General features: G+C 44.1%; 12 protein-coding genes, 1 long non-coding RNA gene and 1 pseudogene across 22 annotated transcripts; 8 read left to right on the top strand and 6 right to left on the bottom strand.

Moving 5' to 3' along the window:
* The first annotated feature begins 137,991 nt into the window (after positions 1 to 137,991).
* TAGAP (T cell activation RhoGTPase activating protein) lies at positions 137,992 to 147,807 on the top strand. Its single transcript, XM_090042260.1, has 10 exons — positions 137,992 to 138,081; positions 138,587 to 138,671; positions 138,776 to 138,829; positions 139,489 to 139,555; positions 141,374 to 141,543; positions 142,312 to 142,473; positions 142,670 to 142,779; positions 143,506 to 143,701; positions 144,376 to 144,493; positions 145,430 to 147,807. The coding sequence occupies exons 2-10, from the start codon at positions 138,645 to 138,647 to the stop codon at positions 146,656 to 146,658; spliced, it is 2,133 nt and encodes a 710-aa protein (XP_089898386.1). The 5' UTR covers positions 137,992 to 138,081; positions 138,587 to 138,644; the 3' UTR covers positions 146,659 to 147,807.
* A 34,476-nt stretch (positions 147,808 to 182,283) lies between these two features.
* RSPH3 (radial spoke head 3) lies at positions 182,284 to 212,128 on the top strand. Of its 2 annotated transcripts, XM_090042245.1 has the most exons (9): positions 182,284 to 182,485; positions 182,610 to 182,697; positions 185,092 to 185,233; positions 189,600 to 189,745; positions 190,460 to 190,663; positions 193,383 to 193,545; positions 199,213 to 199,299; positions 201,184 to 201,302; positions 211,575 to 212,128. In XM_090042245.1, the coding sequence occupies exons 1-9, from the start codon at positions 182,394 to 182,396 to the stop codon at positions 211,590 to 211,592; spliced, it is 1,059 nt and encodes a 352-aa protein (XP_089898371.1). In that variant the 5' UTR covers positions 182,284 to 182,393; the 3' UTR covers positions 211,593 to 212,128. The 2 variants fall into 2 exon arrangements, with proteins under 2 accessions (XP_089898371.1, XP_089898364.1); XM_090042238.1 differs by lacking the exon at positions 211,575 to 212,128 and having other exon boundaries at positions 201,184 to 206,211.
* Positions 212,129 to 247,268: 35,140 nt separating this feature from the next.
* Positions 247,269 to 298,794, top strand: EZR (ezrin). Its single transcript, XM_090042224.1, has 13 exons — positions 247,269 to 247,537; positions 272,420 to 272,503; positions 280,025 to 280,120; positions 281,380 to 281,654; positions 283,164 to 283,247; positions 285,265 to 285,411; positions 289,107 to 289,203; positions 291,660 to 291,823; positions 293,490 to 293,620; positions 293,992 to 294,152; positions 294,862 to 294,954; positions 297,068 to 297,319; positions 297,654 to 298,794. The coding sequence occupies exons 1-13, from the start codon at positions 247,526 to 247,528 to the stop codon at positions 297,816 to 297,818; spliced, it is 1,761 nt and encodes a 586-aa protein (XP_089898350.1). The 5' UTR covers positions 247,269 to 247,525; the 3' UTR covers positions 297,819 to 298,794.
* A 474-nt stretch (positions 298,795 to 299,268) lies between these two features.
* On the bottom strand, positions 299,269 to 361,581 carry SYTL3 (synaptotagmin like 3). Its single transcript, XM_090042211.1, has 16 exons — positions 361,261 to 361,581; positions 352,320 to 352,934; positions 350,271 to 350,486; positions 343,826 to 343,890; positions 334,607 to 334,658; positions 328,636 to 328,702; positions 325,755 to 325,827; positions 321,757 to 321,884; positions 316,300 to 316,443; positions 313,503 to 313,681; positions 311,146 to 311,248; positions 306,548 to 306,718; positions 306,170 to 306,275; positions 304,634 to 304,742; positions 302,720 to 302,925; positions 299,269 to 301,434 (listed from the first exon to the last, which is right to left on the bottom strand). Exons 2-16 carry the CDS (start codon positions 352,427 to 352,429, stop codon positions 301,304 to 301,306), a joined length of 1,860 nt encoding a protein of 619 aa, XP_089898337.1. The 5' UTR covers positions 352,430 to 352,934; positions 361,261 to 361,581; the 3' UTR covers positions 299,269 to 301,303.
* A 4,724-nt stretch (positions 361,582 to 366,305) lies between these two features.
* Positions 366,306 to 370,447, top strand: DYNLT1 (dynein light chain Tctex-type 1). 2 transcript variants are annotated; one of them, XM_090042187.1, is made up of 5 exons: positions 366,306 to 366,420; positions 366,810 to 366,851; positions 368,434 to 368,557; positions 369,563 to 369,640; positions 370,016 to 370,447. In XM_090042187.1, exons 1-5 carry the CDS (start codon positions 366,394 to 366,396, stop codon positions 370,084 to 370,086), a joined length of 342 nt encoding a protein of 113 aa, XP_089898313.1. In that variant the 5' UTR covers positions 366,306 to 366,393; the 3' UTR covers positions 370,087 to 370,447. The 2 variants fall into 2 exon arrangements, with proteins under 2 accessions (XP_089898313.1, XP_089898323.1); XM_090042197.1 differs by having other exon boundaries at positions 366,311 to 366,420; positions 366,810 to 366,830.
* Positions 370,448 to 375,569: 5,122 nt separating this feature from the next.
* On the bottom strand, positions 375,570 to 427,783 carry TMEM181 (transmembrane protein 181). Of its 2 annotated transcripts, none has more exons than XM_090042166.1 (17): positions 427,649 to 427,783; positions 413,571 to 413,674; positions 409,376 to 409,428; positions 407,898 to 407,988; positions 407,221 to 407,342; positions 402,992 to 403,111; positions 400,914 to 400,994; positions 399,422 to 399,521; positions 396,647 to 396,777; positions 394,373 to 394,464; positions 391,765 to 391,822; positions 390,810 to 390,912; positions 390,657 to 390,708; positions 390,419 to 390,501; positions 388,524 to 388,613; positions 381,111 to 381,177; positions 375,570 to 380,056 (listed from the first exon to the last, which is right to left on the bottom strand). In XM_090042166.1, exons 1-17 carry the CDS (start codon positions 427,654 to 427,656, stop codon positions 379,978 to 379,980), a joined length of 1,434 nt encoding a protein of 477 aa, XP_089898292.1. In that variant the 5' UTR covers positions 427,657 to 427,783; the 3' UTR covers positions 375,570 to 379,977. The 2 variants fall into 2 exon arrangements, with proteins under 2 accessions (XP_089898292.1, XP_089898300.1); XM_090042174.1 differs by having other exon boundaries at positions 427,482 to 427,766.
* A 40,807-nt stretch (positions 427,784 to 468,590) lies between these two features.
* TULP4 (TUB like protein 4) lies at positions 468,591 to 760,180 on the bottom strand. 2 transcript variants are annotated; one of them, XM_090042154.1, is made up of 16 exons: positions 760,024 to 760,180; positions 716,316 to 716,487; positions 703,701 to 705,998; positions 564,534 to 564,662; positions 563,544 to 563,705; positions 525,873 to 526,053; positions 523,554 to 523,688; positions 515,780 to 515,946; positions 501,089 to 501,313; positions 497,256 to 497,490; positions 495,674 to 495,818; positions 492,240 to 492,384; positions 490,575 to 490,668; positions 487,257 to 487,400; positions 479,472 to 482,077; positions 468,591 to 476,982 (listed from the first exon to the last, which is right to left on the bottom strand). In XM_090042154.1, exons 3-16 carry the CDS (start codon positions 703,950 to 703,952, stop codon positions 476,866 to 476,868), a joined length of 4,737 nt encoding a protein of 1,578 aa, XP_089898280.1. In that variant the 5' UTR covers positions 703,953 to 705,998; positions 716,316 to 716,487; positions 760,024 to 760,180; the 3' UTR covers positions 468,591 to 476,865. The 2 variants fall into 2 exon arrangements, with proteins under 2 accessions (XP_089898280.1, XP_089898270.1); XM_090042144.1 differs by lacking the exon at positions 716,316 to 716,487.
* Positions 760,181 to 783,751: 23,571 nt separating this feature from the next.
* Positions 783,752 to 796,989, top strand: LOC149873286 (uncharacterized; annotated as a pseudogene).
* Positions 796,990 to 797,144: 155 nt separating this feature from the next.
* GTF2H5 (general transcription factor IIH subunit 5) lies at positions 797,145 to 804,723 on the bottom strand. Of its 3 annotated transcripts, none has more exons than XM_090042123.1 (3): positions 804,628 to 804,723; positions 801,753 to 801,870; positions 797,145 to 797,537 (listed from the first exon to the last, which is right to left on the bottom strand). In XM_090042123.1, the coding sequence occupies exons 2-3, from the start codon at positions 801,785 to 801,787 to the stop codon at positions 797,357 to 797,359; spliced, it is 216 nt and encodes a 71-aa protein (XP_089898249.1). In that variant the 5' UTR covers positions 801,788 to 801,870; positions 804,628 to 804,723; the 3' UTR covers positions 797,145 to 797,356. The 3 variants fall into 3 exon arrangements, with proteins under 3 accessions (XP_089898249.1, XP_089898241.1, XP_089898259.1); XM_090042115.1 differs by lacking the exon at positions 804,628 to 804,723 and adding an exon at positions 804,494 to 804,618; XM_090042133.1 differs by lacking the exon at positions 804,628 to 804,723 and adding an exon at positions 802,757 to 802,872.
* SERAC1 (serine active site containing 1) lies at positions 804,606 to 857,754 on the top strand. 3 transcript variants are annotated; one of them, XM_090042072.1, is made up of 18 exons: positions 804,606 to 804,730; positions 812,158 to 812,224; positions 816,073 to 816,164; positions 817,800 to 817,836; positions 820,246 to 820,382; positions 822,679 to 822,768; positions 823,680 to 823,811; positions 829,356 to 829,477; positions 832,298 to 832,426; positions 834,373 to 834,486; positions 836,154 to 836,316; positions 839,462 to 839,612; positions 841,653 to 841,794; positions 845,509 to 845,609; positions 848,518 to 848,615; positions 849,517 to 849,699; positions 852,079 to 852,222; positions 854,863 to 857,754. In XM_090042072.1, the coding sequence occupies exons 3-18, from the start codon at positions 816,074 to 816,076 to the stop codon at positions 854,997 to 854,999; spliced, it is 1,971 nt and encodes a 656-aa protein (XP_089898198.1). In that variant the 5' UTR covers positions 804,606 to 804,730; positions 812,158 to 812,224; position 816,073; the 3' UTR covers positions 855,000 to 857,754. The 3 variants fall into 3 exon arrangements, with proteins under 3 accessions (XP_089898198.1, XP_089898206.1, XP_089898216.1); XM_090042080.1 differs by lacking the exon at positions 804,606 to 804,730 and adding an exon at positions 805,131 to 805,171; XM_090042090.1 differs by lacking the exon at positions 804,606 to 804,730 and adding an exon at positions 805,263 to 805,322.
* Positions 857,755 to 864,824: 7,070 nt separating this feature from the next.
* SYNJ2 (synaptojanin 2) lies at positions 864,825 to 982,250 on the bottom strand. 2 transcript variants are annotated; one of them, XM_090042043.1, is made up of 27 exons: positions 982,042 to 982,250; positions 956,311 to 956,397; positions 931,855 to 932,125; positions 924,990 to 925,215; positions 911,178 to 911,261; positions 909,423 to 909,484; positions 905,956 to 906,052; positions 901,834 to 902,006; positions 900,412 to 900,493; positions 900,033 to 900,182; positions 899,766 to 899,931; positions 898,229 to 898,420; positions 895,417 to 895,501; positions 894,294 to 894,434; positions 891,333 to 891,525; positions 889,768 to 889,926; positions 889,394 to 889,550; positions 885,491 to 885,608; positions 882,461 to 882,679; positions 881,182 to 881,260; positions 880,028 to 880,196; positions 879,475 to 879,639; positions 875,628 to 875,762; positions 874,885 to 874,997; positions 873,973 to 874,081; positions 871,367 to 871,569; positions 864,825 to 868,120 (listed from the first exon to the last, which is right to left on the bottom strand). In XM_090042043.1, exons 1-27 carry the CDS (start codon positions 982,160 to 982,162, stop codon positions 867,329 to 867,331), a joined length of 4,548 nt encoding a protein of 1,515 aa, XP_089898169.1. In that variant the 5' UTR covers positions 982,163 to 982,250; the 3' UTR covers positions 864,825 to 867,328. The 2 variants fall into 2 exon arrangements, with proteins under 2 accessions (XP_089898169.1, XP_089898179.1); XM_090042053.1 differs by lacking the exon at positions 875,628 to 875,762.
* Positions 885,688 to 899,712, top strand: LOC149873283 (uncharacterized). Its single transcript, XR_016441732.1, has 3 exons — positions 885,688 to 886,495; positions 896,579 to 896,730; positions 898,339 to 899,712. It is a non-coding gene; the product is annotated as an uncharacterized LOC149873283 (long non-coding RNA).
* A 27,137-nt stretch (positions 982,251 to 1,009,387) lies between the features above and the next one.
* SNX9 (sorting nexin 9) lies at positions 1,009,388 to 1,107,247 on the bottom strand. The gene is made up of 18 exons (XM_090042018.1): positions 1,107,087 to 1,107,247; positions 1,081,289 to 1,081,375; positions 1,073,454 to 1,073,528; positions 1,072,082 to 1,072,204; positions 1,053,693 to 1,053,876; positions 1,052,825 to 1,052,978; positions 1,048,022 to 1,048,106; positions 1,046,770 to 1,046,895; positions 1,046,385 to 1,046,502; positions 1,043,664 to 1,043,794; positions 1,042,431 to 1,042,534; positions 1,035,424 to 1,035,527; positions 1,032,306 to 1,032,383; positions 1,024,544 to 1,024,620; positions 1,023,352 to 1,023,441; positions 1,022,002 to 1,022,116; positions 1,019,843 to 1,019,934; positions 1,009,388 to 1,011,433 (listed from the first exon to the last, which is right to left on the bottom strand). The coding sequence occupies exons 1-18, from the start codon at positions 1,107,096 to 1,107,098 to the stop codon at positions 1,011,386 to 1,011,388; spliced, it is 1,803 nt and encodes a 600-aa protein (XP_089898144.1). The 5' UTR covers positions 1,107,099 to 1,107,247; the 3' UTR covers positions 1,009,388 to 1,011,385.
* Positions 1,107,248 to 1,107,356: 109 nt separating this feature from the next.
* On the top strand, positions 1,107,357 to 1,133,070 carry LOC149873280 (uncharacterized). The gene is made up of 5 exons (XM_090042030.1): positions 1,107,357 to 1,107,472; positions 1,113,138 to 1,113,211; positions 1,120,882 to 1,121,167; positions 1,121,426 to 1,121,584; positions 1,132,496 to 1,133,070. Exons 2-5 carry the CDS (start codon positions 1,113,209 to 1,113,211, stop codon positions 1,132,519 to 1,132,521), a joined length of 474 nt encoding a protein of 157 aa, XP_089898156.1. The 5' UTR covers positions 1,107,357 to 1,107,472; positions 1,113,138 to 1,113,208; the 3' UTR covers positions 1,132,522 to 1,133,070.
* The last annotated feature ends 20,363 nt before the right edge of the window (positions 1,133,071 to 1,153,433 follow it).

Raw genomic sequence — 1,153,433 nt, 5'->3', positions numbered from 1 at the left:
AGGCTGACATAAATATTAGCTGTCTATGACATACATGCAAATTCCAAGTATCCCAGTTTTAGGATCAACCTATATCACTGCTTCTCAAAGAAACCACCTTCAGTTCTGGAAGATGCCAATGAAATACAATCACCACAACCAAAGCTTGGGCATATGGAATAGCAGGTGGTAGTAAGAAGCTCATATTATCATGTCCTCCATTTCTCACGACACACTAAACGCAGCATACAAACACTGGAAAATACCCCAAGGGGAAGAGACAAAGTTAATCATTCAGGAATTGAATAAGTTTTCTAACAGTGTGGGATCAAACTGTACACTATGTTCCTTGAGGAGAACCAGCTGATACAGGAAATGGGCAATGAAGGGGCCAGCATTTGACCTTTAAGATACTGGTTCCACTTCTTCATTGTGTCTCCAGTCCAACCTTTGTATAAAACAATTAATAAATTATAATGAATAGGAAACTTGAATTAGCTTTTGTAAGATGCCAAATGAAATAAAGTTTAAGGTATTTGAGGTGGTTTATATTGATCCGAGTCAAAACCTGGGACAAAAGAGAAGTGGTACACCCCTTTACACATATAGCTCTTCCAAGCTGTATTGCTGTTCTTCTGTCAGCAGGTATCCAAGAAGAACACACAGCCTGAAAGGCTTGTCCCTAAAATGTCTGTCACTTAACTTCAATGAGCTATGATTAACTTAGAGATAGATGCAGTATTATCTTGGGGACAACATGTTAGCAGATTTTATCCTACATACATAGGTCTAACACACCTACTGCCTAGGAAATGACATGCTCGGCAGCATGGAAGTGGAAAGGGATCTCGGAGTCCTAGTGGGCTCCAAGATGAACATGAGTCATCAGTGTGATGAAGTCATCAGCAAAGCTAACTGCACTTTATCATGCATCAGCAGATGCATGACAAATAGAACCAAGGAGGTGATATTTCCCCTTTATCAGGCACTGGTCAGACCACAGTTGAAATACTGGGTCCAGTTTTGGGTGCCACACTTTAAGAGGGATGTGGGTAACCTGGAGAGGGTCCAGAGAAGGGCCACTCGTATGGTTAAGGGCTTGCAGGCCAAGCCCTACGAGGAGACATTAGGGCACCTGGACCTCTTCAGCCTCCGCAAGAGAAGGCTGAGAGGCGACTTTGTGGCTGCCTACAAATTCATCACGGGGGCGCAGAAGGGAACAGATGAGGCTCTACTCAGCAAGGCATCCCTGGGGTTACAAGAAATAATGGCCATAAGCTAGCAGAGAGCAGATTTAGACTGGACATTAAGAAGAAATTCTTCACAGCTAGAGTGGCCAAAATCTGGAATGAGCTCCCAAGGGAAGTGGTGCCCTCCCCTACCCTGGGGGTCTTCAAGAGGAGGTTAGATAGGCATCTGGCTGGGGTCATCTGAACCCAGCATTCTTTCCTGCCTATGCATAGGGTCAGACTCGATCTATTGAGGTCCTTTCCGACCCTAACATCTACGAATCTGTGAATCTGTATGATCTGCTCCAAATATTCTGCATAGGCCCCTGCTTCTGGTGTTGGTGTTGTCAGATCTTATGCATACATTGTAATGCAACAGGGCATCTCAGGAGATGATCCATGGTTAGCTTCTTCTGACGGACACGTTGGTCAGTTGCATAGAGACCCCATGATTTCATGAGAAAGTTGCATCTGCCGAGACCCACTCAGTCTTTTCAAGCTCCACCAGGTGTGCCATTTGTAGCTGGAGCTGGATGCTAACTCCTCACTGGGGGTAATTCCTTGCCTGCTCCATTCAACAGCTTTGTCATCTAGTTTCTCATGTTCTTTTTGCCAGAGGGTAGTTCTAGCTGATTCCAGTGATGTGGTAAATGGTATGGTAAAAGACAAAAAACTATTTCTCAATGACAGAAGATGCTGGTTGATGTCCATATAGCAGGTGGCAGTCATCTGACTCTTGTACCTTGGATCAATGTCACCTGCTACTTTCCTCCTGATATAAGGGGACATTATGCCAGATCATGCATATAGGCAGGGAACAGAGGTGGGTGTTAGGGAGCCTGTTATAATTCCGCATGTATCATTTAAGGCAGTGTCAATATGTTTACTGATTCTATTAAATTCAAATCCAGTGGCACTGCACCACCCTTGTATCTAACTTACCCAGCCTTGCATAGCACTGCAGAACTTCTGGGCCTCCATCACAAGAAAATCTTGACTTAATTTATAAAGAGTTTCTAGATATGGTACAAAAATGTTCTGTGACTATATACAAAAATATCATCTCTCTTCATTCTTCACTATATTAAATCTTTTCTTTTAGATGAACCATTGCTGGATGGTTTAAAACAGGGTACACTTTTAGGAGTAAATACAAATAGTAAAGGGACAACTCCCATTTTTATTTGTCTCACCATAGCCCCCACCATCCCTAGTCAGAGACCAGGATACCACTGTGTGAAGTGCTGTACAAACCCAGGCATGAAAAGCAGAGCTTGTCCTAAAGAGTTTACAATCTAAGTACAGAATGCATCAGCAGATGGAAAGAAACAGATCTGGGTGGTATACAAGGGAAGAATGAGACAGCAGTGCTCAGTAAGATAGATAATAACCTCAGCACATCAGAAGCCTAATAAATGTTAGTTTTTGGAGTGTTTACAAACCAGAATGAGACTAGAAATTTAAAAAAAAATTTATATTTAAATGGCCACCACTTGAGACCTTCAGTGGTCTGAAGCATCTGCTTCCGTTCTCTCTCAAGTGTTGTGTGGTTTTATGATTTTGTAATCTATCAGAAAATGTTTCTGGCACATCTCTCCACGAATTCTTAGTGATGTGGAAGTGATGGAGCTAACAGCACTTGGAGGGGAAACATATAACTTTGCAGTGTACTTTTACTAAGGTGCAGAATTTTGTTTGATTTTGAAATCTGTGAAACACAAATATATACGATTACAAACAAACCATCATAATGAAGAATAGAAAGTCTTCAGGACCTACATGTTTATATTGTCAAGAAAATGGATTCTCAACATTCCCTGCTCTTATTTAAGTTTGCCAATGTGAGAGATATATCTGGCAAGAATTAAGAGGATATTTGGAAGCAGTAGTACTGAATATTATCCAACTTTTGTTCAATCTGTATCTATATGCATGCCTTATGAATATCTTATCACCATAAATTTTTTGTCCTAACCGTAAAATATTTCCAGGCAGCTATACTGTATCTATCTTTCTACCACTGAAGAAAAAAAAAGTAAAAATTTTAGAAACTTTTAAAGGGCACTTTGGTACAGTATAACTTTATAAATTTGGCATGCTTGGGACTGAGCACCTGCCAGAAATTTGAAAATTCAGGGCTTTTGAAACTGGAGCAGCAGCCAGTCCCAGAGCAGCACCACACGCAGAGCAGCGGCACAGGGTGGTGGGTGGCGGCAGTAGCCGCCGTGTGCAAGCTTCCTTCTTCACTGCTCCTAGACCGGCTGCCGCTACTCCCCAATACACTGTATATTTTTTAAGTGCTGGATTTCCAAGAATTCCAGATTTTTGCTATTTGGATTTATGAGATTATACTGTATTTACTTTTATTTTTTTTCTAATTAAACATGCTCAATATATTTCATATTGCTGTTTTCATTCTGTCTGATTCACAGGGCAACAACAGGATTGATCTACTCTACCCAGTCAGCATTATATAGAAAAGATTGTTGTCTGTGGTACCCCTGCTTCCCATCTTGCAGAAGTTGGGAGCTGTCAAGTGAATAAGGCAGAGCACTGCAGAAAGACAAAGGATGTTTTTGTGGTTAAGGTAGTTCAATGCTATTTTGGAGAACTGGCTTGTACTTTTTGTACTATTTTGGAGAACTGCTTGTAATTTTAGGCATTTGTGGTCATGAATTGAGAATTCCTTGCTTTATGGGTCCCTGAACTGAGCTCTGGCATCTAATTTGAGGAAGCACCAACTCCCCACACTGCAACTGAAGCCAATGGGAGTTGTGCCTTGAACATATAAACTTCCACTTAAAGCAAATGCACTCTGAAAAATACAGGCTCTGGGCCGTGTATTTTTCCTTTTAATCTCATTATGCCTCAGTTCTCCATCTTCAGTGTAGCAATATTAGTACTCCCTAGTCTCACACAGATAAATTAAGGGCTGGAGTACTTCGATACCATAATGCTGACCACTAAAGGAAGATATAAGAAATATATCATTCAGTCTTCAGAGCAGGATTTGAATAATGTGAAGTAAATAAGGCCTCAAACACCAAGAAGAAAATAAAATATTGAAATGCTGCCGATTTAGCGTCCACCATCCATTCTGTATGCTGAATGTGGTATAGGTCCTGTGGGAAAAATAGTGTGGGAATAAAACTCTTGATTTTGCAACTTTAATATTCTTCTAATATTATATGTGAGTGATTTTCTGTAGAGACAGAGGCACATAGTTGTTGCTTTATACATTTTAAATCCTGAAATAAAGAGGAACATTGACAACAGGAAATCTATTTGGAGCTATTGCTCCATTTTTGGCCTGGTTTTAAGTTGTCTACTGATGGCCATGTTAATGCTTATGCTAGCTACAGTGACTGTGTAAAAGAATTCACTTCTGGAAGCTGTCCTGTCTGGTTTTGTGGTTCACATTCATATGCATCACTAAATGGGCATGTCTACACATGCATTTACACCAGCTTAAATGTACTGAGCAGTAAGTGACTGCACAGTAAGCAGCAATAAGCTAACATCTACACCTGCAGGCATTAAAGCACATTAACGTTGTGTTATCAAACTTATCCATGCAGTTATCAAATTTATGCCATGGTTAGTTAGTCCCTAAAGTTAGTCCCAAGTCAATCTACACACCACAGTTTTACTGCACGGCAAGGTGTCTACATGTACATTACTACACAGTAACTAACCAGGCGTAAATTTGATAACTTCATGGATGTCTGTTAGGGCTGTGTGAAACAGCACTGTTCCAATTCGGCTTCAGTTTCGATGATTTGATGGTGTTACGTCCTGAGTAGACACAGTGAGTATGACTCTGCCCCCACGGTTACTCTCCTGCCATGACTTTGCTGATATATAGAAAGGGAGGGGTTCAGTGGTGTTTTTCTTCCCCTTTAGTCACAGAGATGGAGGTATGCCACAATGTTCCATAGGGCTCTGCCTCCCCTACACCCCATCCACTCACCAGCCACTCAGGTATCCTGGTCTTTGTCCTGCTGATGTGTCAACCTCCTTGACTAACTGGGGTGCAGTATAGATTCTAAATATCCGGTCTGGTACCCTGATGAAGATTCTGCCTGGAGCTCTGACCCCTAGCCTAAGGACCCTCCAGGCTGTTTCAGTGTTTTGCCCATAGTTATTATGGGTAAACATAAAGTGCAGTAGGCAGGCAGTTTGGGGGTTCACTGACACCCCCAGGAGGGCTGCAGGGGCTGTGCCAGAGTTTTCTCAGGGGTGTGAGCCCCCGATCTGCCTGCCATATGAGAGAAACCGGGTGCTGCTGCCTGGGACTGGTGCCAGGAAGATCAGTGCTGCCTGCCAGTCCCACGACTGGCAGGCAGATCAGGGGCTCACACCCCTGGGAGAACTATGAAACAGCCCCCACAGCCCACCTGGGGGTTCAGGCAGGCCATCTGACAGGAGATGGGTGCTGCTGCCTGGGGCCAGCAGCATAGGAACGGAGCAGATCAGCTGGTACAGGGACCCAATGCCCTGATCCCAGAGCAGGGGAGTGTCCCCACACTGGCTGATCTGCTTTGGGCCCTGTATACTTCTCCAGCTGGTGCCAGGGACCCAAGCCTGGTGCAGGGGTGCAGAGCACAACCCCAGGGCTGTGCCCCACCCCACATACTGGGCTTCAAGCTGCTGAGACCCCTGACCAGCACTGTGGGGAGTGGATGGGTTTGCAGGTGTGCCGATATGGGGCAGGGGGGGTCCCCACATGAGGTGATCTGCCCCGGCCCAGTACCGGAGCCAGCTGAAGGAGTGTGCAGGCCCAGATCAGATCAGCTGGTGCAGAGACCCTCCCCCACCCCAAAATTGGGGCAGCAGGTCCCCGCACCAGGTGATCTGCCCCGGCCCCGTACCAGAGCCAGCTGAAGGAGGTCCCAGTGGCTTGCAGCCCGGTGCAGGGGGTCGGGCGCAGCCCCAGGGTTGCGCTCTGCCCCCCCACACCAGGCTCAGGTCCCAGCAGCTCACAGTCCCATGGAACTCAGCCCAGTGGTGGGAGGCAGAGTACAGCCCTGGCTCTCTCCTGCCTCCCACCACCTGGCTGCTGCTTCAAAATGTTTGAAACATTTCAACTGGCCTCATTTCATTTTGAGGTTGTTTTGAAGTCCTCTGTTTCATTTGGATTTTGCTTTTTCAAGCTTGAAATGAATCAAAACAGCATCAAAATGAAATAGCCAGCAAAGTTTCGTACAGCCCTAATAGCTGTGCATGATGCAGGTATCAAATTTATGCTCAAGTCGGTATAAGTTGCCATATTTACTGTGCAATATGGATGTGCATGTGTAGACACATCCCTGTACTGTGCACTAATACTGTGGTATGCTAAGCAACACCACAACCACATGGCTCAAAGGAAAAATATAGGGCTAGGAAAGAATGCAATATAGGACACTCCGAGGGAGAAACTTGCCAGTCGAATGGGAGACCATTTTCAGTGGTGCTTTCTATCCTCCACAATGCCAATAACAAGGAGGGTTCAGTCCATGACAAATACAAAACATCCTAGATGAATCCCAGCAGTCTACAACATCAGCCTCTTTCCTTCTGTGTTTCAGGAGAAACAACAGAGGTTTGTTCCAGCTTAAAGCAAACCCAATAGGAATTTTGCCATTTACTTCCCTAATAACAGGATTAGTCCCACCTCTTTAATCAAACACTGCATTAATACAGATGGAATAAATCCATCTCTGATTACAGCCTTGGCAGATGATAAAAGGCAACCACTGAACATGGCTGCAGGACTGACATGAAAAAGTCTCTTTAAAAAATTTCAGAAAATAAAGGAGAAATTATGGATGAACCCAGTATTTATGCAAATTAATGACTGATAGTGCTAACTGGAGAAAAGCAGAATATGGGTGGGCTTGGTGCAAACGGTTTTTGTAGAACTATGCTAACACACTCCAGTTCTTGACTACAGCAGAAGCAATATTTCTGAGCCACGGCAGGAGCACCCTGTGTGGTGAATGGTAAGGTCACTTAGCACTCACTTAACACTCTTGATTTTACAAGCAAAGACAGGGATTCAAAAATGTACAAGTTCTACTAAGACGATTTATTTTAAAAGTAATAGGGAGAATAAGCAACTCATGACAGGCAAACGTGCCATTTCTGGGGAGATGGTCCTGTTGTTTCTTGGCCATCTTCCCCTCCCCATCCACTCAGCATTCTTAGCGAGAGGTAGGTGATGGGAGAACTGTGCAATATAGATGACTCAAGGCGGATGGCTGGCAATACACTGAATCTTGGTAGGTTCTCTTCACACCTAGCCTATCATTTCAATTGGGTGGGAGGGTTATGAACAACTTTTTTTCTTCAGATTTGTCAACAGATAGTCCAGAACAGTGCTGCTGATTAACTTATGCGTGAATGTGCTTATTCCTGAATATAAGTCTTTTATTTTGAGCTGGCTAAATTCACTTCCAAGGGATTTACACTAATTCTGGATTAAGCGCCCTTATTCCTGAACAAAAGCATCCACAGAGGGGGTGGATCAGAAATAGCTGGTCCACGTTACATTCACACCTTCTCTTAACCCAAATTTAACTCCCCTGTTTAGACAAACTGACAATTTGTTTGGTTGTGCCAAGAAAAATCTACTTTTACTTGGTTCATAGTGCCACTTCTCTTTGTTATGTTGTTCATGGAGAACCAGGGACTCTCCACGTTCAGTGAAGAGCTTTAAGTAAGCATCATAACATGTGAGATTAAATATCTTCCTCATAGAATCACTGAACTCAGTATGTCTTTCAAATTTATTTCTCCCCTCACCTCTACACTGCCTGGTAAGCAACAATATCCACAAGAGATAACAATATCCACAAGATGGCACTATGCCCACACGTCATAGGCCCCTGGTTCTAATTCATATAGTCCTATTGGGCTTGCTGCCTTTATGGTGGTGTGTGGGGAAGGACTGACAGCTCCGTACTATGAAGATTTTAGTGTAGCACATCTAGTTGAAGCTTATGTTTCTCCCACATCCCTTCAGTCCTACTCCCAGAACCTCCAATCCTATCAAGGAAACAGCAGCAGCGCCGGGACATGGGCAGCCAGGCCCAGAGCCCAGTTAGGGATTGAGGTTCTCAGATGGGACTGTAGCATCAGAATCAGGGGCACAGAGTCATAGAGTCAAAGCCAGGGTCAGTGCTAGTAAACAGAGTTTAAGAGTAGGCCAGGCCAGGTCAGGAACAAAATGACAACAAATTGCAGAAGCAGAGTCAAAAATCAAAAAGAGCCCTATTGCCTTGACACTTCTGGTTCCAGTCCCAAATGTAGATGGTTGGTCCAATGTTGATGTCCAGCCAGCGAGGTCCCAGGGAGGCGAAAAGCAAGTCCTGAATACTGGCAGCTTAATTTAGGAAATCAAGCAACAAAATACAACATGCAAACACCAATGTTAACGTGCTAACTCAAGAGGCTCTTCTAACAAAAGCTGTGTGGGACGAGGTTCTATCACTGTGCTCTCTGTTATTTCTCTTGTATAAACTTCCTCTAATTGGATTGCAGATTTTTTGGGATAGGGACTGTGACCTTGCATTAGTGTGTTACACATCAAGTATATTATTTGTTCATAGGGTAAGCATAAGAGGAGAGGACTTGTGCTTAGCGTGCTCAGAACTGAAATATTTCAAAAGGAGGACAGTAGTCTGCCATTAACATGCTTTCTTCAGCATGTCATAGCCTGGAATGGGTTATATTTCCTCCCATCTTTATTTATAGATAGAAGTAGGACTTATGCGCTATACATCAGTTTGTATGACCTAATGTTTAATATATGGACATGGTAAAACTTGCTATCTGGATTCACACCCACCATGTGATGGGAAAAGGCATCTGGGACATGGAATCTGCTGTTTCCAAAAAAGTGAATTACTTCCATCCCACAAGCAGGGTTTGAGTTACACTCCCACTCCTGGGGAGGGTCTGCGGCAGTGGTAGCCTGAAGGAGCAGCTGACGCTGCCTGAGCTACTTACAAAGGCGCGGGGAGGGCCAGAGGCCCTCATCTACTGTGGGGGGACCTAAAGGGCCTCTTGTCTCTTATGGGAGGGCTTCCATCTCTTATGGGGGGGGGGGTTCAGCCCCCATAAAAGCTTTTCAGACAGAAAACTGGTGTTTTATGGGGCCGATCCTGACAGATACTGAGCACCCAAGACTCCCTCCTGAAGTTCACAGAAGCTACAGAAACTAGAAGGTTGTACGCACAGCTAGAACTATAGAAAACGAATTTCCAAATCCCCTACATAACTTTGAAAGTCTCTGCTTGCAGGTGCTCAGCACCTCCTCAGGATAAGGGTTTCTTGGTTTTTGTTTTTGTTTTTTTAACATCCCATGCAGTGCTTAAAGTCTTGTGACTTTCCTCCAAGTCAGTCCTTGCTGCTTTATATGAATTGCTTGCTGTGCATATCGGTCATCTGTTTCCTTTAAACTTTAAATCATAAACAATCAGTCAGAATACTGGAAATAAAAATATGACAGAGAGCTTCAAGTGAGCTGCCTGCCAAAGTGCTCACTCCAGCTTTCCAAAGTCATCCCAGGACAGCTGCAGTGCGCTCTGTGGGCCGACAAGCTAAATTGCTAACAGACTTGTCTGCAAATAAGCTGCTTTGAAACCCATTGGTTGGAAGGAAACCATTTTAACTAGTCCTTAATAGAGTCGTGTGTAGATTTAAGCTAAGAGCTCAATTCCCATTTACACTAAAGCCCCTTTAGATCACTGTAGAATTAAAAAAAGAACATTACAATGAGTGCAAATTACATTTATGACCAATTTAACACTGTTACACTCTCAGAACAGCATAAGGAAGCCATGTGCAAATATAAATCATGCCATAAATGTCCAACTGTACCCACTTTCATAGTAATGTAGTGCATAGGATTGTAAGGGACCAAAATAGATCATCAGGTCCGACTCCCTGCCCTGGGCAGGAACAGGTGCCGAGGTCATATCCAATGTTCCCTCTAAGGAGTAGCAGTCCGTGAGAGCGCCGCTTCAGTGCGGCGTGGGACACTTACCGAAGGTAAGCTCCTCACTTAAGGCAGGCAACGGGGACTGGGGGCTAGGGGGCTTTGGGCCTGGTCGCCTGGGGCTCCGCCAGCTCCAGGACACTACTCCGCTCCCCCGCTTTGCCTCAGAGAGGAGGCATGTGGCATCAGGGCTGGGGAGTGGAGCACTTCCTCGGAGCCAGCAAAACCCACAGAGCACTTCCCCAGAGCCGGCGGAGCCTCACACGGGGCAGGCAGCAGCTCCTCCCTGAGGTGAGGCAAGGCAGAGATGGAGGCTGGGGCTGGGGGCTGACACAGGGTCCACCAGCTCTGGGGAACTGCTTCGCAGGCTCCGAGGAAGTGCTCCACTCCCCAGCCCTGACGCCAAGTGCCTCCTTGCTCCCAAAGGTGAAGCAGGGGAACAGAGCATTTCCCTGGCGCTGGCGGAGCCTACACCAGGCTTTTGTCCATGCCTCACCTCGGGGAGGTGCTTGCCTTCTGTAAGTGTCCCACATGGCAGCCCAGCTCCTATCCCAGCCAGTGCACGGCCTAAAAAAAGTTAGTGCACAGCCAGCCTTTTACTTGTGCGTGGCTGCGCACGTGTGCACCTTAGAGGGAACCTTGGTCATATCACCCCAGCCAAATATCTGTCCAGCCTCCTCTTGAAGACCCCCAAGGTAGAAGAGAGCACCACCTCACTTGGAGCCCAGTCCAGAGCCTGGCAGCCCTAACTGTAAAGTAGTGTCTCCTGATGATCAGCCTGAACCTTCTCTCTAACGATTTGTAGCCCTTATTCCTAGTAACCCTGGGTGCTGCCTGGGGGAACAGAGCCTCCCCCAATTCTCACTGGTCCCCCCGGAGAGTTTGTATACGGCCACCAGATCCCCTCTCAGCCTTCTCTTGTGGAATAGGTTCAAGCCCTTTAGCCTCTCTTCATAGTACCTGCCTTGCTGCCCCTTGACCATATGAGTGACTGTCCTCTGGACCCTCTCAATGCTAGCCACATCCCTCTTGAAGTGCGGCACCCAGAACTGGACGCAGTACTCCAGCTGCGGCCTGACCAGTGCTGCATAGAGGGGGAGGATCATCTCCTTGGACCTGCTCAAGATGCATCTGTGGATGCATGACAAGGTGTGGTTGGCCTTCCTGACTGCATCCCCACACTGTTGGCCCATGTTCATCTTGGCATCAGTGATGACTCCAAGATCCTTTTCTGCCTCTGCTCTGACGAGAAGGGAGTTCCCCAGCCTGTAGGTATGGTGCTGATTGTTCCTCCCCAGGTGCAGCACCTTGCACTTGTCAGTGTTGAATCCCATCCTATTCTCATCTGTCCACCCCTGTAACCTGTCTAGATCTGATTGCAGTCTATTCCTCCCTTCTAGCGTGCCCACATCCCCCCACATCTTAGTGTCATCAGCAAATTTGAACAGGATGCTATTTACCCCCTCATCCAAGTCACTGATGAAGATGTTGAACAGTGCGGGCCCGAGGACCGAGCCCTGCGGAGCCCCACTGCCCACATCCCTCCAGGTCGAAAATGAACGTTACCCGGTGCCTTCTTCTAACTTCCTATGTATTTGAAAAAGGACTTTTTATTATCCTTACCTCTGGTCGCTAGCCCTAGCTCCATCTCTGCCTTGGTCTTCCTAACAGCCTCTCTGCAGTCCCGAGCAATGGAGGTTTAATCCTCCTTGGTGATAGCCCCTTTCTTCCACTGTTTGTATGCCTCCCTTTTTGCCCTCAGGCATCCTTGGATGCCTTTCCCAAGCCATGGGGGCTTCTTAGCACTCGTGCTCCCCTTGGTGTGCATTGGGACTGACTCCTTTTGAGCTCAGAGGATCATCTCCTTGAGGAACAACCACCTGTCTTGGACTCCCATTTCGTTGAAGCTCTGAGCCCCTAATGCCTCTCCTACTAACCTTCTTAGCTTACAGAAGTTGGCCCTCCTGAAGTCAAGCACTTTAAAAACATCACACAACAAAAACTTCCTCAGTGGATGAGGGCTTGTTGCTTATACATCTTCTCCTGCAGAGCTTATTTCCCTCTTTTCCTTAGTACGGATCCATTTACAGTCATAGAATCTTAAAAAATGAGGGTTGAAAGGGAAGGTCATCTAGTCCAACCCCCTGTTCAAAGCAGGACCATCCTGCTGATTGAGCAGTTGGGTAGCTCGACCTTACTGTGCACACTGCATCCAGGGACATATTACAAGTATTTTTCCATAGACTTCAAATCCTTTTTCTGCTCAACTGGGTGCTCAATGCTACTGGTAGGAGAGTGTGAGTCTGCAAGAGATCTTAAAACTAATGTGAGACAACAAGTTAGTCACTTGTAGCATTAAAAGCTACAGGACCTCAAAGGCAGACAAATATGAATGAAACGCAGAGAAGCACATAGTTATACCTCATATTGTAAGTACATTAGTGACACACATCTGAACTTTTCTCTTCTGATATGTAACTAATATGTTGACCATTTCTAAAAAGTTTAGTGCTATTTATCATTGATACTGCTGGTAGCCATGCCTTCAGTGAAGGTTGCCTAGCACACACCAAAATAAACCCATTTTCAGTTGCTTACAATTTTGTCAGCTTCCATAATTGACTATTTCCATGCAAAATGTCTGCTAGGAGTTGAATTTCTTTGAAAAGTTCCACCAAAACAATGGTTGAGCCATTTCTGTGAAAGAGATTTGAGGAAAAAAAAGTTTTGCCCAGAGTAAAAAATTCTGACAAGTTTCATACAGAGCCAGGATCACCCCTGAGACAAAGAAGTGCCTTTTGCTGCCTTCCCAACAACTTTCTCCAAGTGACAAAATTACATATCTCAAAAATCACAGCTCTCTATAATTGCGGACTTGCCCTCTCCAGACTCGTCTCTATAGTAGCACCCTACCCTGGGCTTCTCTTCCTGTGTGCCCCCCCTTGGGCCTAACATGAGTCCCTCAGGCTTCTCACTGGTGCTCCTTGCAAGTGGGGCTCAGGTGGCCTTAGCCATGCCTGGCCCCCAAAATCTTCTTTGTCCTCTCTCAGGGCTGGGGTATTGCACTCCAAACTACAGTGCCCTCACCAGCACTGTACACCTTGTCAGGGCTGGGGTAGTACACCCCTACTACGGTGCCCTCGCAGGCATCAGGGTCCCCACCACTGTGGAGCCCCTCTGGGACTCTCCCCAATTGGGGCTCAGGCAGCCCTAGCCTTACCTGGCCCCCTTGACCCCTTTCTCTGGGTCCTGACCCACTAGGGCTTCTACCTATGCCCACGCTGGGCTTCATCTCACTAAACGTGCTCTTCCCGGGCTCCTCAATCTGTTCGCCCCTTCTGGGGCCAGGGTCTAGATGCCCCGCAACATGGCACCCCTCTCTGGTGCTGGGAGCACCCCACCTCCCTGGGGAGCTCCTGATGAGGCCTCCTCCACCCCTACAGCCTCGCCCGGTCCTCTGGTATAACAATAACTAACCAGAACCATAAGCCAATCGGCTGTAACACAGCAATAAGCCTCCTGGCTATAACATAGGATCTAGGCCCACCTGGCTGTCTTGCAAAGGCCTCCCAGTCAGGGTTCTCTCCGCCCTTACCATGATGCAGCCCCTTGGGTGCTCAGGCTGCACTGCACCACTCATCTCTGCTCTGCTTGGCTTTCCTGTAAAGCTCCTGCACCTCCGGCTGCCAGAAGGGAACTGCTGCTAGGCTTTGGCCTGGGCTGTTTATAAAGGCCCAGCCCTGCCCCCTTCTGGTCATGTGACCAACCTGGCTGCTCCAGCAGCCAACACCTGTGCTGTCCCAAGGAGCTTCAGCAGCCCTTATTCCTTCATAGGAACAGGGCACCCAAGTGCTCCTGTGACAGAGGTGAACAGGACTTTCCTAGGGTTGCCAACTCTGACTGAAGCTATTCTGGGAGATTTTTTTCCCCCCCAACATGATGTAATGTCATTAATAGGGGTGTACCCATAGAGATTTTTGGGGCCAATACTGATGGTCGATTTTTAATGAGTCATATCATACTCCTGGCACTCTGGTGTAGTGCCCAAAGACTGGAAGAAGGCCTATGTGGTGCCTGTCTTCAAGAAAGGGAGGAAAGTGGACTTGACTAACTGTAGGCCAATCAGCCTGACTTCTGTTCCGGGGAAGATCTTAGAAAAGTTTATTAAAGAGGCCATCCTTAATGGACTGGCTGACACCAACATCCTGAGGGATAGCCAGCACGGGTTTGTTGTGGGTAGGTCTTGCTTGACCAATCTCATTTCCTTCTATGACCAGGTGACCTATCACCTAGACAAGGGAGAAGAGATTGATGTCATATATCCTAACTTCAAAAAAGCCTTTGATCTGGTATCCCATGATCACCTCTTGGCAAGACTGTCCAATTATGGCCTTGGGTCCACCATGATCCATTGGCTGGGAAATTGGCTCCATGGTCAGACCCAGAGGGTAGTAACTGATGGCAGTCACTCATCATGGTGTCCTGTGACCAGTGGGGTCCCCCAAGGCTCTGTCCTTGGACCCATATTGTTCAACATCTTCATTAATGATGTGGACATTGGAGTCAGGAGCGGACTGGCCAAGTTTGCCAACGACACCAAACTTTGGGGCAAAGCATCCATGCCATCAGACAGGTGGGTGATCCAGGCTGACCTGGACAGGCTCAGCAAGTGGTCGGATGAGAACCTGATGGTGTTTAACACCGAAAAATGCAAGGTTCTCCACCTTGGGAAGAAAACCCTGCAGCATCCTTATAGGCTTGGCAGTGCTATGCTGGCTAGCACTATGGAAGAAAGAGACTTGGGGGTCATCATTAACCACAAAATGAACATGAGCCTGTGTGGCAGGACACGACCTAGGGATGCCATGAACTCCCCTAGTGCCCCCTACCTACCGTGCCAAATCGGGTATAATGCACCCTCGCTATCTCGCCCGCCATGTCTTTGATGTTAATATGTTAAAGGGAGGCTGCCTTTCTACCCTCTTTGGCATGTTGCCTTCATGTATCTTGGCTCTGTCTAGTTGCCCAGTGCACTCCAACCTCTGAGGCTGCACATGAGTCCCACAGTCACCCGTGCCCTCATGGGTCCCCGGACTCGTCCCCGTTGCCCGCCTGTGCCCTCGCGGGCACCTCCTGGCTTCTCCTGTGGCTCTCACCCCCACCAGGGCCTGTCTCCCCACGGGTCTCGTAGCCCGCACTGGGGCCTGGCCTCGCGATTCCCCTCAATCGAGGCTCAGGTGGCTGTAGCTGTGCCTGGCCTCCAGACTCCCTTCTCGGGTCCTGCACCCCACTGGGCTCCTCACAATCGAGGCTCAGGTGGCCGCAGCCGTGCCTGGCCTCCAGACCCCCTTTCCGGGTCTTGCGCCCCACTTGGGCTTCTCACCTGTGCCTACACTGGGCCGATACTGCCCACACTGGGGCTGGGGTCAGGACATCCCAAAACGCAGCACCCTCTCCGGCGCCAGGAACCCCCACACTACTGGGGAGCTCCTATGAGGCCTCCACCACCCCTACAACCTCACCTGGTCCTCCGGTCTTATACAACAACAGAACAGAAAACTCACACTCCTGTGTTCCAACATAAATTCCAAGCCAAACTGGCTAACCTTCCTTCATATCCCTACTAGGGTTTCCTCTACCCAGTATCCTCATGCAGAAACCGCTCAGGCCATCAGGCTTCTCTGCTATGCCTACTCCCAGCAGAGCTCTCTCTTCCTCAGCTGCCAGAGGGGAACTGCCCTGCTTGGCCTCAGCCTGGGCTGTTTATATAGGCCAGACCCTGCCCCCTTCTGGTCAGCTGACCAAACTGGTTGTCTCGGCAACCCACACCTGTACTGCCCTGGTGACTGGCAGCTGAGCCCATCCTACTATTTGTCAGTAGCAGGCACCTTAGTGCCCTGCTACAGCCTGCAATGCGATTCTGCAGCTACTAAAGTGACCAAAACGCTGGCTTGCATCCATAGATGCTTCTCGAGCAAATCCCGGGGCAGCATTCTCCCCTTGTACTCGGCCTTGGTGAGGCCACAGCTGGAGTACTGCGTCCAGTTTTGGGCTCCACAATTCAAAGAGGATATGGAGAAGCTTGAGAGAGTCCAGAGAAGAGCCACGTGCATGATCAGAGGTCAGGAAAACAGACCTTATGACGACAGGCTGAGAGCCATGGGGCTCTTTAGCCTGGAAAAGCGTAGGCTCAGGGGTGATCTGATGGCCACCTGCAAGTTTATCAGGGGTGACTACGAGGATCTGGAGGAACATTTGTTCACCAGAGCGCCCCAAGGGATGACGAGGTCGAACCGTCATAAACTACTGCGAGACCGTTTCAGGCTGGACATAAGGAAGAATTTCTTTACTTTCTGAGCCCCCAAGGTCTGGAACAGCCTGCCATTGGAGGTGGTTCAAGCACCTACATTGAACACCTTCAAGAGCAAATTGGATGCTCTTTTTGCTGGGATCCTATTACCCCAGCTGACTTCCTGCCCTTTGGGCGGGGGGGCTGGACTCAATGATCTTCCGAGGTCCCTTGCGGCCCAAATGTCTATGAAATCTCTGAAATCTATGAAATACCTATTGTCCTCCTTGTTGGATCTCTCAACTGTATCTTAACAAACTACTTCTTGTTCTTGCAGTGGCAGGACATCAACAAAGTGCTGGTCTTGTCTCCCTGCTTTACCTACAAGTCAGTTTTCAAATGTTGTGACTGGTAGTTAGGAAAGGGTTGTTCGTGCAATTTTAAGAATCATTTGGAGTGGAGGCCAACCTTTTGGCATGCCACAAATTAACCCCACACCTCCACCTAGTGTTACTCGGATCCCTTTCCCTTACCCAATCTACTACTCAGCCTTCTGTTCTCTGCCCCATGCTGCTGCTCTGTATTCTACTTCCTGCCCCATGTGTCCTCCCTGGCTGATCTATGCTCTGCTTTCTTCTTCCCACTCTAATTACCACTGCGTTGCCTGCCTGTCCACTCCCTAACCTGCTGTACGTCATATGCACAGGCTGTCCATGGCTCTTGTGATAAGCTGGCCTCCCCAGTTTAAACAAATGTTTGTATAGAATGGTTTAGATAGGGATGATATGCCATAGCATAGATGTTGGACTCAATGGCCTTCTTAGGCCCCTTGCAGCACAAATTTTCTATGATTCTACCACTTAGTCTTGCAAAGAAATGGACATATTTTATGGCTGGGCATTTTTGAGGACCTCATAGTGACTGCTGAACTCTTAAAAATCTGCTCTTGAACTCTTTCAAAAATCTATAGGCATACGCAGAGGGAGAAAATATTATTTGGGGAAGCTGAGCACATGCACACCTGCACACACATGCACATGCACTTTCCCTCCCACCCCAGCAGATAAATCTGTCATGGGGAAGGGTTTGCGGGGAACAGATTGAGGCCCCTTGAGAGAGAGTGGGGCAAAGTGAGAGAGAGTGGGGCAAAGGCAGGGGCAAGGGTGAATGGAGCCCTATAGCTAAGGCAGGTCTTTGGAGCCTCAGTGCCCTGGGGGTTCGTCCAGGGGTGGGGGTCTCCTGCTCCTATGCGTACCCTGGCAGAGGCACAGTGGGCACATGCCCCCTGGATCTGTGCATGGGGTGGAGGCAGGCTGCTGCTGCATGCTGGGCCCTCCGCCCGCCTGCCATGTGCTGACTGCGCTGTCTCCTGCCCACTCAGTGGCAGCAGACACATGGCATCGCACTGCTTCCAGGGCAGCAGCATTGGGGTGCAGAGCCCAACCTGCAGTGGTAGCCTGCCTCTGCCCCACAGACAGATCCAGGGGGCACGTGCCCACTGTGCCTCTGTTGGGGTGCGCACAGTGGCAGGAGCCCTCCTCACAGCCCAGGATGAGCTGCCCAGGCTCCAGCCATCCCACAACCTGCCCCTGCTCCAGGGCCCCATTCACCCCAGCCCCTGCCCCAGTTCCACTCCCTCACCCCAGGGGCCTTGATCTGCTCCCCCACATCTCTTCCCCACAGCAGACTTACCTGCTGTGGTGAGTAGTGCTCTGCACAATGCTGGGCTGCTTCCAGCTCTGGCTACATGTCTGTGCGTGCCCCTCCCCACCTGCTGCAGCCACCCACGGCCAACACCTGAGCTGCTCTATGGACCTACCCGCTGCCCCACATTTGGGGAGACCAAGCCCTGTTATCCCTGGCCTTCCACTGCCTATGTCTATAGGCCTACAAATTTCAGCCAGCATTAGTTCTGCTCTGAAAAGCCCTCCCCTGCATTGCACAAACAAGTAACATAATAATCAATAAAAAATGAATACTGCATAAAATAGGCAATATAAAAAATCAACACACAAAAAGGCGGTGCACAAAAACCTTCAGTAAGTCCTGAAAAATGGGTTAGAGTAAACTCATTATCAGAGCAAACTTAAGGTAGCATTTTGGTTTTGAAGTACATGAAATCCAGGTCTCTACGCAATTGAAATAGGTAGTTGATAATTCAGCCATTACAACATAATAACCTAAAATAACTGTACAGTGCCTCAAGAGTGGAGCTTTGAAGGGAGACCTAAACACTTCTGTTTTATTACCAGAGTTCATGTTTAGTATCTGCATATTTTAAACATTAACATTTTTTCTTCTTTTTTTCCCTAATGGAAACATTTAAGAAATATTCCAAAAGCCCTTTTTTTTTCCATTAAGCCATACTTTATGTTATGTACTTGTTTGAAATCTGTGGTACAGCAACGTTCAGACACAGCAAACATCTGGAAAGTAACTTAGAAGTGAATTGATTAGTCTGTTAACATTTAGCACCCTCTTCAGATTATGCAGTGCAACAGCACTTCACTTTGCAAAGCATCTTAATAATAGATTAACTTCAGTTCCAGTTGCATTCCTCTGGAGACATGCTGTACTGGGTGTTTCTCAGCATTGATTAGCACTGTGTGCTAAGCACTTAAAACCAATGAAGTATTACTATTTTCTGAGCATGTTAGTTTGGTTTTATAAGTCAAATAGACCAGGGGGTCTCAACCCCTGGCCCACAGGCCAGACCTGGCCCCTGGCACCAGGTCGTCCAACCCACAGGGCCCCACCAGGGCTCCAGGTACATAGTGAGCCCCACAAGCCATAGCCCTGTTAGAAATGCACAGGCTGCATTTCTCTCTTGATAGGAAGAAATGCTACTCAAGGTTTCTTACCTCCCCCCAGCTTCTCCCTAGTCTTTCTCATGCTGATTACAGAAGCTGGAATTCAATTATCTGTGTCCTTGAAAGGGGGAGGAATTTGAACTCTTGGCAACCTGTTGTAGTTTCTGGGCATGCTTAATTAGCTGATGCATATTTACCTCTCCGCCCTGCATACTTAAGTAGCTAATTATACTATACATACCAACCTTGTCCCTGCTGGGTCCCAAACCAGCTAATTATACTATACATGCGATGTATGTAGTGATGTAACTTCATGTATGCTTGTATGAAACAGAAGTAGCTGTAAGAGTTCTGGTGTCTGCACAAATGCTCAGGAGAAAGAAGATAAATTCCACTTGCAAATACCAATGCAGGGTCAGAGTAATCTGAGTACCTGACTCTGCTCTGACCTTTGTTTGCAAACAAACACAACCTTTTATGCCGGCGGCTAAGTATGTGTCTGTGATTTTTGCGGGCCTCCAAAGAAACGAACCGCTTTTGTGCAACAATCTGGTGAGCAGCCAGGAGTTCCTCGGATCACCTCGGGACCCAGTGACAAGATCGTTCCTGCCGCCACGGGGAGCGCGCACCAAGCCGCCTTTTTGGGCTCGCCCAGGGGGCTTGAAACGTGAGTCGGGGTACCCGGGAGATTAAAGGCTACCTGTGTAAAATTTTTAGTTTCTGAGGACGCCAGACACACATTCCAGCATTCTGATCGAGATCTCTAGGATACCTGAGTGAGTATACAAATTCCCTTGCCCAATTTGGTTTCTGGATCCGGGGGCAAAAATTTGTTCAATTTGGTTTTGTACCGGGGGATTTTTGGCCTGGTATTTGGTGTGCGTAAGACGTACTTTTGCGAACAGTCTGTGACTAGGATCTTTTAGTATTTGGTGTGCGTTGGGCGCATTTTTGTGGGCATTAATATGGGTGCGGGTCGCTCCCATGTAGAAAACTCAGGTACACCTTTAGGATGTATGTTACGGAACTTTAGTAAATTTGCAAAGCAGGCAGATTATGGGGTGAAGATAAAAAAGGGTGATTTAATTAAGTTTTGTCAACTCGAGTGGCCAATATTCGGGGTCCACTGGACCCCGAAAGGATTCTTTGTAGTAAAAGAAGTGATAGCTATCCATGAAATAGTTATGCAAGATGGACATTGGGATCAATTTCCTTATATAGATTGTTGGTTAGGGGTGATTAAAAATCAGCCACCTTGGATTAAGAAATGTTTAGTAAAGTCTCATGTGACGGTTGTTAAAGGAAAGACTCAAGGAGGACCGCCTGTACTCCCTGAGTCTAATGGGGGGTGGGATTCTGAATTGGCTGAATATCGGACCTGCTCTCCGGTCACCCTGTCAGGTAACGAGGATGAATCAGACACCTCCTCAGGATCCAGTCCCTCTGCACCACCGCTCCCTCCCTCAGGGAAACCACCACCGGCGTACCAAAGCATACCTAATGATTCAGAGCATGTGCCTCAGCCAAGTGCCCCATCTGAATCAGAGAATAAGGGCTATTATTTGCGCAAGACTGTAGAATCACAGCCGGTGCTGAACTGCCCGATGTGAGAGGTTATTGGAGAGGGGGGCAATGCAACTTTTGTCTACACCCCATTTAGTACTACAGATTTATTTAACTGGAAGAATCAGAGCCCCTCTTTTCGTGAAGACCCTGAAAAGATGAGGGACTTGTTTCGATCCATTGGGCAAACCCATCGACCCACTTGGGCTGATGTCCAGATGATGCTCCAAACCCTCCTGACCCTGGAGGAGAGAAGATTAGTGTTAGGGACAGCAGAGCACATTGCAGCAGCCAAGGTAGAAGCGGAGGGAGCTGCTGGTCGTACCTTGCGTGATACCTGCCCTGTTGAGGAACCGAGATGGGATAATCATACCGCAGAAGGAAGAGTGCACGGTATCTGGGGATTATAGTGAAAGCAATGGAGAAAACAGTGCCTCGGGTTACTAATCTGTCTAAATTGTATGAAGTAAGACAGGGAAAAGAAGAGAATCCCTCAGCTTTCCTCAGGAGGCTGTATGAGGCGTTCTGCAGGTTTTCGGACCTAGATCCAGAAGCCCCAGATAATCAACGCATAGTAAATCTTATGTTTATTGGTCAGTCCACTGCTGATATTCATAAGAAGCTACAGAAAACTGAGGGAGGTGCTGGAAAACCGATTTCAGAGCTGGTGAAAATTGCATATAAAGTATATGGAAATCATGAGCAAGTGCAGGAGCGCAAAGAAAATAAAAAGGCTCAGCGACAAATGGCAGCGCTGGCAGCTGCTATAACTGGAGGTAACCCTGGAAAGGCTGAGATACAGAAAAGAAAAGGAGAAAAAGTGGGAGCAGACATTTGTGCTTATTGCAAAGAGAAAGGACACTGGAAGAGGGAATGTCCAAAGTTAAAAGAGAAGAGAGAGGGTGAACCAAGAGGTCACCTCATGCAGGTAGAGGAAAAGGGTGAGGACACAGAATAAAGGGGATGGGGATCTAAGACCACTACCCTTCGGGTTGGAGCCCAAGAAGATCCCATGGTAAACATTAGAGTTAGTGGCAAAAACTTTGAAGCCTTGGTGGATACTGGGGCTACATTTTCAATGATTCCAGAAAACACCCCCTGTGCAGGAGCTAGTGAGCAGCATGTTCTTGTAGAAGGGATTGAGGGAACACAATCCCGACTCCCCGTTTATAAGCCACTCCTCACCAAAGTGGGGGATCATTTGCTTGAGCACTCCTTTGTATATTCTCCAAGTTGCCTGGTTGCACTACTTGAGTGAGACCTACTCACAAAACTGCAAGCTGAGATATTTTTCAGAGACGACCAGATAGTGGTCCAGTTACCTGTCAAGCAGAGCTCAAACTACCAGATGGCTCTCCTGGAGGACCGACGCCCTATAGTAAGTTCTAAAGATCACATGACTAAAATAGACCCTTCAGTATGGGCTGATAAAACCCCTGCAATGAGCTAAGTCGGTCTCCCCGGTAAAGATCATACTCAAAGATGAGGAGGAGCCCGTTCAGATAAAGTAGTATCCACTCAGCCGAGCAGCCGAAGTTGGACTCAAGCCGTTAATAGAGAAATACAAGAAGTACAGATGGCTAGTAGAAAGGTCCTCACCATATAATACCTCCATTCTTGGAGTGCCGAAGGCAGATGGGGTCTCATACAGACTGGTCCACGACCTGCAAACAGTAAATAAAAAAGTCCTTTCAGACCACCCGATAGTCCCGAACCCACACACGATTTTAACACAAGTACCGGGGGAAACTGAAATATTTTCAGTGCTAGATTTGAAAGATGCTTTCTTCTCCATTCCCCTTCACCAAGAGAGTCAAAAATTGTTTGCTTTTGAATGGGAGGACCCAGATACTTTCCATAAAGCCCAGCTCATGTGGACAGTTCTCCCACAAGGATTCATAGCAGCCCCCCATATTTTCGGACTTGCCCTTCAGAAGAACTTAGAGGAGTGGAAGGGATCACACCCCGCAGTGACTCTCCTCCAGTATGTGGATGACCTGCTAGTTGCAAGCCCAAATTTGCAACTCTGCGAGGAAGCCCTCAAGATCACTTAGAAACTACACACACCATGGAGACCACAGAGTTCAAGACAAGTGGAACACATAAATAGGACCTTAAAGAGTCTACTCACCAAGATCTGTATTGAGGCACATCTTAAGTAGCCTCAAGCATTACCGTCAGCTCTTACTTGCATTCAAAACACTCCCCGACGGGGCATTAAATTAACCCCATATGAAATTATGTTTGGCAAGCCTCCTCGAGTCTTACCCCCGGGATGCGAGAAAATGTAACTTTTAAATTAAGTAATAGCGAGCTTCACATGTACGTTATTGCTTTGCAGTCTGTCTTGTCTTCTCTTCACAGATATGCAGCGTCCTTTCAGCATCTGCCTTTAGACATTCCGGTACATGACTTCCGCCCGGAAGACTGGGTCTTGGTGCAGCGGTAGAAAAAAGAAACCTTTGACTGAGAAGTAGAGTGGCCCTTTCCAGGTACTTCTAACAACCCACACTGCTGTAAAGATTGCTGACCATGACCGTTAGATACACCATACCTGTGTGAAACGACATCCATGAGCGTCAGAAGACACCAGCTCCCAGGACGGGCTCACTCCAAAAGCTGAGCCGTCCTCGGAACAAGAAGCCACCAGGTAAAGCTGTGAACCTACTGGTGATCTCCAAGTGCACCTGAGACAGCTTAATCAGAGTCCAGAAAATCAGACAAGGAAATAACAAAGAAAAAGTTTAGGCTGTATTTGATCTCGAGAGAGAGAATATAGTGGGAATCTTAATATGCCTTGTTGTTATCTATGTAGTAAAAAAAGCAAGATTGAATCACCCTAGCCACCACCCTATATCCCCGTTTCCCCAAATTGCTCCCCCAGAAGCAAATTTGTATATTAACATGATAGAAAGAATTGCAAATACCTTCAATCTCACCAACTGCTGGGCCTGTGGGGGACTCCAAGAGGCCGGAGGCCGGTAGCCTTAGAGAGCTTTTCCTTTGGCCCCAAAGTAGCTAGTGAATAGTAAGGCAGATGTTAAGAATACTAGTTAAAAATGGGGAGCAGAAAGCATCTTGAGGGGGGAATATTGTTAGACATGCACAGCCTGCATTTCTCTCTTGATAGGAAGAAATGCTACTCAAGGTTTCTTACCTCCCCCCAGCTTCTCCCTAGTCTTTCTCATGCTGATTACAGAAGCTGGAATTCAATTATCTGTGTCCTTGAAAGGGGGGGGAATTTGAACTCTTGGCAATCTGTTGTAGTTTCTGGGCATGCTTAATTAGCTGATGCATATTTGCCTCTCCGCCCTGCATACTTAAGTAGCTAATTATACTATACATACCAACCTTGTCCCTGCTGGGTCCCCAACCAGCTGGAGTGGGCACCACATCCTAGACTGGCTTCTCCCCTCACAGCACTGTATGTGGTACAATCCCAGACCAGGACATGCACTGGATCCAGCATGCAAGGGTCTGTGGGCTTGATCTAGCCTGTGGGGCTAGCCCCACACCATTCACCCAACCCATAGACTAGTCCCACACCATTCATCCAGCCCATGGACTGGTCCACACCACTCATCCAGTCCATAGGGCCAGATAAATTTGACACCCCTGAACTAGCATATAGACTTTCTCTCCACTTCTAGCCAGGGGTGGCCAGACATTAACAAAAGTGTGCGTGCGTGCGTGTGTGCGTGCATGCGTGTGTGTGTGTGTGTGTGAGTGAGCACAAGTGAGCACACGCGCACGCGTACACGTATGCATGCATGCACAAGTGCATAAAATAAAATCAGTGCTTGGAAACAAAACAAAATAGAATCCTTCGAGATGAACAGGAATAGAAATTCAATCAACTCTGCTTGCATTATACACTGTTTATATTGTACCAAGAATGATGATACTCTCTCTCTGGCACTCAGTGTTCCTTCAGGTACTAGAAAGCATAAGCTGCTGTCCTCCAGTAAATGTTTTACTTAACATAGGTATAGCATACTGTATATACACATTTCATTCTGGGAAAGAAGCCATATATAATCATACCACTAGAAGGGACCTGAGAAGTTACCTAGTCCAACCCCCTGCACGAACGTGGGATGCAGCCTTTCTAACCCATCCCAGACAAGTTCCTATCCAGCCTCTTCTTGAAAGCCTCCAGTGAAAAAGAGTCTATAACTTTCCAAGGTATTTTGTTCCACTGTCCTACAGTTTATGCAGTTAGGAAGCTTTTCCTGATATGTAAGTCTGCTTTGCTGCAGCTGAAACCCATTTCTTCATGCCCTGCCTTTTGCAGAATGGTTTTTCTCATTCTTTTTTATGGCCGCTTTTCAAATATTTGAAAACTGCCATCATCTCCTCCCTTTAATCTCAATTTTTTCTCCAAACTAAACATACCTAGTTCTTTCAATCTCTCCTCATACAGCTTGAATTCCAAACCCTTTATCAACCCCGCTGCTTGTTGCTAGATCCTCTCTGATGCCACTGCATCCTTCTTAAAGTACAGAGCCCAGAACTGCACACAATGCTCCAACTGAGACCTGACCAGCTCTGAGAAGAACGGTATTATTATCCCATATGTCTTACATATAATACCCCTGTGAATGCAGCCCAAAATTGGATTTGCTTTCTTTGTGACTGCATTATATTACTCACTCATGTTTAGTCTGTGATACACCATAACTTCCAGATGCTTCTCAGCAACACTACTGCCAAACCAATTATCTCCCAATTATCTGTATTTGTGCTTTTTTTCCTTCTTCTTCCCTGAGTGCATCACCTTTCATTAACTGAATTTAATTTTGTTTTCTATAGCCCAGTTCTCCAGTGTATCAAGGTTCTTTTGAATTCTGCTTCTACCTCCAGTTTGAAATTCTTCCCAGTTTTGAGTAGCCTGCAAACTTCTTTCATTAATAAAAATGCTGAATGGCCCCAGAACCAGAACAGACCCTTGTGGAATCAGTTTGAAACCTCCTGGCGTTCTGATATTGCTTCATATATAGTTACTCTTTGCTTGCAATTACTCTGCCAATTATGTACCTACCTAACAGAACTTCTGTTTAGCCCACATTTCTCCATTTTACTTGAGAATGTCCTATGAAATTTGAGTCAAAAGCCTTGCTGAAGTCCAGGTATATCACATCCGCTGTATTTTCCATATCCACTAAACCAGTGAAAGATGGCAATCAAGCTGCTTTGGCATGACTGAGTCTTAACAACTCTATGCCAGCTGCTAGTGATCACCCCTTCCTCCTACATAGAACTGCCTACAAATTGATTATTTTAGAATATGCTCCAGTAACATTCTAGGTATCATATTTAAGCCTGGTTGAAGGTAGCAGTATGGTTATAGCATTAGCACTGAGATTCAGAAAATGGCAGTTTAATTTACACCTGCGCTACAAGTGTTCTGCATAGTACTAATGGAGTCCCTTGACTTCTTTATGCCCCAGGTCACTATCTATAAAGTGAGCATCAATTATCACCTCTGTAATTAGACTGTAAAAAATTTGGACAGGGTCTTACCCTGCGTGTTTGGACATTACTTAGCACAATAAAGCTCTCATCTTGGTCAGAGCTTGTATGCACTACATCGCCTAACAAATCACTTTCTGCATATATGGCCACATAGGATGCAGCACTGGAACCAAGAAGGAGACCATTTCATTCTTAAGCTCATAAATAATTACTTGCAATGGAAAAGCCCTTTTACTATTATTCCCATAATTGCTAATGAAATCCTTGTGTCTTTTCTTATGCTAGTGCAATAAATTGTACCGGCTAATAAATCTTAACAATAACAGAGTAAAGCAATTTGCATGAAACTGACCATCAGAGCCCTTGTTTGAAGAACATACTGCACAACAAAATGTTGCTTTTATTCATTCTGGAAGGGATTTCCCTCATCCGCTTGAGCAGACTGCTTATAGTCTACCTGTTTACAATAAGGCACTATACATACCAGGTTAGTTATCAAGCCAGTTCACACAGTGAGACACCAATTAGAGGACAGGAACTAAAAATGGAAGCTTTCCTCAGTGATGTCAAATCAATGTTTTAGGTAGTCTCACTTCAAGGGAAAAAGGTTTATTAGCTGGGGCCCAGGTTTGCAGCTTAATTGGTAGAATTAGTCCAGCTGTATGAAGAGCAATGGAAGTTCCAGGTGAGGTTTGGCACAGAGTTCAAAAAGGACTTGCTGGGACGTGACAGAGCACACATGAAAAACATCTCCTGTGACTATGCATTCTTTGATGCAATAAATCTATATTGATTTGTCCTAAGAAGCAGACTGTGCGAAGAAGGCCATTTGGTCACTGTTTAGGGCTCTAGGACTGCAGACAAAGCACAGGCAAGGAAAAAGGGAAGCCCATTTTGTGACCAACAACATATGCACAGTTCTACTTCAGCAGTCTGATGGCTCTCTTCCCTATGGATTCCCCACAGCTGCAGGGCTTCCGGCCTCTTCAGGCCTCATAGCAATATCCCCTGAGGTGGTACTAAACAAAAATCAATATAGGAAATTTGCAAGTTTGTTTCCATCTCTCCAGCCTTCCCCCACTGAGAAACCTGTAGGAGATGGCCATGTTGTTCTCCACCATTTTATTAGGCACCTTTTTTGTTTATGTACATTATTAAAAGTTCAAGTATGTTATTAAAAGCAAGCAGATCTAGTGAACCCTATACTCTGCCATGAATACTGACAGTCAACAGGCATCTTCATCCTATTTTTCAGTCTGCAGCCTGTACATCCTGACTACATAAAATCTGCTCAGAGAAGTGTTTTGCTATCCATAGAAAAATTGGATATGTTGGGTTTACCGAGAATCATAATGGATAGAAACAGTATCAACATCAAAGTTGTTCAGTAGGTGGAGAGTCCCTACACCCAAACATGAAAAGTCAGAGTCATAGTTTCATGCATTTTTCTGCTTACTCCAAGCACATGTCCACGATTTACTGTAATTCATTATACCATTGTCTGTTACTGTGCCGCTCGGTTTCCAAGTTCCATGAATGCCTGTGGGGCCAGAGAAGCCCAACTACTTAAAGCCTTCAGTAAAGCCAACTATATACTATATATTGCTCAGCAAAACTGCATTTCAGTAGCACTTATTGTGGATTTTCCAAAGCAGAAATGATACACAACTGACCATTACCCATCCAGGAGAGACAGAAAGCAACTCCCACACTCTTTTCCATGGGGAAGACAGTTCTCATCCTTGTGATGAGTTGTTGCAAATTTAGGACTAGCTCAAGACAGAAATACAAGAAAGCTCCTTTCTTATCCAGAGATTATGCAGCCACCACAGCTCAAATCAGGCCATCAGAACCATCTTGTCAAACCCTTTGTACCTTCGTGGTCTGCATTCAGAAGCACTGCCTCTCCTGCTGAAGGTCAATCATAAATACAGATTGGGTGAAGTGGATGACCATTGATTGCATCATGAATTTTATGAGCTTCTTTCCTTGGTCTATAGACAACCCCAGCTCATGTTGCAGACATTTTTCCAGTGAAGCAGGAAATGAGAGCTCAGTGCTCATTTTAGTCTTCTCTTCAGGGGAAGAATTCATAGTGATGGCATCAGGAGTCTTATGGGAGTTTTCTGCAGGAAGTGATGGACATTTAGTATTTTCTGCATTTCCCAAGGGATCCCAGAAGGTTTCAAAATGGCCTTTTGGATTCTCTCAGAAACCACTCCTTCAGTGAAGTACACTAGGGGCTGTGGGGCAGATGCACAGAATCTCTACAGTAAAATATAGCACTTGTGTGGCTGTGAGTTAAAACTGCACAGAAACAAAATTTCTCCTGAGAGAGAGAGTGCTTCCCTGATAATTATAAGATGCATTATCAGGAGTTCAACCTATACAGACTAGACAAGACCTTTACAAGTGCATTTGATGGCCTAAGGCAGGCAAGGTTCTCTGAGTAGATGTGATATCTTTTATTAGACCAACTGAGTAGTTGGAAAAAAGTTCTTAGCAAGTTTTTGGGTGCAGACTTCTTCTGGCATAGGAAGTCGCCCAAAAGTTTGCTAATAACTTTTTCCCAACTACTCAGCTGATCTAATAAAAGATATCACACCTATTCAAAGAACCTTTCCTGCCTATGTCCTTAGACCAACACAGCTGCAACCAAAAACCCAGCTTTGATGGCCTAAGTCATTCCTGTGCACCCTGTAAACATTTTAGCATTCCTGTAACTTCTAATTGCAGTTGTAGAAGTAGAGGCTGAGCCTTGTATTTTACAAACAGAAGAGGATTATAGATAATTATTAAAAATAGCCCCTTTTCTCCAAGAGGTCAAGGTGCTATAATGGGCCTTTCTTTCAAGAATCATTTGAAACAGAGTAAAAGATTAAAGCTTCTTTTTTACATTTTCTTTTTTCTTACTAATTTCCAAGAGACCAGCCATAGCGTGCAGGAATTGAGAGGTATCCCTTAAATAGTTTGAAGTAAGACTTCTAAGGTGATGCAGTATCTTTTAATGGACCAATCTTACAGTTAAGAGTAATGTTAGATAAGCTTCCGGGTACAAGATGCCTTTCTTCAGGCCTTGGAAAGAAGCAGATACAACCTAAGCTAAGCACCATATTAGCAGAGTTGGATCCAGGGCAGGTGTGGTAATGGAGACTCTTTCTGCTGCCCCCAGGGGGCTGCAGCTATGCAGGGTGCCAGACTCAGCAGGGGACACTGGTGACGGTTCCTCATCCCAGCCCACGCCCCCACAGGTGTTCCCCGCTGGCCGGGAGCAGGCACTGAAAGAAAGAACCTCTGTGCTGCTGCCGCTGTCACCAGCTGATGTAGGCATGGGGAAACCCCAATGTTGCGCGCAACGTAGGGAGTGGTTGTGTGGGAAGCCAGGCTCAGCTGGGGACAGGAACAGCAATGCATAGGTTCCTGCTGCCACCGCCTGCTCTTGTCCAGCGGGGAGCACTGAGGAAGGTGAGGAGGCAGGGGGGCAGCATGGAGCTGGAAGGAGGAAACTACTTGCATCCCCTGTCTCTGGATGATCCCAGTTTTTTCCACAGCAGCTCCCCAGGTCATAGCTAGAACAGGGCAGGAGCAGCTCTGGGTCTCCCCCTACCCTTCCAGATCATCTGGGGACAACAACAGGTTTGCTGGTAGATGGTGGGGGACAGGTCCCCCCCTTCACATGCCTGTTCCCTGCCTAGCACTCCCCTGGTGTCCACCACTGCTCCAAGGGCTCCAGCCACACCTCACCCTCAAACCCCAAAGACTGAGGGGCAGTGTATAACATAGGCCTTTAGTTCCCCAGATCTGCCCATGGGTATCAGTTAAAGCAATTCCTTCCAATTAACCCTATTATGACAACAAGAGTTATCGCTCCTGTTCAGCTGAGGCTGTATCTTCTTCTTCCTCAGACCAGAGGAAGGCCATCCTGTGCTTGAGAGCTGGTTTAACATTTCTCTTGATTATAAATTTGGTCCAGAAAAGATACTAATCTTACCTCACACATCAAGCTTCTCTCATGTTCCCTGGACCATCACAGCTGTAATAAAAACAACAACACTACTTTAAATAGCTTGTGAGCCTTCTAGTAGTGGTCCCCATGTTTTATGGTTTAGAAACCACCTAGAATAGTAGCATGTGCTATTCCAATGCCTGCAGTGCTTGCATGCATTAAGCAAACACAGCTGTTTATAACCCCAGTATACCTGTGCGGTTTTTGCAGATGACTTTATAAACAGGAAAGGCACAACACAAACAAAGCTCAAAGTCTTAAGATGAAGCTTATTGAAGCAGCCTTTAATGAATCTTTGAGAACTGTTAGTGCCCTTTTCCTTGGTTTTAATTTCTATGGAACAAGAAGTTAGCGTGAGAATATTTCCCTGAGCACAAAACACACGGCTGATTTGAGACCAGCTGAAAACATGCTTGTTGAAATGAGTTGGAGGGGAAAAATGGATATAAAGAATGTATATATCACGTGTGTGTGTGAGCATACATGCATACCTGGTACCAGAATTGCTATTACCAGGATGCCTTATGCCCAAATTGTTATAGCAGTCAAATATCTTATACCAAGGCTATCCAACTTGAAGGCCACAGGCCATATATGGCTTGCAAGGAATTAACTTGTGGGCCACAGGCTTCTGCTTGCCCATCACTCCCCCATTACTCCTTCTGCTGCTACCAGGTTCTCCAAGGCCCCCTCCCCTCCGCTTCTTCTTCTTTCCCCCACCCCTTGGGTAGGAAATATGGCCTGTGGGGATCTGGGGAGTCTACACAGCTTGTGCATTGTGGGAGCCCATATAGTAGAGGGCCTGAGGAGTCTGTGCAGCCCATGTGGCAAAGGGCTGGCACAGCCTGCAGACTTCTTGGGCATGCAGCCCCTAGACATTTAGAAGTTGCAAAGCCCTGGCTTTTAAGTTACCTCCTCAGCATCATGCCTCAGCATCCCTTTCAATAAGGAAGGCACCTTGTCCTAACTCCCTCTCTGCAACTCATGGCAGAGAGCCCTGTTACACACATTCTGAATTTCCAACTCTTTCCCTTCATGTTAAAATGAATAACTCATCATAAAGCAAGGCAGCTGAGTGGATGTGTTTGGATACCAGTCACACCATTCCTTCTTGGGATTCTTCACAAAAATGTTAAAATACAAGGGACTAATTGGAGTATTGTAGATAAGCAGAAGGACTGAGGGAAACGAAGCAGAAGTAAAAAAGAGGGAATAATGTTGTTCATTTAGTTAAAAACTGATGGGACTAAGGCTTTGTTTCTAGGAGGTAGGACACACTCCTGGCAGAACAGCAGTCACCACCCACACCGGTTCTTGTGACTGCCAGAACGCAGTGCCTAGGAGTTCCAGTAGCAACACTCAGACTAATTCCAGATACTCCCCATATTACTGGAAGCACACCTGATATGAAAGACAGCATGGGGAGCAACGTTTTCCAGCAATATTATTTCAATGTCCACCATTATTTTCTTCCAGCTGAGATTACCTATAACTAATGAAATACGTGCTTAAAGCAAAACCTTGGCAAGTGAATGCACATACTCAAAGGCTTAGTAGCCTTATCCTGTTTTTCTACCATTCTGATTTTGAGTCTCTGTGAAGTCTGTTCATGATTCTGGCACTAAAATTAGAAGCATGCAGTCAGGTTACTGCCCTCTTATGGCATGATCCCGATTAGCGTGGCTGTTCTCCAACTCAAGTAATCACTGCGTGTCATAAATGAAACCAGAAATACAATGTTAATGATCTTACCATTATTAAGATGACTCAAGACTTTCTGTGTGGCTTAAAATCATGAGATTTTTTAACCAGTCAAGGGAGGGGTCCAAGTTGGGGGGCAGGGGAGGAAGACAGAGAACACTGAAACAAATGAAGCATTTCTAAGGCCTCAGATATCTTGCCACACATACAAGTAACTTCATTTGAAAGAAATGCAAGTAACTCATATCCAGCAACACAAGAATCAGGTGCTTAATGTTTCTTATTCTGGAATTTGTTAGTTTGTTGATGAGCATGCAGTCCTGACTGATTCAGGGGTCACACAAACAAACTGTTGGTCCTTAAGCTAAGAGCAACAATTGAACTGTCTTTCCCCCAAACCACATGCTCCCAAATGAAACAGGAACCTCATTTTTGGGAAGGCAGGATGAAGAAAAAAACTATTTTTCAGAGTTGTGGTGGCATAGAGCAGGGACAGAGCCTAATCTTCAACTCACCCTCCCTTTCTTACTTAACCAAAAGCTGAAACCCCAGCTACTGCTGAAGACTGATCTGAATGGGTGCATCTATGATTTGTGGCGGGGGGACAGTCTGAAAGCTGTGAAACAGGAGAAAAGACCAGGAATTGCTAAAAGAGTTAAATTGCCAGAAGAAAGGTAAGCTTGATTAGTGGACCATCAAGACCATTAAAAAAGAAAAATTATTGTCAATACCTGTGGAGTAAAGATCAATCAGCCTCACTTTCGTGAATAGAAATGCCACTATTGCTGTGAGCAGGAATCAAAGCTAGAGCAGGAATAAATGCAAGGTGCTTCTATTCTGGGCAGAAAATCAGCTTCCCGACTCAAGACATGCACCCCAGTTGAGGGTTGGGGGCTGATTTTGAGGAAAGAAATATGTAGTATATGAACAAATATGAGATATCCACCCCTAAGTGAATTCTGGAAAAAATACTCCAATTCAAAAGCAGAAAGTGCTAGAAAAAGAGAAATACTCAATCCGTGCCAAAAATAACCCACACAGATCAAACATTGACAAGATTTTCTGTAGACAGGCATGATGAAATGAACCACTTGTCACTTGGGAGCTGAAGGTAAAGTGTCACTGATTGAGAACAGCAGGAAAGAAATGTTAAAGCTCCCACTCGCATAACTGGTTCTATACAGTGTACACATGCTTCAGGTTTCCTTATGTTTCCCATTATGAGACATTGTTTCTTCTAGCATACAACTTTGCAAAACTTCCAACCTACCATACTAAAATGATTTAGATTTTTTTTTTTCTAGTTTTACCTTTTGATTGTGGGGAAAATGGTCACCTTTCCAGAAAAGTAAAAAGTTGACTAACGTTTCAACTAAGAGATAATACTATTAGGAGATGGACAGTAAAGACTGGAACAAAGCCTCATGAGATTCCACAAAAGAAAGTAACTTCTTGTCTTACTTCCAACAACCCTATCCTTCTGCTTCTCTTCCTTTTTTCCTGGAGCTTCAGCTCTGGGAAGGTAGAAATCACTGTCTCTGTTCATTTCCAGTGCACTCTTTTCGAGGAGAAGCATATTAATCTCTTTCCCAAAGGCAGAATAGGGTGCAGCACAAAAAAAAAACTTTTATAAAAGGGTCCTCTTCCTTTCACACCAGAAATTCCTTTCAAACAGCAACTACATTCCTCCCAACCCTACTGCTGAATAGAAACTGTACCCATCAGAGGTACAACAAGCACGGTCTGCATCCTGGGCACTACTGGTTGCAGAGACTGTGGCACCAGGTAGGCTAGCGGCAGTGGCTGTGGCAGCTCGGCCCAGCCAGCAGCAGCTGCAGCTGTCACATTCTTGCTCCCCCTCTGAGTTGGTGCCTGGGCTGGGCGCCTTAATCACCCACCCCTAGTTATGCTACAGGTGCCCTAGAATTAGTGGCTCAGCTATGGGTGGGTATGCCCAATTCTGATGTTGATTCAAGGGTGCTTGTAGATTTTAATATGCTGTTTCTGACTCCAAGTTGTACATTACATACCTCACTCATCCAGAGATACAAAGAGCCGGGAGGGATAGTACCTCTTTACACCATGTGAATTCAATGCAAGATGTAGCATCCATGCTCACTCTTATTGTGAAATATGCCTAGCAGTGATGCCTACCTTTTGCATAATAGCCTAGTGGTTAGATCCCTCATGCAGGAAGTGGGAAATCTGGATTACAAACCCCAGTCAGCCTAAGGGGCCCACATCTCCCATTTTCTACCTGAATGACCTCCCCCACACCTGCTACTTGAATCACCCCCTTGTAGCAAGCCCTCTCTGAGGCATGGTGAAACCTAAGATGAAAGCACCTAGAAAGCCAGTCTGATCCTGGTCCTTTATTTTTACTGAAATCAAAAGGCATTGGGCACATACCCTGCTTTTAGCAACTTTTGGAAACCTTTCACCTTTCAGCATCTCCAGGGGTGTAAACACCTTTGAAAATTAGCCCTAAGTGACTTTGACTTTGTGCACATATCCCTGGGCATGGCTAAGAAAGTAACTGAGGTGGGTCTGCATTCTAAAGACTGTGCCAAACACACCATGGTGTGAAGCTGTAATTGAATTCCTGCCCTGATGAATACAAAAAAAATGAGCCAAAAAATGCCAGTCAAAGAAAAACCCAGAGTAACACTGCTGACTGTAATGGAATTTCACCCCTTGATTATAAATGTTGCAACCTAGACATTGAGACACTGGTCTTTAACTGGTTAATACGATATCAAAAGTTTTATGGAGGTATCTTGTCCTTTGTTGCACACTATCCAGTGGGAAAAAATATCAAAGTATACAACTTCCTCTGCAGAGTAAATCATTCCAGCCATTCTCCTGCTCCAAAAAGAACTGTCTCCTGGACTAATGTTCAATGGCTTTGTACTGTAAGCAAAGATAAGCAGCTTCAAGACTGAGCTCTGAGCAAGTCATACTAACAAAATCAGGACAAAGTTCATCTAAATAAACAGGTTAATAAAAATCAATGAGGACATAACTGGTAACTTAATACACACTTCAGTAAGTCTCATGGTTTAATACAGGGATATCAAAGATACATCCGACAGATTGGATCCAGCCCAAGCAGCTGTTTCACCTAACCGACAGGGCTCCTGGAGGAACCAAAATTCTGGGGGCAGGGTGAGTAGGGTTGGGGCCTGCCAGCGAATTCCCATGTACAGAGCCCTGCTGGGGACATACATCAGGAGTGGACAGCCAAATGACAGCTGTGTTAATCCTCATACCACCATTAACCACCCCACCTCTGCTACCAGATTGGATCCAGCCAGCAAGGCTCTTTGCAGTCTGGATCCAGCCTTCGAGCAGTGCTGTACCTAGACTCCTAGCAGCCCCAAGTGAACTTTTAGCATTGGCCCCCCTTTGCCAGAGCTATTTTTTTGCTATTGCAAAAGTCTTTATCACATCTGTGGTATCAATGTCTTTAAATAGTTAATTCACAACTGATAATATTGCCAGTCCCGTATAAATGCAATATTAATTTTTTTTTTGCAATTGTAATTGTTTTTTTCATTTTCAGGCCCCCTTTCTGTCCAGGCCCTGAGCAGCCACCCAGTTTGCCCATGCCTGTGTCTGGGTCTGCTTTCAGGGAGCCTTGTGATCCAGATCAGGCCCCAGGACTGGGTCAAGTTTGACATCCCTGGTTTGATACCTTCCATACATGATTGATTGTTAATTGAGGAAAAGACATATGGAGGTTTCTGATTCTCTCACCTCATGTATGGATCAGATCTTCACTTACACCAGAACTCTATCTGGCACACCTAAGGAGGACAGTTAGGGCTGTGTGAGGCTGCTGGGGACTGGTTCCATGTAATTTAGCACAACTTCAGGTTTCCTATAAGCCCCTCCAGACTATAATTGGATCATAGGAAAGCAGGGCAGGAAGGGAGCTCATCATCTAACAGCTGTCTATGGGCAACTATACCCGCTAAGTATGGCCAGAGTGCAGCCACATCCCAGAACCCCTCCCTCACTGTGCCCTTTGCACCAGTCTGGTAAAGGGAGAAGGGGTAAACAGATCTACCACCAGCATACAGCAAGGTCAGCTGTATGCTGGTGACAGATCTGTTCTCAGATATTTAAATTGTCTTTAAGTACCTGAAAAGTGAAACACTGACAGAAGAAGGAATTGCTCCATAGAGAATAAAAGCTAAAAGAAAGGAATGAAATTAAACAAAGAGCAATTTAGGCTGGTTAGCAGGAAAAAAACATAACTGAGAAACATGACTGAGAGAAGTTCTTCATTATTAAATTCTTGTGACTGAGTGCTACTAGTAGAAGTATTTCATGGGAAGTAAAGTTTCACTAGGAAGCCTGACCCATAAAGCAGAACACAGACATGACACGAAGCACCAGAACCACAGTAATCTTTCCTGCCATGGCAGGGGGTCAGACTAGATGATCTACTCGGGTCCCTTCCAACCCTAGAAACTATGAAACTCCCATTAAGTACAGCAGCCGCCCAAGGGAATAAAATTCACGTTGGCTGGACCCAGAAGTGCAGAGTGCAGCTCCAAGGCTGAGTCAGCCATGATGCATAAGACAGTCCTGGTTGGAGCTGTGCTGATTGCATTTGTATTGTCAGCCACCTCTGTGGTGGTGGCTGGTTTTGCTCCCCTCCATCCATAAAGGTGGTGCCTGGGGCTCCTGGCTCAGTCGTGCTCCCTTCAGTTATGCTACTGGCCAGACCCATAATAGAGCATCTCAATTCAGTTCAGTAAACTGAAATGTTTTGCTTTGGGGCAACTCAAAAGAAAATATTTTCTTTCCATTTTCTTATAAAAAAAATTGAAGAAATGCTGGGAAAACCTCAATTTGTAGAAACTGACATTTCTTTTGAAAGAACATTTCAGTGGGAAACTCCTAACCAGCTCCCCTCTAATGCTTTGATATACAAAGACTCTTTTCTCTTTGGTGTTACATGTTTGCCTTGCAAAAAAATTACACATTCAGACACATACATGGGCACACCCCACCCCACCCCCCTGAGAAAATGCAGTCAAGAACAGAAGGTGAGAAAGACATTTTGTAATCCAGATAGAAAAAAAAAATGTTCTTCCAAAACAAATGTGATTATTGATTTTAGTTCTTGAAGCTAATGATCACTGCTTTTGCTATAGCGGACTCCAGAGGCCCCAATCAGAATGGAACCCAGGGCACTGAGAGTAGTATAGATTTTAAGTAAAACATTGTCCAGGCTCCAAATGTCACACAGTCTAAGGATCAGGCTCTCCCAACCTTACACTGAGTTATACCTCATTTGACAAGAAATCTCAGGAACATGATTGGGTAACAGAGTAACTAAGGTTAGCAAAGTCTGGTCCTGAATATGTACAAGCTGTGACAGATGGAGTGCAGAGGAAAAAGGAACAGCAAGCAGCAGGCACTTAGTAATGAAACATCAGGTGGACTAGTAGAGCCATTTCTGATTTTATGGGGCTGTATTCCTTGTTGCCTCTTTTTTTCCTAACGTATCTCTAAATGAAAGCCAGCTAAGCTGTTGGATAAGTGTCTGTTTAACTTCCCAGCCTTGTATGATTTTCAAATAGCAACTTTTTACCAACGTAATTGATGACTGTTTTAATTAGGTATCACAGTTAATCTTATAAAGCTGACATGTCTGAGGTTTTGCACAAAGCAATGGGTTTGTAATCCAGTCATTTTTAAAAAGCACTAATTTTTAAAAAATAAGATGGTTGGAATTTTGATTTCCTTTCTTTTCTTTTCTTTTCTTTTCATAGCCAGTGCTAGTAGTGTTGCATGCTTCTCTGAAATCCCTGAGAACTTTAAAGCACAAACAGATCTTGTCCAGGTTGTTATGGAAGTGGAAAATAAATTTCTTCTCTTTCCTTACCAGTGATCTGTAGAGCATTTCTGACTTAAATACCATAGTTGGAAAACAATCACTTATATCTCATCTTTGAAGATCAGTCTATAAAGATTCTGAAAACTTTCTGAATTAAGTATAATCAGAAGAGAACTGAAAAGCTTTATGTCAAGAAAACATCAGATAATATGGCAGAAGTAATTTAAAGAAGTATTTCTTGATCGTGTTGTCTGGGCACAAACTGCAACTGCTTCAAAAACTGACCTACATTAAAGTCATGAAGGGCTTAATTGAGCCTTCACGATAGCTGCATCAACAATGCCAAAGCTGGCAGAACTCCCCTATTCAGCTTTTTGCTAACTCTTCTAGGGAGTGCCAAGTGGGCTGGATTCAACACCTCTGACATTTTTACTGCTGGCATTTTAATCAAGTTCATAACCAAAGAACCATCCAGGAGCAAAACTCAGAAAAGTCTACATTTCCAAAAATGGGCATCTATAGGTTATACCTGAAAACTAGGTACAAGTAGGTCCACAGAAAAGTTTCCTATGCAATCATACCACCTGGGCGACAGCGATCATCGCCTGCTGGAATTCACCATCCAGTGCAAGGTGGCAAAGGCCTGCAGCAAAGCAGCAGCCCTAGATTTCAGGAGGGCGGACTTCAATGAGCTAAGGAGAATAGTTGGGGGAGCACTGAGGTCCTGGAGGGGAGGGGAGCCAGGTGCCAAGGAAAGTGGTCGTTCCTTAAGGAGACGATCCTCCAAGCCCAAAGTGAGGTAATCCCAACGTGGATCAAAGGGAGCAGGAGGGCGCAAAAGCCCCCATGGCTCACCAAAAGCATCCAGGAGTGTCTCCTAGCTAAAAGGGAGGCACACACTCAATGGAAGGGAGGGGCCATCACCAGGGAGGATTATACTGCAGTTGCTCGAGGATGCAGGGGGTGGTCAGGAAGGCCAAGGCGGAGATGGAACTGGGACTAGCTGCCTGGATCAAGGATAACAAGAAGTCCTTTTTTAAATACATAGGGGGCAAAAAGAAGGTTCTGGGTAATGTGGGGCCCCTGCAGGACAAGCTAGGAAATTTGGTCATCACACCAGATGACAAAGCTAACCTATTTAATGATTTCTTTGCCTCCATTTTCCTGAGCAGGGACCAGAAACCCCCCCCCCCCCCACACCCCGGTACCCCCTCAGGCCCCAGGGGAGGCGCACCTAGGCCAAGGGTTAGTGAGGAACTAGTTAGGAAACTTCTGGAGGGACTGGATGTATTCAAATCAGCTGCTCCGGACGATCTCCACCCCAGAGTGCTGAGGGAATTGGCTGAGGTCGTTGTGGGATCCCTGGCACGGCTTTACGAGCACTCGTGCTCTGGTGTGGTGCCAGAGGACTGGAAGAGGGCCAATGTGGTTCCCATCTTCAAAAAGGGGAAGAAGGAGGACCCGGGAAACTATAAGCCAGTTAGTCTTACCTCAATCCCGGGTAAGCTTTTTGAGAGATTTATTCTGGTGCATGTCCATGAGGGGCCAGCAGGGGAGATTATGCTTACAAGCAACCAACATGGGTTCATTAGAGGCAGGTCCTGTCAAACCAACCTGGTGGCCTTCTACAACCAGGTCACCAAATCCTTAGATGCAGGGGTAGCGGTGGACATAGTCTTCCTGGACTTTCGGAAAGCCTTCAGCACTGTTTCTCACCCTGTGGTGTTGATACCTGCACAGTCAAATGGGTCGCCAACAGGCTGGAGGGCTGCACCCAGAGAGTGGTTGTGGACGGGTCATTTTCACCCTGGAGGGATGTGGCAGCGGGGTACCGCAAGGCTCGGTCCTCAGGCCCGCACTGTTCAACATCTTCATCAGTGACTTGGACGATGGGGTAAAAAGCACCCTGTTCAAATTTGCTGATGACACTAAGATGTGGGGGGATGTGAGCGTGCTAGACAGGAGGAATAGGCTGCAATCAGACCTAGACAGGTTACAGGGGTGGGCGGATGAGAACTGGACAGGATTCAACACTGACAAGTGCAAGGTGCTGCACCTGGGGAGGAACAGTCAGCACCATACCTACAGGCTGGGGAACTCTCTTCTCATCAGTGCAGAGGCAGAAAAGGATCTTGGAGCCATCATTGATGCCAAGATGAACATGGCCCGACAGTGTGGGGATGCAGTCAGGAAGGCCAACCACACCTTGTCATGCATCCACAGATGCATCTCAAGCAGGTCCAAGGAGGTGATCCTCCCCCTCTATGCAGCACTGGTCAGGCCGCAGCTGGAGTATTGCGTCCAGTTCTGGGCGCCGCACTTCAGGAGGGATGTGGCCAACATGGAGAGAGTCCAAAGGAGGGCCACTCGCATGATCAGGGGGCAGCAGGGCAGGCCCCACAAGAAGAGGCTACAGGACCTGAACCTGTTCAGCCTCCACAAGAGAAGGCTGAGGGGGGATCTAGTGGCCTGTTACAAACTAGTCAGAGGGGACCAGCAGGCTTCGGGGGAGTCCCTGTTCCCCTGAGCACTGCCAGGAGTGACTAGAAATAACAGGTACAAGCTGGCAGAGGGTAAATTCAGATTAGACATCAGGAGGCGCTACTTCACTGTCAGGGCAGCTAGGATCTGGAGCCAACTTCCAAGAAAAGTGGTGCTGGCTCCTACCCTGGAGGTCTTTAAGACAAGGCTAGACAATCACCTGCTTGGGTCGTTTGACCCCAGTACTCTTTTCTGCCATGGCAGGGGGTCGGACTCGATGATCTGCTCAGGTGTATATTTGAAAAAGGCCAGGTTTGTTCCAGGCCTTTCCAGAGGATTAAGAGACCTGAAGAGAAGGGTACTGGACTGGGGAAAGACCTGGTACAGAGAACTCCAGGGTGTACTGGGCAGAAATAAGTCCAACAGGGACAGATAACAAGGCTTAAAGAATACTAGGCAGAGAGGCCAAACCCAAGAAGCGATGAACTAAGAGACCCAGCAAAATCCCAGACCAGAAGAGGGCTGTACCCTGTCAGCTAGACTCTCCGTCTTGAGACCTGCCCACTGATAACAGCAAGATGTGGCAAGCGAGTTAAGCAGGAACTTCTACTGGGAACAGAAGACAAGAGCTATACATGAAGCACAAATGACATTGCACCCAGACCTTGGGAAAAGTTATGAGTGGCTACAAAGACAAAGTATTCTGTTGCCTATGAAAGATTGTGCCTTTCTGAACCAGTTAGTGTCTAAGATGCCACCCTGCCCTATCTTTGGCGTGACTTGAAATAAACATGGCTAACCACGTCTGAGAAAATAGTACATATTATTCTGCCAGTTATTCAAATTTGTGGAGAGCAGATAGGAGCACAATTAGGTTATATTAAAACTTTTTTTAATAAAAGACAACATTTGCCAAGAAAGTAAATAGCAAATAATAGTTTGTATACCCGGATCTAAGTCAGAAATCGCCAAGCTCAGTACATCACAGTTGTGGAATACAAGGGGCTGTCATATCTTGAGTAATTGTTAATATGTCAAATCATCTCTTTTACTTTAGCATTTCCCTGTCACTCAACATGTTCAAATGAGAGCAGACCATTACTGAACAATTATTTTTATTGTCATATAAATCATTGTAACTAGGGCTTAGTGCAGACCTTCTCTGAGTAATGACGGTTTCCTCCAGTATGGTTTTCAGAGGATCCTTTCTCACTGGTATTCCCTGAGCATATTTTGGGGCCTGAATCTCCAGTGCCTCATACTTTCCACTCATGTAAAGTGGTTGTAAAACCTAACAGCATTTGTACACACTCTGAACCCATGTTGCATGTGTACAGGTAGTGACACAAGGTACAAAACCAGGGGTGAATCAGGCCCTTTATGCTTTTGTGGGAACTTCAGATCCAAAACTCCTTTTGAAATACATGGACTTCTTTCTTTTGACTTCCACAGGAAATGGGTGGGCTTGTATCACCGTTGTCACACATGCTGGATTGGAAGGTGGGAGTGGTTTAGAAATAAGTTATAAAATCTCTCTGTTCCAGATCACTGAAGGGGGAGCAGTCTGGGTGATGGACATTGGCTGGTCTGTACGATCTCAACATGGTGCCTGCATATACATGACAAGAGCTACGAGTGTAAGCAGGACTGGGCCGCCTCCCTACTAAGAGTCTCAAAGGTGAGACATATCAGTGAGGAACTGTTCTGTGATGCGATAAACTCCAGACCAGTTTGCTACCACATACAGCATCTGCACATGCACCAGCAGCAATATGAGCTGGGGCTGAGCAGGCCCAAGCTGGAAGGGGGCACAGGGGTCAGCCCCAGGCTCTGGGTGGCAGTGGCAGGTGGCAGAGGGGCTGGCTGGGGCATGAGGATGCTGAAGTGGAGAGCTGTGTGGCTAGCTGGCAGGCAGTCCCCACACTTTAGCACCTTTGTGCCCCAGACAGCCCCAGTCACGCCTACATGTGCATTTCAGTGCAGTTACTTATTCCACCATAAGATAGTTCTGTCCCCAATAGTACTATCTTATGACAGTGTTAATTAATTTACTGCACCCTAATACCACGTAGATGGTGACCCTTGACTACAGAACAAATTAGTCTACTCTGCAGTAAAGTACATGTCTAGATACACCCACTTTGGCTTAGTTTGTGTTGCAATTCCAAAAGCAGCCAGAAGCCCGGGGTGGCATGGGGTCAGTGGTGACTTCCTGCTGCCGCCCTGCCAACAGCAGGATTGCATGGCTACAGAGGCAGCTGTTATTCCTCACCACCCCCAGATCAGTACCTGGGGCTGCTGCTCCAGTTGCCCCACCCTAGTTATGCTACTATAACAGATACTTTTTTCAGAACAAATACAAGGGCCTTCACTGCAACTTCCCATTGACAGGCTGTCTCTACATTCAAATGAATAAATAAGCAATGAATTAGTAAGTGTAGAAGACATACCTGTGTATATGAACCTGCTGCAAAAGTAAAACCATGGGGGAAAAAAACATTTTTAACATAAATTGGATTGAGTTTTGGTCCACTTTTATTGCAAATATTTCAAGTATTTCTGACTCTTACACACTTTGCAGTGTAGTGGAGCCTCCTTGATTTTAGACTTCATTTCTCATGAAAAAAAATCATTCAATACACTGGAAAATAAATAAGATACATGAAAAAGGGCCAATCCAGTTGCTATTCAAGTCAATTAGAGTGTTCCCATTTACTTCAATGGGATGAAGATTTTGCCCATAATTATCTTTTACCTTCCATTGCCCTCTTATTCTTACATCTGTCATTGCTTTCTGTGGGAAATCTAATTTGAACTGGAAGTTCTTCAGGAACTTTTCAATTGCATTAATCTGTATATCTCTTGTACTGTATGAATTAAATACAATTACTAAGGAAGCAAATTGAATAGTAAGAATCTGTCCTTTAAATACTTGCCTGTAAATGCACTAATTAAGGATTTCTAATGGACCCTTTGTATGTAACTAGGTAGGTGCCAACCAGCTGATGAGTGCCCCATTTGCCTCCAAACTTAATTCAGAGCATTTTTGCTGATTTTCAGACCCTTGTCTCTCAGGCAGTAGCATGCAGCAGAAAGCTGCTCAAAGAGGCTTCCTGGCAAATTCTTATGAACGTTCAGTATCATTGCAGCCTCAAATGGCTTCAGACTAGCCTAGCTTATCATATGAACATAGCTAGTTTATAATGTTTCTATTATTGCTGTTAGCATCCTTAGCTGGTCACTTGGACTTTGTAACCAGTTGCCAGAGTAGCTCCTCCTACTGTGTTTGTGTGTGCTCACAGCTTGGTACAGTATCTCCTGCTCATTCACACTGAATGGAATGGTTAGTCCAGTGTCCTCTCTCCTATTCCGGCTTTTATACACACTTGTAAACTCAGTTCCTATTATAGTTGGATCAGCAGTACTATGTCTGGGCCACAGTGGCAAAGAGAAGTGCGAAGGGGAAGCTATGATGGCAATACTACTACAAAGAATCCGGTGAGTACTAGAAATTCTGTACTGAAATGCATGCACTATGCATCTTACACAGAAGGATGTCAGATCAAAAGAAAAAAGGGAAAGAAATGTATGTAAAAAGCATATATCTGAGCATGAAAGTGTTGTGCAGGTTTCAAAGCAAATTTAGATACTATATAGCTATCTATAGATACCAATACTTGCTATAGAATAAAAGTTGCTGAGTTACATATGATGTTTCAGATATTATTTTGATTTTTTTCCTTTAATGATAACATGCAGCAACCGAGGTTTTTCTGTAGAAATAAGCTTTGATAATGTTCCTGACTACAATTTTGTACTATTGGGCTCATCATTGTTACATAGATACGACAGTTAGGCTCTGGATACCATGCTACAAAGCCTTCTTTTATTCAGAAGGAAGAAAGCCACAGAGGTCAAGTGTTTAGCATGCTTTGGCCCAACAAATGTATAATCACCCTCTACTTCATAGAAAATAAGAGGCTTTAGTGTATAGAATGTAAAGATTATGTTTGTTAATGCCTTTACAAATATCCGAAATTTACAGGACAAGCAGAAAGACCAGCTTATAGGTTAAGAGATCCATGACAAATAAAAAATAAAAAACCCCTATCCACCCAGACACAGATAATAGTGTAGAACAGAGAGGGGGGAATCAGAATAGAGGAGAAGGTTTAGATCATGTTGGTAGGTGGAATAAAACTCTTGATTATGTTTAACCTTGTGAGGTACCATTAGCACAGCACAGCACAGCACCACTGGGGAGTCTGATCTGAGATCAGGAGCAGACCATGAATAGCCAGCCTCTGTCTCAGCTGCAGCAGAGCAGCACTCAGCAGAGACAAGGAGCCTACAATACAGATCCATAGATTTTAAGGCCAGAAGGGACTATTAGATCATCAAAGTGAGGAGGCAGTTGGGAAAACAAAAAGACAATTGCCAGGGACAGGTCTGTGCACTAAACCATGGCGTTTTATCAGATCTGAGCATCATGTATACAATCCTGGATCAACAGATTTGTCAGCTTTTAAAAATATGCTTATGCTTTTCTCCAGAAAATCCCAAATTCAGGAGTGGCAGTGAGCACAAATAGGGATAAGGACATGAAGACTTGTATATTATAAAAACAAGTATCTGCAGTTCCAGATCTGACAATGAAAACTAGAAAGTAAATTTTACATGTTGTCTGATCAGGCTTCTTGCTGCTGCTGAGACTAGGAGCACCACAGGCAGACATGAAAATACGTTAGAATAATGACTCAAGACACCCCTCAGAAAATGCTAGTTCTTAATTTTCACTCTTTTTTTTTCACTACAGAAAAATAGAGCAATTCTTTCCAAGTTCTTTATAAAAGACCACAACAGGGCAGAAGAGTTTTAACACTATGAAATCGTATTTGAAAACTTTGGTTTTGTACTGTGAATATTTGCCCACCTAACAACATTACTGTTGTTTGACATCCTGCAGTACCCCTGAAAGGATCTCAAGGCACCCCAGGGTGCTCTGGCACCCTGATTTAGATTCACTGCAATAGACAACCCATTTACATTGGTAGAATGAGTTTCTCTGCTGTAAACAAAAAGCTGACAGATGACACAAATGCATGGTTGTAATTGTTGCACTGATTTAACCCTAAAATCCAGGGTAAAATTATCCCAGGAAAGATCTGAAGTAAAAATGCACCAGCTTAGGTGTATCAGTATAGACGTTATCTGTGCAGACAGTGAACAAGCCTATGGTTTCAGTGGTGTTATAGCAGTGTGAAACTAGAAGAACACAGTAGCCAATTAAGCCCTTCATTTTATTTATATTTATTTCTTTCCAGCATTGAGACCTAAAATGACATTAGATCCTCTACAAATGTTCAGGAGAAGATAACAGTCGGTATGATATTACATTTGTAAGAGACAAGTAGAATTTGTTACCATTCCAGTCTTGTTCATTCCTATGAGCAGGAGAGTCCGTTGACTTCACTGGAGCTGGATCAATTTACAGCAAACAAGAATCTGGACCCAAGTGCCCTGCATTCATGGCACTGTGAAAGAGAACAGGAGGAAAGTATGTGGGAATGAGCAATCCCAATACAAGACAAACTCCTGCAGTAATTTATTACTCCTGAGACTTTAAGTCATGTAGAAGGCAGGGCAAATATGCACTTTATAGACTAAATAATAGAGAGAGAGCATAAGCTTTTGTGAACTTGCGTTCACTTCATCAGATGCTGTGAAAGGACAGTACAGAGCAGTGTATAAAGCAGCCTGAGTGACTGGAATACAAAAGATTGTAAGGGAGGAAGGAGAGAAAGGGGGACAGTGTTGGGAGAGACAAACAAATGACAAACCCATAGGAGCAAAGGGGTCACAAAAGCTAACCCAGGTAATGGGATAATAATCCATAGTCCCTGCTTAAACCAGATTTAACACAATCCAGTCTGTGAATTATTTCTTGTTCCACAACTTCCCATTCAAACTGGTTTTTAAAATTTTGCTGCCTGAAAACAGCAATCCTGAGGTCAGCGATGGAACATTCGGGGAGGTCGAAGTGCCCTGCCACAGGCTTTTGTGTCTTTCTGAAGCTGATGTCAGATCAGTGTTCATTCATTCTTGCATGTAAAATTTGTCCTGTCTATCCAATGTAGACAAAAGAGGAGCACTGTAAGCGAGTGATACATTGGCAGAGTTTCAGGTGAACGAACCTTGGATGTTGTACTCCTTGTTATTCAAGCTAGCAGTGATATGGTCTGAAATGATGTGGGGGCACAGAAGGCATCTGGGTCCATTGCAAGGCCTGGTGTTAAGGACCAGAGTGTGGGTGGTCTGGCTTAATAGTTAGGCACCTGAAACATAGGTGCAGTCTAGCTTGATTTCCTAGGAGCTGAGGGTAAAGATGGGTCTGGTGCCAGAACTGGAACCAGGAGCCATGGCTGAAATTAAGACAGACTGAAGTCAAAAGCTGAAGCTAGAGACAGGGTAACCCCAGAGTTAACCAGGATCAGAAACCAAAAGTCATAGATGGATATCTAACCAGATTCAAGAGCAGAAGACCAGAATCAAGGGGTGCCAAGGGTCCTCCCAGAATCAAAACCAGGAATCAAAACCAGAGAAACAGCAAGGAAGTACACAGAAAGTCAGAAGCAAGAGCCCTTGGCCTTGGCCTTGGCCTTTGATACTGCCAACTGGGCCTGGCTGTTAAGGGTTGATGATGGTGGGGCTTGCTACCTGTGGCCTCAGGGGATTGGCTCCCCTGATTACGTCAGCCCAACTGGAACCAGAGAATTGCCCTGGGCTTATTGCACGTGGCGCCTATTCAAGGGATGAATTTCCCCAGTCTTCTGATTGTGACCAGCTAGTTCCAGGGTTCTGTCTGGCCTCATTGCACATGGTTCCTCAGTGAAAATGAGAATTAGGTAGTCTGTTGGTTGAAATACAAACCATCCGCAACCTTGAAAGGTGTAAGCCAGGAGAGGTTTGTCCTCCATGGCTACCTTGAGATGGCCATCCTTTCCCAGGTGGGGTTGGAGGTCATTAAATGATATGTCTAACATATTCAAGCAGAGGGATTCTGTTGTCCTTGTCCCAGGGCTGGTACTGCAGCAGGTGAAAGCAAGGTCCAAATCTGGCTTTGTTGATCTGAATGGCTATGGTCTTAGGATTGCGTTGCAATTGTAGGAATCCCTGTTCCAGATCTGAAAGGTGTTCATCCCAGTCAGTGGAATCAGAGGAAATATGGTTGGAGATATGGTTGTAACCGAGTTGAGGTACACCAGAAGAATGAGAAGGCAAATTCAGAGGGAACTGACTTTAAGGTCTGTCATAAAAATGTTGGCATATTAGTAATTTATACATATTCCTTTCTGTCCTGCAATGCACCGGAGATCCACTGCTTTGGAGCAGATGAATTGAGTCTGCTCCACAAGTGAGCTGATGCGAACTGCACTGTCCATGTGCAGTTGTACAAGTGACGAACTGTGCACCAGCACACAGAAAATGGCAGCAATGTGCTTTTGAACTAAAACACCTCCAATGTGTTTTAGTTCAAAAGTGTGCCACCGCCATTTTCTCAGTGCTGACATACATTTTGGCACTTGTACAACTGCAAGCAACCCAGCAAAGCGCCCAGCGCTGTGGCATTCACATGTGTCAAAATGCCCATTGTGCCCATGGTAGTCCCTTTTGTTTGTGGGTAGAGGGAATACCCAGATCTGAATCAGTTGTATGTGAGGACAGAGTGGGAGAGTAACAGAAACAAAAGCAGTTTTCTCATGAGGGAAAGTGTTCCTTATGGTTTGTAATCTATCCTCATGGGGGCATGTTGGGGTACAGAGACATGACATCCATGGTAAATAATATAAGATTTGCTGGAAGGTGGTCAACAGAGCCCAGTTTCTTTCAGAAATCAGTCAAAGCAGGGACTGTTTCATTGCTAAAGGGATAAAATAGGGCCCAGCCAGGGCCACTCCTTCCTGTAAGCACTTATGAAGGCCACAAAACATGCAGCATGCTGAGGTCATTATGCCATTTCAAAGAGAGGAACCAGCCAGACTCTAGCCAACAAAATCTGCTAAGACATCACTGACCTTGAGTGAATTCTGGACAATTCAGACTGGGCTTTCCCTACCTTGGGCTGAGCGGCTCTTCTTCAATCCCCACTCCCTCAAAGATGCCCTCAACTTCACTCTGCTCCTGCCCCTCTTTACCTAATACTTCCCTATTCTGTTCCCCTCACTCCCCTTCCCTTCTCTTCTTCAACTTAGCTTAAGTTCTCATTAAGTAACCAAAACAAAATGTCACAGAACAACATCTGACCCAGGGCTGGATCTGGGGGGAGTGGGAAAGGGGAAGGCACAGTGGTGCAGTTGTACACCCCTTTGATTCCTGCTCCACCCAAACTTTAAAACTAACTGCCTGGAAGGGGCAGTAGCATTTCTAGTCATTTAGTACCAAGAGTGCCCATTAACTTCTGTTATCTCCCTGCTTCCTGTTAATCTCTCTTCACTCCATCGGTGTTAACAATCCTCTCTCCTTTTTAATGAGTTTAATTTTTTGTTATTCAAACTATCCTTTCTGCAATGTTGCTATCTGTTAGCTCTTCCTGATAATGTCTCTCTTCTATTTCACAGCCCTGCAGACAGTTTTAGCTTTAGCTAAAAGCTTAACTCAGGAGTGGTACATTAACTCAGGTTTATAAATGATTGACAGGAAAGTATTGGAAGCATTGTCAAGACACTCAAGAATGACAGATTTTGTTTGATGAATCTGAATAACTGATGTACCTTTAGCTGTAACAAACTAAAGCACTAATAATACAATATCCTGTGACTTCTTGCCCAGTATGTTGTGCTTTTTTAAACTGTATATATGTACTCATTGGCTAGAGTACATTCCAATAATTATATGTGTTTTTTCTTTTGATTTTAAACTGAATTATATAGTGCTAGCCTCCTGCCATATTAGTAAAACATCTAGTTTGTCTTTAATTGGAGAAAACAAGTGTCGTGTTATATGTGATGATGTGCCATGCCATCTATACCACTCTTCTCAAAATCTTAGATTTGCCCATGATCTGACCTGCTGCTTGATGCTGGCCATAGACTTCAACTGCACTACACTCTGGAGTGAAAATAGGCTGGTTTCTAGTAGAGAAGCCATATCCCGCCCCCCTCCTGCCTCAGCAATGCTCAGTAATGGCCTGAGCACAACTGAAGAGTCAACTGTAAAGGAAACATTTATAGCAGGAACTCTTCATTGAATCTGAACTTAGGAGGCAGCAAGGGCTAACTCTTGACATTTTTTGTTTTGTTTGTATCAGTACAATGCTGTTAATCTTAGCTTACACAGTACAAAAACATTTCAGAGGTTCACATGATCATTAATTTAACCTAGCTGTGCTGCAATTTCCTCAGTGTTTGTACAGCATTAAATACACTGTCAGCCTTTAAATAGCAACAGCATTAGAGTGCTTAATGTTTAACTGCAACAAAACACCAAACCCTGTAGATCTTGTCTACAATAGCAGGGTGCACAGGTGACTAAACCTGACTTTTGACTCTCCACTGCATGGCACTCACTTCAAAAATGGGAGACAATTTTGACAGCTTCAGAGAGAAACATCTCACTGGATTTCATAGTATCACTTTTTGCTTCCCAATAGTTTAAACAGAGGATAAACAACAAGTCTGATATGGGTAGGAGGTACATGCTATTCATAAAAAGAAGACTTCATAAGTGAAAGCTGGAGTTAAACCCTAGTAATCTTCACTTTGTTACCATGTGATGTTTCTGCTTCACCTAATGCATGCAGTTAGATGGCATTTCTTGTGCCATTATTTTCCAGGTATAGTTTCCTTTCCCTCATGCTGCCTTTCCCTCCTTCTTCCCAGCCTTCATCAGCTGCAGTAAAACTAGGCAGGGAAAAGCACAGAAGATCATCCATGCAGTATAAATTGGAAGAAGATTCCAAAAATCTTCAAACAGGTTCTCTTTGTCCTATCCTGCAGTAGAAGGCACAGCTCATTCTGACAATCAGTCATAATCAGTGATAGACCTGGAATCTCTCTCAGAACACCCTTGTTTAAAGAAGAGACACTTCCTCAGCCTGACAACAGGTGTTTGTACCCAAAAGCTCGCAAAGAAGAATTTTTCCAACTATTTTAGTTGGTCTAATAAAAGATACCGGGTTTAGCCAAAGAACACTGTTTGTCTTGTTTAAGAAACAGCATTTAATTGCACCACTGCTGGAGGAGTCCAGCAAGCCAGTGCAACTCAGACAGGCAAAATTCTTTCCCTGTTCATAGATTCATAGATGCTAGGGTCAGAAGGGACCTCAACAGATCATAGTGTCCAACCCCCTGCCTGGGCAGGAAAGAGTGCTGGGGTCAGATGACCCCAGCCAGATGCTTATCCAGCCTTCTCTTGAAGACCCCCAAGGGAGGGGAGCACCCCTACCTCTTGGAAGCCCATTCCAAATTTTGGCCACCCTTGCCATGAGGAAGTTTTTCCTGATATCTAACCTAAATCTGCTCTTTGTCAGTTTGTGACCATTGTTCTTTGTTACCCCAAGAGGTGCCCTGGTGAACAGAGCATCTCCAATCCCTTGCTGTTTCCCCCTAATGAACTTGTAGGTGGCTCCCTACACTATGGGGCGATGGCCTTTTCTGAAGAAGAAATTATTTCCACTGGCCCATCTGGTCTGGATAATTTAATGAGCAGGTAAACTCAAGGCTCAAACAATTTCCCAGCCCCTTTGTGACACTCTTCATCTACCTGCCCATTGCAGGTGCTAGAGTAGCAGTTTCAGAATGGCTGCAGCCCATTGGCAGGCATAGGGCTTCCTCCAGCCCCCCATCATTTTTGACCAGCAATTGGCTAGTACATTATATCTACACCATACCAAGGGACTTAAAACATGAGTGTCCCTGTGTTAAAGCTCATTAACTCATGCTAAGTTCCCTCTGAAAATCTCAAAGTTACCCCACTTCAAGCGAGGATTAACTCTGGACCATGCTACCCAGCTTATATTAAGGTAACTTCAGTCTGTTCCACAGAGATAAAACAAACAATTTGCAGTGCTCCTGCATCCCGGGATACACTGCTCAGTAACTCCTCACACAGATACACACACACCTCTGCTCTGTGGATGAATTTCCACCTTCCTGAACTCTACTGCCCAGAGGATAGTACTGCTTAAGAGACAGTGGGGCCCTGCCAGTGCCAGCAGGGGAATTACTCCATGTTCCCACCACTGCAACCAGCCTACCCAATCCGCTGTCCTCCCAGTACAGGGATAGAGCCCACATGTTGTGGTTCTTGGTCACACCCCTACTCACCAACCCTCTAGTGGCAAGTCAGATCTGTGTAGGCAAGAAATGGTATTAACCCTTAATATGCAGCTGCTCACAGCACATTCTAACTTTAACACAAGTTTCTACAGATTTACTATGGTTTAAGTGTACCGTATAACTTTGCCCTTAAATTCTTCAGTTTGCTTCATTTTTACAATTCCCTGTGTACCACCTCGCCTTTTGGAGTTTTGTTTCCATATAAACTTACTTTGTTGATCATCAAACACAGTTATACAGCTAGCAGTGAAAGGACCTCTCTTTAATGACACGGCTCGGAGCACCCCCAGCCAGGTCATGAGGCGCTACATGGAGTTGGGAGCGGGGCTTAGGGGTCTGGGAGCTCAGGTGGTGTTTTCGTTGATCCTCCCAGTCTCGGGCTATGGGCTGAGGAGGGAGAGGAGGATCCATGCGGTGAACCAAAGACTGCGGCGCTGGTGTTATCGGGAAGGCTTTGGCTTCCATGACCACAGCCCGCTCTTTGGAGAGAGAGGCAGCGAGCTGCTGGGAAGAGATGGCCTCCACCTCTATCCCCTGGGGAGGAGGCTCTTCTCAGCCAGGCTGGCTGACCTGCTCCACCGGGCTTTAAACTAAGCCCACTGGGGGATGGGGGGACTACTGCCCCTGCTGGTCCGCTGAACGGCCCTTGCAAAGCCAGCGGACCAAGGCACTTAAAGGGGCACTTAAGGGAGCCCACCCCTTCCCCAGCCCTGGCACAATCTGTGGGCAAGGCAAGAGCCCCCAAGGGCACACTTGCCTGCCTGTACACTAATGCCAGGAGCCTGGGCAACAAGCAGGATGAGCTCGTCCTCCTGCTCAGTGCAAAGAAATATGATGTCATTGGGATAACGGAGACCTGGTGGGACTCCACCCATGACTGGACCACGGGGATAGAGGGCTATACCCTGTACAGGAGGGATCGTGTTGACAACAGGGGCGGGGGTGTAGCTCTCTATGTGAAGGAAAGCTACATGTCCCTGCAAGCTGATGTTGGCGACCAGCATGGACAGCTAGAGACCCTCTGGGTAAAAATTCGTGGGGAATTCGGCACAGGGGACACAACGGTGGGAGTCTACTACAGACCTCCTACTCAAAGTCCCGAGCTTGACCAGGAGTTCGCCCGGGAACTGACTGAGGCCACTTGCTCCAGGACCTTGGTTGTCATGGGTGACTTCAATTACCCGGACATCTCGTGGGAAGATCACTCAGCTAAATCTGAGCAGGCGCAAAGCTTTCTCTCGTGCGTGGATGACCTCTACCTGACTCAAGAAGTCTATGGGCCAACGAGAGGCAAAGCGCTGCTTGACCTGGTACTGGCTACGGGGGATGACCTAATCAGCGACCTAGTGATTGATGGGAAGTTGGGTGACAGCGACCACGAGCTGATCACCTTCACCATCTGCCATAAAGCTGGCAAGTCAGTCAGCAACATAGAAGTCCTTGACTTCAGAAAAGCTGACTTTGACAAGCTCAAGAGGCTAGTCCGTCAGGCCCTCAGGGACCATGACCCCAGGGAGTTGGGAGTTCAAGAAGAGTGGTTGCTTCTCAAGGAAGCGATCCTCAATGCACAAGCTAAATCTATTCCAACACGGAGGAAAGGCAGCAAGAAGGCACAGCAGCCCCCCTGGCTCTCCAGAGACCTAGCGGACCTACTGTGGCTAAAAAGGAAAGCCTACAAAGGATGGAGGACAGGATTCACCTCCAAGGAGGATTACTCCACGCTGGTCCGGTCCTGCAGGGAGCAAACCAGGAAAGCCAAGGCTGCAACTGAACTCCAACTAGCTTCAGGCATCAAGGACAACAAAAAGTCCTTTTTCAGATATGTGGGGAGCCGGAGGAAAAGCAAGGGCAATGTTGGACCCCTGCTAAACCAGATGGGGCAACTGACAACTGACGCCCAGGAAAAAGCCAACCTATTAAATAGGTACTTTGCGTCAGTCTTTCATCAGTCACACAGGATGCCCATGCCTGCTATGGGACAGGGAAATCTGGGTGATGGGGATCCCCTACCCTCCATCAATGCTGACCTCATGAAGGAACACCTTGAGAAGCTGGATACCTTCAAGTCAGCTGGCCCTGACAACCTGCACCCCAGGGTACTCAAGGAGCTGGCGAGCGTCATAGCCCAGCCCCTGGCACGGATCTTTGAAAACTCCTGGCACTCTGGTGTAGTGCCCGAAGACTGGAAGAAGGCCAATGTGGTGCCGATCTTCAAGAGTAGCCTGACTTCTACCCTGGGGAAGATCTTAGAAAAGTTTATTAAGGAGGCCATCCTTGAGGGACTGGCCCAGGCTAACATTCTAAGGGACAGCCAGCATGGGTTTGTTGCGGGTAGGTCTTGTTTGACCAATCTCATTTCCTTCTATGACCAGGTGACCTATCACCTGGACAAGGGAGAAGAGATTGATGTCATATATCTTGACTTCAAAAAAGCTTTTGATCTGGTATCCCATGATCACCTCTTGGCCAAACTGCCCAGTTGTGGCTTTGGCTCCACCACGATCCGCTGGCTGGGAAATTGGCTTCGTGGTCGGACCCAGAGGGTTGTGATCGATGGCAGTCACTCATCGTGGTGCCCTGTGACCAGTGGGGTCCCTCAAGGCTCTGTCCTGGGACCCATACTGTTCAACATCTTCATTAACGATGTGGACATTGGAGTCAGGAGTGGACTGGCCAAGTTCGCCAATGACACCAAACTTTGGGGCAAAGCATCCACGCCAGAAGATAGGCGGGTGATCCAGGCTGACCTGGACAAGCTCAGCAAATGGGCAGATGAGAACCTCATGGTGTTTAACACCGAAAAATGCAAGGTTCTACACCTTGGGAGGAAATACCTGCAGCACCCTTATAGGCTCGGCAGTGCTACGTTGGTTAGCACTACAGAAGAAAAAGACTTGGGGGTCATCATTGACCACAATATGAACATGAGCCTCCAATGCGATGCTGCGGCTAGTAAAGCGACCAAAATGCTGGCGTGCATCCATAGATGCTTCTCGAGCAAATCCCGGGACGTCATTCTCCCCTTGTACTCGGCCTTGGTGAGGCCGCAGCTGGAGTACTGCATCCAGTTTTGGGCTCCACAATTCAAAAAGGATGTGGAGAAGCTTGAGAGACTCCAGAGGAGAGCCACGCGCATGATCAGAGGTCAGGAAAACAGATCTTACGATGACAGGCTGAGAGCCATGGGACTCTTTAGTCTGGAAAAGCGCAGGCTCAGGGGTGATCTGATGGCCACCTATAAGTTTATCAGGGGTGACCACCAGGATCTGGGGGAACATCTGTTCACCAGAGCGCCCCAAGGGATGACGAGGTCGAACGGTCACAAACTCCTGCAAGACCGTTTCAGGCTGGACATAAGGAAGAATTTCTTTACTGTCCGAGCCCCCAAGGTCTGGAACAGTCTGCCAGCGGAGGTGGTTCAAGCACCTACATTGAACACCTTCAAGAGTAAATTGGATGCTTATCTTGCTGGGATCCTATGACCCCAGCTGACTTCCTGCCCTTTGGGCAGGGGGCTGGACTCGATGATCTCCCGAGGTCCCTTCCAGCCCTAATGTCTATGAAATCTATGAAATTAATGCTGTACTGCAAATTTCTATCTGCCACCTCACCTCAGGTAAATATTTTTGACAGGTTATCTAAAGTATTCATTTTGTTGTGTTTTTGTCACTGTCACTGTCACTGTCACTGTCACTGTCACGCCAGTAGGGAGAACTCCTGTGTTGAGCCTCCCACCTCACTAGGCCCGTCCACCTTCCAGACTCCAGGGGCGCCTAAGCCCTGGCAGACCCGCTTCCGAGCCCCACCACAGAGTCCAGAGGTAACGTGTAATGCCACCATCCCAAGAAGGGACTGTCTAGGTCCTGTGTCCTTGGGGAAACACAGGCCTAATAGTCCTATGGATACTCGACCCAATACAAGAACTTGGGGTCCTCCCCAAGTCGGGGGCCAAAAATAGTCTCCCTTAGTCTGCAGACCCAAGGGGCCTCCTAGGCATAACTAAACCCACCCCTCAATAAGTCTCCTACACCAGTCACAAAGGGGAACTTTATTGCTCCTGACAGGATGAGGTAGAATAGGGTAAGAGGTAGAGCACTATCAAGGGATTACCATTGAGCAAAACAATCTGGCTGATGTAGCTGTTTGATACGCAAATGCATCACTGTGAGCTGACTAGCTCTCTAGAAACACTTACAAGTATCATTCAGAAGATGGTAGAGATCTGGGTCGGAGATTTCCAGAGAGAGAGAGTTTCAGATGGATCAGACTCTCTCCCTGTGTCCTGATGCTTGTGTCATGCTGGAAAAATGGCTTCTCTCCTTCTTGGACCAGGCCTTATGTAGCCTTTCTGACCTCAGAAGCCCAGTCCAATAGAAGCCAGCAGTGTTGGCAACTAGCCAACCAATTTAAAAAGCATCACTGTTTAACTGGGCACATGAGCAGGGGCTTTTCCCTTTTCCCTCTCCCCACTCAGGTGACCAGAGGGACCACACCCTAGGCACCAAGCTTTTGTCAGGTAGGCAGAGAGGAAAATCCCCTCCCCCCCCCTTAGGAATTCAACCCCAGTATCCCAAGCTGACAGGGACAGTTTGCTGAAGAGAGACACAGATGGTGGCATTTGTGCCACAAACATGATACCAAAAGGAATCCTAACAGATTACAGGTCTAGGCTGGTACCTTTTCTGGGCAATTTTGGAAACTGGGGGGAAAAACAGCACACACAAGCCCAACATTTAAAAAAATGTATGGCCAATTTGAAACACCTTAAAGGGGTATGATTTTCAGAAAGTGCTGAGGCACCTACCCTCTGAATATCTGGTCTCTTAAAGTTTCCTCCACGTGAAAGCCTTGCTTAGCCCCTGCACTTCTGGATGATAGCAAGTTTAGCACAGATGGAGTCAAACACTAACAAGTCTCTAACTAGGCACAGAAGAACTGAGATTTTCCACAGGCTTATAATTTTGCTGCAGATTTTTCACAGGAACAGCAAAAAACACGCATCCTTGAAACCCTCCCCATGCTTAATTTGAAGGCCTTGCAGCAGGCCATGGGTACCCTAGAGTTTCATAATAAGTGTATGCAATGTTTTTTTAATCACAGCCAAAATCTCATTTCTTTAATAATATTCTTGGAAGTGGCTGAATCAGTTTTGCTAAAAGTTTCCAGATATAGTCAGCCTTAGGTAGGGACCTTCAGCCTGACAAAAAAATTTCACCTCAAACAGTTAAAGTTTGCCTAAGCTATAAATTACTGAAAGTGGGTCTTATAATGGGAAATGTCAGGCAACCCAACCTGTAGGTGGCAATACTAACTCACTGTATAATACTTGTAAAATGTTTTTATGCTTTTGAAAAATGGCCCCAGCCAGCCAGATAAATTTAAAGTACTATTACGAATATTAATCCCTAAACAGTGTTGAATACTAGCTGAAAAGCAATAAAGTTGGTTGTACATTGTCCGTCTTAAAGGACTAATGCTAAGCTAGATATTTTCTTGACAGACAACTTCAAAACTAGTAACAATAGCAGCTTCTCAGAAGTCCATCAACTACTTAGCCTGTAATCAAGCCAGGGGTGTGGTACTGGTATGACTGCCTGTTTTGCTCCCAGACCTTAGCAGCCACTAACAAGTTAGCTTCCAGTGTGCAGTACGAAGGGACTTTGATGTAAATTACCTACAAGCCGCATTGTTTAAAGGAGAAAGGTGAGATTGCTGCTAAAATATTCAACTTCTGTGCTGTCAGTTTACCTTTGTACATCAATCCTGAGCCATCTCCATGGGTCAAGCCCTACAACACTCCAGGCTTAATTCTGTCCAGAGCCCAATTCTGTAGCTTGAGCACAACCTTAGGGATGAAAAAAATTAATATTTTTTTCATAAAGTTATAACAAAATTACTGTAAGCATTTTACAAGAAATAAAAAGGCAAGATAAGTTGAGGAGTAGAGGGTATCATTGATAAAGCTGATCAGTAAAGGTCCAGCAAGCTGGAAGGTGTTACAGATCTTTCCACTGCTGCGACTGTCTGCCATCTTACTTCCTTTGTACTCAGAAGAACTAGGCCTGAAGAGAAAATTTTCCCCTTAACATATGCTAAATTGGCACATTTGTAAGGTTGGAGGTAAATTTAACACTTTCTCATACACCTCAGGTCTATTGGGGCTTTGCTGACCTGACAGTTTTTCCACCAATTCTTTCTATTGCCAATACCCCTTCAACTGCTTCTGCATTAGCCATATTGAGACTATATGCAGTTTGTTAGACCCAGCAGAAATGAAATCGGTTCTAAACAGTTCAGAGCAAGACTGCTCTACATAATGCTAGGAAGGGCACCAGAGCCCAACAGGACTCCACATGGTCCACATGGCAGCAGTGGGGATTTTTTATAAACTAGTTTCACAAGGTTTTAGTTTAGTGTTTTTTAATGATTTCCACACAGAATAGCTGGTTCCAAACCCTATCTACTTTTATTTGAAATATTTTCCATATATTGGTTTAATTCTCCATCTATCCCAGGACCACACTCTTCCTAAACTTAATCCTCTTTTGCTTAATCATTACATTAGATCCCTGACCTTTTTCATATCGGATTTATTTTCCTCACTAGGAAAAGAGGCCCCAGGCCAAGTAAAGGGGTAAGCAAGACAAATTTATTCTTGTGTCTTGGCCAGCAGTCAGAATGCTCCTTCAGAAGCTGTTAATGAGCACCCAGCTGGGGTAATTAAGAAAAAATCTATACCTCGAGCAAAACAAGAATATTAAGTTCTTTACACTAGACTAGCTCTTTTGTGCTAGTGCGGGAAAGTGAGTACTGTTGTTGTCTCCTATTCCTTTGTGACTAAGTATGTGTCAGGAGTGATGAGCTAACTACATGCCCCACCGGACACAGCAGGAGCCATATTTAACACTTTCCCTGTAAGCAAGGAGTGCTTCCACTGAAGAGAGAATCCACTCCAGTCCTCCTTGAAAGGAGGTCCCTTTGAATAGCATCACATTTCACAATCTCTTTCAGAGCTTCTTAGGGTGCTGGCAGATGTGCAGGCCCCTGCTCTAACCCACAGCACTTTGCATAAAGCACCATGAGTTAGAGCGCCGCTACCCCCCCCTTGCAACCCAGCAGACATTCACATGTTAGGCTGGGGTGGGGGAGGTGGAAATCAAGCCTGCCCATAGAGCCTGCTTACAGCAGAAGAGCTACTCCTCTCCCCCAGCATTGGTGCTGTCTGCAGGAAGGGAGGGGGAAGAAGGATGGGGCCAGAGGCTGTGGGGGCGCTCCAATCCATCCACCTTCTAGCTCAGGCCAGGCAAACCCCCACTTGCAGCTTACTCCCCTTTCCTTACTGCAGACAGCACTGATAGCCCAACAGATTAACTCTAGGGAACAGAAGTTCCCTAAGACACTCCAAAGTGGAGCACCGTCATCTGATGAGGGTTAATTTGTCACACAACTGGCCACTTTAAAAGTGCACTGCAGCTGTACATGTGTCACAGCACAGCTGTGGAGTGTTTTCAGGGGGTAGATCACATGACAAATGTGACTTCTAGCTGTGCCTTTAGTCCGTGACCTCTCTTCTTAGATACAGGTCAAGTAAGGAAGGGAAGAGAACCTTGTTCGGTATTGTACCATGCATCCTCTGCTCCCCGTAAAAGCAGCAAGAGTTGAGGGAAGTCACGCATCACAGCAAGTGCTCTGCATGTCACTGACAGACCCAACGCTGTAAAATCATCCGGGAGCAGCAGGAAGGAATGAAACCAGATCACAAGGATGAAAAGGGGAGAGGAAAGTATCCAGTGTAGAAATGGTGTTGCTCCCTGCATGCAGCTCAGAAAAGGGGCAGGTGACAGCTGTGCTGTCTCACAGGAGGGCAGGGGCCAGACTGTAAGCAGAATTGTGTTCCTTGAGAATGTAAGCAGCATCACTTTTCACTTGGCTTAGCACTCCTCCCACAGCAGACATCTTATTGGCAGGGGAGAGAGGCTGATCCATGGTTCTGCTTCCTCCCTACTTACGCATGCCTGCCTGTGCCCTGCCCACCCATGTGAAAGGAAGAACAGCCTGATGCTGGCTGCTTTTCTCAAATTCTGGTCCCAGGGCTACCCATGGGGTCTGGTGCTGCACGTAGGTCACGTAGGAGTCAGATGGTATTCTTTGTACCCAATTCACTTCCCTGCATGGGCCTGTGACTGAACCAGTAGAGACAGTTCCAAACAGCACAGCTCAGATCCAACCCTGACATTTCCCAGAATGTGCAGGACTTCAGGTCACAGGTTTTGGTGTGATCCCAAGCTATAACTTGGAATATCTGTCTATTAGTCCTTGGCTCTATGTACCTGAAACAAGCCATTCAAGGGGGCTGTGAAACAAGAGGCATTAATAAAGAACAATTAACTTCATTATGGTTCAGGGATGGGAAACAAACCAGTTCTTGGCAGTAGTTTAGAGCTGTTCCTTCTCCAGTGCTTCAGTTAAAGCTGTCAAAGTGCAATTCCAGCCACCTGAACCACAAGAGCTCCCACCAGCTTCTGACACTGTTCATATGAATTATGAGAACCAGAAGCAAATAGCTACCAAGATGAGACCCTGAAAGTTAGGAAGGGGTGCTTGGAGTCCAGCAAAGTGTTGCTCAAGTCCAAAAACATTGAGAACCAATGTATTAGTGTTTTACATCATTAACTTTACACAGCAAAATAATTAGACCTGGTTGAAAGTGCATATTCTGACAACAAAACTTGAATGCAACACTTCTCAACCAGGCTGCCAGGGTACCCTGAGGAGCCACAGGATGTGGGAAGGGATAAGCAGATGTAAGGAGATAAAGCAGTTATGTGCAAGGTCAGGCTCTCCCTGCCTGACCTCTCCCTTGCCCCTACTGCTCAGCCCCCACCTGCAGAGAGCCCAGGCTGGGCTGCTTTAGCTCACTCCCAGACCTCAGCCCCCTGGGTCCCTAACCCTGGGCTAGGCTGCTTTCAATGCACTAACTTGCTGATCTCTGAATCCCTTACCCCAGGCTATGCTTCCTGACAGTGAGTACCCCACCACATTCCCTTCCATGGCCTCCACACCTCCCCCATAGCCACAATCTGGTCCTTCATTTACCTTAATTAGAACATAACCATGAATGCAATGGGTCTACAACAAACATCCTGCTGATGCTGAGCCAGTACTCCCCTGCAAGCTATAAGTCCCCTTCAGCTCTTTCCTTGCAGCTGTTTAGGACAGCTTTGATGCTAGTCAGTCCAGCTCCTACATCCATCACACTCAAAAGCCCCTCTTCCTACAGCTCCCAGGGCCAGACTACCTGCTGTTTCAGGCACTGGCTTTATATACCTCCAAAGCCCCACCCCTTCCTGTCAGGCAGCTTCCTATCAGGTGGCTCACACACAAGCGGGTTTTTGTTTTGGCTCAGTAGCCAGCCTGCTCTTCTTTGCTGCAGCTTAGCCCAGCTGGTTCCAGCTCCTTCTTCTGGACTGCCTAGATGTCTACCCCTCAGCTGCTTACTCATGGGCAGCTAGCTCATGGATATTCACTCCCCAGGGGTAGCTGCTGTCCCTATTGCTTCTGGCCTGCTTACCTTGTAGCAGCTAGCTTTTGCTCAGCTTCTGGCCCCACACAGCAAGCTTGGCCTGCCGCTTTCTCCTTAAAGTAACAGGAGCCCCTGGCTCTCTGTTACAAGTGCCTTGAATCTAAAAAGGTTGAGAACCACTAGTCAAATAAATCATGCATCTTTCAAAGGCTAAGTCATTTGCAGTCTTTCAGAAACATTTTGGCAGGACTAGCACAAATACTTTCAAAACTGGGGAGGTTTTCCCCCTAAGTGTTGGTTCTGGAGCAGGCAAAAGAAAGAAACCTTTTGATTTCCAAATCCCATCAGCGATACCTCCCACTGACTTCCAACTACAAGAAGCAATGCTCATAGGTAGTGTCTATGGGCACTGGAAGGATGCCAGCCTGCTGTTCCTTGTGCTCACTGTATAGCATCCTAGCCTCTGACCAGTTACTCTACCCCCCTGGGCCTTGGGGTTCAGAGCACTACTTAATGTGCTTATGGAAAATTTAAACTGTCTACACAAGTGCACTTGGGGGAGAGGATATCTCTGTGTGTACTTCCCAGCAATCCAGGGCAGAAGCAGACAGTTTGGCTCTCTCTACGTATAGTCAAAGCATTATTTTTCCACCTGCAGTAAACTTTGCTTCCCACAAGTAGCCCCACCCAAAATCAGTACTCTGCAGTGACATCACTTAAAAAGTAAGCAGCACCAAAGCCATAGCGAAGCAAGCACAACCATCCCATATCCTGTCATTTCCCCCCCACCACCCACCTTTCTGTTGACCTTGGCAGGATCTCATTTTGTCGCCTGCTATTCCTATGTTGACATCAAAGACTGTTCACATCAGACATCATCTTCTACCTTTACGAGCCTCATGTCAGCATTTAAGCACCTGCAAGAGCTGCAGAGTGCCTTGTAAAAACCTCTGCCATGTACAACATTCCTTAAATAAAAGTGCTCCATAGCACAAACTAGCATTCAGGTCACACATTCAGTGTGTTTTGTCCCTGACAAACCACAGAAGCCCAGATTTTTAAAGGTACTTAAGCACTGAAGGATGCAGGTAGGTGCCTGCTGGATCTTTCAAGTGTCTACACGGAAAAGTGAGCTCATGAATCTTTACAATATATTGCAGCTGTATCTGTGATATAGTGTGGACATGTCAGTGTCTGGGCTCATAATTCACATTAATCTCTTCTTTGAAAATCTTGCTAGGTGCCTATCTTCATCTTTAGAAGCCTAAATAGGTTAATAAATCTGCCCAAGGCCCTTTGCTGTGGAATACCCTGTAATGCTAGGCATCTACCGCTAAGAGGCTCTCAGTCACTTTTCTTCTGCACTTTCCAGTCTAACAGATTGCTTATGTTGCTGCCAGGCATGTTCTTCAAGTGGGGATGGGCGCGAATACACCTCCTTCTGTGGCTCTTCCACTAATGTTTTTGAGCCATTTCCAGTGCTGGTAGTTAGCTGAATTGCATACATTTACAACAGAGCTGAATTTGACCCTTTTTGAATACTGTGAAGCTGGCACAGCAGAAATCAAAAGAGTGCTTGCTGAATACTTTTGGACTAGGCCTACCAAGCTGTTTTACCTGGCCTGCAAGGCTGATAGAGGGACCAGACGTTTGTGGACAGAGCAAGTAGGGCCCAGCCTGCTACTGAAAGTCAGGGCATGGAATCCCAATGGGCATGTGTGACAGTGGCAGGGGGGTGAGTGACAGCTGTGTTAATCTTTACGCTGCTGCTGCCATTCTTGCCTCACTGCCTGGTCCAGATCCAGCCGGGAGGCTACATACTGTCCAGATCCAGGCAACAAGGCACTCTACGGTCCAGAGACAGCCCAAGGCTTCATGTCAATTTGACAGCCTGGTAAAGTTTCTTGTTTATTTTTAACTAGAGAAAGATCAGTGTTGTTTTATACATAATGATGCACTTCAACATCTGCACTCCCCTTTTCAAAATTCTTGAACCGCCCTGGTAAGAATTATTCCATTTAGAAGATGGCATGACTTTACCCTTCCATGAATGGGCAGATTTGAATATTAAGATTCAGGAACATTTAAGACTTAGGACCATAAGCAGTAATCATTTAATTTTGTCATAATATTTTCTTCCAATGCATGCTGTATGTGAACAGTCAGGTCTCTGTCCTCCATTGTAGGCTTGTGTAACCCGGGTGATACTCCAAGAAGAAACCCCCACTCCAATTGAAGGGATCAAAGCAGGTGCACAAGCACTGTGGGAGGTGTAGGGACTCTTCTCCCCCTATAGAGCAGAGCCAGACCACCAATGGGGACTTAACCATATGCCTTTTAATGAGAAAACAGTACTGGGAACATAATCAGTATAAACCAGGGGGTATAGGGGACACTACAACACCCCAAGGAGGCAGGATTCAACAAAGGTTAGACACAATCATAGACATTCTTCCAGTTGACAAAAGACAGGGTTAACAAAATATAAAACACAAACAGCAGAACAAATAATACTGGTTGGTGAAATATAAAAGGCATAAAATACAAAATGTCAAATAGCAAGGAATATAGGGCCTAGGTACCTGGAAAAACCCAATGACCCCTTTCCACTGCAACAAGGATTTCTCAACTCACCCCAACTGAGACTTAAACTCAGATCTCCCACATGGTAGACAGAAACACTACCACACAGGCATTGTGTCAACTGGCTAGGAATCTTGGCCTTCCAGGACCCCAGCCACATGTCAAGCTGCCTGGCCTCTGACTGGAGGAGCTGGAAGCAGAGCTGGGAACCCCTCAGGTCGCTGCTCAGATCCTTGCTGGAGCTGGGGAGCCTCTCCTGCTGGCTGCAGCCTCTCATAGGGGGTCCTGGAGCCCAGCCGGGAGCCTCTCCTGCCGGCCGCACGCTGTGCTGCTGAGGGTCCCACTGCTGCCTGCAGGTCCCACTCCTTCAGGTGCTTCTGGGGCAACTGCTCCTGCCCCGCTGACCCAGGTCTTGCCAGCTCTTTGAAGCTCCTTCCTTGTGGTCCTCACTAGTCTCCCCTGAGCCAGCTGCACTGCCCCTTTTATCCCCCTCCAGGTGATCCAAGGGCCAATCAGGGGACATGGAGGGTGAGTATCTAGGGCCTGATTGGTGAGGAAAGGAAATCCCAAGTCCTCCAATCATCTTTTACCCTTTCAAAACCCTGGGCTAAATCACTGCCAGCCAGCCCATCACATCTGGTAGATGACAATGTTGTCCAGGGGGAAAATGGATACTAATAAGCAACTTGATCTTATTTTCCACAGTTCAAGCATCTTGCCCATCGTCGAGGCTCAGCCCCTTCGCTTGTATTCAGCAAGGCCTTAAGCAAGCCCAGGTCATCGGCAGTCAGGTACGTGGCTCATTTACAAGATGCATCTGACAGATAAAAAGACCCTAGCAGCAAGGAACCAAGGCAACATAGAGGTCCCTGAATGCAAGCATAAGGGCTTGTGTACACTATGCCAAAACCCAGGTCCACCACTGAAAAACATCCAAGTCATGCCCACTCAGTGAGTGCCACAGGTCACAGAAATGATGCTTTAGATAGGCCCTGAGCCTGTACCCTGAGCTGCTGTCAGGCTCTATGTCTTGGCAGTGGTCTTCGGTGCATGCTCCGGGTTGTTCTAAAGTGATTATACACCCTCACTTCCAGCATTTGATGAACAGAGAGTAGGAGCAAATGGGTGGAGCATGCATCTCAGCAGCAGTCCCAGGTTTGACACTGGGACAGTGCTGGAGACAACCCCTAAATGTCTGAGCACAGGACTAGGACCCATTCATTCCTTATCCAAGGTCTAGCATTGGTTTCCTTATAGCCTCAGCCAATCAGTTCAGCTCTCTGTGCCTAAGCTTCCCAATACATAAAAACAGAAGCACATCCATTCTCTGTCTCAGCGGCAGCCAACCTACAGTACAGATGCCAAAAGTGGCATTTGCAGCTTCTGTGTGCACCACATGGCAGGTCAGGGAGGGAACAGGCAGCATAGCGACAGATAGGATAGGGAGCAGAAGGCAGAGCAGCAGATCCGGCAGGTAACACAGGCAAGGAAGCAGAAAGCAAAGCAGCAGGGGAAGAATATTAGAGTGGCCTTTTGGAAGGGTACAGGAGTAATTTGTGGAATGTCTGCTGAAAAGATTTGTCCCCACTAATCTATCTCCTGGGTTCCTGAAGAGAATTAGCTAGCTAACAATTTCAGATTGCTCTGAAACCCCAAATCACTAACCACTTATATTGTTTCTTTTCTTCCAACTTTTCATTTTTACAAGGAACTGAGCCCTCGTGATTGCTATTTGTGGTTCAGATTACAGCTTGCTCTGCTAGGTGCTTGATTTCCTATCTACTGAAGTCAATGAGAAACTCCTACTGACCTCTCTGAGGAGTGGGTCAGGCTCTTAGTGAAGCCACTTTATTCATTAAAGAAATTTGTGACAACGAGAGGGCCGCTTCCATTTGAATTGGCAGTTAGGACAGTACAGGGCATTGGCTTTTATTCTACTGAATCACATCTCTGTTCACTCTAAACAGGTCAGGCTGCACTGTACGTTGTGCTTATGTATTGCTATTGGTCTTGCTTATGAGCTTTCTTCAGTAGCTATGAAAAGAACTGTCTAAATAAGGCAGGAGGGACTACCACTAGGAACACCTCTTCAGCTACTTCAAGATCCCTCTGCCAGGATCTAGGATCATGTCTACACAGTCAAAGGATTGTGTTAGGGACTGCTGCAATGAGCAAGGCACATGTGCCCTACAAGCGCTACACCTCGAAATAAGCATTATGTTGCTGATTTAGCGCAGTGCTGGACACCCACCAACATATGTGCCTGAGATTGAGAATGAATTGACACACTTCCAACACCCCCCTCAGGCAGCTACATTACACCTGTTTCAGGCTAGAGCACATGAGGAAAAGGCATGCTGTGCTTTGCAGTGATACTCTCTTGCAGTCCTTGTAACAAAGTCACCATGCCCTACATTCATTGTTCCCCATATGCACTTGGAGTTAATTATGCCTTAACTGAACTTCTTCCCAGAACATGACCATCAGAAACTGTCAGATTAGAAGAAGGGCTAATCATAAACCATTCATCTTTCAGAGGGAGCATTCTTAATAAAGCTCTTAATAATTCTTAATAAAGCCTTGTTTTGCACCTCCATGCTATAAGCATAGCACAGGGGTTGGCAACCTATGGCACACGTGCCGAACATGGCACGCGGCATGGTTTTTATTGGCACGTGGGCTGCTTGCTGCCCCAAGGGGCAGGAAGAGGTGTGCCCAGATTGAGCAGCGCATGGCTGCCCGGGAACAGCCTTGTGCTGCTGCTGACCCCTGCGTTAGACTTGGCACCGCTGGACCCCAGCCCCAGAACACCAACCCCAGCTAGGTAAGAGCCCCTGGCCCCAACCCTAGACCGGCCCCGGGCCAGGGGCCGGCCCCACCCCGATGGCCCTGGTCCCAAACCTGCGCTGCTGGCTGGCAGGCCCCAGCCAGTACCACCACTGCTGTGGGCCCTATCCCCAGACCGGGGCATGTGCTGCCAGCAGGCCGGCCCCAGCCGGCACCATTGCTGCTGTGGGCCCCGACCCAGTGCCAGCACCAGGTCAGAGCTGTCAGCAGTGTTGGGATGGGGCCGGGGCTGTGGGTCTGCATGGGCCCTGGCCGCATCCCGGCGCTACAGATGGCCTCGGCCAGCCTGGCCAGCACCACTGCACCCACCGGGCCCACTCAGCCCTCACCGCCAGCCCCGGTCCTGTGCTGCTGCCAGGCCCGGGCCATTTGCAGTGTCAGGATGGGGCCAGGGCCTGTGCAGGCCCTGGTGCTACAGACAGCCCCGGCAGGCAGCTGAGGCTGGGCTGGGCCCAGGCCCCAGCCACGGCAGTGGTGCCAGCTGCCAGCAGGCCTGGCCCCAGCGGTCACCAGCACCACAGGCCCCAGCACAATGTCACTGCCAGGTCGGGGCTGTTGGCAGCATCAGGATGGGGCCTGGACCCACACGGGCCCAGGGCCATGGACCTGTGCGGGACCAAGCCCCATCCCGGTGCTGTTGAAGGCCCTGGCCATGTGTTGCTGGCAAGCCCCGGCCCTGCACGGACCCAGCACCAGCCAGCACCACCACCACCACAGGCTCCAGTCCTGCATGGCTCCAGCCTCAGCCCGGTACTGCTTCTGGCAGCCCCAGCCCTGTGCTGCTGCGGGGCCCAGCCCTGTGCTGCCAGTGGGCCCTGGCCCCAGCTCCAGCTGCAGCCTCATGCTGCACATGGCCAGGCTCCAACCCCAGCCCCATGCTGCTGGGTGGCCCTGGCCCCACAGCCCCATTCCCTTGCTGCTAGTGGGCACTGGCCTCAGCCACACACTGCCCACGGCCTCAGCCCCAACGGGTGCAGTGCCAGCAACTGCTGTCTTCCCAGAGGCCGGGGCCAGGGCGTGGAGACATCCTCCCAACCGCAGATGGCCCAGGTTTGTGGTAGCTGCTAATAGCCATGGAGCCTGTGCTGCTCCCAGCAGCTGGCTGGGAGGATGGAAGCCTTGCTGCAAGCAGCCTGGGCTCCGTGGCTATCAGCAGCTACCCAGAACCTAGGCCGGCTGCAGCTGGGAAGCTACAAACAGCTGCTGCCTCCCACCCCTGGCCCCTGCCCCTGCCCCTGCCCCTGCCCCAGCTGTCTCCCAGCCCCAGATCCAGCCCTGGGCTCTGGAAAGACAGCAGATACCAGCGATGCTCCCCACTGTGCTGCCCTTGCCACCGCCTCTACCAAGCAATGTGTAAAACCTGGTGCAGCAGGGCACAGTGGGGGGTGCAGAAAGCTGCCTGTCGCTCTGAGCTCCCCACTGCCCTGGCCACGCTTAGGTTGCAGGCGGGGGCAGCAGTGAGGTGCTCAACCCTGTGTACTTCCCACGATGCTCCCATGGACACTGGGGAAGTGTGACCTGGGCAGTGCAAAGCTTGCAGCCATACACAGCTTCCCTGTGCAGTCCCTCTATGCGCTGCCATTCTGGGTTGCACACACTGCGCTCAGGAGGGCCCAGGGGAGGGTAGCAGGGCCAGGAGTGCAGTGTGTGTGAGGGCAGCACAGTGGGGAGCATCACCGGTATCTGCTGCCTCCCACCCAGAGCCCAGGGCTGGGGCAGGGAGGCAGCAGCTGTTTGCAGCCTCCCGGCTGAAGCTGGTCCAGGTTCTGGGTAGCTGCTGATAGCCACGGAGCCTGGGCTGGGGGGCAAGGGGCAGCAGGCCTGGGGAGCAGGGGTATGAACAGGGCATCCTGCCATGTACCCCTGCCCTCATTTTGTTTTTCTGGCATGCCGGCACTACGGCACCTTCCAAGGTAGGCATTGTGGGTTTTTCAGCCAAAAAATATTGCCTACCCCTGCCTAGCATTTCATGTGCTGAAAGCCCAGCATTTCGATCAGCTGAAAGTCTTTATATTTCTTAAATTCTGAAGAACTGCCAATGAGTCACCTACCTATTATATTATGTCCATGAGTCATCTGTCTGTTTTATTGTAAGTTTCTGCCTGTTATATTATGCTGGTAACTTACTAACCCTCCAGCTCCTATTTTAACCTTGTATTTGGAAAGTATTGACAAGAATTAAGTTTAACAAGGAAAAAGAACAGACGAACAAAATAAAATAATTGTTGACTCTCAGACTTCAGGTTTCACTAAAATAAAACATCCTGTTCATGAAAAATTATAGCTATTCCAGGGCATCATTTCCCTTCATTCATTTGTAGATGTGCTCTCTCAGTTCAGTGACAAACCTTGTTTATCTTCTCAACAGTGATACTTAATACCCAGTGAGGCACATTGAAATCCATGCCTGTTACTGATGTAACCGCCTGGGGTGACATCCAATTCTTTTTGGTTGTCTAAGTGGATAGTTTACATGTCTCTGGGCCTCTTTATCCAGAGTGTGTCTCTGACTTTGTAGCACAGCACTCAAAGGGTGCTGACAGATGTGCAGGCCCCTGCTTTAACTCATGGCACTTTACATAAAGCACCATGAGTTATAGCGCCCCCCCATTGACTGACCACCCAATCCTAATTGAATGGAACAGACCCAAGATGTGAACATCAAGTCCCAGTCCTGGGCTGAATGATTCTGGGACAGAATTTGTCCTGGATTCCCAATATAGTGCAGGGATCTAGGTTTTCCTTTTGCTGCCGAAAAACATGGGACAAACACGGATGGGTTTCCCCTTGCAGGCTAGCAGAGTTCCAGCCTGGAAGGGGCTGCTTGGAGCTCAGGGGAGCAAGATGTAGGGGGCACCATGTGCATGTGTGCAGGGGGGCAGATTGAGGCCCCCCCACACTGAGGGAAGGAGTGGGGCAGGGACTGGGGTTGATGCCCAGCCAGGGTGGTGCATGGGGCCTGGGGCAGGAATGCACAGCAGTGGGGCCTGGCTGGAGAAGTGGGACAGAGCCACTTGCAGCTTGTTTGGCCATTGGTGGGAGGGCTTGATTTCTGCTGTGGCACACACTCCCAGGGAGGGGGGTATGGAGGGGCATGTGCGTAGGGCAGGGGCAAATGTGGGCTGTCCACTGTGAGCTTGGGGCTCCCCACTCTGCTACCATCCCTCTAAAGTCACTGCAGTGGCAGCACAGAGTTGTGCCCCTCGCTGCTGCTGGGTGGACCAGGGGCACCTCACCATGGTGGAGTGGCTGGTGTGGGGCTCCTTTGAGGGGGGCTACAGAGTGGTGAGACCTGAACCCACAGCAGGCTGCCCACATCCTCCCTCACCCCCACCCTCCTCTCAACTCTGCTCCAGCCATGCTGTAGGGTGGGAAGTGGGGGGTCATGTGTCCTGCTTTTTCATTTTGAAAAGGTGGTCACCCTACCCCCTGACCCAACAGATGTTTGGTGTGTGGGGCAAGGGAATCGAGCTCCACTTTGGAGCCAGTTGAGCCCAAGGAGCCGGCCTGCAGTCTCTCTCCCCTAGCTCTGTCCCCGACCCTACCTCCCAGCTCTGGTGTTCTCTGCAGGAAGGAAGAGGGAAGAAGGGCAGGGGAGTGAGCTGTGAGTTGGGGTTTGCCTGGCCGGAGATGGAGGGGGAGAGGGCTGTGGGTGGGAGGCCATGAGGCAAGGGAACTCCAGTCCATCTGCCCCCCACTCTAGCTCAGGCTGGTCAAACCCCAGCCCACAGCTTGCTACCCTTCCCCTCTCCCTTCCTGCTGACAGCACCAGGGGTGGGGCTAGCCTGCATCAACCCAGCCCTGATCACGCAACAGATTAACCCACAGGAACACAAGTTCTCTAAGTGGAACACCTTCATCTGATTCCTCATTTGAGTTGATGAGGGTTTATTTATTGCATGATTGGTGACTTTTAGAGTGCTCTGCAGCCATGCACGTGTGTCACAGCATGACTGTAGAGCACTTTCATTGGGTTGATTGTGTAACGAATGTAACTTCTGTCTGCGCCCAAACTGTCTTGCCATAGGTCAGCCATTATACGGCTCTTTTTCCATTGCTTCTTTGGAAGCTGGCACTCTGGGCAGCCACATGTGAGAGGTAGAGGGGAGATATGTGGGGCCAGGAGAAAGCAGGAAGGACTGTCATGTGTGGCTCAGTAAGATAACTGCTGACCTGGAAAGGAGGAGGCTCAAGGTCTTCAGTGTGGCAGAAGCTTTCTCCCCACCAGTGCTGCCCCCTTCCCATTTTTTCCAGGGGCTCAGCTTTGAAAGAACAGCAAAAGCATCCTGGGCTATTGAGCAACCTGTGGTATGGTGGCTAAACTACTGTGCTGAGGAGTGAGACACACCCAGGTTCATGACTGTTACTGTGCATGCTCAGTCTTTGTGACTACATAGTTATCCATGCATGCAGAGCTATACATCCAGGAACAAAATTTCTCTGGTTGCTTAAGTGCAAAAAATACCTTCTTGTAAGCCAAAAGTGGCCACATAGACAACCAGGAGGGAGGAGGGAATAGGATGTGTAGATTATACCAGACTATTCCATGGCTGAGTATGTTAGAGAGAAGAGTTGATGGAGAATCTCCCAGTCTCATTGTGTACCCCACACAACTGGGTGAGTAGTGACAGCCCCTGCACCTTCCCAAATTTCATATATTTTAAGGCCAAGTGAGCCTTAGCTTAATCTGACAAGTGGAAAGACTGCTGCTATGCACCATGAAATTTAAACTATCCTGAAGGAGATGGGAAGAGTTGGGTAGACATTTGGTTATGGCCCATCCTGCTTCACTCCAGAGGCATGATTCTTCTCAGAGCTCCCCTATCCCCACAGTCCCCTGCCTTCAAGGTATCTTTTGGGCTTTGTATTGTGATCATAAGGTGTCATTTTTACTGTACAATGAAGTCCACAAAATCACTAAAGAAGAAAAGTATATGTATATTAATCACTAGAACCAGTCAATTTTTTTCATTCAGAGTATTCATGATGAGTAGTCATCAGTCATTCATCTCTTATAAAGCAAAAAATATGTGAAAAAAAGGTTTGGTTCTTTTCAATATTTTCCATGTTTCTTTTGAAGCTAAAGATTTCACTTTTCTCACCATTTTTCTTTTTGTTCTTGACTGTAATAAAATTATTTATGACCATGGTTTCTTATGTAGGATGCTTTTCACGTTAGCTTTTTATTGCCTCCTGTCTACTCTGTAACATCTTAAACCTCCCTCCCTGTGGAAAAGTTACTAAAATGAGATTGTATAACTTTACTGCCTGATGACTTTTGAAAAAGTTTTGAAAAGTAATAGATTTGCAAAGGAAAGGGAGAAAATAAAAGAGAAAACGATACAGTGAGGAAAAACTGAACATAATTAATTTTATTATACTCAAGGGAAGAATGAGATAAAAACAGTGGAAATATACGTTTCAAAATTCAAATATTTGACATTTTAAGCATGCAAGAGATGGTATCCACCTCACAGGCAGAGGGAAGAAGCTCTTCTCTACAAGGAGAGCTTTAAACTACGCATGTCCAAGGGAGTGAGGGTAAATTCCACTTCCGGGCATAAATCTTCTGGCCGAGATGACTCAGTGGAGGGTATGCATGTAGAAGACATCCAAATGAGTACCAACACCCTCCTCCATTTGCTCAGTGACAGAAAACCTGAGATGGCTTGGGGTAAACTCAGGTGTCTTTATGCCAGAAGCACAGGCAATAAACAGGATGAACTATCACTCCTTCTGGCAGACAAGGAATTTGACCTAACTGGGTTGATGGACACCTGGTGGGATGACACATATGACTGGGCAGTGGATATTGAGGGCTATAGGCTCTATAGAAAGGATCAGGTTAGGAAGAAGGGAGGAGGGGGAGCCCTCTATGTGAAAGAGCAGTACCCCTCCCTGAAAGTTATGTTTGATTGCACGGGGAGACCCCTTGAGACCCTCTGGGTCAAGATACAAGGGGCCTCAGGAGACGGGGACCTGATGGAGGGAGTCTACTATACCTCCCCACCAAGAAGAGGAGAGTGACCAGGCATTCTCCAAGGAACTGACTGAGGCAGCCAGCTCTAAAGACTTGATTGTCATGGGTGTCTTCAATTACCCTAACATCTGTTGGGAAGACCATTCAGCCAGTTCCAGCAGGTCAGCCAACTTCTTGGCAGCTATAGATGACCTGTTCTTGACACAAACTGTGGAAGGACCAAATAGGGGTAAAGCCACTATGGACTTGGTGCTGACCAAAGGGGAAGATAGGGTAGATGACCTGTGGATTGGAGGTACTCTGGGCAACAGTGATCACAACCTGATTAGATTTACCATCCACCAAAAGGCTGGGGATTCTGTCATCAGAACAGAAGTCCTAGACTTCAGAAGGGCAGACTTTGGTAAACTCAGAAGTCTAGTTAGAAAGGCCCTTCACAACCAGCAACGGGACAGTTTGGGAGTTCAGGAATGATGATGCTTCCTTAAGGAGGCAATTCTCACTGCTCAAAAAGAAACCATCCCCACATGGTCAAAAAGAGGGAAAGGGGCCAACAGACCCACTTGGCTCAACAGGAACATTAGGAAACTTCTGAAAAAAAAAGAAGTGTACATGTAATGGAGAAACAATTCAGTATCCAGAGAGGAGTGCACTCATATGGCTAGGGTCTGCAGGTATGAAACTAGGAAAGCCAAGGCATTCATGGAAATAAAGCTGGCAACTGAAATAAAAGGCAACAAAAAAGCCTTCTACAGGTACATAGGGAGCAAAAAAAAAACAAGCTCCACTGTGAAAAAGGGGGGAGGGAGCAGCCCACAGTTGATCCCCTTAAAAAGGCAGAGCTGTTAAATACTTATTTCATGTCAGTATTCTTGAAATCAGACAGGAACTCATCACATGTTGAAAGGCCGAGAAAATACAGGGAAGATAACAGTCCATATGAGATCAGTCCTGAACAGGTGAGGGTACTCTTAGAACATCTGGACATTTTCAAGACTGCTGGTCCAAATGACCTGCATACGAGAGTCCTGAAAGAACTGGCTGAGCCCATAGCAGTGCCTCTGGCAAGGTTGTTTGAAGTGGTCCTGAACAACCAGAAGAAGGCTAACATGGTACCTATCTTTAAGAAAGGGAAGAGGGATGATGACCCTGCAAACTATAGGCTAGTCCGTCTGACTTCAGTCCTGGGAACAATCTTTGAATAAAATTGTCAAGGAGGCCATCAACCACAAGCTTGTAATTGGTGGTGTATTAAGAAGGAACCAGCATGGCTTTGTTGAGGGGAGGTCATGCCTAACAAATCTGGTGTCCTTTTATGACCAGGTAACCTACCAGAGGTAGGGACAATCTTGGGGATAGCTCTGTCAGTCCTTCAGTCAGTGCAGATGTAGTTAGGGATCTTCTGGAAGGGCTAGACATTTTTTAAATCTGCAGGTCCAGATGACCTCCACCCAAGAGTATTGAGGAAGCTGGCAGGGATCATCACAGAGCCCTTGGCCCAGCTGTATGAGCATTCATGGTCATCTGGCCAGGTGCCGGGGGATTGGAAATTGGCTAATGTGGTCCCAAATTTCAAGAAAGGGAGGAAGGAGGACCCAAGTAACTATAGGCTTGTAAGCCTCACCTCAGTGTTTGGGAAGATCTTGGAGAGAATCATCAAGGAGCACATCTGTGGGGGGCCTGCAGGAGAGATCATGCTCAGGGGTAATCAGCATGGGTTCATCAAAGGCAGGTCCTGCCTGACCAACCTGATTGCCTTTTATGCTCAAGTAACCAAATCCTTGGATGATGGTGTTGCTGTGGATGTAGTCTTTCTAGACTTTAAGAAGGCCTTTGACACTGTCTTTCACCCCATCCTCATCAATAAATTAAGCAACTGTGGCATTGATGCCTGCACAGTTGGATGGGTAAAAAATTGGCTGATGGGGTGCACCCAGAGAGTAATGGTGGACGGGTTGTACTCAACCTGGCAAAATGTAAGCAGTGGGGTACCCCAGGGCTCAGTCCTCAGGCCCACACTGTTTAACATCTTCATCAGTGACATGGACGAGGGGGTTGAAAGCACGCTGTCTAAGTTTGCTGATGACAGTAAGATGTGGGGTGAGGTAGACACACTTGAAGGGAGAGAGAGGCTGCAAACAGATTTAGACAGACTACAAAAGTGGGCAGATGAAAATAGGATCGGGTTCAACATAGATAAATGCAGGGTGCTGCACCTTGGGAGAAGGAATCCACAGCATACATACAGGCTGGAGAGTTCCTCTCTTGAAAGCACAGAGGCGGAAAGGGATCTTGGAATCATTATTGACTCCAAGATGAACATGAGCTACCAATGCCAGACCACAGCCAGGAAGGCCAGCCATACCTTGTCATGCATCCAAAGGTGCATCTCAAGCCGGTCCAGAGAAGTGATCCTCCCCCTCTATGCGACTTTGGTCAGGCCGCAGTTGTAGTACTGTGTCCAGTACTGCGCACCACACTTCAAGAGGGATGTGGCCAGCCTGGAGAGGGTTCAGAGGAGGGCCACCCACTTGGTGAGAAGGCAGCAGGACAGGCCCTACGAAGAGAGACTGAGGGACCTGAACCTGTTCAGCCTCAGCAAGAGGAGGCTGAGGGGGGACCTGGTGGCTGCCTACAAACTCATCAGGGGAGATCAACAGCAAATAGGTAGAGCCCTTTTCTCCCCAGCACCACCTGGGGTGACAAGGAACAATGGTAATAAGCTGATGGAGAATGGGTTTAGGTTAGAGATCAGAAGGCAATATTTTACAGTTAGGGTGGCCGAAATCTGGAACCAACTTTCCAGGGAAGTGGTCCTTGCCCCTACCTTGGGTAAATTCAAGAGGAGGTTGGATGATCACCTGTCTGGGGTCTTGTGAACCCAGCATTCATTCCTGCCTGTGGCAGGGGGTCAGGTAGATCTGTTCAGGTCCCTCCTGACCCTAGCTACTATGAAACTATGAAACTATGAACTTAGCAGCTGGACTTCAGCAAGGCCTTTAATGCTGTTTCCCATGAGATTAAGTTGGAAGGTACTGGCCTAGATCAGTCTACAGTGAGGTGAGTTGGCAACCAGCTCAGAGACTGATCCCAGAGAGTGGGATCCCTCAATGGGATGGCCTCATCCTGGAGGGCCATCTCCTGTGGTGTTCCCCAGGGCTCAGTGCTTGGGCCTTTCCTCAATAACATTTTTATTAATGACTTGGATGAAGGAGTGGAAAGGGCTGTGGGAAAATGCAGGCACATCCATGGACAGAGTAAGGAACCAGGATGACCTTGAAAGACTAGTCGTATGAGCTAAATGCAATCAGATGAGGGTCAACAGGGACAAGTGCCAGGTCCTTCATCTGGGTAGGAAGAACCCTCACCATAACTATGTGATGGGTGGTGGTCAACTGCCTGACACCACATCTGAAAGGGACCGGGGGGTCACAATCAACCAGCAGATGAATATGAGCCAACAATGCGATCAAGTTGCCAGCAGGTCAAATAGAACCCTGGTGTGCATCACACAATGTGTTGCAAATAGATCCAGAGAGGTGCTCCTTCCCTTCTGTTTGGGATTGGTGAGGCCACAGCTGGAGCACTGTGTCCAGTTTTGGGCACCAGACTTCAAGAAGGATGTGGATAAGCTCAAAAGGGCACAGAGAAGGGCCACCCATATGATTAGGGGCCTGGAGGATAGGCCCTACGAGGAGAGACTCTGGGACCTAGGTTTGTTCAGTCTGAGTAAGAGAAGACTGAGAGGTGATTTCATAGCTACCTACAAGTATGTCATGGGTGAATACCAAGATCTAGCACAGCAACTCTTCAGAAAGGCACCCTTGGGAGGACAAGGACCAATGGGCGCAAGCTAGTTGAGGGAAAATTTAGGCTAGACATAAGGAAAAACTTCTTTTCTGAAAGGGTTCTCTAGAATCTGGAACACATACGCAGCAGAGGTGGTGCAGTCACCATTTCTGGAGGTGTTCAAGAGGAGGCTAGACAACCACCTTGTTGAGCTCATTTGATCCCATTCACCTCCTGCCCATGGCAGAGGACCAGATTTGAAGATCTTACAGGTCCCTTCCAGTCCTTCTACTGTATGATTCTGTGAAATAAAACAAATATTTTGGGAATATTTATTGAAGGAAAAAAGTATTTTATTTTGCAAACTGCAAAATTGGGAGCAGCTTTTATTTTTATTTTTATTTTTTTGAAAAATCCTCATTTTGCAACCACCTCTATTAATAACCTGTTCCTATGATGATCTGTACATTCCCTGGCATGGCATCAGATACCTGTCTCTCTGGGATTTCATGAACTTGATCCAGCACTCTCAGAAGTGCTAGCTACAAACATGGATTTCAGCTATAGACCTATGAAGTGGCATGAGCAGAAAAGTATCAGTATGTTCAGTGGCAGATAATCTTCCCACGAGTAGCTAAAGCACCGCTTCACAAAGGGGATGGAATTGCCTTTTTGGAGCTGGTTTGTTATGGGCAGTGCTTATAGGATGAAATGAAAACACCCTCATCCTTGTCACTTTTATGTAATTTTAGTGTTTATTATAAGTGAAAAACTGAAAGATGCAAACAGCCCCACTTTATCAGCAAAGTACAAAATAGGCAACTGTAAAACATGTTTTCTCATTCCTGTTTGGAGGAACAACTTCTGGGGATGACGAAAGTACTTTAAGTCTCTGCACATATTTAGTTCCTAACCTCTTGGCTCAGCTAAATGATAAATGACACCTGTTGGCCTAATTATAGTGTCAGCCATTTTAATGATGCAGGTACCTATCACCTGGGACCTCAACTGAGCCATCTGGTGGTTTTCAGGAAAACCACTGAAAAGTCATTAGAGAGCATTACAGTAAGTCTCGATGTGGCTGAATTTGGAAGAGAGGAAAGGTTCCAAACCAGTTTCCCTAAAATGCACACTGGTGCACACATATAGGCATACACACCCAAATTGTTTTCCTTGGTCCAGCCATGGAAATTGCCTACAGCAACTAAAGAATATTTTTCTATTGTAAAGGAGGCTTCTTTTCTGCAAATTCAACAAAGTAGAGATGATTTTTCACTGTAGGCGGGTCTCTAGTCACTGGACTGAGGGATCCTTTCACTGAGCAAACCTGCTATACTGTCTGACTTCCCCTGCTGTCTGACAACACGTGTACATCAGTAGTAACTATAGGTAGCACAGATGAGCTACACACCATAACTAAATACACCCCAGGCTGTATCCCAGGTGATTAGCCAAGAAACTATCCATTAAACCACTGGATTCTTTATGATTTAAAACCTACTGAAAGGTTAGAGACAACACTTAAATAAATAGAACAAGTCTTTTGAAAGACTTCTCTGATAAATTGAGACACACAAAATAATGTGTTACATGGAATATAGTGTAAAATAAAACTTTCTGCTAAATGAACAGAGTTGTTCTGTTTCTATATTCAGTTTACAAGTTGCATACCAAGAGGCAACTTTATTATTGAAGACTTATTTTATCACAGTGCCTGCAGACTGTAAACAGGACTATGCCATCTTGTGCTAATAATTATTCAAATGTTTGTATGTAATGTCATTGTCACTTCCTCACATACCTTACAGTACAGGGTTAAACACTGAGCTAAATAGTCAGCTGGTGTAAATTGACAGCATTCCAGTGAAGTCAAGGGGGATATGCTAAATTACACCAGTTGAGGCTCTGGTGCAACAGATTTAACAACATAAGCCTTGCAGGTAAGAAGCATGGTCCAGTGATTATACTGTTGAACTGGGACTCAGATGATGTGGATTCTGTCCCATTCAACTGCAGATTTTTTGTGCAATCTTGAATAAGCCACATATAGCTCTTCCATATGGTGAAAAGCAGCACCATGTAGCTCTGACTGAACAAGGGCTGGAGCCAGAAGCAATATGGCCACATCATGTGATCCTCCCCTGGGGTTAATCTGACTGTGTGCAGCATCATGTTAACACAGCTACCCTGCTTCCATTGCAGGAGCTAGTGTGCACAGAGTCAGCATGGTATCACCTGGACCTATACATGCATACTCTCGATTACCCTCTACCTTGATTCTCACTCTGTAAAATACAGCTGGCACTTCCTTCCATTACTAGGAGCAGTACATAAACCTGGGAGATGCTCAGGTTGTATGTGCTAAGCATGCTTGAATGAGCCTGTGTTTGGTCTTTGAGAACAAGATATGCACTCACCCCACCCCATGCCCGCAACAATTAGTTTAAATCAACACAATGTTGTATTGCTTGAATTTTTATAAAAATTCAATCAATGGCCCTGTTAAGGAAATTGAAGACCTCTTCATTTGTATCCTCATGTAGGTGCTTTAAGCCCAGTTTTTTCTTGGTGTTCCAGATTAGTATTGCTACTCTGAGAAGATGCAGGGGAAATTACTGCATTTGTGCAAAATGAGTGAGTCATTATGACTCTGGGGGAGGGGGTCAGCTGTGGTTGAAGCCCCCCTGATGGAAGGTTGTGGTTACATAAGGTAGGAGGGCTTCATGATGGCAGCGGAGCTGAAGTGGGCAGGCAGAGATGAGTCAATTCTCTGCAAAATAAGATTGCTAAAGGTGCAGTAGGCAAGGTTAGTGGTAATTTCAGACAAAGAAGTTTTATGGGTCAGTGTAAAACTTTATTTTCCTCCCCTCACTGTTCCCGCTACCACATCTACCCTAGGTTCTCCTCTTCCAGGCCAACACTTTCTCTGTTCCTCCATTTCTTGTTCTTTGTGTGGTTAAACTGGTTAGATTTTTTTTTAAACCATCTAATGACTTTGTTGTGATTTCATATGTATTGGCAGGTTTACAAGAAGATAATAGAAAAGTAAATATTAATAATAATAGCAAAGAAGAATGATCCAGGGGTTGGTGTCTAGGACCTGGAGACTTGGGTTGAATTCCTGCTGCTGGCTTCCTGTGTGACCTTGGACTGGTCACTCAGTCTCTTCGAACTTCAGGTTTCCATCCATAAGGTGGAAACCCTAATTCCTCCCTATCTTACAGGGCTTTGGTGGGAGGAAATGCATTAAAAATTGTGAAGTGCTCAGTTACAATGGTGATAGGGGCTACTTAAGGCCCAGAAACAGCAAAAACTTGAAGCAGACACACAGTACAAACCCTTCAGGGTAGGAGCTGTCCCTTCACTATATATTAGCTCACTGGGAAACTGATCCAAAACCAGGCACCAGAGAATCATAGAGAAGTAGGGCTGGGCGGGACCTCTAGAGGATACCTAGTCCAACCCCCTGCCTGAGGCAGGATCATCCCTATCCAGACCATCCCATACAAACCATAATCTAAACTCTGTATAAGACTACCCTTAAGCCTGACACAACATACACCTAACACCCTAACCTGCCATAGGTAAAGCAGGGGAACCACAGCAACCAATGTCCTGCTTCTATAAAATGGATGCCAAGGCCCACATCCCCCCTCCAACGGGGTGGATGAGATGGGCTGGTGGTGTGTCTATGATGGCCTCGGGGACCGTCCCTTCCTAGGGATGGGAATGGGGATCCCTCTCAGGGAGAAGGATGAGGAGGAGAGGCTGGAAAGAACCCTTTGCTACTCCAAAGTCCTTCCCTCGTGATGACTCCTGATCCGTGGCTGTCCCTGGTTGGTCTCTCTGTGTGGTTTTCATATATGTGGTTGTATCTTATCATATGCATACATGCTCATTTGGTCCTTCCTGGGGACAGGGACAGGGGCCCAGACTGATGGAACCAAAACAGTCTCAGTGCCCAGAGCAGGGAAGAGGCAAGGCCAGGGGGCCCAGACAAACAAAGACAGAACAGGCTCATTACCTGGAGCAGGGCAAGGACAGAGCCAGGAGTGTCTGTGAAGAACTGACACAAGGGCCAGCGGGCCCAGGATCCAAGTAAGAGAGACAGGGACTAGAACCCAAAAGTTTGGTCCAGCTAGAGAGCCCAGCAGAAGAAAAGGGGCAGACGTTAAGAAGGTTGAGGCCCTGACAAGGGAGCAATTGCACAGTAACATCTGGGAGGCACAGACATAGTATAAAGGGTGTTTGGATCCATGTAATAGCTCTTAAGGCTACTGGTGCCCTGTAGAGGGCACAGGTGGGCAGGAGGACCCACTTAGGGATAGAACTGAGATCAGTAGGGTCTGGGGGACCTGCTGGCTGCTAGAAGAACTGGGGCTCAGTCTAGGACCCTTGGGCAACCTCCCTTTCAGTCAAGCAAATACAACAGGTTGTGGCAGAGGAGTGAGAAGGGAAGGGGACCCTAGAGCTCAAGCAGGGTGAGGGTTGCATGGTCACCAGTGGGCGTTACTGCTGCCCTGGAACATGAACTTGCTACACTTGGGAAGAAGGTGATAGACGTTCTAACTTGTTGGTAGAGTCCTTGAAACCTCTGTAACAACTACTTTCAGGTCTTTACTTGATAGACTTGATGACCCTCAAGCTTCCTTCCAACCCTGTGGTACTAGGGTAAGTTAAAAGCGGAGGAACAGTGGTCCCCAACCCATGACTTGCCTGCTCCAATGTTGCTCAAAGCTACAAGACATTTAAAAAATGTAAAGCTAAGGTGGGCAGGGAAAACCAAGTACAACTCTACCCACAGCATGTTGCTTGCTCAGTATTGTTGTCTGTGGGCCATTGAAGGTTGAGACCTCCTGCTCCAGAAGCATGATCTCTGTCCTGTGCAACTGTGTTCTTGAAATACGGGTCTCAATTACAGATACGGGGGTGGGGGGGTGGGGTGTGTGTGTGTGTGTGTGTGTGTGTGTGTGTGTGCGTGTGTGTAAAAACAAACCTTACTTGTTACCAACTAATCTATAATCAATTAAACATTTTAATTTGTATTTTAATAAAGTTCCCACAAACAGAATAGAGGTGTCTTATTAGGTTACATGTCAATAGAGAACTATACCTGGACATACTCTTTACCAAAACAAATATATATCAGACCAAATTCATCCCAGCTCTAGCAACAGTTATGGAGTCAACCCAAGGGGAAATTTGGCCTATTTGGTCCAGGTCTGTGCTGTATTCCACTGCTTACACTTTGTAAGACTGTTTTTAGACCATGAGGGTTTTTCATGTTAGAAACAGGAGTGTACGGAGGACCGAAGAGTTTTAAAAGAGGGGCTAGCAGAGCTAGAAGCTTAAATATGAATACCTACTAAAATGAATAGTCTTAGAAGGAACAGCCTCAAATCAAGAGAAACCCGAATCAAAATAAAAAATTAGCAATGCTGCACGTCTTAAAAGAAGGCTCTTTAATACAGTTGTGAGTTCTTACATCCTGTCTGCTATTGGAAAAAAAGGTACAGTAGGCGTGATAAGACTGACCTTCATTACTGGTATTTCCCCTGCACTTCTACCACTGAATATGTAATAACCAAAGGAAACGTGTGTCTGCAAACATACTGCTTACACCTACATGCTGGGGGTGGGAACTTTTGCTATGATAGTGTCAGATAGAATGAAAATATGAAATTGTAAAGGCTCATGGGGAGGAGGCTCTGGACTTTTATGGATGAGTAGGCAGAAGGGAGAGCAATGCTCTTGTGTGTGGGGGGAGCCCAGGTAGTAAGCAATGTTGTTGTGTGGGACTCCTCACCTCTTTGACCCAGATACATAGTTGTCCTCACCATGGTGCCCATGTTAAAGCAGCTGTAATTAAAGAAGCTGTGGCTTAATACGCACTTTTCAAGGACATCCAGGACTAGAGGAACATCCCACACTGCACCTCTGATCTCTTGGCCATATCCCTCTTCTCCCCTACAGTTGCTGCTGCATTGCTTAGTAGTTATTGTTAGGTGAAATTTGCGACAGTACCTAAGTGACTTAGGAACCCAAGGGCCATTTACCCCCTGTGGAATCTGAGCTCCTAAATCACCCAAGCAGTCTTGAAGGCTCCACCCAATATGGTTATCATAACTTACTTATATTAAGAACCAGTTTACATCCACTGTCAGAGACTGCTTTGTGCTTGGTTCACACAGGTATAGAAGCAGGTTGTGAGTACACTATGCTATCGCCAGAGCTCCTTAGTTAAGGTTTTAGACGGGTTTATTCATGCCACCAGAGCAGCACAAACTGATCTTAATGCACTCACAAACCCGGTTCCCTGTGTTTGGCAGTTCTTCCTGCATGTCATGTCTTGGCAAGGATTCTTCCAAGACTTCTTTAGCAAAGGGATCCCATCTTCATTTGGCTTTGTGAAGCACCAGGTACCGTTATACACTTTCATGTCAAACATGTAACAACACCGCACTTCAGTCAAGATGTTGTGTCAGCCCTAAAGTACAACTTTCTCCTTCAGCTAGTTTACATAAATACTTCTCAGGCAAGCCCTACTCACATTATAACACTCAGTGTCAGTGAAGTCAGGTCACACAATAGATGCTGAAGACTTCTAGCGCTCTCATCTTTACAACCCACAGTAGGTCCCCCCTTTAGAGGTGGAAGATTTTTACCACACAGAAAGGTAAGCTTGTTTCCTTTCGTAAGACACATGAGAGCATTGCAAGTTTCCTCTGTGTTCAAAAATAACGCTCTACTTCTTTAGTGACATCCTGCTCTGTGAGTTTTGTAACACACAGCACTGTTTCCTGTACAGTAGAAAATCCCAGCGTAAAGAACCCAAATTGTTTGAAAATATTGATCAGCTGTACCCATTCCAATTATGGCTGGCCCAGTTCTTCTCATGTCCTGTGGAAATACCATTGGTCCGAGCCTTGGAAGAAGAAAGCTCCCAGGAAGCAAATCAATTTGGCAGAATGGGAGAGTGATAGGAGTTTTTCCCACCCACAAACTTACCAGGAGTTTTTGTACAAGGAATTCATACAGATCTCAAGGGATCCAAGAGGCTCGGCCAACCATGAAGACTGCCAATTCTGTCAGGGCTCTAAGCTCCTTTTAATTCAGGCCCTGCAGTTCTTTGCCTTCTCAGAAAAGGATGGCTTTGTGTAATTGTCAGGTGGCTCTCTTCAGCTACCCAAGCCAAGATATGCTTGCTGCTGACCAGATGGGAGGCAAAAACCACAGCATATTTAAAACAGCATTTTTTGCCTCCCAGGCCTCAAAAGCAAGTTGCAGAGCCAACAGGCTCCTCTGCCAATCAGCTGCAGTGGGGGGCATAGGGGAACTCCAATATTAAAGGAGTCACCATGCCACAAACTGGGCTCATGATTTAAACCAGGCCCTACTTGTGAGGCTGATATAATAGGGGGTAGTCAAATGTTCACTTGCAATGATTGCAGATCACTGGAACACTGTGACCTATTAAAGTTAGCTTATACTAAAGTTAGCACATAAAATAAGCCTCACCTGAAAGGGAGCAACTTTGCAACACCATAATGGCATGTAACCCATACTGAACTGCTTGAACATGCACTTGTTCACATTTTAACTGCGCTTAGTAAGTGTTAAGATAAATATGTGATACCCATCTATAGACTGCATGTAATCATCTGATAATCACTGTATGGTCTGTCTGTTTATAGCTATAAGCAAATGTACATTTTAGCTGCTTTAAAGGGAAGGGGAAGCTGCATGATTCTGTAGTGGTACCAGTAAGCTAGTAAAGTACTGGAACAGGCTACCCAAAGAGGAGGTGGAATCTCCATGTTTGGAGGTTTTTAAGACCCAGGTAGACAAAGCATTGGCTGGGATGATCTGGTTGGGGCTGGTCCTGTTTTGAGCAGGGGATTGGACCAGATGACCTCCTAAGGTCCCTTCCAACCCTCATTTTCAATGATTCTAAGCTAAATTGCCCTAATCTTGACCCTGGACAAAGTATGATTAAAGTTGGAGTGGTTTTGCTATGCTTGTATCACTACAGAGTCATGCAGATGTAATAGATGCATTTTAACAGCCAGCATCAGTATCCCTTGCTGTTGGTGCAGTTATATCTGTCTATACCCCGCAGTCTCCATCGTGCTTATCTCCTCTCTAACCTTTCACGCAAACCTGAGCGTGTATTGATTTGCATGTTGAAACTGTCATTCATACCTTCAAACCGTGAGCCATCCTCTGCACTCCAGAGTGATGTAAATCAGAAGTAAAGCAGAGGTCAGTTGAATTACACAGATGTGAAAATAGTGAAAGCAAAAGGAAACTCAAGTCTGCTTACTACAGGAACAGTGAAATTATCTTATGTTTTCCAGTTTCAAGGATCATGAGAGGGTTCAGGACCTGAGTAAATGGTAAAAGTGATTCTACAGTTCCTGTAGGCTCCCACATACTTTTCCCAATCCTGGAACCCAAGAGAGGTCAATTCAGCCCTCACCCCACTTTAAAGGAGACTCCATTTACACAACATGGTAATAAACGCACCAGGGTCATTCTTATATCTGGGAAGCATGAGTGGTTACATGTGCTCAAGGGTAGGGAGGGGCTGTTTTAATTAGAGTGGTTCCCTGGCAGCTACTCTAAGTAAAACAGCTCACCATTATGTGTATTAAGCCCCCCGTGGCCATTTTAAAACACAGGGAGGTTTATTACACATGAGGATATGGCAACTCATTTGTGTTCTAATTAGAACAAGGAGCAGACTTGATTAATTGAGTCTGCTCGTGCATATTCTAACTCAAACACAAACAAGCACATGTATAGGCAGTCCATAAGTCCAATCCAGCACAATCACTACATTAGGCTTGCCCTTCTCCTCACCCCACCCCACCCCGGGTCAGCTTTACACCACCTGTTAACCAGCTACCATGGCTTCATGGGCTACACAGGGCTAGATTTTGTGAAAGGTTTTTTTTAGTATTTCCATTCTTCTGCAAGAATGGGGTCAAAGAAAGTCTTTCCACTCATTTTATTTCTGTGACCTCAACTCTTTGTTTCTACAGCACCATAGATTCCCAAGTGGTCACCTTCCCAAATACTGTCCAAGTCCAAGACTGCATCACTTCTAAAATCAGACAAGAGCAAGAACACTTAGTCTAGGACAGCTAAATGCAATTACAAAAATATGATTTAAAACCTCTTATTGCCTGGCACCTAAGCACCCCCGCCCCTTCATCCACATCACCTCCCACAAGTTAACATTTTGCTTCATTCTAAACCATGTTTGCTCATATGTCAATATCAACAAAAACAGAATAAAAACTTTCCAAAATGAGCTTTCCCCTTTAGAACACAGCTGTTGTTCAGATTGCTGGATAAGTGACTTCTTGGGAGGAAACACTGTAGTATATGTGTAATTGTATATGTCTGCAGTCTCCAAATCGGTAAAGTTATGAATGGCAGGCAATGATTTAAGTTGTGATGTTTTTAACAAAACATACTTGATCAGTGTATGATCCTGGAACTTGGTTGGTAGAGGAAGAGGCATGTAAAAACTGGGGAAACTATAAAAGAGCAATTAGTTGGAAAAAGAAAGTTCCAAAGCTTCACGTCGACAAGCTTCATGTGCACATTGCCAAGTGCATGTACGTGGGTGAAATTTTCAAGCGTGCATTGCATTTGTTCTAACTCTGCTATCATGTCTTCTTATCAAGTCCTTATACCACACCTTGCCACCTTCTTGCACATGATACATCTTGCTCATTATGCCCAGACAGATCATTTGGAGACCACTCACAGACCATTTACATCCCTGAAGTCAGCATCTTAGGAAGTGTTCCCTATCGTGTAGTTTATAGCCACAAACTGAGAAGAGACGTTGGTAAAATTGCCAATGAAAAATCTTCTTCATTGTATCTCTCAATTGGCCAATGCCAAAAGATTATCGTTTGTGACATATCTTCCAAGTCTAATTTGTATCATGTAGCAGATGCTTGGCACACAGATAACAGTCATTTTCCAGTCTTGAATACATCTACTCCTGTATCCAATCAGGTGATGGTGCAAGTTGTTCTAGAGCTGTAAGAAAATGTTGCTATGACTTCACTCAGCTAAATGTGGAAATTTTGCTGTACTGGAAATGTCTTCAGGCTATGTTTTACCCTGCATATTGAACACTACTTGCAACCTCTGCATATATTAGAAGGACCAATACTGGCAAGGAAATAGAAGAGCTATTGGCATTGGTGGGTTTAAGGCTTCCAGTGACTTAGCAGCTAGAGCAGGAGCAGGCAAAATATAGGCTGGATCCGGCCCACCAGTGGACTTGATCCAGCCACTTAGGAAACTGCTCAGCTCCCCCCACTTCCAGTGCCTCCTCCTTCTGTCCCTGCTGCAGTCCACCAGGCAGCGGGAAATGAGAGGAAGCAGTGGCAATCAGGGTGGGAGGGGGAGGGGAGCAGTGAGCCACACCAACACCCCAACCACACACCTCAGCATACCCCCACCACACCCCACCATACCCACAACCTCCCCACACATCCATACACCCCAACTACACACCCCACCATACCCACACCTCCCAATACACACACACCCACCATACACCCCCCCACATACACCCTCCCAACCCCCTCACACAATATACAAGAGTAAGACTTTATTTAGAACTATTATGCAATCACCTTTATATATGCTACTCAATTACACATAAATCATGACAAAAATATTTTTGAAATGAAATTAAAATCTGTTATAGTAGCTGTTTTATTTTTAGTATCCGAGTTGTTTTTAGTATTTGTGAAAGTTTTTGTGTGTGCAGTCCTGGACTAGATTTGTTTGACTCCATTCTTCAGGAGGTTCAATGCCCCTGAAGCCCCCACTGATTGGTTGAGGGTTATGGGGCAGGTTGTTAGAGGGATCACCACCCCTCCATACCTGATGGAGTTCTGCCTGTGTCTGAGGCAGAACTCCTCGGCTTCAGGGGCAGGCCATGCACCATGTGAACAGGCCCCATGGAGGGGTGGTGTTTCCCAGTCAAGGGGTGGACCTTCTGATGTCAAGAAGTATGTGATGGGGGCGAGGGACTCTGGGACTGACATGGCAGTGAGCAGGGCAAAGTTTGGTGTTGGATAGGTGGGTCTCCTTATGTCATGGACCATGTGACAGGGTGGAACTACCATTTCCAAGACTGCACCCCCCCCATCCCAAAAGGAGTACTTCTGGGGCAAGGGGAGGGACATCTGGTGGCAAAGGCCAGGCGTTGGGGAATAAGGGGAAGAGAGATAGACAGACACTTCCAGTCCCAAGATGGTGGCCAGGGGGCAGGGCGCATGTCAAGGAGTGGGGCTTAGCAAGGTGGTGTTCCCTTGCAGCCTTTGACAGCTTGCGAAAACTCATTAAGCAGCCCTCCAGCCAAAATAAGTGCCCACCCCTGAGCTAAAGTATAGTGCTGGGTCCAGCTTCTTTGTAATGGGGATCTTTCCCCAGCTTAGTGAACATACTAACCAGAAAAACAGAAAAACACCCATGTGGTAATCATTATGTGAATGGGTTTGCAACCTACCTTGGCCCAGTCAGCTTGCTCAGGCTGTTGTTAAATTTTGCTTTGGTCATTTAATATGGTTTTGAAAGGAGAAGGTATAATCAAGACCACTAAAGTATATGGGATTCATACAGTGAATCCATGCAGTTTTGTCCCACACTAGTTGAAGCTGAGTTTATACATAGCATTTCAGTTTCTAATATGAAATGTACTCATTTGTGTCTTTTCTGGGGTTGCACATAGATCATTATGTGCAAAAGTACTCAGCACACAGGCAAAGTATTTCTTCAGAGAGTGCCAAGGAGAAACATATGAGGGTTATTCACTGGTGACTTCAGCTGCTACAATAGGGTTGGACTATTGTAGCCATGACAGTTCAGGAAATGTATGAGAGGCAAGGATTTTTTGGGTGATATTTTCAATTGGACTAACAGTAAAGTTAAAAAAGCTAATAGACAAGCTTTCAGGCAAAAAGTACCCTTCCTTGGGTCCTAAACATTTGGTCCAATACAGGGTATCACTCAGTGCAGCTATACAAAGAATAATAAAAATGGCAGCCTGCTGGAGACCTGAGCATATCCCTTGAGCCTTATCCATTACACTAAGCTTCCTCGCTTTAACAGTGGCTCTTGAGAGCAAGGACACAAGCCTGACCTTGCTTGTGTGAGCTCAGGGACCATGCAGAAAAGTTGTGGTTGTTCATAACACCACTCCCCTGGAACAGAAATAACTGTCATGATCATCTCTGGCATATCTTCAAAAGAAGTCAGCTGGTCTGGTCCGACTTAGATTTCACAAAAGGTCTTGGTGTAGCTGTAAGACTACCAGGAACATCAGAAATCCTGGCAGAACTGGATCATCACCAATCTGACCTGATTAATAATATATAAAATCCACAGAGGACTAACGAGCACCACAGCACCTCAGCCAGTCCAATTGCCCACCCACTGTAGCTCAGCAGGAAAAGCACACATGCTGCTCTCAAGTGATCAAAACCTCAGTTAATGCCACAAGAGAATAAATTAATGACAGACTTTCAAGAGAAAAACTGGATGCTGATATTAAAGTCATGAAAGAGGGGAAGAGGCAGGTTTAGATGGCATTTGAATTCGAATCATAGAAAGGGTTGGAAAGATGCTCAGGAGGTCAGCTAGTCCAACCCCCTGCTCAAAGCAGGATCATCCCCAACTAGATCATCCCAGCCAAGGCTTTGTCTAGCCAGGTTTTTAAAACATCCAAGGATGGAGCTTCCACCACCTCTCTAGGTAATCTGTTCCAGTGATTTAATACCCTCCTATAGTGAGAAAATTCTTCCTAATATCTAACCAAAGTTTCCCTTGCTCAAATGTGAGACCTTTGCTCCTCATTCTGTCACCTGCTGCCACTGAGAACAGTCTTCCTCCATCCTCTTTCAAACCTTCATTCAGGTACTGAAGGCTGCTATTACGTCCCCTCAGTCTCCTCTTCTCTAGACTAAATAAACCCAGTTCCCACAGTCTTTCCTCATAAGTAATGTCTCCCAGCCCCCTCACCATTTTTGTTGCCTTCTGCTAGACTCTCTCCAATTTGTCCACATCTTTTCTGTAGTGGGGGGCCCCAAACTGAACACAGTACTCCAGATGTGGCTTCACCAGTGCTGAATAGAGGGGAAAAATCACTTCCCTTGACCTACTGGCAATACACCTACCAATGTAGCCCAGTATGCCATTAGCCTTCTTGGCAACAAGAGCACACTGTTGGCTCATATTCAGCTTATTGTCCACTGTAACTCCCAGGTCTTTTCTGCAGAGCTGCTGCCCAGCCAGTCAGCCCCCAGCCTGTACTGGGACATGGGATTGCTTCTGTCCTAAGTGCAGCGCTTTGCACTTGTCCTTGTTGAACCTCATGAGATTTCTTTTGGTCCAATCCTCCTATTTGTCTAGGTCACTCTGAATACTAGCCCTACTCTCCAGAGTCTCTACTACTGCCCCCAGCTTGGTGTCATCTGCAAACTTGCTGAGGGTGCACTCTATGCCATCTTCCAGGTCACTGATAAAGGCATTGAACAAAACCAGCCCCAAGACTGATCCCTGGGGCACTTCACTTGATACCGGCAGCTAGCTATACATCAAGCCATTGATTACTACTCTCTGAGCCCAATGCTCCAACCAGTTTTCTATCTACCTTATGGTCCTTTCATCCAGCCCATATTTCCTTAGCTTGTCTGCAAGAATGTTGTAAGAGACTGTATCAAAACCCTTGCTAAAATCAAGTTGCACTACATCCACTGCTCTCTGTGCATCCACAAAGCCAGTTATCTCATGATAGAAGGCAATCAGGTTTGTCAGGCATGACTTGCCCCTGGTGAATCTGTGCTGATGGTTCCTAATCACCTTTTTCTCCTCCAAGTGTTTAAAAATGGATTCCTTGAGGATCTGCTCCATGATTTTTTCCAGGGAAATTCTTAAATATAGGAATTATGTTTGCTCTTTTCCAACCATCTGGGAGCTCTCCTGATTGCCATGAGTTTTCAATGATGGCAAAAGACTCTGTAATCATATCAGCCAACTCCTGCAGCACCCATGGGTGCATCCCATCCAGCCCTGGGGACTTCTACATGTCCAACTTTTCTAAATAGCCCCTAACCTGTTCTTTCACCACTGAGGGCTTCCTACCTCCTCCCGAAACTGTGCTGCCTGGTGCTGTAGTCTGGCAGCTGACCTTGCCTGAGAAGACTGAGGCAAGAAAGGCATTGATCACTTCAGCCTTTTCTGCACCCCACAAGGTTGCCTCCCCCATTCAGTAAGGGACCCACACTTTGGCTGATTCTCCTCTTCCTAGCAACCTACTTGTAGAAACCCTTCATTGTTACCTGTCACACACCTAGCTGCAACTCCAATTGAGCTTTGGACTTCCTGACTTCATCCCTGCATGCCCGTGGAACATGATAAATAACTATGACCTGGGAATACTGCAGTGGGTTTCTGACACATTGCTCTGCTGAAACTACCAGTGGTCTGCCAACAGGTAGATGTAATGGCCATTTTGAAATTTGGCCAAGAACTACAAGTTCCAAACACTTCAGACCTATTTTGTTTCTGTGCTGTATATTCAAGTGAGTGGAGTGTTTAGTGCTGAACAGCTTTATATTAGTGAGCAGGAAATGGCTCATCAGTCCTAGACAGAAGTTAGTGCCTGGGGAAGTGTGACAGAAGTACCTCTACTAGAGTCTTTCTATTGGTGACTCCACCCTCCTGTTATGGGCCTGCTTACTCGTCTGCCATGCCTTGATCTTAATTGATTAATTAATAGATGTAATTAGTGGGAGGCTGCCCATTTTATTTGCCCCGGTGCCAGGGGGCGCTATCTGCGGTTCCTTTTCCTCCCCGACACCGCAGCCCAAGCCTCGCAGATGGTACTGATGTGGTTTTGACCTGGACCTTACTGTAGTTTGGCCCTCTTCTTGACTTTCCTGGGCTTCCACTGCCCTGTCTCGTTCCATGCCTTCCTTGCGCTCTGGGGCTTCTTGCTGCCCCCTCGAGCTCTGGAGCTTCTCACCGCCCCCTCGCGCTCTGGGGCTGGGGCCAGTGCACCCCAAAATGCTGCACCCTCTCTGGCACTGGGGTCCCCACGCTACCATGGAGCCCCTATAAGGCCTCCTCCAACCCCTAATAGCCTCACCCAATTCTCCAGTTTTATAAAACTACAAACAGAAAACTCAAGCCCCTGGGCTATAACATAAAATCTAAGCCGTCTGGCTAACGATCATTCAAATCCCTTCCAGGGAATTCTCCACCCCGTATCCACGAACAGAAGCTGCTTGTGCCATCAGGCTTCTCTACTCTGCTTTCTCTGTCAGAGCTCCTTCTCCCTTGGCTGCTAGCGGAGAACTGGCCTTCTGGCCTCACTCCTGGGTTTTATATGTGCCAGGCCCTGCCCCTTCCTGTCAGCTGACTCCCCAGTGGTTGCCCTAGCAACCCATACCTGTGCCTATGCTCTGAGGTGTCCTGCTACAGAGAGCAAGCATAAGCAGTGGGGGGAAATACTATTTAGAGGGGCTGAGCCCCACCTGACCCCCACCCCCCTCCCACAGGGCTGTTGCCAGGCCAGAGCGCGCTGATGCTATATGTAGTAGCAGAGGAGCAGCTGCACACCGAGCAGCACTGGGCGCTGTGGAACAGCAGCGCCATGGTACTGCTGCTGTCACTAGTTGCTGCGAAAAGTTTGGGGGGACTAAGCCCCATTAGGCCTGGCCTTCTGCTGCCTATGGGGACAGGATTGAGATAGCAGAGTACAGACCAGTTTGAAAATTTCACCCATAGTTGCTACCCTTCAAAGAAAACCATGGACAGAAGCAACTTACATACAGCACTGGGTTGGCAGCACTGATTTAATATTTTCTGGGGCAATATTTCAGCTGCAAGCTCCATCTGGTGTGTAGGCTGGCAGTAGACTCAGCTCTGTAGCTGTGACTACTCGGTTTCTACAAGGAAAATGTGTTTCTTGAGGCTGCCTTTCAGAACCAAGGTGTGGATTGTATACCTTGTGCTGTATGTGAGAAAATATGGTAGCTAGTTTAAAGCTGGCTCAGGGGCCTCTACACTGCTCTGCATTGTAGTCATACCTTTAGTGTGTCACAATCTTAAGTTCCAAGATCGTAAAGATATTCTTGTCGTTAAATGTAGACACAAGTTAAGTCAGTTCAGTGTGGTAAAATAGTAAAGATAAGCATTTAGATTTCAGGAAGCGGGAATAGTCTGGCATCTATACTTGCAGGTGTTAAAACACATTAACACTGTGTGTGGACTAACTTGAGACTAAAGTTAGTCCCAGGTCAGTCCACACACAGTATTATTGTGCAGTAAGACATCTACACATGTATTACTGTGGAGTAATTAGTCAGGCGTAAATTTGATAACTGCATGATGCAGGTATCAAATTTATGCTCTAGTTGGTGTAATTCACCATATTTACCGTGCAGTACAGGCATACACATGTAGATGCATGCCTGCACTGTGCAGTAAATGCACATGTGTAGATGCGCTCAGTGAGAAATAAATTCCCACATTGCCCCCTCTAGCCCTGGTGTGTAATCATTACTCTGTGCCCAAACTAGACCTCGATTATTAATCCAGACTATGACCCCACCCTTGTCCAGGTAAGTGAGCAGGGGGACCAATATTCTCACCTGGTCCTATCATATTTAGATAGGAGAAGGTTAATGCTTTATTCCTCTTTGTTTTCCAGGGACAGCCAGGTTTGCGTAGTACCCATCGAGCAATGTCCTTTTGTGCTGGGCCTAACAAGTGACGATTCAGAGCTGATTCTGAATGAGTGTGTACAGCTGACACAAAGCCTGAAGACAACAGAGAAACACCTATTCCTCTTCAGTGATTCACTTATTATTGCCAAGTTCAAGTAAGCATATAAAATCAAATTTCTCTCCCCTCATCTGCAGCACTCACCTGAGATGAAACACCACTGGATAAGTTCTAACATCCTTACTTCAGCTTCTATCAGTCAAGTGCCCACTACGGTCACTGCTACATTTTCCTAAATAGGGAAGGACGGTCTGCTTCTATGTCACTCATACGGACCAGGACATTATTCCAGTGACCTCCCTGGACCTTCTCACAGAGCATAGGACTGATCTATGGGGGTCAGGTTGTGAGAATTAAGCATTGGGAAAGGGCTTCATTATGTAGTCTTGGACCGTACTAGACTAACTGCGGCATAACTCCACTAAATCGCCTCAAAGGTTTTACCAAACTGATACCAGATTAACTTAGAGTAAAGACCAATATAGTGCAGTCCAAAGCAATGCTGCTGGTTTTAAAGACTACAGCAGTTATGATGACACATCTTTCAGATACTTTGTGGAAAGTTAGGATTTTGGGGGCAATCATTTGGAAATAAGAAGAATATAGCATGCCTACACTACATTTATCACCCCTAGGGAGAAAAGCTATTTCAGATGGAGTTAATGTGAGCAAATAAAAAACAGGAGCCTGAAAAACAAAGTCAAATTTCTATAATGCAAAATGAAGCAAAGTTCCCCACAGTTTAGGAGGGGGGAAATTAAGCCAAAGTCACAGCATCTGTTTCTTATTGAGCAATGTAATCCATAAAAATACCATGAAACCTTTTTTGTGCAAAGTCCTAGTGACCAAAAGAAGTCATCCAGAATGAGGCCATGTCCCTGTCCACCCCTGCATATCAAATACACTGGAAGCCACCCTGTTTCTCAGAAATGTTATTTATCCAAATGGTGCTTTATTTCTATGTCCTCCATCTTATACTGCACAGTGTGTGCACACACAGAAGGTAGTAAGGGCTCAGGTGCTTGGATTCACAAAGGAGGCAAGAATTACATGAGTCCACTGCTGCTATGACATCTAGTTTCCTGAGAAGAGACAGGAAAAGGGAAGAGATGAGAGAAAGTGCGTTGGGAATCAGAGCAATGGCAAGTCTCCTCTGATGGTTAGGGCTAGTTTACATATCTACAGGGCAGGAACAAGAACCCCAAGCCAGAAAGCAGAGTCAAGCATAACCCTAAGAGTTAGAAGCAGGGCAGTCAGAGCCAGGAGTTGAGAGCCAGTGACCGAAACCAGGAGCCAGAAGCCAGGGTCAGTAATGAAGAGTTGAAGACTGGGCAGAAACAGGAACCAGGGTGGGAGCAGGGAGAGGAGGCCAAAAGGCAGTCAGAGACCAAGTGCAGCTTGACTTGTGAAGCACTCACTGAACATTTGACATATTTCTTGGATAGAGAAAAGTAGTTAGCCATGTTAGTCTGAAGCTAGGCAGAAGGGAAGGGTATGACACCTTGTAGAACAACTCAATGATTCTCGACCTTTTTAGACCCAGGGCACCCCCCAGTAGACTCCTCAGAAAATGCCAGCTTTTAGTTGTCACTCTTTTTTTACTCCAGAAAAATACTAAAGAAATTCTTCTGTTGCAAAGAACTCAGAAAGCACACAACAGGTCGGAATATTTTCTAACATTATAGATTCCTGTCTGAAAATCTGGGTTTTTCTTGTGAATCATGCTTGCACAACTCACAGTGCTAACATTCAGTGATACCCCCCAAGCACCCCGAAACAATATCAAAGCACCCTGGTTGAAAATCACTGGACCTTGTTCAGAGAAGTATACGCTTTCATAGGCTACTGCCGACTTCATCAGATCTTATACCAAAGTAGGTGGTAGCCTATAAAAGAACATAAGAACTGCCTTTTATTGGGGCAGATTATAAGGTCCATCCTGCAGTGTCCTGTGTCACACATTGGCAGCGAGCAGAAGCTGAAAAGGAGAGTGAACTGGGTTTGACCAGGGTTTTTTCCACTGTTCGTCTTTTACCTGCACCCTCCAGCATTTAAAGTCTAAGCAGTTGTGATTCAGAGGCTGCATCCCTAACTCCCACATTCAATAGCTACTGATGTATCTTTCCTCCACGAATTTGCCCAACCCCTTTTTGAATCTTACTAAACTGTCCACTTCCACAATATCTTGTGGTAACAATTTCCACATTTCAATTTCATGCTGTGTGAAAAAGAACTTCCTTTTGTTAGCATTAAACTTACTACCTTTCATTTTGTGATACCCTAGTTCTTGTATTGTGAGACAGAGTACATAATAAATCTCTATTTACTCATTTTTGACCATATAGTATTTTGTAAACCCTCATTGTTTCTCCCCTCAAGCATCTCTTTTCTAAAGTCTTTCATCTCTCTTCATATGGAAACCCCTCCATACCATTATTCATCCTTGTTGCCCTTCTCTATATCCTTTTTCAGGTGCGGGGAACAGAACTGGACACAGTGTTCAAGGTGCAGATGCATCATAGATTTATAAAGGGGCATAATGATACTTTCCATTTTGTGTACAATTTCATTCTTAATAATCCCTAATATTTTTTGCTTTTCTGATGGCTGCTGAGCAGTAAGCTGATGCTTTTAGTGAACTGCCCACAATGATTCCAAGATGTCTTTCCTGTGTGGTAAAACCTAATGTAGAGCCCATCACAGTATAGGTATAGGTCGGGTTATTTTTGTCCAGGTGCAAGACTTTACACTTACCTACACTGAAGCGAATGCTTCTCTATCAGGTGCCACACTGCCCTGCATACTTCTTACCAGAGTGGCCAAGAGGGCAGTCTCACCACCACAACAGTCAACACTGGGCACATTTACATGTGCATTAATGAGTTTCTCCTAATGTAAAGTACTAAATAAATGTGCATTAGGCTGCCCTAATGTGCAGTATTGAAAGTGCATATTTTTTAAGTGACACTTAATGTGCTGTAGCCTATTTTACTGTGCATTGTGTAATTGCATGTTTACTTACATGACACTTTAACAAACAGTAAAATAGGCTACTGCACATTAAAGCGCATGTGTAGACATGCCCACTGTGTTTGAAATGCTAAGAATGCTGGAAGCCCAGGTCTGAAGTGCAAGGGCCACTCCCCAGATATACTCATGCCCTCATTTCTAAAGCTGATGCACAGAGAGCAGGAGCAGGTAGGTGGGATTTATAGCCTTGGCTTAGCTCTCTGCCACCATGCTGTAGACATGCCCTAAAAGTACTGAAGTTAAAACTTAAAGCTCAGCTGCCTGCAGCCAAGAGTGCAGTCTGGACCCGATCAGGAGTCAGGTAGTTCCAGGTAGGCCGTATGTGCCTACACAAGATGCTACAAGTGCAGTAGACTAATTCTACCACGGATTAGCACAGCAGGCAAAAACTCTGCTAATGCACAGTAGAATCCATCTACTGCACATTAGCACCGCCTAAAACGTGCACTAATGCTACTGTGCAGTAGTGCCATTAACAACACATTAGGTTTAGTACCCGTAGTAACAGGTACTAACTTAATGTGCCATAATGCGTAGATGCATTTGCTGAGGATAAAAAATTGCACCAAAATACTCCCATCACTTCCAGCCAGAAGAGTTGGTCTCAGACAAAGAGATGCAGCTGTCACAGCCTGACAATAATAGGCACTTTGATCACAATTCTTGACTCATTTGGCTAAGTAGAGACACAATGCTTCCTGGAGTTCCTGTGAAGGTATAACCATACCATGAGGTCTGTTCCTGACAAGCACAAAGCTCCCTTTAATTAAACTAAAAAATACTGAATACTAGCCATTGTTGTATTTTAAATGTGTCTATTACCTACTGTCCTGATATAAGGGGCATAGCTAGCCGAAGTGAACACGAGCTCTCAGTGCAATGCTGTGACAAAAAGGACTGGTGTGTTCCCTTCCATAAGTGTAGAAGACAGGAGGTGATTTTACTGGAATACTGTCTTCTGGCACATGCCTGCTAAAAAGCTAAACTAGAGAGAACAGAAAAGAGCCACAAAAAATTATTTAAGGCATGGAAAGTTTCATGACTTGCCACAAGAAATGAAAATAGCTTAATCTGTCTAGTTTATCAAAAGAATATCAAGAATTGACTTGATGATGGCATATGAGTAGGATCTTGGGGAGAAAACACAGGGCACTAAACTGCTCTTTAATCTGGTGGAAACCAATGGCTAAACATTAAAGTGAGGTGAATTCAAACCATAAATAAGACACATTTTCAGAAGTGAGGGTAATTAAGTACTGAAACAAACTGCCACAGAAGATGGTGGATTCTTTGGCTCTTGGTGTCTTCAAACCACATTTGCCTTTCAGAAGGAAAGGTTTTAGCCAGAAAATACAGGATATACAGTAGCCCAGCACAAGTTATTGCGCTCAGTACCAGAATAATTGGATACCGTTCTTTGGCCTGCGTAAGCAAGCCAGACTAGATGATCTAATATTCCCTCACTGACTTTTACATGTGAATGCATGATTCTAAGTTGTTCTACATTTCTCTAAAACAAAATTATAAGGGATACCTGTTTTCTGTTTGGCATCCATGGGTGTTGCAGCCCTGATTCAGACAGACTCCCACTGACTTCACTGCACTGCCACTTGAGTAACTTTTCAGGGCCAGGCCCAAAATTTATACTCTGATGTCACTCTAGCACACAGTCTGCATGCATCAAAAGCAAGATAAAGTAAATAAGTTTCTGAAAGTGATTAAACATATCCAGGGTGTATCTACAAGTGCCATTAAGTCACTGTGATAAACTCCAGGGCAATTTGCACCAGAGTTTATCACGGTGTCTTAATGGCATGTGCAGTTGCTCAAATTGATGCCGTCTTGGGTGCACATGCAAGCACTGCGCCCAGGACTGTAGCAGTTGGAGCCAGGGCAGAGCAGCCCCCAGCTAGCAGAGGACACGGGGGTCCTCTCCAAGCTCCAGGTACTGGTGTCAGGCAGCAGAGGTGCTGTCTGGGGCACAAGGGAGCTAAAGTGCAGGGCTGGGCATCAGGCAACTCCCTCATGTTTGCACCCTCTTGCCCCAGCCAGTCTCAGTCACCATCTACAAATGCACTAAGGAATTGTGCCACAAAATAGTGCTGTCCCCAACAGTACTATCTTAGGGTGCAGTTAATTAATCTAATCAGAGTCATAGGAAGGATCAAATGCTACTCCTTTTCCTCCAAGCACAGAGGAATATTTGACTGCTATGAATTAAACTTTACACCTGAAAACAAAGAAGGTTTAGTCCTGAAAGAACCTGTGCTAAACTCTCCCATAAATCCAATGACAAGTAATCTCCTCTGGGCTGACGGGAATAAACTTAACATAGCAAGAGAAAAAGGTTTATGTTAATTGTGTTCGGTGAATACAGAGTAAAATTAATTTCTTTAGTTCTTATATATTGGTTATTCCAATAATTTTGCTAAAAATAAACTGTAAAAACCCCTACCTTTATTTTTGAAAGAAAACAAGAAACTCCCAGTCAGTTATAAACAAAAAAGGGGGAAATCCTACATTTAACCAATTGTAGTCTTGCTTCCAGCTAGTGTTTGTGGGGATTTCTCAGAGTTCAGTGCAGTGAGTAGAAAGTCAAGCTGAAAGTGAAATTTGTTAAGCTATTTGGAGCCCTTGGTGAATGAACCACAGGTGTGAATGCTAATGCACTGCCTCCTTTTCTGCTGAAACAAATCAGGTGAATCTCACAGCAATACTAGATTAGATTAAATCTGAGGAAAAACTTGTACGATTCTATGCTTTACTGTTACCTACTCAAAGGATACACTTTAAAAAATGCTTAGGGTCCTTGGTAGAGATATTTAAATGTTTTCAACAATATTTTTTTTAATTTTGACAAATTGAGTTTCCAATAAACAGAAATTGTTGTGGACAAAAGTGGTTAGTTAAGGGTGGGGAAAGCAGTTTTCAGTTCCTGAAAATTGAAAACTTTCAATGAAAATGTTTTGCATTCATTTACCTTTTTTGAAACATAAATCTTTTTTTCCCAGAAAGCTTCAGACTGTAGTTTGTTTTGAAAGGTGAATTAAACAGATTTTTTTCCTCAGCATCTTCATACTTTTGATTCTAAGCGGATAAATTTGATGTAATTACCACCGGGCTGCCTCACACTACGTGGAAGCATGACAACATTTTTTTAAATTGAAGAAAGTGCCATAGTCCTGAAAGATGCCCAGTGTTAGGTTATAAAAATATTTCCCCTGGGGAAAGGTAAAAAAAATTGGATTTAACCTAAGCTATTAATACCCTTCCCTCTACTCTGTATTCTTCTTGTCTGTTTACATTGTAATCTCTTTGAGCAAGGACTATTTCTTACCCATAATCTGTACAAGGCCAAAAATAATGGGGCCCTGATTGTGCTTGGTCCTTAGATACACCTATAATAGACATGGTCATGAATACTAATCATGATAACAACATAATTCAGGATAAGTTTTTTTAGATGAAACCTCAGTTGTAAAACTCAGCCTTGCAGTTGACTGAGCATTGACATGGCAATTTTCCAGGTAGGCATAAATAAAGCTGTTCACAGAACACAGGAAATCTTTAATTTGGGGTGCTATTAATTGGATATTTGGATATGAGTCACTGGCTTTCAAATTAGTGATCTGATATGTTTTCGAGTTCCTATACAAAAGACAACTGTTTCACAAGAATGAGTCAAAAAATATGTACAGTCACCTTGAAGAAAAGTAGTTTAAATTCCCATATGAATCAGTCCTTGAATATCAGTGTTCTAATCTCAACCTTTTATCTTCATCCAGATGTCCCGCTGGAAGTCTGCGTTTAAGCCAATACAATGGAGTCTCTAATTACTATACCATTCTCTATCTTAAGCTAGATCCCTTCATGCTGTTATAGAAGCAAATGTGTGAGAAATCTATCAATCCTTCCCTATTTTACATGGGACTTTGAAACTTAATTACTCAAGATGATGCTGATGCAGGTGTCCCGTGGACAGCTCTGGTCTGAAAGAGTCCCTCTACAACCACCCTGAAGGAGTCCTCTATGACCACTATTAAACATGTATTTTATCTGCCTGAGATAAAGTGGTATCAAGAAGGGATTCTCATACGGGTCAGAGTGGTAAGGACAATGGGGCTCCTTTCCTTCATCCATAAAGTGGAGCCTAGTCTGTTTCCCAAATCTTCCGGGCATATTTCACATAAATTCCCTACCATATCCAGGACCCAAAGCAACGATGGTGCCCTCAGCTTCTGTTCTCATTCTGTGGGACACCATCAATTTTCAGACTTTTGTCATTTTGTACTAGAGCCCCTAAACCTTATAAGGTATTGTTCTAGGAGTGCTTTGTGGATGGAAGGGCTACAGTAGATGTTCTTGTGAATCTTAAGGTCTCTTACATGGTTGTCTGTGAGCATAAGAGATTTACTGGATGACCCAGATGGCCATTTCTGGCCATATGTTTGCAATGCTGAGAGCTTCTTTGGAGTCATTGCTCTGCAAATTGCATAGTCTATATTTCCTCCTTCCCCTCACAAAACATTGGAACACTAAAATTAGGCAGAGCTGAGCCCATTCAGGGAAGATGCCTGTAGGGCCTTTTAGGGCATACCATCACACTGGCATTAAGTAAAGTTTTACAGAGCATTTACTGTCCCAGGGATGTTGTCATTCTAAAACAGGTTATTTTTGTAATCTAATCTATAAATAAATTGGGTTATCTAGGGACTTTTAGTAGCATATTTGCCCAACAGAACAAAACAGTTCCTTTATAACGCTAGAAAGAAATGTTACTTTCTGAAGCTTAGCAGGCATTTAGCAGGTGTTCTGAAGTGTGACGTTCCCTGGTTTCCTAAGGGTTTGTGGGGTTTGGATTTGTTTTGGTTTTTTTTTGGTGTGTGAGGATACATTTGATAGAGATCACACATATATTAAGAATTAAATTCAACTCCTCGTAACCAGCCTCAAGGCAAGGAAATTGGACTAGGCACTGGGAATGTACCTCAGGTCCCTAGTGAACCCCGAAGGATGAGAACAGTCCATGGTGACAAGACCTTCTGGCTCTGTGCCCCTGCACCTTACGCTGACATCTAGACATACAAACAGGCAATGACAGCATGCAGGGGATGGCCCTGAATTTGCCTGAAGGAACACTGCATTTCCTGCAGGGCTTCCCCTAATTTCCCACATCCTCTCCTTTCCCTTTCTCAGTCTGCACAGAGGTACTGGTTTAAAGGCCTCCAAAACCACAGAGACAGGGGCAGGATTGGTATAAAACAAGGTAAGCTTGTACCCTATAGACTAATTAAATTAGAGATCAAATCTACCTACCCTGCCTACTGCTTGACTTCAGACTAACAAGACTACCTCTCTCTCTCTGCTCCAGGGCAGAATTCCCAGTGAAATTAATGGCAACCCTCCCATTGACTGCAGTTAGATCAGGATGAAACCTTATGTGTAGGTCCACTTTCCTAAATTTCTGATGTTGAAACCATGGAACACCCCCAGAGTACCACTTCTCTCACTGAACTGACTCATTACCAAGATCTATGTGGACGAGAGCCCACATGAGGTACTTATTAGGCCCGTGCGAAGCTTTGGTCCCTGATTTGATTCAGTGGAGATTCAGCCTGATTCGGTAGCCAAATCTCCAAATCTGAATCGAATCAGAGGACCCTTTAATCTCTCTGAATTGATTTGAACAGATTTGGCAATTTGGACATAGACACAGCTTTAAATGTTTTTTCTACATACCTCTAGATAGCAGGGGCTGTGAATGCTGCAGTGCTTGGACAGATGCAGAGTCCCACAGAAGCACAGGGGGCCCCCCAGCATGCTTGGCAGCAGACCTGAAAGTGGACCAGAAACACTTCCAGTCTGCTTCTGGGTCTGCCAGGGAGCATGCTGCCCCCACCCCCCGCAAGTCTTTGGGTATGCATGGTTTTCATTTGGATCATGTAAACTGTTAAGACAAACTGATACCTCTTCACGAAGTGCAATATGGCCCTTATTATGCACACAAGACAGAAAAAGACCTCATCTGTCGGACAGTAAAAGTGTGCAAACTTCCATTTAGCTAGCTCAGAAATGTGAAAACTTATATCAAATCAGGTTTTGAACCTGCATAGGAAATATAAGCTGTAGCATGACTCCAGGACTTATTCCTGATTTTTAGCATAACAGATCAGAATGCCTATGTGTTTCACTGCAAAGTTAGGAGAATGAGGGAGAATAACTGAAATAAGGAACTTTATTATATTCATTTTACTTAATTTTCTCTCTTTTAAAATAAAACAAAATGGTAACATTTTTCTTCACCCTTATTGTGACAGATAGCCTTTCTTGAGCTGAAACTGTTGTACCAAAAAGAATAGATTGACTGTGAAGCTCTAAATTCTGGGAAAAAATACAGATTTTACAAAACAAACACTATCAGACCCTGAATGGCAGCATTGCAACTATGCACCTCCCACTTGAACCAAGTCAAAAAAGATCTTGGGTTTGTTCAGTGGACAGGAAGCCCACCACTGTGGTTTGACTTTTCACTTTCCTCCTACATTTAACAAGATTGCTCGCCATCAGGTTAGCATGTTTCAGATTACTCATGTGGAATTTAATTTATCAAGCTGAGGGCTCGGGAAATAACAGATCCTACACACAGATTCAGTCTTGTTTGCAAAAATCAGCATTAGTAATAGGCAAAGTGCTGCTTCTGTTTCCCATCAATACTATTCATTTCTGCTGTGAATAAGTGACTTGTCAAGGAATTGATTGAAAAAGAAAAGACAAAAAAGCACTCTAGTGTTAGTTCTCTCTGATTTCTCTTCAGCAGAGTCTGTGTCTATGTGCTTTTTATTTCTGTTGTTTGGGGGAATTAAACAAGTTTTGATTATTGTATGACATACTTTTCCCATCAGATATTTTCCAGACAGTGCATTTAAGTGAAATTCTTTAATGTAAAGTGCAATGGAGAAAAATTCAGATTATACCTTCACTGATATTTCTTTCTCCTTCTTTAGGAAGTAGGGGGTTCTTCCCACTTATGTTATAACCTTTCATACATCAGGAACTTTAAGTTTTGTCTTCCTCTTTTTTAATATAATTGTAACTGGAGATCTGAGAAATCTGTTTAACAGAACCAGAAATCTGAAGAAAAAGCGTGTGCCTTTTCAGTTGCTCCAATTTCACTTCCTTGAGACAAATTATGCCACCTTGCTTCTAGCTTTTCAGTTGTCTACAGAATCTGAAAAGAAAATAATTTAGATAATGATATGAACATGCTAAAAAAAATTACAGATTTATTTATGCATCATAAAAAAGCAACAGCAAAACACATCTAGTTTCCTTTGTTAGACACCTTTAAGAGCACAGCGGCTTTTTGCTATATATGGACACATTAAGCAGCCAAGCTAATAGGCTTCACACTTGTAACTAACAGTAAAAAACTGGACAAGTATGATTTATTTAAAAAATTACCAGTGGTATCTGACAGTGCTACTACAGGGTGTGCCTACACATATAACTAATGCGCACTGAGGTTACTGTGCAGTACCCTAAGGTTCATTAATATGTGGCCAGGAACACAACTACACATGCTCCCATCAGGAGCAGCTTAAGTCAGGGCTACTCCAGCCCTGCTGTGTCCCCCTGCAGCAACCAGGGGGGACTCCAGGCTCCCCGGGGTCTCAGCCCAAGGCTGGCAAGAAGCGTGAGTCAGGCCTGGGCTCAGGGAAAGGGGAGAGCTGTCCCACTTCTGGGGCAGCTTCCTGCCAGTGCCATGCCAAGCGGGGTGAGCTCAGCTCAGCACGGGGCTTGTAGAGAACTGTCCCACAAGTGGGATACTTCCTTCCCACCCCCATTGTCTAGACCAAGACCAATTTGTTCCCAGTCAACTGTCTACACATGTGCTACTGCACAGTAGCTACTACACTATATGTCTTGGTACTGGAAACCATGGATTAGCCTAATTTACTGTGCAGTAAATTCTGTGCATGTATGAGATAAATTTCCCATCAGATATTTCCCATCAGATAGACACTGACACTTTACTGTGCAGTAGATTCGTCTACTGCACAGTAAAGCGTCTCATGTAAACGCGCCCACAGAGTATCATCCTACTACAAAACAGAACTATAATTCAGAGGACCAAGTGATCCAGAAAGCTTCAACTCTTCCAGAGAAGGCAAAAGGAGGGTCGTTTTCCTCTCTGCTGCCTCCTTCTGTTCAAAGGTGACACCATCACAAATCTTCTGTGAGTAGCTGATGTAAAAGAGCTACACATATATCATCCTCTTTGCACAGGGACAGAAGATGATATCTTAGCAATAGAGAAACTGTATTTTGAGTAGATTCTTACTAGGACTAGCCATGCTACTTCTGTTGAGAAAAGTAGCCAAACAAATCTCCACCCAAACTCAAATGCAACCCTTTTGAAGGTTAAATACAGCCTGTCCAGGTGGCAGGATCTAGATGGCAGGAAGGATCCTCCTGTACTAAGAGCATATTTCATAACTACTTGTTTCAGTTCCTGCTGAGACATCTGGCATCAGGCTCTGTGGGACATAAGAAAATGGACTAGAAGCACTGCTCTGACTGCGTTTGGCAGTTCCTAAATTCCTGGTTTACATACTTTTTTTTCTCTATGAGATTTTCCTATCCAGAAAACTCAAATCTAACCCAAACCATCTATAGATTTGGGAGATTCAGGTACAAAGGTTAGAAGCAATTCACCTCTAGGATCTTCTCTTCACACAGAACTGCACACTTTAAGTGTGTCCCAACAAGTGCACATGTAGAGAGGCACCTGTTTCCCATTAGACAAAAATAGCAGTGGCACATATTTATGCTGCTGCTATTTGTCCCTGGGCATGCCCCTGCAAGTGCCCTCCAGGTGGGGTATGGGAGGCTGGGGCCAGTACTTGCGCTAGCCCCATCAGCCTTACCTTAGGTCCTGAAGGCCTCCCAGGGCAGCAGCAGTGCCAAGCCAGCTGCCGGCAGCAAGGCCCGCAGCCAGGCTCTTTCTGGCAGTCTACTCTGCCATTGTGTGTACTGTACCGCACTGCTTTTTTTAGCAGCAGTTTTTTTTTACACCAGAATTTCCCAGTGTCAAAAAACCCCACCGTGCTCCTAAATAACAGCACAGTAAATGGGTGCACATGCACCACATGTGGTTTGTGGCACCTCAAACGGATTTGAGGCACCACAAACTGCATGTGCATGCTCATCAGGATGCGCTCTTTGGTTTTATTCAAAACTGGAAGCGGAAGTTCCAGAATACTACAAGATGCACTTTCCATAGTATTTCTGAACTGGGCTAACATCAAGAAGTGCTGCAGTAGATTCTGCTTTATTGCATATACATTATTCACAAATTTCAGTTATTTGCATAATTTTCTATAGGACAATAACATTTTACTAACTATTCAATTATATTATATCCAGAAATGTTGACATCAGGTTTTAGCATGCTTCCATTTATCAGCCAAAACACAAAAAATCCAGCCAAGAATCCATTAATCAAATAGTGTGAAGATTGAGCAATGAGTGAAAAGAAAATTCCAATCACACCCAACAATCTATTGGAATTTGAATTATGAAATATTTTTGTCATCTGGTGAATGATTTCATATGGCTTTGTGTTGTTTCAGGTTAATAAGTACTTTTCACTTTTTGGAGATATCTTTAACATATTTCCTGCCATTGACTGCAATATCAGACATACTAGATGACTAATGTAGTGATGTGTCTAAGAGAAATAGAACTGATTTATTATGTGTGTTATTGACAGGCACATTATCATATGAAAGGACATAATGGGGTATACGATTGAACCGCACTTGTTATGATTTCTGATTTATTTGCCAATGAGTCTTTAAAAGCTGACAAAGATATATGGAGCAACTTGGAGTGCAATACGTATCACCTTTTCTGACACAAAAATGCATAGCTCTACTCAATCACTGATGGTTTTAAAAGATATTGGGAGAAGTACACATATGTATCAAGTTTTAACCTGTTACAATAGTAGATGCACCCAAAGTCATGTGATAGCAGCTGAGCTTCACCTGCAAATCAAGGGAAGTACTCAAATGGAGTATTGCATCCAGGTTTCAGCACCATACTTAAAGAAAGATGTAGACAAATAGGAATGAGTCCAGAGGGGAGGAACAAAAATAATGAATGGTCTAGGAAACATGACTTACAAAAGCTTGAAAGAACTGATATTATTTAGTCTGGAGAAGAGAAGACCTAGGGGAATTTGATATTTTTCAAATACCTGAAAGGTGATTATAAAGAAAATGGTGATAGATTAGCTAGCCCTTGGGCTGCCTGCTCCCGTCTCCCCATGCTGCTCCCCCGCTAGACAGGGTACAAGGTGCCTCAGCATGGAGGCTGCCTGCCAACTAGCCCTGAATTGAGGCACCTTATGCCCCAGCCACCCCTCGCCACCCTGCAGCAGATGGAGCAGCAGGACAATGTGTCCCACTGCAAACCGCAGAAGCAGGGGCATGCACTGCAACATAAAAGCAGCCGCACAAATTTGTGCTGCTACAAATGCATGCCCTTGCTTTTGTGGACACAGCCTAACAGTCATAAACTGCAACAAGGGAAATTTCAGGAAGGACCTTCTAACTATGAGTGTGGCTAAGCGCTGGAACAGATTAGCAAAAGAGGTTCTGGAATTTCCATAGATTTCATAGACATTAGGGCTGGAAGGGACCTCGGGAGATCATCGAGTCCAGCCCCCTGCCCAAAGGGCAGGAAGTCAGCTGGGGTCATAGGATCCCAGCAAGATAAGCATCCAATTTACTCTTGAAGGTGTTCAATGTAGGTGCTTGAACCACCTCCGCTGGCAGACTGTTCCAGACCTTGGGGGCTCGGACAGTGAAGAAATTCTTCCTTATGTCCAGCCTGAAACGGTCTTGCAGGAGTTTGTGACCGTTCGACCTCGTCATCCCTTGGGGCGCTCTGGTGAACAGACGTTCCCCCAGATCCTGGTGGTCACCCTTGATAAACTTATAGGTGGCCATCAGATCACCCCTGAGCCTACGCTTTTCCAGGCTAAAGAGTCCCATGGCTCTTAGCCTGTCATCATAAGATCTGTTTTCCTGACCTCTGATCATGCGCGTGGCTCTCCTCTGGAGTCTCTCAAGCTTCTCCACATCCTTTTTGAATTGTGGAGCCCAAAACTGGACGCAGTACTCCAGCTGCGGCCTCACCAAGGCCGAGTACAAGGGGAGAATGACGTCCCGGGATTTGCTCGAGAAGCATCTATGGATGCACGCCAGCATTTTGGTCGCTTTACTAGCCGCAGCATCGCATTGCAGGCTCATGTTCATCTTGTGGTCAATGATGACCCCCAAGTCTCTTTCTTCTGTAGTGCTAACCAACGTAGCACTGCCGAGCCTATAAGGGTGCTGCAGGTTTTTCCTCCCAAGGTGGAGAACCTTGCATTTATCGGTGTTAAACACCATGAGGTTCTCGTCTGCCCATTTGTTGAGCTTGTCCAGGTCAGCCTGGATCACCCGCCTGTCCTCTCGCGTGGATGCTTTGCCCCAAAGTTTGGTGTCATCGGCGAACTTGGCCAGTCCACTCCTGACTCCAATGTCCACATCATTAATGAAGACGTTGAACAGTATGGGTCCCAACACAGAGCCCTGAGGGACCCCACTGGTCACAGGGCACCATGATGAGTGACTGCCATCAATCACAACCCTCTGGGTCCGACCATGAAGCCAATTTCCCAGCCAGCGGATCGTGGTGGAGCCAAGGCCACAACTGGGCAGTTTGGCCAAGAGGTGATCATGGAGATCACTGGGAGATTTTTAGAGCAGGTTAGATAAACATTTGGCTATGGTTTGATACAGGGATGATCCTGCCTTGAGGAAGGGGCTGGACAAGAAAACCTCCTCAGTTTCCTTTCAGCCCTTTTCCTCTGTGATTCTATAAACTTTTATGTACATTGGGACAGATTCTCTGCTATGCCCACATCCTGCCAGATGCTGCAGAGAAGGCACTGTCTGGAATCTAACTGGTGTCCTTTCTAAGACAGGGGCTGCCTCCTGACCAAGGAATCCCCAGTGTCTGAGCTTTACTGGCTCTGTACCAACATTGGGTCATTCTCTGGTTAGGAAAGTCCCTGGCTAGGAGGCTGAGATGTAATAAGAGAGAAGCAGGGCAGAAAATCTGGATTTTGCAAATACAAACAATGCACAGTGTTTTGCAACTGGAGCCCGCAGTGCATAAATGTGAGTGGCTGTCACAGAAAAATCCTCATTTGCATTCACAATGAAATACATAGCACAGCTGCAGGCTGCCTCTGTGTTCTTCCTGAGCTCTGCCAAGCCCTAAATTCACTTCTGAAATGTTTGTTCTGTAATCACCCTGCGTGGGAAATATGCAAACAAATAGCTTCAACTCCCCGGCCAGGTACCGACATTACACTTTTACTGGTATAAGTGATCAGAAACCAGTCTATGCCCATAATGGAACAGAAGTTTGGCACACAAAACTTGTCCCAACTCATAACAGGACAGAAGTTCAGCACACATAGCCTGGTTTAAAAGTAGTAGAACCCGGTTTAAGATGTCTAACACCAAAGAGTGAATGAATGTTTTGTTTGGTAGTGATCTAAACTTACAGAAAACCGCATAACTTGGATTGATTCTATCTTGGGATTTTTAAATGTCTGTACCTAGGTTAGGGGTGGGCAAAGTCTGGCCCACAGACCAAATCAAGCCCATGATGGACTCCATTTTCCAGCAGCCTCTGTGGCAACAGCTCCTTCTGGCTACTACCACTGGACCCAACCTGCTGCCTGAGCACCCCAGCTCATCTACCCTGCACCCACTGCCGGGGCGGGACCTGCACAGGCAGGATGCGCAGCCAAGTAGCAGCCATGACCAGGACCGAGACAGGTGGCGGGCTCAGGAAGACCCTGGGATCTTGGGGCAATGACAGCCCAGGGCTGGGGGCTGGGCAGAGCCGCCACCTGCTGCCCACACGCCCCATGATGAGCATGGGCTCTACAAGCAGGGGAGCACAGGATGTGGATTGCAGTTCTGCTGTGGCCCCACACTGTCACTGCCCCAAGATCTTGGCCCCGGAGCAGCTCCCTTCCCAGCCACGTGCCCTAACCATACGGCTCCGGCTAGTCTCCATGGAGCTCACTGGACATGTGACCCTGTGCTGTTACAGCCCCATGCTCCCAGGGTCTCTACCCAGGAGCCACGCAGTCAGAGGCTGTTGGGAAACGGAGTTTAGCCACCAGTCAGATCCAGTATTTTGCCCTCTCCTGCTCCAGGTTGTGCGGGGAACTGATGGTTTATCAGTGATGTATGGGAAAAGCCTTCATTTCACTTAGGGCTGGGTGAATAATTCATTCAAGAAAGAATGTGACGGACTTTAGGCTTTTAGTTCACAGAACCACTCCAAACTCCTGCAAATGTGCTTGTTGTTCATGTATATTCACCAAAAAGTTTGTTTCCTGAGCAGTTTTATGACTGTGTGTGAGGCTTACTGCACCTATTTACTATTCAGGTCCCTAACTATTCCCAGTTTGTATCATGTGATTGGCTCTGCAATGTCATTTCTGCTTCCTCAGTGAATGATTAAATTTTTAAGAGGAGCCCAGGAAATAAAAAACAAATAGCAAACGAAGAATAATTCACATCTGCTGCAAAGTGATGAAACGTTCAGGGCTAACCAGCATTTTCATTTGCCTGAATACAAGCAAGTGAAAAATCTGAGCCTGCTAATAGCAAATAGTCGATCAAAACGACTTAGTTATGAGTGGATTTCATGAAGCTGCTGCTTCATTATTCTCTCTGCAGTAGAAAGCAGGGAAGAGATGTACCTTGTAGACTAACTGAATCAGAGATGCATAAGCTTTTGTCAGCAAGAGCTCACTTCATCTGATGACACCTGATGAAGTGAGCTCTTGCTGACAAACTTATGCATCTCTGATTCAGTTAGTTTGTAAAGTACATCTCTCCCCTGCCTTCTGCCTGACTTCAGATTAACACAGCTATTTCTCTCAGCAATAGTTATGACAATGGTGCCAAATAGGTAGCTAGGGACATCACGAAAAAGGTCTTTCCATTTTGAGATTAATATGGCAGGCTCAGCAGACATACCAGGATTGATTTGGCCTAAGGATTTTAAGGTTGACCTCTCCAAAGAAGGACTGAGGCATCCTGCTGAGACAGTGTAGAGAAACCTGCACTGCTGCTGTCTGTACCGTATTGAACCTGTTAGTAGAGAATTTCCGTCTCCAGAGGATTAATAATCCCAAATCTCATAAGCAACAAAACTCATTTAAAGAAATACCCAGCAAACAAGCAGAGCCACTTTCCAGATAAATAATATGAAAGGGACTTCAAGGAAAAGCTTCATGTGTTTCGTTTTAGAAAACTTACACAATTTCACAACAAACCACTAGATAATGAGGCAAGATCCCAGCCAGTTGAGCCTGATCATGAGATGCACCCCAATCACGTGAACCTACTTCACAAATCTGACTCTGCTTGCTGTGCTTTCCCTAGACATTACTCAGATTGTGGGTTATTTTTCCCCACTTTGTAGCACTCTGGATTTTTTAAACACAGTTATCAGCAATCCTTGGCAATGAAAGAAAAGAAAGAAAATGGGCAAAGGCATCCAAACTGTATAGGGAGATAGTGGCGGGGCATTTATATTTTTCATGTAAGCATAAAATTACAATGTCTTCTCAGATTCAAAGTGCTGGTTCTTTTCCATAACTGCCTGGCTAATTTGGCATAAGGAAATGGATGCGTGTCTCAGGCCAAGTAATGCAGTAGCTTCCCAATAATACTGCAAACCCTACATAATTCCTCCTTGAGGAGGATTGCATAAAGAAATGCCATTAGAATAAACTTCTAACCTGCTATAGTCATGATGCTTCTCTCCCTGACACCATTCTCGCACTGGGGGTACCTAACACCCAAGGTTGTTCTTAACTTAGAGTGGGACCGGTGAAACCAGAACTTAGTTCCAATAGTCCTGACTCTCCTGGTCTTGTGGCCTCCCTTATACCTATGTAAAGTAGGTGTCTAAGCCTTACCATTCTGAGCTGGAAGCACATTACACTCACTTTGCATGGGTATGAACATAAACAGCAAAGCAGCTGAAGAATCAGGCTTAATGGACACAGCTGTGTAGGGTCCCAAGTGCCATTCTGCAAATATAAAAGGCAACATTGAGGGGCACAGGGCTAGCAGAGCTCCCCCTGGGGAATACTGCTAGTGTGAAGGCAGTCATTTGCCCAGTATATACAGCTGACCCAAAGGCTCTTTGCTGCCTGCCTTATAATTTTGCATGGTTCAGTACACTGATACTCTCAGCTGCAGACCTGGTAGAGCCTGTTACAGCTGCTCTAATTCACATCAAGATGTAGATGGAACCTAAGCCTGACTGAGGCTTGAGGAAACAAACAAGTGGTTTAAAGTAATTATTGCTCATGCCCTCTTTACCCTTCTGTCCCCCTCCATCAGCAGGAACAAACCAGACCAGTAAGTAAAGACTCTAGATGGCAGGTACAAGTATCTTGTAGTTAGCCAAAGAGATTTACAGTGTGAACTGCAACAAACTTGTGCCTGTTTGCTTTGGAATTTCCAAGCAGCTCTTATATTTTAAGACTCCCCTGAAGATGAGATAAGAGAAATCTCTCTTTTAATGTTATTAAGCATGTTTTAAAAGAGGAATGAAGCTAACATATAAACACTCTGTCAAGAAGGAGCATGGTAAATGGAACGTATCTGAGCAGACATAAAAACACTATGATGGTTACTGATGAAAAGAGTCATATCAGAGCAAGATATTATTATTAAATAGAGGGGGGAAACAAAGTGACAGCATTATTCACTAAGAACTGAATAAGGGTAAAACTGTTACATACCTGAACTATATCACCAAGGATATTCTCAACTCAGGATCTGCAATACTGTCTTCCATCAAAATCATGTGACAGCTACAAAAAAAATGGATTGGGCAGCTGGAGACCACTACCTCTCCTGCTGACTTGTCATGTCCATCCACTATCCATAGTTTCATAGTTTCTAGGGTCAGAAGGGACCTGAGTAGATCATCTAGTCAGACCCCCTGCCATGGCAGGAAAGAGTACTGGGGTCAAACGACCCCAGCAATGTATACATCCAGCCTCCTCTTAAAGACCCCCAGGGTAGGAGCCAGCACCACTTCTCTTGGAAGTTGGTTCCAGATCCTAGCCGCCCTGATTGTGAGTAGCGCCTCCTGATGTCTAGCCTAAATCTACTCTCTGCCAACTTGTGACTGTTATTCCTGGTCACTCCTGGGATTGCTCGGGGGAACAGGGACTTCCCCAGTGCCTGCTGGTCCCCCCTGACTAGTTTGTAACAGGCCACTAGATCCCCCCTCAGCCTTCTCTTGTGGAGGCTGAACAAGTTCAGGTCCCGTAGCCTCTCCTCATAGGGCCTGCCCTGCTGCCCCCGATCATCCGAGTGGCCCTCCTCTGGACCTTCTCCATGCTGTCCACATCCCTCTTGAAGTGCAGTGTCCAGAACTGGACGCAATACTCCAGTTGCGGCCTGACCAGTGCCGCATAGAGGGGGAGGATCACCTCGTTGGACCTGCTTAAGATTCATCTGTGGATGCATGACAAGGTACGGTTGGCCTTCCTGACTGCATCCCCACACTGCCGGCCCATGTTCTTCTTGGAGTCAATGATGACTCCAAGATCCTTTTCTGCCTCTCTACTGACTAGAAGGGAGTTCCCCAGCCTGTAGGTATGGTGCCGGTTGTTCCTCCCCAGGTGCATCACTTTGCACTTGTCGGTGTTGAATCCTATCCTATTCTCATCTGCCCACCCTCATAACCAGTCTAGGTCCGATTGCAGCCTATTCCCCCCTTCTAGCGTGCCCACATCTCCCCACATCTTAGTGTCATCAGCAAATTTGAACAGTGTGCTTTTTACCCCCTTGTCCAAGTCACTGATGAAGATGTTGAACAGTGCGGGCCTGAGGACCGAGCCCTGCAGAACCCCACTGCCCACATCCCTCATCGCCTACTTAGATTGCATGGGCTAATGACCATCCTTTCATTCTGTATTTGTGCAACACCTTGGATAATGGGACCCTGGTCCATAAGTGGGGTCCTTAAGCATCACTGCAATACAGAAATACATAATAACAGAAGTTGTATCATGCTTATAAAACTAGAAATATGCTTTCAGGGCTCAACCTGTCCTGATATCTACATGTTAGACACCAGGAGAAGGTGTCTAGGTGGTAGCATTGGGCAAGGCAGACAGAGAAGACTCACATTGGCTAGATCAGTGGTCACCAACCAGTGGATCTCAATCCACTGGTAGATTTCGGAGCCTCTTTTGGAGGCTCTTAGAGCCTCTTAGAGTCGATCTGAGGCTGGGGGGGGGACTGAGTGCCTGGTTGCTTGCATACACATGCCCAAGCCCAGCAGGTCAGTCCATGGGGGAGGGAAGGGGCAGGAGCTAGATCAAGGCCCTTGCAGTGAGGGACAGTGCCACAGAGGCAGAGGTAAGTGGAGTGGAGCCCCGGCTGGTAGGACTTACCTGCTGGGAACGTGCACCCCCAAATATTTTTTTCTCCCTCTGCCTCAATCTGCCCCCCGCCCCCCTTCCCTCCCCACAGACTTACCTGCTGGGGTGGGGTGGGGGTGGCAGCACACAGTAGATGGGTTGCTTTTAAATGCCAAAGGTGATCTCCTACTTAAAATGTTGGAGATCACTGGACTAGAAACACAGTTGATGTCAATCAGTGTAACTCCACCGATATTAATGAAATGGTCTGTATTATACTAGCTGAGAATATGGGCTATAGTTGTCAAAGCTTTAATAGTACAGCCAAGTCACAGGGAAATTGCTCTAACACAGAAGACTCCAGCTGTTCTTCAAAATAATGAAACCTAGAACTGATTCCCTTCTGTTCTTTGCTTCAGATCAGACACAAGCTTCAGACTAAAGCACAAGCTGAAGCTCTGTGACTTGTGGGTGGTGTACAGTGAGGAGGAGGAAGAGGAAGAAGAGGAGGCGGCCCGTGAATTCAGTGTCAACTTGAAGACATCCATTATCCTCATCTGGCCCACCAGTGTCTGCATTGCCTCCTTCCGGTGAGTTCTGGTGACATTTCACATTAGCATGTTCTGTATTGACAGTACAAATGGTAGACTTCAGCCCACTCTATGATAACTCAGGCTCCTTTCAGGGTATTGAAAGTGAAAGGTCCCCCAGCTCTGTTTTTGCAAGGTGACCAACGTAGTGATTGAACTTATAATTTAGAAACAGTCACTCAGAAGATTACAGAAACTGGGAACTGGAAATTGTCTCTCAGGCTAGTTAGCTAGAGAGACAGATAAAGGGTCTACAGAGTTTGCACACTGCTCAACAATACGACTACACCTAGACTAGCAAGGTGTACAATTAGACATTTTCTCTGCCCCCCGCCACCTTCCTGCTTAAATGAGTTCATGTTTGATCACTAAAACCCCAGAGAACCAGATTTCCTTTGTGTCAAAAAGAAGTAGGTTAGCACCAATAAGCACATCCTTCCTATCAGCTCAATAATCTCCCCTTGTCTAATTTAACTCTGAAAAATTAATTTTTCGGAAGAACTAGATTTTTGGCATAAGATCTAGAGAACAGAAACACCATCTTACCACTAAGCAGGACAGCACTTGTTAGTAGATATGTATCATGAAAGGTTTATAGACCTAAAAGTCAAAGAAGCTAAGGGCAAGCTTTGCCTCAGGCCCATAATATTTCTGTGCTTCTCAGTTCCTCTTCAGTTCCTTTGTCTCTCTTGTCTATATGAACTATAAAATAGCCCCTGGTCCCAGGGAAGAGAGAGATCCCCCATTCTCCCCCCACACACACTCCCCCAGACCCTGGTAGCTCCCCTAATCCCACCAAATCCTCCTGACCACACCAATCCCTCTGTGGACCCCACTTGCCCCCGAGTCCCACCAAATCCTCCCAACCCCCTCTGTGAACCCCACTAAGCCCCCAACCTCCCAAGGACCCCACTTCCCTCCCTGATCCCCATCCACCAGACACTTATCCTCCCTATCCTGACTTACCTTAGATCAGGTGGCCATTTTAGGCTCAATTTAACCTCCCCATAACCTCCCTGAATGTCTGTACATACTCTAAGAGAGCACTGAAGCGCTACCTTAAGCAGAAAACTTGCACAATATGTTCAGGAGGTACAACAGGAAGAGTGTCTTGGAAAAGAGTGAGTTATCTTCTTAAAACCACTAGCATGATCTAAAGTAGACATATATCTAACACCTTGCACTGCTGTGGCCCCAAAAGCAATAATACTAATGCAAATAGATTGTAGGCAGCCAGCAGCCTTTTCAACCTCAATGGAAGTAAGGGTAGAATATTTTAGGAGAAAAGACCGATGAAGATTTCCCCTGTGAGAACTACACTTGGCGCTTGTTCACACTGCAGAGCCTCTGCTGCTATAGCTGTTAGGAAAGTCCCTTGGTGACTGTTCCAGGAGAAGCCTGCACCTTCCAACTCCATTCTTGGGTTTAAATTAGCCAATCTCTGTAACTAACCTTCAAACTTCTTCAGACCCAGGGACTCCTACTTGAAGTAGAAATGTCTACTCCTTTTAGACATGTGCAACAGAGCTGAGGAGGAATTTTTTTCTTGTCCCTGGATCCTTTTTGAGATTTCAAAAATGTTTCCAACCTATACCAGGAGCTCAGACCTTGCAAAGTCTCTCTTGTGCACATGGACACACACACACAGAAGGACCAAGACACCACCTCCAAATAACCAAGAGCATGATTTGGTCATGACTCATGAGCCATGTACAAGGGTGACTGGCAGAACAGGGACTTAAACACAGATATGCCACATCCCAGGTGATGACACCAACCACTGGCCTCTAGGCTAGAGACAGACATTACAGACATTACCACCAGGGGAGCCAGGAGAGTGGTCGCTCCTTAAGGAGACGATCCTCCTTAAGGAGACGATCCTCCAAGCCCAAAGGAAGGTAATCCCAACGAGGATCAAAGGGAGCAGGAGAGCACACAAGCCTCCATGGCTCACCAAAAGCATCTGAGAATATCTCCCTCCTTGCTAAAAAGGAGGCTTACACCCAATGCAAAGAAGGGGTCATCACCAGGGAGGACTATTCTGTAGTTGCTCGGGGATGTAGGGGGGTAGTTAGGAAGGCCAAGGCAGAGATGGAACTGGGGCTAGCTTCCCAGATTAAGGACAATAAGAAGTCCTTTTTTAAATATGTAGGGGGTAAAAAGAAGGTCCCGGGTAATGTGGGGCCCTTGCAGGACGCCATGGGAAACTTGGTCGTCACACCAGACGGCAAAGCTAACATGTTTAACGATTTCTTTGCCTCCATCTTCCTAAGTAGGGACCAGAAGAGCCACCTCCCTGCTGGGCCCCCCTTGGGCCCTGGGGGAGGCACACCTGGGCCACGGGTTAGCAAGGATTTAGTTAGGGAGCTTCTGGAGGGGTTGGACGTGGTTCCCATCTTCAAAAAAGGCAGGAAGGAGGACCCGGGAAACTATAGGCCGGTTAGTCTTACCTCGATCCTAGGCAAGCTGTTCGAGAAAATTATGCTGGCACACATCCAGGAGGGGCCAGCAGGGGACTGCATGCTTAGGGGCAACCAGCATGGGTTCATCAGTGGCAGGTCCTGTCAGACCAACCTGGTGGCCTTTTATGATCAGATCACCAGATCATTAGATGCAGGGGTAGCAGTGGACATAGTCTTCTTGGACTTCCGGAAGGCTTTTGACACTGTCTCTCACCCCGTTCTCATTAAGAAACTGGAGGTCTGTGGCGTAGACACCCACACAGTCAAATGGGTCGCCAACTGGCTGGAGGGCCGCACCCAGAGGGTGGTAGTGGATGGGTCCTTCTCAACCTGGAAGGACGTGGGCAGTGGGGTTCCGCAGGGCTCGGTCCTCGGGCCCGCACTGTTCAACATCTTCATCAGCGATTTGGATGAGGGGGTAAAAAGCACCCTGTTCAAATTTGCTGATGACACTAAGATGTGGGGGGACGTGGGCATACTGGAAGGATGCAACAGGCTACAATCAGACCTAGACAGGTTACAAGGGTGGGCGGACGAGAATAGGATGGGTTTCAACACAGACAAGTGCAAGGTGATGCACCTCGGGAGGAACAACCGGCACCATACCTACAGGTTAGGGAACTCCCCTCTTATCAGCATGAAGGCGGAAAAGGATCTGGGGGTCATCATTGACTCCCAGATGAACATGGGCCGGCAGTGTGGGGAGGCAGTTAGGAAGGCCAACCGCACCTTGGCATGCATCCACAGATGCATCTCGAGCAGGTCCAGGGAGGTGATCCTTCCCCTCTATGCGGCACTGGTCAGGCCGCAGCTGGAGTACTGCGTCCAGTTCTGGGCGCCACACTTCAAGAGGGATGTGGACAGCATGGAGAGGGTCCAGAGGAGGGCCACTCGTATGATCAGGGGACAACAGGGCAGGCCCTATGAGGAGAGGCTATGGGACCTGAACCTGTTCAGCCTCCAAAAGAGAAGGCTGAGGGGGGATCTTGTGGCCTATTATAAACTAGTCAGGGGGGATCAGCAGGCATTGGGGGAGTCACTGTTCCCCCGAGCACCGCCAGAAGTGACCAGGAATAACGGTCACAAGCTGGCAGAGGGTAGGTTTAGGTTAGATATCAGGAGGCGCTACTTCACAGTCAGGGCGGCTAGGGTCTGGAACCAGCTTCCAAGAGAAGTGGTGCTGGCTCCTACCCTGGGGGTGTTTAAGAGGAGGTTAGATGAACATCTTGCTGGGGTCGTTTGACCCCAGTAATCTTTCCTGCCATGGCAGGGGGTCAGACTAGATGATCTGCTCAGGTCCCTTCCGACCCTAGAAACTATGAAACTATGAAACATAAACCAGTTTAAGTGATCAGAAACTGGTTTAAACCTGTAACAGAACAGATGTTCAGTGCACATAAACCAGTTTGAAAATGACTAAAACTGGTTTCAGATAAATCTGGTTGAATGTAGTATCAGACTTAACTGATTTGGCTCGAACTGGTACATGCAATGTCTGTCCTAGAGCCCTTGCTGGTTTAAATTAAATCAGAATCCGTCAGCATCCTGGCATGCTCTCTGGGCGGGGCTCTCTGCTCCACAGCAGGGCTGGCCCCTCCCCTCTTCTCCCTGGCCAGAGCTCCGGTAGACTTGCAGGCACAGAGCACCCGCCTGGTTTCTCCCTGCTAAGCAGGGATTGTGGCCCCCTCCTCTCTGCCTTATACAGACACCTCAGCATTAGCTATTAGACCACGTGCTGGCTATGGTACGTGCTGTGGTAGACAACAGGCAGACAGGCTTTTTGGAACAAACCAACAGGTAGTTTAATGCCCTTCCTTGGAATAGCTGTTTAAGAAGAACTCCATTAGTTAATGGAGAGAGGCTTTGTTTTCTTAATGGGTTGATAAACACTGAGTTAGGGGTGATAAACATTCCCTGCTGGGCTGCTTAGGAGGTGGGGAAAATCAGAGCCTCCTGCCAGGGCCTGGCCATGCCACCTCAGCTTACCCCCTGGAGGCAAAAGGAGAGCTGCTCTAGCACCCCCAGCTTCTAGCCTGAGCCACTGGAGGCATGTGCCTGCATTTCTGGGATGTCTGTCTAGTTACAAAACTGATTTAGCCTAGCCAGGTTAAACTAACCTGCAAAAATTGAATCAATTCAGGCTCAGGCTTTTTCATAGTTTCATAGTTTCATAGTAGCTAGAGTCGGAAGGGACCTAGGTAGATCATCTAGTCCGACCCCCTGCCTTAGCAGAAAAGAGCACCGGGGTCAGATGGCCCCGGCAAGGTGCTCATCTAACTTCCTTTTAAAATCCCCAGGCTAGGAGCCTGCACCACTTCCCCTGGAAGCTGGTTCCAGGCCCTAGCCGCCCTGACTGTGAAGTAGCGCCTCCTAATATCTAATCTAAACTTACCCTCCGCCAGTTTGTGACCGTTATTCCTGGTCACTCCTGGCAGCGCACGGGGGAACAGGGACTCCCCCAATACCTGCTGATCCCCCCTGACCAGTTTGTAGCAGGCCACAAGGTCCCCCCTTAACCTTCTCTTGTGGAGGCTAAACATGGCCTTTTAGGATCCCGTAGCCTCTCCAGATCATAAGGCCTGCCCTGCTGACCCCTGGATCATAGTCGAGTTGGCCTTCCGGAAGGCTTTCGACACTGTCTCTCACCCCGTTCTCATTAAGAAACTGGAGGTCTGTGGCGTAGACACCCACACAGTCAAATGGGTCGCCAACTGGCTGGAGGGCCGCACCCAGAGGGTGGTAGTGGATGGGTCCTTCTCAACCTGGAAGGACGTGGGCAGTGGGGTCCCTCTTGAAGTGTGGCGCCCAGAACTGGACACAGTACTCCAGCTGCAGCCTGACCAGTGCCGCATAGAGGGGGAGGATCACCTCCCTGGACCTGCTCGAGATGCATCTGTGGATGCATGACAGGGTACGGTTGGCCTTCTTGACTGCCTCCCCACACTGCCGGCCCATGTTCATCGTGGAGTCAATGACGACTCCCAGATCCTTTTCCGTCTCCGTGCTGGCAAGAGGGGAGTTCCCCAGCCTGTAAGTGTGGTGCCGGTTCTTCCTCCCCATGTGCAACACCTTGCACTTATCAGTATTAAACCCCATCCTATTCTCATCCGCCCACCGTTGCAACCTGTCAAGGTCAGCTTGTAGCCTATTGCACCCTTCTAGTGCACCCACATCCCCCCACATCTTAGTTTCATCAGCAAACTTGAACAGGGTGCTTTCTACCCCCTCATCCAAGTCACTGATGAAGATGTTGAACAGTGCGGGCCCGAGGACCGAGCCCTGCGGAACCCCACTGCCCACATCCTTCCAGGTCGAGAAGAACCCATCCACTACCACCCTCTGGGTGTGGCCCTCCAACCAGTTGGCGACCCATTTGACCGTGTGGGCATCGACACCACAGTCTCCCAGCTTTTTGATGAGGACAGGGTGAGAGACAGTGTCGAAAGCCTTCCGGAAGTCCAGAAAGACTACATCCACAGCAACCCCTGCGTCTAATGATTTGGTGACCTGATCGTAAAAGGCCACCAGGTTGGTCTTTTTGACTGTCTGTCCCTAGCCATCGAGTCAGTCTTGTCAGTAAGAATTGAATTAATTATACAGGGTGGTTCAACCCCAGTAGGGAGACGGAGAGAGATCCATTCCATAACAGCCTGAGGTTCCAGACATTTGACTCAGATTAGGAGACCCATGTTTTAGTTGTTAGCCTAAACCAGGCAACACAGAAACTTAGGCCTTTGCGTGCACATCCCAGGTAAATAACTCAAGAAATTCAGTTTTCTCTTCTGAGACTTTGCCTACTCTCTGCTTTTCACCAGTAAGTCTCTACCAGAACTGAGAAAACTTTCCCAAGAAATGTTTTGTTGATGGTGGTACATTCCTGTGAAATGTTTGTTTCAATGAATTGGCATTTTCTAACAGAAAACTGTTTTCTTGCAAAAATTCCTGACTATCATACATTCATAGCACAATATTTTCCAGAAGCCTCAGTCATCTGCAAATCTAATAACTCATGTGATGTGACTACCACTGGTATGTTAGAAGATGCTTTGTAAATGTTCACAAGTCACAGGATCCAAGCTGCAACCTCTGGGTCAGCTCTTCCTTTTTTTCCCCATTGTGTCTCAAAAGCCATCATTGTGTCATTTTCCTCTCTTTGCCTAATATTCAAGTAAAACAAAAGTTACTTTCAGTGGGGTGTTGCAACATCAGACTCCATGATGTCAACTAATCAATATTTGGTATATCCAGACAGTGAGAAAGCTATTTCTGTAAATCAACGCCTCCAACAGAATACCTAGAATCATTCTTGTGAAAGAGAATCTAGGAAAACATTTTTAAAAATAGTGTCTGGTGAAGACCCAAACGCTGTAAAAATAGCTCAGGCCTAAAAGACCCAAAGACAAAGGAGTGCACCACAGAAGTGACCCTGACCTAGAAATGTAACATCAGCAACCCTGGAAGTAGCTTCATACACATACATGCACTCTTATGCTAAATGGGTTTTTTTTTGATTTGCAAAGCCCAATACATGAAAATTAAGAAATGTGAATTTTAATTGTTCCTGCGGCCTTAATTCTGCCCCCTTGTGCTTTTATTTTGTGCAGGGGTCCTGTGTCTAGGTATACTCATCATAGCAACCAACTCTCACTGGTTCACACTACACTCAAGTGCATTTTCTGTATGTTAGCCAATTCCTATTTTACTTGTTCTATACCCTGCACATACAATATGGGAAGGCTGAATGAGTCTCCAGAAGAGTATGTGTCTGGTAGAATGCCATCTCTCTCCCTCTCCCCAAACTTTGCTATCAGACGGATGCCTACTCTGACAATTTGGTTACCATGGTCACTGCAGATACCAGTTACCTCTAGTCCCATCAGCTTCAGGGAACCCTGAGCTGTAACCTGAGCTGTATACATTCCTGAGGGAGGGGGAAACCTGTTCCCTCTGCCTATGTGACTGGCCTTACACACCCGGGTTGGGGCTTAAACTCCCTATTGTTCTAAGCAATGTCATCATGACTGGGAGGGGGCTACAGACCTGCCAGTCTACCTGGAAACCAGTGATGCATTTCAAATTGGTTGGCTGGCAGCCAACAGTTGTTGGCCTTCCTTGGATCAGGTAAATGAGGTTATAAGCTCTATATAAGTTAAGGACTGCCCAGGAGGTGGGGCAGTAGCCATGATGAGAACTCTCCGAGAAGCTGGACCATCTGAAACTCATGTTCAATGATCTGAAGCAGGGAACCTTCACCTGCCTCTGGATGATACTTGTGAGTAAGCTACTTGAGATCTAACCAGATATGTAGCTTGCAGTAACTCACATGTGTGACCAAAGGTTACCATGCCATAGTTTGCTCTAAGGTATTTCTCTGATATTGCTCTACCCTGCACCCTATTCCAAACCTACTCCTTGTAACCAATAAAGTTTTCCTCTGTACCTAGCATAGGAGACTTATTGGGAGAGGGTCTAGATTATGCCTTGGGGTCCTCTTGGTTCGGCTGACTAAGTGAGACCACTATTGGTGCTTCAGACTGAGGGAAAGCATCCCAAGTTCTTGCAGTGGGTCAAGTACCCTCAATGACTACTAGGCCTGTGATTCCCAAGGGGCACAGGTCCAAGATCAGTCCAGATGCAGGGTGGGGGCAACATTACCCCCAGGCCTGTGGGTGTGCTCCAAGAAGGGAGTCAGCCAGACATAAGGCACCCCCAGGGAGGCACTCAGAGCCTGGAAGGGGGTCAGGCGCAGTGAGGTGGGTGGCTCAACCCAGGAGTACCACCCACTAGCCTGCCACAATATGTTCCTCTCTGACTTCAGATGAGTCATAGCTACAAGTGCCATCATGACACTCCTAGTATGGGTCTCCTCATCTGTCAGTATTTCTTTTATCAATCCTAGGTTTTTCAGCATATATCAATTCATTAAAAAAATTCATATGGCTGAAATTACACACAGCTTCTAAGGTTAAATGAGATTATTTTCCAGATCATTTCAGCCTTCTCTGAAATGAGAATTCATAGCCAAACAAACAGGCGTAAGTAAGATTTATCTTCTGTTTCTCCCCTGCATCACTAGACCAACAACAGCTAAGATATGCTACCAGCATTTTCAAAGGTTTAACTCTGTAAAGGTTGATATTATTCCAGAAAAAATGTGTTTGAAAGTGCCACTTATTAATGCTGAAAGACAAAATTGCTTGTATGCAGTCTCAACTAGCATTTTTGATAATGTCTTGATTTTTTTTATCAATCAAGTGTTACTTATTTCATGAATAATTTCCATTGGTTTCAATGGGACTTTGCATTTGAACATTTACATTGTAGCACCGCATTGTATAGAACGCTTCATGTAGAAGTTTTGGTGAGGTTTTGCAAGTTAATTTTAATGCACCAAATTCGAGGTGACAAAATAGTTTGTGCTGACATGTAATATTGCAAACGGACCATGATCATGCTAAAAATTCACACTGTGATGGCACAGTGAAAAAATGATCATAAGGATCTCAGTCAAACAACCACGGATACAGTAGCACAAGAGTCCCATTGCAGCCCACAACATGGTTTGTGTCATTATGTTTGTTTCTGATATATGTAGGTATTTTAACTCAGGGTATGGACAGATGTGCACTAAGAGCAGCTTCACAAGGGAGATGGGGAGGAGCTGTTTTTCAGTAGGACACAGCCACTGTTACAATGTCTGGTACCTATGTATGATCCTGTAGTGGTCTGAGTAGGCTAAATTGCTTTACCTTTGACCCTGGGGGGTAGCAAACTGATATTTTTGGAGGTGAGACACTATTTAACACTGTTTTTTATGACAGTTCAAATCTGGATCCAAACCTTGCAGCTGCCCCACAGTATTTCTATTACAGGCCACACCAGGGCTAGGGACTGACATTCAAAAACCTGAGCCTGAATTGATTCAGTCTTTGCAGGTTACTCTAACCTGCAAATCTTGGACCAATTTGGTGGTGGATAGACATTCCCTTTTCATTCCAGAAATGCAAGCACATGCCTGCAGTGGCTCAGGCCAAAAGTTGGAGGGTGCTAGAGCAGCCTGCCCTTCCCTTCCGAAGTGCTGAGCTTGTGGGGGGAAACAGCCAGGTCCCAGAAGAATGCTCTGATTAGGGAGGGATTTTAACCCTCACCCTGGCCTGCAGTACCAGGCTTTTCCCTGCTGGCTGCTCGAAGAGCAGGAATGTTGCTAGACCCTGCATCTGTTGATACTGCGCTTTTCAGTCTCTGTCTCCCAGCTTCTTCATACTGTCTGCAAACCAGATAATTTCTAACACCTTTCTCTGTTCCCTCTTGAAAACTGACAAATTGCACCCAGCAGGTTGTTTGTCAGAACAAAGTTTATCAGCCCATCAAGCCCTACAAAACAAAACATCTCTCTCATTAGTTTCAAGCTCTTCTTATCTGCAGGGTCCATTTGCATTTGGAAGCCACTAGCTGTCTGTCTTTATTCCAGTGGAACTGGAGAACCACACAGACACAGACACAGACACCTCTCAGCATTAGCTAGCATGAGGGAGGGGGAAACATGACATGATGCTGGGTCCCTGCCCTGGGGTCCTTGCAATGGGAAAGGGGCAGGAGGGGGGAATCACTGCTTGAGTAGCCAGTGGGGAGTGGGGGAGGGGGATAGGGAAGCCTGGCAGCTGCTGCAGTCCCTCAACCAGCTGGAGCAGTGATGTACTCTGGCTAGGAAGGAGAGGGGCGGGGCCAACCCTGCTCTGCTCCAGCAGATAGTTCCACAAAGCATCTGGGATGCTGGGGTACCCTGGTTTAACCTAAGCCAGGAAAAGGGTTGGGACAGACATTGCATAAACCAGTCTGGCCCAAATCAGTTAAATCTGATACTACATTCAACCAGGTTTATCTCAAACCTGATTAAATTTGCTGATGATACCAAAATTTGGGGTGAAGTGAGCACGCTAGTAAGGAGGGAAAGACTGCAACAAGACCTGGATAGGTTACAGGAGTGGGCTGACATAAACAGGATGCGTTTCAATACTGACAAGTGCAGGGTGCTGCACTTAGGCAGTAGAAACCAGCAGCACACTTATAGAATGGGAAACTCCCTTCTTGAGAGCACAGAGGCAGAAAGGGATCTTGGAGTCATTATTGACTCCAAGATGAACATGGGCCGACAATGCAAGGTCACGGTTGGCAGGGCTAGCCAGACCTTGTCGTGCATCCACAGGTGCTTCTCAAGTAGAGCCAGGGAGGTGGTCTTCCCCCTCTATGCGACACTGGTCAGGCCACAGCTGGAGTACTGTGTCCAGTTCTGTGCGCCCCATTTCAGGAGGGATGTGGACAACACTGAAAGGGCCCAGCGGAGGGCCACCCTCATGATCCGGGGACTGCAGGGCAGACCCTACATTGAAAGACTGCGGGACCTGAACCTGTTCAGCCTTCACAAGAGAAGGCTGAGGGGGGACCTGGTGACTGTCTATAAACTCACTAGGGGGGACCAGAAGGGTTTAGGGGAGACACTGTTTCCCCTAGCGCCCCCTGGCATGACAAGGAACAATGGACACAAGTTATTTGAGAGTAGATTTAGATTAGACATCCGCAAGAACTACTTCACAGTTAGGGAGGCTAGGATCTGGAACCAACTTCCTAGGGAAGTGGTGCTGGCTCCTACTCTGGGGATCTTTAAGAAGAGGCTTGATGACTACCTGGCTGGACTCATTTGAGTCCAGTCTTTTCTCCCACCCAGGCGGGGGGTCGGACTTGAAGATCTACAGGGTCCCTTCCGACCCTACTTCTATGATTCTATGAAACCAGTTTCAGCCATTTTCAGACTGGCTTATGTACACCAAAATTCTGTTTTGTTACAGGTTTAAACCACTTTCTGATCTTTTAAACCAGCTTATGTGTAACATCTGTCCCTAACCCAGAAGTCTGCACCTGCCCTGCACTTGGTTATCCTATCCTACCTCCAGAACTTTTTAACACCTATATTGATCAGCAGAGGTCTAGGTGGCATTTCACTGATTTCTGAGTAAAGGCTCAAGAAATTCTCATTCAGACTCCCTATCCCTCCTGTCATCCATCCTAAAAATGAAAGGGACCAATAACAATGAGAACTGATCAAGCAGAGTATCTCACTTTCCCACAGTACTTGTGGCCCTGAGTCGTGACTCAGAGGTTTTGAACTGCACATAATGGTCATAAACAGAGCAATGTCAACATAGGAGAGGCAGCTTGTCACCGTAAGAATCTGCCTGAATTTCTTCCACAAGTGGCTTGGGCCCACTATTGAGAAACCTAACTACATCAACTAGATAGAAGGTAGTACCTCAGTACTTTCGAGGATTTGGGCCTTGATCTCACATTCCAGGAAACTCTCCAACAGTCCCCCACTGTGGCGAGACCCTATTATCCACAGCTGCTGAACCCAACCAGTTGTTCCCAACTTTCAAATCCATTTCCATACTTCTCCTCTAATCCCAGTTGCAAAAGCCATATAACAGCACCCACCTCCTGAAATTGGATAAGTGGGGGAGAAATGGCAAGGTATGAAAATCAAGAAGATAGATTAATTCAGTTTCCACTATTTCCCATACAATGTGATACAGAGACTCATTGGTTACAGTCAGTGGTATGGTCAGAGGCATGCATCATTTTGAAAGATTCTACCTTTTCTAATAGAAATTCCACATAGATGGCAAATATCTTTGAAAATGGTGGAATATTTCAAAGCAGTAGAACTTTTTCATGTAGGCCCTGTTATGAGAGTATAACCTGACACTAAGATCATGATTCTTCCTGCACCTATTGTCGCCATTTATCCTGGACATAAAACACTAGCTAAAACATAATGATCACTTTTTTTTACCAGATAGGAATGACTGCAAAAGGGCAAGGTAGAGAAGAATCAGGCCAACACTGTTACTTCTCTTCTGACATATCTACAAGGACAACAAAAAAGAAGAGGAACCTACTCTGAGGATTTTGGGCGGGAAAATATGAACTTCGAGCCTTCATACAGTTAATGGTGTCTTATAGTAAACACATAAATTTAAGAAAAAGAGAACTAAGTATGTTCCATTTTAAGGAACTAAAACTGAAGTCTGCTAAACAATATTAAAGATTAAAAATGAGAAGGAAGAGATGAAAACTAGTGAGTGACTAATTTCCTTTTTGGAGGATTATTTCTGAATAGGAACTTAAGCAATCAGGTTCACATTGGTGAGGGGGGTTCAACTAACCCAACATGATTTAGCATATTGGAGTTGAAGTACAAACTAAACTACCAACACCTTACGTTGCATGGGCTTTCATTAATCTTACAGGCTACTGAAATTGTAACTAAACTCCTGCACACTCCAAATTCCAGTCAAGAAGAACAGTCTGATCACAAAATGGGTGATATTGTTTGTTTAAGGGCAAAGGATTTCAGGATTGGGCACAACAATAGCAAAAATTATAAGCAAAACATGTGCAAACAGGGGTGTCCAAAGTTAGGCCCTAACATTATCCTGTAAGTGGCTTTGTTCGAGAAGATACTAAGCAGCTATAATTCCCATTTACCGCAGCTACTCAACACTTCTGAAAACTGGACTGCTTTTATTTAGCTGTTCTGGTATGATTTAAAGGGTATGCCTGTACTGAAGTGACCATAATATATTAAAAGACTCCCACACTAGGTTTGCTAACTTTATGGAACTGTCTAAAGGAATAATAACTTACTACAGTATATTGAACTGACTATAGCATTTTCCATCAAGTTTATTATTGTCTGTGAGATTCTACAGGATTGTTTAAAATTCTATAAAAAAGACCTTACTCTCTATTGAACATGGTGGGTTTTTTAGAGTAATGCTATTTGATTTCTAGAGAAACCTATTTGTTTAATCTCTAATTGACCTGAAGGAAAAATCCTACTGAATTTATCACTGAAATGTTATCTGTTTTATGTAGTCATATCAATCTAACAATTGTGACAAGTTTACATTGTAGCACATTCCCACCCAGAGAAAATGATGGTAATCAGAGGTGGATCCCGGGGAGAAAGGGTGCACTGAGGCACTTGCACCCCTTTGATTCCTGCTCTACCCAAAGTTTAAAACCAACTGCCTGGCAGTGGCAGCAGTGAGAGAGTTATTTGACTTCATGGCTCATTATCATCTACCTAAACCCTTCTGAACTTTTTATTCCATAGGTGTTAATGATCCTCTCTTCCTTTTAATGGTCTTGATCCTCCACCAATCAAGCTGCTCTTTCTTCTGTAATTCTGCTGTCTGTTAGGTGCTCATGGTAATGAAGCTCCTCTTTCACAGCCCTACAGATTATTTTTAACTCATTCCAATTTAGTTATATTTGTTTTACTTCAGCCTTAAACTAAATCATACAGCCCTAGGCCCCCAGCATTATTAATAAAGCTTCTAGTTATTTTTAACTAGAGAAAAATATATGTTGTTTTATACATGAAGATGCACCTTACCCTGTGCCCCCCTCTTTTCAAAATTCTAGATCCTCCCATGATGGTAACGCATGCTTCTGGCCATAAGCAGAGGGGCTGCATTGGAAGAAGTAACCCTTTCCCTTTCCCTGGTGAAAGGGAAAACTTTCAGAATGTAATAGATGTCTCTCAAAACCAAGGTCAAGTGCAATTTATCTTTCACCATCTGAATTAAAGCAACACCGGCAATAGTCAGTCACAAAGATGTGCCATGTCTAAGTGAACTAATGCAAAAGCATTAGTTGATGAGGTAAGAAAGCCTCCTGTGGCTTGAAAGACATGAGTCTGAGGCCCTCAGGCTGAAAGACACCTCCAGTTGACAACGCTATAAATAGGTAGTTGCTAATTTAAGCTGGGGAGAGAGAGGCAGCTGGATGTGATGCCAATCACCGCATGTCTTGGGTGCCTTAATTGTGCCAGCCTGTTAGGTGGTTTGACTTCAACAGTAATTCCAGGCCATTATGGTCAGCAGACGCATACTTAGAATTAATGAAAGACGCAATAAATCTAGGTGCATGAGATACATTGTTACCTGTTTAACTGGAGAATGCATACCTTATAAAAGTAAGAGTAATTCAGCCTTGACATAGTGTACTACAGAATAATGCATATAATGTGAACACTCTTCTTCAGTGAACTTGCACAAGTTACAAGCAGACCACACTGTTGCACAAATTACATTAGGGTGCAATGTTGCAGCTGAGTCTCACATTTGCTTTGCATAAATGTTATTACATGTTTTTTAGACCATGCAGGTTACTCAGTGGAGTTTTGAACAAACATCTTTGTAGCAGAGCTCTTTCTTGCCTTGTTTAAAAGTAACATGACTCCATGAGATATCTTACAGAAATAGTGCATTGGAAAAGACTGTTTCTGAGATAATTATGGGGAGTCGTGATGTCAGTACCAAATTAGGCATGGTTTGTGACTGAAAGACCACACACTGCAATTGTTTTCAGAGAAAAGCATTCCCAAAGTAACATCTTAATCATCTTACAAATGAGAGAAAAGGAAAAGCCAAACAAATCTTTAAAAGGAAGTTGGAAAGGAGAGAGGTTCTGAAAAAGCAAACATTGTGATCTTGATTAGTAACCTCAGTCAAGAGTTAATGAACCAGAAAATGGCCTCAAAGCATTGCCAATAGCAACTATTTTTATACCATGTATTATCATTGTCTATTTTCAGTTATATCACATCTGGTACCAAACACAACATATGCAACATAGGTCTAGAAAAAGCCTCCTGGGCCACCAAGTCCAGTGTCCAGATTTTGTAGGCAATACTTTGTCCAAAGGGTCCATGAGAAAATCCACTCTGGCCCTCCCCATGTACCACAGTCACAAGGCAGCTTCTCTTCCTAAAAAGTGGACCAGCAGAGATGCACACTTGTTGACTTTTATGTTGACTTTTATTTCAGCAGAGGAAAGATACAAAGCCATAGCTTCATCTTTGCTCAAGTTCCAGGTAGCGGGAGAAAGGGAACCAATTTTCCCAGCAAAACATGGAACAGGCTCTGGGATTCCATAATCTCTGCCAGTTCTAAACTTTTCCCAAAGTGTGGTAATTCTGGTTGATGATCACTACAGAGCAGTGCACTCCAGCCATGCTCTCTCCCATTCCCTGCAAACCCCTTCCAAAGAAAAACAGTATTCTTATTTGTCAGAAGACTGCAGATACCCAGGAGCAGGCAGCAGTATTTTGTTCCATACAGAGCATTTAATTTTTCCAAGGTCCCAAAGGGCAGTCCGATTTTAAAATGGTGACAGCAATGCAAAGCTGGAGAGTTTACATCAGGCACTCAAAGAGCCACGGTTACTAATAGCAACAAAATAGTGATGGCAATCTTATCTGGCCACTTTCATTTCTCATTTGCCATCTTGATTTTGGCGAAAATTTCTTAGAACATTTTGTTTCACCGCACGTGCATGCGAATGGGGGCACAGGCATGCACAAGTACATGGAGCACAACAGGCTACCGTAAATAAATAACAAAAGTACTGGGCCAAATTTACCTGGAGGAAGTTTGAATGAAGTCAGTGGAGTTATATCTAAAATAAACTTGCCTCAGCCTTCCATTTGTTTGAAAGGCAGGACTGAGGGAGAGAGTGCACTTTCAGTGAAGGTGGTGGTGAGAGTTTTTCATGACAGTCTTGCTAGTAACCCAGGAAAGAGAAGCCACAATTTATTCTACCAAACTCAAAGCTGAGGTAAAGAATAATCACTCCTAGGCTAATAAAATAACTAAGTAGTCAGCTGTTAGCCAATCTATTGTGATAACTAGTATGAAATTAATTGTAATAATGATTTTGAGGATATAGTCACCTGTTCCTCATACTAGAGGTCATCTGCCATGATTATTCCTTACTTCAGTATACTTCAAGCAATAGTTTAGGAAGGGGTGGCTTACCTCAGGTTAAGAACTAAGATTTTGCCCAATCACCAACTTCCTGAGCCCAGAGTTTCTTTTCTTGTTTTTATTAGCATGAACCACAAATTTCACAATGAAGTGTTCTTACAAACTCATATCAGACATGTCCAAAGGCCCATGAAAATTTTCAAACCATTTGAGTGAGAGTGAGACAATGCATATGTGGGAATCAGAAGCAAGGTGCGATTTGACATGGACGCTGGGTTATGTCTGATTTCCACTGATTTTTATTTTGAGATTTTGGATCCGTCTGATGCTGAATTCAAAGCAAAACTCAAGATGTAGATTTTGGAAAGGCACCAACCCACATACACCAGAATCTAAAGGAAATATTTGCATGAATCCTTGAAAAGCAAAACCAAGATTCACACTTCTCTGGTTTCAATATGCATAAACAGTGCTGCCTATCCTGCAGAACAACTGAGCTTGGCAAAAAGCAGTGTCCAGGCTTCTGCTACCAAAATGGGTAAGGAACTGAAGCTGAATAAGAACTCAAACCTGTGGCTATAACAAAAAACAACTAAGTAGTTTCTCATGGCATTGCAATTTGAATTAGAACAAGCAACATAGCCCTTCAGCTAAGGACTGGATCATATTCCAGGTGGAATTTTGCTACCAAACATTTAGGGTCCAGGGTAGACTGGTATCCTATATAATGAAGCAAATAGGCTTCTCTGACACTCTTCTGTGCTTCTTTTCCCCTTTCAGCTTATCTGGTCATCTGCCTATGTTATTTCTTCTTAAATCTCAGTTACAAGGAGCATTCATCTAAATTTCCCAGAATCCTTTTTGCTGGCTGTAGCCGTGGTTCTGAAGTATATCTGGAACACAAAAGCCAGCCATTGAAAACAACTGAAGAGCAACAAGAACACTGCTGTGAATGAAAACTACATGGGCAGGACTTCCATACACCACGCAGGGCAGTCTGGAACTATTATACAGCTGCTGATTGAAATCCCAGTGAAAAACACTGGAGCTGCCAGTTTTTCTTAAGTTGCTGGAGGAGTAAAGTGAATGCAAATAATACTGCATACCAGGAAGATGTCATTGGAATGGCACCTAAAACACTTTTTCCCCAGAGAAATATTTGCAAGCTTATGTTTTAGCTATAACCTCTTCCTGTGCAACTGCAAAGCAATGTAGAGAGCTGTAGTGAACTCACCCTTCAGTTTGATCCTAATATGTGATTAGGATTAAAATCTGCAGCATATGGGTGAAGAAAATTGAGTGGAGAGGGGTGTTTTGCAAAAATAGGGTTGGCCTGGATCTATAGCCTACTTCATCCATGTTCATTAGCAGCAGGGGCTGTTGCAGTTAACAGCTCTGAGGTGCTAAACCATTTCAGGTAGAACAGAGATTGATCCATCTGTGACTACCCCCAACTTCATATCTTAGATTTATGTCTCATACATACCAGAGAACAGAATGAGATTAGCGATACATTTTAAAAAAAAAACAAAGATTGTGATTCATCCTGTTCAGCTACAACAAAATTGTGCTCTGTGAATCTCCTGTCAAGTCTGGCAGTGCAGCACCATTGTTTCCAATAAAGTAAAATAAAGCAAACCCCATCTTTGGTTTTAACAGTCCCCTTTATTTTGGTAAATGGTTCTTTTTCCCCCCGGGAAAGAACAATTGTGCCAGTGAGACAAAACTGGAATACAGCTACATTTCAACATTAAGAGGCAATGATGTAGAATTTGGCTCTTTCTGATGGATTATATAGGGGCTTGAAAAACCTGAGTGCCTTCCTAGCATCCTGTTATATGGCTTGTCACAGCTAAACTCAACAAAAGCAGGTTCACACATCATGCTATAAAAGCATCATGTGAAAGACCTATTGAAATAAACAAGAGCTAGCCACAGTTGGGATTTTCCCATTTGTGGTTTGCTAAGGGAAGAAAAACAGATACTTCCCTGAAAGAAACCTTAGCAGCTGATTATTTGATTCATCGCTCTTTTGTTTACCACTAGTCTCCACGTTCTTTCTTTTCCCAGGTGATATTCTTTTTCATTGTCAGTGTCTCAGGTCCTTCATGTACAGCAATATCAGTAATTTGAGAGCTGCAGAAAAGTGGCCACGCCTATCTAAGTGACCATGAAAAAAAAAATCTGTTAAAACATTGTTCTGTTTGATTGGCTGAAAACATTTGGAAGCCTTATCACTTGAGCCTGCTTTGACAAAACACTTGAGAATACGCTGTAGGATTAACCATGGATGGGCAAGCTTCCTGTTGCATTATTTCATCATGTATCATAATTTAGAGCAACTGTCACACACTTGTGCCCCAGCTCTCAGACCTCGTTCACACACACATAGAATATAGCAGTATACTAAAAGTGGCACAAGCTTTTCTTATTATGTCAGTATAAAAGTGCATAATCATTTACATCTGGGAAGGCAATTAAGCTACACCAGCATTAAAGTGTTGCATGTAAATTTGGGTTAAGGACGGGTGCAAATATAAAGCCCTATATCTATTCCTGAATAACTCCACATGTGGGCACACAATAACTCCACATGGGGGCACACTTATTCTGGAATAAGAGTATTCACACTTATAGTTAATCAGGGATAGCTAACCAGGAACCATTCCTCAGAGATAATTCCATGTGTAGACAAGTCATCAGGTACCTTTATATCACTTACAAAGACTCATAAAAATATAAGTGGCTGGAAGTGGCCTCAGGAGCTCATCTAGTCCTCCTTCCTTTTCAAGGCAGAATTATTCCCATTAAAACTGTTCTTTACAAACATTTGTCTATCCTGTACTTAAAAGCTTCCAATGACAGCAATTCCACAACCTTTCTAGATAACTTGTTCCAGTACTTAACCACATCCAGGGTTAGAAAGTTCTTAATATCTATCCTAAATCTACTTTCTTGCAATTTAAGTCCATGTCTTGTTTCCCTGTCTTCTGTGGATGTGGAGAACAAATCATTATCATCATCCTCTTTGTAACAATGTATTTTGTATTCAAAGACTCATATTTCCCCTTCAGTCTTCTTTTCTGTAGACTAAATAATTCCAGTTCTGCCACCCTTTCCTTGTATGTCATGTTTTGTAGACCTCTAATCCTTTTCCTTGCTCTCCTCTGGACTCTTTTCAATGTGTGCACATTTTTCTTGAAGTGTAGCAGCCAAAACTGGACACAGTACTCCAGGTGATGCCCCACCCAGTGCTGAACAGAATGGAAGAATCATTACTCATGACGTCTACACAGCACATCCATTAATACAGCTCAGAATGCTGCTAGTCTTTCTCTTTGTCCCCTAGCAATAAATAGCACACTGTTAACTCATATTCACCTTGTGATCGGCTATAACCCCCAGCTCCCTACTGCAGCCTAATCAGCCACTCCCTAGTTTGTATCCGTGCATTTGATTGTTTTGTTCTAAATGCTGGACTTGGCACTTGTCCTTATTTGGTTTCATCCTATTTACTTCGGACTATTTTTTCAACTTCCCAAGGTCATTCTGAGTCCTAATCCTATTCTTTAAAGTGTTTACTACCCCATCCAGTATGTTACCACCTGCAGATTTACACTCAATTCCATCCTCCAAGTCATTAAGGAGGATATTGAACAATTCTGGACCCAAGACAAACCCCTGGAAACACCTATTTGATACTTCCTTCCAGCATGACTTTTCAGTTACTGATAACTAATGTTTTGTATAGTGTTATCCAACTAGTCATGCACCCAGCCATAGTAGTTTCATATAATTGGATTAATTCTAGGAGTTGTACCAGTAGATGATGGTAAATCAAAATCCTACGCTGTGACATAGAGATACCATTCTCAGTACTGTATGTAAACCATGTCTAAGCCCTCCAAGATTTAAATTTATATCTGTGTTGGAGTCATGGAGGAAGTTTTTTTAGCCTGCACCAATTACCTTCAGTGTGCAAGAGCAGTTTTGGCAACTGCTACTGCATCACTTTTTACAGGCTCCGTAAGCCAGCTGTGAAACTACTACTGCCACTATATTCAAGGGCAGTTCACATTGTGAGGCCACTCCTTCCTTTGTGCACCTGGTGCTGAATGAAAGGTCATCCTTGTAGCAGCTGTCCTGGATCTCATGGACACGTGCAGGAGTTCTGCAGGGCCGGATAAAAGTCAAGACTGCATAATTTAATGCTACCTTTTCATGACCATGATCCTGTTAATTGTACATGACCATATCACAGCTTCACAGAGACATATCTTTTTTTAAGACACCTGCTCTTCAGAAGGAGGTTGTCTGCTTACAGTGAAAGAAGCTGCTTTTAAATCATTTCTGCCTGAATTGAGTGCTCATGAAATACACCATATGGACACCTCTGGAAACTGAAGGAGGTAATTAGGAATGTTAAGTATGTACTCACATTGTCTAGTATTTTACACATTCCCACCCCAAACTATGGCCACAGTTCCCTAGGGACTGATCATCTGGGGATGTTGTTACATAAAGATATAGCAATTTGTGTTAACACATCAATGAAATGCCAACAATCTGCCAGTCATAGTGACAAATATTGCTGCTCAGACATTCAAAGACTTACAATGCACATATGTCTGCACACACAGTGTTTAGCCTACAGACCTAGTTTGGCAAAACGTTCTGTACACTGAATTCCCATCGACTTCAGAAGGCATCTGGTGGGTAGCGTATTTTCAGAATGACCCTTTCTGGGTCATCTAGTGATTACAGCAAGAGACTGGACACCAGCAATCCTTAGTTCTAATTCAGCTCTGCCAATGAGTTACTAAGGCCGGTTCTTCAAAGATATTTAGGTATCTAACTCCCATTGATTTCCATATGGATATTAGCAGGCTTTAGGAAATTATATCTGTAGTTTGGATGTGGTTTCTGCTTACAAAAATTAACCACTCCAAATGCAAACTGAATTCAATGGGCACCCAAATACCCTTAAGGAACTAGACCTAAGTGACCTTGAACTAGGATCTTAAAGAAGGAGTCAAAAAGAGGCTTAGGCGTGGAAGCACTGACTGTTCAAGCCCCTGAAAAGTGGGCACTGGGACTGTGCGAAGCTTCAGTCCCTGATCTGGTTCGGCAGAGATTCAGCCCAATTCGGTGGCCGAATCTCTGAATCCAGATCAAATCAGGAGACCCTTTAATCTCTCCAGATCAAATCGGAACCCTCTGAATTGATTCTGAGAAATTCAGAAAGATTCAACCATTCGGACATAGACACAGCTTTAAATGTTTTCTCTACATACCTCTAGGTAGCAGGCAGCTCGTGAATGCTGCGATGCTGGGGCAGATGGAGCATCCCACAGGAGTGCAGGGGGCTCCCCAGTGTGCTCAGCAGCAGACCAGAAGTGGACCAGAAGCATTTCCAGTCCGCTTTCAGGCCCACCAGGGAGAGTGCAGGGGGGCCTCCCTGCACCCTCCCAGCTCAGCGACTGGTGCCTCCTATGTCTGGGCAAGCACCCAGGACCCCCCGCCATAGCCCATCACTGAGCATGTGGAGGGCCCCTCCCTGCACTCCTGTGGGACACTCCATCTGCCCCAGCATCGCAGCATTTACAAGCCACACTGGTACCTCGAGGTATGTAGAAAAAACACTTAAAGCTGTGTCTGTGTCTGAATCGCTGATTCCCTGAATCGGCATCGAATCTTGAGGTTCATGTTTGGCCTAATTGAATCAGGGACAGTGATCCGAATCAACAAATTGAATCACTGTCCCTGATTCGGGCTGAATCCAAACTGAATAGGGCTGCTTTGCACACCCTAGTGGGCACCCTGCTCCAGGACTAAGTAGGCAGCTGCGTAAGGTGACTAATAGGGCATAGACGAGGTAGGCTGGAGGGCACCTGGTATCCCACCCCTCACCCAGACTTAGGCTTCACTACGTATGTCAGGCACTTAGGCTGCAGGTCTGAGTTAGGTGTCTATGCATGGCTAGGATTCGCAGCTCTTAATCCACACCTACACTTCAGTGCCAAAGCTCTCCCTGCTTGAAGGGGTGACTGGGGAGCTCTAGTCTTTTAAAACACAGCTGTCACCAGCTGCATACTTTCTTTTTACTAGCCTACTGGTTTTAGCAGTCACCCAGGAAATGGGAGACACGGGCTTTCAGCTCTCCTCAGCCTGGGGTCACTCTCCAACCCCTTTTTATGCCCCCATGAATCAGGTTTTCTTGGCTGCAGAGTGGCCCAGCTTCAACAGGAGAGGACATGAAGCAGGGGAGGTAAGCTTCTGCATGCTAGCTTTCACTGACTGTGACATAACAGCATGCACATGGCAGTTACCATGGAGTAGCGGATGAGCTGTAAATCCTGATCCTCTTTATCTCACAGTGACTATTCATGTGCCCATGGCCTGAGACACACAAGTTAAGTGGCTTCCCCAAGGCCACAGAAGTACACAGTGTTAAACTTGACTTATTACACAGAGGTGCTTCTGTTAAGGTAAAAAAGAAGCAGCTTTCACATCAATCTCTTGACTTTTCTTTGGCTAAATTCAAATCGCTTGTTTAAATAAGTTTGACATAAACATATTTCCTTATTGATGCCATTAATAAATGCAGAGATGCTATTTATAAAAACAACAAAACATTTAAACATCTGATTTACCTTTTGCTTTTGACTCAGTGTGTTTATCTTTCAGATTTCCCTCAGATCGTCTAACAGATTTCACATACATTTGTAATCAGTGTCCAGCTGATTTCAATTTTAAATTCTCTAGCACAGATCCCTATATTTCAAAGTTTGGGATTGCTTATAAACAGCTTGTTGCTTTTAAAAAAGAATGCGCAGTTTGGCTCAAAAAGCCTATATATAAGGTCACATTTGATGTCACAGTATCCCTTTAGCTGCAAAAGCATAGGGTATGCTGCTAAGGTGGTCGTATGACAGAGTGCCCCAAGTGCCCTTTAAAAAGTTCATCTGTACACGCTACATGGCAGCATCCTTTTCACACTTCCCACCTGATGATAATGATATGACATGGAACTTTTACCTATTACACACCTCAACTTTTCCGTACAAAACATCTCTCAGGGTTTTTTTTTTCTTACAGGGAAAAAAAACCCAGCAGTAGTAGCCCTAAAAGGAAAGAGGAAGCCTGAATTTTGAAGCCTCTATAAGAGAGTCTCTATATGCTACTGCCCATGACGCTTCTTCCTGTCTCTTCTTTGACTTTCCACCTGCCCCCACTCTCCATTTATAATGCAGCGCATGTGGGTAGGACGGGTTAGTCACCCTGTGTCTCTCCACTGGAATAGTAGCAGCAGAGCGTCATGCTGTTTCTTTTTTTCTCTACAGTTCGCTTGAGGTGAAAGAACTCTGGCTGGATACAATCCTCTGGTAAGCCCTGCACTGCTTCTGAGCTGAATGTATACAGTCAACATTAATGTTAATGTACCACAATATATTTAGATGATCTAAAAAAATATGTGCAGGGGGCGGACTCACTTTACTGAATGTAACTGCATAGCGGACTGAGTTGTGTAGCACTGAATTTGAAAATCGGCACTGATATTATGTTTGGTTTTGTTGTGGTGATTGATCTAAGCTGTCAGCATTTGTTAACTATTCACTGAATGTTCTGAAAACCAAAAGCTTTTTCTTTTTCTAAAAAGAAAGAAAGAAAGATACAGCTCTAGCTGTTGAACTAAAAAAAATGCATTACAGACAGCTTCAATTTAACAGTGTTTTATGATGAGCTCTGAATAAAGAAATTAACTTGAAAGGAGCCGTTTTCTTTTTCAAGATAAGTTTTAAATGTTATAGGTTTGTAGTAGAGAGATAAAAGACTGGCTAAATATTCCTGCCTGTAATATTTATTTCTTTGTCCATTCATTCTGTATAGGCAAACACAAGAAGCCAAGGGAACGAGAATCAGTAAAGTTCCTTCAGCTAAATTCCTAATGAAGGTGTTAAGCAGTTGCAATGCAGTAAGTGTCTTTATTGCTCCTGTTGAGTCAATTTTTTTTTTTAAATGGAGGTTTTTAAAAATACCGTTTCTCACAGTTGGTCTTTTGTTTCATTTTTTCCTTAGTCAAAAACACTAAATATCAGTACCATGGAGGCTTTGATTGAGTGCAAATCAGAGGTAAGCAGTCAGTAAAAAATTCCTATGTATATCAATGTGTAATTCCCCAACAGACCTGGGGTCAGATTGTCACAGAGCAGGCCCACCTGACAAAGGGGCCTGTTGACTGATACCAGCTGAGAGTCTGCATCTTGTTTGTTTAATGTGTACTTAATTTTGAACCGCTTCTGAAAAAAGTAAACATATTTAAAGTGAATTTAGAACAAGATGCAGAAAGAGATTGGACTTCTTTGTGGATATCACGAAGAGTGAGATATATCATCACTAATGGGAACACAAGCTTGGAAGGGACAATAAAACTTGTGGTTCAGGGCATAACCCATTCTTTAGCTGCTAGAGAACAGAATGAGAATGAATTTGGGGGCTGATTAGTCCGTATCTGCCTAGTATAAGGACCTTACAGAATCCTCAGAAGCATTTAATACTAGTCACTTTTGCAGACAATTTGCACCTCAGTTCCCATGTTCCTTCATGCAACCTAGAACTGTCTGTTCCAAATGTCATAGAGAAATTAAATGTAATTCTAGAGATAATTATTTCAATGCTTTACTGTCTTCTTCTTGTACATAAGGCTTATCCACCTTTTGGGTTCCAGATGTGGTTTATTATTGTTTTTATCAGTAAGTGGCAGTTTTGTAACTGATAACCATTTATTTTAGGCTGACATCAAGAAATGCCAGCTTTTGGTACCATATGAAAGTGAAGATGGGCTTTGCCATCTCATTGGTAAGTTTTGAAAAGAAAATCTCCTCCAACAGAAATATTGTGAGCTGATTATTCTGCACATCTTTAGCTGCTTCCTTCACTTAACAAATTTATATATAAGTATTATATCACTAAAATACAGGATATTGCCACCTCCTCTTACCTAAAGCTACTGTTATTGCTCTTTTGACCATAGGTGGCACTCAACTCATTGTTCCTAGCAGCCAGATTTTGAGCCTTCACTCATGTGCTTGGGCATTACTCACGTGAATAGCCTCACAGGCTGCTTTTGTAAATATCCATAACGGTTTTGCTGATGTTTTAAGCAACCATGGATAAGCTCTGGGTACAGTAGAAAATGCAGATGTGTTTCCTTCCATCCCTCAAAGCCTCTGATCTTATAGATTCATAGCTTGTTAGGGGCTGGAAGGGACCTTGCAGATCATTGGGTCCAGCTCCCCTGCTCTAGGCAGGGAGACAACTGGGGTTAGGTGACCCCAGTGACATGACTGTCCACATATAAACACTTATATGTAGAATTTTTTGTGGGACAGACCTGTATGTGTGTTTATCACGAACAGGTCTGAATTTGTACAATGGGTCATATCATCTTCAGGCTGCAGTAGCATCGGAAGCAGAAAAACCAAGTTTCTTGTTGATTGATGGTATCCGTGAGACTATCACATCATGTGACATTATTACTGATTTTAACAGTTTGTGATCAGTGACTTGTGGTGAGCCACAAAGTGCAAGTCTTGTTGAGTATTAGTTCCCATAAAGTACCCATTTTGGAGTTGCAAGGTACCATGTCTGCAAAGATGGGAACTTGTTTAAAAAACACTCCAATAATATAACACAGTTGCTATATTATTTGGAAAAAAAAAATTTACATTTCATGATGATCTTAAAATTTGCAGCATGGCACCACATGTAATATCCAAGTTCAAATCCATTCCTGAGAGATTTCTGAACCTCAAGCAGATAAGGGCAGGGTCTGGTAGTTTTATCCACCAGGGCAAGTGGCTGGCTAGCAAAGTCTTATAGCAAAAGGTCTAGCCCACTGAGTCACCGCATTTGTTTTTCTAAAGCATAAGAAAGAAGGTTTGAAGCTGACATGAACACAAGTGGAACCTGATTGCCACAGAGAGTTGAGACCCTGTGACATATCTCCATAGTTGTAATACAGCAAGCCAGAGATAGCATGTGCAGATGATCTGAGCTACCCATTCCCAAACTGAAAAGGTCTGTTTCTGTTAATGCATGAAGGTTCACAGTATGATACTTGGGGAGTGCTAATGAGAGAGGTATGGGCCATTGACTTCCTTGAAGTGAAGAATATGAAAGAATGTTCCTGTAGCCAATGATTTGTCCAGTGCTGAAAAGATGGATTTCCCAAATGTGCTGTTCCACTAGACATTGAGTGGGATCAAATATAATAGATAAGGAAAATTCTGACTTCTGCAGACCTGGCACAGACATAATTATCACACAAGCTGAAATGCTGAAAATCTCTCTGACATCGTTTGTGTGCTCTGTGTTCCCACACTAAATGTTCTAAGATAAGAGGAAACAGTGACATAAAAACAGGAAAGGTGGTGCCTTTGGAGGACTTGTCATAGTTTTAGTTTAGAGTTTTGTTTAGAGGTTATGTTTCCTTAGTAACACCTTAGCTATCTTTTAGGTTAGTTTTGCTCTATTTAGTTTGAGCTTTCAAATGCACATTATGAATCATTTCTTCATGCTATATGTCATCTTGTGAGTGACGTGTGTATACACGTAAGAGCTTTCTCGTGTTGACATTTTTTCCTTATTTTTGTTTTGCTTTTTTTTTTGCACCAGACGGTAATAAGAAAAGAAAGAAGGTAATATCATGGCCCTCCATGCTGAGATGGAGCTCCAGCATATCAGAATCCTCTGAATCAACAGAATCTGACCTAAAGTTTTCTTTGTTTGGTCAGCCTCTGGCAATCATCTGTGGTGAGAACGACACACTCCCTAAACCAATTCAGGTGAGCAAGTGGCTGGGTGGCATAGCCATTTAGTACTTCCCAATTGTAAAGTAAGGAATTTTAACATTGGAACTAAAACATTGGCATGGGAGCTAAGACAGTACTGGACCCAGGACAAATCCCTGGAGAGCCCTGCGTAAATATTTCATTTCAATTTAACTTCGGGGAGAGCTGGGTTCTATTCCTGGCTCTGCTCCTTGTTTGCAGAAGGCCCAGAGGAAATCACATTTTTGTGTCATTGTACCTCAGCTTTCCCACCTGTAAAATGGGGATGATGCTACTTTCCTCTGTAAAGTACTTGGAGATCTATTGATGAAAAGTACAAATAATAGTGATGTTAGTCATTGGGACTTTTCCTGTACTCTAAAAAAAGCCTGGTACCTCATTTTCAATGAGAACTAGAGTTCTGCAAAGGGACTTGTAAAGCAACTGTTTAAATGACTGCAAGGATTAAACTTCTTCCAAAAGGAAGAAAATCTATGAGCACTAGCTGTGAATTTCAGGAGGACAGAGGGGCTTGGTTTGACACACTACAGAGAAAGAGTTCAGGTGCAAAGTTCACACAGGATGTAAAACTAATGCTTTTGTGAGGAAGACCAGGCCCTTTAAAGCATACCCTCTTGTAAGCAAGCACTACATAGCACTCTGCTTTACAAACAGTGTAGAGTTAAAACATGTGTTATGTTTAATAAAACTGCTTATCTTTTCTGTGACTTGTCCTTAATAAAGTAACAGTTCCTCTTTTTTCTCTATTTATGTTTCTTGTAGGATATTCTTAACATACTATACCTTAAAGGATGTTTCACTGAAGGAATATTCAGAAAAGCTGCCAACGAAAAAGCACGCAAAGAGTTAAAGGAAGAACTGAATTCAGGCGTAGAAGTTGCCTTGGAAAGCAAAACTGTGCATCTATTAGCAGTGGTTCTTAAGGTAAACTCAGTTGGTTTTAGCTCTGATAGTCACTTTCTAATAAGAATGAGGAAATTGGGGTTGACATCCTTTGGGACACGCATGTATGTTTCTAGCAGTAAACAGGTATACACATATCATGTAGCTAAAACGGATTAGTCTTGCATTGAGTTGGTACAGGGAGACTCATATGAATCATATTTTCTTTTCATTGCAGGATTTCCTCCGAAATATTCCACATAATCTGCTGTCATCTGAACTTTACGATGAGTGGATGACAGCCTTAGAGAAGCTGAGCCATGAGGATAAAATTGAAGGAGTAAAAGAGTAAGTTTTGCAGCCAATCCCACTGACAGGGAGAGTGCATTCATCTTAGAAATTTATAGTCTCGCTTACACTTTTGTCATTTATATAAGTTGATACATCTCCTACCATGTTTAATTTGGAGTGAAGATGGCATTGAGCCACATTTTTTCTTAGATATATTTGAATTTCTCCTTCTATATATTTGAGAAAGATTATTAGAATAATGAAGAAACAGACTTGCAATGTTTTGGCAATTAAAGCTACAGATTAAAGTGCACAGTGACTTGGAGTCAGGACTTCAGTGAGCTTTGAGTCTGGTCCTTGGAAAACAAGAGTTCTTACAAAGAAAATAGCAAACTATCAACTGCAGCTACAAGCTGATTGCTATGGAATAACTTTAAAGCTACATAAAATGACTGTAGAATTTTAAATGCTAAATGTCATTCATATTATGAAAAGTCTCCAGTAATATATCTCAGTTGTATGTGGCTTATCAACAATGCTCACTGATTCATTTTAAAACATGAAGTATCGTTATTCTTGCTTTCTGGTCAGGACCTTGTGGTTAGCCAGACACTCAGCTGCTTTGGGGGATTTCTGAATGATAGATTTGTAAAACGGTTTTATTAAAAAAAAAATCCTTCCTCTTTTTAGAGGAAATTCTATCTGCATGAGCTTCATCAAAACTTGCTCAAATAAAGAAACTTTGTAACCTGAATTAATTTTATATTTTTCACATTTACTTAGGGTGGCAGACAAACTACCGAGGCCAAATCTCTTCTTACTCAAGCATTTGGTCCTGGTACTTCACCGCATCAGCCAACTCTCTAAGGTCAACAAGATGGACGCCAGCAATCTTGCTATCTGCATTGGTCCTAACATGCTAAATCCGCAGCATAACAGTACCCTACCACTGGAAGTCCAGAAAGAGATGAATGAAAAGGTTAGTTGAGTTTCATTCCTGAGCTACCCACCAGTGTTGTAATATTCCCTTTGAAGTCCATTATCATTATTATTTCCTTGCAAATTCCAAAAGAGACAACACCACTAAATATCTGAGAATCCACCCTGAACTGATGTTTGGGAATCCACAACATGGTATGAACAACGGGTTAACCTAAATTTCATTCTGGTGTCATTCTAACTCCTGCATATATATGTTGACATATGATATACATACCAAATCAAAGTTCCATGTGTGCTATTTGAGCTTTCAGTTGAAGCTAAAGTCTTCTCAGCTATATGTTGGGCTGATCACCATATCTGTGGTTTCAGGCCCCATGTTCCAAAGTGGTCCCATGGCTAATCCAGTTCTGCTAGCCTTTCATCTTTCAGCACAGTGCTTTTCAAAGATACGTTGCTACCTGCTGCATTGAACTCTCTATAATGCAGTGGCTTACCTTAACGCAATAACCACAACTGCTACAGTTTTATATACCAAGCAGTGCTCAGCAGTGTGAAAGTGTGTTAGATATTAAACATTTCCTTTTGACCCTTTGGATTAAAAAAGATGAGTTGCATTTTAAATTGCAAAACAAGACAACAGCTAATGACATTTATGAAACTATTGGTTCGAATGCCCACTTAACAAAGAAACAAATTGTCTCATTTGCACAGGTGAAGGCATTGGTGGAATTCCTCATTGATAACTGCTTTGAAATATTTGGAAATGAAATATCTTCGCTCCTCAGTCTATCATCTGATGATTCACTGGAATGCACAGACAGCTCTACAGGTACTATCATGGACTGTCTGACTTCATGTATTGGTCTATTAGACCCACTCTTTCCAAGTTCTTGAAGCATCATTGTATTTACCATATTAAGTTTTCAGAGACAGCACATAGATATGCGGAGCACCTGACACAAAGTTACAATGTTGTTTTAACTGAAGTGTTCTAAATGCTAAGGGAGCCACTTACGTAATAGTAGCTCACAGGACTGGATTCAGTCCAAATGGTAAGCATCTGCTGCTCCTGTAATTTATATAATAATAACATCACCACACTCTCACAGAGCGGTGTGGTTCTGGTGAGTGTCCTCAACTCCCAGTTAAGTTGATGGACCTGCCGTCAATTCACAGAAGGGCTCAGCAACTCATAGTTTTGAGTCCATAATGATCATGGAATGCCCTCCTAGTGGCCCACATTCTGCCCTCAACTCTTGGTGTAGCTCCTGCTGAGATCACTTCTTAGGGCCGAGCGACATTCAGGGACAGATTATATCTGCCCCTGTGCACTAGTAAAAGAGGGAGGGGATGTCAGGAACCTTCCTCTCTATAAATTCTTTGGTAGAAATTAGGCATGAGGTTCTGCAAGGATCTGCTGGCAGCTCAGGAAGGGAGAATGGTGCTGTGGCCCTGGCTTGCCTACTGCTGAGTGGGAGGGGATGGACATCCATGCTGTGCCCTTTCAAAGGGAGCTCTCTCACACCAACTTCTAAATAACTGAACCCCCTAAATTTGTCAGATGAGAACTCTTCAGAAGCTACGAACTTATTCTCAATGTTGTGCACTACTATTTTTCCAGGGAACTCTGTTTATATCCTCTGAGAGTTGGGCTCCTAGGCCTGTGACTTAATAAAAATCAGCCCATCCATCAAAGTTGAGCTTATTTTCAAATAGGACTTATCACACCATGCAAAAACTAACAGGTTCTCTTTCTGTCCCACAGAACTAATATCTACAACTCAGCAAAATGACTCTGCTTATGACAGCCCAGATCCCGAGGTTGAATGCCATTCCAGCACCTCCCAGCTTGACCTGCTCCAGCAGGCCGAAGGGAGCACAAGAAGCTTGAATAGCAGAGAACTACAGTGCCATCGACCACGGGGCCTACTCCCCTCTGCCTTTTCCATTGTCCCTTTTAAAAAGCTCATCAGCTCAATGGACAGACGATTCTCAGAGCCAGACATGCCCTTTGAAGACTGGCCCGAAGACAGGATAAGGAGCCAGAAGCTAACTAAAAGCGAGGACAACTTCACCACCCAAGAGGAACAGCTGGTATTTCAGGAACCAGAACTTGAAAAGCAAATGCCAGGACATGTCTTTCCTGGAGGCCAGTATAGGTATAAAAAGCCACTAAATCTAAAAGTGAAAACCAACTTGCCATCAGACTCTCTACCCAAAACATCCTCCAGTGGTTCACTGGATAGCTCCTTATCCAATTCCGACTGTTCTGTCTTTACTAGCTCACCATTAGCTTCTCCTACCAGCCCCAAGAGAAACGTCTTAAATAGGCTCCAGTCCTTTTCCACAAAGACTGCAGAGGAAAGCAGTACACCCAACCAAGAGATCAGAAAACATTCCATGTCATTCTCTTTTGCAACCCGCAAAAGAGACAGCTTCAAGAAAGACTCCAAGAAGGAAAGACAGTTTTCATGCAGAAAAGTCCAAGAAAACTGTATTGATGATGACAAACCATTGCTTGCAGAGCATCAACAGAGGTTACGTTTCAGGTCAGCTGATGAAGTATTTAGAGAAGTGGACCAGAAGAATCCTGGCAAACCCCCATCTTATGAAGAAGCAACTAAAAACTGCCCGGCACCTAAAGTTCCTCCATATAATAGCTTAACAGTTCAAACCATGAGATTAGGTATGTCAGATAAAGATTCTTTAACATCTCATCCATGTCTCAACTATATGGAGGATACAACAGATCAGAAGGACCTACTCAGTGACAGACTTTCTATGGTAAAGGATTTTCAGGCAGAAACTGAAACCATTGATGTTGCTGTTGGGATCAATGCCCGGGCAAGTTTACCTGTAACCCCTCGAGTTTATCGTCTAAGAGCCATGTCTGAATCCTATCAAAAGAACAAACAAGAATATCTGATTCGACGGTGCAGCCAGCCCATCTTTGATGTTGACCAGATCCAGTATGCAAAGGAATCCTATGTTTAGATAGTCTGTTCATTTGCAACAACACAGACTAGTAAACATTGTAAAAATGGATGGCTTGCTCATCATCCACAACACTTTCAAAGAGGCAGGAATAAGCTAGTTTGGCAGGAATACTTATTTTGTGTAAAGCTTTCCTGAAGCAAGTGTCTGCCCAACATTAGCATGTTCTCCTAGTATTGTATATTATAATACAGAAAAAATTGTATATGTTGTACATAATATATTGGGCTGAAAATCTATGCAAGAGTTGTGTGATAAACAGTGTTGTAGTTCTGTACTTAAAGGTACACTTTCAAGGCTGGGAGGCTCAAAACTTATCCCAGCTTCCTTTTCTCTTATTTCAGTATATAGACTCCATGTGATCTTCATATGATTGTTTCCTTCTAACTAAATGCTTTGCTAATTGTTAGTCTTTTTTTTTTTTAAATATCTTTAAAGGCTGACAGTCCATCAGGATTGGAGATGTTAGAGATGGAAATGAGTTATTCCATCATTCAATCTTTTCCCGCCCTCTGCTAAATGCAGTACTGCTCCTTATGTCCAGAAATCCACTTGGGTTTCAGTGGCACAAAGTGATAGGGCTGCCCCCACTTTCCTGGGGCAACTGTTTCCAGCTCTCTCAGACCTTTCTGTTAGAAAGTTGTCCTTTCTCTTCAAGAAGCATTTTCTTGATTTGTTCCCTCAACAATAATTTTCCCTCTTTGTTGGTTATAATAGTTGTCTTATCACTTACATGTAACTTCAGTCAGGGCCATATTGCTAAGTCCCTACATAAGTAAAAAAGGATCCCTGCCCTGAAGCCTTGACCACCTAAATAGACAAAGCAGAGGGTGGAAGAAAAGAAGGAATATTTTCTCCATTTTAGAGTTCCTGAATAATTAAATTAAAAATGCTGTACATCAACTTCTCTGACCCAAGCCTTGTTATAACCTCCTGTGAGGTTTAATTATAAAAAAAAAACAAAAAAAAAAACACCTTGACAGTGTCCTTTTAACTTTATAAATATAAAAATGACTGGAAGTGTAGTCTGTTGTCCTATGTATTAACTTCTATTTTGATAGCACTTAACTCTGATCTCTGGTTCAGCGTAATCTTGAACTATGAAATGGAAAACTTTTTCTAGTTTTATTCCAGCATGATTTCACTACAATAAAGCACTTTTCTGCATGATGAGGATATTTTCTTCATTGTCTCTCTCTTTTTATGAACACTTACTATCCATAGACCATGACATATGCAAATAATAGGAGACTGACCGGTTTTAATGTGTATTAATGTGTTATTACTATTACCCCTTTAAGAGACCTTTTAACTATATTCTCAGGGACAAATTCTCTGCCAGAGAACCAGGTTACAGCAGCACAAAATAATATTACTTATAGGTCTAAGAAGAAGTCTGAAAGGGATGATTCTGCATCAGGAGGTGACGAGACAACGTGGGTATAAGGTAGATGATCAGAGGGAACTGAGTCCACAGCTTTCCAGAGCCAATTCCTCCAGTAAACCATGCCATTGTTCCCAGATCTTATGGGTTCATAGCAAGCTAAAGTGTTACTTGAAGCCACTGGTTCTGGAGATGAGTAGATATGTGAAACAATCAGTTTTCCTTTTTAAAAACATAATAATTTATCCTTCATGCTTATAGAGGGACATTTGAATGTATGATTAAGCTACCACTAAAGGTTTAGAAACTAAGAAGCATATAAAAGAACCCCAAAATGTATCATTCAAAAATTAAATGTCATGATCTGGGTATGTGGCAGCATTGGTTCTGCCTTGGGGACAGACTAGGTGACCTCCCAAGGTCCCTTCAGATTTATTTGCTAACATTGTGATTTTTTTTTTTTTGGTATCTGACTCTTTTTTTTCTATTATTTGGGATTGATAATATCATGAACCTCAGGAAAAAGAGCTGCCCATCCCCTCTCTGCAAACCCACCAGAATACCTGGGGTGTAAACAGGCACTCACCAACCTTTCTCAGACATACCTCTCCCCCAGGGTCACAAGGAGCTCTGCTTTTCAAGCGAGTTGTGAATTACACCTTGTTGGGCAGCAAGTAGTACTCAGTGGGCACATATACACGGGATGTTTACTGTGGAGTTGCCTAATTAGCTCTGCAGTAAACATCCCGACATCTACACATGTGCTCCTACTAGGAAACTAATAAAGTGCAGCAGGTTAATACTTGTAAATACAAGTACTATGCTGTTGAAGAGTTTTTTTCATGTGCAGCAATGCATGTGGAGACACTGAGCCAGCTGGCTGGGGCACAAGAGAGCTTCAGTGCAAGGGAGTTCCTACTGGCTTGCCCTGCATTGAAGCACCCTCATGCCCCAGCCAGTCACTACGCAGCATATTGAGCTGGGTCAGAACAGCCCTGGGCAAGCAGGTCAACCTCCCAGCTTAACATGCTGCTGTCCCAGGCAGACTTGTAAATGTGGCACCTGGGAGCAATGAATTCCAGCGTGATATGCACCAGAGTTTATTGCTACACCTTAATATGCACATGTAGATGCACCCAGTTTGACTCAAAATATACTTGGAGGTATGATACAATCTTCCACAGCATCAGAAGATGAGAGAGTTTGTACCAGACATTGAAGGGTTGCTTACCAGACCGGAGGGTGTCCCACAACGAGGCTTGTCTCTTTGGAGATGCTGTACTAGGGCAAAGGAAATTTGTCCCAATGGGGACCCAGTACTCAGGGCAAAATGAAGCTGTCCCAGACACGGATGTCTTGCTAAAAGGAAAGAATGGAAAAACCCCAGCCAGGGGTTTGAAATCAGAGAGGGACAGTAAGGGAGAGCCTGCAATAATCCCATCCTCTGGATTGGTTGGGAGGGTTTCTTTAAAAGCGGGGAGTTTTCCCCACTCAGAGAAAGAGGGAGGAGGAGAGAAGGGTGTACACTGTAGAGATAGGGCTGCTTGAGCCCAGCCGTAGTGACTGCCCCCCTGGAGCGCACAGGAGCTGTGGTTAGCCGCCAATCCGTCAGAGGTGCACTCACACCCCAGGACTCAAGCAGGTGCTTTGGAGACAGTAGGCTGATCCCTTCAGGCAGCTGCCTGAGGAGCACATGAGTTTGCTGGTGAGGAAGCAAGACCCCAGTTAGTGTGTGTGTAATTTCAGGGAGGGCTGCGCAGCTGCAGAAGCCTGGCCCAGCACGTCCCGGTGCTCAAACAAGGAGAGGCGAGATTCAGCAAACTAGCCTCCGTTCATCTGTGTGTGTGTGACCTAAAGGGAGAGGCACGGGCTGCAAGGGTCAAACCCAGCACACCCATATGTTCACCCATGGGAGAAGTGTATCTACTTTAGCCTGCTGCGTGGCCCACTGTACCAGGGCCACAGGCCAAGGCAGTGCACTTTGTGTGTTACAGGGACCCAGACATGGGAGCAGCTGCCAGCAGTGCGGTGACACCTGGACCGACGTGGGAGGACCCCAACCATGAAAGACCCACTACAGTGAGATGGGAGGAGATGGGGATTGTGTGCAAATTCACTGTGTATAAAGATCATTAGTAGTGTTTGTAAAAAGTATCCAATAGCTCATGTTGTAAATATTAAGCAATTTATTTATTAGTGCTTCAACATCTAATTATTGTTTACACTTCTCCTTTAACCTATATCACACCTGAGAGGTTATCAGCCTCAGGTGTGAACCCCAAGTGACTATCCTTGAACTACCAGTGCTCCTTTTGTGCACTGTATATAGAGTTATTTTAGTAGCAATTCGTAATTTTTATCTGCTTTAGTTATCTTATTCTGTATACAATTCAACTGTATATAATTAAATATTTGTAGATAATTATACTGGTGGTTGCAAAGGTTTTGTAAGTGTAAAAGGGGCCCTCCTTACTGGAAAGCCCCATGTCAGCTCCTAGGAGAGCCAAATGAGGTTTATATTACTGGGCACCCCAAGATTCCCACACTTGGACGTGGCACATGGGCAGTGCCGTGTACCGGGGTTACAAGTTTTTTAAAGCAAGGTGTAGCAGGACCAAGTCCCTGGGCCAGCTGTGACACGCCCTGGTAGCCTCACGAACCCTGTCTGGCTCTGGCTCTCCAAGTACCCTCCCTCTTTGCTCTTGCCTGTCATGTCTTGCTATTAATATTTTATTTAGGAAAAAAGGAGGCTGTCCCAGAGCATGCCCTTATTTTCTTCCAAGCTACCAGTTCCTGGCAAACTCTACCACCTCTGTTCCTTCCTCAGGCACCAATTTTGGCTCTCCTGGCCCATTTTCACCTTCCAGCACTCCAATCACCTTAACAGCTACTTGCAGCCTCTGAGACATCCGTTACAGCAGGGGTGGGCAATTATTTTGGGAGGAAGGCCGCTTACTGATTTTTGGCAAGCCAATTTTTTAGGGGCCCCGAGGGCCAGATAGAACAGTCTGGAGGGCTGCATCTGGCCCATGGGCTGCATTTTGCCCACCCCAGCGCTATAGTCATATCCCTGTCTTCTAGGTGTGGCACTTTGTCCCAAGTCAATATCAGGAACTTCAGGCCTCTCTTCCCCTGTTGGGGCCTTGGCCTCCTCAGCCTCTGCCCCTTTCCTGGAGCTGGACCCTCTTGCCTCAGCTCACTACACCATACTTGACTTCCACACTCCAGCCCCTAGTCTGGCTTCCATTCGTTCTAAGGTTTTGCCACTTCCAGGCCCTGTTGGCCTCAGGCCCACTACTGCCTCTCTCTCAGGCTGACCCTCTTGGCCTCAGGCCCCTATTTCTTCTTCATTCTCAGCTCCTCTCAAGGGTCTTGTCTCAGCCTTCTTAAGCACTGGGCCCCCAAACCTTTTTCCACTCTTCTTGTGCACTGCATCCCTGGCATTGTCTCTGCCCTTCTTGGGCATTGGGCCCCCTGGCCCTGCCTCTGCTCTCCTCAAGCACTGTACACCTCAGGCACTATTGGGACCTCTGCCTCCCCCTACTAGTCCCAAATCTGGTGCACTAGTAGTAACCGCAACAAAACAATAAGCCTACTGGCTATAACAAAAACTCTAAACAGGTTGGCAATGTAACCAAAACACTTCTCCTCCTGGGGTTTAGCTCCTTGTAAGCCTTCAGTCCCTTATTCAGTCCCCATTTCTGCAGGGTCTTGGTCAGTATCTTAAGGCCGAGCTCCTTACTTGCAACCTACAGAGCCAGACTGTCTCCCCTGGCTCAAGCCTTGGGTTTATATGTCTCCCAGGCACCGCTCCTTTCTGGTCAGGTGACTTCTCTGGGCTGGCCATAGGTGTTCTTTAGTTGGATTTGCTGGCTTAACTCTATAGCAGCTTCCTACTGTTGCCTTGCTGCTGCAGTAGTGCTCTGCTTTCCCTTCTGGGCTCTACCCAGCTGTATTATGGCAGAGCAGTTAGCTCAGGAATCAACAGTTTCAGGTTATAAACTACTGGGCACTTGCTGTTTGGAGCTCCTAGGGAGCAGACTTCCTTACCTGGGGCTCTCCATGCAGTTCTTTCCCCGTCTTGAAGTAACAGGAGCACTAGGTTCCCTGTTATACAGGGGTTCCTTTTAGGCTAGGAACTGACACTCAAAAAGCTTGAGCCTGAATTGATTCAATCTTTGCAGGTTAGTCTAACCTGGCTAGGCTGAATCACTTTGTAACTACAGACATCCCATAAATGCAGGCTCATGCCTGCAGTGGCTCAGGCTAGAAGTTGGGGGGCGGTGCTAGAGCAGCCCTTCCTTCCCTTGCACAGTATTGAGCTGAGGGGGGCATGGCCAGGCCCCAGCAGGATTAGAGAGGTGTGTCCCCCCTCTTTGAATGATAACAGAGCATTTATCAGCACTGTTATCAGCATTTATCACCCCATCAGAAAACAAGCAGCCTCTCTCCTCAGTTCAAATTCTTCTTAAACAAAGAAAGAATAGAGGGAAATTATCAGCTGAGCTTTGATTAGCTCCAAAAAGCCTAAGCTGACACTGCTGTCTGCCACAGCACAGACCATAGCCAGCATGTGGTCTGCTAGCTAATGCTGAGGTGTCTGTGTAAGGCAGAGGGGACAGGGATCCCTGCTTAGCAGGGAGTGGGGAGGGGAGCGGGAAAGCAAGGGGAAAGCAGGCAGATGTTGCTGTGCCTACAAGTCTCTGCCAGAGTTGCAGCCAGGGAGCAAAGGGGAGGGGCCAGCCTCGCTGTGGAACAGAGAGCCCCGCCCAGCCCAGAGAGCATGCTGGGATAGTCTGATTTAACTTAAACCAGCAAGGGGTCTAGGACAGACATTGCATAAACCAGTTTGACCCAAATCAATTAAGTCTCATATGACATTCAACCAGGTTTATCTCAAACCTTTTTCAGCCACTTTCAAACTGGTTTATGTGCACTGAACATCTGTTCTGTTACAGGTTTAAACAAGTTTCTGATCACTTAAACTGGTTTATGTGTGTTTGTTCCTAGCCTTAAGGGGTTTTATTATACAGACGAATGAAATAAAGACAGACCAGAGGTTTACCATTCATTAACAAAAATGGTGGGGAGAGGAAGACACACAAAATGCTGATCCTCAGACAGCCAACTGAACCGTCTATTATTCCATATCTCAAATCTAAAAGTAAAACTTTTGGTTTACATCTGTTTGGACCACCCAGAGAAAGGCTGAATAGTGCCTCAATCTCAGTGCCAGTTCCTCTCCATTCTCCCATCCCAGTCTCAATTGATTCCTTGTCTCAGATTTTTCCTGTCCTCCCCACCCATGCCACTGTCTAACTTGGGCCTTCTGTTTGGGTAACTTCCTCTTCCATACCGCCTGAGTGTTAGCACAAAACTCAGTGAAAACAAGAAAGAGAGGCTTCCTCCTTTCACTTCTGTGTCTGGCCCATCTCAGACCAAGTGGGAGTAACCATTAGAGCAAAAGTTCAAAACAGCCCTTTGGTCCAGGGAAGGATCTTGCTTGTGGCTTTGTGAGGGGATGGTACAGGGACTCTGGTCAGCACAGGGAGCTATGAGAGACACAAGCATTTTCAATACAGCTGGAAACTTTGGAGGTTTTAGCTGCTAAACTTTGAATAATCTCAGAGCTTGTATAGACTCCATTGGTCAAATCTGGGCAGATTTTCACAGGGAGGACACTACTTTCTTGGAACACTGCCTTAGCCAAAAATAGTCTGTTTCAAAGCATGAAAATGTTAAAACTTCCCAAAGAAAAGATCACCAGAAATATTTAACACAGATAATACAGTGTAATTTCCCTAGCCTCATTCTCATAAATAACTGAACTGCTTTAATTGAATTTAGGGGGCGAAGGGGGTTGCAGCCTGAGGCAAATAGCTGGCATGGTAAACTTCAGGGGATAAAATTAAAGTCTGGGAAAATTATAAGCAACTGAACATAGGTTTTCTTAATTTAAAGTGTTGGGCAAACATACTGTGGAATGGTACTAGCTTCTCTCATAATATGGCAAAAGGCAGGGCACTGGGGGCACCTTAGAGACCAATTGATATATCATAAGATGCCCTACACATATGTATTCACAGGCACTAAATACATGTTTCACATGCTCACATGCTGAAAAAACACATTTCAACAAAACTTTATGCTAACCAACTGTCCTGATTTTTGTCCATACTTACTAAGATGAAAACCACACATCCAGACAGCTCTGTCTGGAGACCACAACCACTTATTCTCCTCACAGCTAAATTAATGAAGGGGGAGAAGGGAGGGAAAAAAAACCCACTTATGTGTACATGCAAGTAGCACCTTCTCTACCAAGTAAGGCTGAAAATCAGAAATATATCAAATCCAGTCATGACCTCACTATGACTTGGGGCTTACTTGGAAAAAAAACTTTGACCTTAACCCTGCAAGCAGCTCTGTAAAGACAGACCTGGGACCCAGATGAAGTAATTTGACTTCAATGATGCTTTCTGCGGCTATTAGGGTTCACCCAGGCATAGCTGAGTGCAGGATTGGGACTCTCGATGATACAATGGCGAGTGCTGTAGAAAAACAATAGATAGACAGGTCTTCGTTTGATATTGTGAGCCACTCTTCTCAGCTTTGCCAAAGATCTGTCACCTGATGACATCATGATTATAAGGATGTTTCCTATTGTGTTTTTCCTTTCTTTCAGGAAAGGCATCACCAGCATAAAGAAGTACATCACTTCTTGCTACCTGTCCAGAAAGGGTTTTAGGGCAGGAGCACTTTTCTCTTTTAGTGCCCCCCTCACAGCTTTTTTTCTGAAAGCTAAAAGAACCAAAGTGATAATAAATGGAGAGGTCCACTGCTGTACATGGATGGCTGATTAAGAAGTGTGTGTGCGTGCGTGTGTGAATTGTGGCTGTCAATGCTATGTCATAAATCTGGTATTCTTTTTGCCACATGCAATCAGTTAACTGTTAGCAGCAAATAGGTGCAGTCAGCCCTCTCTGTTGTCACTACCAGCGTAACATTCCCGTTGCTAGTCTTTCACAGACTCCTTTCTCGGTTAGAATGGAGTCTGCTGTAGAGTCACAAGGTCATTCAGGCTTCTCTGGCTCCTGTTCCCCATAATGCCCCTTTGTAGTCATCATTACTTGTGCATCCCTACAAGAGAAAGCAAGAGAGACAGCACTTCTGTAGACCAATGGCTGGCATTTAAACTACTTCAGTGTCTGACTCTTCTTGGAGCAGATGTACATAAGAAACAAATTCTATTCTCCTTAGCTCACGTACTATCTTAAACACAGCTGACCAAGTTTTGTGTGTGTCTGATATGTCCAACCCCTTTGTCCCTAGCAACAGTGATGTGAGAGTTTCTTATTTTGATAAATATGCTTTGCTTTAAATCTAAATCTTATATTATGTCACTTGCCAGTGACTAATTTAGAGAAGCAACTTCTGCAGGTTTTTACTTTAGGTGATGTAAAATACATTGCTGAAAATCTCTATATCCTGAATTACTAAACAGCACCAGAGTTTTACCCAGACCTTTTATACAGGCTGTGCTATGTTGGAGAAAATAACAGACCTTGCTTGGTAGCTAGGACCCCATCTCTGACTGAATCGGAGTATTTCATCAGCTAATATCCACTCTCCTGAGCTGGGGACGGAAGTGAAATCAAGTATTTCTTCAAGATTGCTTATTAATTTAATCAACCTCCCCACAACATTTTAATTATAAATGGGCCTTGGCCGCTAAATTTACTTCTGTCTCCAGAACCAAGGTGGATGGTGTCACAAACCCGTGTAAGGGGGACTCCCCCCAGAGCCCCACATTTCTCCCCACTGCACTGCCACTCATCCCAAGGAACAGACCAAAGTTGCCCTGAAATAAGTCACTATCCCAGCACCTCAGTTCCTCTGCCCTTACACTGGACTCTGGAGCTGCAGACAGGGATGTGGGAGGGATGTGGGCAGTGGGGTTCCTCAGGGCTCAGTCCTCAGGCCTGCACTGTTCAACTTCTTCATCAGCGACTTGGACGAGGGGGTAAAAAGCACACTGTTCAAATTTGCAGATGACACTAAGATGTGGGGAGAAGTGGGCATGCCAGAAGGAAGGAATAGGCTGCAATCAGACCTGGACAGGTTACAGTGGTGGGCAGATGAAAATAGAATGGGATTCAACACTGACAAGTGCAAAGTGATGCACCTGGGGAGGAAGAACCAGCACCATACCTACAGGCTGGGGAATCCTTCTTATCAGAGCAGAGGAAGAAAAGGATCTTGGAGTCATTATTGATGCCAAAATGAAAGTGGGCTGACAGTGTGGGGACGCGGTCAGGAAGGCCAACCGCACCTTGTCATGCATCCACAGATGCATCTCAAGCAGGTCCAAAGAGGTGATCCTCCCCCTCTACGCAACACTGGTCAGGCCACAGCTGGAGTACTGCGTCCAGTTCTGGGCGCCGCACTTCAGGAGGGATGTGGACAACATGGAGAAGGTCCAGAGGAGGGCCACTCGCATGAACAGGGGGCAACACAGCAGGCCCTACGAGGAGAGGCTATGGGACCTGAACCTGTTCAACCTCCCCAAGAGAAGGCTGAGGGGGGATCTAGTGGCCTGTTACAAACTAGTCAGAGGGGACCAGCAGGCTTCGAGGGAGTCCCTGTTCCCCCGAGCATTGCCAGGAGTGACCAGGAATAACGGTCACAAGCTGGCAGAAGGTAGATTTAGGCTAGATATCAGGATACACTACTTCACGGCCAGGGCAGCTAGGATCTGGAACCAACTTCCAAGCGAAGTGGTGCTGGGTCCTACCCTGGGGGTCTTTAAGAGGAGGCTGGATGAACACCTTCTGGGGTCGTTTGACCCCAGTACTCTTTCCTGCCGTGGCAGGGGGTCGGACTTGATGATCTGCTCAGGTCCCTTCTGACCCTACCAACTATGAAACTATGAAACTATAAGAATATACCTGTTCTTACTCTACATCGGGGGTCAGCAAAGTTTTTGGGCCAAGTGCCAAAAAAAAAAAAATCTTGTAGCTTCAAAATGAAAGATGTTGGTGTGCCAGGGACAGATGGCGGGTGAGCCTCGAGGGGCCCAATCATTGTTGTTGCAGAACAGCCCCAGCCCTTCCCCACCATGCTCCCCAAAGTGTGCAGGCAGCCACCACCGCAATAAGCCGGGCCAGGTTTCCAGGTCGTGGTACAGCTGCTTGCAACCTTGCAGTTGCCTGCAGTCCTAGCTCTGGGAAGTCCCCTGCTATCTGCCACGAAGCCCAGGCTACTCACTGCCTAATGTGAGCAGCCCAGGCTCCATGGCGGGTGACAGGGTCATTGTGGATAGTAACGATCCAAAGCTTTAAGGTGTTTCTGACATGTCATCCAAGTTTAACATACAAAAGGATAGGGATGACAACAACCCAGTAGACAAGAAGTTTGGTTTGTGTCCTGATATTATGATTATCAGAGGCATGGTTTTGGAGATATCTGAGGCAGCACTGGCAGATTTTGTCTGTTGTTGACAGCAACCAACCTAAGAAATGGCTTAGAGACAAGCCCCTTCCATAACAGAACTGGACTCAAGGAAGGATGTGTGACTGCACCAAAACCCTTTTCCGTCTATATCACAGCTGTTTGGTATCTCATTGCCCGTAGACTTCCCTGTTGAGTCAGCAGCCAGTATCACATGGACATAAATCTCTTTAACATCAACCAGTTATGTTTCAAATCCAAGAAAAGCAACACCTCCGTTATGAATCACCGAAGACTGTGTCATGTGTGTCCACTCAACAGAATAGCTCCAGGACACTCTTGATTGTTTCTATGAAGCATATGAAATCTTGGACCTGTTAGAAATATTATTAAAAATGTATAATGAATAGAGTGTTGTTAGAACTGCACAGTTTGTATCTCGTACCTGATAAAAAGAAACACCACCAAGGACATCCCTCCCCTCTTGGCTAATTTACTATCTTTTTCCTATACTAAATCACACTCCTCTGCTTTTCTCATGTAGATTACAGAAGCTGTAATTTAATTGGCTGTGTCCTTGGAGGAGAGAGGGATTTGAACTTTTGGTAACCTGGAGAGCTTTCTAAGCATGCGTAATTAGCTAATGCATATATGCCTATCCGCCCCGCATACTTAAGTAGTTAATTATAATGAACATGCGACGTATGAAGTGACGTATTTACATATATGTTTGTATGAACCGGAAATAAGTTGTAAGAGTTCCTGTTTCTGCACACGTGCCCAGGAGGGAGAGTATATAGAGCCGGCTGAGAGGTTTCTTCGGGGGTGGAGTGGTCTTTTGTCTTCACTCCAACCCTATTTGCAAATATACCTTTTGTGTTGCTAATAATGTGTGCCTGAGGAATTATTATTCGCGAGCCTCCAAAAGAAACGAACCGCAAATTTTTGCATCAGACCCATTGTTAACTTTACAAAAACCAAGATACTCTAGCAACTCACCCCAAACCAGCCAGTTATTCCCCCACATATTACAGTAAGAGGGCAGTCCTTGGAGTAAACAGAGACATCTATTTGCATACAAAAAAATTCTACGCAATACTATTTTAGCACAATGCTCTTTCCTGAAGTACACTGTCAAGTAATGCCATCACTAGCACGAAGAAGTACAACAACAACAAAAATTAAAAACCCCCACAGAAAAAACCCCCGTGTTATTTTTGTCAGGGAACAGCAGTAGCTATTCAGTCTCCTGCCTGTTCTGTTTTTGCTGTCTAACCTCCACAATACATCTGTTGCTTCACTGCACACCAGCATGTTCACCTTCCAAGCCCACAGGCAGCAGGTCACAGTTTCAATCATTCTTCCCCTAGACAGAAGCAGGGCTTTTGACTCACAGAACAGAATGGCTGCCTTATTGAGTACTGCACAGGTCAGAATCAATGTCACTCAGTTAACAGTGAGAAGCTTTATACAATTGTATAGACTAGTAGAGCTCAAAGTATACAAGTGAACCTATGGCAGTGTAAATTGCTATGGCTCTGGAAGCCTTGCATTTATTAACACTACCATCATTCCCACACCACTAAAATTTTGAACCCACAGGGAGCCCCACCAACTAGATGACATGGCTCTATGAACCAGATCAAGCTAGTGCATTGGACCAGTGCAGAGCCATACCCAGTACACAGAACCAATGTGCAGGACCCAGTGTGCAGCTGTGGACCTGGCACATCGAGTCTGACCTGGTGACCTGCCCCAGACCTAGTGAGCAGGGTTGGATCTGGTACACAGCCCTGGACCTGGCATGTGGGGTCAAACCTGGGGCACAGCCCCAAACCAACATGCAAGGTTGGTTTGTGAAGCAGAGACCGACTATGCCCCACTCATCCAGCCCACATTCCAGAAAGGTTGAGCACCATTGGTCTCAGAAAATAGAGCAGGCCTCTTCTGTAGAACTGCAGGATATAGAAGAAAGGCTGAATCTGAAAACAACCAGCCACTGGTCTCCAATGGCACAAATAGCCACAGAGAGTTGCACTCTGAAAGCTTAACTAGGCATGAAATGAAAAGGAAAGATTATTTTCCACCTCAGGAAACCAAGGGTAGGGATGGCTGCTTCAAATAGGGATAGAGAGGAATGGAAAATGATACATTAACTCTTCACTCATATCACATGCACAGATAGAAGATGGAGTTAAGGAAAGGTAGAAAAGTTCACCGTAAACTGGAGAGGATTTAAAACTAGTGCAAAGGATCCAGAGAAAGAGAAAAGAAAATGTTTGCTCCCCTTTTCCAGGTCCAGTCTTAAGGATTCCCTAGAACATGGTTGTCCAACTGGCAGCCTGCAGTCCACATGTGGCCCCCGAAGGGTTAGCATGTGCCCCACAAAGGTTAGTATGAGGCCCATGAGCTTCCACCCAGCTACCATTCCTTTACTCATTGCTCCTCTGCAGCAGAAAAGAAGAGGACTGAGCTGCTCACATGGCAAAGGAAGGAGCTGGACCGCCCATACTGTAGGTGGAAGGGGGTGCTGCACATGCAGTAGGAGAGAGGTATGCTTCATTGCTGCCTCTGCTGCAGTGGCATGGGCAAAGGCTGCATGTGGCACGGAGAGGAGAAAGCCAGACTACCCATATTGTGTGCATGGCAAGGAGTGAGGTGGTGGTGGGCTGCCCATACAGTGCAGGAAGCCACTTGCATGGCAAGGAGCCCCTAGGTCTGTGCTTCATGTGGCCCTCGGGTCTGTGGCCTAAATGGCATGTGGCCCTCCAGCTGCCTAGAAGTTGGACAGCCCTGCCCTAGAGAAAGATATATAAGGCCTGTCAAGAGTCTTATGTCTCTTGCAATAGAATAGCACTGGGAGCAGGAGTGACAACTCCCTATGGCCACTCTAACCCACCCCTACCTCTCTGGTCTTACTCTAGGTACTAACCTGTCCTCAACTGCCATGCCTTAGCTGCCATTGTAACTCTGGGAGTTGCCTCCAGAGAACCAGAATAGTGGTCCTTGGTGCCCTATCCTGCACTCTCTCTCTTGGGACAGTTCCCTGTCTCCCATAGTGCTTCCCCACTCAGCAAAGGAAGTTCTTGAACTAACAAAGCCAGGGCAGGTTCCAGTTCCCCACACTGCTTCTCTCTCCTCCTAGCACTGAGCTCCTTCCTCCAGCTCTGCCCAGGTCAAATTGCTTTCTCCTTTCTTCAACAGCAGGGGTAGGGGATCCCTGGTACACTCTGGGCACGTCTACATGAGACATTTACTGCAGTTGCCTAATTAGCTCAGCACTAAACATCTTGGTGTCTACATATGCATCCCTATTAGGCCACAGGAAACTAATAAACTCTGCAGCAAGTTAGTACTTGTAAATACAAATACTACCCTGCTGCAAAGTATTTTTCTGGGTAGCAATGCATGTGGAGACACTGACCCAGCTGGCTGGGGCACAAGAGTACTTCAGTGCAGAGGCTGCCTTCCAGCTAGCCCCTCACTGAAGCACCCTTGTGCCCCAGTCAATCCCTCTGCAGCACATTGAGCTAGGCAGGAGCAGCACCAGGCTAGCAGGCAGACTTCCATGGCCCCCTGCCAGCCAGGACTGCTCTGACCAGCTCAAGATGCTGTGATTCAAATCTTGAGCGCACATTCAAATGGCACGCTCAGGAGCAATAAACTCCAGAGCATGTGTAGACATGTCCTCTATCACCCGAATTTCTCCTTTCCATATGACCTCACAAATTAAATGTGCATTTCACTTTCAACAAAGTACCAGAGACAATAAAGCAGCAAAATAAACTGGATTAGACCGCTCTACCAAAGGCTCCAAGGTAAGTGTCATTTTCATAGCCATACAAAAAACAAGAACTCTTGGTTCCAAAATGATACCTTTTTGACCAACTGGAAAATAGCAAGAAAATTGTCCTTTTCTGCAATCCCCTTTATGGTTATGTGCTTTAAATTTATGCCTTTAACAGAATATAAATTAAGGATGGGGAGAAATATTACTTAATGCAATCTAATATGTTTATTCCATTTAAATCATGTTTTCAAGAAACATGCATGTTGGTAGCTCAACCTCACTACTAAGGCTGTGAAATTGGTTTCTGTTCATAAGCACAAGGCCTGGTTCTCCACTGCTTTCTAGCTCAAGCAAAAGATGTTATCTATTCTGTTTTGACAGTGTTTTATACTTCCTTTTCATAGATGTAAGCAACCACTGAGATGCAGAACAGTAGAGAAAGCCCATGGAGTATTTTTTCTTAATCAGTTGTACATTTGCTGCCCACAGACAGCATAGTCCAGCGGCACAAGATATAAACTTTAAAAAATGCAGTTGCTCTGCTAATGTGTGTTAATTTTAAACAAAATTCTGTGGCTTTCACGTTCTTCTCCACCTAGGACTATTTCTGACTAGAGGAAAAGGAAAACCACATTGGTCGCAGTCTCTGTTTTCTCTGAATTTTGATCATTGTAAGCACTAATCTCTTGCCTCATCGGAACAAAGAGTGAAAATGCTGTAGCAAAGCTTGTTAATGACTGAAGTCCACAAGGGGTAACTAACTGCTTTTTTTTAATACTTTAAATAACGTATTAATAAGAGTCCGCCGGTTCCACATTTGAAAAGCAGAATAATCCACGTTGCTGAAGGCCTGTCTCATGCACACAAGTCCTATTTTAAGTCCCCCATAATTTATGCTCTGGTTTGACTCCTGAGTGTAATCACCTATCAGTGACTTAGAAACAACCAGAATCACTTATCTATCTTAATTTTTTTCTATGTTTCTTATAATTGTTTTGTTTTGTTTTTTTGCTGTGCTTTGAAACTAAATCTTCCTCTGTCACTGTGATAAGTGTATTGATTTGGATTGTCTAATTGCCTTGTGCAAAGCCTGTTGAAGATTTAGGTTCTTCCACAAATGAAGGATAAGGCCTTTCTGAAGTGCATGGGGGTATATTTTTACCCCCTAACTAATCCTAACTAAAAGTTTCTGTGTTTAGAGTTGAGCAACTGATTCAGACAAAACTCCAGAGCCACCTTGGAGTATTTTGAGACATATTTCACATGCTGGATAACACCATGAGAAGACTACATATTTATTATACAGACCAGTTGTTTAGTCAGTCAGCTATCTACCAGCTGCTGCTGGGATCTCTTCCCTCCTGGTCCTCTTTTCAGGTTCAAGGTTGATTACTGTAATCCAAAATCTCACACAATCTATCAACTGCTACAGACACCATGTTTCTAATACTGTAATATTTTGATGCACTAAATCAAGAAGACTCTTACACCATACAAAAGTGAGGAAAAAAAAGCAAGCTTCCTACTTCCCAATGACAGCTGTACCCAAAGGGACTGCAGAAAGATGGATTGCTGGATAGGGCTGTGGTCTAGCAATCAAACTATTAAAGTTCAGTAACGGATTCTGCCATGGATTTTCCATGCAATCTTGGATATACTGAGTTTCTCAACTTTAAAATGGCGATAAGACTCTTCTGCCTCTCCTTTACCACAGAGGTGTGGTAAAGATCAATCATTTCAAAGAGTGTAAGGCAGTCAGACTGCAGTGATAGGGGGGCAGATAAGCAGCCAGAGAAACAGAGTTATAGCTTGTACCCTTATTTCTGTATGCTAAAGCTTCATATTGCACAGCGCAGGTGAATGACTACAATGCAGTAGAATAAGGAAAAAGAAAAAAAAGTAGACCATCCCTCACTACATGTTCCTCTGCGCTACTATGTGCCACTGCATACAGACTCTGCCATTCGTGTCCACGCTCAGCTGCAGACATTACATGGAGCTTTGGAGGTGTATAATCCACTTATGTGGAGAAAAGTCAGTCCATTACAACAGTAATCTCATAGGAGCTAGCCACATGTGAACCATCCACCCTTTATTTTGCATTTCAGAATTTCATTCCATACTCATAGCAACTGGTCCCATCTACAGTCCATAGCTCCAGTTTAGTCTGGGTTTCCACCTGCCTCTAAATTGTACTGGAGGTTGTTCAGGATTTCCATAGGTATATCTGACTCAGGGTTCAACAAGCTCCCTAGGTCACCACCATCTGGGGCTGGTGGAACAGTGAGGAGGTCCACACCAATCTCTAAGGGAGTGGGGAGGAGGAGGGCATACATGTAGCAAAGCTATGAGTAATCTCTTTACTGCAGCTCATCGTACCTCCCCATACAGTCACATTTATTTCATGTGGTTGCAGTTCAGCTAGAGTTCTTTTGTGTTACTATAGGAGCAGATGGTGTCTGATGGTGCATTCTACTCAGCATCTGTGGTACTTCCTGGCATACCTGGAGTGATTTACAGCCAGGCAGATGAGCAAGATAAAACTTCTCCCCTCTCTCCCAGAGATCAGTAAAGTCCAGGATCCCACCATAAGAGATTCACAAGGCATGACCAGAGAATAACTAGAAGTGTGGAGAGTACAGGATATATGAATTCCTTACGTGTTGAAATTACAAAGCATGACCCCTGGCTGCACAGGATCATTCAACTGGTAAGGTGACACTCTGTCAGGATGACCCTGGAGCAGTAGAGGAATCATAGACATACAAATGTAAGATCCATGTAGCCAGGAAAACAGGATGGACTAGAGGGAGGACTGTGGCAGGTATATGTGGCAGGACAGGTTGTTCCTGCCACTTTAGGGGTCTGAGCAGGCAGTAAGCAGCCTGCAGGTGGGAGCAAGCCCAATCAGGTGGTCACATGTTAGGCAGCAGGCTGCCTGATTGGTGGAGAGGCTGGGAGACTGGGTATACGGCTAGGCCCCAAGAGCAGGGCTGGCATTTGCTGCAGGGGGCTGAAGGAATAACATCACTCAGCCGGAGCTGATGCTATGGGAATGGAGGAGGTTTCTGGTTCCAGCGGCATGACCTAAAACTACACCCTGCTGGGGTTGGATGGTGTGGTGGGGCTGCCTGTGGACAGGGCAGTCCCCAGGACATGGCATTGGGCAGTCTCCAGAAAATGCCACACCTGTGCCTCCCTAGTGAAAGGCAAGGACGGGGCACTGTAAAGCCTCAGCCCCCACTGCCTTGTGGGTGATCCCATAGAGGGGAAAAGGTAGGGGAGTACACCCCAACAGAAAAGCACTGGCCACAGGCCCACTGAGTGGGGCCTGAGGAGGGGTCCAGGCCATGAGAAAGGGGCCTGAGACAGGGCCCAGGCCCACTGAGTGATGCCTAAGGCCCCAGAAGAATTAGGCCCAGCAGACCAGTGAAGGGCAGGGTAGAAACCCATTGAGGGAGTCCGGTGTTGAGGCCCAGTGAAGCCCAAGTGTGAGGGCATGGGAAGAAGCCCCAGTGCGAGGGGCATGAGGCCCAAGTAGGTCTAAGGATACCTGAGGCTAAGTTTTGGCTGGGTAAAGCTGTGTGTGGCCCAGCTAAGGGGCCAGAAGAGTATTAGTGGATATGGATGCCGTCCACGAGGCATGGAACATGGAATAAGGGGAGGTTCAGAGCTGTGTATTTGCCCTTGGCATCAGGGCAATTAAATGGGCAGCCTCCCACCTAGGAACAATTTAAATCATATCAAAGGCATGGCAGACAAGGCAGGTGGGTGGATTGCCCTAGACAAGTGGGTGGGCCAATATTCAGACTGGCCCCAGGATGGCCCACTTGTTATAGTATACAACAACTTGCTGATGCATCCACACCTACTTGGCCCAGGATACTCACACTGTATCCCAGAAAACCCCATTTCCAAAGCACATATTTAAAATGCCAGATGATTTACAACAAAGTGTTTGCCTTACAGATACAAGACATTTAATGCACAACGAATCAACTTCGCCTGCAACAAAACTGAAGTCTAGAAAAGCCGCTTCCTGCCCCTTGGGCAGGGGGGTGGGCTCAATGATCTTCTGAGGTCCCGTGCAGCCCTAATGTCTATGAAATCTATAAAATCTATGAAAGCACATATTCTGGCTGTCTGCTGGATCCAGGCAACTTTTAAATCTTCTGAGAGCTCCCTAAGGGTATAAATATATATCACCAAATGAAGCAGATCAGCCGTGGTGGAATATGCTCCACCACAGTTGCCTGCTTCATTGGATGAAACGTGTGTTGCCCATTGTCTCACATCAAGCAGGGGCCAGAACCTGAATGACAGTGGCCAGTGTTTTCCTGCTTACAGATTCCCTGATGTTTCCCCTCTTACAGAGATGCATCCCAAAGAATCTCCAAGATCTCCACAATTCGGGGGGATCAGCAGGGTTTGGGAGAGACCTTATTTCCCTGAGGGCCCCCCAGGGTAGCAAGGAATAACAGCCACAAGTTGTTAGAGAGTAGGTTTAAACTAGACATCCGAAGGCACTACTTCACAGTCAGGGTGGCTAGGATCTGGAACCAACTTTCAAGGCAAGTGGTGCTGGCTCCTACCCTGGAGATCTTTAAGAGGAAGCTTGACGTCTACCTGGCTGGAGTCATTTGAGCCTGGTTTCCTCTTCTGCCCAGGCAGGGGGTCGGACTAGAAGATCTACAAGGTCCCTTCCGACCCTACTTCTATGAATCTATGTGTCTCTGTCACGGGGCGGGGCCGCTGGGGCGGCCGTGATCCCCCTTGCGCCACCTTACCGTGTCACATGGGCAACCTAGCACCCTTTTGTCTCGCCCGCCACGTCTTTGCTGTTATGGTTCTGTAAGGGAGGCTGCCTATGATTCCCTTGTCCAGGGTAGTATGCTGGCACTATTCCCCGTCCCTTATAGGGTGACTCGGTGTACCCCAGCCTTAAGGGCTATGCGTGCCTCCTGCCTCCCCTTCAGCATGCCCCAATCCTCGCAGCTGTTCCTGGACGTTCTTAGGTCCTTGCCCTTCGGCGCCCCCCTCTGGCACCCCGGGCTTGTCTCACACCTGGCGCCCCTTCTCTGACGCCCCTGGGCTTGCTGGACCTCTCGGGCCCTCTGGCAATACTCTTCCAATCAGGCTCAGGCGGCCTGAGCCTTACCTGGCCCCCTTGACCCTTCGGGGTCCTCTCTGGTCCACACCCCACTGGGTGTCTGACGGTTACATGCACCCGCTCCTGGGGCCTGTGCCGCGCCTCTCGTGCTTGTTGCCCCCTCTGGGGCCTATGCCGTGCCTCTCGCGCTGCTCGCGCTTCTCGCGCCTGGGTTTCAGGTGGCCCGTAGCTGTGCCTGGCCCCCTGACCCTTCCTCCAGGTTGTACTCCCTACTGAGCTTGCCCCCTCTGGGGCCTATGCCGCGCTTCTCACGCTCGTTGCCCCTTCTGGGGTCTATGCCGCACCTCTCGCGCCTCAGGGCTCAACCCCTATACACCAAGCGCCTCTATGGCACTCGCTCACCATGCCCACTGTGGCACTAGAGTCCCCAGCACTATGGAGCCCTCTGGGACTCTCTCCTGGTCCTACACCTGGTTGGGGCTCAGGTGGCCGCAGCCGTGCCTGGCCGCCAGGACCACCGTCTCGGTCCCTTGCCCTACTAGGGCTTCTCTCTTGTCTCACCCCACAGGGCGGGGGTAAACACCCCACAACACGCGCCCCACTGGTGCAAACAGCTATGCCCACCCAGCACCGCTAGCTGTGCCCTGCTGGGCACCAGGAACCCCCAGATTGTTGGGGAGCTCCTGTGAGGCCTCCTCACACCCTACAGCCTCACCCAGTCCTCCGGTATATTGGTAACCAAACCCAAAGCCAAACAGCTGTAACATAAACACAATAAGCCTCCAGGCTTGTAACTCAACTCAACAAACTATATGCCAGCCAGCTATAACCCATCATAAGCCCCCGAGCTTATAATACCAACTCCGCTCTATGCTGGCTCTCTCTCCTACCTCCGTCAGGGTTCTCTTTACCCCTGCATCATTGCAGCTGGTCAGACTGCAACCATCGACCCGAGCCGCTCAGCTCTCCCGCAGAGCCCCTGCCCCTGCCCCTGCCCCTGCCCCTGCCCCTGCCCCTGCCCCTGCCTGAAGGGAACTGCCAGCTAGGCTTTGGCCTAGCTCTTTATAAGGGCCTGGCCCTGCCCCTTTTGGTCATGTGACCAGCCTGGTTGCCCCAGCAACCCACATCCGTGCTGCTTCAGGGAGCTTCAGCAGCCCTATTCCTACTGCTACAGTCTCTAAGCAGGGGTAGCCAAGTTTCCTATTTACAGACAAGCACCCCAGAGATTGCCCTGTAAAAGCGCAATTTCTGTTGTGGGAAAGCCATGCAGGTTCTTCAGGGTTTGAAGGGACTGATTCTGTACATGAATTCCCAGGACACGTAGGAATAGACCCCTTAACCCTGGAAGCACCTGCTTGGGGCAGCTGGAGAGTGCAAACAGCTCTGGGCAGACCACTCTCTTCTGCCATAAAGGTAACAAATAGCCACTGCAATAAAGCAGCATAAATTGATACCACCTATGTAATCAGCCACAAAGAATATGGACATCTGTTTGCTTGGCCTTGGTGCATCTTTATGGTGGCACAAAGCAATGTCTATTTCCATCCTAAGAGACTCACTTTCACTTACTGCTAGTGAATCATTTTCAGCTGCCCTTGCCAGGTCCCTGTCTTAGCTTCTTAGCCAATATTATATCTGCTGTTGGTTTTCTGCCAGCTCCAGACAAATCTTGCAAGGTGTGAAGTAGCTGGGATTGTTATGGAAGAATGAATCAGTCTTGTCAGTTTTGGTGGATTTATCGTGAAAAATGCAAAAAGCATTTCTGAGGGTGATACCTTTAAGCAGACCAACTGCATGTTTGGGATAGACTGAGACATGCTTCTGAATGCAGTGTATTCTTCAGATTCATAGATGTTAGGGTCAGAAGGGACCTCAATAGATCATCGAGCCCAAACCCCTGCATAGGCAGAAAAGAGTGCTGGGTTCAGGTGACCCGAGCTAGATGTCTGTCTATGTCTATCTCTTGAAGACCCCCAGGGTAGGGGAGAGCACCACCTCCCTTGGGAGCCCATTCCAGATTTTGGCCACTCTAACTGTGAAGAAATTCTTCCTAATGTATGTGAGAGAGAGAAGGAGCCACCAGGCTCCAAGACTTACGGGCTAATCAAAGGTTTAGCGGCCCCGGGTCCGCAGCCCCAAGGAGCCCGGCAGAGATTCCCCTTACCCAGGTGTGTCGGGAAGGGAGGGGCAGATAATTCCCCTGCCAGTATAAAGAAAAGCCCAGAACAGGCAGGAAGCAACAACGCAGAACTGGAAAAAGGAGGAGGAGGAGGAGGTGGCGCATGCCGGCACACGCTGCAGGGAACTCTAAAAGGAACGTTGAGTGCTGGTGGGAGCCTCTGGCAGAGAACAAAACCCCAGCGGGGTTTTGGAACCCAGTTTGCTGGCCCCTGCGGGGTAGAACTGTTTGTTTACCTGTGGGGAGCTGGCTGAGCCCAGTGGGAGAAGGGTACTGTAATAACCCTAATGGAGGGGCATTATTGACTTTGGGGTACCATAGTACATGTAATAGTGGCACAAGCCAATAGTATAGACTTAAGCTGGTAAGACAAATCATGGCAAGCTCTATAAAGGGCTCTCAGAGAAAGAGAGAGAGCCAACAAGTGAGATTGACCTGACAAAGGTCAGGTTTGATTTCGAGTGTGGCTGGAGACAGCTGGAGCAGCGACACAGGCCAGGAGAGCCTTCTCTATTTTCGTGTTTTCTTTTTGACCTTTATTTTGCTGTTTGTTCGAGAGGACTTGAGGACATGTGGCTGGACCAGTTGGCTGGCCACCACCCGGTGGAACGGGCAAGGGTGTAGGGTTGGCGGAGCCCTCAGAAACTCAGGACCTCGCGGGATGCTGGTGAGACTAATAATTGGACTACACGTGAAGGTATCTGAACCAACTCCATTTACATCAAGTCGTGGCAAGCAAAACATACGCATGTAAGAACCCCAATTATAGCTGATAACACCCTAGGCGGCGTCTGTCTGGTCCACAGGGGACGGCGATACCCGACAATGTACAGTCTGAATCTGCTCTCTGCTAGCTTATGGCCATTATTTCTTGTAACCCCGTGGGTGTCTTGATGAGTAGAGCCTCACCAATTCCCTTCTGTGCCCCCATGATGAATTTATAGGCAGCCACAAGGTTGCCTCAACCTTCTCTTGCGGAGGCTGAAGAGGTCCAGGTGCCCTAGTCTCTCCTCGTAGGGCTTCGCCTGCAAATCCTTAACCATATGAGTGGCCCTTCTCTGGACCCACTTCAGGTTGTCCACTTCCCTCTTAAAGTGTGGCACCCAAAATTGGACGCAGTACTCCAACTGCGGTCTAACCAGTGCCTGATAGAGGGTTATGTTTGTCATGCACTTGCTTTCATGCTAGCGAGCTGGTCATTTCCTAGGCAGTAGGTGTGCTGGACATTTTTCCTCCCTAGGTGCAGCACTTTTCATTTCTCCTTGTTAAATCACATTCTATTGTTTTCTGTCCATTTGTCCGACCTGGACAGGTCTGCCTGTAATTGTTCCCTGCCCTCCGGTGTGTCCACTTCTCCCCACAGTTTTGTATCATCCGCAAACTTGAACAGAATACACATCACTCCTTGTCCAAGTCACTGATGAAGACATTGAAAAGTATCAGTCCAAGGACCGAGCCCTGCGGGACCTCACTGCCCATGTCCTTCCAGGTCAATACCGACCCATCCACCACCATTCTCTGGGTACAACCCTCTGGCCAATTTGCCACCCATCAGACTGTGTAATCATCCAAGTCACAGCCTCTTAATTTGTTCACCAGTATGGAGTGGGATATGGTATCAAAGGCCTTCCTGAAGCCTAAGTAAACGATATCGACCCCTACTCCTGCATCCAGGTGCTTTGTAACCTGGTCATAAAAAGAGACTAGATTAGTCAGGCATGATCTACCTGCTACAAACTCGTGCTGGTTTCCCCTCAGCATAATTTGTCCTGCTGGGCTCTCACATATATATAAGCCTTAATAATCTTTTCAAAGACTTTACCAAGGATGAACGTGAGACTGACTGGCCTGTAGTTGCCTGGATCCTCCTTCCTCTCCTTCTTGAAAATAGGGACCACATTGGCCCTTTTCCAGTCCTCCAAGACCTGGCCCGTGAGCCATGAGTACTCAAATATTCTTGCCGGTGGCTGTGCAATGACATCAGCCAGTGCCTTCAGTTCCCTCGGATGGAGCTTATCCGGGTCTGCTGACTTAAATGCAACCAGTCGTTCCAAGTGACTCTGCACTATCTCAGGGTCAACGCTTGGTAGTCTGGAGCCCTGCTGTTATCTCTCTACAATCCCATTGTGAGACTTGTTTTGCCCCTTGTTTAGGAACACTGAGGCAAAGAACTCATTGAGGAGTTCAGCCTTGTCCCCCCTGTCTGTCACCAATTGCTTTTGCCTGTTCACTAGTGGTCCTATATTGCCCTGGGCCTTCCTTTTACTCCCTATATATCTGAAAAACAATTTGTTGTTATCCTTAACTTGGGATGCCATCCTCAGCTCCATGGTAGGTTTGGCCTTTCTAACTGCCTCCCTACAACTGCGAGCTGAGGAGGCATATTCCTCTTCAGTAATTTCTCCCTGTTTCCACTGCTTATATGCCCTCCTTTTTGCCCTTGGGCTGCTCTGGATTTCTCTGGTCAGCCAAGGGAACCTCTTGGCCCCTTTCCCCCTTTTCTGCCTTATCGGGATTGATCATCTCCCTCTATGCCCAAGGATCACTTCCTTAAAGCACAGCCACCCTTCCTGGCCTCTCATCTTGCCAAATCTCTTACTCTGTAGTGCATCATTGATGAAATGCCTGAGCTCGCTGAATTCAGCCTTCCTAAAGTCTAACACTTCCACCCTACTAGTTACCTTTCCCATTTTACGCCTTATGGTAAATTCTATTATTTGGTGGTCACTGTCCCCCAGGTGACCACTGATCTGTAGGTCCCCTATCATGTCATACGCCGTTGCCAATACCAGGTCCAATACAGCATTCCCCCTAGATCTGAGCAGGATTCAGCCAAAGCAATGATTAAAAGTAGTCTGCAGGACTGTGAAAGTGGAAAAGAGCAAAATTCCCAGGGGTACCAAAAAACAAATTACAGAAGAAAGAATAGCATTAGCAGAACACCAAGACTTTTCAAAAGGGAAGAGTTTTTATCACCTATAGTTTGAAGAACAGTTAGCAAGAGTCTAGTAGATAAGAATATGCCATGAAGTCTGATGCTCAATGCCTTTTTTGCCTCTGTCTTCACAGGCAAGGGCAGCTCCCAGACTACTGCACTGGGCAGCACAGTTTGGAGGACAATGTGAACAGCCCTCAATGGTAAAAGAGCAGGTTAGGGACTGCTTAGAAAAGCTGGATGTGTACAAGTCCATGGGGCCAGATGGGATGCACATGAGTGCTGAGGGAGTTGGCTGATGTAATTGCAAAATGATTGGCCATCATCTGAAAACTCATGGTGATCAGGAGAGGTCCTGGATGATTGGAAAAGGGCAAATATAGTGCCCATATTTAAGAAAGGGAAAAAGGAGGATACAGGGAACTACAGACCAGTCAGCCTCATCTCAGTCCCTGGAAAAATCATGGAGCAGATCCTCATGGAATCCATTTGTAAGCACTTGTATCAGTCATGACTTGCCCTTGGTGAATCCATGCTGACTGTTCCTAAACACCCTTTTCTCCTCCAAGTGCTTAGCGAGGCTTTTGATATAATCTCCCACAACATTCTCACAAGCAAGCTAAGGAAGTATGGGAAGTATGAATGAAATTTAAGGTGGATAGAAAACTGGTTGGAGAATCAGGCTCAGAGAGTAGTAATCAATGGCTCAATGTCTAGTTGGCAGCCAATATCAAGTGGAGTGCCTCAGGGGTCAGTCCTGGGGCCAGTTTTGTTCAATGTCTTCATCAATGACCTTAGAAGATGACATAGAAGTGCACCCTCAGCAAGTTTGCAGATGACACCAAGCTGGAGGGAGTAGTAGATACATGCTGGAGGGTAGGGCTAGGATTCAGAGTGACCTAGACAAATTGGAAGATTGGGCCAAAAGATATCTCATGAGGTTCAGCAAGGACAAGTGCAAAGTCCTGCACTTAGGACAGAACAGTCCCATGCACCAGTACAGGCTGGGGGCTGACTGGCTGGGCAGCAGCTCTGCAGAAAAGAACCTGGGGGTTACAGTGGACAATAAGCTGAATATGAGCCAGCAGTGTGCCCTTGTTGCCATGAAGGCTAACAGCATACTGGGCTGCATTAGTTAGGTGTGTTGCCAGTAGGTCAAGGGAAGTGATTATATTCCCTCTATTCAGCACTGATGAGGCCACATCTGGAGTATTGTGTTCAGTTTTGGGCCCCCCACTACAAAAAGGATGTGGACAAATTGGAGAGAGTCCAGCATAGGGTGACAAAATGGTGAGGTGGCTGGGGACATGACTTACCCTGCAAAGACTTGGGGAACTGGGCTTATTTAGTCATAGAGAAGAGGAGACTGAGAGGAGACGGAGAAGAGACTTAATAACAGTCTTCAACTACCTGAAGCAAATCTGAAAGAGGATGGAGCTAGGCTATTCTCAGTGGTGGCAGATGACAGAACAAGGAGCAACAGTCTCAAGTTGCAGCAAGGGCAGTTTAGGTTAGATATTAGAAAGAATTTTCTCACTAGGAGGGTAGTAAAACACTGGAACAGGTTACCCAGAGAGGTGGTGGAAGCTCCATCCTTGGGGGTTTTCAAAATCAGGCTAGACAAAGCTTTGGCTGGGATGATATAGTTGGGGCTGGTCCTGCTTTGAGCAGGGGGTTGGACTAGATGACCTCCTGAGGTCCCTTCCAACCCTAACTTTCCATGATTCTATACCACCTCCCTGGGAGCTGTGCCAGTGGAGGGAGGCAAAGTGCAGCCTGGGGGCTGTGCCATGCCTGCCTGCACCAGGCTTCAAGCCACCAGGAACCCAGCCTGGTGCAGGTGGGTGGGGTGCAGCCTGGGGTTCTGCACCACGCCTGCCTACACCAGGCTTGAAGCTGCTGGGAACCTGGTGCTTGAAGCTGCTGGGAAGTTGCTGAAGCCTGGAGGAGTCAGGCAGGGCACAGCCCCGGGACTACACTGTGCCCACCTCCATGAGGCTGGGTTCCCACCAGCTTGCAGCCCAGTGGAGGTATGAGGGGAGGAGCCCCAGGGCTGTGCTTCACCTCCCTCCACCGGGCTCAGCACCCAGCAGCTCCCAGCCCCATGGAACTCAGCCCAGTGGCAGGAGGCGGAGTGCAGCCCCAGCTCTGCCTGCCTCCTGCCACCGGGCTGAGCTTCATGGGGCTGGTGGAGCCAATTGAAGCACAGCCCGGCATCACGCTGATCGACTCTGTCAACCCAAGGGAGTGCAGCCCAGTGGTGTGCTCTGTTTCATTTCCATTTCGCTGTTTCGAACAAAAACATTGTTGAAACAAAACAGCCAGTGAAATTTCGCACAGCCCTAGTGTCCAGCCAGTTTATGAATTTTTGTTCCCAAACTCACCTTTTCAAGGTGTTTCCTTGAGCACAAGGACAGTGAGGTTAGAAAATGAATGGTGGTTCTGTAGAAAATCTTCATACATTTCATAGACATTAGGGCTGGAAAGAACCTTGTGAGATCATTGAGCCCTGCCCCCTGCCCTAAAGGCAGAAAGTCAGCTGGGGTCAGATGACCCCAGCAAGATAAGCATCTAGGTGTTTCTTACAGGTATCCAGAGTAGGTGCTTGCACCACTTCTGGGGGGAGTCTATTCCAGACTCTGGAGACACGGACGGTAAAGACATTTTTCCTTATTTCTAAACTAAAATGGTCTTCCAATAGTTTGTGGCTGTTAGACCTTGTCATCCCTTGGGGTGCCCTGGTGAACAGACGTTCTCCCAGTTCCTGATGCACACCCCTTATGTACTTATAGCCTCCCACCAAGTCACCCCTGAGCTTTCTCTTCCTCAGGCTGAAGAGTCCCATGCCTCTCAACCTCTCCTCATAAGGCCTGCTCTCTTGACCTCTTATCATGTGCATGGCTCTCCTCTGGACTCTCTCAAACTTCTCCACATCCTTTCTAAAGTGCAGAGCCCAGAATTGGATGCAGTACTGCAGCTGTGGCCTCACCAAGGCTGTTTAAAGTGGGAGGATGACTTCTTGGGTCTCAGTTGAGATGCACTGGTAGATGCAAGCCAGCAAGTTTTATTTGCTTTGCTGGCTGCAGCATCACACTGGTGGCTCATGTTCATCTTGTGATCAACCATGACCCCCAAGTCTCTTTCCGTCGTGATGCTAGTGAGTGTAGCACTGCCAAGCCTATAAGTATGATGTAGGTTCTTTCTCCCCAGGTACAGCACCTTGCATTTCTCAGTATTGAAAGTCATCAGGTTTTAATCCACCCACCTTGCAAGCCTGTCCAGGTTAGTCTGAATCACCAGCCTATCCTCTAGTGTGATCACACTTCTCCATAATTTGGTGTCATCTGCGAACCTAGCCAGTCTGCTTTTGACATCCGAATCCACCCAATATATTAAAAAGTATTGGTCCGAGTACTGAACCCTGGGGAACGCCACTGGTCACCATGTTCCATGTTGACTCGGTTCCATTGACTATCACTCTCACTCTTCTCCTACACGTGTTCTGCAAGAGCATGGAACAGGGAGCCAGAGGACTCCTGCGATTTTAAAATCAAAAAGTAGCAGGCTAAGCTGAATGAGGGAGGGGCTGGCAGCTAGGAAGCAAGCTAGCCACTAATGAGCTGGCTGCCAGTAAACAGACTGCTAGCCACAGAGAGAAGCTAACCCACCCAGGGAGTGGAGGCAAAGCAGCAAACTGCATCAAAGCAGATAGGCAGGCAGCCCAAAAGCAAAGGGCTGCAGGCAGCTAAGCTAAGCCCTGGTAGGGAAAGCCGGCAGGTCATCAACAGGGATCCTGGTTTTCCGAGTCATCAGCAGGAATCCTGGTTTTCTCTGTTTAAAATCCTGAATTCTCTGATAAAAATCACAAATTCTCTGATTTAAAAACCCCAAATATGCATTTTTCCAGGATTAAAATGAAATGACACTTTTATTTTTTTTATTTATAGATAGATAGATATAGATATAATATAGGTATCAGCTGAACACAATGATTTATTGATATATTTACAATTTTAAAGCAATTTGGAAGCCTACTAGTATCTCAATCATTAAAATAAAATAAATTCTATATACCTATAAAGGTTGGTATTTGATTTTGGGTTTTTTATCATAGAGAAACAGAGCTTCCCCTGGCTCCTTCACTCACCAGGATGTGGGTCCAGCTGCAGCTTTTCCCCTCGCTGCTTTGTGGCACTGAGCAGCCCTGATATGCTGGTGCCCTGCCTCTGCCATTGCCCCTCGCTCACAAGCCACAGCCACCCAGCCACACCAGTGCCCCTTACTCCTGGTAAATAAATAATTAAGAAACCTTCACTCTTTCCGTGGCCCCTACAAAGACAGCCTTTCCTCTGCCAGTGCATTTCAGATGTACTGTACAAATACTCTTTACTGTTTCAGCTGTGAAGCTCTCATGGCTGCAGACTGCCAGTCTGGTCAGCACCGTTATGAAGCAGAGGAAAATTGCATAGCAACATGACAGAAAACACAATCGCACTTCATTAGTGAGCTGTATTTGGCCCAGAAGCTTCAGAAGTACTAGCACATGCTTGATCTTGTCTGCAATACTTAATACTTCATACCTCTACCCACACAGATACATGTAGCTTTGGCCATGACAATATATCTTCAGCTTCTACTTCCTTTATCTTCCCTCTTCTTTTAAAATGATGGTTTTTACAAATTATAAGAGTCATTCTCAACATTTTTCACTGAGTGTGCTACAGCTGGCTACAGATACTATACCAGAAATCTACCTTAGTCCCTCATTTCCAGCCGTGTAACATCCCTATGGCAACTGAAGCAGGTGCTTCCAAGGAAAAGAAATGTTAAGAGAGTGATGTATATTGAACTAACTTTAATGAAATCTGGCAGCTGGAAATAAGGAGGAAGAGTGAGCACCATATGGCCAAACAGTTCTTTATAGGCCATGACCAACTGTGTCAGAGATCATCAAAGTACCACAGGCTACAATTTAAGAACTCCTGACAATTTAATTAGGAATATCTTTCTTAAAATTAGACAAAAGAATCACAGTGACACCTTGTGGTTAAAACGATCTCATCACTTCGGTTACCATATTCTGTTTAGGATTTGCTTAAAATCACTCTGGTGATGCTGCCGACACAACACAGTCTGCTACTCCATACCAATCTTTTAAAAATAGTCATCAAATGTCTAAAAAGTTCACTTATAGAAATAATGTAACAGAAAATTTTCCCACAAGAGTGAACCAAGAACATAACAAGAACTTAATACTTTATGGCTGGTAAAATAAAAATAACATCAAACGGACCCCTATACTTATTGGTTGGAATCATATACTGTTCCATTCATTCATAATCTGTAGAGACAGCATTGTCTGGTGGACTGATCTCAGGTGTCTGTGTTTATATTGAGACGTGCAACTGCCTAAACTTACTAATCAAGGAGCTATCTGTCCACAAAATGGGATTTTCTCTTTAAAACTCAGTCCTTTAATATAAGCAGGAACACAGGTCTGTGTTCCCAAACACTAACGGTAAACCATGGAATGCCACAAGAGTTTTGCCTAAAAAACAAGGCTGAATAAAAGGTGCAAGATTTGGCCTAATATCTGAATTGTCCAGGGCAAAAGTTCAGTCTCGGTTTTATTTTTCATTGCAATTATCAAGGACTTCAAAGCTGGCCAATCCCATCTCATAAAAATTGTTTTCTATCTTTAAAATGTTTGCAAAGCCTTTTGAGTTTGACTTAGAAATCACAGGAGTGACTACATTTTATTGAAAACAAACCAGCACCCACTGCAGATACTTCAGTAGATGTTAAACTTGATTCTGAGCAGTCATCAAACCACATACATTAGGCCTAGCTGTCATGTGGCTGACATCACTTTGTTTAGAGCAGTTTGCAATTCAACAAACCATTCCCTTTATAGCATAGTTAAATGTGGGGAATCAACCACATGGCACCGATACTGGTGTACTGAGACTACTGTATCTCCAGCTGTCTAATTCTGCCTTGTTGTTCCCCGGCCCTCTTGCACCTGCCTGTGGGTGTTTGATTTAGTCTTGTGCACAGATGGTCAATTAGGTGCCATTTGTTTTGCTCTGTGTTGGAACCCAGGACAGACATCTTACAGCTGCAAGGGATGAGGCATGGGGGATTCATCAATTAGAAGTAGAGAAGGAGCCTGGAGATCAGCCAGCTCCCTCTGAAGGAAAGAACACAGATGGAGCAGATTCAAGGGTGGGCCTGTAGTCGCACCCCCTTTAGATTCCTGGTTTGCCCAAAGCTTAAAACTCCCTGGCAGTGGCAGCAGTGTTTCTGTTCAGGCACCAAGAATGAAGTCAATTGACTTCATGGCTCTTTATAATCTACCCAACTCCTGCTAAACTCTTCATTACACAGGCATTAATGACCCTCTCTCCGTTCTAATAGTCTTGATCAGAGACACTTGCCCTCCAGCCCATGGGCCAAATGTAGCCTGTGGAGCCACAGTATCTGGCCCACAGAACTCCCCACAGGTCGGGAAATTCAGCACCAGGAAGCAGTGACCATTAATACTAGCCCCTTCCCCCTTGTCAAATCCCAACCCCAAGCCCTACATGGCAGGTTGGGGCTAGGCCACACCCCCTCCTCTAACCTTCCCTCCCTCTGCAATGGAGCCCATGGTGGTGCCAGCGGCCCCTTGCCCCCCTGTCTGTGGGGGCTACTTGGTGGGAGAGGGGTCTGGAGGCTACCTTGCCTGTCCCTTTTGTGCCTGACTTTGGGCCCTGGAGAAGCAGGTGATGGAGCTTCAGGCTGAAGTGAGCAGGCTGAGGGGGATCAGGGCTGCAGAGGATGAAATTGACACCTATTTCCATTCTCTGCAGGATCAGTCTTCCAACAGGCAGACCTCCTGGGAGAGATGCACAGCTGAGGAATGGAAAAAGCTGACCATGAGAACGAGGGCTGCTCGGGCTAGCATGGTGGCAGCTTCCCAGGTACAACTAGGGAGCAGATTTAAGGACTTGGCAGCCTTAGAGAAGAAGGTCGAGGAAGTTGCCTCTGGTGGAGACAGTGTCACTCTACACACGGCATGGTCTGAACATGGACAGAACACCACGAGGAAGAAATGCCGAGTCCTTGTCATCAGAGACTCCACCCTGAGGGGAACGGAGGGTCCCATCTGCCGACCCAACCACATGGCGCATAAGGTCTGCTGCCTGCCAGGGGCTCAGATCCAGGATGTTGCAGGCATAATCCTGGACCTCATTCGATCCTTGGACCAGTACCCCATGGTCCTAATCCATGTGGGAACAAATGATGTAGCAGGGAGCAGTCCAGACCACATCATGAAGGACTATGAAGCTCTGGGAGCCAAGCTCGAGGAGACGGGGTGCAGGTGGTATTCTCCTCTATTCTGCTGGTAAGTAGATGTGGACAGCACCATGAGGCCTGCATCGGAGCGGTCAACCAGCAGCTTCGGAGTTGGTGCTACCAGACAGGCCTCGGGTTCCTTGACAACGACCCGCTTTTTCGCGCAGGGGGCGTGCTCGGGTGGGATGGGCTTCACCTATCCCCTAAATGAAAGCGTGTCTTTTCTTCCAGGTTGGCTGATCTCGTACAGCGTGCTTTAAACTAGCTTTGCCGGAGGATGGGGCCACAGGGGGACACGATGACACTTCCCAGGGAAGTACTCAGGTAAGAGACAGGGGTCCAAATAGTCCTGGAATTAGGGAGAGGGGGTGCATATACCCTCAGGAGTCCTTAAATGCCTCTACACTAATGCTCGTAGTATGGGGAACAAGCAGGAGGCACTTGCCCTCCTGCTAGCTAACACAAACCCAGACATAGTTGGGCTCACTGAAACTTGGTGGGATTCAGTGCATGATTGGGTGGTAAACGTCAAGGGCTATAGGCTGTATAGGCGGGATAGAACAGGGAGGAAAGGTTGTGCTATGTCGCTGTATGTCAAAGAGCAATACACGTCCTCAACAAACAGCACTGGGTCAGAGGAGGGGCAGACTGAAGTCCTCTGGGCCTTCTACAAAATCCTTGGACAAGGTGTTGCGGTGGACTTAGCATTTCTGGACTTTAGGAAGGCCTTTGACACTGTCTCTCACCCCATTCTCATTAAAAAATTAGGCGACTGTGGTGTCGATGGCCTACACAGTCAGATGGGTCGCCAATTGGCTGGAGGGCCGCACCCAGAGAGTGGTGGTGGACGGGTCATTTTCGACCTGGAGGGATGTGGGCAGTGGGGTCTCCCAGGGCTCGGTCCTTGGGCCTGCACTATTCAACATCTTCATCAGCGACTTGAACAAGGGGGTGAAAAGCACCTTGTTCAAATTTGTGGATGACACTAAGATGTGGGGAGAAGTGGGCAAGCTATAAGGGACAGACAGGCTACAACCAGATCTGGACAGATTGCAGGGGTGGGCGGATGAGAATAGGATGGATTTCAATACTGACAAGTGCAAGGTGATGCACCTGGGGAGGAAGAAAGAACCAGTAGCATACCTACAGGCTGGAGAACACCCTTCTCGTCGGCAGAGGCAGAAAAGTATCTTGGGAGTCACTATTGATTCCAAGATGAACATGGGCTGCCAATGTGAGATCGCGGTCAGTAAGGCTAACCACACCTTATCATGTATCCACAGATACATCATTGCCAGGTCCAAGGAGGTGATACTCCCCCTCTACACGACATTGGTCAGGCTGCAGTTGGAGTACTGCGTCCAGTTCTGGGCACTGCACTTCAAAAGGAAAGTGGACAGCATTGAGAGGGTCCAGAGGAGGGCCACTCGCATGATCAGGGGCAGCAGGGCAGGCCTTATGAGAGGCTACGGGACCTGAACCTGTTCAGCCTCCACAAGAGAAGGCTGAGGGGGGACCTGGTGGCCATTTATAAATTTACCAAGGGGGACCAGGAGGGAATGGGAGAGACCCTGTTCTCCCCCACCCCCCGAGCACTACCAGGAGTAACTAGGAATTAACAGCCATAAGTTGACTGAGAGTAGGTTCAGGCAAGACATCAGGAAGCACTACTTCACTGTCAGGGCGGCTAGGATCTGGAACCAACTTCCAAGGGAAGTGGTGCTTGTCCCTACCCTGAGGGTCTTCAAAAGGAGGCTGGACAGTCACCTAGCTGGGGTCGTTTAACCCCAGCATCCTTTCCTGCCATGGCAGAGGGTCGGACTTGATGACCTGCTCAGGTCCCTTCTGACCCTACCAACTATGAAACTATGAAACTAACCACATCCTCTTCTTCCCCACCCCTGCAGCTGGATCAGGTCCAGACCATGCCCTTACCCCACTCTTGCAACTGGACTAGGGCCAGACCACATCCCCCTTCCCCCCATGAGGCCAAGTTTGGGCCATATCAAGCTCCCTTTCCCCCATCCAGGGGAGCCAGTTAAGGCCAGGCTGCCCCCACCCACCACTTGGTATGGCCAGATCAGTCCCCCTGCAACCACCCTAGGCACTGGATCTGGGCCACCGGCCAGATCCAACCTGAGAACCAACTGGGCACTGCCCATCCAGCCTGCAAGCCAAAACATTTGAACATTCCAGTAATCAAGCTATGTTTTCTTCTGCAACTCTGAACCCTGGTAACTACTCTTGTATTGAAGCTCCTATTTCACAGCCCTGAAGATTTTTTTTAACTCTAACTAAAAGTATAACTCAGGTGTAGAAACAGCTTTCAGTGAAGCACTGGATGCACAGTCAAGTTGCCCAAGAAGGCTATACTTTATTTTATGAACCTGAATGAGAGATGTCCATTTAATTCTAATGATGACGGGACTAATGAAACAACAGCTTTTCTGATTACTTTTGCCTAGTTTGTTTTTATACATGATAAAAGATATGACTTGTGAGGAGAGGCTGAGGAAGCTGGGCTTATTTAGTCTGAAGAAGAGAAGACTCAGGGGAGATTTAATAGCAGCCTTCAACTACCTGAAGGAGGCTCAAGGGGGCTGTGGGGACTTATGAGGAATTACTGGGGGAACTGGTCTTATTTAGTCTGGAGAAGAGGAGACTTAATATCAGTCTTCAACTACCTGAAGACAGGGTTGAAAGGGCATGGATCTAGACTCTTCTCAGTGGTGGCAGATGACAGAACAAGGAGCAACAATCTCAAGTTGCAGCAAGGGAGGTTTAGGTGAGATGTTAGGAAAGAGCTCTCTCACTAAGGGGGTAGTAAAGCACTGGAACAGGGTACCAAGAGAGATGGTGAACTCTCCATCCTTGGAGGTTTTTAAGACCCAGATAGACAGTCTTGGCGGGGATGGTGTGCTTTGAGCAGGGGCCTGGACTAAATGACCTCCTGAGGTCCCTTCCAACTCTCATTTTTCTTTGATTCCACATAGCAAATGAATGCACACGCCAATGAAATCAGAATTGATTTTGCTTGCCTCTCACACCGAACCCAGGCCTGGGCCCCCGGCACATCAGCAACACTCCCTTTCTACCTGGAGAAAACAATGTTGTATTCTACCTGAGGATGCACCACACCCCACTTTGCAAAGTCCCAGCTCCCCTTTCCCATAGGCATCATCCTGGCACCAGCCCCCCAAAGCCCCAGGCCCTGGCATCAGGTGCTGTGAAAATGGCACCTGTTCTTTAGTCACAAGAAACAAACACACACCCACAAGCTTTATAAAGGCAAACTCCAGGGGCTTGGCTGACTCCACACCAGGCCTGCTACAGAGAAGCCCGAGCTCCAGAGGCCGGAGGCTGCAGCAGGCAAGAGGGGGAGGGGCGCGACAGGTGCCCGAGCCCGCCCCTGGAGGAGCTAGGCGGCGGCGCATGCGCACGGGAGGCTTCGAAGCGCGGGTTTCTCTTGGCAACGGTTGCCGGGGAGAAAACGCCCCGTTGCCGCGGCGACGCCTTGTTCTCCCGCCCCCGCGTTGCAAAGCCGCCGGCATGGCCTCGGCGCAGCCCACCCGCACCTACAGCTACTTCAGCCAGCCCCGCGCCCTGCCCGCGCGCCGCGCTTACCGCGGGCCCGCCGAGCAGTGAGTGCCCGGCTTGCGAGGGATTTGCGGCCTGCTGGGTCCCGGGGCTGCAGTGTAATGGGCTGGGATGGGGGCCCGAGGGCTGACTGCTGACTGCGCGGTGTGTGTGTCCACTGTGTTGCAGGCCCGAGGAGCCGCGGCGCTATGCCAACCTCATGTACGACCGGCGCGTGGTGCGGGGCAGCACCTACGCCTTGCCCCAGCTGCCCTGGGTGAGTGCCAGCGGGCCGGGGCTGGAGGAGCTGGTGGGCCCTCCCGGGGTCTCCCCCACCCCTGGCTCCTGCCTAGGGACCCACGCTGTCTGGATGCTCTTGACCACCCATACACCGCGGCTGAGGGAGTGCACTAAAGCTCTGCACCTCTGATTTACATTGCCTGTTACAGGGGTGCCCAACCTTTCGTTGGCACGGGTGGGGCTGGGTGACAGCCTGAGGGCTGGATCCAGCCTCATGAGGCAGGATCAAGCCCTGTGTCCCAGGATTTGGGCCCTGTACCATCTCCCTGAGACCTTCCTGCTGCCCTCGGCCCCAAGCTAAAGAGTCGTAGCCCACAGCACCTCTAGGCAGCTCCTGTGTCCCTGGACCAGCCCTGTGCCACCTCTGCATACAGATCCAGTGTGCCATCTGGCCTGCTGTGCTCCCCCAATGCCAGAAATTTGGCAGCAGGAGCGTGGCAATTGCAAAGGTGTGTACCTCTGAGGAGCCCTGTGGGCCAAGTGGCATGGCTCTGCAGGTTAGATCTGGTCCAGGGGCTGGGGGTTGACCACCCCTGGTCTATAAGGTGCAAATCTACTCTATCTTCTGCCCTGTGCTGTTAGCCAGGGGCTGACCTGCAGGCCAGATCTGGGGTGCGGAGCCTTCGGATGTGACCTGCAGAGCCGTGTCTGTGGCAGCCTTCAGCGGCAGAGGGGTTGTCCCCATGCTGCATCACAGGCGGGTGGCAGGGAGACGAAACAGCAGCAGCTGTGTCCTGATTCCCACCTTCCTCCAGTGGAAGCTGGGTCAGTGTGGGCTCCTGCTGGAAAACACTGCTGACCCAGTGCTTCTTCTTGTGTCCTGTCACCATGTTCAAATTTGAGTCCAAGAATAGGCACATGCTCTTGCTCAATCTGTAGCCTGACCAAAGTCCTCCTTGATGGATGGTTCCTCCATATGTGAGCAGGTCAGCAGGTGTTCTGTAGTGTGAAAGTTTCCTCCACGTTCACACAGGGGGGTTGTGTCATTAAGAGTATCCCCACAGCTGCGTGTTAACTTTACACTTACCTCTGTTCGGAGACAATTCAAGCTCCTCCATGTTGGGCAATCAAGCTCTGAGTTTTCACAGAGAGATTTGATAGTGTTGATATTCATCCTAACTCCCTCCTAGATCATTTTTAGTCATGACTGCTCTTCACTTGGGAGAAGAAGGTTCCCCACTTTTCCTTCCTGGCCATAGTGGATGTTGTTGAGCCCAACTGTTTGCTTCCTCCCGTGATCCACAGCACTGCTGTAAGGGCATCATAGCTGTAGGATCATGGCTTCTCCATTAAGGTGAGCTCTGTTTTCCTGTAAGAGGCCAGCATCTCCACAGTGCCCCAAGGCTGAGCATACGCAAACCGCTGGCTCATGGTACAGGAATAATTTTTCTCTCTCTGGGTCTGTGTTTTAGGGTTGGTGGTAGTTTTATGAAGAGGTTAGATTATGGATTGTACAGGATGGTTGGGATGATCCTGTCCAAGCAGGGGGTTAGACTTCATGACCTCTGGAAGTTTCTTCCAGCCCTACTTGTCTATGATTCTGTGATTCTCAGGACACCTGGATGGATACTTTTAGAGGTATTAATTTGTCAAAAAATATTCCCCAGCATTTCATTTTCAGAACAGGTTAGATGCAAATTTCAAGCACCATTGTACTCTGGAAAGTGATTTTGTGAAAATGGTCCTGTGACCTGCCATGGCTATTTCTCATTGTATATCAAATTCACTTCATTTGCAAAGTAAATGTGTTTCCTAACTGTGAATGTGACACTGAATCACAAAGTCAGTCTGGGTTCCTGCTGGCTCACATTTCCCCCAGAAAAAGACTCTGTAATGAGTATTTAGTGAGGGATGCTGTGGATACAGGGTGAAGTAGTCCGGAATTTACTTTACTCTTCCATACTTCCCTTAGTTTTGCACTGCTAATGGCAGGTAAGTGGAATAAGGATTTGTTCTAGTCAATGTAATAAGCAGGTATCACTCTGAGCAATGAAGAGCAGCAATGTGAGTAAGACCAGTACATTTTAGCATAGTTTGTTTTTTCCAAGCAGAACTGCCTTTTAAACCTAGTGGAATTAGATATCCATGTCCAAACAACTCTGAACCTAGGATTTCCTTAGGTTGCTAACCTGTAAAGGTTTGTGCAACTGCTTAGCTTTATGCACTGAAATCAATGGAGCAGCTCACAGTACTTAAAGTGTTATATATGTCTGTGCAGGGTCAGTCCCTTAGAAACCAAATCTGAATGATTTGATTTGTACAAATAAAAAAAAATCACTTAATTGTAGAGGGTAATTAGAAGTGTTGTCATTAGAAATTGTGCATCCATTGTTTCCTGTTATCCTGAAAAGCCTTTTATATCAACCCCCAGGGTCCTCAGCCAGATCCTCTTGAAGTCCAAAGGCAGGAAGAGGAACGCAGAAAAGCACGTGCCAGAAAACGGGCAAAGGAGCATCTGCAGACAAGAACTCCTGAGCCCGTAGAAGGCAGAAAGCACATTGATGTGCAAACAGGTCTGAAAGGCCTATGGTATCCTTTTTATTTCATTATTAATGGGAAAGGGGAGAAGGTAGTAACACATAGAGTTAAGGTGTCTCACCATTTCCATTGCAACACCTGGCTTTCTCTTGTTCATAACTTCAACACTTACCATGTGTACTCAGATCCAGAATGAGGTTTTTCCACCCCCCCATTCAGCAACCAGGGGGAACAGAACCACATCTTGGATTCAGATACTGTCCTGGGGTAAGCAGCTGCTACAACTCCAGCTCTGGCTCTGGCTGTAACCCGGACCCAGGCAGGCAACACCACAGGTCATGGATTGGGTAACAGGGCAACTGGCCAATTGAGAGGGCAGGTCCGGGGCGGGGGGAAATGGCAGGGGGAACATGCAGCAAGAGGGAAGGTGCAAGGGGGCACAAGGACCGTGTGGGAGGGGGAAAATAGAAGTGCAGGTAGTAGGGGTCAAACACTGGTGAGGGGAGGGGAAAGAGCAGGAGAAACAGGCACCAAGGGGCCAGGAGCACAGATACAAAGGTAGGGCAAGTGATGAGAGAGGTAGGTGGGGGAGCAAGTGGCCAAGGCAGGCATGGCATGGGGGGGCACAACTGGTGGAGAGACAGCCAGCAGTGATAGGCACAGGAGTGCAGGAAAGAGTGCACAGGCACCAGGGAGTATGTGGCAGAGTTCCAGGTGCAGGGGTTGGACCGCTTGCCTCCCCAACACCTGCCCCCACACTGCTGTTTTCTTCACTGCCTGCTCCCCTGCCACTGCTTTCCCCACCACAGCTGCTAGAGAACAAATATAAGAGGACCTTCCAAAAATTAGATTTTATACAGAGAAAATTCTAATAAAATTTATGATTTTCCATATATAGAATCTCTTTTTGCAGCTGTTGTCTTAAATTCCAAGTCATCTTGGATTCAGGCAAATAAAATTTCCAGGTTTAGTGTCTGCTGCAAAACCTGCATAAAAAATAGTGCAGCCATTTCCAAGAGGAAGGGTACTATTAGAAACCAACCCCAAGCAGCTGTTTTTTTAACAGGACTGTAGCCCACAAGTGTTTGTGGCAGAAACTAGAGTTTTGGCAGTGAGGCAGTGATGAGATCAGCGTGGTGCAAACTGGTTCATATCTGACAGGAAAAGTTGTCCATTGTGTGTACTCAGCAGATGTGTCCCTAAGTTTTTGAATATTTCAGTGGCTTCCCAGTCCTGCTGAGCTCCCTGCACTGTTTGCCAGCTGCAGTAGCAATGCCTTTTCTCTATTTAAATATCTTTTGACCTAGGGGAAAATTCACTGATTGGGAATTACTATTCAGCTCTTGCCTTTTCCTCTGACCTGTGTTAATGTTGTTCACTTCACAGCCCTTATTTATGAGCAAGGCCTCATGCCCCTTACCCTAGGAGGCAGGCAATTGGAATTCCCCTTGTCTAGACATACATTTTGCATGTGTGCGACTTCTCAGATTCTTAGCTAACCCCAGGGTCATTTCTGAGAGAGTTAGAAATAGAACGCAACAGATCCAGTCTCATCCACTTTGCCACTGACTCTCAGAATGAATACACTGAAAAAGAAAACACATGTGTTTCAAATATATCTAAATAGCATACATGCTACCAGTGACCTTTTTCATCTTAACTTATAAGAATTAACCCCACCTGAACATAACGTAAGAATTGCCATTTACTGGGTCAGACCATAGGTCCATATTGCCCAGTATTCTATCGGACGCTGGCACAGAGTGAATGTTGAAAAAGAGAATAAACTGAGTATGACCATAGTGTTTTTTTCCTATTGTTCCTCTCTCACTGGCAGCCTCTGACCTTTAAGGTCTAGGAAGTTCTAATACAGAGGCTGTATCCCTAGCTCCCATGCTCTGTAGCTACTGATACCCCTTTCCTCCAATAATTTGTCCAGTCTCTTTTTGGCTAAACTGTCAGCTTCCACAACATCTGGTGGCAATGAGTTCCACACTTTAGTTACACACTGTGGGAAAAACAACTTCCTTTTGTTAGTTTTAAACTTACTGCCTACTAGTTTCATTTTGTGACCCCCTAGTTCCTGTTTTGAGAGAAAGTAAATAATAAGTCCCTGTTTACTTTCTCTTTGCCATATAGTATTTTGTAAATCCTTATCACATCTCCCCTCAAGCATCTCTTTTCTAAACTGAATAGGCCTAGCCTCTTAAGTTTCTTCTCATATGGAAGCCCTTCCATACCATTAATCATCCTGGTTGCCCATCTCTGGATCTTCTCTGGTTCTTCTCTATTCTTTTTGAGGTGAGGGGACCAAAACTGGGCACAGTATTCAAGGTGTGGATGCACCACAGATTTATAAACGGGCATAATGAAACTTTCCATTTCATTTACAATTCCCTTCTTAATAATCCCTAACATCGTGTTTCCCTTTTGATGGCTGCTGAGCACTGATCTGACTGATGATTGTAATGAACTGTCCATAATGATTCCAAGAGCTCTTTCTTTTGTGGTCACAGCTAATGGAGAGCCCAGCATAGTGTAGGTATACAATTATCTACGTTGAATTGCATCTGTCATTTAGTTGCCCATTTGCTCAGTTGTGCCAGATATTTCTTTAGCTCCTCACAGTCCTCCTTGGTCTTCACTACTTTGAATAATTTTGTGTCATCAGCAAATTTGGACACCTCACTACTGACCTCCTTTTCCAGATCATTTATGAATATGCTAAATAGTACTGGTCCCAACACAGATCCCTTGGGGGACCGACCCCCTGTTTGCTTCTTTCCATCCTGAAAGCTGACCAGTTGTACTTAATCTTTGCCTTCTACCCTTCAGCCAATTTGTAATCTGTGAGTGGACGTTCCCTGTAATCCCATGACTACCCAGTTTAGTTGAGGGCCTCTGATGGGTGACCCTGTCAGAGACTTTTTGGAAATCCAGATATACCCTGATCCACCTGCTTATTGACAACCTGAAAGAACTCTAGTAGGTTGTTGAGGCATGATTTCCCTTTGATAAAGTCATGTTAATTCCTCCTCAGCAAGTCATGTTCATCCATATGCTAAACAATTCTTTTTATTATTGTTTTTTATTATGGTTTTTTATTATTTCCAAAACCAAAAATCAGGCTCGCTGGCCTGTAGTTCCCTGCATCCCCTTTAGAGTCTTTTTTAAACATGGGAGTCATATTGGCAAGCCTCCAGTCCTCTGGTACCAAGGAAGTTTTTACTGATAGGTTGCATATTACAGTTAGAAGTTCAGCAGTTCCTATCTGAGTTCCTTCAGGACTCTAGGGTGAATGCCATCAGGTTCTGGTGATTTGCTGCTGTTTAATTTATCAATTTCCTCTACAACCTCATCTATCAAAACCTCAGTTTGGGTCAGTTTCACTGAGAGAAGTGGATCTGGTGACAGAATTTCCCTAGTATCTTCCAGAGTGAAATAAGCCTTTTTTCTGCTTATTGCCTCTGCAACTCTGCATTAAGCCATGATGGCTTTCTTTTGGTCTGCTTTCCATTTTTTTTGATTTGTGGTGTGCATTTGTTTTGAGCCTCCAGTGTGGTGTTTTTAAACAGTTGCTGTGGTGCCTACAAGTTTCTCACCTCTTTAGGGGCACCTTTTAATATGCATATAACTAGCTTTAGGGCCGGCCTGCCCTGTCCTGCGGAACCTGTGGCCACTGGGGGCCCGGCAGCCAAGGGTCCCCCTGTAGCTGTGAACACTCGAAATCAGTGCCGTAGCAAAGGGGGGTGGGCGGTTGCCACTAGTTCGCATTGCCGTCACCACCAGCTCCAGGTCCTGCTGCTCGCCAGCCCCCCACCACCACCGCTAGCTTCTTCAGCTGCTCCACACCCCCTTGCCACCTCCATCCGCTGCTGGCTTCTTCAGCCAAACGCCGCTGCTGGCCATCTTCCTCACATAAGGGGGCCCCAAAACTATATCTTGCAGGGGGCCCCCAAAAATTGTGGGCCAGCCCTGACTAGCTTCCTCATTTTGGTATAGTCTCCCTTTTTAAAGTTAAAAGTTACTGTGAGAGATTTTCTTATCTCCTCCAGGAGGTTCCTACCTGGAACGGTTTATATCTCAAAGTGAGCTGAAATCTAGGAATTAAGACTTAGACTAAATGATTTCACCTACTTCTGAAATCTGCCAAATGAAATATCACTGTATGGACTGTGTCTAATTAAGTAGACCAGACCTTATGGACCACATGATAATGGCAGATGTTAAACAGGAAATTGGTCTAGATTTTAAGTCGATTCTTTATCTTCTCAACTAATCATTATATGGTACCTTATTTTGGTATAATTAACTTATCATTTAGTTTGCCAAATTATATTAATGGTTTTTAAAGCAAGACAGAACCCTACATACCATATTCATTATGATTTTGCTTTTTAGAGTTATATTTGGAAGAGCTTGGTGACCGCATAATAGAAGTTGATGTGGAGTGTCAAACAGATGCATTTCTGGACAGGCCGCCTACTCCACTCTTCATCCCAGCTAAGACAGGAAGAGATGCTGCCACACAGATACAAGAAGGAGAGGTACAATGCAAATTTTCATCTCTAAGTACTATAATCAGACTTCTTTTAGATTAAAAGTTTGTGATACAAAAAGTTTAACTAAGGCAAAAACATTTCAGAAACATTGAGGATATTCCTTATAGAGAGATTTAAAAATCCCCAAAATGTCTAGCATTGTTTACTGTAAGGATATCTTCAAAGTTAAGGAAGAGTCGTCTTCTTCAATTATATCATTTTAGGAGTACTTCTTAGAAGCAAAAATTAAATAATTTAGAAATACTTCTGTGTGCACAAACAACAAAATTAATGAACACTAAAGTTGTCCATGGGTGCATGACTAGGATCCGGTTCAGCTTCCTGGCTCTGACTGGGATACCAGGATCAACTATGGTTTGAATTAGTCTGTTGATTGGGCCTATCAGACAGACTGAGACCTATTGTATCTTGCTATGGGTGCCTTTTTAAAATAAGGAGAGTGTTAAAGTTCTCAGACAGAAAATATTTGAGCAACTGAAGTGGTAGAAGCTCCCCTGCGGAAGAGCAAGAGTGGCAGAATTCTTAAGTGCAGTTGATGTGTCTGTCAGGTTACAAATAACATCATAGTCATGCTTACTAGTGTTTCATTTGTATCATCTGTGTTCTTGCAGGAATAAACTTTTCTGTTCATCTTGATAAGGCTTAGAATTGATTGAAAACTAGAATCATGTAGCTCATTTACTTTACTTTTGTCTTCAGCTGTTTGACTTTGACACTGAAGTCAAACCAATGCTGGAAGTTTTGGTTGGAAAAACCATTGAACAAGCTTTGCTGGAAGTGATGGAAGAAGAAGAGTTGGCCAATCTGCGGGCACATCAGTACGCATTTGAGGAACTGCGGAATGCAGAGCTTGCTGAAGTACAACGCCTTGAAGAACAGGAGCGGCGCCATAGAGAGGAAAAGGTATGGAGCAAAGGGAGTAAACCAGGACTGTCTAAACATTCAAGGTCTTTATTTTCATTTACTGACAAGCATATATTCATTTGGCTTTACTCCTCTTATGAGAACCTGAGAAATCCCAATCTGACATTTCATAGGTTTGTCTAGCCCAATATCCTCTTTGAACAGTGGCAAGTAGCAAATACTTTAGAAGGAGAGTGTTTGAAGGGTGAATGTCTAGAATGATCCATTCCCTTTCAGCCCTCCCTAGAGCTAACTCTTATGGGTAGGGATGTCAGGGAATACATCCCTGACTGTTCTATTTAATAGTTCTCAAAGGACCCATCCTCCATTAATTTATCTAATCCTGTTTAGGACCCTGTTATATTATGTGTCTTTCCAACTTCAGGCAGAGCTGGGAAAGTCAATCAACTTCATGGCTGATTAGAATCTACTTGATTCCTGCTAATTGTTCTTCACTCAACAGGTGTTAATGATGTACTCTACTTTATCATGGTCTTTCTATCCTTTGGTCTATCTATACTTCTTTCCTTTCTTCAGCAGTTTGCCTGAAGTATTTGCAGTTTAGCTATTCTTGTCTCTTCTCTTTCACAGACTTGCAGACTACTTTTATCTCTTTTCCAAATCCTAGCTCTGCCCATGGAGTCCCATCTTCAGTAGCAGTTATAGTTTCAGCTTTTGGCAGAGCAGCTGACAATTCAACAGTGAAAGTTATGGTTGCATACGGCAGAGAGGGAGTCTTATTTGAGGGAATTTGATGTATGAGAGAATATGGTCTGTTTCATATATTTAAAAAACTACTGTAAAATTGGACAACTGTAGTTTGGTTCATTGCTTCTAGTTCTGCATACATCAGCAGAATGCAGCAACATTCGTTTGGAGCACTGATATTCCAGTTGGAACACAACCCCTTCACAGTAACATTCTACTAAATAGGGATTAACCCAATATTATTTTGCCTTAGGTATGTGATTCAACAACTAGTCAAGGAGTTAATTTTGAGAGGTTCATAGAGATGCCCCTTAAATTAATGCTTTAGTTCTCTAAAAGTAAAAAGAGACCTTTCAGGCTGTCAGTAATAGGATGTTGAGCTTAAGAAAAGCCTGTGCATACTCAACATCCTATTATTGACACCCATGGTGTTTGTTTTTAAATTCTGAGTAGGCATTTGTGTTATTCTTTTAAAATGCTCACACCAAAAACCTGAATAATGCATTTTTAGACTTAAACATTTTAAGTGGTTGGATCCTGTAGTGATTACCTTAAGTGTCAGAGATACTTTGACTTTCAAGAGGCGACTTATCGATCCAAAAAATGTAACTGGTCAAGGTCATAGGGCTTAGGTGGAACCCCATGGTCCTTATATACTTGTAGACTGGGTACAGATACAGATACAGTTATACCTGGTGTATCAACCATACTTATATGGTTGGTCCAACTGGATTTGGTACCCATAGTGCTTCCCATTGAGAACATGTAATGAACAGTAAATGCAGTGACCTTTAACAGTCTTAAACTGAACAAAGTGAAGCATAAAAGGAAAGGTATTTGAAACAAAAGGAGGCCTACAAGCCTACCTCTGATCATAAACTTATTTTACCCTAGCTCCTTAAATTCTGTATATCAACCTTGGTGTCAGGGAAACCGTTTTTGACAACTAACCATAATCTTTATTCTCTTTTCCTGGCCTTTTGCTCTGCTAGTTGAAAACTAGGTTGCTGAGCTCCTTGGGCCTTCAAGCCAGGAAATCAAAGGGAATGACTTTTTAATTCTTTGGGAGAAGTATATGTCCACACATAGGCCATTCCTGAGTAAATTTCTTGACAATCCTGTTGTTAATTTAATGTATATAATGTGTATATAAAATATTACCAAGTCACTTACAGTGTTTATAAAACCTTAGGGTGCTTGTAGACATGCAGAGATGCTGCTCCAATGTGCTGTAATTATAGCACGTCAGAGCAGGCTTGATTAACCAAGCCTGCTAGACCATGTTAATTAGTGCTGTCCAGCAGCCTCTGTGCCTCATATATTCATCATCCCTGCACTTCAAAATGGTGGCACAGGCACTATAACTGCAGCTTGTTGAACAAGCTTTAGTTAAAGTGACCCTGCCACCATTTTAAAGCACAGGATACAGAATATATGAGATGCTGCAGATACATTAATTAGAGCGGCTCTCGGAGCTTCTCTTATTAAAGCGCCCCCTCCCACCCTGGGAGCACATGTAAAGATGCCCTTAGAGAGCAGATCAAGATCTGTCACAGTGGTATCCTCTAATATTATGTTGCCATGCTTATACCGCCGTGGTACATCATTAACATGACATAATGTGCAACTGTAATGTCACATGACATTAAATTCAGAAGAGCTGGAGAATTTGCAGTAATTCTAGTTAATTTATCAACTATCTTCTGCAATGAATCATGCGTGAGGGAAACATCCTTCACTCAACCTGAAATTGGAAAGAGCATGAGCAACTTCAGTCATACATCTGGAGCCTTGTGATACTCTGAAAAGAACTGCATATGATTCTAGACTTCATTTTTTGTATCTAGATCCCATAAGTATTAATGTGAGTTACATGTTTGTAGGAAAAATGGCCAGCCCACAGTATGTGTCCCCGTTTTAAACGTTTCACATTTTACATTTTCACACTTCACACATTTTACTTCAAGAGGGAGTAAAGCCAAAAAGTTTACAGTAAACATTGTTTTGTCAGGAACGTCGCAAACGCCAGCAGGTACAAGTGCTGCAAAAGCAGAAGGAGACTTCAGAGAAAATCGCAGCTCGGGCTTTTGCACAATGTTACCTGGCTGATCTCATACCTTCAGTTTTCAGCAGCCTTCGTGAGAGTGGATATTTCTATGATCCTGTAGAAAGAGGTTGGTACAATCCTTTACTTACACAACTCAAACAACGACAAAGCTCAGTGTCACTCGAGTTTACAAAGCCTTTCTTATCCTTTACTATTGGTTACACACATATAAATAATAAATCTACATTTCATTTACTGTTCACATTTGTAAATGGGCAAATTGTTAGTTTAGAAAACATGCCATTTCTAAAACTAACATTACTGGTCACCCATATGCAAATGCATCATATTTGTGTCAGCAAGAGCTTTCATCTTTGTTTTTAGTGGAAAGCCCTAGATCTGGAGAATTTTAAACTTACAACTTAATGTAAGTGAAAAGCAGAATTTGATAGGACACAGGGCAAAAGTAGACCTGAGCTGTAGTAGTTGTGGTACAGTAGCACTCTAAAAGTGTGGAAGCATTGGTTGGTGTAACGATATTGATATTACTGTTGTGTTGTTGTTTTTATTGCTGTAGTGCATAGGAGCCTCAGTCCTGTATTAGGACTCTGCTGAGTCAGATACTGTACAAATACAGAACAAGAAGCTGCCCCTATCCCAATGAGCTTAAAATGAGAAACAAAATTTTTCTTGGCTAGATTTCCAATTTAAATATAGTTAAGGTTACTAGGGACTGACAGAAATTACCAGTTTCTTCTATCTGGCCTCAGCCTCTCTCTAACTGCTTAATTCCTCACCCCTGCTGTTCCCAACCCTTCATCTCTTCTGCTTCTGCAGGGTGGGGGATAGTAGTCTCCTGCTTCCCCTGCGCATGGTCTCATTGTGCAGGGTTAGGGTAGGCACTAAACTTGGCTTCTGTGGCACAAGAACTCTGTCACTGCCGTATCGGTGCTGTGCTTCTTGAAAAAATGTCTCCAGAGCTAGCAGGCCAGCTGCTTTCATGAGCTGCAAAAATTTACCTAAGAACTCCACAGAACGGAGCCTGCTGATATAATAATCTTTCTCTGGCAGCTAGGGTCAGTCATCAAGTCCAGTAATTACAACTTGAAAAGGATGGCCAAGTGCCCAGTCAGTTCAGTGAACCATTCAGCCTCTTTGGCAATGCCATTAGAGTTAGCCTTCTTCCCATTCAAGCTGCTCCCTTCACAAATAAGTTTTTATATTAGAAAATCTAATTTTCAAATGTAAAATATAATCATGTGCTTGGCCAGGGGAGTTTCAAAGCTTATTCAAAAGAAAGCAACAATTATGTGGTTTCAAAGTCTAACCTTTCCGGTCCTTAGAAGTGAAACACTTTGGCAAACCTGCCATTATAGGTCTAGAGGGAAAATGGTGTTAAAAATACATATGATTTATTTTTCTTCCTTATGCCATTGAAGTCACTGCATTTAACAGAAGACATGTTCACTGCCATTTTTGAGGGATGTGTGTGTCAAATACGGGCTCATTGACCTTACAAAATTTGCTCTACCATTACGTAGTTTTATAACACAGTGGCTAGTCAAGGTTGGCTAACCAGAGGCATGGCCAGCCTCTTTGTGGCATGCAACAGATGAGAGCAATAGATCAGGTAGTGAGCATAGGGCAAGGAACAGAAAGCAGAGCAGTAGATCAGGCAGGGGAAGAGTGCAGGCATGCCTGCCAAAGTGGGTGGCTCCCAGTGGCTTAGTCTCTATTATAACTTAGCTTGATCTAGGCAGCTGAGTACCCCATCCTAGTTATAATCTTACAACTGACCTGATCAAATCAGACCTGTAACATGGTTTTCTTAATTGTGGTTATTACAGCTTACTTTATCATGTGTAGATAGAAACAAACAGCATTGGAAAATAGCTGGATTGTAACTGGCTGCCTAACTATAGTTACATTGTAGTGTATCAGAAACATTAGGATTCCACCTTGTTTTAAAAAGAAGCATCTGTGGAAGCTAACTTCAGAATGAAACTTCAGTTGTTTCTTCCTAATTAACTGCAATAACAAAGCTACCTTCATCTATGGGATGGATGTGAAAAGGGAAGGGGAAACTGAGACTAGAAGGAATTTGTAATCACTCTTGAAACCCTTCGTCATAAGGTCACTGGTCCATTCCCAGTCCATGGTAACTGAGAGCCAGAGTTTCTACCAGGAATTATATTTATACAGTTGGGTGAATGCAAAAGAGGGCATGTATATCCAGTAGTGTGTGAAAAGGTACACATGAATGTAGGCTTCTGCTTTCTGACACAAAATTAGGCCCTCAATATCACTAACCTCCAATGGCATGTCTTTGGTTTACATAGCATGAGTTGCTAATCTCTGAGCTATAGTAGGTTGGCATCCATATTAAAATAATTCCACTGTGTGCCCATTTTGCTGGTCACAAGTGCCTGAAAGTCAGGGCTTCCAGTTTTCGAGAAATTTCTTTTATTTTATTTTTTCATTTTGTTTCAGTTAAAAGCAGACTAAAGCAATCTCTAGGTATCCAGAAACTCCCCAAAATTGCAAGGGGAGCAGGTCACAGGATCCTTGGCTCTAAAGCTGATGTCCCAGCATACTGCCTGAAGTCAGGGACCAGCAGCTTGCATAGTCCCCGGCCCTGGAGCATACTTGCCAGGTGTGTTTGCCCCAAGATGAGGGACACAACAGCTCCCAGCATTCCCAGCCCAAAGCAGGACTCACCAGTAGGAGTTCAAGAAGGTGGAGATCTTTCAAATTAAGTACTGTGGCCTCAACAAACCAGTGTTATTCCATCACTTTTACTTCCTGGTATAAAAAGACTAGCCTAGAACTGAGCAGTCATCAAAACAAACCACCTTCTCAGCTCTAGAAATGGTCCATTCTTCCTGATTTTAGTCACTCTGATGGAGCACTGTGCACTGCACTTCAGATTATTCTTCTGGGGACAGAGGATATCGTTCTACAATACCATCACTCCTTCCTTCAGAAATAGTGCATTTACTTAATGATAAAAAGAGGATGGTTCTGATAAGCATGAGATAAGTAAAATATGGAAAAAAAAATATAAGAAACACTGCCAAAATCTTAGTGCTCTGGATTGCTGCTTCAAAACAAAAATCCTAAGGTGTATATGAATTGAATGAACAGACTGTCTGGCTTAAAGTTCTAAGTAGTGAACTGGAATTTCAAACTTGAAATACATTTTTATTTTCATCCCATATAATAATTACAGCAAGCTTAACAATTTGACCTCATAAGTTATAGAATCCTAGAAAGTTAGGGTTGGAAGGGACCTCAAAAAGTCATCTAGTCCAGCATTTCTCAACCTGTGGGTCGTGACCCAAAAGTGGGTCACAAGAATATATGAAAGGGTCACAAACAAACTTTAAAAATGGATTTTTCTTTGAAAGAGAAAAATGTGGGAAACCAGAAGTTTTCCCTTGTAGGCTGACAGAGTTCCAGCCTGCAAAGGGCTGATTGGGGCCCTCTATGCCCCACACACATCCCCGCCTGCCCCACACATCCTTGCCCTGCCCCACGCACTGGGAGCTGGGGGCTGGGGGCAGGGATCAGTGGGTCGGGAATGAGGGGCACTGGGTTGGGTCTAGCCATTGATGTTTACAAGTAGGTTCTGGTACAAAAAAGTTAAGAACTAATCTAAACTCCTGCTCAAAGCAGGATGATCTCCAACTATATCATCTCAGCCAAGTCACCTGCCGACAGTCACATGCTTAACTCAAACTTTGTGCTTGTCCTTTGTTCTTCTTGTAGGTCAGTCTAACCGTGCATGCACTGCACTTTTGAATTTAGTTAGCCCTTTGATGTGCCTATTTTTGAAACACATTCTGAGATTTATTATGATTACTTGCAGGTAGGTAGAGGCATCTAGCTTACAAGAAGAGAGAGGCTCTGTGGTCCAAGGAGTATGATTCTATATACAATGTTGCTTTTTATTTTGTTAGTGAAACCTGTTCTAAAGGTCACTTCCAGTAAATCAAGTGCTGCCATTATTGACCACTTAAAAGTTATCCCTAAGGTTTTAAGCACAATTCTGCATGCACATTAGCTACAGGCCGCTTCCTATGGCATGCAGCTAACTTTTCTCTGGGAAATTGACACTTTTGAAGGTTTCAGTGTGTTAGAGGACTTTGCTATCAAGGTGATTGCACCACAGTGTTGAGTCGCATTGAACCATCATGTTGCAACATAATGACTTTCCCTGGGTCCTGAAAATACTAGTTTTTGTACAGCACCAATCACTGGGTAGGTGTAGAAACTATGAGAGATGTAACTAGGACAAGATTTCCAGCTGTTTTGCTAAAATTGAATGATCTTGGCAATACCAGGTGTGGGGGGATGGGGTGGACTACCTTGGGTTGGTCCCCCGTATCCCCTAGATGGCCCCTGGAGAAGAGGGGGGATCTGCCGTCCATACCGCGCTTCCGCCGATCTCGCCTACCACGACTTGATGGAATTTTGGGGGGTTTACCCATCTGGGGAAGCGGGCAGTCCGGACGCGGTCCCTCGGCTCTAGAGTCCAGGGGTCCTGAGGGCTCCTCCTCCCCTACACCCTCACCCACTCCTCCGGGATTAGCCACCCTCTGGGTGGCTTCCTACAGGATGCTAGCCCCTGTGGTGGGTAACAGGGCCAAAAGGAACAAAGCAATGTAATGCAAACCCAAACATCTGTGCCCGCTTCTCTGGGGCAGAGGTTATCTCACTCCGCAATGGCCTTCGGCCCCGGTCGGGTGAGGACCTTTGGCCCCTTAGTCTGTCCACCAGTCCCGCAGTGGGGTTTCTTCCTCCCCCTGCAGGACCCTATAAGAGTCCTTACGGTACCCGGCTTGGGCCGGGTGCTGCTGCCTTCTGCGGTCCTGGGGTCGGTGTTCCCCTACCGCCTGCTGCTCGCGCCCCGTGGGAGTGTTGGGGCTTACCTCCACCCCAGCAGGTCCTGCCAAGCGGCCAGACGGCTTGCAGCCGCCTGAGGAGGGTCTTTCCGTCGGCGCTCCTCTTACCAGGACCCTCTGGCTCCGCTGCTGCCGGCTCCACCGCCTCCGGCTCCGCTGCCGCCGGCTCTGCTGCCGCCGGTTCCACTGCTGTCGGCGCCGGCTCTGCTGCCTTCGGCCCCACTGCCACCGGCTCCGCTGCCGCCGGCTCCGCTACCGCCGGCGTTGGCTCCCGTCGGAGCCTCTCCCTTCTCCTGTTTGGGGTTGGGGGGCTCCTTTTATTCCTCCGGGCCGGTCCCGACCCGGATCTATCCAGGTTCCGGAAAGGGGAAGGCTCCCGAGCCCACTTCTGGGTCCGCACCCGGAAGCTAGGCTGGAGCCCGCCGCTTTCCGCTTGGCCCCGGCCCCCCGGGTCTTTGACCCCTTCACACCAGGATAAGCAGGAACTCCTTAGAAGGATTTACACACTTTGGGCAGGCCAAAGACCATAATACTTTTATATTCAAAGCAAAACTAGTGTTATCCTAATTGTTCAACCTTTTTCACCTAATTAGATGCAAGTTCTAACTTGGGGCTTGAGCCTGCAAGGGACTGAGCACCCTCAACAACTTCTTAAGTCAGTCTCAGTTGATGAGAGACTGAAACTATATAGAAACCTAACTCCCAAATTAGTAGGAGGATTTAGGCCTTAGCTTCTTGTAAAATCAGGCTTTAACAGGGCAAGCATCTTCTGTGCTTTCCATTTATCTATGACTAGCAACCTTACATTAACTAGAAAATATATCCCAAGAGTTTATAAGTTATCATTAATAAAAATATATATTTTTGTTTTCCTTTCCTAAATGTTAAAGATATTGAGATGGATTTCCTTCCATGGTTGATGGAAGACGTAGAAAAGACATTGGAGAAGAAGATTTTGGGAAGAACAATGCTTGATTGTAAGTTACAAAGTCATGAAATATAAACTATCTTGCTTAATTCCTTTCAGTGAAAATTAATGGAATAACTGCAGGATTATTATGAAATAAGGCAGCAGATGATTTAATGAGAGTTAAGTGAGAAGGTGGATGATATTTTTGCATTTTCCTTTTTTTAAAAACCTTTTTATTGTTGGAACATTTTCATGCTTACTTTATGCTGCAGTTTTGTAATTGAGGCTCAGCTGAAATAATAGAAACAACAGACCTGATTCAACACCAACCCTCTGCTGGTTGTATTTAGTGTCTGGCAGACCGCTGCCAGATGCTAAATACTACCAGTAGAGGTATGCTTCTGCCAGAAGCATTGGATATATTTAGTAGACATAAAGCATTAATGAATGGTAATTGTTTTTCCTGTTTTAATAACTTTCATTCCTTATTTATTACATGGAAGACAAACTGTAGTCTTTTACTGAATTCTCCTGTTGTGTTTATGCTTCTGTTGCAGGAAAAGAAGCATCTTTTGTTCCTCAATTTGAAAAGCACATAAACTATTTAAGGCCATCTGTTTGTAACAAAAGGCCTCTGATTTCACATGTGTGAATTACCCCAACTGTGTAGTAACTGATCATCCTAAATGAATGAACAAGAAAAGGAAACTATAATCTTTGGCCATAGTTGGCTGAAACTTCAAGCGATCATGAGTTTCTGGTTTTTATTTTAGAATTGAATAAGTATTCTGGAAAAATGTTAACCAGTCAGATATTTCATAGAGGTAACTGCGTGGCACCTCAGCAGTCAGTAAAAGTATCCTTGCTGAGTGACTCCTTAAAGTTAGGAACATTTAAAAAAAACTGAGCTGTATAGGCTGCTATTGAACTGACAGACAAACCTAACGATCAATAGTGATATCAGAAAATAAACACACACTTATGATTAATCCGTATCAGTGTCTGTAGTCCCAGATTAGATTAAATTGATTTTTAAACTCACATAAGATCTTCATTCATATTCCTTATTTTTTCAAATGTCAAAATGATGTTACCTGAGTGTCTATTTCTATTTAGATATCTTTTAAATTTAAGCTTACCTCCATATCTTCTTATATTTTTAGATGATTACAACTGCTCTGTTAGTTATTTTGTTCTAAATTACTTTCATTCAACAGAGTTCTTGAATGGTAATTTCCTTATCTGTTCTTTTTTTAATTATTAAAATGGTCACATCTGAACACTAAACAGGCCCCCCAGAGAGACTGTTACTATGTGATAATTTAATACCGGGCAGGCATGTATATCAGTCATTAATATAATACAGTTTAACTTAATTTAACTTTAGGCCCAGTATGTTCTGGATGCTTTGGGCCACTTTGGACAGCACTAAGTGACTGGAGTGTGCTGACTTGTTAAACAGGCTTACCAATGGCTTGGTCATCCTGCCCTCTTAATTTCCTTACTTATACTAGTTTTTACCCTCCCATTTTACAGGTAAGTAGATCTGTTCTTTTAAGAAACTTCTAAAAATCAGTGCTTTGCAGTTGTTTTGTGGTGAGAAACAATGTGTGAACTGGACCATTTGGGACAAAAAAGGAAGGTCAAATAGAATACGTCATTTCTTATTGGATCCATTCTTAATTAATTTCAACTCAAAAACTAATTAATGGGATTCCTTGCAAGTTCCTAGCAAATTTATTATTTGCTCAAAAAGTTAGTGTTACAGTTCAAAGGAGAATATACTGCATCCTTTGCAACAGTGAGGATGAATCCCTCCTTGAAGTGCAAAACTCAGTTCAGCCTTGATTGTAGAGCTGCAATTTAACAACCATCTTTTATTGGTTCAGTTTTGTTCTGCTGTCACTTCTCCTGTTCTGCTGTTTAGTAACAACTACTTCTCTCATTTCAGCCTTGATTCGTGTGGTGGTTGAAAAGAGGTTGGATGCATTTGATCAGGCAAACACTTCACAGGCAAAAGTTTCTGGACACACAGAAGTTTTTGGTCAGGCAGATCGAGCATCTAGTCAGGTATCATCACGTCAAACCTCTGTTCAGCTAAACATGTCACATCAAACAGAAACTCAGGAGCCTGAAACCAAGTGCTGACCAAACCAAACATCTGGTAATCAGGTATTGACAAATAAACCATGGATCTCAGCAAAGAAAGAGGTATCAATGGCTACCTACAGATATTCCCTTGTCAAAGGATACCAAATAAGTACAGAGGTGTAGCAAGCTCAGTGAGCACCCAGGGTGCAGGGAGAGAGGGTGAGCATATGACAACCACTGGAGACTTGGAGAGGGGAGCAGGGTGTGGATAAATGGAAGGGAAGATTTACTTGCCTGTGCTACTGCTGCTACTCCAGTGGCAGCAGCCCGGCAGCCAGGCTCCCTGCAGCCAATCTTTGTGCCCCATTCACTGTCCCTCCCTCCCAGATACATACATATTGTGTGCAGGGCTGCATCTGTTCTAGCAAAGACCCTCAGTGGAGTCTTTGCCCCACTTGCCCTCCACCTGCAGATACACTGCTTGATTGCAGCACTGTGTTGCCCAGCTCCTATGGTGGGGCAGAAGCAGCAAAGACTCTCAGTGGAGGAGAGAGGGGGATTTTGGTGCCTTCTCATAGTGCCCAGGACTGCTGCCCTGGTTGCAGCTACTGAATAAATATAGCCTAAAACAAATTTTAATGCTAATTTGATGATACAAGAACCCAGGTGTTTTATAGTCTCAAAAAAGAGAAGGCTATGAATGAAGTTGGATTTCCATATAGGCACTACAGAACTGCAGGTCCTTTAACTTGAAAGGTCATCCTGTTTCACACTCCATACTTCATGCTAAGGGGAAGGGAAAGGGTGTTGAAGGTACATGTTTACTGCCACAGACCACACTAGGAAGTACTCCTAAAAAGCATGCCAGGACTGCTTCCTCAATGCTACCACCCAAACCAGATGTTATGTAGCTGTGTTATTGTAACACTGAGAAAGCAAGTTTATTGCTAAGCACCCAGTGCCATGCTAGTTTAGCTATATTACACCCATCTTGGGAGGTAGTCTGTGTGGCACAGCTATGTCATTCCTCATAGCAGCACTGTCATCCTTTCATAGATTCATAGATGTAGGGTCAGAAGGAACCTTGTAGACCGTCTAGTCCGATCCCCTGCTCTGGGCAAGAGAGAAAACTGGGCTCAAATGACCCCAGCTAGGTAAATATCAAGCCTCCTCTTAAAGACCCCCAAGGTAGGAGCCAGCACCACTTCCCTTGGAAGTTGGTTCCAGATCCTAGCCGCCCTGACTGTGAAGTAGTGCCTTCTAATATCTAGTCTAAACCTACTCTCTAACAACTTATGGCCATTATTCTTTGTTACTCCAGGAGGCGCTCGGGGGAACAAGGTCTCCCAATCTCCTCTGGTCCCCCCTACTAAGTTTATAGATGGCCACCAGGACCCCCTCTACCTTCTCTTGCAAAGGCTGAACAGGTTAAGGTCCCATAGCCTCTCCTCGCAGGGTCTGCCCTGCTGTCCCTGGATCATGCGAATGGCCTTCCTTTGGACTCTCTCAGTGCTGTCCACATCCCTCCTGAAGTGCGGCACCCAGAACTGGATGCAATACTCCAGCTGTGGCCTGACCAGTGTCGCATAGAGAGGGAGGATCACCTCCTTGGCCCTGCTTGTGATGCATCTGTGGATGCATGACAAGGTACGGTTAGTCCTACTGACCATGTCCTCGCATTGTCAGCCCATGTTCATCTTGGAGTCAATAATGACTCCAAGATCTCTTTCTGCCACCGTGCTTTCAAGAAGGAAGTTCCCCAGCCTATAGGTATGCTGCTGATTTCTACGGCCTAAGTGCAGCACCCTGCACTTGTCAGTATTGAATCCCATCCTATTTTCATTTGCCCACCCCTGTAACCTGTCCAGGTCCTGCTGTAATCAGTTCTTCCCTTCTAGCGTGCCCACCTCACCCGAAATCTTGGTGTCATCTGCGAATTTAAACAGTGTGCTTTTTCACCCTGTTGTCCAAGCTGCTAATAAAAAAACTGAACAGTGTGAGCTCAAGGACCAGGGGACTCCACTGCCATGGAACTGGGGGACTCCACTGCCCACTTCGCTCCAGGTCGAATATGACCCGTCCACCACCACTCTCTGAGTACGACTCCTCAGCCAATTTGTAATCCATCTGACTGTGTAGGCATCAATGCCACAGTCGCCTAGCTTTTTAATGAGAATGGGGTGGGAGACAGTGTCAGAGGCCTTCCTGAAGTCCAAAAAGACTACATCCACCACGACACCTGCATCCATTGATTCTGTGACTTGGTCGTAGAAGGCAGTCAGGTTGGTCTGACAGGACCTGCCCCTAATGAACCCATGCTGGTTGTCCTTGAGCATCATCCCTGCTGCTGGCCCATCACAGATGTGCTCCTTGATATTCTTCTCAAAGAGCTTCCCCAGGATTGAAGTAAGACTAACGGGCCTATAGTTGCCCAGGTCCTCCCTCTTCCCTTTTTTAAAGATGAGGACCACGTTGGCCTTCTTCCAGTCATCCGGCACCTGGCCATAGCACCATAAAGCCATGCCAGGGGCCCCGCAATAACCCCTGGGGTGAAGAGCATCCGGACCTGCTGGATTTGAACACGTCCAGCCCCTCCAGAAGTTCCCTAACTCAGTCCTCCCTGACTCTAGGCCTGGTGGTGTTTCTCCTGAGTCTGTCCTGAATCTCAGTAGGGGAGTCCCGGTCCCTGCACAAGAAAATGGAGGCAAAGAAAGTGTTAAAGAGGTCTGCTTTCTCCTCTGGTGCAACCACCAGATTGGCAAGCATATTCTGCAGGGGCCCCACATTACCTGGTGACTTCTTCATACTCCCTATGTATTTAAAAAAGGATTTTTTTTTTATCCTTGATCCTTGATGCTAGCCCTTGTTCCGTATCTGCCTTAGCTTTCCTAACAGCCCCTCTACAGACCCAAGCGGTGGAGGTATACTCCTCTTTGGTGATAGCTTCTCCCTTCCGCTGGGTGTACGCCTCCTTTTTGGCAATCAGGCATTCCCAAATGCCCTTGGTGAGCCAGGGGGGCTTTTGGGCACTCTTGCCCCCTTTGCTTCTCATTGGGATTGTCACCCCTTGGGCTCTGAGTATCACCTCCTTAAGGAACAACCACGCATCTTGGGCTCCCAGTTCCCCTACTGTACAGGACCCCAGTGCCTCTCCCACTAATCTCCTCAACTCATTGAAGTTGGCCCTCTTGAAGTCAAGGGCTACTGCGTTGCTGCAGGCCCTTGACACCCTGCACTGGATGGTGAATTCCAGCAAGCAATGATCCCTATCACCCAGGTGGTTGAGGACCCGGAGTCCCCTCACCAGGTCGTTGCCTGTGGCCAGGCCAGCAGGGCATTCCCCCTGGTGGGGCTGCGTACCTTCTGGGTTGAGTGGAGGTCCTGTATTTTGGCAAGGAACCTTCGTGAGTGATCAGACCTGGCTGACTGCTCTTCCCAGCAGATGTCCGGGTAATTTAGATGACCCATGACAACTACATCCCTTGCCTTAAGTGCCTCTGCAAGCTGACCCAAGAATTCCCGGTCCAGCTCTTCCCCTTGGTTGGAAGATCTGTGGTAAACCCCCACCGTTAAGTCCCTTTCTCCACAACCCCCCCTGTATCCTGACCCAGAGCACTTCAGCCTGCCCCTCCTCAGACCCCATTCTGCTGGTTGAGGATGTGTATTGCTCTTTGATGTAGAGCTCCACACCCCCGCCTTTCCTTCCCGTTCTATCCCTCCTGTATAGTCTATAGCCCCTAATGTTAACTGCCCAGTTGTGGGATGAATCCCACCAGCTTTCTGTGAGCCCTACTATGTCCCGGTTTGAACTAGCTATCCGGAGGGCGAGTTCCTCCTGCTTATTCCCCATACTATGAGCATTGGTGTAGAGGCATTTAAGGCCTTGAATTGGTACGTGTGCCACCCCCCAATTCCCACGACTATCTGGACCCCTGGTGCTTACCTGTGTATTCCTTCTGCACATTATCTGTCTTGGTTGGGAGGTGTCCTCAAGTCCTCCTGTGGCCCCATCCCCCGGCAAAGCTAGTTTAATACTGACTTGCCTTAACTGCACATTAATATTCTTAGCAGATGTCATGCTTTACAGAAGCAACCTGCTGATATTTTCAGTCTCAGAATTAGGATCTCTTTATTTTCCTTTTTAAAAAAACATCAACCACCAAATGCAAATACCACATTGAAGTCCGTTCCACTTCGGAGACGCAACATAGCTCTTTATCCTGTTTGTTTTAGCTTCTAAAACATCATATACTCCTCTAAAAACAGAATACCATCAAATAAGTCTCTAGGAATATGCAGGCTGAATTTTAAAATGCTGGGTGTCAAACATTAAGTTTCCATATGCTTCTGATTAGATACACAGTGACATTACTAGAATTCCTAATGTATATGGCAGTCAATTTAATTCTCATTGATAGTTTTTTTCAGGACAGGTAGGGTGCGTCCCCACGAACACACATGTGCAGGGGCACGCATTTCCCACAGGACAAATAGCAGTGGCACATATTTGTGCCTCCCAGGGCAGCAGCGGGTCCTGGCTTGCTGGGGCAGCAGTGGTGCTGCTCAGAGCTTGACCACCAGCCAGGCTCCAGTATGCCACACCAAATTTTTTAGCAGCAGTTTTGTTTTTTTTGACACCAGGACCTCCCAGTGTCAAGAAAACTCACCATGCTGCTAATTTACAGTGCAGTAAATGGGCGCAAGTGTGCCATGTGCCTCAAAAACAGCTTTGAGGTGCCGCAAACTATATGCATGCTTGTGGGGACGTGCACATAGAGAACAAAAAAAATTGTTAAGCTCAGTTTAAACTAGTAAGGAAAAGTTAATCATGTCTGTGTCTCAATGTTTAATGTTTTTGTCATAAATAAAAACATATATGAAAATGTAAGTGCTGTCATATTATTTGATCAGGGATTAGGGACTTATTTATCATATATATACTTTCAAAGGTTAAATTGAATTTACTGTGATTCACCACTAGATGTCAGTGGTACCATTGCAAGCAAAATACATTGTACCTTTTGTTAAAAGTTCTTCTCACATATGCATACTTGCATTCACACCTACTGTTTGTAGCTTCCAAAGCTGTGGGCAGTTGAATCTGCTTGCACATTATTTCAGCATTTGTCATATAGAGTATATATTGAATCTAGGTAAAATCCTTCATATCAAGTTGTGTGAGAGTTTTGCCAGAATCTTCAAGGATTTAGATTATAAATCAACAATGACAGACCGTCCTCCCTAAATATATAGCCCTGGGTGAATAATGTTAAGGGTTGGTATAAGGAACCTTTGTTGGATGTTTGGATGTGTTCCAGTCAGGAAGGAGTGAAGTATCATTTTGATACCCTCAGGTCCAATAGGAAAATCCTATAGATGAATTTTTGGTGAAGTTCTACATTCCCAATCCTAACAAACAAATATGGTTGTAGCAGGAACTGGGGAGGGTGAGGATATAAGGAACATGCTAGGAAGGGCCTAACCACAATTCTGGCCCTTTCCTGTCTGATGTACAAACAAGAGCACTGGATTCCTTATCTACAGAAGTAGTACAGATCAGACTCGTAGAATTCTGGGGAGAGAGTAAAATGCCCTTCAAAAAATGGTACAATGGAGCTGTTCACTAAGATTTCAGAATCAGTGTCTGCCTCTGAAAATGTCTTCTTTTCCTCTCTCCCCCAACCTTACACAGCAGTGGCAGAGGCTTAAAGCCACAGTCTAAGGTCTCACTGAGGTTTTCTTGTTCATTGTGCCATCCTGTTGATTCATTGTTAAACATTCCAGGTACTGATGCCAAATACGCCTGTGCTGCTGCCACAAGTACCTGGCACGTACTGATTGAAGTGCCAACTTTCGGAGTGGAACTGTGCCTCTTAAAACCTTTGCATTCGATTGCAACAGAGCTGCTTAACTATTAACTTTGCCAATGAAAATAGCCCCACCTTGACAAAACTCTGTTCTCTTGCAATTTTCTCAATGGTGCTGTATACAGAGGCCAGCCTGCCAGGCCCAGATCTAAAAGTGAGATCTTAAAAATAAAACGCTAATAGAAAATGCAGTATTATTCATTATGTAATATAAAAGCGTACCCTACGCATTGGGCAGGTAGGCACTTAGAGCTATCCAATAGGAAACACTGGGCACATCAACACAAGATGCTTAACTGCACAGTAGCCTAATAACACTGCACAGTAGCATACCAGGCAAAAAATGTGCTAATATGCTACTGCGCAATAGTATTCAACTACCACGCATTAAGTGTCACTAAAAATCCGTGAGCCAGCACTACTGTGCAGTAGCAGAAGTTCCAGCACATTGATTTAGCACTTGGCTAACCAAGTAGTAAACTTAATGTGCAGTAACCATGGCACATTAATAAACAGGTAGATGTGCCCACTCAGTAGTGAGTCTGAACTCTTCCCCCATTCTGGATCTTAAGGGCCTGAATCAGGTCTACATACTTGGGACCCAGAGCAACTCAGCCTTATCTGAGGGTGATTACATAAATGATTTGTGGCAAGACCCATTGCTCATGTAATGGCCTAATACACCATTGACCCAGGAAGTGAGTTTTAAGCTGCCCTAGCCAAAGCAGATTCATAACCACATCTCCCCCTCCCAGGAGAGGTCTCTAAGCAGTAGGCTATAGAATAGTCTCAATATGGGTACATATCACCCCTCTTAAAGCTAAGCCAAGATTCTTGGAACCTGCAGAAAAATGAGCAAAAGCAAGCCTGACCCCATAGCCTAGAGAGGAGGGCACTCCCCTAGGAGAGTGAAGTCATGGGCTATTGTCCCTCATCTCAGGGTAATTTCTGTTTTTTAAACATTGACTCTTCAATGTGCATAGCTAGTGTAGGGATCAGGGACAAGAATTGCAGATTTCCTGCCACAGGAATGACTACACAATCAGGCTCCTTCTCCCTTGCTCCCCTTATGGCTCTGTGACTTGCATTCTTGCTGTCATTGATCCAGCATCACCAGGAGTAGTGGTTAGGAACCCTCCATACCCAAACTAAGCAATAGCCTGCTAGTTGGGGCAACTCCTGGGAAGTGGTGCATTGTAATCTTCTTAGCCTAAGAAGACTAAGCTTTAAGAGGGGTGTCTTTAAGAGCACTAGTCTTTTCTTCCTGGGCAGAAGGCTGTTTTGCAAAAGATCATAGAATCATAGAAATTTAGGGCTGGAATGGACTTCAGGAGGTCATCTAGTCCAAACCCCTGCTCGAAGGAGGGCTGTCCCCAACTATAATATCCTAACTAAGGTTTGTCTATCTAGGTATTTAAAGTCTCTAAGGATGAAGTTTCCACTACCTCTCTGGGTAACCTGTTCCAGTGCCTTACTACCCTTCTAGTGAGAAAGTTTTTCCTAATATCTAACCTAAACTTTCCTTGCTGCAACTTGAGACCATTGCTCCTTGTTCTGTCATCTGCCACCACTGAGAACAGTCTAGCTCCATCTTCTTTGTAACTACCTTTCAAGTATTTGAGGGCTGTTAATAAATCCTCCCTCCAGATTAAATAAGCCCAGTTCACTCAGCCTGTCATGCTAAATCATGTTCTCTAACCACTTCCATTGCCCACCACTGGACTCTCTCCAACTTGCTCTCATCCTCTCTATAATGAGGGGCCAAAAAGTGGACACAGCAGTTGAGGTATAGTCACTTCCCTCTCTCTACTGGTAACACTCCTGCTAATGCAGCCCAGTATGCCATTAGCCTTCTTCACAAGGGCACAGTGTTGACTCATATTCAACTTATTGTCCACTGTAACCCCCAGGTCATTTTCTGCAAAGCTACTGCTTTGCCAGTCAGTCCCCAGCCTATGCTGGTGCGTGGGATTGTACCGTCCTAAGTGCAGAACTTTACACCTTTCCTTACTGAATCTCAAGAGATTTTTTTGTACTCCAATTCTCCAATTTGTTGAGGTCTCTCTGAATCCTAGCCCTACTCTGCAGCATATCTACTATTCCCCCCACCTTGGTGTCATCTGCAGACTTGGTGAGGGTGTACTCCTTCCCATCTTTGAGATCGTTCATGAAAATATTGAGCAAAACCAGCCGCAGGACCAACCCCTGGGGCTTTCCACTTGATACTGTCTGCCAGCTAGACACCAAGTCATTAATTACTACTCTCTGAGCCCAATGATCCAGCCAGTTTTCTATCCACTTTACAGTCCATTCATCCAACCCATACTTCCTTAACTTGTTTACAAAAATATTGTGGGGGACTGTATCAAAAGCCTTGCTAAAGTCAAAATGTATCACATTCAATGCTCTCCCCACATCCACAGAGCTAGTCATATCATCATAGAAGGTAATCAGGTTGGCCAGGCATGACTTGCCGTTGGTGAATGTTGCTGACTGTTCCTAATCACCTTTTTGTCTTCCAAGTGCTTAGAAATGGATTCCTTGAGGACCTACTCCAAGATTTTAGCAAAGACAGAGGTGAGGCTGACTGATCTGTAATTCCCTGGATCTTCCTTCTTCCCTGTCTTTAAAGATGAGCACTATATTTGCCCTTTTCCAGTCATCCAGGACCTCTTCCAATTGTCAAAAGGTTTCAAAGACAATGGCCAGCAGCTCTGCAATCACATTGGCCAACACCCTCAGCACCCTCATGCTGGTACACATCCAGCTTTTCTAAATAGTCCCTAATCTGTTCTTTCATCACTGTCAGCTGCTCACCTTCCTCCCCAAACTGTGCTGCCAGGTGCAGTAGTCTGGGAGCTGATCTTCCCTGTGAAAACTGAGAAAAAAGGCATTGTGTACTTCAGCCTTTTCCACATCATCTGTTACTAGGTTGCCTCCCCCATTCAGTAAGGGACCCAGATTTTCCCTGATCTTCCTTTTGTTGCTGACTTACATGTAAAAAAACCCTTCTTGTTACCCTTCACATCCCTTGTTGGATTCAAGGCCAATTGTACCTTGGCCTTCCCAGTTTCATCCCTGCATGCCCGAGCAATACTCTTATACTCTTCCCTGGTAGTTTGTCCAAGTTTCCACTTCTTGTAAGCTTCTTTTTCGTGTTTTAGCTCATTGAAGAGTTCCCTGCTAAGCCATGTTGGTCTTCTGCCATACTTGTTAGTCTTCCGGCACATCAGGATGGTTCGTTCATGCCCCCTTAGTAAGGTTTCAAGATGCACACAGATTCTTCTTGCTGTGTTTTTACAAGTTACAGTAGCCATGGGTCTTGTGTTCTTCATTAAACTCAATGCTGGTAGCGTGAGCTAGGCATGTTTTGAAGCACACCTAACAAATCAGAACACTGCTAAGAGTCTGGTGGACTTAATGTGGTTCTCCTGCTCCACTGTGGGTCACACAAGAGCAGCTGTGGCAATTAAAATGCCCGGCTGCTCAAACTGGGGTGCTTTTGTGCATTCTGGAAAGTCCAAGTCTACACGACTAAGGAGCTCTTCAGGGAAAAAATAGGCATTAAATGAATATAGACACCTAAGGATTTTGTGTGCACTGTATTGCTTTTTGAGATTCAGGTCCATCAATTCCACCTGAATCCCATTTAGGTGTCTATTTTACTAACCTGGATTTGGCCCAACATACTTGGACCAACTTGCCTACATGGGAAAATCATACTGGAATGCGTACTGGATTTTAGCTTCCTTTTTTTTTTTAAGTAGCTGAAAATAAGGGATCAATACCATGTCTGTAGTCCGCCATAGTTTTCATTATTACATATTTGAGCACATGCGACTTAACAGATTGCTCAGCTCTATGTACTAGGTTATCTGAGATCAAAACTGACAGCAGAGATGTGGGTAACCTTTCTGTCTGTATTTCAGTAAACTCTCCCCTCATGTTTTAAGGCATCCCCAATAAATCAATGTATAATGTTATGTTTTCCAATTATCTCGAGTTTCTTAAAAGTATTAATGTGAATCTGTTACACATTTGAAGTTAATCAGAGTTTACTATATATATTTCTCTGGACCTTTTTAAAGGACAGAATACTTTCTTCTGGGATCACAAGTCCTGTAATAAAATCCTGGCTTCAACTAAGTCAGTTGGAATTTTACCATTGATTTCAGTGGGTCAGTGATTTCACCCTGTTTTTAGCTTCTGATTTTGATGTAACAAGAATAAGACTTAGAATAAGTCAGCCTTTATCTATCTTTTCCTACATGAAAAAAATGTTAGGACTTTATACATTAAAACTTGTCTAGGGCTTTAAAATTCTTTGCTAGAATTTTCTATGTTAATATACATTTATTTTATTAATCTTATAATATCTTTACAGGGTACTTCCTATAGGTAAGCAGATTGCTGTTGATCATTTGTGAAAAGATCCAAGCAACCAATATTGAACTGACTGTTTGTTTTGGAAATTGCCCCAAGGAGTAAGGAATCAACTAAAAGATTTTTATTTTTGCTCTGTGCTTTCTTTATTATAAAGGAGGACTTCTTCATGATTATACTTGTAAATAGGCTTTGATATTAATCCTTTTCATACTTGAATTACTGTAAAATGAGCTGATGAATTCAACTGGATTCATTTAAATATGTTGGGAACACTGGTTTATAGAAAGGACTTTCTATACCCTTCTGATAAAGAAATCCTAAAGCTGGTATATTACATCTTATCCTCACATAACATTAGAGTTGAAGTCCATTTTGCAATTGTCTAATAAGCAACTGGAATATGAGCTTGCATGCATGTATGTAGAAAACAGAGCAAATTCAGTCAACTCTAAAAGAAGTATTTCTGACATCGGTTAAAACAATGGTATGTTTGAAAAAATACATTATGACAAGAGTTTGCTTGTTTATGTGGTTGTAATGCTAATAAAATATCCAAATACTCCAATAAGGTTGGCCTGGGGCAACTTATTCAACAGTGCTTGTTTTTGTCTCCTACAATTACATATTTTTGAAAAGTTAAATGAAAATTGCAGCCCATACTTTGTTTTTCCTAGGCAATCAGTTATATAGTACAGTAACTTTTCTGCGTCATTAGTGTTTGCAAATATAAGCAAGGATTACATTCAGCAAGCTTGGCATAACTCTTTTGTCTTGCTAGACAAACAGATGTCTACTACTACTAACAGCTCTGTTAACTAAAGCTCCAGATCATTAACATCAACAGTTTCCATCCTATAGTGGTTTGATAATTACAAAGTGAATACAGTGAACAGTCATATCTCCACATGGATGGGATATATTTAAAAATTTGTTTAAAGTAGATTATAATGGTTCTTTCTGAATTTTCGTGGTGTGTAGCTGTTGAGTAGAACAGGAACATATTTGTAACTTCAGCCATCCTGACAGCTACCCTTCTCTGACTGATTGAGACTTCGTTAATTTATCCATTCCCACCAAAAATATTCATATTTGGTTAGAAATATACTTTCTGCATCAGGTGCTGTTAAAATATAAAAGAATATGGATTTTAAAAGTGCATGATCATAGTTTAAATGAATTCATTTAAACAGGTTCTTTACCTTATTTGCCCAGTTCCAGCAGCTATACTCTATCATTCCAGACATCATGCATATAGGCATACATATAGGCACCTGTCTCACACCAAACATTCACAACCAGTAGTGTTAGAGGCCTGCAGTAGCGACTGTTAAGGGATTACCTGTTGGTAAAGGAGCCATTTGATAACGAGATCACTGCCCAGGCTAGAATACCTGGATGGAAACAGACTTTACTTTGTGTGTGGTCTTGTGTAGTAGCGAGGTCATGTGCTTCAGACTGTAAGAAAAAAAAACCTATATTATTATGTAACTGAAGCGCACCAATACATCAGTCTATATTGTATTAGCACTGATAAAAGGAAAATTGACATTATCGGCAGTCGTTTTTTTTTACTGGTGTAGCCGATAATGTCACCAATAAATGCAGCCATGAGTGACTAGTGCCTCCTGAACCTGGGGGTGCACCAGCAGAAGCCACTGATGACAGTGACCCTGTCAGAAGGGGCACCAGCCCTACCGACAGCATCATTGTCAGTCATCAAGGGGGGGCAACAGCCCCATCAGGGGCCTATGAATTCTGTGTGCATGTGCACAGTCGCAGCATGCATGCAGCCAGGAATGCAGCCAGCAGCTTGGAGACTAGTGTCCAACCAGGAAGTCTTTGTGGGGGGAAGGGGCATGGGGGAGGGAAGGAGCATGGGGGAGGCAGCTCAAGGCCCCCACAGTGAGGGAGGGAGGGAGTGGGGTTGGGAGTGGGGCAGGGGCAGGCACCACCCAGCTGGGGCAGGACAGGGCACAGAATGGAGCTGCAGGTAACTCATCCAGAGGCACGTGTGGGGGGGTGGCTGCTCCCCCTGCTGACTACACCCCAGGGGAGTCATGGGGGGCATGTGCCCCCCAGATTTGGGTACGGGGCAAGGGCAGGCTGCTCTCTGCAGGCTTGAGGTGGGGGCAGCTCGAGGCCCCCACAGTGAGGGAGGGAGTGGGGTTGGGACTAGGGCAGGGGCAGGCACCGCCCAGCCAAGGCAGGACAGGGCACAGAACGGAGCTGCATGCAACTCATCCAGGGTCACGCGTTGGGAGGGTGGCTCCCACTGCTGAGTACACCCCAGGAGAGGCATGAGAGGCATCTGCCCCCCAGATTTGGAGTGGGGTGAGGGCAGGCTGCTCACTGCAGGCTTGGGGCCGGGGACTGTGCTTGCTGGCTTCTTCCCAGGAGCAGGAGCTGGACTGGGGTGGCACTCAGGGTGGGTGGGGGTAGGGTGAATAGTGGTGGCTCAGGTAGGGGGTGCTATGGGGAGGGTTACTACCACCCCAAAATTCACCATAGCCCCCTATTCTGAGCTTTTTTACAAGTTATCAGCCCAAGAATTCAGCTGTTTCTGCAAATGAGGCTTCTGACAAGTACACTGTTTTGTCCCTTTAAAAAATTCTGGAAATGACAGTGTAACTAGAGGTGCGCAAGCAGAGCCCCAGCCCTGGGTGCCAACATGGAGGGGGCACCATAATGGCATCCCGCCCCAGAGAGTCTTTGCCACAGGGGCTGCTGCAGCCAGCGTGGAGGGACCCTGTGTTCCCAACAGCAGTCTCCAGAGTGCAATGAGCCTGCACCACAACAAGTGAGACACACTCAGCTCCCCCCCCACCTGCTCCCTACTGTCCGGCATTCAGCACAACACCTCCCCAGTACTCTGCCACAGGCATGGAACTACCCACTTACACCTCTGTCTGGAAGTTACCTCTGTATGAAGCTCCAACAACTTTGTGCTTTGTAGCAGTGACTCAAAATTTGGCTGGACACTGGCATTTGTGTCTGGAATGCACCCTGGAGTGTCCCCATGAAAATCTGCACACAATTGGTTCAGTTTTAAACCAGTGAAACGGAGATGGGCACAGGCTCAAAAGAGGTGTGCTGGAGAGTCCCTTCTAAAGACTTCCTTTGTCACTTGGTGGCACTTCCCAGTGGGGCTGAGCAGGATTTTCCAGAAGGTTTTCTGTATTTTTAATTGAATTCAATTCCCTCCAAAAGAAGTAGGCAGCTAGTAAATTAAAAATTCCATCAGCCACTTTCAAAATGTTAAAATTGCAATAGATGCTCATTAAGATATATGATTGGTTATGTATATAGTGAATCTTCCTGGTTAGTGGTACCAAATTAAATGTCAAAACTCTTTAGGTGCAAATCAACATCTTAAAAGTCACTGTCTAATAACAATTCTTTTTTTCTTTAGGAAGATAAAAGTACAAATGCAAAACAAGATTAAAATTGATGTTAACTCAGTTTCTTGCTTATGACTGAAATCAGTCATTTAAATCACTAATTTAAATTAGTCATACATGCTGTGCACTGAATGAGACAGTGGCCCTGTGTCAAAAATAGTATGTGGTCATATAGTTCACTTTCATAATGCATGTGAAACAAGGGGCTGAACAAAGGTTGCACAGGTATTCTTAATCCTGGCATTTCCTGTTTTATGAGTTCTTCACTTTATAACTTTAAAGTTCTTCCATTGCAGGTGTGTGTGAGAGAGAGAGAGACATAGATGCATGTACACATAATATATTCACACACACACTTAAATATTAGCAGCTTCTATGTTTACTGAGGTTAACTTTTATGTGGTTTCAGTTACTGTATAGTTACTGTGTATTCACCAAGATGTCTCCCTCTTTGTCCTACTGTGCTAGGTTATCTCATTCTACTTCTTCAAATAATTTATTAATTTATAATTTACATAGGTCCTCAGAAGTTTACCAGCTTCTCTATCATACAGTTGACCAACTTCAGTTGATGCTTCTCTGAAAAAAACACTAAGTAGCACCATCTACCACGTCTATGAATCCTTTGTGATTTTTTAGTCATTCACTATTGAGGTGGGGCGCTTATGCCCACTAAGTTGTGTAACAGATTATCTGCATGGACAGACTGGTATTCCTGTACAGGGCCTCACTAATGGTAAAGGGTATCAGTTCATGCAGATCAGCTTGCCTGAGTCCTTATTACAAGTCATCCTGCTGAAATTGACAGTATTACTTGTGAAATCTCAGCATGAAAAAGGTGGTAAAATCAGGCTTTAGTCACAACCCAAAGCTCACTGAAGTCAAAGGATTTTTTCCCATTCATTCTTGGTGGGCTTCGGATCAGTTTATTAGACTGTAAGCTCCTTAGGAGTGGAATCCATGGTTTTTTGCCCAGCAGCTCATTAGTACCTACACAATAATCAGCATATACAATAGGCAGTGGTTCTCAGCCTTTTTAAACCTCACAGTATGCATCATTAAACTCAAGGCACCACCCAGAAAATGCCTGCTCTTCACTTTAACTCAATCTTTGACTATGGAAAAATGATAGAGCAATAGTTCTATCATATAGAATGCAGATCATCACAGCAGGTCAGAATATTTTTGATACCCTGCATTACTTTATGAAATCTGTGTATATCTTGTGAAACATAGTCAGTGTTTATACACCTAACAGTGCATAGCACCCTTAAAAAGTTCATACAGCACCCAGGATGTTGAAGCACCTTCACTGAGAATCACTGCAATGGGCATTAATTTAACAGGACAGAAGCTCCTAACTCTAGCATGTCTAGTGCCCTAAAAACTGGTGGCTTGGGATTTGATGGAACTAGGTTTTGGTGCCAATATACATACTTGTGCTTGATTCAAAGAAAACACTTTGGATCTCAGCATAATGCTAATATGAGAAAAGGCCATTTTTGGTGTGAGAGCCCTGCCAGCAGTGTCTAAAAAGTCAGTCATACAAAGCAATGCAAATGTGAGGCATAGTCTTAAATCAGTGTCTTGGAATTTCAATAAGAATAATTCCGGGCAGCAAGACTAAAATAGAAATTGTCAGTTTTCTTCTCCTTTTCCACAATAAACATTAGTTCAACGAGGAAAGAAAGAGTTGAACAAAATACTGATGGCTGTAGATGTACTTGGATGTTTCAAAAATTATACAGAATTGGTTCAAACTTATGAAAATATTACTTCTGCAGTGCTGCCAAAGTTACTGTTTACATGGTTACCAGCAACATAAGTGGCAGTTACATAAGATAAATGTGCCTTTGTGGCAGGACTGACTCACAGAACTAGCGTCTGCAAACATTTTCAGATTTTCATTTCGAAGTCTGCACTCTTGACCATTGCGGAAGGCACAGCATGTACCCTGTCTTCAGATCTTTCTGTATTATCTCTGCTAAAGGGATATGTATCGGACAGATATTAAAAAGAACTGGTTCATCAGTTGATTTTCTTTTCTGAATTAAAAAATATATCTATTTCTTGACATGGCACATTACGTTCAACTAGACGCTGAGCCATCTAGGTTAAGATATCTATCAATAGTGTAAATATTTATCAGGCTGCAGAACAGCATTCTAGAAAAACTGAATTTCTCCATTTCACTTCTTCATGGATAGCAGATTTATTTTTAGTTTGGCGAATGGAGCTTTCGTTATTTTTGAGAATAGCCATATAGCCCGCTGGCTCTAGACTGTGTGGGAAACGGCCATTATTATCCTGTTATCTAAATGATTTTAATGAAGTTCCATCTGTTGAGGCCAAAAATTAACATTTAGCTCTTGTAAATAAATAAGTTGGAAAGTATCATGAATTTGTAGATGTATGTATCACTTGTGTCATGCTTGACAGCTGCTTCTTCAAGGCTAGTTGGTTGCAAAACAGAAGCCAAACTGCATCCCCTTCCTATAACCTAGAAGACATACTTTGCAGGGGCAGCTTGTGCCACTAGCTTAGTCCCTTTTGCCCCAAATTTTTCCTAATTCATACCCACCTCCACTGATTTCAGCTACCTTGTTAGTCCCCACCTTTAAGAAAGAAATAATACCAATGTTAGTAAAGTAGTATGAGGCCCACCAATTAAAAAGGCCAATAAAGTTCTAATTTTACCAAGTAACTGGGAGCACAATGTGACTTTATTCCTATTTCTCAAATCTGAAGATGAGAATCTACTTGGCCAAGCAGCTGCTTTTTTGCCACCCCTTTCCCCCTAGTCAGCATCCAGGGCAATGATCCCTATTACCCTCCCTTCCCCCTCCTCCCCAAATTATACCACTGTGGTCAAGTCTCGATTAGCTACAAGCAGCCGTGGATTTCACTTCTTTTTAAATGGTGAATACCATGCCATAAATGCTCTTTTCTGAATATTCATACTTTCTATGTGTGCTTCAGTGGAGCTGAGTTGCCTACACATCACTCCAGTGGAATTCATATGGCTCTGGAGGTGTGAGGAGAACTTAACCTGCTACCCATTAGCGTCAAAATCTGGAGAGTCTACATGGGTTTAGTGGTCTGTCCAAACAGTTCTCCTTACATGGCTGGGGTCTAAGACAGGATGCTAAACCCCTGGCCCATGGGCCAGACCTGGCCACTACTGCTGTGTCATCCAGCCCACACGGTCTGGAAATTTAATGACAGAGGACTGGAAATTTAATGGCACTTGCTGCCAAAGTTTGGACCCATGGGAAGCCCCAGGGCACATGGGGCCAGTTAGGGATGGTGACAGGTCCTAGGGCCCAATCCCTGCATGTGGGGCTAGGAGGAGGTGGGGCTTGTCACTGGGTGCTGATCCTAGCACATGTGGCAGGGAGCAGGTAGTGATGGATCCCAGCACCCAATCCTGATGCACAAGGCCAGGAGGGGGTGGCACTGGTCCCCAAGGTCAACAGAGATACTGGTCCCCAAGGACTGATTTTTCCTTATCAACTTCGGACTATTTGTTCCACTTTGTAATAAGAGCATGTTGATGTAAACTGAGGAGTCAGTGGGTGAGAGACAGGCTGGGGGGGCGGGGAGTGGGGAGAGGAGAGAGAAGCAGGATGAATGTAGCAGGTAAGTACTGGAGAGATAGCTGGGGAGTCAGATGTCAGGCAGGTTATAATGTGTCATAAATCCAATATTTAGTCCATGATTTTTTGTATCAAGGAGGTTGATGAAGTGAAGTTCATAGACTCCTCTGTGAAAAATGTTTTGAAAGTTCCCTTTGAGGATTAGAACCGAGAAATTGGAGAGAGAGTGGTTTTCTTGTGAGAAATGTGACCCCGCAGGTAATTGGGTATTCTTGTCTTTGATAGATTTCCAGTGTGTATTCATTCTGGTGTGCAGCTGTTGTTTGGTCTCTCCTGCATATTTTCCATCAGGGCATTTGGTGCATTGGATGAGATATATTACATTGCTGGAGGTGCAGGTGTAAGATCCAGGAATGCTGATGGCTCTGTTGTGGGGTGCAGTAATTGTGTGGGTGGTGGAGATGTGTTGGCAGGTTTTCCATTTCTTATCATGCCATGGTCTGGATCCATTCGGTGTGTTTTGGGCCATAGGAAGTTTGCTTCTGGTGATGAGGTTAGCAAGGTTCAGTGCTTGTTTGAAGGCTAGGATGGGTGGTTCTGGGAAGATCTCTTTAAGAACTGGGTCTCCTTCTAGTATGGGTTACAGTTGTTTGAGGATTTTCCATATGGGTTTGAAAGAGGAGTGATATGTCATAACCAGCGGTGTGCGATTCATGGGGGGGGGAGGTTCTTCTGTACTGTAACAATTCTTCATGTGGTATCTGGTGGCTCTTTCAAACATGCGATCTATCTCTCTGGAGAAGGTGTCCTTGCTGAGTGAAAGCCTTTTTAAGATTAGTGAGGAGGCAATCCCAGGTGTTCTCCTCAGTACAAATTCGGTGGTATCTGAGGACTTGACTGTATATCACAGCTTTCACCCCGTCAGCTTCCTATTTCATTTTAATGGGGAGAGTACAAAGAAGATAATATGGCAACTGTTTAAAAAACCTGGAGACACAAAGGAATATATAAACCACTAAGCAGTTGATATTTTTTTTCAACCTAAATGCTGGCTTAAATAATTCATCAGGTAGCTGAATGGCCAAAAAAACAGAAACATATGATAGGAGACCCAGCTCTAAAATGTTTATACCTAGGATGGCAAGATGAACTTCAAACCTTCAGCCCATGGTCTTTTGGGAAACAGCTGATTACTTGCAGGAGTACCACAAAACAAAAATACGGTCCCTGCCTCCAGACTTTACCATCATAATAGAAGAGAAGAAGCAAATTCAAAGCAGACAAACAAGGCAACCACGAAACAATGTTTAGCTAGCACATGACCATTTTGTTGCAGGCACTGCTGTTTACTATTAAACTAAAGAATGTGAAAAGTCTGTTGTAGGTTTTTTAACCAAATGATGGTAGAGTTGTAGAAACTATCTATCATTCAGAAAATAAATGGCAACTGAATGAAAACTACAGGATATAGCTTGCATATAAAGAATGTCACTCACCTATCAGTTTATCTCAGTAGATGATTCTTTGTATGGTTAGCACTGAAACCGGGAGCCAGGTATCCTCTTTACTGACTTCACAGAAGCCCTTGCACATTAGGCCTCAGAAAAGGAATGCCTTTTAAAATAGAAAATGCCTGATCAGCAGGGATCCTGGTTTTCTCTGATAAAAAAAAATAATCCCCAATTTTTGGTTTAAAAAATAATCTAAAATCCACAGTTTTCCATGATTAAAATGAAACACCACTCATACACATATTTCATTTTAATCATGGAAAAATATGGATTTGGGGTTACTTTTTTTAAACCGAAAACTGGAGATTTTTTTTATCAGAGAAAACCAGGATCCCTGCTGACCAGCATCTTTTAAGGAAGCACCTGCTTTGATGCCATAGCAAACATTTGGGGAAGCATACCTGTGCTCTAACTGGATGAGCAGAATTGGGGACAGAGCAGAAAGAATGGTTGTTGCCTGTACAGTGAGGGATAATTTCCTCCCCAGAAAAGACTAATTGAAAAACCAGGAAGACCTCTTCTACTTGAGCACTGCCAGAAGGAGCCCAGGAACAGAGAGTACCCTGGGTCTGGGAGTAAGATCGTAATTTTTAATATGTATTATGTGACCATTGGTAACAAAAAATATCAGCAAAACTTCCTCAGACAAAAGGAATGTTTATTTTTCCATTCCAGCCATTTTCTGTCTATTTTACTTTTTTAAATAAATGTTTTAATAAGCACAGAGATCTTCAGTGAGCTATCCCCATCTTTCACAGATGGAAAGGGAAACCACCCAAACCTATGTTTATATTTTAATACCCCAAAATGTGTGCATATATTTAATTTACTGAATCCATAGTAGAAGAACACTTAGCGATAAGACATCTGCAGGTGTGGGCTTTGCCCAGGTGCAGGCTTTACCCAAGTGCAGGAAAGCATCCAGTCAGAGCTCATTGCCAAATATGAGGCAGTGGCTCTGTAATCTGCATAAAGCCACTTTTTACTGCCCACAGGAGTCAAATGAATCAGAAGACAAGAGGAGGAGCCCAGACTAAATAATACAGGAAGCTTTGCATTATCACTACCTTCCCTTCTTCATTAACAGCTGGTCTAATGCATACATGGTATTCAGTTTCACAAGATAAAATACTACCAGGACAGTCTTTTTAGTTCCAGATGGGGCACTGGCTACCCTTAAAGGGATTATTGAAAACAAAAGGGAGCTTGAATGGGGGGAAAGAGATTAAAAATAGATGAAGTGAATCAGCCTGTCCTTGAGGAAAAAATTAATCAGGGAATAAACCAAAGTGCAGTCAGTTTGGGCGACTATGGGGAAACTCTTTTCTGGGCACAGAGAGGATTTGCCTAGAGGAGATGCCTTGAGGTTATAATTAGCCCTGGGGCTGATGTGCATCTTGCTCACCTAGTAACACAAATGTTATGGGCATGTTTTGAAGCTCCAGCCCAGGACTACCAGGCTGGGCTGGGCTGCAGAACAGACCAGCCCTCGCTTCTACTGAATGGAGACTCCTGGGACCGCGCCAGGTTAAGCAGCAGCCAGGTCACCACAGCCCACAGGACAGGGCGCCGCACCTACGCACCAGCCTCACCCCCCTCCAGCCAGGCACACGCACACCGGTTCTCACACACCACACACTCCCCTGCCCTCCCTCATACACAGGCTCTCACACACCACACACGCACTAGCTGTGTCTCTCGCTCACACATACACACTATGAGGCACCCCACACGCACCCTCCCCCCCCGCGCGCCTCTCGCTCTTCCCACCCACGAGCCGCCGCTCCTATTTATATGACGCTATTTCAGTCCCCGCCGCCGATTGGCCGCCCCGGTGACGCCACAATCGCGCCCAGGGCAAAGTGCTGGCGGGGCGTGGCTGCAGCGCCTGTCACCTGCAGCGGGGGTTGCGTCGGGCTTGCCCCGTGCCGTGCGGGGGCTGTCCTCGCAGGAAGTCCTGGCGGGAGGCTCAGGTGGCAGCTGCTTGCTCTCGGTAGCCAGGGGGCAAAGGGCGGGAGAGGCTCCTTCAGGCCCAGAGAGCAGCCTCCAGGGCGAGGGGCCCCGGGAGGTGACCGGGAAGACACGCCGGGAGCGGTCCCAGGAGGGCGACTGCCCTTGTGCAGGAGCAGAAAAGCAGGACCCAGTGATTCCCCACCAGGCTGCCGTGGTACCCTGGGGTGCCCCGAGGTCCTTTCCTGGGTGCTGCAGGAGAATGAACATGAGTCACAAGACAAGCCCAGCAATTTACAACAGGAGCCAGCAGTGTTAAAACCAAGCTGGCTTCTGTTTTTCCTGTGTTCTTTCCCACAAAAATCATTCTGGGTGAGCGTACACAATGTGCTTCACTGCACGGCAGATTAATTTACTGTGTCCTAAAGCATCACCATCTACACACGATTAGGCTAGTACAGACTGATTTGCTGTGTCCTTGGATAGTCCCGTCAGACACAAGTACTATGTGGTGGCACAGTAAATTACCATGCTTAAATGCACGTGTAGAAAGTGACAGGGCTGACTGGGGCAGCCCTTCACTGTGGGACTAGCCACCTGGGTCCCCTGCCAGTCCCGGCTGCTCCCACTGGTCTCTAAGTGCTGCACCCAAATAAATTCCAGCAGCTTATTCATTGTACATGTAAACGAGCCCTCTGGTACCTTCCTTGAGGCATAAATGGAGTGAAAAATTAAGAGCCGCTATTTTCCAAGGGTTGCCTCCAGTCTATCAAGGAGTGCCTGGACTCCAGAAAAGTTGAGAACCACTTGCTTGGCCCACTTGCTCTTGAAGTCCCTGTTTACATAAAGATCGGCCTTTTATGGAGTTTCCCAGCCCTGCTCAGGCATATGTTAGCTCTGCTGGAACTAGCCATCAGGCCAGTCCTGTTGCAGGCGTTCTGCCAGCTGTCACCAGTGTTTTAAATATATCATGGATGAAATCCAGATCTCGTGCAATCCAATTAGAGCCTGCCATTGACTTAAGCAGAGTCAGGATTTCACCTCATGTTTTCCATTGCTGTTGAGAGGCAGTTTAACGAGCAAGGTGGCTCAAAATGTTAGCAGCAGGTGTATGTCTGGACTCCTAACGCTGTCCAATTTCATCCTGGTTATCTTGTGTTAGCAAGATGGAGATTTTTGGGGGGGGGGGCGGGGGGTTTGGATTAGATGGAATTGTAGTGATTAGATAGATAAGATTTCCAGAGAGAGACATATATTAGTGGTACTTTTAGGCTTTTGACAAGGTTTCCAGTGCAAACCCAGGGAGGAGACAAGGGAGATGTTTTTGAAAACCAAATTTGGACACAGAAATCTGTTTTCTTCTAGCAGAAGAAGCAGTCACCCATACAGCAACATAGCATCCTGAGAAGAAAGGGCCAGATTCACCACTGGCTTACAGGTGACAGGAAGTGTATAGGAAGAGGTGAACAGGATAAACAAGTTAATGCAACCAAACTTCACAGGTAGGTTGTGGCAGACAAAAAAGGGACACAGCCTTCATGTCCAAGAAGTCCAGCAGCTCAACCCAGAGGGTCTTTATGATGTATGTAGATCCTATGGAACTACTTCATACAGCCTACCCTGCCCCACAGTGCTGACATAGGCAATATCAGCCTTGTGCAGCACAGCTGATGTATCTCCATTTCTAACACAAAGGAGCAGGGTGTATTCCACATGCGCCACCAGCTTTGCTGAATTTGGCCCTGAGACAGGAAAATGCTTACTAAGACCACAAAGGCCGCATTTCTATAAAGTCCTAGTTAAACAGGTTACTTAAGATTTATTGTTGGCATACAACTTTGGTAATTTTTAAACATTTTACAGTGGGCCAAATATGAGGTCAGCATTCAACATCAGCCAAAAATAGTCTCAGTAGCTGCTGGCCCATAAAATCTCTGTGGCTGTCTTGTACTCAGTAGCTGCAGAAACTATTCACAACACTAGAGAAGGGTATCTTTAGCTGTGGCAACCAACCCCTCCACTGAAGAAGAGTTCCTTACTCGGCCTGGTCTGGATGTTGTATCAGCATGCTCTTAAGATTAATGCCAGGACATTTCATTTTAAGTGCTCAAAGACTCTCAATTCTGATTTAATACATTTAGAATCAAGGTAACTCTTCTTCTGTGGCAATCCCTCCCAGTTGAGAATAATGGTCTTCCATGATTGTCTTACCTGTATGTCCAAAGATGGCTGATGAGACCTATCCAAGATTGACAGACTCTACTGCAACTCAGACATGTGTTTCCATGTGGATTAGGTTGTGCTGGATTCTTGATTTCATCTGCAACATACTGTTTTTGCTATTCTTGCTTTTCCATCTCCTGCTTTTGCCATGAGGTGTCAAAGTACTGAGATCCCTGCAGCAGAGTCTTCCTCAGTCTGGGACAGTCCTAAGTGATAGTCTCCCAGGAGTTAACATCAGTGTTGCATTTTTTTTAAGTTGGCCTTGAGGACATACCTGAAATGTTTTCTCTGTCCTCCTCTTGAGCACAGCCTTGGCCGAGCTGGGAGAATAAAACTTGCCTCAGGGGTCTGGAGTTGGACATCTGAATGACATGGCCAGCTCAATGAAGTTAATATTGAAAAATCATTGCCTCTATACTCATGGTGTTTGCTTACAAGAGGACGCTAATGTTGGAGTGTGTTTTCCCACTGGATTTGGAGGATCTTCCACATGTAGTGTTGATGGTAGTTCTCCAACAACATTAGATGTCTCTTGTATATTGTCCATGTCTCATCTCCATACAGCAAGGTGGGGATCATGACTGCTTGATAAACCAGGAGCTTGGTTTCAGATCTGATATTGTGATCTTCGAAAATCCATTCTTCTAGCTGAGCTTGCACATTTGAGGTGATGTTGGATTTCTTCATCAGTGTCAGCCTTCTGAGAGGTGGCTTCCAAGATATGTTCTCCAGAGTCTCACCATGGATCTGGATTACCAGAGCTGGGGACTGTTCATTCAGAGCTTGTTGGTGGAGGACCTTAGTCTTCTGAGTGTTAAGTGTCAGTCTCATTTTCTGGTATACCTTGGTAAAGACGCTAGCAATTGCCTGAAGGTCTGCTTCCAAGTGAGCACATGCTATAGCATCATGAGCATACTACAGTTCAATGACTGAGAGTGGGATGGTCTTGGTTTTGGCTTGGAGTTCGCTGAGGTTAAACAGCTTACCATCCATTCAGTAGTTTAGCTTCACTCCAACTGAAAGCTTGTTGGTGGTCAGATGTAGCATCACAGCAAGAAATATTGAAAAGAGTGTTGAGCGGATGGGAGTATTGAGAAGAGTTGGAGTGATGACACAACCTTGATCAGAGTAACCAGACTGAAGCAAATGCAGTTGGTTGTGCTGATTTGGAGAAGGACCTGGTTCACTATTGTTCCAATGTCTTAATAGGTTCTTCTTCAGCAGTAGATGAAAGCCAGTCAGCTATTGTCAGCTGAGAGCAGACAAGGTTCTTTGGGTGAATCTGATATCTTTTATTAAACCAACTTAAATAGTTGGAAAACAATTTTTAAGCAAGCTTTCAGGTTCAAAAACCCTTCGTCAGGCTAAGGAAGTCAACTGAGATGTCTTTTTAAGAATGTCCAAATGTTGGGGGGTTTTCCTGCCTGGCAAGCCCATTACAATTTCCTCTAGGGAGAATTGTTAGAATTGATGGTAATAATGATTAATGGGGTTTCCAGCTGTTATTCTCAGTGACACACAGTACATTGCAGTCAGCACAGGTGGAGCTGGAACACCACATAGAGAAGATGACAATGCAGAATTCCTAAGGTTTTCTCCAGCCATTTTAAATCAAAGGGTCTTCCCTGGACAACTAGGCAAAAGATACTCCAGCCTAGATTTGGTGTGGGGCTAACTTTTTTTTACTGAGCACTTGTGTGGTGGAAGGGCAAGGGTAAGGTAACATGGGACTGTGGTTTTCTGGGGCTGCTTTGGATGAGCTGTTCACCTTGTCTAGAAATTTTGCTTGTGCAGTAGCTAGGATCTACATCCTTCTGAACCAACAGCAGAACAAGCCAGGGATGCTTCCTGCCAAATACTAATGTTATTATAAGTTAAAACACCCTTGATTGGGTAGAACAACTTTTCACATTCTGTCTAATAATGAACTTTGTAAAATATTCATTAGCTGAATAAAGGCAGTTATTCATGTGGGTCACAAATTTTCTCCCTTGGTTTAATCTGCTTTGAAGTCAGTGAAGTTCCAATGCAGTGTATGAGCCTAAGGTAGTCTGCTGTTTTATGTCTCATTTCTGCCACTGGATTTCAATAGATAACTAGTCTAGAGGATTTGAATTATACATAAAATTGCTGTATTATCAAGAACAAGAGATGTTTGAATGTTGATGATCACCTACAATTTCTTAATGATCCCCAACCATCTGTTATGGCTATAATTCTCTCATAAACCAGTTTAGAGATTTATCATGGTTTAAACTTATTTACTCTAAAATGGAAGTTCTGTTAAAAAGAATATAGAGAAAATTCCAAGCAACTACCCTTTAATCTGTTGCAGAGAAGGGTTCTTCATGTAGGACTGTTCATTCATATACTTATACATTCAATATTTAATTTTGTTTTTCTTAATTGAAGCCTGACCAAATTCACTTCAAAGTCAATGGGAGTCTTTTCATTATCTTCAACAGATTTTAGAGCAGACCCTCTCAAAGTTCACCTTTAACAGACCTTCAGTGGTATAGGGGATAGATGGAAGTAGGACTTATTTGTTCATTTTTATCATGTGTCTTATGTTCAGTGTATCTTTGTTTGGATAAATATAATCAAAAGTTTTACAACAGTTTAGTAACTATTTCAAGGGGCAGGATGTTTAGACTTCTCTGATTCAAAGTCTCCTAGCTGGAAAGCATCATTTCAGCCTTCTCTTAAACTTCTAGGGGCAATGCTGGAAAGACTTACCATGCCCAAGAGCAAAAGTCCTGTGATATGTAGAAGCTTTGCATTACTGAATCTCCCACTGCAGTTATACTTATCCGGCATTCAAAAAAATTGGGATCTTATTGTAATTACAAAAGGACGAACCCTTATCCTGATTAACAGTTCACAATCCAATTTGTCAAGAAAGATGTCACAATTCACTTAATGAATTGGAGTTCACCTTATAAACTTGCTTATACACCACTATTAACTAATGCTCATAATTGGAAAATTGACCTCGATTACTGACCTGATTCACCACCTGCTGAAGTGAAAGAGAATCTTTCTGTTCACCTCAGCAGGAGATGGATCAGTACCTATATCCACAGCAAGTAAGCAAGTCATTACAGATTCTGCTAAACCTTTGTTAGCAGAGGTATTGGTTGTTTTTTCTCTCCCCACACACAGTAATCACAAGTGGTTGGGACATTATTTAACAAATTGGTGCTCGATCTTCCAGCCCTGTGGGCCAGATAAGTAGCACAGATCCCATCCATGGGCCAGCTCCTACATGTGGGGTCAACATGTGGGTGCAGTCCCATGCCCTGCCTTGATCCCATGTGACAGCTTAACCCTATGCAGTGGATCCAGCACCAGAGTAACCCCATGCACTGGCCTCACCACAGACCACTGAGCTAGTGTGCAGGGCCCTGTCATCCGGCCCATGGGCTCTACACAGGTCTGGAAATTTTGGCAGCAAGGAAAAGACAACTAAAGCTGCCACCGCTGCTCCGTTATCAAATTTCCAAGACTCGTGGGGAACTCCACAGGCCAGAGGTTGAGCATCTCTGATATAGACGCCTATGTTTATACATCATGTCATTTCTTTAAGAATAGTTTAGAACAGGGAAATAATTTCCATAAAAGAAATCTGTTGTATTTTAGTGTTGGCAATTAGCAATTGTCCTTTCAGCAGTTTTCCTCTTCCTTTCTGCTGTAATATTGTTCTTGGAAAATTGTTGATGCCATTTTTTCAGGGCTTAATCCTGAACCATTGAAACTAGTGGTAGTTTTGCCACAGAATTCACTAGGGACAGAATTGGGCCTTCACAGTGCAACACTCAACCTGCCTCTGAGCAAGGCAAGCATGCTATGCAAATAATAGGAATGCCTGATTTAAAGGAGGTGTTATAATCATATTCAGATAACAGGTTTTTTTATTAAGTCCCCTGCATTAATTTACACAGGGTCACATTCTGGTTTCAGTGAAGGCAGTGAGAGCAAACTTTGGAACCAAACCATTCAACTTATGTTGTTATTTATGAAGTGTCATGTTTGTTCACCTAATTGTGTTGCTGTTCCCAGAAAAAATACAGTACTGACTGTAGCTCCACGGTGTACATGGTGCATTAATAAAGCAGGCAATAAATTACTTCCCCTACCAGTAGGCCAGTGGATACATTCTGCTGATTGCCACATGAATTAACTAATTGAGCTTTACTGAAAAATGTCCACAAAGGAAAGCTTTGATTAGTTACAGTAGCAGGGCCCTGTCCCTCTTGCACAGAACAAACCCATTGGCTTCTGTTTTCTTTCGAGTCCTGCAACAGTTGAGTCAGAGTATTCAGAACAAGGGCATTGCCCTCCTGCCAACAGATACTCATTTGTTAATTCTTTTTCACAGCGCCAAGTTTTTCTTAGCCCAGAAAATCCCACCCTTCTTCTGGGGCCTGAGTGCTAATTCAGACCAGTCTCCCTTCTCAGGTCAGGACTCCTTCACTACACTTCTTGAAAGAATACAGAGGTTTGTTCCCACAGAACTTAACTAACCCACTGGTACTACTTCTCTCTCCCAGTGACATTTCTTCTGCCATTCTCTCTGTGTTCAGATTGCACCATGCTCCTAAATCATTAAAGGGCTGTAATGCAGAAAAAAGAAGCTGCTCCTGTACTGTACAACCCTTTCAGGGGGATAGACTCACCTTGTTATCTGCTATAATTTGTTATGATATGATAATGATAACATAACCTAATTTAAAAATCACAGGATTTTGGGGGGCCCTTTCATGATCTGGGGAGGTTTGGCTGAAAATTTTTATCCCTGAAGTGGAGTCTCATACATAATTTTTTATTTTTTTAATTTAGCAATATTGCAATAGCAATGACAAAAAACCTTTTTATGACCAGTTAATCCCATTGTTGACACTTTGTTTTTGTCCCTTTTCATCATTAATAAACTTAAATATCACATGCCTGAATAAATCATATAAAACAATTAAGTTTAGTAGTTCCATGGAGAATATAAAATAAAGGCAGGAAGGTCAACTGTACCAACAGTTAAAAAAGTGAGTTCACACCCACCATTCTTAGGTACACGGGCCAAGTCTGGCTCACATTATGAGCCTGAATAGTCCCAGTTAATTTAATGTAACTAAATTACTCTGTTGAGTAAGAAAAGCCTGATTTGGGTCTTTTCCACCGGCTGTTACTACCACCAGCTGTACAAAAATTAACATATATACTGACTACATGCTGCAATCCATGTTACCCTAAACACTCTTGAAATACAAGTGTTGTTTCAGAAAAATAAAAGAAAATGGTATTTTTTAAGCTTTTTTATTGAAACAACAAAATGTCTTAAATAGACATTTAGTTTGACTTTTAGGATAGCAGTAGATTTATCTTGACTAAGAGCAGTTCAGCTAGTCTTAAACAAAGAAAAACAACAACAATAACTCAAACTCATAGTTAGTGTCCACCCAATTTACTAACTTGACACACAAGTTGGCATCGATATTACCCTCTGTCCACATTTCCCAAAGAACATAAGGTTCAATTCTTCCACCCAGGCACATTGTTTAAATAGGATAATTCAAGGAGTTCAGCTGCTGCTCAAACACAAAAAAAGGCCCGTACCAGACTGATATTAATTAATGCCCTCCCACCAACAGAGACTCATTTGTTAAATCTTTTTCACGGTGCCAAGTAATTAATGTACTGTTTGCAGTTCTGAGCTCCTTTTAAAAGGATGTGGAGAACTTAGAGAAGGTCTAGAGGTGGGCAACAAAGATGATAAAGGGCTTGGAAAGCAACTCATGTGAGGAGAGGCTGAAGGAGCTAGGCATGTTCAGCTTGCAGAAAAGGTGCTTAAGAAGGGGCATGATAACTGTCTTCATATACCTGAAGGACTGCCATAAAGATGAGGGAAAGTACCTTTTCTCTCTTGCTGCAGAAGAGGATGTGAATCAACAGCTTGAAGTTGCAGCAAAGTAAGTTTAGATTGAATATTTCCAAGCCTTCTTCACTGTTAGAACAGTGAGGCAGTGGAATAGGTTACCCAGGGAAGTTGTGGACTGTCCATCACTGGAAGTATTAAAGAAGAGGTTGGACAGCAACTGGTCAGGGACGACCTATGCGTATATATGCCTACTAGACAATTGCCTGTCAAGAATGATGTGGGGAAGGGGGCTGGGATGGAGTGCTGCCACCTAATGCCCCATGCTGCAGGGGGCACAGTGGGGGTGCCAGCTCCCCCACCCTCTGTCCAGTCCTCAGCACAGCTTCAGAATCATGGCTGCGCTCTCCCACGCTTGGAGCACTCTGACTGGCTGTTTCCATCAGCCAATCAGAGTGCAAATAAAGTGTTACGGACAGACAGATGGACAGACAGACAGACAGACTTAGGCTTTTGTAATATTAGAATGTTCTACTATGGGTATTTCCCATAATTCTGGGTTTTGCTGGTTGCCCCAACCTACCCACTTTTTCTACTATATGTGTCAGGGTGTTCTCAAGCCTCTCCAAAGGCACTGGGTGTTGGCTATAGCTAAGGCTGGGGACTTTGACTGGGGTGTGTCAGTGCTCCTGCTGGAACCAAAGCTAGTGTCTCCTAACTAGAGGGTCTTGCCTCTCTGCTCAGGGTCAGACCAATCACCATATTTGTGGTCAGGAAGGAGTTTTACCCTGTGGTCAGATTGGTACAGATTGAGGGGGTTTTGCCTTCCTTTGTAAGTGGGAGGGTGGGGGGCATGGTCCTCTGCTGGGGAACTCTTGAGTGTATATTGACAATATTTTATAGAAGCAGGACATTGACTGCCACTGCCATGGTTCCTCTGCTTTACCTGGGGCAGATTAGTGTACAAGGTCTGTTGTGTCAGGTTTGAGAGCAGTTTTATGCAGAGTTTAAATTATGGTTGTGTGAGATGGTTTGGATAGGGATGATCCTGCCTCAGGCAAGGGGTTGGACTAGATGACCTCTGGAGGTCCCTTCCAGCCCTACTTCTCTATGACTGATTCTAATGCCCACCTGTTGACCTGCAAAGGTGTTTTGCAGACCAAGGAAGGTTTGATGAGCTTTTTCCACCAAAATCAAGTACTCAAGAGAATAACTTGAAATAAATTTTAATAGCAATGTTAACAATGAAATACAAATGATATAAAAAGGTTAAAAAAATCTAGTAAGGAAGAAATGTCATTATCTTTTTGTCTATATTGTCCATTGTCTATTTTCTATTGTCTATATGTAGACAAGAACTATAAGTAAAGGATGAAGAGCAAAGATTCTAAGGTGAACCTGGACTTTTACACTCAATTATTTGGCTCAGCCTCAAAAGCTTGCTAAATAAGGCTAGAAAATATAGAAATGTGCCTAATAGGCTATTTCATCATTACTATTAATATGTCTAATTTTATCCCTTATCTAAACTATGCCATGTCCTTTTATAGGCGATCATCAATCCTTTGGATCATGGTCTATATGCAAACTGTCTAGTCAGATACCTGATGAATCAATTTGTGACTGACAAAAGCAACACAGCTTGTTACAAGTTTCACAGATCTGCATTGTCTGAGTTGGGAGTCCAAATTCACATCACGCTGCTTTCTTCTTTCTCTCTTTGCTTCCATCCTCTGAATCAAAGCTGCTTCATGTCAGGCTGTACCCAGTGCCAGATGTTCCCTGCAGATTGAACAGGATTCTGTATGCTCCTCCCAGCTTTCTATATTGATGTTAAAAGACACACATCATTTTTGCACGCATCGTGGTACCACCATAGAAGTGACCCCACTTTCAAGAGCCATCTCAAATCTCACTATACAAAACATTCTTGAGACTATAGTCTCCTCTTATTCTCCTGAAATGGCTGATCCATTGCAATGTCCACTTCTTGATAGTAGTTTCTAAGTATGTCAGTCCTGCATGCTCCAGTACCTCTGTTTTTTGGTATTCTGTCTTCCTATTTTATTTTCAGGATCTTATGCAAATACCTCAAGTGGAAGCTGTTCAGCCTCTTGATGTGTCTAGCCTTGATGTGCCTGGTCCTAAACCAGGTCTAACGGGTATAAAACTAGTAAACACACTCTAAGTGACCATTATCCAACTTCTGCTCTCTCATATCTCCCAAACTCTTCTCACCTATGACATTTGCTCATCTGCTCTTTTCTTTACCTCCTCTTCTCTTATGCAACTTCTGGTCAAGCAAATGCCAGCAGATACTATGCTATATCACCATTAATTAGGACCTACCACAGTCTACACGCCACGATATATGAGTCAGCCATATATGACACCTATTAGTAATGTTGCTCACTGGGTTTACTCTAGAGCAGTGGTTTTCAACCTGTGGTTTGTGGACCTCTGGGGGTCCAAAGACTATGTGTAAGAGGTTTGCAGAAGATGACTATGATTAATCAAAAGTATGTGAATACCTACACTTACAATTCAAAGGGCACCTCCATTCGAAATGTCCAAAGAGCTCTGCACCTCCACTTAACATATTTTTAGGGGTCCGCAAATTAAAAAGGTTGAAAACCGCTGCTTTAGAGGAATACCACTAACTTTAGTAGACTTAGCTCTGATTTACATTTGTTTGACTCAAAAAAATCTCTGACTTTTGCCCCTGTAAATTGTGTGTGCAATCCCTAAATGACTTAGACTATGAGCAAAGTCATGCAACAATAAGGACAGGTTAAAAAAGTAATGTAAAGTAACCAAATAAAAGTCAAAAAGAAACTTTTCTACAGTGAAGTCATAGCTTTTTTTCCTTACAAAGTATCTTAATTTTGGGCCTAATGCTGAGGTCTTGTCCCAGGTAAAACCCCTTTAAAGTAATATAGGACCGAAGTAGAGGCTCAGCCTAAAAGTCTGTCCACCTGGCACAGTGCAGTGCCACTTACTGATGCCCGTGCTACCTCTGAAGCAATATAGCCACAATACCATAGTGCTTTATCTAGCTTAATAAGTCAAGCTTTGTTAAGAAGCAAAACATAATTTCCTTTCACTGTTGTATAAAAAAATGGCATGTCATTGGCAAGCTATGAGTCAGCAGTTATATAGTTGAAGACCAGAAGGTTTAGATCATCTACTCTGACTTCCTATATAACATAGGGCATAGGACTTCACCCAGAAATTCCTGCATCCTGCTCTGTAGCCTTTGTTTCAGCTTCTGTTTGAATTAATTGTCCTAGATGAAATCTGATGCTTTAGAAAGCAAACAAAGGTTAAAAAAAAAGTTTGCCCACAGTTTCCTCACAGCAATATCTGAGACGCCATAGCAAGGGTGGGCAAATACTAATTTTTAATGACAATCACCACCCCTCTGGCTTTCGCATATAATCAACACCAGCCAAGATCATTCCAATCCTCTTGAATATCCTCCTGCCCCCATCCTTTTTTTTAATGTATTTTTTATTGAATTACATTTATATTTCCATACTTTCATTACCTGATAACTGACTTGCTCATGAAACTAATACCTGGCAATATTTCCCTAAACTCCTCCATGTTCAGACATTCTCACACACAGTCCTCACCTAACAACTAAATTACAATCTAATTTCAGTCTACATATGAAAAACTTAGAGCTAGCTCTTTCTTGCAGGAATAAAATGCCTTGTGTACCCAAGGAAAAAAAGATAGAGCGTATGAAAAGTATATGGTCTAGCAGTCAGATTACTAAGTGATCATTCATAATGCTGCCCTCTGGACCTAAAGTTCTATGACCATAAGAACAGGAGACTAGCCAGGATTTCAACTTCATACCCAGTGGGTGCATCTACATGTGCACTTTAATGCACGTTAGCCTATTTTAACGTACATTAAAGCATCACTAAAAAAGTACTCTTTAGTTAATGTGCATTAAAATAGGCTAATGTGCCTTTTTTAATACTGTACTTCGCAATAGAGGGTACCTATACACATGACAGAGCTCTGTTCAGAGGTGTGCTAATTAGCACGTGTCAGAGAAAAATCGATTAATCAAGTCTGCTGTGAATCTGCTGGAGCATGCCAATCAGTGTGCTCCAGCAGCCTCTGTGTCACATGTATTCAGCATCCCTGCATTGCAAAATGGTGGCAGGGACACTTTAACTAAAGCTTGCCAAATGAACTTTAATTAAAGTGCCCCCCGCTGTCATTTTGAAGCACAGAGTGCTGAATAATGCAGCGCTGCATGCGTTTTAATTAAAGCGGCTCTCAGAACCCCCCTCAACCCCGGAGCATGTGTATAGATGCCTAGAGGTACTAGATTTAATGTGCATTACCTAAAGTATATTAATGAATGTGTGGAAGTGCCCAGTGTTGCCAGATTGTAACCCCTACTCCCCACATTCTCTCCACAACACATGACTGGTAGCTTAGTTATAGATCTTGCCCACCCTATTCCTCATCCATATATACCTGTAGCATGGAAATTACTCTTTCCCAATCCAATGTGGCAGGAAAAAAAGCAGGAAGCAGCAGCAGACTTTTAAAATACTTAAAATCATTTAAAAACATTACCGCCCCTACAAAAAGCTCTGTGTAGTTGCATATGCTGTGTGTGCCTGCCTGAGTACCCATCTTTGGGCAGTAGTCCCCAATTTTCACTGGCCCATGTGCAGCACAACTGAGCTAGCAATGACCCTGTTGATAGTGTCAAACGTTGCTCTCCTCCTTAATCTCAGAGGGCTTCTTTCAACCTGGATCCTGGTGGAAAATCCCTCTATACAAGAAATTGCTGGTGTTAGCAGTTACAGCATTTGCCTGCCATCAACAATTAGATGTTTTTATTCTGTCTCCCTAGGGATTCATACTGCACTCATCGCTGGATGCATACTGCACTTCATTGGTGACTAGCCCTTGTGCTGGCCATTGTACAGGAGAAAAATGTACTTCCTGTTTTAAGGCAGTATAGCAGAATTACACTTCTGAGTATTGTGAGGTGTTGCTAATCAATCCGCTGCAGACTTCAGCATTTACACTTCACAGCTCTGCATCTTAGAGTAGGTGTGCCATTAAGGAGGCACTGAAAATCCCCTCTGTTATAGATTACCTCAATGCCTAACCAGGTCCGGTAAGCAGTGATCAGCACCAGCACAGTGTTATTTTCTCTCAGAGAGAACTCACAGATTTAATTTTGTTGGGTGGCCCTTTTCTTTCTAAATTGCTGCTTTGGAGGCACCTGTGGTTGAATAGATACGGCAGCAATAGCTCTGTGGCCCAAATATGAAATTAATTACATTTGCTTTCACTGCATTGCAGTTTAAAACTACAGTAATTCAGGATTTATACGTATGTATGCAAACTATCCATTGTCCACTACAAAACCTGAATGGGGGCAATTTGATGAGTATCTAATGGAAATTCAGCTGGAGGTAGGAAACATATAACACAGCAGGGCTGAAATTCAGAGCAGGTGTACATAGTTCTACAGGTACATGGGTTACATAGTTCTACAGTATCCATTAGTATTACTTGGCTTTCATCCACTTTCAGTGCACTCAGGATATTGCAGAACAAATTTGCTTTCAATAATTGGGTCTTTTTTTGTGGATAGAAATGATGTAAGGTAGAAGGGGTTAGTATGATGAAGAAAGGAACCTGCAGGCCATCATCACTTACTTTTTTATTCTCTTCCTCTTTGATTCTTCTTTTACAGGCCTCATCAATTTAAACTAAAATAGACTTCAGCTGTGACATTCAAATAAAAAGAGGGTTGTATTTATTGTGTACATTTAAAGCAAGACTGTACTAAAGAGAGATTCTGTAAAAGAGAAAGCTGCACTGACAGGGAAATAAGTTGGGGTAAAATCCTGAACCCAATGGATTTTATTCACTAAAGCCCAAAATTTCTGATTGAAGTAGAAGAGAGTGTGGGTAAGAAGGTTTACCAACAATACTTGGCTCCAAATCTTGCTGTAACACACAACTTTCCTGTCCTATTGACTTTATTGAATCAAAGAATTAAACTATCTGTTGATAAATATTACATTGGCAAAAATATAATTTTTTTAGCTTAATATTTATTTGTCTGCAGATTGCCCTATTCATAGTACAAATCTCAAAAAAGTAAGATAAGCATAGCAACCACCCAAAACACAATATACTTTCAGCATTTTTTACTTTTTTTTTTAACTTTTGAGGATAATTAACCATAGAGACAACCACTGAGGAAAGCAGTAGATTCTTTATCACTGTCTCAAATGAAGTTTAGATGCTTTTCTAAAATATGCTCCAGCTCAAATGGAAATTATTGGCTTGATTCAAGAATTATTGGATAAAATTCAATGGCCTGTATTGTTCAGAGAGTCTAACAAGATGATCCTTATGTTCCCTTCTAGCCTTAAAAGCTATGAATCAGCATGACAATCCTTTGAAAAAATGTGGCTCATGTTTGTTAACTTGCACATCTAACTGCATGTTCTTGTTTTAGGCCAGGGACTTTGCACTTGATCTTCAGTTATGTTTTAATTATTTTTATTGGCTTTGTTGTAAGAACTGGGGGCCCCAATATCATTGTGCAAGGGATTTAAAACATCGACAGTTTATCTGGTTATAAAATAGATATGGGTGTAATTGGAGATATTTTCAGAAATAGACTGACAAATGGTCTTTCAGTTTCTACAACAGTAGGAACATTAAACACTTTTATTTAGCCTCCTCGTTTCTAAGGGATATAAGCATAATCCCTCCCTCTCCTTCTCACACCTGTCATGTACACAATGACTTCATCCAAAGCTCAGACTGCATAAGTCAGTATTGTTTGAACTCCTCCTCTCACCAGTGCTGTATTTATATTTAATTATTCTGACATCTGGAAAAGAGATCTAAGAGTTGGTCCCTAGCCAAAGATTTCCAAGATGTATTAGCACCTTTAATTTCATGTGTGACACTCAGCTGTGCCTCTAATCAAACACCAGTTGCAAAAGCAAAGAGGGCCAATATCAATGATATTGCATAATTATTATTCTGCCTTAAAGATAAATCCCTTCTTATATTAAGCACATGATTTTACTTTGAAAAAAACCCCATAAAAACTATATTCTCCATACTTTCCTTTCAGTTTGAGTCTTCACCAAACAATGTTGGATTTGCACTGTAGGTGACATACTTTCCACAAATTCAGTATCCCATTGACTTTAATAATAATTTTCCATAAATATTTGTTCCATAAATAACATTTTGTTACCTGACTCTTCTCATTCAACTAGTAAAAAAATATGTCTCCTTTAATTTATCTTGCCATGAATATAAATAAATCATTTCAGATTTCATCTATACAAGTTGACTGTCAAAGGTGAACATACGTATATGATTAGGAATGGATTAAGGCGAACTTTACCTTATTCATATTTTATTGATTTAATAGCTTGCTATCACTATAGCAGCTAGCAATACTTCCTTAACAACCAAATGAGAAAGATAGCTTCCTATTCAAAACATTCAAGATGACAGAAACACAGGCAGCTCACTAGGAAGTATATCAGGGATGGGCAAAATGCAGCCCGTGGATGAATGCGGCCCACCAAGCCATTCTATCCGGCGCGTGGGGCCCCTAAAAAATTTAGAAAATGAATATTTATCTGCCCCTGGTTGCCTGTCATGTGGCCCTCAATGGCTTGCCAAAACTCAATAAGCAGCCCTCTGCCCAAAATAATTGCCCGCCCCTTATGTATATGGTATCATACTTTTACCTTCACATTGGCATCATGATATGTGGGCACTCACATATAGTGCTATAACTTGGAAGTTACTTCAGTGAAGACATTGGAATGGCATTAGCATAAAAATGGTGTAAGCAAGTAAAGACTTAGGCCTGGTATGAACAAAATTATCTTTCCCTTACCCAAAGGGAGGAACTTTATTTCAAACCTTGTATCACATCCCACTGAGAGGACCCCCAGCAAGCTCCTTGAGGAAATATGTAGCATGTGAGCTAAGGACACACTCAGGATAAAGGACAATTCTAATACACACCTGTTGGTTCCTTTCAGAATTGAAGCCAAGGAGAAGAAATTTGCCCTCTCCAGGCAGCTCTCTATTTTTATACTGGACAAAAGGTCTCGCTGGTATGAGAACATTGTACTGAGGAGAGAGAAGAATGATCAAGAGCGCCATGCTTCTTTCCTTCTTTTGACATTTAATTTTTTTTAAGTCATCTTTTCAAACACTTCTCTATATATTGTGTCATAATGGAGCAAGAGCTGATCAAATAGTGATGTGCAAGAAGATTGAGGGGGAAAAAAAACTGACGCAAAGTTGTTGGGCTTTCAGCCTACAAAACCTTAAATCAGCAAAAACTTTTGACTAGGCCTTAATCCTAGTCATGATCACTGCATGTGATCTCTTGTAAATGTAGATGAAGTGCAGAATACATTCACATGGGACCCATGCTCTCTGGAAATATCCACAAGTTACATTTGGCAGCAGCTCTATATCAGCAACCAAAAGAGGAGGCACACAAACACTAAACTCTTCAACTCATACATCCCCAATGCAAAGGAAACTAACCATGTCAGCTTCCTGCTTTCATTAGAAGATGCTAATCCAATACAGACTTGACTGTAGGATTTTTCAATAAAACTCAGGGCAGTGCATGAGGAGCCAAGTACTTTTAATTTAATTTATATATAGATATAAAATATAAAAACTCTCTCTCTCTCTCTCTCTCTCTCTCTCTCTCTCTCTCACACACACACACGAGTTGGGAGATATATGGAGACAGTGGCAGGTCTCGCCTTCACGCTGTCTCTCATGTGCGCATGTGGATACACACACATATATGTACACATGGGAGACAGTGTGAAGGTGAGGCCTGATACTCTCTCCATATATCTCCCAACTCCTATTTGAGCATGATCCACATATTTTTTAAATCTAACAGACACAGTTAATGGTAACTTATTCTTCATCGAAATCATACACATGCTGAAGAAGCAACCACCTCTAAAAAAATTTGTAACTTTTATCATCTCTCTTCCCAATGCCTAATAAAATTATATTTCCCACTCCGTTGCAATAAGATTAAACATTTATAAATCTTTATAACCCTTCTATAAAAGGTGACATCCTTTTTTCTAACTATCAAAATGATTTTTTTGGCCACGCATGATGTAAAATAGAAAGCACTAGGAACTGTAGTCTTCTGGTTATCTGCAATAAAACTACACCCTGCCAACTTGTCACATCCTAACAAGTAGAGGAATGCCCTCTGGGGCGAGTAGACAAACACCACATACAGGGCACATCTACACAAGACTCTATGTCACTGTAGTGATGAGCTACAGCGACGTAGCTTGTCATTACAGTGACATAGTGTCAGTGGGTGTGAATCATGACGCTGTTGCTACTGCACAGTAGGGTTGGAAACAACCTGTGTGCCACCAGCACTGTGCAATAATGACAGTTAATGTGCAGTCATTCAGTACTTGCTAAAGTAACAGCTATGCAGTCAGACACACATGTAGATGCACCCACAGAGACCTGAACTAGCTTCAAGTGTGTAAGCCAAAGTAGGGCTTTCACAGTGTACCCATCTGTTATCTAGGATCTGGGCTGGTACCAGTAACTAATTTATCACAGACCACTTGATAGCTACAAAACTTTCTAGAGCAGTCTGTCAAATATTTTGTGTCGTATGAGAATGTTAAATTTGATTTTAGCCATTAAAATAAGGTGGAATACCCAAGTTAATTATCTTCATCCCATGACAAGCTGTGATTGGGATGGCTTTTCAAACTCCAGGTTTGGGGAGGGGTGCTTAAAAGGGAAGTAAGGAATATGTCTGAAACATACAAGAGGAAAAGTACATCTGGGTTCTGCTACTGATATGTTGAAGAATCTGGAGTCATGTGACCTCCTTTTTGCCTCAGTTTTCCCCATCTGTAAAATGTGGATAATAGTACTTACCCTCCTCTCTCAAGTCCCTTGTGAACAGTAGTAACAGCTCCATAACTGTGGTGTATAGTTTAATAAGAACACAGTTTTGAACAGATTTCCTCATCCCTATTGTCTGCAACAATTCAGCCAGAATAATTTAGGCTATCTAGCTAAAAAAAAATGTATCCATCTATCTAGACTACTCAGAGGGATAGCGCTAATCCTATACCTCAGTCTTTGTCATAACATCCTAATTCTTACTTCTTAGTAGTGACTTTCAAATGTCTCTTACTAAAACTCACCATTAGAAAAAGTGAAGCTCCAGTCCTGCCAACCCTTATGTAACTGAGTAATTTTGCTTCAGTCACTGGGCCTCTTCAACTGCATGAATGCATGTATGTGTTTAAGGGTTTTCAGGAGCAAAACCTCAGGGGTTGTGAGACTCTCACTATGCCTTGGGTATTCCTTCCTTCTCTTTCAAATGGTAAATTCTTCTTTTATTAAGGTTGCACCTGTGACTTGAAAGAAAAAAAATAGCTTTCAGGAGGTAAAAGTCTCAGCTATTAAAAAAAGCCTGAGTGTTTCAAAGGTCAAAATGGAATGCACTACTCATTGCTCACAAAGAATCAACTGAAAATGCAAATCATTTACAGCTGATTCAACCCACCCACTATAAAATGTAATCCTCTTTTTAAAGGACACTGCCAGATGAACAAAAGGTTAAAAAGACTGATGTCTTTACATAAGATTACAATAATAACTTAAATATTTAAAAATGAAATAATTGAAATGTCCAGTGCCTGCTTCACATGCTGTTTGTTTACTTTTTTTCATTTCTTTCAAATTGGACAATACAAAAGTACATTATTTATGTGGGAAAAAAGCAATCAGGGCTCATGGTAGAGGTGATATCTTTTATTAGACCAAGATTTTTGCAAAAAAAAAATTAAAAATCTTTAATTGCAAGCGTTAGGGCACAAACACCTTTCATCAGGCATTGGAGGAAAGATTGTAAAAGTTATCTTGGGTCGGAATGAAAGTTCATATTTCATAGGATTTCACAGAGGAGTCAATAAATGGCAAACACCTCTGGACAGGCAGTTCTTAGCTAGTAAAAAGTCTCTCACCTCTCTTTCTGTGATAATGATGCAAATTACCTGGAACAAAGGCAGGAGCAATATTTCAGGTTTCAGGTAGTCACAGCTGCTTCCTCCTTGGGAAAATATGAAGATTTCATTTAAAAATTAAGTTAAAATGTTATATCTTCCATGTGTCAGGTATCCAGGTTCTAGCTGTATTGGTCCAGAGGAAAAAGAAATCAGGGCTTATGGTAGAGGTGACATCTTTTATTAGATCAACAAGATTTCTGCAAAAAAAATTATTGAATTGCAAGCTTTACGTGGGGGTTTTCACAGACACAAATGACAGGTGGGCTGCTAATGCCCATTCACTCTGCTCTCTATTTTAGATTTCTACATAATCTATAAAGAGAACTTAGCCTTTGCTCTCAGTGTCTCATCCATATGTTCAGAACCTCATGGTGCAATGAGGTCCAACCACAATTCATGGGGCTTTGCAAGTATCCAGTGGTCCACCTTTGTAGTTCTGGTAAGCAAGACTGGGACTTAAAATGCAACTGATAAAATACAAATAGTCTCACTCTTGTTTCTAAGCAATTTCATTTTCATATTCAGGATGTGTAAATACTTACAAAATTTGTAGATTTGAGGTCAAACTTGACCTGACAATTTTAGCAATATTTAGGAAGTTTACCATCATTGCCAGGAACTAGATAGCTCAGAAGATTTGCAATAGTGTTATCTACCTTTAGAGCACTTTTTTATCCAGCCAGTGACTAATGTTAAGCTAGTTCATTTAACATTTACATACTTCAGGTCTTTTCATCCATAGGTCATAAACCCCTTTATGAAAGTGGCAAGTATTCTCACTCTGATGTTTACCTAAATGGAAACTGAGACACATTGATATCTTACTTTGATATGAGGGAGGCTGCCCCAGGGCTTCCCAGCACATGATGCTCTCAGATGACCACCAGGTGACAGTGGTCACTGCTTTATGAGCTAATTGCATGGCTCCATTCCTTCCCTACACCATTCCCCATGCCTCACAGATGGCATCCTCATAGATGATTTCTTTCACTTAGCCCCACCCTTGCTGGTTCCATTCTCTTGGCCTCTCACTAGGTTCCTGGACCCTCACTTGTCCCACACTCTCAGCCTCTCAATCTGGGCTCCAGACCCCTCTCTGGGTCCCTAGAGAGCCCCTTCTCCCCTTAGGTCCTCCCCAAACCTCCCTCAAGGTGTTACCCTCCATGTTGACCTTCTGGAGCTGCAGCCATCCTGCTGAGGTAGTGTTTTCTCAGCAGGCTCCACAGAATGATACTGCTGGCTCATCTCAGGGTCTGGGCATATATCCTCCTCCTGGGTTGGGTGACTGCAGTCAGCCCAAGTCACACCTGCAGGTTGCCCCAGCACTAGCCTGCCTGGTTCTTAAAGTGGCAGGAGCATCAAGCCTTCTGCAACACTAAGCACAGAAAGGATTTAGGTGCCTTAGCAAGAACTTACATGGAATTTAGGTGTTTAAATCCAGAACTGCAATCTTGAAAACTTCTGTTTTAAAATTCCAAGTGCTGAGGGCTGTAGTCTCCACATGCTTGATCCCTATCCAAGTTACCTGGACCTTTATGCTACATTAAACTGAGCTTCATTCCTTCATGGAGCTCCAAACCAGTGGTCCTTGTATCCATAAAGAGTTACTCACAGGACTGATGGGGCAAAACAATTTAATAAAATTTCTGCAGATGTCTGCTCCTGGATTCTTCTGACACAAAAAAGGCTTATTTTGGCATCTTGTCATCTGATCACAGCCAGAAACAGGAGGTTGGGTGTAAGGATACATAAAAATGAAAATTAATGGAAAGAATTAAATATCTTTGAAGCTAAAAAAAATGTTCACTTAGTGAAAGTTCATAAGTTGGGTTTTAAAAATATCCCAAACTTGGCATATATATTTGTAATGCCTGCCAGAGCCTACCAAAAACATGGCTGAACTTTGGTCTGCTCCACATGTAATGGGGCATGAATCTGAGCAGAATTTTGCAAAATTCCATCCAGGATGAACTCATATGCATGACTGTTTAATATGTGGATGCTAAACACATAATTCCTGGACCCTCTGAAACTGGATAGTCCCTGCAGTATACAGGGGGACACTGGAATGGCTATGGGTATCCAACCCTCATTCACAAATAATTTACCTGCTTTCAGTGTATAGTTGATTCCACAGCCCTTTTCAAAAGAGCTGGAGTTTCTGTGGTGGGATTAGCTAGATTCTCACCTCTGCTCTTGCCCAGTCTGCTGGCCACCGCTACATTTCAGTGGTGCTTCAGGATCTTCCCTTAGGAAAGGTACATAAATGTGAAATACCGGCAGTCCCTTATTTGACCCCTCGTATTTTACCCACATTTCATTCATACCCTTTCTTTCAAATCCTTGATGTGGTGGCTGTTCCTTTGTTCTGGTAGAGGTGCTCCAACCATTGCTTGGTGGCATCTTGGTAGAGGCATCTCTTTGCATACTGTTACGAGTGTCTTTTCCCATCTGCTCTCCGGTACTTGATTGGCCTTTTTGACACAAATCATTTTTTCAGCTTGATTTTTTGCCCCTTCCTGTGTCCTATATATATATTAGTGGTGTTTCATTGTTATCATGGAAAAATGTGGTTTTTGAGTTCATTTTATTAATCTGAAAATTGGGGATTTTTTTTAATCAGAGAAAACCAGGATCCCTGGTAATCAAGTCTCTTAGAGTTGGAGTGGGAGCTTTAAGGAAGACATGGGATATTGTAAAAGAGGTGAGAGTTGGTCACACTACTGCATCCAGTATCCTATGGACCTGCCTTTTGCCCTTTGGACCAGCCCAGTGTCAGGATGGAAGACACAGGAGACTTCAGTAAGCACATCTTGGCAAAATACCACATCCCCACAAGGATCAGAAAGGGCTGCAAATAAATACAAATATCAGAATTGGGCCGTTTAAATGTGAAAAGGCACACTTCAGACCAAAGCGGAAAGCCTGCAGTGTAGCAGTCCTCAATCGATGCTGCATTGCTGCAGCTACTGGAAATCATGAAGTTCACACTGAGGTTGATTGATGTGGCAAAACTTAGGGCTGCCCACTGCCCGGTATTTGCTCTGCAGTGCTGCCCACAGGCAAGTTAAGGATGGGCACCAGAGCCTAAGAGGATAAAATTGGAGGAAATTATAGAGAAGCTTCCAAATGTAAGCTATTCTCCATTGGGCCACTTACATTTGAAAGCTTGTCTAACTTAGTCTTTATCCTAACTGCATACTTGGTCCTATAGAAGATATCACTCTAAGAAATGATAAGGCAAAGATTTCTGGACCGTCATAGCTACAATCTCACTCTTACAGTACTGAGGAAATCATAGGCACCTGTAGAGGGGGCACAGCATGAAAGTGCTGCCTTTCAAAATCCTAGCACAGTGGTTCTCACTCTTTTTAGACTCAGTGCCTAAAGAAGCTGATTGCGCTGGAAAGCTTGCAAAGAACTTTTTTCCAGCTACTCAGCTGGTCTAATAAAAGATATCACATCTACCCAAAGAACCTTGCCTTATTAGACTCAAAGCACTCTTCATTAGTCTCGGGGCATCCCTCAGAAAATGCCAGGTCTTGGCTTTCCCTTTTTTTTTTTTTTACTACAGAAAAATACTAGAGCAAGTCTTCTGTTGCAAAGAACTCAAGGAAGACCACCACAGGGGAGGATGGTTTTAACACTCAACATTTTGAAATCTCTGGGTTTACCTGTGAGTCATGCAGCCCTAGTACACATGCATGTTAAAGCCAGATAGAAACCAGCTATACATTGTGCAATTAACTGGAGAATGGTGCAATAAATTTAGACCAATCACACGTGCAAAGTAATTATCTTACAATTACCTGGTGAATTACACAATAAATTTAGACCAGCCATACTGAAAAGTAATTATCACAAATAAAAATTACTATCCCGCTGTAACAAGAGCCAAGCAGCTATAAAGTTAATGCTTGAAAATTATAACAATTCTATAGCTGGTTTCTAGACAGCTTTTAATTTGAACATGTACCAGGGCCCAGGGAGTCCCTACATATTTTCAAGCACTCTCTTCAGAACTGTGGTTGGTTCTTTTTATAGTTGGATAGTCCTTTTGATCCTGGGATAATTACTTTGCCCACCTTTGGCCCGTGTCAATTTATGGCACAATGAATTCTATGATATATCTAACATGTAGCAGGGGCTTTGGTTGCACAACTCCTAGTGCTAACATTGGGTGGCCGCCCATAGCATCTTTAGGGGCCCTGCTATACATTCAAATCAAATCAGCTATAGGCCTGTTAAACATTTTCAAGCAGTAATTTTATAGTCGGTTGGCTCTTTTTAAAGTTGGATAGTCCTTTTGATGATGTGATGATTAGGACCTTCCTAAAACCAGATAGAAACCAGCTATAAGGTTATTACACATTTTCAAGCACTAACCTTACAGCTAGTTGATTCTTTTTATAGATGAATAGTTATTTTTATTGTGTGTTAATTACTTTGCCTGTTTAGCCAGTCTAAACTGATTGCATAATTCACCAGTTAATTGCATAATATATATATCATGTTGCAGGGGCCTTATACCTTTGCATCTACGGCTGGTCTGCATTTATTGCATGATTCTCCAGTTCACTGTGTGATCATTAGTTTGCATCTGTTGCTGGTCTACATTTATTGTGCGATTCACCCATGCATTGAGTAAATGTAACATGTAATAGGGGCCTAGACTTTGCACCTCTGGCTAAACTAAAGGTATTCTGCCATTCACTGGTTCATGGTGTCCTAAGTGCCAACTTTTATTTTCACCACGGGTGGGGCGTTAAGATGATGGACATGTGAAAAGTTTTACGCATTTCAGGTGACAGCCCTTTTCCCAAGGGGGGCCAGTGTTCTTAGGCCCCCACGTACTCAGCACCCCTGCTTGGTGTGATCATTACTTTGCATGTGTAGCCTATCTAAATTTATTACGTGAATAACCATGAAGTGCATAATAAATGTAATGTGCAACAGGAACCTTATAACTTTGCACTTGTGGCTGGTTTACAGGTATCTCACCCTTCTCTAGTTCATGGTACGATCACTCTTTTGCACCTGTGGCCCCTCTACATATATTGTGGGATTCATCCATGCATAATGTGATAAATATGACAGGTGGCAGGTCCCTTATAGCTTTGTCTCTCTGTCTGGTAAAGGTATCCTGCCACTCCCCAGGTTATGGTGCCGTCACTCCTCTGGCCCCTCTACATTAATTGCCCAATCCCCCACTTCATGATGTGATCGCTCCTTTGGCCCCTCTATGTTTATGATGTGCGATTCCACATTTCATAGTGTGATTGGTCCTTTGGCTCCTTTACATTTATTGCACAATTACCTGGTTCATGGTGTGAACACCCCTTTGACCCTACGACCCATTTACATTTATTGCAGGAACCCCCCATGGTGCCATTGCTCCTTTGCCCGTGTGGCCTGTGTACATACATCACCTGTGCATGGTGTAATAAATGTAACGTGTGACGGGCACGGCTGGAGAACCCCTGCTCTTGTGAGGGCAGGCACGGCTCTAAGCTGGGTTGGGGGGACACCAAGGGCTATATCAGCACGGAGGGGTGCTGCCAGGGCCCGCAGGTGCAGCTAGGGCAGATGCACGGGTGCCCGTTTCGTGGCTCCAGAAGACAAGCAGGGTCAAGAAGCAAGAGGTGCCCTGAGCAGCCACAGCTCCTCCTCCCGCCCGCTTCTTCCAGCCCTGCAGCCACACGAATCCTCCCTCCACACACATACACAACAGGCACAACCACACTCCCTCCACATACACACATACAGCCACACTCCCTCCACACACACACCCCTGCACACCACACTCCCTCTGCACATGTGCACAACCACATTCCCTCCACACCCCACACACCCACACTCCCGACGTACACCTCCACAAGTGCACAACACACACCCGCACTCCCTACACGCACAACACACACCCAACACAGCACACCCACACACACGCAGAACGGGCCGGGCCCGCAGCGCCGCCCCAGTCCCGCCCGCACCTGCGCGGGCAGCCCTGGAGGCCGGGGCGTGTCGGGCTGCCCGGCTGCGGCGCCCGGGGCGAGGTGGGGCGGTAGCGAAGGCCGGGCCCGGGCATGAATCACCCTCGTGCTCCGCTTCCCTCCCCCCGGCCCTGCCCTTAAGAGCCCGGCCGGGGCCTCCGCCCGCCAGTGCTTGTCAGGGCAGCCAGGAGCTGCGAGTGCCTCCTCGCCCCGCTCTGCACCGCGCCCGGCAACCAGCTGCCGCCGCCGCCTCCTGCCGCCCCGGCACTTGCTAGCAGCCACCATGCCCAAGCCGGTGAGTGCCCGCTTTGCGTCCTAGCCCCCGGCCTGCTTCTGCCTGCTGGGCAGGGCGGTGGCACTGGAGACCTCCGCATTTGAGACCCCGCTTGGGGGGGGTTGGATACACTCCGCTAAGCCTGTGTCGTCTTCCAGCTCGAAAGTTAGCGCTGGGAAATGTGCTCTTTCTTTTGACGCGCGCTTCTTTTCTTTTTCCACGTCGAGATGCGTGCACGTTGTACCGTCCCGGGCTTTCGGCTAAGCCATTTTTATAGGAATAGTTTTAAATGATACTTGCTCTGCACTAAGCCGGTCTGGTAAGCAAGGGATAAGCCCTGGGAGAGAAGGAGTTGCGTGTTCCTGACGGGTAAGTAAAATGGCACTTGCCTGGTTCAGCTCTTGGGGCTAGAGTCTGTGCCTGGGCTGCCAAACCTCCGGGTTGGCTCTTCAAGACTGTCACAAAGCAGTAGGCGCTCCCAGGAGCGTCCTTCGTGCTGGGGGGGGGGAGAAGAGAAGTTATAAGCTGGGGACAGAAATGTGACTGAGGCTCCATCTAAGTTACTGGTGGGGGGGTGAACAGAAAGGTGACTCTGGGACTGAGGCTCGTTGTTAGGTGCTCCCCTTACATGTGTGTCTGTGTGTAAAGAGGCACAGCTTTCAGACTGAGCCTCAGTCACTTTTCTATGCGCACGCACACACACCCACCCACCTTAGACTGAGCCTCAGTCACTTTTCTGTGAGCGTGCGCATGCGCGCACACATGTGTGCATACAGAAAGGTGACTGAGGGTCAGTCCAAGTTGCTCCCCTTTTGTGTGTATGGTGGAGAGAAAGGGGTACAGGGGGCTTTCAAAAGTTGCTTTCTGTTAAAAACTTGACTGAGGCAACCGCTTATTCTTTCTGCAAACACCGGTGAGTTTGGGTCACCAGTTTCACAGTCTGATTTGGAGCCAAAGGATTTACTAGTCTCAGCAGAACTCCTATGTATAAAAGCAGTTTGTCTCTCGTCTGCGAAGTAGCACCCAGTAGTTGGACAGAGATGACACTGGTGTACCTTCTGGAATAATACTGAAACTTTCATGCACATACTTAGCATTCAGTGTATAGGTCGCTTCTAGGACAAACACGTCAGGGACCTCATTTTGAGAAGCATTGGACACCCGCAGCTCCATCTAAGCTCAATGGGAACTGCACAGGCCTTGTACCTCTGAAACTTGGGTCTGTTCTGGATCGCCAGACTGTCATCAGCTGATCCTTAGATTAGAAAAAGAGCTCATTTTTAAAAGAAGAAAAGGTCAAATATAATGCATTTCCTGTTATATTTTAAAATGCTTATATGTTGATAGGAAGGTATTGAATAATTGAAAAAGGAGGGATGTTATTACACTTCCAAATTTAACTTCTAGAGTTGATGCTATCTAAGATGATGGTAAGATAAATGAATAATTAGTTGGAGCTTTATCTCCCAATATAAAAGGAAGAGTCTTGCAGCCTTTTATTGTTACATTTGTGAAGTCAACTTACTTAATACAGGTACTTGGTAAAACAGTTGGCAGGGAGCACTATTGCTTTTAAGGAGCCTGATCTGAGTTTTTCCTTTAAAGAAGTCGGAGGCAGAATTGCTCCCCTAAGCAAGCCTGGCCTGCTTTAATGTCCATACTGCTGCCATCGTTTTTATAAGTGTTGTCCTGGAAAATGTGTTACTATTTGTGAACTTCCATACTGTCGGCTGTCACTTGCTCAAAGGAACAAGAGCAGTGATTCCCAACCAGGGTTCTGTAGCACCCTGAGGTGCCTCGATAACCTTTGTGGGTGCTGTGGGGTGCTACACAATGCTAGCAGTGTTTGGTGTGTGAATATGATCTGCAGTATAAACCCAAATGGAAATCCATAGTGTTTAAAAACATTCTGACCTGCTGTGGCCTTCTTGAGGTCTTTACAACGGAAGAATTTCTCTTCTTTTTCTGTAGTTTAAATATCGAGTGAAAACTAACAGCTGACACTTTTTCCAAGGGGTGCCTTGAATCCAAGATGGTTGAGGACCAGTGGTCTAGAGGTTTGAATCAAAGCTTGAGTTCCATGAGCTTTGGATCAGGTCCTTCCAATAACTGCCCGTGGGAGCAAACAGATTGCTATCTGTGAAGGACAAAGTCAGCTTGCTGCATATCTTCAATAGAGGCGTGTCATCAATTTACCTTTTAGAAATGCAGTGGAACAGCTGTGGCAAGTTAGTCCTTTTTTTCACTATTCTTCTGACTTTGCAAAAAAAAATGGCTGGTCAGATTTTATTTTCTGATAAGCAGCCACCACCATTCAACCCAACATAACAGCAGTACTGCAGTTGTAATTAAGTTTTTGATGACAGATACGCTATAGTTCAAGGTTAACCATGGATATGTATGTTAAAAAATTATTGTTTACTAGTACACTAATTTTCACTGAATGTTTCTGTGGGGGGAGGAAACACCCTGTTCTATTGAGGACATGGAGCAGCATCAATTTACCAAGTACTTCTTGCAGAACCACTCTTCTATGTCCCCCAAATCTTTATGAATTTTCCCAGTAAACTGTATTGGCAGTTTACCTAGTTCAGTCTGCATAACAGGAATATATTTTCTCAGTCAGGTGTTGAGAGGGCTTTAGAGTGAATCCATTTTGTCCTTTTCCTCATTCCTTGTTATTTCTTCAGTTTGCAGGCTGTTTTTTGGTACATGATATAAAAATGATATAGCTTGCCTTGAAAGTTTTTTAAAAACAACCAAACCTGCAGAGGATTAGCATGTAAATTTATATAGTTTACCCAAAGTGGCTTTGGGGAACAAAGTTTATGAACTCGCACAGTCAGAATAATCTGAACTCCAGGGCTTTGATTAATTTATGCTGAAAGCCAGTGGTGCTTGTGGACAGATTCTTTTATCTAATCAACAAAAGCTGCTTACAACCATGTTCTTAATTTTACGTGGGCTAAGCATGTCAACAGATGCTGGAACGCTCCCTGACAGAGACTGATGTTCTTTTCTTGCTGGCTACAAAGTGAATGCTGAAGGGCCAGAACGGTGAGAGGTGTATGCCTGAGTAACAGGGGCAGGGCGGCCACCACCTCCTTCGAGATGATGATAATTTCCGAGCCATGTGACCTATTCACTGGGATTTAGGGACATGACTCCATGGCAGCACCTCTTGTAAGAGTAAACCCAGTCTTCATAATCGGCACTTAATCTGCTCTTCAGTGGATCCAACTCACATGTTTACTGGAAAAGGAAGAAAGAATTTTATGAGCATTACTTTAATAAGGTATTCTGGTGGTAGCCATATTTTATCTGGAGGCAAAGGGAATTGGAACTCATGGTAGAGGTGCTATCTTCTATTAGACCAACTAGATTTCTGCACAAATCTTTAGAAGAACGTAATTGGTCTAATAAGAGATATCGCCTCTACCATGAGTTCCGATTCCCTTTACTAATTTAAGAAAGCATGTCACTTAATCTGCTGGTTCCAAATTATGGAGGATTAGTTTGGATTCTTCCCAGTTTTGCCCCATGTGTTCTCTAATATCATTAAAGAGTGTTTCTGTGAGGTTGCAGGGCATTATGGGTTAACAAGTAAAGCTGTCACTCCAGAGCTGGGAATGCATTGTAAAGATCAGAAAAAGCTGTGGCCTGCAAGCTTAGTGTCTCTTAAATTTGCCCAGCAAGTTAAAAGGTTGGCATCTGCTTAAATAGCTCGAGTTGCCGAGTGCCAGTAATGTTGGGGTTTTTTTTTTTTGTTTTTAACAAATTTAGCTTGCAGGTCACGATGTTTAGGTTTCCATTTTTGTCATTGTGTACACAAGAACTTTACTATTTAAAATCAGAAAATGAATGACCCTATGGCATGTGTGTGTATTACAACCCTCCTCTAGCCACCACTTCTGAACTAAGTCAAGTGTAACCCAACATTTTTGGCTACGTTTTTAAAAGAATTCTACTTAACCTGGTGATGTACACTTTAATTTTCCTGACGTATTGGTAGTATTACAGTGTTGGTGCTACCGTACTGATTAAATTAAACCAAAGCTGCTCATTGAGAAATCTTCATATTAATAATAAGCACAAAGCATAAGTGTTCTGAAGATGCAAACACTTCTAAATAAGATGTTCAGCATATAAAGTTTTTATGCCCAATTTATGGTTTTGCTTTTTTCTTGGGGTGTGAGGGTTTGAGAGGGGGGTTGGGTTTTTGGAGTTGAGGAAGAGCTAGTTCAATCAGCAACAAATCAAATATAGTTTTTCAAACAACAGAATTTGGTGTCAGTGTAGCCTAACAAACCTTTGCCTAAAAAAAGAAGGAAAATTATAAGTAGATGCCATGCTGCCCAGAGGGAGCTGAATTTTTAAATTAATCTTATACAGCATGTCTTAAACCCCAAGTACTGAATGAAAGTCAGAACTCAAAATGATGCAGAAATCTTGGGGAGCTATCCTGGAATTGTAGTGGTATACAGCTGGCAGTTAGAGCTCCTGACCTCCTCTTTTAGGTACAACATGAAATAAAGCAGGGCGAGCGTAATAGTGAAGGAGCATAGGAAGAAGTGATAGCAGAGTTGTAGTTAGTGTGGTGCTCCTCGGCCTGAAAAATGAGTTGCCTACTGGATGGCACTGGGGGCTGACATGCCCATGGCGTGGCAGCAGGATGCGTCTGTGTTTTTTAATGCAATAATACCCTTGCACAGAGGCAGAAATAATTCAATTCTTGAGAGAACTAATACCCCTTAACAAATACTAAGAACAATGTTACCCATGTTCTGTTTTGGCTCCCTGCCCATAAACCCTGAAGTTCTGCTAGAAAGGCTTCTCTTCTCAAAGTTGAATAAATAAATGACTTATTTGATGAATGTAACCTGTTTCTGGTAGCATGGTGTGAGTGCTGATGACATTTCATATTGGAATTCACCATTTTTTCTTTCCTGTTCTTGTAGGCTTTTACTGTTTTTTAACTTTCTTAACAAATTAATGACTATCAATTTAGAGGTGGTTCTCTGTGACCTGGAGAATAACAAATACAGTGCCTAGGTTCAGTGAAGAGGTAATTGGGCACAGGGCACCTATGCAGCACGTTAATTTGATCTTACCACTATGGAGAGCTTTTGGTTAAATTTGGAAGGAAAGTGTAATTAAAGGCAGGGAGCAAACTGTAAATGGATAAAAAGTAATGTTGATATACCAGACATAGGTCATGCCTGATTAAGTTAATATCCATCTTCAGGAAGAGAATTGCATTTTTAATACTAGAAATGCAGTGACTCTAATATGGATTTCAGTAATACTTTGGATACAATAGAACATGAGAAATGATTAGTACAGGGAATGTAAGGAAATAGCTAAAGAGATGGCAATGGTAGCCTTCAGTGAGCTGCTAGTTTGGAGGGAGGTTCTCAATGTAGTTCCCCCAAGGGTCTATCCTGAGGCCAAACCTTATTTAACAATTTCTTGAATGACCTTCGAGGAAATTCAGCATATATTAATGAACTTGAATGATGCCATAAAGTTGGAAGACATCCATTCATACAGAAGAGGATTGGATTACTTGTGGAAGAGACTGGAAGACTAAGAGGTCTAGAGTAATAATATGGAATGATTTAATAGTACAGAATACAAGATCAGGTGTTTAGTGACCACCAGCAAGAACTTTCTGGTATAAGCTACAGGAGTGGCTATCAGCCAGGGTGGGATTTCTTTTGAAAGATGTCTCGGAGATAAGCAAGGTGTGAGCAGATAAGGCCAGGCCTAGGTTCTCCCTACCAGTCTGCTCTGACTGTCCCATCTCCCCTGCCCCCACTTCCCCCTGCCTCACCCCACCTGCCCTTCTGCAAGGAGGTAAGCCCTGTAATAAATCAATTACTATTTTTAAATGGGGTGCCACTTAATTCATAACAGGTGATCCAGGCTGGTGGGTGCTCTGGGCTGACCTGGACAGGCTCAGCAAATGGTCGGACAAGAACCTGATGGTGTTTAACACCAAAAAATGCAAGGTTCTCCACCTTGGGAAGAAAAGCCTGCAGCATCCTTATAGGCTCAGTAGTGCTATGCTGGCTAGCAGTACAGAAGAAAGAGACTTGGGGTTCATCATTAACCACAAGATGAACATGAGCCTGCAATGCGATGCTGCAGCTAGTAAAGAGACCAAAATCCTGGCTGGCATCAATAGATGCTTCTCGAGCAAATCCTGGGACGTCATTTTCCCCTTGTACTTGGCCTTGGTGAGGCCGCAGCTGGAGTATTGTGTCCAGTTCTGGGCCCCACAATTCAAAAAGGAGGTGGAGAAGCTTGAGAGAGTCCAGAGAAGAGCCATGCACATGATCAGAGGTCAGGAAAACAGACCTTATGATGAGAAGCTGAGAGCCATGGGGCTCTTTAGCCTGGAAAAGCACAGTCTCAGGGGTGATCTGATGGCCACCTACAAGTTTATCAGGGGTGACCACCAGTATCTGGGGGAATGTTTGTTCACCAGAGCGCCCCAAGGGATGATGAGGTCAAATGGTCATAAACTACTACAAGACCGTTTCAGGCTGGACGTAAGGAAGAATTTCTTTACTGTCCGAGCCCCCAAGGTCTGGAACAGCCTGCCATCGGAGGTGGTTTAAGCACCTACATTGAACATCTTCAAGAGCAAATTGGATACTTATGACCCCAGCTCACTTCCTGTCTTTCGGGTAGGGGGCTGGACTCAGTCTTCTGAGGTCCCTTCCAGCCCTAATGTCTATGAAATCTATGAACAGTTATGGAAGCATCCTGCAGTCTGATGAAAGATGGATGCCTGGAGTTTGAAGAGGTTGAGAACCACTGAGCTAGGAGCTTATCAATTGGAAGAGATGGAGCAGGGGAAAGACGTGGGCATATATAAATTGATCACTGGCAGCCCAATCATTTGAAGTAGTGGCTTGGATGTGGTGAGCAAGGTGTTTCCATTACAGATAGAAAAATAGTTAATACCAGGCTCTGCAAAGAATTTTCATGAAATACTTTGTACAGTTCTGGGTATCCAAGTCCAAGAACAGTGAATTCAAATTGAAACAATTGCAGAGAAGGGCTGTGAGGATGATCAGGATCAAGAGAATACTAACAGTTTGCCTCAGTCAGCCTAGAAAATGAAGGGGGAAGATGGGGATATGTGGTCTCTCTGTGTGTATCCATAATGGAGGGAAAAGAATGCTTTAACTTAAAGGACAATGCTGGCACAAGAAAAAAAAGTCTGTAAACAGGCTAGAGGAGGTTCTTTGTGCAGATGTGTAATGTCTTTTATTAGACCAGCTAAATAGTGGGGGAAGATCGTTCTTTGCAAGATTTTGGACAGAAACTCTGTATGCCTGAAGGAGGATGTCTGTGCCCAAAAGCTTGCAAAGAACAATTTTTCCAACTATTTAGTTGGTCTAATAAATGATATCACATCTGCGCAAAGAACCTTGTCTGCCTATGTCCTTAGACCAACACAGCAACAACCAATAACCCTGTAAACAGGCTATGAATAAATTTAGGCTGGAAATAAGAAGGTGGGTTCTTCACAAGAAATTAGTTTAACCTTCCAGGAGGCTTTATAGAACTAGTTTTAAGATGAAGTTTATGACGTGGTTGCTTGTGAAATCAGGGGACTGAACTTGACTTGACTTGGAAAGTCTGTTCTAGTCCCATGCCTTGTATTACTAATAATGAGCTGTAACATTTGGTGGTGACAGGACAGATTAGTTTCATAGTGTTTTGTTTCCTGATTAGTTGAATGCACATGAATTTTGCAAATATTTGCATGCAGATTTCAAATTCAGTTTCAACAGACTTCTGTGTCTGACTTCCAGACTTGCTCTCTTTGAACATTTTATGTAAATACAATTCAGTTTCTCAAATTTTCTAGAAAGTATGACCATAAAGGATGTGAACGTGGTGAAAAAAATTAATTAATAAAAAAATTGAGAGAACCTTTGTGATTAAACTTCCCCCTGCTCAGTTCTAGTGCTGATTACATATCTTTTTAGCTGTGGAGGACAATGAGCTTATACCTTCATATTTTGTAAGAGTTTCTAATCTCTTTATGCTCTTGGTATCAGATTGGTGTGACTGAACTTGAGTCCAAAAATAACAACATTCCATTGCATATCCTGAAGTTACAAACTGTTCACATTAATTTCTATTACATTAATTTCCTGCCCCTCAGATTAAGCTCCCTTACTAGTGAGTGTGTAAGATTTGTTCTGAAGGAGGGTACTGAAGCCAATTTAACTATTAAAAGGACTTTTACTAAATGGAGGTTCTGAATTTGTCTAATGTCAAATCTTCTCTCTCTGATATTCTTGAGGTGATTAATTCCATACTTAGAGCAAGAGACTGAAGCTGAAGTGAGATTCTGTCGGTGACCTGGAGGAAATAATTCATAGACGACTAACATGTAGGAGAGAGCTGAACTCCATGTTTTTTTCTAAAATCAAATGAGGGTATGAGCTGTTTTACCATCATTGAGGTCAGGATGGCTTAGAATAATATTTAGCTCTGCAGAACAGTTATTGTTTAACTTGTCTTTTTGATAGCCACTAAGAAGTAGCAGTACTACTTTAAAAGAAATATTTTAAAAGAAAATGCCTCTTTCTTACTGTCCTTGAAGAAAACAAGCTAACCAATTTTAGATATATCAGTCCTTGAGAATAAAAATTCTTGTTGACCTTTAAATATTTGTATCTGATTGGGTAGAAGGCACCCAATAAGAATGTCAAAGGTCTTGGTGTACTTCAACTGATATTGGCCCTTACCGTCAGCCATGACGTAAGTAAGTATTATCCCCTGGCACAGATTAGTTATTTTAGGTCCATTGTTAAATAACCTGTTCCCAGCTGTATTTCAGACTTGCTTTGTGGCCTTGGGTACAGCATTAAGTAACTTACCTAAACTTCTTGAGATAGTCTTAAGAACCTGACTTGCAGCCCTCTGGTCCAACAAGTTTTTTTCCCCTGGATAATGCATAGAGCCAAGTAGGGTTGCCAACCCTCCTGGATTGGCTAGAAGTCTACCGGAATCGGAATCAACCTCCTGGTGACTATTGAAATCAATCTGGGAGACTTTAATAGGATATTTTAAGAAAATGAAATTAATGACATTACATCATGTTGGGTGAAAAAAAAATCTCTTGAAATTTAGCTTCAGTCAGAATTGGCAGCCCTAGAGCCAAGTCATGTCTTCCCTTTCTTATGCCATTAATTACATCATTTCTTATGAGTAGGTGAGGTGGATTTGGGGTAAATGTAAATTTACTAATAGTTGACCATCTTTCCTTCATGGTGCTTGTCTTTCCACTCCCCCCCCCCCAACCCCCTTGTTGTGGGATTGTGACTTTAAAATATGGAGGTTTGCCACCCATTTCCATGTCTCTATAAATGGGCGGAATTCTTTCCTATCAAACATGTGCTTTGAGGAATAATTTAATGTTTTATAGAGCAAGAAAGGCAAGATCTGTGAAGGAATTTTAGAAGGGTGATGTTAAGCATCTCTGTGCATAACTTCTGTGCACATGGGCTCTTGTGGGGGAATCTGGTGCTCTTAGTTTGGCACCTTACATTCCATATGTAGCACATGGGGCAGGGTTGGTTGGGACCCAGAATAGCTAGACTGCAGAGTGGGGCATAGCCAGAGGCAGCCAGTTAAGAACTGCTGAAGAGTGGTGTGCTAGAAATCCTGACACACTAGCCTTCATGTCTCATGAGTCAGTATCCCCATGCTTCAAAATGATGGCTGTTCAAAACAAAGTTGTTCAACAAGCTTTAGTTAAAGTGCCCTCACCACCATTTTGAAGCATGGGATGCTGAATTCACAAGACACTGAGTGTTGTAGAGTGGCTTGCCGCTCTAATTAAAGTACTTCCCCCACCCCACCTCTGGAGAACTTGTGAAAATGCCTAGTGGTTCTCGTATGTGTCTTTTACAGCCTCCTGAGCACTTGCTCTGCCTTTTTTCCTCTTCCTCCTTCAAACCTTAGCCACTAAGCATCCCTGGGGGCTTGGATATTCTGGTCTTGGCTGCTAAGACTGTTTGTGTATTTTGGCCAATGGTCATCTGATGTAAAATGCATAAACAATCCATGGAGCAGGGATGGCAACCTAGGCTTTCCACTCCAGTGAGTGCCCTTATTATAGTATTACAAAAATCAGGCTCTTGTTTGTGCCCATGGACATCATTTCTGGGCTTGTGAATGTGTTTTTTCTTGTCTGTATGGTAGAGAGAGGGAGTTTTCACTCTTAGTGTATGGTAGGACAGCTTCAGACTTTAACAGGAGTGATGTAGAGTGCCCCTACCCAGGCTAGATGATGGCCCTTCTCTAGAAGGTGGGAAATGTGAAGTTTTAATGCTGGCCTTCCACTTTCCATATTGCCCTAATTGTTAGCCTAGGGTATATGTAGGGTAGGCAGCATTACAGCCTCCTCTTGCTGTCTCTGAAAGTGGCTATGACTGCCGCATTTTTGTATTGAATTTGATGCTCTTGGAAGGTATGAGACTTGATCTGGGCAGGGCCTGCTGAAGAAGTCCCATGGGGAGCTTGGTGTAGAAATGTCTGTTCTGTGAACCCCAAATGACTATTGGCAGGAGATAAGCACTGAGATGCTCAGGTAGTTGGGGGCTTGCATGGAAGCAGAAATCTTCCAAGGAAAGTCCTAGTAGAATATAGTATTGTTAAGGAATATCTTGAAAAAAATAAAATCATTATAACGTCTTTATCATTGAAAAATGAAATTAATACAGAAATTTCCAGATATTTCATACCTCTTCTGTGCATGTTTGATTAATAGACAGAATCTATTTATCTGGAGATCTTCTCTCTTTGCCATTAAGCTCCCCAAAGTACTCCATCCTGTTCTTTCCCCTGCAGGTATGCTATGAGAGAATAAGTTTTCAAAGTAATGCCATCACTGAATAGAAGACATGGTATTGCTATTCTTTGGGTTCAAGTTAAGCCCCTGTGCCTGTAGCTTCACATGGAGTTTATGCAATGGTCAGCATGATCCATTTGTTTTTGGCTCTGTGCTGAGTTTAATACTTTTCAACTTGGGAAACCCAAACCCCTGCATTCAAATATTAGTACTAACATGATGATAGTCCTTCAAATGTCAGACTCAAAGCATTTTGAGTGTAGCTTTCCTCATGAATAGTTCAAATCTTTTTTTTTTTTTTTTTTTCTGGTATTGCAAAAGATTGTTAAATTACAACATAACTACTTGGACTGCCAGGCATTTTGAGAACTGTCAAATGGTAAAATATCCTGAAATTAGTGTTTAAAACAAAGGTTCTGGATCTTGACATTTCTAAAACTGGCCCCATCTTAAGGTCTTACAGCTGTTGTAAAGCTATGGAGTAAAATTTCAAATCCACTTTCAGGTTGTCAATTTAATAGTTGACACCATAGTTTAACCATTTATTTCAATAAAACTGTTCGTGTTTTAAAAGCTTGTATGTATGGAGCATGTGATTTCACTGTGTTGGATTAATAAGATGCATGAGTGGATCCAGCCGTGCTCCCTTTGGAAGTGGGGTTTATGTGGAGTGAAGAGACTTCATTGCACATGTCACACAGGCAAAGGGGAGGTGGCTGCAGACCCTCACACTGATTCTGGATGCCATGAGCTCTCTGAGCTCACTGGTGTGTCGGGGCAGCCCCTGCCAGAGTTCTGTATGTGTGGTGAGCACCAGCATTAGGTACGCCAAGAGTCTCTGCTTTCAAGTGGCTTCAGAGCTTGCATGATATTTGGTGTTCCAAACCCCGACCCCGAACTCAGTAGCAGAGGAAAGGAAAATGTAAATAGCCACAGTGTACAGCCCATAGGATTCATCAAAGCAGGTGCTGAGCATTGCTGCTTTTTCCCTTGCTGCTGAACTGAGAAGGGAAGAGCTAACAGCTGCAGTCTGAAGCTACTTGAAAGCAGGGATTCTGTGCGGATGCCGCATTGATCAGACAATAATAAGCTCATAGAGTTCCCTGGATATGTAGAGCTCCCAGTAAGAGCTTTGTTAATATGATGGTAAGCTCTGAGAGCTCACTACATTACAGCATGTGGGGGAGGGGGGTGATTGCCAGTGCTGTACCCCCTCTGGATCCACCCTAGACAAAGTGCAATTTTTACATATAGCGGTCATGGACAAATTGGAGAGTCAAGCAGAAAATGGTTAGGGGCCTGTGGCACATGACTTCTGAGGAGAGGCTGAGGGAACTAGGATTTTTTTAGTCTGCAGAAGAGAGAAGACTCAGAGGGGTTTGACAGTGAATATTAACTACCTGGAAGGGTGGTTCCAAAGAGGATGGAGCTAGGCTGTTTTCAGTGGTGGCAGATGACAGAACAAGGAGCAACAATCTCAAGTTGTAGCAAGGGAGGTTTAGTTTGGGTATTAGCAAAATATTTCTAAGTAGGTGGGTGGTGAAGCACTGGAACAGGTTATCTAGAAAGGTGGTGGAATCTCCATCCTTGGAGGTTTTTAAGGCTTGGCTTGACAAAATTATGGCTGGGATGATCTAGTTGGGAATGGTCCTACTTTGAGGAGGGAGTTGGACTAGATCAGTGGTTCTCAACCTTTTTTGTACAAGGACCAATTTGTAAACATCCATGGCCAGTCCTGACCTAGTACCCCTCACTCCCGACCTGCTGCCTCCAACCCCTCAGTGTGTGGGGCAAGGGGGTGTTGCAACCCACAGGTTGAGAAATGCTGGACTAGATGACTTCCCAAGGTCCCTTCTAGCCCTAATTTTCTGTGATTCTATAAAAAAACAAAACAAAACAGTGCCTGTGTAAGGAGTTCCATAAAATAGCCTGCAGATTCCCTTTGTATTTCCCCTTTTTCTATATTGTTTGCTGCAGTTGCTGTTGTTAAATCCCTAGCTAATAATCCTGGTGACAAATGGCTCATATAGAGGATTAATATCATGCTAAAGCAATTAGAACTGATTGCAGCACACAATGTGCATGGAAATATCTATATATGCCACAAGAAATAAGGGCCAATAAAACCTCTATGCCATATTGAATATACTATAGTAGGCAAAATAGTAAAGCATTTATCTTGGGGCGGTAGGAGTGTTGTCCTGTGTGTGGAACAGACAAAGAATTCTCTCTCTTTGTGAGCCAGGCTGCATCGGTAGAAAAGCACAACTGCAGGGGAGGAGAACTCCTTTGCTTTAAACTTATTCAGTGTACCTAAAAGTAGCTTTCCTAACTGACAGTGTTGTGATGAAAAATTTCTTGGGACATTCCAGGACTAAATAAGATCACTTGGTGGTTTGTCTTACTGGAAGCTTGGAGGTCACTATTCAATCATGAAAGTCTGAGCTGCAGGATCTTAAATGTGTCTGGTGACCAGTATAAGACTGAACCTTTTCTGTTCTGGTTTTTAGATGGGAGCATGTTTGGTGTGGGAGTGGCTGTCGGTAGCATAGGGATGTGGCTGGGCACCCAGGGCACAGGTGCAGTGGCGACTTCTGGTTGCCATGCAGTTGCAATCGTATAGCTGCTGGCAGCAACCACTTTTTTACCACCACGCAAGGTGGCCCCCAAGGAAATTGTTCTGTCCCACCTTAGTTATGACCCTGGTGGCCCTGGAGATTTTTGTTTAGGAGTGGAGGGAACAGTTATCTGTCTCGGGGAACTTGGCTTCTTTTTCGCATTACAGAGCCATTTTAAAGCTACTTGGAGGCAGAGAACATGGACAGTCCCCAGGAGAGGTCTTAATGGATGGTGCAGAGGTGAGGCTGCCGGAGGTATATGATAAGTTTAACTGATCCCAAAGGTATCACTTAACATTGCATGTAATGCAATGTTTATGCAGCCAAAGATTTCCTGAACACTTGAGTCTCTCCCCCTCCTTGCCATATAAAGGTAGCCAAAATTCATGGATTCCTGTGGCACTGAATCCATTCGTTGTCTGAAAGGCTTTTGTTCTATTTATACTACAAAGGTAAGACAAGTGGAAACAGCAAATTCCTTGCCCCCTCTATTTTTGTGTAATAGTTGGTAGAGATTCTCAAAATGTGCAGGATCTTGTACGTTTCAGAGCTTAATGTGACTTAAATCTGTTTTTAACTGCCATTACTGATTTGTTTTTTGGGGGGGGTTTTGTTTTTTGTTTCCCCCCCCCCTTTAAACAATTAAAATAGACTTTTTAGAAACGCTTATTCTGGGGAAGGTGACAAATGGGGGGCAGTAAAGACCCCTACAGGTTGATCTGAAGCTCTGGGCCTCAAAGACAAAGCCTGAGCTCATGGCCTGCAAGGCCTGCTTGCACACAGTAGACAAAAAAAAAATTAACAAAGGAATATATACAGTTCTTTATTTTACAAACAATTTAAAATAAGAAGGTGGATATTACTGCAAAACAAAGTGGAATGCCCAAGTTACTAATTTAAAATAGAAAACTTGCTTTCTTGTTTTAAAAAAAATGCCTTTGGTGCATAGTAGGTAATAGCACATACAAAGGCCAATTTGACACTACATGACACACATTTCCTAAGATCTTCTCTATGTATTGTTCACACAGTGGTATTTACTTCTCTGTGTTTGCTCCTGGCTAGGAAAGATGAGCGCTCTATATGAAAAATGTCCAGCAAGAACTTTAGCTGCTATGTATACCTTGACCGATGTCTGAATCTGCTTTGTAGGCACTGAAATATAACATGGACTGTTCTGCATGTTGGGAGTGGCAGAAATTTTGGTGAATGTGACCTAGTGCTTGTGGGTGTGTAATGTGAAGGGAATTAGGAGGAACAGGTAACTGAAAATGAATATATCTTGTGGTAAAGAGCTGATTTAAGTACTGATTTAATAAGGAAGTTTACAAAATGGCTTAATTTTAAAGCAGTGCCACCGCCTGATGTGGGCATTCCTATTGATTGAACTTAAGTAAGTAAAGAAGTTATTTAAGCTAAAGCAACATAAGAGCATCTAAATTGGATAGTGCTGTTGTGTTTGATGCTATCCTGATTTAGATGCTTTTATGTCACTTTAGCCAACAAAAAAAGCCATTTAAGCTAAAGTTCAGTCAATCTAGTTAGTAAAATTGGTTAGGTTAACCTCCTTATGTAGATAAAGCCCCATCTACATTTTCTAGTAGGCAGTCTTCTGTCACCAGTTGTGAAGTGTGTATGCATCTGGAGGGGAAACCCACTTAACTGCATTTATGGGTACCCATCCTGTTAATATTCTTTGCTTGTATTGAGAAAAGTTTGTTTGCAGTGCCATTAGGTGTGTAGCATCATCTTACAAGCCTTTGGTCCATTTTTGTACTGGACTTTTTTTTTTCCTCCAGCATTGCCATCCACAGATGTTAAAGATCATGAATTCCACCCCTACGCCCCATGAAATGAATTTAAAAGTATGAGACTCCTTAAGGAATAGGGAAAAACTGAACTTTAAAAAAAGTTTTTGTTTGCCATCCTGACGTTGAGCTTCACCAGGGACTTTGTAATCAGGATCCCCAATTCCAGAATCATAGAAAAAGAGGACTGGAAGAGCCTTGAGATCATCTACTCAATTCCCTTGAATCAAGATGAGATGAAATACCCATAACTGACAATGAAGGTTTATTTGCCTCACCTGTTTAAGGACCTTGGTTGAAGGACTTCTTACAAGTCCCACAGGCAGCTGAGCACAGAAATGAGCAGCCTTTATAGATAGTTTCCCCTCCCCCCCCATAATATTTTGCCTAAATTCTTTGCTGCCAACTAGTTTGACCCTTTTTTTGCTGTACCAAAGACAACATATCAAGTTTTTGTTTTTCATGCTGATCCTGTCGTCCAAAGTGCTTACACCTTCTCCCAACTGGCTGTCATCCACAGATTTTATTAGTAAGTGTTCCCCATTCCATCATCCAAATTATTAATAAAAAGTAATGTATGAAACCAGACCCAGAACAGATGCCTTAAAAGGGCCCCACTTGAGATGCCCTCCAGTTGTGACAGGAAACCACTGAGTGCAGCTTGGTAACCAATTATGCACCCACCATACAGTGACTTCATCTAGAGCTGGAGCATCAAACTTGCCTGGGGTCCCAGGCCAGATCCAAACCACAGGGGCTTCTCCCAGGCTGGATCCATAGTGCTGCATTTGGGTGGCAGTGTGCATCTAGGCCAGACAGCTGAGTTTTGAGCCATGTTTGTGCAGTATGGAGTAGTGGGCATTCATCTGCAAGGAGCCAGGAGTGTGGCAGCATAGAGTTCAGGCTGGGCAATGGTACAGAGCCAGGGGCATGCAGTGGTGCACACAGCTGCGTTCAGCTAGAGTTCTGAGCCATTGCGTACTTGTTGCTCCCCATGGACATGTGCCCCCTGCTCCATACTGCACAAACAGGACTCCTTGCAGCAGCACACCCCTGGCACTGCTGACTGGTGCTGGGCAGCAGCATGGAGCTGAGTGTGTGCAACTGCGTGGAGCTGCATAACACAGCTGGTAACCTGCAGCTCCAGACCACTGCCCGGTGGCATGGAGCTCTGGCCAGTTGGCAGTGCTGGGCACACAGAAGTGTAGAGCCCAGGGCAGCACACTTCTGGTAGCCCACCAAACTACTGCTGTGCTGGACACAATGGTCCCACAAACTGAGTCTGGCCCATGGGCCATATGTTTGACATCCCTGATCTAGACCATGTTTTCTTAAATGTTTGAATGTCCCATGGGAATGTGCTGTTCTAATATCAAGATTTCTTATACAGTGGGAAACCAAAGGATACACTAGGCCAGTTACTTGTTCAAGGCAGGTACTCTTCTTAAAAAAATAGGAGCCCCTTTCAAGAATTGCATAGGGCTGGAAAAGAATGACCAATTGCGAGTTAAATGTGAACCTTTTATTGTGATAAGCATCATGGTTAGAGGCTTTATTTTTAAGTGAGTACTGAGGTTTTGTTTGGGTTCCCCCCTCCCCAACACTTGCACCCACACCCCTCCACATGCACCCTTCCCCCCGCCCCCCATTGGCTTCTAGGAAGTGTGGCTATGCCTAAAATTTCAAGTAGCAGCTGAAAACTTGACATATTGAAGAGCTGACAACTTGATTAGTTTGGGGAACAGCAGACTCAATAGATTAAGGTAAATCAATAGAGAAGAGTGCCCTTCCTAATATTGTTACATGTAATCACTTCTGTTAATAGCTCGTATCTGTTCAATAGATCTTTTTTGCTAAGGTTGAAATGAGATTACCTCACTCAGAAAGGCTTGTTGCAGATCTGAGAGGAGAAATTTGTCTGCTGGCTGAACACCCAGAAACTCCTTAGAACAAAGGCAATAGCCATTATTTGCATGTTGGGAGAGTAGAAATAGCAGATCAATCATGTGGGTCTGTATGCATAATGGAGTGATGGTGCCAGTCGGGCAGACTTGGCTCCAGTCTTGCTGTAATTTTGTTCTCTTTCTCTGCCCCCCTCCCCTATCTTTCCCCTCCCCCACTTCTTGCAGTTGCCTGTGATTTTTAAATGCACCTTCATTACCGCTTCCCAAGCCACTTTTGTTTTGATTCTTAACTTTGTTAGATAAGAAAGTCTTGTCTTCATTGTTTCTGTTTCCAGGAGGGGAAGAGTTGCATAAGATTTAAAGATTTTGTTTATTTTTAAACTATTCAGAACTGCATAATAATCACCTAAATCGTCTTTCCTTTTATCAGACAGAAATGTGTACTGTTTCCTTTTATTATGCATTTAAATAAGTATTTATTGCCCTCTATCTTGTGGAATTTGCTGATAAAGAGACAAAAAATGTAGTTCGGTTTTATTTTACAGTCTCTTGGGGAAGTTTATGATGCAAGCTAATATAAATCCAATTTGATCTCAGGCTTTCAGATGTAAAAAAAAAAAAAATAATAATATAGGTGCGTGTGTTTGTTTGTTTGTTTTCCTTTGGGTCCAACATTTCACAATTATGGTTAATTTAAGGATTATAGGATGGGTGTCTCCTTGGAATTAATCACTGTTGACCATAACCTGGAGCAAACAAGTGGGAAAAAAAATGGATTAGACCACTAATCCACTGTTGCAATATTTGTTTGAAATTTTTCATAGAAGGGTTTTGGTTTTTTTAATTAACTTTATTGACCTACCATTCTTTAGTTAAAGGATTTTTTTTCTTTGAGTACATGGCTTGTACAGAATCACTTATGCATTTCAATATACTTGGCTGACAATTGACTTCGGAAAGCAAAATAATTCTATCCAAACTAGCATGGCTTCTATTTCAAAATGTGTATATATAAAGATACCACTGACTTCTTAAAAAAAGTATTAATTATATTCACAGCTCATAGTTGATTTTATTCATGGAATCATAGAAGTAGGGTCAGAAGGGACCTTACAGATTTTCAAGTCCGACCCCCTGCCACGGCAGGAGAAAAACTGGGCTCAAATGATCCCAGCTAGGTAGGCATCAAGCCTCCTCTTAAAGACCTCCCGGGTAGGAGCCAGCACCACTTCCCTTGGAAGTTGGTTCCAGATCCTAGCCACCCTGACCGTGAAGTAGTTCTTTTATGGATATCTAATCTAAACCTACTGTCCAGCAACTTGTGACCATTATTCCTTGTTATGCGAGGGGGCGCTAGGGGAAACAAGGTCTCTCCCAAACCCTTCTGGTCCCCCTAGTGAGTTTATAGACAGTCACCAGATCCCCCCTCAGCCTTCTCTTGTGAAGGCTGAACAGGTTCAAGTCTCGCAGTCTCTCATTGTAGGGTCTGCCATGTTGTCCCTGGATCATGTGGGTGGCCCTCCTCTGGACCCTCTCAATGTTGTCCACATCCCTCCTGAAGTGGGGCGCACAGAACTGGATGCAGTACTCCAGCTGTGGCCTGGCCAGTGTTGCGTAGAGGGGGAGGATCACCTCCTTGGCCCTGCTTGAGATGCATCTGTGGATGCACAACAAAGTGCGGTTAGCCCTGCCAACCATGACCTCACATTGTCAGCCCATGTTCATCTTGGAGTCAGTAATGACTCCCAAAATCCCTTTCTGCCTCCGTGCTCTCAAGAAAGGAGTTTCCCATCTTATAAGTGTGCTGTTGGTTACTATTGCCCAAGTGCAGCACCCTGCACTTGTCAGTGTTGAAGCGCATCCTGTTTTTGCTAGCCCACCCCTGTAACCTATCTAAGTCTTGCTGCAGTTTTTCCCTCCCTACTAGCGTGCTCACCTCACCCCAAATTTTGGTATCATCAGCAAATTTAAACAGGGTGCTTTTCACCCCGTTGTCCAAATCGCTGATAAAGAGGTTGAACAGCGCAGGCCCAAGGACTGAGCCCTGGGGGACTCCACTGCCCATTTCTCCCCAGGTCGAATATGACCCATCCACCACCACCGTCTGAGTGCAACCCTTCAGCCAATCTGCAGTCCATCTGTGTAGGCATCAATGCCACAGTCACCCAATTTCTTAATGAGGATGGGGAGGGAGATGGTGTCAAAGGCCTTGCTGAAGTCCAGAAAGACTACATCCACGGCAACACCTGCATCCAACGCTTTTGTGACCTAATCATAAAAGGCAATCAGGTTGGTCTGACATGACCTCCCCCTAATGAAACCGTGCTGGTTGCCCTTGAGCATCATCTCTGAGGCCAGCCCACCACAGATGTGTTCCATGATGATCTTCTCAAAGAGTTTCCCTAGGATTGAGGTAAGGCTGATGGGCCTATAGTTGCCTGGGTCCTCCCTCCTCCCTTATTTAAAGATGGGGACCATGTTGGCTACCTTCCAATCATTCGGCACCTGGCCCGAGCACCACGAGCGTTCATAAAACCGTGCCAAGGGCCCTGCAATAACACCTGCTAGCTCCCCTCCTTCATGGGGGAGCCTAAACAAAATTTTCCTTTATTTCCAGTCTCCAGCTTCCATGACAAGTATGTTGTTCAGAGCAGATGTAAAACACTAACCCATAACTTCAGCCTAACTACAGTCCATCAGATAAGCTATGCAGTTCTTCTTTAAGCACACAGTGTTAGCATAGACTGAGAATAAACTTTGATAGCTCATTTTTATGATTCTACTGGAAAACCTAGGGAGGAGGATAAATGTATAGTTCATAACTTGTGCAGTTATGGCTTGGAATCTGGAGTGCAGCATTCTTTCTTCCTCCCTTCCGTTCCCCAGCAAGGCTTTTGTCTTGTTCTTGGGTTTTTTTTTTAAGTATCTGTATATGGAAAAGGTAATAATGTAACGCAACATATCTAATACAGTCATCTAAGGAACTGATCCTGCAAATATTTCCATATTAATCTTGTATTCAAATAAATATCTCCCCCAAATCATCGTAGGAAAAAAGCCCCTTGTCTTGCATTCACATACAAAGAAACCTCATTAAATACATTATCTATCATTAAACTGCTGCCAAAAGCATAGCAGTGGAAACCAACTATGAAGTTCATTTAAATGCAGCCAACACTGAGCATGACTGTAAAACACATGGCCCATAATCAGCAAACACTGTTGGACACTCTTTTATTAATGTATTTCATGTTCCAGGTCAAATCGGCCAAATCAATTCCAAATCAGAATGATTTGAGCAGAACTCAATAGTTCTAAACACCACATATGGTGCTACAAACTGGCAAGCATCCTCTGTCCCACAAGAGGCTTGATATGAGCCACAAGGCCAAGAACCTACCACAAGGATAGGCCAGTGCAACTCATAAGTTAGTACAGCCTCTCTAAATAAAATATATGGTAGTGCCCATTTGCACTCAGTCCCCCTCAGCACTGACTTTTAAAAAAAACAAGTCATGGTGAGCTGCTACATTGTATACTTTTTTTAACTGCCTCTTCAGTCCCACAGCTGAGTTGTGCGTTTTTTCCCATTTCCAATTATTCCTGTTTTCTTCACCAGCCTGAAATGTTTGGCAAACATCACCAAGCGGGACCCCAAACAATTCACCCAGAATCCTTCTGTCAGCTTGTTGCATATCTGCATGTACATTGTTGAAGGATTCCAGGCCTTGTGGAACAAATACCCAGTTCCAGTTATAAGTGGGGGACTAATTGGCACATGGATCTTTCTTGGGGGGGGGGTGATGTCTGGAGTACATATACATACTGGGCAGTGCTGAGCTATGGGGTCACCCTGGCTTGAAATGCTGTTGCCTCTGCTGGGGCCCAGCCCAATCATGAGCCTTTTGGCTTTGGACTAATATTATGCACAGGTCATACTATATATAAGTAGGTACAAAAGTGTTGCTTAAAAGCATGGTTATAGAGTACCTGTGATAAAACTCATAGCAGTTTCAAAAAAGGTAAAATGTATCAATTTTTGGATGAACTAAATTTACTATTCACATGTTTATTTCAAGGTTAGTGTTTTCAAACTTGTCTCTTGCTTCTGTGTCCTCAGAGTTGGGGGAGGGCAAGGGGGCCACCTGACTCCCTCTCCCTTTCCTTCCTCCCAGATTTTATTTTCCATGCTGTAGCAGTGGGAAGAGGACAAATTTAAGGCAAACTTTTTCAATAGTTTCAATTTAATAACCTTTCCATGTAGAATCAAATTATTGGGAGCTCACCTTGCATTCAGGGTCATCTTTTACATGTGAGTAAATACGGTATTCACTTGACTCTATATATTTGACCAATTATAATTTATACTTATAAAATGTTTCCAGAATTAGGCCTAAAAGTAGAAAGCTAACACTCTTTAGCTCTTGTATATGCTAAACATATTAGTATTTTTGTTAGGTTGTTTTTTTTTTTAGCTGTTTGAGCTTCTGCCGCTTGGCCAAGTTTCAGTCATAACACACTGCCCAGATTTGTTAATGGTGTCTTGAACTGGGGGCTTGTCATCTCTGTGGGATAGCACAGTGTCTCACACGGAAGCCTCCGCCTTAATCAGGCTTCCATTTAATTCCAGTTCACCTACATGTTGATTAGTGAACCTGACTGCTTCCATAATAGCATCTTCAGTTGTGTGTCTGTAGCCATGTAGTTTTAGTGTGTTAACTTGTGTGTAGTACAACTTCTGTTTCCTATGGGCCATACTGTTTACAGCCCTCCCACTGATTGTGACGTATGGGAAAGAGCCTTGATATCTCCTACTTAAACCAAGGATCTCACGTGAGCTTAGCTTTCAGGGTTCTTCTGTCATTACATCTCTGCAGCAGCTAAGAACTTATTTATGTACCCTGGCTCTGTGGAAGCTTCCTAGAAACACTCTTAAGACCACTAAGCTCTTGCCTAAAACAAGTTTTATTACCATGAGGAGAGTGGAGAGAAAAAAAAGTAGGTAGGAGACGCAGATAATTCTAGATAGGCCCTAAACTATTGAAATTGCAGGAAAGAACATTTCAAGAGGTCAGTGTCGTCTTCTTTTTATTTTTTTCCTCCCCAGGTCTTTGGCTGATCCCTCAGCAAGGCAGTACTTGAAATCCAGACCCTTTGCATTCAAATTCTCCATAGGCTCTGCTGGTCTTTGAATTGAATCCTTTGGAAGCGTGTAGTGGGGATTCATTAATGTGATCTCCACAGAGTCCCAGGGGTGTCATACTCCAGGAAAGAGTGGTATGTAACCAGGCAACCACACCACTTCCTGTTTAAAAGTTGCAGTGTAAATCTTTGCAACAAAACAAAGTGTTAATGTTGGAAGTAAACCCAATTCCCAGAATTTTAGAAAGAAACAAGGGTGTAAGAGCTGGCATCTGTAAAAAAAAAAAAAAAAAAAAAAAAAAAAAAAAAAAAAGTTGCCAATTGTGATGGTTTTTGTGACGCTCAGTTCTAATGATAGCAAGAAAGATATCTTGGTACCAGAATATCTGATCTTAAGTGTGTGTGTGGTTTTGTTTTTGTCTTTTGGGTTTTTTTCCATGCTAGAGAGCTAAAGAACCCAAATAACCCCTTTTTATACTGTTTTACTCTGTTGCATCTAGGACCAGAAGAGTATGTGGATGTCCACTGCAATTCTTTGTGTTTCAAGGCTGCAGAATTGGGCTCCGAGTGGGAGAGATACCCCCTTCAACCTGTCTATCCTTACAAATTTTTATTTTACTTGCATTGTGGTTTTCAGCCAGAAGTATAAATAAATAAGGAATTGCAGGCTTGTATTGTATAAGGATTATGAATGCATACATTCTTTAGAGGGTATGGGGAGAGATTAGAGTAGAATATTATTTGACTAAACTGTGTGGGGAGGGGTTGGGCAAAAGGATGCCATACTTGAACACAGGCAGGGCAGAGTTGCCCCTCTGTATTTGAACATGTTATACATTCACATTCTGGTCGTCGTCTTTCTAGCAATAAATGCCTTTTTTTTTTTTTTTCCTTAACTTTTGTACCCAAGACCATTTTTTACTTTGGATATCATTTAGACACTTGTTCTTGGTGGGGGTAGGGGGAGAAAGTATGGAAGTAGAATATTGTCTCACCTCTCCACTGGATTTAGCATAAGTAGGGATGTACAATACTCGGGGAAAACACACGTTTTTAAACGCTTTTTAGATTTAAAATAAAACAAACCCCAGACTCTTCAATTCAGACAGTATTCTGTCACTTCAGTATACTCTCAAGCATCACCTAGCAGCCAGCTTCTTGGGTTTGGCCACAGGGGACCTGCAGTTTCACAACAGGACTGTCCTGTGAATAAACAGCTGGCAGAAATTTAAGTGAGCTAGTGTGGGAGTAAAAGGCTTTTTAAATAGCATCTCTTTTTAACAACACTGAGAACTGTTTGGGTAACTGAAAATAGCCTTTATTTTAATATAAATTAATCTATTTTTTGTAGTTCAATGCACTAAAACTAGCATGGGTAATATTTTACCAGCAATGCAAGCGCTAATTTTTAAGATTGCATATACACCAAGGCAATTAACTGTCATACCTGTTTTTATTTGATAGTAGAAAACTATTTGAACTTGAACCTCTCTGTGACTGGGAAGCTGCTCCTTAGAGTCTCTTATCCTTTTCTGCTTGAGGATGTCATACACTTCTGGGAAAGTTTTCCTGATTTATAGCTTTTTTTTTTTTTTTTTTTTTTTTTTTCTTGTATACTTTTGGAAATAGTAGTGTTGTTATATCACAAGCAGTACTAAATTCTCATAGCTGCAGATAATCCTTTCCTAAGCTGCTATTTTCTTGCTGTTGTTTGTTTGTTATTCCCTGTAGGTTTGGTTGCTGCTTTTACTGCTTTCTGACTAATTGTTGAGATTTTACTAGTAAACAAAAAACAGCCCTTTAATACAATGTTAATTTATTCTGCCATTGAGAAGCCAATATATCACACTTCCTGTAAAATGCTAGCTATTAAAATGTTTGGTTACTCTAGAGCATCCTTTTTATGTGCTCGGTTATTCTTATGATCATAATAATTTATGCTTATTGGATTAATGCTGATGGTCTCCAAGGAATAAATCGGAAGCTTTTCTTTACCTTTTTAAAACCTTGGCTTAAATCCAGCTCCAGCATAAATTGGGGCTAAACTATAATTTTTAAAAGCCTTTAATTCAACTTAGTACATTTCAGCCTTTCTTAAAAGGGTGATATAAAGACAACATGCTCAGGACATTCCAAGCTTCGAAACAGTCGTTACTAAAGTGCCTTCTCCTTTAATCAGAAATTCAATCCAATTACTGTGCAAGTAACAAAATCTGTGGAGCAATCTAGATAACCTAGTGAAATTAGTCCCTTTGATTAACTTGGTCTGTGCATTAACAAAATGTAATTTGAAGCATGTACTAAAATGTAAATGTATTAAAAAGTAGACTGAAGCCATTGCTTATAATGATTGTTCATCAGCCAGAGAGGCATGTAGGCATTGAAGAAAAAGTTTATTTGCTTTTAATGAAATAATGCTTCCATGTTTTGGAAGCAATATTGCATATGAGACCAGGCCTGCTAGCACTCAGGTGATGGATTCTGTGACTTTTGCTGTTTGTGTAATGCTTTAAAAATAATACTTGTAATTCCCCCCCGGTCTCTTTTAGATAAATGTTCGAGTTACCACTGTGGACGCGGAGCTGGAGTTTGCCATCCAGCCTAACACCACAGGCAAGCAGCTCTTTGACCAGGTCAGTAAGCAGTTGGGTACCTATTTGTTTTTGTCTTTTTCTTGCTTTTCTTAAAAATCCAATATTCGGCTGTGCTTCTACTGCAAGTTCCCCTTTGTGTCAGGGACCAAGTCTTTTTATGTTTTGTCAAAGCTTTGTACAATGGGAACCTGATCTTGACTGGATACTTTGGACTCTGAGGCAATACATATGAAGTAGTAATAAACGGAGATTCTTGTAGGCATTTGGCCCCGGCTTTTCATATCATTTATCAAATAAATTGCCTGCCTGTTTGAATATCCGCTCTTGCATTTGCAGCTGCCAGTAGTTGCCTTATTTTTGTCCCACAGAGGCTCTTCCTGGGTCAAACTTCCAGTGTAGTAACAGAGTACACAGCCAGCTCCTAATAAACATGAATTATAATCATAATGGCTAGAATTCAGTACAGTTGCTGTCACATTGTACCAGTTTAATGAGTTATTGTAAGTAGCTTCTTTCTCAGAGAAGCAAACTGTACAACCCCTCTCCCTGCTCTGAGCATACAACAGGGCAGAAGAGAAAATAGGCCTTCAGAATGAAGTGGCTGTGGCAATGATTTACATCCCAAAGGATAGGGGAGATTGATTCATGCTCTCCAGGATTTATGTCTTGGAAATGGGTGCTATATTATTTGGTGTATAGTCACTGCTGGGCACCTGAATCTTTAATTCCCCTCTAAGGCTGGGTACAGACATTCAAAGACCCCAAGACTAAGTAAATCCTAAGTTGCACGATTTTCTGTATGGTGTAGTTTTTAGATCAGTAGTGAACAGAGCACACATTTTCGGGGGGGGAGGGGATGGGGAGACTGGAAATCTTAGAGCAGGTTCTGCTATTTTTAAACCAGTCTGTTTGTTATGGGCATAGACCAGTTTCTGATCGCTTATACTGGTAAAAGTCCCTGGCCTAAAGGGTTAGTTACTTAACCCTAGTGGCAGAGATGTGGTAGACTATGACAGAGGTGTTTTCCCTCTGTTTAATTCCTTCTCTTTTTTGTGAAAAATGGGCTATTTTAAACTCATTTTATCTGGATAATGCCTTACTTTTTAAGCTAATAACATTTCTGTAGACTTCTTGGTGTCCAAATTTGAGCTATTTTTTTTCTTAATTATTTTTGGTGAGCGTAGTTGTGTTGAACTTGGTAAAATTCTTCCCTAAAGTATACTTGCTAAATATCTAGGTGATGATATAAGGGTTATGTCCTTAAAAGAAGGAAGAATTTCTTAACCGAATATGTAGAATTCCACTGTGTAGCTTTTTAAATACATAAGCTAAACCTTTTTTCCACAGGAAGCTATAGTACTACTCTGCACTTCTGTCATAACACCCTTTGAATGGAGTCTTGGAGCTCTTGACAAAGGCAGCTCCCCATTCTTTGGTGATGTGGGAAACTGAGGTCCAGAGGTGGTGACTTGACAAAGATGTTGGTGGGTTTGGAGCCATGTAACGGAAAAGTCAGGAGATCTGTGCACTGATTTGAAGCGATTTTTTTTATAAGGCATGCCGACTCATCAGACAAAGCAAAGCAAAGAAGCTGGTGTTCCAAGCCATGGGGCTAAAGGACATGAGCAGCCAAACCGTGTCCTGCTCTGGCTCTGAGGATCTCCTTAAGGAAGCCTTCAGCTCTTCGTGCGCTGCCATGGAACAGAAAGCGGAGCTGCTAAATTGCAGAATGAGGAAATGGAAGGGGTGACTAGATTGAGGCAAACAACACTTTGTAAACTTTTGTCTGTGTCTTTGGACTCTTTCTACACAGAGAAAATGCACAACATGATTTTTGTACAACAGAAATAGACCTGGTTTAGCCTAACTTATTCAAGGCCTGCTTCTCACAAGACCCTTATCACTGACCTAGCTGTTTGGAGGACTAAATGTGTGTAAAGAAGGCAAGTTTTAATGGATTTTTTTTTTTTTTTAAACAAAACACTGAGAAACAGTTTTCTTTTCCCATCTCCTACTAGCTTTGTTAACAAAGGCTGTGCAATCTCTAAGGTCAAGTAGGGAGTGTTGACTAAAGAGTGTTTCTCCTTTTGTACCAGATTTTGACAACACACTTTGAGTGAGGTACCAGAGAGAGAGGGTTAGAGCCAACAGGTTCTGTTGGGAACGATGGAGATGCTTCTTGACAATTCTTTTTCTCCTAGAAAGAAGAACAAACTGCAGGAAGAAGAGGGGTTCTGGGGATTTGTTTGCCTGAATTCCAGTTGCTGCAGTACTTGAACATTAACAAACAAAACTTGCAAATCCAGATGTTATTGTAGGAACTCACAGCTTTATTGTGTTGTTTCTGACCTGGGCTAGATTTGAAATATTGATAGATGGTGCATCAAGGCTCCAATACAACTGTTTCATTGAAGCAGGATTTAGTTAGCCACCAGTGAATGGAAAGACATACCTATAGACCTAGCTTAAACTTTTTTTTCCCTAAACTTCACACCCTCCCACCTCCACGCACAATGGAAGCACTTGAGGTGAGTGTGTAGTGGTAATTCGTGTGCCTGCAGAGGTGCCTTGAAGTATGTGATCTTTAGGAACCAAAACCCCTTTGACTTTTTTCAGTGAGGCTTAGGACCCCAACATACATTAAGCTCTCTTGAGAACAAGACCCTCAAATTTTTACTGCTGCTCACTATAGTTAAGTAACATGCTTTAATTGGAAAACTTGTATTTGAGGGTCTCTCTCAAATATCTCTTTCCCTGTCTCTAGCCTCCTCTTTAATCCTTAAAATTCAGCAAGGAAGAATTGTTTTTGTCCTAAATGTAAAGTTTAAGGGTTTTCATTAACAGCAATAGAATTTTGAGGGTTTTTTCAAGTGGGAAATATTTGGAGATTTGACTTAAACAGCTCTTTTCCTTGTGTTTTTGTTTTTTCCAGCCAGTGTTTTAATAATGGTTTGCCCCCCCCCCCCGGACTTTTCTTTTCCCATCTCCACCGTCACCCTCACTCTCTCCTTACAGATTTTAACCATTAACTATATGATTGGGGGGGGGGTGTCAAAATATTTGGGAGGTGATAACATGGATGTACTGCAGAACTGACACATTTTACTCTGAATATCTTTTAAATCGGGGCTTTTGACCACATGGACCAGCTTAGTGGCCTAGGGATGGTCCACAGGTCAAATTGGACTCTGGGGCCTAGTATTACCTCCCCTCCCGTCCCCATGTGCAGGGATTGGGCCTTAGGGGTCCAGCCTTCCCCCTGCCACCCCCAGCCCTTTGTGCTGGATTCAGGCACTCAGTGCAACATTTAGGGCCTGCTTCCCCTCCTTCCTGGAAATATGACAGTGAGGAAGCAGTACCATCACTCCCCCACTTCACATTCCAGGGCTGGATGACATAGCACCATGGGCCAAATCTGGCTCACGGGCCAGGGGTTGAGCACTTCTATGTTATATTTATATCCTCCCAGGGTTCTGTACCTGTGACTAGTCTATCACCAATTAAAAGAGCAAGAGCTGGGGATCTGATTAGAAACCGCTTAACTTTGGGCCTCCTGGTATAGAGGAATGATAAGTTACTGCTATTGATAAAGCTGGTACTTTATTAAAATGACTTACACCCCATGCACTTAAATTCAATAAGTATGTGTGTGGGGTTTAAATTTGAAACCGGTCTTTATTCTAAGACTCCAACTCCTCAGTTTCTTATGATGAAGTATCTTAGAAATGGAACAGAAACCTCTGCCCTTTATTCTAAAGTTGAACATCAGTACCAACAACCAACCATAATGCATAATCTCACGTGAAAGGGAGCCACAAGGCATGGTGTTTTTTCAGAAACTGTGCGTGTGTGAAAATAATAAAGCCACTAAATCCTGGAAGAGAAGCAGTGTCTGGAAAGATTATTTTGATTGGTTGCCTTGTTAGCAAAAGAGATTTTTTTGAAGACTCAGGAGGTCCCTTTCACTCCTGTATTCCTCTGATACACCATATACTTTCTGATGAATATTGTAAATTGGGTGTCTATATTACTAAGCTTGGATTTCAGCTGATCGGAGATGATACCTGTAGGCCTGCATCAGACTAAAACAGAAAGCCAGAAGCAATATTAAATGCTCATGCTGAGCTGCCCTAAGAAGATGATTCATTTGTTACTAGCCTGTTTGTCAGTTTTTTAAATGGTTTTTTTTTTTCCATCTAACCTGACCTTATTCCTTGCTAGAAGTCAGGTTAAGGCAGGCTGGATAAAAATCAACAATTTTTTTTTTATTAAATCTTTTTTTAAAGCATCTTAAAACATTAAAAATAAATCCTATATAAAGATGGCTTTAATTTATGTTAAAGATCAAAGATATCATCATGGAATAGAGATTAACTTCTAATTGTATGCTATTTGAGATCATATATTCATGTAACATTTTTAGAAAAGTTTTTATAAATGTTACAACAGGCCATGAACTATGTTAAAGACCCAAATTTATAGGGTTTCCAGAGGCTTCTCTGTAGATTAGTAAAGATTATAGAAAACCACTCTACCCAGTGGGACTCGTTGCTCATTAAGCATCTCTGTGATGCTTAGTTTCACTTATCAGACTGGATTTGTCTCCAGAGAGAGCATCCTTGTTAACAGCACTATATGGAAATAAGAGATAACAGACCTGATTAACCACCCATCAGCGCTACTGGCAAGTTTTATATACACAGTCAAGCCCTTACCTTTCTCTAAAAGTGCAAAGTTTCAAGAAGCTAAAGGATATCAAAGAACAAGAATGCACTTTTTGTAGAAACCAATGATTAAACCAAGGCTTCCTGATGAGTGATTTTAAATCAAGTTGATTGAAATCATATCCACCCTGGGTTAAGGACTTGTCTACTTGACGAAACTAACCAAAGTAGGTTATAGCAGAAACCCTTTATAGCTATGTCAGTTACCTTTCCCATGAAGGCAAAGTTGAATATATCTGTTACCCTCTTTCTAAGATGTATTTGTAAGTAGTGGGATAAGATTGAAATCTACATGAATGGGTGCTGCATTTTGAGTTCATGGCCTAGTAAGCAGCCTTTCACACAGTAAATCTGATTTATTGTCAAAGGTAGACCTAAAGTGTTAATTCACTGCAGCTATCCTGCTGACCTTTGGCTTCAATTCATGCAGAATTTAAATCTAAAAAGAAGACCAGTAGCTAGGCTTGTAAATGTTCTAGCCCTTTTCCTCTTAAATTGGACACATTCAGATTCTTCCCCATTGTAAGAGCTTCAGAGCACTTTCTGTGATTTCTTGGAACACCCAAAAATAGATCTACTGCTTTATAGGAATTTGCAAAGTAATTTATGGGTATTTCTGGTGAAAGAGTTGCATGCACAGTTTCTGATGGTACCTTTTGGTTTAGCAACACCTTGATTGAGAGTCACTGCCTTAACTCATCAGCCAGTTGTTCAGAGTAAGCAAAGTTCAGAGCTGTTTGTCTATTTTGTGTTCTGCAAATCCAGAGACCAGTTAACCAGAGTTTGGTGTCTACCCAAGCTGATGGATCACCCATCTATCCAAATATTAAATTTGCTAATTCAGCAAACAAATAAAGGGGAAATATGCTTTTATACAGCGATTATATCATATCTGCTTGCTGCTCTTTCTTGCATCCTGGAACTCTTTAAGCACTTCTGAAAAGTGTGGATATAGGTTAATTCTGTGTCTGTGATTTTTTGTTTTTTATAAACAATCGTGCGCACAAGTGACAGTGTGTATGCTAACTTTTCTCATGATAGTATAAATATGAAAGTGGAACATGGAGTTAAACATTCAGGAATTTCCAAAGCTAAAGGAGCAGCGTTCACCTAGTCTGTCATCCATTTACCTGGTGATCTGTAGAGAGAAACTAAATATTGTATGCTGTCTGTCAAAGTGGTTTCTTAAAGAAATTATACTGTGCTTTTATACAGTTAACCTTCTTTGGAAGTGCTTAATGACTTATTAAGGCCTTGCTACTGTGAGCTAGTGTTGCTAGAGAGTAGATTCAGCTATATCTCTATTTAACATGATTTAGCTCAAACTGTCCTCAGTACAATTACAGGTTTAAGTCTCTCTCTTGCAAAACGTGAGCCAAATCCTAATTGCTTTCCTCATTTTGGGGGGGTATTCCCCCTTTGCTAGGTGTCCTATGAGACCATTCAGATTTCTGACAGCAAAATAAGACCTTTTACTTTAATAATGCAGGTAAAAATAGCTATAGTATTTTGTTCCTGCTTGCTTTCCTTCTTTGCCTACGAGTATGTTGCTGTTACTTGTCCCTTTTCAATTTGTACGAGCACCCCTTCTCCACCTAGCCAAGTAGAACACGTAAGAGATTTTTGGAATGTGTTGCTTCAATATCCTTTACATTTTCTATTGTGGCCATGGGGAAACTTGTTTCTAAAATCTTTTATGGTAAAGCACAGCATGCAACAGCATACAAATTTTGACACTGGTTTTTAAGTGGTATTCACTCCAAGCATTTATCATTAGCTTTTTAAAATAGTGAGATTAGAAAACGGTTAAAGGCTTCTCTTTCTTCCTGTATTGGAGACTTCAGGAGTCACACTTTCAACCTTTTTTCTCCTCTGCACTCACATGCACTAGAAACTTAATATTTTTATTTTATAAATAAATATTAAGAATCCCAGATGCCCTTGCTCCTGGATTCAGAGTTTTAAAGAAGTTCACTGATATCACAAGAGTTGCTAATGCTGGGCAAGTATTTGAAGGTATTGCCATTTTCTCCCTCAGAATATTTAGAGTAAAGCTCAGTTTCTCCCTGTGTTCGTTAATGCATTTTCCAGGGTCATGTACATTTCTGTATGTTACTGATTAGCAACAGGCAATCTATGGTGGCTGCTGAAGCAGTAATGCCCACGGAAAATGCTGGTTAAGATGGTCTTAATCCTCACGTGCTATTGACAACTAGTTTATTGATGAGTACTGAATTCAGAGAAACCCATGCTACTACCTAGCTAAGGGTTCAGAATAAGTGGTATTTGGACTTGGGAACAAGATGTTTACACAGGTGTGTGGCTATCCTCAATGCATGGAGTTAGGGCACTGAAATTCCTTTCTTCAACCAAGGAGTAGCACCATAACCCAAGGGGATGAAAAGGATCCCGATCTAAATTGTAAAACTGCTCATACTTTCAGTATCACTCTGTTAGCCTGAGAAACCAGCTGGTCTGCAATTCTGATGCTCAAACAGCAGGCTGAAATCCATTGAAAACCACTGTAGGTAAAGCACACATTTCTGTCAGTTGTTTCTGCACACACACAACTTGAGGATTGAAACATGTAGCTTAGCTTCTTTATTGCGAAGGCTTCAGGCTGAGAGATGAAATTAAGTAGACTGGGTCAGCAGACAAGGGCTGCAGGTAGAGAGCTTTGAAGGCTGCACCCTTGGGTAGGTGAAGTAAAGGGATGCCTCTTAAAACATAATACAGATATGGAGTTCAGGCTGAGACCATGCTTAGAGGGACAAATGAAACTTCACAGCCATGTCAACTGGGTGTTTTTGGGGGTTTTTTTTCCCCTCTCTTGCAGGTGGTGAAAACGATAGGCCTGCGTGAAGTCTGGTACTTTGGTCTTCAGTATGAGGACAACAAAGGATTTCAGACGTGGCTGAAACTTGATAAAAAGGTAATTGAGATTCAGGGTTAACTGATGAATGGAGGTTAAAGTTTTGGTATGGGATCCCTGCTGTGTTATCAGCTGCTGATGTTGCAATCCCGTAATACTATTAATAATTCTTTAACCTTCAATAGCTATAAATTTTCTGGTGTGCTTTTTTTAGGGGTTACTTGTGGTTCACGGGACTACTGTGAGTCATGCTCAGACAAACAGAAGGCTTGCCACTGCTCCCAGGATAACTGTAGTGGCTGTGTAAAGGCAGCAGTCACTGCTGGAGCACACCTTGAGTCTAACCAATGTGACATCATTGCTTTTCACAGAATAACCAGCCATTGTGTTTATTTTGGCTAGTGGAACCTGTTGGCATCTGTTGCTTAATCTTCTGTGCTTGTGTAGGATCAGTTGCCAGGCTTGTTGGAATGAACAGTTTGTTTCCAAGTTAGCCTATTCCATGCTGTAATTGAACTATTTAACGTTCTCTTATTCATGAGTATGAAATCTGTTAATGGAATGCACTACATCTTGCGGATATACCCTCCTCGGAAGCATCTGGTGCTGGTCATTGTCAAAAACTACACAGGATCAAATAGACCCTTGATCTGATCCATTACGGCAGTTTCTTTGCTCCAGGATGCAGAGTTTGCTACAGAAATATCAGCTTCTAGTTACAGTGACTTCAGTAATTGCTTGCCTGGAAAAATAATTCAGAAGGCGTTGTATTTTTGCATATTTTATGCTATTTAGCAGCTCAAAGCAAAGAGAGAGAGCAGTGTGTAATCAGCTAGTTGCTTCATGTGGAACTGTAAATGATACATGAACAACCTCTGCTTGTTTCTCAAAATGCAAAGGGGCTCTACATTTTTCAGTCTAGCAAAACTGACTGATATACATAATCCACTTAAGTATATTTGTGCCACCTATAGAAACTGTGGGGAGTCCTGGAAGTGCACTGTCTCTTTGCAGTTTAAACAGGGTTGCTTGAAGAAGAATTGTAGGTTAAAACTTGTGTTTCTTGTGGGCCCTGATCTTGGTGTGCACCACAAATTCCCATGCCCCTACATGTACCTATGGTTTTAGAAGAGCCCCTATGCTAACAGGGCAAACCATGGGCTGCAGCTGGTTGCGTTCTGAAATGAATTCTCCTCAACTAGAATGCTCTCCAGGTATACACTATAAAAGAAACTAAACCATTTTCCACATGAAGAACTTATGTCATTATCCATTAATGCATGCTCAAGAGTTGTTGTGGTCTTTTCTAACCTGTTCAGGTCTCCGCTCAAGAAGTCAGGAAAGAAAGCCCCCTCCAATTCAGATTCCGTGCCAAGTTCTTCCCTGAGGATGTCTCTGAGGAGCTGATCCAGGACATCACCCAGAAGCTCTTCTTTCTGCAAGTGAAGGAAGGGATCCTCAGTGATGAGATCTACTGCCCACCTGAAACGGCAGTTCTGCTCGGCTCCTATGCTGTACAGGCCAAATTTGGAGACTACAATAAGGACGTGCACAAGCCTGGATACCTCAACTCAGAACGCCTTATCCCCCAACGGTGAGCAAAAACATCATAAAGGAGTTAAGCAGCACTAAGTCCTCTGTTCTTTTCTGGTTATTAAATAACATGTGGTCTGGTCAAAAGATGCAGTGCTTCAACAATAACACTGCATTTCTTCTCCATCTAACGCAGATCACATGTCTGCCTGGAGAGTGCTTTCTGCCTCCATGCAGTGGGTAAGGGTGCATTCTTACTCTGAGGGCTCACCTTTTTCCTCTCTGAGTGCCTTCTTGGCGCTGCCTGTGCTGGCAATGATTGTGGTGGCAGATGTTAATGCAAGCATTTTGGCTTTTGAGTAAGGAAAAACAGGCTACTGTTAGAACCTCCTGAACCTGGAGAATTTTAGCTTGCATGCCATTAATTTTAAAATTGAAGCTGTAGACCAGGGGTGAGCAATTCATTTGGGCTGGAGGGCCACTTAAGGAGGTTTGGTGAGCTGTTGCAGGCTGACTCAGCACCTCCCACCCCCAGCTCTGCTGTGACGATGGGTCAGCACCCCTTCTTGTTTGCCCTGCAACAGCTCACCAAACCTCCCTAAGACAAAGATGGGCAACTATATTGGCTGGCTCTCATGCCCTCCCCCTGAACCCAGAACCTGCTGACTGCATCCACCCAATGCCCTGGAAGCAACCCTGGATAGGTGCCAGAGTTGATTGTGGATGCAGCTGGCAGGTTCCAGGTGGGATTATGGCATCCACTTGGGTCCACACTGGATACCGCTGCATCAGCACTGGACAGATGCAGTCCTGCCCACCTAGCACAGTAGAATCAGTTCCACCCACCTGGCACCACACAGCAGCCAGAACTGCTGGCTGCCCATGGGCTGGATTCAGCCCACGAGCTCTAGATTATGGGGCTGGAAGGCAGCTCAAATTGTTATCTACCACATTCCCCTGCACTGAGACAAAGAAAATGCACACCTTGATACCTTGTTATCTCACCTGTTCCTGAACATCCTGGTATGTGGCACCATTTTAAAAATAAATTTTGTCTTTTTGTTTCGCTAACTGATATTACAGTGGCAGACACTTTTCTTTCCATAAGCTGGCCTGCTTAGGTAAGCAGTTTGCATCTTCTGCTTCTGTGTTTCCTTGTGAAATAATTTTATGGCTTTGACTCTTGGCAGTGACAGCCAAGAGTTCTTGCAGGAAAGAAGTGGGCACTTTCATTCGTGTTTTACTCTTTCTAATCCAGTTCTCCAAGATCATGGAGGAGTGTGCAGGTCTCTTTTTTTTTCTTGTGGGGAGGGGTGAGAGGACAGGAGCTAAGGCTTTTAATGAGGTTGATCTCTGCAAGAGTTTGCTCTGGAGGCATGTAAGCCTTTTTTGGTCATGGTGATGCTTTTGAAAAGCTACAGGAGTAACCTTTAAACAGGCTTTACCTGCAGACCTTGAGGTAAAATCTTGAAGACAAAAATATGAATACAGATCTAAAGCAAATAGTGCAAATCAGCATAGGTGTCAGAATAAGGAACTTAATGCTTTCCATTTCCCTTCTGTGCATTAGTGTGATGGACCAGCACAAGCTTTCCAGAGATCAGTGGGAAGAGCGGATCCAGGTCTGGCATTCTGAACATGGTGGAATGCTCAAGTGAGTTCTTACATCTAGGTCCCACCCCCCCTCCACTCTTAGTTTCCTTAAGTTTGCTTTTTTATGATGCATTGTCTTTTGTTTGTTTTCAATGGGCTTATAAGGTGATTGGCTCTGGAAATATGTGACCCTAACTTTTTTTTTCCTGTCCAATATTGAATAAAATGCAAAAATTCAACAGAATGGGAAACGGATTTATAAAGTAAAATGAATTTTGCAGCCAGGAACAAATTGCTGTCCTGTCAGACTAACAAATCTGTAGCTAGGTACCAGGTATAGACTGCTTACATCATAAGAATTGAATTTAAGAGAATAGAACATTTGAGTTGTGATATCAATGCTGCCATGTATAGGGAAGACCCCTGTGAACTGTGGATTGTCTGGTGTAGTGTCCTTGTAACCATGATGGTCTAGGGGACATCTGAGGAAGAAAGATTTTGTTTGGTAATATAGTTTCATAGTTTCTAGGGTTGGAAGGGACCTGAGCAGATCGAGTCTGACCCCCTGCCATGGTTGGAAAGAGTACTGAGGTCAAACGACCCCAGCAAGGTGTATATCTAGACTCCTCTTAAAGACCCCAGCACCACTTCTCTCATCTATTATTTTTCTTTTATTACAACTATATAGTTGGGAGAGATTGTTTGACAAGCTTCTGGCCACAAAATGCCTTTCCCCAGGTCAGAGAAACTTTGGAGACCATTTGCTTTTGAAACCTAGCCCAAGCTTGCTTTCAAGCACAGTGGATTTGGACTTGTGTAGGAAAGTCAGCTGCTTCACTCTTTCCGTTATCTACATGTTATTTTCTTTGTCCCGCACCATGACAAAAATGTTTCTAAGGTCCCCTGCCTATGATGTACTTGTTTAGGGATTGCTATAATTATACAGTTGTAACACAGTGGTTCTCAACTGGGGTGGTATATCTGCTGTACAGCTACACTGGGAAGGGCTGTGGCTTGTCTGCATTCTCCTGCCTCATTAGGGTTCTCAGATCGGCCCAGAGCAGGCTGGTGAGGTGACTTGTGCTGCAGCCTTTTCCATTCCAACTGTGCACAAAGAGCACAGGGCACTCTTACCTAGCCACAGTGGTGGGCAGCAAAAACACCCTGGTTGAGAATCGTGAGGCAAGCTAAGGCAGCACAACAGAGGTTCTCAACCAGGGTCATGCCAAATTTGGAAAAGCTTTCATAGATTTCATAGACATCAGGGCTGGAAGGGACCTCGGGAGATTGAGTCCAGCCCCCTGCCCAAAGGGCAGGAAGTCAGCTGGGGTCATAGGATCCCAGCAAGATAAGCATCCAGTTTACTCTTGAAGGTGTTCAATGTAGGTGCTTGAACCACCTCTGCTGGCAGGCTGTTCCAGACCTTGGGGGCTCGGACAGTAAAGAAATTCTTCCTTATATCCAGCCTGAAACGTTCTTGCAGTAGTTTGTGATCGTTCAACCCAGTCATCCCTTGGGGCGCTCTGGTGAACAAACGTTCCCCCAGATCCTGGTGGTCACCCTTGATAAACTTATAGGTGGCCATCAGATCACCCCTGAGCCTGCGCTTTTCCAGGCTAAAGAGTCCCATGTTTCTCAGCCTGTCATCGTAAGATCTGTTTTCCTGACCTCTGATCATGCGCGTGGCTCTCCTCTGGATTCTCTCAAGCTTCTCCACATCCTTTTTGAATTGTGGGGCCCAGAACTGGACGCAGTACTCCAGCTGCGGCCTCACCAAGGCCGAGTACAAAGGGAGAATGACGTCCCGGGATTTGCTCGAGAAGCATCTATGGATCCCAGAGCTGGGAGGTGCTCTGATTCTCTAAAAAGGTTGAGAAACTGATACAGAGTCTATGTTCAGTAACAAGGTATAATACTTGTGGGGACTTCTCCCGGTATTTACAAGTCTCAGAACAGGAGTTAGGATCAAACTTCCTGCCCCAGAAGGGAAGCTGCTTGTTGTGTCCAAGGACTTCGGCTGGTGCGTTGTTACATTTTCACGTGTTTACATCTGTTTTCCCTCCCCTCCACTCAACCAGAGAGGATGCCATGCTAGAATATCTGAAGATTGCTCAGGACTTGGAGATGTATGGGATCAACTACTTCGAGATCAAGAATAAGAAAGGAACTGAGCTCTGGCTGGGAGTAGATGCACTGGGGCTGAACATTTATGAGAAAGAAGACAAGTAAGTTGTGTATGCATCTGGTCCCTCTCCAGTGGGAAGAATTGATGCTGGAGCCAAGCCATGTCTCACCCATAGTAAGCATAAAGCTTAGTGCTGTCCTGGTGAGCATACTTTGGAAGACAACAGGGCAGGCTGGGACTCATGCCTGGTGTTAATTTGCCTCTGCCTTCCATTGCCGTTTGACCTGCTTTCCCCTTATGGGCTCTCCACCAGCAGATTTGAGCAACTTGCAATGTATGTGGAGGCAGACAAGTGAATTGCATCACAGAACTTGCCCACAAGCTTTACCTGTTGCTGTCAGCTTCCATTTTTTTCAACAGGACTGTAGAGTTGAAATATAAAGAGTTTCTCTAGGAAAATAACAATATTTTTTTTCCCCTAAATTCATCTTATCAAGCAATACAATGATGTATGCAATGTAAGAACTTGCTAGATGAGGGGCCTGATCTTTTAAACATGTTCAAAGCACTGAGCTCCCATCTTGCATTTATGGGAATGATGGCTATGTCTACTAACCACCCCACTCTTAAGAAAAGCAGGTTCATGGGTAGGCACAATAAGAGCCTAGGACCAGATTTTTAAAAAGATTTATGCATGCAGCAATCTGTATGTTAGTTATAAATGCAAGTACAGTTTACCATTAGGGGACTGCAAGTTTTAATAGGAATAAGCATAAAAAAATGGATTCTGGTTGTATATCCTTGCACTTTGCCAAGTCCTAGAGAATGAAGGACAAGCTCAAAGAGAGGGTTGGGAGTGGAAGTGAAATAAGAGGACTCTCCTTTAAAGGAAGGATGACAGTATCAAGACCTTAAAGAAGCTCCCAGTCTTGGTTTCATGCATCATAATTCTAGAGAGGGATTTGCACCCAGGTGTTCATGGGTTGGAGAGTATGACTGGGTCTCAAATGAGTTAAAATTTAATTTCACATTAATTGGAGTGGTTTGAAGTTCCTGTTAAGGCTGCAGAGGAGGAGAATGCCTTTCTCTTTGCAATGCTAATGTGAGCTATCACCCAGAAAACAAGGAGTGTCCCATGAGGTATTACATGAGTGAAACTGCCTTTCTTTCGGTCTTGAATGACTGGTCTTGCTTTGTAACCATGGTCACACAAACAGGTTTTTCAAGCTGGATAAACAGACTGAATATAGCCTTCACCTTTGAAGGAGAACTATGGAAAAAGTTTGCAAAACAAATGTTGGGCCAATTCACTTGTTTTGGCCACAGCTTTTTTTGCTACTATGCACTTAGGTCTTTTGAACAGAATGTCAGGACTGGGAGGAGATCAATTAACACAAATTGGGATGGAGATGAGGGTGGGGAGAGGTTTTTTCAGGAGATTCTATATGCTGCTGTGAAAAAATATAATTGATTTTTAGATAGGGGCAGGAGTGTGCGCTACAGAGTGGGTTTCAGTTCCCCAATCCACTAGGGGTTCTCTGACCAGTATTTTAAAATTGCAGTAGAAAAAGATTATGCAGTAGTACAGTTTGAACTTGTTTTATTCAACCAAGTATCACTGCCCCCTGAACTCCAGTGCATTCTTGCATGCTCGTCTTGGAATCCTCATGGAAGCCAGTGTGAAAGACTAGAGCAGTTCTTGCCAAATCATGACCAAGGCAGATCACTCTAATATTACTTTTAAAATCATCTGCAAATCTAATAATATGGACTAAAGGTTAAGAAGGGCAAATTTTTAACAGAGATACTGTTTTGTTTTTGCTTTGGTGTAGGTGGGCTCAGTGCTTCAAGTATGCTGTGCCAGATAGCAGCTTCTTCCCTTCGAAGGAATTTAGTTAAAATTGCAATCCCTTTGTTTCTCTGAGCCTTTCTCTTTCTCCTTGTACAGCTCCTCTAGATTTTCTTAAAGCTCTAGTAAGCAGCTAATCAAATACTGAATATTTTGTAGTACATCAAGAATTAGCTTGAAGACGTGTTTGGAAGTACATTAGTACTAGTTCTTGGAAGTGTGTAAACCACTCTGTTCACAGTGGACCAGTGAAGTCTTTCCTCACCCCACATCCCCTCCTTTTAGAGGGTGTGCTTTCCTGTCTTAGAGCAGTAAGCTGATTCCTTCACTCTCTTTACTTTAGTAAATTTTCAGTGGCAATAGTTTAACTTCTTGATAGTTTTAGGTATTAAATACCATTTTAATCATTAGTGACTAAAGGGAACTTACTTTACACTGTCTTGTAGTTATTGCTGGAAGGACGTTTAGAAAGTCAACTCTGACTCAATTTACCCTTTGGAAAGATTAAATGAAGACCAATGTTTAAAAGTTCCACCATGTATGTTAAAAACAAATGCATGTGCCCCTGCAGTATACAGACGGTATTTTTGTAGTGTCAAGAAGGTTAGCAAACTCTCTATTTGAAATGATCTGGAGACCAAGTAGATGCAGTATTAACACTTGAATTTTTTTTTTTTTTTTTTTTTTTTTTAAATCTCTGAGTTTGGATAAACAAGAGATGCAAAAAAAAAAAAAAAAAGCTGACAAAAATAGGGAAATGTCACGAAAAAGAATGTCCTTGGCTTTAATCATCCAGGGTCTCTTTGGTTTGTTTAAAACATGAGATCACTTTGCCTTGAAGGAAAAATACATCGTCCAGTGAGAATTTGCACAAGTGTGAGGCCAGAACCTCAATATAAAGTTCTGTGCAATTTGTGGGCAAATCTGCCCATACTGCTTGTGGATAAGGACAGGACAGAACTTTTTCTCCAGACTTGCAAGTAATCTGGGGGAGGGAGAGGGGCTCAGGGTGTCAGCTTTTCTGAACTGTGGATACACTTCTATGACAGTAGGGAAGTATGATTGCAGCATGGAAAGGTACACACAGATTTCCTTCTTGCCAGCTGGAGTAAAGCTAAAGGCACAGCAGAAGGATTTCAGTACAGGTCCATTGCATCTCTAGCTGCCCCACAGCAGTAAAGTAAAGTAGAATTAGCTATGCTTCTCCATATTTCAACCTGCTTTCACATTTCCTGACTTGTAGTCAAGGCCTACCCTGTGTCAACCATGCTGTGGCTTTAGCCCCAGAATCAAAACAGCTTAACTTGAAGCAAGTGCTTAATAGGATTTAAGTACCTACTTAAGTATTGTCTTTAATGTAGGCCTTTTAAGGGGTACGAATATATGTTTTATTGTTTTAGCCAGAGAATAATGTAAAATGACTCAATACCCCCACTTAACAGTATTTTTAATAATAATTTAAAGCTATTTGTACATCAGTGTACACAAACAATTTTAAAAACAAAATAAAAATAACTTTAGTGCCTGGATTTAAGCTTCTGAGTCTGTAATTAAGCACCTAACAAAGTGGTTTGGTGTCCAAAGCACCTGAGTATTCCGACAGGCCTTGCTGAAGTCAGCTGACGCTGTGTTGGACTCGATGTTTCTAAAATTGAAGCTGTTTTCTCTTATTTCTGCACTTAAGAGCCGTAGTTATCACAAATGTGGCCCCTATAAGTTAGAAAAGAAAAGTCTGCTGGAGTAAGGAATGCTATAGGTATTGGGAGGGGGTGGAAATGGTCTTTCTACTGTTTCCTGTTATGTTTTGAATAACGAGTCTCATTCATTTTAGGGTATTTGGCTCAATCAGACTTAACTTTTTGCACTTAGTCCCGTGAGTAATTTGTCATAGCTTTAAGCAGCCACCGACATTGGCCTCTCTTAATCTCTTCTTTGTTTGTTTCCAGACTGACCCCAAAGATTGGCTTCCCTTGGAGTGAAATCAGAAACATCTCTTTCAATGACAAAAAGTTTGTTATAAAACCCATTGACAAGAAGGCACCGGTAAGTAGATTCAGAATGAACTCTTGTGTATCAAATATAGTTAGTTTAAAACGTTATCTGCATAACTAAAACAGTTCTCATCTCTGTGAAAATCGCATTGCATTAGGAACAGTATATGGCAGCCACTGAATTCTTATCAGATACTTGTACTTGCAGCAAACTATTTTCATGTGTGAATTTTCATCGTGCTGTAGAGTAGACTAAAAGGGTTGGAAACAGGATTATTAGTGTTTGGACTGAGAAACATAGGCTTGATAAAGATCGTTTTTGGTTTTAAAAAAAGCATTGTGGATTTCATGTTAAAGCAAGTGACCCTGCATGCACTTATAAAAGACACTGTTGAAGCACAGCAACACATTGAAAGTCTGTCTGTCTTTTAGTAAAATTTTGCTCCTGGGGAAAGTGATAGTATATTTTATAACATAATTCATGACCACCAAGAAAACCCTACTCTATTATAAGGCTCATCATTCTGTCAGCGTTGGACTTCTCAATAGGAAAGCTTCCTTGTGGTTTCAGGCATGCTTTGTGCTGAGTACAAAATGTTAATCTCCTTTCCACCCACTCTGCAACTTTTTAAAATCTGAATGTATGTATAGTGCGAGCTTACAACAGACTAAGGCAGAAGGCTTCCATTGAAAACATCAGTCGTATGTCGGTTCCCATTTGGCTTGGGTGCCTTGGTTTCTGTGGGTGCTTTTTTTGTATCCATGCTTTGGTACAAAAAAACAGAAGTCACATACTCAACCTGAATGTGTTTAGAGACCCCAAATACAAGTAATAAATCCTTTTCTTTTATTTAGAGTCTTCTGTCCCCATGCTACTGATAGCAAATAGCTTAGATGAAAGCTTTTGTTGTGGCAGTATTCAAAATAACAAGCTATGATGCATGCATTGACGTCCAGCTTGGGTGGGGTTGGGATTCAGTTATACAGTGCATCTGACTTGAATATTGGACAATTGTTGCAAAAGAAAGAGATTCTTGTGTTCCTGTATCCCTTAAATACATAATTGTGACAAGCATAGACTGCTATCCATGACTGCAGTGTTTACTCTCTTGGAAGTGGTCATTACCTAGAGAATGGAGGCTGTACCTGCATACAATACCTATAACTGTTTGTGGAAGGGTTTTTTAAAAAAAATTACCATGAACAGAAGCAGGATAGATAACTTGCAGCTGTAAATAGTTTCAGCCAGACATTGTGATCTATATAGTTAAAAACCAAACCAACCACCTCAGTTGGCTACAAAGACTGCATCCCATGCGGTTGATATGTGCATAAATTATTTTAGAAGACTTGAAGAAAAACTATCATGGCCAGAAAACTTACACTGAAGTTTTAAGTTGAGACGGGAGGAACACTTTCATTATTTCTAGTGTAACTTTGTCATGAGCTGGCTACAAAATGGCTGCGGAGTTCTGCATACAGCTAGAACGCGCAAAGTGGTGTCTGTAAGTGCACACCTGGTATTCTCCCAATCTGAATTCCTCTTTGTATTGGCTATAGGATGCTCCACAGGAGGGCATTTTCGAGAGATTAGTGCATTTCCCAGGCGACTTGTTATTCTTGTCTTATCAACTTGTCCGTATCAGCCTACCAACAGCATGCACTGGTGGAATAGAAATGTGGGTAAAAAATAGTGCTCCAGACTCTGTGGCTACTAATGTTTGTTTGTAACACTACAAATGAACACAGGGTTGATTTAGATCATTTTCCTCAGCGTGTTCTCTCATCATCAAGGAAAAGAAGGGATTTTCCTGTCTTGCTGCTTCTAATTCCCCAGATTACTGTGCGACACAATGATCTGAGGATGTAGATAACTTCTTGCCTGGTGTCCAGGATACTGACTGCTATAGCTGGGCAAGCTGATCTGGGAATACAAAACCTGCCATTTTTATGAAATGAATGGGTTTTTTTATGCTAAACTTTTTTAGTGTCCCTTAATATTTAGTTATTTCATTTTGATGCACGTTAACAGAACTAATGTAGAAAGATTCCATCCTCATCAGTCTAATTTGCTTTTATAGAACCTATGCACATTTTACCTGTTGGTCGGTAGGTATACACTACCTCCACATCTTTGTATAATAACTAGAAATGGGCAAGTTGTACTGATGCCTAAAGACCTACCAAGAAAACACTTTTTCCCAGTGTTTCACATTCCAGAAAGCTACTCATGAGCTACTGTATCTATGGGAGTGTAGTCACAGCAACTGCTATAAGAATCTGTCATTTCCTATAGGAGGTACATCTGGTAAACCCAACTTGGAGTATTGCAATACTCCTATAAGAATAAGGTACAAAATAAGTTATTTTTACTTGCTTAAATGGAAGATGTGGCTACTGTTGTGTGTCAGTGGTCAGCCACATGATAGGTAAGCTTGTCCAAGTGCTTTATCAAAGAAGCTTGTGTCCCAGAAATAAAGTTCTCCCGTGTTCTGTACCCTCTTCTAGGACTTTATATTTTATGCTCCTCGTCTAAGAATTAACAAGAGGATCTTGCAGTTGTGCATGGGCAACCATGAGCTGTACATGCGCCGTAGGAAGCCTGACACCATCGAGGTGCAACAGATGAAAGCACAGGCCCGTGAGGAGAAACACCAGAAACAAATGGAAAGGTGAACTGAATACAGAGGGGAAGATGTCCATATATACAACTACCTGTGTGCATGCAAGAGATCTACATGCAAGCAAACTATCGGGATTAAACATTTAACTGTGGTGGTTTCTGAGGAGTAGCAAATGAGGTGGGATTCCAGGGCACAGTGTTGAAGCATTTGGACATTGAGGGCCCCTGCCTTTTGTCCCACCTTAGTTTTCATAGTTAGTAGGATTGGAAGAGACCTGAGCAGATCATCAAGTCTGACCCCCTGCCTTGGCAGAAAAGAGCACTGGGATCAAACAACCCCAGCAAGGTGTACAGCTAGCCTCCTTTTGAAGACCCCCAGGGTAGGAGCCAGCACCACTTCTCTTGGAAGTTGGTTCCAGATCCTAGCCGCCCTGACCGTGAAGTAGCGCCTCCTGATATCTAGCCTAAATCTACCCTCTGCCAGCTTGTGACCGTTATTCCTGGTCACTCCTGGCGGTGCTCAGGGGAACAGGGACTCCCCCAATGTCTGCTGGTCTCCTCTGACTAGTTTGTAACAGGCCACTAGATCCCCCCTCAGCCTTCTCTTGTGGAGGCTGAACAGGTTCAGGTCCTGTAGCCTCTCCTCATAGGGCCTGCCCTGTTGTCCCCTGATCATGCGAGTGGCCCTCCTCTGGACCCTCTCCATGCTGTCCACATCCCTCTTGAAGTGCGGCGCCCAGAACTGGATGCAGTACTCCAGCTGTGGCCTGACCAGTGCCGCATACAGGGGAAGCATCACCTCCTTGGACCTGCTCGAGGATGCATCTGTGGCAGGTACTCCATCCTGGAGCCTGAACTTTATACCAGAAAGGACACTTGAATAGAGAGAGAGTTCTTTAAAGGAGAACAAGAATAGTGACACTGGTGCAGACCTGCATCTGATTCACTGTCTTTCTGACAGCCAACACAAGCTGCTCTGTGAATAGGCACAAGAAATGACCTAGAGCAGTGGTTCTGCAAGAGTTTACAAGGGCTTTTCCCTGGTATTCCTTGTTTTGTCAGCTTCTCTCATCACCTGTTCTTGCTATAAACAAGGTCTGTCCACCTGGCAGCCTGCAAGCTGCATGCAGCCTACAAAGGGTTTAATGCCTGGCCCAGGGGCTCCTACCTGACTGCAACTCCCTTAGCTGTTCCTTCTGCTACTGTGACAGGGATGCCAGGCTCTCCCCCACTCCTCCAGCTTCTGCTTCCTCCCTGCAGCAGTTGGGGGCAGGACAGCTCAACAGGAGGGAGTCCCTCAGGGCTGCAGTACCTGCATAATGGGGAGGGGACGTGTTTGTTTGGGGGGGGGGGGCGGGTCCATGGCCTAGCAGCACTTGGTTGCTCTATTGGACCGCTCTGCTATACCAGTCTTCTCAGTGTCTCTGCTGCTGGAGTTTTCCATGCTTTCTATGCCACCTTTTTAAGAAAGGGTATGCAATGCAGAATCAAAGTTCCTTGGGTGATTCGCAGCATTGATTTGGGACTTGAATACTGAAATGATGATTGTCTACCCCATTCTGATAGTACCATACCATCCTTGGGTTTTGTTTTGATTCTGACAGCTCCTGAGCTATCTTCAGGCACCCATGTTTCCATCCTCCATGGACACGGTTCGGTTCAGCAGGCAAAAATCTCACCTCACTGGTTTCTAAAACTATTTCTCTTTCTAATAGGCAACAGCTAGAAAATGAGAAGAAGAAGAGAGAAACTATTGAGAGGGAGAAGGAGCAGATGCTGAGGGAGAAAGAAGAGTTGGTGATGAGACTACAAGAGTATGAACTGAAGACCCAAAAAGCGGAGAGAGGTAAAGGGCTTTCCTGAGTCGGTGAGCAGGGGATCACACGCACATTGTGTCAGAAGCTCTTCTCTGTTATGAGAGAATAGTCATGTAGCTCAACAGCTGCTCTTACCTGAAATGCTGCCATCTTGTGACACTTTACTCTGCTACCTCAAACCACCTTCTCTCTACAAATGTGTCTTCTGCTGTGGATGAATGCAGGGAAAGGGAACTTCTTTTTTATACAGGGCAGGGGTCAGCAGCTGTGATGTAAAGGTCACTGTGTATCTACTTTGTCCCTTAGCACAGAGACAGAAAATAAATACAGGACCTGTAACGGTCGAGAGGAGGGGCTGTTTAGAACCACTGCCTGACTGCCTTGATGTCTCTCTTCTCAGAGCTCTCGGATCAGATCCAACGAGCCAGGCAACTTGAGGAGGAGAGGAGACGAGCCCAGGAAGAAGCTGAGCGTCTAGAAGCTGACCGCTTGGCTGCCCTTCGGGCCAAGGAAGAGCTGGAGAAGCAAGCCATTGACCAGATAAAGAGCCAGGAACAGCTGGTAGGAACCTTAGCCATGTTGATGGCAATTGTGTACAATCCAGAGTTGTAAACTGTAGTTGCATTGGGTACATCTACAAGTGTATAATAAACGGTGCATATCACACTGGAGTTTAATGATCTCAGGTGCACCACTTGAACGTGTGCCTGGAACCACAGCAGAGCAACCCTGGCTGGCAGGGTGCTTGCTGGGTCGGCCCAGGGCTGCTCCAGCCCAGGTTCACATGCTGCAGAGGGGCTGGCTGGAGCACAAGTAGCACCCTCATGTCCCAGCTAGCTGGGTCTGTCTACATGTGCATCACTACACATGAAAATACTAACCTGCTGCAAAATGAATTGGTTTCCTGTGGCTTAATAGAGCCACACGTGTAGATGCCAAGACTGTTTACTGGCAACTCCACAGTAAACATCTCGCGTAGACGCACCCACTGTTGAATTCAGCTTTATTACTGCTGCATGTGGGTTTTTTATGTTGTATACCAGGCAAAGTCTTACACCCGAGGAAATGGTCAGCTAGGTCGGTGAATGCACTGTAGTAGCATAATCATGGAGTTCATCTCTGACTGAAAAATCTTAAATACATCCAAATTTCCCAGAATATAGCAGTAGAGACTGCTGCAAAATCCATGCAGCATTCAAGCCATATTTGTCATTCACAGAAGTATTATTGAAAGACTTCAGAGTATAATTCCAGCCTTGCTATTCAACAGGCTACTGAGCTTGCAGAATATACAGCCAAGATTGCCCTTCTGGAAGAGTCCAGGAAACGTAAGGAAAATGAAGTTGAAGAGTGGCAGCACAGGGTGAGTTTTTCCACTTTCTTAAGTTGATCCAGGCTTTAAACTTGAGATGATAGAGTGCACCCGTCTCTTTATTTGGGGGTGTGATCTTTTTATAAAGGAAATTCTGGGACAAACTTGTATAGACCTGACAAATGACAAATTTATGAATGATGACTCTGAATTTCTGACCCAGAGATTGTTTAGGTATGTGTCAAACCTTTAAATAGTTGCTGTAAAAACTGACTGCCATCTTAACTCTAGAGTTATGATCAGTCTTGAAATTATTGTAGGAAGTGCAGCAAATGCAGCAACACAAGAAGGAAGTCCCAACAAATGTGTACTGTTGGCAAAGTGCCTTCTCTGCGATAACACTCTGAAAAGTCCTGTATTCATAAAGGAATACCGCAGAATTAGACACCAGTCTACTGGATTCCTAAGGATACGTTTTGTATGCTAAAAAGGTTAATAGCATAAATCTAGAAACCCGTTAGTACTTAACGTTTCATCTGGGTGTGTGTTTTGTTTGTTTCATTTTGTGTTTTGCTACTTGGAACCTCCTAATAAAACAACCCAGCAGGACTTGGGGGGGGTGGGGGGGAAATTATCTTGTGGGGAAATAAGGGATGCTCATCCGGGAGGATTTGATTTAAATTGCTGGTCACGGCCTCGATTTAATCGTTGTTTTCTACAAGAAGTACATTCTTGTTGTTGGATAGCCTTTATTCATTTAACTTCTTGAAACTTTGCACTTTTTTTAGAGAAAGGTAAGGGCTTGACTATGTGTACACAAACTTGCAGAGAGCTAGTAGGGTGGTTAATCAGGTCTGTTGTCTCTCATTTCCATATACTGCTGTTAACAAGGATGTTATCTCTGGAGATGATAAACTTTCCCTATGCCTGAAGAGAGAGGCATTTGTGCCCAAAAGCTTGCAAAGAACACGTCTTTTTCCAAACGTTTCGTTGGTCTTAATAAAAGATATTGCATCTACCCAAAGAATCGTGCCTGCCTATGATCTCCAGAGATGCAAATCCACAGTTTGAGAACTGCAACTAGGCATCACAGAGAAGCTTAATGGGATCTTCTAGACTGAGCACGGCATCCCACTGGGTAGAGTGGTTTTCTGTAATCTTTACTAATCTATAGAGGAGCCTCTGGGAACCTCATAAGATTGAGCCCCTAATGTAGTCCATGGCTTCTTGTGACCTATTTATAAAACTTCTAAAAAGGTTACATGAACATATGGTCTCAAATAGTATATAACTAGATGTTATAATCCCTATTCTGTGATGATATCTTTTTGAGCTTTAACACATCATAAATTAAAACTATCTTTTTTTTTTTTTAAAGCACCTTTTAAAATGATTTAAATAAAAAGGAAATCCTGATTTTTAAAGCTTAAAATTTTACTTTAAAATTTCAATTTTAATTTTTTTAATAGTTCATTTGTATCTACCCTGCTCTATATTCTTTCAGGTGCTTGTGAGACACTTGATGGGAATTCTAAAGTGTGCAATTGGCCACAGAAATCTTGGATGCTTCAAAACCTCAGTGAATGTGGAAACTTTTTTTAACTAGCATGCATTCTTCCATTTTCAGTGAACCGTAAAGCCTTAGCTTGCTCTACTGCAGTACCCTTTCAAAATCTGGAAGTTTAGTGTTCATACATTACCATATTAGCAAGTATAGGGAATAGATAGCCAGTTTACTAGCAAGAGGTCTGACCATTTAAAGTTTAGAAGCCAATTTAACATTCAAGTCCCACAACTTAGGGATGTGTATTTTTCTCATCATATAGACTCCACAGTCAGATGTCCTTGAACAAGTTTCTGTTTTGAAGGGCACTTGTAAGTATGTGTTCTACGATCTTGTTTGGTAGCCTTTTTTTTCCCTTCAGGTAATCACTATTGTATCAGGAGAAGTCTAATTTTATTAAAATCTTACTGGCCTTATCTGCTATCCTGACTTTTATATTATTAATACTAAACAAGCTTCTTTCATTATACACAAGATTATAAAAAGTACTCTTTTTCTTGTAGCAGATGGCACAAACCCCTAAGAGATGGTTAAGGTACTACATGGCTTGCTAAATTGGGTTTAAGTATGATTTACACACCTGCCTTTTTGTTTTTAAAGGCTAAGGAAGCCCAGGAAGATCTAGTAAAGACAAAAGAAGAGCTACACTTGGTAATGACTGCCCCACCTCCACCACCACCACCTGTCTATGAGCCAGTGAACTACCATGTCCAGGATAACTTGCAGGAAGAAGGATCAGAATACTCTGGCTACAGCGCAGACTTATCAAGTGAAGGGATCTTGGATGACCGCAATGAAGAGAAGCGCATTACTGAAGCAGAGAAGAACGAGCGTGTGCAGAGGCAGTTGATGGTAAGAAAGCAAAGTTATTGAGAAAAAATTTAACTAAAAGCAAATGTTTAATGAATGTAATAGACTAGACTAGTTTAGATGATGGAATCAGTCTGTGTCTATACTTATCACAACAGTCCATACTGCTTTCCTCATTGCTCAGGCACCGAAGATGCATTTTCAGCTTTTGGCATTTTGGAGATCTTGTTTTTGCAGACAGCGCCTCTTACAAAACCCCAGTTGCCCCATTTCCGCCAGTCTCTGTTCTATCCTAAGAATCCTGTCTTGAGGCTGTAAGGTCTCTTTCAAAAGTATCTTGGGTTTGTGATGTATTTTGTGGTTTTTAACATTGCAGACCTTGTCGAGTGAGCTGGCCCAGGCAAGGGATGAAAACAAGCGGACCCACAATGACATGATCCATTCAGAGAACATTCAACAAGGACGTGACAAGTACAAGACACTCAGGCAGATCCGACAGGGCAACACCAAACAGAGAATTGATGAGTTTGAGGCTATGTAAATAGTGTTTACAGCCAAAAAGGCAAGACTATGGGGCAAAAGCAGTTTTTAATGCTGATTTGGGGGGGGGGGGGTATTTTTTTTTTTCTGAGGGGTCACTGTATGACACGCTTATCAAATGCTCAGCCTAAAAGAGATCCCAGTGGCTGTTTATCCTCCACCTTTTTAGTACCAAAATGTGATAACTGCCCACTGGGTCTGTCAACCAAACCATTTTTCCTGGTAATCTTTGTTCATGCATATCTTAGTGCCAAAAGGCCTTTATGTAATGTCCATATTCTCAAGCAGGACTTAATGTTCCATCTTTCTAGTTCTGATAAAGATGCTTCTTCTATGGCAGTTCCTGAATTCAGCTTGGTTTAAAAAAAATAAAGGTGAATTTCGTGCCATACAACCTTGGATTCTCCAAGTGCAGTGCATAATCAGGCTTCTGGCAAAGCAGAACGTAGAATTCTATGCCTGCATTTTCCAAACTAGTGCTGACAACTGCCTGAAAACCTAGTTTTCAGATGCATGTGGTTGATTAGGTTTTCCTGGTTGTTCATGTCCAATTGGACATGTTCATGCAGTGATCGCTCAGAAGAAATGCAGTATAGGAACACTCTTTGGTATCCTCTTTACATAGTTAGACAGATACTCAACTGGAATTTAATACAAAGTGTTTATATTCCAGCCTAATTAATGATCAGCTGTAGTGTAGTATTTATGTACAAATAAAGTAATAATATGGATTGTAACACTAGTTTAAAAGGGAAATAAAGTTTGCTCTGTATATTTTGTTACTGTTTTCAGATTTAACATATCCAAATCTATTAAAAAAAAAAAAAAAAAAGTTTAAACAGTATACTTAGTCTAATGTGCTACAGCCAGTGTATGAAATGGATTACTTGCTATTGAGTATGTGTAAAGATAATTTTTTTTATTTCAGTGAAAGTTGTGATACATGCATGTGATTCAGTATATACAGTTTTACTGCACCAATTTTTTTCTAACAAGCTTTCTATTTTTTTTTTAAATATTTGATTTACTAATGTTTCAGACTCCAGCCATGAAGGGACTGTTTATATCACGTTTGTATTCTCTCTATTACAGAGAGCATTCCTGTGGACTTTTTCTGAACCCACTCCTTCCCATTTTGAAAATCTGTTAGAAAGTCCAATGAAATCTGGTATCCCCCTCTTCCATTTACAACCCTTAATGCTGCTTCATAGTCTTAGTTAAACCCTCTTTATCAAAATGTTGTAGACCCTTTTTTTCCTTTTGGTGACTGACACTTATCTAAATAAAAGATCTGCAAGCTGACAAGGAATTAGAAGTCAAGTGATTTGTGTTGTGTGGGATGTTTTCACCCCAGCACACCAGCCTGATGTGTGCTAAGACTGCAGCATAGTCCCACTTGCACATTCTTGCGTTTGAGTAAGAATGTTGATGCCTTGCAGCTTTACAGTGAAGTCTCCTTGCAGCTATGCTTACTCTGTTAACTGGGGAGGACAGAAAGTGAAAATGCTGCTTGCAAAGTGGCGATGGGGGAGGGACAGGGACTGAGATGAAGATTTGGTTTAGAGCTCTTTGAGCATCAAGAAAAAAAGCATTTGACAGGGAAGTGCTACCCTTATTCTGACACTGGGTCTGCAGTAAGGAAGCATCACACTCGCCAAGTTACCACTAATTCTAATACAGCTTCTGCTGAGACTTGCATGTAGCTAACATATACACCATAGGAATTCTAATCAGACAGGGCTTTCTAACCGTGTTTACGCTTGTTCATCTTGATGGGTCAGAATTGTTGGTATAAGCCAGGGCTTTGTCAAGCACTTGATGGACTTGTATCATGTAATGCTGCCACCCAGCCAGGGGGGTGATTGCAGGGAATGTGGCTGCAAAAGAATTCCTACATCACAACAACCCAGCAGTTGTGAATGGAGGGAACATGCAGTTCCCTCCCTCTATCCACTGCTCGAACAATTTCTCAACACCGTGCAGAGCCTGGCTCTAGGGTGGAAGTGATTGTTTTCAGATGGTTGGCAGAGCATCACATCCCACCTTCTGAGCTGGAATGGAACAAGGAGCAAGCAACTCTCATTAGTCAGACAATGCAGCTTGCTTGCCGGTAACAGTAGAGACCATGTAGATTACATGTTGAGGTCATTACTCCATTGCAATCAGCAGGTGTGCCAGCAGCAGGGCGGCACATGTGAGCTAGCTGTAATCCAGCTATAGCAGAGTAACAATAGTAATTAAGACACAGGCTTCAGCTAGCTGAATAAGCACCCAAGGTCCCTGGTGGGCTTGCACTGAAGCCTGTGCTACCACATTTCTACTGCTGAATTACAGGCTCCTGGTCAGAGACTTACAGCTGGAGTGATGTTTAAATACTCCAAAGCTATTAAATGGACCTGTCCTCCATATTGGCTAATGTAGTAGTTGCCACAACTATTTTTCCAGATCGCTAACTGGCAGGTAAGTACTTATGATATCATATTTATAAAACATAAGCCACAGAAAGGGTGGGAGGGAGGGCAAGGCCAAAATCTGGGCTAAACTATTTGATTTGGAGTTGGACCATTTCACTTTTTTTCCCCGTTGTGCATTACAGTAGAACTCACTTGAGTTGGGGGGGGTGTTCCTTTACCCACTCTGCAGTATTAAACTGACCAATATTTCCTTTTATCACTAGCTTTTTTTCATGTTAAATAATTTCCCATTGTGCAATATACAGCAGTGCTTCAGCATGGTGGGAGAGATGGAAAGTAGTGTGTCTAATGAAGAATATTGGGACATGGCCTTAATGTCCTCCATCCTTGGCCTCCCTCTATACAAGGAAGCCAGCTGTGACTTCTGTAAATGCTTACAACTACAGGGAAAGGCCTTCTTTCCCCTATCAAAGCAATTTAGCTTCTGAACCACAGTAGCAGTTTTGAGAAACAATACTAAAGAAGACCTTACAAAGTTAAACCTTCCCTTTTGGTAACAAGATTTACACAGTTGCACCATTTAATCCCATTATACTCTAACTTGAGAAAGAGAGGGGACTGTATCTGATCTGAGCCCTGACAAACATCTTCCCAGTGGTGGTCATACTTAAATCACCTACTGCCTCTTTCAAAGTAGTGCTCCTAGGGTGTGAGACTAGCAACAATCTATTAGTCTTGCTCAGTCTTTGTTACACTGCTGTTTTGCTTACAGGTATAGGCTGCTGTTTATAGCTTCAAATGAAACAAAGCCCTGTTCAGTTTTTTTTGCTTCTGAAGTTTCTAATGGCAGTTTTCTCAAAATTCCCAAAGAAAGTTGTATAACTTAGGATTGTCCACTCCTTGCTTCCTTCTACAAGTCTCCTTTCAAAGGGTAGAGGTTTCTTCCCAGAAAGCAAAGTCCTCATTGTTTAGCCATGGCTGGAGCATGTTCTGTATAGCCTTGCATGTTCAACCCCATCTGCCATACTTGCCTCATCAGCAGGCTGAAGATATTCTTGCCATCCAGGTACTATTAAGATTTAAACACCCCTTTATTTGACTGCAGAGCCAGGGTAATGTCCATCCAGGTATTTGGTCTGCTGAGTATTCTTTGCCAAAGAACTTTTGCTTGGGGATTGGAGGCTGTGGAGCCGATTGGTTCTTCTGCAAGGAAGTCCAAGCAAAAGGGTAAGGCTAAGTGTTACATAAATAGGGTGACTACTTGGGATTTCTGAGCCCAGCTCTACATCTTTGCTTGCCCCAATTAATATACAATCTCTGTTTTTCCACCCCTTCTAGCTTGTGCTTATTATAGAAAAACTAAATGGGAACAGATTCTCAGGAGCAGTTTGTGGTTAAGACAACTGCTAGCCTTAGAGATGTAGAGTTGGCTTGGGCCTGCTTTCCTAATAGGTGTCCCCCTAAAATCTAGTGATGGTGATTTTAAAATGGTCATTATTTCACTGGTAGTTACACAGCAGTCACTTAGCCTACTACAACTCTGGCTCTAAAGCTCCTCCCTTGTCTGGCCAAATGCCTTCTATGCTTCTATGCGGGTTGTTCTGAAAAGTACAGCTGGAAGGGACCTCCAGAGTCTAGTCTAACTCCCTGCCTGAAGCAGGATCATCCCCATCCAAACCTATTGTCTAACTTGGGGGTGCTCAGCTGCTGGCCTGTGAAGCCATAGCAGCTGGCCTGCAGGAATCCCCATGAGTCAAATAGTTGGCAGTGGGGAGCAATGGAAGCTTAACAAGCCAAATCCAGTACTTCCTGGGCCATTGCTACACAGCAGGATCAGGGCTGGGCCCAACCCCCAACACATCCAGATCAGGCCAGGCTGCTCCCTATTCCTGCCCCTGTCCTGCACATCTGTTCAGAATTGGGAAGCCCTGCACACGGTTACCCGAGCACTCTTGGCCACGAATGCCCTGGCTATAGAACATTAGTGTTGGACTGATTATCTTTGTGTTTCACTGTAAAAGTACAGTAGTAGTTGCTCTGGAAATCCTGCCAGGAGACAAAGCAGGCTCAGAGCAGCTCCAATTAATGTTTCAGGAATAATGGAGAGCCTAATGGGTCAGTTCCTGAAAGGGGTGATTAGATAAGTAAATAGCAGGTCTGCAGGTGTGGCATGCCAAACTAGGAGTCTACAAGCTTAATGCAGGCTCAGTCTTGGAAAAGGAATGTATTTACAGAAGTGGAGACAATAAGCTATCCTGACCCTAGGACTGCCCGTGTGTTTGTGTGGTTATTCACTGACTTCAACGGGGCCCCATACAAGAACATGCATGAGTGTTTGTAGTAGCACCTGGAAGCCTCATTCCAGGTTAGTGCTAAGAAATGTACAACCTCAGGCTTTGAGCAGGTAATGTGAATGCTATTTTATCATGTAAACTGAGTACTAGGGCTTTTCCATTCGGCTTCACATTTAAATAATAAAAGGACTTACGTGTGCTAAGCCTGGCTCCCCCCAGAAATCGGTCACTTAAGCCAAATGATGCTTGGTTCCAGATGGTCAGATCTAGATAAGCGCCCTGGAGCTGAGATGGGGTAACACCATCAAAGACAAACAAGTGCTTCCAGTGAGGGCAGGTTTCTTTCCTCAGGACAGGAGACTTCTGTTTTAACTCACGTTGGTCAGGGAGGACCAGGCAACTTCCAAAAAGGAATGAAAAAAATAGATGCTCAGTGAGGTTGTTGCCCCGGCAGGTATATTGCAGCGGTAGAAAACAAAGCATTTCCTCTAATCCCCTCAGGCCCCTCTCACTGTTCTGCCTTGTATATTAAGCACTCCCTTGCAATTAATCCATGTTCTTATTGATTTCACTAGGCATAAGACTGAGTTTTCATTATCATTCTGCTTGTCAGTGACCACTATAGTAAACCCTTGGCCCTGAACCCACTAAACCATCCAGCAGTATCTATATAAGAACAGTGAAAACTGCTATTCTTGATGAAGAAACTGAGACCATTTCACTGTGGCTCTAAGCCACATCTGATAAGAATGCCATATAAGACTTAGTACAAACCCTCAGTGTATTGCTGCAGTCCAGCATCTTGCTTCCAGCAGCATCCCATGCTTGATAGTAGGCATGTAAAAATGACCCTATGTACTAACTAGGTAGGGTGTACCTGGAAGAAAGAGCTCCCTCCTGGCCCCTGAAGTGATAAGAGTATATATCATATGCTCTGCTTCCATTCTAGGCTGGAAACAAGATGTTGTCTTTGTGCCACCATAACAATTTTTACAGTGGCACAAAGCAAAAGCAAATATAAATCCATGATCATAGTCATGCCACAAATGTCTTTGTGACCATGATAAAAGGGAATAATAATTCTTGCCACTTTTACATTACAGAAGTCTTATTTGGTTTATGGTGGGAGAGTACAGGCAGCCTGAAGCTCCCCACACTCTCCAACCTCCCCAGGCAGGTTTGAGAGGCCCAGTCGTGTGCACCTCAGGAATTCCCATGGAGAAGTGGGCCGCTCAAACCCCAAGAACTCCTGCCCAGCTTTCCCCACTTGCAGAGATTTGCCCTGGAGATTCCCACGGGGTCTCTCAAAGTGGGAAACATTGCCTATTGTCCCACATTTTGCCCAATGAAGTGGATCAGCTGAGCTGGGACACATCCCAGCTCAGCTGACTCGCTTAATTTGGCAACAACTATTTATACCCTTAGTTTGCACAGTGGGAATGTGCTGTCAGGAAAGTCATATAGAACTATGGCAAAATTGACCATGTACAGGTGTTTGTGATATGGTGACTGCCTATAACAGTGATTGTCTCTTTCATCTGTAGTGAAGTCTTTCATCAAGTGCAACCATTCCTACTCACTATGGCAAAGGCTGGATGGGGACATTTCTGTAAATGTCACCTACATCAGTTACAAGCACTTTAACAGTCATGAACAAACAAGTCTTAAAAGGCCTAGAATAAGGAGGATACTAAATTCTCTCTCACAGCAGGTCCAAAACGGCAATTAATTCTGCAACAATGCAAAAAAATTCATGAAGCAAGACATGAGTGTGCCTCCTCTCTTCTGATTTAGGATCATATTTCCTAGCTGTGAAACCTCAATATTCAAAACTGGTTCAATACATTTCAGTAAATGTCAGAGTCTCTTCAAGTTCCAAGGCCCTGTTCAGAAAGGCTGAGGGCCAGATTATAGAGCCTTTACTTATGCTGGCAGACACAGAAGTCAAGCTAACAACCTGGATAAGTGCTCACCATTGTGAGAAACGATCTAGCCCAGAGCATATCCATAAAGACCCTTCATCTGAAGGTCCAGTCCCTGCTAACACTCAGCTCAGTACATAATATTTTCAAAAATTCAGAATCTGAAGTGTTAAATCTCTGACATACCCTTTTACAAATGAATTTAGGCTGCCAACAGATCTTAACACAGGCAAGTTCTTGGCCTCAAGTACTACGAGGTGAAGCTGGCCACTGTGAGCTGCTCGGTCTTCTGTCCCTAAAACACAAACATTGCTTCCCATTAGTGACCAGTAGGAACAAATGGTTGACTAGTTAACACAGTACTAAAGAAGAAAAGGAAAGATACTAAACACTGGTTCTGAAGTGAGGGAGCACAATATCTTCTATGCTTCTGTAAACTGCAGATGTAATTTAGTATGAAAAATCTGAAGCTCTGAAGTCACTTCTACAGTGTGCAGTTGGCATGATGACAGGGAAATGTAACTATGCCAAGCTGGTCCAAAAAACACCCAGAGCCCACAAGCTGCAATTGCTAAGATCAGATACAGCCAATTCATCCACAATACTTGCATTCTGAAGCAGCAGCATCAGATGGTTCATTCCCAGTCTTTGCTGTCACTCTCTTCTCTTAGAAGTGCATTTATAAAGCAAATAGCATAAAGGAAAATGAAAATTAGAGAAAGAGGAAGGAGAAGGAGCTCTGAATCAGGAGAAAGACTGGGGTTAACAGGGGTGGGCAAAATGCGGCCCACAGGCCAGATGTGGCCTGCCAAGCCATTCTGTCCGGCCTGTGGGGCCTCTAAAAAATTTAGAAAATTAGTATTACTCTACCTTGGGCTGCCTATCATGCAGCCCTCAATGGCTTGCCAAAACTCAGTAAGGAGCCCTCTGCCCAAAATCACTGCCTGCCCCTGAGTTAGAATATAGAGAGGGAAGATTGGGATCAAGAGAACAGACCAGAGAAAGAAATAAAACTTACAACTGGGTTTGATCCTTCCTCTAGTTCTTCCTGTTGCTATGGGTGGCTGCGCCTAGGTTTCCTGTAGGTGTTTAGCAATACCAAATGTGTGTAACTTCCTTAAGAATCCTACCCTGCAGTACCTGCCATTATGCAGCAAGCTGGAAAGGGAAGTTTCCCCAGACACCTACCTCAGCAGATTTTCCTTGCTCCATCACTGACCACTCCACTTCCAAAAACTGAATCCCAATCGATGTTAAAATTTAAACAAACATAAAGACCTTCAAGGGAAACGTCTGAAGGAAGAAGCCAAAAACTCAGGCCTGTACCTAGAAGACATTTCCGTACCTCCCAGTTTGTCATTACTGATAATTTAACTACAGAGAGGAATAACTGGATCTCCCCAGACAAGGACAGAGGTGCATTGGCAGAGAACTGTGCAGGCACAAAACTGTGCAGCATCTCAGTGCACCAGGCTACAGGCATTGTAAAGTGGGCTACTTTTGTATCAGCTTTTCTTTAAAAGAGGGAAGGAAGTGAGATTGACACAAGTCTGGATTTCAAACACTTTTACCAAATGTTTGTTTTATTTGTAAAATAAATACAACACAATCCACAATTTGCAGTATCTACTGCATCAAGCAGAGAGAACCAAACACAAATGCTTCCCTGTGTGTCTGTTTCCATCAGCAGGGAATTTCACGTACTGCTGAAATACTATGTACCTTCCATCATGTGCTCTTCATACTGGAATTTTTCAGGCGGGGATGGTAAGCACATTTTTGCACGCACAAGAAGGTCTCCACTGTACTGAACTTGATTGTCTTCAGGCTTTTCAGGATGAAAAGGAACACACAAAGGCCTGTATTACTACAAAAATACTATACAGCCTCTCCTCTCTATTCTTCACTGTCTGCCTGTCACTGCACTGCACCCACTCACATGCTGGTGTGACAAGACTGTCCTGCTACATCAGTTTCATTTTTCCCTCTCCATGATGTACACAGGGTGGTCTCTTCTACAGCTTTCACTATATACCACTTTTTTTTTAAATCTTTTGGAAAATTAAAAATAATAATTTTAACCTAAGGCCCAAGAATCACCTTAGCTTTGAGCTGGTACCAGTTGTATGACTGCATTGAATTGTCTTCAAAATTCCAAGACGACAGTGGGACAAGCACCTCTCCAAGAAACACCCGATTCTTGAACACACCTGCATGCCAGACAGATATCTGAAGCTGTCGAGTTTCCAGCTGGGAGTAGTCAATCGTATACTAGAAAGATCAACAGCATTTAATAGGCAACATGCAGGACTAATAGAGGCAGACCTTCACAAACACAATCCAACCCCAGCACCATCCTCCCACCCAAGTCAGGACAATATCCAGCTTTAGCCCTGGAGCAACTAACAGGCAAACTCAGCTGTGTCATCCAAGATGTGTTTCAGCAGCTTGCGTATTGCCTCCCCTAATCCACTCACCTCTGTAATGGCTCCATATTTGCAGAACACTGCATTCACTCACATTTATTATTAATAAATAAATAAATGAACGAAGAGGACAATATTTGAAAAACTGCCTGGGGAACACCTACAATTGCAAATCCTACATTTTTTAAAGTTTACATAGCTTTTCATCCTTTTGCTATGTTTTTACACCTTCTTCAGGTGGGACAGTAATATTAGATAGGCCAAGGTCATCATATCACTTGCCTGTGTCCTCCTGTTTTCCTTGTAGAAAATTAATGTTTAAGTGAATTATTCGTAAGACGTAAACAATAGCTCTAGTCATATTGAGTGGATTCTCTTTTCCCCTACACTCTTTTGCATTGCTCTGGATGAACTTCTGTCCCAGACCCCTTCCTGGTGTAAGTTAAATCAGAGTCCCCCAGCATGCTTTTCAGCCCTGGGCTGGGCTGTCTGCTCCAGAGAGCAGGGCTGGCCCTGCCCCTCTGCGCTCTAGGCCGGGGCGGAGGCATGGCCAGACACCAGCCGGCATGGCCCCCTGAGGCAAAGGGGCAGGAAGGGAGTTCATTCTCCCTCCCTCCCCTCTCCCCTTGGGGGACTGCAGCTGGCTGGGGTGAAGCAGCCCCTGTCAGTGTCCTTCCCCTCACCACTCCAGCAGCAGTGGCAGCAATGTTACCAGAGTTGTCCACCATGGCACCGTCATCTATCCACCTTGCCCAGGGCTGAAGGTAGGGTTGGGACCAGGGCTGTGGGGTTGAGACAGGCCAGCCCACAAGCACTGCTGAGGTCAGAGCCCTTCTCAGACAGCTGCAGCTTGGGCTAGGGCTGCAGGAGCTGTGCACCCCAACTGCTCAGGGCTCCCCGCACCCAGGTTGGACTGGTCTGTCATGGACCTGCAGCTGGCTAGGAAGGGCCCTACCCCGCAGCCCAGGCCAGCCCCTCTGTGCCCACACTCAGCAGCACCCACAGCCAGCCCAGCTCAGCCCCAGGCAAGGTGGGTAGATAGTGGGACCAGTCAAGCCCAGGTCACGGGGGCAGAGCCCTTCTCAGCTGGCTGTGGCTCCATGACAGCCCGGCGGCCCAGTGTGCACGAGTGGCAGCTGGCTAAGCAGTAACATGGAGGCAACACCACTGCACCTGGAAGCGGGCACCTTGGCAGCCAGACTGGCCACCCACATGGGATGAGTCCTTCATGCCTGCAGCTCGGAGATGCTGGCGAGCCCAGAGCCCACCAGCCCCCCACTACGGTGGCTCATGTGCCCACAGCAGCAGCCACCATGCTCTCTGCACGATGCTTGCTTGTCTGTCTCATGGGGAAGCTACAGATGGATGAACAAGCATGGTGCAGGTGGCACAGAGCGGCAGTTGCAGGCACACAAGCCCCCGCAGTGGGCGGCTGCTGCGCTCTGGGCCCACCAGCACCTCCAACCTGGCCTGGGCAGCCGTGGGCTTAAAAGACTCATCCCATACGGCCAGGCCAGCTGCCAAGGTGCACGCTACACCAGTGTCACACCTCTGCATCAGCCACCACCCATGAACACCAGCCTGGTCTGTCATGGAGCTGCAGCCAGCTGGGAAGGACCCACTGTCCATCCGCTTCACCCAGCGCTGAGCCAGGCCAGCTGCAAGTGCTGCTGAGAGCAGGTGCAGAGGGTCCGGCCCAGGCTGAGCCAGGCTACAGAGGCAGGGCCCTTCCTAGATGACAGTAATTCCATGACAGCCCAGCCCAGCCTGGGCGCGGGGAGCCAGGAGCAATCCGGGTGCAAAGCTCCCATGGCCCCAGCCCAAGCTGCAGCCAACCGGGAAGAGCCCTGCTGCTGCAGGCCAGTCCAGGCTGGCCCCTCCATGCCTACCATCAGCAGCGCCCATGGGCTGACCCAGCTCAGCCTCACAGCCCCAGCCCCAACCTCATTCCCAAGTGAGGTGGGCAGATGGAGGTGCCATGGTGGCAAGCTCTGGCCACGCCCCCCACCATGTGAGCACCCAGCAGGACAGAAAGTCAAGAGAGGAGAGACGGGGGAGTTTAATTCCCCCCCACTTCACCTGATGCACTGCCCTGGCCAGTGTCTGGCCGTGTCCGTCCGTCCGTCCTTCCCCCGCCTCCGCCCCTGGGACAAATCCGGCAAGGGCTGCCAGCCAGGGTGTGGGTTTAAACCCCTCCTCAATCATACTCAGCAGCCTGCCAGTACCTAGCCATGCCCCCCCTTCACCCTGGGTCAGCTTTCCCTCAGCCTTGCAGCTGCTGTGGAAACAAAGGGAAAGTTCACTTTAGTGTCCCCCAGTTTCTAGCCTGAGCCACTGTAGGCATGTGGCTGCATTTCCAGAATCAAAAGTGAATGTCTATTCACCTGCAAATCAGTTCAGTCTATGCAGGTTAGACTAATCTATAAAGGTTGAATCAATTCAGCCTCGGGCTTATAGTTTCATAGTTTCTAGGGTCGGAAGGGACCTGAGCAGATCATCTAGTCTGACCCCCTGCCATGGCAGGAAAGAATACTGGGGTCAAACGACCCCAGCAAGATGTGCATCCAACCTCCTCTTAAAAACCCCCAGGGTAGAAGCCAGCACCACTTCTCTTGGAAGTTGGTTCCAGGCCCGAGCCCCCCTGACCGTGAAGTAGTGCCTCCTGATATCTAACCTAAACCTACCCTCTGCCAGCTTGTGACTGTTATTCCTGGTCACTCCTGGCGGTGCTCGGGGGAACAGTGACTCCCCCAATGCCTGCTGATCCCCCTGACTAGTTTATAACAGGCCACGAGATCCCCCCTCAGCCTTCTCTTTTGGAGGCTGAACAGGTTCAGGTCCTGGAGCCTCTCCTCATAGGGCCTGCCCTGCTGTCCCCTGATCATACGAGTGGCCCTCCTCTGGACCCTCTCCATGCTGCCGACATCCCTCTTGAAGTGCGGCACCCAGAACTGGACGCAGTACTCCAGCTGCAGCCTGACCAGTGCCACACAGAGGGGGAGGATCACCTCTTTGGACCTGCTCGAGATGCATCTGTGGATGCATGCCAAGGTGCGGTTGGCCTTCCTAACTGCCTCCCCACACTGCCGGCCCATGTTCATCTTGGAGTCAATGATGACCCCCAGATCCTTTTCCGCCTCCGTGCTGACAAGAGGGGAGTTCCCTAACCTGTAGGTATGGTGCCGGTTGTTCCTCCCAAGGTGCATCACCTTGCACTTGTCTCGTCCACCCACCCTTGTAACCTGTCTAGGTCTGATTGTAGCCTGTTGCATCCTGCCCACATCCTCCCACATCTTAGTGTCATCAGCAAATTTGAACAGGGTGCTTTTTACCCCCTCATCCAAATCACTGAAGAAGATGTTGAACAGTGCGGGCCTGAGGACCGAGCCCTGTGGAACCCCACTGCCCACGTCCTTCCAGGTTGAGAAGGACCCATCCACTACCACCCTCGGGGTGCGGCCCTCCAGCCAGTTGGCAACCCATTTGACTGTGTGGGTGTCTATGCCACAGCCCCCATTTTCTTAATGAGAACGGGGTGAGAGACAGTGTCGAAAGCCTTCCGGAAGTCCAGGAAGACTATGTCCACTGCTACCCCTGCATCTAATGACCTGGTGATCTGATCGGAAAAGGCCACCAGGCTTTTTGAATGCTTGTGCTTAGCCTAAATGAACAAGTCCAAACACTGATGTATAAGGCATTAACTGTGTCACAGAGGAAGAGAAAAGCGAAAAGTGACATCTATAATCTATTATTTCTTCAACCTCAATAGGTACTGAATGCAGAAGTAATGATTCACTCAGCAAATGGCCAGAGACACTCCCACTGACATTCGGAAAAGAGAGATATTAGATCATATGGATAAAGTACAAAGTACTACTTGTCCTCTGCAATATACGTAAATTAGGTTTATATTGATAAATAGATAAGACCACTTCCTTTCACCATTTTTCAGATAGCATTAGCTAGAAACTACATCAGAATTCAATCAACAGTGTTTTCCATGGACACAGGGCGATATTTCTACAATATTACAACTTACTAATAAAGCTGTCCAGAAATATACACTCTCCTTCCTTTGTTCTCAGGGTTACCATCATATTTGCTGATGGTGATTTTCACTCTGATCTCTTAAACAGGCTGTGACCTAATCCTGAAAGCCTCTTCACAACTCTTGCAATCTGAATGGGAGTTCTGACCCCAGGCAGTTTGCAGGATTGGAGACTTTGCTAAGCAAAGGAGAACTCCCAGCCCACAAATGTTGACAAGTCACACCTTTAAAATTTCGTGGAATGCTGGATCCACTGTGCCCTTTCTGACAATGGTCTTCCTTTTGCTCCGAGGAGTTTTGTCAGGAAGCAAGTAGGTCTTCACATACCTGGAAGTGAGAAAGAAAGTAGGGTGGGGGGAAAGACCAAAATTAAGAAGAGTTCAACCTGAGAAGAAAAGGAAATTAAGCCAGCCTGCTTTTTTCATTTTATACTTAGTGCTGGTAAAGATTCAAATTAAGACTAAGGGAAGTCTGACATCCTGTCACCTATTTAGCTGATGAACAGACTAGAGCCATGCAAACTTCCCATATATCATCCAGTCGGAGTGTTTTGGTTTGGCTCTGATTTATACTAAACGGGCTACTGAGTTTTCATGCCCATTCAATCCTTAGCCTCTGCTGAAACTGCCAACAAGGAGGTCAGTTATTACCACCCTAGTAATGGTTTTGTGATGTGGACATCTGCTATGCACTGGAATGGGACCACCAACTGAACCAACTTTAGAAAGCCTGAAGTTGTCCAGTAAAAAAAAAATATTTTCATAATGGTAATATACCACTCCTGTATGATTAGGACATTCATTTTTTACTGTACTAATACAGTATAGTAATTCATTACTGTTTCCCATGCTGACTCATTTAGTAGCAAACAAGTAAGCCTTAAAGGGTAAGATTTTGAAGTGGGCAGCACTGTTCTAACTCAGATCCCATTGAAAGCAAAGCATTGATTGCAGTGGAAGATGAGCTGGGCCAACACTGAGAACTTAAAAAAAATCTAGGGTTACCATATTTCGAATTTCAAAAGAGAGGACCCCCCCTGTGGGGGGGTGAGGGGAAGAGGTACATGATGGGGATGGGGCAGTGATATGCTGCCTGCTCCCCTGGCTTCACTTCCGGCCCAGAGCCACTTTCCCACCCCCCAGCCCAGCTGGCTGATGCTGCTCACTCCTGACCCACAGCTCCATGATCCCCACTGGTGCCTCTCACTCCCAACCTGCAGCCTCTTTCCCACCCCCCAGCCTTGCTAGTGCTCCTCACTCCCAAATCTGAGTTGGTCTAATAAAAGATATTGGATTTACTCTAAAGATGATTAATGGCATTCTAGATTCCCAAATGCTACCAGAACCATCTTTTAATATGACAGCATGTTGTATTCAATTCATTATAGAATAACTCTGTTTAATCAGCCTCTGAGCTGTAGATCAGTCATCTCTCTCAGCAGCAACGTAGACCTTGCATTCCTTTCCCATGCTTCTCAAGCCCCTTTGAACTGTAAAAACCACTACTGTACCTGTGTGTGTGTTTAAAAGCTTAAGATTCCTACTGTATAAACATGAAGTAATACATTTATCAAGGAAACCAACCCACGTACAGCTCAGATTTCTAGCAGGACTGAAAGCCTGTTATAAACTTCTCACCACCTAAGTTTTGTTGCCTGTGTCCTAACTGCAACCAGTGCTCATACTTTTTCTGCAAAAAGAGCACTCAGTCTAGCCAATATGGAGTGTTATGTTCATTACATAAATCTTTCCACACAACTCCCTAGGCTTCTTGTGATTTGCATACTGTCTACACAACTAGGAAACTTCAGGAGTATTCAGTACTTATTAAACATTCCCTAACCACATAATTTCATTACCTGGCATCCCAGCCAGGCTTTTTGGTTTTTTGTCAGACAACTCATTTTTAGTTCCCTTCTCTGCAAAAGATGTTGCAGCAAATTCTTCCTGGTAGGATCTGAGCTGAACTCTGGAATTTTAGAATGCCGATTCAGACTCATTCATGTAGTGCATGATAGCAAGGTCAAGCATTAAACATATGGCTGAATACTCCGACTAGCAATTTTCCATGAATGATTTCTTCCATGGAAAGGCTGAGAGAATCATTCATAAACAAATTAACAAACAGGCAAGACATCATCTAAACGTTGCAAGCCTGAAAAAAAAAGTATGCTTACATCTTTCATCTGTAGAAAATGGGTATTCTTTGTATGTCCAATAACATATTACTATAGTTTGAAGTTACCTGCCTTTATATATCAAAACATCTTGCAAAATCTGGAAGTATTCCCCATGTTAATGATAGGAAAGATGAAGCACAGAAGTGTTAAATAACTCACCAGTGTCACACAGTGAGTCACAAGATGACTAGAAACTGTAAGAGATCTCTCAACTTTCTGCTTCATGTTGTAACCACTTAGCATGAGTGTACACATTTTTTGCAGGCATTGTTGGCCAATACATACATTTGTCCTGTATACAAAATGGCAGCTGGATATTACTCTGTGACACTTTAAGCTTATACATGTTTATTTTTACTTGCCTTGTTTTTTTTCCTGTCTTTTGAAACCAAAAATACTTACGGGTTACACTTTTTTTTCTTCTCCTCTCCATAAGCCAGATTCTTGCAAGCATTGATGCAGACTTCTAAAGTGCAGGTGTTGAAGATATATTTGATGGCAAACTCTATTTCCCCAGTGATGTTAGCCTTGTCAAAATTGTCAGCCTCAGTGCAAGTGCTGTTAAGGCTAAATAAACTCCCCTGACAAAAGACAAAGATCAAGGAAATGCAAGCTTGCATCCAATGAGATGGTAATTCTACATTTCTTGGTGCTAAATTGATTGTTAAAGCTATTGCAAGTGAATCTGACCCAAGATAATATGTACATGAAACTATTCTTTCACTATCTTTGCTATATGTATACTAGACCTTAACATTTGATTTTCTATTTCTCTATATAAAATGAACCATTTGTATATATTCATCTGCATGAGCTAAGGGCAGTATCTTCTTCTACAAATGACTGACTATAACTATCCTGCACATACCCATTTCTATACCTGGAAACTGACAACAATAAAATATGCAAACATAAAAAAATATTTTTAAAGCGAGACAAGGCTTCTCTGTGATACCTTTTATTGGACCAGCTGTACAGATGGAAGAGCTGTTGGACAAGCTTTCAGGCATCATAAAAGTGCCCATGGTCAGAAACATGTTTGATAGGAACATTACTGGACCTTATTGACTCCCATTGATGGTAACAGCAAATATGAAACATGTCCCTAAACTATCCTTTGGTGTGCAACCAAAAGTAAGGGATTCTGCCACAGTGCACAACCCCAGTGAGAAGAGCTCCTGTCTCCCCCCGCCCCTTCAGGGCCCTGGAGGAAATGCAGCAGAAGGTACTGCATCACTTATTAAATATTCTGTGGGCATCTCCAGTTGTCCACTGAGATCCATTCTAAATGACATCTGACATGGCTGGCAGGGTTTCGCTTCAGACACCTTCCCTGCCTTGCCACCACATTTGTCTGTCAATGCAAAGAGGAGGTGGATCCATAGTTTCACCTCTCCTCCCTGCTCCTTGGAGGAAGGAGGTTCTGACATGCAGCTCACCAGTGGAACAACTATGTCCAACACTTACACAAGGCATGAAACTAGGGTGAGGGAGCAACCTCTATGCTTCTTCACAGCCATATACACTCTGGGTGCAATCCAGCCCTTGTGATATCACGCAACGTTTTTAAAATCGAAACAGGCTTGGTCTCCGTTGACTTTTAATTATAGTCTTTAACACAATTACTCCCAGGTTTCTTTTTAAGTAATGGTTCCAGTCAGTGTCGCTAAGAAGTTGCTATTGCAGTAATTATCTCACACTAGCACCCTCACTGAATACTAAATCACTATTCTGTAAAACACACCCTCTGAAAAAACACCGTTCCACATAAAGCTTGGTTAACCAAGGAGTTTTTACTTTGCACGCCTTAGCAACTAGGAGTACAGGTTAATGTTTACAATAGATTACATGACATTTGCATGGAAGAATGATATTTAAATGTACACAGGTTTGCTATACAGTTCACACCAGTGACTTTGACTGAAGTCAAAGAAGTGACCTATGCAGTCTTATAAGCAAAACAGCGAACCATGGTTTTTTTTAAAGAAGGGTCAGTGTGAAAAGTGAAGTCCTGAGAGGAGCTACTTTGAAGCTGTGTACATAACATGTAAGCACATGGATGGAAGTCAGAGTGGAGTTTATTTGGTTGTAGCTTTGTTAAAAGCTGCTCCCCACTCATTGTACTGGATTTTTTAAACAAGGGAATAAAAAATATAAAAAATAAAAAAATAAAAACAAAAAAGGACTTTCTTTTTTTCACTATCACTCATCATGGCAAAAAGGAAGATGAATAGATTTTGTCCCTGCTTTAATATATTTTAATGACAATTTTGCAAGTTGGTCTAAAGTTTCTTTCATGGTATTTTCTTCTTAATCAAAAGAGGTAGGTCTATGCTAACCAGTGCTGTTCCGGTTAGGTAGCACTGTGCAAGGAGGGCAGGGTTGTTTTCAGCACACTGTGTTAATAAGCACCAGATGCTTGAACAACAACAAGCACTGCAAGCAAAGGATGTATACTTACACATTGCAAAGGAAATATAACATGTTATTAAGCGATCAGCAGGAGGCTGGTTTGGGTTGGCATGGCTCCAAAGAACCATATTATTCCACTTCCTTCTTAACACCAAGTGTGAAATGCCTAGGTGCTACAGGCCAAATCCTGCCTCACTGCTTAGAGACCTGAGTGCCATATACAGTTTTCAGGGGTCTAAGTGGTTAAACATATTTTTGCTTTCTCGTTACTTAGCAGCCTGAATTCCACTAAGACCCCTACATTCCCCATGTGCCTCCATTTCTTGTCCTACATGTCTAAGCTTGTTCTACTATGCATGTTTGGAAACACTCCAATACAGCTATTGAGATATGGTAACTCCATTTATGCTTTACTGGAATCCAATTTCACCCAGGACACCCAAAACTATCAGTAACAGTATCCATGACTAACATCAGACGGGGAACCCACTGCCAGGGCAGTCAAACATACAACCTGCAGGCCAAACCCAGCCCAAGGAACCATTTTACCCAGCCTGCAGGGCTCAGAGGGCCAGAAATTTTGGAGCAGGGCAAGTGAAGTCAGGGTCTGCTGGCAAGTTCCCAGTGATGGAGCCACTGCCAGGTCTGGATGCAGCCTGGGAGGCTCCCTGCATTTCAGATTCAGTCCATAAGAAGCCCCATGGTCTGCATCCAGCCGGGGGGCAGTGGCAGGGGGGCGGTGCTGAGGCAAGTTTGACATCCCTCCCTGCTTTACGTCAATACTTACATGTTTTACACCACTACAGAAGATAACATCACTCAGGGGACTAGAAGGAAGGTCTTCTCCTGGCCTGCAACCCTTTTTGGTAAAGACTGCATTGTTGTCTTTTGCACCAATGATGAGCTGCTGCAGGCTGGGTGCATTTTGAATCTGTAAGAGATGTAGTAACAAACGTACATGCGTTTTTTTGTTTGGTTGGTTGTTTTTCCACAGTAGTAATTCCACAGCTGCTGTACTGGGTGCTTCTATCCCAGGTAGGAGGGGGAAAGAAGCACAAAAAATAAAACACCCAAAAAAGCTTCCCCACTTAACACATGTTCCAGTTTGTGGGGGTGATCTGTGGGGAAAAGGTGCGTTGAGCATGAGAAGCGAGGTAGTACAATATATGAAATACATGCTCCTAAGGTCATTGAATAAAAACTGATAGTACTGGGAAAGAAGGAGGTCACTTTTAACAGATATTTGTATTAAAGAGAAAGAGAGTGGGTGGATTTCACACCTCAAGACTAGCAAATATATGACCTGCATGAGCTGCCAAAATCAGCTAATGTACTTTTGTCAGTTGTACCCATGCACCAGAAGGGAGAAGAACTAAGAACATAGACATCAGATAAGATGAAAAGGTACAATTATTTTGAAAACAGACTTCAACCTGAACAACAGCTTGAGGAACAGACAAACTACTATACTCTCATGAGCTGGATTAAATTTAATTCACACTGGTGGGTGTAGCAGCTGCCCTTCATTTCTGATAAATCCAAGAAACAGTTAAGGATAGTGCCAGAATATGCTTTGGGCACATAGCCCTGAGAAAAGCCCAGAAAGAGAGCCTTTTGTCCAAGTGCTGGCCATAAATGGGCATGGAAATGTGTTAAAAGAAACCAACACCGGTGGTCAGGAAAACAGGACTTCATGCATTCTTTGTAAATTAGCAGGGTTTCATTAAAGAATTACTCGATACTGACAACAGTTCTTCTCCTACCCGACACAATCTGCTTGACCATACACTTTAGCTAGTGCTTTGGAGCCACAAAAAAAAAAAAGAAGAGTAACTGTATTGTCTACTCTGCTAAATATAAAGCAAAAACCCTAAAGATGTTAGATGTCATGAGGTACAGTAAATACCAGTGCCATATCTTGTCATTTGATCTAACCTCCTGCATTAATTAGACCTCCTATTTAGCCTGTTCTTAATATCTGCGCCTGTGTGCACTAAGAGGGTGGTATTCAGTAATACCAACTCTCATGAAAAAATCACAAGACTCCTGATTTCCATGTCAAATTAACTCTGACTCATGATCGCCTAATAGAGAGATCAAATCTCAGGAATTTTCTTCTGGTGCGTGTAGAGAGTGCCAGACTGGTAAGTCTGTGGAGGAGAAGGGGCAGGAAGAGGGAGAAGGGGGGGGGGGGTGCAGATCGAGGCCTCTGTGGTGAGGGAGGGAGGGAAAGGGGCAGCGGCTAGGCTGAGCGGGGCCCCGGGGCCAAGGCAAGTCATGCAACAGAGCCATGGGCAGCTGTCTGTCTGTGTGCATGTGTCTGTGTGTTGGTGTGTCTGTCCCTCATGCCCAAGCCGCAGTCCCCCCAGCCCTGCTGTTGCCCCTCACTCCTGACCCACAGTACCCCATATTTTGCCCAGGTATGTGGGGACTCCCTCTCCCTCCCTCTCCCCAGGCTCCAAGCCCCACACACACACAGCCCCCACACCTTCACATATAACCCCCCCAAACACACACTTCAAAAACAGCATCTCATGATTTACATTCCAGATCTCTTGATTTTTAAGAGTTTGTCTCATGATTTTTGACACAGTGGGGTTGGCAATACTGGGTACCTGACTGCTGTTAACATATTGTGTAAGCCTCTTTGAGCCTTGTTTCTGGGTTTCTCCATCCGTGTAATAAGAATAAAAACAATTCTCCTTTTCCTTGGGATGTTGCAGAGCTTGTTTAATGTTTTTACAGTACTATGATATTCTGGCCCGAGAGGCAATAAAATGGCATGTTCTAAATCTTACCTCATGAAGTCAGATTTTGCATTGACCAGCTGTTACCATCAGAACATTTTCAGTCTTTTCTAAGTTAAATATGCTCTCCCCTCTCATCCCCCACCCCACTTTAACCCATATGGTCAAGCTTGCCAGATGGTAGTACAAACAGTGAAGTTCACTTGAGAGAGATGGATCTTACCCTTGGGACTAAAGCTCCAAAGGTGTAAGAAAGCAACCACCAGGGGCAACAGGATGCATGGGGGCAGTGGCAACTCCTGGCTGCTCCTGTCCTGCCAGCATGATTGTGCAACTATGGTAGCAACTGATATTTTTCTGCCCCTTAAGTCAGTGCCTGGGGCAGCTGCTGCAGTTGCCCTGCCCTAGTTATGCTACTCTGAAGTCCTGCTTTGAAAGACAAAGCTAAGATCAGCATCAGAGGATTCGATATTTATTGTTTCTCAGTTGTATCCAGGTTTTGCTCACGTCCCAAAAAAAAATACTTCCTCCCCTCAAACATCACTCCTGCAGCCTCAGATCTAAAAATTAAAGTGGGTTCTTTAAGATGTATGCATCCTGACAAGCAAAAGATTTTTATTCTACCCCCAAATAATCTGAGCAACTTATTTTTAAGGGGGTTTTCAGGTGTAACTAAGGACAGAATTTGGCCCACCCACTGCTATCCTATCAGTAATTCCACTGTTGAGGCATGAATTAAAAAAGATATTACCTCACTCCATCTGCATTGTGCCCACTCTACAAATCTAACAGGAGTAGAAAACAGTAATGTATATATATATATTCAAAGCAAATAACTATATCTCAACAAGCACAAAAATCAGGCATGTTAAATTAAGAAAATGTCATTTTGACACTGTCAATCTTCAGAATAGAACTATAGTTTGAGATCACTTTAAGACTTCTGGAAGAAGGAATACAAAGAATGAGATCTGAATAACAGAAAGGTGGCAACCTTGTTTGCACTGATAAAAGGAAGATAGCAAATCATACAGGAACTAGCAGATAAGGTGTTTGATAAAAATGAATGAACCAACTACACAGCAAAGTGTGAGACATGATAGATATGTCCACTAGAAAAAAAGATTTACAAAAATCAGAATGAAAGAAGATGCAGGAAAAAAAATAAGAAGAGTAATAGCTAAAGAATACATTTAGGAATTGCTGCATGAGTAAAAAAAAGCCAGAAGATGGGGAGAAAGGTGTGAGTTCAACTTTCCCCAGCACCAGAGAACATAGATAACAATGATACCTACATAAGGAAAAAAAAGAAAGATCAACCAAAACTCCAGTAAAACTTCACCCAAATCAGCACTAACTCCAGCAGACGTTCAGGGTTTACAGTCTGAGTGAGGGAAACAAGAGACTCTTGGTTTGCAAAAGCAAAGCCCTTACCGCACAATCAAGAAACGTGTTACCCTTCTCTCTCTCTCAATATAAAGTGCTGGTGTACCTTAAATACTTGAACATTTTAGGGGCTTAAAGTCATTAAAAATTGCAGGCCTATAGTTTGAGATCTACCACTGATATGCTTGGCAAATTACAGAATCCTCATTCCCCCTTAAAACATAACAGGGTGTGTGTTTAGTATGCAGTGGAAACACAACTATGGTATGCAGACAATTAGCCCACTAATTCCACCCATGCTGCTTCTCAGTGCAATGAAACATGGCAATGCTCTTTCAGGGGAAGCATATGTATGTTCTAGTCTCATACAATGAAAAAAAAAACCCCTACCATACTGACAGGGTCAGTCTTTCTGCTTTGAATAATATTTGTAACACTGTTTCAATTAATCCAATTAAAAAAAAACAGAGCAATTTTGCTTCATTTACACAAGTATAAAAGGATTTGTCACACCAAGTCAAATTATCAGTCCACTGAGTCTTGCATTCTGACTCTGAACCCAACCAGTATTTGAAGTTTTAGAGGAACATGAAAGCAGCAAGGTGACCGTGCAAGGTTATACTGAAAGGAGGGAGGGAGGAAAGAGGAAATTTCCTTCCTGATTCCTATTGTGAGAATTGCCCTAAAGCTAGAGCACTTACATAAAAGCCTATCATAACAACTTAGTACATGAAATCTATTTGCTTAAGTAGCTGTGGCAACTCAATGAAGGACTCACCACCTGGAAATTTTCAATGTATAAAGTTCAACCATTTGGGAGTAAAGTGCATATAAGGCAACAGTTCACTGTTCTACAGCAGCTCCGTACTTCCATCCCCACACAATAAAAAGAGTGAACGTGTATTTTGTTCATCATTTCAAAGACACCGACAGAGACAAGGCAGTGTGGTACCTTATAAACCAATTTGTTTGGAAAGGCATGAGCTTTCATGGGCTAACAGCCTACTTTATCAGATGGGAATAGGCCTTGTAAAATCTGACAAACTGGGGAATAAGTCTATGGAAAGCTAGGGCTTCTCTGAACAAGTTAGTTTACAATGTTTCACACTGCACTATCTTCTGCCAAACTTTAAACTAACATGGCTAACTACCCATCTCAAAGATACTAACAGTTAGTGACCAACAAGGGGAGAAGGGCAGAAAACTTTCTTTTACTTTCCTGTCCAAGAGTTCACACAAGAGCCAACAGCTCCCCTTGGCCGATTAGCAAATTACACAAGACGCCCCAACAGAACCAGCAGCTGTGCTCTGGTCCCCCTTTGTATCATTAGGACTAAATACAGGCAATCAAAAGGTGAATTAATCAATCTTCACAGGTTAGTCTAAACTGCATCAATTGAACCAACAAGTGACTGAACAGACATTCATTTTTGATTCCAGAAATGTAGCCACATGCCTGCAGGGACCCAGGCCAGAAGCCAGGGGCACTACAGCATACCTCCATGCTCACCTGGAGCAGACAGCTTGGGCCAAGGCTAACCCAACCACCTTTAAAAGGGGGGCAGGGTTGTGGGGGAGGTGCAAAGCATCCTGGGATGCCGGGGGACTGAAAGTTAACTTGAATCTGAAGAGAATCTGGAACAGACGTTCAATAAACTGATTTAACATAAATCAGTTAAGTCAGATACTACATCTACAAGTTTATCTTAAACCAGTTTCAGCCACTTTGAAAGTAGTTTATGTGCACAGAGCTTTCATCGTGTTGCAGATTTGAACCAGCTTCCAATCACTTATACCAGTGTAATTTTAGTCCCTAGCCTAAAGACTGAAGCAGAGCCAGGAGCAGACTGAAAGCACAATCACAGCAACCTGATGGCTGGCACAGCATGGGGCAAAGTGATTGCACAGCACTCGCTACCAAGCCTAGTGAATTCCAGCCGAAAAGAAAAATTAAGTTACAAGCAGGAATGATTTTAGAGGCCATCTCAAAGTAACTTTAGCTTTAATAAAGCCAATACCACACCATGACAACCTTCCATCCCCTAATCACATTCCATTTAGAAAACAGCCCTTAAAATTGTAAGGGTCAAGTATATTATTGATTCACATACCCTGCTTGCAATGTTGATGGCTGTGTCAGACTGGCTCCTCCTTTCCCTCCTCCAATTCACATCCTGGCCATAATCTGTAGTTAGGAGACTCTTGTCAGCTGTCACATCATTATGGGACTTTGAGACTTCTTAAATGAAGACGAAAGAGAGAAATGTTACAGAGTGTCAGCATGGCTAGGAGATTTTGGAGGCAAATCCTATGCTTTTCAGATCTTTTAAACTATACATCTACTATTGCTCTCCTGAGAGGAAGAAATGGATAGGAAAATAAACACCTGTCCCATTTTCTGTAATTGCATTCAGCCAATTTAAATCCACCCTGCAGTTTCAACTGGAAAACATATTCTTCACTTCCTGTCTTCAGCTTCTGTATAGAGTTATTTCAGGCTACCAAATAAAGTTTCTCACAAAAGTGGCTGAAATTCAGAGGAGGATAAAACAATGATTCATGTGTATAGCTTACATATTGATTTCCAAAGCACTTTGGGTTCCTTTGAGATAAAAGATATTACATAAATGCAAGATCATTATAATAATTTACAGGAGTGCCATAGTGAAAGTTAGGAAGGTGGAGACTATCAAAACAGATCTAAAATATGGAAGAAGTCAGAAACATTGTATACTCAAGCTTCAAGCCAGGCATTTTAAGTCATAGGCATGACTTTAAAATATAAGCAGCCCCATTACCTCAAGTAGGATTACTCATGTGCTTATTGTTATACTTAACTACTTTGCTGAATCAGGACCTCATTACAAAGAAAAACTCTTTTCTCAAGAGATTTGGACAGTATTATAGTTAATGCAACAAGACATGGCAATGGATTGCATCTTTGTGGCCAAACATATCTGTCAGCACACTCAAAACTTTAAATGTAATGGTTTTCCACATCTTTCACCTCAGAATGCAAATCAGGGGCCCCATTGTTTTGGAGGAGTGAGCTCCTTTGTGCTTGTTAGAATTGGAAACTGGAAATCTCAGCAAAAGATACCCTCTGTGCTGCAAACAATAAGCAGATTCTTAGGAAGAATTAATAATGTTGCAGTACAAGCGGTGCATAAAATACCAATATCCATATATAATTCATAGTGGAGAATTATACCTTTTTTCTTATAGTGCAAGACATTGACTGCTGTTGAGGGAACCTCACTCAGAAGACCTGATTGTTTTGATACTCAGAAACAATGGGACTCCAGCATGTACAACTTTTAAAGCCACTGTGCTACTAGGAACAAAAAGCAAGTCAATCAGTCCTCATGTGTTTATTGTACTTAGTTTATACAATAAACATGTCAGGAAATACATTCAGTCTCAGTCCTAGGTGCAAGTGGATTTTTTAAGTGTGCATTTATAAAAGATCTGGAGTGACAGAGGGTCTAACCTGAAGGTTTAGTATCCGATTTGGACTTGAGGACATTACTCAATCCCTTCCTGCCAGGAAACAAACTTTCTCTGTCTCCTGCCCCCCATGTTTTTGCCCTGATTAAAACAAGAAGCAACACCCTACACTTTTTTATGGCTAAATAGATTTTGGTCCTAACTCAAATGGCCAAGGCTTGTATTTTGTCATTGAAAGTCCCAGATTCAGTCTTGCAATCTATCTACACTTAGAACTATGGAAAAGCATACTGAATTACAGAGGCAAAATAAGTTAGCCTGTGCAAATGAAGCAGCTGTTATTTTTCCGCCGTCCCTCTAGGTCAGCTGCTGCCCAGGTCACCTTAGTTATGCTACTGGTAAATTATTCCATACGCTGTTCAGTGCTGCTGTATCTAGACTGCTTCCAATATGTAAACTGGCTGGTTTAAAGCTCATTTGCATACTTCCATGCCATAGCACACCCTGTGGTGTAGACAGGCCCACCACTACCTTTGGTTATGCACATATGGATAAATCATTTCCTCCAGCAGGTGCAGGCTGTTTCTAGTATATTAAATAGGAGACATATGGCATTATACATATCAAAATTCGCCTTCTCAATCTACTGAAGAACTGGAGGTAGCATAAGTGAGTAAAAGTGAAAGGGGAATGAGGACAAGAAAGATTATGCAGACTAAAAGAAAAAGAAATGGTTTTATAAAGATACATTCACAGAGAGCTCAAAAGAAGGGGAAAGAGGAGAGGGAGTTTTAAAAATCTGATCAGAAAGAAAATGAAACCTTTAATGGGTGAAAATCAAACAAATACGTTTAGGCACGCTGAGAGCTCAGGCCTTTGAGTTCACAAACATGAGGTAGGAGCCTAAGTTCCCTGTAATTGGCTTTAAGGGTCACTGGATTAAAAAAATTAAAAAACACAATTGGTGTAGGGAGGAAGGACTGGAATCTAGGACTCCTTCCCCCCAAGGTGAGTGCCCTCATCACTAGGCTCCTGAGTCAGGCTACCTCTTACTTGTTTTCACTGTGGCCCCATGACTTACATTTCTTTGTGCACAATGGGTCCATGTCAATAGGAGCCATGGGGAGTATGCTCAGGCCAGCTGAGCCCTCAGCTTGGTGGTTAGCACACTTCCTTTGGAGACAGCAGATGTGGATTTGAACCCCTACAGGCTGAGGATGGCTTAAAACTTCTTGGGCAGCTGGTTAAAACACTAGGCTATTATACAAAACATCACCACTACCACCAAATTCCCTGCCACCTTCTCAATGAAGGTTACCATGAGAGTTGTACTGAATGCTTTCAGTGTACATTAAGTGAGAATCCAAAACAGCTTCACCCCTATTAAAAGGTGTCACCTCTGTGCATATGTAGCACCTGAACATTAGGCCCCTGGCACGCATTACAACTGTGATGCAATTAATGTATTCCTCACACCATAAACTATAACAGGGCTATATATTCAGCCACTTTATGATGCCATAAACTGGCAAACCAGCCACAAAGATGTTTCCAATGGGGAGAACTGAAGGGCTCCCCTTGCCACAAACCTGGCAACCTTTTCTGCCTTGCCCTGTAAACCTCCACTTTAAAACAAGGGGCTGCAGGGAGACAGGATTTTTAAAAGCACAGTTAGGCTAAGGTATGGAGCCCCTGAATAGGGAGAGCCTCCCTGATCTTGGAGTCCTGGTGTCCCAGGAATACTAAACACCACATATGCAGCTGGGCTGTCATGTGGCTGGGCCAACAATCAGCCAATTGTCAGACTAGTCCCAGACAGTCCAAGTCTGGAATCTACTGGGGACTGGCAGTAGCCCTGGGCTGGGAGACAGCCTCTCCATGCCTGATCTGCGGGATCAGGTTGGGGCAGCTCTGCAGTGACATGTCTGGGATCAGAGGAATTTTCTGCCTTATCTCAAACATCACACATCCTTCCATGCATATTTAGCATGGCAGGAGGTGCAATGTTTGGGATGGGGCAGAAAATTCCTTAGATCCCAGCTGCACCATTGTTTTAACATCTGCCTGGGCCTCAGGTATCTACTAGTATATCGTTTTTCTGTAAAAAACTTTGGCCCCTAAGGGGTCTCTTGCATCTAACCAGGTTAGGAGGGGTTTCTATAAATTGCTTTCTTGGACTTCGGCACCTGATTTCTATCCAAGATCCATTTTAAGCATTTACACTCCTGTGTTAGTCTTGCTTTAGCTCCTCCCCTCTTTCAGTAAGGAGAGTAAGGTAATCTGGTACAGATTTACTCAGGGTAGGTGAGATAGATAACGCAACCAAAAAAAGGCATATTGCACACCCCATTAATGATTTCACTGCAGTACTTTCAGTTTCCCCACCTTTTCTTATCTAAACAACTGCTGCATTTATTTTATGTTTTTTAAAGTGACTTTAAAAAGTCTTTTTGTTACTTAAAAGGAAAGAAGAGATGTCTTGGCTGGCATCATCTGTTTTTCTGCTTGACAAAAGAATAAGTTGAAACACTGATGGAAGGCTAGCTGTGTTTTGTGACTGTTCTCAATGTCCGTCACTACACAGACCCCTTACTGCATGATTCAGAAACTGAACTGCTTGACCACTTTGCTTTAAAATGACAAAGCACTAAAGGGCACTTACTTCTAATGTGTGTAGCAAGAGAGAGAAACAAATTTTCCACAGACTTATTAAAAGTTTTAGCTTGATCAAGTTCCTGCAATAGGGAGAAAAAAACAGGTATAATAGGTGTTTTCAAAGTTTCCTATGTTATCTGCCTTTAGAAACTTCAAGTTAAACATGTGCGTAAGACTGAAAAAAGGATATCATATTTATCACCATGCAAAAAGTATATCAGATCTGTCAACAAGCATCTATGAACTCATATTTTGTCATGGATGTAAATAATTACCACCAAAGTGTAGAACTGAGGGTGGTTCCTCTGTTACTCTGTAGGTAATTTCCAAAGCACTTTTTGCAAATATAAGCAAACAACATGCCTAACTGATTTTTTAAATATTTGTATTTAAGTTAAGGCAAAAAAGGCGTGTTTACACATCGCCATATGGTGATGCTGTTACTGTGCCATGCTTTAGTACTTCTTTTTGAAGGTACTAAAGAATAGTGCAGTATGGGTGGTTATTGAGCCATGCACACAGTGATTGGGTAAATTTTGCCACTGCGTCATCATAGCAGTGCACTATACCTGGGGAGCACACCACTACAGCAACGTAGCTAGCAATCATGTGTAGACACATGTGGTCACTGGATCGCCATAGTACACCACAGGGTGATGTGTAGATGCAACCAAAGAGTCTTGACACATCATTTCATATTTTCATAGTAGTTTGGGGGTCAGAAGGGACCTGAACAGATCATCTAGTCTGACCCCCCACCACTGGGAGGAGCACATGCTGGGATCACACGACCCCAGACAGGTGTTCGTCCAACCTTTTTTTGAATTTACCCAAGGTAGGAGTGAGGTAAACATTTTAAAAAAACATTTTAAAGCTGCTAAAATGTTTTTTATGTTTCTGGATTCAAGTGATCTTTACAAAGGTTGGAAGCAAAGCTAGTCATAATGTTTCATCAAAGTCTGGATAAGAATACACTGAAGTACTTTCTATGAATAGGGATGGCTTCCTGAATTGGGATCCAAAGACAAATCTAAAAGCCCATTCAAGTCAATGGTAATCTTTCAGTTGATTTCAATGGGCGCTGGATCAGGGCCTAACACCTGCTAGAACAGGGGTGGGCAAAATATGGCTCGTGGGCTGGATCCGGCCCACAGGGCCATTCTATCCGGCCCACAGGGCCCCTAAAAAATGTAGAAAATTAATATTTATCTGCCCTTGGTTCCTGTCAAAAATGAACCTCAAGTAAGTGGGAGGGTAGGGGGGAGCCTGGAGAAAAGTTGTCCTGGGAAAAGCTGAGCACAGGGTGGGAAAAGTGGCCCCTCACTTGCCCCGTGGCCGGCACCCCGCACTGCAGCCACTGACAGCCCACTTGAGGCTGCTCCGGACAGCCTCGCGGGCTGCAAGTGGCTGCAGCAGGGAGCGTCAGCCGTAGGTCCGGGGAGGGGCTGCCTACGCTCAGCTTTTCCCCGGGCTCCTTTCTCAGTGCAGAGGAAAGCAGCCCCTCCCCCACCCCATGCCTGGCGCCCCGCACTGCAGCTGCTCACAGCCCATGCGGGGCTGTCCTGAGCTGGCACAGGCAGCCCCAGGTGGGCTGCAAGTGGCTGCAGCGCAGGGCACGGGGTGCCAGGCACAGGGCAGGCGAGGGGCCACTTCCCCTCCCCCCGCACTCAGCACCACCTTGTAAGCTGGCCCCACTGCCAGCCTGGGCCCTGCACTGGCTCCAGCCTCACCTGTCGGGGCTGTGTGTGGCAACAGCAGCTGCAGCCCCCCCGCTTGCTGCGTGGGGCAGTGTTTGCCACTGTTGCTTCTGGGCTGCCCAGTGTGCCAGCTCTGGGTGGGCAGCAGCAGCAGCCAACACTGCCCGGAATAGCAAGTGGGGGGGCTGCAGCTGCTGCCGCCGATGGGCGAGCCTGGAGCCAGCGCGGAGCCCAGGCTGGCAGCAGAGCCGGATTACAAGCTGATGCTGAGCGCAGGGAAAAGCGGCCCCTCGCTTGCCCCATGGCCAGTGCCCCACGTTATAGCTACTTGCAGCCCATGTGGGGCTGCCTGTGCCTGCTCCAGACAGCCCCACATGGGCTGCAAGCACCTGCAGCAGGGAGTGCCAACCACGGGGTGGGTGAGGGGCCGCTTTTCCCTGCACTCAGAACCAGCTTCTGTCCTGCCAGCAAGCAGGGGTCGGGGCTGTGCGCCGCCCCCGGCCTGTACTGCGGAGCTGAGGGGCACTGTGTGTGAGTGGGTGCAGGAGCCAGAGGGAGCACGGGGCCTGCATCGGTGTCCCAGGGCCAGTGCTGGCAGGGCCCAAAGCAGGGTAGCAGGAGCGCAGGGTCCCAGCCGACAGGGGCTCTATGGAGCTGGGCCAGCTTCCCCCTCTCCCTGCTGGTGTAGCCTAGCCCAGCTCCACAGACCCCTGCCAGCCTGTGCCCCACTTTGGGCTCCACCAGTGCTGGCCCTGGGACATTGGTCCCAAGACATTGGGACATTGGTCCCAAGATGGTGACCAGGGGGCAGGGTAACCCACGCAGCCCTCAACAGTCTGTCAAAACTGGGTAAGCGCCCCTCTGCCTGAAATAATTGCCTGCCCCTGTGCCAGAAACTGTGATACAAATAACAACCATCAAAATCTGTCTGCTCTTCACTCATTTCTGCAGGAGATATAATGTGCACTAAGAAGTTGGTGACTAATGCAGTAAGTCCCTTGAGGCAAACTAACCTGCCTCATACTTCCAACCCCTCATAAAGGAAAGTGATAAAGGAAGAAAAGCATCATGAATATTACAGTTTAGCTATTTATTGCAATATAAAAGGTACTGCTATCTGCTACATTTCTGTGACTGCCCCTAAGAGACAACCTAAGAGACATCTTACATAGTGGCACATATATACATTACCGTTGTGTTTTTTCCCCCTGTGGATTCAGTAAAAGGAGGTGGAGTAGGGGGAACCACAGATATTTTACTAGGAGAAGAAAACAAGAAAAAAGAGAAAAGAATTATATATATACCGCATGTATTTGCAATGCTACAATAACTACAGCTGTTCCCACATTTTTCTCTTTCCTGAAATCTCAGGCCTCTGTCTGAGAGGCGCAGCACAGAATTTGCAGCCTGGAAAAGTGGGCTGTAAGCTGGCATGAGCTGGTCCAGCTGGCATAAAGTTGTGAGGGCTTAAGTTACTGCAGCCTTCCCGGATTGCTATGTATACATACTTCAGCCTCACTGCTGGCACATGCTTCCTACCCCAAGCATGCCTCTTCCTGCCACCTGCACCGGACCTTCTGAAGGGGGCCACAGAAGACAGCCCTATGGCAGACTTCCAAAGGCCCTGTACAAGAGAAATTATCTCCTAGCTGGATTCAGGGCTCTTACTGAATATAAAAAAGAACAGGTAAGGCTCTCCTCCTTGTTCCTGCAATCCTAACACAATCCAAACCCTCAATGTACTTTCTCTATGATTGTCTTCTCTCCTTTCTAAGTCCTGAGTACTTACATGACTCTCATTACTGTCCAGTCATCTAAAAGTTTCCTGGTGGCAAACCTATATCCCACCAGAAGCACTTGGTTTGGCTTTGAATTGTATCTATTTTTATTTACTAATTTTAAAGGAACAGGGTGCCATTCACAAGACATACTGTAACAGGGAACCCTAACCCTGTTACTAAGAGACAGGGTGGTCCCTTTAAGTCTAGAACCTTCTAATCATGGCCAGCCAGTCAAGTAGGGGTTAAGGCTCAAGTCCTGCCAGCTGGTCAGGTGACAGGAAGAGGAAGGCCAAGCTCCTACAAGTGGCAAGTGAAGAAGGCCAGAGGGGTAGCATGGAGGTGGGCTCCAGTGATTACAGTGCCATAGCTGCAGTTTCTGTCGGAAGACTACACCATGCCTTGAGCCATCCTCATGATCATCTAAAGTAAGCAGGCATGTTACCTTTTTTGTTTAATGTTAACAGTGTTAATGTGGGTACAAATGACGTGGCCAGGGGCAACCCTGACCGCATTATGAAGGATTTCAAGGCTCTGGGAGACAAGCTGAAGGAGACGGGGGCGCAGGTGGTATTTTCCTCTCTTCTTCCGGTGAGTAGGTGGTGACGATGACACAAGGCCTGCATTGGCATGGTCAACCGGTGCTTATGCAGCTGGTGCCGCCAGGCAGGCTTTGGGTTCCTTGATAATGACCCATGCTTTCGGGCGGGGGACTTGCTGGGGTGGGATGGGCTTCATCTCTCTCCTAAAGGCAAGCGTGTCTTCTCTTCCAGGTTGGCTGATCTAGTACGGCTAGCTTTAAAACTAGCCTCGCCGGGGGAGGGAGCCGCAGGAAGACGAAGAGATGCCATCCGAGCAGGACAGGTGACAAAGGCAAGGAGTGCTAAGGTAAGAAATGGGGGTCCAGACAGTCTCCCTAAATGGGGGGTGGCACACACAGTCTTGCAAGGCCTTAAACGCCTATATACCAATGCTCGCAGTATGGGGAATAAACAGGAGGAACTCACCCTCAGAATATCCAGTTCAAACCCAGCTGTCATAGGGCTAACAGAAACGTAGTGGGATTCGTCCCACGATTGGGCAGTTACCATTAGGGGCAATAGGCTTTACAGGCGGGATAGAGGAGGAAGGAAAGGTGGGGGTGTGGCACTCTATGTCAAGGAGCACTACATATCCTCTGCCAGCTCTGGGTTAAGATTCAAGGGGACCGTGGGGAGAGCAATTTAACAGTGGGGGTCTACTACAGACCCCGCAACCAAGGGGAGGACCTGGACCAGGAATTTTTGGGCCAACTTGCAGAAGCACTTAAGGCAAGGGATGTAGTTGTCATGGGTGATTTTAATTACCCGGATGTCTGCTGGGAGAAAGAGAGTCAGCTAGAAAGGACTGTTCCAGGAGGTTCCTAGCTGAGATACAGGACCTCCACTTAATCCAGGAGGTGCACAGTCCCACCAGAGGAAACGGCCTGTTGGACCTGGTCCTGGCCCCAGGCGATGACCTGGTAAGGGGCCACCAGGCTCTTGGCCACCTGGGCTATAGCGATCATCGCTTGCTGGAATTCACCATCCAGCGCAGGTTGTTAAGGGCCTGCAGCAAGACGGTAGCCCTAGACTTTAGGAAGGCCAACTTCAACAAGTTGAGACTAGTGGGTGAGGCGCTGGGGTCCTTGAGGGCAGGGGAATTCAGTGTCTAGGACTAGTGGTCGTTCCTTAAGGAAACGATACTCAGGGCCCAAGGGGAGTCCATCCCAACAAGATGCAAGGGGGGCAAGAGTGCCCGAAAGCCCCCCTGCATCACCAGTGGCGTCCGGGAATGCCTGCTTGCCAAAAAGGCAGCGTACACCCAGTGGAAGGGGGGTGCTATCTCCAAAGAGGAGTATACCTCCTCTGCTCAGGTCTGTAGGGGGGCTGTCAGGAAAGCTAAGGCGGACATAGAGCTAGGACTAGCGTCCAAGATCAAGGATAATAAAAAGTCCTTTTTCAAATACATAGGGAGGATGAAGAAGGCACCGGGTAATGTGGGGCCCCTGCAAAGTATGCTGGGCAATCTGGTGGTTGCGCCAGAGGAGAAAGCGGAACTCTTTAACCAATTCTTCACCTCCGTTTTCTTGTGCAGGGACCAGGACTTCCCCACTGTGATGGACTCGAGGGGAACGCCTCCAGACCTCAGGCTGGGGAGGACCGGGTTAGAGAGCTTCTGGAGGAGCTGGACATGTTCAAGTCAGTGGGTCCAGATGCTCTCCACCCCAGGGTGTTGAGGGAGCTAGCAGGGGTTATTGCAGGGCCCTTGGGATGGCTTTACAAGCACTTGTGGTGCTCAGGCCAGGTGTCGGATGACTGGAAGATAGCTAACGTGGTCCCCATCTTCAAAAAAGGGAAGAGAGCGGACCTGGGCAACTATAGGCTCGTCAGTCTTACCTCTATCCGTGGGAAACTCTTTGAGAAGATCCTCAAGGAGCACATCTGTGATGGGCCAGCTTCAGGGATGATGCTCAAGCACAACCAGCATGGTTTCATTAGGGGCAGGTCATGTCAGACCAACCTGATTGCCTTTTATGATCAGGTCACAAAGGCAATGGATGCAGGTGTCGCCGTGGACGTAGTCTTTCTAGACTTCAGCAAGGCCTTTGACACCATCTCCCACCCCATCCTCATTAAAAAACTAGGCGACTGTGGCATTGATGCCTACACAGTCAGATGGATTGCAGATTGGCTGAAGGGTTGTACTCAGAGGGTGGTGGTGGACAGGTCACATTTGACCTGGGGGGAAGTGGGCAGCGGAGTCCCCCAGGGCTCGGTCCTGGGGCCTGCGCTGTTCAATTTCTTCATCAGCAATTTGGACGACAGGGTGAAATACAACTTGTTTAAATTCGCTGATGATACCAAAATTTGGGGTGAGGTGAGCGTGGTAGTAGAGAGGGAAAGACTGCAACAAGACCTGGATAGGTTACAGGAGTGGGCTGACATAAACAGGATGTGTTTCAATACTGACAAGTGCAGGGTGCTGCACTTAGGCAGTAGAAATCAGCAGCACACTTGTAGAATGGGAAACTCCCTTCTTGAGAGCACGGAGGCAGAAAGGGATCTTGGGAGTCATTATTGACTCCAAGATGAACATGGGCCGACAATGTGAGGTCACGGTTGGAAGGGCTAACCGGACCTTATCATGCATCCACAGGTGCATCTCTAGCAGGGCCAAGGAGGTGATCTTCCTCCTCTATGCGACATTGGTCAGGCCACAGCTGGAGTACTGTGTCCAGTTCTGTGTGCCCCATTTCAGGAGGGATGTGGACAACATTGAGAGGGTCCAGAGGAGGGCCACCCACATGATCCGGGGACTACAGGGCAGACCCTACATTGAAAGACTGTGGGACCTAAACCTGTTCAGCCCTCACCAGAGAAGGCTGAGGGGGGACCTGGTGACTGTCTATAAATTCACTAAGGGGGACCAGAAGGGTTTGGGGGAGACACTGTTTCCCCTAGCGCTCCCTGGCATGACAAGGAACAATGGACACAAATTATTAGAGAGGAGGTTTAGATTAGACATCCGCAAGAACTACTTCACAGTTAGGGCAGCTAGGAGCTGGAGCCAACTTCCTAGGGAAGTGGTGCTGGCTCCTACCCTGGGGATCTTTAAGAAGAGGCTTGATGCCTATCTGGCTGGACTCATTTGAGCCCAGTTTTTCTCCTGCCCAGGCAGGGGGTCAGACTTGAAGATCTACAAGGTCCCTTCCGACCCTACTCCTATGATTCTATGAACACTGATGGTTTGGGTGAGGCTATTTGGGGAAGGAGGAGGCCTCATTAGGGGCCCACTCCAGTGTGGGCACCCCAGCACCAGAGAGGGGGCAATATTCAGGGGTGAGCTGACCCTAGCGCTAGAGAGGGCACAATACTTGGAGGTGAGCTGACCCCAGCACCACAGAGGGGCCGGAGCCTGAGGCGGTTTTTTTGAGAGCTAGAGCCTGGGAGTCAAACCCTGATTAGTGGGTTTTTTTGACTCACAGGCCTAGCTAGAAAAAAAAAGGGGTAAGCCCACCATGGCCAAGATCCCAACATAAAGAAGAATTTACAAATACCACCTGCGAGGCTTGGGCTGCAGTGTAGGGAAGGAACAGAGCTGCAGATAGCGCCCCCTGGCATCAGGGCATACAATGGGCAGCCTCCCGCTTAATTAACAACAATTAATTAACAAGGCATGGTAGAAGAGAAGGCGGGCGGTTGGCCCATAACAGGTAGGCGGGGCCACCAGTAGACTGACCCTGAGGAGGCCGCCCTGTTACACATACATTATATGGGATTAATATAGTGGTTCCTTTATACACATATTATTAGTTCTAATTTCAACAGGGCAGTGCCCCAATTTAACACAGTACTTGCTTGAAATCAACTAGTATGCTCACATGCTTGGCACACACTGATAAACCTTAACAAATACAGACACTCCTATCAAATATTTATTCTAAAACTAACAACAGGCAAAAATCTCTCCAGCTAGGTTACTGAGTGCCTGTACCTTTATTGTCTGTCTTAATTATTATTTTGGACCCCAGTCATTTCAATATAAGCTGTAAACGTAAAAGTAGATCATGACAAAAAAAATAATAATTACCACAATTTCCCAAAATTAAAGGAAGGAAACTCTTTAGCTAAAATAGGATTCTTTCTACTGTTCACTGTGGCTAAGTACAGACAGTCAAAAAGTCTGAGGCTGAATTGATTCAATTTTCACAGGTTAATTTAAGCTGTGTAGATTTAACTGATAAGCAAGTGAACAGACATTCACTTTTGATTCCGGAAATGTAGCCAAATGCCTGCAGTGGCTCAGGCCAGAAGCCAGGGGGTGCTAGAATATGCCTCCCTGCTTGGTTGAAGCAGACAGCTTGGGCCAAGCCTAGCCCGCCCACGCTGCAAGGGGGATTTGTGAGGGAGGTGCAAAGCATCCTCAGATGCTGGGGGACTGTAAATTACCTTGAATCTGGAGGGGATCTGGGATAGAAGTTCAATAAACTGATTTAACCTAAATCAGTTAATTCTGATACTACATCCATCTAGGCTTATCTTAAACTGGTTTTGACCATTTTGAAAGTGGTGTATGTGCACTGAACATCTGTGGTGTTACAGATCTGAACCAGTTTCCAATCACTTGTGTGTAGCTTTCAATCATGGTTTGTGTGTAATTTCTGTCCCTAGTCTGGGTCTTTTCACTAGGGTGCACAAAGACCAAAAAAGGGGTCACACTTTCTACGATATTACTTAGCTTGATTCCAAGTTTTATTAATCTTTAAATATGCTGTTTTAGGAATCAGAAAACTTAAGCTGTTGGCTGTTTTATATAATACAATAGTCTCAGAGTCCTAGGACATTTTGTTCTCCATGTCTTACCTCAGTTTTTGATAGGATTTCAAGAGCTTTGCCCCAATTGTTTCACGTCTACCTATAAAGGAAAAAAAAAGACTGACTCACAAACACAGTAGTTAGTAGCAATAACCCTAATAGTGATACTATATCACTTTTCAGATACAGAGTGCTTTCAGGCAATGGGCTAAATTTCCAGAAGTTCATGCATATTCAAACTGTTATGAGATTTACCTCTTGCAATTGGCAGCACAACCCCCAAGCACACTTAAATCCCATCTATGCCAAAAAAAAACCCTGTAGTATTAATTTAGCTCATCCTCTCCTCAGAGATATTTTAGTAACAATATTAATCTCAAAGTCAGATAAATGATCTCCAGCAATTGCTAGACAGTGGGCCTAGCAGTCTGAGGATTTACTGGGACCTGGTTAGCACATTGGTCATGGACTAGGCCACTGAATGGAAGTAATTTTGACCTGTAAACCACAAAACTCAATAAAAGACTAAAAGCTTGCTTTAATCAGATACTACAAAGTATGCCAAAGTAAGATTTTGTCTGTGAAAGCCTATGCTTCTTTGAATTAACCTATAAGGTATCCTCTGCCTGGCTTGAGACTAACACGGCTTACTGGAGCATTCATGCTAGAAGCCTGTTCACTTTTTATAAGGCTGTTTTAGTTTTTCACACAGTAGGTTTGAACAAGTATAAATATGGACAAATAAATCCCAAACACTCTGGTCAGTTAGCTCACCCAATCGCAGAGCAGAAACAAAATTGCACGATTTATGGGACCAATCACAAGACAAAAAACAACTGCAAATATTTGTTTGGTCACAAACAAATTAAATAAAAATTACAAACTGTTCATGAATAATGAAAAAACAGAAAAGGGCTAAGTTTATATAATAAATGGGAAACTGAAAATAATTGGCTCAAAGTTATTGCTAGATCTCTCTTAATATTATCAGCATGTAACCAATAATGCAGCTTTACAGTATTATTGTGCTTTGTTTTGCAAAAGTTGCATCATTAAAAATAATTATATATAACATAAATCAACTTTAAACATGAGGGCTTGATGTTGGTAATAAACAGCAGTAATTTTTCTTCATGTCATAATACTTAACAAGTGCTCTTGGTATAATGCAGTTTTGACAATCAATGACTATTATCAATGAGTAATGCCTAGTATCTTGATTTATTAATGCCTGAAATTACTTTTTAGCCTACCAATTTATTATTTAGTAAAAGCAGCCTATCATTTTTTATGAAAAGGGGTTGCTTAAATCATAGTTCAGTGTTAAAAACATTAATAGAAGTATTGGCATAAAAGTATAACTTTTTAAAGTCTCCAATATGGTAAAAGATGCAGTACATGCTAATCAATTCACCATATTATATAGCAAGCAAGCACCTAATTTGCATTACATTATCAAGCCAAAAGAGGGCACTCTTTCTACAGGCTTGGAAGATTTCTAAGTATAACGCAGAGTTTCAAATATCTACAAAGATAAAATCATACAAGATGCTGAATATCTTCAACTCCTATCAATTTCATACTTTGTAAGATCAGGTCCCATCTCTGGGAACAACAGAAGATACTTATCCTTGGATTTCGGACAGATTGTTAGAATTAGCCTCAACAAACGTCCTTTGAAGAAAAAGTGAGATCAAAGCATAATACTATCAAACTCCATTGCCTTGAACAGCGCAGGTTGATTCACCTTCTTAAACTGGGAAAGTGCAAATTGTCCAGTAGGGGATTTAGTGGCATCTACAAATAACCTCTGGATTATTTTTTTAGCAAGAAGAAGTACTATTGCTCAGGGTTTTTTGTTTTTGTTTTTTTAATTTTGCCAGACGGCAGCTTTCAAAGAATGCCTGTTGTTTCAAAGATCACCTGTCTTGTGACATTCTTGTTAACAAACTAAGGAAATACAGACTAGACAACGGTGGATACATAACTTGTTGAGGGAAAAAATCATGCTCAATAAGTAGTCATCGATGGCTCAATTTGGGAGGAGATAAACTAGGTTCACTGGGGGATGGAGACCAAAGCCCTGGGGTAAGTGGGGAAATGGGTGACCTGGATGAAGAGTAAGTTCGAAGGGGCAATAGGGGAGGTGTTCTCATACTTCCTGAGAAATCAGGGCAATAGACTAGTTACCTCAGGTGTCTGTACAGGAATGCACGGAGCCTGGGAAGCAAGCAGAAAGACTTGGAAGTCCTTGCACAGTCACGACACTATGACATGACTGGAATAACACAGACTTGGTGGAAGCTCGCATGACTGGAGCACTCATGGGTGGGTACAAACTATTCAGGAAGAACAGATACGGGAGAAGAGGAGGAGTTGCAGTTTATGGAAAAGAGCTGTATGATTGCTCAGAGCTCCAGTATGAAACTGGAGACAGGCCTGTTGAAAGTCTCTGGATTAGGGTCAGAGCAATAGGGAGAACAATAAGGATGGTGTTGTGGTGGGGGTCTGCTATAGGCCACCAGATCAGGAGGATGAGGTGGACAAGGCTTTCTTCAAACAGCTAGCGGAAGTTTCCCAATCACAAGCCGTGGCTCTTATGGGGGACTTCAATCACCCTGACATCTGCTGGGAGGGCAATACAGCAGTGCGCAGGCAATACAAGAATGTTTTGGAGAGTGCTAGGGACAACTTCCTGGTGCAAGCGCTGGAAAAGCCAACTAGGGATCGTGCTCTTCTCGACCTGCTGCTCACAAAGAGGGAAGAATTGGTGGGGAATGTAGAAGTGGATGGGACTTGGGCAGCAGTGACCACAAGGAGACTGAGTTCAGGATCCCGATAAAAGAAAGGATGGAGAGCAGCAGTCCAGGACCCTGGACTGTTAGAAAAGCTGACTTTGACTCAGGGAACTCATAGGCAGGATCTCCTGGAAAGCCAGTTTGACGGGGAGAGGAGTCCAGGAGAGTTGCCTGTACTTTAAAGAAGCCATACTGAGAGCATAGGAACGAAACATCCCAATGTGCAGAAAGACTAGTAAGTATGGCAGAAGACCAGCTTGGCTTAGCAGGGAACTCTTCAGTAAATTAAATCACAAAAAGAAAGTTTATAGGAAGTGGAAACTTGACAAACAACCAGGGAGGAGTATAAAAGTATTGCTCAGGCATGCAAAGATGAAGTCAGGAAGGCCAAAGCACAATTGGAGTTGCAGCTAGCAAGAAATCTGAAGAGTACCAAGAAGGGTTTCTACAAGTTTGTCAGTAGCAAGAGGAGGCTCAGGGAAAATTTGGGTCAGTTACTGAATGGGGAGGCAACCTTGTGACAGAGGATGCAGAAAAGGCTGAAGTACTCAAAGCCTTTTTTATCTCAGTCTTCACAGGGAAGGACAGCTCCCAGACTACTGCACCTGGCAGCAAAGTTTGGGGAGGAAATGACCAGCCAACAGTGGTGAAAGAACAGGGTAAGGACTATTTTAAAAAGCTGGACTTATACAAGTCCTTGGGGCTGATAGAGATGCATCTGAGGGTGTGGAGGGAGTTGGCTGACATGACTGCAGAGCCACTGACCATCAACTTTGCAAACTCATGGTGATCAGGAGAGGTCCTGGATAATTGGAAAAAGGTAAACATAGTACCTATATTTAAGAAAGGGAAATAGGAGGATCCAGGGAACTACAAACCAGTCAACTTTGCAGATCCTCAAGGAATCCATCCTGAAGCACTTGGAGAAGAGGTTGATTAGGAACAGGCAGCATGGCTTCACCAAGAGCAAATCATGCCTGATCAACCTGATTGCCTTCTATGATAAGATCACTGGCTCCGTGGGCTCAAGGAGACCAGTGGATGTGGTAAATATTTCTTAAGCGATGTGTCGCAGAGCACTTTGGTGCTCTGCTCCTATAAAGAGGGGAGGTGTGTCACAGAGCACATAGGTGCCCTGCTCCTATGAAGAGTGGAAATTGCTAGGGAAAGAGCCCTAGCAGTAAGTAAGGAGCCCAGCTGCTGGTTGCCAGGGTAACCGAAGTGAACAGTGGCCCACACCTGCCAGCAGTCAGCTGACCGGAAGGGGCAGGGCCTGGCGTGCACAAACCCCAGGGCTGAAGCCAGGCTGGCAGTTCCTTGTTAGCAGCCATGGGGGAAGAAGCTCTCCCAGAGCAAGCAGAGGGAAGAGGCCAGACTGCAGGTACAGCTCCAAGACTGGGGGAAGGACAGAGCACCCCGATGTGGCAGGAATAACGTTATAGCCCAGCAGCTTGATTTTATGTCACAGCCCAGGGGCTTATGTTATGTTTCTTGTTGTGTAAAACACTGGTTGTTTGGGTGACACTATTAGGGGTTGAAGGAGGCCTCATAGGGAATCCACAGTAGTGCGGGGACCCTGGCGCCAGAGAGAGTGCAGCATTTTGGGGTGCACTGACCCCAGCCCCAGGCAAAAGGGGGAAGAGCAAGAAGCCTCCATACAGGGGCCACGGAAAGCCAGAGCGCCTGTGGGGCGCGTGCAAGACAAGGGCCACGGAGAGCCCAAGCACCAGTGGGGGTGCAGAGCCAGACAGGGCTGCGGAGAGCCCGAGCGCCAGAAAGGCGCAGAGCCAGACAGGGCTGCAGAGGGCCCAGGGAAGGACAAGGGAGCCACATTACAACAAGGCCCAGACCAAACAACGTCGGTACCATCTGCAAGGCTTGGGGCGTGGTAAAGGGGTGGTTGGAGCCACGCACAGCCCATAAGGCTGGGGTGCACTGAGACCCCATGACAGAATGGGGCCAAGGTACAACAGAAAACTGTGTTCAAGAGGACAGATAGGCAGCCTCCCTATTATACCATAACATCAGAGACGTGGCAGACGAGACTTGAGGGTGCTTTGAGGCAAACTTGACATGGTAAAGGGGCGCTAGGGGAAATCATGGCCACCCCTAGGACCCCGCTCTGTGACACAATGATTTTGATATGGTCTCTTCAAGAGTAAATTGGATACTTATCTTGCTGGGATCCTATGACCCCAGCTGACTTCCTGCCCTTTGGGCAGGGGGCTGGACTCGATGATCTCCCGAGGTCCCTTCCAGCCCTAATGTCTATGAAATCTATGAAATCCCACAACATTTTCACAGGCAAACTAAGGAAATATGGGCTGGATAAATTGATCGTAAGGTGGATAGAAAACTGGCTGGAGCTTTGGGCTCAGAGAGTAGTAATTAATGGCTCGATCTCTAGTTGGCAGTCAGTATTAAGTGGAGTGCCCCAGGGGTCAGTCCTGGGGCCAGTTTTTCATAGAGTTCATAGACATTAGGGCTGGAAGGGACCTTGGAAGATCTTCGAGTCCAGCCCCCTGCCCCAGAGGCAGGAAGTCAGCAGGGGTCAAAGGATCCCAGCAAGATAAGCGTCAAAATGTCTCTTGGAGGTGTTCAAAGTAAGGGCTTGAACCACCTCTGGCGGCAGTCTATTCCAAAACCTGGGGGCTCAGACAGTAAAGAAGTTCTTCCTTATGTCCAGCCTGAAATGGTCATGGAGGAGTTTGTGACTATTTGATCTTGTCATCCCTTGGGGTGCTCTGGTGAACAAACATTCCCCCAGATCCTGGTGAACACCCCTGATAAACTTATAGGTGGCACGAGATCACCCCTGAGCCCGAGCTTTTCCAGCCTGAAGAGTCCCATAACTCTCAGCCTGTTGTCATAAGGCCTGTTTTCCTGACCTCTGATCATGCACATGGCTCTCCTCTGGACTCTCTCAAGCTTCTCCTCCACATCCTTTTTGAATTGTGGAGCCCAAAACTGGATGCAGTACTCCAGCTGCAGCCTCACCGAGGCCAAGTACAACAGGAGAATGACATCCTGGGATTTCCTTGAGAAGCATCTATGGATGCAAGTTAGCGTTTTGTTCACTTTACTAACCACAGCATCACACTGAAAGCTCATGTTCATCTTATGGTCAATCCTGACCCCCAAGTCCCTTTCGTCCGTAGTGCTAGCCAGTGTAGCACTGCCAAGTCTATAAGGATGCTGTAAGCTTTTCTTCCCAAGGTGGAGAACCTTGCATTTTTCAATGTTAAACACCATCAGGGTCTCATCTGCCCGTTTCCAGAACCTGTCAAGGTCAGCCTGGATCACCCTCCTGTCCTCAGGTGTGTATGCTTTGCCAACGACACCAAACTTTGGGGTAAATTTGGCCAGTCCATTTCTGACACCAGTGTTCACATCATTAATGAAGATGTTGAATATTATAGGCCCAAGGACAGAGCCTTGAGGGATTCCACTGGTCGCAGTGCACCATGACGACTGATTCCCATCAACCATCACCCTCTGGGTCTGACCACGGAGCCAATTCCCTAGCCAGTGGACCGTGGTGAAGCTGAGGCCGCAGTTGGCCAGTTTTGCTAAAAGGTGATCATGGGATACCAGATCAAAGGCTTTTTTAAAGTCAAGATATATGACATCAATCTCTTCCCCCTTGTCCAGGTGATAGGTCACCTGGTCGTAGAAGGAAATGAGATTGGTCAAGAAAGACCTACCCGCAACAAACCCATGCTGGCTATCCTTCAGGATTTTGCCATCACTCAGTCTATTGAGAATGGTCTCTTTGATAATCTTTTCTAGGATCTTGCCCCTTTTGTTCAATGTCTTCATCAACAACCTGGAAGATGGCATAGAGTGCACCCTCAGCAAGTCTGTTCCCTAGCTGTGGGGAGTAATAGATATGCTGAAGGGTATGGCTAAGCTTCAGAGGGACCTAGACGAATTGGAGGACTGGGCCAAAAGGAATCTCATGAGATTGAACAAGGACAAGTGCAAAGCCCTGCACTTAGGACAAAACAATCCCATGCACTGGTACAGGCTGGGGGCTGACTGGCCGGACTGCAGCTCTGCAGAAAAGGACCTGGCGGTTACAGTGGACAATAAGCTGAATATGAGCCAACAGTGTGCCCTTGTTGTGAAGAAAGCTAACAGCATATCTGGCTACACTGGTAGGTGCGGTGCCAGCAGGTCAAGGGAAGTGAGTATTCCCTTCTATTCAGCACTGGTGAGGCTACATATGGAGTATTGTGTTTTCTACAGAAAGGATGTGCAGAAAGTTCAGCAGAAGGCAACAAAAATGGTGAGGGGACTGGAGCACATGACTTCTGAGGGGAGGCTGAGGAAACTGGGCTTATTTAATCTGGAGAAGACAAAGAGTGAGAGGGGTAGCCTTCAACGACCTGAAGGGAGGTTTGAAAGAGGATGGAGTTAAACTGTTCTCAGTGGTGGCAGATGACAGAACAAGCAGCAATGGTTTCAAGTTGCAGCAAGGGAAGTTTAGGTTAGATATTAGGAAGAATTTTCTCACTAGGAGGGTAGTAAAATACTGGAACAGGTTACCCAGAGAGGTGGTGGAAGCTCCATCCTAAGAAATTTTTAAGACCTGGCTAGAAAAAGCTTTGGCTGGGATGATCTAGTTGTGGATGGTCCTGCTTTGAGCAGGGGGTTGAACTAAATGACCTCCTGAGTTCCCTTTCAACCCTAACTTTCTATGATTCCAAATAGGATTTCCAAGGGGCTCTATCCTAGGTCCATTATTGTTTAATATCTTCATTAATTATTTGGATGATGAGATCAAGTGCATGCTTAGCAAATTTTTGGATGACACCAAAATGGGTAGTGTTGCAGACATTCTGAAGAGTACAAATAAAATCCAGAATGACCTGGAGAAATGGTCTGCAATCTCTCAGGTGAGATTCAACCAGGACAAGTGCAAAGGCCTGCACTTTGGAACAGAATAATCACATACATGCATACAGATGAGGGAATGAGTGATTAGGCTACAGTACTACAGAGAAGTACCTGGAAATTATAATAGACAATAAGCTGACTAGGAGCAACAGTGCCCTCTTGTTGCAAAAAAGCCAAGAGTATACTGCGTTATCTTAACAAGACTGTCACTGGCAAGACCTCACCCCAAGTACTGTGTCCAGTTTTGAGCCCCACACTTCAAAAAGGATGTGGAGAGTTTAGAAATGGGGTAGCACAGAGCAAAGACAATTATTAGGGGCCTCAGTGGCAAGACTTATGAGAAAAATCTGAAAGAACTAAGGTTATGTAGCCTGGAAAAGAGAAGACTGAGAGGGAGATTTGATAACGGTTTTCAAATACTTGAAGGGTAAATATAGAGAGGATGGAGATGGGTTTTTCTTTGTGACCATATGTGACAGGATAAGAAGCAATGGCTTCAAGCTTCAGCAGGGGAAATTTAAGCTGCAACTTTCTGATGAGGACAGTCAAGCACTGGAACAGGCTACTTAGTTGTGGAATCTCCATTCTTGGAAGATTTCAAGAGCAGGTGAGACAGACTGAGACAGTATTGTCAGGGATGATCCTGCCTTGAGCAAGGCCTGGACTAGATGATCTTGTGAGGTTCCTTCCAGCCCTACTTTCCTATGACCCTACACTTATATGACAGCCTTTTACTTTTCCAGTCATAAACATCCTCCTGGGCAAACAGAAGGCAAAAGGCAATCATGCTCCCAAGGGTGCCTTCCAGCCCAACCCCCCTTATCATAAAGGAGGTAGTTAGGGTCCACTGGTTCTTGGTTTCCCCTATGTACAATCCCTTCTTATTTTCAAAGTCACTATTAGTTTAAAACAGTGAGTGTCCCATACTGGGAAAAGTGAGGAATTGCTTCAACTCAGCTACAGGTTGGACAGAGTGCACTGCAAACTCCCATTTGCAAACTCAAACGAGCAGATCCAGGGAGGTAATACAGCTGGATAGGCATGCATCTCCTTCCTCTCCCACTTCCTCTGGTGCTTGGTGGCCCCACTGCGGGTAAAAGGGCCCTGAGTGTCTATCTCATAGCCTGCACCACTAAATTAAATGGAAGCTTTGCCATTAATTTTAATGGAGACTGAATCATGTAATTTCTGTCCACATATTGTAGTGCTTGTATGGTTATTTCACATGCCACTGTATTTCATATTACTGTCAAGCGGTATCCTTATTTGGTGCTCACAGATTGTGTCATCTTGTTCAAGTTGATGTGGTTCAAATTTTTCATATTACCCAGCCAAATTGCTTTGTGCTTTCAAATATATTATCTGGTTTCTGCTAGAAACAAAAAGACATGCATTCTGCAGTCTTCTACACACTGAACCTACACCACAAAATGCTGTCTTTATTTTACACTTTTCTTCCACCAGTTGGAAAATGAAACAGAATGACATGGTAAGGACTTGGATTGTTTTTACTTCCGTAAGGGCTACATACTGCACAGGAGTTTGTTTGTTGTCTGGGTGGGTGATTTACCTTCACCTGGGAATTTCTTCGCTCGTTCCTCAAAGAACCATTCACCAGTTTTTACCTTCATGGTTCTGAAAAACAACAGCAGACACTTGAACCTTCTCTATGCAGTTTACAATATATATTTTCATATTTAATTGTGTGTGCTTGAGACAAAAGAATAAGTATCTATTTAACAAATCACAAGAAATAAGATTAATCCTTCAGTACAACTAACATCTTACAGAAGTCTCCACTGAGGGCATGGGGGCGAATGGTCAACTTCATTCTCCATGTGGGAATTATTCTGCAGGAAGTCTTAAATAGCATGCAGAGCAACCATTTGGAGGTCAAGGAGTCCTGGGTTCCATTCCCAGTTCTGCATCCAATTTGCTGTACAAACTCAGGCAAAGCACATTTGGATGTATCTTTGCCTCCAGTCATAACCTAGCTCAAATAAGTGAAAATGGACAATGCTGAAGTGCATGCTCTTTAGTGAAATTTAAAATGGCTACATGGGAGCACATGCCAAATGGCAGGTCCATAGTTCTAGAGAAGGAAGGAATGTGTCTTCTCATCATTGATATGAATGGGCTGGTACCACAGCCTATCCTTCATCTTAAGCTTTCCTTTATGGAGAGGTCGATGTCAGTCACCAGATTCAGAATCTTATAAGGGTGATGCTTCACTGAGTATGCAATCAACATAAGAACAGACTCTCAAAATAAGAAAAAAATAACATGCATCTTTCAACTAAGCGATAAACAATTCTGAAATCCACAAAAGCCAGAGAAAAATAGCCCTGGGGTAGCCACTCACTCTATTTGACAGTAGGTCAGAGAGTTTGTAGGACACTGTCTCACCTTAGGGTCCATTTCTAAGCAACTTTGTGGGTACATGGAGGTTAGATCACATTAAAAATGACCGTTCCATCTAACTTAGATCATCCACATGCAGACCTTAGATTGACCTGACTAGTAAGTGCAAGTACAAACTGTTCCAGGAAGATTAGATCAGTCAAAAATGGCTGAACCAATCTAATTTAACTGTACCTTGGAAGTGCAGTAAGTTAGATTGGGTATGGCTAGACAGATCTAACTGAACTTCTGCACACTTTCCCAGCACAGCCCTGAGATTGGAAAAGCTCAGCCATTGGCCCCAGCCCCAGAGTTGCACGTTTCCTACCTGACCCCTTGGCACTGGGCTAATTTTAGCACTCCCTCCCTCCTGCAGATAGTCAGCCCAACTCCCCCATGGACTCCACAACACCACTAGCCTCCCCATCCCATTCATCCCTCCCCTAACGTACCTTAGATTGGGGGCCATTTTTTAACCCAACCTAATCTCTGAACTGCTATCTGTAAAGTCTATACAAAGTCTATATTTAGAGGAATGAAATATACACAGCTTCTATGACCCTAAATGGAAAGGAAAAATTTCCACTTCTTCAGATATCAGGCTACTTACATGCCAAACCAGAGATTTTTGGTACTTAACTTTAATTAACAGAGCTTGAAAATTCTGAGAGAGAGAACTGAAACAACCTTCTCTACCTTGTCTTGGGCACTGCTCTAAAGCCCTGTACTACATCATAATAGATTAGCTATGCAGGAAACTTCAGTTATTCCTTTCTCTCATATTAGAAGGAGCACAGCTTGGCATGTTACAATTTAAGAACACGACATAGTGGTAACTGACTGATGTCTCTGATTACACCGGTACTTCAGAAGTAAAATTTTGGTGGCGCCATCTTTATGCACCATATTCCTCTAGCTCTCTTTGTTCCCCTTTTATGTCTCAGCACTGATTTTCAACTGGATGCTGTGGCACACAGAGGTGCCTTGAGATCCTTTCAAGGATGCTGCAGGGTTCCATGTAATGTTAGCACTGTTAGGTGTGCAAACATTATTTACAAGATAAACCCAGAGATTTCAAATAGGAATCCATAGTGTCAAAAACAGCTGACCTGTTGTGGGCGGAGTTCTTTGCTACTGAAGAACTGCTCTGCTATTTTTCTTTAGTTAAAAAAACCAGTGGGCTAGGGACAGACATTACACATAAACCAGTTTAAGTGATCAGAAACTGGTTTAAATCTGTAACAGAACAGATGCTCACTCCACATAAACAAGCCTGAAAATGGCCAAAACCAGTTTGAGGTAGACCTGGTTGAATGCAGTATCAGACTTAACTGATTTGGGTCAACCAGGTTTATGTAATGTCTGTCCCAGACCCCTTGCTGGTTTAAGATAAACCAGACACCCTCAGCATCCCAGCATGCTCTTGGGCTGGGCAGGCCTCTCCGCTCCACAGCAGGACTGGCCGCTCCCCCTGCTCTCTAGCCTGCCATGGCGCCTGAGGCAAATTTCTTCCTCCATCCCCTCTCCCCTCCACTGGCAAACCCTGTGAACCTCAACTGCCATTTGCCAGCCCCAGCTACATCTCCATGGCTTGCCTGCAAACAGGCAGGGAAGGAGTTAATTGCTCACTCTGTCCCCTCTCTCCCCCAGAACCCCTGGGGCTTTGGCCAGGTGTCTGGAACAGCAAATGTTGGCAAAGACTGACAATCATCAGACATGCTGATTAAGAGTTAAGAGAAGTTGCAAACAGCTTCAGCAAAGAATGAAGAGAGCTACATTTACATGATAAAGCCTTTCTGAATGCCTGGCTGTAAGGAGACACTTTGCACTCAGGATTAGTGAAACTAATTCTTGTCTTTCTGGTTTACATTTTAAGTCAGACTAAGCTGTGTATGCTGAGTTTTACTGGGCTGTATCACAGCTTAGGCAAAGATTTTTGGTAGTTCCCTGTTGTATGTTTTGCAAATTGCTGTGTTCAGTACATGCTTGCTTCAGAGAGAGGACTTTTTCCCCATCCCCTGTGTGCTAGCCTGGGCTGGTGCCTGGTGGCACCACCTCTGCTCCAGCAGGGAGGTGTAAGAGCCTTGGAGGGTGTCTCTCTTCCCTCCCCTTTGGCAGCGGCTGGCAAGCATGCTCTAGCATCCCCCACCACCACCACCAACTTCTGGCTTGACCATTGAGCCACTTCAGGAATGTGCCTGCATTTCCTGGTTACCAGAGTATGTCTGTCCAGTTATTAATCAGTTTAAACTGCACAGCTTAGACTAACCTGCAAAGAGTGAATCAATTCAGGCTTGTGCTTTTTGAATGTCTGTCCCTAGCTGTGAACACTGAAAGCTGACATTTTTCAAGGGGTGCCTCGATTCTAAACAGCCATGGAGAATTTCCTCTCTTTTAGTCTTTTAAATCTGTAAACCAATGTTCCATCACCAAGGGTTTGTGGGCATCTGACTTACAGAACTAGCATACGCTGGCATATACACATTTCTTTATTTCTCCCAATCTGGTGCAAAGCAGCAAGCCATGATTTACAATAACTGAATATGTACAAAAGTAGAGGGCTGAAGCTAGTTTTCCATAGGAAAGGATTCATGAATTATTATTGATCAAAACTGCAACAAGGCATTTTTTGTCTCTAAAGAATTTACGTGCAAAAAAACCATTGCTTTAGTTTTTGTTTTTCCTCACTTTTAGATAGCTGTGAAAGTAAACAAAGCAAAAATTACAGTTTATAAAACCACTGACAAAATGTCATGCTATTAGCCACGTTGTTTATGCAACACGTATACGTTGATTGCTAAGATACCATGTTTGTGTGCAGTGATGCAAAAAAGGCAGCACCTTTTTGCAGGGTTCCACAGTATACAAGAAAGAAAACAAGCCTGTAAAGTTTAAATTGATTTTCATGACCACAGTCAACTTCAAATCTAATCCATTTGCTTCAAACAAGAAGCATTGAGTAGTTTAAGGTTATACAACTGCCTCCCAGTCCCCTGGCCAATTTTTGTGGTTTTATTACTGCCTTTTTCAAAATGCATCTCTCCCCACTTACGTTTCATGAGCATATATCATGCCAAGTCCCAATTTCAGTTAAACTGCCCTTCCCCACACAAAACTAGCAGCTTGTGAGTTCCAAATCTGGCTAATCGTATTCCTTTGTCAAACAGAAACATCTCTATAGCCCTATGGTAAAACATATCCATGGCTCTTATTCGGATTGCTTTTGAGAAGCTTGTTCTTAGATGTACAAAGAGAAAAGGCACACAAGAGGTTAAAAGAGACCATCTATTCACTCACATAAGCACATCAGATCAAAGTCATGAAAGCAGTAAACTCACTGAATTTTGTTTACTTGGGCTTTACATCAGTGAACTCATCTAGTTTCAGAACATGGGAGATACAGTTCCATTTTGTTTTTGAAGTTTCAGAAACACTATCTAGTGGCACTCTTATCACTGTTTGTCCTCAGTTTGATATATCAAGTTTTTTTCCTACAGTAATCTTGGTATGTACCACTGGAGTAGGGAGGGGAGAACTTCAGTGATCTTTCTGATATAAGTAATTTATTGTGAGGGAAAAAAACATTCTAACAGCATTCAGAGTTTAACCAAAAAAAACCCAAAAACCCAAGATGAAGATAATGAAATGACACCAGCTATCAAATATTCATCAGTAAGTTTTGTAACTAATAGTTTACAGCCAGTCACTATACTTTTCTTCATAAAATACACACCATCTCCAGCAATCAAGACTCTACAACAAGGTATTTAGGTCCTGATTTTTTAAGAGGTGAGTTCCTTCACTGGAATTAAGGATGCTCAGCATCTCTGAAACCTGGATTCTAAATTTCTAAATCATCTAAATCTTTCCTCATCCTCTTAAATATGGGACATTGAGTAGAACTCACCTCACTGCAGGAGACCCAAACATGGCTCTATCCAGCTCCTAAGCTGTATAGCCTTGAAAAGAGTCGGCCATCATCTCAACCGACTTTGAATCAGACTTGTACTAACAAGTTCAAACGATACCTAATCAGGAACAGAACCTTGCAGCATCTCTCTGCTCTGACGTAAATAACACTCACTGATGATGCACAATTTTTCAAGAACTACAGTATGAAAAAAATAAGAGATTTCCTTGAACAAAGACTGGGGTGTTTCTAAAAACCATACTGGAAGAACGGAATCACAAGTTCTAATCATGTTTCAATGACTCCAATTATTTAAATAAGCAAATTAAAAGACTTACAGTTCATTTATTTGGAATTTTGCAGCAAAAGTAAGAAGGTAATACATTTGAAAACTGATAAATGTAAAGTTCTGACTTTACATTCTTGTCCCCAAAATGGTCTCATTCAAATTTAAACGAAATATTTTAACACATATATACTATTGGTTAACATTAATATATTATAGCTACAGGAATAGCTAGCAAGCAGTCAGGAACAGTTCTATAAAAGATGATCCCTCTAGCAGCACAATACCACCACCAGACTCCTAGGATACGGCTTCAGTATGAACTCAGAGAAGAATGCAATCAGTGAAATAATTTCTATATAAAAATTAAACGACTTCAAATCCTGCCTAGTTTCACAATCCCAGGAAGAGCTGAAGTACAGGTCCATCAGTGTCATATATTTCACTAGTTTTTGCTAAAGACAAGGGAATTAACAGAGTTCCACTGAAGTCAAGCTCTTACAGACTTCACTGGGACTGGGATGTGACAAGATCTCAATACTTACCAACGGTATCTTAAGTACAGGTTTCCCTCGATTTATGTGGGTTCTGTACATGGGAATTTGCTCTTATGCAATGACTCTTTTTAGACCCAAAATTCATTATATGCGAGGTAAATTCACTCCTATGCAATTGGCATAGGCACCCTGCCCCAAGCAGGTAAGTCTGCTGGGGGAAAGGGAGAGGGCCGGGACCCCACTCACCTCAGCCCCTGCTGCAGCTGCACTGGGAATGGCCAAAGCCAGGCTCTGGCGGCAGCACTGGGCTCTTCCTGGCACTGGAGGGGCAGATTGGAGGGGGGAGGCTACAGCAAATTTTGGGGTGGCAGCAGCCCCCCTCCCAGTGCCGCCGCCTGCCCTGAGCGTCAGGAAGAGCCCAGTGCCACCACTGGCCCCAGCCCACAGCAGCAACCTGCTCTCATGCTGCATACATATCTGGGGGCACTCGCCCCCCAAGGAAGAGCCTGGTGCAGCCCCCCAGCTTGCAGCCTTCCTGGGGTGCATGTAGCAGTAAGAGCCCCCAGTCCCGTGCCCCACACCCACTGACAGTTCCCTTCGCTTTATGCCCTGCTGCAGCCCCTTGAGTGGCCAATGGGCTATGCCGCACTCCTCCCACCCCGCTTCCCTAGTCCCAGTCTTACTCCTTCCCTCCCTCACTGCTGTGAGAACATACCACTATTTCTTACATTGTAAATGGGGTTCCCTTTATGCAAATTCAGTGTATTCACAGTTTTATGGGAACTCATGTACTGCATAAATCAAGGGAAACCTATATAATTAAAGCAATCCAGGAGACTTCCTTGCTCCCTCAGTCATGATTTGCATCAAGAGATAAACACAGAACTGGCCATGGGTTATCAAAAGCAATCCAGTTTCTCACCCATGAGCATAGCAGATGGTGCACTTCCACACATAGGGATTGAGACAGACACGACACTCAGAGCACACTCGATGGCTGCACCCATCGCACACTGCACCTCTATTCATCACAAGGCCCAAGGATTTCTGACATCGAGCACAAGACCTCTCCTGATATTCGTGGCTTGCATTTTTAGCTCCTTTCCACCGAAGCTGCTGCAGCTGTGTTCTCAATTTCCTAACCCCCAAGACAAATAAAAATAAGTATAATCAGAAGCTGATATGAAGGATATGTCATAGTGATAATCCTTTATGGAACATACTTCCAAATCAGTGCCTCTATTTGTTATTATTATTTAGATGTATATTTTATTTGCTTTGATTATTTACATTTAGCTCCTCAGGGCAGCTTATAATAAAAGACAACCCACAAAATAAGAAACAAGACACTCCATTGCCCTCCTAACCCCCCACCCCCGCAATGTCATTTTCAAGCCCACACTCCTCCCTTCTTACAGAGGGTCTGTGGCTGTCCCCAAAAATGCATAAATCCTCCCCCCACCCCACCTCCAACAAAAAACAACATTAAAAGAAGCATTCAAACAAAACATCTGAAATAGCCATAACAGAGAAATAACGATCTTCAGGGCAGGGGTTGTCTATGCTATGTGCTTGTACGATGCTCTGTAGAACGGGACCTTGACAGTGTAGGGGACTCAAGGTGACACTGATGAATATGTGTTGCCTTGCACGTGGTACTTTTAATATAATGCTGTACAGGTAGTCCTGCTTGTCATCCAGCAAACATGGGGTTCTGCTCCTGCAGACAATATGCACTCATGATAGTGCACCAGAAATACAGCATGAATGCACAATTGCTTGCAAAGTTACACAAGCAAAAGGAGGAGAGGCTAAGGGTGTGTACTTTTGAAAATCTGACTTGTGAGAGAGAACTGCCATAAGTAACTTCAGTGAACGTGCCACCTAAGTCAAACCAAATAAAATACATACAGCTTTAAAACGCAGTTTAGAACAAAATGCCTAAAAAAAATCTTGCTTCCTTTACTTACCTTTCATAGCCTTCTAGAAGTGTCAGAATCATCAAGCACTGAGCTCCCTGACCTATTTAAAATTTAGTTACGCCATAATCCTTTGTTAGAAGAATATTCTACTATGTAAAGCAGAATGGCATAATTACCACAAAAGAGTAATGTATTGCTCAAATTTAAAAATGAATTAATTTCCTTTCCTTACAGTCTCTTAGTATTTGCTTTCTATAGACACTTTGCAATCAGATTTTACTCACACAAATGCTTACAAAAATCAAATTTTAAGTTTCACCATTCATATGTTTGGAGCTAGAGTACTTAAGACTTGCATTTGTAAATATTAGCAACACAAATAGTATGTTTTATATGGGGAAGCTGCTCAACAATGTACTGTACAAACAGCCAAAGCTCCTTGTCAGACCCCTGATATAAAGGAAATAAAATAGGCCAGGCAGAGATTTTATCTCAGCTTCACATTGCAGATTTGTGTGAAGTTAAGGAAATAAAACTTTTCACCTAGCAAATAAAATTTGCTATGCTGGTGACAGAAAATTGTAGGAGAGGCAACACACTTGGAATACACTTTATTTGGTAAGAAATGAGATTTAGCTCAGCTTCAGGATGAGATTCCCAAATCCCCTGTTCAGAACCCTGACACCAGTGATTAATTAAAACAGGCCAATCTGTGAAGTCTTCTGTTGTAATGGGGATAAGCTTACACACCAGTGAATGCAATGACAGAAAAATGAATTGTAAACTCTTTGCAGAGGGAGTAATCCCTGGAGGGGCATGATTTTTCCAGAAAAGCTGAGAGCTAAATTCATGGAGTAGATGATTCACTGCGTTGTATTTGTTCAGGTCCCACCAGTATTCTACAGTGAAGAGGCTATAATCGCTGTTATTTTTCTCAGCTGGAAAAAATACCAGTAGCCAAGAGCATGCTAGAAAAGTGGTAAGATTAGAAGAGACAGCAACGAATGGCACAATGCAAAAAGAACAAAAGGGGGGAAAAAGCATAATACCTTATTCTTTCTTCATCCGCTTTTCTCAGCATCTGATCACGGTATAGAACCTCCAAAACAGTCTCCTGCTCCAATTCTTTAAGGAAGTTTAGATTCAATTCTACAGTCATTTTTCACAAACTTCACTTCTTTTCAAGACTCCTGAACTACGCAGCTTCACTTTATCCAAGCTGACAGATATTAGTACTTCCTGGAGTATGTGCCACTCAGGCCTATGGGTTTTTTAAGTGTCTGTGCTTGTATTTCATTGGTGATGCATTTCTACTGTGTCATACTCTTGAAGACAAAAATTAAAGAGTCTATCTCCATGCAGACCATTATTTCTAAGTGTCTTTGCCACCTACTGAAGTGAACACACTCATTTAGCAAGGTCAGAGCAGTCTACTGTCTTTCACATGCAAGTACTTCAAGTTCTTTTTTGCTGAGAATAGCTCCCAAACTGAAAATAGCTCAAAGCAGGGTCCCAGATAGGGTTTTATTTGCTAGTAGGCTGAGAAGGCCTTTGCAAAGAGCGACAGCACAAAATACTGGAAAACAGCTTGTCTTACTTGACCTCTCACTTTACGAATTTCCTGGTAGGAAGTGACTTGAATGAAAGATTATCTTGTCCAGGACCTGCAGAAAAATAAAGCAAATGTCTTATTCTTCCCCATTTTTCTTTTTCAGCACCCCATGATAGAAACTGAGCAATTTTCACCTTGTGAAAATTAAATTCTACTTTACACAGATATACCTTTCACATGCTGATTCAGACTTACTGGAGGTATTTAATAGGACACACCCATACTTTAGACAGACTTACCATGAGCACTACAGGTTCCATTAATCCTTAGCCTAACACCTTAATGGCTTGGGGAGGAAAAATTGTTTTAATGTTAGTAATGCAATCAATAAAAGATGCTTCCAAGAAAATTCAAAGACTGCTCCTGTGGCCTGACTGGAAAAGCTATATTGATGGACATAAATGTTCCTTTGCTGGTTAGAAGCTGTTCAACTCATCTTCTTGTAGTGACAAAACACTATAGACTTTTAGGAAAAGGAGAAAGAAAAACATCTCATGGAGTTATTCTATGAATTATTTATAGGTTTTAATAGCTAATGGACCTGTCATCTGAATTTTGCCTAACTTCTTTCCGCTGAAGCTAGATAAACACTTCACTACACAACAGTGCTGCTATATTTGTAACACATACACACAAAAAATCAAGAGGACAGTTTCTCAGTCCACACCAATCATTTTGTTATGTACAAAAGTACAAGAAGCAGGAAATATGAAAAAGTACTAGTTTAAACAAATACACATTTGAATTGCTATTGTACTAAAGTAGTTATTGCATCTGTTGTAACCACTCAAATCAGAAGGAGTTTATCTTGAATAAGGATTGCAGAAATTGACTTTATATCTACAGCTTTCAAAAAAATGAATAAAAGAAAAATGCATTATTGTCATAATTATTTTTAATAATACTATATACCACGGTTACACCCACAGAAGAAAAACAGTTACAGAACTATATTCAGAATAGTTGAGAATTTTACAAAATTATACTACACTTTTTCTACTTGTTTATAAAATCTATTGTTGGTTTGGCATGAATTCTTCAGGTGACTTTACAAGCAAACCAGTTTTGACCCACATCTGATATTGTACATTGTGTGTTTATGTATGGATGTATAAAACAAGAGTAATTTTTTGAGTTTTACTCTGGGGAAAAAAATAGAGAAAGCCTGATCCTTCACTAGTACTAATACATCCACTAGTGCAGTGGTTTTTTGTATCAGGACCCATTTGTAAACATCAGTGACCAGTCCTGACCCAGTGCCCCTCATTCCCTAGCTACTAACCCCTACTCCCAGGCCCCAACTCCCAAGTGTGTGGGGCAGGGGTGGGTGTGTGGGGCAAGGGAAGCCCCAAGCAGCCTCTTGCAGGCTGGCACTCTGCCAGTCTGCAAGGGAAAAGCCAAAGGTTCCCATGTTTTTCTCCTTTAAAGGGGAATCCATTTTTTAAGTTTGTTGATCCATTTTTAAAGTTTGCTCATAACCCTTTCATACATTCTTCTGACCCACTTTTGGGTCATGACCCACAGGTTGAAAAATCTGCACTAGTGAATGTAACTAGTGAAATATTTAAGGATGCTGCATTGATTGACAGCAGTTAAGGATCTGGCCTAATTACATGCTATTTTTTGTTAATCAGGTTACCAATTTATTTTCAAACCTAAGCAAATATTGCATTGCCTTGTATGTACCTCAGAGATTTACCTTACATCCATATTATCAGGTTATCTCTAATTAAGCCATCTAATTCTGCAGAAGTAGGCAGGAGAAGACACTGTTCTTTATTTACAGCTTATCTGTGCAAACCCTTCCTTTCATAGTGCTTTGATAAAGTTCTTTGACAGACACATAAGAGATGAAAATGTCCCACATAAAACAGTAAGCAAAGCAAAAAAAGATATGCATGAGTTTCCGGTGGAAACATAGGAGGTAAAGATATGAGTAATCATGTTTTATATCCTTTGCTTTCTGCTCAATCACAGGAAGTGAATAAGCAGCTATAAACCCTGAAAAGCCACAGCAATAACTTATTTGCACAAAACAGAATGCTTTTAAAGAACTGTGCTACCTCTCAGGGGCAGGTTTTTTTGCTTTGTTTATTTTGGTTTTTGTTTGGGTTTATTTAAGGAAAATGTGTTGTGTTCCAAGCCAAATCAGACAATCAAGAACCATATGTGGCCCTACTACCGGCAAACATCCTCCATCCCAACCTGGGGCTTCAGATGTTTCCAACTCATTTGGCAGGCATCCTATGTGCAGGCTCAAGCCCAAAGACTTGGGGTTTGGATGCTCCCCAGTTTTGCCTGCCTTTAGCCTCATGGCCACAAGAGCAAGCTAGGGAGGAGTCTCTAGGGCAAAGCCAAGGCACTGCAGTGGTGCAGTTGCACCCATCTGTGATTCCTGCTTCACCCAAACTTTAAAACCAGCTGCCTGGGAGGGGCTGCTGCAATTCTATTCACACAGTGTTGAAAGAGTCAACTGACTTCATGGCTCATTGACATCTCCCTGATTCCTGCTAATCTCTTTTCACTCTATGGGTGTTAACTACCCATTCTCCCTTTTAATTGTGTTGATGTTCCAGTATTCCAACTATCCTTTCTTCGTTAATTTTGCTGTCTGTTGGCCATTCCTGGTCCGGTGGCCATTACAGGGGACAATGTGGTTGTCTTCTGTCTTCTACTGATACAACCCGAATGGCTTTATGTCCTCTATGTTTCTCTTAAAGAGAAACATAGAGGACATAAAGGAGTTGGGTTTTGTATCAATAGAGGACAGAGTAGCAGAAAACTGGAATGTCCTCTATGATGGCCACCCTAATTTCTGGTAATATCTCTCTTCTATTTCACAGCCCTACAGACTGCTCTTTAGCTCTAGCTAAAAGCTTTAACTCAGGTGTGGTCATATTAGCTCAGGTGTAGAAATGACTGACAATGAAGTATTGGAAGGACTCAAGAAAGTTAGAATTTGTTTTATAAATCTGAATAAGATTTATAGTACATTTAACTATAATGATTACAGGACTAATGACACTATATCTTTCAACTATTTTTGCCTAGTGTGTTATGTTTTTTAAACTTAATATATAATTAACAAACCAGTTCACATTCTGATCTTAAACTGAATAATACATCCCTAGGCCCCTTGCATATTAGCATTTAGTTTCTAAGTGGAGAAAAATAGGTACTGTGTTATATATGATGATGTGCCACACCTTCTGAACCCACCTTTTCAAAGTCTTACATCTGCCCATGCTATCTCTGCTCCAGTTGATATTTCATCCTAGTAATTTCTGTGAGGCTTTCCTTGGAGAGTCTGATCTTGCAACCGGGTGAATTGTTTCTAAGAAGCTCAATCCCTGCTTAAGTCAGTACAAATGTAGAGAGAGGCCAAAACTTTGAAGGACATACTGGAAAAGTATCACTCAGTCTCAAGTCCTTCCAGCATTCACAAGCAATTACTTCTAATTCTTCAGGATTAATTCCAAAAGCTAGCATAATTACAGCTTCATCAGTCAATCCTACTAAGGCATATCAGATGGAGATCAGCAAATTCAAAGCAGTCATTAGTACCTAGTCCCCAGTAAAACTGTAATAATGATCTTGTGGGAGACATACAGGGCTATTTCCTATGAACTGTATGCATCTAAACAGCAGTTACACAATAATAAGTTCCATTTTTGGTGCTTAGACACAGTTTCAGATTCTTTGTCACCCTCTGGCAAAATAGAATTGTCTGGCATGAATACTTACCAGAGAGGTGGAACAAGTAAACCTTCTCCAATTTTAAATCAACAGGCTAGTAGTAGTTAGGACACTCATCCAGGAAGTGAAAGACCCAGGTTCAAAAGGGCTTTGAACCTGCATCTCCTTCTTCCAACACTGTGCTCTAACCATAGGGTCATAGGTTAGGCATCATCCAGTCCTGTCTCTAGCTCCAGAGAAACACATTGCATTCTGCCCATGAGAAACTATTGTGTGCAAAAGAGCTGTGTAATTGGTAAACCTAGCTTTGGGAACAGAGTGGGTATGTCTACATGAGCTGTTTTACTGCTCAGTAAACTGTCACCATGTAATAATGCACATAACCTACTGCGCAATAAATTAGTTTACGTGCCATTAACTAGTACCTATAAATATAGTCACTAAACTAACTGCGCAGTAGATACTGCACAGTAGGACTAATGTAGATGCTGACCGGGAGCAAATTTGCTCCTGGTCAGCCACACCAGCAGGGGCCTGGTCCTGGCACTGCTCAGCTCCTGGCTTCCCCCCAGAAGCTGGAAGCCGATAAGCATGTGGACCGGATCCCTCTCTGCCCTCTTCTGTCCCAGTGCTGTGGGATTCCTGACCCCTGCAGGGGCAGGAGCAGCGCAAGGACTGGGGGAGTTCTTCCTTCCCTGCTCAGCCAGGGGCAGCTGTGAGCTGTCCTGCCAGTGGAGTAGTTAGCAGTGAGCCCCCATCTGGGCATGGATTCCTCCACTCAGTCCAGGGCAGTTGGCAGCAAGGGCTTGCTGCCAGCTGCCCCACCAGCCAACTGGACCGGGTGGCTGGGAAAGAATCCCCTCCCTTGCAGTTGTTTCCCAGCCCCCTGCCTCAATCGTCCAACTGGGGCAGGAGCTGAGAAAGAGTCCCTCCCTTGCAGCTCTTTTCCAGTCCCTGTCCTACTGGCCAACTGGGGCAGGGGACTGGGAAAAAACTGTAGGGGAGGGGACTCTTTCCTGCATGGGAAACAGCTGTGACCCTGTCCCCTGAAGCCCAGGCCTAATCCCAGTGTCTCCTGCCAGCCTGGGGCTGGCACCTCTGGGAGCCTAGAGTGCCCCTTGGCTGCCATATGGCAGGAGAGCAGAGTAGGTGTTTCCCTGTCCTGCAATTGTGCTCCTGATGGGTGCACATGTAGATGTGCTCTCACTGAAAGCTTAGTGCACAGTATTTAACTGTGCAATAAGCTTTCTGTGCATTAATTGCACATGTAGATGCACCCAGTATGGATCAACTGTTAGAAGAAAGGCTACAGACAGTGAAGCTAAGCACTTGGCACATGCATTCTGACAGTCAGCATGTCAAAGTCGATTGGACTTAGCTCTATCATATTTTAGACAAGTAGTGCTCAACCTTCCATCTCTGCAGGCCAGATGAGTGGTGCAGGGCTGGTCTGTAGGCTGGATCCATTGGGTGGAATTAGTCCGTGGGCTGCATCCAATTTTGAGTCAATGTACAAGGTCAGTTTTCAGGTGTGACCTCAGCCAGACTCCGTCCCATACCAGATATGGCTGCATAGCAACCCCGTGTACCAGATCTGGCTGCAAAGCAACGCCACAAAAGCCATGGCAATTACAGCTACTGCTACTCCCGTCACCACATTTCTGGACCCATGCGGAGACTTACAGGCTGGATTTGGCCTGCCTGCAGGCGAGAGGTTCAGCACCACTGTTTTAGACCTTTGGATTTTGTGTTGCTTTAATTTATGGCAGCTCCTTGCTATTCACAATCTGGGTTCTCTGCAGCTCAAAACTGCTCAAGTTCTAAGCACTCTAAAAATTATGCAATCTGCCCCCTGCACTGTCCAATGAGGAGAGAGAAAAAGCTGTATACATTGCAAAGGAGAGAGCCACAAAGCTGTATACATTATCTCTGTATCACTTCTTTATGCAAGTGTGGAATTTCCCGTCGAGGATGCCCCTCCAAACAAAGAAAAGAAAGATAGCTTACCTTAAGGGAATAGAACTTAATGTTACCTTAAAGGAATAGAGTCATGAAATTCATTGCTGTTACTATTAATTTTACAGAGGCATGACACTATTGAGGATGGGGGAGCGATATAAATCTCTAAGACAACTCACTAGATTTTGAGAACAAATATACACAATATATTCAAACGAAGGTATCTATGAAAGATTTATATGATTTCCCCCCGCCCCGGAAGAAGTGAAGAAGAGTGCTTCTTTAAAATAGCAGGTTTTGATTTCTCTTAAAGGTAGGTTTACTGCAGAATACTTCAGTGTTTTAAAAACTCTTCCCTGATTTTATAGCTGTAATCACCTTTCCATCCAATGTCTCTATTGTTACTAAATAACAAATTAAAATGTCAAGTGCATTTTGAGGCAGGAGAATTTGCACCCCCCCCCCCGCAAGGGGATTTTATTTAGTCTTCAAAGTATGCCACTGTGATTCCAAATTAGTTTAGAACACTTAGGAAAAAGTATGTTAATGAATAATATAAGAGAAGAAACTTGTCAGAAAAACAAAGCTTGTCAGAATCCCTTTCATGATGTTGAAAAAATAGCCACGTGTTTAATACAGATGTAATGGAAGTGCCAGCTCCATGTTCTGGAAAGGTACTGGCCCTGTTGTGACCTTCAAGTCATGGCCTGGATTTGTGGGATGAGTTTGCACAGCAGTGCAAGCCACAAGAATGATTTTGAACTACTGGGCTAGATCATGTCAGAGCTGATACTACCATACCCTTTAGTAGAGGGCAGCAGGCACTCCTCCCTGCACTAGTCAACTCTGTTGATTGGTGTTAAGAGGAATCATATTTCTCTGTCATGTTCTCCTCTATGCCATGTAATGCTGCCTCTGTAGTTCTGTAGTTGAATAGTAATATTTTAAATATTACATTTAGGTCAGATTCTAATGCCATTTCTCAGGAATGTACTCAGTCCTACACCAGGCTGAATTTAATTTATTCTAGCTTTGATTTAGCTAGAATAAAGACGCATTAAAAACTAAGTACAGGCTCCAAGAGTTGGCCTATTTTTCTGGTATTTGTACTAACATAAACACTTGTAGATACCACTATTTGTGTATCTTTTAAGAAGGAGTCTATGTCTTCCCCATTATTGACAAGTCACTCAGCACTAGATAGTAGTATCTGCTCTCAGAAAACTACTAACAAATTGGGTTTGGCTTTTATAATTCTTGATGTGCCACACTGTAAAGCAGGAAGTACCCTTTTTATTTTTAAGAAGTGTTAAGGGGGTCATCAAATAGCATGTTATTTATTTGGTTATCTGCTTGTTAACTGTAGGTATTGTTTCTATTAATGCCTTGTTAACTCTCCAATATTAACTCCAATTTCAGTTTACACACCTCAGTGGCACTTACACAGTCATGAAAGTACCATTTCTGGCACTTACATGGTTTGGGATTCCTACTCTGGGCACAGTGTGCACACACTCACTGTACAGGCTCACTAAGTCTGCACTCTGGCTGGGTAAGTATGCTGTGCTGTCTGCTCACTCAGGTGTGCACATAAATCCTGAAATCATAGTCAAGCAAAAAGTTATGACTAGCTGTGCGGGGAGGAAGGACCGTCCCATGTTTCAGCCTTCTGTGAAGATGGACCTTTTAAGGTTCTACACTCAGGGCTAGTTTTCCTAGAAGATAAAACTTAGTCTGCTAACTGCCACTGCAGTAGCTCCAGTGGAAGTGATCTGTTTTCTGTACCTGAAAGTCCTGAGCATGAATTCTAATTATGACTGATATAGGAAAAAACAGCACATGAGCCTACACTTAAAGATCACTGACTATTTCAAGTCATTGCTAACAAATCCACAAAATCCACTGTTTGTATGTCACCAATCAGAAACCAACTAGCTCAGCAGGTATTCAAAATTAGGAACTATATTAAATTCTTTAGGAATTGCAGGTGAAAGGCATTATAGAAATGCAAAGTATTTATCACAATCCTCTTTATTACCATTTATAATAAAAATCTGCACCCACATAGCATAGTAGTGAGTAGAATTGAATGTCAGTGTAAATGAAAATGTTTCTTTCATTTGAAATAACTTAGATACTTCCACTGCATGGCCTGTGTATAATGTTTCCAGCTTCTATATCATTTATTTTCGTTTTAGTAGCGACACTGAGACAAGCATACACAAAGTTATCTGTGAAAGTCAGGTCCTTTCCTGATTTGAGATCTTTTGATTATTGGATCCATTAATCCCACAGAAGGGAATCGAAGTAATGATGTTTCCTGGAAAAACACATTAATCATAAATGCTAATAGAGTCTAAGGCAATTGCCACTCACACAAATTCATATGAAATGAATTAATTAGTACTTGCTTGATAAGAAGAATTACGAATGATTTCTTGCACTACTTGACTGTTAACTTAATTTTTATACGGAAATAGACTATTTGGTTAAAATTTATTTTATATGGCAAGTTGAAATGCTTTGCCTGCACTTCTCTCAAGTAATTTTAGTATCACTCCCTCCCACAACTCATCCAGCCAAGAGATCACTTTACAACAAAACATTTTCAGTGCAGATTCAAGGTCTTTTTCTTGAACCCTTTTTCAATCTAAGGAACAGTTTAAACTAAAATCAATTTCTTCTTGCTGTATTGGGTAAAACAGATTGAAAATATAACTTACCTTTACCATTGCTACCAGAGAAAGAGATGTAGAAGTGACATGTTCACCAGAGATGAGGAGTTTGCTTTTTCTTTTCTTTTCTTTACTGAAATAAAATTGCTGCGTCACTCCTTTCCCTCCTGTTTAGACCAAAGTTAGAGTACAGCATCAAGAGAGGGGCATCCCTGTGGCAGTCGAGTGGAATCAGGCTCAGAGGCTGATTGTTAGTGCTGCCGAAGGCTTCACAAAGTTACTGCTGCCAAAAGTGCAGTAGATGAATTACTGCATAGAGATTAACAGCTTTGCTAAAGTTAAAAATGGATTACTATGGGAAAATGTAATGTTTTCTTCCTCATAATGTGCTTATGGTTCTCTAACCACTCACAGGAAGAAGAGTGGTTATGAGTTTTTAGAGTCTCGTATGATTTCTCTTCCTGATGCTATATACATGCAAATGCTGAAAACCTCAATTTCCCCAGACAGTCATACTGAAAAGAAGTCTGGTACCCTGAACAGGCAATTTACTGGCAATAAGACTGATTCCTCTCTAGCTACAAATGATGATGTATTTAGTATGACTAGATTACCTAGATCGACTGATAAACACTGGGTACCTCTACACTTGTAATTAGCACATAGCAATAATCTCCAACCCAAGGATGCTCCAGTTTGGCTCAACATGCTGCAGAGGGGCTGGCTGGGGCATGAGGGTGTTACAGTGCAGGGCTGGCTGGAAGGCAGCTCCTACATTGTAGCACCCTTGTGCCCCAGCCAGCCCCATCACTGTCTACACATGAGTTTTGCTGCATGTAACTATTCTGCTCTTGGACAGTACTTGTGTTGAGCAGCAGGGTACTAGCCTACAGTGGAGTTAATTAGTTTATTGAGGCCTAATAGTGTCACATGTGTAGATGCTGATGCTGTACTGTGGAGTTAATTGTACATCTCCACAATGAGGCATCTCATGTTTGTAGATGCACCCACTGTGAGCTTTCAATGAAAACCTGGAAAACTACCAATATAACCCCCAAGTATTGAGTCTAGAATAAGGTGCGTTTGGGTTGTCTAGTCCAGTTCAGGCTGTTATAAAGACAGGCCTTATTATTAATGATGTTCAGAATTAAAGCCAATCTACTTAAAAGTCTGAATAGAGAATATGAGTATTTCTTTCCAGACCAATCTGTTCTCTGGTTTAAAGTTTCAATTCATCAGACACAATATATAATAATAAAGCAATAGACGTCTTTTTATTTATTAGAGGTCTTAAATAGCAGCATATATTGGTTAAAGTTTCCTAAAGCATTGTTGCTCTATTAACATAACAAAATTAATCAACCTGCACAATTGTCTAGCTCTTTAATGTTATGGAATATGTTTAAATTGAAGTATGCGAATAACCTTATTGAAATCCAAAGAACTATTAATAAACCAGGAGTGACCAGCTAGCACCCTGCAGGCTGCATGAGGTCTGTGAGGGTTTAACATGAGGCCCATGGATTCTTGCCCAGCCACTACTCCTTCCATCGCTCCTGCCACTATAGCAGCTGGGGTCCCCAAGCTTCCCCTCTTATCCAGCTTCTGTTTCCTGCCCTGCTCCTGGAGAAGAGGTAGCATGGTGGGAGAGAGCCCAGAGATGGATCTTTCCTGCTCATACTCCATGCTGGGCTCAGGAGAGGGAGTCAAACTGTTTGGGGAGCTAAGAGAAGAGTTGGGCTGTCCAACTGTGTGGCTGGAACAGGAACCATACTACACTACCTGTGCAATGAGAGGAAGGGCAGACTATCAGCATGACAAACTGGCTTGGGGGTCTTTGGGCTGCAGAGTGTGTGGCCCCCAGCAGCTCAAAAATTGGACAACCCTGTACTAAACACATCAGGAAATAGTTGCAGGATTTGGGCTTTACACAAGCAAAATTTTTAATGAAGTTAAAGTTGGATAAGAGCTGCAAGTTTTGGAACTCATTCAAAAATCATGTTAGGCCACCCAAAATAACAAGATTGTTGTTTTTAAGCTCTCAATCTTAAACCAAAGACATTTGTATTCCTCTCAATTGTCTTCTGGTTTATGGGATTTTAAGTGCCCTCAAGCTACATTTTAATTTTTCTTCCCCAAGTATAAGAGCTAGACAATTAATCTGCTCTAACGAAAGCTGTGATCCCTTGGGCCCTGTCAAAAACACCAATTACTGTAAGAGACAGAGAGTCATGAAACAAAGTGGTAATCTGGGACAAATTAAGTTTAGGACATTAACTGGCAGTGTTGGAATGATGTTGTAGCCATGTTGATATAAACTGGGATCACTCCACATTATAATAGCTATCAACAGATGAGCAGGCTGTGCTTGATTGTCATAAGTTTTAGCCTGAGTACTGGGCAGGGCTTGCCATGAACTGTACCAATAGTTGAAGGAATTGGTATCCCACACTCCTTTCTGACCCTGCCTTGCCCAGGGCATGTGTGACACATGTACAAATGTACACAAAAGGACATTTGGAGAATGGTGTCCAGGAGTCTCCAAGTTCAGCCTCCACAGGTCAACTATAAAAAGATCCAAAGATTCAGCTGGTACCTTCCTTCCAGAAGAGATACAGTGGCATTTTCCAGCTGCAAGGTCAGCTGCCTAAATACCTCTTTTCCCACCCTCTATAGTCTGCTACATGCCAAGCAGTAGCAATGCATAATAATGAATCTGCCAACTACATACTTTCCCACAAATCCTTGCCTCTGCCATCAAGCAGTCTCAATTCATGCTGCAGTAGGGCTGGCATCAAACAGCCAACATTAAGAAGTTTGTTGTGCTGCACTTACTAAATCGGTGTGGATTCATCTTACAGAAAACAGTGGCTGGTTGTATGGCAAGTATGACCACACAACTGGTGGGATGGCCAACAGTGGTAGGAGAACATCAGGATAAGGAAGACCAGGAGACCACCTTCCTAGGTATCTACGCAGAGCTAACCACAAGAAAACTACCAGTATGAGTCCCCTTGACTGTGTCAAAGCAAATAGAAATGACTGTCTGGAAGCTTCAGCTCACAACTGCTACTGGTCTATTGCAAAAGATTATTGTGAATGTTGTTGTGACTGAGATTTGTACAGCTCTAAGCAAGGGTACTTGGCTGCTCATGCTGTACAACTTGCTAACCCTCACAACAACCAGTTGTTGTGAGGGTTGCAGGCATGGGGTTATCCAATTGTACAAGATGGATAAGAGGGCACATACATTCCCATTCTTTGCCTACCCAGCAAGTCTCAGAGTTCCTAAATAGGAAAGGGATTTTCCACTGTTTTATAGGCTGCTGAGTATGGTGAATTGTTATGGAAGAATTGCACATGGATGCAGTAGTCCAGAAAAGTGCATGACTAAAAACTACTTCAACAACTTCAGTTTTGGTTTCTCTGAAGAGGGGCTGCTTGCAGCGTAGAAATCAATGGAGCAACCAGCCTTCAGCTAGGCCCTTATATGCAATCTCACTTGACTGATACAAGGTCTATTCTGTGAGGGTTTCTACTACCTCTGTACAGATGTACTGGTAAACTCCATCCATATAAAGCAGCCATGGTCCTGAAATCTCTGTGAGGGCGTCCGTGAGCTCCCGTATCACCTTCTTGCTTTTTCTTTCTGCCTTTCACAAAGTTACAAGGCACTTGGTGCCTGTCATCACCTTCCATCTTTGAGAATCTGGGAGCTGCAAGTACTCACCCTCAAAGAAGAGAAAAGTAACAGTTGGTCATTTTTCCCTTCTCTGTTTTCAGAGATAATGCCTTGAACTTCTAATGTCTCCAGAATCTCTTCCCAGGCTTTGAAGCCCTTGGAAACAGTAAGTCCTCTCCTAGCCTAGGCCCTGGTACTCTCCATGACCCCCTTAGGCCATCCCATGTAAGGCAATTCCAGGCCATGCAGGTGGAGCGTCTGTACATACAGGTGGCTGGGTCTGGCTGCAATCTAATGAAGACGCTGAGAGCCAACCCAGTCCCCTGCCAGGTTGGCAAGCCAGCACGGGCTGGGGCAGGAAGCTAGGCTGCCAGACTTGCTGCTCTAGTCCAGTTTTAGCTTGCTGGGCCCTGCAGTGGAATATGTTGGGCTCAAGACCTTGTTCTGGGTTGTGCTGGGCTTTTTTTTTTTGGTTGCTTATGGAACCCTGAGCCTGTCCCGTCAGGTTTGCTGTCTACCATGATTTCCAGTAGATGGTACTACCTGTGACAGGGAATGCCGAGCAGCTTAGAGGGGGGTACTAATCTTCCCCCCGGCAGAGGAAATGCTGCCAGAACTGTGTGGAACTCATGAGCCTACACTGGTCTCCGCAACGCCAGGCAGCACCAGCCTAGGCGTGGACCCCAACAGACGGGCACACGGACAATCACAGAACCACAGACAATGCAGGTTGGAAGGGACTGCCAACTCCCATGATTTTTGGCATTGGTCTTAAAGTCTGTGCTTTCATAGACTGTAAGGCTGGAAGGGACCTCGGAAGGACATAGGGTCCAGCCCCCTGCACTGGGCAGGGTGGCTCCACTGGGGCACGAACCCAGGACCTTCTGCCTGCGAAGCTTGGGGAATGTGAAGAACTTAACTCTTTCTTATGTATACACGTATATAAATATACACACAAAGAAAAAAATGAAGGTTTTCACATTCCCGAAACGCAGACTTTAAGAACAATGCCAACAACTGTGAGAGTTGGCAATACATGTAGAGCACAGACTTCACTGTGCTGAATGGGCTCCTCCCCCGCCCCATTCCAGACGGGCGTTCAGGCCGAGGCTATGCGGGCAGGGAGGTCTCAGGGCCCCTCACGGGCCGGGCCGGGCCGCCCACGTGCTCAGCGCTGTGGAGGAAAGCAGGCACGCAGGCACGGCCTGGGTGACGTCACAAAACGAGCAGCCACTCCCTCCCTCGCGAGCCGCACAAGCACCAAGGCATCCCATCATGCCCCGCGGCGCCCCGTTGCCAAGCCCCCCAGAGAAGCTGCTGCTAACAAAGCAGGGTGGGGTCGGGGCGCACGCGCAGGCGTAGCGCGCGTAGGCAGCCGATTGGCGGGGCCGGGGCGCTGCGCAGGCGCAGTGGTGCCCCCCGCACGGGGAAAGGGGGCGGGGCGCAGGTGCAGCGGGAGTGGTTGGCGTTAGCTGTGGGGCGGTTGGAGCGCGGGAGCAATGGACGAGTTCCAGTCGGGGGAGGAGGTAACAGCCGGGCAGCGCTGAGTGGGGAATAATGGCAGCCTCCCACTACCCGCGGAGAGCGTGGAGCTGGGCCGGGCTCGGGGGGGAGCAGCATTTGGGGCCCAAAGCTTACCCGCCGCCTCCCCCAACTAGCCAGCAAGTCATAGGGCCAGAATAAACCCCGTCGGTAGAAGCCGCCCATCCCAGTGACTCCTTATGGACCAAGGAAGATATCTGATGTAAAACAGCCCCAGCACCTTGAATTCCACCCCCTTCTTTTTAAAGAAAAAAAAAGAAGCTTATTTAGTACTCCCATTTCGATAATAACACTCGCTGGCTGGAAAACAGCTATGAATTTTTGAGCATTTCCATGCTCTGCTCAGAGCTGACACTCTTCATTTGTTTTGCAGACTGCTTTCGTGGTGGACGAAGTGAGTAACATCATTAAAGAGGTGAGGCTGTGAGAGGTGCCACAGCATTCTCAGCAGGAGCTTTTTTTTGCTCCTTAAACGCAATGCAACTTTGAATGCTAATGTGTCTGTTAGCGGGCGCTAGAATGCATCCTTTCTGTGTCTTGACTCGGACCTGAAATATCACCAGCATGATTTTCAGAATGTCCTTGAATGTGGGCTGGATTGCCAGGGGTCTGATGTGCCATCAGGCCCTCTGGGCTACATGAGCAGTGTGGGGCTGGACGGTGGGCCAGGTCAGGCCAGCTGTTGGATTCAGTGCGCGGGGCCAGTACGGGATGGGAGCAGCCTGCCTCAGGTAGCCTGTACCATGTACCAGGTGCTGCTTGCGGGGCCAGTCAGACCTTCAGGCATAGGCTGGATGATCTCCACAGGCCAGATCTTTGACACCCCATTTTAAATACAGATTTTTAAATGATGGAAACCCTGTATGTACAAGGGCCTATTTTTCATTTGAGCTTAAGTTTTGTGTGGACCCTGAACAGGAAAGCAAGTTAGCTTCTGGGGGTACTCTTCTGAAGATGTGTTTTATTTTCCTCCCTTGCCCCTATGTATTTGATTGTACAAGCTAAATCTAGTGTATTAGAGGTGAATGTTGCTAAGGGACTTGTGTTCTGTATGCTGAACTTCCAAGTTTGTTTGTGGCAACCATGGTTCCTTTTGTAGACAGTTAATACATTGAGAGGTGTGTTTGCAGCTTGACCTTCAAAACACAGACCTGTAGTTCTGTAGCCTTGATCAGGCAGCATGCCTGTCAGTAGAATTAATACATCTGGCAAAATGTACTACATTCTTCTATGAATGTGGGAGGCTTTTCCTAAGTACTGTGTTATCTTATTTCTTGGATTCCTCTTTAAAGAAGCAAACTAAAGCTAATGTAAGCAAAATATATTTTCCGTAGTATCGAGTGTACCTGCTTACTATTAATGAAGCCTACGTAACTGAGATTCAGAATTCATAAGTAGTTGGGTAGGCATTTCTCCCTCAGTTCTTTTCCTTAAAGATGATGATGTTCAGTACAACTAGTCTTATCCTGTCATATCAATAGTCAGCAGTTACTGGTTTGTGAGGGGTTGGAATGTGTGCGGTCTTCACAAGACACTTTTCCCAGTGAAAAATCAAATTAAAACTACGTTCATATTCTACTTTTTGATCCAGTTCTTTGCAAGAAAACTTAGTGATACCCAGTGAATATCTGAATCTCTGTGACTTTTTGAAACAGAGTGACTACTTTTGCAAGTGCAGGGTATATATTTCCCAACTTAAATTTGGGAACTGTGGTGAGGATGTCCAGGAAAAACAGGAGTTAGAATAAGTAAATGCTGAAGCTAAAAATAAATATGACAAAGTGGAGCACCTTGCTGAAGCTTTGCTCCTAAATTTTTGATAGCTCCTGCTGTGCAGCTGGACTACTTTAATTAAGCACCATTGTATTTTTATAGTTAGTTAAATGCCATGTTATCAGTAATTTTTTAGTATCTAATATTCAGAAGTGTGTAGTACTAAATAGCTATTAAAGATCCTTAGCCGAGTGGTGCCAGTACATTATTTTGGTTATTTTTAGGCCATAGAAGGCGCAATAGGTGGCAATGCCTATCAACACAGCAAAGTAAACCAGTGGACTACAAGTGTGGTGGAACAAACTTTGAGTCAACTTACAAAGCTGGGGAAGCCGTTCAAGTACATTGGTAAGTTTTGTTTAGTTATCTGAGTACCGGAAAAACTGAAGTTCAAAGCTCCCCATATAGGCAGCTTATTTAAAGATGAATGGCAAAGCTTTCACTTAAAGATCCTTGTTGTTACTAGTTTAGGGGATCAACCTAGTACAGCTTTTTAAATTGTGAATTAACATGATAAAAAGATGGTTATAAAACTGCTTATTGCCATGCACATTATTTATCAAATAAACCACAATATGGCAGTCAGCCTAGAGCGTAGCATTTTCCACACAATGGCTAGAGTACTGTTTCCATTTTTGGGTAGAGAACTGACAAGTAAAGAATAAGGGTATGCAGTGCTAGCTCTGAAATTGAAAACAGGATAGCTGCAGCACTACAGCCAAGCTAATTCTCCCTGTTTCTTCACAGCTACACTGGTTCCAGGACCTAAACTAGCATTTCAAAACTGCATTGTATTGACCAGAAATTGTGCTATGCAAGCAGCAAGTGAGCAGTGCTGTATAATTGTGTAGGGATCCTCAGAAAAAGAGGAACCCACAGGGAGTATTTGTAGATCTGGGAGAAGTCCCCATCTCTTAATGGCACAGCTCAAGTATTTCACCACAAGACCATCCTCTTTACTGCAGGTTTTATAGGTATTGGAGTCCTGGTCATAGATCACAACTTCACTTTCCAAACTCAGCACTGGCCCTTGCCCACAAAGAATTTATAGTCAGACTTTGCTGTTCTTGGGTTTCATGCAAGTTATGTTCTGAGCAGATAACTTATATTGGTTAGCATCTTCACATTCTTCGCTTCTCTTGAGGTTAGTGAGTCTTGATTTAGTTTTCTTGTACTGCTTTGAGGTCACAGGATCTGTACTTCTGCCAGTAAGTTTGAGACAGAGGGCTTACTAGACATCAGTCGTGGTAAACTCAGAATTTATAGATGTAACACGTATCCTTATTAGTAATACTAAGGAAGAATGTAAATTTGATTTGATTTGGCACTAATGAAACACTTGTGTTTTAACAGTGACCTGTGTGATTATGCAAAAAAATGGTGCTGGACTGCATACAGCAAGTTCTTGCTTCTGGGACAACTCCAGTGATGGTAAGAGTTTTGATTCAATTAAGTTGCTCTCTTAAGAAAAAGCTAATTAAAATATTTTGGGTTTTATTCTTTAACTTAAACTGTATTGTAAAAATACTGCCTGCTCTTGTGCGAGATTTAACACTGTGTTTTAACACTTAATCTGAATTTTTGACAGTTTGCTCCTCCAGGAGGACTTGATATATTTTGATATAGATGAAATGGGCAGCTAATACTCCCTTCTAAAACAACAAAACCTAATTATTATGGCATCTTTGTTCTGGATTGGAAGTAAAATATTCTCTAACAGAACAGTTCTGATCATGATGAGAGAAATGCATACCTCTCTGCGGTGACTAATGTTTCTCATGGCTTTAAATACTTTTCTGTTTGTAGGAAACTGCACTGTGAGATGGGAGAATAAGACTATGTACTGTATCGTCAGTGCCTTTGGACTTGCAATATGATTGCCTTGGAATCATTCAGCCTCTTAACCAAGTCTCTTGAATATCAATACTTCCATCCCATGTCCACTCCAAACTGTGAAAACACTGAAAAACTTGTTTTTAATATACTTTTTATGTAGCTTTTCAAGTGTAGAAATGTGAAGAACAATTTATATGTTGTTACATGGATTTTGTACTTGATATCGCACCAGTGTTGATGCACGGTCTTAAACACTTCAAGGACTCTTCTTCAAGGTGCTAAAAAAAATGAAACCTGCTGCACTGTAAACATTTTCTTTAGATTTGCTTTCTGAACCTAATTTAAGACACTAACTTTCATACTTTGTACTCTTGGTTAACATTAAATTATTGAAGTTCATAACCTTTAGTGTGAGTGTCTAAGCTTAACTGACCCATCTTAAATTCCAAGAGAACTTTTTCATATCGTTCAGTAACTAGTTGCTTTCAAGGTGGTAGCATAGATGGATCATCAGACTGACTAGTGTATGTACTCAACACTGCAGAAGTTGTCATAGCAGTAGTCCAGGGGTGTCGCCTCAAAGACCATCTTTTTTAACAAATAGTAAACAAAAAATTATTGCGTGCTGGGTGCGTGCACATGCATGTTGTTTTTATTGCATTAGAAATTCCTTTTTTTTAAAAGCACTGGATAGGGAAATAGGGTCATACCACATTTGATTTGCTAACCTACCTGATGATGCTGAACTTGAGAGGTTCCTCATTCTTGGGGAATGCTCTGCAAGGAAGAGATGACTACAGCAGAAGACACAGCTCCTTAGAATGTGTCCCATAATATCTTAAGGTCAATATGTGCAAAGTTAAACTAGTCACATCATTTCCAGCAAGACTGCTGTTAACAGGATTGCTCCTGGGTAAAGAGCAGTGAGGTAAAATGCACCTTATGTCTGTTTCTCACTAAAACGTTTAGTGGAAGGTCCTCTCAGTCAGCTGTCATTCCTACTTCCAGAAGGGAAGTATCATTGTATCTACTGACATGATTTCATAGTTGTAGTGACTTAAATACAGTTTGCTTCTGAGAAGCTGAAAGCTTAATTAAAAAGATCCAAGTTCCCAGACCACAGTGACTAGCATCCCTAGGCTTTTATCAGCTTTTATAACAAATTGTCCTGGTGATTACTAACTCTCTTGCTGAATGGGACTACTCATGAATAAGTGTTGGCAGAACTTGGTCACTATTTTTAAATAATCCAGCCTAGTCTTCATGCTTTACCTTTCTTGGTTGACATCTTTTTCCTTCCCGACACACAACCTTTCTATTGTATCGTTTTTCTAGCCTGTTGTCTCCTGTCTCTTTTCACTATTTAACTCCATTATCAAACACTTATATTTGTTAGATTTTTTTGTGCGTCCAGGAGACATTCATTATCTTTGTAGCACAAGCTCAAATGCCTTTACAAAGTTCAAGTTTCACAACTATATGTTGCTATTGGCTATATCTATACTTTCAATTCTAATGGAGTCACTATACAGATAAAGAGGCAGGTAACTGTTTCATTCAGATTCTTTACTGTTCTGTGAACTTTGACTTAGCCCACAACATGCTTCATTTATGCATTTATTGCCTTCTGTTACGATGGCCTTCAAATATATAGTCTGAGACTTACTCCAAGGCCTCTGTGTCCATACTGTTGTGTTTCTCTTTCCTGCCACAACTACTGTTGCAGCAGGTCTTTCAGCTCTTCCTGAACTGTCATGATCAACACAAGATCATCTGCATATCTCAAATTACTAAACCACCTGCTCGCATTTCTTAACACCTCAGCACAGCCAGCCAACATGTCTTGTACTTTAAATTTAAGCCTGTTCAAGTTCATGGCTACTAAAACTTAATCTTGAAACTACTTAGGCTTGTAAAGTCCCTATATTATAAAATGCCTTGGTAAGGAAAGCCATAGAAGTGTCAGGCTATAATCAAGATTTTAGTATTAGAAAATCCTCCGTCAATAGGGGAAAATAAGACAAGGAGGATTAATACACACATTCAAAATACCTATTAGCAGATACCCATTGTACTGTAAACAGAACTAAATTGCTATTATTGCGTATATGTAATGCTGAGGCAACAGCACAGATAACAGTCTTTGCAAGCATCTGTTTGGGGCTCATAGTTCAGACATTAGGCAAAGCAAGCTGAATGAACTGAAAAAAAAATCAGGTCTAATACCTGCTCTTTCCTTTTAGCTTCCCCTGCTCTCATGGCTTTCTCCACAGCAGAGCTGTCCAGCTGTCAAGTAGGTGGGCAGAGGGCACATGCCAATGGGCTACACCAGGGCAAACCACAGACCCTTGGGCTGCATGGATAGTCCTGCTGTTGCACTGTGCACCTGCATGGTCCTGGATTCACCCCCTGCATGGTGAGCCACGTTGCCCTACCCCGCTGGGGTGGGGACATGAAGCAGCAGCCGGAGGAAGGAGGGGGAGCCCAATACAATAGGGGTAGTATCAGCAACTGGGAGGAGAGGGAATGCAACTTAACTCCTAACAGATCAGGCCCCCAGTTGGACAGTCCTGCTCTACATGAAATTAACTTATCGCCCATATGGTTCATCAGTGTATGGAACTAGAAGCCTGAGGCATAAACAAACTGAGCTAGATGAAGGCTGTCAACTAGAACAGAATGGTAGTTATTTTAGAATTATCCATTTTTTGTACATGTATATGCCATGTTGATCTTTTTCTCCTGGGGGAATCTATTCTCCCAGGAGAAACCACAAGTGTACAGATGTCCAGGACTTTGCTCCAAGAGTGAAAAATGGTTGTTCCAGGAGAAAAATAACCTGGGAATAACTAGGGTTAAATTACTCTCAGGAGAGTTTCTTCTAGGAGAAAATAATGTCTACATATTCTCTTCTGAGAGAAACCACCAGCAGTGTGCTTTGTTCCTGCTTCTCTCCTGGGGGAGACTGTTGATCACTGGACTCTGCTGCTCTGGCTGAGCAAGGAATAGAACATATCCTCTTCAGTACTCCACATTGCGCTGCAGGGAGATGCAGGCTGACTCTGAGCATTCTGGGTCAGCCAGTCAGTGTGGCCTTGTGCACTGCTGCCATCCGTCTCTGGACAGACTGGGAGTACAGAGCATGTGGAGATGTGTGGACAGGGACCCCATAGCTTGCAGTGCTGATGCTACGCAGCCATCTGGTCTTCAGGGGCTCAATGTTCAACTATTTGTTCAGGGATTTCTGGGTAAGTTCTACCAGGAAAACAAACCTGGGAGAATTCTCCCACATTATTGGACTGTGTGTGCAGTAGGGGTGTGCAAAGTGGACCTTATTAGATTTGGATTCAGATTCAGCTTGAATCAGGGACAGTGATTTGATTAGTTGATTCAGATCACTGTCCCCAATTCATTGCGGCCAAATTGGGCTCTGAAGATTTGATGCTGATTCAGAGAATCAGCAATTTGGACATAGAGACAGCTTTAAAAGTTTTTTCTCCATACCTTGAGGTACCAGCACGGCTTGTGAATGTTGTAATGCTGAGGCACATGGAGAATCCCACAGGAGTGTTGGGGAAGCCCTTCACATGCTCGGGGGTGAAACTGGAAGTGGACCGGAAGTATTTCTGGTCCACTGGGGAGTTTGCTGGGGGGCCCCCCTGCACCCCACCGGCTTGGCAATCTGCCTCAGGGGCCCCCAGATGCCCTCCCAGACCCAGAAAACAGCAGTCACTGAGCTGGGGGGGGGCTACAGGGGGTCCCCCTGCATGCTCCCTGGTAAGCCCAGAAGTGGAATGAAAGTGTTTCTGGTCCACCTATGGGTCTGTGGGACGCCCCGTGTGCCCCAGCATTGCAGCATTCATGAGCCACCTGGTACCTAGGGGTACGTAGAAAAAACATTTAAAGCTGTGTCTATGTCCGAATCACCAAATCTTTCCAAATCGATTCAGAGGGTTCCGATTTGATTCAGATTCAGAGATCTGGCTGCCAAATCTCCACCGAATCAAATCAGGGACTGAAGCTTTGCACAGCCCTAGTATGCAGCCATAGTGTAACGTGTAACGTAACTATAAGATTAGCTTAGTATTTGAATATTCATTTGACCAGAGATAGCAAGAATGATGCTACTGCTTGATCCTCTTTATTGCTAGCCTCTTTTTTTTACCTTGTATTATTACCTCTGTAGTGTTTTCCCATTGGCCTTTTTGTCCCATTTCCTTCCCCCTGCCCAGATCTCCACCTATTCCCTTTTTCAGACTGCCTCTTTTTCACCTTGTATTTTATCTGTCTCCCTCTTTTTCGTCCCTGCTCTCTTACCCCTCCTTGTTTTTCCTTTTGTCTAGCTTATCTCTACCTATTTACATTTTCACTGACAGCCCTCCACACTTTTAGCTTCTCTCACTCCTTCGAGTCTCAGACCACCCTGTGCTCAGCAAAGGGTGATTATGCCCAAAAGCTTGCTAAGAACTTTTTCCCCAAATACTCAGTTGGTTTAATAAAAGACATCACATTGACCCAAAGAACCTTCCTATTGTTTGATACTTTTGACAGTGAGTTGGGAGACCTGGATTGTAGAATTTCTGTTCTACTTAATATTTTAGACAAAGTGGAACATCTTCAATAGGTAAGATTGACTTTTGTTGCACAGAGGATGGTTTTGAAGTGGGAGTGCTATAACCCAGGTATAAAGTACACGCTCTGTCCTGAACAGTCTTTGCTTAGGGCCATAAGCAAGACCCACTGAGTAGTTTGGTACCATCAAGAATTGGGCTGTTCTGTACATGCCTGCCAGTGGCACTATGCATCTTAGGGGAGGTTGAAACCTATGTGTCTACAGTGTTAGGGAGCAAAGGATGTAGGAACATAAGTGTCATCTACATGTTGGGGCTAGTGGGTACCTCAGTCCCCACTGTGAATTTAAGCAGTATCATAAGTTTGACTTCCTTCTCAGGAAAATAGATCAATTGCACTGATGCAGGCGACCATCCTATTCCAGGGAGCTTGAGAGAATGATCCTTCTTTCTTCCTTCCCATCATAATCAGGTAACTATTAAACACTATGGGTACCTATAAATGTGCTGGGCGGGGGAGAGGGGGGCAGAGGGGAACACTCTAATTAGAGCGGCTCTGGAAACCACTCTAATTAAAAAACACCACTGTGTCACATGTATGAAGTCCATGAATGTTTAAAAATGGCTGAGAGATGCTTTAACTACAGCACATTCAACAAGCTTTAAAGTGTCCCAGTAGCCATTTTTAAACCCATGGAGGCTTATATACATGACACTACCGTGATGCTAGAGCATTCTAATTAGAATGTGTCAGAGCATGTGTATAGGCACCTTAGAAGTGTAAACTCTTGCTTGGACAGTTTTAACTGTGGCAAGTAGGTAAGAAGCTCAAGTCAATCCCTTTCTACATATTAAGTTACTACATTATGTGAAAGACACAGAGGAATAGAAAAAGGCAATGCTTAGGTTCTTTCATCAACTAGAAGGAAAATGGCACCCAAATACACTAAATATATAGTATAAAACTTTATTTATGAACATATTTAACAGATGTTATTGTGCACATGAAGTCTTCCAAGTTTCTCAGCACCCTTTTGCTGAAAGTAAACATTTAAGTTTGCTTTGTATGCCATACCAGCATGAAAGATTTCCCAGGTAAATGAATGATTTGTTGTCACTAGCAGTTTCCCCAAATCGCATAAAGAATACTAACACATATCCCCCCTGCATACCGTCTCAAAGCAGCCCCATATTTACAGCTTCTCATTAAACAGAGCATTTATCTTACACAATTTATACCACTTTGGTATATGATTTTCCACAGTTTTGCTTCATTTTACATTTATTTACAAACTTTTTTTAAAAAAGGTCAGCTTTACAGAAACTTAAGGATTTGATGGAGTTAGTTACTGGCATATTCAGAATATGGCAAAAGGGAACAACCAGGACTATGTAACAAGATATGAAAACTCTCTCTCTTGGCTTAGAAAAAGCTTAAAAATTGAAATTTTTTTTTCCAAAGAAATCTTCCTATTTTTTCAAAGCAGTTCATGACTATGTTAAAATGGATTTTAACAGTTAAGAAATATATGCTACCCATGGTTGACACTGTCTTGCATGTTCTAGTATTCTTCTGATTTATGCTTCCCCGTCCTGGCCTCAAGGCACAGAAAGTTAGGTTCCCAATTTTTAATTAATTGATCATGTCTTAAAGCAGATCCCACAGCTAAAAATTAAGCATGTTAACTAGAAGTAGTATAATTCCAGAAGTATTTAGTGAAAATCTGAACTTGGAAAAACAACCCCAAATAAATAAGTCCTTAATTTGTTTCAACAAGGAACTGCAAGTATAGATTAACCTGACTCTGTTTGTGGGGAGGCAACTGACCGCAAAAAGTGACGCTACCATAGGGAAAATATGCAGATAGCCAAGCAAATTTCTTACACAAATCCAGGAACCTTGCATTTCATCCTTTGATTATTACAGGATTTTATGCTACTTTGAGACAAACATATGGGGGAGGTTGGCTGCATGTATAATTAATTGTTGCCAATGAGTCGCTAAGTCTCTGGGCATTTTTACATGCATTTCTGATACAGCACCAGGCGCTTTTAATTAGCGAGCTGAACTAATCAGAAGTGCCTGGCGCTGCATCAGGAACAGATACATCAGTGGCACAGCACACAGAACTGGGAAAATGGCAGCAGTGCACTTTGAACTAAAGCACATTGAACATGTTCTAGTTCAAAATGCACCACTACCATTTTCTCAGCGCTGACATGTGCTGCGCCACTAATACAGGACACGCAAGGCTGCCAGTGCGCATCAATTTACATGCCTCAGCAGATTCGATTAATCAAGTCTGCTCCCGCGTGGATTTCAAGTGCAGAGCAGACTCCCTATATGCAAGTGCTCTTTGGGTCCAAATTATATTCAGTGACACAAAGCATGTAAAATTTGTTAGTGAGACTTCTTGTTACCTTTAATGCTTTTTTACAACATACTGAATTTAATGTTTTACCAAACTTACTTTGTTTTACTGTAACACTGCTGCAATACAAAATGCAGTATGGGTAAAGCAAAGCTGCTAAAATATGAGCTGCTTACAGATACTTAAAAAGAAACAGCGCTTTAAATTTGATGTGCCACCATGCAAAGCCCAAAAAAGGCAGCAGTGTCTTAGCTGGACTTGGCTCACCTAATGTCTGTATAGATTGGGTGCTTTAGTGGGGCTTTTTTGACACTTATCTAATAGCTGATTGAATCAGTTTTAGCTAAAAGCACCAAAAAGCCCTGCTGAAGCATCCAATCTATACAGACACTGTGGAGCTGGGCTGAAATAAAGCACAGGAGGGTGAGGGGAGTTCTTAATGTCTGTAAGCAGCCATGATTTCCACAAAGAGCTGTCATTATGTCTAAACTTAGATAAATACATTTTTAAAAGTGCTCATCTTCCCTTCCCATCCTTCCTATTTCTATTCGGAATGTAGTAATAGAATATTTAATAAAGACAAAATGGGACACACCAGCCTAGGAAAAGCTTCTAAACACTGTGATTTCTTTATATTTAAAACAAGTTTTAAATTAATAGATTCCTAAAACATGACACAGATAAGCCTCATAAACTGGGCACATCTACACATGATGCTACATCACTGTAGCAGTGTGCTATGGTGACATAGTACCAGTGGGCACAAACAGCGATGCTGCAGCTACAACAACAGAGTAACGTGCTCCCTCAGTATAGCGCGTCCCTATGGCAACGTAGGGGCTAGAAATAACTCTGCCACTGACATGGCACAATAACAGCTGTTATTGTGCTGCCGTTTAGTACTTACAAGAAGTAGTACTAAATGACAGCGCAGTAACAATGGTGACGTAGGGACACGTGTAGATGTGCCCACAGTATTGCAACCATCCCAGACTGTGACGAGCAGCAATATCCTATACGTATAAATATTTTAGTAAATCAAAATGACATGCGACAGGAAAAGGATATTTAAAAAGGAGCCAAAAACATCTTAAATGCATAAAAATAAAAATTATGGAAGCTTAAAGGGCCTGAGCCTGGAACCCTGATTCCCACGAGTCACTGGAATTTTCTGAGTATAGGAAGAAATATGGTTAGATCCGGAGTTTGACTTGACGTCAGTTTCAAGTGCATGAATGCACTCAGCTACTCTTACAGTCTTATTTTTTTTAAAAAGGAGTGCAAGATGTAATAGCCACTGCAGTTTACAAGACAGCTTAAATATACATCTGCCTCAATTTTTCCATGTAGTGTTACAAACACACCTGGTGCTCTTAAAATACAAGTTGGATTACTTTGTCCACATGGCAATATTTTGTTCTTCTCTTGGCAGTGGTGTGTACTAGAGAATTTTGCTTTTAGAACAGCTGTTATGAATACTTGGAAGACAAATTGCAGTGGTGGTTCTTAACATGGCCCAAAAAGGTCCTGTGGACATACTGAACTCTTGAAATTGAAGTGGATTAAAATCAGAGTACAATCCCTTCGTAGATGGGTCTCTGTATATAAGCCAGCATAATGACATGTCCTATGTGGTCTGTCAGTTTTCCTGGTTTATGTGGGTCTGCCACAGCAAAGGGAGACATAATTTAGAGGAGAAAACTGATTGTGAAACCACAAAACCTAGAAGACTCAGGGACAGGTGGAGTATCTGGAAATAGCTTCTTTAAATGTTACTGGAAATTGGCAGCTTCTCTTTAAAGACAAAGCTCCAGTGTGGTGGGAACAGTGGGAAATATCTTCTTAAAACATCATAAGGAGCAACATTCTAGTAAATGCTTGGAAGTTCTACACCTCACTCTTCAAGCACAGACTGGAAAAGGATAATTGCTAATAATCTCACACAGCAATACTATGTGTTGCTGTTTAGTTGTGGCTGAAAGAGCAGATTGATCCATATGCTGAAATGTAAAGCAGACTCTTTCACACACATTCAACACATCAGCAAAAGCAACTTTCTACAACACAGAGCAACTGTTAACAAAATGCCAGCTTAGAAAAACGATCCAAAGCTTAAAAGAATCTGTGTGTTAAAATAGGACATTTTAGCCTGTGTGTTTTACAGAACACACATACATTCCCCCCCAAACACATAGATAGAAAGACAGCAGTACTGTTTCCCTCTGAAGTTTGAACATTTTAATCTATATATTTTGACTAATTTTAATTTGGTGAAGAGTCTGAAGTATCCTGCCCCCTATATAATTGCACACTACTCGTTATATAACATTCGGGTTATATATTTTTGGTGCAAAAGAACTTGAATGTTTGTACTTGTATTACTCATTAAATTAACTGCTTGGCAAAATCCATTTTATGAACACCTTAAAATAGGTGTTTAAGCCTATTATGCTACTGGCCACTAAAAAAAATTCAAACAAACCCTGAATGTTGCTCCTCAAAAGGAGAAGCAGGAAAGATTATAGTTTCTCAGAACCCAATGGAAAACATGTCATTCTCCACCTCCAATTCAAGTGAGTAAGAGAAAAGGAAGAAGAGGCACTTCAATTTTTAGTGGGCATTGTACATCGCAGCTAGAACAAGTTGCATAAAAGTGTGAACAGATTAGGCTGCATGTATTCCTCTAAAAATAAGTAAGGGAGCAGTTTTAAATCAACATATAGTCAACACCACTCCAAGATGGTACTAAACTGCGAAAGCCCCCTTGTTTCCACAGCCTGTTTTCTAAGGATGTGCTTTTACAAGACATTTGCTAGTGTAAAAAAAAAAGTGTTTGGGTTTTGTAGCACACTTTTTCAAGCATTTCCATTTTTTTCCTTCAGTTTTAACTCTGTAAACAGAAATACAAAGCAGGATGTCCTTCCTTGGGAGATGGGAAAAAAAATAAAAATTGCTTTCATTTCTACTAAACGAGTTCATCCATGTGAATTCAATCACTATCTGACTCTTCTTTGTACTTGGCTCTAATGGCTTGGCCATTCTGGAGCGGCATTTCTTCATAGTCACTCCTGTTAAACAAACCATTGTAAACATCCTGAAAAAACAGCTAGTTTTCAAGCATTAACTATACAAGGAAAGTTCTACAATAATTTACTGCAAATACAAGATGATTTTTGGGTACAGAACAATAAAGAATGCCTTTTCTGTTTAGCATGTGAACAAAATACACACTTCTGTCTGCCAAAGCATTCCTCAAGGTATGCTTCCACTGCAATGCCCCTGGAACCCTAGTGGGCTGCTGGTAATGTCTACTCAGGGGCAAGGCAGCAACTATCACTACCAAACAGAAGCCAGGCCTGCACACACGCATACAAATCCTTACACCTAAAGCAGTGTAACAGTTAATCCATACAGAAAACACACTTAGGTTATGGTTATACCACCTTATCCTCATTTTGCCTGACAACTGCTGCTGTGGTGCATTTGACCAAGACTAAGCTCTCAAGGATAGAGAGCACCTAGGTGCCAGTGCAGCACCTAGCCCAGTGGGGCTCTGTCCTGCTTGAGCTTCTCGGTGCTACTGCTTCACACCTGAACACATCTGGCAGTTTTTCTGGGTTTTATTAACACCTTTTGACAAATGTTGGGTACTTAGAATGCCAACTGCTGCACAGGAGAACAATGCTTATTTTAAGTACAGCCCAGCTTCCAATGCTTTCCCACTTGCTTCCTGCTATCCTTCCTGACTTCAGCACCAGAACTGTCTGTTCCCTCCTGTCACTAGGTTTCTCTGTTGCAAACCCCACCCACTCGCATTCCCCTACTATAACCTGCTGTTGTCTTCATCCTTACCTTTAGAGGCAGGGAATGTACCTATTTGTATCAGTGTCAATGAACATGTTTTTGGATGCCAGATAAGAAAAAACAAAACAGGAAGTCTCATTGTGTTTATATTCTGGAAGGAAGCCATTCAAAAATGCAAGAATCAAGCTACAATTCTCTTTTTTTGCATTCAGCGTGTTTGGATTTTGCTATGAACAACCCGAGGTTTTCAAACATTTTGAGTAAAAGGCATTCCATACCCCAGCCACCCCCTGGATATTTCCTGCTATCACTGCTTACCCATAAATCACATCATCATCTGAATCATTCAGCATAGAAAAGGCAGGATTGTCTTTCAATTGTGACTCTGTAAAATAAAAAAGGGTTTCATTTAACCCAAAACATGCATTACTGACTGGCTTTAAACTTTTACATTAGACCCCAGCTTTTATCCACAGCTCAACCAGAAAACTTAACAGTTACCAAGACATTTATAACTGGGAGCCACACAGAGAAAAGGAGCTGGAATCTATCATTTAAATTCCGCATTGCTTTTCTACAGCATGCCAGCATTCACAAGAGCTGAGAAGTTGACACCCTTCCTACAGCCATCAGAGAATGGGTATTCTTCATATTGCATCATAGCAACATTATTTCCTCCCTGCACAGCTTCCCAGTGCAGTATTCTGAAATACCAGGTATAAATGATGTGAAATCAAAAAGAACCTAGGTGGAAAGTACAGACAGGCTCTTTGTGATGCCCAACTCCTTTCCAAAATTTAGGATGAAGGTACTAGCATCTAAAACTATTTAATTACCACATACATAGAGGTTAACAGCTTAATAAAAGGTATTTTTCACTGTCATGGAAGGTAGTAAAAGGAATTGAAGCAACTATGGTGAAATGGAAGATGTACACTTCCCACTGGTTATTCAGGACACAATTCTCTCTTGGTTTCTGTATAAAGGCTTGTAGATAAATATATCTTTGATGCAAGTTGGTAAAACTGCTGAACCTATCACGGAAGCCAAGCAGTAAAGCGATAGAGTAAGGTCTGGGGGAGAAGGGGGCAAGGGAAAAAAAAAAAAAAAAAAAAATCACGCTTTGAGAACAAAATAAAGGAAAATAAGGAAAGAAAAATCAGCCCATTTGATTTTGGGTTTTTTAGCATGGAAAATCAGAGCTCCCCTTGCCCCCTTCACTGACCAGGACACATCCAGCTGCAGCTGCACCCCTCTCCCCCTGCTTTGTGGTGCTGAGCAACCCTGATATGCTGGTGCCCTGCCCATGCCATTGCCCCCCACTCCCAACCCACAGACCCCCCCCACCCCTGCTGGTTTCCCCCACTCCCCACCCACAGGTCCCCATCCCCCTAGCCGGGGAGCTGCCAGGGCTGTAGGGCCAGGGACCCAGGCCCACAGCCTGCTGCCCCATGCAGCAGTACCTGAACCCTAGCTGCCACCCATGGGAGGCAGCAGCTGCTTTAGTGGAGCAGAGCTTGGCTCCCCTCCACCACAGGCAGCATGACCAGAGCACAGCCCATCGGGGGGGGGGGTGCATTCAGACTCCCCACTGCAGGCTCAGGGCTCCCTGCCCTGTCACCCTCTTCCTGGGTCCACAGCCCAGTGGGCAGGACCTAGCGCAACAGGACAAAGTGGGGCCAGGTGGGGAAGCTCACCGCCATGGTGAGGTGCCCTTTGCCTACCCAGGCAGTGAGAAATACAACTTTGCACCACCACCCCTGCTGCTGCGGGGTGGGCAGGGGGCACTTGACCATGGCAGTGCAAGGCTTGTGCAATGACACTGAGCTTCCCCACCCTGCTCTGCTCTGCTGGATCCCACCTGCTGGGCTGTGGAGGCCCCAAGGGATGGGGCAGCAAGGTGCCCAACCCTGCAGCAGGCAACCCACCCCTGCCCCCATTAGCAAAATCTGGGGGACATGTGCCCCACCATGCCCCCTTGGGGAATGCATGCAGCAGCAAGGAGCCAGTCCCCCCACAGCCCCTTGGACAAGCTGCCCACAGCCCTGTCCCACTCCCTGCATTCCTGCCTTGGGCCCCAGCCCTGCCCAACTCCCTTCCTCCCTCACTATGGGGGCCTCCATTCCTACCCCACCTCCTCTGCCAGCCAGATTTACCTGCGGGACCTGCTCTCCAGGTGTATATGCACATATATACATGCATACATGCCCATGGCACCCCTTGCTGACTGCCTTCCTCCTGCTTCCCCCAGGCCCTTGCAGGCTGGAACTCTGCCAGCCTGCAAGGGGAAACTCACCATTTCCAACTTTAGAAAGAGAAAAATCCAGGTTTTGAGATCAGGTCTAGCAACAATTATTTTAATACATATATGAAGCTAGGACTGGTACCACATCACTGGAAAACAGCACACTTATAGTTAAAAATGGCAAGGATCAGAAGCTTACTGCTCTGACCTCAATAATACTGTCAAAGTGCAGGGTGCTGCACTTGGGCAGTAAGAACCAGCAGCATACCTACAGGCTGGGGAACTCTTCTCAAAAGCACAGTGACAGAAAGAGATCTTGGAGTCATTATCAATTCCAAGATGAACATGGGTCACCAACGCAAGGACACAGTCAGTAGGGCTAACCACACCTTGTCATGCATCCACAGATGCATCACAAGCAGGGCCAAGGAGGTGATCCTCCCCCTCTATGCGGCACTGGTCAGGCTGTAGTTGGAGTCCTGCATCCAGTTCTGGACGCTGCACTTCAGGAGAGATGTGGACAGCACTGAGAGGGTCCAGAGGGCGGCCACTCATGATCCAGGGACAGCACAGCGGCCCCACAAGAAGAGGCTATGGGACCGTAACCTGTTCAGCCTTCACAAGAGAAGGCTGAGAGGGGACCTGGTGGCCTTCTATAAACTTACTGGGGGACCAGGGGGAGAGACCTTGTTCCCCTGAGTGCCTCCCAGAGTAACGGGGAATAAACGGCCGTAAGCTGACAGAGCAGGTTCAGACTAGACATCAGGAGGCGCTACTTCACAGTTAGGGTGGCTAGGATCTCGTCTTTAAGAGGAGGCTTGACAATTACCTAGCTGGGGTCATATGAGCCCAGTATTCTCTCCTGCCCAGAGCAGGGGGTTGGACTAAAAGATCTGCAGTGTCCTTTCTGACCCTACATCTATGACTATGCAATACTTCACAAGAAATTTGAAGGTAAGATTAAATATTGAAGGCTAGTAGAAAATGGGGCAAAATGAAAGTTTTCCAAAGGTAGTTTGTGCCACATTATCCCAATAGCTGTCTTTGATAACTAATTTTTTTTAGACAAAGGTGATGAAATTTAGTAAAGCATTTGATAAAGTGCCACCTGGGAGACCAGTGAAACTAGGGAAGATGGGGATTACTAGAGGAACTATAAAGCAGCAGTGCTGAGAAGGAAAATATCAGGCAGGAGGGAAGTTACTAGAGAGTTCCTCACAGACAAGTTTAGGACTAATTTTGTTTAATGTTATTAACAACTTCAGCCCAAGAAATAGAAATATATTGCTAACACTGATGACATCTGAAAACCAAAACATTAGGAGGAGCTGTCAATAAATAGATGGACCAAAACATTGTGTAGGAAGAATTCAGTTACACCAAAGAAACATCATTATTACCATCAGTCCCCTGGGGATCTAAGGAGTGACCCGGTAAAAGTACGAAGACTAATCACAATAGCCATTCCTTCAGGGCTAAAAGTATTCTTCTGTGGCAGTCCCTCACAATTGAGGATGATTGTCTTATCCGTGTGTCCAAAGATAGCTGATGAGGCCTATCGGACTGACAGATTCTACTGCAGCTTGGACATGCGTTTCCATGTGGGATGGGTGATGCTGGATTCTCGATTTGGTCCGCAAAACACCGTTCTGCTGCTCCCACTTCTACATCTCCTATTGTAAGGTTTCAAAGTACTGAGATCCCTGCAGCAGACTCTTCCTCCGTTTGGGGCAGTCCTGGGCTATAGTCTCCCACAAGTTGACATAGATGTTGCATTTTTTTTTTTTTAATTTGGCCTTGAGGACATCCCTGAAATGCTCTCTCTGCCATCTGAGAGTATACCTTGGCTGAACTGGGAGAATAAAAACTTGCTTCAGGAGTCAGACATCCAGATGACACAGCTGGCCCAATGAAATTGATGTTGGATGATCATTGCCTCTATACTCATGGTGCTTGCTTGCACGAGGACACTAACATTGTCCGTCTTCCTACTGGATTTGGAGGATCTTCTGCAGGCAGCGTTGATGGTACTTCTACAACACCTTTAGATGTTGCCTTACCCTGTCCATGTCTCAGCTCCATACAGCAAGGTGGGGATCACAATTGCTTGATAAACCATGAGCTTGGTTTTGGATCTGATGTCATCATCTTCAGAAACCTATTTCTTCTGGTGTCCAAAGGCTGCATTTGTACATTTCAGGTAATGCTGGATTTCTTTGGTGATGTCAGCCTTCTGTGAGAGATGGCTTCCGAGGTATGGGAAATACTCACTGTTCTCCAGAATCTAACCATGAATCTGGATTACTGGAGCTGGGAACTGTTTATTAGGTGCTTGTTGGTGGAGGAACTTCGTCTTCCAAATGTTAAGCATCAGTCCATTTTCTTGTATCCCTTGGTAAAGATGTTGACAATGCCCTGAAGGTCTGCTTCCAAGTGAGGATACACTACAGCATCATCAGCATACTAGAGCTCAGTGACTGAGGTCAGGGTGGTCTTGGTTTTGGCTCGGAGTTGGCTGAGCTTAAATGGCTTACCATCTATTTGGTAGTTTAGCTCCACTCCAGCTGGAAGCATGTTGGTGATCAGATGCAACATTGCAGCAAGGAATATTGAGAAGAGTGTTGGAGCAATGCTTAACTCCCCATTTTAACTTCAAAGTGGAATGAACTGCAACAGTGCAAAATACAAAGTCCTAGAGTTGGGAATTAATTAAAAACTTCAGTTATAAGCCAAGAGCTTGTCAATCTGGAGGAAAAAACCCCAAAGGGTCCTCACTATCACTTGCATACAATGACTATAGGCTGTCAATGCAATGCAGCTGTGAAGAGAGAAACATGGAGGAAAAGTATTGCCAGAAGAGATAGGGAAGTGTTAGTGCTACTACACAAAGTGATGCCTCATCCGGACTAAGGGATACAATAATAGTCATTCTTGCTCAAAAAAGATTAATTTGAACTGGAACTTGTCCCTAGTCATGCTAATAGTCCTATTTTGTACATGAGGAGCCTTGCACCTGAAAGGAGAGACTTTAGAACAGTGTGACTTGTCTAGTCTAGAAAAATGAAGGCTGAGGGGGCAACGTGCTGTCTATCAATACATTGTGGGGGAGGAAACACCATGGAGGAAGGAGAGCTATTTAAGATAAAGGATTAATGTTGACACAAGAGCAAATCAATAACTAAATTCTCAACCATTAGAACATTGAAGCTCTGGAACAATCTTCCCCTGGGGAGGAGCGATAAAGGACTGAAATACTTGATAGCCTTTAGGAGAGAATTCAATGACCTAGAAGGTCCCTTCCAATCCTGCATTCCTAATTAGCAGTTATACCAGCCCAGACTCCGAGTCAATGACATACTACTAACGGACTCATTTTTTGATTTAACTGGCACATGGTCAAATACCTCCTGTCCAGTTTTATTTCTAGGGGTACACCAGTAAAGATTTTCTTGGCTGGTACTAATCCATATCAGCCAATACCAATCAGATAGGTGATTTACAAGAATACAGCTGGGCAGCTTGGAGAGCAGTATTGAGCCGGTGGAAGGGGCGGCGGGGCCACAGATTAAGGCCTCTACAGTGAGGGAGGAAGTGGGGCGGGGCAGTGCTGCCCAGCCAGGGCACTGAATGTGACCCTGGGAGTGGGGTGGAGCCACCAGTGGCTCCACATCACTGCATGTACCCCTGGGGGAGGCATGACGGCAAGTGCCCTGTCGGATTTGTGCGCATGGCAAAGGTGGGCTGCCCACTGCAGGCTCAGAATCAGGGGCTGCACCAGCCTCTTCCCAGTGGGGGGATGGCACTGGGAGGAGTGACTATGGAATGGGCTATAGCCACCCCAAAATTCCCTGTAGTCATTCCTCCCAGCACTGCCGCTGCCCGCCCCAAGCACAGCCCCGGCCCAGCCCCCTCCTGGGAAGACTGGCGCAGACACAGGCCCTGAGCCTGCAGCAGGCAGCCTGCCCTCATCCCACGCACAAATCCAAGGGGGCACATGCCCCTCCATGCTCCCCCCTGAAGTGTGCACAGCAACAGGGAGCTACCCCCCCTTATCCCCCTGAACGAGCTGCCTGCAGCTCCGTCCTACTCCTGGGGTCGGATTCACCACCCTGGCTGGGGAGCACCTGCCCCTGCCCCACTCCCTCCCTCACCATGGGGGCCTCAATCTGCACCTACCCACACCCCCTTCCTCCCACAGCCAAGCTGCCTGGCTGCATTCCTGGCCACATGCATGCTGAGGGTTCACACATGCACTCAGTATTTAAAATCAGGGACATGATCAGCTACATCAGCTAATAAAAGCCAATTGCTGATAATGTTAAATTTTCCTTTTATCAGTGCCAGTCTGATATGCCACTGATATATATCTGTGCACCTCTATTTATTTCCTCCTACCCAGGTATAGACCAAAATAATTGGGTCCACCTGGCCATTTGCTTATTCCCTCTAGTAGTAAGAAAAAACTCTGAAGTCCCCCCAGCATATTTATACTCAATATTTAAAGTAACAGACAGTAATTAAAATAACTGCTTATTTTCCTGCATGCTAAATATATGCAGTAACTGGGCTGGGAGGGGGAGAGAACAGGTTACCAACTTGGCTTCTATAGGATGAGCTCACAGCATATGCCAATAACTCCTTTAATTTCCCCATTCTATTCCACCCTACAAGCTCTCCGTGTGCCAGTCTCCCAACCCCCACTATTTCAGGACTCTCTGCAATTCTCCTCCCCAGCACAAAGATCCGGGGGTCCCCTCACGGTCTCTCTTCCCAATGGCAAAAACTGTATTGACTTCACATAGCCTCTCTTTCATCCTTTCTGCTACTGTTTACCCCATTCCAAGGGCCCCCATTCTCTTCCATGCCAGCAGCCCTGCACACTCCATTCTACACTGGGGTATGGCTTTTACCCCCCATACTAGAAGTTCCTCCCATGATTTTTCACTTATCACAAACCAAGCCTGTATGTACAATCCTTTCCCCTCTTCATCAGAATTATCTGCCTGGAAAATCAATCAATCAATACATCAACATGTTAAATCCTCCTGGAAGTAGTAGTAGGTGCACTAAGGGGTTCTTTCAGATAGGTTAGCCTATGAATAACAGCAGAGGTGCTTGAAGCTATGGTTCTGCTAATAGCACGGTACGGACTTTATGCATCTAATTTTCTCACACTCAGATTTCCAGTTTTACCCCCCCAAAAAATCAGGAGTTCCCAGAAATTTTGTAATTGGCTGGCTGCAATGTTCAAAATTATCACAGTGCATAGAGCAAAGGTAGTAGTGTCATGGACTGGTTATAAACACATTTCTATCATGTGGCTTGCTACTGGTTGTTTGAAGCTGCTCCGAAACATATGCAGCTTGTACTTAATAGAAATAAAAAACAAAACAAAGCTCTAAAGACAACCAATGCATGTGTTAAGATGTCTACTAACACAGCAGTCCTGAACTTCAGTCTGAAAAAATGTACAGGAGTTGACTTACCATATAGTGCATTCTTTGATGGGGAATACACGAAGGCTAGTGTGTAGAGATAGAAGTTCAACAAACCATAGAAGGATAAGAATTCTGCTGGTGGTAGTGGTCAAGGACATTACATAATACAGCTCAAGCGATACAAATTCAACTTTAAAGCAAGCTACCAATTACATGCAAGGCAGAATTTTCCCTACAAAAGTCTGTCTCTAACATAATACCTTGTTTCCTAGCAATTTCAATGCACAGAGTTTTCACTATATTGCCTCAAGTTCTGGAATATCATGGATTTGTTTTCACTGCTAAATGAAACAGGGATTTTTACTCCAGGCTTAGGTCTCACACATATTATCCTGAGGTGACATCCAGTGAAGACTAGGGCACTTAATTTCTACCATGAGATAAAAATCTCACCTGTGGGGAAACAGAGCCAAATGTTTGCAGATTTACATCTTGGTAAAACTAAAGTGCCTTAACTGTACATTTTACCTGAGGATAGCTCCATGCAGTAGTTACCCTGGTATAAAACAGCTTTTTTGCCCAGAAGTGAAAATAAGCCATGAAGTCTAGTTTGATTTTGCCTTGCATTACATTAGAAAGAAGGGATAGCACAGAAACAGGACACTAAAGCACAGTAACAGTTCCTCAGAACATGGGGAGCATGTATATTAGAGCTCTACATTTTGGTTTCTGCTTGTTCCCGACAACTTCTTAGCTAACACTAAACATCTGCAGTCCCATAATCAACTTCAGAACCTAGAATCAACTGTATTCTAGTGGTCCAAGCCCAGAAGCCAAAAATAAAATTATAATCCTGGCCCCGATACAAATACCAGACATGGCCTCTGGGAAGTTGCTCAGCTTCTTTGCCCTGACTTGTCCCATCTCTGAAATGGGAACAAGGCACCAATATGCTTAAAGACTGCATGTCACAGACAACAGAGACAACTCCTTGACTGTGAAACCAGTTTTGTTGCTCTCACTTTGTTAGAAACTTATGCATATAAAAAGCTATTATGTCTAGACAAGCGGTTCCCAATGCAGTACCTGCAGGTGCCATGGTGCCCCCCCATGCTGGGTTTATTCAGGTGCCTGCATGCATTTTTACGATCAGTAAAAATGATTATTCCAACAAATATTTTTTACGTAAATATTTTTGTAAGAAAAGGGAAGCTGCATTTTGAAGTTGCAGATCTAATGCAATTTTAAGTAATGGATCAGATTGATCTAAATGTTAATATTCATATTAGTGTCTGTTGCTTTTTCTTTAAATCTGAATGTGCTCTTAGGCACCAACACATTGGAAACCCCGGGTCTAGACCACGGATGTCAGACTTCCCTGGGACCCTAGGCTGGATTCAGACTGCTGGGCTCCTTGTAGTCCAGATCCAGACAGAGCGGTGGCAATGGAGCAAGCAGCGGTTAATGCAGCAATCGCTTGCCCCCTCCCTGCACTACCAACATGCATTCCCAATGGAGTTCTGTACTCTGGATTTCAGCAGCGAGCCCTGCCTTCACTCACCCCATCCCTGTGGTGATCCATAGGTCAGAGGACACTGCTCTGCAAGCCAGAGCTAGCCTCTGGGCCACGTGTTTGACGCCCCTGGTCTACACCTTCAATGAATGGGGTTACACATCCCAGTATTTAAAAAATCAGTGGTATGTTATCAGTGACACTTGTAGCCCTGGAGCAGCTGTACCACTTCTACAGCAATAAAACATGATTTCCTTGAAGTTACTAAGGTAGATAACTGGCACAAGAGGTGCGTGAACCTTTCAAGCTGTACAATGCACTCTTATTCTGTGATAATCTAGTTCTGTAGTGGAAACCCAGCATGAGGATCCATTTAAATTAAGTAAGTAAAACTTTTTATAAGAGACTGGAAGTCACAATGGAAGGATATAATTCTGATAATGAGTTGACAGCTCTGCTACAAAGTTGTCCTGTAGTACTTGTGCACCAAAGCGCAGATAAAGTATAACGATGCTGTAGGAGAAGGAGTGAAAATAAACACAGTATGGGTATATGAAATGAAATCTGGTAACATAATTGATAAACATTACCAACATCTTTTATTTTAAAGAACATTTAAAAAGACTAGAAAGGTTACAATGCTGAGAGAACATATTTTAAAAGCTTACCTAATGACAAGTACTACAAAGGTCAATGCAGTCAAGAATTTTAACCTGAGATCTGGAAAGATTGGAGGGGGAAAAAAAATGTCAGTCATCTCAGAGCTCAGACACACAGCTAGGGGAAAACAACCTGTTTGTCAAGGAAAAAGTACTGCTTACCAATATAAGGCATATTACGAAGTTCTGAACATGCCCTCACTATAAGGAACAAAAGGTACAAAATGTATATGGCTGCCACCACAAGGAAGAAGACTTTCATACCCTGTAATACAAAAAATGTTAGAGTTTTACTGAAACAGAGGTCCACCATCTCCAGAAGTACAGAATGGAGGGGCATTTGTTCAGGACAGGCAGGGTAGAGGAAGGAGGTGTGATGTTGGGACTGACTGTGGTGGTTGTATCAAGGGTTTTTGGTTTTTTTTTTTAAATTATTATTTTTGTTTGTCAGTGAGGGTTCTGCAACAGCAATGACCACCTCCATCAGTGGAATAGCTTGGTTCTCAGAAATTTTCTAAAAATAACAAATACATTTCCTGAAAAGATACAGAAAACTGAAGAGATATAGATAAGGAATAAAGGATATAAGGGATTGATAAGGCCTAACTGAAGTCCCCCCTCTGTGGCTCACTGGAAAGTAATGAGTCACTGAGTTTATTTCTGATAAGTCTGGAAAAGCCCTGAGTTGTTGCAACTGAGTAGCAGATGTTAAAAAAAACAGCTCTGACTATCTTCACTGATATGACTACTCAATATGGCATTCGAAGGAAGACACCATGAAAATGTGCCCAAAGACTTTCAGCTGTCAAGGTCAAAAGGAGCATTCAGAAGTCTCTAGAAAAAGGAAAGGGGGAAAAAAAAACACAACCCCACAGGCCAATTTACATTAGTCAAAATAAAAACAAAACTAAAAGCATTGGAATTTTTTTCTCAGAAACTAGTAAAGCACATCTTCACATCATCCATTCAAGATATAGTTTTCTTTAAAATTTTCCAACAATAAGACAGATATAAAATCATTTCTGATTTCTATAAATTTTTAACTTTAGACCCCTTCATTCTAATCCTACTTTACTAGACACACAAATGCATATGGAAGTGTCAAAGATTAACTTACCTGAAAGTTACCGGTGTCAACCCTGTACTGGTATGTTGGGTCATGTAGCTCATTAATACTAGAAAAAAAATCAAGAAGTCATAACCATTGTAACAGTGTAAAGGTTGGGGGTGTGGAAAATAAAAGGGACAGTGACTGAAAAAGCTACAGTATAAACTCTAGTTTGTTCATGTTATATGGTATCATAATTACTGTAACAACAGGTGTAGCTCCTTGGCTGCCTATGAGAGTTAGTGAAGCTCAGCTGATTTGAACGAAGCCATGCTAATGCTAATTCATCCCAACTGAGCAACTGTCTCCCCACCCTAATTCCACTTGTCACGCATGTGAGGATTCTGGTTGCAGCTATTCTGTATTACATTTCCATGTTTATTTTTGGCTGCTATAGCCCCTGGTAACTTAATGCAACTTACAGTTTTGAGGCTTATTTTATATTACATGAGAAAGCTGCAGGATTAGGTCTTCTCTTAATTAAAGTGAACAGTTCCCTCCAATCTCAGTGGTGTTTTTCTGTGCCTACACTGCTCTTACCTTGACTTCTTAATCTGTCCCACCTTACACTTGCTTATTTTTCCCTCCAAGAACAAAACAGGGATAGAGTTGAGTAACAAGGTTTAGAAAGTCACAACAGCACAAATACTAAAGCAGCTCTCCATGGGAAATGCTGCCACCTTTCGGTTGGCTTACCTAATTGGAATATTAAAGGAAATGATTTATGAGGCGAAAAAACAGAACAATTTGAATGATTTGGCTAAGTAATGGGTGCAAATAATACTGAGGTGGCAGAAAAATTGTTCAGTGGGGGTCCCAAAGGGTACAACAGCAGACTGATCCAAGGAATAAACTGAACAAAGAGAACAAACACATCCCAACAGTAAGATTTATTTGATTTTGTAATGTCTTGCCAAGGGAAAGAACCTCTATTATAGAAATACTAAAGAGCTAATTGGACAGTGCACAAAAGAAGGAGCTGTGAAAGTGAGGATTTCCAACTCAAACAATATGAGTTAGACAATTATTTGCCATTAATGCTGACCTTTTGAAAGCTCTCCCTCCCTCTCAATTAGTCAGAAATACAAAACTTGAAGATGTGAAAGAACTGAAGAAGAATTATTCCATAGTTTCTAGGGTCGGAAGGGACCTGAGTAGATCATCTAGTCTGACCCCCTGCCATGGCAGGAAAGAGTACTGGGGTCAAACGACCCCAGCAAGAGGTTCATCTAACCTCCTCTTAAACACCCCCAGGGTAGGAGCCTGCACCACTTCTCTTGGAAGTTGGTTCCAGATCCTAGCCGCCCTGACTGTCAAGTAGCACTTCCTGATATCTAACCTAAACCTACCCTCTATCAGCTTGTGACCGTTATTCCTGGTCACTCCTGGCGGTGCTCGGGGGAACAGGGACTTCCCCAATGCCTGCTGGTCCCCCCTGACTAGTTTATAACAGGCCACTAGATTCCCCCTCAGCCTTCTCTTTTGGAGGCTGAACAGGTTCAGGTCCCGTAGCCTCTCCTCATAGGGCCTGCCCTGTTGTCCCCTGATCATGCGAGCAGCCCTCCTCTGGCCCCTCTTGATGCTGTCCACTTCCCTTTTGAAGTGCGGCGCCCAGAACTGGACGCAGTACTGCAGTTGAGGCCTGACCAGTGCCGCATACAGGGGGAGGATCACCTCGTTGGACCTGCTTGAGATGCATCTGTGGATGCATGACAAGGTATGGTTGGCCTTCCTGACTGCATCCCCACACTGCTGGCTCATGTTCAATTGACTCCAAGATCCTTTTCTGCCTCCGTGCTGACAAGAGGGGAGTTCCCTAACCTGTAGGTATGGTGCCAGTTGTTCCTCCCCAGGTGCACCACTTTGCACTTGTCTGTGTTGAATCCCATCCTATTCATGTCTGCCCACCCTTGTAGCCTGTCTAGGTCTGATCGAAGCCTGATGCTTCCTTCCAGTGTGCCCACATCCCCCCAACATCTTAGTGTCATCAGCAAATTTGAACAGGGTGCTTTTTACCCCCTTATCCAAATCACTGAAGATGTTGAACAGTGCGGGCCCGAGGACCGAGCCCTGCGGAACCCCACTGCCCACGTCCTTCCAGGTTGAGAAGGACCCATCCACTACCACCCTCTGGGTGCGGCCCTCCAGCCAGTTGGCGACCCAATTGACTGTGTGGGCATCAACATCACAGCCCCCCAGTTTCTTAATGAGAACGGGGTGAGAATGTTAAAAGCCTTCCGGAAGTCCAGGAAGACTATGTCCACTGCTACCCCTGCATCTAATGATCTGGTGATCTGATTGTAAAAGGCCACCAGGTTGGTCTAACAGGACCTGCCACTGATGAGCCCATGTTGGTTGCCCCTAAGCATGCAGCCCCCTGCTGGCCCCTCCTGGATGCGTGCCAGCATAATTTTCTCAAACAGCTTACCTAGGATTGAGGTAAGACTGACTGGCCTATAGTTTCCTGGGTCCTCCTTCCTCCCCTTTTTGAAGATTTATTCATTTCTGGATCACAATCAAAGTGATAAGAGGCAACATACGTCCGTAACTGTAAATGACCTACTCTTCCTTGAACAACTTTTACTGCTAATATTTAGGGCAAAAGGAAATTACTTACGTTTGCCATATTCCTAACGTGACCGAGGCCAACCACAACAGCCCAACAATAAAAAATTTGGGAAGATAAAAAGTTAAACATTTTCTTTCTCCCTGTTGGAGCAAAAGAAAAGAGGTTAAGAGGAGGCCAATTCACATTTGAGTAACTGAGTTAAATACTGACACAGTAAAACAGTAATAAAGTTACTTCTGGCTCACTTACAAAGTACCTTTTTAAAAAAAAAAAAAAAAAACCAACCCAAAAAAACCAAACCAAAACCTGGAGATGTTAAAATACAAAGTCAGCTTTACAATATATTAAGACATATTATTATCATTTGTTAAAAAAGACAGGGTGGCAGATTTCGGACACCTTGTTTCCAAAGTTAAAAGTACTTTGATTCTGCAACTACAGAATATAGGTCCTATAATAGTGCTGTGCTCCAGAATCCAATTTTTGGTGTTTTTTACTATTTCTTTTGCAAACAAAACATATATACAAACCCTTAACCTAGTGGTACCTGGGGAGAGGCCCAGGGAGGTGGGAGGGGGTTGGAAGGTGGGACAAGGGGCAGGGATCTGTCTCTTTGCCCTGTATCACTGCCTTCCCTGCCACTCCAGCACTGCAGGGAAAGAATTTAAGATGACCTCCTGCATAATAATTAGATATGGAAAATTATTAACAAATGTATACAGTTTTCCACATATAGAATCCAATTACTGGGGAGTTGTTTTAAATTCAAAAGTTGTCTTGGATTCAGGTAAATATGGTATATAAAAGACATGTGAACTGCACTACTGAGCTCAGAATAGCAAGTTTCCCAGTCGATCAATTTTGACCAGAAAACAACATTAACATAACACGATTTGCTGGCTGGGGAACTGGCTCCTCAGTAGGACTCAGAGGGTGGTGGTCGATGGGAGCCAAGCATCTTGGTGCGCTGCGATCAGTGGGGTCCCTCAAGGCTCTGTCCTAGGGCCTATATTATTTAACATGATCTTCATCAATGATGTGGACAGTGTTGTCAGAAGCAGACTGGCCAAGTTTGCTGATCAAACTCTGGGGTAAAGCACCCACACCTGAGGACAGGAGGGTGATCCAGGTGGATCTTGACAGGCTCAGGAAATGGGCGGACAAGAACCTAATGGTGTTCAATACCGAAAAATGCAAGGTTCTCCACTTTGGGAAGAAAAACCTGCAGCATGCTTATAGGCTTAGCAGGGCTACGCTGGTTAGCACTACAGATAAAAGGGACTTGGTTGACCACAAGATGAACATAAGCCTTCAGTGTGATGCTGCGGTTAGTAAAGCGAGCAAAATGCTGGCTTGCATCCATAGATGCTTCTCAAGTAAATCCCAAGACGTCATTCTCCCCTTGTACTCGGCTTTGGTGAGGCCACAGCTGGAGTACTGCGTCCAGTTTTGGGCTCTGCAATTCAAAAAGGATGTGGAGAAGCTTGAGAGGGTGCAGAGGAGAGCTATGTGCATGATCAGAGGTCAGGAAAACAGACCTTATGATGACAGGCTGAGAGCAATGGAAAAGCGCAGGCTCAGGGGTGATCTGCTGGCCACCTGTAAATTTATCAGGGGCGCTCATCAGGATCTGGGAGAATGTCTGTTCACCAGAGCGCCCCGAGGGATGACAAGATCGAATGGTCACAAACTCCACTGTGACCGATTCAGCCTGGACATAAGAAAGAACTTCTTCACTGTCTGAGCCCCCAAGGTTTGGAATAGACTGCTGCTGGAGGTGGTTCAAGCACCCACTTTGAATGCCTTCAAGACACATTTGGATGCTTATCTTGCTGGGATCCTATGATCCCTGACTTCCTGCCCCTCAGGCAGGGGGCTGGACTCGATGATCCTCCGGGGTCCCTTCTAGCCCAAATGTCTGTGGAATCTATTTACTATGTTAGTCTTTTTGCTTCTGGTTATACAAAGGAACAAAACCTCAAATGAATGTGTAGCGACTGTTCATGAGTTAAGTCAGGATACAAACCTTAACATAATTTTGTAGCCCTGAATCCATTCAGTGATGAGCAAGAACATAGGAAGCAGAGCTATCTATGGTAGAAAATTGCAGTTTATCATACTGGACAAAATAAAATGTCACATACTGTGAACAGAATCAGCTTTGCTGAGCCTCTCACAATAAGCATGCTTTCATTTTATCAGCCACTGAGGGGGTAGGGAGGTACTATATATATGCTATGTAAACACAGGGAGGAACTAAAGAGAGCTACATCGATCAATCCGAGTCTCTTCACCAAATATTAGATATTGTCCTGTCTGTACCTGCACTCTTATCCCATGGTAGACACAGAGCCAAAACAGTAACAGTGCACACAAGAACAATGACTGGAAGAAGTCATCTAGCATTCCAGGAAACCAACTGTTCACCAGAAAAGAGAGGGGGAAAAATGGATCTGTAACAGAATAAAAGGAAAAAAGTTAAACGAGAAAAAGATGCACTTTTATCCATTATCAAAGGAAAACAGGCTTCAAGGTGGGGGGGGGAGCGGCATGTAGCAGGGGTACATGCACCAGGGGGCAATGTACAGGAGGCCAAGGGGCAGGGAGCGCAGTTTAAGACAATCTCCAATTCTCTGCATGGGACACTGGAACAAAACTTTATAATTTTTCCACATGGAGAATCTAATGATGGGAGAATTAAGAAGTTGGAGTCATCTTGGATTTGGGTAAATATGGTAAGTGGCACTATAGTTTGCTAATGCTGAAAGTTAATTATGAATACAGGCATCCCCAACAGTGAATTTCAACAACAATCACCTAATGATTACCAGAGATTTCCAGGAGACTTGTTACCTCTCAGCTCTGTGTTCTTGGAGAACCTTGGCACAGGATGCAGCCCGTCTGACTCACAAAGGACTCGCCCCTGCCCTCCCCACCTCTGCCTGAACAAGAATCGATTACAGGAAGGACTTACAAAAGACAAGGAAAATGCAACGGGAGACGTACTTAAACCCCTACAGACAACGTTCATAGGAGTGAAGCAACTCCCCGGTCTCATTTACGTCAGAGATGGAACCAGATGACAACTCATTTAAATGGGAAATGGGATAGGCTTCACCTTCACTAGCATTCAGGATGGAGAACAGAGATTCCAAGACACAGACCGCACTGAATGTTGGGATCAGAAAAGCAGGGGAGCACTGCATGATGGGGGAGCCCTGCTCCAAATGCTAACCAACCCACATCTACACACACCCAGCTCAACATTTATCAAAACAATTCTAGTAATGACTCCTCAATTAGTACCCAAAACACTGAATCTGCATGTCTGTATTATGAGCTCCCTCAGGGTAATGCCACCCATAATCAGGAGTGATCAGTTCCCATTATCCACCATATGAGCCAGTGGTTACCCCTAAACAAACCTAGTGTTCTCCCTTCAGCCATTGTTGATTTTCTACAAAACCCCTACCCAAGCTCAAGTTTCTGTCCTGGTGCTTGGATCCAAAAAGCTGCACCAATTCCACTCCTTTTCTGCCTGGCATCCATCCATTGATCGTGCTGAGGGCTCTGCCTGTCTGCAAGCTCCAACAAACACCTGGGAACCTTGACTGGTTCAAGCTTCGCTGAGTGGTGAGACCCCAACTCTCTCTCTCTCTCTCTGCCTCCAGGAACCGCTTTCTAAACCTGACTTCTGCTAATCAAACTTGAGCTAGACTTCCCCAGAAAGCCAACTGAAACTATGTAATATTGTAACTGTTTATTTGTCTCTTGTATGACTGTTACTACTGGTATCATCGTAAGTTCATATACCTGGCCAAAAATAACTTGTATTGTCAAGCTGGTTGCTACACTCTCTCTTTGAACCTCACTTACTCTTCCCCTTGACCTCCCCATTTGCTCTGCAGCAACCCTTCTTTTACCTAAGCCAAAGATCCCTGTAATGCCCAAAACTACGGTGGGGTCTGCTTATCAAGGGGGGTTACTACTAGGACCATTGTGACAAGAGATTGGGACATGCTGAGTTTTGAGGTGCATGAGGATATCAGCTGAAAGTGCTGATCAGACCCAGCCCACTCAGATGTACTCTGTTAGCGTGTGCGTACGTGTATCTAACTGCATTTATTATTGACCTGCTGAAATAAGGGATGAACTGAGTTCAAGGCACATGAGGGTGTCCAGCCTGACTCAGATGCCCTCTGTTAACCCATGTGCTTGTGTCCGACTGCATTTTATTGTTGCCCTGCTGAACCAAGTTCAAGGCACATGAGGGTGTTAGCCTATCAATGCTAAATAAACTTGGCTTGACTCAGGCATGTCCTGTCAATCTATACGTGTATGTGTGTTTGACTGATTTGGTGGTTGGAGGAACCCAGCCCCATTGAAACTGAGTCCTGCAAGATAGTGAGGGGCAAAGACCTCCACTGGGGGTGAGGACTTGCAGAAGGGAGAGATACAGCTCCATACAGAAACACAAGCATCACAAGCAGCACACTGACAGAATTATAGAGACCCCAGAAACATACCCCTAATAGGTGAGCACACCTCAAAGTGTCAGGCAAATCTGGTAACAGAGTTCACATCTGCTACCAGACAACTGTTTCTTGCTAGTTGCCCAACAAAGCATCAGCGTAATTATGAAAGTAATTGGGAGCCAAATACTATTTTGATACCCGTTAGCAATCTTAGAATTTGGCTTGGTTTAACAAATTAGAATCTGAAAGCAGCCTTCACACTTAATAAAGATGAAACTGCTATTTCAGCACCTCTAAAGAGTCGCTCAAATGAAAGGGCTTAAATTAAACTACACACTGAAACATTACATTTAAAATCCAATATAGCTATAACTACTTATCTAATTCAGAATGCTAAACAGAAAACAAGATTTGTTTGAAAGACCAGTAGATGGTTTTCATTTCTTTCTGATTATCCCGAGTCTGATTTGTATAAACAACAACAACCTTCTTTCAATATTTTTCAACTCTGTTAATGAGTTTTTGACTGAAATCTTATAAGTAGTTGCATGTAGTTTAATGGGCCAAGTTCATTTTTACGAGACTCTGTAAAAAAAAAAAAAAAAAGCATGTTTTAAAGTACCATTGTAAAGCAGTAACAGGGGTAGGAGGATGGACATCCATTTCTGTTCAATTCCCCAGTCTCTCATGGAGAATTTCCGGAGGGAATGTGCAAACAGGCACTGAAACACAAAATTTAAAATTAAATTGACAAAGACCATGCTGTAACTTTAACAGAGGTAGCAGATTTTTTAGTATTATTAACGACATCACCTCACAGGGATGTGCTCTAATGGGTAGACTATGACACTGGAGTTCAGATGCTCAAAGTTTCATTTCTAGTTCCATTCATTTTATGATCTTGAACAAGTCACTTACCCTCCCAGGTAGTCTAAAATGGAAACTAGCTAACAGTGCAAGGCAGCAAAACATGCATGATGCTGTCAAATTTCCATTTGGCCTCACTGGCACATATTGATATCTGCCCATGTTAGTCTACAAACTACGCTCTATGACAGCAGTCTTAATAGCAGCCTTCAACTACCTGAAGGGAGGTTTGAAAGAGGATGGAGCCAGACTTATCTGTGGTGGCAGATGACAGAACAAGGAACAACAGTCTCACATTTAAGTAATGGAAGTTTAGGTTAGATATCAGGAAGAATTTTCTCACTAGGAGGTTAGTAAAACACTGGAACAGGTTACCCAAAAAGAGGTGGTGGAAGCTTGTTCCTTTGAGGTTTTCAAAACCCGGCTAGACAAAGCTTTGGCTGGGATGATCTAGTTGGGAGTGGTCCTGCTTTGAGCAGGGGATTGGACTAGATGACCTCCTGCTAGATGTATACCTTGTTGGGGTCGTTTGACCCCAGTACTCTTTCCTGCCATGGTGGGGGGTCGGACTAGATGATCTACTTGGATCCCTTCCGACCCTAGAAACTATGAAACCCTAACTTCCTATGATTTTATGAATATCAGTGACAGATCTGGTTATATACCACATTCACTGCTACCTGCATGCCATGCACACATTTGCACTGTATTTTACTAAGTACCTAAGCAAACACAAACTACATTTGAAGTTACTTATGTATTTATTATAATCCAGTTATTTTTTTTCCCATTACCTCCAAAATTCTTTACTCTAGCTGATGTTTTTTGGGGGTTTTTTGTCCTTGGTCTCAGCCCCAGGGGGAAGAGGAGGGGGAGGAGCAGGGAGGCTGACAGGGAAGTGAGGAGAGGAAATAGGGGTTTGAGCCAAATTCTCTCTGCCATTCTGTGTTGCACAAACACAGTAAGAAAAAAAAATGTTTTAATCATTCGTTTATAATGCTTTCTTGCCCCTACTTAAACAAACAGGAATATATCTGAATTTTATCATTCACATAGAATTAACCCATTGAACTCCTTGCAAAAATGACAAAAGACACAAAACTCTAAGTCTTTAAAATTTGTCTTGCACATGCACAATACTATGTGTTGCTAATGTCCAGAGTTACACCACCAAATGCAGTCCTAAGGGAGAGATGGAATACACAATCTTGACCCAACCACCCAAAAAAGTAAAAGACAGTACTCACCGTGACTACAAAAGTAAGAACCACAAATACAAATCGGAACCAAATTTCAACTTGTGAAAAATACGGATTGTAAGTTTTCCACTACAAGGCAATAAGAGACAACAAAGAAAATTAAAAGGAAGCTGAGAGCATTTATATGACATCAAGAATGTGTAGTTCTTGTAGACAATAATGCATATGAGTTTCTGCAAATGAACCCACTGACTTTCCCATAATGAAGTCATTATAAATCCCACTACCTCACAAGGGAAAGTGGTAAATTAACTGTATGCCTCTTTTCCTGCAACCTCCATATTAAGTCAGCCAAAGTAGCCTAGCATCTTTTGTGCACAAAAAAATACCTCTTTATGTTTGAAGGAACTTCAGCCAGAGTCACATACAGGCTGCTTTAAACTAAGGAAAGGTTCATAAGCCTTAATTAGTGCATTTGTTCTTTCTGTCTAGTTTTACCTCAAGAAACAGGAAGATCACTTCAAAAATAAAAAGTTCAGAAGTGCTGGAAACATGACTACAGTTAAAGCAGCAAAAGCTCTCTCCACACTTCTAATACTTTGTCTCACTTCCTGGGCATTACATTTAACAAGTAGTTCATTATTGCTATTTTGTAGTCCACACATTTTACATGAAATCAATATTGGAAAATGATCAATAACATTTACAAGCCCAGGCACAAAAGTCTACTCACTCCCACATATACTGCCCCCCCTTGTGTGATCTTGGGCAAGTTTTGTCAGCTCTGCCAGTAGTCCTAAATCTTTGCCTTCTCTAAAAAAAACAAATTCTACAGAACAAGGGCTGTAAGTATGAAGCCCCACTGCATTAGGCACTGTACAATCTCAGGTGGGTCCACTATGTACTACTACAATAAATACAGCAACGTAAGGTGGACAAAATTGGTAGTTTCCTTGCTATGGGCTATGAAGCAAGATGATTACCAAAGCAAAGCCATTTGTGTACTAAATGCTCCCCACACTTTACCAAACTAAATGTGAAGACCATTCAGCAAAATCTAAAAATTAAAATGTTTGCCTTTATATTTTAGGCTGCTGCTAATTAGGTGCTGCAAAACGCAGGCTAAAACATTCAGGAGGAACACTGCAGCACAGCCATCACAACCAAAGTGAATACAGAGCCCACAGCAGCTCAGAGTTTGTTTAGGTTCTTTGGGGGTTGGTTTACTAGTGCTGGGGCCTTATAGCACAGGCCAGTGAAGTCCTATTAACATTTTGTTTTTCAAATCATCTTTAAGCAGCATGTATTACACCATTTTCCTTAATTAGGCTGAATTTGGCCTATTTGCTTTACTTGTTTTACTGAAGAAAATGTTTCCTTTTCAGGTCAACCTGCTTTTGGAAACTCTTGAAAAATCTTGCTAATCCCTTTATTTATTTATTTATTTTATTTATTTCTAACATGTGGAAAAAAGCTACTTTGTTAGATGTAAGACCCCAATGTTCACCCAAGCTTACCTATCTAAACCAGACCTTTTCTCATGAATGTATATCTGAACACTGAAAGCATCTGAACATGAAAATGATAAAATAAAAGTTTTTGATCTGCTGTTTGTGTAGCCCCTGAAAGGCTTGATCACTTCACAGCTACTTCTGAATGTTTGAACCCCAATTTCTGGGAAAAAGCCAAAAGAGTTCTGTTCATTCTTGTGTACTCAATATTTTTTAATGATGGACTTCACAAGCATAGATTTAGAACGGCTTAATGAACAAGTGTCCCCCGTCCCCACTAGCTACAATCACATTTAAACAGGTGTTGCTACCGTGGTCCCAGTCTAGCTTGCCCAGCATTGAGAAAGATTTGTTCTCAAGAGAAGTGCTAAAGATAACATCTCTAATTAGGCATAGCTTAAAAACCATTCTGACAGAAAAAAAAAAAAAAAGGGCAAGCTGCACTATAACTTTGTTAACAGCATCCATCGAATGGTTTTGACCCAAGCATGAATCAAGAGTCTTACCTTAATACTTCCTCTGTGCAAGTGTTTCACTTTCAAAAGGAAACTATAGACCTTTCACAACAACTAAAAACTAAAAGACTTTTTCCTCCTGGCCTAATATATAACTTACTGTGAAATTGATGCTCAGGATGGGAAAAATCAACTTCTCCAGACCCCCAAAACTAACCAATATGTTATACTGAGTGTAGTTCAGGTAGCCAAGATGAGCCACAATGATTTCATCACATTTCTGTGAATACAAAGTTAGAATAGTGTGTAAGTCATTGAACAAAGCTTTGACATCTAAAGACATACACATAGATGCAAGTCAGCCACAACAAGATGACTTGTGCTAACTGCAGCAGGCAAACTGAGTTATGCTAAAGCTTTGAGCCATAGTCCAGGCCTTCCCAGAACTAAGCAACAAAACTGAATAGAGCGCCTTCTGTGCTACTGGGAAATGCAAGTGCTGATACTGGGCAGTAGGCAAGCAAGGGGCAGCAGTTTCTCTGTAAGGAATGTAGCTGGCACAGTGCCAGGGGATTGGTGCACCATATAAGGAATGCTTGGGCACAGGGCCAAGGGATTGCACAATTTGGGATAATAAAAGTTACAAAAGAAATGGACAAACAAAGGAACATGTGTATTTTGTGTTGCCACTCTAGAGACAGGAACAACCTTGGACTTCTTGTTTGAGGAATCCGAAACTAACATCCAGCACATCCAGCAGAGGATCTGAGGCCAGTACCACCAAAGGTCACTGCTGTAATGCCTGAAGGAACTGCTTGGCAGGTCATGTTCCAAGGAAGAATACTTGTAATAAACCAAGGGGTGACTATTAAAAGTTCACTGGATATCAAATTGGATGAGGGGCTGTGTCAGCCCTTGGGGTCTCTGGTGAAAGGAATCTTAGGGGCAACACTAACAATGCAGAATTATAACAGTAGAACAAGTGTGAAGATACAAGATAGATTCACACAGAATTTGTTGAAGACTTGAACTTAAAAACCACAGCAACATTTCAAGGGAGGTTTGCCCTTCAGTCAAAATACAGGATTTTCTTACTAGAAAAGTAAAAGTATCTTAAACTTAAGATCCCATTTTCCCTTCTGCTCCTTAAAAACAAAGTCAGAAGACAAAAGAGACGTTTTTCTTTGACATGAGTAAAACCTGAAAGCTGTTTTTATATTAACAAATTTCAGATCTTTCATATCTTGAATTTTTCACTTTGGGACAGTTCTGAATGACAAGTGCCAAGAGACGGTTCGGCTCTGAAGTAGCATAAACCAGGGGCTGTCACCTGGGGGTACCTGAGATGGCTCTAGGGTGTAAGCACAGGCAGGTGGGGATGAAGCACCACCACACAGCATCCCACAGTGCTGCGCAGGCACTGCCTGCCCAGCTGGACACAGGGGTGAGGAAGCTCACACGCAGCAGCTACTGCTGCTCTGCGTCTGGCCATTTGCTGCCCCCCTGCTCCGCAGCTGGGGTACAATGATACCAAAAGGTTGAAAACCCCTGGTATAAACTATAGTTGAGACCACAAGACAACTTTCTACCAGGGTATTTTAAAAGCTCTCTCTAAACCACAGTAGCACCAGAAAATCTTGCCAAGCTAAGCAGGTACAAAAAACTAAGAGGAGGATTTTTGTTTGTTTTAGGGGGAAGGGGAAGGAAGAGGAAGAGAGAGTGGCATCACCAAAATGAGTTACTTTGGGCGCATCTACACAGCACCGTACAGCAACTTTGCTATGCTGCCATGCATTAGTACTTGCTTTTTGAAGTATTAAAGCACAACACAGCATGTGTGGTTACCGTGCTGTATGTGTGGCACATGGGTAAATTTCATCGCTATGGCTGTAGTGGTGCATTATACCTGGGGAGCCCACTGCTACGGCAACATAGTGATTACATGTGTCTGCACATGATCACCAGCTATGTTGCCACTGTGTGCTGTAATGCAACACAGCTTGTCACTACATTGCCACAGGGCAATATGTAGATGTGCCCTTTGAACCATATATGAAACTGGTTTCTTTCACCATCAGAGTATTCACTAGATCAGGAAAATTTGGCTGTTAAAAGGTGGTTTAGTATTCAGTCAAGGGCAAGTGCTTTGACATGTACAGAACAAAACAAACAAAAACCTAAGCACATAAGCAAGTAAATGATCCATCACCCCACCAATCAGGAGTATGTTGAGTCTTTCTTACTCAATTCGTCATTTTCCCCTACCTACATACTAAATAATTCTCTCTCCTGAGAGAGTTTTAACATAATTTCTTATGCCCTAGCCATAACCCCCTCTGCCCACCAGACTACTAGCCAGGGTCACCCTGGGGTGAAGTGAAGCCCCCAGTGGGGTGTTTCTCCCTCTCTCCATGCCCACACAGAGCTGGGAGTGAGGTAAGGTCCTATAGCCATGCCTCCCTCCCTTGGCCACTGGGTTGGCTGAGGATTGTGGGGGAAGAGGAAAACACCCACCCCGCTGCCCAGAACCCCAGCTGGTTATGTGCCCAGCACAGGGGGAGGGAAAAAGAGGAAGCCCCTGCAGCAGGGGCTTTACTCCCTCCACCAGAGCTGGGAACTGGGCTGATCACCCAGCCACACCCACTCCTGGGTGACCAGGCCAGCCGAGGTGGTAGTGGTGGGAGAAGGCTCCCCACCCCCAGCTCTGGACTGTGCCTGGCAGCGGTTGGGGGAGGAGGAGGGGCAGTAAGTCCGCAGTGGGGGCTTTACTTCCCCGACCCGAGCCAGGAGCCCAGCCAATCCACCCAGCCAAGGAGGGGCGGGGCTGGGGGAAACTGGCCTGGCTCCTGGCTGCAGGGGATGGAAAAGCCCCATCTGACAGCTGGGAGCAGGGCCAGCCCTGTTCTGCTAGAGCAGACAGCACAGCCCTGGGCTGCACAGCATCCTAGGAAGCTGGAGGACTGCGAGTTAACTTCAAGTCAGGAGGGGATCTGGGACAGAACTTCCATAAACTGGTTTGCCCTAAATCAGTTTAGTCTGATATTACAACCATCCAGGTTCATCTTAAAAACAGTTTTGGCCATTTTGAAAGCTGTTTAAGTGCACTAAAAACTTCAGTTCTGTCACAGATTTTACCCGTTCCCCATCACTTAAACCAGTTTGTGTGCAACTTCTTTCCCTAGCCAGTGGGTGAAATTCCTGTAAGTACTTAAGTGACTAGAAGCATAAGACATATTGCCAGCGTTTTATGTCATACTGTCACACTTTGGAAATTTTTACCCAGTCACCTTTTTATTCTTTTTACATTTTTTTAGATAGGAACACTAACCTAACCACTAAAAAGCAGTAGCCCACTGACTCAGACATACCACAAACATTCAGAAAGCCCCCAGCTGAAAGACAGAATCACCAAGCAGAAAGTAGGAGCTCATTTTCCAAAACATTCAGCTTTAATAGACAGGGAATTATCCACACCATCTTTCATTCAAATCTTCCAAAAAAAATAGCTGGAAGGCACAGAGGGAGATTTGTGGAGAATTAACATCAGCTGAGCTTGGAATCACAGGAGATCATGACAGGATGAGTCTTGTATTCACCCAAACCTTGGTACCATGGCATCTCTTAAATAAATGGTATCCATTATGAAGAAATGAAAAAGTCAAAGAGAAAAAATTAAATGCATTAGTCTAAGCTGCCTAGTTAAGAAAATTAAAATCTAATCAATATTTGTAGACTTTCTTAAATAAAGCCAGCAGAGTCAGGGCTTCAGAATATTTCACTTATGATATGTAGCCTCCCCTGTGTAATTAAGTTTTCACCAGCAAGATTTCTCTTGAAAACAGAAAAGCAGTGTGTTGATGGCTCTTCAAGTCAAACTCAGTAATGCAAATTTTAAATAATGAAACAAAAAGAAAAAAGTTACGCTAGAATTTCAATAACTTAAATGAAAAAAAATTTTTAAAAACACTCTGCTTCAGGACAAAGCAGAAAACTATTGTACAGTGTTCTAGTTCTTTCATTTAGACTTGGCCAATCATAACACTGAAAAAATGGGCCAGTAGCAGCTGTGTTCAACAGGTGTGGCCGGATAAATTTTACCAGTTTCCCAGCATGAATGACAGCTCTAATCGTGTTAACAACCTGAAAATACCTGTTATGGTTTCATTATCAAGGGACTTGAAGTCATGGCACACTGCTGAAGGAAACCCTGTTTGAATCTTACAATACATCACCTTCCTGCAGAGAGTTACAACTAGGAACAAGTTCTTACTTCTGTTTTCTTCCTATGACTTCCTCATGCATGCTTCTGATCTACAATGATTTAATACATGCACACACAGTTTTAGAAGAACAAGCTCTGCAGTCAGTGTTGTCTCAAAAAGCACCTACCCGAGCACAGCTGAGTTGCCTTGTCCGATTATGAACTTGGTTATTTTTGTATCGTGTGCTTGCATCCTTTGTTACACCGTGTATTTTAATTGACAGAGTAATGTTAATTTTGAAGCGAGATTCTATAATTAAAAGATAAAGATGTTAGACTGTTGTACAGATTTGGGGGGGGGGGGGAATCTCAAATAAGAGTTACAATGCTCCATAATCCCAGCAGCCAACTCAATTATATTTGGTCACAGTAGAGAAGAAAGAAAATCCTGCCTTCCTTCAGTAGGAATTATTTTGGCCAACACAAGTTAGCAATAACTAATAATATAGTCTAAGAATCTCTGAGATTCAAATCTAGCATCAGTACAGTATAATACCTACCAGTCTAACTCTATCAAGAGGAAGCAAGAGAAATACACCCTGGCTATTACTGATTTATGAAAAACAAAGAACAAAATTCTAACACTTAGGAAAGCAACGGCTGCAAGAAGCCTTAACTAACTCAAGCCAACCTCTGTACATTCACCTTTCCTCTGACAGGTGGGCTCCCTCCCCTCTGCCCCCTAGTTTTACAATTCAAAACTAAAAAGGATAATGTACATTACAGGTAGGTGAAATTACAGCTACAACATATATTATTATCTTATCATATCAGTAATCAGAAATAAACTAGACAAGGCACTTACCATAAGGTGGATCCAGTTCAACAACACAGGTTAGCCATAGTTGTTGATTATAAGTGGATAATGGTTGTGAATTTAATGGATATGACTTCAGCTGGGAAAATAAATTTAAAAAAAAAAACTGGAGGCAATTTAGTCAGTAATTCTGTTGCACTAATAGTCTGTACATGTAGTATATAAAGACTTTGGCTATTTTTCCATTCTGACAGAAAAGGTTGGGGTTTTTTTGAGAAAATTAAGTGCCAGTTCCCTTTTAGCCATTTCACTTTAGCAATACATGCAGTTTATGTCACATGGAAGATGCAAATATTTAAAGCAACATCACGCCAACACTGCCTACAGCAAATAAAGGCAGCAGTAATAAAAATAGGCAAAGAGCCCAAATCTAAGCAGGAAATGTGTAGCACTGCATTTTCAGAGCAAATATCGACAGCAATTTATTTCTACCCCTATAGATCAAACGACATTTTTGGCAATTAAATTGCAACAACATATTAAGCCACTTCAATTTAGCATCAAAAAGGGCAATCACTTTCCTCTGAATAGACTACATTTTCAAAACTATGGAAAAGAGTGGAAAGATAATAATTACAATAAGGAGCAGAGCGTATAGTGGTAGGATACTGCTTCTCTTACACTTACCTCAGCTATATGTAATAAAATGAATGTAATAAATATGTAGTTTTGGAAAAAATGTTTGTTTTCAATTCTCAAAAAATCCAAATATACATACATGGACAGCAATTTAAAAAACAACAGTACTGCAGCCCATTAATAAATATAATTTTATGTTTTACAAAAAAATATTTTAACAAATCAGTCATCTCAGCATCTGAAGTGAAACAGTTGATGGCACTAAGTGTGGAAAACTTAAGAGGTGAATATGTAGTAAAGGTGCCTCAAATCAAGGAATGTGAAGACAGACTTCAGACCTCTGGTTTACTTTGTTTACAGTCACCCAGGGGAGCAAAAAAAAACCCAATTCCTTCCCAGCAGCCAGAAAAGAAAGTTAGAAATTAGAAGATTTAGTCCCAAAAGAAGGCCGATTTTCTTTTCTGCTCTCAGTTTCTACTTCCTCACTCTTAAGGATTCACATCATGCTGTTCTTCCTGAACAAAGATGCAAGAATTACCAAGGGAATCCTATCAATACCTTACTTTGCTCGGTCAAAGTCTGGTGCAGAGCAACACTATCCAATTCACATGCCAATGAGGTAAGCAGTCTTGTAAAAGGTGTAACTAGGCTGTGGTGGATTCATGCTGGGTCATTCAAGAGGCAGCACAGAGCATTTATCAGGGCAAACTCTCAGCTAGTAAAGTTTGAATTATGTTGCAAAAAATGGAAGGCATAACATCACATCAGCAATGTCCTTTTTATAAACTTGAACTGTATAAGCAGCTGTATGAAATTTTAATGTGATTTTTAATAAATAAAAACATAAGTGCCTGCCATGCAGCACAATTATGCCATGTAATTCTTACCTTTGAGCTGTTAGTCAATTCAGATGTTGTTGTGGTCTTAATTACATTAGGACCTATAAGATATTCAAAAAGAGAGGGGAGAGGGCAGTAATGAAATACGTGCATAAATAATGATATAGTAGCCTGAAGTAATTTAGTTTCAAAATTTCACATACAGCATAAATATTAGTTACCAAGCACCCTGTGAAGCAAGCAGATATTATCCTACTTGAGAGACAAACTCAAGGACAAGTCACTGAAGTGCAGAATCTTAGAGGTATTCAGGTGCCGAACTCTCCTTTGTACCCAATTACCTGTAAGGATCTGCGCCTTATTCTGTGCAAGGTCACACAGCAATTAAGCCATAGCATTCAGGAGTCCCTAGGCCTAAATCCTTACTCTAACAATAACATGTTATAAACAAGTCACTATTTTACTCAAAGTAACGATTAATCACAGTAGCGACTGCAGCACAATACAGACAAAACCAACTATATTTTATGGGATGAACTATATTTTAAGTGGACTTACTCATCTTGGTCTGTTCAAGTGAAATTATCTGTGCATATATCTGGGATTATATTTGAAATTATGTTCATTTACATACAGCATATGAGTCATTTAAATAGCAAACAAAGTATAACAGAATTGCACAATAAAACCAATTATACATATAAGAGAGGAAACCTGAAGTTAATTTGTAGAAGCTATGGTCTGGAAAGGCAGAAGAAAAACAAAAAAATTCAGAACAGAGACCAAGCGTTCTAAAGATGACGTATAAAACTGATGTTACACATCACCTATATATCATATATACATTTATAGATATAAATTGATATATCTATAGAGAGACAGCTCACTCACAAGAAAGACCACAGTAATACTGAACAATGACGACACAGGCCTGTAGTACTGCCCAGCTTTCTGAAGACCCCCTACATTTTATAAGATTATGTGAAATAATAAAATGTTTTATTTAAAATGTTATAAAAGCAAAACCCAACAAGTTCAAATATATAGGAGATTCAAATTGCAGTACAACCTCATTTGCACGCACCAATAATTATAATACCTATTCTGGCTTATTAGACTTCTTCAAATTAGCAAATAAGTAGACAAAGATATCAGGGAATTGCACTGGAAAGTGTACTCAATTTTGTGAAGTGTAAGAAAGTTAATTATGTGGGACCTTGTTAGACTCAACTGGTCAGCATACTGGAGAACTCCGAAGTACTACAAAAGCAATGACGAGCTCTATCTTACAAAGCAAGGTAAACATTTTCTTCTGTCATATACCCAAGTTTTTAGATCAATGACAAAACATTAGCAAGACTGTTCTGTAGTCAAGGTCTATATTTTTTAAACAACAGACTGATGAAGTGTTGATCAAGTAATTCAAGAATAATGGTGAATAAACTACTTTACTGACAAAGTACTTTAACACTGTACCCTCAGCCTCAGTTAGAGTGGAAGTGTACTTTACACAGGCAACGTGTACCTGGGTGGGTCAAGCAGAGCAACTGGACTCCAGCACACACAGACGAGCACAGAAAGCACGCTCAGCAACATTCATAGACAACCTGCATCTCCCTGGCACTCAACATTATCTCCGGAAAGCAAAGAACATGCTATGGAAAATAGGAAGAGAAAGAGTGCACCTTGACAAAAGTAAGCATGCAAATAGTAAAGCAGCAACCATCTCAGTACTGTACATAGAGATGCCCAATGCATGGATAAGGGTGTACAAATAAGAGAGCAGACATCCCCAGGTCTCTCTCCTTTGAGTCTGTGTAGGGAGTTATGTAAGTTTTCCCAATGCCATTTTTTTGACTAGCAAACACTGGTGTACTTCACATAACCCTTTACCCAGATGAGGGAGCACAGAGCGGATTATTAAACAAACTGATAAGAAACCTCACAGTTGGAAGTTCCCCAAGTATCCCTTACTCCTTCTACATGTAGACACTTATACATACACCCAAGCAAAGAACTATGGGGGAAGACTTACTATAAGTAGGATTCTCCAGGCTCAATTTGTGTGGGGGGTGGGGGAGGGGAAGCATACAGAGGGGGAGCTGCTGGACTTTAGGCACATACAATTTTTTCATATGCTTTAAAAAGGGACATCTGGGAGAAAGAACTGAAATGCATTTGTTTGCAAAAAGGAAAAAAAATACCTATTTCCTAAACAGTGGTGTTACTCAGGAATGAGCAGCTAGGTTTAGTTTTGCTCCTTTTTCAAAATCAAAAAATGCAAAAAAACCTACTTTTAAGAATCGGAAAGACTTTACAACAGACCTTTCTAAATAAGTCAGGTCAAATCTTGCTCCTTGCATAATCAATTGCTTCAGCAGATAAGTTTGTTGATGGAGAATGGACCCAAGTCGTCATTACGCAGATTCACAGCGTTAAAAAAAAAAAAAGTTATCTCAAGAGGATAAGAGTCACAAAGTACTGCTGATCCTGATCAAAAAGCAAAGGTCAGTTCTGTAATTCCAACAAAGCACAAAACTATGCGTTGCTTACAACAGCAGAGCTAAATGAGATGGGGAGTCTATATCACAAGATCTACATGTAAGTAGATACAATGCAACATGTCACTAACCACTCTGTAAAAAGAGCGGACACTTCATTAGAACGAAAGAGCTCAATTCTTACTTTTATGAGAGCATTGTTCTCGCCCAATTATGAGCAGAATTCTACTGTCATGTGCCAGAAGTGCATGCAGTGCCAATAACAGAAACTAGCTCAGTTATTTAACCAAGTGAGAAACTGCTCTAATGAAACCATTAGTCTTGCTTAAAATTACATCTTAATGAATAATTAGCTAAAAATACATGTACATGAAACATTTTAAGAGTCAAGCACTTCCCTCAGATTCCCCTGGGCAGTTCACACCAGCATCAACAGTGTGCACAACTGTGAAATCAATTTGTTTGCATCCTAAAATCTCAGGATCAGTTTAAAATGGCCAAGTCAGTTCTGTTTTATGGCTGACTTTTATTGTTTTAGGTTTTAGTGACAATGAACCATCCCATGGGAGCTGGAATACCCAAGCTGTTGGGTCCAATTATCGATCAACTATTTCAGACTTCTGACAGAGGGAGTGTATGTAAGCCACGGTCATTTCTAAGGGGAAGGAGGCACAGGAAGAGGCAAAATTTGAAAAGGGAGTGAGGGAGTCAACTGTATCGCCATTGTACAAATGGAAAGACTGAGGCAAAAAAATAAAGATAAGATTTTGTGCTAAAATCTTGGCACATTCTGGACAGAATTGTCAATGCATGTTCAATCATTACTGCAAAGTATTTACTATTGTTAGCCCTGCTGAAGCAGGCGACCCCCAGCACATGTACTAGATTATGGCATGTGAAGACATTTTACTTGGCACACCAGCCCTCAGCATGGATGGTGTGGGAGTTGCAAGGGGCCCAGTCCTTCTTGTGGCAGCACAGCCCCAGCCCCTTCCCTGCTGTCTACCCCAAGGCACATGTGCACCTGTTGCCAGCAACAAGTCAGCCTGGGGCTCTGTGGACCCCAGTAGAGCTGCTTGCAGCCTCCTCCCTCCCTGATGCGAGCGGGCTCTGCGGTGGATGGCAAGGACCTGCCCAGAGGTCAGGCCTGTTGTGCTGTCCAACCTGGTACATTACACCAGGGTGGACAGTGTGGAAGGGGCCAGGGCTGTGCCGCTATGAAAAGGATCAGTCCCTTCACAGTTCCTCTGCCATCCCCTCTTGGTACACCAACATCTTACAAGTAGATGTTGTGATTTATTTGGTGCTGCCCCAAAATGTCTTTCACAGGAATACTAAGGAAAAGCTTAGCCATGAACAGAACTGAATTTTCCACTTCCCAATGCTGTGCTTTAATCAACAGATCATGTATTGCCTTTTTACTCCCAAAACACATTAGTATTTTATTCATCGTATTTAATTGGAAGGGCAAGGCTTAAACAATTTTCTGCCCAGCTAATCTTAAACATGCTTTTTACTTAATTAGCATCTACCCTGGTGTAGGAACTAAGGTTAAGTAAACCTAATCAAGACACATTGAAAGGAAAAAGCTGCAAATAGCAGATACAAATTTGCAACAATGTACTCTCCACACACCCCCAGATATGAAATGCTAGACTCATTAAAACACATCTATGAGTAAATTTTTTGAACTTATAAGAAAAATTAATAAAATAAAAACCATTTTTAAATGACAACCTTACCTGCAATTCCAATGAAGATTGTCAAACCAAAGCAAATGAAGAATACAACAAAGACTAGGACAAAGTGCCGCTTGGACAGCGTGTATAGACGCATTGGTGCCAACCTGGAGGGAACAAATAAAAGCACAAATTATTAATCAGTGGTGGTTTGTATAAAAATGGAATAAAACAGGTTTTTCCTCAATAAAAGCATTATAAAGAATTTCCAGTGCAAAGAAGCCACCAGGCAGACTCTTTTACTGGGGTAGTATAAATTCTTTCAAGCCACGTGCATTTGGAAAAAACCCAAAAACACAAAACCAACCAAACTTTACAAAAGTTACCATTCTTTTTTCTGCATTTTTACTGTCTTAAGATGCAAACATGAGTTACTGTCTCTCCTAACTCAGAAGGGGCGCATGTTATACATTCCAGCTCAGTCATCCACAATGTAAAGGACCCGTGAAGGTTATTATGAGGTTATCATACGTGCAGTTTGAAGATAAAGCTCAAGTGGCATGTGTCATCATCATAAAACTTACACACATTTATGTGGTCTTAAATCAGTCTTCTGTGTCTTGTGTGTAAACATGTTCTTGAACTTAATCACTATGGTCAGGGGTCTACTGAACTTGAGGAGGTACCTGGCTGTTCATGGGGAGATTGCAGGGCCACCCCTTTTTGTTTCCTGCTGGCAGGCTGGGTAGCCAGACCACAGAGCCATGAGGAGTACTGGGGCTCCTTCTGGGGAGCCAGTATTTTATTTTCAGTAAGTTTTTCTTTTTTCCCCTCCTGTGGATTTCCCAGGCATTGCCAGATTTCAGGGGCAGTGCTGGATTTCACACTTTCCACAAAATTGCAATTTCAGTAGGTTTCCACCCACAGCAGGATGAGATATAACACCAGACCCTAATTCTGCCTGCATCCAGCTGCATGGAATACAGACATGAATTCTGTTATATCCCATCAAGGTTTGCATCCAACTAAAAATGATAATGCTTATGTACAGGATATACAAATCACCAACTACCTTGGAAATCTAACCCAGTGCAGCAAGACGCAGCATTTTAGTCAGGGTGATGTATGTATCCAGATGTAAGCAGCACAATCTTGGGTTTTAGACTTAAGTTAATATTGCGGCATTTTAAATAGAAAGGTAGTATAAAAGTGTGTTACAGCAGACACTCCCCAACTGTTCTGCAAGCCCCTGCAGAGCAAAGCTGGAAAGCTTCTGCCCCAGTTCATCACCGTTCAACAGAGCACTTGCTGGAAAAGAGGTTTCCAACCTGCATTCCTTACTCATAGGGCTACAGCATCAGGGGACAATGAGACAGGACAGTACAGTATTGGATACATCCTTCTGAAGCAGATAGCTGCCAGTTATTTTAAACATCTTAGTGGTCTACCACAAGAGGTAAAAACCTATATACACAACATGCCCTTTTGCTGCTCCTTGCATGTTTGGGGGGGGGGGGGGCTTGATACAATTTGAGAATGGATAAAAAGCACTGAACAAATGCATCTGAAATTCAGCATCAAGGTACTTGTGACAGAAAGCTTGGCTAGCCCCCAGATGGTTTCAGTCTTCTGCATACTGCAGTCCCACTAGGAACTGCAAATAGCCCCCAAATTGTTTCAGTCATTTGCATACCATAGGAAGAACAGGAAGTTAATGTTGTCCTTAAAACAAAACAAAACAAAACAGCATCGAACATGTTACTGACATGAAAACAAAGAGGCTTAAGACTTTTAAAAGCCATATAACAGCCTTTCCCATAAGCTTTCCCAAGAACAATTTTTCACCCACTGCCAGTAGTATTCACGCTCCCTGTATGGCTGCTCTTAGTATCTTAGAAGGAAAGTGGCAGGCATCCCTCTGCACAGCTCAGATCTTTGACCAGAGGGAGCCAGGATCATCTGGAAGCCTGCCAAGGAGACTCCCTGGACTACCCCACTTTGGGAGAGGCAGGCTTGACAAAGGGCAGATACTGGCCACATCCTACCTCGGGAATAGTTTTGTTTAAGCAAGGAGGCAGCAATTCATAGAACTTGCAATCTTTCAGACTACCAAGTACTGCATAAATATAAGATTGTTAAAACATGGCCCCAAGGTGTGAAGTTTTAAACAGCTGAATCCAACTCACTCCTGTGGGGGTGGGGATTAGGGAATGAAAAGGGGTGGGAAAATAAAAAATGAGCCTGTATAAGCACAATGCTTAAGGTAGAAATGCAGAAGCTAACAGAGCTGCAAGTGAGTCACTGTCCACAGCACAAGTTTGCAAAAACTGGCTTTACAGGATAATCATGGTAGCACGCTGCAAACACAGCCCAGGTTCTCACAGTGCAACTGCCGTAAGCCACAAACACGGGAGAAAACACCTGGCTGACTGACTATACAGAAGTAACACTCTCCACAGGTCTGTAACATGCACAAATAAAAACAGATCAGAAAAAAAATAAATTCCAATGCATCTGTTTCACAAATTTTCATTCTAGGCACACATTTTTCAGAAAGTGCTATTTTTCTGTAGGCCATGCCCCTTTATATTAAAAATATCAAAGGAAACTTCCTCCTTTAGACTAAGAGCTTATCTACACAGCTTCTATTATGATTTAACTTGGCCAGTTTATGCCAAGCACCAAGTACAGATACATTTATACTAGTACAAAACTGTTTATCTTGCTAAATTTCCTCGGTATTTATAAATAAGTCACACAATACATTTCTTGTGTACGATTCTGAGAGCTCTTTCATTTCAATATATTTTCTATATTTTATTGAGGAATGACACACACGGGGTATTTTTTGAATGGCACTGGGAAAGTCACAAATACCTATCTTGGTGGCAACAATCTATCTTGAGAAGGCATCCCAGCAGGAAGCATCAAATGGGATTTTGACAGGGAGCCCAGAGGCACAGAGCTCTAAGAAGGTTAAGCAGCTGTCCCTGGAACTATCCCATGAATTAGGATAACCCAGATCTGACTCCACAGCTTAGTAAGTAACCATCCCATATGTAATGAGTATTTTGTGGGACAGTGGCTGAAGGGAGGCAAGTGGCCAGAGAGTTCATAGAAGTTGCTGCCTGTTGTGTAACAGGATAGTCTAGCTGTCATGCTGCTAGATGCAAATTCCTTAAAAACCGAGGTGAACAAGGTCATGGGGTTAGTTCACTTTAGCTGAACCAGCCTGGACTATCCCTGTCCTGGGCTCACATACCTGAGACTGAGGAACAGGGAGAAGACCCATAGGAAAAGAACGAACGTTCTCTCCCACCCACACACCCCCAGTCATATTTTGCTGTCCTCAAACTAGGGGTGCTGTCCTTGAACAGGGCAGTTATTAGTAGGTCACTCTGTGGGGATTAAGCTAACTTAAAAGTAACCCTTTGCATCCCTCTTAGCCAGTCCTCCTTTCTCCAGGAACCAGGAAGGTGAAAAGGAGAAGGGACCATCACAGGATCAAGGCTAGGTTCAACACACCATTCAGCATGACAGACTGAATCCCTTAGGCATTTTTTACACATGTTCCAGGGATGGGGGAAGAAGGAGGGCACTAATTAAAGCAGCTGCAACATCTGGTGCATCAGTGCCCCCACGCTTCAAAATGGTGGTGGAGTGCTTTGAGTTCAAGACGCAGAAGCTGCTGGGGGCACACTAACTGGCATGCTGTAATTACAGTGTGTTGGAGCAGCCTCCCCGCATGTCTACAGGCATGCCTTGATGTTAAGTGAACAGTTTCTGCCTCTTTCCTCAATCTAACAAGCATCCCCCCGTATCCTGCAGTATAAAAACTAAAGGGACACTTATCCTTTTACATGCCACACCCCTTTATTCAGCCTGCAGTCTAGAAAAAACTCTTATTTTTTCTGGTCTGGACACAATGCCAGAAATCTGCAAGGAGACTGTTCCTTCCTCCTGCCTGTACCAAATGGAGGCTCTGATGCTGAGCAGAGCGCTTGCAGGAGAGCACCAGCAGGATGCATTGGCAAGATAGCCAAAGGCATTTGCTTTGGGACAGCTGGAGGGTATCTGTGAACCACAAGGCTCTGTTCTCTTTCAGCTGCTACAGTTCCCTTTCTACTGAGTGCAAAAAGGAGGATGCTGGCCGCTCCTCATTTCTGCATTGCCAGTCAGAGGGTTATGGGGGTTTTTTAATTCAAAGCACCTTGCCCAGGGAGCCAGCTCCCCACCATCTCACTACTAGGAGCTAGGAAGCAGAAATGTTGGTTGTAGCTGTGTTGGCCTAAGTACCAGGTTCTTTGGGTAGATGCGATATCTTTTATTAGACCAACTAAGAATTTGAAAAAAAGTTCTTTGCAAGCTTCTGGGCACAAACACCCATCGTCAGGCATAGGGAGACTCTGCTGCCGTTATGTTCTCCAAGGTAGAAAAGAAGCAAATTTACAGCAAGCATATCTGGGGTATCAGATGTCAGGCAGGTTGTGAAGTGTCATAAATCCAAAGTCAATATTAAGTCCATGATTTTTTTGTATCCAGTAGATAGTAGGAACCAGAGATGGTGCAGGATTCCTAAGTTTTCTATGTTACTCCTGCAAAGGTTTCCTGTAAATGACCAAACTTAGTACATGCTGAGTTTGGGCCTTTTTTTTTTTTTTTTTTTTTAAATGAACTTCATGTTCCCTTCTACTATGCTGACCCCTAGGAACTTTTGTTCAGTTAAGTGCCCAAAGCCATAATATGTCACTGCTCCCAGCACTCAGACCACAGCAGCAGTGAGGAGCAAGTGGAACAAAGGAACACAGCACAATCAATCCAGTGCATACTCATGCTCCTTATGATGCCATGATCAGTGCCAAAGAGTTATTTTTTTTACTATTGATGGAAAACAAACAGGTGCTTAAAAACAGCTGACACCCCACCCCTTCAACTGCAAAAGCTTCTCCCAACCCAGGATATGTCAGCGTTCCCTGCTAGTTCTGTGGCCCAGGGACAAACAAACACAGTACCAATTTCCTAATGTCTAAGCCTCTGCCTGGTGTGAAAACTTAAATTAGATGGTCTTTACTGCCAGGAGCAGGCTAAACTCCACACACAGAGTCAGAACCAATTACAGCTGCAAACTATTAGGGAATACCCAATAAATCCTTGCACCATCATCCCCACCCACCAGAAGTGCCACCAGGTCCCTTGGAGGCAATTCTCAAGGTGTTCTTATCCAAACGGCAGGCTCTCCAATGGACAGGCACCCAGGTCTTCTCCCATCAGGACAGTATCTTCTGTACTCTGTTTCAGGCACCCAGGGAAAAGAGTTGGGAATTTACTGCAGGGTGTGTTAGTATGCCAGGAATAGCCACAGTAGTATGGAAGCGTCCTGCTGGCAAACCTAGTTTAAATATGTCCTTTCCAGCACCCTGGTACTCAACAGGGGCCCAAAGAGCTGAAGCTCAGGTATCTGAACAGGAAAGGAGAACCTGGATGCAGTAACTGGCAGAGATTCACTCTTACACAAGAGCTGGCAACCTTTTCAAGCCACAGACTACAACAACCTGGCTCCAATCAGGGCAGCTTTGGGGACATGTCACTAGTGGAGGCCTTTCCCTGTGCCCAAGCTGAAGCCAGGCACCTGGGAGCTCAACCTGCACTGTTGCTACTTCCCCCTCTCCCCATCCCTCACCTTCCAGCTGCTATATGGGCACAGCTGAAAGCTGTCCAGCCTCAGCACAGCTCCTCCCTGCTCAATGTGAGCAGGGGCATGGGCACAGTCAAAGCCCTCTGGTTCCTCAGGCTGCTGGATCCAATGGCTTCACAGGCTGGTTGCGGCTTGCAAGGCTGTAGTTTGCTGACCCCTGCTCTAATATACAGCCAATATTCTCAGATCTTCTGCCACTCTTCAGAATTGACAAAGGCAAGTTTGTCCCCATCAGCAGAAATTCCACCTGGATATCTGGGTTCAGCTGAAAAAGCACAAGTTAAATTACACCCTCAAAAGTCAAAAGGCCTCTCCAATTCATAATGGGGAGTGGTGGAACCAGACTTTTGAAAGTCTCCAGCACATAACTTACTGGCTCTCTAGCAAAGACCTGGAACACCACTTTCTTCTACACTGGGGTATTTTAAGAATACTTATGTATGTTGCCTTAAACAAAAAGCCATGCAGTTGAGTCAGAGCACCAGGAAGGACCTCCATTAATGCCATTCCTCTTCTGCCACTTTTCTTCTTCAGGAAGAAAAAAGCAAAAAGGGAGCAAAGCCAATTTTACCATGATTTTTTTGTGAATTGAAAATAAAAAGTTTACTCAGCATTCTGAGAAAGATTGATTTCAAACCCCAAAGCCTGGGTAGTTGGTAATGAAAGCAAGTAAACACAGCATTCCAGCTTTGATAAAAATTGCAGTTTGCTAGCATGCCAGTAATGTGGGGGGAATCCGAGTTTGTAAGAGACCATGAATAACACCTTTGTTCCTGTGTAATATGATTGTACATCACTTACCTCCTGCAACTGACAGGTCTCATCACACAGAAAACCCCTTTTTCTGGGTAGAATAACCCACATGATAACACTCAAATAGTCACTACGTCTCAGCTTATAACTACTGAGAGGCCAAACAAAGGCATCAGCATCCTTTCCTCTCCCCTTTCAGAAGCTGACTGTGCTCCAACCACCTTCCTCTTCTTCCGCAGTAGCCATAGTAGATAGATAGGGTCATCAATAAGGCAGGAGAGCAGAAATACCACTGATGACTGTCAAGGTCAGAAGGGAGAAAGTTCCAGCTCAACCAAGCACGTAAACCTACAGTCACCCCTGAACCATGCTACCAACTCCTTGGCCCTACAGGTTAGGCAGATTATGGGCACAATGCATACCATCAAATGCACAACCACAATTAGGAAAATGCATTAATTGAAACCCCTCGATAGTTTTTGCATAATTCCTTGTCATTACATGAAGTTGCAAAACCTCTGCACTGTAAGTCTGCCCAATACTCTTTCCAATGATAAACTGATTACAAAAGGTTTGAGGCTGAACAGGAGTCATTTGCATTCACTCTGCAATGGCTATCAATTCCTGTACTTCTATGGGATCCTCATCCTTGTTAATTGCCAAGTCTGATTTAGAGAGGTCCTCTAGTGACCCCATGTTATTCCTACTAGGGGTGCACCATAGAGATGTTTTGGGCCAATACCAATGGCAGATTTTTAATGAGCTGTATCAGCCAATACCGATCTGATTCTGATATGCAGCCCCACATCTTGGAGACCGGCATCTGGCTGGTAAGTCTGTTGTGGGGAAAGAGGCAACAGGGAAGGAAAAGGGTGTGGAGGGGGTAGATCAAAGCCCCTGCAGTGAGGAAAGGAGTGGAGCTGGGGTAGGGGCAAGCACTATACAGCCAGGGGCAGGACACAAGATAGAGCCCCTTTTCTGGGGGGGGGGGGGGGGGTGGGAGCAGTGACTCCCCACCACTGCACACACCTCAGGAGAGCATAGGGAGCGTGTGCCCCCGGATGTGTGTGGGGCTGTCCTTGCAGGCTGGGGTCAGGGCTGCGCTGGGCTCTTCCCAGAGTGGGGTTAGGCCAAGCTGCACTTGGGGCATGCAGCAGCAGCACTAAGAGCGGTGGCTAGGGTGAATTTTGGGGTGGCTCTAGCCCCTGCAACCTCCACTCCCAGCACCGCCACTGCCCACCCTGAGTGCAGCCCAGCCCTGCTGGGAACAGCCCAGCACAGCCCCAGCCGCAACAGCAGCCCAACCTGCTCCGCACACAGATCTGGGAGGGCACATGCCCCCCATGCCCTCCCAGGGTGAATACAGCAACAGGATCTCTCCTCCGCCCCCCACCCCTCCAAGCCCCCTGTGCAAGTCGCGGCTCTGTCCCATGCCCCACCCCACCTGCTCCAGTGCCAGCCCCACTCCCCACCTCACTGCAGGGGCCTTGATCTGTGTCCCCCCCATGCCCCTTCCCCCAAAACAGACTTAACAGTGAGATCCAGCTGCTCTCCATATTATCAAGCTATGCTGTGTGCTGCACTGTGGCTGTATGGATGTATGTGGCATTTATCAGCCACATCAGACAAAAAGAGCTGACTGCCAATACTCTCAATTTTCTTCAAATCAGTGCTGGTCTGATACGGGACCGATGCATCGGTGCACCTCCTATTGCCATCAGACAAGAACCCTGGCTGCAGTTTAGAGGTGCTCCCTGTGCAATATCACGATCCCCTGTTCTGAACACACTATTCACCTGGAACAGTCATTCATACCTTGATCATTTCTGGACACCTGGCAAAAGGCGAGTCTCAAATGATCCACACGTACACCACTTCCTAGGTGGGTTTCCAAGTGCTAAGCACATGGACAGCTGAGATGCAAGTAACAGTAAGCGATGCACATGCTTTGATATGTGCAGAACAAATGTACTAGGCACACACAGACACTGGCATCTTTGCTGGTAACAAGCTAAAGTATGTGCCTATGCCATGCTTATTAATAATGACTATGCTAGATAAAGAAGTGGGGTCAAATTTAATGCAGTCCTGAGCCAAGTAAAGGAGAACAGCAAAGAACCCAGAAAAAGATGATGAAGCCAGGGGGAAGAAACATCCACACAGGGTAGCTTTAGGGTCAACAACTCCATACCAACTTTGTCATTTGCTTCTGCTGTGTTCCATGAAAGCTCTAAATCTATGGATAAAACTACTAAATAAATGGGAGCTGGGGGAGGGGAGAATACATTTTTACTATAATTCTAGGAGGAAAATCTTCAATAATTAGAGGTGCACCGATATATCAGATTGGCACCAATAAAAGGAAAATTAACATCATTGGCTTTTTTTGGCTGGTGTAGCCAATAATGTCACCAATAAATGCCACCTGCATGTGCAGTGTGCATGCAGCCAGGAATGCAGCTTGGAGAGCAGCGTCTGGCTGGTAAGTCTGTGGGGGAGAAGAGGCATGGGGGGTGGCAGATCGAGGCCCCCTCACAGTGAGGGAGGGAGTGGGGCAGGGGCTGGTCAGCCAGCGCAGTAAATATAACCCCTGGAGTGGAACAGAGCTGCAGGCGGCTCATCCAGGGGGCATGTGCTCCCCATATTTGTGCATGGGGTGGGGGCGGGCTACCTGCTGCAGGCTCAAGGCTACGGGCCATGCCAACCTCCTTCCAACAAGGGAGCTGGGCTGTGGTCAGGGCAGGGCAGGCAAGGGTGGCTATGGGGAATTTTGGAGCAGTTATAGCTCATCCCATAGCCACGCCTCCCAGCACTACCCCCACCTGCCCCAAGCACAGCCCCAGCCTAGCCCCCATGCCAGGAAGAGGCTAGCACAGCCCCAGCGCCAAGCCCACAGTGGGCAGCCTGCCTCTGTCCAGCACATATCCAGGGTGACACATGCTCCCATGCCTCCCCTGGGGTTCTGCGCAGCAGCAGGGAGCTGCCCCCGCTCTCCACCTCCTGCACCTCCCGGACGAGCTACTTGTGGGGTTGTATTCAACCCCCTGGCTGGGCAGCGCTTGCCCCTGCCCCACTCTCTCCCTTACTGTGGGAGCCTCGATCTGCACACCACCTTCCCCCTCCGCCTCCTTCTATACCACAGACTTACCAACAGGAGGCTACTCTCTAAACTGCCAGGCTGTATTCCTGTATGTTAGCTATTGGACTGGTATCAGCCAATATGGCTGGTTAATAATTGGCCATTGGCATTAGCCAAGAAAAATGTTTCACTGTACCCCTATCAATAAATCTTTCCAATTTGGGAAGCAAGCAATTCTGATGATACTCTCTGGGCACGTGCCATAACTACAGTGCATTAATGAACATGTAGATGCACCCGCTGATTCCAGAGTAAGACCACTTTAGTTGCCCTAGAGAGGGGATTTGAATGTGATAATCCCAAGATTTCCAGAGCATGCCAGACTTCTCTAGTAATCTACTTACTTACCGGGACACAGAAAACACCCTTTCCATCTTCTTTTCTGCATTTATTTTATTTTCAGCTTCAGAAGTAGAAAGGAATTCTTACAAATCTCAACCAATCAGACTCTCTCTTAGATGATGTGTGTTCTTTTTAAGTTACTGCCAACTTTTCATTACAACATTACTACAGCCATAGGCCAAGCTACAACAGTTTTGACCCCCAAGCTGTAGATCTCAATGAAGAACTTTACACATTTTAACACAGTGATACCAAATTAACTATTAGGTATCTAAATTAACAGATTACTGGCGTTAAAATGAGCCTGCAGACTTCAACCACAATCTCTGAAGCCATTTGCTGTGAACCTGCCGGAGTTTAAGCTCATCAGAGCCACACTGTTCTACCACCTGAACTGTACTAAAACACCAAGACATATACTGACATATTGGCAATTTACCCTAGCAACTATATCAGATTTGTTCTAAAGGTGACAAATATTGGCAGGTGCAAAAACAGCCACCCTATGACTTGCGTCACTACAGTCCAATAGCTGTTTCCATAAGAGCAAAAATAAAAACACTTCAGCTCAACTTCAGCTAACATAAAAGTAACATTCTACAGTAGTTTCTATCAGGGACAGCCTTTTCTACTGTCCCCCATTCAACATGCAGTTCCTCTGTTAAATTGCCTTGTTCCAATCCACAGATGGAAGCATATGAGAGAGACAGGTAAAGTAATCCCTCTATGTACTTATTATTAAGCCTATAAGAGGCTCTTGTCCTAAACTATACTAATTATATAAATGCAAGTTGATAATCTCCTACTAAAAGCTTCCCTAACAAACGGTTGTCAAAGTCTGTTCACATCACCTCTGGGAAAGGCAAAGTATAAGTTACGTGATCTCTAAATGTTTCCTCAAATGGTAAGCAAACTTTACTGAAGTCATCCATTGTGACTGGACAAATGTAGACAAAGGCATATGTACACGTATCAATACAGGGTATGTCAACACTGCAATGCAAAGAGAGGCAGTTTAGCCAGGACACAAGCAGTTTAGTGTTGGCTGACTCTTTGTTTAGTGACCAATCACCTCAGGAAGTCTTGCAACTCATCCTAAGTCCCAGGACACTGCAACCAGATTGCTACCAACACCTGTGCTAGTTTGCAGCTAGCTTGGTTATGTCTACAATATACTGCTGCCATTGCAGAGTAAACCAGGGCTGTCAAACTTGTCAGGCCCCTCAAGCCAGATCCAGACTGTGGTGGATCCAGACCCCAAGGAACTTCATGGCCCTGATCCAGATCCACCTGCAGCAACATGGTGAGGAACTGGTGCTCACCCTCTGCTGCCAACATGCATCCACAACAGGGCTCCATACCCTAGATCTCAGCAGTGCACACCACCCACCCCTGTTGGTCCTGCCTTCAAGTTCCCAGCCTCTCACAAGCCACATCCATTCTGTGGACCATATGTTTGAAATCCCTGGTATAGATGTGTCCACAGACTGGAAGACGCAGAAAGGGGTGTCAAAATTTAGCCCTCCAATGCTAAGTATCCAGATTTCCAGGAACTCTGAATTAATTCATTATGGAAACTGCCAACTGACCAATTCCTGAAAAATTTAAATAACTACTAAGCTGTAATATTTCAGTGACCACTAATTAATATTTAATTTAGCTTTTAAGATCAAGTAACATCCCAGTTCAGACCAACACTGAAAGCAATTGCTCTCATGCTAACTGTCTTTTAAACTCAGAGAAGCCACAATAGTGCATGAACTGCAAGCATACAATCCATAGTGACACGTTAGCAACAATGTTTTGAACATGCAGCTGGCCAGTCACCCTCTTCTATGAACATTATTTTTATCATAGAAGCACAAGCACTTCTTACAGTACTTCTCACCCAAGCATCTCAGAGCACCAAGTATACTTATTTTACAGATGGGGAAGCTGTGGCACAGGGGAAATTAAGTGGTTTGCTGAATATAGCCCAGCAGGCCAGTATCAAAACAGGGAATAGAACCCAGGTCACCTGCACTCTTTTAGTCTTATGGCCTCACTGATGCACTCTTCCAACCACCCCACTCATCTCTCCATCCACACTGTTCTCTCTCATTTTAGATTGCTCAAGAGGATCATTTTGGTTGAAACTGTTTAAATATTTTAGCTACACTGAGAGAGGGGTGCTTAGCCATGGTAACCTGAAGTCAGGCAGAAAACTAACTGGTGCACAGGCATGAGCTTCTGTAGGCAACAACCTACTTTGTCACCTAGAACCTAATAAAGTAGGCTGCTGCTTACAAAAGTGCATGCTTCTCTGAACCAGTTAGTTTCCAAGGTGCTACCCTGTCCCACCCCATAACTATATTTACATTCACCCATACACTCCTTTGTGATCTCTGCTCTCCCATGCTACCCAAAAGACCTCAGGTTCCTTCTTCCTAGCATGCTGCCATTATGATAACTCATGGCCATCCAATTTATAAGCAGCTGGGAAAAAAATGCCCATGGGGCCAGGGCAAGCCACAGGCCCCTCAGGCTGCACAGACACCCCCAGCTGCTGTACTACCAGATGCCACCCCACAGCACTACACTTCACTGTAAACCCCACCCTCCACTGCATCATACACTGGTGCAAAGCCCCCCCTCCCCCCCCACCGCACTGCTCCCACGCACAGCTCAGACTCATCCTCAGCTCCCCGGAGACCACACCATGCTGTACTTCTCTGCCCCCTGGCACAAGGGCAGACAATGAAAACTGGAGCTTGGAGACTCTGAATGCATTCAGCCAGAATGATTTGGAGAGCAGCTGCCAGGCAGGAGCCTAGGGGCAACACTTTAACCCATCAAAGGCTGTGTGTGGTTCACAGGCTCCCAGCTAGACGGTCCTGTAATAGCTAGTGAATGAGGGTATAACTATATAAGAAGCTGAGATTGCTATTAGGTGGCAATTGCTATGTAGCTGTAAATTACTGCTGTACATTACTATTTTAAAAGTGAGCTGTTTTGATTTTTAAGGTCTGCATTTATTGATGAAACCAGTTAGTCATGGGCACTCTCTGCCATACAGATGGCCATCTAGGGCAGCAATGGGGGTTTTGTTTGTTTTAATTATTAACCATTGAGCAGCAACAGAATCTTCCACTCTCTTGCACAAAGATTTTAAAGTACCTTGGAGAAAAAACAGGCATGGATCTTCACAGTTCTCCTGGCTGAAAAATGGAGGCTTGGAGAAATGAAACAACTTGGATAATTTTGCTCTCATGTTCCAAGTAAGATTTTCAGCATCTCACTAGAACAAGGATGGCAAAAATCCTTTCACAGGAAAAGAGGATTTGAAGTAGCACGTTCATGACTCATAAATTGAGCCCTCCTCCTCCAACTCTGGCAGCACTTGCCAGTGCCCAGGCACAGCAGGAAGGAGCCCTTTCAGCTCAGGGAGAGGAACCTGCAGTAATTCACTTCTAGCAAGCCTGGGGGACAGTAGCAGCATAGGCTTCAGAGCAGACTGCATATGGTCACAAGCCCCTGGAGATGGGGGCCTGGAGTTAGCACTGCACACACCTCCCCAGGTGCTGCTACCCAGGCTCACCCAATTCCAGCTAGTGAAGGTTGTTGGTCTTCATGCACTCGCTGGGTGGGACAGGCCTTCCTTGGGTATAGGACCATGGCAAGTGCCTAGCAAGCCTACAAGTGGGAACACTTGGCTCCCTGCACACTTCTTGCCTGCACCTCTACATTTCTTCACTCCCCTTCCTCCAAGGGGGGCACCCAACAGCTTGAAAGCCTCCCACCTAGAGCAACAGATCATGAGGCATCCCAGGAAAGCGCTAGCTCTTCACTGTCCCTCTGCTTTTAGAGTTTTTGAGGATTACAGAAAAAATGCTAGACCCATTTTCCAGGTGCAGAGGGCTCAGAAAGCACCCAACCGGCCAGCACAGCTGCCTTCAAGCCTGCAGATCCCGCCACGCATTTCCTATATCGCGCCACCGCGCAATAAACGGCCACCCCTGCCAAATCCTCAGCCCCCCGTTCAAAAAGGGCTCCACCGGCCACCTACACGTGGGCAACAACCCCAGGGCTAGCTCCCGGTCAGCGAGGTGTGGCTTCGGGGCGTCCTGCCCGGGGTCTGGTACGCGGAGTCTCTCCCGCTCCGGGCAGCACGATGGCCACGCGGACCCTGCCTCTCCCCCGCCAGCGGCGCGCGCCTCGCCAACGGCCACTCACGGGTCCATCTCGGCGCCACATGCGCACCAGCGCAGCCCCCCAACGTCCGCCGACACCCGCCAGCTGCGAGCGCCGCTATTTCCGGGCGCGTCAGCTGGCGGCCACACCCCCCTCGGCCACGTGACTCGCGCCCGGAAACGCCAACAGCCGCGCCTAGAACGCGCGGGGGGCGGAAGTGACGCTACTGGGTGCTGCGAGGGACATGGGGTGGTAGCGGGGCTGGTAGAAGGCGGGGCACGCGTGGTGTGCGCCGGCCCCGCCCCGAGCTCACGTGATGCTGTCCCCTGACACGTCACCCACGACTGGGAGAGGAGGGGCGGCCACGCCCCGCCCCGCCCCCCCCCGGAGGAAGCGCGCGCCTACGGGGGGGGGTGTATACAATAACATGGACACACACAGAGAGACCGGGTATATATACACAGATACATGTGCATATGTGTGTGTATATACATATATTCACAGACATATATACACACATATTACATATGCATGGGTGTATACATATGCATATTTATATATATGTGTGTGTGTCTATATATATTCTACAACCATATTTACACCTAAACACACACTCATACTGGTGTATATACACAGGTGCACATATACATATATATATCACACATGCATGTGTGCATGCATGTGATGTGTGTGTATGCATGTGTGTAAATCACATCACCTCATAAGAGTGTCCCAATCACCAGGCCAACATTTGGAAGAACTGTTCCAACCCTCTTTGTGTTCGACAGTGCAGAGAAATAACATCTATATATGCATATGTGCAGAAGAGGCACAGAAGCGTAAGGAAAGAATATCAGAGGTCAGGACCTACCTGTGACAGTATCCAACAAATCAGATGGTGCTGCCCTTGCGACACTGCTCACACCGTGCTTTGGACAGACGGAGCATTTGATGCGCTTCACACACTCCAAAAATAGCAGAAGTGTTCCAAAAATAACTTTCTAGGAAACAACTACTATTTAGAAGAGCTTCAAAATGAAGTGTTTGCCATTACATTTGCACAGGTTCTGGAGTGTGTCAAGGGAGGCCTTTGTCCTCTAGCATCTCAGTGCTCCTCATCCACCACTGCCAACCAGGGGAAGGGGGAGAGCAGTGGGGCAGACTATCCATAAGTACTCTCCTAGGAATTAGGCAAGGAGGAACTTAAACGACTTTCACCTAGGCATTTTAGAACATTTTCCCCAGGAAGACCTGAAGTAATTGATTTAATTTACTAACTGCAGTTCATAGTGTTTAATGAATTTTAGTTGCAAGTGTGCACCATATTTTGATTTTTAAAAATATCTGTATCCAAAACCTTAGCTTTATTTAATAAATTTGAAGTGCTGGTTTTGTGGGTTTAATTAAATTCAAGTTGCTGTCTTAATGCAGCTTGATACAGATGGGCTAGCTGGCCGTGACCTAGCCCAGGTGTATTGAAAGGGCAAAGGATGATTGGAGGACTTGGGATTCCCTTTCTGCACCAATCTGGTAATGATTTGGCCCAGGGCTTTTGAAGGGGTAAAAGATGATTGGAGGATTTGGGATTCCCTTTCCACACCAATCAGGCCCCAGAGACTCACCCCCCCCATGTCCCCTGATTGGCCCCTTGGGTCACTGGGAGGGGTAGTAAAAGGGGCAGTGTAGCTGACTCTGAGAAGACCTAGAGAGGAATAACAAGGAAGGGGCTTCACAGAGCTGAGCCAGTGGGGCAGATGCAGTGCCCCAGAAAAGCCTGAAAGAGCAGGACCCGCAGGCAGCAGTAGGACCCTCAGCAGTGTGGCGTGTGACTGGCAGGAGAGGCTCCTGGCTGGGCTCCAGGACCCCCTACGACAGGCTGCAGCCAGCAGGAGAGGCTCCCCAGCTCCAGCCAGGATCTGAGCAGCGACCTGAGGGGTTCCCAGCTCTGCTTCCAGCTCCTCCAATCGGAGGCCAGGCAGTTCAGTGTGAGGCCAGGGCTCTGGGAAGGTCAAGACCCCTAGCAGGCTGTAACATTGCCACCACTGGTAGCTGTGTGGTGATATTTCTGCCCACAACATGGGAGATGTGAGTTCAGGTCCCACTTGAGGTGAGTGAGATAGTAAGAAGTAAATCTTCTTGCAGGGGAAAAAGTCCATTGTGCTTTTCTCCCCCCTCCAGGTACCTAGGCCCTATATTTCCTTGTCACTTGACATTTTGTGCCATTTTATATATCACCAACCCATATTGTTTGTTCTGCTCTTTGAGTTTTATATTTTGTTAACTCTGTTTTGTCAATGATTGTAAGTGTCTAACCTTAGTTGAATCCTGCCCCCTTGGGGCATTGTAGTGTCCACTATACTCTCCGATTTTTCTGCCAGTATTGTTCCCTCCCATAAAAAGTATATGGTTAAGTCCCCATTGATGGTCTGGCTCTGCTCTATAGGGGGAGGAGAGTCCCTACACCTCCCACAACACTTGTGCACCTGCTTTGATCCCTTCAGTTGAAGAGGGGGTACCTCTTGGGGTACCGCCTGGGTTATACAAATATGAACAAAGTTATTTATCTAGTGATTAAGAAACAGATTTCTCCAGTTTATGTGCCTAGGAAATAATGTTACAAATCTACTGTAAAAACTGTAGTTGTAAGTCAACATGTTTTAATTGTTATATCAATCTATAAAAATACACCTTTCTTTAAAAAAACAAAAGTGTGTATATATACAATGGGAAAGTAGATAAAAATCAATTACTTAAATCAGGCTTTTTGCTTCCTGACTTACATCATGATTTCAATCAACTTGATTTTAAATCAATCTGCCCTGTGCTTGGAGCCCCAGCAGCATTGCAGCTTGTTCCTGTGTTAGTAACAAAGCACCAAGCCATAGCCATACAGCTGGAGCCTCAGCAGCACCGCAGGAAAAGCTTGGCATCACAACTGGTTTCTGTAGCAGTTACCAAGCACCCACAACTGCTGGAGCTGCAGTACTGCTTCTTACCAGCTTGGCTGCCAGGCAATCGGACAAGAACACTGGTACTGGAGCAACACCATGGCTAAGGACAGACAGTCAAAAAGCCCAAGGCTGAATCAATTCAGTCTCTGCAGGTTAGTCTAAACTGCATAGTTTAAATGGATGAGCAAGTGAACAGATATTGACTTTTGATTCTGGTAATACAACCATATGCCTGCAGTGGCCCAAGCCAAAAGCTGTGGGGTGCTAGAATACACCTCCCTGCTCAGCTGGAGCAGACAGCCTTAGGCCAAGGCTAGCCTGCCCACCTTGGGGGTGGGTGGGTTGCAGGGGATGTACAAAGCATCTTGGGATGCTGAGGGACTGTAAGTTAACTTGAATCTGGAAGGGATCTGGGACAAATTCAATAAACCGATTTAACCTAACTCAGTTCAGTCTGTTACTACATCCATCCAGGTATATCTTAAACACTTTCAAAATGGCCAAAACCAGTTTATATGGACTGAATGTCTGTTGTGTTACAGATTTGAACTGGTTTCCAATCACTTAAATCGGTTTGTGTGTAATTTCTGTCCCCAGGGGAGGAAACCCCTTACCATGGGTTGTTTCTGCAGCAGTAGCCAAGTGCCCGAGATGCCAGGCCTCTTCCTGCCAAATCTCGGTCTGGCTGGAGTGGGTGCTGCATGTGCTGGATCCAGGATGGTAGGAGGCACATCTATGGGTCCAATTTGGCCAATTAGTTCAGTCCAATGGCATTCATATGGCCTGTTTTTTTGGTCCTACACCACTCATCCAGCCTGCAGGGCCAGATGAGTTTGACACTCTTGCACTAGGTTGTTAGAATACCACACCTGGCAGACAGGTGCTTTTGAATCTGAATTAAACCTAATAACATTATGTATAAGGACTAATGCACCTTGTGTGGTTGGCGTGTGTGTGTGTGTTCAGGTCACGGAAACAATGGTTCATCTTGGACACAACCTCCTGTTTTGTGACTGATTTTTTGAGCTACCTCAAACTGCAGCAGATTCTCCATTAAAAAGACAATATTGTCATTGCTATCAATGGATAGGATACTATGTTTAATGTGCACTATTTATAAAAAATCTAATCAGATTACAAGTAGCTTCAAATTAAAGCCTATCTGGTAAACTCTTGCTTTGAACACTGTAATCAAAACCTTAGCAGGTTGCATGCAACTTTACAGCATGTAACTTTCCAGCTTTATGACCAGTTATTTTTCCAAATGTCAGAACAAACTTGACTACTATTCTCCTGGTCTATTCAACCTTCTAAGATAATAGACAACCAAAGAATGTCAAGGACGAACTGAGAAAGGAAGGCCCTGAAGACAAACTGGGCAAATTTAGGGACTTGATCTAGCTCTACTTGGAACAATCAATTACATCACAGCAATATAGGAAGGTAGGGCTGGTAGGGACCTCATGAGGTCATCTAGTTCAGCCCCCTACTCAAGATAAGGTAAACCATCCCAGACAAGTGTCCATCTAATCTGCTGTTAGAATCTCCATCCCTGGAAGTTTTCACAGTTTCTCTAGGCAGCCTATTCCAATGCCTGACTACCCTCATAATCAGAAAGTTCCCCGTAATTTCCAACCTAAATTTCCCTTGCTGAAGCTTCAAGCTATTGCTCCTAGTCCTGTCCATTACAACCATCTTCTCAATATGGCCCTTCCGATATCTGAAGACTTTTCAAATCCCCTCTAGTCTTCTCAGCTGTAAACTAAATAATCCTAGTTCTTTCAGCCTTTCTACCTAAGTCTCTAATCATTTTAATTCAGTGTATGTTAATAAAATGTCAAGATTGACAACCTAGGAAACTATCTGCAGCAATCTCTAGAATAAGGTTCCGTTATTAAGGTTAAGTTGTTCCCAGCTGTGATGTCTCTCATACCTATACATGTACATATCCCCACCCCCATCCCCATTTCCAGGTAAACTCTGTTCAGTGCACCAAAAAAAATCAAAGATGTTTCGGTCATTGTCAGGGAGTGTACAATAACAACCTATTACATTATCTAATAGGCTCGGTACTTCCTGCGGTAGTTTACTTGCTTGGTAAAATATTTACATTGCAATCATCTCTTAATTTTAATCACTCTTGATGGCACTGTTGATTTTACCAAACTGTCCCTTTGGATGGCTTATCAGGCTGTTATAGACTCAGGGGGTCAATTCATTGCTAGCGTAACTTTAGTGAAGTTAGTGGAACTATACCAGAGATGGATTTGGTTAGTGATATCGGTATTTGTTCAGGAAGACAAAATTATGATTTGTGGCACTGTTAATTATTTAGTTATCTCATGCTGATTTCACACAGACTAGGATTACAAGAAGAATATAATTTTATCTAGGATGTTGTCAAATGGGAATACTACATTACAAAGAAAAGACACTTACAGATTTGAATGAACAAGAATATATATTTCAGCTCCAAGAATATAGGCCTGGACACTCAGAATGATCTAGGAAATTATTTCTGACCCAGTACAGGTTGCTATTGGGATACACTGCCAACCACCATTTTGGAGGAACCAGATCCTGAGGGTGTAGAACAGTGGTCACCAACCAGTGGATCTTGATCCACTGGTAGGTCTCGGAGCCTCTTGCAGTAGATGTCTGTCAGGCCCAAGACAGGCCTAACCCGAGGAGGCCTCTGGGAGGAGGCCAACCTGACACCCTGAAGGGGGGGTAGGTTTCGCGGAACCTGGAGGCCATGACCTAATGCATCTGCTGCAGCTTGCTAAAAGAAAAGGGAAACTGCCCTAAACCGACCCTCTGCCCTGGAAAGTCCCGGGCCTAGCAGAGTGCAAAGATAGCAATTCTAAATTTGAAAAATATCAGCTTCAAAAGCAGCTTGGCTTTAATCCCAGAAAGGCAGTGAGGCTAAGAGTGAACTCCCCCTCCTGGAGGAGATAACGGCGGGAGGAAAGGTACATAAGATGAGGAGACACAGGTCCCAAGTGGAACTGCTTCAGGGAGGACAAGGCTGAGGACCCAATAAAAGAGGTAGTCTCGCCACCCTGAACACAGGGTGGGGTTCCTGAGATGTAACAGGTAATAACGGGATAGGGTGTGGGGTGCCTTTCCTCCAGCCCAACATGCTTGCAGCTCAGAGGCTTGTTCTAATGATTTCTGTGTGTATCATTGATTTTTCTTCATAATAAAGAGTGGCACTTGGGTTTTACCTGGCATGTGACTTGTGGGTTACTCACCTACCTCTGTGGGGAAGGGAGGGAGCCCCTAACAAGTGGTGGAGAATGCGGGCACAAAAGGCTCCTCTTTGAGACAGCCTGGCCAGTTGGGTTCAAGGAGTGGAAAACATGTTCACTCACCAGGTGAAAACCATGAGTCTCTCTGAACTTAGTAAGAAAGTACATCCATGGTCCCCCTCTGGGGTAAGGGACCTCAGGTCCCTTGCCACAGCAGAGGGAGTTTTTGCTCAATGGCGGACAGGTAGAAAACCTGGGAAGACAGCATTGTTAGAGGGCATCATCTTTTTGTTGTGGGAGCTGGTGGGAGTTTTGTTGCCCTCAGAGGATCCAAGGTCAGAAGAAGGACAAGAGGTGGTGGCAATTAACCTGGTCGGGAATCAGAAAAAACAGCTGACACCCCCCTCAACTTTCAGGAACAGTGGTAGAGACAACTCCACCAGAAAGGTCGGAGGTAAGTGCAGTGGTGAAATCCAGACTCTATCAGGGTGGTGACGGTCGGATTACCGTACAGGAGTTGGGAAGTGGTTCCTTGGAAGCCAACCGACCTCCGGACTGAGCTAGCCGCTTGGACAAAAGACCCCAAGGAAAGCTGGAGACTGTGGGCTAGCAGAGTAGCATCTGAAAGAGTAGATAAATTCTTCACCTCCCAAGGGGCACTAGCAAAAATCTTTCCGGGAGATTGGTATAAGACAACCCAAGCCCATGTGTAGCAGGGCACTAGGTTGCTGCTACTTGAAAAGCAGTAGTATGGGCTCAGGTGCTGGTTGCTAAGGGCAACCAGGAGGAGCTAAGGGCCCACACCTGGTGATTCAGCTGACTGGAAGGGGGAGGGCTGACTAGTAAAAGACTCAGGCTGGAGGCTGTGAGTGCTCGCTCTCCCTCTCTCTCTCTCTCGACAGATAGGAAAAAGGAGTACTGCTTGAAGGTGGGAAGGAGAATAAGGCCTGGATGTACCCGCCACTAGTTACACGGGTGAGAGGTGGTGTGGCTTGGACAATGTGTAGCCAGGAGGTTTAACTTTGTGTTATAGCCCAGGGGCTTGTGTTATTGTTTTGTTGTTGTCGTTACACAGGAGGACTGGGTGAGGCTATTAGGGGTTGGAGGAGGCCTCACAGGGGCTCCACGGTAGCATGGGGACCCTGGTGCCAGAGAGAGCACAACATTCAGGGGTGCACTGACCCCAGCCCTGAGAAGGGGAGCAGAGGATTGGGAGGGGGCCAGGTAAGGCTGAGGCTGCCTGAGCGCTAAGGCGAGAAGCCCCGGTGGGGGCGCAGGCTGTGAGAAGCCCCGGTGGGGGTGCAGGCTGTGAGAAATCGACCAAACAATGTCCAGTACATCTGCGAGGCTTGGGGCATGGTACAGGGGTGGCTGGAGCCATGCATAGCCCATAAGGCTGGGGTGCACCGAGTCACTCAAAATAGAACCGAGACTGAGATACATCAGAACACCATGTCAGAGAGGACAAAAGGCAGCCTTCCTTATACATTATTAACATCAAAGACATGGCGGGCAAGATGTGAGGGTGCTTTAGTACCACATTGGCACGGTAGGGGGTGCTAGGGGAGATCACTGCCACCCCTAGGACCCCATGCTGTTACACTGTGCAAAGATAGATCCCACCATCACCGGACATTATGCCCATCAGTTGATCACCTTTGCAATAAAGGCATTAGATCAGTGGGAATTGTCCCGGGACCAACATGCAAGAGAACAAAAATAGGTAGACTGGGGAGGAGCTGTAGGCCAACTGAGTAGAGACCCATTCATTGAAGCAGTGAAATATGAAGTGTTGTGTAATGATCTGTTGACTATAATAGTGGACAAACCTGCTTGGGCCAATACCTTGGGACAGGTCCCTTGCATGGTCTCCTGATGCAACGATATGATACTTGGCAGAACCGTCCACTGAAAGACATAATTCAGGGATTGCAAACAGTAGTCAATTTGGCCAGGGAACATCCAAAATCGAAACAGGTGGCAATAGTAAAAAGAATTTCAGTGAAGGTGGGGAAGATTCCCCACCAACAACTTTGGATCCAGCTAAGGAAGGCAGGAGTCCCATTAAAACAAATTGATGGGAAGCCCACTGGTGAGTTATATAGGCTTTGGAAGGACAAGAACCTTGGAGAAAAAGGATAAAAACAGCTGTTAAGTCACAGTTGTTACCCTGGTTGTCCCTACAGCTCCCCATGCTGAAGGGCCCAATACATGGACCGGGCTCTATCCTGATTTGAAAAGCCTGCATCTAGATTAGGGGGTCCCTTGATCTCTATCGGGCAAGTCCCTGGGAATTCTAGGGGGTATTTGTTTGCTCAAATTAAGATTCAGGGGGCCCAGGTGGCTGGGTGGTTCCTCATGGACACGGGCAGAAGTCACGATTTTTCAATGGAATTACCACTCCCCGCCCCCCGCCCCCCAAGAAGGCACCCTGTTATACTAAAAGGTGGGGGGGGGGGAGCAATCCGGGGAAGAGAAATTAAAGTGATAGAGAAGTTAGGAAGGTGAGAGGTCTCCACAGTTGTAACCGCTACTCGCCATCCGCTTTAGATATTGGGAACCAATGTCCTAAGCCATTGTATAATAACATGGTCCTTACCCGAGGGTGATGACCATTGAGAAAGTAGACCCAATGCCAAAGGCTGGGCCTTGGGTCCAATCAGAATGGGATGTGAGAAATACCAGGAAGGAGGTCCAAGTTGAAATGGAAAAGGGAGTAAAACCATGTTTTGTGCACCCTTTCCCCTTGAAGCCCAAAGTCAAACAGGGAGTAAGTGAAATGCTTCAGGGACTATTGCAAGCCGGGTTGGTGGAGCCCACTATCTCCCAGTGCAACTCCCCCTTACGGCCTGTATGTAAGGCTAGTGGAAAATGGAGGATGGTGATAGACTATCGAGAAGTAAACAAAAGAACAAAGAAATTAGGTCCCATAGTGAGCACCCTACCTGAAATGTGGGACGCAGCCCAAAAAGCAAACGCCTCCCATTTCACGGTAATTGACATTTCAAATTGTTTCTGAGCAATCCCCGTATGAGAGGATGATCGAGACATTTTTGCTTTCATGTTCAAGGGGAAACAATATCGTCCATAGCGCCTACCACAAGGGTGGTGCAACTCGCCGATTTTTAGCACATCAACAAGTGCGAGAAGCACTTGAGTCCCAGCCACAAGTTCAAAGCTATGTGGATGATATACTAATTTGGTCAAACATTCCTGAAGAGTGTGTGGATATTTCTCGCAGACTGCTGCAGACGTTAGAGGTGGCGGGGTTCTGAGTGGATCCAAAAAAGGTTCAATGGGTACAATGCTCGGCAAGATACCTGGGAATGCAGCTGGATGCCCAGGGTTTGGGGATCCTAAAGCAGACTAAAGAGGCATTAGCTCAACTCCCTCCACCCCGCTCTCCGAAAGAACTACAGTCCCAGCTAGGATAGATGGGATGGTGCCGGGCAGCAGTTCCCGATTTCACGGCCTTGGCTCACCCACTGTATCAAGCACTAAAGGTCAAAAGTGATCAGTGGGAGTAGGGCAAGGAAGAAGAGGGACTTTGTCAAGAAATGCTGCAGGCCATATTGGAGAGCCCACCTTTGTTCCCTCCAGACCCCAGTACCCCTAAGTATTTGGAGGTGGGAGTCCTGGGGGACACCATCAGTGCAGTGCTATACCAATGAAGCCGACAAGGATGAGGTAAGTGGGAATTGCTAGGAGCCTGGAGTCAGGTTCTATCTAATGTGGAGGCTCACTACGAGCCTTTGCAGAAGGAAATGTTGGCAGTAGTTTTTAGATTGGAGAAGGGAGAGAGATTGGTAAGAGATGCTCCCTTACGGAATCGAGCACGGCCTGGGATTTTGATGGCTCTAAAGAAAGTCCCACCTGCGGGATTTCCACATCAAAGCCAATGGCTGAAGTGGAGTTTGCAATTGACAGGGTACCCACATTGGGAGGCAGGGAGCATGTTAAAAAAGCCAGTACTCCCATGGTTAGAGACCCCTACAGATGGGGAGATCATAAACCCCATAAAGTGTGCTGACAGTTTCAATCCCCATGCTCTGTTTACCTACAGGGCAGCTGGAGGCCCAGTAGCAACTTGGGCCTGGTACTGCCCTTTCTCGAAATAATATGGGAAGGGGGACATAAAAGGGAGTGCCCAGCTTGCAGAATTGAAGGCAATGGAAGAAGCAATTCTACAGGCAGGGTTGGAAGGAAGTGAGGGTGTACACCGATAGTTGGGTATGCATAAAGGGGGCTAGTGAATGGATTCCCTATTGGGAAAAGGCTGGATGGCACTTGAGATGAAGGCCAGTTTGGGGAATGGAAATTTGGCAACACATTTGGGAAATGAAAGATCAAATCAAAGTAGCCATCTGGCATGTGGCCAGACATCAGAAGGATGATTCACCAGAGGTGCGTGCAAATGCTTGGGTGGACTCCTTGACCTGTCCCTCCGTCATTAGCTTTTTAGAGGAAGCTCAGACAGTGCATGCGTTTGCCCATGAAAGGAGGAAGGGGGTGCGGAGAAGGCTCCAGCAAGAAGGAAAAAATGCTACTGAGTCAGAGGTGCAGCAGGCCATAGAGGAATGCCCAGCCTGCAGCACCCACTGACGGTCCCCATATCCCGGGACAGGGCAAGTGGATGTTCGGGTGTTAGAGCCTGGGGAGGAATGGCAAATGGATTTTATAAGTCCACTGAAACCCAATGAGGGAAAGAAATATATCTTGGTGGCAGTGGACATAACCACAGGCTGGCCAGAGATGTGGCATACGGCTGAAGCTACTGGAGAGGTGGTGCTGTGGGCTCTGAGAGATTTGGAAGCTTGTTTTGGGAAACCACACCGTTTAAAAACAGACAATGAGTCTCACTTCAAAAATTCAGGAATCACGCAGTAGTGTGAAAAGAGGAATGTAGAGCAGCATTTTGTTATCCCCTACCATCCACAAAGACAGGGAAAGAAATAAAAAGAAAGTTGAATATTGCCCAAGAGGTTTTCGGGAAAGGGTGCATTCAGCAGGTTCCTAGGGTGTTACGGGCTCTACGAACACCGGAAGGGGAATGGGGAATAAACCCTTTTGCCCAGATGATGGGCTGACCCCCCCAAGTACCAGTGGAAAGAAGAAGCCGAGTTGGGCCTAAAACAGGAAGATTTGAACCAGTCTCGTTGGCCCCCGGTAGGGGCCCCAGTGACATTTCATGTCCATCCAGAGCAAAGGAGAGAACTAGAAGGTCTAGTTCTGGCCTGGGGACAGGGAAATTTGGTGCTAGAAGGAACCTCCACCAATAAATACTGGGTCCCAGCAAATCAAACAGTTATCTTTCAAGAATCACCATGAAAATCAGGGTACTGATGCTGATGATGAGATTAATGGGACTTGAGGTGTTGAATCTGCCTGCCTGGATGGGCCACTGAGATTATCCTCCCTATTCCGATTGGACTCGAATGGGGAATTGGAAAGGGTATTGGATGTCAGAAACCGAGACGCGACCGCTACAAGCTATCTGGCACAATGTTCCTTGTCCCCCCATGGCCCATCAAGCATTTATATCCAAAATGTTCCTGATGAAAATTTAGAATGTGAGCGTTCGCCCTGATTATACCAATTGAGATAGGGTTTGGCAACTGGCTGATCCTATTTGGAGCCCCCATGGAGCGCACTGCTGCATACGGATCAACACCACTAAGACTAAGAGACCGCAGATATGCACCGAGGGGTTCATGTCTCCAACTCTCATGAGAATTTCACATTCCATTATAAGATCTTAGCGACTCCAGGAACTAACCGGTCATTGTTGACTCATGATGATGATTACGTCACCAAACTTGAGACACACGGGAGTGGAAGGCACCCGTGATTTTGCCAAAGGCAGCTGTGAACATACTGTGCACATTGGCTACGGGTGGATTTTGTGTTAATGTTTTCTGAAATCTCAGGGTCTATAAAAGATTGTAAACCTGCAAAGTGCCCCATCCCAACAGAGGTATGGGACATTTTGTGCAGGGAAGGAGAAAAGGGAGATCTGCTGGATGGACAAAAACAGGGGTTGACAAATGAAGGGGTGATCTCCTTTTGGATTTCGGTGTGCCCCACTTATCCAGAGGAGATCCCCACCACCATGGCATCTAGGGTCCCAGAAACTTTTGTGGTATTCCCTTCAGTATTCTTAGAGAGATTTGTAACTTTGCAACGAGAAGTTAATGTCACCAAAATACACCCCTGGTGCAGCAGGTGCGTGGAACCTGTCCTCTCTGCTTGGCAAAGAGACTTCGGTTCATATCGCAAGTTCCGGAGAGATGCATCCACCGTTCTGGGAACGCTAGGAACGGCTGGAGCAGCGCTCAACCAAATGGATATTGAGGTTGTAAGAAATAAGCTTGCCAGAATAGGACAGCTTACCCGGCAAGCACTGGAGGGTCAAATTGTAGCAAATGCAGAATACCAAGAGAACCACATCAAATCACTGACCATGGCAGTACAGACCCTCAGACAAATGCAATCCATTCTGAGTGCAATGGTGGGGGGAGCAAAGAACCTTGCAAATGAAACAAGCTCGGCTTTAGCCTGTGTCACGATGCAAACCTTCATGTTGCACCAGTATGAAAGGCAAGCGCTTTGAGTTAAAACTGGGGATCCAGCAGTCATCTCAAATTCTTATGTAGAATGGTGTCCAGAGTGTAAACCCCTTTTTGCTAAAGTTATAATGTCAGGGATAAAAACACTATTGAGGGGGTACATCCATGTTGGATCTGTAAGAATAGAGACAAAAGTTTGGCCTTTGTATGAGTATGTTCTGGTCCCCATAGTTTTAGCAGGGAGAATGTGGGCCCCTCGATCCCCTGCCAAGTGGCTAACTCAATCCGGGGAGCTTCTGGACACTAGAGGATGTGAGCAGTGGGGACAAAATGAGTGGATGTGTTACCGAGAAAACTTCTTGATAGACCCTTGTCGTTTGCATCAGGAAAGTGTTGGTGATTGCGTGTTAGATGGTATTTTTAATCAAAGTACCATGGTGATCAGTAACGCTATCGGGTGCCTGTGTGTAGCTTCCATAGTTCCTGTGACATGGAATGATGAGACCATCTCCCAGGGTCCCATTAGGGAATGCTGGTGTAATGCTACGGCAGTTGATAGTGGAGGTCATATTTATGCACAACCAACTTACTCCCGGTCACAAGCATTAGCAAAAATGTTCCCAGTAAATTGGGCAATATCATTGGGTCCTTCTTGGAAGGCTGTGTACCAGCAATTAGAGACATTAGAAAAAATTATTAGAGCTGATAGTAACGCTTTGAGTAGGGAGAAACAAGCAAGTTTGCATATCATACATCAAAAGAGTAATCTCCTAAAGTTGATAGCAGAGTTAGAGTCCGTGTCTGGGCACCACCGGTATGATATTTTCTTAAGATATAGCCGTACCTGGACAGGAAGGATAAATTTGATGATACATCCTATAGTGATTGTGTTATTATGTATCATTGTTTTATGTTTTTTGATGTGTATGATAACATGCTATGCCCAAAGACTATATTAGAGGGTCAGAGGTCTAACTGATTATGTCAATGGTTATGTTACTTTACACAATTTTGATCGACATGAGTATATGCAGATGCAACCGGTCACGGGGGACCTAATGCATCTGCTGCAGCTTGCTAAGAGAAAAGGGGAACTGACCTAAACCGACCCTCTGCCTTGGAAAGTCCTGGGCAGGTCAGTCCTTGGGGGAGGGAAGTGGAGATCAAGGCCCCTGCAGCGAGGGACAGTGCCATAGAGGCAGGAGCAGGGGTAAGTGGAGTGGGGCCTTGGCCGGGTGGGACATACCAGCTGGGGAAGCACACCCCCAAATAATTTTTCCTCCCCACAGACTTACCTGCTGGGTGGAATGGAGGGGAGGGGAGGGTGGCAGCAGCACACAGTAGATCTTGGGTTGCTTTTAAATGCCAAAGGTGATCTCCTAGTTAAAAAGGTTGGAGACCACTGGTGTAGAATATTCATTGCACGGGGCTGCCAGCCCACTTCATGCCTTTCTAACAAGTCCTGCCTTGGGAGGGTGATGAACAATATATTTTCTGTAGTTATGGGCATTTCTACTGTGGTGGAAAGAGCAGCTGCACACTTGCCACTTTTATGATTTGTTTACCCATCTGCCTTGGTAGTTGTATGGCTGCATCACCCAGCACCTCAGTCATCAATGAATTTATTATCACAATATGCTTCTGAAATACAAAAATGTTATCTTTTTACAGGCAATAAGCTGAAGCACAGAGACTACTGGATATGCCTTGCCCAAATAATTCACTGTGGGCAGTATGTAGCATAGCTAGAGATCCAAGTCAACTACTTGTTCTTCTACTTATCAGCTTCCTAAACTTGTCCTTACTATTTTTAAATATGCATTACATACAAGAAAACTATGGAATCACAGGGCTAGAGGAGACTTGAAAGGTTATCTAGTCCAACCCATGTACAATGCAGGATGTACTGGTTCCAAGCAAACCATACCAGACAGTTAATTATCCAGCCTCTTCTTGAAAGCCTCCAGTGAAGGAGATTCTACATCTTCCTTGGATAATGGGTTTAATGTTCTATTTTTCTGCCAGTAAGGAAAGGATTTTGTTCTTAATTAAACTTAAATTAGAAATCTGCTTTTTGCAGTTTAAACCCATTGCTTTGAGTCCTTCCTTCAAAGTTGTTCTTCTTCTTTATGGCAGCCTTTCAAATCCCTGAAAACTGTGATCTTGTCCTCCCCCTATCTCCTTTTCACAAAGCTAAAGAAACCTAGTGTGTCCGCCTGGCCTCGAATGCCAGGTCCCACGCGGCTTTGGCCCAGACGTTTGCTGGTGTTCGCCCACCGTTCCTAGTGGTTCGCTGAGTCGATCTTTGCTTCTGGTATGGTCTTCCCCAATCTCGCCTGCCCTGACTTTGAATATTATTTCAGTGGTGGGTCCGACCACTGGAGGTCTCTCAACAGCGGGTTGTCTATCCTATGGTCTTCTGTGAGTCTCCACCTCCTCTCAACCTCGCCCTTACACCCAGCCTTGATGGGTCACAGCTGTCCTCTGGCCAAGCTCCTGACTGTTGAGCCCCTGATTACTTTCCCTAAGGTGGTCCTCCCTGCTAACGTACACAGCCTGTGGTACCCTACTTGGGTTGCGAGGACGCAGCCCTTTCCCTAAGCTTAGCAACCAACCCCGAGGCTAAAACAGCAATCGGGTTCCATGAGCTCTGACCTTCAACCCCTCCACCTGTGGGAAACACAAAATACACAAGAAAATAATGGGTGACCTCTGGAGGGCCTAACTGCCCCTTGACCAGGCTCCCTCCGCCTAGCCACTAACGACCCACCCTTGACACTCTGGATCGGTGCTAGCCCCTATATGTGACTGGGGTGACCAGCGGATTCCACCACAATTCTTCTTCCTCGTTGCCCAGCCTTTCATCTCTTCAGACCACCTGTGGTCCTCTGGTGGCCACCGGCCCTCTTGTCACCCACTGGATTGGCGCTATGCCACTGAAGGCTGTGTCCTGCAGCCCTTCATGCTGCCTTTGTCTCTCATCTCCTACCTGGTGCGCCTCTTTGACTCTCCTGGTGCCCTCAATGGTCCCACCTGGGTAGGTGCCGAGACTTAGATGGCCTCTCCAGCCCCTCTGCTATAGCCATGAGCGTTGGGGTCTTTCTGTGCCTCTCTGTCCTTTTCCCCAGGTTTCCAGCCATGAGGAGCTGCCTCCAGCTCATGGCTTCTTCTGCTGCAGCCAGCTGTGTCTGGCTTGTTGCGGGCATTGGGTCATCCTCCCCCGCTGGGGGAAGCAGCTTCCGGCTCCCTTTGCTCCCGCAGGAGCTGCGGAGAGACACCACCTGCTGGTGCTCCTGCTGGTGCTGATCTGTCCCCTTTCTTATTGCCAGCGGCCCATTTTATTTCCGCTAACTGGCGATCACAGCTGATGTCACCGGCCAGCCGGAGCTGCATAAAGATGCAGCTGACGAGCCACGCGGGTTCCTCCACGTGTTCTGGCTTCACCACAGGTACTGCTGCAGGTGAGTATTTTCTTTACTATTTCTTTCTTTCCCCTCTGGGGTTTCCTGACCCTGGGGCTCCCCCTTGGTATTTTGGAGTCTTCCCCTGTGACACCTAGTTTTATCTTCCCTTGCACAACATGGATTTTAACTCTTGAATCATCCTGGTTACTTGCCTCTATGCATTCTCTTCAGTTTCAGTACATCTTTCTTAAAACTACAGAACCCAGAACTGCAAACTATACTCTTGCTAAGGTCTAACCAGAGGCCAAGCAGAGTATCACGATCATTCCCTGTGTCTTACAAACAATACTCCTCTTAATGCAGAAGCAAACTGCATTTGCTTTTTAGTGAGTGCATCACATCATTGACTCATGTTCAGTTTGTGATCCACCAAAATCCCTAGAACTCTCTTAGCAGTGCTACTGTCTCACCAAATAACATCCGCAAGGCATGGGCATGGGCATAGCTGTAGGGGCGGAAGAAGGTCACAAATAGCCCTTAAGGCAACAGGTGGCCTGGGGATATGGACAGATCAGGAAGACCCATTTAGGGGCCCACTTTGCGGGGTGGGGGGCAAATTGGGACCAACAGAAACTGAAAGGAATCTTCTGGGTAAAGGACAAACAAGGGTTTGCTCTGGGACCCTAGAGCAGCCTCCCTTTTTGCAAATCAACTAAATACATTAAGGCATGGCAGACAAGAGAAAAGGAAGGGTGCCCAGGGAGCTGGAGTGGGGTAGGAGTCGTGTGGCCACCAGAGGGTGTTATGGCTGCTCCTGGGGGTTCAATCCTGTCACAGGAGCCCATGGATGACAGAGACTCAATGAACAGGAAATACAGCTGTGCAACCCCAGCTGCCTGCTGCAGCAGTTTCAGGGAAAGTCTTGCTTACCTTCAGGCAGCTCTAGAATCAAAGAGAAGTAGGGCTGCAAGGGACCTCCAGAGGTCATCTAGTCCAACCTCCTGCCTATCCAAACTATTCCATAAAAACTATAATCTAAACTAGGTTGGAGCATGCTCAATTCAGACAAAATCTATGTGACTTTTCAAAAGCTTGTAACTCAGCCAGTTTGACTGGATTTTAACAGGATGACTAAAAACCACATCCTTGACAGAAAGAACAACCCCTACCCTACCAAATTCCAGATTGATCTAAGGATTGGGCTCTCTAGAGTCTCTCAAAGAAAAGGTTTCCAGTAATTTTTAACAGCAGTCAAAAACTGTATTTTCCCTAACTTCATTCTCAAAAACAGAGACACCATTTTGACTGAAACTTTCCTGAATCGGTAAAGTTTGGCAAAGTTATGAGCAACTGAAAATAGTAATGGGAAGTGTGGGACAACCTGGTGGCATGAATATCCCTACTTACTATTCATTCTTATTTCATTACAATGCAAGAGGTATTTTAATTACATTTCTAAGTAAACGAATAAATGGTAACTATGTCATATGAATTCCTTCTGATTTGTGAGATGGCATACCGCATGACACTAGGTTGTTCACCTTAATTCCTGGATATTATTACAAAGCCCAACAACAGCACAGCATTTCTACTTATAAGCTGGTTAACCAATATGATGTGCATGCATATAGCTTAGATGTACTGATTTTCTGTAATACTAAGCCAAATGCTACTGTTGGTTACAGAGCTGCAATTCCTTTGATGTCAGAGGTGGTTAGCCATGTTGGTGTGAAGTAAGGCAGAAGGTAGGGTAGGATAGCTCCTAAGGCTAGAAATAAACATCGCCAAATGAAGCAGATCAGCTGTGCCAGTGCACATCCCATTACACATCCTGCCACAAATGATTCCATCTCCTGTAATATCAAGTGGGACAACAGGCAACATGTGTTTTGCCCAATGAAGCCGTTCTACACCTGATTCTGCTAACTTGTACTTGTAGATATTTAGCCTTTGTAGGTGCTCCACCACAAGATCTACACCAACTATGGTGGGGTCACCCCCACCATGATCATCCTGTATGCTGTCAAGCAGGCTAACACCCTTGGACTGGTGGAATACCGATGTGCAGTATTCCTTCATGAGTTCAGTTTTGTCCTGAGTGTCGGTTATCAGCTGTCCCATTTCATTCATCAGGGACCCTATGCTTCCCTTATTTTTTCACCAACTTCCTACATATCTAAAGAAGGACTTTTTGTTGTCTTTGATTCTGGTTGCCAATCTGTTTTTGGTTTGTGCTTTTGCTGTCCTGATCTGCTCCCTGCAGGTGCGGGCTGTTGCTGAGTACTCCTCTTCAGTAGATATTCCTGACTTCCATCCTTTGTAGGGTTCTTGTTTTAATTTCAGGAGGTATGTGACTTCCCTGTTGAGCCAAGGGTGTCTCCCAGCCCTTTTGTTGCCTTTCTTATGTAAGGGAATGGACTTTATTTGAGCTTTTAGGCTTGCTTCCTTGAGGAATGATCAGCTTCTTGTGCCCCCTTCTTCACTGAACCATGGTCCCACAGGGCCTCACCAACCAACCCCTAGCTCTGGACTGCCCACATTCTCATGTCATAAAGTAAACAGATGTCTGCTGCAAAACAGCAGCATGAATTGTTTCAGCATTCTTTATGGCCACTATTTGTGTTGTGACAAGGAGCAGGGACATCTGTTTGCATCCTTAGAGACTAACTGATTAGTTTTAAGGATGAAACGTACCTACTTCCTGCTAACGTCTTTGATGACAAACCATAGTATGGCCACCACACTTCCAGATGGGCAAATTTCATCCAAAAAATATTAGCCATTCAAAGTGAGATTTTTCAAAGCCTCCTAGAGGATTCAGCTGTACAGTTATGACTGATATTAATGAGAGTTCTGCCATGACGCTAACAATAACAGCTGGCTTTAAAGACTTCTCTTTCTCAATTTTCACTGTGCCACTGAAAGCCTTAAAGCAGAGATGCTCAACCTGAGGTACCCAGGTCAGATCCAGTTCTCCTGCTGCCAAATTTCTAGACCAGTGGGGAGCTCCAAGGGACAGATAGCATGGTTCTGAATGCTAGCCTGGGCACACAAAGCCAAGGACTTGATGCCTGATCAAGGTGTGCAGGATCAGATGGAGGCAGCACAGGGCCAATCCAGGGACAAGTAGGCTGGCTGAGATGGTGCAGAGCTTGAGTTAGGAAGAGGCAGCCTGGGGTATGATCCCGGCATGTGGGGCCAAGAGAGAACAGTGCAGGTCTCCATCTGAGCACATGGGGCCCAATCTAATCTGAGAACCAGCCCCTCACCACTCATCTTGCTTGTGGGGCCAAAAGGTTAAGCACCACTAGCCATATCTACATGTGTGCTTTAATATGCATTAGCCTATTTTAATGCTCATTAAAGCATCAATAAAAAATGTGGGTGCCTGTACATGAGCGTGGAGGCTTTTCCAACATGCTGTAATAACGCATGGTAATTACCACACTCCAGCAGCCTCCTGGATCTCATGTACCAGTGTCCTCATGCTTCAAAATGGGGGCAGGGGCACTTGAACTAAAGCTCATTGAACTACCTTTAGTTCAAGCACTTCTGCTACAATTTTGAAGTGCGGGGATACTGATACACATGACGTTGTGGCATTTTAATTAGAGCACCCCCGAAGCACGTGTAAAAGTGCCCTGTGCTGTTTAGCTAATGCTCATTAAAACAGGTTAATGCACATTAAGCATCACTTTAAAACCATGTCCTTAGTTAACGCACTTTAAGACAGGCTAAAGCACATTTTCCTAGTACCTCACAATGGAGGTCACTTTTGCACATGCTCTGGGGGTGGGGGGAATAGTGCTTTAACTAGAACATCTCTGAGAGCCATGCTAATTAAAGTGTCACCACATCTCCTGTATCATCATTCCCATGCTTTAGAATGGTTCATTGAATGAGCTTTAGTTCAAGTGCCTCTGCTGCCATTTTAAAGTGTGGGGATGCTGATACATGAGACACGGGAGGCTGCTGGAACACAGCAGTTGTCACACTCCAGCCCATAGGAACAGCCTCTGCACTCATGTATAGGCACCCAATAGTACTAGATTTAATGTTCATTAACTAAAGTGTATTAATGCATGTGTAGACATGCCCACTGACTTAAAGCATCAGAAGGAAGTTCCCCTAGGTACCAGCCCTACCAACAGATGGACCTGCTGTCCCATCTAGCACAGAAATGACTCCAAGATAGGGGAGAAGCATGCCAGGGGCAGAGGGGTGTGGGGCAGAGTGCAATGTGTTCTGATAGTCCTTTCATCAGTGTGGTTTCTTGGGAGGAATTATTCAGCCATTATTCAAATCTGAGGTCACTCTAACCTGTCCAGGGGCCAGTTTGCCCTATGACAGTCTACCAGGTTGAGAAGGGAAGCAGATGGAGAACCTCTCCATCCGCCCTCCTTGCATTCTGTGGTGTACCTGATGATTTGATCTTAAGGCATACAGTGCTATGCATCTGATTAATACCAATACCAAAGCCCCTTAGTATGCAGGGGTTCTACTGATTAGATTAGTTACATTTTTATTACTAATTCTCACATATAAAATGCTGTAAATCTACATAGTGTAGATGATGTAAAGATGTAATAGATGTAAACCTACATCTTCTAGAGCGTTGTTTGCTCTAGAAATCTACTCATTTAGACATCAAGCATTAAACTCACAATTTTGTGAAATTGCTAATACTCGCATCTTTACCGACACCCAAGGTGCGGTAAATAAATTAGGCCATCGTAATAATTCAGAAAGCAGGACAAGCTGTTACCTACTGCATTCAGATAGGCATAAGCTTTCATGAATGGTCCAGATGCAATATCTATCCATAGCATCTGTGGCCTACAAAAGCTGATGCCTTTCTGAATGAGTTACCGTATTTTTCGGACCATAAGACGCACCTGACCATAAGACGCACCCAGTTTTTATGGCAGGAGAGACTATGTGTGCCGGTGGCCGGCCATTTTTATTGCCGGCTCCTGGCCACCGGCACGGGCGCCGGCTTCCGGTGTAAACAAGCGGCGGATGTCCCGCTTGGGCTCCGCCGCCTCCGCGGGCAAGCTCCGCCCCATCTCCCCAGGACACGGCATAAACAAGCGGCGGGTGTCCCACTCGGGCTCCGCCGCCTCCGCGGGCAAGCTCCGCCCCGTCTCCCCGGGACACACACCTTCGGACCATAAGACGCACCCTCGTTTTCCCCCCACTTTTGGGGGGAAAAAAGTGCGTCTTATGGTCCAAAAAATACGGTAATCTTTAAGATGCCACTCTGCCCTGCCTTCTTCCTGACTTCAGACTAATGTAGCTATCTCTCCCTACTCATCCTATTGATGGAATCCTGGAGTTTTACCATAAAAATATAGCCTGTACTTGGGCAAAATGAACTTCTATTCTTAGTGTTATGCAGCAGGGTAGAGAGACTTTGTTCTCCAAATATTCTATTCTCCTAGTAGTCTGCAAGCAAAGCTGTAATGAAAGTTCATTGCTCAAGAGATAGAGGAGATATTTCTAAAGGGACCATGAACAAAAATGTATTGAGACAGTCTCTACCGTCACCTGGACACTGACAAATCCTGTCAACATCAGGCTAGGGTAAATTGGCTAGTTAGGTCAATGGGAAAAATGCTGGTTTACACTAGCTGTGGATCCAAACCCACAGTCCCAACGTGGAAGTAAAGGCACCTCTACTTCTTTTGGGAGCAACATTAAACAGTGAAACAGAGCACACTTACAATAATGATACTGATGTACAGCAACTTTTGAAAAGAGCATAATGATTTAGGATCCCTCATACAGGAACCGCTACATTTTATTTGGGTTGTGTTTAGAATATAAGGGATTTGGACACATTCTACCCGGTATCAACACAGTATGCAGCACAGTTGTATACATATCTAAACAAAAATTCACCATAATTGAATATAGTTGAATTTCCTAGGGGCAAATATTGCCTGAATCAAAATAAAACCAACACGAAAACACAGAAGCATTCCACAAGAATGCCATCAAGCCAGAGAAGACGAAGTTAAGGCTGTCATTGATAATCTATTGTGATTGTGTCCTGTGGGGTCATGGGTGTATGGTGTGCAAGAAAACAGTGTTTGGGGGTGCATGGATTTTCTCTGTCTTTCTTGATTTTAAATTGTGATAGCTGCTCTTAGCAGTCTTAGCTATCCATAGTTGCTTAAAAAAGGACAACCTGATATTTCTAATTTCCAAAACATCTTCAGAGAAGTAAGGCTTTATTTAGAGCAATAAAACTTTATGTTGGCTATAGCTCTCATTTATAAATCAATGATGTGTAATAAGCTACACCCTAAACAGGGCCAGCTGAACCTGATCCTGCTGATTGGTTCCAGGGATGCTCTTAAGGAGCGTTTGCAGTATACAGCCCCTGCTGTACAGGAAACTGGCCTCAGTCTGTGTGTAGCTTTTCCCTGGTGCCTGTTTCTGGATTCCTGCCAGTGTACCCAGTTCCTGAACTTCAGAACCCCAGTCTGATCTCAGTTCATTTCCTGACCTCCACTCCTGATAGCCCCTCTAGCTTGGCATGTAACATCTGGTGTGACCCCAGCTCCTGGTAACCTCTCTGGCTTGGTTTGTGAACCCCTGCTCAACCTTGGCTTTCCCCCAAATATGGATGTTGTTAACAACCCCTGGCTCTAGCCACTAGGCCTAACACCTCCGCAGACCCTGACAAAATATCTGACTCTTCCAATCGTAAGTGACTTCTGGTTGTAAGACAGGTGCACTTTAATGTCAAGGATTAGTAAGTCTGTAGTTCTTCTTACCAAGGAACTAAAAACAGATGCCATTGTTATATTGATTAACAAAACCTGTAGTGCCAGGCACACTGGTCTGCCAAATATGCAGCAGCATTGGGGAATATTCTAGGTTGGGCCATCAAAATCAAGGCTTCAGGTATGAAAAGAAATATTAGCTGTAGAGAAACTGGTGCATAATAAGGACAAAGAAAGGCCAAATGGTTCAGCATTAGTAACAACCCTTAGCTGTAATCTTCCATAGATTTCAATGCCCTTTGCAAAGAGGGTCCATGTGAAAATATTAATATTTAATAGATGGGGAAACCAAGGCATGGAATTAAAGTGACTTAACAGGAAGTCATTGGCAGAACCAGGAAACAATACACTAGACAAATCTGCTTCTCCTTCTGTAAATAGAGAGGGACACACTTTGATATGGAAGGCTTGCACTATAGATTCACTTGGGGATTCTTGATTTTTTAGACTTGTGTAGCTAGGAATATTGAATAAACAAATGCTCCATTTTCTCATGGACAATGCACAAGAACATGCTATTCCAGAGGAGCCCTTATCAGGAGAAACTACAGCTGGACACATGATTTTTTTTAAAAAAGCCATTTCCTTGACAGCTACAAAGACAGAGCACAGTATTTTTCTCATTCCTATAGCATTTTTAATCCCAAGGGTTCTGCAGTAAGTAGGGGAGCTCTTAAAGCAATGCAATTGCTTAACAACAATATTTGGAGCACATTGATTCTTCCATAGAGTTTTGAGAGCCTCTTAATAGGTATTCTTGGTCAAAATAAGGAGGTTGATAGGAATTTATATTGAAGGAATGAGGCCTCATACTCAGCACAGAGTTGCACCTAAGTTGGTAAATGCCATCATCCCCTGAACCTGTTCATGCCACCTGTTTATTTACTCCAGGCCCAATTCTCCAATGCCTTGCATACTCTATGGTCATTTACACCTAAAATATCTTAATGGGAGCTTTGTATTTACTTCGCACAGATGTAAACTCCTAGGCACTGGATAGCACCCCCCACCCCCACTCCAAGGTCAATAGAATATGAGTTGCTGGAGTTTAAATACAGCATCAGTTCCACACACTCCATATCCCCGCAAAACCCACTGATTTACTTATTACAGCCCTGATGTGGGGATATGCCTCAGTATGCATAAGGATTTTCCACAGCTTCTCAGAGCAGTTAGAACAGGGATGGGTAAAGTCCAGCCTAAGGGTCAGATTGGGCCCACGGTGGACTCCATTTCCATTTCCCATGGAAACCAGATGCAGCGGTGCAGGCAGGGGCTGCTGGGAAACGGAATCCACCCACTTTTGCCCACCATTGTTCTGAAGGGGGAGTGGAGAAGGCAATGCAAATGCCCATTTCTGTCAGGATACAGACATGATGCCAAACTCATGGGACTTTTCACAGTTCTTGTTGCTGTGAACACTGTGATCTTTTAAATACAATGAGCTACATCTTTAGACAAGTGATTCTCAACCATTTTATGTTCAAGACACCCCTCAGAAAATGTCAGCTCTCAGGTTACTCTAATTTCTTGGTTATGGAAAAATAACAGCAGTTCTTCTGTTGCAAAGAAACCTCAGAAAGACCACAGCAGGTCATTTGACGCTGTGGGTAAGACAGTGAATATTTTTTACATAATGACTACTACTACTACTACTACTACTATTATTGTTGTTATTATTGTTATTTGGATTTATATCCCACTGTATCCAGAAAGGCTCAGAGCAGCTTACCATGAATGATAAACAGCAACAGTAGATTCCCCAAATGACATCCAAGATTATAACCCCCCCCCCTTTACAAACAACCCCCCAGTAAATCTCACTCTGCATGAATTCCAGTGGCCAAAACCCTCCAGCCAGGCCTGGCCACACACACAGTCCCTGCCACCAGAGTGGCCAGCCTGAGCTGGCTGACCCTTCACCACTTCCAATATAGACCCCTGACTCAGAAGACATGTCTGGGCAACAAGGTTCAACCTTATACTCAGGCTGCTGTACCCCTGGCTTGTGCTGCTACTGGCTTCCTGACAGACTCTTGGGATCCCTGACCTGGCTTGCCTATGGACCCCAAGTTTGATCTGACCCCTTTGGATACCTGACCCAATTCTGGCTTTCTTCTGCTCTGACCCAGCATACTCCCCTCACACCTTGGCAGCTTCTCCTGACCCTGAGGTGACCCCCCAGACCTGTCTGCCAACAGCCCGGGATGATGCCACCTTTCAACATCCTCTCAGGCCTCTGGTTGAGAAGCCTTGCACTTGAACAACACTTCTGCTGAAAAGTCCCCCAAAAGATGTCTTAGAACAGCTGTGACACCGCGGATCCCTACAGAAAATCCTGGGGCACCCAGTGGTGCGGATGGCATGGCGCTCCCCCCCACCTTGGGAGACCCAACCAGGGGGCCAGCTGGGAATTGCTGCTGGTGCTTCTTGAAGGCAAAGGATCTGGGCTGCTCAGGGTGGGAGTGGGGAGTGGGGGGGGTTGGTGGGGGTGGTGGCACACTAGGGCTCGGGGCTGCTGGGCCGGGCCCGGGGGCCTGAAAGCCAGAGAGTTTGTGGGGGACAAGAAAGGGAAGGGCTGCCATGGAGGCCTTGGGGGTAAGGCGGGCAGGGCGCCGGGCTGGGGGAGGGGGGCTCTGCAAGGAGGAATCAGGCGGATCCCAGCAGCACCCCTCCATCACACCCCCACCCTTACACACACACACGCACACACCTGTAGTAGCGCTCATCCTTGAAGGGGGTGAGGTCGTCGCGGAGCCGCCGCCAGGCCTCCCGCAGCCGCCGGCAGCAGCGCTGCAGCTCGGCGCGCAGCGGGCCCCCGAGGGCGGCAGCGGCGTAGTCCGCCTCCATGCCGGCCCCGCCGCGGGGCTGGGGCTGCGGCTGGGGCTGCGGCTGCGGCTGGGCGAGCGGCGGAGCGCGGGCGGGTTCAGCACCCTGGACAGCGCCAGGAGCGGGGCGGGGTTCAGCACCCTGGACAGCGCCGCCCACCAGCGCCGCCCCACGCCCGGCTCTGCCCTTCCCGGAGCGCTCGGCGCTCCCCGGCCTCCCGCAGCTCCCTGGCGCCGGGCAATCGGGGCACAGGCTGGGCATCACTCTGCCGCCTCTCCTGGTCCTGACCACAGACTTGGCACGGAAGCAGAAGGAAAGGTTCACGCCGCAAACACGCCTCAGACCTGCGACTGCCAGTGCCGTGTCCTGGGCTTTGATTCGAAACAAAACAACCCCTCTTGCACCCACCCATGGAAAGCAAGGGCAGGAGATGCCCGGGCAGACAGACCAAGGCCACGTGAGAGAGGAGTTCGGTTCAGAGTCCCTTAGGGTACAAGAGTCCTGTAGGATACAAGGCATGACCCCACTGTCAGGATGGTCTCCAATTCAAAGTTTCTCATCCCAGGACTTTCAGTTGAATTTGAACAATGCATAAATGGAAGAGCCAGGAGTAAGCTGTGCAAACAATGCTCCAAACAGACTCGCTTATGAAGAAACTTTCAGCCCTGAAAAATTGGAAGTGAGTGAAATGGCCACCCATGAAAAGGGTGTGTATAATGGTACAGAAGAGGCAGCCTCTCAGTGCAGAATCCTAATGTTTTGTAGAAGCTGGGTGTTGGCTGCCAGGATCCCTTGCTTTATCTGTGGTGGGTTGGGTGTTAGAATCATAGTCATAGGGCGCATCTACATGAGATACTGTGCATTGGCCCAATAACATTGCACAGTAGCATGTAACAGCAAAAACCAAGCTAATAACCTACTGTGCAGGTGAATGTTGCAAATAATCTCAGAACAGATACTATGTTATCTGAGGGTACCTGTAGATTACAGCTTTTCTGGTGTTTTGGGGTTGATTGCTGGTTTTGTGGGCATATCTATTCAGGGTGTTTGGTGGATGGTACCCTACATACCAATGTATACACAAAACACCACAGATTTTTAGTCCTTTCGGTGCCTGGTTTTTCCTTAGACCTGAAAAAGAATGCACTGCATTTGAAAGCTTGTCTAAGTTTATCTCAGCCATACAGCTGGTCCAGTAAAAGATACCACCCACATAAGTTCCTGCCTCTTGCATATTTCCTGGACTATTACAGCTACAACATCACTCCAACTCTACCAAAAAAGTTTTAAATTACATCAATTTTCTCTCTTCAAATGTTTTCAGGTATGTGTCCAAAAAGTAAAAACTAAAATAATGTGGCTTTTCCTATGAAAACCTGAAACACTTTGTTTAAAAAAAGATCTTTTCAATGGAAATTCACAATCTGATAAAAAAAAGTGTGTCAAAACCTTTTAAAAGAAAAAAAAATCAACATTTTCCCAATATTTAGCTAACTTCATAAATTCTAACAGGCTTCTTTCTTGTTTTTAGTTTTTCCAAGTCTGGATGTTCAGTACTTGGGTTGGGTTGGTGCATGGTAGTACAGACTATCAACCCCTCTTTATGCTACCCTTTGTTCTTCAGATTCTAAGCTCCCATTAAAGAACAGACAGGCAGACTATGGCTAGCTGTTGTGGCTGCTGGGATACCTTTGAAATCAAAGACAAGTATAACTGGTGTGTTTGCAGAATCTCCAATAGTAACTGAAAAGTGAGCTTATTTTATACACATTAATTAGCAGGCCCTGAAAAGTAACAAGGGGGATATCAGAGCCCTCTCACCTTCTAGGCCAAGCTCAAGAACCCAAGAGCATTTAAGATTCACTGAGAAGCCAACCTCAAGGTTTGTTGATATCATCAGGCTTTAATTGAAGATGGCCACTACTCCAATTAAAAGATGTCAGCAACATTTGGACCCTACTGAGGGGCTCTGCTGGCAGGCATGTTCATACTTTCAGTCTAGTGTGAAGGGCATCTTTTCTGGATAGGTTATTTTGTATGCAGAGCTTAAAAGAACACCATTAACTTTTCTCCCTTCTGCCAATTCCAGGTTTGCATATAGTTAAAATGTTAAAGCCTCAGCCTCACAAGCCAGAATGTGGTAGCATTTAAAATCAGAAATTGAAATTCCGAGTCAATACATCAAGACCCATACAGGTCTGGGTTCAACTGGAAGCCACAGCACCTGGTAGGACAGAACTAAAGGGAAGGAGAATGCCAAATATGGAGAATTCCTTCTTGTTTCCTTAATAAAAGGGCAAAAACCAACCAAAGAAACCCCCAATTATTAGCTAAATATCTTCTTTTCCAGTGCTGTCCAGTCCTGGAAGAAGCTGCAGCAGCAACAACAGCTGCTGGTCAAGCTGAATAAATGCTGTTTATCACTTAGAGTGAAATAACATTTTAACTGCAGACAGTTCACATGAAAACCCAGTCCAGCAATAGCACATATCCCCAGTCAAAGTGATCTATACATTCATGCTTTGGGCTTTCTATTAGGATCAAGCTGCAGACACATTTGCATCTGTTTCAATTAAATCCTGAAGATGTCAGCAATTAGCCCTGGAAGGTGTAGGTGGAGAAGCAATGGTAAGCTCTACAGAAGCCTGGAGTTCTAGCTCTTGCCTGTCCTTTTCTTGTTACTACTGCCTAGATTCTGGGAGAAATTTGCTCCTTTCCTTCTGCAACCAGCCATGGTTTTTTCTTCACCTACCAACAATAAACAGCAAATCAGTGCCAGAATAAGTCATGTAACTGTGTGGGTACCTAGGGTCACCATCTGCTGATTTAATGTACAATCTTTTGTGAACGGTTGGGGAGGGAAAGGTAAAGCTCTGCATGAAGACTTCCTGTCATCCATTCTCTGGAGGCAAAGCCCCTCTCTGACACTTGGTACTGAAGCAGAATATGGACCATCACAGCTTCCCACCAATGCTATCTCAAGCTGGTGGAATCATTTGTCACAGTCCCTTAGGTTTCATCACTCTTTTCTATGTGGGCTCTCTAACCTCGCTGGGAAAATGAAGGGGGCAGGAAAAGGAAGCTGAAGAATTGTAAGTTGTGCCTAGAAAATCACCTCAAACTTGATTAACCACACCTTTTTGTTCTCATTAATTTCTCAAAAACAAAACCTAGCCAAACATTGAAGGGTATGGGTCAAGGCTTAGTAATTGCTTTGTTCCCCCCACAAAATGGGAAGGTAGCAGCTAAAAGCAATCCTCTGAGAACCTGGAAAAATAGTGACACAAAACCACAATGTTAGAAAACCAAAGATCAAACAGATAAGAACAAAGAAATAGAAAAGACATGCTAAGGCTATAAAATCACATAAGCTATACTCCTTTACAGAAACTCCTTAATTAAACTAGATTATAGCATGTTTTATGTTTAAATAAGATTAAACCATGTTTCAGTTGTTACTAAAACATGTGCATGATTACATATTTTAGTCATTTTCAGGGGTTTAACTTGGGTTGGTACCATCAGAGAAGTATTTAGCTTAAAAAGAACTAAGTTGTCCCTTCTTAGGTAACCAAGACACAGTACCACAGTACTAGTGGGGGTCTTGTTTTAAAGCCCAGGCTCACAGATGTAATAACTACTCTTCTCAACGGAGTCAAAACTCATTTAGGTACGAGACAGGGTGGTCTGTACTCTAAAAAAGAGTCAGCTAGCCTGGATGAAGAGTTGCAGCTGTGAGAAGGCTGCTAATGAGAGATTAGCTCCCTAGGAGTTAAAAATTCAAGAGCCAGGGGAATGACAAATTGGGAAAGCAGTGGTGGGTTCAACTATGTGGAGGGTAAGCCTGCTGTGTGAAGGCCAGAGCCCTAGGGGCTGACTCCTAGTATTCAGGGTAGGACAACAAGGTGGTTTGTTTGATATATTTTTAAACTTGCTTTGGTTGTTTATAGACTCTGTTTATAGCTGGGGCTGTCAGAGACTGTTCAGGGAGTGAAAGCCTGCCTGAAGAAGCCCACAGGTGACAACCTGTGTACAGGGAACAATTGTCTCAAGGTGGCACTGCAATTCTACTCCTGTTCTTGGTCCTGCTTCATGGCAAAGCTAATGTGGATCTACCAGGAAGTGGCTGCCCTTTTTGCTGAAGATTTAGAACATCCAAGAAGAGCCGGAGTTGTATTTTCTCAGTGTCCAAGGAGAAATGCTAATGGTCCCCTTTGCTAGCATTTTTTGAAGCTTTCTCTCTTTAAAAACTCCATAAGCATTTGTGCAAATCATCTTGGGACATGTATTTAACACCTGCTCATTTAGCAACTATCAGCAATTTGCTTCCAAAGGCTTGGTCTCCATAAGTCTACCATTGCATGATCAGTGGTCAGCTTTGCACAATTCCAGTCCTTTTTTTTAGCCAGTATTCTTTTTTGTCTACAGGCACATGCAACTTGAGGTTAAATGGAGTTCATTTGTTGAATCTTTTTACATTGCTCTATATGGTTTTCTATGTGCTAACTACTTTAAATTTGCAGCAATATAAAGTTCTTTGATTCACTGTCTTCATCTAATAGGGAGAAGGGGTAGCAGCTGATGAACTAACAAAGCAATTTCTTGGGTCTCTAAACTTTATGCTTCTTAATTCCATATACTTTAGTTTATAAGTAAGAAGGATCAGATCATATGTCAAGCTGTCTCTGTGTACCTGCTAATCAACCAATCAGACCTTCTGATCTTCTAGGCCTTCATATACTTTGACTAGAACTGTCTCAGTATCCAGTACAAAAACAAGCAGTTTCTTTTTAATAGCATTTTCCAACCTGTGTCTTTGAAAAATTATGAGCCAGGGCCCACTGAACTGAACTGTTCTCTTCCCTCCATTCTGCACCACCTGGACCATGTCTTGGGACTGGCACTGGGGGAAAGTGTTCCGTGTAGATTATCATTTCACATTGGCTTCTCAACTCATCAACTGAATGCATCAGATTTTTTTTCGTTTTTTTTTTTTTTGGGGGGGGGGGTTGTTTGTTTGGGTGGTTTTTTTTATAAAACTGATGCTTTACCATGTCTCTTAACTAGGTAGAAGCCACTATTCTAGAAGTCTTAAAATATTTGCAATACTCTTTGTGATCAGGCCACAATAATAATGTTATTTACTCAGATTTAAGTGGCCCACTATAGAATATTTAACATGGCTAAAATGTGTTTGATTAAAATGTAAGAAGCTACATAGAATATATAAAGCTATCTTCTGTCTGCTAACTTTTTTTCATACTTAGATCTGGCATATCTCAGGGATTATACCAAGAAGTCTTTCACCATCTTAAAAAGAAAAAGATGAGGGTACTTCTCACATTTGTGGTCAACTGAGCTAGACACAACTGAGCAATATTTGTTTGCTAGCTGAAAAAGCATTTGTGGGTAGCTGAGAGAGCTAGATGTTAAAACAAGAAACAACCCCAAACATCCATGTATTTACATCTGAATATTGGTAATGAAACAGCAGAAAATTTTAGAAACCTTCTCAATCCATCACTTGCTTTATGCACTCAGAATCTGACCTTCTGGTGTGCTGCCATATATCATCTATCCATTTCCCCATTGCCTGTTCTCTACTGTAATGATCTATTGCTATTCTTGCTGTAATTACTGTCAAGATTATTTCTGTCTGTATACCCCATGTGATCAAAGAATACAAGTTTGCTTCCACCGATTTCTAACCAAGGTATGTTTTTCTTATACTATCTCTAAACAGATGCAAGGCAATAAACAGTCTGGTTTATAATCTCTTTTGATCAATCTGGAAAGATGAGTCCATTGGAAAGTGTTTTCAAGGATGGAGGAAAAAACAGATCTGTTCCTAATCTCGCTGGAATCGCACATCTGTTAAAGCCATAGAGTATTTGGGTTTCTCCTTTCTTGGTGGTTTATCAAAACCCAGCGCTATGTACCCATCCTGTAAGGAAAAAACTGGTCTCAAGCTACCTGATATTCTTTCTTTCAGAAGACAGGTAGGTACTTTCTAAGATGTATTATGAGCTCCCTGAATTTGAGTAAATGCAAATTACTGATATTTACACTATCTCTGTCAGAAGATGTATATCACTGATCAGCTATAATACACTATTTATACAAACTTTTACATTATTTATAATAATTTTGTTTTGTTACCCAGAGAACAGCTGGGAAACCTCAGAGGATGCAATTAAAACTAAAATAATAAGGAAATATTAAAATATGGCATACATGTTGGAAAGCCCCTCTTCCTCTTTTGCCTTTATTCAGAGTCATAGACTTTTAAGGCCAGAAGGAACCATTAGATCATCTAGTCTGATTTTTTTTTTTTTCCCCCCTTTGTTTCCTACTATATCTATCTTAATTACACCTGTAGTGAGCCCAATAACTTGGGTTTGGTTAGGACTTGTCTTCTAGAAAGGCACCTCAATCTTGATTTGAAGCCATCAAGAGATGAAAAATCCACCACCCCCTGGTAATTTGTTCCACTGTATACTCTATTTCTGCTATGAATTTTTCTTTTCTTTTTTTTTTTTTGGCTTTTTAGCTTTCTGTATTTGGAATTCAAAAGCATGACTTGCAATCCATATTCCTAAGACATTATATCTTAACAACTGGCTGTACTAGAATATACCTTGTTTGAATGGTTATCAAGTGATCTAGATTGCTCTGCATGACTGGCCTGTCCTTGTCGTTGCTTACTTCTCCAACCATCATTCCGTTGCCCACAAATATGAAATCACAGTAGATAATATTTACTTCCAGAACACTGATGAAAATGTCAAATAGTGTTGGGCATTATACCTATCTCTGCCAAACACCCTCAGTGAATGATCAAACACCATCATGATGACTGATTTGTGATATGCATGTATTAGCCAGTTCACAATCCGGTTCATACTTACTTAATTAGTATTATACACTGCTAATTTTCTAATCAAAATGTCAGTGGTATTTGGTTAATTGCTTTACAGAACTAGACAACACTTGCATAGCTATCTTTATCAATTAAATGTAGTTTCTTCAAAGCATGAAATCAGACTTGCTTTGCAAGGCTTATTTTCTATCATAAAAAGATACTGACTACAATTTTATTCTTTTCCCACTAAATCCCTTATCAGGTTTTTCATTATTATACACTGGAATGAGATTAGACTAGCTATCCTATAGTTACCTGGGTCATCTTATCTACATGCACTTTTTGAATACTGCGTTATTATAACTGTTTGAACATTTTGGAACTTCCCATGTTAAAAGCTATACATAAAATGACCATCAGAAACCCAGAGGACTCTTTGTTCAGCTGTTTAAAGATTCTTGGGTGCAAGTTATCCAGGACTGCTGACTCTAAAACCTACCAGAGCAGCATTTCTCAACCCATGGGTCATGACCCAGAAGTGTGTCACAAGACTACGAGAAAAGTTCACAAAAAAAACTTTGAAAATGGATTTTCCTTTTAAGGGAGAAAAACATGGGGAAACTGTGGCTTTTCCCTTGAAGACTGGCAGAGCTCTAGCCTGTGAGGGGTTGCGTGGGGGGGCCCCCATGCCCCAAACACCCTCCCTTGCCCCATACACTGGCTGGGACCTAGGGGTGGGGCCCAGCAGGTTGGGAGTGATGGGCACTGGGTTGGGACTGGCCAATGTTTACAAGTGGGTCCTACTACAAAAAAAAAGTTGAGAACCAGTGTATTGGAGTACCAACAAGAAAAGCAGGTACAAAAAATGAATACTGAGAGTAACACTGTTTTTAATTCCTGAAATTCATAATCTATGTTGTCAGGGATCCAATTCAGGGAGGTTTTTCAGCACAAGCCAGACTGCAAGCCCATGAGCAGACTTGTTGACTTCCACAGAAAAATAAAAAAGGTTTTATGCTAAAAGCTTAGTGTGGTTGGTATGAATGGTTCTATATGAAATAATTTTGCATTGACAAGTCTCATAACTAGGGACCTACTGAACTTGAGGTGGCTGCCAGCCAATTTTACAGGCAGATCACAAGGCTGGCAGTCATTTTCATGGGCTGAGTGCAGCATCCCTCCCTCCCCATCAATTAGCTGTAAGGATTGCCTGTCCTACAGTCCCTGCCCCTTGCCACTTTTGTGCCCTCATGTGAAAGAGAAATCTCCTAAATTTCTTTCTTTTGGGATTCACAATAAGCACCAAATCAGTGCCATTGACAAGTGAGAGTTGGAAGCTATTAAAATGTGGTGTCTACAACAGACACCGCTATTTCCCTGGCATTCCCCATAACGATCTCATATAGTATAGTGTATGTGTGTAAAATATATACATTTAATAACTACAACAAAAACCTGACTTTGACTCCTCCCTATTGTCCTCAAATCTCAATTGCTTGTGGTCTATATGCAGTAAGGGCACCAGGAACTGCTGAGAAATTTCTTCCTGAACATGCTCAGATCCATTCACTTCTGGTAGCAGGTGTTTTCCTAGGGTAGTAAGAACTTGTCTTTAACACTTTTGAGAAACAGTGACAGTGCTTGTTGAAGTCTGCAGTTCCCTGATCTCTTTCTGCAGTATCAAATCCCATCCCCCCAGCCCTCTCACTGACCATCCCACTCTGATTTTTTTTTTTTCCCCAGTTTTCCCTGATGGCAAAGCAACCATCTACATGGGAGAAAGGATGTGCATTTATTGAAGGGGTATCAATTTCCCCACTGTATTTGGTATTTACCTGTGAGGCCCAGCTCCCAGAGTCAAGTGACTTTTTTTTTTTTGTGAAAATCTCTGCTTTAATTTAAAAAGGAAATTTCTAGCCATCCTGGCTGTACAGAAATACTTTTAAATGAGACAAGTTCATCTTAGACTTAAACCTGAAGGCAAATAAAACTCCTCAAAATGTAACACTCTAATTTTGGGATGGGCTGTGACTTTTTATTTGTGACTGTTTAGGCTGACAATATTTATATTAACTTCTCTGCCCCTCACTCTTTCTTTTCTGCTCCCAGTGGTTTCTAGCAATTACTGGGAAAATAGTGGACAGCAAGAAACAACGTAGCAAGGAAGTGAATATTCATTTAGGCACAGCTCTATTCAATGGAGGTACCAGAGTGACAGCAAAACAGTCCAAACAGCCCAGCAAAATTAAAACAGCCAAAGTGTTTTCTACTAGGAAGTTTCTACTAGGAAGCTCTCCTCCTTGGCATTCATTTCCTTCTGAGGTACAGTTCTTCATTTTGTCTGATCAGTTGTCCTGCCTGTAGCAGATGCCTTTAAAATGGAGACACTGACTTTCCTTTGGCTGAAGTATATTCAAACAGACTTGGCTCAAGAAAGCATCACCATCTGATGCCAAGAATCTCAAGCAGCCCATAATGCACCAGTGCTTCTAGGCTTCAATCTGTTAGACATCTGAGCAAATGCTAACACAAAAAAGAGAGTACCCCAACCATCCAGTGGCAATACTCTGTTGAGAAAGGAGCACAGCTCGCCCAAGCTGCTGGGAGACTGAACAGTTCTCATCCTGAGCTACATACTGGGGTTCCATATCAACTCCAGGGTAGAAGGTGTAAGACCTGAATCCTCCATCCTCTCTGTTTTACTGTCTCAGAGCTCTGTGGCTATTAAATGGAGGAAATGTCTCTGCTATGTTACCCCTTTCTCTTCTAGGAAAGGGGACGTCTCTTCTGTTCTACCAGGTGCCAGAGAATGACCATAGATGTGCTCTGATGCATGGTAATTAGAATGCTCTAACATCACTACAGCATCACATGTATTAAGTCCCCTTCTCCACCGCCCCTAGTGTTTCAAAATGGCCACGTTTGAAAAAGTTCATTGAATGAGCTTTAGTTTCATAGTTAGTAGGGTCAGAAGAGACTGAGCAGATCATCGAGTCCAACCCCCTGCCATGGCAGGAAAGAGTACTGGGGTCAAACGACCCCAGCAAGGTGTTCATCCTCCTCTTAAAGACCCCCAGGGTAGGAGCCAGCACCACTTCGCTTGGAAGTTGGTTCCAGATCCTAGCTGCCCTGACAGTGAAGTAGCGCCTCCTGATGTCTAATCTGAATCTACCCTCTGCCAGCTTGTGACTGTTATTTCTGGTCACTCCTGGCAGTGCTCGGGGGAACAGTGACTCCCTCAATACCTGCTGGTCCCCTCTGACTAGTTTGTAACAGGCCACTAGATCCCCCCTCAGTCTTCTCTTGTGGAGGCTGAACAGGTTCAGGTCCTGTAGCCTCTCCTTGTAGGGCCTGCCCTGCTGCTCCCTGATCATTAGTTAAAATGTCCCACAGCTGTTTTTAAATAGGTTGGGGCTCAATACACATGACACTACAGCATTTTAATTAGAATGGCTCTCCAGAAGCTGGTCTATCCTCTTGAAGAACCCAGGCCTAAACACATTCTCTCTCTCTGCCACGCTAACTTTCCCAAGCAGCACTAAAGTGAATGGATACAATTTAGGGTCAATTCATTGCTGCCCATAGGTTTCTGAACAGCAATGTTAAAAACTGGTATTAGGAGCTTATTGAGAAGATCCAAAGGCTCTGATTTCATTTACTATTAGTGTTCTTTTAAGCAGCTTTGATTCCAAGATTCCTCTTGTTTCTTTGTCTCTTAACAGAATCTAACACAGATACAGTATGAAAACACAGTTCGCAACAGTAAGACACCACACATCTCAAGTATTAGTCAGGACAGAGACTATTCTGACTCCTAAAACACAGGCTCCTATGGAGACTCTCTTTAGCTGCTGACAACAGTAAGACTTCTATACCTTCTGCAAGTCTCCCAGGCCAGACAAGAAGTTACTAACCATTATTGTACAAGCATGGGTACATGCACTTTTTAGTATTTTCTTATCGCTTGACAGTTATATGGGGGGTGGAGTGAGGGGAAACCCAAGGCAAATAGGAAGAATGCTGGAAGAATGACAGGAAAGGACTACAATAATCAATGACCAAAACACAGAACATATTTGACTCTGAATCCGACAGGTAGCATTGCAGAAGTCCTAAGCTTTACTGAGTTAGAAGATACTTGTCAAGAGGCACTAGGGAATGAGCTCTGGTTCATTTGCCCAGTAGTCTCAGTGCTGTGTGATTCTCAAAGGAAGCATGCCTGTGATCAGTACTTGTTCACAGCTAGGTTCAGCCCAGAAATATGTTGAAATACGTACATATTTTCTTCAAAGAGTAGATTTGCTTATGAAACAGAAAGGTCAGTTCAGAAGACAAACTATAATTTGCACTTTTAGCTGAGCACTTCCACCTGATGCAAAAAGATGTCAAATACTGTCCCTTCCATAGCCATGTACAGACATTCAGTTTCTCTTGAGAGTGTCACTGCTCTCCCAGAAGAAACCATGAGTGTACAATTGTTGAAGATTTTTTCTCAGAGCAAAAATGGCTGCTCCTGGAAAAGAATCACCTGGGAACACACAGGGTTAAGTTACTCCCAGGAGAGTTTTTTTCCTGGGACACTGAATGTCTGTATAATATTCTCTTTTCACAGAAGCCATAGCACAATCCTCCAGCATCCCAGGGTGTTTTTCTGCTCCCCCACTCCCTTGCCCCAGCACACAGGGCGTTGTTTGGGCTGGACTGTAGTAGTCCAGGTGAGCAAGGAGCAGAACATGCCCCCTTTACAATCGCATACTATGCTGCAGGGAGACAGGCTGACCCTGAGCAGTTTGGGCCAGTAAATCAGGGCTGCCCTGTATCAGCACTGCAAGATCTCTACATTTCAGATGCTAAACATTTTAATGTCAGATCAAGGATCTCTGAATAAGGTTTTCTACCAGGAGAACAAACCTAAGAGAATTCTCTCAGATCATTGGAATGTGTGTATGCAGCCAATTGCCTTTAGTGCAACCTGTTTCTGTAGCTAATTCATTTACTGAAATTGTGGCTGCCTCTTTTCCAAGATAAATATTCATTTTAGTTTACAAAAACAACAGAAGATTTTGAGATAAAAAGAGTCATACAGCAGAGTGGGCAGAGCTAAAGGAAGATAGTAATTCTACCATAGCTAGTACAATGAAGGAAATACCTTTGTTTGGAGAAAGAAAAGCCATCTACAAAGAAAGCTACCAGGCAGGAGGAGAACAAAGACATCTTACTTGCAGTGTTTAAAATAGAAGTTCTGTGTCAGTTCTCTGTGAGGAGAAGGAAATGTGGAGAGGTTAGAAAGGATAAAAATAACAGGGGATGCAACACCATAAAACATCCCCCAAGGATGAAAAGGCTTCCCTTTGATCAAACTAAAAAAAACGGATGGGAAAACACGCCTCCTGTGAACAAAAGAGAAAATGAGAAATACAGAACACACAATTGTAATGGACGAAGAACTGGATGAAAGGTCTAAGATGAACTTCAACTGGTAAAAACTGCTCTGACCTTCTTTTTACAACGCCTGACAACTCCCTCTACAACAAGGCAATTATTTAGCTCCTCAGCCTGTCCCATTAAGCTTGCAGACTGATAGCACATTGGGGTACTGTATAAGGAACAGTATTTAAGGGTAAGGGCAGGTTTTCTATTCCCATTTCACTGTTAACAATGATCTTAGCAAAGACGCTGCCACATTGACATACAATGCATAAGCTGATGAACACATAGTAACAATATTTGATATAGAAATGAATTCTTTTTGAGTTTAGTCTACATATTAAGTGCTTAAACACAAATGCAAGCTTACTACAGCTGTGGGACTTGCACTCCCTGCTGGAAGACACACTGCATCCAAATTCTGTTCCCTCACCATTTGCTACAGTCATTCTGACCTCTTAGTGCAAAGACATCACCCTACAACAATCTCTTCATCAGGTGACAAACACAGGGCACCAAATGTGAGGGGTTCTATTTGCACAGTTAGATAGGTCAGACAATACCACCATTGATGACCAGGGATCCTGGTTTTCTCTGATTTAAAAAAAAATTCCCCAATTTTTGGATTAAAAGTAACCTAAAATCCAAATTTTTCTGTAATTAAAATGAAACACCACTAATATATAGACACATATATATTAATGATGTTTCATTTTAATCACAGAAAAATATGGATTTGGGGAAACTTTTTTTAATCTGAAAATTGGGGGGGTATTAGACAAAATCAGGATCCCTGTTGATGGCAATAATTATCAGAGAGCCACAAATGGATACAAATGAAGGGTCCAGATAAGAGTTCTTCTTTCTCATTTGATGGAAAGGTGCTAGGACTGTAGCACCTTTCCACAAACACCAATTTATTTTTTTTTGGTCAGCTTCTGGCTAATGAGTCCTTGATGAATTTCAAATTGCCTTACTTACATCTGACTGCTAATGGAGACGCTTTCATTTTCTTTTTCCCAAGTTGCCAGCCTAGCTAGGAAGCATTTCAACTCCCGCCTTCCAATTTCAGGTCTTCTTCCTCTCTACACATACTTTTCTGACTACCTTCTTTGTTGTCAGTAGGTTTTCCAGGGTGAAAGTGACCTAATTCCTGTCACTTTCAAAGGTGAGCACACCCGGTTGAAAGAGACTAGTCTTTTCATTAGTACTCACTCATTCTCAGAAAAACTGCAGCAGCAATTATACTAAAGGCACCTGCAGACCCAGCAAGAAACACTGCAGCAGGTCACAATTGAATCAAAGTTACCTTTGCAACCATAACGGCTCAAAGCATTAAAACCATTCTTCAGAAACTGGTGATGAGGTAGGCCCTGTGCAGTGGATGATGAACTACAAGTGAGAAGATTTATAAAAATGTGCCCCTTTCTACTTCATACAGCAGTTCAAGTTAAATTTGTTTTCATAAATGCCAGTACAAGGCATAAAATCTACTTTGCTACCTCCTGTTTTGCCCATAATCATTTTTTAGTGAAAGGAAACAGAATTGCTGCCAGCCATCATAGTATTTTATTTCTTCAATAAAGATGGTAGTGGTCAAGGATTCTTTTCTTTCTCCTTGTGAATGCTACTGGCTTTTGGGAAGTTTGCATGCCTTCCTCTGAAGCACTGGAATGTTGGTTGCACCTAAGGCTGGTGGGTTTTTGACTGCAGTGTATTGAAACTCCTGCCAGTACTAGAAATCCAGAAGTTCCTGACTAGAGAATCTTGCTCTTCCAATCAGTGTTATATTTGCGGTTAGGCAGGACTTTTCCCCTAAATCAGACTGGCAAGGATTGTGGTTACATCCACACGCGATGTGAATGTTTGGTTCCCTGGGGACAACTAGTGGCAGCACACCTTGCACTGCCACTAGTTGTCCCTGGGGAATGCCCATGCCATGCATGCCCTGGCACACGGCAATTTACCCTGGGGACAGTAAGGGAAGCTGGGGCCTCCCGGGGTTCCAGCACCAGAAATTCAGCTGCGCAGAACCTGGCCAGCAGCCACAGTGTGGCTCCAGCTGGCCCAGCTCCGGTTTTGAGCAGCACGCACTGCCCCTGCATGCACTGCTGTTTTTTTTCTGTGGGTTTTTTTGACCCCTGGACAAAAACCCTTCAATGCTGTTCTCTTGAAGCACGGAGAACAACTGAATGTAAAGTACATGGTGCCACGGCCATGCTTGTTGGACACAGCCTGTAGGGGGTTTTGCCTTCCTTTGTAATGTGGGGCATCACCCTATCCCTAGGATCTTCTAAGCAAATACGAACCAACTACTTCCCTATTATTACATGGCAAGGGACTGGAAATGTCCTTTGGTCCCCAGCTTTTACCTATGGCATGTTGTATATAGGATACTGTTGGTGTTTTGGATGCTCTTTCTGGTAGCTGTGGTCGAAGGTTTGTGAAGTGGTGATTTTGGGGATTGCTTTTGTCAATCATTGCCTGAAAAAGCAAGCAACTGGATTTAAAGGTCAATCCCAGTTCTATCTTCGAGATAACATTAAGTTTCCAGTGCATCAGTGGCAATGTCAAAACAAACATCCATTTCTAATAACACTGTCTATGAAGATGAGGAAGCAAAGACAAAACAGTGTTTGAACTGGTTGATGGCCAAAATCAGCAGAATGTCTTAGTAACATTTTTTTGCCTTTTATCCCCATATAAGAATGACAGCTAGTATAATAGGAAGGTATCAGTGCACTCAGGGCAAGTACAGGCCAAAGAAGCAATTGCTGAAGAGAGTAAATGATGAATAGAGCTGGCTGTTGACTATGCCAGTGTGTCCAGTTAGGATTTGTTACCTGTTTTAAAAGCATTCAAGATGATGAATCAGAAGGTGAGTTCAATAAGCAAGTCATGGATTTTCTAGTCTGCAAAATTTTATTAAGCAACAGCTGGACAACTCTTACAACTCCAAATCATCAAGGAAAAATAGGGCAATCAGTCCACCTCTCAATCATGTAGACAGTAAAGACTTTGGAGAAACCACATTATTAAAGGGAAACCATTAATGCTTTCTAGGCACCTCCTGCAAAATCTATTACATAAGATACGTAAAAGAAGAGGCAGATCAGGGTAGGTTTGTAATTACAACAAAAGCCTGGTCCTGAACAACATATTTAAAAAACCCAAAATTTTTCAAAAGACTTTTTAAAAATAGCATAGGTATGTATAAGTACACGGGCAGTGTACCAATTTTTCCAAAGGCTTGAAAAGAACATGCTGGGTACGTTTAGCTAGCAATCTACGCACCAGCATGACTGCACACTTCTTAAAAAAAAACCAAGCAAAAAAAAGGTTGTTATAAATTCAGAAATAATGTCCGAAGTTACAGTACCAAAATAATGCATTTATAAACAAATGCAAAAAAAATTACTTTTTCAAGAAATACTACAGTGCCTTTTTCAATCAAGTGCACCCCCATGCTATTCCACGACACTATATATTTTGTATCTACAATAAACAACAAGATCTTTAACACCCCCCCCAACACACACAGAGGAAAGAGAAAAAAGGCAAAGGGGGGGGGGAAATAAAAGGAAGCAAAAGGCAAAACACAGACTAAGCAAACAAAAGAAGGGAAAACTACAAATTTTTATCAACAAGTAACTTGAAACAACATAGACAGATGAGAATTACAAGCCGAGTACTATTTTAATGAAATACTAGGAACTCAATCATCTGCACATTGTAGAAAAATGTCTCTCTCAGTTTATTACTATTTTTAATCTTAACACGTATTATTTGAACCAACCATTCATCTGGCCAGCAACGTAAATATTCAATATGTACACAACTTTATTAGGATTCAAAATGCCTGTATTGGATTTTGTTTTTAAATTTGGAGTGTACATAAAGCAGAGAGCAATGATTAGAAATATTACACAGTCTTTAAATCTGTCTAACATCATACACCCAATTTTTCAGTACACACTCTGAATGTACTTGAGATTTTTTTAGTCCCACAAATTCACTGTGGTCCAAATTTTACAAGTAGATCTGCACGAGCAGACTCCTGTGTCCATGTGACTTGCTCCATTCAGGCCTAGGAATCTGCTAGCAGAAATCCACCAATAGAATCAAAAGCATAGAGTTGCAGGGTTTAATTTTAGCAACAAAAATTGCTTCAGTGATTCCTCCTTTTTCCTTGTACTCAATTCCTGATCTTGCCTTAAATTCTTATTTCCACAAATACGAACAACCCCTCCCACTGCCATAATCCCGAAGCACTTTTTCCTAAAATGCCTTTAGAGATCTCGTTCAATGTGCAATGCTTAAGAGTTGGAATGAGATATTTTTAATTGTTAAGCTTCTGTACAGAACTGTGTTTTTGTGTAAATTTGTCAAATATCATCTCAAGTTGGTTTCCTTTTTTATCCTGTTATTAGGGGAGGGTGATAAAACTGTATACATTCCATGATGCACGTAGGGTCTAATCCTGCAAAAAGACCCGTGACTGCAGCCCACTTTACCTATGCAGAATTACAAAATACTACTGAAGCCAGCAGAACCCTATGTTGGCATTCAAGTCCTTGCTGGTCCATCCTCTTGAAGGATCCAAGCCCAAACACTAAAAAAAAATTAGCTACCAGGCCAACCTTATTTTTTTTGTTTCGTCAAACCTGTAAAAGGTTTCCCCTGGCACTGGTCCAATCATTATACTGACCTGTAATAAATATAACCCATTTTCCTGTGGTGGCATCCTAAATTCATTAAAATAAATGGCAAAACTCCAATTTAAGTCAGTGGCACTAGTATTTAATTTCTGGCTTTGTTTTGGAAATTTTAGAAGAAACGTGCAGTGTCTTTGGAGTTAATAGTTTGCAGTTTTGCTATCTCAATCCCTATTTTATATCTGTACAAATAAAGAAATGCATAATTTGAGCCAGATTTAATCTCGCTTAAGGCTTGGACAGATCAAGCACTTATATCCCTGAAAAAAGTTGGAAAGATTTACCAAAGTTCAGCTGAATCTGCACTACTTCACTAACTGCTCCTAACCCATGGTGAGTAGAAGTTAAATAGGAGCACCTTGCCCAAATGACCTGGGATTAAATTACCACTACTGAGTTTCACTTAGTGGGTTAACAGCAGACAAAACGGTTACACAGGTCAGCTGACATACACTCCCAAGCAGGAAGCTTACCCCTCCCCTTTAGGAATGCTGTAGGTAGGCATCTGCCCATGTTCTTACACTGCTGTAAATCAGGAGTGATTATTGGCTTCAATTGAATTACTCTTAATTTACACCTGTATAAGTGAAATTAGAGCTCAGCCCTTAGCTAGCATGTCAAACATGCTCTAATGCTTGTGATTGCTCTTGACTGCCAGTGCAGAGTAGTGAGAGCCCTGCAGAGATGAGCCCTTGCTTTCCAGTGCAATTAACTGTGGAACAGACATATACTTTCTTTAAAGCTAGTAAAAGCCAAATTTTCCCCTTGTTTCTTTATTCAAAGTTGTTCCTCATACATTCACCCATTCTGAGGGAGATGTTGCAATATTCTCATTGACTACCCAAATATAACAGTTACACTGCAGAAATAACTGCACTCAAACTGTTTGGAGCCTAAGGGCAGGTCCCCATGTTCAGGGATGTGTAGTTTGTGGCACCACAAACTGCATGTAGGGAATATCAAAATGTGTGCTGCACTGCAAAATTTGCTACTGACAAAACCCAATAACAAAAAACTCTGGGAAAAGAGCGGTGCAAAGCATGAGCCAATAGTACGTGCTGGAACAAACAAAGGGCTGGCCATCCAGAGCAATGCTCTGGATGCCAGCCACGCTCCATGGTGATGGATCTGCACCCTTGTTGCACCAGGGCGCCAGGTAATACTGCTGGGGTCAGCATAGGTGCTGGTCCCAGCCTCCCCTACCCCGGACAATTTGCTGTGTGCACACATGCAGGGCCATGCATTGGGGCACAAAGCAACAGCACAAATTTGTGCCACTGCTACCTGTGCCGCTATAAGCACACGGCCTTGCATATAGGGATCCACTCTAAGGCTGTGTTCATATGAGCATGGACATTTGGTTCTACCTTGTGATGCTGCTAGTTGTCCCCAGGTATGCCTGTGCCACAAACCCTCTGGTGCACAACAGGTTACGCCGGGTGGGGTAGAGAAGGCTGGGGTGAGCACTGGACTGGCTCCAGCAGCCTTATCAGGAGTCCTGGGGGCCTCCTAGGGCTGCAGTAGCAGCAGTGCTGCTGCTTGGAGCTTGGCCAGCAACTGGAGCATAGCTCTGGCCAGTCAGGCTTCAGTTTTGAGCAGTGCATGCTGCCCCTGCATATACTGCTCTGCTTTTTTTTGTGTGGGTTTTTCTGCCCCCTGTATATCCAAGGATCAGAAAACCCCCCTGTGCTTCTACCTTACAGCACAGAGAACAGCTGAATGTGCAGTATGTGGCGCCACATACTGCACGGCCGCACTCATCCGGACGCAGTCTAAGAGCCTGACTGCCAACCAGGGCTGTCTTTACCAAAACAAAACTGGATTCTCAAGTTATGAGGAGGGCTTTCAGGTGGGTTGTATAAGACAGAGTTTATCTAGGGTGGCCTCTTGTGCACATATAAAGGAACTAGTGCATAAGATCATTTTGACTACACTGCTATTGCCTGCTTGGTGAAATTATTAACTTGACCTTATTATTTTTCTCCCTCCCGTCCATCCTTCCTCCCATATTCATTTCTAGTATACTAGAAACACAGCACTACTGCTGTAAGGTATTGCTGGTTCTCAGGGTGAAATTCTCCACTCTAGAGAGGACCCACAGAAGATACAGATATCATTTTATGACTGAGATAAACTACGTTTACATGAGTCGGGTTCTCAATAATCTGGCCATCCAATGGGACAGTCAGCTCCTGCACCAGATGCCTTTTCCTCTTGAAGCAGGATGAGTGCTGTTGGAGACGGAAGGCATGATGGGAACAGTACTCCCCTCTGCCTCTCTTTCCCTGAAGGATTCACTGTAGCCGCTCTAACCACTATCGGGGCTGAGGTCAGCACAGACTAGCCCTTGGAATCAGAAGGTTGTAACTAGAGCAGTTTGGCAACAGGAAGGAATCTAGCCCCTTCAGAAGGAATTAAACTGTGCTGGCCCTCTGCGCAGAGAAATGTTGTACAAACTGAGCGAGATATACCCTTTTATTTGCTTTTTCATTACACAAGCCCTCCTAATGCTATGCCCCAAAACCAAGCATAGCAGTAAGAAAAGATAAAGCCAGCCACGCTTTGTGTTTTTAAACTATATCCGTGACTGAAAGAGACAATTAGAAACATAACAGGAAAAAAAGCAGTATAGAGGACAGGTTTCTGCAGGTCCCAAAGAAATCATCTACACAGTAGAGTCAGTCTACATAATCCCCAACAAACCTACTGTTTTCAACTGCTTAATAAACAAAATGTGTGCCTGCATTATAAATTGTTGCACATTGTCCAGCAAAAAAAAAATTAAAAAGTCTTCCTATACACATTCTTAAACAATTTCTTGCAGCAAAACATACTGCTAGCAAACAATTCATTACAAAGATGCTTTTTTCATATAAATAAGAAAGTGTGTTTAACTCACTGGTACATAGTAATAAAATTATCCCTAAATCACTTATTACATTAAGCAAGATAAATAATTTCTCTCTTGGACATTAACAGGAAATCTGCATTAAATTATCTTTAAAAAATAAATCAACCCCCCCTAAAAAAAATTAAATTAAACCAATGCACCAATCAAAAAACCCCCCTGCCCCACAACAAACTCCCCAGGCTGTAACAATTATTGCACAACTAAAAAAAAAAAAGCTTTGAAAACCATATTGAACTACTAGAAACTACTGTATGTATAAAAGAATTCGATAATTCGGAACACTCTGCTACATTCTTCCTAGAAGAACTTACAGTTATCTACAGAAAAAAACACTTAAATATAAAATGTGAAAGTACTGTTTTGGCTGAATGCAACAGCAATCTTCAGAATGAAATAGTGAAAATACTACTTGGAGGGGCTTTTAAAGTTGTTTCTTAAATTGTATCTCAATGAGCAAAGAGAAAACAATAGAGAACTATCATTATGACACACTGTCTTCAAAATTTGTACTCTCAGCTATATGCATACATCACCCACTGACTTCAGAACAAAATATATGTTGAACAAGGGCAGAAGTGTGTCCCTACAACTAGGGAGTTTTTATGCCCTGGAGCTCATGGTTTAAAGGGACACTGTCAACCTCTTTTTAAAAAGACAACGCTTTACTACGTAAGTTTATCACAGAAAGAATTTTGTAGATAACTTCTTACCATTAAAATTTTTTTTCTCTTGTGCTTTTTGGGGGGAGCAGGGATAGGATTTCCTCCTCTGTATGAAAAGCACCTGCCATAGTGTAAGCGCTACCAGGACCAAACAATCACAGTTTGGCAAAATGAGACTAGACTGGCAGCTTTTTCTTTTGGTTTAATTTACTTCATTTTCTGGTTTGCCTACATAAGTGTGATGCTGCTGTTAATCTGGATCATAATAAAATTGATCAAATGAATGTACATAATTAAATTGTTCAAACTTGCCTGGAAAGATAAAGAAAGCAGTGCTATTAAAATACTTCTGTTGAGACTGGCCTTGTTAAGCAAGTACTCCTACACATGGAAACATGATCATGAACACAAACACACTGCTTTATGAAATATAAATTCTTGGCCAAAAACTGGTTGACAATGTCCCTTTAGAACGAATATTCCCTGAACTCTCCTCCTCTAGGAAGGAAGTAATATGCTTTTGGCCTCAAGATGTTCAGTGCATGCTTCTCTGCATCCTAGCACTGCCTGTGTTTGGCTGATGGGATTAGCTGGTGCTATGAGGAATGCTGTTTAGAAGGGCAAGTGGGTCAAACCCATCACTCTTCTCCTACAAGCAGTGCCACTGAAGTCATGTGAGTGAGGATTGGGCGTATTGTTTTCACAGCACCTAACTCTATACAGACATTGGCCCCGATCCCTGCTTCCAAGTCAATGACAAAAGTCCCACTGATTTCAGAGTGAGCAGGACCAAGCCCCTTGTTTCCCTCCATGACCTCTCCCATTCCTACTCATCCTTGAAGCTGTCACTCCAATATGCCATCAGTAAATTCAGAGATGAAGGGGACTCCTTTGTAATGCAACTATATGCAGAACATTGATGGAATTTCAATAAAACCTAATTTGTAAAAGTAAGTAGAACAGCCTACTCTGTTAAATGCCAAGGGAAATATTGGACTTGATCTACTCCCCACATAAAAGCAGGGGCTGTTGAGCACCCAGGTGAAGCAATCATCCTTCCCATGAGAGAAGAGAAGTGGCCTCTTGCTGGTGGGGCTTTCTGGGTCAAGCTGCTGGAGATGCCTGGGTAAAGATCTTAATCCTTGGGTACTTTTGTCAAAACCAGCCTTACCCTCTTGCAGGGACTGTGCTGGTTTCAAAGCCCCCCTGGAGCAGGACCCTTTCCACACCAGGTTCCCCTGTGTTACATGATGCATTCCCTACAATAAACCAAGCCTCATAAAGTCTATCTGACCTTTATAGATATTTTAAAAAATGGCACTGTATCATTTTTTCTCCTGATGTATGACTGAGCTTTGTTTGAAAAACACAAAGAGTTTCCTGGTAACAGGTAATGTCATATTTTGTGATTTTAATGTGAAATTTATTTAATGAATGATTAGGGCTTTCAGGTATTACCAGGGAAGCACTTCCAAATCAAGACATATTAAAGGACAAAACAGCAGAGAAAGAGCATTAAACAGGTAGAGAAAGAGCATTAAATTCATGAAACAGAACCTCTCTCTAGTAAAGCAACTCCCTTGCAGTACCATGGGTTTTGACTTATAGTAGAGAGAACTGCAGTTAGGAATAGTCACGTGACTGTATACAGCTGAATAAAAAAAAATCCCTTATTCCCATCTATTCTATACATACTTTGGCATCCCATTGTGCCTCAGAGTGTTAAGTGCTCACAGACTACACTTGATAATGCAAATACTTAAATAGCAGGGCACCAGGAGGGATGGTCATCTTCAACGCTTTCTTCTTTTCTTCCCTCTTCCAACCAGCTGTGGTGAGCAGTCCCCTAACCTGCCATATATGTGTGTCTCCTTCCCAATTCAAACATTGCTATAATGCTGTGAAACTGTGGAAATCTAAACACAGATTTAAAAGAATTTTACTCACTTGCCACATTTGATTTATGTTAAAGATTTTGTTCTTAGAGTGTAAACATATTTACGTGAGGTTCAGGTGAAGCCCCAGTCTGCAGGAGATCCCCCCAGGCCACACTGTGTACCTCACCCAACTATAGTCCAAGGTGAAGAATACTGTTGTTCAATACAAATACAGATGCACACCTCATAATTCAATCCTTCCCTATTTTCCATCACCTAATCACGCACGTTTATCCCAAGTAACAGCACACAAAACGAGCAGACATCAACTTTTTTGATGCAGTGGGTTTTGAAACCACCCAATGGGAAAAGATTAGTTTCTCTTCTGAATAATACATTGTTATTAATAAATTAAACATTGACCTACATAAACCTCCTTGGTACCTGTGGTGCTCAGCTATTATCAGAGATCAGAGAAGAAACACGTGTCTTCAAGTATTATAGCTTCTTTTCTTTTCTTTTTTTTTTTTTTTTTTTGCTGCTATCATTGATGTAATAGTAGTACAAACTGGACCAGGAAAAAAGTTATGTTCCCTGTTGTAAAAAGAACAGCATGGTGTAAGGCAGTCTATCAAAAAGAGCAGTCTTTTTTAATCCCCCTATGAGCTTACGTCAGCTATTGCAGCAAACACGGCAGAACCACCACAACAAGCCAAAAGCCACATTTCCGGATATAACACTGAACGGCTCTCAACCCTTTGCTCTTTCTGAAACCCCAGCATGATGTTTAAGAAAAAAACAAAACAACCAAACAAAACAACCCCCACCCATCACCCCAATATTGATTAAAGTTAATGCCCTTTTTGTGGGGCACCAAGAGACTTTTCCAGTTTCACTGCCTTCTTTATTTCCAGGCACCGCCGCGCACCTAACACAGGCCACCCTGACGTCTTCTGGTTTTGGCCGTATGAAAAGGTTTCGTTACATTTTCCTCTCTCCAGTCTCTGCCCATTTCATTTGAGGCGCTGAGTCACATTTGCCAAAGCAACTGCAAAGGCCTGCACTGCAGAAAACGGATACTGAAAGTCCAGAATGTAAGCGTTGCCATCAATCCTTCCAAACTGCATTACCTGGGGAGGGGATAAAGGCAGAAAGAAGAAGAAGAAAACAAGAGACAACAAGTTAAAAGGTGGGAGATGTAGAGAATTAACTTGGAAAAGAGCAAGATCACCATATCCTCACTTAGATTAAATAGTACTTTGTTTCTACTGAATCCCCTGCCCCCCATCTTGGCGGATCCACATGGGCCTCTGGCATATACAATTAAGTCAAGGAAAGCCATCTATCTGTAAGGAGGCTCCTTGATCTCTATAGCTCCTGGCCCCAGTGGCCTTTCAAGCTCCTTGTGAACTCTGGCCAAAGTCTCCATCCGGTCACAACAATGGATGCAGAGCTCTGAGGCATTGCCTCTGCATACTACTTGTCATAAGGCCAGAAGGAAATACAATTTGTACTGCCACCGGCCCTGTCTTTGCCTGCCCATGTTTCCCTCTAAACTCAGTCCCCTGCCTCAGCACAGCCTCTGAGCAGGACTGTGGGAAGAGAAGATCTATTTGTGAGCATCCTATCAGGCAGTGCCCTTCATTCTTGGGCCGAGGAGAGAGTTGTCATGAGAAGGAGGGCACCTGGGTGTCTAAGGTTGTTGAGGATGTGGGATAACTGAACTATACAGAGAAAGAGCCTGTGAGCGACTGTTTCTGTGGATGAGGTGGAGCAGTGCCTCATTTGATTTGGGGAGGGGACCACTTCTGAATGAAACCACACCCCACTCAAACATGCAGGTTCCTGACTTCTGTGGGTCAAGCTACAAGACAGTCTCAAGAGTGCCAGGTCAGCTTCTCCAGGGGAGCAGGATAGTTTTAAACAGCCGCACATCCCAGCTAGTGTCTGATCCCAGGACAAAAGGTAGGGGTGAGGGGTGGCACCAGGCCCCAGGGCCCAATCCCAGCACGAGGTGTGTGGGAGGTGGCAATGCTGGGCTCCCAGGGCCCAATCCAGGCACACAGGGCATGGAGGTGCACTGCCAGCTCCCAGGCCTCAATCCATCCTGTGGACCAGCCCCACATCACTTATCTAGCCCACAGGGCCAAAAGGTTGAGCACCACTGGACTATACCATCAACACAGTCCCTTCTACCATTAAACTCCCAGATATCCTGTGTATTAGAACAAGAGTGTGAATGAGGACAAAACTCTGAAACAGTTGCTGGGATTCACCAATGCTGCTACAGACCACCTATCATCAGCCATTAATAACTTTAAGCATTACCAGTTGCAGCATTAACAGCCAAAAATTTTGGTTTCTTTCCTGCCTTAACTCATGAATTAGTTGAATTAATTAACATATTTACCCAAATCCAAGATGACCCTGAATTTTAAGACAACCTCCCAATAATTTGATTCTAGACATGGAAAATGTATACATTTTAAAAATTTTCCATGTATAGAATGTAAGACTGTCTTAAATTTGTTCCCCTCACCACTGCAGCAGGGAAATCAGTGGCAGGAGGGCAGGCAATAGGAGGGGCAGATGGTAGGATGGGCAGGTGGTAGGGGAGACAGGTGGTGTGGTGGCAGGTTTTAGGGGGTGGGAGGTGGAGAGGAAGTAGGGGACACAGTGGGGAAGTAGGCAGTGGGGGAGCAGGTGGAAGGGAGGTGGTACAGGGGTATGCATAAGCAGGCAGTATGGGGGCAGTTGGGAGGGGAAATCAAACATCTTGCCCCCGGCTGTTTGTCCCCCCACCACTTGCCCCCCTTATGCCTGCCCCCCCACTGCCTCTGCCCCCTGCAGTCTTGTACTTCCCGCTCCCTCTTTCCCATCTCCCCCTACTGCTACAACCTCTACCACCCCACCTGTCCCCCGTCCTCCCCACTAACCCTTGCTACAACACCAGTAGGCTTCATTTTCACTCCATCCTGGGGCATACAGCACAGCCCCAGACTGGCCCCACAGCAGTGACAGGGAGGCCAAGGCTACAGAGGGGTGGGGGAGGGAGATGGTGGGTGAGCAGAAACTGTGGGGAAGGAAGAGATGGAGGGAAAGGCAGCAGGCAGGTGAGGGTCTGAGGCTGTGGGGGTAGGAGAGTGAGGCAGCTGGAGGTAGGCAGGCAGCAGTAGGTCGGGGTCAGTGCCACAACAACCACCTGCTGCCCCACTACCCCATATTCAATTCCAAGACAAGGTGCTTTTCCCCCACTTAAATGTAGTTTAAAAATTTAATCCTGGGATCTAGCAAATACAGTAGCTAACTCTCTATAGTAACTCTCTATTAGTGAGTTGTCCTAAGATGAATAAAGGCATTTCCCTGTATCTGACCGAAACAGGATAACAGTATGTTTTCCTGCGTTTACTGCTGAACCTCACCCCCCGCAATCTCTACTGGCAGACCTCTGATCACCAGCCGTGAACAAGCTTGTTGCATAGCAAGTTTCTCCAAGAGCAGCAAGGCTCATGCAAGCCAGAGGCCCAGTGGCCATGAAGCAAAACAGCTTCTCTGACACAGGCTTCCATGCTGCCCGCCCTCTTGCAGTTTGTTACTGCAGTTGTCATTATCCTCCTACCTGTCGTCCTTCCAGCTCAATCTGGAAGTTTTTTGCAGACTCCTGGGTCACCCGCCCTCCAAAGTCCAGTTGGTATACTTGGGTGGCCTCGTTCCACAAGGGCTGCTTGTTGGCCATTACGTACACGAAGCCCTGGCTGCCCAGCCTTCCATCCTCCTTCTCATTGGCCTTCCGGCACTTGAATTCATCCAGCTCACTGGCTGTCCTCATATTCCTTTTGGTTTTCCACCCCTTTTTGCTGCCCTGGCTCTGGTTCATCAGTTCATCTCCACTGATAAAAAGCTCTGGCTCACTCTCTGAGCTGTCCTGAAACTCATTTGTCTTGTTCAACTTCTTTGACTTCAGTTGGTCCTTCTGGCTCTTGACTTTCTTCTTCTCCCTGCCCAGCCTGGGGCTGGATATTAGAGAGTTGAAGTCGGTCAGTGTCCTCGCCTCCTTTTTGACCTTGCCCTCTGTGATAGCCTGCACATTTCCTTCCTCAGCTCGACTATCCAGGCGTTTCCGGTTCTTCTTCCCAAACTTGTCTGTCCTTTGAGGGACAGGGCTTTCTGTCAATGAGAGCACCTCCTGGAAGGTGTCCGCTGTCTCCACCATTACTTCTGTACCCACATGACCCTGAAGCTCTGCTGGTGGTGGAGACATAACCGGTTTCTCCACCACAAGGAGTGGCTTAGGGGGCAACGTGCCTTGGGCATTAGGTACAGGTGGGCATGCGCTGTAGGAATTCCATGGGTGCAAGGCTACTGGTGGAAGCTGTAAACTAGAGCAAGTGCTACCGCCTGGGTACATGGGTGGCAGGGGGCAATAAGAGAGGTTAGATGGATAACCTGGCTGAAGCACGACAGCTGGCTCCTGTTGTGCAAATTGCGTTGGGGCCAGAGCTTCTTTGGGGGAGCAGGGGGGCTGCATTCCCTGAAGAGGAGGGGCACCGTAGCTTCCTGGGTAAGGTACTCCAACTCCATAACTCGTCTGGAAAGTGGCAGTGGGACTGGTTGGAGACTTAGGGGAAACAAATGGCACTCGAGACATGTCCAGATGCTGAGCCTGACCAATTATTAGAGGAGCAGGCTTAAGAGGGTTGGGCACTGAACTCTGAGCTGTCCTTTCTTGAGGAACCCATATGTCCTCACTTACCATGGGGTCCCACTGGTACGGGGGTGGCCGCTTTACAACAATGGCAGCCTCTGTCAAGGCAACGGGCACGTGCCTTATCGATTTCTCCACAGGGCAGTGCTGAGCCAATGCCTCATCCTCTGTGAAGGCAGAGTTGATATAATCTGTCCGGTCACGAGAACTGTCAGGAGGGCTCAGCAAGTTGTAGGAGGACTGGGAGGCCAAGGGAGAAGTGCTGATGGAGTGAGCAATGATAGAGCTGTGCTGGGAGCCACTTGCTGCACTTAAGTCAGGCCTCATACTGTTAATGCTACTAGTGATGTTGCTAGTATTGGCACTGCTGAGGCTCCCAGCACCACCACTATTTGGGTTGGGGCTGCTGTTACTGCCGCTGCCATTGCTGCACTGGCTACAGGTGTATAAAGCTGTTGGTGCCCTCTGCTGGTACTGTGCTGTTACAACATTGTTCTTGGGCTTGGGGGGAAGTTGCAAAGTGGCTCTTTGATTGTCGACCAACTGGGCCATTTTCAGAGCTGCCTCTCTGCTGTTCCTCCGCAAAGTAGCATGGATAAGACTGCTGTCCAGCCTCTGGGTGAGGCTACGGCCCTGTGAGAGCTGGCCAGAAATCTCCGGGTAAGGTGGTGGGTCCCCAGTTGGGACAGAGTAGCGGGGAACAGTGAGCCTGTTCAAAGTCGCACTGGTGCAGGGCTGCTGCATCTTCTTCTCCGCTGCTGTAATCCTCAGCGTGGCAGAGCTGCCAGGACCAGGCAAGGTGTAAGTGTTCTGCGCGCATAGCATCCTTGTCCGAGGCCGGCACACCTCTTCGACATTCCCACTGCTATCAAACGTTGTTATTCGCTCATAGCCAAGAGGGGTCTGATAATGTCCTGCTGGGTACAGGGAAAAATCCCCCTTCTTCAGGCAGAGATCCACCGGTGGCTGAGGAGGAGGAATGGGTGGGGGAGGAGGTGCAGTGGTGGGTGCTGCTGGTATGGTCCCAGGGTATGGAGGGGGTGGGTTCATCTTGTTCAGCTGTATTTCTTGAGCAGTGCTGAAGACAACAGCATCTCCTTCCACCAGCTGCTGAACTGGCCGTAAAGTTTTTGCCTTCTGGAGATGTTCGTGATCTCTGTCTCCTTCTCTGTGGTCCATCATAGCCATCTGTATTGCACCCTGTGATGGCAGGGGAAGTGGAGGTGGTGCCTGGATGATGCGGCCCATTTCCACTCCTCCAAAAATCACCTGTCCTGGGTTGGAGTACCTGCTGGGGACTGGGTACTGCACTGTGTTCTCACTTGTGTGGTCTGAGGTCCCCACGGCTGTTGTCTGATTGGTCAAGACATCCAACTGCACATTCTGATTGGCCAACAAGGATTGGACCAGCCCAATGCTCTGAGTTGGTGACATTGCCTGGGCTGAGCTGTGAATAGGCGCAATAGGGATATTCACAGTGCAGGGAGGGTTGTTCTCAGGGACTCCAGAGGTTCCAGTTACTGCAATGAAAAATCATAAGCAGGTATTAGAGGCTGCTGCCATTTAAAACAAAGAAGGGGAAGTATTAGATTCATTTGCCATGTCTTGTAACATTATTGCCTGATTTATATTTGCAATTGGGAATTTGTATAAGCCATGAAACACTACTGTTATTATTTACCCCTTTTCACAACATCAGCTATGGCCCTGATTCAGCCAAGCTCTTAAACAGAGGTTTAACTTTCAACATGTGTATAGCCCCAGGTTAAAGTCAATGGGACTATACATGTCCTTAACGATTTTGCTGGATTAGTGCTTTGCAAAGCACCACAGGTGTACATGGCACTTTCCCCACCTACAGCAAGACACATTTTCTGCATCTAGTGCAGCAGGTGACAAGCGCAGTGTGACAGTTCAGGAAAGAGAAAGTTGGGAGAATTATTAGTAAAGAGGAGGATTCATGGAATGGGTAGGTTTCAAGAGGCATTTGGAGGAGGAGAAGGGCAAAGGAGAGGGAGAGAGAGAGAGAGAATGAGAACAATGAGATATTTCCATGTGTACGAGACTTGGGGGTAGGTGACAAAGAGAACATGAATGCAAAGGAATGGGGAGGACCCTAAACAGCTAGTGGGTGGGATGGAAGGGAGCTAGAAACTGCAAGATCTTGAAGGTGATAGCATGGAACTTGAAGGTAATGCAGTAACAGGCAGGAAGTCAGGGAATGGGCTCACAGTGAGGTGAGGCTGCCAGGAAGACAACGTTAACATCAACCCTTGGAACAGACTGGAACTGGGAAAGGGGAAATGCAGAGGTTGAGGGGAGAAGGTTGCAACAGTTTCCATGAAAGCTGACCAAACCTTGAGTATAGCAAGGAAAGAAAAGATCTTTGAGACATGACACAGAAAGCAGCAACGGGACACAGGACTTCATCCTGCTCCCACTACAAATGGCAGCAATATTCCCAAAACAGTCTCAGTGTGGCAATGGAAAAAACAAGGAGGACTTGGTCAAAAACGACACTAAGATTTATAACCAGAGAAGACAGCAAGGACTGAAGAGTTGGCAATGGAGACTAGGAGGAGAAGATGGGGGGAAGTCAGGATGAAATATCCAGGGGCCAGCATCTCTGGAGTAAATCGTTATTATCCATAGGATTTCAGTAGAGCAATACTGAATTACATCAGCTACAAGTCTGTCCTGGGAAGCTGGGGATTAACCCTGAATTAGCAGCAGTACATTCTACAGAAAAATGCCCAAACAGGACCTCACAGTACAAAACTGGGTATATAGGGAGAAGTTAGAGACAGAGAGGTATATTTCAAAAGCAGCCACAAAATTGATGTGTAGCTGAAAGCAGGGGAACAAATGAAGTCTGCACGAAGGAGAGGGTCCAAGGCCAGGAGAGACATCAAAAGAATGAAGACAAGTCTATATATCTTGCACTACCATGCAGGGACGCCCCAGTTAGCTCTAACTGGGCCAGCTCAGATTCCAGGAGCAGTCTAGCTGTGCTAGTGACATATGAATACCCAAAACAGCTAATACCATTGTGTAGTGCCACACACATAGCCACAGGGAGCTGAGGAGCCACTGAACCAAAGCAACCTGGTAGAGGAGAGAGTGGCATAAAGAAGTAGCGCTCTATCCTTTTCCCTGCAGGCCAGAAGAGTGTTGCAGAGTTGGTCCATGGGTCGGATTGGGCCCTGCATGCCTCTGCGTGGCCTGCATGCCTGGATCAGGCCTGGGGCTCCACAGAGTCTGCCAATCCTGGCAGATCAAGATCGGGTTCTGGGTCCTGCACCCCCTACCCCCAGGCTTGTGCAGCTGGATCCCCCACCTAGCCCTGCATGCTGGGATCAGGCCTTGGGGCCACGTGCTGCCTTCACCCAACCCTATGCCAGGATTGGGCCCTGCACCCAACCCCATGCCAGGATTGGGCCCTGCACTGCCCTGTGCACCTGATCCAGCACATACGGCCACACTGTATGGCCCGTGGGGCTCCCCAGAGGTTGGGAAATTTGGCAGCAGAGGAGTGGTGCTACCACTCTCCCCCCACCAAATGTTTAGACCCATGGGGAACACTGCAGGACAAATGACACAATGCTGGGGGCTGGATCTGGCCTGTGGGCTGGGCATCCCTGGTCTATAATACAAAAAGCAGCTGACAAATCACAATGGGGAGGTCATTGGTGACCTTGGCTGGGATGGGTTCAGTGGAAAAGAAGGCCACCTTAGGAACATCCTTTTCATCTCTTGTAGACTCCTACCCAGGAAAACAACGGGATGAAGGACTAATTTCTTCACTACTGCAATCAGAAAGGATGTCAAGCCATGATGTGATGCACAAAGACCTTCCCAAACTTCATCTTCTGAAAATGAAAATATTTCTGCACCAAAAGTGTAGCACAGGTCTGATCCTTGGCAATGCCTGACCTAAACAGGCAGGGCGAGAGAAAAGGCTCAGAATCTAACAGAAATGTACTGATTGCATTTCCTTACTTAAAGGACTTGAAGAAAGGTGAATTTGAACTGGGAATTGTGCAGCAGCCAAATCTACTGCCATCATGTCCATGGTAACTGGAAAGTATGACTTCCATGGAAACTTGAAATGGGCTAGGCTAAAACAGACCATTGGTTCATGTAGTCTGAAATCCTCCAATCACAGTCCATAACTAATTATTTTGATCAGCTCTGCAAAAGTCTGCCACCCTACACAGCTGACATAACTTTACCACTAATAAGATTAGCTTTTCCATCAACACCAGCCATCAAAGGGAAGAATAAACATATAGATTTTTATGGCAGGCCTTGTTAATTTTCACAGCAGTTTTGCCAGCTTGCCACAGGGGGAGGTAGAAAGCTTAAACAAACTATAAGGCAAAACTATAGTCACCTGTGTGATACCATACATGCCAGGCTCACCACACAGTCCTCGTGATATCCCTGCATTAGCAGTTAATGCCTGGATGCATGGGATTTCATTGTTATCTTAGCCTGAACATACTTCAAGTCTTGCTGTTATAGGTACTTTACACTTTCCCGAATAAAACTGTATTTGCCACTGTATAGCCCAATATCGCCAGCAGGATTTTTTTCTCCATTTTTTCTAATCGAGTTCTTTCTTTGCATAATCTGAAAAATTAAGTCAATTCACTATTAATTTCCTTTCCAAATCATCTATTAATATATTCAACAGCACCTGGTCCTGGGCTACAAAACTATTAACTTTTCCACAATCCAAGAGGTTTTTTTTCATAGTGGCTGTATTTCCTATCAAGATTTTCTCATTTCCCCTCCCTGCCCTTAATTCATGGCTATTTATTTTTCTTAATAAACAGTCCAGAAAAACGGACTGTCTACATTTCTTTATTGAAAATATTTGTAAATGTTAGGTCAGAAATGAGTTTTCAGGAGGAATTTGAAGGAAGAGGGAGGAGTGGACAAGAGGAAAAACGACTGTTAGAAGAATCACTCTGCCCTCTTCTTCTACTAGTTTTTTTCAGAGCTCTGACATGTCACAATGCTCTGATTGAACTAAGCTACAGTTTCCCAAATACAGCTCAGCACTTTCCTTAAATTAACCTTTTGCTATTATCCCTAGCACTGAGCTATGCTGCAACAGTCTATAATTCACAGCACCCTTTTCAGCACCTCTAATGTAAAACGAGTAGGTAAAATGGATCCAAGACAATCCAAATATTAGCAAGGGCCATGAATATCTTTCTGTGACTCAGGATCCATGTTAGGAAATATCTGGTTTTGAGAATTTTCAAATACGACAGACATATCTCTATTGCTTTTTACTTTTTCCTGTTTGGAGCCTGGACCTGAATATAATCTAGGCTTGAATTAGGCCTCAGTTCAGCAGAGTGTTAGACTACGGACTTCATTTTAAACATGCACTTTTTTTCTGTTGAAGTCCTAGGGACTATTTTAATGGTTAAAGCCCAAGGTCCAAGTGCTTTAGCAGAGCAGGGCCTTATGGCTTGATCCAGAATCCCACTTAAGTCAATAGAAGCCTTACTGTATTTTGGATTGAGCCCTTATTGCAGTAGCAAATCAAGGGGTAGGCCACCATGGAGCCCTGGATGCTGACCATGGAGTAAAGGTGGGGGCAGAATAGAGACAGGGGGGACACTGACATGATAGTCAGAGGCTGGGCTCAGCATTCACTGGTTAACCCAGCAGCTGTTAGTTCCAGCTGGGCAGACCAGAAGCAGGATTCCCCTTGCACCAACTGTTACTGTGTTAACCATTTCACAGCCACTGCCAAAATAAGGCTTTTACAGCCATGATCAACATCAGGTAAGATTCTGCTGAACCCTATACCCCCACTCTCCTGTGCTCAGCACATCTCCCTCCCCACCCCTCACTCGCTGCAATTTCTCGACTTTCTCCCACACCTTCCTCCTGAAATAAATTTGAAGTCCCAAGAAGACAACACAGTGGATTCCAATGGAACATGACAACAATGTCTCTGTTGCCCTCTGCACCAACAACATAATATATATAAATTCATTTAACTTCTTTGCTACTGCACCATCCATTTTCTTTACATGTCTTGTTACAGCCTGGTGCTTCTACTTGCTGTCATTTGTCATGTTCACTTGCGATGTCTCATCCTCAATGCTCACCACATTGTTGGGGTCTCCCACTAGTCTCATGTCTGAGCTGAGCAAGTAGGCAAATATCCTCCCTGATGGCAAAATTAAAAAGAGGCTACTGAAGTATTCCTGTCTCTGTGCAGTAACAATCACAAATAAGAACTGGAATGAATGCATTGCATTTCCCAAAGGAAGCCAAGTCTGTATGGCACTGGGATGGTCACCTTTTCTCAAGCCTAAGCATACAGCACAGCAGTTCTGCGTACAGCTGCTGTCAGGTTACAAGAACGGGTCTGACAAGAAGTATAAAGGGCTTCACTCTGTGGAGAAGTCTTACAGGATTTAATAGAGGGTGGTGAGCTGTCTGTGAACTTTAATTCTAACCTATAGATACAACTCTCCAACATTACTATAGGTTTAAAAAAAAACAAGCCTAAAGAATCCTAATTACTTCAATCCTACCAAAATCATAAGATATGTCCAAAAGGGGGACTCAGAGTGAGGAATTTTGCTTTGTCTATATTGGAGGGAAGAGGGGGGTCTGTCCACAAACTCACCAAGCCCAGGGGACTGCAGATATTGAATTCAACCTCACCTGGTAAATCATCTTCATCTTCACTGAACACATTGGGATTGAAGACGGGCAGGTTAATGTAGTCCATAGATATTTTCCGCACTTCTGGGAGATAAATAGTCATCTGCCTGGGCTGGAGGTGCAGTAAGCTGGTTTTATATATAACTAGGCAAGAGTAAAACAGGAAAAATAATATTACATAGAGGGAGGCAACAAGAAGAGAGAATAAAGGGGGGTCCATAAAAAAAACAAAGGGGGGAATATAATTGCTTTTATGTGACATTACTGTAAAATAAATACATGCATGGTCTATTCTTGATTAGGCCACCATGCAATGCATGGCAGCAGAAACAGTTTAGAAGCAGATCCTTGCTACCTGGAGGCCTTCTGGGATTCTTTTCTTTAGTTACTCATCCTTAACCAGAAGCTGAAGCACTGCTACATGCTGTATAGAGCAGTGTTTCCCAGACTTCTGATACCCGGAGAACAGTTTAATTCTGGATTAAAATTGGTGGGACACTTCACTCTGACACCTGAAAAGGGGTGTGTGTGTGTGTGTGTGTGTGTGTGTGTGTGTGTGTGTGTGTGTGTGTGTGTGTGTACATACGTATATATGTGAAAATATACCTACATCCGTAGATATAAGACTGACAGATAGACATAGATATATTCAAAATATTTGAATATACTGAATACTCCATTCTCCTGCCAAAGGAAATCACACCAGTGCTGAGATACACTGTTAATGAGAAGGAAGGAAGGAAGGAGGAGGGGAGAGGGGGAGAGACAGGCAGGGAGAGAGAGAGAGAGAGCTGTGCCCTGCTCTTTCCATGTTCTGTCCCTTCCAACTGCTGGTCTGTATCTCAGGGGGCAAGGGCAGCCTCCACTGCTGAGGCTGTTCCTGCAGGGTTTCACATGTTGGTGACCACCCCTGTGCCCCCTCCTGCTGGCCTAAGAGTGTGGGAGGAGTGGAGGGGACAAGCCAGGCTGCAAAGTGCGGCTCCCTGCATCTTCCCACTTGCTTGCAGCAAAGGGTGCTGCTGGAGCGGGGGGGGGGGGGCGGGCGGCAGGAGGGGCAGCACAAGCGCTGCCTGGGGCATAGGGAAGGGCAGGGGAAGGCAGCTACAGGTGCCACTGGAGTTGCTGTTACAAGTTCAGGGTGCCAGACAAGGGAGGAGAACATTTACCTCCTCACACAGGGGGATGTAGTGACAAACCTCCATCACTCTCGTGGCACGCTAGTGTGCCACAGCACACCCTTTGGGAAACCTTGGTACAGACATTCAAATTTACAGACACAAATTCCTGAATTTCAATACAGGAGCCCTTTAATATTTTTGATGGAAGGAAAAGGATCCTACTAACCTCCCTTCAAGGTTATTTTTTTGTCCTTAGCTTTTCCCCACCTCATTTGTTTAAAAAAAAAAAAAAAGCTGTGAGGATCAATCGCTGCAAAATACGGGTGTCATAAAACACCCTTTATGTCTGTTTTGGGGTGGAATGGAGCTTTAAAAATAAAGAGAGTGATAACAGGATAAAACATTTCTCAAAACTGAATAACAGTGATAGTTAGTCAGGAGCTACCAGGATTGCTACTGCTGAAAAACAAAAGATGCTTTATCCAAGGAACTCACAGAGGAGGTCTGTGGCATTCCACTGGCCATGCTGTCTCAGCACATGTGATCAGGCTCTGCATTAATGTCTGGGAGTCCAATCCTGAATCCCCCCAAAGTAAATGAAGAATGCTCAGTAGGTGCCTGATTAAGCCCAGATGAATCAAACTGACAGCTTGTTTAGAGTTCAGTTAATTTCCCTGTGAGAAAAGATCAAGTCCTGGAAGTGAAGCTGCCATCTCTTGGCGTAAGTCCCAATGACTGTTTGCCCTTTTGATGCTCTCAGGTCAAACTGCCTGCACTGTCATGGGGTGGGAAAATTTCCACTTCTCTGGCACCAGCAGAAGTCAAACCCTGGATTAAATATGTTACTTCCAGACTCCAGTTCAGGGCAGCAGTGCTTTGCAAAAGAAGTACCTGTTTCAAACACATGAGAGAGCTGATGGCAATGACTCCTATTGCAGGAATAAACATCCACACTGGTCAGGTTTTCAGAAACAGATTAAAGAAAAATTCCAGGGATGCTACTCCAGAGAACTACTCCAAATAGTGTTTAACAAGTGACAGAGGTGGTGCTAAACCCAAACTCCAAATGTTTGTGAACTCTGGGAAAGCTCTGATTTGGATCCAGATCAAAACATCATCACTTGGCCCTATCTCTACTAAATAAGCATGTATAATAAGGGGGGGGGCAGGAAGAGATATTCAAAGGAGTGGCTAGCAATTCCTATCCTTGTGTAAGTGTTTTCATTCAGAGATCAGTTCCTGCCACCCTCACTCTTACTGGGTGCATCTACAAGTTACATTAATTTGACTGAATAAACTTCTGCACAGTTTGCACTGGAGTTTATTGCTCCTGGATACTGTGTTTACATATGTACCTGGGACTGCAACATGTTGAGCTGGGTCTGAGTGGCCTCAGCTGGCAGGGAGCCTGGGGGTCAGATTGCCAGCCCAGGGCTGCTTCGATCTGGCTCAACATGCTACAGAGGGGCTGGCTGGAACACAAGCATATTCCAGGGTGGGACTAACTGGCACCTGAGACTCTACTGAGGAGCTAACTAGGCAACTTTGCAGTAAATGCCTCATGTAGATGCACTCACTGGGGAGTGCCTCACTTTTTGCCTAGACCCAGTGACTGCCACAAGACTACACATAGGGAAGAGGATGATTCAATTAGAAGATGAGAGCAGGGCCGCAATGTTGCTGTCTTTCAACGGTGGCTATTTTCCTGACATACTAGCAGAAATTATGCAATGATGCAAAAAATTCATGCAATGTACCTTGGAAAAGCTACTGGAAGGGAAGTTTTTTCAAGTAATTTTGATATAAGCAGTAGTTAAAAATATATTACAGCCCCTAGCTTACAACAACTTACAGGGAAACTCTCCTGTTTCCCAAAGTTTTCTTACTAGAAAAGCTATTTTGTCATTCCTATTTCTGATGATCAAAGTACCCAAAGGGCAGATTCCAGCTTGATTGCAATTTACCTTTTTTACCAAAACTAAGATTCAACATTTTTTCTTGATTTGCTCCCGTTATCCCATCTAGAGATGTGGATCTCATCTATTTCCACTGAAAGTTTCACATAACCTAATTCTTACCCTACAGGGAGAAAAACAGCATTGCTCAAAGACATCTGTACACCACCTTAGTGAAAATTATATTTTTGTTACTTGTTAGCAAGAGTTTGAAACTGAAAATAATCAATCAGGTTCATTTTTACCTGCACCCAAGTTAGTTGGTAGAAAAGCAGCCAAACCCACAATTTTAAATTTGGTTCCCCAGATATTAGATGTAACCTGAGCAAGGTAGTTGTGCTGGAAAAAGAAAAAGAAAAAACACAATTAAACTTTTCAAACTTTATTCATGCCTTCAAAATCTTCACAATAGCCCTTTAAAAAACATACAAATCTAGTGTTGTTTTGTGCAAACTCTAATGCATGTGACTCACTGACAGATAATGCTATTTGATTGCCTGCAGGCTTATAAAAACTCTTTGAGTATTAATACTATTACAAATGATAAAGCAAATCCATCTCATTCTCTGATTCTCTAAACATCAATTAGTACATATTTTCAAAAAGGACTGGGATTTGTCCCAGTCTCATTTTGTGTTCTGGGCATTGTCACTTGCAGAAATTATATACATGGCAACCAAACAGGTCATTCAATGGAAAGCTGGCAGAAGAGGGAACAGGAGCTTGCCAGTAAAAGCAAAACTGTTCTGATACTTGTTTCTCCAACACAAGAGTATAGCACAGCTTTCCTGTATGTTTGCACAATAAATTTGAAGGGAGCTTCTCATTTTCTCATTGGATTGCAAGGATCACGTATCAAACAACAAATGAAATAGAAAGGAATTATTACTGATAACCAGCATTTATACAGCACAAACGCTTTCCCAAAGTGTGTACCATTGCTTTACAGATGGATAAACTAAGGCTCTGAGAAGTGAAGTGATTTGCCCAAGGTCTGAAAGAGTAAATGAGTCAAGAACAGAGTCCAAGTCTCTGCTCTTACTGCCTTATTCACTGAACTTCTGCCATAACTTCCGCACAAGCATCAAAAGTGCCAGGCTCCCTGTCTGGTATTTCAAACACAACCTGCTGGCTGGGAGGGAGGGAGGGTAAGAGGTGGGGCTAGGAGAGCGAGGGAGGAAAGCAGAAGGTTGGGAGAAAAAAATAGTTCTGTTTCCCAACCCAGTAATTCCTTCACCTCTGCAGACTGACTACAAGGCAGTTGCTGTAGTGGTATCATCCCTAAGGGACTGAACAGGTACCAGAAACTGATTTCACAGAAGCCTTCAAGCAGACAAAAATGTATCAATTGGAATAAAAATGTCTGCCGCAGGTTCTCATAAGATAAAGTAGTTGCTTTTAAAAAGTCAGGATGAAATCCCTCACTGAATTCAAAGGGGCCTGAATTTCAGCTTTACTACCCATTATCATATAATGGCATTTGAGGTTCTACAGGGGATTCCTATTATAAGTGCAGGCAAGTGACTAGAATCTTGATCCCACTGGGCACGTCCACACGTTCATTAAGGCGCAGTGGTTACTTGTATAAACAAGTACTAAATAAATGTGCAGTGACCAGAGTTACTGCACAGTAGTGCTGGCAAATGCCTTTTCAGTGATGCTACTGCGTGGTAACATAATAATACTGCACAGTAGCATATTACCACTGTCCGTGCTGTGACGTACTACTGCAAAGTGTTATTAGGCTACTGCACAGTTAGCATATCATGTAGTTGCGTCCACTGTGTAGCAACCAACATTAGATGGCAGGTATTTTATAGCAATCTCTGGAGATTTATCATTGATAGCTGCCTTTGGAAAGAAAATACATATTTGGATGCAAGCATGACTACATCATTACTAGACAATACCTGAGTGATATCTTCCAATGGAAACTCTCTTCGAGTTAGGCTTGGTGAACCAATAGAAGGTTTCCTTATTGGTAATCTTGGAGACCTTGATATCTCCTGAGCAGCTCGTGACATTTTTGGAGATTTGCGGGCTTCTATATTAATTCTGTATGGAAAGCAATAATCAGAATGATTCAGCAAGCACGGATGGGCACACTTAATGTCTTCACGTATACAGAGGACAGTGAAAGTAACTGGCATGCTCTGTTCAAGTGACGAAACCAACAGATGGACAATGGTTTGATTGTCCACCATCTGTTTAGCCTAAAGCGGAGCTGTCCAACTGGCAGCCCACAAGGAATTAATTTTCAGCCCACACATTCCCACCTGGCCACCACTTCCCTCATCCCTCCAGTTGCAATAGCTCCCTCATTCCTCCAACTTCTGCTTCCTGCCCCTGCTCCAGAGCTGAGGTGTTCACACAGTGCAGTTCAGCAAGGAGGCACCCAGTCTGGCGCAGTGCAGGAAGGGAGTTGCTGGGTGCAAGGGCTCCATGGCTCACCCTGGTGCTGTCTGTGTCGTGGAAGTAAAAGCTGGAGAGTCCTGGCCTAAGGATAGCATTCTAGTGGCCAAATTTAAAGGTGACATGTAAAGAGATGCGAGTCAGACTTCCTGATTCTAACTGAGACTCTGCCTTCCTTAGGACTGCTTAGCTTTGTGAAGAGGGAGGTGTAACACAGCAAAAGTTGTGCTCTGGTACTCAAAGGGGCATTGGCAAGCAGCAGAGCAGCTTGCAGGTGTCTGCATTCCCAATCAGGCACAACTGCCTGCTTAGGAACAGGGCCCAGATGTTTTTGATAAAAGCAGGCACTGAGCAGTGGAGCCAGCAGTTTGCTGCTAGCAGTCAAGGGGAGAATATCACCTGTGTGGAGCTGCTGCTCACGTAACATCATGGAGGTAAAGGGAAGGAACTATGGGGATGGTGGAGGCTCCTGGTCCTGAGGCATGACCTCAAACTACTGGGGCTGGACGGTGTGGTGGGACTGCCGGTGGTGGGGCAGTCCTCAGGAAATACCACACCTGTGCCTTCCCAGTGAAGGATGAGTCCAGGGTGCCAGAAAGCCTTAGCCCCCACTGCCTTGTGGGTTACCCCATAGAGAGAAAAGGCTAGGGTACCACACCCCAAAGACAAAGCAGAGGGCCCAGGTTTACGGGGTGGAGCCTGAGGCAGGACAGTGGTCATGTGAAGGGGCCAGAGACAGGGCCCAGGTCCACAGAGAGGCTGGAGGTTCATAAAGGGAGCTGGGTGTGAGGCTCCAAGGGGAGTGAGATCCTGAGGCCAAGAAGGAGGTGTGAAGCCCCAGGGGCAAAGGGATTAATGCCCAGTGTTGGGCAGGGGATTGAGTCCCAGCATCAGGTGTATGTGGACCAAGAGGATCCAAAGCTGGGCAGGGAGCCTAAGGCAAAGAGAGTGCTGGGAGTCCTGAGTGGGGGTGAAAACAGCCCAGTGCAAGGACACAGGAAATGAGAGTCCCAACATGAGGGCACAGAGATCGAAAGCTCCAGTGGTGAGGGCACAGGAGTGAAAGTCCCGAAGTGAGGCACTGGAAGGAGGTTCCCAGTGTGAGGGCATGGAAATGAGAACACTAGTGTTGGGGCACTAGATCATAGGCCAGGTGTTAGGCCATTAATATCATCTGCAAGGCATGGGACACATTATAAGGGGAGGTTCGGAGCCATGTATACACCCCTGGCATCACGGCAAGTAAATAGGCAGCTGCCCACCTTGTTTTCAACATCAGATGGTTTTCATCAAAGGTATGGCAGGTGAGGCAGATGGGCGGGCTGCCCTGAAACAAGTGGGCAGGCCCATGACTCAACCAGCCCCAGCATACACACTTGTTACAGGAGATGATGTAACTTACATGTCACAGAGTCATGAAAAGAACATGGTAGCAGGCACACTTTGAGCAAAGTCTATGAGAAAGCCAAGATTACATTTTGGCTGCTGGATATGGGTCCCTGTGCCATTAATGAAAGCCAAGCTTCACAGATTTAGCCAGCTCTCCTCTTCTGAGGAAAACATTATTTATGCTTTCTCTAATGTAAATATTTCAAATGGGGCGGCTCCAGGATGGAAGTCTGAGGGGCTGAAAAGGGGCCTTTGCTGGAGAAAAACACATTGCATTTAGGAAGGAAAAAAATCATCTCATCAGCAAAGCAACCTGATATTTTTCTTTCTTTTTGAGAAACATCTGCTTTCCTGATGTATTTGTTGAATAGTAAGGTTCATAACTCTCCTGTGATTACAGATGAGAAGCTCCATTTTCTGGGCCTCAAACTACAGCCAGCAGGCCTGCCTGCCTGCTAAGAAGTCATGAGTAAAGCACCAGCTTTTACTGGTAGCTATCTGTAATCTGATGCTGACAGCTCAATAGTATCAACAAGATTCTTCATGGGTGTAGTATTCTGTCTATGCACCTTGGGTTGCAAGCTCACGCTTTGGGTTTGAGGAGTCAGGTGCTATTTAATGGTGAAGAGCAAAATGAAAAGGAAAATGCAGAAATTCAGAAGGGCAAGGGCTAAACTTCATATGAGTCCACAAGCAACAGCATTAGAAAAGACAGCTTTGTGTGTATAGAAAACCTCTTCATTCTAACTATGGCTGGCAACATTTGCAAAGCACCTAGCATAATGGGGCCCTGCATCGTACTCAGGGCCCCTAGATGCTACTGCAAAACAAGCAATAATCAACACACATGGCTGGATTTGATGTCATTTTCATTTTCCCTCACAGACTTCACCATTAAGCATGGATAGATGCGAGTGCTGAAGGTAACAATTGCCTGCTGCTTAAACCATGTGACTGAGTGCCTTTACCATTATTTTACCAACCAATAAGACATGAAAATACAATGACAGGAGATTTTAAACATGACATTTTCATTATATAGCCACCCAAAAATGTATATGTAGCAGGTGCTGGTAGAGACTTTGTCCACACAGTTCTACATCAAAAAATTGTGAGGGGTGGGTGGGTGTGTGTGTGTGTGGCATGGGGGGAAGAGGAGAGGGGAGGAAAAGGAACAGAGTAGAATGAAGAATGAATTGAAAATGCTGTACAATATTCCTTTGCTATCATGGACACACCACATGCCCTAGACTTTTTTCTGGCTTGATGAACTATCTGTAAGAGGCATACTGAGGCTGGGGAGTTTGCTTACATTATTATTGCAGCTAACCATAGAGGATGATTTTAGGGGCTTGATAAGGTCTGCAATGTTTTCTCAGGGAGAAAAAAAAGACTGAGAAGCTGTAATTTCCACAGGCAGATTCTTGCCTATGAAAGGTGTAAGAACATCCCCTTCTGTTTTAATTATATGAGGCATCAAGACAGTACTAAAAAAAAAGACCTAGAAAAAAGAAGGAAGATAAAACAGCCAAGAAGGGATTACCTGGGGAGTTTGGGTGACTTGCTAGCTCGACTGATTTTGGGAGATTTCTTTGCAGCCCAGTCATCACTCAATTCAATATCGCTGGAGTCTGAGCAGTTGCAGCTGTCAATCACAGTGGAAATCAAGCTGTTTCCATAGATTTCATCTACCAAGACAGGTCCCAAAAAATGTAAGAACCATTTCAGAAACCTGATCCCAATTTCAACTGTCAGTCATCTGAGACATAAACCTGATCCACAGGCAGAGCTAAGATAAAATGGTAGCAAGGAAAATTGGCTCTTTTTCAAATTGCCCAATATAACCTCAGAATTTCAGATGGCCCACATTCAAGTGAACAATGCTCAGTTGTTCAAGGTGACTTGCAGACAGAGACTGAAAAATATCTCCTGTTAACTAGTAACTGATCCATAGGCTAATGGGGCTTAGCTCCCACCCCGCCCCCAAACTCAGGGCAGCAGTAGGGCTGCAAAGCAGCCCGGGCTTCTGGTGGCTGCAGCAGGGGTGGGGAGGGAGTGGGAGTGGGGCTGGGGCTGCATAGCCAGGCGGGGCACAAGACATGGGTTGGAGACATAAGTGGATTGTCTGTGGGTGTGGCTCCTGCTGCTACATGCACCCCAGGAGGCATGGGGGACATGTGCCCCCAGATCTGTGCTGGGGGAGGCAGGCTGCCACTGTGGGCTGGGGCCAGGGCTATGCCAGGCTCTTCCTGGCAGAGGGGGGAGGGGGGCAGGGAAGAGGGGAGGGCTGGGCTGGGCTGCACTCGGGGCAGGCGGGGGTGGTGCTGGAAACAGGCAGGGGGGGCTGAAGCCACCCCAAAATTTGCCGTAGTCCCCCAACCCCACCCTCCCAGCACTGCTACTGCTCACCCCGAGCACACTGAGGTCCAACCCCTGGTATAGCCCGGTGCAGCCCCAGCCTAAGCCCACAGTGGCAGCTCACATCCCTCTACACAAATCCAGGAGCACATGCCCCCCATGCCCTCCCGGGGTGCATGCTGTGGTGGGAGCCACCACCCTCTCCCTGTGCCGGGCACCCCCATGGACAAGCCACTTGTGGCTGTTCCACCCCTAAAATCTTTTCCCCTCTGCCTATGAACTGATCCCTCCCAAATCAGGATTCAAGAACTTGTATTTTGTAAACCAGAAGCCAATGTGATCAGAGTTTGATGACTGGCGTGTTAAGGATGGAAACAGACATCACCCTGACATCCCATTTGTGCCGCCATGACATTTTTTATGATGGCACAAACACTGAGCAAACACACCCTGATATCCTTTGTTGCACCACACAAAAGGAAAATCAGTGGCACAACAAAAAGTGGTTATAGATTCCCCCCAAGCTTTATTGCGGTGGACCTCTATTACCACTGTGGCATTTTTCCCCACTTAGCCAGAACCATGGGTTTGGCTGGGCAGTGGAAAACCCCACTACCCCATTCAGCCAGACCTAATGAAGAGACTGTTGCTTGCTGTAGAAAAGCACTGCAGTTGCTACCCATCAAGCAGTTCTATGGGTAAACAGGATTTCAGTCTCTGGAACCTGCAAGCTAGAACTTTCCTAAACACTTATAAAACTGTCCCACCTGCTTTTCCGTCCATCTTAGGATCCATGATGACAAATTCTGGTCGCAGTTTGCTGATCCGGCGCCCTTTTAAGATTGGCACCAATCCCCCTAGGTATTCCAAATACAGTGTATAGCATGGACCTCCGACCTCAGGATCATCCTCTGTTCGCTTCATGGTGCAGTGCAGCCGCTCATTGCCAGCTGTTGGGTAGCTGACAAAATCTCTCATGTTGTTGGGGTCTGGGATTGGAGGCTTAAGTGAATAGAAAAGAGAAAGAGAAAGTTAGTTTTGTGTCACTCTTTGTCCTTGTGCTCAGCAATACCACCGTAATTAAGTGGAGTCTACAGATTAGAGTCTTGCATTGGGTCAAGTATCCATGGGTGACCCGCAAAGTGAATTGGGTTCAGGTGGGAATATGAACTACTTCACATTTTGCAGTTCGAGTACGGGTCTGGAAAAAAATGTTTCAGGTTAGCTTCAGGTAGGAATGTAAGCCTCGCCAATGGCTGCTGAAAGATGTAAAAAAAATTAAAAGCACTTCACCAGAAGAAGCAGCACAAAGGACATCAAACAAAGAAGAAAGAATGGCTGCAAAGGAGAGCAAAGAAAAGAGAGGTCACACCCTGATCACCTGTCTTGGCAGGAGGTGGCCAATGGTGTCCTGCAGGGTTCAGTTCTTGGTCCTGTGCTGTTCAACATCTTTATCAACAATTTAGATGGGGATGTGGAAAGCACACTGGACAAGTCTGCAGACGATACTAAGTTATGGGGAAAAGCTGTCACACTAGGGAACAGGTTGTGGATCCAATTGGACCTGGACAAGCTTGAAAGGTGGGAGGACTGGAACTGGATGCAGCTCAATAAGGATAAATGCAGAGTGCTTCATCTGGGGAGAAGTAACCAGCAACATGAATATAGGTTAGAAGGAGATATCCTGGTCAGCATGATGGCTGAAAAGGACCTCAGGGTTATGACTGAATACAGGATGAACATGAGCCACCAGTCTGATGCTGGAGCCAACAGTTAATAACATACTGGGATGCATGAGTCAGTGTGTTGTAAGCAGGGCTAAGGAAGTGATACTTCCTCTCTACTCGGTGTTGGTGAGACCCCAGCTGGAGTACTGTGTCCAGTTCTGGGCAATGCACTTCAAAAAAGACATGAAGAATCTTGAAAGGGTCCAGAGAAGGGCCACAAGAATGATTAAGGGCCTGGAAGAAAGACTAAGGGATCTGGGACTGTTCAACCCGGGGGAGAGAAGACCAAAGGAGGATGTGGTGGCCATCTATAAGTATGTAAGGGATGAATATCGGAAGCTTGGAGAAAAACTATTCACTAGGGTGCCCCAGAGGAGGAGAAGGAGCAATAACCATAAACTGTTAAAGGATGGTTTCAAGTTAGATATAAGGAGGAACTTCTTTATGGTAAGGGTAACCAGTATCTGGAATCCCCAACTTTGGAAGTCTTCAAGAGGAGACTAGACAGACACCTAGCTGGGATCACTTGATCTCAGCAGTATTCCTGCCCAGAGCAGGGGGTTGGACTCAATGATATTTCAAAGTCCCTTCCAGCTCTTAATTTCTATGACTCTATGATTCTATGATCTTTTCTTTCATCTCCTTGGCAGTCATTTTGAACAGTAACTCACTGCTTCTTCCAGTAAAGCACATTTTTTTCTTCATATCTGTCAGCAGCTTTCCTGGAATTGAATGAACTTTAGATAAAGGCACCAAAAAGCCCCACCAAAATGCCCAATCTATACAGACACTACAGAGCCAGTTTGAACTAACGTGCTGCTGCTACCAGGAAAGTGCAGAGTTTTTTTTTCGTGTTTGTCAGCAGCACAGGTCAGGTTGTGAGTTTGTCTACAGCAGGATGGGTTGGTCCATGAGTAAAAGGACTTGCTAATGTGGGTTTGGTTGTATATATCAAGTGCAGGTTCCGAAAGTGGGCCTTTAAAATCAGACCCACACAGGAGTCTACAACATATCAGCATTAGCCTAAACTAATCTGAGAACCACCTAGTTACATAGCAGTGAGAGAGACGTACCCGCTAGATGGCTCAAAACCTGTATACAGAAAATAAAAGTTAAGTAAATGATAAGCAGAAGCATGGTCTTCTAGTTAGGGTACTGGTCTGGGGCCCAGGAAATCTGAGTTTAATGCCCAGCTCTGCCACAGTTTCCTACGGGACTGTGGACAGGCAACATAAGTCCATTCTACACATTATATATATTACTAAATTAACTGGTTAACTGTGCAATAAATTTAGGCCAAACACATGCACAAAAATTATCATACTGACTATGCAGCTATAAAAAGAGCCAACCTGCTACAAAGTTTGTGCCTGAAAAGGTACAATGACTCTACAGCTGGTTTCTATCCAACTTTAATTTTAATGTGTAGAAGGGCCCTCAGGCCTTTGCCCTGTTAGATCCCGCAACTCCTTTCATCATTTGTAAAAATGGGATATAGTAATCCTTCTGTCATCTGCTTCATCTCTATAGATTATGAGGTTTTTTGGGACAGCGACAGTCTGATACTGAGGTTGTGCAATGCCCAGCACTGAAGGGCCAGTGGATGGTTCTGTATCATCAAAATGCTGCTACTGGTATTACTGTAATTATTATTACTGATAAACTGCCACATCTTAGTTTCTTCCAAAACAAATATAAAAGGGAATAAGAGCTGGCGAAAAAAAGAGAGAGAGTAAAGCTTGTCCTGGTGAATAGTGAGCTTTTCTATAGTAAAGTACATACTTTTAGAGATGGAAGAATTACAGCTACAGTATGTCATTTACTCTTTCCAAAGGTACCAGTTATAATATAACCCTGTGTTTTAGAGACTAACTCATTCCAAAAATATTTATGTACACAAATTACTAAACTAGCGATACACAAAATGCTTTCTCATAAACAAACCAAAGCATGATTCACCATGTGGCAATAATGGGTCATTATATAATGGATACAGTTTGCTCTCACTTAAAACAGTGTATGGTTGGATAGATTCCACTGGCTTCAAAGCACCTACTCCAGATTGACACTGTTATACCCAGAAGTTGAATTTGTCCCAATAAAATGAAACGGTAATAAGCACCAGCACTACATAAAATGATCAGATGCACCTAAGCACTTTATTTGCTAAGACCTCAGTTCTGGGATGGTATAAACAGTTCTGGGATCCACAGGTGTAGCTGAGGGCATGATCAGAAGACAAAGGGATGGACCAGATGGCCCTGCAATTAGCACTTGGTAAGCAATTCTGTTGATGATATGCAAAAAAGAAAAATATTCAGCTCATTTTCTCTTAGCTGTGTTGGCTCAGCAGGGCTAATGGGGCTAAGTGGCAATAAAATATTGTTTCTGTCAGTAATTTCAAGGCAGACAACTCTGGTAAGTACAGATATTTGGGGCTGCCTATGTATAAGCATCCTGACATAAAGCAGGGAGATAAGAGTTCCATTGTCTGTGCAGCTCCAGCACAACCAATGTTAGACCAATTTTACCATCACAATGAGGTGGGTCTTCAGAAATCTGCTGTGAGTGGCAGGCACCGTGAACTCACAGGCTTTTGCTTGACAGACCAACCATAAAGAAGACCTCATGGTTACAATATTTTAAGCCTTATTTCGTGTGCTGAAGCAGTGTAAACAAGTCCTTTTTATTTTTCATCTTCAGTCTCTCTCCTTTTTGGGTCCTCTTTTCTCACTGGGAACCACTGGGTTAAATTCTGGCTCCCTGATGTCAACTGGAGCTCTTTCATTGACTTCAGTGGGGCCAGGATATTCCCCCTTATCTCTTGGGAACACCAGAGTGAAGAATGAAAAAAAGGCTCCGATCTCTTTTACCTTGATTGTTGGTGTGAAGGCAGTGGTGAGGTATGAACAGAGCCGAGGAGGCAAGGTCAGTTTGCTGATATCTTTGTCATCTCGCAGGCAGCTTGCAATGGTCTGCTGGCACAGAAGCTGCAAACTGGAGACCCTGTGCTCTACTCGGACCACGTACAGTGCAGGGCCGGAAGCCATGAGCAGGCGTGAGTCCCTGTGGCCCCAACATATAGAGATAATGGGACGCTGTAAGGAAAGGAAGATTGTACAACTTAGCACAGCATAAGCTTTCTCCTGGACATTGGTGCAGCAAGATGTATGTTCAACAGTAACATTTGAATCCAGTGCCAAGGTTCTCCAAAAGGTAAATATAAGAGTAGCTTTGCACTGAGTTACTGTCACTGGCAGAAGGTGTGATTAGTCCGTTGCTGTTTCTGCCTCCCAGTCCCAAACTGACCGCTCCCCCATAATGCCCTATTACAAAGTATTTCCAGATGAAAAAAAAATCTAAATCACCATCATGGACAGGCTATACATACTGCCTTTTCTTCATCTTTTTGTTCAGTGATATAAATGTCCAAATTTATACCAATTAACAGAATAATGGTAAGAGATGGAACTGGATTGAGATTTCTGAGAATAAAAAGATATGGCAACAGCTAGATCAGGCCCTCCTTTGTACACTGTAACACAAGGATGTTACTTTGATATTCTTGGCTCTATGTTTGGGCAAATTTAGGACACACACACATTTAAGACAGCCAATGTTGCACCTGATTGTGATATTCTCTGATGCAGGAGTCAAGTAACATAGGTGGATTGAAAAAACAAACTGGTTAGTCTCATAACAACCAGCTTGTAGTGAGGTGTATGCCAAGACAAGGGCAATGTCATGCTTGAGGGCTAGAGTTGATTCCCATGAGTCCAATTTTCCCCAAAAAATCCTTGAAGCTTTGTCCTTCATAGTATGGAAGGGGCTCTCTAAATCTTCTCCCTATCATGATGCCTCCAGAAAGCTATTGTGCCATGACCACTGTTTATTGTGCTTTAATAATTATCTCACTGTTAGCTGTGCTCTCCTTAACATCTGTTGTGTCCACCTGTCATCTCTTGTCTCTGTATGTAAGCTCATGGGGGCTGTCTTTTAATTGTGCATGTGTATACTGTGTCTAGCACAATGGAATCAACAGCAACAGAGCTGAGAAACAAATTGTTTCCTCTGTGAATAATACTGCACAGCAGGCTACCGTGAGCACATTCTAAAAAGGCTTGTTTCTTCTTCTGAAGCATTGGTTCACAATGCTGGCTACAATCCTATGCCCAATGGACTAGGTCCTGTTCTTTAGATGAAGAATGGACACAATTTACTGAAAGGATGGAGATGTGTTAACATGGTCAATTAGGGACATTTTATCCTTCTAATCAGAATACACCAAATAAGAATTAGCCACACACAAGGCAGGCATTAGCAAAGAAAACCAAGTAATCAGGCTTTTCCTCCCCCACCTCTGAAAAATGTGAAAGACTACACAACACACAGAAACCTGGACTAGATTAGCAAAAATGTTAGTAAGCCTCAGAGACAGACTTTTTTTGAATTGTGACTTTTGAATGTTTCAAGATGAGAAACCAGAGCAAACTGATTTTTATGTGAATGACAGGAAGTGCAACTGCACAATGCCACCTCAATGTTTATTTTCAAGATAAAGAGTAGGATGAAGCAACTTTCTACTGGAGAGAATTTTACCTGCTGTGCCATCTCAACCTGATTTTAAATTTCAAGGAAAATACTGGTTTAAGACAGGGCGGTGGGTGGGTGGGAAGTAGAGCAGTTTCCTTTTCAGTAAATCCAGGTACCGCAGACACACATACAATCCCATACCCACACAACACATCCTTGCATGGAGGTATGTACCCTCTGGCTGACTGATACACAAATGCAAAACAACAATATGTGAGCATTATGATTTTCACAGCAATTGCTAAAGGCTCTTTGTAGTGAAGAATGACACTTCAAAAGGAACCAAAACATCCCTGTGGTATCATGAGCAACCTGCTACATAGCCTGTCATCAACATACTTTCAGGGCAGAGGTTTAGTCAGTTCAAAATTCCATTTAAGTTTGGATGCTTAAAAAACCCCTTGTTCAGTACAGGATGTTCTACAGTATGAGCATGAACCACATTTCAGGGCTCTACTGGCACCTCACACTGGTTAGGAGCTGTGAGCTGGTCAGTCCAGCCCACAAAATAAGCAGGGTTGAATAGAGAGGGCACAAGGCAAATATACCTGAGGGAGATGTTGACTCATCCAGTGAAGCCCTGGGAGAGGGCACCAGTGGATGTGCAAAGGCATACATCCTACTGTAAGTAGAGCTAGTACTGTAAATCCAACTACATCCCTTTGCATAAGTCAGTTGAGTCAATTCATATATATATAAAATGCTTAGATAGTGAAGGCACAACCACGATGAAGGTTTTCAATGATTTTCATAGATTAGATTTCATAGATTAGATTGTTAGGGGCTGGAAGGGACCTTGCAGATCATTGGAGCCAGGCCATGTCCCTTCCCCTGCGTTGCCCTGGGCCACGCCCTCTCTCTCTTGCACAGCTGGACTGGGGCTCTGCCATGCCTGCCCCACACACCAGATCAGGCCCACCAGTTGGATCCAGCCCACAGATGGACCGGGTACTGCCCATCCAGACTGCCAGGCAAAAAGGTTGGGTACCACTGGCTTAGAACATTTTCTTTTGAATATCCAGTGTTCTTTATACCAGGGGTATCAAAGTCACCTGTGTCCTCAGGCAGGATCCAGAAGGCAAGGAGCCTCCTGGGCCAGGTCCAGACCCACTGAGGGTGATGACGCCTGTGGCAGCAGCAGGTCAAGTGCCAGGGGAGTGAGAGGTCAGTACAGCCTTCACTTGCCCCTCCTCCACCCTCCTACAGACACACATACCCAATGAGACTCCATAGCTGGGAATTTGGCAGCAGGCTCTGCCCCTGTCTGTCCCACCCCCAAAATTCCTAGAACCTCAGGGTCCCCTGTAGACCTCATGAAATGGCTCCATGGGACACATCCAAATCACAGGCCACATCTCTGACATCCCTACTCTAAACCATCAACCAGTCTCTGGGCTGGTATTGGTTTGTTGGGTGCTTACTGATGCTCCAGACACATTTTGCCAGAACTTTCACCAGGGCAGCATTTCAGCAGGACTGTTCTAATGTGCCCTTCATATCTAACATCCAGCATCACTTCACACATGAAGGGCTATAAGGAGTCAAATGAGGTACAAGAAAAAAGGCTTTATTATTAGGCACTGGAAAAGAGAACTGCCAGGTGTGACCTGACCTTTAAATGTATTGCTCAGATAAAGTCTCTCTGAAACGTGAGGATGAGGATCAATTACTGCAGTAAGTCTATTACCACCTGGCTACAGTGGTCTATCCAAAACCTATTGTGGAAAATGATTAGCCAGAGATGTTCTTACTCCTTGTAAAATATTCCACCGTGTATGGACTCTTTATTAAACTTTAACTTTATTAAACTTTATTGGGGCATACAAACAGATTTTGCCATAAACTGTCTTTTTTCCCCATGTTTGGTCATGTGTTCTTTGCTAGTAGCTGAGAAATCTGTGCTTAAATTCTGGTACTTCCACTACTGTTTTTTACCTTACAAAATCCCATTAGTTTTTATAAGAATCTCAGCCCTAAATATAGGGGTCTGAATGAATCTTAGAAATCAATAATAACATGGCCACATCTTGTGGCCTGTTATAAACTAGTCAGGGGGGATCAGCAGGCATTGGGGGAGTCACTGTTCCCCTGAGCACTGCCAGGAGTGACCAAGAATAACGGTCACAAGCTGGCAGAGGGTAGGTTTAGGTTAGATATCAGGAGGCGCTACTTCACGGTCAGGGCGGCTAGGGTCTGGAACCAGCTTCCAAGAGAAGTGGTGCTGGCTCCTACCCTGGGGGTGTTTAAGAGGAGGTTGGATGCTCATTTTGCTGGGGTCGTTTGACCCCAGTATTCTTTCCTGCCATGGCAGGGGGTCGGACTAGATGATCTGCTCAGGTCCCTTCCGACCCTAGAAACTATGAATCTATGGAGAAAGGAAAAAGTTGAACTTCCACACACAAACAGAGAATTTAAGTCACAGGACTATTAAACTAAAAAACAAATACACGAAAAGGCAATAGTTAAGATGTTTTATCAAAGAAACACACTGACTGCAGGATTCAAAAAACTGGTTAATGATGAGTTTGATAGCTTTGTGTCTGAATCACCTGCATTGGGAATGTTATTTCTTAGAGCACTGGACTGGATATCTTTGACCAAGCTACCTCCCTGTGCTAGCTTATATCATTCATTTTTCACCGCAACAGAGGAGCAGTACAATATACATACCTTTTATAACTGCTATGAAGTTCAGTCAGTCAGAATTCAGTTAGAATGTAGCGGACAGGTATTTCACTTAAGTACCTGAAGACTCTCAAATTTTGGGTGTTAAGGTCTGCTTTCTGCCTAAACTAGCACCTTGCTATTGGGACCAGAAATCTCACGGAGTGTGAAATGGTCATATCCAGAGCAGGAAATCCTGCTGGCAGACATCAACTAGTGAGATAAGACTTTGTTTTTGATTAGTGCTGCAGGTCTAAAAATCCTTTGGGGATGAGAGACCAGATAGAGGTCTCCGGGAGATGCAACAGAGAATCTGACTAGTGAATGGCATGTTTGTATACGGATGTAAAGGCTATAAATAACATAACATGAATGTTTCTCTCTTTTACTTTAAAGAAGGCTGAAACTGTATCTGTGCATATACAGAGTGAGAAAGGATGGTGCATTGGTTAGGACAGTAGATGGGACTGGTGAGGCCTGGGTTCAGGTCCTTCAGCCACCACAGACTTTCTGTGTGAGCCTGGGCAGATCACATAGTCTTTACCCCTGTACAATGTCAAGTGAAGGCAGGGTGGCACTTTAGGCTAGAAACATGTCATCAAATTAAGCAGATCAGTTGTGCTGGGATGGAAAGCACAGCTGATCTGTTCTACTGGCCGAAACATGTTGCCAGTTCTCCTGCCTATTGATATCCTGTGAGACAACAGATGATGCGCTGCCTGCTTACAGAGATGCACCATAGAGTTTCCACCCCGGTGTGTCTCTGTAGACAGAGAAACCCCAACTTTTCCCTGCTCACAGAGACATGTCATAGAGATTCCCTGGGGTGCATCGATCTAAGCAGGGAAAGCCAGGCAGACAGTCCCAGGGAGCATGCAGGATTGGGCCCCTCAAGCCTTGGGATCACCTGCCCAAGGTGGCTGGAGAGAATGGGCAACTCTGATGGGAAGGGCTGGCTGTACTCTTGCACCATAAAGCAAACAGATGTCCACTGCTAAGCAGAGGCATAAATTGTTACCACCTATGTTGCAGCCACAAATTTTGGCCATTTGTGGCACAAGGGGCATGGACGTCTGTTTCCTTGGCCTTTGTGCTGCCATAAACATTCTTCTGTTTCCACCCTTACAAACTGACCAGTTCAGAGAGGCATGCTTTCATAGCCAACAACCTACTTTGTCAGATCTGTGTCATGTGAACGCAACCATTAATTTCTGAGGAGGACAGGAGGCTAAATATATCAAAGATTATGAGGTGCTCAGATACTTCAGTAGTGAAGGCATTGTACGATTCTTCAAACTGCAGAACAGTTAATTTGCAGTTTAGTTTCTTATTTATTTCAGTTCCAAGTTTCTATAGCCAAGCATCTTCCACATCTCAAGTCTAGCTGAAAGACTTAGTTTTAACCGAATGAGTCTTTCCCAGGACAAGATAATGAACTTGTAGAAAAAATAGACTCCATTTCCCAGTTGTGAACATCTATAAAAATTCCTCATTGTGTTCTGTTGCTGTAATAGCTAGAGGTTAACGGGGGTTACTACAGACTGTCTTACTTGAACATCTCAAAGCCTCCACTGAGATCCTGGAGCACACTTCACTAGCAAAATATAAATTGCCTTGTCGTTCTCTCCATAAAAAAACAAACTTACAGTGTCACCCAACAACCCCCAAATAAGATTAATTTTGGGGGATGTACACAGAAGACCACATTAATACAGCAGCAAGAAACCTAAAGATTCCACGTGGAGTACACACAGATCAAGAGAACCACATCTGTTTTCCCAGATAAAAAGTAGGCAAGGATCTTTGAGATGTAGTATCTTTTATTAGACCAACTGAGTACTGTAGTTGGAGAAAAGTTCTTAGCAAGGTTCATGCGCAGTTATCCTTCTTCAGGCACAGGAATACTTGACACTGGGGGAAGAGCACCTTTTCCCATAACTTGACTGAAAACTCTACCCTCTTCTACCTGGAGCCCTGGAACCATTACAGAATTTCTGCAGAATAACTTGTTCCTTAATCTACTATATATATATGGATCCAGATTCATAGTTTCATAGTTATTAGGGTCAGAAGGGACCTATTAGATCATCAAGTCCGACCCCCTGCCCTGGGCAGGAAAGAGCACTGGGGTCAGATGACCCCAGCCAGGTGTCTATCCAATCTCCTTTTGAATATTTCCAAGGAAGGGGACAACACCACCTCTCTTGGAAGCCTATTCCATATTTTGGCGACCCTCACTGTAAAGAACAGGCTGCTGATATCCAGCCTGAATTTGCTCTATTTTAACTTGTGTCCATTGTTTTTAGTTACCCTGAGTATCGCCCCGGTAAACATCATATCCCCTACTTCCTGCTGACTCCCCTCCCCCCCCCCCAATGAGTCTGTAGGTGGCCACAAGATCAATGAATCTTGTGGAGGCAAAAGAGGTTCAGGGCTCCCTCCACATAGAGTTTTTTCTGTAGATCTTTAACCAGACAGGTAGCCCTCCTCTGAACCCTTTCCAGGTTATCCACCCCTCACGTTAATACAATTCACAGGCCAGAACTTTCATGGGCAGGAAGAATACAGATGAACTATGCTTACAGCAAAGTACTAAAAAACTACAGGGTTGTGATTTAAAATCCAATCTAAACTACTCAAAATATAGTGGTGAGGAAGTCGCTTGCTCTCTTTAAACTTTAAGACACCTGGCCAATTTGGTGAATTCAAAAATGAACTTCTTACATATTCCAGTCTGCTGAATGCAACTCTCTTAAATAAATGCTTCTCTTTGTAAAATCCTGCCAATATCCCAGCAACACGTGTTCTCACAGACCATTCCACAGTCCTTAAAGGTATGTTTGTATGTTTGAGACAAGACATCACAGCTAGGTACAGACATTCAAAAAGTTTGAGGAGGAATCGATCTAAGTTGCATGGTTTTCTGTAAACAGCACAGTTTAGATCAGTAGTGATCAGAGCACACATTTGTACTCTAGACGGGGTGGAGGTGGGGGACAAACCTTAGACCAGGTTCCTCCATTTTTAAACCAGTCTATGTGTGCCAAACTTCTGTTCTGTTACAGGTATAAACTAGCTGTGTGTACCAAACTTCTGTTGTTATGGATATAAACTTATTTCCAATCACTTATACATAGGAACCTACTTAATTCATGGCCAGACAGAGAATGTTTTGCAGCTTGGTCGCAACACAGAGGCAATTTCACAGGCATTTCCCTGCACCCCCACCCCTTGTCACTGATTGGTGGACAGGCCTGGGGGGGGGGGTTCAGAAGGGGGAGGAGGGATGAAGGGGCTGCTCTTTGTGCAGCCCTGCCCCTGGCCACTGATAGGTGGGGAGGACCTGGGGGGAAAGAGGGACAAGTGAGCAGTTGCCCTTTGCGCTGACCTGCCAGTTGGTGCCCTCCCCTCCTGGGTGGGCTGCAAAGTAGTGAAGACTGTTGGCTCCCACTGGGGAGATAGAATTTTATTTTTTTAAGTTGATTTCATGGACAATTGCAGACTGAGGTTTCTGTAATATCACAAATTAAGTAGGTCCCTTCTTAGACCAGTAAATGTGTAATGTCTGTATCTGACCCATTAGTCCTACAAGGTTAAGAACGGGTCAACTAGAAATTTGCGTATATCCCCAGTCAGTCGGAATCAGTGCAGAGGGTAATTCTACTCTTTTACTCCAAATCTTGAGGGACTATATCTGTTGCTATCCATCAAAATTAAAAGCAGACAAATATTATATAAGAAATCAGCAGGGTTTTCTTGCTTGCTATTAGACGCTGTTACTTTACATCAGGCCTGTCCAACTGGCTGCCTGCAGACTTCATATGGTCTGCATCCCCTGGGCACCACTGCCCTTATTGCTCTGGCTGCAGCATCAGTCAGGGTCTTGGGGTTCCCCTCTTTGCCCAACTCTGGCTGCATGCCCCCAACCCAGGGGGAAGGGCAGTGTGGCAAGGCGTAGTGTAGCCCACAGTGTCAGGGGAGCCAGCAGCCCAGAGCACATTGCAGTCTGGGGGCCATGGCTCATGCTGCCCTCAGTGTGTAGACTCTGGCTGCTTTAAAGTTGGACTTATGCTAAATCAGGGGTGCATGCTCTAGGGTCAGAATCCTGCAATACGTGTTAGGGATCTGGCAGTTATGCTCTTTACTTACTGCTAGATGTGGCACTCCCCAGAGCGGGCTTTGGAGTTCTCCCAGTGGCTGAGGACTGCAGAAGTGGCTTTCTTTTGATTAATGTATAAACCAGAACATGAAGGAACAAGATTCAGAATGCCCCATTCTGCTGCCACTGAGCCCTATAGGTGTTCTGTCACTGATTTTAATAGAAGCAAGATAAAACCTGGTATTTACAGAGGAAACCTGTCACTGATTTTAATAGGAGCAAGATAAAACCTGGTGTTTACAACCTACAGCTTTAAACTGTAGTGTTGGTTACTTTTTCAGTAGCCAATGGAAACACTGAGGCAGAAAAAAATTGGTTTGATTCTTTCCAAGAAAGTCTTCAGCTCTGAGATCCACCCTTTCTGCATGATCTCAGCTCCCTTCCGAAGCATGCACCGATCCCATCCGTTGCCAAAAATACCAGAAGCTGCAATTCTGTAAGAACCAGCCAAATACTGCCCAGAATCTTTAAGCCTTTTATACAATCATACTGAATCAACATTTAAATAACTGATTCTTGGAAAAAAATATACTTTCACTATCAAGCTGTCTGCTCATCAAAGTTAGCTCTATGTGTAAGATTGTTACACATGCAGTTAATTACAGGGCATGCCATATGTCAGTTTTTCAATAGGGTAGGTGCAATTATTCTAGCTTTCTATATGTACATGAGATTAGAGTTAGGTTCTCTGGGCTCTACTTCCTGTTCTTATGATCCTCCAGGACATATAAAAGAGAATTACACAGCCCTGGGAAACAATAGGCAAATAATCTGAACCATTAAGAAAAGTGAAAGATCACAACTTCACAGGTTTTGTAATGTCTTCAGTGAGGCAGTTTTGAAGAGAGGTTATAGGAGGCTCCTCTATTTCAAGTCTAATTAGGAAGAGATGAAGCAGCTGTATCCACTCAGAGGACAGCTTTACAACAGCAGGTACAGTTAGCTGATACAATAAAGATCCATCTGCACATCAAGCACAGACTTTCGAAGTGACAGAACTGGGTTGCAGCACTTTCAGTAAACAGTTTTAGTAAGGCTGTAAAAAACAAGTCTCAGGTGCCGCCCATTACTACTACTGCCATCTCTGCTTAATGCCAGGGTTTTGAGGGTTTCATAAATAAATTCAAGAAGCAAATTTTGTTTGAAAATTTTGGGCAGATTTTCTGTGTCATGCGAGAGCTTCAGGTTGACAATTAGTCTTAAGAAGACTGTGATCATATACCAAATGGTTGAAGAAACAGTGCCTGACATCACTCTGGAGGGTAAATCTCTTGATGCTTCTGACAGCTTTTGCTACTTGGGTTCTATGATCAGCAGGAATCTTGACCTTCAGACTGAAACGACTAACAGAATCGGAGAAGCAGCTAAGAATTTTGGGCTATTACAGGAACATAACAAACTATCAGCTAAGGTAAATATGCAAATCCATGAGATTTGTGTGCTGTCATCCCTACTTTATGGTTCAGAAATATGGACTATATGTGTTAGACACTAGTGTTCCCTCTAAGCTGCGTGGTGTGCACGGCCACACAGGTGCACCTGGTAGTGAGGCATAAGCGCGCCCGCACGGCTGCGCATGCCACACAGCTTAGAGGCAACACTGCTAGACAGACACATCAGGAGACTGAACAGCTTCCATATGAGATGACTGTGGAAGATCCTGAAAATAAAATGGGAAGACAAAATGTCAAACACAGAGGTGCTGGAGTGGAGTGCACAGGACTGTTACACTTAGAAACCGCTAACAAGAAGAGGAGGTTGCAATGGCTTGGCCATGTCAGGAGAATAGGAGGAGACCATAACCCCACAAATATTTTGTACAGTGAGATTTGAGGTGGCTCTAAAAAGCTGGGTCACCCTTTATGGCAGTACTACAACATGTACAAAAAATTATATGAATTTGTTCAACATCAGTGTAGAAAGCTGGAGGAGCATGCAGAATCCCATATGATCTGGAGGGAACATCTGACACTGGGTGCAGCTCAACATGAAGCGGCTTTGATCCAGGGGATGGAAGGAAAGCGAGAAGAAGAAAGCGATGTGCTGTAAACTTGGTCTCCAACTCAAACAACACATGGCTCTGTGAAGCTGTGTCACTCTTGAATTGGGCTTGTCAGCCACAAGTGGATTCATCAGGCACCTGACTAGACTTCTTACATGTACACCATGCACCAGAGGATCAACATTTGCCTATATTTACAAGAAGGAAATGTTCATCTCAAATAGAATGCATAATCATAAAGATACCTCAATCTTTTTATTTTGTTTAAAATGCTGGAGAAGCAGCTGAAAAACTAAATCACTAGAGGAAGGAACCTGGTGTATCTCTCCTTGATCAGATTTGTATTTGTGTGTTGGGAGCAGTGATAGACAAGAAGGCTTTCAAGAAGTGACAGCATTCTTCTGAATACCTAGCAGCTTATGGACAGCCTTTAGCACATGCTCTTCATATAAAACAAGCATTATGTATTAGCTCTCTGCAACACCAGCAGATATGCAATATGTGTGTGACACTACAGGCCTGAGCTTTTCTTAGTCCATAAAGGATGGATCCAGTGAGATAAGTGTGAGGGGCCAGCGCTGTGGGATGACGAACACCATACATTCACATTGGGCTCAAGAAGGGGTCAGGATACTCTTTGTAGAAAAAACAGCCCTAGCTTTGTTCTTCAGTCTACACAACCTTTGATAAGTGCACCTTTGTGGAAGCAGAGGGTATGGCAGATGGTGAGTTGTAGCCACAGACATAGCACTGAGAAAGAGAAGCTGTTACACCCTGCCAACCCCACCCTCCAACCTATGAATACTATTTTTATATAATAATGTTATGCTGGATTGGATGCTTTTAAACTAGCTCAATCCTTGTGTTTATGGTGTTACATACAGAGATCTTAACCACAAATACAGGTTGCCCATTTAGGAACCACATGATTTAACACCAAAACTGTACCAAAGCCAGGGGAGAAGGTGGACCAGTTTGTTCTTGGCAGAAAATATGAAAACAGTTGTCACTGTGATAATAAAAGCAAAGTAAACAGTTCTGACTGTCTGGCTTGCTGTGGCTTCACAATCATTAATATCCACTCTCTAACTTTCATATACATTTTATATTAGTTCTTTCGAGTTACAATTATAAGCAATCTGAAAATGTCTTGTTTTCTTAATACTCTACAAATGTACCTAGCATATCCAGAGAGCATAAGCAATGACAGCTTAATTTATTTTACAGATAAAGATTTCAGACACCTGTTTTATCAGAGAAATGAAACAACAGTGCCTCATATTAAATATGTTTTGCACCAGTAATCTGACATTTGCAGTGTTCAGCACTGTTTAACTCTCCTGTCATTAATTAAATTAGGAGCGGGATTTGTTTAAAATAAAAGCAACATCCCCAATCACGTGCTGCTTTTTCCAGAGGAAATAGTTGTTATAATAGAGTTTGAGATATGAAAATTCCCATCTTCTCACCCTTTCCTTTTCAGTTGCCAGTGGTGATTTTTATAACATCCCATCACAGCACTGACTGCCATTCTACAGCAAATTATTGATTTTACTGCTGTTGGTGTTCATAAGACAAATCAATGGGACCAGTCCATCAATGGGATAGACTCTGTCTATCCACTACTCTGGACTAGACATGTTGAATAACAAATGTCACTAGCAATCTCACTTTTTGCAGTAGCCATATTAGCTGATTTTGTCAAAAGACCAAATAATCTGCAAAACTCTAGTCTTTTGCAGCTCAAATGGCAATATATGTAGTTTCACTATTCAAGTGGGTGGGTCTTACCAGTAGAAATCAGAAATTAATTTTATTAAGTAAAAAGAAATAAGCATAGTAAGAAGAGAAGAGAATCAAGTCCCAAATTTAGGCCTGGTCTGCATGTAGATTTCAGACTGTATAAATACTGCAGTTTGAACGTGACTTCTGTTTTTAATAAGATAGTTATGCTACGGATAATAACTCACGAAAGTTTAATACATCCTGTGGATGCAGGTATTTTGATTCCCCTTTCCATATGGAATAAGCAGTACTGGCATAAATGCATTTATATTTGTTTTGTTCACATGGGTGGGAGAGTGGTTGTGCTGCTATAATTGTCTTAGTACAGTGACAGCAGTAAAAACTGGATAAATAGGCTCTTCACTTAAATCAGCACTAAGACACCATGTACGCACACTTGAATCCCTAACAGTTTGTCCCATACACCAGGTGTGGGGTACATTATTCTCAAAAATGCAAAATCTAAAGAAGAACAAAATCCAAGTTGAAGCATAACTGCAGGTTACTGCTAAATATAAATAAATGCAAACGAAGATATGCATGAGTCAGTTTGCCAGATGGTCCTTAACTCAGCCTTCTGTGCACAACTCACGCCATAATATTGGAAAATTAACAACAACAAACAAAGAGTCTGGTTACTACTGTTAAGAATTATTGTATTTACTCAAATCTAAGATGACTCTGAATTTAAGATGACCCCCAATAATTAGATTTGATATGTGAAAAATTTATAAAATTGTTACAATTTTCCAAGTATAGTAATTATTGGAGGGTTGTCTTGAATTCAACCCCCTCCCCACTGCTCCACAGGGAAAGCAGTGGCTAGAGGGGAGGGTCAGACAGACCCCTTGCCCTCTACCCCCCCACTTTTTTCCCCTGCAGCTTTCCTCTCCCCCAAAGGCAACCCTCCACCCTTAGCTCCCCAAAGGCTTTGCTTCTTTCCCTACCACCTCCCCAGTCTTTTCCTCTTTCCCCCTCAGTCCTCCCAGTTTTTGCCTCTTCCTTCCCACTCCCAAGTCTCCCTCTCCCCACCACTCCCCAGTCTCTGCCTTTTCCCCGCCTCACTCCCCAGTCTTTGCCTCTTCCACCCTCAGTTCCCAATCTCTGCCTCTTCCACCCTCATTTCCCAGTCTCTGCCTCTTCTGCCTTCACTCCCTAGTCCCTGCCTCTTCCGCCCTCTCCCTCTTTACTGTCAGATGCTGCTGGGACTCTATTTCCTCCCTGGAGTACAGCACATCCCTTGCTGAACCATGCAGCAGCAGAGGCTGCTGAGTGGCTGGGCAGGGGATAGAGCTCCACATGCTCTGTGTCCAGAAGGGAATCCAGCCAGAGCCAGAGTCAAGCTGTGTCTGACAGTAAGTGGGGGAACGGGGTAGAGAGTGGGGCAGAAGCTGCAGAGAGCAAGCAGAGGGGGAGAGGGCAGGAGGCTGCTGTGGGTCTGACTGTGGCCCCAACCTGGGCTCAGGACCAGAGTCAGAGCTGAGGCAACTGCCTGCCGGCCCCCCACTCCCCCCGCTTTATATGCTAACCCAAGATTGGGGGGTGGGGGGCGAGAAGGGGGTTCTCCATGATGACTGGGGGAAAAAACCTTGTCTAATTCTTTGTCTGCTACCACTAGGAATTTCTTCCCTCTAGAATTTCACAGTCCCATCCATTGTTTTTCATAACTGCAGTGGCTGCTGCTTTCCTCAGATCTGATGAAGAATGCCTTGCATTTGAAAGCTTGTCTAACTTTATACCAACCATGCAGCTGGTCCAAGAAAAGATATCACCCAGAAAAATCCTTGCCTCTCACATAACTCCTAGACCATCATGGCTTCAGTGTCAGTCTGACACCATGTCACTCCACATTCTAGGACCTCCTGTTGCATTAGATTGTCCTACCTCTATACTGGGGCAGAGGCACCCTGCACATTATAGTTTTGTGGTTAAGGACAGGGCAGTCTCATAGTTAGGGTACTAGACTTGGAGGTTAAGTTCCGTTCCCAGCTCTGTCAAACACTTTCTGTGTGACTGGAGGCAAGTGATTTAGCCTATGTGCTCATTGGTGCCTCACCTATAAAACAGGAATAATAGTGCTTTCTTGGTCTATATTGCCTATTTACATTGTAGTCTGTCAGGCAAAGTATCTCACTATATGTTTGCACAGTACCTAGCACAATGAGGCCCCAATCCCAGATAGGGCAAACAACAATAATTTATGTTAATTCACATTCTAGGTGTTGCAAAAAGCAAAGACTTGAAGCTTATCAAAACCACAGTTGAACACTTCAGTAATATTTGTCTATACTGTGGAGCTACTGTAGGTGTAACATTATTCATGCATGAGCATTACACATGATATCTCATAACATCCCTTACCTGCACGGGTGTCTCTAGCGTATAGATATGTTCCCCACGGACATTGTAGAACTTGACGAGCGCACTCTTCAGCATGGAACTGTTGCCAAGTTCAGTGAGCTGACTGTGCTTTTCCATGCCCGCAACAGCCAGTAAGTCTCCCTGTGTACACCACTGCACCACCACATCTGAAATTACAAAGGCAAGACACCACTAGGAGGCGAAAGGAGCTCACCTTGCAAAGCACAGTAATCACATTTAATAGGAGCAGCCTTTTCATGAGTAGCTAGAAGCTTGAGCCTTATTCACTTTCAAAGCAGTTTGAGTTAGTAGGGTACGTACACATTTCTGAAAATGCTCCTAACGAAATGCAGTAGATGAGTAAAAATGTACTGATGTATTTATCTTTATGTGTAGTAATCAGTCACAAAGCAGGACCTTGTTTTTACATGTGGGAGTCAGCAAGCCATAAACTTGGGTATAATAGAGGTTAGAATATATTATACATATCAATTGCCTCTCCTTCTGGCAGATTATGGAAAGCAATGCCTACAGCTTCCTTCTGGGATGCTAATTCTGACCCCCCGCCCAAACCCCAATTTCTACCTTCCTGTCAGTTCACGTAAGCGAGAGCACTGGAATATTTGGTGTTTCTGCCTTCCATGTCAACAGTAGTTTTATCTGCCCAAGGGGTTCAGAGCTGGCCTTTAAGGTAAGAGGCAGAGTCTTATCCCTTTAAGGGAAGAGGCAGCTATTTCAGGCCCAGACAAACTGTAGGCTAGACCAAACTTTTGTGCCCTGGGACACTCAATCTGCCATGAACCTTCTGAAGATGCTTGTGGGCGAGAAGCTGTCTTCAAATGAAGAAGCAGGAGAGAAATGAGAGCTGGCAGCAAGGATCTCAAAATTGTTTTAAGTTGTCAACTTGTCATTTTCAAGGACTTTTATGTGCAATTTAAAATTGTTTTGTATTATTTCAACTGTTGCCTTTCTGATGATATTTCTCATGGGGATTATGCTTCTGTATGCATTATAGGCAGAATGTTTGTTTCTCAAGAGGATTTTTTTTCACAGGCTGGTGTTCATGATGTCCCTCTATTTTCTCTCTTTGCCTACAGTCCCCTAGTACAGAGCTACTTTAGGTGTTTTTATAGTGGGATTTATCTTTCTAGGAAAATATAATGTTAAGCACACTAGACATCTATAAGTTAAATCAACCACAGTTTTAAGAACAAGCCTAAGTACCTATATACCCATGAAAACAACACAGCCATTTGGGGAAAGGTCTTAGCATGAGAGTCTGTGTTGCAGCAAAATTTATAGCTCACAAAGATGATAAGGGATGTAGTGGTTTTAAGACATCTTTTCATCCTCAAATGAAGGCTGCTCCCCTTCACATAAGCCCTGGAGGCCTTCAGTACAGCAGCCTCCCCATACTGCCTCATGGGCTTGTGGCTGAACAGCCTCTGCACACTGCTCCATCCTGCCATGTCCCTTTGCCACCTGCTCTCCCATGCCCTGTACAAGCCTCCATATCAGGGACTGCAAAAGGGTCCTCAGAAGACAGCTTCATGGCTACCATCCATAGTTATTGTGCCAGGGGAACCCTCTTGACATCAGCTGGGTCTTCTGAGACCCCTTTACCCATCAGACAATGGTCAAAAAAGAGGTGAGGATCTTATCCTTTAAGCTTTTTGGCCTCTTTAATTTCATTTACATCAAGAAAACAAAGTCAGTAGTGTAGCTTGTACAGATTTCTGAGTTTAAAACATTTATCCTGTGTAGAGTTTCATGCTATTGATGTAATTATTTTTTACGATCTAGATCGGGGCAGGCAAAGTCCAGCCCATGGGCTGGATCGGGCCCGTGGCAGACTCCATTTCCCAGCAGACCCTGCCTGTGTCACTGCAGCTGGTTTCCATGGAGACCCTGGGAGTGCGAGGGCTGTGACAATGTGGGGCCAGGGTTCCCATGGACACTGGCCCCAGCCTGGGATATGTGAGCAGCAGATCGCAGCACTGCCCTAGCTCCAGACCATGCTGTCACCGCTTTAAGATCCTGGCCCTGGCCCCCCTCCCCACCCAGCCGCATGCCCTACCAGCACTGCTGGGGCCAGTCTCCATGGAAACCATAGCCCCCACGCTGTCACTACCCTGCTGCTGATAAGGTCTCCGTGGAAACCAGCTGCAGCAACCTGGGTAGTCCTCTGAAGACAGCTTCATGGCTACCATCCATAGTTATTGTGCCAGGGGAACCCTCTTGACATCAACTGGGTCTTCTGAGACCCCTTTACCCACCAGCCAGATCTGTCATTTTGCCTACCCCAGTCTAGACTGTGGTATCACCCAGGATGTGCCAAGCAGTTTTAAAATGCAGAGAAAGGCACCGAACCTGCCTCAGGTAACTTGACATTTACACAGACAGGGACTGATGGCAGATGTGCATGTGCCTGCAGGGAGACAGTCAGCAGAAGGATCAAGGCAAAGACTGCCCCATGTCTTGTTACTTCATCTTTCTTGTTGATGATAGAAACTAGCTTCCCTCCTGCCGCTATTAGCTCCTGACCACGCTCTCAGCTAAAATTCCTTCAGTACCCTTTCCTTTTTTCAAGTCTGCCAAAATCTTGGCTAAAACTATCCCCTTTATCCATGGGAACCCCCTGCAACCTCCCGTAATGCCACCCAGTCAGCCTCTTCCCACATCTGTGACAAGAAATCTTCTGCTTGTGTGAGGGTCTCCCTGAAGTCCTTGTCCAGTTACCTCGTGATTCATATCCACTGTAATACTAAAAATATTAGCATCTGAAAATTCCTGTTCAACCACAGTGTGATGCTCCCAGGACCCACCCCTCAGCACACAGCATCCATAGGGCTCCCTGCTTTTGTTCTCTCTTCCTGGCAGCTGGGATTCTCCTGCTGCAAAGACACCCCCCTCCCATCTGAGGCACTTGCCACAGGGCTTGGCTGGGAGGGGGAGCTCTCCTGATCCCTGCCACTCATGGGAGATAGCAAAGGCAGTATCACACAGGAGAAAGCCCAACCTTCACATCATGTCATAAGGCTGATATGACTGGGCCTGAGGCCGCAGAAGGCACACAGCTGTCTGTTCTCAGCATGATGCTGGAACTGGGAAGTCTCTCCATATGGACTGGGACAGTCTGGGTCTCACTGGGGCCTCATGCTTAGCAAAGGGAAAGGGGGTCATCCCCCCCTGCTCAGGTTCAAGCCCAGTTCCTGGCTAGCTATCTCCCTTCTCCACCTGGCAGCCACTGGGAAAGTCCATGCCTCTGTAGCCCCAGAAGGACCAATGCTGCTGTCATTGACTGTAGTCAGTAAAGGATTAGCTATAAATCTTTACCTCCCCTTGAAATCTAGTTCTGAGACTCTCTGGAGATAAACACCAATGAAGAATGAATCAAGGGCCTGACAGTGACAGGAGCTCTGGGAGACTGAAGCCAAGGGATGAATGTGCCTGCCTGGCAGTTTTTCCTTTTTCTCTAAGCTCCTAAAATCATACTGCTGCACAGAAGCACAGGCTGACTAGACATTGCCCATGACCTTCGCTTGCTCAAGGATTGGAAATGGAAGTACAACCCCAAGGCTTATTTTTTCCTTTAAATTAAATACTGATAAATCCACATCAATTTATTACCAGGAAGGTCAATGGAGAAGCCAAGGAATCCCTGAGAGAAAGGAACATGGAACACAGGGGCTGCCTTTCAGATTGCTGAAATTCTTCTATCCAGGGCTCCAGGAGGATGCTGATCATGCTTTGGTTGCAGCTATCTTTTTTATGTAAGATTATATATAGTGCCTATTGCTATGGTATCCAGGTGCCAATACATCTTTAGCAATTGCCCCAGCAATTACAGAGATCAGATCTACCCTCACTAGAAGGGAAGCTATAAAGTTCACTTTATGAACTTTATGAAGGCAGGCAGAGCTCAAAGGAGGTGGCCAGGGCTCTGCTTGCACCTCTCATCTGAACTGGTCACCAGTGTCATCCAGACATATGATGGGTAATACGCTGCAGCCCAGGAAGAAATGCAATAATAGCAGGTAAATGGCAGATACTTAGGAGCTCTGGAAAGAATGCCTCTGGGATACTCTGGTTCTGTGGTACCCCTTACTGTGGATTCAGTGACACCTGGCCCCTGAAAGAAGAAGTAGCTCACTGTAACAGACAGCTAGGCTCAGGGCAACAGACAGGTAACAGACTAGCAGATATCACAGAATCAGCATCTCAGACAAAAAGTGAAATATACAGATTGAAGAGGACATCATGAAATATCTCACAACCATTATTCAATCTGCTTTACAGATGTCATAATTTTCATGACTTTCCAGGTGGATGGAAAGAGGTATTTGTGTTTGGGAAAAGCAGATATTCTTCCAATAAGAGCAGTTTTATTTTTCTACATTATTCCAACATAATGCAAATGGTCTTTATTAAGCGATGATTTTTTTTCATACCTAGAGTAAAACTGGTGTAACAGCAAAAATATGTTGGTACTTCTTTAGGTGTAAAATATTTTCACAAAGTCTTGTTTGGAAAACACACAGAGTGGTCTTCAGCAGCCTGTGCAGATGGAGACATCTGCTGCAGAATCCACAAAGCAATACTGAACACACCAAATACAGACATGTGATCCAGAGTTTATATTGAACACTGAAGATTATCCAATTAAAATGAGGCACATTTGCAGGGTCTTATGTAGCTAGGGGACACAGCCCCTCAGTTTGTTTTTCTAAGGTTTTCTTACAGATAATAAGTAACAGAAAATCTATCTGTCTTTACAAGAAAAGACAGGTACAAAGAAGGCAACCAAGATGATCAGGGGTATTGAGCAGCTGCCATATCAGGAGAGACTAAAAGAGCCAGAATTTTTAAGTTTGGTAAGGAAAGATTGAGAAGGAATATGACAGAGGTCTACAAAATCAAGAAGGGTATAGACAAATTGAATAAGGATTCATCAAATCCCAGAATATTAGAACTAGGGGGCACCCATTGAAATTACCAGGAGAAAGGTTTAAAACTTACAGGAGAAAGTACTTTTTTATGCAGCACCTAGTTAGCTTGCCAAACTCATTACCACAGAAGGTGGTGGAGGCAGACAGCATAGCTAGGTTCATAAACAGAATAGACAAATTCATGGATGACAGATCCATTATAGCTATTAAACCAGATGGGCAAAATATGGCCCACAGGTCAGCTCTGGCCTGCCAACCAATTGTATCCAGTCTGCAGGTGGGCGGCTATGCAGTCATGGGATCCAGCCCACAGGGAGCTGGCGTCTCCAGCTGCTGGGTCATTCTGGGCATGTCTCAACCTCTTCCATAGCTTACACCAGCTCCCCCGCCCTATGTGCTAGAAGCAGCACTGGATGGACACCCACATCAGCCGGCAAGTTCCAGGTATGGATTGGGGTGTCCACCCGAGCCCACGGCTGACACTGATGCATCAGCATGTCAGCTGCCGTCCTGTGCAGTCGCCTTGATCCCCACTGGGAACTTGCCAGCAGTATCCACAGCTGATGCTAGGGCCTGGGATGTTGTGGATTGGGGTGTGCAGTGACAGTTTGAGTTGGGGCCTGGGGCAGAGTCATGGCAGCAGATCACGGCTTTGCTCCATGCTTGGCTGGGATGGGGCAAGGGCTGGGATATGAGGGAGCAGCATCCAGGAGTGGGATGGGTGGGCAGGGCCAGGATTACAGGGCAAGGACAACGTGGGGCCAGGGCCCTGCAATCCCAGTCCCAGGGCAGGGCGTGGGACCAGGCAGATGGCATAGGGCTGGTTAGAGAGTTTTGGTGAGCTGCTGGTGTGGAGAGAAAGGGGGTGCTGACCTGGCCCGCAACAGCTCACCAAAACCCTGTGTTTGTGGGGCCCACAAGTCCAAATAATTGCCTGCTCCTGTATTAAACAGCACAGGTGGGGATGTATCCTCTGGCATCTTTAAACCAACAACAGATGATGCCAGGGATGGCCTGACACGGGACAGATCATTCTAGAGATACCTGGTTCAATGGTCTTCCTCTAACATGGGAGGAATAGGTTGCAATAAGATGCTAGACGGAAGGAATAGGCTGCAATCAGACCTAGACAGGTTACAGGGGTGGGTGGATGAGCACAGGATGGGTTTCAACGCTGACAAGTGCAAGGTGCTGCACCTGGGGAGGAATAACCAGCACCATACCTACAGGCTGGGGGACTCCCTTCTCGTCAGTGCAGAGGCAGAAAAGGACCTTAGAATCACGAATGATACCAAGATGAACATGGGCCGGCAGTGTGGGGATGCAGTCAGGAAGGCCAACCGCACCCTGTCATGCATCCACAGATGCATCTCGAGCAGGTCCAAAGAGGTGATCCTCCCCTTCTATCCGACACTGGTCAGGCTGCAGTTGGAGTACTGCGTCCAGTTCTGGGCGCTGCACTTCAAGAGGGATGTGGACAACATGGAGAGGGTCCAGAGGAGGGCCACTCGCATGATCAGGGGGCAGCAGGGCAGGCCCTACGAGGAGAGGCTATGGGACCTGAATCTGTTCAGCCTCCACAAGAGAAGGCTGAGGGGGGATCTAGTGGCCTGTTACAAACTAGTCAGAGGGGACCAGCAGGCATTGGGGGAGTCCCTGTTCCCCCAAGCACCGCCAGGAGTGACTAGGAATAATGGTCACAAGCTGGCAGAGGGTAGATTCAGGCTAGACATCAGGAGGCGCTACTTCACTGTCAGGATGGCTAGGATCTGGAACCAACTTCCAAGAGAAGTGGTGCTGGCTCCTACCCTGGGGGTCTTTAAGAGGAGGCCGGATAAACACCTTGCCGGGGTCGTCTAACCCCAATACCCTTTCCTGCCATGGCAGGGGGTCAGACTTGATGATCTGCTCAGGTCCCTTCCGACCCTACCAACTATGAAACAATGAAACACAGTGGTGCTATTACCTGCCCAACATTTAGTATACATAAGTACCAAATCATTGCGTACAACTGCACAACTGTGCAGTCAGCATCTCATGTAGATGCGGCCACTGTGATTACCTTAGGAATCTTATGTACTTACCTAAATTCAGATGGAGTCAACAGGATTTAATCACATGCTTAGCTGCATCCACATGGTTAAGTGCTTCACTGTAACTGCAAGTGCCCCCGCTAACTATGTGGCTACTTAGAACGCATAGTACTAATCATGTATATGAACAGCAGAATCTGGCCCTAAATTAAAGGCTTTATGTGAAGCATGTATTTTCCACAAAAATACATATGCAGATATTCCTTAATAAATATTTTTCTAAGGTATTACAATTAATCACTGGAGGTTTTCTTTTCTCAAAAAAGACTTTCCACTTAATATTGTTACTCTGTTAATAATTCTCTACATTCCCTGGTGTTTATATGGGTAGATTAAGCACAGTATTACAATTTACTTAGATTGCCACGGGGCGACTGTAATGGCTACATGAGTGACAGATATGATATCAAAGAAATTTTGTGTAGGATACAAATAAAGCATATATTACATGTAAACATACAGGCATACACAGGACTGCTAGGGCAGTTGGCTAAAAGGTGACCTCATCAGATAGAAAACTGGCTACCCATTTATTTCAAAAGCAAGAAATCTAATAGCTGCGCATTGTTTTTATTCCAGTAGGTGTCACTGCTGACAGTGGAAAATTGCTGTAGCAAGTATCAGGCTGCAAGACAGAGACACTAAAACAAAAACACATACAGAAATAATGAGGTGAAAAATACAAGAAGAAAAACTAGGTATGGGATAAGGGGAGATGTCTCTCTTTAGTACCTTTCAACCCTGAGCGGATGATAGTAGGCGACAAGTCATCATAGTTGTTCATTAAACTAATGTCTCCTGACGTGAAGCTGACAGTGAGTAGTGGCTTGGTGTTCTGCACTGGTACTGGATATGCAGCCGGACCATCTGCAAAAACAAGATTGTTGAGTAAGCAAGAAGGGCACTATCCAAAACAATTAAATCCAGGCTTGAAACACACTGCTGTCCAGCCTGCTGTCACACTACATGGTTTTGAAACTTGAATTCTGCCTGGTTGTTTTTGATCATGAACCCAAAACAAGGCAAAATAGGCCTAGCCACTTAGCCTCACAGACTCTGTGATGTGCCCCCTCATTATCCAAAAGACGATTGCCCTTGGGATGTAATCACAAGAAACTCAAAGAGACGCATCCAAAATTGTGAGGCAAGTTTGTGTTCCTTGGCTGAAACTTGACTGTTATTCCCATCTTAGACTGAAGTCTTTCTCCCCACACCCATTTTGTTCTCCCTGATGGCTCTGTGCATTTCACTTAAAACTTAGCAAGCACCGAGTTATCCATGTTACCAATAGGTGCTAGAAACTGCAAACAGGCATTTTTACTATAGTTTACCTGTAAATATAGTGTCTCACATCTATATATAATGCAAACAATTATCATACTTAGAACTATTTGCTAGCTACATTTTGTCCTTAAGTGCACTCCAGTTGAAGTCACAGGAGAAATCGTAAGTGCCTCTTAGAGTAACAACTGGCCTCTTACAGAATACAGTCCTTTACATGTTAAGAGCTAGCTAATTGTATGTTCCATCATGACACCCTCTAACCAGAGTCCATATATATCAGAAAGTCTAAAAACAAGAGAGACCTGAGCTAAGAGTACTTTGATGGCCATCCAAAAAAATCCCTTTGCCTGTGGGAGTCTGTATTTCAGTATTCATGCAATCTTCTTTTACATTTAATATTTAATGGGCAATAGCACCATCTGTAGCATTCATTATTTATTTATTTCATCATTTACTGTTCTGACAGAAGATTCTCCAGTCCCTACATAAAGTGATTCTGTGGCCCAAACACAATGAATTTTGAGTAGTCAATCATGAAATAGTGGACTAAGAATGGCACTGTTTCAGCATGTATGAGAAGGCTTATCAAAAAACACTTGAGAGAAAAACTGTCCTGTAACTGATACATTAAAAAAACCCATTGTTTTTAGATGAGTAACATAAAGTCCATCCTACACATCAGTGTGAGTTAAAGGCTTGCCACCTTTGAGAAGTTTGTGAAGCACCTGTAAAGCTATAAAAAGAACACATCATGTTACAGTACTCGTTAGAAACAGGCTTGTAATTGAGTCCACCCACTCCTGACTGACTCAACTGCAGTTAGCACGTTTCCTACCCCACTCAAGTTCATTTTGAATTATGTTAGTTTTCAGCCATGTTCCATCCAAATCCATTATTCAAAAATCAGAACCATGATATTGCAAAATAATAACAACATGCATTTATGCCTTTCCTTGTCCTTTATTAGAGGCTTCCTGGGAAGTCCAGAATGACTGGAATCTGTATCTCTTATGAAGGCAAACCTCTACCAGCATTGGAGATGGAGCCTGTGTTCAAATTCGCATGGAAGTCAGGGCAAAACTCAGATTCAAAGGAACTAAACTGTCAGCAGCTGATCTCTCAAGGTTTCTGATGTGACTGGTTACAGCCTGTTTGGGAAAACATGCACCTTTTTGGACTGGACCCAAAGTGAATCCTAAAGTGCAAAGGCAGAGATACTGGCTCAGACTCATCTTTGATGGATATGAACATTTTTATATTTTATTTTGTCCCAACATCATTGACATTATGCTATAGTTAGACCTGATATATTACACACACCAACGGCCCATTTACTCCCATTTCTTGTCTCCAGCACTAGAGCATCAATTTAGTATCTGATATTTCTTTTTATGGCTGGGGAGGAGGCAGAGAGTATCCTGTACTTGCCTGAGAACGGACACAATGACTATTAGTCTTCCCCTAGTCTGAAAATCAAACCTCAGTGATATTATACCCAGATGAGGTGGGAAAGTGAGGGGAGGTTTACTTCTTGGCCTCAACTAGCAATTGAGGCAACTGAAGCATAAAAACTGATAACATGAGTCATCTGAAGCATAAAAACTGGTAACTCACACAGCCCCAAACACCTTCTCTTAGCTGATGTAACTGCACCCTTTACGAACTGGAACCATAGACGTCCCCCCACAGAGCATGAGTGCCCCATGGCATTACTGTTATTGAAGGGATAGCCAATGTTCAACAGAACAAAGCTGAACACATCACTACCTTGCGGTGGGGAGTAGTCATCCGAATCTGTGTCGCTTTCACTGCTGTCTTCCACAAGGAAGCTGGGGTAGTTCCAGGACATGCTGAGGATCCCATCTGACTCGTGGAGAAGGACGTGTGCCAGCATGCGGCCATGGCAGTCCATGACGATGACCTGACCATCGGCGGTGCCAAAAAGTACCTGGAGATAACAGAGCAACACCCTTAGCAGGAGAGAGAATAGGTCCACCACATGTCATCCCCTTCAGAATTCTCAGAATAGCTATGTGAAAATGAATCCAGAACAATGTAGCCATGTCTTTCAATGTGATCTTAGGGATAAGGAAAAAATACCTTCCAAGAAAGCTGTGAAGATGGCAAAGCACTCACAAGTGGGGAGACGCCAGAGCTGAGGCTGCCCATGAAACCTTAACTCATCCCTTTTGTGCATATGCATTAGAAAGTTGCTCCTGTTGACCTTAGCAAGAGCAGAGCTGAAGGAAGCACCTTGAGCCTACATGCCTGAGAAGGGGAAAACTGGACTTAAAAAGTGAGGCTTATTTGGGCTTGCTGCTGTGAGGCACAGCAGTAGAGCAGGGATGTCAACTACATGTCCTGCGGGCCTACTCTAGCCTGCAGACCTGGGTCATCCATCCCACGGATTTTTGCCCTGACTCTGGCTGTGATCTTCCACCAGCAGTAGCCAAATACCTGAGTGAGATCCATGGTGCTGGAGCCCTAGCAGCATCACAGCTTGTTCCTGAAGTGGCAGGTAACCTGTGATACCAGACCTCTTCCCAACAGGTCCCACACTGGCCAGACTGGACATCCTGTGTGCTGGATCTGGCACAGGGGGGCCAGCTTCATGCCATTCATTCAGCCCATGGACTCACTGCACTCACTCACCTAACCCCCAGGACTTTGACACCCCTGCATTAGAGGGACTGAAAACCAGAAGGCTGGGCTGCATTAGTTCAGTAGTTCATAGCGATTGTTCACTTGACTTTAAATAAATGTGGGTTTGTTCCTGAGTTACCCTGTCTCTGAGAGTACTTGCAAGAGGAAAAAATGGTTATCAATAAATGGTGGCAGGGGTTTTAAACCTTAATACCTAAAATAGTGGAAGGGGTAATGATTCAGGTTGGAGCTCAGGCCTGCCATTTTCTATATTTTAAAAGAAATTTCTTGACATTATTCAAACCTGGCCCTGGTTGCCATTAAACTCAAACAGCAGCGGATAACAAGACTTTTTACGATGCCTTCATATCTGATATAATTTAAAAATCTATTGCAGAGGCAGTGCATGTCAGAAGTTGCTATATCAACAGGTGCAGGAGAGAAGTGAGGTACCAGCAAAGATTTCAAATGGCTTATGAGAAACATAAATGTTGAATAGGGGAGGGGACCAGTTATTTAACTGATGAACATCTGGTTAGAAGAAGACAGGAGAATGACCTCCAAAGCTAGCTAAAGGCAATATGATCAATCAACTGGAACTAGGCCACTGCAGCCCAGGAGCAAGGGAACGTATTATGCATTCAGGAAAAGATAAAGGAGAGCTTCCACCCACAATGGCAAATGCAAAATAGATGATGCAAGGCCTTTTCTTGTTTAAGATACTATTTAACCAATGTGCACAGACTAGGACCAGACAGCTTAGAACCTACAGATTTCTCTCCTTTGAGTGAGTTTGGTGTCTAAATATTTTGAAGAAATGGAAGGCCTGTATCCTGGGTGCACTTCAGAAAGCCAACAAAAAATAAGATGTAATAAGAAAACCTTGAAATAGCAAAAGCATTATTCAAGGCTGCTACCATCATAGTATCATAGTAGCTAGGGTCAGGAGGGACCTGAACAGATCATCTAGCCTGACCCCCTGCCACAGGCAGGAATGAATGCTGGGTTCACAAGACCCCAGACAGGTGATCATCCAACCTCCTCTTGAATTTGCCCAAGGTAGGGGTGAGGACCACTTCCCTGGGAAGTTGGTTCCAGATTTTGGCCACCCTAACTGTAAAATATTGCCTTCTGATCTCTAACCTAAACCTGTTCTCCATCAGCTTATTATCGTTGTTCCTCATCACCCAAAGTGGTGCTGGGGAGAAAAGGGCTCTACCTATTTGCTGTTGATCTCCCCTGATGAGTTTGTAGGCAGCCACCAGGTCCCCCTTCAGCCTCCTCTTGCTGAGGCTGAACAGGTTCATGTCCCTCAGTCTCTCCTCGTAGGGCCTGTCCTGCTGCCCTCTCACCAAGCCGGTGGCCCTCCTCTGAACCCTCTCCAAGCTGGCCACATCCTTTTTAAAGTGTGGCGTCCAGTACTGGACGCAGTACTCCAATTGTGGCCTGACCAAAATCACATAGAGGGGTAGTATTACCTCTCTGGACCGGCTTGAGATGCACCTTTGGATGCATGACAAGGTATGACTGGTCTTGCTGGCTGTGGTCTGGCATTGGCAGCTCATGTTCATCTTGAAGTCAATAATGGCTCCAAGATCCCTTTCCGCCTCTGTGCTTTCAAGAAAGGAACTCCCCAGCCTGTATGTATGTTGTGGATTCCTTTTCCCAAGGTGCAGCACCCTGCATTTATCTATGTTGAACCCCAACCTATTCTCATCTGCCCACTTTTGTAGTCTGTCTAAATCAATTTGCAGCCTCTCTCTCCCTTCAAGTGTGTTCACCTTGCCCCACATCTTAGTGTCATCAGCAAACTTGGACAGCGACCTTTCCACCCCCTCGTCCAAGTCGCTGATGAAGATGTTAAACAGTGCGGGCCCGAGGACTGAGCCCTGGGGTAACCCACTGCTCACATCTTGCCAAGGTTGAGTACAACTCATCCACCACTACTCTCTGGGTGCACCCCATCAGCCAATTTTTTACTCATCCAACTGTTCAGGCATCAATGCCACAGTCACTTAATTTATTAAAGAGGATGGGGTGAGAGACAGTGTCAACGGCCTTCTTAAAGTCTAGAAAGACTACATCCATGGTGACACCATCATCCAAGGATTTAGTTACTTGGTCATAAAAGGCAATCAGGTTGGTCAGGCAGGACCTGCCTTTGATGAACCCATGCTGATTGCCCCTGACCATGATCTCCCCTGCAGGCCCCCCACAGATGTGCTCCTTGATGATTCTCTCCAAGATCTTCCCGAGCACTGAGGTGAGGCTTACAGGCCTATATTTACTTGGGTCCTCCTTCCTCCCTTTCTTGAAAATTGGGACAACATTAGCCAGTTTCTAATTCCCCGGCACCTGACCAGATGACCACGAATGCTCATATAGTTGGGCCAAGGGCTCCACAATCACCCCAATAGCTCCCTCAACACCCTTGGGTGGAGGGCATCTGGACCTTCAGATTTAAAAATGTCCAGCCCTTCCAGAAGATCCCTAACTACATCTGCGCTGACTGAAGGCCTGACAGACCTATCCCCGAGACTGTCCCTACCTCTGGTAGGTGGGATGTTCCGGTCCTTGTTCAAGAAAACAGAGGCAAAGAAACTCTTAAAAATATCAGCTTTCTTATCAGGCATAGCCACAAAATTACTGTTTGGTCTTGCAGGGGCCCTACATTGCCTGGTGCCCTCTTCTTGCTCCCGATGTACCATGTGGGTCTACAAAAGACAAGTAGGCTTCAGGCAAATTAAAAGAGCCATTGCTAGCTAAAAATCTAGTCCATTTTCCAAATAAGTTAAAATAAATGTCAAGTACTACACCTCTCCTTTAACCCACTGCCTGTTTTTCTGTTTTACAACCACAGTTTTTCTAGTATTCAAACCTTGTTCTCTTTCCTGTTGCTATGTGAAATGCACATAAACATTAGAGGATAAAAACTATCTGATGTCACAGGGAAACCAGTGACAATCCACAAATGAAATAAGCTGAGGAAAAAAAAGACAGATTTTATTTTTTAACACTGTCCTTCAGCCATACTTGCAAAAATGTACTTGAAAAAGTTTCAGGAAGTAGTGTGATTTCACAGTTGTCTGATGAAAGGAGAAGCCATTACTAGCTTCCCTTTGTGGGCTGATCAAGAACTGCAAAAGGCTTTAAGTGGTAGCGGATGACAAAAATTGGGAAAGAGGGGCAATCAGGAAAGTGTTTTGTGAGTGTTGCTTTCCAAAAAAAAATTAAACACTGCTGACAAATACTGCTCTCACTTACAGTGGTATAAATCCAGAGGAACTTCAACCCAAAACAATACATGCTTTACCAATGACAAGTTTATCATGGCTAGATTCTTATACCCAATCTAGATCATGTTTTATCTCACTGTCGACTATGCTTGACCAATCCACTTTATTTAGACTGCTCCAACTTTGAGTGTGATCTGACTACAATATCCCTTGTTGCAAAGAGTGTACTTAGTCTAGCATCCTATCTCTGTTACCATATACTTCTCAATAAGATGGAAAAAAACCCCATGATTAGTAGTTAAGGCATATACTGCCTAAGGAAGACTTTCCTCCTAAATCCAGAGGTCAGATATTGGTTTAAGGTTTAAGCGCTGAAACTTAAGTGGTTACGCTCCTTATTTATTTATGATACTGATGGAATATTCTGGTTATTCATATCCATGTCCAATGAGTTTTTGGATCCTGCTAAACTCTTGGCCTTCGTGTTATCTTATGGCATTTTAGTACCACAGGCCAGTTGTGTTAAGTTAAAAATATTCTCCTTATTGCTTTTAAATCTGCTACCTAAGGGAACAAGACATGGGTTACGGGCTCTCTACAGTCCACGTTCAAAAAACTTTCAAACATATTTTTTGCAGGCTAAATTCAGAACCTCCTACACAGGTACTGTAATCAAAATATGGCCTCTTCTAACCTTAATCAAGTTTTACAAAGGCAAGTTAAAATGTTTTTAGTAGCTGTCAGGAATTCTTGTTTTCAAAGGACAATAAAAGAATTTCAGCAGAAGAAATCTTATTTTGTTCAATCATTATGTCAGGTAACCACCTACAATTTGTTCAAACTGAGTTGTGGCCCCTTCTGTCCTGCATAATGATGCTGTGATGTTTGGACCAGAGCTTCAGCTCACGGATACTGGCATAGTTCCATGGAAATCAACAGAGCCATAATTATAGTACATCAAGATCTGGTTTGCCAAGTTTCCCTCCCCCTAATACAACTGTAATTTAGAAACGATCACCTTAGTTTTGCCTAATATATGTAAATAAAAACTGGATTGAATGCACACAAAAAGAATTTGTTAGCACCAATCCAGCCTCAACAGGGTTGTCAACCCCCCCCCCATTATTTTACTGACAATCTGCAAACTTTTTTTTTTTTTTTACTGATAACCAAACTTTTTTACTGACATACATTTTCAGGATTTGGATGGCAGCAACAAAGGTCAGGTTCACGTTTTGGAGTTTAAAACCAACTGTAGTAAAAAAGTTTGGTTGTCAGTAAAAAGTGTGCAGACTATCATTAACTTTTTTTTCTCAGGTTTGCAACCCTGCTTTACCGCAGCAATGCTTTTAATGTGCTGCCCCAACCCCAGGGATCTCCCACACACCCCAAACCTTACACTCCTGACCACACATCATGCTGTCCCCACTCCAGCCTTACCCCCACCAGTCCCACTCCCCTGATCCTGGCACAGATACCCACCAAATGCCTCTCTACCCTCCTAGCCCCGTAGCTCCATCCCAACTACATCCCTCTCCACAGTACTGCTCAGGGCCCCACAGCATTCCTACCTATATGGTGAGCAGTGTTACAGGCAGGCAACAGGACTCAGCCAGAACTAGATTAACACATAGGCAAACTAGGCACATGCCTAGGGCCCTAAGCTGCATGGGGTGGGGGGGAGGGGGTGGCATTCCTTCCCTCCACGCCAGCAGCAAAAATAGCCACATCTGCCTCCCTTCACTTCCCCTCCCCTGGCCTTGCCACCACAGCAGCTGCTTCTTAGTGGCGGATTGGAGTCCCACTCCCCATAGGTGGCAACGCTGGGCTGGGGAGGGGGACCAGCCTGGGGTCTACAAGTTTGTTTGCCTAGGGCCTACTAAAAGGTTAATCCAGCCCTTGACTCTGCAGCAGCAGCAGAGGTATGTGGGGGGAAAGAGGCTCTTGTGGATTAAAAGCCCTGACAGCTCCCTGCACAGTGCTACACTCTCACTCAGATGCCAGGTGGCACTGCTCCTTTCTGCCTGTCCTTCAACATCCAGCCTTGTTCAGACAGTTACTTAGGTTTTTATGGACAGTTCTAGGGAAGGTTTGTTCTGTTTTCTTTTGTTTTTACAAACTTTAAAGAGGCATCATTAGCCCTTTTTTACAGCTACAAGCACTACCACAAATCATTTTTATTTAAAACTTTATTCCATATTGAAAGGTAAAGATTCTGCCACTTCACCACATCCGGTATCATGAAGAAAGGTCTATCTCTGTATATTCTCTGCAGGGTCAAATCATGGAACTCAAAGGCTGGATCCAGATGTGTAGGCACGTGTGATTTGTGGCACCACAAACTGCATGTTCACATTGTTAAAACATGCCCTGTGCTGGAAATTTGCAGATGAGGCATAATTTGTGACGGGAAATTCCAGTAACAAAAAAAACAAACCAACCAAAAACAAAAAAAGGCTGCAAGAAAAAGCGGTGCAGCATATACTACAGGAGTGTGTGCCAGCAGACACAGAGACTCAGTCCTCCAGGGAGACACTTTGGCTGTTGGCCAGAGTGCCTCCATTCCTTTAGTTTCACTCTGGTTCCTCCAGCATGCTGAGAGCTAAGAGAAATAGGGAAAGGGCAGTTTGCCCAAAGTAGGGCATTTTGTCCCGCACAAATTTGTGCCACTACTATTTTTGCTGCTAGAAGCACACAACCCTGTATGTGGGGACACTCCCAAAGAAGCTATCCCAATGTGAACCTGCTGAGAAGCTAGCCATTGTTTAGGGGTGTGGCTATTACTGCCCCTCAAATTTATACCTAGTATGTGCCTATTATCATGGAAAGCCTGAGGAAGGGCATGAGTGCCCAAAAGCTTGCAGAAAAAGATAATGGCAATTTCTTAGTTGGTCTAATAAAAGATATCATCTCTGAACCAAGAGTTCCAGAGTTCTGCATTTATTTTTTGTCTCAGACTAACACAGCTACCAAATACATCCCTATTACCACTGAAGCATTCTACAAGTATTTTTGTAAGTAAACTTAAGATTTAACTTCAGTAATAGATGAAGGTAGACCTAGAGCCATGACCACAGGTTCAGTGATTCACTCATATAAAAGGCAGCCTAGTGTAGTCCTTACTGAACATTTAAAGGGCTCTGGTTATGCATAGTCAGTCAGTACCACTGCAGAGGCAAAAATTAAAATAAACTGTTTCCTGCATGAAATTCGGGAGCAAAACTGAAAGTTTCTCATGTTGCCAAAAAAAAAAAAAAAGAAAAAAGAAAAAGAACCTCCCAGGAAGCCTGATCAAATGCTTTCTCTGAATCAAAACTTGGAACAAATGCCTGCCTTTTGTGCCAGGGTAGGAAGCCAGGTTTTAGATTAAAACTGAAGTGGGAGGGAAGAAGAATGCTGTAATCTGGATTTTCTAAGGATATGGTAACAATCGTAAAGGCATTAGAATTAATGTAGTGATAATACATTAGAGAAATAAAATCAAATGCAAAGAAAGTGAAACTGTGGTGCCAAAGGATTTCAGTAACCCTTCCTTTACTGAAGGATCTCAGGTTTATAAAACACCTGCTGCAATTAGGGATACACCATTAGAGATTTTGGGGGCCAATACCAATCCAATTTCCAATACAGCTGCATGCAGCTGATAAGTCCATTGTGGTGGAAGGGGAGGGGGGAGGGAAGGGGCATGGGGCGGGCAGATCAATGCCCTCCACAGCGAGGAAGGGGGCAGGGGCAGGCACTACCCAGACAGGGCAGGGAGGGCAACAGGATGGAGCTGAGGCTTGTGTAGGGGGGCAGCATCTACTGCTGCTTGCACCCCAGGAGGGCACAGGGGGGCGGGTGCCCCCGGTTCTGCGTGGGGCAGTGTGGGCGGACTGCAGCTGCGGGTTCGGTGGGGGCTGGGCTTGGGGCGGGGGCTACGGAGGGGGCTGCAGCCACACCAAATTTCGCTGCAGCCCCGTTTCCAGTACTGACGCCGATGCCCACACAGTGCAGCCCTGGTTCAATGCCCTGCCCCAACCATGAAACTATGCACTGGGTAGAGCTGGGCATCAGGGCTGGGAGCAGAGCTATGGTGAAATCTGGGGTGGCTGCAGCCCCCTCCATAGCCCCTGCCCCGAGCCCAGCCCCTGTTGAAAAAAGCCTGGTGCAGCTCTGACTCTAGCCCATAACTGCAGCCTGCCTGCCCCACCCCACTCTATGCAGATCTGGGAGCACATGCCCTCCCCCCTCATGCCCTCCCAGGGTGCAAACAGTGGTTGGAGCCTCCTCCCCCCAGCCAGTTCAACCTCAGGCACAGCTGGGACCAGGACAACCTGTAACTGACAGGACCCAAAGCCCCATCAGCTGTGATATGCATGGCCCCCACGGCGGGGAGCCCCTTCAGCAAAGGGGGTTCCCAGTCATTGGTGCCTGCTTCTTACCAATACAAGGGGAGCCCAGGATTGAACTCCCCCTACACTGGCAATAAGGCATGATTAGATTGAATGCATGATCCCACAATCACATCTCCTGCCACACACATGTGGCATGGCAGGAAGTGCAACCATGTGGATCATGCATTAGATCCAATTGCACCTTTACCTGAACATGTAAAGGGGGTTTGTTAGTCAGAAACATCCTTACATTCTGAGATATAATGGTTAATCTCCTTTCCAAATACATTGTTTTTATTAATTCTAACTGTTGATACACTTGGCCCCCCCAAATAGACAAGATTATTAAAAAAAAGGACAGGGTAAATTAATGACCTTAACAACTTTCTGTATAATAAGTTCCATGGTCTAATTAATTAATGTGTGAAAAACTATATCCTTTAATTGGTTTTTGAATTTCCTGCAGTTTAATTCCAGAACCTATGGTTCTGAGACAGAGAAAAGAAGCACGTGATCTTTTTTTCCTCTAAACTGTTCATCTGTCTTGTATGCTTTCATCCTTTCCCCACTTACTCACCTTGTTTCCAAGTCCCAAATTCTCTAATAACTTCTCCCCATATCCATCATTCCAGGCCACTGATCATACTTATTGCCCTTTTCTAGAGACCCCCTTTTTCTACAGTCCCATTTGAGACAAGGTGACTAGACCTGCACAGAGTACACTCAGGACTGCACATGTGGTACAGAAATAGGGACCTACTTAAATCATGGTGAAACAAGGTTTTCTGCAGCCTGCTAAAGGCATGCAGAGCCAGTTTCTCAGGCATTTCACGGCAGCCTCCATCCCTCGTGATGATTGGTAAAGAGGCTTGGGTGGGGAGGAGCGACAAGAGGGCAGCTGCCATCTGGATAGTTGGTTGTCCTTCATGCCACCCTGCCCCTGAGTGCTAACTGGCAGACAAGCCCTAGCAGGGGGAGGAGGGAAAAGGTGGCAGTCGCCATCTTACCTGATGCCCTTCATGCCGCTCCACCAGCCAGCACCAAAACTACTGGCTTTCATCGGGGGAGGCAGCATTTTATTTTTATTGGGGGCTTTTTGTGGATTTTACAGACAACTCCAGATTTCACAGTTTCCATGAAATCCGTAAAACCACAAATTAAGTACGTGCCTATCTATAAAACAGGATACTATTCAATAAACTATTCACTCTCGCCTTCCTTCTGCATCCTTAACTTTTAGACTGTAGATGCATATTTAGCACGTTTCTGCTGATCTAGTGATGTCCAAGACATTTTTTGAATGACAGAGTTAATTCTGAAGCCTGCAAGGTATATGAATGGTATAATTTTTCCTGGTAATGTGTATTATTTTGCTTTTATTGATGAATGTTATTTGCCATTGTGCAGCCCCTTCACTTAGCTGTTCAGGTTCAAGTGTCCTCAGACTTCTCTGACCCAACTTACCTAGTACATTTACTCAAATCTAAGACAAGGTTTTTATCCCCCCTATCAGAGTGGGGGGAAGCCCCTCATCTTAGATTCACATTCAAGGGCAGGGGTGGGGCTGCTGCAGCTCTGACTCTGGCCCCGAGCTGAGGTTGGGGCCAGAGTCAGACTCACAGCAGTCTCATACCCTCCCTTCCAACCCTGCTTGCCCTCTGCAGTTTCTGCCCCCCCCCCCCCCAATGTCAAGCACAGCTCACTCAGGCTTACTCTGGATTTTCTCCCAGGTATGGAGCACATGAATACCCTATGCAGCCAATCAACTGCTGCATGGCTGGCAGGAGCTTCACTTCCACGTGCTGTGTTCTGGGAGGGAACAGAGCCCGTGCAGCATCTGACAGTAAGGTGGGGAGAAGGGAAAGAGGAAGAGGCTGGGGAGTGGGGAGAGGGCTGTGGGGAGCTGGGGAGGTAGGAGAGGGCAGGAAGACTGCAGGGGGAAGAAGTGGGGGCACAGAGGGCAAGGGAGCCACCTGATCCCTCCAGCCACTGTTTTCTTTGCTGTAGCAGTAAGGGTGAGGGGAATTAAGACAATCCTCTGATAATTAGATTATATACCTGGAATATTATAACAAATTTAAAAATCTTCCATGTACAGAATCTAATTATAGGGAGGGTCATCTTAAATTCACGGCTGACTTAGATTTGAGTAAATATGGTAAATAGCTTTGGAACATCCGCAAATTTTCCTACTTCACTGCTCACCCAATGTGCCAGATCATTAATAAATGTATATGCGATATATCACAGAGCACAGGCCCCCACTGCTTTGTCATTAAAATAAACCATTTAAAAGTACCCTTTACCTTCTGTGCCCTAGCCAGTTTTTGATCTATGGCAGTGTTTTCCTTGCATCCCTTTGCTACTTTGCTTCTTTAGTAACTTCCTATGCCACATCTTTTTGTAGGGTTTTTAAAGGTCTAAAGAAATTACATCAGTTCTCCTTTATCTGTTACTTTATTTGACACACACAAAGAATTCTGAGGAATGAATCCCTGTAAGAATCATGTCGGTTAGACCCTGTCCAAATGTGATTTCCAGTTGTTATGTGATTCATATTTTAATTTTCATTTCAACCAACTACTGGCTTATCATTGGTTCCTACATAGTCTTTTTTGTACCTATATTAGGGAACAAGACTTGTTATTCTCCGATCCTCTACCACAGGGCCGTCCACCTTCAGACCTGTTGGGAGCCACCTGGGCTGTGCCATCCCATCTCACCACAAAGGCTGAAGCAGGAAGCAGAAGCTGGAGAAGGGAAAGGGAGTGTTAGGGACTTTGCCCATGTGTCAGGTGTGGGCAGTTGCAAACAGGCACCTGACACATAGGCAAAGTACAGGGACAGAGTCCTAGGTAGCCAGAGGTCAGGAGTTGCTAGCAGTCAGAACTGGAATCAGGAGCCACAGCCAGAGTCAAGATATGCCAGAATCCAGCGCCAAAGGCCTTGTCAGGATTTGCCCAGGGTAAAAAACCAGAATCAGGAGGCAAAGCCAGACTCAGCATTTGCCAGAATCAGGAGCCAAAGCCAGAACTAGGAACCAAGCCACAGTCAGAATATGCCAGGAATCAAAACCAGAAACAAGGCCTGCAGCCAGAGTCAGGATGTGCCAAAAGTCAGGACCAGAGCCAGGAGTCAAAACCAAAGATTTACTAAGAGAAAGAAAGGAAGCATACAGAGGGCAGGAGCAACTACCTCAGTCTCTGCCTAAGCAGAGTACTGCAGGCTGGTTCTGGTCTTTATAGGCTGGAGAAAGTGGGACCTGATGTCTGTGGCATCAGGGGACTGGTCCCTCTGCTTGCCCCACTAGGACCATCTGGACCCAGGGCACTGATGCCAGCTTGCTGCAGGTGGCATCTGTTCCCTTACAGCCTCCTAGGATAGATTGCCCTGATTGGGACTGTCTGTGCCCAGAGCTCTGATCTGGCCTCATTAGAGGGAGGCTGGAGACCCCAAAGACAGATGGTAACAGCAGGAGTGACAGGGATAGCAGAGCCTGGATGGGAGCCCTCAGGCTATGAGTTAACCACTCATGGACCATATACAGCTCATGGGCCACCCATTCTAGAACACAAACTATTTCTTTGTTTTTAAGCAAAAAATGGTATATGGTTTTGCTAGCAGCCCAGCTAATCCAGACTTAAATTTTTAAAAGAAAAATTGGGTTGTACTGTCTTGGCATGGGGCCTGATTATATTTTGAATTTCTTCTAGCACCCACTCCGTTCATTACCTGTGAGCTATCACAGAAGAAGTACTTCCAATACCAGACAAGAGCAGGTCAAAGACAGAAATCCCACCAGCATTCTCACTCAGTAAGAATGATTTGAAGTACTCAGCTGGCTTCTCAGCAAAGTTTTATTGTCCTTAATTAGAACCTCAGTGCAGTGTGACGCAGCAGAATTACTGGCACTCTTGCAATCTTCCTGATCCTGATTCATTTAAAGAATGTATTGCTGTTTGTTTCCACACCTTTGGCAATTTGTTCTCTGAGTTCCATTTTAGCCCTTATAAAATCTTATTTTTGCTTCTTGCTATTTATGCTTACATTTACTGGCTTCCAAATTTTCAGTGATTCCCATTGGTTTTTCACAGCCCATCAAACCTTGCCATTTAGACCCTGATTTACTCCTTGCAATCCCCATTCCCTTTGTCTCAGCAGATGTGCTGTTTTTCTAGGTAGTAACCACACCACCTTGAAGGCTTTTATTTTTTTTACTTTGAACTTTAAGGCATTTTGATTCACCTTCTGATCTGTTTTTTTTTAATTTTGCTTTCTAAAGTTTAAAGTTGCCTTTTTGGTACCTTTTGGCCTCCTTTGCTTTGGCATTGCTGAACTTCAACAAAAAGAAGAAAAAAATAGTTCATCCCAGAACCACACTTCAAAAATGGCATTCTGCAGAAAGAGCCATTACCACCCAACTGGATACACATTGTCAGAGGTGCAGTGCACAGTTCAAGAAAGCTGAATAAGACACTGTCTGCTTTGACATGTGGCCAGACATCAGTATTTATGCCAGGAACCAACATTGCAATCTTTGCCATAACGCCGTCAAATTAATAAAGATAAATCCATGTTTGTGACCTATGATTAAATGAACTATAAACTGCTTAAAATAGAAAATAAACCTTCAAAGCATTTACTTACATGCTATATTTAATAACAGGGAAGGAATATGGAAAATTATTACCTCAAAGCATTTTCATTCTCTATTATTAGTTTAATTTTAAAAACGTGAATATTGTGAAAGGTTTTGGTTAGGGCATTTTATGGTCCACTTAGTCACAGAACTGGCATTTCATATTCCTTGTATTCTTCTAATTTACAGATACTATGCTTGCAAAGTGTGAACAACACAGCTGTAACAGTAGCACGCTCAGTCCCCTGATGTTGAGAAACAACTTCAGTATTTTTTAAACACACTCAAAGCAGCATTATTTTATTTCCATTTCTCACCTAAACATGCAGAGGGAGAGAGAGGATACAGAGAGAAGCAGACAGCTGCTCTGCTGCAGAGTGCTTTTTATTCCCATTAAAAATTCAGCTGCCGTAATATGATGTCCTGAACTTTAAAGATGATATAAAAAGAAAAATGCACATAATTCACACAAAAAAATCTTTAAAAAACTGAATTCAGTTTTCTTCAACTGCCTTTCAGCCTTGAAAACCTGATTGCAAGTCTTCAATTTCCTTGAGAAATGGGCAGGAAGCACTGGCCAGCACACACATGATTTATCATGCTGCTCGCTCCCACATACACTGACTGAGCAAAGGATTCTCATTCCAGACCATCAGCATGTAATACTTTATAGACGGCATACTTTCAGGCTTGCTCTCTCATGAAGTCCTCAGGGTAATAACTATTACAATGCCTTCTGGTGAGAAGACAAAGCAAATGCACTGGAGATTTGGGGGACAATACTGCTTTTAAAACAAAAGTGAAATTCTAAAACCTGGGAACTGCAATAACACTTGCTTTGATCTTTATAGACTTCTCTGTGAAGCCAAAAATACAGATCGTCTCAGCTTCCAGGTCCAAAACTTCACACCTGCTCTGGACATGTGAGAATGGAACCGCTTATGCACACAGATAACCTTGTATGCTGTTTGAAAGCAATTGGGCAAATTCTAGGAAGTCTAATTCTTTTACATATTGATCATTATACCTGGGTAAGTATTAACTTTATCATTACATAAAGAACATATGCATCTCTTTCTCTTCCTTGATTTTCAAGACACACTTCAGTACATCATTGCATATTAATTAGATAAGCACAGAAAAAGAAAGGCTGTTCTCTGCAAACACTTGTTTCACAGACTGACTCTTGACTGACACTGTACATCAGTTTGCATTATCCAAAAACAATTGTTACAAGACCATTCTCCACCCCCCAGCTGCTTTGTTATGCTTAAAACCACAGTGAATACCTAAAAAAGAATAGTTTGAAGATTTGGGGCTGATAATCATCTGCCTGGATAAACATTAGGGAATGGAGATGGGATTGGGAATCACTAAATTTACAAATCTGAAATATGAGGGAAAGTTTCTGAAAGCAGTGTGGCTTTCTCCTCTTTCACTCAGTTCTCCAACCCTTTTTCATTCATTAGAAGAGGGGTTAGGGAGTGCACACATGCTGATGAGAACATATTTGCGTCACATACATCAGAATATTAGTAGTGTCAAATAAAGTGCATGTTTTTCTGCTAATTGTTTGATGGGTTTGCACCATCAATTCTACCGGTAACTGCTCAGTCAGATAGAGGAAGCCACTAACACTCAATCTCCTCATATATGGTTGGCAATTACCTGTACTATCCCCAAGCCAAGACTTCTTTGGCAATTTCCTGAAAGAGACCATAAGTGCTCTCCACTTCCCTTAGAGGGGCTGCCAACATACTGTCCCTCACAAGACAGAATACTCAGATGACAATTTGGAGCATTTTGTTTTTTTATTGGCTTAGATTCATAGATTCATAGATTGTTAGGGGCTGGAAGGGACCTTGCAGATCATCAGTTCCAGCCCTCCACTTCTGGAAGCAGGAAGACAACTGGGGTCAAGTGACCCCAGCGAGGTGACTGTCCAGTCTTCTCTTGAAAATCTCCAGGGTAAGTGACTGCACCACCTCTGGAGGGAGTTTATTCCACAGTCTGAACACCCTGACTGTAAAGGAGTTTTTCCTGGTATTGCTTACTTTAATTGGCATTCTGGAGCAGGGGAATGAACTAGCAGGCAAGGTCTATTCTGTTTCAGGTCAATTTAGAGGTCCACAGCCTAGCCTGTGCGTCCAGGCAGCATGGAAGCGGAAGATCGAGGCCTCAATGACTGCACAACCTCCCCAGATCTTGCGTCTAGGCACAGAGCCTTGTGTGTTGCCACCTTCTCTATCCAAACTGAGCTGGACAGGGAGCACGCAGAAAGGGGATGGTCAAGTGGAACTGAGCATGGAGATAAGATTGAGTAATAATGGACCACCAACAGATGACTCTTTCCCATTCACCAGGAGCAGGGAGGAAATCCCTCCTCAACCATGATGCCTCCACAACCACTCCTAAAATAGCATAAAGCAAACAAGGACTCACCTTGTGGATGAACACTAGCTAGGCTCAATTTTAACCCAGGAAAAAGGAAATGGTCTCTCACACCATGGTATTAGTCCTTCCCTGCACTACCCTGAGGATAGCATAGCCACAGCCATGTGCTATCCCTGTTATAAAAGGCATTTCCAACTAGAGTCAAGATCACAAGCAGCCTCTGCGTGAGGCACACAACAGACTGGGGAAGGGACAGGCAGAACAGCAGCAAATAGAGTGGGGAGAGGAAAAGAGAGCAGCAGACTGGACACAGAGAACAGGGCAACAGCACTCATCATCCCAATAGGTTATTCCAGAAGGCATAACCCACTCAGAAACCCAGATAAGCAGGAATCTGGGTTTTTCGTTTGCTGTGGAAATACACAGATTTTTCTCCTTTAAAGGAGAAAAACACAGGAAGCTATGGGTTTCCCCTTGCAGGCTAGCAGAATTCCAGCCTGCTAGGGGCTGAGGGGAGCAGAAGGAGGGTGATCACAGGCAGAGGGCCACAGGCATGTGTGTGCACACATACGCATGTGGCAGCCAGGCAGCAGGGTGGAAAGCAGGTCTTGTAGCTCCCAGAAGGTAAGTCTATGGGGGGTGAGGGGGCGTAAGTGAGGCATGGAGAGGCAGGGAGGCATAGGCAATGTGTTGGGGGACATGTGTCCCCCCCTCCAGATTTCTGCACCCACAGTGGACACAGGGCTGCAGCCTGACTGGATCAGCATAGACAAAAGCCACCTCTGTGGCCCAGTGGGAAGAACCTGGTGCAGGAGGGTGGAGCAGGGCAATGAGACTCATTGCCACCACCGCTGGGACCCCCAATGGCAGCTGCATCACCAACAGTGCAAAGAGTAACAGGCCAGGTGTAGGGCCACACTGCTGTCACCAGTTAGTCACATGCTGAGCCATGACTCCACTCTCAAATTACTTTTATATTGTAAATATATCATTAAAACATTGTGTTCAACTACTCTGTGTGTGTGCGCGTACGTGTGTCTATGAATATGTACGTGTGTGTATATATATGTGTGTGTGTATATATATATATATATATAGAGAGAGAGAGACAGACAGACAGACAGACAGACAGACAGAAACAGAGAGGTATTTCATTTCAATCACAGAAAAACACAGGTTTGGGGTTTTTTAATACGGGAATTTGGAATTTTTAAACAAAACACAAGGATTGCAGCTGATGAATTTATCTGTGTCAGTGGCTACCAAAAACTAAAATCCTCCCACCAGAAGACTACGAAACACTTTATGTATGTATGTATTTTATTCAATTTATATGCCACCCTTCTTCCTCTCATACTAAATCTCCTGGTTTGCTATAGGCCAGTGTTTCCCAACTTTTTCCAGCTCAAGACACACTTACAGTAACAAAAATTTTCCGTGGCAGAACTGTTAAGGCAGTCCCCAGCTTCATACCTAGCTCATTGCCAGGCAAAATTCTGTGGCACACCTGTTCATTTCTGATGGCACACTGGTTGGGAAACACTGCTATAGGCAACTTTTCATCCCAAGGTTCAGCCCTCTATCTCATGCTATTCAACACTGATAAAAAAACATAGCAGAAGCTAATGAGACAACATGAACCATTACAGCAGCAGTGTACAGACAAAGAGCATGCCTCTCTACTTCTCCTTTCAGACTAAAAGGACTGCACCATCTCATCAGCCAGACTTTTCAACACATAGCTGCTATCAGATGAATAAAGAACAGTTGGAGAAAAGCAAGACAAGACAGAGATAATATAGGGGGAAAGAGGAAAACACTTACAAACATCACCTTATTGCTCTCTTCGATACAGTGGCTACTCACTGAATATTAAGGATGTAACTATCATTTTAAAAAGTACCCATTTTAACCTCCTCTAATTATATTACATAAACGGTTAAATGATCCTGTGGCAGAGGGGCAGGGCAGTGCAGAGACCCGGGGCTAAGTGTGATATGTGGGATTGTGGTGAATTCTGCCACCAGCTGGGATTTAAACCCGTGGCCAGAGCAGGTTCCACATGGTCAGTGTGCAGGAGTGAGCAGGCAATGGCACCAGCAGCACAGGGCAGTGGGATCCCTGCCTCAGTGCTACCTGCTTTCGGGGACGTGGCTGTAGCAGGGGCTGCCTGGGAGGAGGCACGCATCCAGGCTGTAACATCACAAGACAGTTGCAGCAGGGACATAATTAACTGTTACCTTGGGGCAGGGAGCCAGACCAAGTTGCCCAGAGGAGTCAGCAGGACTTAAATAGGAGAGATTGCAGCAGTGGGATTGCCATAGGGTGGCACAGGAGTGGACTGTATGCAGCCATGCATCACCGTCATCCCTGCCCCATGACATCCACAGGGACTTGCACCTACCGGGACAGCTGTGCTGCACCATGCTGCACCCAGGCAGTGCCTCCAGCCCATGGGCACCTGGAGCCCCAGGCAGTGCCTCCCTCCAACCTGCCTGCCCACCCCCTGGGTTCCCACAGGTGCTGCTCAGCAAGGACCCACAGCAGCCCTCCCAACCCAGGGGCATGGGCAGATGGATGTGCCATGAAGGACTGTACCCGAGGCATCCACTGTGGGCTAAGCACCCTCTTCTAAGAGCTACCATACCAGGTAAATCCCTCAACTGAGTGGGAGGAGCGTGGTGTTGGCCCAGCTGCTGGCTAAATCCAGACAGGGAAGGGAGCAGGTGCAGCATGGCTGTCCCAACAGGCGGAAGCCCCTGTGTGTCATGAGGGGGAGCGCCTGGATCTGTGCAGCCCACCCCTGTGGCACCTGATGGCATCTCCACTGCTGTATTCCCTATTTAAGCCCCACTAGCTCCACCGTGCAATTTTGCCTGGCTTGGCTCCCCAGGTAGCCACTAGTTACCTCCCTACCATAGCAGCTACCTGATGCCGCAGCCCAGATCTGTACCACCTCCTGCTCCCCCAACAATAGGCAGCATGGAGCCTGGTGGTAAATTATATAAATATAATTATAATTATAATTATTGTTTAACCTTTTACATCCCTACAGAATACAGCATCTTGTCCAAGTCTCTGTCCCAGCAGACATTTTCTAACAGAAAGGCCAAATAGAGCTTCAGGGACACCTACAGGCATGGAGGAACCATGGACAGTCTCGAAAGAAAGAATTTGGCTTTTATCCTGCAGAAAGTCACCTGAGGATAGAGATGGGGCCTCTGGAATTATTTGTTCTACAGCTGATCTGAAAACAGTATTGCTAACTGAGTGATTTCACAGTGCCTGGGATAGAAAGTGTCTTGATGCACTATAAAAGCTCCTCATGGATGGGAGTAAAGCTCTTCAACTTTTTACTGTCCTCTTGTATATGGAAATTGTGTCTTCATCAGAAGAGCACCTACTTGATATAAAGAACGAAAGAAAAAAACTAAAAGGAGAGACCTGAGAATATTAAAGAAAACTATTTAGAAGACCCTAGAAAGCAATGGGAAACACAACATGTCCAAGATAAATTAATAAGGCTGCTTAAAATAACAGTGGAAAGAGAAAGACAGGATAAGCAGCTTTCACTTAAAACCAGCATCACTTCCACTCATAAAAGCACTGTCTGTTACATGGTGTCATAAAAACCAAGTCTTTGAGCAAAAAACAAAACCAAAGCTTTACTGGTTTCCAACATTTCTCTATACATGTATGAAGAATATTATGGCTCCCCCCAAACATTTAAACATTCTAACAACATATAAAACGTCACATATTTTGTCTAGAAAAGACTGCAATAGAATAATATAAATTCATATAATTCCTAGTATAAGCAATCAGGGGTCACTTGTCATTAAATTGAATCAAGAAGCTTGCCATGAAAGCTAGAAATGTCCCCCCCCAAAAAACTAGGGCTTTAAACTAGGCTCGTCGGGGGAGGGGGAAGATGAGGGCGGAGGAGACGATGAGATACCAGGCCCAGCAACAGCCAGCGAGCCCAGACCAATGGTCAAAACGGAGAAACAGGTAAGCGTTGGGGGACGGGGCATTGCTGAGACTAGGGGGTCAGTGGGCACAACCGCTGAAGGCCTCAAATGCCTCTACACGAATGCTCGAAGTATGGGGAAGAAGCAGGAGGAACTCGCCCTCCTCCTAGCTGTCACCAGCCCTGACATAGTAGGGATCACAGAAACGTGGTGGGACTCATCGCATGACTGGGCGGTGAGTGTCAAGGGCTATAGGCTATACAGGAAGGACAGGATAGGAAGGAAAGGTGGAGGAGTAGCACTCTACATCAAGGAGGAATATACTTCCTCGTTAATTAGCATGGGGGTAGAGGGGGGGCACTCTGAGGTGCTCTGGGTTAGAGTAAAAGGCAGTCCAGGGGAGAGAGACTTAACGGTGGGAGTCTACTATAGACCTCCCAACCAGGGAGAAGAGCTCGACCTGGAATTCTTAGGTCAGCTTACAGAGGCAGTGAGGGCTAAGGATGTGGTCATCATGGGGGACCTGAACTTCCCAGACATCTGCTGGGAGGAGCAGTCAGCCAAGTCTGATCGCTCACGTCGGTTCTTAGCCAGACTGCAGGACCTCCATCTAACCCAGGAGGTGCACAGTCCCACCAGGGGAGACGCCTTGTTGGACCTAGTGCTGGCCACGGGTGATGACCTGGTGAGGGGGCTGCGGGTGATGGGCCACCTGGGAGACAGTGATCATCGCTTGCTGGAATTCACCATCCAGCGTAAGGTGGCAAAGGGCTGCAGCAAGGCAACAGCCCTAGACTTTAGGAGGGCTGACTTCAACAAGCTAAGGAGGATAGTTGGGGAAGCGCTGAGGACCCAGAGGGGAAGGGAATCAGATGTCGAAGGTGAGTGGTTGCTCCTTAAGGAGACGATCCTCCATGCCCAAAGGGAGGTAATCCCAACAAGGGTCAAAGGGAGCAGGAGGGCACATAAACCCCCATGGCTCACTAAGAGCATCCGGGAATGTCTCCTTGCTAAAAGGGAGGCATATACCCAATGGAGAGATGGGGTCATCGCCAAGAAGGACTATGTTATAGTCGCCCGAGGATGTAGGGGGGCAGTCAGGAGGGCCAAGGCAGAGTTGGAGATAGGACTAGCTTCCCGGATTAAGGACAATAAGAAGTCCTTCTTCAAATACATAGGGGGTAAAAAGAGGGTCCCGGGTAATGTGGGGCCCCTGCAGGACACGATGGGCAACTTAGTCATCACGCCAGATGACAAAGCTAACATATTTAACGATTTCTTTGCCTCTGTCTTCCTAAGTAGGGACCAGTTCAGCCACCTCCCTGCTGGGCCCCCCTCGGGCCCCGAGAGAGACACGCCTGGGCCAAGGGTTAGCGAGGAGTTAGTTAGGGTACTTCTGGAGAAGCTGGACGTGTTCAAGTCCGCTGGTCCGGACGATCTTCACCCTAGGGTTCTACAGGAACTGGCTGAGGTCATTGCGGGACCCCTGGCACGGCTCTATGAGCACTCGTGGTGCTCTGGCGAGGTGCCGGAGGACTGGAAGAGGGCCAATGTGGTCCCTATCTTCAAAAAGGGAAAAAAAGAGGACCCGGGAAATTACAGGCCAGTTAGTCTGACCTCAATCCCGGGTAAGCTCTTTGAAAAAATTATCCTGGCACACATCCAGGAGGGCCTTGCGGGGGAATGCATGCTCAGGGGCAACCAACATGGGTTTATCAGTGGCAGGTCTTGTCAGACCAACCTGGTGGCCTTTTACGATCAGGTCACCAAATCATTAGACGCAGGGGGTGCTGTGGATGTAGTCTTTTTGGACTTCCGGAAGGCTTTCGACACTGTCTCTCACCCTGTCCTCATCAAAAAGCTGGGAGACTGTGGTGTCGATGCCCACATGGTCAAATGGGTCGCCAACTGGTTGGAGGGCCGCACCCAGAGGGTGGTAGTGGATGGGTTCTTCTCGACCTGGAAGGATGTGGGCAGTGGGGTTCCGCAGGGCTCGGTCCTCGGGCCTGCACTGTTCAACATCTTCATCAGTGACTTGGATGAGGGGGTAGAAAGCACCCTGTTCAAGTTTGCTGATGACACTAAGATGTGGGGGGATGTGGGTGCACTAGAAGGGTGCAATAGGCTACAAGCTGACCTTGACAGGTTGCAACGGTGGGCGGATGAGAATAGGATGGGGTTTAACACTGATAAGTGCAAGGTGTTGCACATGGGGAGGAAGAACCGGCACCACACTTACAGGTTGGGGAACTCTCCTCTTGCCAGCACGGAGACGGAAAAGGATCTTGGAGTCGTCATTGACTCCACGATGAACATGGGCCGGCAGTGTGGGGAGGCAGTCAAGAAGGCCAATCGTACCCTATCATGCATCCACAGATGCATCTCGAGCAGGTCCAGGGAGGTGATCCTCCCCCTCTATGCGGCACTGGTCAGGCCGCAGCTGGAGTACTGCGTCCAGTTCTGGGCGCCACACTTCAAGAGGGACGTGGACGATATGGAAAGAGTTCAGAGGAGGGCCACTCGTATGATCAGGGGTCAGCAGGGCAGGCCTTATGAGGATAGGCTACGGGACCTGAACCTGTTTAGCCTCCACAAGAGAAGGCTAAGGGGGGACCTTGTGGCCTGCTACAAACTGGTCAGGGGGGATCAGCAGGTATTGGGGGAGTCCCTGTTCCCCCGTGCGCTGCCAGGAGTGACCAGGAATAACAGTCACAAACTGGCGGAGGGTAAGTTTAGATTAGATATTAGGAGGCGCTACTTCACAGTCAGGGTGGCTAGGGCCTGGAACCAGCTTCCAGGGGAAGTGGTGCAGGCTCCTAGCCTGGGGATTTTTAAAAGGAAGTTAGATGAGCACCTTGCCGGGGTCATCTGACCCCGGTGCTCTTTCCTGCTAAGGCAGGGGGTCGGACTAGATGATCTACCTAGGTCCCTTCCGACTCTAGCTACTATGAAACTATGAAAACTAAACAAAAAATAGCTCAAAATATTAAGATACCTAATTTAGGTGAGACTTGTTTGTCTCACATAACTTGACGAAGTTAGCAAAATTGGTAACACATCCCTTGTTTCTCCCTGAGGCTTCCCTCCTGTGAATCCTTTTTAAACCTTCTGACACCCTGTCAAGTTCTTTCCTGACAAAGAACTTGTCTTGAAAGCCAAATGAAGCCTCCTTTCCCTTTCTGTGTGCTTCTATATTGCTAACAGCTTTCTGCACCACTATGCAGCATACAACACCAGATTCCTCTTATATGTACTTTAACCATGTTCTGTATTCTTTGTGACTCAAATAAATTGCCATGTTAATTAATAACATTTCTTAAATGCAATGGAATGCTTGCAGCCACTTCTCAGCAATTCGTTTATTGTACCCATCAATGGAAAAAAGTCTAACTGCTTCTTCTCAAAGATTACAATGTCTGAACTGCAATTCTGAGTGTTTCTAATCATCGTAAATATGTATGATAAGCAACACTTGAAGGTGGGGTGTATTCAGAATTTTTGATATGGGAAAAACAACTTTGTATATGCAAAGCCACAAAAATATGGATGTTTCTTAGCATTTTAAAAGCTCCTTTATATAAGCCCAAAAAGAACCTTAGTAGGGGGTAGGGAATATTTCAATAAACACAGACCACAATCACTGCTTACACTTTAGCTCATTCTCACATCCTACAATTTTTCATCTCTGCCTTCCCACAATATCTAGAATAATGAAGGCAAATTCCACCATTACTGTCACCATTACATGCTTGTAGCTCTCTTTTATCATTCTGTCAGCTCATTAGAAATTTGTCTTCAAGGTTCATTCTCACAGTTAGATGCTCGTTCATAATTAAACTTGATAAATGCAAACGAACACTATAGTAGTAACAAGTACCTGAACCACCCGACTAATAGTGCAGGGGCTGGAGACGAGTAGGAATAGTAAATAGAAACAAAAACCATCTACCTGGCAAAGTGCACCGCAATACCAGAAGACCTAAGGGGAATCTGGCACAAACAGTGTATGCATGGCACATACTTTCTGCCCACTGAACACCACCTTATTCCCAACCAATTTTCTTCAGCTTGCAACAATGTTACACTTCCCTATTTCCAATTAAATTCAAAACAGGGTCTTTCCTGCTAAGGTAAAAGCAAGTGCAATCTGGGTGCTATCCATGAAGACAAGAGAATCTAAAAGAAATATGAGGGGGAGGAAGAGAAGGGAATTAAAAAAGACAGGGACATGTTGGGTGTGTCTACATGAAACGTTCAATGTGCAGAAGACTAATTCTACTGCACATTAGTGTGGTGGGCAAAGCTCATGCTAATGTACAAATTTAGTCTGATGCACAGTAGCATCACCAAAAAAATGTTAATTTGTGCTAATGCACAGTAGTGTCGATTACGTTGCATTGAGTACCTGTCATTACAGATACTAAACTTAATGCGCTGTAATTTATGGCACATTAATGAATGTGTAGATGTGCTCTGTGAATGGAAAAAGATTTGTCTGACAGATTCCAGCTCACAGGACTTGGCGAGCACCAAGGTATTTTAGAAAGCTGAGACTGGGATTGAGGTCACTTCTGCTGGTAGATTGGTACCATAAGTAATAATTTAAGTGCATTTCTTGTCAATGAGTTTGGAGGAAGGCCCCATTTTGAAAGCTGATGAGGCTTCTCCCATGACAGTTTAGGGGAAGTGTCTGTGTGACTTCAACTGACATTATGGAGGTGTTATGTAGTTTCTACTACAAAAATTGCTGCATCATGAATGTCTCTGGGAAGTATTCATTGCCAGAGCCTCTAACACAGTCTTTGCCAGATTAGAGTCATTAGCATTCAAACACTGCTTATTCAAGGCGAAATAACCTTATGACCAGAGGTCTGCTTACCCTAGGAGATGGCATTCCCTCTTGTGTGAAAGAATGGGAAAGACAGAGTGGAAGCCTACCAGCAACAGGACAAAGAGACAGAGGGGACAGAGGAGGGTTTAAAAAAAGATTCACACAGGGGAAGCCTCAAGGAGAAACAAGTGTTATTAAGAAGGGAAAAAGAGGAAGGCCATTTTAGCTGAACAACAAACCAAGGTCAAGGAAGGTAAGTTCAGCTGAAAAACTCCATGACAGAAACAAACTAGGCACTACAGCAGAAGGGATTCTGCATGCAGGAGCTGAGTGGAGCAGTGAACTATCCTATCTTCCTGAATACAGGGAGAGCCCAAGGGAGGAGGAGCTAAATTGAGGGGTACCACTTTTGAGAAGTGTGCTCCTCCCCACTGCCTTCCATGCAGTAGACATACAGAAACCATATAGCTGCCTTCTATATTTCAGGTGCTGCCTGGCATCACAGGAACTTTAGGAGGAAGAGAGGGCAACACCAGCTGACCCAGGACCAATATTTCAAATCTGTGACCGTATTGGAAAATTGAAGCTCAAGTAACTGAGGGTCTTGTGCAAAGCCTTCATGCAGTCCACGATAAAAGGTTCTGCTTGGTTTAGCAGACTTCCAGTCTCAAGATGTTGACCAGGAGGCAGGGCACCTGTCAAAGGGCAGGGCTATTCTTGTGGCCCTCGACAGCTCACCAAAACTCACCAAAACTCATTAAGCAGCCCTCCAGCCAAAATAACTGCCCACCCCTGCTGTAACTGAACCACAGGTAAACCAAGAAGGTTGTGTGTGGTTGTAAGGATGCACTCGCATACAGTCTGTTTCAGGTCCAAGTTTGCAGGACCACCTGCCCAAACATAGCCTCATAGAAGTTTTCACTGTTCAAGACTGAAGCTCTTTGGGGTAGAGATGGTCTCTAACTTGGCCTAGCACAATGGAGCCATGAACTTGGCTACGGTGTTAGTAATACCAGTAAAAATTAAAGACCATATGCACTAAAGAGTCTAAGTGGAGCCAAAGCCAGAGCTGAGTTTCCACCTGCCCCAGGCCAGAATGGCTCACGCAGTGGCCGGTGCGGTCAATGCTGCTGACTGCTTTGGAGCTGGAGCAGTGCAGAGCAGCAAAAGGCAAGTGGCACAGGAATGGGGACAGGTGGCAGGGGTAAGGGACAGGTGTTGGGGGGCAGGCATAAGAGGAGGCAAGCAGCCAGGGAGGAAGGTACCAAAGGGAAAACAGAAGGCAGAGGTCAGGCATAGGCAGGGGCAAGGCAAGGGGACAAGGGATGGGGGGCAAGCAGAGAGAGCAAGGGGAGGGGGTCTGGCCCCCTTGGCCCCCACCACTGTCTTCTCTGCCACTGCAGTGGGGGACAAATTTAAGAAAACCTTCCATTAATTAGATTCTGTACATGGAAAATTATGGGGAGGTTGTCTTAAATTCTAAGTCATTTTGGATTTGGGTGAATAAGGCGCAGGGTCCAATCCTTGAGGTAACCCCACTTTTGGATGCCCACCATGAGAAACCTTAGGGTTGACATTCAAAATACTAGGCAGGGCCATAAGTTAATTAATCATATTAAACAGACTTGTAATTTTAACATTTGCATGTTCCCTTTGTTTGTCTGACCTCTCTATTTAGTATCTACGTTCTTGGGGCTGAGGTGTGTACTCTGCTAAGTCTGTACCCAGCATGATGGTGCAGTGATCCTAACAGTGACAAACACCGCACAGATCATACCCAGACCCCTGTCTGTTCTGCACTACTGGACCCAGGACCCAGGAAAGGAAATCCTTGTTAATGCTAAGTGCTTTCTGCTTTCCAGATTCCATTTTGAGATTCAAGATATTTAAGAGAGGATTTGAAATATGAACCTTGTGTCTGTCACCCATCAGGATGAAACAAAAAAAGATGCTGAAGCTGTCATGGTTGCTATGGGAATGGAGATACAGGTGCTGGGGCATTTGTGAATGTGGATGTTGGAATCAGCTTGCTGAGTGGTTCCTGCAAACAACAGAAGAGAGGCAATTCAGCAGATGGCCAGGACCTCTGGCTGACTAAGACCATTGACTCTAATTCATAAGACAGTGTAATGCACTGATTAATCAAAGGGTGCCTCCACCTCTACTTCTCATATGCCCACCTGGGCCTTGCAATGCAAATTACCTGCATTTTAGATGTTCTGCTTATTTTCTGCCCAGGAGGGACCAACAACAATATAACTATAAAGAATTATTAATCACTGCATTGCCACAGGCCTCATCCTCTACCTCCTTCTTGCAGGCTACTGTAGGATTATAGGAAAGTAGGACTGAAAGAGACCTCACAAGATTATCTAGTTCAGCCCCCTGCTCAAGGCAGGATCATCCCTGACTAAACCATCTCAGCCAAGTGTCTGTCTAACCTGCTCTTGAAAACTTCCAAGGATGGAGATTCCAGTTTCTCTAGGAAGCCTGCTCAAATGCTTGACCACTCTCATAGTTAGACAGCTCCTCCTAATTTCCAACCTAAATTCACCCTGCTGGAGCTTGAGACCAATGCTCCTAGTCCTGCCTCTGGTCACAAAGTAAAGCTCATCTCCATTCTCTCTATGTCTGCAAGTAGTTGAAGACTGTTATCCAATCTCCCCTCAGTCTTCTCCCATCTAGGCTAAATAATCCTAGTTCTATCAGCCTTTCCTCAAAAGTCTTGCCTCCAAGACCCCCTAATCATTTTTGCAGCTCTGCACTGGACTTGTTCCAAATTGTCCACTTCCTTATTGAAGTGTGGGGCCTAAAACTTGACATAGTACTCCAAGTGAGGCTTCATCAGTGCTGAACAGAGCAGAAAAATCACTTCCCTTGATTTGCAAGTGACACTCCTATTAATACAAGCCAATATGCTGTTGGCTTCTTTTTGCAACAAGAGCACACTGTTGGCTCATATTCTGTTGGCTTATGATCTACTGTAACCCTATATCATACTGCAGTGGGACTCACTGAGAGGAGTAAATCCTCTTCCTGGTAATATCTGCGGGACAGGACCCTAAAAACTAAATCCTATTTCATTTTATGTGCATATGTGGCCTGTATACAGTGGCATAATTGTAGTTTCTGGCACTTACACACAGTTTTGGATTCTACTTCACCCTGGGCGTGCCTAAACAAGATGCTTACTGCACAGTAGCATGCCGGCCAAAAACAGTGCTGATACACTACTGTGTAGCATTATTAGGCTACTGAGCACTAAGCATCACAAAAAAAGTGCACTAGTGCTACTGCACAGTGGCGTGAGGTACTCGTGCTACTGTGCATTTAGTTAGTACTTCATTTATCAAGTACTAAATTAAATTCACAGTAACTACTTTCCATTAATGAAAGTGTAGACGTGCTCCTAGTGGCAGAACAGAACTACCCTGTGTGTGTGCCAGCTGGAAGGAAGACCTACTTTCCCCATTTCATAGCCCAACAGAACACTAGCAGAGGGTGTGTCTACACAAGACAGTTTCCTGTGCAGTAGGCTGGTCTACTGCAGGTGAGCTGTGCAGATCTGGCTGCTCCCGGGGGCTAGTGAGGGCTGAACTCTCCACACAGCTCGGAGCTGGCTGAGACCTGCCCCAGAACAGGACAGTTTCCAGCCAGCCTGGGGCTGCACAGGGAAACCCTGCTGGGCACAGGGTTTATCCCCATGTGCATGGGGCGGGAGAGAACTACAGCATCTCCCAGCCCTGTGTACATAAAAACCACTCCCCATGTGTATGGGGCCAGGAGACAGCTGCCACTGCAGCCTGCAGGGCTCTCCTGACCCCATGTGCATGGAGACTGGCTCCATGCTCCTTGCCAACCCCCAGGTGAGCTTGGAGCTCCCCTAGGCTGTGGCAGAGGGTCAGAACAGGGCAGGAGCATCCCTCTTCCAGGCTGCTCCCATTAGGGGCAAATCTGCTCCCAAGAGGGGCACGTGTAACATGCTTCTTGGTAGGCTTACTGCTCAGTATTTTTACTGTGCAGTAAGCCTACTTTGAATTAATACCACATGTAGATGCACCACAGGGAGCAGGAAATTTAGGTTCTAAACCCACTCACCACCTCTGGGTTTTAAACCTGCATCTCCTGTTTCCTAACAAAGCACTCTAACTACCATGCCACTGCAACTTGCTTTTAATAGTCATTAGATAAAATGGAAGAACAACACTGGGAAAGTCTCAGCCCCAACACAGGCAGAGCAGCAGCCATCTCACTGAGCTGCAGAACTTCTGGCTCCTACCTCTCTCCCTCTCTTGGCTGCCCAGGGGGCCTGCTTCAGGACAACATTCTGGATAATGCCTGGCCCTGTGACCTGGTGGTTAAAGCACTTTGCTGAGAAACAGAAGATCAAGGTTCAAAGCTCCTCTAGCTGAGGGGGACCTAGAATCTGCTTCCTGGGCAAAGGGCCCTAGCCACTAGGCTACTGGGAGAAACCTCCTGCTCTGTCTTTCTGTGACTAAGATTGTACATCTTATCCAGCCTTACGTATGTACTTGGGCAATCCCAGTTCACTGTGTAACTGCCCAGCCAGAGTACAGCCCTAGTGAGCATGCTCAGTGGGCATATGCATGTTATACACTCAGATCCAAATTTCAAACTGTGCATAAATATAAAAAATTGTAAGTCTTTGGGCATGTACATGCCATTCAGGTACAAGAAGGGAAACTGAATATAGCCCTGTATTAGGATGAAAGAAAGCACCCTCCAGGTTGATGAGAAGATTAACAATAAGCCTCTGAATTTTTATGAGTTAAAACTCATAGTTGGAGAGGAAAAGGGGGAAAATAGACACAGGATCTTATAACTGTCAAAATAAGTCTGATAATTTACACTACTGGAGAGGCAGGGAACAAATGTAAGCTAATAGCCCCTCTTGGGATATTAGCTGCAACAACAGAACACGGCTTGCTCCAGGAATTAAAATGAATTCATTCATATTCAATAAGATGTTATTCTCTTGGAAACAGTGGGTCAGCATGCACCCACATAAATTAATGGAGTTGCACTAGCAGGAAACAACCAGATAGATATGAGAGGAGAATCAGGCCTGCTGCCTAACCCCAGTCTAGCCCCTGTGGCAACACAACTCCTCTCTGTGAGTCAAGGCTTCTCCACTCCTGTATCTAGAGATGAATTCCTCTCTGTGGCCAAAGAACATTATTAAGAATTATTTTAACAATCCAATCAATAAATGTATTCTTTCTTAGCAACAAATATTTTTTTAAAATCATCTTTTTTGAAGAATGAGGGGTAGGAATCAGTTTTTAAAAAAAGTCTAATGTTCACAAGTGTTTCCCAAGAAGAGTGGAAGCCAATTCAAGAGGTAAATATCATTAAACAAATAATCTGTTTAGCCTTCTCTAATTATATCGGTTAAACCAGGGGGTTTCAACCTTTTTTAACAAGTGTACCCCTTTAGTCTCAAAGTTTCAGCTAATGTACCACTTTATATTTTTTTCTTGTTTTTGAAGGGGGGCACAGATCGAGGCCCCTCCCCCACTGCCTCCTCCAAGGCGCATGGTGCATGCGCCGGTACAGAGCTGATGCTGGGGCTCCAGAATCCAGCACAGCTGGCTGGAGCCTCCTGGCTGCAGCCGGTCCTGGCTCTGGGGAGCTCCTGCCAGCCAGGAGCCCTGGCTGCTCCCAACAGGCAGCTGGAATGCTGCAAGTCCTGCTGGGAGCAGCCTGAGTTCCAGCAGCTATCCAGAGCCGGGGTAGCTGCTGACAGCCACAGAGCCCAGGCTGGGGGGCAGGGGCAGTAGGGCTGGGGGGCAGAGGCTTTGGCTGGGGGGGGCACATGGCAGCAGGGCTGGGGGGCAAGGGGCTTTGGGTGGGGGCAAGGGGCACAAGCAGGACATCCTGCCATGTACCCCTGCACTCATTTTGTTTTTCTGGCATGCTGGCACTCTGGCACCTTCCAAGGTAGGCATTGTGGTGTATTTTGGCACTCCGGCCAAAAAATGTTGCCTACCCCTGGTCTATGGGTACTAGTTCCCCCCCTCACTCCACCCACTCCTCTCCTCCTTGCTCCTCTCTCCTGCTTACCCCGCCATCTTCTGGTTTCAGTTGTTAGAAATGGAGTGTTGTTAGAAATGCACAGTTTGCATCTCGTACCTGATAAGAAAAAAACACTGCCAAGGACTTTTTTTCTTGGCCAGCCTTGCCACAGTTCTTCTTATACTAAATCACACTCTCCCCCAGCCTCTCCCTAGCTTCTCTCATGCAGATTACAGAAGCTGGAATTCAACTGACTGTGTCCTTGAAGGGGGGGGATTTAAACTCTTGGTGACCTAAAGAACTTTCTGAGCATGCGCAATTAGCTGATGCATATTTACTTCTCTGCCCTGCATACTTAAGTAGTTAATTATAATGTACATGCGATGGATGTAGTGATGTAACCACACATATGTTTGTATGAAACGGAAATGAGCTGTAAGAGTTCCTGTTTCTGCACACGTGCCCAGGAAGAAGAAGATAAATACAGGCTGCAAAAATTCCTCAAGGGTTCGGAGTAATCTGAGTCTTTGACTCTGCTCTGACCCTATTTGCAAATATACCTTTTGTGCTGCTAATAAGTGTGTGTCTGTGATTTTGGTGGCCTCCAAAGAAACGAACCGCTTTTTGCATCACAGTTGGGACACTACAGGGCTTCACTTCCCCCTACTCCCTTCACTGCAGGACTGTGTCCAACCCTGCACTAAACAATAATTAGTAAACTAACTGGTTATCACTGGGCTTATTAGTTAAATGATTAATCATTTAACTTTTCATATCCTTAAAGCCAATACAAGGACATCACTGGGGAGCTGGAGTCACTATTTGGGTTGAAAGAATATTGTTAAGAGGTGCACTTTGTATGATGTGTGGGCCTATGAGATGCCCCTGCTAATGTATTCAAATTGTTTTTCTAATATTAAAAATCTTGGGTTAGACACAGTAAACAAAAGATAGGAATTTTTTTTTTTTTTAAAAACCCTCCTACCATCTGGCAAGTCACACATTCAGCTTAGTTCAAGCATCTTTTCTTTGTAAACATAAAACTGCTGAGCTACTGGGTTCTAGAAAATTGTCTTATGCCAGAGGGGAGGATGTCCCACACTCAGCATCATCTTAAATTCCCTTTTTATTCCCGTATTATCATCACTACTCCAGATTCTCCCTCAAACCGAAAAGGCCCTTTACATGACCTGGGAGAGCAACTAAAGCAATTTTTTTCAACAACCCAAGAAACCTCACCTTGAACGATTTTGTCAGCAAGACTCAGAGTGAACTGCAGAAGATCTCACTGAACACAGGAACTATTCCAGAGGTCACACAATCATAGAAAGTTAGGGTTGGAAGGGACCTCAGGAGGTCATGTAGTCCAACCCCCGGTCAAAGCAGGACTAGCCCCGACTAGATCATCCCAGCCAAAGCTTTGGTTAGCTGGGTTTTGAAAACCCCCAAGGATGGAGCTTCCACCACCCCCCTGGGTAATCTATTCCAGTGTTTTACCACTCTCCTAGTGATAAAATTCTTCCTAATATCTACCCTAAACTTCCCTTGCTGAAACTTGAGACACTTGCTCCTTGTTCTGTCATCTGCCACCACTAAGAACAGCCTAGCTCAGGGGCAGTCAATTATTTTGGGCTGAGGGCTGCTTACTGAGTTTTGGCAAGCCATTGAGAGCCACATGACAGGCAGCCAGGGGCAGATAAATATTAATTTTCTAAACTTTTAGGGCCCCGTGGGCCGGGTAGAATGGCCTAGTAAGCTGTATCCTGCCCACGGGCCACATTTTGCCCACCCCTGACCTAGTTCCATCCTTTTTCAAAACCCACATCAGGTAGTTGAAGAATGCTATTAAGTCTCCGCTTAGTCTCCTCTTCTCTAAACTAAGTAAGTCTAATTCCCCCAGTCTTTCCTCATAAGTCATGTCCCCCAGGCCCTTCACCACTTTCATTGCCCTCCATTGGACTGTCTCCAATTTGTCCAAATCCTTTTTGTAGTGGGGGGGGCCAAGATTAAACACAGTACTCCAGGTGTGGCCTCACCAGTCCTGAATAGAGGGGAAGAATCACTTCCCTTGACTTCCTAGCAACACACCTACTAAAGCCGCCCAGTATGCCATTTGCCTTCTTGGCAACTAGGGCACACTACTGTCTCATACACAGCCTGTGCTGGGATGCAGGGGGACTCTCATTTAACTTGAACCAGGAAGGGGTCTGGGACAGAAATTTCATAAACCAGTTTGACCTAAATCAGTTAAGTATGATACTACATTCAACTAGGTTTATCTTAAACCGGTTTCAGCCATTTTGAAACTGGTTTATGTGTACTGAGCTTCTGTTCTGTTACAGGTTTAAACCCGTTTCTGAAGACTTAAACCAATGTATGTGTAACTTCTGTCCCTAGCCCTAAAGGAACATCCACACAGCAGCAGTAGAGTGCTCAGTCAAACAGCCAAAGAGCAAGTCCCACTCACATGTCCTAAGTCCATGCACATCAGCTCTGGAAATGAGCTACTGAGGATAAAATAGTACAGAGATGGGCACCAGTATACATACTAAGCCGGACAGACAAGACAGTAGCAGGAACTGTTCTGAATGGCTGCCGAAGGCAGACAACTTTGCAGGAGAAGGCAATAGCTTCTCCCAGTAGCTTCTCCAATGAAGAAAAGCAGATAGGGGTTGGAAGGAAACATAAGAGGGCTGTTGGAATGAACATGGCAGGGGGGAAGAATAAGGCAGACTGTTGGAGACAAACTGTTGGGGAAGAAAAAAAGGAATGAGTGAACTAAAAGAAGACAGAAGATTGTAGGTATAAGAAGAAAGAATGGGAAAAGGTTAGAGGGCAAACTGGTGTAGTACTTCAAAATGTACAATTCTCCTGTTGAAAAACTACTGGGGCCAGGCTCCCTCCCTCCAACGTGGAAGAAAATCTCTCCATCTGTACAGAATCAGGCATCTCCACTGGTGTCACACAAATGTTCAGGTTTCCTACTTTCCTTGTTAGCAACTTCAATATTGCTTCAGTATTTTGCAGTTCTACTATAGGGTAAAGAAAAAGAAGAGGGGGGCTGGGAGTAGGATGAGGAAGCCTAAAAGTTTTGTATAAAAAAAATATTCCCAAAGCAAATAAAAAATTCAACTTTGGACCCAATCGTGTTGCCATTGGGATGGCATTTTATCTCAAAACTTTAGGCAGAAAGTAAAGAGAGAACTTCAGTAAGGGCAAGTAGAAAACTGATTCCAAAATACAAGCTGCTAAGGAAAATGAACCTTTGCAGCAAGTTGTTAAAGGTTGTGGTTTCACTTTACATAATATTTTTCAGGGGTACTTTCACTATAGATTTGCATAGGTACTGGTTGATATGATCAAGAAAATTAGGAAAATGTAAATTCAAATCTTGACATCAACTTGCTGTTACCTATATATTAACAAGTAACATGAGGCAAGATAATAAGGGAGGTTCTGAGACTACTGTAGAATAGAACACATTATACCTTTGATCTGATTCTGCTCTCATACACATGGCTGTAGATCAGGCATAACTGCTGACCTCAGTGAAGTTATACAAGAATATAACTGATATGTAATACGAAACTGGATCTGTGTGTAATATATTCCTCATGACCCCCTGCTCTCTCTCTCTTCCATATGGCGTCAGATATCAACTTCCAAATCTATGAGCCACTATTTGGTATTATTACTCAGTGTGCAAATTCCATCTATCCCATCTGGGCATCTGTAAAGATTGCAGCTTTTGATTAAGTGCTGTGCTGTTTGTTGGACACCACATTCACACAGGGGGTTGTCCAATAGGCATGTGCGAAGAGGGCAATATTCAATTTGGATTCGACCCAGTTTGGGGGACAGTGATTCAATTCATTGATTCGGATCACTGTCCCAGTTGGATTCAGCCAAATCTGCAGATAGATACAGGTTAAATGTTCAGCCATAGACACAGCTTAAATTGTTTTTTTCTACATACCTCAAGGTACCAGGCATAGCTCGTAAGTGCTGAGACAGTGGGGCAGATGGAGTGTCCTACAGGACCGTGGCAGGGCCCCCCCGTGTGCTCCACAGCAGACCCGGAAATGGACCAGAAGTGCTTCTGGTCCACTTCCGGTTCACTTCTGGGTCTGCCGCCGAGCACACTGCTGACCACAGGTTTGGTTCAGCATCCCCGGTCTCTTCCAGGAGTTTGTGAGCTTCATGTATAAACAGGTTATGACTTTTAAGCCTTTTAAGCCTCCATCTATTTGGTTATCTATTGATGGAGCAGGTCATTTTAGTCATCTCTTGCCTCTACTGCCAGTAATGATGTTAGGGTTTGTTTTCCTATATCACTTGATCTAATGCCTGAGAGTTCAGGGAGTACATCTGTCTGTAAGTTGTGCATCTTGTTATGAGTCTCAGCGCACTGTTAAGTACAGCTTTGAGCTTTTTAGTGTAACAACTTCTGGACCATACAGGAGCACAATATTCTGCTGGGGCATACACCATTGCAAGTGAGGTGGTTCAGAACATTTCAATGTTGGCACCCTATGTTGGGCTGCCAAAACATCTGAAGGCAGCTACCCATGCAGAGACTTTACTGGTGACCTTCTGAATGTGATATTTATAGGTGAGGGAACAGTCTAATGTGATTCCTAGCAAGGGTGGGGTATGTTCATTGGGAAGGATGTAGTTGCCTACTGTCATGCTCAGTGTGCTCTTAGTTCAGTGATTGTCCAGATGCAAGAGTGATGATACTGATATACTGATGCTGAACTTTAACTGTCATTTGTGGAGATACTCAGCTCAATGGTCCAGGAAACCTTTTTCCATCTTCTGTTCACACATCATACCTCCTACATGTTTATTGTGTCAGCACATAATCTGTCCATTCTTTATTATTCACCTAGTCAGTCACTCTCCCTTAAGCTTCATATAATCCAATCTTTTTATATAGAGAGTGGTATGTCAATGCACATACTGGAAGCTGGCATCTTCTGTCTACCATCTCTGCATAAGGCACGTACAAAGCAACATGGTGTTGACTGGATGCAGAAACATGGTGGCCAAGAGAAAAATATCAGATTAACACAGCTGTATTCAAACAGCATCAGCTTTGGTCACAATCAGTGGGTCAGCCTCTGGACTACTGCAGTTTTGGGGGTTTTTTCTACAAATTAATTGATCACCATCTTGAACTAGACTTCATGTTCATTTATTCTAATCTGGACACTACAAATATTTGTGCCCTTTAAACAAACATTTGTGCAATGTCCAGAGTTGCTTGTACAATTATGATGGCTAATTTGAATTAGCAACCAATTAGTTTACTTGTATAGGTATCTCCAGCATAGCCCAAGTTAACTATAAGAACATAAGAAGTGCTATACTGAGTCAGACCAATGGTCCATCTAGTCCAGTATCCTGTCTCTGACAGTGGAAAAAAGAAGTGAATGCTTTAAAGATGAACTGGTAAGCCAAAAGTGAAAGACATCATGGAGACTAATGACTAAAGAAGTAGTCACCAACCAGATCTCAGAGCCTCTTGCAGCTGATTCAAGGCTGGGGTGGGCGGCTGAGTGCATGCACATGTGAGCCCCAGCGGGCGGGTGTGCATGGGGCGGGGGCTAGATCGAGGTGCCCATGCCACAGACCCAGGAGCAGGGGTAAATTTAAGGAGACCCCAGCCAGGTGGGACTTACATGATGGGGAAGCGTGCCCCCAAATAACTTTTTCTTCCTCTGCCTCAATCTGCCTCCCCCCTTCCCGCCCCACAGATTAACCTGGTGGGTTGGGGGTGGGAGAAGTGTAGCAGCAATGCACAGTAGATCTTGGTTTGCTTTTAAATGCCAAAGGCGATCTACTTAAAAGGCTGGAAACCGCTGGACTAAAGCGTAGGACTGGGGGCCAGTAGTTATGGGTTCTCTTCTATGATCCATCACTTGTTTGTTTTCATTTACTTTGACTAAGTAATGTAATCAATGTTTCTCAGTTTCCCCAGATCAAAAAGATGTTGTTAGACTATCTCATTATCTGGAGCTAAGCCCTTACTCTTCAACAGATCACCTCTAGATCATTAGATGTCATAGAACAGTTATTCTCAATCTTTTGCACCCCTCAGAAAATGCCAGCTCTTAGTTTTCACTCATTTTTGGACGATGGAAAATTAAAGGGGAAATTTTTCTGTTTCAAAGAACTCAGAAAGACTACAGTTACAGATTTCTAGTTGAAATCCCCAGGTTTATCTTGTGAATCAGGTTTGTAAACCCAACAGTGCATGACATCCTACAGTACCTTTGAAAGGTTCTCAAGGCACCCCCAGGGTACCACAGTACCCTGGTTGACAATCACTGTCACAGCAATTCAAAGCATTATTATATTCCATGAATAACTCCTTTGAAATTATTTTACATTGTTATACATGTCACCTGGGTCACCTTTTAATAGTAATATAAAGAAAAGCAAATTAAATAAAATAAACCAATCCCCATAGTAGGCAACTTTTGTTTGCATCACATTATCCATCTCTATCCTTTCTTTAGTGCCAAGTGATAGACATATTAACTATAATGATGATGAATGCTGTGGAACAAAAAAAACTTACTCAGGTAGTTGAATGGTGAAATAGCCATTTGAAGTGGTGCACATAAAAACCAAAGGATTAGCTCAGTGCCCACAGTTACTGACAACATGACCAACATCCTATGCCTTATTAGCCAAGCAATAATATACCATTTTATGACAGATACTTCCAAATCTTGGTTTTCCCTTTTAGAGGATTAGCATATGCATTAGGCTGAGACTTCAAATGGCCTGACTTTCAAAGTCTGTTGAGCCAAAATGCTTGTGCAAAGATGAAAATGCAAATATAACTGTGCCTGTGCTGAATTGTACCATTACTTCATGTACAAATTGAGCAACTTCAAGTCTGAACTACCAGTTTGATAAGTAACTACCTACCTACCTGTACATGCTTCCTTTCAGTTCACTTGCAACACTAGTGTAGTTGCACAAACGTGTTAGGTACCCCTCACTCCCCCCTGCCACAGCCCTTTCTAGCATGTATAACAGCACATGACTTTGACAATCAGAACTGAAAGGATACCACAGATGGCACAGTCATTCAGAATGCGGAGTGTTCAGTGCTTTTTATCCAATGAGTGAGAAGGATGAGTTGTGGTAAATGTTCGTAATATTTAGGTTGATCAATCTTGGTATGGAGGAAAACTATTTTTACACTGTGCTGAATTTACCAAAACTGACTATTGGATGCATCTATGTCATAAAATGTCAATACAGTTATGCATTTCTATTCTAAAAGCACCATTACCTGCTGATCATCAGGAGTCCATATACCACAGGTGATCTGACTCTCCAGATTTATCTCTGACGACCAGTGTCTCTGTCCACTGACTGAACCAACCAGCACAAATCCATCTCTGTAGGAGATTAGTGCTTGAGTCCCATCATGGCTCCAAGTAAAGTCGCTCACCTTAACGCATAAAGGAACAAAAAAATTAAGACATAATTCATGCAGTAGTTTCACATTATTTTAATTAAGACAGATTTGCATAGTATCAGACAAAGTGACTCCTAGAGAAAGTGCTGTACATTTAAAAGTGTGGTATTGATGCCTATAATGTTCTGTCCTTTTATAACAATTCTGTACTTTCACGGATGCTCTCCAATCCTGAAAGAGCAACAACATTAATCTTTGATATTTTAATCCTACTCTTCTTCTCATGTTCTCAAAGTGTTCTGGCAAAAGTTAGGTTACTCCTGCAAGTATTTGTATCCATTTTATATCTGGAGAAGTTTAACATGGGTTTAATGCAAGGCATCATAAAACTTGCTAAGAATGCATTTTGTATAACATGTGACTAGAAATCAAAAAGGTCCTGAGAGTACAGCAACAGGGTTAAGGAATATTACAGCCCTGCCTGTGAAATTCATCTATACCCTAAGAAACAGCAATGAGAAGTGGATTCACTGAGAAGACACAACTCAAGAATTTTCTTTATTGTGGTCCTTCCTGGGTGAAAATGGTTGGGGGCAATTCAAGCCTCAAATAAGACCTTAAAATAAGTTATAAAAAGGATGTGAGCAAGTGCAGTGGCTTGTCCTGGTTCTCTGTCTAGTGATACATATGTTAAGACCCAAGATAAGCCAGACAGAGCAAGAGCCTCTGTGACATTACAATTCAGTAAGTGTTTTTTGTTGTTTGTTTTTTTAAAGTATACACCTCAAATTTTCATCCTCTTCACATTGGACCTCTTAAGACTTGCTCATTCTTGATGGAAGAGAACATCTGCATACTAACCTGTGCCCCCCGGTCATTTACAAGTTCCACAGACCATCTGCCTTCATACTGAATCCAAACAAATATTCCTCCATCTGCATCACAGGTTGCCAGTTTCTGGAATGGCTCATTCCATCTCACCAACACAACCTAAAGAAATTGCAAAGAAATGCAACATCAACAAAACTGTACACAGTGCTAACGAGCACTTTGCAAGAGTCAATTAACTAATACTGCAAAATAAACAATGTCACATTTAAATTCTAAATAAGTTCTCTAAAACAGTAATTTTCAGCACAACATCAGGCAGCACTCAAACACAGCTGGAGTCATTTTATTTTGACTGTCAAACAACTCAAAAATTCCCCTGTTAAGGCCTTTTTGCAAAGCATCAGATTTCTCTGAAACAAGCAAAAAAAATGCTGCACATGGCAGCCATTCTTCACCTTTTTAGAATTAGATCATCCCTTGTTAGACTCAAGGCACTCCTCAAAAATGCCAACTCTTAACTTTTACTCATTTTCAAACTATGTAAAAATAGTAGAGTAATTCTTCTGTTGCAAAGAACTCAGAAAGACCACAAGTCAAATTGTTCTGACAGTATGGATTACTACTTGAAATCTCAGGGTTTATCTTGTGTCATGTGTAGAAGTTTGCACAGCTAGCAGTGCTAATAATTGTGTGGCATCCTGTGGCACCCTTAAAAGGATCTTACAGCATCGTGGTTGAGAATCATTGCTATGTGGCAGTCCAGAATTCCACTATAGAAAAAGCAAACAAACCTAGAGGTCCTAGTACACCCACAATCCACCCTCTGAAACCACTTCCCCACCATCGCCTCAACCCAATCACACTGGGCTCCTATACGTGTGAGTGGAGCCTGTTCCAACCCACTGGAAATCCAGCATATTAGAGCAGACTTGATTAATCGAGTCTGTTGGAGCAGGCACCCACCCTCCCTCATGTACCCAATCCCTCCACCCCCACACGTGTGTGTGTGTACGCACGCGCACACACAGAGGCACATGGTGCCCCTGCCTTCAGTCACTCTCCCCTGCTCCCACCAGCAGAAAGGAGCAAAATCCCAGACATTTGTTCAGCTTTCAAAAAAACACCTGGATGAAGATGAGAGGACCCAAAAAGAGAAAACCTGGATATTTAGTAACCTTAGATCAGGACCACTTATAATAGGTACCAACTGTCCAGTAAAAACAGTCTAGTGCAGGGGTATGGCCCATGGGCTGGATACAGCCTGCCAGGCTCTTCTATCTGGCCCGCAGGGCCTTGAAAAAGTTTAGAAAATTAATATATATCTGCCCCTGGCTGCCTGTCACGCAGTCCTCAATGGCTTGCCAAAACTCATTAAGTAGCCCTCTGCCCAAAATAATTGCCCATCCTGGTCTAGTGTCTGTAATTAATCAATATGAATTAAACATGGATGCTGCCTTTTTTTTTTTTTGCTACTGAATGCATTAGGAGTCAAGAGTTTATGTGGGTCCTTCCTTTTCACAGAGAGATCTAGATATTTCCCACAGAACTTAACCAAACCAAAATCTATCATGACTTAGCTCTCGTTTATAATTAGCAGGAAGCCAATATGGAGGTCTCAAATACATAGATAAAATGAACCTGGCCATTATAGTGATTCAAACAGAGCTTAGCCTTGGAGTTAAAAAAACCCAAAAAACCTTCTACTAATGACCCCTCACCCTTTTTTTCTAACATAGTATTCTTTCCAAAGTGCCAGAATAATTCACATACTATTATATGTGTGTATGCAGATCCATACGTGTGTGCACCCACAAATACACACCACTTTATAACAGCCTAATACAGGAAAAAATGAAGAAAAACAATATTAAGTCATCAATTATGGCAGCGTGATTTTAAATTATTGTACCAGCACCCAGACCCCAAGTTGATATTTGCTGAAATGTTAGACGACTTTCATAAATTCAAATAATCACTGTACATTAAACACACACATATGTGCGTGCGCACACACACACACACACACACACACACACACACGACATGCATGCACACATATACCAGGACTGTTTCCTGAAATTCATTCCGCTGCTTCTTTAAATGGAATTATACTCATTAAGAGCCTGAGGCTGCATGTACTACTTTTAACAAAATCAGAAGCTAGATATGCAAGATGGGACCTGAATTTGCTGGCTGAATCAAGCTCATATACCAGTTATTAGGCTGTAAGGCTTCAGCAGATGTTATTCAGTGTAACTTGCCTTTCCTAAAGGAACCATCTTTTAGATACTGAATAGCTGACCAGAAATTGTCTCTTGAAAAAACACATCAGGTGCCTGTTGAAAAGGTTGGCTTTATGGGGAGTGGTAAACATCTCCAAAAATCAGACCTACACGGTGATTGGGCTTTTCATAGATAAAACAGAAAAAACTGCCAGGGGAATTTAGGTACAGTAGATAAACTAATTGCTAGAATAAAGTTATAGTTCTTATCTAATCTCATAAATGCCTTACTTAAAGATGCCACTGCATCTTACCACCTCACAGCTATGCTTGCCTCCTTTAAGGATTTAAGAAATATGTATGGGTGGGGGGGTGTTTTGTTTTGTTTTTGTTTTTTAACAGATTATGCTTATTTGTCTAGCTTGGTAATGTGAGTTAAGGGCAAAGTGGCAGTATTTCACTTGAAATATCTTGGGTCTTGCATTACAGGGGATGTGCAAATTGAACAGATTAGGTACAAATCATCTTGTAATTGAATTTCATCGTATATGTAGTTTCTTTACATGTGATGGAAAATCCAAGGGTACATTCAATTAGATATTCTTACAAATAGATTAACTAAGTAAACATATCTTTTACTAGGTTTTTAGGTTTTCCACGCTAAGCTAAGCATTTCCTCCCAGGCCACCGTGATTGTATTTAAATTAGTAACTTTATTCCCAAATCTCAGCCTGGTGTGAGTTTCAATGGCAAATGTCAAAGAATTCCTGATGTTCAGAATCGTAACTCCATTCCTATAATCAGAACTGAAAGCAGGACAATGACTACCCATGCCTTTTGCCAAGTTGCTCAACAAGAAGTTATTTTTGAGACATTTCATAATTCATCTTTATAAAACACAGTACAGATGTTCTCATTTTACAAGGTTATTTGGAAGATGGCTCTCTCATTCAAAGTTAACATCTAACCAAAGGTGCTGATTCCACAGCTACCCAAATATCTCCAGTTTCATTTTATGTGCTTACCATATTTGCAAAAAAGATTTAAAAAAAAAAGGGACAAACACTCTCCAGGGTATTAACATAAGTTTTAAATCAGCTATGGCTGCAAAATGCATGAAAACAAACTGAGGAAGAAATCCAACCTTGCGCAGAGCAGCACCACACGGCCAACACACCCCACTTGCAACAGTGCATAAGCTTTGTCTAAGCTTTTAGTATGGGATAAATTTTATCCCAAATGCACAGATGAAATGGTTTGCTAACAAGCCTCATCACTTGGGATCTAATTTTTACTTTTGCTCCCTTGAACTTTCTTGACTAGGTTGTCTAGTGTCCTCAAGTAGCAATTCATAACTTACTTGCTGCTTAAAAATTAAGTATAATACATTCATTTAGGGTGCGACCCAAAGGGCAACAAAAACCAATGGGAATCTTCTCATGGAGTTTAATGAGTTTTCCCCCCCTATGCAGTTATTAGATGATGCCAAATTGGTTTGCAAAGTGGAGCACTCATTGGTTTCAATAATTTTATCTTTAGCATCAACTATATTTTGTGGGATTAAGTGTAATTAATACTAAAGCTGTAAAAAAAAAAAAAGTCCCAAGAACTGATTGCATTGTTGTTATAATGACATAAACACAACAGAATCAACAGAAAGGAAAGCTTTTGAAAATTAGCTTTTGAAAATCGTGCAGGATTAAGGTCTCTCCGTTCTTATGACGCTTCTGCTGCTTTAATATTACAAGTTTAAAGTCATCAGATTTATGGGAAGGATTAAATGTCACTTTTAATTTGAAAAAAATCAACAGGCATATTAATACAGAGCCCAAGCTGCAGTGAAAAGCTTTCTAATTAGGTTGTGTCCATACAAAGGAAATAATTGTAGAGTTCCTTGCCCGCCTACATCTCAAATTCAATTGGCCAGTGACAACATATGCTTTCCCATTTTTTTTAGTAAACAAAAGGTTGTGTTACTCATTAACACAAAAGGTTGTGCTGTATGTAAAACATTATTTGCTGCTACAAGTTTATATTCCAGTACTACCTCAAAACCCATGGAATATCTTTGGGTTCCATATTCATGAAGCACTCCTAGAATTTCTGAGCAAGAATCATATTCCTTTAAAAGTTAATACGCCAGCTGCCATTTCTCAGGCACCCAATCCAAAGGACTGCCAGGTCTTGATATTTGATCGTAAACCTTGGGATATTTTGTATTTTCATTGATCCCCAGCTCCTGGAATTATACGAACATGTAAGAAACCCAGTCCTCCGTTATACAAAGTAACACAGGTTTATAGTTCTTCACAGTTGTTCAGAAAAGCTTGAAAACATGAACCTTAGATGCTCAAAACCCTGTAGGCAAATAAAAATTCTTACATTTATGATTTTTAAAAATCTCGATTTATACGTCAATCCCATCGTTTTGGGAGGTTGACTCATGGTTTTGGCATACCTAGGGTTGGCAATACTGTAATCTATTTGAAAGATGTATTTTTTAGTTCTGCACAATTATCAGCGCCTATTTCAGCTTACATTTACAGAGCACACACAAGATTTGGTAGGTTAGCTATTTTTATAGTAGTACCCAGAGGCTCTAGCCTTTCTTCTGGATGTAATGAAAACTTAGTGACAGTTTCAGATTTACATGGTTTACAAACTAAGGAAAGGGTGCCAAACATATGGCTCATGGGCTGGATCCAGCCTGCAGAACTGTTTTGAACAGCCCAGAAGTTGGGAGCATGGCCTGTTGCAGAATTCAGGATCGCTGGACCTCAATGGATATAACTATTCATGGCAGGCCCCCAGAGCCACACTACCACACAAATGCAGCCCTGCACCATTGTGCACCTCTGGACCTCTGCCTGACGCCCAGGCCTTCCCAGACTTGGCTCCACTGCAGCTGCCGCTGGTTCTGCATATCTGGCCCATGGTAATTTTGTGGTTTAAGCCACATAATGCTTAAAGTTGCATCACATCTTAACCCTGGTCTAAGCCAGTGTTTCTCAACCTTTTAAGTAGCACATACCCCCTAACTTCTGAAAATTTTAATAAGTACCCCAACACTCAATTTTCCAGGGGATTTTATATTTATAGACTAATGTGTGCCATATGTTGGAAGAAGGACTATGTATATAAAGCTGTGATATGACAGACATATGATCTGGTGTGGGTAGGGTTGCCATCTTTTATACCAGGGGTGCACAGCTCAAGTAAGTACCTGGGCTACAGGGGATGTTGGCCAAAGCTAGGAGGGCTGAACCAGCCAAATTATTACTGGGGAATTTAAAGCGCCACACACCAAATTTTTTGCCATATTTTGAGAGAAAAAGAGGGCGAGAGAGTGTTGGGGTACCCTCATACCCCCTGTCTGTGTCTTACGTACCCCCACACATACCACAGGTTGAGAAACTATTATCTAAGCCATCGATCATGAAGTTAAATGAATGTAGGCAAAACCCTACAACCTCAATATGCGTGCACCAGAGTCCACCCATGTAAAGAAGCAGTTGAAGACAAGATGCTATAAAATGGTTTAGTAAACACTTGGAAAGAGAAAGGGGAGGAAGAACAGGGTATCAGTGACAGGAACACACAGCAACACAGAATTGTACATAATCTTCAATTGTGATTTTTATTCAGAACTTTAAATGAATAAGAGAAAGATCTCAATAAATCCTGCTAGTCACCTGCTACGCAAAGGCTGCAGTTTGCTGGGGGCATCAGAGTCTATGCCAGTTTTGAAAATGATGATACAGAATCATCCTTCCTCTCTACAGAATGGAAATACACCTGGGAAATTCAACATAATGCTCATAAGCTAGTCTACACAGTTCGGGCTTGTATCTGTGAATGCAGAATGCAATGTGGATAATTGACAAAATATACAGGGCTTAAGAATCAGGCACTGGATGCAGCTCCATGATCTTGAATACTACACATTCATTTTTTTTTTTACTTTTTACATCTATTTGGGAGGAAAAAACAAAAAGTTACAGGCCTTCTTGTTCTACTTTAACCACTCCCTGCCCCCGCCTCCCAAGTAGAGGTACTAACAGTTTTACAGACTTGAGCAGGGAATAAAAGCGCTTCACTTAGGCACGTCCTACATGGAAAAGGTTTTAGCCGCAGATTACCATAAATCCATCTTCACAAATATTTAAAAAACATAACAAGAAACAATAAGACAAAATAAAGACGACACTAAGATAAAGCAGCTATAATTTTCCATTCAAGGATCTCAAACATTTTGTTTAATACGAAATATGGCTAACACGTTTATGATATATGAAGCACTATTATTTTCATTTTACCTACTGAACACACAAAAGCACAGAAAGCTAAGGGTATGGGTCTATTAACTAAATAGGGATGAGAAAAGCATGTGACTTTACCACACATATGCTAAACTAGGCTGGATGAGTTTGACACCCCTGTTCTCAGTCACCCCAGATAGGTGTAAGGAGTTTCCTATTCTTCCCCCAACAGAATCATATGAAACATTTAACAGCTATGTGCAAGAATAGGGAAACCCAGCTACAGTTAACCCCTGCATTTCGCTAGTAGCATATACTTGCACCTTATCACACATTCTTCTTCACTACCCACTTGGGAACACTTCCCACCACATGTGGGAATATAAGAACAGACCAATTCACCCAAGCTAGCTGTTATGCACTGTGAAAGCATAAATTTGCAGAGCAATGGGTGACTAAGCCCAACTGGGTAAGGTAATAAGTCATAGTAAGTAGCTAGTACAATTTGCTGCAAATTCATTTTCCTTTATGAGTAAGACACTAGCTAGAAGAACAATTATTTAAATTTACATGAAAAATACTACAGTTGTTTAGTTGTTATATATTTTAAAACCCCTCCTGAAGCACTTATTGAGAGAATTGATTGAGTTATGCATAGAACTGTGGCCTGAACTTAAAACAGCCACAGCATAAAATTATTGTTGTTATAACTGAAGTTTTGTTAAATGTATTAAAAGAATTATGACAATTAGAATGAATTAAAATGGAAGGTACACTTTGCAAGCATTTTAAGCATTTTGGAGACCCTGTAATGGACAAAGATCTAACATTTTTGGAAAGTGTCATGAATTTTCCTCTAAAATTTTTATTGAATGTATTTTCAAACAGTCACATGACCACCATTTTTCATTTATTAAAAGTAGGCAAAAAAAGGAAGAAAGTAGAAAAATTATATGTGCTTTTAAAAAATTAACAATAGCTATATCTTACAAAAAATTGTTTTTATTGAAAACCATTTTCATACAAAAAACACCTGTTTTTCAAATTCTAAGAACAAGCAAGTAGTCTATTTAAAATATCAACACACATGTAATACAATGAAGCCCCATAACCTTTACAATCTGAAGATTCATTCTACTCTAGCACAGACCTTCATTCTTACTGATGATGCTTCTGTTGATGAACAACTGGCCCACTGAAGCAATTAGGAAAACTCCCACTGATTTCAACAGGTGCCAAAATGCATCTGGGAGCAGCAATCAACATCAAGCCTTTCCTCTTACACCAGGTACTTGTGTGACACCTTTTTTCTCAACCTTCCCTGAGATTAATGTCCTCTCATATCCCTGTGGCTGATCAGATATAGCCCTTTTTCTTTTTAATATTGAAAAAAAATCAAAACTCACTTAGTTTTAATATGAAACTGATGAAAACAAAGAAAAGCTTCCAATTTAATTTAGGGGCAAACCTCCTTCGATATGGCTCTTCATCCTAACAGGCAAAAGCATTCTTACTGCTGCTTTTCAAAAAACGAATCTCAAAAGATTTCATAGCTTTCACAGACATTAGGGCTGGAAGGGACCTCGGAAGATCATCGAGTCCAGCCCCCCCACCCAAAGGGCAGGAAGTCATCTGGGGTCATAGGTTCCCAGCAAGATAAGCATTCAATTTAAAGGTGTTCAATGTAGGTGCTTGAACCACCTCCGATGGCAGGCTGTTCCAGACCTTGGGGACAGTAAAGAAATTCTTCCTTATGTCCAGCCTGAGACAGTCTTGCAGTAGTTTATAACCATTCAACCTCATCATCCCTTGGGGCGCTCTGGTGAACAAACGTTCCCCCAGATACTAGTGGTCACCCCTGATAAACTTATAGGTGGCCATCAGATCACCCCTGAGCCTGCGCTTTTCCAGGCTAAAGAGTCCCATGTCTCTCAGTCTATCATCGTAAGATCTGTTTTCCTGACCTCTGATCATGCGCGTGGCTCTCCTCTGGACTCTCTCAAGTTTCTCCACATCCTTTTTGAATTGTGGAGCCCAAAACTGGACGCAGTACTCCAGCTGCGGCCTCACCAAGGCCGAGTACAAAGGGAGAATGACGTCCCGGGATTTGCTTGAGAAGCATCTATGCATGCAAGCCAGCGTTTTGGTTGCTTTACTAGCCGCAGCATCGCATTGGAGGCTCGTGTTCATCTTGTGGTGAATGATGACCCCCAAGTCTCTTTCTTCCATAGTGCTAGCCAGCGTAGCACTGCTGAGCCTATAAGGATGCTGCAGGTTTTTCTGCCCAAGGTGGAGAACCTTGCATTTTTCGGTGTTAAACACCATCGGGTTCTCATCCGCCCATTTGCTGAGCCTGTCCAGGTCAGCCTGGATAGTCCACCTGTCTTGTGGTGTGGATGCTTTGCCCCAAAGTTTGGTGTCATCAGCGAACTTGGCCAGTCTGCTTCTGTCTCCTATGTCCACATCATTAATGAAGATGTTGAACAATATGGGTCCAAGGACAGAGCCTTGGGGGACCCCACTGGTCACAGGGCATCATGATGATTGACTTCCATTAATTACCACCCTCTGGGTCTGACCATGGAGCTAATTTCCCAGCCACCAGATCGTGGTGGACCCAAGGCCACAGTTGGCCAGTTTCGCCAAGGGGTGATCATGGGATATCAGATCGAAGGCTTTTTTTGAAGTCAAGATATATGACATCAATCTCTTCTCCCTTACCCAGGTGATAGGTCACCTGGTCATAAAAGGAAATGAGATTGGTCAAGCAAGACCTACCCGCAACAAACCCATGCTGGCTATTCCTTAGGATGTTAGTGTCGGCCACTCCATTAAGGATGGCCTCTTTAATAAACTTTTCTAAGATATTCCCCGAGATAGAAGTCAGGCTGATGGGCCTATAGTTCGCCAGATCCACTTTCCTTCCTTTCTTGAAGACAGGGACCACATTGGCCTTCTTCTAGTCTTTGGGCACTACACCAGAGTGCCAGGAGGTCTCAAAGACCCGTTCCAGAGGCTGAGCTATGATGCTCGCCAGCTCCTTAAGTACCCTGGGGTGTAGATTGTCAGGGCCGGCTGACTTGAAGGTATCCAACTTCTCAAAGTGTTCCTTTATGAGTTCAAGCGTTGATGGAGAGCAGGGGATCTCCCTCACCCGGACCTCCCTGTCCCGTAGTGGGCATGGGCATCCCATGGGACTGACGAAAGACCAACGCAAAGTACCTATTTAATAGGTTGGCTTTTCCCTGGGCGTCAGTTGTCAGTTGTCCTATCTGGTTCAGCAGGGGTCCAAAGTTGCCCTTGCTTTTCCTCCAGCTCCCCACATATCTGAAAAGATGAGGCACCTTGATTACATGTAAGATGAGACCAGCTAGACCTGCCTTACTGGACCCGGAACAGAGGCGAAAGCAGCAGCGGGAGCAGAGGCGAGCGGAGCAGCAGCGGGGGCAGCAGCAGCTGATCCCCCTAAGGTAAGTGGGGCGGAGGGACCGATGCAGCTGAGCTGGATCCGGAGGGGAAGCCCCCCAGATCCCACTTAGCTGAGCCGGTAGGGAGCTGCGCTCCCGAGATACACAAACAGGCGCGCTCTGCAAGAGCGCGCTGGCATTTGTGTCAGTGTTCGCACCGGAGGGCGAGCAGGAAGGGCCCAGAGGCTGACTCCTGCAAGTGCGGGGCAGAGGTACCACATCCAGCTAGTAACAGGCAGCAATTCCTACGATGGTCTTGACACGGAGTGCTACCAGGGCCCCTGCCCGGGGGGTGCACCTGCCTGGGGCTTGTCTGAGGCCTCCACCCAAACAGAGCCCATGGGGGGGCTGGTGTTCCCCACCCGCCTGGCCTGCCGGAGCTGCCAAGCACAGCCTAGGGGGGCAGGGACTGGGGACCACCACACCTGTCTTGCAGGCGCCCGCCTTAGGGCCCTGGAGGCACAGTTGAGGGAGCTCCAGGAGGAGGTTAGCAGGCTGAGGGGAATCCGAGAGGCAGAGGAGGAAATTGACAAGTATTTTCTTTCCCTGCAGGGTTGTATGACCAAGGAGGATGCACCTCAAGAAGTGCCCTCCACTGTTAAGTGGCAGACAGTCACCTCCCGTGCCAGGGCTGCTCGTAACACGGCAGCACCAGTTCCTCCAGTCCGGCTGGAGAACAGGTACAAGGACCTGGCAGCCCTGGAGGAGGAGGAAGGAGAGGACAAAACCGGGGCAGAGGCAACTCCACGCTCACCGCGTCTCAAGCAAGCTGAAGGAGACAAACAGGCCAGGAGGAGGAAGCATCGTGAGATTGTCGTTGGTGACTCCATCCTGAGAGGTACGGAGGGCCCCATCTGTCGCTGGGACCCCTCGGCATTTGAGGGCTACTGCCTACCCGGAGCGAGGATTCAGGACATGAAAGGGATGCTCCAGACCATAATCCAGCCCACCGGTTATTACCCCATGGTCCTAGTTCACGTGGGCACTAATGATGCAGCCAGGAGCACCCCTGACCGCCTGACTACCACACTCTGGGGTGTGTGCTGAGAGAGATGGGCGCACAGGTGTTTTTCTCTTCTATCCTGCCAGTGAGTGGAAGAAGCAGATGGCATGAAACGTGCATCGCGGAGACCAACTGGCGGCTACAGGAATGGTGCTTCGAGGCAGGCTTTAGCTTCCTCAGCCATGACTGGTACATCACGATGAGAGACATGCTTGGATGGGTTGGGCTTCACCTTTTCCCTAAAGGTAAGTGTGTATTCTCTTCTAGGTTGGCGGACCTCCTCTGGTGGGCTTTAAACTAGGCTCGTTGGGGGAAGGGGAAGATGAGGGTGGAGGAAACAACAGACTGCCAGGCCAAACAACATCCACAACTATAGCCCAGCCCAGACCAACGAGCGAAACGAGCAAACAAGTAAGCAATAGGGGTCAGGGCATTGCTGGGACTAGGGGGGCAGTACACACATCCACAGGAGGCCTCAAATGCCTCTACACAAATGCTCGTAGCATGGGAAACAAGCAGGAGGAACTCACCCTCCTAATGGCTGACACCAGTCCGGACATAGTGGGGATCACGGAAACGTGGTGGGACTCTACGCATGACTGGGCGGTGAACGTCAAGGGCTATAGGTTGTACAGGAGGGACAGGATAGGAAGGAGAGGTGGGGGCGTGGCACTCTATATCAAGGAGGAATACACATCCTTGTTAATTAGCATGTGTCAGAGGAGGGGCACTCTGAGGTGCTTTGGGTTAGAGAACAAGATAGTCGAGGGGTGAGAGATTGAACGGTGGGGGTCTACTACAGACCTCCCAACCAGGGTGAAGAGCTTGACCAGGAATTCTTGGGTCAGCTCACAGAGGTAGTGAAGGCTAAGGATGTGGTAGTCATGGGGGACCTGAACTTCCCAGATATCTGCTGGGAGGAGCAGTCAGCCAGGTCTGACCGCTCGCGTAGGTTCTTAGACAGAGTGCAGGACCTCCATCTAACCCAAGACGTGCACAGCCCCACCACGGGGGATGCCTTGTTGGACCTTGTGCTGGCCACGGGTGATGACCTGGTAAGGGGGCTGTGGGTGCTCGACTACCTGGGTGACAGTGATCATCGCCTGTTGGAATTTACCATCCAGTGCAAGGTGGCAAGGGCATCCAGTAAGGCAGCAGCCCTAGACTTTAGAAGGGCAAACTTCAGCAAGCTAAGGAGGATAGTTGGGGATGCACTGAGGTCCCAGAGGGGAGGGGAGCCAGATGTCCAAGGAGAGTGGTTGCTCCTTAAGGGGGCGATCCTCCAAGCACAAAGGAAGGTAATCCCAATGAGGATCAAAGGGAGCAGGAGAGCACACAAGCCTCCATGGCTCACCAAAAGCATCCGGGAATGTCTCTTTGCTAAAAAGGAGGCGTATACCCAATAGAAAGAAAGGGTCATCACCAGGGATGACTATTCTGCAGTTGCTCGGAGTTGAAGGGGGGCAGTTAGGAAGGCCAAGGCAAAGATGGAATTAGGACTAGCTTCTCAGATTAAGGACAATAAGAAGTCCTTTTTTAAATACATAGGGGGCAAAAAGAAGGTCCCGGGTAACATGGGGCCCTTGCAGGACGCGTTGGGAAATTTGGTCGTCACACCAGATGACAAAGCTAACATGTTTAATGATTTCTTTGCCTCTGTCTTCCTAAGTAGGGACCAGAACAGCCACCTCCCTGCTGGGCCCCCTTCGGGCTCCAGGGGAGGCACACCTGGGCTAAAGGTTAGCGTGCAACTAGTTAGGAGGCTTCTGGAGGGGCTGGACGTGTTTAAGTCAGCTGGCCCGGATGATCTCCACCCTAGAGTTCTAAAGGAATTGGCCGAGGTCATTGCAGGACCCCTGGCATGGCTCTATGAGCACTCGTGGTGCTCTGGTGTGGTCCCAGAGGACTGGAAGAGGGCTAACGTGGTTCCCATCTTCAAAAAGGGGAGGAAGGAGGACCCAGGAAACTATAGGCCAGTCAGTCTTACCTCGATCCTAAGCAAGCTGTTTGAGAAAATTATGCTGGCACACATCCATGAGGGGCCAGCTGGGGACTGCATGCTTAGGGGCAACCAACATGGGTTCATCAGTGGCAGGTCCTGTCAGACCAACCTGGTGGCCGTCTATGATTAGATTACCAGATCATTAGATGCAGGGGTAGCAGTGGACATAGTCTTCCTGGACTTCCAGAAGGCATTCGACACTGTCTCTCACCCCGTTCTCATTAAGAAACTGGGGGACTGTGGTATCGACGCCCACACAGTCAATTGGGTCGCCAACTGGCTGGAGGGCCGTACCCAGAGGGTGGTAGTGGATGGGTCCTTCTCAACATGGAAGGACGTGGGGAGTGGGGTTCCACAGGGCTCAGTTCTTGGGCCCGCACTGTTCAACATCTTCTTCAGTGATTTGGATGAGGGGGTAAAAAGCACCCTGTTCAAATTTGCTGATGACACTAAGATGTGGGGGGATGTTGGCACACTAGAAGGAAGCATCAGGCTTCAATCAGACCTAAAGGGTGGGCGGATGTGAATAGGATGGGATTCAACACAGACAAGTGCAAGGTGATGCACCTGGGGAGGAACAACCGGCACCATATCTACAGGTTGGGGAACTCCCCTCTTGTCAGCACAGAGGCGGAAAAGGATCTTGGAGTCATCATTGACTCCAAGATGAACATGGGCCGGCAGTGTGGGGAGGCAGTCAGGAAGGCCAACCGTACCTTGTCATGCATCCACAGATGCATCTCAAGCACATCCAAAGAGGTGACACTGGTCAGGCCGCAACTGGAGTACTGTGTCCAGTTCTGGGTGCTGCACTTCAAGAGGGATGTGGACAGCATGGAGAGGGTCCAGAGGAGGGCCACTCTTATGATCAGGGGACAACAGGGCAGGCCCTATGAGGAGAGGCTACGGGACCTGAACCTGTTCAGCCTCCAAAAGAGAAGGCTGAGGGGGGATCTAGTGGCCTGTTATAAATTAGTCAGGGGGGATCAGCGGGCACTGGGGGAGTCACTGTTCCCCTGTGCACTGCCAGGAGTGACCAGGAATAATGGTCACAAGCTGGCAGAGGGTAGGTTTAGGCTAGATATCAGGAAGCACTGCTTCATGGTCAGGGCGGCTAGGATCTGGAACCAACTTCCAAGAGAGGTGGTCCTGGCTCCTACCCTGGGGGTGTTTAAGAAGAGGTTGGATGAACATCTTGCTGGGGTCATCTGACCCCAGTATTATTTCCTGCCATGGTGGAGGTCGGACTAGATGATCTACTCAAGTCCCTTCCAACCCTAGAAACTATGAAACTATGAAAATTCTGCTCCTTATCACCCCAATCTACTATGATTTAGAATAATAGGTGCTAAAACTATTCGATAAATCATTCATAATGATTACACACACAGCAGAGCAAGTGGGAAAGTTTGGAAGTACAGTTCTGGTGGCATTACACATCATTACTTCCATGCAGCAAGGAAACACAGTACCAGTCACTGGAAGGAAACTGTAGATCCCTTCAGTGCTTTGTGCTGTGAACTACCACCTCATCATTTGTTTTGGGTCCTAAAGCACCATTGCTGCTTCAGTCCTGGACCTGTCCCTGCTACAGAGTGTAGGAATAAAAGTGAATGCCACAGCTGGAGCTTCATGTGCATCCAAAACCCAGACTTCCACTACTCCCTTCTTTCCATCCATAGTGGAAAATTATCTTTTTCCAATACTGCTCTGCCAGTCATTAACCCTCTATCCACCCCTTTGACCACGCTCTTCAAAACAAGTTCCACTTTTCTTCTTTGGCCAAGGATTTCAATCCGCCTCACAGACAAAACTTTTTTGAGGATGCCAGGTTCCCTGGGTGCCAGGTTGCCCATCCTCTGTCATCCAAAAGTTCCTAAATAAAACATAGAGCTATCAATCTTTATACCATCCCTAATTTACATTTATGTTTTAACCATATACCATGTATTCTGGACTAATCAAATATGAAATCATAAATATTTTTGTAGGAAAAATACTATATAAAATGAACTATTTTGGAACCACTCTAGTTTTACCCACTCTTCTCTTATTCTGTCTGCCACCAGATTCTCACACAACTTATGCCTCATGGGCTAAGGAAATGTAACACTACTGCTGTGGTTTAATCTCTCGTACCTTAGGCAAATACTATATGGTTTGGTACTTCAACATCATGCTATTACCACTTCCAGGATGTACAGATTAGACTAATTAAAAAAGTGACATCATTGATTATTTTGATAGATTAAAAATTTAATTTCTTTAAAGTATTAGCATTTCTTTTGTACAATATTTTCTGTTGCATTGCTTCTAATAACAAAATAAAGCCCAAGCTTCAAGCCATGGAGACTGTCAAACTTCACAGAAAGACATAATGACAGAAAAGACCATCCTCCAGCTAGCAATGGTATTACTTACTAAGGCTTCTGACAAGCATTTTGACAGGGTCACTACATGCTTTTGAATTGGCATGTGTATGACTTCTGTCAAATACAAACACTACTCTTCCTAACACTGCTCAGACTTAGTGATTCTAACTCTTTATATAGTGATATTTATTTTATTAAGCTCTAGCTAATGTATTATAGCATAAGGTCAGGCCTCACTGAAATATTTTGTGGGCCTCAGGCACTCCTAATTTCACTTACTCATTGCTGGCACAGGTTACCAGAAGTACAGTATTCACCAGTCGTCATAAGACAATTGTAAATGTAATTGAAATGAAGACTCATGGAGTCTATGGTACTGAGATACTATGTCACAGCAGCTATATACCTAGAGATTTAATACTAACAAAGAACTGCATTCAGTGTGAGCAAGCTTCAGTGCGCTTCTGTTTCTCAGTTAGTTCCTCCTGGAGAAACTCCAGGGAAGGGTTTTGGGTTAGGGACAGAAGTTACACAGAAATTGGTTTAAGTTCAGTGCACATAAACCACTTTCAAAATGGCCAAAACAGGTTTAAGATAAACCCGGTTGACTTTGGTATCAGACTGAACTGATTTGGGTCAAACCAGTTTATGGAACTTCTGTCCCAGACCCCTTCTTGGTTTAAGTTAAATTAGAGTCCCCTAGCATGCTTTTCAGCCTTAGGCTGTGCTCTCTGCTCCATGGAGTGCTCTGCCCTGCCCCCAGCTGCCAGCATGGACTTTTCCATCCCCAGCAGCCAGGAGCAGGGTGGATTCCTCCGCCTCATCCCCTCCTCCACCAGGGAATTGATCCAGCTCCCAGCTGGGACAGGGGAGTAAAGACCCTGCTGCTAGCTTCCTCCCTTCACTGGGCACGGGGTGGGTATTTTCCCCCCAACCACACTCCCACCTCAGCTGACCCACAGGCCAAGGAGGGGGTATGGCTGAAGAATTCCTATAGATCCCAGCTCGGGTGAGAGGAGTAAAGCCCCCACTGTGGGCTCCACCCCTCTCCCCAGTGGGGCATCCTCGGGTTGGTCCAAAGCCCGTGGGGAGGCTGGCACTCAGACAGCAGAGGCCCCCAATGCACTCCCCGCTGAGCCGGCCACTCCCAAAAAAGTCCGGGCCAGGGCAGCAGTGGGCTGCATCAGGACCTGCTGGGCTGCAGGTTGCACTCATCGGGGAGCCCCGTGCTGCAGGCCAGTCTGGGGCAGCAGAGTTGCAGTTGGCTATGTGAGGGCCCATGTCAGTGGTGCTACCATCTTGCAACACAGCTTGATGGGTGGAGTGGGCCGGGAGCTGCAGAGGCTACACCAGGCAGGGCTGATAGGCAGCAGGCGCTGGCTCTGGTCATTCAAGAGGGGAAGCATCATGCAATGCCCGCAAGGAGCTCAGTGTGGGACCTGGCTCCTGCGTGGGGATGACGCACTGGGCAGCCACAATGCTCTGACCCCCCCAGGTCAGCTTCAGTGAAGCTGGGGTGCCAGGAGTTGTGCTCACTCTGCTGGGATGGCAGCAGGGGTCTGGAATGGGGGTGAGAAGGAGGGGGGGGGAGACTGCCATTTTTCCTTCCCGCTCCCTTCTCAGCTGGCCTGCTGGCCAGGGAGAAAATGTCACCAGGTGATCAGCCCGGCTTCCAGCTGCAGGGAAGCTCGCATGCCCCACATGAGCTGGGATGATCACCCAGCCACACCCCTGCCCCAGCCAGTGGGCCAGATGAGGATGGAGTGGGGGGGGGGAGAAGAACTGGCCCCCATTACGGGCTTCTCACACTCTGTGTCAGGATAGCCTGGCTAGGGGTCCAAAGCCGGGGGGGGGGAGGGCATTTCCCCCCCTACTCCCTTCCCATTTGGCCTGCCAATTGACCAGGGGGCATGGCCGAGTGATCACTCCAGTTTCCAGCTTGGGCGGGCAAGTAAAGCCCCCACTGCAGGCTTACCCTCAGCCGGGAGCCGTGCTGATCACCTGGCCATGTCCCTTGCTAGGCCAGCTAAGGTGGGAGTGGGGACAAAAATGCCCACCCCCCCACCTGGTTTTGGACCCCCAGCCAGGCTGTGCCTGGCACAGGGGGTGGGAAACCCACAGTGGGGGCCATTCGCCCCCCTCATTTCCTCCTCAGCTGGCCTGCCAGCCAAGGAAGAGGCATGGCTAGGTGATCTCCCCAGCTCCTGGCTCGGGCTGGGGAGTAAAGCTCCCACCATAAGCTTCCCTACAGCTGGGAGCTGGGTCAGTCACCTGGCCATGGCCCCTGCTTGGATGGCAGGCTAGGTGAGATGGGAGTGTGGGAGGAAAACAGGCCCCACTGAGGGCTCACCCATCCCTGCACCTGGAACAGCCCAGCTGGGGGGGGGGCATTTCCCCCGCCACTTCCTCCTCAGCTGGTCCACTGTCCCAGGAGAGGGCATGGCAAGGTGATCAGCTTAGCTCCTGGCTGTGAGTGTGGTGGCGGGGGGGAGGAGAAACATCCTCCTGAGGGTTCCCCCACTCCCGCTTTTCCCCACACCAGGGAGACTCCAGCTGGGGATCCAGTGCCAGGGGGAGGGCAGGGTTTCCCCCCACACCCGCTCCTCAGCTAGCCCAGACTGAGGAGGAGGAATGGCTAGGGGTACCTGCTCCGGGCATGGGGAGAGAGGGGAAGAAGTGACCTGCAGGGGGCTGTCCCCTTCCCCCCTGCATGGGGGAGACCCTGGCTGTGGTCCAGTACCAGAGGGAGGGGTGGGTTTCCCCCCAGACTTACTCCTCAGCTGTCCCAGGCTGAGCATGGTTAGGGGCATCAGCTCTGGGCACCGGGAAAGAGGGAGAAACAGCCCCACTGGGGGCTTCCCTTCTCCCCCTCCCCCAGTGCTGGGAGTCTTGTGGGGGGGGTCCCCCACACCCCTTCCTCATCTAACTGGCACCTAAAGAGGGGGATGGGTGGGGAAATCCCACATCTCCCAGTTCTCTACACTGGCCGGCAGGCTGGGAGGTGATTTCTAGCACTCCCCGGTGCCTGGTATGGGTCCCTGCAGGGGTCTGCTGCCTTTCACTTTTGAAAAGCAAACATTAATTCACTTTCCTATTGGTTCAATTTAAGCAGTTTACAAAAACATACGAAGACTGAATCCATTCAGCTTTTTGACTGTCTGTCCCCAGCCTTGGAGAGTAAAGCTATTCTTCATTTGCCAACATATACCATGGACACATCACATACCTGGTAATAGTGTACCAGTGAAGACTGGAGAAAGTAGTATTACCTGATGAAAAACACATACTGACAACACAATTTTTCAAATGTGTGGGTTCAAACTCTGTTTACATGACATGAATGGTTCTATTGACTCCAAGTGAACAAGTCTTATATGAAGTCCAAGCTACCTTTGACCCATTCTACAATATTAAGCACACCTGACTGTAAAAAAAAGAAAAAGCAGGGATGTTGACCTGAGTTATACTGAGTTCTTTGGAGAGCGGATATGAAACAGTCTTTCAATCAGAGTAGAAGGGCAAAAGCCACTACTTTTAAGATTGAGCCCGATTTTTTTTTTGCACTGATTATATGGAACAGTGCCAGCAATAGCAAGGGACTGGATTCAATAACTCACGGGGTTTCTCCCAGACCTATGCAAATACTGATGTTCCTCAACAAAAGGAAAGATATATTTTAAATGAGACCCAAAATACTACAAGAATGCTGAATTACAACTCTTTGTTTCTACAGAACGCATTAGATGTGGAATCCGTACAGGCAAAGAAAACCCAGAGATTACTGTACAATTTTCATTACTGAAGTTTCAAAGGGCATGTTACCTAGCACTTAGAACAAGGCACTTGAGAGAGAAACCAGACTCCTGAGTCCTGTTCCTGGTTAATAGCTCGTGTGTCCAAAGTCTCACAGAAAATTAGATGAACTATTTCATCCCTATTTGCTGAACACCACGCAAAAGAATTTTTGTGAGGCTTAATTAATGTTAACTAAGCATGCAAGATTTCCACCCCCTCCCCCCAAAAAAGTACATTAAATGTAAAGATGTACTGTTCTGTGACCTTTTTTACTAAACCATTTAATCAAAACTTAGCCAGGTCAAGATGACCTCTCTAAATCAAAGAGCAGTCATATACTGTGGGCCTGATCCTGTATTTCTCATTCAAGCAATATTGAAGTTCAAGTTCAATACTGAAGTTTCCCTTCTGCTTGAACAGGAAAGTCAGGAAAATAATATGTGCCTCAGTTAATTAATAGCTATATATATGTATGTCACCAATTATGTTATAGTTTGTTTTCCCCCCCAAATATGCACGTATTAGTTCAGAAGTACTCCCATTAGACAACTTAAAATCATCTCACGTTACAAACAGGTTCCAAGGCAAAAATATGTATGACAGATTGAAAAAGAATTAAATTGAGATACAGATAAAAATATTAATCCAGCTTTTATTTTTTTTAACAAACCACAACCAATAGTTCTAGATTCTATTTTGTCTCATCAGATTTGTCTAGCTCCTTGTCGCATCTCATCCAGAACAACTAAATTTAGAAGAGGGCTATGTTAAAATGTATCTCCTGTTAAAGCAACAAAGAAAGTAAACCCACCCTAATATAATAACCTTATAGTTAAAATCCAAAAGCTTCTCACAGAAGCTTAAAATCTCTGCAGAACATGAGTATTTTAAAAATAGAAACTGAAATTCGGGCACCCTCGTCCAGTATGCTCCTCACACTCAAAACTGACAAACTGAAAATCATCCTTGAAGAGAACATAAAGGACAAAAATAAGAGGTAGGCAGATTTATTATTAAAACAGACAACTGGAAATCCAAAAGACTCTCTATTTTACTGATGTTATGATCACAAAGCTTAGTCTGAACATCAGCCATTTCCATTTAAGTTTTTACCCCTTTTGTTAAATGGCATTTCAGACACTTACATGCTTACTGCTTCTGTCATGATCAAAATTTATCATATATACTTTAAAAAGTCCTTGGCAGATAGGCAGCTCCGAATACCATTTTCAATTGCCACAATACCTACAGAACTTCTAATTGAGTTAAAAGCAGTGATTCTCAACCAGGGTGCTGTGAGATCCTTTCAAGGGTGCCATGCAATGTTGTAACTGTTAGATATGAAAACATGAGTATGAGTCACAAGATAAACGCAGAGATTTAAAACAGGAATCCATATTGTTAAAAACTCTCTGGCCTGTTGTGCCTTTCTGAGCTCTTAGCAATAGAAAAATTGCTCAATTATTTTTCCATAGTGAAAAAACGAAGGGTGCCTTGAGTCTATAAAGGTTCAGAACCACTGGGTTAAACCAAAATTCATTTCTCTTAAGTTCCCTCCGTGTCTATCATTAGTGCGGTCTGACGAGTGGAGGTGCCATAGAGGGGGAATCAAGAGAACTAGGTTCTGGTCCTTGCTCTGCCACTGATTCCCCACTTCAACTTGGGCAGATTGCTTTAACCTCTTTCCCTCAGCTTCCCCATCTGTAGAATGAAAATCATGGTCCCTGTCCTCCAGTAGGTCTGCTGACTAGGAACCCACTGTAGTATGATGCCTGGCCTAGAACCATAAGTTTGGTCACAACCATGACTTCATAACAAGACTCATGACTTTCTGAGGGATTTTAGAATAGAATACTGTCATCCCAGACAGCCTGTCGCAGTGCACTCAGGTGTCCTGCACCTGAAAGTGGAGGCGGCTCGGGAGAGACCCCTAGTGGCGGGAAGGGGGAGGCTCAGCTGCCAGTCACCAGGGCTGCGCAGGTGCTGGTTGCTGGGGCAACCAGTAAAGCCAGCTGACAGGAAGGGGCAGGGCTTAGCCCTTCTTAAGCCCAGGCAGGAGGCCAGGAAGGCAGTTCCTCTCCGGCAGCCATGGGAGTAGGAACTCGGCTAGGACAGACGGAGGGGAGAACTCTGGCGGTGTGAACATCCCCCGGTTGCTGTTGGGGTTGGGGAGCTCTCCCTCCCTCTCTCTTTCACTCTGTAGTAGGGAGTGAATCTAGTTTGACCGGACAGTCTAGTTTTTATGTTGTAGCCCAGGAGCTTTGGATTCTTATGTTCACTGTTTTGACTGGAGGACCGGGTGAGGCTATTAGGGGTTGGAGGAGGCCTCACAGGCCAGCAGCGTGGGGGTTCCTCGTGCCGGAGAGGGTGCAGCATTTGCGGGGTGCATTAGCCCCAGCCCCAGAGCGAGAAGGGGGCAGTGAGGAGCCCCCAGAGCGAGAGGGAGGCAGTGAGGAGCCCCCCAGGGGTAAACAGGAGGGCCAAGACACAACAGGGACCAGGTCAAACCATGTCACCACCATCTGTGAGGCTTGGGCTGCGGTGCAGGGGAGGAAAAGGAGCCGCAGGTAGTGCCCCCTGTCATCGGGCACGGAAAAATGGGCAGCTCCTGCTGATTACAACAATTTATTAATCAAATAAAATCAAGGCATGGCAGGCGAATAAGCAGGCGGCTGGCCCATTACAGGAGGGCGGAGCCACTCCCAGAAAAGCTCTGATAGTGATACTCCTGTCACACAGCTGTAGCGGCTGAGCAGAACTATCACCTTCATTTGGGAAAGATTTGGTGCTCCATATGTTTACTTTAATGAAGCAGGAGCTTTAAGGTTTTAAAACATTTAAATATTACTATACTATTCAAATATTTTTAATTTTCAAATTCAGGATATGTATTTGATTTTTTCCATAATTACCTGTGAGAATGTACTATTAAGATATTGTGTTGAATAACTTTTCCTCTTTAACCCCATGATGACTTTAGCTTTTTTGCCAGGATAATAATATTGCCATAACCATCCTAACCTTCCTTTGTAAAGTGTTTTGAAATGCAAGGATGAAAAGTGTTATGTAGGTGCTAAGTATTATACTACCCAACAAAGGATTTTTAATAGATATAGTAAGCAGTTTAGCTAGTCAACCACTCTTTTAAGGTGATATACACCTTTTTCACCTACTCCACTTCTACTGCTTTCTGTAATGACAGGCTTTCTCACATCCACACTAAGCTTTTGGATTTTTGTTTCCAGACACATTACACTCTACTCTGTTATAATAATGCCTTTGCTTTATATTCAGAAGTCTCAGCTCTCAAGTTACACAGAGCCTAAAGGAATTATTCTGATAAAGAGAAATACTACTGTCCATAATACACGCTGTGCTGTAGTTAAAGAATACCAAATTTAGAAGTAATCTTGCTCAAAATTTCTTACCCTCTCACCTCATCTTTCATCATTTTCTTGAGCACGTGAAAGTGAAGTCATGGCTCTGCTGAAGGGCATAACAAAGGCCTCTACAATGTAATCATCAATGAAGATTTTTAAAGAACACTCACAGGGCATATTCCCATGAGTAGGAATGTGCATTTCCCTGAGACAAATAGCAAATAGTCCCTGGAGACTCTGGAGCATGGAAAATTGTCCACAGTGTGGTAGGAGAGGCCAAAGCCAGCACCTGGGCTGGCCACCTTTCAGGTAGTTGAAGGCTATTATTAAATCCTCACCCTCAGTCTTCTCTTCTCCAGGTTAAATACCCCCAGTTCTCAGCCTCTCCTCATAAGTCAAATGGTGCATGCTGCAGCCATCTGTCTCACCCCTCTTTTTTTGGCGCTTTTTTTTTTTTAACACCAGGATTTCCCAATGTCAAAACCCCCCACCACTATACTAATTAGCAGCGTGGTGAACATGTGCACGTGCACGGGCAGTGCATGCAGTTGGTGGTGCTGCAGATGGGTTTGTGACATCACAAACCATACATGCACACTTGTGCCCCCTCCCCCCATAGATCACTTCGAAAACCCCTTTGTCCATTAATATAAAAAATCCACAGCAGGAAAACAATTTTGCTTACAACTAATAAATTAGATATTAACCATGTCAAAGTCACTTTTACATATTGGGGTTAACTGGGTAAAAAAATAAAAGCCAATAGCCAAAAGTAAAGCCAACAGATAGGATTTAAAAAAAACAACCTTGAGGGGGTAAAGAGAGAACAAAAGTAAAGAATATATAAATCTTCTTGATGGCCTTGATCCCATACATAAGCACAGAGAATTTCCACATGCTCCTGTGGGTTAACCTTCCACGCACAGAGTCCAACACACTTAGAAGATCTTCCAGAAGCAAGATATGGTAAATCTTTTTATGGCCTACAAAATAGTTGATTTGATCTAGAGAGGACCAATCATATGAGATGCTGAATGCCTCTTGAAAAATCAGTAAGCCTTGAAGACCTTCAGCTTCTCATAGGATTGGGTCCCAATTGCACAGAGCCTTAACAGTAAGGGACTGAAAGAACTGGCAGTGTGCTATAGCTGTTGTATGCGAATTTTGGGGAAAATCAATTTAATGGTAGATAAGATTTTACAGGTTCTTCAGAGCAGAGACTTGCTTCCAGTGTTTGGAAAGCACTTAGCATGTTCTGAGTGTTTCTGCATACTATAAATAGCAGTAACAAAATGAACTTTCTCCAGGGAAGGCCTGGAGTAGCCATCACATATCTACGAGACCATGGAGATATCCAATAATAACCCTTTCCCCTGCTCCTGGCATTAGGAGAAAGAACCGTCACTGACAACTCAAATTGACAGCACTGCAGTTGCCTGCAAAACCCGGAGGGCTGTGTCTGCTACAACAGACAGCAGCTTCCACTTCAGCTGTTCTACTCAAGTGCTGCCACTTCATCCTATGATCATACTTTTCACTTGGAGAAAATTTATCATTGTTCCAGAGACTGTCATCGTGGTAGTTTCTTCCTTCCTGGAGAATGGATTTCAGTTTATATGAACACTATTTAAACAAATATGAAAGGTACTAACAGGATCCATTTTTGCAAACTTTAATGTTTGCATAAAGATTTGAAAAAACAAAAAGGGGTATGTAAGGGCCAAACTGTTTGTTATAGGTACTGAATTTTGAACAGACTTTATTTTCATTGCTAATAATAAGATGAAAAATAAGATCATATTTAACTCAGTGATACACAGAAACATTTTGTTTTATAGGCTACTTTAATGCTTCCACTGAAAGAATACGACACCAATATCAGCTGAGGACCAAGCCCTAGCATCAGGGGCCCTAACAACCTGAGCTAATTGCCTAGTGGGCCACATCTGCTTGAGGCTTTGACTGGCAGCCTTAACTCTAGATAGCCACTTGTCTGGGCTTCCTGACTGGCTGCTGGGAAAGTAGCTTCTTCATTCAGCTCCAGACTACAGGCTACTCAACCATTCCTGATGAAGGTCTGCAGGCTACTCAACCATTCCTGATGAAGGTCTGCCCTGGCAAGCCTCTGTGATTTGGTACTCCTGGTTCCTGATCCTAATTGGGCTCTGTTCCTGGATCTAATTGGGCTTTGGATCCCCTCCTGGATCTGTTCCTTGGTTTCCCGACCCTGCTTGCTTGGTTCCTGCCTCTGGCTTTTGGGTTCTTCCCCCAGATCTGGTCATTTGGTCTTGGATTGCTGAACTTTGACTTGGCTTGTGGCATGGACTCTATCTTTGGATCTAGTAACCAGATCTCTGATTCTTGCCCCCCACCCTGCCATGATGTGGCCTGTGGTTTGGCAACTGCCCTCCCTCAGTGGCCTGAGCACTAGGAAAGACCGCCTATGCACTGGTCCCTTACACCTACTCCACGTACAATCAGTGGGGAGGTTGGTCCAGTGCTAAGGGTGCTAACTTAGGAGATCCAGGTGCAATTCCTCACTCTGCCAAAGACTTCTTTGTGAGCTTGTGATCAAGTCACGTTGGGCCATGCTCTAATTGACCTCCAAAGAGTCTCCATTTAGGTATCACAATGCCTAAAATTCAGATGCCTCACTCAGGAAGGATCATGCAACTCAACAGGGTTAAGTCCCTAAGCTACCTACACTGAGCATGGAGAAGCCTAGGTGTCTCCCACAGGCCATTCAGACTACTTAGTTACCCAGTAAAAAGGTACCTAACAGGTACCTAATAGGAAATGCCAGGGACAAAGATGCATCTGGATTCCTGCTCCTTAGCTCAGTTTAAATGTCTACTCAGAGCTCCAAGGGTGTTACGTCAGCTACACTGAATCCAGACCAATCAGAGGGGAAACAGTTTGAAACCAGACTATCCTGACAATGATGATGCCCAGTCCAACCCCCCTTTTCCCTCCCCAATCCACTTCCAGCTGTGGCACCCCTCTCTTGCTCCAAACACTTGCTCAGGAATGGGAGACCTAACTTTTATGCCTTCCTCACCCTAAGGGATCTTGAATCCAGATCATCCACTTCCCTTAAAGAGTGCTCTAACCACCCATTTATAAGCTAGGGTAGATGGAAGTTGTTCCATCTCTCCTGCTGAACCCTCTCCCAACTGATCTGGGTTGCTTTTGGGCATGTGCAGTAGCCTAAGCTCAGGGATTTAGGGATCCTTTGAGGACAACATGGAAGTGTTTAATGAAGTAACTTTTTTCATCCAGGGTGCAGTGCACACTAGAATGCTGTGAGATCCTTTTAGAGGTGCCTTAGGATGCAGCGCAGGTAGGTATGCAAACACTGACAAAGGATTCACAAGATAAACCCAGAGATTGCAAACAGGAATCTATAATGTCATAAACATCCAGCCTTGTTGTGGGCTTTCTGAGTTCTTTGCAACAGAAGAATTGCTCCGTTATTTTTCCATAGTCAAAAAAAATGAAAGCCAAGAGCTGGCATTTTTCAAGTTGTGCCTTGAGTCTAAAAATGTTGAGAACCACTGAGCTAATGCATCTCAGCAAGTAAACCAGGGCTGTCCAACTTTTTGGAGGCTAGGAGCTGCACAGGCTGCAAACCATGAGGACTACATGCTGCATGGACCACTTGCCTGGCAGAAAACTCACACTCCTCTACATGGGTGGCCTGGCTCGCCACCACCACCTGCACAGCTTCATGCCACTCCCAGTTGGGGTCGTCATGTGGGCAGCTCCCCTGCTGCTGCTCTCTTGCTATGCACCCAATTGGAGCAGTCCAGCCCCAACCATCTATGCATGTAAGCACAGAAAGCCTGCCTCACCTACTATGCGTGTTGCATGGGCAGCTTCCCCCTCTGCTGCTGCACACAGCTCCCCTTTGTTGTGCACAGTGCGAGTAGCCCAGCTCCTTCCCCCTCCACATGCATAGCTCTGGCATCCTGCCCCCAGCTTCCACTGCACCACCCCAGCCCCAGAAATGGGGGCAGGAGGTGTTGTTATCTGGGGCTAACACTTGGAGACCTCTCACTGCCACTGCATCAAAAGCAATGAGAAGAGCAGCAGTCAGGGAGGAGCCTGCAGACCTCATTTTAACCCCTCACAGGCTGCATGCAGCCAGTGGCCCACCAGTTCGTCAGCCCTGACCTAAGCTGTTTTGCAGGTGCTGCAGGTGGTCATTTTGGATTCCTCTTTATGACTTGAGTGCTTAAATTCTACACCAGCCCTGTTTAGACATCTTAGAAGTCAATTAGGATCTGGTCCTTACTCTCTGCACCACAAGGATAATAAATTTTTCCTATCTCCTAATGGCACTGGGAGGAAAAATGTACTGGAGAAGGTAAGGTGCTCAAATACTATATGAAGGGTGATCAGATAAGATAAATAAATGGTTGGTGTAATACAATTCACCACTGTGTAAAACTGTCCCATTTTACAGCATTTACACCTGAAGTATTTTATTTGCAAAGCAATCTCCACTCACCTGCTTGCCTTTATTAAAAAGAAAAAAGAAAAGCACCAATTTAAAGCTTCTTCCATCCTCTACTTGTTTCTCATGGAAGTAACCACGCATGTGAGCAAGAGATACTGGATGGGGTCATTAATTTGCATCATACTGAATATGAACAATACATACACAGAGACCCAGATAAGACATGGCATCTGTACACCACTTTGCTCATGATCATGACCCATGGATTTTTTTCCCTTTCCCTTTTAAATTTTTTCACAAATATTTAATGCTCATAAAAAGTGCCAGATTGAGACAGACTTCTGTCATCTGTTTATCTCCAGAACAAACAAGGCAAGAGCAGCAGCAGTGCAAACATCCTCATCAGTTTGCTTCAATCCCCACCAGAAAACCCCTTCACCTTTCACAAGAGAAAAGGTAGTTCAGTCTTCCTGATCATTTAGTCCTCTCCCTCTGAGAGTGCCAATAAGTAAGCACCTGGAACAATCTGAAGTAACTGTTTATGTGATATATTTGTCCACCCATTGGGAAGAAGGGCATGCACAGATGTAACGTTTATTGCATGTTCAGAGGGTTAAACATTTTAATAAAATATGGATAGATGGATGGATGGATGAATGACACACTTAAAGTATTGTTATAACTCAGACGTTCTTATATCAAAAAAGCCCTTGGGAAACTCAGGGATAAGATGGATACCAAAAGCAACAACTCCATAGAGGTTACATCTGTCCACTTCACTAACCCATGATCTTAGCCTAAAGGCAGCTGCTAAGGAACTGATCAGTCCAACAGTATCCCATGCTGCTTAGCTTGCCTCCATGAAAGAGCTATGCCATGCTCATCTCCCAACTCTACTGCTCTGGGGTTATGGGCACAACATGTGACCTGACTTCTTATGTCAGGTGCAAAGGCATGCCACTGCCATTTTTTACTGGACTACATTCCTCAGATTTGGCTTTTCCATGGTGACCCAACCCAAGCACATCAGCAACCTCCCCTGCCCCTATGATTAACACTTCAGAAAATTATGCACAACACTGCACCAACTGTGGGTGAGCAGAGGTTATCAGTCTCTTCTCAGTCCAGGCGTGGGGTTGGGTAGCAAGAGTTCAGCAGACTTTGTACCACAGGAACTGAAACCAGGCCATCTACAAAGGACTGAAGCAGCAATGTCTACATGAGGTCACAAAAGCATAGCTGGAATCAGTGCTGGATAAAAATCAAAGACCTAAAGTGCCAGAGAAGAGGGCACAAGATACCAGGTACCAGGTGGACTTCGTGCAGTTCTGGCCAGAGGTGACTCTTATCAAGCCACAATTTATGGCAGACTCAGGGATGGACTTGGAGCAGTTTGAGGAGAGACAGCCAGGCCCAGACCCAGACCTAGGCCTCAGGGTCAGGACTCAAGAGGATTCCAAGGAATCTCTACTGTTATTTGGGATGGCAGAGCAGGAAATGTATCAACCACCAGGCATAGGCTCCATGGCTAAAACAGACATCAGCAAGTATCAGCCACTTTTTATACCTGCCTCCCCACAGCACCCTGGCCCAACGCAAGCACAGGGAATTCCCACATGCCCAGACATCAAACCCACAAAAAAAAGTAGCATGTGGTAATGGGACCAAAATGCTGCCCAGTTCTCCACCCATCCCTTGGCAGTACCTGCCCCTCTTTACGTGCCCACTACATGGCAAACCCACACAGATCCCTTAGTCATGGCCAATGAAAGCAAAAATGAGAGGAATGACCTGCCTTTCTGGCTAGATACAGCTAGTGGTGGTGTGTACAGGCTGCAAATTCCTTGTCAGAGGGCATCTACAGCCCTTGGAAGGAGGTTAATGACAGCTTGAGCATCCAGACTCTTTGCCTACTCAGGGCTGAAAATTTTCAGGACCGTGGCTGGAGGGCAGTAGGAGGGAGGATGAAGCAAAGATCAGTTTGCAGGTCCCCATTACCTATTGGTTCTGATGTTCCTTGTTTTATGAACTTAGCGATCCCTGGGTTGTTGAAAGAGTACGCAAACTGCACCTTTCTGGTTGTTCATGGCCACTGTTGAGGGATTTAAATATCACTTATTGAATCCCTTGCTGAAGGCTATACACAACCAGTCTGTTTGTTAATTGACACACTGAACAACAGTCTCTTTGGTGCCAGGAACAGGCAACAGGGGACTCAAAGGACTCCTGTCACTAATTCTTGGTTCAGAAGTCAAAGGTAACAGGCAAGGCAGGCCACTTTTAATGTGGCCAAACTATGTTTCCATAATCACAGGGACTCTTCACTATTCGGGCACTTTCCCAGCTCCTGGAACTGTTAAAAATAAAGTCAGGGTCAGGATATGCGTATCTGTCCCTACTAGCACAGCAGCCACATGCTTATGTGCCACCACTGGGTTCCTCCTACCTTCCACTGGCAGTTACCAGGGTATTATCCACAAGTAGAGTTCTGCATTTTCAGTTTTTAACTGAATTTCACCAATAAATTACCTGATTTTTTTATTGAAGTTATCTGATTTTTACTGATTTACACCCATTTTTCAGTTCACTCAGTAATATTTTACCAGGAATTTATTTTTATGAAATGCCATCCCAATGGATGGTTTTGTATTGCAGCACTGAAGCTGAAGCAATTCTTAAATGTAAAACTCCCTCCAGACACATGATGGAGCCAGTCAGATTAAACTATGTTAATATCATGCCATAAGTGGCTCACGTGACATAAATAGGCACTTAGTGCTTCTGTTTAACATGAGGCTGAATAAAAACATACACAGAAAAAAAGTAAAAGATTGGTAGAAAGAGCAAATCTCTAGGTGAATATATCCATGAAAATCAGTGTCTAGAAGTTTTCAAAAAGAGTAAACAGGAAGGGGAAGAGGGAAAGGATGCATTGCGCTACAAGTACTGCGGCACTGAAGTCAGTTCTCATGCTGACAGGATAAAAGAACATGTAGAAAGCAAGAAACACACTAAAATTAGAGAAGAATGTGAGATTAGGGATAAACAGGCCATATCTGGAGCCTTTAACAGGGCATTAATGAAAGAGAGAACCCAACATGACTGTATTAATGAATTAGTGCATGCTGTTTGTTTTGCTGGCCAACCACTGTTTCTCACGGAGGGACCGATCGGTGACTTTGTGCGACGATACTGTCCAGCAGCAAAAACTCTTCCTAATGCAGACAACCTCACTTGTAAGTACCTGAGAGAAAACGACGAAGCTCTAGCATCTAAAGTGATTGAAAGAATTAATGGAAATGTGTCTAGTTTGATTTTTGAAGAATCTCCATATGCTTTGGACCGCCCAATCACAATCTCTACCAAATGAGTTGGGAAAATGTGGCCACAACTAACATGGATTCTGTCTTCTATATGGCTAAGTTTTCATGGAAGATAAACCTCAATCAGAAACTGGAGCTATCATGAGTTACTTGTCCTGCTCATTTAATTCATGTTACACTATCATCAGCAACAGCTTTTGAAGAAATGAGAGATGTGCAATCTTTCGTCATTGGATTTGGGGCTGTTTTCAAGCATGCCGACAAGCTTAAGGCTTTGTTTTATAAAGGGCGAGACAACTGCAAAATTGACTGCCGATTACTGACTCCTGGTGTGCTGCATCAGGGGATGAGTTCCTACCTGGCTGCATGTCATGTAAATAAGGCATGGACTGTGCTCATGCATATTTTAGATCACTCTGAGTTTGTCGGTGCTAAAACAGAAACTCTGAAGAAACAAGAAAATAATCTCAGTGAGTGCCAGATTCTGTGCACGAAGGTCAGGTTCATCGTTGAGAACTTGGATTCGCTGTCTGAAATGCAAAAAGCACCCGAGTTCTCCCCTGCTGCTGCCAACAAGACATTTTCTAATACAGATGTTCACTGCATACTGACAACCAAAATATCATCTGAACTGAACAAAAAAAAATGCAACAAAAACTTATGGAAAGAAAACGCAACTGTTTTTTTAAATCCTTCCGACCTTGGAACACAAAAGAACCAAAAAAGCTTTTAAAGACTTCAACGCTGTTCTCTGCAAAAAATGGCAGGTGACTATAACATGTCATTTGAACCCTCCACGTGTTCAGCACTGAAGAGTCTTCCTGGAATGTCATCCAGGTGTTGAACCCCATCCTCAAGGTGAATTTTGCAGCAGACAATGACCGCTATGTCAGAGTGTTTCAACCATTTGCCACCAAAGATGAAATTTCGCCTCTTAAAAGGGAATACACTACCTACATGAACATGCCTATCTCTGACAATGTGGAACTGGATGTGCTGGCTTTTTTTGGAATACCCACCAAGACACACTTCCCAACTTCGGTAAAGTTCCATGACGAGCTTTGAGTGTACCACCCCTCCACCCCCCAATCGGTGGGTGTAGAATACTTATTTTCAAAACTGGACTACATCCAAGAGAGCAAGAGGCTCAACATGAGTGAGGATACACTTAAAAAAACCATGCAAGTCTATGCAAACCAGGATTTCTGGAAAAATTATTAGTTTTAATAGGTCACAAAAATTACGTTTGTAAATAAAAAGTTTAGCCTAACCTTACCATTCTTCATTCTTTTTCTAATAATTCAAAATCGTTTATGGAAACCTGAATTTTTACACAAAAATACTTAAGAAAAATATTGCTGGACAAAAGTTGGACTTTATTTTTATTTTTTTAAATCCTTGTTCATGGATACCATAGGGAGTTATCTCAGTAGGATGATGATACTTCTGGTGAGTATGACTATTTCTTGCTATAATACCAGTGTAGAAAGTGTTTAAACATGTATTTGAATTGTCAGCATACTAAAAAGTACAGATGTATAAATTTATTATTATTTTCCTCAATTTAATGTTTTGTTTTTTTCTTTTCTTCCTTTTATCCAGATTTCAACATGGTTTTTATGTTTGGAAGATAAACCTAAAAAAATTCCAGGAATTTTCTTTTGAACATAAAACCAGAAAAGGCGGAACACTATATGTAACACTATGCATATCCATGCCCTGTCCATCATGACCAAACATCCCTGAACAGAATTAAGGTGTTGCCAGGGCAGCTTCTCTCCCCATGCCCCCAACTCCCAGCTCACTGCACAGTGGGGTTGGCAGAAGCGAGCTTCCACTCCTTCCCCTATCTTCTCTTTCATGGTTTCCTACAGCGGGGATCAAAATAACAAACCAGCAATAGCTTTACCAGGGTGTTTTCTCATTTCAGCTACCAAAGAACAGCTCATTCTGGAGTGGCTACAGGATTGAGTCTGCCCTTCCAATCATCCTGATCCCATGCCCAACAGCAGCTGGTGAATAAGGGGAAAATTAAAAAACCCTACCAGGATTACACTGCACTTGCTCCGTGGCCCTCCCACCCCGCTTCTCCAGATGGTGTACTACCTCACAAACAGAACAGCAGTAATCACATCCTTTTCCCGTCACACCGACCTTCCACCACATTTGTGTTGTAATAGGGTCCCAGAAATAAATGTTTCTGCTCCCACTGCACAAGGAGCAGCAACACAAGATAATAACGGTTTTGTTCTCCATCAAAATGGCACTGAGATTCCCTCCAACCTTCCACTAGCATGTTATAGTTTCAAACTGTTGCAAGAAGCTTAAACCAGTTTTTAAATGGAATAGGTGTGCATCATTAAAACCCATGTTGACAGCATAGCTGAGACCCTGAAGCCCAAGGTTAATTCTTATATGACCATACACAGAAATGCTCCAAGAGTCTGAGAATACGGAGAGAATGTATGGCATAACAGAAGTCAAGAGGCTCCTAACTAAACAGGATCCAATGGAAGATGGGAGCTGGAACACATCAATGAGCACCAGTTTTCATACAACAGGGTCCCACAGTGGAAAAACAGGCAAGGAAAAAGGGAAGGAGGCCAAGAGGACACTGAGGGCAATGGAAACCTGCCATCATCTCCCACTGCTGGTGTGGATTCCAGGGCATCCGCCTTTCTCTCAGAGACTAGGAAACAACCAGACAACCAAGCAACTTCTCTCACTTTGCTCTGAAGTTGAATACCACACACACTTGTTCTCCAAGGGAGTTTAGCACCCCCCTACTCCCAGTAATTTCAACCTATAACACTACTGGTGATCAAACTGGCAATCCCCTTGCAAATAGATAACTGCAAGGATAAGTGTGTTCTGCGGACTAACCACCCTGGGAATGGAATGCCCCAATGAAGACTTGGTGCAGGGAGAAGTCCACTTGACAATGTCCGCATGTACATTTAACAATATGTCAACAAAGACACCTTGGTTTTAAACTGTTCTTAGAAGGCACACTAAAGAACCTAAAACAAACCTTCTGACACTCCATAATGTATGCATTTCTGTATTAAGGAATCTACCTACAGAAAGGTTTGTTGTCCCCAATCATTGTTGAGAATACCCCACAAAACACAAAGTGTGTCACCTGAGCAGATTACCTGGGGTATCCTCCTGGACACCCCTCAGAAATGCTATAAGCAGATTTACAAGTAAGAAAAGTTCATTTACTCACAATAAAGTAATGCAAAACTTAACATCTCATTTCCACATACCCCTATCACTCCCTGTTTCACACAGGAACCATTGCGTGCAATTAAGTTCCAGAGAAAGAAAACGACAGGTGACACTTTTAGGCAAATGCAAAAATCTGTCTCTCTCCAAAGTCTCTCTTACAAAATGTATTTGGACAATTCAGCATCTCTGTCAGTGCACTTGTCAGGGGTGGAGGCGGTACATGAGTAATAGAAAATGACAGGTGATATGTGAGTAACAGAAATGACAAGATATTGATATCAGGCTACAAATATTCATTTGAGTAAATTTATGCACAACTTTTCAAAAGGTTTTTAAAGAAACAAGTTAGATGAGAATCTCACAAAAAACATAATCAGCAGCAGCAGCAATCCCCCATAGTCGAGGATGACTGTCTTCCATGATTGCCTCATAATATATGAAATAAGTTAATTATACATTTGAACAATATACCTACAAGGTCTGCCCTAGTCTGACGTTAGAAGGGAGGCTGTTAGCGGCCTCTTTCTTCTCCTCTCCTTTCCAAAAAGGGAATGATTGTGGCTGCAGAATGGCTGCTCTTGGCTCACTCTCCTTATTTTGAGTTAATGCCCTCTGCAAATAATCCCCTATGCAAGAGACAACTGTTTCCTCAATGGATTCTCCTCTGACACATACAATGCTTGCTTCCCAGTAAGAAACACTCCTCCACAGCATTTGCACTCACATACACATCCTGCTACCCAATTTTCCCTGGCTCCTTGCATGTATGCTCTTTTATCGGCACCATGCTGGGGAAGCAGCCTCTGTTATCAAACGCCCCACATAACTCTGTCCAAAAGTGCGTGGGTTGCATTTTCCAGCCCTAGTAACCTGAAAATAAAATGCAAACAAATGTGGATAAGAATGAGCTAAGGATAACATGACAATTTAATTTCATAGTTTCATAGTTTCTAGGGTGGGAAGGGACCTGAGTAGATCATCTAGTCCGACCCCCCATGACGGCAGGAAATAATACTGGGGTCAAACGACCCCAGCAAGAGGTTCATCCAACCTCCTCTTAAAAACCCCCAGGGTAGGAGCCAGGACCACCTCTCTTGGAAATTGGTTCCAGATCCTAGCCGCCCTGACCATGAAGCAGTGCTTCCTGATATCTAGCCTAAACCTGCCCTCTATCAGCTTGTGACTGTTATTCCTGGTCACTCCTGGCAGTGCACGGGGGAACAGCGACTCCCCCAATGCCCGCTGATCCCCCCCTGACTAATTTATAACAGGCCACAAGATCCCCCCTCAGCCTTCTCTTTTGGAGGCTGAACAGGTTCAGGTCCCGCAGCCTCTCCTCATAGGGCCTGTCCCCTGATCATGCGAATGGCCCTCCTCTGGACAGTCTCCATGCTGTCCACATCCCTCTTGAAGTGCGGCGCCCAGAACTGGACACAGTACTCCAGTTGCGGCCTGACCAGTGGCACATACAGGGGGACGATCACCTCTTTAGACCTGCTTGAGATGCATCTGTGGATGCGTGACAAGGTACAGTTCGCCTTCCTGACTGCCTCCCCACACTGCCGGCCCATGTTCATCTTGGAGTCAATGATGACTCCAAGATCCTTTTCCGCCTCTGTGCTGACAAGAGGGGAGTTCCCCAACCTGTAGATATGGTGCCGGTTGTTCCTCCCCAGGTGCATCACCTTGCACTTGTCTGTGTTGAATCCCATCCTATTCACATCCGCCCACCCTTGTAGCCTGTCTAGGTCTGATTGAAGCCTGATGCTTCCTTCTAGTGTGCCAACATCCCCCCACATCTTAGTGTCATCAGCAAATTTGAACAGGGTGCTTTTTACCCCCTCATCCAAATCACTGAAGAAGATGTTGAACAGTGCGGGCCCAAGAACTGAGCCCTGTGGAACCCCACTCCCCACGTCCTTCCATGTTGAGAAGGACCCATCCACTACCACCCTCTGGGTACGGCCCTCCAGCCAGTTGGCGACCCAATTGACTGTGTGGGCGTCGACACCACAGTCCCCCAGTTTCTTAATGAGAACGGGGTGAGAGACAGTGTCGAATGCCTTCTGGAAGTCCAGGAAGACTATGTCCACTGAAGTCCAGGAAGACTATGTCCACTGCTACCCCTGCATCTAATGATCTGGTAATCTAATCATAGACGGCCACCAGGTTGGTCTGACAGGACCTGCCACTGATGAACCCGTGTTGGTTGCCCCTAAGCATGCAATCCCCAGCTGGCCCCTCATGGATGTGTGCCAGCATAATTTTCTCAAACAGCTTGCCTAGGATCGAGGTAAGACTGACTGGCCTGTAGTTTCCTGGGTCCTCCTTCCTCCCCTTTTTGAAGATGGGAACCACGTTAGCCCTCTTCCAGTCCTCTGGGACCACACCAGAGCACCACAAGTGCTCATAGAGCCATGCCAGGGGTCCTGCAATAACCTCGGCCAATTCCTTTAGGACTCTAGGGTGGAGATCGTCCGGGCCAGCTGACTTAAACACGTCCAGCCCCTCCAGAAGCCTCCTAACTAGTTCCACGCTAACCTTTAGCCCAGGTGTGCATCCCCTGGAGCCCGAGGGGGGCCCAGCAGGGAGGTAGCTGTTCTGGTCCCTACTTAGGAAGACAGAGGCAAAGAAATCGTTAAACATGTTAGCTTTGTCATCTGGTGTGACGACCAAATTTCCCAACACGTCCTGCAAGGGCCCCATGTTACCCGGGACCTTCTTTTTGCCCCTTATGTATTTAAAAAAGGACTTCTTATTGTCCTTAATCTGAGAAGCTAGTCCTAATTCCATCTTTGCCTTGGCCTTCCTAACTACCCCCCTACATCCCCGAGCAACTACAGAATAGTCCTCCCTGGTGATGACCCCTTCTTCATTGGGTATAAGCCTCCTTTTTAGCAAGGAGACATTTCCGGATGCTTTTGGTGAGCCATGGAGACTTGTGTGCTCTCCTGCTCCCTTTGATCCTCATTGGGATTACCTTCCTTTGTGCTTGGAGGATCGCCCCCTTAAGGAGCAACCACTCTCCTTGGACATCTGGCTCCCCTCCCCTCTGGGACCTCAGTGCATCCCCAACTATCCTCCTTAGCTTGCTGAAGTTTGCCCTTCTAAAGTCTAGGGCCGCTGCCTTACTGCATGCCCTTGCCACCTTGCACTGGATGGTAAATTCCAGCAGGCGATGATCGCTGTCGCCCAGGTGGTCGAGCACCCACAGCCCGCTCACCAGGTCATCACCCATGGCCAGCACTAGGTCCAACAAGGCATCCCCCCTGGTGGGGCTGTGCACGTCTTGGGTTAGATGGAGGTCCTGCACTCTGGCCAAGAACCTACATGAGCAGTCAGACCTGGCTGACTGCTCCTCCCAGCAGATATCCGGGAAGTTCAGGTCCCCCATGACTACCACATCCTTAGCCTTCACTACCTCTGTGAGCTGACCCAAGAATTCCTGGTCAAGCTCTTCTCCCTGGTTGGGAGGTCTGTAGTAGACCCCCACCGTTCAATCTCTCACCCCTCGACTGCCTTGTACTCTAACCCAAAGCATCTCAGAGTGCCCCTCCTCTGACACCTTGCTAATTAACAAGGATGTGTATTCCTCCTTGATATAGAGTGCCACACCCCCACCTCTCTTTCCTATCCTGTCCCTCCTGTACAGCCTATAGCCCTTGACATTCACCACCCAATCATGCGTTGCATCCCACCACGTTTCCGTGATCCCCACTATGTCCGGGCTGGTGTCAGCCAGCAGGAGGGTGAGTTCCTCCTGCTTGTTTCCCATGCTACGAGCGTTTGTGTAGAGGCATTTGAGGCCTCCTGTGGATGTGTGTACTGCCCCCCTAGTCCCAGCAGTGCCCTGGCCCCCATTGCTTACCTGGATTTGGATTTCTTTTTAAATAGCAAGGTTTGATATTATCCTTATTATCATCATCATTAATAACAACAACAATATATTCTCTAAAGAGACTGAATACAATCAATAAAGACAGGAGAACCCAGCACCATACTGTCCAGGGAGCTTCAGATGAAAGGACAATTCTAGTTTTGCCCCAGCTATCCTAAGAATTTTATTCTCTATGTGGATTTAGTTTACCTTCCTCTAATGAAGCATCCAGTAACAATTCTGGATGTATAGGGAAAGTTTCACTTCCTGTCATCACAGTGGGAACAAGATGTAGGGGTCATGTAAAGGTAGTGACTCCCTGAGCAAAATACACCAAGGATTCTTCCCTCACCCCTGCAACTTAAAAATCCATTTTACAAGTTTTACACTTACACTTACTTCAACGGCAGTTGAAAGGAACCTTAGCATACATGAACATTGATTGGGCTTTACAAAAATCTAGATGAATTACCTTCCACCAAAAGGTAGTTAGGAATCAAGTGCATTTGTCTTAGAGATTTTGGACCCTTTGAGATTATTTTCTGAAAATAAATCTCAGTAATGGCAGGGGGGAGGGGAGGAAGAGCTTTGTGTATGGTCAGAGCAGACTGCAAAGAGAAATGGATACCCTTGCAGCAGAACTCCATGACTCCTTCTTTGAGTTCTAAATAGAGATTTTGGGGGCCGATACCGATAGCTGATTTTTCAGGAGACACATCAGCCAATACCAATCCAATTTCCAATACAGCTGCATGCAGCTGGTAAGTTTGTTGTGGTGAAAGGGGAGGGGGTAGGGAAGGGGCATGGGGGGGGGGCAGATCAAGGTCCCTTCTGTGAGGGAGGGAGTGGGGCTGGGGTAGGCGTTACCCCGCTGGAGCAGGGCAGGCATATGACGGAACCGCAGCTCATCCAAGGGATGCGGGTGGGGTGGCTCCTGCCGCAGCTCCTGCTGCTTGTCCAGGAGGGCACAGGGTTTTGCGGGGGGGAACATGTGCCTCCGGATCTGCGCTGGGTGGGCCAGGCAGACTGCAGCACTGTGCTTGGGACAAGTGACAGCGGCACTGGGAGGGGGGCTGCAGCCACCCCAAATTTTGCTGTAGCCTACCTGTCGCCTGCCCCAAACACAGCACAGAGCGGGCCCTGGCCCCAGCTGTAGTCTGTCTGGCCCACTCTGCACGGATCAGGGGGCACACACCCCTCTCCTCCTCCCCCCACCCCCGGATGAGCAGCAGCTCCATCCTGTGCCCATGCCTGCCCCACCCCAGCTGGGCAGCACCTACCCTAGCCCCAGCCACACTCCCTCTCTCACCGTGGGGGGTGTTGATCTACCCCCCCATACCTCTTTCACCACAACAGACTTACCAGCTGCACATTGCTGGGCTATGTACCTCACTGCCTGCATGCTGCGCTGCAGCTGCACACACACGGGCATTTATTGGCCAAATTATCAGCCACATCAGGCCGATTTCTGATATAGTCAATATTCCTTATATCAGTGCCAATCCAATATCAGACCGATGTATTGGTGCACCTCTAGCCCTACATTTAAAAAAAAGACCAAAAGGCAAACACTATTTGAAAACACAGCCTTGGAGCCCTCTGAAAAGACAGCTCATTATCTGGTAACGTGAAAACAAAAAAAACAAGACAGCCCAGATGAACAAATTACTTAAAAAACAACTTAAAAAATAATGGATCTAATAGGCTCTCCATTTGTTCTCCAATGTTACCTGAATGAAACCTGGGGAACTGGAGCATTCTTGGAGGCCCTTATTTATTTGGCAAACTCCCTCTGATTTTGGAATATCCATACAGCAATATGCTGGAGTACTGGCAGAAGTCAAAAGGAGAATGTACAAAGTGAAAAACCTCACTGAAAAACTAAAGAAAAGGGAGCCAATTAATTAAGGCAAGTAACAGAAGTTTTCCAATATCTGGGTTTCTACCTGAGAAATGACAAACCATAGTGGAGTACCAAGGTACCTCTCAACATCTGCCCACACAAAGTGTGCTCAGTCTACAAGGTAGCTGATAATTTTCTAACTGCCCACTCTTGAAACTCAAATCAGCAAGGAAAAAACAAGCTGTGTTGTTTCTGTCCCTTAGCGGTACCGCACTGTCATCATCTGTACTAAATACTTTATAATCAGAACTCAACAAATTATTTTCTTGATGACTTGCAAGGCAAAATACAATCTCTCTCATACTTCCACTGTTGTAATGGCTCTAATAACCTTCCATATAAGACTTATTTGAGATTTGATTGTGGCAGAGGCCTCATGTATGCTGCCCCTTTGTAAAGAATGAATTTCACCCAAAATGAACTGCAGTGAAAACTTAATTTCATCACGTAGACAAACAGCTATGAGTTCAAAAAAGCTAGGAATAAGCATTCTGTGCCAGCAGGTTATTTCTATGGTTGCATCAGTTCAAAATGAGTGATTTTTCTTTTAAAAAAATAAGAGACACAAGAAACCAAACTTAAAAACAAATGAGAGCACAAATCAGCACTACCAAATCTACCAATGTTTCTAAGCAACAATAACTGTGCAATAATCACATGAGCGTGAGTTACAAGGGACATTAGAAACAAATACCACACCAGAGTTTTCTACAACTAGAATGCAATTATTTGACTATCCCCAATTCCCAAAGAAATACTTAACTACTGATTAGCCTGATAATGAAGTCCAGTCATGAGAAACACTGTGTTAGCTAGATGTGATGTTTCTGGCCTCCTGAGGAACACCAATGATTGTAAATTAGCTACCCCGACTGAGAGAGGAAGTGCCTGTGTTGTACTGGATCATGTATCAAAGCTAACCTGCTTTTCCCACAAAACTATGTGCCCCTCACAGGGATAGATCTTGAGTCAGGGGGTGAAGTGGTGCAACTGCACCCCTCTGATTCCTGCTTCACCCAAACTCTAACTCAGGTGTGGTACTGTCAACTTGGGTGGCGATGGAGAAAATGACTGACTGTGAAGTACCTGAGACACTGTCAAGATGCTCATATTCTGTTTTGTGAATTTGAATAAAAAATGGATATTTAACTATAATGACAACAAGACTCATGACAATACCTTTCGACTATTTTGACTATATTTTGCCTAGTTTGTTGTGGTTTTTTTAAACTTTATATATAATTTGGCAAATTAGTGCACATTCCTATAGTTATATTTGTTTCTGCTTTGCTCTTAAAATAAATAATACAGTGCTAACCCCTATATAAGTAAAGCTTAGAGTTTCTCTTTAATTGGAGAAAAATGTGCACTGTACTATATGCGTTGATGTGCCACACCTGCTGCACCCCCCTTTTCAAACTCCTAGATCCACCCATGGTTCCTCATCTTTCGGTAGGACACCCCTCTGCTACTGATTTCCAGTAGCAGAGAAGCTGCTTCAACTTCTACCAACTATGCAAAAAGTCACACAAACTCCCACAGAACTATAGCTGAGTGGTCTCATCTTCTGAGTTTTTGGGGGTAAAGAGGAATGGGAAGAAAATAACTCCTAACAGCCACAAGTACCCGGGGCAGGGGGGTGGATTCTTTCTGGGCCTCAAAGTGGCAACCAGCAACACCCAGAAACAAGAGATAACTACCAACCTCCACTCTGCACTGTCACCTGGGGAGGACAAAAATAAGTTTGAATTGCCTTTTCCACAAGCTATACATGCTTATTTCTCTCAGCATCTCATCATAGGGCTTGCCTTCCAAGCTTTTTAACTTTTGTCACTCATCTCTGGACCCAGGACTGCACACAGTACTCTAAATTAGACCTAACCAGTGCCAAATAGTGGCAGTCTCACCTCACACCTCACATATCTTATAGTCCTGTGCAAAGCAGCAAGTTTTTGCTTCAGATTCGGCCGATTCAGAGGGACAGTGATTTGATTCGGTGATTCGAATTACTGTCCCAGTTCAATTCAGCTGATTCGGATTCAGAGATTTGGCATCAATTCAGAGATTCAGCCATAGACAATCCTTGACAACACTGGACACAGCTGTCTCTAGCTTGTAAGTCTGCTGTGGTGGGCAGAGGGGGGAGGGAAAGGTGGTGCGCAGTGGCAGGAGCCCCCCTCCCCACGTCCCACACCCCCCCACCCCGGATAGGCAGCTTGTCCCAGCCCCAATCTCTCCCTCTCTGTGGGGACATTGAGCTTTCCCTAAATGCCCTTTCTCTCCCCCCTCCGCCCACCACAACAGATTTACCAGCTGGAGGCAGCTGTGTCCAGTGTTGTTGAGGACTGCCTGTATAGTCTAGGGCCGAATCTCCAAATCTCTCCGAATCGATTCAGAGGCTTCTGCTTCGATTCAGACCTTTTAATGGGCTTCCTAATTCAATTCAGATTCAGAGATTTGGCCGCTGAATCAGGCCAAATCTCCTCCGAATCGAATCGGTTACTGAAGTTTCATGAAGCTAATATCTTATACCTAATACTCCCATTGATACAGCCCAACTGCATTTCTTTTTCTTTTTTTGCAGTTGTGTCACATTGCTGACTCACGTTGAGTCTGTGATCCACAAACACCCCTAAATCCTTCTCTGTTGTACTGCCTCCCAGCCAGTTGCCACTCATCATGTATAGCTATGTGCTTTTGACCATTCTTTCCAAGATGTAGCACTTGCCTGCATTCAGCTTCACATTCTTGTTGCTAGCCCAGCTTTCCAATTCATTAAGATCTTTCTAAATTCTACTCCTATCCTCTAATGTGTTTGCAATCCTTTCTGTCTTATTCATAAAGCAGCTTGACAAACCTCAGGGCAAACTCCTCTTCCTAAAAACCAACCACTTAACGGGCATGCACAGACAGTATGAAAGAGAGTTACTATCATGATAGCTAGGGATATCTCAGGAACCACTAGCAGCCTAGTCACAGAGTATAAAGATCAGAACAGGCTAATTTAACATGCTGAAAATCAGGGTAAATTTGCCCTCATGGAGATCAATAAAGCCACAGGCTAGACTGCTACCAGTATCCAAGAAAGCTGGGTTAAAGCTAGGTTAGATACCTCAAATGCTACACTGCAGTCACTTTTATGACCTCAGCACAGACATACATATGGAATGCCATATGAGCATACTGGCCAGACAGACTTCCTAAAATGCTGTAAGCTTGGGGGTAGGGAAGGGATATATTGAGCATTTACATTATACTAGTGCTATTGGGTTCATTGAACTGTGGTCTGGGCCCCACATACAATATGGTTATACCTAATTATTTACTGCCTTTTTTTGCCAACTTGCTACATACCATAAAGTTCTGTTTGTGTTGCATAAAAACTCCCTCTTTTTGGCCAACTGGAGCTTCTCTACCTACCACTAGGCTTTCTTGATTTATTCTTTTTTCTCTCTTGCAGTTCTCCCCCTTTCTCAGGCAGCCAAATTTCAGCAGATCCCCTATGCTTGCTCCCATGCTGCTCCTTTCAGAGGGGAAGAGGAGGCAGTTCTTCCAACCTTCAGACACCAGAATCTGCAGGTACCCAGTCCTCCAGACCAGTCAAACTTCAGTCATGATGCTAGACATTCTGATCAGGTAGAGAGGCATGCATCTGCTCCCCTCTTTTCCATGCCTAAGGCCCTGGTGAAAGGGCAGGCTGAAGCAGTAGGTCAGTTACTGGCTGAGGGGGCTCCAAAATTTCTGGAGATAATGAAAAGTTTGCAAGGGAAGGCTGCTGCCATGTTGAGTTCCTAAGCCCTCCCTACTGAAGAAGAGCCCTCATGCAAGTATGTGTGTGCAGTCCTCTGTATAATTGAGCACCATCTTGCCACATAAATCAGAGCTCTGGACACCTAATTTAGCTGCATAATGGGCTGAATAGCACACAGTGTCCTGTTCGTAGCTATGTGCTTGTGAAAAAAAGGAGACAGGACCACTAAATCCCACAGGATGCACACATGGCCATCTCTGACCTGGATGTCCAATGACCCTCAAAGTTTGAGCTTATCTAGAGAACTGGGTTTTGAAAATGCCTTCAAATCTTGCCAATGTACAGACAAAGTGCAACTTCCCATTCCCCTACAGCTGAGGCAGCTGCTGGCTGCCAAAAATTACCCACACTCCCCTTCCACACACAGTTTCTTACTCATACAAAGGTTGGGGTAGAAGAGAAGGCAAGTGCCAAAAATCAACTTATCAGTTGACTTTTTCCCCCAGAATCTTTAAGGCTTGCTGGTTGTGTTTGAATATTAAGAGGCCCTAAATGACTACTAATTTAGTCTTGAAAGTTTTTTTTACGTGCTCTGTTCAACTGGCTCCCTTCACTGGATTAGGCTTCTAACATGGAAGTGGTCACATGCTTTTGGAGACCACCCACTTCTCTCCATTTATATCACAATAGGTCACAACCAGGATAAATGCAATTCATCTGGCTCATCATGGGCCTGACTTCAAAGGGAGAACAATCTTTGATGGGCAAGATCTCACAACCATTTGCTGCTAAGGAGGGTTAATTCCCAGGAAGTAACTTAGATTTGGGGTAGTGACCATCTTTTTGTCCTATGTTCATACAGCATCTAGCAGGGTGGATTTGATTTAAATCAAATTGATTTTAAATCACCGGTCAGGAAGCCTCGATTTAATCATTGGTTTCTTCAAAAAGTGCATTCTTGTTGTTTGATATCCTTTATTCATTTAACTTCTTGAAACTGCACTTTTAGAGGCCTGCCTCTGGGTACACAAACTTGCAGAGGGCTGACGGGTAGGTAGGTAGGTCTGTTATCTCTCATCTCCATATACTGCTGGTTAACAAGGATGCTATCTCTGGCGATACAAATCCACAGTTTGAGAACTGGAACTAAGCATCACGGAGAAGCTTAATGGGATCTTCTAGACTGAGCACAGAGTCCCATTGGGTAGAGTGGTTTTCTTTAATCTTTACTAATCTATAGAGGAGCCTCTGGGAACCCCATAAGATTGGGCTATTAATATAGTCCATGGCCTGTTGTGACCTATTTATAAAACTTTTCTAAAAAGGTTACATGAATATGTGGTCTCAAATAACGTATAATTAGAAGTTATAATCCCTATTCTGTGATGATACCTTTGAGCTTTAACATATCTTAAATTAAAACTATATAGGTTTATTTTTAGAGATGCCTCCATACATTGGTTCCATATGGGTTCAGCATTGGTATAAGAAAAATTGACTGTATCGGCAATCAGCTTTTTTTGGCTGATGCAGCCAATAATGTGGCCGATAAATGCCCTGTGCAGGCACAGCACAGCATGCAAGTGACTAGGAGCTCAGTCTGGCAGCATGGAGAGTAGCAGGGTCCTGCTGGTAAGTCTGTTGTGAGGGAAGAGGAGGGGGCAGTTCGAGGCCCCTGCAATGAGACAGGGAGTGGGGCTGGTGCAGGTGCTAGGACAGAGGCTGCCCAGCTGGGATGGGGTGCAGGATGGAGCCACAAGCGGTTCGTCCAGGAGGTTCATGAGGGGGAGCTCCCGCCACTGCACGCACCCTGAGAGGGCATGGGGGGCATCTGCCCGCAGATCTATGCATGGGGCAGGGCAGGCTGCTGCTGCAGGTGGGAGCCAAGGCAGTGCTGGGCTCTTCCAGGCAGCAGGATTGGGCCAGGCTACGTTTGGGGCAGACGGTGGTGCTGATAGGGGGGTTGGTGGGACTATGGCGAATTTTGGGGTGGCCGCAGCCCCCCGCATAGTCCTTCTCCCAGTGCTGCCCACCCCAAGTACAACCCAACCCAGCTCCACCAGGAAGAGCTTGGCGCTGCCCCAGCCTCAGCCCACAGCAGCAGCCTGCCCTCATCCTGAGTGCAGATCTGGGGGCACACACCACCCATGCTCTCCCAGGGTGCACACAGCACCAGGAGCCACACCCTCCCCCCTGCATCTCCCCCAGACGAGTCGCTCACAGCTCCATCCCGCACCCTACCCCGGCTGTACAGCACCTGCCCCTGCCCCAGCCCCACTTCCTCCCTCACTGCGGGGGCTTTGATCTGCCCCCCGCCACATACCCCTTCCCTCCCCCTTCCTCACAGCACACCAGCCAGACACCACACTCCAAGCTGCCTGGCTGCATATTGAAATCAGATCAGTATCAACCAATATGACTCACTAAAAATCGGCCATCATTATCAGCCCAAAAACTCTATTGGTGCACCCCTATTTATTTATTTTTTAAAGCATCTTAACAAAAAAAGTTAAAAATACAAATAAAAAAAACTGATTAGAAAAAAATCGATTTAAAAAAAATTTACCAAAAAAACCCCAAACATTGACTTTTATCTACCCTGGCATCCAGCAACCAGAGGGACCTGGTCAACGAGTTGGGCAGCCTGGCATCACAATCATACACAATAACAATGTTATTGCCAAATCATTTGGTTTGGCATCCTATGATAATAAATGGATCACTGGCACCTAACTAAATTTGCCATGTACATCTTGTGGATTTGAACATGTATTTTACCACAGTGATGCTGTGACTCAAAAGGTGAGACATACTAGCACTTTGCCCTTACAATCAATGTGGTATAAATATCTCTCTGACAATCTGATAATTAAATCAGGAAATAGAATATGCTATGGGAAATGATCTTCCTTAGCTGCATCTAACCTGTAAGTCCTTATATGCTGTATTCACTGCCTGACCCTGCAGCCAGTTTTTCCCCATTTCATACAAACTAAAAACCGCACCTATTTACTACAATTGTAGTTCACTGAGTAACTAACCTTTTTATTTATGGTTGATTTCACACAGAAGAACATAACCAGGGATAAATAATCAAGGGTTTCAATCAACTATACCACCAAAAAGATCAGAATAGATACAGGTCAGCCAATGCTCAGAAGCAAAAGATTATTGTTATTTATATTGAGGTCATGCCTAGGGAGTGCCACCAAGTCAGGCCTCTGTTGCTCTGGGCCCTGCTCAGTGTCAGGATAAATGACAGTACCTGCCTCAAAGAGGCTACAAGGCAAGATAATATCATTTGTTAGAGCTATCAAGGAGACTACAGGGAGTGGAAAGCTGCAGGTAATCACCAGCACGGGATGTCTTAGCTAACGGCAGCTTGGTGCTCCCTATATAAGTTATCACAACTGGTCATCCAACTGGGTACTACCATTTGGCACTTCATGTAAGCATCCTTGAGGCTGGCATGCACCATGCTCTTGTCTCTAACTCTAGGTAGCCCAGGCTGCAAAAAATCTACTGCTTCTTGGTAGTTCTTAATAGTTCTTTTATTGCTAATAGATCAATTCTCAGCCAAACTTAAAAAAATCAAGAGCTTCTAGTAATATGACAAGACGTCTGATGGCTGAAGTCCTTTCTTTTCCCTACCTGCAAGGCAGAAGCATCATCACATTACCCCCTGAGTGACTTGACCCTAAAATTGATGGACAGCTTCAAGACGTGAGAAGATAAACGAGTCTCCAGGACTATACTGAATTTTACTGGCTGAAATATCAACAAGGGGTTTTAATGTCAGGACATAAGACTACAAAGAACTGCACTGACCCCAAACTCACTTTTCATAGATCACCAAATGTCAACACCTCTTGGTCATTACCAATCCAGGTTACAACCTGGATGAAAGAACCCCTTGACTGAACCAAAGACCCTTAAAAGAAAGGCTCTGAATCCCAGTTCTAAACTCCTGAAACAACTATGCCTTTGTGCCTTGAACAGATTAAAATAAACCTTACAGTTCTGATGTTTATCTTTCTCTCCACTGCAGAGAGAGAAATGAAATGCACAAATTTTTGCCTGTGTATTCCTGTAAAAACCTGACAGCAATTCCACTGGGCAAAACATGTAGATGTTTTCTGCCTTTGGTCACTGGCCTGTCTACCGAGCAGCTGGAAAGTGACAGAGACAAAAGCCTGCTGAAGGAATAAACTGCATTTAAGCAAGTAAGACCATACCTTGCCTCTCATTATGCCCCGATGCAGTTTTCCTCTCCCCTGCGACATAAAAAAAATGTCAAGGCAAACAGCCATGCTTTCAGGCTTTCAGTAAATCAGGAATTAATCTGGAGAGATGCAGAGGAAGGTTGCTGCTGGATTGTTCTGAATGTGAAATTCCATCCAGCTAACAAGGAAGCGTTGTGTGATTGTCATTGGTGACTCCATCCTGAGAGGTACGGAGGGCCCCATCTGTCGCCAGGACCCCTCGGCACGTGAGGTATACTGCCTACCTGAAGCGAGGATTCAGGACGTGAAAGGGATGCTCCAAACCGTAATCCAGCCCACCGATTATTACCCCATGGTCCTAGTCCATGTGGGCACTAACGATGCGACTAGGAGGAGCCCTGATCACCTGATGAAGGATTACAACGCTCTGGGGTGCGTGCTGAAGAAGATGGGCACACAGGTGGTTTTCTCTTCTATCCTGCCAGTGAGTGGACGAGGCAGACAGCATGAAACATGCATCGCGGAGACCAACTGGCGGCTACAGGAATGGTGCTTCGAGGAGGGCTTTGGCTTCCTCAGCTATGACAAGCACATCATGACGAGAGACATGCTGGGATGGGATGGGCTCCACCTTTCCCCTAAAGGTAAGCGTGTGTTCTCTTCTAGGTTGGTGGACCTTCTCCGGCGGGCTTTAAACTAGGCCCGTCGGGGGAAGGTGAAGATGAGGGCGGAGGAAACATCAGACTGCCAGACCAAACAGCACCCACAACTACAGCCCAGCCCAGCCCAGCCCAACGAGTGAAACAAATAAACAGGTAAGAGATAGGGGCTAGGGTAACGCTGGGACTAGGGGGTCAGTACACACATCCACAGGAGGCCTCAAATGCCTCTACACAAACGCTCGTAGTATGGGCAACAAGCAGGAGGAACTCACCCTCCTGCTGGCTGACACCAGCCCGGACATAGTGGGGATCACGGAAACGTGGTGGGATGCAACGCATGATTGGGTGGTGAATGTCAAGGGCTATAGGCTGTACAGGAGGGACAGGATAGGAAAGAGAGGTGGGGGCATGGCACTCTACATTAAGGAGGAATACACATCCTCATCAATTAGCAAGGAGTCAGGGGAGGGGCACTCTGAAGTACAAGGCAGTCAAGGGGAAAGCGACTTAACAGTGGGGGTCTACTACAGACCTCCCAACCAGGGAGAAGAGCTTGACCAGGAATTCTTGGATCAGCTCACAGAGGTAGTGAAGGATAAGGATGTGGTAGTCATGGGGGACCTGAACTTCCCAGACATCTGCTGGGAAGAACAGTCAGCCAGGTTTGAACGCTCCTGTAGTTTCTTGGCCAGAGTGCAGGACCTCCATCTAACCCAGGAGGTACACAGCCCCACTAGGGGGGATGCCTTGTTGGACCTAGTGCTGGCCATGGGTGATGACCTGGTGAGCGGGCTGTGGGTGCTTGACCACCTGGGCGACAGCGATCATCGCCTGCTGGAATTCACCATCCAGCGCAAGGTGGCAAAGGCATGCAGTAAGGCAGCGGCCCTAGACTTTAGAAGGGCAAACTTCAATGAGCTAAGGAGGATAGCTGGAGAAGCGCTGAGGTCCCAGAGGGGAGGGGAGCCAGGTGTCCAAAGAAAGTGGTCGCTCCTTAAGGAGACGATCCTCCAAGCCCAAAGGAAGGTAATCCCAACGAGGATCAAAGGGAGCAGGAGAGCACACAAGCCTCCATGGCTCACCAAAAGCATCCGGGAATGTCTCCTTGCTAAAAAGGAGGCTTACACCCAATGGAAACAAGGGGTCATCACCAGGGAGGACTATTCTGTAGTTGCTCGGGGATGTAAGGGGGTAGTTAGGAAGGCCAAGGCAGAGATGGAACTGGGACTAGCTTCCCAGATAAAGGACAATAAGAAGTCCTTTTTTAAATACATAAGGGGTAAAAAGAAGGTCCTGGGTAATGTGGGGCCCTTGCAGGACGGATTGGGAAATTTGGTCGTCACACCAGATGGCAAAGCTAATATGTTTAACGATTTCTTTGCCTCCGTCTTCCTAAGTATGGACCAAAACAGCCACCTCCCTGCTGGGCCCCCATCAGGACCCGGGGAGGCACACCTGGGCCACAGGTTAGCAAGGATTTAGTTAGGGAGCTTCTGGAGGGGTTGGACATATTCAAGTCAGCCAGTCTGGATGATCTCCACCCTAGGGTTCTAAAGGAACTGGCCAAGGTCATTGCAAGTCCCCTGCCATGGCTTTACGAGCACTCGTGGGGCTCTGGTGAGGTACTGGAGGACTGGAAGAGGGCTAACGTGGTTCCCATCTTCAAAAAAGACAGGAAGGAGGACCCAGGAAACTATAGGCCGGTTAGTCTTACCTCGATCCTAGGCAAGCTGTTCAAGAAAATTATGCTGGCACACATCCATGAGGGGCCAGCTGGGGACTGCATGCTTAGGGGCAACCAACACGGGTTCATCAGTGGCAGGTCCTGTCAGACCAACCTGGTGGCCTTTTACGATCAGATCACCAGATCGTTAGACACAGGGGTAGCAGTGGACAGTCTTCCTGGACTTCTGGAAGGCTTTTGACACTGTCTCTCACCCCGTTCTCATTAAGAAACTGAGGGGCTGTGGTGTAGACACCCACACAGTCAAATGGGTCGCCAGCTGGCTGGAGGGCCGCACCCAGAGGGTGGTAGTGGATGGGTCCTTCTCAACATGGAAGGACGTGGGCAGTGGGGTTCCGCAGGACTCGGTCCTCGGGCCCGCACTGTTCAACATCTTCATCAGTGATTTGGACGAGGGGGTAAAAAGCACCCTGTTCAAATTTGCTGATGACACTAAGATGTGGGAGGACATGGGCACGCTGGAAGGATGCAACAGGCTACAATCAGACCTAGACAGGTTACCAGGGTGGGCGGACGAGAATAGGATGGGTTTCAACACAGACAAGTGCAAGGTGATGCACCTTGGGAGGAACAACTGGCACCATACCTACAGGTTAGGGAACTCCCCTCTTGTCAGCACGGAGGCGGAAAAGGATCTTGGAGTCATCATTGACTCCAAGATGAACGTGGGCCGGCAGTGTGGGGAGGCAGTTAGGAAGGCCAACCGCACCTTGGCACGCATCCACAGATGCATCTGAAGCAGGTCCAAAGAGGTGATCCTCCCCCTCTATGCAGCACTGGTCAGGCCACAACTGGAGTATTGCATCCAGTTCTGGGTGCCACACTTCAAGGGGGATGTCGACAGCACGGAGAGGGTCCAGAGGAGGGCCACCTGCATGATCAGGGGACAACAGGGCAGGCCCTATGAGGAGAGGCTACGGGACCTGAACCTGTTCAGCCTCCAAAAGAGAAGGCTGAGGGGGGATCTTGTGGCCTGTTATAAACTAGTCAGGGGGATCAGCAGGCATTGGGGGAGTCACCGTTCCCCCGAGCACCACCAGGAGTGACCACGAATAATGGTCACAAGCTGGCACAGGGTAGGTTTAGGTTAGATATCAGGAGGCGCTACTTCACGGTCAGGGCGGCTTGGGTCTGCAACCAACTTCCAGGAGAAGTGGTGCAGGCTCCTGCAGGCTCCTACCCTGGGGGTGTTTAAGAGGAGGTTAGATGAACACCTTGCTGGGGTCGTTTGACCCCAGTATTTTTTCCTGCCATGGCAGGGGGTTGGACTAGATGATCTGCTCAGGTCCCTTCCGACCCTAGAAACTATGAAACACTGGTACCATTTTTTAAAAAAATCAATGGTGTTTTAATCTGAAAGATGACATGACTTGAAAATCTGTACATCTCTGTCAAATAGCTAAAAGCACTGGCTTACTGAGATAGCAGCAGCAGCTTGAAAATTACTACATCTTAGGCACTGAGTTTAAACCTCAGAGGCTGCCTGGCAATTTGTGTGATATTACACCCCACCATCTCCTTTCTTTCCATCTACCTAATTTTCAATCCTGGCGCCACTTCCAATATTTAAGTCCTCTACTATCCCTATTGCCTATTTGTTGCTTAAAGTTTTCTCCTGGGGTGGGAGGAAGGGGGAAGGAAAGCTTGATAATCATCAGAAGAATTAGGCAGTGGAATAAGTTCCTGCCCAAAGCTGTGAAACTGTCATCACTGGAGGTACTTTTAAAGCTATAGACAGCCAAGACAGGTTTAGCTTGGATATAATAAAAACAACCTGTCAGAGAGCAAGGGGTGGACTAGATGAGTCGCAAGAGGTGCTTTCTGACTCAAATGATTCTACAAGTCCAATTTCAAAAGCAATAAAACCTGCCTACTGGGACATTGCCTTACCAAGGAATGATGGCATTACCTCAGAACGGGCTGTAACGTTTTTCTCTTTTTGCTCTGTGTAGAAGGTGAAGTTTGGGTTTCTTTTTCTTTACTAAACTTTGTTTATTTTAGATTACATGCAAACAATGTACAGGGAGTGTAAAGAGCCTGTGTATAAAAGTCAATTTTAGATCACATGCAAACAATGTACAAGGAGTGTAAAGAGCCTGTGTATAAAAGTCAATTTTAGATCACATGCAAACAATGTACAAGGAGTGTAAAGAGCCTGTGTATAAATTAAACCAGTGCCAGCTGGTCTGTAAGCTGGATCCAGAGAGCAGGACCAGTCTGCAAGCCAGAGCCAAAGTGCAGCGCTGCATTATCTGACTTGTGGGGCTGGAATTTGACAGCAGCAGCATTAATTGCTATGGGTCCCAGTACCAAGAAGCCTTCGCGCCTCCTGCCATCAAAATTTTGGCCCTGCAGGCAGCCCCATGGGCTACATGATGTGGCTCAGCACTCTGGATATAGCCCACAGGGTCTGGAAATTTGGCTGCAGGACAAGTGGTAGCAACATTAATTGCTGCAGCTATGCAAGCCAACTTTGCAGCTACTCGCCATTCTGCAAATTTCCAGACCAGTAGGAGCCCTGCACGCTAGATAACATGGCTTTGTGGGCTGGATATTGCTCATCCTTGAATTAAGAGAGTTGGAAAGTGGCTCATAAGGAGAGAATATAAGATGTAGATATACAGTACATATCCACACCTAGGTTGCAGATAGACTACGCAGGGTTATGATAACAAGTTACAAATACTTGAATGTTGCAGAACAACAAGGGAAGGGGGACTACTGAGCATGGAAGCCTAAAGAGAAGTAATGGGATAATATTTAAAGATGAAAAATAGAGACTAAACAGAGACAATATATATACTAGTCTCCCAAAGGAAGAGAAAAAAATAACCACGAAATGTATTATAGAAAACAATCATATGTTTTCCATAGATAATGGGATTCTTTTGTCTCTGTGATTCTATTATTAAAATATTTACCTGTTACTGTAATTAAAATTTTTCAAAATCCTATGCTGCTGCATAGCTATCAATTTAATAACTTATTTTCATAAAATTTATCTTACTTTTAAAAAAACCCTTTTTTCTGCACTGTTACTTATTCAGTTAACTAACATATTATCAGAAAGGAAGGAAGTTGTTTGAATTCAAAATCCTAAGACGGAAACAAGGTTTCAGTCAACTTTAAAGTAGTTGATTTTGGTGCTTAATTACTTATGTGGCTATGTTTTTGTGAACCTGACTTACACTAAACTATTTTCATGTTAGCCCGCAGATTTGCAAATAAACAACAGTTTCACTCCAGTGAGTTTTGATGTATGGCTAAATGTTATTAGGTTCATGTCCTGTAGGTTTTCCAAAGCACAAAGGAAGAACACAATGAATAAGATGATGCATTACGTCATTGGGAGCTATTCACTCTCAAGGAAGCCTTTAATAACATTTTATATCTTTGAGAGCTATCAAGTACATTTTTAATAGCCTGACATTTGTGAAAACTGTCAGTTGACCTATTTAACCGTAAATGGTCATCCCTGAATAGGCACTTCATCCAAAGAAGGGTGGTCTCAGCAAAGAACAGAGATCACCAGAGTACAGAAGACAAATTAGAAGCATAGGGTTATCATCAAATTCCCAAGAGAACACTAGACAGAACCCCACAGCTCAGGGGAGAGATCCAGGAGGCCAATGGAAACCATCCAGTTTGCCTGGACATTAAGGGTGTGCGAAATGGGCCATACTCGATTCAGATTTGGCCCAAATTGGGTGACAACGATTTGATTTGTTGATTCAGATCACTGTCCTGATTTGATTAGGCCAAACACAAACCTAAAGATTGGATGCCGATTCAGACAGTCAGCGATTCGACCATAGACACAGCTTTAAATGTTTTTCTATATACCTTGAGGTATCAGGCATGACTCGTGAATGCTGTGATGCTGGGATGGATGGAGTGTCCCATGGGAGTGGGGGGGGGGGGTCCCCCGCATGCTCAGCAGTAGACCCAGAAGTGGATTGGAAGTACTTTTGGTCCACTTCTGGGTCTGCTGCTGAGCAAGCCAGGGGCACCTGCCTGGCTTGGCAATCGGCTGTGGGAGGACCCCAGGTGCCCCCCCAGACCCTGGAGACACCAGTCAACAAGCATGGGGGTAGGGGAGGGGGGGCGGGAGGGTCCCCGCACACTCTGCGGCGGACCTGGAAATAGACCAGAAGTGCTTCTGGTCCACTTCCAGGTCTGCTGCCGAGCACACTTGGGGACCCCCCCCCATGATCCTGTGGGATGCTCTATCAGCCCCAGCATCTCAGTATTCACGAGCTGCCTGGTATCTTGAGGTATGTAGAAAAAACATTTAAAATCGTGTCTATGTACAAATCATCAAACCTCTCCAAATAGATCTGGAGGGTTCCGATTCGATTTGGAGAGATTAAAGAGTCTCCCGATTTGGATTCAGAGATTCAGCCACTGAATCGAATCAGCGATGGAAGCTTCGCACAGCCCTACTGGACATGCAATGAGCACAGGCCCTCCGTCACAAGCTTCCTCTTGACTGACCTTCCTCCTCCTGGACTAAGACACAGTTGGTTTAGCCAAGGTGAGGAAGTGATTTGTGCCCTGATGTCTGAGCCAAGATAATCTAAATGATGCGGGGTATATTACACCTTGACTGCCTGTTGCTCTGGAATAGGATGCTTTTCCTGTGATCTTACTGCAAACAAATATCTCAGATGTAAGTTCTGACAGCTATAAAAAAGAGACTACAGCCTGGCACATAGGAGATAAGCTTGCATTATGGTCTTTATCTTTCTACCAAACAGACAATTGTCAGGCAATTATGTGACCCAGAAAGCTACAGAAAACAACAGAGATTGAAACCCTCTGTTATTTCACTGGACAGGAGCAGCATATGTACCTGAAGTACAAGTTTCCCCAGTGCAACCTCGCTAACATGTCAAGCCTGACTCGATGAGAATGCCTCTAAGGTTATATGAGAGTTCAATCAAAATTCCCGAAGCATCTCTATAAAGATCACCAAGAGAGATGTCAGTTGGCACCAGTTGTGATAGTAGTGGTTTTTATGATGTTGACATCTGTTCACTGGGAAGTGGAGTGAGATCAACTTGTTTTATACTGGCACTAAATAGTCACCTGACAGCTGTAATTTTTTGTTTCTATCTTCCTAACCTGACTTACTGTTGGTTTCTAATCTGATTTCATAGTACGACATGGGTCTTAAAAAGCCTCAAATCTAGTCTCTCAAGGACAATTTTGTTTGTAATGATAACTCCTTATAGTTTTGATAAACTGGCAACCCTTGGTTATCAGACAACTACAAGTCAGGCAGTTCTAAATAGTCCCTGTCAAAATGGCAGAGTACTAGCAATGTACAAAAGAGGGAGACCTGTGCTAAGTAACTTCTCATACACAGTCTGACTTCCAGTCACACTCTTTATGGATATGAGAATTTATCAGTGCTAAAAGTAAAACAATGTGATGAAGAGACATGATCTACAAACAACCTATTTTTATGTGGCGATACTGTGGGATGTGATGGGGAGTCATCATAGAGTCAATATTTTGATCAGTATTCTATTAACCCAAGGGTTTAAAAACAGTGCTACACAAAGGCTGAGCTATTTTGTTAACCTTTCCAAAAGCATATTTTCCAACTATGACTGCACAGCCATGATATATTACACCTTGATTACCTACCTCTCAGGAATAAGAGGTTTCCTCCATCTCCCCATTATGTCCTTTAGCATCTGAGTCAGTGCAATCAGAGATCCTCACAGACAGTATTATATTTGCCTTTTGAAAGCCAAGTGTGAAAAACCTCCATTAACATTAGGGAAGTACCTCATCTTCTGGCAATTAAGCAGGTACTTTAGGTTTTCTTTTTGCAAAACTGTCCTCCTCTGTTAAAGAGGACCTTTTTCCAAAAGTCCTTCCAAATGCAGATGGCTTTCCCAAGCCCTTCAAGATCTGCATCATTATTAAAGACTTCTTTGCCTTTTTAAATTATCATAAAACATCAGGCTTGACCATGTAGCCTGAGTGAGTCACAGGAGGCAGAACTTGGAATCTATCCATCAGTGCTAAAGGTTTATTCATACATAAGGTACTAGGAAATCTTCCCAAGGAGGTTACTGGCAAGTAAAACAAGAAAGCTATGTAAATCTACAGTACAGCACCAGGTAAACAACCATCACTGAATGAGAGTTTTTTAGAGAAAAGTATTATTTAGTTAAGATTGAAAAATGGGACAAAACTGATCCATCTATCATGGCAAGGTACACATATATGATTCTGTATGAGCACATGCACGTACAGAACACTTATACCCCATGTACTGGTAACAGGAAAATGTGACTGTGGTTACACAGTGAGGCACACAAGGAGGAACATGTTTTAAAAAGAGCATCTTCCTTGGTTTATGCTTCAGATTTCCCATCCACTTCAGTGGTCACGAACTGAAGACACTGTATCTGACAGCACTGGCTTGTCCCATGGCTTGGGTCATTATAAGTAAAATGAACTTGAGTATATAAGCAGCTCAGGGAATGCCACAGCCCTGCTATACTGAAGTTTTTAATAAATGGAAGCACTTTACTGAAAATGCTAAGTTCCTAAATGCAAGTCAACCCCTTCCACCTAAATCTGCTATTTACATTTAGCTCCTGACATCAGCACATTTTTGGGGTGCTGGAATCATACCTTGAATCATGAGGGTGAGTTACTTAAAGATGTATGATGGAAATTCAGCCACAAACTGTTTTGTGCAGCCAGACACTGTACATCCCCCGTGCTTCACTGACTTAAAAGTAAACCAATGCCTGACTAGTTTTCAGGACCCTGACGGAGGTTTCTGTTACTGAGGACTAAAGCAATTTCATATATATTATGTTTTGCCTATTTGCACAAATAAAATAATCAGAATACAGGAATTGACATGCTGATTGTGAACTAAAGGTCCAGACTGTCCAAAAACCTATATCCTTTCCTGCAGTGGCCAGCACTGCTTTGCTTCAAAGGAAGGGATAAAAACACTCTCACCCCTCCTCTAGGATGTGCATGTTTGTCAATGAAGTTCTAATAATAGAAGTGAATAGTTAGAGATCTGACTTCAGTCCTAAGACCTGAGTTTCAACATTCCTTTGAAAATATGTTAGCACTGGTTACAATGATAATGAATACTTTTGATAGCAATATACCTGTTCCTTATAAAATCTTGCTACACTAATGACTTCCTTAATTGTGGATGGAAAAATAATGTATTGGTTTTGGAATTGTGTAACCTTTACATCGAGCATCCTTGTGCTTTTGTGTTATGGGACAGGCAAACAAAAGCTCCCAATGCACCTTCCTTATGCCATTACTTTTCTAAACATTTTAGGCATGTCCCTTCTCTTATCTATCTGCTTTCTGAGGTAAACAGGATCAGCCCCTTCTAATCTCTTTTAATATTTTTCAGTTTCCTCAAGGCCTTGGCCATTCTCATCACATCCCATCTTGTGCTCTCTAAACTCCCTGCAAGTCCTGCAAAGCCCCTTTTTGAAATGTCGTAATCAGTACTGCATTTCAGCTGAGACTGTACCACTGATTTGTGCAATGGCGGTAAAACTTGATTATCATTAGTCTCCATCTTATTCCTCAGGCATCTCAGCAGCTTCTACACTTTTTTAACCACAGATACACAAACACCAAAATGCTCTTTATATAAGGATGTACAGGTCCTTTTCTAAAGTGTTACTATTCATTTATAAGCTGTAAGGTATGAATGGTTTCATTTTTGTCTCCAATTCTTTCATTTACCATCACTGAACTTCATCTGCTATTGTGCTATATACATCCTCATAACTTGGTCAGCTCCCTTTCCTCATGCTTTTCCTGGTTTTGACTAACCTACCATACTGAAGACTTACAGGCCTTGTCTTGGCTACTGCAGTTCCCAAACTCTGACAGACTGTGCACCATCAATTTAAAATGATACAACCTTAAGTACCACCAGCAATTTTTCAGTTCAACCCTAAGTACCACCAGCAAATTTTTGTCATATAAAATAATTATAATAAATCTGTTAAGGCATACCACTGATGGGTTGTCTGCATATCACTGGTGGTACCCGTACCACAGATTGAGAACAGCTTAGAGTATAGCTGAGGCAGGTGGCTGCTGCAGCCCCAGCTCCAGGGCCAAGGCAAAGCTAGAGCTGCAGCCACTGCCTGCTCCAGGTCAGGGAAGACTCCCATGCAGAGGCAGCTTCAAAGTCTTTATGAAAGTAAATATCAGTTAAGTCAACTGATTCTCCTTTATCCATCAGAACAGTACATATATTCAAAGAATTCCACTAAGTTAGACAAAACTTTCCTTTACAAAAACCATGCGATGTAGAACATAATAGTGCAAGATCTTCTAGATTGTTTTATTCTCTCACTTCAACAAATTTACTAATCATGGATATAAGGCTTCACTAGGATGAAATTCCCTAGATGCCCCTACAACCTTGCACTAAATACAGCTCCAATAATCTGCTAAATTATCTATTTATAATGAGAACTTGCATGTTTGCTAACAATTTGGGTAGGTCAACTTTACAGTCCCTTAGAACTCCTGGACAGGAGTCCTTGTCTTTCTTAATTGCTACTTTAATCCTGATGGTCCTGCAGGCCCATCAATTTCTTGATCAGCTTCCTGCTTGTGAAGCAAACGGCAACGGTATAGAAATGCATAACAGTTAGACAGTCTTTAAGTATATCTGGCCATGTCTACTGGGTAAACTTACCATGCCCAGCAGCAATGCCCTGAAGCCCTCTGTACTGCCCTGAACAGGTCATGTCACCATGGTGCCACAAGTGTACTGGTTAACGTGGGAACAAGCTAAATGCCCGTCATTCAGCAGTACTAATAAGCTTGCCCACAATGCCATGTGGATGCCACCATACTGCTCCCACTTTAAGGAGCAGTATGCACACTGCAGCACTAGGAACTGTAAGATCAGTGTGTGGGTCTGGCCTGGCCTATTTAAAGAATTTCTTTTTGTTTTTTCTTGTTGCTTGTTTTTTCTTCATCACAATTTTGTTAGTCCTTTCTCTTTTACCTATTTGCTAGCGTGGCGCTTATTTTCCTTTAAGGGGGATAAATTTGGCACTCTTTTCAAGACAGTGTCTGTTATTATCTTATTATCCAGAAAGTCCTTGCAAAGTGTGCAACAGGGAACATAAGGCTGCTATACTCCAGAACAAATAGAGACAGAGGCTATGCATGAGCATAATGTGTGGTTAAGCACTGAGCAGTCCTCTGTACTGAAGGGAACACTCCAGTCTGTGGGCTCTCCTGCTCTCTCCATTGTGAGGACACAAGATAAAAGTTTATTGTTGGCTGTGGATTGGAAAATGGGCTTGCCTAAGGAACCAGGACTCAGGTGTGACCACAGTGTCACCAAACCTCACAATTTTATTGCAGGGCCCTACCCCTTGGGGCCAGGTGGTTACATAAGAATCGCAGCTTTTATTTCAAATGAGGTTTCCAACCTTAATAGTTAGAAATATGAATCCTAGAGCCTCAAACAAACATAGACACACTATATCATTTTTTTTTAATCTGGTATTTTCAAATCAGTTTCATGACGTTTGTGGGCATTGTTTTTGAATACTGAGATCAGCAGTACTCTGATCCTTCTACTATAAAGGAAAAACACTTAGGTCCACACTCCTTTCTGGTCTCTCTCTCTTCCCTAGAAACCAGGAATATCTGAATGCTTTCCAATTTATGAAGAACCAATTCTACCCTGACTCCTTTCCCTGTTCATCATGCTCTTATTCTGCCTATACAGGCAACCTTCCAAACTTCCACAGCACAGGCTCAAGGTCTTTAAGGGCTAACCAGTAAGAAGATATTGAAAACACAAAGAGGACAGTTCATTAGTTAATTATTGCTTTCATTTTCTTGTAGGTATATACTCCTTTATGTACCAAACCGCCTTGAGCTGAACCAACACTTTGTTAGGCCATTCTGTAAACAGGTTCGCTATAAATGACATTTGGCTTGCTATAAGATTAAAGAGAATTGTTTGTCCTAATAGTAACCTACCTTAACAGTTGTCACATGTAACACCCTGGTTCTTTTAAAAAACAAGGCCAGAATTCCCAATGTGACTGACTCTTAAGTGCAGCACTAAATAAAAATAACTGAGATGTACTATAAACAAACTGGAAAGAGACAAACTGTTTTCTATTTTCAATAAAAAGTTATCACCAGATAATAGTGCTGCTGCTGTATTTTGCACTGGTATATATACCATTTCACAGTTTTTGTTTTTGTTTTTTAAAGAAGAAGAAACTGACAAGCTGTATCATGGAGAGATTGGCAAAATCCATGTAAGAGCTACCATTCGACATGGGAACAGCTGTCAAGACTAGTTCATTTTAAAGCCCAGTAACCTTGACAACATCTAAACTCAGGGGTCATCTTTGGTCATTAAAACCGATACAAAGCAGCAGGATGAAGTTTCTGAATGAAGCAGGGATTACATTTCACCGTCATCATGGCAGTCACAGATGCTTAAAGTTTCTGTAATTTGGTTGGCTCCCAACTTAGAGTTGAGAAATTGCTTAAACCTTGAGTGAAACTGATGAATTTGGTGGACTTCAGGGCTAAGTACAGACAATCAAAATGCCTAAGGCTGAATCAGTTCAATCTAGACAGCTTCCTCTAAGCTGCGTAGGTTGAACCAATAACAAACTAAACTGACATTCAATTTTCAACAGGAAAAGGCATGGGGTGGCCTGCACTGACCAATGCCAGTAGCTGGGGGGGTGGTAGAATGTACCTCCCAGCCTGCTGTCCACTGCCAGTCCAACCAAGTGTCCCCAAACCCCTGCTGTCCCCCGACAGGGAGTTAAGTAGCTTCCTGCCCGGGTGCTAGTCCACTTTGGAGGAGCCTCCCCCTCACAGGGTTTCCCCAGCCTGAGTTCCCCAGCCCAGGCAGCCTTGGGGAGCTGAGGGGACCTTGACAACATCTAAACTCAGGGGTCATCTTTGCTCATTAAAACCAATATAAAGCAGCAGGATGAAGTTTCTGAATGAAGCAGGGATTATATTTCACTGTCATCATGACAGTCACAGACGTTTAAAGTTTCTGTAATTTGGTTGGCTCCCACTCTCCCCTTCCCAGCTGCTGATTGCTGCCACAGGAGGGAGGGAGAAAAAGACCTCTGGGCTGGGTACCTGCCCATGCAGCCCAGCATAAGGGCACCAGAGAGCCCCTGCCTTAGGGGGTGAGGGGAAGAATTCCCCTCAGCTCCCTGGGGCTGCCCCAGGCTGGAAGACCCTAGGCTGGGGTGGGGTGAAGCCCCCTAGGCAGGGGCTCTCCGGTGCCACGATGCTGGGCTGCATGGGCAGGCACCAGGCCCAGAGGACTGTGCTGGAGCAGGCAGCATAGCCCAGGGCTGCAAAGCATCCTGGGATGCTGGGGGACTGTGAGTTAACTTGAACCAGGAAGAGATCTGGGACAGAAGTTCCAGGAACCTGTTTGATCTAAATCAGTTAAGTCTGACACTACATCCAACCAGGCTTATCTTAAACCGGTTTTGGCCATTTTGAAAGCAGTTTATGCTCACTAAACTTCTGTTCCGTTACAGGTTTAAACCAGTTTCTGATCACTTAAACCAGTTTATGTGCAACTTATGTCCCTAGCCCAACAGTTTTATCCTGTGGATATAAAATAAATCATTGCAATCCTGTCCAAAACCAGCACCACAGCAAAGAGCAGAATTCATGACTGAAATTTCTTTCTTTCTCAATTCTCCCTCCATCTTCCACAACAATCTGTTTAAACATTGTACAAACTTCAGGTGAAATAAACAAACAAAATGAGAGGCAGAAACTGACACCACAGAACCCAGATGGCTTGTTGGTTTCAGTTCTTAAGCCCCTCCCCTTCCTCTGCAAAGGTGTGGGTTTGCAAGCTGGCAGGAATTATGCAGACAGGCAACAAATAGCTGCGCAGGATGGATGAGGTGCTCCCAGTTGCTTGCTTCAGTTTTTATTTTAAAGGGCATGACTTCTCCATTTGGAACTGCTAATGAGCAGCCGCTAAGAGCATGCACAGACATTCACTCTCCCAGGAGAAACTCTCTAGGGAGTGATTTAACCCTGGTTGTTCCCAGTTTATTTTTTTTTCCTGGAGTGGCCTTTTTTATTCAATTTTATTTCTCCTGGGAACAACTCTCCCAAGAGAAACTGAATGCCTCTATGAGGACTCTGTGGAGAAAAGGCTGCTCTGAAATAAAACCCATAACCCATTAGCTGAGCAGCTCATCTTTAATTGGCAAGATCCTGCAAAACAAGCAGGTTGTGAACTATACCAATATGAACTCCATATATGGTCAAGAGATGTCAACTCTTCTGGCCCCATGCACCAGAGCAAGCAAGCAGGGCTGGTCTGCAGACCCCCAGACTGGCCTCACACACTGGGAGTTAGCATGCAGGAGCAGTCCATACTGGGCAACTCATACAGTGCATGCCGGCCCCGGTTCAGGGCTCAAGCACAGAACTGGCATAGAGCACACATTGCCTGAGGTGCCCGTGCCAAGCCAGCCCTGCACGCTGGCTCCGTTGCATTGGGCCAGTTTGTGGTTCCAATAAAGATGGGCTCCAGAGCCAGCATGCAGGGCCAGTCCAACAGAGAGTCACACACAGCAGGCATCTTGGATCAGCACCCAGTGTCATGTGCAGCATGCTGGGTCCAGCGCTAGTTTGGGGCTCATGCTGCATGCGGTGCCTGCACCAGACTACCCTGTATGCTGGTTCTATTACACAGGACTGGTCTATGGCCCAGTTCAGCCCTGGAGATAGTGCACAGGGCCAGTGTGGCACAGGCACTGCATGCAGTATGCATAAGACTGGTTCCATGAGCTGCATGCAGCACACAGAGACAGGACCAGCACATGCTGATTAAGGCACATGGGGTCAGTCTGCTACCCATGGGCCAAATACTAGGGCTCCACAGGCTGCAGCCACCCTACAGGCTATATCTTTGATATCCCTGGTTTAAGCCTGTACCTCCATTATGATCCAGCCCCTAAATAAAGAAAATAATATTTTTGCACCTAAGGTTAATCCCTACTTTTGCAAATGTTTGAAAGGATCACAAGTTCCTTTACCATTTGTTTTGATCAACCTGCAAGCCAGGGATGTGATTCTCTGGACACAAGATATGAGTAATTCCCACTAAGAGTTACCCCCTGTCCAGTGGCGAGAGAACAAAGCTCAGAAAAGGGACCAAGTTATCAAAACAATTTTTAGTGCCAAAATGAAAGTCTTGACATAAAGCTGCTGCTTAACATGTAGGCTCTAAACTGAGAGAGGGGGGTAACGACAGTCTAAAAATAGAAAACAAGATTAAAGGGGACATTTCAGGCCTCAGTGAGGCCTTCTACAAGTCACAGACCAAGGTTAGTAAACTAACCTTGTTCTATTTTTCTCTGCTGTCTGAAACAAATCCGTGCAGTTTAATCCCATCCCTCTTAATTCTATTTCCTATTCCTGGCATGCATGTTATTTATTCTTTAGAGCATAATTTGGACACTTGAATGCCTAGTCCGAGCCAGGGTTTAAAGGAAATACAGCACTACTGCAACACTGGCCATTTTTCTTTGCAACTCTGTTAATGTACGTTTGGTTCTAGGAAATGAATTTTCAACCTCTGGGTCAGGACTGGCTTTCAGGGGCTTAGAGGCTTCTCGAGATAACAAGAGGGAGCCAAAACACAATGGGTTGTATCTGTTTTTGGGTGCCAGATTGCAACTGCAGTTCACTGACTAAACTCCAGCTTGCACTGGGTAAAGCAAGTGCAATGCAAGGAATTAATACCATTACTGAAGCAAGTACATGAAGCAAGTAGAGACATTTAAGACTTGAATAAAGGCGTAGCAAAGCAATTTTATGACAAAAAATGCAGTTTCAGCAAAACTGAAATTTTCCACAGGAAAACAAAACTGATTAGTTGAGGAAGTAAAACTGAAATGATGTCACCTTGTTAAGCTGACCCAAAAGCTTTTGTTTTGAATTTGCCTGACACTAAGTGCCATTTTCCTGCACAGCTGTACTGACTCATGGGAGCTAAGGCTCCAGGGCCTGATGCCTTCATGCTCTCTTCCATTATGCAGCACCACACAGGATAAATAAACCATGGACCACAACATGCAAGTCACATAACAGTGAGTGGCTGAACTACAATTCCCATGAGGCAAAAAGGCCTCATGAATGGAATTAGCCATTCCCCAATGCTACAACTCCCAGAAGGCAACATGCTCCCATACAGAATGGCAGTTTCAGGTTGAAGTGACAGCATTGGAAAAGTTTCATTTACAAGACAATTTTCAAAATTCCCCATCCTGTGAAAAATCTCAAGCTTATTAATCCTGATTCAAGACAAAAACAAGTATTGAGATTTTGACATTTCCCACAGGAGAGAAATTTGCATTCCTGATCTGCTGTAAACTGACAGCACCATAAGGCTATGGGGAGCAAGGAAGGAGGAAAGGCAAACCAGCCAAACCAAAAGTCCAAAGAAGGATGAATATTACATTGGAGAAACATAATGAACTCTAGAAACTGGTGGGGCAAAGGTTATTCACACCCAAGAGCAGAGTTCAAAGCCTGTTTTCAGTCACAAATGAAAGAACATTTGACAGTGTAAATTTAGTTTTGCCTTGCTGTCACCGCAGGATTGGAAAGCTAGATTCAGGGTTGGAGTAGCAATCAGTATTGCAAGCCAAGACTGAGATGCAGAGTTGTAGAGCTCTGCAAGGAAGCCTGTGCAGTGCCAGCATGCATTCTGCTTGGTTCCGGCTGTGATTCACTTCTGTAAGCACCAAACCTTAAAAACAAAAGCAGAAGAAAAACAGGAAAACATCTTAAAATAAAGGGAGAGGCAGAGTCAGCAGTCCAAAGCTGGAAAGCATTAGATTGCCCACCTTTTTTCCTCAAATAATTCTGTTTCATGTTTGTCTCCTTGTATAGATTAATGTGAGTCAAGTGACCCACTAAACTTTGCTTCTGGAATTAACAGAGGTGAGGAATATTAAAATATTAGCTTGGTTTCACTTACTGCCACATGTGCTAGCTGCCACCTCCTCCCTCCAGCAAATGAGACATACTATAAAACCTTCCAGCCTAGGCGTGCTACTGTATGGTTATTTTGTCAAAATGAAAAAAAGAAGCCATATGGGATAATGATAGCACACAAGCTAAATGTAAGAGAATAGCTGCTAAGAAACACATTGGATGTAATTGCTCCTAAATGCCATATTCGACTGATCTCAGAAGGTACTGGGACAGATTCTCATTTACACTGAAGTCTTCTTATGCATCCAGAACAGAACAAAGTAGCATCAGTGTAAATGAAAATATTATCCATTCCTAGCACAAAGTTCAAGCCTTTACATTTATTTTAGTGGTCTTCTCTCCCTGGTTAAAACCAGCTGAAGTTGGTGATAAAAATTCAGATTCTCAGAATTAGTGAATCAATATATAGGAATGTGATACTTTACAGGGTCACCATTTACACTCTAGTCTCTCCCTCTCCCATTTACCCATGGAGCTGCATGACAATCACTTTTATAACTATAGTACAAATGGCATTACCTATCACCTGAAAAAAACAAGCCACTCAGCTTCAGAGTACAAGTCACTTGTAATTACTTAATAAGGCAAGATGCTTCAAAATAGTCCCATGCAAAATGCATGACTTTAGGGGGCCATATGCTTCTACACCTGATCCCTCAAGGAAAAAAAAAAGGATTAACCCCCCCAAACAAAGAAGCCTTAACAAATACTCTTCACAAAGCTTGAGTGAGTCCTGCTGCAGAACTAAATGCATTCAGTGTTGGCTGGGAACAATAGCTACTGACAATTCATCACACACTATTACTGTTGCACGATATCTATTATTGCCAGCACTTCCTTTGTCTTCCCTTCAGTACTGTCCAGCAATATATACACGCTGCTCCAAAAGGAAAAAAAAGGGAAAAATAAATCATTGCCATCCCAACACAGAGGAGAGTCACTACATTACCAAGACTACTATCATTTAGTTCTCACATAGCAATCTGAACCCATAGAGGTCAACAACCTTTATAAAAAGGTGGTATGGGTCATTATCCCTATGTGTTTTATGGAAAAACTAAGGCACAGAGAAATTAAGGCTCAAGGTCACATCATGCTGGTGGCAGAGCTCGGATTAAAACCCGTGTATCCTGACTCCTAACCCACAGTGGTATCTCCAATGGTGCGATTCCTATTTTAAGTGCAGAGAAAAACTGAGGTAGCTCAGATACCACCTCAAGGTAACAGATGGTGGATGTTAGTATTTTTAAATAATGACTAGTGAAGACAGATGCAGTAATTCTACTTTGATTCATTTTATTACACACACATAACACTATGTTAAAAGAACAACCTCATTCTAGCACTTCCTAATAGCTGCATGCTTGACTTGTGTCACCTTGTCATTTTTTGTAATTTCCTAAATATTTAGAAAAGCAAACCAAAAAACCACTAGAAAATCTGTCACACAATGTCACATTGATAACCACAGAGTTCACTGGCTGAACTGAAACTTTAGACACACCACATACATCCCTGCTGCTTGAGATGAAGTAATCAGAGCAGTGTTCAGCTATTAATTGTCCTCTTTGCCTGGCTCTGTGGACAGTATTAGACCCTGCCATCTACAAAGATTTACTGGCAACATAGTAACAGTGAAACTTATGAAGCCTGTGTTCCCTTCCAGGCTCCATATATAAAACACACCCTTTTGCCCATTCTCTCTAAAATCAATAACTTCCATACCATACTATCTAACCAGTCCATCCCAGGCCCCTTTCTTCCTTCCTCTGCTGGCTCTGAATCCCAACACAATTCTATCAGCATCCTTGCCCAGCGAGTCCTAGTTTCCTGTTCCTATCTCACTGGACAATTCTTAATCCCCCCTCCACTCCCAGTTAGTCTTTTCCCCCACCCCTTCTTCCTTAGTTTTTCCAAAAATCCATCTTTCTGCTCTGCCCACCACTGACTCTCAAACTTTCCTTAGACTCCTAATCCAAACCCAGTCTCCTTCCCTCCTCCCTCTCTTGGCCTATTCCTGCTTGCATGCATGCATACACGCATACACACACGCGCACACACACACACTTCCACCAATGGTGGCTGTGTGGCAGTATTCCTACCTACCACATGGGAAATCTGGGTTCAAGTCCCAGCTGAGATGACTTGGGGTGAATGAGACAACAAGAAGTAAATCTTTTATTGTGGTAGCATGGTCGAGCAGTCCAAGGCGCTGGCTTAAGGCTCCAGTCTCTGTAGGGGCATGGGTTCAAATCCCACCACTACCAGCACATCTTTAAAAACAGACCTGTCGTGGGTTTCTGTGGTATAGTGGTGACCACATTTGCCTCACACATGAAAAGTCCCCAGATTGAAACGAGGCAGAAACAGGCTGCTTGACGTGTTTCAGTTGAGGAGCAGAGTGCATGTGTGTCACATGTGTACCCACCTTACCTTGGGGGTGGGGGCCCCACCCTAAAGTAAGTGAGGCAGAGGGTACAGAGCAGCTGAGGCGGATCTGGAGGGGAAGCCCTCTTAGCTCACCTGACAGGGAGCTGGGTGCACTGGTGTTCACATAAGGCAAGTGCGAGGTAGCTGCCCAGAGCAGTACCTCCAGTGAGCAAAAAGCAGCAGGCGCAGCTCTGCAGTCATGGTGCAGATGTGGAGCATGGCTGCCAGGGGTGCTGCGACCTGCCATGGGCTCAAGGCCTCCACCCAGATAGAGTTCATGGCAGCGCCGATGGCCCCTTGCCCCCATCTGTAGGGGGGGCTCAGGAGGGTCAGGAGGGGGGCCTGGTGGTCCCCTTGCCTGTCCCTCCTTTGCACAACTTAGGGCCCTGGAGGAGCAGGTGAGGGGGATCAGGGATGCAGAGGATGAAATTGATGCCTATTTCTGTTCTCTGCAGTCCCAGTTGCCCATGGTACAGCCCCCACAGGAGACGCATCCAACGCAGGAGTGGCAGGAGGTGTCCAAATGACAGAGTGGTGTCATAGCATGGTGGAAGCTCCCCAGGTGCCCAAAATGAGTGGTCAATTCCTTAAGGAGACAATACTCAGGGCTCAAGGGGTGACCATCCCAACAAGAAGCAAGGAGGGCAGGAGTGCCCAAAAGTCCCCCTGGCTCACCAAGGGCATCCGGAAATGCCTGATAGCCAAAAAGGCAGCATACAACCGGTGGAAGGTGGGGTGCTATCTCCAAAGAGGAATGTACCTCCTCTGCTCGGGCCTGTAGGGGGGCTGCCAGGAAAGCTAAGGCAGACATAGAGCTAAGACTAGCGTCCAAGATCGAAGATAATAAAAAGTCCTTTTTCAAATATATAGGGAGGATGAAGAAGGCACCAGAAAATGTGGGGCCCCTGCAAGATTCTCTGGGCAATCTGGTGGTTGTGCCAGAGGAGAAAGCAGACCTCTTTAACCAATTCTTCACCTCTGTTTTCTTGTGCAGGTACTGGGACTTCCACACTGTGATGCAAGATGGACTCAAGGGGAACGCCTCCAGACCTCAGGGTGGGGAGGACCGGGTTAGAGAGCTTCTGGAGGGGCTGGACATGTTCAAATCAGCGGGTCCAGATGCTCTCCACCCCAGGGTATTGAGGGAGCTAGCAGGGGTTATTGCAGGGCCTTTGGCATGGCTTTACAAGTGCTCATGGTGCTCGGGTCAGGTGCCAGATGATTGGAAGATAGCCAACGTGGTCCCCATCTTTAAAAACGGGAGGAGGGAGGACTCAGACAACTATAGGCCCATCAGTCTTACCTCAATCCTAGGGAAAAATCTTTGAGAAGATCATCAAGGAGCACATCTGCGATGGGCCGGCTTCAGGGAAGTTGCTCAAGGGCAACCAGCACAGTTTCATTAGGGGTAGGTCATGTCAGACCAACCTGATTGCCTTTTATGATCAGGTCACAAAAACATTGGATGCAGGTATCGCCATGGATGCAGTCTTTCTGGACTTTAGCAAGGCCTTTGACACCGCCTCCCACCCCATCCTCATTAAAAAACTAGGCGACTTGTTTCCCCTAGCGCTCCCTGGCATAACAAGGAATAACGGCCATAAGTTGTTGGAGAGTACAGGTTTAGATTAGACATCCGTAAGAACTACTTCACGGTTAGGGTAGCTAGGATCTGGAACCAACTTCCAAGGGAAGTGGTGCTGACTCCTACCCTGGGAGTCTTTAAGAAGAGGCTTGATGCCTACCTGGCTGGAGTCATTTGAGCCCAGTTTTTCTCCTGCCCAGGCAGGGGGTCGGACTTGAAGATCTACATGGTCTCTTCCGACCCTACTTCTACGATTCTATGATAAGCAGTCTGGTGACCTCTAGGAGTTGTAAAGGGATGGGGTCAGTTGAATCACTTTGTGGTGATGAAACCTGTGGGGTCAACCTACTCACTGGGAATGGGATGTTTAGAGTTTTTAGCTGATAAAAATCCAAAAAGTCCCTATTGACTATGTGCAAACACAGATCTTTCACAGATTTAAACATGTGAACAGATTTTCATTACGATGACAAAAAATGAAAAGCACAACACTGACCCAAACAGTGCTCCTGTGCCGAAGCGCAAGTCCTTTCTCCAAAGTGCAGGGGTCGCTACAGCTCTTCAAAAAACAAGGTCAAGAGAATGTCTTTCGCTGTGGACTAAACAACACAATTTACAACAGGTCACAATTCCAGCCTGACAATAAGAGTGTCATGCATATACCTGCTGCTTTATTGGAAAACAGTAAGACAGAATCCCTTGCCCAGCAGAGTTTAAAATCTGATGACCATGCCCATACCTATTCCAAGGGGCAGAAAAGGAAATCTATACATGCTTGGAAAATGCCTGCTGTCCCCTCCAAGTGAACACACACACACACACACACACACTCATGATGTGCCACTTTTTTTGCCTATGAAAGATAAAACCGGCATCTAAATCCAAAAATACAGAGGTCCCAAGCAAACTATAATGATAACAAAGAAGATTGTTCTGTGATGCCACCTTACAGGCTGCAAAACTTGCACAGTGGCATCAGCACTTATTTAACTGAACAAAGGAAGTTTGCTTCCAGCTACACCCTTTTATTTTAAAGCTGCTCAGAGCATAAGCTTATTCAACTTTATCCTCCAAGAAGACTAACAATCAGATTGAAGGGGTAGGGAAGAGAAGAGAAAGGCATTACTCTGTGACTGGCAAAAGTATGGTACAAAGGAGTGCATACTCTGGAAAAATGATGTCCCCCAAAAAAGAGACAAGCATCTGTCTTAATTATATATAGTATCCTAGTCCCCTCCCCTAGCCCATGTGGAAGCAGTATGCACTATGCCTAAACCATCCATACCTGATAAGTGCTATGGGTATACAGCATTCTTGGAGACTTCCAAGTGATTAACAGGTTTGAATGACATGAGCTGGTCATTCTCCTCTTGAACTGCTTCTTCTTCAGTAAAAAGCCCATTTAAAATACAGTATACCTAAATTATTTAGCACAGTTTTGCCCTCAACTGAGTACTCAATGACTATGTGCATTATAAATCCTATCTTGTAAACATTCTTTGCCTTCACCTATGGAGCAGCTGTCACATACAGCTGAATACTTGGTTCATTAACTTTAAGTACAGTACTAGCTTTCTAATTCCTTGAATTGAATAGATTGCTAAATGTTCAGCCTGTAGTAGAATCGCCCTAGACTACTGATCCTACCAGTCAACTGTGACATCTAAAGCCAAACAGTACCTCAAGAGTGAGGTAATACTACAACTGTCATGCACAGTATTTTTCCTCAAGAATTCTCACTGACTTCCACACTAAATGGGTGAAGTTTCAAGCACGCTCTTGCTCCCAATGAAGTCATTGGCAGGTCCCATCCCCCACATAAAGGATGCTATTAAAAACTGCTCAGATCCACCTGCAGCTTTTAGCTTACTCCTTGTGTAAAGAAGAACCATTAAATACAACAGGTAGCAATGAAGAGCCATCACCGTTTAGTCTCTGTTGTCAATGACGTCTGCTAAAAGCAATATGACAAGTTGTGAATATTCAGGGTGAAGTTACACATTACACTTACACCATACTCAGGGCTCTAGAAATGCAAGCATCCACATGTCAAAGCTCGTTAACTTGTGCTAAGTGTCTTTTGAGTGTCTCAAAGTCGTGCCACCTCAGACGAGGGTCAACTATGGCCTGTGCTACCTAACTCATGTTAGAATAACTTCAGTTTACTCCACAGAGATAAAATGAGAAATTTGCAATCCTCCAGCATCCCAGGATGCACTACTCCTATACCTCCCTCTCCCCCTCCCACCAAACAGGCGTAGAGCGCAGGTGTCCTGCTTCCTAGCCATGCCTTTGTTTGTAAACCAGCTAGTGGTGAGTCAGAGTTGTGCAGGCAAGAAATGGTATTAAACCTTAATGTGCAACTGCTCACACTACGTTCTAACTTTAACGCTCAATATTCCATAGATTTAGCACAGTCTAAATGTAACATGTAACTTCATCCTCAGTGAAGAGCAAACAGGTTGCTCCAGAGTCTAAGTTGCTGGGATGGAAGTTGAGCCAAACTCCAGTGAAGTCCATGGAGTTAGTTCAGGTTTACAGAGGGGTAACAGAATAGATACTAGCTTAAAATAATTCCATCTCCTGTCCACCTGTTGCACTGATGGTCTGAATCATTTTATTTATTGAGTTTAAGCCTAATCCTCCCTCGAGTTTAGCATCGCTGGAAAAACAATGAGAACCCTCAACACCCACAGATCTTAATTCAAGATGGGGGCACTCATCACTTGTCAAGAACAGCTTATCACTCCTAGAGAACCATCCCCGAGACTACAAAATCCCAGCTCCGTAGTGTGAGCAGGCTGCTGGCACTTGATAAATACCAATTCATACCAAACACTCAAGGAAGGGAAGAGTTTGGTGACAGTCAGCATAAGGGCAAAGGTACAAGTGTTCTTTGATACAAAGCAGAAAGAGTGATGAGCAGCTCCTTTGGTGTTTGGACACAATCAAGATGTGGATTACCAACTCTGGGTCTGCACAGTTATGAGTATTGTATGGAAGCACTGAACATTCTTCAAGCAGTTCAAGCTATTTTTGGCTTCCATCACAAAATAGCACTGCTTTTCTTTTCAAAACAGCCTAATTTACTTTGGCTTGCTCATGACTTAGAAATGTTGAAACACCAAGAAAAAAAATTAAGGCAGCAAATCGTTTTCATACAAACATATTTTGGTTGGTGACAAATGCTTAACAGAGGCAGAGAGAAACTTTGATATCTGAGTAATTACAAGAGTATTGTTTCTTAAAGTGAAAGGAATGCCTGCATGCAAAGACCCTGGGGAAGTTGATCTGGTTATCTGAGAGCCCCTGAAAATGGCAAGGTATAGACTTTCACCAAGGCAGAAACTCTCCAATAAAGCTTTTGTGCCATCCTAAATGGCCCATTTAACAACTGTTCAATGTGGAACATTCTCTAAGGAACCCTGGGTGAGATTAAAATTTAACATGAAAAAAAGTAAAATGAGAAGGAAACCATTCAGTTGCAGATTTCTGCCCAGACAAGTCTAATGTAAATACAAAGTAACTCTACTTACGTCAATGATGGCACGTCTACACAAGACGCTTACTATGCAGTAGTTTAGCTGCACAGTAAACATTGTGCATCTACATGTGCATCCCTATTAGGCTGGAGTAAACTAAGTTACTCCATAGGAGATTAGTACACGTGTAAACAGGCTCACGTTGGCTTAGGCATGAGGGTGCTTCAGTGCAGAGGCTGCTTGCTGGCTACCCCATACTGAAGTACCCTCATGCCCTAGCTGGCCCCTACACAGCACGTTGAGCCAGGGGGAGTAGCTCTGGGATGGTGCACTGACACCCTGGATCCCCTGCCATTCAGGACTGCTTCGGCCTGGCTCAGTGTGCTATGGTCATAGTCACATGTGAAAATGGCATGCCTACGAGCAATAAGCTCCAGACTTTATTCATGCACATTCCTTGTACATGTAGACGTGCCTTGAAGTTACTTAAGGAACAAACAGGTGTATTTTATCTATACTCTCTTTCCTCCTCCCCACCCCAAAGATGCAAAATACATCAAATTTTACCAAATTTTCACTAAGTGTTGGGATGATGTTGTAGTCACAGTGGTTCAGAAAAAATGTAAGGCAAGCATTTGTGTGGGTGATAACTTTTATTGCACCAACTGTAGTGTTGGGAGGGACACCAATGAACTTTTAGATATCATCACACCCATTATCATATCTCTTTGCTTCAAATACTATAGATGTTTGCCTAATGTGGATGATGCGACAAAAGTAGACCTTAAAAAGCCATATTTGTGAATTTAAGAACCTAAGAATCACAGGCTATATTCCAATTTCAGCCACTCCAGGCCAGCTCCATAGTCACTGACTGAAGACAGTGGAACTGCCTGGTATTTACATCAATGTAAATGAAAACAGAGCTTCATTCTTCATCTCCAGAACTAAGTAAATAGCCATATGGCTGCTTCCCCGCTAAGCTATTTGCTGAGACACTGGCAGATCTTCATTCAACATTATAGCTAAAACATAAACAAACAACTCCAGCAAGCATTCAGCTTGGAGATATTTTCAGTTATAAAAAAGCACCCTTAAATATACAGTCCAGCATAGCATAACAATAAATTGAGATTGTTCAAGTTCACAGGGGAACAGGTCTCTGACCTTAAGAAGTGTCATCTGAACTGTGGCAATACTGCTGGAACAGTTCTGATATTAACAGGGCCGCTCGAGGGATGGCTGCATTCCCTCCCCACTTCTGAAGCATTCCCAGGGAAAGAACAATCACAAGGAAGGATTCTTCTGCAAGGATGTTCTTCAAAGTAGTATCAAGTGACAAGATAACAAGAAGAAAGAAAAAGAACACCTAAAACAACCATGCAGATAAACACTGGAAGCAGGGCCCTGTCACTCTTTTAGAAGTTTTCCAGAGCACAGTAAGTAGGTACTAAAAATAATTCTTCCGGTATTATCAGTTCAGCATTTTGTCAGAAACTGCTATTGCAAAGGTGCATCTCCATCTCAATGCAACTTGTGTGATTTCATTTATATTTTTAAATAGCACTATGCTGTCTTTGAGAATTATCCACACTACAGCCCCACAGAGAGATCCCATCAATAAAAGTGCTAGACCTGCACTTGGAAGACTGCAAATCTATGCATTACCTACCTTTACATTTCTATGGTGTATTTATAGCTCAGGTTAGCAAAATGCTTGGCCATCATTGTTAATTAAATGTAACATCTCCTCTGGGAGGAAAAGGACTATTATTATTCCCACTCTACAGAAATTAAGGCACTGAAAAGGAAATTGGTCCAACATTAACAAGAATAAGACTTCCTAATAAATAAGTAGAGTCCAGACCGCCTGACTCTAGTCATGTGCTCTGCACTGACATTCTATGATACTTCAGTAAGGTTGTGTTACAGAGTTTGGATCTTACATCCCAGAAATCAACTGGTGTTCTACCACTGACTTCAGTAAGAAGACAATCAGAACCCATGGTGAGCAAAATCCATTCACGTGCTAGCAGATAAGATCTTAATCTCATAGGCAGTTTTGTGCAAGCAGAACCCTGTGCCTTCCTATGGTTTGTGGGCTTATCCCTTTGAATTATTGGAAATGTTCAGCCTAAATTGCAATTTGGACAAGAAACAGTTACTGAGGGATGATGTGGAAGGGAATTGATGCTATATCCTATGCTACCAGCATTGCTGTCAACACAGAAGAGTATATTTTGTCTGTGTCTTTCCCCTACCATACAACTGGGCTGTTCAACTGGCAACCCATGTGCTGAATGCTACTGCTATTCCCATTGCTCTGGCAGCTGCAGCTGGAGTCTCTGGAGTAGGGCAGCGTGGCAGAAGGCCCAATGAGCAAGCTGCCTGTACAACAGCACCAGCAGAGGGTGCTCAGGCAAGGGGCTTACAATGTTCACACAGCAGCAGTAAGCATGGGGGGAGGCAGAATTGCTTGTATGGTGGTAGCAGCAGGGAGGCTTGCTCTGTTCATGTGGCTGGGGCAGGGAAGCTGCATACAACAGGGTCCCAAGGAGCCCACAGAACCCCTCTTGCATGGTGTGAAGCCAAAGGCTTGCAACCTGTGAGGCTTGCCCCTGGCTACTCTGAAGTTGGACAACCCTGGTATACACAATGGACAATTCTATAACATTTTAGAAGGTATAAACAATGCAAGTTTACATATGCTAAAAGATTTTCAGTTGTAGCTGTGTTTGGTCTAAGGCAGGCTTGTCCAACATATGGTCCGTGGGCCGCCATGCAGCCTGCCAAGCCATTTTATCTGGCCCATGGCAGAGCACGGAGCTGCTGCTGAGCACAGAGCTGTGGTGAAGCTGCCACCACAGAGCCGCTGCTGAGCACGGAGCTGCCACTGCAGAGGAGCGCGGAGTTGCCGCCAAGCACGGAGCCGCTGCAGAGCGTGGAGCCACAGCGGCGGTGGCCAGGGCCGGCCCACGGGCCCCAGCCAGCAGCAAGGGTATGGGAGCTGCTTACCCCCACAGGGCCGTGCTCATCAGTGATCCAGGTCCTGCCGCCGCTGCCCCGAGGGCTGCACAGCGCAGGGCTGCCCCAGCCATCCCTGATTAGACAGGCTGGGGACAGCGTGTGTAGCTTCTTCTCTGGCTCTGCCCCTTGCCCCCGGCACGTGGCCGGGGGAGCTGCAGCATGGCCCGCGCCCTGCTCGCATGCGTGGTGGACCAAGGCATGAGGTAAGTTCCTGTGCAGAGCTGGGGGCTCCTCGGGGCTGGGCCAGGGCTGCGGGGCACGCAGTTGCCGGAGCTGGGCGGGCGGGAGGCTACATTAGCAGAACCTGAACTGCCAAGGAGGCGGCTGGACTTAGAGTGCCTTTGTCCAGCCGCCTCCTTGGCGGTTCAGGTTCTGCTAATGTAGCCTGCACGGCTGAGGATGGGGGTCTGCATGCTGCTGGAGCAGCCTGTGTAGTGAGGGGGTCCTAGGGGCCCACCCCCACAGCGTGCAGCCTGTGCAACACATGCTGGTGTCATCTGGGGCCCACAGCCTCACCAGATCTGAACAGCCCTGGACTAGCTTATCCTTGAGATCTCTTCCACGTCTCTGTACGTATATGCCTACAATTTCTATTTAATTAACCACAGTGACCATGATCAAGTTAGTAAAGGATCTCAAGTCCAACCCCCTGCACAGAAAAACGATGTCCTGTTCCTAAGCCATACCAAACGTACATACTTTCTGAAAACCACAACTACCCTAGGCACATTTCCAGACACATTTCCTTGTCACTTCCTGTAACTTCACTGGTTTCAAAGGTCACATGGCATCACTTTCTGACGTGAAACCACTTCCTGTGAGGTCTTTAAATATGGCTCACCGGCCCACTGAGTGATAAAAAGTTCATGATCCGGCCCCACATTCAAAAAGGCTGGACACCCCTTTTGGGTGCAATCACAGAAAAGTAATTGCGCCTGAAAGCTTGCAAAGACCTTTTTTCTAACTATTCAGTTGGTCTAATAAAAGATACCACATTTACCCAAAGAACCTAGCCTACATATGCTAAAGGGCCTCCTCTTCCCTCACAGCTATCCTGTTTCAGGGTTCCTCTCTCAACTCACAGAGCTCAGATCATAGGAATGCACTAGTAGGCAACATTCAGGCAGACCAAGGAGACACTTGCAATGGCCTCCAGCAGGCCACAAAGTGCTCCGTAATTACATGCTCAGGAATGATCTCTAGAACTAGAAAGCTAATCTACCATCACTGCCTGAAACATATGGGATTGTCCATTAAAGATAACACTAAAAGAACAAGTGGGGAAAAAGGCAGGTGGCATGATCCTCTAATAACAATAATGATGAAAATGAAAACATAATTCAGGAAAATTATGAAGGGTCACACATTGTTTATGTGCAGGAAGATTAACCTGAATTCAGTCATGGTTAAAAACGAGTAAGTGTTGTTCTGTCCAGCTTCTATCTGTCTGTGATCTCAGCATTGCAATGCCTTTCTCTGCATTTCTACCGTTACTTTCTCCCATTTTTGTGATCCTCTTTCTCCTTGCTGTCTGTTCTCTGCCTCTTGCAGCCTCTTCTGTTGTTTTCTCTTCTTAGTGCCAGTTGCTTAGCGAAGAACAAGCATACTTCCAATTGCTTTTCAATACCTTTACACGTTTGCAAGATACAAAATGGCTACTCCACCTAAAACTATTCAAGAAAAATAACCTCCTAAGTGCCAACTGCCTAGTGAAGCTTATTCTCCACACTCCTTAACCGTTCAGTAGCATGAGCACAAAGGGGTTCCTGCTGAAGACAGCATGGAAACCCCATTTCAGATTGGTAAAGCACTGTGGAAATATCTGCTTGCTAAAAAGACATTTTAAAAAAAGAGGAGGGGGTGGACTATGTACTATTACTGCAGTCCTTTTGTTTTCATCTTTTTGTGTGCACCAAGGTATTTTATTCAGTTTCTGAGAAATCATCATCATGTTTCATTCCCCCCTCTCAGGGTCACCAGTGGGTGTGCTTTCATGTCTTCTTCTATTCAGGATGGCATACTGTATTGTTCATCTTGCTATTTGGTTTTCTATGCTGGTAAACAAATAAAGAATAACAAGGAGACAAAACAAAAGCCCTCCTACATAAAGAAACTGGTGGGCAAAGTGAATTTACTTCTGTCAGGGGGGCAAGCTTTTGTTCTTTAAAGCCTGTCTTCTTGGTTTGAAAAGAGTGTCCATACAATCAAACCCTGGAAAGAATATTTATTTAAGTATAATGCACACATGAGTTCAATTTGAGGGCTGTACCTGGCTTGGAAAACTTTGAAACATACTGAAAGGTAAATCCCATTTATTAATTCAGCACAAATTTACGGTGGCCAAGCAGCACAAAATCATTGTGTCAGGATGAGATAGGCTTCAGAAGTCCTAAACAAAGTAGGCTGACTCCTTGAGGACTCTCTGGTCTGTGAATCTTCTGTGGTAGGGTGGTGACTGCATTTGCTTTACATACGGAAGAACCTGTGCTTGAGCCCCAGTGGAACCAGCCAGCACCACCTTCACAGCCCCATTCATAGTAACAATGAGATTTGAAGGTGAACTGTAAGGAAAGCTGCAATGGTCCTGGCCCTGTAGTAAGTTATGCTCACTGACTGGACCAGGTCTAGTATAAGGCTGTAAGCTCCCTGAGGCCAGGACCACATCCTTATCTGATCTGAAAAGTGCTCAGTGCACTTCTGGAGCTAGCATACATAAATTTGGAAAGTAATATAATAAACCTGGACAGTCTGTGAAGTCCAATTTAAACTGAATTTCTGAGGTCCTTGCTCAATTTTCCAAAGATTAACTAGTTTGGACAATACAATCATTTTAAACTATATTAGAAGCTTTCCTGCCTCCTTACTAGATCTGGTCAAAATAACCACATTGCCAGCAAACCTCTCATTATTAGTCAGCAGACTAGCACTGTCCTTCAATTTATGGATCACTAGGAAGAATTCATCTAGATTCAGTCAAAAGAGGAAGCGGGGGGGAGGAATCTTTTTTTTTTTTTAATAAACAAGCCTCCTGGTCATCTGACAAAACATGAACTAGATTGTCAGGAGTCATACCTTTCATCTGGACAGTGACCCAGAAAACATTTCACTGTGAAGATCTGGAAACAGCTAGCAACCTGGTGAATGACTATTTCTTGTCAACCACTGGTGAATGCTTTGCAGTCAATGTGAAGCAATTTTTAAAGACATTATAATATGTCATGAAAATAATCTATACTGCTTCCCTCTATGCTGAGGAATCTACGTCTCATTGAGCGATTACTAGGGCTGTGCGAAACGGCACTGTTCTGTTTCAACTTGAGTTTCGAGGTTTGGACAGAACACCGTTTTGTTTTTAATTTCATTTCGAGTCAAAATGGCTGTTCTGTTTCGCTTCATCGAAACAGTGAGGCTGTTTCAACGCTGTTTCGCCCACTGGGTATAATGCGGAAGCTTGAAACAGCCTCTCACATCTGGCAGGCAGATCAGGGCCCAACCCCAGGAGGGCTGCGCCACTCCTCCTGGAGCTGAGAGCCCCCAATCTGCCTGCCAGATGAGGGACGGAAGCCAGTGCTGCTGCCTGGGTCTGGGGAAGCGAGCTGAGCCCAACTGAGCCAGCTGGCCTGACTTCCTTTCCCCAGCCTGATTGTTGGACTTGGGTTGGGAACTCAGCCCAGCAATTGTTTTGACTAGCCTTGTTTTGTTTCAAAGCCCTTCGTTTTGTTTCAATTTTGCTGTTTCGAGCTGGAAATGAGTCAAAACAGTATCTAAACGAAATGGCCAGCAAAATTTTGCACAGCCCTAATGAGTACCAAAAATGATCCCTCCATTTACTTTCCTCTTTCCTCCTATTCACATCAAGGCTAAAATGGACATACCAAGGTTGGAGCACCTTCCCAGCAGAGTTCAGAAGAGGCATCCGGGAGGGAAAAATAGAGTCATGGTTTACTGCTGAGAAAAGGGCAATAAACAGTTCACAAAGGCCACATACAGACATTCAATTTCTCCTGGAAGAGTCACCACACTCCAAGGAGAACCTATGAGATAATTCATGATTTTACTCTCAGAGCAAAAATGGCTGCTTCAGGAGAAAAATAACCCAGAAACAACTAGTTAAATTACTCCTAGGAGCATTTCTTCTGGAAGAGCACAGCCTGTACACAACAGGGGAGCTGTTGTTTCTCAATGTCCCATTTCTGAAAGATATGAAAGATACCTCTCTATGTCTCTCACTAGAGCTATAACATACTTTTATCCTGTGTGAACTGGGAACAAAGGAGAGATTAAAAACACATGTTCACCCAAAAGTTATACTTGGTTTCTTGGTAAATGGTCCCAGAGGTAATACTCCCAAGTCTCTGAAGCGAAGGGTGTATATGAAGACTACCGTTGTAGGTCCACAGTAGAAATTAGCCAAAGAGCAGCACATGTGTCAGCCTTGAAACATGTAGCTCCACCCTCCTTGCTGCAGAGTTAATGCAGGGTACAAAGATTATCCAAAGATAAAGAAGATGATGCTGGAAAAAAGCTTTTAGATCCCCAGATAATAAGAGAATATATGTACCAAACATAAGCTATATTTGATTAGCACGTCCCCCTTCACTGCTATGTCCTGAGTTTAGTTCAGGCTTAAATGTGTGCCTGCAATAGTGGACAAACTTATTAATACTCTAACAGCAAAGCAGTGGACGTTTTCTTGATACTTTTTTTCAGTGTTTAGTTCTCTCTCAGTCAAAACCAAAAGAGCAGAAGGTTTTAAGGGCTAAAAATTACCGAACCAACTTCAATTGGTGCAGAACAGTATCAAAAGAAAGACAGTAAGCTATCTGCTATTAAAAGGAAATGCCACATGGAAGTTACAAACTGGTAACATTACTTTATAACTTTGGAAGTATAAAGGAAAATTAGTTTTTTCTACCAGCCTGATCCTTGTGCTGTAACAGGCAAAACAAGTGAATGATCTATGTTAATAATAATACAAAGTCATAGCTGCCATAATACAGAAAACATGTAGCAGACCCAGATTTGTCATGCAACTACCAATTTGATTTTTCATGTGTCATCATCTGTCCTAAACCCAATCAGAAACACTGAGCCTTTCCTGGACTTTCTTATTTTTGAACTTCTTCAAAATTCCAAATTAAGAGAAATTACAGTTTCAAAATAAACCAGAAGTGAATTAATGAATATAGCATGGACTTAGAATTTACATATCATAGCTCTTCTGTTGACCGCCAGAGGCATCACTGTGATTCCTGCATTAACAGTACTGCCTATTGTTCTTTCTTTTCCAAAGATATCACCTCTGGTCCACTCATCAGATATGGCACTACACAGGTGGTGGCCAACCTTCTGGACACATGGGCTGGATGTGACGTAGGGGTGGTCCTCAGCCTGACCCTATGTGCTGGATCCAGCCACGTACCTGTCCAATCTATTGCATAGGGCCACACTATCCAGCCTACAGGGCTTCAGATGGGTCTGGAAATGTGGCAGCATGAGAGAGGTGGCAGTGCTAATGCCACTTCTCTGCTGTCAAATTTCTGCACCTGTGGGGAGCCCCATGGGCCAAATGATACAGCTCCACAGGCCAAATAAAGCCCACAGGCTGGAGGCTGAGCACCACTCTACTAGACAGAATTAGAAAACTTGGGTCCTCTTTCTACCTCTACAAAAAAAAAAACCAGACCACCTTTCCAGCAACACCCTCCTAGCCATCATGGATGTATACCAACATCCCACACCAGGATGGCATCCAAGCCTGCCTTACATACCTACAAGAGCAAGATTACAACTCAGAGTACAGACCTCCAGATGTTACTGAACTTATAAAACCTCATCCTCCCACACAACTTCACTTTCAATAACCAACACTTCCTCCAGACCATGGGCACAACTATGGGCACCAAAATGGCCCCACAATGTGCCAACCTTTTTATGAGTCACCTGGAAGAAGAATTCCTCAAAGACTGCACCATCAAATCCTTGCTATACTTAAGATATATTAATGACATCTTCATCGTTTGGACTGAAAACCAGCAATCTCTGATTGATTTCCATCAGAAATTCAATTATCATCACCCGTGCATCAGACTATCTCTTGAATACTCCAGCACCAACATTTCCTTTTTAGACACTATGATCACTATCCATAATGGTAAAATACAGACCACCATATACAAGAAGCCCATGGACCAACATACATATTGCAAAGAACCTGCAATCACCTTCAACACACCAAGAAAGCTGTAATATACAGCCAAGCCCTACAATACCACTGAATTTTCACTGAGGAGAACACCCATGATCGTCACTTCACAAACCTCAAAAGGGCTTTTGCTCAACAAGGACACTCCACCAGAGAGACAGATCACACTTTTGAAAGGGCAACCCAGACACCACACAAAGAATTGCTGGAGTACAAAAAGAAAACCTCCATGAATCGCACCCCACTAGTTATGACATATCATCCCTCCCTGAAACCTATACAGAAAATCCTCAAACAACTGCAACCAGGGCTGGATTAACCCTGTAGTGGGCCATAGGCAAATAAACTATGCATCTAGTTGCTTTCTATAGGGCAGTGACTATAGCAGCAGCATGTAGCCATAGAAGGAAAAAGGAGCTGGGTGGCACTGCTGCAGCAAAATAAGCACAACTGGACCCATTCTTCACATAGGAGCCTAAGCATGTACACAGTTTGCCTATGCATTAATCCGGCCCTGACTGCAACATGTACTAGAAGAAGACCCAATTCTTAAAAATTTCTTCCCAGAACCACCCATCCTAGCCTTTGAACAAGCACCAACCTCATCACCAGAAGTAAACTTCCCACGGCCCAAAACGCACCAAATGGATCCAGAGCATGCTAGAACAAGAAATGTAAAACCTGCCAACACATCTCTACCACCCCCACAATAACTACTCCCCACAACAGAACCGTCAACACTCCTGGATCTTACAGCTGCTCCTCAAGAAATGTGATACATCTCACCTAATGCACCAAATGCCCTGATGGAAAATATGTAGGAGAAACCAAACAACAACTGCACACCAGAATAATTACACACCGGAAATCTTTCAAAGACAAAAATATACAATTACCTTTGGGGGTACACTTCTCACAAGAAAACCACTCTCTCTCCAATCTCTCAGTACTAATCCTCAAAGGGAATTTATAAAACACCTTTCACAGATGAACTACTAACTTCAACCTACTGGATGCAAAAAATCATGGACTAAATATAGACAGTGGATTTATGACACATTATAACCTGAAGAGCACAGACTATTATATCCCAGGAAGAGCACAGACCAACTGCAGATGCTTCCTCAGTTTGACAAAGGGTTTTTGTATCCGAAAGATTGCAAAAAAAAATTTTTATAACTATTTTAGTTTGTCTAAAAGATATCAGATTTACCCAAAGAACCCTGCCTGCCTACATCCTTAGACCAACATGGCTACAACCTATACCCCTTTCTTTGCATCTTGCGCAATGATACTCATACTCCTTTGCAAAGCTGCTTCAGATTACTGGATGAACAAATAATCATAGAAGAGCTAAATATTACTAATGCTACCATACCCATTTCTAAAGTGTTGTTGCTGTTACATTCAACCACTCAGTTTATTAGGATTCTTTTAGTCTTTGTTACAAGTATAAATCAAACAAAGATTACTAGACAAGTTAAAAAGTGAAATCTCAGAGAACTTCAATGGTGTATTGCTTGTAAGTGCCCTGTTTTTCTATGACTGTGTTTTCTATGGGGTCCAAAACACAAAGACGGGGGAGCTAAAACCCAACATTTCCCATGTAAAAGGTGCAAGGAAACTTTCACTTTTTGGAGGGGAAAAAACAAAAACAAAAGAGGTGCAAATAGGGCACAGACAATGGGTCTCTTGATTCTGCCATTCCCATTTACCAGATATTGATTGTACTGGAGGACCTCTGAAGGTTTTTATAAATTCATGGTAGAAGTTAAAGGCCACTTTATTCTAGAACCTGGGCTTTTGGGTCTGGCTTCTGCTGACTGGACAATGGAAATGTAAAACGCTTTTTAGCGGGGCTTATATTTTTGTCTTTTAGCAACCTTGCAGTGGGCTCAATGAAAATGGAGGTTGCCTCTGCTACAAGTTCTTTTGTTCGATAAAAAAATCAGAGTTGAGTAGGTTTTGGCATTACTTGGGCCACTGTATTTAAAAAAGCCAAGAACTGCGGTTGAATTCATTTTGGTCAGTGAAAAGATTCTTCAAGCAAAGCAGTTTTAGAATTCATTCTGCTTCTAACTTTGTTTTGGCTTACCTGACGTTACATCATTTACTTTTAAAAAGTACAGAAGTGATCCTTAACTTTTTTCCTTTAATATGTTCATTTTAAACACATTCAGTTTTTATGAATTATTGCTTTTGTGCTTTCCCAAATTTAAAATAATTATCCCAACCAATCTGCTTGTCAAAATGAACAATTTCCAATATGCCGAAAGGTAAAAATCACAAAGGGAGTTGTAAAAGAATGAAGGATGTGCATGAAGCCGGTACTGGCCTTGAGAAGCAGCAGCATAAAATAAATCCCTGGCAACAGCTTTCTAAAGGAAGAAATTTAGGTCAGATGTCTTAGCATACAGGCAGAAGAGTGTATGGCAATGGTATATCGTACCTGTGTACTTACTATCTAACAGTTGTAAGATTGCTTAGTCAGTCAGAGAGCTAGCTTTTTTATTATTAAATCAGAGAGCCATAATGCAGAATTAATTGAACTCCACAGAGCGTGAATTAATTTACACAAGAAGGCAATTAGAAAAGCCAGCCCTCCACATGGACAATTCACTCAGGTTACCAATATTAAAAGGCTTTAAAGTTATGAGACAAATTTACAGCTTTGCATCTCCAGATGTACCATTAGAAACACGAATGGGTTGATGACTTTTCACACAGTAATTACACAAGTATGAATTTCACATGTTAGCATCTCAGATACCTTTCAAGAAGCACACATAGAATTTCATCCCACTTCTATTCAATCAGCTTTTGCTAAGACTCCTAAGAAAGCAACCTCTTTCTAAGATACAGCACTGAATACAGGTATTCTTTAAGCATGCTAGCCCCGCTACAACTTTTTAGGCAAGCATATCTAATGTTTTACACACAAGTATGATGCATGCACGAATGTATGTTTGTATTTTTAATTCAAAGAGGTGGAAAAGGAGAAATGCACCTTCTGCCTCTGAACAGACATTATTAACATATCCTCAAGTTTTTACAGCGTTATAGGACAGACTGAATACAGACATCTGGAAGCAAAATACTTCCCTGATTCATACCCCAGACTCATGGTTTGCAGAGGGATTTCATCAGTTAAATCAGAGGAGAATCCAGCCTTCAAGTTTTATTAAAATTAATACCAGCAATATTCTTCTGATCACAAAAGAGCTCCAGAAAAGCAGCTAATTCTGTGCAACAATTAAATTGATTCCCTGTGCTCCCTTTTCAGAGTGGCTTGTGGTTTGCTTATATTTTTTTTACTTATGATTTCTTACACTTCTGGAGGCAAGGATGAAGGCACTGAACTAACAAGCAAACATCTGGTTCTGTGTTTTATAAGGATCAGACTGCACCCCTTCCTGTGGCATACTGATCACTTTTTTAACAAAGAGAACATACACAATTGTGCTTGCCTTTGCCCTGTTTGGTAACTCATTTTATCCAATTAACAAAAGCTGTTCTTTTAAGTCATAACTACAAGGCCAGATGATTGCATCAAGAATAAAATGTCATGCTATATATAAAGCTGCTTCATCTGTTTTCATGAAGATGTCTGTCCATGGCTGCCCTGGAAGTGGACACAGTGAATGCCCTAGGCAAAACAGAATGAAAATATCCCTGGTGACAGCTTGAGAAGCAATGCTTTGGAAAACTGATTTAAAGTATGACAAGATTATTACAGATGCTGGCTGGAGCCTCAGAGTTCTTTCAATGGTTTATGTAAATATATTCTGCACATAAAATTATAACATTCCTGCATGCACATACTGTATATAAACCTAGTATAAAATGACATCCTTTCATGTGCAAGCATTACAAATGTCTTGGTTTCTATGCAATACTTTAATAGGCAAGGGAAAATTCTGCTCATAGTTACCTCGGTGTAACTAGCTGGTTCCACCGTGGTCAGTGATGCTGTATCTGGGTTCTACATTTGGCCCATTTTCTCCTATTATACACAATTCTTATTTTCTTCTTTGTGGAGTAAGGCAACAGGGTTGTCAGAGGGTTGAGGGTTGTCAACTGTCCGTTTGATTATTGTGAATGAACCTTTGGTTTAGACTGTCAAATCAAATCAAAATTTATACAGGAACCAAAGCAGGACCTACGTGATAATAAATATTCATACAGGCCCCAGTTCAACAATTCACTTAAATCTGTTCTTCAGTCCCATTGACCTCAATGAAAGTAAAAGCATGTGCTTAAATGCCTCTCTGAACTGGGACTGTAAAATCAGGTTTTTTATTTCTCCTTCCATTCAGTCTACAGTATCTTACGTGGACATGTTCTACTACCCTTACAGTGTTCCCTTACATACTCACTGAACTGAACAAAAGTGGCAGAATGAGCCCTAAATCCATTCACTCGGATTTGCAGGGGAGTCAAACACTGGGAACAGGCTACCCAGAGAGGTTGTGGAATCTCTATCCTTAGAGGTTTAAGACCCAAGTAGACAAAGCCTTGACTGGGATGATATAGTTGGGGATGGTCCTGCTTTGAGCAGGGGATTGGACCAGATTACCTCCTGAGGTCCCTTCAACCCACATTTTCTATGAATCTATGATTTGGTTTTTCAGAAATTTAAAGGGAACCTAGAATAGGGAAATATCATCTCTTGTTTTTGTGTCCTACCCTCTTCCCCCTGCCCTGATTCCAAGTTATGATATACAAAAAATGGCCCAATTTTGAGCTAGCTGGAATGTTTCACTTCGTTATTAAATTCACTCCTTCTCACCCACCTTGGTTTTCAATGAAATACCAGGGCTTGTCCACCTAATATTACCTGGAGGTTTTCCTTGGATACAAAAAAGTTAGTGTTATCACAGAGACTGAAATAGAAGGATCTGAAATGAGTTATTTTGGTTACACTGTTTACAACTCTTCATTTCTTGGTAATGTCTCCATAACTCAAATACAAAAGAGTATTCAAGACAAAAATCTTACTATGTTACAGTTTTGCACACACCCCTTTAATGGAAAAGAAAGCGTTCCTATGACATAGTTTCTAAATACCCAGTCAGGCCAAGGAGGTGAGACTTGAAATCGTTGGGGTGGAAGGGACAACAGAAGATTAAATTCCTCTTTCCAAAAAGGCAAATTTATGTATGTATTAAACACACATGTGATAAATAAAAAGAGCACTCACTCTTCTTATAGGCTGCTTAAGAAGAAAGACCAGGTATACAAGAAGGACTCAAGCCCATGTAGCTACGCAGTTCAGAAATGAGAAAAGGTTCGATTTAGACAGAAGCCCTTGAAATAGAGACAGCTGTACTGGTGAAACGGTTCTTTACTGGCATAGCTTGTTCAGCTGGTGGACAGTGGCCTTTCTATCCCAGTACAGAGAGCTTTATTGGCTACTTCTACAACAGGAGTACTTGGCAGATGTAGCATACTGGGTTGCTAGAGCAAACACAGCATAAGTGGTAAACGTACTTTCATAAACAAACATAAAACTGCATGTAAAAGCCAACTCAAATCTCACACAGAAAACATGAATTTCCAGGGTATCTACTGCAGCACCTTTAAATCTCTCCTGCAGCCAGAATGCCACCAACGTCTGCCTACATTTCACCTACAAGTCCTTAGTGTCATACTGCAGAACGGTATTCAGGCCTCCAAATTATCAAGTAGGAAAGAGTCCGCATTTCAAACTGACATTTCTTCCAAAATTTCAGTGTAATGATACAATGAGATGTCTCTGGTTTAGTTAATTTCAGGCTATTACAGAAACATGCGTGGAATAACAGTAAACTAAGGTGAAGATGCAAGTCTACAAGACGTGTGAGCTGTCATCCCTGCTTTGCAGTTCAGAAACATGAACTACATGTGCTAGGCACATCAAGAGACTGAACAGCTTCCATATGAGATGTCTGTATAAGATCCTGAGAATAAGTGGAAAGACAGAATACCAAACACAGAGATATTGGAGTGCACAGGACTGACACACTTAGAAACCAGTATCAGAGAAGAAGAGGTTGTGATGGCTCGGCCATGTCAAGAAAATGGGAGAAGACAGTATTCCTAAGAACATTCTGTAAAATGAGATTTGAGATAGCTCTAGAAAGCTGGGTTGACCTTTATGGCAGTACTACAATGTGTGAAAAATTATATGAAGTTGTTCAACATCCACGTAGAAAGCTGGGAGGAGCATGCAGAATCCTGTCTGATCTGAAGGGAACATCTGGCACTGCATGCAGCTCAATATGAAGCAGCTTTGATCCACAGGATGAAAGCAAAGCGAGAAAGGTGGAAGCACCATGCTGTAAACTTGGACTCCAACTCAGGTTCTGTGAAACCTGTAACAAGGTGCATCACTCTCAAACGGGGCTTGTTAGCCACAAACAGATTCATCAGACATCTAACTAGACCCCTCATGTGTACTCCATGATCCAGAGGATCAACAGTTACCTACCATAAGGACAGGCATCACATAAATACTGGAGGCGGAATTAAGTGGAAAGAAAGGACATGCATGAACTTATAAGTCTCACCACAGAGCAACAATACAGGAACTGTCCTAGAAATTAGTGCAGGAGAGGCACACTGTCTTAATCACAAATTTCCTTATCACTGCCTCCACGAGTGCAGGGAGGGAGTCAGTTGTGCTAGGCACAGACTCACAGGGTGTCTATAGACATGCTCCAGGGAGATGGAAGGGTTGGATGTGGGAGGGGAGTGGGAGATTTTAATTAAAGTGGTTCCTGGACAGCCACTCTAATTGAAATGCTGCAGTGTCACTTATATTCACCATCCTCTGTCTCAGAATGGCTGCAGGGGTGCTTTAACTAAAGCTCATTTGATGAGTTTTAATTAAAGCACCCCCCCCCACCATTTTGAAACATGGGCCACTGAATACATGTGATGCTGCAGCAGCTGGAGGATTCTAATTAGAACACATCAGCAGACTTGATTAATCTAATTAAAATGTGTTGGATCATGTGTATAAGCATTAGAAACTTTACTCTGCATCTTGATGAACATGAAATTACCCAATGTCCAATGCATGTCTATTAAAAGGTGATTGTACCCAAAAGTTTGCTAAGAACTTTTTTCCAACTACTCAGATGGTCTAATAAAAGATACAATATCTACTCAAAAAACCTTGCCTACCTAAAGCTAGGCATGGGCTTAAGTGCTTGGAGTGTCTAAATCAATTACAGAAGTATCTACTAGATTTCTTTCGAGTATCGAGTGGCAGTGGCATGGGGGGTTCTTTCCTTTTCTTTTTTATACACCCACACACCAATAAAGATTTGCTCTTCTATGAAAATACATCAGTAACTCAAGCATAAACTACGCTGTGGTGAGAAAGTGAATCTAAAGTGTAATTACCCTGGTTTTTAACTCTAACTGCATTTTTAACTTTGCTAAACTCCTAATGAATGTTTGTGAAGTCTGGTTTTCTGTTTTGGGATAGAAGACAGGAAGAAATATAAATATTTTACTTTAACCTCTTTGCCACATTAAGAAACGGCTTATTTCTGTGTCCCAGGAGATAAAAGTAAAGACAGAATTAGCTGGAAGATCAGCAGTGTTAACAGAGGGATAACACAGACAGTGAAGTGCGACAGAATGACAAAGAATACAATAAAATAAAATGAAATCAGCACAACTTTTCTCCTGAAACAGACAGCTTTTCAGATGTACCTTTCCCAATCTCACATCGAGATCATGGAAAAATACGCAGTTTAAAAATATGTCTAGAGGTTGATTATTGCAACCACAACAGATTTACAAAAGTTCTTCCTGTTAAAAAAAATAAATTCAGTTAAAAGCAAAAACTCATCTTTGTTTTTTAAATTACCAATGACATCATTACACTACCATGGAACACTCCAAATATTAGGAGATATCAAGTATCTGTAAGCATAATTGCATAACTGGTTTCTAGTACGCAGTACTCGTAAAGTACAGTGTGTACACTGCAGAAAGCTGCGTAAACTTGTCTTTCAGCTTTAAAATCTCAGCTCAGAGCATCAAGTGAATCTCAGGAAAATCAAATACAGTACTTGCAACAAGCTACTTTAATGTTAGTATTGCAAAATCTAGCATTCAAAAGTCAGGCAAAGTCAGAATTAGGTTTATACGTGCTTAACTTCAATCAGGCTCCTGTATACAGGTATTACAATAGCTCTGTCTACCATCACATGAGAGGTTTCTGAAAAAAGCCAAGAATAAAACTTTGTTCATCTGACTCCCAGTTCAGTGTTTTAAGCACAAGAGAATGTCCTCTCTCCTCTCTACTTCATTTACTGTCTATCCTGTACACTGAACAAGGTAAAAGATCAGAGACGAACAATATTAATTTAGCATCTATCATGTAACTCAAGACTGTCATAATGCATACATGAAAAGAAGCAGAGTTATGGATACATCAGCAAGCTTCATTCTGTTGTTTCCTACCTGAAATGTGCATCTAGAAGCCTTACTTTCTTTTAAGGAGTTTGTTGCGGTGTTGTTTTAAACACACACAAATATTCCCTCTTCCTCTCACTCCATTCCTCACCCTCCTCTCCCTTGCAAGAAAGCAGAAATTCCATCATATGGAACCATGGGAAACTCCCACATGAATCATTAGCATTACATTAAAGGAGTTATTGGCAACAGTAGGCTCAAAGAACAGATGCTACGGAGGGCCAGCACATTCTTTGCCCTTAGGCATGTGCAAGGCAGCACAGGAATGCTGAGAATCAAGAATTCACTCATCTACTCCTAAGTCTAGAGCAAGTGTGTCAAAAATATGGCCTGTAGGCTGGATCTGGCCTGCAGACCTGTCAGAAGTTGGGGGCAGGACCAGGATCTGACACAGAATTTGGGACTGTTGAAAGCAAGGGGGAAATAAAGGCTGTGTAGATGCACCATCATTTATCTTGCTCCTGCTGGACCCCCACCGCTGCCCCTGGACCTGTTGGTGTTAGACCCACCACTGCTGTCCTCCAGACTACCAGTGCTGCTGGTCCCAGAAGCCATATCCAGCATGGGGCCTGGAGTGATTTTGACACCCCTGGTCTAGAGCAAAGTATGACCTACTGGCAACAGACAGTACAGCCAAGGAGATCTAGTACACACATCCATACTGCTTTTCAAACTGACTTTCCATACAGGAGGCAAGGATTTTTATGGGTGATATCTTTTAAAGGACCGACTATCTAGCTGGGAGAGATGTGAGCAAGCACTTGGATACCGCTGTACCCCTTCCTCAGGTCTCTGCATTTCTCCCAGAAATCTGAGGAAAGGTACAGTAGTACCTGAAAGCTTATCCATATCCCTACCAACTATGCAGTTGGTCCCTGGAACAGAAAGCCGGGAGACTCCTGTTGCTTTGACAACACAGCAGGCTAAGTTGGCTGTGAGGGGCCACAGAAGCAGGAGCACAGGCTGGCCTTTAATTAAAAGGGGAAACTCCTGTGTGTGGCCACACAACAGGAAGGAGGCAAGGCATCAAGGCATATAAGCTCAGCATGGCAACATCCTGAGGGATAACCAGCAGGGCTTTGTAGCGGGTAGGTCTTGCTTGACCATTCCTATTTCCTTTTATGACCAGGTGGCCTATCATCTCAACAAGGGAGAGGAGATTGATGTATACCTTGGCTTTAAAAAAGCCTTCAGTCTGGTATCCCATGATCACGTCTTAGCAAAGCAGCCAACTGCAGTCTCGGGTCCACCACAATCTGCTGGCTGGGAAACTGGCTCCATGGCTGGACCCAGAGGGTGGTGGTTGACGGAAGTCAATCATCGCGGTGCGCTGTGATCAGTAGAATCCCTCAAGCCTCTGTTCTTGGACCTATATTGTTCAACATCTTCATTAATGATGTGGACATTGGAGTCAGAAGCCGTCTGGCCAAGTTCGCCAACAACACCAAACTTTGGGGTAAAGTACCCATACCTAAAGACAGGAAGGCGATCCAGACTGACCTTGACAGGCTCCGTAACTCTGCTACAGACGAAAAGGACTTGGGGGTCATAACTGACCACAAGATGAACATAAGCCATCATAAAGCAAGCAAAACGCTGACTTGCATCCATAGATGCTTCTCAAGCAAATCCCAGGATGTCATTCTCCCATTGTACTCAGCCTTGGTGAGGCCACAACTGAAGTACTGTGTCCAGTTTTGGGCTCCACAATTAAAAAAGGATGTGGAGAAGTTTGACACAGTCAAGAGAAGAGCCACAAGGATGATCAAAGGTCAGGAAAACAGGCCTTATGATTAGAGTCTGAAAGCTGTGGGACTCTTCAGCCTGGAAAAGCACAGGCTCAGGGGTGATCTGATGGCTGCCTATAAGTTTATAAGGGGTGCTCACCAGGATCTGGGGGAATGTTTATTCATCAGAGCACCCCAAGGGATGACACGGTCAAATGGTCATAAACTCCTCCAAGATGGTTTCAGGCTGGACATAAGGAAGAATTTCTTTACTGTCCAAACCTCCAAGGTCTGGAATAGCCTGCCACCAGAGGTGGTTCAAACACCTACTTTGAATGCCTTCAACAGAAATTTGGATGTTTATCTTGCTGGGATCCTATGACCCCTGCTGTCTTCCTGCCCCTGGGGCAGGGGGCTGGACTCAATGATCTTCCAAGGTCCCTTCCAGCCCTAGTGTCTATGAAATCTGTATTGGAGAGCTTTGTTTTGGTACCAGCTTTACCTAAGATGACCTTGGGTAACCCTTCAGTTATCTTATTTAAAGAAGTATATTTGCTAGATTATTCAAGGTAGGGATATCAGTTCTTGTTCAGTAAAAAAAAAAAATGCTTTGAAGTGCATGATTTAATATTAGTCAATTCTAAGCTTTCAACCTAGAGAACCTCTTCCAATGTGAAGAGCAGAGAAAAGCTGATGGGAAGCTGCTTCTTCCCTCCAGTCCCTGAGGACAAGGACTGAAGCATGCTCAAAGTACTTACGCTGCTTACAGACATGAAGAAACCACCCCAAATTCCCAGCACTTTACTTTAAGCTTGGTGCACCCCCACACCGAGCACAGTGCATGCCCGGAAGAGGAACTGCATTAGTTTCACCCAGCTTGCCCAACACCTGTATAGATTAAACATGTGAACAGGGCCTTTTGGCACCTTTATCTATAAAGCTGCTGGGTCAGCTTTAGATAAAAGCACCAAAAAGGCCCCCTGAAACACACAATCTACACAGATGTTGGGGAGGTGGGTCGAGCTAACATGCTTCCTCTTCCAGTAAAGCGCTGTTTTGGTTTTTTCCACCCTCCCATGTCTGTCAGCAGCCTTAGTGTGTACAGCACTCTGTGGGTCTAACATATAGTCACAGCAGATCAACTCACAAGTAGTTAGCCAAACGTTTCTAACAAGCCCCACAGGATATTCACCAATGTTTATTTTCTGAAGCTAAGAATTCCAACACATTTGGGTGTACATCCTACTTCTCCAAATCACCCAAAGGAAAGATGCTCCTTTTTTCTTAGTATTTGAATATAAAACCCCTTCCATTAAAAATATTTCCATTACTTCAGTTAATGTTTCCATACAAGTAACTGATAAGGGTCAAGTGCCCATGTTTCCAGTACTAATACCTGATTAACAAGTATCCCTGGGTTTGCCAACACTTGAAAGTCTCTTCTTGAAGTACACAGGGCCACTTGCCTAAGTAAACACTTTGCCTCATTAGTCTCTAAAGCAGTCATTTGCTTTTTCAAATGTGCAGATCTTTTGGATAATCCCAACTACATAAATCACGAATTGGCTACAAAGCACTGACCAATATCTGCCTGGCCCAGTTCCAGGAATGCTTTTCTGCCTTCTACTATTTCATATTCAGAGCTCCTCAGAATCTGATTCAGGAAGAAAGGTGGTAAATTTCCATACAAATGAGAAATATTATAATCCAGCAGCTCCATTCTCAGTATCCTCTTGATAATTCTGATGCTATTTTTATTTCTGTAGCAAATTTTCTTTTCTTTCAAAAAAACAAAACATTTGAAGATCTTCCCAGGTGCTTGCTTAAATAACCCTACCCACTGGGCACCTGATGTGTTAACCAAACTGGAAATTATGTAAGTGTGTTTATAAAGGTAAGACATGAAGACTAACAGTGAAACCAGACAAATCAGAGCTGGATTGCAAAATTATCATCTAACACACTGTAGCCTGATTGCAAGAAAAGGTTGGTCATTAAGAAATGAAGTGCTTTTTTTTTAACATGGTGAGCCACAGCAAGGACTCAAATCAGTAGCTAGTATTACAAGAGGCTATCTAGAGGCACAAACTGAACTTGTAGCAGAACTAAATCCTACATATACCTATGACCCTGTATTCCAGGCACTGATTTCCTTTTATGTACAACAGTTGTTACTGAAATACTAGTCAACATCTGTCTGTCTTTCCATTTGGGGGGGAGAAGGGAGGAAGAGAGTGTTAAGGTAACTAAATTTCACAAAGACTCAAACCAAAGACTCAAATTATTTAATTCAATGCAAAGAATGCAACATATCCTACTGAAAAAACATCACATACTCTTTGAGGAAAGAATTTTTTTTTTTTTTATTAACTCACAGGTGAATTTATTAGTTTATGAATGGAAACTTAAATTTAACCAAGTCTTGTAAAAAAGCTAAGTGTCCTGTAACAAACCAGTTCCTTACCTGGAAGAGCTTAATGCAGAATCTTTGAACCTCCCATAAAGTGAGAACTCCCTGAAATCACAGAATCATAAAAAATTTGGGTTGGAAGGGACTTCAGGAGGTCATCTAGTCCAACCCCCTACTCAAAGCAGGTCCAGCGCCAACTAGATCATCGCATCCAATACTTGTCTAACCAGGTCTTAAAACTCTCCAAGGATGGAGAGTCCACAACCACCCCAAATAACCTGTTGCAGTGTTTCACTACTCTCCTAGTGAGAAAATGCTTCCTAATATCCAACCTAAACTTCCCTTGCTGCAACTTGAGACTGTTGCTTCTTGTTCTGTCATCTGCCACCACTGAGAACAGTCCAGCTCCATCCTCTGCAAACCCCACTTCAGGTAGTTGAAAGCTACTGTTAAATCCCCTCTCACTCTTGTCTTCACCACACTAAATTAACCCAGTTCCCTCAGCCTCTCCTCAGATGTCATGTGTCCCAGCCCCCAAACCATTTTCAGTGCCCTCCTCTGGATTCTCTCCAATTGTCCACATCCTTTCTGTAGGGGGGGGCAAAACTGAACATGGTACTCCAGATGTGGCCTTACCGGTGCTGAATAGAGGCCTGGTTCTCATGGGGGACTTCAGTCACCCTGCCATCTGTTGGGAGGGCAGTACAGCAGTGCACAGGCAATCTAGGGTCTATAGCAGTCCCCCACCACAACATCACCTTTGTTGCTCTCTCCTCTGACCTTAAGCCAGAGATTTTTGACAGGCCTATCTCCAGTTTCATACTGGAGCTCTGAGCAATCATACAGCTTTTACATTAAGTGTGAGTCTTCCTCTTCTTCTCCCCTGCTGTCCTTCCTGAACAGTTTATACCCACCCATGAGTGCTCCAGTCATGCAAGCTCCCACCAAGTCTATGTTATTCCAATCATGTCATAGTGCCATGACTGTACAAGGACTTCCAATTCTTCCTGCTCATTTCCCAAGCTCCGTGCATTCATGTACAGACATCTGAGGTAAACAGCCAATTGTCCTACTTTCTCAGGAAGAATGAGATCACCTCCTCTGTTGCCCTTTCCTGCTTGCTTTTCCTCCAAGTCACCCACTTCCTCACTTACTCAGGGCTTTGGTCTCTATCCCCTGGCAAACCTAGTTTAAAGCCCTCCTCACTATGTTACTGAACTTGTCTATAAAGTTGTTCTTCCCCCTCTTCATCAGGTGGATCTCTTCCTAACAATCGTTCTTCTCGGAACAAAAGTCCAAGGTCAAAGAAGCACATACTATATTTGGAGAAATTTCCTTGGTACTAATGGTCACTTTGCCCCTCCACATTATTTTTCCAAAGCCAAGACTCACAAATTGTTACAAGGAATTCCATGAAGAAATGCCTCACTCAGAAAACCCCATCATTTCCTGTAGTTCTCAAAGGGATTGAAAGCACATTCACTTGAAGAAAGATAGTGACCCTCTTGTACCAAATGGCCATCATCTTCAAAAGAAATAAACAGGATAGAAATGTATTGCTAATAGGTCCATGCAACTTAATACTGCCATTTAGTAGCATTATAGTGAAGATGACAGATAAAAAAGTATAGGTTTCCCTCGCTTTGTGCTGTACATGTGTTCCTGAAAAACAGCACGTAACTCAAACTTGCATAAAGGGAACCCACTTTACAATGTAACAAATAGGGATACGTTCCAAGACCTCGACTGTACTGACCTCCAGGCCCATTCCTACCATTTTTACAAGACAATTTTGGTACTCAGCAAGTGCAGAAAGCCCCTTCACCAGCTTCTGCATGGTTCAAAATCTCCAATTTTGTCTCCACTGTTGGCGAAGTTCTCTTGCACTTCATTGATGAACATGGGAGAGGGGTAGGAGATAAGCTAGTGAGGACACTTAGACATCATAATGGGGATGGCAACTACAGAAACACATGTTGCAGACAACAAGCAAGGAACACAGATCCACACAGGAGACTATATTTTGCTGCACATCACTCCCACAAGGCACTGCACAAAGCAGCTGACTGCAGCCTTCCACCACACCACTCGCATAAGAGTGAATTTACCTCGCATATATAACAAATTTTTGGTATAAAAAGGGTCATCACATAAGAGTGAATTTGCACATACAATACCCACATAAAGTAAGGGAAACCTGTACCACTAAATTTAGATCCGTCTGTGACGTTGAACTATGAACATTAACATGCATTAATCATTATTATTTGGTTACTGAATGGCATCATTACAGAGTAGACTGAAGGTTGTTTGGCTATATATTTCCAGACATTAAATCTAAATTTAACCCTGATTTCATTTATTTGGTGTGCAGATTTACAACATTCCTGTATGTTCTCTCTAAATCACTGAAATGTCCTCTCAGTGCTAATTCCAACATAATGAGAATTTTATTTCAGAATATAAATGGAGGTTGGAAAAAAACCTGAATTCTTTATTGCTAAATTTTTGTCCTGGTGAATACATTTCACTCCACATTTGTAGCATGAAAGCACCTTCCCCAGCTTTGCCTTCAACACTCTGATAGAGCAAGAGTGAGCTTGAGATTTGATGCTTTGCATAAGCCCTTTCTGGCAAAGCAGAGAATGGAGATTACTACTATTATTGATATTTGTATGATGGCTGTGCCTGGAGACCCCAGTTAAACTGAGGCTCTATTGTGGAAGGTTGTGTACAAATATAAGGTATGCGCACACATACACTTGGAGCCATTTGGAAAGGGCAGCAGCTGTTACATCCTAATTGTTAGCAGGTAGGGAGAGGCCCAGAACAACGCGTAAGTACTAAAACTGCTCCAGCTTTAACACTACGTCATCCAAGGTTAAAGCTGGAGTGGTTTTGCTACATTAGTATCATTTGCAGCTAGCCCATCCATAACAATTAGAAGGTAACAGCTGCTACTTTTTTCAAGCTTTCCCCTTTTGAAATGTCTCTAAATGTATACATCCATACCCATACATAGTAATAGATGTTTTGAAAAAATTCAGGAATTAAGCAAACAAAGAAAATGGTGGGGAAAAGGAAGTACTATTATACGCATTTTACAGAGAAGTAACAAAAGCACAAGGAAAGAAAAATGGCTTGGCCAAACTCACTGACTGAGGGAGTCTACAGAAGAACCAGGAACTGAGGCCAACTAAGTTCCGGCCCAGTGCTTTACTTACAAGACTGTCCTTCCTCTCTGACCCTCTATGGAAGATGCTAAAAAACACATCCCACTGAGGGTCCTAATAGCTTGTGTTCCCCCCCAACAGTGGGGAACATTCTTGAGCCTGGGAGAGCAGGGAGTCAAGTGCATCAAGAGAGCCGGAAATCACACTCTTCTCCATGTGAAGGCAAAGAGCAAGCCACGAATTCACTATAAGGATGAGAGAGAAAGAGAAAGAAGTAGAACTTTCCTTCTCCAAGGATGAGAAAAATGAGAGTGAGGTGAGAGTTGAAAGAAAACAAAGTTGCTCTACCAAAGGAACTTACTAAACTAGGCTGTCACCAAACATGCTACTTAGTCTGAACCGAGTCCAAAGCCCATTTGCAGAGCAAGCCTTAAGTAGCTGGTGTCCATCAGATGTCCACTTTTCAACATTTATTAGAGAGGGCTGGCTAGTCAGTCAGTCCATCCTCCTGCTTTATAGCAAGAATGATTTTACTATCAGTAGACAGCCCTAATTGATGGGTGTCTGCTCCACCCTGCTGTTATATTATCTTAAATTATGGCAATTTCACAAGCTCCCATGGCAAATTATTCTGTTGACTAACTACTCTTGCAGTTTTAGAATTTCCCCTTAGAATATAAACTTGTTTTTCTCAGGTTGTGGTATAAACTCATTACCATTTTTCACTCTGTGGAAAAAGTGCAAACCCTAATCTTCATAAAATCTTCTACCTACATGTAAACCATTACTGCATCCTCCTGTTTCTTTAGGCTGAAAATGCTCAGTAGTTTATTTTCCTCAACAGACTTAGGCTACAAACCTCTTGCAATTTTTGTGGTTTTTTTCTTGCTCCAGTTTGTATTCAGAACTCAAATTAGTACTCCATCTTTAGGCCTAACCAATGCCCACCAAAGCAACACAATTACCTTCTTATTGTCATTGGCATTTATTATTTCTATCACAGACATGTCCACAGAGAGGAAGACATCATCTCCACCTCATGTACAAAGCGCTGGAAGCCAGGCTCAGAAAAGGGGTGGGCCGGGACTGATCTCGAGCAACAAACAGCCAACTGATCTAGAGGGAGGAAAACTCTGGCCTGCCAGCAGGCCTCTTAAACGCTGCTCGTTTCCCTGGGTTAGGTGCTCAGGGTGGGTGCTCAGGCTGGTGATGCCCTGGGGAGAAGAGGATGGAAGGTTAGCATTGGTTTTCATGAAAAAACTGGTTTCAAGCATGTATTCATTGCTTAAAGCACAGTTCAATATGGGGGGTGTCTACCCTGGCTCAAAGCCAGGGATAGAATGGGGATTCTGTTGATGTACCAGCCATCCCACTGCACAGCAGGTGCCCTGACTGAGCTAGTCGAGCTGATCTTGGTTGGAGTTGTGTTGAAGACACCCAGATGTATGGTTCTGAGTGACTTCAACATCCTTATTGAGGCTGTCTCCTCAGGAGGGCTTCATGGCCTCCATGAAAACCATTACACTATCCCAGATAGTAACTGGGTCAATGCTTGAAGCAGGGCAGATAGTAAACCTAATGTTCAGCAGCTGCCTCGACATAGGCCTGGGGCATTTTTTAGGGAGTTTTTATTTTGTTTCTTCTCTTTATTTTTTAATATTCTACTTGCTTTTATGTTCCTGGAAGCCACCTGAGCCTTGATGGGAAAAGTGGCCTATAAATCTAATAAATATAGGCAATAACCTTCTAATAATACACACCATTCTATTGTCTGCCATCTTCTACTACCCGACAGAAGCCTAATTTTGGGGTGGCAAGTGCATATTATCCGTAGTCTCAATCCTCACAGTTCATCCCAACTAAGTAACTATCACTCATCCATGTTGGATATAAAAAGTCATCTTGACCTTATCTGAATTTCATAGTTAAGTTCTTGATATTGTTCTTCCTTCACGTCTCTTACCTTTCTGCATTCTCTCCCTGAAAGACAATGTATTTTAAGGAAGGGGTGGGAGGAGGAAATCAGTAACATTTCTCCCATCCATGATAAACATTAGCTATAAAATCCATATTTGGACACTTCAGTAAATGACCTGATTTTCAAAGGCTCTGAAATGCCACAGGTTTCATTGGCTTCAGTGAAGTTACTCCATATTTTCATTATTTGGGAGCAAAATTGGCCCTCTTACTGCCTTACTCACCAGGCTTCCAGGAGCCAGAGTCCTATAATCTAGAGTGCTACAAAACGTAGTGCTCTAAAGCACTAACCCTCATCTCAGTAACTTCCCTTTCAGCTGATTATGAATCTGTGTTGACAGGTTCTGAAGTGCAGCCCATCCAATCAACTGGGGCCAGAATGAGAGAGAAAAAGCAAAGCAAAGCAAAAAAATCTATCCCAAAAGAGACTGTAGCTAGAAAGAGGTCTTGCAAAGCTGCCGCTCCAAAATTAATAACTTGGTTTCTGCTATTAAAATGCATAACAACAGTGTCACACTGTAGGCAGAATACAACTCAGGTTTAGAAAGATGGAGCAAGAATGGAACACATTTTCACTTGGATCCCAACAAATGAACTCACTGCTTAGATTTAGTTTTCATTATGGGTATTTTTTCTTTTATTTTTTTGTTTAGCTTAGAAAATCTGTCTTAAAACAAGAACCATGACAGTCTATAGCATCTGTGCTTGTTCATGGGCATTCAGTTTCTAGACCAAGCTAATCTCTTCCTTAGACAAACCAAAGAATTGACCAGCTGCCAACGCACAAGCACCCTTCAACAAAACAAACACATCCTACTCATTTGTGAGAAGTTTAAAACTATTCCTTCCCCCTTTGCCAACTCATGCTGCAAGTTCCAAAACACAATCTGACTAGAGAGCACTTCATCCTTTGTGCACATTTGCAATATGGTTCTCTAAATCAACCTCATGTAAGCAGGCTTTTTGAAAAATCCTACACTGGGGGGCATCAAGCTCATCCAGACCTGCAAGTTGGATGAGGAGCACAAGACCAGGCTGCAGGCTGTACTGAGCCCACAGACTGGTCTGATACACAGAGCCAGCACACACGGCTGGCCCGGCATGAGCACCCATGAAGTCCATGCCCGGGATCAGATCAATGCACTGTGTGCAACACACCGCCCCAATCCTGGGCTCTCACGCAGAGCCAGCATGAGGCATGTGCTGTACGAGGTGCCCACACGAAACTATCCCCTGAATGCGGTCTCTGGCATGCAGGGATAACCTGAGGCTTGATCTAGACCAACTCTGAGACAGCGTGTAGAACTTGTCCAGTACGAGCACCTCATGCTGCACATGTGCCCCAAACCAGGCCCCCATGCTGCATGTAGCACCTGTGGTACCAGGTCTAGCCCTACACACTGCATGCAGTGCGCACCAAACTAGCTCTGTGTGCTGCATGCAGCAGAGGAGGGTTCAGGGCTGCCATCTGCCTCATGCAGTGTGTGGGGTCAGTCCAAGACCAACAGGCTAGATTATAGGACTCAATAAGCCGGATCCAGCCCACAGGCCATACCTTTAACGCACTGGTCCTAAATGAATAAATATTCTGGGAACCAATGGATACATAAGTGAATTTTTGCATTTCATGCATTTTAAAGAGGTGCAAAGGCCCTGAGCATAATTAGCTTCCTGTATTTATATTTTTGCCTCTCCTTAATACGTACACAGGCAGAAACATGACAAATTTGTCTGGTGCTGACTTTTCATGTAAATAAACAACAGCAGCAACAACAGCTCCTCCCCCAGGCATCTGGGCAGTCATCTCAAACTATGCTTAATCTCTTTTTCCCCAAAGTAAAGAAACTCAGGAAGCTAACAACACAGCAGAATATTTTTAGCACTACTGATCCCTATTGGAAATTTCTGGGTTTATCTTATGAATCATGTTCGCACATCTAACAGTGCTAAAGTTGTGTGGCACCCCATGGCACCTTTCAAAGGCTCTCAGGTACCCTGTTTGAAAAGCACTGACTAAGGGACTTTAATCCTCAAGCAGCCCAACAGGCTTTATAAATTTCACAGAAATGAATAGTCCAGCTACTGGACAAGATTAATTCTCTGCTAAACTCCTAACATGACACAACATCCAGTGTAAGAAGCATACAGGTTACCCTCACTTTATGTGGGTTCTGTATGTGTCAATTCACTCTTATGCGATGGCCCTTTTTATACCAAAAATCTGTTATATGCAAGGTAAATTCACTCTTATACAATCGGTGTGGTGCAAGCCCACAGTCAGTGCTTTGTGCAGTGAATTGTGAGAGTGGTGTGCACCAAAATATAGTCTCCTGTGTGGATCTGTGCTCCTCACTCGTTGTCTGCAACATGCATTTCTGTAGTTGCCATCCCCATTATGATAGTGCCCTATGCTTGTATGTACTGTCTGCTATTGACGAGTACCAAAATTGTCTTGTAAAAGTGGTAAAAATGGATCTGCAGATCAGCACAGTCAAGGTCTTGGAACATATCCCTATTTGTTACATTCTAAAGTGTATGCGAATTCAAGTTATGTGCCATTTTCCAGGAACGCATGTACAGCATAAAGCAAGGGAAACCTTTATCGCTTTTCCAACTGAAACTGCAGGAGGTCCGAATTCTTTGGCAAAATGTAAGTTACCAATACCGGTGTAACAGTAAATTCAATGGCTTATGATACAAGACTTCAGACTAGACAATCTCGTGGTAACTTCTGGCCTGAAATGGTATAGATTTGAGAATATGATTTCTCACTTTGGAAAGTAGGCCTTGACACTGGGACTAAACACCCCTTCTGTCTCCCATGCTGACACTGCGTGCACAGCTCAGCTAACTAATGGAACAGGATTCACTAACACGAGCAACCTGGATTGCAAGGTAATCTAAATTCTCTTAGCAATAACACCATCCAGTCCATTGACTATTTATGTAGCTTCTAACTATTCTTTTTGGCTAAGTACAGACATTCAAAAAGACCAATGCTGAATTGATTCAGTCTTTGCAAGTTAGTCTAAGCTGCATAGACTGAACTGATAAGCAAGTGAACAGACATTCACTTTTGATTTCAGAAATGCAGCCACATGCCTACAGTGGCTCAGGCCAAAAGCTGGGGGCGCTAGACCATGTCTTCCTGCTCATCTGGAGCAGACAGCTTGGGCCAAGGCTAGCCTGCCCACCCTGCAAGAGCGGCTGGGCAGGCGGGTTGAAGGAGAGGTGCAAAGCATCCTGGGATGCTTGGGGATTGTGAGTTAACTTGAATTTGCAGGAGATCTGTGACAGAAGTTCAATAAACTGGTTTAACCTAAATCAGTTCAATCTGACACTATACTGATCCAGGTTTATCTTAAACCAGTTTCAGACATTTTGAAAGTAGTTTATATGGACTGAACTTCTGTTGTGTTACACGGTTGAACTGGTTTCCAATCACTTACACCATGTATGTGTAATTTTTGTTTCTAGCCTTACATTTCATTTTTTCTTTCAAATTCTCTCTATATGTCGTCTGCAGGCGGGAGACAGCTATTTTAAGTCATTATGGGAAAGTACAAGATGGAAACTCTGAATGCTGTTTAAATATATACACATCCCTAGTTTCCTTCAGGACTCATGGAAGAAGTCTTCCAACTACAGTGCTAAGAACATTGACAGAATAACACAGCATTGCTTGGTAGAAAATTTCTGAGGAAGTCAAAATAGGCTAATACTAACGTTAACCAGCAAACAGCTTGATCTCTTCGCAAGGAGCTACCATAACCCTCAGCCAAAAACTATTAAAAAAAGGCCTTCTGTGGCCAAGGAAAACATAACTCCTTAAAAGCAGCTTTTATTTCCCTTCTGTGGTACTTCTGCAAGCAAATTAAATAAAATCAAGATAACAGAGCTTCAAAAAGAGGTTATACTGAAAATATATTCAGGTTCTTAAGAAAGCAACAATCCAGACCTATTTTGCTTAACATTCGGTTTTTCAAGAACCAATTAAGAGCGCCAAGTGGGGGGATTGCCTTATATAAATTATTCTTGGGGATACAGTCTTCTCCCATTTTCCTGACATGGTTGATTCATCACAACCTTTTCTTCTTGAGAGTAGTTTTTAAGTGCATCAGTCCTGTATGCTTCAGTACGTCTGTGTTTGGTATTGTTGTCCCACTTTATTTTCAGGATCTTTGCATGCAGACATCTCATGTGGAAGCCATTCAGTCTCTTGATGTACCTAGCATAAGTTTCTGAACCATAAGTAGGGATGACAGCACACAATCTCATAGATTTGCATCTTTACCTTAGCAGATAGTTTGCTGTTATTCCATGCATGTTTCTGTAATAGCTCAAAATTCTTAGCTCATTTTCCGATTCTGTTGGTCAGTTCAGTCTGAAGGTAAAGATTCCTGCTGATACCAAGTAGCAAAAACTGACAATAACACCAAGAGATTTATCTTCCAGTGTGATGTCAGGTATTGGTTCTTCCACCCCTTGGCATCCAATCACCATCCTCTTGAGACTTTCCAACCAAGGAATGCCCACAAGGCACTGGGGGCAAGGGGTTTTGAGGCACCCTAAATTTTCCATACTTTGGAAGTTGCAACACTGTGGTAGGACCTAACCCACCACCACGGTGCCACCAAGTAGCCCCACCACATCACCACCAAGACTTTTAGTCAGATGCAGTTTACAGGCATACCCAGGACATATGTTGGCCCCCATGATAATAGTCACAGAATTTTATTAACATTATTTCATTGCTGTGAATATTTTCAATCTACCTTACATTTAAAAAACTGGGTACAGTTTTCCATGTAAACAGTATTATATCCATTCCTATTACAAAAAAATCCATAAACCAAAATCAAACCAAAATACAGTTCATGGTATTTGAAAGCTTTTATTCTGGTACACAAATAAAGGAAGGAAAGCGATCTTTTACTTTTACACTACAATCCATAATTGTTTGTTCCTTTACATCAACCATATACACAGAAAGGGAGAAAAAAAAGATACTTTTTCTTTCCTTCACAAGTTCAAACGTGCCCTTCTCCTTTATAAGCTTAAAAGGTGGTCTGCATTAAAAATATTGTTTAAAGATTGTTCTAAAGAAATCAAATTTATCTAGCATTATATTGCAAGATAGAAAGGAGAATTTCAGTTGAGTTGCAGATGGATTTGCAGCTGTCAATTTTAGGTTATGAAAAAAATTCAATATAAGAAACAAGACTTTGTACTTTGAAAAGCAATATCGTCTTCAAAGCAGGGAAAGATTCTAAAGTCTATTAACCTATGCTGCCATAGAAAGCTGAAATGTTATGTAAATCTATCATTCACAAAGCTCAGGTGAATATGTCTGATTACTGAGATGTTAACCTCCAAAGGATTTGTGGGGGGGGGGAAGGCAGGCATATGTTAAAATATCTTCCAATTTAACACGTTACGTTTAGGACAGTCCCTCCCTGCATATGCAGAAACAGAAAATCATGGTTTAAATTACATCAGAATATATTTCAAAGTTTAAAACATTAAAAGAAATCAAATGAATCTTTTAGATGTGGAAAATAGGAACACACAGCAACTATTACAGGGGCATCAAGGAAAATGAAGGAAATTCAATTCTGGTATCACTAACAGAGTTAACAATAAGCATCTATTTCCTGAGTAATACAGGTGGAAAAGAATAATGGGAATTGTAATAAGACTTGAATTTGGCTGTTATAATTATGAAAGGAGGTTAAGACTAGTGGTCTAAAACATAATGCTTTGCACATGTGAGACTTTTCATGTTCAAACACTTTACAAACATTAACTAAATTAGACCCAAAAGATCTTTTGCACTTAAGACATAATTTCACTTTATTTGTTTGGTGCGCACACTTTTCCCAAACAAAAAATAGCCTTCCAAAATTAGGATTCTTGTCTTAATCAGGGAAGATGATTTTCTGCCCAGAATAGAAGCAAGGAGATGCTAACTAACATAGCTGCTGCTGCTTTTCCTTTTCTTTCCTCCAGAAGCTGCATGGAGGGAAGGGTAGAGTCTAGCAGAAGCAGATCTAAGGGCCTGCAATTGTCCGGTCACACCCTGCTTTGATTCCTGCTCCACCCAGAGTTTAAATCCAACTGCCAGGCAACAACAGTGGCACTTCTATTCAGGAACTGCTGAGGGAGTCAACTTAGTTCATAGTTTATTATAATCTATCCAATTTCTGATAATTGTTCTTCACTCCATAGGTATTAACAGCTCTTTTCGTTTTTAATCGTCTTGATGTTCTACTAAATCAAGCCATACTTTGACTGGAGATTTTGCTATTAGCTGTTTTTGGTCTCATTCTCCTATTTCACAGCTCTTCAGACTATTGTTAGATTTTTTTGAAATCCTAGCTCCACCCATGGAATCCAGTCTTCAGCAGCAGCAGCTTTTGGCTGAACTGCCAATAGATGCTGACAATTCAGCTGTGAAGGAGTTGAAACTGTAGCTTTTTGCCTGAGTAGAAAAGGGACAGTGAGTGAGGTAAAGATAAGGCTCTGTCCCTGCTCTCTGCAACCATAATTTGGGAGGGGGGCACCGGGGGGACCTGTTTTTGGGAAGGGAGAATAAAAAATAAGGAGTGTGTCTTATTTGGAGACATGAGGTATGTGAGAAAATATGGTTATAGTCAAAGAACTAGGCATTTAATTTTTCTTCAAGTGGAAGTTTCATCTTTGCTTATAAAACCAAATGTAATAGAAAATTCTGTAAAGTTGCATCAGATTAGATGCACAATTTGTGGGTCATCCAACCTATCCCAACTGCAAGAAAGCAGGATATTCCTTTATACTACTCCCTGAAGTGTTTTATCTTGTCTACCCTTGCAGGCTTTCAAGAATGACTGTTCTTCAGCAAAATATTCCATCTATTTTAGCTACAGACCCTTGCAAGAGACAATACTGTTCTCTCCAGTCCACAACTTGTACTGAAGGATTGATGTTTTTCTAATACAGATCATTTATTTTCAATGCCAGGACTCTAAATGCCTTTAGCATTTCAGATCATGCACCTGCAACTGCCAGTTATGACAAAAACTCCAAACTCGTTGCATTTTATATAGATCTCTCCATTCTCCTCCTCCACAGAGTGAGTGTTGATGGCACACTGAATTTCCCATAGTGAATAAGGCTAACTCAAAACAACACCTTCAATCTCACCAAAATATTCCTTATGCTAAGGCATAATCTCTCATCAGTGGAACATCCATTGCCTCTCTGTACGTCTAATATGTCTGGGGGATTCAGATAACACATTCAAAGTGGGAGACAAACACACCCCCAAGTCCTAGGCCAATGCCTTAACCACCAGACAGTTCTTCTGCTCATCTTTACAAACAAACCCTTGTCCCCTTGAAGAGCTCCAGTTCCATGAATTAAAATAAAAATCTGTCCAGTCATCTAAGAGTACAGGACTGGGTCCTCAACTGAAATCCACCTCCCTTATTCCCAACCCTTTTATATTAAAATAAAAAGGACTGTTAAAATAATATTAAAATAAATTAATTTCCTGTGCTCAGCCATGTAAACGCTCAACCATACTTCTACATTTGAAGGTGACCTACAAAAAATTCACTGCAAATTATTAACAGCTTGGCTGTAAGCTCCCAAAATGGAGGGTACAGGGGGCCGGAATGGGACAAAGCTGTATAATAATGCAGTTAGTGCTACCCGTTAATACAGGAGCACAGGACTGAAAAGGGATTAAAGGGCCTAGATCCCTGCACTCACATGCACCATCTACCCAAGTAATCCCCATGCCCTCCAGTTCAAACCCTCAAACACAACTACAAACAACAAACAAGACAGTCATTCCTTCCCTCAGATCCTGAGAAACATAAATTACAGTCTTCCTTATTCTTCTCTCAGGGTGAGAAGAGAGTCTATGACATTACAGTCACCTTACACATACTCTAAATCAGTGGTGTCCAAACTTTTTGCCTTCTTTACCAAATGGGCAATGCCAGGTCCCTCAGTGGGCCAGACCCAGAGTGGAGGGCAAGACCAGTGGGAAACCAATCTAGCCACAAGGCAGGACCTGGCCTGGGCCAAGCCAATCAGGCTGTGAGAATCAACAGCAACTCAGGCCCTGATCAGACCATGCTGGCCTGGGCGCAGGTCAGGTTGATCCAGTTGCACAGCAACATCTCAACCCTGATCCATCCCCACAGCAATAGCCCAGGTCTAATCCAGCCCTGTGGGGCTTGGAAATTTGACACTGGATAGTAGCAGCAGTGTTAATTGCCACTGCTCCCCCAACACCAAATTTCCCTATCACAGGCCAGATTTGGCCGCAGGCCGGGCCGGGGTTGACATTCCTGTTCTGGATAGAAAGACAGATTTTGTTCTCAGCCTCAATATCACTCCAGCATTACTATCTCAAACATTTACTTTTGGCTGACATGCCTCATCCTAATGTCCAAAGGTGAACTTTTCTTTTAAAAGTGTTAACTAAATTGGCTGAGCTATTTTTACTTCATGCAGATGAGAACAAAAATATTCAGTTTTTAAAATTAAAAGGGTTTTTTCCAGCTCTTTCCTCAGAAAATGGTTCATTTTTAAATGTCAGACTTCCCAAGGACTTACTTGTTAATGAGAGGCAAGTGTCTTTGACACATTTAAAGAAATTCAAGTTGCAAATAAAGCAGGTAGAATTTCATTTATGTTAATGTCTATTTCTTTGCTAAGTTTCTTGTTTCCTATCCCTTTGTACAACAATTGCCTCGTGAGCTTTGGTATTTTAACCATCCCACTTTACAGACCTCCCCCCCTTTTTTTTCATTTCTTACAAATTTTCCATCATACAGGAATTATTTTCTTTTGTACTCTTGCTCTAGTATCCCGTAGGCTCCTCAGTCCTTCAGCTACCCTTTACATCTTAATACCTCTTCCCATGGGATCCTACTTGCTAATTCACTTCATTCCCCTACATCTGCTAAACTAAAATGAAGAATACTTGTTCAGGTATCCACAATTTAACCCTTTGCTTAGTAAGTATGTTAAGACAAGTTAGTGTTTTCAATCTTGCAAACAATGAGTCACAGTTGAAAGCTAGGATACCGTAGCCATGAACGATGCATGCCCCTGGCGGCTGGGAGGGCACAGTAGTGGCAGGAGTGCAGCGGCAGCAGGAGCACAGTGGCAGTAAGCAGGAGCTGCCACAGATGCTGCCAGCACGGCCAGTGGGAGCCCTGACCAGGGGTCAGTGACCACCCACATACACTGCTGGCAGTGGCAGCAGCAGCCAGTGGGGATCACTGACCGCCCTCAGATGCTGCCGGCGCAGTCAGCAGCGGGGAGGGGGGTGGTGAGCAGCGAGCCTTTTTGTAAGGAGTGCACGTGCACCCCCTATGCATCACAGCTGACAGTAGTCATATTCTGAGGTACACAGTGTTCTGCTGTATGTAACATGAAAGCTGGTCAAGCTGGGAAAGTGTAGGAGTCTGTAAAATACCATGAGTTCATCTCTTACACCAAGGATGGGCAATTATTTCGGCTGGAGGACCACGTGACAAGTTTTGGTGAGGTGTCAAGGGCCACACAAAATCTTCTGAAAGATATAATTTTAACAAACTATAGATAAAAAGCAAATCATATTACTAAAAAATCAGACATCTACTATAACTTTTTTTAGGTTTTTTTAAAGTGTGTCCTGATCTATGCTTTTTTGAGTAGTACATATAGAGGCAATTGCATAATAGCTGAAAATAAAGTCTTACTCTTATATACATTGTGTGTATAGGGTGGAAGGGTATGCGGGGGCTGTAGGGTATGTGTGTGTGGGTGTGGGGGGGACATGGGGTATGTGTGTGGGGGGGGGTCTGCATGTCCGTTTGGAAGGCTGCTCCCATACACTAGGTCCTGGGAATAGTCTGGGGGGAGGGAAAAAGGAGGGTGGCAGGGGAGGTGTGCAGCAGAGCTTGCCCGGGTAGTCAAGTGCAGGAACGGTTCAACCCTTCCCCTCACAAATCCAGCCCATGGCTGCTCCCACAGCATTCCTCATGGGGCCGAGCCCCACCTGAGGCAGCACACGCCATGCTCCTGCCTGCCTCGACCCCTGGCCCTGGCCCGCATGTAGTTTCCCAGTACTGCCCAGCTCCCCTGTGCCTCCAGTCGCACCGCCTCCTCTTCCTGCCCCTGCTACATTGGTCCAAGCAGCAGGTAAGCAGTGGTGGTGGCTGCGGGGATGCGTGCTGGGCATCACATGCCCAGCCAGGCAGGGGGATGCTAGAGGCAGAGGGAGCTGAACAGTACCCAGGCAGCTGCAGCCACACCAGGAGCAGCCCCACCAGGAAGTTGTGCATGCTGGCCAGGGCTAAGGCTGTCAGGGGGCATGAGCAGCAGTGCTGCATGGACTGCCCCAGCTAGATACAATGGACCAGATACATGGGTGCCGGCCCGTGGACCAGATCTAATCAGTTGGCAAGCTGTATCTGGCCCATGGACCATATTTTGGCCATGTCTCTCTCACACACTAGCTTTCTGTTATACACACCATATTGACAGCCAGTTTCCACAAGTTAGTTGATGCTATATTAAAACTTCCCTGAAACAGTGTTTGGCCCGATGGAAGAATGTGTCAAGGAGCTCTTGGAACATTTTTTTAATCAAACAATGAGAATAGTTTTCAGTAAGTTACTCAGTTTTGTACTTAATGAAAGAATTAAATGCAAATGAATAACACTTTAAAATTTAATGTATATAAATGTTAGAGGCCTGTTAAAAATAAAATTCTCCTGCTCTGGGCAATACTTTATTCCACTTCCCAGAAAAATTACCGCAGAGTATAAAAGAAAGAAAGACCTTCAAGTCACTTCTGTTGTTCCCAGAAGCATAACACAATTTTGGAACTCCTCTTACACTTCCTGGGCACAAGGTACTAGAACATACTTCTTCATGAAATGCTAATCAAGCAGGGAATGTTGTCTATGTGATAGCCACACACCTCTTAACTATAAGATTGAATAACCATACAGGCTTCTGCAGCACAGGATTTGGCACAGTAAGGACTCTAATTACATTTTCTGATCTCATTGTTACCTTTGTTTGACATTTGTTAGAGGCCAGAGGCCAATGCTCAGAGGTCAACACTTCCCCCAGAACTATCATAACTTTATCTGAGCTACATGCTGTTTGCTGCTGATTGTGTTCAAAGGATCCACATCAGCTATGAAAGAGACACTTGCCACTTGGGAGGATGCATCAGTTGTTCTGATTAAACCATTATTTTTGTCTGTTCCTATATTGATAAGCAAGCTAAAGCTCTGTTACATTAAACAAGAGTGAAACAGGTTAGTGATTTTAGCTCTACTTACAGCTGTACAGAAATGAAAGGATATAACAATTTTATCTGAGCAGAGTAACAATACTCATATAACTATTACATAGGTCTGCACCCTTAGGCATGACCCCAAAAAACCATACTGCTGCTAACAATAACTTACAACAATAGGTCTCCATAACTGGCATTTAAAATTACTTAGCCATTTCTGAAAGCTAGATGAAGCCTTGGTGGACTCCTCTGTCGGCTGCTCAACCTCAACCTTCCCCGCCCTACTATTACAATCTGCTGCACTCCACCAGTAAGATAAGTTTATCCTCAAGCTGCATCAGCTTTTCTGGGTTTGTCTGTGGTGTCAGTGTAGACACAATACATGCTGGACGCTTAGCTCATCCCATCCCACTTCAGTGCAAGGACAAAGGAAAAAGCCCGTTCCCAAGTTAATGGACAAGAATGGTACCAAAAAGGCCACAGATCACTCCTTTAACAGGGCCCAAAAGATTACTACACAAAGGGTCTTCTCACAGAGCAAGTTGACATAACTAGGTCCTTTGGCAGATGCTTATGGCAGTGGGAGAGGGTGAAGTCAAAAGCCTTCCTTAACTTTCAGTCAGCTCAGTCAATCTAATCTCCTTGTTGACTGAGATATAGATACAGCCAATTACTAGCGAATCACTCAGGAGCAGAACATTATGCATCAGCTCCTCAAAAGGAAGTAGCCACTTTTTTGTTTATACATATGTACCTAGCTTAAAACCTTTTAATCCCATCATTGACAAGAAAAAACATCCCCTTCCAGAAAAATCTTATTTAGAAGTAAAGCAGCCATTTTAGTATTACCCAGGCCAACATTTATCCAGTGAGAATTGTTTTCATGCATTATAAAATTAACACCTGTAGGTAAAAGGAGGGAATAATTCATTGAGTATAATCAAAGCAACCTGGCAACAGCTCTTCTATGTGAGACCTGAAAAAAGCATTCCTCTATAAATGGAGACAGAAATACCTTCCCACAAGCATTAGCACAACCTCTGACCGCCTACAGGAATTAGCACTGCAAAAACAATAACACATCAAAAAGTTAAAAACTTTTGTTCAGAACAATATACCAAAATTGACTTCACACCTGCCATGAAGATACCATGAGATATCAACAAGACAAGTTTCAGAACAATAATCCATCCAATAAACAGAAGAGCCAGAGTCATGCCAATTTACAGGATTTTCTGAGTTCTTTTGCCAAGAAATAAAGACACTCCCAAGTATCACAATTCGTAAGAGATAGACACTAGAAATAATCATGAAAACAGAATGGCAGGGACAAATGATAATGATCTTGTTCTCATTGGTATTTAATCCCAAAGAACAAGCCAAGGTTCTCAGAACATTTTATGGGAATTATTATAGTAAAAAGAGAGAGAAACAGGTGGGAATTTTTATTTTGCCTTTTCTCCTCTTTAAAAATGAAGGTACAGGTTCTACCTGTACCTTCACCACCCCAAGTATTGATATAAAACAGATTTCAGTTATTACCATCTGCCAAAATAAGTTATTACCATCTGCTATAGAATCTGCCAAAATAATTTTGTTAGACTTCAATTTAGTTTACAAGGCATTCACATAAGGAATTGTTTCTGTTGGGTTTGGCATAAGCAGAGCCAAACCCAAGTGAACAGGAACCAACAGTTTACATATACGTACGTTCTTTGTCTTGTCTACATAGGTATTTCCCTACCTAAAAATCCACAGAGTGGGGAGCATTAGGCCCTCTACCTCTTGCAGAAATCGCCTTACTCTCCACACTGGGCTGGCAGCCACTGATATTTTAACTGCTGTGCTGCTGAAACATCATTCACACTGGGACTCTTGCCACTGCTGTCAGTAGTGAAGGAGCACTAGTTGTAGCAAAGTCTGAAAATTATTAAAAGAAAAAGCAGGGATCTTAGAGCCTTTAACATGCATAATTCTATGTGCTCTACCTTTGTTTTAAACAAATCACTCACAGTTGCCACTGAATTAGACTACTGCCTTCCTTAGTTCTTATTTTCACTACTTCTATATTTCTAACAGGGTCTGTTCTATTTTTGCGTCTCTTCTCTCAAAAAAGCTATGATCTTCAACCCTGGCTTTTTATCTCTTTTCTTCCCTCATATCATTCTTCAGGATTCTTCCCCACCTCATTTTTTAACCTACTGTCTCATCACTTGAGTAGTGGTGACCTCGACAACCATTTCCTACACTTCAGGCTCTGCCTTTGACAGGCTGCCAGCATACTACCACTTTCATCTGTTTCATTTAATGCCATGTGCAGTCAAGAAGAACCACTGGGACAATGCTGCAACCTGGAACAAACAAACGTCTTTGAATTTCCTTGGTTGCCTGACAGCAGTTTGTTTACTCCAGGGATTTTTTTATTCACACAAGCGTTATTCGCTTAGTGTTTATGTTCAATAATTTAAATTTTTTTTCCTGTCAGGTCTCACACACACACACACACACACACACACACAAACACACGTGAACTTTATCTAAAATAAAGCCCTATTGGATAAATATATAATTTAGGCCCAATCTTACCTTTAAAAAAAATTTGAGAAATTGCAGTGTTTGCCTCTGCAAAACTCTAATTTGTTGAATAAATATTTAGCTTACCCAATGCACGGGGCTTCTTAAGCACCATTTCAGCCTTTTGGGGAAATACACACTGTATGCAATTAGACTCTTCTAAAGCACAATTAAGCCATCAATTTGACAAAGGAGCATGTTAGGAATACAGACTGCATCTGTGAGCATAACAAATGTTGAAAGGCAAAGATAGAAAATGAGCATGCAGCCTCTTTCTAAACCCATACATCTGCTTCTGGAATTCAGGCCACATGAAACAGAGCCTTCCCAGACTAAATACCTTAGAACAGGGGTCGGAAACCTACAGTCCAGGAAGAGACTGGATGTGGCCAGGGCAGCTCAGGGAATCAGCAGCACACTCCAGCCATGGCAACCAAGGGGTCCCCAGGGCCTTGTTGCCTGACCTGTTCTGTTTATTCTCTCCACTGCAGCAGACCCGGCATCCTCAAGGTCTTAGCACCTGTCTTTATTTATTCCCTTCTCACCATCTGCTGACTGCTGGTGGGGAGGTGAAAGGTTGTAGCTGAAAGCAAGGGCTGGATTGCAAACAGCCATCAGCAATGGGTTGCCAACCCCTGTCTTAGAATACAGCTGCAACAGAGCTTTAGCAATTTCCAGCACAATTTCATCACTGGAAAGCAACTTGCAAACCTGTTTGACTAAATTTCTGGCAAGCAACCTGGCTAGTCATCTGGAAAATAAACCCAACCAAACATGAGAAATATAAGGTATTTGCAAATTGATATTTAGGTTCATCAGAAAGCAGATGTAAAACCTGAAACAGGCAGAGAACCATTTGAGGTCTAAGTCTGTAAGGTTTGTAGACATTGTTGGCATGTGAGGAAGAAACTGACCCAAGAAAGTTTGTGGGGGAAAGTTTCTCTCATTCTGAAAGTTAACAAGGAAAATGAAAAAGAATAAAATTTCTATTGAACAGGTCACTGAACATTTGAGTGAACTTGTTAAACAGGTTCCTTCCAGGAAACGATCAAGGAGGATGGCGATACAAGAATGATAAACAGGGTCATGTCAAACAAATGAAGAAGACATAACTAAAGATGATATTTTCTATAGTATTCCAAATGCCATGTTCTTAAATTTCAGCCCATCCACTGAAAGTCCTGAAGATGACCCTGAGTCTTACCAAGAACACAAACATAATATACAAGCAATTTAAGGAAGTCTTCCAACATCCCACCGATGAAGAAAAAATTATGGGTCAAAAAGTTTTGAATCCTACAGTTTAGTAAAACAATGCGTTCCTTTCTCTGTAATTCCTATAGCCAAGACCATATAGTTGAACACCTTAGCACAGTTCCTTTAACTCAAAGGGGTTCAGCAAAGGCACTAAGGGAGGGTCTGTGCTAGCAGACTCAACTGCAGAAGGGTCAATGTTTATAAAACCAAAGTCCCACTTGATGCAACAGAAATTATTACTATATTTCTTGTGTATTCATTTCAATTAATATTTGTTTTTTAAAACACTTAGCATTGCTATTATTCTATTTATAAATACAGAAACAAAGAAATGGTAGTTATGCAGAGGAACTTGCAACAATCCACTATTTTATAAACATTCTCCATGTTCCCCCAGAATTGATCCAAGCTTCCATTTTGAAATGACCATCTGCTGGACATCATCCCCTGGTCATATATCAAAAAGTAAGAAATGTGACCATGAGTATTCAGCTCATGCAAGGGATAAGAGTTTCTAATAAAGCATAAATTTAAAAAAAGAGATAGGATGACTAATCTTTCAGATGACAGGACTGAATGACTTGGCATGTTTCATCTTTGGGCAACTGGTCATAATCCAAATGGGACAGACATAAGTGAAAGCACAAATATCTAAGGCTCTCAAATCTGGTATCTTTCACAAGCATTAATTTTCCCTGAAGAGGATTAAAGGGTGCTGGGAGAAGAGTTGGTTAGAAAAGAAATAGAATGTTACTTTAGGGAAAAAGGCACAGGACAGGTGAGGGTTTTTTTGTACCTAATTAAACAAAGACCTAAATAGGCCAGGTGGAAAAAACAACAGGCAGTAAGAATTCCATAAGATGGTAACTACGCAGAGGAGAAATCAAATGTAGGTTGCCAGAAGGTATAATAAAACAGCAGCATAATGTGCAGCAAAACTCACATGCATGTTTGTTTTGGAAGTTCAGAGCCAAGAGCATGGGTGGACTCAACTAGAAATGTCAAACCATGCATCTTGCAGGCTTCTCACTTTCCTCTCCCAGATCATTTAACCTGGTTTTGGAAATAACTAGACGCAGGTGAAGGAATTCAGTTCAGATTACACAGAACTTTTAACTAAAATTATTGTTGAAAACCACAAGCCATTTATGAAGGAATTTCTTATTAGAAAGTGATGTCTTAGATGAATGTTTACACTCAGCCTAATTTTACCAATGGCAGTCTGACAACAAGAAAAGGATAGGAATAAAAGTATTTCTGAAGGGGGGAAAAAACCAAGTAAGTTTCAATGAGGCCACAAAAATACCAAAAACCTCTAAATGACATCTTTTTAAAGCAAAGGACAAACACGTTTAGGCCCCCATTCAGCCAAGCATTTCAGCACTTCCTTCAGCATTGTTCTAAATGGCTAAATGGCACGGTGAACCCTTCTGACCTCAGGCAGAACTCCAAGCAAGCCTGTGGGTCTATCCAAAGGCAGAGAGTTCAGTCTTTTTCTGCAACAGATCAATTGCAGACTGCTCTACTTGGCCCATATGTAATCAATTGCAAGAACAGGGCCTAACTCTGGAAACCAAATGTTCCTATTGTGGAGTAATTCATTTCCGAGCAATATTTCATGGTGCACTTCTCTTTTACTCATCCTCTGCGGCCTTTACTGAAAGTCTTGTTTATTTCAGCTGAGCTATTTTTAACTGGTTTTTGGGTGCCCTCCCCTTGCCTTTATGTCTGCTACCCATGTTTTTCCCATTTGTCTGGACTAGTTGGGAATTGAGCCTACTGTGGGTGGTTTGTAGGAGGTGTACTGGGCTTGTCTTTCTGCCCAACTTTTTTAATATTGTCTAGCTGTGTATTTTATTTGGCTGGTTAACACAGAGATTTGGTTTTAATGTTTGTACTTGTTTTAACTCAGCCCATAGAAGCCTCACAAGAGGCAACTTATAAATGATCTATCATAAATATTAAGGGTGACATTCTAACAGTTTCATACCATGAATGGACAGAGTATAGTTGTTTTAATGTACTAGTCCAATAATAAATGAATGAAAGAGTCCCAGACTAATGGTAAACATCCAAAGCCACCATTATCTAGTGTACTTCTTCTGGAAGGACCTTAAAACACTTTAAAACTAAAACTATAAACTAAAAGACAGTAATCAGGAAATTAATTAATATTCAAAGCAACCTAGCAGCTATTTATATAAGAGCCTGTCATGCACATGCAATATTTAACAGCTGTTTGATGTCAAAATGTTTGGCATCCCTATGACTGGAAGATCTCTTCTCAATATCTTCGTGTCCTGCAGCTTGAGCTCAGCTCATTCCCTTGTTGATGAGAACATACTGCCAGGCAAACAGCAGCTCTTTCTATTGCAAGGCTGTGCTTAACATTGAGCACTGCCACTGGATCACTGTTTTGGCTCTGCACTCTCAAGTTACATCTGCCCATCACCATCAAGCAACAGAAAGAGTAAGTGCACCAAGACTGCCACCATTAATATAGTGTGTACAAAGCAAGCAGCTCAGAATTTACACCATACTCAAAGTATGTCCACAAACATTATGCTTCATCTTATGGGAATGGTGGTATAAATGCCAAGTCTACTTCACAAATGTCTACCGATACAACTTCATTAGCAGATGGAAATAGGGGAGGTGATATTGGAAACAGAATTCAGAGTCAATTATTACCAGTGACATCTAAACCTGACAAGTGATTACTGAACTTTCAAATGCATTACAGTAGGTTTACAGCTGTTGCTAAAACTGGTCAAACATTTTCCAACATAAAAATTTTACCAGTGGAAAATGTGGTTATGTAGCTATCATAACCCCAGAATGGGTCAGTTTAAACAACAAAGGAGAAAATAAGAGAGGAAAAAAAATCTAAAGCCTGCAAACCAAACTGAAAGCTGTCATTCTCTTTCAAGTTAACATTTCAAAACTAGATGAAATTGTTCATTTCATGTCTAAGTGTTCTATGGGAAAATTCAAAAAGACGACTTTTTTTCCTGCATCAACTTCTCCAGGAAAAATTCTAGGAGCTGCCAAAGCCCCCTCTGAAATTCTCAGACAGCTACAAAGTCTTTTACAACTATGTAACTTTCATTGTTGCTCATTTTAGGTCTCTTTGCCCTTGTCAGAACAGTGGAAAGGAACCTTAAAATCCAGCCAAAAGAGTCTCAAATTCCAGAGATTTGCAGTTAACTTCCCCTAAAAAATAGATTGTGTAAAAGCAGAAGGTAAGGTAGATTTGAACCTTATAGACTAACGTATGAAAAAGTCGCCACTTATTGCTGAATGCACCTGTTCCTTGCGTGTATTCAAACCCACCTCTGACAGTCATGAGAGAAGCAAGATAATCCTGTTTAGCAGCTGAGAGAGGGAAGGCTGGATTCTATTTCTTCTTCTGCATCAAAATAACTGCTTACTCACAGCCACTTGGTTGCATCTGCAAAAGCAGTAAATGTAAAGGGTTGCAGGGGTATTACTCTGGGCCTTTTTTCCTATAGACTCTATTACTAAGGAGGACAACAGAGAATAAAACTGGGCCTGAACTGAGGTAGTCTTCTCAGAGCCACCAATTAGAAAACAAACAAAAAACAAAAAAAACTGTTTCTAAACCATATTTGCAAATAGCTCAATTATGCTATTTTTGCAGTGATTTAGCAGAGGATTGCACTTGAAAGTCTGAGTCCTCTAAAAGATGTAATCCTAATCTAAACTGACTAGTGTGACAACAAAAAACAATACAATTTTACAAGAACCTAGGCTGAACAGGGCGAGTTAAGGACATCTATATTACCATGACAGCAAACAATGTAAGGTACTCAACTGATATAGCATAGGTCCTTAAGAAAGGATTGCATTTTTATACTACCTGAATGTGATTTGCATTAGAAATGGTCCATACTACTGATTCATGTTGTTTTTTTCTGGCTGGAGTTTTAAAATGAATGAATCAAAAGCTATTAAAGAATAACACTATCATAATAAGTTAATATATAAAATTCAACTGAACATTCCACACATCTGAGGCCAGGTGTTTAAAAGTTGACTGCACCCATCCAATCCAAGGACTGTGTCAACATACCCTACTTTAGATGCACAAAGCTGCACCTCCATGGCATACACATGGGCCGGTGCAACTTCGTACAGTTAGAGGCTTACAGGATAAGTCCTATGAGGAGAGACTGAGGGATCTGGACCTCATCAGTCTCTGCAAGAGATGGCTGATGTGATCTTGTGGCCACCTACAAATTCATTAGGGGGATCCAACAAGGGATCAGAGATGCTCTGTTCACCAGGGCGCCTCTTCAGGTAACAAGAAACAATGGTCACAAACTGACGGAGCAGATTTAGGCTAGCTATCAGGAAAAACTTCTTCACAGAATAGGCTTCCAAGGGAGGTGGTGCTCTCCCCTACCTTGGGGGTATTTAAGAGAAGGCTGGATAGGCATCTGACTGGAGTCATCTGACCCCAGCATTCTTTCCTACCCAGGCAGGGGGTCAGACTTGATGAGGTCCCTTCCAACCCTAGCATCTATGAATCTATATAATTAAACCCTGAAGGAGATGCACACTTTCTAAAATCGTATTTTAAAGGTGATCTTACAGAAGTCCTCCCCACTCCCTCCTTCATACTACAGGCATACCTCGTTTTATTGCACTTCGCTTTACTGCACTTCGCAGATATTGCGTTTTTTACAAATTGAAGGTTTGTGGCAACCCTGCGTCAAGCAAGTCCATCGGCACCATTTTTCCAACAGCATTTGCTCACTTCGTGTCTCTGCGTCACATTTTGGTAATTCTCGCAATATTTCAAACTTTTTCATTATTATTATATTTGTTATGGTGATCTGTGATCTTTGATGTTACTGTTGTAATTGTTTTGGGGCGCCACAAACCGCGCCCATATAAAACGGCGAACTTAACCGATAAATATTGTGTGTGTTCTGACTGCTCCACCAACCGGCCGTTTCCCCGTCTCTCTCCCTCTCCTCGGGCCTCCCTATTCCCTGAGACACAACAAATTGAAATTAGGCCAATTAATAACCCTACAATGGCCTCTAAGTGTTCAAGTGAAAGGAAGAGTCGCACGTCTCTCACTTTAAATCAAAAGCTAGAAATGATTAAGCTTAGTGAGGAAGGCATGTCGAAAGCCGAGACAGGCCAAAAGCCAGGCCTCTTGCACCAAACAGTTAGCCAAGTTGTGAATGCAAAGGAAAAGTTCTTGAAGGAAATTAAAAGTGCTACTCCAGTGAACACACGAATGATAAGAAAGCGAAACAGCCTGATTGCTGATATGGAGAAAGTTTTAGTGGTCTGGATAGAAGATCAAACCAGCCACAACATTCCCTTAAGCCAAAGCCTAATCCAGAGCAAGGCCCTAACTCTCTTCAATTCTGTGAAGGCTGAGAGAGGTGAGGAAGCTGCAGAAGAAAAGTTTGAAGCTAGCAGAGGCTGGTTCATGAGGTTTAAGGAAAGAAGCTGTCTCCATAACATAAAAGTGCAAGGTGAAGCAGCAAGTGCTGATGTAGAAGCTGCAGCAAGTTATCCAGAAGATCTAGCTAAGATAATTGATGAAGGTGGCTACACTAAACAACAGATTTTCAATGTAGACAAAACAGCCTTATATTGGAAGAAGATGCCATCTAGGACTTTCATAGCTAGAGGGGAAAAGTCAATGCCTGGCTTCAAAGCTTCTAAAGGACAGGCTGACTCTCTTGTTAGGGGCTAATGCAGCTGGTGACTTTAAGTTGAAGCCAATGCTCATTTACCATTCTGAAAATCCTAGGGCCCTTAAGAATTATGCTAAATCTACTCTGCCTGTGCTCTATAAATGGAACAACAAAGCCTGGATGACAGCACATCTGTTTACAACATGGTTTACTGAATATTTTAAGCCCACTGTTGAGACCTACTGCTCAGAAAAAAAGATTCCTTTCAAAATATCACTGCTCATTGACAATGCACCTGGTCACCCAAGAGCTCTGATGGAGATGTACAACGAGATTAATGTTGTTTTCATGCCTGCTAACACAACATCCATTCTGCAGCCCATGGATCAAGGAGTAATTTCGACTTTCAAGTCTTATTATTTAAGAAATACATTTCGTAAGGCTATAGCTGCCATAGACAGTGATTCCTCTGATGGATCTGGGCAAAGTAAATTGAAAACCTTCTGGAAAGGATTCACCATTCTAGATGCCATTAAGTACATTCATGATTCATGGGAGGAGGTCAAAATATCAACATTAACAGGAGTTTGGAAGAGGTTGATTCCAACCCTCATGGATGACTTTGAGGGGTTCAAGACTTCAGTGGAGGAAGTAACTGCAGATGTCATGGAAATAGGAAGAAAACTAGAATTAGAAGTGGAGCCTGAAGATGTGACTGAATTGCTACAATCTCATGATAAAACTTTAACGGATGAGGAGTTGCTTCTTATGGTTGAGCAAAGAAAGTGGTTTCTTGAGATGGAATCTACTCCTGGTGAAGATGCTGTGAACATTGTTGAAATGACAACAAAGGTTTTAGAATATTACATAAACTTAGTTGATAAAGCAGCGGCAGGGTTTGAGAGGATTGATTCCAATTTTGAAAGAAGTTCTACTGTGGGTAAAATGTTATCAAACAGCATCGCATGCTACAGAGAAATCTTTTGTGAAAGGAAGAGTCAATCGATGCGGCAAACTTCATTGTTGTCTTATTTTAAGACATTGCCACAGCCACCCCAACCTTCAGCAACCACCACCCTGATCAGTCAGCAGCCATCAACATCGAAGCAAGACCCTCCACCAGCAAAAAGATTACGACTCGCTGAAGGCTCAGATGATGGTTAGCATTTTTTAGCAATAAAGTATTTTTTAATTAAGGTATGTACATTGGTTTTTTAGACATAATGCTATTGCACACTTAATAGACTACAGTATAGTGTAAACATAACTTTTATATGCACTGGGAAACCAAAAAATTCGTGTGACTCGCTTTGTTGCGATATTCACTTTATTGCGGTGGTCTGGAACCGAAACCGCAATATCTCCGAGGTATGCCTGTATAGTATAAGAAAAAAAAGGCATTTTATTTTTTTATTTCAAAGAACTTAAAGTTCCTCAAAAGAGGAAGCACCAGAATTAAGGCTGCCTATGCACTATTACAGTATCTGAGCATTAATGAATTCATCTTCACAACTGCTCTCTGAGGACAGGCAGTGTGACTATTACTACTATTACCCAGAAATGAGAAATGCACACTGGCTCCTGTAAAACATTTAAGTTCAAAGCAAATTGCCCGTCATTACTCAGGGACTCTATGGCATGGGCCAGGACAGAGTTCATTTCTTCAAGGCTATATTCAACTGCTTAACTATGAAAATATCTTTCCTTTTCCTGCAGTCCCCTGTGAAAGTCCACATACCTACCAATTTCTGCAGCAAATGAAGAATGAATTCTAGAGACCAGAGAGCGCCTCATTCACTGCACAACTCTGAGTCATCCCCAAAGCCCCAATTTACCTGCAAACTCAATGACTCAAGAATAGAACTCCCAGATGCAAGCTCTATGCTCTAAAGCAGTGGCTTGGAGGCACGCGGGGCATTTTCATCTGGCCACGGCGGCAGCAGAGCCCCAGTTGAAAACAACGAAGGTAAGCTGAAGCAGTACAAGAGGGGGTTCTCAACCTTGGTTGCCATTCTATTAAAACAAAAAATTATGGATGGGTGACCTGACTAAAAAAAACAACCCATTGCTCTAGAAGTCATGAGTTCTTCTGGCTCTTCCTCCTAGAAGGTTTCCTTATTCCCTCCAGCTCCTCTTCACGTTACTTCTCCTATCTACTCTTGTTCGAGGTTCCGATACCTGTTTCCCAACCTTGCTGCTATGCTCTCCAGCTCCTCCCCCTTTTTGCCTGACTCCTGCTCTTGGCCCTTACCCTCAACCCTCATCCTCCCTCTCATTCCTGCCATTGTGCCGGTCCATGCTCCCTTTAGGGCCTTAATAAACAGTTCCTATCCTACAGTTCCCCTTCCTCCCTTCCCTTCTGTATCTCCCCCCACCTCACCCATTTACATTCCTCCTTTTTCTTTCCCTTCTACCCTGGCTGTGAACCACCTACAGGAGCACTAAAAGCACAAGAGTGAGTCTTCCTGCTCTTAGTTTCAGTGCTCATCACAGAGTGCTGGGAATAAAAATTGACAGGAAAAGCCCAGTTTGGCCCCTGGACCTTTGGCCTGGTATGTATTGATTCATTCTTAGGGTGCACAAGCATAGAACAGCCACACAACAGGTCAGGGCAGGCTCAGGGCAAATGGACTCTTTAGAGAATTTGGCCGCCAAACTCAAGTAAGTGTCTACTGCATCAGTGCATTGTATAATTCAGGAAAAGCCTTACAGGGGCATCAAAAGCAGGTATCAAAGCAACTCTCTTACCTGAATTCAAAAGCCTTTGCTCCAAAACATGGAGGTGAAAGATCTATAAGAAAGATTTTTAAACAAGCAAAGCAATATGTTTCTTCCTTATTCTTGTTCACAGGAATGGCTAAATTGTTTTGGCTGAAACTCTGGGGCAGGGAAGTTGAGTCACCCTGACACCCCCACCCCAACCACAGTGGCAGCTGGACTCAGTTGGAAAAGCCCCAGCAGCAGCAGCAGAGAAGGGTAGAGGCAGGGTTCCTTCACCCCCACCCTGCCCACTCCTAGGGGACTGGGCAGGGAAGGGAAACACACACCCCTGCCCATCCCCACTGCTGCCACAGGGGAACCCACCCCCTTACCATCACAGTGGCTGTTCCCACTGAACCCAGCTGCCAGGTAACCTAGCTGGAGCAGGCAGGATTGGCTTTGAAGCTTCCCCTGCCCCCAAGACAGAGAGGAAAGCAGCAGTGCCAGGTGAGGGATGGGAGGGGAAGGGAGGGGACATGCCTCTGAGCACAGAGGGGAAAGGGAAGGATTCTTACATGCTTTGGAGTCTTAGAATCACCAGAGGCTCTTGCATCACAGGCTAAGTCAAAAGGGGGGTATGGCTGCACCCCTTTGGAGCTGCCCTTGGATAGATACACTACCCCAACAATTGCTCCCCTTCTTTCCTTTGCAGTTCACTTGTGAGTAGGTTTGGGTTTCATTTTTAAAGAGAAACATTTAAAGCAGTTTTCTTTAGGTTACCACAAAGTTCAGAAGCTGAAGTACAGATTCTGATGTTCAAGGAATGGAACACACGCACGCACAACCCTTCAGCACCCATTAAAATGGATTTATTATTTTAGCTCCACATCCAAGATCTAGGCTAGGCCACAAAACTCCCTGGTGCCATTTTAAGGATGAAGCATACTATAAGCACTGAGATGAACAACCATACCTCTGCCATCCTTCAAGATGATAGCTCATCTCTATTATAACTCTGATAAGGCTCTTTAAGAAAAATCTCTGTTACTGGCATAGAAGAATGCTTCCTGAATCCTCAGAGCAGCTAAACCAAAGTCCTTCTTTCCCCCAGGAAACAGCTTTTTATTTTGGTTGTGTTTGGATATAAAGCCATGGTTTATAAATATACGCAATGAGGTTAATAAACAAAAGGACCCGTAAATGGGACTCAGTTCAAGTTTAAGATAGTTTTGTACTGTATCTTTTCAGAGGAGAATCAACCAAAAAGCATATTTATCAAGCTATAGGATTCCTCCAGAATCTGAGGTAACACACAGCTGAATAAGTGTCAGCGACAGCAGCTATACTTTACCATTTAAAATTTAGCTTTTACCAACAGTTCTTAGCAGTAAGATATGAAACAGAAGTGTATCCCCACCCCACAACACATACAGAATAGGATATAATTTTTTACAATCTCAAATAACATAGCACAGTGCCTATATCAGATGTTAAACCTTTAAAGGTAAATAGTCGTAGGAAGACATCTTTAGTAGGGACAGGGAACCTTTGGTATAACAAGTTTGACCAAAACTAATTAACTCTGGGTATCCTAGATTTTGAAATAACTTCTTTTGTACTTTTTGTACATTATTCTAGGAAGAGAGATATACTTGCTTCTTAATTTACCTGCACTATTTAAGATACTCCAATACAAAGCCTCACTATGAGAAACTACCATAACAGAAAACATCTCAAAACAGATACTGTTGTTATGACAGTAATCTTCAACTTGGGTACAGTTATCAGAAGCTTTCTAGTTTAGCTTGAGCTATTATTATTTTCTTTAAAACACAAAAGATGTATTCTTCTTTCCCAATGGTAGAAAAAATACTTCTAAAAAACATACATATATCCATTCATTGTATAGTAAACTGCTTCTTCCTTTTTAGCATACCTGCTGAATAAGCCAAAATACAGTACAGGGATTATCGAAAAGTAAGATTTACTCTTCAGCAGTGCAGACTGATTCCCATTAGCCTTAAGCCATCCTTCACAACACATTTTGAAGCAAGCCTTCTTTTACTATGACATTAAAATCTGGAGAATCATCATCAAAATAGTTCTGGCCTCTGATTTACAGTCTTTTGACAAATGTCTATTGTATGCGTGTCAAACCCCATAGAAATGTATAGCTCTATATAAATGTTTGATTTTTCTCCTAAGAGACCAGTAGATGCTGAAGAACACGTGCGTTTCAAGTGGACAAATATGATTTGGTGCCAGATTTTCACAACCTGCCATTGCAAAACAAAGCAGATCAACTTGGAAATGTTTGACTGTCTGACCACCAATTGACTTTTGCCTGTAATCACTTTCCCCAGCTAATGATATGCACAGCCTGATTCCACTTAGGTAGCTTCTGGTTCATTTCTGATCAATCTCTAAATTGCATTCACTCTCTTGCCCTTTACTGCTGGAGCTGAACCCCTACTAGGTTCTGAGTGAACGGGCAGAAGATGCATTGCACATAACAGCTATTGCTATTAGATAATTTATATGGAGGTTTTGTTTTAATTATGAACATAAGAACTGTCATTTACTGGGTCAGACCATAGGTCCATCTTGCCTAGTACCCTGCATCACACACTAGCAGAGGCTGAAAGGGAGAGTGAACTAGGTATAACCAGGGTTTTTCTCCCCCTCTCCTGCTCCTCTCTCACTTGCAGCCTCCAGCATTTAAGATCTAGGAAGTTCTAATTCAGAGGCAGTACCCCTAGCTCCCATGCTCAATAGTTACTGATGCCCCTTTCTTTCAAGAATTTGTCTAGTTTCTTTTTGAATCTAGCTAAACTGTCAGCTTCCACAACATCTGGTGGCAATAAGTTCCACACTTCAGTTACACGGTGTGAAAAATAACTTCCTTTTGTTAATTTTAAGTGTACTGCCTACTAGATTCATTTTGTGACCCCTAGTTCCTGCATTGAGACAGAGTAAATAATAAATTCTTATTTTGTTTCTCTTCACCATTTAGTATTTTATAAACCCTTATCACGTCCCCCCTCAAGTGTGTTTTTTTTAAGCTGAACAGGCCTGGTCTCTTTAGTCTCTCCTCATATGGAAGCCCCTCCATATCATTAACTACCCTTGTTGCCATTCTCTGGACTTTCTCTAGTCCTTCTATATCCTTTCTGAGAAAAGGGCACAGAACTAAGCACCATATTCAAAGCGTGAATGCACCATGAATTTATAAAGGGGCATTCACTCAGTTGTGTCAGATCCTTCTGTAGTTCCCCACAATCCACAGTCCACCTTGGTATTCACCACCAGTTGAATGGAAAGCATTTTGTTTACAATTTCCTTCTTAATAATCCCGAACATTTTGTTTGTCTTTTTGATGGCTGCTGAGCACTGAGCCAAAACTTTTTGTGAACTGTCCACAATGACTCCCAGATGTCTTTCCTGCATAGTAACAGCTAATGTAGAGCCCATCATAATGTCGTAAAGTTGGGGTTATTTGTCCAGGTGCATCACTTTACACTTATTGACATTGAATTGCATCTGCCATTTAGTTGGCCATTCACTCAGTTTATCAGTTTCCTCTATGACCTTATCTACTGAAACCTTAATTTGGGTCAACTCCACTGACTTGTTCCTAGAAAGGAGTGGATCTGGTGACAGAATTTTCCTAACATCTTCCACAGTAAAGACAGATGCAAAGAATGCATTTAGTTTCTCAGCAACAGCCCCGACATCCTTTAGCACCCCTTTTGCACCCTGATCAGCCAAACGCCCAATTGATTGCCCTGGCAGTTCTTCTAATGTACTTAAAGAAATTTTTATTGTTACCTTTTGTGTCTCTAGCAAGTTTCTCCTTGCTACAAAAAATAAAGTTCCTTGGATAGACCTAAGTACCAGAGCTACCAATTTATGGCCTGCAGCTTTATTAAAGCACTGGAAAGAAATTCAGCACCCTTTTTTGAGTCTTGCACTCCTCCTGTGCTTTTGCTGTCACACAATATGGTGCTAATAGTGTTAAAACACTTTGAATAAGCGTGAACGTTAGGCTTTTCCCAAGATGCACATGTCCTAACTTGGGGTTCACAGTAAAGCACAGGGACAGGAGGTAGGAAAGAGAAAGACGGAATGCAGGAGAGGAAGAGAAGGAAGTATATCAGGATTGCAAGAACAACATGAGACGCACAGCAGAATTAGCAGTAAAAAAATATGAGGGGCAAAAACATTACACAGAAGTACACAGGGAAGGTACGAAATGGATTCCCTGAGACAGACCATTTTTTGTTTATGCATTTTTAACTGCCTAGCAGTGGTTCTCAACATTTTTAGACTCAAGGCACCTCTCAGAAAATGCCAGCATTTCGTTTTCTCTCATTTTTTGACTACGGGAAAATAATAGAATTATTTTTCTGTTGAAAAGAACTCGGAAAGACCAAAACAGGTGATGAGGAATGGAAAAGTACTGGGAGAAGTATATATATGTCGGAACAGGATGGGGGATGTGGGTGAAGGCTGAGTGGTAACAACAAGGCGGCCTTCAGGATAAGCTTATCAAGAGACAGCTTGAGGAAACCATGCTTGGTTCAGCAAACAGCAGGATGAGTCGCTGTCAGACTGCCAAGAGTATGGTACAGGGCAGCTTGACTTGTACACGGCTTACTAGTATATAAAAGGGTCTGTGCTTTGCTCTTGTTGAGAATTAGCTGCCCCTTGCTTTTTCTCCCGTGGCCTCGCAAAATAAAGCGCTACTGATAGCCAAACACTGATCCTGTCTGAATTTCTACATCACAGGTCAGAATGTTTTTAACACTATGGATTCCTATTTGAAATCTCTGGGTTTATCTTGTAAATCATGTTTTCACACCAAAGATGCTAACATTGTAAGAAGCATGTTGATAACCTTGAAAGGATCTCAAGGTATCCTGGTTGAGAATCACTGGCCTGACACAATGGGGTTGGGTCTTCCACACTACCATAAACATTTCTTCCACAGAGAAAAGATAATGAGGAAAGGGATGGTCAATCTGGAGCAAGCCCTATTGTCATGTGTTCTTTAATGCTTTTTGTCCCTGGGTGCTTACTTCTTCCCGTTTGCTTGCAGTTTAAAAAAAATAAATAAATAAGTTCTTTACTGGAAGAAGTACCATGGTAGTTTGACCTAGCTCGAAATCAGGCACTTCAGCAGCGCTTTTTCGTGTTTTAATCTAAAGCTGAGTCCATCAGCTGTTATAGAAAAGCAACAAAAAGCCCTACTAAAGCACCCAGTCTATACAGACATTGGGTGAGCCAGGTCTACCTAGTACAATGCCTCTTCTGGAACTGTGTTGGGCTTGGCGTGAGAACATGTTGAGTTTAAAAGTAAAGTACCGTTTGGGGATTTTTTTTAATGTCTGCAAGCAGCCTTTGTGTTTCACTCTACACATTTTAGTCTATACAGCTAAGGAGGAGGAGGGCAAGAGATGAGCGTAAGATGACATCTGATGGCTAGAAAATTGTATTTAGAGGCTTGCTGTTGGGAAGTGGCTTGTAAGTAAAGTAAATATTGCATCAGAACAATGGTCCAGGGGAACAACAAGGGTTAACTGATTTCTAAAAGCCTGTTTGTGATATTAGTTTCCTTCAAAGCCCACTGTGTCTGACACACACAAGCAGCAAGCAGACACACAGGCTAGAAAATTGAAGACGTACCACAACATGAGATAAGGGATTTTGTCATGTTGGCCAGTTGCAGAGCCCTTGGGATTTCCCATTTTGGGGAACAGACCAAATTAGGAGAAGCCGGTGAAAGCCCAAATTAAGATGTGTGCATGTGATCAGTTGGTGAAACAAAGGAATACAATGACAGGACAGAACATGGACAGTATGGTGGACATAGGGAGACCAATCAACAATGCTCCAAGATGAAGAGTTATCAGAGTAGGCAAAGGATACAAAAAGGAGAAATTTCAGAGCAGCAAAGGGTTCCTGAGAGGGGAACCCAAGGCCACCACAGACAGAGGGCACACTTTACAGCTAAAAACCACAATTTCATAGATTTCATAGCAATTTGGGCTGGAAGGGACCCCGGAGGATCATCAAGTCCAGCCCCCTGCCCCAGGGGCAGGAAGTCAGCAGGGATCAAAGGATCCCAGCAAGATGAGCATCCAAATGTGTCTTGAAGGCATTCAAAGTGGGTGCTTGAACTGCCTCTGGCAGCAGTCTGTTCCAAACCTTGGGGCTCAGACAGCGAAGAAGTTCTTTCTTACGTCCAGCCTGAATTGGTCACAGTGGAGTTTGCGACCATTTGATGTTGTCATCCCTTGGGAGGCTCTGGTAAACAGACGTTCCCCCAGATCCTGATGAGCACCCCTGATAAACTTATAGGTGGCCATCAGATCACCCCTGAGCCTGCCTTTTTCCAGGCTGAATAGCCCTTTGCTCCCAGCATCTCAACATATCGTCTGTTTTCCTGACCTCTGATTATGCACATAGTTCTCCTCTGCACCCTCTCAAGCTTCTCCACATCCTTTTTGAATTGTGGAACCCAAAATTGGATGCAGTACTCAAGCTGCGGCCTCACCAAGACTGAGTACAGAGGGAGAATGACACCCCGGGATCTGCTGGAGAATCATCTATGGATGCAAGCCAGCGTTTTGCTCACTTTACTAGCTGCAGCATCACCCTGAAGGCTTATGTTCATCTTGTGGTCAACCATAACCCCCAAGTCCCTTTCATCTGTAATGCTAACCAGCGTAGCGCTGCCAAGCCTATAAGCATGGTGCAGGTTTTTCCTCCCAAGGTGGAGAACCTTGCAGTTTTTGGTGTTGAACACCATCAGGTTCTTGTCCACCCATTTCATGAGTCTGTCCAGATCTGCCTGGATCACCCTCCTGTCCTCAGGTGTGGATACTTTACCCCAGAGTTTGGTGTCATCAGTTAACTTGGCCAGTCCGCTTCTGACACCAATGTCCACATCATTGATGAAGATGTTAAACAGTATAGGCCCTAGGACAGAGCCTTGTGGGATCCCACTGGTCACAGCACACTAAGACAATTGGCTCCAGTCGACCACCACCCTCTCAGTCCTACTGTGGAGCCAGTTCCCCAGCCAGTGGATCGTGGTGACGTCAAGGCCACAGTTAACCAGTTTAGCCAAGAGGTGATCGTGGGATACCAGACTGAAGGCTTTTTTTTTTTTTTTTAAAGTCGAGGTATACGACGTCAATCTCTTCCCCCTTGTCCAGGCGATAGGTCACCTGATCATAAAAGGAAATGAGATTGGTCAAGCAAGACCTACCCGCAACAAACCCATGCTGGGTATCCCTCAGGATACTGCCTGCAGCTAATCTGTTAAGGATGGCCTCCTTGATAATCTTTTCCAAGACCTTCCCCAATTTGATTCTGAACATCCACAAAGACCTTGACAAATTGGAGGACTGGGCCAAAAGAAACCTGATGAGGTTCACTAAGGACAAGTACAAAATCCTGCACTTAGGACAGAGCAATCCCATGCATCAGTACAGGTGCAGGCTGACTGGCTGGGCAGCAGCTCTGAAGAAAAGGACCCGGGGATTACTGTGGACAGTAAGCTGAATATGAATCAACAGTGTATACTTGTTGCCAAGAAAGCTAATGGCATACTGGGTTGCATTGGTAGGAGTGCTGCCAGCAGATCAAGGGAAATGATTATTCCTCTCTATTCAGCACTGGTAAGGCCACATCTGGAGTATTGTATTCAGTTCTGGGCCTCCATTAGAGAAAAGATGTAGACAAATTGGAGAGAGTCCAGCAGAGGGCAACAAAATGGTTAGGGGGCTGGAGCACATGACTTCTTAGGAGAGACTGAGGGAACTGGGCTTATTTAGCCTGGAGAAAAGAAGACTAAGGATTTAATAGCGACCTTCAACTGAAGCATGTGTCCAAAGAGAATGGAGGTAGACTGTTTTCAGTGGTGGCAGATAAGGGAACAAGAAGCAATGAGCTCAAGTTGCAACATGGGAAGTTTAGGTTAGATATTAGGAAGAACTTTTTCATGAAGAGGGTAGTAAAGCACTAGAACAGGCTACCCACAGAGGTGACAGACTCTCTATCCTTGGAGGTTTTTAAGACCCAGCTAGACAAAGCCTTGCGTGGAATGATATAGCTGGGGATGATCCTGCTTTGAGCAGGGGGTTGAACTAGATGACCTCCTGAGGTCCCTTCCAACCAACATTAATTTATTATGATTCTATAAAGATTAAATGAAAACATGTGTCATTGATTCAACCCCTTTTCTCTTGTCCTTCTCTTGTAGGCTAAAAGGGGAAGTCCCTGTTCCCCTGAGCACTGCCAGGAGTGACCAGGAATAACGGTCACAAGGTGACAGAGGGTAGATTTAGGCTAGATATCAGGAGGCGCTACTTCACAGTTAGGGCGGCTAGGGTCTGGAACCAACTTCCAAGAGAAGTGGTGCTGGCTCCTACCCTGGCGGTCTTTAAGAGGAGGTTGGATGAACACCTTGCTGGGGTCGTTTGACTCCAGAACTCTTTTCTGCCATGGCAGGGGGTCGGACTAGATGATCTACTCAGGTCCCTTCGGACCCTAGAAACTATGAAACTAAGGACTGCAAAGATGCTATAAGAGGTCAACTCTTGGTTCTCCAAGGACAAGTGCTTATAGTTTTTCCTGTACCAGTACAATCCAGTTATACCTGACAGGCAATTGCTCTGTGCTGTGTTCAATTATTTTGTGAAATGTTTATGGCTTTAATGGGGATCTTATACATGCAGACAATCTGTAGCTTGATTTATTTCTGTGGGAGCTGTTTTAAGCCAAGGTAGTGTCCTTAATTATTACAGCTTAGGAATGCAATCATAAACCTCATTCATCTGTCACCTGAATGTTCAATATATTTTGTGTATATTTATATGCAAGTTCTACTGAGTTACATGATGGGGTAGACGTGACCTTTTTTTTAATAGGAAGAGTGCCAACACATCAGTGATTTGGTAATAATTGCACTGCTTTGCTAGCCTTCTAGTGGGCTTCAGGTTAAGCCTCTGACAAAATCATCCAGTTAATTTTGTTTGAGCACACTGGAGTATCCATTATGAACAACATAATTTTATCTTGTAGAGGCTCTATAGTTCAATTTGACTGATAGGAAGAAAATTCTTAGCCAATAATATACTGAAATGTACACACTATTTTTTTAAGGACTGACTGTGAATAAAAGTGTTTGGTTCATTTATGGCAAAGCCATTGAATCTGACTTCATTTCTGAAGTTTGTGTTTAGAAAAATCTAATATCTACCACTAAGACTGACACTGTGGCATGGCAAAATCTAAAAGGAACTCCAACAGCCTGCTCTAAAAAATTAGTTATTTTTAAAACCTAATAATCCTATTCCCGATCTATACAACTCCTCTATCCATGCTCCCTGGAAGCTCTTCTATGGGTATATCTCTGCTGCCTCTACCACAAAACAAGCCCCAACCCTTGGGTATTGCAAGCATATCTTTGGGAGTGGAAATAGGGAATACTAGCAGAGAAAATTATGTTGGTAAGACTGGTGCTGTAGTACGGGGTGGTAGAATCAGCTTCCCATAATACGGAGAATGAACACAGCAAAAGTAACTCTCCTAACAAAAAGGCTATAAAAAGTATTGGTTGCAACTGCAGTGAGCACATGCCCATTACTAGATTAGTCCACTTACTAGAAATAGTGCCATCACTAGGGGCACTGGCAATGTGGGAGACCAACCCAGGGAAGGAAACTTATTTTTCTCTCAGCATTTGCTTTGAAGAATCAAAAACATGTTAGGATCTGAAAGGGATCAAAAAGCTGCAAGGCCTGGAAAAGGTTGAGGAACCCTCTTCAACCCAAAATTAAACTCCCATTTATTTTCCCTCCCAAGTGCAAATACTGGGAGAAGTGTCCGGATCCCTTGGGGGAAAGTAAAAAAAAAAACAAAAAAAACCACTATGGTCCTCCCAGTGAGGGTGCTCCCTTTCAAATCTGTACCTCCACAGATTTCAGTCCTTGAAAGCATTCCAGGTGCCAGGCACTGACAAACACTGCAAACTGCACTCAGCCTTTTCTTTCTCATAACAGAACTGACCTTGAAACTGAGAAACACAAGCTCTAATTAAAAGGGACCTCAATGTAAACAAAAAATAAAAATAGCATTTTTTGTCCAAACATTTGTAATGTGTAACTGTTGCAAGTACCACTTATGTATTACAACTGAATAACAGAAAGATAAAAATATTTGTTCGAGTTCTTCACCCAGCAAAAGGTAAAGAAAACTCCAAAAAATGGGGTTCTAGAAGATTTGGCCAGGGACTTACATTCAGATATAGCACATGAAATTTGGTTTAAAGTAACATTTTTTAAATGGATGGTAGCACTTTAAAATTTGCACACTGAAAATATAGTGCACCACACTACATTGAAAATACAGTTTACCCTGATGAGATGAGACTTTTTCCCTACTCATTTTAAGTCATTAGGTAAGAAAAATGGGTGCGACATCTTTTTTTAAAGCTACTTATAAAAATACTCCCATGTGAAATCAGGATTTCACACGACATAAAAGCACTCCTTTTAATATTTTGAAAATAAAATAAAAACAAACGAGTTGGTTTACTTTACATGTTCATAATTGCTGCATAGCACAAGCTCAGTAATGTATTTAGCATATGGACCAGATTCACTGTGTGGGCATCTGTTTATCCTTGCATTACATTTTAAGTGTTGCCAGACTGAAACTTTAGTTAACATACAGAATTTACTTGATATATCAGAATTCACTCTGCATACTGTGCATCTGAAAGAGAAGAGGTGCACCCACACAAAGATGCTTTAAAAAAAACATTAAGAATAGTAGAACAAAATGCTGAGATTCAATAGCATCTCCTCCTATGCCAGGTACACACAAACAAGAGGATACTCTAAACCTGTTCAAGCAGTGAGCCAAAAAGACCTGTCTCTGATCAGAGGTAGGCAAGCGGGCACTAGTTCCTGGGCACTGCTGCATCTTCCTGTCGCAGCACAAAAGAAGCACCTTCCAAATATTGCTAAAACCCCATATCAGTAAGCCAGATCCAATGGCTCCATGGGCCAGATCTGTCCCACAAGCTGTAAGTTCCCAGACCCTGTAAAGTAAGCATTTACAGCAGCGTGTCAGTGGTCAGACTGTCTGAAATGCACTACACTGACCATTCTTCAGTACCACAGTGGTCGTATGGGGTAAAATCTTGATCATAATGAAGTTCATGGGCATTCTCATATCGACTTAAATGCATGTAGGATTGTACCTTTGATTTTTAAATAGATGAGAGAAGCAAAAATGAGTGACAGATTTTCAGAAGCATGTTCAATTATTACCAAAACGCTGCTCCTTCATAAATCAATGACAGCAGAGTTAGGTTAACATGGAATGCATTTAAAAATCTCACCCTTTGAAATCCTTTGTTTCTTCAAGGAATTACATTCATGTGCACTTTAAGTCCCCCTGAAAGCCATGTTTAGCAACCTCTGGGAAATGAGAACCAGGCCTAGAAAGCTTTATCACAAAAAAACAAACTGTGCTACAAAACAATGTGTTTTCACATCCTGGCATCAGCAGGAAAATAAATGGAACCAGTCTATTTCATTTCCCACATTTTTCTTATGTAACTGCAAATGCATTAGACTGCTGGCTGGAGTAAGATGGCAACCACTCTTCAGTCTCTAATAACTACCCTTTAAATGTCTGGTTACCTTGAAGTGAAAAATATATAAAACAGCCATAGCTCACACTAAAGAGCCTTTCATGCCCCACTGCTGTATAACTCTATGAGTCATTTAAGTGGCAAAAAAGTCAGCCATCACTGTAGGCATTTCAGCAGTTCATTACTGGAGACTCTCTCCTGATAGTCAGTCCCCACGTTAATAAGAAAATTAGGGCAACCAGAAAGAGACGGCTGGATGTAAAAAGCAACTTTAAAAAATAAATCTTTTCAACAACCATGAAAATACCACAAGAACACAGCAATGGTGTCTAGTTTCACTATCCTGTTAACAATCATTTCATGATTTACCTAAAATGCAGTGCTGCTTACACCGTCTCCATCTCCTCCATGATTATCTTAAGTACCAAAATTCAAATTCTACATCAGCATTTCCCAAACTGTTTCCATCTGTACACCCCATTTCTGGTTGGGCTTGCCCCCACCCCAAACACAAACAGCTGAATTTCTTTTAAGCGCATAACCCCACTTGTAACTGCCATGCCCCACTCAGGTTTGCTGTTCACAGATTGGAAACCACTGCTCTAGCCACTGCAATGGCCCCCAACATATTCTTAAAAATGAATTATACCCAAATCAAAACTATTGTGGGTGGGTTTTCACTATCTACACTATTCATATATTTATAATTGAGTTTGTGCTAACACTAAAGCGGCAGTCCATGTCAGAAAGGCAATGAACTTGACTTATGGTATTAGTTTTACCCAAATGACAGTACCTAGAGATATTCATCACCAGCACCAAAGAACAACACAACAACACGAGTGCCAGCCAGAGGAATTTACAAGCATCAGTTGATTCCGCCTATATGCAAGTGATGCTTGCAACTTACAGCCTTTTCTCTTTACACACATATTCTGGGCCTCAAATGTATATTCAATCAAGCATACAAAGTAACATCCATAGTCTGCTCGTAGGACACAACCTGGTGAAATAGAAAGGAGAAAAGTACAAAAAGAAAGAAAAGGAGAAAATATCTATTCAATATTTTTCATGTCTATTAAACTTTTTTTTTTTGCCTATTCCAACATGCAATATATTTTTTTATAGGCTCAGACAAGCTTTTCCACCCTCAAAAATCTGTTAAAAATTATATTGTACAATCAATTCTACACAAGTTATTTAGAAAAGGCTATGAAGTCCTACTGGTTTCATTCCCAATGAATCCAGTAGGATTTTCCACAGAAGAAAAATGAAAGAGGGCCACATTCAACAAGTCTAGCATAGGCACTGTGGTGTTCAGCACCTTTGCCCTTTACAGTTAAACCAGAGAGACAGCTTTCATTTTAACATCAGCAGTACAAGACCATATCAGCTACCTGACAGATCTCTCCAGCTATCTTAAGGCCACTCTTAATAAGTTTCCTGAAAGAAAGCAGCCCCTTTTAAACTGCACTGCCCCTTTTTGTAACCCAAAACATAGAATTGGAGTCATGGCCTCTAGTTTTAATATTTTCCACTCTGCCTTTATTTATATAAGCACAAGCCCTTGAACTAGTGACCAACTTGGGCCACATGCTTAACATCCCAGCTCTGAATAAAATTATTCATAAGTCAGTTGAAGCCATTTTGCTTCCACCATGCCCATTACAAGCAAATGGGGTGATGTGCTCACATTACATACAGTGTCAACATAAAAATGGCATGTCATGCCCTATGTAGGAAACCATCACAGCCAGTTGGAAAAACAAAGGAAAAATGGCCAAAAGGAAATAATTCCAAAAAAAGGTGAAGCTGAAATACCGGTGTCATCTTCAGTTTAGTGGTATGCATCAGGGCCTACTCTCATGTTTCCACACTTGCACTTGAGCACATTTTACAGTCCTTCAAAATAGTAAATCCTCTACTGTTTCAAAGTGTTTGCACTGTGCAGCAGGAGGAAAACAGATGCCCAGGTATCACAAGAAAATAAAAGAAAGAGAAAACTCAGGTAATAAAATTGATTTTTATATGACATGCTAAAATATTAGCAGGTGTTTGGTAATTAACATGCATTTTATAAATGAAGCTTACATTGATGACCTAATCGAAATCCTGAATCCAAATACCACCCGCGCTGTGGCAAAGTACAACTCCAAACATCATAGGCAGGCCCTGCCTCTGCAAGCATTAATGATTTGGGTCTTAAACCAAAAAGCTTGTACTTAGAAGGGCACTGTCATTCAGCCTAACACAGTCTGATCCCCAATACAAACAACACCAGAAAAGCACACAAGCTCAGTCTTTGATGATACCAATGCCAGAAGAGCAGGGTATATTAAGAGCTGAAGTTAACAGTTATCACTTCAAACAATCAGAAAAGCACTGAGGTTTTTGCTTTTAAATCTGGGAAATGCCACTGCTCCACATAACATAAAAGTGAAATTTTTGCTCCAGTAGATACTGTATTTACTTGAATACAAGATGAGGCTACCCCCCAAATCAGCATGGAGCAAAAAGCCCCTTCTCTTACAGTTTCATAGTTTCTAGGGTCGGAAGGGACCCGAGTAGATCATATAGTCCGACCCCCACCATGGCAGGAAATAATACTGGGGTCAAATGACCCCAGCAAGATGTTCATCCAACCTCCTCTTAAAAACTCCCAGCATAGGAGCCAGCACCACTTTTCTTGGAAGTTGGTTCCAGATCCTAGCTGCCCTGACCGTCAAGTAGCGCTTCCTGATATCTAGCCTAAACCTGCCCTCTGCCAGCTTGTGACCATTATTCCTGGTCACTCCTGGCAGTGCTCGGGGGAATAGTGACTCCTCCAGTGCCTGCTGGTCCCCCCTGACTAGTTTATAACAGGCCACAAGATCCCCCCTTAGCCTTCTCTTTTGGAGGCTGAACAGGTTCAGGTCCTGGAGCCTCTCCTCACAGGGCCTGCCCTGCTGTCCCCTGATCATGCGAGTGGCCCTCCTCTGGACCCTCTCCATGCTGTCCACATCCGTCTTGAAGTGCGGCGCCCAGAACTGGATGTAGTACTCCAGTTGTGGCCTGACCAGTGCCGCATAGAGGGGGAGGATCACCTCTTTGGACCTGCTTGAGATGCATCTGTGGATGCATGACAAGCTACAGTTGGCCTTCCTGACTGCCTCCCCACACTGCCAGCCCATGTTCATCTTGGAGTCAATTATGACTCCAAGACCCTTTTCCGCCTCTGTGCTGACAAGGTGGGAGTTCCCCAACCTGTAGGTATGGTGCCAGTTGACATGTAGGTATGATGCCAGTTCGCATATGAAGTGGAGTGGGGAGAAGGCAGATGCTGCTGCTCTGCCTTTGGTCCTGAGCCTCAGTCAGAGCCAGAGTCAGACCTACAGCAGCCTCCTGCCCCACTCCCGACTTCCCTCCTGCAGCTTCAGCCCTCCCCTCCTCCTTACTGTCAGGTGCAGCTCGACTCTGGCTTGGGCTGGAGTTTCTCCTCAGTACAGAGCACATGAATACTCCTTCCCCTGCCTGGCCCATCACCAGCACCAACACTGCTGCATGGCTCAGCAAGGGCTGAGCTTCCACATGCTCAGGACACCACAGTATCTGACAATAAGAGTGGGGAAGGGAAGAGGCAGAGGTTGGGGAGCAAGGGAAGGTGCGGGGAAAGAGGCAGAGACTGTGGGGGGTTGCAGGGGAAAGGGACAGAAGCTATGGGGAGCTGGAGGGCTGCAGGTGGCAGGGAGGCAGGAAGGCTGCAAGGGGAAGAAGTGGACAGGGCAAAGGGCAAGAAGTGGACAGGGAAGAAGGCAAAAAGTGGGCACATCAGAGGGCAGTACCTGGGGGACATGACCTGCCCCCCAGCCACTGCTTTCCCTGCTATAACAGGGAAGGGGGGAATTCAAGACAATCCTCCAGTACTTAAATTCTATACCTGGAAATTATACCAAGTTTAAATTTTCCATGTATAGAATCCAATTACAGGGGGAACATTTTATATTTGAGTAAATACGGTACTCCTCAATGGACACTTACTTGTGCTTAGCCAAAAAGCAAGCTTATGATCTAAATTCCTAATGCTTCACACACCATTTTTGTACTTTCAGGCACCACTTGTGCAGTTTTTAGTGTGAAAATGTTGAAGATCGTGTAAGGCAGAGGCACAAAGAAGCCAAGGAAGATCAGCAAAGATGGAAAACCAGAGATGAACCAACTAAAAATAAATGCAAAAATCCCACTTTATACTAAGGGTGATGTTTTCCACCCTGGAGTATTTAAACTAAACTAAACTACCACAAGGCTCCTGCTTTATTCTTGGGAACCTCATCCACCCCATTCACTTCCAGTTTTATGATAATCCTAACCACAGTGACTCAAGTCAGCACCAGTGCACATCAGTTTGAAATATCTGGTAGACAGTCTAGTCCAAGTTTAGCTCCGTTCTCCATATTCTTCTTTATAATTAGGTCTCCAGGCAAAAATTTAGTATTGTGAAAGCAACAACTGTCACAGTCTTTAAATCTACTGCATTTATTTAATGACACAGACTCTGACATGGGAAACATTTGGGAGAAGGTGGGATTTGGGAAGCAAAACAAATCTATTCCCTGCAGAATGCTGAACTTTTTTTTTTCTCCCCCACAGAAGATATTGGAGTCCCCTATTTGACCCCAAGTGTATTTGGATCAATCCCCAAGCTTCCAACTCTTTTCACTGTCAAACACCTCTTCTGTCCAACAGAAATGGATGACTGATTTTGTGACTGCTGCCACAGCTATCTTTGATTTGACCCTTCCTCCAAACACTTACCTCACTGTTGTGGCCCCTTAAATTGAAGTTGATCCTCTGAGGCGTGTTCCGGTCTCTCCTACAGTGACTGGAGGTAAACGTCACCCCTACAACTCCTCGGCCGTTGCCTGTGGCCAACCAGCCCTCCTCATAATACCGCCTTCTGCACACTGGTTTCTCCTTCTCACTTTTAGGAACTCTACCCTTCCAGGAGAGACACAGGATGTTGGAGTCACTGCACAGAACAGGCCCATGTTCCACTGCTGCATACATGGTTTTTTTTGTTTTTTATTTTTTGACATAAGAAAGCAATATGTCTAGTGCACAAAAATTGAAATCAATTTATTTATAAGACTGACCTGGGACAGACCATTGCAGGAGAGAGGAGGGTCAGTGTTTATAAATATCCACCAAATGCATAGTGAAAAATTCCTCTATAAAAGATGATGGCAGTTGGCTAAGAAAAAGTAACACTTAAAAAAAAAATTCAGGTTCATTTTGTCTTTGAGTCATTAGAGAGAGGGTGCACTTTTCCTTTGGAGAAACAGCTACTTCGTAAGAGGCGCGCAAGAAATGGTAAGTCGTCTTTTTGCTCAACTTGATATAATCTTTATACAGCCTGAGATTCCAGTTTAGTGTAATGCAATTCCAGAGACGAAGAGTTGCGAATGTGTAGGATTCAAGTAACTTAAGGCTTTAAGATTTCCTCCAGTCAGATTTTCTTCAAAAGTTCAGTCGCAGAAATTTAAACATGCGCACGTACGTACATATGTATAGATACGACATTCCTCGTCTCCAAGCTGCCCTCTGGCATATCCTCCCCACCTGATGTATTTCTGCTGCTAAAGCTGAAAGAGATTGCATAAAGGGAAAAAGGCACACAGACCATACGAAACAACAGACACCACACTTGTACAGGCACCAGCTTGCCAGGCCAAATGGGAAACTCCCTCTTGCTGCTGAACTGTTTGTTGGACTCAATGATTTTTGCAATCCAAAGCCAGTCCCATTTTCATTGTAGCTCTTTTGTCCACCAGAAACTAAGTGCAGCCTGCACTGTTTATCACGCTATCTTGCCTGCTTTCCCACTTCTCACTGCCATACAGGAATGAAAAAGAAAACCCCTTTTCATTTAACAAATTCAAAAATGTTCAAAAGCTTTTAGCTTTTAAAGCAGTGAAGTTTGCCTCAGGTGAACCGTGAAGTTCTCTCTCCTCTGGAACAGGACTATGCGGCAAGCTGTTTTTTCCTTTACTTTTCCCTTTTTCCTACTACCGAAAAAAGAAGCATCATAGATTTTCCATCCTGCTGTAAAAACAGGTGTCAGAATTAAAGCTCATCAAATAAGCACTCTTTGCAAATCTTCTAGGATTCAAGGGAGGACAAAATATAAATCAACCAAAAAAGAAAGAGAAGCAGCGCTAAAAATCTGACTTCTTGGTTTTACTGTCTCCTTCGACAATTTCCTTCCTTGCTCGATATGCTCTTTCCTTCTTGATTCTTGCCTAGAGCACAGATTCATAGTTCCAAACCCTACATTTGCAGCTGTACAAGAAAGGAACGTAATAAAGTGTTCCAATTATTTTATTTGAATAATGTTTGCAAGCTTGATTGATTAATACTTATACCATACTAAGCAGTAAGATAAAAAGGAAGGGGCAAAAGAATAAGCAAGTTTGAGGACCCAGTTAACTCAGTACAGAAAACAAAGTTTGCATTTCAATGCCCAGGCTTGTACCACAGTTCCTGAACTTGCTTTCTTCCAGTCATCACTACACAATAAAATGGTCACTATTTATTAGTCCAGTACATTAAACCCAATTATAGTTTACTGAGTCCAATGCAAAAAATGTGCCAAAGACAGTACATTATTCCATTTGCAATACAAAAGTCAGTTTCTTTTTCTATCTGTCTTCTTCTGTTCTCCTCTCAATTACTCCTTTAGATTCCAGAGGTATGTATTAGGCTTGTTCTGTGCACAATGTATTTTTTATTCTTCTTGCAAACATTCTTCACCTGTGTAGACCACGTAGAAAGCTGACCATTAGTGGCAGGTGTCTTTCCATAGACTTGTGATCCCTGTGCAGTCAAGTTGCTCCATCTGATTCTTAATTCAATTTTCATCAATTGCAAAACTTTTTGTATGAAAGAATAAGTCTGCCGGGCTGTGGAAACTCATGCAAATATACATACATTGGTACACGTGCACACATTCACTCAACCTAGTACTTGAAGCGGCATCTGCATTTTCTGTTTGGCAACAGCTGTCTTATATGATGTCTGTCATTCAAAGCTTGGTTTCTCCAGATTTGTCCAACTCTGCAAGACAAAGCACAGAAAAAGACAGTGAAAAAAGGGCTGCAGCAAATGGTCGCTTGAGATACCCAAGAGGTATTGCTACTGCACTGAGTGTACGTTTATATATAGTTTCTCTCATTTCTGAAGAACACAAAGCTTTTCACGATCTACTCACATCCAAAACTCAATTAAATGCAGCTAAGTCTACTACCATGAGAACAGATAACGGTTGAACAGCATACTGAACAGTAAGAGGAAAGGGATAGTTCTTGGCCACAGACACTAGGGTAAATTCATACTCCCACATGAAAGACAGAGCAAGAGTTTTGCAAATGTTAATCTGACAGACACACTTCAAGGTGCAAACACTCAACTTATCTTTCTCACCCAAAGAAAGGGTTGAACTGATTCTGCTTCAAGAAGGCTATGTAATCACAAACCTAATGATTAAAGAGAGGTAGCTGGCCATGTTAGCCTAAGTTAAGCCGAAAGCGAGGCAGTGTGGTACCTTACAGACTAATTCATTGAGAGAGGCAAGAGATTTCATAGGCTATAATTAGACCTACCAAATTCACAATTGTGATTTTTGCAGAAACTGAGAATTTGATAGGTCCCCCATAAAAAAATCCTGGTCCCTGCAAAAAAGCACAGGGACCATTAAAAAGTGCAAAAAAGGCACTTGCAGCAGGGGTGCAAAAAAGATGCTGGGAAAACAAAACAAAACATGAGAAGCCCTGACATCCCAGAGCCAGGGGTGGGGGGGAAGATGGCCAAAGGCCCCCAGATATCCTGCCGCACCCTGGAGATTGACAGATGGGCTATCTGCCAATTTCCATGATGGTGCCACAACAACTTGCTTTCTCCCTACTGATTAAAGTTGAATTAAATGGGAATAAGTTTTAAGTATTGCTGAAGTCCTGAACTAAAAACAATCACATGCTACCAAACAAGGCTAGATTTGAACAAAGGAAAAAATATTTGAAAATTAAAGTACATTTTTATAAAGAAGAAGATATGGGCCAAAACAGGTGGCAGGCATTTCAAGTGCAGGCAGTTAGTGCAGCAACATTAATTTTACCACAGGGTGCTCACCTGGGTTCACAACTCCATTCAAGGCCCTCTTTACACCTGTATCCCTGTCCAGCCTAAAATGCACATGACTCTATGTTAACATCATATTTAGAACAACTGTCCTTATCAGTATCTAATCCAGATGTACTGGTATCAGTAGCAATTTGTTCACCTGAGACAGAGGTTATAAATCTAGACTATGGACAAGGAGGCAGAGTAGTTCACAGCACAATTTAGCTAGCATACATCTCAGGAAAAGTCTGTCCATGCTACTTAGTGGCAGACTCTCCTAACAACAGCTGTTTTAACATGGTGGTTGCTAGCAGATTTTTTCAATTATAGCACAATGATTTAAAACATGTGTTACATCTTTTGGGTTTATAGTTTCATAGTCTGTTATGGTCAGAAGGGACCTAAACAGATCATCAGGTCTGACCCCCTGCCCTGGACAGGAACAAGTGTGGGGTCGTAACACCCCAGGCAAATATCTGTCCAGCCTCCCGTTGAAGACCCCCAAGGTAGGAGAGAGCACCACTTCCTTTGGGAATCCATTCCAAAGCCTGGCAGCCCTAATGGTAATGTCCACCTGATGTCCAGCCTGAACCTTATCTCTAACAATTTGTGGCTGTTATTCCTAGTAATCTTGGGTGGTGCCTTGGGGAACAGAGCCTCCCCCAGTTCTTGCTGGTCCCCCCGGTGAGTTGGTAAACAGCCACCAGATCCCCTCTCAGCCTTCTCTTGTGGAGGCTGAATAGATTCAGGCCCTTCAGCCTCTCTTTGTAGGTCCTGCCCTGCTGCCCCTTGACCATGCAAGCAGCCCTTCTCTGGACCTTCTCATCCCTCTTGGAGTGCAGTGCCCAGAAGGCACTGCTTTTTAAGGTGGATGCCAAATAAACTTGGTGTTAAGGGTCAATTCAGAATCTTTTTTAGGAAGCAATGATTTCAGGGAGAAACTCTATGCTCACACTGTAAAACAAACGTGATCCATGATATGGTGAATCAGAGCAGTTATCTGCATCCCCCTCCAGGCTCTTCCTAAATAGATAGTGAAGTAAATAGACAAAAATGAAATTTTTCTACCTATGGGGACTCTTTACCATCTTGATTTTCCCTGAGCGAGTGCGCCTGAAAGCTTGCAGAAAAAAATATATTTTTTTGCAATTTCTTAGTTGGTCTGATAAAAGGTATCATCGCTGAACCAAGTGCTCTAGAGTTCTGCATTCCTAAACAGATAATACAGACAATAGGCTCTTTGCATTACTTTTTTGAACTAACAGTAGAGGCTTGTACCATAACACAGGCATTTACTAATCATACTGACAAACAGGAAAGCTTTTCATACAGTCCACAGGCTGTCCACAAAGCATCAAAAATGGAGGCGTAAGTAAGTCTTAGGACCCTGCTACATGTTACATACATTACACAATTAACTGGTTAAATATGCAATAAATTCAGACCAGACACACATGCAAAGTAATTAACACATGATAAAAATGACTAGCCAGCTATAAAAGAGCTAACCAGCTATAAAGTTAGTGCCTGAAAATGTGTAACAACTCTATAGCTGGTTTCTATCCACTTTTAATTTGAACATGCACCAGGGCCTTCAAACACAGCTATCTGAACTGCAGAAATACTGTGCCTTTAAAAATGGATTTTCAAAAGATAGGTACAAAGTAGCCTTGTACCTCTTTTAAATACAGTCTGACCTTATTTGCCATGTACTAAAGTTAATAGGCTTTAGAAAATGAATCTACCTGACTTCTGATCCATTGCTTTCTCTCCCCTGATTCTGCAGTTAAGTCACAAAGCTGATTTCCTGTCATTTTCAGTTACACACTGATGGCCAGTGCTATAGAAAAGATTCTGATTTCAGTAAAGGATCAGGCATAAGGAAAAATATTTTGACAGAGGAATAGCAGAGAAATGAAAGTGCCCAAAATAAAACTGCAAAAGAAATAGAGTAAGAGAAATGTTCTTGGATGAATAGGTAACAGGAATGATTTATTCTTCACCAAGGCAAGTCTACCTTCATATCTACAAGTTACTGAAAAAAAATCTACATGCAATAAAATTATGCAATGAAGGTAAAATGAAATTATAAAGATCATAGTCAAGCACAGTAATGCTAGTATTTGCCAGCATTAAACTTACCCCTACCATGTAAATTCACTACCATCCCACTGTACAAGCATTATGATGGTCTTAATTACAGGACCACGTGACATGCTTTCCATTTTCCTGTCCCACCTGTACCCCAAGAAGCTCTCTCACATTCAATTTATTCTGCGTTCTGCCCTCATATCTCTTTGTCCCTGTCCTCAACCCCTGCCTGTCTCCGAACTGCTTCTTTCAAATTCTTTGCCTCAATTGCCTCTGGGAATAATGATACAGACCATTTTACAAAACATGTTGAGATCTATAGATGAAAAGCACTGTAAAAGCTAAGTGCTATCATTACATACGTCAAGCTGCTGACATTAATATAGTATGGATTCATGTAACTAAGGCAACTTGGATTTTCAAGTGGAACTCATGCTAATAGTACCAGCATGTCACATCAAGTACTCTATCTATAAACTTTGTATTTGGGCTCAATATTTTTTCTCTTATCACTGGTCAAGGCCAAAGTTTTCTGGTCCTGAAGTTACTTGTTAGAATCCATTGAACTGTTTCAGACACTGGCAGATCATCAAATACAGAGGAATGGCAGTAAGTCTACTTAAAAGGTGTTTCACTTTTTTACGTATAGCTAAACATACCCAAGTTCTGATTCCCTCTGCAGCAGAGAGTCAAATGGCATCAGTGGTGACATTAAGTCCCTCAGCCACAGACACTCAATAAAAACAGACACATATCAGATCTGGGGTAAGGGAAGAGAGATCTAATATTTACTCTGCTTTAATGTGGTAGACCAACATAGCTCCTCTCAGATGTGGAAACAGGAACTGCTTGTGTTTCTTTCACTTTTCAAAGGCAGACTACTCACCATGACCACTCCTAAGTATTTTGTACAAAATACAAGTATATTAAGGCACAGTTGAATAACCAGAAAAATGTCTGCTTTCATGTCTCCTTCATTGAGCCATCCCACTTTGTTGACAGTCACATACAGTCAAATGTAATTATGCCATACTGAGCTCTCCACCATTTTCCTTTGATTTCATAGCTCCCAGCCTTCACAATATGTTACTTCATAGAATCATAGGAGTAGGGTCAGAAGGGACCTTGAAGATCTTCAAGTCCGGCCCCCTGCCTGGGCAGGAGAAAAACTGGGCTCAAATGACTCCAGCCAGGTAGGCATCAAGCCTCCTCTTAAAGACCCCCAGGGTAAGAGCCAGCACCACTTCCCTTGGAAGTTGGTTCCAGATCCTAGCTACCCTAAGTGTGAAGTAGTTCTTATGGATGTCTAATCTAAACCTCCTCTCCAACAACTTATGGCCGTTATTCCTTGTTATGCCAGGGAGCGCTAGGGGAAACAAGGTCTCTCCCAAACCCTTCTGGTCCCCCCTAGTGAGTTTATAGACAGTCACCAGGTCCCCCCATCAGCCTTCGCTTGTGAAGGCTGAACAGGTTCAGGCCCCGCAGTCTCTCATTGTAGGGTCTGCCCTGTTGTCCCTGGATCATGCCGATGGCCCTCCTCTGGACCCTCTCAATGTTGTCCACATCTCTCCTGAAGTGGGGCGCACAGAACTGAACCACAGTACTCCAGCTGTGGCCTGACCAGCGTCACATAGACGGGGAGGATCACCTCCTTGGCCCTGCCCGAGACGCACCTGTGGATGCACGACAAGGTCTGGTTAGCCCTTCCAACCGTGACCTCACATTGTCCGCCCATGTTCATCTTGGAGTCAATAATGACTCCAACATCCCTTTCTGCCTCCGTGCTCTCAAGAAGATAGTTTCCCATCTTATAAGCGTGCTGCTGGTTACTACTGCCGAAGTGCAGCACCCTGCACTTGTCAGTATTGAAACACATCCTGTTTTTGTTAGCCCACCCCTGTAACCTACCCAGGTTTTGCTGCAGTCTTTCCCTCCCTTAGTTGTTTCTTAAGTCAAAGGTATGCACCCTACTTTTAAATTACTAAACAGATTCCTGCCTTAAATGTCAGAAGCCCTGAACACCCACAAATGCCATTAAAAAGATGGACAGTTACAGAGTCTTTGTACCTTTAAATTTGGGCCAGCAGATTTCAACTCCCTAGAAGTAAACAAATGCTGCCCACCCTCAAGGTCACAAGATGCAACAATATCTTGCAAACACCCCCTTTGCTACCTCAGTAATACAAAAAATATCCCAGACAACCACAAGAATTACAATCTGTATATATAAATAAGGCCACAATCCTGCAATCTGACTTGACAGCAGGCTCTTATACAAACAGGCTCCGCAGGTGTTGCATGCAATCATCCAAATGCAAAATGAGGGCCTTAGTGCATTCAACTGACAGGATGAAGGTAGAGTAGGTATAATACTACTTTAAAATATTCAAGCCTTTTTACCTTTGCTAGCTGCCTTAAAAATGATTTAATAATCTAAAGTCAAGTTTCCTTTTCCTAATTTGTCATATCTCTCCTGAATTTCTCTCCTTTTGGACAATGACAATTAACCTGACTCATAGGCTAATCAATCCTTGAGACCAATTTCAAGTTCCTACTCCAAAACAGTAAAAGTGCCAATATATTTTGAACATGGACAAACAATCAAATTTTCTTAGGTGCATTCTCAGTAGCATCTGAAGCAATTTTACAAAAAACACTCAGCTGAACACCTGACTTGGAAATTTTTAGCCCAAGTGGTTGAAGCTATAAGCAACAGAAAATGACATCAGAATGGGAACTGTTGGGAAATCTTAGTAACAGGCAGCACTATCACTTTCCCTTTATTTTGTGTAGTCACTGTAACAGCGATATGAAATTCTAAGTGAGAAGCTGGAGATTAACAATATAATGACAAATTAAAAACACAGGCGGCAAGAAATGACATAAGGTTATGGCTCTCACTGTGACAATAATTTGCCAATGCTGTATGTCATCATGAACCAGAAAGACTCTACCCCCCAACCCACAATTTGTTGCAGCTCCATTTCTGATTGAAGTAGAGCTCTGCACTGCCACTATTCCATGTCTACAAAAGAGACCATCTAGTTCAGACAGGCATGACCTTCCACTGCTGACAGCCTAGTTTGTTAGATGCTCTGTTAAAAAAAATAAATAAAGATGATATCTAATGAAGTAAGCTGTCACCTAAAAAAGGTTTATGCCTCTCTGAACCAGTCTATAAGGGTGTTTATAGCCACGCTCTAGGAAATAGATCAATGATTCTTCATTTTGGGGTTTGTTGGTTTTGTTTTGTTTGTTTTAAAATAAACTTCTTTTTCTGCAACAAACCCATTTCAAACCAGTTTCAAATGGACTATGTAAGCCACGTATACCATAACAACCTACAGATTGTGTGTGTCTGTGTTCTTCAAAGAAGAAATGTATTTAAGTCATCAGCAAACAAACCTCACTGATAATTTTGCTTTAGAGCAGTGATGTACCATGTTAACTTACCAAAAATGGAAAAACTTAAAATATGACTGAAAAATACCATTCATTTATGACTGTAAAATATCTCCTGGAAAGCTCACTGTCATTATGACATGACGGGTATCTTTATAAAAGGGATCTCTGATGCCATTATTATTTAAAATAGATGCAATGGTATACTGTTAACTACATTCAGCCAAACTTCAATGGGTCCCAACTCCCGCTATTTCTTTGCCATTGAAATGACTGCAATGACCTTGCTAGTAATTACAGAGCAATTTCTTTCCCTTAGGAATATAGTGCTGCCTAAAAATAGCCCCTACCACCTGTACCAGTTCTGTGTGGTTCCTGATTATCTCCAGTGTCTAGCCACAGTCTCTTTTAATACTTCTGTTATGAATATGTATTAAAGCTCTGATCTCTCTCCCCAAAATCCCAACATGCTTCTTTGAGGCAGGAGTGTTGCAGGACATTGCAGGTTAAAAAAAAATAAAAGGTTGTGGGGAGTAAGGGGAGAAGGGAAGAAAGATAACAAAGAAGAGCGGGGGAAGGAAAAGAAAAACCCAAAGAAAAACTACCATCATCTTCAAAATGTCGGAACCATAAACCAAGAAGACTTTCTGCCAGGAAGTACAAATGTATTTCAATTAACACCCTAGTAAATGGCACATTCATCACTTAGTCTGAGTGACTGCTGTAGTCAATTCAGTGCACTGTGTTACATCGAAATAAAAGGACGCTTCGGCAGCCTGCAACGCAGTCCTAGTGGTGTCTGTAAGCCTAATCGTAGGTGTGAAATGGTGCGTGTGGGCAGAAACTTCCCACTGTGCAGCCCTTTGTTCAAGACAAACTGCTCTGTTTAAAGCTCTTAAATCAGTCACTTCCCACAAAGAAAGCCTTCAGTAGGTTGGAACCATTTTGATAATTAAAACAGACAGCTCTGTGATTTTCAAACAGCTGGCACTTCTCATTCTTAGGGCATGGGATCAGGGAAAGATTCCCATTCCTCCAGGAAACTGCCATTGGTAATTTCACTGTACTCTGAAGCATCCCACTCTCCAGAAATGTTCCCCAGTGTTCCTCATGCTCATCACAACCATGTCTCTCTGCCCTCCCTCCCTCCCTCCCACCCCCAGAGAAACCATACCCTGTACTGGATAAAGGGATCTCAAGGTTATAGGAATATAATATTTTAAGGGGTGTCAGTTGTAGTTCTGTTGGTCTAAGGACATAGGCCAACCCAAAGAACCTTGTCTGCCTATAATATAAGGCACTTGTGGAAAGATGTCCTTTTAAAGAAGGAATGAATATTATGGAGGCCACTGTAGAAACTGGGAGGATTGCAAAAGAGCCCACAATAGGACTAAGATTTATACAAGCAGTTTTGCTCAAATGAAGAGGAAACACAAAAAGGCGAGAGGCCAGGAGTGTATCCACATGCCAAGAAACTGGTGGTCTCTCCAAGGGCCGTTTTGCCTATTTTATTGACCCATGAGATCTTAGTGCTGCCTAAATATCCTGCATTGGTAGGGAAGCCTTGACATCAGTGTTCCTTCAGGGACAAAATACATTTTGGTTGATACCTAGGGTCAGCAGGCCAGGTCCTCACCTTGTGTACATCAGTGTAACATTCTGGTGGCACGGTCATCCTATTTTATAGGAGCACTTCTAGTGCACAGGACACTCTCCTCACCCTGACCCAAAGCCTCTGTTCTGTAGCTGATGTAAGGAAGAATGAAGAAAAAATATACCAAAAGCAAACTTGAGCACAATGTAAGGGGAAAAAAAACAAAGGTTCACAATAAAGTCAATGAGCAGGGCTGTTTGCGGAGAATGGCCATCAAGAATGCTCTCCCATGAAAGGCAAAAGGTCACTGTACAAAGCAGAGCTGAAAGAACCAACTATACCACTTTTAAGTCCTGGAACAGCAGCTTTTCAAAGTTGTTAAATTTATTCAAATAAACCCCTAAAAATCACTGGGAGGTTTAGAGATATATCGGGGGGGAGTGGGGAAGTAAAGGAGCCTGCTCGCTTCCAGAAAGAGGAGTAGTTTCATTTAGCTCTGGTCTTTCAGCCTGTGATGATGAAGCCTTCTGAATTGATTATTTATGGACCTGTGATGAGACAATGTGTTGAGAAATGGATAATTTTTCCTAACATAGTCTAAGTCTTGTATTTCTGGCTTTATATTTGCAAATACCATCAGCAGACAATGCCTGCTCCCATGTGGTCTCCCTATGTAGATAAGGACCTAAATATGCCCTCTACTCCAAAGAAAGTGATCTTGTGTTTGCATTTGCAGATTCAAGCCATAAAAACAGTTTTAACTCCATTCCTTCTTTGTGTTATTAAAATTACAATTTGGCGTGTAATGTTGGTTTTTACTTATCTTTTAAATATGGCTCTTTAAATTTTACAACTATTTTGCATGAAGTACCTAGTTTTTGGCATCTGACTAACTAAAAAAAACACAGCCTGGGCTTAGTCCCTTGTTATATATGGAATTATATACCTAATTTAGTTTTTAAATAGATTCTTATTACCTAGTTCTGAAGACATCTTGTGAAATAGGAGTTTATTCGATTGGTCATTACTATTCTGTCACACACTTCACACAGACAAATCACGGATACGTAATCTAATAACTCTTAACCCATTCTGACCCTTCTTTCTATGCAATTCTATATTCTTTGTTTTCTGCTTTGAAAATATACCTCCTGCTGCTTTTTCTAGTAAGCAGCTTGGCAAGGTAACATCTTAATCTTATAGCGTCAGTGGCCCCTTGAGCTCACAAAAGTCTATTAAAGCAAATTACATGAAAACATCCTCATCAGGCTTTCAACTTTATAGCTTAAGAGGATCAGTATATTCCAGTTTCTTTTTGGATTTAAGCACCACAGGGCACTGCAGTTCCTAATGCTGTCATGACATGTCGGGTTTTTGTCCATTAACAAGGATTGTCCATTGTCCATGGACCAAGGATAACAGGGGATTACAGGAGGAAATAAAGGTGTACTCCTTCGTCTCTTCTTTGTCTGTACAAAATGGATTGTAATAAAAAAGACACTTCAGCATGTACTTGAACCATCCTTCAATAAAGATTATATGAGGCACATCCCAATTTAGGGGTTATTTCTATGAATGGATCAACCCATTTCCAACATAACTGTATAAAAAGGAGAAAGATGTAATACAGCTTCACGTGGAACATGCCATATGGAGCTGCTGAAATTAAATATTAATGTTTAATATTAGAGTGAAAATTTCAGAAAATTTGACCTCTAGCATGACAAAACTCATTCATAAACTCCCCATTTACTGTTCACAGGAATTTCCACTGCAAAACAAAGAACAGGTATGGCTAAAAGATGCTCAGTCAGTTACTGGCCACAGCAAACTTGAGAGAGAGAAATACGCATCACTGTGCTGAAACCCAAGATACAAAAATAAATATTTCTCTTCTGAGAGATTATCAACCACCAAAGTAGAAAGGGCATGTTAACTGAACACAGATCCTAGTTACTTGGTCCACAATTATCAAATGGCAAGAAAGTGCATATTTACACCACAGAGTTGTTGCCACCCATACCTTTGCCAGCACAACTGTGGGGGATGAATCCCCTAGTGGAGATGCAGTACATGTCTGTAGAAAAGATTTTTCTGCCAGCTTCACTGCATTACCTCCACACATAACAGTAGCTAACCCGATAAAAGCCTTCTGTTGGCATAGTTACCATATTTACTTGAAACCAAGACAAGGTTTTTTCCTCCAGTCAGCACAGGGGGTGAGGAGCCTCATCTGAGATTCAAGCACCAGCTGGTGCAGACAGCTGCTGCAGTCCCAGCTGTGTGGTGGGGGTGAAGCCAGAGTTGAGCTGCTGCCTGCCCCAGGCCAGGGTGGCTTGCCTGCATGGAAAGGGGTATGCATTATCAGGAGCACAGGGAAAACCATGCAGCTGGGTGACAGTATGAGGGAGACCTGCAGACAAGCCTAGGTAGACTGAGCAGGAGAGAAGAGGGGGGCCCCATAATTTTCCAAGTATAGAATCTAAATATTGGGGGGTCATCTTAAAATTTGAAGTCATCTTGGATTCTTGTAAATACAGTATGTCCATGTCAATGGATTGGTCATCACAGCAAGTGAGCACAGTCCATGAGAGGAGGTTGTAGTTGGCACACCTCTGCTGGCCAAAGTTCAGAGTGCAGACAGGGCCTAAGCAAATAAAGTACTGTAAGACAGAAACAAAGATACATGGCAGCTACACTGACTGGGACTGTCAGTCTAATAGCCTTATTGTTGAGGCCTAACTCAGGCCTGACCCAAAGAGGCTTCTGGGAGGAGGTTAATTTAACTCTGAAGGGGGAGTTAGTTTCGCAGAACCCGGAGGCTATGAGGTAATGACCCAATGCATTTGCTGCAGTTTGCTGATAAAGAGGAAAAAGGGGGAACTGCCCTAGATTGACCTACTGTCCTGGGCCTAGCGAAGTGCAAAACTAGCAATTCAAATTTAGAAAATAACAGCTTGCAAAATGAGATAACAGCTTAGTTTTAATCCCAGAAAAGGCAATAAGGCTAAATATTTATATAATATTTTCTGTGTGCGTTATTGATTTTTCTTTGCAATAAACACCCCTTCTGGGGGACATAACCAGTAGGGGCAAAGGTATAGAAAGCATAAGAATCGGGTTCCAGGGAACTACTTTGAGAAGGACAAGGCTGAGGACCCGATAAAAGGAGGTAGTCTCACCACCCTGAACACAGGGGGGGTTCCCAAAACCTATCAGGTAATAACAAGGGATAGGCTGTGGAGTCTCTTTCCTCCAGCCCCACGTGCTTGCAGCTCAGAAGCTTGATATAATATTTTGTGTGTGTGTTACTGATTTTTCTTTGCAATAAAGAGTAACATTTGGGTTTTTCCTGACATGTGACTTGTAGGTTACTCAACTACCCGTGCTGGGAAGGGAAGGAACCCCTAACACTTATGAAGTCCTGGAGATCAATTTGTTCAGCATCAGGAAAACTCCAGATGTACAAAAGTGTCTGTTAACAGTGCACATAACCATTTGTCCATAATCCTATACGCTGTTAAATTTCTTCAGTAGAAACGCCTGTTAAAAATACGATTTAAAAATGCAGTCCTAGGAAGTCTAAAGGCTACTTAAGACTGGTTAGCCACAAGTCTAAAAAAGCCTGAAATATTTTCCAACATATCATCAGCAGTCCCTCGAAGCTGAGGATGACGTCCGTCAGGCTTGACAGGTCCTCGGGTGACTGAGAAGCCCAATTCTGTTTGGATGTTCTTCAGCAATGACGGCATGTTGTTGCATGGGGAGTGGGATTTGCAGGCCTGGGTTGGTCTCCTTCTCCTTCTCTTCTCCTTCCTCTGCTGCCGCTGTTCTGCCTTGGTATCAAGTCACTGAGCCTCATAAGTGGCATGCGCCTTAGTGGATCAGGTCGCACCAAGCTGAACTCCAGCCATTGGTGTTGATGCCTCCGTGCTTTTCCAAACCACTTCACTGAATGAATAAAACTGCACAACCTGAAATGCTATCTGTGCAAGCAGGTGGCATATACTGATCTGAAGACAATTATGCACATTTATTTACTATTTAATTACTATAATGCAGTTAGCAAACAAACAGGTTAAACATTTCACCAGATGCCTAATAAATAAACCCAAACATTCTAAATTATGTTTCAATTACTTAATTAAAAATGTATTACATAGGCAAAAATGAACAATCTTAAAATCCAGTCACCCTAATTTAAATTGAAGACTCACAAAAGTAAAGTCTTACATGATTCTGCTGTATATTCTCAATAACTTCATGACAGCATAATTTCTACACTACAGCCACCCACCTACAAACTACGGCAGTAACTATGGCAGTGAATTGCAAACAGGCAAAATAACACAGGGAAAGGAGGCAGGTGAAAAGAAGGAAAAACAATCATGGAGCTTCAAGAGCAATGACAGAACTTTTACTCCCCTTCATATAAAACAGCAGTTTTTCAACCTAGGATCTGATGACCCCTGTGAGGTGGTCACAGATTATGTCTAAGAGGCCCAGAAAGGTAACTATGATCCATCAAAAGTATGTGAATCCCCACACTTACACTTTAATGGAGTCCACACCTCCATTAGAAATTTCCAAAGGGGTCTGCACTCCACTCAGACAAAAATTTTTAGGGGTTCTCAAATAAAAAAAGTTGAAAGCCACTAATATAAAAGCACCATAGCTTCTTTTGAATAAGTAAGACCTTTTATTTGCAAAAAACTTGGCACATCATTTAAGTGCTAGATGAAAAAAGTCACTCAAAATGTGGAATGAGGATCATCCTATAATCTCTCCCGGGTTTCCATCTGTGCAAAAAAGAGAGCTTTTACTCCTGGGTGAAAAAGCATGCTTGGGGAATTCTAAGCCAAATGCTATAATCTAGTCACAGCTGTTTGGTCCACTAAAGGGTCTTTCACAGTACTAAACAGGTTTGTTATTTATACAGAGTATCAAATAGGTAAGGAAAGCATCAATATGAGCTCCTATTGGATTTTTTCTTTAAGAGCACAATACCACTGAAGTTATATCATCCCATCCATCCAATCTCTTTTTTAATTGTTCAATTGCAATTAACATCTGAAGCGAAGTACTTTCTGAAGTCTCTAACTGATGTAAACAACAAAGGACTGAGAGCTGTCACTACCACAGATGGATCTCAAACCTTGCTAATAGTGTAGCCAACAACCACTATGCATCTCATTTTGTATATTTGATGTTGATTAGTTTTAAAGCTTGATAGGCAAGCGTTTGATGGGCTAAAGTTTATGTCTGGAAAATATTACTGTATATGTTATTTTGGTATTTCAGTGGCCTTTTATCACACCCACTAATGTAGCAGGTTTTTTTATTAACACAATTCATAAAACAAAGAACGATTTTTGCTTTGGCTTGAATTTATATGCTCATGAAGTCTCATTTCAGATGGAGAAATCTTTTAGACAGTGATATTAATAGTAAGGCCCAGCAAGACAAAATTGGATTACAGGCATGCTCATGGACTACAGCAGAGCAGAACTGTGGGAAACTGATCACAAGGAAGGTCCTACGTTACATGGTCTTGAGAACAGAACTCGGGGCACACTGGAGATAATATTTAGCCTGAAACTATGAATGACAGTCAGTGGACATCATAGGCTTGTTCCCTCTTCAGTACTTCAACATTTTAACACACTAGAGATCTTAACTAGACAGCAACAAGATGCTAATCTTTTAATAATTTTCTTCTGCCCTTGCTTCTATGACTCCTGGTCCACTGTTCTCCTTAATGCCAAATGGTTGAAGACGATGTGGAGTAAAGGGTTTAAGACTATTGATTGCTGCTTCTTACCTATTCTCAGTGCTGCACATTATATGGCCAGAGCTCTGACAAACTCCAAAAGAGATCCCATCTAGTCTTCTGTTAGGAAAAAGGTGGGCTAAAATGTAGAAACATGAAACAGAACTTAAGGGGAGCGTCTCAACTAGATCCCACAGGGCTATTGAGAACCCCACCCCCTACAAAAGAAGAGAAGCACATTAAAACAACAGAGGTGGAGAACACTCAGTGGGTCTAACTCAATTTGTTCTCTTCTCTACGAAGAAGGCCGGGACATAAATCAACTTTCCTTGATCAGTATTTGTTAGTATTTCATTTGCTCTGAAGTAAGCGCTATGAATAATGGAAGGCTTAACCAACAAGAAGCTTCTTGGAAAGTGAACATCTTAGCCTGCTCTATGACAGTGGTTGTCAACCGGGGGTACGTGTACCCCTACAGGTACTTAAAAAGGTCATAGGGGGTACACAGAACAAGCTGAGCACAGCCTGAGGGGGGAGCACTGCCACCTGGCTACTCTGCTGGTGACTTCAACTGTCCCCAGCCTGCAGCTGCCTGCATGCCCTGGGCAGCAGCTGCGTCCCCCAACAGGCACTTCCCCAACACCTCACTGACAGCTAAAGGTGCCTGGCAGGGTAGGATGGGCCAAGCAGCACCTAAAGAGCATGAAGAAGCAGCAGCCTGGGGCCCCCCACAGGTAAAGCTCAGAGCTGCTGGGCAGACATGGGACCTTTGAGCCAGACACATGGGGAGAGCTTGAGAGCCACCATTCCGACAGCCCCGCTCACAGGGGATCCTGATGGCAGCTGCAGCTGCGATACCCACTGGCTCCTGAAGGTCTCCAGAGCTACTGTGGCTGTGTTGTAAATAGAGCCCCACCATTAGCATACAGCTACCGTCCCAGGCAGCTGTTCCACCTCTGCCAGTAAATGCTGAGGCCGGAGAAAAGCACCTGCATGCAAATGCAGATGGGGACAGGGTTTTGTGCAAGGCACATGAGCAACCCCATTGTCCGGGCTCCCTGCTCCATGCCCTGCCTGCACAGGGCTGCTCCAAGCCCACAACTACTCGGGGCTCATGATCGGCAGGGCAGCATGGCACTGCAAGGACAGACCTTCAGCTTCCCAGCTAGGAGGGCATCATGAAGCTGGGTGCAACGTGGCCTCCTCCTGCCAAGGGCACAGTCACAGCTTACAGGTGAGGGGCCGGCTCCTGACCCTCTGCATTGCCCAGACCTACTCCAGCCAGATGGCCAGCCCTGCACCTAGGGGACCATATTTGAAGGCTAAGGCAGGGTCCTGTATTTTGGAGGCTAAAGAGAGGGGGGCTAACTTGCTTCAGAACCCAACAAGCAGAAGATGAAGCCTTTTTATTTATGGCCCAGGCTTCTCCCCTCCTGGGAGGACTGTTTGATATGCTTGGATCGTGCAAACACACCCTGCTCATGGGGGCACATGGCCAAGCGGGCTTCACAGCATCATTTAAAAAATACAATAAAAAATTTGGGTGATATTAAAAAAATGTATTTCTAGTTTTTCTTCTGCCATTAAGCATGCACCAAGAGCTGAAGCCAAGAGCAGGCTGCCTGCAGCAGCACCCCACTGCTGCTCACCCGCTACTGAACACCCCTTTGGGGAGAAGGGGTCAAGAGCCCCAGTGCCAATCCTGACTTATCTCCCCCTGCACAGGGGTGCAGGCTTTCAGGCAGCAAGGACTGCATGGTGGGGCCTGGGTTAATAAGGGGTTCACACAAGCAAGACGGGAGGGAGGGTAGGCTGCATCTCCTGCACTGTGCATGCATGCGGTAGCAGCTTACATGGCCCAAGCCCACCCAGCAGTGCCATCACTGCAGCTGACATGAAGGGCGCAGCTGAACCAGGACACATGGATACATGATGGTTGGATGTGGCTCCACAACACGCAACATCTGTGCCCAGCATCACTGCAGACAGAAGAACAGTTAGGTGTAGCTGCCTGCACGTGAAGCCCTCTCTCACCTCCCTGCGGGGTTTTTGCCAAGGCATAGCAACTTCCCTGCCTCAGCAACCCTCACAGGCTGGCAGTGCCCGCTGCCTTCCCTCTTCACCCTGCAGTTATACTGATTAGCCCATTCTCCCTCACACTGCCAGGATTCACTACTAAAGAAAACAACTCACTGGGAGCGTCTATATGTTCATTAATGTGCATTTACACATTCACTAGTGATGCTTACTGCGCATTAGCTTAATAATGTTCCACAGTAGGATATTAGCAGAGTTTTTGCTGTGACACTACTGTGCAGTGTTATTAGGCTAACGTGCAATAAGCATCTTGTATAGACGTGCCCTCTTTGAAGCATGGTGACTGTACCTTGCTCACAACCTTAAAATTCCACCACATTTAACCACTTAAAAGCACTGGAATTACACTTGGAGCTTGACTTTTCCATCTTTAAATAATATATATATGATACCTACAACTTTAGTCTACAGTATTTTCAGAAATGTTAATGGGTTCTACTGGCATATCTATATTAAGAAGCTTGTTGTAGCTATGTAGTTTACCTGTTTCCTCATCCCCTCTTCATGCCATTTCCTATCATCCCTGTCGACTTCAGTACCGCAATCGGCAGTCTTTTTTGGCTGAGGTCCAGAACGACCCAGTTCGAGTCAGAGGTGAGCAAGTAAGTGGGTGCTAGGACCCAGCTGCACCACCACCTCTCCCACTGAAGCACAGGACAGCAAGAGCTGTCAAAGGTCACCAAAGCCCCACACCCACAGGCTGGAAACAAATAGCTCCACTAGCCAAATCTGGCCCATGGGCTGCAGGTTGCCCACTTCTGCTTCAGAATGTTACAGCACCAGCTTCAGTGGAGATAGCAGGTTAAGAACAAAAAGAGTCAGGACACCATTGTAAAGTTCCTCAATCTAAGTCATTGCAACGACAGGCAGAACTGTCATGATCTCAATGAAATACTGTACCTTTAAAACATCTCACCTCCAAAGACAAAAAAAAAAGTTTGTGACAAAAGTAATACATCTTGCAACATAGTTATACAGAATTTCCTATACTGTTTGAGAGACACCACCACCTTGCTAAGTACTTAATCATCTCAAAGCACTTTACAGACTGCCCATGCACAACATACCTCTAATGATAGGTAGCTAGGATCCCAGTTTTAAAAGGCAGTGAAACAGTTTGAGTGATTTGGTCAAAGTTACAGAGGAAGAATGTACCAGAGCTCATTATTCCTAATTTCAAAAGCTGGACTTCAACCATATCTCTCCAGCAGCACAGCTTAATTGATGTGTTTGTCTTTATTTTTCTCTTGCTTCAAACTGACCCACTTTTGGGTCAAAGACAATGGCGTAGAATAAAAATAATCATCACTGTATCTCTCTCTCCATCTCTCTCTTCAGCACATTTAAAAGCCACCTATCATCTTGTTAAGTGTCAAGTTCTTTCAAGCACCTCTTGTACCAAAATACCTCCCCCTGCTAGGGGTGCAGGGAAAGTGAAGACTATTTTAATTAACTCAATTAAATTTAAAATCATGAAATGTAACCATAACTAAAAGTACAAATGCAAAACAGGATTTAAAAGTAGTATTTATATCAAGGTTTCTTGCTTGCCAATTTAGCTTATTTCCCAAAAGGAAAACTAATTCTTACTGGTTGGCAGCCATTAAGACATGTTGACTTGCAACTAAATATAGCTTTTACACTAAATCAGGTGCTTCTCTTTTTGCTAACCGAGATGAATTATGTATGTACATTTAAGCAATTATGTGGCTTAACATGCCATTTATTCAGATACTTAATTTTTATATTTTATCATGAGAGAAGATGGTGAATGACACTTTTGATTTAGAATATGTTTTATCATGATGAATCATTTTTTACTCATAATTTGTGTCAAGCTGTTTTTGGATGGAAATTGGAATTTAATTAAGCATGCAAAAAATCAGTATTTTAAAATATTTAATTAGCAAAATAAAACTATATTAAAACTTTTGTATGCATGCAGTATATCTATCAAAATAAGTTTTGAATTTAAATCTGATTCATATGGAAATGGAAGCATCTGTAGTTAGCCAAGTGAACTGATTAGTCACCATATCCTTCAAGATCTTAGAATTAGTAGAGCTTAGCCTCTCACACCTAGTTTTCACCTTCCAATCCATGAATACAAACAAACTTTTCTGCTTTTTAACTATGTTTTTAAACTTTAAATAACCTATTAATTGAACTTAACTAACTTGAATAAATGAAATGGAAAAGAAAAACTTTCACAGAACCTGCCAAAGATATGGCAGCCATCACAGATTTATTACTTCAGACTAAGGTTCCAGACATGTGACCAATGGACTACCCCCATCTCAGTAGTTTAAATTAATATTAGTTTCAAATAGCATTTTGTTGCTGACATTTTAAGGAAAGTCAATGTATATATTTTAATGTATTATAGGAAGTTTAGTCCTTAATAAAGGCAGTCCAACTGATTTAACATTATATTTTAAATTGTTTTTTTAAAGGACTTTTAATTTAAAAAAACAATAATTTTTATCCTAACACCTCACCTCCCCAATACCTTGCCCACCACCCACTCCCAAAAAACAAACTGGTGGCCGTACTACTTCAAGGAGCTCCTTTTTAAAAGGAAATGGAATACAACAGATTCACCAACCAGAAAATGTTGGTGAAAAGTATAAACTATATTATAACGGTATTACCAGGTGGACAGACCCTTTAAGAAGCTCCTGTGCTCCTTAACTCCCTAGGAGGAGGAGGAGGTTTCCAGTAAAAGGGAGGGACTTTCAGGCTGGAAACAGATAGTCTTTGGAGAGCAACAAGCTGTGCCATGATGTATCATGGTATAGCTGATTTACTTCGCTGACATCTGCAAACATCATTAGGGCTGGTGTCCTGCAGGGTTGGGTCCCAGCCACTTCCAAGATTTCAGGGGCCTGATTCTGTGGAAAGGCAGACTTCGGGCATGCCTTTCCGAAGCAGGGAAAGCCTGCTCCACATTTTCTGACTGCACCCCAACCTGGATGACAGCAGCGGAAAACATGCACTGGGAGAACTCCCATAGGGGAGTTCAGTGTATCATGTTGTCATGGCCCAAGTCTAGGCATATGTCTGCAAGTGGGGAACCCCTGATTCTCCATGCTGGGATGAGAATCACCTGGGGCCATTGTCTTGCAGGACTGGGCCCTGCTTCCACTATAAGCAAACAAATGGTGGCCACAAGAAGGCAGCATAAATTATGACATCGTAACATTTAGGCATTTCTGTAACAACAAAGGGTTAAAATGTCTATTCACTCAAGTTTTTGCCTCCGTAAGAAATTTTATAGTGGCACAAATTAAACATCTTTTTGCAGCCCTACTGAGACTCTTGTAGGACAGCCAGACTCATACAGAATGCATAAATGTCTGCTTTGGGGAACAGAAAACTTCTCCCACCAAAATGCAGCAGGAAGCGCAGAGTCTCTTGTGGGCTGAGCCCAGGTAACAGACCTAGAGACAGAGTCCGAGAAGGGCAGTTAAAAAGGCCTAGAGAGAAAATGAGGAAGTAGTCAAATCAAGGGGTTTGAGTAGAGGATCCCTTCCTTAGCTGTTGGCTATGGGTCTCTGTGCAAAAAACAAGAATAGGAGGCTGAGCCTGGGTTCCCCTAAAATGTCTCCGTCAAAAGTGGTGTAAAAATTCCCTGCCACAAAGTACAAAACAGGTTTTATCCTGGAGTCTGTCTAAAGTCTCAGTGTCAGGTTGCTAGCCCATTGTTTTGACAGGAGAGTAGACATTCAACATCAGACCGATTGCCATATTTAGGGTCAGGAAGGAATTTTACCCACGGTATGGTATAGCATGGACTGGTACAGACCGTGGGAGCTTCTTACTTCCTCTGACCTTGCAGCAAGTCAGAGTGTTAGGTTTATGTTGTGTCAGGGTTGAGGGTGGACTTATGTAGAGTTTAAATTATGGTTGTCTGGGATGGTTTAGATACAGATAACCCTGCCTCCGGGGGTTGAAGTAGGTGACCTATGGAGGTTTCTTCCAGCCCTACTTCTCTATGACTCTATAACTATTACTTGGCTAGATGGCTCAATCATTCAGAACTAAAATCTGTCTATCCATGAGCGGATGACTCAAGCATCTGGAGCTGGAAGTGTGGAAACTGAGGCACAAAGGTATCAAATACCAGTATGGCCTGGTCACAGTTGCCCACAAAAAAGCTCAACCTTACCCAGAACCATTCCAATATGGGGTATTGATAAATGACAGAGAAAGAATAAACCTGAAGATGAAATTGTGAAGTATTACTCTGTTGGCCTGCACATACTTAAGGCTATCTTTTACATATTGCTCCAAAAAAAAAGATAGGACGTTAATCAGTCTGCAATAGTTTGACAAGGTGTATCCCTATGATAATTATAGTTAAAGGAGTTTCTAGGGCACAGGCCAGCAAAATGCAGCCCATGGGCCTGATGTGGCCCTCCAGGCTATTCTATCTGGCCCATGGGGCCCCTAAAAAAATTAGAAAATTAATGTTTACCTGTCCCTGGTTACCTGTCATGAGCCCCTCCATGGCCTGCAAAAACTCACTAAGCGACCCTCTGCCCAAAATAACTGCCCGCCCCTGTTCTAGGGGATGCAAATATAAGATCACCTAATGAATCCAAATTAACCTATATCAATTTACGTGTAGGAAAACTGACATCTCTTTATGATTCAGTTAGATTATACTTCCTCCTCCTACTCCCCAAATTGAAGGAGATTTCAAACTCAAATTGAACGCTCACTGGCCATAGGATACGAAAAAACTCAGAGCCCTCAGGCCATATCCTGATAGAAGTGTCCCAGCAGCTAGCTTCTCACATGGTCACTGCCCCTGAATAATCAAGGCCTCCCAACTTTTAGAAGTTTTGGGGCTGGCAGCTTTAGTCCTCTGGCTATAAAGCATCCTGTCAGGTTTTCAAACACAGCAGGCAGACCAGAGAATTACAAGTAGAGAGAGATGAATTTGATCCTGCCCCCATTGAAATAAATAGCAAAACTCACATCAGTAGTGCAGAACCAAACCATCAATAAAACACTGGAAGAAACCAAGAGAGAGAGAGAAGAAAAAAAGACAACTAATTTAAAAACAAATGTGGGAGCAAAGCCAGGAAAAGAAATAAAACGACATATTACATCCAACTTGTAAAAAAAATGAGAGAAAGAAAAGATTGAATAGAAAGTTGAGTAACTGTTAAATTCCTTGTTCCTCCACAGACTTCCTGTGTACCTTTGACTAAATTAGTCAGACTCAGATCAACAGGAATATTTAGGCACCTAAATATCTTCAAGACTGTCTGTATCTCAGTTCCTATTCTGTAAAAAGAGGGAAGACAGTACTTTCCCACTTCATACAGGCCATCTTAGGAGTTTGGATACTACTGGTACAGAGGTTAATAGTACCTTAGACCCATATCGTACCCAATGCTTTCATTCCTGTAAAACTGCAAAAGATATTGGATAATTTTTTCAAGTGTTGATAACAAACCTAGTTTAAAAAAGATGAGTTTGTCTGAGTATTTGTGGGAAGGCACTGGTAGCTTCCCACTACAATGTTCTCACCATCAAGGTTAGCTATGAAGAGATTTACATTTCAACATAACTACTAGTTATGCCAATTAATCTTCCATTTTATTCGTATTCCTTCTATTACTACTATTAGAACCTGCACCCACAGCTATAAGCAAATTACACTTAAGTGTTTACACTGCCGCAGCCACTGGGGGACCCGCTTGGCTTCCCCAGTCTCCAGCAGCTCCACCTCTTGTCCCTGCTGCAGTGCTCACTCTGGTCGGCAGGTAGGTGTCTAAGCCAAAATCGGAAAATGCTGATGACACAGAGTTAAAAGGAACACGAACATGCAGGTGGAAAGCCCCTAAGACAAATATGCATGTTCAAACACGCGCCACACACATGGCCAATGTGTGATGGAATAAGGTATTCAAATTGGCAGAGTACGCATGCCCAGTCACGCACTAAGCAGATAGCCATTATGTAACCAGACTAGAACATTCCACAAAAGGGACCGTATGATTGGCTACTTGAAAAGTATTTAAGTCAACACAGTTCCTGCCCAAGGCAGAGACCAGCTCAGAGATACCTTGGGCTACCTCACAAGCCGGCTACTTGTGGGGGGGGTCTCTCCGCCACCGTTGTCCCCCGGCGTACCCCATACCTGCATGCTCGGAACCAGTCGACTCACTTTCGTCAGCTGTCATTTTCAAGTTTTCAAATTAGAGTTCGGTTGTACTAAACAACTAAAAGTTTACAACTGCTGTAACTGTGAAACCTACACTCTCTACAAGCGTAAGTAATAAAACAGCCTTGCACCCATTACGCGTCAGCGCTGTCTCTGCCCCGTTAGCCCCCGCCTGTTCGTCCAAGATTGTCATCCAGCACTGGAGCTCCACACTCCCAACCGCCACATGGCGTCATGAACAGGATCCAAGGGAGGGGCAGACGAAAGTACCTCGGAGACACGAGAACTGTTAGTTAACTGCCCATGGCGTCTCCGTTGCCGAGCCACGCATAACTCCGATGAGCTCTGGGCCCATATAACTTACCACCAAGCGGGTGTTAGAACACCCACACTACAAGGATTCTTATCAGGATGAAAGGGCAGAAAAGAATGAGCAGTGGGGTCAGACCCCACATCGTTGGGCTGCCTGTTACAGGATTCCCAGGTTGCGTTTAGGCCCCAGGAGGAACCGGCGACCCTCAGTCTAAGCAAGTCAAGGTGGGTGGAACAGTAAACCCCACCCCAGCACAGGAGTTTGCCCGCTGCATCCACCACCTAAAAGACGGGGCGGGGGGGGGGGGGGGGACCACCCCAGCGGACAAGTTCCGATGTCCAAGTCTCCCGGAGGGGGAAAGAGACCATGAACTGCTGACCCAGCAACATGAGGTGCTGGAGTCAGAAGGTCGCACCGCTACTAAGTGGTCAGGGCAAAAATGGGACAAGGGCAGGATGCTGAATGTCCTATTCCAAGGGTATGTGGGACTCTTGCAAGAAAATCAAAATCTCCCAAGTCCAACTCAGCACTGCAGTACAGACCGCTGCAGAAGTCCCCGATGAACAGGGAACTGAGCCCAAGCCAGCCTCCAAAAATGGCACGGAAAAAAGAACAGGAAGTGGAGAGGGGGAGGAGACGGGGAGAAGTGTCGTTATGTCGGTGCCACCCGTGACGCCACCCTCAGCCCCGCCTCCGTACCAACTCCCCACCCCTCCGCGGGACGGCAGAATCAAAAGGAAAGCAGGCCTGTATCCCTCGTTTCCCCAAGCGATGCCGATCGCAGTGCAGAAGCGCACGCAACAGCAAGGAGGACCTACCCAGACCACTACCACATTCCACACTCGTACCCATACGGAGATGCAGGAGCTCATAAAAGATACTCGCAAACGATCTGAAGAGATTCCCATAAGTTGGTTAGGTCGCCTTGTAACGGAAGCAGGCAATGAGTCAGTGGACCAAGATGAGGCAAATGTCCTGTTATGCAACTCTAGCTGGAGTCACGGAATGGTCCAAGACCCAGTCCCAGCCCTTACCAATGGCCACTGGCCAATCCCGCTCCCAGCACTAGTGGTGGAAGCACTGGGCTGGCAGGTACACCTGTGGCATGAAGGCAAGGGCCCGCCAGACACTACCACGCTGATCCATACCCTAGTGGGAGTATCATACGCTTTATGGAGCCCACAACAGCAGGCCTTGGGACTCACATCGGCCCAAGCAGCTGGGGCATGGCCACACAGATTCCTCCACAACCCAAGCAACATCCCGTGTCTGGTGGAAGCAGTGGAAGTAGCCACGGAGTGCTACAGAGGGGCCCACGGCGTTACCCTATGCCTCCTACTGTTGGGTTCAATTAACAGTCCTGTGGCCCACGCTTTAGACCAACTACATCGGATAAAAAGGGCTATCGAAGACGGGGGCCCGAAAACTGGAGCCCCTCAAGCCTACTTGGCTTACCCCACAACTTCAACACCTGGAGCTCGACCTTGGCATCTGCTGAATACAGAGCGTGGCCCACCTCCACTACAGGCCCAAAGAGAGCGGGCAATGTTCGGCTTCCTCCTGAACAACAGCAACCTAACAAAATCACAGCTAAGAGCCCTCGGAGAGGCAGGTCAAGAGGCCTTAGCCACAAAACTTGGCTTCCGCTTGGAAGATCAAAAGGCAGAAAAGAAGTAGTGGCCGTCGGATCCGTCCACAGCCACGAAAATCCTGATGACCATAAATCCTGACGGCCTTACATCACCCTTCAAGCTGGACAACATCCCAACCTCCGACGCACCTGATTTCTTCTCGATACCGGTGCACAAGTTAACGTAGTTACTAAAACCACCCCTCACATGCTGACAAGTGACACCATCTTGGTTCAAGGCCTAAATGCTATCTCCAGAACAACAAAAGTCAAAATTAAAATCCACGCAAGGGGAAAAATAGTTTCTCTCGACGCCGTTTTGGGAGACCTGAACATCTTAGGCATCCCTGGCATTCGTCACCTAAAATTGAAAGACCAAGTCCTCTGAGCACTCCCTATCAGCGTTTCAACTACAGACCGGCATACACCGACTTTGCGACGCCAGATAACGTGGAAGTATACACCCATACCTACTAAACTCGGACTCACTGCACCCCTCAAGGAACTACTACAGCGCCTCAAAGCAAACAGAGTGATCATGCCAATCACCGTAAGCACCCATCTATCACCAGGATGGGGCATCCCTAAGCCAGGGAAACCAAACAAAGTCCGTCTTGTTGTCGACTACAGAAAACCCAAAAACGAGTGCATCCCCATTGCGCAGGCTTTTCCACAAACGCTTCCCCAAATCCTTCAAGAAATGTCAGAATTCCAGACGCGCCCATGGTTCCGGGCCACACTGGACTTGAAGGACATGTTCTACTCCATTCCAATCAATGACCACCACGGCATATTAAACATGGCCATACAAGGGAGGATGTACAAGCATAATGTCTGTCCACAAGGATACTGTAATGCTCCAGCACTCACGACAGAGGCCTTCACTCCACATATCGAAGGGTGCACACAGGCCCTGGATACTGGCCACATTAAAGTATGGTCTTATATCGACGACCTCGCCATTATGGGGTCCTCACGAGTGGAAGTCAAAACCCTGGTAGAAAAACTCGTCCAGCACTTGACAAACAAAGGATGGACAGTCAGCCTGGCCAAGTCACAAACATCACCTATACTCAGCAAATTCACTTCCTGGGTACCACCTTTGACCACAACACTCGCCAGGGCACGCTACACGAGCCCTTCAACCAACAAGAGTTACTGCGGTCGGCCCCAAAAACAACCAAAGACTTCCAGCAGCTTCTAGGGCATATCACCTGGCTCCGCCATCATGTCCTTCCCGACGACCTGGTGATCATCGCCCGTCTTCAACGACACATTAAGAGAAAAGTGCAAAAAAAAAACCCTGGACAGAAAAGGACACCGAGGCAGTGCATGATCTAGCCACCTGAGCAGCTAACAACCCCCTATATGCCTTTAACCCTCAACTGCCAATAACAGTCATTGTCGGGACCACCGCAGAGCACATTTTCGGTGCTGCTCACGACACCAAGGGGCACCTCGTGTTTACAGCCCACCGGTCACTACAAGCGGCCCAACACTGTTACGGCACTGTAGGAAAAACTCTCCTCGTGCTACAGCTAGTGGAGCATCTGTCAAGGGGACATGGATTGCTAGAGGCCCCCGCAGGTCTGTTATTACCACTACTGGATCCGGAGTGCCCAGACCCAGAGTTTGGCGGAGAGCCAAAGACGTGGAGCACACTGGTCTTAGAGCACAAGTACCATTGGCACCAGTGGCCACACAAGTCAGCACCACTACCCCTGCCTGTTACACAACGGCCCATACTGTACGGAACAACGAGCCAAGGATGGATGACATCAGACGGAACAACAGGAGGAGGAGAAGGCCGCTACAGCATTATTGTAAGGCCTGTCTATTGCACAGAGCTCATGTGCAGCTCCTGGGACTCACGCACCACCGTGAAGGAGCCCCATATGATGGTGCCGGCTGCCTTCCCTGCTCCCTGACACTACATGCAGCCCCCAGGACTTCCCAGAAGTGGTGCTCCCTGATACCCAGCAGAGTCCCATGAGCCACACATGGCAGCAAGGAGCAGGGCCAGGCTGCTGGCTCCATTGTGTGGGGCTTCGCACAGGGAAATGAAAGACAGCTTGACAAATGGAAGAAAAGCAAGAGAAAGCTCAAGGTGGTGGTAAGAAATAGGGGAAATAGCTGGCAGCATTGCTCAGGAGGGAAAAAGATTAATTACATTTAAGTGAGAAACGGGTGAAGAAAAGAAAACCTATTGTAATTGGTGTCTGTTCTACCTCCTGCAAGAGCTTGGGTTGGTAGGGAGGGAAGGAGCCTGGTATTTTTAAGGGGAGCTGGGCCCATATCATCTACCAAGCTGAGGCGTGAGGAAAAGCAAGGGCAATGTTGGACCCCTGCTAAACCAGATGGGGCAACTGACAACTGACACCCAGGAAAAAGCGAACCTATTAAATAGGTACTTTGCGTCAGTCTTTCATCAGTCCCATGGGACGCCCATGCCTGCTATGGGACAGGGAGATCCGGGTGATGGGGATCCCCTACCCTCCATAAATGCTGACCTCGTGAAGGAACACCTTGAGAAGCTGGATACCTTCAAGTCAGCCGGCCCTGACAATCTGCACCCCAGGGTACTCAAGGAGCTGGCGAGCGTCATAGCCCAGCCCCTGGCACGGATCTCTGAAAACTCCTGGCGCTCTGGTGTACTGCCCGAAGACTGGAAGAAGGCCAATGCGGTGCCAATCTTCAAGAAAGGGAGGAGAGTGGATCCGGCTAACTACAGGCCCATTAGCCTGACTTCTATCTCGGAGAAGATCTTAGAAAAGTTTATTAAGGAGGCCATCCTTGAGGGACTGGCCCAGCCTAACATCCTAAGGGATAGTCAGCACGGGTTTATTGCGGGTAGGTCTTGTTTGACCAATCTCATTTCCTTCTATGACCAGGTGACCTATCACCTGGACGAGGGAGAAGAGATTGATGTCATATATCTTGACTTCAAAAAAGCCTTTGATCTGGTATCCCATGATCACCTCTTGGCCAAACTGCCCAGTTGTGGCCTTGGCTCCACCACGATCCGCTGGCTGGGAAATTGGCTCCGTGGTCGGACCCAGAGGGTTGTAATCGATGGCAGTCACTCATCATGGTGCCCTGTGACCAGTGGGGTCCCTCAAGGCTCTGTCCTGGGACCCATCCTGTTCAACATCTTCATTAATGATGTGGACATTGGAGTCAGGAGTGGACTGGCCAAGTTCGCCGATGACGCCAAACTTTGGCCAGAAGATAGGCAGGTGATCCAGGCTGACCTGGACAAGCTCAGCAAATGGGCGGACGAGAACATGATGGTGTTTAACACCTGAAAAATGCAAGGTTCTCCACCTTGGGAGGAAAAACCTGCAGCATCCTTATAGGCTCAGCAGTGCTACGTTGGATAGCACTACAGAAGAAAGAGACTTGGGGGTCATCATTCACCACAAGATGAACACGAGCCTCCAATGCGATGCTGCGGCTAGTAAAGCAACCAAAACGCTGGTTTGCATGCATAGATGCTTCTCGAGCAAATCCCGGGACATCATTCTCCCTTTGTACTCGGCCTTGGTGAGGCCGCAGCTGGACTACTGCGTCCAGTTTTGGGATCCACAATTCAAAAAGGATGTGGAGAAGCTTGAGAGAGTCCAGAGGAGAGCCACGCGCATGATCAGAGGTCAGGAAAACAGATCTTACGATGACAGGCTGAGAGCCATGGGACTCTTTAGCCTGGAAAAGCACAGGCTCAGGGGTGATCTGATGGCCACCTATAAGTTTATCGGGGTGACCACCAGGATCTGGGGGAACGTTTGTTCACCAGAGCGCCCCAAGGGATGACGAGGTCGAATGGTCACAAACTCCTGCAAGACCGTTTCAGGCTGGACATAAGGAAGCATTTCTTCACTGTCCGAGCCCCCAAGGTCTGGAACAGTCTGCCAGCAGAGGTGGTTCAAGCACCTACATTGAACACCTTCAAGAGTAAACTGGATGCTTATCTTGCTGGGATCCTATGATCCCAGCTGACTTCCTGCCCTTTGGGCAGGGGGCTGGACTCGATGATCTCCCGAGGTCCCTTCCAGCCCTAATGTCTATGAAATCTATGAAAAGATTATAAAAGTCAGTAACTAGCTCAGTGGTGAAAAGGCTGCCAGTAAGTCAACTAGTTCAAGAGGACAAGGAATGAGCTTTATAAAGCAGGTTGTTTCCTATGAGAGATCCCAGAGCAGAGACATTCGCAACCAAGTGGCTAGTAAAATGGGAAGAGACAAACCCCTGCTGAAGGACTCCTGGTCAAAAGAAGCTAGGTTTATATACAGAATTTATGCTGAAATGTCTCAGGAAGAAATAAAAGCTGAAACCCTGAAAAAAGGAAAGTAAGCATTCAGACATAGCATTAAACTTTCCAGGGTTGGTGAAGCAGGGTGGTAGTCTACACCGTATTTCTGAACCCATGGGTCATGTCTCAAAAGTGAGTCACAAGAATATATGAAAGGGTCGTGAACAAACTCTAAAAACTGATCGAACTTTAAAAATGGATTTTCCATTAAAGGAGAAAACAAGTGGAAAATCGTGGCTTTTCCCCAGCTAGCTGTAGGAGTTCCAGCCTGCAAGGAGCTGTTTGCATATCCTTCCACATACCCCTATCCTGCCCCACACACCCACCCTGTGCCCACATATTGGGGGGTTGGGGGCACTGGGTTGGGACTGGCCAGCAATGATTACAAATAGGTCCTGGTACAAAAAAGGCTGAGAACTACTGGTCTGCACTACAGGATCGTGTTCACCTCTCTGTAAGAAAACATTCGAAGTAGTACACTGGACATACAAGAAGGAAAAATCCACAATCCCAGTTCTAGCAAAGCTGCTTTCAAGAGAGCATCACACAGAAAGGAAGTTAAAAATATTCAAAGTAAAATCAAAAGCAATTTTTAATTAGAATTCCAAGGAGACATTAAATCATTTGACGTGAGAAACGACCTGTCCATACAACCCGCTAAGCAAGATAATCCTGTCTCAATAAATTAGACATTTTTAATTTGTGTTGGGAGGAGAGGAGTATATGTCATTAGAAAAATAAAGCACAGTGAACGGTTAAGCACAATACAGATTAAATGCTGAAAGAGAAAAGTTAAAATGGCAATGATTCATCTTGTATTACTCATGGGAAGATTCAATGAGAAACTGGTATATGATCAGGTATTTTCCAAAGTGTCCATAAACTGCAAGGTAGCTCTCTCAGAAAAGAGAGAAAGTGTCATTTTCTGCATGAGACACTTCCTAAAAACACATTATTTTGGCTGCTACTGCAATAAGTTAGCATAACTGGGGGGAAAAAAACCCCAAAACAACTCAGCAATTTGGTCTCAAGACAGAAACTTCATATTTTAATCAGCATTTATAGAATAACATGTATGGATTGCATTTTGCTGTGATTGTACAGGACCTGGAAATATGGAGTCCTGGTCCATCCATTGCTGGAGCTTACCACAATACAAAAATAAAATGGCACTAGAAGGGAGTTAGAATTGATTGAGGCCCCAATTCAGCCAAGTACTTGTGAATGTGCTCAAATGCCAACGAATTCAGTTGGATTTATGAATGTGTTGTTGAGCCTTGCTAAATCTGGTTTAAACAGTAACATCCAGATGCAGCACTTAACTGCAAAATGCTGAAAGTATATTTCAAGATATTAAATTATTTCCCCTGATGTCATACGAGAGGTTAAGTAACTACCACATTAAACAAAGCACTTTTCTAGTTTAGGAAGAAAGCCAGTGTGCTGTGTTATTTTCAGACTTCCTAGTGATGTTGGTTTAGCAAGGGAGCAACTGTTCAAGGGCAATTTCAAAACTTAAATCAACAGCATAATGCAGTGGTGCTCAACTTTTTTGCCCAACAGGCCAGATGGGAAGTGCCCAGCCTGTTCATGAGCCAGATCCAGCCAGTGGTCCTTATTCAAGGGCAGTGCTCTGGCCCACAGGTAGAGCACCCCTGGCATAATGGAATGGTTTGTTTGGATCTGGACTTATCATTAAGGATATTAACATTTAGATAATATCACACATAAACACTGTACACATCTGCCCAATTAATATAATCTACAAACATGGCATAATCAGTTAAGCACACAAGTGACTTTATGCACAAGCTGTTCCCTTTAATTCAATGCTATCATACTGTGCATGTATAAAACAATGCATAAACTTCAGTGTTTGCAAAAGGCTTTGGGCAGGGAAAAGTACAGTCCCTTACCATACTACCTAGGTTCAGGTGCAAGCATTCATTGATCCCACTGCACAATGGAGCATGAAAAGTTACTCAGAGAAAGATATTTTAGTGTAAAGAAGAGAGACTTGTATAGTATTTTTTGTTCAATCTGAATTGAGTCAGCATCACAGTTCTAAAGCTGAAATATTCATCATTTTATAAAGAGGTCGAACAAAAGGTCTTCTGCTGTCAGTTCAAGAACATGCACAATGCAGGAAGTGTCTGCAACATGCAGTAGGCTTCCGGATACCAGTGAACACATTTATAGGAGTTGAAATTATCACGGGAACACACAACTCCTACTTCTCCTCCTCATGACTGCCCCCCCGAACATATACACACACTGCTTAGAGAATACAGTGTTAACATTTCCCTGTAGAAAAAAACCATGAATAAAAAAAATAAAGTTTCTAGTGCTCTGTTTACCAGCTGAGTCAGAGCGAAGCTGGTACAACCACTGCTAGTTGTATTCTAGCTGAGGAGATTGTCCTTCAGGAAAATTTCAATGGTACAGGAAGGAAAAGGCAAAGGACACGTGAAATGTGCCAGTTCCTGATTAATTTTAATCCAACAGTGACCTTATACAAGGCTGTCCAACTGGCAGCCCACAGGCTACATGAGATCCCCAAGAGTTTAATTTGCAGCCTCTATGCTTCTGGTCTGGGCACCATTCCCCCACATCATTCCTGTTGCTGCTCCAACCACTGGAGTCTGCAGGGACCCCTCCTTCATCCAGCTTTTGTTTCCCATCCCATCCCCAAGGTGGCAGGGTGGCATGCCAAGGTTGACGGGCCTGCAGCCAGAGGACTTGGGGGAAAGGGAGGCAGACAACTAAGGACTTCACGCAGCATGAAAGCACCAACATGGTGCAGCATGGGGGCATCCATTGCACAGGGTGGCAGGAGATGGGAGGTGGGGGGTACAGGACAGCGTGCAGAGGTGCTGTGACTGTGTAGTGGGGGTACCCAGAGCTCCATGCAGCAGGGAGGGCAGGCCCATGTAGTGCTATACATAGGGATCTATCTAAGTCATGGCAAGTGAGAGGAAGTTTAGTGAGCTGCTCACAGCACACAGAGCTGATTTTGCATCTTGCTAGTGGCAACCCCACCCCTCACTGCTGACTGGCTGGGGGGAGGAGGCAAAGTGGCCCTGCCCTTCACCACTGATTGGCTGGGAGGGCTGCCCATCATGTGGCCCGACCCCTCACCACTGACTGGCAGAGAGGGGTGGGACCCCACAACGGGCAGCCCTCTGAGCCAATCAGTGGCAAGAGACGGGGGGGAAGGGTGATGCACCCCTTTGCACTAGCAACTCTCCCCTGTCCCCCCCACCCAGTAGGCATTAAGACTGGGCTGCAGCAACCATGAGGACTACTGGTTTCCACTGGGGAGCCAGCATTTTATTTTTAGTAAATTTTTGATTTTACAGGCAATGCCCAATTTCAGTTTCTGCAAAATCCACAAAACTGTAAATTAAGTAGGTCCCTAGCTATACAACATAGCACATGGCACATGTGGCATGCAGCCTAGTGAGCATGCAGCTGACACAGCAAGTGGCTGGGGGGAGATCTGCAGCCTCTAGGCCACTTAGAAGCTGGACTGCCCTAACCTAGTAGATCAGGGTGAGCAAAATATGGCTGGATCCAGGCAATTTCATTCAGCCCATGGACACCCACAAATTAATTGTATCCTGCCCACCCCGCACACTTTACTCCCATGCTCCTGCACAGCAGGACCCCCTCCCCAGCCCTGACCAGCACACCCAGCTTCTGGGTGGGGCCGCTGCTGCCACTGCTGCAGCCACCGAGGGACCTGCTTTAGCTTCCTTGGCCTCCAAACGCTTCTCATCTTGTCCCTGCTGCAGCACTCACTCAGGGCAGCAGGTAGGAAAGCTGGGCGGGAGCACAGAGCATTGGGCTGGGAGTGGCGGGAGCATGGAGATTAAAGCCTGCACCCAGCAGGGTGGAGGGAGCACAGAGCTCAGGTGGACGGGGGGGGGGCCCTCGGGGTATGAGGGAGAGTGTGGGGAGTGGATCCCTCATATGCCCCCCCAGGGGAAATAGCTGGCAGCATTGTTCAGGAGGGAAAAAAAAAAATTCAAAAAAAATGTACCCATTTTTTCTCCCTTCTTTAAGACTGTTTACATCCAAATTGCTTCCTTAGTTTTTGCATTTATCTCCACCACTTAGTTTCTGCATTTATCTCCGCAACATCATGACAGGAGTGCCACGAAACGGTAAGAACTAAAAGACCTCCTCCTTTCATACTCCCCTCCTTGACCATGGGAATTTTACCTGGATAAGGCAGTGTCACCATGTAAAAGCACTATTCCCACACTTGAGTTATCTCCACCCATTAGGAAAAAAACAAACAGGAATCCATCAGCACTCAGCCAAGCAAGGCACCCAACTTTATGACCATGTGTCAAAAGCCAGTAAGCAAAGTTGTTGTTATCCCCTTCTTAAGAGTTCATCCTCCTTCTTCTTTTAAAGAAAGCTGACAATACACTTCTTTCTTTCACCACTTCACCCACTCATCAGCAGGGATCTGGGTCTTCCGTTTCCCAGAGAAAAACAGAGAAAACCACGGATTCCCTGTTTTTAATCACAGAAAATGCAGATTTCTCTTTTCAGCAGAGAAATCCACAGATTCTCCGCTTCTGCAAAGAGCTCTTGCCGGCTGGCAGAGCTCCAACCTGCAGGAGCCAACTGCACAAAGGGCAGGAACCGTCCAGCCCTGCCTGGTGGGGGAGAGAGAGGGCAGGGCCAGGGGGTGAGGGCAGGGGTGCCCCTCTGCGGGGCACAGTGTGTTGGTGCCGGTCATGTGGGCCACACACATGCCGCCCGGCTGGCTGTTCAGGGGAGGGGAAGAGGGAGGCTGGCATATGGCCAGAGCACAGCTCCATGGCCGACTCGGCAGCCATGGCAATGGATGGCGGCGCAACGGGGTGGGGCGGGGGCTTGCACACAGCACTGCCACTTACCTGAAGGCCCAGTATGGTGGTGACGGCCACTGCCTCCGCGAAGCTCTGCCCGGAGCTGTGTGGCCCGCTGCCAGGCAGCAGCGGCAGCGTGGTGGTGGCCAGGAGGCATGCAGCCATCCCCACCACCACCCTGGGAGCAGCGGGAGGTTATGGAGGCAGAGGCAGTCACCGCTGGCACAGGTGGCCACTGCTGCTCACCTGTGTGGCTGCCTGTGCCAGTGGTGATGGCCGCTGTGTAGAAAACCTCCTGCTGCCGCCACAGAGCTGTACTCAGAGCTGTGCGGCCGGCAGCAGCAACACGGCATAAAGTTGTGGTGGCCAGGTGACAGAGCCATTCCTAGCTCCACCATCACGTTGTGCCGCTGTTGCCGGCCACACAGCTCCAAACATGGCTCCGGGGCAGCAAGAGGCAGCGGCTGCCCGCGCCAGTGGTCACTGCCTCTGCCTCCAAAACCTCTCGCTGCTGCCGTGGAGCCATGCTCAGAGCTGTGCAGCCAGAGGCAGCAGCGAGCTTGGGGTGGTGGTGGGAATGTTCTGTGTGCTGCCCGGCCACCACCATGCTGCCACTGCTGCCTGGCCGCACAGCTCCAGGCAGAGCTCCGCAGCAGCAGCAGGAGGTTTTGGAGGCAGTGACTGTCACTGCCATAATAGGCCTCCAGGTAAGCGGCAATGCCGTATGTGAGCCCAAGCCCCCCCCACCCCCACCCCGGCTGCAGAGCCAGCCACAGAGCTGTGCTCCGGCCACATGCCAGCCTCCCTCTCCCCCTCCCCTGGGCAGCTGGCCAGGTGGCATATGTGCGACCTGCACATGGTGGGCACCACCACACTGTGCCCCACATCACTTGCCTGAAAAGCCCCCTGCAGAGGGGCACCCCTGCCCTCACTCTCTGGTCCTGCTCCCAGCTGTGATGTGCCACCTGGGGCCAGCAGCACCTCCTGCTCCCTCAGCCCCCAAACCATCTTCCCCAGCCCTGCCCCCCAGCCGCCAATCCCCACTTACCTCTAGGATCTAGGGGTGAAGGGCATGGCTCCGCGGCGGCAGTGCTTGCCTGCAAAGCCCCCCCCACCCTGCATGCAGACGCCAACACAGAGCCGTGCAGCTGGTTGCAGGGCATGCTACTGAATGCAAACCCCCCATTTCACCCCCCCCAGCCAGACAGCACATATGCGGCCTACACACGGTGGTTCCCACCGCACTGCTGCTGCCACGCCCTGCGCCGCTTGCCCACAAAGCCATTCAGATGGCCCTGGGATGGTGGTGCAGGGTACGGTGGCAGAGCTGCAGTGGCAGCCTCCATGTGCAAACCTCCTGTCGGGCTGGCCAGCTGCAGGCATGTGGCCCACAGAGTAGCACCCCTGCCCTCACTCCCTGGCCCTGCTCCTGGGAATGGGCAAAGGGGCACAGTCCCCTCCTTCTTGAGCTACTCCCCCAGCACCTTCCCTTTCTCCCACCCTGCCCCACCCCTTCCCCCCACACACACTTACCTGCTGGGGTGGGTGTCAGTGTCTGTGGGTCTGGGGGGCTGTTGCGAGGGGCATCAGGAGAGCTGTTGAGGCTGGGGGGGAGTGCAGGGCACCAGCAACACTGCAAGGGGCTGTGGGGGGCCTTTAATTTTTATCATGGATTTTGGGTTTTTAATCAGAGAATTTGCAGTTTTTAAATCAGAGAAAACCAGGATCCCTGCTGATCACTTTGCTACTACAGAAGCCCATATCCTCTAAAACACAGCAACATCCTAGGAGGACCCATTTCAACCCATTTTTAAAGCAGCCTCCATCCACAGAAGACAATAAAAAAGAATCCTATCATCAGCAACAGCTTTAATAGTTGTCACTTCAACCTGCTCTGAGCAAAGCATTAATAACGCTTAAACTAGGTCTTCCAAAATGACTTGTGCCAGCATAGCTGAAACAATGGCAACAACAAGAATCTTGTTGCCAAAATAGTCATTGCTCATTTTCATGCAACTGCCCTTGAATCAAGTGAGATATCCATTAGAGATATCCATTTCCTCCCTACACAAGTGGACGTAAAAATGCACAATAAGGCAAGGAAGTTTTGTTTGAAGAGGACTGAAAACCTGGTTAACCACAAACTTGCTTGTTTTATGTAAATCGCAGGAGAGACCAATCACTCAATGCCAGTCAAGAATTTAAAAAAACCATCATACTGAAACCATTTACTTAGAGATGTGGTCAATTCTGGCCTTAAGTCTTGAATCTATGAAACACACAAGTACCATTTTGAACATCACATGCTACAGGGTCAGAAAGTAAGTTAAGGGTTTGGACAAACTAACTACCTGCTACAAGGTGAAACAGGTTTGGCTTTACCCCACATCAGTTGCCCCGTGTTAACTGCCCATATATATCTTCCTTTCCCTGCAGTAAGTGGAGACTAAACTTTAGTTGCTCTTTTATTCAGAGCTTAAGTACTATGGTTTAGCTTTTATTTAACATAAGGTAAAAGCATACACAAACTAAATTTACTCCACCTCAATAGCTCTGTGCCCCATTCCCTTTCACCCCACTGTAAATTACTTGTACACCCATCCCTTAAGAAAATACTAATTAAGTCTTGGTTTAGATTAGAAGCTGGTATGGACTGATATTTTTTCAAAGCAACTAACAGAACTGGGCTTTCAACTCTCATAGGCACTGTTCATTAGGGATGTACCAATAAGATTTTTCTGCCTAATACTGATGACCGATTATTAACCAGCCATATCTGCTAATACACAGCCCGGCAGCTTGGAGAGCAGTAAGAGAGGGAATGGGGCTGGGACTCAGGAAGGGATAGGGGCAGGCACTCTCCGGGCAAGGCACGGCAAGGCACAACCACGGGTGGCTCATCCAGGGGCTATGGGGCAGGGGGTTCCCACATCTGTTCATGGTGCAAGTCATTACTGCCTTATTCTCACCAATTTAAAAAAGCCATTGTTTATTGAAAATATAAAGGAACATCAAAATGACAACCCCTACACATAAGCTCAAAAAACTCTGCTTGGCATGTACAGGAAGGGAAGACATTTCTTTGAACCAAGATGAGTGGCTAATAAAAGTATCTTCTACTAGCTAGGAGTGACAGTAATGCACTAACTGTCCCCATCACCTCTTCTCTCACAAATGCATCCTCGCCAATGAATGATCAATAGAATCTTGTCATTGCTAACTCCCAAAAGCATCAACAAACAGAATACTAATTTAGCAATACTCCAGACCCTCTCCTTCATTCACTATCTGCTACAAACAGATGGAGTAGTTTTCCAACTACACAATGCTTGAGTGATGCCTAGGATTACGTGCTCCGCATATATGTAGCACCCTAACATACAGCATTACCAATATTATTTCAACTTATTCTTTGCCCAATGCTTGATAGACATGTGAACAGATCCTAAGACTCACAGTATAGGCAACATAAAGAGACAAAGGAATCTAGAAGTAATATAACAAACAGTTCAGCCTATCCCATTTTCCATTCTGGTTCATTTTTTTAGCCTCTGCCTATATTTCTAATTTTAGTTTTGTGCATATTTGAGCCACTGTTCAACTGCAATTCTTTAATGTGGCACTGCACTTCAAAGACACTTCCCACCTAAGGTTCTTAAAATGCTCCATAAATGCTAACCTTAACAACTCTTACAGGAGGTAGGCAAAAAACCCTATCCCATTACACAGCTGAGTAAAAGAAAGCAGAGGAGTTACGGGTTGTCAAGGTCACAAAGACAATTGGCGGCAGAACTACAAATAAAACCCGGGAGTCCCAACTCCCAACCAGATGCAACCATTAGATACTGCTTCATGAAAATGATTATAATACCAAATGCAACTCCTGGAAAGAGACTAATACTATTTCAGTAAAAAACAATAACCTCATCGGGATACTAATCCAGCAAGAATATCTAGCTTTAATGTATTTATATAGCAGCAACATCCTGAGGACCCCCACAATCAGGATTAAGGCCCCATTGCACTAAGTATACAAAAATTGTGCTTAGAGCATATACTAGTGTAATAATTGGGATGCCTGAGATTATTGTGCAGACATCTGGGGTTTCCCCATACAGATCACACTGAAATTTGATCCAAAATGGACTCACGCATCTATCTATTAGCAAAGACTGGATGAGATCCCAAAATTCATTAGGATTTCTCAAATGAATCAAGTACAGGTACCCCAAGGCCACTAAAATGAGACAAAAGCAGGGAAGAACCTACTTTAAAAGAAAGGAAAATATATTTGGCTGCACAACAAAATCTATCTTTTTAAAAAATGCACTAGGATCAAGATTTTAAGACCCGAGTGCATGACAAGTTGTTTTAAAATTATTTTGCTAAAGGAAAGCACATATATGCAGGAAATGTTAGTCAGGCAGTGAGGAAATGAAGCAATGATAACAAAACAGTCCAGCCCCATATACACAAAATTATAAAGAGATAATTTTAAATAAAGGCTTCATAATAGCCATGTTTGAATCCAAGAAAAAGGATTCAGACTCATGATCAGAGAGACAGGAAAGAAAAACACATCCAGGTTACAGCAGCAAATTCAACTGATAAACAGAGAACATACATTTCCTGAAAGGCCAATATAACCTTTCCACACTCTACAAACATCACTCTCAGGTCTTCACTGGATTGAGATAGAGTCGCATTCACTTTTATCCATACCACAGTCACTGCTGCACATGGAGAAACACATCTAAAGACAGGTTCTGGATCAATCAAAATGGAAAAATAGCTGAATGTTATCAGGAAACTGAAGACATATCAAGCCATTCCTCCACATGAGGGTGAGAACGTGTGACCCATGCCATACAAGTGGCAGCAGGACAAAAAAGCAACTACCTAAAATTACTTTCTGGAATCACTCAGAAAAAAAACAATACCCATTTCCTTAGCTGCCGGCCCAAACAGGAGTAACTACGAATACACAATCAGAGCTGTATCCACGGGAATTCCTAATCAACAGTGCAATCCTGTAATAATAACTAACCACTCTGATTCTTGTCTAGCTGCATTAAACTTCTGTCACAGCTCAATATCTTGCCACATCCTCCTCCCTGTTAGCCAATTCTACCAGAAAAAGTCTTAGTACTTCAGTAGAATTGGTAAGGGCACAAATCCAAAGCAAAGGCTGAGGAACAAAGTTCTTCTGAACTTTAATGAGTAACACTGGCTCATTGAATCAAAGAAAAAATATCTTCCTCTACAACTAATAACAGCACTGGGCAACTTAGTTGGAATCTATTTTCACTACAAAATGACAATAAAATTTCTCAGAACAGGAAGTACTTGAATCAGCCCCTGAAAGAATATCCTGGATGAAGCAAGCAATGGATGAAGCAAGCACCTGTGAAATAAATCAATTTGAAATATTAACTGATGCTGTGGTGAAGGCAAAGAATCCCTTCTGTTGAAGTCCTTCCCAATGAGGGCACTGTAACTTAAAACATATTTACACTGTCACTGGTCATCATCATCAGCCCAGGACTCCACCTACACCATTCTAGCCATGCACTCTCTATATAAATAACAATTACAAAATACCACCAATACTTTTGTTACTGAAAACAAAAATTAACAACACCCCCCAAATATGTTCTTATAAGAATTTTCAGCTAATCCTTCTCTCTCCCCCAGCTCCTCCCCCCCCCACACATCGATATCTTCACTAAGTTCTCTCTCATTTCATTTTTTCAAAATAATAAGCATTTCTACCTGGAACTCTGCATTGGTAAGAAGATATATGTTAAGCCAGATGCCCAGAAGTAAATATGTCAGGGCCTTTTACTGAAGTAGTCACTCTCATGGCATTAATGTTGTACTCAGACTACAGTTTCTACAAAAAGTACTTACTGCCTCTCTTTCCACCCTAGGTGGCATTCCTGGGAGCTGATCTCCTAAAATAAGACCCTTATGCTCTCTTGATTAATGACATGTTTTGGTGCTATAGTTTCCTGGGTTAAATATATGTTCTACAGAGATAATCACTTGGTGTGGAGGGGGGGAGGGAGGAAGAAAGAGACAGAGAGAGAAATGTCTCAGTGCACTGGCAGAATCTGATAGACACATACAAAGGCTGACACCTCTGGAAGGCGTGCAGCTCGGAGGAAGAGAGCCAAGTCACCCTGTTCTAAAATACTGAGTTGCTTTTACTAGCAGCCTGTTGCTGAACCAAAATTTCATTTGTAAGATAAGCAATGATTCTTGATCAGTGTGACCAATCATGATCCATAACCATAACAACTCTGGATGTAATCTTGGAGATTCCCTCCCCAACTCTGATATTTCTCCCTTCCTCTTAAAAGAGCTGCTGCACAGGATTCCCAGCACGTGCCCATATAGTTTAATGCTATTCATCTAATTCCCCATCACGTGACTCCTCAAATACTGTGTTCAAATAAATGCATTCTATAATATGACTTCCCTTGGTAATCAACCTGTTCTACTCACTCAATTTAGTTCATTTTGTCCAGTTAGTAGGCAAAATCCTTAATGCACAATCCAGCCCTTTCTGCCAAACAGGAGAACTATAAAAGGCCTCTAAAAGCCCCATACAGGCAATCCCATTTTTTTGCTCATTTAAAATTGATACCCGGTTTCACTGAGCGCTCAGCCAGTTTTCCTATAGCGCTCAGTGGAATCAGTGAAGAGAAGGCAGCACAGGGAGGAAGAAGCAGCAGTGGTGGCAGCAGAAAACGGGTGAGTGGCAGTGAGTAGGAGGGGCGGGCATGAGAGCGGGGTGGGGGAGAGAAGAAGCAGTGGCGGCGGCAAGCGCAGGGCCCACACCTGGGGCCAGGGCCGGCAGGGGTTCACACCCAGGGTGGGAAGGCAGGACTGCCAGTGCCCAGGACCATGCTGGCAGGGGCCTGCACCCAGAGCAAAGCAGCAGGAGCGCTGGTCCCCGGGATGGCATGCAGGGCTGAAGCGGCTAGTGGGTGGGCAGGGAGAGGCATCGATGGCGAGAAGCAGCAAGTAAGTGTGGGGATGAGTGCGAGCATGGGGCCCACGCCAATGCCTGGGCTGGCAGAGGCCTAGGGTGGGGCAGCAGAAGCCTTGGTCTGGGCTGTCACGTGGGGCTGGAGAGGCAGCGGTGATGAGAAGCAGCGTTAACCAATTATTTCTATTTACATTCATTCCTATGGGGAAATGGATTTTACTTAGCGCGGTTCCGCTTAACACTCGGTTTTTCTGGAACCAATTAAGAGCACTAAGCAGGGGTTGCCTGTACTTGTAAGACTCTCTTGTAAGCTCCAGAACAGGGGACAGAAAGGACACACCAGGGGTGGGTGTCCTTCTATGCAGGTATTCTGGGAAGTACAGCAATTCCTAGGATGCATCATGGTACTCTCCAGCCTCTACTGCAGCTCAAGATTTGAAAAGGCACAAAAATAGTTTAAATCTCGCCCACTGCTTCTGCCCATGTAATGGATGTGGCTTAGATACCAAGGAGAGCCAAGTACAGCTGCATTTATGTATTCTTTTATTCCCCAAAGTTTCACCAGGTGCAGAGTTCTAGAATTTGCTGGATGTCTGCATCTAAAATAAAATGCAGGGCTACACCCTGTTATCCCACTAAATGGCCTATGCTTCGGTACCCATGGGAAGATTTTGATTCAGATGTAAATCCCGGGCAGGGCCCGCCCTGGCCTGAGAAATCAGCTTTCCCCGACGGCAGGCCCACTGGCCATGTGCGCAGTTTAAAAGGGCTGCCAAACAGGGAAAAAAGCTCAGTTAGGCTCCGGAGCGGTGAGAGACGCACGGGTGAAGCCCGGTGCGCCCCTGCTCCCCTGAAGCCCCCCAGACATCCCCTCAGCAGCCGCAGAGCCCCCTGCTGACCCCCAGCACAGCCGGAGGTAAGCGGGCTCATGGTGGGAAGGGGTTAACTCCTCGCTTCCTGGGAGGAGGTGGCTGCGTGGAGCCAGGCCGGGTCAAGCCCCAGCCCAGGCCCCTACTTGGCCCAGCCCCCCAGGGAGCCACGCGACCGGAGCCGCACGAACAGGCTGCATAAACAGGCGCTCGAGTTAGCGCAGAGTTCGTGCAGAAGGGCACGAGACCCTGCCTGTGAACACCCCAGAGTAGTCAGTCCCAGCCGTAGCCAGCCTATCAGAGGCATGACACGGATGGGCACGCGCCGCACCCCTCGGGTCCCCTCGGGCTCTGCGGCCCCCCCATTGGGCACCTCAGAGACAGCCACCCAGACAGAGCCCATGATTCTGGGCTCCACGCAGACGGAGCCCCTGGCTCTTGGCTGCGGGGGCTGCCTGTCCCTTTTTCAGGCTCTGGGGCCCGGGAGCATGGCCACCTCCCCTTGAGGGGTCTGCTCCCTACTGGGGTCTCTGGCGCGCCAACTGGAGGAGCTCCAGGCCACAGTTCAGAAACTGTGTGCCATCAGGGACTGCGACCAGGAGATAGACTCCTACTGCCAGGCCCTTCTCCCCCGGGAGCCGCAGGGTAGAGCACCGTCTCCCTCCAGGACTAAGGAGGACTCTTGGGACCTCCCGCTCTGCCCAGTCAGGGGCATGGACCAAGGTGGTCAAGGGCCCGAAGGCCCGCCGCACCAAGGCCCCTCCCTCGCCGGAGCTTAGCGACAGGTTCGCACCTCTTGCAGCCCCAGCAGAGCCTGCTCAGTTGCCAGCTCCCGCAGGCAACCCAGGTTCAACCACAGCTACCGCCCCCGCTCTCCCCAAGACAAAACGAAAGGTGTTTGTTGTTGGAGACTCCATCCTGCAGGGGACTGAGGGGGTAATCTGCCACCCCGATCCCTTAGCCCGGGAAGTCTGCTGCTTCCCGGGGGCCCGCATCCAAGACATTGCGGAGAGGATCCCAGAGCTCCTCCGGCCCACAGACCACTACCCCATGCTCCTTATTCACGTGGGCACCAATGACACGGCTCGGAGCACCCCCAGCCAGGTCATGAGGTGCTACAGGGATTTGGGAGCAGGGCTTAGGGGTCTGGGAGCTCAGGTGGTGTTTTCATCGATCCTCCCAGTCTCGGGCTATGGGCTGAGGAGGGAGAGGAGGATCCACGCAGTGAACCAAAGACTGCAGAGCTGGTGTCATAAGGAAGGCTTTGGCTTCCATGACCACAGCCCGCTCTTTGGCGAGAGAGGCAGCGAGCTGCTGGGAAGAGATGGCCTCCACCTCTCTCCCCTGGGGAGGAGGCTCTTCTCAGCCAGGCTGGCTGACCTGCTCCACTGGGCTTTAAACTAAGCTCGCTGGGGAACGGGGGGACTATTGCCACTGCTGGCCCGCTGAGCAACCCTTGCAAAGCCAGCAGACCAAGGCACCTAAGGGAGCCCACCCCTGCCCCAGCCCTGGCACAATCTGTGGGCAAGGCAAGAGCTCCCAAGGGGACACTTGCCTCCCTGTACACTAATCCCAGGAGCCTGGGCAACAAGCAGGAGGAGCTCGTCCTCCTGCTCAGTGCAAAGAATTATGACGTCATTGGGATAACGGAGACCTGGTGGAACTCCACCCATGACTGGACCACGGGTATAGAGGGCTATACACTGTACAGGAGGAATCGTGTTGACAAAAGGGGCAGGGGTGTAGCTCTCTATGTGAAGGAAAGCTACATGTCCCTGCAAGCTGATGTTGGTGACCAGCATAGACAGCTAGAGACCCTCTGGGTAAAAATTCGTGGGGAATATGGCACAGGGGACACAACGGTGGGAGTCTACTACAGACCTCCCACTCAAAGTCCTGAGCTTGACCAGGAGTTCGCCCGGGAACTGACTGAGGTCGCTTGCTCCAGGACCTTGGTTGTCATGGGTGACTTCAATTACCCGGACATCTCGTGGAAAGATCACTCAGCAAAATCTGAGCAGGCGCAAAGCTTTCTCTCGTGCGTGGATGACCTCTACCTGACTCAAGAAGTCTATGGGGCAACGAGAGGCAAAGCACTGCTCGACCTGGTACTGGCTACGGGGGACAACCTAATCGGCAACCTAGTGATCGATGGGAAGCTGGGTGACAGCGACCACAAGCTGATCACCTTCACCATCCGCCGTAAAGCTGGCAAGGCAATCAGCAACACAGAAGTCCTTGACTTCAGAAAAGCCGACTTTGACAAGCTCAAGAGGCTTGTCGGTCAGGTCCTCAGGGACCATGACCCCAGGGAGATGGGAGTTCAAGAAGAGTGGTTGCTTCTCAAGGAAGCGATCCTCAGGGCACAAGCTAAATCTATTCCAACACGGAGGAAAGGCAGCAAGAAGGCACAGCAACCCTCCTGGCTCTCCAGGGACCTAGTGGACCTCCTGCGGCTAAAAAGGAAAGCCTACAAAGGATGGAGGACGGGATTCACCTCCAAGGAGGATTATTCTGCGCTGGTCCGGTCCTGCAGGGAGCAAACCAGGAAAGCCAAGGCTGCAACTGAACTCCAACTAGCTTCAAGCATCAAGGATGACAAAAAGTCCTTTTTCAGATATGTGGGGAGCCGGAGGAAAAGCAAGGGCAATGTTGGACCCCTGCTAAACCAGATGGGGCAACTGACAACTGACACCCAGGAAAAAGCCAACTTATTAAATAGGTACTTTGTGTCAGTTTTTCATCAGTCCCATGGGACGCCCATGCCTGCTATGGGACAGGGAGATCCGGGTGATGGGGATCCCCTACCCTCCATAAATGCTGACCTCGTGAAGGAACACCTTGAGAAGCTGGATACCTTCAAGTCAGCCGGCCCTGACAATCTGCACCCCAGGGTACTCAAGGAGCTGGCGAGCGTCATAGCCCAGCCCCTGGCACGGATCTCTGAAAACTCCTGGCGCTCTGGTGTACTGCCCGAAGACTGGAAGAAGGCCAATGCGGTGCCAATCTTCAAGAAAGGGAGGAGAGTGGATCCGGCTAACTACTGGCCCATTAGCCTGACTTCTATCCTGGGGAAGATCTTAGAAAAGTTTATTAAGGAGGCCATCCTTGAGGGACTGGCCCAGCCTAACATCCTAAGGGATAGTCAGCATGGGTTTGTTGCAGGTAGGTCTTGTTTGACCAATCTCATTTCCTTCTAGGACCAGGTGACCTATCACCTGGACGAGGGAGAAGAGATTGATGTCATATATCTTGACTTCAAAAAAGCTTTTGATCTGGTATCCCATGATCACCTCTTGGCCAAACTGCCCAGTTGTGGCCTTGGCTCCACCACGATCCGCTGGCTGGGAAATTGGCTTCGTGGTCGGACCCAGAGGGTTGTAATCGATGGCAGTCACTCATCGTGGTGCCCTGTGACCAGTGGGGTCCCTCAAGGCTCTGTCCTTGGACCCATCCTGTTCAACATCTTCATTAATGATGCGGACACTGGAGTCAGGAGTGGACTGGCCAAGTTCGCCGATGACACCAAACTTTGGGGCAAAGCATCCATGCCAGAAGATAGGCGGGTGATCCAGGCTGACCTGGACAAGCTCAGCAAATGGGCAGATGAGAACCTGATGGTGTTCAACACCTGAAAAATGCAAGGTTCTCCACCTTGGGAGGAAAAACCTGCAGCATCCTTTTAGGCTTGGCAGCGCTATGTTGGATAGCACTACAGAAGAAAGAGTCTTGGGGGTCATCATTGACCACAAGATGAACATGAGCCTGCAATGCTGCGGCTAATAAAGCGACCAAAACGCTGGCTCGCATCCATAGATGCTTCTCGAGCAAATCCCGGGACGTCATTCTCTCCTTGTACTCGGCCTTGGTGAGGCCGCAGCTGGAGTACTGCGTCCAGTTTTGGGATCCACAATTCAAAAAGGATGTGGAGAAGCTTGAGAGAGTCCAGAGGAGAGCCACGCGCATGGTCAGAGGTCAGGAAAACAGATCTTACGATGACAGGCTGAGAGACACGGGACTCTTTAGCCTGGAAAAGCGTAGGCTCAGGGGTGATCTGATGGCCACCTATAAGTTTATCGGGGTGACCACCAGAATCTGGGGGAACGTTTGTTCACCAGAGCGCCCCAAGGGATGACTAGGTCGAACAATCATAAACTCCTGCAAGACTGTTTCAGGCTGGACATAAGGAAGAATTTCTTTACTGTCTGAGCCCCCAAGGTCTGGAACAGTCTGCCAGCAGAGGTGGTTCAAGCACCTACATTGAACACCTTCAAAAGTAAATTGGATGCTTATCTTGCTGGGATCCTATGACCCCAGCTGACTTCCTGCCCTTTGGGCAGGGGGCTGGACTCAATGATCTCCCGCAGTCCCTTCCAGCCCTGATGTCTATGAAATCTATGAAATCTAAAGGGATACTCAAATTTCATCTCTTGTTAAAATTCTATAAAAGTGATTCTTTATAAAACATAAGAGAAACAGCAGTTTCCACAGATCTCTCTTTTTTTTTAAATTTAAATTAATACTCTGGCCTTTAAAAAGAATGTATAACTAAGCTTTCCAACAAGAGGAACCTAGAAGTGAAATGGACTGTAAATAGTTTTCATTATCCATATTGAGAAAAATGCAAGATTGAAAAGACAATAGATTGTGACGAGAAAATGGACTTTATGAAATCCTTTCACTTTTAATAATTTAAGAAGTTATTTGTATATAAATTTCTTAGCATAAGTGAAAAACAAGACTACATGAAGCCAGATTCTCCACTGCTTTGCACCTTGCACAGCCATTCACATCAATACAAGTTGGATAAAAAATATTACCAACTCAAAATGGCAGACTTTTATACTATACAAAGTGCAAGGCAATGACTAATCACTTGTAATTTGACAATATTCCATTCTTAACCCACGTGCACATATGCTTCTCATATGTACAGACCTATCTAAATCGTGGTTTCACAGAAACTATGGAAAACAGCATTGTCCACGATAGCCACAATCATCACCAGCACTGGCCGTGACTTCCTGCAAAATGAACAAAACAAAATGTGGTACTGATATAGACGGAGTGCAGGCATTCTCCATCAATCAGCAGCAATGGGCAGGACAAAGAAAGTGGTAGTGACATAGACTAAATGAGGGTATTCTCTGCCAATCAGCAGCAAGAGGAGGGGTTGCTGGGCCCCTCCACTAATCAGTGGTGAGGAGTGAGGCCACAGTGAACTGCCTGCAAAATTGGCACTGTGCACCATAAGCAGGCTGCAAAAAAAATGATTATCTCATGGCAACTTAGGTAGGTCCCTACTCACGTGTCCATATTTCCCTACTAAGAAAATATGAGTCAGGCATCTAAATTTGGATCAACAGTTACATGGCTTAACTTCTGTATGCTTTCAATTCAAAGATACTATGTATAATAAGGAGGGGTGGGGGGGTCTGGGGGGGTCCCAGGCACCCAAAGAGATCAATGCCTCCTCCATTTAGGGCAGTCTGCCCTGCACTCTCCTAACACGCCTTTGATGTGAAATGGTAACGTCAAATCTGGGAGCCTGCCCCATTTGCAGCGCTGGTGTACTGGACCAATCATATGGCTCTGAACCATCCCATGCCTTGCAGATGGCATCACATTCTCCTTACTCCTTCGGCCTCTCATTGGGCTGCACTTGGCTTCTGGCCCACTCTGGCCTCAGGCCCGACTCAGTGGGCCTTGACCCCTTGGCCCCTCACTGGGTCAGACTCTGACCCTATTTTACTCTCTGTAGGCCTAAGGTCCCTGCCAGTGGACTGTGGCCCCACGCCTTTCCCCTCTAAAGGATGACCCACAAGGCAGTGGGGGCTCAGGCTTCTCAGCACCCCATCCTCGCCTTTCACTGGGGCTGCCCCACCATAGACAGTCCAAGCACACCATCAAGACCCAGCAGGGCACAGTTTCAGGTATAACCTGGGACTAGCAGGCACCTCCTCCATCCCCATAGTTCCTACCCTCAGCTCCAGGCATTACCGGACCTGCAGTCCTCAGGCCAGGCGATGTTACTCCTCCACCTCCCCAGATGCAACTTCTGGCCCGGCTTTCCAAATCTAGGCTTATACCCAGAGCAGCTTACAATTAACAGACAAACAACCCACAGATAGGAAACAATAACGTGTGTACGTCTGTTACTTTACATTCTAAATTCCATTCAATTCTGATTCAAGACTCTTAATTCATTTTCATCTTCTAATGAAAGCTACCCAATAAATTACTACTCTATGCTCCTAGCATTGGGGGAATTAATCCTTTCTGGAAAAGAAGCTGCTTTCTGTCCTGCAACAATGCAACCTAGGAACCCCAGTCTTGGACCAGGGCGCCATTATGCTAGGTACTGTGCAGGCAGAGTAAAATGACAGCCCCTACCTCAAGAAGTTCAGGGCCCCAAGGGCCAGATGAAAGGCATGAGGCCAGTCCACAGGTCACATCTGAAGTGCAGGATTGCGTCATGTGGCCCGCAGAGCTGGAATTTGGCAGTAACAATGTTAATTGCTGTGGCTCCTAGAGCCACAGCAGCTGCCACCCCTCCTCCCTCCCCAGTTTCCAGCCCTGCTGCTCTGGATCTGATCCAAAGATCTCCCCACAGGTCAATAAATTTGGCAGCAGGACAAGTGATGGCAGCAGTAATTGTTATGCCTGGAGCCACAGCAATTAACACTGCCATCACTCACTACCCTGCCAAATTTCTAGTCCCATGGGATGAATGACAGGACCAGATCTTGATCATCCCTGCTCTAGACTATAACCTAGTGGAATCACACAGGGCTCAGTGAGTAATTCAACTCCAGTTTTCATGAAAACTCTTTGTTACTTGCCTCCAAAACACTGATCCCCTAGGCACTTCCACTGTGAATGAAGAAGAGTGTCAAATAATCCTCAACATAATTACATTTACAGCTTCTTTTTTATATATATATTTTCCTTAGCTTACATGGAGTGAATTACTATTAATAAAGTATTCTGCAATACTTAAGTAGTTGTGCAAAGAGATGAGGGTTCGTCCAAATTTTACTTGGGCATTCTTAATTCAAACTAACAAAACAGAAACATTTGAAGAGTGTTTTGAAATCAACTTAGGGGATATAAAGGTTTATTGAACTGAATGTCATTAATGAGAAGGCTGTCTTAAAGAACGCCCAGGAGCCTGTTCTTCCAGTGCTGCAAAATCAAGAAAGAACTAACAAGATAATCATAGGAAAAGATTATAGGAAAATGGGGCTGGAAGTAACTACACAAGATCATCCAGTTGATGCTAGCACAGACAAGAGGATGCAATGGATGTTCCACACTAAGGAAAAATGTGTTGGAGGAGAGAAGCAAGTTTAAATCTGGGATTTAATCCAACTAGGGTTGGAAAAGTTAGCATCTTTCAGCAGGACCTGTTAGTTCTATTGCTACGTAGGTGCCAGTTAAAGCATAAATAGATGGGATGCGAGAAACGGGCCATATTCGATTCAGATTCAGCCTGAATCAGGGGACAGTGATTTGATTCACCGATTCGGATCACTGTTTTGATTCCATTCAGCCGAATCTAAAAATTCGATGCTGATCCAGAGAATCAGCGATTCAGCCATAGACGCAGCTTTAAACATTTTTCCTATATACCTCAAGGTACCAGGCACGGCTCATGAACACTGCAATAACGAGGCATCCTACAGGAGCGCGGGGGGAACAGGAAATGAACTGGAAGTACTTCCAGGTCCACTGCCAAGCGCATGGGAGAGCCCCCGGCCCCACCCCTCCCCAGCTTGGCAATCAGCCACAGGGGGACCCCAGGTGCTCCCCCAGACCCAGGAGGCACCAGTCACTGAGCTGGGGGGGGGGGTCCGCCACCGACTGCATGGGGGCCCTCCCCCAGTGCTACTGTGGGAGCATCTGCCCCAACATTCACAAGCCACCTAGTACCTTGAGGTATGTAGAAAAAAACATTTAAAGCTGTGTCTATGTATGAATCATCAAATCTCTCCAAGTCAATTCAGAGGGTTCCGATTTGATTCGGAGAAATTCAAGCGTCTCCTCATTCAATTTGAATTTAGAGATTAGGCCACCATCAGGCTGAAATCTCCACCGAATCAAATCAGCGACCAAAGTTTCATACAGCCCTAATAAATAGGAGCCTCAGATTATGCCAACGGCCCTGTTTTCTGCTGGAAGATTCAAAACCAACTGTGATGCATTACAAAACTATTGAGTGTTTGATGTACTGCTGAGTAATATAAAGGTCTTTCAAAGATTTAAAAAAATGTGGTGGCCAATATTTTTGAAAAGGGTAACAAACGAAAAACAGGAGTTATAAAATAACAATGCAGGCAATGGTTAAAATGACATACAGGAGAAAAAACAAGCTACAAAAATATGATAGCTAGACACAGGTCAAACAGCTATGACACAAAAAACAGGGATTCTAAACAAGAACCCCAAAATGTAAAAGAATTGAGTATTAAGAAATCTGAAGTATGAGCCAATTACAGTTATATGCTCAGAAAATCTTGTTCTATTCAGTATCTCTTTTTCAGCAAGTTTTGTTTCCTCTTTGATCCCAACACTGAAGTTGGATGTGAGGTGTGCAGACCTGTGCCTTTGCAGATATGATTAGGGCTACAACCTATGCCCTGAAATAAGATGTATGCAGGCAGCCCCCGTTTTTACATAGAAACCTTGGGAAGTCACTTGCATGAATCCAAGCACCAGGCTAGGAGTGCAGGTCTCTCTCCTGGAAAGCATAAAGTCCATCTGGGTACAAACATCTGTCATCTTACATGTCTAGAAAGTGCCACACTCACCTACGGGTGTAATGTAAGTACAGTAATAATCTTTGCATGAGACATCATTCAGTTCTCCTGCCTAATGTGCGACCTGTATTTTAATTTACAAGCATTCATGATTTAGCGATTCTCTCTTTTTAAAAATTCATTAAGATCTGTCCATGGCCACCTCTGTCAACTTGGTGGTGATCTTATCATCAAGGAAGTCCTAAATGAAACAAACGTCAAACTGTGCTAATACTGTACTTAGCTATAATCACCTGCAAGAAATACCACAACTGCAGCAGAAAGCTGGAAACAAAGCAACAATTCAAGGGTATGTCTATAAAACCTCTAGCATCAAATGACATCCAGACACCAGACAGATTTTAAAATGGACATCAAAGGAACATCAGACATTACAAAAAAATAAATGAAAGATTCTACTCTATAGTTGTGACTAGGAGGGGGGTAGAAGTAGAAGGGTCCCAGGCAGGTAACAGAATTTTACACCTGCATCTCTGTTTTACTAACCACTTCATCCAAGCCCGTGCTGTGTCTTATGTCTCCTCTAAACGTTACTGGTTAACTGCACAATTACCTGGAAACCAGCTATTCATACGAAGTAGTTACCATGCCATAAAAAGCTCCACCCAACTATAAAGTCAGATCTTGAAAATGTGTACTAACTTTATAGTTGTTTACTACCGAGCTTTAATGTGCACATGTAGTGGGAGCTGGGAGGTCCCACCCACAGATGTACACCATGCCCAGCTGGGGCTAGGAGTCCCACAGCTGAGAGGGACGCTCAAACCAGAAGCTACCCACCCCGAGTCCCGACAGGACAGAGACCAAGAATCCCACAAAAGCAGACACTAGACATCTGGACTTAGCCGAGTCCTGGCAGCCAGCAGCATGGCTTCTCTTGGGGTGCTTGAAACACCCAGGGCTGCAGGATTACGGCAGCTGCAAACCCCCAGCACCAGGGGTTTCACACACTCCTGAGGCTATGAAATCACAGTGCCCCCACAGCTGGGTGGCCCTCAACACATGGCATAGCAGGAGGCACAATTGTGCGAATCGTGGATTAGATCCAACCATGGCTTTCCCTACTTAGGCAGACAGGAATTTAGGATTTGGATGTGGGAGTGCTGGTTGTACTTTTTGGAGTGGCTGGGGGCAGAAGCAGTGACTGAAAACAATTTTAAGGGAGCCCCTGGACCTTTTTATTGTCCCTAATTATTGGGCAATTAATAAAAGAAAAGGGATGGGAGTGCTAGTCAGAGGTTCAAAACAAGTGTGTGAAGGGGCGTCACCAAGTACTGCCCCAGGGAGAAAGCCCCAGCTCATGGAAATCTGATTTGGCCCCTTACCTTGTTCTCCCTCCTCCCCATCCTAGACCCCATTCCTGGACCCATCCATGCCCTGTGACCTGCCTAGCTGCCATGTGCTCTGCAGACTGTTTCCATGGGATTGCACACCTGAGAATGGGAAAGTCACACCCTCATGGGCAGGAGAGGGAGTTGGCTTGGTGCCAGAACCACCCCCTAGGCAGTAGAGTTTATCCACACAGAAATGGAGGATGTGGGAGAGGATACTGCATCCTGGGATGCTGAAAGACCACAACTTAGGCAGCTCATCTGTGGGGAATGCCCATACATTAATGGAACTGAGTACATAACAAGGATCAGTGATAAACCTACCCTGGTGTAGCGTAACTTTAAGCTGCCTAACGCTTGCTTAACACTAGGTTCAGATGTTAATGTGTGGACAATCCAGGGGTTAATAGCTCCAGGAGTCACCTAAAAAGTAGTGGGTAACAAGGCCTTTAGATAAAGAAATGGATAATGTCAAGGTCCCATCCTGAATAAAAAGTAGATAATATTCTCCATTCTCTTATTTCACACACACAGAGCTACAAGCAGGTGGCTCACCAGAACAAAAGAAAGTACAGATCTGAACTTATCCACTTTGTTTGCTGGTATTTTTATCTACTAATATGTAGACCCCCCCTTTGTTTAAATCCAGTTTATTTCATGACAGGAGTCCCCTATATACTGAATAAAGGTTGCAGGATCAAGGTATTAGCTGGTACCTCTAAAAAAAATACCATATTTTACTATTTCACAAAATCTGTAGCTCTGTTAATATACTGTAACAATTCTACCAGAATTCTTATTTTAATGAGACCTGTTTTCCATTAGTAAATCTGTCTTTTAAAATACAAAATTAAGTCTATCTAATCAAGTTTAAAAGCTCAACACTTGATGTTCAGGGTTCTTGCTTTATTCATATAATCATCTCCAAAGCTGTAAATATAAAATCATAGAGTAAAGAACACTTGTTATTTTAATGTCATACACCACATATCATGAAACAGATACTTTAAGTTCAAAGTCCCACATTTTACAATGAGTCTGTGAAGGCTGCTATTTAAGACTGATCTCACTAGTTTACAGCTTCAATATGCAATTCCCAGTTGCACACCCCTTACCAAAACCTCTCATTTAAAAATACTGTGGGTGGCTCATAGATGGGTATTCCTTGGGCAGGCACTTTTCACCCTGGCAAAATGGACTTGCCTACCAAACTCTATCACCACAAGACATTTCTAAAGGACAAATTAAAAAAAAAAATCAGTTCTCTCTTTTCAAGGTAAGAAAATTATTCCTGCACTTTGCAGGACTTCCCATTCAAGTGTGTACCTTAAACACAGACATTTACTGAAACACATAGTGCAAGCATACAAGGCAGTGGAAGAAGGGGGAAGAAGGGGAACGAGTTACATTTGACAGGCAAAAATCCTCCCTATCTCTGAATAAATTTCCTAACCCCAGAGTGAAAGAAGGTCATGGACAAAACCCAATGTTACAGATACTGCATGGAAGGCTAGAGCTGAGACAGGATCACATTACTCCAGCTTCCCACACACAAGCCAGCACAAAAGCACCCGGCTGCTTACTCTATCCCATCTTTCTCCATATATTCTAGATGCAAGCCTGCACCAGAAATATCCTCCCTAGTAGATTTGAACTGCAGGATTAATACCATTTAAAATGGAGAGAGATGAAAGGTTCAGGAAGGGAATGGCATCTACCAGACGGCTAAATAGTGTTGCTCATATTTCTATCCATCTAACACCATAAGGTAAATGAAATCAGTTCAGTTTCTCTGGCAAATCTTCTTCCATCTCCAGCTACCCTCCCTTAGTGTTTTGGGTGGTGGCTAGCAGGGGGAATGTTATTCTTTCTCAAGCTGTTACAAATCAGGAGCACAAAACAACTGGCTAAAATAATGATGAGGATTAGGTATTGTTATTATTTTAAAAAAGAAAAGATCTTCTTTAACCAACAACAGGAAACAAGGCTTCTTTCCAAAGGCTTCTGAATCTCCGTTTTATTTCACACGCACAGAGCTACAATCAGGTGGCCCACCAGAACAAAAGAAAGCACGGACTCAAAGCTGCATGTGTATGCATCCGTGTGTGCCTCTGTGTCTGTGCGCCTGTTTGTGCGTCTGCGTGTGTCTATTTTTGTGTCCATGTGCACGCGCAAGAGAGCGTCCCTGTGCGCGCGTGAGTGTCTCTGTGCAAGACCCTGCATGTGCACGGACGTGTGCATATGTGTGACTGCGCGTGCAGAACAGTGTCTTTGTCCAAGCACGATTCTGCATGCGTGAGAGTCTGTGCACGTGTGTGTGTGTCTCTGTGCACCTTGCAAGAGTGCACGCGCAAGGCTGCGCTATTCTGTGGGCACACGGGAGTGTCTCGTGCGTGCGTGCCGGGGTGTCCCCGTGTGCATGCGAGAGGCTCCGTGTGCACGCATGCGAGCGTGTCTGCCTACATGTCTGGCTCCGCGTCTGTATGCATGTGTCTCCGCGCGTGTGCGTGTGTCAGGCTCCACCATCCCGGCTGCCCGCTCCCTGATCCATGCCCCCCCTTTCCCACGCAACCTCGGCAGAGCAGCGCACCCGGACACCAGCCCCGAAGGGGGAGCTCCGTCCGACCCCCCCGCCGACCCGCGCCGCTGTTGCTATGCGCTGCGCCCCGGCATCCCGCGCCGCCGCCGCGCTCAGTCTCACCTGCCTCGGGCGCCGCGGGCACCCGGCCTGGCCCGAGCCCCGCGCCCTTCGCTCGTGCCCGTGCCCGCCGCTCGGCTCCGCTCGGCTCCGTGTACGTCCCCGCCGCCTGCCGCCCGCCCGCGCCGGCCTCCCTGCTGCCGAGGCGGCTGCCGCTGGGCCTGGCTCCCCCTCCACGTGACGCGACCACATGACCCGAAACACTTCCCCGAGCCCCCACGCGCCTCCTCCTGCTGCCGCGCCACCGCCCGGCCCGGCCCTGTCCTTATGGACTACCCCCCCCCCCCCAATCCCAGCGTGTGCGAGGTTCCCATGGAAGGGTCCCAGGAAGTGGCACCACAGGCACTAGCTTTGTTTGGATGCGAGGGGAAGATGCCAGGCGGGAGAAGAGGACGCCTGGCTGACCCCAAGGGTGGAAGCAAGAGTCAGCCCTGCCCTCCCTAGAATCACCTCAGGGCTGCCCTGGAAGCCTGCCGTGTGCAAAGCGGCTGGGGTTCTCCGACCCAGGGGTAGAGGCAGTTCCAAGATGCTGCCAAATCCGTACAAATCTGGCTTAGGGCTGGCACCCCCGTTTCTGCAGCCAAAGGCACGTGAGGGAATGATGTGGTTAACATGATGTGCCAAAGCCTTGGATTCCTCAGATCAAGCAACTGGGTGGCTCACAGCTGGGTCAGTTGAGCAGGAGGCTGGACTAGATGACTTGATGGTGGACATAAGCTAAAGGACTTTGAAGAACTAGATGGATTTGAACTGGAGCCTGGACCAGGATGACTTTGTGATGGACATGAGCTAGAGGACCTTGTGATGGACTTGAGCTGGACTAGACAGGCCCTTCTGAGGTCCTTTACAGCCCTTTCCTATGATGTTAATTAGGTACAGCCTTTGGACATGAGACCAGTGCAGGGGCTCAAATTCTGTCTGGTGTCATCACACGACACTGCTTTGCCACTGGACGATTGAGGCATTTAGGATTCATATTTTCAAGTTTTTCTCTACTGGCATGAAAGGTAGAAACTTACTTTAAAAAAAAACAAAGTTGCAATCCTGATGCCAATGGTCAAAACTTTAAGCAAGCCACCAATCTTGAGATGACTGAAAAAAATCACATTACAGTAGTGTTAGAAATATTATTAAAAACGCATTATCAATAGCAGATTTAGAAAAAAAACACAGCTGCCAGCCCACCTTGTCTCCTTAATGGGAGAGGGAAGGGGGGGTTGGAAATTGAAGGGAAAACCACCAAAGGCCCTTTGTACTAAGGTATCACTCTCTCTTTGTTCTGCAAATTTACTATCTCTTTGTTACACTAAATCACACTTTCTTTCATGACCCCCACATTCTTAGGCTAAGATAAGAGCAATTGCCATTTTAGCCTTCAGGTTGAACCTTGAGTAACCTTGGATCCCTTCTACGCACGCGTGATAACCTAATGCATATTAAGCCTATCCGCCCCGCATACTTAAGTAGTTAATTATAATGCACATGGGACGTATGAAGCGACATGTTTACATATATGTTTGTATGAACCAGAAATGAGTTGTAAAAGTTCCTCCTTCTGCACACGTGGTCAGGAGAGAGGGGATAAAAGCCTGCTAATGATTGTGCCCGGGGGCAGAGTGTTTGATCTTTTGTCTCTCTCTCTGACCCTATTTGCAAATATATACCTTTTGTGTTGCTAATAGAGTGTGTCTGTAGCTGAAGGTTTTTTTCCCGCCTCCCGAGAAACAAACCGCGATTTTTACATCAGTAGTGTAAGAGTGGTGGTGTAGCCGTCACAGCTACATCACTGCTCTTACAGTATCACAGCATGGAAGATACCAAACACTGCCCCTAACAGTGTTTTTCACCATGCTGTACCTGGCTTCCAATGATTAGAGACCTGAGGCAAAATGTCTTGCATTCAAAATCTTGTCTAATTTTACCCAAGTTGGTCCAATAAAAGCACCCCAAGATATCCTTGCTTCTTGAATAAAAACACATATATGGGCAACTCTGTAACCCTACCTTTGTGTATCTCTTCCCCTCATCTCCCCTCCAGTTGTGTGAGCTTTAACCCACTCTTCTCAGACTGCTGGCAATTGAGATGCTATGGCTTGGAACAATCCAAAAGCCACCGCAAGCATTATTAATCGCTGGATAGCAAAGCAGAGGTTTTAGCTTGGTAGTTTGCTACATTGGAAACCATTGTTTGAATGTTTGAAGGAAAACGTGAGAGTTATTTTTGTTCTAAGCTACGCCCACAGAGACAAAAGAATCATGGTAATGAGAGTATATGGTATCACTAATCAGTTCTTGCTTTGGGCACTTCCCTCACAGCCAGTATCTCTCTTTCAGCAGGTCCTATCAGTATCTTGATTCCTCTGTGAGAAGACAATCCCTTCCTTTTTCTTCCCTTTTGCTTCCCTTTGTGAGAAGGAAACACTACAGAGTATGACTGCTGAACATAACCTTTTGCACTTAAAGAATAATGCTGTCAATAAAGGCTAAGGAGTTAGTAATAGAATATGGAGCCTTTTACCTCTAGACTGGTAGGTTAGTGTCCATGTTATGGCCTTCTAAGCCATAAAAGCAGGACTTTTTACTAGCAGCATGTTTAAAATTTGCAGTGTAGACAGAAACTTAACTGACATCTGACACCAGGCTGTAAGCATATGCCATTTCCATAGCAAAAGAAATCCAGAATATATTGGCTGAAAGGAAGGAAAAGGAATCAGTAATCATCAGAAACAAAAAAAAGACCACCTAAAGCCAGGACTTGGTTGTTGAGTCCAGGTTTGCTATTCTAGGTGACAACAGTCACAGTCATAACATTCATATACTACCTTTTGTAAACTGAAAAGAGACAACCATTTTCACACCACTCACCAAAGCTCTTCAAGGGCTCGGGTTCTCAATTTCTAGCATATGACATGAGCATCAAAGCCCTATGCTACCAGACTAGCAAGGTGATCTAGCTTTTTCTCTTCTGGATTTAAAAGGCTAGCTAGCAGGAAATCGAATGACTGGAGAATCCTATCAGAAAGTATACGCAAATAAAAAAGTTAAAAGTCTTGAACTCCCACCTCTCAAAGTCATCCATATAGTCTAAGAGTTCTAGACATGAAGCCTGGTGTGCTATGTATCTCAGACAGTTATAACTTTTTTTGTTCCGTTGATACCATAAATCTCTAATTGTCATTAGTTGCTCCTTTTGTTTTAAATTGATACAAGCAACACCATGCTTATCTCTAAAACAAAAAGAATAGCCCCACGATTGGGTCACCAGGTAACAAGAGACTGGGGGTGCAGGGGTTATTTTGTTGTCATCTTGGAAACGTCACTTGTCTTCTCTGTGCCTTTGGACAGCCCTATCCCCAACTCCCAACTTATGAGCTATCATAAGGCTTAATTCATGTAGGTATACCAGATATGCAGATACTACAGCAATAACATCACAAAAATATTGACAGAAAAAGAAAAATAAAGAAGGCCCTAACCTGGTATGCAATGGTGGTAGGTCCTCTTTTACTATTTTAACCATGCTGTAACCAGGTCAGGAAGAATTGCAAACAGGTCCCTTTGCTCAGCTTTTTGTAGCTGGGTCCTTAATCATTAGCAAAAGTTGTAATGATCTGTTAGCTAGCTCTTCATCAGACTCTATGGCATAAGTTGATAACCTCCAAGGTATACACTTCACAAGAACTACCACTGTTGCAATTGTTAAACTCTGAGAACTGAAGGGGGATGGAGAACGAACTACCTTTTCACCCCAATAGGTGATCTTACCACTACGATAAATCCATATTTCTGAAAAGAGATCACTGTACAAAATCACTCAAACACAAGAGAGTAGCTAAAACCGGAACACAGACTACTGTTTCCAAAGCATAAGTCTTTCTCACTTACGCAAAAACTGAAGTAGCAGCCTATATTACTAGTAGCACCAGTAGGTAATGGCCATCTCTTAATTCTCTGTAGACCTGTCAATAGAGATAAATATTTCTCAATCATTCTCAATCAACACAGAGTCAGGTTATAGTTAAGGGAACATGGTCAAGGCACAGAGACAAGTTTGTAGTACTGCTAGCCTTATACCACTTTTGTGACTATATTGAGGACTTCTGTCTCTAGGGTTATCAAGCAGATTCATTTCATAAGCACATAATTCTCACTGTAAAGCATTTCTACAGTTAAACATGGTAGTTCTAGAAAAAAACAAAGAAAATATTGACTTCTCCTTTCCTCCCTAGACTCTAATTAATTCCCCTCTACAATGCAATAATCCTAGTCCCAGACAGCAATTTGCTACATGATAAAGCAGCATAATATAATGGATTTAATAGTATATTTGGTATTGAAAAATTACTTGTGAATGACTGACAAAGCAACAAAGGTTACTTGATAGGCTACTCCAGAGGAGTGTCCATAAGACCTTCCTATCAGACCATTCTGTATTTTCTTTATACCTGCTATTAATACTATTTTAGAAATGTTTTTGAGAAGTCTGTTAAAAACCTGTTGGTACTGTTTTTCCTTTGAGTTTCTTTGCCTGAAAATCAGTCTGCCTTAGTTGTCCTGAGTCCAAGAAAGAAGACATTGTTTTATATAGATTTATGGGAAAGCATTATAAATTTAATCTGTTGGAATGTTGTGATTCCAAGGTCAAGGACATTGACAATAACACAATAAGGATCCAAAGATCTTTAATGTTCATGCATGATCAGGATTTTGGTTTCAGTTCTTCTCCCCCCAAACCATGATACCAGCAACAGTGTTCAGTTGTGTCATATTGGTACATTGATGCAGCAGAGAGACTCAGGAGAAAAAATTCCACATGTTGAATCAATACTACACATTGCTGCCTTTCAAGCTGTTTCTTGGCAGTCTCCCTTTCAAATACAAACCCAGCCCACACTGCTTGGTGTGGAAGGTCTGACAGGATCAGAAACAAATATTATATGGCTACAGTTACTGTCTGAATTCTAATTACATGATGGAAGGAATCAATTAAATGCCTATTTACTACCACAAGTAATCTATGGCTTACAATTCTGGAGTCCTATATGGAACCCTGCCCCCAAGGAAACTCTGCTATGGAACCAAATGGCTCTTACAGCTCCCAAATGTGTTGGTGGATTGGACTCACTGCAACAAGCTTTGCAACATGGGGTGCAACATGGGTTCTGTAATCTACTCTAGATACTGGCTTGGACTGTTGGATAAAGCCCTCCTAAGCACATCTGGGATTATAACTTTGCCTGGCTTCTTATGTAGGTAAGCAAAAAAGGCTAGGATGTCTTTTGCATCCTCCCCACAATCCATACCTGTCAAAAGACAGAGTAAAATCTGACTCTTAGAGATAAAGATTGATTCTTAGTGTATAGAGTAGTTGTGCATGCCATTGCATTTATTCATTTGTCTGTACATGAAGTAATGACTTACACGGTCATCTGCCACATTCTCTTAGACCAAGGACTCCAGTACTTTGCACACACTGAGTTGAATTGGCCCTTCAACTAAGTAAGAGTTCACACCTTGTGAAGTATAAATAACAATTCCAAATAAGGCCAGAATGATCTTACCTATCAATCCCTCCTTAAAGGGGTTTTCATCATCTTTCTTTCTGTCCAGGGAATTAAAATCTTCACCCACCCATAGGCTGCAGTTTAAGTCCCTCTCAACCCTACCTTTTCTCCATAGTTCTTCTTCATCCTTTACTAATAGGGCAACAACCTCATCTCCAAAGGCACGGAGGGTGACATTCTCACCCACCTCATCTACAAAAGTTCACATCCTTCCTGTAATTTCTCCAGCTTCCTCCCAGTGTTGTCATCCTAGCCCACTTCTACACCTCCACCACCTATCCCCACTAAAAGACCACAGCCTATCCTCATACTTCCCAGGAGATGCTCCCTCATTACATGACCCTCACATTTTAAAAAGTAGCCTAGAAATAAGGGAAACTGAACCCAGGTTCCATTAAAGGAGACCATGAAAATGCAGTTAACACCATAGGGAATGGAAGCAGGTATCCAAACACTTTTGCCTGTGTGTAAATGTGAGTACTTCTTTTTTTTTAGTGTGGAAGTACTGTCTTTTCAAAAAGAAGAGGTAAGAAACCCAGCATCCTCTGAACATATCTGCTACCAAAAATAATAGCTGTGCCTCCAATACAGTAGTTGTCCCATGCTTGCTCAAGGGTAAGGGCAGTTTGATCTACATTGCCTTCCAAGTATCAGAAAAGACTGTGAAATCTGGGGGAACAAGTAACATGTAAAATTGTATACATACTTATATATTTGGGGACATAGGGCCTTAGTATTGAAAATCCCCACAAGTTTCATTTTAAATAAATAAATATATGGGCAAGAAAGATGATTTGCCCTTATTTCAGGGTAAAGGTGAACTGCAGAGGAAAATTGTATTTGCACCTGTTATTGCTTTTTTATGAGAGAAAGAAACTGCTTTGATGTTGTTGTTTTTAAGCAAGCTATTTTTCTGCTGGATTTTTACATTAGAATGATCAGCTCTGAAATACTCTGTTTTTTGTTGATGACCTTTTGGAGGACTAAGATGGGATAATGTCATCACAATGAACAGAAACCTGACATTGCTTTCCAGAATTCAGCAGAAAGGAAATAGGATGTTGAATTACACTTGGGGTGAGGATGAAAGAAGACTATGAAAGAAGGCCAAATGAATTTGGCTTGTTTGGTGTAGCAAAACAAAGGCAGAGAAGGGACATAATCACATTCAAGCATATCAGGGGTTTAACACCAGGGAGAGTGAAGAGCTATTTAAACTAAACAGCTATGTTTGCACAAAAACAAATGGGTATAAAGTGGCCAAAAATAAAGGTGAAAATTCAAAGTTTTTTAACTCATAGGAGTGAGGTTCTGGGAGGTAGTAGGGTAGCAGGAGGCATGCCATAACCAGCTTTAAGATGGAGTTTAATACCATTATGAAAGGGATTATGTGGCAGAATCGTAAATAAATATCACTGAAATGAACCTCAGAAGGTCATTTAGTCTAAGTCCCCACTCAAGGCACTATCATCCCTATTTAAATTATCCTAGCTATATCTTTATCTCACTGACTTTTAAAAACTTTCAATGACCCAGATAATACAATATCCCTAGCTAATCTGTTCTAAACTTTTCCTAATATCCAGACTACATTTTGAATTTTACAACTGAAGTCCATGACTTCTTATCCTGTACCCAGTGGATACAGAGAAGAGTCTATCACCATCATCTTTATAAAAACCCTTTTTGTATTTGAAAATTGTTATTAGATCCCTGCTCCTCCATTCTCTTCTGTAGACTAAACAACCCCAATTCACTCAATTTTTCCTGCATGTTTTCTGAACTGCTAATAATTTTTTATGTTCTCTTTTGAAATCTTACCAATTTATCTTTTTCTTAACTGAAGCACAGTACACAGGTGGGGCCTCACCAGTGTTAAATAGAGTGGAAGAATTTCTTTCTGTGACCTGCATGCAATACTCCTATTCATACATCTTGCATCCTATTGGCTTTTTTGAAACAACAGTACACTGTTGACTCATAAACCAGCCTGAGCCTTTTGGATAGGGCAGGATATAAATCTAATAAAGAAAGAAACAAACAAACAAATAAATATTCAGCTTGCTTTCCACTATAACCCTAAGGACCTTTTCTGCACTACTGTAGTGTATCCAATTGTTCTGCAGTTTGTAATTGTGCATTTGATTGTTCTACTACTTTGAACTTTTTCTTACAGAATTTAATTTATTTCAGACCATTTCTACAATTTATCAAGGTCATTTTGAATTCTAATCCTATCCTCCAAAGTAACTGCTACTTTGCTGAACTTCATTTCACCTGCAAATTTACTAAACGTGCACTCAATTCCATCCTTCAAGTCACTAATGAAGATATTAAACAGTATCAAATGCAGAAAAGATCCCTGGGGAACCTCACTTGATAGCTCCTCCCTGTTGGATGTTGAGCCATTGATGACTTCCCTCTGAGCATGATGATCCAGCTAGTTTTTCATCCACCTTACAGTACTTTAATCTAGACTGTATTTCCTTAACTTACATATGAGAATGTAATGGGATACAGTATCACAAACCTTGCTAAAGTCTAGGTGTATCATTTTACTGTTCCAGCCCCTCCCCACCTCATCCAACTTTTTGTCTTAGAAGAAAATCAGGGTACTTAAGCATGAATTGCTCGTGCCTAATGCATGTTGGCTGTTCCTTATTACCCCATTATCTTAGAAATAAGGTGGTTAGGTGTTTGGAAATAAATTCCTTGACATGCTTCCATATTGTTCTAGGTATTGAGATTAGACTGACCCATCAATAATTCTCTGGGTCTTCCTTATTCCTCCTTTTTTAAAGACTGGCATTATATTTGCCTTCTTACAGTTTTCTGGGACTTCACCTAACCTCCATAAGTTCTCTCATAGTTGCCTATATCTGCAAAAGCAAATTACTTGCCTCAAAGATTCAAGAGGTCCTACTTCGTTCTATGTTCCTTCTTGCATCTTACTATCTCCCTTGTCCCTTAACATTTCACTTCCTCTTTCTTCTTTATTCCCCAGGCCTTTTCTTCTTCTTAGGCCACACTTAAAACTTTTTGCTGGTTTAGCAATGTTGTCTGGTCTGGCTATTTTATCAAAACCCCTTCTAGAGATTCACCTGTTCTGGCAGAAGAGTAACAAAGGGTGCAGAGACACAAAACAACTGAACCATTCCAAAATGTCACAGGTTGGGATCCAGTTCACAATTGTATGAAGTGCTGTGGCTCCAACAGGAGCAGGTGAAAGTAGGCTCCCAGCCCAGCATGCCTCACAATGGTTGGCTGGTCAGTTGATTTGGGAAGTGGGGGTGGGGGTGGAGGTGTGCTTGTACTCATGCTTGAGGATCCTAGGGGGTGGGTGAACTGGGGCTGAGGGCATTTTCACTTTTCTGTTTTCCCTCATTTCCTAAATATGAGTTTGCTACACTTCAAAAGCCTACAAATGACTAGAGTCTGCAGTGTGCTTGCCTGACTTGGAGGCATGGTGGGTGGGGGTGAGAGAAGAGAGGCAGTGCTTGGACCCACTCTGTTTGGTTCCCAGGGGCATGGGGTCATGATGAGGGGCTGTGGTCAAGTAGAGAATAAGGGAGTAAAGACACAGTTGGTTGTTAGAAAGATAACTTTTACTGAACAAGCAGTGTAAACAGCAAAGGGAAGTAGGGGCATCTTTACACATGCTCCAGGGTGGGGAGTAGTGGGGCCATTTTAATTACAGCAGCTCTTGGGAGCCGCTCTAATTAAAACACCTAATTAAAACACCTGCAGCATCTCATGTATTCAGCATCCTGTGCTTCAAAATTATGACAGGGGCACTTTAACTAAAGCTTGTTTGACATCTGTGCACTTCAGTTTTAAGCCGTGTTTAAACCATCCAAAAATCATGTGTGCCCATGCCTTATTAGTTGGCTTGCTGGCTTTGCTGACAAAGTTATAGCAGAAAAGGCTCTTTTTGTATAGAAAGCATAACAAAAAAAGAAGGAAAGAAACAAATATTCCTACCCTGATTACTTTGGATCTATGATTTATATTGCTCTCCCTAATAATCTCTCATTCAGTTTTTATTTCAATTGTAACATCCCCAGGTTTTATCTGGGGGGGTGTACATGTGTGTGTGCACATGCACACACAAACAGACATATATATAGATATACACACATATACTATATAATATATGCTATAATAGTATATATTCTATATTATACATGTTTACATAATTCTACATGCATACAATTACGTCATACAATTATAACATATGATAGAATAATAAAATCGTTTTCTCAATAAAACCCATTTTTCAATATTTAAATAGGAAGTGGCTATTGAGCATTGGTGAGAAAAGCACTAAGTTCTGTAAGCTTTTCAAACAAACTCTTTAATGGTTGAGCTAAAGTTGTGTCTTTTTTAGCTTAAACCTACAGGGACCCATGGCATATTTATAGAGTCTGAAAAATCTCATTTCAAAGTGTGGTCTCCTGAGCAGTTCAAGGAAGAGCGATGCAAAGGAAAGCTTAAATGATTCTTGTGCCCAAACTGCAATGGATATAACACTCAAATACAAAAATCAAGAGAGAAACTGAAGAATATGAAAGAATAAAAGATATATCATCAAATTATTCAAGGCAGTAGTTCAATAGAGGGGTTCTGGTGTTTCAAACTGTGCTTTGTTTCAAGGACCCCAAATGAACATTTCCGGTAAAGCAAAATTCCACGTTTGTTATTTATGCTAGTCTGAGGTTAGAGTGTTACAGTTTGAAGCGTTGCCTGTTATCCATACTAAAAGCTGTACACTTACGTAATTCTCATCAGGTTATCCATATATTCTGAGTGTTGGGTGAGGCACAAGTCCAAATGCTTAAGTCCACAGAAGCATAATATCACTTTAAAATGATACAACCACTTTCTCCAGCTGTTCTAAGAGCATATTGTAGATAGTGCAAATGTTCCAAATAAACTCATGCCTTGAACTCTGCCATTAGCAATATGAAATACAAAAGGGGTAATGTGGCTACCTGCACTGACCAGAGCGTTTCTTCTTGACATGAATGAGAACTGTCCTTCCAGAGCCCAACTTAATTAGATAAATGAGGCTGAGCAACAGAAGGCACTCAGTTCACCCAGGAATCGAGCATGCTGCCTCTGTAATGGTTCTAGCTCCTGCTAGCTTGGTAAAATGGTACCTTGGGGAATAATACCTCCTTTTAATTGAGGACCATTTAATATTCTTATTGCACCTATGTGCTGTGATTCAGGGCTCTTGTTAGGCCAGGAATTGAGCTTAGAAATGTGGAAGAGCATATCTGATTGACAGAAGTATGTTTATTACAAATACAGATAACATAACAAGATCTTCTAAGATTGAATTCTATTTCTATACAGCATTTTCTTATGTATTTTATGAAGAACCAGAACATTTATTTCTTTCCACCGAAATAATGTTTTAATTTTAATGAAGATAAACTTTCATATTGTCCTGTTTATTCAGAAAGAATACCACTAAGGGGTTCAATCAAAGTGGGAGCAGGATCAGACTTGAAGGGAATTAAATAAAAAACCATGCATACTTTTTAGTAGCAAGCAGCACAGAAACACCCCACAGACATTTTTCTTTGAAATAAACTAAGAAACACTTCACACTGATTTTTATTTCTCTGATATTTTTTCAGTCAAATGATTAAGACCCTTCTAAATAAGCAGTCTATTTTTAGTCCTCTTTGCATGATTTTAGCAAGCTTTTCAGGTCTTTTAATTGTAATATTTGCATAGCACCTTTCAACTATAAATCTCCAAAAAAATCCCTTTTACAAAGCACAATAACGATTTCTGTTCCCATTTTACAGATTAAACCAATGTACAGAGAAGTCAAATGACTTGCCTGAGGTCACACAGCAAGTTAGTAAGTCTAGGTTATACTGACTCACTTTTAGCTAAAGTTATATTTCTTTTAAATAAGCACTTTCCTTCAAATAAGCACAGATACCCTCCCAACAAAATAAATTTTTAATGTAAAAAAAAAATAGTTTCCACAGTTATTGGTAAAGCTGTGCAACCTCCATAACAAGAGGACTCTGGAATTTAGACATTTTGTCTTGGAGGAAAACTACATTACATAAGAGTTATGGTGTAGAAAATCATAAATTTGAAGCCTAATCCTGCAAATGCTTGTTGTTGAGTGTAGTGCTTACTAGAATACAAAGCCAGGTTTTTCAGTAAACCTGGATAAGTTTTCTTAATTGTGACTAGACTCATGCTGAAAGCCACCTCCAGCTGATTCAGCTGTAAATAGGTATCATGTTTGTGCTGCAGAAACAAAGGCAGTAAGATAGGTTGCTAGTTACATACTCTGTTGCCTAAAGCAGTGTTGCTCAACCTTTCCAATGTGCAGACCAGAGGAGTGTTGCAGTGTCTTTCTGCAGGCCAGAACCCACATGAAGTCACCATGTGGAGTCTGTCTGTGAGCCTAATCCAACATGCTACCCTCAATCCAGCTGTACACCACTCCAATCCTGTTCCACCCTAATCTGAATGCTGCCCTGATTGTGTGCCAACCCAATCTGGGTACATGCCACCCTAATCCCACACTGCCCTGATCTGGCTGTATGCTGCCCCTCTTCCATGCCACCCCAATCCCACACAGCCAGATTCAGCTGTGCACTGGCGTAACCTGGCATGCAGGGCCATGTTATATGGCCTGAAGGACTCCCCATTGGTCTGAACCATCGGGAAGGCCTGTGGACCAGATGACACAGCTTTGCTGGCCAGATTTGATACACAGGTCCACATGCCTGGTCTAGAGAAACTGGTATGCCCACCCATGGTAGGCTCAGACAGATGTTTGACCTGAAAACTAACAGGACAACTCCCAATAGTAAGTTTGTATTTGCAGGACCAGCTCTTGGATTACTTTTCTTCTTTAATAATGTTTGCTTTCTGCCTGCTAATAAACTCCTTAATGATTCTTTTTAGTGCATCATGACTATCTGCATTAAATTGGAACTAATGACCTAGCATTTTTTATGTATACTGTCATCTTTTACATAGATTTAGACAATTGCATCATTAGAATGACCGGTTATTAGCAGATAGACTTAGCAAAAGACAATGGACAGTAATATTTATAAGCAAGATGCATTTACCATGACAGTACCCCATAAAATAAGCATTGTTAAGACATTTTCTTTTAGTCTATATTTCTTAATTAGATAGCACTTCATAAACCTACCAATCATGATTCCAACCCTATAATATAGATTAATATTTTTATCATCCCTATTTAATAGATAGGGGTGCTAAGACAAAAAAGATAACATCTGGAAAATTGTCCCCTGTGTTTTGGAGCCTCAGTTTCTGGGTGCCCAACTTGAAATGTGGAGAGCCTGAAGGTGTTTTGAAATCAAACTCAAGTCAATGGGATAGAATTTCTGAAAACCATGCCCTACTTGGCTTAAGTTAGAGTCAGCCATAATATCTTTTGTATACTTATTAAAACAACTTCTGATTGCTTAGGTCCTAGATGATGTCTCTTTCAAACACTATGCAAAGACATGTACAGACTAGATCCTCCTTTCTAGGCCTGTGTGAAGCAGCTAGTATTCACTTCAGATTTGGATTCGGCCAATTCGGGGGACAGTGATTCAATTCGGTGATTTGAATCACTGTCCCGATTCAATTTGGCTGAATCTGATTTGGGGATTCGGCTGCTGCTAAATCTCAGAATCAGCCAGGCCCATCCCCCAGCCCTCTCCCAGCCCGGCAATGGCTGCCCCAGCTCCTGGCACTTAAAAAAAAAAAAAAAATGTCCCAACTCACCGGGTGCTGCCAGGCAGGGGGCGATCCAGCCCTTTAAGAAAAAAAAAACCATGAAAACCCTGGGACTCAGAGCTCCTGCCAGTGGGGGTGATCCCCACTTCCCCCCGCTGCCCCATGCCATATGGGAGGCTGTGCTTGAGCCCCCAAAACCCCGAGGCTGCACCAGGAGTTGTGAGTCCTGGGGCTTTTCTCGGGTTCTTTTTCCTTAAAGCGTTGGAGCTGGCCCGGGTGGGGCACCTGTGGGGTGGTTGGGGGAGCGAGGGGGGGCAACAGGGATCGCCCCCCTGCCCAGCAGCACCCAGTAAGCATTGGGGCTTTTTTTTAAAGTACCAGGAGCTGGGATGGGCAGGGAGCAGCCACAGGGGAGCAGGGTGGTCAGGGCAGCTGGCAGGGGTCCCCCCCAGGATCCCCTCCCCCAGCCCCTAGTACTCACCAGCTCAGAGTGGCTGCTGCTCCCTGCTGAGGCTACCAGGGACTGCCCAAATCATCAAAGGTCTCCGAATCTTTTCTGAAGATTCAGAGAGCTTTAAATCGATTCAGACCTTTATATCGGTCCCCTGATTCGATTTGGATTTGGAGAACGTCCACCAAATCAGGCCCAGTCTACTCTGAATTAAATCACCACCCAAAGCTTCTCACAGCCTGACTCCTTTCATTTTAGATTTCTTTTACAGCTGTAATTCTACTGATTTCAATAGAGTTACTCCTGATTCAACCCAGTAGTGAGAACAAAAGCAAGACTAATGCTTCATAGTTTCATAGTAGGTAGGGCCGGAAGGGGCCTGAGCAGATCATCATGTCCGACCCCCTGCCATGGGCAGAAAAGGATGCTGGGGTCAAATGACCCCAGCAAGGTGTCTATCTAGCCTCCTTTTGAAGACCCCCAGGGTAGAAGCGAGCACCACTTCCCTTGGAACCTGGTTCCAGATTCTAGCCACCCTGACTATGAAGCAGCGCCTCCTAATATCTAGTCTGAATCTACTCTCAGTCAACTTATGGCTGTTATTCCTCATTACTCCCGGTAGTGCTTGGGGTAACAGGGAGATGGCCACCAGATCCCCTCTCAGCCTTCTCTTGTGGAAGCTGAACAGGTTCAGGTTCCATAGCCTCCGCTCATAGGGCCTGCCTTGCTGCCCCCTGACCATGCGAGTGGCCCTCCTCTGGACCCTCTCAGTGCTGTCCACATCCCTCCTGAAGTGCAGCACCCAGAACTGGACACAGTACTCCAGCTGCGGCCTGACCAATGTCACACAGAGGGGGAGGATCACCTCCTTGGACCTGCTCATGATGCATCTGTGGATGCATGATAAGGTGCAGTTAGCATTCGTGACCACATCTCCACATTGGCAGCCCATGTTAATTTTGGAATCAATAATGACTCCAGGATCCTTTTCTGCCTCTGCGCTCATGAGAAGAGAGTTCCTCAGCCTGTAGGTATGCTGCTGGTTCTTCCCCCCCATGTGCAGTACCCTGCACTTGTCAGTACTGAATCCCATCCTGTTCTCATCTGCCCACCCCTGTAAACTGTCTAGATCTAGTTGTATCCTGTCCCTCTTCTCCAGCGTGCCCACTTCTCCCCACAATTTAGTGTCATCCGTGAATTTGAACAAGGTACTTTTCACCCCCTCGTCCAAGTCACTGATGAAGATGTTGAACAGTGCAGGCCCGAGGACCAAGCCCTGGGGGATGTTAAAGTGCATGCCCTTCAGATGTTAAAAAGATACAGATTTTTTTTCATATCCTGGTCATGAATCCAAAGTTGGCTTAGGTTGGAAGTGACTACAAGTGGTCATTATCTGCTGGGTGTTCATGGCCTTTCATAAATGGTACGGCAGTAGCATAACTTGGGGTGGGGAGGGGGGAGATGGCAGAACACCAACCATGCGTGCCAACTTAGAGGGAAAGCTAGTATAGTGCCCCTCCCCTCCCGAAGTCTTTACTGTGGCAGGTGCAGCCTTGAGTTGCCCAGCTTTAGGGGCCAGGCAGGCACAGCCCCATGCCAGTAGTGTACCTGGGGGAAAGGAGAGTGGAATGACGATGCGCCCCTCCCAGGAGGCTTTGTCATGGGAGGCACAGCCCTGTGCCAGAGGGGGAGGGGTGGGGCATGGGAGCAGCCACTGGGGAGTCTGTGGTGCTGCCTGTCTCCTAGCCCGAGCATCTCAAGTCTGCACTGCTACAACAGCAACCACAGCATAGCATCAACTGCCGCTGAAGTGAAGAGAGCTTAATGGACAAGGTTCCTCTCCCTTTCCCATCTTCCTTGCTGCCCGAACTCTCCACTAGGCACACTTCTGTTCTGGAGGTTTGTCACTTCCTAGAGGGAAGGTGTCCCCATAACATCCTCATACCCCACATCACAGTTTACATCTGTGTTGACCATGTTATCAGAGATGCTAGAAACAATGCACTTTTATACATGCTCTAGGGTTGGTGGAGGGGTTGCTTTAATTAGAGCAGCTCTGAGAGCCACTCTAATTAAAGCACCATAGCATCTCATGCATCAGCATCCCTGTACATCAAAATGGTGGTGGGGGCATTTGAACTAAAGTTCATTCCACAAGCTTTAAAGAGCCCTCACCACCATTTTGAAGCATGGGGATGCTAATACAAAAGATGTGGGAAGCTGCTGGAGTGTGGTAATAACCTGCTAGCACGTCTACATGCACCCATTATGTGCATGAAATCTGTACTATCCTTATTCACCTTCAGGTAGTTCATCCAGGTCAGGATTAAGGCAAATTGGTGGGAAAGTGCTTGGGAACCTTTCATTGCCACTGTTCACGTTGTACAGGATCTGGGAATAGAGGGCTGACTATAAATCTCCTGAAGACAACCCACAATGTTCAAACAGTTACATGAAAAGTTATCCTGACTGATAGGGAATTTCTTTTGTTAAGAATTTGCCCCCTAATAAAAAGGTGAATGCAGTTTTTATCTCAATTGTTGCTTGGATACTTTTCTGTGCCTTATTTATTGTGAGTGTATCTACACATGTGCTTTACTCGACCTGGTACTGGCTACTGGGGATGACCTAATCGGTGACCTAGTGATCGATGGGAAGCTGGGTGACAGTGATCACAAGCTGATCACCTTCACCATCCACCATAAGGCTGGCAAGTCAGTCAGCGACACGGAAGTCCTTGACTTCAGGAAAGCCGACTTTGACAAGCTCAGGAGGCTTGTCAGTGAGGCCCTAAGGGACCACGACCCCAGGGGGAGGGAGTTCAAGAACAGTGGTTGCTCCTCAAGGGAGCGATCCTCAATGCACATGCTAAGTCTATTCCATCTCGGAGGAAAGGCAGCAAGAGGGCACAGCAGCCCCCCTGGTTCTCCAGGGATCTAGCAGACCTCCTGAGGCTAAAAAGAAAGGCCTACAAAGGATGGAGGATGGGATTCACCTCCAAGGAGGATTATTCTGCGCTGGTCTGGTCCTGCAAGGAGCAAACCAGGAAAGCCAAGGCTGCAACTGAAGTCCAACTAGCTTCAAGCACCAAGGACAATAAAAAGTCCTTTTTCAGATATGTGGGGAGCTAGAGGAAAAGCAAGGGCAACATTGGACCCCTGCTAAACCAGATGGGGCAACTGACAACTGACGCCCAGGGAAAAGCCAACTTATTAAATGGGTACTTCGTGTCGGTCTTTTATCAGTCCCATGGGACGCCTATGCCCACTACGGGACAGGGAGGTCCGGGTGATGGGGATCCCCTGCCCTCCATTAATGCTGACCTCGTAAAGGAACACCTTGAGAAGTTAGATACCTTCAAGTCAGCTGGCCCTGACAATCTACACCCCAGGGTACTCAAGGAGCTGGCAAGCATCATAGCCCAGCCTCTGGCATGGATCTTTGAAAACTCCTGGTGCTCTGGTGTAGTGCCCGAAGACTGGAAGAAGGCCAATGTGGTGCCTATCTTCAAGAAGGTGAGGAAAGTGGATCTGGCTAACTATAGGCCCATCAGCCTGACTTCTATCCAGAGGAAGATCTTAAAAAAGTTTATTAAAGAAGCCATCCTTAATGGACTGGCTGACGCCAACATCCTGAGGGATAGCCAGCTCGGGTTTGTTGCAGGTAGGTCTTGCTTGACCAATCTCATTTCCTTTTATGACCAGGTGACCTACCACCTGGACAAAGGAGAAGAGATTGATGTCATATATCTTGACTTCAAAAAAGTTTTCGATCTGGTATCCACGATCACCTCTTGGCGAAACTGGCCAATTGTGGCCTTGGGTCTACCATGATCCGCTGGCTGGAAAATTGGCTCCATGGTCAGACCCAGAGGGTAGTAATTGATGGCAGTCACTCATCATGTGACCAGTGGGATCCCCCAAGGCTCTGTCCTTGGACCCTTATTGTTCAACTTCTTCACTAATGATGTGGACACTGGAGTCAGAAGCGGACTGGTCAAGTTTGCCAATGACACCAAATTCTGGAGCAAAGCATCCACACCAGAAGACAGGCAGACTATCCAGGCTGACCTGGACAGGCTCAGCAAATGGGCGGACGAGAACCTGATGGTGTTTAACACCTTGGGAGGAAAAACCTGCAGCATCCTTATAGACTCCGCAGTGCTACGCTGGCTAGCACTACGGAAGAAAGAGACTTGGGGGTCATCGTTAACCACAAGATGAACATGAGCCTACAATGTGATCCTGCGGCTCATGTAAAGCGACTAAAACGCTGGCTTGCATCCACAGATGCTTCTCAAGTAAATCCTGGGATGTCATTTTCCCCTTGTAGTCGGCCTTGGTGAGGCTGCAGCTGGACTACTGCGTCCAGTTTTGGCCTCCACAATTCAAAAAGGATGTGGAGAAACTTCAGAGAGTCCAGAGGAGAGCCACGCGCATGATCAGAGGTCAGGAAAACAGACCATACAACGACAGGCTGAGAGCCATGGGGCTCTTTAGCCTGGAAAAGTGCAGGCTCAGGGGTGATCTGATGATCACCTATAAGTTTATCAGGGGTGACCACTAGTATCTGGGGGAACATTTGTTCACCAGAGCGCCCCAAGAAAGGATGAGGTTGAATGGTCATAAACTACTACAAGAGTGTTTCAGGCTGGACATAAGGAAGAATTTCTTTATTGTCCGAGCCCCCAAGGTCTGGAACAGCCTGCCAGTGGAGGTGGTTCAAGCACCTACATTGAACACCTTCAAGAGTAAATTGGATACTTATCTTGCTGGGATCCTATGACCCCAGCTGACTTCCTGCCCTTTGGTGTGGGGGGCTGGACTCGATGATCTTCCAAGGTCCCTTCCAGCCCTAATGTCTATGAATTACATGAAATCTACTGTGGAGTAGACTAATTGGCCCTGCAGTAAAACATCACTGTCTACATGTGCACTGGGATTAGGGCCCAGTAAACTAATTAGCTCCACCATAAGATAATATTGTTGGGAGAGTAAGTAACAGCACTGTAAGTAACAGCACTGAAACACGTGTAGACAATGACAGGGACTGGCTGGGACAGGAGGGTGCTAAAGTGCAGGTGCTGGCTGTTGCTTAGCCACGTGTCTCTACACTTTTAGCGCCCTTGTGTTCCGGCCAGCCCCTCCAGCACCCGATGCTGCCACTCAAAGCTCTGGGCTGACCCCCCATGCTCCCTGCCAGCCTGGGACTGCTTTGCCCTGGCTCAAATTGCTCATCATGACCGCATGTATAGATGCTGCATCTGGGAGCAGTTTCTTCCAGCTCAAACAGCTCCAGAGTTTCTTGTGTCGCAAGCCATTAAACACCATCCTTTACCCACCTTACACATCATAACAATAGTTTTTTATTAAAAATAACTGGAACTAAAGTCAACCTCAAATTATCTTCTTTTGTATCTAAACTGTAGAGGTTTATTGGTTTAATTCACTTACCAGCTACTGCAGACAGTGGCAGCTCAACCATAATTTCACACATTTGCACAATGCATCCCCGTCTGTGAATAGGTTGTTCATAACCACTAAAAAAGCAACACCCTGAGGTGTATTTTGTAATTTGCATCTCAGTCATCTCATAGTACAGTCATTTACTTTACCTTTACAGTGGTGACAGCCAACTCCTTTGACCAACACTTGAGATATTTTGTTTGTCCTCCTTCTCCAGAGACACTTTTATCTTAGGGCTAATCATTTACCTGACGGAAGTTTGAGGGTGGATTTTGTCTTTGTTTATGTGTATGAGCACATTTTCACTTGGGTATGTCTATGCCTGCTTTTCTTTAATAAAGGGACACTGTCAACATGAAAATGACATGTGTTTCTTAGACTTTGTAATACCCAAGGTTAATAAGACAAAAAGAACTTAAAGAGAAACATTATTCTATGTTGTTGGGTTTTTTTAGTTTGTGCATTTGACAATGTTTGCATCGTCTCACTATTATTTCTCTAGAGTTAGTTTCCTTTTCATTTCTAAGAGGCTTTCATATACAGCGTGGAACAAACACATTATATGTAAATAGGATAAATGTAAAATCACTAAAACTGACAGAAGGATTCACGAGTAAAGTTAGTATCATGAGCATTAAAAATTACTGCAATTGAATTAAACGTGCACATGTAACTTATCTTGTTGTTTGGTTTTAAGGGGGGGGTTAGATTTTTGTTTTTTATATTGGGAGGGACAAGAAAGCTGTTTTATTTTTCCTTCTTATATATTTTGTGGGTTATTTGAGTTGTACGTGGTGTATTTTCTTTATGTCCCAACTTCTGAGTACAACTAGCAATGAATTAGGCATGGGGCCAAAGGTCTTCTCTTTGCCACACAGTGCAGAGGAAAACAAAATGAAGCACAATAGTTCCGCTGCATGCAGTAGAAAGGAGTTACATATGCTGCATACATCTCCTTTTCCCATCAACTGTAGAAGCCTCCATGTGTTGGAGAGCAGCTGCCTCACATACCATACATCCCTTAATACTGTGACTTACATAGAAGAAACCTGCATGGGAATCAATGATCGTTGAAGCAGCAATAATTGTCCTCCTGTCATCTACCCACCTCTCCCCATCAGGGAAGACTGTTAGGGGAGAAGACCCAGAGTATGTAACAAATTGTGGAACATCTAAAGGAGCCAGGCTGTTGTAGAGATGCAAAGCTGTATCTGAAGAGCAGTTGTTTTCAAAGAAAGGTCACAAATGGTACGCTGGGTTCTGGAGATTAGTATATCTACTTCATTTCATCATCACACCCCTTTCCTGTTAGTGTTGACTCAAGGACTTTGGGGCTTGGGTTTTATTGTGCAATGGTGTTTTTTGCAGCTGATGAGCATTTGGCACAGGTTTAGAGACAACCTGGTTTAATGCAGCAAACCAACTCTACTGTTACATTGGCTGTTATCTCACAACAAAAGAGTATTAACAATGAGATTCAGCCTTGGCATCCTTTCCCGTTACACTTCTATTGCTTGGTACACTTATAAAATTTGGAGTTGGTTAAGAATTGTTTGGGCTCTGGGAGGCGGTGGGTGAGCTACTCAGTGCACCACAAACAGCTGCTCTAATCCCCAGCTAATTCAGACTCCAAGGTGAAAAATTAAAGCCCTATTCCAAATGCACCCAAGAGCCTAAATTCCCATATGGAAAGTTAATTGTCTAATGGATTCCAGGGCTCTGTGTATCAGATTCCAGAAAATAACTACTCCAAACATCCTCCTAGAAGACTGCTCTGAAAGAAGAATGCTTGTCTCATGGGTAAGGCACAAACTAAAAGAAATAGATATTTATGTTCTCAAGGATGATAGATCCAACCCTTAACTATACAGTGGCAGCTTTTAAAACCTTTTAGTTTTAAATCTTGGTAAGAGCTCCCCTTACTGGCCTGCCTTCAAATTGTTAAATCTTGCAGTCCTGCACCTCTTTTGACTCAAGACATAAACAGGTAGTCTATTCCACGCTAAGTGCCTTTTCTAATGCAGAAGTGCCTCATATTCCATTTTTATTCAACTGAACAGTCCATATTTCTCAAAATGTCCCTAATTTCAAGTCAAAATCTTGCCCTATTCAAGCTGATGACATTAGCTTAAGTCATGAAACTGAAGATAATTACTATTATTTTTGGAAAAGAATTTGTTCTTACATTATTTTGAACTTCTCTGGCTTTTACTTCTCTTGTATTCTTCATTTTGTGTCTGTTCTGGACATATTGGCCTTTTCAGAGTTACACAATTATGAAAAAGATGCCAAAACACATTCTGCTTCTCTTACTCATTAAGAAACACTTTAGTCCACAGCAGTTTGCCACAGATACTTCTGTTGGACCACTCACGCACTAAGAGGATCAGTGAATAACCCCCTTAGCATGGAATTATGAAATGTTACAAGAAGTAATGAGAGTGATACTACCTCCCACTAAAAGCTTCCTTCCCCTGTGTGGCCACACATATACCTTCTCTGGGAATGCAGGCAAGCAAAATGAGCCATCTTTGACCTCATATCTGGGGGTTCACTTCCTGAGTCCCTTTTGGTTGGATCTCTAGCCATCACATAACTTCAAGGCTATACCTACTGTTCTTTTTCCTCTCTTGCTGGTTGCAAACTTAACAAATGCAGTAGATGATTGGGAAAGGAAAGTTGTGGTCACCAACCCCACTGCAGGGTGGCACTGCAAAAGTTGTGATATGCCAGCCTCCTCTGATAGCCTAATTAATGTATCACTTGCTCAGAGCTGAGTACTATAAATTTTCCAAGGCTTAGGTACTAGTGGAGCCCTGATGAATCCCACAGATAGTCCCAATGAATTAACAAAGGATTTCTGTTCTAGGGCTGCCAAAAATAGACAGTGTGAACCTACTTAATGGTTATACTGGAGTAATACAACAATAACTCCTAACTCAGGCTCTAAGAGATCCAGGACCAAAGTATGACGGTAAAGCTCTGCAGCTCTGGTGCCAGGCTCCCTCCCTCCAGGCCACCTCTTTCCAGGGGGCAATTACACACTTCAGTCTGCAGATCCCTGGCCTGAGCTCAGGTTGCCTCTGGATCCTCTGTGACCTGAAACAGGCTAGTTCCTCAGCCCACCTACCTGCAGGCTGTTTCTGAATATCCCCCAGTGCAAGTATCACCAGAGTTAGATGACAGCAAGCAGCTTTCCAGGCTAGCTCTGTCCCAGCTCTCATGCCATCCAGTACTTCTTCCACAGTCAGCTCTGCAGGCTGCTGCTCCAGATTGCCCTGCAGCTTCCTGCTCCTTCTAGACCAGAGGTATTAAAAATACTGCCCACAGACTGGATCCAGCCCATACATCCATCTCACTTGAAGGCAGAGGCACTGAGTATGTGTGAGCCCAAGGGCCATGGCCCCCCTTAGAAAGAGGGCTATCACCTGTAATGCGTAAAACTTTCCATATGTCCATCATCTGAGGCCCCCTGGCAAAAATGAAAAGTCGGTGCCTTGTCCTGAGGGTGAAATGTGGGGCTGGGGCAAATGGGGGAGGGGTTTGCCACCAAATTCCAAATAATGTCACTTCTAAAAACAGTTAAAGTCCCCTGAGTCCAGGAACTGAGTCTTGACAAAAAAAACACCGGATATAATCGCAAACATATTACAATTGCAAGAGCTGGCATTATTGCATTTATGCAGACAGCTATATTTGCTGTCTTTTTTCCTTTCTGCCTAAACGTTACCACAGGTGCGATGACTGTTAGAAAATTATAGTCTTCCCCTTATTGCATCATGCACAGCAGAATGAATTGAGAAGTCTATCTAGAATTGGTAAATGTAATTAGCAATTAAAAGAAATGCAACTACAATGCATGTTCTTTTTAGGTCCCAGTTTTACAGTGCACTTCTTCCAAGGTGTGGCGTGTCTTCAGCTCTGATGGAAACAACTGTGAACTCCTACTGTTCAGCACCTTGCAGGAGCTGCTCATCACATGGCAGGATTGAGCTCTAAAGATAGAATTCATGCCTATGCAGAGGTCTAGCTAAATGCCAATGCATCACTCAGGTCCTGTTTTCAAGATGTATGTGGAACTTGAGGGGTGTGCAAGTTTTGTGCTGGGCTTCAGCATATGAGGGGGGTGGAATTTCGTTTAATATGGACAAGATTGTAAAGTTAACTCTGAATGAAAAGTGTGCCACAAATGCTAAAAGATAGTGAGAACTGAAGTCCTTAAATTCAAAGAAAAACTTCTCAAATTGCCAATATAAATATATAATTATGACTTACATTTAAAGATGTGACTATATGTAATCTCTTCTGCATGCTACCATCAATATTCATGCTATATAGAGAGACTTAATGTATTTTTAATTACCTTTCTTCCTACCTTAGCTTCTGTCTCTCACTAATGTGGATGCATTTCCCGACTCCTAAAAAAAAAAAATGTGTGGAAAGAAAGACAATGCAAACTCACAGCTTATCTTTGGCTACAGTGTCAATGTCATTTACTGAGCACATCTGATATAAAATTACCCTCATAGCTTCTCCCCAGGTACAAGATAGCAAAGATATACACAATCTATCAGTGGAAATGAAAGATGCAGATATAACTGTATTATAACAGGAAGTTTTTTGGCAACATTTTCACAATTATATGCATTAGCATAAAGCTTTCAGAATCATAGACATTATCATAAAAATCAATCTTTTATTGGACCTGTAATTGGTCAAATTGCTCGGCTATAAATATATATGCTGACTCTTTGATTGATCTTTATTCAGAGAGTAAAATTTAATGGCCAAAATAAGAGTCTCTTTAGGTGAATTAACTCTGAGTATTACCAAAAATCTGGGTACAAGCCTTCCAGTGCTGTGACATTTTGTATGCAAAGTACTGAGAAAATTTCCTTGCAAGCCTGCTTCAGCTGCTAGCTACTGTGCCACATCAAAATACTTACGTAATCGTACGCTTTTTAAAATTAAATTAACTGTCTTCTCCTTTCCAGAGATATTTCCATGTGGCCTGAATACAGAAATTGTCGAAAGAGTATGTGACAGAGAGAGAGGGAGAGAACGAGAGGGAAATAATGACTTTATCAGCATAAACTTGAGATGAAGTCACAAATGAGTTACACAGGATTTCCCAAATGAGTGTTGACAAAAGCCTTAACAGTGTGCATTATCATGAGTTTTCTAGGTTTTAAGTATGTTACAAAAACTATTTTAGATTTGTTCTGAAGAGATTTAAAAATATTATTAGGACTTTTTTTTTATATTGTTCAATCTGTATAATTAAGTGCTCTAGATCCTGATCCTGTACCCTTTAGAGTGAATAGAAATCTGTTCTATGGTCCTCAGTTACTACCATCCTTGCTGCTATGACTTATTTACCTCATTTCTGGCTTTGCCACTAGTGTCAAAAGTCTAAGTGTAGCAGCCCATAAGGCTAACATGGTTCTACAGCCAGCAGGATACAATGGAGTGATACAGACAGCATATATCTAGCTAGATATATGCCAGCCACGTTTGATTCTCCCAAACTAGATTGGCAGTTGCCTATTTGCACCTGGGTCAACTCAGAGCAACCTTTGACATGTGCAGATGCTCAAACTCAAGCCTCTGTTGCTTGAGGTGTTCTGCCATCATGTTCCAGAAACAACTAATTTGCTCAGCCCAAACTAATGAATACCACTCCAACTATACCACACCATATTATATTCATTATTTACCCTATTATTTAACCCTTATCTGCCAGATATAGCCATGCAGGAACATGCGGTTTGTGGTACTGCAAACCTCTTTGCAGTGCCACAAACTGCACGTGTTGCACAAACTGCTTGCAGCTAATTAGAAGCCCTAGGGCTACCAGGATTTTGAAGTAGCAAAAAAACTCCCTAAAAAAAAGTGTAACAAAGCACACCAAAGTGCTGTGTGCCAGGACAAATGTTGAGATAAGTGAGCAGATAACCCAGGGCTGCTTGTTCCCCCATCTCTGCATGCTGTGGAGCCCCCACACTGTGGCACCCTGAGCCCCAGTCAGCCACCCTTGGCTGACTGAGGCAGTGTGTCTTGAGGTGGGGGAGCAGGCAGGCCTGGGCTGGCTGCTCCCCTGTCTCCATGTGCCTGAGTGTGGGGGCTCCTGGGCTTGAGATGGGGGACCAGGCAGCTCCCTGTGTTCTGTGAACTACATCTGGTCCATGGAGTGCATATTTGACACTGCTGATCTAGACCAGTAGTGGCCAACCTGAGGCACAAGTGCCACAGGCAGGTTCTGCATGTAGCATGCAACAGATCAGGGAGGAGACGGGCAGCACAGCAGCAGATAGAGCAGGAAGGCAGAGCAGAAGATGATGCAGGGAGCAGAAGATGATGCAGGGAGCAGAAAGCAGAGCAGGAGTTTGGGCAGGGGGCACAGAGACAAGGAGAGCAGCAGATTGGGCATAGGAAAGGATTCAGAATGGCACTCAGTGAGGATGTGAGGTTAATTTGTGGCATGCCTGCCACAAAGCTTGGCCCCCAATGGTCTAGAAAATAATAAAATGCCTTCTTTGCTTCAACATCTTTTCCAGGCAGCCAATTCCTGTGAAACTCAATGTTAAGCGTGCCAACCTACACAGAGGCTGACAACTTACTTTTGCTATCATTTACTCTGTCATCTCAAGTGCAGAGGTCTGTCTGATGGACCTAAATGTTCTAGCTCTGCTGATGAAGCACATTGGAGCAGTCCTTTGGAATGCGATATATTATATAGAATAATATATAATACAGTATATTGTTATTTACAAAATAGGACACATTGTTTAGCAGACAACATAGCCTTCACAGAACCTAACAGACCTTTAAAACGTTGCTCCCCTCTCTGATTTTTGGGACCAGTCAACAAGTTTGCCCTTAAGAAACTATTTCTGATCAAAGTACAGTCTGTAACACTTGTTGTCATACTGAATAGTTATATAAAAATGAGTGCTAGAATTTAATATTCAAAATGCATAGAACAGTGGAAGCCAACCATAATGATGCAAGAAAGGAAGAAAACTCACAACTGTGCACAGAAATCGGCCTTGCCAACAGGGAATGTTGCAGGAAAGGAAAATACTTTCATTATCTAACAGCTCATCAGATGGTTATTGGTTCAACAATTCCTCTGATTGATTCTGTGAAGAGTGATTTCTTTCTGATCTATGACATTTGATCAGTGCCATTAATAGAAGTTTTAATTAAAGAAAGAACTTCCCTGATTTTGAGACATCAAGAGTCTAATGAGAATTGTTTTATCCTAATATATTGGGGGGAAATGAATTGACAGTTTTATGCTCCAGCACTTCACAAACACAAAGCCCATGAGAATTTAGCACTCAACATGTATAAATGTTTTTAGTAAGCAAACAATAACTTCATATTTAGGCTGCAATGATTAAGCAGAATTGTGATGCTACTTGGTAGTTCTCAAGGTAACACAGCAGTGGATAATATAGTTTTACAGAAGCGTATGAAATAATTCTCCCACAGGATCATGCAAAAATTGGGGTAATTCTTCTCTTCTGGGTGCTGGTAGTATAGCCTTGCCAGAGATTATTTTTATACTTAAGGGTCATACAGTATTTCCACATACTACCTCTTGTAGTTGAAATGCTCCAGGATAGATCAATCAGATGCTAGGGTTTTTTTAAAAAGTCTTTTTGGAGGAGAGTAGGACAGGAAAGACATCTTTCAAGGTACATATACAAACACATTTAGTTACAAAGATTGTACAGTGTGCCTTAGCATCAATATATTTCTAGAGAATATTTCCAGAAAAAGCATTACTCATTTGTTTTCTCAGAGATGCTGCCTCTCTCCTTGACTGTAAGATGTTTTAGATGAGGAAACACACCATTGGGTGCAACTGCTTACCCTTCTTTTCTGGAAGAATGCACAGCCTCAATGGCCGGGGTTTTCCACAAAGTATTTTGTAGAAGCACCTTACCAATGACACACCACCGAGTCAAGAGACATTAACTTGCCACCACTACTGTCAGCAACACCAAAGGGCACACAACTTCCACTATTGCTTGTATGCGGCTGTAGGAAACTCTATCCTGCTCTCTAGTGGGCAATATGACCTGGTAGGGATCACAAAGACCTGGTGAGACGCCTCACATGATTGGAGCATAGTCATAGATGGCTACACCCTGCACAGAAGAGACCGAGCAGGGAGAAAAGGAGGAGAGGTAGCTGCAAAAGAGTGGTACACCTCACTGGAGGCTGACATTGGCTCCAAAGATAAGTAGCCTGAAACCCTCTGGGTCAAGCTTCGGGGGGGGAGGCAGGGAAAGAAGGCGAGAGAAACCTAACTGTGGGTATTTACTACAAGCCACCAAACCAAGGGGAGGAGACCTTGATTTGGAGTTCTCACAAGAACTGACAGAGGCTGCATATGCAAGGGACTTGGTTGTCATGAGTGACTTCAATTACCTAGATTGGGAGGAACACTCGGTTAGGTCAGATCAGTCATGTAGCTTAACTGTAACCGAGGAGCTCTTTCTGACCCAGGAAGTGCAAGGGCCAACCAGAGGTACTGCTCTCCTAGACTTGGTCTTGGCCAAAGGAGATGATCTGGTGTGTGGCTTGACCATTGAGGGTACCCTGAGCAACAGTGACCATAAGCTCATCAGGTTCACTGTCTGCTGCAAGGCTGACAAATCAATTAGCACAACTGAAGTCCTGGACTTAAAAAATACTGACTTCAACAGGCTCAGGGCATTAATGATGTGGGACCAGGGATGGAAGGTGAATGGGGTGCACGAAGAGTGGTTGTTCCTCAAGGACATGATCCTTGAAGCACAAAAGAAAACTGTTCCTGTGAAGTGGAAAGTAGCAGAAGGACTGGCAAGCCCTCCTGGCTCAATAGGGACATTGTGGTCATCTTGAAAAATAAAGAAGAGGCATACACACAGTGGAAGCGAAGGACAATCCTCAAGGAGGACTATACAACAGTGGTCTGCACTTGTAGGGAAATGATTAGGAAAGCTAAGGAGGCAACTGAGTTTAAGTTAGCAAAGGGAGTCCAAGACAATAAGAAGTCCTCCTTTAGGTATGTAGAGAGCAGAAGAAAAACAAATTGAAGCATGGGGTCCCTGCTTAACACCTCAGGACAGCTGGTAACAGACACTCAGGAAAAAAAACTGAACTCCTGAATGCCCACTTTGGTTCAGTATTTCACCAGACCAAGGGGAAAGACAAGCGAGATACGAATCACAGGGGGCATGGTAGGAATGATAGCTTTCCCACTGTGGAGGCTGAGCTGGTGCAAAACCAACTAGAAATGCTAAACATTTATAAGTCAACAGGACCAGATGGACTTCACCTGAGAATCCTGGTGGAGCTGGCTGAAGTCATTGTGGAACCCCTGGTGAAACTCTTTCAGAAATCGTAGCACACAGGGGAGATCCCTGAGGATTGGAAGAGGACCAATATCGTGTCCATCTTCAAGGGGAAGAGGGAGCACCAGGGCAACTATAGGCCAATCAGCCTAACCTCCATCCCAGGGAAAATCCTGGAAAAACTCATTAAAGAATCTATGTGTGATATGCTTGTTGAGGGTAAGATTCTGAATGACAGCCAACATGGGTTCATCGTGGGTAGGTCTTGTCTTACCAATCTCATCTCCTGCTATGATCAGGTCTCTCACCACCTGGACATGGGAGAGAGAAGGTCAACATTATATACCTAGACTTCCAAAAAGACTACATAAAGGAAGCCAACAGACAACTCTCTGACACCACCTACTACAAAGAACTACAAGAAGATCCTACTCCCCTTTTCACCAAGAAACTCAACAATACCATCAAATCATTTCCATGAGGACTACAAGAAAAACTACAGACCTTGATCCCCCCGCTATCTAACTAAGGGACTTTTTACATGCTCCCACAAACAAGGGAACCCCAGAAGAACTATCATATCCAACCATGGGACCCTAACTGAGGAAATACCAGGTTTCATTGAATCAATCCTAAAACTGCTTGTCACCCACAGAGCAAGTTTTGTCCAAGACACTACAGACTTTCTACGCAAACTTAAAAACAGACCACCTTCCCAGCAGCACCCTTCTAGCAACCATGGACGTTACCAGCCTGTATACCAACATTCCACACCAGGATGGCATCCAAGCCTGCCTTACATAGCTACAGGAAGATATGTAGATTACAACTCAGAATACAAGCCCAAAGGTATTACTGACCTTATACACTTCATCCTCACACACAACAATTTCACTTTTAGTAACCAACACTTCCTCCAGACGATGGGAACAGCTATGGGCATCAAAATGGCCCCACAGTAGGCCAACTTTTTTATGAGCCACCTGGAAGAAGATTTCCTGAAGAACTGCACCATCAAACCCTTGCTATACTTAAGATATGTAAGATACATCTTCATCATTTGGACTGAAAACCTGCAATCTCTGATTGAGTTCCATCAGAAATTCAACAATCACCATCCCTCCATCCAACTTCCTCTAGAATACTCCAGCACCACCTCCTTTTTAGATATGGTGATCACTATCCATAATGACAAAATACAGACCACGTTATACAAGAAACCCACAGACCAACATACGTATCTGCACAGAACAGGCTATCACCCTAAACACACCAAAAAAGCTGTGATATACAGCCAAGCCCTCACATACCAACCAATTTGCACTGAAAAGAACACCCAGGATTGCCACCTCACCAATCTTAAAAAGGTTTTCACCCAACAAGGACACGCCTTCAGAGAGGTAGATTGCACATTTGAAAGAGCCACCTGGATACCACGGGAAGAACTGCTGCAGTACAGAAGAAAAACCACCACAAATCGCACACCGCTGGTTATGACATATCACCCCTCCCTCGAATCTATATGGAAAATCCTCAAACAATTGCAACCCATACTAGAAAGAGACCCTATTCTTAATGAAATCTTCCCAGAGCCACCCATCCTAGCTTTCAAACAAGCACCAAACCTCACTAACCTCATCACCAGAAGCAAGCTTCCTCAGACACAGAACACACCAAATGGATCCAGACCATTCCATGACAAAAAATGCAAAAACCGCCAACACATCTCCATCACCCCCACAATTACTACACCCCACAACAGAGCCATCAGCATTCCCAGATCTTACAGATGCACCTCCAGAAATGTAATGTATCTCATCCAATGCACCAAATGCCCTGATGGAAAATACGTAGGAGAGACCAAACAACAACTGCATGCCAGAATGAACGCACACCGGAAATCTATCAAAGACAGGAATACCCAGTTACCCAGAATACCCAATGGGGGCACATTTCTCACAAGAAAATCACTCTCTCTCCAATCTCTCAGTCCTGATCCTCAAAGGAAACTTACGAAACACTTCCCAGAGACGAGCCTTTGAACTCCATTTCAACAACCTCCTGGATACTAAAAATCATGGACAATATAGACATTGGATTTATGACACATTATAACCTGCTTGACTTCTGACTCGTCAGGTACATCTCTCCACTACTCATCCCCCTTCTCTCCCCGACACCCACCCTGTCTCTCACACATTGACTCCTCAATCTACATCTTCACTGACTGCCTATCTTGCATGCATACAAGCCCAGCCTCTGGCTTTACTTTTCATTCCACCCAGGAAGAGCACACACCAACTGCTGAAACTTCCTTAGCCTGATGAAGGGTTTTTGAACCTGAAAGCTTGATTAAAAATTGTTTTCTAACTATTTAAGTTGGTCTAATAAAAAATATCAGATTCACCCAAAGAACCTTGTCTGCCTATGTCCTTAGACCAACACAGCTACAACCTACACCCCTGTAGACTTCCAAAAGGGTTTTCATCTAGTATCTCACAATATCCTTGTGGAAAAATTGGAAGACTGTGGGCTTAACTGCTCAGCAGTTCAGCAGGTGGAAAACTGGCCACAGGGTAGGATCCAGAGAGTTCTCATGAACAGATCTGTTGTCCTGGTGAGAAGAGTCCAGTGGTGTCCCTCAGGGGTCCATGCTTGAACCGGTATTTTTCAACATCTTTATCAATGATTTGGATGTGGGGGTGAAAAGCTCGCTGGCCGAGTTTGTGGACAACACCAAGTTATGAGGGAGCGTGGTCATGCCAGAAGATAGGTTGCAGATACAGGTGGACCTGGACAGGCTGGAGAGTTGGGTGAACCGGAACCAGATGAAGTTCAACACTCAGAAGTAAGGTGCTCCATCTCGGGGCAAACAAACCTCAACATACCTACAAGCTCAGTGGCAACAATTTGACTTGCACCACAGCTGAAAGGGACCTAGGGGTAGTGATCAACCATTGCATTAATGTGAGTTGGCAGTGTGATGCTGTGGCCAGCAGGGCAAACAACACGCTGGCATGCATTAACCATTGCATCTCGTCCAAACCTAAGGATGTGATAGTCCCACTGTACTCCGCACTGGTGAGACTGCAGCTGGAGTAGTGTGTCCAGTTCTGGGCGCCGCACTTCAAGGATGTGGAAAAACTTGAGAGGCTCCAGAAAAGAGCCTCCTGTATGATCAGGGACTTGCAAGACAAGCCATATGAGGAGAGGATGAGGGACTTGGGCCTCTTCAGCCTACAGAACAGAAGGCTTCAGCCTAGGGAGGGGACTTGGTAGTGGCTTACTGCTACATCAGGGGAGTACATCAAGAACCCAATGAACAGCTATTCACTTGGGCACCCCTAGGTAAGACCAAGAGCAATGGATACTACAAACTTCTGGAAGGCCGCTTCAGGCTCAATTTCAGGAAAAACTCCTTCACAGTTGGGGTGTCCAGATGGTGGAATAAACTCCCTCCAGTGGTGGTGCAGTCATCTACCCCACAAATCTTCAAAAGGAGACTGGACAGTCACCTCACTGGGGTCACTTGATCTACAAGGTCCCTTCCAGCCCCTAACAATCTATGAATCTATGTGCTGGAGAAGATGGAAACATGATGGACCAGGAAGGACTAGGATTAGTGGAACTGTGGGAAAGAATATGGAACTGAAGATTTTTTGGTGGAAGAAGAGTACAGAATTGTTATAATTTCTTTTATTTGTATTAAGTAACACTTAGAAGCTCTTATCATGAACCAGGTTCTCCAGCACCCCATGTGTGAAATGCTATATAAACACAGAACAAAATGACCGTTCTTGCTTCAAATAGTATACAGTATAAGAAAAGACATCATATGGTACAAGCAGACAGAGGAGTATAAGGAGACAGTACTGGTTGACATTCTAGGCAACAATCTTGGCCAAAATAGTTACCTTCAACAAGTGATTGAATGGAATAATTTTGGTAATTACTAAATGGTTCGATTTACCTTTCTAAAAATATTCTATAGTCATGGATCTATGTCTCATTCATAATATGCATCTCAAATGACACTATTTCTGTATAGGCCAAGGTCCATATCTTATCTATGGCTACAGTATGCCACTTCTAAATTGCCATGCTTCATTGCTGACTCAAGTGGCAAACTGTTTTGCATAATCAGAGATTTCCAGAGATTGATGTTATAAAACTATCAATATTTGATTGCAAAGCACACCTCATGTCCTGTCAGAACTGTATAAAAGAACAAAATGGACTATCAACCATCCACAAAAAGGGCCAAGCTCCTTTATGTGAAATCAAACAACACTCCTGACTAACATTCAATAAAAAGCAGGCTTTCCTATGTGCACATTCAGCTTTGACTTGGCAGCAAATGCATACCACTGTGCTGATGAGAGACTAATGGATGATAATGCCACAAGACAAGAAAACAAAGCCAGGAACAGAGTCGTCCTGGAACATTTACACTATTATTGTTTAGTATATATGCCTTTGAATACATCATCACTGGGAAATCTCAGTTCAGCATTAACCCCATTAGGTACTAATATTACTTTTTCTTTTCTCTATAAGAAGATACTGTTCACCTTCTCCACTACGTACTGCCATGTGATTACAAGTAGCTGTATGAATGCTAAGAATGGTACTCATGTTAAGGGATTATGTTACCTTGATTCAGAGATTTAAAGACTGTTGTTTCTATGATTTTTTAGCACTGCTATTAAGTTTTTATTCCTAAAAAAATCTCTCCTTGCAACTGATTGGCAGTATTTTTTCCTTCTCAATGTACTTACAAGTGGTAGTTCTCTTCTGTAGAAATTCACTTTCTAAATAGATAGTTTGTTGCTTATAATATACTTAAAAGAACACAAGAATACAATGAAAGTGTAGAGCATTTAAATGCTAGTAAATGCTGAGTTCCTGTTAGTCTTCATAGCCCCAAATACTATACATCAGGTTTACCATAAACATATATACTTTCACATTGAGAAGTAAAAGACATCTGATTATGATGAAACAGTTTCAAGAAAGGAGTCTCATTCAAGTTTAAATGATAAAAAAAGATGTCCTATAAAATGTACATGACATACGTAACTGATATGATTCTCAAAACTATAATTGTCCCACTGGTAGCATAATCAACTCAGCATGGGACTTTGTCCCCCTCTAGCAGTGGCCGAGTCCGTAAGTATTTGTCTTGTGGCTTGAGTTCCATTTCTTAAAGCATGTGCTCTCCTAACCTAGCTCTAACAGGGTCCTGACCATAGATTCCTGTAATAAGGGACAATCATCTAAGCCTGTAAATGTTACCAAATTCAGTCTTTGAAGTAGGCTCGATAGCGATTCCAAGATATGGTAAGAGTACTTTTCTTCCTCACCAACTACACACAACTTTGTTTCTTGGATCAGAGACAGAGCTGCAGATTTGACCTTTTGATCAGTTTAAATGTATTCTTTTTTTCCATTGTTTCAAATAAAGATGGTGAGCTTATGAAAGGGAAACCAATGTGAGGCTTGCTGGGAGTAGGAAAGCCTCAGTCTTAAAGTCTGGATCCAGTTATAATTGCTATACAAAGAAAATGGGGCAAAGACCATAAAAGCTCAAACTCTACAAGCCAGGTAGCTAAGCATCTTCTTCCTTCTTGCCCCTCTATATTTCTTTGTTAACTCTTAAACACAAACAATAAACTAAAACTAAATGCATGTAACATGCTGATATAACACAAAGTTAAACATCACAAAAAGACATAACCCTTTAGATCAAAAGTTCTTCACAGACAGAATATTATAGCCTGTAATTAGTAGGGAGGTGAATAGTTAAACAATTAATCATTTAACCGATAAGCCCAGTGATAACCAATTATAGCTTACCAGTTTAATGTTTAGCAAGGAGTGGGGCACAATCCAGCAGGGAGGAGAAGGAAGGAAGGCTTAGTGCCCCAGTAGGATCTGGAAGGGGGCAGAACAGACAGGAGGAGCAAGGGGTGCAGAGAGGGGGGACTAGTACCTATAGCTAGGGTCCACAGGCCTCAGTGCAGTCTCTTGGAGCTTCCCTGCCACCTGCCATGAGCAGCCTGGGCTCAGGCCTCCTGGCTGGACACACAACAGCTGCAGAGCCAGGCAGAGGTAGGGGGTACAGCTCAGCCTCACAGTGCCCCATTCACCCTCCTGGTCTGCACCCAGAACCAGACAGAACACATCTGCCTGCCCAGATCATCATGATGCGTGGGCATAAGAAGCCAGGGCCCAGGAAGCTGCTGAGTCCCTGCTGTACTTCAGGAGGCTGGAAGCACCCTCCTGGTGCTGGGTTGAGCAGAGGCACCCCAGAGGGTGGGCCAAGCCAGGGGTAGCTATACCAACTAATCATTTATCTGTTGTAATTACAACAGATTAAACAGAATTTTTTTAAATTGTTTACATTCCTACAAGCTAGGGAGGGGTTTAATGAGAGCCTAAAAAAAAATAATTTGCTGAGGGTGCTCACCCTTTATTAAAACCTTGTTCGAAAATAGTTTAGGATTGTAATGCAGTCCTTTGATAAGACAAAATGGAAGATAAACTTCTGGAGTTTAAAGTCACGTCTAACACCTTTTACAAGCTAGATCAGGGCTGTTCAGCTTCCAGCTGGTGGACACTAGTGAGGTCCACACCAGAGTGAGCCATAGGTCCCCAGATTTCACACACTGTGGATGCCCCCACCCCCTATAGCTGTACTGAGCACCCCAACACAACCCATCTGGTGCACTTTGCACCTCCACCACTACACTGTGTGCCTATGACCCTCCCTCCTGCTGCAGTGTGCCTGCAACCCCTCTACTCTGCCCCGCCACAAAGGCACCCCCTCCAAGGCAATGTGTACCTGCAATCCCACCCTCTGCATTGCACACTGGTGCCCCACCACTACATTGTGTGCTGCAATTCCCCAGACCCTACATTCCAGGGCCACCCTCAGCATCCTGTGCTATCACATAGCCCCACTGTCTAGGGCAGAGGCACGAAGCAGCTCCAGAGGAGGAAGAGACAGCTCAGAGACTAAGCGGGCCTATATATGAGCATGTTGGAGCAGACTCAATTAATCGAGTCCACTGGAGAGTGGCAATTGCTGTGCACCAGCAGACTCCAGTGTCTCATATATCAATGCCCCTGTGCTTAAAAATGGCGGTGGGGGCACTTTAACTAAAGTGCCTCTATCATTTTTAAGCACGGGCTCTTGAAGCCACTCTAATTAAGGCTCCCCCCCCCAACCCATGTGTATAAATGCCCTCAGGCTGCTATTGCAGCCACACCCCACATCACTGCAGCTGGACAGGAGCCTGGGGGGCCACAATTTAACTCCACACAAGCTGCATGTGGCCCGCAGACTGCCAGTTGGACAGTTCTGAGCTAGGTTAAGACAGCAAATGCTTTAAAAGAATGAAACACAAGGCAGAAGACAAAATACGATTATTCACTTTACATAGTTTGATATATCTGAAAACCATGGTCTTCTCATGCATTTAATTGTCCTTAATAGAAGAGAGGATTTTCAGAAGCAACCGGCTAAAAGCAAATCATCTTTGGCAGCAATATCCCCATACTCCTGCATTCACAAATAATCACTTCTAAGTCTTACGGAAGGCACTATTTTGTTATTTTCTATCTTGGGTAGTATGGTCGGGGAAATCACTGACAGACCTCTGTGTCATACAGTACTTTATATCACGGTAATTTTCTCTGTGTTTTAGATAGTCTCTATGTTTTTAATGAAAATCTCAACAGATACCATTATGTATGCAGTCTTAACTTGGTGGATAGGCCAAGTCTGGAAGGGGCCTTACTAGTTCAAACTAATTTTTGCACTCCAGGAGAATTTCTGGGAGGCTTTCCCTTGAGGAGAAAAAAGTTAAGAAATCTTATTTTCCTTACATAGCTAAAACACCAATTGACTGTTTCCTCTTGTTTATGCAGCTCATCCTAGGTATGTAGTAACTACTCTTAGGACTTCTGCTGAATTTGCTTTATTTTTACAGGCTTATGGTATTGGTCCATCATTTGCAGGCATATTTCTCTATAATTACTGTTAGCCATATTCAGCTGAATAACCCTTTACATCTAAATTCCAATCTGTGTAGTCTGTTTTTCATTTAAATGTTAAATATAAAAAAATACAGAACACAACAATGATTTATGTACTACATTAGAGAAAAGCTATGCTAGAAAATGATTGATAGGTACATAAATGAGCTTAAACAGGAGAAAAAAAATGTTTCATGTTGTTATATAAAAATTTTAAAATAAGATCAAAGTATTTTATATTAACTTGCAAGGGATTTTTTATCAGTCACAGACTGTAACATTTTAATAAAGAAGCTTTAGTTAAAAATCTATTACTCTGTAATCTGCTCAACTTGCTCCTGAGAGAAGATGAAGCCCACACAAAATTCTAAGCACAACATGGTAAATAAGAAACAGTACTCCTTTATGTATTTTGAAGTCAGATCATTTGAAAATAAAAAATGGAAATGGTTAAAGGAACATTAATATTTCTAAACTAGAAGGTAAGCATCAAAAATCATTTGGGCTAGCAAACTCTGAAGAGTGTATTTTTTATTCAAGAGCATATTTCAAAATGAGAAAAATCAAATTCAGTTTAAGAGTGTTTAATAAGGAAAGAATCCATTTGAGTAACCACTTTTGTCTAGAACTTCCTCAGCCATGGATGTTGAAGAATAATAGAATCAATTCCACATCTATTGCTTGCAATTTTGGAGCGGCAAATTCCAGCCTCACTTTCCTAGACTCTTACTTCTGTGTAATAGGAAAAGAGTTCTGGTCCATTAACTCGCCCACTCTCTCCTGGAGGAAATTAACCAGCTCGGCCAATACAAAAACATGAGTTTCATCCAGGTCTTGTATGATGAACTTCTTTCCAAGGGCATTTGACTCATCTAAGTACAGCAGGAACTGCTTCATGGCTGGGTCACTGCAGAGACAAACATGCATTGAAATCTACCTCACTATCAAATGACACAGCAGAGTAACACATGAAGGTGAAAGCTTTACCATGCACACAGATATTGCCTTTGTGCTGCCATAATAATCCACCTCCACAGGGGATTCCCAGAGTATGCATGCGCAAGGGGGGTAAGGTGGAGAGGGGGCAGCATGGGGATTCCCCCCTTTGCAGACAAATGTTACAGATCAGGCCACAGCAACAAGAGCCATTGTCAGGCTCTGACCAGGTCTGTTTCTTCTTTCTGTAGCCTAAGAGTGCCAGAATTTTGACGCTGCTCAGAAAGCAATGTCTGTTCTTAGGGCTGCTTGTTATCTCCACCCATCACCACCAAAGGCTTTTCTAAAGAGTTGTTCTGATGGAACAGTGCTGTGTTTGCAACACTTTACGAAGGAAGCTAAGAACAACTTGAAAGACACAAGAGAAATAAAAGCTGGGTGCCTGACCTGAAAACAACCAGCCACTACATTGCTGTTATAAAATGACAGTTTTATTAAAACACAAACAATGCAGTTTAAGCTTAAATTTGTTTATTTTCAGGACTATCATGTATTAACAGGCTCAGTTTACATATTCCTTTTCTGGGCTACTCAAAACCAGGAAAAAACATATTTGGCTAAAATTAGTGTAGCATAGCAGAAAAGGATTATTGAATATGAAGCAAAAAATGGGGCTTAAAAGCTTTTCTGCAAGTATCCCTTTATTTAATAATTTGACTTTACTTTCCCAAGCTTCAATCTACATTTTTATTACAGTGTTTGGAAGAATAAATGTTCAACATGTTATTTGGCGACCCCATTTTCTTCTAAGGTGGCAGCCTGCAGGTTTTATTTAAAAGCTAGCAGTAAAATGTTGGAAGAAACAAACAACATTTAATGAGCGGATGCTGATACAACATATAATAAGAAAAGCCATACTTACAAGATTGTGTGATACAAAGTAACAAAATGAAAAAAATTATAAGCAGTAAGCACTGTGTTCCATGAATATTTTTAGCAGTCTAAACTTCACACCATTCTAATGCTTTTACAAACATAGGAAAAGCACTGTTCAGTGACAGGCAGTTTCAAGAGTCTCTCTCTCATTCTGGCAACTGGAACATCCTCAGGCCAGAGACACTGTTGGAAGTGTATGTATTAGAATGAAGTGGTTCAGAATCTTCTAACAGAAATATTTTCAATGTTAGTATTTGACTGAACAGAGTATGTCATATTTATAGAGTTCCTTGAGATATTATTGTTATCTACATGGCCCACTACTAAAAAGCTTAAGAATAAAAACTCCACACATTTGGGTGAAACATGGACCACAAAATGGAGGTAATTCTTTTAGACAGTGTAGAAATCATTTTAGATATTGGCCTCAAACATGTAGAAGCATGACCTGGGTGAGGAAATAAGCTTGCAGGGTACAGAGAGAAAAGTGAAAAAACTTGTAAATTAGAGCTTCTCTAAAGAGGTTACATATAATTTGCCTTGACAAGTCTGGAGAGAAAATTAAAAGATAACACAAAAAAAAAAAGATTGGATAATTGAACACGATAAGCATGTGCATCTTAATTTACTATTCATCATTCTTCCACACCCAGCTGTCCTGCTTCTGAATCTTATCCAACTACAGGTTACTGACCCAAAAAACTGATAGCACCAGGATGTTAGCATTTGCTTGCTGGTTAGTGGTTTGTGTGAAATTAATTAGCAAGTCTCAGGCCAGTTCCCATGACACAGATGTCAACACTACAAAAATCATCACAACTGGCATTAATTGGAGCATCATTTCACAGTCTCAGCAGAAAGGCTTTGTTCGTCTATTTGTTGAAGACTTCAGTATATTTCAGTACTCAGTGCAGTCCCACAAAATGGGGCTTAGCATATGCATCAGAAGGGTGGAGAATCTTTCAATGCAATGTTTTCTAATGTATTTATTGCAGTATTATACAGTGCAAAATTCAACCATGGTTGTTTATTTCAACTGACAACTTCAGTCTCCATCTGGCACCTTTTATCAACTCTAAAAATGAATGCGTGTGTGTGGGGAGAGGTGTCTTTTCAACAAAATACAATGCTAAGCATGGTCCCAAAAGTGCAAGTACTGGAAAGAGGGAATTGCTTTTAAAAAACTATTCAGAAGTAATACTCCATACACTCATCCGAGGGATGTGTGAGGTACTGGAAGCCTGGAGATGAGCATGTCATGGGGTAGAGTACAGACAAATGTTACTCTCAACTGCAATGCTACTCTGTTCTAAGAGCAGAGATGGACTCATATTAAGTTGACCCTGGAACAAAAGTGAGACTAAGGTAACTAGTAAATGTAAAGTGTCTCCCTTTTATCTGGGACTTTGAAAATTCTTGTCAAATCCTGTCAGTTGAGACTAAACATTTTGGCATAAATTATCATAATAGCTCGATATGACTTAATTATACATGTCAGAAACTTCCACTTTCTCCCTCTGACATTTGCCTTATTTTCACAAAAACTAGAACACTAGAACAGACTCTGCTTGAAAGCAAAAATAACTATACTATAGGGAGCATCACTGTATGTACATTGAAAGATCCACCTCTACTAGATCTTCCAAACACCCACCCACATTTCTTTCCTTTCATTTTGCCCCTCCTATTTGTTTCTACTGCTCAGGCTTTTTTTACTCCTGAGGAAAACGATCAGTGGAGAGAACTGAAGCAAAGCTAATGATTTTATGCAAAACAAAAAACAATGCTAACTGTCACCAAAAACTGTTAAAATAAGAACACAGCAATGACTGGAATAATTACATGAACTGGCCTAAAGGTATTCATTAACATAGCATAGTAGGTCTGATGGTAGTTAAAGTATAAGCAGAGATTCTTCACACACGGCTACCCCAATTCTGATTACCATATTTAATTTAACAAAATATTACTATTTTTTCTCTCAAAGGAAGCATTTGGGCCAACTCTACACTTTTCTGGCTGATCTGCCAGAAAATCTTGGAGTGCACCAATACCCAAAGTACCTCTGCAGTAGTAAACCCCCACAGTTCCATTGAGTGGATGAAGGACTCTGCCAGTGCCCAGCAGGGAATATATGTAGAATCCCCTGTGCCTTTTTCTAAGGTCCCTTCAGCAACTGGTACCTTCCCAGAGTGCACCTTGCACTCTGTCAGGACAGCAGCTGAACCAAGCCATGTCGAGCCACCAAAAGTGCATGGATGGGCACACACATACTGGTGGGCTGGGAGTGCAGGCAACCGTCTGATGATCAAGACTTGTAAAGAAGACAAGGCCTTCCACTCAATCACAGCTAAATTGGGCGACCATCAAAGTAGTCACTTATGGTTCCGCTCAAGAGACTGCAAATTCTGGAAGTCTAAATCCACAAGAAAACCATCTTAAATGATCCCAAGACAAATGTTTAAATGTGCTGTGGCCACTTCATACCTCATTGCTGTGGACTTGCGTCACAAAACCCTAGGGGCTCAGAATAGACCACACTAGAACGCTTCTGATTCTTGTGGCTGTTTCAGGCTGTTCTAGCAGAACACATGATAAAACATATGCCTGGCCACCACCAGGCTCATACAAGCAGATACCACAAAAATCTTGATTTGAGCTCAATGAATTTTGAGGACCTGAACCTTAATCACTAATTTAAGGGGAACTGTTTAGATTATGTGCAGCATACTGGCTGTTTACAAGCAATAATGTATTGTTTGCATACTAATTAAACCCATTTTTCTAGATTACAAGCTACAGTGAAAATTGCATACTACTATGGCTCACGAAAGATGTCTACCTGGGGAAAGGAGGAGGAGAAGAAAAGAAGAAAGGGTAAACAAAGAGCAGATATGGCCTGCAGACCCAGTGAACAGAATGTATCACTTAGATACAATCAATAAGACAACTAATCAACTAGTCTGTACTCTTATTTGCAAAGGGCATCGAGAACAAAAACAGAAAATAAGCAAGTGTAAGGAGAAGGCAAAGAGATGGAAAAGCAATGAAAACACTCTTGTGTAACATATGCTTTTCTTTCCCCTTCCCATGATTTTATATTTTCTTGCGTCTGCATGTTATTCCACATCTTAATTATGATGGTATCCCTGGAGCAGGAACTGAAGTGTCCATGGGTTCTGAAATATTTTAAACTTTAGTGTTACTTCTACTAATAATAAAAGAAAAATAAGTACACCTGACAACTAACCATTCTATAAGAACACCTTTCAGGACATTCACCATCTTCTCACCACTTTACAAAGGCCAGAAGGGGCAGGCAATGAAGGCAGGTCTGGCTCTGGAATCTGCGTGATATTGGTGAAAACCTAAACAGACCAAACCAAAAAAAATCAGGCTATAACATTTTCCAAAGGAATATCATAGAAAAAACACACTTTGGGCAGCTGTCTTTCACCCTCTCCCTGCCTCCTCTCCTACCTTCTCAGTTGTAGATGTAAAACAGAGCAGAGAGCTAGGCGTGTCTGTTGGCTTAGAAATAGTATTTAAAGGTTTGTTTTTTGGGAATTGGCTTACAGACAGGGTAGGGGTGGGTGTGTGTGTGCGTGTGTGTGTGCGTGTGTAAGAAAGGTTCAAGATAAGCAGCAGGGGTTAACTGATTTCTAAGAATCTGGGTCACGCAGCCTTGCAAGTAGACAGGCTGTCTAACACAACAAGGCCAACAAGAACCCATAGTCTGGAAAACAATCTGGGAACAGAGGGAGTATGTACTACACTGCCCATAACACAAGCTTTGAGGAACCAGACCAAATTAGGAGAAAGCCCAGAAAGCTACGTGGATGTGTGACCACAGAGAGAGATCAATCAGTGACAGCCATGGATAAAGAGTCATCAGGAGGGAAGGAGAATATAAAAGCAGAGACTTGAGAGTAACAAAGGGTTTCCTCCCTGTCTCCCAGGAAGGGTCACCCAGGCCACCATGGACAGAGGGAATACCACCAGCCCGTCTCATCCACCCCACTAGAGGTGGGGCGTAGGCCTCAGCCTCCCACCTCCAGACTTCTGACATAGGACACCTAAGAGAGAGCATCAGAGTGGAGGCTGTGTCCTGGCTAGATGTACTTTGATGAAAGCACTAAGATTAGGCAGATGTATAGAATTCCTTGAATGCTGTATTGGTCCTTTTCTATTATCACTGTGTATCAATAAATTTGCTTATTATCAAAAGGTTGTGGTTGGTCTTAGGGTGCTCACCTCCCCCTCCCCTGACCAAGGCCTCTGGGTCTTAAATTCAAAGCCAACAGTGTCGTAGAGTGCATGGTGTTCTGGGAATAACAGTTCTTCAGACTGGCAGTGGAGTTTGCTGCTCCCAGGAGAAACTTTCAGACCATTTTTTGCCTCCAAAGCCTATGTCCAGAGAGCAAGAAAAAAGGCTGAATTTGTCAGAAAAAAAATGGAGATCAGCTCTACAAAACTATGATTCCCATTTCCAGCACTGGCAACGTATATCAGAGGCAGGAAATGAGGCTGGCAGCTGGCAGGCAGCAGAGACGGAGGCAAACAGTTCTTGTGGCACAGGTGCCCTGCTTGTCCACTCCATGTTACACTACCGACCTCTTTACTGACCAAAGTGAGCATTCAGAGTTTGCACTGACACATGCCCAGGCCATCCTGTAATGAACCATATACACAAAAAACAAGCAAAGACCTAACCTAATTAAATCTAGCTCACGCTGTTGGCTGAGAACTGCCAGGATCAAAAAAGGGCTGGACCCTTGCTGGAGCCACGATGCTCAGTAAACGTGGAAAAAACTGTGGTGGTGGCGGCAGTTTTTGGTAACCACTTTTAGTACCCCAACAGGGCAGGTGGGAGAGATATGGCACAAGCTTTAGGGTACAAATGACACCCATCATTAGACACTAAATAAGTGTGTGCATGCATGTAGGTCTGCCTGTGAATAGATACATATGTGCATGTGTGTATTTATCTGTGGATGTATACATACATTGTGCATCTGTTTGTGAATATACACATGCATGCATGCATGCATTTGTTTCTGGATATACACATTCACGCGTGCGTGTTTCTGGATATACACATGGACACGTATGGAGAGATGACTCAAGCAGGGTACAGGGCCCTGCCCCCAGACGCCAGGAAGCCAACAGAGGATTTGGCGGTGGGGGCGTGGGGCCATGACCAGATGTGAAGCTGGCGACAGTGTGGAATCAGCATGGCCATTCTGCTCAGGTCCCCAAGAGCACAAGGCCTGGGGCAGTTGCCCCGATTCGCTCCCCACTAGGGACAGCCCTGTGCGTGCGTGTGCCTGCCTATACACGAGGATATACAGCTGTATGCGTGCACGTATCTGTCTATACACGTGCAGGACTGTCCGTAGGTGGAGCAAATCGGGGCAACCACCCTGGGCCCTGCAGAGCCGGAAGGAGCGGCCACAGCAACTCCTCACTGCCGCTAGCTTCACGTCTGGCCGCTTGGCCAGACTCTGTCACCAGCTTTCTTGCATCCGCGGCCAGGGCCCTGCCCAGGCTGATTTGCCCTGGGCCCCGCACCCCACTCAATCATCTCTGTACACATGCATATACAAATGCACATGTGCATGTATCTATACATGTACTTTGACATGCATGGACACATGCCAGCCTGTACATACAGCTACACTCATGTCTGTGTGCACACGTGTCCATCTACACACATAGCTGCAGATATGCATGTGCGAGTGCGTCTGTCTAGACATGAGGATACGCAGCAGTGTGCATGCACGTGCCTGCATTTGGCTTGGGCGCGTGTCTATGTATAGGGCTGTACACACGTGTGTACTGAAACCCCTGGGTCGCCAACGGGACCAGGCCCCAGGCGGAACCAGGCTCCTCCGCGCCTGAGAAGCAGGACTGGCGCCGCGCCCCTCCCTTCGCGCCCACCACGTGATGGGTGGCGGTTGGGGAGCCTCGCTCTGCCCTTCCCCTACCTACCGGCCGTTGGTTCCCCTAACGACAATAGAACCCCGGCCGCCGCCTCCGGTTTCCAAACAGAAAGCAAACTCCCCCTGCGACCCACGCGCATGCGTAACCTCAACTCCTCCCCCACTCACTTCCTCCGCGCTCACCCCGGGTTGGATGAGACGCTCGGCTGGCGTCATTGAACACGTCGACCTCCCGGAAGTAGGGCACGAAGGAAGGCAGTGTTCGCGGCTGCGGCATGCGGGGCAGGTACAGCGCGGGCGCGGCCGGAGGGCGGAGCCTGAGGGGAGGGGGAGGAGTCCAGGCAGCGCCCAGGGTTTCCAAGCCCCCTTTAGGTATGAAATCCACCCTCCCACCCCCGAGAGTGGACTCTCCCGTGAGTGACGCTATTTCTCTGCCTGCGCGAGCTCCCCTCCCCCACGGCGCGTAACTTTGCGTCACGTGTCGCCGGCGTTCACCGGCCGTTTGAGTTCGTTAACCGCTGATTAGTCTCACCCTACCTCCTACCGTATTTCCTCGTACTACATGCGTACAGTATATAGGACGCCCTTTGTTTTGGGAATGCATCTTGAAAAGGGGTAAAATATATAATTTGCAGCCTTGGCTTGACTGGGCCTCCCCTTGCTTTCCTGCTTGACTCCAAGCAGAGATACGAGGCGAGCCCAGGAGCAGGCAGCAACCTTGCCCTTGGTTAGTGGAGCATCAAACAGCTGGTAATCCTGGTGGAGTGAAGAATAATGAGCCTTTGGAGCCAATGTCCCTCAGCTGCTGGAAAAGGGGGAGTACTGGCATGGAGGTGGAGCTACAGGCGAAGCGGGATGCTTCTACTCCGAGCAGAAAGGTCACCTTACCCGCTCCCCAAGTTTGAGGGGCTGATTTTTGCGGGAGAAGAGCTGCATTGTAGGGGAGAAAATATGTTAGTTTTCAACATGTTATCGATTCCTTTGTAAAAGTATGAAGAAGCCTGGCTTGTGCTTTTTAAATCTCCTTTCACTCTTTGGAAGTCAGTGGACAGGGCTCTCCTCCTCTTTTGGGCTGCTGCCTTGTGAGGAAGTTTAGCCCGAGATGAATGTAGCCCTATGCTGCTTGTGTGGTGCTGTCATGTCCAGTTCCCCTGATGTCAGTGGGAGGCTGGCGAGGTCAGGATAATGACACAAGACATCCTAAATTTTAAGTGCTCTCTGAATCCGATGGTGGAAAAAATGCAGTATGCTAACAAGGAAAGGTGGTTTTGAGTAGATGTGTTATCTTTTATTAGACTAACGGAGTAGTTAAAAAAAAAAAAAAAAAGTTTTTAGCAAGCTTTCAGACTAGCTAAGAACTAGGAAGTCTTAAGCCTGAAGAAGGGTGATTGCGCCCAAAAGCTTTCTAAGAACTTTTTTTCAACTATTCAGTTGGTCTAATAAGAGATATCACATCTACTCAAAAAACCTTAGGTGCCTATGTCCTTAGACCTACACAGCTACAACCAAAATCCCAGCATGCTAACAATGCTTCTTGCAGGTGGAGGCAGAACTGGTCTCCTGTCCAGATTAACCCATTCCTGTTGCGGATTTCCATGCAGTGTTGCTCCTCGGGTCTAATCCAAAGCCCATTAATTGCAGAGAAACACTAGTCACTTTGGCTTTGTGTTTCCAAATAGACTGTGTGAGGAGTGTAGGGAATTGCCGTGGCTTCTGTTGCACAGTCACAGATCTACTGTGCTTGCTGCAATTACACTCTGTGATTAAGTGGTATAAAAAAAAAACTTTTTGAAGCGAGGATTGGACCATTAACTGGAACGGTTCTCTAGAGATGAAAGGAAAAGCAACTGCTTTCAGGCTGCAGTGCATATTTTTTCTTAACTGCTCAAGTAGTGTGTTTTGCCTTTGGTTATTATGAATGTATGAGGGAAGGTGAAGAAACTGTCTTTGATTTGGGTGCTGCTTTTTCTTTATTTTAAACAAAAGAAAATGGAAAGCAAAAGTCCCTCAAAGGGACCAGTTATTGACATGGTCAACATTTTTCCTTATGTTGTGTCCCTTTGTGGAGGAGGATGGGTGGTAAGAAGTGCATCATGTTGCTGAAATAGTGACCATCGCTAGCAAGCTGTCTACAGTAGCATCTAATCTGTTTTAGTCTTCTTTGGAAGAAGTGATCCTGATACCATAGAATTATTTTAAAGAAAGGAAGGAAGGAGAGCAGAAAAACAAGGATGCTGGACTTCCAAAAGGTTCATTTGAACCATGTTTTAGAAGTAGCAGGTAAGCTACAATGAATAGGCAAATTAAAAGGTGACAACAAGAGAGATTTCTACACATACATCAGACAAGGAAAAACTAAAAAACAGAAAGATCAAGAAGCCTGTGTGTCTATTACTCAAAGAATGTAAACTATTAATTGAAAATTCAAAGAAGGTGGAACTGTCCAATGCCTTCACAAGAGAAAAAAACAAAAATACCCCCACTCCAAAAACAACCAACCCAAAGAAACCCCCCCCAAACATGTGCCTATGACTAGCAGAATTAATATAATAAATGAAGAAAAGGGATGCAGGTCATGTTAAGCAAATAATATAATAGAAGAATTTTTGACTAATTTGAATTTAAGTCAGGAGGCTGTGCAGTATTCAACTAAGGGTACTGAAGGATCTCACTGAAAAAATCTCAGCGCTATAGGCAATAATAGATCAAGATCATGGATGGCAGGCAAGGTCCCAGACAGCTGGTAAGGCTTACATACTGTACTGCCCATTTTTAAAAGGGGAAAGAAAAGGACCCAGCAAGGTATAAGATCAGTCAGCCTGACATCAGTGCCAAGGAAGTTACTAACAAGTTGACTTTTATGCGCATATTGATCACTGACAGATGACATGGATTTGTTAAGAGCAAATCATGCCAAATCTTTGCTCCTTTTACAGGATAACTTGATCTGGATCATAAGGTAAAAATGGTGAAAGTAAATATTTGAACTTCAGTTAGGTTTTTAACAAAGTCCCACATGTCAGTCTTGTAAGTAGCCTGGAAAGGTATGTCCTAGATCAGAGGTTCCCAACCACTGGGCTGCAGCCGAGACTGGGCTGGAAAGGATTGGCTGCTGGGTCATTGCCTATTTGTCTGCCCAGGCGAGCAGCTTCTGCTGCTGGCAGTCATGTGCAGGGATAGAGCTTGGCAATGGGGAGGCCCGGGAGGGAGGCAGCCAGCTCTGCACGTCCCATCCCACCCCCACTAGTCTGCAGTACATAATTACCATGCATGCTAGTATTCATAGAATCATAAAAAGTTAGAGTTGGAAGGGATCTCAGAAGGTCATCTACTCCAATCCCTTGCTCAAAGCAGGACCATCCTCACCTATATCATCCTAGCCAAGGTTTTGTCTAGCCAGGTCTTCAAAACCTTCAAGGATGGAGACTCCACCACCTCTCTGGATAATCTGTTCCAGTGCTTTGCTACCCTCCTTGTGAGAGAGTTTTTCCTAACATCTCACCTAAACTTTCTTTCCTGAAACTTGAGACCATTGCTGCTTGTTCTGTCATCTGCCACTACTGAGAATAATCTAGCTCCATCCTCTTTGAAACTACCCTTTAGGTAGTTGAAGCCTGCTATTAAATCCCCCATCAGTCTTTTCCAAACTAAATAAGACCAGTTCCCTCAGCCTCTCCTTAAAGTCATGTGCACCAGCCCCCTCGCTATTTTTTTGCCCTCCACTGGGCTCTCCAATTTGTCCACATCCTTTCTGTAGTGGGGGGCCCAAACTGGACATAGTACTGCAGATGCGGTCTCACCGGTGCCCAATAGAATGGACTAGTTACTTTCCTCAATCTACTGGCAACACTCCTACCAATGCAGCCCATTATGCTGTTAGCTTTTTTTGCAACAAGTGCACACAGTTGGCTCATATTCAGCTTATATTCAGCTGTAGCCCTCAAGTCCTTTTCTGCAAAGCTTCTGCTTAACCAGTCAGTCCCCAGCCTGTACCAGTGCATGGAATTATTCTATTCTAAGTGCAGGACTTTGTACTTGCCCTTACTGAACCTCATGAGTTTTCTTTTGGTTTAGTCTTCAAATTTCTCAAGGTCTCTCTAAATCATAGCCCTACCCTCCAATGCATCTTCCACTCCCCCCAGTTTGGTGTCATCTGTAAGCTTGCTGAAATTACCCTTGATCCCATCATCCAGGTCACTGATGAAGATATTGAACAAAACCGGCCCCAGGACCAACCCCCGGGGCACTCCACATGATACCGGCTGCCAACTGGACATAGAGCTGTTGATTACTACCCCCTGAGTCCGATGATCCAGCCAGTTTTCTATCCATCTTACTGTATATTCATCCAGCCCATACTTCCTTAGCTTACCTGCGATAATGTTGTGGGAGAACATATCAAAAGCCTTACTGAAGTCAAGGATATCACATTCACTGCTCTTCCCGCCTCCATAGAGCCAGTTACCTCCTCATAGGAGGCAATCAGGTTGGTCAGGCATAATATGCTCTTGATGAATCTATGCCGACTGTCCCTAATTGCCACTGCCTCCTTTAGATTATCATTTTGAGTTGTAGTTTTTGTGATATGGTGTCTTAATTTTACTTAAAGTATACTTATATCTTTCTACCATAATTATATATTTGTTAAATATATGACATGGCTGAAGTGACTTGAGTTTTATAACTAATGTAATATCTTAAATGAATTGATAATAAAACCTATGTAACTTATTCAGTGCAAGTATCTGATGATTTTGTTGCATCAGAAAAATAATACTTCCATATTATTACTGCAGCACACACAGGGGCATATTTTTATGTTTTTTTGTCTTTGTTTCTATTTTAAGATTATCATCAACATGTATTATCGATGTATCAATAGTTAAAGCCTACCTAAAATATTCTCCTACAATCCATCCTTCTACGAGAAAAAATGTATTCAGAATATGCTGGAAACACTTTAAGCATGTTTTAAGATTTGCCATAAAGCTCTACATGTAATACATAAAATGTGATTACTGTTGCAGTAAAAAAAAAAATAGGAGTGTGTTTCCATTACTTGATGATGGCATCTTTTCTTATGTTGTTCACAGAGGAGTTCATGCCTGGTTATAATTCAAATTGTACATGCTATGTTAAGGCGTGCAATGAGTGATGGTCACTTACCCTACAAGTATCTCTACCCTTCTGAGCAGCTCAGAAGACAAGTTGTGCGATGCAGAGTCATAGATCCTTCTTTGGTTTCCCCTTTCTTGAAACAAAAAAGTAATCTGCATCAGCCCTGTCCCATGTGCAGAATAAGTCTCCCTCTGTGTCAGAGCAGTCAAGGTGTGCTCTCCTTTGCTCTTCACTGTGACCTGCCTTCTTTTTAATGCAGAGCACGTCTACACATGCACTTTAATACACAGTAGACTATTTTACTGTGCATTAAGGCATCATGTAAAAAACCATGACACTATGCTAATGAGTATTAAAATAGTCTACTGCACACTAAAGTGTGCAAATGCGTTACTGCACCTAATGTGCATTAATTTAGAACCTCACGTTGGAGGTACTATATTTAATGCACATTACAAAAGATGCATTAATGCATGTGTGGACATGCCCATTGTCGAACAATGGTCCTGTGTACATGAGAACAGAGATTCAGTTAGACTCTTGATTTCCAAAATTCAGGCTTTCACAGATAGACATTCATGTTACCAGACAGTGCTGTATAATATACAAACGTGACAATGCATTTTCTGTCCTAGACTTTAATCAATTTCTTCTAATCCTGGTTAAGAATATATGTCTTATAGGAGGTTATCTGTAGTTTTTGCCTTTTAAGATTCATCCCAGGTGTTTCCCTCAAATAAGAATTTCTTAAGTCTTGTCAATGGTTCATGAAGCAAGATGTGCCATATCTTCATTTACATTTATAACTCTCATATGTGGATATAGAGTTCTCCCACCACAATTTTTTACTTTTGGTTAGAATTTTTAGATTGCATATCGTACAAAGGTAGACCATAAAACCCGCAAGCCCTCATTTAACCTTCCACTTCTATTGTTTGAACTGTCTTCTCTGAAAACTCTAACCTTAGCTCAGTTTTCTGATATTGTGAATATGTATTTGTTTAACTTTAATATTCCTGTTACATATTGGATAAGTATGATCTTAACTTTAGCTTTAAATAAATTTTTGGCTACTACATTTATTTGTTCAGCCCCATTCAAAGCGGTCTCTCCTTGAATCTGTGTTTGAATATGACTAAGGACCAGATTCTATAAAGGTCTTAAGTTCCTCAAGCAGGTCTTAGGTCAGGGGTGGGCAATATTTTACCTGGAGGGCAATTTTAATGAGTTTCGGTGGCTTGTCAAGGGCCGCACCTTGACAGGTGCCCTGCTCCCTGATCACCATCTTGGGACCAGAAATCCTGCCCCCTGACCTCCATGATCTTTGCTTCCTGAAGTCCCTCCACTTGCCCCTGTAAGTACTCCTTTTGGGAGGGGAGCAGGGGATAGGGGGGCAGGGTAGGAGGAGTTATCATCTTAGAACTAGAAGAAAACCTAATCATATACTAAAAACCAAATAATATTTTAATTTTATTTCAAAAAGTAGTTTTGTCTAGTTTAATATGTGTTTGAATAGTATATGTAGAGGTGATTTTAAAATAGCCCAAAATAAATTCTTACTCTTGTATATTTGGGGGGGAGTGTATGGGGTGTATGTGTGTGTTTGTAGGGTGTGGGGTGTGTGGAACCAATGGCCTGGCTCCACTCCCTGCCACCACATGCAGGTCCCTGGCTCCCTGGCATGGCTCTACCACATGGGGTTCTCTTCTGGGAGCTCCCCCCAGTGGCATGTCCTGGGAGCTGCATGTGAGCTGCAGGAAGCCCTGTGCGATGAAACTGGGCTGGCCTTGCACTCCCGCTAGCCCAGGCCTCCACACTCTGGTCTCTGCACTCCCACCAGCCCTGGCCCCGCACTCCAGGCTTCCACTCAACTGCACCTTCCCCCTGCCTGCCACCATTTCCCTACCTGCTGTCCAGAGTTTTGCAGCAGTGACAGGCAGAGGAGCTGCTGGAGGCCAGGGGATCTGAGCAGTTCCCTGAACGGCTGCAGTAGTAGCAGCAGCAGCCCTGTTTAGAAGCTACATGTGTTGGCAGGGGCCTCCTGTGGGCATGGGTAAGAGTGCAGCATGTTGTCTGGGTGGGAGTGGGCAGATCTCAGCCCCATGTGGAGTACAGCAGGAGAAGCTGTGGGGCAGGCCAGGTGCAGTTAATTGGTGGGTGCCCACCTGGTGGGCTGGATCTGGCCCATGAGCCATATTTTACCCACCCATCATAAGTGCTTTGAGGTGCCTTAAGCTCTTGCCTAAAAAGCCCTTTCTTAAGTGACACCTAGCCATGCTGGTGCTTCAAATCATTAGGGGCTTCCCTGCTTGATTAAAAAATTTCCAAGCTGCCTGGAATTGTTCCAGGCTGAGCAGGCCCAAGCCTGCTCAAGATCCAAGATCTAGGCATTCTTCCGCCCAAGTTCCTAAAAGGTCCTATAAAGTATGTGTTCTCAGAACACACCTCACACCCTGACTCCCCACACCTGAATAAGGGTGGTACCCCGCTGATTAGAGTCAAGTTCCTTCTTGCTTGTGCATGTGCACTCTTGTTTTCTGTCTTTCACTCTCTCTTGCGCTAGCCTCATAAATCCTCACGTTATTTGCTTCACAGTGGCACAGCTTCAGCAGGAGAAGTGGAGAGTGTTTACACCTTGCCAAGCCTGGCTGTCGCATGAAAGGTGAGTATCACTATGAATGGGAGAAGGAAGAGGAGGGGGCTATCTATCTGCATTTTAAGAGGTAACAGTGAACCTCATTCAGTTATTGGAAAGAGGTTGTGGGTGCTTGCCCTCCTGGGAAGTATTCAAGGCTCTCAATCCCATGTAGGTAGAGATGACACAGCAGCCCTCTGTCAGGCACTTAAGCTCTGGAGAGGGATGAGAGTTTAGATGTACCTTACTCTTTGCATTTGTTGGCAAGCTCCAGGTGGCTTTCCACTTAGTGTGTGTGTTTTTTTCAGTTGCTCTTCTGAAACACTTAACTATACCAGGGGTGTCCAACCTTTTTGAATATGGGGCCAGATCACGAACTCTTTATCACCCAGTGGGCCAGCGAGCCATATTCAAAGACCTCACAGGAAGCGGTCACATCAGGAAGTGATGTCATGTGACCTTCGACACCAATGAAGTTGCAGGAAGTGACAATGAAATGGGTCTGGAAATGTGCCTAGGGAAGTTGTGGTTTTCAGAAAGTATGTACGTTTGGTATGGCTTAGGAACAGGACATCATTTTTCTGTGCAGGGTGTTGGACTAAATTAGGGCTGCCCAGCTGACTACCTGCAGGCCACATGTGGCCCACAAAGGGCCAGGATGTCGCTACAATCTACACGGGGTCTGCAAGCAGTTAGTATATAGGGACATGGGCCTGGGCAGCCACCTCTCCCACTGCTGTGCAAGGGGGAAAGGCCTGGGGGGGCGTAGTGGTCCATGTCCTGCAAATGTAGCCTGCATGGCTAAGGATGGGGGTCTGCATGCTGCTGGAGCAGCCCGTGCAGTGGGGGGGTTTTAGGGGCCCACCCCCACAGCGTGCAGCCTGTGCAACACATGCTGGTGTTATCTGGGGCCCACAGCCTCACCAGATCTGAACAGCCCTGGACTAGCTCTGTGGCAGCTCTGCTCCCGGCAGCAGCTCCATGGCGGTTCCATGCCCAGTGGTGGCTCTGCCATGGCTCCGTGCTCCATGGCGGTGTTGCCGCAGGCTGGATAAAATGGCTTGGCAGGCCATATGTTGAACAAGCCTGCTCTATATAGTGCATGGGGAGAGAGCATAGGGACCTGACACAAAGCTCTGATACCTCTCTGTAGACCAGACATCTAAAAGTTAAATATGATTCTTAATTGATATATGGAAATACTTTATTGGATATAGTCCTAAATCAGACTGTCTAGGACCCTAGTGTTACTCCACACTTACTCAAATGGTATCATCTATTTTTTTCTGGGGTATTGCCATTTTGTAACTGTTGATGAACATCTTGGAGTTGTTTTAATTAGGAAGGTTAATTTTATCCTTCAAGTAAATGTCTGCTGAGACTGTAAAATCAAATTGTGGTCTCTCTCCTGACTTCAGGGTAATTTTTCTTACTTAACTTATGTGTAAAGGAAGTAGCATTTCTTAGAAAATAACATATTTAATTCCTTTGTGACTTTCAAAGGGAAAGAAAACTGACTTCCTCCAGTATGTAGTATTTCTGACATACCTTGCTTCACGCTTTATCCTGGGATTTCCTCTTAAGCTTTATGGTATGAAAGAGAATATGAATATTTTTTTTCTCGTTCCATAAAATAAAGCCAATTCTCTTTCACTGAAAGTACTCAGCCTAATTTGAGATGTTTCCCAGGATTTTTATAAGAACAGAAAAAACCCAAAGAGCAAACACCTCAAACACCTGTGGATTTTAGTGGATATTTAGTGTAGGTGTTAATCTTGCTAGCAGCCATCTCTTCTAACTCCTACACATAAAAGAAGAAGAGAAGCAAACAGCTACATGGAGCCACTGAGGTGCTTCAGTGTTTGCTGCGGCTTTCGAAGGGCACCACTTCTTTGATCAACTGTGTGGGACCACTGATGAGCTCCAGCTGAGTAGAGAAACAGTGCCCTTTAAAATAAAATCTGCAGCAAATATCAGAGTGGCACATCTTTAATACTGATGATTAAGTGGGTTGTGAACCAACCAGATACAAACGTTCCTTGTTTTACTGTATTTCTATCAGATAGATTTTAGCATTCTTGGATTATAACTTTTAAACAGCAAGACGATAACTCTTAACAGTTTTTCCCTGAATTTGTATGACAAAACTTTCAAAGATACCTATTTGCTGTTAAAACCAAATCAATTAACCATTTTAAAAACAACATCAGTCATGAATGTTATGAAAAAGCAGTCGGTTTATTGTGTACTTGTACAAATGCATGTATAATAGAGGGTAACAAATCGATATAAATGTCTGTAGAAATGTCTGTTGTGTAACGAAGAGCTACCAACATTTCAGGGATGGGGATTTACTAGGTCAGATTCGAGAAGTAATGGCTTAAAAATACAGTTTTATAAAATACTACTTGAAACTTTTATCATAACTGAAATATAAATTACTAAATGCAGTTGCACAGATTTGGCAAATTTAATGTTCCATGTAAACCAGGGGTGGACAGTCATTTCAGGCAGAGGGTCGCTTATCCAGTTTTGGCAGGTTGTCGAGGGCCGCATGGGTAGTCCTGCCCCTTGACAGGTGCTCCACTCGCTGGTCACCATCTTGGGACCAATGTCCCAATGTCATCTTGGGACCAATGTCTCAGGGCCAGCACCAGTGGGGCCCAAAGCAGGATGCAGGGTGGCAGGGGTCCGTGGAGCTGGACTGGGCTGCACTAGCAGGGAGAGTGGGGAGCTGGCCCAGCTCCATAGAACCCCTGCCAGCTGGGACCCTGTGCCACCCTGCTCTGGCTACCCTGCTCTGGGCCCCACCGGGACTAACCCCAGGGCACTGGTGCAGGCCCCGTGCTCCCTCTGGCTCCCTGCCCACTCACACCCAGTACCTCCCAGGGGGCAGCGCACAGCCCTGAACCCCTGCTTGCCAGCAGGGAAGGAGCTGGTGCTGAGTGCAGGGAAAAGTGGCTCCTCACCCACCTCACGGCCGGCGCTCACTGCTGCAGGCACTCGCAGCCCATGTGAGGCTGTCTGGAGCAGGCACAGGCAGTCCCAGGCAGTCTGCGAGTGGCTGCAGCATGGGGCACTGGCCACATGGTGAGCGAGGGGAAGTAGCTCCTTACCCGCCTCATGCGAGTGGCTGCAGCGTGGGGCACTGGCCACATGGCGAGCGAGGGGAAGTAGCTCCTCACCTGCCTCATGCCCAGTGCCCCATGCTGCAGCCACTTGCAGCCTGCCTGGGACTGCCTGTGCCTGCTTTAGACAGCCCCGTGTGGGCTGCGAATGCCTGCAGCAGGGAGCGCCGCCCGTGGGGTGGGTGAGGAGCCACTTTTCTCTGTGCAGGGAAGGAGCCCAGGGAAAAGCTGAGTGCGGGAGGAAAAGCAGTCTCTCCCCCGCCCCATGGCTGGCGCTCCCTGCTGCAGCTGCTCGCAGCCTGCACAGGGCTGTCCAGAGCAGGCACAGGCAGTCCCATGCGGGCTTGGAGCAGCTGCAGCACAGGGTGCTGGCCATGAGGTGGGGAAGGGGCTGCCTCCCCCTGCCCTTCTCCTCCTTACCTGCGGCTCAGTCATGGGGAAGCCACGTGCTCCCAGGCCAGAAGCCCTGGCAGGGGCTTCCATTGGACTGGGTGGGCCCACTGTTGTTGGAGCCCACTGGACTTCCCCTGGGTCCTATTTTTGACAGGAACCAAGGCCAGAGAAATATTAATTTTCTACATTTGTTAGGGGCCCCGCGGGCCGGATCCAGCCTGTGGGCCATATTTTGCCCACACCGATGTAAACAAATGATGCATGTTCACCATGTTTAATGGGGAAGAGATGGAAAAATTGCTACAAGCTTTCAGTTATGTTATTTAAATTAATTACTTTTGTTTTTATACACAGCATGTCATTGTCTGCTTATTGTGTATTGTGCTGTAGAAGAATAGGAACCTCTGGTCCAACCACCAAAAATGACCTTCCGTGGAAAGATCTCAGTAAGTATAGTTCTGTAATCAACCTGATGAACCCCTAACAACTAATTTTGTCAGAGCAGGATGTATATTTAAATATATACTAGACTTCAAAAGATGTTACCACAAATGTCTAAAGCCTAATACTTTGAGATGACAGGCAGCAAACATGGGTTTATCTCCTTCACACTGTCACTCTGTATGCTTACAACTAAACTTGCCAAGCAGAATTATATGTAAAATGCCATTGTTATGTTTTAGTGTTAATGCTTCACTGATATGATTTGAGTAGCTAATGTTGCTCAAGCAGACAGCCCTGCATTGGTTTATGCTTGATTCACATTTTCAAGGTTATTTTCACAATCATAGGGCCTTAATTTATTTGAAGAGAAATTATACATTTTAGAGCACAAGATGGCCATCTCCAAATGTTACCATCTCATGAAGCTTTCAGATCCGGTCAAATTCACCGTCTATTTATTTTCTTTTTCTTTTTTTTTGTCTTTGAAACCATGGAACAAATTGATCCATTGGCTCTTAAAACTGGCAATAACAATTAAGCAAATGTTGGCTCTCAAGGCATTTTTAAACATGGAAGCACTGCAGCACTAGAGCTTTGAAAAGCACCCAGTACTGTGATACTTACAGTTGTATAAGTGGGGAAATGCACATCAGCACTGAGAAAATGGCAGCGGTGCACTTTTGAACTAAAAGACACTTTTGCTTTAGTTCAAAAGTGCACAGCTGCCATTTTCTGCATGCTGACATAGATTTTGCTGCTTATTTAACTGTATGCAGTGTAGTGCGGTTCACCTCAGCTCGTGTGCGGAACTCCAGTGCGTCACAGGGCAGAAAAGTATGTGTATAAATTCCTCCATGTCTGTTCCTCTCTGCCTGCTGGTTATTGCCCTGAGATTCTGCCTGTTCAGTTTACACTTTTCCTCTAACTTTGCCTCTGTATAATTGACATCCTCATGATTTCTTAAACTCTCTATGTTAGCATCAAAAGACAAGATGTTTCTATTTCTAACAGACAACAGACTGCACTTCTTGCCTTTTCTACTTTACCTGCCAGTTACTCTTCAGCATGTAGCCTTCCATGTCAGAAACCTGCCTAGTTGCAGTGGGAGCTAAGGAAAATCTCCAGTTCATACTGAAGGAAGGGTATTATTCTTGATGGGGTGCAAATGCCTTGCTGAGAACATATTTATTCCTGTATGCAGTGAACCAAATTTCAATAAACTTGCACTTTTAAAAGAAGCAGTTCCTTAAAGTAATTTACAGTAGGAATTGAAAACTAATGACACTGAGTACTAGTAGTTTTACTGTTGATTGTCTGCAACTGAAGTATGAATGTCACTGACATGAGAGAATGATGTTGAAGAGAGGATAATTATTTCTGATGGTTTACCAGATTACTTGCATGTGGAGCAGGGAATATGCGATTTAAAGCTGTAGAAAACAGTATTCATTTATATTTTATAGTTGCTGGCCACTAAGAGTCAGAAATGGAAAACTGAGCTTGAAAAGCCTACTTTCTTTCATTTTCAATTTTATTTTTACTGATACTATATAAAGTTTCAGATTAGATCAAGTGATTTAACTGTTTTATAACGATTTATATGCACACAATTTATTTGTTTATTTATTTATTTTTAGGAAAAATCGCAACGTTAACTGGATCACTTACTCTAGGGTAAGATTTAACTAAAGCTTAGTCTATACTAGAGTTCTCTACCTTTACAATTCCAAGTCTTCCAGCAAACTCTGAATGCATTCACATCCAAACCCCTCTACAATGGCACAATCCTCTGCTTTGCCAGAAGTGTTACTTCACCTCTGCCAAGTATAGTAAGGCCCCTTCCACCCTGTTGCATTCAATTGCTGGAGCCTTCCCAGAGTTCACTTCATGCTCTGGCAGCACAGCTGTACAGTGGAAGCACCAGAAGCGGGGCTGGGCCTGGCTTAGCCCTGAGATGGCTGAGTGCATGGCTGGTTCAGCCCAGGGAGATACCACATTAGCAAACTTTGAATGCATTTGCACCCAAACCCCTCTGCAGTTGCAGAATCCTCTGCTCTGCCAAAAGTCTTACTCCGCCTCCACCAAGTGCAGTAAGGCCCCTGCCATCATGTTGCATGTGATATGGTGGCTGCTCTCTGGTGGCAGAAGCATCTAATATAGACAGTTTAAAGCAGAAGTAGGCAAAGTTTTTTGGCCAGAGTGCTGAAAAACACCACAATGCCTACCTTGGAAGGTGCCAGAGTGCTGGCATGCAAGAAAAACAAAATGAGGGCAAGGGGTACATGGCAGGATGCCCTGCTTGTGCCCCTGTCCCCCACCCCTACTGCCTCTTGCCCCCCACCCAAAGCCCCTGTCCCCCAGCCTGGGGTCTGTGTCTGTCAGCAGCTACCCTGGCTCTGAGTAGCTGCTGGAGCCCAGGCTGCCCCCAGCAGGGCTTGCAGCATCCCAGCTGCCTGGTGGGAGCAGTCAGGGCTCCTGGCTGGCAGCAGCTACCCAAAGCTGGGGCTGGCTGCAGATGGGAGGCTCCAAACAGCTGTGCTGGGCTCCGTCATCAGCTCCATACTGGCATGTGCACCCACGCATCGGAGTGGTCGATGGGGGAGGTGCCTGAGGCAGCGCAGCTCCGGTCTCTCCCCTGCTTCCAGTACAGAGGTGATGGCAGGGTTCTCAAGCCCAGTGTAGCTGTTTGTAGCCAGTCCAGGTTTGGGCAGCTGCAGCAAGCAGCAGGCAGGCTGCAAACAGCTGTGCTGGGCTCCACAGCAATGGCATCAGCTCTGTGCTGGCAGTGACTGCATGGGCACCTTTGGGTCGGGCTGGACTGCCCTGCTGTCCACCCTGAGGTGCACGTCCACCATGAGCGAGAGAGAGACCAGAGCTGCACTTCCTCAGGCCCTTCTGCCACTGCCCACTCTGAGGCGTGGGTGCATGCACTGGTACGGAGCTGATGCCGGAGCCTGGCACAGGTGTTTGGAGCCTCCTGGCTGCAGCTGGCCCCAGCTCTGGTTAGCTGCTGTCAGTCGGGAGTCTGGGATGACCCCAGCTGGGATGCTGCAAGCCCTGCTGGGAGCAGCCCAGGCTCCGTTGCTGTCCACAGCTACCCAGAACCGGGGCTGGCTATGGTGTGCTGAGCAAAATGGCTTCGCATGCCATGCTCAGCACACGTGCCGGGGTTGCCAATGCCTGGTCTAAAGTATATGTATAATTTTTATTTGATGTTTAAATCTGAAGTTCAGAAAAAGTGGTGATAGTAAGAACGTGAGCTACCTTTAATTTTAAACAATCAATCTGAAAGTGTTTTTTCATTACATAGTACCATTTACTATGATTTTTCTTCCATTGGGCTGATTGAAAAAGTTGTATTAATCTGTGCAAAATATATACAATATGTGAATCTAAGACAACCCTGAATTTAAGATGACGCCCCAATAATTAGATTCTAGACACGTAACATTTATAAATGTCATAATTTTCCATGTCTAGAATCTAATTATTGGAGGGTTGTCTTTAATTCATCCCTCCCACTGCTGAAGGGGGTCAGGCAGTGGAGAGGCAGGTGGCATGGGGAGGTCAAGCAGCCTGCTCCCTGCTTGTGCCTGACCCCGTGCCACCTCTGTGCTTCCCCTCGCCTCTGCACTCCCTCTCTCCTCAGAACCTTTGCTCTGCGCTAGCAGGCTTCATTCTTGTTTTTGTTGGGGCACTGAACATGGGCCTGGCCCAGACTAGCCCTTGTAACAGACTTGTGGGCTGTAGGTGCGGGGGAGAGATAGCAGGGTGCAGAGACAGTGGAGAGAGGAAAGAAAGCAGGCAGCAGCTCTGGCTACAGCCCCAACCCCAGGTAGGAGTTTTTCCATTGAAGCCCAAGCCATAGCAGCTTCCCGCCCCCCTGCACTGCCATTGTACTTGAGTCTAATACCAGGATCTTTTCTCACCTAGTTAAATGGGAGGCAGGGGGTCCTTGCCATAGAATTGAGTAAATACAGTATTTGACAAAATAGTATTTTACCTTGAAATAGTTGTAATCTGTATTTGTCATCATTCTTTATATTTTTTTCAAATATTCATATTCTGTGTTCTTGTTTTAAGAGGTTTTGTATTCATTACATATGAAGTCCTGGCTCTAAAGAAGTTACTGAAAATCGATACCCAAGTAGTACAGCAAGAAAAACTGAAATCCTACATTTATGTTCATAGAGCTTCTCTAGATCCGAGTGAACATCAAGGTAAGCAACGTAAGACTGTGTCTAAGAAGAGATGGAGAGAGCAGCTTTTCAAATTGTGCATGAAATACTGGAATGATAAAAAGGCAGCCAAAAGAAATGGGTAAGACCCATGACTAGGGTGATCACAGTAATTTGAAGGAAATCCAAAGCAGGGGGTGCTCCAGGGGGTGGGGCCAGTCAGGATAGTGTAGCATGCACAAACATAGGCACCCCACCCCATGGCTCCCAAGAACACACCCACATGCACCCACACACCCCTGAGCCTGTAGCTCCCAGGAGCAGGGCCAGGCAGGACACAGGCCACGGAACAGCACATTACTTTATATAACCCACAAATGCTCGATTGTCATTCTGGTTAAAACTGTATAGCTATTTTTTTTAACTGTATTGCTAGCTAAATTAATGCACTAAACGTTGGTCGGGCCATGGCCTGGGTGGCCCTCCCTGTTCCGTGGCCTATGCACACAGCCCCAAGCCCACAGCTCCCAGGAGTGGGGCTGGGGAAAAAACACTCCTTTCCTCCGCCTCCTTCTCCCCTGCAGCTCCCTCCCTCATTGCATGGATGTGTGCGCATGTGCACATGCAGACACACACAGACCTCCCTCCACTCCTCCCTTCCCCCCTGTCTGTAGCTCCCAGGCACAGGGCCATGCAATGACTCTATGGCTCCATCACCCTCTCTATTGGGGAAGTGACTCTGCTCACAGCCCAGCAGGTCCAGGCCAGGGAGCAGCCCATTGGCTGGGCTTCCTGGAGAAAATTGAAACAAAATTCTTGGATTGGTTCAAACCCACCCACATGTGCCCAGCTCCTGACTCAGGCACATGTGGGCAAGTTCCCACCAATCTGGGACTTCACTTCAGTTTTCTCCAATGGCTGGGTTGCTGAAACAGCCTCTGCAATTCAGGATTGTCCCAGCCAATCCAGGATATATGGTCATCCTACTTATGACAGGCATTGGTGGATCCTCTTCTATGCAATATGTATCCACATATACATATATTATTCTGTTTCTCAGATGCATGAGTGGCATTTAATGCAAATTTTAGATCCTAAGTTGCCCTGTACTGGGTCAGTCAAGAGGGAAAGATATGTGGGGCAAGCAAGGGCAGTCTGACTCTGTGGATCAATGAGGTGGGCACTGCCACTGGAACAAGGGAGCCCAGGGGCACTGGTCCCAGTTCCCACATTGTTTTTGCATTGTATCCAGTGACTGTTTAGAACAGGTTTGGGCAAAATGATGGATCCAGCCAGTGACTAGACTCCATTTCCCAGCAGCTCCAGGGAGACTCTGGGAGTGGTGCTGGCAGGGTGTGTAACTGAGCGGGGAGCTGCTGTTGAGCTGGGGCCAGGATCTTATGGCAGTGACACTGTGGGGTAGAGCCAGGGCAGAACCACAATCCACTGCCTGCATACCCCCATCTGTGGAATTCCTGCTCTTTGCAGGGGCATGTGGACAGTAGATCATAGTTCTGCCACAAACCTGGTCCCTCCAAGATCCTGGGGTCTCCCTGGCCCCTCCCATCCATGTCGCTCTTGGCCAAGGCGTCATCCCAGCCACTCAAGCATGCTCCCTGCCTGCGCAGGTCCCGCCCCCGGTGGTGGGCAAGTGGTAGATGGGCTAAGGTACCCAGGCAGCAGGGTTGGGTCTGACAGCAGCAGTTGCCTCAAGGGCTTCTGGGAAATAGTCTGCTGCAGGCCTGATCCAGCCTGTGGGCTGGACTTTGTCCCCCCCTGCTTTAGAACATAGTGCCTACATAATACAAATAGTGCATTATGCCTGAGGTGGCATAGAGACATTTGCATTACAGACTCCTGCTTTATTGCCACAAGACCATTATTGTCCAAGCAGAACAGGTAAGAATTTTATTGCATGTGTATATTTCAGATAAGAACCGTGAGAACTGAATTCTCTTATTTGTCTACCTTGAAAGGATAAAAGGCTAAGTTTAGCCCTAATCCAACTTAAATTTATGGCTTCATGAAGGTTGGTTAATTTTAAACCCCAGCCACAGACTGAAAGCCACATTTCTAGCTTATGAAAACTACCTAAGGTCTGTTTTCCTTTCTGTATACAATACACACACAGAGTCACACCTACCTAAAAAACAAATACAATTCCCTGAGGTGTGAGAACACCAATAAGAATAAAATGGATGACTATTTTTTAAGCAGGAGTTACTAATGGAGAATTTTTTACATCATTTATTCCTTTATCATTACAATTGTTAGCTTCAGGGTGTAATTCTGTAAGAATTTTTTTACTAGCATTAAATACGTCTAAATACTTTCCTAGGAATCACATTCCAGGCAAGAAAAGAACTTCATAAAGCAGTGAGGAAAGTATTAGAAGCTGAAGCTAAAATTCTCCGGAGACCTTTTAATGGTAGGTACTAAAATAATGGAAATGTTGGGTTGTCTGAGATTAATATTAATTTCATAGCAAAGTACAGATCTATTATCCTTTGAAAGTAGAAACCTCTTTCTTGTATACCTCTTTCTTGCTTTACAGTTACATATTTTTACGTTTCAAAGCACTAGTAGGAATGTGATTTAATAGTGTTCCATGTCACTTCTACAAACAATTTGTTAAAATAGAAGGCAAAAGGCTTTCCATTAGAAAAATACTGGTTAAAATGTATTTTTTCAGTAGAGATTTGAACCGAAGCTTAAGTTATCTGATGCCAAAAGCAGGACTGGGATATGAAATCCTGTAAACTTGTTCATTTTAGGAGTTAGGTACAAGTGTGTGACACTTTGCAGCAGGATTACTGATTACAACTGAAAGCGACACAAACTTTGTCTCAGAGTCAGTACAGAAGTTTAGTGCCCTCCATTTGAGGTCACATCTTGGGCAAGTAGCTTTCTATCTGCTTTAATTTACCCATCTGATACAGTAATATGCACCTTACAAAGTGCTGTGACTTGATTGAGGTCACTTCCATCTTCCACCGAAGCTGATGTCAGTTATGGTTGGTAAACCCCATTCAAGATCTAGTCTATAATATTGATAAAGCATTTTGAGATCTTCAGATTAAAGATGCCATGTAAGTACAAAATCTGTACACAAGGATTGAAATCAAGGCACCATTAAAATTAATAGAGCAACTACTCTTGATTTCAATATGGCAAGCATTTTATCTAGGACCGTTGGAAGATTGTTACTTTAAAATTTCTAAAATTATTTATTATTCTATACATAGTTATCAATTTTATTATTATTTAAATAAAAATATAAGAAATGGTTTCTGATATTGTTAACAGAATTATTTTTGTGTGTGGTATGTTTTTGTAAAGAACACTTCAGTACATTTGATGCAGAAGAGCATGAATGTGCCTTATGGCTGCTCCTGAAGAGAAGTCAATCAGAGGACAAAATGGTTAGACTGCAAGCTGTACAAGACTTGGCAAGGAACAGTCACTGGCATGGTAATGTCTGTTGGGGTAATCTGGTTAGCTTTGAAAATGTAACAAGATCTTATTTAGCTGCTCTACATCCATTGACAAATCCTATATGAAAGAAAGATGATGGTTGAAGGGAGGTTAAATACCTTATTTTTTCACATACACTGTATAACTTTCCTTCTAAAATTGGCATGTGTATTTTAAGTTGGGAAGCTGTTTTCTTTGCTGAAAAAGAAGCAAGCCTGGAGAACCATGCATACCAAGATTGCAGACTCCTGTGTTAATTCTCTCAACCATAGCTGTTGGCTATGGTCTTATGCCCGGTATTACACTCCAACTGTTCCCAATCAGGGTCTGATGACTCGCCCCTTTTCTTACTGGCAGCTTCCACTCTGCCGCTTCTATTGGTCTTAGGCCCACTTGCGGCCTCAGGCTCCCTACGGCTTACCTGGATCATGCTGGTCCTTCTCTGCGGGGCCTCAACTTTTTCGCCCCTGATCTCAGGGCCTCGACTTCCTCACCCCAGCACCCAGGCCCCTCATCTGGAGGCACACACTGGGCCTACCAACTCTCATCCCTCTTCTCACTCCTTCCTGGAACTCACAGGGTCTTCACCCAGATGGCTCAGGTGCCCCTTGCTCAGGTGTGCCTGATCCCTACTACCCTCACTACAGGGTCTTACACCCCACTGGGCTCAGGTGCCCCTCATGAGTGTGCCTGGCCCCATTACCTGCTGTCTGGGGTCTTGTACCCATTGGGCTCAGTGGCCGTAACTGTGCCTGGCCCTGTCTTTCTGTCCGACGTTAAGTGACCCACCCAAAGGTGGGGCCTGGGGTTATTAAAGCACCCCTACCTGCCTTTCACTGGGGAGGTGAGCAGTCCTGGTATTTGAATGGGGCTGCCGCGGCAGCAGCAGTCCTACCAGGCATTCTTTCCCTGGCAGGGTGAAGTTTTAGGTTGTGCCCAGGACCAGGAGCCTCCTTGCCAACCCCCTAGCTCCTGCCCTTACTTCCAGGTTGTCCCCAGAGCAGCAGCTCCGCTGGGAGATGGCAATTCCACAGTATCAAGCAGCAACTGCTGCCTCCAGCTCTGCTGGCCTAGGACTTAAAATGGTTGCTCATCAGGGCTGTGCTGCACCTGCCTGCTGCCTGATCTAGGTCTTAAAGTGGCAGAACACTTTAGGTGCTCTGACACCCACATTCCCCCTTAAAATACTTGCCAAAGAAGGCTTTGCCTTGCTGCTCCCCCCAAACAGGCTCCCCTAGAGCCTGTGATAGCCCTTCAGTGGTGAGCATCTCACTGGTGCTCTGCCACACTTCCTCTAATTATATCAGTTAAATGGTTAATCAATAGCACTTACCTAGTTTAGTGACCTCTGGCAGGAAAGGCCCCAGCCCCTTATGTCTTCACCATGTGCCTGGTGCTGCACAGGCTTTAGACTCCTGATGGGGAACAACGGGCAGGGGGCGTGGCATTGCCCAACTGTGGAGCCTGTCTTCCCCTCATCCCCACAGGCAGGAGCTGGGGCTGCAGATGGAGCTAGGACTGTGGACCTGTCCTGTGGCCAGATCCTGCCACCACAGGGGGAGAGGGAAGTGCTGTGCCCTTCTACAGAGCTCTGGTGGGGCCTTCCTGCTGCAGCAGTGAGACTCTCAGCCCTGTGGTGGGTCTGCCTAGCCCCTCCTGCAGTGATGGGTCTTAGGCAGGGCAGTGGGCTCCTGTGTCTCCCACTGTGCTTGTGCTGCTGGAAGGCTCTTCTGCGTTTTAAGCCAGGCCCTCCTTAGGCAATCCTGGGGGAAGGAGGGGTCTGGTCCCAGCTGGGTAGCCTTTGTTGGGTGCACAGCATCCTTCCCCCTCCTACCAGTGGCACTGGTGCCATGCAGGGCCTGGCCCAGCCCTGAAGCAGGGCTCTGAATGCATTCACACAAACCCCCTCTGCAATGGCAGAATTCTCTGCTCTGCCAGAAGTGTTACTCCGCCTGTGCCAAGTGCAGTAAGGCCCCTGCCACCATGTTACATTCAATAGCTGGAGCCTTTTCAGAGTGCACTGCATGCTTTGGCAGCATAGCTGCTCAGTGGAAGCACCAGAAGCATATAGAATGTATGTGCTATGATGGCTGCTGTCTGATGGCAGAAGTAGTGAATGTAGAGTAGAACCTATAAGTATGCCTATAACTTTTATCTGTTGTTTAAACCTGAAGTCCAAAAAAATAGCTGTAGAAAGAACATGAGATACTCTTAATTTTTGATGGGTGGTACAGCAGGGATTCTGGGAGGTGCACTAGGGCTGCAGCAGCGGCCTCCCAGGCTGCAGCTGCTGTGTCACCGCCCCTCAGGAACGTCCCATAGCCCTTCCTTTCCTACAGAATACTTTTGCCGTCCATGAAATCCTTGTCATTTTTGGGGAGGGATTGTCAACAGTTTCACTGGTCATGATGCCAGTTTTGTGATGTCCACTAGGTATTGGATGGACACATCTAACTTTGTTTTTCAAGACTACTTAACAATTGTTCAGTAACAACTACTGATCTGTGCTTGATTTGAAAGCTCAATCAAGGGGATTTAATGTACCGTTATTCATAAGCCATTCATTCCACGGTGTTTCTATTTTATTTTTGTGTGAGCTAAAAGAAGAGGTAGAAACCTCCCCCACACTTGAAAAAAATGGAAGATTTATTTTAATTATGCCAGCTTAGCTTGTGTTCCTGTTATAAATTATAGCTCCCAGCAGTTTATTATAAATGCCGACATTCTCTGTGTGGAAGGAAGCTTTTTTTTGTGCTTACTCTTTTCAGAATGAGAACTAAGTTCTGTTATTTAGCTTCTTTATGAACTTACATTTAAAATGAGGATTTTGAAATACTCTGCCTTGACAAGGTTTATTTTTCTATTAATAGTGGTAGAATTGTGTGACAGCTACCAGTTTATTCTGTGCCACTACAGCAGTGCTCAAATGAATACTTGCGTCCAGCAGTTCCACTCTGAAATTTTTTCTTCTGGGTGTAGAATTACAGTTGTACTGTTTTTTGTGGGTTTTTTTCTTGCAGTATGGCCTTAAAGACTAGGCCTGAACAGTCAGGCATGGAATAGCAAGGAAAGGGTATTAATTTTAAATTAAAAAAGCTGATTAGGATTTTAAAATAAAAGATCTGTTTAAAATGAAAGATCTCACTTGTTTTTATTTATCTTGGTTGTGGAATGATTAGGAGCCAGTCATAGAAACAGAGTTGGGTGCACTGAGATCAGATAAGGGGAGGGAAGAGTGTGGGTCTGGTTGGACAAAGAGTCTGAGAATAGGAATCAAAGAGCACCTATACACAAGAGCAGAGGCTGCTCTGACGTGTTGGAGTGTGTTGGAGCTGACTTGAGCCTGCTGGAGTGTGGCAATTACCGTGCTCCAGCATCCTCCTGAATCTTGTGTATCAGCGTCTCCATGCTTAAAAATGGTGGTGGGGGCACTTGAACTAAAGTTTGTTGAATGAGCTTGAGTTCAAGCATCCCCGTTGCCATTTTTAAGTACAGAGCTGCTGACACATGAGATGCGGCAGCGCTTTAATTAGAGTGGCTCTCAGAGCCGCTCTTATAAAAGTGCCTCCCCCTCCACCCTGGGAGCACATGTAAAAGTGCCCAGCCCAAAGCTAGGGGAACAACTCATGTGAAAGAAGAAGAACTGATTTGCTGAGAAACCAGGGCACTGGGTTAGAACTGGGGTTGGCTGAACAAAGAAATTAGGACAAGGAGAAAAGGTAATGGGAGACTGCAGCAAACTGCTGGGAAGGGGTTTTGGGGAAATGGAAGCTGATGTATAGAAATTCATGGAGGAAGACTGGATCTGGAACCAGTGAAAGAAAAACTAGGGAAGGGTGCCAACTGCAGGTTTAAAGAAGGGGAGATGCTACAGTTTCAGATCACAAGGATGGGGCTCTGAGACTAGCTGGAAAGGAGAGTGAAAACTGAGACTGAGATAAGACTGCATTAGCTAGGCCAAGAGATTGTGGCTAGAATAAGAAGCCTAAGGTGAGAAGGCTGGAGCTGGGTAGATAAGGAGAATGGAGTAGGGAGGAAAAACCACAAGGGTGGAGAAGACAGAACTGGGACAGGAACAGGTTGAAGGGGATGGGGAAGGAAAGGAGGGGTGGGGCGAGGACAAGGAGAAGGGTTTGGGCACATTAAGATACTCTTGCCTCCAGAGTCTTGAATAAAACCCATGATTTCTGAGGCTCATACTTCCTTTGCTGTCAGCAGATTTGTGTCAAACCCACTGGCCAAGTGTCTGTTTCCTCTTTGTCTGCAACTGGCACATATGGAGAATGATAGTCTATTTATTGCTATCTGTTATCTCTGGTGGCAGAGGTCTGTGTGAAGATCTCAGATTTCAGTCCTGGCAACCAGGTAGTTGCCAATATGATGCCTTATGAGGAAATTTCTGTTCTCTCCAGTGTGTTTTTTCAAAATTCTAAGAAACTGCATAGAAATTGCACGATAAGTTTGGGAAGTGAAACGCTGAGGAGTTAGGCGGTATGTGCCAGAAGCAAGGATTACCACCAAATCACCACCTTAATTTGCCCCGCTGGCATGTATGACTTCAGACACTGTCTTTTAATTCAGTGATCTCATGCTGTTTTTCTCCAGGACCTCTGTTTCCTGGGATGATCACTGCTCAGTTAACAAGAAGCTGTTCAGAACTCATTTCCTTTTCTTTTCCAGCATAGTGTTCAAGTCCTGGTTCCCCCTTCCCTGCCCTCCCCCCCACCCTTGGTGCCCATCACTGTAGTATCTTAGTGTCTCAAAAACATTAATGGTATTCACTGCCATTTCAGTGAAATATGAGGTTGATATTATCCCCCATTTTATCCCCATTTTACAGATGAGAAAACAAGAGTCCTACAAACAAAGTTCTGAATAATTTGCTATACAGCTCTGATTCATCTTCAGAAAAGATCATTCCTATGCACTGAATGAGATGAAGGGGAAAAAAGTATATGATTCTGTAAATAAGGACAGTAGCGTATACAGCCAAGCTTAATTCTTTCATTTTCTTACAGCCTTAATAATCATATTGAAGCATAGTTTCTGTGACATTTAAGATTAGGCATTGATATAAGACTATAAAGGATGTGAATCTATAACACCCTTTTTTTTTAATGTATATTCTCTGTAGCATAACATTGAAAAATCTTTAAAAGCTTTGTCTGTATCTAGAGTACAGGGCTGGGTATAGGCATAGTCTTGATTCATAATTTTTGTTTTCCTTTAACTCTAGACACCTGCTCTTGAACATGATTGACAGGTATCTAAAGTCCTTTATTACAGTGACAAACATTGGTCTAAAAGATTAATTAATACCCTGCAGTTAAAATGTCATTTCAGGTTAATGTTGATCTGCCAACTATTTATTTTTCCTCTTTGGATTTTGTGACTCAGAGCCATTGAAACCTTATGGTTTATTTATGTGGATTACAGTAATGATTTTCTGTTAGTATGTATATTTCTGAAGTACCACAGCTAAAATTGACTAAAATTTTCAAGGCTAGGTTTGACCCTAACATTGAGGTTCTCTTGCTGCAGATTATCAGTATAGAACAGCTGCCCAAGCCTGTGATCAGAGGACTGCTATTGGTTTGGCTCGGTCCAAGGATATTGATCTTCGTTTTTTCTTACCTCCACCTCCCTTACCAAAAGTAAAGGATGTAAGTAAATGAAAATATGGGTATAACTTGAGTCTTCTGAACTGCCTTTGCTAGTCAAGACAGCAAAGTGGAGTTGTTCTAAAACAAAACAACTGATGGATAGTAAAATGAAGATAGATCTTGGAGTTCTGACATGCAAGAACACAATGATGTGATGGGATAAAACCTATTGTTTTCACATGTTATGATATGGAACCCAAAATATTGTTGTCCTCTTTCTAGAATATTTATAGTCAGTTTGCTGACTGAAAAGTCACAGAAGTATTTTGAGGTGAGATTTACTATTATGGCAATAAACTTAATTTTACTTATCTCTGTTTCCTATAACATTTGCAGCACTGCAAAATTAAAACTTGTACCAAAAGCTTCATTAAGATTGAATTTAGCTCACTGACATGTATTGCATGTCAGCAAAATCATAAGTACTCTTGTACTTCAGTGCAATACAGGATATCATTTAGCTTGAATCTTGTTCTAGCCAGCAAGAGGGGTTGATTGAGAATATGAAGGTGATTAAAAACTTAGAGGAAGTGGTCTTGGTACTATATGACTCACCACAGCTTATGCCTTATCTAGAGTATAGTGTGCAGTTCTGGACTTCACATTTTAAGAAGGATGTGGAGAAGTTGGAGAGGGTACAGACATTGGAAAAAATATGGTATAGGTTTTGGCAAACAAGCCATACAAGAAAAAGTTGAGAGGACACGGCAAATTTACTTTGAGAAAAGGGGAGTAAGACGGGGGGGGGGGGATACATGATAGCAGTTTTCAAATATTTGAAGGGTTGCCATAACAAACAAGGAGAACAACTGTGCTAAAGTTACAGAAATGAGAAAATATGTAATTTTTGTTTTCTTGAATAAAGTTGAACCATATAGTTCAGAGGCAGGCAAAATATGGCCCGTGGGCTGGATCTGGCCTGCCAGGCCATTCTATCCAGCCTTTGGGGCTCCTAAACGTTTAGAAAATTAATATTTATCTGCTTCTGGCTGCCTGTCAAAGATGACAGGAGCTAGGGGCAGCTGAACGCAGGGGAAGCCAGCAGGACCCAGCAGGCAGGCCCACCTAGCCCCGCCCCACCGCCCAGAAGCCTCTGCCTAGCAGAGCCTTCTGGCCTGAGACCCTGAAGCTGTTCCTGCCTCCCTGTGCCAGAGGGAAAGTCAAGTAAGAGTCGGGGGGGGGGGGGGGGGGGGAGGGAGGCAGGGGAGGACCGCAGGGGATCGTTCCAGTCCTTGGGGCCAGACCAGGCTGGCTCCTGCTGAGTCCTGTGGTCTGGCCATGCAGCTGAGAGCCATATGGTACAGGAGCACCCAGTGGGCAGGCAGGGAAGCACTGAAAGTGGCCACAGGTGGGGGGTAGTAGCAGCAGGTGGGCAGGAGCACAGCAACAGCTGGGCAAGAGTGCAGGGCCCACGCCAGTGTCCTGCAGCCAGCAGGAGTGTGGGGCGAGGCCAGCAGGGGCTCTGGAGCTGGGCTGGCTCCCTGCTCTCACTGGTGGTGCAACCCAGCCTGGGTCCTATGCTCCTGCTGCCCTGCTGGCGCTGGCCCTGGGACATTGGCATGGGCCCCATGCTCCCACCCAGCCTTCGTTGTGCTCACATGTGCCTGCTCACTCGCATTCCTGCCATCCCTGCCCCCACCGCCGCTTTCATCACTTCTTTGCCCATCTGCTGGCCACTCCAACACCATGTGGCACCCAACTGCATGGCCAGACCACAGGAGTATGGGGCCTGTGCTGGTACCCTGGGGCCAGGAACAGAAGGGTGTGTGTGTGTGTTTGCGTCCATGCAGTGAGGGAGGGAGGGAGAGCAATGAGGGAGGGACAGAGTGTGTGTGCAATGAGGGAGGGAGGGAGGGAGAGAGAGAGAGAGTGTGTGTGTGTGTGTGTAATGAGGGAGAAACAGTGTGTGTGTGTTCGTAGGGTGAGTCCCTCGACACCTTGCCAAAACTCAGTAAGCGGCCATCTGCCCAAAATAATTGCATGCCCTGGAGCTATTATATGGGTCTACCAGTACCCACATGTCTTACTCTTGAAGTATAGGACCTGCATTAATCAGGACACATTACATCTTCTGATATGATAGATTATATATAAGGACTTTTCTTCTTCACAGTACTTTATAAGTAAATACAATGAGCCAGATACGCATGGAAGCAATATCAGGTATAGGCTTGGAACTCACTAGTCATAAACTCTAAATCTTGTGCCTTGCCCCTTAGCTTGCGTTTCTTCTAATCCTTGCTGTGAGTTTCTGGCCAGGTAACTTCTCTTCACTGTAACTGTGTTTTCCCATCCATGGCCAGGGTGTTATGTAGATTTTCTTAAAGTTAATATTTGCACTAATACTTTGAAGGTATAGAATTCAAGAAGTGGTAACTGATATATTTCTAACCTGCAATGCCATCATTTTATTTCTTAATTATGATGTTATTGTTATTGTTGGTCAATAAAATTGTACTTCCTTAATCTGCAGCATTAGTTACATGGGGATTACCATGTTAAATTTCAGGCTGTACCAAGCTTAATTTATCCAGTTTCTGTAACATGGGTCAATAAGAACTGCTCCTTTGTTTTTTTTCTCTTGGAACAGAATAAGGCCTAAATGTAGAAATTTAAACCTGACTTTCATTGACTGACTTTTCCACCAATAATAATAAATTAACTAATAATTCTAGGTTACAGAGCACATGAACTAGGCTTTTATTTTATGTCATTGCTTCATGTAACAACTTCCATTGCTCCAGATTCTTATTTTTTTCACATACTCTCCATATGCAGCAGGATATTATGTTGACAATTATTGGTGTGTGTTTATCATAGGATTATGCTATAGAAGATGAGCTCCGATTGTTGCTGGTATCTTTACCTCAGACTGATCTTGACCAGTGTGTCCAGTACTTCACATCTCTGGCTTTACGAGAAAGCAGTCAGACTCTTGCTGCTCAAAGGGTGAGCTTTCAAATGCAGAATTTCATGACTTAGGTTCTGTTCTTTAATATGGTTTATCAATATTTGAAAAAAAAGCAAGTAGTGTCTGGAAAGTTCAAGGGCAATGGGAACATATTTCACACAGCTGAGCTCTCTTAAGAGAAAATACCTTTGTAGTATTATTCTTGGAGGATGGTTGAAGTTAAACCTTTTCTAAGTAAATAGTTTAACAGTTTACATAGAAGCCTTACTTCCCTTTGTAGTGCTCTTAACAATATTTGTATTCCATTTTATTTTATTATTGTTTATTTCAGTGATGTTTATTGCTGAGATTGTTAACCCTTATTAATCAAGTGAGAGAACAGCCTGGAGATGCTTCTAAGGTTGTAAATTTTATGTAACTATCGTCTGGAAATGACCATCCATATGGAAGTGTCCAGGTAATAGGAGTCAAGATGCTTCAGAGCTCTGAGCCTGGACCTGGAAGCTAGGAATGGTTTGAGTTTCAGTCCACTAATTTACTAGTTAGGCTTAGAGAGGTCACTTAAAGCAATTATTGCTAGTGACTAAAAATGGTAGGTTGCTTGTCAAGACACTTGTCTATGTGTATGTGACTCGTATCTCCCTGACTTTAACAAGGAAAGAAGTTTACTGTTTGTTATTTCTGTTAGCACTACAGAATTAAAGTCACTGAAGTAAAGCAAACTAGATTCTTTCCTGGCTTGCTTGATAGCAGTAGAAATGCTACAGTTGAGGAATTTTCATTGTTAAAGTTGTACAATCCAGAAGGGATCTGACCTGGCTCCTGCTTCCCTAGCTTTATTTTCAGGATTGGTATTGGCAGGAGGTGGAAGAGGAGATAAACACTTGTAAGATGAACATGCTTAATGTAGAATAAATTAGAGCAAGAGAATAACATTCAGCCCCTCAAGGCCATTTTTCAGAGAGAGTTTTCAGAATGAGAACCACACGTTAACATGCATTTTTTTTCTATTCGTTCTTATCTATAAAACAGGATCATACTATCATACTGTCTTGGATAATGGTGTCTTTAACATAAAGTGCAACCCCAGAATATTTTACCTACTCTATCCTTATGGGCTGTAAACAGTGATTGTTATATTGCAGTGTAATAGAATGATCAAAGTCTTCTTTTTAATAACAATGTTTGCCTTTTATGGGACATTTTTCTTCCATAGACTTAAAAAAGCAGAAGCTTTATTTCTCCTTACGATTATATGCTGCATTTTCACCAGTAGGAATGTTTTGTTATGGACAATTTGAAAGGATGAAGCTTTCCCTGTCCTCACACCAGGCCGATCCTACCGCCCTAGGCATGACATTAGCCTTTTATAGATTATGGATAAGTGAGGGAGAGCACATGTTTATCTCCTCAAGTCTCTCTCAGTCAGTGGCCATTGGTCTCAATCAGTGGTTCTCAACCTTTCTCAAATTCAAAGTAGCTCTCAGGAAGATGCCAGATCTTAGTTTTCACTCATTTTTTTGACTATGGAAAAATAATAGAGCAATTTCTATTGCAGAAAAACTCAGACCGCAACAGGTCAGCATTGTGAAAAGGAATCATTATAATCATACAAATGGAAATCCTGCTTGTTCTTTTATTCTATTTTGTAGTTATTAGGATATAAACTGCTAATCTAACAGGATGTCTCTTTTTTTCCCTAGACAGTCCATTTTTTCAGTATGTATGGGTGGTTGTTTTTTAACATGATGCATACACACCAGTAACTGCTATACCAGTTTTAGAGGCCAAGGGACACTTGAACATTTTCAAAAAAATCCTATGACCCCTGCTGACTTCCTGCCCCTGGGGCAGGGGGCTGGACTCGATCTTCCGAGGTCCCCTTTCAGCCCTAATGTCTATGAAATCTATGAAAAAGCAAATGAAAAGAACTTCTTATTTAACCATTTGAGATTGATGTAATGCTTATTGATTCTTATTTCAGGGGGGGTTGTGGTGTTTTGGAGGAAATGGACTTCCTTACTGCGAGACTCTGAGTAAAATCCCTTCAGAGACTGTCGAACTCTTCTGTTTACAAGCATTAGTTCAACATTCGAAGGTAATACATGGATAAAGTGTTATGTTAACAGAGTGGGATGCATGCTTTAGTGGGGCTGAAGTGGGAAACTTGTACAGTTTTATGGACATTTCCCATTGGATGATATTTCCTCCCAAAAAGCTCCATAAAAATCCCCTGGTATTTAAATTGAGGAGCCTCTTTTAAGACTTTCTCCATGGCACCCATGGCCAGGAGGAACTGGGGCATGTGCTTGGCATCAGCATGGATCTTTCAGGTTTGTGACAGGCTCTAAGAGGTTGTTCCAGTGAGGCAGTTACCCAGTAAAACTATAAGACAATCAGGGACAGGCTTCCTGAGGAGATCCTTGTGCAGTATGTCTCTTCCAGAACTTCAACCCTTAAGTTCTGATGGAGATGATCTTGCTACAGTTAGCCTGACATCACTGTCGCTGAGATCAGTGTCCCCGTTTTGCTGAGTGGTAGCAGGTGTCCAAGGTTTTGTAGGACAGCTGCTCTGCAAAGGAGATAATTGGTGATGTGAGTCTGGTTAAAAGTTTAAATTGTCCTGTGTATAAGCACATATCAGTCCTAAAACTAGGATGGTGAGGCAGCAAGCAGGCAGTCCCTTCTTTCAGGAGTCTGTCTAACACTAAAGCTTCCTTCCTGGAGAACAACTCTGTCCTATTAAGTGGCTTTAATTTGAGACTCAGGTGGGGAGCAAACTCTAGCTAATCACATGACGCCCTCTCCCAGAATTTCTACCTCTACAAAGAACCTCGCAATCAAGAACTAACATCTGTATAACATGCCTCCCAAAAATGAATGTTTGTTTGCCTATATAAGAAAAACAAATGTGGAACGGTGTGTGACAGTAGTGCCCTGCAATGTTTGCCCTAACAATGTGAGTTATAGAAGAAGAGCGCAGCAAAGCTCAGAGGCGTGTAAATCTGAAGCTGAGCGAATATATACTGAGCAGTATCTACTGAACTAGAATCTATTTTAGGAATTAGCCAAATGCAACTTGCCAGTGCTTCTACCACAGCTATAGCCCAGTGCTCAGCACTATCATAAAAAGCTTAATATTGCTGGTCCCTGCACGGCAGCAGTTGTCTACAGTAGAGGTGATGAATGTGAAGTCATCTGCTTACATTGGCTTCTTTGCTGCCATGAAAATCAATGATGACAGAAGCATATTAGAAATAATGGCATCTCACTGAATGAAAAGGGATAGTGTATGGAGAGCAGAGTAAGCAACCCCAGTGACGTATTGCTTTAGTAAGAATGACCTGGGCTCCAGAGAATAATAGCCTAATGCTTGTTTGTGAAGGGCAGTGAGCATTCTTGCTTTCTATTAAATGGAGTAGGCAGTTAAGGCATTGAGCACTTTCACAATATTGTGCTGTCCAAATGTAATGATTGTATAGTTCATGTACTAAAACATTTGCATCTTTTCCAAGTTTGTGACATTCAAAAACTGAAATGATAAAAATTATGGAAGATATGTTTGTCATAAATTGTTAAACTGGAAGACTTGCACAAAACATAAGCCCTAATCTTAAGTGAAGGCAGAATTTCTATGCAAGGTATATGTAACGCATTGTTTCTGCTCTGCCTTCTGTGTATTGACAGCATCTCAGGGAACTTTTGCAGAGTTGGGTGCTTGCACAGCTTCCACTTACGGTTGCTGTATTTACTATATAATGCTAGGTTTCTACTCACTGTGATAAAATTGAAGCAAAAGGAGGCCTGCAGCTACTCCAGAGGATATACCAGCTCCGTAAAGATTCTGCAAAAATACAAAGGAACATAATTCGCATAATTGGAAATATGGCTTTGGATGAACGTCTTCATTCATCCATAGTGCGTGCAGGTAAAAGGAAAGCAAATGGAAGCAGTCTGGATACCTTGCTTTTGTTTTGAATTTTTTAATGAATTTGGTCCTTCTGTCAAATGTTCAGTACAAGCCAGTAAGTTGCATCTTTCCTTATCTGTTGTGTTCTCTTGTAAGTATGCCAAGTAGATCTGTTCTTCTACCATTGGGAGTGAATTGACAAGTACATCTCTTCCTTCGTTTTGGAGTAGACCTCTAATGACTTCTGTTGGCTCTTTCTGCTTTCCTCCCACTCCCTTTAAAAAAGCACCCTCTAGAATTTATGTCCAGTCCTGCAATTATACTGACGCAGTATCTGTCAGAATATTTTACTAATTTTAGAGACAGTACACCCGTGCTCCATAGAAGAGCTGCTGGGTTCTGTTCATCTAGAACTGGAGGACAGATTACCTGCTTGTCCTGGTAAGATGCTGATCAGAGTAGAAAGAGCCTGTGAGCCCTCCGTACCTTTCTTCTGTTGTAAGGGCTGCCAGTACAAGAAAAAATGGGGAGGAAATGGTAGAAAATGTATCCATGCTATGATCTCTGAGAGACAGCAGGCATTCTTAACTGACTGTTTGATTGTTTCTGACTCTCTAAATGTTTGAGTTCAAGGGATATACAGAAGCTTGGAGGTTCCTCCTGTTGTAATCCAACTATTTTGGTTATTTTCACTATTGAGTTAAAGAGAACTGAAGTCATATTTTATTTGATGATCTTTTTAAGAAGGATTTTCACATTTCACACCCCTTGGAAATGTGTCTGACTTTAAAAATTAATTTATGTTTCCATATGTCTTATGACATGTAATTTTTGCTTGTTTTCAGAGTTGTTTTCAAACAAATGTCATCCTTGCAGCCTTTCTTTCTCTCCTTCAATTTTACAATGCTTTAGTAATCCAGAATCTGTGAAGCTCCGCCCTCAGTGAAATCACGGTCTCCGGGATGATGACTTCACTGCAGAATCGAGCAGAAGGGAGAAGCTGGTTCCGACAGATAAAAGCTCTTATTCGGGTTCCAGTAGCTGTACCTGAGTGGCAATTAGAATGATGATGGCGAAGTAAATTGCAATTTGATCTCCTTTTTAAGTGGGGTCCCCACTTGACTGTCTCTCTTCAAAGTGTTTTCAGATTTTCTTTGCAAAATTAGCTTAAAATAGTTGGGATAAAAAAAAAAATTCTTTAGCTAACATCAACCAGGGTCTTACAAGCTATGATTTAACCAACAGTTATGGCCTCCTGATTTGACTGTTTCCACATTTCCTTGTTCTTTGTTTATCTTCCTCTTCCACTGAAATTATTTTTTTCTTGGTTTCAAAGATCTGAGAAATCAGTGAGTCCATTGATACAAGCATTTTTTGTGAAATTCAGTGATCTATTTGCAAAAAGTGGACAATCGTTAAAGGAGAAAAATTGCTTTAAAAATTAATCTTTTAAGTGCAAAACTGTATTGGAGAAATTTCTTCTTTGTTTGCTTGATTACAGTGTTTATTCTGAACCTCTTGTTTTCAAACTGTTCGCCTGTAATGGGCTCAGTTCTGGGTTTAATCTCAGCTTCTTTTTTTTTCTTTTTTTTTTAGTCTTCAGTCCCTTTTTTTTTTCTTGTGACAAAGGTGGGATTCATATTTTTATTTGAGGCTTTAATATTCATAAACCTTTCCCTTGCCATTCATTCTTAATAGTCCAAACTGATTGATAACTATTATACCAGTGATTCTCAATCAGCATGCCTTACGATCCTTTTAAGGGACCTATGGAATGCTATACAATATTAGTACTTTTAGGTGTATAAAGATGAGTCACAAGATAAACCCAGAGATTTCAAATAATTATCCACGGTGCTGAAAATATTTTGACCTGCTGTGGTCTTTCTGAGCTTTTTTGCAACAGAGAAAATGTTCTATTATTTTTCTGTAATAAATAGGATGAAAAGTAAGACTTGCCATTTTCTATGGGGTAGCTTGAGAACCACTATATTAGATATGAATGTGAGTTATATTGTAGACAGCAGTGAACAATGAGATTTTATGAAGTTTCTGCCTTGGGGGTGGGGCGGGCAGTTGAGACTGTGTTACGGTGTTGTACAACATTTTGCATTATGCATGCAGTTGTTTTGGTACAAGCAATATGTAAGTAGCATGGTTATCCTTGGGATCATAAAGACTGAAAATGTTCTTAATGTATACTTCTTACACCCATGGGTTTTAAAGTCAGAAATGGTTGTAGTCCCTTAACAAGCATTGGTTTTCTTTCCCATTGTGTCATTCCTGACTGGCCAGCAGAGGCAGCTTTCTCCTTCTACCCAGTCCCAACATGACAGACCCTCTTCTTCCTGAATGGCTTCTGGAAGAAAGTTTCTGTGGGCGCATCTACACGTCTACAGCGCTGTTGTTACTGTGCTGTCATTTAGTACTTCCTTTTGGGAGTAATAAATGATGGCATGGTAAAAGCCTGTACTGTGACATGCCAGCAGCGCACAGTTATTTTTAGTTCCTATGTTGCCACAGCAATGCACTATACCGAGGGAGTACGTTGCTATGGCGATGTAGTAGCAGCATCATGGTTTTTGCCTGCAGAGACTACATTGCCATAGTGCATTGCTATGGTGATGTAGTGTCACTTGTAGATGTGCCCAGTCTCTCTCTGTCTTTCTTCTCCTCTCTTTCCTCTAAATGTAGGAGGGAAAGTTTTCTTTGCCCTACTTTTCCTTGTGATTTCATTATTTGTGGAGACCTGGGATCTTTGTACCCTTCCTTCCTCCTTCTTTTTTGCAGGTGCTGGGAAGACCTGAAGGATACATTATCTCCTCCCCCGGAGAAAGAGTGCTCTAATTTCAGATCATAAATTACCAGTTGGAGTTGGAGAGTAATTGCCTACCACATCAGTGTGGGATATTTTTTATACAATTCCATGTATTAGAGATATTTTACTGTGCAGCACTGGCTCCTGTCAGAGACCAGACAGCTAGATTGAAATTGATTGTGGGTTTTTTCCCCCTGGTATTACAGTCCTTATGCTCTTACGTTTATTTTGGCAAACTTCCTTTTTTCAAATAGGAGATAAACCAATGAAATTTCTGCTATCTTTCTTCCAGATGAGAGGTTTAGTAATTTACAACTAATGTTAGATGTCTGTGTTTTAAACTAGGTTGGGTTTCTGTACTCGCTGAAGTAATGAAGTCACCTCATGTCATTCAGTTTTCACATGCAGCCAGAGCTCTGGCTAATCTGGACAGGGATACAGTGCAAGAAAAGTATTCAGATGGAGTATATGTTTTACATCCACAGTATCGTAGCAGGTAAAGAGAAAGGGCTATGATCTATCACATGATATTTCTCTTACAAAATACTTCATAATGCTGGAGATAGGGTTGCTGCTGCACAACAGTAACATTTGTTTTTTCCTGTCATTCCGGAGTGGGGGACTTCAGTACCTCAAAATTAAAACTAGGAAATTCTCAGAGAAGCCTCTTTCATGCCCATAAAGAAGTGTTGTTACCACAAGAAAACTCAGGAAATGTACAGTTAAAGAATTTCTTGACTCTTAGTGCAGTAATGCAACTTTGACTCTGCCCTTTTGCAGTGGCAGCGCCTTCTTGTAACCCGTTTTTTGGAACCAAGGAATATTTGCCTCCACTGTAGGAAACTAATTGTCATATTTGAAGGTCCTATTGACATTTATTAATGGAAGTCCTCAGTACTATTGTAGTGGACAGAGAGGACTGCATGTATTAGTAAGCAGGATTCTATACAGTGGTGTTCCCATTTCCATCCCTGCAGGGACAAACTTGCATTTGTGCTGTGTGCAAGTAGCACTTGCACTGTGCAGTTCCTGTTTTCTGCTGCTCTTGCAAAATCTTAAGGGACTTGCTGTCTGGCATACCTGGTTTATTGGCACATGGCCCCTCCACCCCCCAACTTTCTTTCCATTGTTTCTCCTGTACACTAGTAACATATTCTTCTGTCCATTAAATGAGCACCTTTTTAGGGTATCTGGAGGTGAGAGATTTCCTTTGTCACATTAATAGTGGCAAGAGGTCTTGGTGTAGTATCAGGGACACATTTCTCCCCAAATTTGATGCAAATTTGCCTGGGTATTAAATGCAGAGGGGAAAAAGAAATTATCTCTCAGTAGAAAGATTCAAAATGGGACACAGGGTACAGGCTGCAAGTTAGCACAGGTGAAGCCAGAAGGGGTGCAGTGGTGTGGTCTCACCCCCCTTTTGGACCATGCTGCAGAAGCAGCAGCCAGGAATTTTTGAGTCCCCAAGCAGGTAACAATTCCCCACCCCTTCAGAATCCCATCCCTTCTTCTCCATGCTCAGTAGCATCTCCTCTCCCCTCCCATTCCTCTTTCCCCCAACCTGCCTCTGCCACTGCCCCCCAACTGGCCTGAGGGTGGGGAGAGCTGCAAAGCCACCCCTGTCTCACCCCACCTGGGTGGCATGGGGAACTGGGCTTGGCTGGGGGCTGTGGCAGCAGCACGTTAGTTCCTTCTCCCTCCCCAGTCCGCACAGGTGTTTCCCACCAAACTGGGAGCAGGCAGTAGCAGGGAGCACCTGCCTGTTACCTCCACTGTCCCCAGATGAGCCCAGCTCCCATGCAACCTCCCCATAGCCCTGGCTGGAATGAGGCAGGAGCAGTTGGGCCAGTGTAACAGTGGACAGAAGCCTAAGTAGAGAGGGCGAGGGAGGGAAGGAATGCTAAGAGCAGGGGAGTGCAGCCATACTTGCAACACCAGTTACTGCTCCCACACCCCCTCTTTTTAAAATCCTGGATCTGCCTAAGTTTGTTAGTACTACTTAATGTAGGCTAAATGATACTGCCAAGAGATTGTGGGGTGTCCCCTTCTTTCACTCTGTCCGTTAAATCACATCATCAGTTTACTCAGTGGCCTGGTATGGCTAATGTCCCATAAGAATTACAATTTTCTTTTGGATGCTGTGGGAGTGGGAGGTATTGGTTCAATTTTCCAGGCATTTTATGAGTTGAAAATGTATCTGTTTGGGCTCACAGTGACTCACCAGCCTCTTCCCTGTTTTGCATATCTCCAATTGCAGCAAGCTGACTGCAGAAAGCTGGGATGAGTTTAATGTCATCTGTACTGGATCTTTTTCATGTCCTCCTCTTTCCCTAGCCTGACGTGTTCTGTGCAGTTCATCAATTTAGATCTTGTTGTGTGTGCCCTTTGTGAAGTGTGTCCTCTGTAACATATAAGATATTATACACAATTAAAAGCAGTACTTTGGGATCCTTTAGGGTACAAGTTTTTGTGCAAATGTGTTGTAATTTATTAAAATAATATGTATCCTACTTTTTATTTTTTTCCTTAATATCAGCCAGCCCATTAAAGCAGACATACTTTTTGTTCATGGTCTTATGGGAGCAGCATTTAAAACCTGGAGACAGCAAGACATAGACCCATCTTTGGATGAAAAGGCTTCTGAAGGGGAAGAGGATTATAGTGAATGCTGGCCAAAGGTAGGGAGACTATAACTAATTCCTAACAGATTACTGTTTGTTCTTCAGTGAGTCAGGTGGAGAGGAAAATGAAAGAGACAGCCTTGAGTCACACTGCTTGGCAATTGCCTGTCTTGAATCTAAGTTACTTCTAATCAGATTTCATAAGTAGCTCTTTCGTATTTGTCAGATGAATTTTTGAACAAATTGTTCTTAAAATGGAATATCTGCTAATTTTAGACCTCTGATATCATTGTTATCTGCAGTTAAAGGGGAAGAAATATCTTCTACACCCCTTTCCCTCTCTCTTGCCAATTTCCTGCTGAGCTAGGTCAAAATGATGACCTTGAAAAGCCACAGAAATCAGCTTGCAGGGACCAGCTCTGATAATGCTCTTCTATTTCTTGGTGTGGGCAAAACGTCTTATTTGAGTTAGGACACTTGACTTTACAACCAAATGTTAGACCAGTTTGTGTAGCACTGAGCCATTAAGGGTTCACTCTGTGAAGTAGAAGATAGCTAATCCTAAATGTGTAACCCTGGGGTGGGCAAAATATGGCCTATGGGCTCAATTCGGTTTGCCAACTGATTAGATCTGGCCCACGGGGGAGAATGGGCCAGTTGATTGGATCTAGTCCATGTTGCCTCCATGGCATTCCGTATGGTGCTGAGTCCCACCTGGGGCAGCCAGTGCTGCACTCGTACCTGTGCCAGCTGGCCTAGGTCCCAGCCATGTGCAGCTTCTGGATGGGGTGCTCCTGATGTGGTTGCAGTTGCCCTGGTGCTGCTCAGCTCCCTTGTCTCCAGTGGCAGCTCCTCCTCTTGCAGCCAGTCGAAGGGTAGAAGGCAGTTAGGAGCTGAAGCCAGAGCCTCACACACTGGGGCAGGAGCCACCTGGTTGAAGCTTCCTCCCCACCCAGAGTGGTGCAGCAGGGGTGCAGGGGAAGGAGGAGGAGCTACTGCTGGAGGCAAGGGGAGCTGAGCAGCACCCAAGTGGCTGCAGCCTCATAGGGAGCAACCCTGCAGGTAGGCTGTGCACTCTGGCCAGGGCCAAGCTGGCAGGTGTGAGCAGGAGGACAGAACAGGGTGCCTTAGGCAGAAGCAGTTGAAGCTCAACACCATGTGGAGTGCCATGGACTGCACTATTTGGGCCAGTTCCTGTCCCCCCACACTCCCCACCCCACAGGGCCCCATGCTGTTTCTTCCCTGCGATCCTGGGCTGTACATGGAAACTGGCTGGGAGACATGTGGTTGGGTAAGGAGCTGCCCCCCAGGCTGGGATATTGGGGTGGTGACAGCACTGGGCCAGGGCCCAGGGTAGAGCTGAGATCCACTCCTGGCACACCCCTGCCTGTAGAACTTGTGTCCATTGCCTCTAACACTGCTCCCTGCCTGCCTGGAGCCCCATACTACATAGGGAGATTTGGTGAGTTGTTGCAGGGGGTATGTGTGCTAACGTTGCCCACAGTATCTCATGAAAACTCCCCATGTGGCTCTTCGGGCTCAAATATTTGTGCACCCCTGGTTTATCACATGAAGGATGCTAGGGAAAGAGGGTTTCAGTCTCTGGTTATCTGAGTGCTTTTTGTTAATGACAAGTATTTCATGTTCCTGGGACTGTCACATGCTTGCATTTTGACTTTTTGTTTTTAATATTTTTAAAATAAAGGTTTTAAATAGTCAAAAAGTCAGTCTCTTTTCCCCCTCTCTCTCTTCATGGATGAGCTAGGTTTTGGTCACTTGGCAGATACCCATATAACATTCTCTCTAGAGTTGCACTGATATATCGGTCCATCTCGGATCAGTACCAATAAAAGGAAAATTGACATTATCAGCAATTGGCTTTTTTGGGTCAGTCTAGCTGATAACGTCACTGATAAATGCCATGTACATGTGCACAGGCACAGTATGCATGTGGCTAGGAATGCGTGGTTGTGTGGAGAGCAGCATCCAGCCGGTAAGACCTGGGGGAACAGATTGAGGCCTGCACGGTAAGGGAAGGAATGGGGTTGGGGCAGGGGCAAGGGCTGGTGCTGCCCAGCCAGGGTGGAGTGCAAGACAGACCCATGGGCAGCTTGTCCGGAGGGTGCGGGGGGGGGGGGGGCTGGCTCCCCGCCATTGTGCGCACTTCTGGGGGAGGCATGGGGGGCCCAGATTTGTGCATGGGGTGAGGGCAGGGTGCCCTCTGTGGGCTCAGGGCCAGGGGCTGTGCTCGAGGCACGTAGCAGTGGTGGTACTGAGGGCATGCTCCAGGGTAGGTTATGGCCACCCCACAATTTGCCATAGCCACCCTGTAGTCCTCCCTCCCAGTGCTGCCACTGCCTGCCTCGCTCCTACCTACACTGAGTGCAGCCCAGCCTAGCCCCCACTCCGGGAAGAGGCCAGTGCAGCTCTTGGCCCTTAGTCCGCACCAGGGAGCCCACCTTTGCCCCATGCACAAATTCAGGGCAGCACATGCCCCCCATGCCTCCCTCAGGGGTGTGCACAGCGATAGGGAGCCACCCCCCCAACCCAACCCCCTACATTTCCTAGACAAGCCACCTGCAGCTCTGCCTCATGCCCTGTCCCTGCCCCCACCCCATTCCCTCCCTCATCATGGGGGCCTTGATCTGCCTCTGTCCATACCCCTTCTCCCCCATCCCTTCCCCCCCACAGACTTCCAGTAGGATACTGCTCTCCAAGTTGCCGGGCTGCATATCAACTCGGTATTGGCTGATATGGCTGGTTAATAATCGGCCATTGGTATTGGCCAAAAGAATCTTTATCAGCGCACCCTAATTCTCTCCTTTTTGTATGCCACTCACATCTTGAGAAATTGTCTGTAAAACCACAGACTTTTTAATAAGTGCATACTGTATTTTTATAAATAAACATGCTGTTAATTAGCTGAGGCTTACAGTTTGATAGTTATCTTTATCAGTCCATGCTTCCATCTAATTTATTGTTGTTCCTTCTGCATAGTGTAATCAGAAAAGTAGCTCTGTAAAAATTGATAGTGTGAGGTTCCATTCTCAGTGATTTCCAGCAATTATACAGGAGAGCACCACGAATACCAGAATTGTGAAGCCATCTGGCAATTACTCCCTTCAGGGCTTTGCACTACTTCCTTCACCTACTTGCCTGTAATACAATAATAATACTCTGCCACAAAGAGGTGTTAGGAGTATCATTGGGCAAAATCATCTCTGATATCACCCCAGCACTAAAAATCATCTCTGATGTTCCACTGAAGTCAGCTTTGTGTCTTTTGTTTATAAAACACTTACATGATTTTTAAGAAGAGCTCCAATTTGAAACTCAAAAAGTGGTTTCTGTTCCTTCCTGTTCTGCAAATGCAGCCTCAGATCTTTAAAATCTGGGTATCTTTTAGGCTATTTCAAGTAATTGCTTCTGCAATCAGAACTTGGTAGATCCTTCTATCAATAATGTAAGAGTCGAATAGAATCCAGCTCATTCTCCACTAGCCTTGTTGGCTGTGATGTGCTAACAGTAGAAAAACTTATTTTTGTCGTTGTAAATAATCAGCTCTGAAGAGGCACACTAGTAGCAAATATTTTCAGAAAGAAGTCATTTTACATAGTTTCCTAAACATAACTCTGTATTTTCCTTTTCTTTTCCTTCTGATTAACTATCAGGTTTCAATGGATTGCTAGCCTTGATTTTGTTGTTTGGGGACCAGTTGCTGGATTTTGAATGCATTAATTTTCCTTTATCTGCTTTTTGTATCTAATTTAGACATGGCTCGCTTCAGACTGCCCTGCCCTAAGAATTGTGTCTGTGGAGTATGATACCCATGTGAGTGACTGGAAAGCAAAATGCCCTGTTGAGGCACACAGGTAACAAATGCAGCGCATATAATTTGGGGAGAAGGGGAGAAGCTATGAAAGTGATGCTATGAAAGGGGAGAAGCTATGAAAGCTATGGGATCATCCAGGCAGGAGTGGTCTTATTTGTTTTCAAACTCCACATAGTTGACAACATATTATTTAGATATGTGGGGGGGAGAATTGAAGAGGAGGGGGTGTTCCATTAACTTAAACAGTCCTCCAGAAGTACTGTGGAAGACTGTGTTCTACTTAGACTATCTGCAGACTGAAAATAGGAATACAGTTTTTTTCAAGAGCTGTAAATCCCTGGAAAGAGATCTCTACGGTGAATAAAATACATAGCAGCTTTGGACATAAAGTAGGAAATACCACATCCTACTGTAATTCAGGTCTGTACTCCTGCCAGAAGTATTTCTGACCACAAGCATTGGGAATCTCTGGCATACACCTTATTTGGAACATCACCTCCAATTTGACTGCTTGTTTTCTAAAAGAAAAAAAATCTTAACACAGACTCAAGCTAAGTACAGACAGTCAAAAATACCAAGGCTGAATCAATTTAATCTTCACACGTTAGTGTAACCTGTGTAGATTGACCCAATAAGAAACTGAACAGACATTTACTTTTGATACCAGAAATGCAGCCACATGCCTACAGTGGCCCAGGTCAGAACCTGGGGAGTGCTAGAGCACACCTCTCTGCTTAGCTGGAGCAGACAGCTTGAGTCAATTCTAGCCCACCCACCCTGAGATGGGGGCAGAGGGGGGGAGATGCAAAGCATCCTGGGATTCTGGTGGACTGAAAGTTAACTTGAATCTGGAGAGGATCTGGGATAGAAGTTCAGTAAACCAATTTAAACTAAAACAGTCCAGTCTGATACTAGATCCATCCAGGTTTATCTTAAAACAGTTTTGGCTATTTTTAAAGTAGTTTATGTGTACTGAACTTGTTGTGTTGCAGATTTTGAACTGGTTTCCAATCAGTTTTACTGGTTTATGTGTAACTTCTGTCCCTAGCCTCAAAATTTCTTTTCTTTCTGTAGAGATGACTGGGCTCTGGATCAGGTCCTTGTCCTAATCCTTTAAGCCAGTTATGTATGTATAGAACTTTAAGTAGGTGCACAGCTCCATATCCTTAGCTGGGAGTGCTTGTGTGTTTTTATAGATAAACATCTGTATAAGTGTTTATTTGTGTTTGTTTCTGAAGTTTTTATGTTCAGGAAAGTGTTTGCAGGATCAGAGCTTAAGGGAGAATTTTGCTTTACATACATCATGGAAAAAAATTCAGCCCATTGTGTAAGAAGTTAGGGAAGTAAGTAAAAGGAAATAAAATGTCTCTATTTGTGTAGCAATTTCTGTTGCTTTGATAAAATGCAGCAAACTGAGTTCAGAAAGATCACTAGAGTATGCAGTATTTGAATATTTAACAGCTTCATGTGAATGCTAAAAAACAAAAGGGATGAAAGGGGTTGCTAAAGTGTATCAACAGTCAAAACCTAGCCCTTCCATTACCCTTCATAGCTATGCTAGCTGACTTTTTAAAAAAGAATTTACAAAGCTGTCATAGAAGTGCTGTGGACTCATAGGACAATATTTCGAGTCCCCATAGAGCTGTGAATTCCCAAATGCCCGTTTGAATTTACTTTTCAAAAAGATCCAGTCTCCACAGCTCTCTTAAAGCTTTGTGTTTAGCTAAAAAGGTATATTTGGGTATCCTTTCATGTGTGCTGTACCAATGTGAACTTTACTGTCCGTGCTGAGAATAGATGGGATAGGACTTTTTAAATGTAGCTGTAATTTAGATCTTTGTGCACAGCAGCATCTCCAGTATCCTGATTTTTACCATTGCTTATTTAATACTCCAAACTCTCACCTTATCTTGTCTTCTGTGTTTAACCTGCCTCTACTGTAAGGAAAATGGATGTTATGCTGTAAAGTACAGTACTGAGAATTGGAAAACACAGGTTTTTTTCCTGCTTTGTCACAGTCTTGTTAATATTAAGCAAGTAGTTCACCATTTCTGTATCTCAGTTTATCCATGTTTAAAATGGAGTTGATGCTTTGGCATTCTTGTAAAGCATTATTCTTTGAAAAGGACAAAGTATCATTTATTTATTTATTTTTAATAACTCTAGGTAAATTATGCAGAGGGCCAGGACAGACCAACATTTACGCTGTTTTAATGTGGGGGGGATTTACATTTTATCTGCTCTGTTTTATCTGTTTGCTCCTGTCCTTCAGTAAATGAAGCTAAACCATAGTAACTTACCCAACTGTTTAATTCTAGAACATGCTGCCCAAGTTTGGTTTCTTCTTAGGTGAGTTAGAAGTAGAGAAACAAAACAGAGCAGATTCAGCTGAAATGTAGTAAATCACTTCTTTAAAACAGTGTAATTGTTTATCTGTTCACACCTTGACTGACTTGTCATTGCATTGCCCCAAACTTCATGCACACTTCAGCAAAGTATTAGTTTGTCTCACATTTATGTATATTTTGCTTCAAGAGAGGTGCATTTCTTATGCTCTGTTGCTTTCATAAAGTGAATAAAGAATTATTTTTATTATTATAATATGTGAACAAAAATGTTTGAAGTCCTAACACTTAACAAGACGTATACCACTAAACTAAAGCTGAAAGAGAATTTTTGTAAGGCAAAATCAAGTAGTTATTGCTAGAAAATTATCTCAGTTCCAGTTCCTTGGAAACAGTCCTGCATGGTTTTCATTGTACAGTATTCAATTTCCAGTGAGGATGATGGCAGTTGAGTGAGGCCAGTAGCTGATATAAGTTGTGCCTAACTCCCTTTATCACAGTACTGATGCACTGAAACTTCATTCCAGTCTGAAGCTGCCCTTTATTATGTTCACTTTCCTTCTGCTTATACTATACTTATACTTCCATCCTATTTTTCTGCAGGAAATCTATTGCTTATAGAAGCAATGAACTTATCAAAAAGCTTAGAGCTGCTGGTATTGGAGAAAGACCTTTGGTATGGGTGTCCCATAGCATGGGGGGTAAGTACATTGGCATAGATCAGCTATTTATTATCCATGATTATTTTTTAACATGAGCAGTTAAATTAGTCAAATAGCCACATTTGAAACAAGTTTGGTTGCCCTAGATCAGGTGTGGCAAGGCAAAGCTATCTGGCCTTGTGGGCTGTGTGAGTGGCATGGAGCCAGTCTACAGGCCAAATTGGACCCAGAGACCATCCCCCACATGTTTGATCCATACATGTCCTGGAGTGGATACTGCATGTAGCGTGGTCCTGCTCCAGCTGCTCCAGAGCTCCCCACTCCAGGATGTGCTGCTGGATCTAGCTGGAGCTGATATGGTCTGGAGTGGGCAGCACATGGGACTATCTAGCATGCCCCACATACTGCCTGTGGGTCAACTTTGACAGCTGAATGAGAGGGCTCTGTGGGCCAGATTCAGCCTATGGGATGCATTTTTGACACCCCTGCCCTAGGTATTTGCAACTGCTCATTTGAAAATGGAGAACTGAGCTGATATTTTCTTAATGTGTTATACTGCATAACTCATGCACTTCATTAATGAGCTCTGGTGTTTACTTGTATTGGTTAACAGCACAAATGATCGCCAAACAATTTAGCTGAAACGATAAATTAATCATGAAATTGAGAACTGACAGGCAAATTCCCCTTGTATCAGTTTTACAACATGTCTCTAGTGCCATTTAAAGCTCAGTAAGTCTGGAGTACAGGATTGACACAATATATTGACATTTTACTACTTCTGCTTTCTTACAGCTTGCTGCATATTCTTACAGACTTTACAAACTAGAAAGCTAATTAACTGAGGCAGGAATATTGTTGCCTGCCTCATATTTAATATATGATCATTATTCTAACAGTGATTTACTTCCCTGCATGAGTGAACTTCTTTTGTTGCTAGGTCTTCTAGTCAAAAAGATGCTGGTAGATGCTTCCAAGAACCCAGAAATGGATAAAATTGTAAACAATACCCGAGGCATCATATTTTATAGTGTACCTCATCATGGGTCTCGACTGGCTGAATACTCACTAAATGCTAGATACCTTCTCTTTCCTTCTGCAGAGGTTAAGGAACTCAGTAAAGGTATGTTTACTTCCTTAACTCTTACCAGCAGCATGACATGTTGCTGATTTCTGTTATCTCTGAAAGTTCATAGATAAAAACGGCAACATCTCTTCTTATCTTTAGGACTGTCTGTCACATGGATTAACTATCTGCTGCATCTGATTGGGGGGAAGGGAGAACTAAGGTCAGATTTACAGAAGAGTAGGCTAAACTGTTTAGACATGTAACGGAGTATGTTACTCCTCTGTAGTATACCTCACCAAGATGAAAGAACTAGTTGAGAATCTGAGTGTGGAAGGTAACTTAGGTGACAGAGATGGCAAAATGACTCTTGGGGGTGGGGAAAAAGGAGGGAGAACAGAAGAATAAAAGCAGTGGACTTCAAGAAATCAGACTTCAGTAAACTAAAATAATTGGTAGATAAGATCCCCTTGGAAACAGTGGTAAGCGAATGAAGAATTCACGAGCATTGTCAGTTTCTTAAGAGAACAATAATTAGGAGATATGCACAAGCTTTTCCAACGTGAAGGAAAGGTAGAAAAAGTAGGAAGAGACCAAGGTGATTAAATCACAAGTTATTCAAGGACCTGGAACTCAAGGAGGAATTGAACAAAAATTAAAATCTAGGTGAAATTACTAAGTCTGAATATAAAGGGGGTAAGGCCAAAATCAGAAAGGCCAAAGCAGGAAATAAGATACAAATAGCAGGAGACATGAAGAGAAACAAGAAAAGATTTTATATTTACATTGGTAGTAAGAAGAAGTACAAGGACAAATTGGTCAGCTACACAATAAGGAAAAGATGCTAAGAACAGGTGATACCTAGAAAGCCAAAATGTTTAAGGTTTTTTTTTCTTCAACCTTCACTTGAAAGGTTAACTGTACTCAGATGGTTAACACAATTGGCATCACTGAAGAGAGGTAAGAACTTAGACTAGTGTAGAATAGAGAATGTGCAATATGGGTGGAAAACATAGGAAAAGGGCAAACTTAACCCCAATTTTTTAAAAGGGGGAAAAGAGAGAATCAAGGAGTTATCGATCACTCAGCTCCATTCTGTTTAAAGATATGAGAATAACCAAACATTAAATCTATTGATAAATAGATAAATATCTAAAAGATAACAAGGGTATAAATAACAGCCAGATTGGATTTGTCAGGTCGACTCAGTTTCTTTCTGTGGCAGGGTAACAGGTCTTGTGGATAGTGGAGAAACAGTAGATGTGATGCATCTGTCTCACATTTGTCTCTGTGACATCCTTTTAACCAGTTTAGAAAATATAGTCTAACTCCAGATGGAAAAAAGGGAGAGGTTACTATGTGACTGGTTGACATATTCAAAGAGTAGATGTCAGTGTCTCACTTCCAATGGGAAGGATGTATCAAGTGGGGTTCCTCTGGGCCTGGTACTAGTCAGTGTTTTCATTAATGACTTGGATAATGAAATAAAGAGTACACTCATTAAATTTGCAGATGATACCAAGTCAAGAAAGGTTGCAGGCACTTGGAGAACAGGACTGGAATTCAAAATGAGCTTGACAAATTGTAGGGAGAGAAAAACCCACCTTGAAATAGATGGAATGAAATTCAGTATGGACAAGTGCAAAGTATGACAGGTAGAATAAGTGACTGCACAAATAAATGCCAGTCATTCTCAACTGTGTTAGGCAGCAGTTCTCCAGAAAAAAGATCTCAGTATTGTAGTGCCACACAAAGTATATGAGGTACTGTGCTTGCAATGAGTCAGACTTATGCAAAAAAGGACAACATCATGCTAGGATATATAAACAGTAGGCTCATATGTAAGATACATGAAATAGTTCTTCCATTCTCACACTAAAGACTCGGGTGGAGTACTGTTTCTAGTTTTGTCATGGAGTGTCATAACAGCCTTAAAATATATGAAAGGTTGCTGCAAAGAGGGAAGTTATGAATGACTCACTATGTTCACTAGCAATAAGACAAGAAGTAAATTAAATTTAATTTAAAAAGTGAGATTTAGGTTAAGTGGTACGGAAAAAAATTCTAATTAAGCACTGGAATCATTAGGGAGTTGGGGAATGTCCATCACTGGAAGAAGAATATAAAGATCTGTTAGGAATGATTTGGGCAGGATTTTTTCCTTAGGACAAAGGCACAAACCAGATTAACCTCCTGAGGTCCCTTCCTGTCCTATTCTGATGATTCTCTGATACTTTATCTGCTATGGAAGTGTAGGATCAAATGACAGAGTTGCATAAGCCAGTTTCCTGTTAAATTGAACACAGGGTCTTACAACTTTTTATTTGAGGTTATCATTTTGCCAAAAATTATTCCTTACGTAATTAGTGTAGATAAGTTTCAGTTCTGAGACTGAGTTTACACATACTGCAATATTTATTTTCCATTTTTCTTCAGACTCTCCTGCCCTTAAAGAACTGAATGATGACTTTCTCTCATTTGCCAAGGATAAAAAGTTTCCAGTGTTGAGTTTTGCAGAAACTTTACCTACACACATAGGGAGCATGGTAAAACTGCACGTGGTACCAGTGGAATCAGCAAGTATGTCAAATAACTATTTGCTTTTTTGTGTTTTGCTATAGGGAAGGATGCTATCATAGTAGTAGTTGAAAAGATATTTAATAGGATATTATTTGAAAAGTTGTTGATGGTGCCTTTTACAAAGTTTTCACAAGTTTTTAAACTTGATTACATTCCTGTATCTATACATGTGTGCCCCTCCTGTTGAAGTCAAAGGGAATTATGCATGTATCTGAAGGCATCTCTCTTACATTTTTCACATTTGAACAGTGCATACTTACTAAAGGAATACAGGCCTTGCTTTTATATTTCTCATCTGTTCTTCTGATTAAAACTCCTACAGCCTAATATGGACATGTGCATATTTTCACTAGCCAACAAAAAAGCCCAGCTGTAGCCACCCTAAAAACAGGAAAGAAAATTGGCAAATACTGACCAAAGTAATTGTACACAAATATATTTTTCTACCTGTTCTACATCCATGTCCTTCGTCAGTCAGAAGATGTATGCTGAAGCAGTTGTGTGTTGAAAATTAATTCATAATCCTAAAATCTTGACTTGCTTATTTTTGATGGTGTGTGAAAAGGCAAAAAATGTAGGGTTTGTGTAATTTATGATCAGCATATAGAACTTGTTGTAGTCCAGAGTCGGAGATTTCAAATGTTACTTCATGGCTTGGGGGTTTCCCATACAGGATTGACTTGCCTAGTGAGATTTTTGCAAGGACTGATTCTTACCTGTTTACTTGGCAAAATATTATTGATATATATACAGGCATACCTCGTTTTATTGCGCTTTGCTTTATTGCGCTTCGCAGATATTGCGTTTTTTTTACAAATTGAAGGTTTGTGGCAACCCTGAGTCGAGCAAGTCTATCGGCGTCATTTTTCCAACAGCATTTGCTCACTTCGCATTTTTTAGCAATAAAGTATTTTTTAATTAAGGTATGTACATTGTTTTTTTACACATAATGCTATTGCACACTTAATAGACTACAGTATAGTGTGAACGTAACTTTTATATGCACTGGGAAACCAAAAAATTCGTGTGACTCACTTTATTGTGATATTTGCTTTATTGCGGTGGTCTGGAACCAAACCCGCAATATCTCCGAGGTATGCCTGTATTTTAAATGAAGCCTGACAATTAGAGAGTTAAACCAGAAAAAAACAAAATACAAAAACAATCAAGGCACAAGGAGTTGTGTAGAGCAGGATGGCAAGAATTGTATATATGATGCTGGCAGAGTGCTCTCCTTTTTTTGAAGTAGCACTTAGAAATTTCAGCACTCCTTACACTGTTCCCACACCTAGTGGTACTCAGTTTGTTCAGTGGTTATGCTGACAAGCAATGCTTGCTTTCTCACACACCCACTCTACCACTCTAGTGGCCTGTCATGTACAAGAAGAAGCTTCAGGCACAATGAAAAATTTCTCTGAAAATTCAAGCACTTGCAAATAGAATTAAATTGCCAATCTCAGCATAACCTGACCTAGAAGTGAGAGCTGTGAGGAACCGTATGCGTCTTAACTAGTTTCAGTGTAAATAAGGAGTTGGAAATGGAGCACCATTTTTAGGAGTTTATGCCATCATAGGGAACATGCCTTTATGCTGTTTTGAATATGTAAGTGTAAATCACCCTAGTTTTAATCTTCATATCAAAATATTTTTATAAAGATTTTATTTGATTATGGTAAAGTTGAACAAGTTTGACAATTGGTAAAGCCTTCCACATTCCATTAGATACTTTTGAAATGCAGATACTGGGTGCATCTATATGCTCATTTAATGTGCTTTAGTTAATGAGCATTAAATATAGTACCTCCGGGCATTTATACACATACCCTTCTGTCCCGCAATGTGCTGGAGATCCACTGCTTCGGAGCACACGAGCTGCACACAAGCTGATGTGAACTGTGTTGCACCGAGTGCAGTTGTATAAGAAGTGAAATGCGTGTCAGTGTGCAGAAAATGGCAGTGGTGCACTTTTGAACTAAAACATCTTCTTATGTGTTTTAGTTCAAAAGCACGCTACACCATTTTCACAGCACTGATGTGTATTTTGCCACTTTTACAACTGCAAGTGATGAAAAGCATCCAGCGCTGCAAAGCACCAGGTGCTGTGACGCTTGTGTGTGTAAAAATACCCTCCATCATGAGGAACTAGAAGAAGGTTCTTTAGTCTATTTTAATGTGCATTAGCTAAAGAGCACAGTTTTTGTGACATTTTAATGCCCATTAAAAAATGGGCATTAAATCACATGTGTAGACGCACCCACTGCAGGTTACATCCTGGGCTGCTTTGAAACCAATGGTGAAGCTCCCATTCAGTTCACTACAGCCCTGATTACATTGGAGAGTGGGTACTGCTAACTGGCTCAGTAGAGAAGCAGAAGTTGTGATTCTTCAGCAGGTCTTAGCAATAGTGTTTGCCTTCACAGATCCTTGATCCCTTTGAAGTCATACTTGCTTAATATGGCAGTGTATTTAAAATGCTTTTGGTCCATTAAAAACATAACCTATTCTCAGGAAAAATAATTAAACAGAGAAGAGCTGACTGCTTCTGGAAAAGCAACCACTAATGCAAGAGTTTTTTTTTAAAAAAAATCTGGATGCTCTCTTTTATTGAACTCTGAGTGGTTTTTATTTTTCTTGGTCCAGATTTAGGTATAGGAGATCTAATTCCGGTGGCTGTCAATCATCTAAACATTTGTAAGCCAAAGAAGAAGGATGCTTTCCTGTACCAGCGGACTTTAAAGTTCATTCAGGATGCACTTGCAAGAGAACTTGGAAGCTAATTCTTTGCCATGTGTGCACACATAGCAAAATCCTTTGTCTGAAACTTCTGAGAAGATGAGAATTGCAAATACATTATATTATTAATAAAATATGATCTCAGTGTGGCTTTCAGCATATCTGCATAGGTCTGCACTACTTATGGCTGAAATTTATTCAAAATAAATGTGCACCAATCCACAGTCCTGTAAGTCTGGCATTAAAAGGTGAGAATCAGCTTTGATTAATTTTGCTTGTCAACATGCCTCTATATAATTTATATAATTGTTTGGCCAGCAGAGGATGGAGATACAGTGGAAGAGGAAGTTTCAAGTATTTTGTAGCTATTTCTGTGGAACATGATTTGGTGAGCTGTGAAGGATGTATCTTCCCAGCTGGAGAGGTTGTTACAAGGGTCCTGGCTCTTTTGACTGAAATAACTATACTTCCTGGATAAAAATCCTGTACAGAGAATCAAAAACAGTTAACCAAGAAGATGATTATTGGGTTGGCAAACAAGCAGCTCTCTTGAAGTACACATCTTTTGTTCATGGTTAGGTATTAAAACAAAATGTAGAGGGAATATCCCTGATTGCTTGATTCAGAATATTTTTTAAACTTTCTTTTTTAATAAATCCCACTTATCAAATAACAGATTTAACATTTATAGCTGCATCCAATTGCCTAAATTATGTAAATTATATGTAATTATATGTAAAGACAGATATTTATTTTCCCTCAACTGTGTTCCCTTAAGTCAATGTCCACAGGAGCCTTGTGTTCTTCAAGATTAGTATTTTGACTGATAACCAGTTACAATTTGGTTGTTCTACTTGCCTTTTTGTTTCATGGACTGAGGAATGTTAGCAAGTCCAGTACTGTTTCCTGCCTGAGGAGGAGATATCATCACCTAATCTGATCTTTGGCACGGTATCCTGTGGAAAGGAGACAATGGGAGATTAATCTAGTTTTGTTTAAAAAAAAAAAAAAAAGTCTTGCACAGTTCTGTTTTAATCATATCCGCTCTTGAACTTCTAGATAATAGAAAAATTGACCTAATGTGAGACTGTTTTATTTCAGCTTAGTTTGTGTTGGCTAGGTCAAGGGGAGGCCTTTTGCTCTTTCAAATAAAAGATCTAGGATAGGAGACGCACGTGTTAACTTCTGGCTGCCTAATTTAGGGACACTGAGAAGGCAGTGTTCTTAATTCCTGGAGGCATTGGCTCGGATGTTCAGTAGGGAGCTTTTTAGCTGATTTAAAGAATAGTGCTGGAAAAGCTCTATTGGAGCAAGACATTTATGCAGTCCTTGACAAGATGGTAGCTATGACAGGAGATTTTGTGGAGGAGGAAGAGCATATCAATAAGGCAGGAAAAAATAAGGACATTCCCAGAGCTCTTATCAGAAACACTGAGGACTTCAAAGCAAAATATTTTGCACTTGTGGAGGCCTGTGTGAAGTTATTTACTTCATGTAGAAAACCAGCAGCATTGTCTTGTATTGTGTGGACTGTTTTTGCCCTGAGTGTTTTGGATCAATGTCATGATGACACAGTTAATATCACTGATGAGAAATAAATGTAATTTAGAACAAGACTGCCAGTATTCAGCCACCTATCTTTAAGCCATAAAAGAATCCAAACAAAATTAAGAGCAGCCTGGCTATGGCCTTGATTTAACAAAGCTGTGTTGAAGTTTGCAGACATGGATCTTCAACCTCTGCCAAACCAAACACCCGAGTAGGCTGGAGGCTTCTAGGCAGCCCTTTGCTAACGGAATCCTTGGCTGATGTTGGTAGGGGAACCACCAGAGACTGTTTAGGGAATCACTTAATATCTCTCTTTTGTGGGACGAATCTGCCTGATCATACAGTTACAATGGTAAAAAGCCACAAAATCAAAACAAGTTGAAATGCACCTCAGAAGTTCCATGGGAGCTTAGTATAAAAATTCTGTCTGCTGAAACCACCTTTGACATTCCCATATTAGAACATCCTGATCTAGGAGGACACAGAGCTGGGAAGAGCAGTTTCTGAAGCTTAGCCTCAGCCAGCCAGACTTGCGCTGTCAGGTTCAGGATCCACAGCAGCACAGAAGGCCTGGCACCATTTTTGACCTGAAGCCCTATGTGTTTTCAGGGGAGCATTTCAGACTGAAACAGGCCCAAAACAATGTTTAAAGAAACATATTCTGCTGATGCTGTCTTTTAAACTTCAGAATATAAATACAGTAGAGTTCTTATTTGTTAAGAACAGACCTGGGCCATATGGAATTAGTTTGGATACCCAGGATTTGGACAGACTTGAACTGAACATTGTAAAACATGTGGAGTGTGACATTACCCATTTTTGAGAAGTAAACTTTTTTAGCTAAGAGGGATTCGGATCAATGAGATTCTGTGGTAATGCTTTGTACGGTAAATCCTTTTGTATTGGCTATTGTAACTGGAATTCTTGAAGAACTCTCATTTTTCTATAACTGCTGAATGGATAAATGTGTAACCTTTTAACTTAATAATAAGCTTGAGTTATTCAGTAATGTTGTATTTGGGAGATGGTAATAACATGTTTTTTTAAAGAAAGTAATTTACTATATATGTAGTGAAAATATATATTAAATAAATTGCAAGTGACCTGCTGAGTGGGAACATTTGTTTGCTAAATTTTGATAAATGTCTTGTGTTCAGTAATTAGCTGTTTTATTATTATTGCCCTTTGTTTGTGGTGTATAAGAGAACAAGAGCGCTAAGAGCTCCAAAGGCATAAAGGTGTGGAACGACCAAATCTTAAATGTTTTGCAAAGCTGTATTATTTTCCAATGTCAGTTTTGGACTGGGCTTTGATTTTGTCAGGACTAGTGGAGCTGCACTGTATTAAATCCAGTGCTTAAATCCTTGTGCTTCTCTTCTCTCACCCTCTTACCAACTAAGAATTTAAAAACATACGTGGACTGGGTCAGGCCAGTGGTCCATCTAGCCTGGTATCCTGTTTTTGACAGTGGCAGGAGTGCATGCTATATGGGGAGAGCACCAAACTGGGTCTCTCTAGAATAACCTATTCCTTACTCAGTACTCTACCAGGCATCCACCATTTTTGGTTTAGAGATGCCAGAGGAAATATCCCCACCCGTTCTCTTCAACAGCCGTTAATAGATCTGTCATCCATGCATTTATTCAGTTGCTTTTTGAACCTGGCTGTGCTGTCTGCATCCACCACCTCCTGCAGCAATGAATTCTACAAGTTAACTATATATTACATAAAAAAAATACTTTAAACCTGTCACTTAGTCATTTCAGTGTGTGCCCAATAATTGTAGTATTCTGGGACTTGGTGAACAACTGTTCCTTATTTATTTGGCCCACACCTGTCATTTTAAAGGCCTCTATCATATCCCCCCTCAACCTTCTTCTTTCCAAACTGGAGAGTAAGAAACTGTGCTTTACTGTTAACTTTAGAAGTGGCCACTGTATTTCATGCCAATTTAAAATAGTGACTTATTTTTTCTGAGCTGCACAGGACTCAAACTTGGCCTTTACCCAAAACACCTGCACTTTTCTGCAGGTGGGAATTCAGCAGATGTGTGGCTAGTTGGCAGATGCTTTTTGCCTGCTTGCTGACTGCTGGACAATCTCTTCCCTATTTACAACTTTGGCACTTACTTACAAAAATACTTTATTTTAATGTAGTTTTGGATTTCTTCTCTGAATGGGGCTTTTAAGCATGTTTGCAGGTCTCCTTCTGAGACTGCAATTTGGGTGGTTTATCTAGCTTAAATGGAACTGTCAATATGCTTGTTTGATGGCTTTATGATTCTTTATGTCATTTAGTTCACAATTTCATAGTTACCACAGCATTCACAAAATGTCAGCAGGGAATCCTGTACATTAGAGGAAGAAGTATTCAACTCAGCTTATGCGCTGGCTTGGCCATTTGTTGCTCCCTGGGTTGCAACTTGAAATTAGTTCTCATTGTTGACCTAACATGCACAGTAAATAGCTGTAGTACTACATGTAAGAATTCCAGTTGTGTTAGCCCGTAGTTATGTTAAACTATAGTAAGTTATGGTGCTGAGAAGCAGTAGGAGAGAAAAGGTCCTCCTGACCACTGGGTGTCCCAGTAAGAAAGAAAAAAAACCTAAAACCCAATAACGGGCAAAAAGACACTGAAGGGAATATGAAAACAGTAGATACAAATGTAAAAGTTAGTACTTACTAATGAGAGTGCAGGTGCATGAACTTGGCAAACCAAACAAACAAAGATGAACAACTTGACAGAGAGATATGAGTGGGCATGAGATAGGGTGATACACAAGAATAAATATAGGATTTGGGAGACCTGTCCCTCATAAAGACCTAGGGGAATGTGAATAACATACCGTGTCTGTACCAGTGAAGAACAAGTTTCTTCAAGTTGGGCTAACTGTTAATCAGGGTCATGTGCCATGGCCTATTGTAGGCGCATCCCTGCAACCATGCATCGCTGCCTACCCCCATGGAGAATGGGCCTGGCCCAACATGACCCAGCCTGGTCCGGCCACCTAGCATGCACCTTTGGACAGGAGCTGTGAGTTCCAGTCCTGTCCAAAGTCATGCTAGTGGGCTGTCAGGCCAGGTCGAGTCATAGATTTCATAGACATTAGTTCTGGAAGGGACGTAAGAAAATCATCGAGTCCAGCCCCCTGCCCCTGGGGCAGGAAGTCAGCTGGGGTCATAGGATCCCAGCAAGATAAGCATCCAGTTTTCTCTTAAAGATGTTCAAAGTAGGTGCTTGAACCACTTTCCTTATGCCCAGCCTGAAGTGGTTATGGACGAGTTTGTGACTGTTTGATCTTGTCATCCCTCGGGGTGCTCTGGTGAACAGACGTTCCCCCAGATCCTGGTGAACACCTCTTATAAACTTACAGGCAGCCACCAGATCACCCCTGAGCCTGCACTTTTCCAGGCTGAAGAGTCCCATAGCTCTTGGCCTCTCATAAGGTCTGTTTTCCTGGTCATGCGCATGGCTCTTTGCTGGACTCTCTCAAGCTTCTCCAACAACCTTTTTGAATTGCGGAACCCAAAACTGGACACAGTACTCCAGCTGCGGCCTCACCAAGGCCGAGTACAAAGGGAGAATGACGTCCTGGGATTTGCTTGAGAAGGATCTATGGATGCAAGCCAGCATTTTGCTTACTTTACTAGATGCAGCATCACATTGATGGCTCTTGTTCATCTTGTGGTCAGTCATGACCTCCAAGTCCCTTTCTTCCACAGTGCTAGCCAGCGTAGCACTGCTGAGCTTATATGCATGTTGCAGGTTTTTCTTCCCAAGGTGGAGAACCTTGCATTTTTTGGTGTTAAACACCATCAGGTTCTCGTCTGCCCATTTCCTGAGCTTGTCAAGGTCAGCCTGGATAACCCTCCTGTCCTTAGGTGTGGATGCTTTACCCCAAAGTTTAGCGTCATCAGCAAACTTGGCCAGTCCGCTTCTGACTCTAGTGTCCACATCATTAATGAAGATGTTGAACAGTATAGGCCCAAGGACGGCCTTGAGGGACCCCACTGGTCACAGCGCACCACAACGATTGACTTCCATCAACCGCCACCCCCTGGGTCTGACCACAGAGCCAATTCCCCTGCCAATGGATCATGGTGAAGCTGAGGCCACAGTTGGCCAGTTTTCCTAAGAGGTGATCATGGGATACCAGATCGAAGGATTTTTTGAAGTCAAGATATATGACATCAGTCTCTTCTCCCTTGTCCAGATAATAGGTCACCTAGTTGTAAAAGAAGATAAGATTGGTCAAGCAAGACCTACCCACAGCAAACCCATGCTGGCTATCCCTCAGGATGTTGCCATCGGCCAGTCTGTTAAGAATGATGTCTTTGATAAACTTTTATAAGGCCATCCCCGGGATAGCGGTCAGGCTGATGGGCCTATAGTTTGCCACTTCCCTCCCTTTCTTGAAGATAGGCACCACATTGGCCTTCTTCCAGTCTTCGGACACTTCACCAAAGCGCCAGGAGTTCTTGAAGATCTGTGCCAGGGGCTGAGCTATGATGCTTGCCAGCTCCTTGAGTACCCTGGGGTGTAGACTGTCAGGGCTGGCTGAATTGAAGGTATCTAGCCTTTCAAGGTGTTCCTTCACAAGGTCAGCATTGATGGAGTGTAAAGAATCGCCCTCACCCTGGCCTTCCCAAACCATAATGGGCAGGGGCATCCCTTGGGATTGGTGAAAAAATGATGAAAAGTACCCATTGAGCAAGTTGACTTTTTCCTGGGTGTTGGTTATCAGTTGTCCCATCTGGTTTAGCAGGGGTCCAAAGTTGCCTTTACTTTTCCTCAGGTTCCCCACATATCTAAAAAAGGACTTTTTATTGTCCTTGATATTTGTAGCTATTTGGAGTTCCATTGCAGTCTTGGCTTTTCTGGTTCACTCCCTGCAGGTCCGGACCAGTGCAGAAAAGTCCTTCTTGGAGGTGGATCCAGTCCTTCATCCTTTGTAGGTTTTTCTTTTTAGATGCAGGAGGTCTGCTAGTTCCCTGCTGAGCCAAGGGGGCTGCTGTCCCCTTTTTCTGCCTTTCCTTCAAGACAGGATGGGCTTTGCTTGTGTATCCAGGATCACTCCCTTGAGGAGCAACCGCTCTTCCTGAACTCCCTTCCCCTTTGGGTTGTGGCCCTTTTAGGGCCTCCCTGACAAGCCTCCTGAGCTTGTCAAAATCAGCTTTCCTGAAGTCAAGGATTTCCATGTTGATGACTGGCTTGCCAGCTTTACGGCGAATGGTGAAAGTGATCAGCTGACGGTCAGTCACCCAGTTTCCCTTCGATCATGAGGTCACTGATCAGGTCATCCCCCGTTGCCAGTACCAGGTCGAGCAGTGCTTTACCTCTCATTGGCCTGTGACTGTTTGATCTTGATTCTTGAGTCAGAGCTCATCCACGCACAAGAGAAAGCTTTGCGACTTTGGATTTGGCTGAGTGCTCTTCCCACAAGATGTCTGGGTAGCTGAAGTCTCCCGTAACAACCATGCACTGGGAGTGTGCGGCCTCAGCCAATTCCCTGGCGAACTCCTGGTCATCTCTTGATCCTGGGTAGGAGGTCTGTAGTAGACTCCCACCATTGTGTCCCCTGTGCTGTGTTCCCCACTGGAGACCCTCTGGGTTAAAATCTGTCGTCTACCCTGGGCACCAGTGTCGGCTTGCAGGGACACGTAGCTCTCCTTGACATAGAGAGCTACACCCCCGCCCCTTTTGTCCACTCAGTCTCTCCTGTACAGGGTATAGCTGTCTGTACCTGTGGCCCAGTCACAGGTGGAGTCCCACTAGGTCTCCGTTATCCCTGTGACCTCGTAATTATTTGTGTTAAGCAGGAGGACAAGTTCCTCCTGTTTATTCCCCAAGCTCCTGGCATCTGTGTACAGGCCCCTTTGGGGCTCTTGCCTTGCCCACAGATTGTGCCAGGGCTGGGGCAGGCATGAGCTCCCTTAAGTGCCTTGACCTGCTGACTTTGCAAGGGTTGCTCAGTGGGCCAGCAGTGGCGGTAGTTCCCCCATCCCCCAGCAGGCTTAATCATCTCCCTATACAGACAAAATTCTTAGCTCTAAGCCCTGTGGTCTTTCAGGTGAGTACTCTGAGTGGATAGTGATATGTGGTATTTGGAAAGCAGGACGCAGAGTCGGGCCAAGTAGGAGCCTGCCTATTCCCAGAACCTGTAGCAGTGCAACTAATAACAAAAAGAATCTTTAGTGCAACTGAATCAATATTTTCAGTACCTATAACCTTTTAATTTTCAATTAATATTACATACAACCTAAAGGTCTATTGTGCTGGCTGTTACAGCTGGCCAAAATCCAGACGGTCCACCTCACAGAGAATTGTGGGGTGAAGGGGACCTAAATTGAGATGGAAAAAAATGAAACCTTTTTTCATGGGAAAATCATTTCCTTTGTTGGCCTGGCAGCTGCCTGCCAGTGATGACGCTTGTCAATTTTGCTTTCTCCCCTGCAGGCAGAAAATGAAATTGCTGAACCTCCAAGGCAGGCAGCTGGTGAGCCATCAGTTTGATTTTCCCCATGGAAAGTTTGAAAGAAATGTTTTCATCAGATTATTCTGGTGGAAAATTCCCAACCAGGTCTAGTAGGCCTTGTACAAACACAAGAGAAAGGACAGCTCCTCTCCAAGTAATTAATAAAGTTAAAATTACTAGGGAATGTTAAAAGTCATAATAATTAATATGGCTTTTTAGAGCTGTGACAGAATATAGGACCTCACACATGGTAACTACATGGATAAATAAGTGTAATACACTGACAGATACAGGGGAGTTATTGTTCCCTTCTATTCAGCACTGGTGAAGCCACATCTGGAATACTTTGCTCAGTTTTGGGCCCCCACTACAGAAAGGATGTGCACAAAGTGGAGAGAGTCCAGTGGAGGGTAATGAAAATGGTGAGGGTGAGGCACATGACTTCTGAGGAGAGGCTGAGGGAACTGGGCTTATTTACTCTGGAGAAAAGACAGAGAGGGGATTTAATAGCATCACTGCTATAGCAGTGATGTTATGTCTATTTAATATAGAACAAATATTATCGAACCAAAAGACTTCAACAATGAATCCTTGTTTCTTAACACTCCCCTCTTGCATCAGAAATCCCTAGCCTGACAAGTTTTCTTACAGAAGTGATTGTCCAGCTTCTTTGTTCTTTTGCACCACTCAGCAAGAGGAGGAAGCCAAGACTTTGTCATGGACCATCATCCTCTTTATGATCACCCAAGATTCCTCACTGCACAAAATACTTTATGTTGAGGACTTGTATGTACATTTGTGTACATTTACATTTTGTGGCCCACCACTGGTCCAGGGAACATACTTTTAAGAATCACAGGGCCAGAGTGATAAATGAGACCAAACAGTCACCCTCCCACTTAAGTCAACCACACCATCACACAGACAGCCTGTCAGTTCTTTGTAATGATTTCCTCATCAAATGTGGACCCAGTCTGACTTTGCTTTGCTTGTCCAGTCCTGTAAGATCAGACCCCAGGCTGCAGTGGCTCCATATCAGGAACACTGCTTGAATTTTTACACAAGCAGGAAGGATAAAAAACTTTGCTTTCTCAAGGCTCTCTTCTTAGCCTTACCTTTCCAGCTGGCATGTTGCTTTTCCCTCACCTTGATTTGTTGCAACTGAATGGTACCTGCTTTTGCTGACTGTATAAACCAGACTGAATCCCTGTTGCTAACTTGAATGGGTGGCTCACCACTTACAAGCATAAGATGTAAAGGCCAGTTACTGCATTTATTCAAGTGGAGTAAAAGAAGCATGTTTTATTTGACATGTATAAATCTACTTTAATTGGCTTTCCCACTAACTCTTTCATTAACATGTTAATTAATTAGCCATCTCAGGGCTGTTAAATTATCTTTGTTGCACCCGCATATTGAATATGATAATGTAACATCTTCTATTTTTTCAATGCCCTTAATATTTTCTGCTGAGATACGTCCATAAATATCTAGTGCCACCTTTAAAAAAAAACAAACAAAACAAAACCGAAAAGTAGGCCAGGATGTTTTGATGTACCAGGGAAGAAAGCAGTCATCCTACTTCAGAGTGACTCACATGCCTTTCAGTTTGTTGAACTGAGCACTTTAATAACAGACAGGCTTTTAAAGAAATGTGCTTGGAAAAGGAAGGGGGAGGGGAGAGAAATGATTAGATAAAGGAAGCATTGCTTTGTCTACCGAATGTCTTTGCTTAGAATTCAGCCCCAGAGATGAGAAGACTTGAGCAAGTCAGGCTATTAATAGCAATGAAGCAGTCGATTTTACAGTTCCCTAGACAGCCACGAATGGACTAAACCAATTCACATTTCTTAGAAAAGAAATTTAATTGACATAATTTACAACAAAAATAAAGTTTAAACACAAGCCACAGACTTTTCAATTTTGCCAACTGTTTGAAATTATTACTACCCTGAAAGGGACTCCGTCCCTCTTTCAGTTAAATTACTCTGCCTGAACTGAAACAAGCCTGGTGTCACTTGTAATTGCTGACTTTTAACACTTCACAAATTTGTCCCCAGTTGAATTTCTGTTTTGGGATCAGAAGACCATATTTGACATTGTGGCTGTAATCTCAGGTGTTTTGAGAAGCCTGAATGTTGGACTGGCTCCAAATCAGAAATGATGTTGCTGCAGTGACCTTTTCTCCCTTGATGTAACAGATAGCCTCTGGTGGGCTCCCCACAGTAACTCATGTCCAAGCAGAGCATTGGATAAATATAAGGAAAAAAAGCAACATCTGGAGGAAGATCTAGGACAATAGGGAAGATCTGGGAATGATGCTTTTCCTAGGCTGATTATTTCTGCAGCTAGACCTATGGTATTCTATTTTTATTCCCTCACTTTTTCAAGTGTTGCAAGAATTTTTAGGTAAAGGGCAGGCTTGTGGAATGTGCATTATCCAGCCTGGCTGGTCTGTGCTGTCACACAGCATCAATCACTAGGAAAACACTAATTAAGAGAGGAATTGGATGAATTCTGAATTTCCTTTCACAAACTATGCCGTTAATACCACTCATAAGATGGAATCAGTTGTCCATAAACTCTTGTTTTACAGCCAATCTTATGCACTGTGGCAACGTATGAGCAATAACTGTATTTGAGCATATGAGCAATAACAGGCACTCTTATTCTTCCGCACTGACATCTTGCTCACTGCACAAATACTCTGCCTTTACGTTGGCGAGACAAGTCTGGTAGAACTTGACTCCCAAGCCTGTTCCTAGCTTTATGTTCTGGTCCCTGATTATTTCCCCACTTGGGATCTCACTGAAATGTAGTTCTTGGCTCACGTTTATCAGATTTGCCTGCAGCTACCAACGTGTCTCTTCTCAAAATGGCTGAGAGGAATTTTAGGCTGCAAAATGCCTGATGATATTAAGGGCAGTCAGAAAGCTAGCTCTTTCCATGCCACTGGCTGCTCTACCAGTGATCAGCTGAAGTGAATATGGAGGGCAGTTGGTGGCTGACAACTGTACCTACAACTCCCTCTACCAGTTTTGTTTGCGAGACGACAGTCCCCTCCAACTTCTCAGCATCGGTACTAATCTTTACCATCAGCAGAAGTAAAATTAATGAGCTGTAAGGCATGGTCTGCCCCCATTACTTGTGCCCTGCCTCTCAGAACTGAGGGTCTCAGTGAATACTTAACACAGCAGTCATGTACATGGACAAAGCCAATTCTTTACTTATCAGTGTTTACTATATCATTAGTAGTGAAGAATGAAGATGACACTTCCTTGCCAGAGGGAGCAAGACTGTGACTAGTGGATAATCTTTCAGGATAAGAAGTTACATGCTTACGTCCTTTGTAATCAGCTGGGCTCTGCCCCTTCTCTCACCAGTGACTCTGTGCACAGTAAGTAAAGGCCACTGGAATGCACCTGCTAGCCCTTCACATGTGTGGTCCTTCCCAAAGTGCCAACCACTTGTCCTCTGTGCTGTTCGGTTAGCTATTTAGAATATGAAGGGGCTGAACAGAACCAGTTCAGAATGGGTGTTTTCCAAATAGAAAAGGAAATAACTGGAGGTCGCTTTTAACTATGAACATACCTCACATTAAAAGAAACTATGTCCTTGCAGAATAGCTGCTTGAGGTATAACTATTAGTATCCCACACTGGCATGGGATTCTTCCTAATTCCCTGTAGGTGCATTTGGATGTTTAAATTAAGAACGAGACTTTCCTTCAAAAGAGGGCATCTACTCTGCAACCTCCTGACCACTTACCTTTAACACAAAAGAGTGGAGGAGTTTGGCTAGTGGGATAAATACCTTGATTCCAAACCTTGTACTCAGTTAAAGACCATAAGGAAGATGCAGTTTAGGGCATATCTACGCAGGATCATATATTACTCTGATATGAATATATTCCTATAGTTACATCAGTGAAGCTCTCCATGAGGCTACACTTGCTCTGCAATAACTATAGCAATATCATTATTTATACTAAGGCTTACTTAAATGATAGAAATTGTGTGGATTATAAATTATACCTGTAAATGTTTTTCTTGAGGGCTTTTCATGCCTCATTTGCCTCATTGCATGCTCTTAAATATTATCTGTACCTGATATAATAATTTTTCAGATGAATAAAAAAAATAATTTAGGATAAAGTATTTTAGCAAGCTGTACAGTATTGCTAGATGTTATGCACTTGGTTTATTTCCTGGGGGAGTATTCTTTCTTTAAATGCAAAATTCATTTAAAACATAGTTTTGCCACACTTGAGAATTCTTAAAGTAGAGCTCTGTATGCAAAGAGATTTGTATTTGTACCTAAGGTTTCTATAAGAGGAAAAAAATCTCAACTCTCAATTTGTATTCCTGTTCTTCAACATATTTCCATTTTGTTCTAAGACAAGCAGTGTGTTCAGTGTCTCTGTTAATGTGCCCTTATCTTCATCATCACTAAACGTAACCCAGTGACTGAAATCTGAGCCAGGGAGTTTCAGATCTTTGGGAGTGTGGACTAGAGGAGTATTTGGTACAGGTGGTGTTGGATGAGGACAGGGCAAATCAGTGTCCAAGTCCAGAAGATTGGTGTCCTCTGTAAGGGAGCTGGTGTCTAAGAGCAGCAGCTGCGGCCTGCTTGTGGCAGGAGGGCCCTGAAGGTCAGCAATCAAGTCTGAAGGTGTTGGTGTCACACACTTGGCGCCATCGTTTTGAGGGCTGGCCATAGCCATCAGGGCTGAAAAATCGGACTGCCTGGGAGAAAGAGAGAGGATGTCTGAATCCTGGAGGGCAGAAGGACTGTTGTTGTTGTTGAAATTGAGTGATAAGTCCCTGAGAAGAGGACTGTTACTACTCTGGAGCACGTGCAGGTGGAGAGCAGCAGGGGCAGACTTCTTCCTTCTCGGTGGGATCTTCGGGGCAGAGGAGTTGGGCGGATGCAGCATGTCTGCCTCCAGACTGTCTGGTGAGGGAGGTGGCCTCTCACTGCTCTTCCTTCTCTGAAGAACCTTCCCAGGCTGTGTTGTTCTTGGCTTAGGGACTGGAGCAATTCTGGTGGGACTTGTGATGGTGCTGGCTTCGAGACAAGGATCTGGCAAGCCAAAGGGAGGGTGGTTTGTCTGCTGGTCAGACTGCTCTTCTGGAGACATGGTCTGAGAATGGAGAACAAAAGAAAGGGTGGCGTTTTACATTCAGGCTTGGTGACAGCATGAGACCTGCCCTGGGGTTGGGAGGTTAATCCAACAGGGAGTGCGGTAGAAAAGACCTGAGTTCTACTGAGTGACTTACTGGGGGAAGCAGGGGAGGTTGAAGACACTGAACTAGATATGGACACGGAGCAGGCAAAAGAGCGACCACTTTAGAACAGATGCTGATCTGTTCTCTTCTTCAGCGTCACTTTAGCATACTGGTATTTAATGTGTTACGTGGGGAATTAGGAACGTATGTCCTGTTCACTCCGTGTTAAAAATACATCCCTTTGTGACCATTCTCTTTCATGTTAAGTTTTGCTTGGGGGCCAGATCTTTAGTCTCCACAATTCTGATGCACTCTAAATGTCAGATCCTTTTACTGGCTCTACTATTGAAGTGCTAAGTCATAAGGAAGGCTGAATTAATGGGCATTAGCACAGGTCCTCATGGGTCTCATGATATGTGAGGCTTAAGGGCAATTAGTTTCATCTAACGCAGAGAGTGCATCAGTGGCTCCTCGTAATTCTGATGCTAAGGTCTAAATCTAAAAATACATTCTCGATGTGGAGTTTATCACTTTTTTCAATACCACATATCCCTCTTAGAAAAAAACCTCAAGCCCAGATTACTTTAGTTCCAGCTAATTACATCAGGATAGCTATTATTTCAGACTTCCCAGTCTCGATGTTGCTAAGTGAAACCACTTTAACTCTTAACTAGTCTCCTGCTGCTTAGAAAGGCATGAACTCAGATGTTGTAATATGATTAGAAATACATCTTACATTGAATTCAGGATAGTTCTCCTTTGCTATTACATTGCTGTATTTGACTTGATGCCTTTCCTAGGAGAAATGGCGAAGGGGGGAGATCCCTTTATAGTAGTGTAGGTGCTTTCACATAACTGACCTTGAAATACCAGCAGCTTCTCTCTGTGCTCTTTCAACAATGCTCCGTTGATAGGGACATGGGGAAACAAGACTGTTCCTTAAAATGTATGCATAAGGGAAAGGGGATGCCTGTTTTGTTTCCACTTCCACTTTTTTTTTTCTGAAGCTGTGTGCAGTGGAAAGCTGTTTGAATTCCATTAGGGGATGCTGTAAGGTATCCTTCAGTGTGAGGTGAAATAGGAGCCTAAACACTAACTTTCTAGCAGTGGGCCAGAGAAAAGATTGTGAAGGAATCTACCAGTCCAGGGGTTGGCAGCACTTTTGGCTGGATTGGCCAAAAACACCTCAGCCCCTACCCACCTCAACTTGATGTGCCAGAGGCAGACGGTGGGAGAGCTGCAAGGCGCCTGATTCTCAATGCTGGCTATGGGTACACATGCCTCCAGGTGGATGGCACGGGAGGAGCCAGGGTTGTACTGCCCCAGCCCCTTCGCTGCCATGCACCGAAGTCATGTGTGCACCTGCTACCACTATGGAGCTGGTGTGGGTGGTTGCAGCCTGCCTGCCACCTGCTGCAGCTGCCCAGAGCCCATGCCGACTGTGGCAAGCAGCTAGGAGGCTCAAAATAACTGCATCAGGCTCTAGAGACCTGGCACCAGCTCCGTGGTGGCAATTGCTGCACACGTGCCTCAGAGCAGATGGTGGGGGAGGGACTGGGGTTGTGCTGCCCAGGGCCTTTCAGCTGTGTATCCCAAGGCACGCATGCAGCTGCAGTCACCGCACAGCCTGGTTGGGGTTCTGGAGCCTGGTGTAGCTATATGCAGCCTCGCAGCTGCCTGCCAGTGGGCAGCTGCTGCGTGCCACAGAGCCTGGACTGCTTGCAGCAGGGCTTGCAGCCTCCCACCTGCCTGCTGCAAACAGCCTGAGCTCTGTGGCTGGCGGCAGCTGCCTGGAGCCCAGGTCAGCTGTGGTGTCAAGCAAAATGACCTCATGTACCATGTTCTGGCACACGTCCCATGGGTTGCTGACCCCTGTACCAACCTATGGTATTTGTACTGTCTTTATTAGTGTGGCATTAGGGCACACTCTCATGCTTTAATAGTCCTCTCAACAATGCTGTGAGTTGAAGGGGCATGTTTTATCCCCTTTTATGCTATTTTACAGGTGCAGATCTGGGGTACAGCTAACCTACACACCAGCTCCAAAAAACACTGGAGCCCAGGCTCCTTGTATGGTGCATGGGGACAGTTAGATCCAGAATGGCCAATACGCAAGGCAGAGAAAAACTTCAGGGCAGCATAGTCTGCAAGTGGGTCCCTACAACTAGTTAACAGGGAAATAACCAGGGATAGGGGTAAGTGTTTACATCCCATCTCTTAGGCACCTCACTCAGGGTTTCTAGGAGGTGCTGCCATCCACAGGGGGCCCACAGCTCAGAGGGCAAACCCACCCTTTCAAAAGACTAGGGGCAACTTCCTTTTAAAAAGATGTTGGCTGGGGAACCTGCTGCTTGTATAAAAACCTCATAGCTGCTAGAGCACTTGCTGGGAAACTCTAGCCTCATTGTTTAGGGTATTTGCCATGGGGCAGTAGCCCTGGTTGCCCAGCCCCTGTTGTTCAGGGTTCAAACCCAACCTACAGAGTCTTGTTTTGAAAGGGACCCTTTTCCTTATACAAGAACAAAATTAGTTCTGAGAGCTTTATTTTGAAAGCACCTTCTGTCAAAAATCCTCCAAAGATTTCCAAGCACCTTTGTCATCACTTTATATACAGGTGAGAACTATTAAGATAAAATTCTTCATATGCCTCAAAACCCCCCTAAATCTCACTATTTTAACAGACTGAGAATTTCTTCCCGGTCTGTTTGGAAGAAATGCACTTATTGGGGTGTTTCCAGATGTGGTGTGATCAGTAAAGCAAAATCTAGAAATGAACACAGGAATGAGGAGTCACCACCTTGGGAAGCTGGATCATAATGGATTACCTCTGAAAATAAAATCGGGAAATGCAGAGGAGATGTAATGTCAGAGGGGACAGCAACAAAAAGAGGGGGATGGACTGAGGAAGAGTTTAATAAGGGTAACTCAGTTTAGTGACAGCTTGTCGAAGTGCCTGATGCTGGTCTATGAATATCTCTTTTATATGGGGTTCATTTATTGTGTATCTAGGTCACAGTGACTGCAATATGCAATGACAGTTTGGCGACATCTGGCAAGAATCAGTTTGAGCTCAAATGACAGGACTTCATGCAAACTGTTAAACAGCCTGCCTCTCCTGTGCATAACAAAGAGCAGGATGAGCTCTGTTGCAGCAGTCTTACATTTTCCAACTTGACTCCTGTCCTTTGCAGAGGCACTGGCTTCTTAGCAGTTGGAACTTTGGGTGGCGGGCGATGGGGAACCAGTGCTGGTCCTGGTTGTGACCCCTGAAAGGATGCTGACTTTGTAATGCTGGGACGGGGTTCTGGTTTAGTGACTGTTTGGGTTTTTAGTGGAACAGGCTTCAGTGCTTCCTCTTGTACTCCTGAAATGGAAAAAAAGACAGCCAGTTGTTTGAGTCCATCTGGAGTGTAGTATGAAGAGCTTTTTCTTTGATACGTGTGTACGTGTGTGTGTCCCCTCACTATTAAAGGCTTGCTCTTCAGTCTGAAGATGAAGGTTTTGGAAATTAATATGTAATTTCACCATGCATATCAATAGGAGGTTTAAATTCATGAAACCAGTTAGCTAAAAGCTTGTGTGTCCCTGCCCACAGTACTTCAAGCCCACACATAGTGTTATGCTGGTGTGTGTTGTAGCACTTAAGATGCTGCAGCTCAGGAGAGCTGGGCTCAATGCCAGACTGCCCCAACCTTGGTAGGTGACACTGAGCAAACAGCTTCTCCTTGTGCCTTAGCTTCTGCAGGAGATAATTCTAAAGCACGTGGAGATCTAAGGATGAAAAGCCCTATGTAAGAGGTAAGTGGTTGTAGAGCATGAAAATCCTGAAGTGAAGTCAGGCAATTTAGTTCTCTTATCCAAGCCCAGGCAAAATAAAAAAGACTTCTTTTAACTTAAATGACAACTCTGCTCTGACCAGTCCACATGCCAGCAGCATCACAAGGTTCCACGGTAGTTGTCTCTCACTGACTGCAGATTACATTTGCTCAGTTTTACAAATGGGGAGATTCTCACTGCCAGCAATGCATATGGAGGACAGGATCTGGGAGTCGTGCTGGAATCCTTCTGGTTTATGCTTCCTCAGCAATGGAAGCCCTTCACTTGCAAAGATTTCATAGATTTCATAGACATTAGGGCTGGAAGGGACCTTGGGAGATCATTGAGTCCAGCTCCCTGCCCAAAGGGCAGGAAGTCAGCTGGGGTCATAGGATCCCAGCAAGATAAGCATCCAATTTACTCTTGAAGGTGTTCAATGTAGGTGCTTGAACCACCTCCACTGGCAGACTGTTCCAGACCTTGGGGGCTTGGACAGTAAAGAAATTCTTCCTTATGTCCAGCCTGAAATGGTCTTGCAGGAGTTTGTGACCATTCGACCTCGTCATCCCTTGGGGCGCTCTGGTGAACAGACGTTCCCCCAGATCCTGGTGGTCACCCCTGATAAACTTATAGGTGGCCATCAGACTTAGTTAATACTTTGGCTGCTGCATGAGCTCCCTTAAGGGTGTGCTGGCTTTGCACTGCTGCCTGGCACAGTGAATAATTCTGTGATTTAAACCCCTCTGTGAATTCCAAGTTGCAGGTAATGCAGCCATTGAGGAGGAAGGTGCCACTGGTACTCAGCCATTTCTCTGAGGACAGCTGGACTTAAAGACAGCGAACATGAAACAACCGTGTCCCAATCAATCACACATTGTTTCTGCAGTGCAGTTTCTCTCCAGGCATCAAAAGGGAATGGGGAGTATAACAACTCGGGAGTGCATATTAGTTGTGACCGTTACCTGTAGGAGCACGTAGAGGTCACAGTTAGAGCATACAGTTATTGATTGCCTAGAATAATAAAGAAGTAAGGCTGGGAGAGATCTGAGGCAGTCACTTGCTCAGACCCTTGCTCAAGGCAAGATCATTCCTATTCACCTCCCTATCCAAACCTCCCCATACAAGTGCTTGTCTATCCTACTCCTAAAACTACATAACCTTGCTTTGCAACTACTAGGTATGTTGCCAAAAACATCAAGAACACCCTCCCTGCCACAGGTAATGCAGGGGAAACAAGGGCATTGCCAATGTCCCACTGCTGTAATGGCTGTTCAAATACACTTGAGAGATCCAAGGAAGAGGACCATGCCCCCTACGTCACCCTTACAGGAAGCAAAAATCCTTGCAGTCCAACCCAATCTGACCATGGGATAAAATTCTTCCTGACCCCAAGATGTGGTGATTGGTCTGAACTGGGCAGGGAGGGTGAAACGCTGACCAGGAACATTGGGGTTTTAGTCCCAGCAGGGGTAATGGCAGAAAATCCCCAGCCTTGGCTGCAGCTGACACCCCATGTTTCTGATGAACATGAACAAAATACTCTTGACATCTGTAGTAACGGGGGGAATTCCTTCCTGGCCCCATCTGGCAACTAGCAAGACCTCCTCATCTTCCTAACCACAAAGGGGTTTGGCTCATTGGCATTCAACTATACATATTTAAGGTGTTCTTATCTACAGATACTGCAAGAAGATATTTTAAAAAGGAGTAGATCAGGTCACTTTATATAGAAATAACTAAATCACCTTGAAACAAAAAGACTGGTGTATTGAAACAGACAATAACCCTTCCAAGGGAAATCTTGCTATAACCCAAAGGCAGGGTTTTGTTTGATTTCAGCTTTTGAAAGGAAATGAGTCTCTTATCTGGGTGATGGTTGAGGGAGGATGGAATGAGCCTGGAGTTTTTGTTTTTTGGTGATTTTAAATTCCTGTTGGATAGCTCTGCTCACCTCCTTTCGCTTCCATTAGACACCTAATAGCTTCTTCTGCTTCCTGAGCTGTGGTGGTTTTGATCTGCTTGACATTATAAGGCTTGCTTATTCCAGTCCGGACTTTGGGCTTATGAAAATAAAGAGAGGAAAACGAATTAGAGTCATCCTGTTGGAAAACTACGGTTCTGGAGCAGCCCTCAGATCTGCAAGCCATGCACTGTACTGTGCCGTGGACCAGGGATCAAAGCACGGTGTTTTTCTTTTTGCTTGATACGTGCACCCCAATTTTGGGAGTCTGATGGGGGGTGGGGAGCATGTTGTATGTGAAAAATACAGTATTGCAGTGCAACTTCATCATGCCAAACTCAGGCTGCATCAGTTGTAAGTGATATAAAACTTACCTGTCCTGTATGGGTTTTAACCATGCTCACCCTCTACTTCCCCAGCCATCTGAACCATTGGGATTACAGTACAATATCAAGTTAGTTTGGGCCAGCTGGCCTCACAACCACCACCTGCTGTGGCCTCTCTGTTGGATGTTTTGCAGGTGTGCTGTGTCTTGCCTATAGAGGCTAAATATCTGCACAAAAGAGAAGCCACTGGCAAGAGGTTGCAGTGACTAAATCCAGCTAGTAGCAGGTAGTTTAAGCATTTTAAGGACAGGAATGTATGGTTTTTGTAATGTATGAATCTTCAAGTTGTGAAGGAACCCGTCATTTTAACAGCATGTGGCATGCATGTGCAACACGCTTTCTTTGGGTTCTCTGATTCTATCTCAGAGTTACTGCGTCCCAACACTCCACCTTTGCTGCTCTGCTCAGCCCACCTGCCTTGAGTTACATCACCTGCTGGCTGGTGTGATCAGACTATCTTTAGCCAATCATCCCCTTCTAACTGAGGCGTTTGGACCTGTGATGATGGAGGACTCACTGGTTGCTGAGGTGCCCCTGGGAGAAGTTTTGCTGTTGCCAAGATGGAGCATAGGGAGTGTCCTCCTGAAGAGGTGGGACTGTCAGATGGTGATATTTTGACAGACGTTCCAGCTGCAAGGAGAACACGAATAAATTTTCAAACTTGGGAGCCAGCGTGGTGCTTTCTGTGCAGTGGGATGAAGTGTGTACCTTGTTTTAAACAGAATGAAAGAATGTCTCACCCTAGAATGACCTAACCTAACAGCAAGCAGAGAAGAAAAGCTTTGTTTCATTCAATTTTATTCCAAACATGGAGAAGGGGGTGAAAACGTTCCCTGCCAAGTGGAAAAGGGTAAGATCAGACAGCACAAAATCCTTTTTAAATATCCAAAAGGAATAGTGCACACTAAAGTTAAAACTGCTCAGCAGAGCATTTTCTTAAAACACTAATCACTAAGAATAAATATGAGTATACCTAATAAATACTAACCCCCAGGAAGCCAATGCATTGGTAAGGAACTTTATCAAGTCCATCAGGACTTAATTAAAGCTAAGAAAGGACTTTCATTCCAGCCTATTTCACCCATCACCATCCGAGAGCCACCGCCAGGGGGGAAATGCAGAGAGTGAAGGCGAATACACCGCTTGTCTTAAAAAAAACTATGGGTCTGGGTATTTACTGGTTTGACACTGGCAGCAACAGTGTGGCCACTGGGTTGTGCTGACAGAGGGGTGACTTTAAAAAAGAACGTGAAATCTTACCAGGAGGGGGAGGGCGCTGTGGGGGCGGTGGTGGGCGAAGCCTGTTTGGAACAGACAGAGATCTGCTGGGAGAACGATGCTGGAAATCCCCACCCGCTTTCAACTCCTGCTTTAATTCAGCCAAGTCGGCATCATCTAGGGGACAGTTCACAACAAGAAAAGGCTATTTTTTAACCATCTAAAAAACTATGGTAGAGATGACCTAACTTGGAGGATCAGGAAAAAGAGAACTGTGATTCAGATGCAAGACATGGTTACCCAACTAGAAGGCTCCACCTTAACAAGCCAGTGTGACGCCCTTCTTTCATCTCTCTGTTTCTTTTTGTGATGCTTGCCCCAGGCAGCACACTCTCCACCTTAGAAAACCCCCCACTCCTCTTCTCAAATATGTTCCCGTCACTGTAACTAGTAACATTAATAGCTCAAGCTGAAACAACCCACCTCTGACTTCAGGGCTGTTCCCCTACTAGCCTGGATGCCCTCCAGGCAAAGCCTTTAGTGCCACTATAGCACATTGCCAGCTCCCAAGAGCCAGCCACACTGATACGCTGTGATTCGCACACTGATGAGCTGTTAGTGATGACTGCAGGGATCCTGGTTTTCTCTGATAAAAAAAAAAATCCCCAGTTTTCGGGTTAAAAAAGTAACCCAAAATCCACATTTTTCTGTGATTAAAATGAAACACCACTAATAGATAGATAGATAGATAGATAGAGGTGTTTCATTTTAATCATGGAAAAATGTGGATTTTGGATTACTTTTTTGAACCAAAAATTGGGGATTTTTCATTTATTCTTTTAATCAGAGAAAACCAGGATCCCTGGTAATGAGGGCTAGTCATGGGCCAGTTCCTATGGCCTTTCCAAAGCACCTGAGGGCTGTCATGGTCTCAGGAAAGGCAAGCTTGATCCACTCGGTAAGTGGTGACAGAGCTTTCTCTGGCACAGAAGCAGGCCAGTCTCGTGGCTAACATGGAAAAGAACAACTGTCTGTTTTCTGGCTCTGTGCTTTTTAGCAGTGCTTTGGCCCTACCATGTCTGCCTCTGCTTTATGTTCTTGGGCTCTGCTACCAACGCCTGGCCTATTAGACCATCTTTTATCCTGCTTTCTCCTCTCTTTGACAGCTAGAGAGGTCAGAAGCAGAAACTGACTTTGTCCTGCAGGGAACAGCTACAGGAGTAGGAGCTTTCATTTCACTTTCCCTGTTTTTCTTCCTTGCCCAGTCAGGCAGCCAGTCCCAAAAACTTTTGGTCTCCAAGGGGCATCTGGTTCAGTTTTGCCTTTGCTGGCTGCAGATGTGGTGGGAGGAGGGGAAGGAACAAAGCAGAAAGTGCTCTCTCTTCAGGCATTTCTGCACAAACCTACCTCCTTGTTTTACAGAGCCCTGCTCTGCAGGGAATATTGAGCTTCCTCATGATTTCTTGTACCCATGCAATACCAGAGAGCAGCCTCAGCCACACAGCTGGGAAGCTGTACTATCTTGCCAGACCTTCAGAGCCAAGACCTGAATAAGGAAGGGCTTGCCTAGGGAAGGCAGAGGTTTGTACCAGTACCATGACTGAGGACAAATGGCATAGTGGGGAATTTTGGCAATAATCTTCAGGCAAGACAATCACTCAGCAAAAATAAGATGATGGCCAGTTCTTTTTATTGGGCAGGCTTAAGTGAGATCAGGCTGTGCCTTTGCTGACCTCAAAAACATAGACTGCACTGGTGCTTCCATTGTTGCTTTGGTTTCCATCTGTCTCCATAGTACTTGTATACTGTTGGCATCCACTGCATTAGGAGCAGCACAAGCACACTTGGGAGACCTTTGAAATGTCAGAGGCTTCAAACCCACGTGGAATGTGTAGCTGGCCTGGATCTGGAGAGTCGGGACCTACAAAGGACCAGCTGCAACCTCCTTCCCATCAAACTGTGCTTTGTTTACTTCATGAGTTAGTCAAGTGTGCATTTGTACAGTTGAAAAGAATTACTGTGGTTCCTTGTGGTTTAATGAATCTTCTGCACGCTGAGCAGAAGTGTGCTCAGGACAACTCTCTGTGCAATCCGAAATGTCTGGTTTGATGGCATTTAATAAGTTGAGGCTATTTCTTGGCTCTAGGTCAGGTCACTAGGACTGACCAAGCTGCACTCAAGGTAAGTGAAGAGAGCTATAAAGCACTGAGCACTTAGAGCCCTGGTCAGCATGAAGTTATGAATTTCATTTGGTTTTTATGAACTCTTTCTGACTGTCTTTAGCATAGATTAAAACTCCCATTTTATACTGGAAGACAGCCCATGCCTGTGTAGCTGAAAGATCATCCTCTCCAAATGAATAGTAAAGAGGGGGAGAGAAGAGAGGCTATGACCAGACTGTCATATGTTCAACTTCTGGCCCCGCCTTCCTGTGCTTGGCCACTAAAGTGAAGCCAGATCACAACCCAGGAGACCAGCATTACTGGCAAGACTAGCTCTGGATGTAATTGAGACCAGTGTTTTCATAGCTTCATATGGTTCATTTTAAAGACTCACTGCATTATAACATTACAACAAAACAGATGGACAGGAAGAAAAATACTGCACATTTGTGATGCTGCCTAAGGTGATCACTCCAAAAGCAAACAGACACAGCATCTGTAATTTTACATCAGGATGGTTACCCTTTAAATCAGTCACTAAGATAAATTTACCAAGTTACATCAATAGCTTTAGGATCCCAACACTATGAAGGAAGAATACTGCACATATCCAAGGTAACACTGTAGTTATCTTGGGCAATGTACAGGATTTTAAAGCTCACCATGCTTAACATCAGAGGGTGACTGAGCCTCAAAATTGCCCCAGATAAGTAAAATGGGAGTGAAGCAGGGCAAAGTGGTTGGCTAGTCTTTCAGGGGACTGGAACTCCTTTGCAAGAGTTCATTGACTGTATTTCAGTTTTTCTGGAAAGTGCAGATTCTATTGGCTGTTGTGGGGTACGTAGGTCTTTGAAGAGATGGAGAAAAATCTTGAGGTTCCCCCTTGCCCTGGATGTGGGACACATGAGTAGGTACATATTTGATGGTCCCAGAGCAAATGGTGACCTGGGGCAATCACATTTCCTGCCCATTGTGGATCTGCCCTGACTGTCAACCACGCCTATTGCATTAAGCCCTCTTCTAAAGCCCACTGAAGTCAAAGGAAACCTGTCAAATGCCTCCCAGATCAGGCCACCATTAACAAGAACATAAAGGACAATAGGGACAATTCTGTCGAGTATGCTTTAGTTCTATGTGATACAAGACCAATTTAAAAATGGCAGTAAGTCTACCTCTGTCTAATATGTAATACAGATAGCAAGGCACCCCTTTGAGGCACAGCTACCCTGTCCCAAACAGGACAGAGCAAAGGTGGCTAAACTTCCTCCCCTTCTCGGCACAAACTAAAACTTTGACACAGCCAAGAGCTGCAGGACATATAACTTGTGAGATAAATGCCCCAGAGTCAATAACATGAGTACAGTGCTGAAATTCATATAATTTGTCATTAAATTACGTTTTTTAGGAGCCACATGCATATAAACTGCCCAGGAGCTACCTTGCAGCTTGCAATCTGCAGGTTGGCCACTCCTGGCATATAGACAAGTTCAGACTAAAGCTTTATTAGCTACTACTTGTATTGCCATAGTGCTTGGGAGTCTCAATCAAGGATCATGGCTCCATTGTCCCTGATGCTGTTTGAACACACAACAGAAAGGTGGTCTCCACCCTGGAGGGCTTACAGGTTAAGCACAAGAGATGATGTAACAGGTCAACAGGGAAATGCCCATAGGGAGAAACAAGAAAATAACTTTTCAGGCCTGCTATAAAGAAGCCATGTGAGTTACCTTTACACAGACGTGAATTCCTTCCTGTCAGCATCTGAGATTTGTTTGAAAGTACTACAGAGGCAAAATGTTCAGGGCCCTCAGGAAAGTCTTCTGATATCTCTGTTACTAGATGCTGAGGCAGCACATCATCCAAATACTCCTCCTCCTCATCTAATATATCACCTGAAAAAGATTTGGCCATAGATATTATGAAAGGCACAGTCTCTGTTTCTTTTTACTTCAATTAAAATGCTTTTATTATGCAGGAGAGTAAAAGCTAAGCAGACTTCTGACTGATTACACATGTTTTCACTGTTCTTTGTTTTGTATAGGGATCGTTCTAACGTACAGTGACTTTGATAGTTTATATTATAACACTGAGCACATGTAGCCAGGTGATGTCCTCTCTCATCATCAAGGCTCTGTGTAGATACAATGCAGGGTGAGGGTTTTAGCTAGGAATGTGTTGTTTAGAGTTACTGTGTCATTAGAAATCATACAGGTCTGTGCCCCCTCCCACAAAATGAGAAAGGTGAATTCTCTTAACCCAGCCTATAATTGTGCTGCTGACCTTCTGATTCGTAGTCTAGACTTGAGAAGTCAAAGTTTTCCTCTAACAGACAGGAGTTTGCTGTAGGTGACATGGGCACAAGACTGTCTCGTTTTCGCGTGATTTCCTCCTGAAGACCCTTCAGCCAATCTTTAGTTTTGGGTCGGATTTTCACAGCTCTACCTTTAACCTAAAGCCAAGAAGGAATTTTTTCATTTTTAAGGAAATAAGAATAATGCAGAAATGTAGATGGCCTCACATTTACTTCAGAAGCTCAATGAAAAGAAAGCATTTCCCCTAGCATCATCAGGAAAAAGACCATCCTCTAGTCATATGAATTAACCCTCCATGTATTGACTGAAGAACTCTGGTTTTTATTGGGCACACACTTACATTGTGGCTGCCTTTCTTCAAAGCATTTGTATTGACATAAACCTTGCAATTTCTAGTGGTTCAGCACATTATTTATCATTTGCAAATAAAATATAAAATATCATAGAAATGATACTATACAGCTTTTAAAATGACTACAGAGATGGAATTTTCAAAACTGCCACAGTGTCTTGAAGCACAAAGCATGTGCGTTCGTCCAAACATTTTGAAAAATCTCACCCGAGACCTTGTAGTCTGATAACTTATGATACAGGAGCACCCCAACTACTAGGAAAAAAACAAAGCAAACCAAATGAAAAATAAATGCCCATCTCACAAAGAAATGCAGCTACAGTCTTTATGGAAATGTCATGAAGTAAATCAGAATTGTTGCTACCGATCCATTTCATACTCAAATCACAGTGGCACCATGACACTTGATGCCAAAGAGGTTTTGTGCTATATTAAAGAAGCATAAAAAGGACTTGGCAATGGTGTTCCCCAGAGCACTACTTCAACTGACTAAATAGTCATAAAGTCCACATGTTCTGTAGCGATACCGCAGACTGGTTCCAGAACTTTGTTTGAGGGAGCTCCAAAAGAAGCAATGTCCTGTCTTCCTAATAAGGAAGGACAATCTGCAAAATGCTAAGCCTCATGGCTACAGGATCCGTAAGTACTCTGAGTTTTCAGTTTCCTTGAAAATAAAACTACTGATTTATAGTGCCTCAGTATAATCTTAGAAACCCACCTTTAGATACAATGCATGCAAATTCATTAAAACAAACATGATATAGTTGTACCTTGATGCCATCTATATCCAAAACATTAAGAGCTGACTTGCTGTCTGCAAATGTTATCAGCATCTGACCTCCATTTATCCTAACAGGAACAGAGAGAGAAAACAACAGTATAGTTTGTGTTCCAGAAATACATAGTAGGCTTCACAGTGATGCCAATACTTTTACATAGGCTATTTTTTTTTGCATTTAGCTCTTACTTACAAGTGTGTTTTCTTTGTAGCAGGTAACACTATGTTGCCCAGCACTGTCTCTGTCTCTATACCCCCACCTGCATCAGAAAAAGCATGCATTCTCCTCAACCATTACTACAATGTCCTAAAGGTAAGGATTTTCTGTGATATCTTTTATGGGACCAGTTGGATAGTTGGGAGAGCTGGTGAACAAGCTTTAGGGCATAAAGTGCCTTTCCTGTGGCCTGAGATAGTCTACAGTGTTTTGTGAGCTACACAGAGGTGTGAAAAAGAGAAGCCTGCTGCTTTCTCACTCTTCGCTGCAGCTGAGTAACGCATCAAGCCTTCACAGGCCATGTGGTCCTGAGGTCCTAAGACCATGCCAGAATCCTTTTCTCCCTCTGGGGAATGTGTGAAACTACAAAACAGTGTCAAGCTGATAGATAATGTTTACCAAAAATATCCCCAATCACAAATAGCTCAACTGCCAGGCAACTTATTTCCTGAACCTGGTGTCAAACCATAAGCACTGTCACCAGGAGATTAGATTTGTTATGTATTCCACTATGGATGACAGCTTTTGGTGACCCAGCATGATCCTAGTTAATTGTATTGTGTAGCTGAAAAGTACAGTGTAAAAAGCCTTCCATTTCAACGGCACCATGCGATCCTGCTAGCCTTCTCAAGTTTCTGCTGGGTTCTTCTCTCCTGTTGTCTTTCACAAAAGGTGCTGCAAATAAGGTAGTGCCAAGCTATGGCTGTTTTCCTTAACAAAGAAGTGCAATTGCTACCCTGTGCCCTTAAAGTGACTCCACAGGATTGAAACAAAACTTCCAGCAGGGTGCAGAATTAAACACCTGGCTTCAAGTTTAGTAGGTTGAGGGGTCACAAAAGCCAGTCCCCAAAGATGAGCGAGTCCTCTGTTTTGGGCAGTTTTTATAGTGGGACAGTAGGAAGTAAGAGGTATCTGGCAAGTAATTATTCATCTATTCTACTAATGATGATAAAGGCATTACAGTTTGAAATTGTTATCTTTTTCCTCAGAGTTCATTTGATTTTAATTAGGATTTTTTAAAACAGACTGAATGCGTCACAGAGTAAACGCTTACCTGACGAGAACAATGATGCCATAATTCTCAAATATTTGCATAAGCTCTGTACGCAAGTCTTCAGGAAATTCGTTTTTCTCTTCAGGGGTTGGTGTCTGGAGATTTACCACAACGGTGGCATCCAGTGGCCCCTGGAAGGATGACACTTCCTGGAAAACACTCTCACGGGCAGCCACATCCACTTCTTGGACTTCCACTTCTACAATAGCTAACACGGGCCTAGATTTTGTACACGTGCACACACATACACACACGCACAGATATTTACTTTTACATTATTTCAAATAAACATCAAACCACAAGATGTGCAAATATTTGGGTGTATGAATATTAACAAAACCCCTTTGATGTGGGTAATCCCCACATTATACAGTCTGTCCAAGGTCACACAGTAAGGACCTCTCACAACTCACGTGCCTCTGAGGGCAGTAGTTCTAGCATCAGGCAGTATTTGCCATGGTCCAGCAGTGATAGGGCACAGCCAAATCTGTGCTTCTGGGAGCTCCTCCTCACCAGCTGTGCTGCCCTAATGCCAAGCGTACCCTAGGAAAGTACCAGCTCTAACAGTGCCAGGGTAGCTGACAGAAGGCATGGGAGTACCTACATGTGCCCAGGCACCCTGACTCCCAGTTCGTTGCTCCATGGGATTATTATACCTTTTTTCCCAGTAACAGATAAACCTGCCTCATGTGATCCTCCAGATACTAATTCCCACAATACCTAGCTAAAATAGAATTATGACAGTGTGCTGGAAGAGAGAGATCACCTGAGAGAACATCCATCTAAAAGGCACCAGAATGCTTAATACAATCAATTTTCCCACAACATTCCTGCGTAGCATGAGAATGCAGTTATTTCCTATTAGGGTTAATGGAGGTTAAGTGTTACATGATTCAAGGTCATGAACAATGTTTTTCTTTCTGGCTCCTAGTTTCTTTGCTGTACTCCCAAGAGTAAATACCAAGAGGACAATATACCTTTAAGTATGGGCAGCTCTAGGATTTTGAGAAGGAGGGTACGGATGGTGTGGTGCATCATCACATATAACACAATAAACAATTATCTCCAGGTAAAAAGAAACTAGAAGCTTGACTAATGTGCTAGGGGCCTAGAGCTATATTATTCAGTTTAAGATCAAAGCAAAAACAAATGCCAATTTATTGGCATGTGCATTCAGTTGCTATATCTTATGTATAAAAAAACCACAACAAACGAGGCAAAAAATAATTAAAAGATGTCCTGTTGTAATTAAATGCATAAAGTAAAATCTGGCCTTGAACATCATAACAGTACATCGAATATTTCACTGAAAGTTATTTCCATACCTGAGTTGATGTTCACCTGAGTTTAAGTTTTGAAGCCTGACTTAACATTTTTAGTTAGAGTTAAAAACAGCCTGCAGTGCTGTGAAACAGGAGCTACATAAAGAGGAGCAGCTAAAGGACAGCAGAACTGCAGAAGGACAGTTTGACTAGTGGAACATCAAGACTATTTAAACAGGAGAGTGGTATTAACACCTGAGGAATGAAGGGTTTAGATGGAATCAGGTAGATTATAATGAGCCATGAAGTCAAGTGATTTCCTCACTGCTGCCTCAATAGAAATGTTACTGCCTCTGCCAAGCAGTTGGTTTTAAATTTTTGATGGACCACAAATCAAAGGGGGGAGAGGGGGTGCAACTGCACCATTCCCCCCCCTGCCTTTAAGTATAAAGTGCTTGTGTAATACAGACATACCAACCATATGCTCTTTGGTCATGAATCATTTCCTATGAGCTAGCTCTCTCTGTGTCATACCCAAGTTAACCAGAACAAGTTGTCAAAAGGGCCAAGGCTTCACTTCGCTTTGTAGATGCAATCTGCATCCTTGGGATTATCCCTACAAATAAACTGTGGGCAGTAATTAGAATACTTGCACTTCTAGGAATTGCCACCTGCTACTTGCAATGTGGCAGGGGCTGTAACGTGCACTGCCAGTATGTAGAAAGAACACAAAAGTTGAGATAAAGGGAATAGAGAAAAGGAAAAAAAACCCCAAACCTTTCTGCAGGAAACGTTAATTATTTCTGAAAACGTTGTTGATTAGTGTATTTTGGTATGCTGAAAAGATACCATGGAGCCTCTTTTGATAACATAAGCTTCAGAAAGTAAGCCTACTGAGAATAATTAAAAAGTGGTGTTAAAAGCCTAGTTATTACAGTAAGGGTTGCTGTAATTGGGAACTAAGGTACAACAGCCTGGCTTCAAAGAACACTGCATCAGAGTCTTTTATAATGAGTGCGGCAGTTCCACTGCGAGTTGTAGACCCCCGCGGTGTCAATGCCTTGACACAGAGAAGTTGTTTGTACGAAGAATGTTCTTCCATTGCTGGAGGAAAGCGAAGCAGCTCTCCTGTGTAACAATGCTGGGGAAGCACAGGGTTGGCAACTGTGATTCACTGAACACCGCTAGGATACTGACAGAAGCTTGTTTTAAAACAGACAAGCTTTTGAGGCACATTTAACATAGCGAAATAGTATCAAGACACTGAGAAAAGGGAGGTGATCTGCAATCACGCGAACTCCTCTGAAGAAATGTTAATAGTGTAGACCAAAAAGCTGTATTAGCTGTTGCTTCCTCTCTCTTCCCTTCTTCCCTTTCACAGAGAAGCAGGGAAGATGAGGTCCTTGAGGGTGCCACTGTGTTCATTCACATCCACATCCCCAGTGCCCTGGCCAGATGCAATGTATACCTCCCAGGCTACACATCTCAGTTGCCTTCTTTTTCACAGAATGCTGAATTGGAGCCTTTCAGTAATGTGCCTTTAATTGACCAGAACTGTCAAAAATATCCACTATCTGCTGTCTCTGCAGCTCTTCTCCACAATCACAGTACAGAGCAGAATTAGAATCAGGCCATTGGCAGTGCCACCCTCCTATCAGAGTAAGCACATACCATTCATCAAAAGGAACTGTTTGCCTTTCACATCAAAGAGGTATTTCAGCATGTCACACACTAATCGGAGAAAGCTTATCTTAACTTAAGCTCTTACCTGTGATCGGAAGCCTGAAGCTCTGCTCTTCCATAATACATCAGGGCACCAGGAGTCCAACTGTGTTTGATTTTAGTTTCAACACTCAGATCACTGTCTAGGAGATTGATCTCTCCAGCTATATAGCACAAAACATTGTTAGAGTTTACATTGCTGTAATAACGATTCAACCAATTTCAGAAAACTGCATTTCACAGAACTCCTGAGACCTCGGCCTAAAGAACAGCTTCTACCCTCAAGACCTGAGTTATAAAATATGAAAAAAATAAAAGAAAGTGAAAAACAAACAAACAAATGCTATTAACTTGAACAAGACAAGGATAAAGCAGTAACTGAAGGGTCAGCTGATAAGAGACCTTCATAACTAGGTATAAGTGTCTTATTAAAATATGACCTTTTTCCTCATTCTATCTAGAAAATGGAAACAGACCTAGTACCTATGAAGAATCTGTATTTTCTAACAATATACAGGTAGTTAAGGGACACAAAAGAGAAATCCTATGTGGCCCTAAATGCTGGCTGCTTCCTCAAATGTTTTCGGGAATAAAAGTAAGTGCTCAAGACAGGACAAGCACAGTGAAGATAAGAATTTAGGCAGAATGAGGAGGGTGGGGAGATGCAGCCCTAGTTGAATTACAAGTCTTTTACAGTTAGTCCAAGTGTTGGATTGTGTAAGCAAATTGTAATATACCTGTGTGACAGCAGAGGGAGCTGCTCTACTAGCTGAATTGAACTGTAAAAACTGCTGGCTGTATGAAAACTACAGCTTCTGGAGATCGTGGGAGCTGAGAGACAAAGGAGGAAACCGGAAGTGGCAAAAATCACAGGAGCATGGGCTGAACATGGGGGAAGCTGCAGCAGAACAAAGAGACAGCAGCAGAGGCTGGCATGGCAAAAGAGTAACAGAGCTGGGACTGCTGAACTTAGCAGCAGAACTTGGACATGTGAACAGCAGTTGAGCGCTCTCAGGACTGGAAGCTGGTTTGAAGCACCTCTGTAGATATGGTAGGGTACCAGTTTCTTTGAGTGAAGATACCACAATGCTATTACTTGTTATCTGTTATCTGGCCATTAAGTGCATGCACCTTAATCTTAATGTGTACCTATTTGTATTTATCTCTCCCTATCCCATTGGCTTGTGACCCCCAACGTTTTCTATATGAAATTGGGAAATCTCCTTTTTGCTTCCTATGCCAGTTTCTGAGGTTGTGGAGTTCGGTACAGAAGTGTTAAGATTTTAAAAGGGGCATTTGACTTCATTCCTATCTACAACAAACTCTTTGGCACACTATTTGTGAGTATCACACAACAAAACATAACATGCCAATTGGTCATGTTAAAAATATTGCCAGATACATCTGCACCACAAAGAAACTGCTGTTCAGTGTACACTACAACTTGAAAGAAGGCATAAGGGGAAAAGGACATTTTTGAAAGAGGGATAGTTTTCACAGTCTCTCCTTCTCTCCATAATTGAAATGATACAGCAGTTATTTGATAGTCTCCAATAATCTTAAAATGGCTGGAAAGTATGAAAGGAGTTATTAAACATGTACAGGAATGTAGAAATATGGAAAAACAGGCTGAAAGGATGAGAGTTAGGCTCCTAAAGCAGGGATGAGTTTACAAAAGGTAGATCATACCAGATTAATAGCTGTCTTGGACAAGATAGCTGATTCTCTACCTACAGAAAGGTCCATCTCATCTATGTGGAGTTTACTAAAACATCTAATATGCTGCAACATGGGAAACTATTACAGAAGCTCAAGAAAGTGAGGATTTACTAGAGGAACAGTAAAGTGTTACAAGGGGAGACAGAAAAAGGTACTGATGGAAAAGGAAGGATGAGGCTAGAGTAAGGTTACTAGTGGGTCTCCCCAAAGAACTGTCTTGGGTAGGCAAGATTATATTTAGTATTTTTACTAATGACCTTGGTGCAGAGTATAGGAGGCTGCTGATAAAATTTGATGATGATACAAAGTTGGGGGCTTCATTCACCCATAAGAGGATCAGCATAACATACAGAAAGGAATGGAGGCTGTTGAGAAGTGGATTAACAGACACAGATAACAGTGACACTGCATAAGGTCCTGGGATACCCCCTCTAGAACACTGTGTGCAGTGCTGGTCACTCATGTACAAAGAAGATGAATTCAAACTGTAACACAGGTAGAGAGGGCTACTAGGATGAGAAGAAGAATGGCTAGTTTGTATGGTAAGAAGAGGCTACAAGTACTTGTTTAGTGTAAAAAAACAAAGGCTAATAAGGGGTAAGATTGCCAGCTATAAAGTCATTAGTGGGAATGGTGAACAAGGGACGGAAAAGAACAACTCTTTAAGCTCAAGGACAATGGTGGCAGAAGAACAAGTGGTGCAAACTAACCAGGAATCAAATCAGGCTGGAAATGAGGAGAAAGTTCCTAATCACTAGTCGGAGTCGCAGGGGCAAAAAATCCAAATGCTTATAAGAAGGAACTCATTAAGACTGTAAAAGGTGCTCTGTGATATGGTGCCTGACTTAGTTGCTTCCAGTCCTTTGCTCCTATCAGGGTTGCTGGGGCACATTGGCTTCTTTCTCCTCCAATCCAAGTACTATTTACTTGCCATCTATTTTTTGACACTTCCAGGAGAGCACTTTATGCTCATACTTGTCCAACAGCTCTCCTGACGCTAAAGTCAATCTAATAATTTGTGTGGTAATAAAGGATATTACCACACAAATCATGCTTCTTGCAGGTGCCCTGCATTATGCAACTACAACAAAACTACAATACAACAATTACAAAACTTCAATTCCTAGGTGTAGGCAGCCTTGCCAATACTTGATCCTATCTCCTTCTCAGACTGCAGTTCACATCTCACTACTCCTTGTTCTTATCCTTACTACAGTTGAATTACTTTGTAAGACTTATTTACTGTTCAAGTTCCTATTTATTATACCACCAATTTTTCAAGTAAACAGGAACTCTGTGATTTTACAGTGAAGTGAACTCTCTCAATAACCTAGCTTTGTTTCATGCTATTCACCTTGAGTTGACCCTTGTACTTCACACAGGCACAGTTTACCTTTGCACATACAAATTGGATGGCATCTCCTGCCACTACTCCTTTTGCAGGTGCACATGTAGTTTTACAAATACTAATGAATACATATGCGGATTTAGAGGCTGGCATAAAAATATGGCTCTAGAGGCAAAGAGGTTATTCGTTAACTGCCTTAGTTATTACAGCTTTTAAATACCAGGCATAATAATGTGTGGTATTTCTATGGTACTTTCCACTCAAGGACCATGAAGTACTTTACAAGCATGACTTAATGAAGCCTCACAACATTCAGTAATTATTATGTATTCCCTGTTAATTTATGGAAAAATCTGAGGCATGAAAAGCTTTAAGCGTGCTCATAGTCCACACTGAAATAAATATGAAGAGGAGCAAGTGATGCTTAAGAAGGTATCTGCAGTGTTATGGAGAAATATCTCAATCAGTGTTCAATAAGCTACCTCAGGTACCATAAGCAGTCTAACGGTGGCAGCACAGAGCTCACCTTTGGCTAATTTACCCTGCTTCTGGATTTTGCAATGTATGGCAAGTCCTTGCTGCTGTGGCTAGGCTACTTAGTTATCTCTGTGCTAAGCCTCAGTCAGAAGTGCAGACTTACCCAACACAGTATGTTTAGGACTGATTACAAGGAATTTCTTTTGCTCATAGACACCAAAAGCAGTACCTAACCTGCACAGATGAAATGTCTGTACTTTGAAGAAGGAAAGAATGAAGAGAAGAACCAGAATCAAGCCTCCACTTCTTCCCTGGCTACTTTACTAAACTCATCCCCCTTAGGTCCTGTATGGTCCAGCAACTCAGGAAAAGTAAAAAGCTAAAACTGAGAAAGACCCTACACACCTGTTTTATCAAAAGGCAGTTTCTTTCTCCACCAAAGCACTCGGTCTGTCCAAGCAGGGGTTCTGCACTTATCACTTGTATCATAAGCTTCTGAGCCAACATCATATTTATAGGTTGGTCCAAAATTGATTGTTCCTTCATGAAAATCTTTAAAAATCTATGAAAAGAAATAGATTTCTGCTTATGGAGGTGTCGTTGTAACATAGTTACTTTCAGGAATGTACTATTTTGATTTTTTTTAAATGAATATACATGTCCACAAGCAGACATCTGAAAATTCCCTCATTCTCATTCTTAAAGCCAATTAGCTATTGACTTGGATACTGAGAAAAATGGTGATATTTACAGCAGAGCAAATGGACAAAGCCCCTTACTTTTCCACTGGATTTTTGCTGTTGTAGTTGATCAAATTCAAGGAGTGTTTTCCAATCTTGTCGTTTAAGAAAATAAAAGACTTCTTCATATGTCAGATCAATGCGATAGTTGAAATCACCACACCAGAACACATAGTCATGGGAGAACACATTTCTTCCCTAGATAGGAAAGAAATCATGTTAAAGTCATTATTTTGTACATTTTTGTTTATCAATTGTATGCAATTTGTATACATTTTATGCAACTGAAATATAAAACCCAGTCTTCTTGAAGTGGTAAATATTAGACTGCTTACCAAATGTTATTTGTTACATGAAATTCATGCTAAAGAAGTGGCTCCTATATTTCTTACTATGTTCCACTACCTTGAAATTTATAGATCAGATTTTCAAATTACAGCCTTCATTTTTGCAGGCACAAATGGAGTTTTCTGAAAATTTCAGACACACAGTTATTAGATTTACATATAGGTATTCTAGAAGTTGAATCCTCTGGTTTTCTAAGACATTCAGGGACTCATGTGCCTAATTATCTAAACTGCAAATGCAAAATGCTCTTGCTATTGTATGAACCCAATGAAATGGACATCTTAGTTAAGGCCAGGCTAAAAAGTCTGTTCCATATCTATATATCATATTTTTATAAATGTTTAAGCTGTATTATAGGTAACTGCATTTTTTCCAATCAAGTTATAAACCTTTCATAAAGAAAATGCTCCAAACCTGTAGATACAGTATCACTAGAGGGCACTGTTTATATATATATAAAACACACAGTGTGCACAAACATTGTAAACGTATAAGATATAAAATAGTTAACGAGCTATTAGAAGTAAGGACGCTATAAGCATGACTTTATGGCTATTTAGAATGGATATTCTATGCAGAGCTTCAATACCATCAGTATTATTTCTAACAAACTGAAACTGATTGATATGCTATAAGCGTGAGGTTTTTTAAACCTTGGAAACAACAGGGAGTTAAATTTTATGCTCTTCTACCTAAACGCTTTGCTGACTTAACAGAATGAATAAACACTCTCACAAACTGGTCTTCTCTCTCCCTGGCTTATGGCTTCTCTGGAGATGCCTGAGAGAAACACTTATGGAAATCTAAAGCACCCAATACTAATACTGGAAACAAAGGAGCACAGTGACAAAAATCTCACAGGTCACTTCCTGGCCTTAGACAAAGGCAAGTATAAAGTACTAGTGTGATGGATGGATAAAATACCCAGCCAGAGAAGATCATATTCAATATTAATTGTCCAACTATCTTAGAACATCTGCTTTTTTTCACCTTCTGGCAGCCTGATCCTGCCACACCTAGCTCTCTAAATATAACTGTGGCAAACCAGGGTCTGGTGAAGTATGCTTTCAACCTTGTTTGCTTTCTTTTTCTAATTCAGTTCTTTTATGTGGCTAGTCCATGACTTTGAACTGAGTCCTGAAGGAACCTGCCAAGACAGTATAGACTGCAATTGACTCTCACACGGAAGAACTTAAGGACATGATTTTTGCTTCTTGTTAGGAACAGTTCTGGTATAGAGTCAGCCCGGTCCTTACCATTGGGAAGCTGAGTTTTTGTGTGATCTCTTTGTAGTCTTCATTCCTCTCTTTCACTTGAGACTGTCCAGCAGTTAAGTGACTGCAGATGAAGCAAAAGCTGGTACTGTAGAACTGGAAGCGGATGCCAACTGCCCCTTTATTTCCAGCTTTCCCTCCCATCCCTGTCTTCACTGTGTCTATTGCTATGTCCCTGGATTTAAAAAAAAAAGGGGGGAGCGGGGAAGGAAGGAAATGTTAGTTCATCTTCAGTTGAAAGCGGAAAGGGAAACGATGTCTTAGTAAGAACAATGACTTTATTTTCCCTCCATTTACTGAAGAACGTAAAGGGAAGTGAGTGTGATGGTGACCAGTGAATCTGTTAGTAAGCCATTTGTTCTGACATTACTCTGAACTTACATCCATGCCCTGTTGTTTCAGACCACCAGTTAGACATTAATGAAGAAATACAATAATATCTTTTAAGTAACTTTTCTCTTACCATCCCTCTTGTGAGACAGCATACTCTGCATGACCATCTGCCTGGATCTTTCATAATATTTGCCTTTATTGCTAGTTTTAAAATGGCGATAATAATTAATGTTTACATTCCAGTACTGACAAGAATCAATATGGCACAGTCACCAATTCAAGCAGCATTACTAAAGGTCTACTCCATTTGAGATTTTGCAGAAACAACAAAATCCAGAATTGCCTGAAAAAACGATTTAAAAAAACTTACTAAAAATAACATGCTGGCTCCCCAGTGGGACAGTCCTCTCTGCACGGTCCAGCCTAACAGCCTGCCTGTGGTGTCAGGGGGAAGGCACCGGCTGGTGGGGCAGCACAAAGGGCAGCAGATGAGATGGTGTTTGCCCCCTCATCTCTCCTGTCAATGGAGCCTCTCCCCCAATCAGCGCCAAGGGGCAGGGCCGCACAAAGGGTAGCCAGCAGATAAGATGGCAGCTGACCCCACACCCCTCTTCCCCTGCCAGGATCTCTCCACCAATCAGTGCTGAGGGGCCTGGCTGGCAGAGCAAATGCAACAAATATTGGTGAAGTTTGCTCTTTATGCCGCGACCAATAAAAATTGTTTAGTCTCAACACAATTTCAGTAGGTCCCTAAGCATTAGCATGCTTTGAAATAAAGGTTTTTGGTGGATACAAAGTTCATGTGTCAATGAAAGTATCTATCTAACTATCTGTGTGCAATTAAATTGTGGATGGTTTCACAAAAAAATACAAGTTATACATGTTGTATGTGAGAAAATATGGTATCTTCTCCCCCAAAAACAGCTGCTGGGAATTGGAGAGCACATTATATGCAAGTAACATGGTAAGAGAAGATTTTGCCATTTACTGTGTAAAACCACAAGTAAAATCTCCAGCGATCCCATGGAGCAGAGCAATGAGCAGGCCTCACTCCCTAGCTGCTGCTACTCAGTTACTTGCTACAAGGAATGATCTTTTTTTTCATTCTGCCTTTCAAAAATAAAGCGCACATTATATTCCAGGGCATTGTCTTTTCTCACATACAGTACTCATACCTTGTCTACTGAACCGACTTCTGTTTTGATGACATAACCAGCTTATTGCATCATATTGTTAACTATATGGTATTTCAACTGGTCCATCGGTGTAACCATTGTTCTACATTAATCTTCAAAGGGGCAACATAATGGGCAAAATAACCACCTACTAGCTGGATAATTACACCCAGAAACACAGTCTCCTCTGAGAATATTCCACCACTATCTGGTCAGATAAGTAAATGGTGAGGTCATAGGTCATGTAGTCATTCTTCACTCTAAGAAGGATCCTTCTGATACCACCGATCTCTTCCGTTATTGACTCGTAGCCATCTAATATTCCATTTTTAGCTAAGGTCATGAGAAAGGATGTTAAGACAAACTTCAGTGTATCTTGATGCCTCAGATTTCTCTGACCTGCTTATTGCTCCAATATAGCTCAGTTATATATATAATATAGTGTTAGTCCTCTCCTCTCTAACTCAAATCCTAATCTTTTTCATCTCTTTAGCATAGAAGCCTTTTTATACTCTGGACCTGTTTAAACTGCAAAAGCACGTGGCTAAGTTTGGCTGTGCTCACATATCCTGTAGCAGCACATTAGCATTAAATAATGAAATCAGCCATCAGAATCAAAACCCTTCCTTCCTTTCCTGATTTTCAAAAGGCTACTGCTCTATAGCAGAGTGCTAACAGGTTGACAGCTGCAAACGAGCCAGTTTACTGACTAATTCTGCTTTTGATGCCTATTTAATCACACACTTCCTCCTGGATTACTTCAATTTCTAGGTCATGGAACCCATAATCCAGGTGGCAAGTCAAATAGTAAAAGCCATATTCTTCTCTGAACTACTTCTCACTAACAGAGAGTATAACGGGAGGAAAAAAACAAGAATGTACTTTCTTCCATTTTGAAAAAAGATTACCGAGAAGATTGCAGCAAGGAAACATTTGTGTCATCTGCCTGCCTACAGAATTTAGTATGGCATGAACTGATCTTTTAGGTGGATATCAAGGTAGTGGCAGAGAAGAGGTAAGCATCCCAGCAACCTTTGACTTAGGTACCTAGGCTAGGTCAGTCCCTTTGTGCAAAAAGAAGAGGTAGGGGTGCCCATAAATAGCCAATGCCAGATGATTAGAGCAGTCACAGGTGACCTGCGAGATCCAGTATCAGCTAACTCCTTTGGCTGATTTGGAGAAGGATTTGAACCACCTAATCTGCTACCACCTAGGAGCGTGCCCTAAACCCTGAGCATCAGAGCTATTCATGGGCAGGTCTCTCTCACTGTCCCCTGTTGAAACTATTCCTCTTTGTATCAAATAATGAAATATTGACTGGTGCAAGGAATGGAACCCAGGTTTCCCAGGCAAATGCACAAACTACCAGGCTTGAAAGCAATTCATGCTGGCCACACACCACAATTACTCATTTGAGAAGGTGTTAGTTTTGTACCTGATGAAAGGAACATGATAGGGTCGCACAAAGATGAAGAGACAAACACCAACAAGCTGTGCTGACGTCAACTGGATGTACCGGTGAGTCCTAGAAATTGCTTTCTGAAGCTGCTCCCCCCACATCTTCTTATTAGTTGTACTAGAACAAAAACAATCACTGAATGGGCTGGACAGAATCTATTACATAGAATACAGTAAAAAAATACTTTAAAGTCTCTGTCTTTACAATGTTTCTTCTCTCTATTCTTATGCCATGAGGCAACAAGATGAAAGCCAGAGCAGACTTTTTCCCGAGTAGGAGGTGAGAGAACCAATGGATAAGCTTCTGCCACTCTCAGTTGATGGTGAGGCTGCTGCATGTACAAAGACTTTTTTCTCCAGACGCCCTTATTTTTCTTGCCCTCAAGGTCAATTGATACATGCAGATGAATAGCTAGCTCACCAACCATGTTAAATGCAACTGTAGCTTTCTCTCTCCTAAAAAAGACATCTCACTGGTATGCCAGAAGAATCATTAAGTGAAACACCACCTTCCTGAGGTCGTTTTTGTTCCTTTCCCCTTGAGCCCTCCTTCAGATTTAAATAGGCCTATCATCAACCAAAGCCAACCTACATATACTGACAAGCAAAGTTCAATCCCTGCCTTTACCCTAACAATACTGTTCATGAATACACACATACGTACATACATACTTAATTACTGAGATGGGGGGTGGAGAGAGAGAGAGGAGCTCCCATTATAAAATTCCACACTAACATTTTAATTACATGTACAAACTACAAGAATTTAGCATTCCAATATGAGAGGGATATCACGAGCAGTGTTAAAATAGTGCCCTGCATAGGAGTTCACTTCTGTCATTCCAGATATAGTCCTAAAAGGCTTAGAAACACAAAAATACATACTATAAATATATGTACACATATACATACACACACACATATATATACACACATTATATACAGAAAACAGAACGAGAGAGCACGTGCATACGCGTTTTAGCAGTGATCACCTTCTCAATTGTTAATGCTGAACACATCTGCATGCATAATGGCTATATACAAAGGTCTCCGAAGGAAGTAAACAGCAGAAGACAAAGTATCACTCTGCTTTTACCTACCTGGCATTTACAATATTCCCTGCACTTAGTTCCACCATCTCTTCAAATCCCACAGCAAATATATCAGGGGGGCAGGCCTCATCATCTATGGCAAGCAGAGCAAAAATCATAGAAGACACGTTACTTTATTCATTGTGTTATCTAATTGCATGCTTTCCATTTCTAATTAATATCAAGAAAATCCTACAGTTCATCTTCTGCAACCCCCACCAAAACATGTGTATTTATAGCCCTTTTATTTTATCCTAACAAGGAAACCCCTGCAGTTCCTTTACCCTTATTTTGCTTCTCTCCCTTCAATGGGTCTTCCTTCTTGGGGAAGGGGCCTCTGAACAGAACACTATGCCCTCAGGGTGGTCTCAGCAATGCTAAGCCAAAGGAGACAGTTCTCCTTGATCTATCACAATTGTGCATGACTCTAAAGAGTTAATAATGGCTTACCATACTCCTCAAGAAAATCTTACACATTGTAAGATAATACCCTTAGGTCTTTATCCAGCTGTTCCTATTGTACAGAGCAGTATGCTCCTTCTTCCTCCCAATCATCTGGTAAACTTTTCCAGTACTTTCAGAAAATCTTGGGAGATTCTTTGCTAACTTCTTCTTCCCTCTGCCCTCTTAAGAATTTGCATCAAAGCTCTCCATATTGCCACCATCAATTTGTAAAAAAAAGAACGTATGAATGAACTCTTACCATTATGGTCTATGTCCCAAAATGTTCTCTAAGTACATGAGCTGAAGGGGGAGGCAGCAGTGCTGAACAACATACCGTATTTACTCAAATCCAAGATGAATCGTCTCCCTTCCTCCCACCCCTTCTCTTGGATTCGAGTACCAGTGGGGAAGCAAGCAGCTGCTGCAGCTCTGACTCTAGCCCTGACTCAAGGCTGGAGTTGGAGCTCCAGCTGCAACCTATGCCACTGGCTGCCTTTGCCTTCTCACTGCCTCCCCACCCACACCTGCTTACCCTCTTGCTACAGCCCTGCTACAGCCCTGCAGTGGTCTCCAAAGTGGGGTGTGTGTACTCCAGGGGGTGTGCAAGATGATCCATTGGAGTGCAGGAAGAAAATATTAGACCTTCTATTTAGATATATATTTATATAAATATTTATATAAATATACATATATTGGGGGTGTGTGCTCAAAATTTTTTTTCTGATAGGGGTGCACAGTCAAAAAGTTTGGAGACCACTGGCCTAGAGCACAGAGCACATGGTTCCTCTAGCCCCAGCTCTGGTGCCTGGTTGGAGCTGCTGCTGATACAACAGCTGCTGCCTGGCTGGGCTGAGGCCGGACCAAACAGCTACTCTGGAGGTAAGAAGAGAAGGCAAAAGGGAGGCATAGATGGTAAGGAGGTGGCAGGGGGCTGAAGTGCTAGAGGGGTGGACACAGGGAAAAAGCACCAGAGAGAAGGTGGTGGGGGGGCAGGAGAGTGTGGACATGGGGCGGGGGGCACTTACCAGGGTGTGCAGGTGTGGAGGTGAGGGGGAAGGCCACTTAATTCCTCTACCACCTGCCCGCCCACCCTCTACCCCCTGCCAATGCTTGCCCCACTGCAGTAGTTAGGGGACACATTTAAGACAACCCTTCAATAACTGGATTCCATACACAGAACATTATAACAAATTTATAAATTTTCCATGTCTAGAATCTAATTATGGGGTGATCATCCTAAATTTAGCATCGTCTTGGATTCAGGTAAATACAATAATTTCACCTCTCTTATCACTCAAATTCTGATACAACTCAGAAAGTCAAAGAGTTTTCTCATATGGTAGCACAGGGTGCATGACCACCAGATTCATCCTATGTCTAAAAGGTTTGCATCCATCACTTAGCTACAGAGACCAAAACACTCAGGCTGCTTATTTTATAGCCGCAGAGATGTCTATGACCTCCTATGTCAGGGCAACATAGGAAAGCAAGATAAGGTCAAGTGGGTGGCAGATTCAGCTCCTTTAAAATTCAGAGAAAATTCCCTATCAGATGAGGTAACAATTTTAAAAGCCATGGCTGGCCCAACTTAGAGTCTAACGGGATGGACAGATACAACAATCAAAGCATTTCAAATGTGAAATATTTCAAGGGCCTTTAAAACATACTAAAAATGGCTGAAACATTGCAAAACAGAACCCCTGGAAATGAAATACTACTTCAGAGTGGTTCACTTTTGGTTACACCAGCATAAGGATGGTGCCTGGCAGGGAGAGAGAGCAGGTGGACAGCCTGCCTGCTGTCCAGTCACTGTTCCTGCTTTGGGGAAGCCAGGTCCCCACTGGCAGCCCATCACACCCAGAGTCAAGCTTACCTCCTCCTCTCCTAGAGGACTCCAGAGACCTCCAGCCCCCCTCCTCTACCTCTTCTTTCTTCCTCCCAACCAAGTCCCCTCTATCTCTTCACGTGGCTGAGAGGAGGAAAGAAGAGGTAGAGGGGAATGGAGCTGGAGTGTCAAACTTCTGGCAGCTGGACTGTGGAGCACACTCCCAACCCTCCACTCGCCTATCCCCTCTCCTCCACCTCCCACCCCTGAGGTGAGGGGAAGGGAAAGGACAGCGGGGAGGGAAAGAGGGGAGCAAAGAGCAGAGCCACAGGTCACTGCAGTCTGTTCTAGCTTCCTATGCACCTCCACCAGGAAACGTTTCAGCCAGAGTTGTATGGGTGTCCCCTGGCTGAAAAGGTTCTTTTATGAAATGTTTCTAAGCTTGTTTCAGTGGATACACCTGTCTTCCTTCTAAGCTACCTGGCAGTTCCTTTAAGACAACAGCAAATAATACCTATTTAAACACATAAGCACTGCCACTCCAAGTCTTACCCTGAAATTCAGAAACTCCAGAGAGCTTGGGAGAATCCAGCAACCAGTCTGTTAACTCACTGGTACCCAGGATGTTGCTTCTAAACTGCTTGCCTCCATTCACATTCCAGGTCCCCATGGCAACACGAATCCGCCTGAAGTTTGTAAATTCGAACTGACGCTCTGACATGGCCTTCAAAATACTGGGGGTTACTGAAGGAGAGAAATGGCAACAAAAAAAAAAAGGATTTGCTGCAATGGAATAAAAGGGACTACAGACAACAGCCACATGCAGAGTCACTGTGAAATAATGAAAATCACCCTAGTGGCACCAATGCAATACCTAAAGAGTAACTCCAGTGGAAACAAGCATAATTGCATGGTAACTGGAGTTGACACCATTGATTGCTCTTCTGATAACTGTTCAGTCACTGAAACTACTGTTTACACATGGAGGTAAACAGAGGGGTAAGGGAGATCAGGCCTTTAGCAGTTACAACTTCGAAAGGAAGAAAATGTACACAGAGTCCCTTAACATTTCCCAACACTTCCCCTAATAAATAATAGTATATTAATAATAGTGTCAGATTTTTCTTCCTCAGGATTTCCAGTTTGATCTATAATGATGGACACAAATCCAGGGTCAAATCCAAATCTCATGTGTTCTTTTTTCGGTGCAGCTACATACCAGTTTAGCACCAACATGGCTCTGTATTCCAGTTGGGACCCCCCTTAAGAACCCAGCATGTTGTTTATTCCTACTGATCTCCATTTCAGACTGACTTTACCTTGCTTTTCTTGGTGAGTGTAGATAATTATGAATGTAATTTGCACATCCAACGTAATTTGCAGGAGTTGTGATTTGCAGCTGCATTCAGATGCTTGGAAATACAGGCAACCCCCACTTAGTGCTCTTAATTGTTTCCTAAAAAAATGAGCGTTAAGTGAAACCAAAAGTTTTTGATGACCCCGAAGGTTACTGCCAGTGTTTTTAATGACCAAAGGTGGAGACCATGAGCACTGTAACAAAACTTGCCGAGTGCTAAGTAGTATCCATTTAAAATGAGCATTATAGCAAAACAGCGCTAAGCAGAGGTTGCCTCTATATATATACATATACATACATATATATGTATACACACACACACATATATGCGCCTCAGCAAATCACAAACCAAAAGTGGAGGTCATTTTTTTTTTTAATGTTGACCTCTTAAGAATTGTCTACATTCACAGAACTAAACAGGGCCACAGCTGAGAATTTTCTTCTCCCATTGACTCCTTTAAGAGAAAATAACAATTTCCTTCAGCTCAGCCCTTCAATAAATGAACAAATATTCTAAGCAGCCTGATGCAATATTTTGGGGAAATAAAGCCAGTGGAATGAAAACACACTGACATATGGTATGCTGGCTTGAAAGCACTGCTTCTAAACACCAACACATTGGTGCAACCATCGGTTATTTCTTGGTTTTTTCAAAGAATAAAACTGGGTACTGCCTCTAGAATATTTGGTAATAACGAGAACAGTAAGATGACAGATTTATATCTGACTTGCCCAGCAATGCAGTGTTGTCCATAAGCATCTTTCCTTTGTCTGCATACTCCTCACTGAAAAAATCACCCATGAGCAACAATTTGATGGCTTCCTGTTTCACACCGTCAAAGAAATTTGACTGAATGGTACGTGACACTGAACGGGCTCCATCCTTCAGCTTTCCTACCTGCATGGAGAAAAGGTATCAGCACAAATGACACCTAGAATAACAGCTTATAGGCTTCTGTCACTTACACATGAACAAACAGATCTTATATTCTCCTTTACCTTGTGTTTTCCCTCCAGGGCACGACTGCCTGTGAAAACTCTACTCAGATTGTGACCGTTGACAGTCCACATTGCTTTGTAAGACTCCACAAAGCGCTCAACTACAGGCTTTGAGTTCAACCCTAGGCTCTCTAGCTGTGTGTGAAGAACCTGAATTGGACACAGGAAGAAGAGACCTGAAAAAATACTTTCCATATTTCCTCTTCTCTCCCCTTTTAGGAATTTCACCTGGCCATTGTTCTAAAACTCAACAAGCGAAAATATCTTAATGCTGGCAAGACAAAACTACATCACCCAGAACCCCCCACTTGCTTTTTCCTGCAGGATATAAACTAGGTGGTAGAAGACTGTATTCAGAAAAGGCCTTTGATAAACTTACCTCAAGTGCAATGAAGGACTGCACACTATTAGTACGATCCAGACAATCCAGGCAATTCATTCGGAAGGTACCCGTTTGCAGACTTTGGTAACCAAACAAAGAATAAAGAGATGTATGGCAGGTTATTAGGAGTCCCCATGTCAAACAAATACTGACAAACTTTCTTATTTGCCAGGGGAAAGCTTTACCAGTTAGCAGGTCAACAAAAATTGCATCTGACCTACACGTAAATGAAGCCAGGTACTCTAACACTCTGCCTGCATTTTTCCACCCACACTTTGCATATGTGAGTACTTGCCAACATAATTTATCTCATTTAGATGTCTGAGGAGCTGACTGTAACTGCAAAACCACACCAGCAATTACTTATGCTAGAAATTTTCCAGGTTCAAAAAATGGAGGCCTGGCTAAGGTCTGAAGCCAAATTTGGCTCACAAATTGTACATGCCCTCAAAACAGATTTCAAGTAGCCCTGTTAAATTCCCTATAATAATATATCCTATAAAAATACAAGAGCATATACAATGGGACCATTAGTCCATGCACTCAATTTTGATTCCAACTGTGACCACCATTTCATGCTTTAAAAAAATGTATGAAAAAGGCTACAAAACACCAGCAGAATAAATAGTGGAGGGAAATAGGGATTAATTTTTCCCAAGTCCCAGCAAACCCTTATATGCAACATTTGATTATACTTATTGTATTTTGCATACTCAGAAATGTTGTCAGTAGTCATGAAAAGAACCCAATACAGAAGATTAATTAAACAATGACATTTTTACTTCTGTCAATTTCTATCAAAATAGGTTCTTGCTCCTAAAATTGTGGTGGATTATTTATTAGAAAGGCTAAATTCAATAGCTCACTTCCAGATCTGACTATATACAAAAGGCATTTTTTTTTTGCAAACTCTCTTCACATAATCAACAAATTAATATTTTCAGCCTCATTTGCAACAAATGCTTTCACATCTAGGTAGATCTTTCCTATCATGATAACTAAATAGGTTCTATAAAAGTTAAAACAATTCAATGGACAGGAAATGAACGTCCTAATAGAAGCAAATCTAACCTGAAATGAATATGGTGCTAAGTCACCTAATTAAAATAATTGTAAAGATGAGAACACTGCCTATGCATAGATTGTGAGAATCAGAATTCTAAGAAATCGCTTTAAAGGTAGGGGAAAAAACCGAGATCTTAAGTTTTCAAATGGTCTATGTAGTCTGGATATAGAAAAATTGGTGTAGAAAGGCAACATATTGGTACAAAGGGAAGTCACATGAAAATCTTGAATCAACACCTTTTAAATGTAAATAGCAGAGAAAAGTTAAAGCAGCTGCCAAACAAGGGGATAAATGCAGTTCAGCATGTGGCACAATCTGTGCCTCCAAAGGGACTGAGGGGCAGGAACACTCACCGTGGACTTACATTCTTGCTCTTGATGAAGATGCCAAATTCATCCCAGTGCAACTTTAGCTGAGGCCCCAACAAATTTTCCAGCTTCTCTATTTTTCCACCTTTTGCAAACTGATGATAGTCAAAATTGATCATGGGTGTGTCTGCTGCATGGGAAGAAGCCCAGAGCAATTTCTATTTGGAAAAGGAGAGGAGGAAAGCAAAGTTATGGCTGACACAACACCTGAATCCACTGTGCTGTTGGTAAATTTAGAGAAACCTAGAAGGAAGTACACAATTCCACTCTTCTTTTTAAAATGTCAACTTCCTGTCCTTTCCCTTCTTGGAGTAAATTGGTTGGAACCAAATTTCTATAGTGGGACCTCTGTGGCTGCAAAACAAAGGTAGGGGGCCTGCTGGCATGTATAGGTCAATGGCAAGGCACATAAATACTCATTTATAGCTTCCCCTGCAGGAGTCAGGCCCTAGCGGATGCAGGGAGCTGATGTGTAGCTAATGGAATTCCATGCTGGCCGGCCCCATTACTTAACAGAACTTTGAGTGGGTTGAACCTTGTGTGCACAGCTAGGCCAACATGAAACAAGATGTAAAACTAGGGCCATAAATTCACCAGCATAAAACCAGTCCGCACTTCTATGTTACAGCTATCCCTATTACATATAGAAACGTGTGGCCCTGACAAGTCCAAATCTGAGAGAAGAAAAAATTGTGAAACTGCATCCTAAATACACACCATAAAGTAATGTTAGCAGTGAATAAAGCAAACGAGAGAACAGGCATGAAATGCCCTTCATTAATCTGATTACCTCAGATTTCACTAAAATAATTCCGATGTATAACACACATTATTCAGAACTAAAGGGCAAAGCAGTGAACTATAGAGAGTTACTGTTTTAACTGTCAAACACTTGGTCTACCTCTATCTCCTAGTATGAGGAATACGAGAGTGCTTTTTTCCATTTGGCTCATGCCACTTAGGAAGTGGTTTTGGCTAAAATGAAAGAAGCCACTCAGATGTCAAAATGCAAGTGGCTACATGGAGACTGTGCCATTAAGACTAATATCAGTATGACCAATACAACTTCTCCACATGGACAAAGCCAAAGCTGTTTTAGCTCAGTTAGAGATGCGTTTCACTGTATTGTTATCAGACTCAAACACTTCCTTTCTGCTTTTCTATCACACTGCAGGTTACATTTATAGTTGCATCAGGGACAAAATCTACCCACTACCTCAGTGCACATCAGTGTCAAAACTACTGAAACCTGGACAGCCACCATGCTTTCATTATACACATAATTATGTTTAGTTATAGTGGTTATGTCAGGCTTGTAAGATGAACAGCTTTACTGGGAACAATACTTATTTTCATCTTCCTGTTCCAGGTAACAGTGGAAGTTCAGAAGCACATTACTAAATTAATAACAAAAAACCCCCAAAACCTTCATACACTAATAGTGTTGGTGACTGTGACCTACTTGGTCAAAATGAACCAGCACCGACACCAGCAACTGTAAGGAACATATTTTAAATCAATTTCAAGAAAACTTCAAGACTGCACCAAGAGATCGAAGAAATTAACACAGACATTAAATTGAAGGGAGATGAAAAGAAGTAAATTTAAGAAAGAGGAGGAATAAGGGAAGAGTTCCACAATTTACATCTTTCTTAACTGTTAGCCTATTTTTAACTTGATCATTTTGAAATGCATCAAGTTAAAAACTATTCATACAAAAAGAAGTATAATGAAAATGATCCAAGATGTCACTGTTCTGGATAAATATAATTTTAGATGGATAATGCCAATTTCTAATGTCGTTAATCTAGTTCCGTTTACCTTCACAAAATCACTTACAGTTTTATGCGAGGCATAAAGCTTAATAACAAAAATCCCAAAACAGCTCTTTATTGAAAACAAATGAACAAACACACCAATGTATGTGATAGGTCCCTGAATTCTGATTTAGTTGCGATTCCCTATTGTAAGATAATAACAAAAATTGACTGCAATGAAAGGAATTCCCAGAGAGAGAGAGAGAGACTCCATACGAAAAATGTATTATTTCAGTGCCCAGGATAATAACAATGGTGAAAAGATCTTTGAGAACGTTGATATTTTAAGTAAACTACCTTGAATAATCAGTGCCAAAATTCATAAGGGACATCTGCTTTATATTCCTGTACTTAATACTTGACACTTGTGAGACAGTGTAATGTGATATAATTATAACTTTGTTCAGCTTTTATCCATAGGTTTCAAAGCACTTTATAAAAGGGAATGAACATCATTATTCAGGAATGAACATCATTATTTCAGTTTTACAGGCAATGGAACTAAAGGATTAAAGTGACTTGCCCTATGTCACACAGAAATTCAGTGGCTGAGCTGAACATAAGCCAGGATGTCCATAACTCCATTTGTGTGCCTTTTGTCTTGAACCACAAACTTGGGTTAGGACCAGCTACATTCCTACCAGGGGAGATTGTCACTTTGCCCTTTCTACTACCCGGTCAGTCCCACCACCACCAGGGGAGGAGAAAGGAGGGATTGGTTACCAAAATGAATATAACTTTCCTAGTCTGTCTCTAGCACACACTTTCCCCACACTGGCTCAGGACTGAGAGAAGTAAACCAATGTGTTTTATTTAAAAACCCAACCAAACAGAAGCCTTTCACCTTGTCTAATTTTACATGATAAATATTTCAAAAGCTGAGCCATCAGGACATTCACATCATTTTGACCTCTTGCTTGCTTGGTCATGGCCACTGTAGCACAACAACTAAAATGCATTAAACTTTACTAAGTATAAAAATATATATATTCAAAAACATCCAAATGGCTTTGGAATTAGAGCTCTTTTTTCCAAGTGACAGGCACTTATGAACAAAAGTCCCATTGACTTTCAGTGGGCACGTCTACATGTGCAATTAATGGGCACATATCATCTCTGGATCTTATTGCTCCAGAGTCTTTTTGCTCCTGGGTGTGCTGTTTGAACATACTCTTGGGAGCAAAAAACTCCAGACCATATTGCTCTGGAGTTTATTTGTGCACAGCACACGGAGCCTGGGCTGGCAGAGAACCCAAGGAGTCAGCCTGCCAGCCTGGACTGCCCTGACCAGGTTTCACATGCTGCAGAGGGACTGGCTGGGACACAAGGCTGCTTCAGTGCAGCACGGCTAGCCAGCAAGCAGTCCCCATGTGGAAGCACCCTCGTGCCCCAGACAGCACCCCCCACAGCACATGGAGCCCCATCAGAGAAGCCAGCCCAAGGCCCCTGTCCAGCCCAGAACTGCTCCGACAGGGCTTCACATGCTGTGGAGGGGACAGCTGGGGCACAAGAGTACTTCAGCATGAGGGCTGCCTGTTGGCTAGCCCCACGCTGAAACACCTTTGTGCCCCAGCCAGCCTTATCTACATGTGCACTGCAGAGCATGAAACAATGCCCCACTGGGTAGTACTTGTGTTTAGCTGGACTACCCTGTGGTAGTCTACGGTGACATAATAAGGTCGCACATAATTAGTCAACTAAGACTAATTTTAGGTTTTTAAAAATTAAAAAGTCAGCTGAGACTTAGGCCCCATCTGGTCTAACAAACCAGTGGGGGCCAACATTTTTGGCAGGTGTGCCACAAATAAAGCCGCGTGACCTCCCCAAGTGCTAATCTGGGCCCTTCCCCCTTCCTGATCTGCTGCTCTACTCCCTGCCCTGCCTGCTGCTATGCTCTCTGCCTGATCCCAGTTCCATTTTTAAAGATAGGCATATTATATTTACTCTTTTCCTGTAGTCCAGGACTTCACTTGTCCTCAACTAGTTATCGAAGATAACAGACAATAGCTCTGTAATTGCCTCAACCAATTCTTTGGAGTACTGTACGATGAATTGCATTCAGCCTTGCTGGTTTGAAAACATCCAGTTTTTAAGTAATATCTACCATTCTGATATTTTATTCATGAAATGTTACACAAAAAGGGAAAGAGACAAGATAGTCTAAGAAATCAAACTACCTAGCTTCTTCAGATATGGTGCCTATTAACTAGCCTGAGAATATTCTTCCTCCTTGAGAAACAAGACTGAATATCTCAGCAATTTAATTTGCATTGATGCTGGCTGTTTTTACCTTGAAAGCCCTGTTGAGTACCTCTTCTCCTCCTCTGCTTCCCAACAGGTTAACGATCACTTGTTTTCCATATTGCTCTTTCAGAAGCATCATATGCCTGCAACAGCAGCAGCAGCACAGTTTGGTTTAATAACTCTTGCATAGCAACTAACCTTTCCAAAGTGCTTGCAGCAGAGGTGGCTTACATGAAAGTTTCAGCACCAACAGCTGCACAAATATACCTTGGTTTCCTTTTAACCAACATTTAAAAAATGCAGTCCCTCACTCCATTTTTTTGTCATAATAGTAACCGTAGAAATTGTAACAATCATACTTTGCTTTTATTGAGTGTAAAGCCCCGGTCAAGGAAACACAGCTTAGACTATTAATAACTTTACAAGTTTTGATATTGTAACATGTGCAGCTATTTTATGGCTCTGACCCTACAAGATCATGAGCAAGATCAATGGTAGGATAGGCATCTACCTAAATTGTGCTGGCTGCTGATTATTTTTAGGTGGCCACTGTGCTGGCAGCCACTGATTTCAGGTGCTTTTTGCTTTTTTTTTTCTTTTTCGCTTCCCTTCACACCACTCATTGGCTGAGCCCAGCAGTGTCCCTGCCCCTCACCACTATCTTTTTTTTGTGGAAGCCATGGGAACATTCAGTCCCCAAAAACAGCCACTGAAAAAGAAAATGAAAAAGGAAATCTTGCTAGGGTCAGGGGGCTAATCTGAAGTGGCAGGAGCTGGTGGACAGGGCAGAGGAGATTGGGAGTGCGAGGCAGGACGACTGGGGACACATTATGGGCATCAATCGCAAGGCACATGTGCAAGCATGTGTATTATACAAGCTGTGTAGGCTTATCACAAGCCAGACATTGAAACTTCTGAATGCAAGAATATCCTGCAACAGCGAATGGTCTGTAATGGCAGGAAGAAACATGAAATGAAAATTAACAAACAGCACCAATGATAGGTTGGCTTCTGCTGCCTGTTTTGCCATGCCCCAAGAATGGTGCTGAAAGGTGACAGTAAACCATCAACACAAGTCACAGATTGCATTAGTAAGACCTATAAGCAAGAAATCAGCCACACTGTAAAACACAGTATATACTTGACAGCCCTGCCTTCAAGAAACCTGGCTATAAATCTAAATCAGCTGGGTAACAAGCTACGGCCCCCAATTCTGCAATGGATTTGTTCAGGCAAAACTCTGCCCAATACAAATATCCCTTTCATTTAAGTGAAGCTAGATGCAGCAACAAAGCCTAATTTTGTACTAATATTGTTCTTTTTGTTATCACTAATTGGAAGAATAATTAAAAAGGAAAAGAACCAAGGGCCTTGTCCACAGAAAACAGGATTTTTTAACAACAAAGACTAGAAACACTGAAGTTAAGGCTTGCCATGTGAGCACTGCACTGGGATTTCTCAGAGAAAATAAAGTATAAAAAAAAGGTAAATTTGTATTCACTTCTCTCAGTGCCTTTTCAACATGTCAAAGCATCAGATGTGAAAAAGAAACAGACTGTGGCCACTCCAAAACAGATAGAAAAGCAGCTGTGACTTGTTAGGCTCCAGTGACTTTTTCTGCACACATATTTGATTGCCTTTTGTCAAAGAGCCTCTTAATACAGTCCTTTAAAGATCTAGTTTGGGATAGTTTCATAGTTAGTAGGGTCGGAAGGGACCTGAGCAGATCATCAAGTCTGACCCCTGCCATGGCAGGAAAGAGTACTGGAGTCTTCCTTGAAATCCTGAAGTCTTCCTTGAAAATGGATGGTCTTGCACAATTCTGGCAGCAGAGAAAACCTGACATCTGGACTGTGATGTGCATGAGGAAGAGGGACAGCTCCAACCCATTCCATACCTCCGTTGTGCTTGTGAAGAAGCTGCTTGGTAGCTCTTGGGATAATGACTACAGGTTCTGTTGGGTAGGTGAGACGGTGAGCTAACTTCCCCCTGGCTGCATCTACATAAAATGTTGACCGCATAGTAGCTCCTTACTACTGCACAGTAGCGTTGTGTGGTAAAGTGTGATGTGATGCTACTGAACAGTAGCAATGAGCTACTGCACAGTCCGCATCATCAAGAAGCCACAGGGGGACGCTACTGCACAGTAACTCCAAGCATTTTATTTGTGTATGCAAGTCCTAAATTACTGTGCAGTAACAACTACACAGTCAGCATCACGTGTAGACATGGCCTGTGACACCTTGGGGATTGCACAACATAGGGTGATGCTGACTGAGCTGTGATTATATGTGCAGATTCCTTCTCTGCTGAGCAAAAACCTGCAAATGTGAAGGAGGTTCAGGGAGACAGTTGGGCACAGCTCTGCCAGTAAGCCAGAAGACAGCAAGCCCCAGAATCTCACAAGTGTTCATGTATTTAAAATCAGTGGGATTTAGGCACTTTTAAGGATCTAGGCCCAAATTCTCTGGGGTATGGACTCCTTTTGACCAACAAAACCCTAATTCCCAATCATTGACCAAAACTATCAGTAACAGCCACTTTTTTAGGAAAAGCACAATAAATAACACCAATAAAATACAAATACCTACATACAAGCAAGCATTTTGCTTGAACATAATTTTTAATTTGTCAATAAAAGTTACATGATTAGGTTAGTCAAGGGCTTGGAAATTCACAAAACAAACCCCATCATATTGTTCTGAGACAGTGTTCCTGCTGAAGTCCATGAGAGACTGCCCAAAGAGGACAAGATCCAGCAGCCCTTGAGGATCAAGAACTGAAAGCAATCAAGTTGCCATATGGACTTTTGGCAGGTTTTAGCAGAGCTATAGCATCTTAAGGGGTTAGTCTCTGGATAAGGGCAAAGAAAGTCACCCCCACAGAATCTTCCTTGGCAATAGAGTTGGATGCTGGCGGTTTGGTAGAGTAACATGAACATGGAAAGGAAAAGAAATCCAGATTGTAAAGCTCTGATATTTTATTTTACTTGAACAAAAAGTGAAGAAAAGTTATGAAGAGTCTAATGTCAGTGATTCTCAGCCAGGGTGTTGCGGTACTCTGGGGTACTATGGGATCCTTTTTAAGAGTGTTAGAGAATGCTGAACAATATTGGCAGTTTTAGGAATGCAAACACCTCCACTGGATTCACAACATAAACCCAGCGATTTCAAGTAGGAAGCCATAGCGTCAAAAACATTCCAACCTGTTGTGGTCTTTTTGAGTTCTCTGCAACAGAACAACTGCCGTGTTATTTTTCTGTAGTAAAAAATGAGTGAAATTTAAGAGCTGGCATTTTCCAAGGGGGTGCCTTATGTCTAACAAGAGATGCAAATGGGCAAAGCACTGAAAAAAATGGGTGGGAAGGAACAATTCTGCAACAGCAGGTCTAGGTCTAATAGGTGCTTTTTGCCTCTAACACCACACCTGTGGTTCACTGGCAGGATATAAAGCTGTGGAACTTTGGTTAAATGCCTAGGGGTTGTGCTACTATCACAGTCAGATGCAGCCTACCTGTCAAAAGCAGGAGCATTAGCTTCCAAGCCTCTGTTAAGTCTCAGATGATGGGAACCAACCTAAAAAAAATAGAAGTAAAAATATGAAGCAATTCTCTAAACTGCTGAAATCCTAAATCACTAGATGTCTCCCTCTCTCCCTCAGAAAAAATTCCTGTTTACGAGCACCACACACCCACACATAGAATGTCCTTGTGTACAAAGGCTGCGGCTCTTATGAGACAGCAATATTTACAATTACAATTGAAAACATGAGCAACATTAATTAACAAGATACCTCCACCCCTTTTATGGTCAAACAAATCTTTACTCTAGCCAATACCCTCTTTCAAGTGTCTCATAAGCTATACCACATGAGTGCACTGTGACCCAACCTTCTTTTCTCCCTTAGATAGTCAGAAAGCATTAGGGAACTGCCAATTCCAGGGAGAAAGCAGCCTGACTTGTTTGATCTTTTGTTATGTAGATCAGCTGATTAATACAGTGCTTTGGGTTTTTTTTTTCAAGGACTAAATCCTGCACCAGTGAACTAAAGGGGAGTTGTAACACTGACCCCAGTGGCACTAGGTTCAACCTCTTACTAAATGCTAAGTATTGTTATTGCCATACAGTGTTGAGGACTGTGCTGAGTATTTTGCCCAGCAAATGTCTGCCTCCTGTAGAAAGAGCATTAATGACATTTTCAAAACACATCATGTGTTCCTTCCTGTTCTTTTTCTTTCCTTGTTTTTCTGCCCAGGGTAGATTGTGCAACCCTTTCAACAGCAGTGCCAGAGCACGCACATCCAAGGAGTAAGTGCTCCTGAGAGCAAGCCTCCGCTATGGTAAAGTTTGCATAATCTAGCCCCGAAGAAACAAAAATATATGCCACTGTCTTCTTGAGAGAGAAGAGAATGCCCAATTAGAAATGATGCCCGTTAGCCATAAAAATTTGGTTCAGGGATAATCCCTATGGTTTCACAAATACAGGGCTGCTGGTATTTTTGTCCAATGAAAACTTTAGAGATTTATTGAATTTCAAGAGAATATTAAAAAAAGAAAGCTTTGTTTCAATTATAAAAGCTATTGCATGACATCTACATGCAATGCACACATATTTATAGGTACGTGTGTTCAAATATACACTCTGTCTTCCCCTATTCTGAGAATGCAAACCTATCGGGCTGCCTCTTGCCTGAACTCTTCCGTGATGTCTCATTGAAGGGGCAGCCAGAATGAACAGCTGAGTTGAACCAGGTTTAAAAGGCAAAACAGTTGTCTGAAGATGTGGCCTGTGTGTTCTCATATTGGACTTGCCAGGCTAAATCCACTTGAATGATTTATAAATGACTCCCCAGTGTAAGCCTGGCATGATGAGGGCAGATAAGTTCTGACCCAAACATTCTGAGCTGGTCTTAGTTGACAGCTGTCTGATGCTGTTACTCAGGGCTATGCTAAACAGAACGTGAGGATAGTTTGGAAGTAAAAAAAAAAGTCTTGTAAACTGAAAGGCAAGTGTGTAGAGTGAGAGGGTAGACAACATAGCATTTATAGGTTGTATTTATCTTACTAGACAACGTAATAATCATTTGATAAAATTCTATGGTCTAGGGCATGCACAAGATCAGAGTAGGTGATGATAATGTTCCCTTCTGACCTTGAGACTGAGCACATACACTGCACGCCAAACATGCTTCCTTTAAAGTTAAAGAGCACAGGATCTAGATCCCAAGTACAAGTAGTGAGAGAACACTTCATTTTCCATTTTATTTACCTGAAGTCCTGGTTGCTCCCAAAACAGTGGAACGGACCCTCTGATCTGAACAAATGAAGAGATGTCATTGTCCAAATAAATTGTCTGCAGCAACAACAATAAAGGGAAAGAGATTCTTCAATTAAATGTGCTTAAATGTGCTGTCCTGTCACTCTTCAATCAGGCAACTGAATTTAAGGCAAATCCCAAAGAAATAAGTGAACCATAGACATCAGTTCATCCTCAAAGACTTAGCTCTATAGGAAGGGAAACAAAACATGGCTTGCTTGCTTCCATGCCACCTCCCCAGGTTTAATTTTCTACTACTCACTAGAAATAAAACAGAGGGTGTTTAAGCCACCACCAGCAATCAGACAGAGCCTTTCAGTCACACTGAAGATGCAGTAGCTGGACTGGTAGATCCACTCAGACAGGCCTCTCTCTCTCAGAGGGGATTTACTTGGGAGAAATGTCACTTCTCCTTGTGACGAATGATGGCTAATGCCAGGTGTGGAGTAAACTTATCTGCTGCTTCATTAACTATTTTTCTTTGACCACACGTTGTGTCTTGCCAGAGTGTCCGATGAAAGCACTGGAAAACCTTGAGCTTCACCACACCCCTTAGGAGATGCAATGAATTGCCTTGTGAATTCTATTTCTTTTCCAGGATATTCATAGTAAAGTCTCTCTGGTTCTCCATTGCTGCCCTATTCTACCCTCCCATGTTTTTAATCTGTGCGAACACTAATAGCAAGCGATCTTACAGCAAAGCACTGCTGGTGCATCTGAAATACAAAGGGTGTGTTCTCTCCTGTCCCTGGCCCCAAGGGAAATGTTATATTTTAAATATGCTGAGGGTAAAAAGTGTTATCTTCAGACACAGTATGACCACACAGCAACTGTCTAAAGCCAAACTCACCAAACTGGCCTATACTTAGCAATGGAATCCTGGCTCTTTTCCATCTGTGATATATAATACAAGTCTCCATTATCTCGTACATCAAAATGAGCCCTCCATAGCCCAGCAGAGGGATGGTTTAAGGTAGGTCATCCAGGTAGCTGCTTTTTTAACTGCACTGTATCATTTAGCATATCAATTGCCTGGTTGGGAATAATCCCAAAATGGAAGGAACAGAAGGGACACAGAACAAAGCTGCATAAGAAAGATGAGCAGGGAGCATGGCATTCTACACCCTGCCCTGCCACTGGCCTGCTGGGCAACCTTTGGAAAGTCGCTTCACCTTCCCCAGCTCTAAAATTGTCTATTCTAGAAAGCGCTAAGTGATCAGCAGAGTTAAGTCACTAGATAAGAGCTTGGTATTATTGTTATTATTTTATTTTTTCAGGGTCAAATATTAACTAATTAATCTTCATGACCCTTTTGCAAAGCAGGTCTCCCATTTTGCTGACTGAGAGGAGGTAAGCGGCTTCACGGAGAACACAGAAAGACTTAGTGCTACAATTAGAGTTAAGCTGATGACATGAGATCATGATGTAAAATACACTTTGACAAAGGTTTTCAATCAATGCCCTTAATCATCTGCAATGTTTAGTTACCATGGTGACAGGCACTATATAAAACCTAAGATAGCTGCTGCTTCCTTTCTGTTTCTGCCATAGGAGCTGCTTGTTGCTATGTGGTAGAAGCCACTCCTTGCTCCATCTTTCGTTTTTCTCCCAGCATGTCATAATATCAGGTGAGTCAACTCGAGCCCTCCAATTATACATTAAAATCACAAATCCAGAGGGCCCGAATTGAGTCTGGTGTAAACTTCACTGGCCTCTGTGAAGCTAGATTGACTCACACTAGATAACCTGGCTCAGATTCTAAAAGGAAACTTGGGAGTCTAATTTTGACTCATTTTAAAATTTCAGAGAAAAAAAGTGATTGAGTGATAAACGAGAGAAGTCAGGGAGTGCCATATACTGAAATGAAATGTCACAGCTCTGCAAGGTCACTAAAAATCAAGACTCCCATGCAGGGGCAGGATTTTAAGAGGGGTATGTTGTAATCTTAACTGGCACTGCAAGGGTGGTTACACCCCCAACCACCACTCCCATCTTTCCCCTCATGCCCCCATCACCTGGGCAGGCTGACTGCCCCAGGGGAGCAGTAGGTGGGGGCCATTTTAAAGTCCCTCAGTCAGGTAAGAATCTTACCTTCTCCCTTTCAACCCCTCTACCTTCCTCTCCATGCTCAGCCACACACAACTCCTCCCCTACCTCCCATCACCCACCACTGCCCTGCCCCTGCATTCCCCAGCTGACCTGGGGGCAGGGGCGTGGGGAGGCTCCAGAGTCATTCCTGCTGTGCTCCACCTGGGCTGCATGGGCTCAGCAGTGCATACATTCCTCCTCCCTGAGCCTGCTCCTTGTGTTGGTAAGGAATGCTTGGGGGGTGGGGCAAGGAGAAGAAACTTGCCCACTGCCACTATCCCCAGCTGAGCCTGGCTCCCTGTGGTGCCAGCTGGAGTACAACAGGAACAACTCTGGAGCCTCCCGCTAGATAGCTGGGGACAGCAGTAGTGGTGGGTGGGGAGCAGGGTGGTGGGAGGGCGAGGTGCTGCTGAGCACAGAAGGGAAAGGAGTATGGGAGCGGCAGGTGGGAGGAATTCTTGTTTTGGTGATTTAAAAAAGTCCCCAACTGTGACATCACCTGAAAGTGAGGTGTCATTCCCACTGCACCCCCTCTGGATCCACCCCTGCTTGCATGTATAGGGGAGTTACATATATCTAATATTACATGTACAGATAGGCAGTCTGAACATATGAACAGCTTTACACTGTTTATAGGAGGCAGGGACTCTGCTTAGAATACTAACGTTAAGATTATGCTATAGCACAGGATGTTTTGTCCTCCATAAATTGCTCCTAAACTACTTTCTCTCGGGCTATTAAGGAGTTCAAGATCATGCCACACCCTTGAAAAAAAATTTCCCCTAAGGACACAGACAGAAGTTACATTTTTCACGTGATCAGGCTCCTGAAAGCACGCTGCAGCCATGCTGTGACACATGCATGCCTGCAGGGTGCTTTTAATGTGGCCAGTTGCATGAAAAATTAACCCTCCTCAAATGAGGTATCAGATGAAGGCATTCTGCTTTAGTGCACCTTAGGGAACTTGTGTTCCCCAGTGTTAATTTTTTTCTTGTTAGGGGCTGGGGCTGTCAGCAGGGGGGGAAGAAGGAGGAGGGAAGCAGAAGCCAGCAGCAGCGAGCTGCCACTGGGGGCTTTGCCTGGCCTGAGCTGGGAGGGAGAGGTAGGGGGAAGTATGGATCAGAGCCTCCTTGCTTAGTAGACTTGGCCTGGCTCCCCCCAGAACCCCAGCCAGAGGCGCTGAGGGAGGAGCCACAAGGCAGAGGAGCTCCAATCCACACCCCCACTCCCTCCAGTTTAGGGTGGGCAAAGCCCAGAGGCAGCTCACTGTTGCTTGCTTTCTGCTCCCTCCCCCCTGACAGCTCCCCCCTGGGGAGAGGAGCAGCTCCTGCCTGCTGGACAGGAGGGTCAGTACAGGCAGGCTCAATCCCCCCAGCCCCCAACCCAACAGGTAAAATGTCTGCTGGGCTGGGATGGGAGGGAAGAGCTCTAACTTGGGACACTTTATGTAAAGTGCCATGAGTTAGAGCAAGGGCCTGAATGCCCATCTGTGCCCTAAGTGCTGCAACAATGTCTCAGACTTCCCTGAAAACTGGCAAAAATTATTTAGCTGTAAATCCACCATGACCCCACCCAAGTCTTTTTAAGAGTTTTTGCTTCCCAGAAAACCTGTAAGTAGGGGCTTGCAGTCTTCATTCCTAGATAAATGTTTTACTTAACCTCAATAAAGCACATACTGCTTGATTTCCATCCAGTTTACCAAGCAGTTCAGGCCTATGATCAATCTTTGTCATTATTTGCCCCCCTACAATCTGTGCATCATCTACAGTCTTATAATCTTATGTTTTCTTTCTGGTCACTGAAAAAACAAAGAGAAATAAGGCCAAGATTCCAGTGGAATCTTACAGGGATTGAAAAGAACCCATTTAATGACACTTTCCCATTTCAAAGTACATTTTAAAACTAGGTATTTTTAAACAGCTTAATATGATCTGTGTTGGATTTGTAACATTCCAGTTTCTTAATCAAAATACTATGTGATATCAAATCAAATATCTTATAGAAGTCTCAGGATATTGCATTCAGTCTATTACTTTTTTAATCAATCAAACTTGTAGTTTAATTTAAAAAAAAAGGATTAAGCAGTATGACAAGATGAATTTTCCACAGATCTATACTGACTGGAATCATTCTCTTCTTTATTCTTTACTAAAAGTCTTATATCAAAAGCTCTGCTATTTTTCCTGGGATTGATGCGCGCTTTATATGTCTCTAATCACCCACCCCGACCCAGTAGGTGGGTGATTATTACCTGTTTTAATTTTAGGCATGACATTTGCCTTTGTACAATCTCAGACATTTTCTGCCTTCCAGGACTTATTTAAAATTAATGCAAACATCTAGAGCAATAGTTTTCAAACTTTTTTCATTTGTGGGCCCCTAAAATGTTTTGAATGGAGGTGTGGAGCTCTTTGGAAATTTCAAATGGAGGTACAGATCCCTTTGACTTGTAAGTGTGGGCATTCACATACTTTTGATTGATAATAAGTCATCTTTTGAGGACCTTCCAGGGGTCCACAAACCACAGGTTGAAAACCACTGGTTTAGATCAATGGTGTTCAACCATTTTCCCCAGGATGCTAGATGGGCAGTGCCCAGTTGATCTGTGGACTAGATCTGACCAATGGTCCCAATCTGGTGCCTGGAACAGACTTAATGAGCACCATCCAGCAGTGCAGGAGGGGGGCAACCCAGCTTCTTAGGGGACACAGGTTTGACCTGGCCCTGCAGGATGAGGAAAGGGGCATGGTTTTACCCTTTGAGGGAAAGAGAGTGTGGCCTGGCCCTAACTCAGCCTTGTGGAGGGAAAGTGGGCATGGTGTGGCCCCAGAGGGAAGGGAAGTAATGGGTGTAGCTCTACTCTAGCCCAGCCCTGCATAGGGGGAAAAGAGGCATGGTCCTGCCTTGCAGGAAAAGGATAAGGATGTGGCTCTACTCCACAGGGAGGAGGGAGTGTGGTCTGGCCTCAATACAGCTGTGGGGGAAGAAGACGTGGCCCAGCTACATGGGACTTGGGAATTTGATGGGGGAGACGGTGGCTGTATTAATGGCCACCCCTCCCCTACCACCAAAATTTCCTAACCCCCAGGGAGTCCTGTGGGCCAGATGCGATGGCTCTACCGGTCAGATTTGGCCCATGGGCCAGAGGTTGAGCACCCCAGGTCTAGATCATTCTTGGCCAACTCTTGGGCACAAATTATTAAAATGCACTGACTTAAAAATAATTTTGGCGGCTGCTATTTAACACCCTTCTGAGTTCCTACTGGAAATGAGAATATTTCATCACAATCAGTGTATGAATTTACCCTTCACCTTTCCATCTAGTAATGAACCAATGCATTATTAAGGTTCATCAGTTCTGCTCCTCCTGCACATGTTGCACTACAGCTGCGACAGTTCCACAGAGGCACATTCGGTCCCCTTCCCCCCCTGCCCTCCTGCCAAGTGCCCTCAGGCATCGCACAGCACAAGGTGTGGGTGATCGCGCCAGTATGGAAAGCGTGTGTCTGGCTACACCACTGCAGCTGGTGATGCAGAGAAACCAGAAGAGCAGCTGGACTAGATGGTCTCCTGAGGTCACTTCTCACCCTTACTTTCTATGATCATGTTCTTAATATACCATATTTATTTGCATACCACATGCAGCTTTCCCCCCAAAATTAGTCCTCCAAACTCAGGGGGAGTGTGTCTTAGGTAGGGAGGATGATTTTTGCACTAGAATAGAAGTATGACGATGATGCCTAGACATGTGCTTCTCTCTGGCTAGCATTTAGCAGGGGCAGAGTCCAGTTTTAACTCTGTTTAAAGTTCTAATTTTCCTCTCAAGACCAGCGAGTGATTCCATGCAATCAACTTTCAGCTATGACTGGAAAAAACATTTTTTCTTCATTCCGCCTTCCCAAAAGAATGTGCTGGTCTTGGTGGAGGGAAAAAGAGGCATATGGTATGTGAGAAAATACAGCACTAGGAAAACTGTTTTATTGTCCTTAACTCTCCTGGCTATTGACTTTCCATTCTATAGTTTCCCATCCCAATTTCCTACAAGTAATAGCTACTAATATATACTCTTACTATTAACATTTCTTCTTCCCATTTGCCAGACATTTCAGTTTTATAACTGTTTTTGCTTCCTTCCTAAACCAGATTGGTTATTTAACCAGCATATCTTACCCTCTCAAGTGCAGGTTATAGATTTGTAGGTATTTAGTAGAATATTTTTAAACAGTTCTCAATCATCACTCACATTTTTCTGTTCAAATTTTCTCCCCCACATAACTTTGCTCATAAGTGTTTTCACTTGTGAAATTGGCTTGTTTATAGCATCCAATATAAATATATTACCAGTTTGAATTTTAATCTATTTGCACATAATTTACATAATCAACTGAGAAGCACTTGCATCTAAGCAATTACTTTTTTTTAGTTCTGTGATCAATTCCTTTGCATCTACAAAGTTAGGTCTAACATAGAATTCCCCCATGTTAGATTCAACACTGAGTTAAGAAATTGTAATTTAAGAAATTGTCACTTATATTTTTTAGGAATTCAGAGGTTGACAACATAAGCTTTCCAGCATGTCATCTAGACTGAAGTCCCCCAGGATGATGCAACTTCTTTCCAACACATAAGGAATAGGTGCTTATGGAACTGGTTGTCCTGGCCTCTAGTAAGATTATGTGGTCTTCAACAAACCAGTTAGTACCCTATGTCAGGACACTGACATGGTAACTTTCAAGATAATTCTCTTCCAACATCTCAGTGACTTGGAAACACAGTAATGGGGTACTGGGGCAGATCCCCAGTCCCCATTCTGCAATCTACCCAGGCAACCACATAGACCTGGGAATCCACAGGGCTCACTCCTTAAAGGATATCTGACCTGAAGCCAGGCTCAGTCAGGAATGAGAATCCTCCCCCATCTGAGCCTGCTTCCCCTTTTATACCACTCTTCCAAGCCTGACATCAGCTGCAAGCATACCAGGGTGGAGCCAACACAACCCAGCAACTCTTTAACCCCTTCCTCATCAGAGGCTAGCCAGTCCATGCCATCACAAACATGTAACGCTTCACCTCTTTTATATCATGTATATTGTGTGCGTGTATGGTGGGGGGGGTGTATGGTGGGGCATGGGGGCTGTATATGCAAGGGTTGTGAGGGGGTGTGGCTGTGTGTGGGGGGCATAGGGTATGTTGGGGGGGGTTATAGGGACAGGGTATGGGCATGTGGTGCCCCACCCCCCCACACTCCTCCCATGGTGTAGTCCCCACAGGGGAAGCAGCAGGAGCAGCAGGAGGGTGCTCATGTTCAGCAAAGGTGCTGGTGCCTGGCATCGCGTAGCTCCGGGCAGCACTGCACACTGCGGGGAGAAGCACAGCGTGCAAGTGCAGAGGATACATGTGCACAGTGGGAACCACTGGTGATAGAGGTAGGCCAGGGAGGCTGTGCTCCCTGGCACAATGTGCAGTGCTGGACAAAGCTATGCACCACCAGGCACCAGCACCTACACCAGGCATGAGCACCCCAAGCACCCACTTGCTTCAGATGCTGCCACCGCCTGCAGGGACTGCGCGCCAGGGAAGGAGTGTGTGTGGTGGGGAGGGGTCCCCACACCCATGTTGTGAAGTAGGAATTTTTTTTGAGTCAGGATCCAACACAATTTTTCCCCTTCTGCTGAAAAAAGGGAAGGTTAATCAAGAAAGGCCCAACTCCCTTTGATATGCTGTAAGGTTTTAACTTTAAATGGATCAGTCAGCAGTTATAGTAAGGAGAAAACTAACAAAACCGTTGATTTATTTTATTGGTAACCATTCTCATTTAAAAACAGCCAAAAAAATCATATTCCCAAGGTTGAGGAGCATATAAACTAAGTAAGGAAAGCATGCTTGCTTCTCATTGCTATCTGGAAAAAAGAATGAAAGGAATGTGGGGGAGTTCCAGCTACAAAGCAGGGGGAGAAAGGCTGGATAAAGTTAACTTTTGTTCTCTTTAGAGATCCCCCAAACAATGTTTTACTTTTTTCCCTTGATATATGAAATACTGTGAACAAAGCAAAAATGAATTAGGCTCCCTCTGGGGAACAAAGCATAATATAAAACCTCTGCCAAAGATGACGGGTAGCGCTGAGAGTAGGAAGGAGTGCCCCTCCCTTTGCAAAATGCTGGAATAATATTCCATGTACACATGTCCAGAGGGCATTTTTCAGGAAGGGTCGCCTTCTCTCTTTGCTTCTGATGCTTAAACCTTTCCTACTGTTTTTTATCTTTCTTGTAAAAAGCAAACCCAATGATTGCACAACTAAAAAATTGACTGGTGGCTTGGTTTTGAAAAGCAAAACTCAAGCAAGATACTTAGCTTTCCTCCCTCCTGCTCCTTCTGCACAGTGAGTCACAGCAGTTAAGTGAGCCCACAAAAAATGACTCATTGCAGAGCTGAAATGCCACAAGGCTAACTCAGTGGGAGACAAAAGAATACCATCTATGCATGAAACAGCTGCCTGGAGATAAAACTAATTGTTTCTTCCTCTTCTTAAAACAGAAAAATGTTAGAACTAATTCACTGTAAAGGGGAGAAAAGTCCTGCCTTTTTGGAATCCTAGGGTGCTATTTATTCAGGAAAGCACAGAGCCAGCATGCCATTATACTGTACAAACTGTTGCAAATGGAAACAAAATGTTATTCAGCCAAGATATTACCTCACAGCTGATTAGTCAGTAACCTACTATGAAAGCAGGAGAGTTTACTCTAGGGCTTTTGCTTCTTAAGTACAAGTGGATGCCAGCTTCAAATCAGACAAGGTTCTTTGGGTAAATCTGATCTCTTTTATTAGACCAACTCAAATAGTTGGAAAATTTCTCTTTTGTAAGCTTTCAGGTACAAATACCCTTTGTTGGGCTGGGGAAGCACCTGCAGTTGCTTCAAATCAGGCATCCTGTTAGCCCAATTTTATTTTCTTAGGACAGTCAATCAGCAAAAATTATGTACATTATCATTAATGATAAGAGCTTTTATCTTTTTAAAAAAAACAAGTGCTGCAATAGTTATCAGTTTATTCAAGTCTTATTGACCCTTCAACCCTGTACTCATTTCCAAAAGCTTTGGGGGGGCTTTTGCTTTTCTAGTTTTCAGTTCCTTTTCTCCTCCAGCTCCTAGATGACTGGTGGCAGAACTGGAATGGAAGCGTGGCAGATCCTCTGAACAACATGCAGCTCCAGACAGATCCCATCCATTTCAAGCACCAGTCACCTATCAGCATTTTGCTGTTCCATCAGGGACTGAAATTTATTTATTTATTTTTGCCATGAGGCAAATCAGCATTATGTGTGTGTGTGAATCATTTCCAGGACAGTATGCTGGAACAGCATAACCAAATAAGCTAAATCACCTCTGACAGAAATGGCCGGAATACCAAGAAATAGTGGGAGTTGGACAAGATGACCTCCCGAGGTCCTTTCCAACTTTATTTTTCTATGATTCATAGCAGACTGGCAACTGTGCTGCTGGGAAGTGGTATCAGAAATTTGAAAGTTGGCAACCCATCTCAGAGTCTCTTTTTTCTTTATAATAGCAAGGCCCTTCCAGTCCTACCTTACAAAGATAAAAGTTCACTCCCCTCCCAGTAATTTTGGTCATTTATTCATTACATTTGTACAGGTGACATGAAGCAATGGTATCAGTGGCATTAGAAGAGTTGCAGAGCACAAGTAATCTGATACAACTTCTAGAGTTTCATTGTCCTCCACTTGGATTCCACACTTTCTCCTTGGGCCCCACAGAAGGAAACTGAGTTGCTCGAGGTCACCCAAAATGTCAGTGGAAGGACAGGGAATGGAACCTGTGTTTGCCAGGTTCCTGGCAAATTCTTTTACCACTGGGCTACCCTTTCTCCTGATAACTCTAGTGAGATTGAAGAAAGTGCTGCACTTAATGTGGTGCAGTCTCGTAGGAAGGAGTGACCAACCTGTAGCACACTTGCACAAGTCGCACGTGCAACCACTATGTTTCCACGCAACAGATCAAGGAACAAGAGTGTCCACCACTAGGCACATCTACATGAGATGTTTTACTGCGCAGTAGAGATAATTACTGTGCAGTAAGCATTTGCATCTACATGTGCTGATGCTTACTGCACAGTAACTGGATCTAATTGCAAGTAAATGCAAGTAGCAAATTTACTTACAATTAGTAACTGCACAGTAGTGCACATGTAGATGCCTGACCAGCAGCAAAAATCAGTCAGCCAGGCAGCAGGGGGTGGAAGATTGCTCCCTGCCCCCAGGCACTGCCTGCTGTTGGGGCAGGCTCTGCCACCCAAGCCTGGGTGGGAACAATGTCCCCCAGCCCCAGCAGCAGAGAGCCCCAGCTATGCAATCCTTGTCTCCCAGTGCCCGCTCCATGGTCATGGACCCAGATTGGGAGATCTGTAGTCATAGGACCAAGACTGAGAGATCCTTATCTCCCAATGCCAGCTCCACAGTTGCAGGGCCAGCACTGGGCAGTCCTCATCTCCCAGCCTGAGCCCTGTGGTCATGGGACCCAAGCTGAGAGATCCTTATCTCCCAGTGCCAGCTCCACAGCCATGGGGCTGGTGCTGGGAGAACATTATCTCTCAGCCCAGGTCCTGTGGTCATGGGGCTAGGGCATCCTTATCTCCCAGTCCAAGCCTTGTGGTCATGGAACCTGGGCTGGGACATCTTTATCTCCCAGCCTGAAGCCCTGAAGTTGTAGGACCCGGGTTGCGAGATCCTTATCTCCCAGCACCAGCTCCATGGTTGCAGGGCCAATGCTGGGAGATCCTTCCCTCCCAGCACCAGTTCTGTGGTCGTGGGGCTGGCTCTGGGAGTTCCTTATCTTCCAGCGTTGGCCCCATGACTGCAGGGATTGAGCTGAATATAAGGAGCTCTCAGCCCTGGTCCCATGATCATGGAGTGTGAGCTGGGAGCTCCCTACTGCTAGGGCAGGGGGACATTGTCCCTGCCTGGACTCTGGTGGCAGAGCCCACCATGGCAGCAGGAGCTCCTAGGGGCAGGGAGCAATGTCCCTGCCCCTGCCAGGAGATAACTGTCTCCTGACCCCTGGGCTAGCACCCAGTGAGAGCCTAGAGCTCCCGCTAGCTGCTACAGGGGCCCACTGCAGGGCTGCAGGGATGGGAGCAGTCTGCTAGAAGCAGCAATTCTACTCCCACGTCCCTGCATGTGTAGATATGTGCCTGGTAGAGTTTACTTAAGTAGTTTACTCAACAGTATGCTGCTCCCAGATTGTAGACATACCCACTGTTTAGGATGTACGGCTTTAGAAAGCACACATTTCAGCCATCTCCTCCCACTTTTGCTTTCCTCACAAATATACAGCCAAACACAATTATTTTCCAATACACTAGAGCCTAGGTTCATAGGGGGAACTTAGGTCTTTCAAATCTCAAATTTTAGGTGCCCTGCTCCATAGGGAAAGCAGGGAGAGCCTGTCTTCAGAAACTCTATAGACCAGGGGTTAGGAAACTTGCTAGAGAGGTGGGAGACTGGTCTGCCATATCCCAGCTGAGTGTTGTAACCAGTAGGCTACTGTATATGACAAGGGCTTTCCCTTTTTGCTATTTTGTGCTTTGAGCATATTGATTTGCCTACACCCTGTAAGCAAAAAATGACTCATGTAAGGGACCATTAATTTTTTTAATCATCTGGGTCTTAAGACTGAGATATCCTGAACATCTTGGCAGTGTCAACACTAAGGTGGTTCTGTAAAATCCCTCAGCAGGATAATAGGGAGCTCAAACAGTGGAAATATTTACATTTACAGGGTCTAGGATCAGCTAAGAAGGGATTCTGTAAATGCCCGTGGTACCTACATGTTGGACTAAGGGGGCGGGTCTACACTTGTACTTTAATGTGCATTAGCCTACTAGTGTTACAAAAAACAGTGCTCTTTTACTAATGCGCATTAAAATAAGCTAAACACGTATTTCCAGTACTTCACAACAGAGATACTAGAAGTAATGCGCATTACCTAAAGTTCATTAATGAACATGTAGACATACACAGGGAGAAGTTAGGTGTCCTATTATGCATCTAGCTTTTGGCATCTAACTTGCACTGTCCAAAAAAAAAAAAAAAAAAATCTAAATTGGGTGCTCAATGTTGCATGTTTGCCCCTAAAAATGTTGAAATCTGCTGACCCAGGCTAGGGGTGGCAGTTCTGTCACACACTGAAAGCTACTGCTTATTAGGGGTGTCCGAAGCAGGCCCTATTCGATTTGGATTTGGTCCAAATCAGGGACAGTGATTCAATTTGTTGATTTGGATCACTGTCCCTAATTCGATTCGGTGGAATCCGAATCTGAAGATTCAATGCTGATTTGGAGAATCAGTGATTCAGACATAGACACAGCTTTAAAAGTTTTTTCTACATACCTCAAGATACCAGTGCGCAGGGCCCTCCCTCCCCCGCCCCGTGTCCCCCTAGCTCGGCGATCGGCCGTGGGGGGACCCTGAGTGCCCTCTCCCTAGACCCAGGAGGCACCAGTCGCCAAGATGGGGAGGCGTGGGGGACCTGGTGGACCTGGAAGTCGACCGGAAGTGCTTCTGGTCCACTTCTGGGTCTGCTGCTGAGTGCACTGGGGAGCTCCCTGTGCTTCTGTGGGATGCTCCATGTGCCCCAGAATCGCAGCACTCACGAGCCGCCTGCTACCTAGAGGTATGTACAAAAAAACATTTAAAGCTGTGTCTATGTCCGAATCTCCAAATCAATTTGGAGGGTTCTGATTTGTTGCAGAGAGATTAAAGGGTCCTCTGATTTGATTTGGATTGGGAGATTCAGCCTCTGAATCGGGCCAAATCTCTGCCAAATCAAATCAGGGACTGAAGCTTCACACAGCCCTACTGCCTATTCAATTATCTATGTTCTTCCTTACAGGTGCACTTACTTTAGAACCCTAATGTTGCTGTTTTCTTGGCTTCCTACTCAAAAAGAACACCTGAGTAAGAAGTGCTTATTTCATCTGCCATTGGAGATATCATGTTGTTGAGATCCAGTGCTTTTTTTTTTAAACCAGCAAAGGTGATAATATAAACAGAGTTAAACCAGCAATTTTTTTTTTTTTTTGCTGAAATCATTTATTTAAATTTGGGGAACTGATAAGATACAGGTTACAGCACATTACTGATGGAGAAAACTCTGTGTATGCTAGGAAAACTTGTTGACAAACCCACTTTTCTCCCATCTTCTACAGGCTGGGAAAGGTGTGTTTTTTAGAAGTACTTTCAAATGAGAGTGAAATTTACTCTCAAATATTTTTTTCTTTTTGTAACACACTGACCTCTTGGTTGATCAGTTTCAATAAATATTGAGAACCTGGTGGTTTGCGTGTTGAGTTCATGAGTCAAGTGTGCTCTAGACATAGGAATTTCTGAACCCATTTAAAAATATACATTTATATTCTGATGTCACATTACAGCCAAGAATTTCACACTGGGGAATAAATCAAAGTGCATGTGCCAAGAAGCTAAAAGCTCAGAAAAAGAACAGACTACGAAGAAATGTTCCATGGGAAAGAATGAAGAGACACTTTATGCATAAAACTGTCTATACTTGCCGACCTTCTCAAGTTCTTGGTGTACATGATGCTCCACTTATGCACAAACATACTGAATTATTTAACGCCATGGGATCCATTCAGCCATTTACCTGCTCTGTCTCAACAAAGTTAGACACGTGTCCATCATCATTGACCCCTCGTATGTGAAACCTGGCACCTGCTCGCTCACAGCTGATCCGGGAAATGAGGCAGGCTTTGGCCTTCTTGTGAGAAGCATAAACAGTACGGATGTCCACAACACCACAGATCACTTTCAGTAGCCAGTCTGAGCAGTTCACCTGGTAGTGTTTAAAGGGCATGTGTAGTAGCTGGTTCCTGTAAAATTCAACAGTGTGTAGATGCATTACTCAATAAGCATGCAAGACAGATGTAAGTTTCACTAATAAAAGCTATGATGTGATGACATTCTTATTTATTTATTTATTTATTTCACCTCAACTTAACCAGAAAAATAACTAACAATTTATGTGATAGCCAGAATTTGTAGAAGCTGGCTGGTTTTAATAGTGTGACCATCTCCATACCGTTGCCCTTGTGCCTGGAAGACTGGGACCCTCCTCATCCACCTCCAAATTCAAAATCCCTTTTTCCTATTTTTCTAATCTTGAGAAACATACCGATCTTTAACAGACTCCTCCCTGAAGTACACTGCAAACTAACACTTTCAAGCAGGGCTCCTTACAGACTGGCCTATTCAAGAACTCCAACCAAACCCACTGGAATTTTGGAGGACATTTCTCAAGCACTGGACCAGAAACATGATAAAGTTCTGTCTGAACAAAGGGAACCTGACTTCTTCTAAAATCCACAATTTGGAAGACACATCTCACCTGGTATATAAAGGTGCTATTTTCTTTTATTATGGCTCATTTTGTTTTAGCCAACTTCAGCTAAATAAGACCTAGTCGCAGACTGCAGCTCTGAGGCACACCTCGCCTCTCCATCGGTATCACTGGCAGTTCCTTAAAAGACCAGTAGGATGACTATACCAATGGAATCCCACCACCAATTTGCTCTTCAGAGAGTACAGCATTTCTCTGAAAAACTAAAGACTTGTTTACCTGTTGTTAATAAAAATATAGCTAAATACAACTACAAAAGCATTGCATTTCTCTACTACATCTACCCCCTGGCCTGAGAAATCAGCTTTCCCCGACAGCAGGCCCACTGCGCATGCGCGCAGTTTAAAAGGGCCTGCCAAACAGGGGGAAAAAAAAGCTCTTAGGCTCCAGAGTGGTGAGAGACGCGCGGGTGAAGCCCGCTGCCCCGAAGCCCCCCAGACACCCCCTCAGCAGCCGCAGAGCCCCCTGCCAACCCCCAGCACAGCCGGAGGTAAGTGGGCTCGTGGTGGGAAGGGGTTAACTCCTCGCTCCTTGGGAGAAGGCAGCTGCCTGGAGCTGGGCTGGGTCAAGCCCCCGCCCAGGCCCCTACTTGGCCCAGCCCCCCAGGGAGCCACATGATCAGAGCCGCGTGAACAGGCTGCGTAAACAGGCACTTGAGTTAGCGCGGAGTTCGCGCAGGAGAGGGCGTGGGAGGGCACGAGACCCTGCCTGCGAACCCCGCAGAGTAGTCAGTCCCAGCCGTAGCCAGCCTATCAGAGGCATGACACGGATGGGCACGCGCCACACCCCTCGGGTCCCCTCGGGCTCTGCGGCCCCCCCATTGGGCACCTCAGAGATGGCCACCCAGACGGAGCCCATGGTCCCGGGCTCCACGCAGACGGAGCCCCTGGCTCTTGGCTGCGGGGGCTGCCTGTCCCTTTTTCAGGCTCTGGGGCCCTGGGAGCATGGCCACCTCCCCTTACGGGGTCTGCTCCCTACTGGGGTCTCTGGCGCGCCAGCTGGAGGAGCTCCAGGCCACAGTCCAGAGACTGCGTGCCATCAGGGACTGTGAGCAGGAGATAGACTCCTACTGCCAGGCCCTTCTCCCCCGGGAGCCGCAGGGTAGAGCACCATCTCCCTCCAGGACTAAGGAGGACTCTTGGGACCTCCTGCTCTGCCCAGTCAGGGGCATGGACCAAGGTGGTCAAGGGCCTCAAGGCCTGCCGCACCAAGGCCCCTCCCTCGCCGGAGCTTAGCGACAGGCTCGCACCTCTTGCAGCCCCAGCAGAGCCTGCTCAGTTGCCAGCTCCCGCAGGCAACCCAGGCTCGACTGCAGCTACCACCCCCGCTCTCCCCAAGACAAAACGAAAGGTGTTTGTTGTGGGAGACTCCATCCTGCGGGGGACTGAGGGGGCAATCTGCTGCCCCAACCCCTTAGCCCGGGAAGTCTGCCGCTTCCCGGGGGCCCGCATCCGAGACATTGCGGAGAGGATCCCAGAGCTCCTCCGGCCCACAGACCACTATCCCATTCTCCTTATTCACATGGGCACCAATGACATGGCTCGGAGCACCCCCAGCCAGGTCATGAGGTGCTACAGGGATTTGGGAGTGGGGCTTAGGGGTCTGGGAGCTCAGGTGGTGTTTTCGTCGATCCTCCCAGTCTCGGGCTATGGGCTGAGGAGGGAGAGGAGGATCCACGCAGTGAACCAAAGACTGTGGAGCTGGTGTCATCGGGAAGGCTTTGGCTTCCATGACCACAGCCCGCTCTTTGGCGAGAGAGGCAGCGAGCTGCTGGGAAGAGATGGCCTCCACCTCTCCCCCCTGGGGAGAAGGCTCTTCTCAGCCAGGCTGGCTGACCTGCTCCACCGGGCTTTAAACTAAGCCCGCTGGGGGATTGGGGGACTACTGCCACTGCTGGCCCGCTGAGCAACCCTTGCAAAGCCAGCAGACCAAGACACTTAAGGGAGCCCACCTCTGCCCCAGCCCTGGCACAATCTGTGGGCAAGGCAAGAGCCCCCAAGGGGACACTTGCCTGCCTGTACACTAATGCCTGGGCAACAAGCAGGAGGAGCTCATCCTCCTGCTCAGTGCAAAGAATTATGACGTCATTGGGATAACGGAGACCTGGTGGGACTCCACCCATGACTGGACCACGGGTATAGAGGGCTATACCCTGTACAGGAGGAATCGTGTTGACAAAAGGGGAGGGGATGTAGCTCTCTATGTGAAGGAAAGCTACATGTCCCTGCAAGCTGATGTTGGCGACCAGCATGGACAGCTAGAGACCCTCCAGGTAAAAATTCGTGGGGAATACGGCACAGGGGACACAACGGTGGGAGTCTACTACAGACCTCCCACTCAAAGTCCTGAGCTGGACCAGGAGTTCGCCCGGGAACTGACTGAGGCTGCAAGCTCCAGGGCCTTGGTTGTCATGGGTGACTTCAATTACCCAGACATTTCGTGGGAAGATCACTCAGCAAAATCCGAGCGGTCGCAAAGCTTTCTCTCGTGCGTGGATGACCTCTACCTGACTCAAGAAGTCTATGGGCCAATGAGAGGCAAAGCGCTGCTTGACCTGGTACTGGCTACGGGGGACGACCTAATCAGCGACCTAGTGATCGATGGGAAGCTGGGTGACAGCGACCACCAGCTGATCACCTTCACCATCCGCCGTAAAGCTGGCAAGTGAGTCAGCAACACAGAAGTCCTTGACTTCAGAAAAGCCGACTTTGACAAGCTCAAGAGGCTTGTCGGTCAGGTCCTCAGGGACCATGACCCCAGGGAGATGGGAGTTCAAGAAGAGTGGTTGCTTCTCAAGGAAGCGATCCTCAGGGCACAAGCTAAATCTATTCCAACACGGAGGAAAGGCAGCAAGAAGGCACAGCAGCCCTCCTGACTCTCCAGGGACCTAGCGGACCTCCTGTGGCTAAAAAGGAAAGCCTACAAAGGATGGAGGACGGGATTCACCTCCAAGGAGGATTATTCTGCACTGGTCCGGTCCTGCAGGGAGCAAACCAGGAAAGCCAAGGCTGCAACTGAACTCCAACTAGCTTCAGGCATCAAGGACAACAAAAAGTCCTTTTTCAGATATGTGGGGAGCCGGACGAAAAGCAAGGGCAATGTTGGACCCCTGCTAAACCAGATGGGGCAACTGACAACTGACGCCCAGGAAAAAGCCAACCTATTAAATAGGAAGGCCAATGTGGTGCCGATCTTCAAGAAAGGGAGGAGAGTGGATCCGGCTAACTACAGGCCCATTAGCCTGACTTCTATCCTGAGGACGATCTTAGAAAAGTTTATTAAGGAGGCCATCCTTGATGGACTGGCCCAGCCTAACATCCTAAGGGATGGGTTTGTTGTGGGTAGGTCTTGTTTGACCAATCTCATTTCCTTCTATGACCAGGTGACCTATCACCTGGACAAGGGAGAAGAGATTGATGTCATATATCTTGACTTCAAAAAAGCTTTTGATCTGGTATCCCATGATCACCTCTTGGCCAAACTGCCCAGTTGTGGCCTTGGCTCCACCACGATCCGCTGGCTGGGAAATTGGCTCCGTGGTCGGACCCAGAGGGTTGTAATTGATGCCAGTCACTCATCGTGGTGCCCTGTGACCAGTGGGGTCCCTCAAGGCTCTGCCCTTGGACCCATACTGTTCAACATCTTCATTAATGATGTGGACATTGGAGTCAGGAGTGGACTGGCCAAGTTCGCCGATGACACCAAACTTTGGGGCAAAGCATCCATGCCAGAAGATAGGCGGGTGATCCAGGCTGACCTGGACAAGCTCAGCAAATGGGCGGACAAGAACCTGATGGTGCCTAACACCGAAAAATGCAAGGTTCTCCACCTTGGGAGGAAAAACCTGCAGCATCCTTATAGGCTCAGCAGTGCTACGTTGGGTAGCACTACAGAAGAAAGAGACTTGGGGGTCATCATTGACCACAAGATGAACATGAGCCTGCAGTGCAATGCTGCGGCTAGTAAAGCGACCAAAATGCTGGCTTGCATGCATAGATTCTTCTCGAGCAAATCCTGGGATGTCATTTTCTCCTTGTACTCGGCCTTGGTGAGGCTGCAGCTGGACTACTGCGTCCAGTTTTGGGCTCCACAATTCAAAAAGGATGTGGAGAAGCTTGAGAGAGTCCAGAGGAGAGCCACACTCATGATCAGAGGTCAGGAAAACAGATCTTACGATGACAGGCTGAGAGACATGGGACTCTTTAGCCTGGAAAAGCGTAGGCTCAGGGGTGATCTGATGGCCACCTATAAGTTTATCAGGGGCGACCACCAGGATCTGGGGGAACGTTTGTTCACCAGAGCGCCCCAAGGGATGACTAGGTCGAATGGTCATAAACTCCTGCAAGACCGTTTCAGGCTGGACATAAGGAAGAATTTCTTCACTGTCCGAGCCCCCAAGGTCTGGAACAGTCTGCCAGCGGAGGTGGTTCAAGCACCTACATTGAACACCTTCAAGAGTAAATTGGATGCTTATCTTGCTGGAATCCTATAACCCCAGCTGACTTCCTAACCTTTGGGCAGGGGGCTGGACTCGATGATCTCCCGAGGTCCCTTCCAGCCCTGATGTCTATGAAATCTATGAAAAGACGAATCCTCCCAGCAAGGCAAACTCCATTAGGCATTCTTTGTTGCAGTACACATTATACCATGGTCTAAAATGTAGGCTGACTGACACTTTCAAATAACTTCCCCAACCTCTCCTTTGTATTGCTTTTAATTTTTCCTAACTTGAACCAGTGGAGCTGAAATGATCAATGCCAGTTGTCTGACTCAGACTGAATATTTTGGGAAATTTTCATTATACAGGAAGGATGTTTCATCCATTCACCTTAGCAAAAAAAAAAAAAAGAGGCTTCTACATCAATGGACTAACAAGCAGCAGTAAACTGATCCAGAGAGCAAATGAATCATTGACTTTTAAATATAGTTTTCCTCTCAGAAAACAGCCTTTAAACAACCATTTATATCATACTGTTTCTATATTAAAAATAGGCCTCCTTCTTAGCTCTTGTATCCTGCTGGATCAGAGTTCATTTACTGTAAGTGTCAGATGCACTTTTCCCTAAGAGGAAGGCATACATTAATACAGCTGAAAGTGGGTTTTATATTCCCATCTTCTGACTTAAACTCCAGATCTTATCAGGTGAAATCACATCCCAGCTAGAGAGATTACTTACCAAACTGAATTACTCTCCCTTATTACTCATCTATTATGACCCTGCCTGGCTATTAATATTTACCTACTGTGGGACACAAGAAGTCTTTCACACTGTACCAGCACATGCAGATGTATGTGTGCCAAAGTATTATTTTCCACAAATGTTATTCCAGTACATTTTTGTTTCCTGCGTAATTGTGTAGTTGTTAAAAAAGAATGGAGATTGTAGTATCTATCATAACTGGTAAGAGCAAACAAAGTAAACTCCTTTTTCTTTGAAGTGGGCCCATGCAGGAAAGGCATATCTTTTTCATTCATCCCATCTTGAAAGTTTTGCATTTGTTTTACAAATGCCAAGTACAGTATAATAAAACAAGTGCAGGGCTACATATTACAGGAGTTAGCATATATGTGAAGATTTGCTTATCATGAGCTGTAAATATATTGATTACCATAGATGCATTCAGTGTAAACAGCTAGGGCACATTTTGCAATATTAAAGACTTTAAACTTTCAAGCATTAGGATATATAATATAATGCAGCTAAGGTTTTGTGAGAGTAGACAAATACAAAATTCTACCATGTTCAGTGTGGTTTAAAAATAAATAATAAAAACTAACTGGAACAAACCATTCATTACATGCAAAAAATGTGTATTTGTACCGTGGACAGTAAATATAGCAAATTTTTTTTTCTTCCTAGAAAACCAGAAACTCCAATTACTAAGACTGCTTTTTTCAGGCAGATTATGTTAATTACATTACACAGATGTTTTCTGTTTGCTCCTGATTTAACACAAATCTGCCATGGCACACGCCCTAGAAAATAAAATGTTAGTTAAGCAAAAAGTGACTATGCTAAAATCCATAGTTATACTCATCTCCCATGAGTTTGAGATGATTGAGGTAGAGGTGAAGTTAGCTAAAAACTTTGATATAATGTGCAGTACTAACCAGAAGAAGGAGTTACCAGATTCATAGCTGTTATCACCCTGCTTCTGGGCCCAGACAGTCAGGTCAAAATCTGAGCCTGCATTTGGCAAGGAGAAATAAAACATCCCAGAGTTCAAGATTTTTTTCAGGGCAGTAACACGATCCTCTTCTTTGGTTTCTTCCTGGAGAGGACAGAAATCTGTTGCGGTGATTTTGTATACTTCGGCATCCAGGATTTTTCCCACTGACGTACATCCTGTTACCAGGACCAGGAAACGAAGCTGAGCACTACCTGGAAGGTAATAGTTATAGAGGGTTATGCATGCATACAGCCCATGCCATTCCAAACCATCCAAGGGATTTGGCATATCTGTGCTATCTCTTCCAGTAGAGGACCAACACCCCCTGCTTCAAATGAAACCCATACAGCATATGGCCACCATGAAGTGTTCTATGGCAGTGGTATTCAACCTTTTCACTCTGCAGACCAGATTGACAGCACCAAGTCCAGTGTGGGCCAGGTCTGGCTGGTGGGTTCAATCTGGCATGTGGGGCCACCATGGCAGGACCCTATCTGGCCATGAGATGTGTACACAGCCCAACCCCAATCCATCCACTGTGGTGCAAGCAAGGAGCAGGTTGTCCCTATCTGGACACTTGTGGCAGGATTCAGTTATGTGGGTTGGGGGAACAGGGCAGAGCAGTCACCATCTGGACACACAACAGGAAGGAGCAGGGAAGAGTAAACCCAGTCTGGATGCCTGGGTTGGGGGCAGTGGGGCAGAGTGGCCCGGATTCAGACATGTCAGGGGACCACGGAGCAGCCCAGTAAACGGACTGGGGTTGGATGGTGCACCCGCCCCATGGCTGGATGCATCTGCTGAGTGTGATCTCCCTGTTCTGAAACTGCTCACAGTCAACTCAGGTCAGCAGGATAACACAGCTCTACCCATTCTGTGATTTCCAGAAACACTAGTCAACACCGCAAGATTCTGTAATCATTAATATAACTGCTTTTCTTACCACAGCCTGACGTCACTTTTTAATGGTGACCATCCAATGCTGAAATCCCCTCCACATGCCTCATGCCCTTTGTCAGCCTCCTCTTTCCAAAATAGCAGATGCATGTAGTAATATCAGCATCTGGCCCAGGTCACTGCTTAGAGTGAGATCTGGGCCTTGTTGCTGGTTAGAAGGAAGGCTGAGGCCTGAAACCTGGATGTTGCCCAGTCCGAGGCCTGAAACCTGGATGTTGCCCAGTCCTAAGTGATTTCCTTGTATGAGTGCTACAGTTCACAGCTGTACCAAGAGCCATGAGACACATGCTCAGAAGTTTAAGCACCACACACCAACACGAATGCAGGATGCCACAAGAACTCAGGTGTTACTAGACAGTGGGACCACTCCCCATTCCTCATTAGTCTCTAAGCATTATGAAATGAGAATCTTATGAACATGAGAAACAACTCAAGGATAAACCACTCTGCCTTCAGAAAAAATAGAGTCCCAAAAGCAGAAGCAAATCTTACTGAAAAAAGTGCAGGTCAGCTGAGGGAACCTGGTCTCAGGCTGATTTTCAGAGCATGTAAAACATCTGTGTAGATAGTCAGAAGCAAAATTTGAGGGTAGGACAGAGACTGAATCATTTCATGCTGTTCTGCAGTTTACTTCTGCATAAAGGCTAGTGTAGGTGGTTATTTATAAGAAGCTATTTTCATAGTGCTTCCTTCTGTAATAAGTGTACACTATGTTCTCATTTTTAATGTTTTTAAGCACCTGTCATATGTCTTCTTAGATGATACTGTAGCTCTGAGAAATGGTTTATTACCTTATATTTTATCCCCCCTTTTCAACTAACTATGCAGAATTATAAAGGACTATAACCAGGAGGTGAGAGCATTTAGCTTAAGGTGGATCCCTACTTGAACACACAGTTCTCTTTAACATCTAAACTAAAAGCAATCTAGGAAATACTCCTTGTCCTGGGCAGTTTATGGTCGGTCTGCTCAGCTGGTATAATTTCAGTGGAGCTTCACAAAGCCAACTGGCATCAGCAGAGTGCTTGGGCCTCAGGAGTTTGATGACAATATTAAATGACCTTATAAAGAAACTATCGTTATCATCAGAGTCAATGAAAGAAAAGTATCACTGACAAACAAGGGTGGGAATGTGGAGGAAAATTACAAATGTTACACTGAAAAGGAAATCATGCAAAAGACTGCACTGGCTGCAGTGACCCTGCTCTTTTCAGTGGGTTCATACCAGAAGAGATGTAGGGAGTGGTGGGGGAGACAGTACTCAGTTAGCCAAAAGGAACTAAAAATCTAATGTTACCTTGAGAACAAGGATGGAGGGCCCCTGCCCATAGCAGTTGTTATTAAAATTTCTGCCCACTTGAACTGAGACATTTAAAGTGTTATCACCAGGAGCTGTTTGCCACTCATTAAAGTCAACAGATGACCCAATGTACCAGCCTGACCCCATGCACCAGATCCAGCTGTGAAATGACCCTGTGGGCTGGCACAATCTGGAGCATGGGGCTGTGTCATCCAGCCCCCAAGGCTCCCCACAAGTCTGGAAATTTGGCAGTGGTAGAGTGGTAACAGCATTAAATGCTGCAATTTCCAATTAATACTGCCAGCACTCCCCCACCACTACATTTCCAGACCTATAGGGGGCGCCGCACCAATTTGCCCTGTTGGCCAGAGGTTGAAAGCCACTGTTTTAGACCACGTCTAGGCTCAGAGAAGACACTGCTAACCAGCATGATTCTCAGTGTGACTTGGCACCTACTGTAGGCATTGCAAGTTAGTTTTAAACATACACTAGCTGACTGTCAACAACTACAGGTCTCTTGAGTGTTGATCATGATCATGACATACTGTCTTTGTGTCAGTGGTTTTATCAGGGTAAGAAATCCAACAGCTGTCAGGGAGGGAAAGCCAGTGTCCTCTTTTGTATTTATGTGAAGTAACCCTTGTATGCATGCAGTCAACCCCTTTAGAGCAGTCGTTTTCAGCCTGTGGTCCCTGGATCCCTGGAGGTTCACAAACCATGTCTAAGGGGTTCACAAAAGATGACTATGATCAATCAATAATATGTAAATACCCTCACTTACAATTCAAAGGGGTCCACACCTCCACTCAACTTTTTTTTAGGGGTCTGCAAATAAAAAAAGGCTGAAAACCAGGCTGAAAACCACTGCTTTAGAGCAATCGGACAAAAATACAGAACTTACAGTATTTATAAAGGCTTGCAGAACTGTTTTAGAACAGTCAAGTTGACAAAGTAGAGCCGTTACTCTGATCCTTTCCCATGTAAAAAGGGCAAACATCTCTAGCATAGAAGTTGCAGAACGTCTTGGGTAACATGCTGTGCTGTGCCTTAGGCCCCTGGCAGATGTTACACTTAAGACATGATTAACCACTTAATGACCTCTTAAACAGTAACCCAGCCACATGTTAAAACAGGAAATAAGCCACGAAGTCATTACAGAAAAAATGCATAACTTTATGGCTCGCTCCCATCATGACATAAATCAAACATGTGGCCACCCTGAGGGTTCAGCTATGTTCCTGTGACTGATTCTCAAGCAACTGATAGGGGCTCCCAGCCAGAGGCACATGGAACCTTTGGCTCAGATGGGCTCTCATAGTTGGGAGCCTGATCAGCTGACTGGTGCTCTCAGCCATGGGGGCACTGGCAATATAGTGCGATTGGAATCTGTTACCACAGTTGCACCTCCTGCCATACACATGTAGCATGGGAGGAGGTACAATTGCTGGGATCGTGATTCAGATCCCACTGAACATCTGCCAGGGTCCGTAACCTTACAGAACAGAGGTAGCAAGGTACATGCTGGCCTCAGGTCCTTTTTTCACACTTCCCCCTCCTAAGTTGTTCTAGGAGCTGCATTGCCTTCAATGTAACACTCCCTTTTACTGTACCCTCCTACAGCAGGGGTGTCAAACATCTGGCCCATGGGCTGGATCCAGTCCACAGAGCCCTATCTGACCCCTGGTGCTGCCCGAGGGTCTCAAGCAGACCCAGAGGCAGCACGTGGGGTACACTGAATGGCTCTGCATGCCACAGGCAGTGCCCGCTGTGCCTGCTCCAAGACCATACTGCACAAGATCCCCACTCCAAAATGTATCCTGGACCACCCAGATGAGGTGCTGCATGCAGTGTGACCCCCATGTGGCTACAGTGGGTCCTGCATGTAGCACGGTCCTAGACTGCTTGCATGCATCACATGCAGTGCCTGCTCTGAGATGTGGCACCTACTCTGTCATGTTCTAGATGTGGCACGTAGCGGACACGTGCTGATGCCCACTCCAGCCACTCTGGAACAGAAGCTGGATCTGGCCCAGTGAGTGTTACATTGCAGGACCCGGCTGTGGGCCTGATCCAGCCCATTGATTGGCTCCACACAAATCATCCAGCCTGTAGGGCCAGATAAGTCTGGCAGCATGAGCTGTAACACTCCCCAGAGCCTTCAGTGCTGTGTTCCTGTCCGAGCATACCCCTGCCCCCAAACGACCCAATACAACCCTGTCACCCTGAACCCTGGCTTGCAAAGTGAGAAGCAGCCTTGCATTCCCTGTTTTGCCTGAGCTGGGGGATATCCATCACCTAGTGGACGTGGAACTTTTAGGGCCTGAGGCTGCTCTGGCCCTTTTACAGAGCCAAGTCTCTTCATCTTGGCAGCCTCTCAACTTCTCAGAAACATGCCCAGTAACGTGACCAAGACCAAAACAACCCCATTCTCAACCTGTTCCTCACAACTCCATTCATGACTAGAGTGGGGTGTGGTCTCAAAGTCACCTGATAGTCTTCATTCACAATAGCCAGCTGTCAGAGACAGAATGACTGCACTCTCTGCCCTTAAATAATATTAAGCTCTGCTTTTCAGAGCTGGATGCTTGGTGGCCCACCACCACTATTCGCCCGGGGCACAACAGAGACAGCCACTTAAAACAAAGACATAGCAATACGCTTGCTCCCTTCTTTCCCTTGCCTTTTTGCCAACAATCTCAGTTTAGCCTTGGAAACCCTATCCTCTCAGGTCTCAAACTAGATCTCCCTGTAATTTCAATCCTGAGCCTTTCCCGAAGCACAAGCTGCCAATATTTTTTTAAGAGTGGTCTACAATTACATCTGCTGAGTTCATGATGGGAGCCAGGCCTGGGCTATGCTCACTTGTCATTTCAGGTGGACATTTTGTTGGATCAAAAACACAGTCCTGGGGAACAGAACAAAAGCATTATTTAGCCAGAGATACTGAGATACTGTCTGAAATCCTATCTTGTGTGGAAATATCCTAATGTTACCAGCTGTGGGGCCAACACCTTTATTTACTGTATTTGCCAGTAGCAGTTTGGACCTGTCTGATTAGGACACATTGCATCCTAAGGCTAACATTCAATTCTAATCCAATTTCACTTAATTCTAAATTAAAATATTGTTAAAATTTACTCTCTCTTCTAGTCTGTCATTCTAAACAGCCAGAAAGTATTCTGCTGCGAGTAGCTGCTTAAAGATGACAGTGATGACAAAGTCTGGGTCCTGAACCTGGTAATATCTGATTTATTAGATGGAAATAAAGCATTCAGCTAACAAGAAATTACAAGTGGCCTTTTCTAGTCTCTAACAATTTTACTTTTATTATGTAGAGAATTAGTTACAAAAGAAAAAAAAAAGCTTCCTGTTTAAGAAAGTCAGCTGCTCCTGGTCACAAGACAGAATATTTTCTAAATTGTGTGAATGGAAGGAACTCACAACTCTCAGGGGGCCAAGGCATAAACTCTGTTTTTAGTCACAGACTGGCAATATAGTACAACATTAATAAAACAAATAGAAGAGAATGGCTTCAGGCCACTAAACTTATACTGACAAAGAAAAAATATACGGCAGCTTCTGTACTCACGAGAGGAGAGAACTAAAAATATTAAACACATCACCACCCCTTAAGGTCTGTATGGTATTTCTCTCTCATATTGATTTTGAACATAGAGGGATACTGTTAGTGCCACTAGCCTTAACTTCTCACAACTGCAGATTTCTTATCATGTGATTTCTGTACTTGTTTTGCAGATGCTTAAATGTTGCAACTCAGAGGCTTCCACATAACACCATTTTTTTTAAACAAATGCAAATCATGGGAATGATCACATCCACATCTCAAGAGTGCTTGGCTTCCTGTGATCAGAGACCCAACAAAGAATGTTTTGCATTTGAAAGCTGGTCTAACTCTATCCTAGGGACATAGTTGATCCAACAAAAGAGATCACCCTAAGAAATCCTTGCCTCTTGGAACAGCAGTAGAAAGCCCATTACATTCAGCTTATACAGCTGCAAATGCCTGACAAAGAGCCAGCAGAAAGACCAATTAAAAGCCACCCAGGAAAAGAAACCTGAAGAGTGAATGATCAAAGTTCAGGTCTTAATTCACTCTTCAGACTTGCACAGAAACAAAGCCAGTGGTAGATCATTTATAGTAGCACTCACTTCAGAAACCATGAATCTCCACTTTTGTAAAATTAGGTCTTGCAAGTCAATCTGATTATCTATTCATTTTTCACTCAACCACTCACAAGTACAGGACATTATTGCAAAAAGCTCTTCGGGAACAAAGAACAGCTATACAGGATCAGAGCTGAAGTTCTGTATCCTTGTTTCTGCAATGGCCAGCACCAGATGCACAAGACACAGGAAAAATAAAACATTCTTACCAGGACCCTGAGCCAAATTCTAATACCAGATATACTGGTGCAAACACTGAGGTATAGTAACTGGAGATTACCATCCAGCCCTGTGGGTGCCACAATAATTATACTTGACTTTAAAGATGACTTTTCAAGCAGTGTGAAAAGTGAGTTATACACAGAAATATGCCCTGAATTCCCCTCTTAACAGACTGAGTGTGGGTGACTGAGGTTGGGAGGGAATTCAGTACAACAAGATAAAATTAACTTTCATACAGTTTTAAACTCCTGTGAAAACAGCTGCCTTGATCAAAGTTCAGTAAGGAAGACCCAGGGAGCATAAAACTGGATAACTGCAGAGTATGACAAGCTGTATTGTACCTGCCCAATATGAGTCAAAGTCATTATTCTCCAAACAAAGCCTGGCATAGCTCCCAAAGCTGCCTGCTATGAAACCGTGTAAAAGAAAAATATTTTCATAGGATACAGTGGAATTGACTAGCCTCACTTATGTCTTCTCTTTCCTTTTGTAAGTGAAATCACTCTCACTGGGCGGGTCTCTACATGCAAATATTCCTGGGGATAGGTGACCTGTAGGGAGGACAAAGGGGTGGCTACTGCCAAAGCTGCTGGCAACTTCTGCAGGCAGTCACAACTCACACCCATCCCCCCTCACTGCCAACACCACCGCCAGCAGCTGCAGGCAGTCCCTGTTTTCTGCCATGGTGCCCCTCCAGTCATGGGAAGCATGTGGTTCATGCTCCCAGCTCAGTTTATTAAAGCAGTGGTTTTCAACCTTTTTTGTACCAGGACATATTTGTAAACATCAATGTCCAGTCTCAACCCAGTGCCCCTCACTCCCTACCCAGTGCCCCCTGCCCCCAGCACCCCAGTGTTTGGGGCAGGGGGTGAGTGTTTGGGGGAGGGGGTGAGTGTTTGGGGCAGGAAAGGGGCCACAAGCAGCCCCAAGCAACCCCCTGCAGGCTGGAACTCTGACAGCCTGTAAGAGAAAAGCCACCGTTTCCCATGTTTTTCTCCTTTAAAAGAGAATCCATTTTTAAAATGTGTTTGCGACCCTTTCATATATTCTTCAACCCAGTTTTGGATAACGACCCATGGGTTGACAAATGCTGCTCTAGACTAAATTGCTCTAGAATAAACTGACCCAGGCAGGCATCTACATATGTTGCTCATGGCAGCAATCTGCTCCCGCTGCCACCTGCCTTGCACCGGCTCCCTGAAGCAGCCAGGGGGAGCTTAAAACTGGGAAATTGCTCCCTACCCCAGGGAGCAGCCTGCTGCCAGGGCAAGCTCTGCCACCACAGCCCAGGGAGGGACAATGTCTCCATGCCTCAGCAGCAGAGAGGTCCCAGCCCCTGCTCCATGATCTTGGTGAATTACTGAGCAGTAAGCAGTACTGCACATGTAGATGGTGACGTTTACTTCACAGTAATTTGCTCTAATCTTGAGTATAATGTCTTGTGTAAACGCACCCATTATATAGAAATCCCAACAACTCCCTATCACTATATTTCAGGAAAAAGTGACCAAAACTGGACATAGGCAGACAAGGTTTTTTGGGTAAATCTGATATCTTTTATTAGACCAACTAAATAGTTGGAAAAAAATTCTTCGCAAGCTTTCAGGTTTAAAAACCCTTCATCAGGCTGAGGAAGCATCTGCAATTGCTGTGTGCTCTTCCTGGATGGAATGAATAGTAAAGAAGCCAGAAACTGGACATGGCATTCTTAATGTAAGTATGGATCACTTTTCAACACAATATTGTATTTTTCAGGGTTTTTTAATCTCTGTTATTACATGCAAATACATTTGTAAATTTATGCTGTGTATTGCGCTTTGTTAAGCTGTCTGTATTGCCATTACATACAGAAACTAGTTCTGAACAGTTCTATTACTGTATTTTTCAGTGTATAAGAGGTGTTTTTTTTCTTCCATGGAAAAAGAAAGCATGTCCTATGCACCAAGGCTTTTTAACAAAAGTTGGCCAAAATTCAATCAAATTTATGTTAATATCTTTTTCTCACAATTTTATCCCCTTTTTGGGGAAGTGCATTTTATACACAAGCGTGTCACATACAAAGGAAAATACAGAAATCTGTTTCTAGGGGTGTCAAATTTAATTTTTAAATTAAAAAAAAAAAGTCCTGTATTGTACAAATATGTTCCCTAGCCATGGCAGCCAAGCACCTTGCAATGGAAATCAGCATATCAGCACCATGCCTCTGTGAAATACAGTTGAGAGCTGAGGCTCAGAGTATAAAGATTTGGATCTTCACAGGAATGTAGGCATCTGACTTTTATTAAAACCAACTGGACTTAGGTATGCAAATACTTTTGAAGACCTGCACCTAGTGATGTGTGCAAAAATCACACGGGATTCTTGGCAGAGTCACCAGAAGAACCAAGATCTTCCAAATCTCTCTTCAGGATCCTAAGCACAAAAATTGTTTGTGTGTCCAAATCGGCGGGCCCGGATGACCTTCATCCGCGGGTGCTGAGGGAATTGGCTGGTGTCATTGCAGAACCATTGGCACGGCTGTTTGAGGACTCCTGGTGCTCGGGCCAAGTCCCTGAGGACTGGAAAAGGGTGGTCCCTATTTTCAAGAAGGGGAGGAAGGAAGAGCCTGGCAACTACTGGCCAGTCAGCCTCACTTCTATCCTGGGGAAGGTCTTTGAAAAAATTATCAAGGGCCACATTTGTGAGAGCCCTGCAGGGGAAGTGATGTTGAGGGGTAACCAGCATGGGTTCATGCAAGGCCGATCCTGCCTGACTAACCTGGTCTCTTTCTATGACCAGGTAACAAAGAGCTTAGATGGGAAGGAGGAAGTCAATGTAATCTTCTTGGACTTCCAGAAGGCCTTTGACACAGTGTCCCACCCAGTTCTGTTGGGCAAGCCGAGGGGCTGCGGCATTGATGAATGCACGGTCACATGGGTGGCAAACTGGCTCCAGAGGGTGGTGGTGGACAGGTCGATGTCGACCTGGGAGGGTGTAGGTAGCGGAGTCCCCCAGGGCTCGGTCCTTGGGCCAGTGCTGTTCAGTGTCTTCATTAGCGACTTGGATGAGGGTGTGGAGAGCACCCTGTTCAAGTTCGCTGATGACACCAAGCTGTGGGGTAAGCGATACAACAGCAGGCAGGGACTGCATCCAGCCAGACCTGGATAGGTTAGAGAAGTGGGCAGACCTGAACAAGATACAGTTCAACAAGGACAAGTGCAGGGTGCTGCACCTGGGGAGAGGGAACCAGCATTATGGTTATAGTTTAGGGGCTGACCCTTTCAGCAGCACAGAGGCAGAGAGAGATCTTGGAGTCGGGATTGACTCCAGGATGAATATGAGTCGCCAATGCGACGAAGCAATAGGCAGAGCCAACTGCATCGTCATGCATCAACAGGGACATCACTAAGAGGTCCAGAGAGGTCTTGCTCCCCCTCTATCCAGCGCTGGTCAGGCCGCAGCTGGAGTAGTGTGTCCAGTTCTGGGCACCACACTTCAAGAGGGACATGGAGAACCTGGAGAGGGTCCAGAGGAGGCCACTCGTATGGCTGAGGGCCTCCGTGGCCAGCCCTATGAGGAGAGGCTGAGGGACCTGAATCTCTTCAGTCTCTGCAAGAGGAGACTGAGGGGGGATCTTGTGGCTGCCTAAAACCTTATCAGAGGCCACCAACAGGGACTTGGGGGAAAGTCTGTTCACCAGGGCCCCCCTTGGAGTCACCAGGAGCAATGGCCACAAGCTGAGGGAGGATGGGTTTAGGTTAGATATTAGGAAGAACTACTTCACGGTAAGGGTGGCCAGAGCCTGGAATAGGCTTCCCAGAGAGGTGGTGCTCTCACCTTCCCTGGAGACTTTCAAGAGGAGACTGGATAAGCACCTGGCTGGGGTCTTATGACCCCTGTCACCCCCAGTGCTCCTTCCTGCCCATGGCAGGAGGTTGGACTAGATGATCTGTCTAGGTCCCTTCCCACTCATTGATTCTATGATTCTCTTCTCTGTTTCTAAATGTGGCAAGACTTTAAGATGTTTAAAGGCATGAATGAAAGCTATGCACTTAACTACTCATTTGAACACATATGCAAACTCAGAGCACATTTCTCTAAACATGGCAATGACATCAAATGAAGGAATCCACATCATTGATGATATCCAGGTATCATTTCATACATGTATCTTTTAATGGCACTACTGCATCTGAACAATGTGCAGAACAACACAAGCCCAATCCCAACATACTGCTGAAAATAAATTTATCGCTACTAAACCCACTTCAACAAGCAAAACCTTGGCTAAAAAATGCCTTAGAAATACTCTTCTGTTTGTTCTGCTGCAGCCTTTCTTAGCAAAAACAAGCAGGGGAACCTAGTGAGTCATTCTGACTGACGTATGGGCAAGCAAGTGAACTCAATCCTTTCCAAGAAGCATTAAACTTTGCAAGTGGCTTCAGAGAATACATCAGTATTTTTATGCAAATGCAAAGCAAGATGAAAAGTAGACTGTATTCCATGGGTGGGCAAAATACGTCCCACAGGCTGTGCCAGGCAGTTATATCTAGCCCGTAGCGCCTAACAACAAATTGTACCCAACCCAGCCCTTCTGCCCATGAGGGTGGGAGCGAGGCACCCACATATACACCCCCTCTCCCAACACACCCTATTGTATCTCGCTCCTACCCTCTTGGGTGGAAGGACCCAGCCCAGCCAGCATGCAGCTTCTGGGCAGGGCTACTGTTCCACTGCTGCAGCCTCTGGAGACCTGCTCCCATGGGCAACTGGTGCTACCTTAGTTGGGGGGGGCATATGTCCCCTCTGTGACCAGTCTTACTGTCTGGGGGGAGGGGTACCCCGTGGCAGATCTCGCTGTTCAGGGGGAGTTACCCTGCGGCTGATTACTGCAGCCTCTTCTGAAACTGGCTGCGGCCGCTTCTGGGAGCAGCTGCAGCAATCGGCCAGCACCTCTGGGGGGTACAGGCACTCCCGCCTGCCCCTTCCACCCATTGCCTAAGCAGTAAGTGCGGCTGATGAGGGGGTATACTGGCGCTCTCAGAGGGTGCACGTACACCCCTGTACTCCCCTTATGTGTTGCCACTGCCTGCTCCACTCCCCTGGTGTCCCACTCGCTCTGGTCACAAGGCAGGGAAGCAGTGGGGGTGGAGGCAAAGCTGCAGCTGGGCAGAAGCATGGGACTGGGCCTGATGGCAGCGGCAGCATGGAGCTTGGGTGGGCAGTGTGTGAATGTAAAGGAGAGTGTGGGGAATGGGGACCCCTCACACATATACTACCCCCATGGCGTGCAGCCCTGGCAGAAGGTGGCACCAGCAGCAGCAGCAGCAGACGAGGCCCCACCCACTGAAGCCAGCTGCCTTCCCTACCCCTAGACCTGCACAGCCTGCTCCAGTGCATGGGGCTTCCCTCCCATGCCACAGGAGTGCAGGAGGTACATGTGCAGCAGGGAGTGCAGGTTATAGAGACAGCCCAGCAATGATTGTGCTCCTTGCCACAATGTGCATTGTTGGCCAGACCCATGGTCTACTGGGTACCAGCGCCTGGCCCTGGGCACAAGACCCCTGAACACCCCTGCCTGCGTTGTGCCATAGGGAGAAGTATGGGGGAAGTGTCAGGGGGTCCCCACACCCCCTCATCCTCCCTCACACCCCACAATTGCTACACACACACAGCCTGCCCCCACAACCCCCGACATATGCATAGCCCCTCAGCATATCCTATGCACCCCATACACACTGCTCCAACCCCTCCCCATACACAAGATTAAGAATGTATTTTTGAGTTATTATGAAAATCACCTCTATATACAATACGGGCAAGGCGGGGGGGGGGAGGGGACTTCCAGTGGCAAAGGTCAGGGGTGGGACTTCCGGTCCCAAGATGGCAAGGGGTGGGGCTTCCTGTGCAGCCCTCAAAAGCTCAAACCTTGTTAAGTGGCCCTCCACCTGAAATAACTGCCTGCCCCTACTTTAGTCTGTCCTCTTTGGCAAGAGTAATTGGGGTAGAAAAGATTTTTGAAGCCAGGTGAGATGGGGCCTTTTTGGATTTCTAAGTACTGATATTTATGCGTTGATTGAGTGCGCAGGGAATTCCCAGAGAAATTTCTTATTCTCTATGAACAACACTTAACTCTGCAACTATGTCTTTCATGTTCCCCACTGGAATACTACTTAAAATATCCTTAGCTAATTTGATGCTCATGAAAGGCGCCAATTTGTCCACTGGTCTCCAGCCACAGGAAGACCTCTCTGTCACCATCTGAACTGAAGTCTGTACAAGACTGGTGATTAGTAGAGAACCAGCTGGCCCAATAGTAATGGCATGCCTCCTTGTTTCCAGCTGCTAAAACACATTAGAACCAAAGACATATATTAGAACCAAAAGATCTATATTAAATACCTTCTTAATATTACTTTTTAAATGCAAGCAATTTCTGTACAGTGAATAAGCGGGAAGGTAAGCCACATAATTGTGACTGAGATGTGGTCTACTTAATTACCAATGGGAGAACAAGAGAACACACAACTTTCTCTCTTCAGTCTACATAGCGGGACATACTTGAGAATCTTTTGGCTGTACAATACAACTCTTTCTTTGCCTTTCCTTTTAAAGGAGCTAGGCAAAAACAATTACCTGTTGGTCCTTCTCCTCAAAGCATTAATTAATTTTTCGACAATCTCTCTTTATAAATGGTCCTGAACAGAAAGAGCAGAGACATCATATTGAGATAAGACAGAAGTAAACTGACAGCTCTGAAATGGAAATTTATATGACTACTGAAATTAACACAAGGTTGTCAAAAAAATAAAGGACTAGAGAAACCATAGTAATACAATCCTACAGAAAGGAAAAATAGGCTGTAAAGCACAATAGTTATGTGTTTACTCCTTATAAAACTATTATTAATACAACTTTTAATATGAAATCTGGTTTAGTTCCCATCCACACACAGGGAACCAGCTTTAGCTGTGGCTTGAACAGCTTGTATTCATTAGCCAAATCCCTGAACTGTCACAACAATGGGTTTAATTGAACTCCTATGGAGAAGCACAGTTTCCTGTGCCAAGAAAAATGGATCATATGTTCTCTGTTGTATTTTTAATTGCATGAACAAAACTAGCATTGAGTTCCATTGAAATTCCTAATGACTCCACAAGCAGTAGAACCAGAACAAAAACAAAAACTTCTCATCTTGCTTTGAGTAACCAGGCGGATCTGCAGATTTCCACTGAGAGAGAGAGAGAAAATATTTCACTTCTAAGTCATCAATTCAGATTTACCCCAAGCCAAAATGGACAGCGGTCATTACTGCCTGTCAGCCATTTAGTCTAGGAACAGGCATTACAAATAAACTGGTATAAGTGATTGGAAACAATTCAATTCAGTAATACACCAGGGCTACGGACAGACATTTAAAAAGTCTGAGCATGAATGGATTCAATCTTTTCAGGTTAGTTTAACCTGGCTAAGCTGAACTGGCTTGAAACTGGACAGACATTCTCTCTGGACTGAAGAAATTCAGGCACATGCCTCCAGTGGCTCAGGCTAGAAGATGGGGGGCACCACAGCAGCCCTCCCTTCCCTTCTGCAGGGAGCTGAGCTGAGCCCTGGCAGGACTCTTGCATTAGGGATATCTGCCTGCATGTTCCCAGACTTTTCCCTGCTGGCTGCTCAAGGGGTGGGAGTGCTGCCATCCCCAGGAGCCCGGGCCAGCACTCTGAGGCAAGGGGGGGAGGGGAGTTCAGTGCATGCATCTGTTGATGGTACGGAGGTTTTCAATCTCCCTCCCTGCTTCATCATACTGTCTGCAGCAAGCTGACAGGCGAGCAAGCCAGCAGGAGGTCAGAGGGCTGATAACAGTCTTTATCACCCAATTAGCAAAACAATAGCCTCTCTCCACATTACTTCTTAAACAGCTTACTGGGTGACCTGTTGATTAGCTGCAAAAGCCCTAAGTGGTCACTGTTCTGTCTGCCAATCCCACTGAAATTGGAGAGACACACACAGACACCTCTTGGCATTAGCTAGCATACTACGTACTAGCTGCAGTCACTGCCGTGTGTCACGGAGCAGGAACCTACGAGCGGCCGTGGCCTCACTAGCGCCCCCCTGCCGTGCCAATTAGGCAATCCAGCACCCTCAACTCGCCCGCCACGTCTTTGATCTCAGGTTCAGTATGGGAGGCTGCCTACTTGCACCTATGACACTGTGCTGGTATTACCTCCGTTCCAAAATGGGGTGCTCTCACCCCAGCCTTATAGTTTCATAGTAGCTAGAGTCGGAAGGGACCTAGGAAGATCATCTAGTCCGACCCCCTGCCTTGGCAGGAAAGAGCACCGGGGTCAGATGACCCCGGCAAGGTGCTCATCTAACTTCCTTTTAAAAATCCCCAGGCTAGGAGCCTGCACCACTTCCCCTGGAAGCCGGTTCCAGGCCCTAGCCGCCCTGACTGTGAAGTAGCGCCTCCTAATATCTAATCTAAACTTACCCTCCGCCAGCTTGTGACCGTTATTCCTGGTCACTCCTGGCAGCGCACGGGGGAACAGGGACTCCCCCAATACCTGCTGATCCCCCCTGACCAGTTTGTAGCAGGCCACAAGGTCCCCCCTTAACCTTCTCTTGTGGAGGCTAAACAGGTTCAGGTCCCGTAGCCTCTCCTCATAAGGCCTGCCCTGCTGACCCCTGATCATACGAGTGGCCCTCCTCTGAACTCTTTCCATATCGTCCACGTCCCTCTTGAAGTGTGGCGCCCAGAACTGGACGCAGTACTCCAGCTGCGGCCTGACCAGTGCCGCATAGAGGGGGAGGATCACCTCCCTGGACCTGCTCGAGATGCATCTGTGGATGCATGACAGGGTACGGTTGGCCTTCTTGACTGCCTCCCCACACTGCCGGCCCATGTTCATCGTGGAGTCAATGACGACTCCAAGATCCTTTTCCGTCTCCGTGCTGGCAAGAGGGGAGTTCCCCAACCTGTAAGTGTGGTGCCGGTTCTTCCTCCCCATGTGCAACACCTTGCACTTATCAGTGTTAAACCCCATCCTATTCTCATCCGCCCACCGTTGCAACCTGTCAAGGTCAGCTTGTAGCCTATTGCACCCTTCTAGTGCACCCACATCCCCCCACATCTTAGTGTCATCAGCAAACTTGAACAGGGTGCTTTCTACCCCGTCATCCAAGTCACTGATGAAGATGTTGAACAGTGCGGGCCCGAGGACCGAGCCCTGTGGAACCCCACTGCCCACGTCCTTCCAGGTTGAGAAGAACCCATCCACTACCACCCTCTGGGTGCGGCCCTCCAACCAGTTGGCGACCCATTTGACCGTGTGGGCATCGACACCACAGTCTCCCAGCTTTTTGATGAGGACAGGGTGAGAGACAGTGTCGAAAGCCTTCCGGAAGTCCAGAAAGACTACATCCACAGCAACCCCTGCGTCTAATGATTTGGTGACCTGATCGTAAAAGGCCACCAGGTTGGTCTGACAAGACCTGCCACTGATGAACCCATGTTGGTTGCCCCTGAGCATGCATTCCCCCGCAAGGCCCTCCTGGATGTGTGCCAGGATAATTTTTTCAAAGAGCTTACCCGGGATTGAGGTAAGACTAACTGGCCTGTAATTTCCCGGGTCCTCTTTTTTTCCCTTTTTGAAGATAGGGACCACATTGGCCCTCTTCCAGTCCTCCGGCACCTCACCAGAGCACCATGAGTGCTCATAGAGCCGCGCCAGGGGTCCCGCAATGACCTCGGCCAGTTCCTGTAGAACCCTAGGGTGAAGATCGTCCGGACCAGCGGAATTGAACACGTCCAGCCTCTCCAGAAGTACCCTAACTAACTCCTCGCTAACCCCAGGCCCAGGCGTGTCTCTCCCGGGGCCTGAGGGGGGCCCAGCAGGGAGGTGGCTGAACTGGTCCCTACTTAGGAAGACAGAGGCAAAGAAATCGTTAAATATGTTAGCTTTGTCATCTGGCGTGATGACTAAGTTGCCCATCGTGTCCTGCAGGGGCCCCACATTACCCGGGACCCTCTTTTTACCCCCTATGTATTTGAAGAAGGACTTCTTATTGACCTTAATCCGGGAAGCTAGTCCTATCTCCATCTCTGCCTTGGCCCTCCTGACTGCCCCCCTACATCCTCGGGCGACTGTAACATAGTCCTTCTTGGTGATGACCCCATCTCTCCATTGGGTGTATGCCTCCCTTTTAGCAAGGAGACATTCCCGGATGCTCTTAGTGAGCCATGGGGGTTTATGTGCCCTCCTGCTCCCTTTGACCCTTGTTGGGATTACCTCCCTTTGGGCATGGAGGATCGTCTCCTTAAGGAGCAACCACTCACCTTCGACATCTGATTCCCTTCCCCTCTGGGTCCTCAGCGCTTCCCCAACTATCCTCCTTAGCTTGTTGAAGTCAGCCCTCCTAAAGTCTAGGGCTGTGTGTGCCTCCCACCTCCCCTTATAGCACGCCCCAAGCCTCGCCGCTCTTCCTGGACGTTGTCTGGTCCTGTGCCCTATTGGCGCACCCTGGGCTGGCCTACAACCAGCGCCCCTTCTCTGGCGTCTCTGGGCTTAACCCGTAACCATCGCCCCTTCTCTGGCACCCCTGGGCCTAACCCACAATCAGCGCCCCTTCTCTGGCGCCCCTGGGCTTAACCTGCAATCCGTGCCCCTTCTCTGGCGCTCCTGGGCTTAACCCATAACCAGCGCCCCTTCTCTGGCACCCCTGGGCCTAACCCACAACCAGCGCCCCTTCTCTGGCGCCCCTGGGCCTAACCCACAACCAGCGCCCCTTCTCTGGTGCCCCTGGGCCTAACCCGCAACCAGCGCCCCTTCTCTGGCGCCCCTGGGCCTAACCCGCAATCAGCGCCCCTTCTCTGGCGCCCCTGGGCCTAACCCGCAATCAGCGCCCCTTCTCCGGCACCCCCTCCGGGCTTGGCCCTCTTACCTGGATTAACTCTCTATATCAACTGGGCTCAGGTGGCCTAAGCCCTACCTGGCCCCTTCTGAGTCCTGTCAATGGTGACCATCCAATTGGGCTCAGGCGGCCTAAGCCCTACCTGGCCCCTTCAAAGTCCTGCCAATGATGACCCTGACATAAAGTATGTCCTGTAAGGCTCAGGCGACCGGAGCCTTACCTGGCCCCTCTGGTTCCTAGGGCTCCCTTGCTGGTACGGGGACCTTCCAGACCACTCTTTAGCCCACACCTGTCTTGGGTGCCTGTCAATGAAACCTGCTGCCCGCCTTGGGGTGGCGTGATCTAGTATGTGGCCCACGTAGAGCCTCTGCCGTGCCTCCCGCACCCGTTGCCCCCGTGGGGCCTTTGCTGCGCCTCTCCGGCGCAAACCGCTGTGCCCCACTGGCACCACTCGCTGTGCCCCACTGGGCACCAGGAACCCCCAAGCTGCTGGGGAGCCCCCGTGAGGCCTCCTCTCACCCCTACAGCCTCACCTGGTCCTCCGGTGTAACCATAACAAGCCGTGAGCCACGCGGCTACAACACAAGCAAAAAGCCCACCAGCTTATAACACAAACCACACGCAATGCTGGCTCTCACCAATACCTTTCTCAGGGCTCTCCCTCTCCCCTCACATCATTGCAGCAGTCAGACTGCCACCGTAGGCTCTGCTGCTCAGCTCTCCGCCGCAGAGCTCCTGCTCGTGCAGTGGCCGGAGGGCAACTGCCCACGGGCTCCAGCCTGAGCTGTTATAAAGGGCCCGGCCCTGCCCCCTTCCGGTCACCTGACCGGCTGGTTGCCACAGCAACCCGCAGCTGCGCTGCTCTGCTGATTGACAACCCTCCTCTTATCCTTTAAGTCACAGGGCACCTCAGTGCCCCTGTGACACCATGGCAGAGAGGAGGAAGGGATCTCTGCTTAAGCAGCGAGGGGTGAGAAGGAGGCATGGGGAAGCAAGCAGTCTCTGCTGTGCCTGAAAGTCTGTGCTGAGCTCCAGCCAGGGAGCAGAGGGGAGGAGCCAGCCCTGCAGTGGAACAGAGAACCCCACCCAGCCCAGAGAGCATACCGGGATGCTGGGGGACTCTGATTTAACTTAAACCAGCAAGCCGTCTGGTACAGACATTGCATAAATCAGTTTGAGCCAAATCAGTTAAGTCTAATCCTACATTCAACCAGGTTTAGTTTAAACTGTTTTATATGCACTGAACATTAGGGCTGTGCAAAATTTCACCGGGTGTTTTGTTTGGACACCATTTCAACTCATTTTGAGCTTGAAACAGCGACATCGAAATGAAATGAAAGGCTTCAAAACAGCCTTGGAATGAAACGAGGGCACCTGAAACATTTTAAGAGTTTTGAAATGTTTCAAGTTTTGAAGCTGGGCTTGCTTGCAGGGAAACAGAAACTAAGGAGAGGGAGGGGGAAGAGAGGGGAAGAACTGCTCTGATATTGACATGTGTAGCTGGCCAGTGACTGTGATCCTTCCCTGAGGTCTCTTCCAATCCTAGTGCTCTGGGGGAGGGACAGAAAAACAGCATAAAAAAACAGCATTGTTTGAACTGAGCTTTTTGCCTTGGGGTCAGTTACTAAGCTGTGTCTTCCAGCATCTCTGCAACATCAGAGAAAGGCTATCACTTCCTACTTGCAAGCCTGTTACTAGCAAGTGGGATTCAATAACTTTTGCTTTCTGTACCCTTTTATTTTATTATTATATTCATTCATTCCTTTCAATTTATTCCTTTCATAGTTTCATAGTTGCTAGGGTTGGAAGGGACCTGAGTAGATCATCTAGTCTGACCCCCTGCCACGGCAGGAAACAATACTGGGGTCAAACAACCCCAGCAAGATGTTCATCTAACCTCCTCTTAAACACCCCCAGGGTAGGAGCCAGCACCACCTCTCTTGGAAGTTGGTTCCAGATCCTAGCCGCCCTGACCGTGAAGTAGCGCCTCCTGATATCTAGCTTAAACCTGCCCTCTGCCAGCTTGTGACCGTTATTCCTGGTCACTCCTGGCAGTGCACGGGGGAACGGTGACTCCCCCAATGCCCGCTGATCCCCCCTGACTAGTTTATAACAGGCCACTAGATCCCCCCTCAGCCTTCTCTTTTGGCTGAACAGGTTCAGGTCCCGTAGCCTCTCCTCATAGGGCCTGCCCTGCTGTCCCCTGATCATGCGAGTGGCCCTCCTCTGGACCCTCTCCATGCTGTCCACATCCCTCTTGAAGTGCGGTGCCCAGAACTGGACGCAGTACTGCAGTTGCGGCCTGACCAGTGCCGCATACAGGGGGAGGATCACCTCTTTGGACCTGCTTGAGATGTATCTGTGGATGCATGACAAGGTACGGCTGGCCTTTCTTGACTGCCTCCCCACACTGCTGGCCCATGTTCATTTTGGAGTCAATTATGACTCCAAGATCCTTTTCCGCCTCCGTGCTGACAAGAGGGGAGTTCCCCAACCTGTAGGTATGGTGCCGGTTGTTCCTCCCCAGGTGCATCACCTTGCACTTGTCTGTGTTGAATCCCATCCTATTCACATCCGCCCACCCTTGTAGCCTGTCCAGGTCTGATTGAAGCCTGATGCTACCTTCTAGTGTGCCCACATACCCCCACACCTTAGTGTCATCAGCAAATTTGAACAGGGTGCTTTTTACCCCCTCATCCAAATCGCTGATGAAGATGTTGAACAGCACAGGCCCGAGGACCGAGCCCTACGGAACCCCACTGCCCACGTCCTTCCAGGCTGAGAAGGACCCATCCACTACCACTCTCTGGGTGCGGCCCTCCAGCCAGTTGGCGACCCAATTGACTGTGTGGGCATCAACACCACAGTCCCCTAGTTTCTTAATGAGAACGGGTTGAGAGACAGTGTCGAATACCTTCCGGAAGTCCAGGAAGACTATGTCCACTGCTACCCCTGCATCTAATGATCTGGTAACCCTGCATCTAATGATGGCCACCAGGTTGGTCTGACAGGACCTGCCACTGATGAACCCATGTTGGTTGCCCCTAAGCATGCAGTCCCCTGCTGGCCCCTCATGGATGTGTGCCAGCATAATTTTCTCAAACAGCTTGCCCGGGATCAAGGTAAGACTGACTGGCCTATAGTCTCCTGGGTCCTCCTTCCTCCCCTTTTTGAAGATTGGAACCACGTTGGCCCTCTTCCAGCCCTCTGGGACCACACCAGAGCATCACGAGTGCTCATAGAGCCATGCCAGGGGTCCTGAAATGACCTTGGCCAATTCCTTAAGGACTTTAGGGTGGATATCGTCCGGGCCGGCTGACTTAAACACATCCAGCCCCTCCAGAAGCCCCCTAACTAGTTCCACGCTAACCTTTGGCCCAGGTGTGCCTCCCCTGGGGCCCGAGGGGGGCCCAGCAGCGAGGTGGCTGTTCTGGTCCCTACTTAGGAAGACGGAGGCAAAGAAATCGTTAAACATGTTAGCTTTGTCGTCTGGTGTGACGACCAAATTCCCCAATGCGTCCTGCAAGGGCCCCACATTACCCGGGACCTTCTTTTTGCCCCCTATGTATTTAAAAAAGGACTTCTTATTATCTTTAATCTGAGAAGCTAGTCCTAATTCCATCTTTGCCTTGGCCTTCCTAACTGCCCCCCTACAACCTCGAGCGACTGCAGAATAGTCATCCCTGGTGAGACCCCTTCCTTCCATTGGGTATACGCCTCCTTTTTAGCAAGGAGACATTCCCGGATGCTTTTGGTGAGCCATGGAGGCTTGTGTGCTCTCCTGCTCCCTTTGATCCTCATTGGGATTACCTTCCTTTGTGCTTGGAGGATCGCCTCCTTAAGGAGCAACCACTCTCCTTGGACATCTGGCTCCCCTCCCCTCTGGGACCTCAGCGCATCCCTGACTATCCTTCTTAGCTCGCTGAAGTTTGCCCTTCTAAAGTCTAGGGCTGCTGCCTTACTGCATGCCCTTGCCACCTTGTGCTGGATGGTAAATTCCAGCAGATGGTAAATTCCTAATAAATTCAATTTATTAGGGAAGCAAGAGACCTCAGTGGGGACACTACTGTGTCATGTAAAGGCCCCAGCACCAGTGAGGGTATGCCTTAACACACATGCAAAGTCACACATCATGAGTTTTGCTTGTCAGCAGCTTGAGGTACAGTTTTCCAGAAACCCATGCACCCATCTCCTTGAAACCTGGTAGGCTTCATGGCCTCAGCAGGGGCTACCATGACTGATGTTTTCTCCTCCCTATGCCTTCACACGTACACATGACACGAGTTTTTTCCGAACAGTCTGAGGTGCAGTTTCCCAGAAACCCCCACACCTATCTCCTTGAAATGCTCCCTGCTGTTTTCATTTGAATCAGGCAAGAAATGACAAAGTTATAGGCATTTTTGTGATTTCCCATTATAGCCTACGGGCAAAACGTCAAAACACGTCGAAACAGTTTTGACAAAACTAAATGGAACAGTGCTTCGAAACTAAACAAAACATCAAAAGGAAACACTGTCCCCTTCGAAATGGCAAAATGGAAACCAAAACAAAACGGTGATGTTTCACGCAGCCCTACACTGAACATCTGTACTGTTACAGGTTTAAACCAGTGTCTGATAACTTAAACTGGTTTATGTGTAATGTCTGTCTCTAGCCAGAAGTTCAGTGCACATAAACCACTTTCAAAATGGCCAAAACCAATTTAAGATAAATCTGGCTCAATGTAGTATTCAACTTAACTGATTTAGGCAAATTGGTTTATTGAACTTCTGTCCAAGATCTTCTTCAGATTCAAGCATCCCAGGATGCTTTGCACCTCCCTTGCAAGCCCTGCCTTGAAAGGTAGACAATCTAGCCTTGGCTCAAGCTCTTTGCTTCAGCCAAGCATGGAGGTGTGCTCTAGCACTCCCCAGCATCTGGCCTGGGCCACTCAAGGCATGTGGCTGCATTTCTGGAATCAAAAGCAAATGTCTGTTCACTTGTTTGTCACTTCAGTCTATGCAGCTGAGACTAACCTGCAAAGATGGAATCAAATCAGCCTCACGTTTTTGACTGTCTATATTTAGCCTTAGTGGTCTATGAGAAACAAGTTACAGAGTCTCATATAGGTACCTAGTGTACCAGTCATCAATCCTCCACCGTGTTTAGTGCTGTTGTTGGCAGTATCGTCAAAGAGGCCTAATGATTGAACTGAAGTGGAAAATGAAATATCGTCACACCTACAAGTCAAGTTTGAGGCATACTGCCAAAGCAGTAGCGGGGGGCAGTTTTTACAGGCAGTACAAAGAGAATTTCAGTCTCCAAACCTGTAAATGTAGCAAGTTTTAAAAGCATACAGATTGAGTTAAATACTTTTGGTTAGCCTACCTTTTTAAGCATTGAATTAAAGCATACTTTTTACTGGGCCCAGTTCTAAAAGGTATTAAATGTAATTTCAGGCTCTCTTCATATAGCATAACAAAAAATCCTTTTATACTTCTGCAGACAGAACAGCAGAAGTACCTACTTTACTAAATCAAAGATTTCCAAAAGTACATGAAAACATATAGCAATGTTGAGGAACAACACTATTCTGCTTTAATGGTTGTTGAAGTTAAAAGCCCCGATACTGCAAACACTTATGCAGGAGAATAGCTCACTTGAAGCCAATAGAACATTCATGCAAGTAATAGGTAGTTGTAAGACTGGGCCTTGATTAGTCACAACCAATCATTCCTAAAACTAGCTCTTTCAGAAGCCATGGGGAATGAGTATTTCCCCTGGACAAAACTGGTAGGAAAGAACACAGAATCATAGAAAATTAGGGTTTGAAGGGATTAGGGTTGGAAGGGACCTTAGGAGGTCACCTAGTCTAGCATTTCTCAACCCATGGGTCGTGACCCAAAGATGGATTGCAAGTATATATGAAAAGGTCACAAACAATCTTTAAAAATATATTCTCTTTTAGAGGAGAAAATCACAGGAAACTGTGCCTTTTCCTTTGCAGGCCAGCAGAGTTCCAGCCTGTGAGGGGCTGCTTGGGAGCCCCCTTGCCCTGCCCCACACACTGGGGGCTGGGACCAGGCGATGGGAGGCAGCAGATCAGGAGTGAGGGGCACTAGGTCGGGACTGGCCATCGATGTTTACAAATGGGTCCTGATACAAAAAAGGTTGAGAACCACTGATTTACTTCAACCCCTGGCTCAAAACAGGTCTATCCCCAACTATCTCATCCCAGCCAAGGCTTTTTCTAGTCCGGTCTTAAAAACTTTCAAGGATGGAAATTCTACAACCTTGGAGGTTTTCAAGACAACAACTGTTAAGATAAGAATTACATTCAAGCTGCTAACACAGTCCCTTGAAATTAAAGAAGCTAAAAAACAAAATCCAAAGATGTTATTGGACAGTGTGTTTTTAATCACAAACACAGCACATAAAAAGATTTACTACCTACACAAGCCATATTTAACAAGATCCAAGGCCGCATCCAGATAAGCACAGACATGCGGCCTGTGGTGCCACAATGCACACTCAGGTGTGCCCCGTACTGCCACCTTGTAGCCCTGGGGGGGGAGGTGGCCCTCACCTGGGAGATCAACAGTTGCTGGCCCCAGCCTCCCCTACTTCACCCGGGGCAACTTGCCACACACAAAACCATGCATGTCAAAGGCATTCCCTGGGGACTAGTAGTAGCGGTACACATTGTGCCACTGCTACTTGTCCCCAGGGAAACAAACGGCCGCGCTCATCTGGACATGGCCCAAATGTCCTTCATCACTTAAATAAAATCAGACAACCTCAATCATTTTGCACAAAAGCTTCTCTGGGTATTTTATCACTATGCCTAGCCCAATGGCTACTTACCACATTTTAGCTGGAGCTCCCCCAAGCAACCATAGGCATCCATGAACTTTTCATATTGCCCTTTAATTGCCTCTTTTTCTTCAGGAGCTGAAAAAAATCAAAATATAAAAAGACATCAAACCTTAGTTTACCAGTTCTTGTTTTTTCACACTGTTAGTCCTATACCAGAACCCTCTCAAGGAATCTCACTCTATTAACAAGGCAGTTACATGAATAAGCACATGGGAAACACAGACATTAAAAGGCAAGGGAACATCCTTCTAGAAGACCAAGTATTCTAAAGTGCAGAAAAAACTGTGCAAACATGAAACACAGGAAAAAAGGGTAAATCCTCAAATAGGTCATGTTTTCACATGCCTATTCATTCACCCAGCATATCATAATTGCCATATCATAATCAAAATATGCCGTATATACTCTTCATTCAATTTTAAAATAAGAGATTGAAAAAGTTATGATTCATTATTTGTCTGGCTAATACCTACCATGTGATAAATATTTTCCAGACATACCAGAAGGTATGGTATGTCTAAGTACAGAAAGACAGAGATCGTGGGATACCAACCAAGAATTTTTATACAAGGTGACAACATTCAGTACAACTAGTGTTTCAAAAGTCAGTTTGCAAGAAGGACTAAAACTATACATCACTGAAGTAAAAAAGATCTGGTAAAAAGAAATCAGTTTAAACATGTATAATAGAGCAGATGTCTCAAACATACAGGCTGTAGGCTAGATCCAGCCCATAGAGTCCTATGACCCAGCCTGTGGGTCTTTGACCAACCCCACATGCCAAGCTAGTATGGTGGGCTCACTCTGTACAGGGTGCAGTGAGTAGCCAAGGGGCATGCACTGTATATGACAGCCTGCCAGACTGACCTTGCACATTAGTTTTGATGCACACAGAGGGCCCAGGGTTCAATATGGACCACCCCCAGAACCAGCGCATAGGGCCGGTCCGTTGTAGGTACCACATGCAGTACAAACCCTGGAGCAGGGCCAGCATATACTTCATTAAGGACATGGGGCTGGATCAGCCACACACTGCACACAGCACAGGGGAGCCACTACAGAGCTGCATGTGTGGCCCTGCCAGCTGGCTCCAGTGTGTGGTCCTGATCCAGCCCACAGAACCTCATCCAACCCACAAAACCAGATGACTTGAACACCCCTGTGACAGACTATAAAGGGACACACCTGATCTCTTCTGTGCCAGTAACTGATGTAGGGTAACTCCACTGAAGTCTGAAGTGGAGTTGCTTCAGATTCACAGCAATATAACCATCAGTAAATCTGGAGGCTCACCCAAACTTGGAGCTAGTCACCTTAACATCAAAATAAAGTTGTGACCATGTTTTTGAGCATTAGTTGTTGAGTATACTAGTTTTGATATTAAGGTGATGTAAATGCAGTCTATAACACAGTGTGTGTTTACATTTTGTAAATATTTCCATATTAGAACAAACTTTAGCCCTAAAAGTTTTGGAAGTGGTAACCATCAAATGGGATCGTATGAAAGTAGGGTCAGAAGGAATGTTACAAGGTCATCTAGTCCAGCCCTCTACTCAAGGCAGGATCATCCCTAAACCATCCTCACCCCATCCAAGTGTCTCTCTAACCTGCTCCTGAAATTTTCCAAGGATGGAGATTCCAGTTTCTCTAGGTAGCCTGTTCCAATGCTTAACCACCCTCCATCAGAAAGTTGCTTCTAATTGCCAGTGTAAATATGTGGTTACTCCTGAAGTGGCAGGTAAACAGAGACATGGCATTTCTAGAATTTAGCAAATACTTTAGTATCTTGTGCTCCTGGAAAATGTTTACAGTTAAAAAACAGTGAAACCTGCTGGTGAAAATATGAGACAAACTGAACTGTCTGTGACTGGTGATAAAACAGAAATCAAAGCAGCCGCCTTCTCTTTGTAAACTCAAGAGGAAAGCTAGGTGAGCAGCATGGAAAATGAATAATGAACCATTCGTTTGACATTTTGAAGTGAAAGGGTGGAAACTTTCACTGGCAGAATTCCCTTAAAACTCTTACCGGTGACCTGCAAAAGCAATAAAGAAATATTTGTTCTGACTTCTGTATCTATGATGCATAAAGATGCCTGGATTCCTCCTTTTTTTTCCCAACATTAAACGTTCAAGCCCTATCCACTTTTTTTTGTCTGAACTATTTTAATGGATGATGAGGAACCAGTAAGATATTAACAAAGGTACTAAGCAGATGAAATGTGAACCACCAAACCACCATTATCTCAATTTCTGTTCAGATAATTTAAAAATCTATTGTTTGTTCAATTCAGTTCATAAATAGAAGAAACAATTGAAAGAAAACATCACGGCTTAAAAATTCTGCATCACTGTCCTTTCTCTTAATGTCTGAGATGGCTGCAAGCCCAGTTCTCCACTCTGTCAGGAAGAACTCCAGCAAAAGGATAAAAGAGCTGATATTTCTGATGATTCTGAAGTTGAAAAACAATATGTATCTATATCTTTATCTGTATCACTAACTAGCTACCTAGCTAGACAGACAGATACAGTTCTCAGGCCATCTTCACATATCATAAGGAAACCCTCATTTTCCTCCCGCTCTAACAATAGCAGCAGCATCCCATTTTAATTTTCTTGCTATATTTGTTCTCTCTTAAAAAGTCTCCATTTCATCTTTAAGATACAATTAAATCCTTACCCCAAATATCCCAACTCTCAGAACCTTTAGGAAAAGAGAAGATGATAGAAGCAGAGAAAGAAATGAAAACAATAAATTGATGGAGGTCTTATGAATTGGCTGGCTGTGGACACACTGTGAAAACCTTTGAAAGACAGCAGGAAGAGGAGATATTTGTGTAAAAAATAAGGGGCTGGAAAGTCTCACTTCATATGTGTTTCTTAAAGGCGTGATCTAAAATAAGGAGTGAAGTGAATGGAATGTGTTTCAATGCAAGTGTTTCAGCTGCAATGACTTGCAGCTAATGGCAAGAAACAACTAGTATTGTTATGTGTGTACAGAAGGCAGAGAAGTTGCCAAATCAAGCCAACACATTGCAAGCTGAAGAACGGAGCCCCGAACTGGATGAAAATTGCAGCATGCAGAAGACATTACACCAGGGGATAGCCTTATAATCCACGTAATTCTGCATATTTACCAATTTGCCTTGGCCAGTATAGTTACACTGGGAAAAACCTGATACCAGCAGAGTTTATTTCATTTTTGGAAGAGCTGTAAGCCATGCCAGCTAATGCATATCCTTGCCTTTAAAGTGCATCTGCACTGACAGAGATGCTGATATATAGTGTATATTGATACATATACACCAACAAACTGTTTGTACCTCTACCTGACTCAAGAAGTCTATGGGGCAATGAGAGGCAAAGCGCTGCTCGACCTGGTACTGGCTACGGGGGATGACCTAATCAGCGACCTAGTGATCGATGGGAAGCTGGGTGACAGCGACCACCAGCTGATCACCTTCACCATACGCCGTAAAGCTGGCAAGTCAGTCAGCAACACAGAAGTCCTTGACTTCAGAAAAGCCGACTTTGACAAGCTCAAGAGGCTTGTCGGTCAGGCCCTCAGGGACCATGACCCCAGGGAGATGGGAGTTCAAGAAGAGTGGTTGCTTCTCAAGAAAGCGATCCTCAATGCACAAGCTAAATCTATTCCAACACGGACGAAAGGCAGCAAGAAGGCACAGCAGCCCCCCTGGCTCTCCAGGGACCTAGCGGACCTCCTGCGGCTAAAAAGGAAAGCCTACAAAGGATGGAGGACGGGATTCACCTCCAAGGAGGATTATTCTGCACTGGTCCGGTCCTGCAGGGAGCAAACCAGGAAAGCCAAGGCTGCAACTGAACTCCAACTAGCTTCAAGCATCAAGGACAACAAAAAGTCCTTTTTCAGATATGTGGGGAGCCGGACGAAAAGCAAGGGCAATGTTGGACCCCTGCTAAACCAGATGGGGCAACTGACAACTGACGCCCAGGAAAAAGCCAACCTATTAAATAGGTACTTTGCGTCAGTCTTTCATCAGTCCCATGGGACGCCCATGCCTGCTATGGGACAGGGAGATCCAGGTGATAGGGATCCCCTACCCTCCACAAATGCTGACCTCGTGAAGCAACATCTTGAGAAGCTGGATACCTTCAAGTCAGCTAGCCCTGACAATCTGCACCCCAGGGTACTCAAGGAGCTGGTGAGTGTCATAGCCCAGCCCCTGGCACGGATCTTTGAAAACTCCTGGCGCTCTGGTGTAGTGCCCGAAGACTGGAAGAAGGCCAATGTGGTGCCGATCTTCAAGAAAGGGAGGAGAGTGGATCCGGCTAACTACAGGCCCATTAGCCTGACTTCTATCTTGAGGACGATCTTAGAAAAGTTTATTAAGGAGGCCATCCTTGAGGGACTGGCCCAGGCTAACATCCTAAGGGATAGCCAGCATGGGTTTGTTGCAGGTAGGTTTTGTTTGACCAATCTCATTTCCTTCTATGACCAGGTGACCTATCACCTGGACAAGGGAGAAGAGATTGATGTCACATATCTTGACTTCAAAAAAGCTTTTGATCTGGTATCCCATGCTCACCTCTTGGCCAAACTGCCCAGTTGTGGCCTTGGCTCCACCACGATCCGCTGGCTGGGAAATTGGCTCTGTGGTCGGACCCAGAAGGTTGTAATTGATGGCGGTCACTCATCGTAGTGCCCTGTGACCAGTGGGGTCCCTCAAGGCTCTGTCCTCGGACCCATGCTGTTCAACGTCTTCATTAATGATGTGGACATTGGAGTCAGGAGTGGACTGGCCAAGTTCGCCGATGACACCAAACTTTGGGGCAAAGCATCCATGCCAGAAGATAGGCGGGTGATCCAGGCTGACCTGGACAAGCTCAGCAAATGGGCAGACGAGAACCTCATGGTGTTTAACACCAAAAAATGCAAGGTTCTCCACCTTGGGAGGAAAAACCTGCAGCATCCTTATAGGCTCGGCAGTGCTACGTTGGATAGCACTACAGAAGAAAGAGACTTGGGGGTCATCATTGACCACAAGATGAACATGAGCCTGCAATGCAATGCTGCGGCTAGTAAAGCGACCAAAACGCTGGCTTGCATCCATAGATGCTTCTCGAGCAAATCCCGGGACGTCATTCTCCCCTTGTACTCGGCCTTGGTGAGGCTGCAGCTGGAGTACTGCGTCCAGTTTTGGGCTCCACAATTCAAAAAGGATGTGGAGAAGCTTGAGAGAGTCCAGAGGAGAGCCACGCGCATGATCAGAGGTCAGGAAGACAGATCTTACGATGACAGGCTGAGAGACATGGGGCTCTTTAGCCTGGAAAAGCGTAGGCTCAGGGGTGATCTGATGGCCACCTATAAGTTTATCAGGGGTGACCACCAGTATCTGGGGGAACGTTTGTTCACCAGAGCGCCCCAAGGGATGACGAGGTCGAACGGTCACAAACTCCTGCAAGACCGTTTCAGGCTGGACATAGGGAAGAATTTCTTTACTATCTGAGCCTCCAAGGTCTGGAACAGTCTGCCAGCGGAGGTGGTTCAAGCACCTACATTGAACACCTTCAAGAGTAAATTGGATGCTTATCTTGCTGGGATCCTATGACCCTAGCTGACTTCCTGCCCTTTGGGCAAGGGGCTGGACTCGATGATCTCCTGAGGTCCCTTCCAGCCCTGGTGTCTATGAAATCTATGAAATCCTGTAGACCAGACCTTAGCTAACCAAGTTAATGAAAATGAGGGGAAAGCAGTATTGTAGGCAGACTGTGCCACGCCACATCAGAGTTAATTATAGACAAAAGGCTTCTGGGACCTATGATAGAGAGAAGATTCAAGATGCATCATATGATATTCCTGCGCATCCACTCTTGGTTTAGCAGTGTCCCGAAGCAATTCTTCTCTTATAAGCAAGTTGCAGAGACTGCAGAGATTAATTTCTCCCCTGGTCTGGTCCATATATGCTGTTCCAGCAGTATACAGAAGTCATTAAAGCATCTGTAAAAGGGCTGGCAGAAGATATATCCTCCCAGCAGAATTACAACAGGGGTCACCAACATTTTCTGGCAGCGGGTTGGAAAGGCCCAGCTCAGGTACAAGGCAGGGTGGTGCTAGGACATTGCCACCACCACCACTTCTCCCTGATACCCCAGCTGCAGCATGGCACAGGCCAAGCTCCCTGTTGCCTGGCTGCAGGGCAGTGTGGGCAATTTCCCCCCTACTACAAAACACCACCAAACCCCCCTGCAGGTTGGATCTGATGGTTCTGCAGGCTGTACCTGGCATGTGGCCCACAGGTTGCCAACTCCTGGCACAGCGAGTATTGTAAGTTATACTCGGCCCTCTTTTATTCAACATTTTCCATCAGTGATCTGGAAATGGGGGCTCACAGTAAAATCTCCAAATTTGCAGATAATGCCAAATTATTCCAGGTAGTCAAATCCCAAGCTGATGGAGAGGAGCTGCAGAAAGATCTCACCAAGCCAAGTCAGTGGACAAAAAATGGCAGATAAACATCAGTGTCAACAAATGCAAGGTAATGCACCTGAGGAAAAATAACCTAAACTTTACATACACAAAGCTGGGTTCCAAGCTAGCCATTATGACTCATAAAAGAGACCTTGGAGTCATTGTAGATAGTTCTCTAAAAAAATCAGCTCAATGTGCGGTGGTGACCAAAAAAGCCAATAAAATGTTAGACATCATTAAGAATGGGACTGAAAACAAAATGGAGAACATTATCATGCCATTATACAAATCCATGATTCATCCATGTCTTGAATATTGTGTGCAGTTCTGGTCCCCACATCTCAAAAAGTAGAATTAGAAAAGGTACAGAGAAGGGCAGCCAAAGTGATCAGGGGCATGAAGCAATTGCCACATCAGAAGAGACTAAAAGGCTAGGACTCTTCAAGTTTGGAAAGGAGAAGGCTGAGGGCGGGTATAATAGAGGTCTACACAATCATGAAGGACCACATGAACAAGGAACTATTATTTACCAAAGTCACAGAATACTAGAACTAAGGAGCACCCATTGAAATTCGTAGGAAAAAGGTTTGAAACAACAAGAGAAAGTATTTTTTTATGCAATACATAATTAACTTGTGGAATTCATTGCCACAGTAGGTGGAGGAGGCAGACAACACAGCCTGGTTCAAAAAGGGACCGAATAAACTCATGGATGGTAGATCTGTTAATGGCTACTGAACAGAACAGTTGGAGATGTTTCCTCTGGCATTTCTAAACCAATAATGGTGGATGCCAGGGGGAGTATTGAACAGGGGAGAGATTATTCTAGAGATATCCAATTCAGTGCTCACCATCTACTTCTGTCACTGGGCTGGATGGACCATTGGTCTGGGCCCGTATAGCACTTCTAATGTTCTTAATACAATGCTCCTCCCTTCACAGCCCTCAATGCAGGGGTTATACAGGCCAGGTAAGTATGTCTACTGAATGACTTTCTGGGGGTTATACTTTGTGTGACAAACCAAAAGTATCCTGGGGTGGGCCATGCATTTTACCACATGAGAGCTGCTTCAGCTTATGCTATTATTCATTTTGTCCCCAGGAAAATCCCCAAATCCAGGAAGCAGAAATAAGGTATACATTCTTCACTGCCCTTCCTCCTTGCCTGGGGTGCATCTTCTGTGACTCACCTTCTGGAGATGCCGCGCAGGACTAGACCCCACATGTTTGTAAGGAAGCAGCAACAGGGAATACAGTGTTTTCCACTTGCATGAATACTGGGTAAGTGGGCAATTCACTTAACTGTACACAGCGCCAGTCCCCATTTGTTACTTACTGCTTAAATTGCAAGCAATTGCATGCTGGACAAAGTGCTTAACCCCCCCCCTCTAAGTGCATAGCACTTTTCAGCCTCGCTGCCTATGCGGTAACTGAGTATGGCCTGTCACTTTCAAGGCTGCCATTAGAGGCATAACTCAGAGAAGCAAGATAAGGAGCCTGATGTGCAAAAAGCTTCTAGTAAGCTGTTCCTGTAGTTAATAAACACTGTTTGCACTGAGGTGGTAAATGCATACTACAGGTATTCACATGCCTGTTTTTTCAGGCCTAAGGCTTTACACTTAAAACAGAATAGGTTGTACAAGATCTTGTGCCAACACCTCATTATTTACTATTTGTATTGCGGTAAGGTCTATAGGAGCCAGCCCCTTTGTACTGGGCTATCAACTCACAACAACAGAGCTGATAGTTCAAGTAATTGCTTAGTCCAGGATCTCCTCCCTGGTGCTGACTGGGCCGGGGCTGCGGCCCAGCTGCTGCTTCCCCCCGCCCTGTGCTGCCCAGCCTAACCCTGCACAGCCCGAGCAGCACAGCACGGCACGGGGAAAGCCTGCCCAGCCACCACTTTCCTGGGCTTACATGTAGGGCAGAGCCTTTTCCAGTCCCGCACAGGAGGCAGAAGCTGGCCCAGACAGTTTCCCCTCACCGGTGTCACAGGTTCTGGCCCAGCCCCCCAGCCCCTCTCAAGCTGCAAACGTGACCTGAGCCGGGGTGGGACGGGGCAGGGCAGGGCCAGCTAGGTCAGGCTGAGCTCAGGGTTGGCTGCCTCGTAACCAGAACCCAAGGAAACAGCCTGAGGCGCTGCAGCTGGCGGCTAGTGCTGTTGGAGGCTTTTAGAGAGGCAGCCTCCATTATATGGGTTTTGAAGGGGCTCCGTGGGCCAGAGGGAAGTGCTTGGCGGGCTGCATCTGGCCCGTGGGCTATATTTTGCCCACCCCTGGTGTAAGAAGTAACATGCAATACCCCAGAAGGAGTGTGGAATGGATATGCTCCCTCTGCCCCTGAGGAAGCACTAGGAGGAATTCTGTCAGAGCCAGACTTTGACCTGCTTTTTTCAACATGATTGTCACAGTGGGGAAAAGGTCTCCAACCACTATGTTTAGGCAATATCCGTGCTGGATGTCTGGATATATAACAGGATAGACATCATGCTTGGGTACCAAAGAACAATAGTAAAGGGTAGTTTAGGCGCAACATTTATAAGAAAATTCTAATTAAATTCAAATACATGTTAAAAAAGCAGGTGTCTGTATCTGCATTTAAACATTTCCCAGAAGTCTGCAACTCATGCCAGGACATTAGAACTAGAACCAATGTACAAACTGTAAATAAAAGTAAGACCAACTTTTCTATGGGTCCTGCTACATGTTATGCTCACATCAGATCCTATCACTAGGGAACTGCCAAATTCAGGGCAGCTGATTTTTGCACTCCAAGCATGGCGCTGGTAGCCATTTTCACAGTGGAATGCATCAGCATCCCCCCCCCAATCATTCTGATTAACAGAGGGGCCGCGGAAGTCCTGCTCCTCCCCAGAGATTCAAAGATGGTGATCTGTGACTATATATACAACATATATGTAATTAACTGGTTAATCACACAATAAATTTAGACTGGTCACACCTGCAAAGTAACTATTACACCATAAAAATGTCCATCCAGCTATAAAAAGAGCCAACCAGTTATAGAGTTAGCGCTTGAAAAACAACTCTATAGCTGGTTATTATCCAACTTTAAGTCAAATGTATAGCAGGAGCCTACTGCATATAAACTGTATGAAGAGCAAGAAGGAAGTAGTAGTCGTGGAAAGAAAACTATGGAGAATGCAATTCAGTTAAACAGAATTGAATTTAATTGTAAAACATGATGGTATCGTGGAATAACAGAGGAAAGGTCATCTATCCTTGCCGTCTGTTATTTTTGACTTGAGAGCAACTTTTAAATACCACTTTTTTTTCTTTTACTAAACCATGTGATGCCTTCAAAGCCTTCTAGCCTCCATTCTTTCCTTTAGTTAGAGTACTTGAGAACTGTCCATGGACAACAACCACCTACCAGCTCCTCCTTGAATACAGACTTACATAAAAATGAACCCTTCACCACTCCAACACCACCCCACCTAATAACAGAAATATAACTTAGTACTAGGACTGGATTACTAGTAGCAAATATATGATTTTACAAGTTTCACCCATATTTGAAAAACAATATTTTTCTCTCTCTCTCTCCCTCTCCCTTGTCTTCTGTATTCCAATTTCTCTCTCCTTCTTATACTCTGGTTTTTGCATGCCCTTTTACATCTAATGAAGTGAGCTTCAGCTCACAAAAGCTTAATGAAAGCTCACTTCATTAGCTGCTGTGAAAGGACACACAGCATACACTCACTCACTCTTTGGTTAGTCTATACAGTGCAAATCTACCCAGTCTTCTTTTAAACCAGTAATTCATAGCCAGGGAGGTGGTGCCCCCAGATCATTTGAAAGGGGCTGGGAGGTGTTGGGAGATACTAAGCAAGGTGTGAAGAGATAAGCAGATAAACACAGGCTCAGGCTTGAACCTACCTGAATGATCCCCCATCCCCACTGCCTAGCCCCTCTGCAAGGAGGTAAGCGCTGTAAAATATACATAACTTCTTGAAATGGAGTGCCATTCAATTCACAGAAGTTATGGAGGGATGCTTGAGTGGAATGAAGGGTGTTGTGAGTCCAAAAAGGTTGAGAAACTAAACAAATATTTGTCAAACAACATATTTGCCATATTATTTGATCAGATAAAGAGGTCCAAAATGCTAAGAGCTTTTCCAATGAGCAACAGCATAAAATCAGCTTGATATATGTGGTCCCTGCCACATGTAACACTTAAGACATGTTAATCCGTCTCCCTCCATGACTAAGGAGGACTCTGGGACCTCCCGCTCTGCCCAGTCAGGGGCATGGACCAAGGTGGTCAAGGGCCTCAAGGCCCACCGCACCAAGGCCCCTGCCCCGCCGGAGCTTAGCAACAGGTTCGCACCTCTTGCAGCCCCAGCAGAGCCCACACAGTTGCCAGCTCCTGCAGGCAACCCAGGCTCGACTGCAGCTACTGCCCCCGCTCTCCCCAAGACAAAGCGTAAGGTGTTTGTTGTGGGAGACTCCATCCTGCGGGGGACTGAGGGGGCAATCTGCCGCCCCGACCCCTTAGCCTGGGAAGTCTGCTGCTTCCCGGGGGCCCGTATCCGAGACATTGCGGAGAGGATCCCGCAGCTCCTCCGGCCCACAGACCACTACCCCATGCTCCTTATTCATGTGGGCACCAATGACACGGCTTGGAGCACCCCCAGCCAAGTCATGAGGCGCAACAGGGATTTGGGAGTGGGGCTTAGGGTTCTGGGAGCTCAGGTGGTGTTTTCATCGATCCTCCCAGTCTCGGGCTATGGGCTGAGGAGGGAGAGGAGGATCCACGCAGTGAACCAAAGACTGCGGCGCTGGTGTTATCAGGAAGGCTTTGGCTTCCATGACCACAGCCCGCTCTTTGGAGAGAGAGGCAGCGAGCTGCTGGGAAGAGATGGCCTCCACCTCTCTCCCCTGGGGAGGAGGCTCTTCTCAGCCAGGCTGGCTGACCTGCTCCACCCGGCTTTAAACTAAGCCCGCTGGGGGATGGGAGGACTACTGCCCCTGCTGGCCCGCTGAGCGACCCTTGCAAAGCCAGCAGACCAAGGCACTTAAGGGGGCACTTAAGGGAGCCCACCCCTGCCCCAGCCCTGGCACAATCTGTGGGCAAGGCACAAGCCCCCAAGGGCACACTTGCCTGCCTGTACACTAATGCCAGGAGCCTGGGCAACAAGCAGGACGAGCTCGGCTTCCTGCTCAGTGCAAAGAAATATGATGTCATTGGGATAACGGAGACCTGGTGGGACTCCACCCATGACTGAACCACGGGTATAGAGGGCTATACCCTATACAGGAGGGATCGTGTTGACAAAAGGGGCAGGGGTGTAGCTCTCTATGTGAAGGAAAGCTACATGTCCCTGCAAGCTGATGTTGGCGACCGGCATGGACAGCTAGAGACACTCTGGGTAAAAATTCGTGGGGAATTCGGCACAGGGGACACAACGGTGGGAGTCTACTACAGACCTCCCACTCAAAGTCCCGAGCTTGACCAGGAGTTCGCCCGGGAACTGACTGAGGCCGCTTGCTCCAGGACCTTGGTTGTCATGGGTGACTTCAATTACCCGGACATCTCGTGGGAAGATCACTCAGCTAAATCTGAGCAGGCGCAAAGCTTTCTCTCGTGCGTGGATGACCTCTACCTGACTCAAGAAGTCTATGGGGCAACGAGAGGCAAAGCGCTGCTTGACCTGGTACTGGCTACAGGGGATGACCTAATCGGTGACCTAGTGATTGATGGGAAGTTGGGTGACAGCAACCACGAGCTGATCACCTTCACCATCTGCCATAAAGCTGGCAAGTCAGTCAGCAACACAGAAGTCCTTGACTTCAGAAAAGCCGACTTTGATAAGCTCAAGAGGCTAGTCGGTCAGGCCCTCAGGGACCATGACCCCAGGGAGTTGGGAGTTCAAGAAGAGTGGTTGCTTCTCAAGGAAGCGATCCTCAGTGCACAAGCTAAATCTATTCCAACACGGAGGAAAGGCAGCAAGAAGGCACAGCAGCCCCCCTGGCTCTCCAGAGACCTAGCGGACCTACTGTGGCTAAAAAGGAAAGCCTACAAAGGATGGAGGACGGGATTCACCTCCAAAGAGGATTACTCCGCGCTGGTCCGGTCCTGCAGGGAGCAAACCAGGAAAGCCAAGGCTGCAACTGAACTCCAACTAGCTTCAGGCATCAAGGACAACAAAAAGTCCTTTTTCAGATATGTGGGGAGCCGGACGAAAAGCAAGGGCAATGTTGGACCCCTGCTAAACCAGATGGGGCAACTGACAACTGACCCCAGGAAAAAGCCAACCTATTAAATAGGTACTTTGCATCAGTCTTTCATCAGTCACACGGGATGCCCATGCCTGCTATGGGACAGGGAAATCTGGGTGAGGGGGATCCCCTACCCTCCATAAATGCTGACCTCGTGAAGGAACACCTTGAGAAGCTGGATACCTTCAAGTCAGCCGGCCCTGACAATCTGCACCACAGGGTACTCAAGGAGCTGGCAAGCGTCATAGCCCAGCCCCTGGCACGGATCTTTGAAAACTCCTGGCACTCTGGTGTAGTGCCCGAAGACTGGAAGAAGGCCAGTGTGGTGCCGATCTTCAAGAAAGGGAGGAGAGTGGATCCGGCTAACTACAGGCCCATTAGCCTGACTTCTATCCTGAGGACGATCTTAGAAAAGTTTATTAAGGAGGCCATCCTTGAGGGACTGGCCCAGGCTAACAACCTAAGGGATAGCCAGCATGGGTTTGTTGCAGGTAGGTTTTGTTTGACCAATCTCATTTCCTTCTATGACCAGGTGACCTATCACCTGGACAAGGGAGAAGAGATTGATGTCATATATCTTGACTTCAAAAAAGCTTTTGATCTGGTATCCCATGCTCACCTCTTGGCCAAACTGCCCAGTTGTGGCCTTGGCTCCACCACGATCCGCTGGCTGGAAAATTGGCTCCGTGGTCAGACCCAGAGGGTTGTGATTGATGGCAGTCACTCATCATGGTGCCCTGTGACCAGTGGGGTCCCTCAAGGCTCTGTCCTGGGACCCATACTGTTCAACATCTTCATTAACGATGTGGACACTGGAGTCAGGAGTGGACTGGCCAAGTTCGCCGATGACACCAAACTTTGGGGCAAAGCATCCATGCCAGAAGATAGGCGGGTGATCCAGGCTGACCTGGACAAGCTCAGCAAATGGGCAGACGAGAACCTCATGGTGTTTAACACCAAAAAATGCAAGGTTCTCCACCTTGGGAGGAAAAACCTGCAGCACCCTTATAGGCTCGGCAGTGCTACGTTGGTTAGCACTACAGAAGAAAGAGACTTAGGGGTCATCATTGACCACAAGATGAACATGAGCCTGCAATGCAATGCTGCGGCTAGTAAAGCGACCAAAACGCTGGCTTGCATCCATAGATGCTTCTCGAGCAAATCCCGGGACGTCATTCTCCCCTTGTACTCGGCCTTGGTGAGGCTGCAGCTGGAGTACTGCGTCCAGTTTTGGGCTCCACAATTCAAAAAGGATGTGGAGAAGCTTGAGAGAGTCCAGAGGAGAGCCACGCGCATGATCAGAGGTCAGGAAAACAGATCTTACGATGACAGGCTGAGAGCCATGGGACTCTTTAGCCTGGAAAAGCATAGGCTCAGGGGTGATCTGATGGCCACCTATAAGTTTATCAGGGGTGACCACCAGGATCTGGGGGAACGTCTGTTCACCAGAGCGCCCCAAGGGATGACGAGGTCGAACGGTCACAAACTCCTGCAAGACCGTTTCAGGCTGGACATAAGGAAGAAATTCTTTACTGTCCGAGCCCTCAAGGTCTGGAACAGTCTGCCAGCGGAGGTGGTTCAAGCACCTACATTGAACACCTTCAAGAGTAAATTGGATGCTTATCTTGCTGGGATCCTATGACCCTAGCTGACTTCCTGCCCTTTGGGCAGGGGGCTGGACTCGATGATCTCCCGAGGTCCCTTCCAGCCCTAATGTCTATGAAATCTATGAAAAGTTGTAACCCAGCCAAATGTTATAGCAATTAATGACATCATAAAGCAAGGAATGTGTGGCTAGGTGCACACTCTTGTGGCTGAGAGCCCTGTCAGCTGCTGGTGCTTGCTACTTGCTGGAGCAAAGGGAAGCCTAGGATCATGATCCCAGGACTCCCCCTGCACCAGCAGTAAGGCATGGTAGGATGTGATGTTCAAGCCCACAATCACTTGATGTGGCATGCTTGCTCGTTTGTTTTTGGAAGTGCTGATGAGCCACCGCAGGCCGTCAATTAAGCTGGGTGCAGCTGCATAAATAGTGAATGTGTGTGTGTGTGTGGGGGGGGGTGTCAGACCCGTAAGCCACTCTAGGGTTCTGGTAACAGTTTTGGAGGGCGTTTGAATATGGCTAGCCTTGCCTAGGTATTATATGGGTTTTGCTAAACTAACTCAGTCCATTATTCTCAAACTCATGGAGCGCTAATCAATTCACAGACTCACATGAATGAATAAATGAATAAATAAAGTACTCAATTAATTCAATCTTCTTAACCAAATGTATCAAATTCAGTGCCAATTCACTATGACTGCTAGTCCAGCACCATTCCCCAATAAACTCTGAGATGTTCAGTCTTCCTGGCTTCAATTAATTCTCCTGCTTGCATCCAGTATTTGGAGCTCTCCTCTCCCTCAGAACCAGGACTCCATAGCCACGTTACAACAGGCTAGGTCTTTCAAATTAACCTTGACCTAACCAGTTAACCTAGCCCATCAAGGAAAATAATTTAAAAAATGTCTTAAGAATGCCCGCAACCTCACTGTGCCCAGCATCCTGCTGTGCCTCCCAGGGCCCTCCCATGGCAGAGCCAGCACATGCAGCATGCCACTCTGTGACAAGGATGCCAGGGCTTCACACCCATTCTTGTTTTTGTAGCACTCTTTTTTATTTTTTTCCCCACCCGGTGGCAATTTTTGTACCTTTTCACCATCCCCATGTTTTTTTGCAGGGGACTTACCAATTTCATTGTTTCCATGAAAATCATGAAATCTCAAATTTTGTAGGTCCCTACACCTAACCTGCGAGTTTCAGTGATGCCCACAGAGTTCTCAGGAATCCATTTGTACTTTATTGCAACTTACAGAAGCTCAGAGCTACCAAAAAACTAAGAGCTGTCTGCTTGCAAACAGGAGACAGTGTTGCATGGGGTTACTCTCTGTTCACATTTGAAAACTTCTCTGTTCAACCAGAAGGATTAGAAATATATATATTTTTTAATGGAAGCTTAGAGGCCACAGAAGTGGATGGAACTGGCCCAGGAAGCTTTCAACTCATTTGGATGAGTAAGCAAGTGGTAGTTTTCAATTACATATTGCATGTGTTTATTATTAAATAACAGAGGAACCAGACCATACTTTTTGTAACTGGCAAGCCCAGAAACTACCCACGAGTGTTAATTAGGTCTCCTTCTGCACTAATTGGCATAACTTTATTCTGTGTTCTTAATGAGTTTACTGATCTGCAAAGAATGTTTCTTACCATCAAATATTTAGAAGCTCTGGATCTAAATTATATATCAGATTGTCTCTTTCCTCAAGATTTAACCCCAGCAAAGCCACAAGCTTTGTAACCTGAAACAATGCAATTAACCTTTAATAAATCCAGTGGAAAGGGACCCCAAATATAATATACTATTTCAGAGAATAATCATAAGCATCATCAAAACTCAGGCATCTTAACAATCAAAAAGACACTTATGAATCACAAGTTTTCTCTAAATTACATCTTCATGTAATAGTGCCCAATTTAGGTGTCAGAAAGCACAGCCCTTTATACAAGTTTTTTTATTCCTTCAAGGGTATATGTAGGGCAGTTGGACCAAGTTTTAACATGATGGTAGGGACAACAGTTTTATCTCACTATCTGAGGTTTCCCTACTGCCTAAAGAAGCAACATACATCTGCTATCAGAATATAGTCTGTAATATCATACAAGTCAGGCAATATGTAAATCTGTCACATGTTTTTTGGGGTCAGGGTTACCGTTAGTGTGGTAGGACACGGGTTGAAAAGTTTAAGAAGCAGCAAGCTGAAATACAGCAGCTGGGTCCAAAGGCAGGGCCCCATTTGCAACCCAGTCACTGCCTTCGATCCAAGCCACCTGCTGCCACCCCAAGCCCTCCCTGCTGTGCGCCGTGGGCTGCTCTCTCACTCTCATGCCCCCTTACTGCAGTCACCACTGCTGCCACCCCTTATCCCTCACCACCAATTCCTGTCACCGCCAACTGCCAAGAGTGACAAATCTGGCAGCAAGAGAAAGGCAGCTGCAAGGGGGGTATGAGAGAGATATAGAGCAAAGAGCTGTGGCAGCAGCACTTTGGAAAAAATGAAGCAAGGTGGTGAAGCAGGGTGGGCAGATGGTACCCCCACTGCTTACCCCTACTGCACCGTTGGCCAGGTCCAGCTCATGGGCTGTAGGTTGCTGGCCCCTGTGGTAGACTGGTAAATAAACAAAATAAATTTATTTCCCAATTTTCTAGAAGCCAGACTCAAGAAAAGCTTTGAGAATGGCATTTCAGAGAGGTTAGTTCAGAGTTAGGGCTTTCAGTATTAGATTAGAAACATCCAGTCTCTGGCAAGCTGATGATGTTCTTAAACTTAAGTTCACACAAACCTGTTATATTTTCTTTGTTAACACTCCAAGCCTGGCTTTGTCTATATGTCGAAAGAGGGAGCTAGCCATATTAGTCTAAAGTCAGGCAGAAGGCAGGGTAGATTTGCACCTCATAAACATTCTGACCTGTTGTCTTTTTGAGTTCTTGAAACAAAAATCATTCCCCCCCCCCACTAATCAAAAAAATGATTGAAAACTGAGACCCGGCATTTTCCAAGAGATGCCTTGAGTCTAACAAGATTGATAACTACTGTTACAGACTAACTAAATCAGAGAGGCATGGAATTATCTTTCCTGAGCCTGAGCTTACTACATCAGATACTGTCACCGTAGCATAAATAGCAAGAACCTGCCCTAAGTTCTCCAGAGACTTAAAACCAGCACTATGTAATAACAGAAATTCTAACTCAGCCACCATGATCACAGGTGATGTATCTTGATATGGCTCCTTGTGCCACCATAGATATTATTTTAATATCTAACTTACTGTCTATGCCCAGCAGGCACAATTTATACAGAATTAACATAAACAGTATCCTAGCAGAGGATAACTATGGTGTGTACTCATCAGCGATCACTACTGTACCTTCTCCCTTCACTATATATGCTTTTCAATAATTGTTTTCCACAATGCAGCACGCTGATGTTCAGTATGTAACACATTTAAAAATAAACAGAAAACTTGATGTTTAAGAATGTAAACACAGTGTTAAGCCAGCAAACAGAATTTTGGTATATAAATAATACCAAATAAATGTGCCTGCATGGAAGAAAATTAGTCACATTGTGAGGTTTATTTCTGTTGGTCAGTAGATATAAACATGTTCAAAATAGTATGCCATTCAATGCACAGCAGTCAAACTGACAACAAATATCTGCAAAAAAATTTGACTGCTGTCCACTGAATTTCATGCTTCAGCAAGTTATCCTACAAGGATGGAACAATGCAAAGGGTCAATTTTCTATGTTTATATAGGCAATTACAAAACTAAGTTAAAATAGCAAATGTATACATGTATACAAAATGTATACATGTATCTTTATTATTCCTGAAGTTGTGACTGAAGACCACAAATAAACTGGGATCCCCTTGCACAAAGCACTGTACCAATATATGATAAATGTAAGGCTCTTTGGGTCGGGGACAGCCAACTGACTGTTCCTTAGAATCAGAAAACAATAGAAAAATAGGGCTGGAAGGGATCTTGCACGTCATACAGTCCAACACCCGGCTGAGGCAGGATTACCACTATCCAAAATATCCCAAGTAAATGATCGTCTAACCTGTTAATAAAACTACACAGGTAATGCTGTCACACAGCCACAAAGATGGCACCCCAATCTGCCACAGCTAAAGCAGGGGGAAAACAAGAACTGGGAAGGACTGTGAACACCCTGGATGAAGGGAGCATAATTCAAAAGGATTTTGACAGATTGGAAAGGTGGGCTGGAGCTAGCTGGATGAAATTAACTGCGGATAAATCCAAGGTGCTACACCTCAGGAAGAATAATCCAAAACACAAATACAAAATGGATGATAACAACTATGGGAAAAGTTCTAGGAGTTCTGGTGAATCACAGACTCAGCATGAGTGAACAGCAGGGACCCATATTTTTCTGTGATTAAAATGAAATGCCACAAATAAATATTTTTTATACACACACACATATATAGTTACCTTTTTATATCTGAAAATTGAGGATTTTTTTTTAATCATAGAAAACCTGGTCACAACCATGTGATGCAGCCACAAAAAAGGCAAATGTGATTTTGGGCAGCAGCAATAGAAGCAATAGGTGCAAGACACAGAAGGCGATAGCGCCTCTTGACTTAGCACTGGTTAGGCCTCAACTAGAGCAGCATTTCTCAACCTGTGGGTCATGACCCAAAAGTGGGTTGCAAGAATATTTCAAAGGGTTGTGAGCTGTGGCAAGGCAGAGGGGTGACGGGAAGGCATCTGCCCCTTCCAGGGGGGAAGAGGACAGGGAGGAAGTGGGCTGGAAGCACTGGGGCTGGTACCTATGTTCACAGGGGCAGGACAGCCAGGAGACATTGCTCAGGGCGGGGTGCAGCCCAGTGGGGGTGCCACAAGCCTCACCTCCTCCTCCCTCTAGCCAGCGCCAGGGCTCGATTCGCTCCACTGCTGCCCACATGAGCCAGAGCCACTGCAGCCACCACAGTCTGGCCCAAGCAGAATGGGGGCAGTCGGGGGCCCCTCTGGCAGGGGGGCTGTGGGTCATGAGTGAGGGACATCAACATGGCCTGGGGGGCAGGCATCAGCAGGGTCAGAGGGGTGTGGGTCAGGACAGGCCATGGATCTTTTCAAATGGGTAGATAAAGGTTGAGAAACACTGATCTGAAGCATTGTGTACAGTTTGGGGTGCCGCATTTTAAAAAGCACATGAAGAAGCCAGAGAGGATCCAAAGGTGGACGACAAAAAATGATATAGGGCTTAGAAGGCAAGCCATAAGAGGAGAGGTTAAACAAAACAGGCATGTATATTCAACTTATGGAAAAGGCACTTAAGAGGGGGCATGGTAGCAGTCTCCAAATAGGCTCCAATAAAGACAAGGGAGAATGCCTTTTCTCTCTAGGTGCAGAGAGCAGGACATGGACCAATGACTTGAAGTTGCAGCAAAGCAAGTTTAGAGTGGATATCAGTTTTAAAAAAAAACCCTTCTTCACTGATAAAAAGCAAGGGAGTGGCAGAGACTGCCTAGGGAAGTTGTGGACTCTCCATCACTAGAGGTATTCAAGAAGAGGTTGGATAAGCATTGATCAGGGATGATCTAGCTATAGTAATGCCTGTGCTATACTCTGGGTAGTTCCCATGCTTTTGGTCTTGGTTGGTGCATGCAGCTGGGATGGAATGGTTCTCCCCTCCTGTTGCTATACTTGTCCGAGTTTTTTTGTCTCTCAGACGTACCGGGTGTTGGGCTTGTACTTTTCAGCTCTGATCTAAAAATGGCTTGTACCTTTACTATTGGAGGAAGCACAGAGACATCATTTCAAAGAGACCCCTCTGAAAAACACAGCTAAATAATTATGCATGTGCTTCCAACACTGAAGCACACGCATAAGTTTTTCTTAATTAGCAGTTAATTAATGCATTGTTCTTCCTAATGGAGGAAGTTTCTTTTTCAGTACTTCATGATATAACAAATTATGTTCTCTTACAGGGAATTCTGTGACAAACTGTTCTCTTTCAAAATGGCTGCTGTTGACATTATTCTTATTGGCCGCATTTACACAAGAAGTTGACTGCGCAATAGCCTGTGATTACTACATAGCAGTGTCGCATAGCAGGAAACGTGATGCAATGCTACTGCACAGCAGTTCACAAGCCACTGTGCAGCTAGCATCACGAAACAGCCATTCGTAGGTGCAACTGTGCAGTAACTCCAGTTACTGAACAGTCATTTAGTAGTTTAAAGAAAGAAAAAAAAATAAAAAAGGAAAAAAGCCAGCCAGCATCTCATGTAGATGTGGCCATTGGGACTGGAGCTGTAGGACTGCCATTAACAAGTCGTCATCTTGCAAAATACGGTTATTGCTCTGAAAAACTTTAGCATCATCCTATAATAAGACCACAATGAAAATGAAATTCTATTACACCCTTAAAACAAATCTGTTTGATCAGATATGGAGTCCTTATTGCATACTGTACAAACATTATTTCATACTAATCATAAATGTGTGAGCATTTGAATGGCATTGCTCTGAGGGAGAGGTAAGTTGTTTCAGCAATCCCAAATGAATTTCTATTGCTAACCTTTTCCCACCCACCCCCCCGCAACATTTACTCTTTACCCTGACTTTCTTTGGCGTTTTGCTGCTCTCCTGGGAAACTACACCAACCCTACTATCTTTCCTATTACTAATATGTATTGCCAAAATTAACTCCTTCTTAAGGTACTTTTTAGGCAGAAATATGATAAAATTATTGCATGACATATAATACTTTTGAACTACAGAAAGAAAGGAGGACTGAAATCTGATCCACTTAGAGGCCTGAAGGAAAAAGTATAAAACCCTTTGTTTGTAACATTATCTACAGTTTTTTACAAAATCTAACGTAGTGTGGTAGTTAAAAATTTACAAGCTGAAAAAGTGGGCATAGATCAACTTCAGCTTTTAAACTTCTTGTTTTAAAAAACTTGTTTGCAAAATCTCCTTTCCCATGTTTGCTCTAATTGCATTCTCCGTGAGGTGGATGGCAGGGAGGGGAAACTGTATATGCTTCTATCATTTAAAAAAATATTTTTTGGCCTCTCTTTGTGCATCAAGAAGATGAAAGCAACCAAACTCAAAAAAAATTGTGTGGCTCATGAGACTGGTTCTTGAGGACAAACTATACAAAAAATGTAAATAAAATTAGAGATTTAAATTTGTTTTATACATTTTTAGCAAACAGTTCCTTATAAATGTACTTACATGAGCTAGTACTAAACAAGAGTTACACAACTGGAGTGCTGCAGGTGTATGTTTTTCTTCTGTGTGTTGTCAATGGGTGTTTAAGCAGTTATGAAGTGAGGTTGCAGAACCTTTGTTCCATGTGTATGGTGCTTTCTGAAAATTTCCTTTACATGTAGGAAAATTAAATAACCAAACCAAAACTAACAAAGCCTTAAGATTATAAATTGAAACCCCCACAAAAAGATCAGCAAACAGAACAGTTATGCTGACATGTAGTCAATTTTTTAATGAATGAAGATTGTTAAAGGGAGTACATCTGTCCCTGAATCCCCTGCCAATTCCTGTGCTTTTACTGTCACAATTGCCTATTGTTAAGGTTTTCTTCCTGTGTGAGAACACTCATAAAGATAACAGGGGATACTAATTAAACTGGCTCTACTGGGTAAACCGGCTCTCTCAAAAGTCTCCAGGCCTGAAAAACTAATATAAACGAAGGGAATAAAAGGTGTATTTATGTGAACGACTGTGAGATTGCAGGATAGGACCTAAGTGAATTTGTTTTCCTAAAGCAAGGTATACAGCTCTTCAAAGTTTTGAACATGCTAAAATAGAGAATAATGCCAGCTGCAACAAGCTACTGCTAAATTCAGAAAGTCGACATGAAAAAGCACATTCTTATTTTATCATTTTTAATTACAGTAATCTCAAATGTTGCTTCTAACCACAACACATTTTGCTTTGTGGAAGAAGGTTGTTTTTAAGTTTCCATGTCTTTAAAATAACCTTTCCAATGACTTCTTATACAGACTATTCAATGTATAATTTTATATTGTCAGTCAGTCAAATTCTGCTTTCAGTTACACTATTGTACATGGACTTCAATGAAGTTGCTCTGGATACGCTCCAGCAAAACCAAGTACTTGATTCAACACCTATAAATGCCAATGGAAGACATTCTATAGACTTCATTGGGCTTTGGATCAGGACCTAAGACAAGAATATGGGCCAATGCATCTAGTGTCCCCAAATTTTAATTTATTTTTCTGTTTTTAATACATTGCATTGAAATATCAGTTAATTGAAAGCAGATAAGCACTAGAAAAAAAAATTCCTTTACTGAACACTGACATCCGATGTTATATAGCAAATTTTCCCAATGAACTCCACCAGAAATGGATCATGTAAAGATGAAGAATCCTGTGATGTAAATATTCCAGTATGTGCTACAGCAAGCCAATAAAAACTGTGTGGCGCTGATCAGCAACTTTCCAACAAAATGAAGTTTTTTTTTCATGAGAAGTGTCTGCTTGCTGCCTAAGCTTTAGATTTTTCATTAAAAAAAAAAAAAAAAGAGGAAAACCAGTCAAAAAATGAAATATTTCAGCTACAGTTTCCTGGCATAATGTATGATAGAAACTGAAATTTAGATTCCTCCTTATGCCCTATTTTCCTTAGTGAGCCTAATTGTTCAATTTAAATTTATCTCCCAGGACACATCTCAAGATACATCACATCTCTTTATCAAAACACTGGAGACCCTGGTGCATTTTGGGAGATACAGTCTAACTGGGAATTCCCCCCATTATCAAGCAGAATGGGAGCATAACTTTGAGTCAAACTACAACTCTCAAAAGGGACTTCAGCAGTATTTCAAAATCTAAATATTTTTCATTTTCTTCTGAAATACTATATAACTAAAAAGTCTAACATTTTCCAGAGATTTTCTTTTTCTCTTAATCAGCTCTGTTTGTTGCATATAAAGTTAAAACTCTTAATGGTTGCAACATAAACTTAGTCACACTCCAAACACTGTGTGGTTGTTTATATGTACAGTGAAATCTATCACTACAGTCCTATTAGTAAGAAGCGCTGCTACAGCCCCTTTGATTTGGCACAAAACACTTTCGCTAATTTATCATTTAAAACACAGGGATTTCCAAATGTACATGCAACTAAAAATCACAATGGAATTTGTTCCTGATAATTAGCTGAAAAGATGCTTGTCACAGGACCTCTCAAACCAGCTGATGCTTACAAAAGCATCTGACACTTCAGCTTTCCACATCTCAACAAGAGATAGAGAGGATCAACTTTCCAATTTTACACTATTCTACTTTGACAATGAGCAGGTGTAAGTGTGCAAAGCAAAAATCTTTTATTATTTTTGTTCATAATCACATAATTTGTATATAGCAAGTGCACTGAATTTTTGTAGTAAGATATTACATAATTAAGCATTTTTTGTACAAACACAGAATTGTCTAGTAACAAGCCAGAGTGCCTACAATTTGGATTCAGGATATAAATGACAATCTGAGTGTATATTACATATATAATATATAATGTATACAGTATGCACACATATATACATACATACACATATACATATTCTTCATTATAAATATTGAAGATCATCCTTTACTGGTTCTCTATGTGACATGAAAAATACATGTCATGAAAAGCATAAGTGGATAACTGCTGATAATCAGTTATTCATGGGTAATCAGCATCTTAGACTGAAGAACTAATATTACAGTAAAATCAGGCTATTATTTTTCAAATGCTGAAAATGCCACTGAAGCTGCAGAAAGCACAAAATACACACAGTTCTGACTCTAAAGATTTTAAAATTTAAGGTCCCCTTCCTCTGAGCTGCTCTGAATCTGCAGACTGCTTGCAATGCCCAGGCAGAATCATACTGAAGACAGTGGACTCCAAATATGCCTATATTCCTGGCATGGACAGACTAAACAACTCTTACACACTTAAAAGTGTAACTACTAGTAATAGCCTTGATGCACAAATGTTGGATTTTGTTTATTACCATCTTGGTTATGTTAAAGTTAGTAATGAAACTTAACTCTCCAAGTGTTCAATGACTTTTTCATGACCAGTTTTCACCCTTAACATAGGTTTTAATGTAAGTTTTGACATTTAACATACACAGAACTTAAATACAGATATGTTCGTTGCTGCTCTACCTCTAGATGAGACTGGGGGGCCTGTCCACATCAAGGATACTTACACTGCTGCAACAACATATGATGCAAATAGATACACCACTGTGGCTCAGAGTGGGGCTTGCTATTTGTTTATCAATGTACTGTACCAAAACAATCTCTGCTTTCAGCTGGTACTGGAGCGTCACATACAGCTTCATAAAGCCTACCTCCCCAGTGTACACCAGGACGCAGGCCCTTTATTCTGGAACCTACTTTTTGTTTTTTTCTTCCCCTTGAAATCTCCCACCAGCGGTAGCCCTGCACAGAAGGCAAGATGGTCCATCTGCAGGTAGGCCTTACAACAGCTCTCCCACCTCTGGCTTAGGATGCAGCCACAATGGAGGAAAGAAAGCCGCAGAAATGAAGAAGTCAAGTACAGGTGCAGCAGTGCCCTCCCACCATGAGGGATTTTCTACCAAGCCCCAGGGCAACCACTGCTTTGGGCAGTCTTTTCTGGCAGATGTGCCACAAATAGGCCCTGCACCCTCCTTGAGCGCCACTCCGATCCACTTCCCTGCCTGACCTGCTGCTCTGCTCTCTACCTGACCTCCTGCTTTGCTTCCAGCTCCCTGCCCTGCGCTCCCTGTCCAGTCTGTTGCTTTGCTCTCTGCTTCTATGCCTGTGCTCCCTGCATGATTGGCTACTTGGCTTTTTTCTCCCACCTCTGTTCTCCCTGCCTGGTCTGCTGCTCTGCTCTCTACTCCCTGCCCTATCTGCTGCTTTGCCCCAACTCCAGGCCAGTCTGATGCTTTGCTTTCTGCTGGCCCCCTCTCTGGTCCCCGGGCTGTTCTCCCTGGCCAGTCTGCTCCCCTCCCTATTTCCTGCTCTGCTCTCACCCCTGTTCTCCCTGCCTGGTCTCCTGCTCTGCTCTCTACTTCCCCCCTCCCTATCTACAGCTTTGCTCCCACCCCCCTTCTCCCTGGCGGGTCTCCTCCTCTGCTTTCCGCTCCCCACCCTGTTTGCTGCTCTGCTCCCGCTACTATTCTCCTTGCTTGCTCTGCTGCTCCGCTTGCTTCTTCCTACCGTACCTCTTGCTCCGCTCCCGCCCCTGCACTCCCTGGCCGGCCTGCTCCTCCGCTTTCTGCTCCCCACCCGCTCTGCTTTCTGCTCCCAGCCCCACTGGCGGCGGGCTGCACCCGCTCTCCTTCTCCCCCGCCCTCCCGCCCACCCCGCAGGGGCCCGGGCCGAGCTCCGCCGCCCGCCCCCCGCGCCTCACCCCGCGCCTCACCCAGCGCGGCCAGCGTGCCGGCCTCCAGCAGCAGGCAGTCGGGGCGGCTCCGCGCCTCCAGCAGGGCGCTGGGCACCGGCTCCCGCTTCCACAGCAGCCGCAGCCCCTTGCTCAGAGCCATGCTCCTGCCCGGGCCCGCCAGCCGCTCCCCGCCCGCAAACTTCCCCGAGTTGACTTTGTCCCGCGGCTCCGCCTCCCGCGGGGCAGGTAGCCGCCCGCCGCCGGCCCCGCCCCTCGCCCCGCCCCGCCCGCCCGCCCCAGGCTGCCAGGTGGGCCGCACTGCTCGCCTTCGCACCTTCCCTTCAGCCCTTCTAGGACGTAGGGTCCCTGCCAGTAAAAGAAAGGCTTGAGCCCTCCCCCGCCCCCCATGAAACCAAAGCTCCCCTGTAAGATTTGAAAGAAAATTATGTGGGGAGGGGGGTGTCTCTGAGTTTATTAGGGCAGCTAGCTAATGGGCTGCCTAATTTTCTTTGCAGACCCCCCACAAGAGGCAAGTGTGATTGGAAGCCAGAGTAACAGTGCTCAGGATGCACGAAATGCACAAATCTAGAAGTCTCGGTTCTGAAATGGGACCTTTCAGTAGACCAACTGGGCAATGGCCAAAAAAAAAATCCTTTTCTGCAAGTTTTCAGGCTCAAAGGCCCTTCATCAGGCTCTGGGGAAAGTGAGGCAGCTCATTTCCAAATCATTTCCCAAGTTATTTCCGCCCTGGAGTTACTGTTTTTAATGAGTTAAGCAGAGTCTGCAGGGCAGTGAGGCAGCAGCTAAAGAACAGCAGGGTGGCAGAAGAAAAAAGAGATTGATTAGTGGAACATCAAGGCCGTTAAAAAAGGAGAGAGGGGTGTTCAGGCCTATGCAATGAAGTATTGGCTGTACGTAGGGGGTGCACGTGGCAATCCAGTTATAGAATGGAGATAGGTGAGGTGATGTGATAGCTTTTCATGGACCTGTTCCTAGGAGAGACTGCACAAAGATGTGACCTCCCCTCACAGACCTTCCTCTCCCTTCATCAATGTTCTGTCTCACTTCCAATCTTGAACAGTCATGTAGCCCCCTTAAAAAGCTCCCACACTCCTCCCCTGTGGTGGCTATAGTTCACTGATGGGGTACCTTGCTTGGTCAAAGTTCCTGCTGACTTCACTGAGAGTTTTGCATATTGGAGCTGGCCCTCAGTTTGAGAAATGCTTTCAGCAGAAAGGAGCCGTGTACATATAAGTTATTTTATAAATAATACACCTCTCACCTTTATCAATAGCCAGGAACCACCTTTCCCTAAGTCCTTACTGAGGCAAATGGTAGATTTTCCTTGAGTCAGGTATCCAGGTTGTAGCTGTACTGGTCTAGAGGTAAAAGGAACAAGAACTTGTTGTAGAGGTGATATCTTTTATTAGACCAACTAGATTTTTGCCAACAAAATGTCTTTAATTGCAAGCTTTCGGGCACAAACACCCTTCTTCAGGCATAGGAGAGAAGATTGTAAAAGTTCTCCTGGGTAGAAATAAAAGTTCATATTTCATAGGAGAGTTAAAGGTGCAATAAAATCTCTTGTCTGGCATAGTTCATTTTATGCAGGTTAGGCTTAGAGAAAAGTTGGAAGAATCTGTTTACCTCAAAGTTGTTTGGGGTCAAGCAGGATGTAGCCATATTTCCTTCTGGTTATGGTGTTTCATATTTCACAGAAGAATAAAAGGATAGAATGCTGTTCTGGACAGGAATTTCTTGTGTGGGAAGGTTTTCCTTGGTATGCAATAGCAAGGGAGATGTGGATGAGTGAATACAGCTCTGATGGCAGAAAAGCTGCAGCTCAGATGCAAATACATCTTACTTCTAATTGGTTAGAGTGAACATGACTTTAGCTAGTTACACAATCACAGTTGTGGCTGTACTGGGGATGAACCCTAATTTGCTAAATGGACGGAGAAAAACACAAAATACCCTGAATATTTCCTATTATGGTTGTTGTGATGTTGTTTGTCTTGCACAGTTCCAAGGGGCATCGGCCAAGGTTATATCAGGCTAGGCAGTGTACAGACATACATATAGCACAGTTCCTGCTTCAGAAAGCTCAAAGTAAACAATTTTCAGGAAAACAGAGATTTGTATTCTCTCCGTGAATCTGTTTCTGGAATCTATAATATTCCTAGCAGCAATAGCTTTTCGAAGGGCAGAAAAATGTGATTTTTTTTTTCAAGTGTATGATGCTTTTAAAACAGAAGAAATGATAAAGGGTTTTTTTGGCAGGAAAGTGTGTCAGTGCATATATTTGGCACTTTGATTCAGATCAATATGGGACAGTGTGCAAAGTCAGGTGAATAGCTGAGAGATAACCTAGAAGAAATCACCTAGAAAAGTATTCAAATGATAACAGAAGAAGGCATAAGAGTTAAGTTCAACATTTGTTTTTCAATGGATATAAACCCCCCCCCCCACAGACAGTAATGTAAACATTTCACATCCTAATCAGAACAAGGACATACCTGTTACAGTGAATTTCCTATAGACATGGAGGCAGGACAGGGATTAGGGCTGTGTGAGACTTCGGACCATGCTTCAGATCCAGAGAAGCTTCAGACACTTTGGTGTCCAAAGCAGCATGTTTGGATCGAAGTGCTGGCTTCTTTAGGCTTTCTGAAGCGGTTTGGAGCTTCTGAACTGCTTTGGAAAAGCATTGGAGCCACTTCAGAGATCAGGCCATAAGGTATAATGGGGAATCAAGGAAATATCTATAACTTTGTTGTTTTTTGTCTGATTTGAATGAAACTTGCAGGGATGATAGCCTCTGATGAGAGCATGAAGCCTGCTAAGTTTCAAGAAGATAGGTGCAGGAGTATGGGGGAAATGCACCCCAAATTCTTGAAAGCAAAACTCATGTCACATCTATGTGTTACACCGCAGGGGGGTGAAAACTGCAGGGGTTCCTCTTTCCCTAGAAGAAAATACCTAGCTGAGATTAAATGGCAGGAGTCCTACACTAGTAAGCCCAGGGTTGTCTAATGCAGGCAGTACTGGAGAGATGACTTGAGAAGGGTTGGTTTATGGTAACATTCTCCCCTGTGAATCTGGTTCTGTGTCATTCATTTATATTTAAAAATATCCAAATCTCTCTCTTGAGCATCTGTTGCCTTTTGAAGAATGATTGCTGTAGCACCTTGTGCTCATGATAAGTTTTTCTAATGCATCATCAGAGCTTGCTGTCACTTGGAGGACAAAGCCATTTCGATGATTGTGTACTGCCTGTGCATGTAATTCATTTGTACTTGTAATTTGCAGCAAAAGACACTACAGACATAAATACAAGAGTTAGGATAATTAATAGAGAGCTCAGTGCTTGAATTGTCAAACAAAATATTCACCTAGGCAGAGAACAGGACTGTCTATGACAAACTTTCTTTTAAGCACAGCAACTTAGGTGCAGGGAACAAGTGTTCCAGGAATATGTGTGCACATGCATGTTTCCCCCACTCCAGCTCCCCCTCCCTCTCCCCAACACACACCTCCCTCTCCAGCTCTGTCCCTGCTAGCAACTTAGAGGAAAGGTGACCGACCCCTCAAGGCCCTGTGTTCAGTGATGATGGAACCACATGGAAAGAGTTCCGACAGGATTACAGCACAAAAAATTGGTAGGATGCTGGGGCCAGCCAGCATGGTAAGAGGACACAATGCTAAATCAACATTATTAAAAATAGTCTTTGGCCTGCATTTCACCTGTGTTATACATCATTTTTCTGCAGATGAGTTTGTACTGATGTTTAAATAGATCTTTGGCTGCTGCTGAAAATGTCACTGTCACTTCTGTTATGAAAACAAAGTTTTCTCTGGAACAGTGTATTTTACATTTTTCGTGTTCCTCTGGGTTATTCTTTCACTATGGGTTCACATTTCTGGTCCCCTTATGCTGCACCAGTAAGGCAAGTAGTGCATTGTATAGATTCCCATTCCATAGCTTCAGGGCAGTGGAGGTTCGAAGAATCTTCTGGCTCTGCTGATGAGTCACTGGAGAAATTGGAGAAATAATACCTTTAATCAAAAAAGTCAAATTTGCTGATATTAGCTAATGGTGTAGTTCATTTACCGGGGGGGAGCGGGGGGAATCAGACTGCTGGCAGATGTTAAGGCACGAGTGTGGTTGGGGTCTGAGGAATGTTATGCCCCATTCCCCAAATCACACAACTTGCCATGCCAGAAATGCATAACCAGTCATGTGATTCTGGCAAAGGGCATCAAATTCCTCCAACTCCTATTGTGGCTGCCACCAAGGGGAGTCCTACATCATGCAGCTAGGGAGCCAGAAACTCCTGTTCCCCAGTTGCATCCACCACTCACATGGAAGCAGCAGCTGGAGCCAGGAGAGCCCCACTCGCCAGCCATGTACTGGTTTCACAGGCACCCAAGAATTAAAAAAAAGGAGGAGTGCACCTGGAAGCCCCAGCTGAAAGCCCCACCCCCATTTTTTCCTGGGTGCTGTAAACCCAATATGGGGAAGAGGATCCCCTAAGTTGAGCTCATTATGGCCCCCACAATGTAGCTGGGGATGAGGGCATGTGTAATACAGATGGGAGAGGCTCCCCCATCCCCAGCTGCACATGCATTTAAAGAAGCACCTGGTGCCCTGGACCTGAGACCTGGGGCTGCCTCAAGGGATAAAGCAGCTGTCCCACCTGATCCTGCCAATTGGACAGAGGATGGCTTTGTCCAAGACCTGGGGCTACCCTGTGCCAGATCCTGATGCTCTGCTATTTGGAACCAAGCCTGATACCAGCCTGATGCCAAGGATCAGACAGGGAGGTCCATGCCTGAGACCCTAGAGCTGTCCCATGCCCTGAGGCTCATCAGGACCTGTCACCCTAAAGAGCCTTAAAGATCAGGGACTGCAGGGCAAGGGAGCTTCAGGGATAAGCTCTTTGAGATGCTGGGTCCCAGAGAGCCTACATCTCAATGGCAACAATCAGCAGTTGTCAGCATAGACAGCAGGGCAACCCCTGACCAGGTTCCAGGGGGCTGCCTAGGTCCTGCTCAGGAGAATCAGTTGATTGTCAGCATTGGGATGAGAGGCACACATTGTGCATGTCCACGCATGCAGGCATGTGCATTTGCAGCAGCTCAAGTAGCATCAGCACAAATTTGTGCTAGAGATTTATGCCTCAGCACACATGCCTGACCACATGCACTTTGGTGTTGGGCAAATTGTGCCACTTGGGGCAAACTGACCCTGTTCAGCTCCTCCCGGATCTTCAGCCTGTGACCTGCTGCCACATGTGGCAGCATCGCCCCTTTTGGACCTTCAGTCCCATGGCTTATGCCTTTCAGACCCAGATGGAGACTAGAGGGCTGCCTGGGCTGTGGTATGGGCACTGCAGTCAAGTCATCTGCACCTCTGGGGCAGACGCCAATGGCCCATGGCTACACAGTTGGACTCCAAGCCCTGCTCTAGCAGCTGCTCCTACCTAGAGTGCTCTCCTATCCCCCACCTCTCTCTCTCTCTCTCTCACACACACACATACACACACCTGCCACAACCCCTGGCCCATCACATACACCCATAGACCCTGCTGCCATCTCAATCCCACTCCCCACGCCCCTACACCCATCACCCACTGTCAGCACACAAAGCACATTTTTTTCTCTTTACTTTTTCCATATTTGCTAAGCTTACAGTAATTTGCATTTAAAACTGAAGTCACAAACAAGCTAAGCATTTTTTAACCTTCTAGGCCAAATTTTACTCTGATAGAAGCTATATTTGAAAAGAGTACACCTTCTTCTGAACTATGCAAATGAACAAAGAAGTTTAGAAATGCAGTTTCTTTTCCAGCTAGTTACACTAGTTTCTCAGAGAACTTTATGTGCAGAAAACATATCTGTTACTTTATTCAGTTACAGTCCAGTACAGTCTAATCTAGGTCACACTTTCTTAACCCTCACAGTTAAAATATTAATGATTCCTTTAAAATGACTAGAATAGTAAGAGTAAAAAATATGTGTGAGAGGAACTGATAAAATTTATTTGGGTGTTCTCAGATCACCCAAATAAATGTTATAAGTTCCTCTCACACATATACCAGGATAAGGGTATGTGGAAAAAGAGAGAGGGGTACAGGATTTTATTTTCAGACTTTGACAAAATTTTCAATATCATATGGCCCAACTGGCTGAGAAACGCTGATTGAGGTCATCCATATTAACCTTGCATTTTTGTCAAAGAATTGTTCAGTGGTCGTAAAACAGGTTGAGGCCTCAGTTAATCGAGGTATTTAAACATGTTCCTAAGTTTAAGGATATGCACCATCCTTTTAAATATTTTACTGAATCAGGACCTAAACGCTTAATTTCTTTAAATAGGCCTGCTCAAATGAATAAGCACTGAAGGGTCAGCTTCTGAAGACGGCTGGTTTAGAGCCATCTGGCTCTGGATCCAGACTGACTCAAAAGGTCTATGTAATTCCAGATGCATGCTCTGGATTGGCAGCACACTGTACTGCAGATTCAAGCTCTGACCTATTACCAGAAATGGCAAGGATAGTCCCTGGTGAAATTCTGATTATTTTGTACTCTTAATAATGAAAATTAATGTGATGTGTTCTGATTTTCTTCTTTCATTTCTTTCTCCATATATTTTTAACCGTGTGCATACTAACCGAGAAAGATCTGTCAGGAAAAGCAGACTCATTCCGTTCACAGATGCAAACCTTTTCCTGTTAAACCACTATTTTCAGTAACAGCAGCTGTTTTAAAACTCGACTTTCTTCATCCCAAAACTATGTGCAGAGGAGCTGGTGTTAGCCAGACTGTGTTTATTTAGGCGGCAATAGTGACCAGACAACCAGAGTTCTTTTTTTTTTCATTTTAATATCCAGACTGGCATTTTTATTAGTTTTAGGTGTGCCTCTCACATGTTCAAAGAAGCCACACATTTTTCCATCACTTCTTGCTTAGTTTTCCAGAGCCCTTCACAGAAAAAGCAAAACAGCTCCAAGTAAAACAGAAATATCAGCTTTGAAATGATACACACACACACACGCAGCATGCAAAAAGGCACTTTTTCACAGAGTGTAGTATCTTTCTTGTTGTATTATGGACTGTGAGGAAAAAACTCTGATACAAAATTACTCTGGTAAAAAAACTGTAGTTACAATAATTTCTAATGACTGCCCCACTTTCAGATATACATATAAAGTGGTTGGAAGAGAAAGGCTTTCCCTTTCCCCCAGGAAAAAAAGAAAAGATCATGTTATTCCATAATTGTCCATTATAAGGATCTCCATAGTCCTGAGGCAATATAGCAATTCTGTCATTCATGTATTAAACCATAGGATTTTCAAACTCACTGTAGGAAGCAGAAAACCATTTATTGGCTGTTCAGAATCTGTGCATTTCTCTATCAGTTCAGTACTTTTGAGAACCAGACAAAGAGAGGAAAACACTAAAAATTCTGGCCTGGATCTGCTTATACTACATACAACAGGTAAATTTTAAAAGAAAGGAATTTAAAAAAATGCTCTCTACCTTTGAAATTCATCGATTCTTGGCTATGAAAAATAAGAGGTGAAGCTGAAGAGAAGCTGCAGGGAAAGTAAACCCACAACAGGACATCCTACACAGATAGAATTTTTATGAGGCAATAAAGTTTAATTCTTGAGAAATTGTTTTCCACTGATTCATTCAAATATGTTTTGGAAATAACCCTCAATTACACAGGTGTTTTCACTTCTCTTGCCTAAATGGACAATGCAGAATTAATTTTGCAAAAGAGAAGCATTAAGAGAAGATGAGTCCTGAAGGGGGTATTTAAAATTGAAGGGGGTGGGAGTAAAGCTTTCTTGTTCTCCACATAAATAACTCTCATTAATGTTAATTTATTTAAAGCTCATTGAGCTATAGCCTCCTCTCAGTGTGAACATGCATTTAGAGGAGAATATCCCCCACTGAGTTGTAGTGAATCAACATTAGTGGGAGTTACTGGAGCACATCAAAAGGATAATAAACCCTATTAAATGAGACGCACAGTATTTCAGTGCCGGCTATTTACAGTTGTCATACTTTCCTATTGAGTTCTCTTTATTCAGCCAATCTCATGCTGTGTGAGTATATGCAGAAGTCCGTTTGCATGATTTATGGTAACCTGATTATTTTTTAAAAAGTAGTGTTATCTTGCACTCCTGCTTTTTCTTGCATGCTTACCTCCTGGCTTCAGCAGAACTAGGACTTTTTCTGGGCATACAGCTAATTAGATACCATATACCCACACAAAAATCCCCCATTCATAGACTGGTAATGAAAAGAATTAGAGTGTGCCAGCATGGAGGGCCTCACTTTGTTAAAACCAAACCCTTAGAAGCAATAGATTGTTAAAAAGAAAACATTACATGCCAGAGAGACCAGGCTTCATTCCAAGGAATACACGAGCTTAGTAATTTCAATGAAGTTAATTTTTGGATAACATAGAGAGTACAGTAAAAGGATTTTGTATTGCTACAGCCCTTTGGCTGTGAGTCTTATTGGCAAGAAGTGTATTGCTAAGACTTTTTTTCCCTGATAAGTTTTACTTCCTGTTAGATGCTTCTTACAGTACTTTAAAATTGCTGTCGGCATAGTCTATAGGTGGTACTGATCTGCCCTGCCTAGACTGCAACAGCTCTCTAAGGGCCAACAGGAATTTTCTATAACTGTTTTGAGAAGAAATGCACCACACTTAGGATTGACATGCCATTATTTCCCACTATCCCCATGGTGTGAAGATAACCCAAATTCCCATTTCTTATAAGTGGCACAAAACTTTATGGATCACCAGTGTTCAGGACTCAAATGCTGTATCTTCTCTGAAATGTGGCACTTGCAGCAAATGCCATTAATTTTGTGCCAGACCATGGGCTCTGGGCCAACTACCAAGCCCAAGGGAAGAATGCCATCTATTGACTCACTGGTCCAAAGCAACCAACACTATCGGTCACAATGCTCTCTTTTCTGTTATTACAGAGCAATGTTTTCCTCCATTTTACTCCTGTCTACTACAAGACTATGTTGTTTAAATTAAAATATGAACTATTTTCCTGGTTTCTTTTTAACCAGAGATGCAGTGGAGTAGTTTTGGCCCCTCAACTTACACAGCCTTAATTATGGCCTTTGGGTGTAGCTCAAAGAGTCCAAAGAGGCAGGGGGAAGCACATAGCTGGATTTTAAGTCTGCATTTGCATGAATGAAAGGCATGGGTGGATGTAGAATTAAGAAAAGGGGGGTGCAGATGGTGAGGTGCAACATTACCTAAAACAACAGTTTTCTCCCGTTAAAAGGAAATCAGAAGCTTTACTAACATGCTAGAGGGCCTAGGGCTGTATTATTCAGTTTATGATTGAAGCAAAAAAATATATAACTTAATTGGAATGGGTTACAAACAATCTGCAGGGCTGTGAAATAGAAACAACATTACCAGGCGCAGCAAACAGACAGCAGACTTGCAGAAGAAAGGCTAGCTTGATTAGTGGAATATCAAAAGCATTAAAAAGAGACAGGATCATTAATATCTATGGACTAAATAATTTAGAAGGGATCAGATAGATCAGTGTTTTTCAACCTGCGGGTCGTGACCCAAAAGTGGGTCGCAAGACTATATGAAAGTGTTGCAAACAAATTTAAAAAAAGGATCAACAAACTTTAAAAATGGATTCTCCTTTAAAGGAGAAAGAAAAATGTGGGAAACCGGGGCTTTTCCCTTGCTTGCGAGGGGCTGTGCTTGAGGGCCTCCACGTCCCACACACCCACCTTCTGCCCCACACACTAGGGAGTCTGAGGTCTGGGGACCGCAGGTTGGGAGCTAGGGGCACTGGGTTGGGACTGGCCATTGATGTTTACAAATGGATCCTGATACAAAAAATGTTGAGAATCACTGAGATAGATTATAATGAGCCACGAGGTCAGGTGGCTCCCTCACTGCTGCCTGACTAGAAATGCTGCTGCCACTGCCAGGCAGTTGGCTTTAAACTTTGGGCAGAACAAGAATCAAAGGGGTCGGGGGTGGTAAACTGTGCCACTGCACCCCTCACCTTGCCAGATCCAGGTCTGGTGAAAAGGGCACTTGCTAAATGGATATTGGCCATCAACAATTTAGAACTAAGTTGTGCCTGCCCCCAGCAAGGCGATACAACAAACTGACCGTCCTATCCTCATCTGAAGTAAATCAGAAGTCAAGGGTGTTACTCCAGCTTCTTCCAGCTGAGCATCTGGACCATAGACTAGAATGAAAGAACTGAGACCTGCCTGATGGAAAGCAGGGAGGGAGTCAAATGGCACCAGGGCCACATGGGATATGCACGCTGACCTCTGAGGCAGGTGTCCTAGTAGATTAACTATATTTTTATTTAAATGAACCAAGAACCATGCTATGAAGACAAACATTATCTGTATCAATCCTGATCATTCCAGAGCTCTCCAGGTAACCTAAGTGCAAAAGGATGTGGGACAGAGCAGCACAGGAAAGAGAGGGAAGCCGGAAGTAGAACAAGAGATTTATATTATTTAGACAACTGGTTTAGCCTCTTATCTTCTGACATACCAATTATATCAGAAAACTGTGTGCACATGTGGATAAATGCGAGTATGCTCTTATTCTGCTCCCTAGACAAGGCTTGCCTTTGATAGTTTGTTGATTTAGAGTTGCCGTGTACCTTTCTGCCTTACTAAAACAGGGGTTATGGCTGCCATTATCAAAATAATTGTTGCCAGTGTATTTAAAATGCATGCACTTTCAGTATTACCATTTAGGGAGATGGGGTGTTTTAAATAAAAAAAGGTATTTTTGTACCAAACTTGAGCTTGGCGGTTTCAGTTACATTGGACGTCTACTTCTTTTGGATGTACTACTTTTGGAAGTAGCTGGTGGTAGACATGTCTACTACTTTTGGAAGTACTAAAGCACAGTACAGTATGGCTGATTACTGCACTGTGCACATGGAACAAGGTTAAATTTCACCGCTACGTTGCCATAGCGGTGTGCTAAAACCAGGGAGCATGCCGCTACAGCAACGTAGCTGGCAATAATACGTAGACACGTGATCACTACATCACCATAGCTTGCCATATGGCAATATTGTGCATCTCTATGTCACCATAGGGTGATGTGTAGACACAGCCACCATTTCCATACTACCCAGGTGTATTGGTGCCAGTCAGGTTCTGTCAGCACTAGAGTAGGAAGGAGAATAAAAGGCCTGCACAGTTCTGTTGTAGCATCAGGAACAGCTGTACTTACAACAGAACAGCTGGGTCTACATGGGTGAATAGATGCCTGGGGCAGCAGTGGTACTGTTTGCTTTTCCACTGAAAAATGTGTAATGATTTGTAGCTGTTGGTTTAAGAAAACCACATAAGCATGAGTCTCACTCTCAAGTTTTAAGCAATTGAGTAAATTAAAACAGATTTTAAGTATAATTTTATTTGCCTTTATACCATTGATTATTCCTCACCAATATGTAATATTGTTAGTGTCAGTCATGATCTGATGTTGACTGATCTGCAGTGGTAGTATTTTACACAGATTTAGCATTCTCCTATTATGTGGTACCACCCCCAACTTGATAGATTTGTGAAGATACGCTTGCCAATTGCAACTGGGATTTCATGTGCTAGTTCTTTCAGCGTACAAGGATGGAGAGTATCCACTCCTATACTGAGAGGATTAAGCTCTTTTACTTATCTCTTTCTTATCTTGAACATTTCTTTTTTTTTTTAATACCTTCATTCACATTACCTTTCTTGCCTTTATCCCAGTCGTCCTTAGTCAGTCATCAGTATCAGTCATCTTTATCAAAGTGTGAGAGTGACTGAGTTGTATTTTGAGACCATACTCAGATAATTCTTCAACTTTACTATCTCCTTTCTGCATAGCAGTCCACTTTTTTTTCTTGGTCTCTCATTTACCTTAGTTTCTTGCATACTACATATCCCCGTGAAATACACATGCCTTTTTTTGGGAAGGAAGAATGAAGAAAAAATATTTTCCAGAATCTTAACTGTCACAGCAGGGGATTAACATGACTGAACGCTAGCCCCAGGCAGGAGGAGCACAGCCAAGTTCTCAGCATCATTCAGTCTCTAGCTGTAGCTTCAGCACCACTGCTCAGCAGCTGTAATGAGGTTAAAACTAACTGTGACCCTTGAAGGCTGCACTCCAACCACTCCTGCTGCCAAGCTGGGAGAGGAGCACTCACTGCAGGGCAGCATCAGCAGGCAGAATTTGCTTCTGCCCCAAGTGCATAGATGCCCCTTTATGTCCCTGCAGCAAGCCATTACTTGCTTCAATTCTGGTGCAGAAAATGAACATCCCTACTTAAGACACACACTGTCATTCTGGAGGGCTGATTTTTATGGAAAAGTCTTACCTTTTCCCCAATCAAATATTCTGCCACATACTTATTTGCTCAGATGTAAGCTGACTGAAACTTTTGAAACAAATATCAGATGTACTTGAATATGAGTATGAATATGACATGGGAGTAAATGTGGTATATGAGTTAAAAAACAAACAAAGAAACAAAAACAACCCTCCTTTTGCATTTTTAAAATCCTCTGGAAAGTATAACCAAGCTTAACTTTTGGGAAGTCTCACTTGAAGTACAGTTATTTCCAGACCTCTAAGGTATAGCTACCATTGCTGATCAGTCCTTTTTTTCTCCATTCCCTAGAGCCTCTACCCTCATTTCTAGTATCCTTCCTCAAGTGATTATTTCTCCAGCTCTGTTTAGAGCTTCTTACAAGTATTTCTCTCCCTTTTCTGGAATACAAATTCCCAGTAGTGTCAGTATCTTTCATTTGAAGATTCAAATTCCAGGCCTCTTCCACATTTAAATTCCTTAATCCATTTGATTTCACTAACCAGTTACTTTAAGTTACCAAAGGTTACCCTTTTTAAATCAGTAATCCTTAGTTACAGACTTATTTGTTTATCCTTCCATTTAATTTTAACTGAATCAACATTTGATCAGTTGATCTAAGGCTGTTTTATGTGAAAAAATCCTTCAATTAATTTCTCACTACTTACCTAAACAAAACCTGAAGTAGTCAGTGACTCTTTGGCAAAGAAATCTTTTGACCATCACATCTGGGCCCAACCATTAATGTTTTTCTGCGATACCTGAATAGTTATTCTCCCGTACTGACAGAAATAGTAGTGAGAATTATATTTCTCTAATTACAGAGATATCTGTTCATGTGTACGTGAACCTGATAATTTGTACCAGACTACCTGCATTACTCCAGAAGAAATTTCTTATCCTTCACCAAGTGGCTTTGACCCAACATATTCTGTTTTTTTTTCCTTCTAGCCCTTCTTTTTTCTTTATGATCTATCACATCATTAATGCACAAACCTGTTTCTCCTCTTTCTTTCTTGTATAGCAAGCCCCACTCTCTGCCTCTATTTTTCCCCGCTTAGCCAGTCCTTTCCTCTTCCTGGCACTGGTGGTTACAAGGTACCATGGATTAATCCTTTTGTCTAGGTTTTTGCCCTCCTGGTTCAGCAGGTGACTTCAAAGCTTGCATTGCAAGTGCAACTTCTTTTTCATCATCGTTTCATCTGAACTCTTAGGCTCCAGTAGCAATGCAAACCTTTAGAACTCATGAAAGAGAAGATACATCTGGTGATAGTTGGCTTCCACGAAGTCCCCTGTCATTGATAAATGTATATCCCACAGCTTCTGCATTTGCTCATCTCCTCTACTGCTGCCTCAGTTGGCATAATTGTCTTTTCATTTTTCTCTTGCCTTAGACTCACATATGCTACTCTCTCTTCTTTTGTTTACAGATCATCAGGTTTTGCTACTATTGATCCCAGTATTAAGGGAAAGTTTACTCATTTGACATTCCAGTGATCACCTTTAGTATCTCCTGAAGAGAGGAGCACAATGACAACTTCTCGGTACTATTCCTGTAGAGAAGCTATACCAAATATCATACCAAATTTTTTTGCTCAGATCTAAGCTTACTTCTTCCTTTACTCCTCCAAGACTGTTGAAAAAAAACAATCATATTTACTTGGATCCAAGACAAGGTATTTTTCCAATCACCGTGGGAAAAAAAAAAGCTTTGTCTTAGATTTGAGTGTTGGCCTAAGGCAGGCAGCAGCTTAGCTCCATCTTCATCCCAAGGCTCAGGGTGGCTCATGCAGCAGGGGAGGGGGCATGTGGCAGGGAAGAAAGCGGGGAAGCAAACAATATTTTTATTTACTACAGTGTGGTGGTGGTGGGAATCAATGGACACTGGACACTAGCGGCAGGGGGGCAGGCACAGGCAAGACGGCAGAGGAAACTTGGGGAGGGGGTCTATCCCCTTGTTTCCTGCTGCTGCTTTAGTGGAGATTGACTTAAGATGACCTCCAGTAATTAGTTATAATATAAGATGACCTCCAGCTAATCAGTTATAATTATAATGGAACATTATAATTAATTTATAATTTGTTATTAGAGGTATTTATTGGGGGGATCATTTATATTTGAAGCAGTCTTGGATTCAGGTATATATGGGTACTATCTAGTCCTGGGAATCCACTTCTGATTTATAACAGATTAAAAACAGACCCCCAAACTAACATATGTACTGGATATTCACCATCAAGTACAGCAGTCCATCAACAGTGCAGATACAAGCTGGCCTTCTTTGAGAGACAAAGAGAGATTTACTTACTAATTGGGGAACTTGTTTACATGTGGAAGGCTGCATAAACATCCTCCTGCTGTTTTCTTTGCCAAAAAGCAGAGAATAAGTTTATAACCAGAATCTAGAATCCAGATAGCAATAGCTTCCTTCCTGTGTAAAATTTATCTACTGCTAAACAAACAAACAATATTCTTATTTACTTTAAAAGTAGATTTCCATATGTTTTCCGGTTTTGTCTTTTCCAGGAGGCTAATGTAAATATCCTCAGTAGGGGGTCTTCAATACAAGTTTGCCATGTGCTCTTAGGTTACAATCAAGATAAAGGCTGCTGCTTAAAATGCAAAACAATATTAGGTTCCTTAACTGTTCACCCTTCTCAGCCAGCAACCACTCCCATCCACCTGGTTCATCCATGACACATGGGCAAAGCTGTTAGCGGTAAAGTAGCGGTCCTTGCATGAGAGTCAAACCCAGAGAACACACAACTAGCTGATCTTGCTAACATTCAGCATTCAAAAACCCAGGGTTAGGGTCTCAAGAAGTCACAACTGGCTTAAAGCACAGTGTATTTGGAAGTGTTATGTTTAGGATGTTGATGGCCCTCTAGGATTTTGTGTTCTCCATGCTCTCTACAATAAGGTCTAGAAACTTATAAAAAGGAAAATGAAAGGGGAGATTCTGATAGCACCTGGCATTTTAAGAAAAAGCTGTGTTGGAAGATAGTGCCCATTGCATGGGTCAGCACTGCTGACTGGAAATGATGCTCTAGCCAAATCTCTCCAAATGATCGTTTAGGATGGCATGACATACCAACAATCACTGCCTTAGTAGTTCTCAACCTTTTTAGACTTAAGGCATCTCTTAATAGATTCAAGGTACGGTTAAAAATGTCAGCTCTTAGTTTTCACTCAATTTGAGACTACAGAAAAATAGAGTAATTCTTTTGTTGCAAACTCCTCAGAAATACCACAAGTCAGAATGTTTTTCACATTATGGATTCCTATTTGAAATCTCTGGGCTTATCTTGTTTGCATATTTTACAGTGCTAGTATTGCATGGCAAGCCACAGCACCCTGGTTGAGAACCATTGATTTAAAGTCATGAACCTCTGGTGGGAGAGCAGAATGCCCAGGGCACTTTACAAAACAAATGTCATGAAATGTAAGTGTGGCAGGGCACTGGTTGCACCTGCCACTTCAAGGGCCTAAGCCAAACAGCCAGCCGGTGCTTGATTGTTGCAGCCGTTTTGGACTCAGGGCTGCCTGTATAAAGAGAGCATTTTGCTTCTGGCAGGCCAGACAGCAACAGTGCCTGGCTGTAAGGCTTCTTGTAACACTGTGGAAGTAAGGGAGGAGTGGTCCCAGCCGCCTGGGGAGGGTTTAGATTGAGAGTGTGGTTGGGGGTAGAAAGGGAAGAAAGATTTATTGATTTAAGACAAACACAACTACACGTAGTAAAAAGACAAACGATGACAGACAAAAGCAATTCGCGTCAGCAACTTATCGGCAGTCCCTGTGATGCCCGATACACAGCAAGCTTCTTTTTCCACAAAGTTCAGTGAGGTCAGGAGTCCCCAAGCAACGTTGTCTGAGGGGTGCTGGGAAGGACCCTGGAATGCAGTTCTTGGGCTCCTTGAGGTCCACAGGCCCACTGAGCCAGGCAACAGATAACTAATCTTTTTCACAGAGCTGCAATCTTCCTTCTAAATGGTTTCCAGATATTTCAACTAATTTATAGCTTCTGAAGGACACTGATAACATACGACCACTTAGATTTCTTTTTCTTCAACTGTCCATAGACTGATGAATAACAGTACAAGCCTTGCATTCCTTCGATAAGGTAACTTTAACTGCGCCACAGGGCCTTACTACTTCTAGGTTTTGCTAAATTTACAAGGCCTTACTTTATATAAGGCCTCACTACATTTTAAACTATCATCAGGCTTTTAACAACAACTTATAGCTTAATATTTAAACAAATACAGAAAAACACTTGGTCTAATCATCATAGAGCCTTCAGCAAGCACTTTTATCACATAGACATACTTTTCAGCTGCCACAGAAGAGATGTAGGGGATGGTTTGGAGGCTCTTGGTCCTGGGCATGACCTAAAACTGCACCCTGTCAGGAGTGGGTGGCCTGGTGGGGCTCTCAGTGGTGTGGGAGCCCCCAGGAAATACCAGGCCAGTTACCACCCTGGTGAAAGGCAGTTTGGGGCACCTTAACCCCAGCTTCCACCTTCGGGGGGCCAGGCATGGCTGCCGCCACCTGAGCCCTATGGGGGTACAGGACCCTGAGGAGGGAGAGTGGGGGCCAGGCACAGCTATGGCCACCTGAGCCCACCAGGGCAGTGGGGAGCCCTGAGTGAAGAGGGTGAAGAACTAGAGGGCTGAGGGCCCATTACAGTTATATATACATAGTGTTGCCCTGGAAGGGGCCGGAGTAAGTTTAGACCTGGTTGAGTAATTGGCTGGCCACTACCCCAAGTGAGAGGCCCAACAGACAGTACGTTTGCCACCCAAGGAATGGACTAGCTAAGCCTACGGCCAAAGGAGGCCTGCTCCAAGAGGGAGCAAGGCGGCATAAATTGTCAACGCATGAAAGAGACCCTGTGAGAGAGGGTGGAGTGTGTGAGGCCCGAGTGAGAGGCAGGTGGTATGAATGTGCGTGTGACTGAGGCCTGACAGCACGGCCTAAGCTTGCTTTGGCGGTAGGCCGGGAGCACTGCAACATCTGGATGCCATCTGTGAGGCATGGGCTGCGGTGTAGGGGAGGTATGGAGCCACAGATAGTGCCCCCCTGGCACTGGGGCAGTAAATGGGCAATTTCCTACCTAATTAAAATTGTTAATCAATTAATAACAAGGCATGGCAGATGAGTCAGGTGAGGGGTGTGCCCAAAGGCAAGTGGGGAACCTAGCACTGGCTAGGCGGGGAGCCCCCCTTGCTACAGTAAGAATAAGAAAATGTCATTTGGACCAATAAGGATCAGACAAATGCTTATCTCTTTTGAGGGAAAAAAGCTTTTAAAAGGTACTTGCTTAGAGAGGTAAACATTAGAAAAAATGGATTCCTGAATTTTTAGTGATCTCCTCACTGCAAAGTCCACCATGCCAAGGCCCTGACTGAAGACACAGTGATGGGATATTAAGACAACTAGGAATGTGAACAGACGTATCAGCCACTTCAAGGCTAAAGGAGCAGGGTGAGCACATAAGACCTATAAGATCTTGATGATTGGAAAGCTTGGATGCTTGGACAATGGCAAACAGTGTCCATATCTAAAAAATGGGGAGAAGGAGGGAATTCAGGTTATTACAGACCAGTCATTCTGACCCCAATACCTGGAAAGATCACAGAACTTGTCCTCAAGAAATCTATTGCAAAGCACCTAGAGAAGAACAAGGTGATCAGAAAGTGTCACATGCCTGAATAACCTGATTTATTTTAAGGAGAGTGACAAACTCTGTGGACCAGGGGAGAGCAGCGGATATGATATACCTTCACTTTAGCAAGGTTTTTTGACACTGTTGCCCACAACATTCTCATCAAGAAGCTAAGTAATAAAATGCAGACTAAAGTATTATAATATGGATACATAACTGGTTTGTTCATCGTGCTCAATGAATAGTTCTCAATGGCTCAATGTCTAGATGGGAGGAGGTATCAAGTAGGATTCCCCAAAGAATCTGTCCTGGGTCAAATGTTGTTCAGCATCTTCATTAATGATATAGATGATGGGATTAAGCACACTCCTAGCAAAATCTGTGGATGGCACAAAGTTGGCTGTAGTTACAGACACTCTGTGGGACAGGGCTAGGATCCAAAATGATCTGAATGAACTGAAAAAATCATCTGTAATTAGTCAGATGAGATTTGACAAGAAGTGTAAAACCTAGGGGATATAATAGCTGCATACACAAATATAGACCAGGGAATGATTGGCTAGGCTGCAGCACTGCGGAGAAGGACCTGGGGTTACAGTAGACCATAAGCTGAATATGAGCTGTTGTTGCAAGAAGAGCAACAGTATACAACTAGGTTGTATTAACAGGAGTATCACTTGCAAATCGGGGAACATGATTCTTCCACTCTTTTCAGCACTGGTATACAACTTCATTGTAATACTGCTAAATCATTTTAAAGTTGAGTTTCAGTATCAAGTGACCTGCTTCAAACCTGAATAGGTACACAATATAGAAGTTAGTACCTGCTGTGATTGTAAGCCAAACCCACATTTTCAGGTTCAGTTTTAGGTGAACCTAGCCTAGCATTTTCCGGGAATGAGTTGATAACTACAGACAAAGACCACCGATAACTTCCCTGTTATTTCCCCTGATAGAATTCCACAGGAGAATCAACTAACCAGGAAAAGACCCAAAGAGTTAAATGCATTAAAAGTATTAAAATAAAAACTGCACTGAAAACATTTGACTTGATGTTGCTATTGCATGCACAAAAATACTAGAAGACTGTATGGGGCCCATTAACAGGTTGACCTTGTGTATAAATCAAGTGCCACTTTTATGGGGCTGTTTTTTTTTAAAGAGGGTAGAAGGTAGACTTTAATTAGAACACTGCAGTAGTCCATTAGGATATGAGCCTCTAGCTTGGTAAAAATGCTGACAGATTTGACTCTAAAGTAATATATTGCCAGTGGGGTTCATTTTAGCATCTTGCTTCTCTCTCAACTTTTTTTAAACAGAAATCTCCACTTCTATAAAAAGACCTCTGCTAAAGTTGGTCCAAAATTTCCTAACAGTTTATCTTTGGAAAATGCTGGCATGATAAAATCAAAATGTTCTTGGTTTCTAGACAGCTTGCATGCCAGCCCTACTTTGACAGGGGGATGGGCTCACTTAAAGCATTAATAGGTACTCTAATTGGCTATTTGTAGAGAAGAAATTACCACATTGAATATCAACCTCAAAACCAAAGTTATACAATAGTCAAAATGTTTCAGCAGCTATGGCATTATGTCAGATTGCCATAACACAAAAAGGTGAGTTAGTAAGGTGACACCAAATTACTTTTTCTAAGCAAAAATATTCAAGACTTTGCATAGATTCATAGATTGTTAGGGGCTGGAAGGGGCCTTGCAGATCATCGGGTCCAGCCCCCCACCCCCTCTAGGCAGGAAAACAACTGGGATTAGATGACCCCAGTGAGGTGACTGTCCAGTCTCCTCTTAACCTCCAGGGTAGGTGACTGCACCACCTCTGGAGGGAGTTTATTCCACAGTTTGGACATCCTGACTGTGAAGGAGTTTTCCTTGGTGTTAAGCCTGAAGTAGCCTTCCAGGAGTTTGTATCCATTGGTCCTAGTCTTCCCTGGGGGTGTCCTAGTGAACAGTTGTTCACCAAGCTGCTGATGCACTCCTCTGATATAACAGTAAGCCGCTATCAAGTCCCCTCTCAACCTTCTCTTCTTTAGGCTAAAGAGGCCCAGGTCCCTCAGCCTTTCCTCATATGGCTTACCTTTTGTTCAAATTCAGAACAAAAAGGGAATTCACTCTTGGAATTTATCTTGGAATCAGAATTCCAGTTCCAACCAGCTCTAAACTATGCATGGTTTAAGACTTGGAAACATTACTCTTGATTTTCCTGGCCCACCCCACAGTCACAGACTTTCTTTTTCAGGGTACTCTAGAAAAAGTGTCTCCACCCTAATGAAAGCAAGATTACAAATTAAAATCTTCAGTGAGAAGGGTCTTAAATGTCACCTGCACAATTTGCTACAGAATGGTAATGAAAACTGGTGAAGATTTTTTTTAACCTCTTTTATGTGTGGGGGGACAGGGTAGAAAGGGAGAAGAGCAAGATAAGAAAGAGCTGGAGCAGGAGAGGATTAGAAGATGTTTGCTGATGGCTGACATGACCCCTGGTTGCTCCCCAGATTGGAAGGGAAGCAAAGCAAAGCAGAAAGCTAGCTAACTATATTGTGACCTCTTTGAATGCCCCCAGGGAGGGGTGTTCAGGCATTCATTGTTTTTGTGCATTATGCTCAGATTAGTTATAGACAGCAGGGAGGCTTCCTCTCTTCTGCCAACACTGTCTTCTTGTCTGCATCCAACAAAATGAGGCCTCCCTTGGTCCCTGCTTCCTTAAGGGTCTATAATATCATTTTGAAATGTAGCTGTTGACAAATTGTTCAAATTAAGCTATTAAAAGTTCTTGGGAGGAGACCATGAACGCCTGTGTCCTGAGCACAAAGCTGGGAGTCTGAGCACCAAGTGCTTTGCTTTTCTGCTGTTCATACAGACACAGGATCAACAGTCCAGTGTCAGGGGCTTATTGTACCTGGGGAGAAACTAGTACCTCAGAACTGGATTCACAGAAAACATCATGCTCATGGGGGAAATAAGAAAGGGAGTGTGTCTGAAACCCTGCCCTGCTCTGGGATGTAGCCACCACCCTCCACTTCATATGCACCATTCAGCACCCTCTCCTGAAGGTAGGCATCTTGGGTCCTTTTTCTCAAAAGCAGAGCAAAGGTCACTCCACTCTTTGAAGCACAATCAGGGTTGGTAAAACAACTCCCTGCCCCTCCCTGATGGACTTCAATGTGAAATGCATTAATAGTTTGTGGAGGAGGGGCTCAAACTAAGCCAAGCATCCACTCATGCTTATATGGCTCCAAGTATGCCAAGCTAAGTGAAAGAGTTTCAATAGGAGGGCCTGATGGTTAAGATGCACTTATGGGAGGTGGAAAATACAGATTCCAGTGAGGAAAATCAACTCAGGTCTCCCACTTCCAACCTGAGTGCTAGAAGTACGAAATATAGTTCATAAATATAGTTGCAACAGCAGCAGCACACCACCAGGGGCTGAGCACATTTGGTCAACTCCGGGTGCATGGTGTTCTGCTTCTGGTGACTTCAGCATTAAAAACCATGAGTGCATCTAGGGTTAGGCAGCAGCTGGGCTGGGGAACAAGTTTAAGAACTGCCATATTGAACTTGGGCACCTACATCTTTTTTAATAGCATTTAGGTGCCTAGGCTGATTTCTGCGCTCTGCCACAGCTTGCTGTGCGACATTGGTCAGCTCACTTCACAGCTGAGGAAATGGAGGTACAGAGACATGATGCACGAATGACAATGCTTACTCACCTTTATCATTTGCTCTGAAACCAAAGGATAAAAGTGATTGGAATTTCCCCCCTTCCTAATGTTTCCTGTAAGGAAACAAACAGCAGCTCTTTACATACTATTACAGAACAACTTATCACTGTCACTATATTGGTGGGATATCTGAACATACTTTTTTTTTTTAAACCACCAAACTACTCTACTCTTAACTCAAGGGTAGAGTTACTTTGGTAGTAAGTGGTTTGAAGTAGTGTGCTTTTTCTTGCCTTTTTAATGCATCGTGTGTCCATCTAATCTGGTATAGAATGCCTGTGCTACTCACTCTTCTCTTGAATTCTCTGGCAGGACTTAACCTCTCTGTTTTCCCTTAATGGAAACAGGATCACACAGAGCAGTTGGCCCAGAGATCCAGAGCCAGTGTCAACTCCTCTCTCTCCACCATCCTAGGTACAGCCTTTCCCAGCACTAGGGAGTTCCAGTTCATTACACCGGCAGGCAGGGACCGTATCCAGGCAGACCTGGATAGGTTAGAGAAGTGGGTGGATCTGAACAAGATACAGTTCAACAAGGACAAGTGCAGGGTGCTGCACCTGGGGAGAGGGAACCAGCATTATGGTTATAGGTTAGGGGCTGACCCTCACGGCAGCACAGAGGCAGAGAGGGATCTTGGAGTCAGGATCGGCTCCAGGATGAATATGAGTCGCCAATGCGACGAAGCAATAGGCAGAGCCAACCGCACCCTGTCATGCATCAACAGGGACATTACTAAGAGGTCCAGACAGGTCTTGCTCCCCCTCTACCGAGCGCTGGTCAGGCCGCAGCTGGCGTACTGTGTCCAGTTCTGGGCGCCACACTTCAAGTGGGACGTGGAGAACCTGGAGAGGGTCCAGAGGAGGCCACTCGTACGGTTGAGGGCCTCCGTGACCAGCCCTATGAGGAGAGGCTGAGGGACCTGAATCTCTTCAGTCTCTGCAAGAGGAGACTGAGGGGGGATCTTGTGGCTGCCTACAACCTTATCAGGGGCCAGCACCAGGGACTTGGGGAAAGTCTGTTCACCAGGGCCCCCCTTGGAGTCACCAGGAACAATGGCCACAAGCTGAGGCAGAATAGGTTTAGGTTAGATATTAGGAAGAACTACTTCACCGTAAGGGTGGCCAGAGCCTGGAATAGGCTGCCTAGAGAGGTGGTGCTCTCACCTTCCCTGGAGATCTTCAAGAGGAGACTGGATAGGCACCTGGCTGGGGTCTTATGACCCCTGCCAACCCCAGTGCTCCTTCCTGCCCATGGCAGGGGGTTGGACTCGATGATCTGGCTAGGTCCCTTCCCACTCATTGATTCTATGATTCTTTGTGGACACAGACGAAAGGGCTGCACAGATTGCACCAGCATTCCTAAAGACTAGTTAGTTTGAGCAGCACAAGACACATCTATAGAGGCAACTAAAATCAACTCCACAATATACTCAACTCCTTTAAGCTGACATCACAGCCTTCTAGAGGAATCCACAATTCTTTTAATTTGAGCATTGTTTCTTTTCTGGATCGCAGAGTCTGTCACCTGCACCATTCAGTAGCATAAGAGTGATGTTGTAGCTGTGATAGTCCAGAAATTATGCAAGAAGCAAGGATTTCATAGAGTGTATCTTTTATTGGAACAATTGTGTAGTTGGGATAAAGTCAGGCAAGCTTTCCGATGCAAGACATTCTTCCTCAGATCTTTGATTACAGGAAACTAGGCACTGCAAGTTAAGCATGGTGCAGGGGAGGGGCTGAGAGTGTCTCAGGTACAGCAGACACAGTAAAAGGAATAAGTTGAGTATTGGGAGATCAAAACCAATCACAAGGGGGAATGAGGGAGGGGGTCAGTCTCCTTGTGTATAAAGTATTCAGGAGTTAACTATAATGGGCCATAAATCCATATTGGTACTTAGTCCTTGGTTCTTGGCATCCAGTTAGCTTATAAATTTTTGTTCCCAAGTTTGCCTTTTAACATGCCATTCCCAAATTATAATATACCTGATCCAATGCACCAAATACCCTCATGGAAACTACACATGTGAAACTAAACAGCTACGCATTAGAATGAACTATTCACAGAAAAAATATAAAGGACAGAGACAGACACAGTCACCATTAGGAGCACATTTCTCACAGAACAAACACTTCGACCTCACTATCCTCATGCTCAAGGGAAATCGACCCAACTCCTTTAGAAGTCAAATTTGAAAACAAAAATTCCAGGGAGCGAGGCAGGCAGCAACTGATAGAAACTAACTTTAAACTAGTTATGGAATGCATCTGCCCTCTTTACAAGGCTGTGAAATTATTTTACTGCTTCTTTTTTTTATATTATACACAGGCCCCTGGAGTGGATGTCAATATAATCCTGTAATTGGGATCTGAAGAATTATGTCTGATCACAAAAATTGCATGTCCTGCCATACACATCTGGCACAACAGAAGGCACAACTTTTAGGATTGGGGATGAAATTCCTCAGATCCCAGTAGTGCAACTGCTGATGCACAGAGCACCTGGCCCTAGATGCTGAGCTACCCACACCTTTCAAAGGGCATTGCGAGTCCAGGACACATACCAGATGTTCAGTTTACAGCAGGATACAAACACCACCAAAGATATCCCCCATTACATATTTGCCATTTTATCCCATCATAAATTTCTTGCATATGTGGAATGCCACAATTTATTGTGCAATTAATACCAATTGCACAAGAAATGTAACATCTGCCAGGGGCTACATACACAAACACACACACACACCTCTACAACTTGCAGTGCCATCCTGCAAGGGCATGTAGATTAAAACGGGGTTGGAAAAGATGGTATTCCCATGAGATGACTTTAGACAATTCTAGACAAGTGACTACAATATATTCAGCTGCCACAGAGCCCTGGATCTTCACAGTTGCTGTTTCTCCTCATTTTTCTCTTGGTCAGTATAGGTCTTTGTGCATGAGCACTGTCTGGTGTCTCTGCTACTGGTGTTGCTGCTGCAGCATGCTCTATGTGCATTTCCTTGGAGGTCTTGACGTTATACACAGAGCGTGCACCCACACAAGACATCTGCTGTGGAGTAGATTAATTAGCTCCACAGTAAGTCTCATGTCTACATGTGCAGGGCTATTAGGCCAGAATAAATGAATATACTCTGCAGCAGCGCAGAGTTTTTAATTACTCCACAGCACTGCATGTGTAGATGCTGGCACAGCTGGCTAGGGCATGAGGATGCTTCAGTGAGGGGGCTGCCTGCTGGCTAGCTCTGCATTTGAGCACCCTCATGTGCCTGCCAGCCCCAATACAGCATACTGAACCGTGTCATGCCTGCCAGCCCCAATACAGCATACTGAACCGTGTCAGAATAGCCCCAGGCTGGCAGGCTGAATGCCTGGGCCTCCTGCCAGCCAGAGCTGCTCTGACCCAACTCAACATGCTGCGGTCCTGGGCACTTTTGAATAGTGCTCCCAGGAGCAATAAACTCCAGAATGATATGTGCCAGAATTTATTGCTGCATACCAGTAGCACGTGTAGATGCATCCAGAATGACCAAACTTGGTTTGGTGGTAAAGGCTTGGCCAAGCTTATTGCCTATGAGGCACCAATTCACTAACACTCCTATCCAAAAGGTTACAAGATGTTAGTCCTGGATACTTGTGGTAAAAAACATGTATAACTTGTGTATATAATGCCCCATAGCCACTGGATCTCAAACTTGGTTGTACCAGGACCCATTTGTAAACATCAGTGGCCAGTCCCAACCCATTACACCTCACTCCTGAGCTACTACCCCCTGCATGTGGGGCAGGGGTGATGACTCTGCAAACCTGCAAGGGAAAAACCATGGTTTCCCATGTTTTTCTTCTTTAAAGAATCCATTTTTAAAGTTTGTTTTGCAACCCTTTCATATATTGTGACTCACTTTTGGGTTGCAACCCATAGGTTGAGAACCACTGGCACAGGCCTCCTGCAAAATTTCAATTTTTTTTTCCTGGGATAGAACAGATCCCTATTCATGGATCAGGAAATTCTGTTTACATCAGTTATCTAGATAACAAACCTCAGCATCTTAGAGTTACCCTCATCCCTTTCATTATTTTTGTGTGTGAATGTTCTGAACTCTCTGGCATCAGTCTTATCAATCATTCAATCAACTTTTTCAGACGTTTGTAACACCCAACTTCAAAACACACTTCTTCAGCTATGGCTCACACCTTTCAGTCTTCAGTCAGATTCTCCTGGGTGCAAGGTCAGTCTTTGGTCAGATCTGCTTTGGTCAATGCTCCAGCAAAGACTTTATGAGTTGTATATGCATTGATTAATGCTTCTACTGACCAATGCTTTTATTAAAATCAATACTCCAGCAAGGCCTACATTTATCACTGTGAAACCAAGTTGTCTTTTTACCTCTGTCAAAAAAAAAAATGTTTCAACAGAATTTACCTTGGAAGACCCGAGTCTTTTAAAACGCTAGGACTAATTCATTAGCAATTTCAGTTTGGCATCCATTACGTTCTGTTTCAAGGGATGGTAGAAGAGACAGAGGGTGTGTGTCTGTGGGTGTAAGAGAGAAGCGATTACTGGCTAGTTTTACAGTTTTAAGACATTATTCCAAAGCACAGGATTGGTTTGTGAAATGGACTGTAGAAGTTCACATCCAGAGTACTTTTTCCCATTAGAAGCATCACTGCAAACAAACAGCTGATGGACTCAAAAGAAACCACCTGCATGTTTTCTGTACATTTTTCCTACAAAAGCAAGTGCTGGGGGGGGTGGGAAGAGAGAGAGAGAGAGAGAGAACACTATTTTGCTCAGTCAGTATGTCTATTAGATTTACTACCAGCTTTTATTATTCACACTTACTCCCAAAGTATTTAGTTTCTTTTAGGAAACAGCTTCAGAATTGGACACAAATGGAGCCGAGAGAACCCAGTGTCAATATTTGAACGTTTCTTTAATAAGAAAGCATATAATGCCAGGAAATTGTTGTTTATGGCATTCTGATATTTCTGTAGGCATCCTACTTCATAAAGTATGTAATGACGGCACATAAATGTACTGCTCATTATGCTTCCTTGGTCACAGATGGCAAGTTTCCATGTTGCAAATGCAAAACTACTACAACTTTCCCTAATGTCCTCTCCAAATCTGTTAACCTAAAAGGTCTTCTTTCCCCCCACATTTAACTAATTAAGCTAAGGATCTTCTAACAGTTTAATTTTATGGTCAACTCATTTTTAGGAGATTCATTAATACCCCAGCTCAGTGCACCAATTTCTTTTCTATTTACAGTCCACCAGAAAGGGTTTCACAGCTTGACAACCACTGTCTTAAATAGTGAAAAATTATGATGCTTGTTTACAGGCAGAAGATTTATGATGTTCTTTTATGGGTAGGATTTATTTACAGGCAGAATAAGTTTTGCATTATAACTGCCTACTTGCCTACCCTCTTTATAGTAGAAACCAAGTTTTTGTTCCTTTGCTGGCCAGGCTCTCTTCCGATAAAACCAAGCAATGCAGGAGGACACAGACTTGCACCTCACACAGCATCCTCCTCTTTAGCAGCGATAGGATCTTCTCAAAGAAAATATATAGTCTTAAATGGGTATACATAAGTGTTTATTATCAGTTTAAAGGCCCTCATTTTCTAGAAGTGAAACAGATTTGCTCATTTCAAAGAATGTTATACGTCTGACACAGTTGCTACTGACATAGTTTCCCTGCACTGGGAATGAACATCTAATGCTTAGATTCCAAAGCCATCTATTGAAGATGCAGAATCTGTAACTTAGTGCATCAGAATAAGCTGAAGGCTCCGTAAAAGGAAATCCCCAGCTAAGAGTCAGTTACAAAGAGCTTTTCATTACCAAAAAGTGAACATAAAAATGCTGAAAAAATGTTGGCTTGAAAAAGTGCTTTCAGAATTTACTGTACACACAGTAACAATTTATTTTATAAGCTGCTTCGACATGCAGGCAAGATCTTACATTTGGTGTAAAATATTTATACACATTCTTTACAATTTGTACATATTTAAATGGCTGTATCACAACACTGCTCTATGGAATTTGGAAGAGAACTAAATTAGCAGGGGAAACAGAGTTTATAAAATAAGAAAGAAACCTATGACAAGTATCTGGATTCAGACCTAGTTTTTTTTTGTTTTTGTTTTTATATTAGACAGACCCAGATTTTTCTTTATTTTAAAGAAAGAAAGAAAAATGTAAGGACACAAAAACAGCAATGCACAAAAAAGTAAGGCAACTGTAGAATCAACATAATGTACCCGTCACTTAGAATGGCTTTGTGGGTAAAATGAACATAAACAATTTAAGGAATAATTTAAGGGAAAATTTTAACAAAAGCTGTGTTTTGGCATCCTTGCTTGTTTGTGGCATTACATGAATTACCATCTGGTAACCACACCAAGCTGTTTTTCCTAAAGTCCAGACTTTTAGTAGCATTTTGGCAGTCGAGAAGTGACTCCATGCCACCAATTCTGTGCTCTGAACACTATACATCATTTACAACTACAGTCCTATTTTTAATAAGTTATTTGCCACACAAATTCCAATTTTATTCAACACCTCAAAGGTCACTTTTTAGTTTACACAAGAAACTCTTCCTTTTAGCTACTACTGATTAAATTAGGTTTCCTTTTATTAAAGCTGAAATGGAGCGAGTAGCACTTCATGCTACCATGTGAAGACCTGAGTTGGCAGTAATTTTGGGCTGTCTACCACCCTGGGTCAGAAGTGATACTTTGCCAATACCCTTAGACTCCTGAGTGGACAAAGAGGGAAGATGGCCATTACATGGCACTGAGAAGCACCAGTGTATGGCTGCATAATATTTGAGAGGGTGTCAGAATGCTGGTATTAAAGAATATTTTTCCAGCTTCCTGGAATGGCTCTTTCCTTAATTAAAGTTTTCTTGCACAGTGCATGACCCGGAAGTGAGAAAACAAGAGAGTGCTAAACACTCTCAAACTCTGAAGCTTTGTGCCACAAGAACAGAATATTAAGTGATTATGGGAGAGGGAGTGAACTATCATTTTGCCAGTTATGGAGACTGCATGTCACCGACTATATGCTGCACCTATGATTAAAAAGATCACTGAATAGAACATTCAAGAGGTTATCTTGAATGTGTAGCTGTAAAACGTATACAGACTTTACTTAGTAGCTGGAAAAAAATACCAAAGGGCAGGTTTTTATTAGGTCACTTTTCAGCCTTATCTGACTACCTGTTTTTAAAATACCTAATCATCTGACACTGAGTACAAATAAATTGGAAGAACTTATGATAACCTGCAAGTCTGAATGTAGTCCATGGCAACAGACTAGTTTGACAATATCAATTCCTAAACTTGACAGCACCTTCCAGCACAAGGTGGCTTTGAGGGAAGGCATTCAAGGTAAAAATAACTTAAGCTTCAGATGCATTTAGGCTGATGAAGTAAACATATTGAAGTTTTTGCTTTTTTGCAACTTGGACTGTTTGCTTGGGATGGCAAAGACTATCAAGCTTTTATTGGCGTTGCCCCCCAAAACCAGAAAAGCACTTTGGAAGGTTCTTCTTCATTCACTCCTGCTTATTCCTACATCACTGGAAAGCGGCTGAGTGCCTGCCTCAGCTTTTGTGCAATCTGCAAAGAAAAAAATGAAAAAAGCACATCAACAACATGATTATTTTACGTATTTGAGAATACCTGGTTCTCAGCCTTTTTTTAAAGCTCTAAAGAATTCAACACAGTCATTCCTTAGTTATTAAAATAACTATGAAAGCTTTAGGCAGATGCAATGCTTTCACTTACCCCTCCACCAGAATCAATTTTGTAATTAGAAATGATTTAATATGAATGACCCTGGACCCCGCCACTAATGGGCAGTGGCAGTGCAAATTTCCTATACTGCCATATCAACATGTCTCAACTTTGTGTTTGAGTAACATGCTTCAGTTGCAAGAGATAATTCAAATTTCCAAGATACATTAGTGTTGTTCTACCAAGAACAACACTGCTCATTAGTGCTAGCTGAAGTGATGCTTCTGAAGATGTAGGTGTCCAGAGAAGATAACTTAGTTGACATACTCCACAAAACCCACTGATCCCATCTAGATGGGAACAACTACTGGTTACTACCCACCAATGGCTGCTAAAAGAGTCCATAACCCACTAATTCAGCTCCTTTTTCTTATCTTCCACATTTTTAATTTCTTAAATTCTAAAGAGTTTTTTTAAACTTCGTTTTACGATAACGATTCTGGGTCAGATTCACAGGGGAAGAGTGAAAGAGTTCAATTTAAATGCAAACTTCTTGGGACCTCTCTCCAAAGCACAGGGACTACACATTTAATCTAAGTCAAAAGGCAGAGAAGAGTGGCTACAACTTCCCATGGTCCTATCACCATATTACTTAGAAAACTCACTCAGACAGGCTGCAAGATAGAAATGAAAGAAGAGCATCAGGAGACAGTTAAGCATGCACTTTAAGTTGTACCATCCTTTGGCTCCTCTATCTAAAGTCTTATCAGTTTAAACTAAAGAAGGGGTGGGGGTGTAGCGCTCCATGTGAAGGAGAGCTACATGTCCCTACAAGCTGAGATTGGCACCCAAGGAAGATGACTGGAGACCCTTTGGGTTAGAATATGAGAGGAATGTGGCAAAGGGGATATAATGGTAGGAGTCTACTACAGATTTCCAAACCAGGAACAAGTGCTTGACCAACCATTTGCCAGGGAACTGGCTGAGGCTGCACGCTCTTGGTGCACGGCAGTCATGAGAGACTTCAACTACACGGACATCTCATGGGATGAACACTTGGCCAAATCCGATTGGTCGCAAAGCTTCCTTACATGCGTGGATGAGTTCTACCCATCCCAAGAAGTTTACAGGCTGACAAGAGGCAAGACACTACTGGACCTGGTACTGGCCAAAGGGGATGATCTAATCAGCTACCTAAGAATTGAAGGGCTGCTGGGTGACAGTGACCACAAGTTGATCACATTCATTATCCATCGCAAAGCTGGCAAGTCAGCCAGCAATGCAGTAGTCCTCGATTTTAGGAAAGCTGACTTTCCTAAGCTCAGGAGGCTTGTTCTTGAGGGCGAGAGACCAGGATTTCATAGGAAGGGTAATTCATGATGAGTGGTTGCTCCTTAAGAAAGTGATCCTAGAGACACAAGGGGAATCCATCCTCCACCCATAGGAAAGGTAGTAAAAAGGGCTCAACAACCCCCTTGACTCAACAGGGAACTCATGGACCTCCAACATGTAAGAGAGGTGTATAATGGATGGAAGACAGGAAACACCGCTAAGGTAGAGAATACTGCACTGGTCCACACCTGCACAGAGGGAACTAGAAAAGCCAAGGGTGCACCTGAACTCCATCTGGCTACGTGAATCAAGGACAATAAAAAGTCCTTCTTCAGATATGTGGGAAGTTGAAAGAAAAACAAAGGTAACATTGTTACCCCTGCTAAACCAGCTGGGGCAGCTGACTACTGACACCCAAGAAAAAGCCAATCTGCTTAATGATTACTTTGTGTCAGTTTTTCACCAGCCCAAAGGGACCCCCATGGTGAACATGATGTGGGATGACCAGGGTGAACATGAATATATGCCCACCATTAGCATGGATCTTGTGAGGGAGCATCTTGAGAGGCTGGGCCCCCATAAATCAGCTGGTCCAGATAGTTTGCACCCAACAGTGTTAAAAGGAACTGGCAAGGATATCTGAGAACTCATGGCACTAGGGCGAGGTACCAAAGAGGACCAATGTGGTGCCCATCTTCAAGAAAGGGAGGAAAGACAACCTGGGAAGCTACAGGCCAATCAGTTTGACCTCAAGCCCTGGGAAGTTTTTGAAAAAAAATTATCTAAGAAACTATTCTTGACAGACTAACAGAGGCAACATCCTGAGGGATAGCCAACACGGGTTTGTTGCAGGTAGGTCTTGCTTGACCAATCTCATTTTCTTCTATGACCAGGTGACATATCACTTGGACAAAAGGGAAGAGGTAGATGTCATATATTTGGACTTTTAAAAACCCTTTGATCTGGTGTCCCACGATGTCTTCATGGAAAAAATCGGGCAACTGCAGACTCAACTACTCCATAGTCCAATGGCTGGGGAACTGGCTCTGAGGTTGGACCCAGAGTGGTAGCTGACGAAACTGAATCAACATGGCACTTGGTGACTAGTGGAGTCCCCCAAGGCTCTGTTCTTGGGCCTGTACTCTTTAATGTCTTGATAACAATCTGGACACTGATGTCAAAAGCAGACTGGTGAAGTTCGCTGATGACACCGAACTTTGGGGTAGAGCGTCCACACTTGAGGATACACTGGTGACCTGGACCAACCTCAACAGGCCTGCAAGGCAGGCAGATGAAAACCTGATGGCATTCAATACAGAGAAATGCAAGGTACTTCAACTCAGGAATAAAACCCGTATCAAACTTACAGGCTCAGCAATGCTACTCATTACCGCTAGGACTGAAAGAGACTTGGGGGTCATGATTGACCACAAGATGAATGAGTGCCACCTATGAGATACTGCAGCTGGCAAAGCGAACAGAAAACTCTGGCTTGCATCCACCAATGCATCTCGAGCAAGACCCAGGATGTCATCCTTCTGCTGTACTTTGCCTTGGTGAGGCCACAGCTGGAGTACCGCATCTAATTTGGGCTCCACAATTTAGGAAGGATGTGGAGAAGCTTGAAAGAGTCCAGAGGAGAGCCACACACATGATCAGAGGGCAGAAGAACAGGCCTTATGAAGAGAGGCTGCAAGCTATGGGACTCTTCAGCCTGAAGCAGCACAGGCTCAGGGGTGACTTGGTAGCAGCCTATAAGTACATAAGGGGTGCGTGTCAGGATCTGGGGGAATGCCTCTTCACCAAAAGCACCCCAGGGGATGGCAAGGCCTAATGGTCACAAATGCCTGTAAGACCATTTTAGGCTGGACATGAGGAAAAACTTCTTTACTGTCTGAGCCCCCAAGGCCTGGAACAGACTCCCCTCAGAGGTGGTGCAAGCACCTACTCTGGACACTTTCAAGAAACATTTGGACATTTATCTTGCTGGGATCCTTTGACCCTAGCTGACTTCCTGCCCCTTGGGCAGAGGGCTGGACCTGATGATCTTACGAGGTTCCTTCCAACCCTAATGTCTATGAAATCTTCAAATTCACTTACCAATGAGAGGTGCTACATGTCTAAAAGGCCGACACTAGAAGAAAAAGGCTGGTAGAGACAAAACCTAACAGAGTTCTTCCCCTCAGTCAACAGAACCAGAACAGTAGCAATATTCCTTTTCTGCTGCTTTCTAGCATTCAACATACTGTACATACTGGGGAGGAAAACTGTAACAGACACCCAAGACTTCTTTAGACATCCTTCCAAATCCAAGCGTGTTCTATGGCACTGGAAATGTTCTTAAATTCATTAGCTTGTAAGCTTTCCACAACATCCTAATGTTTTATTTCTGCTTTGCAGAAAGGCTGACCTCCCACTCACTTCCTGTTTACAAATACTTAGATCTCTGTGTTGGCTTCAAATTTGCCTTTTAGATAATGAGAGAACCTAGAGAACTTCAGTGTCATTTGCAATTGTTTGCAAGAATTTTTTCTTAAAAATAACTTAAAACAGGGAGAAGGAATATCAAAGTGAGACACACCACAAAAATAAGTAATTTAAAGAAGATTTAGTGTTATTGAACCATGTGTTTTAGTTTTAGAAGTTCAGGCTGATCACCTAAAGAGCAATTACATGACTAGAGGCAACCAGAGTTTCTGCAAATGCTTAGCAATAAACACATTCTGTATTGTTAGGATTAAATGTAACTGTGTATTTTTCTTTAGCATTTGGACAATTCTCAATTGCCAAGGGAGTGATACACCTTAAATTCTATCAAGGAAATAAAATTTTACCATTTGAAGGTTTACTCTTTGAGTTAAGATGATCTTGGGTGCCAACTAAGAAGTGTGGATGCTGTTTGCATTAACACATGGTAAGATTAAGCTTCTTGAATGCTTCCTTATATCCAGGAGTTACATCAGTGCATGTTTATGGATACTGACATGTTTTAAACGTACCTGAGCTTCATGAAGCAATCAACTCATTTGGGACAAACTGCTGCTCTGAGTTTAAGGTTAAGGGTTAAAAAGCAGGTGACTGTTTCTAGAGGGCAGTAGGCATGTATACAAAACATTAAGCATTGAGTGGCCAGTCAACATTTGCTTAAATTACATGCTATTGTATGATAACCAATGGGTTGGCCACCTGCCACTAACTCTTGCATCCAATTCTCATTTAAACAAAAACATTTTCACCTCTCTAGGACTAGAAGGGGACCTTAAGGGAGATGAACAAATGCAAGAAAGATTCTCCAGTGCTGTAGTCAAACTCGTGCACCCCTTAGAATTATGTGACATTTTGTTTCCTCATGTTATTTTTTCCTGTTAATTTGGTTTTGCTAATCACACAGCACTCTACACCCCATCACAGCTGTGCCAGTATACAGTCACCTTGATAGAAGATGTGTAGTATTATTACTGACACCTTCTCTGACAGTACCATGCAAAGGAGGGAAGCTGTAACATGGAGATGCCAGAGGTTAAAATCAGTATATTTTTTGGTCAGGACAGCTCTATTGATTTTGAAGGCACAATGACCAGTTTTGGGCACAGCAAGACATCAGGAAATCTGTGCGCATCTCATTCTCAATAAAAATCTCCCATGACTCGGAACCTACAGCAAACCTTAATAAGCATCTCTGGGGTTTGTGATGCAGGGTTAAGTTCACAGGATTCCTCTATGGTCCTACCTACACTTTTCTTTTTATATCCAACCTACCAGGTCCTGCTTTGTAAGTGTTCCTAACCCTTGTTTATGAAGCAGAAACAGTGCTATGAAGCTGCAATGGGCAGCAGGTGCAAGAGCAGAGAAAGGGCTACAGAGCCCCAGCTTGCAAACTGCAAACAGCTGAATGCCCAATTGCCAATTTAGATCATTAACACCACCCAGGGCCGGATTAAACCTTCAGAATAAGCTGTAGGCAAACAAACTTGTGGGCCCTGTGCCAGTTGAGACTCCTCTCCCCACCTCAGTGCTGCCGCCTGTGAGAAGCAGGGCTTGGAGCCGCTGTTAGGAATCAGCTGCTGCAGCAGCAAGGCCAGCAGAGGCGAGAAGGGGAGGGAAGGGAAGTGGACAGAGCCACTTGCGCTGCTGCAGAGGGAAGGACCCCCCCCTGGAGCTCAGGGCCCTAGGTATGGGCCTACTTTGCCCACGTGTTAACCTGGCCCTAGCCCCACCTGTGCTGTTTTCAGTGAGAAGGGGTCAGGTGACTTGGCTAGAGTCTGGCTCCTAAGCTAGAAACTCACTCTGGCTCCAACATAGATTCATAGATGTCCCAGTAAATCCTGGGAGAAGGAGTTCTGTGGGGAAGCAAGAATCTCACAAGAAGTTGGGCTTATGCTTGTTGTTGCCATGAGGCATGGGAGTGGGTGAAGGGAGTAGGGAGGCCACTGTTTCTGAGGACAGCCTCTTAAATACAAATTTACGGTCAAAGGTGGGGCAGGTAGGAATTGGGCAGTTCCCTGGACAGACAGTGTGAGAAACAGGATGAAAGTGACCACAAGGGGGCACCACAACCACATGGAGAGGTGGGGCCCTGTTACAATGCTAGTTTATTTTGTGCTTTCACCTTCTGGTTTCCCTAGGTTTGAAGTCTTGCTAGTATTTCCCATTATTAAAACTATCCAAGTCTCTAACATAGCCATTGTTTTTTTAAATTACATGCAACTTTGGCAAATTTTAACTGCCTGGGCTCAAATTTTCCATGTTGCCATCTCAAGATGATTTTTTTCCCCTCAAACATTTTGGCCAAAATGCTTTGTTCTTAGGAATGGCCTAAGACATGCAAAATATTGCTCTGCCCATGCTTAATTCTGGCAACTGTTTCTTTTAAAAGCTCTTGCTTTGGAGAAAAGACTAGAAATTTGACCTCCATGCATTCTGTCAACCTCAAGACAAGTTGTCCAAATGTGGCAAACTTGTGAACCTGTAAATGGCTCTTAACAGTTTGCACATGCTCAGCAAAAAGAGAATTTAACAGCTAAAAGTGGCTGAAGATTTCATCTTCTATGTACCTGTTCAAGCCTCTTATAGCTCCAGTAGCAGCTCCCATTAAGATGCACAGCCAGGACTAACACTTATCCATTAGTGTGCTCAGACAACCTGGGGGAAAAGAGCTGCTCCAACCAAAACACAGGCAGGGCAAAAGCTGGATGTGGGAAGGAAAGGAGTAAATTCGGGAGAGAAAGGGGAGGGAGACTGGAGGGGGGCTGACCTGGGAGGTGATGGAGACACTGGAGAAGTTCAGAGATTAAATGAGTAGATATGGGGAGAGGAAGAAGAGGCCAGAGATAAACAGTGACTGAGAACCAGTGGAGGGGAAGAAACAAATTTGACAAAAAGATGGGGTGCAGGGAGTGAGAACAGCTGGGCTGTTTTTAATTGAACTGGGAGGGGGCAGATAGAGATCAGGAGATTAGGACTGGTAGCCAATGGGGATGAAGGGATATTGATAGAGACTGGACAAGCGGTCAGAGGAACTAGGGGTGCAAAATGACTAAGATTGGGACAAGGAAACAAGGGAATGGAAGGGACATGGCAGAAAGGGGGAAAAAATCCAAACAGGCAGAAGTATGTCCACTGCACTCCAGGGACCTAAGCCTCATCACTCCCCAGCTGCTGCTCAAGGTATATTTGCAAAACCCACTGGCAGAAAGCATATCACCCTTTAGTGCTGATCCTCATAGTGAATGGTAGCCTGCTACTATCAACTGACAGACTTTGTCACTTGAACTAAGAGTTCTGGTGTGGTGGAGATTACAGTTCCTGTCCTGCTGATAAGCCCATGCAGACCACACTACTACAACACCACATGTTGGGATGTTTTCCAGCCTGCGTCTCCGAGCACATCGGAAATTCCAACCCCGCCCCAAAATCTATCAAAAGAATAGTCAAAGCACTCAGTTAGGAAATGCCTGACTTAAGATGCTTCTGCAACTGTAATTACTCCCTCATGTGCATCAGACACCCTTTAGCCACGTTTTCTCCCCCGTATGCCCCCTTCCCCATTCAGTACAGAGGATAGATGGATATTCAGTTAGTATTAGGTTTACTTCAAGATATGGCCCAGATTCATTTACCACACAGTATCCAAACCCTGACTATTTAGTCAGTTGTTCTCTCTTCTCTGCCACAACCATTGATATCCCATGTTTCAAACATTCAATTATCTTACAGGGGTTGTGTAGCTTAAGGGGTAACATTTTCCTCATTTTAACAATGGTAAACTGAAGCACAAAGATAAAGTCAAAAAAGTATCCACTACTTTTGGGTGCTGAGGTAAGATATCTGGGAGCTGATTTTTCAGAGTATTTAGTACCATACAGGTACTCAAAGCACAGCCCCCATTTATTTCAGTTGAGTACCACAAAACAGTGAGGAAACTGAGGATTTTACAACTGAAGTAGGGCTTGAGTTGTGTTGCACCATTTGTTATTTATTGCACACATTGAACAAAACAATAGCTGCTTACTAAGTTCCATCTGTCCCATGCACTGAATGAAGCCTGCGTCCCATAGAAACAAATGTGTTATTAATGTAATTAAGGTCTGCATTATAATGAATATGCACCTAAAGAGGGTCAAATTAAGGTTGCAGTCGGCCTTAAATTCTGGCACTACCCAACTATTGAATGCTTGACTTTGTGAGCAATATAATACCCTTAAAATTATTTTGGGTCTAACTTTAAAGTTTCAAATGCTGTCTTTTTTTTTTTGTAATGGTCTCTATAAGTAATGTTATTTGAGTTTTATCTTTTGTTCTTGCATCTTTAACCAATATAAAATTCCCCTTCAAACATCTGCTTTTAAAAGGAGAAAGTTGTGCACGCAAAGGACAACTAACCACAGCTAGTCTTTTTTACCAATAAAAGCAGCAACATAGCATATGTTGAGAAAATGCCATTGAAATGCTGCACCTTACCGTTTCATAAAACTGTGCCTGCTGCTCCAGGTAGAGGCGGATCACACTATTGTAGTCATAAATCCGGTTACTATGGAAGTGATTCATCTCAGCTGTAATCAAACCCAGGACACCAATTAGCTCAGAAAAATGCTCATTGACAAGAACAAGTTTCACTCCATTTGGATTACCAATTGTTTGAAAAATTCAGCACTCAACCCAATTGCTACCATTATTTTAGAGGTAATACTGCTTCCTACTCCTCTAGTGATTTTTCCAAAGTAGTTTTCCAAACATATTAAGCCTCTCACTAGGTAAAAAGCATACATAGGAGAGCTAGCATTAAAATGCAGGCATTTCTGGTGAGCTGATGCTTCTGTAGCAGTACACAGCAGCCCACCAGTTCAGTAAAGGAAGCAAAAAAAGTATCCATTTTAAAAATGCTATTCAAAATGCAACTGCTTGATCTGGAATTTGACCAGGATGTTGGCGTTAATAGTTATCATTTTAAGAGTCAAAATTAGCCATTTTTATTAATTAGTTCATATGCTACACCAGAGTTACTCAATGCTCCACAGAAACACTAAGGGTTTTTTTTGTTTTTTTGGGGTGTTTTTTTTTGGGGGGGGGGGGGGGGACGGGACGGACGGACTGGACTCAGAAGGAATAATGTCACCAACTCCTCCACACCTTTGCAATATCTTAGTGTTTCTTGATCTCCCATTCAACTATAGACCATGGCTGACTATTATTTAGCTTGCAATATCTTATTGGATCACAGAACAAGGAAATCTAGCTTGTCCGAGCTGTTATATAGAAAACAGTTTCTTCAGAATGCTGCTGGAAGAAGAGGGAAGATTTGGTATCCTAAGGTCCCCTTTTATTTCCCCCACCCCTAACCACTTTTGTTATTTCTTAAAGCCCAACTGTGCATAATTTCCTTCTGGTCAACATACTGACAGAAGTTCCCTTTGTTAACTGTCAGTGCTCACTCTCAGGATTGGAGTCTGACACTGCCCTGGCCAAGCACATACTTAACTCTAAGCACATGAGTAATCCCAGTGAAGCCAAGGAGTGGTGCACAGCCCTAAGTGCCTGATACTTTGCTGGACTGGACCCTAAATGAACAAGTTAGGAATCCAAGGCTGGAACTCCTTCCTATGCCTCTGGAGCCCAAACATTCAAAAAATAAAACAAGATGGAAACTCAGTTGATATGAAGGGTTGATCCAGGATGCATGTTTAAATACTTCCTGGAACCTGGGTCCTAATGCATCCTATTTTATAATCCTTCCCTTTCCTCTGCTTCAGTAAAAAGATCTCCTCCATTTTATTTCCAGAGGTAAAACAGCAACTTTTCTAAAAAAAGATATGGGTCAGAATGAAACTAAGAAGCATCTTTGTCTAGCTTTGCCCAGAGGCTGGGGGAAGATGGGAAGTCTGAAAGTACTCCAGACAGAACTGAACTTTAACCATCCATTAAGGGAGTGGATCATTTTTTTAAAATACAAAATTGGTTGCATCCTTAAGTCTTCTTAAGATTCCATATTCAGTTACTAGTATTATGGTATTCTAACACTATAAACTTAAGAATTATGTGCATCTCCCCCATCCCCCTTCAGCAGGGAATTTCCCCAAAATTCTTCTACACAAAAAGCCCCTACTATTTCTGTTCTTTGAAACGAAAAGGCAGATTTGCCAAAATTGTACTATTTTGCTTATCCACGCTTGTATTTCAGTATTAACTAAAGCATCATTTGCTTTTTATCATACTCAAATTCTCACCACCAGGCAGATGAGGAACATTACTGAGGAGCACATTTTTCTAGCAAGAGCCTCAAAGAATTGCTCTCACCCTGTGGGTAGGGCATCTAGCTTGGGTTCAGGGGAGTTGGGTTCTGTCTCTAGCTCAGTCTCTGACCTGCAGTGACCCTAAAAAAAAAAAAATATATCACTCCTCGACTATGCTTCCATTTCCTTTTCCTCCCTTTTATAGAGAGTGGAATCTTACCTCCTTTGTAAAAATGTTTTAATACTGAGGAAGAGTATTTTATGACTAGGTTTTTTGGTTTGTTTTTTTTTTTAAATATAATAATGAATACAGCATAAGTATTTCCTTAAAAAAAATCTCTGAAGATTATTTTAGCCTTTCAAAGTCTGAAGTGAGGTGACAAATTTTACCTTGTAGTGCATAAGCCATAGTGCTTACACGCTTCACCATGTTCTGTTTGTCTTGTGGTGTGATTTTACTGGTCGCGACTAATTTGTCACTTTCCTTCACTTTTTCTATTACTCCCTGTTAAAATAAAAATGCAACTGCTGTGAGGTTCACATTAGTCAAAAAAATTCAAACAAGTTATGCTAGGAGAGCGCATAAGCTTGTTTGTCATGTAAAGACAGATTCTGCTTTCCAATATATTTTTTTCCCCTCAAAATGGATTGTTTCATGTTTAATTATACCAACAGCTGACAGGGGATGACATGAGCACAGACTGGTTTCGAAGCAGACAGCACAAACACACTAGAAGTAGTTTCGATACAGAGTTGAAAAGGCAAAAAGACAAAGCTTAAGAAAAGGGAACTGTAAGAGGAACACATCTGAATGCCTCAAACTTTCAAATGCTTTTAGGACCTGTAACTTGTGTTCTACAGCATTTGTTAAAAGGCCCATGACATTCAAACTATTTCAAGAAACATCTCTCAAGAGGCCCATTTACCATGATATTTGCATAGCCCTTGACTTTGATAAAAATAGAGGTCGAGTTTCACATCACAACTTTTATAAGTTTGTTATAAATTTTCCATGTATAGAATCTAATAATTGGAGGGTTGTCTTAAATTTGCAACCCCTCCCCACTACTGTGGCAGGGCAAAGAGCAGTAAGGGAGTAAGGTGGCAGGGGAGAGTCTAGTGGCCTGGCCTCCCTCCGAGTGCCTGTCCCCTTCCCCCCTGAACCCAACCATTACCACCCCTCCTCCTGCTTGCCCCCCACCCCCAGTGCTTGCCACTTACCTTCTGGCTCTGGCCAGCACCAAGCTCACTCTAGGCCAGAGCACAGAACACTTCTGCCTGTCCCAACCCAGCCATGCCAAAGCTGCTAACACCGCACTGTACCCTGGGCCACAGGGTGATCAGGGGCGGGGGGGAGGGATAGCAAGACACAGTAGGGAGAGGGGGGTGGAGGGCAGAGGCCATTAGGGGGCAGCAGCTGTACCTCCCGCTCTTGCCTTGTACTCAAATCCAAGATGAGGGGCACCCCACACACCTCCTGTTAAAGTGGGAAAAACCCCTTGTCTTGGTTTTGAGTAAATTGGGTAATAGCCATTTTTCTAAGCTAAAAAATATTAAATTCTCCCCATCATAGGAGGTTCACATATTTAAAAGATTCTCTTGCCATTTTCATACAAAACTCCCAATATTACTGACAATAGAGGTTTGGTCAAATTATATCTCTGACTGAAGGAAAATGTATTGATTCTACACCCCTACCCTAATATCCCCTCAACTTCCTTTATTAAAAAAGAAAAGTACCTTGTGAGCTCCTATAATGTCAGGAAAGCAACCAAGAAAGCCTTTGTATTCATGATTTGTTTCCATCAGAAAATGGAGATCCTTCCTTGGCTAATAGAGGAAATATAGCATGTGTTAACAAAGAATCATACATTACCAATTAAATAGAAATTTATGTGCATTGAACAAAAGCTGGTTTTTGTAAGGAGAATGTCACATATAGAAAAAAATGAAAAAGTTTCAACAATGTTTTCTCTATTTAAAAGCAAGTTATTGCTCAAAGGAAAGGTTGTTGGTTTAAGGTAACAAAAAAGTAAGAGTTTGTTAATTAAAAAAATACCATTAACATTACATTTTTAGTGAAAATATTTATGTTAGCATTAAGGTGAAGATCTTTCCATTTTAGACATGCAAGAATACAATCAGGGAACATAAGTACAGGTTTCTAATCGAATCTAGAGAGAGCATCAAGATGACACATTAAATACCACATTTTAAATGCTTTGGCTCCATATTTTGCTTTTTATTCACTATTGCAGCTTTTTCTTTCTAAGTCTCACGGAGAGGTTTTCAACCCCTGCAGTGACACAAGTAGCAATCTAATTTTTTGTTTCTCCTAAAGCAGCACAAAGGGTGATTTTTGTTTTGCAGATGCACACAAAGCATGCAACACATCTGACCAGCTACTCGCTACAAAAAGGTCAGGTTTTTGGAAAACGGCTACTTTCTAATATAAGAAATTTGGAAAAAAGACAAGGTTCTTCGGGTAAACGTGATATCGTCTGTAAGATGCACTGCAGTCTAGAAATCAAATATAATAGTCATCAGGTGCTAGCTAAACAAAGCTAATTTTAAGTTTGAGTAATTACATTTTCAGTGGGAGACAGTGGACAGTGACATCAGAGAGTCATCTTTCAGAGAATTCGGAAAGCTTAGTTCAATCTCTTGAAGGACAGCATGCAAACTGAGATTCAAAGGGAATTTCTTTCTATCACTATTTCTCTATCCAATATATGGTAGGGAAGATATACCATTTAAAATGTTATTTAATGACTTTTACAATTAAGAAAAACAGTTATTGCAAACTACTTATGTACATAAAATGTTAAATAATTCCACAAGAAAAATCAGAGGAGAATAAAAGTACGTAAATTAATTATAAGTTGACAGAGTATGCAGATCAGTCCATGATACTATATTAGATTATTTATACCTGTTCTGCCACAAGATTGGCAATTTCTTCATACGTTTTTCCTGCTTCTGTTATTGCCTCATTGAGATCAGATTCTCCTAAACATAAAATTTGAAGTGTTTAAATTAAATTGAAGTCATTAAGCTGAAGAATCAAAAGCATTAACTAATTTAAAAGTTTCACTGTTCTAAAACAATAAAAACTTGTGTGTTGTAACTGGTTATTTGTAAATAGCTAATAATTATATAAAAGAAAAAAGGTAAAAGCATTACTGAACTGTGGTATACAACTCAGAAAAGGGGATGCCTTCAAATAACTTGTAGAAGTAAATGCCTATACGATTAAACGCTATTCTATATCACAGATTAGTAGCTACAATATCCAGTACTTTGAGTTAATAAAAATATTAAACAAACACATTTTAAAAGTAATTACTGCCCTTAAAAAGCAAAGACGAGGATTGTCAGAGGACTGGTTAAGGCAAGCTTGCAGGAACAGGGAAAGATCTGAAGACAGGGAAGATTAAAGCCAGGAGAGAGAGGTTTTATTTATTTATTTATTTTTAATTAAACCTGCATGTTATATACTTCATGAATAATACTTTTGATAGTCTTGATTATCAGTACTGCAAACCCCAAACATTCCAAGTCATAAAAGTTATACCCACACTCAAAAACTCACTACAACATATTGGATTGTTTTATGCTTTGTCATCCGATTTCTAAGCATTTAGGGAACACTTCAGTTGTATTTTAAAGTTTTCAATCATGAGAACTAGGAAACTACTTTAAAAAATGTAAAAAGAATTTTTCGCAAGTCACATGCCTCCAGGAGTCAAGGTTTTAAGAGGAAAAAAGATGAGATGCTGTGAGAGCTGGTAACACTGAACTACTAGCATTGTAGCACTAGATGCTAGGGTGTTTACATACATGCTGGGAGGGGTGGGTTAATTAGAGCAGCTCTGAGAGCTGTTCTAATTAAAGTGCCTAGAGCATCACATGCATCAGTGTCCTTGCACAGTAAACAGGTGGTGGGGGCACTTTAAGCTAAAGATTGTTGAACGAGCTTTAGTTACAGTACCCTCACTGCCACTTTTCAGTGCAGGGACGCTGGACATGCATGAAGCTGGAGTGTAGCATAATTACCACCCTCTAGCAGACTCTATTAAAATTGAGTCTGCTCCGATGCACTGCAATTCCAGCGTGTTGGAGCAGCCTCAATGCATATGCATAGGTGCCCTATAGCACTATGCTGTACACTGAAGCAGAAAGTTGTAATCATGGAATTCTCTTGTTTAGACATTTTATGTTTGTTCCTGAAAAATGCTCAACAGTTTTTCATCCTGGAACTAGCTTGTTCAGGTTTTTTGACCAGTTGGGGAAAAGATTTTCTGGACCATGACATGATAGGCTTCAAGTATTGGAAAAGGAAAGAAACAGGGACAGGGTGCGTTTCTGATTAAAAAGACTTAATTGTTTTTCGTCCTCACAGAAGACCCTTACAATATTGTTATAGGTATAATTAAGTCAATAGGCTTACATCTTCATATATCTTATAATCTTCATCTTCTAAAGAGCCTATTTACTTGCTATCAGTCAAATTATTATGCATTTCAAGGAGTTTAATATCTGGCAACTGAAGAAATCTGTGTATAATGATAACTAATTTAAAATGTAACTGTTACTGTTTCTCATTTGTGAGCTGCTCTGCACCTGGGACAAAGGCCGCATCCAATGTGTGTGGATGTTTGGTTCCCCAGGGACATCTAGCACCAGTGCACCTTGTGCCACCGCTAGCTGTCCCCTATGCCATGTGTGCATTGGTGCACAGCAAGTTACCCCAGGTGGGATAGGGGAGGCTGGGGTCAGGACTGGGCTGGCACCAGGAGCCTTACCTGGGGGACTCCCAGGGCGGCAGTAACAGCAATGCTGCCGCGCAGAGCCTGGCTGGCAGCAGTGTGGTTCCAGCCATCCAGACTCCAGCTTCAGGTGGTGCACACTGCTGCCGTGTGTGCCACACCACTTTTTTTCTCCATGGGATTATCCAGAGTCCAGAAAGCCCCATGCTGCTCCCTCACAGTATGGAGAACAATGAAATATGCAGTATGTGGTGCTGCAGAACTGTCTGCGGCGCCACATACCACACAGCCATGTTTATCTGGATGCGGCCAAAGATTAAGAAAAGTACACTGAAGTCAAGGTACATCCTAAAGAAAATAGGAATGTGACAGAGTAATTTTATTGCATTTCACTGGAAATGTGCAGACTTTTTCCAGTTTCAGAAAACTGAAGAGCTCCTGGATACACTGCAAGAGTCAGAAGCAGAACAACATCTTAATGTCAACATTCAGCATGATGCTTTAAAAAAGTCCTTTTTTCTCCTAATTTTGAAATAATTTACTATTGTATTTTCTGCCTGCCCAGTAATGGAATGAAAATCTTTATGATGGTTTTCTTTCCAAGTTAAAAGAAAAAACCACACACAACCCACAAACAACAAAATGCCTTGTCAATTCAGAAATACTCTCAGATATTGAAACCATTTCTCGATGGTTCAGGAGGGAAATTTCCTGTCTTTCCCTTAAGAATTTTAGTTTTCCAGGGACAGTCTCTTGACTTTAAACAACTCACTATGGGACAAGATGGGGAACTGATGAATTAGAGTAGGAAGTCTGCTACCGTGGAAAAATCTAGTACAAGACAACTGATTTCCAGAATGCCCACAGTGCATCTTCCCATTTTTATCAGAGAAGGGAGCTAATTCACCTTCATGGGCTGGAGCACACCAGAACTACAGGGCGGAGGTGCACCATCCTAGCCCACTCCCTCACTGGGGAATCAGGCTGTAAAAGAAGGACAGCACAGGTGTGGTCGGAAGAGAATTAACCATCATCCATATCAATGCAGGCAGTTGAGGGTGAGGGGAGGAAGGAGGCACATGACAAATTGATGCAGGTGTTGCTCCCAGTGACAGGATGGTATACACAAGCAATTAGAAATATTTCTCGTTTCATTTTTTGGGCAAAATTACTTAAAATAAAGCAAAATATAGAGAACATCCTGTAGCCTTCCCTTGAAAGAGTGGGCACTAGAGAGGGCGAAAACGTATACAATACCACCCCACCTTTCTTAAGTTAAACACACTGAAGAGCCAATTGTCAACACAAAGTACTAGGCAGGTGTTTGGACAGGCATTTAGTCCATACGGATAGGACAGTAGTCACATTTGGTATAAAAATTTAATAGAATCGTAGAAGTAGGGTCGGACGGGACCTTGTTGATCTTCAAGTCCGACCCCCTGCCTGGGCAGGAGAAAAACTGGGCTCAAATGATCCCAGCTAGGTAGGCATCAAGCCTCCTCTTAAAGACCCCCAGGGTAGGAGCCAGCACCACTTCCCTTGGAAGTTGGTTCCAGATCCTAGCCGCCCTAACTGTGAAGTAGTTCTTATGGATGTCTAATCTAAACCTACTCTCCAACAACTTGTGGCCATTATTCCTTGTTATGCCAGTGGGCACTAGGGGAAACAAGCTCTCTCCCAAACCCTTCTGGTCCCCCCTAGTGAGTTTACAGACGGTCACCAGGTTCCCCCTCAGCCTTCTCTGGTGAAGGCTGAACAGGTTCAGGTCCCGCAGTCTCTCACTGTAGGGTCTGCCCTGTTGTCCCCGGATCATGCGAGTGGCCCTCCTCTGGACCCTCTCCATGTTGTCCACATCCCTCCTGAAGTGGGGCACACAGAACTGGACACAGTACTCCAGCTATGGCCTGACCACCTCCCTGGCTCTGCTTGAGATGCACCTGTGGATGCATGACAAGGTCTAGTTAGCCCTGCCAACCGTGACCTCGCATTGTCGGCCCATGTTCATCTTGGAGTCAATAATGACTCCAATATCCCTTTCTGCCTCTGTGCTCTCAAGAAAGGAGTTTCCCCTCTTATAAGTGTGCTGTTGGTTACTACTGTCCTAGTGCAGCACCCTGCACTTGTCAGTGTTGAAGCGCATCCTGTCCAGGTCTTGCTGCAGTCTTTCCCTTCCTACTAGCGTGCTCACCTCACCCCAAATTTTGGTATCAGCAGCAAATTTAAACAGGTTGCTTTTCACTCTGTCGTCCAAATTGCTGATAAAGAGATTGAACAGCACAGGCCCAAGGACCAAGCCCTGGGGGACTCTGCTGCCCATTTCTCCCCAGGTTGAATATGACCCATCCACCACCACTCTCCAAGTGCAACCCTTCAGCCAATCTGCAATCCATCTCACTGTGTAGGCATCAGAGCCACAGTCACCCAATTTTTTAATGAGGATGGGGTGGGAGACAGTGTCAAAGGCCTTGCTGAAGTCCAGAAAGACTACATCCACAGCAACACCTGCATCCAAGGCTTTTGTGACCTGATCATAAAAGGCAATCAGGTTGGTCTGACATGATCTACCCCTAATGAAACCATGCTGGTTGCCCCTGAGCAACATGTCTGAGGCCAGCTCATTGCAGATGTGCTCCATGATGATCTTCTCAAAGAGTTTCCCTAGGATTGAGGTAAGACTGACAGGCCTATAGTTGCCCGGGTCCTCCCTCCTCTCTTTTTTAAAGATGGGGACCATGTTAGCCATCTTCCAATCATCTGGCACCTGGCCCTAGCACCATGAGCACTCGTAAAGCCGTGCCAAGGGCCCTGCAATAACTCCTGCTAGCTCCCTCAATACCCTGGGGTGGAGAGCATCTGGACCCGCTGATTTGAACATGTCCAGTCCCTCCAGCCACAGCCACTCAGATTTTCCAGGTCTAGATAGGAGCTTGCTCCACTTTTGACATTGCAGAAAAAGAGATGCTACTTTAAGGTTTCTGGTACTCCCTATACATTTGACAAGGAACAGCATTTCCAGGAGTACTCTGGAACCTCCTGATGTCTGCTTTGGACAGAAGTTTGGGTGTTTAAAGGGAGAGATTCTTGAAGTGGATCAGGGAGTTTGTAAGACCATAACCTTTTCAAAAAACTCTGGAATAAATGTGTGTCCACTAAAAGCTAGAAGATGTTCTTTCTGGCCCTTGAAGACCTCCTATACATGCTTGGAACTAACAGTTAATTCACAAGGATTTCCTTTTCTAGTACTTAATCTAGTAAATTAGAGCACATAATCCTTCAGGACTGGCATAGCCGTGGTGGGCATGAGTTTCTGGACATTCTAGGCTAAAAGCTACTAGGAATCAGAATGTAAGATGTCCTTTCTGTAGTGTGAATGCAGGCTATCAGAGAAAGCAGGTCATGTGGGCTAACATTGGTTTACCATTTTCAGTGGGCGAGAGTGAAGAGACAACTGTCTGGACTGGTGGACACACAATGGTGCTCCAAGTTTGAAAGCAGGTGGCTAGTTCAGAAGGTTATAAGCAGAACCAAAACTATCCTCATTATTTTGACAGCAGTGACAGAATGCAGGAACATCTCATGACTTACTTGCATTACTTAGTTGACATTTCACACTGCACTTAGCAGGCTGGTAGTCCATTTAGGGGAGAAAGTATTTGTACTTGGCTCCATTTGAAATCAAACTTCTGGTAGAATTTAGGGTGAACTGTAGGAATGAGGCACTGAACCATAAAATGGGCCAACACCAAAAGATAAATTTACTTGAGTAGAGAACTTTAGAAGGACAGGTGGCCTACACATTCAAACTGAGTTCTCTACCAAGTTTTCCCTTATGTTTAGTCAACAGTGAGCCAAATCATGTATTGAGTGGTAGGGCAATGCAATCATTATCCTTTAATTGCATGGTCAGAAGCCATTTAACCCCACACTAAGCTCCAATTAAAGCTTGGTTGTTAGGGAGGGAAGGAGGCAAAACCATGCCAAAGAGGATTCAACACCCTCTTTCTAATATTAAAAAGTGAATACATTTGCAGGCTGTGGCTTTAAATCAATTCATGCGTCTGTCTTGATTCTTCTGCAGGGCCTGCTCCATAGCAGCCACCAGATAAGATCAAGTTAACAATGGACAAAGCACCATAATCAGTAGTGATGAAGTTGTGTATGTTGATTGCTTTAAGTAACTTTTCTCTTTTTCTGGGAACTGGACTGTGAAGCAAAGAATCTCATATTTCTTAATTAAAAAAAAAAAAAAAGTCTATTGTGCTAAGTGTATTGACAAGTAAAATATATAGGAGCAAGGATAGAGGATCACCACTAGAAGGAAGCTATTTCTTTTAGCAAGACACTAGGGTGCAACTATGTCCAACTAGGAGAGCAAAGGGGGATAGTTCTACCTAGTTGCTATTTACCATGGTCTATTTTTCATACCATTTGAAGATATTGGAACTCAAACTGCAGGTTTCCTTCATAAGGTTGATCTGCAAGTTTGCATCCTAGCTTTCTAAGCCACATTGTTTTCATTTTACCCTGGTAAAAGAATATGCATGATATAGTTACCGAAGTCAAATGTCAGTCCCTTCCCAAGAACTCTTGCTACTGGCTTTGTTTGGTTCCAAGAAGGATTTGTATGCCTCCAACCCTATAGACAGCGCAAGGCTACACTGTAATTTTTCTCCTTTTGGCTCTCATACCAAATTCCAGGTTTTTAGACAGATATCTTAAGAAGAGTATGATTGTTACTTATTTAAAAGTATAATTAATACACAAAGAAAAAAACCTAAACCATGGGAACATAAATACAGAAAAAACAAACTAACACACAAGCTTATAGGAGGATACAATGCAAGGGACCAATTAGCTGCAAGCAAATTATAAATCCCAGCTAGAATAACATTACTAAAAATTCAGCAAGTATGAAACACCAGTCAATAAAAAGAACGGAGAAAAAAAAAACAGAAATTCTTTGAAAAGAAGTTCAGTGGGAAAACAATCAAGATATTAAAACATTCAAATTCATTTTGAGACAAAGTCTTAAAAAAATTTCAACATTATTTTTCCCTGAATCCTTAAACCAAAAACAAACAAGGAATAGACAGGTCTTTTCCCATACTGGTGAATCTTTTCTATAAGTCTTTGCTTAAGAAAACACTGGAAGAGTTAGTGTGGCCAATAATCCTGTTCAACTACCTTGAAAAGTGGGTGATACAGCAGTGGTTTATCACTCACTTTTTTTAGGCTGATGTCTTTAAGATAATTATCAATGTATGCACAGACAAGTAAACCTTGACCATGATAGCCAGCCTATTAGAAACACAGTAAAATTAAATTTAATTTGGTCTCAAATACTGACTTTTCAGGATAAAGTACAAAAAAACCCACTAAAAGAAAACCTCCCAATTTATTCTTTCATGCATATGAAATTCTCTCTCATTCCCATGCTTAGACATGACAAATTCCATTTACAGATAGCTAGATAGGGCTCTTGAAATAATATCCCAAAATCAGGGAAACAGGGATTGGTAACTAACAAAATGTTTTTGAATTTCACTGCATTTTTCTGACAGGATAGGTTTTTACATCCATTTACTTTTAATGTGCCATACAAGTATGGGTCATCCCAGAAACGCTACAGTAGGCTGCAAGGTCAATAACCAGGTTATATATTAATATTAAAATCAGATTTCTGCCATAAAATACTTCACACTGAAAAAAGTAATTAAAATATATCAGTATGAAGTCTTGTTTCCATACTTTACATTACTTAATGCACCGTTTGAAATGAGGGGTATCAGAAATTAAGCAAAATGTTTAAAATGTCTTTTAAATTAAGAGCTCAAAATGATAATAAATAATAGTATTTTGTATAATTAAGAGTTCTTTAAAATATTTTATAACACCAAAACAAAGTGCAAATGAAGGTAAAAATACCTTGATAGCCACTGGTGCTGAAAACCAGTGCCAGGCTCTGCAAGGCTTTTCCTATCTTCTGATATTCCTTAGGTAATGCTGAACAAAGGGGGGAAAAAAAATAAAAGTTGCTCAAAGCTTCAGAATAATTGTAACATTCTCATTATATGATAACCATTCAAACAAACTTTTTTTGGGGGAAAAAATCTAGCATTTGCCATGTGCAAATTTATGATTAGTAGCTGAAACCAGCCTAAATAAACTAAAATGGTAACTATTTGTGTCTTGCTGAATTTTTAGTTAGTTTAGAAATGTTTCAATTCTATCCACTAACAGTAGTAGTGCACATCCAGACCTAAATACAACCAATCAAAAAGTCAAGATAACCTTAAATTATGTTGTACATATGCAATTATACTTTAAAATGTGGCAACTGTATATGACAATGCGCATACATACATGCACAAGTGTGTACACACACGTATGTAAAAAACACACTTGTGCCTATTGTGTCTTAGATTAACATCTGTATTGCACATTTCCATAATTTTTACAGCTTTTAAATCACCCTAGTCTCATCAGGGTTTTTACATTTAAACACTGAAAGTAGAAAATAAATCAAAATATTCTGGGAAAACAAGCTATGAGGCAAATAAAGTGTGCTTGTATCTGAGTATATAGTTTGGTGACAGTATATAGATACACACATCTCATCAAATATTTATGCAGAAATAACTTCTTTATAATCAAGTTAATTTCCACAATAAACCTCAGCTTTTAAGTTTTGAACTGTACACAATTCATGTACTAGCCCCACACACTTGAAGTATTTTTTTCAAATAATTTTTTATAGCAAAGAGCACAGAAGATTTGTTTTTCATTTTTAAACATCTGCATTTGGGGAATGTATTGTCTGGGCAGAAGAGAAACCAGGTGATTGCTTTGGTAATTTGCAGACAGTCCTGGGAAGAAGTCTTCTGCCATCACACAATGGGTCTCTTAGCATCCTCAAGTTAACTTCTTCGGTAAAGTCCTTGCCAACAAATTATTTAATGCATTCTGGTTTGGGTTTTATTTACAGTGATTAGTATTTCTTATGTGATGGATACCATGTCAGACACTATGCCTCTGCTGTTTCCCATTAATTCAAACATATCTCCTCTTAATTTAGCACTCTAATGTCAGAGGCAGCTTCACTACAGAAAATTTCTTGTTTCTTCTTTCACTTATATTTCCAGCATTTTTAATCACTGTCAAATATTATGAAAGTCAATACATCAAACACACACACAAACAGGGCTCAGAAAATACATGAAAAGAAACTCCCAATTCCTGTGGTACTCAAGATCTCCAAGACCAAATCTGGTCTAAATTACACTACAAGCATGCAAAATGCTTAATCTTAATTGTATTATTACTGCATGGTGTCACTGCAGGCAAATCTATTTGCATACATTCAAATATTTGGATTTTTTTTTATTTTAGCCTCAGCCTCTTGTTTTGGGGAATGGTGCAACATCTGTGTAATGCATCTGACCTTAAATTACTGATATGAACTCCCAGCATGAACAGCTAGTGATTAAGTTCAACTTCAACCCAACGTCCTCAAACATTGCTCATGGACAAGATGTCCATATAGTTAACCTTTATGGACTTTTTGGAAGAATCTGTATTATTCTATGTTATGATCAATCAAAACAAAGAGAAAGATGCAAAATTTCCTGAAGGAAAATGGATTTTCCTGACTAATGGATTTACTTGAATTTTGAGAACTGTATTCTCCACCCCGTAAGCATAAAGTGCTGTACATCTGGAGATAAGAAATTGAATTCCTGTTTTGCATGAAACAACCTTTTGCTTTAAATGCAAACCATTAACTTAGCCTTAATTATAATGGAGGTGTTGATCACAACTCTGTTTTATCAGACCAATTATTTAGAAAAAACCACTAAAAGGGGCACAGGACAACTTCTCCCTGCTCAACACTTCCCAGTGTCATTTCCCATGGAAATGTAGGCCATGTGGAATTAAAAAGACCTGAAGATGTGAGATAAAGCATCTTATTTAGGATTAGATCTTTTCAATCTTACTGGCAAAGGGATGGTGTCCCCCTCTTCTATGTAAGAGATGAAGAGGTACACTTGAGAGGCTGTTTTAATAACAGTAAGGATGGGACAGAAAGGTTTTTTTGTTTTGTTTTTTAAATGGAGTGATTCTTGCTTATGTATGGGTATGAAAGTCCCATGCAATCGCAACTACAGAGACTGAACTTGCAGGCATTTAGGTCAGAGGGGTTTTCCTGCCTAAAAGTGAAGAATTATTAGATTAAGTTGAAGTAGTAACTGACTAATACTCCATATTTGGGTCAATAGGTTGGGTACCAAAATGCCCTGTGGGAGTAGAAAGCCAATAAAGTCAGATAATAGTTTAAAAATATGGGGAGGTTTATTCTTGGCTGATAGGTCTTTGGTACAAGGTAGGCAGGCAGTGCAGCCTGCACTAGGAGGTCCTCATTACAGTGCTGAGCTGTGGCACCATTTCTTTTTAGCCAAATTTTGAGTGACCAGAATTCCTGATGCTAGAAATGTAAGGCTCAAGTAGAGACAAAAGACCGGCATGAAATTTGCACCCCAAGTTCTCTGTGGAGAGTGAAACTGGACAAGAAAAATAACACAATTGGGGTAAGGCATAAATAAGGATCAAGACTTTACACTTTTGGCTATTTATTTCAGCTTTAAATCAGTTTAACTGGTACACGAGCATCTTGATCCGTGAATAGTAAAGTGTCCATCTACAGACTTGATCAACCTTTTTTCCCTTTGTTTACATTACCAAAAACCTAGTTGAAGGACAACTTCAACTGAGACAGATGGTCCAGCAATGACTCTAGTTGGTAGTTCAGAATAATATAAAAGATATTGGTGGATGAAGAACAATTACTTTCTCAGTTGGGGTAAGAAAGCTGTTGGCTTTACCTTTTGGGGCACTGAATACTTAACTAAATAATGTTTCAGTGTAGGTTAGAATTCTCTCAGACTCTGTAAATTTAAAATGTGCTTATTTGACATACAAATGGAAAAAAACTCTTCCTGCACAGAAAGGTGAATCTAAATTTGTAGAATTTCCAAGTAACACTCACGTCCAGTACAACGCTTCCAGTGTTCTTGTCCCACCGTCAGCAACTCTTTAACTCCGTCATCCATGGATTTGGTGAACCTACCAACTGCATCACATTTCTGTTCTCTGTGAAGTATAAATACACTTCTATTACAGACAGACAAAGGGTGGTTCAAGCTTACTACAGTCAGGATTTAGTGATTCTCCATCTCATTTTTTGAAACAAATGCCCAATTTCTTAAATTTTACAATGTTCAACTACAAGTAAAACTTCACAGAAAAAAAACTGAGGGGGAAAAAAATCCAGCCTCCATTGATATGAATGGGTTCAGAATGTCAATCTAGGTGCTCACTCAATCCTTCACACTGTAAAATCCTGCTACTTTCCTTCCTTTAACACGTCTGAAATTGGACTAGCATACTTGATACATTAAGGGCGCGTCTACACAAGCCACTTTGCTGCGCAAGCTAATTTGCAGCCTGGTAAAATGTCACCATGTACACATACACAGCGATTAAGGTACAGTAGACTAAATTTACTGCGCTGCCAGACAGTCGAGTCAGATACAAGTGGTACCCAGCAGCACAGTAAATTACTGTGCTTAAACACACGTAGGATGGGTGACATCGGGATTAGTTTACTTTGGCTCAAATTGAGCTGTTGTATATCCAGTCACATTAACTGCATGTGTAAATACACCCTAGAACAGGTAACAAAAGATTTAAGGAGCTAATGCATGGCATTATCTCTTTGACAACAATATTTTGTCAGAAAAGAATGCTATTCTCTGATGCCGTGTGTTTTAAGTTTCATAAAAGAGGGACCCTCCTAGTACTAACTAAGCATTTTCTTTCCTTTTTCAAAAGTTAAACATAAATAAAAATTAGAATGCTGGGTTTTTGGTTGTAGCTGTGTTTGTCTAAGGACATAGTCAGGCAAGGTTCTTTGGGTAGATGCGATATCTTTTATTTGATCAACTGAGTAGTTGGAAAAAAGTTCCATGGCATGGGGAACCTCTGCTGTTCTGAGACTCCAAGGAATGAGAGAAGCTAAAAGTGTGATAGGATGTCAATGAGAATGTAAATAGGTAGAAATTCAGAAGACAAAAGGTAAAGCAGGAAAGGTGGGGGTGGGGAAGCAGGGGAGAAAAAAAGCCAAAAGGTGAGTGGGGAGACTCTACAGTAGTAGTAATTGAAGGAAAAAAGAGGCTGTCAGTTGTGAAAAAGGAAATAGCTGGAAATTGGGAAGACAAAGGGCAGAAAAGAAGGGGAGGGGAGGAAAGCGGAAAGAGGAAAGTGAAAAGTATGAGGTCAGGTCTGGCCAGGTACCTCATGAATCAGATGCCAGGCAGGCTGTAGCAGGTCATAAATCAAATATCTATATTGATTGAGTCCATGATTTTTGTATCTGGTAGATTTATGAAGTGAAATTCATAGGCTAGCATACGAGAGGTGTTCTGTAAGTTCCCTTTGAGGATTAGAACCGAGAGATTGGAGGAGGAGTAATTGTCTTGTGAGAAATGTGACCCCACAGGTAGCTGAGTACTCTCGTCTTTTTGGTGTGTGTTCATTCTGCTGAGCAGTTGTTTGGTTTCTCCTATATATTTTCCATCGGGACATCTGGTGCGCTGGATGAGATGTATAACATTTATGGAGGTTCAGGTACAAGATCCAGGAATGGTGATGGTTCTGTGGTGGAGTATAGTAACTGTGGGGGTGGTGAAGATGTATTGGCAGGTTTTATATTTCTTGTCCCAGCATAGTCTGGATCCATTAGGTATGGCTTGGGCCATAGGGAGTTTGCTTCTGGTGATGAGGTTAGCGAGGTCTGGTGCTTGTTTAAAGGCTAGGGAGGGTGGTTCTGGAAAAATCTCTTTCAGAATGAGGTTGTCTTCTAGTATGGGTTGCAATTGTTTGAGGATTTTCCATGTAGGTTCCAGGGAAGGATGGTATGTCATAACTAATGGTGTGCAATTTGTGGGGATTTTCTTTTTGTATTGCTGCAAATCTCCATGTAAAGCTATAGGACAGTCCTCCAGCATCGCAGGGTGCTTTGCTCTGTCCTTCCCCTAGGAGATGATGCGTCACTTGCTGGACTCTACTGCTCCATCTGACCAGGGAGCAGAACATTTCCTGAAGCAGTGTGAGACTATGAAAGGGGTGACAGGCTCACCATCAGCAGTCCGGGTCAACCAATCAGGGCTCCCCCGGGCAGTCCTGGCATCTGTCTCTAAGCTGACTGAGGGAGTCTGCAGAGCAGACTGTGATGTGTGCTGCATAGCATCCACACTGTGAATTGTCTGCTCTTCAAAGGCTCAGCACTTGAATGTCTGTTCAGGTGTCTCCAGGTAAGCTTTTCTATCAGGAAAATAAATCTGGGAGACGTCTCCCAGATTGTTGTCATATTGAATGTAATAGTTTGAATGGTTGTAATAAATACCCATTAGTTGGTTTAGAAAAAAAGGCAAGATTCATCTTCTTATCTAGGCTCATTGCTTACTTTTGCCTACGTTTTTGGATTTTATCTTCAGAGGTCTTTAACAAAGTTAACCTAAAAATGACCCTTAAGCAAACATTCCGAGAGATCAAAACCTGCGGGCTTTTGAAAGGGGGCTGGGAAGAGAGGTCACCGCAGTGGTGTGGAAAATCTCCAAAGAGCAAGAACACACACTGACCACCCAGCAAAAATCTGTTAAGTAAGATCTGAGCCCATATTTGGGAGCAGTGACAGATTTGGGTAGGAGGGGCCCATGACGGCAACTTACCCAATAAAAACTGTAACCTGCAGTCCCAATTTGGAGGTAACCTCACTTATAGAACACTGAAGGAAGAATCACAAGTGTAGGCTGGATCAGACTGATCCCCTGAATCACCCTCTCCGTGAACAAGAACTCTCATTCATGCTGAAGCCTAGGAGCGCCCGAGTGGGACCGAAGGAAGGGGACTCATTCCGATCACTGCTGAGACCAACCCTAAAAACCGTAACTAAAGAATGAAAGTATATCTGGGGATTTGGTTTCTCAGAATTCTAGGATTGTGAGCATTTGGTGTACTGGATGAAACATATAACATTTCTGGATGTGCAGGTGTAAGATCCAGGAATGGTGATGGTTCTGTTGTGGGGTATAGTAACTGTGGGGATGGTGAAGATGTATTGGCAGGTTTTATATTTCTTGTCCCGGCATGGTCCGGATCCATTAGGTGTGGTTCGGGTTATAGGGAGTTCACTTCTGGTGATGAGGTTAGTGAGGTTTCTGTCCTCTGTCTTCCTAGTTTTCAGGTATTTCCTTTTCCAAAGACAGCCTCTTTTCTGCCTTCAATTACTATTACTGTAGAGTCTCCCTGACTTGCCTTTAGCTTTTTTCCACCCCTTGCTTTTTGCCCACTCCCTTCCCTGCTTTACCTTTTGTTTTCCAAATTTCTACCCATTTACATTCTCACTGACATCCTGTCATACTTTTAGCATCTCTCATTCCTTGGAGTCTCTGCAGCTGCCTGGCCCCAGGCCAGGCTGCCAGGGAAGCAAGCACCAGGCCAGGGCCCAATCCTTTTGCTCAGATGGGCAAGTGTAGGGCACACAGGGTCAGGAGTGTGTGCACTGGTCTCCACCTGTACTGCAGGGCTGGGGCAGAGGGGGTTGGGAGCGAGCAAGTTCATGGGAATCAGTGACAGCCTGGTGGTGGCCTTGGGGCCAGCACCTGCAGGGTCCAGAGCAGGATGGCAGAAGCCTGGGGCACAGCCAGCTGGGCTCTATGGAGCTGGGCTGTACTGTGCCAACAGAGAGAGAGAGGGAAGCTGCCCCACTCTGGGCCCCGCAGGTGCTGGCCCCAGGACACGGGCGCTGGCTCCCGCTTGCTCCCAGCCCCATGGCCAGGTGGGGGCCAGTGTGTGCAGCCCTGACCCCATGTACCCTGTGCTCGTCTGTCTGGGTGAAAGAATGCTGGCTGTTGCTGGCTTCCACATGTCTACTTGCTCCCAGCTGCCTGTCTGGACCATGGGACTCAGCAGGAGCTGGCCCAGCCCTGAGGACTGAGGCAATCACTTGTGGTCCTCCCCTACCTCCCTGCTCTTACCTGAATTTCTCACACTAGCACAGCCACTAACTGCCTCAGTTCCAGACCAGAAGCTTCTGCTAGGGGGCAGGGGCATGCTGTGGCTTCCCCTGGGTCCTATGCCCCTGACAGGAGTATTAATTTTTAAATTTTTCTAGGGGCCCCACAGGCCAGACTGAATGGCTTGGCAGGCTGGATCTGGCCTGTGGGCCATATTTTGCCCACCCCTGCACTAAATGCTCAAGAACAGGCCTCATCCAAAAACGGATGCAGTATGCTACTGCTATTCTAAAAACTTCTCATTCAGGCTATGAGTAGATATTCCATTTATCTCATTTTATCACAGGACAAAGTGTGATTGTTCTCATATCCATGTCTGTTGTCTCAGGATAAATCCTAAAGATTTACAAGGTAAGTACTAACAGTTTATCTAGGGGCATTACAAAATGGCCATGCCAGGATTGCATCACTGAATCAATGGCAAAAAAGTGGCAGTTCATTCAGCCACTCATTAACTCTTGATTAGAAGGGCGATGTGCATACACACCAATCCCAGAATATTTTTGTTCTGGGACAAACACAGGCACAACTGGCCTAAGACAACTGAAATGTCTACTCCTAGCCACAGCCGCATCAAGTCATTCGCATACATTTATCAATTCTAGAAGACACCATGAAAAACCCTCATGTTCTCCAGATTATAGTAGGATGTGGGGAAAAAAATAATTAAAAGGTCAGCCATTCCATATTATTCCTTCCTTTTAATTGGCATATTATTTTAAAAGAAAACTGGGAAGCAAATCTGGTTAATCAACCTATAAAGCGTTAAGGACAAGAAATACCAGTGACACACAGAAAAAGTGCAGTGTGCAGGCAGTATTCATTATTAGTTACTAACATTTTAATGATTTTTTTAAAAACAGGTAATCTAGGACAGGCTTGTCCAACATATGGCCTGCGGGCCACCACATGGCCTGCTAAGCCATTTTCTGTGTCTCACGGTGCTGCAATGGGAACCCCTTGTCCCTCCCCCAACCCCTCAGCAGCTTTCTAATGGCTGCTGAAAGGCTGAGAAAGGGACAAGGTTCCCACACACACGTCAGTTTGACATTGCCGATGCAGTGCGGCTCCTCCCCCCCCCCCCCCTCATTTCACTGTGTCCCTTCCTCACTCCACCCCTCCCCTCCTCATTTGCAAGGGGCGCAGATGCCGGCTCGGAGGTACGCTGCAGCCGGTTCTGAGCAAGGTGCTGCTGCTGCAGCTGTCAAGGCAGGAAGCCGGTACTGCTCCCACCTCCCCACATCCCCCCGTGCCGGCAGACATCATGCTGGGGGTGGCGAGTTGCGGGCCCCAGGGAGGGAGGGACCCCTTGCCGCTTGGGCTCGGGCTGCCCTGGGGGAGAGGTGGCAGGGGGGTGTCCCTGTACATCCCGCACCCCCCCTGTAGAGTCCCCACGTCTCCCTGACTGCTGAGCCCAGGTGTGCAGGTGTGGAAGCATCCTTGAGGCTGCCAGGTGGCAGGGAGGACATGGCAGTGTCAGGCGGCACCCCTTGACCCCTGCACCCCCAGGTTGCAGCTGTACAAGTGCCCGCTCCTGCCAGCCCACTGGGCAATAAGAAGTTCATGATCCAGCCCCACGTTCAAAAAGGTTGGACACCCTTGATCCAGGACCAGTCTTTTTTCATTTGTAGAAAATCTGTGTTGGCCCTGCCCTTTAGGATGACTCACAGCCTGAATTAAGCCCGATTTTTCTATCATAACATACTTTTTAAAATGATTTCTGCCCAGGATTATTTGTCATCTTTGATAAGATCAAAAAAACAAACCAACTTTGGAATAATTCTGTATTGGCATATTGAAGAATATAATATTTTATTTAAAATAATGTTGGCAGGTTTTATCTCCACTACTCTGTCAGTGCCCAACAACTCCAATTCAAGGTTGCTGCAAGCGGCAGTTTTCAGGATCTGCATTCAGCCTTATCTTGTGTATTCAGATCTCTATGCACCATCCTCTTGGGTGCACACAGACATATAGCTCCCAGCTGTAACTGAGAATGCTTGCAAGAAGTGTTCCGACTTATAACGATCCCCTGGACCAAACAGAAGTTCACTGCTGGTTCCAGGGGGGAGAGGAATCTAGCTGCTGGCTGCTAGCCTGCAGTCATTTTTTCCTGGCAACACCCCTTCCTCCCTGTGAGGCTGCAAAGTTTTCAGAATGGGAAGAGGGAAAGAGTAGAGGGAGCTCATTCTAAGCATTCCCCTGCCCACGCTGGAGGGGGATGGGTGAACTGGAGCCTCCCTACCTTGGGAGTATGGGTGCTTCCATTCACCCACCCCACCCTTTGGCTAAAACACTCCCACACCAAACTCCCTCAGCTTCCTTTCCTACCTCTGAAAACAGCAACAGGCTAGCAGGTCATCAAGTCCGACCCCCTGCCATGGCAGGAAAGAGTACTGGGGTCAAACGACCCCAGCAAGGTGTTCATCTAGCCTCCTCTTAAAGACCCCCAGGGTAGGAGCCAGCACCACTTCTCTTGGAAGTTGGTTCCAGATCCTAGCCGGCCTGACCGTGAAGTAGCGCCTCCTGATCTCATGCAATAAGGGTTCAGATTTTCACCCAGTTGGCCATTTTTTAAGCAGTTTGAAGCTGTGCGCTTGTGTTTGGTCATGGCTATAGACCGCTTTCTGTGGCCAGATTGAGTAATAGTTGTCACTTCTGTCTGCACCCTTTGTGTCAAATTTTACCACATTTTGAAAGGCCTCCACTTAATCATTTTCAGCTACTTCAAACTAAAATAGTTTTCTTGTCATAAAACTCATTCAGGTGAAATGACAAGTTTTTCTCTGATGTCAGCAACATGCAAGTGTTTTTTTTGTTTTAATAGATCTCAGTAGCTTTTCATTAATTAAAAATAATTTGTCGGTGTCACTGCTGACATGCAATATCAATTTGAGAAAAGGGAACACCACCTTACATTTCTATCATGTCCAAGTCAGGAGCTTCTGGTTCCATAGTAGAGAATACCATAAGTCCTACAATCTCATCTTTTTCTGCTTTCCTCTTTCCAGTTTTCCATTCCTTGGGAAAAGAAAAAAAAGCATGCATGACAAGGCATTTTGTGTAACCTTGTATCCCTAGTGAAGCTTGATTGTGTTCTACACTTAGAATATGTATACTTGCAATGGCCCATATCCTAAAAACCTCTGAATGAAAATCACCCCACTAATGTAAATCTGTGACTTTAATGAGGACAGGACTTTACAAGATGGTAAATATATGATCTTCATTTTCTAGAAGATGGTACTAACCTGAAAATAAAAAAACCATTGTGGAATATAAACAAATAGATTCAAAACAGAAATTAGTTTTCTTATTACTGGTGTCAAATGATTTGCATATGTATTTACTATTTTTCTTTTAAAAATTACATTCCAATTGTATTACTTCTATTTGATACCAGTGAATTGCCATAATAAAAAATGGTTAAGAGATTCAAATGATTTAGTTAAAAAAAATTCCCAGCTGATCATTTTAAGCAGTAGGAATAGCAGCAGGAAATTAGTCAATTTCCAAGCTAAAGTTTTAGCAAGTTAAAGGCCAAAAGAGTCACGAGAACGCCCATTCAGATTTTGGCACCAGAAACCAATGACCAGTTTGGATGCAAACTGCAAAAAAACTGTTCTGGCTTTTCACCAACTGTGATAAATTATATTTTACTTATGTACTCCATTAAGCTTTTATTTCTCATTTATACGTTCAATTTTGTTTGTTTGTTTTTTTAAAAGGGTGCCAGTTATATAGGGTTAATTGCAGTATGTCTATCAAGAGATTGCCAGAATGATACCAGTTCTAAGACCTCTGCAACAAATATGGCTGCTCTATTTGTTGGAGATAAACAGCTGTGTTAAAAGAAGAGTCCAGAATAATTACAAGAACTGTTAATTTTCCAATTCCAAACAAGTCTACATTGGGACACCACCATCTTTCTACTTAGGACAGATGGTAATAAAGTTTCAGGTGACAAGCTTAATCTCAGGTAAAAGCAGTGAACCAAATCTACCAAACCTATAGCAATTTACAGCTCAATTACTGCCTGCTGGAGGGCAGACAGAAATCAATACATTTTATGAGTAGGATGCAAAATTTAGCTCCCATCTACCATTATGCACAATAAACAGTCCCCCCATGTTTTGACTGGGTTTTCTACCTTCTCATCCCGGAAATTAAGGAACTGCTGAAAAACTTCACTTTCTGAAACAACTGGATGACGACACATCCTACTCATCCAAGCCTGGAGCCTCTCCATGCGCATTTTGATAAATTCTTCTTCAAAACGCCCTGCAATAAACTGAATAATAACTACTATGTTGCCACTTTAGAAGTATCCACAATTATCTTTAAAAATGAGAGGCTCTCTTCTACTGAGTTTGATGGATTATAAAATGGATGAAGTTACCTTAATGTAACAACTGTATCTTAAGAAATGAATGAACTTTAGAAAGTGGGAAATATGAAGTACTGGTAGGTAAAATTACTAGTTTTAAAATAATGACCAGGTAACATTTTTATTAAATCATTTTTGTATCACTCTGAAAAGTGAATGACATGTTTAAAAATGAAAGACCAAGGCAAAAAGAAACACTACCAAAATACATTTTTAAGTGGGAGATACAGACTAGAAAGGAAGAATATACAGGAATAGGAGGGTTTGATATTCGCAAAGTGACAGCTTTTGTAACTATAGAAACTGAAACTATGATGTTTCAAAGCTGATAAATTGATAGAATGCAAGAAACACTGTTTCTATCACTATGTATTAAAAGTGACCTCTTTTGTTAAAACTAAAAGAGAAGGTCTTATGTTCAAAATTGGAAAAAAGCTTTCTTCGTTATCAAATCTGAAGAATCCAACACAGTACGTAATGAAAAGGATATATTTGAAATGGATAATACATTGTGACAGCACATTACCCTCTTCAATTCTCATACAAGTATAGATGGCAGGCAGACTTTGAAGGCGTTGAAGTCTTTTTAAAGTACACCTGCCCCACAATTACTGTAGCAGCCTGGGAACCCACACAAAACTAAAACAAGCAATATTAAAAAAAAAAAAAAAAAACAACAAAAACCCCCGAGGTAAAGAATCTATACATACACAAGTAAGAAATAGGAGAAATATCTACGCTACTAATTGACTAGAAGTCACGAAGACTTAAAGAGAGGTTTCATGATTAGAATGTTTTTACCCTCAAGCTGCACTGAAGTTTCAATAGCTTCTGAAAGATGGTAAAGAAACGTGGATGGCAATGTATTTGGAACCTGTGCACGTGCATGGTTCAGCACACAGTTGCCAGCAACAACGTGATTCCTATTAATGTTCTCTTCCGAGCAAAGCAGTAATCAGTTGGCCCAATAGTAGGGTTTCCTCTCTAGTGCCTATAAAAGCCATTTTCCTACACAGCAGTTCTCTGAAAGGAGCCTCCTGAACATGATGAAAGATGTCTATCATTTTCCAAGTGTTTCATTTAACTTCCTCTCCAAGAAAGAAACAAACACCCCTTCTTACCATAAATCAAGCAAAACAGCCCTCCCTCACATAATACCCACAACGAAAATCACAAGACAAGAGTTGATTGAGATGCCAGAGTCCCTTTTGAGTCTTTTACGGAGCCAATTATAAGGAAATCTAGAGTCTCACCATCAGGTCTTCTAGTATATTTTTAGTTCATGTGCACACGTTTAAGAACAAACCCTGGTAGAATTCTAAGTAGGAGCCTAACTAAGGAAAAAACAAAATCACTTCCTTACTTTTCAGTTTCCTCGGCACTTATCCCAGCATTTGTATCAATGCTCAACTTTCTTCACACACAGACACTGTTGCATTTTCAGTGGTACGAACAGGCCACTTGGTTGGCTAAACGCCTGCTTTTGTGCTTTTGTTTTTGAGTGGGTGCCTTAATGGCTGCATAATGTTTTCATCGGAACATACAAATTATAGATTTTTCTCCTGGGTCAAGTCCCTACAATTGCTCAAAAAATACATTACTGTTAGCCATAAAACACTATTAAAATGCAGACACACTTAATGTGCGATGAATTGAACAACTGACAGCACTAAGGACTCAATCCAAAGGTCTTTGAAAAAAAATCAACAGAAAGGCTTCAAAAGGGTTTGATCAAATTACCTGATACTATAACAAGGTGCTGGATGTCTTGTAAATGGCATGCACTTTTATTTGGCTTTTTACAAACAAGTGATAATAAGCCATCAGAAAAACAGGAACTTCTGAAGAGAGAACTAGCAGCACGCTGCCTGGGCTCCTCTGTTCCTTCCAGACAAGTTTCAGTTTTCCCCTCCTACTCCAAGTTTTTAAAGCTTCTATGTTATAGATCAGTCTGATCAAATGAAACTGAAACTTAAGTCACTTCCAAGACAGTCTGAAACTTTCCTACCAGGATTGGGCGCACCTTCTCTATAGTGCTTTTATGCTTCTGGTCTGGAAAAGATCAAAACTGAGTTTTGAATAGATAGTGACACATGTCACCAATCAGATTATCATTAGTCAGTCACATCCAAAAGAATTTTCAGTGTTCAAAGCAATGCTGCTATGCCACCCTTTCAAAGATGCTACAAACAAGTGGGGAAGTTGCTCTGATTGCGCTGTACTTGCTGCGCTCTAGCCAGCTCCTGTGTCTCATGTAACAGCATCTCCACACTTCAAAACAGGCAAAGGGACTTTAAATAAAGTGCCCCTGCCATTATTTTGAAGCGTGACAACACTGATGCATGAGATGCTCTGGGCACCAGTTAGAGCGGCTCTTGGAACTGTTCTAATTAAAAGTGCCCCCACCCCAGCATGTGTAAAGATGACCATTGTGCAAATGTTTCCTTCCCATCCCCCTCATTTCACAGCTGGGAACTTGTTTACCTGTTACTTGCTTGTCTGGAAGAGATGGGATTGGAATGGCTAATCCAAATTTAACTAGGAGACGCTCGTATAACCAGTCAAAGTGTTTATATCTGTGGTTGACTGATCGATTTGTATTCTGTAAAACAGACAAAACAAAGCACTTTTGCTTAACATATCCTTAAAGAAAGACTTTAGCCTTATGGAAACTTTTAGGGCCACCAACTAGCTCGAGGGAAATGTTTGCAAGAAATCCAAAATACTTACTGCTTAAATATTAGATTTAGTCTACCATGATGAAAACACTGATAATGTCTGAAATGAGTGTTCCCTAAAATCGATTTTTCACTCTCAGCCCCATATCAACATACATACACAGTAAAGAACTAAGGTCAGACATACTTACAGTACACGTGAGCTGATATTCAATGTAGCTTTTCAACCCATACATTTTGGAACCTTTTTTGGGATCTGCCACCACACAGTCAAATGAGGAGGTAGGATAAACCCACATTGGCCCATAATCACCAACCTACAAGAAATCATAAGCATTAATACTATAAATGGGCATATACCACAACAGACCATCATTAAACAAGAAAGCAACTAAGGTTTTTTTCTTTTCTTTTTAGTTATATGCTATACATTTTTTTTGGAAAGGTCAGCTCATGAGCTTAATTTGTTTGGAAGACTTCCATGGATTTCAGTAAGAACTTACACCTTAAATCAGAACACTAATGCCATATCAAGGCCCTGTTTAAGGTCCAGCACAGCAAAGTATTATTAGCTATTTCAATGATGGGCATTAGGCACTCTCCACTCCCAGGGACCGGACCAAGATTTGAGGGTATTTAACAGAAGCTTGCAGGGGGCACTCTGAGCTTCGTGCCTCTGCACCATTAGATTCTCTCACAGGCTACTGCCTCTAATTGATGAACTAATGAGGGGTAAATAATACAACTGAAATAACTTTTAGGAGAGCCATTTAAAACCCAAATATTTGTCATAAGTTATTTTTCTTGTTACAGGCAATTTTCCTTTATTATCTGTTCTACTTAAGAAATCCACTATTCTAATCAAGAAATATGACAGTTTTAAAAAGATGTTACCCACTATGATTTTTTTCCACTTGAAACTCTCTATATTAGTCCATTAATTATGGTTAAGTGATTTTTCTGACACAAAGACCAAATCTTGAACACCTTTATGTACACAGTCCCCTTGTATTTGGTGGAACTACATGTAGAAGTGAGGCTCTGAAGGCACAGGCAAGAACAGACTCATGCTTACACCTTTTTATTCCTTACCGCTTTAACTGTGCTTGCTAGTGTGTTAATGCTGCCTGCATAGCTAGCCTGCCTACATTTCTGTATGTAAGTTTAATCCTAAAAGGTACTCCTGGACTCTCATTAGTCTTGAATGGGGTTAAAGATACTCTGCATTTGTCAGGAACAAGGCCTTAACTAAACAATTCCCATAAATATACACAAAGAAATGCCAAACCAAAACCCCCCACAAACCCACTCACCCCCACACTATCCACTATGTCTGGTATTAAAATTACCAAATTATGCTTTTAGTTGCATGCTGGGATTAATTGAGAGATATTTAGAAGACAATGAAGCTAAAGGAAAAAAATTATGAGGAACACAACTTACAATTATGGAAATTTTCTCTTTGGGTTTCACTAGCTGCTTTGCCAACAGATATTGTTCCATTCCAGGTTTTGCAAATCCAGGGAATCTGATCAAAGAAATGACAGATTCAGTATTTCCTGCCTGAAAAAAAAAACCAACCTAAAAAAAACTTTAATGTGCTAAGGAAAAGCAATTGAGAAAATTTACATTACACCAAATTAAATTTGCATTAGTTATGGAGTGCTTTGATGGTTAATTTTTATTTGAGAGAGTTTCAGTTCTTGAGCAGCCTAGCCCATAATTCATGAAAAGTGCAGAATGCCTTAAGACATACCCTTCAGGTAAGCTGGTCTCTCATGGTCTGAGCCTCACAATTGGTCTGATGTGCAAAGCCAATCAGAATGAGCATGACTCTGGTACATATAGTAACAACTGATTCTTTATTGCATCATTCATCACCCGTCAACTAGAGTCATTTGAATTCACAGGTATCATTAGTAGAAAAAAAAAACAAGTTACTATGAGTTACAATATTAATTTTACCTAGTAATCCTGAACACCGTGATACGCATAATTCATCCAAGTAGAATTTAGAGAAAAGACCGACAGTCTTATGTCCTTAAATCATAGTTTATCTTAACTATACCAGGTAGGTCCAATTTCCTCTCTATTCAATGAGATGACTGGACTCACAGAAGTTAGCCCACTACTTGAAATGCTGCCAAGCAACTGCTGTTTATATGGAGCAACAAAAGAAGTGAAGTACCACTTGTAATAAATTTTAACACCCTAAAATCAAAGGGTTTAAGGTGTTAATGCTGGTTATTCTAAATAGATTCTACCTTTCACACTACAAAATATATCACTGTAATAAGAATAGTTACAGAACTGAAGCAGGACTTCACATAGCAGTAAGGACCATTTTCTGTTCTACTGACATTCTCTCAATTATAAAACTTCTACTGACATTCTCTCAATTATGAACTAAACAGCTTCTCAAAGTCAACGACAGATGTTAATCCAGTTCTAGCCTGTTTATCATTATAAAAGACGATGCTATTTGTTACTAGATGAGTCTACACATCCTGTTTTACCACTTGAGACTTTCTGAAGAGGAAAAGCAAATAAAATTAGACTGTCTGTAGGAACCACAGGCTTGATTCTGTACCATATTCATGCAAGTATTTCCTCCCCCCTAAGAAGAATCAATTTCTCAATAGGAGCCAAGGGAAAATGCACAGAGGGAATATTCCGACTAATAGGACTTTTCACAAGAAAATCTGTTTTGGTAGCAGTTACTAGTTGGGGTCTTAGGCTGTGTGAAGATACTGATTTCCACTGGGAGAAATTTCTCTTGGTAGAACCTTTCCAGGAGAGGGAGCAGTACAGCTGCTCAGTCTGCAGCCTTATCCCCCCTCCCCCCTGTTTTCCATGCCTTCTTGAGACTGGGGAGATCCCAGTCTGGAGAAGACAAGGGGAGCAGTGCTTGTTCCACTATTCCTGGTCTTAAGGGGATGATTGAGGGAAGGGAAAAAATGAAGCAGCAGAGAGACTCTTAACACCTGCCCCAGACCAGGCTCTGGGGAACAAGGTGAATGAGCAGCCTTCTCTACCCCTTTCCCCATTTTCAAGGGCAGAGCAGACCAGAAGAAGCAAAGTCCCAAAACCCATCGTAAACAGAGCAACATCCAGCTTAGGGAAGAGACAGGAAACAATGTGGCTCCTCTTCTTCACCTCTCGGACTGGTCTGGGGAGGGAGGAGAGAGCAGCAAGACAGTCTCTAGTGCCTTCCCAAAACCAGACACTTGCTCCCCTTGGGGAAGGGGCTGTCTCTCATGGCTCTGGCAGCTGAGCAGAGGGAGCAGTGGAACAAAAGGGACTCTGGCAAAAAAAATCAGAAGGGAGCAGCTAGCAGTTGCTATTCCCCTTCCTTCCCCTCAGGTCCACAAGGTGGATGGGAGCAGCTCTCTCAAGGTGACCCCAGTCTTGGGAAGGTACAGGAGCCTTTCCTTCAGCTCCACTCCTGCTGGTCCTCTGGAGAAACCTCTCCCAGGAGTGACTTAATCCCAGCTGTTCCAGTTATTTTTCTTCCAGAGACTATTTTTGCTTTGGGAAAAAGAGCCTGAAAGTCTGCAAACTTCTGCTGTCTACCAGGAGAAATCACTCCTCTCTCCTTAGAAACTGAACATTTGTATGTAGTAGCCTTAGTTATCAATTGCAAAAGTCCTGTACTCTGACTGACTGACTTTAAATAAATACTCACTCAGGTTACATTTGAGTAAAATAAAAGTAATAAATAAAACAAAGATAAATCACAACTTTAATATTAGCTCCGGAGGCAAATACTTAAGAAATGCAATTGTATAGGCAAACTTGAAGCTAGTGTTTGGCCATCAAACACCCACAGAGCTTTCTGATCGGAACAACCATATATTATAAACACATACCTAAAACTACCAGTCTGTGAACAGAAGTCTTTTAGAAGTACACTTTGTGGGTTTTTTTAGGAGAGTTCATGTTGCTATTTGGTCTAATTGTCTATAAAGTTTTACTCATCTGTGTAAGAGCTAGTCTTTCTTACATTAAACACTAAAATAAAGACAATATCTCTACAAGCACTGCTCAGTTGCAAAAACAGCTGTGTCTTGACAAGATGTACTATAAACCTAAGCCAGCAGTCAGCATCATTTTCTGGGAACATGCCAGAATGACCCAGCTCAGGTCCAAGACAGGCTGGTGTTATAACCTGGTTGCTACCGCTTCTCTCCGCCACCTGGCTATGGCGTGGACAAAGCACCTTACTGTCAAAGTCCCATGGCTCTGCAGGCCAAATCAACCCTGCGGGCTGTCAGCTGCCAACCTCTGTCTTAAGCAAACAAAAGCAATGGAAATGACTACACACAAAAGTTTGTATACAGGCCAATAAAATAAGCATATCATTTGTTTGCCATCCAAGTATTTTCTATGTCTCCTGATTTTACTTTACATAAGGCTTTGGAGAGTTTTAAAGCAAAAACTAAACAACAAACTCGATCATCAACCACAACCAACAACAGATCAGGCATTAGGACTCGGTTAAGTGCCTATTGTGAGGTTCTGCTACACTGCCAAACAAGTCTGGACTACACACAGCCAGCTTTTATACACATCAATTGCTATTAAAAAGCTGGAGAGTAAAAATTAGATGTTTCCCCAAATAAATCTGATATGCTTCTTTGACTGCACACATTGGGAGATCAGTAAACAATTGTGTTATTTAAAGAAAAGAGAGATGTAGCATCCAGACAGACATGGCATTATATAAAATTTATGACAGCTTTATTATTGCAACTATTCCTAAGAAAATAAATATCAGGATAAAGTCCTTAAAACTAATACAGTCGTTAAAAAACAAAAAGAAAAGAAAATTCCTTGTAGAAAACAAAAATTGGTTAAAGGACATTACCCGCAGTTAGGGGTAATGCAACATATATTTCTATATAGGAGTGACAACTGAAAGGCCACAATTCAAGTGTTTTTTTTCCTTTTAGCTTCATCCCTGGCACCATATAGGTTTTCAAAACTACAGCACGTTAACATCTTTCAGTCTAAAAAAAAAAAAATCAAATAAAAGACTGCTTAAAAAGATAGGACTTAGAAAGATAGAAAATGAGGTTTGGAAGGGACTTCAGGTTATCTAGTCCAACCCCTTGCTCAAAGCAGGACCATTCCCAACTAAATCGTTCCAGCCAAGGTTTTGTTGAGCCAGGCCTTAAAAAACTCCAAGGGTGGAGATTTGCCCATCTCTGCAAGTAACCCATTCTAGTGCTTTACCACCTTCCTAGTGAAAACGGTTTTCCTACTATTCAACCTTAACCTCCCTTAGTTGCAACTTAAGATAACTGCTTCTTGTTCTGTCATCTGCCACCACTGAGAACAGTCTAGATCCAGCCTTTTTGGAAATCACCCTTCAGGTAGTTGAAGGCTGTTATCAAATCCCCCCTCAGTCTTCTTTTCTCCAGACTAAATAAGCACAGTTTCTAAAGCCTCTCCTCATAAGTCATGTGCCCCAGCCCCTTCCACATTCTTGCTTACATTCTTTCTATAGTGGGGGGGGGGTCCAAAACTGGACACAGTACTCCAGATGTGGCCTCACCAAGTGTGGAACAGAGTGAAATAATCACTTCCCTCAATCTGTTTGCAACACTCCTGCTAATGCAACCGAGTATGCTGTAGCCTTCTTGGCAACAGGGGAACACTGACTCATATCCAGCTTATTGTCCACTGTAACCCCCAGGGCCTTTTCTGGAGAGCTGCTGCTTAGCCAGTTGGTCCCAAGCCTGTAGTGGCGTATGGGATTCTTCTATCCTAAGTGCAGGAGTTTGCACTTGTCCTCGTTGGACTTTATGAGATTTCTTTTGGCCCAATCATCCATTTTGTCTAGGTCACTTTGAACACTAGCCCTACCCTCCAGCATATACATTAGACACCCCAGCTTGGTGTGATCCACAAACATGCTTAAGGTGCAATCCATCCTGTCTTCCAAATCATTAATGAGGGTATTAAACAAAACTGGCCCCCGGACTGACCCCTGGGGCACTCCATTTGATACTGGCTGACAACTAGACATTGAGCCACTGATCACTACCCGCTGAGCCCAACAATCCAGCCAGCTTTGTATCCACCTTCATCCATTCATCCAACCCATACTTCCTTAGCTTGCTTGCAAAAATGCTGTGGGAGACCATATCAAAAGCCTTTACAATACGACTATTACATACAGCAATTTCATAATTCCCCTCCAATCTATACACAGTGTTTTTTTCCTAGTTTGCTAATCATTACTTGTTAAGTGGTAGTTTCATGGCAGCTCCCCGAGTATTTCCACGCTGAGGGCCCCCTGCCTCAGAAGGCTCAGTTTCCTTATAACCAAGATACTGTGGTGAAGTGGATTTGGGGTCATCCCAGTCATCATCCCAATCATCATCATCAGCAGCTGCTGAATAGAACAAAGAGAAAAATTAGTTACTGTACAAGTCCAAAAGGATCTCCTCTCAGCCAGCTTGCTCCCAGACTCACGAGAAAACAAACAAAAAACACAGTAGAAGATACTGAGAAGTAATTCAGTCCAACTTTGGCTATGCATGCAGAATGTGTCAAAGCCCCACCAAAATAAACAGATTAACAACATGGTATGTTTGTAACAGGTTTCTAAAAACGTGAGTGTATTACAGTAAGGATGCACTTAGCCGACCCTGTAAAGTTAGTCTACCCCATATACGAATCCTTCCCTTCACCTCCACCTTCAGTGCTGCAAAGATTAAAAAGTCCTCTGAAACACTCCAGTTCTTAAGGTTAGAAGACTTAAAGTCACAGGCCAGACCTAATGACAGAACCAGGCAGACCCAGATTTAAGGCCACCTGTTGTCAACAAAACTGCATTTATGTGAACAGTGCGCTAGGGATTAATCAGCATGACTCTCACCTGATAATTCTTCAGGAGATTCTGAAAAGACGGATTGTTGTATGTCACTGAAACTTTCAAAAGGAAATATTTTGAGGGCCCACTATCGTACCTCACAGCAACCACTGTTCTTAGTGGCTCCCTCCCTCAGATTATCACTGTTCAGATAATCCTCACAAATGCCCATGACTCCCTTATCTGCTCAAAGAACAAGTAAATATGAACCAATTATGGGAAGACTTAGCTGACCTGGACCTTGATAAGCCTGTGGGTGACCAAATGCTCCTGCTGCCTCCCAGTTGTTTGAAGCACTGTTTTTCTGTCCAGCTGCACTTTCAGGTTTGGTTGCCCAGCTGTCACCAGAGTTTGCACTGTCCCAGTTTCCAGATTTACCTGCGTTCCAGTTTGACCAGGGGTCATTGGCATTGGTAACCTACAATTAATAAATAAAAGGACAAACTGCTGGGGAGGGGGGAAAAGAAAAAAAGACACAGAGGAAATATACACTATATCATCAGTGGGAGAGACTACAATTTCTAGAGAGAAGCTACAAATTCTGTGTTCAGTTCTTTGACATTAGCCCTAAAATTCACCTATGCCAATCCATGACTGTGTATAGACATTAAGTTAACCTGGAAGAATTTGCCCTGGTTTGTTCTTCTGGTAGAGAAATGTACCCAGACATGCATGTACAGACAACAGAATGAGCATGCCTTGAAGAATGGAAAGCTCGCAGTACCTGCAGGAGGGAAGGAAGGGGGAGGAGGGGTATTCTATGCATACATCACAGGGTACTCTACTTTCTTAATCTACCTGGCAACAGATGGTAGCAGTGCACAGGGCAGCCCCGACTGGCTGACCCAGACTGCCCCATTTCCTGTGTTTCCCTGCAGCACAATGATGACAAAGGAGATGTATGCATTGTGCTTCCTGCTGGAGCAGCAGAGTCCAGTGAGTGATACACCATCTCCCCAGAGGGTAGGGGAGCACAGGGGAAATGGAGGGTAAAGGATACTAAACGGCTGTTTTCTTCTGTGAGAAGCCACAGCAGGTATAGATATTAACTCTCCCAGGTGAAACTCTTTGCAGTGATTTAACCCTGGTTGTTCCAGAATTATTTCTCTCCTGCACCAGCCATTTTTACCCTGGCAAAAAACCCCCTGAATATCTGCATCCACATGGTTTCTCCTGGGAGAGCAGCAACTCTCCCAAGAGAAACTAAATGTCTGTATGAGGCTTAAGGTGCTCATATACCACAGTGATGACAGGCAGATAAGCACCTAGATAGGTTATTAGTCTTCCATGGATACAGAACTGGGACATTACTGAACATACTACTTGTCCAGCTATTCATAGATATATCAATAAATTACTCATCCTATTAGTTTCCTAAAACATCCTTATCCATAGCAATCATCTCCAGGTGCAATGAAAAGCACAGTGCAGATGAAATATACTGGGCACGTGTACACATGATCTTAATGTGATGCAAAGAAACTCTGGCACAGTTTGTGCTGGAGTTGATTCCTCCTGGGCGCATTTACATGTGCACCTGGGACAGCACAGCCCTGGCTGACAGGGGCCTTCGGGGGTAAGCCTGCCAGCCTGGAGCTGCTCTGCCCCAGTTGAATGTGCTGCAGAGGGGCCAGCTGGGGCAAAAGAGTGCTACAGTGAAGGGCTAGCTGGCAGGCAGCCCCTGTACTGTAGCACCCTCATGCCCCAGCAAGCCCTGGGCACCATCTACACATGCAATGCAGCAAAGTAAATAACTCTGCTGTAGGACAGTACTTGTGCCAGGCAGTACTATCCTACAGAGGAATTAATTAGTTTACACCAGCCTAATAAGGGTGCACAGGTAGATGGTGATGCTTTATTGCGGAGCTAATTAGTCAACCCCACAGTAAAGTGTCTTGTGTAGATGCACCCACTATATACCACTAATGAACTTCAAAAGAAAAACAAATCAAAGCCTACCTTCTAAAGATTTTTTTCTACAAACTCCTATATTTACCTCAAATTCAGAAAGTTAGCTTCACTAGACCATGATGATCTTAAATTATTTACTGGCTGAATATTTTCCTCAGTTAATTTTGCTTTTAGACTACACGAATGGCAGAATTTGGTTAAGTGCACCCTGCTCCAGATATTTTAGATTTAAAATGGCAAAAGACACCTGGCAGTCATTCTGGTTCTGTCAAAACAGAAGAGGAAGAAGTCAGTTTTGAGTGGAAATGTGTTTTGCAGAGATTCATTGACATGTTTCTCAAATGCCACTGCTTCCATTTGACAATTCCAAGCAACAAATGTATATGCATTATGGACAGCACTGGTTATAACTGAAGATTTCATTATGACATTCATTACAAAGCTACCAGCTACAAAGCTCTTGACATGATCAACTTCTCTTAAAAAGCTATCACTTCAGCAGCTCAAGTTTTCTGCACTTGATTGGCCTCCACTGGCAAGTAAACTTGCCTTTAAAATCTGAGTAAGATTTGAGTTGCTAGATTTTGAGAGATTAAACATTTTATTTTAAGGGTAGAATGAGTATATCACACTATTTTGAACAAAGACACATCAAGAAAGCTGAAATCAATTGCTCAGACACCAAATCCTGATTATTTAATATCACTTGCAGTAAAATACAATTTAAAATTACCCATACTGTAGTGAGATTGCAGCTGGGGGGGGCGGTCCTCTAGATTCCTCAATGATTCTGGGTGCCAAAATACCTATATGGTGGTAAAATAGTTCACTTCTCTCCACAGCCTCTTAGAGAGAACTGCACCCCATCTTATGAGAGATGGATGTGGCTAGGCTGATGGCCCTCACATTCACACCTTGGCAACTCGCTTGTTTAGCTGCAAGAACATACCTAGAGCTCCAATCTGCGCTCAGTAAAGAATCTAGTCAAGTCAACAGCACAAATTACTATCAACACTTCAAGCCAGCACTGTGGTCTGTCCAACTTCAAGAGGGCTCAAATATATCAATCTGCACTGAGCTATACAATACCTAGTAAATATTCCTCTTGCCATCTGGTGGAATAGTGGCTTTTCACAAGAATAGCAGGACAATTTGCCTGGAGCACAAAACTCATGAGTGCATGGGAGGTGTGGAGGGTGGGGGAGGAGAAAGTATAACAAAGAGAGCTAAAACATGCCACAAATTCATGCTGTGAAACCTGTTTTCACAGTAGGCAAGACTGACAAATATTTTCAGGGTTGCGTGAAAAATGGTCTTCAAAAGCACACAATACAATTATGCATTAGAAAACCTTTAATATTTGGGAAGATCCACACGGACCTACATATCTTCCCCTCCTACCCTCAACACATACACAAACTAAAATAAAATTCCCCAAGTGTTAGGTATTGAAAAGTATTATGATAAACAGTCAGTCATTCAAGCTGATCAGAGGTGTAAGTGGCCAGTTCTGGACCTTGATAGTTGGTGGCATACCATACAGCAGGAATGAGCAGTAACCATAGGTTCACTGTTGAGAGAAGGGGGAAAAAAAATAACATCCTTTTTTCTTTTTATTTGCCACTGACATGTCAAATGGCTTTTTAAATACTGATGTTTTGGAAACAAACAGAAGGCAACATCTCCCCCCTGCAACAAAGCCTCCAGCTACTGCTCCCTCTTCTATCCATTCCTGCTTTTATACTGACCTCCCAACTGCTGGAGCCGGAGCTACAGCTGCTGCAGGGAAGGGGTACAGGAATGAGGGCACAGTCCCCTTCTTTAGGCAGCACCAAAGGGTGTTATGCTACTGAAGCTGATAAGTTTAGAATCTATCCTTGGGGAAAAATCTAGACTCTTAGAAGGGAGGTTGATTGACTATTTGCAAATCATGTGAAAAAGGGCTGTCTGTCTGGGTTCACGCTGAAATGGATCTAGGCTTCCTCTGACACAAGCTTTTTCTTGGTTAGTAACAACTTCTAAAACTAGAAGTTAATGAACCAGAGAAGAACAGTAACTGGGGACCTGCTGCTCAGTTACAAGGTTTTCCTATTCATGGGTGGCTAGATTGACAGATTAGTGCTCTGCTACCCCAAAGTCATCAATAATTTGAAGAACCTGTGGATTTGTTTTTACAGGGTGTGTGGGCGACAGGGAAGAAGATATGCAGTCGTCAGGGTTGCAGTGGAGTGCTCAAGGTGTTGACTAAGCACTCATCCTGGGAGCAAATCATGTGGGAAAAGGCTTTTATGCATGCAGCACCTACAAAAGAACAGTTTACGTAAGTCATCATTTGCATGCATTCTGTAATGTACGCTGCTCAGTTAATTGGGAATCATAAGCTTAGTAGTGGGAAGACTGAAAAAGGGAGTGAAGTCTTCCCTTCCACTGCAGTACATGTAAGTAGGTGGCAAAGGAAATATGAGCTCTGCTGCAGAATAGTGGGGAGACTAAATAAATAAATGGACAAAGCTCATCTTCACATTTTGAAAGACAGCAGGCAGAAGTAGATACATTCAGGAGCATAAGAGGATAAAAGTCCACAGAGACTTTGCTTCTGAAAGGAAACGATACAAGCTACTGAAGTTCTCATCTTTTTCCTGAGCTTTTCCTTCCCTCTTAGCTAAGCAAGAGGGAAGGAGGGGAGAAACTATTCTCTCACAGAATCAGCCTTTGTTTCTACTTGATGAGGGATACGTGCCATGCTTATATCCATGTCTATATCCCTAATTTTTCAAAGCCTATGGAAAGAATAGTTATACCAAGATCTGGACAAACAACCAGTTTCTCCTTAAGTAACAAGCTGTACAATGCGCTTCGTACAATGCAATGCACTCACACACTACGTACAGTGTAAGATGCCCTGCCCCATGTAAAACTTGCTTCTCAAAAATACAGTAGTAACTGTACGATAGCTTAAGTTACACCAGTGTATATGTTGAGGCTGTAGCTTTGGTTCTCTTCATTTATCCTAGGTAGGCCTTGGCTCAAGTTATTACCTGATCTCCTATAGATGAGTGGGCACACTATGTACAGTGACAGATAGATAGACAGTCTGCCTTTACAGTGGGGTATAAAAACATACTATCGTATCTGTACCCTTAACTATATAAACCCTTTGGCAAGGAAGGCAGTAAAATCTGGGTTAAGATGTCCCTCCTCTCACTAGAAGCAGAATATGACTAATAGAAATGAACTGAGCTAATCTAATGGAAGGAAGACTGAATGCTTGTTTTTCCTCTGTACTACTCTTATTTTCCTTTCTTTAAGGCTGGAAGAGATATTACAGGAGACCACATAGAAAATCACATAACAAGAGCATGGCTTCATTCATTTCTACTTCAACTCTAACAGCTGTGCTTGAACTAGAACTTATGTTTAAACAAAGTTTTGTTTGGATGTTTTCCTAAAGGCCTCTACTGAGTGCATCACAAACCTTCTTAAATAATTTGGATGATTTATCCTCCATGTTAAAAGATCGGTTTCTTTCTAGACAAAAATTTGTCATCCTGTAAGTTCCTCTTTGATAAGGTTCCTCAAATCTTTCACTATAAAGGCCTAGTTTTCCCATCTTTTATCCATTCCTATGCTTTTTTCTATCAAACCTTCTGCAATTATTCTATGCCCCCTTGAACAGATACTAGAATTAAGGTACTGTCATATTATGACAGCAGTCACAGTGGTACCAAATACAGAGATAATGTAAACTCCCTAAAACCTCACTATTTTCATGTCTATACACTTAAAGGATCATATTAAAGCATTTCATATAGTAGTGAAAAAAGAAAAAACACTATCCTCTGGTAATTAAAATGTGTCTTGTTTTTGCTGAAGGCTGCTTTTGATTTGTTTTTTCTTATTACCTTTCTTGTAGTAGGAGTTAAAGGAGGTGACTGGCTAAGGCTTTCCTGATTACAAGTTGGAGTGGCAGGTGCCAAAGATTCCACCTTAAAATAAGAAATGTTTAGTGAAAGAGGAAAATGAAAGCAAGAGGGAGTAAGAGAATACATGGCAACATTCAGCACAGTACAGCAAACTTTCCTGCAATGAGGCAGCTGGTGCAACTCATGCATGCCATATGCCATCTCACCAACATGCATGCAAGCAGAAACTTGTACACAAAACTGATGGGATTGTCATCACAATAAGTTTGTTAACCTGATCAGTGCCAAAGTGCCAGAGCACAATATTATATTACAGAAAGCAAGACAGTAACTCCACAATAATAGAAAGCATGCAAGCATCCAACAGCTAAATTCGTTATTTGGGGAGAAGTCCAACTTTGTTTAGTCTAGGGCTGTTTTGCAAGTCTTCAGCATATTGAGAACAACTCTACTAACTCTCGCATCACAGACTGCTCAACATTCCATGACCACCAGCAGCATCTCTGAATGGTGGGTGTCACCCCTGCTCAAAGCAGAGGGCTGATGCCATTTGGCATGGTACACTGCTGATGTCCCTGTTCAAGAGGAGTTAATCACCCACTTTAGTTTTGGTCAATAACTAGGGTGCCATATCCAGACTCTAAAGGTAGCAGTTTATGTCCAAAGGTTGGAAAAATGTTGCAGAGTTCTACAATCCCTTGTAGAGGGAATTTGAAGATACCCACAATAAATGCTGCAGGCCAAAGTATAAGTGCTATTGAAGATCTAAAAAAATCCAGACTTATCTGCATTTCTTCACAAAGAATCACCTCCAGAAAAGTTCCTCTGACTTGCAATCAATCACAAGTTCAGCTCTTTGGTTGACTTTGAGCAGCAGTGGCTACCATGAAGCAGCACTCCCACTCCAGATCCCTTGGATCCTTCCTGACCTCATACCCACCATTTAAAATTTCCGCACTAAATTACTCAGACTCTGGCCATGTGGGCCTTCCCAACCTGAGGGGGCAGACCAAGGTATACCCAAAAAAAGTTTCCAGTCTTCTTATTCTGTGCTCGAGAACTCCAAAAACAAAGCACTGTGGGTAACTAACTGCTCTCAGAGTTTATACATCCAATCATGCGTAAGTGAGATGGCATGAAGAATGGAAAAAGCACCCTTTGTATATTTATTTAGAAAAGATGAGTGATTCAGTTTAGTACTTCCAGAAATTTTAGCTGCGTTGTTCTCCCACAACTATTTAGTTAGTTGTGCAATCCTTTTTTTTTGTTGTTGTTGATATTTTCCTACTTATGGAGCAATTACAATTTTATTCTGTAATGCAGCATTACAGTTTAAAATGCACACACAAAGGTGTTATATACCTCCAAAGCTACTGTTTTATTACACAAGTGTATAAATCACATATGTTCACATTAATAAAAGTTAAGAAAGCAAGAATTAGTAAATTGCATAAGTTAGTTTCTACTGTGATGTCATCAAATGGTAGAGAGGCTGTGAAGTGAGTAAATTAGCATGTGATGCTTGACCCATGCCCTGCAGGCCAGATCTAGATCACAGGGTCATCCAGGAGTTCATCTACACTAACTTCCTGCCAAAGGAAGGATCATCTCCATCTAAATCTTAGCCAAGTATTTAACCTGATCTTAAAAACTTCCAAGGATGGAGGTTCCACAACCTCTCTGGGTAAATTGGTTCCAATGCTTAACTACATTGTCATAGTGAGCAAACTCTTCCTAATATCTAACCTAAAAAGTTTGCTTTACTGCAATTTAAGACCATGAAACAGCCTTTCCTGACATATCTAGAAGCCTGCCATTTAAAAGGTTATAAAAACCTCTTAAACACCATCAACTTGGCATGTTTCAGCAGCCATGCTAACTCCAAAAGCACCTCTCAATTCATTTATCAAACTGTATTTCAGAGAACTGCATTGGCATCGTTTTGTGTTTCAACTTGGAGGCTAATCTTGCGTTGAGGGAAGCTCCACTGGCTCCAAATCTATGTCAGGTTTTCATTTATTGCCTAGGTTTTTGTTTGTAGCCTTGCCGGTTTAAGGACATAAGCAGGCAGGGTTCTTTGGGTACATGTGATATTTTATTAGACCAACTGAGTAGCTGGAAAAAAGTTCTTGGCAAGCTTTTTGGTGCAATCACCTTTCTACAGGCATAAGGAGTCTCTCCTGTTCTGAGACTTCGAAGAATGGAAGAAGCTAAATGTGACAGGAGGTCAGTAAGAACACAAATAGGTGGAAACGAGGAAAACAAAAAGATAGAGAAGGGGGGGGGGGAAGGGAGAAACAAGGAGGGAAAAAAAGCCAAAGAGAAGTAAGGGCAGTCTTCCAACGTAGAAAAGAGAATGTCTGTGAAAAAGTAAATAGGTAGAAATTAGGAAGACAAAGGGTAGAAAAGGAATGTACAGCACAGCAAAAAATATACCAAAAGACAAGAATACCCAGCTACCTGTAGGGGCACACTTCTCACAGGACAATCACTCCTCCTCCAATCTCTCAGTTCTAATCCTCAAAGGGAACTTAGAAAACACCTTCGTAGACAAGCCTATGAACTTCACTTCATAAATCTGGATTCAAAAAATCATGGACCCATCATAAACACTGAATTTATGACACATTACAACCTGCCTAACATCTCATTTACCAGGTACCTGTCAAACCTGACCTTACACTTTTCTTGCCCCCCCCCCTTGTCTTTACCATTTCCAGCTATTTACTTTTTTCAGACAGCTTCTTTTCTACCTTGGAAAACTACTACAGTAGGGTCTCCCTTACTGTCTTTGGTTATTTTACCCCCTCCCCTTTCTTTTCCCAATTTCTACCTATTTACATTCTCACTGACATCTTGTCCCACTAAGCTTCTAGGAGTCTCAGAAGAGCAGAACAGCAGAGACTCTGTATGCCTGAAGAAGGGCGATTGCACTGGAAAGCTTGCAGAGAACTTTTTTTCCCCCCCAACTACTCAGTCTAATAAAAGATATCACATCTACCCAAGGAACCTTGCCTGCCATCCATTGCCTAGACAGTCTATGGATCTTGAAAGACTTTGTAGAAACCTACCTGTGGTACATTCCTCCCTTCCCAACATGACCCTTACCTAAAAAGACTTTGCTTCTATAACTTGGAGGGGGTATAAGGTTGGGGAAGCAAGTTTTTGGAGACCACATACACCTCACTTGGTATAAATTTAAAGCCAGTGGACTCCTGGCAGCTTCCCACAACTTAAGATTTGCCTCTCTGTATTTAGGTTAAGAAGATACAAAACATTACCAATGCAGTTCTCTGGAGTATGTTCAAACATTGGACCTGTCTTCATATGAAACCCTATTATCTAAAAGGAACTACATAATATTCTACACAGCATTCTTGTTACAATGCAAATAAAGAAAAGGCATAATTTAGAAAGCAAATTGCTATGAAAAGCAGGAAGAAGATCCCTGCAGCTCAGCAGGTCACTCTGTTAAACATATGAAGGGATCCAGGAGCTGCAAGACTTCTATTACCATCACCCAAAGAGAGGTCAAAAGTTGATGAAATCCCTCCCTTCATTACATGGAATGATCTAGGCTCCACCTGTCCCAACCTTCTCCCAAGAAGAAATAATGCACACTCTCTATGCATATTCCAAATTAAACTAAACTATTAGTTATTCTTCCAAAGCAAATTAGGAATTTAAAGTTATCTGCTTGCACCTACAAGCAAAACTTTAAAAGATACTGTGCTAAACCTTTCTCTAAACTTGCCTTCCTCTGCATTTCTCTCTGGAGGTCTGTCATCAAGCCAGGTTTGAGTTGTGAGAAAACGCTACTCCAAGCATAGTAAGTTGGGGGATATTTTTCCTACATATTTTCTCTCCCCCCTCCCCCCCAGTTATAAATGTCAGACAATACTATTTAGATTCAGTTCAAGAAGGTTTGTTTTTGTTTTTTTTTAAACTTGATAATTACTTGATGTATTGATCAATTGGAAGAGCATGGTTTTTTCATTTTACAAAATACTTCCATAAATACCTATTGCTTTGACAGGGCTTTATCAGTGAACCCTAGATATTTTGTAATGGCATGGAACAGTGAAAATAAAACACTTCACAATTCACAGAAAGCTGAATTTGCAGAATACATATTTTTTTCAGGAACTAGTGCCACAGTCACTTTCCTATAGAAGTGAAACTATACCACTGATGAGAATGACGCACGAATATGGAAACAAACTCATCAACAGATTCTAAAAAAAATACTCGTTACCATCATAGATTTGAATGTTTATAGCTGTAGACCACTTCCAGGTCACACAACTTCCCTAAACCCAGTTAGTGATGTGCTCGTTTACAGCAGGAAACAAGGCAAGGCAGCATTAGTCTCAACTCTCAGCACCTTAGGAACCAAGACTTTACTAGTTCCTCATTACAAGCAAAACTATAGTAGCTACACATCATACTATGATTCAAGTCATACACAAAGTTAAGAGACTCGTGTACTGTTTTTGAAGATAAGCTTGTTCTTAACAGGCAATATGCTTAACTTGCACAGCAAATGTGTATCTTGCTACGGAGGCTATATTTGTTTCTTCAGAATATAATTTTGTGCACAGTAATAATTTCAAAACTTTGATTCTTTTTCCAAAATACCAATGCAAACCCAAGGGGAACCCAGTTACCTATAAAAAGCCATGAAGATTTCAAATTCACATTTTCCTCCTAAATGTAGCTAGAAGCAAAACTAGTTTCAGATACCTGTTTGCCATTTGAATGAACTGCCACTGCCAAAACACCAATGTCTGAAACAGGAATGCATACAGAAGAATTGCCTACAGACTTTTGACCATAGTAGTACTACTGGACCACAGGAGCTCCATAGACTACAAGGATGAAAGATTTATTCCTAGCATTTCAAACACAAAGGACTATGCATGGAAATTAGTGAAGATTTTTGCAGTTAAGAAGTTTTTTCCAGACAATTGGCACTCAAGGGTTGCTTGCAGATGCAGGGGGAGCAAAGCAGTGCTTTATTTCAAAAAGTCCTGCATCAAGCCCAGTGCATGACCAGAAGAGGCATTGCAGCTGGATTCGGCTTTCCCAATGTCTATACAGAATGGATGTTTTAGTGGGGCTTTGTTGGTACTTTTATCTAAAAGCCGATTGAATCAGCTTTGGATAAAAACTCCAAAAAGCTCCGCTGAAGCACTCGATCAACATAGATGCTGCAGAGCTGGCTCAAAGTAATGTGCTCCGTGCACTCCCTCCCTCCCCAAATCTGTCAGCACCCAAGGTTTTTAATTGTCTAAGTCACAGTGAGATTGCCTGCTTTTTAGGTGGGCAGAGTGGGAAAAATTCCAGAGCAGTTCGACTTCGTTTTTCCCACCCCCTATTAGAAGCAGGAGGGAGTGCTGGGCAGGCACGCACTGAAGTGCCATGCAATGCCCCACACTCTGAGCAATGGAAGTGTTACCATAGGGTTACCATACGTCCGGGTTTTCCCCAGACATGTCCTCTTGTTGGGTCCTCCCATCTCCATCCAGGCAGGGGTTTTTTAAATATCAACATATTTCCAGGATTTGGGCTTTTGCTCTTTGCTCACCATCAAAGTTTTCCCTGGCACTAGGCTGCAGCAGGGTGGGGGAGGCCCCTGCTCCTCCAGCACAGGAAGGGGCAGAGGAGGGGCAACAGGGAAGTATGTGGTGCTGGCTGCTGCAGGGCAGTGGGTTGGAAGTGAGGGGCACCAGAGGGCTGGGGTGGAGGGTAACAGGCCCTTCAGGTGCCCTTTACTCTGCAGCTACAGCAAGGGGCACCAGGAGGGCTGTGGATCAGCACAAGAACAAGCAATGCCAGGGTGCTGCAGGTCAGGAGTGAGGAGCAGACCTCCCACCTCCTACTACAGACCTCCCACTCAAAGTCCCGAGCTTGACCAGGAGTTCACCCAGTAACTGACTGAGGCCGCTTGCTCCAGAACCTTGGTTGTCATGGGTGACTTCAATTACCCGGACATCTCGTGGGAAGATCACTCAGCTAAATCTGAGCGGGCACAAAGCTTTCTCTCATGCGTGGATGACCTCTACCTGACTCAAGAAGTCTATGGGGCAACGAGAGGCAAAGCGCTGCTTGACCTGGTACTGGCTACGGGGGACGACCTAATCGGCGACCTAGTGATTGATGGGAAGTTGGGAGACAGCGACCACGAGCTGATCACCTTCACCATCCGCCGTAAAGCTGGCAAGTCAGTCAGCAACACAGAAGTCCTTGACTTCAGAAAAGCCAACTTTGACAAGCTCAAGAGGCTAGTCGGTCAGGCCCTCAGGGACCATGACCCCAGGGAGTTGGGAGTTCAAGAAGAGTGGTTGCTTCTCAAGGAAGCGATCCTCAGTGCACAAGCTAAATCTATTCCAACACGGAGGAAAGGCAGCAAGAAAGCACAGCAGCCCCCCTGGCTCTCCAGAGACCTAGCGGACCTACTGTGGCTAAAAAGGAAAGCCTACAAAGGATGGAGGACGGGATTCACCTCCAAGGAGGATTACTCCACGCTGGTCCGGTCCTGCAGGGACCAAACCAGGAAAGCCAAGGCTGCAACTGAACTCCAACTAGCTTCAGGCATCAAGGACAACAAAAAGTCCTTTTTCAGATACGTGGGGAGCCGGAGGAAAAGCAAGGGCAATGTTGGACCCCTGCTAAACCAGATGGGGCAACTGACAACTGACGCCCAGGAAAAAGCCAACCTATTAAATAGGTACTTTGCATCAGTCTTTCATCAGTCACACGGGATGCCCATGCCTGCTATGGGACAGGGAAATCTGGGTGAGGGGGATCCCCTACCCTCCATCAATGGTGACCTCGTGAAGGAACACCTTGAGAAGCTGGATACCTTCAAGTCAGCCGGCCCTGACAACCTGCACCCCAGGGTACTCAAGGAGCTGGTAAGCGTCATAGCCCAGCCCCTGGCACGGATCTTTGAAAACTCCTGGCGCTCTGGTGTACTGCCCGAAGACTGGAAGAAGGCCAATGTGGTGCCGATCTTCAAGAAAGGGAGGAGAGTGGATCCGGCTAACTACAGGCCCATTAGCCTGACTTCTATCCTGGGGAAGATCTTAGAAAAGTTTATTAAGGAGGCCATCCTTGAGGGACTGGCCCAGGCTAACATTCTAAGGGATAGCCAGCACGGGTTTGTTGCGGGTAGGTCTTGTTTGACCAATCTCATTTCCTTCTATGACCAGGTGACCTATCACTTGGACAAGGGAGAAGAGATTGATGTCATATATCTTGACTTCAAAAAAGCTTTTGATCTGGTATCCCATGATCACCTCTTGGCCAAACTCCCCAGTTGTGGCTTTGGCTCCACCACGATCCGCTGGCTGGGAAATTGGCTTCGTGGTCGGACCCAGAGGGTTGTGATTGATGGCAGTCACTCATCATGGTGCCCTGTGACCAGTGGGGTCCCTCAAGGCTTTGTCCTGGGACCCATACTGTTCAACATCTTCATTAACGATGTGGACATTGGAGTCAGGAGTGGACTGGCCAAGTTCGCCGATGACACCAAACTTTGGGGCAAAGCATCCATGCCAGAAGATAGGCGGGTGATCCAGGCTGACCTGGACAAGCTCAGCAAGTGGGCAGACGAGAACTTCATGGCGTTTAACACCGAAAAATGCAAGGTTCTCCACCTTGGGAGGAAAAACCTGCAGCACCCTTATAGGCTTGGCAGTGCTCCGTTGGTTAGCACTACAGAAGAAAAAGACTTGGGGGTCATCATTGACCACAAGATGAACATGAGCCTGCAATGCGATGCTGCGGCTAGTAAAGCGACCAAAATGCTGGCGTGCATCCACAGATGTTTCTCGAGCAAATCCCGGGACGTCATTCTCCCCTTGTACTCGGCCTTGGTCAGGCTGCAGCTGGAGTACTGCGTCCAGTTTTGGGCTCCAGAATTCAAAAAGGATGTGGAGAAGCTTGAGAGAGTCCAGAGGAGAGCCACGCGCATGATCAGAGGTCAGGAAAACAGATCTTACGATGACAGGCTGAGCGCCATGGGACTCTTTAGCCTGGAAAAGCGTAGGCTCAGGGGTGATCTGATGGCCACCTACAAGTTTATCAGGGGTGACCACCAGGATCTGGGGGAACATCTGTTCACCAGAGCGCCCCATGGGATGACGAGGTCGAACGGTCACAAACTCCTGCAAGACCGTTTCAGGCTGGACATAAGGAAGAACTTCTTTACTGTCCGAGCCCCCAAGGTCTGGAACAGTCTGCCAGCGGAGGTGGTTCAAGCGCCTACACTGAACATCTTCAAGAGTAAATTGGATGCTTATCTTGCTGGGATCCTATGACCCCAGCTGACTTCCTGCCCTTTGGGCAGGGGGCTGGACTCGATGATCTCCCGAGGTCCCTTCCAGCCCTAATGTCTATGAAGTCTATGAAGCACCAGCATGGTCTGGGGGACAGGGGACTGTAGCTTGGGAGTGAGGGGAAGAGGCAAAGCATGGGCATATCACTGACCCCCCCACTCATTACCCCCTACCTCAGGGGTCCTCTTTTTTGAGACTGGAAATATGGTAATCCTATGCATCATAAACTTGAAATCTAGTCAGTTAAAGGAAAACAAGTTAGAAGAAGTTTCAGATATTCTGCCCACAAGCCACCTGCCTATTCGTGCGCTTTCACAATCACACCTATTTAAAAGTACGTTTCCTATTTAAAGTACGTGTTTCTTTTTGCAGAGAAAAAAATCCACACAAACGAGAAAAAAACCCCAACTGCTATACAGAAGAATGGAATGGACACTACAAAAAAACGTGCTGTTCAGCAGACAAGGTGTGTCATTTTCTCTAGTGGGTTTTACAGTTACAATTTTAGGTTTTTGGTTTTACTGGCAGGAGATGTTAACCATTTCAGACAGTGTCATTTGAACTGATAAAGTCCCTTTAAAGCAGCAGGGTAGCTGGGAGCCCTGTCCAACATCTCTATTTCTGGAAAGCTGGAAGGATTGGGGAAGAAAAAAGGTGGGAGACTGGCCCAAGTCCTAGACAGAAGTTCTCTCTCTTCAGCAAGGTCATTGGTATATAGTGTTATCACCAAGTCATAGCATGCACTCTTGGGGCAGCTGCGGTGCTCAAGCTCAGATGGTTGACCACATTATTAACCCTTATGCCCTTATGGCTCTCCTTCAGGTGCCAAAGGGCGTATTGACATTGACTATTCTACCTTGTTGCTGGCTTTCTGGGTCCTCATGCTTCCCTACTATTGAGTGGGGCGACATTCACTTCAATACTGCCACCAAACCATGGCAAAAAGCCATAGTTTGATAATGCGTTGTTCAAACACCAAGTCCTCATAAAGCCACCCGGAGGCACTTTTCGATATCTCAAAGCAAATCACTGGATGAAAAGCTTAACAAATCTGCCTGCCTACTTATCTAAAAAAAAGTGACCAGGCAGAGTTGGGTAGTCCCTACCTGAAAGCATTATTGCCTCTCTGAGCACTGCTCTATTACAAATCTCAGTAACACAAAGTTAGTAAATTGGGTCTTAAAACTCAAGATTTAAAAAAATTACACACTTTGTTTTCCTTCCAGCATTTGTGACGTGACAGCAATGCAAGGGCATTTTCATTTTTTTTTTTAAGTTAGGGAGGCTAGCAACTAACTTTTTTTTCCCCCTTTCTTTTTTTTAAAGATGCATATAAATCAATTTACCCTCAGTACTGGAGCTTTGCCCCCCTGAAAGCCAAAATGTTCTTTTCCTGAAGAGTTATTAGCACTTCAGGTGGACACAACCAAGTTTATTGCAGGACCCAAGATTACATTTGATTCAAGGACTCCCAGGGATGCAGAAAGGGAAGAAAGCACCAGACTGTCCTTAAGCACTCCTCATTCTTTCAGAAGAGGTTCAGACTAGCTGAGACATTTATTTTCATTTTCACAGGATGTGAAAAGGACAGACATCAAGTATAGTAGTGGCCAAGTTACTGATCCTTTCTTATGACAGAAAGGGTACAGATCCCACGCAGAAAGAAACAGGGAAAACAAAGGCTTCCCCCCACTTCTGTCAAGAGACTTGATTTTTTTTTTTTTTAAATTCTGGAAGACTGTGCACGGCACCAACAAAACAACTCTTCTCTGATCTGGGAGGACAGTTGACAATCACGAATTTAATCAGTGTTCCTTTGAGTTCATACTACCTGTATCTCATATGGAACCATGTTACTGTAAGTGACTTTTCATGCGTATTAAAGAAATTCTGTTTTCTTGATTACAGTAGTAATAATAATAAAGTATCATGCCCACTTAGCAAGTCTTGTAAAAACAGCCATTACAAAAAAAAAAACCAAAAAAAAAAACCACCCACAGAAGATTGCCCAAAATGCCATAATTTAAAAATCCTGGTTTTTTTGCTGTAGTACTGCACGCACCATTGCATTTCAGCTCTTACAAAGCTACACTTAAGACCCTACAGTGATCTCCAATTGTTGCAAATATCACCATTTCAATTCACTATAGCACCCAATGGATATAGCCAAATTATTCCACTTATTCATGAATGGTATTCTCTATTCAGATCTACCAAATCAAATTTATCAAACTGTTCACAGTTCAACAACTTAATGGTATTCTGATCATTCACTAAGCTTTTTTTTTTTTTTAAAGTTTCATGTTCATTTCACTAATATTGCAATGCTTTCGAAGTAGAGACTAATTATTTTGTGTCTGGATAAATGTACCAAATATTTTGGCTCTACTAACAATCTTCTAAAATGTAGACTCTGTGCATCTATATCTATATAACTAGATATAATTTCTTGCTACTCAAAAGAATAAGTCAAAGGAGCAATCATCAGTTATTTCCCAGTTCAGTGTATTATTGGGTAAACTGCCTATATAAAGTTAATACAAGCAGTCCTATTTTGATTAAACAGGATTAAAGTTAAACAGAGACACTTCGTTCTTCAGAATCCCTGCTCCTCACCCCTGCCCCAAGACTCTTACAATTTTAAAAACAGATGCAATTATTCTAGTAAAATAAAATAAACTTTGGTAAGACAGGCTATTGTGGTGAGAGAATTCCCCATCAGTACTCTGGGCCAACCCCCTGGAGGACTTTGAAACTACCTACATATTGAATTAGAAAGACAATAGAGCTGAGCAGAAAAGCAGAGTGTTTAGTCATCTGTGCTGCTAAGGCAATTGCATGTTGCCATAATGGTTGTCTGGGCAGTCATTAGCACCAAGAAGTCTAAAAGCCAGAAAACAGTCCCAAGCAAAGTGATGCAAAAGCTGATACAAGAATCCAGCAACAAAAAACTGAAAAACAAAAATAATTAACACCAGTCATTGTATTTTCTGGAAGACAGGTCTTTAAAAAAACCTGATTTAATCATTTAATTAAGTTAACAACAATGACTTCCACAAGCCATTTGACTTAACACCATGTGGTACTGCAATTAAAAATAGCACTACAGAATATCAATAAAAACAAATGTTAAATGGATTAAAGAACTGATTGAAACCTCAAAAGGCAGTTGTCAATAGGGAAATACAAAATAGGTAAGGAGGGACTTTTTGTGCAGTTCTGCAAAGATTAGCACTAGACTCAGTGATATTCAATACTTCCATCAGTGATCTGAAAGTAAATACAAAGTCACTGCTGCTAACTAATAGAGTGATACTCATTAGGACAGTCCCATTAGACCATTATATTTGTAGACAGGTAATAATTTTCCCATGTTAGCCTTGGAGAGGTCCTGCTGGATATGCAAGGATGCTTAAAAAAAAGTCCATGTCAAAAAGCAAGAGCCATCAGATTAATTCGCAGTTAAATCTCTAGGTATACTTTTGTAAGAGATGTCACATTCCATTTTAAAGTCCTTTAACAGAAATTAAAACAAAGCTAAAACCCCTCTTTGAAGCTTTTCATGAATTATGCTCCTCGCTGTCTATTTAGATAAGCGAACTATTTGCTTTCCAGTATGCAGGACCTTTGCACAGCTTCACTCGCTGGATATAGCAATTTTACCCTGATGTTGACCTCTGGACTTTAAAAGAGTGGAACTGTTTCTAGGATTTGGACATGTGAAAGGTTCTCTCTACAAACTGTATTAGCTTGTTATCTTGTAGACTTTAGGGTTTTTGTTTTTTGTGTTTTTTTTCAGTATTAGAGTTAAGATCTACTACTACTACAAGATTCACTACACCCTTGTTAGCCAGAAACCTAAAATGTACCAGCTAAAGACCAATCAAAACATAAAAGGAGGTGTACTCCACCAGCAAAGTACAGAGCAATTCTAAATTGGTAAGATCAGCCCCTCCTCCACTCGAACTGCTAAGAGGACAGAATGCTGTCACTAGCCCCTCCTTTCATGTCAACAAAGCAATTGACAAGTTTATTTGTTGTTAGTTTATTTTTGTTTCTGTGAGTGTCTACTTGCATGGCAATTTACAAAAAAGTCAGAGAGAAGGTAGATTTATTTCACGAGTCAAAACATCATATTTTAGTAGTAATTCTACAAGCAACTGATGTTGCTTATATAGTTACTAGATTTACACAAGATTGAAGAAGAAAGAGGCAGCAGAGGGGTTTTTATTTTCACTATATTAAATGAAGAACTACATGGTTCTACTTTATTCAAGAAAACAAAATTGCTTATTTTTTCCATTTCTAAAATGTTCAGCACAATGCTCGTTTTTCCTGCAGAAGCCATTCTGAACTATGCAAGCTGAACAAGTAAGCTGATTGTTAATATTAAACAAAATGTTGCTTAATGCCATGCCTACCATACCAAGAGGAAACTGAAGGCTACCTGGTTATTGCTTTTATCAGCAGAGTTGACTTTAGCTGTGTTTGAGGAAAGGGAATCAAAAAAGGCTTGGTCAGCTGTTGAATTGCCACAAGTGAATCCATCTTTTGCACTTTCAGGAAGAATCTGAAAATAAAGAAACCTATTTTAAGGTATTTGTCCCTCTTACACGAATTAAATTACATGCTATCACCTTATTTGTTCTAATAGACTTGAAGGCTTTTAAAATGCACCGATACAATCTGATCTTTAAAAGAACACACTAAAAAAAAAGTCAAGCCAACACATTCAGGGTATTGTATATACCTCCCAAATTCAATGATGCATCAAATTCAGATATTGATGAGAAGTATGGTCCATTGTTTTGAATGGCTTTGGAGAGGATCTCCATGTGACATGAAATGAATCTAGAGCATTTATCTGTATAATTTGCAAAATTTGGTTCATAGTATGAAAACTGATGCATCACCAAATACCGGTACATCAGGCAGTAACTGGTCATGGGCTGCCAGAGCTAGGTCATATTTCCTGCCTGATCAGGAACAAGTTAGAATTCAATCACCATGTTTTCATGATAAGCAGCTTGGGACAGTTTGCTAAACTGAGACCAGTGTCTAGAGATTAAAGTTCTTGAACCCAGGTGACAAAAGAAGACAAAGATTCACAGAAGGCAAGAGACCCACACAGTGGGAAGGGGTATTTGGGCAGAGAGGGAGAGAGATGTACAGGCTTTTGCAGCAGGAAGAGCCCATCTTAGTTACTAAACTGATCAAGGTCCAAGTATACAAGTCTTGAGTTCGCCTAAAGACCCAAAGGACAGAGCACAGCATCCCAAACTTTAGAGTTTACGAGGTGGTCTGTATTTTATATTTCTTTTAAACAAGAGAATGAGGTGTCCAGACACTGTGCAAAAAAAAGTACGTCTATGTCTATGTGCTTCTGGGCTTTGAGGCAACATGGGATTCAAGAACTGTAAACACAAAGGCTCATATTTGGCATGATTCTGGGATGCAGAATGTGTTTAAGCTATGGAAGGCAGTAGCACAAGGTCTGAGAAGTCAGCAGTGGTTCTTTGGAACTGAGTTGGACTATGGGTTTCAGCTCCCAGGAGGGGATGCTAGACAGAGAATTTACAACAGGAAGAGAATACATAAGGACCCCAAGACAGGGGCAGTGCCAGAATACTGATCAGAAGTAAAAGCCTCTTTTTAAGGAAGTATCAGCATTTATTTTAGTCGAACTGAAGTAGTGCCATGTTTAAATCAGGCCTCCAGTCTAGAAAGTTAGATTTTAAAAAATGTCCAACATTAATGAATCAAAACATGGAGAAAGTTCTGTTTTAATAGCGTTTATGTATCATTTAGTTTTAACTTACTTCAACATAATCCGTTGGTACAAGTCCTCTCTCTCCTTGGCTATTTTTTGCTTCCAGCCAGCCTCCACCTACATCCTGAAGGAAAAAAATAATAATAAAAGCCACATAAGAAAGCTTTTGCTAAAAATGAATTTTATAGCACGGTTTAATACAAACTGACACAGAAAGGTGTCACAGCCACTATTTGGTAATAGGATTCAAGATGCAACCATGCGACTTTGGACAAATGGAGTATGGATTTTTTTGAGCCTCAATTTCTTCATTAAAAATGGAAGATAGTAAAGTATTAATAATGCCCATCTCACAGGGCTGTTGTGAGGTTTCACAGCCTTCAAAACTGTAAAGTTAGATAAAAAAACAAACCCAGAGCAAAACAAAAAAAATCCCTAAAACAATCAAGTTTTTCAGCACCTGAAAATGTTTAAGTTGCTTCTTTAACTTTAATTCAACCCCCTTTCACACATACACCTTAACAGTAATTATAGGATCATATCGTGCTTCTACAGGAATCCCCCTTACTCAGTACACTGGATGGGCAACACTCAGGGAATAAATTAGGGATCCAGGCAATTATATTATTTGTAGAATCTCTCCTTGTGTCAGCAAATGGAGCTAGTTGCAGGAAGAGGACAACATTATGGCTAAAAGGAAAATGCTTCCTTTATTTCCTTGTCTATTTGTTTAGTACTTTCTACCTCCAACAGCCTCTGTCCTATCTGTTTGTATAGTGCCTAAAACACAATGGGACATAAAACTCACTCTTAACTACAAGACACACTAATACAAGACACTAAATAATAAAACACTTAAAGGCTTCGCAGGCCTTTACCAAAGTTGGTTAAGACAAATGCCAGGATAAAATGACCTGGAATAAACTGATTTAATTTTAACAAAATGTCTCAAACACCCAGATGTGTAATGAGATAATTAACAGTGGGTAATTAGTCTGGTGTATGCAAACCACCACCTGCTAAATTTTGAACTTTAAAACATTCAAACTGCCTTCAAAGGATTGTTTAAAATCCTTTAAACAATTTTTGAAGGCAGCTTGATTTTAAATTGTGCTTACTAATGCTTAAGCACAAATCACATATTCCAATGGTTTTCAACCTTTTTAGATCCGAGACCCCCAACTTGAAAATTTAACAGCATTCCATTCTAAAAATAAGGTTTGCTTCATTTTTTTACTTTTTTTAAAGACAGAAAAACAGCATTTATTCTGCTGCGAAAACAACCACAACAGATACAACAAACTGTAACTCACAAGATAAACCCAGATTTCAAATAACTTCTAGATATTGACATACCTAACAGTGCTAACATTGCATGATATCCTTGTTAAGAAATTACTGATGATTCAATGTGAACTAATTAAACAGTTTTCAGAAAGTTCCCAGAATCTGCACATGCTACAGTTTGGGCCATATTAATAAAACTAGTTAGCTTTAACTTAACTGTGGGCAAAAAGTTAGAGATGTTTGCCTACAGTTTCATGTAATGATTACATTTATCAAGCAAGTGGTCAATTATCTGTAGTGTTACTGCTGCTCATGAACGCCCTGATCTTTACCAAGGAGCTGATTCCATTAAGTGCTTAAAGTTAAGTAGATACTTAAGTTCCATACTATTCTTAATTAGATACTTAAGGTCCAACAAGAATTACACATGCTTTAATGCTTTACTGAATCAAGGTACAAAACCATACAGTGACCTTTTGTGACAAAAGCAAGATAGGTACTTAGAGCACTTACGCAAGCTACATTTTTTGCATTATCAGGCCCCTGAAAGTGATCTACAGCTGTGACCATAACATGTGCACTGCTGCAGAGCGCTTTTAAAATAGCCGATCATACAAAAAGTTAAGACTCATCACATCAGGTATTAAACAAGGGCACTTTAAAGCAGAGTGCCTTAGGGAACTTGGACTTAATTTTTTCCTGCAGGAACAGGGCTGGGCTGGTGACTTAATAGAGCGACAACCGAGCCCTGCCCACCAGGCTCTCAGCAGAGGGGAGGGGAAAAGCAGCAGCAAGGAGCTGTTGACTGAGCTTTGCCTGGCTGGAGATCCGGAGGGTGGGCACAGGGGTGGAACAGAGCTCTTTCACCTCTTGCCCCCCCCTCCCCTCCCCAATAACCCAGCTGGGGTACTGGGAGCTGGGCCATGCCCACAAAGCGAAGGAGCTGTTCCAACCCGCCCCCGCTTCCCCAGGCCTCCTGAGAATGGCAGCAGCAGCTACTGGCTGCTTTGCCCTGGCCTGAGCTGGAGTGGGGCTGGGAGGGGTGGAACAGACTGCTTGCCTCAAGTGATCCAGCCGGCTCCCTCAGTACCCCAGCAGGGTAGCTTGGAGGGGGGGGGAGGGGGGCGTGAGGTGAGGGGGCTGTTTCACCCTGCTCCCCTCCATCTCTCGCCAAGCAAAGCCCCGTCCACAGCAGATGTGCTACATCCTTCTCTCCCTCCCCTACTAACAACCCCAGAGCTGGGAGGTGGGGAAGGGGCAGTCAAGCAGTTTTCTTGGAGGTGGCTGGCATGCCCCAGCCGCTGCAAGCAGGCTCAATTCTCTGCCCCCCACCCCCCCCAAATACGCAAATGAGGTGGGGGGGAAGGGGAGAGGGCTCGAACTCACGGTGCTTTATATAAAGAGCCATGAGTTAGAGCGCATCCCCTATATGTCTGTAGGCAGCCCTATACAAATGAAACTACATTTCCATATGAGAACCAGAAGTACCATATTAAGAGCAAAAGGAAGACTCTTTTTGACCAAGAAAGCTCAGTTAGGCTCTGGAGTGGTGAGAGACGTGCGGGTGAAGCCCGCTGCACCCCCACTCCCCCGAAGCCCCCCAGACACCCCCTCAGCAGCCGCAGAGCCCCCTGCCAACCCCCAGCACAGCCGGAGGTAAGCAGGCTCGTGGTGGGAAGGGGTTAACTCCTCGCTCCCTGGGAGGGGGTGGCTGCATGGAGCTGAGCTGGATCAAGCCCCCGCCCAGGCCCCTACTTGGCCCAGCCCCCCAGGGAGCCATGCGAACAGGCCGTGTAAACAGGTGCTTGAGTTAGTGCGGAGTTTGCGCAGGAGAGGGCGCGGGAGGGCACGAGACTTCCCAGAATAGTCAGCCCCAGCCGTAGCCAGCCTATCAGAGGCATGACACGGATAGGCACGCGCCGCACCCCGAGGGTCCCCTCAGGCTCTGTGGCCCCCCCATTGTGCACCTCAGAGACGGCCACCCAGACAGAGCCCACGGTCCCGGGCTCCACGCAGACGGAGCCCCTGGCTCTTGGCTGTGGGGGCTGCCTGTCCCTTTTTCAGGCTCTGGGGCCCAGGAGCATGGCCACCTCCCCTTGCAGGGTCTGCTCCCTACTGGGGTCTCTGGCGCACCAGCTGGAGGAGCTCCAGGCCACAGTCCAGAGACCGCGTGCCATCAGGGACTGCGAGCAGGAGATAGACTCCTACTGCCAGGCCTTCTCCCCCGGGAGCCGCAGGGGAGAGCACTGTCTCCCTCCAGGACTAAGGAGGACTCTTGGGACCTCCCGCTCTGCCCAGTCAGGGGCATGGACCAAGGTGGTCAAGGGCCCTAAGGCCCGCCGCATCAAGGCCCCTCCCTCGCCGGAGCTTAGCAACAGGTTCGTACCTCTTTCAGCCCCAGCAGAGCCTGCTCAGTTGCCAGCTCCCGCAGGCAACCCAGGCTCAACCACAGCTACTGCCCCCGCTCTCCCCAAGACAAAGCGAAAAGGTGTTCATTGCGGGAGACTCCATCCTGCGGGGGACTGAGGGGGCAATCTGCCGCCCCAACCCCTTAGCCCGGGAAGTCTGCTGCTTCCCGGGGGCCCGCATCCGAGACATCGCGGAGAGGATCCCAGAGCTCCTCCAGCCCACAGACCACTATCCCATGCTCCTTATTCACATGGGCACCAATGACACGGCTCAGAGCACCCCCAGCCAGGTCATGAGGTGCTACAGGGATCTGGGAGCAGGGCTTAGGGGTCTGGGAGCTCAGGTGGTATTTTCATTGATCCTCCCAGTCTCGGGCTATGGGCTGAGGAGGGAGAGGAGGATCCACACAGTGAACCAAAGACTGCGGAGCTGGTGTCATCGGGAAGGCTTTGGCTTCCATGACCACAGCCTGCTCTTTGGCGAGAGGCAGTGAGCTGCTGGGAAGAGATGGCCTCCACCTCTCTCCCCTGGGGAGGAGGCTCTTCTCAGCCAGGCTGGCTGACCTGCTCCACCAGGCTTTAAACGAAGCCCACTGGGGGATGGGGGGGACTACTGCCACTGCTGGCCCGCTGAGCAACCCTTGCAAAGCCAGCAGACCAAGACACTTAAGGGAGCCCTCCCCTGCCCCAGCCCTGGCACAATCTGTGGGCAAGGCAAGAGCCCCCAAGGGGACACTTGCCTGCCTGTACACTAATGCCAGGAGCCTGGGTAACAAGCAGGAGGAGCTCATCCTCCTGCTCGTGCAAAGAATTATGATGTCATTGGGATAACGGAGACCTGGTGGGACTCCACCCATGACTGGACCACGGGTATAGAAGGCTATTCCCTGTACAGGAGAGATCGTGTTGACAGAACGGGAGGGGGTATAGCTCTCTATGTGAAGGAAAGCTACATGTCCCTGCAAGCTGATGTTGGCGACCAGCATGGACAGCTAGAGACCCTCCGGGTAAAAATTCATGGGGAATACAGCACAGGGGACACAACGGTGGGAGTCTACTACAGACCTCCCACTCAAAGTCCTGAGCTGGACCAGGAGTTCGCCCAGGAACTGACTGAGGCCACTTGCTCCAGGACCTTGGTTGTCATGGGTGACTTCAATTACCCGGACATCTCGTGGGAAGATCACTCAGCTAAATCTGAGCAGGCGCAAAGCTTTCTCTCGTGCGTGGATGACCTCTACCTGATTCAAGAAGTCTATGGGCCAACGAGAGGCAAAGCTCGACCTGGTACTGGCTACGGGGGACGACCTAATCGGCGACCTAGAGATCGATGGGAAGCTGGGTGACAGCGACCACCAGCTGATCACCTTCACCATCCGCCGTAAAGCTGGCAAGTCAGTCAGCAACACAGAAGTCCTTGACTTCAGAAAAGCTGACTTTGACAAGCTCAAGAGGCTAGGTCCGTCAGGCCCTTAGGGACCATGACCCCAGGGAGATGGGAGTTCAAGAAGAGTGGTTGCTTCTCAAGGAAGCGATCCTCAATGCACAAGCTAAATCTATTCCAACACGGAGGAAAGGCAGCAAGAAGGCACAGCAGCCCTCCTGACTCTCCAGGGACCTAGTGGACCTCCTATGGCTAAAAAGGAAAGCCTACAAAAGATGGAGGACGGGATTCACCTCCAAGGAGGATTACTCCGTGCTGGTCCGGTCCTGCAGGGACCAAACCAGGAAAGCCAAAGCTGGAACTGAACTCCAACTAGCTTCAAGCATCAAGGACAACAAAAAGTCCTTTTTCAGATATATGTGGGGAGCCGGAGGAAATGCAAGGGCAACGTTGGACCCCTGCTAAACCAGATGGGGCAACTGACAACTGACGCCCAGGAAAAAGCCAACCTATTAAATAGGTACTTTGCGTCAGTCTTTCATCAGTCCCATGGGACGCCCATGCCTGCTATGGGACAGGGAGATCCAGGTGATGGGGATCCCCTACCCTCCATCAATGCTGACCTCGTGAAGCAACACCTTGAGAAGCTGGATACCTTCAAGTCAGCCGGCCCTGACAATCTGCACCCCAGGGTACTCAAGAAGCTGGCGAGCGTCATAGCCCAGCCCCTGGCACGGATCTTTGAAAACTCCTGGCGCTCTGGTGTAGTGCCCGAAGACTGGAAGAAGGCCAATGTGGTGCCGGTCTTCAAGAAAGGGAGGAGAGTGGATCCGGCTAACTACAGGCCCATTAGCCTGACTTCTATCTCGGGGAAGATCTTAGAAAAGTTTATTAAGGAGGCCATCCTTGATGGACTGGTCCAGGCTAACATCCTAAGGGATAGCCAGCAAGGGTTTGTTGCGGGTAGGTCTTGTTTGACCAATCTCATTTCCTTCTACGACCAGGTGACCTATCACCTGGCAAGGGAGAAGAGATTGATGTCATATATCTTGACTTCAAAAAAGCTTTTGATTTGGTATCCCATGATCACCTTTTGGCCAAACTGGCCAGTTGTGGCCTTGGCTCCACCATGATCCGTTGGCTGGGAAATTGGCTCCGTGGTTGGACCCAGAGGGTTGTAATTGATGGCAGTCACTCATCATGGTGCCCTGTGACCAGTGGGGTCCCTCAAGGCTCTGTCCTTGGACCCATACTGTTCAACATCTTCATTAATGATGTGGACACTGGAGTCAGGAGTGGACTGGCCAAGTTCGCCGATGACACCAAACTTTGGGGCAAAGCATCCATGCCAGAAGATAGGCGGGTGATCCAGGCTGACCTGGACAAGCCCAGCAAATGGGCAGATGAGAACCTCATGGTGTTTAACACCGTAAAATGCAAGGTTCTCCGCCTTGGGAGGAAAAACCTGCAGCATCCTTATAGGTTCAGCGGCAGTGCTACGTTGGATAGCACTACAGAAGAAAGACTTGGGGGTCATCATTCACCACAAGATGAACATGAGCCTGCAATGCGATGCTGCGGCTAATAACGCAACCAAAACCCTGGCTTGCATCCATAGATGTTTCTCGAGCAAATCCCGGGACGTCATTCTCCCCTTGTACTCGGCCTTGGTGAGGCCGCAGCTGGAGTACTGCATCCAGTTTTGGGCTCCACAGCTCAAAAAGGATGTGGAGAAGCTTGAGAGAGTCCAGAGGAGAGCCACGCGCATGATCAGAGGTCAGGAAAACAGATCTTACGATGATAGACTGAGAGACATGGGACTCTTTAGCCTGGAAAAGCGTAGGCTCAGGGGTGATCTGATGGCCACCTATAAGTTTACCAGGGGTGACCACCAGGATCTGGGGGAACGTTTGTTCACCAGAGCGCCCCAAGGGATGACGAGGTCGAACGGTCCCAAACTCCTGCAAGACCATTTCAGGCTGGACATAAGGAAGAATTTCTTTACTGTCCAAGCCCCCAAGGTCTGGAACAGTCTGCCAGCGGAGGTGGTTCAAGCACCTACATTGAACACCTTCAAGAGTAAATTGGATGCTTATCTTGCTGGGATCCTATGACCCCAGCTGACTTCCTGCCCTTTGGGCAGGGGGCTGGACTCGATCTCCCGAGGTCCCTTCCAGCCCTGATGTCTATGAAATCTATGAAAGATGAGTGAATACAATATTAAAATGCGAATTCACTCAGCTGCTTGTTAGGTGTATTTTATTAATTTATTTTTGTATGTTTTTCTAGCTAGGAAGATGTTTTAAAAGTCTGACGAGTCACTGATTAGAATTAAAACCATTCAAATCTCTAATCATTCCAAAACAAAGCTGTAATTGCAACCAAGGATAAAGTTATGAACATCTAAGGAAATATTCACAGGGTGAATGAGATTCTCTTTCCATCTTCTTCAGCTTTATGTACATTGCCCTAACTAGCATAAGGTCAATTAAAAAGCAGAAGTTTAAAATTTGTGTAAACTGTTGTTTTTGCATTTTTAACTACAAACCTAATCAGAGAACACAGAAGTCTGGTCACCTTGTAGTAAGGTTGCAGCCTATTATCTTCTGATCTTGCTTTTGTTAATATGAATTATATCCATAACATCACTGAAAGAATCTTTCTTATTTAATTAATTTGCCATTACCCTAAGGGAGAAAGGGAAAGCAAACAAACACATTCCTACTGGATGTCACATAGTCCCTCTTTAAATATCTGAAAGTAGGTCAGTGCATGGCAGCCTGGTTTCCATTTGCTCCATCTTACCGGGTTAGTAATAACAACGATCTCCCCTTCATTAACTGTCAGCTCATTGTTTCCAGGTTCAGCAGCAAAGTCATACAGAACTCGAGCCTGTGAGTGGGGGGGGGGAAAAAAAAAAAAAAAAAAAAAGGTATCAGTCTCGTCATTTTACATTTACAACATGAATTCTGAATACTTATTTAAATAGCACCACAGGACTGATCCACAACCGTTAATTGACACAGTTGGGTAGAAGGAAGAGTGGCAGGGGAAACAAAATTTAACATTGCCATCTTGCAGTCCAAAAATGATGCTGTCATAATCCACTTCTAGCAAAAGGTTGAAAAGCATCAAAAAACCCCATACAAATAAGACTCTTATCTATGGCTGTCTGCATTAGACAACAACTATTAATGGCTAAAGGATTATAGTTTAAGATTGGGGGGCGGGGGGTGTTATGGAAGCTGCTGGTAGAAGTTAAAAAAAAAAAAAGAGAGTCCACATTCTGACTGAACGGATCTTCCATTTCTGGAACAAGATTAAAAGGCCCCCTGATATGCTCTTTTGTAGGAGACAGTTCTACTTTGATTCAGGTAGGACTTATGAAGCAAGCATTTCAAAAAACAACAAAAAGGTATTTAAGTCAGATCTGAAGGTATTATTACCCTCAGTGCTTCCCAAACTTTTCTTCAGCATGGCCCCTCACTCCCAGCCTGCAGCCCCCCTCAACCCCAGCTGCCCCTCTCTCCCCACCCACGGCCCCCTGACCCTGCCGGTGCTCCCCTGGCTAGAGCAGAGTGCAGAGCCTGGCTCCCATCCCCACCACTGTGGGCAGCACTGCTGGAGCAGATCCGGGGGCGGGGGGAGTGGAGCAGAAGAGGATGCAGGTTGTCTGCTGCAGGCTTGGGGCTCCCTGTCCTGCTGCCCTCCCCCCCAGGGGCTCTGTGGCCCAGTGGGCAGGACCCAGTGCAGGAGACAGGGGAGGAGGGAGCACCATGCCATGCTGCTGGGCAGGAACATGAGCACAACTCTGCGCCACTTTCTCACCTCACCTTGGCAGCTATGGTGATGCAGCAGCTCCCTCCCACAATGGGTCCCACCTGCTGGGCCACAAAGGCAGTTCCTGCCTGCAGCCTCGCACCCCGCTGTGGGTGCAGAAAATCTCAGGGGGCACATTTACCTCATCTGCTGATGTTGCAACCCCATATGGGGTAATGACCCACAGTTTGGGAAGCACTGAATTACCTAATCAAGTAGCCACTGTTATTCATAAAACTTTTAATTAGACTATTTTACACTAGAAAAAATAAATACTAACAAGAAGAGCTTAAAAACAGCTCAATTAAAATAAAAATCCAACATGTAGCTGCTGTAGATCCATTATAGAAACCCGAGACTTATGCAACAATGTAACCTAGAGCCTAATTACACAAAGATTTTATTGTTTTCCCAGTTAGGGCTGTTCTGTACATAAACATTTCTGAGCTTCTGTGAGGTACACTGTATGAAAATCAAATATTATACAACCTCTTCACTACAGCAACTATCATACCTCATATCTGCATCACAACCTTAACTGTAGCCCACCAGGAATACTAGCTTACAGGAAACTTTCTTGAATTTACCAAGCTTGCCACCAACTGAAATAACCCCAAGCCACTCACCAAAACCCTCTCCATATGTTCATTTCAGGCCTTATAAATTCAAATGAGCAAGTGAGCTAGGCTCAGAAGATCATTTTCTAATTGTTTAGGCCTCAGAAGCTGATTGATAGAACCTGATAGCTTCAGTAAAGGTAAAATACTGAGGATGACACACCAGCAGATTACTTTTTTTTTTGGGGGGGGGGGGGCGGCATGTTGTAATATTATAAAAATCGAAGCCATTCTGGTGCCAAACAGAAACCAATATTAATTATAATATTATGGCAGAACCAACATCAACTTGCATAAAGAAAGTGGCATATTCTAAAATGTTTCACATTAGATGAAAATTTTGACGCAACACGTTTCAGGATTGTTGGTTATAACAGTGTTGGTCTAAGGACACAGGCAGACAAAGCTCTTTGGGTACAGGCAATATGCAACACATGCACTTCAACATTAGCTTTATTTCATTATAGCATTATAAACTTCCCCCATGATGTTATAGTTATGGATGCTTGTTTTCCTCCCTCAAAATGTTCATTCCTGAAATCTTCCTGTAGTTAAACCAGATCAAGAATCAGTCTCACTTTTTTGTCAGATGCTCTCAACACATTTCATTCTCACTCTATAATCAAACAGGAAGTTTCAGAAACAAAAAAATATTCAGTATTAACATTTCCCATGCAAACTGGCAGGCAACAAATTTTTAAGCTTTACCTCAGACCTGTAAATATGTATTTATACCCTGAACTTCCCCAACCCTCTTCCCACAATAAAAAAGAACAAGAAACCCCAAAACAGACCACATCAAGCTGAAAAGAGAAAGTAGATGTCACTCAGAAAACACTCCCTCCGCAACATGTTCACTGCTGTAATGCAATTAAAACACATTTTTTAAAAAAAGTTGCACATACTACAGCAGTGGCAAGAGGCTCTAATCAAGAAAGCCTCAACTATGCTAGGAATCAACCCCTCCTCCTGCCCCTCCCCCCAAAAAAGTCCCTGTCCAAAGAGCTCACGGTAGAGATTGTAAATGTCCCAAATTACTGGATAATCTGATTCTAGAAGACGACAGCAGAAAAGAAGGATATTGTGTGCTGGTTTTTTTAAGCTACCACCCCACTTTGTGATCGCCGAGACACAGACAAGGCTGTCACCATTCCCATTTTAAATCCCTCCCTGATCTGCTGTATTGCCACACATGGAAACTGCCGGTAAAAGTTGTGACCCATGTGTCATGAATTGGCTGCTACTGTGGTAGTGAATGTCAGAAAGATAGGATTTTTTTTTTCCAGGAAGTCTAGAAGAGCGATGTTTTCAGTAGTGACATGTAAATAGTAGCTAAAAAGGGATAAAAATAGCACATCACAATTTGTAATTGAACCTAACGCTATGCATGAGTAACAGCACCAGAATCAGTTAAACATCGAGTGTTTCAATAATCAAGTACAAAATGAAAAAAATATGGATTCTGGGCACCTTGGATGCTCCTTACACAATATGTTGAAATTTTCAAACACATCTAGATTCTACTATGGAAAACTAAAGGGTACAAAAGCAGAAAAGATTTTGAATAAAACACCTTCCTTCTAGTAAAATTCTAGCACCCTCTCAACAACACAGAATAAATACATTTGCTTTTAAATTTTCATTACAGCAAACAAAATAATTTGTATTTCAGAAAGTATGTTCATTCAGGTTGGTATGAAATAATCTCTCTTCCTTACAGAGAAAGCAGCATTAAAGAAAAATCAGTAACAGGACATATAAGCACTTTACTCAGGATGTTGAAGGCCAGCAGTACTAGACTTCATGCCAGGGTTACTTAGAGTTTTGTTCAGCAAATCCTCCGACATGTCAGCTACATACTGGAGTTCAGACATTATGGCACCTGAGCTATGGTTGAGCCAGTAATCTTCAACAACAGAGGGGGGGAAAAACAACCAACATTTGTGTTGTATTAGTGTTGTGTTCTTGTTTGTTTGCCTAATACTAGATAAAAGTACTTGTCTATGAGCAGGTATTACTTTTCATTTTGTTAAAGAGCCAATAAATAATCCCACAGGAATGACTGAGATTGATTTAAGAGGGTTTTCCCTCCCCTCCCACCCCCCTTAGTTTAACAAGTCAAAGGTCATCTGTAAACAACTACCCATTTAGAAAAAGTTCTTTAGAAAGCCTAAAAATACATCCTAGTGTTCAAATATGGAAGGGTTATCATCTTTATATATGCTAATCCTTAGAACTGAGTAGCCACACATTAGTTCTGAATCCCACCTTTTAAAGCCTGTTACGAGTTGGAAGACAAACACTGAAAAACAACATTTAGTCAAGTCTCAGAGGATGACGTTGGGAAGAAAATAAAAAAAGAGGACCATATCATGCAGATGAGTTTGCAGACAAGCTATTTCAAATCATCATTATGGAACACCACACTTAGGAGATACGGAGCAGATATATCTACAGTACTGGTTCTCAACTAGTGTGTCATGGCACCCTGGGGTGTTGAACTGCTGGAGCAGCCTCCTTCACAGTCCGGCAAAACTGCCCCACATGCAGAGTTGCGGCATATGCACGCTCCTGCTTTAGTCTGATCAGAGAAAACTAATGCAGGAGAAGAGCAGATGCAAGTGCCACACTTTGCAGTCTGGTTGTGCAGCAAGGGCACAAGGCAATTTTATCTGGCAGAGCGCAGCCCTGGTTGAGAACCACTGTTGTGCTCAATTTCACTTCTGTGGTTCTCAACCATGGATGCCACCTCATTCAAAACAGTTGTGCAAGGGTGTCCCAACTCTGAAAAGGTTGAGAGCCACTGATCTACAGCTTGAATCTTATTTTGAATCCTCTAAATGCTCAGGGAAAACAGGCTTTAAAATGCAAAAGCCAAACACCAAGACTTAAGTGCAGATATACGATAAAACCATCCTAATAAAGAGTACGCTTGATGGACTAAGGTATTATAAACAATAATTTTCAATTATTGTATATCAATGAGCAATCAAGGAAAACATGCAGCCTTTCTTTGTTCAGCAGTTGACTTTGGTCATCACCCCTAAGCTGGTGACAATCAATTCCAAGAACATCATTCAAACAAGTAGAATAGTTCTGTTACTACTTACTTATCAGTTCCCCACCTGCATTAGTGGCTGAATAGTATTAGACTATACTACATTAAAACAGCAGCACTGGCAGAGACACAGACTTCTGTTTCCTCCTTTGGCTGGAGACTGCTTCCTATACACTTGGGCACTAAGCACTTCAGACCTAAAGGGCTGTAAACTACTGACATGAGTCACTTCTTCAGACATTAAATGTTCACTTTGTTAGGGAGGGGCTGGTTTAGAGGATGTGTGGACCTCTAGCAACTTAAGAACAGATACAAACCAATACAAAGAGTCAATGGTCTCCATAATGCATCTTTACAAGCAATAAACTCATTAAAAAGCCATTCGCTAGATCAGCAATTCGCTAAGTGTGGCTTGTGGGCCAAATGTGGACACAAGCCCCTTCAATACATCCTGCTGCTCCCCTGAAATGGACAGATACACAGATCTATTGCCTATTATTTCACTTCTACGTTTGATAACAATTCAAGTGTTATAAAACAGAGGTTCCCGAACCCCAGGCTGAAGCCTGATACCGAGCCACAAAGTTTTGGCTGTCCAGAAGTGACCAGTAAACTGCAGACCAGCAGCCAATGGTTTTTTATACTCAGTAGGTCAGGCAAGAATTTGTGGGTGATGTCTTACTGGACCAACTACATGGCTGAGATAGGACTTACACAAGTTTTCATATGGCCTGAAGAATGAAAAGGCAATCAGGACTGGCAGTAGACATGATCTCTTTCATTAGACCCGTAAGATTTTTGCAAAAAAATTTCTTTAATTTTTTTTGCAAAAATTGTGTTGCTCTAATAAAAAGATATCATCCATATTACAAGTCCCAATTGACTTTTCCTCTAGACTAATACCTAGATACCTGAAGAATGAAATGCATTTCAGATAGACTTCGACAAGTCTTTCACCATGCAGTTGGTCCACAAAAATCCTTCCTTCTTGCATATTATTAACATCAGTGGTACCTTGTTAGACTCAAGGGACCCTTAGTGACACTCAAGGAATCACTCGAAGTGCCAGCTCTTGGCTTTGATTCATTCACCTTGTTAGAAAAAAAAAAAAGAGAAATTCTTCCATTGCAAAGAACTCAGACCACAACAGAATTCCTATTTAAAATCTGTGGGTTTATCCTATGAATCATGTAAATTTATTTGTACACTTGGTGCTAATATTGTACAACACCCGTACAAGGATCTTGAAGATGTCACAGCACCCTGGCTGAGATTACTGACCTAGATGACTTTATAGGGGTAACAACCTGAGGCATTCACTTTTCAAAGTACTACCAGCAACCTCACTCCAGAACAGGGAGAACTGAAAATCCTTGCTGTCAAAATAAATAAATAAATACATAAATAAATAAAAACCCACAAAAAACCAGGGTGTGACACCTGCCTACTTTCAAAAGGGACAATTTTTCTGGAGGGGGTGAGGAAGAGAGGGAAGATGATAGCACTATCCAAACAGAATGCTAAACAGAAAAAGAAGAGAACCAGAGGGACTTGCCTGACATGCAAAGAACCCAAACACACACACACACACACACACACACAAGATGACACCAAGAAATTTTTAAGGAAGGAGACTATCATTTTTACATGTATATACACACCTCTTTCAGTGGATAAATACAATGCATGGGTCTTGACAGCACACAGGATCCATAGGCTGGGTGTGGAATAAGGTATATACATAACAGTTGAAATATTTTGAAGGGACAGCTGGACAGAAGTACATTCACTTTGAAATGTTCCAAAAGCAGATAAAATGCTCCAAAGAGTACCGTACCTCTCCAAAACATTTCAAAATAAGCCCTCCTTTATTTTGCTACATATGAAGAGGGATAGGGGGTGCCATAGGTCCTCCAGAATCCCAAAATGCTGTTCTTTTCCTTTCTTGGTGAGGAGAGAAGGGGGAAGAGAGGCTTGGGTGAACAGCTTGCTAGCTACACATACACTAGAGGCCCCTCTAGATATTCAGGGTAAAGACACAATAGGATCTGAGGCACAAACTACACAATCACACATGGTTGTGGGGTCCAGCATCAGATCCTAATCATGCCTTACTGCCAGTGCAGGAGAAGCCCAAGACTGCTACCTAGTAGCAAGCTCCAGTGCCTGAGTCCCACAGTTGATGAGAGGGCCAGCCACGGCAGGCCAGAGGCACTGCCCTGGCTGGGAGTCCCATCAGCTGATAGCACTGGCAGCCACAGCAGCAGATGGTGTACCCCCATGGCCAGAACCCTGCCAGCTGACAGGGCTCCCAACCACGGGGACATAACTAAGCTACACACGCAAATTAAAGCTAGACAGAAACCAACTATAAAGTTATTACACATTTTCTAGGTCTAACTTTAAAGTCCAATCATCTATAAGGCATGATAGTTAATTTGGACATATAGCCAGTCTAAAATTAATTGCACAACTAACCACATAACAGCATAATACATCATAACAGCATAATACATGAAACATGTAGAGGGCCTGTCCCGCTGCTGGGCCATCCTGCCATGGCAAGGTGTTTCAGCTCCAAACTCCCTCCACCCTTCTGTTAGTGTTGGAGAAAGGGAGGAAGAGGAAGAGTTCTGGCTATCTGGAATGAAATTCCTACAGCAGGAACCCTGTGCTGTTACCACAGGCCTCCCCCCACCCCCATGGGAGCTATCAGCACAAGGAGCACTCCCTATGCACTGCCACTGGAGCCAGGGTCTCCAGCCACTGGTCTCCATGACAGAGAATGGGAGAGGTTTGGGGTACTGAAGGCTGGAGAACCAGATATCCCAGCATTGTGGCTTGCCTACCACCACTGCAGACCCTCATAACCACCCCTCCCTCCTACAGCTGCAACAATTTTGAAGCTTTTTAGCCAGGGGGCATACCAGAGGCTGTACTTGCATCTTCAGCTGAAATGTTTCAAAGGTTTCCTCTGTCTCTATCCATAGTAAACTGCCTGTCCTCTTACAGCAGGGGTGGGCAAAATGCAGCCTGCAGGCTGGATATAGCCCACCAGGCCATTCTATCCAGCCTGCAGAGCCCCCGCAAAAAAAATTTAGAAAATTAATATGCATCTGCCCCTGGCTGCCTGTCATGCAGCCCTCAATGGCTTGCTGAAACAGTAAGTGGCCTTCCACCTGAAATAACTGCCCGCCCCTGTGTTATAGAGTATAAGAGGAGGGTGCCCTGGCTGAGTAGGTGGGCAATATTATCATTTTTAAAATGTTATATTCTAAATCCCCAGTAAACAAACTTGACAAAAAAAACCAGAATTGTGGATTTTCAGATGCACAGCTAAGCAGCAGAGCTCTAAAAATATGTAACCAAGACATTTTTCACTTGCTATTCATTATCCTAAATAAAAACAGCACTCTCAAAATGTGTAGCACTTGTACATTCAAGGTCACTTCAGCCAACTTCTTCAGATTTTTATGCCTTACTTCTTCCTCCCCCCCTTCATTATCTTGATTAAACTACCTGGTAAGAAGACTTGGCCAACAGACTGAAATTCCATTTTGCAAAGGATTTTAAGAAATTATTAGTTTTAATTGGAGAGGTTGGGGGGGGGGGGGAGTTGGCATTTAACTAGAATCTTGACTAAGCTTACCTCAAAACTATTTTATTTCATGTATAAAAAGGAGTTATTTTAAAATGAAAACCGAAATGTTTTATTCTGCATCTTGGAATATTCAGTACCTTCAATAGAAACATGAACCCAGTTTTTTCAGTGAGTTAGTTGACTTCCCTGATGTTGGTATAGTTCCTAGCACAATAAAGCAAAACCCAGATTTGTAATTTTGGGATGCTACAACAATTTAAAAATAGTTTACAAACAATAACCATAATGATAACGGATCATAACAGCATCCCTACATTTTGTGTTTTAAAAGAAGTCACAGATCAATTTGAACTGTAATTGTGAAAAGTATGAAGCACCATCATCTCCCAATTTATATGTCACACAGGCTTTCGGTATGAAATTACTGTGCTGGCTTTCACTCAGCCCTGATGAAGAACGTCTTGCATTTGAAAGGTTAACTGTATCCTGACTATGCAGTTGGTCACACTAAGAAATCCTTGCCATTGTGATTTTCAGAAAATCTTAATATTATGATAATCAATTTTCTTTGCTTTACCTATCCTTTAGCCAGATAGTTCACTCAGCCACTTACGGGTGCCCAAGTATATTTAATCAGTCAAAAATCTTCAAAGTAGAGAAGTGATATACAGAATAATTATACCTCTGCATGTGTACAGTAAAAGTGTTGACCTCTATCCAAGCTGATTTTTGCATACCGCTGAGTTTTTAGAACAAGATGAACTTTTTAGTGGAAAATTCTAGAGCATGAAAGATACAAGAATGTCCCAGCTGCCTGCGGAGGGTTTAGACTAGACAGGTAAGAAAGATTTATTGATTTAAGAAAAACACAACTACGCGTAGTAACAAGACAAATTATGACAGACAAAAGCAATTTGCGTGGGCAACTTATCGGCAGTCCCTCTGATGCCTGATACACAGCAAGCTTCTTTCTTCACAAAATTCAGCAAATTCAGGTGTCCCCGAACAACGCTGTTTGAGGGGTGCCTGGAAGGACCTTGGAATGCAGTTCTTGGGCTCCTCGAGGTTCACAGGCCCACTGAGCCAGGCAACAGCTAACCAATCCTTTTTCACAGAGCTGCATCTTCCTTCTGAATGGTTTCCAAATAGTTTAGCTAATTTGTAGCTTCTGAAGGACACCGATAATGTACAACCATTTAGATTCCTTTTTCTTTAACTGTCCGTAGACTGACCAATAGCAGTAGAAGCCTTGCATTTCTTTGATAAGGTAACTTTAACTGCACCACAGGGCCTTACTACTTCTAGGTTTTGCTAAATTTAGTAGGCCTTACTTTATACAAGGCCTTACTACATCTTAAACTAGAATCAGGCTTTTAGCAACAACTTATAGCTTAATATCTAAACAAATACAGAAAAACACTTGGTTTAATCTTCATAGAGCCTTCAGCAAGCACTTTTATCACACAGACATACTTTTCAGCTGCCACACAAGAATAGCTTGAAAAAAATCAATATACACGGACCAACTGGAGACCACAAAAATCAGTCACTGAGAATCTCAAGTATACCAATTGTTAGGGAAAAGTAATGATTTTTTATTTTTTTATTACAAGCATCATTTCTTCTGTCTCAGGTTATTGACTTTTAATGGGTAATGAAGAGACAGAGCATGGCTACATAGTTTAAATCTTTTGCACAGAACTCTGGGTGAAAGTATTTTGACAAAACATGATTTATGTGACAATGAAGAACACACTTCCTCACAGCTGATATTATTTTCATTTCCCATCTAGAAACAGATTTTGCAGAGGTATAAGATTAGGAACAAAGGCATTCAATTTAATGCATTACTATACACACAGCTTTTACCAAAACTATTTCAGATAACATATATTAAAACAAAAGTCATCATGTTAGTTCATTGTAACTTACACTACTTAAGTGTAAAGAATTAAGACGGGTCAACAATGAACAAATTCTACAATCATCGCATTAAGTTAAATTTTAGAGGTATAAACCTAAACACTAGTTTGTATTCTCAAAAAACTATGGTCTCACAGATTAATCACTAATGAAAAGCAAACTACACAATCATAGCAAAAGGGTATGCTTTTATGAATAACCAAGTAAGGAAGGACAAAGCTGGTAGTCACCCAAGGCTAACATACACTGGAAAAAGAGGTGGGTTTTTTTTTTGTTGTTTTTGTTTTTTTTTAAGGCTCTGTTGCTTCAAAAGGCAGTTAAAGGAGACATGTTATGCCACAGATTCATCTGTTTCAGCCAGCTCTTTAAAATTTAGTAAATGGATACAGCCAAGAATGACTGCTATTACTTCAGGAGCTGACAATATAAAAATCTAAGGTCTTATGAAGTATTACTTTGAACTCCAACAGCTCATTACTATTAACATGAATAGTCAGTATTCAATACTGGCTTTTCTTTGGGCAATGAGTCTCAAAGAAAGTCTGACCTTTAAAACTACGCCCTTCCCAGCAACACCTGTAGACAGCCTTCAAGGCTCTTTTACCATAAGTGTAACCAGTGTAAACCCCAATTCAGTTTAAAACCAAACTATCAGATGCACAAGTGTAGACGAACATTAACACCAATTTCCAATCCTGTTACCACTACTCATCCCTCCAAGTAGATCAGCTTTCTTTGATATACATTTATTATTCTGAAAGGCTGCTTTGTGAGCTTTAAAATATTTTTATAACTGAATTTATTTAGGATGCAAGCCAGGAAAATCAGAGCCAATATATTCCCATCAAGGGTCAAGAAAGTAATCTGAAGTGTGTGTTAAAATTTTTACCTCCCCTAATCAACAAGTTTTCACTGATATCAAAAGTTTTAAAGTAACTAATGCATTACTTTGACTATAATATGTAGGAAATACATTTATATTGAAACAGGCAATTTTTCAGTTCCAGAGACACTGCAAAAGAAGTTTCCTTTTATCATATAAAGTACACATAATAGATGCATGAAGAGTAATAAATTTAATCTAAAATGAAAGCAAATAAATTACAAAGTTAAAGCAATCCCCACCCTCCCCCCATGATGCACACCACACACATCCAGTCATAGAATTCAAGTGTGATTTAAGACAAAGGCAGGGGCCCCATTGCAGTATCACAGGAAATGGAAGAAATTTGGCTGTCTACCTTACTTGAGAAGTAGGCAGTATATTCTCACCATGACTGACCAAATCTTTGAAGGTGATGAGTTCAGTTTTCATGTAATTCTTGAAATGCAAGCTACTGCAAAGTACTGATAATTTGGTAAAACCTGTTAATCTGAAAGATTAAAAGATTATAGATGATACTGATGTACATCTGACTAATTTTATGGTGAACTATTAAAGCAGAAAGTAAAGAAAAATAGAATGCTAGCTTCAATGAGCACAGAGTCAGCCTGGAAAACTGTCTTTGCAGCCCTGCATTCTGTCACTGTACCAAAAAGTCTCCTTTTAGGGCTGGATACTTAGCTGATGCAGAAATGAAAAAGTCATGAAGCAATGCCAGTAATTACAACAGCTTACATAAACAGGCATCAACTCGAGCACTTTTCTTCAAGTTCCCCAGTATTGCAGCTCCCCCAGGGGCAGATTTGAGATGGGGAGGGCAGCAGTGCAGGCACACCCCACTTCTGCCACTGCTGTCCTTGGCTGGCCAAGGTGCAGGGAGAGACCCAAAGCTGCTCCTGCCCCACTCTAGACATGGGCTGCAGCCGTGCAACATGCTAGGCTTGGCAGGGAACAACAGCAGCTGCAAAGAGGTTTCCTTTTCCCAAGCCTGCTCCCTGCTGTCCTGCCCCCATGTCTGCCACTGGGCAGGGGCAGATGCCTTGCAACTCCAGCTGCCCCCAGCTGATAGAGACACAGGGAAAGGCTTAAAGTCACTTCTGCCCCACTCGCAGCTGCAGGGGGTGCAGCTAATAGAACAGTTAAGATCCCATCTACTGGTATTTTAACTTCTATTGTTGACAGTGCTAGAGGGGTGATGTTTGAAAAAAAACTAGCATAAGTGGAACTAAAGTGGTACAGATCAAAGATCTCAAGCCAAATTTATGCAGAAATGGCAAAAAGGAGCTTTTACATATTAAAAGAGCAGGTTTAGAAAATAACAGATACATCAACCAGATTAGGCTACTGGCCTATTAAGTCCAACATCCTCAAACAGCAACTTCAGCACACATTTTGCCATTTATTACAAGTGGCATTAAACCTGAGGACTTGAGAACATGCCCAAGAATCAATTTTGAAGAATTCTTAAGATACCAGTTTTGAAAGACATTTTTATTCAATGTTTTAAGACCAGTGCTTTCTGAAAGTATGGAGAACTTTTCAATAAAGAATATTCTGATACTGAAAGTCTCTTTTCAAAAGTTTATTGAAAGTATGGCAGATTGGATTATTGAACCTTGTAACAGAGTCCAATTTTGTGAAGCTTTAACTTACTAAAAACATACTGTAGCTCCTTAGTATAAATTTTAGGATGGCAAAATTGATTTGATATGGTATGGATATTCATCTTCAATACAAAAAGGAACACAAAATACTTTGATTCCAAGTTTTTGTATAAGTTTCCATATACTGAAATTAGTAGATAAGCTACAGGATGGCTTGTCATTTTAAATGAAGTACAGGTTTCCCTCACTTTATGCAGGTTCTGTATGCATGAATTCGCTCCTATGCAATGACCCTTTTTATACCAAAAATTTATTATATGCGAGGTAAATTCACTCTTACGAAATATTTGTGTGGTGGAAGCGCAGTCAGCCGCTTTATGCAGCGCATGGTGGGAGTAACACTCACCAAAACAGTCTCCTGTGTAGATCTGTGCTCCTCACTCCGCGACATGTTTCTGTGGTTGCTGCCTGCTGTTGGCGAGTACCAAAACTGTCTTGTAAAAGTGGCAGAAGTGGGTCTGGGGGTCAGTACAGTCCAGCTCTTGAAATACAGCCCTATTTGTTACAATGTAAAGTGGGTTCCCTTTATGCAAATTCAAATGATGCCCCATTTTCCTAGAAAGCATGTACAGCATAAAGCGAGGAAAACCTGTACTGAATTTTTGGTAAGTTTAGATAGGTGTCTAGGGAACTTCAAAACAAGATGGATTTTGGAATGTTGAGGTTAAAAATTAAGGATCCTGCAAAATACCATTTTTATATAAAAAGGTACCTGGAAAACTATGGAACCAAGGAAGGCAATCCAAGCAATGAAGAATTAGGACAGACTCTTGAATGGCAAGGCATTAGGCAAAGACGCATGGAAAAAACCCATGTAGTTTTAAGACATAAGCATTACAAAAAACAATATCTTAGCATGATTCACATTTGATCTTTCAGCTGGATAATTTACATATCAAATAACTGAATTTTGATCTCATTTATAAAATACAGAATTCATAACTTTAATTTTAAGAGACAAAAATGAGAAGGTATATATCTGATGATATATTCCAGACTCAGCACATTGTACCAGATACCTAATCAAGAAAAAAGCTCCAACTCTTAATTTGCTTCCTGAATAAATCTGTTCCTTTGTATTCTCTAGGAGCAGAATAAGGGTAGATGCGAGTTAACTGACATATGGAACAGTATTAAGGAAGAGCAAACAGTGTGTGTGACTTCATGATTAAGACCTAGGGGATGTTGTGCTAAATGTATTTCTCTCACTGGAGATTAAAATGCACTTTTACCAGTTTTAATCACTACTGACTACAGCATCTGTCTTTAGAAAAAAAATGTAAATGACAGCCTTAGCAAACATTTGACTGGCTAAATGACCGTCAACCCGCAGTCTTCTGAGCAGATTCCCCTGATTAGCTACTTGGGGCCTCCAAAGCCTTAGAATAATTAAGATATTGCCTCAATATAGAAATAAGATGAAGCATAAACATAAAAAAGCATAACTTGACCAAGATCACAGCATACAGCCACACCAAACCTTAGACTCCTATTTGCCAGACAATCATAATACTGTACTGACTAAACAGATTTATATAGTATGGTCTCCTTTCAGAAAGGGAGTTTGAGCCACAGTCAAAGACAGTGTTGAGGAATATTTTTTTTATATTAATCAAGAAAAACAATTGAATTAAGGGTATTCAAGAATAAAGAAAGCCTGCTGAGACTCTCGACTCTCCATCACAGACTACTTGACAGACATCTAGAAAGAGCTTTGTAATTGTGTCAGCCTGTGTATGTGTCTGGTATGTTCACAGAAGTAACTGCAAAATGCAATCTTGAAACAACTGAACACGCAAACAAAAGAAGAGCATAAACCACTAGAATGAGATTTCAAACATGATTTGTAAAAGGAGAGCAAAAATCTTATTACTTGAAAATTCCAAATGCTGTAATACTAGTAGGAAAACAAACACTAAACCCCATGTTGACTGTGGCTGGGGGAAAACCTGCATATTCTCAGAATTAGTTTCAACATGTTTTTCAAAATCTCTTGATTTCAGAGCTAGCCCTACTTGACTTTCTGGAGACTTAACTCAGGAGAAGCCTACTGCAAATGTTCCATTAAAAAGTTTAAATAGAACCCCCAAAAGTGTTACATATTGATCATCTTTCAGAAAGTTTGAAACATTTTACTTTGAACAGATTGTAAGAACTGGTGATGTTATTACACCAAACACAGAGATGCCAATGTGTTGAAAGGTCTTTACACGATTACTACAAATGCCTAGCAAAACCAGTTGCTCAAATTAAAGCCTTTTTTACTAAAAAGACAACAGAACAGATACCATTTAAAGTGGTCCAGGATCAGGCCTCTGCCACCCTACATACCCTATCTAGTACATGGAGCCATGGCCCCTGGTGCTCCCCATAAGTTCCCTGGAGAATCCTGCAGGCTGGATGGCATGGTGCTGATATGGCTGATATGGGTTGTATACAACTAGGAGCCACAGTTATTTGATTTTAAGCGCTTCTTTTGAAAATTGCAATTTATCCTCTTTTGATTTCCTACAGGATATTCACCTTAAATCTCCAGTTAAGCTCAGCTGTTAGACTTAACTTAAAACATCCAACAATTGAACATGACCCAAAAGCAACCTTAAAATTTGAGCCGGCAGGGCATGCTGCTTCAAAATGATCCAATCACTACTTCAGTCTCTACCCAAGGATCACACTCCACATATTTAAAATCAACAAGGGTGTGTGGATATGCTAGCATGCATGCAATTTTTGAAGTGACAGATACTCCACTTTGGAGTAACTAGCTCTTTATCAGCCTCAAGAGCACCAATTAGTTTTAATACTGACAAAGCATTGCCTTATTACAAACTCCACTTCACCGATATTGTTTTCACTTAATATTAATATGGTCTTCGACTAGTTCATCATCCTCAGGAACAGAACAGAAGATGACTGACTACACAGTAAAAGCTTTCCTTTTTCAAAATTCAACTTAATATAGGTGTCAACGTCTAATGAGAACTCTCCCCAAACAGCTGAGTTTGAGGTGCATTTGCACTGCACCCTTAAATGAAAACAGAGATACAATACTAATATATTTTGACCTTCCAGTTGTTCCCTTTTTCCAGGTAAGTAAATGAGAGAGCCAACAAGTAAGCATTCAAAAATTTAGGTTTGGTGTACAGAAGTTAGTTATTATAACTCAATTTCTTAAATAAATAAATGGCTTATGATTTTCCCAAGAGAAAAATCACTGGTTGGTAAGAAGCAAGGGGTATAAAACAAAACAAACATTTTTTACTTGCTCCCACAGCAGCGTATAATCCATTTTCTCATGTATATCAACTGTACCTTACCAGCAGCTTTCTAGAAAAGTATTAGTAATTCTTAAACACAAAATCTGGCAAAGCATACTGATAAGCAAGTCCAATTTGGAAAAAAAAAAACAAAAAAAACTTCTCAGTTTAATTGACAAGAACAATTAGATTTGGCTTTTTAAGAAAAAAAATGTCAGGCGCCATATGGAAGGTATGAGGGTAGAAAAGTATCAAAGGAAAATGCCATTTTCATTATTGATAAGAGCTGCAAAAACTATTTCAGAAGTAGCTGGGCTGCTTTAAAAAAAGGGGACAAAAACAATCAAATGTTACTTAATTAGTAAAATTTTAAAAGGAAGCCCCTATATATTTTGAATATAAAAACTTTTTAAACAACCTAATATTTAAAAGTGGTAACATATTACAACAAGTTACTTAGTTTCTGAGTGACTTCAGTTACTGAGAAAACTGCAAACCTAAGAGTGACTCACCAGAAAAGTATGGTATGTTTTTAGTGAATCTTCCCAAGATCTCCAGCTGGTACACAAGCAAGACTCAAGTTATACAGCTAGTGTTGTCAGCAGTTATTTTATCCCATCAACGAACAGGAATTAACCGTTTGCATTATTTTTTCCTTCTGTTCTTAACCCCAGCACCATAAACTGAAATATGCCTAAAGAAGGGTGTTTGTGCCCAAAAGCTTGCAAAGAACAATTTTTTTCCAACTATTTAGTTGGTCTAACAAAAGATACCACAGCCACCCAAAGAGACTTGCCTGAAATATCCCTACACTTTTTTTCTAATCAGATCAGCCATCAAGTCCCAAAAGAAGCATCTTAAATGGTACCTTTTCTACCAACGTAACAAAAAGCTAAATACTTAGGGGGAAAAAACCTTGGTTTTCTTGACTGAAACACACACTTCATGATTAAGATAAGGAAAAGCAAATACTGGAACAGTTTCTTCCCTGGTTCCAAGTCTATGGCTGGAAAAGCGGTGAAACAATTGTCTCTAGTGGGTTACGGAATAGAGAAAGATCCCACACAAATTTACTGATTTGTTTGATGCGCCTGGCTGGTGGAGTATTTGGTTGATCGCACAATTTCACAATGATTGCACACTTAATTCATACCACACAATTTTATTTTAAAATTCCTTGCTACACATATGACACTGCTTAGCTTTAAGAAGTCCTTCCCAAACAATGCTATAAGAATTAGTCTTACAAAAACAACTACAATTACAATTAAAGGTTATTTCTCATGGTATAGTCACAATCCTAGAATTCCAAGAAACCAAATCCCCAGATATACTTTCATTCTTTAGTTACGGTTTTTAGGGTTGGTCTCAGCAGTGATAGGAATGAGTCCCCTTCCTTCAGTCCTACTCGGGCGGGCTCCTAGGCTTCAGCATGAATGAGAGTTCTTGTTCACGGAGAGGGTGGTTCAGGGGATCAGTCTGATCCAGCCTACACTTGCAATTCTTCCTTCGGTGTTCTGCAAGTGAGGTTACCTCCAAATTGGGACTATAGGTTACAGTTTTTATTAGGTGACTTGCCATCATGGGCCCCCTCCGACCCAAACCTCTCACTACTCCCAAATTTGGACTCGGATCTTACTTAAGATTTTTCCTGGGTGGTCAGTTTGTATCCTTGCTTTGGAGATTTTCCACACCACTGCGGTGACCTCTCTTCCCAACCCCCTTTCAAAAGCCCCCAGGTTTTGATCTCTCGGAATGTTTGCTTAAGGGTCGTTTTTAGGTTAACTTTGTTAAAGGCCTCTGAAGATAAAATACAAAAACGTAGGCAAAAGCAAGCAATGAGCCTAGATAAGAAGATGAATCTTGCCTTTTTTCTAAACCAACTAATGGGTATTTATTATTCAATATGACAACAATCTGGGAGACGTCTCCCAGATTTATTTTCCTGATAGAAAAGGTTACCTGGAGACACCTGAACAGACATTCAAGTGCTGAGCCTTTGAAGAGCAGACAATTCACAGTGTGGATGCTATGCAGCACACATCACAGTCTGCTCTGCAGACTCCCTCAGTCAGCTTAGAGACAGATGCCAGGACTGCCCAGGGGAGCCCTGATTGGTTGACCCTCACTGCTGATGGTGAGCCTGTCACCCCTTTCATAATCCCACACTGCTTCAGGAAATGTTCTGCTCCCTGGTCAGATGGAGCAGTAGAGTCCAGCAAGTGACGCATCATCTCCTAGGGGAAGGACAGAGCAAAGCACCCTGCGATGCTGGAGGACTGTCCTATAGCTTTACATGGAGATTTGCAGCAATACAAAAAGAAAATCCCCACAAATTGCACACCATTAGTTATGACATACCATCCTTCCCTGGAACCTACATGGAAAATCCTCAAACAATTGCAACCCATACTAGAAGACAACCTCATTCGGAAAGAGATTTTTCCAGAACCACCCGCCCTAGCCTTTAAACAAGCACCAGACCTCGCTAACCTCATCACCAGAAGCAAACTCCCTATGGCCCAAACCACACCTAATGGACCCAGACCATGCTGGGACAAGAAATATAAAACCTCCCAATACATCTTCACCACCCCCACAGTTACTATACCCCACCACAGAACCATCACCACTCCTGGATCTTGTACCTGAACCTCCATAAATGTAATACTTCTCATCCAGTGCACCAGATGCCCCAATGGAAAATGTATAGGAGAAACCAAACAACTGCTCAGCAGAATGAACACACACCAAAAAGACGAGAGTACTCAACTACCTGTAGGGGCACATTTCTCACAAGACAATTACTCCCTCTCCGATCTCTCAGTTCTAATCCTCAAAGGGAACTTACAAAACACCTTTCACAGACAAGCCTACAAACTTCACTTCATAAATCTACCAAATAAAAAAAAATCATGGATTCAATATAGAAATTTGATTTATGACACATTACAACCCGCCTGATATCTGATTTGCTGGGTACCTGCCAGACCCAACCTTTTCCACTTTTCCCCCCCCACCTGCTTTCTCTCCTTACTTCCCCTACTTTTCTGCCCTTTGTCTTCCTAATTTCCAGCTGTTTCCTTTTTTACAGCCTCTTTTCTACCTTGAATTACTACTACTGTAAAGTCTGCCTTACTCACCTTTGGCTCCCCCTCTGCTTTTTCTCCCTCTCCCTTCCCTGCTCTACCTTTTGTTTTCCCAATTTCTAATTATTTAGACTGACATCCTGTCACACTTTTAGCTTTTCTCATTCCTTGGAGTCTCAGAACAGCAGAGACTCCCTATGCCTAAAGATGGGCGATTGCACCTGAAAGCTTGCTAAGAACTTTTTTCCAACTCCTCAGTTGGTCTAATAGAAGATATCACATGTACCCAAAGAACCTTGCCTGCCTATGTCCTTAGACCAGAGGTCAGCATGGCACGTCAGGCCATTTTGATCAGCACACCACTGCCATCCCAGCTCTGGGTAGCTGCTGCCAGCCACAGAGCCTGGGCTGTTCCCAGCGGGCAGCTGGGAGGCTGCAAGCAGCCCGGGTTCCGTGGTTGGCAGCAGCTACCCAGAGATGGGGTTGGCTGCAGCTGGAAGGCTGCAAACAGCTGTGCCAGGCTCCAGCATCAGCTCTATATTGGCGCATGCACGCATGCCTCAGAACGGAAGGTGGGGAAAGGGCCTGTGGCAGCACAACCCTGGTTTCTCCCCCACTTCTGGCACAGAAGCTGATGACTGGGCTCCAGAACCCAGTGCAGCTGTTTGTAGCCAGCCTGGGCTCTGGGCAGCTGCAGCAAGCAGCCTGCAAACCAGGCTCCACAGTTCCAGCACCAGCTCCATGCTGGCACCAACTGCATGCACACCTCAGAGCGGACAGCAGGAGTGCTGCGTTGCCTCAGGGACAGGCCCTATCCCCATTGTCTGCTCTAAGGTGCGTGTGCAGTTGCTGCCAGCATGGAGCTAATGCCGGAGCTGTAGAGACTGGCACAGCTGTTTGCAGCCTGCATGCTGCAACTGCCCAGAGCCCAGGCTGGCTACAAGCAGCTGAGTCGGGCTCCAAAGCCCAGTCATCAGCTCTGTGCCAGCAGCGGTGGAGGTGCTGGGGTTGCGCTGCCTTGGGCCTCCTTCACCTCCACCATCTACTCTGAGGCACACATGCAGCTGTTTGCAGCCTCTTGGCTGCAGCCAGCCCCAGCTCTGGGTAGCTGCTGCCAACCATAGACCTCAGGCTGCTTGCAGCAGGGCTTGCAGCTAAAACCACCTGACTCCTACCCACTCCATGCCCAGCACTGGCCCAACCCCTGCACTGGGATGAGGCTGGCACTGCCCCTTGCCAGAAGCATTGCACCTTTGTGGGCTTAGCTGTGTGGAGTGTGTGGTTGGGCAGGCTCCGGGCTGGGGCCTTGGTCAGCTGCACCAGGGAAGCACAGGGGCTCCGGCAGGCCCAGGGCATTGTTGGGTTGGACTTGTCCAGGGGCCCAGCAGCCCAGCTCTATGCTCTCATGCATCTGGTTCTGTTTGTCTGCCTTTGGTTCTGTGTGGGCACGTGTCTGGTTCTCTCTCTCTCCCCTCTCTCATTTTTCTCTCACTGCAACATTCTTAACAAAAAAGGAATACACAACAACAACATGCCATGTACCTACCCCCCTCCCCCCACCCCAATTTTGTTCTTCTGCCATGCTGGCACTCAGGCACCTTCCAAGGTAGGCATTGTGATTTTTTTGGCACCCCGGCCAAAAAACATTGCCTAACCCTGCCTTAGACCTATACAGCTACAACCAGAAACCCAGCATACTAACTGGGAAGCACCAAATCTCTACAATTAGACAAGTCACTTGACTAAATATTTCCAGCTTTCTAAATATCGGTGCATTTTATTCAGCATTTTGACCAGCCTTCCAAGTCACCCCTATTATTTTATAACATTAAAGCCTCCTGTATGTACTGGTTATAAAGACACTAACTCTGGTAATACTGATGTTGAAATCACTTACAAATACAATGCATGAAGGAACCAATACACTTAACAATTTTCACAGGTTCTTTTCAGCCCTTTGTAAATTTTTGCTTCTAAGATGTGAGAGCTTAGATTACAGAATTTTAGAACAAAAGTGTCTGTGACCAAGCAGATGTCAAGGAAAATGTTTTGCATATACAGATTATCATTTCTTCAAGTCTTTTTGAAAAGATTTAATGAGAGTGCTTATAAACTAGAAAACGATTCATAGAAATATTATTTAACAACATTAAAATATATTATTTTAATAAAAATATACTTTTTTGGTCATGGTACTGATAAAATACTAACTTAAGGTAAACTGTAGAGTTTTTCCTGGGGAGAAATTCAATCAGCAAGTAGAAAAAAAGTGCAAATAAAATTTTACCCGATTACATACACTTACTTGAAAACTTCATTCATCTCATTAAGATCATATTTATACAATAACTGAAGAGAAAGAGAAGTGTAATTTTTTGCACCAAGCTTTGTTTTTTTCTGAATGACGACATGCACTGGTAACGATGTTCCTATGACTCAATCTTTAGATGTTTAAAATAATCTAGAAAAAATGAGTCATGTACACATCCTTACCTAAACAAGCCCATCATATAGGATCCAATCTTTTTGCAAACAATGACAAAACCTCAATTTACTGCCAATTTTAGAAACAGTCCACAAAAAAGAAAAGAAAAAAAACCCTTTATATTGGCAACTGGTTAGATATACAAGAACAAACCTAAGGAAGTCCTTAAATGTGACTTCAGAAAATCAGAAACAGAAATAAAGATGAGAAAGCAGTGAGCCATGCATTTCAGGAAGAACTGATACCAAACTGATGCCTATTTTACTTCACTGTTTAAACCCACACTTACTTTCTCGTTGCATGGGTGGGTGGATGAGTTGATTTTTTTATGGTAAGTTTATACTACAAGCATTACAGTAGGTCTTGCTCCTGCCTGACACTTCTGTAGCATTTTGACAATCCTACAAGTCCTTATTCACATGAGTAAGCCTGCCAATTTCAAGAGAACCACTTACATGAATAAGGATATGCAGAAGCCAGCGCTTTATTAGTAAACATAGCTTGCAACATTGTGATCTCTTTCTCACCTTAAGTCCTGCTTCACTAAATTTCCTAAGGGTAAGACAAGTGCTAATAGGATTAGGAAGTGGTCTGCACAGTATGTGCGCCCCAACTCACTGTAGTACTTGAGACCGTTAGCATTTTGTTAAATACTCCCCCTTAAGAAATCAATTTCACATTAATATTATATTTGGAAAGAAATATTTAGAAGCAGAAGACATTTCTTGGCTGTTAGGTATTTAATTTGTTTTTCAATTTTGGATCACATCCATCTCGACAAACCAGAGTGGGGAGCTCACTTCTCAGTGGTCAAGAAAACAAACTCTGCCTTCTGTAGGGCAAGCAGACATCAGTGCAGCAGGGCACAGCTGACAACATTGCAAAACCTTTTTATATCATCTGGGAACCTTTGTGGGTAGGTGAAAAAAGTAGTCAGTGCCTCAACTGTACATGACTGCTGCCACAATTGGCATGGCAAGAGCCCACACCGCCCTGGGCACCTCACAGCTGCCTTAGGCTCAGAGCTCCCCATCTGACTGGGCCCCAGATGGCAACTAAGCACCTGACTTTGCAGAATTTTATTAACAGCGTTAATGCAACTAGTTCCGCTGATTTTAGTGGGACTATTCACATGCATGAACACTTGAAGGATCAGCTCCTGATGCTAGCCTTAACTTTCAATTTAGTGCCCAATGTAGGATCAAGCTATTTATGCATCAACTAAATAAACAGCTTTGAATATCAGTGTACTTGACCCACTGGCTCCTATTATAGGTTTTATTTCTGTTGAAAGACTAACAAAAATAAGGCTCCTCCTAAGAAAGAGGAGTATTTGCTTTATTAAATAATAGATCTCTACATTTAAGCTGAGCTAAAGCTCCCTTTATTTAAAGGTCATCATACTGTTTCCAGGTATTTGCAGCACCCCCTCCCCAACTCAATAAAGCTTAAAAAGGTAACAAATAGCACAATACAAATTAAATCAAAACCTTGCAAACTACTGTTGAGACAGAGGTAAATGATAAGCCATTTTCTCTCTAAGAAATCAACTAGTAAACTGAAGAAATTCTGTGAAACAAACAGCATTTTTTTAGCAAAAAGCTGTACACGTTTTACTAAAGCCTCCCTGTGAACTTGCAAGTCAGAGAAGCAGTCACCTTTTAATAAACAGGAAAACTAGTAACATTTTCTGAAGCATATGGTACTTTTGGATGCCTCATCATTTAGGTATCCAACATGATGTATGCAACATGATTTTCAGGAGTACCAAGTAGCCCTCAATTCAACTGACACAGATTAAAGCTGAGGGCCTTCAGAAACTCTGGAAAAAAAATCAAGATCTAAATGTCTGAAATAAGACAGGCTCTCAGACACACCTATGTCCCCACTGAAAACAAGGCTAAAAGGCACTTAAAGGGGGGTGGGGGAGGAAGGGGCAGGAAGCTGGAAAACAGTTGGAGAGGGTGCAGAAAGCTCTTCAAATTTACTTAACAATAGTATAGCAAGAGCCGATGGCTGGAAGTGTAAAGCTAAACAGAGCCAAATTCAAAATATGGTACATTTATGAACAGTGAGTTAGTTAACTGCTGGAAGTCTTGACTAAGAGTTGTGACGGAGTTTCCATTTTTTAAATGTTAAAATTAGCCACTTTTTCAAAAATACAACATTCAAATTCAAGAACTCGTTGGGGGAAGTCCTGTGTTTTTGCAGGTCAGATTAAGATCAGTTGTTCTCAGCATTTTAGGCACCCCTTGGAAAATGCCAACTTCGCTCTCACTCAGTTGAGTGCAGAAAAACAACAGAGGAATTCTTCTGTTGCAAAGAACGCAAAGACCACATGTCCAAATGTTTCTGATGCTCTGGAATCTTATTGGAAACCTCTGGGTTTGTGAATCACATGTCAGTCTTCGTGCTAATAGTAGTAATATTGTGTGGAACCCTTAAAACTTCCTGCTTGACAATCAATGGACCAGATGATCACAACAGTCTTCCAGCTTAATTATCCATTATATCACTGTATATAGAGCATTAAAATGTGGTCCCCTCTCTGAAAAAACAAAAAAAACAAAAAAAACCAAACCATACAACCCCCCCCCCCCAAAAAACAACAACCACCCTCTCCCACCAAGTCACATTAACACAAATCCAAGACAAGATTTTATAACATTTTTGCAAATACCTTCCCAACATTTACCAGGATCTTACAGGAGTCAGCAAGTTTGAAAAGGGAAGAGGTCTGCTTGGGGTGCAGGTAACTGTGACAACTAAAATCCTACTTCATATATGTAATAAATAGTTAGCTAGGTTTCTGAACTCCATGTATCAAAGTTGCGTGGACCATCAGCAATTAAAAGCAGAACCTATTGCTGATAATCTAAAGCAAACAAGTAAAGCTTTCTTAAATGTATTGCACACCATGGCCAAGGTAACAGGCTACCCTCTTATCAGTATATAAAAAAAAAAAAGCCATTTACACATGAAAGAAAACCCAGCTTCTCAAAATTAAGGAGCTGAAGCTGAAAACTGTTGCAGCTCTACTATCCACCAGCTAATTGTACTGAAGAGAGTATTCTTCTCTCAACAAGTTACAAACTATGATAAAAGCAGGAAGAAAGACAGAGCACACATTGCTGACCCAGCATATACCATCGCACATTTTTATAAAGTACTGCAGTATATGAACTCCAAGATTAAACCTTGCCTCAGTCAGATAGATACCAGTAGCAGAGGTATATTTAAGTGTCACAATAAAGTAAGAAGAACCCAGAAGGAAGTGGGGTTTATGTAGCCCACACCTTTCACTCAAAGTTGCATCCCCTCTCCAACAAGTATTTTACTGATTCTAGAAAGTCAATGGCTGAGTGAGAGACAAGTTTCAGAGGTCATGGATGAAAACCCAATTACAGCCTTCATTTCTGCAACACCTACAGCAACAAAGCTCTAGTTTCTTACACTCTTCGCTCACCACATCCAAAGGTGCCCCCAGATCCCTCACAACTCACCATTTCCTTGCTGCAAAACAATGCAGCAATGGCAAAACAGTCATTTTAGGTGATCTCCTGTCTGAGAGGGCCTCTAATTCAGCAGCTGGTATTGAGAAATGCCTGTCACCTCTCCGAAAGGATAACCGTGGCCTATGCGTGGCCTGCAGCTCCATGACACAGAACAGCCCTGGATCCCGCCCCATCCAGAAGAGCACAAAACTGCAGTTGCTCCCTCTGCCTGAAGAAGGGTGCTCCTACCCTTGGAAAGCTTGTAAAGAACAGCTTTTCCAACTATTTTCTAATAAAAGAGAGCGGGTTTACCCAAAGAACCTCGTCTGTCCGTGCCCTTAGACCAACAGGGCTACAACCAACCCCACGAGTTTCTTCCCTGGCAATCAAACCAACTAAGTGGACAGAGGGTGGAAACAAAAAGCAGCACCTCTCCAGACAGGGCTTCTACCAGCTCCACCCCAAAACTAACCCAGACCCGGGCAGCGCCAGGGGGTGAAGGGGGCGGCAGACTGAGGCGACCGGCGGGCGGGTGCCGTGGGAAGGGGGCCGGGCCGGGGGGCGCCCCAGAGGCTGTCCGCCCCGGGCTCGGCGTCCTGGGGACACGGCCCAGACCGCAGGGACCCGGGCCCAGGCCCTGGCCGAGGGGGACGGGATCCCAAGCCCGCGGGAGGGGAGGGGTCCCGGGGCTGCGGCCCCGGCCTGGTGCTCACCTTGGCGGCCATGGCGGCGCGGCTGGCGGCGGTACGGACCTCCCTCCGCCCGCTCCTGCTTCTCCGCCCGCTCCCGCTCCCGGTCCCGCCCGCTGGCTCGGAGGCGGCTCCTGCCCGGGCCGCGGCGACCGGGGCGGGGGGGAGAGCGGCGGGGGGCGGAGCCCGGCCTCTCTGCCCTATCCGCGCCCGGCCCCGCCCCTCGCCGCGGGCAGCACGAGACAGGGACGGGGGCGGCCGGGCTGATGCTCGGCGCGGTGTGGAGAGCAGAGCTGGGGGCCCGGGGCTGCCTGGGAGCCGCCTCCAGCCACGTGTGTGCGCGACACAAACGGACAGCTAGTGTGCGTGCGTGCGTGCGCGCACGGGAGAAGAGGAAGAGTCCGTACCGGGTGTGAGATAACGCGTGTGTTGGTGTGGGCACGCGTGTGTTGGTTCGTGCGGGGGAGGAGGATTAGTCCGTCCCGTGTGTGTTCATGTGCAAGAGGAGGAAGAGTCTGTCCCGGCCCACGTGTGTCTGTCTGTCTGTCTTTGTGTGGGGGAGAAGGAATAGTTTGTCCTCTCTGTGTGTGTGTGCGTTTATGTGGGGGACGAGTATGTGCATGCGTTTTCATGTGGGGAAGAAATAGTCTGTAGTGTGTGTGTGTGTGTGTGTTTGTGAAAGGAAGACTAGTCCTTCCCATTTGTGTGTGTGTGTGTAAGGAGGAATAATGCATCCTGTGTGTGTGCTCACGTGTGGAAAGAGAAGTAGTCTGTCCCACATGTGTCCTGTGTATGTGTATGTTTGTGTAGGGGAAGAGGAGTGGTCAGTCGTGTGTGTGTGTGTGTGTGTGTGTGTCTGTGTGTGTGCGCACACGCACGCTCAGGAAAGGAGGAACAGTCCATCCCATGTGTGTGTCCATGTGTGGAAGGAGAAATAGTCTGTCCCACATGTGTCCTGTGCGGGTGTATTTTCCTGTGGGAGAGGAGGAATAGTTTGCCTCTTATCTGTGGAGGGGAAAGCTGCTGGCCTACCAGCCATCAACCTTGAAGCAGGAGTTTCAGAAAACTGCATCTGGAGGAAATTAGTCTTCCATGACATCAAGTTTCTTCCACAGCTTTTTTTTTTTAGTCTGTACTTCATTCGTCATCTGCATGTGTTATGTGGGTGGGCCCTGGTAGGCATTGATAATTATGCAGAGTACTACAGTATCACCTAAGGGACCAACCAGACCAGTATCCTATTGTATGAGGTGCTGTACATAGACATAGAATAAAGGTTATTCTTAGCCTGCTTAATTTACAGCCTTTGAAAATGAGGTAATGGGTGGATTAAAATGGGGAAGTAGAGAATACAGGGACAGCAATACAAACATCTGCATAGGCTCACTGTGTGCATAGTTTGTAAATGCAGTGGTAGTGGGAGCGGGGTAAGCTTTGGATGGCACCTTTAATCATCTTCAATCCCAAGTTAAAAGAAATAGGGTAATTATACACTTGTCTTCAGGAAGTTAGAGAGGGTCTGAAGACGAGCAACAAAAAAGATAAAGGGCAAGCCGTATGAAATGTTGAAGGAAATAGGCATGTTCAGCTTGCAGAAAAGGTGCTTAAGAGGGGACATGATAATAGACTTCAAATGTCTGAAGGGCTGCCATCAAGATGAGGGAGAAGACCTTTTCTCTCACTGCAAACAGCAGGACTCAGACCAATGGCTTAAAATTGCAGCAACGTAGGTTTAGACTGGAGATCAGGAAAAACTATGAACTGTTCAGGAAGGACAGGCAGAGGAGAAGAGGAGGAGTTGCACTTGATGTAAAAGAGCTGTACGATTGCTCATAGCTCCAATATGAAATTGGAGATAGGCCTGTTGAAAGCCTCGGGCTTAGAGTCAGAAGGGAGAGCAACAAGGGTGATGTCATGGTGGGGGTCTGCTGTAGACCACCAGACCAGGAGGATGAGGTGGATGAGGCTTTCTTCAAACAGCTATTGGAAATTTCCTGATCGCAGGCCCTGGTTTTCATGGGGGACTTCAGTCACCCTGACATCTGCTGGGAGGGCAATACAGCAATGCACAGGCAATCTAGGGAGTTTTTGGAGAGTGCTGGGGACAACTTCCTGGTGCAAGTGCAGGAGTGGCCAACTAGGGGCCATGTTCTTGACCTGCTGCTCACAAACAGGGAAGAATTGATGGGGAATGTAGAAGTGGATGGGAACTTGGGCAGCAGCAACCAAAATGTGATTGAGTTCAGGATCCTGAGGAAAAGGCAGTTTGGAGAACAGCAGAATAAAGACCCTTGACTTAAGAAAAGTCACCTTTTCACTCAGGGAACTGATGGGCAGGATCCTCTGGGAGGCCAGTCTGGAGGGGAAGGGAAGCCAGAAGAACTGGTTATGCTTTAAAGAAACCTTACTGAGGGTGCAGGAATGAATCATCCCAATGTACAGGAAGACTAATAAGTATGGCAGAAGAGCAGCTTAGCTTAGCATGAAACTCTTAAATGAGCTAAAACACAGAAAGGAAGCTTATAAGAAGTGGAAAATTGGACAAAAGACTAGGGAGGGGAGTATAAGAGAATTGCATGGGCATGCAGGAATAAAAATCACGAAGGCCAAAGTACAGCTAGAGTTGCAGCTAGCAAGGAACATAGAGGGTAACAAGAAGGGTTTCTACAAGTATGTCAGTAACAAGAAGAAGATCAGGGAAAGTGTAGATCCATTACTGAATGGGGAGGCAACCTAGTGACAGAGGATGTAGAAAAGACTACGTACTGAGTGCCTTTTTCATTTCAGTCTTCACAGGCAAGGTCAGCTCCCAGACTACTGTACTGGGCAGCACAGTTTGGGGAGGAAGTGAGCAGCTGGCAGTGGTAAAAGAACAGGTTAAGGACTAATTAGAAAAGGTGGATGTGTACAAGTCCATAGGACTGAATGGGATGAACCCAAGGGTGCTGAGGGAGGTGGCCAATGTAATTGCAGAGCCTTTGGCCATGATTTTTGAAAACTCATGGTGGTCAGGGGAGGTTCTGGATGATTGGAAAAGGGCAAATATGGTGCCCATCTTTAAGAAAGGGAAGAAAGAGGATCTAGGGAACTACAGACTAGTCAGCTTACCTCAGTCCCTGAATAAAAGAATCATAGAAAATTAGTTTGGAAGGGACCTCAGGAGGTCACCTAGTCCAACCCGCTGCTTACAGCAGAACCATCCCCAACTAGATCATCCCAGCCAAGGCTTTGTCTAGCCAAGTCTTAAATGGAGGTTCCACAACATCTCTGGATACCCTATTCCAATGCTTTGCTACCCTGCTAGTGAGAGTTTTTCCCAATATCTAACCTAAACTTCCCTTGCTGCAACTCAAGACGATTGGTCCTTGTTCTGCCATCACTGAGAACAGTCCAGCCCGATCCTCTTTGGAACTTCTCATCAGGTAGTTGAAGGCTGTTATCCAATTCCCCTCAGTCTTCTCTCCATACTAAATAAGGTCAGATCCCTCAGGCTTTCTTCATAAGTCATGTGCTCCAGCCCCTTCACCATTGTTGTTGCCTTCTGCTGAACTCTCCCATTTGTCTACATCCTTTCTGTAGTGGGAGCCCCAGAACTGGACACAGTACTCCAGATGTGGCCTCACCGGTGCCAAATAGAAGGAAAGAATCACTTCCATTGATCTGCTGGCAACGCTCCTACTAATCCAGCCCAGTATACTCTTAGCCTTCGTGGCAACAAGGGCACACTGCTGGCTCATATTCAGCTTATTGTCCCCCAGGTCATTTTCTGCAGAGCTGCTGCCCAGCCAGTCAGCCCCCAGTCTGTACTGGGACATGGGATTGCTTCTGTCCTAAGTGCAGGACTTTGCACTTGTCCTTATTGAACTTCATGAGATTTCTTTTGGTCCAATCCTTTAATTTGTTGAGGTCTGTCTCTCTGAATCCTAACCCTACCCTCCAGCATGTCTACTACTCCCCCCAGCTTGGTGTCATCTGCAGACTCGCAGTGGGTGTGCTCTATGTCATCTTCCAGGTTACTAATGAAGATATTGAACAAAACTAGTCCCAGGACTGACCCAAGGCACTCCACTTGGTACTAGCTGCTAAGTAGACATCAAGCCATTGACTACTATCCTCTGTGCCTGATGATCCAGCCAGTTTTCTATCTACCGTATAGTCCATTCATCTAGCCCATACTTCCTTAGCTTGCTTGCAAGAATATTGTGGGAAACCGTATCAAAAGCCTTGCTAAAGTCAAGGTATACCACATCCACTGGTCTCCCTACGTCCACAGAACCAGTCATCGCATCATAGGAGGCAGTCAGGTTGGTCAGGCATGACTTGCCCTTGGTGAATCAATGCTGACTGCTCCTAATTATCTTCTCCAGGTTAGAGTGTTTGTCAACACCCCCCACCCCCAGCTCACCAAAACTCCCTAAATGGCTCTGCCTCAGGCTTGACCAGGTGAGGAATGGCATCTGGGAGTGGGGCAAGCAGACAGGGTTAAGGCAGAGCACTGGCTCATGGGCAGGGGCATGTGGGGAACATTGTGACTCTTCCCCAGCCCCACACTGACTCCAGCAATCCCAGGTTCTCCATGAAGACCAGCCAACGTCTGTGTGGGCAGGGTACATCGCTGGGCAGATGGGATGGGGTCATGAGCAGGCAGAGAGCAGTGTCTGGGAGTGGGATGGGCGGGAAGGAACTTGTGGGCAGTGGATTGTGGCTCTTCCCTGGGCCCCAGCCCTGCACAATCACCACTTAGCGATCCTGATCCCATCCCTGGCCCTGCCTGCCCACAGCCCTATCTGGGCCAGTCTCCATGGTGACCCTGCCCATGTGCTCCATCCATAATGCCTGACAGCGGGTATGGGGCAGGTGGGCCTAGATGCCCAGGCAGCGGAGCTGAGTCCAGCAGTGGAGAGTGGCAGCAGCAGCTGGAAGGAGCTGTCACCACCAGGACTATTGGGAAGCAAGTCCAGCCATTGTGTCGCCCCAGCCACACTGTGTGCCTGAGGGCAGTGGGCCTGGCCGCAGACGCTATGGCCCACACCGCCCCCCACACCTGAGCCAGGCAGGGCTGAGGCCAAAATCCTTTGGCAAGCCAGATCTAGCCCATGGGATACATTTTGCCCATCCCTACTTTAAGGGCTGAGCACCTTGTTGCATACTGCCTCAGTAAATAAACAAGCCAGTTGTTCTCACAGCTACTCCTTTTAGAGGAAAGGAGACCAAAAACATTCCTAACCCTTGTTTTTTACTTTCTGACTCTAAGATTTAATAGTTTAGGAGTTCTAATGAGCCTTTTAGTCTTTTGCTGACTTTAATTTGTTGAAATATTCACATCACTAGCCCAGCACTCTATCCATGAGTTCCAATTCCCCTACCAGATGCCAGCTGAATAGCACAGTCAACTGTAAAAGCAAAGAACAAAGAGGAAAAAAAGGTTTAATGAGTGTAATTCCTGAATGGAAATGACAGCACCTTTGGTGTCTTGATATAGATTCTGGAAGATTTAGATAGCTTTGCAATGGAATTTATAGGTTTGCAGCATCTATTGCAGACGCCCTCTCTCTGCGCTGTCAATTTTTAATTAAGGTCAGTGAAATTTCAGATGAGCAGTACCTGTCATTCATTGCTTTGTTCAGAAGTATTGCATAGCCAGAGGATTTGATCAATACAAGGAAGGTGGGATGAAAACCAGAGTTTTTTTAAATCTGTTCTTGGTAGTATTTTGTTTTCTGTTCCAAATAACAGAAAAAAGTTCCCTGAGACGGACAGCCACATGTTCCCATTTCAGTTTTTGAAGTTGCTTAAATCTCCTCTCTCAATTTTATGGCAATTCCTTTTTTCCATTCTTCTGAGGTGGATGATATCTCTCATACGCTGTTGAAGAGTCTTAGCAACATTTTCTTAGCAACATTTTCCAGCTGTCTTTGCCACTTACAGTTATTGTATTCTGGCCTATAGTCTTGCAGTTCTTTAGTATCTTGAAAGCTGTTTTATATTCTCCAAAGGTGATTACTTTGTAATTAACTATTTTGTAGTTAACATCAAGTCCTTACCTGTGTTATTAAAATTGATTTTTTTTTTCAGGTGAAAGACTGTTTAACATAACATGGGAGTGCCCAAAGCAGCCTTCTTTTTGGTGGTGGTGTTCTTCAGAGATGGTGAGACAATATCCCTGTTTATCTTGTACTGGTCCATGGTAGCTGGAATTAAAGTTGCTTTGTGTACCATTTTGTAGTTTGGTGTAGATTTCTCATATACCCTTTTTTGGCTGTCACTTCGCTGACCTATCAATATATGAAATTCTAAGAAATTCTTGCCTCTTGCAATTAATATCTGAGTCACTTGATGTATTTAACAAAAATGTTGTTTCTGTATGCCTTCCTAATTGCTAGGATTGTTTCTTCTTGACACCTGCTTTGCTGCAGCTGACATCCTTCTTCCTCCACCACAGCAAAAATGAAAATAAATTGCATATAGTCAGCATTTATAACTGAAAAGGATGGAGTAGTAGGGTCAGCACTTATGGTGGGAGGTCTCTGCTCTGCAAAAAGCAGAAGTGAAAGAACTTATTTTGCTTTAGAAAATAGAGATGTTGTTTTTAAAGCAACTTTTATTAAACTGTGTTAATTTTTTATTACAGCCTAGTCCAGAGCTAGTTGAAATCAGTGGGCCTTGGAAGGGACTCTGACTTAATTACAAATATCAATATAAAAGCCAAAAGTAAAGTACATAGAATATATTTGCATACATACACACACAATTTGGGCAATTTTTAATATACTTTCAATGGCAATACCAGTTTGAAAATAACAACTACACATTTTTCTTTCTCTGCCTTGATGCCTAATCATGCACATACACCTGGTGTTTAACAAAACCATACCCTTGATAGCATATGCCAGAGCCATGGGAGTACTGGAAGGACAAGCTGCAGCCTATTAATGAGATTATCCAAAGCAGTAGTAGATGATCAGCACTAAGTAAACAAAATATGGTTGTAGCGAGAGACTGCATCTTTAAAGTCTGCCATGGTCCCACGAGTTTAATTCATGTAGATCTCTGAAGTGATGCTAGATTTGCTCAGAAATTGAGGCTTGCAATCAGCCTCTATAAGATGCCCTCTAAAACTTGACAGTTTCCAAAAGTGTGCTGCAATGACATTTATTTCTGGGACAGGCACTTTTTTCTATGCATCTTTTGCACATTTTCAATGTTTACTAATTGTATTTTTACAGGACAGATTTCTGGAAAAAAAATAAGCTTACTGTGTTTAATGAGACTAAACAGAACTCTTTGCTTTGCTTCAGCAGAGGGCAAAAAATGTCATAGTACAAATAGTTTTTTCAAGAGTGTAAAGAAATAGGAACTTATACTACATGCAAAAAATAATGCTGACTGAATACTAAAGTATAGCTAAATCAAATGTCCTCAAACAGAACTGAACTGAAAAAAATACAATGTAGTATTCCATAGCACAGATAAGCAGTAGTGGAGATCAGTAATCAGCTGCATGAACTGATATCCAAGGACAGAAAGAAGGCTCTTTTTAAAATCTGTTTTCTCTCAAGCCCTCAGACTGAAAAACTATAAGAAATTTAAGGATAATGTTCTGTTTAGACTAGACAGTCTTGTAGAATTTCAAAGTTAGCTGGCCCAACCAGTTTGATGGTAGGTATGTGATCTGCTGTATCCTCATAGTTGCTAGGTATGAAATAAGATTTAAAAACATATCCGTATCACACTGAATACTCTTCCTCAGAGTCAGGTGCTATAATGAGTAAGAATGAGAAGAAACTGATGCTGAACAGAATATTAACAATCCCAGACCTTCCTGACCGAAACCTGAATTTCATCCGCTCCAATTTGGTCCCAACGTAGCAAAAGAATCATTTGTATGTTCCCTAAAAGTTAGTGTATTTTTACAAGTACTACTTCATAGAATCAGAATAATAGAAAAGCAGGGCAAAGAAGTGCCCACATTCCCTCACTGTCCCAGAAGAAGGGGAAGCCCCCATAACTTATACCAATCTGATCATGGAGTAAAATTTCTTCCTGACCTCACGAGTGATGAATGGCCTGACCCTGAGCAGAGGGGCAAGACCCTCTAGCCAGGAACCTCTGGGTTTTACTCCCAGCAGGTGCACTGGGCACAACCCAATCAAAGTCCCCAGCCTTGGCTTCAGTTAAAACCCAGCACTCCTGAGGAATAAAAAAACCCAAACAAACCCACAGAAGAACAACTCTGACATGTAGCAACAGAAGGGGAAATGCAATTCCTTCCTGGCCCCACATAGCAAACGGCACAGCCCAAAAATGCAGGAAATACACATAGAAGAGCATAGGCATAGATAACCAAAGCTTATCCAACTTCTTAAATACTTCCAATGGTGGAAATTACATAACTTCCCTAAGCAGTCTATTTCATTGCCTCACTATTTTAACAGTGAAGAAGTTTTCATAGAATAATAGAACCATAGAAAAGTAGGTTGAAAGAGACTGCAGGTCATCCAGTCCAACCCCCTTACTTAAAGCAGGACTACCCCTGATTAGATCATCCCAGCAAAGGCTTTGCCTAGTTAGGACTTATAAACCTCCAAGAATGGAGGTTCCACCACCTCTCTGGGTAATTCATTCCAGTGCTTTAGTACCCTGCTAGTGAGAAAGTTTTTCCTAATATCTAAACCTAAATGACAGTTCACTAAGTGGCCATCCAGCCCAAATAATTGTCCACCCCTTCCTTAAAGGCGCAGAACCCCGCTGCAGATATTCAGCAGCTGATAGTCTGCCTAGCTGGGAAACTGGGAGCCAGAAGAGCTGATACCAGCTAACGAGGAAAGAGCCATGTAGAGGGTTTAAAAACTCCAGAGACAAGAGGCTGTGGTACGGAGAGAGCAGCTCAGGGCATTTATACACATATCTTTGTGTCCTGCAAGGCGCTGGAGATCTAGCAGTCAGAGCAGACTTGATTAATCGAGTCTGCTGATGTGCATTGCTTCATGTGTAGTTGTATAAGTGGTGAAATGCGCATCAGTGTGCAAAAAGTGCTTTTGAACTAAGACACCTCCAATGTGTTTTAGTTCAGAAGTGCACCACTGCCATTTTCTCAGCGCTGATGTGCATTTCATCACTTATAAAACTGGATGCGCTGTACCACAAGCATGTATACAAATACCCATAGAGACTAGGTTGCCTCATTCAAGATCTGAAGATACTAGGTTTTGGTTGTGTTTTCTCTGATTGTTGTTTGCTGTTTGCATGTGTCCTTGTTCTGTTATTTTTCCTGCTTATTGTGGGTGCAAAGTTGCCTCATGTAAAATAAACTGGCTAGAAACCCTGAATAAGAGCTGACGGGCCTAGATAAAAACTAGTGGAGTGAATGACCTGCTTATACAGCATCTCTCATTTCCCCGATGACAGTATCTATAATAAAATGATTTAGCTGAGCATCACTTTGGATGCTCAGCCCCATGTCTAGACCAGGAAGTCTAACACCAGGAGCTTCAGCACTAAGCTGAGTATCTTCAACCGTCATGTACTATGACTTTTCTATGGATCCAAGTCATGATGGAGCAACAAGTCTGTCCAAGAAAACAGACCATTTTCAGTGTGGATACCTCTGCCAGATATTCAAAGTAAAGGAGTCAAATGGAATAAAGAATTGAATGATTTGGAGATGTCACAGTTACCAAGAGCCGGGGGGTGCAGATCTATTGGGGTGCAGTGGTGCAATTGCACCGGCTTTGATTCTGGCTCCACCCAGACTTTAAAACTAGCTGCCTAGGAGGGGCAACAGCATTTCTATTCAGACAGGGCTGAGGGAGTCAATTGACTTCATGGCTCATTATAATCTATTTGTCTTCTGCTATCAATATAATTTACCTGACTCCTGCTAATTGCTCTTCACCCCACAGATATTAACAACCCTCTCTTCTTTTAAATGGTCTTGATGTTCCACTGTTCAAACTATTCTTTCTTCTGTAATTTTACTGTTATCCTTTTCTGGTAATTTTTCCCATCTAGTTCACAGCCCTACAGCTTATTTTAGCTCTTGTTAAAAACCTTAACTCAGGTGTGGTAATATTAACACAGGTATAAATGACTGAGAGTGAAGAATTGGAGATGCTTTCAAGACAATCAAGAAGACTAGATTTTGTTTTACAAATCTGAATAAAAGATGTGTACTTAACTATAATGACTAGAGAAACAATATCTTTTGACAATTTTTACTATTTTTGCCTAGTTTGTTGTGTCTTTTAAATGTAATATATTATATAGCACATTTCAGTAAAGTTATATTTATTTTTGCTTTGATCTTAAACTGAATCCTATGATTCCTAGCATATTAAAAAAATATAGTTTTTCTTTAACTAGAGAAAAATGTAGTGTTGTTGTCATGACAACATATCCATCACCTTCAGTAGGCCAAAGATTTCACTTGACATGTTTGCCAGCTCCTACATTCCAACATACAGCTACTGGGTAGTACAAAAGATTATACCAGTTGTAAAGATATTTTTAGAACCATAGGAGGCTGTCTGAGGGGTTCTGGATAGCATTCCTTTTCTTCGTTATGTTACCTTATGTCTAAAAGTTATTCATCCTCCTTGAGTAGTTCTGAAGATAATTGCATTGAGGTTGAATTTTATGTCCGGATACAAGGCTAAATCAAACCTAAAAGAGTAGTCCCCAGTTGCTCCAGTTTTTGAAACTTAGCAAGAGAAGGGCACTGTAACTCTACCAGTAGACTGGCAAGATAGATTTGTCTTTTGCTAATATGGCTTTAGGTTTGGATTTTCAAAGTTATACATGCCAACCCCATTTAGTTTCAATTGAATTTGAACACTCAGCTCGCTTAGGTTCCTTTGAAAATATGAATAGCCTTAGCAACTTAGCATGGCTACTCCACTCCAGTGACAACCAAGGCCTTCCAAGTACTTTAACCAACTGTGTTTTTCCAGACAAAGACATTCATTATTATACTGGTGATGTGCTTTCATGTTAGCATTACCATATGACAGAGCCAGGGCCTAGCATGTCCTGTGCCTTGTTAACTTTATTACGAGCTACTGTTTCCTTTTGAACAGTTCACAATGAAATGAGCCAAGAGAAATTTCTGCAGGAATTTTCTGATAAACATATCATTAATAAAGTTCAGGCATTTACCTTCTTGAGTCTGTTTTTCACTGAACTCAGAAAAAAGGGGGGGGAAGGGGTTATACCCTCAAAACTGTCCCCAGCAGAAGTATAGTAGATGTATCCAATTCCTTCTGGTAGAGGATGTTCACATATGGTTTTGTCTAGTAGGTTAGAGTGTATGTATCAAGCAAATTAATTTTTAAACCTCCTTTTAACATGAGTATTTGTTGATGCTCATGTCAACCTCTGTTTGCTCTCATGACACAATCTGTCTTTTAGTCCAAAAAACTCTTGCGTATGAGAGGTGAACAATTGTAATCAGACAATGACAGAGCAGCCACCTCTATACTATACAAAATATCATGTATTTGGGTTACAGCAGGGGCATTATTGTATGGTAGAAGAAAGAATAATGCCTGTGGCTAAACAAGGTCTCTAGAAGACAAACTTTCTAGGCTGTATACCTTGACTTGCTGATGAGCTGTTATGAAACCTTAAACAAGTCACTTAAAAAAAATCTATGGTATGAATTCTCTGTCTTTAAAGGTTATTATAACCACTGCCTCTGAGCAGTGTGTGCAAAAGCAAATGTTTATATTATCCTTATACTGTGCCTTGCAACCAAAGATAAGTACTATTCCTAAATATACTGTCTGGGTGCATCCAGACAAGCATGCATGTATGTTTCCCCAGAGACAAATAGCAGTGGCATATAGTTGTGCTTCTGCTGCTTCTTGTCCCCAGGGAATGCTCATGCATGTGTGCTGTGGTGTGTGGCAAGTTGCCCGGGTAGGGGAGGGGAGGCTGAGGTCAGCACCTGGGCCCCAGTAGCCTTACCTGGGGTTCTGGGAATTTCTGGGGCTCCAGCAGTTGTGGTCTGGTGTTCAGAGCCTGACTGGCAGCCAGTGTGGCTCCAGCCAGCTAGGTTTTGGTTTCAGGCAGGGCACATTGCCACCACATGCAGTACCCTGCTTTTTTCAGGCATGGGTTTTTTTGACACTGGGATCTCCCAATGTCAAAAATCTTGTCACGCTGCAAAACAGTTCAGCAAACACCTGCATGTATGGTACGTGAGGTTTGTGGTACCACAGATAGGTCTGCAGCACCACATACTGCATGTGCATGCTCATGTGGACCCACCCCCTGGGATTTTTGAGAGAGTCTAGTGAAATAGGTGCCCAACTCACTATGAAAGTTCCAGCTAATACTACTAGTGAGATTGTAAGTGCAACACACACAATTAACCTGTAAGTAGATTCATCATAAAAATGACATTATGCATTAGCAGGCGCATGACAAACAGGTCCACGGAGGTGATACTTCCCCTCCATGGTCAGGCTGCAGTTGGAGTACTGCATTCAGTTTTGGACGCCGTGCTTCAAGAGGGATGTGGACAACCTTGAGAGGGTTCAGAGGAGAGCCACTTGTATGGCTAGGGGCCTGCAGGCAAAACCCTATGAGGAGAGATTGAGGGCCCTGGCTGAGAGGTGATCTTGTGGCCACCTACAAATTCACTGGGAAAGACAGCAAGGAATAGAAAATGATCTGTTAACCAGGGCATCCCTTGGAGTAACTAGGAACAACTGCCACAAAGTGACAGAGAACAGATTTAGGTTAGACATCAGGAAGAACTTCCTTACAGTAAAGGTTGCCAAAATCTGGGATGGACTTCTAAGGGAGGTAGTGCTTTCCTCCATCTTGGGGGTCTTTAAGAGGAGGCTAGACAAGCACGTGGCTAGGATTGTCTGACCACAGTGCTCTGTCCTGCCCAGGGCAAGGGGTTGGACTTGATGATCTGCTAAGGTCTCTTTCCCCAAGCATCTATGAATCTTAGATATCCAAGTTTTTCAGTGTTCGTGTCAAGTGTCCCCCCCAGCGAGGGAGAGCAGGGGGGCGGGATCGCCAGTAGGCACTTCTGGCAAGTCCGGAGCGCCTGATTGGTGGATAGAGCGGAGGCGGGAAATTCAAACCGCAGCCTTTAAAAGCTGCGGTTTGACGTAGCTTCCGGCACTCGGGAGCTAGGAGCAGCAGGGAGAGTAAGGACACAGGCACACACGTGTCTTGCACACACGTGTGCCCCCTTACCTGACCCGGAGCGGAGGCGAGAGCAGCAGAAGCAAGCGGAGCAGCAGCGGGGGCAGCAGCAGCTGATCCCCCTAAGGTAAGTGGGGCAGAGGGGCCGACGCAGCTGAGTCGGATCCGGAGGGGAAGCCCCCCAGATCCCTCTTAGCTGAGCCGGTAGGGAGCCGCGCTCCCGAGCCGCGCAAACAGGCGCGGTCTGTAAGAGCGCACTGGTGTTTGCGCCAGCGTTTGCGCCGGAGGAGGAGCAGGAGCGGCCGAGAGACCAACTCTTGTTAGCGCAGGCCAGAGGACCCGAACTCAGCTAGGAACTCCTACGATGGTGTCGACACGGAGTGCTGCCAGGGCCCCTGCCCGGGGGGCGCGTCCTGCCCGGAGCTTGTCTGAGGCCTCCACCCAGACAGAGCCCACGGGGGGGCTGGCGTCCCCCAACCCCCTGGCCTGCGGGAGCTGCCCAGCAAGGCCTGGGGGGGGCAGGGACTGGGGACCCCCACACCTATCCTGCAGGCCACCCGCCTTAGGGCCCTGGAGGCACAGGTGAGGGAGCTCCAGGAGGAGGTTAGCAGGCAGAGAGGCAGAGGAAGAAATTGACAGCTATTTTCTTTCCCTGCAGGGTTGTATGACCAAGGAGGATGCACCTCAAGATGAGCCCTCCACTGCTAAGTGGCAGATGGTCACCTCCTGTGCCAGTGCTGCTCGAGACACGGCAGCACCAGTTCCTACAGTCCGGCTGGAGAACAGGTACGAAGCTCTGGCAGCCCTGGAGGAGAAGGACGGAGAGGACGAAACCGGGGAGGAGGCAACTCCACACACACCGCGTCCCGTGCAAGCCGAAGGAGGCAAGAAGGCCAGGAGGAAGAAGCGTTGCATGATCGTCATTGGTGACTCCATCCTGAGAGGTACGGAGGGCCCTATCTGTCGCCGGGACCCCTCGGCATGCGAGGTATACTGCCTACCTAGAGCGAGGATTCAGGACGTGAAAGGGATGCTCCAGACCGTAATCCAGCCCACCAATTATTACCCTATGGGCCTAGTCCATGTGGGTACTAACGATGCAGCCAGGAGCACCCCTGATCGCCTGATGGAGGACTACCACGCTCTGGGGTGTGTGCTGAAGGAGATGGGTGCACAGGTGGTTTTCTCTTCTATCCTGCCAGTGAGTGGACAAGGCAGACAGCATGAAACGTGCATTGTGGAGACCAACTGGCGGCTACAGGAATGGTGCTTCGAGGAGGGCTTTGGCTTCCTCAGCTATGACCGGCACATCACGATGAGAGACATGCTGGGATGGGATGGGCTCCACCTTTCCCCTAAAGGTAAGCGTGTGTTCTAAGTTGGCGGACCTCCTCCGGCGGGCTTTAAACTAGGCTCGTCGGGGGAAGGGGAAGATGAGGGTGGAGGAAACATCAGACTGCCAGACCAAACAGCACCCACAACTACAGCCCAGCCCAGACCGACGAGCGAAGCAATCAAACAGGTAAGAGAGAGGGGCCAGGGTAAGGTTGGGACTAGGGGGTCAGTACACACATCCACAGGAGGCCTCAAATGCCTCTACACAAATGCTCATAGTATGGGCAACAAGCAGAAGGAACTCACCCTCCTGCTGGCTGATACCAGCCCGGACATAGTGGGGATTACGGAAACGTGGTGGGACGAAACGCATGATTGGGCAGTCAATGTCAAGGGCTATAGGCTGTACAGGAGGGACAGGATAGGAAATAGGGGTGGGGGCGTGGCACTCTATATTAAAGAGGAATACATATCCTCGTTAATTAGCAAGGAGCCAGGGGAGGGGCACTCTGAAGTGCTTTGGGTTAGAGTACAAGGCAGTCAAGGGGAAAAGGACATAATGGTGGGAGTCTACTACAGACCTCCCAACCAGGGAGAAGAGCTTGACCAGGAATTCTTGGGTCAGCTCACAGAGGTAGTGAAGGCTAAGGATGTGGTAGTCATGGGGGGACCTGAACTTCCCGGACGTCTGCTGGGAAGAGCAGTCAGCCAGGTCTGAACGCTCCCGCAGGTTCTTGGCCAGAGTGCAGGACCTCCATCTAACCCAAGATGTGCACAGCCCCACCAGGGGGGACGCTTTGTTGGACCTAGTGCTGGCCACGGGTGATGACCTGGTGAGGGGGCTGCGGGTGCTTGACCACCTGGGCGACAGCGATCATCGCCTGCTGGAATTCACCATCCAGCGCAAGGTGACAAAGGCATGCAGTAAGGCAGTTGCCCTAGATTTTAGAAGGGCAGACTTCAACGAGCTAAGGAGGATAGTTGGAGAAGAGCTGAGGTCCTGGGGGGTGGGGAGCCAGGTGTCCAAGGAGAGTGGTTGCTCCTTAAGGAGACGATCCTCCAAGCCCAAAGGAAGGTAATCCCAACGAGGATCAAAGGGAGCAGGAGAGCACACAAGCCTCTGTGGTTCACCAAAAGAATCCGGGAATGTCTCCTTGCTAAAAAGGAGGCTTACACCCAGTGGAAAGAAGGGGTCATCACCAGGGAGGACTATTCTGTAGTTGCTCGGGGATGTAGGGGGGTAGTTAGGAAGGCCAAGGCAGAAATGGAACTGGGACTAGCTTCCCAGATTAAGGACAATAAGAAGTCTTTTTTTAAATACGTAGGGGGTAAAAAGAAGGTCCCGGGTAATGTGGGGCCCTTGCAGGACGACATGGGTAACTTGGTCGTCACATCAGACGGCAAAGCTAACATGTTTAATGATTTCTTTGCCTCCGTCTTCCTAAGTAGGGACCAAAACAGCTACCTCCCTGCTGGGCCCCCCTCGGTCCCCAGGGGAGGCACACCTGGGCCAAGGGTTAGCAAGGATTTAGTTAGGGAGCTTCTGGAGGGGTTGGACGTATTCAAGTCAGCTGGCCCGGATGATCTCCACCCTAGAGTTCTAAAGGAACTGGCCGAGGTCATTGCAAGTCCCCTGGCACAACTGTATGAGCACTCGTGGTGCTCCGGTGAGGTACCGGAGGACTGGAAGAGGGCCAACGTGGTCCCCATCTTCAAAAAAGGCAGGAAGGAGGACCCGGGAGACTATAGGCCGGTTAGTCTCACCTCGATCCTAGGCAAGCTGTTCGAGAAAATTATGCTGGCACACATCCAGGAGGGGCCAGCAGGGGACTGCATGCTTAGAGGCAACCAACATGGGTTCATCAGTGGCAGGTCCTGTCAGACCAACCTGGTGGCCTTTTACGATCAGATCACTAGATCATTAGACACAGGGGTAGCAGTGGATATAATCTTCCTGGACTTCCAGAAGGCTTTGACACTGTCTCTCACCCTGTTCTCATCAGGAAACTGGGGGGCTGTGGTGTAGACACCCACACAGTCAAATGGGTCGCCAACTGGCTGGAGGTCCGCACCCAGAGGGTGGTAGTGGATGGGTCCTTCTCAACCTGAAAGGACGTGGGCAGTGGGGTTCCGCAGGGCTCGGTCCTCGGGCCCACACTGTTCAACATCTTCATCAGCGATTTGGATGAGGGGGTAAAAAGCACCCTGTTCAAATTTGCTGATGACACTAAGATGTGGGTGGATGTGGGTACATTGGAAGGATGCAACAGGCTACAATCAGACCTAGACAGGTTACAAGGGTGGGCGGACGAGAATAGGATGGGTTTCAACACAGACAAGTGCAAGGTGATGCACCTCGGGAGGAACAACCGGCACCATACCTACAGGTTGGGGAACTCCCCTCTTATCAGCACGGAGGTGGAAAGGGATCTGGGGGTCATCATTGACTCCAAGATGAACATGGGCCAGCAGTGTGGGGATGCAGTCAGGAAGGCCAACCGCACCTTGGCATGCATCCACAGATGCATCTCGAGCAGGTCCAAGGAGGTGATCCTCCCCCTCTATGTGGCACTGGTCAGGCCGCAGCTGGAGTACTGCGTCCAGTTCTGGGCGCCGCAATTCAAGAGGGATGTCGGCAGCATGGAGAGGGTCCAGAGGAGGGCCACTCGTATGATCAGGGGACAACAGGGCAGGCCCTATGAGGACAGGCTGTGGGACCTGAACCTGTTCAGCCTCCAAAAGAGAAGACTGAGGGGGGATCTTGTGGCCTGTTATAAACTAGTCAGGGGGGACCAGCAGGCATTGGGGAAGTCACTGTATCCCCGAGCACCGCCAGGAGTGACCAGGAATAACGGTCATAGGCTGGCAGAGGGCAGGTTTAGGTTAGATATCAGGAGGTGCTACTTCACAGTCAGGGCGGCTAGGGTCTGGAACCAGCTTCCAAGAGAAGTGGTGCAGGCTCCTACTCTGGGGGTGTTTAAGAGGAGGTTAGATGAACATCTTGCTGGGGTCATTTGACCCCAGTATTCCTTCCTGCCATGGCAGGGGGTCAGACTAGATGATCTGCTCAGGTCCCTTCCGACCCTACAAACTATGAAACTATAAGCTGGAAAAGGCAAGGAGACAGGGGTGAGTTGACTTTTACTGCACTTCTTTAAAGGACACATAGTTTCTCATATTTTGATAATGAAGTGAGTATCAGAGTTTAAAACTGATTCTCATGAAGACCTTGAAAACTGATTCCAGAAATTAGAAGTAGCCTCTCCTTTAACAGAGCAAGCTCATCCATACTTTTTGAATTTCTGGGGACAGATGCAACAGTTAGTCTCAGACAATATTTGTGGTTAACCACAATAGAGTCAACTTTTGAATGTGGAGCTACATCTTATTTGAAGAAATAAGACTGAACACATCTGTATTTTACATCAAAAGTAGTCACACCAGGAAAAATGCAGGATGCTTTCCAAAAATTAGATAAGACAGATCCTAATGAAGTGATTAATACATTTAAGGAATGCAAGGAATTGGAAATAACCAGATGGACCAACAAGCCATCTTGGTCAATTTGAATTCCACCTTTCATTTTTCACTAGAACCTCTTTGGTTTTCAGAAGCACATCTATCAAAAAGGATCCTTTTTCAGGATCTTGTTACATATTGTCCTCCTTTTGTAAATTAGTTCAAAAGTAAAAGTTATTTCTCTTATAGATAATATAGTTCTAGTAGACTACAAATAGAAAGCAGGTTACTTTAACTTTGAACTAACCGATGAAACAGGAACTTAGAGATAAAGTTCTTTTGGGCTATACATTTAACACGAGTGCTAAACCCTCTCAACAAACTGATCATTTGGAAACTTGGTTCCACACATTTTCTTTTGCTTCTTTCAAGGTTTGTTTTCCTGAGTAAGCAGGCAGCATTCAGACTTTACCATGGTTCAGGCAGACAGTTGGAACTTAGGTGAACTGTTAGATTTCCTGGAGGAAAAAAAAATTTAAAAAAAAAAAAATAATCAAGCAGTCCATGTCACCTCCCATTCTAGGATACTTGTTATATAGTTCCTTCTATTTCTTTCAAAAGCTGTCTCGAGAGATACAGGAAAAATGCTGCTCCCAGTACAACTGATTCTTGTCATCGAATCCCAGCATTTTCATCATGGCACTTCTTTGGATTTCCAGTTTGTGTAAGGCATTTTTGTCACCACATTACTTCAGCAGTTGGGTTGGTTTCAGATCTAATCACCACTGAGCATTCGGTTTCCTCTGCAATACCCATTATTCTTTAATTGGAGCCTTGCAATCTATTTTCCAGAACTTTAAGTTCACTGCATCTACTCTGCAGTATTTCTGAATGTCCTGAACATCTCTGCTGGCAGAGGCCTTAACATTCCTTACACATGAGGCTCTTTTAGCAGTCTTTACAATCCTTGCACTACATTTTTCTAGTATAGTTTTTAGCAGATTGCAGTAATTGCTGTCTAGGATGGGGTTTTTTATTATTTGTATAGTGGTTGCACTTAGGGACCCCAGTCAGGAACTGGGGCCTCATTGGCCTGGGCAATGTGCACATGATGAACTTTGGCCTGCTTTTTAGAGATCTCATACTGCCATGTCTGTTTCTCTCTCACTAGCTGAATACTTCCTAGAGTGATGGAACAATTAGAAGTTTGACCCTACAATCTAAGCAACTTGTCTTCTCCTCAGTCTCAACCAAAGTATCAGGGGAAAAAATGTCTTCCAGCTCCCTTTCAAGTCCAGAGACTCCTTCTTAACCCTCTCTGCTCAATAGTCTTTTTTTTACCCCTTGATTGTGGCAGTATCAGCTTGTCCCAAAGTTGGACAAATGAAGCAGACAGGAAAACTGTGTCCTACCACTCTACTCAACTCCAACCCAAGGACATTGCACTGAGCATTAGTTGTCCTCTTCTCCCAACAGTAATTTCCCCTGCCCTCCTCCTATTAGCATTAATAAGTCAGTTCCTACATTGTTTGTCTTCTTGGCCACTCATGGACAGTCATCCTGTTGAGCCTCACTCTTTCCCAAAGAGAAACATTTGTCCTTCTCCAAGCCATGATTGCTTACAAGTCTCCATCCATCTATCCTTCATGTCTCATCTCTTAGCAGGACTCTCTCAGTCCCATGTTCTCCAAAATCTTAGCCTGTTGAACCTGAGACATAACCAGGCATAGGTGGAGCAGAAGTCCTCTAAATAGGCTACGCAACCTAAAGAGATGCTCCCTCCTCCAAGGAATGCAAATATAACAGTGGCTGGAAAATAAATACAGAAGCAAAGATCTTATAGTTGCTTTTGAGCAAGTATGTTGGGTCAGGCAACAGAAAGCTGGAATCCAGAGGTCCTACATTTGATTCCCATAGATGACTAGGTACGAGGTCTACTGTTAAGCAATTACCAGGTTACTTTCCAGAAGCTTCTGTGTAGTCAAATCAGCACTGGTCTTTGTTGGTTATTCTGTGTTTAGTGAAGAGCACTTGGCTGTGCTAAACTATTGGATTTGTATTTTAAAGTAAATTTCCCTTTCGTTTCTTTCCTGGTAAATTATTTAGTCCTCAGTAGTGCAGTTTCATGCATAGTTTGAAGTAGAAATCTTTGTTACTATATAAGATTTTAGTAAATGCGAGAAGAGGAGTGTGGAGCTAAGCTCTGCTAGCATGCATTTCTGGCAGCAGTGAGCTGACAACAAGTGAGGTGTCCAATTTGCTAATAGTCTTAGTTGTGTTCCAAAAACCTGATTTCACACACCTGCCATCTTTCTCCAGTCATTTTCCAGTACCTGTTAAAAACTAAAACACATGTCTACAGTTTTGGGGCTACTGAATATTGTTTATTATTTTTCTACTCGTTTAATAGTGTCCATGTTTTGTAATGCATGAATAATCTGAAGGCTATTGCCCCTGAAAACAATTAGCCACCAGATTCTGCATCACATGCAAGTCCTTGGTGTACTACTCAGGTGACACAAGAGGAAGGGCCATAACAAGGTGAGACAAGCAGTGCCAAAGCGAAGGGGCAGCAACAGGTGCTGCCCTGCTGGGGTGGGGCACGGGATGGAGCCACAAGTGGCTCATTTGGGGGAGTGCAGGGATGGGGAGGGTGGCTCCCACCGCTACCTGCACTCCTGGGCAGCGTGGTGGGGGCACGTGCCCCCCAGATCTGTGCATAGCGTGAGGGTGGTCTGCTGCATGGGCTTTGCCCCAGGCACCAAGCTTCCTGGCCATGGCACTGACAAGAGAGGCCATATTTTGGTTCTCAGTCACCAGGGCAGAATTCTGCTTTTGATGGGGAAATCCCTGCTGTATCAGCTACTCCTAGTGCTTGCTCAGAGGAGATGAAGAGTGAGACTCAGGAAGGAAAAAAAGAGACAGCAGGATGGAGTTCTGGTTTACTCCACTAATTACCCCTCCACACCAGGAACATAAGTTAGAACAGCTTCCTGGTGCCTTTTGCTAACAGATACATTTCCTGAAAGTCATTCCATAATTAATGCTGGAAAGGTAATTTCCTTTCTATTTGTGATCAGAACTCAGATTTCACTTTTGTATTTATGGTGCTATCATTTGGCCATCCTTAGCATTCCTGTTCTGCAGACAGTTTTCCTTACTAGGAAATTATAGGCACTGAGCATTAATTACTATTGAAGAAGTGTCTTAGAATCTAACCATAAAAAAAATTGCAAAATATTGCCTTGCAGCCCTGATATCAGACCTCTCATGAGTCCCCCACTAATTCCAACAGAATTAGAGCACTTTTATAAGTTTATACTTCAGATACTGCAGTTACAACCCGCCCGACACCTGAGCATTTCTAGAAGATGTGCATGGAACCTTAATTGACGAGGACTATATCTGTACCAACAACAACAAAACAAGAAGAGTCTGCTATATTATATTCTCTTTCCCTTAGTGCATGGAGGCTTTCCACTTGCACGGCATTTGTAAAACCAAAATTAACTCGAACTGGGGTAGGACAATATGTGGATGAGAGACCTCCAGTGAAAACTTAAGAGAGCAACGTTGGAGGTAAACTCTCTTTTCAAGTCTGTATTAATTGAATAGCCATACATACCACTTGTACTGCAAGAGGTTCTACCTTTGGTTGAGAGGTACAACTAAAACCTTAATTATTTACACTTTCAAATTTTATAGAATTTTTGCAGGAATACAGGTGAAGGTCCTCATTTTTCTGACCATTTTCCACCTGAGTAACTTGCATTTTTGATCATTCAAATGACTGAACAAATTTTCTTTAAAATATTTCCTTCCTGTCTTAACTTGAAGTGTTGAATTACTTTTCAACATGAAACAGTTACCTAAGTGGCCGTCTTTCATCCCTGGCTAAAGCAAACTCTTTTGGTATGACATCATGAGGACCAGTCTAGCCCTAATTTCCTGTGATCTTCTGATATGTGCCACAAGCAACAAAGAGATCTTTACATGGCCTTCCTTGACTTGACTACGGCCAGTCAACAGAAAGGCTCCATGGAAGATCCTGATGAGATTTGGATGCTGAACAAAATTTGTCACCACCATCAGACTTCTTGATGATGACATGATTACAACTGTGCTAAGCAGTGGCTCATAAATGGACCTCTTCACCATTAGAACCGGAGTCAAGCAAGGCTGCATGATTTCACCAACACTTTTCTCCATCTATATTATAGCTAGTTTGCATTTCATTGCTCATAGATTTCCATCTGGAGTCAGCATCCAGGATTGTGTGGATGGGAATCTCTTTAACATCAATCAGTTACATTCCAAATCCATGATAACCAACATCTTTATTACTGATCTTCAGTACATTGCCAGTTGTGTCATGTGTGCTCACTCAACTGAAGAGCTCCAGGTCACTCTCAACTGCTTCTGTGAAGCTTATGAAATGCTTGGACTGGCTGTCAACTTCACAAAAAACTAAGATACTTTACCAACCTACCCCAAACCAAATCAGCTGCTCCTCTGTGTATTACAATTAGAGGGCAGTCCTTTGAAAATATTGAGCATTTCCCCTGAGTAGTCACCTTTCCCAAAACATAAACATAGATAATGATATTCAACACCAAATAAAATCTGCCCGTGTAACTGTTGTATATTTCTGAAATCATATCTTCAATGAACATGACATCAGAACCCAAACCAAACTCCCCACCTACCACCCAGTTGTCAGCCCTACCCTGTTATATGGGTGTGAAACTTGAATGACACATTAGAAAAACCTGAAAGCATTGGAATGTTACCATCAGTGATGTCTTTTGAAATTCTGCATATCAATTGGAAGGACAGAAAAATGAAACACCACTAGCATTGAATTCATGTTAATATGGCACCAGCTGTGTTGGACAAGACATGTTATAAGGAAGCCTGACAACTAGCTCCCAAAACAGGGCCAATACTCCCAAATCATCAGTGGTTACCACTCTAGAAGTGGGCAAAAGAAGAGCTACAAGGACATCTTGAAGGCTAATCTTAAGAAATGCAATATTAACATCAATACCTGGGAGACATGAGTACTGAATTTTCTCCAATGGTGCCATGAAATACAAGGCAACTCATCTTATTATGACGTGAGAGAGAAAGGGAAAGAGTCATGACCCAACATCACCAGAATATACTCATCCTTCCTTCTACTACTCCTCCACTTCCTTCTGGAACATAAGCTGGAGTGGAACCTCAGCAAGTCTGCACATGACACCAAGCTGGGGAGAGTAGTATATACACTGGAGAATAGGGTAGGATTCAGAGTGGGACCTCGACAAGTTAGAGGATTGGACCAAAAGAAATCTCATCAGGTTAAATAAGGACAAATGCAAAGTCTTGCCTGAGGACGGAACAATCCCATGCACTTGTACAGGCTGGGGACTGACTGACTAAGCAGCAGCTCTGCAGAAAAGGACCTTGGGGTTACAGTGGACAATAAGCTGAATGAGCCAATAGTGTGTCCTTGTTGTGAAGAAGGCTAATGACATACTGGGCTGCATTAGTAGGCTTATTGCCCACAGATCAAGGAAAGTAATTATTCCCCTCTATTTGGCACTGGTGAGGCCACATCTCACCAGTACTGTGCCAGTTTTGGGCCCCCCACTACAGAAAGGATGTGGACAAATTGGAGAGAGTCTAGCGAAGGGCAGCAAAAATGGTTGGAGGGCTGGGGCACATGACTTCTGAGGAGAGGCTGAGGGAACTGGGTATCACAGGTGGGGCCTAGGAGCGGCCGTGAGCTCACTAGCGCCCCCTGCCATGTCAATCAGGCAATCCAGCACCCTCTACTCGCCCGCCACATCTTTGATGTTTGTAAGGTTCAATATGGGAGGCTGCCTCTTATCGCCCTGGACACCACGTTAATACTATTCCCCGTTCTGAGTGGGGTGTCTCCATGCACCCCTGCCTTATGGGCAAATGCGTGCCTCCTACCTCCCCTTTAGCACGCCCCAAGCCTCGCAGCAGCTCTTCCTGGACGTTATCTGGTCCTTAACCTTCTGCGCCCTTTTCTGGCGCTCCTGGGCTTGGCCTGCAATCTGAATTAGTTATTTGTATCAATTGGGCTCAGGCGGCCTGAGCCTTAACCTGGCCCCTTCTGGGTCCTGTCAATTATGATCATCAAATTAGGCTCAGGCGACCTAAGCCTTACCTGGCCCCTCTAGGCTCTGGGTCTCGTCAATCACATGAGTCCAGTTAGGCTCAGGCAGCCAGAGCCTTACTTGGTCCCTCTGGTTCCTTGGGCTTCCTTTTGCTGCGGAAGCCCTCTGGAACACCCTTTAGACCGCACCTGTCTTGGGGTGTCTGTCAATAGTACATGCCACCTTGGGGTGGCTTTATACTGTATGTGCCCCGCCTAGGGCCTCTCGCCCCCCCCGGCCTTCCCCACCCCCTCTGGGGCCCCTGCCGCGCTTCCCGCGCTGCGTGCCCTCTCGGGCTGGGGCCCCTGCCGCGCTTCCCGCGCTGCGTGCCCTCTCGGGCTGGGGCCCCTGCCCCCACACGCCAAATGCCTCTCCGGCACTCGCCCGCCATGCCCACTGTGGCACTTAACGCTGTGCCGCCCTGGCACCGCTCTGTGCCCTTGCTGGGCCCCAGGAACCCCCACGCAGCTGGGGAGATCCCGTGAGGCCTCCTCACACCCCTACAGCCTCACCCAGTCCTTCAGTATTAACTATAACTAAATCAGCAGCCAAACGGCTATAACCCAAACACAAGAAGCCTGCTGGCTTGTAACCCAAAGTCCACACTCACTTGGCTCTTAGTCATGGCCCCTTCTAGGGTTCTCTCTCTCTCTCTCTCTCTAGCCTCATGGAGCCAGTCAGGGTAGTCAGGCTGCAACCATCCCCTCAGCCTGCTCAGCTCTCCCACAGAGCTCCTGCGGCCGCCAGAAGGGAACTGCTCCCTGGGCTCTGGCCTGGGCTGTTTATAAAGGCCCAGCCTTGCCCCCTTCCAGTCACATGGCCAGCCTGGTTGCCGCAGCAACCAGCACCTGAGCTGCCCCTGGAGATTGGCAGCTCCACTTCTCCACTTCTTAGGAACAGGGCAACTCAGTGCTCCTGTGACACTGGGCTTATTTAGTCTGGAGAAGAGAAGACTGAGGGGGAATTTGATGGCAGCCTTCAACTACCTGAAGAGGGTTCCAAAGAGGATGGAGCTAGATTGTTCTTAGTGGTGGCAGATGACAGAACTAAGACTGATGGTCTCAAGTTGCAGCAAGGGAAGTTTAGGTTAGATATCAGGAAAAACTGTATCACTAAGAAGGTAGTAAAATACCGGAACAGGTTACCCAGAGAGGTTGTGGAATCTCCATCCTTGGAAGTTTTTATGACCTGGCTAGACAAAGCATTGGCTGGGATGATCTAGTTGGGGATGGTTCTACTTTGAGCAGAGGGTTGGACTAGATTTCCTTTTCCAACACTAATTTTTTATGATTGTATGATTCTTCCTAGGACTGTCTGCCATGTCTGCATTTTAACATGCAGATCTTGGATTGACCTCTTCAGTCTGTGGACTCACTGATGACTTCCCTATTCACTGGGAGATTGTCACCCTCATATTGAGGGATTGCTGACAACCATAAGGTATGTAAATATTTAAAGTGTTTTAGGATGATTTGAACATGCCCTGTAAATGCATAAATCACACTTTTACTTTAAATTAAAATCGAAGTCTGTTCTATAGACTATGGGAAGAAATGTACTGTGAAAGCTCTAGAACTTGCTTCTAAGGCCTAGCTTCCAGCATCATTAGAAGATAATGTTAGTGACTTTTGCTTTGGATTAAATAAAACCATGACCCTTTGCAACAGTCTGAAGTATATTTATTTGGTTCTGTTAAGCTAAAACAGCACCAATGATAGTTCCTAATCAGTCTGTATCAGTGATGCCCAACTCAACTGGCCCCATAGGTCAGAAAAGTGGCACAAGGCTGATCTGTGGGCCTGATCATCCGTTCTATGTGTTTGAAATTTATTCTAACTGGAATGGGACAGATCTAGAGATAAAGTAGGTTCTCCTTTCCATTACTTTTCCATTTGCTTCAGGAGGAGGAGTGAAGTGTCAGCAAGTCAATTATGGGTCCATAATTTTCTGCCTAATCCAGCTGTGGTGCAAGTCAGTCCAGCCGGGGAGAAGCTGTAACACAGGGGCTAGCAATTTACATGCAGCCTGCAGAGCCTGGGGGCTTCAGCAGCATGTCTGAGGTGGGAAGCTTTGGCACCAGGGAGCTTTAGCAGTATGGGGCTTTGGGGGTGAGGGGAATGTATTCATGTGACACTGCAGAAAGGAGCAATGACTGAGGCAGTGGCAGCAGTAGGAGTACAGGCTGGCTTACAAGTGGTTCCTGTTTGGAGTTAAGCTCTATTAAAGTGAACCCCTGCCCCAAAACATTGCCGCCCCTGCTGGATCACCCCCAGTGCTCATCTCTGACAGTGGCCAGTTTCAGATACTTCACAGCAAGACATGAGAGGCCTGCAGAAGACAAATGGAAGATAACCTGTCCTTACATATGTCTTTACAGAAATCAATAGATAAAGGTTGGCTTAATCCTAAAGTACCAAGCATAATATCACTTTCCTAAAGTTTGAAGTTGTTAATTCTAATTCTGGATAGTCTATAGGTAGAAATGTTTGTGCCTTTTTAAATACAAATTAAACTGCATATACTGAGCTCATTAGGCGCTTGATGAGAACATTGCTTGACATGGGTTAGACACTTAATCCAGGGTTGTGCTATATGCTGTCCTGAAATTGAGGAGGGCCTCTCAGTTTCAAAGGCAAGGTGCTCTGCATAACAACCTAAGGAGCCTCAATAAGGTGCAAAGAGCTGAGCGCAGGGTTTGAAACATAATAGGAAACACTGAGAACAGGCTGTTCCTGTATGAAATAGGGCACACTTCTAATTGGTTTAAACAGTATCTTTAATCGTTTAGATTTGGCAAATGGCTGCTGCTGTTTGCATGATTTAACCAGGCAGAAGGCATGCGGCTTAACCATGGGAGTGTTAAGTAACTTATACTGCATTTGTTAAGTTTTTGGCCTCAGTGAGCTCCTGTAGCAATACATTTCACAGTCCAAATAGATGTTGTGTGAAAAAATATTTCTTTTTCCTTTTGAATTTCCCCCCTTTTAATTCCAGTGAATGTCCTCTTGTTCTTTTGTTAGGGGATGAGCCAGATCTGTAATCTTCTTTTCAGACTGTGAAGGAAAAACCCTTATCATTAAGTTGTGAAGAGTACTTAAAAGGAAATTATTCATACCCATTAGATATACAAGTAGAATATCCTTATATACAGTGTTCAGGATTGGGAATGGAGAGAAGCTACAGCACTGAGCTACTGGAAGATGGTTGACGCTGAGCAAGACTATAAAAAGGAATATTGGAAGTCTTAAAGACACTATGAATTGGAACAACATAATTCATGATTTGCCTTGAGATAAATTGTGTTAGGTGCCTAAGCTGCATTGACAGTAAACTCCTATGTCATCAAATCACCTTTGAAAATGGTACTAGCTAAGGCTGGTCAAAATTTTTCCAAGGAAACTGGTTTTCAGTGGAAAATTAGCTTTTTGACAGAGCACATGACATTTTCACACAAAGCATCTGACTTCCATGGAAAACACTGATACTTCATCAAAAAAATGAAACCTAGTTATAGCTAAAAATCCTTCAGGTGTTGATATTTTGCTAGAAAACTGAAACATTTCTTGTGGAAAAAGACACTTTTTTTAACACACTCTAGTCCCAAAACACTTTAAGAGCACATTTACTTGGACACGTTTGAGAATCCTGTGCCTGGACTAGTTTAGATCTAGAGCTTCAGTTGATTATTTTGACTTCTAGCCTTTTCTCATGGATATTCACTTTTACTAACAAAGGGGTGTACTTCCTACCAGAAGGGCCTCAATCTAGAAAGTATGGATTTTAAAATGGTTATAGTTCAGCAGTGTTATTAGGGACTGCTGTACAATTTTATTTAAAGCATCTTGATAGCTTGATTTTTTTTTCTCTCTTTAAAATGACAGGATGAATCAGAAGGGAATAACATTGCATTGAAGGACTTTCATCCTCAGTTTATTTTCAAACCTATCATAGCTCAGTAGATAGTAGTGTACTTGTCAAATCCTATGTAAAAATTAGAAAATGACATTTTGAATTGATCTCTCCCCTTAGTAATAAATCACAAAGGAATGTTAAATAATTAGGACACTCAAATTTTAGATGCGTTATGCCTCTCTCTTTCAAGCATTGTGAGTCAACAAGTCTCAAACATATCCACATAATATTGCTTTTCAATCATTTCCTCAGTGAGTTGAACTTTGAAGCCTGGTTAACTGTGTGGAAATCTTAAAAGTTGAAACAATTTATTTTAACTAAGTTCCTGAAGAAGCAGAGGTTTTACTTTTCGTTTGAAGGAAGTTCCAAAATACTGAAATTAATCTTGATACACGAATTGTGATAAATGTAATATTTAAATTGATCTTTAAATTAAACCTTCTGCATTTTGTTTTATGCACAAATTTCTAACCAAAAAGACTTTTTTTTAAAAAAAAAAGATCCTTTTTAACATTGATTGAAACTTTTGGCACCCTATAAATGATTTCAAACTTTGCTGAGATTTTAAGAAGACATCACAATAATATTCATTAAAATGAGGAAGAAAACAATATCTTTCAAGAAATAAGCAGGTCACATATTTCAGGTAACAGAACATTGTTAAATAATATTTGGAGAAAATATACAACTGTCTAATGTTATACCAGATTCACTCCTGGGCTTTATTGAGCAAAGAACTGGTATTCCTGTTAACTCATCTGTTGATACATCATACAAAGCAAGGAGGGTTTTAAAGGACTGGAAGAAAGCCAGCACAATACCAACTTTAAACAAAGGAAAAAGAGGTGAAGCAACTAATTATAGACTAAGCAGCAGGAAACTGAACCCATTCATAGCCATGTGGGAAGAGACTGGGAAGCAAAGCAACAGTCAAAATGGGTTTGCAAAGACTTGGCTCCAACAGACAAAGAGTGTGTGTGTGTCTCTAAACTAGGAAAAAATATATGTGTAAAAGCATGTCAGATAAGATGGAGCCTAAGGCTGTTGCTGATCTTTTAAAGATGTTCAAATGATGTTCAAAGGTATGTCAGTGGGAATGTTAGCCAACATGTCTTTAAACATGACCTACTTCCCAAGATAGACAGGGCCAAGATGGTAGAATTATTTTAAAAGGAAACTAAAAAATACTGAGGGAAATAGACATGCTATAATCAGATTAGAGTCAGGCTTTTGGTAACATTATTGGCATAGAAAATCAGTAAAGGTTGGGAATATGGATATTAACATTTGAATGGCATCCTTGTTAAGAAGCTGGCTGTAAGGAAATGCTTTCAGGGAAGTATAATAATAATTAATGTAGTGCATGACATTTCAACAGAGACATGCAGACCTGGAGCTCTGTGCAGTTGATTGAATGATTCCCATTGACTATAGCAGGGTTTAGATCAGCCACGGGAATCTGTGGAGAACAAAATTACCACAGAACATCAGGACTAACCATATACCAAGAGAGGCAAGTTCACACTTCTGTAACCTTCCATCTGAATATTTTATGGCTTTTAATCTTGCAACATCTAACAATTGAGAAATCTTCCCAATTTACATGTTATATATGTGTCTCTGCAACCCTTACTCATATTGGCAAACATTTCTTTATGCAGGTTGCCCCACTGAAGTCTGTGGAACATCTTATATGAGTCACTGCTCACTGTTGTGAGTAAGGACAATGCCATCTAGCCCTTTGTGACCTGCCCAAGGTTACACAGGACGTGTGTGACAGCCAGCAGTAAAACCTGACTCCCTTGACTCCTGAACTGTATCTTATCCACAGACAGTCTTTCAAACTACTGCTGGGAGCAATTATCTTGGTTTTGAAAGTGAAGATTTTGCTAAGAAAAGCACAGACCAAAATTAGAAAAAAATGACATTTACACAATTGCCAGGGACACACAATAGTGGTCTGAGTCAATTACCAGAGACACCAGCAAATGAGTGAGTTCACATTCACATCTTCCAGAGCATTACAGCTGACCTAGAAATGACACTGAGAAAAAGCCATGCAGGAAACTCATGATGTATCCCAGATCTTGAGGCAAACCTTACCCCACACTAAAAGAAGAATGGAAGAAAAAAGGCACAACAAAACAGGAAAGCTGCTAGATGGTACCCAAAGACAGTACTTCCCAAGAGAGGGAAAAACAGAGACCAGCATTAAATTGCTCTTTGTGTGAGTTATGTATCAGGCTAGAAAACTGGAGTTTAACCCCTAGTTCTACCATGTTCCCTGGATTGGAGCAGTGACTAGGGGCGCAGAGGGGCCCAGGAGGTAGAGCAGTAGCTCCTGTCTTTCCAAGACTGGTCTGACAATGGTGGAAGAGCTGACTTTGCAGACTAGGTAGTGGAAGAGGTGACTCTACCTGAGACCAGAGCAGGCAGCAGCTTTGCCTGATGATGGACCTAACCTCATGGACTCAGACTGTGTGGAGAGTCAGCCAGTCCATCTGGATTCATGAGGAAGTACTTAAGTGAATGGGCATTGTCTAGTGTGTAAAAGTTCTGGGCATTGACAAGTTAAGCAATTAATATGTGTGCCTGATGGATGACTGTAGCCTGACAGGCAGTTTGGATGTTGTTAATTTTCGTGTAAATCTTAGGTTATCATATTTCCAAACAAAAGGTGGATGGATGACTGCTTATCTCAAGGAACTCTTAGGTGCTTGTGATGGCAGGGACACACTAAAGATGACCAGGGCACTTAGATTAAAGATTGGAAGAAGATATCAGGTTTTGGGTGGAAGCTCGCACTTCGTTTTCATTGCTTTGTGAGTGGCCCCTGGTTGCTGCCTTCTGTCCCCTAGTGAAAAGGCTACACACTTAAAGTAATATTAAAGACCACATCCTATACCCCAGTCCAATACCCCTGCGTCACTAAAGCAGCGAAGGAAAACGTGTCCGTCAGCATCCCTCCAGCTGGGGACCCCTCCAGTGAGGGGGAGTCATCCGGGGGCAGAGAGGCAGCACAGAGCTCGATTCCATTTTTCTGCTCTAAAACAAGGGGTGTTTTCAAGTGTACAGTAACGATTCCTTGCCTAGACTTTTAAACCCCAGATTCTGTTCTGTATGAGGCCTGAACAAAGCAAGATTATTTGTCAAATAAACACTAATCATTCATGAAGAGAACTGGCTGCCAAGTTGCCTACCCTTTTGGCTTTTGCCCACCCTGTGGAATGTGTTAGTTTTGATTTATTAAAGCAGATGATCATTGGCTAAGGGAAATTTCTTTCTGTGCTTAACCAGCAAATTCAAGACCCAATAAAACTCCCCTTCTGTTCTTTCAAATCTCAGAAAATAATGAACTGGCCATTTGTTTAATTTCTTGTTTCTCAACTTTTCATAAGAGCTCCTCTCATCTAAAACCAAAACATTAAGCCTTTCTCTGGTTATACTTTTGATCCTTCCAAGCAAAGGAGATATCTTGGACTCAATCTATTCACCAGCAAACTGGCACTGACATTGCACAAACACTTTTAAACCACACACTACTCAGACAGTCTGTGCTCCTCAGGCCAGTTCCCAAGACAGATGTTAATGCGGCTCTTTCTGCAGCCAAATGGACCTAGCAAAACTTCACATATCATACTTCACAAGACCTCAGTCTTTGCACAGCCTTCTTTGCATGCAGAAACTATACTGTCCTGTGCACTCTACAGAGACAGCAATGCATACATTTCCTCAGGCACAGGAAGAAACTTTTTTTTAAATTAAACCTTGCTTTATCTACAATGGTGACTAAAATTACTTTGGGGTATTGCATGTCACTCTCAGATATAAGCACAGTGATCTTGACAGAAACCCCCTTGATTGTAAGGCATCAGTTTTGGATTAAGCTATATGAAAGCCAGAAGAACAGAACTATGGGCAAAATTGCCATTGAATTAACCCCTCCACTAAGTGGGTGTCATTGCTGGTCAGTTTAGTGATCAAACATGGCTGATTTTTTAAACATTAAAAACTGGCTAGCCTCAAAAGCAACTAATTTGTAGAAGGGTGCTTGGTATGCATGAGTCCTACTGGTGGCTTACTAGATGCGAAAAGAGTAATAGGACCTAATGGCAGAGAGAATTCTTGAATTGTTTTTAAAGCTGTTGCTCTATGTTTTACACAGAACACAGCAGTTATATCAAAACCTTGTTACAGGTTTATACACAGCAGTTATATCAAAACCAAAATCAAATATTTTTCCAGTGTTCTCTCCCCATCTTGTCTGGCTTTCTAAACTCTCTGCTGAAAGAATGAAGCATGTTAACAGAGCCTCCACACCAGCTAAGGGCAACCAAAGCCTTAGGGAGGGTGTCTGATGGCAAGAGCTTCCTTAAGAGATGTTCTTACAGAAGCTCAAAACAGTCACAATCTCACTTGCAGTGGTGAGGCCTGTGTGCATATTTTTGGAACTCCTTAGAAAAGAGATGTATCCAAAGGACCTTTTTATTCACAGATTCTTAAGAAAATCTCCCAGGTTTGGAGCTCTGATGGGAAATAAAGGTCTCAAACTGAGGACAGCTTCTCAGCTGCTGTCTTTTCTGGGAAGCCAAGGGCACTGTTCAGGCAGGGTCAAGTATATACACCTTCCAGTGCAAGCTATTTTACATTTGCCTCAGTGTCTATATTCTTCAGTAACTTTTTGTTGAATGACTTTCAGATTCACAGTGTAATTACCTAACGAAGATGTCATAATGGCCTATTATTTCTGTATATAACTATATATCAATGACAACAAATCATATTCCTTCAAACACCATCATGGTGACCACCTTTTTCCTTCTAGTAATGAACATTTTAGTTGGATATGAAATGCTTAGAAAGAAAGACACATTATTCTGTCATTATAAAACCATGGTTCAAATTAATTCCGGGTGAAACTCCACTGACTTCTTCAGTGTTACAATCTGTATGAATTTTAACAAAGGATTTTAAGACTAAAATTTGGGTGTTTCATAAATAATAGTCCAGTGCCTTGGAATGCTGTACTTTTGCTAGACACTAATACTGTTTTCTATGCAGCCAATGTTGCTTTTTAATGTGCTTAGTATCTATTTTCATTTGTATTCTTTTTAAGGCATCTACGTAATTATAGTTTGTAATACTGTACTAGCATTGACTTGGACTTTAGTCTGTACCTCTAAATTCTGACAAATCGCCATTTAATCCCTTACTCCCAGCCACAATTAAGTTATAGCCAACTGTCATATACATATTTCCGGGTACATACTTCCTCAGCTTACTGTGTGCTCACTTGCATTCAGTGTCAGCAGGCTCTCTTCCATCATCTTTGTCACCTGACGTTTCACAGCCACGTAAACAAATGGTGATTCATTCCTATGGCTTGGAGAAGCTTAAAATTATCTGCTCAAGAAGTCCCAGGTAAATGAATCATCAATATTGCATCCTGAGTTATTATGAAACCTCTGTTGTCATTTGTAATTCCCTTCCTGCATCCTCAAATCTTTACCCGTACAGCAGTTGTTTAATTCATTTTCTATTACTCATCATTTATTTTTATTCCCTATATATCCGGTTTTTGGAGAGGTTAGGTTTTTCTTTTAAACTGTGTTGGCCAAATTGCCTGATGTTTATTGCATCACTGTTCCACTGGATTGCTTTCACCATTGCTATAAGGCAAATGTTCTATTCATTCCCTCAAGGCACAATACCTAGATATAAATGACATTAAAAGTACATTAGAGATGTGACAAACTAGAAGAAAGCTGAAAAACATGGTGAAAACTTACACCTGTCAAAGGGTAACATATATCAGGAAGAAACAACTTCCAAAAGGAATGGCTCACTGTCTCTAGGTCCTTACTGTACAATATTACATGAAATATCCAGCTTTTTCAGAATGGGGCTGGGTGAGCTGAGTGGTCTTGAAAAAGACCAGCTTTCCACCCTTGGCAAGTGCAAGTATGGCCCGGCAGGAGCTGTGAAACTTGTCCATACTACCTATCTAATGTACATCAGCCTAACCCTTGCCTATGGGTAACAGTGTTATTTGTGGATTCAGCAGAAGAGCTGTAGTTAACTTTCAGTAAGTTTGGACTTAATCAACGTACTGAACTAAAGGAGATGGATCTTCTGGGATTGCAGAAGTGGCAGTCCTCCAGCCCTGGGGGTTTCCTGTGCCTCAGAGCTGTAGGAATTACAGCAGCGTGATCTCCAGGGCCAGAGTGTGATTTCCAGGTGTGGTGCACCCCTGTAGTTGGAGCCCTATCGGCTGACCAGGCTCCCAGCCACAGAGGACACTTTACTACACTTGCAAATTAAAGTTTGATAGAAACTTTGATAGCAAAGCTAGTACACATTTTTGAGGTCTAAGTTTATACCTGGTTGGAGCTTTTTATTGTGTAATAGCTAATATGGCTGTGCCAAACTTCAGTCACTGATTTGATTTGGCGGAGATTTGTTCTGATTCGGTGGCCAAATCTCCAAATCCAAATTGAGTCAGGAGACCCTTTAATCTCTCCAAATCGAATCAGAACCCTCCAGATTGATTTGGAGAGATTTGACGATTCGACACAGCTTTAACCATTTTTTTTATATACCTCAAGGTACCAGGCAGCTTGTGAATGCAGAGGCAGATGGAGCATCCCACAGGAACATTGAGGGGGGTCCCCAGCACGCTTGGCAGTGGACACGGAAGTGGACCAGAAGCACTTCTGATCCACTTCCAGGTTTGCCGGGGAGTGCACAGGGGATCCCACCCCCATCATTCCCACCCCCTAGCTCAACAACTGGTGCCTCCTGGGTCTGGGGGGGTACCAGGGGTGGCAGAATCAGAAGTGGATCAGAAGTACTTCCAATCCACTTCTGGGTCTGCTGTATAGCACATGGGGGGCCTCCCCATGCACCTGTGGGACACTCCATCCACCCCACCATTTCAGCATTCATGAGGTGCGCTAGTACCTCAAGGTATGTAGAAAAAACATTTAAAGCTGTGTCTATGGCTGAATCACCGATTCTCTGAATCAGCATTGAATCTTCAGATTTGGCCGAATCAAATCAGAACACGTGATCTGAATCAATGAATCGAATCACTGCCCCTGATTTGGGTCAAATCTGAATTGAATATGACCCATTTCACACGCTCCTAATAGCTAATTTGCACATGTAGCTGATTTCAAGGGCTAAGTACAGACATTTGCAGGTGTTAGGGGGAGGTTAAATAAATTAAAAATGGCTTCCTGATATCAGGTAAGGGGGGCTAGCAGGGAGAGTTGAGGGTCCAACAGGCTGGAGAGGACTGGGGGGGTCTGTCAGGGGATGAGGGGGAGGCATGACCTATGGGTGGGTTATGGGGAGCAGGCATGACCTGTGTGGGGGAGGGGCAGGCACAACCTGCAAGAGGTAAGGGATGCAGGCACGAGCCTCAGGTTGGGGGGGGGGTCAGGTGCAACCTGTGAGTATGGTAGGGTATCCCCCCCAGCAAACCTACACACCCATCCCTCCTGCCCCTCCCCACCACCAGGACTTTCTTGCTCAGCTCTGCCAGTGCTGATAAAAGTGGCTGCACTTGGAGCAGCTTGTGGGATGGTGGTACAGAGCAGTGTTTTGGGGGGATCAAGGGGCTGGGGGAGGGGGGAGACAAAAACAGATCAGTGTAGGGGAGGTAGGAAGTGAAAAGAGCTGCCCTAGGGCAGGGGTCAGTGGCTGGGTTTTCCCAGTCTGGGGCTGTGCAGGGGAAAGTGAGCAGAAGTTCCACGCATCAGTTTGACCTAAATCAAATAAGTCTGATATTCCATAGATAGTTTTATCTTAAATCAGATTCTGCAATTTTTAGACCAGTTTGAGTGCATGGAACTTCTGTTCAGTTACAGGTTTAGATTAATTGCCAGTCACCAAGACCAGGTCTGTAAGTATAAGGTCGGCACCAGGACAAGCTAAGTTTAAATTGGGCAGCCATTTTGAACCTGGTTTAACCTCCTGAATGTCTGTACTTAGCAAAGGTATTTGCACAATTAGCTATACCTGAAATATGTAGAGGTGGCACAATTTGCACACTTGCTTATTTTGGCTGTTTGCATTGTTTGTTGTGGGGACAGGGATAAACGTGTAAAAACAAACTGACTGTAAACCTCAACTGGGGTGCGTGGGGTCCCAGCCATGGGAGCTTGCTTCTTCCTGCTGCAAGGAAAGCCTAGGACTGAGCTCCCCCTGCTTTGGCAATAAGGTGTGATGGGATCTAATGTAAGATCCCACAATTGCACCTCCTGTCAGACATGTGTGGCATAGCAGTAGATCCAATTGTGTGAATTGCATATTAAATCTCATCATGTCTTTACCCACACATGTAGAGAGGGTATAAGAAACAACCCTCAAACTTCTGGTCTTTCTCCAGACCTAGACAGGGATGCTTCTCCCACTGCACAAGGCACCTCTCTCCTTTGTTTGCTGCTCCTGGAGCTTTTTAAACTTTCTTTATAGCTTCACCCCCTTTTACTAGTTATTATTTGCAACAGAGTCCTCACCTTCCAGGTTGGCAGACTGTTAGCCATGAACTATATGCAGTCAAGGTTCAGCCCCTGAAGGCTGAGCACCTCCTTACAGTAGGCTTGAAACCTGTCAGGCTGAAGATGGACTAGAACCTAGGCCTCTCTTTTTCTGTTTGAGTGCTCAAATTACTAGTTGTCTTAAAGAAACAAGCAAGACAATCATCTTTTTCCAAAGGGATGACTTAGATCCTTAAGTGTCAGACTGACTCCCAGTTTTAAGTAGGAGCTGAGTCCTGGAGAGAGGCAGGATTCTAGACCCATCCTGCTCTTTCAGTATTTCTTATTGGCTGGCTTTTAGGCATTGTCACCACCCAGCAACCCAGCCTGGCCAGCATGCTGGCTGTTGTGCATTCTGTTCCTAGATGCCTAAAATTTTCTCTTGCACTGTATAAGAAACGTAGTTGCCTATATCAGGTTTGTGAATTCAGTTGGTCAAGCTGGCACCAGAAGTAAGACACAGGTATGCTAAAATGAGCATTGCTTAAATGCTTGATGAATCTGTCCCTAGCTATAACAGAGTCACAGGCCCTAACAAGTTCCATCCAAAGCCTATCAGAGTCAATGGGAGTCTTTCCATCAACTTCAAGGGCTTTGAATCGGGCCTTCCTGTTCTGTTCACCTTGTTTCAGTCTTAATAAAGATGCTGCTGTGGTGTAGCTGATCTTGAAAGTTTTTACTGAATGTCTTCTTCAAACTTGTGTTTCAAACATAACATCAAAAATTAAGGTTCTGTGAGGCTGTCACAAAATGGCCTTTATCAGAGCATTTCATTATTAGACCAAAACAACAGCTGAATTCAGGAAGTCTGGTAAAATATCTCCTTTTTGTAGGTCAGTGAAGGAAATTCCATGTCTCACACATCCTGATAAGATGGATAGCATCCTGTGCTCGAGAGACTTCTGTCCCACAAGGAAGGCATTTCTTTTTCTCACCACTGCACACTGAGCTAGGGCCAGTGCACTGGCTTGGGAACAGTCTTTGAAAGGGCTAGGTTATTTTTTAACTAACAAAATGTTGTCATAGGATCTACTCCATGGACATTGTCTAACCTGGCATTCTGCTGTAGGGTGCCAAACTGATCATTATCAGCTGCAGGGATGAATTATTACTACTACAATGTTGCAGAGGTGCCTTTGTGCCTTACAGAAAGAGTGCAATTGATACTGGCCATGTTACTGTTGTCCTCTGAACCATCAGGGCCTGTTTTACTACTATCTTGTGCTTTGTGTAGTGGATCCTCCCATCCTTCTTCCACAGAAAACAAATGAGGGTAAAAGCCTGTGAAGGTTACTTCACTGAGTCCGCAGCCTTTGTTGCTGTACAACAACTGTGAAGCAGCTCTGTGCTGAGCTATGATCAGGAAGCAAATTTTCTACCTTGTTCCCAGGATGTCTCCACCCAACACCAACTCCTCAAGGCAAGCACAAGACTTTGCCTTTATGCTCACACAGTCTTTTTGTGTATAACATCTCCCACAGTTTTGGCTGCCTGGGACCTTAGCCCAAGCCTATAGCTGGAGACTGCCCATCTCAGAATTTGTTCCACAACATACCATCTGCAAAAAACCCAGCAATGTCAGCTGTATCCTGTGCTTCCTTCTTCAGTAAAACTGACCCTTGTGGTATCATGTGCCTGGTGTCTTACTAGCATATGCTAGAGTTTGGAAATTTAATTTAACATGAAGTCATGATCATGAGAAATGTGTTACTGAGGTTGCATTCAGTGACCTTGTGAAATCAGTGTGCTGACTTCTAGTGAGTCCTTTACTTTGCTGCCTCCATTAAATTCATCCCTATGTTACTTCATTTCTTTGTAGATACTGATGAATCTACAGGGGCATACAAAGAAACCTTATTAAATATTTGGTTATCATTAAACTGTTTCCAAAAGCAACATATGCTCAGTAATGGAAACCATCTATGAAGTTAATCAAATGCAGCCATCACAAGCACGACTATAAAACACATATCGGGAAAACATGCTTATCTATCACAAGCATAAAGTACTGCAGCCTGTTTGAACAAGGTAGTGTCTATTAAGCATAGTTCCACTCAATGTCAAATCTTTTTAAAATCATGGTAAGCCACTACACTGCATACATTTTTACTTCCTCTTCACTCTGATAGCTAAGCCGTGCCTTTCTTTCCAATTTCCAGTGTCTCCTGTTTCTTCATCAGCCTTAAACGCTTGGCAAAAATCAAACAAGCCCCAAACAGTTCACTAAGAGTCCCCCTTCCCCACCCTAAGCCTCAGCCTGAGCCTGTCATATATAATGAGTGTGGCCACGCAGTCCATGACATGGAACTGGACCAAGTTGCCCTGCTCCCCATCTGCATATCACTTTTTGGAGGATTGCAGGACTTGTGACAAAAACGCCCCCTTCCAGTCATCGGTTGGGGGGCTAATTAGCACATGGCTCCTTTGTGGGGGATATTTGGAGTCTACACATACATAATGAGCAGTGCTGAGCTGTGGGATCATCACAACTTGTAATGCTGTTAATTCTGCTGGGCCCAGCGCAATGAACCATATGGTAAATCATAAAGCTTTTGAGTAATATCATGCATAGATTGTATTCTGCTCAGTTGATAGAATTCAGAATTGATATGGCCTGAGACATGAAATTTTTAAAAAAAGTTTGTATTACATATAAGTAGATGCCAAAGTACTGCTTAAAAGTGTGTTTATGGTGTACCTATGTTAAAACTTGCAGCCGTTTCATAAAAGATAAACTGCATCAATTCTGGGTGCACAAAGCATATGGGTACTATATGTAAATTACTGGAGCTATCACTGAATCACAGACTCGTATAAAATTAGGGTTAGAAGGGACCTCAGGAGGTCATCTAGTCCAATCCCCTACTCAAGGCAAGACCATCCTCAATTAGATCATCCCAGCCAAAGTTTTGTCTAGCTGGGTTTTGAAAACCCGGAGCTTCCACCACCTCTCTGAGTAACCTGTTCCAGTGTTTTATATTTAATTTCAAGGTAAAATTTGCTCTTCATTTCCATGTGTTCAGGGACAGCAGGGCCTGACAACAAGAAAAAGGGGAAGGGACAGCAGGGGGGAAGAATTGGTGGGAAGCAGAGGGCAAAGGGACTACCTGACCCCCCACCAAAATTTATTTTCCCTGCTGTAGCAGTGGTAGGGGGACAAATTCAAGGCAAACCTTCAATCATTAGATTTTATACCTGTAACAAATTTATACATTTTCCATACATAAAATTAATTATTGGGGGCTCATCTTATAGTCAGGACCATCATCTATTTGAGTAAATATGATACTTTTTCCCCCACTAGCTGTCCCCCCAGACTTCCTAAGCCTCTTTCTTCTCTGCTTGATAAGGACTTTTCTAGAGCCATTTTTATGGGACTATCACAAGAGCAAACCTTAAAGCCAAAACTCAACATATGCAAGTTCAGGGTTTTGGCAAAATCTGTTGTGCTTCAGGCAAACAGGAAAAAAGACAGCTGAACTGTAGGAAAAACAGCTGAATTTGATTTTGAGGTTGATGAGAAGGAGGGAATTTTCAGTCTGGACGGGGAGAACAAAACCAAGTTCAAAAAGAAATAGCAACACCTACTGCCTGCAAACTGCAGTCCTACTTGGAAAAGAAGAATTGTTTAATAAACACTCAAGAATTTAAAAGTTTTCCTACTTTAGCTTAATCAATATGGTTGACAGATTTATTTAGCTTATTGCCAACAACAGGAGTTTGTATTCATATTCATGTAACTGGGCCTGAATTTTGAAAGTGATATTTTCCAACTGTTTTACGTGGTCACAAAGAGTATAACATTTCAGATGCGTCTAAGCATGTGTTCCAGGATCATCCTTTACTTACATTGGATCTATTTATCCTGCTGGTCTTCCACGGATGACTGTATAAAGCATAAACCCAGCAATAGAGCCTCCATCCCCCTTTTTGAATTTTTCAACTTGGTCATGCAACTGATAAACAAAACCAGGAAATGTTCCCGAATTATTTTTGAGAGAGAGAGAGAAGGGAGAGTCTTATATAACCTTTTATTCACCTCATGGCCAGAAATACATGAAACACTGGTTTTTCCAATTCACAAGCCTTATTGCTGTTACAAAGTCCTGCAAGAATTACATTTCTGCAGTAAGTGAAAAGTGCAAAGTTAGTCAAGACGTTTTGTTTGTTGCATGTCATTTGAAATTCTAAGGAAAAAGGAAGTATTATATGTCATTCACAGTACTTTTACTGCCCATTACTGTTTCCATGAGATACCCCCTTGTTCAGAGGATATAATTCAACTGTGAAATTTTGAGCCTGAGATGGTATCTGGCATCATAAGCCTACTGAATGCCTAATACTAACTGAAAATACAAATAAACATGGGGCAGGGTAATACTTCCAAGAAAGCCATTTTCATCTATGGACTTAATAATGCAAGCAAGATCTCTCTCTTCATTGTCTTTCAGTGGCCAAGCAGTGCAGAGCACAGTTCAGGGTGGCTTTAAGTCATTTTTATGACCCCCTCCTTCCCAGTCCTGGGGTCACTGTGTGCAAGTGACAGTAACCTGAAGGTTTTCTTAACTTGTCTGCTTGCCAGTGACACTCAAGGTGCTAGGATGCCTTACCCCTGCACTTCCCCACCTCCACCCCAGAAGCAAGAGCCCTCACACAGTCATTGGGATGAGGATTTAGGTACCACCACTACAGTATATAGCTAGGGCAAGTCTCCTGTTTCTGGTCAGGCCAGTTTTAGGTTCACTTTCCTTCACGCCATGTACAGTAGCTGCAGTGCAGGACAGCATCTGGCTTAGAAATTAATTGCAGGAATTTGTACTAATGAAAAACCTCACAGAAAAATAAGGTTGTGGACACACACACACACACACACACACACACACACGCACGCACGCACGTTTATCCGGCCCCTCTCACACTGTCTTACTGGAGTTCATCTCACTGCTTCCCTTCTCTTTAAACAGTGGAGAGAACACAGAGACAGGGGCCAACCACTCCCAAAGTCTATTTCTGGCCTTTCCATTGACTCATTGTTTGGCCTTTGCGGAGTCATTTTTCCTTTCTACATCCACTTCCCTCTCGGAAAAAGGACAAGAAATTGGATTTGACTAGACAAGACAGTTCCCAGGAAACAGACACTTGGGCATGCTGAAGTACAGGAGAAGCTCTCTCTGTAGGGCAGCCTGCCATGAACAGAGATAGCATAAAGTGCAAAGGCCAGAATTCAACATGATGTGTAAAGTCAGTGCTACTGGCCTTTAAACCTTAAAGCTTATTTAAGCACAGCTCCCTACAGCTGACTTGAGTAGGATAACATTTTTGTCTCTGAAAAGAAAATATGTGGGATAAATCCACTGATTTGGGGGTGACAACTGCTTCTACTGTTCCCCTAAGAATAAAGGAGCTGCAAGTCTTGAAAGAGGCGGCAGCGGCAGGTGGGTCTGTTAGCCAAACAACACTCATGTCATGAAGAAAGGTTCAGGGAGGGGAGAGGTTCACTGCCTAAAGATATGGCCTTGTCAGAGTGTTCTTGTAAGCAAAGGGGGAGTCCGCTGAGCTTAGGGACATTAGGGTATTTTGACATGTGGTTACGCTTGTCAGCAATGACCTTAACATTGTCACCCCAATGACTGGCAAACAAACAGGAGAAAAAAGCCTCAGACAAAAGGTAAAGGCAATCAAAAAGCCTAAGGAGGAAAGCTGTGCCTGAGTCTGAAAAGGCTTATTCAGGCAACACAGAGAGGAACCAAGATGACAGCTTCTTTCATTTCAAAGGCTATTTCAACTATCTCAATAGGGGTTGGAACATGTCAGGGATCAGTCCTAAGTGTCTTCCTGTTTGCTAACAGGTTCAGTGTAATGAGTGAAACGGCACATGGGAACACCATGGGAGCTGCTGTATGCCAATGGCATGGCTATCCTAGCAGATACAGCAACAAACCCCAACAGGCATGGGCAAAGGGAAAGGAAAATCTAAAATGTGGAAGGCTAAAAGTGAATGTGCAAAAGACAGAAGTGACCCTGAGTTGCAGGAATAGGAAGAAGAGTATTGCAATTATAGATAGCAGAGCCCAGCACCTCACTTCAGTAGAAAAAATCAAGTACCTGGGCACAATTATAACCAACAAAGCAGGCTGTGAAGAGGCTGTCAGAGTGACTAATTATGGCATGGAAAACATGGAGAAAAACAGCTGTGGAAATCTGCAGTAAAAAGATGCCAGTCAGACTACCGTCAGTTTAGACAAAATAATGAGACCTAGGGCGATCTATGGGGTAGAATCCAGACCATACCAAGAAAGGAAGAGAAGACACTAGTAAAAGAAAAGATTAAAATGTTGAGATGCATTTTGGGAGCCAGGCTGAAAGAAAGTGAGAAATGACAACATCAGGACATGCTTGGAAGTATGAAAAAAACCACTGGAAAGGTCAGACAAGCTATACTGAGATGGTTTGGACATATAATGAGGCAGAAAAGAGAGACTACTGTACACATGATCCTCACAAGTGGTGTTCAATTTGTGGTCCATGGACCCCTGGGGGTCCACAGATTATGTTTAAGGGGTCAATGAAAGATGACTATGATCAGTCAAAAGTATGTGAATACCCATACTTATAATTCAAAGGGGTCTGCACCTCCATTCAAAATTTCCAAAGGGATCCACAGATGAAAAAAAGCTGAAAACCAGACCTACACAACATGTCCTTAGCTAGCAGTGTAGGCCACTAAGACAATCAAGACTGATGTAGAAAGATAATGCTAGGAAAAATACAAGAGATTTGAACATCTATCCAGAGGAGGCAGCCAGTTACAAGTGGAGACCAATATTCCAACCAGCAAATGCCATGTCGAGCAAGGAGCCACAGCCATAGATATGATGACAATAAGGAAGCAGAACATCAGAAAGCAAAACAAAGTGAAAAAAAGCTGGGCTAATCTGCTCCAAGAAGGAGAATGGCATCCTAACACTCACCTGGTAAAAGTTACATTCACTGAGCATTAGCAAGTATTGTTCAGAGAGTGAAACCACCACACACAGGGCCCAGAAAGTTGGTTACCAAACAGGTTGTGTCCTGTGACCAAAATACCATGAATTTAACACACACATGCGCGCGCGCGTGCACGTATGTATATGGGTTATGTTCCTTTGCCTTCTGGTGTCTGCCCCTCCCAGTCATATTCCTAAGCTCTCCTCCACAACCACAAGAGCTAGAAATGTAGTTAAAGAAAGAGGGAGAGAGAGAGAAGCCAGAGTGACATGATCACTTGGCTCTGGGTGATGAGACCTTACAAAGATAGCAATCTTTTGAGACTTTCATGATAAACTCTTGAGAGCTGGTAACATGGCAACCTGATATAGTCCGGCCTAATATCAACAGATCAATAACGGTAGGAAATGTGGCTAAGAACAAGTGAAGGAGCTGAAATGCACTGCTATGGCTTGGTACCATCCTACCATCAATCACGAGTGAGTGGGGAGATAAATGGCCAATAGATTAGCTGGCTGATCAAGCCATACTGAACAGCTTTTTGATGCCTGTCAGTAGCCAGCCTGTTGACTGGCAGACAGTCCAAAATTCCTGTTCTTAATGTAGAACAGCATTGAGTCAATGATCCTCAAGCACCAACTTCTCTGGACCAGGCATTGTGTGCAGATGCATGTTTCTCAACTCCCAAAAATGTGCTCTGCTTCAAGCTTAGTAATGGCCCGAAATCTTGTGGTGGCCAGAGAAAAGAGTACAAGGACTCATTGAAGGCAAACCACAAGAAGTGGCACTGACAGCTGTGGCTCCAACCTGGAGCATGTGGTGGTGGTGGTAGCTCCAGCTTTGACTCACAGCATGCAGCAGTGATGGTGATGGCAGCTCCCACTCCAACCTGGAGCATGTGACAGTGGCTCTAGCATCTGCCATGTGCCTTATGCTAGAGCCAGAGCTGTTGCTGCTTTGTGCCTTCTGCTGCAGCAGCAGCACCAGCTCCATCTCCAGCACAGGGCATGAGGCAGGGGCCAGCAGCCAGACAGGTAGAGCCATGGCAGTGCAACTATTGCTGCGCCAGCCCTCTCTTGCCCTCTTGCTGCTGACTGCCACGTCCACCAGGGCCCAAGTGCCTAGGATTGTATGGCAGGCCACTTTTCCCACCATGTCAGGAGTCTAGCAGGTGGGATAGAGTAGCTCAGTGGGATGTATGAAAAAAGGCCCTCAGAGGGAGACACAATTTGTTCCTTCAGCCCCAAAACAGGTAACACAGAGGTTGTGTGAAAAGGGATGGCCTAGTGATGAGGACACTAGCCTAAGCCTTGGGAAACGTGGTTCAGTTCCCTACTCTACCCATTCCTGTGTGATCCGGGACAAGACATTTGGGGCTTTTCCATGCCACAGCTACATGACAGCTTGCCCTCAGTCCCTCATGACTGACCTGTTCTAGAAGTGCAAGTCCATCCACCAGGCTGCTCTGTGCTCTTCCCCAGCAGCCAGGCCAAGGCCACTGGAAACTACAGGCTCAGGAGCAGATGCTGGGTACAAGCCTAGAGCAGCCTGACTGACAAAATTCCCATTCTGAAGCAGTCAGCAAACTTCAGTGAGTGCTGTGGAGTGAGGTCCCCCCAGTGCTGGGACATGTCACTGCCACAATATAGACAAGCTTTCAGTCTCTCTATCTCAGGTCCCATATCTCCAGGAGTGTTGTGAGGCACTCATCTTTTACAATGACAGAGACCAGTATCACTTTCTTTGACAAACAGAAAAAAAATACAGCTAAGAGTTCCAGAGAACCTAGAATAGGTACTAGGTTATGCAACTGGAGTGGGAAAATTTCCGTGCAAAAGTGCAGGCAAGCCTTTAAAGGCAGGCAAGCATACCAACTTCCAGCCTTGTTTGTAGGGAGGTAAAACCTGCCAGTCAGTCGTCTCCACCACAGCTAGATGATGTGATGGAGGAAAAGGAATTGGCACAAAGTGATCTTGGAACATATTTCTTTTCTTCAGTCTCTCCCCCTAGGGTTTTTACCAGAAAAGGAATGATCGGGCCTGAGATAATGTAACAAATCTTTCAGATTTTAAGGGACAGAATTAGCTTGCTGCTATCCTAAGTGTTTATAGTGACTAATATGCCATGTGGAAACCTAAGACACAAAAATAAGAGTGACATGTCAAAATGCTTTTATGAACCTCAGAAAATGCAAGAAACCACATGATTCCAATAAGGGAAAGAATAAAACTAGTTTAGTGTACAGTCCCTGAGTGCTTTGGGGGAATCATAGGGCCAGAGAAGGGAAAGAATGCTTTCTCTGTGTGCTAACTTTGCTCCACACATGATGCCAAGTTTTGTTCTGTCCACCAAGAGCAAATCCAAGTCTGTTTACTGTGGAGTTCTACTAGAGCTACTCCAGACCTCTGCGTAATGGAGTGCAGCATTTGCCCCTTTCAGTTAAAAAATATCAGATAATTTCAACAAAATAACCAACTTTAATCACAACAGCTGTGACACTGCCAACATTTAGTCATTTTGCTGTTGCTTTCTCAGGACTGTAGCAAAGCACAAACAGAGTAAGTGGCTGCAAATGGCTCCCGTAAGTCAGCCTGGATGTCTTCCCCAGCAGCACACAAGGCAGGAACTAATGGTTCAACTTCCCTCCCTAACAGCTCGAGTCCAGTCATTGCTTATAGCCCTGTGTACTGTTCATACACTGATTCAGTGGTGCTCTGGGCCTCTGTAGCAGAAAGTGATGGTCAGCTGTAAAGAAAGTCCATGCAGCAGGCATCCAGTGTTAGTGTAACAGATTTTGGTACTCA

The sequence above is a fragment of the Crocodylus siamensis genome, chromosome 1 (genome assembly GCF_052110815.1).
Source record: "Crocodylus siamensis isolate JL-2025a chromosome 1, ASM5211081v1, whole genome shotgun sequence".
Classification (NCBI taxonomy): Eukaryota; Metazoa; Chordata; order Crocodylia; family Crocodylidae; genus Crocodylus; species Crocodylus siamensis.
The sequence above is the reverse complement of the archived record's forward strand: the minus strand, read 5'-3'. Positions and strand labels throughout refer to the sequence as shown.

Excerpts from the sequence above, each read along its gene's own strand:
- TAGAP (XM_090042260.1), top strand. The coding sequence starts at position 138,645 with ATGAAGGTGTTAAGCAGTTGCAATGCA. Across the intron at positions 142,474-142,669 it reads TATTAGCAGTGGTTCTTAAG|GATTTCCTCCGAAATATTCC; the intron begins GTAAACTCAGTT and ends TTTTCATTGCAG. Across the intron at positions 143,702-144,375 it reads AGAAAGAGATGAATGAAAAG|GTGAAGGCATTGGTGGAATT; the intron begins GTTAGTTGAGTT and ends TCATTTGCACAG.
- RSPH3 (XM_090042238.1), top strand. The coding sequence starts at position 182,394 with ATGGCCTCGGCGCAGCCCACCCGCACCTACAGCTACTTCAGCCAGCCC. Across the intron at positions 190,664-193,382 it reads GGCGCCATAGAGAGGAAAAG|GAACGTCGCAAACGCCAGCA; the intron begins GTATGGAGCAAA and ends TTGTTTTGTCAG. Across the intron at positions 199,300-201,183 it reads GGGAAGAACAATGCTTGATT|CCTTGATTCGTGTGGTGGTT; the intron begins GTAAGTTACAAA and ends CTCTCATTTCAG.
- EZR (XM_090042224.1), top strand. Across the intron at positions 280,121-281,379 it reads GGCTGAAACTTGATAAAAAG|GTCTCCGCTCAAGAAGTCAG; the intron begins GTAATTGAGATT and ends TAACCTGTTCAG. Across the intron at positions 281,655-283,163 it reads GAACGCCTTATCCCCCAACG|TGTGATGGACCAGCACAAGC; the intron begins GTGAGCAAAAAC and ends TCTGTGCATTAG.
- SYTL3 (XM_090042211.1), bottom strand. The coding sequence starts at position 352,429 with ATGACTGTAGAATTGAATCTAAACTTCCTTAAAGAATTGGAGCAGGAG. Across the intron at positions 328,703-334,606 it reads AAATCCTATCAAAAACTGAG|TAAAATATCTGTGGTTCCCC; the intron begins GTAAGACATGGA and ends TTCTTCTCCTAG. Across the intron at positions 302,926-304,633 it reads CTAAATTCATTTGTAAAAGG|TTGCCTGGTCCTCCCTGACC; the intron begins GTATGTCAGAGA and ends CCTTTTTGGAAG.
- DYNLT1 (XM_090042187.1), top strand. The coding sequence starts at position 366,394 with ATGGACGAGTTCCAGTCGGGGGAGGAG. Across the intron at positions 366,421-366,809 it reads AGTTCCAGTCGGGGGAGGAG|ACTGCTTTCGTGGTGGACGA; the intron begins GTAACAGCCGGG and ends TTTGTTTTGCAG. Across the intron at positions 369,641-370,015 it reads CTGGGACAACTCCAGTGATG|GAAACTGCACTGTGAGATGG; the intron begins GTAAGAGTTTTG and ends TTCTGTTTGTAG.
- TMEM181 (XM_090042166.1), bottom strand. Across the intron at positions 390,913-391,764 it reads TTGACACCGGTAACTTTCAG|GGTATGAAAGTCTTCTTCCT; the intron begins GTAAGTTAATCT and ends TTTGTATTACAG. Across the intron at positions 380,057-381,110 it reads GATGATGATGTGATTTATGG|GAGTGACTATGAAGAAATGC; the intron begins GTAAGCAGTGAT and ends TTTGTTTAACAG.
- TULP4 (XM_090042154.1), bottom strand. The coding sequence starts at position 703,952 with ATGTATGCAGCAGTGGAACATGGGCCTGTTCTGTGCAGTGACTCCAAC. Across the intron at positions 501,314-515,779 it reads CGCTAGAGACACCCGTGCAG|CGTCCCATTATCTCTATATG; the intron begins GTAAGGGATGTT and ends CTTTCCTTACAG. Across the intron at positions 492,385-495,673 it reads AAGTCACCCAAACTCCCCAG|AATTAATATAGAAGCCCGCA; the intron begins GTAATCCCTTCT and ends CTTTCCATACAG.
- GTF2H5 (XM_090042123.1), bottom strand. The coding sequence starts at position 801,787 with ATGGTGAATGTCCTGAAAGGTGTTCTTATAGAATG. Across the intron at positions 797,538-801,752 it reads AAAGGTGTTCTTATAGAATG|TGACCCAGCCATGAAGCAGT; the intron begins GTTAGTTGTCAG and ends TTGTCTCTGCAG.
- SERAC1 (XM_090042072.1), top strand. The coding sequence starts at position 816,074 with ATGTCATTGTCTGCTTATTGTGTATTGTGCTGTAGAAGAATAGGAACC. Across the intron at positions 845,610-848,517 it reads TGCCCTGTTGAGGCACACAG|GAAATCTATTGCTTATAGAA; the intron begins GTAACAAATGCA and ends ATTTTTCTGCAG. Across the intron at positions 848,616-849,516 it reads GGTGTCCCATAGCATGGGGG|GTCTTCTAGTCAAAAAGATG; the intron begins GTAAGTACATTG and ends TTTTGTTGCTAG.
- SYNJ2 (XM_090042043.1), bottom strand. The coding sequence starts at position 982,162 with ATGGCTCTGAGCAAGGGGCTGCGGCTGCTGTGGAAGCGGGAGCCGGTG. Across the intron at positions 894,435-895,416 it reads GGGAATATTGTAAATGCCAG|TACAACTAATAAGAAGATGT; the intron begins GTAGGTAAAAGC and ends TTTTTGTTCTAG. Across the intron at positions 875,763-879,474 it reads GAATTCACGTCTGTGTAAAG|ATGATGCCGACTTGGCTGAA; the intron begins GTAACTCACATG and ends ACTGTCCCCTAG.
- SNX9 (XM_090042018.1), bottom strand. Across the intron at positions 1,024,621-1,032,305 it reads CAGCACCAGTGGCTATCAAG|GAGAATCTGATCTCAATGAG; the intron begins GTATTTTTACCT and ends TTTTATGTTTAG. Across the intron at positions 1,023,442-1,024,543 it reads CCAATCTTGTGGCAGAACAG|CCAAGGAAGGATCTCCATTT; the intron begins GTATAAATAATC and ends TTCCTCTATTAG.
- LOC149873280 (XM_090042030.1), top strand. Across the intron at positions 1,121,168-1,121,425 it reads TGGTGACTCCATCCTGAGAG|TGAGTGGACAAGGCAGACAG; the intron begins GTACGGAGGGCC and ends CTATCCTGCCAG. Across the intron at positions 1,121,585-1,132,495 it reads GCTCCACCTTTCCCCTAAAG|GACTGTCTGCCATGTCTGCA; the intron begins GTAAGCGTGTGT and ends GATTCTTCCTAG.